This window comes from Periplaneta americana, chromosome 11 (genome assembly GCF_040183065.1).
Source record: "Periplaneta americana isolate PAMFEO1 chromosome 11, P.americana_PAMFEO1_priV1, whole genome shotgun sequence".
NCBI lineage: Eukaryota > Metazoa > Arthropoda > Insecta > Blattodea > Blattidae > Periplaneta > Periplaneta americana.
This window is the reverse complement of record NC_091127.1, coordinates 108,573,993-109,555,367: the sequence shown is the minus strand read 5'-3', so window position 1 is coordinate 109,555,367 and position 981,375 is coordinate 108,573,993. Positions and strand designations below refer to the sequence as shown.

Below are 981,375 nucleotides of genomic sequence, written 5' to 3'. Positions count from 1 at the left end.
ACTAGATCAAAACAATTGATAAATACTGTAGAAATGAAAGCATTAAGGAAAATAGTTGGAAAAACAAGACTGGATAAAATAAAAAAATACGGATATAAGGAACCAATGCCAAATACAAGAAATAGGTGAATGGGTGGAAACACGAAGAGCATAATGGGCAGCACACGTATCAAGGATGCCTGAAGATCGTATGACTCGAATAGTAAGAGACAGCATACCAGTAGGCAAGAGGAGTCCCGGTCGTCCTAAAAGAAGATGGAGCAACTCCCTGCAACTAACAGGTCTTTAGGCCTACATCTAGAAGAAGAAGAGAAGATGAAAAGCCCTCTTTTAATTTCCCTTCACTCAAATTGGCAAACTTTTCTTTTAAATACTGAAAATCAAACCCTTGTTTGCATGCACCTCACTTTGAACTGTCATGAAATTTACTGAACAGAAGGGACCAATATCTGTTTATTTATTGGAAGTACAAAAGAACATACCAACAACTATAAGAAACCGTAAATAGGTCACACATTAAAATGTTAAAAGGTAGACTATATAACAGGAGGAGAAAGGGTAGACCAAAGCTGAGGTGAATGGACGGGGTATCCAAAGATCTTGAAATTATGGGAGTGAGAAGATGGACTAATATGGTGAAGGACAGAGTAAGATGGAAGGCTGTTAAGGAGGCCAAAACCCACCCCGGGTTGTAGCGCTAACTGATGATGATGAAATAGGTCACACACTCATAAAATGCATTAGCATTTGTTGTGGTTTACAACCCCCAACCCGCACCAGATGCTTCCTGGAGGAGCGCTTATCGAAAAGTAAAAACCTTACGTGATATGAAGAAAAGAGATGCATTTTCGGATTGAGCGCACACCAAATCATGAAGGACACATTGTTTTAAGACGAACAAAATTCTTGTTGTTCAGTGTTGTTATTAATAACAATTTTAGATCTTTGATGATTTTTCCCTTCAAAAGCCATTATTTTAGTTTTCTTTGTACAGATATTCAGATTATAGTCGTTTGATATTTGTTGTAAAGTATACTGCCTTTTGTAAATTGTCTTCAGAATTAGCTAAAATGATCTGGTCATCTGCATAAAGTAGTGTATTAAGTGGATAGTCATTGATCATGAAGCGTGTTGTATCCATACGATAATCACCTTGATTTTGGAAACACTGTGTACTCTAGCAGAAATAGCAATTCAAAACAATTCGTTGTTCATGTCCCACCATATATCATGTACTGGAATGGTAGGCCTACTCTAAAGGATTAAAAACAAGACATGAGAGGAGTGGCAACTCCTGGAGTTTTTGATTTGTAGGATGTTTTTTGGTGCATTGGCAGGCCCTTAACTTAACAGCTTATTCATCCTGACTCTAAAAGCATGTTTCATAGATGTTGCTAGTGCCAAGAAGCACAAACCACTTAGTTGATCGGACATTATACAGAGTGCACCACAGGTGGTGCGTCTACATTATACTCCTAATGAATATAACGAATTGTTGGGATGTCTCAGGGGTACTGGAGTACCCAGGGTAAAGCTCTGTGTTAATTGGATAATGTGCTTTCCCAACACAAGTTATAAATTCAGGAATTTATAAGCCTAATGCGCTAACATTTTGAGTTACCATGATAGTTAGCTTGTAGAATGTAAGAATAGATGATGATGATGATGATGATGATGATGATGATGATAGCAGTGGCGAAGCTAAGATGTGAATATTGGGTAGGCTGAAAAAATCTGCTTACCTTGCATTTTTTTAATACAGCAGGTCCAGGCGTTGATTCTTCTTGGTTGCAAAATATCAATTACTCGTTCCTTGAAACTCTGAACAATAGCAAGTTGTTCAACCAGTTTCTTTTCAATGGCGATTGTACTGAGAGAACTTAATCTTTCATTTTTCATTGAATTACGAGGATATTTTTTTACTCTTTTGAGTGTGTTCATACTTCTTTAGGAGGAAGCTGTAGTAACAGGAAATGTCAAGACCAACTTGATAATTCGTGTTACCTCTTTGTAGATGGTTTGAAGATCATTGCTAATTATAAATTTCAAGGAGATCTGCATGGGGTACCAGTACTGTAAGTGCTTTTCTTCGTCATAATACATAAAATATATTCTTTAATTTATTTTTTAATCGTTCTTTGTTGAAAAATAAATGTGTGGATAGACGGTTATTTAATTTCATCACTGGAAAATTTAGTTTATATCCCACAAAGCTATTGCTAGTGTGCTTAAACACGACAGTCGGGTGTTGGACATTGAATTTCTCAAATAGTTCTTTATTCTTTTAAGAGTGCTCATGCTCCGTTAACTGCTTGCTGTAGTTGTAGGGTAAGGTCAAAACCAAACGCATTAAATTTGTTGCTTAGTCATATACAGAATCTAAATCACTGTTGTTGTTGTCTAGTGCCTTGCATTTGGCAATGAAGCCATTAGCAGATTATAGTAGCAGAGTAAGATGGAATTTAAATCACTGTTAACAATATATTTTAAGAGGTTCCGTGGAGATAGATATTTTTTCTCATCAGCATAGATAACCTATTACACAGTTCATTTTCAACATGCTCCTCGTTTAAAAAAAAAAGTTATTGTTTAATAACTGAAGCAGTTTTATCTTAGGGAATTCTTTTTGGCCCTCCGAGAAAAATTTTTCATTCAATAATTCCAACAAATTGAATTTTGGAAAAATCTTGAAATCTTTTTTCCATCTGAGTAATATGTGAATCTAGTACCTCGTAAGTTAGTATTGCCAGACGTGTCTTCTGGCTGTCATTGAATGTTAAATTTTCATTGTATTGTATTGTATTGCATTTATTAACATTCCATGATATTCATACATTGTTTCACAGCTAGAATATGAAACAAGTCAAAAAACTTAATACTATTATAAAGTCTTAATTTATAGTCACAGTCTAGTTGAAATATATAGGCTACAGCAGATGTTTACAATGAAATAGTCCTACACGATTTCCTATATTTGGCACCTATTATTATTCTAATTACTCTTTTTTGTAGTAGGAATATACTCTTACTATCTGTGTAATTTCCCCAGAATATTATTCCAAAACTCATTACCGAGTGGTAGTATGCAAAGTATATTGTTTTTAAGGTATTGATATTTACTATCTTTTGCATAGATCTAATAGCAAAACATGCTGAATTTAGTTTGGGGGTAATTTCTTTAATATGATTTTTCCAATTTAACACATTATCGATTTTTGTCAAGAAATTTGGTTGCTGTTGTTTCTAATAGGGACATATTGTTAATTATTGCGCTTGAAATTTGCGAGGTTGAATTTGGACAGGAATTAAATTGAATTATGTTAGTTTTGTTACAATTTAATATTAATTTATTGACTGAGAACCAGTCACATATTTTGAAGAGATCTAAGATGCATTTAATACATTCATCAACAAATGTTTCCCTTCTTAACTGCTGAATGTTTCGCAACACAAGTCATATTTCATTGTGGCAAGCAGTTATACTGGCTGTTGCTTTTGATTAGAGAACACTAAAGAGAAGATCAACATAAACAAAACACGCTCGGTAACAGGGTCATCCATCCGTCTTTTCAATCCCACTGCACAGTTGAAGGACTTTGGGTCCCACTGAGAATTTGCATCATCAATGATGTTATTAAACACACTATATAATAGGTACTGAGAAATGTGTTGTTATTATTGTTACCGGTACTGCCCTGGAGTGAAAGTTCCAGCGAGTATTGTTTGCATGCAGCAGTTTAAATCCTTTCTCATTTAACAATGCAGTTCTCTTTGACGACTTGCTGAAAAAAGTATGGAATACAGTGAGATCACTATACAGAAAATTACAATTAAGTAATATGAACAAAGAAAAACTAATAAATCTTGTTCAAAATTATCGGATATTGTATGACAAAACACAGAAGTACTACCGTAATAATTATTCTCGTGATAATGCTTGAAGCAAAATAAGTAAATTACCAGTAATGGAAACATTATATAAAAGTTAAAATCCAAAGCAGCACTAAAGAATGAAATTTTGCTTCACCTCTTCATGTATCCAGTATTTCCATTTCTTGTTTTAAATATTAATTTCTTCTCTTTCTGCCTCTTCACATTAACTGTGCTAAAGCCATTATGCGATCCATTTTAATCTGTACATGCTTCGGTTCGGTTCAATTCCATTAGATGTGAGTGCCAGCAGACATTTCGTTTCAATTCGATTCCGCTAAGTGGGAGCCGGCCTTAAGGCTCCATGATTGAAGTTTTCAAAAAGAAAAGCGCAGAATTGATCTCAAATAAAACTATATATTATTTCCTAACAATTAGGGCAATTTGCATGATGATGATGATGATGATGATGATGATGATGATGATGATGATGATGATGATGATGATGATGATAATTTGCTTTTTCAGCTTCTTGGCTGAAGAACACTTACATAATTATACAATTATCTTATTATTATATAAGGTATAACAAATTATGTAGGCTACATCAATATAAACTAAAGGAAACAATAATGGTATACATGGAAAACATTCATCGAAGTTAAACACGTTTGTGACACACATGCGAAGAATAATCTTGTAACAAAGTGGTATGAATATTGGAATGAGAAGAAAAAATGAAAAGCTTCTCTACAATGCAGGACTGCAGTAATTTGTTGGTGAAATAACGACAGCATCGCACAAACTTCATTTCTGAGTCAGAGTTGTAATGGAAGTTGTCATACAGTGTATTTCAATTCTCATTGGATCACTGGGACATCAGTGACGCTCAATTCACAGGAAAATAGCAACTGTCCCAATCATACATGTTTGAATATCCCTGCTGTGTCTCTTAATGCCTTGACAACTACTGGCAATGCATTCCTGGAGTAGAGTTGAAAGTTGAAGATGGAGCAGCAATAACAGTGCAGCAGTTATGGTGAAAACAGTCAGATGGGGATACTTTGTGTTCAAGGGGTTACCACAGTTTAGTATACACAGTCACGAAGCTCAATACGTAGTAAATATGCAGCCATAGGTAGTTGCTAACCACTAGGATCGCTACTATTGCCTCATTACAGACAATACAAAATAGTACCTGCACAGTCTATTGTTCCTAGTACCTTCGTAAACTCAACCTTCATGACTGTATATACTAAACTGTGGGGTTACTTTGTGTCAGTTTCTTTCTCTAAATATAACTGAATACTATCCATGATATAAGATACACTGGAAAGTTTTACTGGTCCGATGTAAAAATAGACATCTGAAGGCTGTCTTCAACCTGTGTAACGTGTGCAGTTAGGTACTGTATCACTTACAGATATTGTAGCCTCAATGGGTGTTTGAAAGTTGTTTATATTGAAGAGAAAATTTGTTAAGCTTCATTTGCAAAATACTAAGGTCATTATAACAGAAATAATTCATCTGTCAGATTTGAGGTAATATATTTAAGTAATTAATTATAAAATGCAATTGTAATCATTATTATTACCTAATACATGGGAATTATTGTATTTAAAAATAATTCAGTTAATATGCAGGTTGTAATAATTTTGTGCCAAATTTTTTGTTTTTTCAGGAAATGGTCAGAAAATGGTTAGAAATTATGCAAGGGTTCCTGGAAAATGCAATTACATGAATTGTTCACCAGAGAACTTAGAAAATTGTCTCAAGAAAGCCTACCTGGACCAGAATGGAAGAAAAGAACAGAGGAAACGTTTCAAAACAGACAGAGCCGGGCTGCTGTATTGAGAGAGGTTATTGAAGAATATCTAAATAATTTGTCAGTAGAAGTTGATGGGGTGCCTCATCAGAGTATCACACCAGAGGATCTGATTGAAGGACTCGAGGAAAGATGTTCACCATCTCTTGATGATAAAGCATCAGCATTGAACAAAAAATCTCCACCGCGACAACTGTCAGGAACAACTACATATGGTGGACTTTCTATTGGACAATATGCTATCATCTGTTATGAAGATGAACTGTTTCCTGCCAAAGTCAATCACATCAATATGAAAGAAGGATGTGTGACTGTGAGTTGCATGTAGAAGAGCAAGAAACATTGGAGGTGGTCCAATGACAGACTTACTGGTTACGACACTGATAATATTATCCAACTTCTCTCTGAGTTTTCGCATGAAAAGGTTGGCATAACTATGAGGACTAAATTAATATTGACATGATATCTTAAATGAATCCATGATCTGTGTAATTATGTTTTCAACACTGATTATGATTGTAATAAAAATTCATATTTGAAGTTGTGTAATAAATAATAACTTATTAAATAGATTATTTCTTAAATTTCGTGTTTCTGTATTCCCTTTAGTTGTATACTGTAAGATAATGTTGCACAGTACTAACTTCTAACAGTCTATCTTTGTTCCACATACAAAAATCATATGTGGCACAAAGTTAGCCTTTTGAGGGGTAACTTTAGGCCACCCATTAATGACTGCATAATTACATTACATGACATGCAATTCAGCCTGAAGATCTTAAACTAGAAGGTTCAAGATAAATGCTGATGGGCAAGTTTCGTCATTAACCACAATTGTATGACAGCAAGGTAAAGTTAGAAAAGCTCATAAAGTGGCACAAAGTATCCCCATCTGACGTACCACTGCTTAGAAAGGATAACCCTGTTATCCACAGCAGAGGAAGGGAAATTAATATTATAAAGTGTTGAGAGGAGAGAAAATTAAATAAATGTTTGCTGGTTACTCTTGATAAGGCATATGAGAAAGTGGCTTAATAATAATAATAATAATAATAATAATAATAATAATAATAATAATAATAATAATAATAATAATAATAATAATAATAATAATAATAATAATAATAATAATAATTTAACCTGCCAGAGTTAAGGCCTTCTCAAACACTCAATCAGGCAAAAGTACTAGTTCTATGAAGGGAATTAAGGTTTGATTACAACCAAATGAATTTCACATTACTCGGGGAAAGAATAGGTATACTTCGCACGAAAACATGACGACCTTCCCTCATCCCCTTCACCAGTTAACTGCTGGCACGCGCAAGGGATAAACCCTTAGCTGAGTTGCCAATTCTTGAAGACATTGTGATTTGCGAACGATTTTCAAACTCTGTTCCGTGAAACTGCGATTTTCAGCGAGACTATATTATCTTTGTAAATATACGTTAATTTATAATTACTAAAACAAAATTGGTATAAAAATGAGCAAACTTATTTTAAAAACACTTTATATTTATATTTTCACTAACATGTTTTGCCTAAATAAACAAAAAAATGCAGACTTCTATAATAAGTGTTAAATTCTCATGTTATTGGAGTTCCAGAATTTTATACTTAATTAAGGATGTTGCGCTGGTAAAATTTCTGAAACTGTGATCATTGAATAGCAATTTAGGCCTATAGTACAAGAGAGTAAAATTAGATTTTATCTGCTTCGCCTTGGGTGATAATTTCCACGAACGTATAAAATCTGTTTACTCTAGTGTGCTATACAATATTTTATTCATTACTGGTATGTAAATTTAATTTTAAATTGTAGGTCTTTTCTTTGTAATGTGTTGTTGGCGAAGAAGTTCATATATATATATTTATTTTAATTAATGCTAATATGTTGGTTGTCATGTTGAGAGTGATTTAAAAACATTTAATTCACTGTTGTAAGTTAGAAAACTTTTAAGCACTGCTGTGAATAACGTCATTATTTAGGTTGCTAAGGACAGTGAAATAAAGACCAGTTTAGATACCAGTCATGGATAAATGTATTCCTTTTACATCATTTTTTCATAACAAGAAAATCATATTAAAGCACAAAAGAATATATTTGTTTCTCTGCCAATTTAGTTGCTGATTCGATGCAAATTTTCTGTAGGCCTAAGGAACATTATAAGATACGAAATATGATTTAATTAATTAAGGGGACATGTACACTTCTTATACCTTAAAATTCTGTTATGTGAAATATAGGCCTAATATAAAATTTAAATTTCTACACCAACTAGTGAAGTTCATTCAGGTAAAAGAACCTGTATTAGTTTTTTTTTAGTTATTTAACGACACTGTATCAATTACTACGTTATTTAGTGTCGATGGGATTGGTGATAGCAAAATGGTATTTGGCGAGATGAGGCCGAGGACTCGCTATAGATTACCTGACATTCGCCTTACTGTTGAGAAAACCTCGGAAAAACCCCAATCAGATAAATCAGCCAAAGCGGAACTGAACCCATGCCCGAGTGCAACTTCGGATCGGCAGTCAACTCAGCCAACTGAGCTACGCCAGTGGCTCTATTAGTTCTGAAGTTATGATTTTTAATGTAAAGTGCGGCATTGGCTATAATAGCTGTTAAGTGGAAAACGGCATGAGCTTTTTTTTTTTCTTCGCAAACTATATTCCTTAAAAATGCTTTTCCTGGTAATTCCGAAAGTGCTGGATAGAATCGAATGAAATTTTTTCTGCATTCTTAAACATAATGTACAAATCAGGTCAGAATATTTTCGCAAGTTTATTTGCTGTTGGCGATATCTCTTTCGCATACTGTTCACATACTGTTCGACGAAGTAAATCATGCATAAAATCGTCTATCTTACCGAATTCTGTTTCAATTTGTTTATTTTCTCTTTAGCTGGTGAACCGTAATTCTTAATTTCTATATATGTATATATAACCAACTCTGCCAGTTGCGTCCGATGTTAAGTGATTAAGATTTATACTTATCAAACTGCCTCAACTTTCGATTACTCTATGGATAGAATTTCTAACATTAGAGACAATTTTAACATTCCGGAATAAATTAGACATATTGAAGCGCACAGTGGTATAAAACAACACGTCGACAAAGACACTGAGAATGGGTGAAACCCAACAGGTAGAGGCAATGACTACCATAAAGTGGGGTGACTTTGAATGCTGAGGTGACTTTGAACAGTAACTTAGCGCCTTTCTAAATTAAATGCTGTACCCAATTGCGAAAAAACTGTTTAATTTGTCAATAAATTAGTTCAGTTTTTTCGCAATTGGGTACAGCATTTAATTTAGAAAGGCGCTAAATTACTGTTCAAAGTCACCCCACTTTACGGTACTAGATTTGGCAATGCTGGGATCTATTGTATGTCTGCCACACAGCTATGAGTTGAGTAGAGGATGGGGATTTATGAGGTATTACCAATTCCAAGAAGAGAGGCCGTCATGTTTCCGAGGCAAGTATATGTAACATTTAGAAAGTAGGCTACAGTTGTAATGGTTATGTTCGGTAATTTGTATACTGAGGGCGACATGATAAGTTTTGTAAGATATTATTTTGTAATAGTTCTGCAAAATAGACTATTTCATTCCAGAATTAGAGCTCAGGGTAAAGTTGAAGGTCGAAGAAATGTTCCTTAGGTCGTCATGAACAGTGGTCATAATTGAGCACATGTTATGCTCTCTTCCTCCAGTGCATATCAGCTGTTGTTTATTATACTCCAGAGCCCCCTGACTTCATAGAATTCGGAAACAGCTGCTTTCCAGACCTAAGTTTATTAGGACTTTTTTGCCTTGTTTTCGTATCCTCTACTGAACCTGCAGTTTGTATCTACAATTTTGTGAATCAACCCATAGAGCGCACTACCCTATTTCCCACATCCCTTTTTATCCTCTGGAGACTTCCATCTGCCACTCCAATATTGTTTACTTCATAATGTTATATTAGCTTTGTTGCTGGTGATTTGCAATTGTTTCCATAAATGAATGAGGAACTATGCTGCCTGTCAGGATGCCTACCTGAAAGCATTTGGAGGAAATTCTTTGACCAGCTATAGATCTCTGATCTACTGGGAATCAGGTGAGTTGACACATTAACCTCAGTTGGACTTTTCTCAGTCTTGTCTCAAATTGTCTCTTTCCCTGGTCATATAATGTTTTACTAGGACACTTTGGTGTGTACGTTGATTTAAGTTTTTGTATTCTATGCTATCTCACAGTCACATACTTTCTGTATACAATAAAATTACAGTCAAACTATTCTTAGGGGTAGGTTTGAATCCTGGTTGGGTTTCTGCTGAGATTTTCCCAAATTGTCATGTAGTCTAGGGAGAATCCTCAATATCATCTCAGTACCACAAATTTCACTGATGTCATATAAACTCTCGTAGTTAATACAGCATTGTTATAAAACATTAAAATCTTATCAGCCTTGTATGCAATATTTACTGTTTGCAGTATCTTATTCAGTGAAATAATCTTCCAAAGACCTTTGTGTTTATACTTTGGTATAATTGTCTCAAACATTCAAAATTATTGCAGCAAAATGTATATTATTTTTCCATTAGATGTAAGGTTAGTGAGTCAAAATTAGCCAATTACTTCACCGTAGACCATGTTACCTGTTAGTCTCTCGGTCTATAGATTTTTGACAATTCTAAACTTCCTTTTCCTTTTAGAATTGATATTAAAAGTTGTTTTTGAATTGTCATTTTTCCACTTAATGTGTTTCAAATAAAAAACATTAGTTGTTAACTTTTGGATCAGAACTAAGCTCAGATATTCTGGAAGAATAAGGATGCAACCAATTTTAGACTCTATCAATAATTCTGGATAAAGTCTAAAATTGGTTGCATCCTTATTCTTCCAGAATATCTGAGCTTAGTTCTGATCCAAAAGTTTAACAACTAATGTTTTTTCCTATATATCATCTCGTTTCTACAGTGTCAAACTTTTCTCATCCGATTTTCTACTAATCCATCTCATTTCCATACACAGACAATAATATTTCTTAAGAACCGAGTGTCTTTCTGTGCTTCAGAAAATTTAAATACCGGTACGGTATTTATGACTAATGCAATGAAGTCTCAAGATAATTTTTTTTCCCACCTGTTTAATATTAATACAGTCGGTAGTAACAAGCTTTCGTCAGGTCAAAATTCAATTCTAGCAGCCATCATCCTCACTTGAAAGTAATGAATTCTGCTTCACGAACTTCTCCAAACCAAAAATTGAGTTCTTCACACTGACGCAAGTGTCAAAATATCATCAACCATACCTGCAAGTGTTAATAACTCAACAACCATCCATATGTCACATACACCAAAGTTAGTACATACCGTATTTACTCGCATAATAGACTTTCTTTTTTCGATTCTTATAACAAACAAAAAAAAACTGGTCGACTTATTAAATTTGTTTTATCTTCAGACCAGAGTATAATTTAGAACTACTGAAGGATGATAGCATTTTATATTTATACAGGAAAAGACTAGATGAAAAATTACTGGAGCTAGAGTTTGCGAATGTGATAGATCAATATCAGTATATTATAAATAATATTCATCTTGCTGCCAAAGAATCGTTAGGCGATAAAAGAAGGGTTGACAAGAAAATTTACTACTGAAATGAGAACATTAAAAGAGATATACAAGACAAAAGAAATAAATACGCCAAGTGGATACAAAAAGTATAGAGGATAAAATGAATTTAAGAAAGCACAAGCTACAGTTCGGAAGAGAGTAACGGGGGGGGGGGGGGGGGGGATAAATATTGGGACAGAACATGTAATAAAATTCAAAGTTATATTGGTGGAACAAGGAGTACAGAAGCATGGAGAACCCTAAAAAGTTTGAGATCAAATACAAACAAATAGAATTAGACTACAAAATATATCCTTATCTGAATGGAAAAAGCATTTTGAAAGATTGTTAACAGAAAATCGTACTCATTTACTACAGATAACAGGCACAACAACTCAGGAAATTGGGAGTGAAATAAATTTAGATTTGGTTACTTTAGAAATACCAATAGAATCGTTAAAAAATGGTAAAGCTTGTGGTAAAGATGGGATAAATGCAGAATTAATTAAATGTGGAACAAAAAATTATTTGAATTAATAAGAAAATTATTTCAAAGATGTTTAAATGGTGAACAGGTGCTGCAAGAATGGAAACAGGGACTTGTATCGGTGATTTATAAAAAGAGAAAAAAGAGACGAATGTAAGAACTATAGAAGAATTATGGTTTAAATACATTCAGTCATCTATATGGAAGATGCTGAAATACTTTCTAGACGAGGAATACCAGAATAGAGAAGAGGAGATACAAGCAGGATTTAGAACGGTAAGATCAATAGCTGATTATGTATTTGTGGTCAAAGAATTAATAGAAAAAACAAAAGCTTTAGGACAACATTCATTTTATATTTGTCGACTTAGAAAAAACATCTGATAGTGTTTCATTGGCCAAATTATGGAATGTATTAGAACATGAAAAAATCAACAAGGTCTTAATAACTGCAATGCAAAATATGTATAATGGCGTGATATCAAAAGTTAAAACAGGAAAAAACCTTTCAGACGATATTATGGTCACAAAAGGTCTATGGCAAGGGTGTAGTGTGTCTCCCATGTTATTCAAAATATATTTGCAAAGGTCTTTGGAAATCTGGTAGAAAAAATGTTCTGGAATGGGTCTCCCTATTGGTGAAGAAAACATATACACATTGCTTTTTGCGGATTACCAAGTAATAATAGCACAAGAATATGATACAGAATATATGTTTAGAAAATTGATTGAAGAGTATGACAAATGGGGATTAAAAATAAATTTTGAAAAGACATTTTATATGGGATGCAGTGAAAATACAAGAGATTTGGTTTTGCAAGATGGAATAGGCATCATCAAAGGGTGCAATGAATTTGAATATTTAGGAGTAAAAATTAATAAAAATGCTACACAGGATGATGATAGAATAAATAAAGGAAGATCAACAGTGATGTTAAATGGAATATTATGAAACAAGATTATTTTTAAAGAAACAAAAATATATATTTGTGTGTCTATAGTCCAAAGTTTGACAACATATGGAGTGGAAACATGGAAGCTAAATAAAAATTTGCGATCAAAATTGCTAGCATTAGAAATGGATTTTTTACGACGTTTGGCTAGACATTCTAAACTTGAAAAAATAAGAAATGATGTGATGAAGCAACAGATGAATAAAGAAAATCCAATTTTAGATTTCGAAAAAATATAGTTAGGATGATATGGAGATGTAAAGCAAATGGATGATGGAAGGCTACCAAGAAAAGTTTTAGGTTGGATTCCAGAGGGAATCCGCAAAACACCTGGTTGCAAGACATAAATAAAGTGTTGGCAGAGAAAGGATTGCAAGAACGGGATTGGGAAGATAGAATTGAAGAAAAAAATAAGAATGTAGGACATTGATCACAGGAAGATGTGATAACACATTGTAAACCTGTTTGTAATAATAATATAACAAAAAAAACGAGGGTGCGTTCTTTATGCGAGGGGGAAAAAAAAACACGTATTAAAGGTGCACCAATTCGAATGCTGAAATAATCAATAGAATATGTAATGATACATGGGCCGTGACTAATTTATATATCAATTACGTCGCACTTGAGACGATCGATAGTTAGCAGCAGTTGTATAAACAGATGATAACTTGTAACAATGAATACAGTGACAATAAGACAAGACACTTTATTGTTATTATTAACACTAGCCTTACCTCATTCACTGTCAGGTTGAGCATCACTGCTATCATTTGTCACTGATTCACATTCTTCTATGTGGGAATATATATTTTTTTTTATTTTAACGCGAAAAATTGCGATGCGTCCATTATGCGGGTAAATATGGTAATACATCAGTAAATACAAAAGGGATATAGTGGAGAATTATATATAAAAACATGTACAAACAATCAAACCACTTTTATTGATGTAGGTGCGCCAACAAGATTAACACCCCTAACTCATGAGCATACAACGGAATACATTCGACTTACAGCAACATTCCTAAACAAACACCACACATGGAATATCACAACATTGTAGTTTTACAATGCTCCAGAATTGATATAAAAATTAAACATCCACTTATTATTGATCATATGACTGGTACCTGACTCCTCCACCGAAAAATTCAACTCCAAAATAATGTAAGTTGAAAAAGCTGTAGATAATACATCGTAACAGTGACACAACATGAACCAGGATTAAACTCATGGGTTCACGACAGAGACCACCGAAAACATCAAAACATTTATATTGCTTATACTGTGGGGTCTACTGACTCTTTAAATGCTACTGTACAGTATTGCTACGATGATATTCAGCAAGGATGACCGAATTCCTTTTATAGTTTGGTCATCCTTGCATCTTGTCTTGGTCTCTGGCTGGCATTGGTCAACAACCTGTTTCATAACAAAATCTGTTTTTTCCCTTTTTTGTAAGCTTGCTTGAGAGAGAGTTCCTCCTTACTGGGGTTGTTTCTTTGCAATTAATTTACAAGTGATAAACTTAAATAGCGAATGATAAATATGTAGGGTCCTTAGCAGAAAATGTGAGTTTGTGAAATTATCTGCTTCTCAATTTAATTTTTATCAAGTATTTCTCTTAAATGAATAACATTAATACATTAATTTAATTTGTACTCTTAGTCACACTGTATAAGAAAGCTATTTTAAATTTGTAGTATCTAGGTATAGATCATATTAGTTTATAACTGAGTTATTTCAACAAATTTTACTGAAATTCTTTTTGCAACAATTTAATGGTACTTCCTAATTTTGATAACATTCCAATGCACAAATACTCAGTACTAAAATGTTATTTATCACCCTTTCATGGATCTTGGGCCATACTAAACGTCTCTTTCTTTTCACAAGTTCTATGGTAATAGTAAACAATCATTTTTAAGTTTTTTCATTTCTGATTTTTTATAAAAAATCGAAAAGGAATGTGGAGGAAATGAGCTTCCTCTACTTCAGTTTCCATTTATTTTATTTTTTAGTAGGTTATTTTATGATGCTTTATCAACATCTTAGGTTATTTAGCATCTGAATGAGATGAAGGTGATAATGCTGGTGAAATGAGTCTGGGGTCCAGCACCAAAAGTTACCCAGCATTTGCTCATATTGGATTGAGGGAAAACCCCGGAAAAAACCTCAACCTGGTAACTTGCCCCAACCAGGAATCGAACCCGGGCCACCTGGTTTCGTGGCCAGACATGCTAACCGTTACTCCACAGGTGTGGACTTCAGTTTCTAAAGATAACATAACCGTCTGATCATAAACACATTATAATGTTTTGTATTATAAGTATCCATTCATGTATTATTTGAACATTAAGTGAAAGCTTCCTGATATCTCTTTTGTGGACTTCCACAGTAAGAAAGAAAGACATCCAGCCCACAGCAAAAGATTAAGTCACTTGACCATGCCATATCAGTTATGTGGGACTTGGAATGCCCGCATATTATTGAATTTGATAAGGTCATTGCAATATGCCTTTACCTAGCTTTTTCAACATCAGTCTTAAGACAACAGTAAAGACATTGAACATTAGAGTTTGATATTGTGAGAATTGAGAGAACCTTGAGTAAACCACATATCAAAACAACTTTTGTACTACTGTACTTTCCTCCAGCTGTCCCGAAATATAGAATAGGAGCAACATCTAAGGTGCATACACAATGGCAATATGAACAAATTCTTCATTCTCTCCAATGCACTTCAATTATTTTTTATACTTAGAATTTCTTCTCTTATCCACTGAAGTGAGAGGTTCCGACTATTTCGGATAATGAAAGTAAAAGTTTCTTTTAAATAGTAACCATATTTTGGAAATAGTTTTTCAGTAGCTTTGTTAAAAATCTTGTATTATCAAGAACAACTCTTATAAGGTACCTAGTGTATGTGAAAGCTCTTGATTTGTAAGAAGAGGAGAAGAGTGAAAGGAAAAATGAAAGTAGATTTGTCTCGAAAATATGAAGAAAAATATAATTACATCTAGAAATATAATTTGGGAGCCAATATTAAAAAATAAATAAATAAATAAAAATGATGCCTACACAATATATTAATTTAATGATTCGAATGCTTTTCAGATTTACATTTGAAAAATAAATCTGTTTTTTTCGCCATTGTCCCACAAAACTTGAGGGCATGATTGAGTAAAATTACCGATTGTATGGCTATTTTATCCAGAAGAATCGCATGTTCTGACATGAGAACCCTACACAAATATAACCTACAAAAACCCTTTCTAACAGTCAGTCATTTCAAACATTTACAGTGTAGGCCTAGACTGATGCAGTCACGTCTACAAGTGGCAGTGAAAAAATGGTCCACAAAAGGAATATTATTTTTATGGACAGGTGAGGATATAATGAAATGAAACTACTACTTCAGGAAACTTTTTCAAGCTTCGAACTATCATGTCAGTTGTGGCTAATAATGTCCTGTGTAAGTTCTAGCCTTCACCACCCTTATCATACTTCGAGACATAAATAAAATGATGAGTTTCGATTATTTTTAACTTGTAACAAGGGGTATAACAAGTTACGTGTTTGACAACAAATTAACATAATCAGTTTTATTCCCCATAAAACTTTCTTTGATGTCTAACACGATTTAATAAAGACTAGTATTCCAATGATTAACCTGAGTAACTGGGAATAATAAATTGTAAGAGTCCGACAGTATTTAACTGATGCTCACATTACAGTACATAGAAAGTTTATTCCAATACAATTCTTAAATTACTTTAATCAAGATTATGGTAGAAGGTAATTCATACATTTGTATTTGCATTAAGTAAATGGAGTAATGGAAAAGCATCCTTTTGAAAAGGCCTATTTTACGATATTTATCTAATAAAATAATTAAAAGTATTTTCCTTTGTAGAATTTCATCTAGTCTGTTCAGACTTAATGTAGTATTTAAACAAGAAGTTGTTTAATTACATGTTTATCTCAGAAGTGGATTATGGAAATTCTCTTATGTTTCACAGTAAAAAAAAAAAAAAAATCCTAGCAATATTTTGAAACTTTATCTAGTGATAATTATTGCAAAGTACACTAAGAAGTAAAACAGCAGCATGTAATTATCTTCTTGCAGGAACACAAACATTGCAAAGCATGAAGTACCTCCAACCATCTGAGCATAATTATCAAATGCAAAATAACTAGCAAATTTGAAACTTCGTAGGTCAAAACAGCAGATAGCTTAATGTTTATTATTGTTTCGAGTATTGTAATTTAATAGAATAGGACTATCTGTACACAAGAAATTCACAAGATAGTAAAATGTATTTAATTACCTTCTGGGGCTCCAATAATGCAGTACGATTTTGTACATAATTTCTGCTGTATACATGTGCTGTTTCATAAGAGTAGTTCTTTGTTAATTCTTTTAAGTTTTTTTTTTTTTAAAGGTGAAAACTGTAACTTCTGCAATTGGAGCATGAACTATGTTACATACAATACTCAGTTCTACAATCTATGAATTCTGATTTTGTGCATTCTAAGTACCTACATTTATGAAGCCCCTGAAAGTAAGAACATGGGAATTTAAACATCGACAGGAGGAAGAAGAAAATGATATTGGTTCTTCGTCATTAACTAGTCAATGGAAAGATTCTCGAACTTCCTACCTTCATTCAAGTAACTCTTCATATATATATATAATATATCAAATATATTAACATTAATTTGATAGTAGTGTAACAATATCAAATAAGTTCAGAAATATATTGAATAAAAAGAGGGATAACAAGTGGAAAGGTACAAAAAAAAATGAAATTCTGAGGATTTTATTCAGTTTCTGATCATGTGGTTTTGGTTTGTACATCACACTCCAGACATTTCTCTCAACAGCGCCATCTTTCCTGCTGCTGCACACCTTTCTAATCCATACCCAGAGTTAACGCACTACTTCAACAACTCTGAGTTGAAAATATTTTATGTACATTTGTGCTTCTAGAATTTCATATACAGCTTACAAAAATAATCTTTTTCCTCAATTCATGGCACCTCCTGAGCAGGTTATTGCACTACGTTGTGAGACCCCCTCCCCCTCCCCTCCACCTTCCTCATTACACTGAAACAGGATATGTGTGGAAGTTACAGCTCTGATAATTCTACCACAAATAGACAATCATGGAAAGTAATGGTATCATGGTCTCGATTAAACAGAATACGAAAATAATTGTATATATATATATATATTGCTGATGAACAAAGCTGCACAAATGAAACAAGCTTAGGCCTAACACAATGGTCGTAGGCTCTTTGTGATATCTCTTATAAGCTGCAGCAGCAATTGTTACTTCCACTAGTATCGTTCACTGACTTCTCTAAGTTCAGTATAAAATTATGTGGGCCTACTCGTGTAATATCTTTGAACAGGTACTAACCCAAGATATGGTTTCATGTTGGTGCAGGCCAATTTCACTATATTTATGCTCTATTTAGTGCCTAATGTAATGGAGGTATTCTTTTGGGCATATTTTTTCTAATTTCCTAAAAAAATTATTTAGGCCCGTTTCATATTGTCAACTCCATAACATCAACAACTTAATTCTCTTCTTTTTAGGAACAGAATTTGTAAACCACAATTACATTCTGAGAACACATCTTCACAAAATTAATATGGCTAGTGTGAAATGTTAAAAAGTAACTAGAAATGAATAATCCAGAAGATATACAGGACGTCCTGCAAGTCCACAGCCAAAAGAATATTGAAAACTATAGAAAATTGTGCCCCATATTAAACAAATAAATAATTCATAATAATATTATTCCCATAAATGAATCATATTCTAATAAAAGTAAAGGCTTTGTCTTTGATAGGAAGACAACAAACACTAGTGGAATCTCCTTTCTGCCACATTCCACTACCAGTACCCCAATCAATTCAATTTAATCAAAGTTATGTGATTTACTAATACAAAATAATCTGTTATTCCACCTTTAGTCTGTCAGTAAGTGCCTCAACTTTAAAAACGACTAAATTCAAATGTGAAATCAATAATTTCAGTACCAGCACACTGTAAAGAATGTGAAAATAAAGCTGTAGATGCATTGGCAGAAAAGTGAAATAAATTCAACAACTACAAATAAAAATGCCTTAAACATTAGTTAAACGTCTGGTAAGTTCATAATTAAAATAGCCAGAAAAAAATTAAAATTGTACAATGAACAAAATTTAATTCAATCATCCCAGATTATCTATTGAAAAATTTATATTGTCAATGAATATGATTGTCTTGCAAAATATTTATACAGAACACATCAAAACCGAGTGTTATATAACGAACTAGAAGAATACCAACACTTGTGGAGCTCTACTACTACTGTAGTGAGAATTTAGTAAAGCAGCAATGGAATGCAAGACAATAAAGAACTTAAATGTCACAGATCAGAGCACTGATACTGCCTTTCATTGTTATTGTACTAGGTATACCGTGAGTTTGTATTTTAACCAGTGGTTCGAAGAACTGCAATGCAACATTCTTCATTATTCAATGTTTTTCATTATGACTATCTTTCAGTTCTATTAGGATAATCATAGTTATATTCACACTAAAATATAATACTGTGTTTCTCATTTAGGCTAAATTAAACTCGAAGGGAGATATTGACATATTAACCCTTGTTAGAGAAGCCACACAGTACTGTGCTACTGTTTTTAGTCCAGCATAAATCCTGGCACTCAAACTGTGATGTCATGTACAAGCCATCCATCCTATCTTCACCCTATTACATAAAATGTGCAACAGTGTAACAATTCGTCATAAATATGAGTATATATTTCAACACAAGAGACAGGGCACTTATTTTGCAACAATTTTTTTTCTCAACGTTGCATATATTTGTGTTCTCACTTGGCCACAGACTTACAGAACACACTGTATTAAGAACTACGAATTTGGAAGTGTACGAGATGGACACAGTAGGCCTCCTGACGTTGTTTGAAGTGCGCAACTCTGTCAATCATGGCTTGTTCGGTGTAATTTGCGAGGAAGCATCATTTTCATAAGTATCTCGACATCATGCACACAGTGACTGATGGGGACAACATATACTGTCAGGAGTGGACAAGCAACAACACACAAGTAGACACAGGGCTTCATTCAGCTTTTTTCGTGCCCCGAGCTCTCCAAGCAACTATCAAGTTCCAAGCAAAGTACAATGAGAACAGATGAACCTGCACAGCCAGCAAGATGAATGCATACCACAGCAGACCGTATGGATAGCCCTGCAAGCAAAAATATTTCAAGTAATACTTACTTACTTACAAATGGCTTTTAAGGAACCCGAAGGTTCAAGGTTCATTTCAAGTAATATCATCATAAAAATATAATACATTTACAAAGAGAGAGAGAAATGTTAACATGCAGTTCCCACTTCAGTAGTGGAAAGGAGAGACAAAAACAATGAAAGAAGTTCATATGAACGTAATATGCATACAGCCGAACAAAGGTCTATGTTACATTAAGGTGGTTCCGAGGGAACTGGGTATGAAACCAGGACACTAAAATATCAGTCCTATAATCCCTTATTCGACTGCACATTCGTAATAAGTATTCAGATTTAATGCTTTAAAAATATAATCGTGGTAATAATAATGATGATTGTCATTTCTATACTATTTACATTTACAAAAAAATAAATAAATAAATATGAAAATTAGTACTGTCTTGTGTTCAAATGTTCAAAGGCATCATTTAGAGGGGCAATTGCCCTTTCTGAGTTTTGCTCGCTCCCCTAACCCCTAGTTTAAAATTAATAAAAAATAATAATAATGGAGCAGTAATATTACTAAAGAAAGAATGTGAAAACTGTAGTTTTAATATTAAAATATTCCACTTTTACAAATGCTTAAGAAATTAAAGATGAGCTTAATGATGTTGAGTAAATGAAACCAAGGCATTACTCTTTGCTACATTAGTTGGTTTTTACCAGTAACAAATAAAAGTACAACCACAGTCTAGTACATACAGTCACGAAGCTAAATACATAGTAAATATGCATCCATAGATAGTTGCTAACCACTTGGATCACTACTATCGCTTCATTACAGACAATGCGAAATAATACCTGCACAGTCCATTGTTCCTTGTACCCTCACAACTCAAGCTTTGTGACTGTATATACTAGACTGTGGTACAACTATTAGGCTATATTTAATTTAAATTAAAATTTCTTCAACAGTAAAATTATGTGCGTTCATTTGTTTGTACCTACATCATATAAACAGCAAATGCAGGTAAATTAAGGTAACATATTAAGGAGAATCAATCAATCTTCTTAATGTATCCAGCTGTTTGCTGACAACATAAAGTCCACTATAGTCTTTTCAGTTCTTGTTTTTCACAAGAAATGAGAGGTATTTTGATCGGTGTTCATTATAGATGTCTGTTGCTAGCAGCCAGAGTTGGAGTGTTGTCAATATATACTGCAGAGCTATGTCTTCTGCAACTGGTACTGATGATTTTAATTTACTTCTTTTGTGGTTTATGGATGGACAGTATAGAAGAATGTGTTCCAGATCTTCTTCATGATTATTACACCACAGCCAAGTAGAAGTATTAGAAAGGTGAAATCGGTGTAGGTACAATTGTATGACAATGTGAGCTATTCTGGCTCTTGTTAAAAATGTTTGAACATGTCTAGGCAAGTTTTTGTACATTTCCAGGTCATTTGGTTTCTTATGAACGGACTGTAAAATTTTTCCTTTGTCAGAAGAGAGCCAGGCAATTGTTGATCCATAGGTTTATATAATGAGACCTTCCCTGAAGCAAAGGCACTGGATAGAGATATCACTTGAAGTCTTGGTTGCAAATATGTTGCCTGTTTTGCAATATTATCGACTTTCTTGTTTCCAGGTATGCCACAATGACTAGGTATCCATTGAAATGTTATTTCCTTTTGGAGTTTTTTTAGTTTACTTAGTTGTTTCTGAATTGGAATAATTCTATGTGCATGTAGGTTTGGTACATATTTGATTGTATTAAATATAGCCCCCTTGGGGTCGGTAAGTATGCAAATAGATTTTTCAGAAATTTGAGTCACACACTGAAGAGCAGCATCAATAACTAGCAATTCAGTGTCAAGATTGGAGGAGGATGAACATGGTATGAAGTAATTATCTTGATATTTTGGAATATCACTAGGCCTGTGTGTGGAAACTTGAAATGTACTGTAAAGTGGGGTAAATTTTGCCATACAGTTACTAAACCATATCAACCCTGTTAGTGTCTTAAAATAATAAAAAGCTTAATAAAATGGAGAAAAAAAATATGAACTTTAAAACGATATTTAGTGCACCTGATATCATGGTTGATTTATTAATTTTTGTGATCAAGTTTAATCCAGTTTACAGTATGGAAAACAGTTCATTTCAGAAGAAATGAGGAAGTATGCCAAGTGATATAACCTATAAAGCCTATCCCTAAAAAATCTTGCCTCTTGCCAAGCAAAAATTGAAATGATGCCCCTGCTTGTGTTTATGTTTACATCACTGCTACTCTCAAGGAAATCGACTTTACAGCTCTGAAGATAGATACAAGTTAATGGTCATGTGCTTTACACTGTACAACTGTAACAGACCTTTATTCCACCGAATGTTTTCGTCCATTACCTAGCCAGAATACGAGTTGTATTGACACCTGTTGAATTTGTAATCTCACCATCAGACACAGACCCTTACTTGGCCACATGTTTGTGCCCCATTTCACCTTATTTCTGAGTGCTATTAGTTGCGTTTATACTCCAGTAATATGGAGCTGCTTAAAGAATAGAAAGTGCTCAAAATGGCCACCTTCGTCTTGAACACAAGCCTGAAGTCTAGACTGTGTTAAGACTGCTGCACTCTTTTAATAATGCCAGGTATTTTTCAAATTTGCTGGCTGCCTTTTTCTATATGTTGAAGTATTTCAATTCTGACAATGCGTGTTGAATGAACTATTGTTTTTATTCCAAGGATTTAAATCTGTGGAATGCAGAGGCCAACAGTAGATCCTGTGTGAGCTATTCACTTGTTAAGAAGTCATTCTTCAACAAATTTCAGGTTTCTTGGTTACAATGTGGCAGTGCACTGTCATGCATAAACCACATGTAATACACATAATCAAGTGGGACATCTTCCAATAGTTCATGCAATTGATTTCTTAAGAAACATACAATACATAAGATTGACCTGTTAATTTTCCATCAAGAAAAACTGGTCTGATCTGATTAAATTGTTGCCCATTATTCCTGTCCATACATTAACACTGCATTATTGTTGGTGTTGTGATTGATGAATAATGTGTTAATTTTGTCTTTCAACCTAATGATGAGTGATAGGAAAATTGACCACGCCATCATTAGTGAACCCTGCTTTGTCGATAAATAATACAGTTGACAGATGTTAAGTGATAGACATCTCTCGTGGAAGATGAGTATAATTGAGTAGCTTAATATCAAAGGCGGACATCTGACCTTTAGATGAAATTTAGATAATGTGGATTCTTATACATTTTTTCATGCTTTTTTCAGTTATGGTGAAACTATATACAAACTCTAACACTACATTTATAAAAATAAATTGTGTTAAAATACTACAAAGAACACTGTGAAACAAAAAAGTGCCTCTAGATCAAAACTATGAAGACGACAGATGTCCGTCTTTGACATTAAACTACTCAATTATAGACTGCGATCTCTGGAGGAGGAAGAGAGTATCTTTTCGTTGAGGAAAGTGTGGGGGGGGGGGGGAACATTCCTATGAAATTAATGATAAAACATATGCAGGAAACAAGTACAAAATTTGACTCTGGGACAAAAATCATAGACCTCAAGTGCTTTTATCCATTGAACATGGTATGGATAAAGCAATTACTGTCGCGAAACTCTACACACTGTTATGTGTAAAAAGTTCTCTCTTGGTTTCTAGTGCCAGCATTTTCTTCACCGTGCTGTAAAATCTGCTCTTCAAAATTAAAACTTCAAATACTAACTGGCCTGCCAACTTCTGACACTCATTTTATAAGTGATCCTCTTTGTGCAATTCAAATCAAGAAATGGATTCGGAACACCTCAAAATCTGTGCTTCACTAGCTGACCATGACAATATCTTTGAAAAATATTGGAGTGCAAGAGGTCAAATTGCTTTATTGTCAAAAGCTTGGCATTAGAAAACAACAACATAAGTGATCCTCTATGTTTATGGAACTTATGGACTATTTTCTTGTATAAAATGTCTGTTAGAGAAATAATCCATGTAAAGGTGTCTTGTTAAATGTTATGTTTTATTTAACGATGCTCGCAACTGCAGAGGTTATATCAGCATTGTCAGCTGTGCCGAAATTTTGTCCTGCAGAAGTTCTTTTACATGCCAGTAAATCTACTGGCATGAGCCTGTCGCATTTAAGCACACTTAAATGCCATCGACCTGGCCCAGGATCGAACCCGCAACCTTGGGCATAGAAGGCCAGCGCTATACCAACTTGCCAACCAGGTCGACTAAAGATGTCTTGTACCTCTGCAGAATAACATTTGGCGAATTCATACATCAAATGCATGTCTGTGATTTCTGGTCTGAATATGCATCCATTATCACGTTCCACATACAGCACAGTATCAGCTGCTCTTGTCAAGAGAATAAACTGGAAAAACTCATGGAACTAGCCAACAGGTTGAGGCATATTGAGTATGGTAGAATAATAATTGTTTGTGTCTTTCCAGGATTGATTTTAAGATGGAGTGTCACAATCGAGTCAATGCCCTAGTTCAGCTTGTCTATAGTGTTGTTTACTTGATCCAAGCAGGAAGAGATGTAACACTGAAGGTCGTCAGCATACAAGGGATAACTATCCCTTGCCTTACAAGTGATGTAATATCAGTGACATATATTGTGAACAACAATGATCAGAGTACTGATCCCTGTGGTATACCTGATGTTATGTTAAGCCAGGAGGAACTTTGGTTCCCAGATAAAACACATTGTTGTTCTTTTCGTAAGCAGGATTCAAACCAATTCACAGCAGTCTCTGACAAATACAGATTTCTCAATTTATGGATGAGCAGATCAAAATTTACAGAGTTGAAAGCTTTGCTAACTCAAGAAGAGTTAGTATTGTCATTTTATTAGAGTCAATTGCTTCATGAATGTGTACAGTCACTTTAAATAAAGCAGTGCCTCAGTGCCTGTGTTGTGTCCAGCTCTGAAACCTGACTGATACTTATCAAATAGTTTATGTTTGTTCATGTAGTTAGTGATATGACTGGCAGAATGCTTATTGGCCTATAGTTGTTCGGGCCGGTGGGAACTTTGATTTTTTTTAAGAGAAAGAACAAAAGCTTGCTTCCATATGTTAGGGAAAGTTGAAGTGATTAAGGAACTATTGAATATGTGTGCAATTGTAAGTACTGGTATTACTATGTCTTGTATTTTTCTGTATAAGTAGTATGCTAATATTGTCCAGACCTTGGGCTTTCGTCTTGATGCAATGGATAGCTTTCATTACGTCAGTAGGAGTGACATCAATGAAATAGAATGTCTCGAGTTGGGGGAGCTGATTCAGGCAAAATTGTCTTGTTTTGTTGTGTCGTCTAAGGTGGGGTCCTTTACAAAGTGTTCATTCAAGCAGTCAAGTGAGATAGGAATGTCTACTTGTTCACTAGTTCTTCCAAGTCCAATAACCTTCAGATTAGGGTCTTTCATGTTTTCGTCGTCTATTAAATTTATAACATATAGGAATTTCAGGTAGCTGGTCACTGTTGATTGTGTCTGTATGTTAGAGTCAACTGCACTGATCTTTTACCATGTGTTCAATTCTTCGTTTTTTTCATATGTCGTCGTTAGCATTAGGCTAAGTAGAATATATTCCTAAATATGTGAAAGTTAACATTTATTCCATTGTTTCAATTTCAAATCTGTGGTTTTTAACATATTACCCATATACGAGTACTTTTTTTAAATTTTAGTAGGTTATTTTACGACGCTTTATCAACAACTTAGGTTATTTAGCATCTGAATGAGATGAAGTTGATAATGCCGGTGAAATGAGTCCAGGGTCCAACACCGAAAGTTACCCAGCATTTGCCCCGGAAAAAACCTCAACCAGGTAACTTGCCCTGACTGGAAATCGAACCGGGCCACCTGGTTTCGCGGCCAGACATGCTAACCATTACTCCACAGGTGTGGACTATACGAATACTGTGTGTGTGTGTGTGTGTGTGCACATGAGCGCATGTTAATTTTACTTAATTGTGTGTTGGTTCTGTAATTTATCTTGCATTTCACAATCAAAATCTGATCTGCATATAAAATTGTTCTAATAATTTTATCTTTAGTCAATTTTATTCCACTCATTACTGATTTCCATTCCATTCTCGATACTACTGTACATATACAGTGTGTTAGAAAATGGAACATTAATCGCTAAGTTATAATTTACAGTTTTACAATAAAATGTTACATACAAAAGTTGTTAGAAATAAATTAAATAATGTTATACCAATGTTTTAGGACAAAATATGTTTGAATATTGAGAATATCACAAAAAAAATATTCCTTTAAATGACACCCACGTTATTTTTTTAGTAGGTTATTTTACGATGCTTTATCAACATCTTAGGTTATTTAGTGTCTGAATGTTAATGTTATGTTTTATTTAAGGACGCTCGCAACTGCAGAGGTTATATCAGCATCGCCGGATGTGCCAGAATTTGTCCCGCAGGAGTTCTTTTACATGCCAGTAAATCTACTGACATGAGCCTTAAGCACACTTAAATGCCATCGACCTGGCCCAGGATCGAACCCGCAACCTTGGGCATAGAAGGCCAGCCCGTCTGAATGAGATGAAGGTCATAATGCTGGTGAAATGAGTCCAGAGCCCAGCACAGAAAGTTACCCAGCATTTGTTCATATTGGGTTGAGGGAAAACCCCAGAAAAAACCTCAACCAGTAACTTGCCCTGACCGGGAATCGAACCCGGGCCACCTAGTTTCGCGCCAGACACGCTAACAGTTAAACCACAGGTGTGGACGAAACCCATGTTAATTATTGCCAAAATCTGGAAGACTCAAAGACACGGAGGAGATAATGCTCCTGATATGATGTTATACATCCAAGATGATCTGTATAAATTTACAAAACAGGCGACACTTGAACACAACTTCAGTCATGCATATCTATATGGAATTGTTCAAATCAAAGACATGGCATCCATACAAAATCAAGCTTTTGCAAGAATTGAGGGAAAACTATTTTGACAGAAGAATTGAGTTCTGTAAAACCTTAATTGAGAATATGATGAAGAATCGGAAGAACAGAGAAAAATTCTCTCTGGTACCAGCATGTAAAGCTGGAAACCTAGGTTCGAGTCCTAGTGCCGGAGAGAATTTTTCTCTGTTCTACCGATTCTTCACCATATGGAAAGGCATAATTATTGCACTGAAACTCCACATGTACTTCGGTAGATCATAGTAATATAAAACATAAGTAATCACTTTGAGATTCAAGACAGCGCCATGTTCCATTGGACCCCGGCCACTTAGTCACTCGTAATGAGTGCACCTCTGTACTTGTGGTTGGACATGTGTTTCCGATGCCTACCCACTTTACTTTCGTGATTCGGGTTCTGCATACTGCGGATAGATGGCAGAACTGTGACCCATTTTCAAATTGCACACCACTTCGGCGGGCCACGTTGTGCATGATGTGTATCTGTGTGAAGAGTTATTTTGTGTACTAGGGTGAGTGTATGTTAAGTGTACGTGTAAATGTAGTGTAGGGAATAAGTGAAGATGATGATGGTGAGAAAGGGAGAAGGGGAAACCCGGTGCTGGCATGTGGCCTACTTCTGTCGAATAGCACCAAGAGGGCCGCCAGGCTTAACGTCCCCATCCGACCGACGAATCACTATGCCTTCTCTTCATATGCACTGCGGAGAGATTTGGGATTTAACCCAGGCATATTTGGTGCACAATTTAGTGATTAGAAGTTGTGCACTGCCATCTCTCCTAGTTCCGAGGTAGAAATTTTACAAGAAAATTTCTGACCCCACCAGGAATCGAACCCGGGCCGGCTAGTCTGAAGGCAGACATGCTACCACAGAGCTAACTCGGCGGACTTGTGGTTGGACATTGTGTCTACTATCACACATATTGTGACATGGTACACAAAGGGGAACACAATAGGTAGAACTTAAAAATGAGAGGGATTCAATCCAGCATCGGAACTTGAATCCAGTGTGGCTTAGTGAATAAAGCACCAGCACATAAAACTGGAAACCCAGGTTTGAATCTCAGTGCCGGAGAGAATTTTTCTCCTTTCTACCAATTTTTCACCATATGGAAACACAGAAACACTGAAACTCCATATGTACTTCGGTACATCATAGTAATACTTAATTAAGGAGTTAAATTTGTGAGGCACATATTTTCAAAGGAGGAAACTTTGTTCAATTGGCGTCAATTGTTATTAATTGTCGATAACAGTATCCTGACAACCTTCATTAGAAAGGAGAAGCACATACACAGCATCCTCAGTGTCAATATATTGGAAGTTACAGCAGAAAGCAGTAAAATTGATCAATTTTTCATAGAAGAAAATTTAAACGCTGATACATTTTGTGTGATTATGTTATCCCATTTTGCAGACAGTAGTTTCCTGATATTCCTCCTGGTTTTAGCAAGATTGTGGTGCTCCTGCACATTTTGTGACATATATAGCGGTTTTTCTGAACTAAATGTCGCTTAGTAAATTACTTGGAAGAGGACTTAGGAATGATAAAGTTTCACTGTTAATTTATTTTAATAATGTTTCCATTCACATCATTAGTTTGTTTAATCTCAGCAGGTACTTGATGTATTTCTAAATTTTGTGTGTAGCTAATATTTTAAGCCTAAAGGAAAACTCAAAATTATAAAGTTACGAGTAGTGTACTGTCAGTGCATCTTCTGCAATGCAGAGTAAACACAGATCTTCATTTTCACAAAATACGACACACAGACGACAAACAAAATGTACTGAGTATGATTTGAACCCCACTTCCAAACTGTTAGCTGCAAGTAGTTTTCATCCCATGTCAGTCATTGACAGTATAAGTACTGGTATAAAGAAAATTCTATAAAACATGTGACAAGTATACAACATGTAATATTGACACACTTGATGTTTCGTTATAGTACCTGCCAAATCATGATATCATCTGTTTCTCCTTCATTTAAATACTCCCATGCATCACCAAAGTAGTAAACTGCAGCATAGAGAAGAGGCCCAAACCCAAATATTATTATACCCAACATGTATCGCTGCATTGTTTTGATTCGGTTCTTCCTCACAGCTGATAATCCAAGGAAGGACAGAAGAAGACTGATGCACCAGATGTATTCCCACCATAGGGGCTGAAAGCAATTCAAAAGAATTTGCAATGCCTTTCAAAATAATCACATGTCATCGTATACCACTACTGCAACATACCTGGACAAATTAGTTTCTAGTATAATGTATCTGATACATAGATCTACAATGATTTATATACCAACAGAAAAAAGAAATTAAACCCTATTCATATATGTACCATACATATCGAAGCGCATGGTTTTATGACGTAAGTTAGAATTTATTGATAAGTACTAGAGCACTAGGCTATTTGCAAAGAATTACAATTTTTTTTTTTTTAAGTGATAGTCTGTTACATTAATACAGCCTAGAGGTTATGTAGACCTACATATTGATGTTAAAGTATACAGAGTTCCTACATAAACCAGTTCCATTCCAACAAAATCTGTTGTCAGGTGGCGAGCGGTCATGTGTACACTTCCCTATGCAGACTGGTCCCACTCCATCTTTTAGTACTTAGATTCCTTGAGACAGGCACTCCGCACTACGGTCATTAAGCTGACAGAACATTGCTACCTGGGACTGGTCTGCATAGGAACTCTGTAGTTTAAAGGTTGCTCTAATACTTTTTAGAAATGCACAATAAAAAATTGTGCACGAATGTAAACAAAAAAAAAAGGCAATTTTAATACCTTTTTCATTGAAAATTACAGTATCAGAATGCTCACCTTCCTTACAGAAATACTGATAAGTTAAACACATTTTTAATGATTCCAGTTAGGTACTACTGGTATATTTCAGCTCATAATTTTCTTCAAAACCATGCAACTTCTATACCTAGGACTAGTTCTTCAAAATGCATTGCTTATATTGAACCAAGAAACAGTATAGTGTGATTAATAAGTAATCATATTCCATAAAAAAAATCTTTCCAGGAAAGATACACCAAAGAAGACACAATTTTCGGTAATTCGGAGAAAATGTTGGTCAATTTGAAGAACATCAGTGACATTATCGAGGAACAGTGACAGGTTAAGTTTGGTTTGTTGAGGTTTCTGGTTTGCCTTGCATATTATACTTTTTTTTTGGTATGCATACCAAAAACCTGAACAAAACAAACCTAACTGTCAGTGATCCTCGATTTTTTATTGACCAACGTTTCCTACGGAATTATTCAATATTCTCTTCTGTTTCATTACACTTTCAGCATAAAAATCGTTTGATAATTATCTGTGTATTCTAATGCACTGTTTAGCCCATCCCCCGCGCCCTATTTTTTTTTTTTTTTTTTTTTTTACAGCACTCGAGAGGTCGAGAACGGAAACCTAAACATTTCCCTAGTAATTCGTCCTGAATCTCTGGCACACCTTTATCACTACATGCATCTCACAGAAGCCAATGAAGCAAAAGAAAATTGTGCTTCATTGGTGTAGCTTTTCTGAAGAATTACCAAAGATATATAACAGATTCTGAACATATATGAAAATTATCAATACATATGACTCATAATTAAGAAGTACCTCGGGGACTTGTAATTCTTCTATTTCTAATATAAATATATCAAGACGGTCAAGAATGTCAGCAGATAACTTTGCCAGCATCGCAAAAAACAAAAGATAGTGGAAAAAAATGCAATACTTCAGTCGAGACTTGTTCAGGGCACTGAAACATAAAAATACATTACACATGTTACAAAATGTTGAGAAAACTGATACAACCTACATAAAATAGCAGTTTCTCGAAGAGTGTAATGTAAAATTAATTTCATTTTGACATCATTTACAAAAACATTTCATTTCAAGTGATGGAATCGTCTACTTAACGAGAATGAGCTGTTCTCTTAGGTACAATTTTAACTCCTTACTGACCACATTTTGATAGCTCAGACTTACCTGATTTGATATTGAGCAGCTACCCTTTGCCGATGAGAGAAATCTGTTCCATCGGTACCAAGAGCAATAGGTCCGCCTTTAGATGCCATTATTTGATTGTGTCTGTGATTATTAAGCTAAAATATGCTAAAAAAATTCGGGAATCTAGGTACTTCATGCACCCATGGTACTGGGACAGGTTACTTGGGTAAAAAATCACCGGGCCCTTTATCTACATATGGTTTGTTCTGCGGGGTCTTCTTTTCTAGACTCTCAACCAATTTTATTGGCCATTATCAAAGAAGCAGTGGTTTGTTTATCTTGTTGGTGCTGCTCCTGCAGGATAACACTTGAACTTTATGGACACAGTTGACTGATTTTTATTGGTATTTAGTCAATTGTGTAAATATGTAAGGTAGTATGAAATGTTTGTTCGTTTATTTATTTCCAAAATATTGTTCTCAAAACATCAGAGGAAAACATTCATAATTACATTAGTCTGACTTCGTGGGTGCTATTGATTTGCTGTGCCTCATCTTTGGGACAATAATCCACTGTCTAGGGCCGCATCATTTCTTGCGAGATTGCCAACTTGCCCACAGTAAGAAGTTTGACATTTGGTCCTACGTTACGAAATTGTAAACACCTGTAGAAAAGCTAGTGTGGCTTCTTTATTGCATTTTACTTATCGGCTAACATGATTAATATTTTGCTCGATTAGCTGCAATAAGAGAACTATTTCTGTGGAAACTGTTTAAATATTACGCATACGACCCAAGGCTACTTAAGGATGAACTCAGCAGTAAATAGAACAAATTCATATGATAATGATTCCATAATTTTGTGAACGTCTACATTTTCTTTTTATTACATGCAAAGAAAATTTTGGTTGGATAAATTATTTTGGGATAATATATGTTTTTACGTTTATATAAAACAATAAAATCGTACAACAGTAGCCACTGTGCCACAGGCCACCTTTTTCAAACGAGTGAAGAAATGACTCGGACGCTTGACGACTGGGAAAGCTGTAGCCTTCCGCGCGGAGATTTTAATTTCGGAAAGTAGTTCCCTGCTTCCTCAGTGTCGAAGTGTACTTTGTTATTACGCTTACACTTACTGATTGGATTACAGTATCACGTGTGATAGTGAGGTGCGTGGATGTGTATATAGGAAAAATGTATTCATTACTATGCGGTGAATGCGATTTTTGTTGTTATTGTTGCGGATGGATATATAAACTTTTTTCTCCTAACCTCCTTTCGCGCTATTGAAGTAGATATGCGAAATAATGGTGTGTGATGGAAGGTGGCTGTTTTATTTTGAACTTTTATCGCAAATTGAAGTAAGTTTTTTGAAACATATGTGGTCAAGCAAGTGATGGAAAGATTATGGTTTACGGTGGACTGGCTCTCGAAGAGTTTCGGGATAACGTAAGGAAGAGCTGGATGTGTTTGCAGCGGCGGGGTGTTGGCAGCGAGGAAGGTTCTGCCTAACATGGCTGCAACGCAAGCTGAGAGCCAACAAAATGAGGTGAATCGTGAACAAGTGCAGCAAGACCAGCCTCCTGATTTAAGTAATACGGTATTACAAAATGGAACAGAAAAGAATGGTGGACGAGGAATAGTTGGATCTGATAGTATAGTTAATACAAAAACCAAGTCGCCCGGTCAAAACAGCCTCGCCGTAGAGATGAGTCAATATCGACAAGAGTCTGGTGCAGGGCCTCCTATTCATAATAGTTCGGGAAATAGTGATCAAAACACGAATAACAGTGGTGTGGATAGCAGTAAACTTAATTCTGATGGTAAATCATTTGTGCAAAATTCAGAACAAAGTGCGGGAAGTGAACAAAATTATGGAAAAGGGTCAGACAGTGGACAAAACATGCAAGGATTTGGTTTAGGATTCACCGCTAGAGGGAACTATCATCCTGACCAGCACGGTGCTGGAAATCCAGTGCAGAATAGTGCAGATAGTAGCAATTTGCATCAAAATCATCCCTTTAGTCAGTTTAGCGCCCAAAACATGAGGCATGGATTTCCAAGTTCTAAACCTATGCCGGGTAGCCCTATGGTACCTCCAAGGCCTCCTAGTACTGGACCAAATATGAATGTACCAAGTGGTGGTTTTTCAGCCCATACTCAACCCCAAAGGTTTTTATCAGGACAAACTATTTCACAACCAACAGGACCCACTCCTACATTAAACCAGTTACTACAATCCTCCAATCCAGCGCATCGGTACCAAAACAGCTATGGGGAGTTTGGTATGCAGAAATCGGGTGAACAAGGATCTGGGAATATGCCATATAACCAGTCTTGGCCCCCACAGAGGCCATTGGGTTCCTACAGCCCTCAGCAGGTTGCACCTGGATACAGAAATCAACCTCCCGTAAGTTGTGATAGATAATTTGTAACTAATTGCCTTTATTAGTTAGGCATACAATTATTGACAGGTTAGTTGTCGTGGTTGAGTCTTCACGTGCTGAATGTTTAGGTCTAATGTGTAAGAAGTACACATTTATCTCAATTAAAAATATGCTCTTTTAAAGAGACAAACTCGTGGAATAAGACATATAGAAGTAAAATGGAAATGGTTAGCGTGAATGGAACATTTTGTGTTTAAGGAAACAGATTCGGGTTTTGTCTATTGTGTTATAGGCTTATAAGCGAAAACCTTTATCATCAGTTTTTATGATACGTTGTTAGGGTCAGTGTATTATTGTATAATTATCTGCCCAGGTATTATTGTTTGTTTACTTCCTCTCTCTCTGTCTCAATACAAGAAAACATTGTGTGTAGCCAATATAATATATTGTTTTTATGATCACTATATACTGAGCAGACCAGACGTAATACAAATAGGTACGAATCCGTGTTGGAAATGATTCATTGCCTCATTGAGTTTTTTTTCTCTATTATAGCTTTGTCTCGAGTTAAAATTTATTACGGTACAATTTTCAACGTAGTATAGGTTAATTTGATACGTACTGCTATGTATTTATTACATTGATATGAAATTAAATGAGTTCATGTTTCGCCTACCTACAAAGGTACGCTACGCATTTTGAGAATCCATTATTATCTTAAGTTTGTTAGTAAACAAGTTGCAGAGTATACACGTTTACCTATCATAATAGTTACATGTTTTCTGTTGTACATTACTTAAGTCATATGGCTGTATGGGTTCATTCTGAAATCTAGGTCTGTAGTTCCCCTCTTGTTATCCACCCATAATATTATGAAGTAAATGGAAATTTCTTAATGTAGGGTCTATGTAGATAGATTAAATACAAACAATTGTGAATTATGTTTTAATAATTCCTTTTTTAGAACATAATTATAACATATTTGTTAGCACATTTGGTTTGATATGTCACGAAATAAATTGTGAAACGTTATACGTAATTTAATCTTAGGGATAACTGTTTTTACAATGTTTATAAGTAGTCCTGTTTTGGACTTGCGTACAGTAGCTTAGTTTCTGAATTGGGAATTACCGGTACTGTGGCAGTCGTAGTGAGAGATTGATTTGCATACATTTACAGTGAACCGATTTGATGAAGTTTGTAAAAAAAAAAAAACAATAGATACTAATTGCACTATGAAATTGGTTGCTAACAAGCAGCAAGAGTAGGGTGTTTTGGTTTTGCCTATATTAATAAAGGCTTCAATAGCAAGTCTTGATATGGGTAAGTTATTTTAAATAAGCACATGTTTCAGAATTATGGAAGTAGATTCATGCTATAGAAACTTTAAATAATGTTACAATATGTACGAATTTTGATTATTAGTTCAGGTGCAGAATCACATGTGACTGTCATGTGAACTTGTTTTTTTTCAGAAAGCAGCCTGCGGACAATATATGCTTAGGCTATGCCTAATAGTAGTTTTTATTCATATGATATATGGCTGTCCATAAAAAAATAATTTTCAAATCCGAGAATAGGCGGGGAATTGTAACAGACATACATAATCAAAGTGAGAATATTTGGTTCTTTGTGTACAAATTGTTCTGGGATAAGAAGGGGATTATATTTGATGCTTAGCAGTTACTATTTTAATAAGTATAAGAAGATGGTAGTGTTTGACGTTGATCTAATGTAAGCCTATATTATTTTTATTAACAAAAGAAGTATGTTAGTGGATCAATACATGGCCTAATTATGTAGGAACTGAAAAAAAGTGAGGGCCTATACTATTCACATTTCATCAACGAATATAGTGTAGAACTTTCTTGAAGAAAAAGATTTCTCCTTCAGAAATGTTCATCTTAGTCCACTATGTGATAAAATGTAATAGGTAGGAGTGTTTATGGTGCACCTCATTGGTGAACTTGCCCAAAAATATTGCACGTAAGTTATTGTTGACTTCACAACAGATAGATCTATTTGAAATCTGTTTGACGATTTCATTGTGTGTGCCGAAACGGACCATCTGGTCTAGAATCGTGAAGAATGATGATATGATGGTAGTGATGATAGTACTAGTATAATATTAAACTGACAAGAGTGGACACTATTTTAATGCATTATATCGCTTTTAGTATATTTTAAGGAAAAGTAAATATGTAGCCTATGTAGACATATTTTGTAATTTAATTTAAAAAATTTAAATTGTATAGACCCTAGTACAGAATCAAGTCATTTTTAGGAAGACTTTGGTCTTAACGTTAGTTGTTTTACTTGTTAAACACCATGTAGGTCTGTGCAACTTGTTCATATTTCAAACTTTTTTTTTATTCTGGAGCGTGGTATTGTTAATTTTGAAAAAAAAAAAAACACTTTTTTGGAGGTTGTTCATTGGAAGTATATACAAAAGCAAAACATCTCCTTATTGGGGCTGATGTTCCCTGTCGAATTTGGGATAGGGTGGGTGAGATAACTTGTATTAACATTGTAGAATGATGTATTTTCTGTAAAATCGACAACTTCGGTTTAATTAAAATTTTTTGTAGTGGACATTAGCATATATTCAAGATTGAGGCGAATAGGCCTATATGACTTTTCACTATTGTAATAATGTGATAGTAGAATGAAGTTACCGCAAGTGATTTGAAAAGAATTGTGCATTTTATTTGTGCTATAATACGTAGTTTTTATGTTTTATTTATTTTTTTTTATTTTTTTTTTATCATGTTACTGTATGATACTTTTACATTACAGAATATGAGATGTGATTTATAATAGGAAAATTTCTGTGGATGCTTGCAGGATATAGCTTATATTTTTTTTAAATAACCCGTTTGCTTACATTGAAAATTATTCTGCCTTTTCTTATTTGACGTGTGTGGCATTTAGAAGAAATATTCAGCTCACCGAAGTTTTTAGATTTTGATTTTAAAGTTACCAATATATCGTACAAATACTTGTATACTTAATCAGTTCTCTGCTTCAGATTTCGAAACATATTGAAATAATAGTCTACAACATATGTCAATGAAGTGTCAATAACCATTTTTAATTGACTTAAATGCGTAATAATTGAGCTTGTTACCGTTTATTTCCAACCTAAAAGTTCATTGGCTTATAGGCCTAAGTAACTTTGTGTCTGTTATCTTCAACATCCAGTAGTATTCTTGGTATTCTTTAATACATACGTTTAGTGACAGCTATTAACATGAAAATGCCTTAACTTACCATATTTATATTACGTTTATAATAGCATTTGTAAATTAGGTAATGTTTTCTGTTCATACAGTCATTGTGTTTTTTTTGTTTTCATGTTGGCATCACTCTGAAATGTATGTTTTCAAGATACTGTACGATGCTGAAAAGAGATGACATTCACAAGATGCAAGATCAGGACTGTGTGCAGGATGCTTCGTATCTCCTAGAAAACCTATAGGAAGGAAGTGTCCTGTGAAAGCTACATGAGATCTGAATTGCATCTTTTGATCGCCATTTCTTTTTCAGACTGGAGAAGTGTAACAGAGATATAATGTTAATAGTTTCTAACATCAAAAGTGAAGGGAGTATTGGCGGAATAGGATATGAATTTGTCAGTAAACGCCTGTACACATACATACATACATACATACATACATACATACATACATACAATAAGTGCAAGGACAGAACAAAATTTCGTGTGGTTGGCAAGTAAATGTTCTGCGAAATTTAATAGAGACGTGAATTGTATATTTTGGGCACCATTAGGGAATTTTATGAAGTATGTATCTATAATTATTTGCAAATTAAATTCTGTTCAAACCCAGAGATATCTATTGCTTGGCTTAGCTCAGTTTAACGCAATTGAAGCAATAACGAGTTACAGCTTAATCTAACATGTGCAAAGTAAAATTTAATGTTCATGAAATGTAATATTGTTTCAGATACAAAGTGCTACACAGCTAAAGTTTGTTGCGCATATTGGTGTTACACTTATGGAAATCACTTTAAAATGCTGAAAGCAGTTGTCTTTTTTTTGTATATTGATCAATAGCAGAAACTATGCGAACTCTATTGACACTGTTATCAAACTTACTTTCTTCTTATTATTGCAGTATTTTATGTTTACACTCAACTACTGGGATATAGGTAGCTTTTAATCTGTCATTTTAATAATTTATTTTTTTGTGTTAGTGTTTTCTCGAAATATCCCTTAGGCACACATGAAATTCTTCTTAATGAGGACAACTACTATTGATTTGAACATTGATTACGTTATAGATTCTACTTTCCAAATTTCATGTTGTTTATTAAAAGACATTTCCTCTTGCTTTAATGATTTAGGCTACTCTTTTAATATATATTTTTTTTCCGAAACCTTTCTCAGTTCTTCATTCTATAAATTTATAGTATTTTTAACGACTTTGTATGATTATCAATTCATAAATTCTTTTAACTTATTTTCTTCTAGTTAGCATTCTCTACTCTTTAATTGCATCATAACCATAAAGTAGTAGATTATGCACATAGAAGTTATCATGAATATTTGTTTCCATTTCTTGGACCAGTTGTCCAATTCTGAAACAAGTTTGTATTTGGAGCTGTTATGTCTATTGTAAAATATTTGCCCATATTTTTTTTTTATGTTAACATTTACATCCATGTAATGTGGACCTCACAATTTTGTATCTGGTGCCACAATTACAGTCATTACAGATAGAGGCCTACATTTTATAGACTCTCTTCTAATTTAGATTCATACCTCTTGTTTACATTGCCTCATTATTGTATCCTCCTCCTTCTCTTACACTCATTTACTATAATCTCTTATTTTTGTCCCCATCTAAATTGAGCAGTATTCCCACGTTTAAAACGTACCTAGGTACTTAATTTAGATTGATCAAAATTGACACTTTTACAACTCCTCCTTTGATTTCCAGTTCACTTATATCGAACACACACTGTTTCTAATAATACTACTTGTTGCTAATCCTTACTACATCACTATCCAATCAGATCGTTATTATGTCTATTTCTTAAATGCAAAATAAAATACTTACTTACTAAAAGTAAAAGCTTCTGTCTGATATTGTAAATGCAATTGTTAATTTTTTGCAATTTCTTTAAGCCCTTGTGTGGTACTCTCTTACATAGCGAGCCATTACTATCACTGATAAGTTTAACCACATGCCAAGTACTCATTTTGTGAAGAAACATGGTATAAAAGTGTCTTCTTCAACTGTGAGAAATTTATAATTTTGGTTTGATTTTCATTCCTAAGATGACTGTGATAGACTTTTTAAACGAGTATTCATATACTTTCTGTTGTTTGTATAGTGTTGAGATAGTATGTTACATATTTCTTTATACATTATTAGTATTAGTTCAGAATTGTTCTTCATTACACATATGTCATTTATTAGTTTAGCACTATTGTTTGGGGTATATCTTGGGGATGAACATTTGCAGTCCATCACTTTCAAACCTTGCTACGATTTTATATGCAACAAACTTGTGTAATATAGCTAATGAACTAACACATTTAAGATAGAAAATAATACCTATGTCTAATAGAGACAGAACAGACCTCTATGTTTTTTATATTATTATTATTATTATTATTATTATTGGTATTATTATAATTATTAATATTGTTAAATTGGACCTAATTATGGTACTCTTGATTGTCGTCACGAAACTTTCTTTCAAATTATACTGCATAGTAGGCCTACGTTTGTACACTCTTGCCCCTTTTACTCCCCTTATTCTCTCATCGAAAATTGTTCAGGTTTTTGTTAAAGTTATATTGTGTTTAAGAATTTGTTGGTTACAAATTCAGTAATTCTAATTATCCTTTTTTTTTATGTAGCCTATAGGATCCTTTTTGTGAATAAATTAAGTCAGTTTTAAACCAGTACCATACCGGAAAACGTATTTTTATAAGTCGTGTTTTAATACGAGTAAAAAGATATTGGGGTGTAGTATGCAGAGTCACGAAATCTAGGTATTGTAAGCCCAGAGAGGTACCTACATAATTTCTCATCATAAGCATTTCACTGAGTATGCTTCCAGAGTGTTAGGTTAAAAAAGGTTAAAATATGATTTATGCCAAGGTCCACTTAGGATGTAGGCCTCTGAGTTAGCTAAGTAAAAAAGAAAACAGGAATAAAATATTTGTGATAATGTTACTGAAACAAATGTTTTCATGTTTAGAGATGTAATTTCAACTAAATATTCTTTCTGTATAGTTTATTTCACTTCTGCTTTAGGATTGAGATATTTTGTGATTGTTGTTGGCCAAGAGTCAGGTGCATGAATGAATGACTGCCACTTTGAAGTTGACGGGGTTGCAAAACGAATGACTGTTTTTCCCGATTTTCGCACATTCTAAAAGTCTCTTATTTGAAACATTTAGGATTGTTCCTAAATTTGAAAGAACAAAAATTCTTTTCTGTACAATGAAGTCCAAGCTGAATTTTCAAAGAAGTAACTTCTAAGGAGCTGAAATTTTTCATATGTATATGAGATTCGGGTATATTATTTCCCTCTGTATTCGGTTTAATTGCTCAGCTGAGGTGTGGTGTAGTGAAATTTTAAAAGTACCAGGAAGGAAACAGACAATAGTGACTTATTCCTAGATGCATAATATTGTTTGTACTGTTCCCATTGCTTTGGGAGATAGACATCTTTATTTAATTATCGTTTTAAGGTGTTGCTTTATTCTTGCTTCTTCACTAATATTGGAAAATGGTTTTAGTACTGCCCCATAAGAATTGAAGTAGTGGAAAGAAAATTGACAAAAGATTTCGGTATATCAAATTGTTGTAAAAGCAAACTTTAGTTAAAATCTATAGACTATATATTCTGAAGTTCAAAATTGAAGGAATGATGGTATAAACAAATAAATTACCAGATTAATCTAGATTCACTACTTTGTAGATCATGTGAGAATTGTAATAGATAAGCCCTTATGAATAGTTATCGTTGATTTAGTGATTATCATGATTTCCATTGAGTCTGATGTTCGCCTGTTTCAACCTGGCCGAAAATTTTCTTTGCATTGCATTCCTAGAACAAAAGTAAAGCCAGCACTTCCGTGTTTCAGGCAAAGTACTGATGCCCATACCACAGTGTAGTATATACAGTCACGAAGCTCAATACATAGGAAATATGCATCCATAGATAGTTGCTAACCACTAGGATCGCTACTATCGCCTCATCACAGACAATGTGAAATAGTACCGGCACAGTCTATTGTTCCTAGTACCCTCAAAACTCAAGTTTCGTGACTGTATATACTAGACTGTGCTCATACCTTCTCTTGTTACATGCTTCGCGCAGATGCCTTTGCAGATCTGTGAGACTTCAATGATCTCTGATGCTCGAAATAGGAAAATACAAATTGGATCGTAGCATTATTAGAAATGTTATACAAAGCCATTGGAATTCGCAGAAGTGGCGGAACTAGTTTAACAGTGTCGAGTGTCTAGGAGAATACAAATTGGGAACTTAATAGATAAAACATACATAAAATCTTACCTGTCACCCTAAAGTAGAGTCTAAAACTGAACTGTTTGTGGACAGGTTTGTCTTGTCATCAAACTCTGAATAGTGTCTGTAGTTTTGAATGGACTTGGGTAAGAAATTAACTTAAGTTGTATTATGTTGTCGCAACTGATTGAATTAGATTTATTTTCTGTGGAATGGAAAGAGCGAAATTCTTGAAAGTGTGGTCTGAGTTGGATTCATCTTGATTTCAATACTGATTTATGGAGGCTTCTTTCCATAATGATTTTCGTAGATATTATGTGGCTTTTTTATATTTTCTTCTTAAGTGAAGTAATACGGTTCCTCCACGATTAGCATACACACGTTTCAAATTAAACTTTCAGTTTATGTAAATTGTGCCTTAAATAAGAGCGATGATGTACTTGAATCCTCATGACCAGGGAAAGGATTTATATGTAAATACATATTTACTTATAAAGCTAATATAATTTATATTTTGCATTATCTTTATGTTTCACAATGTGTAGGGTTGAAAAATCCTACTTTTATTTTCCATATTTTTCCATATTTTAGAGTTTAGTACATATTTTCGTTAATTTCCATATATTTTCCATATTTCATATAAAACAGTCCATATTATATTAGGTTTAACAATAAAACAAAACAAAATTCCATTAACTTTTAAAAATACATTTGAACAATAGAGATTTAAACACATGTTCAGTAATCCCTTTAACATCAGAGTTATTTGAAAATTAGCAGTCCTATCAACAATGGGAAAGTAAGTTACAAAACTGTATTAATTTAATTTAAAATTTTTAACAGACTTCAGTTGTGCAGCTCAACAGTTAAATGCCAGTCAGAGTACACATAGGTTCAGTTTTGTAAATCATACTATAAAGACGGTAAATATGCCAAAAGTACGTCATTCAGTCAATTTAAAATCAAAACTAACAAGTTACATTTCAGAATTTAAAGAAGATGGTTTATCAACTGACAATAAAATATTATTTTGTAATTTGTGTCAGTGTGCAGTATCATCTACACAAAAGTTCCTGGTGCAACAACACATTACAACTAGTAAACATCAGGCCAACAAACAACTAAATTCCAAGCAGAGACAATTGTTTTTAACACAACCAACAACATCGAATGTAAGATCTGAGTTTAACATCGACCTGTGCCGTTCTCTCATCTCTGCTGATATTCCTCTCTACAAACTAAAGAATAAGGTCTTCAGGGAATTCCTTGAAAAATATACTCAACATACAATCCCGGATGAGTCAACACTTAGGAAGACGTATGCTCCATCCATCTACGATGAGACAATACAGAAGATAAGAGATGAAATTAAAGATAGTTCAATTTGGGTTTCCATTGATGAGACTCCCGACAAAGAAGGTAGACTTGTTGGTAATGTAGTTATCGGTTTGTTAAGTGAACAATATTCTGAACGAATTCTTTTACATTGTGATGTTCTAGAAAAGTGCAATAACAAAACTATAGTTAAACTGTTCAACGAAGCTATGGGTATCCTGTGGCCAAAGGGTATTATGTACGATAATGTGTTATTCTTTATTAGCGATGCTGCCCCTTATATGGTCAAAGCTGGACAAGCATTATCTGTTGTATATCCTAAATTGACTCATTTTACTTGTGTGGCGCATGCATTTCATCGTGTGGCAGAAGTGGTCAGAGACAATTTCCCTAAAGTAGATTTGTTGATTTCATCAGTGAAAAAAGTATTTCTCAAAGCTCCCAGTAGAGTTAACGTGTTGAAAGAAATGTACCCTGAAATTCCAGATTTGTTGATTTCATCAGTGAAAAAAGTATTTCTCAAAGCTCCCAGTAGAGTTAACGTGTTGAAAGAAATGTACCCTGAAATTCCATTGCCACCAAAGCCAATTTTAACTAGATGGGGTACATGGCTAGAAGCAGTTGAATATTATGCCGAACATATAGACTCTATTAACAATGTTCTCCTTGCATTGGACTCTGAAGATGCAGTCTCAATTGATACTGCGAAAACAGTTACCTGTGACATAAGTGTGAAGAATGACTTAGCTCACATTCAGCATACATTTTCATGCATCATAAAAACGCTCAAAAGTCTCCAAAATAGGCACCTTTCACTATCTGAAAGTTTTGAAATTATAAATAGTACTGTGGAACAACTGAATCGTGGTAGAGGTAAAGTTGCAGATGCAGTAAGAGCTAAGGTGGACACTGTACTTTCAAAAAACCCTGGATATGAAGAACTACAAAAGGTTGTTGCTGTGATGAGTGGTGAATCAACAGTGAAGATTAACTTGGACTTATCCCCAGCAGACATTGTGAAATTGAATTATGTACCAGTTACTTCTTGTGACGTCGAACGCTCTTTTAGTCAGTATAAATCTATCCTCAGAGACAATAGAAGAAGATTCACTTTTCAGCACTTGAAAGAAATGTTTGTAACCTATTGTTATGGTAACAGACAATAAAAATTGTGTTTTGTTGAAACTACATTGGAAGATAAGGTACGTCCATTATATTTTTTGTTTAGTTTGATTAAAATGTACCAATATTTAACGTACATAGTCATTTTTTTATAATTTTAATTCCATATTTAATTCCATATTTTGGTAAAAATCCATATTTAATTCCATATTTTGGTAAAAATAACTACATATATATTTACATATTTCATATATTTTTAGTCCATATAAATCCGTTCCCTGCTCATGACAGTCTCATGTAAATCGAAGTTTCAATTATTTAGAAAGAGTGTGCTGTATGTGATACCATTGTGAATTTAAGAAAACGAGAATTTTATTAAGGACAAATCTTTATTGACTAGTTAATTAATATTATTATTTACTGCAATGATTTTTGACAGGTAGTGTTGGTTGTGGTTGTGGTAGTGGTAGTGGTGGTGGTAGTAGCAGTAGTAGCAGCAGCAGCTAGAGTTGCCAATTGCCAGAGTGCAGTTTATTACGAAAATTATGGTATTTTTCAGTTTTGTTCTTTGTGCAGTATATAAAAAAGGTACCATATGGCAAATGTTCCTTGTTTTAGCTGCTTCAGTTAATGATAAGAATTATTATAAATGTTTAAATTCAAATTATAAAGAAAAATTAATGATCTTCACGTTACTCAAAACTCTCCATAGTGTAATTTTCATACTAGCATTGATGATTGCCCAATTTTTATATAAAAAAGAACCTCTCTTGTGAGTCAGAATCAGACTCGAGAAAACAGAAAATTGTTATAGATAATGTTTCTTTGCTTATGCCAGCATTTAACAGACGTATTTTAAAAACAGCTCTTTAGAATAAAATTCAATAACAGCCTGTGAAGTTTAGCAGTTAATGAAAAATTTATAAGGTCATCTTGAACGAAGGAGGACTGATTCCTTTTTTGGATACCAGGTGCTCCCGTGTTTAAATAGGCTGTGTAATCTAAATTACAATAATTACACCTACAAAAGAATTTCATGTTGTGTACAAAGCTTGTGCAAGTTACATAAATAAGTTGCATGATTATACCATTGAAATTGTTCTCTCTGAAATGGTATGTTACCCTGAGAAATTGACCTATTTAGCTGAATCACTTTCTCTTGTTGATAACATAATATGTAGGCCTATTCAGAAATCTTTTTAATTAAGGAATTTACTGCCATGGTAAAAATAACGGTACACATTTTCAGGAAAGTTATGAGTATGTCCATTGTCCATTGCTGAAAAATGATTTCTTGTTATTGACTTGATTGACAAAGGAAAGTTGTAAAAATGTTTCGGTACCGGTACCAGTATTGGTAAAATTTATATTGATTATGTTTCCATCCAACGCTTTCACAGAAAGAATATGTTCTGCAATGGAGTTCTACAGTAATTGAGGGATGATAGAAACATAAGTTCAATAAACTTGATAAAAAGACTTGCTGTTGACTTATTTCAATTAGAACTAATCATGCAGATAATTTTATGATAGTAACTTATTGTTTCCAATAATGCTTTGTTAAAGATGGCTCGAAAAAGCATTACTGTAAATATGAAATTGATCACTGATCAGTTTCAATTCGTTGCAAGCTTTGATGTGGCAAATTGACAAATAATATCTTAAAAAGTTTTAGTAATTTAGTAGAGGTTAATGAATTTTATTGTAGTTTTATAAAAAAAATCCTCATCGAACTCCACTATCAGTAATCACCTATTCTAGTCTGCAGTCCATAGTACCTAGTAATAAATATTTTCAGTTTCAGAATCTGGCAACCCTAGCAACAGCAGTAGTAGTAGTACTTTAGTGGCATGTTCAACTGCAGAGATTATTCAGCGTGGTCGCGAAATGGCCGATAAATTTTGTCTGAAGCTCTCTCTCAGGGACAGTGTACTTTTATTGCCGTAAATCTACGACACGGAACCCACAGCTTCACTTTTATCCCAGAGAAAGTCATGCTAAGGATTTTATCACCCTTTTAAATCCATTGTCTTTGATCGGGTTTGAACCCGCGAACCTCGGATCCATTGACTGACATGGGAACTACTAGACTCCTAGGACAACAGGTTATAGTGTTCCTAAAATAACTGACTAGTATTTTCTTAAGATAGTGCATTATCGTAATATGCATTTAGTAGTTTCAGTGAAGCCTTATGGGTGTAATGAAAGATCTTTTTTCTATTAGTAACAGTGTATTCTTACAGGTCTATATTATTATTATTATTATTATTATTATTATTATTATTATTATTATTATTAAGCGCATTATCTAGCGAAGTTTATAAGCTTGGTATTTGGAAAGGAAATTGTACCAGAACAATGGAAGAAGTCCATAATAAAATTGTATCTATCTTTAAGCAGGGGGACAAGACTAACTTTAGTAACTTTCGAGGAATAAGTATCACTTTTGTTGACGTACAAAATGTTGTCCAATATTCTTTTGAGAAGATTAACTCTGTATGTAGATGAAATTGTTGGTGATCATCAGTGTGGTTTTAGGCATAATAGATCGACTATTGTTCAGAATTTTTGTATTCGACAGATATTGGAGAAAAATGGGAGTATAAGGGTACAGTACATCAATTATTCATAGATTTCAAAAAGACATATGACTCGGTTAAAAGAAAAGTTTTATATGATATTCTTATTTAGTTTGGTATTCCCAAGAAACTAGTTCGATTAATTTAAATATGTCTCAGTGAAAAGTACAGCACAGTCCATATAGGTCAGTTTCTGTCGGATGCTTTTTCAACTTACTGCGGGCTAAAGCAAGGAAATGTACTGGCACCTTAACTTTTTAACTTCATTCTAGAATATGCCATTAGGAAAGTTCAGGATAACAGAGAGGGTTTGGAATTGAACAGGTTACGTCAGCTTCTTGTCCATGCGGATAACGTGAATATGTTAGGAGAAAATCCAAAAACGATTAGGGAAAACACGGAAATTTTACTTGAAGCAAGTAAAGAGATAGGTTTGCAAGTAAATCCCGAAAAGACAAGGTATATGATTATGTCTCGTGACCAGAATATTGTAGGAAATGGAAATATAAAAATTGGAAATTTATCCTTTGAAGAGGTGGAAAAATTCAGATATCTTGGAACAACAGTAACAAATATAAATGGCACTTGGGAGGAAATGAAACTCAGAATAAATATGAGAAATGCCTGTTGTTATTCCATTGAGAAGCTTTTGTGATCTAGTCTGCTGTCAAAAAATCTGAAAGTTATAATTTATAAAACAGTTATTTATTACCGGTTGTTCTGTATGATTGTGAAACTTGAAATCTCACTTTGAGTGAGGAACGGAGGTTAAGGGTGTTTGAGAATAGGGTTCTTAGGAAAATATTAAATTTGGGGCTAAGAGGGATGAAGTTAAGGAGAATGGAGAAAGTTACACAACGCAGAAGTGCATGCATTGTAGTCTTCACCTGACATAATTAGGAACATTAAATCCAGAAGTTGAGATGGGCAGGACATGTAGAACATATGGGCGAATCCAGAAATGTATATGGAGTATTAGTTGGGAGTCCAGAGGGAAAAAGACTTTTGGGGAGTCCGAGACATAGATGGGAGGACAATATTAAAATAGATTTGAGGGTGGTGGGATATGATGATAGAGACTGGATTAATCTTGTACAGGATAGGCACCAATGGTGGGCTTATGTGAGAGTGGCACTGAACCTCCGGGTTCCTTAAAAGCCATAAGTAAGTATTATTATTAAATGATATCTGTGAGAATATACTATTGGTTAATGTGTCAAAACACGTTTGATTTTTTATTATACGATGGAAAAAGCATTATGGTGTTGCTAAAACTTTAGATATTGAACTGCGGCACATGCTTTGAGTTTGGAATGGTATCGGCACCGAAAAAAAAAAAAAAAAACAGGATTTTGGCATTGTTGGACGGATTTTTATACACATTTAGAGCCACAAATCATTTTATCCGGGAAATATTCTGGAATATGCTAATGCCCTGTCCATATCAAACGTCTGGATTTAATGGTCCTAATTATGTCAGGTGAAGAATACAATATGTCAGTTCTGCGTTGTGTAACTTTCTCCATTCTCCTGTTTTCATACCTCTTAACCCCAAATATATTCCTAAGAACTTTATTCTCAAACACCCTTAGTCTCTGTATTTACAACTAATAAACTACGTTGTCAAAATTTTAACGATTTACTCAGTTCATTTTAACAATTTTTTTTATTTAATGTCTCATTACGTAAGTAGTGTGAAAAGGAACAGAAGAGAAGTGAGTATTTACAATACATATTTAATTGCAGAACTTGTACTAACAGTATGATAGAGAAGGACAAATAACTCCGGTATTGATTTTATTTTGGCAGCGCAAAAGAAAAAGAAACATAAATATGATGGATAATGTGATAATTCCCTGTTTCAAATAATGATTCATTTAATTGGTATATAATAAAGTGAACTAAGAAAGAGACTAGTGAAGTGTTTGTGTGGCGTGTGGCATTATGTGGAGCAGAAACATGGACATTACACGAAGTGAAGAGAAGCGACTAGAAGCATTTGAAATGTGGATATGGAGAAGATTGAAGTGTGTGAAATGGACAGATAGAATAAGAAATGAAGCTGTGTTGGAAAGAATGAATAATGCTATAACTGATCGGGAATTGGTTGGTTTACTGGCTGAGAAGAAACCACGTACTGAAGGATGCATTGAAAGAAATGGTGAACAGGAGAAGAGTTCGGGGCAGAAGAAGCTATCAGATGATAGACGACATTAAGATATATAGATCATATGCGGAGACAAAGAAGAAAGTAGAAAATAGGAAAGACCTGTCATTTGGAGTAATACTACGTATACTATGTATGAATAATAAAGTGCGATATCTAGATACATGACATTTAATTACGCCCATTTTATATGCTTAATGTTATATATTTATTTCTTTAGTAGAGTTCTGTATTATAAGAAACAGAGTTGCCTACCGAGACAATTCATTGAATGTAATTTCTGTTTTAGTATGCGTTCGACCTTGGAAATAAATCAAAATGACGATTTCACAAACATCGAGCTGTTTTTAAATGACTATGTAGAAACCCTAATTATGTTCCACTCAGTTTAAAAAATGTCTGACGTTAAAAAGAGTGGACAAAGCAGAGTGACATTTGAATGGAGTGAAGGACATTGGTTGAATAATCATTCATAATATCCCTACCTGTGTACCATAAATGGAATGCAGTTTACAAATGGTTCACTGAACTGAAGGTGTTAACGCGATATATAGACTTAAAAATACAGAGTGTCCATAAAGTTAGGTTACGCAGTTTGATTAACCATTGTACTTATTTTCAATCTGTGTTAATATATTATTAGCTTTTACTGTTATTATCTTCAGATATTCCCACTCTGAGTAATTGGATATTACAGTTAAGAAGATATGAATATAGTGCATGGAAAGTTAATTTAATGAGCTACGCAGATTATATGAAAATTGATTATTAAAGTCTTTAGAAAATAATATACATACACATCAAATATCCATTAGTAGTTTACTACCGGTACTACTACTACCGCCAACAACAACAAATTTTACTATTAGAAACAGTAAAGTAAACCAAAGTGATCTCAAACTGAAGTGACCATATTCATAAAAAATCATCAGGAGGCCAGAGTCTTTCCTAGACGGTTCATTATTTATTTAAAGTAACTTCAAAATTTGTGATAACCGAGTAAAAAATCGATTGTGCAAACATGTCATTTGACTAGGAAATTCCTTTATTTTAACTTTACTATGAATCGTGAAATGTCGTAGACTCTCAGTGTCGTAGAAACCTGCTCTATAAAAATGACAATCGTGTCTTAGAAACCTGCTCTATAAAAATGACAATCGTTTTTCCAGTATTAAAAGCTCATATATTATTATTATTATTATTATTATTATTATTATTATTATTATTATTATTATTATGTTCCTACGAGATAGAAACATTATAAAAAAATGTAATATTATTAATAATCAGCGTATATGGAATGTACTTACTTACTTACTGGCTTTTAAGGAACCCGGAGGTTCATTGCTGCCCTCACATAAGCCCGCCATTGGTCCCTATCCTGAGCAAGATTAATCCAGTCTCTACCATCATATCCACCTCCCTCAAATCCATTTTAATATTATCTTCCCACCTACGTCTCGGCCTCCCCAAAGGTCTTTTTCCCTCCGGCCTCCCAACTAACACTATATGCATTTCTGGATTCGCCCATACGTGCTACATGTCCTGCCCATCTCAAACGTCTCGATTTTATGTTCCTAATTATGTCAGGTGAAGAATACAATGCGTGCAGCTCTCCGTTGTGTAACTTTCTCCATTCTCCTGTAACTTCATCCCTCTTAGCCCCAAATATTTTCCTAAGAACCTTATTCTCAAACACCCTTAATCTCTGTTCCTCTCTCAAAGTGAGATTTCAAGTTTCACAACCATACAGAACAACCGGTAATATAACTGTTTTATAAATTCTAACTTTCAGATTTTTTGACAGAATGGAATGGAATGTTGGAATTAAAATTATCATACCACTAATTAATTATTGAGAATGTAAGGTATTCACTTCAAATTGTCTGAACAGTGTGTTTTTAATTATTATTTGAATTCAGAAATTGTAGGCTATATCCAGTAACCCAAAGGACGAAATAGCCTGCCTTTGGTGTAAGTCTGTGTATATAATATTTGATTTTGTACCTCTGCTTCAGCATGTGAACGTGAGGCCAGCAATCGGCTGGTCGGTTTGGGCCCTTCATGGGCTGTGGCGCCACGGATTTTTATTATTATTGTTATAGTGTAGTAATAATAATAATAATAATAATAATAATAATACTGTAATATAAATTTATATAATTGATAATATATTTTTCTGAGTTACAAGGTTACGGTAATTTTTCACCCAATTTAGTTAGGCCTTTGTGTTCAATACTGAACTGACGGAATTCTGTACCATGAAATTCATGAGCTCTCTTTCCTGCGTTGAATATGTGGGCAAAAACTTCAAGAAAGAGTACATATAAAAATTATTGTTTTACAAGATTGTTAGGAAAGCTTTATTGATATTCTTTGTTATTCATTGTTGGTCTGTTAGGTTAATGAGATTACCTTATTGTTAGGCAGCAATACTCTTTTGAGAGGAAAAACTTATGCTTTGAGAAACAAGAAATTTGTAACGTTAGGTATGTGAGTATGTGAAATGATGGAAATGGGAATCGCTTCTGGCCCTGTTTGGAAAGCAACTAAATGAAATAAAATTTATGGGTGTACTTAATCCGTAAAGTTATCAGGTAGGTTGGTTCCATTTGAACTGCAATTTATCGCGCCCCAGTGTTTGTAGAGCAAATTGGTGGTAGTGGGTTTTAATTTTACCTGCATATAAATGTCAGTCTGGACATGATATCAGTAATCATGTGACTGGTACATATGACATTTTGACATTTGTAAAGCCTAAATCTTGATATATGTTTTAGTCAGACTGAAGGTAATCACTTGTACTAATAAAAGAGAGAACTAGAATAATATGAGCATTTCTTTGCATTATTAAGTGATTTGGTGGTTGGAAACCTTTTGCTCATCATAGCTTAAACAAATTATTAAAGCGATCATAAAGAAAATAAGTTGACATGAGAGATCTTCATGACTACTTCTCTTCTCAGCTTGAAACATTTCCTATATACGCAAGTCTGATTATGAATATTTTAAAAAGAAAAGTTTGTATTTCATATACTGTATATAGCTATTACTGTGATGAGTGGAAGTTGTTGAAGCGAATCTTGCAAGAACAAGAGATTAACTACTTTTGTGATATATATTTCAAGTTTCCCGTAAACGTACATTAGGAGTTGTTTCTTCATAATTGGCTGGGGAATTAGGAAAACAAAAGGGTGGGTTCACTGGGGGATGGTACACGATTTTAACTGTAATCAGTGTGATGGAACGAAGTTATACATACGTCATATTAGAGAATCCTTCGCGACACATTATTCATCTCTTTCGAGAAAATGGTTTTGTTAATTGGATGAATTAAGAGGGCGCGGAATGCTAGAAAGTTGGATTTATAAATTTGCTTGATATAGGGAGTTTGTTTCTACAAGCCTTGACTAATGATTTTCTTCAACGATGTAGATAGTGCCTAAGAATAATGGAAGTAGGTTAGCTTTGACATTGTTCTTGGTAGCTCTTTATTTAGCGACCCTTTTAAAATACTGAAATATTTATTACAGGTGAGGTGATTTGATTGTAAAGTTGCCCTAGTGAGATTAGAATGGCAGAAGAAATCAAATGTTCGAGGAAAACTAGCTTCATACTTACTTTGTCCCATGTGGGAGATGATGTTACAAGTAGTTCGATTGTTTTTGGCGCCTTCCATAATGTTCTTTTGTCAGAATTGTGTTTTAGTTCGGATTTCTGTTTGGATGTTCTGGTCCTTAGCGGTTATCTATAGACGTTTAATTTGAGGAAAGTTTGACTTAAATTTGAGCTATGCTCATAATATTCATCTGTACCGTGCACTATAAAATTACTGTATGCTGAATGGAGAGATTTGTTTGAAACAGGTATAAAATTTTATTGAAAAGCAGCTGCTGTTCCAGCTCTTCGATTGCATTACCACAGAGTTCAAGGCACTTTCATAGAAATATAATAAACTAATAATATTTGGTTTTAGTTTCCATAGATTATGAGGTTAGATGTCTTTGTTTATTTTAGGCAAGGTTTTGTTTAATTTTATAATGTAAAACTAACATTGCGTCAATAGTATTAAGCTTTTTTTTAATAGTGTTATTTTTTTTATTTCCATTTATTTATTCATATTCTGTATAACATAGATCAAGCATGGAAATTAAAACTTTCTACCTTTTTACTTGTTAGAAAGTTATATTGAAAATTTAGTTACTACATGTTTTCATGTTTCAGTTAAACATTTTTAATACAGTGCCATAGTGAAGGATTTATAGCAGTTTTCTACTCATTACTTACACACATTGTACTTAACGAACTCTTGAATAAAGACATTTTTACTTCCATTATGCCTGTTTACTTTTTATAGAGATATTTAACAAATCTATTCTATTCAATCTTTATTGAAATAGTCTGTTTTTTTAGCATCATAGATTTGAAATATCTTGTATCAGAAGCATGAAATATCCTCATAGCTTTGCTCTGAATGGTTTGTAGTGGTAGGTGGCACATAATACAAATACACTTACATTTAAATCGCACTTATCGTACAATAGATGGCGAAAGAGCGTGTATCCACTACTGCCACCTGTACTCAACATGCGAAACTTGTACCCAATGCCTGTATTAATATACGAAATAAATGTTATGTACAACTACAGTAAGATGCAAGTGATGTTTTTCGACAAATTCGGCTTTTGATATTACATAGATTGTGCATATAAATATATGGATTTCATAAAAAAGGTGCCTTTTAGGAGATGCAAACTAAAAAAATCTGGATTAATTTCCTAAGCTACTATTATATTATTCATACTTTGAATTACAATATGGGTAATCACATTGTTTCTTTATTATTTATGGAATAAACAAAGTGAAATAGTAGTATAAACAGGGGATACACAGACGTAATGGAGTATACAGATAATTATAATAGAGTGGCATCACAATGAAAAAAATGGAGAAAATTAGTTATTGGATAAACTACAGTATCTTTTCACTTACTGCTATACATAGTGGTTTCTCCTTCCAATGAAACTTTGTCATTTTAATAATTCCTTAACATTTTTCTTTGGGCTGTCTTTGTAATTTTTGTTGTTTCATTTAACCGTTCTATGATATTTTTGGCAATACTTTGCTGTTTTATTTTGTTATTTCTTGTAACTTTTTCCCAAGATTTGTATTTTATTTTTCGAGTTCATGAGATTTCTTCTCTTTCCTCCACTATCCTTTCTTTTGTCCCTTGGTTTATCTTCTACTTATAATTTATATTTAGACTAGGAAGACTATATCTGCTAACTTATCAATCTGTTCTCTTTGTTGTTTCATCTTTGCACGATATTTTATAGTCTTTTCTCTCTGTTAGGTACAGCTTACAGCAGTAACATTTTTGGAAATATTCAACATTTTTTTCCTCCATTACTTATCTTATACAATAATGAAAATTGGTATGTGTAAAACACTGTCCTTCTGGTATATGAAAAAAAATATTTTTACGATTCAAAAATTATTTATATATATTTTTTTTTCCAAAATTTATAACCGTGGTAGTTCACTGTGTAGTGATGAAGCGTTTCCCTCATAACTCATAAACTTGTTATTTTTCATGTTCTCTCTCTTTTATTTTGTTGCTGAAACTCATGTTTACAATATCTTGCTCTTTCAATTACATTCGTTAATAAATAATATATATTTTTTTAATTTTGTGTTATAAGAAAATGCTGATATTTGACTATTTTTGAAATGAATTTATTTTTATCAGACAATCTATGAAAGATAGAGAAGTGATCTTGCAGCATATTGTAGTATGACATGCATAAATATACACACAAAATTTCATCATAGAATGTTGGATAGTTTTTGAGTTATGTGGGAAACGCTTGATCACTGCACAGTGAACTGAATTTTGAAAAAAAAAAAAAAAAAAAAGAGAATATATATATTTTTTTAATTTAAAAATATTTTTTTCATATAGCAGAAGGACAGTGTTTTACACATACTAATTTCCATTATTGTACAAGATACAGTAATGGAGGAAAAAAATGTTGAATATTTCCAAAATTTTACTGCTGTAAGCTGCACCTAATCTCCACTTAAAGCCCTTTCCTCATGGATGTCATTTCAGTAGAGCCTTTTTCACTTTACATTCTTGAACTCGTCGTTTTCATCTTTCTCTTCTTTTTCTATTTATTTCCGCATGTTTGTGTGGGTATTTCTTTTTTTTTTCCCCTATGTTCTCATTTTCTCTTTCACAATCTCATCACACTTCAATTTTTTTCCCATTACGTGGAATAAAACAAATCAGTAGGCCTATAATATTCAGTACCGGTACACTGTAGAGTACTTGCATTGGCGAACACAGAGATACTGTGATAAAATTGTAAACTTATTATAGGCTAAATGATTTTATATCTCAAAAATAAATTTACTAGTACCGATACTGTAAATATAGGCCTATAACCAAAACAGAAGCCAAAATTGTAATTAAAAAGGGGATGAGATTCAGTGGTTTGGTAGAGCATAACTATATAGGCTAAATAATCCTACATTATGAATAAAGTAATGTTACTGATAATAATTAAGGAGAGATATTCCAAGATAACAAATATATTAAACTATTGTAGACCATAATTTAAATTAAAGATATTTGCATCCTCCGTAGCAATGTCAATGTAGCGGAGGATACAAATTGCCAAATTTTGTCGTGTTTGTCATGCCTTTTTCGAGGTTAGATTATGAAAGTTTATTAAATTTCTGTCAAGATATTCTTAAATTGGAGCCAATAAGTTAATATGCGATTTTCAATATTATTTACATTATTTTCTGAGTTAAGAACAGTGGATACACAGAGATTAGGACCGCCTTAACAATACTGAAGAAATTGATCAAATAATGTTGTTTAACCATACTATTTTCCTCCAATAACAAGGATAAGGAAAACAAAATAGCTTCCCTTTCTGTTTCTTCAACTGTTGTGTGAACAGTTTTACCATTTGGTAGGAATTTCTGTATATATAATTTATATTTTTAGAACGGGGGATATAGGGAAAGCTTGTGACATGTTTGAAAACCAAACACTTATATTAACTTTTTTTTATAATTTTATGCCAAAACTACAGTTTACCATTTAATATAAGAAATATTGGATCATATGCGGAGACAAAAAGGAAAGCGGAAAATAGGTAAGATTAGAAAATGCTGAGTTAAGTTCAAGCATTAATTAGCAAGGCTTCTGAGGAAACACATGCAACGTGTAACGGTATTGTATGCTCCTCGTGATTTAAGAAACTAGTTCTATATCTCAACATTAACTAATATTTTCACACTGTAATATACTAGTTGCAGTTACAGTAAAGGTAGGAAAAACGTTCAAGAACCCCTGACCGACGCCACCGGAGCAAGAAATACTCTTCCCTGCTATAATAAACCCAATTTTATCTAAATAAATTCTAAATTATGTTTTATTTAACGACGCTCGCAACTGCTTAGGTTATATTAGCGTCTCCGGTGTGCCGAAATTTTGTCCCGCAGGTGTTCCTTTACATGCCAGTAAATCTGCTGACATGAGCCTGTTGCATTTAAGCACACGTAAATGCCATCGACCTGGGACGGAATCGAACCTGCAACCTCGGGCACAGAAGACCAGCACTATACCGGCAGCGCCACACAGGGTGACCCCAATTTTATCTTCGTCCCCACGAATGACTTAGTGAATAGGTAAAATATTCTAAAATACCTGTGATATAATTTATGCTTTCCGTTGTACTACCTAATCTAGGGCTTTGGCAACCGTTCGAACGCCTGCAAACGTGGGAACACGCGTACCCTCTTTTCTCCCCAGGAAATTTCGTTCCCAACATGAGGTCTCGCATTATCGTCCATCAGGACGAAAGCCTGCCCAGCTGCTTCCGCTAAGGGGCCCAGGTTTCCACGTCAGCGTTTGATTACCGCAGTGACTGAAGCACCGAGGGTGGACGGTTCGTTAATGGCATCAGAGCCGAACGCATCCTCTGGACAATGCTCCTCGTCGTTGGCGTTCCAGTTGACGTACTGTGGCGACCGGAAAAGTGCTTCGTGGATATTCAGAGTCAATGCTGACATCTAGCTGAGGGATAGGTCGGCTATGGTTCTCGAGTAATCTACGAAAGCCTTGAATATGTTCAAAGTGTTTCGCATTGCCTGAACGTAAATGTACAGTACTATTTGGCCACAAGAGGATACTTCTTAATTCTGATTTAATTTTATAATTCATTGTTTCTGCTTAATCTGAAGAACTGCTGCTACCGGTTCTCCTACCGCGCCTTCTCGCCAATCCTGCTCCTGCTGCTGTAACACTATCACTCGCTATTAGCAATGAACATCGACATCTCGTAAAATAACACTGAGACAGCAGATATTCAGATTCTCCTATTATATCTCCCTCACCTACGATTTTATCGTACTACAATATAAGCATAGAAATGTCTCTATAACTAAGGTACAGTTTTGCGGAAAGTATTAATAGATTTAATAAGATATCAATTTTTTTTTTACCATGCCTTAACCTAGATTGAAGTACCGGCCAGTTTGTTCCTCGCACTAATTATGTTCCCATTTTTGCGGACAAATGGTCCAACGTCTTGGTATTTGAAATAATGTCCCAGCAGAATGACTCGTTACCACTGAGGTTTGTGAAAAACAAAAGTTACGGAGTGAAAAATTAGACGCACTAGATATTTGAAGGTCACCAAAGTAACTATTTTGATGATTATTATTATTATACCCCCACTCTTAGGTACATCCTCTTCCGACATGAAAACATGGTAGTGGTATTTCTTCAAGAATTTTATTTTTTATAGAAAATCGTTTACCCCCAGTAACGTAGCTTGAAACCGTACAATTTGGTACAACTTTCGTTGAAGTATCACTTTTCTGCCCCTTTTAGTCTCGCAGGGATAGTATATACAAGGCGGAAGTAACATAACTGTGAAGATTGAAGAGGACAATAGAATATATTTAAAAAAAACTTGTGTCTTGTTAAGTGCGTGGTTAAATATAAAATTAGGCTGAAAATTGCGTAATTTGGCAACAGCGCATCACCGACGAATACACACGAACTCAGGTCTGAATCGAATAAAAGAGTGTTAATATACAGAGGATTTTTCTGAGATTTTGGGATTAATGTGAAGAGGTGGATTCCAAACTGGCCTAAGTCCAAATGACAAGTTATGAAAAAATGACAAAAACTGATGAAATAAATTTGACGCCCTTAGATCTGTTTGAAAAAAACATATGCAGACCCTAAGTCAAAGTTTAGGGGAGTCTATTAAATAAACGTATATATGCTTGAAAAGGATAAATTAAGACGTGAATAAAGCAAGTTAAAAAAAAAAAAGGACTTACCAAATTTTGGAATCCACCTCTTCATATGGTATTATAATTTTTTGTTGTATTCTATCCAATGGTCCCGTGCCGTGGCGTCGTGGTATAAGGTATTCTGCCTAGGACTCGCGTTACGGAATGCGCGCTGGTTCGAGTCCTCATGAGGGAAGAAATTTTCTCATGAAATTTCGGTCAGTGTATGGGACCGGTGCTCACCAAGCATCGTGATGCACTTGGGGAGCTACGATAGGTAGCGAAATCCGGTTGCGAAAGCTAGCTATAACGGTTGGGGGATAATCGTGCTAACCACACGATACCTCCATTCTGGTTGGATGATCGTCCACCTCTGCTTCTGCATGCGAACATGAGGCCAGCAGCCGGCTGGTCGGTTTGGGCCCTTCAAGGGCTGTGACGTCACGGATTATTATTCTATATAATGAATAAGCCATTAAAATATGCAGTTATATTATTACTTTCACCTTATAATGTTATAAATTTATAACACTGCCTGAATATTCTGTTTCATGTAGCCATATTGCTGTTGTTTTAATGCATTTATTGGTAGAAGCCCCCACGTGAGGTAGTTATTGCCAAGAAATAAGAAGAGGGGGCTGAAGAATTGTGACTTGTCGGAAAGGGTTTGTGGTGCGTGCGAACCGGTTTCGGACCCCTCGCAGGAGTTCGGAATGCCAGGAATCGCGAAGCGCAGGAGTGAGATTTAGAGCAAGGTAATCGACATTCAGGAAGCAGCACATTAGTTTTCTAGTCATGCATTTTCTTCTTTGGGATGCAACAGCTCCTTTGTTGTCGTGTGACGTCACGCACCCTCCTCTCTCCTCTTACTCCATCCATATTCAATCACTGTCTTGTTCTTGTTTCTGTGGAATGTGAGCATTTAATTGTATATTGTTCCCGCTGAAAATATACATCCGCAATACTTTCCTTATACTGTAATCAGTTTTGTATTATCCTATTGCTGTTAAAAGCTCAATTTGTCTGCATATTAATCTCCTTTAAGCAGACAACCATGTAGCTAGCTAATCATTAGTACAGAATAAAGAGAATTTTGAAATGCTACATAGTAGAGTGTGGCAAGTTAAGTGACGGAAGACATAAATATTGAAATGGGTTTGTGAAGATGGACAAAAAAAAAACATGTATAGGATGGTGAAATTAATTATACTAACGGCATACGGTACGCTTCATCGAACTAAAAAGCTGATGTCTAACTACGAACAAAGCATAAATGAACGAAGCTAACTACTAGAATTAGTTTTTTTTGTGAATACCGGCAGGAAGAAGAAAGCGACTAAGATCCTGGGAATACTACGGAGAAAAGGGATCCTGAAAGAAACAAGGGAAAGAGATATGCCCGAAGATATTTGAGTTAATAATATTATGTGCAGATTGGTATAGCTTGCCATGGTCTATGGTCGTATTTTATGGAAGTGATGTTATAAATGTTTTGTTGTGCGTTACAAACATACTTGAAGTGAGCTCTTTCTCATCATGAGAGAGTGCAGATACTAATTTTTATATATAGAACGATACGAACATAACAGCGTAATAAAATACTTTCTCTGATACATTAAAAAAAATCTTCCTTCGGGAGTATCCGGATTAACTAATAAGAAATAGGATTCTTACATTTGAGCCATAATTTGCAGCGTGCCGACACGAACTGATCAGTATACCTGCGTTAGACGAGAATTTCATGCATTTTAAAATTCCAAAATATGCATGCATTCTTGCACTGTCAAACTATGAAACATGCACGATCAAGCGAAAAATACATTAAAATATACACTTTCATTTTTGTTCAAAATTTCTTATTTCACTTCACTTTTTTTTTTTTTGCATAGTTTATACATAACTAACAGCATTTCAAAATTGGTTTCTGTGAGGTTCTTATGCTTGTCAGTTAATATTTTTTGTAGGGAGAGAATGACCTTTCTACATTGCAGGAAGTTATGAGTGCAAACTTGAATGAACCTTTTTCTGATATTTAGGTTTTTTTTTTTTCTTTTCCTTCTTCAATCCTGATGCCTGAAGATAAAATAAGGGACATAAAAATCGAAAAACTGAAGTGTCCACTCAAAACCATTAAAACATGCATTTAAACAGAATATAATATATATTATATGCATGATTAAGCTAAAAATTACTTAATAATAATAATTTATTTAATCTGGCAGAGTTAAGGCCAATAGGCCTTTTCTTCCGCAGTTATTACATTAATATCTAGACCATAAAACAATATGAAAGTAAATAATGAAAGTTGGATAAGTAATGTTAGTGTGATAATAATAAACATTGGTAAGAAATAGTGATGATGATGTTAATAATAATAATAATAATAATAATAATAATAATAATAATAATGAGATAATTTAAATATTTATTCTGTGATATAATTATTATAACCATTAAACATTGAGAAACCTGAAACAGCTAAATATGCATTATCCATGTTTTCATTCAAAAAAAAAAAAGGCCAAAACATGCGAATATATACGGAAAAAGTACACAGATTTTAAACTGGAGAATAATGAAATTGATAAGTACTAAGTTTGAGCTATGTCCTATGTTCCTATAGAAACATGCATTTGCATGGAATTCTCGTCTCTACATATGTTGAATGTATTGCTAAATTACAGTAGCGTGCTTTTCGTGGTAACCTAAAGTATCAGAGAGACATCTCGTTGTGCAAAAAATAAAAATCGTAAACGGAATGAAGATTAAATATCGTAGATTCCTGTAGTATTCTTTTGTATGAGAAACCAGGCTCTTGGAAAGTTGTCATGATTAGCAAATCAACAGACTGCTATGATTCAGAATTTTACTTAATATTCCTAATATTTATTAAATTTTTATTTATTATTTTATTTATCTGAAAATTCTTCTTATCTTCATACGATAGGAGGCTTCTCCGACAAGTGAACACATTCAATTCTTCTGGTATGTTATGGCTTATAGCCCCAAAAAGGCACTTGACTACACATCTGTGACTAGAAATTTAAATTATGTAAGTTACGACCATAATTTAATAAATTGAAGTATTTGGTAGGTACATGAAATTGTTTGTTCACATGATATACATGTCCCGAAATGAGCGTGTTACCGTGCAACGGAAGAGTGAATTAAGTTTCCTCTCTCTCTCTCTCTCTCTCTCTCTCTCTCTCTCTCTCTCTCTCTCTCTCTCTCTCTCTCTCTCTCTGTCAGGAGCCGCTGATAAGAGGCAGGCAGGCCATGTGGACGTATTTGGAGTATGTAGGGGTGGGTGTGGGGGGAATGCACTCTCCTTCCTCCTACTCCCTCACACCTCTTCTCGTAACGAGTTCTAAAGCGATTACAAGCTTCAATGAATTACCGCTGGAGACCATTATAGTGAGATCATCATAGGGTTGTCCAGAGTCACAGCATTTCTGTTTCATTCACGTATATTTCCTTCATTGACTTTTTCCTTTATGTTCACACGTATTTGTAAACAAAATATGTGTCATGGAGGTGACACATTCTTCATACATATTATATCACGCATTTCCAAGAACACATATCTTTATCATGTACAACTGATATTGCCGTTTATAGTTTTTCTCAGACTAATAATTGAAAGACATAAATAGGGCTCGGAAGTTGAAGACCTAAAAGTTAGTATTGCAACGTAATATAGTTCAAGCTAAGAAAACATTCCCTCTATCTCAGGTAGAATTCTCGTTATCACTCCGAAATCTATTCACAATTTTTCGACAATAAACGTAAACAAAAGGAAGATTACAGTACCCTCTCCACAGGTAACAAAATCTGTTGCGCGGTTTGCACAAGAAACAATTATTTTCATTTGAAAGACCATGTGTTGAGCAAAGATTCTTTGAATTCCAAAGAAGTTAAACCAGACGCTTACCTTACATATTGGAACACTCAACTAATTAGCTTGAACTATACTACGTTGCAGTACTAACTTTTAGGTCTTCAACTTCCGAGCCGTAAACATAAACAAAAAAAAATCATTTATTGTTACCCATTTAGAATATAATCTTCCTTTTCTGCGTTCAACATAAAAGTTTTTGCTTTAGTTTGCCCATGTTTATTGTTAATTTTTGGAAGTGTTCATTTTAGATAATTCTCATTTTGGCGAAGTAACTGATTACGTAAATACTGTATTGTATATTTTTGGGTATTTGGAAGATTTTTGCAATATAAATTTATTTATGCCATCCTAGCATTATAAATAGGCTGTTACTACATCGAAAATCTTTCATAATTGGCTTATTATGGCATGCGTGCTGATAAAATCAATGACGTATTTGCTATGACGTAATACCGGAACGCTTACTATCTTGGTTATCGTTTCTACGCGCGACGTAACAAGAAATGCAGGACAGAAGGTAACGCATCGTTTATTTACAATCTTTAACAGTTTTGTATCACTTTTGTAATATCACATAAAACAGTTCTGTGGTTGAAAGAAACTATATTAACAAAATAAAGAAACATTTGTAATATAAGCTGCAAGGTCATCCATTACTCTTTACTCAATGACAAGGCCAGGCGCAACTAATCGATACGAATATATGAAAACAATTTGTCAGCTCTGTGGATCCCGAATTGAATTTCTTTCCTACAATTTATAATGCTAAGATGCCACATAAAGTGTTGTATCCAACTCATGGATAATTTTATTATGACACTCGTGAAAATTGTCACACTCACTATTGTTCGTGCGACAAACTTTCACTATGCCATAATCATCAAGATTATCCACTTGTTGCATAAATAACTATTATATATATAATATAAAATTGTACAAAACTATTTTATATTACAATCTTAACTTATCTGAACTCTCAACATGAAATTTAAAAGTATATATAATACTCAGGTCTGATTAGTGAACGATGTTAATATTCAGCGATGTATGCAATGGAGGGGGGGGAGGAACTGGTCACCTTACCCCATTATCTCCTGGCTTAACTGCTTCATAAGTGATGCTTTATTAGTGTCACGAGGTTCCAGACAGTCTTCGCACTGCTGGCAAAACATAGGCTACATATGTGCAATAAAGCAAATTGTACTGCATTTGTAACATTATTAACAAGCATTGTTGCTAAAGGGTTTTGATTAATTTGAAATGGGTTCCCATGAGTGGTATGTATTCGTTTTAAAATATTTGGCAGCGTGGGATGGGGCAGCAGTGTTTCAGATAAAAACGTCCGTCTTCCTCTCTCTCTTTTTCTCTCTTACAGAATGCCATTGAAGTATAAGTGTGAGAGAAAGTTTTATGATGCAGGAAACTGATTCTATCTCAATTTTCATCGGAATGCACGATATAGTACTTTTTAAAATGAATTTTAGGTAATTTTGTCTTTCCGTGTGAAGGGAAGTATATATCGAGCTTTACTTTTCAGATTTCCCATATTGTTTATTTGATGCATATCAGATATCATAACACTTTCTCCCCTTCCTTCGGCTCGGCTACCGGTATTGAAATAATTATTATAAAAATTGCATAATTTCTGCTGTGTAGTCATCACACAGTGTGTTAGGATAGCATAAAGCCATATATTTCGATTAAAGCGCTTTCAGAATAAGAAGACATAAGGCGGAACTAGTTCAAGCCGGTCTTTATCGAATAGCCAATGATTGTGAAGCGGTGCGGTGTTGCCTAGTTAAATCGTCGCGAAGTCTCACCGTGGCTCTTATTTACTTCTTGCACGCACAATATTTTAAGCAGGGATGAATTTTAAGCTGTCATTCAATAGAGCTAAAGTCTGAAGCAGACTATTTATAAGAACGCCGTTCGCATGTCAGGTGGTACGAATGTTATCTTAAGACTAAACAGAGATATTGTCCAGCCTCCGACACATAGTAACATAATATTTTGTTCTGAAGTTCCTGTCTATAAACGGGATAGATTTAGTTTCTTTTCACATTCAGACGTAGACTGTTTTCTGTTGTGTTCTGTGTATTGAAGAATAATACGTAACAATGTTGATTAAAGAGATTGCAAGTGCTTTTGGTGTTTTGCCTACCATACGCAAAATGTAAGTTGTACACTCAGGCGACGAGTATGGTATTATTTTCGCTTTTAATTGTAATATTATACAGACGGTTAAGTCGAAGATATATCGCAAAAAGTATGAGATTTGGTTGATATTGCAAACATCAATTCTCTTATCTCTTTTTCGATAAAGAAAAACTAAGAGTATTAACAACCTAACCCTGATTAACAACCTGCCTCCTTCAGAACACTACAAAACTTTACAAGATAAAACAGTTTAATTGCATTTTACTTTTAAAATAAGTATTGACTTGCTATTATAATTTCAAAATTAATTTTATATTTGAAGACCTTGAGTTATATCCATTACACTCTGGGCACTTTTCTCTAATGCACAGTTTTTACCTTCATTATTTTAATGCGATATTATTGAGTTGCGGTTTTAATATTCACTTTTGCACTACTATTTTTACTCGTAGGCTTACATTTCTACAGATCACAGGGATAGAATATAGAACCCTGGACCTGGTATGCTAGAAGACTAAATTAAATTAAGAGGCTTATTTTAACAAAGAAAAAGAAAATCTTCAAATTTCAGTGTTGTTTTAGTCAACTGTCCGAAGACAGGTGGAGCATCATAAAATACACCAATGAGACATTACTCATGAAGCAACTAAACCAGGAGATAATGGGATAGATTGTTTCCCCTCGATTGCATATATTGCTGACTAGTAACATGAGTACTAAATTACGTATATACAGGTATGCTGTACAGGCATGCTTACGTAGGCTATTATCGCCAGATTGGTAGCCCTGCTCCTACAAAGCATACTGTATTTCTTTCCTCTGGAGAATTAAACAGTAGGCCTAATACATTCAGGATTGGTGTACAATGAAGGCCAGACATTTCAGTAAGATTACTCGCGAACTTACAATTTTCCAAGTGAGAATTTCCACATGTCAAATAGTGCAGTGCAGTATTCAATTTTTTAAAATTAAGGCACTGTTTCTCATTAACAAAGTAAATTTCTACATACGAGTATGTGTAACTTTATTTCGCATGTTAGTGACTCAAAGTTCTACTGATTATTGAAGCGAAGAAATAATAAAAATTGGGGTAAAAGTGACTTTAAGTAACGAATATTTAAACATAACACATAATGATGAAACAGATGGCTTGCGCCGCCCGTTCTAGCGATTGACATTTCCTTTGTTCCACACGTACAGTATCTGCTGCCAGCACTCTATTGGCTAGGAATGAAATGGAATATAATTTCAAGAGGGGAGGGGGCACTACGACCCAACGCTGCAACCTTTCAAGATTTATTGCGCTAATCCTCAAGCTAGGCGCATTCCCAGACCCACGCCGGCTGACTACGCTAAGGTTCGCTGCATATCCAGGTTTCGAGCAGGCGTTTGGGGAATGCTATGGAATGATGATTGATGACGGAGTGGAGAAATATTAACAGAATGATGTGTTGGGTTGATGCAAACGTTCGTATTGTTTTTTCACTGTGACAAATGTTTTTGAGATGAATAGGAGACAGAGAGAAATTAATCCATACAGTAATACCTATGGTAATACTGTCCTACATTACCTATGAGACTCTGCCACCGATATGGTAGTTTTTCGATTCTGCGTCTGAAGAAATCTGCTGGTTTGGAGTTATACGTCAAGCCATATTTGTAAAGCATCTTCGTTAAAAAGGAGTTCCCTTGAATGTTGTTGGATAGAGAACGGAAAAGGTGAAAATCTGAGGGCGCAAGTTCGGGAGAATATGGGGGATGTGGAATCACCTCCTAACCACGCTCCTGGATAGTGCTTTCGTCATGTTAGAGGAGTGAGGGCGTGCAGTATCGTGTTGCAGCAGTAGTTGATGCAGTCTACCCGGTCATTTTTCTTCAGTTGCGGCCGCAAGGCGTCTGAGTTGTTAACAATTAATGTCAGCAGTTATGGTTACATTCCTGGGAGACAATTCCTAGTACGACACCTTATTTATCTCACTTTATTGACTTAGGTCTTCTTCTTTTTCATCTCCAAGAATTGAACCTATTGACCCGTTCCGGCTCTTTATAGAAACTGCGGCCTCCATCTCGTTTTGGGCCTTTCGATACTTCTTCGTCCAGATGAAACGTACTGTACTATATATTTGGGTATTCTGTTACCCGTCATCAGTAGAAGGTGTGAGTGCCAATTTTCTTGATATTTATTTATTGTTGTTAAAACTGATGATATGTTTAGTTATTATCTAATTTCTTGGTTATATATTTTCTGTCTATTCTTCTAAACCTTGCAACTGGTCTTACGTTTCTTGTTCCCTTTCGTCTGATGCGTATAATAAGGAAGGTATGACTAGTACTTTTTTGAAAGTTATTGGTGTTGCAGATTTAACAAAGACAATGTGTTTTCGCTGTATGTATAAATAAATATATGTATAACTCAGGTGTATATTTACGATGTAAACCAAAAAGTCGGTTTGAGGACTGATGACTGGTGAATCTGATGTGTATTCTACATTCTGTGACATAGTTGTCGAGGCATTTCGTTGGTTTGCTTCTAAATCTCGTAACTGCTTACGAGGATATTGTACAAGAGTGGAAAATTACATATTCTGTTTATACTTCTGCTAACAAGTATTTGTTATTTATAAAATATAAAACATTTGTACATTTACGAGGTGTTATCAGCAGGCGCACGTTGCAAATATACACCGATTTTAACATTCGGAAAATGGAACTCACGAGGTTTTAGGAATAAGCCGACGATTTTCCAATTCTTCCAGTACAATCGTTGTTTACTACAAAATTGAAGACTAATTACACATCATCAATTAATTTAATATCATTTACCCCCTTCGAAGACAGGGCCTTAGCCTGTTTTGTCCTCAAAAGTGCGAATCGGTTTTAGTAATGTTAATTCTAAGGACCAGAAAGTATTATGCTGTTGGAATCAAGTTTTCGAAATCATTACATGCAAATGTTTACAACAAATTGTTTGAGGTTATAATCTTTATCAAAATATCTCGTTTTTATTTTAATAATTCTGTGTATTACGTGAAAGAAGATATTAGCTCAATAATAGACTAGTTTTATATTCGTATCTATCAAGCTACAACTCGAGGTCTATTAGTGGTCCGTGATTCATAATTTAAGAAATGCTGATTACAATGTAATGAAATGATTATGAATTAGGTGAGGGCCGCACGTGTTTGCATGCATTTTAATGATCTTCCTATCCTTCCCATTTACTGAGAATCGAAGCGAGTGCAGCTAAAAAGCGCCGACGTGCTAATAAAATAATACCAAATACACTATACCCCTCTCTTTCTATCTTTTCGGAACGCCAGTTTATTTGTAAAGGCACTACATCAATCGAGTGCGCGGGGAGGGGGACCCAGCGATAAAAGAACGAGGATGGATACGTAGCACTGTTGTGGACCCTGATCCTAGGTCATGGCGCTAGGTGATAAAAGACGGAAACGAGCAAGCGCGGAGTACGTCATCAATTGCCTTTTATTTTCAGTTGTATGCATTGTTTTTAAGACTGGCTCCGATGTATAAACATGTGTGTATGTGTTCTTGTAAATAGTGCAATAAGCTCAGCTGTTTTCTTCTACAGAGTTGACAACTATCCCCTCAATTTGTTTTGTTTTTGTTATAGTTCATACTGTTTACTTACTGTAATGGAAGGACTGTTGCGTCTGTTTTCCGTACTTCATTGATTTTATGAATATAGGCTAAAAGTTGTAGCAAAAGTTGTGATTATACATGGTGTTGAGAAATAGAAATACCACCTGAAAGAAGATGCTGCAAAGTTAGTGTTTTCCGAATTTTTAGTGTTTCATTATACGAATTATAGAGAAAAATTGGAGCGAAAAGTAGATTCAGAGATTTTTGACGGAAAACATTTGCAACATATCTGATATTTAGAAAGTGGTTTTTGATATTGTTCCATTTTATAAGTAACGTTCTTGTTCAAAAGGACTATGAATTTACCAGGTACATAAGCTTATGCGCGTAGAATTGAACATTTTTAACAATAACAGTGTTCTATAATAAGCTTCTAAGGAAAAGTTCTTGCAGTTATCTATATATATAGATGAAAACATTTTTATTAAAAATGGAAAGGTCGCTAATTCAAACGTGAAATTAGCCACCGGCGTGGCTCAGTCGCTTAAGGCGCTTGCCTGTCGGTCTGAAGTTGTGCTCGGGCACGGGTTCGATCCCCGCTTGGGCTGATTACCTGGTTGGGTTTTTTCCGAGGTTTTTCCCAACCGTAAGGTGAATGCTAGGCAACCTATGGCGAATCCTCGGTCTCATCTCGCCAAATACCATCTCACTATCACCAATCTCATCGACGCTAAATAACCTAGAAGTTGATACAGCGTCGTTAAATAGCCAACTAAAAAAACCGTGAAATTAATCATTTCATCCTTCTTCATCTCATCCTTCTGCACTTCCTGTTTAATGATTATGTCCTTTGGTTCGTTCCATCCGGGTATATTGAACCATTGTTAAATTGTCATAAGCAGCGGCATTTCGTGGGGTTACCACGCTCATGGTTTGAGACAACATAGAACGATCTAACACAACACAAAGGATACACGCCGAATCCCTATCGTAATTGAAATGAAATATGAAATATCTTCTTTTTTCGTCTGAGAAATTTATTTACGTAATCTAATAATGTGTCTTTTGGTAATCCAAACCAGTTTTTATGTTTTAAATGCTTGGATAATTCTTCCTGAGAATGACACATCTTTAAAACCTCGTTATCGACTGTGCTTATTTTATATCATTAATATTAATCTGGAAGACTGAAGAAGTTTAAAGATCTGAAATGACTTCTTATTAAGGTTATTAGAATCTATTGCTAGGAAATTTATGAAATTCGTTTTCTTTGCAGTAACTATACTTACGTTTTGATAGTGTACTTGTAATATGGATGTTACTGTGCATGCTTTCTTTTAATGCAAGAAGCTTGCATCTTAGGATAAAGTTTCTTTATCGACATAGTGCATACAGATCACATTGAGTTTCTTGCTAAGTTGTTTCTAAGTGTATGGTTAGTGAAGTACTCTCAGGGTACAGAAATAATCTGCTGAATATTCAGACAGAAAATTTTTCTTCTATCATGACTAATTTTTACTTATTTTCGGCGACGTTAACAAAAATGCGAAATAAATTGAAGTCTTCGATAATTTCCCAAACATGTTTTAACAGCACAAGTGACATGTCACACATTTAACGTCCTCATAGATAAATACTATTTCTGAAATATTCTGGGATAATTAAGCTAGCTTACAATTGAAATACACGATAATCAGGATTCCGGTAAAGTAATTTTAAAGTTTCTCTATCACATGAGTAATATAAAGATCATGGAAATATATTACCAGTCACTTTCAAAGTGCTTTGAGATTCTCCATTACCTCTTACATCTGTAACTTAGCAGTTTCAATGAACATCGTTCTAGTTTGTCTCATTAAGACGTTCTGGATTCAATTAAATATAAAACTGATGTACAAATGCTTGCTAACAAACTTATTAACAGTATACTTTAATGTTAATTTTTTTATTGTTAGACAAAATGAAATATATTTTCAATACTAAAATTAACACAAAATAAAAACAGTAGATTATTTTTTCTGAAGCATTTTGAGTATTAATTGCTTATTTCTGTCCTGTATCGAAACACGATAACACTACGTGGCTCTTAAAAAAAATTTGGAACCGCTGCGCTGTCCTAGAGCCTGTCAGTGCTTTCATATAGCTACTGCCCGATCACATCTGTAGTTGCTGAGAGGTTCTCTGCATACTCCTGAACATTTGGAAAAAATCATATTATTTCTAGATCCTTTTTAACTTATTTTTAAGATTTAACTAGCACAAATGCATGCATATTTTAGAGTTTCAGTGCATATACAGAAAATGCAATGTGTACTAATAATTATCCACATTTTCCCGTTTGTTACTTCACATTCATATGTAAGGATATTTCCAATAATTGGATTTAAATATTCGTATAAGCATTTCATCAACATTGTTTTAATGTCTGGTAACCTTTTCTAGTATTTCGATCCATTACAATCTCAGTAGATTCACAGACATAGCACAGTGTGTATAAAGCATGTGTCTGCATTGTAGTATGTCTTTATATTTTTCTTTGTTATTTTGTGCCAGACAACTGGAAAACCTTCTGAATAGCTTGTCGAAATTAGAGGCATTGGCCGCGATTTCCCCTAGGCTACTGCCTGGGTGTGACATAAGGTTGTTGGCAATAATTTCAAGTCGGGAAAGACGCTGACATGTCTTGAGGTGATGCTGAATTCCGACTTACGCCATGGCGCCTCCGAAGTGATTCTGAACGTAGTCTGCGGTCGATTCAAGGCCCAGATTTTGCGCATGCGTAGCTCCGGTAATGGCACCGCCTACGGTCACCTATTCTATTTTTCACTTTCTCCTTTGTGAATAATATGGGGAAAATATTGCCAAGTTACAAAATTCGAGTGTGGTACTTTTCAGTATCTTCAGTACCGGAAATGTACTTCGGGCATGTTTGCCCTGTTGCGGATACACATGAATTGACCTCGACAAAAGTGTCACAAAATGGCGATTTACTTGAAGTACGCTATAACAGTGACAGTTTTTAAGTTAACACTTAGATGTAAATTAGAATTTGAAGGCACTTTTATCCAACAGTTGATGACTTTAAACCATCGTGATATCGAAATAATACCGTCCAGAAAAAATGTAGGTCTACTAGAAGAGGACGTCAAGAAGCAAGCTGTAGAGGCAGGACATATACCTGAATATTTACATAGTTTGGTATGGCACAAAACGTAACTTCTTTGACAGTGACATTAGTTTGTACAAATGATAATATACATGTTAACTTAATTCTGGAATTGAAGAAAGACACAAATGAAGTTATAACCATCTTCGATATGAAAATTATACGGGCACCTTACTGTAAAACTCTCTCGTGATACCTTAAAATAAGACGAGGTAATAAAATAAAACAATGCAAGATATTGCCAAGTATGTGAAATTACAAAGAAGTAAGTGGAATACCTACATAAACATAATGCTGAGCAGTTTAATATGTTCAGAAATATAGTCCTGCAGATTGGATGCAAACAGGAAGACTTCTCTCATCTACGATGGTAGGAAGTACTGAGTCTCATTTGAGATTCCGAAAAAGCCCTAAGGTTTCCTTTTACTTTTCTTAACATCAAATTCTGATTAATTGTGCAGACTTTTTGTCCTCAGAATTATGATAGTTAAATACTAGTATGTTCGAAATTAAGTCTGACAGTTTTTTTCACTGTAATCCTAAAACGCATATCAACCCAAATTTCAGTAAAACAACCGTGAAAGAGCAATTTATATTATGTTTCCTTATTCTCTTTCATTCTATCTCTTAATGCTTTTTCAAGCATATTCATTACCGATTCAACTATTACTACATTTCAGCATGTAATACTGAAAATAGTGGAACAAGCATCAAGCTTTCATTATCTTGGAAATAAAATCTCGAACATGAGAGATGATATAGATTTAAAAATTAAACAGTTCAACATAATTAATAATACAAATAAACGACACTTTCGGAATAATATCTCAGTCCAAACAAAATTAACAATACACAACATTGCGGCAAAGTCATCCCTTAAAATTTAATACGGCAGTTAAACTTGGACACTCAAAAGAAATTGCTAAGCAGCACAGATGAGATTCCTAAGATCCTTACTAGGTGTCACTCGGAGATACAGGATACGAAATACAGATATACAAGAAAAATAGCATGCGAAAAAACTGAAGAAATCAGGAGATATCAACAGGATTGGCTACAATATCTCTCAAAAATGCCAGACACCAGATTACCCAAAATTGCTTTCAATTACAAACCCTATATCAGCTAGATATACGAAGGCCTAGACAACGTTTGATTCAACAAAATCGTCTAGAATTTCATAGGAATAGGCCATAATAAGCCTAAATTAAGAATGTCGATAAGAATAAGACTGAAAAGTATGTCCTCCGTTGTCAAGTGGTTATTATGCTTGTCTTTCAAGCTCTACCGAGAATGATGGATTTTAATGTGCGATAAACATTCTTAATATACTCGTAGGTTTCGTCGGAAGGGTAAAATAAATGGTTTCGTGTTATGAATTTAGACATGTCAGAGAACTAGTGTTACTAAATGAGATTACAGGCAACATTTCCTGGCCATTTATCGTCCATGTCGAAATTCAAGTCTGCTAGACACCTCTATCTGTTAGTCTGTTATGTTGAAATTTTTTGAAATTGACAGGCAATCAACTATTGTGGGGAGGGAACAATTTACAAGACAACCCTTAATTTTCACCAATTAGAAACGGCATATAATCATAACCAGAAACCCGACACCGTGGCTTACATCTAGAATAGTCTCATGTTTTATAATGTATCATTTTCTTCTTGCAGTAATTTCTAATACGAATATCTTAGACTGACGTAGGTCTAGGTGCTCACCTAAGTCCTAGTGAATAGACCACCACAAATTTACTTGAACCCAACTAGGTAGCATTTTTTCTCTTCATACAATATATAAAATACGTTTTCCATATAGTAAACCGCCACGGTGGTCTAGTGGTTAGAGTGCTGGACTTATGTTTCTGTGGATCCAGGTTCGATCCCCGATGTACCTCCGATTTATAACATAATATGTTGGATAAGTCCGTGGTCCAGATAGCACAGGGGTTTTCTCCGGGAGCGCCTTTTCCCCTGTAGCATTCACGAAATATCCATAATCATCTCATCGCGGGTGTAGCGTAGACCAACCTCCTATAGCGCACCCTGGGCAACGACTGTCGGTACATTGGTCTGCACAACTGACTTCATATGGGTGAGTGGCGAACAGTCAAGGGCCCACCATTAGACTATATATATAATTTGAACTCGTAATGGAAATTACGGGAAAACGGCTGAACGGATTTGAATGAGTGACCCCTCATTTTCATGCCTGGCATCCAAAGTTTTTCGGAAAAATAGTAGTTTTCAGTGAAATGTCAATTTTCCTACATAATTTTCCTATTTTCCAAAGTCCATCTGTTGTCAGTTTTGAGAACTAATTTTATTGAATCACGGCCGACTTGATTGAATTTCAGAAGAAAACACACACTACAATAAACAATAGGCTATTACACGAATTATTAAATAAGTATATAATAAATTTTCAATCTTAAGACATATCAACTTGCAAATGTTTATTTGCTATTTAATAAAATATATGAACGTTTTCGCCGTTTGGGGCATCTTCAGATATAACAAAAAACATATAATCTGGACCTATAATAATAAATTATGCAAATAACAAAGAATAAAGAACAATGTATGTATGCAATACATGAGATTCATGAGCTTTATGTAAAATATGACATAATACAGGATAATTATTGATATAATCTTTGGATTTTGAAATGGACGGATATTTTATACATATAGCTCATGTTACAAATAAAATATACAATTATGATTAAAATTTGTCAATAATGTTAAAATTTTAAAATTTATAATGATGATTGATAAAATAGATCATAAGTTGAGAATTGTCGTAGGATATACGATACTTTGCGTAGCTGATGTTCGTGTGTTATGTATGTGTTTCATTGAAAAACGTTCGCTAATGAACTAATGTTGTTTTATGTTGGAGATTGCTGTTACGTGTAATCAGATTTGTTGAGATATTTGAATGAATGCTCGTTGGTTATGGATGTCGTGGAGTATACGATGATTTCGTAATAGATATATCATGTTAGGTATGAATTTCAATCATTCAAGAGATCGTTCGCTTATGAAATGGATGTTGTTTGACGTTGTTGATTACTCTAATTTGATGGCATCCTATTGATTATGGCTATTGCGTGTCATCAGATTTATTGAAGTATCTAAATGAAGATATTATTTGTATGTGCTGGTGTTGGTGGTTTTAAGAGAAATCATCGTATACTCCACGACATCCATAACCAACGAGCATTCATTCAAATATCTCAACAAATCTGATTACACGTAACAGCAATCTCCAACATAAAACAACATTAGTTCATTAGCGAACGTTTTTCAATTAAACACATACATAATACACGAACATCAGCTACGCAAACTATCGTATATCCTACGACAATTCTCAACTAATGATCTATTTTATCAATCATCATTATAAATTTTAAAATGTTAACATTATTGACAAATTTTAATCATAATTGTATATTTTATTTGTAACATGAGCTATATGTATAAAATATCCGTCCATTTCAAAATCCAAAGATTATATCAATAATTATCCTGTATTATGTCATATTTTACATAAAGCTCATGAATCTCATGTATTGCATACATACATTGTTCTTTATTCTTTGTTATTTGCATAATTTATTATTATAGGTCCAGATTATATGTTTTTTGTTATATCTGAAGATGCCCCAAACGGCGAAAACGTTCATATATTTTATTAAATAGCAAATAAACATTTGCAAGTTGATATGTCTTAAGATTGAAAATGTATTATATACTTATTTAATAATTCACCAGGCATATTGAAATATAAAAATGAATTGTAAAATATTACACGAAGGCCATGACCTGCAGGATTGCCGACATATTTAGAACTCAATAGTTATTAAAAACTGATTCTGCAGTGTATAATTTTCTGAGTACAGCTGTGTATTGGATATTCAAATCTACGAAACCTGAGGTGGTTTGATGACATTATTACCATTAGAAATTAAATATTATTATAGTTGATATCATGATGCGTCTATTTTTCATTAATTGTACATAATATTGATGCTATATTGATGACATAAAAGTGAAACGTTTTGAGGTTATGTAAGTAAATGTAGAGAATATCTTAATTTAGATCTTCATTTCTATAATTTGCTGAGTGGCTGCTATATATAACTACAAAACTTAAGTAAGATAATAATATTGTTATTAAAAATCAAATATTGTTATACTTATTAACCCAGTGGGGTTGGGTCTTTTTCATATACTTAATGGCGGTGTAGTGTAGATATTGATATGTGTCATTGTCTTCAGTATTGGCTCGAGAGAGCGCAAAAATTGCAGTTCCTAAGGAAAGATAAAAAGGTATTACTTACTGATAAAATAAGAGGCCTAGAAAATGTTGTAGCCTCCAGATCATTTCAGCAAGATCTCTTAGTAGGATAAAATGATTTTACGCTCTACATTTCAAGTTCCACATGCAGCAGCTATACGAAAATGTTATTGGTCGAAAGCTTAGCAAACCTGACTTTTTTTAACTTTTGCCTACAATCCACAATGACCTGAAATATCTACTGTTATCGTCCTGACATTGATACTTGCGTTTTCGCGTTGAAACTCAAAAACTGAAGTTGGATAGGTTCAAGAAAAAGTATTTGGCCTAAAAAACCATTCAGAGGGAGTATGTTTCATTATTATGGAAGCAAATAACTATCAAAGAGACAAGTATCCTTCATTGAAAATAAATCTGAAAAATTTTTATTTGAACGTCTAACGAACTTAGTTTGCAGCATAAGCCACTAGTATATATATATATATGTTGTAACACTAAACCTAATTTATTAGGGCCGTATTCATAGACATTTTTAGCGCGGGCTTTCGGTGGATTATCAGCGTTTTTCGTATTCATAAACCAGTGTTAGCGATAGGATATGATTTGAATTCTGTACAAGTAACCAGTGGATAGCCGGGGCTAGCTTAGTACGCTCGTAGCGCGTGCTGCGAAATGTCTATGAATACCACCCTTAAAGTCTCATGTCGTTCTCCGCCTATGTATGATTACATTCATTAGGAATGAGAATGGCTGCTCACTAAAAATTAAATTAGACCAAACTGTCACATCCTCTCTGGGTGGAAATGATGTATTCTAATATGAAATAAAAACAGTGAAGTACGCAGTTAACGATTATTTAAGGTAATCTGTTGTACATACCTTGTGAAATGTTTAAGGTAACAACTATGCAACTTCCAGAATATTTCCACACACCACACGAAAACTGATCTTTCACTTTAGAACTTCTGACAACATTATCACTAGACATTGGATTTTTAGGCACTAAAAATTGCAGTTTTAGGCGCCTAAAATAAGCTCAAAATTGGTAAAATTAGGCTCTATTTTAATGAAAATAGGCATTTTAGGCACATCAAGGTATCATACTTATTTCTTTCACTGAAATTTTTAGTTATACACTAAAATACGCACAAAAAAGTATGTTTAAACATTAAAAAAGAATACTATATTATATTTATAAACAGAGCTGCACAAATTTAATATATTGAAACTAATGAAATAATGATATTGATATCAAGATTACTCATTTTAAGTTACTGAAATTCAGTTCCATGCTCAGACTTTATTATAATTATCTGCACAGTACACCACCAGAATTTTTTCTAAATTCTCCACAGTTAACCTTTGCCTTTTGTCACTGAGAATCATTTTGAAAGCGGAAAACTTCTTTCAACCGAAACTGATGTGAGAGGCGCAAATTTTAAATTAGGTACAATAGAAACATCAATACTTACTGGAACATTTACACTTTCCCCCGATATCACTCTTGATACTTTTTCCAACAATGAAAATCCTACATTCTTATTTAATACGTTGTCCCACTTGTTTTTAACTTTTTTCCCAGTTTCGCCCAAAGGGTCATTCCATTATAACAAACGTTACATTCTTACATGGATTTGAACATTTGACATTTTTCTGCAGTCAGCTGTAGACAAGAGCAATGCTTTGGAACATACCTGGTAATAGAGGATAGTGTGAAGATTATATAGTACCAAAAATATAATACTGTGATGATGCATGTTCTTGGGTTTACAATTTGAAAAAATGTAACAAACGTTACATCAAAGGACATGGATTCTCAAGTTGTGAAAGACTGTTGTGATTCTCTGTTCTTACAATATTTTATGTCAGATAAAAAAAATACAGCTTGAATCTAGGAAGATTACAGAACTAAATGACATAAACGTTTTTAATTCTACAGATGTATGTTACTTGAAAATAATAAAAAACTTAGAGTAACAAACGTTACAACAGTGTAACAAACGTTACAGAGTCAGAATTGAACAGTTTGTAAAGAACATCCTAGTGATAATTTTAAAAAAGGTAATTTTTGAGAGTACAATAACATTCTTACTCAACTAGCACAGTAAAATTTGTGTTGAAAATAAATTTTCCCCTAACTTCCTTAGGTTTAGGCAATGTGCTTAAAACTAGGTCTGGGGATATTTCATCTATATCGTCATTTGTTGGGTACACAAAGTAAGTGTTCTTTCCTTCTCTTCTTCTCATGAATTGTACGCTACACATATTACTCACATAATTGAGAAGGATTATATGTCCGACATAATATTGTCCAGTTTGTGGATAATGAACCAATATACGTAATCACCAACTGATAGTTCTGAAAATTTTGAATTCATGGCATGATCAATGGAATGAGTAGATTTTGTAGGACTGCTTGTTTCTTCCTGCGTTTCTTTTATTTTATGTTTCTTAAATGGTTCAACATCTCCAGTATTTGAGAAGAGCCCAACTGTGTTTGGTGCAGCAATTTTCACACATCGGGCTTGTTGGATTCCTACCACTGGCAATGCACTTTTCCATTCTTCTATATATTTTGCAGCAATTGAGTCAATTTTACCAGCAGGGACATAAAAACAATGTATGTTGTAAATGTTAGCTTTTGTGATGTCATAAAATTGCTCAGCATTTTGCACGGTAGCATTTCCTTGTAAAACTCGCTTCCATACACTGCGTTTAAGGGTAGCTCCAACACCATCGTGTGGGCCCTTACCATGGTAAGACTCGTTATAGTTCCACTCAACATTACATCCTAGAATTTTGGATAATGTGCACAAGTATGATATTGCCTTCCGGTTTTTTAAATGTTGTGCAGCACCATCAGTCCACAGATAAACTGAAGTTATAGGAGACTGCTTTAATGTAGACAGGTAGTTTAGTAGGATTTCATTGAAAGCAGCAACTTCAGCAGTGCCATGACTCTGTGTATCACTAATGACTGCTAAACATATTGTTGCGACATCATCAGTAGAAGATTTTAGGAAATAGCAAACTGCAGTATAGATTGTCGTTGATGTTTCAGCTGATGTGTGTGTCCAGTGTGCTGCCATAACTTCATTCTGAAATTTTGCTACATAGTTCTCAGCAAAATCTGTTAGGAGAATCAGCTGCCCTGGTTGTAGTGATGATTTTTGTTTCTGCTGTTCATTCCATTGTCTTCTTTTATTGTATATATGATTGGATAGTTGCGTTAGCTGATTCTTGAAATAAGTGAAGAATTCATTTATAGACATATCTTTTTGAACCAGATGTCCATCTTCCCATTGCTTGGTGTGAACCTCATCACAGTCATCATCAATTTTTGTAATCAGCGTGGATTAAATATCTCCACATTCTTGGCAACTTCTTTTCATACAGTTGTTATTTTCAGTTTGACAAACTGTTTCTTTCAGAAGCTCCTGGATGGTTTTTGGTTTTTCACTTGTTTTCCAGGGCGCTGCTGAAATCATTAACTGCGTATTTCCACAGCAAGGCCAGCAGCACATTATCTGATCCTTATCAGAGACCAACCTGACATGTTTCGGTCGCATTTCACAAAATTTTGATAGACCAATCTTTACATTTGGATTCTGCTCTTGAAAAAGTGTATATACTTCACGCAAATGATATACAAGCAGTCTTTTTTGCATATATTCTTTCTTTCCATCCTCACGTATTATAATAAAATCTTTTTTTCCAGGGAGTTGGCGGGAAACATCGTCACATTCATAAAAATCCTTCACCATTTTCATAGTATCTGCAGTAATAGACAATGTAGAAGATGTGGAATGTTTTGCTGGCTGTACTAATAGATTAAATGATTCGGCAAGCTTTCTTACTACGGCTGTTTGTTTTCGAGGGCTCCTTGGAAGGTTTCTTTGTGCTCTTTTTATAGCCTTTCCAAAAGAATTTGCACTCTTATAAGGAGGACTTCCTGAAGAACCGTCTTTCAAAATACATTAACTTCAAACTCTTGCTTTTTGTCTTCTACGATATTCTTGTACTCGCTTCCTAGTGGCTTCTCTTTCTGTAGATTTTTCCGATTTTGATTTTGGCTTTTTCCTAAGTTTCCTCATAATGTTACTACACTTTTCTAGTCTCTCTTGAGTTTTTTCTGTGTCCATTCTAGCTCTGTACTCACGCATTCTCTCAGTAGCAGGTTTTGGAGCTTTTTTCATACTGAAATGCATATATGGCCCATCAAACATGAAAACGTACTAAAAAATTGTCTTATTTTAAATATAAGCTTACCAAACATAGGCCATTAATCTATAATTTCATGTATTACATCTGATTATCTTATTATTTTTTGTGTAACAAACGTTACCACATTGTTATGCAACGATTGTTACTATTTGATGTAACGTTTGTTACACAGAATTTATATAAAATTATTATTTTAAAAATCAGAATGTCTAGTATTTATGTAGCTTACATGAGGAAGTAAGATAATACAAAGTTTCATTTTAAAATAAAAAACAGTTTTCTAATTATGAAATAAAATTAATATTTTTGTAACAAACGTTACATAACCTAAGTATTTCTTTTAACAGTGGATAATTACTTTAATAGATTATATTTCCACTCATTGTTACTACATACAGGCACTGAAACAATTACTTTCAAAGGTAATATAGCACTAACTTCATGGAATTTAATATTCTGATAGCTATGTCCTAAAATCAAATGACGTAATCTTACCAGAATCCCTCTGTAGCAGCCATGTCGACTTTGCTTGTTGGGAACAAAGAAATTATGCCGGCAAAATTAAAATTATACCATGCTGTATAAAGTCAATGAATTGGAGAATTTTTTAATGCAAAAGAACAGTTTCTTCGATTAAATATAAAATTTTGTCTTTATGTCCCTCATCTCGTGGAATGATCCCAAAGCAGAATGTATGTTCACTTGAACTTCCTTTACTACTGCTATTTGGCTACAAAGAGATTGTTTTTCACGTTCTAATTGTTCAATGCTTGCAGGTATGAAAGAAAAGTTTGATGTTATGTAGGCAATATCGTTTTTCACTCGTGAGTCATTCAGACAATCTTTCACTGCTTTCACACACGCTGCACTATCAGTTTCAGGTAATTTATCAATAACTGTGCCCACTTCTTTAAAATACTTAGAATAATACACCACTGACTGAATCCAGGTTCCCCATCATGTAACAACCGGCTGAGGTGGGAGTGGGATATCTGGAAAGTTCTCTCGAATATTGAAATCCTGGATGGGGCTTTACAAAAACATTTTTTTGTGTGTTAGAAATAAACGAATTGACAAGAGGAAATTCATTCCGGATTGTTTCAGAAACCCTGTGAAGGCCATGTCCTAGACAGGTTACATGCGTGAGGTTAGGATAAAATGTTTTAAGAAGTGGAGCTGCAGCAACCATGTATGAGGCAGCATCAGTACAAAACAACAGAACTTTAGAATCGTCTATATTACCTGAGTAAAAAGACTGTAGGCCTTTATTTACAAAATAAGCAATGGCTTGGCTATTCACTTTCGAAAGTTCCTTAACACATACGAGGTGTGGAATCGAAGGTCCATCAGGACTAAGTTTTCCTACTACCATATTTGCTATATACCTATTCATAGGATCTGAGGTTTCATCCACAGAGACCCATATGTAAGAATCACCTATATCCTCCCGAATGGAAGCTAAAGTTTCATTGTATATTCTGTCTAAGTAATTTTTTCTTAGGGTCGACTTAGATGGGATATTTTGTTTGCAGTATTTTTGTAAAAACTGTCTTAAAACCGGATTTTCAATTGCATTCCAGGGAATGTTAGCAGCAGCAAACGCTCTGGTTAAATCAGCATAGAAATTGCTGCTGAGATTGGATGAAGTAGGCTGTGTTAGTAAAGTTTGTTGCAGTTGATTTTTCTGCTGAGCTTTAGCCTTATGAGCCGCTCCTTGCACATGCTGCTTTAGGTGGCACTTCTTTTCTTGCGAAATCTAAAAATGTAAAGTAAACTGAATCAAAATAAAATCCTAATTGTTTTATTGCCGTATTTCTATCACAAAGTTAGTGGGTTCGAACAATCAAAATTTTAATGACCTGCAATTACTTTAACTATCGGAATTTAAAAGGTTAAAGTGTAGTGGTCTTAAAAAGAATTATACCTCAGGATAGCTCAGTCAATGTATAAATATTATAGGCCTACTCATTAAAATTAATAGAATTTATATATTTCAACTATTGTTACATACCTGTTTGCTACAAATCTTGCAGAATATTATTTTTCCATCATAAGTGAATTCTGAATATTCTGTTAGCCATTGCCGGATCAATGTAGATTTTGCACTTATATTTTTCGGCATTATCGCGTTAAACTTCACAGGAAAACGTCCTACCGCTCAAAACTTCTCAACACAAATAAGGTGAGGGAAAGAGCAACTGTTAACGAGCATTCAAATGAACCGTTGTTATTGAGATTCCAATTGGACAAAAATACAAAGTTCCACTTATTGTTGCATTTCCTGGTAGTGTTAACACTAGGAGGGCCATTCTTTTAAATGTTTTGTAACGGTTTACCCTACTAATTCGCAGTTTTACGACTTTTCATAAATATTTCAAAAACACTCTTTCTCCAAAAATTGTGATTTTATGACACTCTGAAGGGCAGTACAGCTAATCGGTTTCAGACCGAAAACAGTCATTTTTATAGTATAGTATATCTCTGAATCGGTAGCAGCACACGTTGTGATTGTTGCCTGCTTCAAAACTAAGGTTGGTTCTTTGTCGGCATTTATGCCTCCAAACATGTTAAATTCGGTGAAATCTATTGCGAGTGTCGTGAGATTCAAAACATTTTGTTTCCTTTATCAATGGTTTCATGGCCGGTGTGAAGCAAACTTTCCACTTTTTAAATGCCTTAAATTTCGCAGTGAATGCATGTATAAATTATAAAAAGTAAGAGTAAAATGCGAAACTTTACAGTGAGTTAGGCATTTTTAGGCGAATATTAACAAATTAGGCTCTAATAACCGTTTTAGGGCATTTTAGGGCACTATAAAACTCTTTGAATACCTTTCAATTTCCATGAAACACAAATATTAATAATTATTTTTACTTTTCTCCTAAAGAAACAAAATAGGCATTTGCCCTAGAATCCGATGTCTGATTATCACGAAATGGTACCGTCAACCGGAGTGACTTTGTCTCATTTTCAGTACCTTTTTACCTTTAAAACATTTTAATTGTGTGAAAAGTATTTTTGTAAATTTCTAGAATATTATTCTCAAACTGTTTAGTGTCTAATGAATAATTTAAAGCCATTTTTCAAAGTTATTGAAATTTCCCAAGGCCATATATATATATATATATATATATATATTCCCCCCCCCCCTCCCAAAAAAAAATGGAACAATCTCACTTCGACCTGGGGTGACTTTGTCTCGAATCTAAAAAACCATTGAATAAGCCTTTGCAGGAAATAGTGAGAAATTGTCGCCCCTATATTATCACAGAAAAATGAATCTCCATAAATAATGATTATCTCGATGTATAAAAAGTCATTTTCAGTAGGTGAAGGATATAAACTAGCCGAATAATACAATTTCATTAAAATTTCTATTTATTTTCATAGTTTTAAAGTAATTTGAGGAGTACGAAAGCAGACACAAAAAACTGGAGAACACAGTAATAAAGGAAATATTTGCAACAATAACTCAACTCTAGGATTGAAAAATAGTTGTTCCTCTTCACTGATACAGGTCTCGGGGGATCAATTTTCCTCAAAATTCTCTCACATTCGTATTGTTGAGATTACTTTCTTAATATTTTGCGCAAACCTCACCGTTAATGCAAGATGATCACGGAGAAACCTTTTGATCCAGGTAGAGGCTGGGGTATTGTCCTAGAATTTAGGCACACTTACACCTTTGCGTTGCAGATAATATCGCACAATCATTCTAAAATCATTTTCATCCACAGGAAAGCTAAACTCTGATAACTTGATAAGATGGTCAACATCTCCTTCCTATAGTCGAAAATCTTTTGCCCCCCCCCCCCGTGTCTTTTGTGTGTCTGTTTTTCAGATTATTCTTCAAAGTAGTAATAGGAATTCCTGGAATTCCATAATTTATTACCGCTTTTCTTTGCCTTAATCGCTTCATTAAAATATCATCTACATTCTACAGCTTTCTTCAAAGTTTCTTCATTGTAATTTTTGTAGGGCCGACTACCTGCTGAAGACACATACACGTGCGTGACATGATGGATCAGTACGTACCTAGGCCTACCTATATGAAAACAAAAGCAAGTACCAGTATTTGTTAGTATTCATGTATGAATATAAATACAAATCAAAAAATTCCTAAATTTATTTTCAATACAAAACATAAGCAAACTTTGATGAGACAGAGTTAACCCAAATCGCTGTTAGAAACACATTTCCCTAAACTCAACAAAATAATCTAAAATGTTGGTTCAATAATTGTAATTTTCATTGGTGTTACAAGTAGACATATTAAGGAATAAAAATAGTTACCAGCTTACTGAAGTAAATTCAAACACCAGTTGAAATAGAAAGTTTGCTGCACAAGAAATTCACTATAAAAAATGTAAACACAACTTCTTCAGTACAACCAACCACAAAGTTCAATCTGAAATTTCCATATTGAAACTAGATCTGTCATATATCGGAATCAGGCATTAGTAACCCGTTTCATTGAAACAAATGTGAGATCCATTCATAGTGTTCTGCCCAAGGGCAGGTCTTTCACTACAAACCCAGCATTCTTCAATCTTTTCTATTTTCTGCCTTCCTCTTTGTCTCTTCATATGATCCCTATATCTTAAGCCTTAAGACTTACGGTATACATACCGGTACACTGCTACATTACAACTGATAGAAGAGAACTTAAGTAATAATTGCCATTATATTCCACAGAATTGCTTGTCGATTTGAAGATAGAAAAGAGCACGTGGTTACTGTTTACGTTTTCCTATAAGCAAGTCAAGAGCGGCGCGATATTACAATAGAGGTAGCGATCCTAAAAACGAATGTGCCGACACACCGTAATCGACAGAAACTAAGAATAAAGTGTAGGTAGATTTATACAGTGAAAGTATACATAAAGTAATCGTTTGCACAATGTTCATTCATTTATTCATACTGTTCTCCAATCTTCTCTATTTTTCACCTCATCTTAGTCTCCGCATATGATTAATATATCTTAATGTTGTCTATTATCTGATATCTTCTTCTGCCTCGAACTTTTCTACCGTTCACCATTTCTTCCAGTGAATTTTTCAGTAGGCAATTTCTTCTTAGCCAGTGGTCGTGCCAATTTCTTTTTCTCTTCCTGATCAGTTTTAATATTCTTTCTTCGCCCACTCTTTCTAGCACAACTTAATTTCTTATTCTGTCATGTACCGGTACGCTTCTCCTTTTCCATATCTACTTTGTAATGCTTCTAGTCGTTTCTCTTCATTTTCTCGTAATGTCCGTGTTTCTGCCCTATACAATACCACACTCCACACAAAGCACTTCGTTAATCTTTTCCTTAGATCCCATCTCAGAGTTCCGCAGAAGATCTTCCTTCTTATATTAAAAGCTTCCTTTGCCATTGCTATCTATCTTTCATTCTTTTGACTTTCTGGCAGCAGCTCATGTTACTAGCCTACTTAGAGCACAGTGCTACCGATTATTTGAAGCTGTCTACTTGTTCCACTGTCTCATTTCGAATTCGCAAGTTTACTTTCTTTAGTTTTTTTCCGATAATCATGGTGTTCATCTTGTTTGCATTTATCTTCATCCCATACTGCTCACAGCTGTCATTTAGCTCCAATAGCATGTCCCTTAGTATCATTTCCTCTTCTGCTAACAAAGCCATATCATTAGCAAATAGTCTATTGTGCATTTTATTCTTCTTCCTCTTAATGGCACCTCTCCCATGTTCTGAAAACAGTTCTTCACGAAATCTTCCAAGTAGACGTTGAACAGGGTATGTGATAAAGGACTTCCTTGTACTCCTCTTCCTATTGAACTTCTCTTTGACATTTATTATTCTATCCTGACTTTGACTCCTATTACATTCAATTATCAATATTGACTTGCAACAAAGACTGTCGAAAAAACATACTATCCGCGACAGTTTGGTGCCCTCTCGAACATCTCTGAGGCCGGCCCTGGTGATCGGCATGCCTGTGTGCTACTGTATTACCAGAGTCGTGTTGGAAGTGAAGCTTAACCCTTTACCGTATAAAAAGCGAAGAACCGTGCGCCTGCTTTCTGCTAGTTAAATATTGAAGGAACCTCTGCTCGTGAGTTTTTATGGTAGTGCGCGGAGATTGAATATGACGACGGCAGTAACATTTGCTGCAACAGCCGCTCCGGCGCTTCCGTGATGGCGCCGTCTTCATTACTTCGATCCCTTGCGGCCCGCGGATCCCATTGTTTTATAGCTTCTTCCTCGCCCTCGCTCCCACGGGTTGCAGATTCACTGTGCAGTAAAGGAGCATCTGCTCGTTGCAGAGCTACACAGTAGCAACTTGAAGGGCTTTTTTAATCGAGTGACACAATTGGTTGGAACACGATAATACATATTTTGCTATATACGAGGGTTCGGTTATGTCAGCAGTCGTATGGACAAGAGCGTTTCTTTCTGGTCGGCGGTGAAGTGGAATGGACAATAGAGTGATTCTTTTAGGTCGGGTATAAAGTGGAAATTACAAACTACATATTATTGTTGGGCGGCTGTATTTTATCTAATGTTAAGGATTGTTTGTGGAAAAAAGATCTTAATATATTTTTTTTTCGTAGATATATCCCATAAGACTTGTAGTGTAGTTAATTCGGCGAAAGCAGACGGTTTCACATTAAAGGATCGGGGTTGCATCCTGACGAGATTTTATCAGATTTTTAGCGGGCATGATGTCTGCATGGAGATTTTGTTCAAGTGCGAAAGTTTTTCCTTTCCTTAATTGCGTAATTGCTTGTCTACCATCTTGTTACATAACCGATTCGGAATAGTTTCCGCAATTTTAAAGGGTCTGGTGTCCCGTGGAGGAAATACGTCTGAAGTTAAACATGTGATAGATGACATCAAATTGTTTGCTGATATAGACATCGTGGTGTAACGTTTGTAAATGAAAATGATGTAAAATTGTTCAAATATATTTTCTGTCTTACAGTGGCATATATGAAATGAGTGTATTTTCTTTAGAATTTCTCCTCCGCCACTATTTTCAGAATGCTTAACGTTTCTCTGACAAATGCTATGTGTGTAAAATGCCCCGGGTTTGAAGAAGTAAATGCTTTTATATACAAAGACCCTGAATGTTTATCACTTTCTGCAAGGAAACGAACCTAACGTCTAGCAGGTCAAAAATCATTTCTCGAAAACTAATCGCTCAGTTTTCATAAAATTTGGTATGTACCTTCAATTATTGAAGTGGATAAGTTTTTAATAATGAAATTGGAAATGGCAACCAATTTTACTGAAAATAAAATTAGTAATATTGTAAAAAATTAGATTTGAGTGAAAAAAATAAATTAATGTTCATAGTGTGGAACGCGCTTAAAATTGAAAGAATAAGACGAAGAAATATTGCTACATATCATACTCCTTCAAATGACAGATGCATCCCCATCAGAATCTGTATCCTCGCTGCTAGTCTCTCCTTCGGCAGCACCGAGTAATGGAGGGTCGTAGAGAACTGCAGCACTACTATTGAAATCGACCTCGATTTTCTCTTCTTAATTTCCTTAAGCTGGTGATGTAAAGGCCCAAAGAAATAAGTAGCCTGAGTAAAAGATCTGTATTTGTGTCTTTCTTGATGTTTTTCTTGTTTAGACTTCTCTGAAAAGTCTAATACATATAGTATTTGTTTCTCGTTTCCTGGGCTTCCTCAGATAGTTTACCAGTAGATATAATAGTGTCCTGTGATCTTCTGTCCATGAGCCAAGAGTTTGTGAAGAGTTGTGGGCATATAACACTATTTGTGCAAGCATAAATATAATTTCCTTGTCTCCCTTGCATACATGACAAATGCCCTTTTATCAATATTGCAAACATGCAATAAAGGGTTTATAATATATATGTAGAAGACTTATTAGATTTCCATCTATTCCCGTGATATATATGGAAGTGGGAACCTCTCTGAAAAATCTTCTTGCCATATTTGCATCGTTTTTATTGCGACTGCTTTGTTTTATCATGTCAACAAATAGTCCCTTTCCTGCCTGAACCTATCCTATCTTCAATGTTTCGCACTAAATAATACGGTTGATCTAAATTAACTGTTAAAAATTTTGCATTTTCCTTAATTCTTCATATTGATTAGAGGTAAACTATAAATCAGATCCTTATTAGGTGACATTGTTGATCGTTCCTGCAAAGACAATTTTCACTTCTGCTTTTTCTCCATTTTGTTGAAGTGATGCAAGTGAAAGCTCGCCTACAATATAGGCCGCATCTATTTCCCTAGAAGTTCTGAAACTCGTATGAGCAGCAGAAAGCTTTTCCTCTGGCGACCTTTCTTTAAAAAGTGGACAATTTTTCCTCCGTATTGATCTTTCGCTCAGTAATCCGAAAAGTTTATGTGGACGTCCTCGAATGCTTGTATTGGCAGACTCAAATTGGAATTGTTTTGCAGTAGATGGCAAAGCATTATATATTTCATTCTCAGACATTGCATCTTGATTCAAACATAGCACATTCTATTTTAAGAAATTTTTCTCATTTATGCTGTATTTTTTCCACTGTAATCGAATTTTCGAGCCTATAAATTGATTTCATTTGTTTATTGACTGTAAAATGTCAGAGTAATCTTTGAGACCATTACTTCAATTATATATTTGAGAATTTCACGTTTCCCTCGCTCTTGTTCCACACCTGGAAAACAGCTCTCCAGATTACGGAGCGCACGGTGTCTGAAAATTATTAATAGTTATTCTGTATGCGTCTGGTTGCAGGAAAAAACACGTCTTGCTCAGAAAAGTATAATGAATATCTCCACAAAATTTTATCGCGTGATAGAGAGCTACACCTTTTAAAATTCAATTCAAAATAATGTAATAAGGTAGAACTTTGACTCTCTGCACATGTTTATTGAGACACTTATTCTAGGTAATAAGATAAAACTTTTTTTAGCAAAAGAATTAGTTTATTTGTAAATACATACCTTCTTATAATATATCCACACTGTGTATTAGAGAAAAATATTGTATTAACGTCCTCATTTTGCATCATATAAAAACACAAACTGCGCGCCTGCCTTTGCAGATTAAATGATCTTATCGGAGACATGCAACTTTCGCTGTTGTGAGGGTCACCTACCAGATGTAAGCATGTCTACACTTGGATATTATACTTTAGAGCGTTATAAACACGTCTATATAAGAATTTAGCATTAAAGATAGGGATGTGAAAATTGATTTTTGGCCGACTGGTTGCTTGAAATTACATACTGTGCATCGATCTGAACAATATGATAGTGTGGGTACCTAGAATGCAAAACATATTAGCCCTATTGTTCGTCGTCTTACCTTTAATTAGATTGCCATGGTTAACGGATCCACTATTATCTCATACAGAAATACCAAATCAAATTATTCCAATTATGGAAATTCCCCCACCACTACACATCTTTGTTGATTGCAGTAAACCTTTGGTTTCAAACATATGAAAGTTTGTTGCTATAAAAGGAACAAACTAGTTATGGAACATGTTGTACCAGAATTGTATGCGAAATCGTTAAAACTCGGTGGGAAGGGGACCAACTAGTCATAGTATAACAGTATTTGTGTCGCTAGAATTGCTGGCGAGGTCGTTATACCCTCATGTTGGGAAGGGGGCCAACTTCTTGTAGCATCATACTAGAGGCGAGGCTTTATTTCACATGACTTAATCGGAAGCCTTTGTGAGCGTAGCGAGGGAGGGGGACACGGGATATAAATTGAAGCGGGTCCAGAGGACAGTAGATTTGTAGCACGCTTATGACTTCACGGAACAGATTCCTTGTTTAGGTGTTCTAGCCTATATACCATGTTTATCAGCACGACAGAAATTAATTTATGCTCGTTAATGCTTTCTCGTTGAACTATTTTCGTGCTTCATTGTTACTATTGAATGAATACACTACAAGGCAATTATTAATTCTCATTTGAACGTGTGAAAAGGTTTATCATATTATTTCTTATTGCGAATATTCCGAGTGTTATTTCTAAGCGTAGAAAATCTTAGTATTTTTAGTTAATTCATTTGTAGGGATGGAAGTTCGAACACCGAACCTATGAAGTTAACTATGTCACGTGGTATACAAGTCGTGTTGTTTACATCAATTGTACAGAGCACTGCTATGCTTGAATCGAAACATTGCTCGGTATAATTAGGTGACTAAAACAAATAGAGTATAACATACATTTACTCTTTGTAGAAAATGGTGATACGTTTTAAATAAAAATGAATGGTATACTTTAAGTCTTATTAATTTTGTTGCAATATACGGCTGTATATTCGTAAATTGTCAAATGTAAACCTGTTTCGATTGTCACCCAAACAATAAAATGTTCTTTCGACATCACAAGATGTTATTGGTGCGAATTTGAAATAGTTTATATTTATTATAATGTTGTGTATTATCTTGTGCCTGTTCACCACTTAATTCATATTTTTTTTCGAATATGCAGGATTTTTTTTTCAGAACATTTCAATTTTAGTTTAGTTGTTCCAAAGAACTGATCATATAGAATTTAAAGTTATTTCATAACATGAGGGCATTGTGTATGCATGGTTGTTGGAGTCGACAATTTTCTAGACTTATACTTTTAAGTGAAGTGTTTACAACAGTAGTCGGCATTTCGTGATTCGCGAATCAACCCCTTAATACACAAACAGGATGGAGGGGTAAGACATGATCTTCCTCCCCTTGTTCATTCAATGTTAATTCTCTCTCTCCTGCTGTCTCTTTACTGTGTATTGCGGGCTGCATTATATGATGTAATCTTTGCCGACCACTGGTTTAAAATGTGAATTATCAAATTTGTGGAACGGAATATTGGCACACATCAGCATCAGACACAAGTCATAAAAAAAGGGACTGATTCGATATCGAATCACTAAACGATGTCAGATGTTCGATGTGCCTTTTAGTCGCAATGTTTTTGTAAAGTACGACGCTTATTAACTTTTATGTCCAATTTACACACATTGTTTACATCATAATATATTTTCTTCTTTAACTGAAAAATACTCATCTCCGAAATCTTTTACAAGCACAGGCAAAGTTGCAGATCTTATTGGCGCCATTTTAATAAGTACACCTTCATAGTACCTTCACTAGATCACAACTGAACTCCTTACGAATTATATTATATTATATTCTTAATCCTTACGAAATGTTTACTTTTTAAACAGAAAACAGGCACGCTGTTTCGAAACAATCTATTAGAATGCAGGAAACAATACAAAACCCTCACCCATTAAACTTCCTTCACGCGACATCATTCATTTTGCATACGAACCTGAAGATACATCAGTAAAATAAACAACTAACGTCATCCTATAGCCAGTGTTCCTTAAACCTTTAGCCACCTAATGGCAATGTTTTGGTGTCCAGACTTCGTTCCCTACTCATTTGTTATGTGTATAGAACTATTACAATAGCGCGTCCCGTCTGAAGATGAATATTAATTCAATAATTCATAGTGTTCTACCCAAAGGCAGATCTTTCACTGCAAATCCAGCTTTCTCCAATCTTTCCTATTTTCTGCTTTCCTCTTTGTCTCCCCATATGATCCATATATCTTAATGTCGTCTATCATCAGATATCTTCTTCTGCCCCGAACTCTTCTCTCGTTCACCATTCCTTCCATTGCATCCTTCAGTAGGCAGTTTCTTCTCAGCCAGTGACCCAACCAATTCCTTTTCCTCTTTCTGGTCAATTTCAGCATAATTTTTCTTCACCCACTCTTTCCAACACAACTTCATTTCTTATTATGTTTGTCCACTTCACACGTTCCATTCTTCCCCATATCCACATTTCAAATGCTTCTGATTTTGTGTGTGTGTGTGTGTATATATATACACACACATAATACTACAAACTATATATATATATATATATATATATATATATATATATATATATATATATATATATATTGTTATTTAGTTAACTGCCTGAAGACAGGTCTGAACCTCACAAGTGATACTAACAAGGCATCACTCATGATGCAACTATGCCAGGAGGTAATGGGGTAGGATGGCCATTTTCTTTCCCCCTTCATTGCATACATCGCTATGCAGATTTAAAGAACAAATCTAAAATTCTTTCAATCATTTATTATCATAATACACTGCTGTCTTAAATTGAGCATATTGGGAATTCAGTCAGTGGCTTTCCCGAAACACGCTATGAAATGTTTCATATAAAACAATTTTTACCTCCAAACGTAGAAAAGGAAACAGAAACGAGCAAAATTGTATTATATTTTTTTGTTTGAAATATCTCAAAGGTGATATTATTATCGTCATCGTCATTATACAGCATATTGTGATTGTGATAGTATTTTACTAACTACGGTCTCAATTCCAGATGTTATCGATCGTCGAAATTGGACGTAGGCGAGAAATGTTGCCTGGAACCCTCTATCAAGGATAAAATTCTTTCACGTGCCGTAATTTTACTCCATAGGCCTCCCTGCTTCATTTCCCTGACGGAAGAAACCATACTAAGGATTTTGTTGTCCTTTAAATTAATCGTCTGCTGCCGTGTCTATGATATGTAAAATGTTGTTGTTATTATTATTATTATTATTATTATTATTATTATTATTATTATTATTGTTATTTTTATTATAAAGCGGAAAAGAAGAAATTTTAGGGCAGGCATGCATCTCTGCACTCCTTTATGCCGGCTGCCCCCATCAAGAATAGCTATAAGAAGGCTATTGAAAACTGTAAACAAAGAGATTTACTGTACATTCTTTAACTTTTAAGCCGTATTTAATTTTACGGGTGGAGCAGAAATTTTTCTGGGTATATATATTTTTTTAATTAAGTAAACTTTATTGTACATAAATAAATACATTATAGTTGGGAATAACAGGAACAGAGAAAAGAAAACAAAAAAAAAAAAATAAATAAATAAATAAAATAAAATAACTTGACACTTGTTTATGGGTATTTCCCACTGGCAGTCCCAAAATTTTCTGGATATGCCAGAATTGCTGGAAGAACTTACGATATTTGTTTCAAAGAATGTGAAGTTACGTGTGTGCTTTGTTTTGTTTGTTTTTGTTTTTTTTTAACCACACTTATTATGAATGAAATCTTTAAATTGCGTGTCATTAAAATTAAATTTATAAAATAAATGATGTGGTTTTTCTGGCTTCACTTGTGCCGTCTTCATATTAGGATTTTCAACCAATACTAGAGAAGTAACGGAACCCACTGGTCATGTGGCCAACATGGCACGAGAACACCTCATAGTGCAATGTGGCAAAAATACAGAACAAGGAACACTAAAGGAAACCCTACAGAAAGGCGATATATCTTCTCTATCTTACCAGGTATCTATCCCAGTTCGCTAGATTTGTAGCGTAATGATTGTTACGTGATCCATAGATAAATATGTGTTTGTTCCTTTTTAATGCTGATCTGTAGAGTTTATTCGAAAAAAAAAATACGTTTAGTACGGATTAAAATTTGTACGCCTATATAGGCGTATGCATTTGTTGATTTAATCCTGCACCTTGTCAACGGGACGTGTGATTCCGTTTTCAGTTGTATGTTTTAATTTTGTTTGTATACTTTGCAGACCAGGAATAATACTGGCGTCCGTGAATATCTGTACATTACCTGAAGCGGAGGACCCCGATTCGCATTATGTCGTCATTAACGATATTAAAACTTCTGGATTTGTTTTATTTCAGAATTTAATCGCTGCGAATGAAAAATGGAAATTCAGTTACACCCTCCCTTTCCAATCTGCTGGAATTTGAATCGTTTTAATAACAATTCCAGTTTGAGGACAGTGGGTGAGAGACTTTGTGTGCTGAACGGGTTACAGTTCTGAATCGGGTTGGGACTAATAGACTAGGTCATTGTGAATACATTATGTACCATAACAAACTATCCTTTTTGAAATCTAAAAACAAATGCATTATTGGTAATACTTAAAGCAGTTGAGCGTCATAAAAATCCAAGAAAAAAATTGTTAGTTCACTGTTAAAGAATCCAGACAGGATGGATACGCTTTTGAGATAACTGATTTAAGTTATTGTTTTGGGTAGGCGTAAATGACGTAAAGTGCTTACATAGGGTTAAATTATGCAGCTTTAAAAGATTTCAGATATTGGCAATGAAAGTTATCTGCGTCCTTTTGTATTTAGTACCTAAATGAAGGAGAGAAATGGTGGATTGTTTAGTGAGCTATACGAATTGATTGAAAATTTTCTGTTGACGGCAAAGAAAAAGGAAATCACAACTATCTTACTATTCAGATGAACAAAAATAGGGGTGAGAAGGTCGACCTTTTCGTTGAGATCGCCACAGACACCAAAATGTGCTTGACTGGTCAACGAGTAGGAACATCTCACTTTTTTTTATTCTTCTGAAAACATTAGATAGAGCCAATCGTTGCATCTTTGTAATTTCTATTTTAATTACCAGCAATGGAAAAATTCCAATCTACTGTATATCTCTTCTGTGTTATTTTACGTTTAGAATTTCTGTTATACTCTCCAGTGCGTTGTGTTGCATACTTATGGTTCCTGACAGTTACAATCGAACTATATTATGTACTCATTGTGAGGGGGATATAAAAAGCATTCACGGTATACATTCTGAACCTTTCCAATACCAGTTTCACGCGTACTCTCAGAGCTATTATAGTGACCAGATAGAAAGTAGGAGAAAGGAGTAGTCGAACACAAAAGGCGGCAGATCGAAATGTTTGTTGGCAATGATTCGAGGATTTTTATTGTTGTATAATTTTGTAATGTTTTACCCCTGATATATTATATAAAAGATTGGCCATCCCAATGTTAAAAACTGTAACACGTGGAAGAGAACAACCACCAGAATCGCCACCGTCGATTGGTAACGACCGCTAGATGAAGTACAGTTCCTCCATGCAATTCAAATGAGTTATAACGTAACTTCTTTTGCAGTGACTAGATGGAAGCATAGTGAAATTGATAAATATTGTTGCCGCCAAAGCCTATAAGGCTGAGCAATCTGTTCTATGTGATCTGGGGTTTTACTTAATTAATTCCTCATCATAATCGATGATCCATAAATCCTTGCCATATAAGACCTTTCTGAATAAGTGGCCATGAATTAATTAATAAATCATAGGCAAAAGCTTAGCTTAATTACCCTCTTATTCTTCATGATGATAAGTTAATATACTGCAGCATTTCTCTTTGTTATGTACACATACATCGAGATCATAAATTTAAGGCAACTTTTAAAAAATAATAGTTTATAAATGGTAAAAAAAAAAAAACGATTTTGTAGGTTTTCAAACCTTTATAATCCTCCCAAATAATAATAATAATAATAATAATAATAATAATAATAATAATAATATAGTGCCATTAATACCTTCAATTCCTTTTCGTCCCTGTAGCTTTTGAATGAAGACTGTCTTCATAAAATTAAAATTAGGAAAACTACAAGCAGTGTTTCAAACATTTTACTCAGCTGATATATCTCAAACATTGAGCTCTTTAGTAATCCGTTCCTTTCTTACTACAAAGATTTTGCACCAAAACTCGATATTCACAAGTAATGGAACGCAAAGTTGTCTTAAGATAACATGAAACTAACATATTAGATAGACATACCGTCTCCATGGAAGAGAGTTAAATTTCCATTTTTCCGTTAGGAATTGAATCTGCGTTTGATGGATTTATATTTTTCAGTAAATGTACCGGGTGAGTCACACGATTGTACTATTTGTGTTGATACCTATTGCAATGTACGAATGAATTTTGTTTGTGGTTATTCCACATTTTCGAAGGTTTTTTTTATTATTATTTCCATTGCAACGCCACATCCTTACAGATCCATCAAAATTGGCTGATTGTTCTCATGTTTACCCCAAGGAAACAAGGCAGTTTGTTGTAGTGATAGCAGTGGTGCAATGTTCGATGGCTTTCATACATTAAGTCTCATTGGTTCATTATCTTCCTGTAATGATTGATGCACCATCTTGAAGCAATTTCGGCGCCAAAATGTGACTACTTTCGTACTTCAATTGGATTGCACTGAACCGGCCTGTAATTTAAACCCGTAGAGTTGTTTAGGTGTTGTTAACCTCAGATATTTGCGCAGTGAATTCATGTAGCGTTTTAGAGTAGAATAAGCAATTTACCTTACGCAATACGTAGCCGTGGACTTGAATAGTGCACCATGCATACTGATTGCCGTCTTTCTCAAACCACAGGCATCCTCGCCCTGGCCGACACGTACTGCTTACGCTCAAGAGTTTCACTTGTTTTGTAGTGTATCAGTGCGACATGGAATGCAGTTGCGGGAAACCGTTGCTTTGAAGGTCACAGTTATCAGATGCTTAGAGCATCTGTGCACAAGGCGATAAACTACATTGCGTACGTATGTATTGTCTGGTAAGGTGCTGATAAGTGGGCCTTTAGTTGAGAGTGAGCTAACCCCCAAATAAAATGAAAAATGTTAACTTTGCTACAATGTCATAACTGGAGCCCGTATTTACGTGTAATATTTTAAATATATGTTTCATCAAACATTCTGGAACACAGGCAAGAGCGATATTAACTGAAAATTATATATTACTCCACGAAATTACTTAATGGAAACTTATCGTGGTTTCCCGAGATCAAGGGTAACCCCTTACGGCACGCTTTTCTCCAACAGAAATTGAAGACCAATCCGGAATAATGGTGTAACCAACACATCTATAATACACGTTTCAGGAGGAAAAAAATAATTTCAGAGGCATGTTTCGTTAGGCCTGTATTTACTAGCAGAACGTTTGACTAATCAGGGATACAAGTTTATTCAGCTGTTGCATGCAATCATTTATTATAAACGAATGATACAAAATTACTTTCTCGACTTCCTCCTAAGTCACATATTTAATTAAATTGATGTTACATCCTCTTCCCGGGAAGTCTTCAATTACTGTCTGCATATGATATGACTCGATTTTCTAGTCGGTCAAGTTAGTAGTTGAGTGTTTATTGAAATATTTAGAAACTTTTATTAGAAATTGAAAAGAAAATTCGATCTACTGGTGATCTGATTTATATAGAAGAAAGTTTCTCTTTTGTGTCACTGACTGACATATTTTTAAGAGAATGTCGTTTAAATTTTGCACAGAGGCAGAGGTAACAATCAGGATTGATGTGTACCTTCAATTTTTTATTTTATTTTTATTATTTAAATTTAAATATACAGAATATAATTACAATAGAAATAAAATAATACAAGCAGTATAAAAAAGAGGATACAGTAATATTAACAAAATTTGAGGACCGAATGAGCAGCGCTCGTGTTCGGTCGCAGTTCAGATGTATTATTAATAGGCCTATAAGAGAGTATACAAAATAAAATAGGAACCAAAATTAAAATTACAGCTACAGTGAATTTACATACTATAATATATTAATATAAGAGGAATATAGAAAATAAAATAAAATAAAATAGGAACTAAAATTAAAATTACAGCTGCAATGCATATATATATATCATGTAATATTAACATAGAGAAGAATAATATCGTATGTGAATAAAATAGGATAATGTATGAAAAAATATATATTCCAAAATTATAGAATAGAAATATAATATAGACTGATTAATTCATACACATAGGCTATAAATTTATTTAATCAAATTGAAGACATTAACAAGTTTCTAATTTTCTTGTTATATGTTACCCCTTGGTTACATGTTAGAAGTTCTGGGTGTAATTTAGCTAAAGAATTATACAACCGAGGGCCAAAATTAATGCTATGCTTCAGACCAGCAGATGTGAAACATTTAGGTTCTACTAATGTTGAATTATTATTTCTTCTTGTGTTATGATTATGCGCCTGTAATATAAACTTATTACAATTTTTATGATAAAATTTTAACAGAGTATATTTATAAATTTGTTCAATATTAAATTCAGAATAAATTAATTTAGTTGGATAATTTATTCCGAATTTAATGTATTTAATATTGAACAAATTTATAAATATACTCTGTTAAAATTTTATCATAAAATCGTAATAAGTTTATATTAAGCCTCACTTGACATGGTACAGTGTTTTTGTTGGGTACGTTGTAGTACAAATGGCACAGACGTAGTAAAGTGGTTCCTACTCTTTAGGAGGGAACTCTTCTATAATTAAATTAATTATTGTAATAACTAATAACATAGTAATTACAGTATCTACATACATTTTTTTACATAGTACATTCGAGCTGTAGCCATTTCTGTTGCAATTTAATTACTAGGATATAAATTTGAGCCCTACATATTGACTGTAAAATACCATAGTAGCTCTGAAATACAGTAAATAATAATAATAATAATAATAATAATAATAATAATAATAATCTGGAGACCTGATTCGGGATCTGTCAGAGTGAGAGTGATGTGGAGTATTGGTGAAATGATAATGGTGAGGGGAAACGGGAGAACTCCAAGAAAAGCCTCTCGCTTCCGCATTGTCTACTACAGATTCCTTCCAGACCCAGATGAGGATCGAACCCGGGTTGTCACTATGGAAGGCAGAGAAACTAACCACACGGGTCACGGGCTAGAAAATAAATAATGCAAGTGCTTTTCATCTTCCAAAGTTCATAATAAACTTATAGAATTTTATTTATAAATCAACAATAACAACGCGAAATGGATCTGTTCTGACTCCAGTTTATCGAAGTTTGATCTTTTCGTATCATCTTTGGGTGGACCAAGTGTGTTCTCGCTTTTGAGATGTACTTCATTGAAAAAACGGTGGTAGTCTATTGTTTTTATTTTTTATTTATGTTGTTCCTATTCGGTTGTATAGGCTACTTCTAGATTTGGTGATAGCTCATCAACCGAAAATTCTTTGCATAAGTCCTATGACTTTTATGTCATGCTGTCAGGTGTTCTATTTTTTAAATACGTATCTCAGATTTTGTGGTCTAATTCTTAAATCTGCACATGTGTTGGTACATTTTATCTTGCATAATGTGTTAAATTAGGCCTACTATAACTTACGAAACACCTTAGTTATATTTTAGCATATAATACAATCTTTTGGTCTTCACCGTTTTCTCTAACACATTTTCTCATGCTTTTCCGGAATTTCCTCTTTACTCTGTTCCATACTGAACTTAATGAATGCCTCAAATAGGCACAGAAAACTTTTGTAATTTTTGGTCGTTATGTCCCTTTCTCTGACAGACCACAACTAAATGGAACTCGGTTCGATTCGTTCCCCGGAAGATCTTACGCTATTTTTAGTAGGCATACACAAAATGACTGCTTATGTATTACTATATTAAGTTTTAATTTTGAGTTATGTTGGTGAAGTATGTGGGATTGACGTTAAAATTAGTAATAGAATTCCTTGGTATACAATCAGATACGAGTTGTAATGAACTACAGACTAATAGAACTCGTACATATCCAGTATATGATGTAACTTATAGCCTAAACATAATAAAGACAATAAATATTGAGATTTTAAAAAATATGAGAACAAATGCGGCACAATTAGCAGGATATTAGAGGAAACACCAGGAATGCACATTTAAATTTCGTTATATTTTGGCATTTTTCACTTAATTGCATGGCAGCGAGACCCCAATATCATAAGAGGAAAATCGAATACAAACATCAGGTCTTTTCTTTTTACTATCAATGAATGGCTGCGCATTCGACAAGAATTTTGAATACATTGATTAATAGAAAAAATACTAAATACGGAATCAGCTGTAAATCCCATTAAAATAATAAGAGATGAAAAATGTTAAACAGCTTGTAGGTCGTCTCAGAAAACGCTGAACATAAATGTGAGATCGGAACACACTGCTTATTTCACCGAAGGAAAAAATAATTGTATGTGATGGGTACGTAGTATTATTCATTCAGGGTAGAACTCGTAATTATTTGTGAAATTCTGTAAATGTTGGGTGCGAATTAATGTGAGGGCCTGACTTATTTCAAGTGAGGGAACATCACTCATCCTGGGGTCTAGCGTTTTTCGTTCATACAAGATTTAGAAGTGAGCGAGAAAGATGTGGGAGAATAATGCGAGCATTGGGATAGTTAAGTTTTTCTAAGAACGGTGTGTGAAATTTGAGTGTCATTAAATTGCGTAAGATTCATCTATCCATCCATTCATCATTCATTCATAATGTTCTGTACAAAGGGCAGGTCTTTCACTACAAACCCTCCAATCTTTTCTATTTTCTCCCTTCCTCTTTGTCTCCGCTTATGATCTATATATCTATCGTCTGATATCTTCTTCTACGCCGAACTCTTTTCCCGTTCACCTTCTTGGTATCACTCGTGAGATTCATACCTATCTTCGGACAGTTCACAAAACAACATTCCTTCCAGTTCATCCTTCAGTAGGCAGTTTCTTCTCGGCCAGTAACCCAACCAATTCGGATTCTTCCTCTTCCTAATCAGTTTCAGCATCATTCTTTCTTCACCCATTCTTTCCAACACAGCTTCATTTCTTATTCTGTCTGCCCACTTCACACGTTCCATTCTTCTCCATAGCCGCATTTCAAATGCTTCTATTCGCTTAACAGATACAAATTTAATGTAGAATATTTGTTTTAGATGTGGGCGATTACGATTTTACTGGCCTGTACTAGTCTGACATTGTGTAGATTACCATTTCTGAGGTAAAAACACTTTTGAAACATAATTCAGTACCCTCAGTGAGAGGATAATAGGATAGAATGCTTCACAACTACTTGGAATGTATGAGACGATACGCCGATAATGAATCAATAGGATTAGGAATAACTCGAGGAACAGAAGTATTTGAAAATTGTCCAATAGGCGCTTTGTCCACCACAAATCAAACAGCTTGCGCCTCGGATTAAGCACCGTTGTTTGTGTAAAGAAGATGTCAGCTGCACTGGACCTTGTTACGGACAAATCTGATGTTTCAGAATACATCGTTGAAGCTGTCTGTTATGAAATCAAAGCGTATGTTCGCCTACATGGAAATTCTTTAAAAAATCATCCATATGAAGTGCAGCAAGAAAATAAACTGCGATTGCGTTCAGCGAGAACTGCATATTTCTCTCCTCCACTTCCCCTTTCTGTAAATCGCCGCTTGAAATGAAATCTTGAATCTCCATTTACGGTTTTGGCAATAATGAAGTCCTGAAGTTGCGACGCAGAACAGCGGCCTGTAGTGATGCAGATAGCGAGGGCCCCTCTAGTACCCTGTCTTTATCGAAATGGAAATGATGACAATCGACTGCGCAGTGAAGATCAGTTCCCCTATTTTAGTGAAGGGTGTCTCGTATAACATTTAATCAGAACTTGGTCAAAATGTGCGCCAGAGGTGGAGTGGTGGATGATTTGGCGGGCAGATACAGCGCAACCTCTCTCTTAATTCGCCTTTGTTAGCTGATATGTATTCAGAAACATGTACAGGTTATAGAAATATACATTGAAAACTACAATAAATAGAATTTATTATAAGTAGGGTGTAATATGCCGTTCTTTGGGCACTACAGATAGAGTAAGTCTTTTTGAAGATTTCCTCGGTAAATAGTTCTAAGAATGGCAGTGGAGGATGTTTCATGATATTTCTGCGTTAGTAGATGCTACCGACATAAATGGGAAAGCTTAGGGTTGCCAAATGTATTAAGCATGAAGTAATATAGTGCTATAGTAATATTATTTCAGCCATTACTGTAAAAGTCTCTTCTTGATACATTTAAGCATTATAAATGATGTAGAGCCTAAATATGTGTGTGTAATGCCTACCCACTTCACTTAACGTGATTCGGGTTCCATATATAGCCTATGCATATAATATGTAATTGTACAAATATTAATAGCCCTATTGTTGTTCAGTCAACTGTTCGAAGATGATCTGTACCCCACAAGTGATATACCTTATTTTATTTCAAGGAGTGCAGTTCGGTGGCTTATTTGAACACCGAACTGCACTCCTTGAAATAAAATAAGGTATACCAATAAGGCATCACTCATGAGGCAAGTAGGCCAGGAGATAATGGGGTAGGTTTCCAGTTACTTTCCCCTTCCATTGCATACATCGCTGGGTTACCACAGTCTGTGCGTTCTATAGTCATTCCAAAATATTTGTCACACCTTATACAAATACATATTTGCATTGCTAAAACCCGGCGTAATATCAGATTAAAGCATAATAATACAAAATACAGTTACAGGAAATAACTTTCGTAAAAAAAAAAATAAAATAAAAAAAAACTAACACAGATTATGTCTAGTACTTGAGCCATGTCTCTGCCCATCCGTGAATCCATTTATCCATTATTATTTTCTTTTTTCGAAACTTTTCTTTTCCTCGTCCTCCTGCTCTTCTTGTGCACTACATGGAGGGTAGGCCACCCGGTTGTGCCCTCAATCACCTTCCTCGGCCTTTTCCAGTTTCTGCATAATACCAGACTCCCTTGTACAGGTGTAAATCATCGAAATGTATATTCTCGTAATTTGCCGTGTTTGGTGTAGTGTTTAATTCCGATTCTGTTATAAACAGTAAATTATAAAAACACGTGGGCACAAATTTATACCATGCAAATTTTTGATGACAGGCTATGAAAACTATAAACTTTTGTCATTACCTTCTTAAAGACTTGTATATAGGAGGGGAGTAAAACATTTACATTAAATGAAATGGTTAGGCTAAAAACGGCTCATTGAGAGCTTATCTTTCATGAATAGGTACAATTCCCAGGCTTATTTAGAAACTGGTATGTTACTGCATTGCGCACTATTTTACATTATTGTTTAACGTAATGTGCAAAATATGTAATTATGTGCACTACAAATTGTAGTTAGCAGTTTTTAATGCGAAAGTTGAACAGTATTGTCTGTCGAGACTCACATTTCCAAATTTCAGTAGGCCTATTTTAAATTAATAAAGTTGAATAATACAAGAATCACTCGTTTCTGTCAGATTTCAATAAATTAAAACATGTACCGTCATTTTCCATAACTATGGTCCTGGAACATAACTATTGTCCACGTTACAATCGTTCAAAGAACATTGTAGAAGTAACATAAACCGTTCGTAGATAGCTGCAGTAATTTTATTTCAAACTGCAGTACAGCAAAAATATAAATAAACGAGGTACTACGTTATGGAGTACAAAATTTGAATGGACCATAGTTGTGTTCCAGGACCATAGTTAAGGGAAATGTCGGTACCTAATTACAATTACTTCATTGCTGTTTTAAATCACACCTCATTACAATAATATTCTAATAAGACGGTAATATTATATCGAAAAACAATATATGTATATATATATATATATATATATATATATATATATATATCATACATGGCCTACACACACACACACACAAACACGTATACACTGTATAGCAACAGTTTAGTTATCAATGTTATGACTGTTATACAAGCATAACGTAGAGATCCCACTCCACCCCCAAATAATCGCGTCTGTGGCTCAACCGCTAGCGTGGTGATCTTTCATCCAGGCGACCCGGGTTCGATCCTCGGCCAGGTTGTGATGGAATTTATGGTGGACAAAGATGTTATAAAGGGTTTTTCTTGAGGTGCTTCCGTTTCCCCTTATCATTCCACTTACACACTCTACCTTCTCATTTCATCTCTCATGTGCATTAGTTAAAAATAGGTTGAAGTCAGGGCTGAGATAGGGTGGCCCTCCTGTCAGCATCGGATTCACGAATGTCACCCAAGCCATCTGTTGGACTAGGACAGTCATCGCATAGGTGTATAGGTTTGATACTAGGCCAATTTAAGCGTAAGTGCTTGGATCCATCCTGGGTTTGATCCTCAAAAAATCAAGCGAAGCCAACCGAAAGTATAGCTGATGTTACTCTGACAGGACGATAACCGCAAATGACTCGTAAATTGCAGAAAGCCCACAAGTCATATTTTTTCTCAAATTCAGTTGTAATATTCATACATAGGTCTTTGAAGTGATGTAGAAATCCCATATGTCCAGTGCTCATTGTACGTTTGACAACAGCAATAAGTTACAGTAAATTGCAGGAACACCTTAAATCCAGGGCATGTGGAATTTGTTAGAAAGTAAAAAAAAAAAAAACAGTTTGCTTTCCTTTGCGTTAAGTCGCTTCAAAATACCAAACGCTTTTGAAAGTAATAAGTTTTTTGTGTTTTCTGAAAAATTTACTCAAGTGGACATGTGGGGTTTCTGCAATTTACGATTCAAATATGAACAGGTGTATGTGCAGTAGTTACTTACGATGATGAGTTACGATATTATTCTTTTAGCACCATAGCTGCAAGAGAAATGTTCGACAGCAGAGATGCTTTGAACGACACACTGCGTCATTATTTACTGTTCTATGTAGCCTACAATATAGAATTTATTTCTGTTATCTTTTTTTTTTTGGTATAACGCCATTCTATGTGTATTTTGATAGTTTGCTTTGTTATATTTAAAACATTGCTGTGGAATCGGAATCTGCAAAGCAAAACAATGCTTAGTCACTTGGTAAAAGTTTAAAATTCTGTAAGTTTTGTCCGGTACTTTAAGATTTCTGCTGTTGTCTACAATGACCGCTATACTTGTATTTAAATGTAGATTGCAAGTATCGCAGTATAAAAAGTAGCCTGGTAATTTTACTTAGAAAAAGTCATACGGTTTCATTTGGCATTGCAATAGAAATCAAAGTACAATAGGTGTCCTCAGTGATCTAGTCGTTAGACCCGAGGTTCGAGGGTTCAATTCTCGCCGAGGACGATGTATCCAAGAAGGTTTCCTTCAGGAGAGAAATAAAGTTGTGAGTTCCAAGAACCCTGTCCCTGATAGAGGGCTTCAGGCAAAATTTGTTGGTCATTTGTAGGCTACATTGAAATTTGTCCTTGAATAGTCTCTGCAGTTTAAAACGTCATTAAATGAAATACAACTCCTAACTCTTCTTACTAGAAAGGTATTTTGTGTTTTTATAATATTACAATGTCAGATTATTAATATGTAGTGCATTTTTATGTAAGCAGCGATGTTTCTAGTAACCATATGTTACTCTCACGACGTGTTTGTTACATTTGTATTGCGTGTAAATTATCCTTCATTTGCAGATCACGTAAATAAATCATGTTTTTTAATTAATACAAATATTTGTGTATCAGTACCAGTGTATATCTTATTATAAGCCTGTGTAGTATCTGAAATAATTTTGCATCGCCAACATTTGATCCGACAGCATCTCTCTGTGTAGCAGAGTTTTTTAAGCAATTTTTATGCTGCACAAATCGGCACCAATTTTAAGATACTGTTGGCTGTTACGAGTTAATTTCTTACATCAATTTTGCATAATTATGCTGCAGTTATTTATATTACTTGTACTTTTCTGTTTATTGTAACTGTGTGTAACTTATACATTGCAAATTTCCATGAATAGAATGCTATTACTTTCACTTGGTATCTGTTGTTGTCTTTTAAATTTTTTATTACTGCACAAAATTTGTTTTTTTACTGCACATATTGGTTTATGACTGCACAAATTGTGAATGATTACACACTAACACATACTCTGCTGTGTAGGATTCACTGCTTGAAATTCGTGGAAGCGCATTCCTAGTTATCTGCTTGCCGGACCGCGTTGATGGTATTGTTCACCCCTGAATTGATATTGCTGTCGAGTGGGGTATTAGAATTTCATTGTGCCCCCCTTCCCACCTCTACGCAGCTGTACTTTTACTGTATGGAGAAATAAGACTTCCCCTCATTGTTATGAGTCACTGCAGTGCGCAAAAAGAAAATATGGAGCCCTGGGGTTGGTAGCCCTGACAATGGCAAAGAGAAGGTATTCATATTGCATCGGGACGCCTCTGTGTACAGAGGGTGGAGACCGCCGTCCGGCTCGCTGTTCTGGCTGGCTCTCCCCGAATATGACTCACTGCTACTTTTTTTTTTCTGTGATCGATAAAAGGCAGCCGGTTTACTGTGGAGCGCGCATTATTTCTCGAGTAGCTGGCTTGCTCAGAGCTGTTTTCGCCGGACAGACGGACGGTCTCCCTTCTGGACTGAACGTGTTTATTCAGCATCGTATTGATATACTTCGTCTTATATACTCTTAAAAGTAAAGAACGTATTCATGATCATTATCTGTTATCGTTCTGCCTTTTCGACCATGCGACCTTTTACGGCCTCAGTACATCGTTTCTTGGATCGTCATAAACGTGTCGTCTTTTATTATGTAAACATTTTTTAAAATTACAATAAATTCCAAAATAATTGGTTTTCCTATTTTTTCTACGCTATGCATATGCCTTTTATGATCCATAAATGAATAGCTTTCGTGTGTGTTCATATGCTATAGCTCCAGTTATCAAGTTTTATTTGATGACATATAAGATTATGTGTCTCTGTATACAAACAGAAATCTTACTAAACATTGGATCGAACGTGTTCCTGTACGAAAGAGAATTTAAATACAGAATACGTAATTTCCATAATCTTGGTAAACTTTGGTATTTTCGTTTGCTTACCTTTTCAGGACAAATATTCTAGAACAAGTTCCACTTTAAGTATCAACATATGGGCAAGTGAATGCTACAAGAAATGATTGGACATATGGAGGAGCACTGAACAGCCTCTTAGTCGAGTCTTTATGGAAAGGAAAAAAAATTCTCTTAAACGCATTTCACAGCCTAAGTACTCTTAAGTAGTTTCACAAATTCACTTGTTCAAGAATTAAGGCCTCTAAAAAATTCCACACCTGCGTTTTATCCACACCGTGTGTGATTTGTTAAAGTTACTTACTATTGTATAGTGCAGCGTAAATTTTGAAAACTGTAGGTTTTCTCATTCGTTACAGAGACTTTTATGGGACAAAATATTGGTATAATTTCCAGATACTTGATTTGGATACAATTTTTTAGATACTGTATGTGCAATTTTTATGAAGTTTAGCTCATTTTTATGTCTGACTTAATTGTGCCCTAGCGTTATTTTCTTGTAATTTATTCGGATTATAATGGCAAGGTGTTCGACATGCAGCTTCTACAGAATATGAAGATTTGATCCTTTAAGATGTCTTCCTGAGTTAAGAATTATTTGTACATTATTTTACATTATCTGTGAGAAGTGTATTTGATATTTGTTGTTTCCACAGACGGTTCTTTGATTAGACGTGATTTCTTTCCAGCGGTCGTTGTTGTAGGACTTGTCTGATGTATGCAATTCCTGGAGACTAACGTGTAAGCTTTTGGGGATAGTCTCCTTGATTAAATGTAATTTATTTATTCGGCCCGCTTCAGGGCGTGTTAAATATACAGAATACCCTGAACATGGAGCGTAAACTCTTGGGGGATCGTGGACTTGATTAGAAACAATTTCTTTTTCAGCATCATGAACACTGGACCTGAGTGTTCTGGAATGAACATGTATTAAAAATAATCTTCCATACCGCATAGTCACTGCAGAATGCCAGTACCTTTGAATTGGTTTTCTTTAAGCTATTGAGAGACTCTTTGTCGTCTCTTTCATTAGTTTTTTAACCTGATTAATGACATTGTGTATCAACTGCTGGGTTATTTAGCGTCAATGGAATTTGTGATGGTGAGATGAGATCGAGTATTCGCCATGTGATGTCCTGATAATCGCCTTACAATTTGGGAAGACCTAGGAAAAGACTCGACCAGATAATCAGCCCATGCGTGAATCGAATCCGCGCCCGAGCACAGATCCGAATGAGAAGGCAAACGCGCCTATCACATGCAAGCTTCGAGACTTCGGACCCAATAGAGCAGCAGTTCAGTGGGAAATCCGCATAATGGCGTAGTGAGTATAGTGGTAAAGCGTACATTGAGTGGGGGTGCTGTAGAATGACAACAAATACGCAAAGAAAAACGCTCTGTGTTTGAAGGTTCTAACGAATAATTTGGTTTTCATACAAACCTATTTTCAAACTGTCTGAAACTATTACTCGGTTAGAAAAGTCAGAGCAAGAGATGGCGGAAGCCCTGAAATTAATTGAGGAAATGGCACAGAGAATTAATGAGACCAAGTACACCGGTTACTGAACGTGTAAAACAGAAGTGGAAATCAATTTTATGTAAAAATAACGGATATGGAACATTGTGTAACATAAACAACAAATTAGTGGACTTAGTCACTCTAGAATAAAGGACTATCTCTTAGAGACTGCAATGATGTTGGTTTTTTTCGTTTTGCTCCTATCACGTCATGCGACGTAGAGCGCAGCTTTTCACAGTACAAACTTTGTTTGGCAGATAACCGATAAAGATTTACGTTTGAGACACTGAAAATGTATCTTGTAGTACATTGCAATTCGGTACTGTAACTGCACTTCCTAAAGACGACTAATAGGATAAATGAAGAAATTAAAATTGCTGCATGTTTATTTCCACCATTAACACCGTGTATAATTAAACACAAATGCTTATAAAAGACAGGAGATACGCCGGTGGGTAGTTTCGTATTTTTTTGTGTAGACTCGAAGTTGTATAAATATTGAAATGGAAAGGAATCAATGTTGTACCTGCATTTACTGTATCTCGGAAACTGCTTTGTTTGTTTTATTCTTTGTCTTCCTCTTCGTTATCGTTATCATCGTTGTCAGGTTTGTTGGATTGTTTTAATTACGAATTGTTTCTATTGTGAATAAAACATTTTAGAAGTGTAAATTACAACCGCAATTTATAAAATAATGATGCATTTTTAATAAAATTTCACAAAGAAATTTCTTTCTGCCTTTTCAGCGGTGTCCTTAAGTCCTTTTCTCAGTTGGCTTGTAGTTAATAAAATCGTATTCCTGTAAGAAATAACCACTTCTCCATGTAGTAGCTTATTTATATGAATTTGATTGCCAACGTATTTCTCCTGCTGTGAATGTATTTATATGATCTGTTTATATTTGTTTTCAGTTCGATAAATTATTTAAATCGAAAACTTTTTTGTACCCTAACGATGTTCACCATCAGCACTTGCTCTGGTCTTTTCTTCTATCGACACCGTAGTTACCGTTATATTAAAGGGTTGTTTGTAGAAGTATCGGCGCAGGGAAGAGAATGACGCAAGAAAATGCGCCATTGCCATTTACCTCTGATTGAGGTTCAGGCCGATACGAGGGAAGATCGAAAAGTAACGCACAACAATTTTTTTACGGAATATTATTTTGGTTACGACGTTCAAAATTGGCAGATATTTAGTTTGAATCTTGCCTTACAGACAGCAATGGCTCTATCAGGTGTCACCCTGGCGGAACGAGCGGTAACTACTGAGTAAAGATGGCGTGTGTGGTAGCATCGTCTACTTGTGAAGAACAGTGAGGTGTAGTCCGTTTTTTATGGGCAAACGAAAAAGTGCGAGTGAAATCCACAGGGAAATGTTGGAGGTGTAAGGTGCTGATTGTGTGGACCGTAGCAACATTTCCAGGTGGTGTAGGTTCTTTGAACAGGGCCGCCGACGAAGTACGTTCCGGCCGACCAGTGATCGCTGCAGCATCACCAAATGTAAGAGACATTGAGGCGGAAATCATTCACCCTACAGTCCAGACTTCGCACCGTCTAACTTTCACCTTTTCGGACCAATGAAGAAATTCCTAGGAGGTCAACGCTTCGGTTCGGATGAAGAAGTGAAATCAGTCGCGCAGGTGGCTATACGCCTCGTCCAGAAAACGGTCGAAAAATAGGTAAAATGTGTAGCTTAATAAATTGTGCATTATTTCGTTTCGCTTACCTACTGAATACGTTGCCACAAAAAAGTGTTGTGCGTTACTTTTAGATCCTCTTATGTACAGATACGAAATTAAAATTTGGAGCGAGTCTTGATGGGAGTTCTGTGTGTAGGCAACAGTTTCGCACGACTGTCCACAAGTAGCATATATACAGGGGCCCTTGTTTACTGCACATGCACAGTGTGTTGTAAACGGGACTTACACAATATGGGAGCTCCAAATTTTATTTCCGTATCTGTACATATATCTGTTATCAGGCAGTAGACCTATATCTTGCTTGACGATATGTCAGAGGAAGAACAATTCTTTGTATATATGTGAAGTCTGATTAGTATAATATGTAGATAGTCAGTGATGTATGCAATGGAGATGGAAAGGAAATAGCCACTATACTCACCCTATTATCTCTTGGCTTAGTTGCCTTGTAAGTGGTGTCTTGTTATAACTTGTGAGGTTCAGATCTGTCTTCGGACAGTTGACTAAACAACTATATTCATTAGGGTGTATACAAACTTCACCAGTACATTCTTAATTTATACTCTCGGCAACATTGAGTGTGAATGGACCACTATCTCTCTGTTTCTCTCTGAAGGAAGGGATGGACAATAAATTTGACCTGTGTATGAAAAATCCGAAGTTTACTATATTTAGTTAGCAAAGCAAGATTTAATAATCTTTAGTCAACTATCCGAAGACAGGTTGGAACCTCATATACCTTCATAAGTATAGACCGTTTTCTTAGTCCAGCAACATTGGAATGAGTATAAGTGTGCACGAGGCATACATTACGTCACGTGTCCTTCAGAAAACACCCTGCTCACAAACATAACGCGCACTACAAGGTCACTCTAAAACAGGTTCCTTATTCTTAAACAAGTACAGTATGCTTCAGATTAGCAAAGTTTGTGATATTACGCACTAGTAGTTGAAATAAAGTTGCCTAAAACAAGTGTGAAAGTACAGGAGTGAGTAGAGGAATTCGGAAGACAGTATGTCTCTGTAAGTGGCGACATAATTGTGTGTAATTTATATAAAACTGACAATCTGTTCTGTTGGTATTTGCAACAATTGTGAATGCTCACATTTAAATGAATTTATTTTAACATTATTTCCGTTCTCGTTTCCTTTTGACATAATCTGTTCAGTTGGTATTTACAACAATTGTGAATGCTCACATTTAATTGCATTTATTTTAACATTATTTCCGTTCTCGTTTCCTTTCCTGGTTTATTGTGAACCAGCGTTAACGCAGGAGATTTGGAGACAGATTTATGATCCTGTGTTGTGTTTGCTTGTAAAAGATTGTTGGTTTAGTTGGATACAAGACATTGCTCAGTGGAGACCGGTTTTCGTCTTACTTTTCAAGTAAATTCATAAAATTTTTGTAGTGCTGTGCTTAACCATATAATCTTTTGCCAGCAGACTCATTTTTAATTCTGCATAGTGATAAGCCATAAATATCCAACACACACCAGAACAATGGAGGCTATTTTTAGATGCTTTCCTGAGCCTTAGAGCTATATTATTGCACAATGGAAACACTTTGCCTTCAGTTACAATTGACTACACAGTCCATATGAAAGAAACATATCAACATATGAGAGATATTTTAAATTACATAAATTGACAGATTTAAATGGCAAATTTATGGTGGCTTAAAGATGGTTGCGATTCTTCTTGACTTACAGCAAGGGTTTACAAAATATTGCTGTTTCCTATGTGAATGGGACAGCCGGACTAAGACTTTGTACTACAAAAGGAAAGATTGGCCTCTTCGACAAACTTTGGAACCAGGAACGAAGACCATAAAGCAACAGCCATTAATTGAATCTAGAAAAATTTTGCTCCCTCTATTACACATGAAACTGGGACTAAAAATTTCGTAAAAGCATTGTATCGTGATAGACCAGCGTTCAGATATTTACACTCAAAATTTCCAAGGATAAGTGCAATTAGAATTAAAGACGGAATTTTCATAGGACCACAAGGCAGAGAAGTCTTTTCAGATCAACATTTCGATAGACTTCTGATAAGAAATGAACATGCGGCTTGGGAATCTTTCAAAACGGTTGCCTCAAATTTCCTGGGAGCCGTCGCCGTCGTGCGCCAAATAATAGGGAAATAGTGGATAATATATTGTTCGCTTATCAAATGGGATGCAATATGTCATTGAAGATACACTTTCTCCACTCTTATTTGGACTTTTTCCCTGAAAATTGTGGTGCAGTTTCTGACATGGAGAGTGCTTTCACCAGACAATTTCGACATTCGAAAGACGATACCAGGGTAAATGGAGTACACCAGTTAATTATTGCTGGTCGGTGGTGAAGGATGCTCCCGAGGTCCAGTATAGCAGACAAGCTAAAAGGAGACGTCTGTAATAATAATTGAGGTAACCCAGCCGAATATGTTTAGGAAAATACAATTTCTTTTCTATTGATTTCTTTCTCAAATTACAAGAATATTAGACCACATCTGACAATTTTATTGCCATATTCGTATTCAGCATGTAAAAATACATTGAATTCCAGTGTTTTCGTTTCCGTAACATAAAAAAGTTAAATTTTGTTGTCCAGTGTAATAGTATGTTGTGGAACGTCCAACAAGACTTAGAATTTGTGGTTGTATGAATGTAAACAGTAACAGTGTTAGAAGTGATACGTTAGAATTTATGGTTGTATGAATGTAAACAGTAACAGTGTTAGAGGTGATACGGTACAATTTTCTTTAAAGAACTGTTGAAATATTACAGAATCTGTCTTTAAACCCTGATGTTTACCATTAGGGCCTATGCCATGTAACTCACACGATCATTGATTTTAAGTTACTTCTACCCTTATTTTAAGATGCAGGCACTTTGCTGTTTCGCTTTAAGTTTCACCATTGTTTTCTTGATCCAACTTCATTCTAAGCAAATTTTATGTAAATTTTTCGAGATAGTCTACGACTTAATTAATTAGTTAATTTATTGCATGTAGTTTTGTTTGGAAAGTAATGAAAACAGTCATATCCACATCACTTTAATAACAAGAAGTAAACACGCTTTTGCGATTATTGAAATTATGCAGTATGCTAGAGTTGTTATTTGGCGACTTAAATTTATATAAATACGTTCTTCCCTTGCTGTCAGGTAACCTCCGTAGTTCCATGCGTAGTTTCTCGTATATTTAAAATAACAGAAGAAGAGAACTATTACATTTTTCGTTACTGTATTGGTTTACTCTCAGATGTAGCTACTATTTTAATATTATCCGCCTATGGGAGATCTCGAATTTCCACATATTATTAGTAGAGAGCAAAATTTTAGCCTCTAAAAAGTAATATTTTAGGCGCCTAAAATAGGCTCCTAAACTCCTTTATTTAGGCTCCATAAAATAAAAATAGGATTTTTTGTTAAAGAATGTCACTAATATAAGATTCAATATTTATTTAATGCAAGATTCTAGGATTAAAAGAAACTTCCACACATTTCACATTTTACAAAGGTGCACACATGTATACATAAAATGAAGACATTCTGTCTTTAAGTTAGTGTTTTTCATTCACCAATTACATTTCCATAGCTTGCTTCACAGTAGATGATCAGCACCTATTGTGGCTATTGTGTCGCTCACCGCTGTACTTACAAATGGTGAGAAGAAAGGAAGGGGTTATTATCTGTCTTGGAATGTAAGAGAATGCTTATTTGGGTACAATCCAGCGAGTTTGTGTTAAATTGCTGACAGAGGAAGATATAGTAATAATAATTTGTCATGCAGGAGTTCTTTTACATGCCAGTAAATCTACTGACATGAGTCTGTCGCATTTAAGCACACTTAAATGCTATTGACCTGGGCTGGGATCGAACCCGCAACCTCGAACACAGAAGGTCAGCGCTATACCGACTACGCTACCCAGGCAGACTGGAAGTTGAAATTTTAGGATTGAAAGATTGTAAGAATGAGAAGGGGTGTGTTGTTCATTGCTAGGAAGGAGTAGTTATCCGTCTTGGAATGTAAACGGTACAGGATGTTAAGAAAAACAGTGAACAGTTACGAAAAAGATGCTAAAGTTAAAAAAGCACTATAAAACTCCTTTATTTATACCTATATTTCCATGAAAAATGTAAATATTAAATCTCAAACCTGTATGTCTCAAGGAAAAAAATAGTTTTTGCTTAAATTTCGCTCTCTAATTATTATTATTATTATGTAGTCATCAGTCATCACTACTACGTAAAGATTTATAATACGCCAAAGTTAGTACTTATGTACGATAAATCATAAATCCCACTGGAAAGTAGTTACCCTTTAATAAACATAGATATACTAAGGCATTACTTTAAGAAAAGAATCAGTGCAGTATATTCATCATTTGAAACACTTTAAATGTACATGAAACATTCCATATTATGTAATAAATTTAGCGATAAGAGGAACTGAACGAATCTTGAACTCTATACCTCTTCTATCATACTAGGCTTATCTCAGCATTGAATTACCGCAGTTACGTGGAGGAAGTGGGAAGAAGATAGTTGTCGTGTTAATAAAAAAGGTGGCAGAACTCATAATTCGGTGAATTTTATTAACTTTTATATTTTGACTTTGTTATATATTTCGCTTTGCGTCATTAGCTCCCACCAGAGGTATTGTAATCAAAATCGTTGATCATAAAATCGTATTTAAGACAGTATAAATATAATGAAACTTGTTCATAACGTAACCTGTAACTGATAATTGTCCATAAAGGAAGTTTTCATCGTTGAGTTTGCCAGTTTATGTGAATAACCTGTGTTTTGCTGTAATTGCTAATGCGAAAACGAAAAGAAGCAAACTTAAAATGTACATTTTGCTTATTAATAATATCACAAGAAATATATAAAGTGAGATAGTACCTATGTACCGACATATAAAGTGGGATAGTACCTATGTAAACTTTCGGATTCACATACTGTATTTCAGAACACTTTATTCAAGAAACATTAACTTTAAGAAGATAGCTTTTACAAAGGAAGCTACTGTATAAAGAAAACAAGCACGGGGTGTTTCAAGAGCCTTATCACAAAGGTCAGTGACCCGACGTCACAAGGTTGATCAGCATTCGTAACACATATTCCAATTTTGAGAATTCAATTAGTGTATCATCGATTACCATAATTAATCATCACTTATATTCTTTATAAAATGTAATTTGTCTTGTAGCCTAAATTGTTTGTTCATTTCCAATAAATTTCTCAATAATAGCCTACCTAACTAGGGTTTCTATTAAAGAAAAAAATTGAATTAAATATAAATATTCATTTAGAATTGATTAGGAGGCCGATTATTAAACCCTGGTTGGGACGGCTATCAAATATCTTTATACTAGCGAAGTGTCCTGGAGAGTGTATTTAGTGTAGGTAAGTAATTGAAATCATTGTAAAAATAAATTAACGGTTTAGATATTGTGATGAAATATCTTTTTATGATTCATTTCTACACCGAAGTTGCAAGTTTGAAGAAATGAAGTTATTGTAGTCCTAAACAAGAAACTTCAGATAAAAGAATGATTGGCTAAATAGTAATGCCTAATTTATCAGTGTGTACGTGAATTACATATCTGTACTGTTTTTATATAAACATGTAAATAGCCGAAACCTATCCATAACTGAAAAAGAATTGATCAATTTCGTGGAATTAGGGCCTAACTATGTCATGTTTCAACACGAAGGTTGTTGTTATTGACATGTTTCAGAATCAGAAAAAGCCAAACCCGGAAATGTCATTATCTAAAATGTTTAGTGGATTATTTCCTGACACGGTAGCCAGGTCAAGTTACAGATATCGATGCATCATGTGAATGAAGTATAAAAATACAATTTCAAAATACCATTTTAAGTAGGTATTATTTTTGTACTGATTTTTTTTTAATATACTAGGATTTTGTATCGTAAAGTATGATTTGATCTCTCTGGAATGTTCCTTACGGGACTCGTGGAGAACAATGACCATAGAGCTTGGCCACCATCCTCAATAGAGAAGGCATGTGTACGTATACAAGGCTGTAGATAACAACTATCCACCTGCACTAACCTGCCATGTTCACGCAGCTGGCTTCTGCAGTATAAAACGGACGACGCAGTTTTTTTGTCCTGTTTCGGTTTGCTTGAAGAATAAAAAAAAAAATAAAAATAAATATGTGTGCACGGGGAGGATGTGACAGCGCGGAAATTGGCAAGGTTGCTGATGCATGTGTGAGAGTTTTTAGTCGGCATGGACAAAACGTGGTGGGGTGTGTATTGCTTTCTTAGTATCAGCAGTAAACGTTGCAGCACCAGCCAAGCAAGTAGCTGCAGTATTTTATAGCAAGCCCAGCTAAGCCGAACTATTCTTGTCTATCCGGCCCGGTCGGTCGCTTGCTTGACTCGCTCGCTCTGTGCGCTGCGCGGTGGGTTGCGAGGAGAGGAGATATCGTAGCGGCGGTCGGTCGGTCGGCCGGCCTGCCTGCCGGGAGGGAAGGCGGGCGGGTTGGCGGGGCCGGGACGTTCCCATTTCTGGACTGAGGGGAGGCCGTCATACACGGTTGCTTTCTTTCTCGTATCGCGAATAAAGGAAGTTGCTTCGCCACAATGTTTTTTATTGTGTTGTGCCCCGTCGAACCGATTTTTTCCCCTAATACTCAAGTTGTATTTATGTTATGGAAGATAATCTTGCAGTGTCATATTGGTAACGTTGGAAACTGCTGTCGTTTTTATAAGGTGGCCTTTTCCTACTTCGTATGAAATAAACCCCATTTTTATTGTACATGACTACTTCGAAACACTTTCGCTTCATGCTCTTTTTTATATGGAGACGCTATAATGACAACAAACAAGCCGAGCGCTATAGAGATACCACATAAAGGCAGTAGATGGCTCTAGTAGTTCAGTTTCAGAGCCTGCATTTCTACCATACCATCAGTGAAGTAATAGCAGTTCTAGCATTTCTGTCACAGTTACGAGTTTACCATCTCGAGCCTTTTGTTAGTGAATGGTTACAGCATTTTTTGACTCGTGTTGGTAAATTGAAACGGAATTTCGTTGCATATTTTTCATAATTGGATACAATTTATGGGATTTTTTTTATTAATAGGGCAGTCTCTCGCTAACTATGTGACTTGTTTCTAATATGGTTAATTAGCATTAATTAATAACTGTTCTTAATTTCTGTCCCGCATTATGAAGTTTAGTATAGTATATTTAATATTAGTGTATTTATAAGCAATCTTCAACTTTATTTGGATTGTATTTCACGAAAATAATACAAATTGTGTTCATGTATGTACGAACGTTTCTGCTATTGAACTGAACAGATTAAAAAAAAAACTAGTACCATTCGTATTTTGGGATGAATATTACTGTATGCTTAATTCATTTCTCAAAGTAATAATTTTACGAAAACACACAAAAATGTGTGATGAATTCTTAAAGAATTGAAGCAAAAATACGCACAGGCAAATTTTTAAATGTCGAAGATCAGATAGGATTCAGAGTAAGTACCAATAATATGTACGTATCTATTATGAGTTATTTACTGTTGCAATTCTTTTACTTTCTCGTTACGAGTTTTCGACAGGCCTAGCGATTTCCAAAGATGATGCAAACTAATTGGCACAAGTACATATGCTTCAGGACCAGACTTATATTTTATATTATTTCTTAATGAAGAATGTGGTATGAATGGGTCAGTTCGTCAGAAATACAATCGGAAGATAAATACTATAATTATGTACACTACGTAGTTTAATCTTCATACTCTTTTATGTTGGCGCTGTGGACGCACAAGTTAATACAATTGAACTTTCTAAACATTTCTGATTCATTCATTCATTCATTCATTAATAGTGTTCTGCCCAAGAGTAGGTCTTTCACTGCAAACCCAGCATTCTCCAATCTTTTCTATTTTCTGCCATCTTTTTAGCCTCAGCTTATTATCATATATATTAATGCCGTCTATTATTTGATATCTTCTACCCCGAACTCTTCTTCCGTTCATCATTCCTTCCATGGCCTATCTGTCAGCATCGACTTCAGGATGCTGATTCAACAAGGGCTTGGGGCGTACTAGGCTCCTTATTTGCGGATGGAACCTGGCTCTATCGGAGACTGAGGCAGGATGACCCACCTGTCAGCGTCAGATTCACGAATATCATCAAAGCATTTCGACAGTAATCGCATATAGGACACATGATAGACAAAGTGTGTTAAGTCCAGCTCTCTAAAAGCCAAGTTAACATGCTCCATATATGCCGTGATGAGATTATAGTAAAGGTGGAGGACTGCGCATGCATCAGGCGACAGCCCAGGTGCGTGCGTTACCTTGATTAGTCGGACCTCATAAGCAGCATGAGCAGTGCTTATGAAAGTAATATTTTGTGTGAACTACTTCAAGTTGTCGCTATTGGAATTATTATTATTATTATTATTATTATTATTATTATTATTATTACTACTACTACTACTACTACTACTACTACTACTACTACTACTACTACTACTACTTACAAATGGCTTTTAGAGAAGCCGGCGGTTCATTGCCGCCCTCACATAAGCCCGCCGTCGGGTCCTATCCTGAGAAAGATTAATCCAGCCCCTAGCATTATATCCCACCTTCCTCAAATCCATTTTAATATTCACCTTCCATCTACGTCTCGGCCTCCCCAAAGGTCTTTTCCCTCCGGTCTCCCAACTAACACTCTGTATGCATTTCTGGATTCGTCCGTACGTGCTACATGACCTGGCAATCTCAAACGTCTGGATTTAATGTTCCTTATTATATCAGGTGAAGAATATAATGCGTGCGTTATGTACTGTATAAATAACTGTTTTATAAATTTTAACTTTCAGTTTTTTAGAGCGGACTGGATGACAAAGCTTCTCAACCGAATAATAACAGGCATTTCCCATACTTATTCTCCGTTTAATTTCCTCCCGAGTGTGATTTATATTTGTTACTTTTGCTCCAAGATATTTTAATTTTTCCACCTCTTCAAAGGATAAATGTCCAAATTTGATATTTCCATTTCGTACAATATTCTGGCCACGGGACGTAATTATATAGGCTACTTTGTCTTTTCGGAATTTACTTCCAAACCTGCCTCTCTACTTGCTTCAAGTAAACTTCCCGTGTTTTCCCTAATAGTTTGTGGATTTTCTCCTAACATATTCACGTCATCCGCATAGACAAGCAGAGCTGATGCAACCCGTTGAATTCCAAGCCCTCTCTGTTATCCTGGACTTTTCTAATGACCATTAAGAGCTTTTCAAAAGTACCCATATTTGATATTTCTGTACAAATTCAGTGTTGCTAAATCAAGAAAATAGAAAAGTTGAAAGCCAGAATTTCTTCTGGGAGAACAAAAGTAGAAGTAAGTAGTACTGCTTTCAAATGTATATGTAGATTTTATTTTGTTTCTTAATTATAATTATTACTATTATAATACGTATGAGGTTATCAACCGCTGTAGATCGGAACCACCTTCGTCGCCTCCGCGACCACCACCACCAGTTAACAACACAATACCTTCTAAGAATTGATTATTTTGAACGTGATGACCAGACGTTCCCTATTTCTTCTTATAGCTCCTCATATTCAGTTTTTGTCCCCAAAGTTCACTTTTGTTGTATTAACATTTTACTTGTAGATACGGATTTTTAGTCTTTATATCATCAGCTTGAGTGAGATTACGGAGCACTGCTCATGCAGCAAACCGGTGAAGTGCGAGGGGTGAGGGAGGGTGTAATATTATACGAAATGAATATGTACAACTTGTACGTATAGTCCTACTAAAATAACCTTTACCTATCCTCAAGGAAAACATGTAGGCCTACACACAAACATACAACAAAAACGATGATTTTATGAGTACATTATATAAAACAAAAATAATTAAGTACTAAATTACAAGTTAAAACAGACCATGTTGTAAATGTTCTATTAAATCACTAATTGAGAAAATGCTGCTTCAGTAGTAAATTAGATGCCCAAATTACCGAGCGAGTTGGCACAGACTCTAGTGTTTGAGACTCGCATTCGGGAGGTTTCAAACCCGTGGTCGGCCAATGTGACTGGGATTTTTCATGGTTTTCCTCGATCACACGGGCAAGTACGGGATGCAAAATTTGCATGCCATGATTCATCACTGCCTCGATCACCAATATCATAAGCATTAATCAAAATCTAAAATTTGTTACATGAACAAAGGCCATGTACAATACACAATAGAAAGGGGAACTCAAGAATAGTAACAGCGGTCTACTGGTATACCCGCATATCCTTAACACGCGATATGACTACAGATGTATAAATAAGCTTAACAAAATAGAAATGCCAAAATTATACTGAATTCAAAATTAATTATAATTACAATGGATTGATTAAAAGATATATTCGCAAAAATTCAAATGTAAAGTTTCTCCTCTAGTTACTCAAAATTTATACTGCGAAAAATTAAAACGTCACATAACATTATTACGACAAACCGAAAATAAGTAATACACATAACTTTATTAGAGAATCTACATTTTGCTACTAGTTAGCAGTCCCTAATAGCACACATTTTGAAGTACCAATTCTTGTCTAGAACTTTTTACAAATCGAAGGCAAATCTTTAATCTCACTATGTTTTATCAAATTTTTACATGATCAATTTATTCATTTAGTGTTCTGCCCAAGGGCAAGTCTTTCACTGCAAACACAGCTTTCTCCAATCTTTCCTATTATCTGCCTTCCTCTTTGTTTCCTCATATGATACATATATCTTAATGTCGTCTATCATCTGATATCTTCTTCTACCCCGAACTCTTCTCTCGTTCACCATTCCTTCCAGTGCATCCTTCAGTGGGCAGTTTCTTCTCAGCCAGTGACCCAACCAATTCGTTTTTCTCTTCCTGATCAGTTTCAGCATCATCTTTCTTCACCCACTCAGCCCCATCGCTCAGAGATTCTTCCGAATCCGAAACATAATTATGTGAATTATCATGTTTGCTAATCCATTAACGAATGCTTGTTTAAAGAAAATAAAGACAAGACGCAATGGAAATTTGCAAGTCACGCAAATCAGGATAGTTGTAAAATTTAAAGGAAGGTTACAGTGACATGGTCTTCGGCATTTAGATAGGTCAGGTAGTCGATATGATACCGTTTTAACGACGATTACGTAGATAAAAAACACTCCTCGGCGATTCATTAATGCAGAATGGTTTCGTGTGAAACCGGGAAGGGGCGAAGGGAGGAGTGCGCAGTGATTGATCCGCTGTGGAATCGGAGATCCGTGTTACACGAGGCGGCTTCAGCCCAGATACCTACTTTGTTGAAAGTGTGTACTTTGTGGGGATTATTTACTAAATAATGGATCCACACTTATGCACAGAGGAAAGTCTAATTGTTATTTTGGGGGAAGTTGCCTTTCTGTGAAAGGATAGTGATTTTATCAGTCAAGCTGACTTTGACGGACCGGGTAATCGCTTTGTAATAATTTCCTGAACTGATTCAATTTGGGTAAAATTTCGGAACATTGTGATTTATTAACATTAGAAAGTAATCAAAGAAATTAATGTTTTGTGATTGATATTTTCTTAGACATTTTACTCGAGACTTTGGCCTTTTCATTCTTTTAGATGCACAGCCTTAAAAACTGAACAGTGCCAAAATTCCTGTAACTAGGATTTATCATGGCGCTAGGCTCTCATTTAGTACATCATACATCGCATAATAGAAAACTCCTAGATGGGCTTCTTAAGCACGACCATGAAGTCCATGCTGAACACGTTAACTGTTGGGTACACTATATTACGGTCGTCTTTATAATTTACACACACACACACACACACCCACCCACCCACCCACCCACCCACCCACCCACCCTTAACCTCTGTTCCTCTCTCAGAGTGAGAGTCCAAGTTTCCTATTTATGTCAGGTGAAGAATACGATGCGTGCAGTTCTGCGTTGTATAACTTTCTCCATTCTCCTGTAATTTCATCCCTCTTAGCCCCAAATTTAATATTTTCCTAAGGACCTTATTCTCAAACACCCTTAACCTCTGTTCCTCTCTCAAAGTGAGAGTCCAAGTTTCACAACCATACAGAACAACCGGTAATATAACTTTTTTATAAATTCTAACTTTCAGATTTTTTATGTGTTTATAGTATGATTATTAAATGAAATGCACTGCAGTACAGTGTTAAAGAAAATATGAGGGTTGATTCATGTCATGGCAACTATTTTTTTTTCTGTCGAAAATGCTCCAACGTAGAAAATTCAGTGTATACGTTTGAAAGTGTACGACATGTAATTTTTAAAGTTGGCGCCAAATCTGGTATTAATGGAGAAATGTCTGGTAGGGTAAAAGGACTAACATGACATTATCCTCGTTTTATAATCGTTTTATTCGCATACAACCTGTTAACATCATTTGTACAAGCTATTTAACATCATTCAAAGTAGCCACCTAGATTGTCCACGGTTCGTTACCATAGATTGGGAAGACGGAAAATACCATTCCTGCATGAGATTCGCTGATGTGTGCTACCTTACGCCGAACTGCAGTTACGATGTCTTGGGGGTAAAAAAGCATTTCCCACGTAACGTCTTCTTCACTTGAAAAGTCAAAAGAACTAAGATCGGGAGAACAGGGAGAGTGTGGCAAGACCTATCATCCCCAACGCAGTAAACAATGTCTGTGTGTGCTGTGTGAGGTCTAGCATTGTCATGTAAGATTATAGCGTTGCCCAAGAAGTTTTGGACGTTTTTCTCCCACTGCACGGCGAAGATGATACCGCAGAAATGATGCGTAATACTATGCATTTACAGTTCGTCCCTCGCGAACTGGATGACACACTAAAACATCTTTACTGGCATATTTATGCCAAAATGATTATCAGCTTTGTGTTTGTGGATGACGGATATTGTCGTACCACGGAGATACCGTAGCAATCCAGGATGACGCCATTCATTGGACTGTCAGTCCAATTCGAATTAGTTTGCTCGGGCCCATGTTCCATCAATCGCAATGATGCCGTTTCCTTCACTGTGAAATCTTTCCAGATTTATATGTCATGTCTCATATCGTATCTACTTCTGTACCTCAGTTAAGTGAAGTGGCACCCACTTGGCAACAATTTTCCACACATTTAAGTCCTGCCGTAGAATTCGGCGCATTGACGACGCAAGAATACCTGTATGCTGGGCTAATTTCGCCTGTCTTCCATTAGGCATTGCTCGACCACAGCCACGGATATATCTTTGTTAGCAGACACAGAACGTTCAGCTAGGCAGATAGGCAGTTGACTCTCTTTCCTGTTTGAAAGCCTCTACCCACCCGTGATGTGACGTACCCACCTTGTCACGATTGCCCAATGTTTCCCGTAGTTCTGCATTACGTTCTCGTGCATTGCAGCCGTGGATAACGGCTATATTGATGTATGAAAGCTGTTCAACTTTGGTTACATCCATTGCCAAGCCCCAGATTTTTAGGTTTTGAAAAAACTAAAACTGGGTTTCTTAATCCCACATTTTTTCGATTTTTTTTTTTTTAGGATTCTAAATCTTATATTTAGGAATTTATAGGTTTTACGGAAAAATTAAAAATATTATTAGACTTACATTAAAATATCCGCTTTATGCAACGAAATATGAGAAAGGCGACTGGCCCGAAGATATCACGGAGACAGTGTTACTTCCAGTACCAAAGAAAAATAACGCCAAGAAATGCAACGAATTCAGGACTATCAGCCTGATATTACACTCGGCGAAGATTCTTCTGCGAATACTGAATCGACGTTTATATTCTAAGATAGAAGAACAGTTGGAAGAAGAGCAGTTTGGCTTCAGCAAGGGAAAAGATATGAGAGATGCAATTAGACTGCTACGAACAATCTGCGAAAGATACCTAGAGAAGAATGAAGAAGTGTATATAGTATTTGTGGAGCTAGAAAAGGCGTTTGACAGAGTGGATTGGAATAAACTGATGGGGTCCTGAAGATAATTGGCGTGGATTGGAAAGAGAGAAGGCTGTCCAGTAACATTTATCTGAAACAACAAGTCAAAGTCAGGATAGGAGAAGAAATGTCAGAAGGAAGTGAAATAGGGAGAGGAGTACGACAAGGATGCTCCTTATCACCTACCCTGTTCAGCATCTACTTGGAGGATTTAGTGAAGAACTGTTTTCAGAATATGGGAGGAGTGATAGTAGGAGGAAGAAGAATAAAGTGTATAAGATTTGCTGATGGTATGGCGTTGTTAGCAGGAGAGGAGATGATACTACGAGATATGCTACTAGAGCTAAATTACAGCTGTGAGCAGTATGAGATGAAGATAAATGTCAACAAGACGAAGACTATGGTCATAGGAAGAAAAGAAAAGAAGGTAAACTTGCGAATTGTAAATGAGGCAGCAGAGCAAGTGACAGCTTTAAATACTTTGGGTGCACTAGAAGCAGTAACATGAGCTGCTGCCAAAAAGAATAGCAATGGCGAAGGAAGCTTTTAATAGAAAAAGGAGTATCTTCTGCAGACCTATGGAGAAAGAACTAAGGAAGAGATTAGTAAGGAGCTTTGTGTGAAATGTAACGTTGTTTCTTACAAATGGCTTTTAAGGAACCCGCAGGTTTATTGCCGCCCTCATAAGCCCGCCATCGGTCCCTATTCTATGCAAGATTAATCCAGGCTCTATCATCATATCCCACCGCCCTCAAATCCATTTTAATATTATCCTTCCATCTACGTCTCGGCCTCCCCAAAGGTCTTTTTCCCTCCGGTCTTCCAACTAACACACTACCCTGGGTATATGTATTTCAGGATTCGTCCATACGTGCTACATGCTCTGCCCATCTCAAACTTCTGGATTTAATGTTCCTAATTATGTCAGATGAAAAATACAATGCGTGCAGTTCTGCGTTGTGTAACTTTCTCCCTTCTCCTGTAACTTCATCCCTTTTAGCCCCAAATATTTGCCTAAGAACCTTATTCTCAAATACCCTTAATCTCTGTTCCTCTCTCAAAGTGAGAGCATTGTATGGGGCAGAAACTTGGACATTACGACGAAGTGAAGACTAGAAGCATTTGAAATGTGGATATGGAGATTATTAAGCTTTTAACGCCATTGTCGTTGCGCTAGAGATAATAATTAAAAGTAAAAACACTTTAGACAGAGATTGTACAAATTATTCACAATATTATATTGTTACAGATCTCTTTCGTCTACGGAATATAAAAATGACTGTTGCCGGAGTTCTCTACTTGCAGTATTTGAATCAGATTACTAAACCCGAAGCAACGCATTGTCTCCTGCAGTCGACATTTCTTTCCCACATATTGCCTCATAGTGATTCAAAGCTCATTCAGCGCCTTAACTAAAGATATTTCGGAATGTTTGTATGCAATTTAAGTTAAGTTTGCTATACTGTCTCCGAGAACTTTGTACCAATTTATCGCAAGCATACATTTAATACAAACATTTTCCAGTGACTTATTTCCTCGATGTGTCAGCGCTGTACTAATTACTTCATCTTTCATCATTTATCGTAGGAATACGCTGCAGTCAATAACAATAAAGAGTGCTAGCTTGAACAACATACACTACAACTCCTCATCCTTAAAACTTGATACGTTAGCCTAGAAATAAAATTTTATATTTAGATTCATAGTTTTCTGGCCAAGAGCAGGACCTTCACTACAAATCCAGAATTCTCCAGTCTTCCCTCTTTTCTGCCTTCCACATAAATTGCGCATACGATCCATATATTTTAATCTTGTCTTCTTCATCTTACATTTTCTTCTGCCCGAACTTTCTTTCACGTTCACTATTTCTTCCAGTGCATCATCCTTCAGTAGGCAGTTTTTTCTTAGTTAGTGACCCAGCCAATTTCTCTTTCCTTTCCTGATCAGTTTAGCATTTCTTTATTCACTCTTTCTAGCACAGCTTCATTACTTATTTTGTCTGACTATTTCACACCCTTGATTATTCTCCATATCTACATTTCAAACGCGTCCAGTCGTTTCTCTTAGCTTTGTCGTAATGTCCATATTTCTGCCACATACAATGCCACACTCCGCAAAGAGTGCTAGTAGTAGTTCATGTTACTGTTTACAGTACACCCCAAGTATTGACCCCAGCTCAGAGGAAAGAAGTAAAAAAGTGACATCAACATGCTCTCGATGTTTACGTTATGCAGTTGGCCGCGTCCGATAAGTAAATTGGTTTATAACAGCGTTGCCAAACATAGACTGCCTCAGTCCGAGTAGAGAGGTCAGCTTATCTTGCCGCAAGAGATAACTACTAACTTCTCTGCTAAAAAAAAAGCATCCTACTTGCTTTAGCCCAGCGGCTGGGCTAATTCAGAGTCATAATGTGACAACGCTGCATAACTAACAAACATGTACCGTGCGCTTTATTATGTTTTGGGTAAGGCACGAGTCAGAAGAGTGATGTGAGTGAGGTCGTCTAAGCTTGGCGAGAACAATATTTGAAGCTTTCTATTTCTTCTACTATCTCATTTGCATTCGCACGTCTACCTTCTTTATTTTTCTACCGATAACCATGATCTATGTCATGTTTATATTTATTTTCATCCCATACTGCTCACAGCTGTCATTTAGCTCCAGTACCATATTCCTTAGTACAATCTCTTCTGCTACCAACGCCGTAACATAAGCAAATCTTGTGCCCTTTATTTTTCTTACCATCACACCTCCCATGTTTTGAGAACACTTCTTCGCTAGATCCTCCAGGTAGATGTTGAACAGCGTAGGTGATAAAGGACATCTTTGCCATACTCCTCTCCCTAATCTAATTTATTCTACAGTCATGATTTTGACTTGTTCTTTCATAACTTAATAACTCCTCTCTTTTCCTCTTTCCAGTCCACACCAATTTTCTTCAGGATCCCCATACAGTCTGCATGTAAATCAAATTGTAATTACTATAAATCAAACAAATGTCTTTATAGACATAGATGCATACAGTTTTCTATTATATATGTGTAGGGTGTCCCAACAAGAACGCCTGATTTAATAATGTGAATAAATGTAACAAAAACAAATAACAAAGCAGATAGCAGTGCCGCCAGCCCAACAATAACAAGATACTATTGGGACGTTGCGCCATTGTCTTGTTGTTGATTTGACGGCACTGTTGTTTATTCTGTTATCTGTTTTGCTGCATTTAGTCACATTATTAAATCCGGCGTTTTTGTTGGGACACCCTATACAATAAGAAAATAAAAAGAAAAAAACATCTTTGGGTTTAGTAATCGTTGTGTGCAACTTTCTTAGGACTACTTCAGATAACCTTATATTGCTATTGGAACAAAAACAATTTTCATGACATGTTTCATAAGTGTATTTGTTGGATGTGTTGACTTCTTGTTGGTAAGTCTTGAAATGCTTATTTACAGTATCTGCAATTCAAAAGAAGTCACATGAATAATTATAAATTTTACACTCAGAAATGGCCCTACATATAATATGAGTCACCCTAGATAAATGTCTAGTCTCTTTTTTTTTTTTTTTTTTTTTTTTTTTCACAAAACCTTGCATTGCTCTTGGAGTCCATAGCCTGCCCAGACATGCCCAAACTATTTCCTACGCAATTATAACAAGCTATAGAGTCTGTGAGTTATAAAAGTGAGTCAAGGAACAAAATATTGGACTAGAAAAAATATAATTAGAAGAATCAACGTATCTTAATGGTAGGCAGAAATTTTGTGTTACATGAAAGAACTCTTGATTATGTCATTGAGGCCACCCTGTGGAGTAACGGTTAGCATGCCTGACCGTGAAACTAGCGGGTCTGGTTCAAATTCTGGTTGGGACAAGTTACGTGATTAAGGTTTTTCCGGGGCTTTCCGTCAACCGAATAACGTTTGACCCTGGGCTCATTTCGCTGGCATCATCACCTTCATATAATTCAGACACTGTAGAATCATAACAGCGTCGTAAAATAACCAATGAAAATTATGTCATTGGTTCTGCCGGAGGATTAAATGAAATTTCTATTCGAAAGATCTTAACTTATTCTTCAAATAACCATATAGGACAAATTTGTGTTAAGATCATAACCTGCCTTTCAAGATTAACCCTTTATCTCGTGCATTCTTCACTCTCGTGAGGATTTTGAACCAACACTTGCAGAACTTTCTAGTGGTGTGGGTAGTATGGCGCAAGAATGCCGCGTAGAACTAAACAGAAGACAAAAATGTACATCCAGCTTTTGTTGGGGATGGAGAAAAATAAAGAGAAATGGAAGCAGGAGAAAAGATAACGAGTAATTCAATTAATTCTCTCTGCTCTAAAAGCTCTTCACATTTTTAATGGGTATTCTCCGTTCACTCTGCTGATCTTGTAGCTAGCTACAGTACCGATATTGAACATAATTTCTGAGTAAGAAAGGTAAAGGTATCCGCTTTACACGCCATGACGCCGCATAGGGATATGGGGTTAGAACTCTATGCCTTCATGACTTCGGCACTAGAATAAGGTGGTGTGGTTCGGAACCACGCCCCGAATCTCTGATTCTTAATTTCGCAGGAGGCTGAGTAGAATCCGGGACCGTTCTGAAAGTTTGACAACGAGAGAAATACCGTCACTTCCGAGATTGAACCCGGAACCTTCCATATCAATTTGCCCTACAGACTAAGCTACCCGGCCGCCATATTTGTAAAAAGTATACCTATAATATTATTGAAGACCTCCCTCGAATAAGGATGTAACCAACAAATCTATAATACACATGGGCGGTTGAAGGAAAATAATTTCAGGGGCATATTTCGTTAGGTCTATATTTACTGGCAGAACCATTTGACTAATCAAGGATACAAGTTTATTCAGCTAGTGGATGCATTCGTTTATTGTTATAAAGAATGCTTCAAAGTTACTTTTTCCACCGAAGTCACATATTTAATTAATCTGATGTTACAGCCTTTTCGAGGGAGATCTTCAATTATTTCAGCAATTAAGCTGCAACTAGAAGTTTTTGATTTCAATATAATGAATGATGGTGATTAAAATCGAATGAACTGTCATTTCCGAAGAATTGATAAATACTGAATAACTAAGCAAATAAGCCTGATTTCGAGACTTTTTACGTTCTGTTAAAATTTAAGTGAACGGTGAAATGTGACGAAACTGGCATTAGTGTAGCTATATAAATAGGAAAACGGAAGTACTTGGATAAAATCTCTTTCACAATTCCTTTCTCCATAACAAATTTCTGGATCTGAAAGAGGTTGTTGTTTAGTCATCTGTCCGAAAACAAGTTACAGACCCCCCCCCCCCAAGTGACACCAACAAGGCCTTAGTCACGTGACAGCTAGGCCAGAAGGTAATAGGGTAAGCTAGCCAGTTCCTTTCCTCCTCCATTGCATACATCGCTGACTAGATATATGTTACACTAATCAGACTTCAGATGTATACAAACAATAATTGTTCTTCCTCTGACACATATTAAGTGAGGTGTACTGGAAGAGATTAGACATTGGTATCTAATTTAAAGTTGCAAGACAAACCCTGGTATTACGAAGAAGACAGCTCACTGAAATTTTACCTGATAATTAATTGACAGCTTTGTTCCAAATTGTAGCATTTTGAAAATTACTCGAATGAACTGAATCAAATCCTGAAATAATTTAACTTCACATTTGCCTCATAGATGGTACCACTAGCGTGACCGCTGTGCCATGTTTCATGCAATTTATAATTCATTAATTCATTGTGTTATGCCTAAGGAAGGTCTTTCACTACAAACCCAGCATTTGCCAATCTTTCCTATTTTCTCCCTTCATCTTAGTCTCCGCATATGATCCATATATCTGTCCACACCTGTGGAGTAACGGTCAGCGCGTCTGGCTGCGAAACCAGGTAGCCCGGGTTCGAATCCCGGTTGGGGTAAGTTACCTGTTGAGGTCTTTTCCGGGGTTTTCCCTCAACCCAATACGAGCAAATGCTGGGTAACTTTCGGTGCTGGACCCCGGACTCATTTCACCGGCGTTATCACCTTCATATCATTCAGACGCTAAATAACCTAGATGTTGATACAACGTCGTAAAATAACCCAATAAAATAAAATAAAAATAAATCCGTATATCTTAATGTCTGTTATTTGATACAATACATACTCTTCATATTTTTGAAAATTGAATATTAGTTCAATAAATCACCCCTAAATGTTTGAGATTTCCGTTTCAGTTTTAAATATTGTTTCGATCTAAAAATTGTAGGTTTATATCGGGCAATGGGAGAAGTTATACTTTTGTAAAATGCTGCCTAATGGCAGTTCTCGAAAGTGTTTCTTAGATTTCTTTTTTACGGATGGATGAAAGTGAAGTAGAAATCAGTCTTGCATAAAAGTGAGGTTTTCAGTGTTACTATTATGTAATTTTTTTCATCTTTGTCAAGTACTGGTGCCCATTACGTGAGTGTAAATCACTTCCCATGCTTAATTTTTCGAATTAGAACTATCTCTTGATTAATGGCGATGTTAAAAAAAACATCGTGTATTATTGAAGGACAGTATTCGGATTGTGTGTCAACCAAACCCTGAAGATATGGGTATTTATTCCCAGTTTAATGTGCAATCCGTTTCTTCAGTCAACATTTTATGGAACCATTCCGAATTCATTTGATTTTCTGCTGGTGTCTGTAAAATGAAGGTGGCACAATATATATGCATACATACAGTTTCATTTGTCTTCTTACATCAGTTAATCGTACTTTTCCTTATGTAGCTCATTTCCAAAATTCTCGCAGCTTTTTATTTTTCATACTGCATGTTCCCAATTCGGAATCCTTTCCAATTTCTTGACTTCTTGTAGAACCGCGCGATATTTATATAGTATTCTACTGTTTTCAGCCTGCTAGAACGTTTTTTATTGGTCTCTTAAAGCTATGACGTAGAACTCCTCACTAGGCATTGAGAGAGGGCTAAGCTGGGAATTGACTCGCATAAATTAGAATCCCCTTTGTTCTCCTTATGCCCTTTGTTCTCATCATATTCATACATAAAATTATCCTGAAGGATTGTGGTATAGGCAACTGTTATTCTTCGAAAATATAATTTTAGTAATATGCGTATTACTTCTGATTGAGGTTCTGGCCGATATGTACATACATTATCAAACAGTACGTCTCACTTGACGATATGCAGGGTGAGTCAGGAGGAAAGGTACATGGTTTGAGATGTTAACAGTTTCGGAGAAAACTAATGGAAACAATTAAGAACGGGAGAAATGCAGGTGATAGTAAATTAAAACATTGTTGCCTTATGTATTGTTTAATTGTGTACTTTTGTTTACAGAATATGTTCAAAAGTCCGTCAACTTCAATGCACTTTGCAGCTCTTGTAGACAGCTGTTGTGTTGCTGATCTGAGCTGATTCGGACATTCCATTACTTGAGCACAAGCATGTAAAATGCGAGCGAGAAGTTCCTCCCTTGTTTCCACTTTGCGCTTGTAGACTTCGCTCTTAAGCCAACTCCACACACAGTAATTCAATGGAGTAAGCTCGGGTGACCTCGGTGGCCAAGAAATTACTCCACCGCGACCGATCCAACGTCCCAGATACGCTTCATTGATCCTACTACAACCTAATGCCGTTTTGGTTGCGTTCGCATGTGAGTGCTGATGAAGGACTTGAGACTGACGCCCGTGATTTTCAAACAGCAGAGTGGTTATGTTATAGATACTGTTAAGAACAGGGCTTATGTTCATGTAAACTTTTTTTTGTTCAGAATCGCCAATATTATAACCCCTCACACCATGTACCTGACTAACCCTGTATGTCAGAGGAAGAACAAATTGTTTGTATGCATCTGAAGTCCAACTAGTGTAATATGTAGCTATTTGGCAGTGTATGCAATGGAGAGGAAAAGGAACTGCCACCCTACCTCATTATCTTCTGGCCTAGTTGCCTCATAAGTGGTGCCTTGTTGGTATCAGTTGTGAATTCAGACCTGTCTTCGGACAGTTGACTAAACCAATATGCGTATTACAACGAAGGTAATGGTGTTATTTATATTTTGTTTCTCAAAATGCGCAGCACATGACATAGCACTTCGGTTTTAACTCCGTCACTTGAGACATTGATGTTATTGATATCATAGAGAAAAGTTGACGATTGCTTGGTATTTGCTTTTCTTTCCCAAATGTAACTTTTTTTTAACATACTGTATTACTGTTAACCACTGTAATTGGTATCTGAAGCCCTTAAGTATATTAGAAAGTTCTGTTCTTATTTGCCCGGAAAATAGCTTCTCTTGTAAATATTTACCGACAATTGGCTTTCCATGTCATCAGCTGTTCGTGCCTGTTTGTGTCCTGTTGATTACACTACTTTTTAAATGAAATTGTCGATTGTTGTGTCTTCTCTATCATTTGCCTTTGTATGGTTGTATTACATAGTGGATTCTGTTATTACTATGTCATTCTCTCTACCTTTCTGCAGTCCTTTTTCTCTTTGAATTTGCTATTCGCACTGTTGATTGATGTCGAGGCAGTAGAACTAGAATCGTTGGGAAAATATTAGCCGGGTTATGAAATGGTCACAATTCATTAACGGAATGAAAGCACTTCGTCAGAGGTTGTGTTTGTTTAACCGGTGCAAATATCAAATTAAAAATTGGCATAGTCGAAACAGTAACATGGTCTGTGTCTGTTTTCGGTATAGAATGTAACTAAGTGAAATTCCATTAGTTTATTACATACATGGTGTCGCTGTATACACAATGTGCAGAAGTTCGGATTGTGCAGTAAGTCGCTGTAGATTTTGAATTTGTATGTTCTTAAATTAAAAAGTAGCGTTAGGCTTAATAAATATTTGCTGTTTATTAGTAATAATAGAAAACTGTTGACATTGAGATAAAAGAATATATATATACATCTTGATTACACAACTTTTAACACTATATCATTGCGGAAAACATATTATTTGTCTTTCTTGTGTTAAATGTTATATTACCTTGTTAACATGTTTCAGCCTGCTATTGGCCATCATCAAAACTGGTTGTTGCTGTTCTTGGCGCCTTTTGTTTTGTTTCCTTTGGGTGTGTTTGTGTAGAGTAATGTGCATTCAAAGAGTGTGTGTGTTCTGAAATTGAGTTTTGTGTTGAGAATTTCATATGGATGTGTTTTTGTGTTTGTATATTTCGTATTGTTCTAGTGCGTTTAATTTGTGGCTTTTTGATTGGATGTGTAGAATTTCCATGTCTGTGTTGATGTCTCTGTAGGTGTGGTTAGCATTTGTGATGTGTTCTGCATATATGGAAGTGTTTTGTAATTTTGTTATGACTGTGATGTGTTCTTTGTAACGTGTTTGAAATGTCTGTCTGTCTATGTAGAAGTTGTTGCAGGTGTTGCATTTGAGTTTATATACGCCTGTGTGGTTATATTTGTTTGTTTGTGGTGTTTGTGTGTTGAGATGTTTTTGTAGAGTATTACTCGTATTTGTTCTGTATGTGATATTATAATTTAATTTATTGATTGAGGTTGCAATTTTGTGTGTGTTTTTATTTTCGTATGTTAGTGTGATGCATTTTTTGTGTTCTTGTGTTTGTGTTGTATTCTTATGTTTTTTGTGATTATGTTTTGTCTCTTATTATGTTGTCTATTATGTTGGGATTGTATCCGTTCTACACATACAACCAAAAAGCCAGAAACTAAACACACTAGAATAATACGAAATATGCAGACACACAAAAACACATTCAAATGAAATTCTCAACACACAACTCAATTTCAGAACACACACACACTCTTTGACTCCACATTATACTACACAAACACACCCCCCACAGGAAACAAAACAAAAGGCGCCAAGACCAGCAACAACCAGTTCTGATGATGGCCAATAACAGGCTGAAACATGTTAACGAGGTAATATAAAATTTAACACAAAGAATAATTAAAAGTAGGCCTAATGTCAAAACTCAGATTAAATTTTGTTTTAATTTTAATAAAATAAATGATAACGATTTGAAGGAAATAACACTACAGTTATCATTGAGTTGCAATTCTTTAATGAAATATTAATATTGTAGAACTAAAAATAAGAAATATCAGGAATGTACTTAGAGCTTTCCATCGTGTCTTGAAACTTAAAATTTTCGAAGTTTTGGAACTACCTACAGGTTCAATCATCAGGTGTGACCAGAGTGGTCGTCTACTCTATTCGACTCGTTATGTCTGGCAGCTACGTACAAACAACTGAGCAAGGATAATTCTTAACCCCTGCGGTGGCTGGGCGGTCAGGTCTTCAGCCTGTCACGCTGGTTCGAGTCCTGTCAAGCTTGGGATTTTTCATTTTTCGTGGATAATTCTTCGCTGTTGCTTATAATAAGGCAGCTAATTGCTGGAGTCAAATGAGGCACCCGAACAACATGAATATAACATTTTAGTATAAGTGTAGGTAAAAGAGGTAAATATAATTTATTCGGGGTTAATAAAATTAATATAACTGTAAGTAATTTATTTCGGATTGATAAAACTAGCTAACATTCTGATAATGTGTACTTATGTTTTACATAAATATCGGGGCTATCATGCCAGAAAGGCATATCAACAAAACAACAACTTTACGTTAGTGCTATTTAAATATAGAATCATTTTTCCTATCCTTGTCTACATAACAGCGTACATTCTTTGATTCTTCTTCATGCACATTGTAATTCCTATACGTTTGTTTTCAAACATGAATAGGTTTGATTAATATACGAGGGGGAGTCAAATGAAAACTGTAAAAATTTTTTCTTCCATTTAATTTATTGAACAAAAGTGAAACACAAATGTATCATTTTTCAACATAGTCTCCTTAACGTTCTCACAGGTCTTCCAGCGCGTAGGAAGTGCACGGATTCCTCTGACCCAAAAAAAAAAAAAAAAAAAAATCTTGTGGTCGTGTGCGCAACCACCATGCACCGACCGGTGCACCTCTTCATTATAACGAAATATATTTCCTCCCATCACCTCTTTGAGTGGTCCAAACATGTGGTAATCTTTCGGAGCGAGGTCTGGTGAGTATAGCGGATGTGGAAGAGTATCAAAGTATTAGGCCGAGCATTGTTAAGTTGCAAAATGACACCTGTAGTTAAACGTCCACGTCGCTTTGATTTGATTGCAGGCCGAAGATGATTTTTTTTAACAAATCTAAATATGACGCACTGGTGATGGTGTTTCCCCTATGCGTGTAGTGCTCCAAGGTAATGCCTCGTTCGTCCCAAAAGAGAGTCGCATAACTTCCCTGCAAATGGCTGCGTCCGGAACTTCTTGGGTTTTGATGATAGGGAATGGCGCCATTCCTTGCTTGGTCTCTCTTGTTTCGGGTTTGTGGTAGTGTACCCAGGTTTCGTCTCCAGTAACGAACGATTCTCGCAAGGAAATCATCACCTTCTGCTTCAGAGCGCCACAAAAGTTCTTCACAGGTGTCAACACGTCGCTCTTTGAGTTCTGGAGTGAACTGCCGGACACTTTGTGAAACTTTCATATCCAGAAGAAGGCATAATCTTAGAAAAAAATCAGTTCCGTTATTATTTGACACTTCCTCGTATTCGTTCAATAACTTAAATCGCTCAACTGTCGTAAAACTGTTTTAAAAATATATTATTTGATCCAATGGAATGCAATTAAGTTTCTTGTGCATAAGAGAGAATTTGTTTTGTATCAGTGTTTGGCGACATTTTAACTGCAATAGTTAAGTGGGTTCTAGAAGGCTAGTTTGTCACTTCTAGGTGATGTACAGTACAGTAGAAGAGGCAAAACCTGTCCTCTGAGTTTATCATGTGCCGTGGCTATATCACCAATGAGTTTGGAGGAAGAAGATAAGTTTCAGTCTTAGATAAACTTCCGTATCGGTAGATTCATATAATATTAACCATCATGAAACAAACTCTCTGATAGCTTATTCTTTCCCCTCTCGCACAGCTCACATACCAGGTTTCACCTCCTAATCCAGCGGTCGTCAGCGCAGAGCATCCTGGGGCTAGCATCTCTTACCCGGGGAAAACACAGTGCACCATGGTGCACTCGTAGCTGCTAGCGAGTATGCTCTCTATCTCTTCCTGCTGCATGACGGGGCACACGGGACGGCACCGCTTACCCTTTGCACATTTCAGCGAGTCCTGACGACCACTATACCTATAATTATCGCGAGTGGAGTACCATAACTGGTAGGTAACTCGAATTTGTTCGGTTTTGAGTTACCTAATTCAGTAGATTATTTAAGTAGTAAGTTTAGAGATCCATTATGGGTTCTTAAACTGAATATATTTTTAAAAAGATCCACTATACGGCAGAACTACAAGGGAAGACAATAGGTGACTGCACAAAACTACATATACAGACGTGGACAAATTATTAGACTAAAATGATTACATGTGCAAAATCACTGTATTTATCGGCAGAAATAATGAACAAAGATGTATTTTGCACAGAAATAATGAACAGGAAATTGATTCAAGAGGTTACTAATATTTTGTGAACATTCCCATATTCTTCATTAATATTTTGATTTTGTCAGAGATGCTGGAAACCTAAGTTGGACACTTTCTTTGAATATCAGCATCATTTACACAGATATAAGATAGTGCTTCAGTAAGTCCATGTTTTGTTGTAAGCTTCTTTTTGTTCAGTTTCCTCTTTCATATAGACCACAGATATTCAATTTGGTTTATATCCGGTCTTTTTGCTGGCCATGGGAGAGCAGACTGTTTAATATCTTCTGCAGTATATAATTAAAATACGAATAGTACCAATACAGCCAGACAAAATATATGCAACTCTTGAAGAAATATACCAGAAGATGTAAGCAATCATATTTACAACACGAGAAATTCTGTAAATTATATTGATAGTTGATAGGACGAATTGTATTATGTTTGAAAGAAAATCGTTTTATTCTAATAATTTGTCCACGTCTGCAGTATTCCCTAATTATCTCAAAACATAAGATTTTCAGTTACCTGGTTCTAGTACTGGACACACGGTATGAGTTCCGATTCAAGTTATTTCAGCTATTGTATCTATCGGATACCTAATGGTATGGCTAAATACTGTAATATTGCGAGCGATTCTTCACATGTTTTGCCGATGTTTTAAGTGCACATTTGCATGCATATTGGTAAGGTTTTTAGTGCATATAATTCAACACTAGCAATGTATTAGCATTGCTTTTAGTGCAGACCTGACGTTTTATCGATGCTACATTACGTGTGCTTACTCTATATCCATTTGTCATTCCTAAAGTACCTAAGCGTTAGTTAGAATAAACCCCATACAATCTGGTGAAATTCGAAGAGCAAAAGATTTGAGTACAAGTGACTGACCTCCCCCTAGTTAGGTATACTTTTTATTTACTTGTTAGTGACAACTTCCAAGTGGACTACAGCTCGGCCGTCTGTATTTCCGCTTCGTGTAACATGGGGTGTGTTGATGAGGAATTGATGACGTGGTCGACGAGATGGATGGGATAACCACCGTGATAGTTGTGCAGTTTTTCTTCTCATGTCGTGACGCCGTGTTGAACCACCCATTATTTAGCGATTTCTGCAACATTCTCGTTAGTGCATAAATTAGCAACCCTTTCCACCATTTAATGTTCGTTTTCCAGAATTTTTAAGAGAAAAATAACATAGCCCCTCCGGCTGTTTACTCGTCGACGTTTCTGTAAAGTATGGCGAACTGCTTTGCGTAAATATTTCAAATATGTGAGAGGGGAGGAGAAAAAGAAAAGACTTTAGGATATTTTGGTACCATCATCAAAAGTTCATCTTTTTTTCTTGTGAAATTTATTTATAACGAAGCTACCAGGTATATGATGTTTAAACTTGTTTTGCAGATGTTTTTGTACTGGTAATAATAGCAGAGAAAATGAGATAGTGGCATAGGACTTTATTTTTTCCCGGGTGTGTAAACGCTGTATTTTTACCATGTTTGACGTTGGATCTGAGGTTCGTGGGTTGAAAATGGACCAACGGCAGTGAGTTTTGAAACATAAAGAAAACTCGTTTTACTGCTTCTTTCGGGAGGGAAATAGTCAAAATTCCTATTTTTTGCGACAAAAAAAAAAGTCTCTGAATAGACCCCAGGCAAACTTAAATGACCGTTTCCTCGCCCAAGCTTTATTTTTCCTAAATCCAAATTGTTCTGGGACTAAAATGTTATATCTTTCTGTGTTGATATAATCTTTCATACATTACTTCTTCAAAGATTTTGGAGAAGACTGGTAGAAGTGATATGGGACTGTAATTTTCTGGAGACGTTTCTCCCTTTTTGAAGATAGGAATAACCACTGAATATTTTAATTTCTCGGGGAATATACCATTGAACATTGAATAGTTACATAAATAACTTAGTGGCCCAGCTATAATATGTGAACTCGCTTTTAATATTTTGCTTGTTATTTCATCATACCCTGAGGAGTTTTTGACTTCAGATTTTTAATAATTGCAGTTATTTCTTGTTTTTTTTTTTTTTTTTTTTTTTATATATATTTGAATATTTGGGAATTTTGTCGGAAAATATTGTGTTAAAGAATCTAAACTGTTAGTAGGCCTAACATTAATCTTGGGGGATGTTGAGGTTATCAGTTATTGTAAGAAAATATTTGTTAAATATATTTGCAATTTCATTTGGGTCTGACGTTTTTGTATTGTTAGATATAAGGGTACTTATAGTTTGTTACTATTAATCAGCTCTGCTTTAAAACCTGTTCCCAAAGGAACATCCAGTAAATGTGTTACAAGATAAGAGTTGTCAGTGTCCTGTGAGTCGTTCGTTGACGATTCAGAAGAATAGTTGGAATCGCAGACTGGGAAGAATCGTGAATGAATCGTTAGAATCGATTCATAATGAATGAATGAATCGTTGGAATCGACTTCTGAAAAAGAATCGTGTTGCCCAACTCTAGTATGTATCTACATTCTTTTTGTGACTGTAAGTATCACTGTTCTGTAAAAGGATTTTTCGTCATTATTTGGTTTAACATCCTAATTAATGTTCTCAAAATAGTTGTTTCAAGTGAAAAAGAAGAATTTTATTTGTTCTACATGAAATAATTAGGTAATACCTGAAAAGTTGCAGTTTACTCCATTACAAACACTTCTCGACACATCATTGTTTTCACGAATCTCGGACGATGAATGGATGTTTCTCTTAATACCATGAAATAGATAGGTATTACCTCCATTTTATTATTTTTTTTCCAACAGAGACTTCTTCCAACACCACTGTAGATTGATTGATTTTACGAGGGATCCGGGATGGATCCTTGCACTTCGACCGTTTAGGCCCAATGTATGCCCTATATGCTGTGATTGTATAAGTCCGATGGGTGGCCCGAGTGACATTCGTAAATCCGACGCTGACATGAGGGCCATCCTTCCTGGGCTCTGCAGGTAAGGTCCTCTCATCTACTGACAAGCCTGACTCCAGAGCCCGGAGGCGCAAATGCTTAGAATCTAGATCAGCATTGGAAACCCGTACTACATCGAGACATCATCCCAGACTATGTTTACTATTAATAGATAAAATGCGAAGGAAGTAGAGAGCGCTAGTGGAATGATAGGGGGAAACGAGAAAACCCCTCTGCAACGTCTGTTTTGTCCACCACAAATTCCACGAAGACTTGACCGGGGATCGAACCCGGGTCGTCTGGATGAAAGGCCAACGTGCTAGTAGCACTGTAGCTACAGACGCAGCTACCACCGTAGAAAGTCGATATTATAAAGTTGTAAACCGTGTGACAGAGTGGGCAAACGACGAACCGGCCTCTAGCCATTCGATAACGATGAGTTGTTCATTGTAGTATTGGAGAAAATTCATGTGCTGTAACTTGAATGGGCGTTAAGAAACTGTATAAATTTAAATATGTATAGTAGCATATATTGTACTATGTGGGTTACTAGTGTTATAAAAATGTATTTGTATATGTATTTGAATTGAAAAGATTTTAGTAAATGGGAAATACATTGTTTTGATGCTCTTTTTCTGTTCATAGAAAACAGATAATTCAGAGTGGTCAGTTGTGTACGCTAAAGAAAGTTATTTGACAACAAAATTAAATATTATATAGAATTTTCTAAAGATTATTTTTCGAACATATAATCGCATCCATTCCCACATGTCCCGGTCCAGTCTGTGTCTGCTCCGTGCTGTGCTACATCGTGTAACAGTTGCTGTTCCGTGTGTTTACTTCCAAGTTTGTAAAAGCATCGGACTGGCACAAGTTTCGGTATGCAAGCAACTCGTCCTTGGGAACTTTTCATTCAAGTTCATTGCCTCATCTGACAGTAGAAGGTATGGATCTAATTGTTTCAGTAGCGGCTGCTGCTTGCTCCTGTGTGGAACGAATAAGCAACGAGGAACTGCTTTGTTTCTCTACGTTGGATATGTTGACTTCTCCCGCAATATATTACGACCGTTACTTTCATTGTTTTAAAGTTACTCTGGCTTTATAGATTAATGGATACATACAAGGGTTACAGTTGGCTGACAAACTTTTAATGCTTGGCATTTAGGCTACTTTCGTGCTTATACCTATTATAGCGTGTATTGCGTTTATAAAATCTCATTTGACATCTTTTGTGGTCTAATAGTTTCCGTCATCGTGTCGGATTGAGGAAGGGAATTTAATTGAATTTCGGGACGGGACACTACGATCTAGCACTGCGATCTTTCAAAATCTATTGCTCTTACCATTAAGGTAGACGCAATCCCAAACCACTGGCTGTCTACAAGAAGATTTGCTGCGTACACATGTTTCGAGCAGGCAACCTCACTCGTCCCTGGATCAAACTCCTTCCGTGCATCGGCCGCCGGCGTTGGTGAATGCTATGAAATGACAGAATATAGAGATGTTGATGGAATGATGTAGATCCCTAATATGGCGAAACGGGAAAACCCCAACTGCGACCTTGCCCGCTACAAGTGTCACCAGACTTTACCGGGACTCCAACCCGGACCCCTTACGTCACAGGCTGAAGGTCTGACCACTCAGCCACCGCAGGGGACACGTAAGGAAAGTAATGCTAGTCTCTCTCTGGTTGTGATTTGGATTTACAGCATCAGTGTCTTCTACATCTGCTGGGAGAACTCTTGACAAATTTTACCATTAGCTGCCAGCTGATTCTTGCCATAAGTTCCGTATTTTGCCAGAAAATAGCTTCTGTTTCTCTCTCACAGTGAGAGTCCCAAGATGAGCCTTAGATGAACAAAGCAGGAAACAAGAGATAGATTGCTTAAGTCACAATAAGTCTGTACATAGTGACCAGTGTAGTGTGCTTCATTTGGTGCTGAATAGCGAAAGAGCCTCGATATAGTATGGTGGCCTCTGTGAACATTATTACTTACTATTTTTCAAACATTGTAACGCTATATTTCCGCTCTGTATTTCATATGAGAGAGCAGTTGTACATAGTCGGCAATATATTAATGTTTAGGAGAAACTATATTAGTTTGATATCAGACATACCCACATTATTCGACGTCTTACGTTGTAACTTAATTACTAATGGCTTTTAGAGAACCTGGAGGTTCATTGCCGCCCTCACATAAGCCCGCCGTCGGTCCCTGTCCTGAGCAAGATTAATTCAGTCCCTACCATCATATCCCACCTCCGTCAAATCCATATTAGTCTCCCATCTACGGCTCGGCCTCCCCAAAGGTCTTTTTCCCTCCGGCCTCCCAACTAACACTCTATATGCATTTCTGAATTCGCCATACGTGCTACATGCCCTGCTCATCTCAAACGTCTGGATTTAATGTTCCTAATTATGTCAGGTGAAGAATATGTTATGTGTGCAGTTCTGCGTTGTGCAAGTTTTTCCATTCTCCTGTAACTTCATCCCTCATAGCCCCAAATATTTTTTCTAAGCACCTTATCCTCAAACACCCTTAGCTTCTGTTCCTTTCTCGTAGTGAGAGTCCAAGTTTCACAATCATACAGAACAACCGGTAATAAATAACTGTTTTATAAATTCTAACTTTCAGTTTTTTTGAGAGCAGACTGGATGACAAAAGCTTCTCAACCGAATAATAACAAGCATTTCTCATATTTATTCTGCGTTTAATTTGCTCCCGAGTGCCATTTATATTTATTGTTGCTCTAAAGATATTTGAATTTTTCCACCTTTTCAAAGGATAAATTTCCAATTTTTATATTTCCATTTTGTACTGTGTTCTGGTCTTTCCAGGATTTACTTCCAAACCTATCTCTGTACTTGCAAGTAAAATTCCCGTGTCTTCCCTAATCGTTTGTGTAGTTTCTCCTTACATATTTACGTCATCCTCATAAACAAGCAGCTGATCTAACCCGTTAAATTCCAAGCCCTCTCTTATTCTGGACTTTCCTAATGGAACTTCGACATTTGTTTCCAGTATTTAAGGAGGATGTTCGGGTTGCAAGACAGATTGGAAATCCAAACCAGTGTCGAGAGTAAATCGTTGCACCAGTTTATAGACACCTGTCGAGAAAAGCCACAGAAGCCAAGGAGTATACGGCTGGACTAACAAAGTTGGGGGGAGGGGGAAACAAAGAATTTTAAGATTTTCATTGAAATGTTTTCAGCATTATTTATAACTGAAAAAAAAAAAAAGAAAACCTTTAAAATTTGAATTTTCGCTCTCTCTTTCCTAACTATTTTCTTCAGTGGTATCTTCTCCTGAAATTTTGGACATTTTCATAAAAATCGCGAACTGTTTAATCTGTGACGTGACAGCCCTTGAAGGAACAAGGTCGCCGAAAAGTCTCCCTCACTATCAACATCTGCATTCAACAAGCTTACACGGTCCGTACTGTTGCCTTTTACACAGACATCCACAAACTGCCTATAGGTCTACCACCTTCGAATGTTGTTCTTACGTGATACATCCTTCTGAAAACGTAAACGTAATTCACGTTACACTGTTGTGACGAATTTAGAAACCTCAGATTTTAGAACGGCACAAGATTTTTTTCTGCCTACAATTAGTCGCCATTTTCGAATTCCACGTCACATACAACAATGACCACTGCCGGTAGGGCATAAAAAGAAACTTGGACAGGTGACTGATGACTGTATGCAGGCATGCAATTTTATCACCAAAACAAATAGAGCTATACAGCTTTGAAACCCCACCATTCTTTTGTGAACATATTGTATATCTCCAAAAACAGCTGTTCCATGAGGGATACGGTCAAGTCCGGTAACAAAAGGAACAACTTAACTCACAGGCAAACTGAATAAAAAAAACATGTAAAAGGCATGGTTCAGTAGAGGATATTTAATTTATGTCTTCAACAGTGCAATCCCCCCACTTATTTTCGTAAACCAACGATCATTACTTGAGAACAGTGAAATGACGAATAGAAAAGTGTTTGCCAACCATGGAGATTTCAGTTAATCATTAGCACTGGCTGATAGGGCATTCTATATGGATACAAATTAAGACAGTTGTGCAGAACTTGATAATCTGTTGTCGTTATACGTTAAATTGTCTTGTTGCTTGGCTAATGGATTTGCTTGGACTTTTCTGAAATCCCGCGAGAATTTCTTCCACTTTGTCTTAAGAAACCTTCTATGTGCTCTCCCAGATTTTGTCACAGCATCTCGAACAATACATTTTTTGGTTAGTTCACTTTAAAAATAAAAACAACTGAATAATAATAATTACAATTTCCTGTTGTTGGAAACTTATATTTACCATGCATTAATTGATTTTTCATCAAGAACTGCGTCTGTTCTAAGACTTTCTGTATTTTAATAGTCTATGAATTGAATTTAATAGAAGTGTCGGCACAGCTATAGCTCTGGACTCATAATTCTGAGAACAGGGGCTCGATCCCCGAAGTATCTTTGATTTATGACTTATGTTGAGGAATCCCGTAGTCCAGGTTTTCTCCGGGAAGTCTGGTTCTCCCGTGGCATCCCAGCAAATCTTCATCATTATCTCTTCACATTGCGGGTGTAGCGTAGACCAGCCTCCTAAGGTGCAACCTTTGCAGCAAATCTGACGATAAATCGGCCAACGCAGCTGGTTTCATATAGGGCAGGTGAATGATGAACAGTCAAGTATCAACCATTAGAGAAAAAAATTCTTACGCATTGTTTTTTCAATGCTTGATTCAGATATAGAAAGTTTATACCGAACAACCTTTTTATTATGTTCAAAAATCCTGTACTTCTGTTAAAAAAAGACATGCTTCTTTGAAGAATTCATGTGTTTGTTTTTGGCATTCATTATATTTTGAAGGATCCAGGGTAAAAACGATCAAAGTCACACTTTCTTCAAAAAAAGTTACTCAATGTTGAATCTTAAAAACCCATTTACATAGTAACCTAGAAACACTGAAATTTAATATTGATTAAGAAATGCACTTAGGGATGTATGGGATAGTTTAATAGCTACTTTTTATGCAACAAGTGGGATATAAGCATCATTACCGCTGGAATATGTTTTGAAAGAACGAGACGTAAGCCGAGTTACCCTTTTTTTACGTGGTTATTTAACTACGCTGTATCATCTACGAGGTTATTTAGCGTCGATGGGATTGGTGATAGCGAGATGATATTTGGTGAGATGAGGCCGAGGATTCGCCTTAGATTACCTGACATTTGCCTTACGGTTGGGGAAAAACTCGGAAAAAACCCAACCAGGTAATCAGCCCAAGCGGGAATTGAACCCGCATCCGAGCGCAACTCCGGATCGGCAGGCAAGCGCCTTAACCGACTGAGCTACGCCGGTGGCTAAGCCGAGTTAATTACATGAGAGCGGTAATTATGCTCATCCCACTAGTTGCATACAATATTTTATCCCCGTTTATTTGATAATGTGTTTAATGCGTTCATGATACGATCGTTGACTGAGTGCGGTAATCATTTACATATCGCACTCAGTGCGGTAATCGTTTAATTGTTCGCACTCCGTGCGGTAATCATTACATATCGCACTCAGTGCGGTAATGAATGCCATTACCATGGTGATATGACGACGGATAAGTATCAATTATCAAAACAATGCGGATAAATGATATTATGAAACTGTTTGAGTCTTATAGGCGTATACTGTTTTTTTACGAGAATGTCCCATTGAACAAATGTAACTACGTTCTCTGGTACGGAAAAACGATTAATGTTTGTAGTGATTTGACATAAATAGATGCGGAAGAATGTTAAAGTTTTCAGCGTTTTCATCTTGCATCTTAATTTGGTGGTGGAAATGCTTCACCATCATCATCATTCACTGCAGGGCATTGTGGTAAGGCATTGTAGTACTCCTGTGCAGCTTCACAGCAGAATCTTTTTGTACTTGCAGGTTTTGAAATTTGGCTTTGATTAAACACTAACAGTGGTAACAAAATTTAATTCAACACCAATACAGTTTGGTCAATCTAACAACATATTAGGTCTCTTCAAACATGCCAATAAACCATGTTCTTACAAAATTAAAGGACTTTGATCATTCTTCCATTCAATTCAAGGACTTCGATTATTCTTTCATTTGGATTCAAATTTATACTCCTCATGTTCAGGACTCTGATCACTTTTCTTAAAAAAAAAAAAAGACATTCAGAAGATAGTACTTGACCTCCTCAAACAGATGGCACCATTAGCTCTTTTTTTTTTCTTACAAAAATGGATTTCCCTGGACTCTTCCATTTCTTCTTGTTTTACAATTGGAATTTCATGAATCGCATAATTTTTGGTTGCCTATTTGACCAATCATAATTTTGCCATCAGTTGTGAATGACTAGTCGTTTACAACCTTCAATTTTAACTTTGAAGCAGGGTTGCAAGAAGGAAGTGATTGATGGGTGTCTTATTAGTACTAAAGTAAACACGAATGTCAGATGGCCACTGCTCAACTGTTCATATGAGACTAAAATCACTTTGAGACATTTCAGATTTAGAATGAAGATGGTTGACCGAAGTGGACATGCCTATTTGGGTGTAGGAGTGGAATTTTCATAATAATACAAAAGAACCGCATTCCTTATTTGTTTAAAAAGTATTTTGTAAAATCTGTTTCAAGAATGCAGGATACTAAAATGAAATTCAAATTAACGTATTAACCTCAGTTTAGTTATTCGCGGATATTACTGTTTGCCAGCATCTAAATGACGAGGAAGAAAGTATGCACAGTATATGCATGCGAATCAGAGCTCTGTGTTGTGATTTTGAAATTCCTAAATAAGAATTGACATTAACGACAATTGACTATTGACATAGACATTTTGACTACGAATACACAAAACTTTAATTCAGTTTTATATATTATTATTATTATTATTATTATTATTGTTATTATTATTATTATTATTATTATTATTATTATTATTATTATTATTATTATTATTATTATTATTTAGTCAACTGACCGAAGACAGGGTTGAACTCAGAAGTGGCACCAATGAGGCATCACTCAGAGGCAGCTAAGCCAGGGGATAATGGGGTAGGGTAGCCAGTTCCATTCCCTCTCCATTGCATACATCGCTGACTAGATACATATTACGCTAATCAGACTTCAGATGTTGTTTAGTCAACTGTCCGAAGACAGGTATGAACCTCACAAGTGATACTAAGATGGCACCACTTATGAGGCAACTAGGCTAGAAGATAATAGGATAGGGTGACCAGTTCCTTTCCCCCTCCATTGCATACATCGCCGATACATTAATCACTTCAGATGTATATAAACAATTGTTTTTCCCCTAGCTTCTAATACATATCATCAAGTGAGATGTACTGCCTGATAACAGATGTACATATCAGCCAAAAGCTCAATCAGAGATAACTTCAGATGTATACAAACAAATTGTTTTTCCTCTGACACACATCGTCGAGATGTATTATGGAACCAAGCTCGGAATAGGATCAGTGGGTTTCGATACTACAACCCTCGTACGCATTGCGGCTGTCATTCCTCTCGCTCGTTATAGTTGCGCCGCCAATCCAACCTATTCCGAGCTTGGTTGTGTAATACTGCGTAATAATACTATATGTAGACTATAGTACATATGAGGCAGAACTTCAGTCAGGAGTAATTTTATTATTGTTATTGTTATTATTATTATTATTATTATTATTATTATTATTATTATTCTACATCCACAGAAACGTACGTTTACATGAACGCACTGCGTGTAATCGATGGCTAAGAAGTGATAGCTCGTATCTGTAAATTTGCAGGCGAAAAGAAAGTTTTAAAAATTAATGTTTCTCAAAATAGACTAACTTTATTTCTGCCTTGAGAGATCTTCTACTCGAGAACAAAATATTAGTTAACTGTCCAATTTTGTAAACATTAATAATGTAGTTAAACTAAATTATCATTTTTGTTAGATACGATGTTATCACTTCTTAACATGGACATGCTGTTTCGCAAATTCTAACCGTTTTTTTGCAAAGAAAAAATCTTCTTAATACACCCACAAGTTAAAAATTGTTAAATAATGAAATCGCCGAAATTATTAGAATGAACGTCTGCCGTTAAGCTCTTTGATGTGGTCACAATTTTTGTGAGCAGGATAGTAGAGCTTGTAACTGATTGTACAGGGACATCATTTTATTTTTACTTCAATTTTTATTGTACCTGAGTTTTTGAATGTACTTTACTCCCACCCCTTCTACTAAGGAAGTTCCAACTCCACACAGAACCAAGACCGCAGATAGTAAGCAGTACTGAGTTACTGAGTATAGTACGTTCCAGAAATATGTTCGTGTTTTCCAGTGACGAAAGAGCTTTCAATATTGAATCATATTTTCGCACAGGTACTGTCCGTTTGCCTACGTCGCATCCCGATTTCCCCCACCTGCTTCTGCTCGCCCCTCTGTAATAGCTGGGCTGTCTTAGCTCTTTTCTGAAAACATTAATTTCTCTTAGGAATCGGAAGTTTACGTATTATTATACAGCTGTTTAATTTAACTTAAATAAAAGGGCCTCGTTAAGTAATTAACTGTCACGTGATTTCCTCCCTTTCTACAATCCTGCGGCATAACCACTTGGACGGACAGTAGATAGCATGTCTGAGTAATTTTATATTTTCGGGTCGGGCAGAAGTGAAGATTGAATTTACAGTACGTAGAGTAGGTACAGAATTATTTCAACATGAGTTACTAGTACGAAGGACGAAACTGGCAATTGGAATTAGATGCAATAGTCTATAGTGCGATAATATGCACAAAAGAACTGAAGCCTGTATCGAAATGAACGGCCACCATTTTCAAAATTGTGTTTAAATATTCATATTATGATTATTTTTCAATTCAACTTCTTTCTCTATATTGTACGCTAATGTGCTGTAGACAGTATAACATACACTGCATAATGAATACGTTCGCATGGATAACTCACTTCGTGAGTAAAAACACTTATTCTTAATACAGTACGTACTGCACTTTGATTAAAGAAAAACCTAATGAAAATTATCAAACTCAAAATCGCGATATTTCCTAGTTTACGTAAATGGATGAACTACTTTTCTTCCTTCCTATACCTAGTAGAGTGATTTGTGTTTTACGCCAGTATCATCGAACTCCAGTCTTGGAGGGGGGAGCAAGCGGTGTTTCCGGTTCTGTAAAGGTATAGACAGGTTAATATTAAAAATGTTAGTAAAAATAAAATGATGTCCCTGTATGACATATGCAATCCCACTCCATATTGGGTAATCTCTGGGCGATAACGTATTACGAGAATTGCTCCTGTAGAAGTTGTATAAATCCATATGATAGGAGTGAGTGATAGACATTTGTAACAAAAGTCGTTGACCTTACCTTTGTGAATTGAATGGAGATAGTTTGGCACTGTCTGGAGTTTTAAATGTTTTACAGAAATTTTATCACGCCATATGTAATATTATGTTGTGTTTTCATGTCAGATAAGGGAATAGCAAAGAAGTGCAAACATGTGATAATTGATACAGTTGAGAATGTTTGTGTCGGACTGTGGAACTCTATAATAAGGCGTTTGGTGTTGGACTTACAACAGTGTTTGTCGTGCTCTGACTCGTTATCAAATTACGCCTGTAATTTTACTTTTCTCTTACGTGGTGATGCTGCTGTTCAAAATACTTTTTGCGTTTGTATATCTGTATCCTTTGGAGTGACGTCTTTGTTTATACATCAGTGCATAACGAAGGAGGAAAGGAAAAGTCCCCAATCAGAATCAATATATTATGCCACTCATGTCAATTGATGCCCATAGGAGCAAGCGCGCTTTAGAGCTCAGGAGAGCCTGAGCGCTTTACTGCGGAAAGGAAAGAGACAGACGAAAAAGGTAGTAGGCCTATATGTCACTTGGTCGAGCTATATTCAAGGATGATTCAATAGAGAAAGGGAAGAGAACTTATTAAAACTGTATCCACGTTAAATTTTAGATTTGTCTGAGAAGTATAAGTGCATTATAAGAATGTAAGTTTTAATTATAATAGTAATTTTTCACGTTTGATTTTTTTATTCAAAAGAAATGTTTTCTCAACTTGTTTTTTTTTTTTTATAGAAAAGTGAAATTTTCAGATATAGGCCTATTTATTTAGAAGCCTTACAGAGTGTTTTCGTAAATCTAATATACCGTAAATACGTATTGAAATTTTTGAAAATATTCGCATGGAAATTGTTTGTAAGGAAATGAATTAACAAAGCATCTACTGTTACATCATAAGCAAAAGATACGTGCCCATGTGTTGTAAAACGTCAGCTCTATAGCTTCAGCACATTTCGAGAAAATAATTTAATATCCTGATGATAGGAAGTTGCTCACCAATATCACCTTGAAAGCATAATGCGATGAGAGTTTTGTTATGGAATATTAGTTACACTTAAAACATATACAGCACCTAGGTAACTTTGCTTTGTATTGTAATATTGTTTTGATTAGCTTATTGATAATTTTTATAAGGCTAAAGGTACCATCAATTTCAATTCCAACTTATCATGTCATACTCAGTCTGTTTTTTTGGGATATCACTTTCTTTACGAATGATGTGTTTCATTCACTTAGTATGGTATAGTTGTACTACTATGGAATTTGTGTGAATATTCCTTCTTAACTCTTTATTATGTTATTAACATTTAAAACACAACTGCAATATTAAAAAATTGGTGATAGTACTTTTGTTGTACAGGCAATGTAGATGATATCAAACAGAAAGAAACCATATAAAAATTACATCAAATTTCACGTTCCGTTTGATGTTTGTGCACCACTGTTCTCTTAATCCAACAGGCTGCTTATTCATATACACAATCCTTCCTCTTTCCATATTTAGCGCTTGATGCCCGCGCACGACGTCAAGGTCAGAAAAATGCGCTTGCTTTGACATCGCTGCATTATACTGTATTTGTTAAAAACGACACCACTAAAGAAACTGTATATTATAATTAGACTTCGTGGAATTGCCACGAGAATCGCTAGGTTTACTGTGCACGCGGTATAGACTGTATGAGAAGGGGGCGTGCAAAGGATTTAGTATGCCTCTGATGTAAACACTGGGCAGTATACTGTACTGCGGTTACAATAAAACCTGTATCCTGCATTCAAGAAATATAATGAATGATCATTGAAGTAGGAAATGTCTAAACATGTAAATACACAATTATTTTGTAGTGAGATATATTAACGCTTAAATATAATGTAAGATATATCATCCTTGAATATGTGCATTGCAGTGAAGAGTTACGTACATTTTGAGCGACTGCAAAGTAACCTCCTCCGATGGTCATTTAAACAGTTTTTATATTGAGAAAATGTACGTTCAACATCCCACGATGTAATACGTACATATTTGAAGAACGGAAAGTCACTACTTTTTAGTACACCAACTTCAGATATCTTATCGTGACTTGATAGTACATCATTTATAATACGAAGTTGTGAATAGGAGAATTTTTAGCAATAATGTTTCTCAACTTACATTTCACTTTTTCTAAAATTAGTGAATTGTTATTTTGGATAATGGTTTGTGATACTTAATCCACTACATTAAGGGCTTCTGAGAGTTGTAGTTTAGACGATGATTCTAACAGGATGATGCTTTTGGACACGATTTTAAAATTAGAATCAATGAACATAATATCTTCCAATAGCTGTTCAGAAAGCAATGATTTTACAGTTGCAACAGCGGAACTGTCTGTGCTATCCAATGTATCAATTACCTCCATTATTTTTCCGTAATGTTCTGCATAATAATTAACAGCATCCAACCACGTTCCCCAACGGGTCAAGACTGGCTGCGGGGGTTAGGGTATTCCAGGGGCAATTATTTGGAACAGCAACTCTCTCATTGTAGTATGTTGATTGAATTCTTGTCTGCACTGAACAAATGTTAAACTTTGACTATTCCAACCACAGTAATGCAAAAGCAAGTGCTTACATAGGTATACATTAGCTGTAGCTGCTGTATCTATTTGGACCGGTCACAACTCTTTAACATGAGCTGCTTATACTACGAGACCGGGCAGTCGCTTACCTCCTCTATACTACGTACATCGGCAACCTGATTGCATGCTGCGTGTGGCAATTCAACGAAGTCAAATTATAATCTTATTAATACCACTACTCTTTACACTGTTCAGTTTTATATTCTTGCACAGGTTATTACATCGGTTTCTTGAAAATAAAACACGGAACCTCGGAAGGTATAAAAGTACTCGGCTGAGTTATCACTGGAGTTCGGCGTAATAGACACTAAAAACTTTATAGGCAGACAAAAATAAGCGCATAGGCTCTATGAACAGAAATGGCCAGTGAAATAGGCACTAACATTACATTTAATATCTCAGTAATGTTTTAAACGGTTGTAGTGTAATTGTTATCTATGGTCAGAAGCAATCTCAGTAGCCCTGCTACATTAATGGGTGTTGTAAGTGCAGTTCACTGGTAAATACATCTGAGAAGCATGTTCTTCTGTCTCTGAGCTCGTGATTATTGTAATAATCACACACATACATGACACATTGTTGATCTGAAGACACAACTGCAATAAGTGATCTATGTGTCCAGCATAGAAACCACAGTCTAGTATATACAGTCACGAAGCTCAATACGTAGTAAATATGCATCCATAGATAGTTGCTAACCATTAGGATCACTACTATCGCCTCATTACAGACAATGCGAAATAGTACCGGCACAGTCTGTTGTTCCTAGTACCCTCAACAACTCAAGCTTCGTGACTGTATGTACTAGACTGTTGTAGAAACTCTGTACTCAAGTACAGAAAATTTCCAACATCGCATATTGAGGAATCTTCAGTGAATCGTTTTACGTGGCTGGGTTACCAGTTACGAGGGAAACTGTTTAATTGGTGGTGGTAGTGGTGGTGGTGGTGGTGGTGGTGGTGGTGACCGCATATTGAGCGGTTCTCTTTCTGCATCTTTGTTCGTTCAGCGGAAAAGAAACTGTCCTCAAATATAGAAAATTTCCAACACTTTATATTGAGGAATCTTGAGTGAATCCTTTTACGTGGATAGGGTACCAGTTTTTGTCACAATCCCCTACGAGGGAAACGGCTTAATTTGTGGTGGTGGTGACCACATATTAAGCGCTTCTCTTGCAACATCTTTGTTCGTCCTTTTACTAATAATTAAGAGCACCTTTCTTTCAAATGTATGACTTCTTGAGTCCATAATGGTTTTGTGCTTGAAGTAACCAAAATTATAGAAGAAAATCTGTTCCATAACCGTTATATTTACAGAATATCTCTCAAGTCTCACCACATTTCCTCGTTCAATTCGAAAATAGCAGACATACTACTTAACACAGGGCTGGACACCAAGAGCGAATTCTACTCTCTCACGGGGAGCCGTATGACTTCTCTTCAACCCCTTTCTTCCCAGCCGAACACCGCGCAGCGTTGATCCCGTCACGGATGAATATTAAGCGTTCCCGTTTAGAATTTGGATTTGATCCCGGTGCCCAGCCCTTTTAACAGATTCTAAAATCATCTCTTTGAGTTTGCTTGGAATCGATTTCGCATCCTACCAGTCGGCAGACATTCTCGTCTACCTATTTGACAGACCAGTTACAGAAGCCTCATAATAGTATTTGATGGTGAACAGCATGACGGGGAAAGGAAGGAAGTTAATATGATTCGGATGAAATAAAACCTAATTTTAAACAGTTTTTATGTCCACATTGTGGATGTTGTGAAAGCGTGGTCTGAACTTTGGGTGGATGGGATTGGATTCTGTTGTCATTTCCTATCAGCAAAGAGCCGCGAAGCAAGCTTCAGTACTGATTAGGCAGTTGCAATGATGGGTGTGGTATGCACGCAAAAAGCGCCGTCACTCGTCCAATTGATATTGTTGGCGCACGTCATCTGTCAGACAATTTGACAGCATATCCAGTGTCCTTGTTGGCGAACGTGCTTGTTCCTATTGGGGGTCGTTCTGCAAAATTTTATTCTAATACGCTGTAACTGCCTCTGAAAGTCATTTTGCTTTTGGTCTCATCTCACATTAGAGTACGGCACTAGCATAGGCTATACCGCTACAGTATATTAGTGTTTATCATTATAAACATAGAGACCTTCCGTTACACAATGTTTCGAACACAATATATCTTAAGTGTATAATGTAATAGTGTATTGCAATACATGTGTGGTACTTTATTCCAGAATGTAGGGAAATTAAAAAAAAAACGAGACGAAATCGAGTGTTTTTATATTTCCGATATTCTGTTAATTCACTTAACACATACGTATTGCATATATTTTCTTATTTTATTGTAATTTTACAATAATTGAAGTATTAAAGATCAGTTTTTTTCGTATGTAGAAATTACTGCTTTATGAAAAACTTACATGTCGTTGCTAGGGAAATATGTAGCCTCTCTAGTTTTGGTGTAATTAGGTAATGTTTACTCAGAGAGTTAAATTTGGATAGCAGTACCATCGACTTCTGGAGAAATTAATAACACCTTGATGTTAAACAAGAAGGATGGACAATACTACTCCAATAACGTTCAGCTATGCTAAATGCACAAATTGTATCACCACGTTTAACTTTCCTAGATAAAGGTTCCCTTTGTGATCATTTTACTTACCGCACTAGTACAGTAAAAATTCATTACAACACAGTTTTTTCTTTTGTATAGTAATCATGTAACGTGTGGTATTGTTAACTTACGAGGCATGCAAACGACATAGATAAAGATATTCTGTGACAGCAGTGTAAAGAGAAAACACTGCCGTATTGAAAGTAAATTTCTGTGGTAATAAATGTCAATATTAAAGGTTAACAATGACACGTCTTTAAGTGACCTCTCAGTTAATGCCCTAGGGTTCAAATCCGGTGATCTGATTGACCAACCAACTAGTATCTATGACCTATAGTGTACATTTGTTTGAAAGGTTGGAATTATTTTTACAGGTGAAAATGCGAATGGGTACAATTTTGCTTAAACCGAAAGTCGATTCATGGAGCGAAAGCAATAGTATCTATTGAAAGTTTAGCAGTAAAAGTAACTGGTAGTATTGTGATAGATTTTTATTCTCCTATCGTGTTATTGATAGTGATACAGAATTTTATAACGTTTCTGAGCTACGAATAAGTTCTGGCTATAATTGTCAGGGAAGACATGGTAAGAGGGACCGATCTGTTGAGTCTGTTAATCAGAAAATAGTTTACATCACATAGTCTTAACTTTTGCAGTTCGATTGGATTTAGTGGTGGGGTGTGATTTGAAGACGTGTGATTTTGTCGCTGTGTCCGGCTGTGACTATAGTTCGAAAATTACAACTCCGATAAATCTCAATCTCCAACCGATATGTGACTCATGGCGATGGCGATTGAAGTACGTATACGTGACTGCTCCAGACAACTGTAAGTCAAAAGATTCATACTAACTTTAAGGACAACATAACTGGGATATAATTAATTATCGCCCCACTCGAAAGGTTAACGTCGGCAACTCTTTGATACATGAAACTACGTCCAAATAAATTGCCGAATGCATTTCCTATATTGCCATGTGAAGTACCCTGTAATAATGATTCTCATTTAAAACAGAGTAGGTCTACCTTTTTTCTGTTGTAAAATTTCAAACGTAATTTTACCTTTTAATTAATAGGACTAACTTTGTACTACATTTATTAAAACACAAATGTCATTGAGTGAATCAGCTTTCATACTGTTTCTCCTTTTGAACTTAGCTTCTGTCACAACAGAAAAGTCCTCTCTGCCTCAGTATTTGAATGGAGCATTTGCAGTGCGAGTTTAGTCAGTTTCATAATACGTATAAAGGATATTAAAAGAAGTATCCAATATTTTAAGAGGTACTAGTATGCATCAAAACAAGGAAAAAATGTCTAATAAACATGGGTCCTACATGGCAACGCATTCCTCTGCCCTTCGGCGTAAGGAATCATGCATGCACTCTTTGAAATTGACCTGGTTGTTCTTGATAACCAAAAGTCTAGGGGATTTAGATTTGAGGAACGAACAGGCCAAGGTGTGGGGCCTCCCAAATCATTCCAGCGGTCCTGAAATGTCAGCGTCAGGTGTTCACGCTCATTGCGGAAAAAATGTGCTGATTGTGCCATCATGCATGAATCACTCTGTAGTCTTTGCTGACATGACACATACTCCAGTAAAGTAGCCACTACGTTAATAAGAAAGTCCTGATAACAAGTCCCAGTTAATCTGTGTGGTAGCACGTATGGCCCTTAATCTATCGTCAAGAACGCCTGCCCATACGTTGATTGAGAATCGATGCTGATGACGTGTTTCTTCAAGTGCATGGGAATTTTCATCAACCCACACATGCTGATTACGAAAATTCACAGCATCATCTCTGCTGAACCCTGCTCATATCCGCAACCAAACTTTTCCTTTCAGTATTCCTTGAGACGTATCAGTATTCCATGCCGGGATTATGGTTATGTGATAGCCTGCTGTATTGTAGGACAGAGAAATGCATTGCCATAAATGGACATCATATTGAGCACCTCCTATGAACAAGTGTTCAGACTTCAGAAAGTATGGTGTTGTATGACCATGTATATTATACATTTTTTTCCTTGTTTTGATGCATACTATCACGTCCTAAAATATTGGATATTTTTTTTAACACTCTGTATATTATCGAAAACAGGTTTCTCATCAAAATATTTAGTTTTCCCTGTTTCAAATTCAGCCAGTTTTGATATATTTTATTGTCTTGGAAGAAAATAGACTTAGTTACAGGTCAAGTAATTGTGTGGAAGAGTAATCAGTAGCGAAAGCACTTTGGCCTAAAGGGTTCACTAAGGCACACTAAGTCACAACAAAGTACTAGAATAATATGATTGAAAGATGAATCTTAATAACCTTTGGTTCGTACTAGTCTGCACGAATGTTTGGGCACTAAATAAGGCCGAGTCGGGCATCGACCCGTAGTTATCTTCGCACACCACCACTGGCTCTGCTGATACGTATTTATTATTAAATGCAGTGTCATCGGAAACGGCATTTAAATTTGTGCAGTTAAGGTTATAATTAATGTGATAACCACAAGCTCCTATATAACTGTCACACGGAATTATTGATATCCGGTATCCTATTAATTAATTTTGCATATAGGACAGGTCCCCCTCGGGATAATGGAACCGTGGAGGAAGAGTCGTAAATAATTTTGCTATTGATGAAATTGATATGTATGAGGTTAAACTACCGATACGCGGCGATATGGATCAAAATTAGAACAGAAACATTTTTAAGCAAGTTGGTTTGTGCGGCAGATTAGCGTTGCAGAGTTCGGTTTTGTTACCAGAGGATTTGTAGTTTCATACTATCCACTGTTTGTTTGTCTTGTTTATCCCTACGCTAATTTGGTTAGTATATAATTTTTAATTCGAGAAGTAAGTCGTTTCTGTTACAACGAATTTAAAGATCGTAGACAGATATGGCTTGTAATCTGAAGATAAAATATAAGTTAGACGCCGATATGGCTTTAATTCCAGGAACAAAAGTACGAGTAGATATTTATTCGTATCTCCTTCTCATAGGGACCGAATGTGTCTCTTATCTGCGTTTGTGCTGCGAGAGCTATGTAATCCTTCTAATGCTCCAGTTCCAAGAATTAATATTTGACACAGGGATATTTGTTTGTGAAATGAGAATAGACATGGCATTATTTTATCTCGAATATTTATCTACAGTAATCTCTCTAGAGGTTTTGATTTATCTAGAGAAAATCAAAACTCGAGTGGGATTAAATTGACTATTACACGATTAGAAGAAAGTATATGAAAATTAGAAGAAATAAAGTACTCTAATACAATGAAATATTAATAGACTTATTAAAATATTAAACTGTCTTGAAAATGTATTATTGTACCGTCTCATCATTACAAATATTCCTATATATTACAGTAGTGTGTTTGATCAGCTGTTTTCTTGTTATATTCATTGAACTCTATGGACGATTAGTAGCCAAGAATGTTTTGTTGATTCAGTTTCATTTTTATTAAAACAGTTGCATTCCACTTCAATTATCAATATATACAGTATTAAACAATCTAGCTTGAGGTCAGCAGATCGCAGGGGCCTACACAGGACAGAACATTAGCGAAGGACATCCATTCATGACCGAGGAGGAAACTTCGGTCCGCGCTGCCTAGGGACACGCCTTAGACCGCGTAGCCACCTGGCATAAATAACAGAATAAGTTTTAGAAATATTTTTCCTAGGTCCAAAAACTTTTTCTTGCCCAAATCTGAAGTATAGAATTTCCCTTTTTGTCAGTGAAAGAATTTTCTAAACATCTCTATTAGTTTCCGAGTTATGGCAAAAAATATGCAACAGGAGAATACTGGACAACACCGCCTGCTAGATGTTTGTCTCTCGTTCTCCGAAACTTAAAATTTTCAGACCATTTCCCTATTAAAGATAATTGCATGAAATTTTATATCATTATTGTATAGGGCATTATCTACAACGCGAATTAATATCTTTGTCCTATTATTGAGAGAAGAAAAAAAAATATATATGTATGTATATATATATATATTTTTTTTTTTTTTCAGAAAAATAAAAAATAATAATAAAGAATTATATTTACACTGAAAATAATTTAATCATACTGATTCACGTTATTACCACAACCTTCTGGAATTGGTCGGACAAAATATATTTAAAATACTTTTAAAGCCCAAAGATTGCAGCGCGTTCATAATGCCTGCATACGTTTCATTTGCAACATCCGCAAATACGACCACATTACACCTTCTCTTAAAACGCTCCAACGGGTAAGATTACAGGACCGAAGATATATCCATTCACTGATTTTCCTATATCGCACCATCAGTACTTCTTCGTCTAACTATCTCTTGGTGCGTTTTAATTTCTTGTCCCTTTATCACACCCTGGGTACCCGTTCTAAAAATGATCCTTCATTATCTATGCCTTGCCATAAAAGAGCTCACTATTCATCTTCTTTCACAGTATCAGCAATTCGTTTCTGGACCTCCCTACCCAGCTCCCTCAGGAACTGTGGAAGGATATTGCAATTTAAAAGTAAATTTTTTAATACGTGACCAGTATTCATGTTTAATTCTCATTTGTATGTATGTGTATATAAATAATTTTCCTCAGTGTTGTATAGTTATAATTTACATTTGAATTTGTTATTCTTGTAATTTGTAATATCGGTTCACTTACCGCTTGCATATTCATTGAATGTACAGTAACTTCTAGCCTTATATTATTTTGTAATTATTATTTAGTATGTTTGCATTATTTTACTAACTTGTGCTTGTATAACTATATACATTTTTATTAGTGTTCTTTAAATATTAGTCTGTAAAATTGTATAAGCTTCTTTTGTTTCCGGTTAAGTGGAAGAGAAGGTCTGATGGCCTTAACTTCGCCGGAACAAATACATATGTTATTATTATTATTATTATTATTACTATTATGAGGAGGAGGAGGAAGAAGAAGAAGAGGAAAACGGTGATTGGCTCTAAAAAAATTGCCGAAATGTCTAAAATTTAAAATAAGCAAAAAATAATCCAAGTAGTGGGTCTTGTAAATCAAGATGTGAATAATATCGTACATTTTCAACTTAATAATTTAGTAAGGGAGACTTGAGAAAATGTTGTTACGATGTTATAATACTGTATAATATCTTCCTTACTCTTTTATGCATATACGGGGTGCGCCCCATTCCATCCAGTAAACTTAATTCGTAGGTGTGCTGGGACAGACGGCTTAGCTCGAGAAGGATTTGAACCCATGCTCGTGCAGCAGAGATGACCTCCATTAGAGGTCGTCTCTCGTAGCAAAACCCTGTTGCGTGCTTTTTCACACGGGAACAGGTTCCAGCTTTGGAAAGCGTAACGTCTGCACTGTTGTTGGCTTTGTCCTTGCGTTTTGGGTCATGATTACCCTTCCAGTTTCCACCACCAGGTTGACGACGTCTTGCTCAAAATATTGCGTTTTTGGTGGCATTGAAAATGTCAAAAATTGTGTCTGTTTTCACTTCTGTCATAACACAAACTTGTAGAAAGCAGCATGAATTTTAGAATATTTGCCTTACGCTAGATCTCTTATTTCTTCCGTTGCTTAAAAAAAATTTAAAAATTGCTCTGTATCGCATATATTTTATTTTTGGTACCATTTTTTCCAACTGCTTATTACTTTAGGCTTGCATAGTATACTAATTATTCGTGTAGAACTTGTTCGATCAAAATGTCTTATTAAATTTGAGGCGACCAGATCTGCAATTTACTTCAGAAGCACACGATTCTTTCAACTCGTTGTGGTTCATCGCTGTTGACGCAGTTTCATTATAGTACACTGGCAATGGAAAAATAATTTTATTACATCATGTCCATTACAGCATTTGTGAACTGCTTTTGATTTGTTCTTATTTACCTGCAAAAACGAAAAGAAAATTGCTGAATTCATAAGTATTAGGGAATCTCGCAACCGATCAAGTATTTGCTATACTTTCAATATTGGATCTGAAATTCTGTGATTCAGACCCGCGAGGCTTTTTAAAGGTGTTAAAGATCCTTTGCATTTCTTGTGAAGGGAATTAAACTTGTCATATACGTAGACTTGCGAGATTGCATGTATCCTGTTACTGAAGTGAGAGCTCCTGGCAAAATTTACCGACTATTTGTCCCTAAGTCAAACTAGAAATCTGACTTATTTTCTGCTATCATTCTGTTGTGGAATTCACTACACTGCCGTTCTAGCGAAGTTCTTAGTTATCCGCTATTGTAATATAACAACCATGAATAAAAGAAATACATTGCTTACTGGAATTCTGCTTCACTTTCTTTATGATAATTTTTTGTAATACAGTAATTGTCTAAACATGGGAACAATTACATTGGCAAATAGAGATGTTTTACACATGGGGACCATTACATCGACAAATAGGGATTTCCCCCGGATCACCCCCAGAATCCATCACTGGTTGTCGCACCACGGATTCAATTTTTTATAGAGCACAATATACGTTACTTGTATGGGTCACTTTCGAGCATCATTACGTTCCGCATTCCTGCTGTGAGTCAGTCACGTGACATGACGACACGAGTTTTGTTGTGTTGTATTTATTGCATAATTTTATTACTTACTCCTGGCTCTTACCATTTGAGGATTTATTGTTGGTATGCAGATCTCAGTAGTGTGCAAAAATAACTACTGAAAGAAAATAAAATGTCTACTTCCGGCTCAAGTTTGTCGTGTGGTGAAGTTCGATATTCGCCGATGTTCGCTTCGCATAAGGAGCCTGCCGTGTTTGTACAAACTTGTTATAAAAATATTCACTGTCCTCCACTCTCATCCCTTCAAGTTATAACCGCTTAAGGATATTAGCACAGATCTGCCGATTAGTTTTTTTTATATGAAATAAGACGATATTGCCACCGGTGTAGCTCAGTCGCCTAAGGCGCTTGCCTGCCGATCAGGAGTTGCGTTCGGGCGCGGGTTAGATTCCCGCTTGAGCTGATTACCTGGTTGAGTTTTTTTCCCAGGTGTTCCCCAACCATAAGGCAGATATCAGGTAATCTATGGCGTGTCCTCGGCCTCGCTGTCACCAATTGCATCGACGCTAAATAACCTCGTAGTTGATACAGCGTCGTTAATTTCTTGGTTGCCTCTCTCAAGTTCGAACATTGCAAGACACTAGTACCTACTTTAGGAGGAAATCAAGCAAAACTCTGGTGAACTTATTAAATAGGTGTAGAAAGAGATGCACCAAGTACAATATGCTAACGTATAGAAAATATTATAACTGCAGATGAAGACTTGCAGGAAGTTCCATACTTTCTACTTACAGAAATAAGATGGATTTCCGCTTGTGGGTCAGCCAGTAATACATATATACATTAATGTCGTGGATCACGATTCCATGCTTACATGAAAGTGCTCTCGCATACTGTAGTGCATGCTCGCTCTTGAAGTTCATGGTTATGCAAGTTCGATTCCGGAGATAACTGACTCGCTTTGTTACAATTCTTTACTCTCCCTTTCAAAATAATACTTGCAGTCTTGGATTCAGACCTGTGAGTGTAGTATGTATTCATTCACCAACGGATTATCATTTTGAGGCAAGGAAACCACTGTTCTCATTCTTATTATGAGCAGCGACAGAGGACTTTGATATAAAAGATTGTCTGACGTATGCACTTCCTTTCTGTTGATCTGATAGGAGAATACAGTCTGTTATTTGTTGTGTGTCACTTTTTTCTTCCAAAGTATTGAGGTTTTGATTCTTAATTAATCTACAAATTACATAGGCGATACCTGACGGGACTTCGATGATATGGGATCAGCTTTGACGCCGGATATAACATGCAACTTTACTGGTAGATATCCTTGCCTTAGAAGTGCAGGGTTGCCTAGTATAAACCAAGTTGAATTTGTAAAAACTTCCTTACTGGTCCAACAATGACTGAATATAAACGTATTTTAATATTGACCAACGACTCTGTCGGTAAATTGGTTTAAAGTAGAATAGATGTCTTAGACCTATGTAGATCATAGTTAATATGGGTGAATGACGAAAAGTCAAGCACCCACTATTAGTAGTAGTAATAATAATAATAATAATAATAATAATAATAAGAAGAAGAAGAAGAAGAAGAAGAAGAAGAAGAAGAAGGTCTGTTAACAGTAGTTCATTGTTAGAATAATATCGACTGTTAGGGATAATTCGACACTCCCGAAGTATAATAAACCTTCCGATTTGAATATGAATAGTAGAAGGTAGACTATCAATGCTACTCGAATGTGTGTTCATAAGTATCAGTATCTACTTCTATCAAATCGAAACTTTAATGTCGGTAGGGAGAAAATTATGAATAAAATATGAGTTACTTGACATCTACACTTAAAAGTGTATTTTCCAAAAATAATTGTGCATTTGCCTTTTTTAAGTGGCTAATATCGCAACCGTTGTATTAAAGTTGTTTTGAGTGACCAGTGTTGCTAACAGCAGTCCGACCGATTATCGAAGAAGTGCTGATGAAATGATAATGGAGTGGTGAAATGTTGACGGAATGATGCATGTATGTATACTGCAATTGAGTAAGTATACTCCCGGTGGCAGTGGTATAATATAAAATAACTGCAGCTACTCACTGTCAGTAATAAAAAACAGTTAATATAGGTAAAATAAACTATAAACAAAGCTAACTAAAAGTAAACCTAACCAGAAGTAAATATAAATTATAAGTTACCTTAATTAATTAAATATCTTAATTGCATGTCAGATAATTTCATGTCACTCTAAATAATTGCATTGCACCTACATTACTTTTCAGCCTCCTTACGATAGGACAGGCCTAAAATAATATTTATTAATATAATAATAGTAACAAAAATATATCACGAGGTTTTTCAATATAGTATTTAAAATTTATTTACACTCATAGGATGGTCCGTAAAGGCAGTTGCTGACAACTTGCTCCAGTCCAATATTGTACGAGTCAGAAAGAAAAATTTTCCTATGTCCAGCATTTTATTTTAAACGCATGATCGTCTCTCCCATAATAGGTTTTTCCAAAATAACTCAAATTTCTCCCCATGCTTTATGTACAGTATGCCGATGTCTGTATTGAGGAACGGGAGAACCTTGATAAAAATCCATTTGCAACATTGTCCGCTACAGTTTTGTCCGCTCAGTTTCATTGCGGATTTCGACATAAACGTTTTTTCTTTTGTCTTTATGCGCTTTTCGTTCCAACATTTAGAAAAGGAAGAGGGGCAATTTATACACATTTTGCGAGAGCTGTAGTCACCTTCGGTCTTATTAAGTAATATTTAAATAACTTGACATTATGGTATGTAATTCACGCTCTGTGACGTGTCATTGTTCCCAGGTGTTTAGATTTATATATATTTTTCCCCCAGTTATTTTGTAGCCTCAGTAGCACATAGCTGTTCATTTTGATTATGTTCATTCATACAGTTTATTGAAATTTATTGCATACTCGCCATAAATTTCATCTCGAGACACCTGAAAGCAAAACTCGTACAAACTGCTAACATGATCCATTGTATGGGGAAAAAATATTTATATCGTACGGAACTTAGTGTGTGTGTGCGCACCTGGACTTGTCTTGTCGTCTTGTATGTTTAATTTTATACAGAACCGCGAAGAACACGTCCAAATATTACTTACAGTATTGTAATCGCTCTATATTTAATTGGTGCATTGCAAAACAAAGTATCAAACAGTTTGGAATTCCATAATGCTTTGCTACTGATGTTACATGATTCAACAACTATTGTTTTGGGACTTTTCGGCTAAGATGTTGGATATTTTCTTCGTAATAGTAGAAAAATATATAACACTATCTTCTCATTCTCTTTAACCCGATGAATTCTCATTTGTGAAATAAATTGATAAAAGACTATCATTTATTTTAATAAAGATGAACTCATTAGGGCCTACTCATTTTAAATTGGAAGTATATACTTCATTTTGACATCTCTGTTGGACAGTGAAACACAATTGACGTCGGTTATAACAGTGTGCGTTCGTATTGGGAACAGACAACTGAAACATGTGGCAATTTTTAAATTCAGAACGAAGGAAGGGACATTCTTACAACATTCTGCACCATCAATTAAAAAGCTTAGATCTACACTTACATTATCTTGTGTTTCCTCTATGGTGTTGTGTTCCAACTAGTAGGAACGAAAGTGCATTGATTCTACAACAGTTACACAGTTGAAATGAGTCACGATTTCTTTTAACTATGCGTCGGGATGGTGATCTTCGGAGGGGGGGGGGAGATTATATTTTATTGTATAGGCTACTAACCGACTTCTCAAGTATAAACAAAAGGGGAAGGATCAATCAAAATCCATGCCTTTCCGTACCCTGAACTTACGATATTCAAAGTAGTATATAATGTGATTCAAGAGGAATAGCAAATATGTTATATGGTGATAGTGTAGAGTATTATCAGTCAAATGTCCATATAAACATGTGTCCAATTTTCATTGGGTGTGGAGATAGCTGTTTGAATGTTACACATTACAAGCCTTACAAAAAATGACAACGTATTATTGACTACGTAGGCTACAAAAGAATAACATGCGTCGCTCTTCTGCGATAATCTGAGTCCAGAACTGTTCATAATGGGAGTAGAAAAACAGCTGTTTGTAGTTCCCTTGGCTATACCGGGGACAGAACAACTAGAGGCTTCAGTGACGTCACTACAGAAGAACCCACACACAGCAGAATTGTTCGTTGCACTACAAACTGAAAACGTTGACCACTTACTTTCACTGATCCAGCTGCGCTCTCACAATACAAAACTTCCGTTCAGAAAATGTTTTGCAGCTGATTGGTACCGTACCTACTAGTGCGGGAGGAGGGGATGGTCGGACCGCTTAAAAGTAACGGCCTCCAAGCTTCTAGATGTTCTGTCCCCAATATACAAGGATGGGCAAGTTCTTCCAGCATGACGGAGCCCCTGTACATTTTAGCTATCAAGTGACACGTCATTTAACGTCTCACATTCCCTGAACGATGGATCGGCCGCAGTGGTCACGCGCATTGGCCACCTAGGTTCTCATACCTTACTCCTTTGAATTTTTGTCAGTGCGGGTGGATAAAAGACGAAGTGTACAAAAAGTGCATTGAACTGTTGAAATGTATTGATATCATGTAAATAAGCAATAAATATAATCATTAAGTCTTTTGTTTTTCCTTCATGCCACTAGTAATGCATAACATTCAAACAAGTCTTTCTCCACAACCATTGAAAGTTGTAGGCTTGTTTATATCAACGTTTTTACTCAGAAAAGTCCATACTACCACCCCATAAAATTCTGACTACCCCTCTTAGCTAGCAATATAATGTCTCCAGTGATGGAATAATTAGAGATGTAAAAATTGGAAACTATTTGACGCTAATGATTGAAATACTACTTGAAAACCACACTCCATTCAGTCGTGAAAAATTTTGAATTCATGAATTTTAATTACAAGAAAAACACTGGCTTTTCTCAAAAATAAATTGAAAAATAGGATTTACTAGTAGAGTGAACATTAACTTTTTCTCCATTTAATTTTCAAATTTATTTATGCACTTGTCATACTGAAGACGTTCGTACTCTAACCCAATAATTACCCTCGTACTGGGTGATAATTTATTAATAGGTACAGGAATTTGTGATGTAACATTGCACAAATCATAAATCTACCTTTCATTCAACAAATAACCAGATCTTCTGACAAGCTGTGAAATTTTCTTATACACCTCTTCTCAACATAATGTGCAAGAGTGGTTTTATATAAATCACTTACACAAGCCCTGTATGATCTAGACTTAATAACTTCAGATTAATGTCTGTTTGCCTCGCTTGAGGAATATCTCTCCAGAATATATTTCATTATAGATGAGGAAATCTATTATGTGCGATGATGCTTAATGGGTTTGTTCGCGGTTTCTTCAGTCATAAACTGATTAGTTGTTGGAACACATGCATTAATATATTTGGATACAATGGTGTATCATTTCAACTTTCTGTTAAACATTCTGCAAAGCAAATGCAAGATAAATACTGCATACTATATACGCAAGATGATCAGGAGTCATTACCCATTTCAGGAACAATTTAGAATTTGAAAACAGATATTGAAAAAGGCATTGGATAGACTATTGAACACATTGTTTTGGATCAGATACTGTATGAAAAAGTATTTTTAAGCCTGTCAGATGATATTCAGCTATGTATCAACGCGGAAGATAAAGAATTTGAAAAACAAAGGGCATTTACTTTTGGCCTATTCCATATACAAAAGCTATCAAAATCATCATCAAAGAAGAATAATTCTTTAAAACAATAACAAGTATCACGACTTTATGGTCATATAGTCAGTATAATATAAAGCAGAAAAAAATTTCCACTTACCCCAGCGATCTAAACCCAATTCGCCGAAATTGTAGCAAAAAGCGCAGTGGATTACTAACTATTCAATTAACTATGCAATTATAATTACTCTAATTACAGTTAGATAAATGTCATATTAATAAATAAACAAAAATCCGTGGCGCTACAGTCCGTGAAGGGCCCAGACCGACCAGCCGGCTGCTGGCCTCAAGTCCACATGCCGAAGCAGAGGTGGACGATCATTCAACCAGAATGGAGGTATCATGTGGTTAGCACGATCATCCCCCAAGCGTTATAGTTGGCTTTCGCAACCGGATTTAGCTACCTATTGTAGCTCCCCAAGTGCATCACGATGCTGGGAGGACACCGGTCCCATACACTGGCCGAAATTTCATGAGAAAATTTCTTCTCCCATGAGGACTCGAACCAGCACGCATTCCATAACGCGAGTCCTAGGCAGGATACTTAGACCACGACGCCACGTATATTAATGAATCTATCGTATTATTTCCTATGACATTATATGAGGAAACATTCTGAGATATGTCCGTCTGTCAAACTTCACCTCTGTCGGTAAACATCCTCTCTCTAAGTCATAAAATACAGTATTTAAAGTATCGCCACACGTTAAAGAAATGCAAGAAAGTAGAATTTATTGCCAGATGTACGTAAGCATCAAAAAGCATGCGGTAGCGTAGTGGTTAAGGCGTTACGCTACAAAGCCGGAATCAACGGTTGGAGTACAACGGGGTCATGGATATTTCATATTGAAGCTATTCTTTCGGATTCACTATGACCCTGAGGTCAATTCATTATCTTAACAGAATTGAGAATCTTGGATTTTTCTTTGGAGCTAGAGGCGGCAAGCATGTAGGACTATGTTCCTTCTGCTACTAATCTTCCGCTACCCTGTGGACCTATAATGTTTTTTTTTTAATATCCAAATTTATTGAACCCTATTTTACCATAAGGAATATTAGGGTTATAATTAAATACATTTCAGATACAAATAAGTACATAAATGCTACTAACGAATACATATTACCCTAGTGGCCGGTTTCACCAAGCTTCTTTAAATCAGCACAAACGACTTGTCAACAAATGGATCGTTTAATTTTAACGGGATCTTCAAAAGTTGACGGTTTCACCAAGCCTCGTATCTTTAAAAATAACAGGCGTTTACTAACGAGGGGATTTTGTACTTGTATCTTGCATGTTTTGTTTTTCATACGACCATGGCTTCGAAATCGCGAATTTCATTGGTTACATATGAACATGGCTGACTTTGTTTGGCATGAGGAAACAATCATAGGCAAACGGGTAAGGGGCTGCAATTTTAAGAACATCTTCCTAAATACAATATGTTGTCATACCACAATTAAAAACAAAAAGACAGCTGCTTCCAAATGTAAATAATAGGAATGTAGAGCAGTTAAATTGTAACTTCTAAAGGAAATCTGAGAAAATTTAGCGGACTATAAGGCCGACAGCTTCAAACTGATGGCACAATTAATTATATACAAAGCATTCCAAGCAGTTATATTAGGCCTAAATTTAGGACGGGAAATCGCTCTTCCATAAATTGCATACTACTTTTCCACTGTATTTCATGCAGATTTATGTAGTATCCTGTAACAATTTTGCCATGCTTGTGTGGCAGGATTCAGGAGAGGTGTCATTAAATTGGATTTTAAGGGGTATCCATTGTCTCCTAAAAGAAAATCTCTTTGCACCGTTTTCATTTAAAAGGCATCCTCCTTTGGAATGTTGTGCTATCCGTGTAGACCGTAACATTATCTTAAACCGAGAAGAATCTGTTGGAGAGGCGTTAAGTGGGTGATTCCTGTCTGTCGTATTCTAACCTATTACAATTTCAATAAACTAGCGCTGAGGTAGTTCTGCTGGTTTCAGAAGTGAAAATCGTTGAATTTATCAGTGTTTTTTTGTGGTAATGCAGTTGATCGTTATGCAAGGCATAACAAAAACCTAAACTAATCAAACGTAACCTGTCACAGATTCGTATGTGCAAGGTGTATAAGCAAAGTACGAAGGAAACTACCTCAGCGCTAGTTTAGCCACAATTTTTCTATGCGGAGCGTTACATAGGCCTATGCAATTGTTTGAATATTGAATGAAAAACAGATCTTCTATTGCAGAATCTTTTGGCTATATTACTGCCAGAATATACGATTGGGACATGTACACAATCTATGTTGTCTGTGACAACATAAAATTTAGCTATAAGCTGATTAGGCCTATAGAAATAATGACTATTGTAATATTGATGTACGTCTGATATTTTATTCACATATCTAGACATTTCAGCTTTTGATACCCCGTTCATATCATCAATTATTATTTCAAAACTTCCCGCAACGTTATCTTAAAGCGAGAAGAATCTGTTGAAGAGGCGTTAAGTGGGTGATTCCTATCTGTCGTATTCTAACCTATATTCAGTTTCTTCTAGAATCATTCTTACTACTTATTTCCTTAATGTGTAGCTTTCGTGGAATTCTTTATCACTTAAATCTTCAAAATTATTATTCCGAGTGTTATTACAACATAAAAGTTCGTCGTTACGTTTAAGTTCTAAATAAAGAACTTCATCACCGAATAATTACGTCCGCCATGTTGTTGACTTCTTAACGCATCGTCACTGTTTTAACGCGACGAATAGGTCCTAATAAATTAACGATGAATTTAAAGATGCGTTAGCAATAATGATACTTGATGAAACACAAAATCTGACTAACGTGTCATTAAATTACTTAACGAGACGTTATAATGATAACGAAGGTTGGTGAAACCGGCCATAGATCATATATGTAACAGATATGTCGGGGTTATAGGCTTTGAGGTTAACAACTTTTGTCAGGTTTACTACGCTGCCATCTAGTTGTTACATAAGGAGTCACGTCATAATACCCATTTGAATTGCATTAGCTGACTGTGCTGCCATCTCGTGTTCGTTTACGGCGGACGGGTGGCGATCCTGGCGGTTGTTCTTTTCAAAGTGCTGCCGATTTTAACGTAGCGATGAGCTATCTGTTACATATAGGATATTACTTATAACAGACATATCTAAGTAGCCTATGCAGAATATACTGTATTACACACACACATATATATATATATATGACATAAAAGCAGACATATTACATAAACTTACATACATATGGCATAAAATATTATGTATAAACAAGTACATAATTAATAATAATAATAATAATAATGTTACACAGAAATTAAACAGACACAAAAACAAACATATTGCATAAGAACAGACATATTACGAGTACATAGAATGTACACACGGCAGAAAAAAAATCATAGTACATAAAAATTACACGCTTATCACATACAAAATATATTACATAGAAATTACATACATATTTATCACAAAAGTGACATATTACATGGAAGTTTCATACATACGATAGGCTATAAAAAAGACACTAGATACAAATACATAATAGATATTACATTACAGATACATTAATGTATTTGGATTTGAAAGTGAAATATGGGTATTAAGTGCAGATTTTTAAAAGTTCCCTTTTAAAAATCTGCACTTAATGATGACAGTAGAATTGGCTTAATGCAAAGAAGTGAAATAATTTTCAATTTGGAACATGTGAGAAGCTAAGGTATTAATAGAAAGAGAGATAGCCTGGAAAACAAAATTAGAACTGAAAGAAAACTTTACGTAACTATTAAGTGCTAAAACGTTTATTTCATGCCTAGTAGCCATTACCGTAAAAGAGTAAGCCGATATGTTAATAAAATCTCAGGAATAGTATGTCCTTTTCTTGTTGAAATGTGAATGTGCATTCAGTAACTTTTCGATCGAAGTATACATTTGTACTTTTAACATTATATCAGATGCACGAACAATAACCTACTTACCAACATCTTCGAAGAATAGACTCTCTATATGTTCGAGAATGTCAGCTAAAACACGAATTCCATATATGTTTGGGTTATACAGTAGTTAATTATTACGTCTTCGTGGTGTTTCGTGCATCAGTCGGTACGCCCTTAATATGTACAATAGTTCACAGTTTACAGCACTCGTGTAAATTCATTTCCAGGATACAGTACGAACTGTAGACATAACAAACGGGATCTGGTCAACTTTCTCACGTGACCTTGAACCTGACCTCGTATAATCAACCATCTGTGGAGTCCATCAACATCCGCCTACTTCTCTGTTGTGGCTTATGTAATCAGCTGATACTGACGTAATGGAACAACTTGGAGTAAAATGTGTTTTGACTCCCTGGAGTGAAAAGCCATTATACGACAGTCAGTGTCGGACCAAGGAGAAAAATAGTAATAAAAATCGCTTAGTGACTATTACAATTTTATATGGTTCGGCTCCGATGCTTTTATCAACTCTATAATTGGCATTGGAAAATGCATTCAATGAAAATATTTGTTTTTATAATCCCCAGTTCTACATTTTTATCTGTCGATAAAAGCAGCGTGATTGCATTTTTTTTATTTAACTTGCTGCCCATGACGTATTTGTTCCTGTGCTATTATTGCCGACTGGTGTGTACTAACGGTTGGTTTGGCTTGCCTTTTAGAGGGCCGGACCCGAGATGGACCCTTGCACTTGGGCCCATTGCGAGCCCTATAGGCTATATGCGATTATTGTTCAAGTCCGACAGGTGACATCGGAGGCTAGAGGGTGGCTTGCCCCAGTCCTGACAGAGCCAGATCCCATCCTTCAGACGAGTAGCGCCGAGCCTTTCTTTTTATATCAGGATTGCAAACCTATACTTCTCCTAATACTACACCTTATCCTATTTTTAGTTGTTACAGATGATACATGAAACGAATATGGAGTCTGTTGGTAGAATGATAAAGGGAAACGGGAGTATCCCGATAAAAACTTTCTGCAACGTATGCTTTGTCCTGCGCAGATTCCATCACCATCTCGCCGGTTATCGAGCCTTGATCAAAGACCAGCGCGCTAGAGCTTGAGCCACAGACACGGCTTCGTGCTAATGGTACAGAAAGAGCTAATGACGTTTAGTCCTTTATAGAAATTCAGTTACTGGCCTAATGAAATCGAAGCAGTAGTTGTAATGGCTGACATTTGTAACCAATACGATACATTTTGGTTTTCTTTGAATGTTATTTGAATATTCTCTGCAGGGTGTTCAGGTGAACTTCACTGCAGTTCGAGATGATGCCTCGGGGAGTAGGTAACCAACATTTTATATGCCTTTTCTTCGAAAACACTTCCATCTTCGAGTAATGTACACTTTTACGCCAAAATAAACATTTTATAACAGACACTGGCATTGTGTCTACTGTCATCCATACTGTGACATGATACATGAGGTTAGGCTAGCAAAGGAGAACACAGGTAGAACTTAAAAAATGAGAAGGATTTAATCCGGCATCGAAACTTGAATCTGGTGTGGCTTAGCGGATAAAGCTCGATTCACATTATACATCACATCACCGTCACATCACGGACCAGCAGCGTTGCATCAAAACATTGTACAATGCGTTTTGTATGGTAGCGTTCACATATACAGGCAACGTCACAGCCCATCAACGGTACGGACCGTCTGGGATTCTCGAGGAGAATGTTTTGATGTGACGTGGACGGTTTGATAGCGTGAATTGTTTATGCTTCTTCCTCCCTGTTATTTATACTCGCTTTAACATCTTTGGTCATATTGCTAGTATCTTTTGATTGAAATCCGAAGGTCTGTTCTATTGTTGTGAACTAGATGGTGACTGTATATGTATTACTGATTTGTTATGAATATGATTTCGGTGAGGAATGAGGCCGATTCAATCTTTTCAGGTCCAGAATGCAAAGTGAGGTGGGTTTCATTAAGGGATCAGTTTAGAAAGGCATTAAAAAAGAGGAAGACTAAGAGCGGACAGGCAACCAACACGAAAAAAAAAATGGAAATATGAAGATTATATGTTATTTCTGATTCCGTTTATTAAAGAAAGAGAAACTATAGGAAACGTTGAACCTCAAGGCAGTGACGATTCGAACAATCAAGTAGAAGAAGAAAGTTTGAACAATGATACAAATAAAGAGACTGCAGAGATTGCTGCTTCACATCCACAGGACTTAAAGAAAATCAGTACTGCCAGAAGCAAGAACACTGATCCTCTAGTTACAGGGTCAAAAGGCGTCCAAAGAAAAAGATGCAGGAGAAGGAAACAGCATCTCTCGTTATGAAATATTTATTAGAAAACAATGAAAAAGAAAAGCAATTGACGTCTACCTGCAGTGCGGACCCAATAGATGCATTTTTCAACGGCATAGCTGCCACAGTGAAACAATTTTCACCATTAAGACAAAATCTGGCAAAATAAAAAATTTTCAATATAATTTCTAATCTTGAATACGAAGAAATTCAAGAAAGGATGTTCCAGTCCCAAAGCAATGAGCAGCCTTCGATTTCTTCAGCACCACCAGCTCACTATCAGCAACACAATCAGCTGCAAACAGATAGGGTTACTTATCGGACGACCTCAACTACGTCACATGATCTGACAACTATGCAAACACCGTCGCCTACACCATCACACGTGTCAGGAATGTCATCAGTTCAAACCTACTATTAACAATTTTCCCATGTGGAATAATTAACGTTTTCCTGTGAGTGATTTTATGCAAGGAATGACAAATAATAATTTGTTTTAATTGACATAATTGCTTTTCCATTTCATTGTTTAGACTACAATCTAGAAGGACTTACCTTAAACAAACCATCAACTTTTCTTTTGCTGAAATTGCTTCTCTAAATGTTGTGTTTTGTTTTTGTATTTGTATCTATTTTTCGAAACAAAATATAAAACTGATATTTTGACATTCTAAAATACTTATAGAAGCAACTTCCATCATCCTCCAACTGTCGGTATAGTGTATGATATTCACCTATATTCTTCCTCTTTCTGAGCATTTCTTTCATTTATATTCTGTTTCGTTTTCTTGTTTCGGCCTCTTCTTCGTCCAACAAGACAGCAATCATCGCAAGTTTTTGTTTGCTAAATATCGGCATTGTTCGAGAACACAGTTCCTACAGTCTTGATGGCGGCAAACTGACGGTCACTTGCCGTTAAATGTGAATGAGTTTGCATTGGACGGTGATGGTCCGTGACGGTGATGTGACGTATAATGTGAATCGAGCTTAAAGCGCCAGCACGTTCTACCGATTCTTCACCATATGGAAATGCAGAATTACTGCACTGAAACTCCATATGTACTTCGGTACATCATAGTAATATGATAAAGCGTAAGTAATGACTTTGTGATACAAGACGGCGTCATGTTTCGTCGGACCTCGGCCACTTAGTCACTCGTAATGAGTGCACCTCTGTACTTGTGGTTGGACGTTGTGTCTACTGTCGCACATACTGTGACATGGTACACGAGGGTAGCACAACAAATGGGAACACAGTAGGTAGAACTTAAAAATAAGAGGGATTCAATCCAGAATCGGACCTTCAATCCGGTGTGGCTGAGTGGATAAAGAGCCAGCATATAAAAGCTGGAAACCCGGGTTCGAGTTCCGGTGCCGGAGAGGATTTTTCTCCTACCGATTCTTCACCATATAAAACAAATCAATTGAAATAATGTGATCTCTAGCAGGCTGGATATAATAATAATAATAATAATAATAATAATAATAATAATAATAATAATAATAATATTTATTCATTCGTTTAGTGTTCTGCCCAAGGGCAGGTCTTTCACTGCAAGCCCAGCTTTCTCCAGTCTTTCCTATTTTTCTGCCTTCCTCTTTGTTTCCTCATATGATCCATATATCTTAATGTCGTCTATCATCTGATATCTTCTTCTGCCCCCGAACTCTTCTCCCGTTCACCATTCCTTCCATTGCATCCTTCAGCAGGCAGTTTCTTTTCAGCCAGTGACCCACCAATTCCTTTTCTTCTTCTTGATCAGTTTCAGCATTCAGCATCATTCATTTTTCACTCTTTCAAACACAGCTTCATTCTTATTCTGTCTACTTCACACATTCCATTCTTCTTGATATCTGCATTTCAAATGCTTCTATTGGCTTCACTTCGTCGTAATGTCCATGTTTTTGCCCCATACAATGCTACACTCCACATAAAGCACTTCACTAGCCTCTTCCTTAGTTTATTATTATTATTATTATTATTATTATTATTATTATTATTATAAACTTTACATCCACTTCCATGTAATGCACCTCGTCAAACGTGTAATATGGTAAAGTGATTCTACAGCTTTCTCGAAGCTCCCAGACAGGACACGTAGGTCAGTGCGATTAGAGGAGTATTTTCTGCTCCTGAATTGTATACAATGACAAGCACACACCAGTCTTTCGGGTTTAATATGCAGAAATATATTGACTATGTTACTAATGTTAGATTAGTTTCTTTTGTCACTACGTAAAGATGAAGGCTATTGAATTTTGAAAGGAATATAATCTTATATGTCCTTTATTTACGAATTAGGAACATTATTCAATTAAAATAAAATTATGAAGAGAGCTATAAAATACGTTTTTCTGTATGAGCTGAACTTAAACCTATTGCAAGTGGGCTGAAGTAGTGAAAAGATGATTAATATGTATAGCGATACTCCAATAACTGAATTATGTGTTATGTATTCCTTTGTCGTATTCACTGTCATCGTACTCTTCATTATTTCTTTTCAGAATCAGGACTTGTGGTCAATTTCAGTATCGAGGTCTATCAAAGATCCTCTCCTTTCGATGGGTGGAAGGATTTAAATCGGTCATTTCCGGTTCTGTTAGTGTTACACGGTTCTCCCGTTATATTTACTGAATGGTCCGTAATTCGCTCAAGGAGACAGCGCAATGTAATCCGTTGTCCAAAACTTATTGAAAGCACTCTTAACATTAGTGTCAAAGGCTTACTTGTCCGAAAAATTGATATTTAATTTTGAGGTTTGTGACAACCTGTGTAGTGAAGTGCTAAGAAATCTGACTTGAGACTCAGAACATGCTATGTTTAAAATTGTATCAGTCTCTGTCTTGAGGTGATAATACTAACAGTTATCCTTCTCGTGCAACTACAATGAAGCTGGATATGATAATGGACCCCCTAATGATATTGTAGCAGACACATTAAATAGATCTGCTGACAGGACCTGTTAGCTTTGATGTGATAATTTAAATTTTGAAAGATAGGTGTTTTGAAGTGCGCGCACATATTTAGAAATGTGAACTAGAGTATTCTTAGTTTTGTCCTGTTCCATTTGTGGGCACAATTGAAGTTCACTGGGTTACAGTACAAAAAACGGAAGTCGTATTCTTGTTCAACACACTGATCTATTTTGAGTATCATTTTGTTAAGCATTCGAGCAGTCATTTTTATTTGGAAAGTGGTTATAAAAGACTCTGAATATTAAGATGCGCGATAATTATTCCTTCACCTTAAGAGTCACTACCTCAGTATGAGTGAAGTAACATGTATATATGTAATGCCTACCCACTTCACCTGCGTGATTCGGCTTCCGCATATTGCAGGTAGATGGTAGGACTGTGACTCATTTTGAAGTTGCATCCCACGCTGTGTGTAATGTATATCTGTGGTGAGTTATGTCGTGCACTAGGGTAAGTGTATGTGTAAGTGTAGTGTAGGAAATGAGTGAGGATGATGATGAAAATCCCAAAGTAGAAGTTTTACATGAAAATTTCTGACCCCGCCGGGAATCGAACCCGCGTCGACTAGTCTGGAGGCATACACGCTACTGCAGAGCTAACTCGGAGGACTCTCAGTAAAATGAAAATATTTAATTAAACAAAACAGAAAAGTGATTATGACTAGTGCTTTCCTCTTACTAACCTGAGCACAGGGTGAATCAAGATGATGATGATGATGATGATGATGATGATGATGATGATGATGATAATGATAATTCTTTTGTCTCATCTGTTCCTTGAATTTACTACAGTGTTTTCCAGAACAGCACTGACAATCTCGTATTTTTAATATTACCTTTTACAGAGCAAAGGGGGGAGAGTGTACTCGTGCAGTATCGAAGTGTCTCGTCTTTTGTTGCGGTCGGTGAAGGTTTCTCGCCTTGGCCCCGTTTTGTACGAATCGAGAATGAAAGTGGAGTGTGTTCCTCATTCCAGAAATCCGAAACACTCCCTCCTCACATCATCTCACTCTCTCATCGTATTCCCATTGTAGGGGTCAACATCTAGGGCGTGAGGGAGAAAGAGGAATGTGATGGAACATTATTGCACATCTGGTTCACTTGGCACGTTGCCAACCAGGTTAAAGTAATGTATTAGTTCGTCTTGGCTCACGACTTTGCTACTACAATGGCGGTAGTATTGCTGCAAAAAGACTAGAGAAGGCTTGTACAATTACCTGCTGTTTGTCATTTATCAGTTAGTTTCTTTGGTGAACAGCCATTAATTCTGTTAGGTTTGTACAACCCTCCTTTCTGATATTGACCCTTTTACTATCTGAAATATGTGATGAGTGTGTGATATAGTGCAGACTTCATCGTATCACTCTTATTGATTGTGTAGCGTAGAGGTCGTTTACATTTGTTTGTTTTTTTTTTTATTGCCCTGACCTTGTATGCGAACGAAATAAAAGCGTGGCACGCCCACATTTCATAATCAATACATTCCTTTACGCAATTTCCTTTTGTATACTGCGAGTTCTGTCTGTACCATGATATTGCATTAAAGCTGTAGATAATCCACTTGAAACACACGAGGTTTTCTATGTTATTTATATACATATATCCTACTGTTTAATCATCGTAACAGTGCACCGTTATCTGAACGGCTCTCGATGACAGAGAGTCGCGTTCGAATTCCGAGTTTTGCTAAATGGAATACGCATTGACTCCCATTTTCGATTTCATAATTTCACAAATTCTCTGTCACATTACTTACCACTAAAATAGCCTATATATTTTTCTAAGCGTAGCAGATTTATTAATTTTACTGTTAGTAGTATTTCTTTGTCGTTTTCGTCGCCATTATCATCATTATTATTTCTTTCAAGAGTCAGGGATGTGGTTAATTTCTGTAATAAGGTCTATCAAATATCCTCTTCTTTCGAGGGCTGGAAGGAGTTGTATCGTGCAGTTATGGTTCTATTAGTGCTACGCGGATCTCCTAGTATATTTACTGGAGGGTCCTTAATTCGCGCCAGGAGACAGCGCATTGTTATTCCTTGTCAAAAACTGAGTTTAAAACACTTGTTAACATCAGGATCAGAGTCTTGCTTCTCCGAAAAAATTGGCATTTAATTTTGAGCGATGCGACAACGCCGTGTAGTAAAGTCGCTAAGAAATGTGACTTGGCAGTCAGAACACTGCTGTAGAAGGTACATAAGTCTTGGAAAGTCGTGTACACTCGAATAATTGAAAACTGAAGTCCGAGGGATTCAAAACCAGTAGCTTTATTCTTTTCTCCTTTTTAATACTATCTATTGTGTTAGCACATTTCTTTTTAAAACTTATAATAGACTTACTGTAGTATAGTTTGTAAGTACACAGTTTCTCTATCTATATATCTGTAATGTAGTCTGGACGAAAAAATTCAACGTGGGCTTGAAATTGCCTGCAGTCCTTTAGAAATAACTGGGTTCTTCTACGCGGCGCAAATCTGCGATACGAAATTACAGCTTTATTTTTCTCCCGGAGGAAACTATGCTAAGGATTTTAATCGGTCTGTAAAATCACCACACAGCCAGATTCGAACCCGCTAACCTCGGACCTAATGGTGTCGTAGTAACCGATAAACCATCACGGACCACTATTTTGTGTTGATTAGTAAGTTGTCGGGCGTTCAAAAGTGGAGTTTTAACTCCAACCCCTGGGAAGACATCATATATACCCCAGATAGGTCAGCCTTATAGCCTTTGACGTTAATAACTTTTGTCAGGTTTACTACGCTGCCATCTAGTTGTTACATAAGGAGTCACGTCTTAATTCCCATTTGAATTGCATTAGCAACTGTACTGCCATCTCGTGTTCGTTTACGGCGGACGGCTGGCGATCCTGGCGGTTGTTCTCTACAAAGTGCTGCCGATTTTAACATAGCGATGACCTATCTATTACATGTATGATCTAGGGTAATACTGACGTAGGCCTACGTACCTCTTTCCACCCCCTCCGCGCAGCGGTGCCTGAATAGGCTACTCGAGACAGTGGTGACATTTAGATTACTGTTGTTATAGGTATCCTACAAGCAAAACTCAACTCGGACTCCTCGCGGCGCGCATGCTATACCCCTCTTACTCCCCTGCAGTAGGCGTGAGAGAATGCTGGGAACTGGAGCATACGTCATCTGAGCGAGACATTCACGCCCGCTGATTTCTGCGCACTGCGTGTTCCTTGTTGGATGCCTATAGCAATGTCTGTGTCGAAGGCGTGTTCTTCTGGACCGGTGTCCAGAAAAGGGAAATTTATTTCTGAGTGGGAAGAAACTTCATTTTGTCGCGAGCATGAGGGCAGCATACAATGCCTTATTTGTTGTAAAATTATACTGGAATGTATAAAACTGATATAAGGCGACATTACATGCCCGATAACTTTAGCATTATAAACAGGTTGTTACTACATCCAATATCGTGCGTAATCAGCTTATTATGGCACGCTTGCCAATAATAGCAAGGACGTATTCGCTATGTCGTAATATCAGAACGCTTGAGTGGGGATGCATGCAACATGATGCAACTCGTCTGGCTATCTTGCTTACCGCTTCTACGCGCCTTGTAGCAAGAAATGAAGGTAACGTATCATTTATTTCTAATCTTTAACAATTTTGTATCACTTTCGTAATATAAAAATAAAACAGTTATGTGGTTCAGAGAAACTATATTAACAAAATATAGGAACATTTATAACAAAATTTGATATCTAAGGTATAACCACAGTCTAGTATATACAGTCGCGAAGCTCAATACGTAGTAAATATGCAAACATTAGATAGTTGCTCACCACTAGGATCGCTAATATCGCCTCATTACAGGCAATGCAAAATAGAACCGTCACAGTCTATTGTTTCTAGCACCCTCAAAACTCAAGCTTCTTGACTGTATGTAGTAGACTGTGGTATAACTAGAGTTTGTAATACCTGCCAGGTTATCTACTTCTCTTTATTCAGTGCCAATGCCAGGCGCAACTAGTCGATACGAACATTTGAAGATTTTGTCAGCTATGGATGCCGAATTATTTCATAATTTATTTCCTACAATTTATAATGCTAAGATCTGATAAAGTGTTGTATCGAACTCGTGGATAATTTTGTTGCATAAATAACTATTGTTCTGTTTATGGCCATTTCAGTAACTAGATACATAGACTTTCATCAGCAAAACACTATAATCCGCCGCTGCTTCACTTCTTTCTTGAAATCGCCTCCCCCCTAAGCGCGTTACCTGTGTGTGTCGGGATGCATTTCTTTGAATCTCCCCAGCTTATCGTTTTGAGCATGACTGATTTAAGACAGTGCAGAACATACACGTTCGGCGTATACATACATATGATTGCATACCTTACCACGGTAAAGTTGCTTGATTTTGTCTTCGAATATACCTGCCTTTATAGTACTTATATTTGCAGTAATTATTCCCCACTCAGTTGCGACTAATTGTGGTTAACGCATCTGGGATTAGAATTGACGGGACACGTGCGGTTGAGGCGCCTGGTACAAATTTCGAAGAGGCGTTTCTGAAACAGCGGTTAGGAGGAGCATAATGTTTTGCGTCCTTGCGAAACTGTAGTGTAAACTTGGCTTCCGACTGAAGTAATGAAATATGCCGTTTTTACATTTGTTACCGCAGTTCACACTGTTGAGTCATCAGCTCCAAGGATAAGGCAGGGTCACTGCACCCTCTTGACTGCACCTGCTTGTTCCACTGACAGAGCTGTTATTATTTCCACATTTAGTTCAGATTATGTGCCCTTATGGACAGTGCATTTCTTATGGAGAAATAGATTGCGCTGCTGCTAAATCCTCTCATAATATAATTTGACTTACGTAGAAGGAAATACGTCATTAAGTAGCAAATGTTATCAAAATATGATAAATATTAACTTAGTGTTTTTCGTAAAAAGAAATTAGGAAATTTAGCTTTGCCTCCTTTTATCATCCTTTCCCTAAAATAATGAAAAGTATGCCTACTAGTAAATATTGAAACAGTGACAATCACTAAAGATTTGTTGTGTTTAGAGGCTTGTAGTGTCCACAATTCACACATTTGATTTATACATTGAAGTATACTGTAAATGTTGACCAAAGTTTAACAATTTTATCACAAAATGCTATCTCTACACTCTATACCAGATGTCTTTGTAGCAGACCATAACAAGGGTCTCGATGCATCTCATGTTAACGCTGCGCTCCCATTGGTTGGCGAGTCATTACTTAGCTGAGAGCATTGTAGACACTAGCGCGTGCATATCTTGGTTACGACACGGTATTCAGAGACGCGTCCACTACTACAGTTCTATTGCGTCTAGCACAGCGTTGTCAGACAGAGCCTAAACGGAGCGGAGCGCTCCACTATAACTCGTTGCGTGCTCCGGTGCTTCCACAGACATAAGCAAGTTCACGCTCCGACTGCACGTTTCTAGCTCCACAACCGGTTTCGGAGCTTACAACTCTGACACAACTGGTCTAGCATCTGTGCGGTGTATGAGCAGACGACAGCAGTACAACTAGTGACTGATGCAAGAAGGTATGTTCAAAGACATTACTTTAATTTTCACTTTTCGTTATATGAACGTAGTCGGTCACTTAATTCATACACAGACATTTAGTATCGTGTGAACCGCGCTCTCTTGCATTACGTTCCGTTGTTTATATCTACTCCAAAGACATCTTGTATAGAGTGTAATCAATTTTCCTTTTATTTGTCCGGATGGAAAACTTTCAGCGGCAAAGGTGTCTGCTAAATACGGAAGTTATTTTTGCCAGTTCTGTTCCGAAATGCTTTTGTCGATGCTTGCGTGAAATATCTAAATAAATTGTCCGTTAATTAAATATACGGATAGTGTGGTTCAATCTGGAACAATACTAACTTTCGCCAGTGCTCCTGTATGTTTTGTATTATATGGGATACATTTGAAAACACAGGTTTGAAGACCCTATCATCAAAGAATTTAGAGGTGTTAAATTAATGCAGCATCATACATGAGGTGCCATAATTGTCATTTTTCTTCATTCTTGTTGCTTGTTACTGTGATTTACCACGAACTATTTGTGTGCAGATATCCCCCGCTTTCTTTGTATATATGGCTTAGCGTGAACACCTATTATTTACTGATGAAACAAATTGGCCGAACCCGGGATTCGACTTTTGGTTGTTTGGAATGCAGTTTTCAGTCACTTCTGACATAGCTCCTCGTTGCTATTTCTCATGGAATATGTAAGCAGGATACCATTTCGTTAGGAGTATTTGGCATTCTTCTATTGGAAATTTCCCACTATGTTTTATGTTTCAGGCGTACTTTCATACCCCAACATGCCGACCACATCACTTAGATTATTTTTGTCAGAATTGTGTTAATAGCCTCTCGAAAATATGTCCACTTCATTATTAAGTGGTCAGAGGTGTTTAGAAATATTCATGAAATAATTTTAATTATTAATATTTGTTACTCTCGTGCGTAAAATTCTACGCAAAACTGATGTGTGAGGAAAGGAAAACTATAATTTGTGTGTTTATATTATGAACAAAAATTCCAGATAGCAGTTGCTGATTTATTTATTATGGACCAATTTTGTGCACCGACTGAGCAAAGCAAAGTTATTTATTTATTTTTTTAAGTAGGAAAGAAAAGACAGAAGGCGGATCATAACTACAACATGAAGAAAGAAAACTGTGATCCAGTAGAAATGTAGTGGAAAATGATTTTGTTTGTAATGCAATCCGCAAAAATTGTTATTGCACGTTTTATTGAAGAATGTGTTACTTTTAAAAATACATCAGGTCTATACGTCGAATAAAGGTGTTAGTGACAATGGTTTCTCAAATACTTCACATTTTACCTGTTGAGTAAGGCAATGTGATTTCAGTTTGTAAAAATAGGAATATCATTATGTAACAGCGTGACTATGTCAAATAAATTACCAGGTATGTAGGAAAGATAAAGAAAAATTCCTTTTACGGTAGATTTAAATAAAATCCTTCTTCGTTTCTTAAAAATAACACAGTGTAACTGTATTGTAGGCTATTGTACGAGTGCTGACAAGAGTGTATTGCAACAAGCGAGGCATCTTTGTCACTAGAAAAGTTAAAGAAGCAAACATAGGTGCATTATATTCTAAATGATGCCTTTGCCTGCTGATGCGGACTTGCGTTGGTTCGATTCCCGCTTGAGCTAATTACCTGGTTAGGTTTTTTTTCCCGAGATTTTCTCCAACTGTAAGGGGAATGCCAGGTAATTCATGGCGAATCTTCTCTCTGATCTTGCCAAATACCATCTCGCTAATATCAGTTCTGTCGGCTCTAAATAGGTTAGGACACATCAGAAAATTTCTCTGTAATGTCAGCGAACGAAAGAGCAAATTCTTCATCATAAGTCAGAGGACGTAAGAGTAAATTCTTGCTCGTATTACTCGCCCTAATAGTTGATACGGTATCTTTAAAATCAGAATAAAAATATATTTTTGACATTTCCGAAGATTGTTCTGAAATACTCAACTAATCTCTTCTTGCGAAATGTTCGAAATGACTTGACTGATCTTTTCTTATACGTTTTGCTTACGTAACTTAAAACTACAAGAACTCGCGGTAATGTCTAAATCATTCTAAAACAGTTAGAAAAGCAAAATAGTTTGCACTGCACTGTGTATGAATGAGTAATTCCTTCACTGTTTTCATAAAATAAGAAAAAGCATAATAGCTTCCACTACAATGCGCACAAATGAGTAATCCCTTCAGTAGCTCACTACAGACTGAGGTTAACTGCAAGCATGTAACGCTCGAAAAATGCCCTTGAACTTCGGTGCGTACGAGAGGAGTACTTTGGGAAGCAAAGTTACGGAGGAATTTGTATTTTCATTTTTCTTGTGTTTGAAAACAAGCAGTGCTATAAAATGTTATCCTGGTGTGAATATTTAATGAAGACTGTAAATGCGTAATTTCTATGATTGACTAGTGAGATATTAATATTTTATATCCGTTTGTATAGTAAATTATTTAGAACTTCGTGTGTATTGTATTTGTGCTGGATATGTTGCAGTTAGTGTAGTCAAAGTTTCTAAACATTTTAGCTGAAAGGCAGTGAATTCCCGTCCGAGAATCAATTATTCACATTGTAATAGCTTGGTGACGAAGCATGTCTGCTCTCATATTATATGGATGAACTGTCTAAAGAAATGCCACCAGCGAGTTACATGGCTGGTCAGTTCCTCGAGTTTCCAGTCCGTAGTCCGTCACAAATACTATAGCACTTTACGCTCGTTATTGCACCCAGACAGGTGCCTGCCGCATTGGCACTTTATACTTCATCCACTTGTTCAGAAATCTTAGGTTTAAAACCACTGAACTTTTAAAATTTATATTAAAGAATCACACTTCTTGAATAGTTCTATTTTATTGCTACATATTTATTAGTTATAGAACTTTGCGTTGTTGTGTTCATCAAGTTGTTAGTATTACTAAAGTTTATACAGAGTGAAAGGAGAATAATACTTCTATGTTTTGTTGACTTTATAGAGCATGCATGTGTGTTTCCCCCACCCCGCCCTAAAAAAATATTGATTTCTTCTCTCATAGTGCAAGATAAGATTAATCCATTTATATTAAGTTTAATTTTGACTGTTATGTTATTATATACTATAAATTGTTTGGTAAGTGTGCCAAGCCATATTAATAATAATCTAATGTAAACATTTAACTAATTTTCAAAAACTAAAGATCTCAAAAAAAAAAAAAAAAAGCTATATTGTGACCCTCGTTAACGAAAGAAATATGTCTCAACTCCAAATAAAAGAAATGTAATATGAAATACTAATTTTCAGTGTGCACAGATACATAAACTAAGGAAAATCACTTGTGTTGTTAAAAAATCGGGTATTGTGACAGGATAAATCTATATAAGAGCGCTGAAGAATATTGTAAAGAATATGCAAGGGCTACAATAGCAGACATAATACCAAGGCTCTGAGGAACTTGAGTGGAGATAAGTGAGAGAACAGTGAGACGAAAATTGATTTCCCTGGGTTTCAACTGCAGTTAACCTACTCACAAGGCAATACTAACCGAATGAAACCAAAGAGGTTTCATCGCGCAAAGCAGAATGAACACTTCACTGTTGCTGTCTGGAAATCAGTAATTATTTAACTGGGAACTGTGTCTGTCTTAATGAAGTTGTTGCAGCTACTTTGATTATTATTTTTATAGTGGTGTTGATGGATAGTGCACAGTTTGTTAGAAAGAGAATGACCAGTTGTGTGATAGTACGAACATTAACACTCAAATGTGTGAGGCTCCCTGTAGAAAGCTATATCAAAATAAAAACATTAATAACACTATAATTGTGGAAAACAATGAAACATTGAAAGAAATTGCAGCAAAATGCATTGATTGAATCAACACCATGTAGAATTAAAGCAGTTGTGCAAAACTTTTAAAGGATATCTTTGGCCACAACTCCAGAAAAGTCGCTGTGATAGATAATAGCGATTTTGTCACAGTATGATTTTTATGTTCGGATGGGGTAGGTAGAAAATTCACCACACTTCCTCCTATGAAATTAGTATATATACGGTTATATGTTATTTCCACTGTAGGTAATATGTAAATACAACCCAGTATATAAGAAACAAATTCAATTAAAGTATAGACAAACTGCATGTACGGGTTATCATATATAACGTTATACTTTGGTTGTAAACTCTGCCAGCCACACCAATGTATTTGCGGGGGAATTGCTGATATTTACGGTTATCATGCACTCAGCTGTGCGAGGAGCAAGGGTCGCATTCCCAGACATACATCACTCAATGATATCATTAAAAGATCTCTGACTTCTTGTGGCATCCCGTCTCTTTTGGAACCACCAGGTATTAGTCGCGCAGATGGTAAACGACCCGATGGTCTGACCTTAATTCCATGGTCTAGAGGAAAATCTTTAATTTGGGACTCCCCTTGCGTTGACACTCTAGCTCCATCTCACTTGCCGAATACCTCCAGACGCGCAGCATCTGCTGCTGAATTAGCCGTGAAGAAGAAAGTCAATAAATATGCTCATCTTTTAGACAATTATATCTTTGTCCCATTTGCTGTGGAGACCTTCGGTCCTTGGAGTCATGACGCTGAAGTTTTGGTATCTCAAATCGGCCAAATTTTGATCTCCATTACTGATGATCGCCGTTGCACTACTTATTTGCGTCAACGCTTAAGTATTGCTATTCAACGCGGAAATGCAATGAGCGTTTTTGGTACTCTTCCAGAGTCCAGCCCTTTGGACGAACTTTTTCTCCTGTAAAGTTTTTTATTTCTATGTAAATGTTTATATTTAGTGTTTATATATGTATTATAATGTATATTGCAAATACAGGAATATAAGGTAAATACAGTATTTAACGATGCTCGCAACTGCCGAGGTTACATCAGCGTCGCCAGTGTGCCGGAATTTTGTCCCGCAGGAGTTCTTTTACATGCAAGTAAATCTACTAACATGTGTCGCATCGCATTTAAGCACACTTAAATGCCATCGATCTGGGAATAGAGTAAGTATAACCTATAATTTCAATATGGCATCATAATATGTAATGTCAGGGCGTTGGAGAATATTAAAATGAAACATAAAGGGTTATATTAGATCTATATAAATACTTTTCAATTGAAACTGAATACATACTCATTCTTGATCTTTCACCCCAAATTTCATCAGTGTCTTTAACTAGGTATTTTGTGTGAAAAATTCTCAACACAAATGTTTTTCACTTTGAAATAATTGTTCAGCAATATATTTATCCATATATGAATGCAGTAGTCTGCAATTTCAACTAATGTGCTATCACAGTCATATTCAACATAACATGACCTCGTTAAGTCTAGTTGGTCTAATAACAGCGTTTTGGGGTTATAATTATATTTCAATACAAAACAGTACAGTAAGAAACAAAAAAACAATTTAAGGTGTAGACAATTTGCATTTACAGATGATCATACATAACTTTATACTTAATTATAATATATAATTGCGAATATAAAAATGAGAAAAGTACTGTAAACATTAACTTATAATTTCAATATGGCAGGCCACCGGCGTAGCTCAGTCGGCTGAGGCGCTTGCCTGCTGATCCACAGTTGCGCTCGGGCATGGGATTCGATTCCCTCTTGGGGTGATTACCTACCTGGTTGGGGTTTTTACAAGGTTTCCCCAACCGTAAGTTGAATGTCAGGTATAATTATTGCAAATTCTCGGTCTCATCTCGTCCAATACCATTTCGATATCACCCATCCCATCGACGCTAAACAACCTCGTAGTTGATACAGCGTCGGTAAATAACCAAGTAAAAACAAAATTAATATGACAACAAATTATCCATACGATGCACCTGAAAATTACTGAATCGTGTACAAATGAATGATATAAGAATTTCGTAATTAAGCGTGCTTTATTTCAATTAATTACATAATAACAACATTGGTAGGCCTACTGTAACACTAACCAAAACTATACAGTAGGCTATCATTTTATAATTTTTCGTCGGTCTAAATATTTCTTTCTCTTTGTTTTTAGTTCTTATTGTATATAACCTATCGGACATCGTATTATTTATAATCTAGTTATTCCCTCCACATAAAAAGGGTTCTGTAATTTAAATTTAATAAAAATAATACGGTAAACAGAATAATGATGTGATTACTGTTAAATTTCACAAGAGTATCATCAGTAACACTGCACTTAGGCCTATTCACAACTTAATTTACATGCCAGTTAATGTTTACACTTTCACATGTATATTATTACACATATTTGCTGTTTATATCACCAGAAATTCACATAACAGCATAAAAGGACGTCCAATATTGTCCATACCTGTGGAGTAACGGCTAGCGCAGCTGGCCGTGAAACCAGGTGGCTCGGGCTCGATTCCCGGTCTGGGCAAGTTACCTGGTTGAGGTTTTTTCCTGAGTTTTCCCTCAACCCAATGTGAGCAAATGCTGGGTAACTTTCGGTGCTGGATCCCGGATTCATTTCACCGGTATTATCACCGTCATCTCATTCAGACGCTAAATAACCTAAGCTGTCGATAAAGCACCGTAAAATAACTTACTTATATCCAATATTTTATATATATATATATATATATATATATATATATATATATATATATATATAAGCAACGCAGAACTGCACGCATTATATTCTTCACCTGACATAATTTAGAAACATTAAATCCACACGTTTGAAATAGACAGGGCATATAGTACGTATGGGCGAATCCAGAAAGGCGTATAGTGTGTTAGTTGGGAGGCCGGAGAGAAAAAGACCTTTGGGGTGGCCGAGACGTAGACGGGAGGATAATATAAAAATGGATTTCAGGGAGTTGGGATATTGTTGTAGAGACTGGATTAATGTTTCTCAGGATAGGGACAGATGACTAGCTTACGTGAGGGCGGGAATGATCCTCCGGGTTCTTTAAAAGCCATAAGTAATACATATACAAACTTTTGCTGGCATCAACGCGGTCCTCTTGGTGCTATTCAACAGGAGTAGGTTACGTGCCGGCACCGGTTTTCCTCTTCTCCCTTCCTCACCATCATCCTCACCCATTCCCTACATTACACTTACACGAACACTCACACATACATTCATCATCCTAGTATAAGTTACGACATAACTCTTCACAGATGTACATCATGCAAAACGTGGCCCGCCGAAATGATGTGCAACTTGAAAATGGGTCACAATCCTGCCATATGTCCGCTGTATGCGGAACCCGAATCACGCAAGTGAAGTGGGTAGGCATTAGATGCACACATACACATTATTTTCACGCAAAAAATATTTAAACAACCATACCATAAGTCGCAAGGAAATTAATGTCTAAATTGTCTGATATGATAAACACTGTTATAAATTTTACTAAAGCAATTACACTACATTCTAGAGAAATATATGTTACTATTTCTCCTTTCCAACTGATTAATCGGGTTGAAAGGCCAACCTTCGTGATCAGCTGTTAATCGAATCACGTGGTCTACCTGTAGTTAAGTCACGATGGCAGTGCTGCTTTGCGTTCGGAAAACACTCATCGTAACTCAGTCATTACTTCACGTGCAATTATTTATTTACAGTGGGTTATATATTAATCAGGTTTACTGCACATTAATTTGTTCAAATAGAGAAAAAAACAACATTAATAAATAAACACACTGCTTAAAGGCTGAGCTTGTGTACTGCGAAATAATCACTATCAACCTATCGACAGCAGGATGGTAACGTAATAATAATAATAATAATAATAATAATAATAATGATAATGATAATGATAATCCGTGACGCTACAGCCCGACTAGCCGGCTGCTGGCCTCACGCCCACATGCCGAAGCAGAGGTGGACGATCATTCAACCAGAATGAAGATATCTTGTGGCTAGCACGATGCTCCCCCCAGCCGTTATAACTGGCTTTCGCAACCGGATTTCGCTACCTATCGTATCTCCCCAAGTGCATCACGATGCTGGGTGGGCACCGGGCCCATACACTGGCCGAGATTTCATGAGAAAATTTCTTTCCCCGTGAGGACTCGAACCAGCGCGCTTTTCTTAACGCGAGTTCGAGGCATGATGCCTTAGACCACTACGCCACGGCGCGGGACTGGTAACGTCATAGATAGGGATAAAGTTACTTCCTTTATTCCAGACTTCGTCCCAGACTAGCAATTTCTTTGAATTCCAAAAGTAGGCTACGTGTAGAAGTGCTCTCATATGTTATTAGCACTGAGAGACCGTTTTAGTTTTAAAATATCTGGAACCGCAAGTACTGTATAATCTATAACCAAATAGCTCTTGGGAGCGATATCGGCCATAACTTATTTTCTTTCATTCAAAATCTTGTTGTTGATTCTTATTTTTACAGCTTATTCATAGTGTCCTTACACTTGCTGTGAGTTACAGTAAATGGGGAAATAAATCATATGTCATACTGAAAAATACATGGGAAATTATACGCGGAAAATATTTCGTATCGTATCATTAGGTTACTGTAGACAATTTGAATATGATCTGAAATATAATATTATGTAGTTAATATTTCTCCATTCGAGATCCGTTAACAGGGTTCTTCAGTTTAAGCCCGGTTCAGACGGTGCGTGTTTTTTGTGATGGTGGCTGCGCGGATGGGTAGCCTGCGTGCTCGCTTGCCGGAAGTAATGCGCTCTGGTGGATCCTTGGATGGCTAGCTGCTGGATTTCGAGGGTAGGTTCCTTGCTATTTTTCATGATGGTTTGCAGGCTGGAAACCAAATATGATCATATATCACCACTGAAACCATGTCGCCATATTCGTTGTTTTCCAACTAAACCTGGTTGTTTCCTATATTCTTTAGTTTCTAAGAAACAACAATTAAATATCGGACTTTAGCTGTTTTGCCTTATGGCTTAATTACTTTATTACGACATTTACTACTGTTAATATAGGACTTAGTTGTTTTCCACTCACGGTTTAGTTTCTTTTTGACCATGAGTGTTGGCAACAGATGAAACAGCAGATGATTTTCCAATTTCAACTGTGAAAATAGCCAGCAAGTGAGCACGCAGAGCACCCATCAGCGTAGCTACCTTGGAATCCATCACAGAAACTAGCACCGTCTGAACTAGGCTTTAGTTACGGTGAAAGATGTGCTGAGTTTATCGCACTGACTGTTCTCTTTGCCCTGTTAACAGAGTAAGTCCACTGTAGCTACTTTATTTGCTATGGCAGAGATTAGCATATTGAATCGGAATGTTGTGGTATACACGGTATCATTTTTTATACACGTGCTGCAGTGCTACCATTTTGTGTTAGGCGGGACGAAACGAGACGTGATGTGTGATGATCAGTCTGATTTTCTTTCTCTCTTTCTCTTTTTTTCTCTATGAGGCCGAGAGGGAAACATCCCTATGCACCGCAACCTGAGGTCTATTGTGCGTCCCTGGGATGAGTTGTAGCCCCACGCCGAACCGACCTAACCCCCAATACCCTAACGACCAGTCCCGCCATCCCTCTTATGTCCGTGTACCATTCCACCTCAACAGCCTCCCCACACCCCCCCTCAAACGGTTTGAGGTGTACACCACCCCTCCCGTCTGGCAAACGGTCTGAGGTGTAAGCCACCCCTCCCGTCGGGAGGGGAGTGAGTTCCGCTGCTGGGTTACCAACTACCATGCTTTTCCATATCCATGGAGCCCGGCCGAGAGTGTCAAGAGCTTCGGAGGGCCGCCGCAGGCCGATCTGAAAACCCAGGCGACAGCCGAAATGATAAGGAAGGTAAGGAAGGGGGGGAAGAAAGTGGCGAGAATGAGTGAAGTTTCATACGCCTGATAAAGTTACCTGATATTCATTTGTAGGAGTGAGGGAAAAACTCCGAAAAAACCTCACCCAGGCAGTTCGTCCCAAGTGGGGAATCGAACCCCGGGCCGCTGGGTTCGGGGAGCGAACACGTTATCACGAGACCACGGGTGGACTTCTCGATCTTTTATTTATCTATCCACATTTCAACGTGCAATATGACTTCGAACATTAGCCTACTTTTCTTCGTATCATCAGTGAGTAATTTATTGTTAATGCTTAAAGCATTGCGTTAAATTATGCACTATGTCACCTGTCAGTTTTTTCTATGGCATTCATTGGCAGTGGAGACATTATTGATAGTTCAAAATTTGAACAATGGAATTAAACGGTCGCCTACTAGTGCCACTTTTTATTATTTAAAAGCGTTAAACAGTTAGGTTAGGTGTGTATACTTCGCACGAAAACATGACGACCTTCCCTCATCCCCTTCACCAGTTAACTGCAGGCACGCGCAAGGGATAAACCCTTAGCCGAGTTGCCAATTCTTGAAGTCATTGTGATTTGCGAACGTTTTTCAAACTGTGTTCCGTGAAACCGCGATTTTCAGAAAGACTATATTATCTTTGTAAATATACCTTAATTTATAATTACTAAAACAAAATTGGTATAAAAATGAACAAATTTATTTTAAAAACACTTTATATTTATATTTTCACTAACATGTTTTGCCTAAATAAACAAAAAAATGCAGACTACTTTAATAAGTGTTAAATTCTCATGTTATTGAAGTTCCAGAATTTTATACTTAATTAAGAATGTTGCGCTGGTAAAATTTTCTGAAATTGTGATCATTGAATAGTTATAGAATTTATAGTACAAAAGAGTAAAGTTAGATTTTATCAGCTTCGCCTTGGGTGATAATTTCCACGAACGCATAAAATCTGTTTACTCTAGTATGCTATACAATATTTTATTCATTACTGGCATGTAAATTTAATTTTAAATTGTAGGGCTTTTCTTTGTAATGTGTTGTTGGCGAAGAAGTTCATTTACATTCATTTTAATTAATGCTAATATGTTGGTTGTCATGTAGAGAGTGATTTAAAAACATTTAATTCACTGCTGTAAGTTAGAAAACTTTTAAGCACTGTTGTGAATAATGTCATATTTAGGTTGCTAAGGACGGTGTTGCTGTTGGCCATATCTCTTTCGCGTACTGTTCACATACTGTTCGGCGAAGTAAATCACGTATAAAATCGTCTATCTTACCGAATTCTGTTTTAATTTGTTTATTTTCTCTTTAGTTGGTGAACCGTAATTCTTAATTTCTATGCCCATATATCCAACTCCGCCGGTTGCGTCCGATGTTAAGTGATTAAGATGTATACTTATTAAACTGCCTGAACTTTCGATTACTTTATGGATAGAATTTCTAACGTTAGACACAATTTTAACACTTTGTTTTCTTAGCTACGCTCCTCTGCAAATAAGATATTCTGTTTTCTTCGACGGTGTTATTTGTTGTTCTTGTCGTGATCTTCAGGTGTATCAGGAGGCCTGGCTGCGGATCATCTGCTCCAACACTCATTAATCATGGCCGGAATAAATTAGACATATTGAGGCGCACAACGGTATAAAACAACACGTCGACAAAGACACTGAGAACGGGTGAAAGCCATCAGGTAGAGGCAATGACTGTTAGATTTGGCAATGCTGGGATCTATTGTATTTCTGCCACGCGGCTAGGGGTTGAGTAGAGGATGGGGGTTTATGAGGGATTACCAATTCCAAGAAGAGAGGCCGTCATGTTTCCGAGCCAAGTATATGCGTTTTTTAGTGTATATGAAAGAAATTTGTCAAATGGACAAAAAGAACATTTTATCGTTTAATCTATTAATTCCTACCTCCCCCTTAAGTCAATTAAAATTTTATATGGCTGACAGTCCTAATATTGACTCGCTGAGCTGTCAGTTGTTTTGTCCGGGCTTAATTCCGATACCTGTTCACTGAACGTTATTTAAGCACATGAAATATGAAAGCTGTTTCATTATTCAGTTTTCAAATGGGTTTGTTTTCCACTCGATCTGCATAATGCTTGCGGAGTACACCTCACTCAGCTGCACAATGGCTTTCGTTGCGCATTAACAAGAATCCAAGTTTCATGTTTTAGAAACGTCGGAACATAGCCTTTGAATGTTCCTTTCTCAGTGATATGTATATCAGTAGTAATTACGTACAAGTAAGGTACTTCTTACGATTATCTTGATGAGAAGTAGTATAAACATAGAGTAAGAGTTAACTTTTGAAATTATAATGTAGAGGGGAAAATAAATCGAAATATTCTGAGATATTACTGAGAATGCTCTTAGAGTACTTCTACTTGTAACTATGCAAAGAAACTGGTATAAAAAGCTATACAGTATACTAGAAGAGTAACATTGTAACATTGCTGTCTAGTCAAACATACGTTATGGAAGGTCAGTTAATTGGCTTGTTAAATTTCTGGATTCTGAACATGGAAATTTTACTTCGGGACATGGCGCAGAGAGAACAGTTTCCTTGAGGAGAGGGGCAAAGCAAAACCATAGAATTCCCATATGACGGGGTCATGGAAGACATTTGCCTCGTCCCTCTGTTATAGCTTGATCATGGTACAATATATCGAAATATCATTTAATAAAGGTATTTTTGGGGGCATGTTTCTTACAGTGTTACATCCATATCCGCGATGTTTCGGACCGAATTGTATAGGGCTTGAACTGTAGGTCTACTACAAATTATAATAAGGCGTAACTTAAAACAATTTCCCTCTTTTTCTCATACAGAAACACATGCATACAGTATGTAACAGTCTTGTTCGTACAGTAATATTGTTATTAAATAGATAATTTTGTTAATGAAAATATAATTGATTTTAATGAATTAAATTCATTCATTCATTTCATTTAGTGCTCTGTCTAAAGACAGGTCTTTCACTGCAGACCCCTGTTTTCTCCTATCTTTCCTATTTTCTGCTTTCCTCTTCGTTTCCTCATATGATCCATATTATCTTAATGTCGTCTATCATCCTACATCTTCATCTTCCCAGAACTCTTTTCCCGTTCACAATTCCTTCCAGTGCATCCTTCAGTAGGCGGTTTCTTCTCAACCAGTGACCCAACCAATTCCTTTTCCTCTTCCCGATCAGTTTCAGCATCAGTCTTTCTTCATCCATTCTTTCCAACACAGCTTCATTTCTTAATCTGTCTGTCCACTTCACACGTTGAATTCTTCTCTATATCCACATTTAAAATGCTTCTAGTCGTTTCTCTTCACTTGTAATGTCCATGTATCTGCCCCATACAATGCCACACTCCATACAAAGCACTTCACTAGTTCTTTTTCTCCTTAGTTCTTTTTCCAGAGGTCCGCAGAAAATGCTGCTTTTTCTATTAAAAGCTTCCTTTGCCATTGCTATCCTCCTTTTCACTTCCTGGCTGCAGCCCATGTTACGGCTTATAGTACACCCCAAGTATTTGTCCACTTGCACTACTGCCTCATTTATAATTCGCAAATTTATCTTCTGTATTTTTCTTCCTATGACCATGCTCTTCGTCTTATTTGCATTTATCTTCATCCCATACTGCTCACAGCTGTCATTTAGCTTCAGTAGCATATCCTTTAGTATCATGTCCTCTTCTACTAACAACACCATATCATCAGGAAATCTTATGCACTTTATTCTTCTTTCTCCTACTGTCACTCCTCCCATGTTCTGAAAACAGTTCTTTACTAAAGCCTCCAAGTAGATGTTGAACAGGGTAGATAATAAAGGACACCCTTGACGTACACCGCTCCCAATTTCACTTCCTTCGGACATTTATTCTCTTATCCTGACTTTGACTCGTTTCGTATAAAGATTACTGTTTAAAATATGAAAAAACAATATCTTCTTTTCAGGATATAAAATAAGATTCATCAAAATTTTCAAATCAGTATAAATAAACATACAAAATCAAAAAAGTACATATTTTATGTAACTTTTCTGTTCTTACATCTAATCATTTGGTACTTTTCATAGCCTTAATTTCCAACTATTACACAAAATTAATGTCTTGTAACATATCCTTTGGCTTTAATAATCTCCTCACATCTTCTTTTCATTGAAGAGACAAGTTTCTTGCAAACCTCTGGGGTGATATTGTGCCATTCTTCTGCCACTGTTCTTTTGAGCTCCGGAATGGATGTTACCTTACTATATCTACCCTCTTTTTAAAATTGGCCACAAATGTTTGATAGGATTTAAATCCGCTGATAGAGGTGGCGTTTTGAGTTGATGGGGAATGTTTCAAATGAGCCAGGTCTTGACAATTTCGGCGGTGTGTTTAGGGTCGTTATCATGTTGAAATATATAACTACTCTTGATGGAACCACCATATCATGATGGAACCACCTCCATGTTTTACAGTCGAAATAATATTTTCTTTCCTGAAGGCAGAATTTGCCTTCCTCCACACTCTGACCCGAAAAGATCTATCTTCGTCTCGTCGGACCATTTTACACGATCCCAATAGTCTTCCTCTTTAGAAATGTGTTTGTTTGCAAATAGAAGTATTTTTTATTCTATTTGACTCACTACTAAAAGGTTCCTTACGTGGAACTCTGCCATGATACTCGTGTTTCCACAGTACACGACGAATGGTCTGGTTACACATTTGTTTTGCTATAGTGTATAGTACTTGTGAACGCAGTTTTTCAATACTTAACACTTACGTACTCGCGAACTATTTCCCCAAGCAAAAATACGAATTAAAATATAAAATTCATAGTTCCACGTAAACTTTGTAGCTCATATGGGTCATTTCTTGCCAAAATGTTCTTAAGTAATAATTTGCATGTATACTCACCACAAAAGTAACACTGTAATACTTGTGGACTGATTTGTAACATAGTAGTCGCGTGGGGGTTAGAGTGACGAATGAAAATATGAAATATCCTGGTTCTGTGTAAATCTTCTAGCTCATATGCATCATTACTTGCCATAATCTTCTAGAATAAGAGATTTCACGTATAGAATCACAAAAATAACACTATACTACTCGTGGACTAATTTATGACATTAGTAGTCGCGTGGGGATCAACAGAATCTCCAGCCTAATAAATTTAAATTAGCGCAACAAATGACAGTGATAAACTGGAAGTTATCATGTAGTCGTATTGCCGACACCCTTTCGGAAAGGTACTGATAAGCTGGGCAATGTAGGCATCAGCGTAAAAATAATACAAACCCACATATAACACTGAGGGCCAACATGACTCCCACGCGACTACTTAAATGTTAACCTAGGGTAACGTCGAATTTGTTATACAATGTATCTTTCGTCCCTTTCATTTGGTTTTCGCCTCAAATTCTTCCAAGACCTTCAAATTTGTTTACAATATGCTGAACTGTTGAATGTGTATATCCAACAATAATTTCACTTATTTTCCTTAAGGACTTAAAGGGCAAGTTGAACAACCACTTTCTTCAGAGCTTCTGAAAGCCGCTTTCGCTTCGCTATATCGTATAGTACTGTCATGCTTGCAAGGTAAAAATGTAAACAAGGGAAGCCACCACTCAGCAGTAGCAAGCACGAACCTGTTAGCATAATTTGAAACAGTGAGATACGGCAAGATTTGTAGGTGTACGAACAGAAAAGTTGCATATCCAACATAACGAATAATGGAGATTTCTTTTTAAAATAACAAATGAATCGACTTTTGCAAAAAGGACATATGTTACATTTTTGTCAAAGTCGGTTTTTTCATGGAAACTGTAACTTAGTGGATGGCCAATGGAATAATAATATGAGTAAATTATAACATATTATATCAGTCACATTTGTAGCTAACTTCATGTAACAAGAATATCATGTTCCAATTTTAGATTCCTACCTGCTATTATGTTTTAAAAGTGCATTATCATTACCTGGGTAAATCTATTAGTGAATATTATGAATAAACTGCACACAATTATATACGTGGAGAAAAAAAAACAAATTGTTATATTATTTGACAGTTAAAACGGACGTTATCACAAAAATAAGGGATGTACGAACATTATACTGTATATGAATAAAACTACGTAACAGTGCTAACAGAAACTTTTTTATATGAAGTTTACCTTCCTGAAGATATCATATGAAATGTAAACTGTAATTTTATTTTATCTCGTTTTTAAGTTTACACATATCGGGATCACTTTTCTTTTTTCTGCATTGTTGTGCAGTTTGTTATTCATATTTCTCCAAGTGGCGGCCTGAACACCTGAAAACTTCTAACACATGAGTACAGGCTGGTACGAAAGAAATATTACAGTGCTTCCATTCCTCAAATGAGTTATAGAAATTCTTATACATTCAGAAATGTAAAATAAATATTGCAAAGCAGACACATGATCTGATGACATTAATTCATCAATTTAAGCACAGAAACTTAATCATAAACAAAAGCAAAAAAGATCTTTTGAATTCAATATTTTCTAACGTTAATAGAAAAAAAAAAGAGTTGAGACAAGTTTTGGATCCCATGACCTCCCATAACTCCGCCTATGCTATGGGAAGTAGCTTGAAATCACTATAGCCCTTTTCAAGCGACTTAGTTCACCAGAACAACAGGAGCCATTCGCGCTTAAGCAATGCTACTTAGTTGTGATGTTAAGACTCAGTTGCTATTAATTACGGCGAATTAAATAAGTCATATGAACCAAGTCGCATGGAAAGCATTATAGTGTATGGTAGTGATATCTCATGCAGATAAATAATAAATGATTGAAAGATCCTTTAAATGTGCAGAAATCTGATCCGAACAAATGTAATATTTTAAAATTCCTTTCCAGAACAAAAAGTTACATTTCTTCAGATCAAACTTCTGCACATTAAAAGGACAAACCTTAAATTCTTTCAATCATTTATTATCATAATACTCTGCTCTCTTAAATTGATTGAGCATGTTGGGAATTTAAATCAATGACTTTCCCAAAACATGCTATGTTAATGTTTAATGTAAACAAGTTTTATCGCGAAAAGGAAGCAAAACCGATCAAAATTGTATTGAACTGTTTTGTTTTAAATATCTCAAAGAATAAGCCCCTGAGATTAATAACATTACTTACGGGTCGAATATGTCGAATTGGAGGACGATGTACCTGTATGAGCACAAAAGATGAATATAATAGCGCGCGCGTTTGTGTGTGTGTGTGATGCCATATGTGTTATTAATAGTTGGTGAGTCTCCTTAGAATGCTCTCTCTCTCTCTCTCTCTCTCGAATTCGTTTGAATGTGAACCTATGTTTTGGGATAAAATAAACAACAGTTGTCGATGTCAACCACAGTAAAATACGCAATAAGGCTCTCCTATGCGTAATGACTGAGCGTCGTGTTCGTTCGAAGACCTCCCACAGATCGTGCTAATGAAATTGTTTACGTTTGAGGCGTAGAAATGAATTGTATGTGAATTCAATATTATTTTGTCTACAGCTGCAGCTCACACGAACGTATCTACTGTTTTTACTTACGGTTGGCGTGTTGTATACGTCATGGATGACGTAAGTTCGTGTTGGCTAAGTTTACTTGGAAATGGTCATGCAGCTGTGTATATTCTAGTAATCATGCCGACCTTCTGCGCTGGGATAGTCATTGGCCAGTGTAAACTTGGAACTTCACGAATCCAGCCTGGAATTAATATTGTATGCGTGAGCAATAGAGAATATGGAATGTCATAGCTGAGGTCTTTGTTAGACATAATTTTGCCTTAGACATAATTTTGCCTGCATGGGCTCGGGATATGGGAGTATGTTTTCACTAATACCAGGATTTCATGTTTTAAAATGATAAAACTTTTTAAGCGTCATGTGGGGTTTCATTTCTCGATGTTTGGGAATAAATTACAAATTTCATCCTCGACATCATACCGCGAAATTCCTGAAAAAGGCTACTGCTCTGAATACATATTGCTTCGCAAACAAAATAAACTGTTCGACGAGAGTATGCGTTCCTTGCATGTTATGGATGACTGTGAGATTGGAGCTTCAGTAATGAAGGAAAGTCAGAGAAATCAGATTTCAGCAATGATTTAAAACTACAAAACTATATTCCATATTATACCAAAATGAGTTTTATGAGGACGTGCGGTAGCGTCACATGGTGAAACGCTGCATGCTGCAAGAACGCGGGTGGGTTGGATTCCCTATGGATTCATGGATTTTCTCCGTTGATCTACTCCTTCCGCCCGCACTATTGCCTTGGGATTTACTTACCGGCTAACAGTCTGATAGGACTGAGTGCAAGGGTATTTCGTTGGTGGTGAAGGCGCAGGGCATGTAGGACTGTCAACCTCCCGCTACCCGTGAGCCTTCATGGCCTGAAATTGGGATTAATCTACCTGTAAAACTTGTGTAGAGTTTTCTTTCACACATATGCATTTTCTTCTCGATGAGTTGCTATTGTATAATAGGAGTTATATTCTTGTAAACAGTAATTCATTCTAATCTAGATCAGGAAGAAGGTGTATTTTACTTACATTATTATATACTTGTGAAATTTCAAAGAATTAATTAATTTCAGTCCACACAACATTATTATCTGTGCGTTTCGAACTGGCGGTTCATGGTCAAGGAATGGACTGCATTTGCCGCGTGTGCTTACCTCAATCCTTGACCATTCTCTTCAACTAAAGTCAGTTGGAATTACCAATGCTTCAGTTCACAGTTTTTAGTTTGACTCGTGCGTGATTTGTACGTTTGTACGTTACCTTGATCCGCCAGTTCGAAATGCACAGAAAATAGTGTGTTTTGGTAGAAAACAATGAGATCATAGTGTATTGCTTGCTGTAGAAAAATAGGCTTTCCGTGGCTAATCAGTGAAACTACCTCTCTTTCATTATTGGTAAATAGAAAGGTAAAGGCAATCCCATCACAGGCCACGAGGCCCACAAGGTGACTGGAGGTCAAGGCTCCCTGCTGTGCAGTCGCCACTAGATGACATTAGGGATGCTAGTCCCACGTGCATGCCGTCTTCACCACCAAGGAAATATCCCTGGTGCTCATTTCTGTTAGAGACTGAGTAAACTCTGGGGCCGAAGCGCGGCCGAAAGGATTAGATCAATATTGGAAATACTTGACCCTATCGGAACTCGAACCTTCAAACTTCCGGCGGCCAGCAACGTTACTCCTTAAGGTGAACAAAAAGGTTTATAGAAAGGTGATAAAATATTTGTGTACATGTTTCATCATTGCTGTATGGAATGCTTGCTAAATGTTTATTAATTAAATAGGCCAGGGATCACTTCTGCTGATTGTAGTTTAAAAAACGCGCTCTACTTATGATCAGAGTAATAGCACAGTCACGAAGCTCAATACGTAGTAAATATGCATCCATAGATAGTTGCTAACCACTAGGATCGCTACTATCGCTTCATTACAGATAATGATAAATAGTACATGCACAGTCTATTGTTCCTAGTACCCTCATAAACTCAAACTTCGTGACTATATATTAGACTGTGGTAATACATTATATCTGAATCAGCTGGAGATTTGATTGTCACTTTCGTATAAATCATCGTCACCTTTTACTGATAAGGAAAGAATCCCAAAATATCGAGGTTGCGTTCTGGCAGAGCTGTTAGTAACATCAGTAGACTGCGTAAGTTTATGTACTAAAAAGTCAGAAAATATGCATGTATGTACTTCTGAAATATATACTAAAATGAAGGTATCATGCATTAAATATTGGTTTAGCCAAAATATTTCCTCTGTTTTAGCTTTATTGTGGCTAAATATATACTTTATAAAAGTAAATAGTGTAATAATTACAATATTGAAATAACTTAAGGTAATACTAATGGCATTAATAATACCATTTGCATGTATAATATGCGAGAATACAAGAACTAATAAGGTGAATCACAAAACATACGCTTAAAAAACGATATCAGGGAAGACGGACGGCATAGTCCTGTCACTGGAAAATCTCAGAATATAGCCAATCGAAGAACAAAAGTTTTGAGGAACTAACTACACAAGATTACTTCATCGTGGACATTTTTTAACCTTTAAACGAGATGCAACTGTTACGTAGAATATCTGAAACGCATGCAGGCGCATTCTTAAAAGATATTCTACGTTACTGTTGCACCTTGTTTGAAGGCTATAATTGCTCGCGTTGAACATGCTTGAGCTACAGTATGTCATTTTAGTTATAAAAAAAACTCGCTTTTCACGCACTTGGCATTATACAATTTAGTCACCATTTTTCCCGTGTTCCAATTCTTCATCGAACACTTGTTAATTGGTTCACTTCACGCGTTTAATCACATGTGTATCCACTATCCAAATATGTGAATTGTATTTACGCACCTCATGTGTAAAAGTTTCGTTCTTTAGCTGCAAGATACTATATACAGTATGTGGTCTGGAGTTCTACCATTTAATTGTTCACGTCTTATGTTAAAATACTTGGCATGACTTCTTTTGGACGGGAAAGGAATCCTTAGATTTGGGTGTATAGTAAGTTGAATCTTAAATAACTGTTAGGAAACGAAATTATCAATATTCTAAAGAATCTTAATTGTTTCGAAACGGCTTCGAAACGGCAATGGTCACGAAGTATGTTTTATTTTCCTGACAACGATTTTTCTCAAATGGAAGATTGTCGTTTCTTATACCATTTTCTTATACTACATTATTTGCGACTTGAATTATTTGATGAATTCTTTAGTACATGTATAAGCAAAGTTGATATAGATTTTTATCGTTTTTGTCTGTTATGAAAATTCCAGGATAGTGTTTTTAAATACGCGGCTTTCGTTTCCTTACAAACCCTTTTCTAATATAACATACTAAGCAGTTCACTGTTTAACATTTACTCTTATTTATTTATTTATTTATTTATTTATTTATTTATTTATTTATTTATTTATTTATTTATTTATTTATTTATTTATTTATTTATTTAATCTGGTAGAGATAGGCCAGGGGATTACGTGCCTGCATCCGGAGAAGTCAGCAAGTATCACGTCAACGTATACGAGATCTTTCTGGCTCTCTTCCCTTCTCGTTTATTGTGACTGAAATCCTTTTCTTAAATATATTTCTTCGAAAGCGTATCTTGCACCCATTTTTCGATAGCTCGTAGTTGCCAAACATCTTCTTGTGCCGTTCGTTACTCAACTACATTAGGCCTATAGAAATAATAATTTTGTTATTAACGCCATTTCCAACACCTTAATATTTGTAGCTCTTTTACACCGAATATCTATCTATACAGGGTCTGTTTGTTCACAGCTTATATCATATGCCATGTTGTGATATTGAGAAATGAGATCGGGCCGGCCACCTTTCATGTGAACGCGCCTTAGGGCCGTCTTACGAAATTTGATGATTAATTAAGCCGCTGTTTACAAGTTACTTTCGTCCGGAATCTATAATGTAATGTAGGTCATTCATATGTTGGCGACAGAGAGCAGTCGGACCAATACATCAGTGAAGTCTGGCGGTCAGTGGGGGGGAGGAGACTCCGAATACAAATTGGACGAGCACCAAACTGTTTGAGGGTGCCGGCTGATTTATTGCTGAGCTCCCATGAGAGCCTGTAGAAACCGCAATTTGAGTGGAATGACCTTTGGAGCGAATGAGAGGGTGATGGGGGGGGAGGGGAAGTTACTGAACTGCCGTTGAGTAAATGGGAGCACGGGCGTATCGTAATAAACAGCTGATTCGGTTCCGTTCTACGGTAAAGATGCTGTTCTTTATGAATTAATGCTGCCAAGTCATTTCTCAGCCAAGGATCGAAAGTGATTTCTTAAATGCAAAGACCGAAAGAACGAACGTTGGCAGATCGCAGAATGTTGAATGTGAAATTGAGAATTCACGTTCTGATGGCAACCAAGTCTTGACTCAGATGATCTCGTTTCAGCGGTCCTAGATTCGTGTCCTAGCAGGAAAGTGATTATATCCCTGTTACGGAGATGGTCTATGTCCATAGTAGGCCTACTTATTGGAGATGAACAAAACTAACTGCCGCTCTGTGTTAGTTGCATTTGTATTTCGAGTCTCGTCTCTTCATTCTCATGCGCTTCGAGTCTCGCTCATCGTTCTCGAAATAGCATTTGGTCGGCGTGGAAAGATTTCGTAACATTGAATAACATACATCATTGAAGTAAATAACATTATAAATGTTTAAATGAGACAAAAAGACAAAACAGAACAGTATCTTAGTTACGGTATCAAAATGTTCTGGTTCTATTATATATTACCTATGGTTATATAAAAAGAAAAAAAAAAAATTCTCAAATAAATTTGCACTTCTAAGAAACATAAAACATTAATATCTTTTTATTTGAGATTGCACACTTAATCTTAAACATATGAAAAGAAAATTCATAGCCTTTTAATAAGGGCCTAGTAATTAAAAACTGGGGAACGGATTATTATACACTGAAAGGTAGAGATGTTTCAAAGAGACTAGTTGATTGTTTATATAAAACAGTTGCCAAAGGAGATAAAGTTCAATCAGGTATAAACAACTGGCTATTCAAGGCTACTTGACTTCGGGACTTGGGAGTGATCAATCTCGAGTCTCGGAATACTCACAAGCAGTCTTTACGTCAAGGACGCGACGTAATACAACATTGTCGTGCGGGTTTTCGACTTTGCGGGCGCTGTTAGTCTCGCTTTCTCGATCGTTGTTCATCTCTAGTACCTACCTTATAATTACGTACATAGGGCCTGCATGCTTATGATGGACGGGAATGACCGAAGGGCGAAAGACCAAATACTTGCCAGTGGTGAGTGTGGTGGTGATTTCGTATCACGATTATTACATCAGAATTTTCAACACTTGCTAGGAACAACATATCTCACTGCTACACGAGTTGTTCACAAATGAAGAACATAAAACAGTTGAAAATCAGTTTTTCAGCATCGTAACTGCATTAAATATCTTTTCACGATAATAACGAATTCATTACTTTGCTTCATCATTTCTTATTTCTATGTACTTTGTCTAAACGGAAGATATGCGAATTCGAACTGGGCCGATAGACCTCCGAGAACAATAATAGCTATAATGGGTCTATTTGGGAGACATTTGAAGCCGGCTTCACATGTAAAAAAACTAAATTACAGCTTCGAGAATCCGGTTCCTCATTATGAGAGGGTTCCGAGCGAACTGTTCGGCAAGTTCGCACTCTCTAAGTTTGTAGAAACTAATGTTTTTATTGAAACTGTGGATGTCTATTCAGAACGTCTGGTCACACCACAGAGGAAGAAAAATAGGAAATATTTGTGAGGCTAGATGCAATAGTCTGTAGTATACTGGATAACGGACGAATTGTGAAAATAAAGAAAAACGTCTGGTAGTTGAACTAGTTGTTAAAATGAAAGAAAATATATAATTTATGTTCCTGATTTCAGGCAGTTTCTATAACAGCTCTGTTATTGACCCATCTGAAAACACTCAAAAGTAAAGCAATCCGCTGCGCGACAACCCATGAAGGGCCAAAGCCGACTGCTTGTCTTATTTTTAAATGCCTCAGCAGATGTGAACGATCATACAATCTGTACGGGCATAGAGCTTGGTCAGCACGATGATCTCGTCAGCCGTTGTCAAAAAATACTCTATGTAAAATGAAAACAGTACGGAAATCTGGGGTGTAACGGTGTTTTGCCGTCTCAGCTTCGGAAAAATCGCTGTGATAATAGCAATTTTTTCACGTGTGATTTTTGTGTTTGGATGATTCTTGGCGATTGTGAATGTTGTAGTAACGTCGTGGCATTCACAGAACTATTAATTAAAAATGATGGGAAGCAATACGTGCCACATTCCAAGGGTAATGTCATCATTAGGGCACGGATTTTTATGTGCTAAAAACTTAGAAATATTTATTTTTTATGTGCTAAAAATTAAAAAAAATATGTGCTAAGGCTAAAAGAATATTTACTGAAAATGAAAACAAAAGCATCAGAATGTTCATAACTTACTAGGAAAAATTATATAGTGAAACTCACCAATTGCAGTTAAACATCAGATGTAAAATGCTGCCTGGAGTTGCAGTGCACAACAAATGTCATCTCCAGATTGTGCATCACAAATCATTGCGTATTATCCGAGAACAATGCCTTATATTGTGAAAAGGAACGTTTTAAATCACACGATGTTAACCTTGGATATTTGAAGAGGGATATATCACTAACACACACACGATCAAGTTCACTTATGTTTTGGTCTTTCAAAACCTGAGCGACTTTGCAGAGGTTTGGTAGCCACTATTTTTCTCAAACATATCCTTAAATTTTTTTTCTTATAACTTCTATTCAACATACTTATTTAACTGAATAAATCTACAGAAATTTCTAGTTTCTTTATTGAGTGAATCAAGAAACCGAAATTAGCAGATATGAAGACCAAGTCACATTTTAAAGTAGTGTCACATATTAAATTCTGAATAATCTCAATTGCAGAGGCATCATCTTTGTCCAGTTCACTTATTACAAATGAGTCTTGAAATCCTACAGTGAAACATTCGATACTGAATTCTCTTTGAATATAATGTAGTCGTTAATGTATATACATAATAATTGAGGAGTTGACTGGAAGAAGGGCATAATTCGAATTACGACGTTTATCCGTAAAATGGTTATATGCGTTCTTTGGCGGCGTTTCTACCAACTACCAAAATATTATGCCTCTAGTCCCAATAGATTGCAATAGAGAGTTATTATTGAATTGCGTCCGTCTTCTATCTCACTACTGTGGTTCAAGGAGCGGCGAAAGTAACTGCAAGGGTGTTCGCGTTGTCTGACAAATGTTCTGATCTATCCTATCTTTCGCCTAATGGAAGCGAATATAACATTTCTAATGTTGAAAGTATCAGTGAAAATTAATTACAAACGGAAATGGTTTAACAAACTATGAAAGAATAATCTAGCAAGCGACGACGAAATTACGGCAAAGCTTACACAAGTAGGTCAAGAAAAATGGTGAAAGAAATATAGTATTACTATTTATTTTTGTCAGTGGAGAATGAATATAAGGTACTAATAATATAGGCGTATGCAGTGCTATAAAATGTTAGATTCTGGCTAGCAGTCAGTCATTTAGGAACGACCATATTTCTGACAAGTTAGTAGCAAAACATTTAAGCCAGTTGGTGCCAGAAGAAATATGAGATGTCTACAGCGGAACAAGCCTTTTTCCATTGAGGATTTTGGGAAACTGGAATCAAAAACCAACAGGATACATTTCTTATGGGACATTTAGAGAGGAGGACCATTAAGCAACGTCAAACAACTGTAAAACCACAATACCGAGAATGTTCTTGGGTATACAGTATCATGACTGGGAAGAATTTTTATGAAAGTCCTTTATTGTCATTGTTTAAAAATCTAAGAAACGACTGATAACTGTACAAAATATAGTGAAACTAGGTGATATTGTAATGACAGATATGAGAGGCAAACACTCCAATAGGCCTCACAAGATTCTAGATGTTTATGTTAGGTATTAGATCACTTAAAGTGGTATAGTGTTTGTAAGCCTATATTCTAGGTAATTTTAGTTAAAACGGTAACGTGAAATAAGTGGGATTAATTATTTTTAATGTTGTGAAAACAATTTAGTAAACGAACATATTATAGGATATATATATATATATATATATATATATATATATAGTAATTATCTTCACTATTGTAGCATAGATCCATATCTAGCCTTTCCTATAGAAATAAAGAAAAGTTAATAGTACTGCAGTATTTTCAACCCTCTTCTATGGAAGAAGGGCGTAATTAAAAAAAAATTGAATGCTTAGTTCTCGTACAATATATATGAATAGTGTCATATTCCAGCAAGAGATGCAGGGTACAGATAGTTTTTGTTGATTATCTCAAAACTATGTTTTCTGAGTTAGGCCCTTCTTCCAGCTAACCACTTAATTATTTGTAATTTTGAGTAACTATCGTACTTTTCGAGTAGGTATGTATCAAGCCATTTAATTATAAAATTGTCGCCAAATCCTTTTCTTTTAATTGGTTATTCTACGACGCTTTATCAACTGCTATGGTTATGTAGCGTCTGAGTGAGGTGGAGGTAATAATGCTAGCGAAATGAATCCAGAGTCCATCGCCAAAATTTACCCTGCATTTGTTAAAAATCTCAACCACGATATTTGTTCCAACCATGATTTAAACCCGGACCCACTTGTTTCACGGTCAAACATACTTAGACTACCGTTACCCCACAGCTATGGACAAATATTCTTTTTAACAGAAAGAGAGCAGAACTAACATTCCTTAGTCACGGTAGCAACCGGCAAGGATTTCAGTCCACCTGTTGGCGAAGTGGAATCTGTCAATCGTAATAACCTTAACGCATGCTGTGATACATAAATCGCTGTTTTATTAAGAGTTTTCATTGTAGAAGATAATAGCTTATATGTATTATAATGGCAGGCCTAGTACTCTTTAATGATGAAGGAAAAATTCGACACCATCTTGGACTTGCTTTGGATATGAGAAGTTTAGTATCTGACTCCAATGAACGAAACAAATCACTGTGCCAAAGTGTTATATTGAATGAGTATTTTTGTGACTAACAAGTTAACTGTTCAATAATATCGCTGAAACATAGCGTATTTTGTAATAGTCTATATAAGTTTTAAAATCATTTCCGTTTCGATTAATATTTAGGGATTAAAATGTAAGGGTCATCATGCAAAACATCCGTAATTATCACGTTTCCATGAAATTTAGATTTGGTTGATAAATTTTCATTATACGGTTAAATATCACGTTCCAGGAAAATCTGCTTGATGGCAGTCGATTTGTTTCACGAGGACTGACAGACAGGCAGACATTATGTAACGAGGGCCGCTTCACAAGCCCTCAAACGGCCGTTGTGTCGGATGAGTGAACATAATTGTGCATTATGCACTAAAGGCTGGAAGCATATGAATTGGATTCCCGTCCGGTTTCAAGGAACGTTTAGTGATAAAATGTTGCTAAATTAAGGTGAGGTTTTAGAATGTATCTACATTGGTTATGAATATTCGTTTTATGTCTGCTTCCGTTATTCATGTATGCTTTATGCATGTGCTATTGCAGGTATTGAAATTGTACGCTTTGTAGTGGTTTTGCCAGCTCGGCAATTTTGTTAAATTAAATGTCCCCAAATTGACGAGGCTTAATTGATAAATCCCTGATGGAAGCGCTTGTTTTATTCATTGAATTCACTCAGGGTTCTCTCTATGTCCGTGTTTTAGAAAATACAATAGCGAACACTGTGCCCTTTTACAAACCGGTGTTACAGTTGTTTGTCTTTGCTTAGAGAGGAGGAGCGATAATGTAGGCTTGCGTCCCTTTTGTCCAGAGTACCAACGCTTCGTGTTCGTAACCAGTCGTCTATTCTTGTTGTATATATCTATGTGTATATTTCTTGAATTGTGTAACTCTCTGGAAAAATGTATGAAATATAAAGACATTATAATGCTGTGCGTAATCTATTTTTAGTTTTTTTTCTCTCACGAAAATGCTGCCTTATTATTATTATTATTATTATTATTATTATTATTATTATTATTATTATTATTATTATTATTATTATTATTATTATTATTACCTTTGGGGAGGCCGAGACGTAGATGGGAGGATAATATTAAAATGGATTTGAGGTGGGATATGATGATAGAGACGGGATTAATCTTGCACAAGATAGGAACCGATGGCGGGCTTATGTGAGGGCGACAATGAACCTTCGGGTTCCTTAAAAGCCATTTGTAAGTATTTATTATTGTTATCATTATTAATTTTTTACTCGATGTACCTGGCCTTCTATACTAAGTTTTGACTAATCCTGGTTTTTTATCTCTTGGAACTTGTATTTCGAGTAGTGTTTATATAGTAAATGTATGTATGTGTGTGTGTTTCGAAAATTAATGGTAACACTGCTATCATTCACTCTCCTAGCCGTGAATAATGCAAGCTGGTAGTGACGCTACAAAAATATATTGAGATTTTTCTAGAAATAGATACAAATTTTTAGCATATCTGTTAATAATCGACTTCAGACACAATGAATCACCTCATGTACTTCCCAATGTCTGTTTCTTAGCAGATTAGCAATTTGTTGCTGTACGGACTCGATGCTTTCTTATTGTTACGCAGTACTCCTCCTCCTTACAGAATGGCCATGTGTTTTAAGATTCGTTGCAGCCGGGATGGTGATAACGGGTACTGTAGTAGTACTACAGTCTAGTATATAGTCACGAAGCTTTAGGTGATGAGAGTACTAGGAACAATAGACTGTGCCAGTACTATTTTGCAGTGTCTGTGATGAGGCGATAGTAGCGATCCTAGTGGTTAGCAACTCTGTGGATGCATATTCCCTACGTATTGAGCATCGTGACTTTATATATTAGACTGTGGTAGTACTGTAGGTTCTGCGAGAAACAGATCTCACTGCAGTGACGTAGCAAGACATCTTGATGGAATTGATGTACGTATTTTGAGGACACTTTTTTTAGAGTGATCCAGGATTTTGCTTTGGGATATTCTTCATATATACAAACACTTTTGCCTTTATATGGGAACTGGCACCATGATTCGAACGATCGTTTTGTGAGAACGTCCCTGAGATGTTTTCCGGTAGTTTTTGAGGATTGACGTTGTTTGGAGCAATCTTTAGAGATGTTTTCTTCTCCTCTTCTAGATTTCTTATGTGATGTAAGATGTGCACATTCACCATCTACCGATGTAATAATAGTGTTGAATACTGGCTTCTCATTCAGTTCTCAGAATTCCAAGATCTCTTACGTTCTTCGGTGCATTCAGATAGCATTCTGAGTGTCATCTGAAAGGGACATTATTTCCTTGATTACACGTGTAATAATTTTATCAATATAAAAAGAATCGGGAAGTTGAAGTGGAGCGCATTACAAAGGATAAACAAGAGCTAGCTTCTTCAATTATTTTCATGGTTTGGTTTGGTTTTAGCAATATGCATCGGACGAGTTATTAAAGTCACGTGACAATTTAGTTATAATTTTCTTTTTATCTAACTTTATTTCGTGATTAAAGTCAATACTCAGGTATTTGATACTTTCTGATTTGTTCTTCAAACTTGAATAACAGACCCACGTAATGATGTAAGTTCTTTTCGCAATAATTTTCCTTTTTAATTAGAATACATTTACTTTTGTTGTGATTTATTTCAAGGAATATTTTTGCTAGCTTACTCTCTGCCAGATCGATCAGCTCAAGTGCTGATCTCTCGTTCCTTCCGATTAAAACCAAATCATCTGCAAATGCACTTACACAAGGCAAATCAGTGTTAAAAGCATAACCGTACTGTTTCCATATTGATGTCATAATGTCAGATTTTTTAGTACATAATCTAATGCCAAATTGAATATTATAGGTGACAATGGAAAACCTTGCGGAACATCACGCTTTACTTTGATTGGTTTACAAAATAAGTTTTTTCCTGCTTATAGTGTGTTGTCTAATAACAAGGACTCAGTTATGCTGTGTAGGTAAATTTTTTGGAATACTTGAATTCTTAAGAGCCCGTAAAATGTGTTGGTGCTCAATCGAATAAAAAACTTTCGAAGCGCCCAAAAATACAATGCAGCAATTCTTTTTCAATTCAGCCGACATCCATTAACTAGAGAAGCGTTAATATGTGTTCCTGGCAAGTTTACAGATTCGCTTTGTTGAGTATTTAGGATAACGTAAGAGCGAAGTTTTGAATAATAATCTCATTCAATAATTCTTCTAATTACTGAAAAGATTGAAATAGGTCTCTACTTCTTTATGTCATTAACATCTCTTTTGTGTATTAAAGTTGTTCGTGCCGACCTCAATGGTTTATGAACGTAGTTAAAATGGAGGATAGTGTTTACTAATAATGATAGAAAACTCTCAGTTTTTAAATGCTTCAAGACACGAACTAGAGCTGTGTCTGCTTTAATGCTGTTATAAGCTTTACGAATATCTTCTGTACTCATTATGTCTTCTGGAATATTTGATCACCATGGAGAGAAGAGTTGACGTTTGCTGTACCAAATATACAGAGTTTTTCATAAGTAACCAGTCTATCGAAAAATAAACTATTTTGGGGAATTTTTTGAAATGATGTTCATCCTCACGAAATAGAACCCTTCCCGGTGCCGTACATATAGTCGATTTGGAAACAAACACCCCTTTCCTCTGCCATCAGAGGAAACTACTTATCCATGTATAATGTGCATTTGATGCCAACTTAAAATGGCCTGGTGCAGCCTTCTATGCGCCAAGGACTTAAAATGACCTGGAGCATGACCTTCTATACGCCAAGCATTAATGGTGATAGACTGGAATGATAAAATGGCACGCAGCTCACCAGAGTCCATGAAGAGTTGATACGTCGCTTACATTTGTGCATTCAGCAGAATGGAAGACATTTTGAAAATTGTATATTATTTGTCAACAATTGAAACTGCTTTTACATGGATGTGTTTTAATAAAGGTTTAAAACACTAACCATTCTTTCGTTTAATAGCTGTGACGGCGATGGGAGTGGGTGTTTATTTCCAAATCGACTATACGGCTTCGGGAAGGGTTCTTTCTCTTGAGGATGAACATTGAACATCATTTCAAGAAATTATCTAAAACAGTTAATTTTTAGATAGACTCGTTACTTATGAAAGACTCTGTATTTTAAAAATATTATGCTATTATATTTAAATGCATTTTACAAATTTTCTTTTTATTAGAATTATTTAAAAAAATTTCGAGCTACTTTACTACTCTGATAGTAAAAGTAGTATGGAGTTCATATTGATACTTCTGCGTATTCAATCTCTTTGCCATATGGATTTTCTATTAGGATTTACCGATAATGTGTAATATGCTTGCTTATGCCGTTGCTTTGTGAGCTCTGTAGTTTTTAACTGTTGCGATCTAGGCAGGTCATAAATTTATTTTGCAATAAAGTCAAAAACACCTTGAGATAGTGTTTCAAATTCTTCATTGTTGCCTTCGGACTTCAGGCCTATTTTATTAATTATTTCCTTCCCCTCAGACATAGGATTTGCTCACCGATCGTTTGCAGAATTAGTGTATGAATTCTCTGCGAAAATTTAGTATTTTGTATAAATTTATGCAAAATTATTCATATAGATTTCTTATAGTCCACAGTTTATAAATGAAGTAATATCATCCTTCCCATACAGTCCTTAAATCAAAAGCTTCTTTTAGTCCGTTATTTAACGACGCTGTATCAACTACTAGGTGATTTAACGTCGATGGGATTGGTGATAGCGAGATGGTATTTGGCGAGATGAGGCCGAGGATTCGCCATAGATTACCTGACATTCGCCTTACGGTTGGGAGAAACTTCGGAAAACACAACCAGGTAATCAGTCCTAGCGGGAATCGAACCCGCGCCCTAGCGCATCTCCGGATCGGCAGGCAAGCGCCTTAAATCTAAAGTTAATCTTGTTATTTGAGTGTTCGGTAAATAATTTATTGTTTTGCTTTTGTATGATAATTAAAAAAAAAATAAATGCAAACGAAAATATCTTTGACAACATAATATTATAGTACCGATAAGTGAATTGTTGCGAAATTCATAAACTGTGTAATAAGAAAGGATATTCATATATCTTCGGAACGTAATTTGTCTTCATTTCGAAATTTCCGTTTAGTATGCGTTTTGCAGGTGTGTTCTGAGAGAAACAGTTAATGGCGTTCCCCATCTGCTGTTATTAATCTTACGACTCTAGTGTAGAAAATTAGAATACAATTTGAATAGTGGTGTCTTTTCATTTGTGGCTGGAAGCGGTGTGTGTTGCAGTACAGACCACAGTGGCTGCAGCCTTCTTTCTTTGCAGAGTGGACTGTACACGAGTAATAATGCGTAATGGTCAGTACATGTGCGGAGCATTAGTGTTGTGAGTAACAACTGTTCCCGTTCCAGCCTCAGGTTGTTGTTCGTTGTTTTTGTTTGCTCCCTCGAGAGTTTCCCTCGCTAATTGAACTCGCCTCCGGTTCCCGGGATTTATAACCAGGATGTTCCGATCAACAACGATCCCGATCAGTACAGAAATTAGACCCTAAGGCACTTCCATTATCGTTCTAAAAATCAGGCTTGAAATATGTTCAGAGTTTTGATTGATTGCTTATGCAAATTGATTTTACTTTATATGCAAGTTATTTTTTTGTTTCATATCGGACGAGCGCGTTCATCGATCTGTAATTGCCAGCCGTAGTGACGCTCTTCCTCGACAATTATTTTTAAATCAAATTCTTGTATTTAACTGTGCAATATATAAAATACTGTCTAATTCTCAGATTTCATCTGTGCGCGAGAATAACAACGAACTCAGCTTTGCGTTAAAGAATTAACTTTAATATTCCTTTATCTGCAGTGTGTTATGAAAACTTTTGTGACTTATTTAACATCATCTAGTTCACTTACTCGTAGAAATATAATTTCATTAAATTTCGAAATATATATCTTAATCCGAAGTTTGCCGTTTCAGCTTCTGCTGAGGACTGTGTTGTGTTTTGAAGGAGTGATAGAGTTATTCACAACAGAAATAAAACTAACACTAAGAGGTTGTGTCCTAGATTTACGACAGGTAAAATCGTTCTAAATTATCAGCTAAGTCCACACAAAGTTCTCGTATTTTACGGACAGATCTCTCCCCCCCCCCCCTTTTGTCTGTACGTGTCAATGTGTTTGTGCGCATGCTGAGAGGATGCACCAATGCCATCCATGTTTAGACCATGTAGCTGAGTCCATTACACGCACAACCCCCGGGAAATAGAGATGAAACAAGAGGACGATCCTACTTATAGCTTTTTAGCTCTCAGCCACAGAGCCGACACAGAATGACAGAAATGTCCATAGCGATCACTAAATAAGATTTTGCTCCGAACACCATCAGCCACCTTTCGTCATGATCTATTGAATTTCACACATACCAATGAGAAACATAGCAATCGTCTCTCGCTCATAAAAGGAACAACATTGACCACCTCCTCACCGGCAAGAACCACCATCGCGCGTCCCTTCCACCTCAATCAGTGCTTATTATGTTCATACATTATATACGCATTTTTCTCGAAGTAATATTTTTTACTTAATGTGTTTTGCTTGCGAACCGACGATGCATTTATTTTCATAAGTACACTCCTGTACTTAAACGTTCTAGAGGTTAACATAAGCTCGCTATTTACTCGTATGTATGTCATATAAGTTACTATTGGAAATTGAACATTTAACGGACATCTTAACAAGGCCTGGTTTTGGAGCGAAAGGTGAAGCACGCTTCCTCTTCGTCAAAATAAATTGTCATAACAGCATGAAAGAGTGGAACCGGTGCAGCGTTTTTCTCATATTAACTCTCTTCCAAATCAAAACCCCTTATTTTCTTTGCTGCTCTCCGTCAAATGTTGCGCGAATTTGGGTCGTATATCAAATCAGCCCTTTCAGGAGAAAGCGTGCCACCGCTAAACATTAGAATTAATGTATTAGGGCTGAAATCACATTGACACCATTTTCGTGATCCTGCACAAATTTTACTACGCTTTTGCACGATATGTAACCGTCACTCTTTACGAACACGTATTGTCAGTTACCGAGCACAAAACAACTCTTCGCTGGAGAACTGCTTAATACACACTATTGGAAATGGATTTGACGACGGGTCGTACCAAGTAGTTATGAAATGGTTAATATCTCGTACCGTACTTTTGCAAACATTTGTTAAATATTTTTCAGACATCTTGTAAATATTTCAGAAAGGAAAATTGATGTGCAGTAAAATTATCTGTGACATTACAGCAAAATATATATAAAACGCGTTCATACATTTTGTAATTAAATGCATGGTTAAAAATTAGATTGAAAGTCTGCGTGTTTCGGCAACAGCGATTGCCGGCTCATACCAGTACACACACGCATTCGGTCTGAATAGCAACGTTCCGTCCTTTACACTGCAGCAAGGTTGCCAGACTTCCTAATGACACAAAATAATTATACATGTTAATCTCTTTATTTAATTGGCAAGAAAACCGTCCATTTTATTTAAAAACTGCAAATGTATAAATCGTTCCTTATCAGTTTCTCTAATGATAAGAGTATAAATCAAAATCGTACGAGTAAAACAGTGTTAATATTTAGATAAACTTTTTTCTGATAAAAGTATGCATTTACGATTAATACGATATTAGAATTTTTTGTTGTACTCTATCCAAGGAATAGGCTGTTAAAATCTGCACAGTTATATTCCATTGTGTGTATAAAGTTGACTCCGTAGTATAGAAAGTATTATAGTGCCGCCAAAAACAAATTTTGAGATTGTCGCAGGAATACATCAGGTTTTGTTGGAACTCTTGATCTACTAGCTAATTTTTCAGGGAATTCATGCATACGGAATACAGTTAGTTTAATGAAAAACAAATATCTCCTTCTTTGACATAAAACAAATTGGCAGTTAATTTGAAATTAGTTATACATTTTTTTTTTTCGTTTGAATAAAGTGAAGAGATAAATATTAGCATCCTAATATGACCCAGACCCATGTTTTTGAGAGAAAGAAGTTGTAAGTTAACATGCGAAATTATTTCTGCTACGAATTATTTTAAAGCCCAGCGGTGACTAGGTATGTGTGATCCGGAGAAACTATTGTTAAGAGAAATTTCTGCTCGGTTGTCAAGTATTTATGTCATGTGGGTAAACCGTTGAAAAAGTACGGGTTAAAAGAAAGTGAAAGGTTTGTTCGGAGTCTTGTAATAAACTTTAGGCCTATGCTTTTGATATCATTCATTCATAGTGTTCTGACTAAAGGCAGGTTTTTCACTGCAAACCCAGCTTTCTCCAGTCTTTCCGAATTTGTGCCTTCCTCTTACTCTCCGCATATAATTCATATAATATCTTAATGTCATCTTATTATTTTATATCGTCTTCTACTCCCAACTTTTTCCGTTCACCATTCTTTCCAGTGCGTCCTTCAGTAGGCAGTTTCTTCTCAGCCAGTGACCCAGCCAATTCCTATTTCTCTTCCTGATGAGTTTCAGCATTATTATTCTTTACCCACACTTTCCAACACAACTTCGTTCCTTATTCTGTCTGTCCAGTTCCACGCTACATTCTTTTCCATATTCAAATTTCAAATGCTTCTATTCGCTTCTCTTCACTTCGCTGTAATGTCCATATTTCTGCCCCAGACAATGCCACACTCCACACAAAGCACTCCACTAGTCTGCTCTTTAGTTCTTTTTCTATAGACCCGCAGAAGATGCTCCTTTTTCTATTAAAAGCTTCCTTTACCATTGCTATCCTCCTTTTGACTTCCTGACAGCAGCTTATAGTACACCCTAAGTATTTGAAGCTGTCCAATTGTTCTACTGCCTCATTTAGAATTTGCAAGTTGACCATGGTCTTCGTCTTGTTTCTATTTATCCTCATCCCATACTGCTCACAGCTGTCATGTAGCTGCAGTAGCATATCCCTTAGTATCATCTCCTCTTCTGCTAAGAACGCCATATCATCAGCAAATATTACGCAAGAGATAGGTTTGGAAATAAATCCCCAAAAAGACAAAGTATATCATGCCTCGTGACCAGAATATTGTACGAAACGGAAATATAAAAATTGGAAATGTATCCTTTGAAGAGGTGGAGAAATTCAAATATCTTGGAGCAACAGTAACAAATATAAATGATACTCGGGAGGAAATTAAACGCAGAGTAAATATGGGAAATGCCTGTTATTATTCGATTGAGAAACTTTTATCATTCATTCTGCTTTCAAAAAGTTGAAAGTTAAAATTTATAACTAAATTATATTACCTGTTCTTCTGTATGGTTGTGATACTTGTACTCTCACTTTGAGAGAGGAAGAGAGGTTAAGGGTGTTTGAGAATAATGTGCTTAGGAAAATATTTCGGACTAAAAGGAATGAAGTTACAGGAGAGTTACATAACGCAAAACTGCATGCATTTTATTCTTCACCTGACTTAATTAGGTCTTAGGAACATTAAATCCAGACTTTTGAGATGGGCAGGGCATGTAGCACGTATAGGCAAATCCAGAAATGCATTCATTCATAGTGTTCTGCTCAAGGGCAGGTCTTTCACTGCAAACCCAGCATCTCCCCTATTTTCTGTCTTCCTCTTTGTCTCCTCATATGATTCACATATCTTAATTTCGTCTCGTGCTGCTAAGCATTCGGTTGTGTTAACAGTCCAAGTTCAACATGGGAACTACGATTCAAACTTCCTAGCTGTAGAAATGAAAATTTTTCTTGAATACAGTTATGGGTTTAATAATATGTGCCACATACGAGATACACTGAAAGTAGTTATTCACCTGATGATAATAAGAAATACTATATAATATTTCAGAAGCTACAATAGCATCTTGTGACGTAGAATGAATATTTTGGGAGTAAATATGTTTTTATTTTGTTCCAAACATAAAAAGGAGTATTTTTTTGATATAATGAAAATGTTCATTGTTATTTGTTGTAATGAGGCTAGAATCATAATTATATACTCTGTATGTTATTTTGATAGGTATGAATAAATTATTTTAGATTGGGAGTTACGAAGTTTATAATTACAAATTATTATTTTTTAATATAAGCTAATTCATTTATTATTTTCTTTTTCTAAGGCCGTGGCGATTGGAGTACATGTTTGTCGTTCTGGTTCACTGACATTAGTTGCGCTACTACTTTTCATTCTGTAGAAATGGTACCAACTTCCTAGCTCTGGTAATAACAACGAACGAGAGACCATCTCATAGTTAATTTACAATCCCTACTTAGGACTGACAAATAATTTCTCTCAGAGTAATGTATAAAGCCGAAAATGAGTTCATGTTTATTATTATTATTATTATTATTATTATTATTCCATAATTTCGTCTGTTTTATTTATAAAGTAAACAAATCATTGCTGCGACCTGAGGTGCGGTTGATGGTTTCAAAACATGAACACATAATTGCTTTAATTTTCATTTAATTGAAAGTAAATACATATATTTATTGTGGCGCAATATGAACTCTGTTATTGACAGTTTCGTTGCATATGTGTTTTTGTAGATGCTAACATATTTTCATATACTTAGTCTTGAGAGCAAATGAATTTAATTCATGGTTATGGTTGTAAAGGGGTTTAATTCCCTGTAAGAACCATCCGTTTGAGCCTGCGCATGAGCTGAAAACTGTTTTGACTGGATCATTGTTTTCTATTTGATTTTTTATCCTCTCTGTTGAATGACCTTTCAGGTGCGATTTCATTTCAGTAATGGTTTGACTTAGTGCGTGTGCAGGTTCATTGGACCGTGCTTCTGGATTTGCGTAACAAAGACGGTGCATCTAAAGAGCTTTGTCTGCGTCCAACTGCAATGTTTCCCTTTATACTAGGGTTAGATAGTTCGTTACGTTGAAAGAATGTGGTTAACACATGTCTCGCCTGGGGTTTCTAGACGTACGTATTTAGCAGACATGGCCGTATTTTGGAGGAGTTCCCTGACGTCCGTACTTATTTTTGAAAATTTGTTAATTGTCCGTATTTTTATGAAAAAGTCGTCTGATTTCAATAAATAAATCTGAAAACTTAATTATGAACTTGAAATAAACCTTCAGTTTTCCGTCCACACACTGAACTGAGTTCTTTTAATAACTTCGGAATATAATTTGTATAGAACTTTATACCACAGTCTATTATATAGTCACGAAGCTCAATACATAGTAAATATGCATCCAGAGATAGTTGCTAACCACTAGGACCGCTACTACCGCCTCATTACAGATAATGCGAAATTGTACCCCCGGGAAAGGCCCGGTACTCAATTTTATAGGAGGCTGAGTGAATCTCTGGGATCGAACCCCGGACCTTCCAGTCCGTAGCCAGCTGCTCTACCAACTGAGCTACCCGGCCGCCTGGTTTTTCTGTAATTTTTGGAAATAACGTAACACTTCAAAATTTTAACAAGAATTTTATAAAAACGTCAAATGAAGTACACTATTTTTAAAAACATATTTTAACGCCGTAATATAACACTAGAGATTGTAAAATTACTTACATTGCATCCATTCAGATGTCTAAAATGTCGTTCGAAACGTTGCCCCGTTTTGATGCCCTGCGGTGACTTCGAGATGAATCTCTCTTTATGCACCAGCAATAATCCGCCAACATTGGTTCATTCCACTTGCCCTAGTACCTTATTTTCACGGTTTTTATATCCTGATGAAGTCTTTCACCCTGCTCCTCACTCATTGCACAAAGATTTTTATTTAGTGATATAAATAATATTGAAGTTATCATTAATGCTGTGTTATCGTTCTTTAGCGTTATAAATAATATTCTGTTGTTATTCTTTAGCGATATAAGTAATATAAATTTAATGTTAGATTTGAAACAATACGGTTGCGTAGTAAGCTTACTAGTGTTAGTTTTTTCTTCTTATATTAATACATTATACTATCCTGTAACACAAAATGAAAAGGAGTGATGATTATTTGAACCTGAGACATTCACATCTAAATTCCAACGTTTTTCCGACTGAGCTACGGGGGGACAAACGAAGAAACTGATGCGAAAAAATTGACCCAATACCCCTCCAAGAGGCCCTGAAAACTCGTCCAGGATGCCTGGGATGCCGAGGCTGAGAACTGAAAAGACTGGTTGATTCCATGCCCACTCGACTGCAAGATGTGATCGAGATGGGAGGAAGATGGACTAAATATGGAATCGTGGCTTTTTGTTTTGTTTTTTGAACTTGTAATTGTTTAAATTTTCTAAGGCAGGCGCCAGTAAATTTGTTTTGTTTCTGCCATGGAAGATATTTTTGTTGAGGAAAATACGATACAGAAATGATACTAATAGGCCTAATTGTGTGATTCATAAGTTCTCCAAATTGACCAGTATTTTTTTTCTTTCTTTCCTTCCATTTTCAGCCTTAATGTCATAATAAATAATGATAAAGTCATGGCATAATACATTCATGAACTTGATGTTAATTACTAAGACAGTCATAAAAGAGACACTAACAATTATATTTTCTCTTTCTCTTAAAAAAAACATAAAAAGCACCAAGTTGTGTTTAAACGCACGATCTAACGAATATCAGCCCTAAATGCTACCATTACGCTACAACAGCAAGACGGAGAATACTTTAATTATAACTGTGGGTATCAGGCAACGTGGTCCATCAACATATAACATCTTCTGTCTCTCCGAATTGTAGCGGAGATACCCGAAGGGAACTTTGTTTGTAGAGAGCGGCCACTTTTTCTTTTGACAGCTCTACCATAGGGCACAGACATCTGAAGTATTGGACACATTCCGTTCATCAATACGGTTGAAACACCCGAAGAACGTTACCACCATTATAACCTGAAATGTCACAATGCACTTCATTTACTTGTCTCTCAGTACGTATACTTGCTGAAAGAAATCAAACCGACTATCCAAGATATGCTTGTTATAAGTCTTTATGTTACCCTCGTACAGTAGATAGGCTACTTTAGCTGATGACATATTCGTGGATAAATTACGCCTCAGTGAGTTGCGTGTTTCTTAAAGAAGTTTATTGAAACTATAATTTGCCTGAGGCTGACTTCGTGATGACAGAAACCCATATTCCGCCTCACATGCGACTAGTTAAAAATGTATGGTTCTACGACACGAATTAAGTGATCAATCGGACATTCATGGCGTGTATATGTTGAAAGCACAATATTCTGCTACTCCTCTTCGGTACAACCTTGAGGAAAATACGATACAGAAAAGATACTAATAGGCCTAATTGTGTGATTCATAAGTTCTCCAAATTGACCATTACGCAGTTTTATTTAAACGGACTTAAATATATTTTAGCTTTTCACTTTTGTGGCGGTCGGGCTGTATCTTAGAATCTCTTTATGCTCAGGTTACCGGCACTATATTTGCAACACTGTTTTGTCCTATAGAATGTAATGGTCACGCGAGATAGAAAGGTTTATTAGAGTATGCAATCGGAACCCACTTTACTGAGTTGGATTTGTCTGGTTGATCCAAAGAGAAACGTGACCGTATCTCATCAGTTGAGTTCGGAGATAAATGCAGAAGCAAGTATTGAAACACAATTTACGAACTGTGAACACACACACGCGGAATTATACATCATTCATTTAGTTTTTTTAGTAGGTTATTTTACGACGCTGTATCAACATCTGAAGTTATTTAGCATCTGAATGAGATGAAGGTGAAAATGCCAGTGAAATGAGTCGGGGGCTTAGCACTGATAGCAACTGATAGTTACCCAGCATTTGCTCATATTGGGTTGAGGGAAAACCCCAGTAAAAACCTCAACCAGGTAACTTGTACCGATCGAGATTCGAGCCCGGACCACCTGGTTTCGCGGCCAGATGCGCTAACCGTTACTCCACAGGTTCATTCATTTAGTGTTCTGGTCTTTCACTGGAAACCCAGCATTTTCCAATCTTTCCTGTTATATATAAATCTTCTCATTGGTTTATACCTTGAGAATGTTGATTAATAATGTTATTTCTACGCTACAAAGCAATATCTTTTATCTATAACGATACATTACAGAAACAGAAAAGAATGAGGTAGACGTTGTCTTAGGCCTTACTCTCCATTGAAATACATCGGAGACAATCATGTAACCTGGATTAATTTTTTGAATTAACACTAGAAGGTCATATGAACATAGGGTTAAAACAAATTCGCATAAGCAAGAAGTTTAGTAGTGAAATGATCACGATTAATTTCTAGTAGACATTAATATCAAAACAAATTGTCTATTTTTTTTTATAAATATGAATTTTAAGAAAGGTTTGTAATAGTATGAAATAATTGTAGAAATATGAGTAAGAAGCATGCAAATATTTTGTCATAAGTTATAAGTTATTTCATCGCTCTGGGGCAGGGGTTCCCAACCGGTGTGTCGCGCAGCTCCATGGAGTGTGTCGTGAAATGTTTCATCATGGAATCGAAATATGTGTGAATAACTACGTTTTTAATATAATTTTATTTTGAATTCCGCTTAAACCTTGAAAGTCTTAGTTGGACGAAAAGGAGGTTAAAAACGACCAAATTCCCGTGCAGTGAACAGTAAGTTAATCATGTCCCCGTCCGCTATAAAATATTCTACACAGAATTTCACCACCTCTATTTCCAGAAGAAGTGTACTAATTATTATTATTATTATCATTATTATAACTATTAATAAAAACAAATAAGTGTGTCGCGATATCGTGAGCGTTCAGTAAAGTGTGTCGTCAATCGAAAAAGGTTGGGAACCACTGCTCTAGGGCATGCTTTCTTACGAGTTTGTGAGAATTATTCCTAGATTTCTGCTGTCATCAATTGGAAATAAGACTAGGCCAGTAACTTATAATACTGAATCTGAAATGATTTTGAAATTGTGTTTTGTCAGTAAATAATGACTAGAGAATTCGATGAGATTGCTGTTCACTTGCAGAACAAGCTGTTTTCTCAGGACACAGTGGGACTGTAACGACGTGGAAGATGGCAAACCTCTAAACAAATTTCTAAGCTGTTTTCAGAAATGTACTGACTGGCTTGATTAATTCACGTTATTTCAGCTTTTAGTCTGTTATGTCCCCACTTTTGATGTGTGACGATTAGTCCATTGATACTAGAAATAGAATTTTCAAGGGCAATAACTTTATGCGAGGCAAGATTTTGTTTATTACATTTGTTCCGAAGGTTGTCACAATTACAATGCGGTTATATTCGTTTTTTAATGTTCCCTTCCACGCAGTTATGATGTCACATTTTCTCGTAGTCTGGAAAGTTCTCAGTCAGCAGTGAAAACTTGAATTTATCTGTTCTGTTTGGGTATTATTGCTGTGTAGTATTTTTTACTATAGCTATTGAGAGTGTTTCGTTTATACAGTTAGTAATCCAAGGTTGAAGGAATCGATATCGAGGCATGACACGTTGGCACTTTATTTCCATGTCATTATTGATACCTGATTATATTATTCCAGTTCCTTTATATTTTACTGTAGACTTAATCTTTATTTCTTATGTCTTTTTTATTTATTCATTCATGAAAATTGAACTTCTGGGTACTATTGTATATAGTAGGCCTACATATGTTTGAACAGTTGAGGAAATTTTCCACTAAGTTGTCAGTTCTTTTTTTCCCCTAACTTTCTTTTTATCATTTCAAACACTTCCGTTGCCATTCCTGCTAGATCAAAAATGCGCATCCGGATGATCGGAGACGGATGAGCTGTGGTGGTTGTAGTGTAATTTTATTTAACAACGTTTTCAGTTGCAGAGATTATTCATTGCCGGTACCGAAATCAGCGTGGGAAGAAATTCTCGACAAATGCTTATACAGGGTTGACCCCCCCCCCCCCAAAAAAAAAGCTCTGCATCAGGGGCAGAGTTCTTCTACGTTCCGTAAATCTACGACACGGGTCTTCCTACTTTGCCTCCCTCTTAGAGAAAGTCATATGAAGAGTTTTATCGCTCTCAGCTAGTTTGAACTTGTGAATCACGGATCCGACGCTAATATGGTACTCGCTATAATGCGAATAATGCGACTCCATAGGCTTCTTACAGTGATTGAAATTCTCCTTTTCCTTTACAGAATAGAATTATGACACTCATTCGTAAAACAAATTTGGACCGGTCTACAATATTAAAAGAGCATCAGATTGCTGTGCTTTGGAATTGTTCAAGAATTTTTATTTAACCTGTAATCGTAACTGCTGCCTCAATGGTGTATGTGTGTGTGTGCATACGCTAAATTCTGCCGGATTTTTTTTTTGTGTTAATGACTTGTGTGTACCTATAGACACAAATCAACAGCTAGCTATCATAACTTGGCGCTGTGTTGAAGAAACTATCTTTACACACCACAGATCACTCCGAATACGATCCACTAATCGGAAGGTGAAGGGAAGTACAAGGGCAAATGCTGGAATGAAATGGTTCAACGTCCCAAACACAGAACCAGTGTAGAGACGGAAAGGTTATACGATACTTGAAATCGTTGTCATTGCTGATTTCTTAGGGTGAAAATATAGGACTTTTTCATTGTTTATAATTCTCGACCATGCTGTTACCTCTTTAAACGTAATAAGTTTAATATATGAATAATTAAATAAATAAATTGATAATATAAAGATGGGTACAATGTAATATAAAAGGACAATAAGTAGGAGAAAGAGAGTGAAAAATTAAGGTAAAAAAGAGAAAGGAAGAGAAGGGGGAAACGAAAAGGAACGAGGGAAAAGGAAATGGGGGAAAAAATAGGTGAAGTGAGATAAGGTTGAGAAAATTATTGCAAAAGAGAAGTAAAAGAAAAACAAGAGAAAGGGAAAGGAGTGGATACAGTTCGGCATTCGCATGCTCGGAGACGATAGGCTCCAGCACAGCACTGTGACGTGTCGGAGAAGGAAGCTCTCAGGTCATTGAAATAAAAGGCAGGATTGGCCCATAAGGTTGTCGTATAGTCGCTTCCATGTAATACCGTGGACCAGGAGTTGACGTCACAGTTGGCTGTGTTTGTTATGGCGGTGAGTCGTGAAAGGGGTGCTGATGAGGTGTTGGGATGGGGGGCTGGGGGAGGGGTTGGCAGTCAGAGCACGTGGCATACCAGCTCTGACTTGAGGCAAAAGGTATATAGTTTACAAGGCTTCCAGAATTGATACCGTGTACTATATCGTACTAGTAGTATACTACAACAGGGCGAGACAGACAGCCAGACAACACGTGACTGCCCATTCATAAAACCTGGCATTGGGTTGGGGTGAAGAAGGAGGGAGGGGAAATGGAGTGGGGTCACTCATTCGGGTAATGGTGTGTGTCTGCGAACTGCTTCGAGCCCGCTATGCTGTGCTGCTGCTGCTTTGTCTTCATTATAACCAGGATTTGTAATCGATATCTGCGAGGGGTTTGGGGGTATAAAAATTGAAACGGATTTAATCCTCTTCTCTTTGTGGTCATCCTCGGCTGTCTGCTGGACCTTGTAATTAGGTCCTTGTACCAACTGTCCGTGCTGATTGATTTTCAAAGTGTAGTTGTTTTTCTGATAACTGGTACATTCTCTGTTTTTTCGCTTTTTATTTTGGACCCATCTAACCGAACTCCATATTGATAGTAGGTAGGATATGTTATTATATTTAACTTCTTTTGTCACATTACGAACTTTGTGTTAACGGACTTGTTCGAAGTTTTTTACGATGGTGTTAAAATTCATTCGTACAGTACAGTACAATATTGAGTTTTTGTGAGGGCTATTAACCAAAATCGCGAAACAGAGAGGTTATATCTTCCCAAAAGTTTGCGGATTTTTTTTAACAGTGATGTTTTGTAGTAAAATATCGGAAGAGATATCACAACTTTCCTAGAAGAAAATAGTACTTTAGATGATTTATTATATTATATATTAGATAAATGATTAATGCATCTTTAGGTGAGTTCGAAAATTAAAACATTTATTTGTTTTGAATTTCGATTTAGACATCTAAATACCGGTAATTAAGATCGGTGCAAAAGTTCTTAGCGTTTTTTCGCTGTGACAAAAGCTTTTATTTAAGACTAATAGAAGGCCGATATTGATCAGTAATATGTTCTCTACATTATCTACGACTCTCTGATAATGTTGGAATGTTTTTTTACTCCGCGTCTGAAGAAAGAAATCAGCTGACATGAAGTTTAAGAAGCCGTCAAGCCAAGTTTGTGAGGCATCTTCGTTATCAATGGAGTTCCTTTGAAGATTGTTAGATAGAGAACGGAAGACGTGGAAATCTGAGGGCTTGCATTATTATGCTGCAGCAGCACTTACGCAGTTTTCCCGGTCGTTCTCCTTCATTGCAGCCGGAAGGCGTCTGAGTAAATATCAGCAGTTGTGGTTACATTCCTGGGAAGCAATTCGTAGTACACGACGCCTTCTTTGTCTCACCATCCGCATAACATCATCTTCTTCGGATGGACACTAATTTTTGTGCAGGGTGTTGTGTGTTGAAACGACAGAACCATTTTTGCAGCGCCTTTTCCGATGGCATTCTCCTCGTACACGCTATTTCGAGCCGCCTCCGCTGCCTTTGCTCCTCGATTAAACTCGACACTTCCTTTTCTTTAGCGCACAAATAGCACAAACTTTCTTCAGATCCGCAAAATTCAAGGCGTATATACAAGCACAACACTCCAAATTAATAAATGACAAACGATAAACAGTCTTCCTAATTACGCAGTGCTGTGATTACGAACTTATGCATCAGCCTAATATAATGGAGGTGGTACTATGGAATACCTCTTCCATTCAACAGATGAGATTGACTTTATTTTAACTGATGCCTCCAGCACTTAGTTTTATACCAAACGATAAAATCTAATTCTTTTAAGTGGAGATAGAAACTTTTTTATAATAAGCGGACGAAACGACATACAATTAGATCCTATTCATTGGAGATAATAGTGTACTTTACGTTGTATCTAATAGAATCTGCAGTGATTATTACAGGGAAATAGCAGTTGGTAGAAAAGACATCTGCAGCTGCTGTGCAAGAAACATAAGATCTTATGAAAATCTTTAGTAGGCAGTCAGATCACTGAACTTCGGCTTGGCTGTTTCACATATTAACTGACGCAGTCGAGTTTCTAGTAATCGACTTTGTCACATTTTAGAAGAATAACACCTATTTTAATCGCATAATTTGTTAGTGGGTTTATTCTCCCTCTCAAATATTCTGAAGTGTAAACATACTTAATAATCAAAATATGTGTTACTATTGTTAGAAAAGGCTGGTCTTTCTAAATTTTGCTTTGGGAAAACTCTTCTCACCGAACCTCTTATTTCTTAGTCTCAGAGACGGGTAGAATAATGACATTAAATTATTGTCGCATGCCGTAGGCCTAATGTCGTGACCTAAGGGGTCATAGGCTCGCGTTTCGGAATGCGCGTTAGTTCGAGTCCTCATGGGGGAAAATTTTTCTCATGAATTTTCGGGCAGTGCATGGGACCGGTGCCCACCGAGCATCATGATGTATGTATTTATTTACACTGCAAGTGGGCAAGCACCCGGTGGCAGTGATACAAACAATAGAAACAATATACAATACAATAATACAATTATATACACAATACAATAAGAATACACAATACAATTTATACACAGTAATTACAATTAATAATAATACATCAAATAATCTAATTAATAAGTGAAACTTAATTTTACATTACAACCTACATATGTATAGACCCTACATAAGTTTCACATTGGTACGGATAATAATCTTTCACTTTACTCTAATCTCACTCACTGCACTGGCACTATGACACATTTCACTGACACTATACAACACATTTCACTGACACTATAGAGCACATTTCATTGACACTATAAATTATCACTGATCGGAACTATTCACTACACTGTAAAACCATAACTTCACTGATACAATAGTTCATATAAGACATACAATTACACCCTTATTCATTCTTATAAACAAAACTACATTTAAACTAAACTTACAATTCAAACCAAGGGAGTAACTAGTCAGGCTAAATAAATACATGTCACCTTAAAAAATAATTAATGTCACCTTAATTTTAATTTACACTTTATACACAACGTTTTAAGTTATTCTTGAATCTCCTTAAGGTAGGACAGCCCTCAAAGACCGCTGCAGGTAGGTCATTCCAATCATTTATAGTACTATTTAAAAATGAGAATTTACCTACATCCGTTTTCTGTTTCCTACATTTGATTTTAAAATCATAATTGTTCCTACCATAGTACGTTGGCTTCTCTAACCAAGCCGTTATGTCTACCCATGCTTTTTGACCTAGGTGTGCCCTATACAATGATGTTATTCTAGTTTTTCTACGTCTGTTTTCCAATGTTTCCCACTGAAATACTTTTGTCGTATCATTTCTCCTTTACCTTTAACAAATTTAGTTGCCCTATACTGGATTCTTTCTAAGGAATTTATCTGATATATTCTATAGGGATCCCAACATGTAGTTCCGTATTCCATTAATGATCGCACTAATGTTAGATATGCTATTTCCCTCGAATTTGGGAAGCTACACTATGTTTCGAAAATCAGCTGAAAAGGCTCGGGTGGATCATCATGCTGATTGCACTTTTCTCCGTACTGGTTGGATGATAGTTTATGTTTGGGGAGGCATGTGCACGTGAGACCAACAGCCGGCTGGTCAACCTTGACCCTTCATGAGCTGTCGCGCCATGGATTACATTACATTTCTATAAAGCAGGGGTTCTCAACCTTTTGAAGAGTTTGAGCACCAACCACATGTAGTGCTAAATACGTGAGCACCCTGGAATCTAATATGTTTAATAGGTTTACGTATATCACTGTACAAATAAAATAAATAAACATAATGCATTTTTAAAATGTTCACCAGGATAATTAGATTCCTGAACTTGAATGCTACTCAGAATTTCAGTGTGATATCCAAGGAGAAATCGCTTGTAGCTGCACGTAAACAGTCCTATAGATGTGAATTAGTTAATCGTGATCTTGCTTTGTTCTTGAGGTATTTCATAAGTGAGAAAGTCCCCCCCTCCACACACACACACACACACACACAGGTTGTCCCGAACATAGCCAGACATTTGACAGAAACACTCAGCAATATTTGGAGTCTTCTGTGCCTGAGGGCTATGAATTTCTTTTTTAAAACAAATATTTCGGCACTAAGAAGGATTGAAGATCTATCAATTGAAGTTCCGCATGAGCAGCCACATTATTCTCTTGAATAATCTTAATTTTTCTGATTAAGTTCACATTGAATTGAGAAGGCTTATACGCTATGAAATACGAGAAGATATTATCATGGATGAATAGTAACAGTATTTGTACTGGCTTGTACAACAAAGTTTGGATTGAAAAAACATTCAGGAGTGTTTGTGCTCGCGAGCATTTTTTTACTCGCATGACGAGAACACCAAATGTAACTGAAAGACCACCACAGTGCTCGTGAGCACCAGGTTGAGAACGCCTGCTATAAAGCCTTGGTTTTTCTGAACCAACGCATGCGACGTGCGAGCCCCGCCTCGCACAAATCCGGACTACACGAGAGATAGTGAGTGGTTTCTATAACTGCGAGATGCGAGGTCTGCGCACCTCGCAGCCATAGAAACCACTCACTATCTCTCATGTAGTCCGGATATCTGCGAGGCGAGCCTCGCACGTCGCATGCGTCGGTTCAGAAAAACCAAGGCTTATGGAAGTTACACGCTAATAAATTCCACTAGGTTACTACTACTATTACTAGACAATTTTGAAGTTCAATTTTTATATACTTGAACTGTCGACTTTTTTTACGATAGGTGTAACGTCGTTTACATGATCCGTTATGCTTTTAATTTCTCCCACCTACACCAGATGATCACGTAGTGGAACTTCGCAACGTGAAATTAATATTAGCATGCTTACACATAAGACAACATCGAACGTTACAGCGACAACGGATATCGTATATTCAATTACTAGCGATTTTTGGAGTTTTATTTCTTGGAGACGACTTTCAACGTGTCTGGACAGTGAAACCTGGGCTGGGTCCACTCGGAACAATTAGTTCATTCGTTTTATTGTTATACTCGTAGCTATTACACGAAACTGTTTTCAGAATATACAAGTTTCATGTCTCAAGTAAAATTGAATTTAACATGATAACTTCCACTGATGTAATAGTGAATGGCTAATCCACTTTATCGCGTTTTTTTTTTCTACTCTCGTGCCGCCTCGTCTGTTTACAACTGCCAGAAGTTTCGGGACAGTATAATGTCCCTCTTTCCATTCATATTCCACAATTATCTACTTTCGCTACATTATCTCTCTTGATTCTGACAAAGGAACTGTTATTGAGATAATGTCGGACACGTTTCTTAAACTGCACACATCCTACTAACTACCCCTGCTCATAATTTATTTTTATGTGAAAAATGTCATTAAGAAACTTGAGTTGCTATCCTTGTGGACAAACACCCATTCGCGAGACAGCTGAGTGCAGCAAAGTGAGCACCATCTATTACAAGGCCGGGTGTTTCTTAGTTTTTCAACAATCTATTCAAGCAGTTCAAGAGGTAATTTCGTAATCGTATAATTAGTATGAGCCGGTAATTTTTTATATTAGACCTAATATTTATTTGGTCAAGAGATAAGATTACATGCGCAATATAAAGGGATATTTCGACACAAGCTAATAAACAGATTCTTATGTTATTCACATTCTTTTAAATCTTAATAAAACGATCAATTTCTATAAATTCCAATTATTCAGTTCCTTTGGCTCTGGAGAAAGCGCCTATTGCATCCAACTAAACCAAGGCAGCTCAAAGAATGACCTGTGGCCCACATCTGACTCTTCATGGATTTTTATTTGCCCCCCCCCCCATACACACAAACATTTGCTGTCGTCGGGATCGGTCAACAGGATCAAAAAATGTCCATACAACATAAGGTCAAAACTTTATAGTTTTCCCAGAAAAAAATATTTATTTTGTTATTTTATTTGCGTTATACTGCTTATATCGTTAGTAAAATTACGAAAACAATTACATCAGTAGGTATATCTAGCAAAGAGTTAATAATCTATTAAAAAAGGTAAAGGTAAAGGTATCCCCGTAACATGCCATGAAGGCACTTGGGGGGCATGGAGGTAGAGCCCCATGCTTTCCATGACCTCGGCACTAGAATGAGGTGGTGTGGTCGGCACCACGCTCTGACCGCCTTTTACCCCCGGGAAAGACCCGGTACTCAATTTTATAGAAGGCTGAGTGAACCTTGGGGCCGTTCTGAAAGTTTGGCAACGAGAAAAAATCCTGTCACCACCGGGGATCGAACCCCGGACCTTTCAGTCCGTAGCCAGCTGCTCTACCAACTGAGCTACCCGGCCGCCGTTAATAATCTATTAGTTTAAATAAATATTTGTGTGTTCTATTATGTTTTCGTGAAATTAAATAAAAATGCATGCTTAAATTTGTTAATATTCTGGCGTGGAGACGTGGCAACGTTCAACAGGCAGTACTATGCACAGCCTTAAGTACAAGTCAGCTGAGTTCAAGCTCCCTGTCTATAGCTCTACTGCCGAGCAGGTGGCAGTTCAGTACAGGGTATTCGATAAACAACTTACAATGTCATTCACAGTTTAGGAATATCATATATTATTAATTTATGGAGAAAGTCGTCGTAATTCAAAAAGGTTGTACCGTCAACGTTTTCCTCAAAGAAGGTTACCTAATCGACGAACTTTTGTAGCACTTTCTCAACAGATATTAGAAACTAGAAGTCTTTTACCCCGTTTCGACAATCACAAAACCAGAAAATTGTTTAAAAATGGTACTGCTTTACGGAAGCGGGAGAGATTAAAATGTTGCATAGAAAAAAAGTTCGTGTGATTTTGTGCAGAAAACCATTATTGTTTATTCTTTAGACGTACAATGAAAAAGTGGAGCAATATTGTTACATAAAATGTAAATTTACCATAAAGTTCTATTAATGAGATTGAAAGTTTGTATTTGCTGCTCGTTGTATGTAGACAGCAGTATTGTCATGGTCACTCCTGCATTAGAACAGAGCATCTGGTTTGTATCGGTATGTCTCCACCCGCTTGAGCTGTACTGTGTACTTCTAAACCCCCTCCTCCCTGCTTGAACTGTACTGTGTATTTCTAAACTCCGTCCTCCCCATCCAGCAACGTTGCAAAACGTCTATTATTGTAAACTTTAATAATTAGTTAAATATTGCAATTAGAAAAAAATCGTAAGGATATTTTTTGTTTCTTATGACATGAATAAGCATCAGTTAAAATAATGACACTTATACTCTTTACACCCTGTAAATTAAAGTCTCTGCGCGCTGCGAGTTGGTTGCAACATAGCTCATCTAGCGAGACACACCATCGAATTATCGAGTTCGTTGACCTTCTATCTGTATCTGGAGAAGTGTGTAGCGGCGGCGATGTTGTCGGACTGCTGTAACTTCAAACTTAATTTTCTAATTAACCGTGCATTTGATCACAAAACGTAATATAGGTTTTCTATTCATTTCAGAGTACCCTATCGTCCCTTTTAATCTGCAAGGTTATTTCACTTCCACTCTGTATATATATGTATATATATACAGAGTATTCAGTAGATAAGTGAGTTAAATTTGCAGTAACATTTCGAAGGATAAAGAAAAAGAATAGTGGTGTGTGAAATAAGTTTGACGAAAACAGTTGTGAAAGTAAGTAGTGGTGATGTTTTGTAACATACAGCTTTGTTTCTATACTGTGTATTTCATGGAATCTATCCTCGCTCCTGTTTTTGTATGTGCGATAGCGAACTATAAGATGCCGCAACACGGACAGTGGCGCGAAGCCATGTTCAGTTACACAGTATCGTGCGTAGTCTGTCCTTCCCATTCATCACATGTCCCGCTTTTTTTGCTTCCGCAGAATGACGTAGTTCAACTTGAGTGATGCTCTCTGCAGTTTTCGGGCCGAGGCTGTCACAGAGGCACTTGCACTGGAAATAGTGTTGTGTTAATATGACAGCAATAATCATGAACTAGCAGACTGGATCAAGTTGTTCTTTTTTGCTGAGAGCTCTGGCATTTATATTTCATTAGTGAAGCGTGATGACGTTTGTGGTTATCAGTTCTCTGTACCAATTTCATTAGCTTTGCCATGCGGCTTAATGAATTGTGCAGTTTCATTACTTTGGGCACTGTACAAGCCCCTGGTCGTTATTCCAACGTTTCATGAACTTTTGATAATACATTTCCACTACGGAGCGCGTGTATGGCAAATGTGGCAATTGTCTGACTGCCCACTCCCTGCCTCTCTCCCCAACAACCCCTTCACGCTCCCATCCCTCGCCCCATGTGCTTTTGTTTGTCACATGTTTTATTATATCAGAAATAAATGTAAAATGACCATTCAAATTAATACATGCGGCCGAAAGAGAAATTTCATTTGTAATTGGTTAGGTATTGAAATATTAATTGAAGTTTATTTTAGCGCGGGGATGGCTTAGTTTTATATTATTTATGCGCATTGTAAAGCTACAAATTTTGTGTGTATTGGCTCAAGTGCTTAGTTACAGGTATTCATAAACCAACACACGAGTGCTGTGCTCGGCATGATTGCTGCCGCGCGAGCGGTACACTTTTTGTTTATGAAGTGAAACTCAACCGCGGTGCCTAATCGCCCGAATTTGCAGTCGCCTGCAACTCCTATTTTCACCAAGTTTAAACGGGAAAACCGTATTATGGATTTTTTAACGAATATAAAGTCTTCTGAAAATTTAAAAGCGACTTTAAATGTAATCTAAATGCGTACACCAAAAATTCGTTATGACATGATTTGTGCCTCTCGAAACTTGTAAATTATATCGGGTAGACACAACATTTGTTGAAATAATAAAATCAGACACAAAGAACAATAATCGTGAACATCAACTATGTTTGTTCGAACCGTCCCTTTTCATTTTTCGTACGATTTTCAATTAACTAGTAAAAACATTCACGTCATAATATGATCAAAGTGTCGCAAGACCATTTTTACGACAGTAGTGGTCAAATAAATGCAAAACCAGAAACACATACGAACTCGACGGTAGTGAGAGGAAATTTCTCTTTTTTCTTGGAAATATCTTTCGGATCTCCTGGATTTGCATTGTCGTAAGCTATCCCTTGAAGCGAAACTGAGAACACATTTATAATAATTATAAATGAACATAATATACTGTACTAAGCGGATTACTTGTTTATGTATGGCGATAAGACTTTTCCCTTCAAGAGAGAGCAGAGGTGGTTGGTTTTTAAATGGGGACGGCGTAATGTCCGTGCTCTTGTAATGTGTGCGCCAGTTCTGTGTTCCTTCTGTCGCGTCGGCTGTTGCTTCGAAGACGCCAATTCCCTTATCGTGAGGTATGATCAGTACGTGCGTTCACGCCTTGCTGTTCTGAAAGCTCGTCTAGCAATTATTTTCTTCCGTTAGTATAATTTCCATCGCAACTCTGCTGACTGCTGCTTAATAAACACAACAAATTGAATTTTGCGCTTTCTTCGCTACTTCCAAATAAACGCCGCTCTCTCGTTGATTGAATTTAAGACCAGAACAAAACCCCGGCGTCAGCCATCCCGTATCTGCGAAACAGCAGAAAAGACGGATTTCAGTAAGTATCTACGCATCTATGGACGTACTCTTCATCTTACGAATTTTGTCCGGAGGCGTATTCATGTATGGACCAGCCGTAATCCTGTTTCTCTCCACATAGATCGGACTTCGATCCTCTTGCAGACGGTGAACATTGCTTCTGTAAATAGGTTTGTTCCTATGACATAACTGTTGTATGTAGGTCTAGATGTTCACCGAATACTTGGGTTTCTTCTGTAATCCTCAGTTGATTCTGGTTCGTTTATCAACAGTAATCTCACTAGAGGTTTTGATTTATCTAGAGAAAATCAAAACTCGAGTGGGATTTAATTGACTATTACACGTTTAGAAGGAAGTGTATATAAAGATTAGAAGAAATAAAGTACTCTAATACAATAAAATAGATATTAATTGACTTACTAAAATTCTATTTCACTAATGTTCCCTTCACCAAAACGTTTGACCGGAGCCGCCATTTTCAGTCGACTTTATGCGGGAAACAAATGACTGTCGCAAAGCATGTTTTCTAGTACCATAAAGAATTTACAGTTTGGAATGTTGGCAAACAAAGAAACAAATGCTAGGGAAGTGACAAAAATAAAAAATGCTAGGGAAGTGATTTTTATTGGTCAAAAGTAGTATGACGTAGTAAGAGTGTAATGTTGACTGTAACATCCTTCCATGTGTTCTAAATACTTTTTTTAAGTTGTTAATTCTTGGAAAACCCCAAAAGAAGATTAACAATTCGTGTCACTTGAATGGAGACAGTGGATCCAGCAAGCTTATTATGTAACAAAATCAGTTGTTTTTTTCTGTTACAGAAATGAAGGCGAGGAATATTCATTTACGCGTGAATCGTCTTCGATGTTGAGAATAAGGACTCGCGGACTCAATATCTGACGATGAATTTTTTTAGAGGAAGCAAAATCTTTAGCATAGTTTTCTTCGGAAGGGTGGTAAATCTAATTTGCAGGGTATAACTATATAGATATAGCTATTTTTACAGGTCATAGAGAACACCATAAGGAACAAAAATGTATTGGTAGATTCTCCTCTACAGTACAATAACTTTTCGTTCGCTTTATGATTGTTTTTTAGATTGGATAGTGACAGTTTGTATTTATGAAAGAAACTCGTACTTGATACGTCAAGTTCATTCACTTATTTGGTATAAAGAGGTAGAGTGACCGCTTGTATTACGCAGCCTTCTGTAGGACGTAAACTCACTTCAAAAGAAATACATCGTTCCCTAATATTTTAGTTACAAGGAAGATATTGTAATCGTCCTTTAGAAAAAGAAACATAATTTGTTCCAATTTTTAAAGAACATAAATTTCTCTTTTTGTTAGAGATTATTCATCTGACATCTATTTAAACTCACCTCTTAAATGCATCTGATTAAATATTTAAACTTACCTCTTCAATAAAATGCCGTTTTAAGTTAAAAATAAAGAAATGTCACTGTCATATGTCATGTCACAGATTCAATAAATTAATGGAAAGCATACAAAATCGTACACAGTAAGAAGGTACAGAAATTAGTACGATCACAAGCTTCATTTCGTTGTCTATTATGTTTGCATACTCTGCCATCTTACTTCGTATCGTGTCAGCGGCAGATAGGTCTATAATAATACGCTGCTGAGATTCCTTCGATGGCGTCGACTTCACTGGCGTACACTACTTCTGTCATATGACCTCTGTCATAAAAGTCCAGAGATTTCAGATCTGGGCTGCGTGCTGGTCATTTCACAAGACCGTCGACCCTATCCCATTCGCTGGATGTTGGTGCGAAAATCCCGTACTGAGCGAGAGACGTGGGCGGAGTCCTCCTCATGAACATATTGCATCTTTATATGAATGAAACATCTTCCTTTAATTCCGGAAATGCTATTGAAGAAATTGTACATACAAACAACTTGTAGGCGGTAGCGGCCGGTGAACGAAATCTTCGGTAAGACCTCATGTAACTTGTTTAAGTACCTCCCATAGAGAATGTTTATTATTAATATCATTGTTACTGTATTTTTGTTATTATTAATGAAAAATAATGCCACTCACCAAATTAGTTTTTTTTTGTAGGTCATTTTACGAAGCTGTATCAACATCTTAGGTTATTTGGCGTCTGAATGAGCTGAAGGTGATAATGCCGGTGAAGTGAGTACGGGACCCAGAACCGATAGTTACCCAGCATTTGCTCAAATTGGGTTGAGGGAAACCCCCGGAAAAAGCTCAACCAAGTAACTTGCCCCAGCGGGGATTCGAAACCGGGCCACCTGGTTTCGCGGTCAGACGCGCTAGCCGTTACTCCACAGGTGTGGACACCAAATTAATTGTTATTCTGTTTGTTTCGGTGACTGATTGTGATAAAGCACTGCATATTATGCTCAGTTGAAGAAGTATGTGTTGAAGTTCCCCCGGAAATATTTTTCAAGTCGCTGAAGCCCTTTTTCGGCAGTAACAAACAATGCAAACGGAAAAGTTTATTTCTCGCCACTTTACCACATTGTCATTTATGTTATCCATACCAGGATGCATTGAAAGCTCGCATTTTTACATTATGTTTCTGTATCTCTTTATTGAAAATTTCCCTTCTTTCAATATCTCTTCCTGGAAAAGGATATTCTAACAATTAATTAATTATCATCATTATTTCTCGCATCTATTTCGGTTTCCATTTTCTCGAAACATATATAACAACATTGGACCACACTCACTACTGTACTACGAAGTACAATAGTTCAACACCCTCGAATAAGTCATAAACTGAGACATAAGGAGAGAAAACTACGTGGGCTCGTGCCTGCTAAACAGCTAGAAATTTTGTGTTATTTATGGCTTATTTAGAAAGATGAGACACCACTGCTATTCTCACTCCATCCCATCCTGTCTGTGGGTGGAAGAAGTGAAAGCTGACCAGGCTACGAGGCTGGAAGAATTGTGCCTTAGTTAGGCCTACAGCTTTTCAAGTGCTACCTCAAAACCCGCGAAAACATACGAACTACAGAAGCCATGTCCAGCACGTGTTCATCAGGCCTCATGAACAAATTTTACTGCAAGACAGGTCTATATACATCACAAAGTTTTCGAATACTTCTGCAACGCTATATGCTAATACATAATACATTATATAAAACCACAAAATTTGAGTTCAGTCCCTGATCACTAGATAACAGAACAGATTGCTCAGCCTTATAGCTTTGACGGCAGCAACTTTTATCAAGTTTACTATTCTGCCATCTAGCGACAGTTGAAGGAGTCACGTCATAACTCCCATTTGAATTGCATGGAGCAACTGTACTTCCATCGAGCAGTTGTTTTAAATCGACGGTGGCGATCCTGGTGGTTGTTCTCTTCCACATGCTACCGTTTTTAATATTGCGATGGACAATCTGTTATATACGTGATCAGGGGTTCAGTGAAGCCTTGTGACTGAGACCCGGCCACATTTGCCTCAATCAGCTGCCACTGCTTGTAGGCACTTATAGCCCAAGAACATAGTCTCTGACTTTGATATACCATAGATTAATGGAAAACCTATGCTGAAAATAGCTCTCCCAGGTATTGTGTTGATTATCATCACTGCATGGTATGGGAATTGTGGAGACTACACTTTTGAATCTTGTCTAAAATCTGCGTAGTGCGTTGCGAAGATCCTGGATGCTAAATGCTGGTCATTTTACATGCATGGCTATGAAGCACAGACAAAACTGCAGCGTACGGTCAGTCATATGGTTAGAAGTACTGGATAAATGCTGATAGTGGTAAGGATACAGTAACTGTTCACTCAGATTTCTTTTGACTAGTGATAAGTGTATGCGACACAAGACTACGTTTGCTCTTTGTAAAAACGATCACGATCTCTTCTTCTACCATTGGCGCATTGTCTGGTCTTTACCATCCTTTACCCTCAATTCGGCGAATCGAGTAACCCCTATAAGCCTATAGCTAAGATGCAGAAAGGTGGTAAACATCCTTGGATTTCATTGTTTCCGCAAGGAAAGCCTATCTGATATAGACGAACCTCTTCACCTTGACTGTAACCTCCTTCCCCATAAATAAGTAACCAGTTCATTGACAGTAGTATAGCCTCCTAACTATTCCGTTTTGTTGAAACGTTTTGAAACCTCTAGCAGTCATACGTTGAGTCGGTCTACAACTTCTCCCGTCAAAGTACACTTAGCGGCAAAAAGAATGGGCCGGCCGAAAATTTCTAAGTTCCAGAGACGTACATTGCGCATGTTCGTCTCGTCAACGCCGTAATTCACTAGGTAACACATAATTCAACCATTTAAATTTGCTGTATTTTGTTTAAGAGGCGAAAATATGTAATAAAATCGAATGGCGGGTTGATTCTAGATACATCAGGTCCCTTGAAGAGTGAAATAATAATAAAATTGATAAATACAAAATCGACCGGAGCGAATATGAACAGGAAAACTATGTATTATGCCGAACTGATACTAACACTTGCAGTAGTGTAAGTTGTTACGGCATTGGTATATTGAACAAGTTAGTAGTAGTAGCTCAAGGTTCGAATCTCCCCCAGTCTTCTTTTTTTTTATTACAAATTTGCCATCATATGTGTCTCGCAAAGCTATAATTATGTGGCGATATATCTTAGAATATGCCCAAACTCTAATAAATAATAAACCTCCCTCTCTCTTTCAAGCATTACTGCTATCTGTTAATATAACGTTCTGTCTCGTCATTACGCTTGAAGATAGCACAGAAACAATAACTCATTGCCCTGGTTCGTATAAGGTTATTCTGCATATGCTACTCTCCGGCAGGACTTCGATTGGAGAAATGTCATTTTCTCCGACCAGGTAATTGTCTCCAGTAACATTCTGTGTATGCTACTCTCCGACAGGACTTTGATTGGAGAAATGTCATTTTCTCCGACGAGGTAATTGTCTCCAATAGCAATGATAGTACTGCCCTAGTTTATTGTATGAATGACCACCGATACGCTTCGCGTGAGGGTCGCGTGTTTGGGGGTGGATGTCATACGATGGGGCAGGACTTCTGGAACGCATCCACGGTCTGTTTACGGCAGAAGTCTACGAACACATTTTGGCAAATGTAATGATCCCTTCCGCCCGAAAACGATATCCAGAAGGAACACTTTGCTTCCAGCAGGATAATCATCCGATAGACTACACACCGCCAACCGGATTCAAAGATGGTTTACGAGGAGGCGTGATGTCGACCCAGTCGACTATCCTCCAAATTCACCAGATATGAATCCCTTTCAAAATTTGTGGGCTGCAGTCAAAAGGATCCTACGCTCTAATTGGGCAGAACAACCACCCGTTCAGACACCTGAGGAATTGTGGGACAGAGTTCTAGATGCAAGGGAGAAGATGGCCAAGAATTTAGACCTGTTCCATAATCTTGTGGACTCCATGCCGCGCAGAATGAGGGCAGATGTTGACGCAGGTGGTTTGTGGACGAGATGCTAGTCCCCACCACAGCCTTGTTTTGTTAATATATATTAACAAATTGTTTGTTTTTGTTAATTTAATTATTTATTTGTGTTTGATATGCGTCTGTTTTTTAGGATGTGAAACAAGTATTTTTGTTTATACAGACCAGGTCTCACCTATTAATAGCCCACAGGTGATGGGCAATAATATTTTTACAAGGCAGGCATAACGAAGTTTGTTAACAAATGCCATTTCACATTTAAACTAATAAATTAAGTAAAAGTTAAAATTAAAACAAAATAATTGTATCGTACGAGGAGGCGAACTCACGACCTCTGGCACGGATGTCAGACTTCTTACCACTGGGCCACACACTGCTCGTAAAGTTTATTACATTATAGACGGGTGACTTTCAATGAAGAGACACCACAGCAATGCGTTGCACTGGGTTACGTTTACACGAGTGAACCGCGCGATAGAACTTAGCTGATCTTTACTCCAGGTGGTCCAGGTTTCATCCCAGGTCGTGACTGAGTTTGTTGTAGCCTAAGCAGGCCTGATGTACTGCCTGATAATAGATGTATAAGTAGATATTAGTCAGAACCTCAATGAGAAGCCATATCTGATGTAAATAACATATTTACTGTTTTTCTTCATTTTAATGGCATTGAATCTTCTATTTATTTGCAACCAGTTCAGTTTCTTTGATGCAAATCAAGTTTTATTTCTTCGAAAATATAATTATATTCCTACACATACATATCCTTAAATGAATGTGTTCAGGAGTAACTTAAAGGGTAATACATAAAAAAAATATTATATTATTCTTTTTATGTTAGTAGAAAATTGTAGCCTAAGTTATGTTTACCGTTTACCTTTTCTTTTTGTTACTGTGACTGAAGCATTGTTAAGCTTTTTAACATGTTTTATTAATTTGACTATTACACTTTTACTACGTCATACTATTTTGACCAATAAAATGGTACGAAAGGACGTCTTTCAACCAATCATGGCTGCTAATCGCACACTTTTATCACTTCCCTAGCATTTGTTTCTTTGTTTGCCAACATTTCAAACTCCAAATTCTTTACGGTATTATAAAATATCCTTTGCTATCGTCATTTGTTTCCCGCATAGATAGTCGATGGCGGCTCCATTCAAACATTTTGGTGAAGGTAACATTAGTGAAATAGAATTTTAGTAAGTCAATTAATATTTATTTTATTGTATTAGAGTAGCCCACTTTATTTCTTCTAATCTTTATATACTTCTGTTTTTATCACCTCCCTACCATTTGTTTCTTTGTTTGTCAACATTTCAAACTGAAAATTATTTACGGTACTATGTTTTGCGATCGTCATTTGTTTACCGCATAGACAGACAACTGAAAATGGCGGCTCCGTTCAAACGTTTCGGTGAAGCTAACATGAGTGAAATATAATTTTAGTTAAGTCATTAGTTTATTGTATTAGAGTAGTTTATTTCTTCTAATGTTTATATACTTCTAATCGTGTAATAGTAAATTAAATCCTACTCGAGTTTTGATTTTCTCTAGATAAATCAAAACCTCTAGTGAGATTATATAATATATGTTTATAATATAATTTCAGGTTTAAATTTAAATATCTTTCAGAAGAATTTTTATACTTTCGGCCTACATGAGATCTGATATGATAACTCAGTTGTAGGTATTGTTTTTGTTTTATAAGCAGCCGGGTTCGATATTTTGTAACCCTATTCGTAATAGACAAAGAGACTGTGCGGCAGGTATTCTCGGAGTGATTTGTTTCCCATGTCATACCATTCCACTACTGCCCATTGACAGTCGTAACATCTCATTGTTTCTGATAACTGCCTGCACATGAACAGAAATTCTGGGAGAAGAAATAGCCAATTGCTTTGATTGGAACCCTATAATTTCAGAATTAAGTTTATTTTAAATTTTGTAAATCTGGACACGGAACCTCGGCTCTCTACCTTTTTCTTTTCCAGAATAAATTTAGTAACAAAACTTTGAGTGATAATATGAGTTTAAGGGCTTGCAGGTCATAATGTCCATCGTAGAATGTCCGTTACATTAATTTCCAGTCGGTATTAGATGTAGTGACAAAAATGTCCACACTAAAACTATGTGCATTTTTCTTACGCCAAAATGTCCACGCAATGATGTCCATCAATGTCCACCATTTGAACCAATTCGATATTAACATAAAATTATTAGAAAATTAAATTATTTTAATAGCAGTTGCGGCACAAATTTATTAATGAAAATGGTTACTCAATGTGTGCAAATGAGGTGTCACAGAATTTACACGAGTTCATCAAGTTAAGAAAATTGCATCATTTCTGCTCAAGAGGAACCGTAATGTTTAATTTTAGGTGGTATGATATTGCTCTGAGGTAAAGCTTCACATTCCCGAGGTCCTTATATTGCTGATAAGATCGTACTATTTGTAGCACCCTTGGTTTATTTGTTTCGTATTTCTTGTTTATTGGGCGTCTGACATTCACATGGCCAGCCTATATTTGCAGTACCTGATGTTGTGTTTGTGTTCTTGTCTCACGTGGTCGAGAAATCGCCAAATAAGTTACTAACATGGTGGGCATATACTGTCCTCTGGAACCTCTAATGGAACTCTTGAACTACGTGTTGTTCGTCCGATGGTGGCCATGGGAAGTTGATTCATAAACATTCCATTCTTCTGGTAGAAATCTAGGAGCAATAGCTCTTCGTCTCCCTTGCGCACGTCTACACCTTACGTAAATAAACATGTTTCATATAATCCGCGAGCTCGAGAAGATCCTCATGGATGTCTTCATACAGGATGTCAAATATGGCTTGTATGTCTGGAAGAGGAATGAAGGACATGGCTAATAGTTCTGCATTTGCTGTCTGCATGTTATTTTGTCTACTGTTGCAGTAGTTTACTTGGTCACAGTATCATACTGGAATTGCATTACTACGTGGTCATTTTGACAACGTGGACATTTTGGTATGAACTAGTTGCTTTGTGGACGTTTCCGGCGGTGGACCATTTGAGTTGGACAATATAGTGCAGGACAATATGGTGTGGACATTTTTGTGCATTGGACATTCTACGATGGACATTACGACTGCGCACCGTTCAAGGAGGTCGCTGTTTCTTGAAGGTATAAAAACTGCCATCATAGGATTTGCACGTTGATTCAGTTTCACGAACATCAAATGCTGCTGCACTGTCAGATTTATATGCCCGCTCAGTAAAAAACCTCGGCGATAAAATTACCAGTAATTTTTTCCGGACTCCATTGAAGCACTGTTGCAGTCCGGTACTTACGAGCTATAAGGCCGTATTTACTTTCCTTCCATTTCTTAGAATTATGTGAATAGAAGTCGTTTGTGGGAAAGGGTCATTGTGTCTTGTCAGAGCGCATTATCAGATACACTAATTATTCAGTTTGAAGATTTTATTAAGAGAGTGATTAGTATTGCTATGGTGTGTTTGAAAGAGACGTGGACATACGGAAATTGGAAGCAATTAGCTTACTGGATTTTAAATTAAGTCGCTGTAGAAGTGCATTTAAGCTGTGTACGTCTCTTACGATAATACAATTGCAAAATCGTAGAAAGAGGATGTGTGTAAATATCACATCAAAACGAATATCAAAGCCAGTCCATTGCAACTCTAAAAGGAGGCTTCATTGAATCGCCGGGATGAAACTGAATAAAATAGTCCGTGTCTATAATAGTGGCAACATGAAAGAAATGGAGAGCGGACTACATTCGTTCATCCAAACGATTTGCGGCTAATGCATTCCTCCTGAAGCACAATGTCACAGTCATATTGACAAATGAGAGTGTATATATTTAAACCAGCAACTCTTTACAGTGATTGAACGACCGGCTCATATGTTTGTTAAACTCTACTCCACGCATTTCGGACTTTGTACCAAAGTTCTAAGTAATTTCGAATTTGAATTTCCTTATTCACACTGATACACTTTATACTACGTTTGTGTGTGAGTGCGTGCACGTAATAGCTTCCGAATTGGAGTTTATTAACTTCTGATTCTGTTAGCACGTTATTTTGTCGTGATTTAAGAACCGCTTCCATGACAACTTCAGCTGGAGAACAGACTGGGGAAACAGCAGAGAATTATTGGATTCTTCTGGTGTATTAAACAGTTCCAAGTTATCCAAGCCCTCATCCTATTGACTAGTTTGACGTATTGTATAAATAAATACAGTCACATTACATTTTAACAATTGCACAAACTTCCCATAGATGTAGGTAAAAGTAAATGTTCCATTGAGCCATTCGTTATATTTTTATATGAATTTCTTATGTACTGCTAGTCATCTGACCTTTAATTGTTGCATAATCATAGATAGTGTAGTCTATGCTTAAAATCTTTTTGTTGATATTCGCCCCTACAATATTTATCAAGAAGATATTTTTTCACATATTCAATTTTTTTGTCAAAATTTGCTTCCTCTGAGTGCCAGTTATAGCGCAAATATAATTTTGACATGTGGTTGTGGCACTTGGAAGTCCTGGACTGGAAATTCATCAATAACTGCATTTTTGTATTTTTCAGAAAATTTCACTTGTTGGAGGAAAAAAATGATAAAATATATCTGCGGCATTTCGCGATTGCTTTTGTATGGAAAATCTTCTCAGATAAGTGTACTTTGATCTGAAATGAATTTGAGCACTTAGAAAAGCTTAGAAGTATAACGAAATACTAACAATTTGCATATTTGCATGTATTATTATTATTATTATTATTATTATTATTATTATTATTATTATTATTATTAAGTTAATACTAGTATACCGGTATGCATTTTTCTGTGTGTGCTTCGATCCTGGTTGACTGGAAGAGAAGGCCTTAACTCTGTCAGGGAAAATAAAACTATTATTATTATTATTATTATTATTATTATTATTATTATTATTGTTATGCAATATTAAAACTATCAAAATATCTCTGACATTTCTATGCCTTATATTTATCTAAATTTAATATTATTGTAAAAAAGTAATGTCGGGGCCACTAACATACCTTGTTCTGAAGAATCCGTAACAAAACCTTGGCATATTTCAACTCAAAAACAAGTGTTCGTGTAGAGCAGCCTCAAAACGCGTCGAGAGAGAACACGAACTCTCTCAGCAAACGCTAAATTTAGACTGATAGCTCAGCATGGCACGTAGCTCTGGCACAAATATAGCCTATTATTGTATTCAGTTCGTAAACCCTTTAGCTGTATTATGCATGCGTTGTTGAGAAGTAAATTTTACAAAATCGAATTTTGGCTAGCTTTTCACTATACCCCACTGTGGTACGTCCCAATATCAGTACTATGTTGTAAAAATTAATTATTAGGCTACTTGCAAAATCATTTCTACTTTCTCTTCGATTATTCCAAATCCAAACAGTCTGAAGCTAAGCGTGATAAGCGCTACCTTTAGAGATATAGTTGCATGTCACTTTTAAATACCGATTCTCACAATTTCAAAGTGACAGTAAAATTATTACAAAATAACATTGGATAAAGGTTGGTAATATCATTATAACTATACACAATGAAATTTATGAATCAACACTGATGGAAGTTGAAAGAATTCTTTACACATACATTATAGAACAAACACAAAGTCCACCGCTGTGGAATAACGGTTAACACTCCTGACGCGAAACAAATGAGTCCGGGGTTCAAATCCTGATTGAAGCAGATTTTTAGTGTGTTATTTTACGGCGCTGTATCAACATCTCAGATTATTTAGCGTCTGAATCAAATGAAGGTGATAAAGCCGGTGAAGTGAGTCCGGGATCCAGCACCGATAGTTACCCAGCATTTGTTTATATTGGGTTGAGGGAAAACCCCGAAAAAACCTCAACCAGGTAACTTGCCCCGACCGGGATTCGAACTCGGGGTCACCTAGTTTCGCGGCCAGATGCGCTGGGACAAGTTACCTGGTTGAGATTTTTTCCGGGGTTTTCCCTCAAAACATTAAGAGCGAATTCTAGGTAACTTTCGGTGGTGAACCCTAGACTCATTTCGCTGCCATTATCACCTTCATATCATTCAGACGCTAGATAACCGTATCAGTTGATAAGCGTTGTAAAATAAACCAGTAAAATAACACAAGAAAGTTATAGACTTAAATAAACACATTAATTGATTGAATGAGATATCTGGTAATATCGTGATATATAGAGTGTAACTAAAATGTATGTCAAAATTTTAGGGGTATATTCCTCTCACATAGACGATAAAAAAATGTTATATGAACATTGGTCCGGAAACCCTATATTTCCTTGTTACAGCCCTTTTTCTACAACTTTGTCTACATTATATTATGCAGTACTTTATTAAATAATAATAGCATACAACATGTCTTGCAGGAAGTGCTCAAAGTGGCCCTCGTTACCACAGATATGCATTATATTTACGTACATTGATGCGCCAGGTATTGTTTTTGTGTGGTATGGCATCATAGCTATCGTGTAATAACACAGTTGCGCTGAGCCCTGCGTTGATACATTGTTGGACAAACCATTGAAAGGATAGGTAGAGGTGGATCAATTCCTTGGCCTCCGGTTTCTCCAGACCTAAACCCACTAAACTTTTATTATTGGTTCATTTAAAAGAGCTCGTGTATGGAATCCCGGTGCAATATGAAGAGAGTCCTTCATGCCCGTATTTTGGAAGGCTACGAGATAATACGTTATTCTCCAGGGATACATCAGCACATTCGGGATTCAATGCGACGTCAGGCTGGTGTATGTATCCGTGCTAACGTGGCCAATTTGAGCTCTTCTTGTAAGACAGATTTCCAGGTGGTATGTTCTTTTTAATTCAAAATATATGGCATCATACAATTGTAAACAGAGTTGTAGAAAAAGGGCTGTATCAAGGAAATAAAGTGTTTCCGGATCAAAGCTCATATAATATTTTTATCCTCTATATGAGAGTAATATGCCCTTAAAATTTTGACATATATTTTTAGATACACCCTATATAATATGCACAGTAGGAGAAAAAATGTACAAAATTTGATGGACTTCACTAGCGTAAGTTCTTTAATTTTGGTAATATGAACGGATGTCCAAATTCTGGGATCTCAAATAGCTCATCTACGGGTATAATATAAATAACTTTTACAGGACGGCTATGATCTTTCATTGTATTCCAGTGTACACCATATTCTCTTGCTGCCTTATCATTTAACATCTTTCTCGCAGCATTTTGTAGGATCACACCGCAATGAGTTTGTCTTTTGGTAGCTCTTCCATAACCATTGCTAGCAGAAAACGAAACACATCTGTAACAATAAGAAGGAATGCATATTTGCTAAGTCTTCCTTTGCCATATCGTACTTATAAATATTACATGAAATGTTTGTACACTGAAAATCCTGACGTTTTCACTGTTTTCTAAATTTACTAAATGAGAAATATACATCCAAATGCATATTTATATCGGAGTTGCATATCTTAATGAAACTTGGAATTTACATATTTAATGTGTAATTAAGGTGTTTGAAGCATGATTGTTCGTGCATATTTTAAAGTACTTTAACGAAAACTGTTTTATAGTTTTCTGAATAAATTTTCTCGAGAAAACGGGTCGTCAGCCAAAGTAAATAATGATAGTCTGAGGAAGATGAGGGAAATTAGCAAAATGCTTCAAGGATACGATGGTGTTGTGGACGTTAATCCTATCTTGTTACTAGATTATAAGTTTAGTCACCTCACTTCAAGTGATGTAGAAAGAAAGAACTTTTTCTATGCACAGGTTTATTTTTACGAACAGGAGGCACTAGTTAGATCCTGAAAATATGGAAAAAATTGTCGCAAAGTTTCATACAGTCATGAAAGGAAATGAATTGTATGTATGAAATTAGTTTTAATCAAATTAGCAAAAGGCAATAAGGCAATAGCTGAGAAATTAAAGTGATTGTGTTTTATACAAATCTGACTTTCAGGTATAGCTTCCTGTAGAACAATTTTTTCCCTTGAAATTATTGAGTATGTTTTCCTTTATGCCCAATAATTCGAATATTTCCTTCATATGGCTGGTGTTTTGTTTTTCGTGGGATGCTTTACTGTGACAAGTTTTCCGACTCTTCAGCTTTTAGTGCATGCAATTCTCAACACTTAATAATATTACTAGATTATGTTTCTAAGGAGCACTACTGATGTGACGATAAGGTACTAATTTTCATGTCTGCTCACCTGATTTTACTACACTCTTTCTTGTTTCTTAAAGTCCGTCCATTCACTGGTTCCTTTTATCTGTAGCTCACTAGGTGGCCACTACCTAACAATCCGACTTCTTGACGCGCGCTTCTGTCCCGCTAGACTTCCGAACATAATATCACTATTTACTCACCTTTACCCTACGTCAGTTTGTGAAAACAACATTTCACTGTGCATAAAATATATAGGCCTAATGAGAAAGCATTCAGTGATGTAACACTGTTCACCTGTCTTCTTTTGATGTTACATACTGTACATTATTGTACAGCGAGGTTAATATCTTTATGCTTTAGTGTGTACTTATTACAATTAAGTATTCAAATTATTTGGATTATTTATTGAAATATATGAAATTCATTCTCTTTAAAGTTTGTAAAATTGCTAAATGATATCGGTTCTATTATTCTGAAGGAAAGTGTCTGCGAACTCAAATATATGAACATGAGTCGCCTAGAATCAAACTGCACTTTATCCTAAAATCTGATTTATCAAAAAAAAAAAAAAAAAAAAAAAAAAACTAGTACAGTTAGACTCCAGACTGTGATTTTACTACTAAAGTTAAGGCAGATAAATTCCAGTTTAACTCCAAACGAGCAGTTTATCTATCACATTCCCTGCAAAATTCTGCACTGAAAAACTTTAATCCCATATTTTATACTGTAATTTGGAGAAAGTGCAGTTTGATTCTAGACGTCTCACATCTTTTGTTGTGATATACTCACATCACATGGCATTCTCAAAGACGTAATGTGACAGAAGTGTGTTATAATGATATATAGGATAAGTATATTTAAGTATAATCACTTTTACTCTTCTGGTTTAAGTACCGGTATATCGTTTCTAGCTAAAATTCAGCTGAACTGAGTTGATTCCCAGAAGTTTCGTCTTCTTCCGCTGGGACGGGTTATGTAGTCCTTGCTTGCGTTTGTGTCAGGTCTAGGGAAAGGAAGTTCATGCATTTCCATATTTGTTTTCTATCGTTATATGCATATGCTGAAAGATTATCTACATGAATCACAAATTTCTGAATACAATGATATTACTTTTATTGTGCATAAAAGTGCATATTTTTCCTTTACTTATAAAAGAATCATATTTTAACATTTATGCAGGGAAACTGCACATTATGTATATTTATTTGACTTTCCCTCATTTTTAAAAGTGTGTAACCTCGTAAACATGACTAATTTATGTTTATGAATTTTGAACGTAACGATGACGCCCTCGTAGGGAGCCTTCCAAGTTAGCAATTGGTATTCCTTTACTGCAGTCTTTAGCAGATTTCGATAGAACAATATCCAGTTTAATATCAGTTCCAGGAAATGTAGAAGATAAAGTGAACGAGAAAACAGCAAATACAGTATTCTTTCCAAAAACCCTGGCTATTATAAACTTAAAGAAATTCAAGATATTCTCGAAGGAAAAACACCTCGAATACCAACAAAATTTTCTATAGAACAGCTCATAGCTTTTGTACAAGCCCCTCTTACTTCTTGTGACGTAGAACGAAGTTTTCGCGCGACAAAGCTGTGCTGAGAGACAACAGGCGAAAAATGACAACAGAAAACATATCTCACTGCTTAGTTGTGAACTGTAACAGCATAAATAGAGCATTCAGCAATGAGGCAAGCACTTCAAAATCCATAGACTAAGTTACCTATATCTTATTATTCTGTTAAAATAATCTCAGACTGATAATGCATATTTTGTAGCATATTTATCTATTTTACGGCATAAATGCATACATATTCTTCACGTTTTTAGGGCATGAACTTCCTTTCCCTGGTCATGTCTTAGCCTTAAGCCATGCTAAACATGCGTCCGGGAAATCCCACTATATGTGAGAATATCCAGTGAATGCTTCGAAATTCCTACAAGAGGGCGGATCGCGCCAAATGTAACAGTGCTTGGTTGAAGTACAGTAGGTGGCGATGACTATTATTGTCATCATTAGTTAAATGTCTCAGTCATTGCTCAGTTGGCTAATGGTTTCTTACCCAGTTGACTGAGGTCCCATTGTCAGCTAATTTAGAGGTATGGTCAAAGGTCATACATAAATACATTCGTTTAGTAATATGCATGCATGCATACATACATCCATCCATACATACATGCATGCATACATACATCCATCCATACATACATGCATCCATCCATACATACATACATACATACATACATACATACATACATACATACATACATACATACATACATACATACATACCGGCTAGAACATAAAAGAATTGAAGTAGTTTAATTTTTCTTGGGCTGAATGTAAGCAAGGATCCGCACACTGTGTTAAAAATATACTGATGTCTATTTAATGACAAGTAAGGGGTATACGTAGGCTGGTCAGACAGACTTTGACACCATGTGTATTTTCTCGGTTTGGGTACGGGCGGGTTTCTTTGTTATGCCAGTCGGATTGGGATGAGTTTTTTATGTTGCTTGGCACAGCCTCTGCGTCTGTTATTGTTGGGTCCTGACGGTCGGCCAGCGCTGGTATTTTCATTCATATCTGGATGGATGAATCCCGACGTTTGTTTATGGATGGGGAGAGCGGAGTTTTGTTGATTTTCCAGGGAAGAGCAAAGTGGGTGTCTGTATACACAGATATAGGCTCTAAAGATAATTAAGTAAATGCTAGTCTATTTGTCTGATGTGGAGCTGTAAATTATGTGTTGGCAATCTGCCGAGCCGTTTATAAGGTACGTGGTGTGTGAATAGATGCCTAGCACGTGGTATGGTTTGTTGTTTTTATTCTCTTTTTTTTTTTCCTCTTCCCCCCTTCTCCTTTACCCCTTCAAACAGAATTGCATGGAGATGAGTCATTACAGGGTGCTTACAAATACATGTATGTATCAGCTTTGAAAACGTGTTTATCATTTTGAAGTAATGATTTTTTTTTTGTCTGCAACATTTCTGTATACTTTCTTATCCAGTTCGCATAGTGATGTGCTGCTTCCTGTTGTAATAATATTAGTCTGTCCTTATCAACAATTTTCAACTCTTGAGTGTAATATGACTTCAACTTCATGCTGTCAGCCTGGATGGCGCAGTAAGTAGAGTGTTTGCCTTCTGCGCCCGAGATTGTGGGTTCGATCCCGGCCCAGGTCGATGCCTTAAATGCAACAGGATCATGTCATTAGATTTACTGGTATATAAAAGAACTTCTGCGAGACTAAATTCCGGCACACCGGCGACATTGATATAACCTCGGCAGTTGCGAGCGTCGTTAAATATTTTTTTTCAACCTTATGGTCAGTGATTCAGCGCTAGGGCCCTCGTGTTCAATCCCCGATCTGGTCATGATGGAATTATTGGTGGAGAAAGACATTGTAGAGGTTTTTTCGGGGTACTCCCTTTTCCTCTTTCATTCCAACACTATCTTCTCTTCATTTCATCTCTCATCTTTGGACTTACAAAGTGTAATCTTTAGTTTAATATATTCACGATCTTTATTAGGTTTTTAAAATTACATTTCCTATTTCCGTTCGTGTTTTTTTTTTTTAATCTTCAAGGTCCCGTTTCTTTTTATACGTCCTTTTTTCTAGTCGCTTAGTTTTTCTATACGTTTAAACTAAATGTCGTGTGTTACTTCTTTTTTGCATTTTGAAATACGACGTACTTGAACATTCTCTGACTTATTCACTCATCAGAGTGTAATATTTCTTGAGAGTTCTTATCGATAGAGGGATTTGCTATCTCGATTTTGGATTAAGGTTTAATTTGGGTGTAGAAGTTTCAACGATATAATATACAGTATATTTGTTAGTACTTACAAAAACCTGATCTGCTGCTCCTGTTACTTTGTTGGTTAACAGTTTCCAGCTCTATTTGACACTATCAGTGATGCGTATGACGCATTCGTCAAGTCTACTATGAAGTCCAGTCGTTGAATTGTCTTGATCTATCAGTCTCACTGTAATATTTATTTGTAGGTACTCTTTCTGACTGTCTTATAGGCTATAGTATTAGATTTTGCTCCTGATATTAGTTACTATAAGGTAATGATCGAAATCATTGTTTCTTCGTCTAAATTCCCTGATGTCTAAGAAATTAGGCTACGTCTAGCGTAATCTATAGATGATTAATCAGATTGGTGGCTGTTCCTTCTGATGATCTCCAAATTATTTTATATACTGTCTCATGATCAAACATTGTGCTATCCCTTACTATCCCCAGAGCACAGTAAAAATTATAATTCTTTTGCCACTTTAGCATTCGCATAGTCTATCACTATTTTGACGTCATCTTTTGGCATTCATCATATATTTTATCCTTTTTCTCATAGAAAGATTCATTTTCTTCATTCCCCTTCTCTTTCATAGGTTTCTTTGCGAGATTATGCTGTAATTAAAAAGTGTTCCTCCGAATAAAGGATGATTTTTACTTTCTGTCGCTAGTTTTTGCTATCCTCATGAGTTCTAGATCGATACAACGATAAAAGGTAAATAATTATAGCAATTTTCAGGTGCTTTAATTTTTACATTGCGGTGATCTTAGTCCCACGCTAAAACCCCAACCGGAGAACCAAGGACTCTGCTTTAATAGTTAGCTTACCTTGCTCTAGGAGATTCAGGTTTGAGGCTTTAGGCATTGCCCCTCACCTATCCCCTTAAGAATCAAATTTGTTGGTTGCACTCGTAATAAATTTACCAACTAAGGAATTTCTCTAGTTATTCTGATTACATCTATTCGGCATCGGTGTATCACGTAAGATCTCTTTGCTGTCTCCTTTATCCTGACTTAGGACCGGGACCAGTATTTCCTGAAGTACCTACTTCCTGGTGGCGGAGTTTACGCAAAATTGCGGTTGGATGAAAAGTCAGTTTACGTGTAGTGGGCTGTTAGTATTAGGTATCTATTTTGTTTTGTGATTAAATAAATTTATTAGTGATTAATCACCCAATCGTTAAAAATTGTTGAGACTGCCTGTGTGTTATTGTCCTCACCGCTTGGCAGATGAGTTACGCATCCAAAGTTCGTATATTCTAACTGGTGGTAAATGCGAACATGCGGTGGTGGGACAGCATATTTTGTATTCATCGCGTCTCCACCCATGTCTCCTTGTGAAGGTCGGAAGGAACAATGACCTCCTTCTACACATCGCTGAGATGGAGTTGGTTTCTCGATGCGGAAATAGACGTGAGTTGTAATGTTGGGTTTATTACATGATGATTTCATTTTGATAAGACCATCATCGAAGAAATAAACGAATGTAGGATTTTTAAAACTACTATTAGTTAAGTGGTCTCTTGTAAGTGTACAAAGTAAATCTAGGCCTAATATGTAATGTATATACAGTATTTCTCAGTCTCTTCATAAATGTCCACATGGTTACCCTCTTACTACCATTTCATTCTCAAGACTTTTTTTTTTTTTTTTTTTTTTTTTGAGTTATGCAAAAATTCTTTGGGGCTCAGAATTCAGGATACTTAAGCTGAAATTTTCTTCATTTTCCTAGTGCATTGATTACATTATTTTCTTAAAGTTAGTCTTCTCAACACGAATTCTACCCAAGTGATAATTTGCATCTGTCTTGCGTTGTTCTAAACGTATCAGATACTTCCAAAAATTTCGATTGATTAATTGATACTCTCTCCTTCATACAGTACTTCATATTTTGAACAGTCAGGAGTGGGCTATATATGGTGAAAATGTTTTGCTGGTGTGCTTTAAAAAGTACTTATGCTTCACGAGATATTACAGATAGGCTACAATAGGTGCGAAAGATTGTGTTGCTATTTTATTACAGCAGTTAGTTACTAAAATTGTGATTCTTCTTCCCACAAGGCATTTAAATAAAAACGCAGCTTTATTAGCAAATACGAGCGTTGCAAAGGGATAGATGTAATTAAAAGTATGTCTTATCTTTTAGAAGCACGAAACTATAATTACGTAATATTTTTTTAACATTTTTATATTATTATTGGAATTCAAGTATAATTGTTGGTCAAGGCATGATTGTAAAAAGATACATTTGCGTATGTTACAAAATATAGCAACGTGCATTTTGCTATTGTTAGAAAATACATAAGGAAATGAAGATAACATTACATGCATATGACTGCTGAAGTATTTTGAAAGTATTGCAGTAGATATAGCTTATGCACATTGATATTTTATGGAAGTTACACTTTTTCTTCCCTTTTCAACTTTTCTATAAGTGCAAAGATGAGTTTCTAGTGAAGGACTGGTGGAGTATCTTGTCAGCAATGAGCTTACTTTGCAAGTCGTTGTTCCGAGACTCGAAATGCACGAAACACGGTTGCTGGTTTTGGATTGTGGCAGGAAGGGGGGGGGGGAGAGGTAGCAAGTCTCGATATGAAAACTTGCATGGCTACAGTTTATTTCCCATTGAATTGTGAAGTAGTAATCAATCAAATTGTTGAGTTCGAAATTCAGACTTGTATGTCACGCTCTCTTTCTCTCAGTTCGGATATATGTTACACGAACACCACGCCCGACTGCATTGCTCTGGTATTGAACCCTTAACCCTTTGAAACCGCCCATTTCACCAGCCGAGACCACGCCCACGCTCTAGGCTGTGAGCCCAGCTTCCCCATTGGTTATTTCTCGCATTGATTTGGGGCCGTAGGAGGGGCTTGTGGATGAAGCCTCCCGCTTTCCTCCAATATGGATCCGATGGTCGAGATGGAGGTTATGGCCGTTATACATCGTTATTCTCATTTTTTACAGAACATAGACGTAAAACGTAGTACTAGTAGTGGGGTCTCTACGCCTGAAGTTCCGTTTTAACTTTTAACAATCTATTCCAAATGTTATGTAAAAAAAAATCGCTTCAGTGATCGACCTTCCAACGACTATTATCCATAAATTTCTAAAATACAATATCAGAACATTCAGCTATTTTCTTAATGTAGTTCCAGCTGTATTCTTATCGTTAAGCTCTCCCATTATGCTTGATCAATAAACCTTTGTGCAAGAAATAACGGAAGGAGGGGTGGGCTCCGGCCTGTATCGGTTGCTTCATATTCCTGATGCCCCCATAGCAGCAGACACCATAACCCTTGCTCTGAATGTGCCACTTAAATATAGATCCGAGCACAATAACACTGCAATAATCTTTCAACATGCTCATCTCGAGACTCGAAGCGCTCCCACTTGGAAATGTATTCATGTGTTCCGACACATTAGTATTGAACTGAAGCAGTAAAGTGCTGTTGTAGATGTACTTCTGAGTATGCATTTACTCTTTGTGCCACGATGCATTTATCAGATATTTACCTACGACATACAATTTAAAAGTAATTACATGATTTTATTTGCACAACAAGAAGTTAAATCTTTTGAGCAGATCAGAATTTCCCCATCCCTAATGAAACAAACAATGGCTAAAACGACTAAGTTGATGTCTAAAATTTATTGACCTATTTCAACGAGGTCCTGGACAATATTTATCTCAGTGAGCACGCTACATACCAGACTGTAAGAAATTAAATATGAGGATTTTTTAAACGCTTAAAAATATTTAGATTCGACATTGCAGATGATCCGGAGCTGTGTTCGTGCGCGGGCTTAATTTCCGCCCCCACAATCTATTAGGAAAAACACAGGAATCTTACTTGAAGCAGGTAAATAGAGAAGTTTGGAAATAAATCCCGAAAAGACGAAGTATATGATTATGTCTCGTAAATTGTACGAAATGGAGATAATAAAAATTGGAAATTTATCCTTTGAAGATGTGGAAAAATTCAAATATCTTGGAGCAACAGTAACAAATATAAATGAACTCGGGAGGAAATTAAACGCAGAATAAATACGGGAAATGCCTGTTACTATTCGGTTGAGAAGCTTTTGTCATCCAGTCTGCTCTCAAAAAAATCTGAAAGGTAGAATTTATAAAACAATTATATTACCGGTTCTTCTTTATGGTTGTGAAACTTGGATTCTCACTTTGGTAGAGGAACAGAGGTTAAGAGTGTTTAAGAATAGGAAAATATTTGGGGCTAAGAAGGATGAAGTTACAGGAGAATGGAGGAAATTACACAACGCAGAACTGCACGCATTGTATTCTTCACCTGACATAATTAGGAACATTAAATCCAGACGTTTGAGATGGGCAGAGTATGTGGCACGTATGAGCGAATCCAGAAGTGGATATAGTGTGTTAGTTGGGAGGTCGGACGGAAAAAGACCTTTGGGGAGTACGAGACGTAGATGGGAGGATATTATTAAAATGAATTTAAGGGAGGTGGGATATGATAGTAGAGACTGGATTAATCTTGCTTAGGATAGGGACCGATGACGGGCTTATGTGAGGGCGGCAATGAATCTCCGGTTTCCTTAAAAGCCATAATTAAGTAAGGTAAAATTGTAGTCAGAGTAATTATGTTTAGCACTTAACAATTTATTTTGCTTATATTTCCGTCAAATACAAATTTGCGTAGTTAAACATCAGTTTTGATTATAGTTGTAAGTATGAATTTAAAGCATTCAATTAACTTTCTGGCCGTCGGAGTGTAGCAAAAAGAGAAATTGCTTCTAATTCGTATATGTTTATCTTAGTTATTAGTTTTACCAAAGAGTTTTAGATGACGATGCCAAACCTATCATATAACTACAGTTATATGTAAGCCTACGTACCTCGACTTTATCAAAATAGAATTGTATTTTTAAGATGTTACGAGCATCATTAACACTATAGTCAGTAGACTAGTTCTGATAACTGTATAATTTGTTAGATACATACGAATGATGATGATAGGGCTTATTTGTATCAGTAACATAGTTTTGTTGCTACTCTGAATTGTGAGCCATAAGTACGGCAAGGAGGCGAGATATTTGTGAAATGAAAAGTGATGAATGACATGCATTTGAATCCTAGCGAGGACTCCTCGAAGTAGCAGTTTCTTTTTTTTTCTTACGGGGTAGGGACGGGAAGGCTTACACTGCAGCCTGAAGCTTATTGTGCTTATCATTACTATTCTGTGAATGTTTGGGTAGCCGAACGGCCGCGCTCTTGTACAAGTACAGCACGCCGCATCGTGAATTTAACCCGAGTTATTGTATGGATTATGATATGTGTATTCATGATGGCGAAATGGGTCCGAGGTCCAACGCCGAAAGTTACCCAGCAATTCTGTTTCAATTGCTGGAAAATCCCGGAAGAAACCTCAACTAGAATTTGAACCCGATCCTGCTTTTTGAACGGTCAGACGTGTTAACCGTTACTCCACAGCGGTGGATAGCAGTTACTTTAATTGCGTGTACAGCTTTTCCAGGGCCGGATCAGGATTGGATCCATTTACATAGGCTTTGAATGGAATGGAATTTCGGGAGAGGGACCCAGCACTGTGACCTTTCACGATCTATTGCAGGCTTTGAATGGAATGGAATTTCGGGAAGAGGATACTATAACCCAGCACTGTGACCTTTCACGATTTATTACGCGAACCTTCAAGCTAGGCGCATCCCCAAACCCTCACCGGCAGACTACCCAGGTTTTGAGCAGGCAACCCCCTCGTCCCTAGGCCAGCCACCCCTGTGCATCGTCACCCGCCGTTCGGCGTATGCAATGGAATGATGAGGAAATGGAGAAATGTTGACGGAATGATATGGATCCTAATATGGGGAAAGCGGGAGAACCTCGAGAAAACTCAAACTGCGACCTTGTCCGCCACGAATGTTACTGTGGATTTTTCAATGAACCGCTTATTTCGGCCTGTTGTTCGTCCTATACATGCGACGATTGTTCACTTGCGACAGATAATCTGAGTGATTTCCATGAATCCGACGCTGACAAGGGACCTCCTGCCTCAGCCTAGACAGGCTAGACAGGGTCATGTCCTGTCCTTAGACGAGTACAAGATAATCTTAATTTAACAATTAGAAACATTTTTATGCTTAGTAATAGCAAGGTCTGTAGGTCGTATGCAGCCCACAAAAAGGTACAGTGATATTGAAAACTGCTTGGGGTCCAAATGAGTTTGACAGACCTATAGGTATCAGAAATCGAATATAGGATTTAAGGTCTTGGGCCTCCGGTCATGGGATTTATCATGTATTTGTCTAGAGGATGGGACGTGTCTCAGTGAGTGCTGAAGTAGGATGGCCCCGTCAGCGTCGGATTCATGAATACCATTGAGTCCATGTGTCCCAATTGGACAGTCGTCGTGTGTATAGGATGGACATGGGCCAATGCAAGGCTAAGTGCATTGACCCGTCCGTAGTCCGACTCTGCAAAAGCCACCCAAGTCGAAGGTCCTCATCTTTATGTACTAATTCCAACATTCTTGTTGCGTGTAGACGGAAGAGTAGGAGATGTTAACGTGTTTTAAAAGAATAGCGTCATGTTCTGCTTTTGTTGTACGTATATAGCTCTACTTTTACATAAATATATAAAAATATTGCTAATTTAGTGTTAAAATATACTGAAGGATGACATATCAACCAACTTGTCATATTTAGCTCTCATTTCAAAACTTAGTATTGGCTAAAATGCAATTAAGACTGGTTTTATACTTCCCCTCAGTGTCCAAATTGACGTGATTTGTTTTTGTTTAAGTTAAATTTAAATGAAGGAAATAGTTATTTAGACTGGGAAGTAACGACATGAAAGCCCGGTACGTGTAAAAGAGTATGCTTGTCATACAGCCCCATACGGAGGAAGGGCCCGAAGGCTTGCACCTCAGCCTGAGGTATAATGTGCTTACCACTCCTGTTCTGTGAATGATATTTTGTCGCCGAACGGCCGCGCTCGTATACTGTACACGTATACAGTAAACACACACACATCCACGCGCGCGTAGTTACAGTAGGTAGTTTTTAGTAAATATAGGATAACATTTTAGAAATGGATTCCTAATGTGTACATACAGAAGAAAATAGGCTACATCAACTTGGTTTCAGAATTCCTTAATTCATTTATTATTTATTCAAATTTTTAAGACATACCTCTTCATATCGTCTTGAGAGAAAATGTTCTTTTTTTTCTTTTCCAGTGGTAGGATTTTGGCGTAATCACCATTAATCCATTTGCCAAGGGGTAAATATTTAACATGATCACCTCTTGTCACAATAAAACTTCAGCTCATGTCATTGAACACTAAACGATGTGAAATTCCTGACGTAGCACATATGGTCTGAAAAACTGCCACAATTCGGTCGCGGAGAGAGCATCTGCAGTCCACTGCAGACGATGCACACAGGATTTTATATAATACCACAAGAGGAAGTTCAGTGTGTTAAATCGTGTGAGCGTGGAGGCCAAGGAATTGGTACCGGGAAAAATTTTTATCGATATGCTCGCGCGCAAAAAGACTAAAGTGCAGCAGCACCATCATGCATGAAGTGTAGCGGTACGTTATCCAAAATATTTAGGGAATTCCTTTTGAAAGAAACCTTTGTAGTTACGACCTGTAAGGTTAAAGTTCTTACCATAATGTCCTCTGGGAATGAATGAAGCTGTGTGCCACGTGTCGTAGGTTTACCTGATCCTAATAGAAGTCTCCAAGAATTGTCTACGTTGAATTTTGCTGCTACTACTACTACTACTACTACTACTACTACTACTACTACCACCACCACCAGTCCCACCATCATTACCACCACAACCACTACTTAGATAGGCTTATACAGAGACTCTTGACATTGCTACATTATGACGTAGGCCTATACTTCTATAAAAAAAACTCTTGTTAGATACTAAAATGTATCTCAGGTTTAGTTTAGATCTGTATATTGCAAGTTAAGCCGAAAGAATTCGAGTAAAAATATTGGTGAAATGGTTTGCTTTCTTAAGCCCCGTCCGTGAAATTTTTTCTAATATTTACATTTTTATGTCGACTTTAGTAAATTAATCTTCATAATTCCATATTCATATTGCTGGAACATGGCATGAAACTTCTACGCGGGCATAAAATTTTGCGATCCTGTTCGTCGAAATATTTCTGTTGCGCGATAATAAAAAGAAATGTCACGGGATTGCCATAGGCTTATTTTACTTTCGCTTATTGTTTTAGGCTATAGGAGCAAATATGAATTACATTGATCGGGTTTGTCTCTTTGTTCCTTAAAGCGAACATTGTTCAGGTTCGAGCACATTGCCCAAAAACAGGTGTCATCTATATCATCTATAGGATGACAATTTGACGACAATTTTTATAATGGAATGCAATTTTCTTTAAGCCCCTTGAAATCTCTCACCGCGATTTATTCACGTTTGGATAGTAGGCTACTACGTTGAGACTTCGTTCCGTTGCTAAGTCTACATCATTGGAGCTACACTATGTTTTTCTGAATCATGTCAAGAAAATTAGTGTTCAGAACTGACTGAGGGTAGCACTGTTTGAACAGATATTGCAAATCTTGCTCAGCTTTCAGATTTATAAATTACAAATTTCCAGTGCGGGTTCGAAAAGTCTTCCAATTTGGTTCAGTTTGGCTTCCTTGTTTAGATAAGCTCTACATTAGTTTCACTTTTTTGGCATGGAACATTTAGGATGAGTTTTATGTTTCTCTGTGTTTTTCAACTATATATTTTGAACAAATATCTGCAAAGCAGTGCACACAAATTCACATCGAGAAGGTTTGTGAAGTACTAAACTCTGCGGAAGATATCCATAGAAGAGCCTTCCGATATGTTGTGTACACTTTGTGTGTAAGCGTCTATTTTATTTGTAAGTTAATTTGTGTTTAATTTATTTTGTATATTTAATTTACCTGTTTCAACCACTTAGATTACTTTCTTACTTGACTGTCGGGCGAAATGTTCCTTAAGCCGCAGTTACACGAGGCCAGTCAATGAGATAATAGTTGGAAGACAGTTGACTGGCATAAAATTATTGGCTTTGTGTGAACACTTCGGGCCAACAGTCTAGTCAGTTGCCTACGTAATTGCCAAGCCAGTCTATTGCCCACGACGGTAGATTGAAGACAGTCTAATGCGCCTGACCACCACCGGGAGCACGCCATTGGCTCGGCAACTGGCGTCATGTGAACGCGACATGCTATTTGATACGCAGTTTTTGGGGCTAGTCTGCTTGAGTCAGCTGAGAAGTGAGTTTTCTCACTTATTTTTCAGTTATTTTTCGTTGTAATAATGGTCCCAAAGTGGAGTGACGCTGTTATAGGGGAACAACTTAGAAAACTCCGTTGGTCTGCGTATGCGTCAATCTTAGAAAGTGACACAATATACTATTCACCTCCTCCTTCCTAATTGTCAGCCAGTAACGGGAGAAGGCGTTACTTACATAGGCTTTCAATGCAGCAGAATATTTTCGCATCTCTTATACTTAATAATAACTAAAAAAAGCGATAGATTCTAATAAGGAAAAAAGCATGTTGAAGAGTATTGTTTGCAGATTTTTAAGATCTTTGAGTCACCGCGATATAACAAATGTAAGACTTTTTAATTGAGGTTTGTTTCATACCACTACTGTAGTGCGGGAAAGTATGCTTTTGAAGTAGAAAATCGATCAGCAGTAAACTTTTTTCTTGAAGAGATAAGTGGGTAGTTGCAGTGTATGAAATCGTCTAAATAGATTATACTTTATTTTGAAAAAAAAAAAAAAAGAACATGTATTAGAATGAGTCAACAAGATATCATCACTTGTTAAGTTTGTGTCTGACTGCTCGCTGTCCGTGAAGTAGCGCGTACATAAACTTTATTTATTTTCAAAACTCAACCATGCTTTAAAAATAAGAATTTGTGTTGATTAGTTTCATTTACTTAAAAGGACAGACTAAAATATTTTAGACTGTTCTCTCCAGTTGTTTCAATTGGATTTTTGTAACAGAATTGTGTCCCCACTTAGCGTAAAGAAACAATTGTGTCGCCGCCTTTTCGCAGAATATGGAAAAAGACAATTGGAAGAAATGTGTTGAGCACGTTAAAAATAAAGAACAATATTTTTCTAGTGCTGATGTAATAGACAGTGAAACTGACAGAATAATTTCGTTAGGAGAATGTTTAACTGATAGCAGTGATGCATCAGATGAGTTATCAATCAGTAGCGACAATGGTTCAGATTAATGGAGGGAAACTCCGACTCCGCCTCCAGCGCTGCGGTAAGGTTTAGTAACCTCCTACAACGGAGTTTTCCATTGTTAACCTATAATATCAAATTCGTTTAGCTGTATAAGGAGAAGCGATGTTTGTGGGACCAGCACCACGACATAACAAGAACAAATATGCTCGCGAAAAGGTATTGTCTTACATTGTTGGTGAGATGAACATTGAAGGATTCGGTGCTTTTGAGGTCAGAGCGAAAATTAAGTCTCTCCGTGGCACTTTCAACATTGAGTTCGCTAAACAGCAACCCGGGACACAAGAGACGCTGCACACTCAGTCATTTTTTGTCACCTACTGCCATGGCAATACTTTCCTCATGTGAATAGGTCAGCGTTCAACTTGATTGGGCGACAACTATCTCGCAACATTTTGGGGACTATCGCCCAGTAAATATTGCTATCTGTGATTGCGTCTTAGCCTGCTTTAATCTCGAAACAAGAAGAGATTATGTGTTGTACATTTGTATTCGTGTTAATTTATATAGTCTAGAATGGAATCCAGATGTTATTACTGAAATGCGAGTTTTATTTATGCACGATAATTAGGCCTATATGATTAACTTGGATCATGAAGTTCGAAGATTAGTTGAAGAAAAATTTCATGGCGTTTAAGTTCAAAATCGTCCAGTGATACATGACCTTGTGATTAAATTCCGGGAGATAGAAAGTTTTTTAGATAAGAACGAGGAAAAATTGTATGATATTGGACATCGTTTGGAAAACCCCCCACCCCAACAAAAAAGATCGCTTCGCCGTCTTTCCTAGGAAACGGGAATATGTTACAATTCTGTCGAAATAGTACAGAGCAATTGAAGTTAAAAGCTTAGAAATTTACAGTGGTGTAACAATTAGAGCTCTGCCCTATAAATAGGCGTAAATTTTGTGATCGCATTTTAAATGGAGTTCATGGCGGTGAAATTGACGCTAATCTCTTTCGGACGAGTTGATTTTATTCCCGTGGGTATGTAAATAAACATATATGTTTAGAACAAGAAAGCGTATAGTGTCACGATCTCCTTATTTATTTTGAGTAAGTAAATAACGTTTGAATTATTTATAATTAATTGTATTTTACATTGATAACGTAAGGATTGTCGAACGTACTCTCTGTGACCATCGCGTGGGAGCGTTGAGCCCGAGAGTCAAATAGCCGCTTCGTGGTAAGAAGGTAGTGGAAGTAATCTAATGTATCCGCCTTTCATGTTGTAAATTTTCATTTCCGTACCTGTGGTTAGTTTCTGTCTTTTGTATCAGTGCCGTCGTAAAAATTACCATCATTGACACATTTCGTAACATTTATTTTCTGATTCTGCAGGGAGCATTGAAGGAGATAGCCTTCCTTTCCTGCATAATAGTAATATTTGTAAGTTTTTTTTTTTTTTTTCTAAAAAGAAGATCGAGCAAGATCTTTGATTTTTGTGTAAGATATTTAATGAGGACTTCACAAACATACGTAATGTAGTTGCGAATGTATCAGTCATGCAAAATTCAGTGTCTACGATTTAACACACACACAAAGTTGTGCATTAACATTTCATCGGAACAAAGTTTCGCTCTCGAACTTGTTTGGAATGCAGTCCCGGCTTGTACATCACAGAGCTGCGTGTTTTATGAATGGAAAGCCATTCTGTCGCCGAGAGCCTACAGTGTGTGTGATACGGGACTACCCTACATAAATAAATTGTAATGCAGGCCATGAAGATCGTTATGGTGCTTTTAGTGTTATGGAAAACAGGTTTTAGTTTATTTTTCTATACCGCCTCCTCCTTCCCCTCCCGCTCGTCTACTCCTTCCGTGGACTCGTCTTTGCATCCATCAACAAGATACACGTGGTTTCCAATTCGCTGGGTAACCTATATAGTTAGAGCGAAGATTTCCTACCCGCCAAATTCCTGTCTGCTTTATATATATTATGTTGGTCTGTCTTGACTTCGTCGTGAATGGGAGGGGTAAGACCGTATACAAATGGAGGTCAATGCCAGGGCTATGTTTACGAAAGACGAACTGGTCCGAAGTGTCGCGGTTTTTCACGTTATTGTCCTCCCGTTTGATCTCACCCCGCAAGGTGGCACCGATGCATCGGGGACTGCAATATCGCACGCCACGTGAAGGGGGAGGAGGGAATTACTATAACTGGGTCGAGTGGGAAGAGGATTTCAGGGGAAGGAATACGAATTAGATGACGTAATTTTCAAGGTCTTTACCCCCTCCGACTCTTTCTCAGAACCCTCTCCTCTCCTTCATTCCGACCTACACTTATAGGCTATTACAGAGATAAAAATGTGAATGAACCTTTCAACTGTTAAACTTCCGTGACGCAGAAATCTGGAATGACTACACCGAGATAGCTTATTATGGAGCAGTCGTGGGAATTATATATGACCTTATCTGTGTTTAGGTGTGTATTCTGACTCGATTAAGGTGCAGGGATTGGAAGGTTGCATGGCTTGGCGTGTGCGTGCACCATTATTCATTTATAACTGACCCAGAATATGAAAGCACTTCGGTTTGGTTTAATCATCTTCGTACGTACATATGAATGGGACGGTTCGTTACGTGTGTTAACTAATTAATTGCTTATAGGTTCACCGCTTCGCTTCGACTATGGAATTGCCAGTGTACTTCTATCATACTGTGTTTATTCAGTTTTTTTTTTCTTCCGAGTACACACACGAACATTTAGTTGGACATCATACCTTCACCTAACATAACACAGAACATTTCAGTAATAGGTAACTTAAGCATCCACGTCCTTTGCAGTACTCAAACCCATGTTTTTATTATCTAATTTAAACGTGGAGCGTTTATGCTCAGGTGTCAAATGAATAAAATGTTAAATGAAAATTTCAACATCTGACGTCAATTGTTTGGCAACCGCAATGAGTTACGTAACTTGCTCAGAGAAAAACACAGATGAAACGCAGTAATTCCATTGCAAATATTTGTGTGTGTGTATGTATATATATATATATATATATATATATATATATATATATATATATATATAGTTCTTAGATATTTTTAACGTACTCAACACGTTTCTTCCACTTGTCTTTTCCATATTCTCTTACTGCTTGTAGAGACAGAGTATGTAGAGCGACATGATACCGCCAATGTTTGCCTTCAGTACGTGAATGAAACACACAGCAAAGTACAGGAAACTTCCTCGTACCGGTTTGAATGTGTGTGATTACACGATGTAATTACAACACCCGCTTTGGTTACCGTTGGTATAGGGCCTCACAATGGGCCAAGACAAACCAGAAAAACCAGGATTCATTGTTTAATGTCTAATGTGTTTTTAAGAGTTGGACAAAGCTGCACTACTTTTAGATAAGTTTTATGCCAGTATTTGTCTATGCTCCCCTTTACTATTCTTTATTTAGCCTACATCGTTTTACCTCTTCTCTATTTCTTTCAGTTTCGTTTTGTTTCCTTGCCATTCCATTCTTCTTGTCTCCTCTCGATTTAAGTTCATACTCTTCGATGAAAGATGAGTGGAACGGAGAAAAACTCTCTCCGGCACCGGGACTCGAACGCGGGTTTTCAGCTCTACGTGCTGACGCTCTATCCACTAAGCCACACCGGATTCCCATCCCGATGCCGGATTGAATCCTCTCAGTTTAAGTTCCACCCTAAGAGGTTCGAGTCCTGGTGCCGGAGAGAGTTTTTCTCCGTTCCACTCATCCTTCATCATATTATGACGCAGAATTTCTGCACGGAAATAGCATAGCCTTATGTATTTCGGTACATCGTAATAATGTTTCATATATTTTCGTTACAATTTGTTTTCCTTATTTTTCTTATTTCTCTCATAGCCTACTTTTCGTCTTAATTTCTTTGTTGTTTTTTATTTAAATTTACTTCCCTTTTGTTCTCTGTTTCTTTATTTTAATCTCTATTCATTTCTTTTCTTTCGTGTATATTTTTCTTTCAGTTCCATTGTTTCCTTCTTCCAGATCGCTTCTGTATTGGCCATAGCGAAAATATATTTCAACTGGTATTAATTTATTTTGATGCCCTTCATTTAGCCCTCAATTTCAGCACATCTGCAGTGCATTCAAAATACATTTTCTTGCAGGGAGGAGTTCCGCGTGGAAATCAGCCACCGTATTTAGGCGGTCCGGGCACGGGTCCCGGGACTCCCGGACCTGGGAGTAGCTTCCCCCAACAACAGCAACAACCGGGACCCCAACAACAGCAGCAACAGCAACAACAACCTCAGCAACAACAGCAAACTCCCGTGCCACAGTCCGGATCGCAGCAGCAGCAGCAACATCAGTACCCGCCGTATCCGCCGCGCTACCCGACCCCCCCGGGACCCGGTCCCGGACCTGCCGGTCGCCAGCCCTTCGCTCCTCACCAGGTACAACACACTAAGTCAGTTCTACATAATGTATCTGTATGGCTATGCACGTATTATAGTGTACCGCCATGTTTACTTTCACCTCCTATGCATATTATGAAAAGAGTTTTTCCTCTTCCTCGAAATTTCTGACACATTCTAATACAAATTCGACTTTTCCAAAACACCCAGAGAATACTCCAGGGACCGGTATGCTAAATGTTTCAAAACGCTCTCGTCCTGAAGGAGATATTTTTCTCACCTCATGAATAACGCAATGATTTATCGTGTGTGTTACCGCCGAGTACTAAATAATTGCTCTCATAGAGATACTGTAGTTTAATTTTGGATTCCTAAAAATTTGCTTTATTTCTTATTGTTTTGTCAATTTGTACACAATTTCATAGCATAATATAACGATTATGCTTATCAACCCCTTTATACGCATTACTTTCTCATTTTGTTGGACGCAAAGCACTTTTGATATATAGTGCATTCCGCTTAATAGGACCACGTTGGGACCATGCATTTTGGTTGGTCCAATAAAGCTGCGTATTAGGACAAAGCTTAGAGGGACAAATACAGTACACGTCAATATTATGTATCTATAGGGGAACAACTTAGTAAACTCCGTTGGTCTGCGTATGCGTCAATCTTAAAGAATGACAATATATTCACCTCCTCCTTCCTAATTGTCTGCCAATAACGGAAAAGGGCGTTACTTACATAAACTTTCAATGAAGCAGATAATAACTCAAAAAGTAGTAGTCAGATTCTAATAAGGAAAAAAGCATGTTGAAAGTATTGTTTGCAGATTTCTAAGATGCTTTAGTCGCCGCAATATAACAAATGTAAGACTTCTTAGTTGAGGTTTGTTTTATAATATTGTAGTGTGGGAAAATATGTTTTTGAAGTAGAAAATCAATGAACGATAACTTTTTTTTCTTGAAAAGATAAGTGGGTATTGCAGTGTATGAAATCGTCTAAATACGTTATACTTTACGTTGAAAAAAGAAACCCATGTTAATAGAATGAATCTGCAAGATATTATCACTTGTTAAAGGTTTATGTCTGACTGCTAGCGGTCCAACACGTAGCGCGCGCGTACATAAACATTATTTATCTTCAAAACCCAACAGTGCTTTAAAAATAAGCATTTATTGTTTAGATTGGTTTCATTTGCATAAGGGCCAGACTAAAATGTTTAATGAGTTCTCTCTAGTCTTTTCAATTAGATTTTTGTAACAAAAATACCATTTAATGTAAAGGAACGATTCTGTCGCCGACTTTTCGCAGAATGTGGAAAAGGCAAGTGGAACAAGTGTGTTGATCACTTTAAAAATAACAATCAGTGCGACAGTGGCTCAGATTAATGGAGGAAGACTTCACCTCCAGTGCAGCAGTGAAGTAGTAACCTCCTTCAGCGGAGTTATGCCAGTTGTTAACCTACAATTCCGGGTAAGAGGACCATCCGCATTATTGGACCAAACCGCATGGTCCCAACGTGGTCCTATTAAGCAGAATCCACTGTAGTACGGCAAGCCGTTGAAGGGGAACATGCTTCCTCCTTCATATAGTCTGCAGTGGTAGCTTGCCACACGTTTTCTGCAAGTCAAGGTGTATTAGGCCGCTAGCTTGTGTTAGTTGTGTTCAATGTGAAACTTGTAAGAATGTGCGTCATCGTTGTGACATCCTGTCCTTGCAATTCAGTACAGGAAATTCCATTTACAACTGAAATACGTCCATCCGCAACGTGGATAACAAACTAAGAACTTTCAATGTCGTGCAGTATTATAAACGCACATCTTAGACATTGCTTTTCTTTTTCTTTCATTTATTGATGCTTATTGTTCATTTGTCGTAGATATTTAACAAAATTCCGGTGAAATATTGCAGGTAGAATATGAGTTATCTTAACTGTTTATATGTGTGTAACAATATCAGTCGTATTTCCTTGTCGTCTCCAGTTTCTCCCACAAATAATACGCTCACTATAAATTCTATATTACGTGACCCATGGTTCTTTCAGACATCCCCCCCCCCTCGTAGTATTAATTTTTATGTAAAAATGGCTCTTTAAACGAAGCTCTGTCGTATGTGATGGTAACGGTGGTCGTAGGAATAGTAGCAGGAGTAGTAGTATATTCAACGACGCAGTTAACTGCATATCCTGTTCAACATGGATAAGAAGTGGCAGACAAATTTGGCCCAAAATCTCTTCAGGAATAGGGTTCTTTTATGTCTTGTGAATCTTTACTTCCTTTCCTGAGGAAGCCATGCTGAGGATCCATCGTCTGCGGCCGGGCTTGAACTCGCGAATCTCGGATCCAGTGACTATCATGGTAACTACTAAAGATGACAATCTGTCCTATGCATTGAGATAAATTATAAATTTCAATTTGTCGAAAGAAAATTTCGCCACCTTCATGAAATAAATGGGGATTACATTTCACTCAAGACTTAAAATGTTTGTTTCAGAAAGTACTCACTTGTCAGGGTTCAATTTCTCCCTATAAACACATACTAATTACTTAGAAGATTATTAGCTTTTTTCATAATCTAGTGATTACAATTTCCATATTAAGAGAATGGGTGTAGTCTGCAATGTTTCTTTTGGGCGTTTGCGAAACAGTACAATCCACATAGTTAAAAGAGTGAAGAAATTGTATATTTTATCTAACGCTGGCAGAATGGAGTTTTAGTTTCCGATGTATTTTCGCATGGTCTTGGGGTATACTTCCGAAGAAGTGAAAAGTTAAGTTCTATCAAAATTACAAGTTCATCGTTTCTTCTACTATATGCCATTTCCTGCAACTGTCACTACCTCATATCCTAGAAATTAATAGAATATCGAACTGCGTTACCTCTTTTCTTTAACATTTAAGGTCGTTCTTAACGTGGATAAGTTTTCATTGCCCTAGTAGGCCTAGTACTTTCGCTTTCGTCATATAAAATGTTATTAGCACTAGTATGTTACTATTTTCTTCATTGGGTTTAGCATTCTAAGGTTTTTTTTGTGAAACATTTGAGTTACATTAATTTCACTTTATTCCAAAATGTTGTTCTTGTTATTAGAGAAATAAATATTTTACTGGACTTCATTCTCGTGTTAATGTCTCTTGTAGATACTTTTGATATATCCAGTTTTACAGTGTGTCAGACATCTTTCAGTTCCTAATCCGTTGTTGCCATTCCTCTCTGGTCGAGTAGCTAGCCTGACGCAACAGTAAGCCTACCGAACCTGAAGATCAGGAGATATTTAACCAGGTTTCTTATCCCCTAGAGGCCTAGATGATTACCTTCAACATGGCTAAGAGCGTCTTAAACGCTTTATTTAGTATTTCCTCTAAAGGCTGGTTCACAATAAACCTGGAAGAGAAACGACGAGAACGGAAGTAATGTTAAAATAAATGTATTTCCGTTCTCGTTCTCGTCCTCGTCGTTTCCGTTCCCGGTTTATTGTGAACCAGCCTTAACTAGAATTGTTATACCCTTTGACTCGGTCCGTAGAGGCTCGTTAGTTGTAGCAGGTTGTACCACGACAAGTGAGAAAGAAATCTGGGTAGGAGGGGTTATTTGAATGCATTTCACTACAACTTACAACCCATTTTTATATTTTATCCACCGAAAAATAACATATTTCTTATGGAATGTATCAAAGCTCGACGTCGAACCGATCTCACATCACAGTGGTCGTTTATGTCTTTGAAAATATGTCACGTTTTCGAAAAAGCTTCAGTGTAGATATTCTTATTATAACGTGGACTATGAGTGTCATAGGAATAAAACTAATGTTACTTTAAAAGTGACACATACTCCTTATGTTATTGAATTCAGGAAATCCGTGCTTGTTCTATAGTATGCGGGCCCGAAGTCACGTGGCCATACTTCAGTATATTAATTAATCTAAGTGTGAGTGAGATTTGTAATATTTGGGGCTAAGAGGGATGAAGTTACAGGAGAATGGAGAAAGTTACACAACGCAGAACTTCACGCATTGTATTCTTCACCTGACATAATTGGGAACATTAAATCCAGACGTTTGAGATGGGCAGGGCATGTAGCACGTACGGGCGAATCCAGAAATCCATATACAGTGTTAGTTGGAAGGCCGGAGGGAAAAATGCCTTTGGGGAGGCCGAGACGTAGATGGGAGAATAATATTAAAATGGATTTGAGGGAGATGGGATATGATGATAGAGAGTGGATTAATCTTGCACAGGATAGGGACCAATGACGGGCTTATGTGAGGGCTGCAATGAACCTTCGGGTTCCTTAAAAGCCATTTTTGTAAGTAAGTAAGTGAGTGAGATTTGTGCAAGTCGATGTTCCACTGCTTAAGCGGTAGAAAAAGAAATGTAGAAAGGGAGATTAATGGAATTGAAACATGTAGCAGTTTCTTACACAAGTTAAGTAAAAGTATGAAACACTGTTTGTAGTCTTCCTATTTTTATTTGCATGAAGAAGTTCTATATTAAGAAGTTATGGGGGAGGGGGAAGAATATTTTGAATATATTCTCAAATATTGTGTTTTTCATAAGGGAGAAGAGGAAAGTGTGAAGAAATTTCCCATTGAGACTGAATTTCTTAAGCGTTCAGAAGTTTTAGGTGTTTTACGCAAAAAATGTTTCATATTCATCTCTTCATTTATTTTCTTCAAAGAGTTCAAAATTTGGTTAATGAAGTTCAAAATGACAGTTTGGAGAGGATTTTGCAGCTTACCAATGCGACACTTTTACTAAATACATTATAAATATATCTGAAATAGGTGCAAGTAGGCCTAAAAGTGTGTATGCGTGATAATAATAATAATAATAATAATAATAATAATAATAATAATAATAATAATAATAATAAATGATAATATTATTTATTTAAAATAAGATGTATGTGTATACGTATGTATCCAATGCCTACCCACTTCCAATTGCGTGATTCGGGTTCCTCATATTGCGGATAGATGGCAGGACGGACCCATTTTCAAGTTGCACACCACTTTGGCGGTTCACGCTGTAGGCTACATGATGTGTGTCTGTAGAGAGTTATGTCGTATGTCGTGTACTAGGATGAGTGTATGTGTAAGTGTTCGTGTAAGTGTAGTGTATGAGATGAATGAGGATGAAGATGAAGGGAGAAGGGGAAGTCCGGTGCCGGCATGTAGCCTACTCCTGTCAAATAGCACCAAATGGGTCGCTAGACTTAATGTCTCCATCCTGTAGACGAATCACTATCAACAGTGACATATGCCTTCTTTTCATATGCATTGCTGAGAGATTTGGGATTTAACCGAGGCATATTGGTGTAGAATCTAGTGATTAGAAGTTGTGCACCGACATCTCTCTTAGTCCTTAGGTAGAAATTTTACATGAAAATCTCCGACCCCACCGGGAATCCACTCCAGGTCGACTTCTCTGGAGGCAGGCACGCTACCGCATAGCTAATTTGGCGGATAATAAAGAAAGTTAAGTATTATATTTATTACTTTTATACCCTAAGCTTTATTCATACGTACTGTAGACTTGCATAATTAATCTTCACAAGTCATTTGTAAAAACTGTGTAACATGACCACTTCTATATGTTGACTAGGTGTCCGAAACGAAAGGTGGTCAACTTACACAGGTTTTTATGTGCAAGCATGGAATTTAAAGAATATTTTAAACAATTTAACATTGTTCTGATTTTGTCAGTGTTGATATCATTTCGCAGAACGTGTTCAAAATGGTCCCAGTTCACTGTCAAACAATGCATAAGTGTCTTGAAAATTGTTTAATGCTTTCAGCAACACTTCGGTTAGTTTATACAGTAGATGGTAAAAAATATGATTTTGTACGTTTTGAAACCTGAAAAATTCAAAAATAGAAAAATAAATATATGATGTCTTTTAAAGGAAGAGACTCCTTTGCACAGTCTTCATAAATCAAAAAATAGTTTTTTTTAAACATGTTCAAAATATCCATTTTTTTTCCACACTCAGTGACTTTTGTCCATAGAGATTCTTCATGCAATAAGAAATAAGATAGCTACAAGTAGTGTCCTATAGTTTTTATTTACCTATTATTAATTTTTATAGTGAAAGAGAGGGTAGCCTACATCACATGACCCTTGAATTGTTTCTAGTTGTGTTAGGTTTTCAAGAAGTTAACTGAGGCTCTTAAAAAACTATAACTTAACTGGAATAAAAAGATGGAGTTTGAAAAGGGATATGAAATACACTTTCCTTGCTTGTTTTTTATATTGTTTCTTTCTTCTTTATCACTTATGATCTGTGCTCAATTTTCGGGCTAATATTTGATAACCTTTAACATGGAAGCTCCTCATATTTTCAGAATGTGGCGGAAGGCTATCGCTCGGCACAACTTTGAACAAGCATAAGACGTCCAGTCCTTGTATGGAAGAAAATAAATCTTCTCCTTTCCGCTAGATGTCGATCTCGGATCGCCTGAATTAGAAGCATTTGTCTCTTTAAGTTACACATGATCTGTTTTATTGGTAAAAAACGAAGTCTCGTTTACGGCAAATGTGGGTACTGTTTAAGTTTTCATTCGTCAATTACGTTGTTATTGACTTGTTCATGTTCATATTCATTTGATTTTTAAAACGTAATGACGTAATTAAAAGATGTTCAATTTTCAATGTACCTAATTGAGCTAACCATGGAACCGAATGACCAGGAAATGTTGTTGCAAATTACTTCAGCCGGTGTCATAAGTTTTACGTTATTTAAATTTAAACGTAATGTAACACGAACATAAAGTTTACATCGTGGAAATAATGCACATTGCTTCCTGAAGTCCGTTTTTGAAGAATAGCATACTTTGCTTCATAGCTAATGTGGCTAAGTTGGGCTTAATACGTGGGTGGTTCCGAAAGTAACGCCTTCTATTTATTTTCATGGAAACTACAACAGATACAGAGAGCATAACAATACAGTTAAATAGATCAAGATTTCATCTACAAACATTTTTTTGCCACGTAGTCACAACTACTATACGTCATGCGTTTTTGCTAACTAGTATGAACAAGAGTCTCCATGCCACGCGCGTAAAAATCTGAACCAGCAAAGGCAATGGATGATACTCGGGAGTAAATTAAACACAGAATAAATAGGGGAAATGCCTGTTATTATTCGGTTGAGAAGCTTTTATCATCCAGTCTGTTGTCAAAAAATCTGAAAGTTAGAATTTATAAAACAGTTATCCTACCAATTGTTCTTTATGGCTGGAAATTCAGGCTTTCAGCTTAGCCGGCGTCTTCTTGTAGCGTTCAGAATTGACAGTTCCTCCAAGCTCCAGGGCATCCAAAAGAATCACGCCCCGCCTATCCCAAAAGACATTCATTTTCGCCACTGTTGAAACGCACTACCCACGGCCTCACTGTGCTGGCATTCACTGTATGGTCTCCGTACATATTTAGCAAGCGTTGATGGAAGTCAATGGGTGAAATTTGTTCGGAAGTGAGGAATTCAATAACACATCTCTGTTTCTTATGCATCTCTATGTCAGATACCATTTTGGTGGATTGTCCTGTTTGCCACTATTTGTCGCACGACAACCAAACTAACAGGACATTAGCATTGCAAGTTCAACTTTCATTACAACGCCACTAACATCCGACTCTGACATTATTGGTTAACACACATACAAAAAAAAAATAGAGGCATTTATTTCGAAACGACCCTCGTATTTCGTATTTATGTGGCCGTTAACGAGTGACGAAATCATTACACTTTACCGTGATCGTTTTTAATTTTATTGACTGTTGATATTTTATTATAGAAACTATTGCAGTGCTGCGAAAATAGGTTTTCTAATGTTTTGGCATATTTCCTGCCTGTCCGACGTGTGTAGTCTGCTGAAGTACGAGTAATGGAATGACTTTGTGGCTATCCATTATCAATTAATCAACTCTTCCCGGAAGTTTTAACTTTAAATATAAATTATTCTTGCTCCTAAGACATGAGACTATTTTAAAAATTCCTGCCGAAAGTGCGGAAAACCTTTATTGACTTAGAATTGGGTCTAACAACTTACATTCTGACTCTGTTGCACAATAAATAGTGTCAAATGGAACGTCGTAGTGCCTTAAAATGTTAGACTCAAAAAAAGAAATTATAGAATTCTATCCTGAGCATCCATACGAGTTGGTAGAGAAGATTCCTCAAGACTATGGATGACAACAGAAGCGGAAGTTGATATTGTATCAGTTGTTTAATTGACATGGTTTGTTGATATTTTTAACACCTGGGTTAGCGATTAGAATACGTAAAGAACTACACAAATGATAGTTGACTTTGAGATCCCTACTTTCTGCAGAGACATATTTCCCAGTTTAGTATTACAGCCATTTTACTTACTGAGTAATTTATGATAAACTGTCCTTATTAAGAATTTAGTAGATTTCAGCTGTGATATAAGTATTTTTCATATTTCATTCTATAAATATGAAGCTTTTGTGTTATGATTCATTTTTGTTTTCTCCTGGTTTGTTAATGAGCAAATAATTGCAGTAAGCAATACAGCGTTTACAATGCAAATAGTATATTGCTGAAGAAATGTAGGCCTATTTATATGAAACTGAATTGAGCGGAAGAGATGAGTTGTGAGGGCCTGCTCTTCCAGTGGGATGTGGAGTAATTACGGCTTTGTGGAGGAAAATGGCAGCTGGAGTAACACTTTGTTGGCGGCTGCTGTCAGGCGCTAAAGCCGACACCAGTTATCTGGACAGCACACTCGGCCGCGCCCTGGGGAAACGAATCCTTCGAATGACTTGTACCAACAAGACTCAAACTGGTGATATTCGTTTGTAATTAATTAAAACGAATTACAGGGACAAATTTGTGGGGAAATTCCCTAGATATTTACTACGAAATAAGAATGAAAGTTTCACCTTTTATTTCTTCTGTATTCATTTAATACCTGAATTAGTTGAGGACAAGCGCAATTCTTTATTAGGGCTACGTGGACTTCTTAGAAAATATACAGCGGATCCTGTATTACTGATATTGCACAAAGAGGTTAGCTTTCTCCGAAAATTAAAGTTCATTGATGTAACCAGTTCTTTTTTGTATGTAATTTAATTTTTAATGAGGCTCAGAAATTGATCTCGCTCATCGCAACCTGAGCGGCCTGACGTCTTCAGCAGAGATTTCGATACTGTTAATTGCGTCCTGAGAAACTCACTTCGTTCTACAAAATAATTCCAAAGATGGTAAGATGTAACAAATGCCTAGGAGTTTTATCCGTCTTCAAACTCTTTAAGGTTCGTGTCCTAATGGAGGAAGAAATTTTCTCATGAAATTTTTGCTAGTGTATGGAGCCAGTGCCCACCCAGCATCATGATGCACTTGGGAAGTTACGATAGGTAGCGAAATTTGAAAGCCAGCTGTAACGGCTGAGGTTATCATCGTGCTAACCATACGATTCATCCGTTCTGGTAGGATGAGCATCCAACTCTGCTACATGTGGACTTGAGGCCAGCAGCCGACTGGCCGATCTGGGCCTTTAAAGGGCTCTAGCACCACGATTATTATTATTATTATTATTATTATTATTAGTATTATTATTATGGACTGGTTTATGATGCCTTTAGCCTCTTAATCATCCTTATATCTTGTGTCCATTCGGCCTCTCAGTTTTATGGGTGTTGCAGTAAATGTCACTCTTTGTCAATGGTTCTAATTTACCGTGGCCAAACAAGATGTTATGGGCAGGTGAATTTAATTCAATATTTTACACCAGTTTTAAAGTGAGATTCACTGAGTAAGGATGCTGTTAAGTCGATGCCACAAAAGCAGTTGCCTTGGAAGAAGCTTGCGGTATGTTGCAGGTTGTTAGGAGTTAATGTTTGAATTATACAGCGAACGTACCAGACTTATAGAGAGCTTGGTACATACCCCAGAAGACCTGGATCAGGCTGTAGAAGGACAACATCGGCCACGGATGACCGGCTCCTTCGTGTCCAGGTGTTCAGAAATCGGCATACGACTGCTGCAGAAACCCTGTCATCTGGAACAAGCCACTGGAGTCCAAATAAGGATCTGGATAGCTGGAAGGAGACTCGAAGAAGGTGGCCTCTCCTCGAGAAGACTAGTCACAGGTCCCTAGCTTACACGCCACCACAGTGCAGCTCTGGTATATAGGAGGCCTGGAGAGAGGCATTTCCCCGTTACCTCTTTTCCAGAATACCATTCAATGGCGCGTCAGTCATGGTATGGGAGGAATCAGTCTGGAGGCTAGGACGGTGTTGATTTTTGTGGAGAATGGTACCCTACATCTCACAGGTACATTGAAGAAATTTTGCAAGACCAATGTCCTACCATTTAATCTTTTCAATGGGGGTCAGTTTCTTTTCATGCACGATAATACACGCCTCTAAGTTGATCGTGTGTAGCATTAACTTGAAGATGTGAAGATTGAGTTTCTGGTGTGGCCTGCATAATGTCCAGATCTCAACTCCATGGGACATTATAGAGAGAAATGTTGAACTTCTTCCTGAGACCTTAGTGCAACTTTGAATGATGCTACATGAAGAATGAGAGAGAATAACACAGAAAAGCATTGCGACATTGATAAGGAGTATGCCTGAAAGACTGCAGGAAATGAGAGCTAGAGAGTTGTAAAGTCGTTTTTTTTATTACTTTTGTGTAACTATTAAAAGAAGTGAAAATAAAAGTAATTGAGTTATTAAGGTTTAATCTGACAAAATCTGTCAAATGTTAGGCTATTGCGTGATGTATAAAACTATGTGTTTTATACATAAATTACGTGTAAAATATTTGGGGTTCATTTACTTATCCAACCTTGATCACCAGTGCATGAGAGTAATTCCATAATTTTTCACATCACTCTGATTGTTAGTGTGAACACCAGAGAGTTTCTTTTAGCAATCTCTCAAATCGTTTTGTATCCTGGATTAAAAAAAATTGTACATTTATCTAAGTCACCTTTTATTACATCGTGAGTTCCTGCTGAAGTGTCACAGGTAGGCTAATTAAAAGAGAGGTGGGGGGGAGGATGGAATGCAGGAATGACTGGTTTAGAGCCTTGAGATGTGTAATAATGGCTAGTAATTTTGGAAAATTATTCTAAATATAGTCTTTCTCCGCACGTCAGTTTTCGTGAAACGCTTCTGAGAAGTTCCAATGCATGCAGCATCTGTAAGTTCACCTCTCACAGTTTTCAACATATTACAAAATGGGGGCAGCATCATTAAGAAAAATATAAAAATTGTCTTAATTTATCTCCTTTGACTATTATAATGGTAAGACATCGTACGATTTTTTTTTAATTGCTCAATTTTTAAGACTTTTTATTGACGACATACGTCGATTGCACTTTCTGCAGAACAAAAAAAAAAAAAGGTCCTTTCCGTATGGGTAATTTATTCAGTTATTGATGTGTGGATATTTCTCATGTTTCATGTAACTTCGAATTTCACGTCACATCATCGAAACATTGTTCCAAATGTTGACTTGCATATCGTAGACTTGTGTGACACTCTGTTAGTGTATTTTTCACGCTGAGTTTCCATATAGAGGAATATTTGTACTAACAACTAATGTGATGCATACAAATCTAGCTTTCAGGTATGGCTCCCTGTGAAGCTGATATAAATAATTTCAAGGGAAAAATTGTTTCGGGATCGGGTATGGAACCCGGTACCTTTGGCTAAACGTACCAACGCTCTACCAACTGAGCTACCCAGGAACTCTATCAGACACTTCCTGAGTAGCTCAGTTGGTAGAGCGTTTTTGCGTTTAGCCAAAGGTCCCGGGCTCAAAGTAGCAGCGGTATGAAAGGGAATCCTTTCCACCTCTGCCATTAATCAGGCGTCCTGTTGTGGTGTTGAAATTCCTCTTCTACCACTCCCAGCTTTTCGGCCAAAAATTGACGAACGTTGATAATTTTGCACTCATCTCCGAGCTGTCCTTTCTGAAACGTGGAAACATCTACCTACCGCGAATGCCGAAAAACCAAGGTGAATCACAGTCCGTATTACACTTTCTTTCCTTTCTGCACCTCTTTGTGGAGCCATGTCAGTCAAAGTCGGAGACAGAAACGGCGTCGTGGTTTCCTCGAAGAGTCTTAAGACTCATTCAAAATGAAAATTTAACATAACGTAAGCGTTAACTTAAGAATATAAACGTTACGGTAAAATCAAGATCATTCACGATGGGAACATAAACATAACAGCAAACATACTTGGTAACCATGGAAACATAACAACGACGGCATTTCCTCATATTCTGTCGTATACTTCAGCGCTCCACGATTGTGTTCTGTTTGCAAATCACGTAAGCATAAGCATGAAAGTTTGGAGTTTGCAAACTTTCATGTAAACATCTTACGGTAATGTTTATGTCAATGCTTATGTGAATCATTGTGAATGATCCCATTTGGTACCCTGGGCGCAAACTTCTGTGTTTATGTTACGGTTATGTTTAATTTTCATTGTGAATGGGCCTTTAGCCTCTACTTTGGTCTTAAATTAATAATGTCATAGCATTCATTATGATAATATACATTTTCAATGAGAAAATAGTAATATAAATACATGTAGGAGTCTTATTAATTATATTATTTGCAGACACAAATTTCACAGGGTTAAAACAGATAGAGTTCATAATCTCGACCTCAGAACCGTAATTTGTTTTCGAAAGACCTGCATTGATCTGTATCCTCACAATACGTCCTTAATCATTGCTCTGCTTATAATGTAGTTACAAATACTACTGCTGCAGCTGCTACTACAACTGCAAATATTATTGTCATAAACGCAACCTTTATATATTTTTATTAAATATTCAGAATATAATCTAAATGAATGTTAAGTTGTAGTGTTTCTGAAAATGCGTTGCATTACATCACTACTACGTAAATGCCGTAGCTCAGTCGGAAGAACGTCGGAATTTAGATGTCAACGTCTCAGATTCAAATCCTCGTCACTCTTTTTCATTTTATTTTGTTGCAGGATAGTATAATGTAATAATAATATAAGAAGAAAAAACTAACACTCGTATTATACAGCTGTATTGTTCCAAAGCTAACATTAAATTTATATGATTTATATCGCTAAAGAGCGATAACAATATAAATGGTAACTTGAGTATTATTCATACCGTTATAGAACGTTAACGGAATGCAAATTATAACTTGAATATCATTTATATCGCTAACGATCGATAACAAAATAAAATAATTTGAACATGGCTCGAAATTACAACCTTAGAATCTTAAAGTGAGCACTCTGCCACTGCTCTACGAGACGCAGAATATATCGCATGACTCCTGCTTAAACACCGTAGTTCCGAAACTGCTTCAAGTGCGTAACTACAAACGCATACATCGTGTAACATCACCGAGATCCGAAGTGGACTTGAAATATGTTTGCTGTTGACGAATGCGGTCACTTTTTTATAGCTGTACATCGATGACAAAAAAAAAACAACAAAAAACATTGTATATCACTTATCCATGGCATGCTTAATTCGCATTAATTGAGCCCACGTGATGGTATAAAAACACCTGTATCAAAACATTGAAATTGTGTAATATATTATTCAATTAATTTTCGAAGTAAAATATTTAAAATATGTCTTATTGTAATAAGTTAGCCATGTGCAGACTATAGTTATTCTTAATAAAATTGTATTACCGCAATCCTTAATAACAATGTATGTGCTCTTCCATTTATCGTCGCTGTTAATTGTGTCTCCTCTTCTTACCTTTTGCTTTTAGCTCACTCCCCATTATTTTTCTTCCCTCTCACATTTTTCTTCATTAATTATCATGAGTAGACTTCGGATTTTAAGTAAAAACTATTTTAATCCTTAAAAGATAATCCTGTGTAGTAACGGTCAGCGCGTCTGGCCGCGAAACTAGGTGGCCCGGGTTCGATTCCCGGTCGGGACAATTTACCTGGTTGAGGTTTTTTTCCGGGGTTTTCCCTCAACCCAATATGAGCAAATGCTGGGTAACTATCGGTGATGGACCCCGGACTCATTTCATCAGCATTAACACCTTCATCTCATTCAGACTCTAAATAACCTGCAGATGTTGATAAAGCGTCGTAAAATAACCTACTAAAAAAAAGATAAATTCGTAAAAACTTGCAAGTACATGTTTCATATAAACTATGCCAAAAATTGATATTTTAATAGCCCCTAAAAACGTCTATTTTGACGACAAAGACTATTTTCACATATTAAGTATGTTTTATGTCAAAACACCCATTCTTATTTGAAAAAAATTATAATATAAATTCCAAAATGTATTTTTCATTGTGCGTTAATCGTGTCACAGAGCATATCAGGTTACAATATCCAAATGTAAATAGATTTCTGCTGTAAAAACAGTTTTCGTCAAGGCGCCAACAAGGCTTTTGATTTTCCTTGAGAAATTGCCCATTGTCTCTCTGCCACCAGAATGTGTACTTACCTGCTGAGGAACATGGTTGAAAGCTGCAGAATATACAACGATCACATCTCGAGCACTGCAGAATTATCGCGTTGTGTTTATTTTACTTTCCTTTTCACCGTTTACTTTCTACAATACATATTTACATCCTAATATCGAAATGTCAATACGTACAGAAATAAGAGCATAGGCGAAAATTACTTACGTAACGTAAATAAAATATAAGCAACTTCTTAAATTCGAAGCCTTAACTTCGATCCAAAATCTGTATATTTGAAATAGACCTATTGGTTACGTCCTCAACACAACACTTGTTCAAATCGGGGTTTGTTCCTAAGATTGTTCAAGGGAGATTTCGCCGTTTGTAATTGTATGTTTGCATTGCTCCCCTTCGTGTTTACAAAGCGCATGTTGTAATCCCCATTTCCTAAAATAATGTTGGAGCATTAATTCAGCCGGATGCTAATTGAGGGGCATAAGACCTCTCTGCCCCCTCAGCCTCTGTCACCGTCGTTTATATGGGAGTATCGTGTGTTATCTTTGGACGTTCAGGAATCTTAAGCTTTTAGACGGTATGCAGGGACAACTCGAAATTCTCCCTACCCTTATATACATGTTTATTCTTAATGCTATCGGTATGTATTATGTCCTGTAACAAGTCTAGAATTGCAAGTGACTCTAATCAAATCGTTTTAGGAAGTTCATTAATCATTGTAGGGATTTCTCATGTAAAACGCACGAATATTTGACAACTGCACTCTAGATTATCGTCTTTTTTCCTATTACGTCATTTTTCTTTTGCAGTCGAGTAATCGGTGTCTGAAAATTTTGCTCAGATCGTTTACGTTTAGTTTTTCTCGCTAAAGCTGCTTCTTTATAACATATAGCGGGGGTTTAGAATTATAATGCTGCATTATCTCATCATATTTTATTATTTACTTAACCACTTGTATTTCAAAACTCAAAATCCATACTTGTATAGCTGGGGTTTAGAATTGTAATGCTGCATTATCTCATCATATTTTATTATTTACTTAACCACTTGTATTTCAAAACTCAAAATCCATACTTGTATAGCTGGGGTTTAGAATTATAATGCTGCATTATCTCATCATATTTTACTTACATCCACTTGTATTTCTAAACTCAAAATCCATACTTGTATAGCTGGGGTTTAGAATTATAATGCTGTATTATCTCATATTTTATTTGCATTCACTTGCATTTCTAAACTCAAAATCCATACTTGTATAGCTGAGGTTTAGAATTATAATGCTGCATTATCTCTTCATATTTCAAAACTCAAAATCCATACTTGTATAGCTGGCGTTTAGAATTATAATGCTTCATTATCTCAAGATATTTTGTTAAAAAAAATGACTTCCCTCTTTACCCGAAAACTACTGAAATAAGGTTTGAATAATAACATAATTTTCGAATGACTAGATATCACTGTAACAGAACATATAGAGCTGGGAGCACTTGAGTCTTTTAACTCTCTAGATTGTAATGTACTTAAAACTAGAAATACGGTTTAATGAGTTTTGGCTGCTGTGTTGTTGAAGCTTCGTGGGTATGGATTATTATGTTTTTATTTTTATTTATTTATTTGTAATTTTAATGTCTTTCTTTTCGATATTTAGGCCTAATTATATTTGAATATCTATTAATAAGACTGGTCAGTGTAGGACAGACTCTTGGTCCGCTCACACTCGTTGCGCTGCGGCACATAAATGTATTTTAAAGCAGTAGTTTCCAAAGAGCCACGCATGTCCCGCAGCGAACCGATGCGGAACGATGCGCCGCGGCAGGGTAAAGATCTATCACTTTGTGGTGGCAGTCCGTTGTTTGAGAGTAGGCGTTGGATTGTGTGACACATATAGCGTAAATGTAAGCAAAGATAGCCTGTTACAGAGTGTAATAAAAATTCTGTTTATACACAAGTTAATACTCTTTCTCAGTATTGTAGTATGATAAGCCTGGTGGAAGTAAACTTTTCTCGCCACACGATTATACTCAATGGACAGACCTCCTGACCTCTATTCTCCACCGATTCTGAAAAACAACAAACACCTCACAGAAACTAGAACATAAGAGAGCTGCCACATAGTGAAACATTTATATTTATTAGGAAAAATAATTTTCGATGGCACATCAGATTCGAAAATTGTCAGGCGGACCATCGGATTTTTCCGTTTGTTGACATAACAGTCAGCTGTCTTTTTATATAGCCTATATGTGCATCAACTTCTTCATAGGATAGGAATTAAAATGGATTGTGAAATACTAATTAAATATATATTCCTTTATAACAAAAGCCACAAATACTGTTGTTATATTAGCCTACGTGGTAATGTCTGGATAGAAGCGCCGGTAAGTAACACACTTAAGGGTGCTATGCATAAACATTTCGCTAGCCCGCGCTACGAGCATGCTAAACTAGCCCCGGCTATCGACTGATTACTTGTACAGAACTCATATATCAATCATATCATATCATATCATATCATATCATATCATATCATATCATATCATATCATATCATATCATATCATATCATATCATATCATCATATCATATCATATCATATCGCTAACACTAGTTTATGAATACGAAAAACGTTAGTTCGCTAATCATCCACCGGAAGCCCGCGCTAAGAATGTATATGAATATGGCCCTGAGAAACTCTACAGGCGAGAAAATAGTTTAAATCCATTTTTTTAGGTGCGCCGCACCGCTAATGAGAGCATACTAGAGAAAATATTAACACGTCGCACATTGCGAACTGCCGCGACGCGTAGTTGTAAAACGGCCATCAGTCTACTATAGGCCTATGGGACAGTGATATACTTTTTACCGTATTTGCTGGCGTAATTTACGCACTTTTTAGTCTATTTTGGCTGTTTGAAAAATTGGGGTGCGTAAAATATGCGAATTTTTAAAATTGGACTTTGATCTGGGTTTTATTCAAGTACTGTATATAATGTAGTAATTAAGAATTTGTCACCTAAGACTACTGGTAATCTTGAATTATAAATAATAATTAAATGGGCATATGACAGTCATAATAAATGCAAAGTACATAACAGACGTAGCATTCTCAATAAGTAGTTTTTAATTGAATACATTGTACGAGTTTATAGGGCTATAGGTAGTTAATCGATGGATTCTTCATGTTACGGTGACAACTCCACGATACCTATTAAAAGTAAAACTTGTTATAGTCACTGCCCATAGGAGTAATTTACAAGAACAAGCATCAGTGTTGAAGTAACGTTATTTAGGGTTTCTTTGTGAAGCAGGTGGCTGAGTTAGGTACCTGTCAATGAACAATACCGTGGAATGCAAGTATTGACAATGGAATTTAGGGAAGGAAGATTAATACTACACCGAAAAAAAATTGTACGTAAAATGTGTGCGGAAAATACACGGAGCAAAAAAGTTCTTAATAATCCTTTAAAAAATATGATGCGTAAAATACGCGGTGGCGCAAAGTACGCGAGCAAATATGGCATTCAAAGTTAACCTATTATGAATAATATACATACACAGTACCCTATATTCATATAGGCCTATGAGACCTCGCCGTCCTCATTGAATACAATTACTATAAGACTAATAGACATATTCTGAATAAGTAGTTTTATAGTATTGCGAATTTAGTAATTATTGTTAAAACGAATCTTGCATATCGTCGCTGCGCCTCCAAAATCCGCTATATGTGTTTTTTTTAATAGTTTGCCGGAGTAAGAAAAAAACCACTGTCACTTGTATTTCCCTTGATTTTCAAAGCTACCTCCGGTATAATTTCAATCGTTAGAAGACTAATGATGGAATTATACCGAAAATAGCTTTGAAGATGAAGCAAATTAAAAGAGACAGCGCATTTTTCTTTATCCTGCAAAATGTTTTTAAAAACGCATAGCGGATTTTGGAGGCGCAGTGACGATATAATAATGTTGTCTCAAAACGCAATATTTAATTGAAGCTATCCAATTGAAACTTACTTTCTCATGAGTAAGATAAAAATAAATATATTTTATACTTATTTATTTGTTCTCGAAGATAAGCTAGAAACGAATTCTGATTTGATATTTCTTTACGCATTCGTGCGCGACAAATAGCGGTCTATGGTAACATACATTCCAACGATTCAATTTTCTCCGGCTTTGCTACAGTTGCACATTTTTTTTTAAGCGAGAGACAGGATGTGTTTGATGCATTATGCAGTTGTGGACTTAATGGTTCCAGCATAAATAACCCTATAATAGAATGACTTGTATGTCTGGCAATCAATCCTCCGCTATTGAAGGAGGCGTGTCTACGCTTGCAATATAAAGGCCCATTCACAATGAAAATTAAACATAAACATAACGTAAGCATAAAACCTTGTGTCCATGTTATTTAATGAAAGCGTTGACAATGAATTACATAATCATAAACTTAATCTTAATCATAAGACGTTAACATGAAAGTTTGCAAACTCCAAACTTTCATGCTTATGTTTATGCGATTTGGAAACAGTACACAAGCGGAAAGCGTGTTTTCACTTTTTGTTTAACATCTCATGGGCTTTGCCTACAGGCAATATTTTGATCTATTGGCCGTGATGATAGCTAGGCGCGCAACATGGAATCATATGACGAAAAGTTGATTATTTTACATCTCCGTTGCTTTGATTTCAAGTATTGAAAGCCATATACTGATGCCATTGTAGTTATTAGAAACATAAATTGAATAGATACATCGTCAGTCATTGTGTAATTCTCCATTTTTATGTAATAGATTCTGTAGTTTTGTTGATTCGGTATGTTTGTTTCCACACACGTGTTATGTTTACGTTATGTTTAATTTTCATTGTGAATGGGCCTTGGCTACTTAAGTTTGTGGCATATGTTTATGTGCTTATGTTAATGTTTACGTTATGTTTAATTTTCATTGTGAATGGGCCTTAAGAATTGCCAGCGGAGTGAAAAAAATCAGTTGAAACTTGTGAATTAGGTAATGTTTATGATTTTTGCCATTTATATAGTTTTGTGTCCAATTAAGATGCGTGATCGTGTGTTCATTTCTTTCCAATGGCATGAATATTTTTGTATTTGTATTAGTTTATAAATGCTTGCGGAAGAGAAGGGATAAGGATGCAGTATCTTGAACAGCCTATAAGAAATGTATCTAGGCAGAAAAAAAGAATAGAGTAAGGGAGATACGGACTAAGGAGAGAGACGCGAAACAGAAGGTAAGGGAGGTAGTGACTTCGTAATTCGTTACTTCATTAAGCATTTCTTTCTCTTCTTAAGTAAAATATGATCCTTCACATTCCTCAAGTGAGACTCACGAAAATAGGTTGTTTAACCTCCGTATATTCCAATTGTATCGTGATATTTATAGTTCCCCAGAGATAAAAGTCAAGATTATATCTGGTGATCGATAAAGTGCGCAAAAGTAATGCACATACCCTCGAAGAAAGAGTGATTAGTGTAATATGTTACTAGTCTGCAATGAAGGGAGAAAGAAACTGGCCACTGTACCCCATTACTCCTGGCTTAGTTGCCTCATGGTGTCACGTATGAGGTTCAAACCTGTCTTCGGGCAATTGACTAAACAACAACCCTGGAGGAACTGAAAGATAACATCCGGGAAAACTTTACCTCCATAGCTCAACGGAAACTGCTGTTAATGCTAATGCGTCACTGCTTTTGTTTAAGTTGGCTATTTAACGATGCTGTATCAACTACTAGGTTATTTAACGTCGATGAGATTGGTGATAGCGAGATGAGGCCGAGGATTCGCCGTAGATTACCTAGGATTCACCTTACGGTTGGGAAAAACCTCGGAAAAACCCAACCAGCTAATCAGCCCAAGCGGGGATCGAACCAGCGCCCGAGCGCAACTTCAGACCGGCAGGCAAGCGCCTTAACCGACTGACGTCACTTCTTAAACAGGTGCGAGAAGCGCTTTGAACAAAAAGGCAAATAGTTTCAGCATCTGCTTTTCTTGCTTGGAGTAACTTTTTTTATATTCTTACTGCTTATATTTTAATGTTTCAGATTAATATTTTGTAGTATATCGAATTCCCGATAATGCACTGCATATAACGGATAGAACGCGCTCTTCGTAACCGGAACTTGCAGGCGACTTGACCGACAGCCGAGTTACTGCGTTGCGTTTTTCTACAGAGTATTTACCTATTGCTAGAAGTAAGCAGTTCAGTTGCCGTTACTTGTACATTTCCACAAACGATGTGAAGGGAGATTACCGATGAAATAACATAGTTCGTGTTGAAGTTAAGACTAGGATTTATAATACATTATTATTGAATGAGATATGATTAGCTTAGAAGTTTTGTCTTTGAATAATCATTGACCATCGAAAAACAATAAAAATGTGCGCAATAGTATGTATGAGATTACCGTCATGGTCATGTGCTGATGGCTTCATTTTTTAGGACTAGAGAGGTTACTGACGTAGAGATGTGATTATTCCTGCGAGAAACATGGTCTCCTTTTACCGTATAGGTTTCTAGAGGTGCATTCATTTTTTTCAGCCCTAACATTCCATTTCTGAAAGCAGGGCACATGTAGAAGATGCTTCTATCTATTCTTCATCAAGTCATTGGGCTCATTGTACAAACTTCGTACTCACTTAACTTCAAAGAGTAGGGACTAAAGATTCCGATCTCTAGTTGTAAAACACACTACACTTCTCTTCTTATGACCATCTTGTTCACTGTAACACTAACAGTCAATGGCAATGTAGGTTAATCATGGCAAACATGATACGATAAATTCATGAAGGGTTATTCTTTTTCATTGAGCGGCTATTTTGGATGTCTGTCGTATCGGAGGCACGGTTTGGGTCCAGTACCAAGGGGGAATGGTTGCTTCTTTTTTATGGTGCGCTTTTGTGCCATTTATGTACAGTAGCGTATATGTAACTGTTGCTGCGTCGGTGTTATTTCGGGCGTGGCTCCTCTTTGTTTACGTCTTAATCTGGCCGTGTTGTTGCATATTCTATGTGCCTGCTTGCCGCCGAGCAGGACAGTATATTAATTAACAGATGTTTACTAAATGTGGCAGCAGTGGAAGTGCATAACGTCATCAGCGGCCAGTGACAAGACGCGCACTTTTAAATGTATTCGAGCTGCAAGTGATGGGAGGTGGAATTTAATTACACACCTTCTGCTATAATTTAAGACTTTTTTTTTTTTTTTTTTTTTTTGTTGTACAAAATATACCCTCCTTACGTAAATGAATAACATATCCCTTACGTATTTATTTTATGTTACTTTCACAGCCGAACGCTATGACATTATTTTCGTACTTAGTGAATACGAAGTCTTCGTTTTCAAGAGATTTTAAATTTTAAACTATTTAAGGCAGGGGTCGCAAACTCTTATGATGTTTGAGGCAGGACAGTTATCCTATGAATTTTATGCGGATCGAAGGTAAAATTATTCAATACAGTATATTCTGGCAAAATTAATTTTCATTCTGTTTAAGTTTAATTGCGTTATTACATTCCTTTTGATTTTGAACCTGATAACTGACACCTTTTTCTCTTCACAATATTGTCAATATATGGGCGTGCATAGCGTGATGCGGTGTGTACGTCCAGATTTAACCTCTAAACTTTCAGCTGGGAACGATGTATAGCTTCATTCAGCTTTATAATCGAATAGAGATGCTCACACGCATAAAAACTTTCAAACATGGACATAATCTTCGCACAGTGCACTTTGAATTTAGTGCAACTACTTCCTAGGTATTTGTAGAAGACTGATTATCTGCCTCGTTACTAGCTTTCTTTCAAATCTGTATTGCATTGCAGTTCATTAACTTCTAGTTGTAGCTTGTAACAAACATTATCTATATTGATATTAACCCACGCCCATACTTTTTTTTTAATCAGAAAACCTTTGTTGAAACTCTCTTTTCAGGTTTAGAATTTTTGGTATGTAATTTAGACAGTGATTTTAATTTTTTGAAACTAATTTCAGTGTAGGAAAATGAGCTAAATTGTTCTTTGCTAGTTAATTTTCCTGAAGACACAATTTTGTATGAAATAAGCTATTCAAATTATACATTTTCATCACCATTTGTAAGCGTCCTTGAAATGTAGTACAGTATTCAGATTGTTAAAATGAGTTGTAATATCCATTAAGAAAGCTAAGTATTTTATCCATTCTTCGTCAGTAAGATTTGGCAATGAATTTTCCTTAGATGACATAAAGCTGTCGATTTCCGGAAGTAAGTAAAAATCTTTTGAGAGCAGTACCTCGACTGTCACCTAACCTGAGTATAATAGATCTGATTTACATACTTTGAATCCAGTTCACAATTTTAACTAGTACTCTATAACATGTTCTGTATTTAACCTTTTAGCACAAATGACTCTTGATATAAAAACAGTTTGTTTTGGCCACTTATTCCATCCATTAAATTTAATGCATGACCTTCTGGGACACCCGGTATAAGACTCGAGCAACCGAGAACCGGCCGCGGGCCACATTAAATTCCTTACGGGTCTCGTGAACTTCGTTTACATAGGTGGATAGTTTGAAGAACTTTCGTCGTCTGTGAACTGTTATCTCATAATAATTTTAAGTCCAAGAAATGTTGCACCCGTGAATCACAAACCGATGTATAGGCCTTCAAAAAAAGAATGAGATGACTCTTGATGATGCGAAAGTTTAAGTTCTATATCACGCAAAAAGTGTCTCGCCATGTATATTTTCACCCCACTCCTAAATACACGCCAGTGCAAAATGTTATCAGTTGTGTATTTCTTCCGTGCATGATCTTTTAATTTCTTATAAAGGTATGAATGGTACCGCGTCATACAAAAGTCACTTGCCGAAAGGAGAAAACAATATTAATAATTTTGAAATGACAAAGGTAGGACCATGACAACGACAAGGACAACGAATTGGCCACGATAAGGATAATGACATGGACCACGACAAAAACAACAAGGATCGCGATAAGGATCATTAGAAAGATAACAAAGTCCACGAAAAGACAAAAATGGAGACCATAATAAAGACAACGTTCACGATGAAGACTATGACAGGCACAACGACAAGGTGAACACAAAGGACCATGCATGGTAAGAATCACGATGAGGACCACGACAAAACTACAAAGATGACGAAATGGACCCGACAAGCACCGTAATCCTTGTTATGGTCCTTGTGAACCTTATCGTGGTCGTTGTCATCTTTATTGTGACCTTTGTTGTGATCCTTGTCGTTTACCTTGTCGTGGTCCGTATGATGTTGGTAATGATTATGATAATAATAATTATATAATGGTTTTATTTAACCAAGCTGCTTATAGGACCTTCTCTAAGATCAGCCTTATCGTGGTTCTTGTTATCTTTGTAATTGTCCTTTTCGTGGTCCTTGTTGTCTCTGTCATGTATCTTATCTTGGCATTTGTTGTTTGTCATATTAAAATGAAAACGCACCCCATTTACTAGGGTGTTGTAAAATATACTTGTAAATTATAATAATAATAATAATAATAATAATAATAATGATAATAATAATAATAATTATTATTATTATTATAATAATTATTATTATTAAAACACATATCTGTGTCACGTATTTTTAATATAAATATATATATTTTTTCATATTTAATAGATTCATATCGTTTATAATATTATAATTTTGTATTTATTGTCTGTGACCAGGAACCTTTATCGAAAACCTATGTACTTGAGCTCGGGCTCTTAATTTCAAGACTTCCTAAAACTTTTTTTTAAACGTCATTGAGGAAATAAAAATTGAGAGCGGATTACTGTACGTTTACACGTCACACGGACTGTTTGAAGATGTTTTTATAGCATTATTTTAGTCATGAACAATATTAGCAAAACACGTCTATTTATACACTGCTACCTAATATTGTCATTTTGATAGGACTTGAAATTAGCTTTAATGATTACTAGTCATTGCCACGATTTGTTCTTCCCTTAACGACCTCCATGGCAACTTAAGTAAAGATCACACAAACAGCAAGGATTGGCTGGCTGTCTTTTTGAATGCCGGACCCAGGGTGAATCTTAGGCTTGCATTGGGCCTATATGCGTTGCTTCAGTCCGAAAGGTGGGCAAGATGACAGTTGTGAATCCTGTGCTGGCAGGCAGGCAGGCCATCTTGTCTCAGCTCTCAGAGAGCCAGGTCCTATCTCCAGATTAGTATTGATAAACCCCAGGGTTCGGGAGTCCGAAGTTCTTTAATTAATATAGGCCTACCACCATCGGAAACTTGTATAATATCCAAGACTTCACTCAGGCTTATTCTTTTAGCAGTTGCAGATGATGGTTGAAATGAGGGGGAGGTGTTTGTTGGTGGAATAAAAGAGGGGAACGGGAGTACCTCGAGAAACCCCCCCCACCGCTTCGCATTCCATTACGGTCAGAGTGCGGGTCGAACCCAATATCCTGGCCGCCAGGAAACAAGGATTACTATGTGAAGGTCGTGAGGTAATACGACATAGAGCGTACGTCATAAAGAGTCATATGCTGCCAACCTAACATTTTCCTCAAGATATAGCATGAAACAAAATTGTCCTGGAATAAACTGATCTGGCGCGAAAGCCGGGGGACACAGTGTATTTATATTGTTTGCTTAATAAATTTCATGTCTATAATTGTTTCTATGGGTCCTTTTATATATTGAGGTTTGTTTTGTAATCTGTAATTTCTTGGTCTTGTCTTTGAATAGGGAAATAATCATGTTTGTTGCAACAGATATGCTTACGTTTTGTGCGATTTCATATCGGTAGTACCGGATAAGATTGCAGCATGGACTTTTTGTTTTTGAACATTCGCCGATGCATAAAAAATGAACGTAAGTTGAAATTCTTGGGACTTTGTTAGTATGATGAGCATTTCTCAACCTCCTTCCGCAATTTTAGAAAACGATTTAATGTCGACATTCGCGGAGAATGTAGAGGGCTCGAATTTTTTTCCCTGAGAGGATGAGAAAGGGGGATTAAACGAGGGGAGTGATATGCAGCACTGCACTGCTTTAAATAAACATCAAAGCAAATGTCCACATCGTGTCGGCCTGCGATGTAGGGCTGGTAAATGCCTTTTTAAAAATTGAAGTTAGTAGTAGCAGTTCTTCAGCATTACATCCAGATTGTAGTGTTATTGAATAACTTACTTTCATCCTGTCTGATTGTTATAAGGGTAACGTTTCGCGTCGTGTGAAAGTGAAACTTGTTCGGTTGTTGAACCCCGCTGGCAGGTTGAATGCAATCGTGTGGGTATTTAATTTTTCATCATTATTTTTAAAGAAAATTGTGCGCCCGTCGTACTCTCGGCTGGGAGGGTACTGCAATAGCTGAGCGAGCGCTACGACGGTAATGGGGTCGCAGCTTTGGATGCGCGTCATTTGGCTCGGTTGCTATGGAAACGGGTGACGTCATTTGATGACCTCGGCTGCTTGGAGACCGGCTGCCATCGTCATGCAGCAAGAGGGCTGGCGAGCGGGTGGCGGCGCGACACGGCGCAGCGCAACAATCTGCAATAATCCAGTTTTTTTTTTTTGGTACAACGTAAGGGCTTATTGCTCCATGGGGAAGAAATCGCGAAATTACAAGTAAGACCTCGTGAACCCACAACAATAGACGCGAACGTCGCCATATCCTCTTCATTGGTGTGATCATTGGAACGTGCAGTTTTATAAAACAAAATTCTTAGAAGTTGGGGGCTACACCATACAGTATAAAATTATTATAGTACAAAAGCTAGAAAGGTTCATTTTGTTCGGAATGATGCTGAGTCGATGCTAAAATGGTTGAATTATAACAAGAGAAACAGAACTATACCGTATTGACGATATGGATTGAACAGACGTCAGGAAAAAATCCCGCTTGGACTGATTATCTAGTTTTTTCGATGTTTCCGCCAATGACGAATATTAGGCAATTCCATGACGAATTCTCTGCCTCCTCTTGTAAAATACTGCCTCACTATAATAATTTCCATCGACGCTAATTAATCTAGTAGTTGACATATCGTTCTTAAATAACCAACTAAAATGCCTATATTAAAAAGACGCAAGAAAAGCATAGTTCACACCGGCATATCCTATCTCTGTTCAATCTTTAGCAGGGAGTGGAATGCGTTAAGAAAACTTAGTTATCTTGTGAAATGTGCTGGATGGATGTGGAATATTTTCTTCTGGTCTGTCCAGCTCGTGATTAGGTACGTATAGTACAAATCTTTCTCTCCAGTAGTATTTTCCCAAAATGGACATCAGTGGGTCATTTTAGGACTTCCAATTTTAAATGCATACATACATACATACATAGAATTAATAATAATAATAATAATAATAATAATAATAATAATAATAATAATAATAAATCGTATTAAAAAAACTGAGCAATCTTTTTCTGTTATAGCTACAACTACAGCTCTGTCGACAAATCCTACTCCCACGTCCACGTCGTAGTCCCCGGACAATGCATTTAACTTTAAACTGTAGCAGACGAGAGAGGGTGAGGACGAATGTCTATGAGCTTTGAAACTAGAGTAATTCGGCGAGCATGTCCAGAGGTTTTAAGGTGGCAACCCCACCACTGGACTTACTCTGCTCTGAACTCGTAATCCATTCAGAGGACATTTTAATTACTGGCAAATCTCAAAATAAGAAGCCGACAGTTGACGACAAAGCAAGGAATATGGTTTCACGTTTCAGATATACTACGTAGAACATTAGAGGCTTAGGTAAGAGGAAGAATTAGATAAAACTCTGAATGAAAATAATATTAAAATTACATAATGATATATAGTGGAATCAGCAGATTTACCAGAGGACAATCAGGAGTAATGATATTAATACACAAATCAATAGCACACAGGATAGAACATTACACATTTTGGACAGATCGTATAATAGGAATGAGATTCCGAATTAATCGAGTATATTTAAGTGTAATAGAGCTTTGTGCTTCGAATGAAGGAAAACTCAAATTAACAGACAAATTTTATAAAAAAAAATACAAAACATTTTCGATAAAATAAATACAAATTGTTACATTTTATTGACAGAAGATGTGATTGGACGTATAGGCAATAAGAATATTAAAAATGTAGGTACAAACGGAAAAATACATTAGATAGCAACGGACAAAAATTATTTGATTTTTGTATATTCAACAATTTAAAGATAATGAACACCTTGCTTAAACACAAGAATATTCACAAATTCACTCGAGAATCCGGAGATCAAAAATCAATAATAGATTACATGATAAGCAATAAAAATACTTCAGATGTAATTGAAGATGTCAAGAGTCTACAGAGGACGGAACTGAATACAGACCATTATCTTTTATGTGCTAAAATTAACTTTCCTCTTGGATTATTGAACAAGAAAAGAAGCAGCAAAATAAAATCAGATAAAGAAGAATTTTTAAGTTTAGACTTTTAAATCATAAAATCGTAAGGCGGTTGTATAGTCAAAGATTCAACTTTCACGTAAATACAGCAGGAGACCCAAAATGATATTGAAGACGACTGGAAAATCGTAAAACAAATATTAACAATTGCAACACTTGAAAGTTTAAGGACAACAAAAAATCACAGCAGAAACAAAAAATGTTTAAGAATTTGGGATGAAGAAATTAAACATATAATTGCTTAAAAGAACACATCTTGCAAAAATGATTGAGATCAAAGAAACTTGAGGACAAATTAGAATATAAAAGAAAGCATCTAGGCCTATAGTAAAACTAGAAACAAGAAAAAGAAAAAGAGAGTCATGGGAGAAGTGTGTTAACAATATAGAACATGACACTTAAAGACTGAAACCTAAGGTATATAAAATATTAAAGTTTATATCAAAAGATGTCAAAGAAGCTGTAAAATTGGAGATATGGATGAAAACAAATTCTAGTAATATTATAACGAATTACGGAATTCTCCCAACAAAGATTTAAACACAACAGAGTTTTGTGAACATTCAAATGTTATTACAGAAATTGTATAAGCATGGAAGAGTTAAACACAGCCCTTAATCCCCTGAAAAATGATAAAAGCGCCGGTGAAGACGAAATGTGTTCAGAATTATATATAAATACAGTGTGTCCCGTAGAATCACTACCACAAAGAAACCTGAATATCTCCTAAACTAATAGTGACAGAATAATAGGAGTTCACACCTGTGGAGTAAAGGTTAGTGCGTCTGGCCGCGAAACCAGGTGGCCCGGTTTCGATTCCCGGTTGGGGCAAGTTACCTGGTTGAGGTTTTTTCCGGGGGTTTCTCTCAACCTAATAAGTGCAAATGCTGGGTAACTTTCAGTGTTGGACCCCGGACTCATTTCACCGGCATTATCACCTTCATCTCATTCAGACGCTAAATAGCCTAAGCTGTTGATAAAGCGTCGTAAAATAACCCACTAAAATAAAAAAAAATAACCGAAGTTAGATTTTATGTTAGAAAAACTCACCAAGTTTCAGTAGATCTCCACATGTGCGCCTTTGGTGGCACGAACAATATCAAGACGGTACCTATTCTCTCTCTCTCTCTCTCTCCCCCCCCCTCCATGTGTCTAATATACTGTTCTAGTTGGATTGTAAACTGCTCAATATAGTTTGTTACTTAGAAAGGGCCCACAAAACCAAGTTGCAAGTTTATTGCGAATTAGTTGGAAGTATCGCTGCATTCCATAGTGCTGTAAATTATGTCATACAAATACAGATAAATTAATTACAGAACAACGTTGAAAGAGCTTTCTTTCTTGTGAATGTCATTTCGAAAAAAAAAAGAGGGACGGGAGGACGAAATCATTTGGAAAAAAATAGTCAGTGTCTGCTGTTATCGCAGGAAACTTACCTTCAGTGAATTTTAAGTGCAGGTATTTCTTGGAGTGAGCTTTTATATTGAAGTAATTGAGACTGGAGTGGTAGGGGATATTGGTCGATTTTAACCCCTTCAGGCCTGAGATACATTATAGTGTACATTGTTTTTTTTTTCTTTTTTGGAATGTCTTCGATACTTTTAAATATTTTAAAAATTCAATATGATAGAAATGAAGAATATTATTTTTGAAACATTTCTCTACCTGAATTAAAAATAAAATTTAAAATTTTGGGGCCCCAGGGGTCAAAATTGTCCCCAAATATTGATTTTCTGTGAAAGCTTGATTTGGGAATTTTGGATCCCCAGAATGATTATGTGACTAGTTTATATATATATATATATATATATATATATATATATATATATATATATAAATTCAGGTCTGAAGATGTTAAGACGCCACTGATCGACCGTCACTTTGCGGAGTCTCCTTACCAGCCTGAAGCTCGTCTGAAATGAAGAAGGGAAACAGATTCGCTACCCTACTGGACAAAGCCTCCCCGTGCCTGAGTAGACTTTTATTTATAATTGAACTTGCGTTGCATTAATTTCTATTGACTTACATTGATTTCGAACACTAAAAGCAGTTCATACGAACATTGATGTGTATCTTTACTGAGATTTTATTTCATGTCGGTCTAATGGTAAGTTCTTGAACATAAGAAAATTAATTCTATTGCACACAGTAGGGTAAGTTATTTTACGAGTTAGTCCCTTCAATTCCTTCTTATTTTGTCAGGAACAAAACTGCGATGAAAAATTGTGCCGCGAATGGTCTTTCTCTTGTCTGACCACGTATTCAAAGAATGCAGACTAAAATTTATTCCTCATGGGACGAACATGCTAATTCACGTCCGAGGTTTACGCTGTCCAGCAGCTACAGATGACAGGACAGCTGAATACGGACTAGATAATGAGGGTTCTATTCCCAGCAAGGACATGAGATTTTTCTACTTAGGACGACATCCAGAGTGACCTATGATCCCCATTATCAAAGTGGGTGTTGGGGTTATGGCGAGCGCAGTGCATGACTGGTCGTTCGCCTCATTAGTGTCGCCACATCAGTCGCTGTATATGCCTACATGGGACAGTACCAAGTCACTTTATAATTTCCAATATCAAAGAGGACAGCATTAGCCGCGTCTATGGCTTAAGCGGTATCATGCTGGTCTTTCATCCAGGCAGCCCGGATTCGATTCCCGGCCAGGTCGTGATGGAGTTTGTGGTGGACAAAGCAAGACGTTGCCGAGGGGGTTTCTCGGGATACTCCCGTTTCCTTCATTCCACTAACACATTTCACTCCTCCTCATTTCATGTATCCTTTGTAATAGTTAAAAATAGGCTGAGATGAAGTCTTGGCGGTAGTACGGGTTTGTGATGCTTACAAAAAAGAAGTTTGGATCGGGGCTTCGAGCCCTGGACATTATTAGATACTCGTCTGAGGTTAGGATCCTCTGTTATGGCTGAGGCGGGATGTCCAACTTGTCAGCATTGGATCCACGAATGCTATCCAAGCCACTTTTGGACTTGGAACAATCATAGCATCTGTGTAGAGCGCACAATGGGCCAAGAAAAACCTATCCATTCCGTGTCCTGCCCTGGAAAAAGCGAAGGCAAGTGTAGTATTATTTTGGTAACTTTATTTTGCTGTCCCGAAATGCAATCTATGTCAAGCATCGCTGCGTCTACCGAGCGAAATAGACGATAGTGTTGTTTTGAAGTGAAGAGCTTATCTATTAGGTAATTTCATTGTTGTGCGAAGCATAAAGTAATATAATAAAAATAGAGTAATTCTTGTCTCTAATATAAGCGTTCAGCATCTGAAGTGAATCAGGGATTGCAGAAACAGCACGTCATGAAAACTAAATTTTTCAGTAGACAAAAAAAAACGGTATTACTTGTGGTAGACCACATCAATGGTTAGAGTACTGGCTTCTTCAGACAAGCCTAATAGATTTGTTGTTTTATACCAAATTTATTGGAATCTAATGAATTGTTAATGGAATAAATCAATATATTTTAGCTTGACATGTGCTGCTTCTGCAAGGAATCAAAATTATAGTATAATAATTTCAGTTCAACTAAAGTTTATTTGTCAAATTAGGGATATAATATCTGCATAGGTCTACTGTGTACTTAATACATAAGTTCAGCATATAAATGAACTTATTTTTCCACAATAAGCCACTGAAGAATATTATTGTAAAATTCTTGATATTCATGTGTTATGTAACGCATTAGTTTGCATATATCGTCGAGCTTCTCTCTTTGAATTGCACGATTTTGTCTGGATATGCCAATGAAGAATGTAAATATGGTATTCTCCTTTGTACTGACAAGTAAACATTCTCATGGGGGGGGGGGGCAGATAAAATATTAATCTTTTTTTTTTCCATCATTTTAATAATGTCAAAAGAAGTGCTTACACAAATTTTGGCCACTCGAGCACAATTACGAGGGTCGTAAAAAATAAATTTCCCTGGGGCCGTTTACAGAAAGAACAGAATTTCATGGAAAGTTTTATTAGAACATATAGCAATTGTTGAGTTACTTTTCAACGTATTCGCCACCAGAATTAAGACATTTGTTATTCAGTAGGATCAATATTTGCATCCTTGTGTCGTAGATATCTGTCGTCTGGAATCGGAACCAATGTGTCGGCACATGTCTTGACATGAGTTGTTTCTGCGCGCTTCCAGGATTTCACAGGTCTCCAAATGTGAGACGGCTATACTGACATGTGGTTTTTGCATGGAATGATAGCCCTATATCAACAGTCCTTGAAACTCGAATAAACTCATTTCGCCACAAATAGTGACATGTGCTGTTTCTGCAATCCCTGATTCAAGTATAGAATTGATTGTTTACTGAATTTGTTTGAAGTTGTACACATTCTTTCGAATGAAGTAATATAATAACGGCTCGCACATCCCAAGTTTTTCGTTTGATCTTTAACTTATACTAATTTGGCTAACTTCATTGTTCAAAAGGAAAATGCGAAATAGCAATATCGCATTGATGCAAAGTCTTGTAAACATGGAGATATGAAGCCATCAGCGTAGTGAATGCTTTGGAAACACGGGAAGGGGAATAGTACAGACGCAGAAACAAAATTTGGGCCACCTGAATTTATTAAGTTCCAGAAAACGCATTGGGCATGTGCAGTAAACAAGGGAGCCTAAATGTATGCTATTTGTGGACAGTCTTGAGAATCTTGTTGCCTACATAGAGAACTGTTACCAAAATTCGGCCCTTTTTTTAATTCCGTGTCTGTACAGATACGGAATTAAAATTTGGAGCGAGTCTTGATAGGAGTCTACCTGTATGTAGGCAACAATTTCACACGACTGTCCACAAGTAGCGTACATACAGGGAGTCTTGTTTAGTGCACATGCGTACAGTTCATTCCAGATGTCCTGGGAGAGAGAGTCACAGACATTACGTGACCTTCGACTGAATGTCACCACGCCATTGGCTGTCAAGCGGGAGATAAGAGTAGAGCATGATTCACTGTGACTCGCTTGTCTTTCCAGCAGTTGTGTTTCGACGCTGTAATAGATTGAGTAAAATAAATGTTCACTATTATTGTTATTTTAACAACAACGTGTAAAAGTGTCATTGATTTGCGTTAGACATTGAACTGCAATATTGTGAAGTACAGATTAGTTTTATATAGTGTGTTGTGCATAACTGAATATAGAGTGCTGACATGAATGACGGTTCTCAACCAGGATGTTCTGGACATTCGCCAGTCAAGCGGGGGGAAAGGTTTCATACGAGAGAAGAAATACAGATTATAAATGAATCACTGATTGGAAAAGGGAAGAATGTCCATGCACGTATGTTTTGAGAAAACTAAGAAAAACTTATGAACACTTACAATATTGTTCCTACAGCTTTGTGATGCATTACAAACTTGTAGAACTAAGTTCCCTTTACTGTATGGTAAGTCGTTTTGGCGCATTAGATAAATATTTTTCAATCTATCCTCTTTTGAAGTTGATGGACATTCTTCCTTTTTCCAATAAATTATCAATTCTCATGGGTAATTTTCAAAGAAACTCAATTAAACACAGGTTTAATCTGATTTTTATAATGTTGGTTAAATTTCTATTGTTAACAGTGTGAAAATTATTTAATTTCAGTCAAACATCTTAAGAATTTAATAAATTGTCCTGTTGTATTAAAATAATTTTAATTAACAATTTAACTACTAATCTTCTTCATCAGATCGGATAGGATTTCTTGTGGGCCATTGAAGTATGTTGTTATAAAACTCCTGATACTCTGATGGAATATATTTAATTATTTTGTTAACGTCTTGCAGCTTCTTGGGATGTATAGGAACTTTGGAGTCGTATACCATATTTCTAGGAGCAGATGGTGTTTCCATTAATAAGTCTGTATGTCTTGCGATCCAATCCATCTATCCATTCCGAAGAAGCGACATAGCCTGGGGTTTTCTGTTTAAAGGTCAAATGCCGGCAGTTAGCAAGTGAAAATTTTTCCTTCATGTGAATATTTAGGGCAATTTAAGATTTTTAAAGAAGTGTGGCCACCTTTCTTTAACATCAATGATATCTTGATGTCCAATAATCTTGACTTGAAAAGCGTTCTGTGTTTTTCTTCAATTAACTATCATCTCAACATATTGTTTGACAGAGTAGGTCAGGGGTCGTCAGCACAGAGCACTCCGTAGCTGCTAGCGGGTATGCTCTCTATCTCTCCCTGTTGCACGACAGTGTACACGGGACAACACCGCGTACCCTTTGCACATTTCAGCGAGTGCTGACGACCACTGGAGTAGATTCTGTCTTGTTTTTGTATCACTCTTTTCATTAGGCGAAATCCCTATCGCACGGGAGGAACGAGTGATCTCGTACAGGAAAATAGTGCTGAATTACCTAAAACTTGGCAGTCATTGTTCGATACATAAGGCAATGTACAACAGTGTTATTGTCCACACCTGTGGAGTAACGGTTAGGGCGTCTGGCTGCGAAACCAGGTGGCCTGGATTCGATTCCCGGTAGGGGCTAGTTACCTGGTTGAGGTTTTTTCTGGGGTTTTCCCTCAACCAAATATGAGCAAATACTGGGTAACTATCGATGTTGGACCCCGGACTCATTTCACCAACATTATCACCTTCATCACATTCAGAAGCTAAATAGCCTAAGCTGTTGATAAAGTGTCGTAAAATAATCTACTGTCCATCACAAGAATCACTAAGCACATATAGTTCTTTCGCTGAGTAAAGTAGTTCACTTACGTAGTCATTGGGAAATGTACAGACTTCATTGGGGCCTTGATTTATATAATATGTTCAGAGAAATATTTAGCAGTAGAAATATAACACATAAAACATAACAGATCTTACCTTCATGATGGACCAGGCAGTTTTGCTGGCACAATTCTTCCTTTTAAAGTTACGTAAGTTATTCTTTTCCTAAAGATCTAGCTCTCTTGCGTTTTTCTTTTACATAGCCTATTCATTAATATTTCTTACTTCCTTTCTTCTCTATTTTATTTGTTCATTATCAGAATTATTTTCACTCATGTTGTTATGGATGATTTACAGACAACGAACTTACCACCACACTGACAGCAATATTAGCAAATTTAAAATGTTATGTTTTATTTAACGACGCTCGCAACTGCAGAGGTTATATCAGCGTCGCCGGATGTGCCGGAATTTTGTCCCACAGGAGTTCTTTTACATGCCAGTAAATCTACTGATATGAGCTTGTCGCATTTAAGCACACCTAAATGCCATCGACCTTGCCCGGGATCGAACCCGCAACCTTGGGCATAGAAGGCCAGCGCTATACCAACTCTCCAACCAGGTCGACAGGAAATTTAAACGAAACACAGGCTTCCTACATGACATCTGGTGGTGATGCTTACAATAGTGATTGGAAAAAGGAAGAATGTCCGGACAATCTTCCTTATTCCACTAATTGAAAATTTTAGCGGGCTGTTACTTCGTTGTTATTGCTGGTAGGCTCTTCCTTTTTCCACTAATCGATGGGTGGATGGCTCAAGAAAAAAATGTATATCTCAGTTTATTTTCGAAAAAATTGGACTTTCTTCCTTATTCCAATCAGTGATTCAAATGTGTATAAGACTCTTGTGAAAGATAACCCTGAAGTATCTCTTACAGACGTAGTTTCAAAAGTGTGTTCAACTTTGGGAGTAGGGAAGAGCAGTGTGTATAGAATATTAAATGAATATCGATCTACGGGCCAAGTCAAATCTCAAAAAAACCCAAAACTGAAACTATATTAAATACAATCGATGATTTTACAAAGGCTGCGATAAGGAGTACATTATTTTCCATCTATCTGATGGTGCTGCAGTTCAGTTTCGAACCTTGGTCCCTCTATTATATTATTTTACTCTATATTAATATTCCAGACAATGTTCATTAATAATATCGCAAAGTGAGTTTGGCAGCTTGTGAACCGCGCTTTTTGTCTCTGTCTGCCTCTGTTTACTTGCATTCCCAACACATCTGTAATAGAGTTTAGTATGTTATAAGCGAAATTTATACAGTAAGGGAGCTCCAAATTTTATTTACGTGTCTGTACATAGGTCTATTGTGTGTTTTATAGTGAGTGAAACTCCAGAGGAGTAATGTTTCGTGGAGCAAGTTCAGTTTTCTCTGCTGTTTCGTTTCACCATTTCTCCATTATCGACGTGGCATCAGTCTCTGAAGTGCAAAGAGAAGGTCAAATAAGGGTACTATTTTACTCTTGTTTTCTATTGACAATATAGGAAGAGATCGAGTATTTTAAATAATGTCCTTATACTGATACCTTTACTCCGGCGAAAGCACAGTGATTCTCATTTCATAAGTCGTTTACTGGGCCCCAGAAATATTTATAGTAGAATTCAAGTTAAACCTCGGTACAAGGAAGTTACTTAGAATTACAGTATTTTCTATCTGCCTTTACTGCACGAGAAAATACCGCGATATTGGTTATCATGGAAGGTTGGGTGCGCTACAAAGTACATAATATCATGCTGTGAGTTGGAGTAAATAACACTTCTTTGCTGCTTTATACCTGGGAAAGTATAGAAATTGAGTGGGCCTAAGGGTATCGTGTCATGTGTTCTTAACGTAGATATCGAAAAATAATTAGAAACACATATTTACTCCCTTCATCTCTGATAAAACACCTCGGTACTCTTTTCAGAGTAGATTGGATTCCAGACTTAGCCTACTCCACGAGTTTCGGCAGAGAGAGATACTTATTGCTGACATATAATTGTAAATTTCTCTTGTTCTTCGTTTCAGTAGAATACTATTCATTTACGTGAGGTTATTGTACCTTTTCTGTACCTTCGATGTCGATGTTTCTTTTTTCTGTTGCACGAAGTAACGGGTCCAGTTGTTCGACAGTCATGAAATAAAGTAGCATTTTTTAGTGCATAGAGCCATAGAAGTGCTCGGACACATCTCAATGCGCATTGGTGAAGTGCTTCCCGCTCACTGAGCAGACGAGAGCTCCGAGCACGTTACTCACCGAAGAATTGCTCGTTGTGACTAGTGTACCGAGAAAATGGCGCTACGTTAATGAAATGACGCCGCTCGTTACACTGCAGTTCTCGTTATAGGCCATAATAGCGATTATACTAGTAAAACACTGCAGAAAGGCTGATCATAATCCTCCTTGCCCTCCGTTATTTTATAATCGACGGAAAGATCAAAACTGTTGATGAAAAGTAAGCTGCAACATACTGAAATGAGAGAGTACCTACACTAATTGCAAATTAGTAAAACTAACGTTAAAAGAACTAAAATTGTCAGAATCGTGTTTCTGTTATGAGATATTTTAACTTCACGTAACATTTATTTAAAAATGCTTTCTGTATGTTGAATGAAAAGCCTATAAGATGTTCACGATAAGTAAGTGCCCATCGTAGTTGTGCGCACTCTCGTACAAATAAAGTTTAAATTATGAAAGAAGTCATACCATCATTCACGATGGGAATATAAACATAACAGCAAACATACTTGGTAATCATGGAAACATAACAACGACGCCATTTCCTCATATTCTGTCATATACTTCAGCGCTTCACAATTGTGTTCTGTTTGCAAATCACGTAAGCATAAGCATGAAAGTTTGGAGTTTGCAAACTTTCATGTTAACGTCTTACGGCAATGTTTATGTCAATGCTTATGTGAATCATTGTGAATGATCCCATTTGGTAGCTTGGGTGCAAACTTCTGTTTATGTTACGGTTATGTTTAGTTTTCATTGTGAATGGGCCTCAACACTAATCAGAACTTCAGATGTATACAAGTAATTATTCTTCCTCTGACACATACCGTGAAGTGAGATGTACTGCCTGATAATGGATGTACACTGACACTCAAATATATCTGAGGCTGCTAATCGAAAGTGATCGATAATTTGTTGGTGTAAGTATGGCTTCTTTAGTTATAACTTCTATGAATAGATGGCGAGACTCCACAGCGAAGAGTGGATCAGTATACATGTGTGCGGAAGGAGTTCGGCAGTGAAATATTGTAGTAGAGCATTGACACCGACAGCGCGTAACATTGTAGGCGAATAATGGCGAATATTGAAGAAAATAGAAGATCAGAGAAGAAAGAACTTAAATTTTTTTTTGGAATCGAAGAAAAGAAGGAGGAACAGGCATTCGAAACATACGAGACTGTATTGAAAGTGTGCTGGGATTGGTTCAGAATTGATGTGAGTGATGGACAAATAAAATAAACATACAGAATCGGGAAAAATGTAAATATACCTATTTTAGTTAAATTCTCGAGTATAATGGCAAACTAAAAAAAATTGAGCAAACGAAAGTACTTAAAAAACTCATATTAGACTGGAACATGATTTACATAACTTGTAAAGTAAGATGAAGGAGAAGTATGTTGATTTCTTTTATGAAGGCGGCAAGGAAAAATGGTCATTTGGCTAGCTAGATTATACGGAGACAAATTAAAGATAATTGGGGAGATGTTTGGTGTGGAATTCTGTTTGGAAAATTTGAACCATACAGAGATAGGGACAATGAAAGAGGAAATAAGGTACATTATAGAAAAACAAACGATGTGAGAACTATTTGGAAAATTAAAAGGTGGAGAGAAAAGAATATCAAGCGATGGAATGAATCAGTCAGCGAATTACATGAACTAGGAAGAGAGGCCAGCGACCAGAGTAATGCAAAACGTAGCAACAGCAGCAGACGAGGATGTCAACAAGCGATTGAGGAAGAAACAAGAGACTTGCACTAAATTAATTATGACGACATCAGGTAGACAGGGGACAACAGAAGGACGGCATACAGGAGCTGAGAACAGCAAAAAGAGTTCAGTGAATCCAACTGGAAGAACAAATATGGGTCAGCAATTACGAAAGGGACCGAGAGATGAAGAAGAAACTAAGATAAGAAGTCAAGATTCTGCAAAAACTGGAAGGGATGAAGTAACATTAGCGACACCGAATAGAGGTACCTCAGTGAGAAGAAGTAAGGGACAGAAAAGTTATAACTTAAGAGGTTGGTGGTTGAGTGACAAAACATAGGAAAATGATAAAGTGAAAATAGTATGCATGAGTGACAAAACGTAGGAAAGTGAAAATGGTGATGGTGACAGAAAAGACGGTAAGGCAAGGGAATAATAGTGAAAAAGGATAAGATATAAGTAATAACCAGGGAGTGATAATAAGTAAGTAGTGACACAAATATGATAAAGAAAGTGGAAATGGAAATGTGATGAAACTATAGAAACTACTTCGTCTGAAAATATACAGATTAGATGATTAATGGTAATAAGTGGACATTGAACTTTAATGATTCAAGTGAATAAATAAGTTGACGACTGTGGAAGAGTTCAACTTAGGGTGTAAACAATATTGGGAACAAATAATAAGGAATTGAGAGAAGTGATTGTTTAGTTAAATGAGATTATCTAAGAATAAGATAGATAACTGGGAAAGGGAGGGGTAAGTAGAAAAAGAAGGGCGGGAAAAAGTGGTGAGAGACGTGATAGGAAGTGATCAGAGTCTTTTATATGTAATAATCGGATGTTTAAAAAAGCGTAAGCAGATTATGTATCCAAGGGAGTGATGGCACTGTATGCAGAAATGTGAAGGGCTATCACGACCGATGTAAACTGGTGAAATAAATATCATATGTCAAGAATAGATGGCGTAGATAGGATGCCTATCTTGATATAACTTTATCCGAACCTTACTCATGAGGCAACTAGGCCAGAAGATAATGGGGTAGAGTGGCCAGTTCCTTTTCCCTTCCATTCCTTACATAGCTGACTAGATACATATTACACTAATCAGACTTCAGATGTATACAAATAAATTATTCTTCCTCTCACATACCGTGAAGTGAAATGTACTGCCTGATAATAGATGTACACTGACATTCAAAGATATCTGAGCCTACTAATCGAGAGCGATCGATAATTTGTTGGTGTAAGTGTGGCTTCTTTATTTATCACTTCTATGATTAGATGGCGAAAATAATAGTGAGTGTTGCCAATCGTATATAAAACGTATACTCGCATTATAGAATTCAGTTGTTCATATCACTATACTGATTGCAAAACAATGCTGCGTTTAGCTGCAAACCGCTGATCTTGTCAATTATGAGAATATGGTGTACCTTCACATTCCTGTGTTTAGGAAACGCCATAACTCACCATTAAATTATTTGCCATTTCATTACTTTTTTTTTCTCCTCATCTCCTCTGTTCCTATTATTAAAATCATGAATTTCTCTACACAATAGTTCAAATACCACTTTTGTTCTCAACTATTAACTCAGTTTACATAACTCAAACAAAACACACTATATTAATACTATTTTCATTTACTCTTTGCTATATTAACACTATTTCCCTTAACTCTTTACTATATTAACACTATTCCCCTTTACTCTTTACTATATTAACATTATTCCCCCTATTTCTTTGCTATTAACACTTCCCCTTAACTCTTTACTAGATTAACACTATTCCCCTTAACTCGTTATTATATTAAAACTATTTCTCTTCACTCTTTAAACACTATTCCTCTTACTATATTAACACTATGTGTATTTTCCTTAACTCTTTACTGTATTAACACCATTTCCCTTAACTCGTTACTATATTAACACTATTTCTCTTCACTATTTACTATATTAACACTATTTCTCTTCACTCTTTACTATATTAACACTATTTCCCTTAACTCTTTACTATATTAACACTATTCCCCTTTACTCTTTACTATATTAACATTATTCCCCCTATTTCTTTGCTATATTAACACTTCCCCTTAACTCTTTAAGAGATTAACACTATTCCCCTTAACTCGTTACTATATTAAACTATTTCTCTTCACTCTTTAAACACTATTCCTCTTAACTCTTTACTATATTAACACTATGGGTATTTTCCTTAACTCTTTACTGTATTAACACTATTTCCCTTAACTCGTTACTATATTAATACTATTTCTCTTCACTCTTTACTATATTAACACTTCCCCTTTACACTTTACTATATTAACACTATTCTCCTTAACTCTTTACTATATTAACACTATTCCCCTTTACTCTTTACTATATTAACATTATTCCCCCTATTTCTTTGCTATATTAACACTTCCCCTTAACTATTTACTAGATTAACACTATTCCCCTTAACTCGTTACTATATTAAAACTATTTCTCTTCACTCTTGAAACATTATTCCTCTTAACTCTTTACTATATTAACACTATGGGTATTTTCCTTAACTCTTTACTGTATTAACACTATTTCCCTTAACTCGTTACTATATTAACACTATTTCTCTTCACTCTTTACTATATTAACACTTCCCCTTTACACTTTGCTATATTAACACTATTCTCCTTAACTCTTTACTATATTAACACTATTTCTCTTCACTCTATACTATATTAACACTTCCCCTTTACACTTTACTATATTAACACTATTTTCCTTAACTCTTTACTATATTAACACTATTCCCCTTTACACTTTGCTATATTAACACTATTCCCCTTAACTCGTTACTATATTAACATTATTCCCCTTAACTCTTTGTTATATTAACACTTCCCCTTTACACTTTACTATATTAACACTATTCTCCTTAACTCTTTACTATATTAACACTATTCCCCTTTACTGTTTACTATATTAACACAATTCTCCTTCACTCTTTTTATTATATTAACACTATTTTCCTTAACTCTTACTATATTAACACTATTACCCTTTATTCTGTACTATATTAACATTATTCCCCTTAACTCTTTGTTATATTAACACTATTCTTCTTAACTCTTTACAATATTAACACTATTCCCCTTTACTGTTTACTACATTAACATTATTCCCCTTTATTCTTTGCTATATTAACACTTCCCCTTAACTCTTTACTATATTAACATTACTCCCCTTAACTCGTTACTATATTAACACTATTTCTCTTCACTCATTACTATATTAACACTTTCCCTTTACTCTCTACTATATTAACACTATTCCCCTTTATTCTGTGCTATATTAACACTATTCCAGTTTCCGGCGTGGCTCAGTCGGTTAAGGCGCTTTCCTGTCGGTCTGAAGTTGCGCTTGGACGCGGGTTCGATCGCCGCTTGGGCTGATTAGCTGATTGGGTTTTTTCCTAGGTTTTTCTCAACCGTAAGGTGAATGCCATGGAATCTATGGCGATTCCTCGCCCTCATCTCGCTATCACCAATCTCATCGATGCTAAATAACCTAATAGTTGATATAGCGTTGTTAAATAAGCAATTAAAAACACTATTCCCCTTTCCTCTTTACTATATTAACTCTTCCCCTTTACTCTTTACTATGTCACTATTCTCATTTACTAGGTTTCGAAACATTCATCTTATTTCCTATGCCCTCACACCCATCCTTTACTTATCTCATTTGGCTGTATGGTTTTAAGAACACGCTGTTGACATCGTTTATAGTCCGACAGTTACCATTTCTGAGCCCGGAATAAACTTTGGTTGAGTCGCCTTTGTGAAGTTTCAACTAATGAGGTAAAAAACATGTTCGTAATGGGAGGAATTAAAACGTAACATTCCCCACGCAGTATTTTTATTCACTCGGTGGTATCATGAATCCCTAGTCTTTTTCCTCTCTTTGGCATATGTCTTAATGATATTACCGCGCAGTTAATAAGATAGCAACTTTTTCCTACGCCATTATTCTGCTTCTCACGCCTTCGTTACCATGAAATGTACGGTCTCTGGGTTAGTTTTACTTATTAAGCCAATTTTTATGTTATGTGCAGAATATGAGAAAGTCTGCCGACGTACACTTCGCGTACATTAAGCACATTGCACTCATGCATATGTATTGTTGTGCGCCGTTTCAAATTGTATCCTCTGAGGCAAATGTACTTTAAGCGGTGTGTACTGCATCAGAAGAAACGATTTTAATGTAATTATAAAAAATATTTCCTCGAGAGGGGAAAGAGATACTAACAGCGGTTGGTCAGTCAGTTGCTTTTCAATGTCTCCAGATGTGGTCACTGAAGGGTTTGTAGAATTTTCTTAATCTGGCGGAATTGAATTCTGTTTATGAGGGATGGGCACAGAAAAAACTCCATCATTGTGTTTGAAATAAGCAAGCCACTTCCTTAGCCAATTGAGCTGAAACTTTAGTTCCTTGCTTTGCTCTGTTCTTACGAGTATTGGAAAAGGAAATGTTACATCAGGTGCAAACAATTCCCTCAACACGTTGCGTTTTAACTGAGGTGTATTTGGGACTGGTATACTACTTTATTGAATAGATTATTATTTATTATAAGACGCGAACGTGTGTAAATACTTCAAAGATTTATTGTTTAGAGAAACTCTTGAATTCGAAGAAGTGATATTTCTTGCTTAGTCGGGGAGGTTATGTCTGGAACCACTGAACATGTGGGGACTACAGTATATTATTTTTTAACTGGAACTTATTATCAGACATTAACAGAGATCGTTTAGAAAGAGGATCTATTGCTGAACTGCATAATTTTCTCTTCATAATATTATATCTCGGATCATTCACGAGCGAAAATTTCTTTGACAACTAAAACACTACAATACCACATACAGGAAAAAACATCTGTGAAACGCTGAGGTGCGTACGCAAAGACAATTATATACAACTGCAGAGCACATAATCGATGTTGGTTTTGAAAATGTAGACTAATAAAAGTGAAATTTCAGACGTCAAAAAGATTCTCTTGAAACTTATTTTTGCAAAGAGAAAAATAACTCTTAAAAAGTTCATTGTTTTCTTAAAATTTTTTCAGGGATATTTCGGCTATGTCCCTGACGCAGTGGATAAATCGAGAGTTTAAACAATCGAAAGAGAACAGCTGCGACTTGTTTACATTCTCCAGTTATCCATTGCATTGTTGTACCAGAGACACTGTCAAAAGCCGAAGTCTCTTGGTTCTTTATTATTATTATTATTATTATTATTATTATTATTATTATTATTATTATTATTATTATTATTATTATTATTATTGACTTGTATCGTGTCTGCACTTAATTTGTTTACCACATCCCACACATATAAAATTCTGTCAGATCGTTCGGCTCAGTCGAAAGAGAATGCTAAAATTGTAAGTACCTAATGTGGAGTCATGTTACTTTAGTGAGAATTAGAAAATCTCACAGTCTGTAAGGGAGGTAAGAGCTCTAATTGCTTTATGTAGCACTAGAAGCGCCGGCCCTACAGCAAAAGAGAGTGTGTGTAACGGTAATGGACCCGTAGGGCGATTGTCGTGTTTCAGCGGCGTGAGGTCATATTGATCACAAGGCTGTTGAAGCGTTTTAAACATTTATATTTGAAACCGAAGTTTTTAAACTTGTGCGGTGGTCATATATTTTTCACGCCTTGTTCCAAGAGACTAGCGTCGAGGTTGCATCAACATGGCGGCCACGGATCTACGCAGTGAACTCGGCATTTTAACCACATTTACATAAAGGGATAAAGGAGCACTGTCATTCGAAAGCCTGTATCATCGGCTTTCCGAAGACCAAGGTCCATATAACGACGATTCCAAATGAAATTTGTGGTGAAGAAGGCGTTGTTTCGTCAAGTTTTCCGAGGTTTCACTCGTTACCATTTCACCGTTTTATCATCGTCGTCGACGTCATCATCATCACAGTCGTCGTCGAGTGTATATCTATTTTGAATTGAATACTGCGTAATGTCTAAGATAAATAAAATTATGTTTCTGTTTGTTTCACTCATAATGACTAGCTAATATCAAGCAACCACGATTTGTGGTGGAAATCCCTGATCACCAGGCAGCGCATTTCCGTGCCCAAACCTACAGCGGATCGAATAGTTTCTTCTGGTACAGCTATTATGTCACGTAGATGCATAAGCAGGCTAGAATTGCAAGCAGGTACGCATGGTGTCATTAAATAACAATTATGTAATGTATTATAAATATGCCACTGTAACGTCATATGACGTAGAAAGAACATCCCCGGCCCCGGAACAATTTTTCCCTTGAAATTAATCAAATCTGCTTTACAGGGAGCTTTACCTGAAAGATTAAATTTGCATAATATATACGTCACTGTATACGTTAACAGAAAACCACAATTCCAAGTCACACAGAGATTGTGTGGACTCGATGTGGGCCTCTGGCGTATCGTCAGCCCACGCGAGTTGTGTGGATATAAAGGGAAAAGTTGAGACGGTGTCGGGTGGAGTTCCTGGGTAGCTCAGTTGGTAAGAGCGCTGGTACGTTCAACCAGAGGTCCCGGGATCGATACCCGGCCCCGGAACAATTTTTCCCTTGAAATTAATAAAATCTGCTTTACAGGGAGCTTTACTTGAAAGATTAGAATTGTAATAACATCCTTTTAGTTTAAACACATTTTATGTGACGTTCGTAAAGGATTTTCATTTCATGACCTCAGAATATATGTTTTCGTTCACTGCAACGGGATAGGTTTTGATAAATAAATAATTTGTATATATTGTGTAAAATGTAAATATTGCTAATTTGTGTATTGACTTTTGTTATTATTATTATTATTATTATTATTATTATTATTATTATTATTATTATGTGCCTGTAATGCCATTTGACGTAGGAAAATCATTTCCTTAGCTTAAACAAATGTTTACTGGCAGTTATAGTAAAAGATATGAATTTCATAATCTCAGATTAGGCCTATATGTTTTTGTTCATCGTAACAGAGTTCATTTCGTTAAATGAATTAATTGTATATATTATATGTAGAGTATTTACATGTGTATCGTGTTTACTATTATGTTCTATAATACTTTTTTCCCTTAATAGGTTATTTTACAACGCTTTATCAACATCTTAAGTTATTTAGCGTCTGAATGAGATGAAGGTGATAATGCCGGTGAAATGAGTTCGGGGTCCAGCACCTAAAGCTACCCAGCTTTTGCTCATATTGGGTTGAGGGAAAACCCCCGATAAAACCTCAACCAGGTAACTTTCCCCGACCGGGAATCGAACTCGGGCCACCTGGTTTGCGGCCAGACGCGCTAGCCGTTACTCCACAGATGTGGACAGTTCTATAATATATATTGTATATAGCCTACTAGTGCAGTATCATTATCGATCTAATTATATTTTGTCATATGTAGCACTAGGCCTAATATTTTGTACAGAGCTAGTTTCGCAGTGTTAGTGCGTTTATATGGTTAAAAAGTAGTTGGAGAGATCATTTAAATTTAGTAGCAATCCCATTTACAGTTGTCATACTCCATTAGGCTATTATTATTATTATTATTATTATTATTATTATTATTATTATTATGAACCGAACTAGGTTTTACATTTCGTAGCGTCCTGACTTAAGTATTTATGGTCAGAGTGTGAACCCTAAAACTCCAGGATATACTAACCGATAACTTTTGTAACTTGTTTCGGAACGGAAATGCGCTGCCTGCTGATCACATGTAATAGATTGATCAGTTTAACGCACTTTCAAGACAACGACTTTTATCCATGTCACTATGCTGCCATCTAGCGACTCTTAAAGAAGTCACGTTAGAAATCCTATGGAATTGCATGGAGTAATAGCTTGCAACTGTACTTCCATCTAGCGGCCGTTACTAAACAAAATTCATTTTCGACAGTAGCGATCCTGGTGGTTGTTTTCTTTTATATGTTGCAATTTATAACATGACCCCAGGTCTGAAACGTTGTTCTTACCTGAACGGTCATATCGGCTCCCGGGTGTGGAAAGGTATTCTTTCTTGAACAATCGTATCGGATCCCGGATGTGGAGCGATATTCTTCCCTGAACGGCTCTTGTGTTGTGATTTGTGAATCTTACTTCCCTCCTGAAATGTGGGCTAATTTTGGTAATACAGGTGATAGGACTACAAACTGCTGCGAATCGTTTCATGCGAAATTCAACTAGGAATTTAATGCTGCCCATCTTAATACAGTATATATCCTATATTATTTCATGGAAGTATTGAAGGAAATTCAGTAAGTCACATACATAAAGCTTCGAAGCAATAACGACAGAAGAAAATCAAAGAAACGGAACACAGTTGATACAATTATTGAGGCAGCCATAAATGACTTCCAACAAGGGAAGATCACTAGATTGCAGTACATGAAAAAAGTGACCTACAAATTTTCAAGTCAATATTTATAACAGGGACAAAACCTACTTTATGTTAACGTAATGTTTATGACTTAGACGAAACGCTCTTGGGTTAACAAAATTTTTAACCATACCAATATTTTAGTCCTAAGCCTGCTAAACTCGAAGCAGGAGCCGATACGACCAGTCTTCAGTGTTGAAGCGGTAGACGAAACGACCGTCCCTAGATGTTACTGCGGGAGCCAAAATGACCAACCCCAATCAACAGCCAAAAGTCAAAACAGGTTATTGGGAGCCGATACGACCTCACCCATCTCCTGGCTTAGTTGCCTCATGATGATGCCTTATTGGTGTCAATTATGTGTAGGGATTGTATTCTAGCCCAAGGCGATCGGAGATGAGGTTAGTTGTTCATGGATGTATTGACGTTACGTTATATTTGGCGCGTGGTACAGGAACTATCAGGCAACACATCTTGTTTGTGCTGCAGTTGACGTTCTATTTATGATTAAAAGCTAGACCTCATATACTATTTGTATTTACAATGCATTCTTCTTACAGTTTAAAATATAAATTATTTCTTTTGTTTTAATTGATTTATTTTTTTACTGGCAGAATTAAGACCATAAGGCCTTCTCTTCCACTCAACCAGTATAAAAATGCATAGCAAATACAAATAACAGCAATATATAAAAATTGAAATAATAATAATAATAATAATAATAATAATAATAATAAGAAAAAAAATGTAGTCGTGCTTAGATACGTGGCATTCTAAGAGTAAAGCAGTTACAATTTAGTGTTAAGTAAGATAGTTTGTATCGTGAGAAAATTCCTTCCCATGTGGAGAGTCGAACTAACGTAATTCTAGTCAAAAGTATGACGTCGTAAACCACGTAGCTACAGTGCGGGACGGTATATACCGAGCCAGAATTATTAATCTATAACGTATCAGTTCTTTGTCTTACTGTTTATATGTCTTTTAACTTCCATGGGTCCTTTTTCCGGGCAACTAAAAAATCATTTCTCCGTTCATTTTCCTTTATGTTCCTGGAAAATTCGGTTATATTTCAATTCTGTGATTTTGTATAGTTGCTGTAAATTATTACTTTCAAGGAAAAGTAATGGTCTGTATTTGAAAATTCTAACTTCTCAGTAAAATAGATTTTTGACTTGTTTAACATGTACTATGGGGAGAAACAAAAGAAAAATTGTAAATAACATGAAAACATATTTCAAATTTTTTAGAGGTACCCAATTTTCCTTTTTTTGAGACGACAAATAATGTATGCGATTTTTGCACTAAAAATGGTACAAAAGTTAAAGGTTGAACCAAATAATTCATGTTTGCTTGGCTACACATTTCACTATAAAAAGGTGGAATCCTATCATAATGTGAAATCGTAGTATATTGAGAAATAAAAAATAAGTAAAGACGTGTTGGTCATTGAGTTTGACTATGACCAGAATGCACCTGTTCCAAAATTGAACGTGATTCTTAAGATTTATAGTATACTTCTCTGGTTACACATATTCATTGTTCATGTTCACAGTGATAATGAATTATTTTTCTACTCTTTCATAAAGGGAGAATATAAGAAAGATCTAAACCGTGCATGATTGTTTGGTTGGAAATTCCATACTATAGGGAAGCTAAGGAGATTGTTTTGCTGTTAACTTGTAAGCATCAACCATCTGATCTCCATTAGAACTTTTGCAAGATCGAAATAAAATAAAAGACTCTGAATCTATAGTACAACCCTCTTTCCTAAAATCTCCAGCAGCAAAAGGTGTTCATGTCAACATTTAGAAATATGTGAGGCGTGGGGCTTTGCTAGACGATCAAACTTACACAAGACTTCATAAGCCGTTTCGTTATTATGAAAAGTCCTCCAAAATATCTTGATCTCCCTGGTGTTTCTGAGTTCCTATAATTCTAACGAAGTGGAGGTTGTGACTGCTTTCTTTCCCTATTTGGAGAAAGAAAATCAGAAGACATTTGGAAGACAGAGGTTTGAAACTTATGAGAATACGTTTGTAAAGTGATATGCAAGTATGTTCAAGTATAATTTATTTCTTTATAAAGTAACTTTTTCTTCGGTACTCAAAAATATTTAAAAGAACCTGAAATCAACATTTATACGAAAATAGTTATATATGTTAAAATATAGGTATACCTTTGACTCTTCATGTGAAATTATTTGCATCAATAAAATTATAATTGTTCAGAATTAAGATTAGATTTATCCCATCCATTAAAACATTTCTATTCAGAATAATGATTAAATCTATAATTTACCATCCCATCCAAAAAAGTTATCTCGAAGAAGGGCTCATGCTCCAATGTTGTTACCTTAATTTAAAATATATATCAAAATAGAGATCATGTTATTTTAAAATTATCGCCTGCTTTCAATAGTCTGAAATTATTGGCAGATTGAGCCCTTCCAACTACTTCCTCAATTGGGGAAGGATGTTTATGCGATAGTGAAAGCCACTTGGTTGCGCGCGGTCAATTCCTGAACGAGTTTTCAGATGATAACATCCTGCTTTTGCCTATATGACATTGAGTAGATATATGAAATAAACATGATGAACCAAGGATCTTGTATAGTAAAAAAGAAGTATTTTATGAGGAGTGATACGATTTTTCGTCTCGAATTGCCGGCGCGTTGTTGAAGTCATAGTTGTGTGATCGGATATGAATGCTCGTTGTCAGAGAGATGTTATGGTGTTGTCTGGAGGTCACGCTTCGTCGTGCTGACCGTGTTACATAGTATGTCTGATTTAGAAATAAAGCCCAAATATGGCGTTCGAGTAAATCTTACTGGTGTAGGCCTAGTGATATTATCCTCTGCAAAAATTTATTATTATTATTATTATTATTATTATTATTATTATTATTATTTATTCGGGATCCCACCTTTGTGAACTTGTGTTTGCAGAAACTTTACTGTATTATTATTATTATTATTATTTATTCGGGATCCCACCTTTGTGAACTTGTGTTTGCAGAAACTTTACTGTATAGTGTACGAATATTTATCGTACATGTTACGAATCTGTAATAAAACGCAATAATTTTACTGAAAAATTTTTAAATTTTAAGAATGCGTCTTTCGTCTTTAATAAGACAAATTTTATTAACAAGTCATTATCGGATGTCTTGGGGTTATCATGCTGGCCGTCGGATCTGAATTTCGCGTGTTCAAAATCGGACGAGGGCAAAGGATGTTAAAGGGCGCCAAAATTCTTACTATGGCTTTCTCCAGGAGGGAAGTTAAGCTGGGAAGTCCGGGTCATAGATTTATGACACGTAAAAGAATTCTGTACGTGATAGAGCGCCAAACAAAATTTGTCGTTCATTACTGGTCCACTTGAATTTTGATTCTGAATAATATATGCAATTGAGTGCGTTAAGTATATTACTACAGTACTACTACTACTGCTACTGCATTAAGAAATGAACATTCTGTGGTTAGGATTGGCCCTATTCGAATGAGTGTATCCAGGAACTAACTAGCTTTTAGGTTGTACAGTATCATCGTGGCGTTGAGATTATATCTGAAATAGACGCGGTAAACCCAGGATTGTTTTTATTCTAAAAAAGAAGTGCATTTTAAGGATACCTCTTCGGCTTTTCATATACCAATTGGCGCATTGAATAAAAGTATTGTTGGAATTTAGGGATTCATTTTCCATATTCACAATAGAGCTCTCGACAGTTGACGGGAGCCGAGATGGAAAAATTGCGGATGCAGTAAGCGGTGGATTGGCAGCGGGAGGAGGGGGTGGAGGAGAATTAATTTCACAATGAACGTATGTATACATGGTGCGTGTATAAAGCTTATGAATGTCAGGAACATTTGGACCGCGTTATGCTCGGATTTCTTTTCAAATAAACGTCATGAGATGGGAGATAAAATGACCGCATGTTTGACGTTAATTGGCTCACATAAGAGCAATTTAACATAACGTGACGTGGAATCCAGTTGTGTCTATAAATCACCGGTTTTCAGAACGCGCTCTTGGGTCTAATTAAGTTTTCCGTATTTAAGTGCCAGGGTTGTATTTCAAAATATGACGTTTTGAAAAGTCAATTATGAAGCGAAATAGACATGAGCTTGAAATGTATCGGCATTGTTAAGAAGTTGACAGACGAGGGCGCTACTTGTTAATGTTGTTTTACCCGCGTGCAGCGGAAGGTAGGAGAGAGTAGGAAATTGGTTTATTTTGTTGCGAGACTTGTCTGGCTATTTCATTGTGGAGGTGGGAACCTGCAAGGACACTCGCAGCCAATTGAAAACACTCTCTCAGAAACTGTCGAATCACTAGAGTTGACAAAGTGACTGAAGGAGTGGGTTTGATCGCAAAGTAAAAAAAGTGATTTTTTCTGGCTGGTGGTTAGTATCTCGAAATATGGCCAAATAATACCTTCCTTTATCTCCTTCTATTCCATATCTCCTAAAAATGTTCGTAATGACTGCTGTTAGGTATCGTTTTTCCGTTTTTTTTTTAAATATGAGTGAATTACTTCTTAAGTCCATCAAATATATTTCACATTACGAAACCATGATGATATAGAGTGCCCCAACAAGAACGCCGGATTTATAGTCTTGGCGCTGTTATTTCCGGCGTGATTCCTCCTCTTTGCTTATGCCTTAGGAAGTGAAGGCTCTATAAAGTCTAGGTAGATGGTATAGTTCGCCATTTTTGCTCTTTCGTTGCCGAGCTACCAGACGAGGAATCTATTTGCCGCACCGTTAAACATTATCATGTCGTAGCTCCTATGATAATAAATCAAACTTACTGTAATTGAGCAAATAATTGAGCGGCAAATAATGACCTCGTGTGCTTTCTGCGAACGCCAACGAAAGAACAGAAATGGCGGGCGATTATATTAAGTATTTATCGAGCCTCAGGAAGTGCATAACGTCATCAGCAGCGAATCTCAAGACGCACACGTTTAAATGTAGCCGACCTGCAACATGATTGTCTGCCGGAAATAAGAGCGACGGGACTACAATAATGTGAATGAATGCAAGAAAAACACATAAGAAAGCAGATAGCAGTGGCGCTAACCCAACAATAACAAGATATTGTTGGGACATTGTGCCATTGTCTTGTTGGCGGCACTGTTATCTATTCTGTTATCTTTTGCATTCATTCACATTATTAAATCCGGCGTTCTTGTTGGGGCACCCTTTATAATAATTATATGCTCCCCCCCCTTTCCCTCCAGTTTTCTTCTTTTAATTCTGGGCGACTCCAGAAATGCATATAGAGTGTTAGTTGGGTGACCGGAGGGAAAGAGACCTTTGAGGAGGCCGAGACGTAGATGGGAGGATAATATTGAAATGGATTTGAGGGAGGTGGGGTATGATGCTAGAGAGTGGATTAATCTTGCACAGGATAGGGACCGATGGCGGGGTTATGTGAGGGCGGCAATGAACCTGCGGGTTCCTTAAAAGCCATTTGTAAGTAATTCTCAAGAAGATATGCGTAGAGGAAGTTTAAAATAAGCGGCGGTAAGTTCATACAGTAGGCTCGTGCTAATCCGGCCATTGCACAAAGTGGTGCCGGATTACCGAGAGTGCTTAAAAAGTCAAAATAATGTATAAACTGCGCCAAACACTCCACTTGCACTTCTAAATCGAAAGTAGAATGTTCTACACGTGGCCAGAGCTTGTATATGTATACACGTGTGTAAGTAATACAGTATAACACATGGCACCGGTGCAAATTTCCCACAAAACTATTACAGTAAAAGAGATAGGAAGTACACTAGGATCAAGGCCGGATTAGCAAGAGTCTAATGTATTCTAGACGCTTCAGGTTATGCTCTCTGGGCGCCTTCAAAGTCCATCATCTACGCCAGGGTTGGCCAACTTAATACCTCTCGAGGGCCAAATTCAATCTAGAGAACTCCTTCAGGGGCCAGATAATGCCACACGTTTAATTTTATCCTTGCGGAAAGAAAAATAAATATAATTTAATAAACCAAGGTCAGATGCTTTGAAAATTGTCGCTACAAAATAGTAACAGAAAAATATACTACAGTATTCCTTTTTCAACAGGAATGAGCACAAAATTCTTGTGAAATATGGTTTTTATAGTCCTACCTTGAGGTTGTACTCCTTTAAAATTACTAGCCGGAGCTATGTTCGAACGTAGGTTCGATTCCCGCTTGCGCTAATTGGGTTTTTCCGAGGTTTGCCCCAATTGTAAGACGAATGCCGGTAATCTGTGACGAATTCTCATCCTCATCTCGCAGAGTACCATTTCGCTATCACCAATTTCAGCGTCGCTAAATAACTTATTAGTATATATAGTGTCGTTAAATAACCAACAAGAAAAAATCTGCTAGCACTTGAGGAGATACTAAGCTTTGTGGTTTGTGTTCTTTATTCAATATAAGATAATCTTTCACAAAAGCCAAGATGTTAAGAAAGAGTAAACCCTTTCCTGCGAGTCAGTTTTCAGGGAGAGGTCACTTATTTTGGGCGTATCATAAGCCCTTCCTTCTTAACCACTTCGGTCTCTTGTTCAATGTCATCACCCGGCAATTGGCCATAGCTGATCTACGCGATACAACACTAGAATCAAGAATCGAATTCTATTATCAGTGTTGAAATCTGCAGTCACATTGCTCATTATATACTGCTCTGTAATAAATAGATAAATAAAATATAACTTCTTGCACGTGTGATTGGCAATACTATTGTGTTGATACCACGATAATAACCAGTGCGATAATTGGAAAACGGGACTGATGCTAAAAAATTCGATTCCATAATTATATGAACAGTTCGATCATTGTTTTTCAGTGTAACTTCCTTCTACGCACGAAATATTTATGAAGTAACTGAAAAGAATCGGGGAAGGCGTTGATGAGTATAAATAATTAATACGGTGTTACGTCCAATGAGTACTGTAATACGACAGCATACAGACTTTTTTACTGGCCCAAAACTACGTAACAGTGAAGACCTTGGGCATAGTGCAACAGTAACCAACTGTCCTCTTCTATATACTGATTCTATATGATTGTATACACTTCAGATTCTCTGAAACAGCGTTTCCAATATCTAGATAGTGGGTGGCAACATTTTATACACAGTTTTCTCCCTATTTTAGAAAATGGTTAGCATTATGTAGAAAAAAATATCTTTCTTGTCGAATATCCTGGGTCGATGGAGATTGAGTGGTGATTTCCACTCCGAATTTTGTTGCTCTGTTTTGGATTCGCTTCAAAAATGACTTCATATGGGTGAATGACGAGTAGTCAAGTACCTTTCTCGATTACAAAAAAAAAAAAATAATAATAAAATGAAATAAAAACATCGTTTCGTCACCCATAAGAATGTAATTCTGGATGCTGGATTTGTTTTCAGAAGCATCAATGCGTTCCCTGCAATGTTCAGCTGGGCGTTAATAATCTGTTTGATAATCTGTTAATGAATTTGAAACAGCGCATAAATGTTTTTAAGCCTAGATTTGTTATTGATCGATTCGTAGATAGGCTAATATCATTCGAAGCGTTGCATATCTGTTTTGGTGATTATTTTTCGCCTCTTTTGAATCATTCCCGGTCTTTGGATCGCCCTTGCTGGACCAGGATGTTCATTTTCTTCTCTAATGAAATGTTCGCTACTAAATTCTTTATTAGAACACTGATCTCCAAGAGCCTAACTTTATTTCGTTTTGGTATGTTCACTGAACAGCAGACCTGTATTGTGTAAGAAGGGTTGAGCTATACCGGTTTCCCATACATAGGCTACCTACACTGTTGCGAATTGCTTGGAGACTCTGATTGTGCTATTCATAGACATTTCGCTCGGCCGCGCTACGAGCGTGCTAAACTAGCCCCGGCTATCGACTGGTTACTTGTACAGGATTCATATCATATCATATATCATATCATATCATATCATATCATATCATATCGCTAACACTGGTTTATGAATACGAAAAACGTTAATTCGCTGATCATCCACCGGAAGCCCGCGCTAAGAATGTATATGAATACGGCCTCGGTGTCCAAATGCAGGACTATCATCTTTCTCTTCGATGGTATCATTCCGGTGAAATCCATTAAATCAGCAACTTTTATTTTTAATCCAAGATGTTATCTTATTTGCAGGTAAACTGTGTTTTGGAGTACAGTATCTTCGTCATTTCTAAGTTTTTTTCTGATTTAATGTTAATTGAATATACTATAGTTAATCATACAGTTAGGTATTCTATTACACGTAATAATTTAATCATATATATATATATCATTAATCTTTTGGCTCTTTAATTAATTAATCACACATTCGTGCTGATTTATGACTATTTTAGTATTTAATATTGCAAGAGATTTTTCGAAAATATAATGCATAGGTTTAGATGGTTAAGTCACAGCCTAATTTAGTGTTCTAGTTATCGGATATAAGATTGCTGTCCCGCGAAAACAAAATAATTAACACGTAAATAATTAACGGAATTGCTTGTACTGAACTGCTGAAGGGGCTGGCGGGATGATCTCCACGAAAACTTTCCTGTGCTGAGGAGAACTGTTACACAAAGTTTAGTAACCACTAATTCACGTTCAAAACAAAATACATGAGGAATAGTTCCCAAACTGTGTTCCTAGAAACGTCGTGATTCTGTTGTCTGCCGAGATATTCGGTAATTAAGCATGCAGTGTATTTACAATGGATGGACATAGTTCTGTAGCTGTGGGATCAAAACCTTTGAGTACATTAACTGTTTTTTATACTACCTAAATTGATATAGGTACCCCCTTAATATGATCCTACATTCTATTGTCGTATGGCTTCATGTTCAAGATTTATAGGTTCTATATGATTTTAACCCTTTTACTTCTTACAACTTACAAATGGCTTTTAAGGAACCCGGAGGTTCATTGCCGCTCTCCCATAAGGCCGCCATCGGTCCCTGTCCTGTGGAAGATTAATCGAGTCTCTATCATATCCCACCTCCCTCAAATCCATTTTAATATTATCCTTCCATCGACGTCTCGGTCTCCCCAAAGGTCGTTTTCCTCCCGGCCTCCCAACTAACACTCTATATGCATTTCTGGATTCGCCCATACGTGCTACATGCCCTGCCATCTCAAACGTCTGGATTTAATGTTTCTAATAATGTCCGGCGAAGAGTACAATGCATACAATTCTGTGTTGTGTAACTTTCTCCATTCTCCTGTAACTTCATCTCTTTTAGCCACAAATATTTTCCTAAGAACCTTATTCTTAAATACCCTTAATCTTTGTTCCTCTCTCAAAGTGAGAGTCCAAGTTTCACAACCATACAGAACAACCGGTAATATAACTGTTTTATAAATTCTAACTTCCAGATTTTTTGATAGCAGACTAGATGACAAAAGCTTAACAACCGAAAATAACACGCATTTCCTATATTTATTCTGCGTTTAATTTCCTCCCGAGTGTCATTTATATTTGTTACTGTTGCTCCAAGGTATTTGAATTTTTCCACCTCTTCGCTACTTGTGGAATATCATGTGTAAATTTATTTTCATCACTTTTAGTCCTTGCTGAATCATTTACTATTATTATTAACTTATCGAAACTTAAGGACATATTTTTTGGATTTAAAAATTAAATTGCTCTTGTAGTTTCAGTGAATCGGTATATTCAGTTTTATGTCTGAATTAAATTTTGATTTACCACTCGGATGTATAAAAATGTAATTTATAAGAATTCTCAGATGGGTAAGAGAAAATGAAAGTCTTTGGATGCGAAATACTTAAAGGGGTAAGAATATTGAGTCACTTGGGTTGTCATAACATGAGAGGAATCTCTGCATAATCAGAAGAACTGACATATTTCGACAATACAATTACAGTCGAACTTCTATAAATCGTTTTTTCCCAGGGGAATCGTTTATCATTTTCATGTCATATTTTTTCTGTATCTTAAAGTTCTATTACTCGACTTTTTCGATATCTCGATTAATATTTCTCTGCTCAGTAGTAAATATATGTTCTTTAACTCGATTTTAAGGTGCAAATGAAAGTTACATACACATGTGAAAGTAAAATTGGATATATGTGGTGGAAATCTATTACTTTAAGAAGCATTGTACATTAGTGTTTTTGTTCCTTTCTAAGTGTCCTCTATGAATCAACCTACTAGTACTAATCCTACCCCTGTCAATCACTACAGGCAGGTATCTATCTGCACCATAACGGTATAGCAAATGAGCATCACTTCGAGAACATTATGCCATGTCTTTCATATTATTTTTCTCCAACTTTGTTATGGGTTGCTAAAATCAACCTCCAAAAAAGCAAAGAAAGAGTCTTTGTTGAAAGTTAAGCCGTAATTCTTGTCATCAATAATAATTTATGGTATTGGACTTTTTACATATTTTTTATATCTAGAATTTTCAATAACTCGAAGCATTATCAGTTTCCGAAAGCAATTCGAGATATCAAAGTTCGACTGAATTAAGAGAATGCGACATATTTTAATATTGAGATAAACATTTGAATAATAATAGTAATAATATAATAATAATACAGTAATAATAATACTGACAAGAGTAATTATTATTATTATTATTATTATTATTATTATTATTATTATTATTATTACAAGGTAACAGAAAAAACGGGCTACGATGAAGGAGACTACAAGGATATTAAAAGCTAACTGAAAATTTATATATATACAGACGTGGACAAATTATTAGCAAAATGAAAAATTTTTATTATATATTTTTACAAAATATGATTCTTCAATTTAGACTACAGTTGATATTTTTGTGTATTTCGAAATAATTAGCCAAATTGAAGATTTGTATTGCATATTTTTCAAAATTTAACTCTTCAATTTGGACTACATTTGATATTTTTGCATATTTACAAATTATTAGCAAAACTGAAGGTTTTTATTGTATATTTTTACAAAATTCGATTCTTCAATTTGGACTACAGCTGACATTTTGGATATTCCCAAATTATTAGCAAAACTGAAGATTTTTGTTTTATATTTTCACAAAACTTGGCTCTTCAATGCAGTTGACATTTTTGCTAATTTACAAATTATTAGCAAAATTGAAGATTTTTATTATGTATTTTTACAAAACTTGACTCTTCAATTTAAACTACAGTTGACATATTTGCATATTTCTGTCTACTGTAATGATGGAAATATGCAAAATTGTCAACTTTAGTCTAAATTGAAAAGTCAAATTTTTTCAACAGAATTATCATAAAAATCGTCAATTTTCTTAATAATTTGTCAACGTCTGTGTGTATATATATATATATATATATATATATATATATATATATATATATATATATAAGAAACGTAGGTTGAAAATGAAATAACCTTGCAGATTGAAAGAGACGATAGAGTACACGTAAATGAGTAGAAAACCTGTATTACGTTTTGTGATTAAATGCACAGTTAATTAGAAAATTAAGTTTGAAGTTTCAGCAGTCCGGCAACATCGTCGCTAAGACGCTCTGCTCGTATATAGACGTAAGAGGTCAACGAATTCGGCGAGTCTCCATACGTAAATTGCTATGACATTGCCACTCGTTCGCTTCGTGCAGTGGTTTGAATTTAGGGGTTTTTAAATCAAATTTACACGAAGTCCATGCACGCTATTGAAATATACCAGATGGATAAATTTTTGTTTATTAGATTTCCTATCACGATCCTACTCGCAATAGTTACCGAATAAGAGATTGTTAAACATTTGAAAAAAAAAAACAATTTTGGTTTTCTGGGAGGAAAAAAACTGTGAACTCTCCACCAATATGATAGCATATTATAGTTATTTGTCACATACAACATGAGCTATTCGCTCTGGAAATCTGCAAGGCTATTTCACTTCCACCTTGTATACACACACATGTGTGTTTTTTTCCTGCAACGAGAGTCTAATTAAGATTATACACGAGTTCGATACAACTTTTTATGCAACTCTGGCATTATAAATTCGGGAATAAATTATAAAATGACTTGAATATTTCGAGAATGGTTGTCTCATGTGACGACGTTTTGGCTTTTAGGTGTAGTGGTTTGTTTCCGTATCCGAGGAACCTTAATTCGTTTATTAACTGCGATAATGGATGTCAAAGCGATAGATTTCATTCCACAGGACATCATTGAGGAAGCGCAGGCAAAAGATTCCGTAGATCCAATGAATTGTAGGGGAGCTGCAGGTAAGCCTGGTCAGTTGAGAATGCCGGTCACCTCTTTATCTCCAAAACAATAATTCGATTTTGTCTTCCGACTGGTGCTGCACTTTTGGAAGGATGACATTAACTATGTGCAAGACTCTTTTTGTAGTAGTTGAAGCCTAGCTGTTACGAGGAGTGCTTGTATATTTTCATTGATATTCTTGTAAATCAAAAGGAACTTCAGGTTGCTGCTGTAAGTAATTAATCTTGTTTTATTTAATACTTTCACACTAGGAATATACCCCTACATGTTGCTAGTCAATGAGTAGCAGTTTGATATTGGTACCTACATTCATTAATTTATGGTTGCATTTTTACAAACTGTCTGCAATGAAGGCAGTACCGGTCAACTGACCGCCATTACCTTCACTATACTGGCATTACCTTCGTGTGAATATAACATTTCGAAATGCAGCTAATGCATTATGTCAAGTGATATAGTTTCATTCTTAATAGTTCATGCGTTTAATATTACTTATTTATTTGTATTAATTATTTATTCATTAGTTAATTAATTAATTATGTATCTGTGTATCTAGTCGTATATTTATTTATTTTTGCATTTCCTTGAGATGGTTAGCAAATACAGGCGTAAGACAAACAGAGGCAGCTTGACAGCAGAAGATCTTCAGAGAGCCCTAAGAGCTATGTAGGCTGGAAAGTCCATCAGGTCAGTGTCGAAGTCTACTGGAATCCTTCAGCACACTTTAGGAGAGGATAAGTAAACAGAACTATAATGATCCTGAATTAGGAAAAAAAGTGAATTTTTACTCCTGACCAAGAAGCAGAGATGTGCAACCAGTTAAAAGTTCTGGCAAATTCCTTCTATGGTCTTACGCCAAACGATGTAAAGCGTGCAGCTTTTGAGTTTGCTAAGCAAATAAAATAGAACATGAACATACATTCTCCAAAGAAACAAAAATGGCAGGACGTTATTGGCTTGAAGGTTTCCTGAAGCGAAACCTGTCTTTGTCTTTGAGAAAATCAGAGGCAGTAAGTATTAACCGCATTAAAGGTTTCAATAAGGAAGAAATACGAAATTTTACACTAATCTTGAGGATGTTTTTCTAAAATATGGATTCTCGCCATCACATGTCTACAATGTAGACGAAAGAGGGAATGGAACCTGAAACTATTTTGGCACCCAAGGGCCAAAAACGAGTAGGAGCATCTACAAGTGCAGATCATGGCACAAACGCCACTGTGATGTGTGCCATGAGTGCTGCTGGGAACTATATTTGCCCGATGTTTATATTTGGTCGGAAAGGAATGTGTCCGACTCTTGAAAAAGGCGGACCTCCTGATGCACTGTACAGCTGTTCCAAAAATAGATGGTCCAATGAATTTTATTGAAGTGGTTGGGACATTTTGCTCACCACTCCCGTCCTACTCCAGAAAACCCTAACCTTCTGATCCTTGACAACCATTACTAACATTGCACCTTAGCGGCATATGAATTCTGCAAGGTAAAAAGTACTGTTATGGTTTCATTGTCACCCCCATACTTCTCAGAGAACCCAGTCACTTGATGTGACATTCTTTGGAGCTCTCAAGACGGCATTTAATAAGGAGTGTCACATCTATATGAAAATGAACAAGTAAAAGTGTATCAGATCTGATGATCGTGCCAGAGTTGCAAACATAGCAAATGTTTTTTGTGAGAAGCAACAGGAATTTTTGCTTTAATTCCCAATTTGTTTCCAGATTCTGCTTATTATAACCCTGATCTTCACCCAGCCACATCACAGAGTAATCCCTCTAATCAGTCAAATATCTGCTCATCTGATCCTGTTTCTGCTCCACCTGAATGTAATGTTGCAGTCAACCGTTTCTATAGCTGTCAGTGAAACACCAGGAGAAAAGAAAAAACGCAATTACATACAAATCAGTATTTCCGAAATTTTGAAAGCGGTATCAGCTGGACCTATTACATCAAACAGTAGAAGATCAGGAGGAACAAAAAAGCAGCACTCTGAAGTACTCACTTCTACACCTATGAAGAAAACGTTTGAGGCTAAAAAAACAGAAGAAACTGTCGCAGAAAGAAGAAAAGAAGTACGATCCTAAAAGGTCTGCTGCGAAGAGATCTGATGCAAAAAAAAAAACTCCCAAAGAAGTTGTTTGAATCTTCATCAGAGGATAATGATCTCGTCATGTGTGATAACAGTGATGATGAACTGAGAGTGACAGAAAGAAGTTCTCTCTGTGCAATGATTATGATATCAAGCTGCGGAAAGTTGGTACCTACAGAGTGTAGTGGTTGTGATAGTGCCAAGGGGTATGAATGTAATTAGTGTCTTAACATGACTGATTAAATTCCGTTCAGAGACCTAAGAAAAACTTTTAACTATATCTGTAACTGAAAAAATATAAGACTGTGTTTCATGTAACTTCCTTAGGCGGATTTGTAGCTAATAAAATATTGTATGCAGTTATTTTGTTTTTTCAAATATAATTTCTAACTGTTTTGAAGAAAGACAGATATAAACATAAGATTTTTAATGTACATATTCATTATAACATCGTTTTTGTGTAATTCCATTGATTGGTACACACATTGTAACGTAGAAAATATTAAATAAATCATATAATAGGTTGTTCCCTTTAAATTCAATTGTAAATTTCATGACCGTTATTACCTTCATGTGCTGGGAATGCCGGTCAATGCAGTGGTCTTTAATTAAGGAATTTATATAAAAATTAGCAACTGTTTATAAACTGTAAATAGATGCAGTTGAAAGTGGATAGTTCAACAGTTGTAATACCTTCACTAACATTCAAATTGGATTATTAATTGTCTGATACAGTCATATTTTGCTTAGGTGACCACCATTGCCTGCTTCTCCCCTACGAGAGAGAATACGAAACAATTCAGCCTGGCGGGGGAAGGGAATATTTGAAAACCACAAATGAAATTGTTATGATGGCCTGTAAACCAGAAAAAGTAGTACTTCAGATTTTGTTTTTTTTTTTTTGTTTTTTTTTTTTTTTTTTTGTTAACACGGTAGATATTTTAAATGTAGATAGTAAGTCTTGTTCATTTTCTTCGGTCCAAGGTCTTCTTGCCTCCTTGGCTGCGGTGTCTGGTTTTTTAAGATAAAAACTATGCTGAAAATGAAAGAAAATATCAGTGTTTTGTCATTCAGTGAGGTTGTTGACTCTTTTTCTGTGGAATGAAGTGAAGAAATCAAACTTACTCTGCAGTCAGAAATTGACGAATTTCTTTTGAGAGCGCCAGATGTCACGTATTTGCAGCTTTATGCATTTTGGGGGGCATGCAGACGTGAGCTACGCGGTTTGTGCATTGATATCAATGTTGAAGTTATATTCTCGTCGTATATATTCGTGACACAATGACTTACTAGACATATACGTTCACAGCCGTACCGGAAGATAGTCCGGTGAACTGTGTGTCGTTGTACGAGAAGTATATTGTTTTGCTTATAGAGGTTCCAGTGAAAATAAGATAAAGGTAGCCGAAAAGTAACAAATTGGAAAATTAAAAGTACGGCCTAATGCAGTAAAAAGCACAAGTGGTAGTCCACCTGCAAGTGTTACATAATTATTATATTTGTTGTAGGATTGACAAAAGTGATTCTTATCATTGTAACCATTAAGGTTTAATTTGTTGTTTGAATAAAATAGGCCTACTTGTGCACTACGTGATCGTTTCTGTGTTCCTAGGTAACCTTTATAGCACGGGCACTATTAAGAACGTATTTACAGGATGTTGATCTTCATAACAGCCTGTTTTGTAATGAATGCTAGGATTGCATAAACAAATTGTATAGTGAGGCGTTGATTGGCCATATAAGAAGATTGCAAAATTTCAGGAGTGTTTTAAGGGTAAGAAATTACTCAGGAACTCCTTGACGATCTAATCCTATATTGATTAAAAGAAGTGAATTTGAGTAATTTCTGAGACTTCGGTGATCAGCTACTTGATTCTGATAATACTGTACAGCATGAAATTTGTCCTTTTTATAAAAAGAAATATGTGTATTAGATGTATTTTCTGGTCGCATAAACGAATCTGCAGTTAGTTTTTGTCCAGCATGTTATTGAAATGTTTCACTACTTTCACCTTATGGGATGCAACATGTCACTGAAGTACACAGCCACCTGGACTTCTTTTCAAAAAACCTTGGTGCTGTAAGCGATGAACACGGGGAGAAATTTCATCAATAAATATCTACCTTCGAAAAGCGCTTCAGTGGAAAGTGGAATGCAGGTATGCTGGCTGAATATTGCTGGTCACTCATCAGAGAGATTGCAGAAGCTTCTACAAACGTAAGAGATAAAAAAGGGCATTTTCATTTGTGAATTTTGGCTAAACAAAGATTAATATTTAATATTTTCACTTAATTTTTCTCCTAAAATATTAAGTGTCAATATTACAGATAAATTCTGTAGGACAAATTAATACATCTATAATAAACAAAGGTTGCTTTATGTGCTAGTATAACAAATGTGTGTAAATAAGTGAAGTGCTTGTAGCCTACCTTAAAAAGGGTATGTGGTAGAAAATTTTGATTTTCAGAAATGAACTCAGCACCTCTCATTTAGTTAAAATTACATAGTTTCATTTCAAGGACAGAAACAAAGTGTAAATTTGTTGTTCAGTGTATTTATGTACAGTCAGAGTACCAACTTCGGTCGGAGCCAGTTTGTAGGCTCAGACTTGGACTGCTTGCTTGAGCTGTGCCGATCGATAGGAGGAAAACCGTGACCGGCAACATTGTAGTGATGCATCTTAAAATTGCATGTATGTTCTCCAAATCTCTCTGTAGGCTAGTACGTATTCGATCACTGTACTTGTTTTCACATCCTCTTCCTACTTCGTCGTTATCGCCTTGTTTTAAGACGTAAGTAAGTAGAAATGATATGCTGATTCAATGTACATTGTTTAAAGAATCAGTGGCGGTTCCTCGGGGGAGGGAAGGGAGGAACGTCCTCCTCACATTTTCTTCTTTTGAAAGTAAATACCAAATAAAATATGTGCCTTGAAATTCGAGGAAGATTCGATAATTTTTAAGTTCACAGCTATAAGAAAAACTCGGTTGATCTAGTTTTAAACGACGCACACTCATGTGCCGTAGAAAACTGTGAGAAAGATGCGAGATTGTCTGTGTAGAGGAAAGGCACTCCATTCCTCCTCTACTGCAGTTAACACACATAGACAACAGCGCACTAGCGGCCAGAGAAAGAAGCAGAGTTTTAAAGCAAGTAAATGAACGGAAAGGGAGGAGATCCTCCTCTGAATCAGTCATGGGCGGGAAATACTGTAGAAACCGACTGGTCGTGCAACAAGCTCGCTACCGCTGCCACCTAACGATGTTGCATTCAACCGGACTATAGCCTAACACATCTAGGAGGAGACACAACAAAAACAGTTTTAACGCAACGCTATGAAAGACACTATGTAAACTTTTTTTTTTTTAATTATAAATCAAAAATATTATTCATTGCACTTTATATAGGCTACTATTCATTGTTTGAAACTTTCGTGGATATTTGAAAGTTAAAGTCGGGTTTATGTAAAACAAAGAGGAAGTAGTTTTACGTAGTTGGCCCCTGAAATTCACTTCTATTCATTGTTTACCGTACTAGACAGGGCAGCAGCCAAGTTGTCAGTTTTGTACAAATATATTTGAAACTGAAAGTAGGTACTCCAAACTACATCATTTTTAACATAAAAAATTAATCGGCCACCGGCAGCTTTGAACAATAATGATAGTATGACTTTACAAGAACTAACATTCTTCAAAAGTATGTGATACTGAACTTGTAAAATGTACATGTGGCAATACAGACCACGTGGGTGGGTGCAGTGTTGTCGCTTTCCTCAGATTATTTCCCATTCCCATTTTTCCGTAAAACTGTTCCGGTTACGAGTTAGTAGCTAGTCTCTTCCAACACGTGTGATGTTGTAGTGTGCTCGAAAAATGCTACGAGGTTGTGAATTTCCTTGTAATTGCTAATTTGTGCAATTATTCAACAATGAATGGAAGTGAAATCATAATATATTTTGGACAATTTCAAAATCGGGAAACAAAAAAATTTATAATATAATTTAATAAACCCTGATACACAAGGTACAACTTTGAGTATGATTTAAAGAAAATTATTGTTTTATCTACTTTAAGACAGTTGGGTTTAATAATGAGTATTTTGTCTATAGGTTTTTCTGTTTTGGCTTTTTTTCACTTGTTAACACATGCATTGTTTAAAGCATTATTGTTTATGTGTGCTGGTATGGTAATTCATGTTATAAAGGATTCTAGTCTTTTAATTGTGGACTGGAATGAATGGTTGGACGAGGAAACTCAGTTTACAAGAACAGATTATTGCTATACAAAAGGGAAGGCCAACCCCAACACTACCTGGTCTTACATGTATACATGTAGGCTAATCTGTAGCATGTTTCATTCAAGAAGGTGTCATTTAGTGCTGTTAATTTCTTTATGTTTAAAAACTTGAAAAAGCGTTAAAAATTTGAAAAAGCGTATTTGTGTATTATACTAGACTTTTTGTGCATCTGTAGTAGCCGTAATAAGTTTTTAATCCAGAATTGGATGTACTTGGTCAGTTAGTGGATAGTGGATAGGAGGACGTACTTGTTACTCGGGTAACGGGCCGTCAATATCTGAAGAAAATTGAGTTTGTGTCGCCGGACGATAGACGATTAAATCGAATCTGCAGTTTGGCTTTGTTTCGTTCTTCAATTTGCAATTCTAAAAAGTTAATGAGAGAGATTGACCGTGATAGACGGTCCGTGCAAAAATGTGTTGCGATAACATACTGCAGTTTCTGATTGACGGTTGAAGTTTTCCACATGAGTTTCAAGGTGACATATGGGGGACAAGTATGGTAGATTCTTGATTTACACCTTCCGATATGTGTTGCACAACAAATCAGCTGTTCTTCTATTATTTCGAATGTTGTTATCGTTTATAGTTTATTTTTTTTAATCATTATTCAAAAGACTCACTTAAATTATTTAATATGCATCCAGATGTGATGTACTTTTTTTCTGGATTACGCACAAGATATATATTTTCCATAAACAGGAAATTAAAAATTAACTTAATTTATAAATTGTACGGTTTAATAAGTTATGTAATTAATTTTCCATACATTTACATATGTAATTACTTTTCCATACATTTACATTAAATTACCGTATTAAGTTGCCATCATCTTAATATTATATTCATTTACGAATATGGGCTTTTTAAATTGATATGGACATGTTAAAAGTCAGTTGTATTAGCAATTTACTATAAGATGTAACAAAGTTATTTTCTTTTGAAACCTTCAGTACGGTATCTCTCTTCTTCACGCCTGACATATTTTACAACGAGCAGAAATTTCTCTTAACAATGAAGGACTCTTCGTGTCTCACATTCGCTCGTTGTTGAACTGAAAAGAATTTGCAACGAAAAGTATAAATGACTCGAATAATAATAATAATAATAATAATAATAATAATAATAATAATAATAATTTCTCGTAACCAAACTTTTTTTTTTCGTAGAAACTCATCTCATTTCTTTAGTCGTAAATACCTGAATACTAACAAAATACGACCACTAGTTTATGAGAAATCCCTGTATACATGCTGACAGACTTAGTTCTGCAAATATATCGAAATCGAATTTTTGCAGCGTTACAATACTTCCTGTAATGAGAAAATGAAAAGTCTTGCCAAGTAGACATTATTTATACGAGTAAACTGGTATAAGATGAGCGATGAACATCACGATTGAAATTTCCAATACGCATTATATTTCGAGCTTTGTTGATTTCAATTTAGCGTTGAGACGAACGTTTTTGTTTTCGCCCTCGATCTAATCCGTGTATGGGATCACATACTATTAATCAATAACTAATTTAAATTATGATGTTATCTATCGGATTCGAGTTCTATTTACGGCACGGAAGTGGACATTTCTTTCTATTTTTTATAGGTACTGGGTGCGTCTCTGGCTTAGTGCGTGTCCGATATTGCTTTTATCGTTGGGGACGTACCTTTTATGCGAAAATAGCATCTTTTGAGCCAAGTTAGAAGTTTCTTTTGAGACAGTAATTTACTATGGATTAAAATATTTTCCACGGACTGTACATAATGAAAATTAAATGCAATATTTTCCTTTCCATTTTCAGAGACTTAGGACTTTCCGTGATTAAAACCGATCTTTGCGTTACATTGAAAGACATTAAGTTTATATCACTGTTCAAATGTCTGAGTGAGGAAAATGAAAATTGAGGAGATGGATAGAAGAATGGCGTAATTAAAAAAGGTTTGTTTTGAGATAAAGAAGAAAAATATCTGTAAGCCACAAGGAAAACCTACTGTATGTGTAAGCCACATGAGTTGTACTACTACTGAAATAAATTTGTATGTTGCAGATGCATTGTCAACTTAAGTAATATATTTATATTTATCGATTTTCGGATTTTTGTTCTATTAAATAACTTAATTAGTGATACAGCAAATAATAAAATATGTAATTATATTTCTTTGTTTCGAAAATGTAATAAATCACTGACTCCTATGTATGGCTGCCATAGGATGAATAAATGTGTTTTTTCTTCATCATCATCATCCTTCACGAATTAGGCCTCTGTAGACCTGTTTCGGCCCCATCTAGCAGTCTTCTTAAAGGCCTTCCTGGTCGACGATGTCCTCTAGGTTTATACTGCATCATAATTTTTGGGATTCTTGAATTTTCCATTCTTCTTACATGATCTAGCCAATTGAATTTGTATCTGCTGATTTTTTCTTCTACTGACTCTACTTCTAATTGTTCTAAAATTTCTTCATTCCTTTTTCGGTCTAAAAGAGTATATCCTGCTGTCCTCCTGAAAAATTTCATTTCCGTTGCTTTGATTCTGTTCATGTCTTTTTTCTTTAATGTCCAAATCTCGCTTCCGTATAAAAGGGAGGGTAATGCTAGTGTATTACATATTTTTATTCTTGTAGATTTTGTACTAATTTAGCTTTTAATGTATTGTTTATTATTCCTAGAATTTGTGTAAATTTGGTAATTTTCTTGTTCACATCTTTTTAATTTGGTAAGATATTTCACAACCCAGATAATTGAAATTTTGCACTTGTTCGAGGCATTGGTTATTGTGTATTATCTTACTTCTGACTGGGTCTTGTCCTAAAAATGCCATTACTTTTGATTTTTGTACTGAAATTTCCATCCCAAAATCTTTTAATATTTTATTTAATGTATACAATCCTCTTTGTAAATTATCCTCTGAATTGGAAATTATGACTTGATCATCGGCATTCTTCCTACTGAACAATTTTATATTTTGCACATAGAACAAGCGACCCGATATTCCAAATATTCATGGCTTATGAAGAATATTATTTAAATAAAGAATATTCATCTTTATTTAAACATCATATTTGTATATTTATGGTTCAATACCAGAATACTGACAATAGAATCTGTGTCGTACAAAACTTTCTTAGTCTACTATTTCAACCTGCACAACAAATTACATTAAAATAACACATTTTTTTATCGCATGTAGCAACTATTTTATTAATATAAAACATTTTAGCAATTCTGTTTAAACTCGCCAAAACCCTTCTTATGTTCAAGTTCGAAGTGCTGTCTGATATTAGGTGTATGATGTTTATTTAAATTTCAGCTGAACATTTGAGACATTGAGACCTTTATAAAATATTAACAAAATAGTTTTTTCTCCATGTTTGAAACGAAACCTACAATTTATTCGTCATATTCCACCAGTTCACACAACCTGATTAGAACGCTATGGTACAGAGTTCAACCTCCGCTTGCTGTACGTACACGCAGACAGGTATACCTTATTTTATTTCAAGGAGTGCAGTTCGGTGGCTCTTCTATACCGAAGGTATAGAAGATTTGTAGAGGGAGAAAAGGAGAAGTGGGTGCCTGCGCGGTAACAATGTTTTATTGGAGGGAAAAATTTATATATCCCACAAATTCTACGAATTTTGCGGCGATGACACTTACTCCGGTTTAGTTTCTCATCTAGTACTTTGGTTTTCTTTGTCATTGGTTACGCCATTGTGAGTATATCGTCTCATCCTGAATGAATGATGTGTACTTAAGCCATTAATTCATTTAATTTTTACGTCTATAAATCTTTGTTCTTCGGACTGCAGATACTCGGTTGGGTTGGATTTACCTTGGTGGAATAGACGCATATATATATATATATATATATATATATATATATATATATATCCAAAGAAGTTCGTATTATTTTTCATTTCAATTTTTATTTAAAGTATACAAATTATAGAATGAGACTGACGTCCTGCATCAAAGTTTTCGTTTCTAAACTGTCTCTGAAGGCTTTTTAATGGCTCGAATGCTGCAAGTAAGATCATACATTTTTATTCCAGTTTATTTATTGTAATTATTAGATCTTACATCAGCATTATAACTTTGAGATGTAGAACAAATATAAAATTATTCAATAACATATAATACGTAGTAAGCAGATTAATTCAATTTACAAGAGTAAACAATATTCATCAATTGACTACAAAGTATAAGTATGAGGAATTTCGTTACTTCTGTTCTAAACAGGCCATTGATTGAAGGTCCTGTCGAATAGGAATTCAGTCTACTTTCATCTATATAAATATTATTAGTGGCTATATTACTTCTAACTTGTAATGTACAGTAGTGGGAAACTTGCTGTCTGACTACGGTTATGTTATAAGTAAAGACAGTTTTCTTAGTCCAACAACGTTGGAATTAATATAAGTGTGCACGGGACATGCATTACGTCACGTGTCCTTCAGTAGACACCCTGCTCACAAACACTAGTAATGCGCACTACAGGTCATTCTAAAACAGGTTCCTTACCCCTAAACAAGTATATGTGCTTCAGTTGAGCAATGTTAATTATATTATGCACACTATTAGCAGAAATAAAGGTGTGTAAAACAAGTGCGAAAATACAGGAATGAGTGGAAGAATTTGGAAGACAGTATGTCTGTGTAAGTGGCGACATAATTGTGTGTAATTTATGTAAGACTGACATAATCTGTTCTAAAGAATGGTATTTACTGCAGCACTGTATTTAAAAATATATTCATTGTTCTGTATACACTTTAAACACTTACTGTATATAATCACTGATTAACTTTGTAACTTCTTTACTATGTTCATATGAGAAAATTTACGTGACTGACTTGCGAAGTATATTTTTTACGTTGTTTTTCATTTCGATTAAAACAGACAATAGTTGCAGATCATCTAGAAAGGTAGAAGTACTGATGTCTTGTTACAAGTTGTAAGGAAAGTTTCTATTGACATTCGAGGTAAATTAAATAAAATGAATAAAAATATGTACCAGTATGACGTACACCGTTTAATGCCTAATACTTCCATGTGGAACATAAATTAATTTTACGCGGCCTAGGTTGGAGACGTGTAAAACGTTGGTATTGTGTATGCCACGTAGTATTTCGGCTGTAAACTTCACAAATCTTAACTGCTATTATATACAGAAGAATGTCAAAAGTCAGTTCCGTTTTGTCGAAACAAATATTTCAGAATCCCAGAAGACGTCAAAACACGTGCAGGTACATATAGCTTTGATCCACAAGATGTTTAGTCCATCTTCATTCTACCATTGTTAAATCAATCATATTTAAGTACGAATAATACTTCTTTATATGTTACTTCCAACGTCATTTTGTTAAGCCAGAGCTCCCTTCGGAGAAATCTGTCACGGAAAAAGAGCCCTCAGGAAACAACACGCAAATATCAGAGTCACCCTATAAAGACACTGCACTGGTTAGTTTTTTAATTGGTCCGGGGTTCAGCGCCGAAAGTTACCTAGCGTTTGCTGTTAATGGATTGAGGGAAAACCCGGAAAAACCTCAAACAGGTAACTTGTCCCAACCAGAATTTGAATCCGGACCCGCTCGTTTCACGGTCAGGCTTGCTAACCGTTATCCCACAGCGATGGACATTGATTAGTAATATTGTGCAAATGTTAGTCGTTGGATAGAGACAAACCTGTAACACTTCTACTTAATTCTCACATATCTTATCGCAGGAATAATAAAACAGTTGCAGAATTTATCCACTCAGAGATTTCCTTGGCCACTCCATTTTAACGATTTACAAAGGAGAACGTTTATTTTATTTAGCCGGGCAAATATTCTATGATTGCTTGACGCAAACTTAATGTTATATTATTATTATTATTATTATTATTATTATTATTATTATTATTATTATTATTATTGTTATTATTATTATTATTATTAGTAGTAGTAGTAGTAGTAGTAGTAGTATTAGTAGTGGTAATATTTTTATTATTACCTCATCCTCAACCATTATAGTTTGGACTTGTTATTGCTCCGTTCGACTTATCAGATCTCGTCTCAACTTTCACTCCTCTTATAAATCAGTATGGTTCTTGTACAGTAATGTCACTTCTTCACCATACATGCGAGTGACAACACGCTTTGCTTTACAGAAAAATGTTCTTTATACCTCAGAATTAATACTCGATACAGGATCGTCTTAACTTTAATACCTGATCTGTATGCTGCAGTTATATTACTTCCAATTTGACAAATTTTCTTACATTATAAAATGCTTCACTCGGAAAAGACGACCGACTGTGTTGAAGGAATAGATTTGTGCGCCTTTTAATTTAACTGGTGCGCGCTCTCCTGTCTTGTTTTATTGTCATGCTTATACCGGATGACATACGCAAGCCAAGTTATTGTGTCGCGCAATAAACTGGCGTGGAAGAGTGGGGGTCCACAAGGAACCGTCTGTCTTTCTTTGACAAGTGGCAACACTGCGTCAGTGATGTAAAAATGTTGTAGGGGGAGGTATGGGAATATATAGTCCATTGACCTCGACTCGGGAAGGTCGTCCTCTTTTGCTTCCAATCACATACAGTACATGTATATATAGATATACTATACAAAGTCTCGGTGTTGGAGCGCGTTATGGAAGAGCCGTCTAACTCCAGCTGGGATCGGGTCTCTTGAGCGCTTTTTGCATTGTGGGTGTATTTTGCCTGCTCTTGACCGAGTTTCTGTTTGGCAGGCAAGGGCACACACACACACATACACACACACTCCATGCCGTAATTATTCCGCCGGCTGCACGATTTTCACTCTGCGTTGTACCTAATGTACAGGCTGCTAAGTTAATTAAGGTGACTTGACTCCCGGCCCGCATCCGCATACATTATGACGCGTTGACATTTCCAGGGATGATCGTCGTGTCCACGATTATCGGAGCGCAGCCTTTTAAGTTATCGATAGCCCTCACCCCCGCCGTGAATAACTCCTTAGTCAACTGCGTACTTAATGTTTAGACTGTCGAAAGAAAGCTTTAATTTAGAGTTAGGTATAGTATTATTACGTTGTCCTTCATAGACGATTAGGATGACAGTTTAAAATATTTTTGAAGGGAACAATATTCTGTACAAAGTCGCATTTCAACGAAATGAACATTTCTTTGAAGAATTCAGGGTCCAACTAGTTTTGAATTCTCTTTGTCATTATTATAGTTAATCGACACTCGGATGTGTCCCTTGCCTAATGTTTGACTTGAATTGTCATAAGTGACTCTCTACATTATCAGGCAGTCCCCGCTAATTGTGTTAATTAATAATAAAAAAGATGAAACGAGTCAAAAAGTTCTGAACCTAGAAATATTGTAATTAATTCATTATAGTGATTTCAGTCCTACCTGTGAGAAATGCCAAATCAGATAATTAAAAAAAAAAAAAAAAGAATCCAAGTGACTTGGAATCGGCAATTAGAAGGAAATGTAGAAAGGAAAGGTCAAATGAGCAGTAGGTATATAGGGGTAAGCGAAGTTACGCATTAACATAGCATAGCGTAGAAATTTACTGACAGAAACTGCTACTGCTCTTTTTTTAGAAAGCTGGACCCGGAGCGGAGTATGTTACAAGATTAGCATCAAGTGAAATATTTAATATATCAATAAAAATCATATTAGTAATAAATATAATTATATTCACACTGATATTAATTTAATTTCAATAACTGATATAGGCTTAACTTTGGCCCACTGTGCGCCTTACACATGCGTTGGTTGTCGTAGTTCAACACATTGTCTCGTGACATTCGTGAATTGGATGTCAGGTAAGCCCTGACAGTCAGGTCCCATTCTCAAAGGAGTACCTGATAAGGCCTTAAGCCCTGTATCAGCATCGGAAATCCGTTCTAATTCAAGATTTCATCCTAGCCTATATTTAACTATTGCAGATGATGGATAAAATAAGGGGAGAGTGGAGAGTATTAATGGAATGATAGTGTAACTCTATAACTTCTGCATTGTCCACCACAATTTCCATCGAGACCTGACCGGAGATCAAACCCTAGATGCAGGAACAGCACTTGTACCACAGATGTACTACTACTACTACTACTACTACTACTACTACTACTACTACTACTACTACTACTACTACTACTACTACTACTACTGCTACTTCTACTGCTACTGCTACTGCAGTATTATTGAATTGAAAATCTGTCATCATCAAAATTCCAGCAGTCGTGTTCAGATGAATTTATTAGAGTGGATGTCTGCCTTCCATCGAATAAATAAATGTTTTTGTTGATATAATGGCAAGTACTCGGACTTCATATTTGAAGGGAATAATGGGAAATAGTTCGCATACATCTAGTCATGCGCTGTGGCTAATGTGGTAGTGTTTTCAGCATGGAAGAAATGTCTGTCATACAGGGTCGAGTGTTTGTCTTATACAGGGACACCATTTTATTTTTACTTCAATTTTTATTGTACCTGAGTTTTTGAATGTACTTCACTCCCACCCCTTCTACTAAAGAAGTTCCAACTGTCCTCCACACAGAACCAAGGCCGTATATAATAAACAGTACTGAATTAGTAAGTATAGTATGTTCCAGAAATATGTTCGCGTTTTCCAGAGACGAAAGAGCTTTCAATATTGAATCATATTTTCGCACAGATACAATCTTCCGTTTGCCTACGTCGCATCCCGATTTCCCCCACCTGCTTCTGCTTCTTATAATTTTATTCTTCATATTATAGTTGTATTCCCCTGGTAGAGGGGCAGAGAAACCAGGTTAAATAAATAAATAAATACTAAATAATACTGAAGGCTAGTGGCTGGGCTGTCTTCGCTCTTTTCTGAAAACATTAATTTCTGTTTAGAATTGGATGCCTACGTAATATTATAGAACTGTTTAAAATAACTTAAACAAAAGGGCCACGTTAAGTAATTAACTATCACGTGATTTTCCCCCTTTCTACGATCCTACGACATAACCACTTGGACAATAGATAGCATATCTGAGTAATTTTATCTATGCGGATCGTGCAGAAGTGAAGATTGAATTTACAGTACGTAAGGTACTCTTTTATAGAGTAGGTACAGAAATATTTCAACATGAGTTACTAGTACGAAAGACGAAACTGGTAATTGGAATTAGATGCAATAGTCTGTAGTGCAATAATATGCACAAAATAACTGAAGCCTGTATCGAAATGAACGATGACCATTTTCAAAAATGTGTGCGCTAGTGTGCTGTAGACAGTATAATATACACTGCATAATGAATACGTTCGCATGGATAACTCAGTTCGTGAGCAGAAACACTTATTTGTTAATACTGTACTGTATATTGATTAAACAAAAACTTAATGAAAATTATCAAACCCCAAATTGCGATATTTCCTAGTTTACGTAAATGTCCTTCCCTCCTATACCTAGTATAGTGATTTGTTTGTATTTTACGCCAGTATCATCGAACTCCGGTCGTGGACAGGAGTAGCAAATGGTGTTTCCGGTTCTCAACCGTTAATCTAAAGGTATAGCCAGGTTAATATTAGAAATGTTAGTAAAAATAAAATGATGTCCCTGTATTTGTCCTGTGTATTTCCACTGATGGCATTGCGCCCTGTTGTCCACCGGACAAAGAGTTCTTCCAGTTGCGAATATATATATAAATGTATGAAATATTGCTAGAGTTCTGTTACGTGGATCTTTATTTCATAATATGAATATTTTTCTTTCATATCTGCAGTGAGCTTGTGAACCTAAAAGGCTGGGAGTTCACTTAAGTTCGGGAACCCTTACACTATCTTGGTCCATGTCGTGGTATTATCATGGTGCTTGTGATATCTATCCTGGTCGTGCTTAGGTACGTTATTTTCTCCCTAACCGTGTTAATGTAATTAATCAAATAATGAAAATGATCTCCACATGCATTTCCTCTTTAGGGAGAACGAAACCAAGCATAAATTATAGACAGAATGAGTAACCTGAAACGGAACCGATTGGCCATTTTTGTTAATGGAAGGTAAACAAACAAATTGTTATGAGAATGAGAAGAATTTTATGCTTATTATTTTTCTGTCTAATTTACTCCGGAATATATGGGACGAAATATTTAATTATACTGTACATTATTCTATTTGCTACGTGGCCATTAGATATGCCTTGAATGTTCAATTACCGTGGGGTACATTACGGCGCTAATGACTTGATCCCAGTGGGATTCGAACAAGCGATACCAGGATGAGCCTGGCCTCAGCCTGTCCATATTGTCTGCTGCTATAATACGTAGTTCTTAAAGGGAGTTTCAGTAAGCTGTAATTCTGTAATTTTATTGTATGTGTCTCGCCTATTATTTATTTCGTATGAAATTTTGTATTAGCAATATAGCAGTCGTATTTAACAACATTTTGTTAAAGGTATATACACTCGAAGTTCTATGTATATGACATTTGACAGCAAGGTACACTGTGTGTGTGCGTGCGCGTGCGTGCACGCTTTTAGAATTTGTTGTATCTCTTTCATTTTCTAAACCGGTTCGTTAAGAAAGAAAGACGAAGAAAGCATGATAAGTTAATTGCCAAAGGAAAGGGTTTTAAGGCAAATTGCAGTTTGTGATATCTGAACGAGTACAATTAATATTAAGATATTTTAATTGTATTTAGATTATACAAGTTTAGAGCATCATTATTGAAGTGCCGAAGAGAAGGGAAGAATAATATTTATGCTTGGACAGTTAGAATTAATGTTCTTCTTGGAGTGAAATCGTAATCCAAATTCGTAACATTTCAGGCGTGTATCTATTCTATGTAGGCTATGTTTTATTGGAATGTCGTGTCTATATTTGCATTTTCTTTAACCTTTCACAAACCGCAATAAATGTCCTATAAAATATTTTGTGTTTTTCCATAGAACTACTTGCAACAGAATATCTTTATTTTGGTTGGTAATATTTTTGTGGCCTCTAAAAGGAATGGAATATTAAGATCTAGATTTATATTTTAAGAAATTATCAAAGAGGAATTGGAAGACAAAGGAAACGCATTGGAAGGACCAGTTTTGAAACATATTGAGTAGTCGGAACAGACCTTAATGCCTAAGCCGAATAGTTTATGGTGATAACCTAATATTATTCGTACTTCTGTACAAAACATGTCCAACCGCAGCTCAGTCAGCTTGACGTCTCATTTAAGATTAACTGGCACCCCATGCGGACACGTCACCTATGATGCCAGTGCCACTCTTGTTTCTTCATCGCAAAGTGGGCCAGAAAACCAATCTAGAGGAGAAAAATTACTGATTTCAAGTGAAGACGAATCGTTATTTATTATTAACTGTAACAAACAAGTGCTAGATATTTGCGCTTCAAAGATCCACAAAGGACAATTATAAAGTAAAAAGTTTGTGCGGAAAAGTTTTATCGTCAATGTTGACGATAGATAAGATTCAGTGCAGTCTAGGCGCCAGACCTGATCTAAACTCGTAATTTAAATAGTGGTTTGTGAGATTAAGTGAATATTTCATCTTCCAGATGGATACATTAACAAAAGGTGTGTACTTTAATTTTATAATAATTTAAATGTTAAAAATTAAGAATTTAGGCCCGTGCAGACCTCTGCTGTGTGGTAATGTATCGCTTTGCGCTCGTGATCAAGGTCAAGCTCTTCTACTGTGATTGGGAGCTAATATCACATTCTAATATATACAGTCACGAAGCTCAATACGTAGTAAATATACATCCATAGATAGTTGCTAACTACTAAGATCGCTAATATCGCCTCATTACAGACAATGCGAAATAGTACCGGCACAGTCTATTGTTCCTAGCACCCTCACAAGTCAAGCTTCGTGACTAAACTAGACTGTGCTAATATCGTGTTATCCTGGTGTACTTCTTCCTCCCCTGTGACATCGCTCCAACATTGTTTCTTAACCGTTACAGTATTTAGTTTATATTAGTTTTATGTATACCTCTATGTGCATATTTTGCGGTATCATGAATATTTAAATGATTATTGATACATGTGTTGAGCAGCTGAATTGAATATTCCGAGGTAAAAGTTGAGATCTTCTCGCCCGATGCTGCGAATCAAGTTAATTAAGCACATTTGCATTCACCTCCCACTCCCCTCCACCGTGCTAGATAAAGCTATTAAAGCCATTTTGACATTTCGCTCGTTATAATTTTTATATTGCAATAAGAGGCCTGATTTTATTGTGTAAACTATGCAGTGTAGTTACCAGGTAATTGGCTAAATTAGTTAAACCGCAGAATAACTGGCTATATTTTCATATTGTTTAATTAACCTCTGTATTGCATCGGTTAAATACTTTTGACTGGCCTTTCAGTAACGGTGTAATGGTAGTCCGTAGCAAATGTTTGATTATTTTAGTCGTGTAACCACGCCTCGATGTTCTCATATGTACGCAGTGGTTAAATCAGCTGTCAAATTCTGACTGTGAATTGTAAATTTTGACCTTGATAAAGCGTGTCCCTCTCTTACAGACCATTTTAATTAGCAGAATAATTTATAATGAAAGCATGCATCGATACTTGTTACATGCATCAGTGGTATACTTTTTCTACTTACCAGAAGGTAACAGGCCTCCATCAGTTCTATTACCATCGCATAATTCCAAGGATTTTTGTCATTGTCATAATGTACGTAAAGATTATTTTTTTGGTTCTACAGAATCATCTGTTATGGTTACCATTGGTTATTAATAGAAAAAAATTCGCTCCGGCGCCGGGGATCGAACACGGGTACCCAGTTCTACGCACTGTGCCCTCTAACCACTGAGCTACGCCGAGGTTCAAACCACAGCACCGGATCGAATGTTTTTCCTTTAGTGACCTTACTCCATGTTTGACACACACACACACACACACACACATATATATATATATATATATATATATATATATCGACACATAATGTATTAAGTCAACTGTCATCACACAAGGACTGCAAGCATTGTATTCTTCACCTGACATAATTAGGAACATCAAATCCAGACGTTTGAGATGGGCAGGGCATGTAGCACGTATGGGCGAACCCTGAAATGCATATAGTGTGTTAGTTGGGAGACCGGAGGGAAAAAGACCTTTGGGGAGGCCGAGACGTAGATGGGAGGATAATATTAAAATGGATTTGAGGAAGAGGGGATATGATGATAGAGACTGGATTAATCTTGCACAGGATAGGGACCGATGGCGGGCTTACGTGAAGGCGGCAATGAACCTGCGGGTTCCTTAAAAGCCATTTGTAACTACGAGTAAGTAAGTCATCGCACAAGAAGTGTACAGTTTCAAAAAATATAGACAGTTAATACAATAAGAAATCTTTTGTCACAGACACTTGGGTGATTCGGGTTCCGCATATTGCAGATAGGTGGCAGGACTGTGACCCATTTTCAATTTGTACACCACTTCGGCGGACCACGCTGTACATGATGTGTATCTGTGAAGAGTTATTTCGTTTACTAGGGCGACTGTATGTGTAATTGTAGTGTAGAGAATGGGTGAGGATGATAAAGAAGATGAGGAAGGGAGAAGGGGAGACCCGGTGCCGGCACGTAGCCTGCTGTCGAAAAGTACCAAGGGGGACGCCAGGCTTAACGTCCCCATCTGACGAATCGCTATCAGCAGTGACATATGCCTTCTCTTCATATGCATTGCGAAGTGATTTGGGATTTAACCCAGGCATATTGGTGCACAATTTAGTGATTAGAAGTTCTGCACCGCCATCTCTGACTCCACCGGGAATCTGGAGGCAGACGCGCTGCCACAGAACTAACTCGTCGAACCTGTCGATTGATTGTATTTGATACATTTTAATGGGAGAACAGTAACTTGATACCAATAGTTATATTTGCTGTTTCTGTTGTGTAGTTTATTCTACTCGGCGTAGCTCAGGCGGTAGCGTGTTTGCTTCCTGATCCGAGCTGTGCTCGATATCTTATTGGACTATTTTCCGAGGTTTTCCCCAGCTGTAAGGTGAATCCTCACCATTATCTCGCCAAATAACTTTTCGTTGTAATCATTTTCATCGACGCTAAATAACTTAGTAGTTGGGAGAAGTTCTGTTTTCTCGTAATACTTTCAGTATGAAGCGAATCATTTCTCCCTCCCCCTTTGATATCCTCTTGAGTACGTTTTTCTTTAAAAAATAGTATTTTTTGGTAGTTTTTGTGCAGTAATATTTAAGTAAGCTAAGTCCATCGGCACTAGCGACATCTATGAGCCACGCTCATAAATTCGAGGCGGAAAACGGCAAGTTAACGGCCCTGCTATTGCAGAAAAATATGTGTGAGGATATTGAATTCCAAGTGTTTTATTTTAATACCGAAGATTATTAATGTATAGCATAATGCTCTATGTCTAACTCATCGAGCGAGGTGGCTCAGTGGTAACACATTAGACTTGCATTCGATAATTTCTGCGTTTACATACAGAGGCGGAGCAATCTGATCGGGGTTTGTGGTGATTTATTTGATCATAAAATAACAAGGAATGTAGTTATTTGGAAGGTAAATGACGGATTGGTTCCTCTTCCTACTACAAATACAGATTTTCGCATGATCTGATTCCTAGTGATTGTACCGTACATGGTGGACATGTCTGCTGACTGTTAGATGACATGGATATAAGCGAACTGACTGATAGAGTCTGCAATCCAGTGTATCAACAAAAATGTGCCGTTTCAGAAAGTTGACAGTTGCGAAGAGACTTTGAAGTTAAAAGACTAAAAAAATTGGGATAAAAAATACCCTAAGCCCATACATTTCCCACCGTGTTCCTCCCTCCCGCATTCCCACTCTCGAACATACATGAAACCCTAGTTACATACAGTAACCACATTTCCGAGTTTTTATCTGGAACATGCTTTATTTAGATTAGGCGTACCGTACAGCTCGATTCAACGTTGTTGGCCCCTGTCCTTGGTTGTTTGGCTATCGAACGAGCTGTGTGTTGCGTCATAAGAAAGAAATTTAATCACAAATGTGCATAGGAGGGGAAGAGGAAGAATGAAAATAATATCTATACTGGTAATTTTGGGACACCCATCTCTAGAAAATATAAGTCATCATGACATTGTTTAGTCAACAGACGTAGAGCATAGTAACGGGACGTGTAGAAGAATATTGTGTTTTTAAGTCGGAGTGTACCGCGACATGATAAGAAGGAAGTGTTAGGTATTATGATGCTCGCTCTGACCTGTGTGACCCAGCCCGCTAGTAGTGATGAGTAAGAGCGAGTTTTAGTCAATCTACTTATTTCTACAGAGGCCAAAATCCCTGAATCAAGCTGTACATACCCTTGCCTTGGTGGGATTGAAACCACTGTCTTGACTTCACGTAATGTTAAGATGTTCTGTAAGAAGCGATCAACTTACGCTATACTGTATGTAGGTGTACTGAATAATAATAATAATAATAATAATAATAATAATAATAATAATAATAACAATAATAATAATAATAATAAACTCCCCGAATTACACGAAACTACACTCCAAGATTACCGAAAAACGAATTTAGTCGTGCATGTCTACTCCCATTTTCACCTGATGCTAAAGAGGTGACGATTACTCCGGTATTCAGGGATTACAGAACGAGATTTGGACATCCTTTGCTGAGTCTGTTGCACTGCATGCAACCTTGAACTGTCAAAACAGATCACAACAGCAGTTGCATAACCGCATGTTAATCGACATCTGTGTTGCGGTACTTCACAAAGAAGAGATTAGCAGAGTCAACCTTGGAGCGAGGGGGACAGGGCTTCTGTCGGGGCCGGTATCCGTGAAGTCGGGTATTTTGTTGTCTTCACATACATATACGCCACGCGTCTTCTTTTATTACACGAATTAAGCTGTCCGCTTCCACAGTAATATATGAATATTCTGTATACCGCACGTCTTACGGTTTGGTTTAACATGTGCTCTCACGATTCTGCAATGACGTTATCGCTATTTCAGATCTGCTATCTGGAATGGTCAAAAAGGGTGATTTTACGAAAGAAATTATAGAAGAATGATTGACGATAATTTAATGTACTTCAAAATTGCCAAAACGGCGCTGCTGGGAAAGTGATGAATATGATGATTGCATTATTATTATTATTATTATTATTATTATTATTATTATTATTATTATTATTATTATATTTGAAAAAGGCATATGACTCGGTTAAGAGAGAAGTTTTTATATGACATTCTTATTGAATTTGGTATTCCCAAGAAACTAGTTCGATTAATTAAAATGTGTCTCAATGAAACGTACAGCAGAGTCCGTATAGGTCAGTTTCTGTCAGATGCGTTTCCAATTCACTGTGGGCTATAGCAAGGAGATGCACTATCACCTTTACTTATTAACTTTGGTCTAGACTCTAGAGTATGCCATTAGGAAAGTCCAGGATAACATAGAGGATTTGGAATTGAACGGGTTACATCAGCTGCTTGTCTATGCGGATGACGTGAATATGTTAGGAGAAAATCCACAAACAATTAGGGAAAACACGGGAATTTTACTTGAAGCAAGTAAAGAGATAGGTTTGGAAAAAAATCCCGAAAAGACATTATACATTATGTTTCGTGACCAGAATATTGTACGAAATGGAAATATAAAAATTGGAAATTTATCCTTTGAAGAGGTGGAAAAATTCAAATAGCTGGGAGCAACAGTAACAAATATAAATGATACTCGGGAGGAAATTAAACGCAGAATAAATATGGGAAATGCCTGTTATTATTCGGTTGAGAAGCTTTTATCATTCAGTCTGCTGTCAAAAAATCTGAGAGTTAGAATTTTTAAAACAATTATATTACCGGTTGTTCTTTATGGTTATGAAACTTGGACTCTGACTTTGAGAGAGGAACAGATATTAAGGGTGTTTGAGAATAAGGTGCTTAGGAAAGTATTTGGGGCTAAGCGGAATGAAGTTACAGGAGAATGGAGAAAGTTCCACAACACAGAACTGCACGCATTGTATTCTTCACCTAACATCATTAGGAACATTAAATCCAGACGTTTGAGATGGGCAGGGCATGTAGCACGTATGGGCGAATCCAGAAATGCATAGGCCTATAGAATGTTAGTTGGGAGGCCGAGACGTAGATGGGAAGATAATATTAAAATGGAATTGAGGGAGGTGGGATATGATGGTAGAGACTGGATTAGTCTTGCTCAGGATAGGGCCCAATGGCAGGCTTATGTGAGGGCGGCAATGAACCTCCAGGATCCTTAAAAGCCAATAAGTAAGTATTATTATTATTATTATTATTATTATTATTATTATTATTATTATTATTATTATTATTATTATTATTCTTAGCTCATGTGATTGCGTTTACGGCGTACCCAGATTTTATTTCCGTAAGTAAATTCCACATTGGCGTCTCTTTCATAGGGCAGAGTCGCGTCCGTCTCATGTTTTGCATTGTTTTTGAGCGACTATTTCAGTGGTGCCAAAGCTAGCGCATTTTTCTGACCTTGACGTCGTGCGCTGGCACCAAGCGCTAGGTGTGGAAGGAGGAAGGATTATGTATATTAATAAGCAGCCTGTTGGATTAAGAAGACAGTGGTGTACAAACTTCAAACTGAATGTGAAATTTTATGTTGTCATTTTTATATGGCTTCTTTCTGTTTGATATTATCTATATTGTTTGTAAAACAAATGTATTTACACTAATTTCTTAATATTGCAGTTGTGTTTTAAACGTTAATAACATATTAAAGATTTAAGAAGGAATATTCGCGTAAATTCCATAGTAGTTTAACTATACATACTAAGTGAATGAAACACATCATTCATAAAAAAAGTGATATCCCAAGGAAAGAGATTGAGTATTTAATGGTAAATTGGAATTGATACTGATGGTATCTTTATCCTTATAAAAGTAATCAATGAACTAATCAAAACAATATTACAGTACAAAGCAAAGTTATCTAAGTATATGTTTTATCTGTAACTAATATTACATAACAAAACTCTTATTGCATTATGCTTTTAAGGTGATATTGGTGCGCAACTTCCTATCATCAGAATATTAAATTATTTTCTCGAAATCTGCTGAAGCTATAGAGCTGACTTTTTTACAACACATCGGCACATATCTCTTTATGATGTAACAATAGTTGCTTTCTTAATTAATTTCCATACAAACATTTTCCATGCGAATATTTTCAAAATTTGTAATGCACTGTCTTCAGCTATACGTATTTACGATATTAGATATACGAAAACATTGTTTCAGTAGGCTATCTGTAAGGCTACTAAACAAACATATCTGATAATTTTATTTTTCTGTAATAAAAAAGTAGAGAAAACATTTCTTTTAAATAAAAAAGCAAACTTGTGAAATATGAGCATTAAAATTAATACTTATATTCTTATAATACAATTATACTTCTCAAACAAATCTAAAAATTAATATAGATACAGTTTTAGTAAGTTCTCTTCTCTTTATCCATTGAATCAGTGCTGGCCATCCCTGTATATAGCTCGACCAAGTGGCATATACTACCTCTTTCGTCTGTCTCTTTCCTTTCCGCTGTAAAGCGCTCAGGCTATCCTGAGCTCTAAAGCGCGCGCTTGTGCCTATGGGCATCAGTTGACATGGCTGGACTATTTTGTGTCATGCTGACTCTATAACCGAGTGTGAGTGGAGCAATTCTTGGATTGGCTCTAGGTTAGAGAAGTAAGAGTTGCTAGTTTTCCTCCGCCTTATTACTAATAAGTGCAGATAGATGGATTGTCTTATACGTATATAGTCCCAAATGTTACTCTTGTGTCATGCTAGTTACAGAATTTCTATTAAATATCTAACTCATATTCAAACCTCCTTTTTCATGTGTATTTTTAAGATGTGTGACTAAAAGAAATTCCACACCTTACATGTCCTATGAAGAAACGTAGCCTATGTCGATAGAGCTCCGGTTAATTCTACATCTCGCTGTATTATTATTATTATTATTATTATTATTATTATTATTATTATTATTATTATTATTTTACGACACTTTATGAATTGCGATGGTTATCTAAAGTTTGAGTGAAAAAAGATGATAATGCCAGCGAAATAAGCCCAGGCTTCAGCGCCAGCATTTGCTCGTAATGGGTTGAAGCAAACCCCGGACCAAACCTCAACCAAGTAACTTTTCCGGGCCCGTTCGTTTTACGGTCAGAAATGCTAACCTTTACTCCACAACAGTGGATTTTTCGGTGTAATTTCCATTTCACATTTATTCTGCCTATAATGTTATGTTTGACATTTGATTCGAAATCCGCGGATTCAAACACGTTCGAGGATGATGAATTTTTAATGTGTTTTGAAACACTGTCAAACATAATTTCTTTGGGAAGAGAAATGAAACTATAGATTCCGTTTCAGAATATTTAATTCAAGAGATATTACCAACTTCGCCTCTTACGTTTACAAAACAGATGTCTCTAGTAACGTCTACATTGTTACTATATTTTGTGTAGAATGTCAATTTCGACCTCAGGGGTCTCTGATTGTTGCAGCGGTAGTGAGTAAAGAAATGGGATGCAATAAATCTTAAAAGTCTTCAGCTTTTATAACACCATCATAATTCATTTAGATGTAGACTATCATAATATTATATCATATGATCTAAGTGACCTTGAAAATTTTCTTCTCGGTAATGCCTTCCCAAAATCGTCGTCATTACAACTATGAGCTCAGGCTTTTTACTTGTATCGATTACGAAAGAATGAATATTTCCGTCTTGTCTAAGGTGTTCCGGTTTACTTGCCCTTTCTTAGTCCAACGTATATTTAAGAGTATTTCTTCGTACACATTCTAACAGTATTCGTACTATTAAAAGGAAAAAGTTGTTGTGTATGTTCATAACCTTCTGTATTTGCGAATGTGAATTCATTTACAGACCTCACTAATTTCATTTCGAGCTGCAGTACTCAGTTTTTTAAGATCTGTTAATGATCCGGTGTTCCCGAGCACACTTACTTACGGCTTTTAGAGAACCCGTAGGTTCATTGTCACTCTCACATAAGCCCGCCATCGTTCCCTATCCTGAGCAAGATCAGTCCAATCTCTACCATCATATTCAACCTACCTCAAATCCATTTTAATATTATCCTCCCATCTACATCTCGGCCTTGCCAAAGGTCTTTTTACCTCCGGCCTCCCAACTAACACTCTATATGCATTTCTGGATTCGCCCATACGTGCTACATACCCTGCTCATCTCAAACGTTTAATGTTCGTAATTATGTCAGGTGAAGAATACAATGCGTGCAGTTTTGCGCTATATAACTTTCTCCATTCTCCTGTAACTTTATCCCTCTAAGCCCCAAATATTTTCCTAAGCAAATTATTCTCAAACACCCTTAACCACTTCTCCGCTCTGAAAGTGAGAGTCCAAATTTCACAACGATATAGAATAACTAGTAGACTAATATAACTATTTTATAAATTCTGCTTTTCATTACTCGGAGAAAAACTAACAAACAGGCATGCCCCCAAAACCCAACTTTGCAGGAATCTATCATGTTTGTGATTATGTTTCGCCGACGGATGTTTGTAGCAGTTTGGTGTTACCGCTAGAGCTGTTCCATGGCAGAGCGTATATGAATTATTATAAGTAGAGAGCGGAATTTTAGGCCCTAAAACTGGCATTTTAGGCGCCAAAAATAGGCTCTTAAACCCCTTTATTTAGGCTCTATAAAATGAAAATAGGCTTTCTTTGTTAAATAATGTCACTAATATAAGAGTGTTTTTCATTCACCAATCACATTTCTGTAGTTTGCTTCACAGTAGATGATCAGCACCAATTATGGCTATTGTGTCGCTCACTGCTGTACTTACAAATGGTGAGAAAAAAGAAAGGGGTTGTTATCTATCTTGGAGTGTAAGATAATGCTTATTCGGGTACAACCCAGCGAGTTTGTATTAAATTGCCGACAGACAGAGGAAGATATAATAATAATAATAATAATAATAATAATAATAATAATAATAATAATTTGTCCCTCAGGAGTTCTTTTACATGCCAGTAAATCTACTGACATGAGTCTGTCGCATTTAAGGACACTGGCCTGGGCCGGGATCGAACCCGCAACCACGAGCACAGAAGGCCAGCGCTGTACGACTCCGAGGCCGACTGAAAGTTAGAATTTTAGGATTGAAAGATTGTAAGAATGAGAAGGGGTGGCCCGGAGGTACTTCTCTATTATGTTGTTCACTGCTAGGATGGAGTTGTTATCCGTCTTGGAATGTGAATGGTACAAGATGTTAGGAAAAACAGTGAACAGTTGCGAAAAATAAGTTAAAATAGGCACTAAAGTCGAAATAGGCATTTTTAGTCACTATAAAACTCCTTTCCATGAAAAATGTAAATATTAAATCTCAAGTCTGTATGTATCAAGGAAAAAAAATAGGTTTTTGCCTTAATTCCGCTCTCTAATTATAAGTCAGTGACGTGTTTGAATGAACAAACATGCAGCCGAACACATGAGTAAATACTGCAAACAGTTCCAGTGTGTTTAGTATCGCCTGCTGGAAGATCCAAGATTACGACAGTTCCCAACTTTTCTTCAAATCACTGTGAGCGACTTTCTCGCCTTCGCTTTACATCGGAATGTTATCTATACGTCAGACTGCATCTTGGCACTCACACAGGCGTGAGGTGTGTTTATTCCCAGCACAGAGTTCATTACCGCGATGTTAGCCTAATTATAACAACTTGTGTTGTAACAGGTAATGAGTATTATAGAGAGAAGAAAGTGGAATTTGCCACGGTGCATTCAATGCCTATGGGACGTCTTCTACTTTACGTGATAACCATTGTCGTGGGTTCGAATCCGGCATGCAATATTTTATATTTTCCTCACCACTTTGTTGTCCTTAATGTATCAAGGGAAGACCCGCTGTTGTGTCTATCACATATCTCGGCATTTGCTTATTGTAGGAATTCTTAAAGTAGGTTTTACGCCATTTTTAGAAGTTTTTTTTTTCAATGCTGTATCAACGACTAGGTTATTTAGTGTCGATAGGATTGATGATACTGAGATGGTATCTGGCGAGATGAGGCCGAGAATTTCCCATAGATTATCTGACATTTGCCTTACGGTTGGGGAAAACCTCAGACAAAACTCAACCAGGTAATCGCGCCTTAGCCGACCGAGCTACGCTGGTGGCTGCTGTTTTGTTCTTGGACTTTCTATTTACTGTATAAATAATTTTTTATACTCAGGTGGTTTTCAAAGTTGATTTTTGGAAGGTTTCCTTGTTAAGAGTGTGAAACCCCCTTGGATAATAAATGGACAGGCAGGCGGCGGGAGGACGGCCAATGGAATGGACGGATACTACTAGAAAAATAGATTGCGAATGCTGCGGTCAAACAATCTGCTTATCTTTAACGTTATATAAACTGCGTTTAGAACGTCATTGTCAGTCAAAATAAATTCCAGTCGGACGGAGATTACTTTCTATATTAGCCAAGAACAACAGAACACAATTTCATTCATTCATTCATAGTTTTCTGCCGAAGGGCTGGTCTCTCACTGCAAACTCAGCATTCTCCAATCTTCCCTATTTTCCGCCTTCCTCTTAGTCTCCGCATGCGATCCGTATGACTTAATGTTGTCAATTATCTTATATATTCTTATTTTTCTGCCCCGTACTTCTCTACCGTTCACTATTCCTTCCAGTGCATTCTTCAGTAGGTAATTTCTTCTTAGCCAGTGACCCAATCAATTTAGTTATCTGTTCCTGATCAGTTTGAGCACTATTCTTTCCTCATCCAAACGTTCTAGCACAGCTTCATTTCTTGTTTTGTCTGTGCATGTAGCACAGTGGTCATGAAACAGTTCTAAACATTAAAAAAAAGTATCTTGGTCTGCAAACTACTCTTCCACAGTACTTATTGCTGCCTTGCTTGATGAAAATTTATTTCATCTCCGTGTTTTTTTATTATTATTTTATTTTTCAATTTCGGAAATAAATAGTCTGAGGACTTAAATCTGGGGAATATGGGGGATAGTCAATTCTAAACCATTGTTATCTACATTCAGCAACACAATCAGAGACTTGTGAAAGGGTGGATTTTTTTTTTAAATTTTATCGTGTTTGTCCACAATTTTTCTTCGAAGCATAGTTAATAATGCATGTCCAGGGTCGGGTATTTATGGAGATCGCGAAAATCACGACATAATAGATATACAATAGATGTTTACTAATCTTTACGAATTAAATGATTCTGATTAATAATATGCGGATGAAACAATCGCGACAAATCGCGAAATAGAGTTCTAATAGCAAAATATGAACACATTCGGGAATTATTACTATTGGGTCGTTTGATAGCGAATTTTATATTCTAAGTTTTTTTTTCCGGAGTTTTTTTTTTTTTTCACTTGAATTTGTTATATAAGAAAGTAGGATACATTATATGGTATTCCAGGTGTTCTGATTACATTAATGAACTCAAAAGACAGAGAATTAATCATTTTACTACTGGTTGAAAAGAAACTGCCTTCTGAAGGATGCACTGGAAGGAATGGCAAAAGAAGATATCAGATGATATCAGATGATAGACGACATATGGATGATATGAGGAGACACAGAGGAAGGCAGAAAATAGGAAATGCTGGATTTACAGTGAAAGACCTGCTCTTGGGCTGAACACTATGAATGAATGAGAATTTGTACAACAAGAGAGCGTCGGTGTTTGAGTTAATAATCATAAATGATGTTCTTTTGTTTCAAAATTTGTTAGAGCTTGCTACTACTGTTTTTATATTATGTATAGGTTTCTTATGGTCTATGTCCTATACCCAGATGCTAATTACATTAAAAGAAAAAAAAAACAATAAAAATGCTCTCTCTCGGAATTCACTTGTCTTGTTTACTATGTTAGATCCTAACGCTAAGCAACCCTGGAATGATCCAATAATAATTATTGTATTATTATATTTGGTGCGTTTTTGATGCGCAGAATTATTTGAAACGGCCAATTATGACTGGAAACAAATCAACGTATGAGCTAACTGTACTTCAGGTGAAGATGCATATTAACCGTTACTTTTTTTTTTTACTTCGAGAATAATTGCACTGTACAAATACATATACGTTATACACATGTATATAGGCTATATATTCCAATTTTTAGAGAAGATCATAATATGAATTCAACATCACAGCTCATTTAGCAGAGACACTGCTTTACATATAATATGTCTCTACGTGGCTTATCTGTGATTGTTATTTTTAGCATCAAACTTGTTTTTTTAATAGTTGTGAATTTGTTGACACAAAAATTTGAACATTTTGGGGGATACTTGATTTGAAATATGAATTTCCATATAGTAGCAATTTTATTATATGTAATGTGTGTCAGTTGTCTTAAGAAATATTTAGCTCTTATTTCTTTTCCCTTTGAGGCTGTGGTAGACGCGCCAAGAATTTCTGCATGGTACTGTCTGTTCGTCTTCTGTGCACACGAGACCGGCATTTTAATGACCTCTAATTAGACGACAGTAGATGAACTTGTAGTTTCATTACCGGACTTCAGATCGTTCACATAACGGAAGTAAACAATCTCGGGATCCGTTTCTGATTTTCCGAAAAATAATGCAAAAGCTACGTGAAACCGTTGGATTGCATAGGCTAATTGCCTCGACTTTGCTACTGCTTGGAGATGTAAGAACCCACTGCACATCGGCGTGTTTAGGTTTTGTTTCTCAAACTGTGGCAGGTTGTGTGATATATCTTATCAATGTTCCGTTGAGGCGGTGGCGGTGGCGGCGGTGGTGGTGGTGGTGGTTCAAGAGAAAGATTAGAGAAGTAAAATTATTAAAAGAAGTAGAATATGGAATTGAAAGAGAATTGAAATTAAAAGATGGAACACAAAAGTATAGGTGAAAAGAGTGTAAGAAAAGTGAAACGAGAGAGGTCTTGGAAATTGAAAAGATGCGTAAGAAGGAGGGAATGTTTAAGTATGCAGAATAAATATGTGAGGAAGGTCGGAAGTCTAGAAAAGAGAAGAAAGAAAATAATTGTGGAATGGAAAGAAGAATAAGAGAAAGTGGTGAAAAGGTAGACGAAGGAGAGTACCGATGATATTAGGATTAACTTACACTTTCTTGCGTTTGATGCGTTTTTCAGAAATTGAATTCATGTTAGGAGTCATATTCCCTTTGTATTTTGTTTTATTAAACTGTCATTCAAAATACTGGAAAGAAACACCCAATTAATGGAACACTACCTTTTATTGCATTTCGCATAAAATACATTTTTGAAGTGCAAAGAGTGAGAGCCTGTAACTTATATTATTTATGATTGGTTTGAATATATGAATATAATGAAGCAGGACAGAAATTCGCATGAAATAGCAATTCATGCAGTGGGATAGCGTCCAGTATTATTTTGCAGATTTGTGAAAATCGGTACTTTTTAAAATCCATGGATAAGTCCGTCAAATTTATTTGTGAAAATGAGTTAAACGCTTGAAGCCAGGTTATCCGGCTCATTGAGTACCATCTTTTCTAAATATCCACCACACCTTAATTCAATATAAGTAAAACGAGCAGCAAACAAAATAACATCATGAGGACATCACGATCACTTTTCATTGTTAGCTATGGATCTCTCAAGGACAAAGATCACCAGGAAGACCATAGAAGAGATGGTAGGACTCGTAATTTCGATCCAGCAGGCAATGAGCATTTCAGGAAGTAGACGAAGAAGTAAACAATGGCCACACCAGTGCTGATATATAGATGTGAAACTTGGGCATTAAATAGAATAGAAAAGAGAAAATAGAACATGATGAAATGAAATTTCTCAGATACGTAACTGGATATAATAAAATGATTCGAAGTCAATAACTTCACAATTTCGAACTAAAAATATTCAACTAAAATTATCTTATAGACTATCACAAAAGAAAAAAAATTGGAAAAAGAGTTTATTAAGAATGGAGAAAACAAGAAGAGATCAATGAGCCGATAGGTTCATTTCATGTATAATAATGATGATAATAATAATAATAATAATAATAATAATAATAATAATAATAATAATAATGTTGATAAAAACCTATAGTGTATTGAAACCTGTTAATGTCTTTTAATGACATCCTACCTACTTAGAAAATATTCAACAATAGCTATAATGAGTCTACTGAGAAATACCGTCCTCTTTTTTTTTCCTTTCTGCCCAGTACGTACAGTCTTAGAAAAAAAAAGTTTAGTCGCACAGAGACTTAAGTCCCAGAAAGGAGTCGGTGCACATGATCAGAGTACGAGCGACCTGGTTCACAAGAGAAGGACTAGTTGAAGTAATAAAATTAGTTTTGTTTCGTTGTGTGACTGATCATGCGCACTGTCTCTTTTCTGGGACTTATATAAAAGTATTTGTACGATAAAACGTTTTTCTAAGATTGTATATTATAGACTTCCTACTGGCAAGGCATCTGAATAGCCTTATTCAATAATTCTCTTAAGTGACTATCCCTTCCTGATCCTCGGCCGCCATCCTTGCCCACACATTTTGGCATATCTTAAGAAACATTCCTCACTCGCTGTAGTTATCGTTGAGAGATGGTGGGAATCTCCTGACGAATAACAAATTTCAGTTCTTCCAAGGTGTGTGGGTTTGTCTTGTATACGACTTATTTCAATTTATCTGAGATATAAAATTCGCGGTGAATTAAGTCGGGGGACTGAGGGGGCGAGAATTGCCTCAAAATGTCCCGGTTGAACATTTTATTTCTGTCGTCGAAATATTGGCTGTATGAGCTGTGTCAGAGTCCTGTTGAAAAATGACAAAATCACGCTCCTTGTAGGTTAATTCTCTAAAAGATGAACAAAATCGTATTAATGTAAGGATATCAACTGTTACCTAGTAAATTATTCTTTCTTCGCTCATTGTTCACCATAAAGCAATGCTTTCATTGTGGAGGGCACTGTATTGAAAAGACAAAATTATACTGTAGGAGAAAGCGAAAAGTTATAGAATAGAAGAAAAAATGCTATCTTAAACAAATTCGCAATATGAAACCGAGGTATATAGAGTATGAAACAAAGATAACGAGAAATTGCTTAGCAACTGGGTAGGTAGGCGTTGTCACTATGGCTTGAACAATCCAACATAGTAATAATAATGTAATATGTAGCGTCGATGGAATTGGTGATATCGAGATGAGGCTGAGAATTCGCCATGTGATTATTTCACAATCGTCTTACAGTTAGGAAAAAAAATTCCAACCAGCTAATTAGCTCAACGGCTATAGAACCCACGCCCGAGCGAAGCTGCGGATCAATAGGCAAGCTCGCCGCCTACCGCCTGAGCTACGTCATTGTCTTCATATTTATCAGTGAATACATTTAGTGAAACACTTCCGTCCCTTAGCTTGTTTCACGTGTTGCTGTGTGTGTCTGTTAGTCTGTTTTCTTGTTTTGAGGTATTAGTGAAAAGGGCATCGATCCTCAGACGAATGCTGCATAGAATAATGAATGAGACATCGATGCAGGTATTTGCGAAGCTGAGTGCTGCACTTAGTCTTGTGCAAACTCTTGTTGCTGCTTTATTATCGATTTCAGCCTTCTAACAACAACAACGTGTCGCCGTAACGTTCAGTTCTGGTAGGATTTCATAGCTTTTGTTTACAATTTTGTCCGATTGTCCGCGGTACTTGATTTGTTACCATGCTTGCCATTAGATCCGAGATTCCCGGATTGTAACCTGGCCATAGGGATTTTTATGAGCAAAAGAAATTCTTCATAAGCCTCTTTTACGATATGCAAAATAACTTTGCGTGAATGAGAAGCCCCCATTTATTATTTATCGGATATTTCCGAAGTGGTAACTAAGTTTTACTAGTCAGTCGTTGCTTATAATCCATCCTATACAGAGGCGCACGAATCGCAATATTTATGTGTAGTGCATTCACCGATAGCATCAGCATCAGTACCACCCGCGTCGCATGCGCACGAGCATAAAAATTATGTAACAATTTTGTTATATAACTAGTTAGAGATATAAATTCATTGTTTATACATTATAAAATTGTTGACATCTGAAAATTAATAATTAAGATTATAATAATGATATAAATTTAAACATGTCTTCTAGGGTTAGTTATTATTAGCTTTAGGCCTATATCGTCGCTTCAGAACCAATACCGCCTAAGTGACATTTTTATCAAAAAATAATTTTTTTGCATTCTTTGATAGATGGCATCTTTTTGCACCCTTCGATGAAATATTAGCCTAAAGTTCCAAGAAATGACGTCTGCACTGCTGTTGAAGCAATACCGAACATATCTGATCCCTTCAAATCTTACGAAAATTTCATTATGTCAACAGCTTCCTTTTTATTTATACGGCGGCAACAGTGCTGTGTTCTAAACCAAACAACATAGGATGACTGGCCAACCGTACCTAGGCTACAGACGAACGTATGATGGAAAGATTTACCATGACCAGCAGAGGGAAGGAAGGGAAATGGGGCCTGCTTGTAAATCAAAATTGTGTGAGAAATCTAAAATAAGAGCATGTAATAGAATTACTGAAGATCAAAGATTGGAATCATTTCAGAAATTTTGGGGAAAAAATTAATTGAGACCAAAGATAAGTTTATTTAGTAAACATGGTGGAGAAAACTTTAGTTCAATAAGAAGGGTGGACGCAGAACGTTCAAGTCGTGGTGAAACACTTAAATACCATTTTTTAATTGATGGGTAAAAAACTTCAAGTCTGTCAATTGATGTTTCTTCACACCTTGCGTTTCAAAAAATGGACTGTACGATAATAGTGAAAGTGTCCGTGGAATGGTAAAACTCGACCTTCAACCGAAAATAAGAAGAACGATAGTGACAATGAATTTGAAGATTATTTTGACAGTCTGGCAAAACTTCCTTCACACTATTGTAGGAAGTCATCACGTTTATATCTGGAACATCGATGTCTCATCTGTATAAACTGAAGTGTACTGAAGCAGGAAGGGGTATATTAAGTAGATTTTCTTTTGATAAATTGTGTTGAGAAGTGAATGTATTCCTTTATCAACCAAAACAGAAAAATGCGACTTATGTTGCAGTTACGAAGTAGGCAATGTGAATGAAGAAGAAAACATTGCGATTTGAAAGATGCTGCTCGAAATGAAAAAGAAAATGACAGAGGAAGGGTCATTAAAGACAAAACTTCCCATGTATTCACTCAAGATCTTCAAGCTCTCAAAATGGCCCCTTGCTTCAATGAAAATGCTTTGTATTGTAAAACGAAACTCAATATACATAACTTCACCATGTACAATTGGGTTCAAAAAGAATGGGCCGACACTTGGTAGTTTAAATGTAAAGTTTTAAGTCAGGCTCACACGAGTAAACTCATTGCGTTGAAAGGCAATGCTGTGATGTTTGTTCCGGTTGATCCTTTGATAGTGATCGTTTACAATGCAGCAAGTGCTACGAGGTGGTGTAGCGTAGAGGTAAGGTTTTTGATTTCGAAACCAGAGGTTGTAAGTTCGCTTCCCGCCAAGATTGATTTTTTTATTGTATTTCATATGTTTAATGACAAGTGTTAGTGGAATTGATCATGCAAGTTTTGCAAACATATTATAGCCCATCATTCGTGGGCTATTATTAGGCATGACCTGGCCTGTATACAAAATTAATCATTTTTGTGTTTCCTAAAAAAATCAGAAGCATATAAAATATAAATAAACAAAAATTATGCAAAAACATACATAAACAAAAAAGGCTTGCGGTAGGGACTAGTATTTTGTCCACAACACCTGCATCAAGAACTGCCCTCATTCTGCGTGGCGTAGAGTCCACAAGATTATGGACTATGTCTACATCCATGGTCACCTTCTTCCACGCACCTAGTAGCCTACTCTATCCCTCAATTCGTACGGGTTAGAGCGTAGGATCCTTTTCTATTTATCCCACACATTTTCAGTCGGATTCATATCAGGTGAGTTTAAAGCCCATCCGAGCAATCGACATCATTCCTCCTCGTAAACCATCATTGAATGCATTTGGCGGTGTGTACCGGATGGTTGTCCTTGATGGAATACAAGTGTTCCGTTAGGATACCATTCTCGGGCTCTGTTGTCCATGAAAATGCTTTTGTATCGTGAAAACGTTTCTCATTGTCTCACTAGATTACAGCAAAGTATTACACGATGTTAATTGTTCCATAGATAGAGATACCGGTACCGACAAACCTTTTGGTGCGATGAAGAATTTTTCTTGGAGAATGTTTGGAAAGTCGCACATGTTGGAATCCACGATTTTAAAAATAAAGTTAGTCACTTTCGTCTTTATTTTTTACCCAACACTGCAAGGAATAGAACGCAGATTACATTTTTCTTAAAAAGTGGTAGTGACACAGTAAGTGGGTGCGAATAGTATGCAGTGACATGATTGCTTTTGACAAAACAGAAACATGTGCAGAAATAAATATATGATTCCCTTCAACTCATTGCTAGCCAGTATAATTTATATTGAATTGTCTCAATAGATCCACCATTATTGGAGTCCAAAGAATTAACCATCTTTTTAACTGTTTGCAGGCCTAGATGCTAAGCATAATATAAGGCCGCATCGAGCCACGTTCCATATCGGATTAACACTTGTGCGTATGGAAGCGGAATATTTGGCGCTATTGATCTAAATAATTGAACTCTTCGATGGACATTTAACAAAAAAAAAATCTTTATGGAGGCATGCAAGTTAGCGACCTATCACGTGATGTTTGAGTGTTCGTATTTCATCACGGTGATTGACTTATAAATATGCTGTATATGTCTTGAAGTTGAGGATTACAACTTGGAGGAGACGGAGCCAAGATAGAAAAGAATGGACTTAATTGTTTGGCAGGCTGCTATCCACAAAGGACCGTAAATCCAGACAGAGAGAGAGAGAGAGAGGTGTCTTAAAATATCAAAAATATTACGCATTTATAAAAATAACGAATATATACATTTATATGCAACTTAAAACTATGCTTAATAAACTCAAAAATTTATAATTCATTTAGATAACGTGAGTATATAGTTAAACCCTCCAGAGAAAAGTATGCAAATACATAAACTTCCTAGCCCTAATGATGAATATGAGACACATTCGCGAAGAGCCTCAGTTCACCGAGATATGGATTCGTTTAATTTCTTCATAACCCTATCATTACCTTATACCATGTTTCTGAGCCTTTTTGATGATGAGGCCCCCTTTCAATCAAATTACTTTAGGAGGGCCCCCGGCCTAAGGTGTAGCGTGTAATGTAAAACATAGTGATGTGAAATTTGTACGATTTTAAAATGAAATCATTTAATTGTGTTTTTATTTAACACAAACAATTCGTATGTTCAAATTTTCATACGACAATTTTTGTAAAAATCATCATTATTATTATTATTATTATTATTATTATTATTATTATTATTATTATTTGCATTTGCATTGTCTTGTTCGAAGCCCCTCGTTAATTGCTCTTTGACTCTGCGGTTGAGAATGACTGCCTTGTACCATATATTGTAAGTTGGTGTCAGAATATTTTACTATGGTATGGGCGCAGAGGTCTGCATCGGACGTTTTCTCTCGAGCGCCAAGTAATTCATAGCATAATCCGATAGGTAGCGCACATGCATGATGGGTAAAATTGTCACGAGCGATAAATCCTTGAACGGTATAAGCCGAGCGTTAGACATTCGTTCTTGTTACAGTGATGAACTGTGTAGTAACATCATAGATGTTTATCGTTTCAAAACTTTGCAGTGTTTAACTAACCTCTTCATAGTACAACTACAAAACTTGCTTTAAAATGTAATATAAATGTTGTAGGTAAATGTTTCCCCCCGCCCCACACAGGAGTGATTTTGTTTTTGCCACATCTGATAGATGTTATTGGATGTAAATGTAATTATTATAAACGGAGATCTTCATCAAGCTCTTTCATATTGCGGTAATGTGTAGCATGAGTCTTTTTAATTTAATAAGGTTTTGAATGAATATTGCTTAACCTCTCTGCTCTCTTATAGTCTTATATAGGTATATTGTTGTTTTGTAAATTTATTGTCTATGGATATTATTACAATCTTTATCGTTTTTTAAGTAGGTTATTTTACGACGCTTTATCAACAACTTTGGTTATTTAGCGTCTGAATGAGATGAAGGTGATAATGCCGGTGAAATGAGGCTGGGGTCCAACACCGTAAGTTACTCAGCATTTGCTCATATTGGGTTGAGGGAAAACCCCAGAAAAACCTCAACAAGGTAACTTGTCCCAACCGAGAATCGAACCCGGGTCACCTGGTTTCGCGGCTAAAACCCCTGACCGAAACACCATCTATCTCCAGGCCGGACATTTAAACTCTCACTTGACAGACGCTATCCCGTGTACAATGTTGTAACTATTACGATGTAGGATTACCGAAATATACTATTGTCAGGGGGCTATGGATCTGTTGTTCGTGAAAATTGAGTACCAACCCGGCATTTGCATTAGAATTAGGTCTAATCACAAATAATGTCTACTGAAGTGTGGCCTAATACTGTTTTAACAATATCTATTAACTTCATGGTACAATAAGGTCAGTTGAAAAATAGGGGATAAATAGTATTTCAGCTCCTAAATACTATCAATCTATCAGTGTTACCACTCTCTGATCCGACCAAACCATGTCGTAATTGTTATCGCACGTTGCCTAATTGGAGTCAATTCAATAGACTCAGTAAGTGATTATTCTTCCTAAGAACCTTCCGCTATAGGCTCAAATTGCAAACTGAACGATTAGAGAAAATTTAAAAGAGTTGAATTACCTTTTCAGTATATATTGTATATCACGGTTACAGATATAAAGAGGTAATTTTTAGTGTGTGTAAATGTATAATTTTCTCCATTGAAACATTTTTGGAAATCTTTTGCACATTTTTTACCTTTCATGAGACCTTTTTAGACAACAGTGGAAGTTAGACATAGAGGTATTTAATTGGACGTGATTGTAAGTTATACGTAATTGACAAATTTCATTTTACATTAGGCATATTGATATTAAACTAACTTTCTTAGATCTTCTTTCATTAGACCTAAGGAATTAGACAATATCGGAAGTTAGACATTATTGTAAATTAGACATAGTTGTAATGGACTATTGGTACTAGACCTACTTTCTTAGATCTTCAGTCGTTAGATCTAAGGAATTAGACATTATTGTACTAGCCACTAAATGTTTAGACGTACTGATCGCTAACTCTTGAACATTTTTAAAAATAATATCTTAGCAATTCATTTCGATTACAGTTCGTAACTCACGTCCACTTGTGTGTAATACTGTTTTCCCTTGAGAGGAAGGAAGTGAAAATAGAAAATTACTAAAACAGAAACTCATACAGTGTATTAGTGAACAAAATTTTACGAATTTACATAGCCTATGCCGTTTTTGTCACTTTACGTTAAAGATGTGAACTAAATTTGTTGTATTAAGAGTAGTGTTATTTAGATATTATGTTGTATCATTAATTAGCAATTACAATACTTCAGTATGCATAAAGGACATTATGTATCTTTACTTCAAATTTAAAACATACAAATGAAGACTGGACATAAAAAAGTCTAAGTACCAAAGAGACAAACCGTAGGAAACAGCTTTCTTGTGCAGCTAGTAATATAACATCATACATTTTTTAAGTCCAGTCTTCAAATTTTTCAATACTCCGGTGTTGTTGCATAGTCCTTGTTTTGATACTTTTTCGCTGATCAAGAAGAATCCGCTGGAACTCTTGGTTATTATTAAACAACTGTTTAAAGTTCAACCATGAAGGAGTAACGTGCCTACGTTAAAACTGTCACTAAAATTTCGTTTTTTTTTTTTTTTTCTTCCCCCATTAATCTAATCGTTCCGGTCGCACTATAGTCCTGGGGTTTACTCGGCCTCTAACAAATGAGTACCAGGGGCCTTTGCTTAGGAGTAAAGGCGGCGGGCACGTAGGACTGTCATCCCTACTGACATTAATGCCGATTGTATGTACAATAACGCGGACTTTGATTATGCATGCATAAAGAAATATTGAAATATGAGTGCAAGTAAGTATAACACACTCGTAAACTACAATAATAATAATAATAATAATAATTTACAAATGGCTTTTAAGGAACCCGCAAGTTCATTGCCGCCCTTACATAAGCCCGCCATCGGTCCCTAACCTGTGCAAGATTAATCCAGTCTCTATCATCATATCCCACCTCCCTCAAATCCATTTTAATATTATCCTCCCATCTACGTATGCATTTCTGGATTCGCCCTTACGTGCTACATGCCCTACCCATCTCAAACGTCTGGATTTAATGTTCCTAATTATGTCAGGTGAAGAAAACAATGCTTGCAGTTGTGCGTTGTGTAACTTTCTCCATCCTCCTGTAACTTCATCCCTCTTAGCCCCAAATATTTTCCTAAGAACCTTATTCTCAATCACCCTTAGTCTCTGTTTCTCAAAGTGAGAGTCCAAGTTTCACAACCATACAGAACAACCGGTAAAATAACTGTTTTATAAATTCTAATAATAATAATAATAATAATAATAATAATAATAATAATAATAGCCCGAATTTGCATGAAATAAAATGTGCACAATTATATGCAGAAAAAAGCAACTTAAAACTGAACTTTCTTCGGTTTGTGACAGAACTTAGGTTTTTTCCTTGTTGGAGTACGCAAGCAAAGTGTGAGATTTACTTCTGTGAAATCTCTATTTCTATCATTCAAAAATGTTTTGTGCAGGGAGAATAATCTATGTTAGGTCTATTTGTCGTCATGGAGCAGGTGAGAAACGCCGCTTTTCTTCTTCTTTTTCTTCTTCTTCTTCTTTTACGTCTTTGGATAATTCATTTTCATTTTTCTCGTCTCTACCAGACAGACTTTTGGCAATTTCACATAGGTATTCTTTTTAATTTGGAACCTTAGTTTATTAAATACAACTTTGTCAACACCAGGGGTTTCTGAAGAAAGCGCCAGAAAAATTTGGTCTACAAGATGGAGTGAATGTTTCAAAGAATTATTTCTTGTCTCCACCATGTTACAATTTCAGGTAATTCTGGGAAGTGATTATGCATGTAATGGACATCTTCTCAATGCTATCTTTTTAGGAAAACATTTCTACGCTATCGTAACACTGACAGCATCTTGCGCTGGAAGAATGAAACACCATTATCACTTCCCAAAAATTTTTCGTATAGTATAATAAAGCATCTAATCATGAACCTTATCGAATCAGAACTGACTGAGAATGTTTGAGTGAGTTTACAAAGTTTTTGAACGCGACGAAATATGTTTTTACAATAACCATGTAATTTCTGTTAAATTCACATATTCTTTTGTTTTTATTGATGATAAGTGATAATTTAATATAAAGTTTACGCAAATAATATGCAGCTCTGAGGATAAAAACACGCAAATATGCATGAATTATAATTTTCCCCAGAATTATGCGTTTCTGTGTACTTTCAAAAATTTATCGGACATTTTTAGATTTGCTGTAAGGAACATAATTATAAATCAGGGTTCTATTAGTGATTTCCTTATCATCTGTTGCGGTATAAGGTCATCCTTTAATTTTCTTTACTGAAACTTTTATATGTGTTGTGGAAGAATTGTAGAAAATTGTGTACTGTAACGACTACTAGAAAAATATCACAATTACACTGCTAACACTTGGTGCTTACCTAAACTTAGGAGTAGGATGGCGACATTAGAGAACAATGTAGGATACTCTTTTTTCGTTTTTGTCGTTTGTTTTGTGATGACAGAAAAAAAGTTTTCATTCTTGAGTGACACATAAGACAAAGGTAGATATGTCTACATAGATGGGCGGTTGTTTGGATGGATGGATGGATGGATGGATGGATGGATGGATGGATGGATAGCAGTTACGTTGGTTGAGACTGCGACGGTCAGACAGATGGTTAAATAATTATCAATTTTTTATTTATTTAAAAGAATGCATGATTAATCACCAAGACAAAGCCAAAAAGACTTTCTAGATATCTAGGCCTACTCTTGCTAATCTTATATTGCAAGTCCAGTTCTATACTTTTGTTTAGGGCCAGAACTTTCCTTTTAGACTTACAATTAGAAGTTCTACCGAGCAGTGTACTAGAACGAATATCATTGCTTTCTGTGACATCACGAAATAAGTAAATTCTCTGGTAGGTATATCTGTCCTATTAAATTTTCTGTCTTATAGTAGTCACCCTTCATTGAAGTTAAATCGGACTGTCCGTTTCAACGAAGAAATACAAGTTGTATGTTAAACGTTTCAGTTTTGTTCCTATTCCTTTTCCTCTTTGGTCTGTCAAAATTTGGTGAGATAACGTATGTTCATACTCTCTTGGAACATTATGCATTCAGTTACGCTTGTGATTTATTAATTTTGGCCATGGTGTATCTGTGATTGCCTACGGGCTTTTTAACCACTTCGAATTCGTTTCTCGACGTGGTTAACGGAGAAATTTATTTTACCACGGACTTGCGTGTGTCCCCCTTGACTAATGATTGTCCTGTACTTTCTCAGCTATGAACTTGTGTAATGTTGACAGATCCGCAGTGTCTAACTTCGAAAACAGCTTCGGTCAGAGCCCGATGGATGTAGAACCTCTGAAAAATAAATGTATACAGTTTATAAAAATGTAAACTGCTTTTCATAAAAAGGTATTCTGGTCTGACTTCGGCCGAAGCCTAGAAAACGTAAGCTTCGGGACGAAGCTGTGATTATCATTGAGCCATTGAATCAGCTGCTCTCTCGGCATGCATTCATGTTTAAATAATTCTTTTGTCTGTGCACGTGCTTCAAATTTCATTTTATGCTTTTGCGTATATTTGTCCCAATTGTATTTGCACTGTCTGTTGCGTCGGCAGCATTGCAAAATATGGAACTGTCCCGCTGCTGTTATGAGTTCTGACGCTGTTATGAGTTTATTTTACTTGAATTTTCATTACCGCGGGGTGAATAGCTTTTATGTTTATCAACGCCACTTGAATTAATCCATACTGCCATCTATTTACAGTTAAAGGCAATTCCTGTTTTCTTTGTGCGACATTTGTGGCTTCAGATGTCGTATCACTAATGCTCGTACATACATTTACAGTAAAGGGGACTTACCTAATTACTTACAAATGGCTTTTAAGGAACCCGCAGGTTCATTGCCGCCCTCACATAAGCCCGCCATCGGTCTCTATTCTGTGCAAGATTAATCCAGTCTCTATTATCATATCCCACCTCCCTCAGATCCATTTTAATATTATCCTCCCATCTACGTCTCGGCGTCCCCAAAGGTCTTTTCCCCTCCGGCCTCCCAACTAACACTCTATATGCATTTCTGGCTTCGCCTATACGTGCTTCATGCCCTGCCCATCTCAAACGTCTGGATTTAATGTTCCTAATTATGTCAGGTGAAGAATACAATACGTGCAGTTGTGCGTTGTGTAACTTTTCCCATTCTTCTGTAACTTCATCCCTCTTAGCCCCAAATATTTTCCTAAGAACCTTATTCTCAAACACCCTTAACCTATGTTCCTCTCTCGAAATGAGACCATACAGAACAACCGGTAATATAACTGTTTTATAAATTCTAAAGAGTTTAGGGAACACTCCACTAAAAATAACAACTTTTTTCATAATCATTTTTCTTCAAACAAATTTTGAGAGCATGCTTAATTTGTAAAGGACTAACAAAATCCAATTTTCAACTCACTTAATGTTTTTGACTTTTGATTTTTATTTATTTTCACTATTCTTTTAGAAATATTTTCAAACCCAAGCTTTCAGTAGAAGATCTCAATTTTCAAGATTCTTCTTCTTCTTCTTCTTTTTTTGTTACATTCACAAGACAGAGAAACATTTCTGTATATCATTTTATTAAATATCTCATTTATTCAATTTCCAATTTTTTTTTAATTTTGAGAAAATAAATTTGCACTATTTCTTATGAAATAAATGCATAAAAATATGCAGATACCTCATAAATACTTGCAGTAATAATTCCATTCAGATGTAGAGCATCTGGAAAATATTATTATTCCCAGATTTTATAGACATAAAACAGATAATGAGGTTTTTCTGTGCAAAATAGCTTTGCTTACATTTTTATTAAGAAATTACACTCTGTAATTTGAATATTTTTATTTATACTGACAGTGTTTGAGTTTTGCGGGAGTCTATACCAAGTACTTATCTTTGATTTTCGGTGCATATAAGTGCATATTTGCATGCATATTGTAAAGTTTTTAGTGTAATTATCAACGCTAGTCATGACATAAATTTTAATATCCTAATCTACCTGTAGTCTCCAAACAAACTTCCAACGATCCTACATCTTCCGTAGCAAATTACCTCTGATAATCAAGTAAAGAAACACAACTGTCTCAAACGTCCTACATCCAGGTGCAGTCGTTAAGCAAATCGCTGTTGTTTGTTTTAGCTGGGGTCTCCGTATGGGCAGCAGCAACAGCAGCAGCTGACTGGCGGGGTGTACGCAGACCAGCGGAGTTCGTGGGCTCAGAACCAACAGCACTCGCAACAGAACCAGCAACAGCAACAGGGACCCCACTCCCAGCAGAGCTCCCATCCGCAGCCGGGGCCCCACCCCCAACAGGGTCCACACTCGCAACAGGGGTCCCAGCAGTCGAGTCAGCAGCAGCAACATGCGCCCAACCCCCAGCAGTCTCCGAGTCAGCCGCCCCAGCCCCAACAGTCGCCCCTCCACCAGCCCCAGCCGTCGCCGCAGCATCAGCCTCAACCCTCCCCACAGCACCAACCCCAGCCGTCTCCACAGCCCCATCCCCAGCCGTCGCCGCAGCCCCAGCACCCACCCCCGTCCCCGGGGCAACACCCGCCTCCTCAGCAGTCGCCGCAACAGGCGCCGCCCCCCGCGCAACACTCACACCAGCAGCAGCAACAACCTCCGCATCCTCCCCAACCGCATCCGCAGGTGAGTAAAGTCATTGGAAATAAAATTCTATTGAACCTTGCTGATATTTGCACGAGTCATATGTCTTTTATCTTGGTCATGTAGCACTATAAAATAAAAATGAACTTAACTACGATTTCATTGACCCCTTATTGCAGGGATGGGCATCGTGGCTCACTTGAGAAATAATGCCTCACTGACCTTCACAGAGCTTATCGCTCTGAGTGACATCACCTTCACAGACCCCTTTTCTCCCTCACGCAGCTCCTAGGCGTGGGCAGGTTCTATATCAGTTTCATAAGCAATATCAGTGGTGGCATAATAGCATTATCAGAGCAGTGTGTACGCGTTTGAAAACGATTATTTCATAAGAAATGGGAGGAAGAGTTTTTTTTGCTGTTTAGAAGGGGAGAACATACATTGTATCTTATGCTCGAAAATCCTGTTAGGCATTAATAAATTTAATATACAACGACATTACTCCATATGTCATAAAGAACATGCTGAATTATAAGGTAAGACAATTCTTCCATGACTCTGTAGTGTTGTCTCTTTCCGGCAATAAGATACTATCAGCAAATTTACCTTAAGCTGATGTATATCACAAATCACCGAAAGTATCATTTATATGCAGACGTGTATTTTTATCAGTATCATAAATGTTAACTATTAAAGATGTGTCAACTGTACAAAAACAGGTTTGAACCTTACAAGTGATACCAAGAAGGCACCACTTCTGAGGCAACTAGGCCAGGAGATAATGGAGTAGAGTGGTCATTTCCCCCCCCCCCTCCGTTGTATACATCGCCGACTAGCTACATATTGCATTAATCAGACTTCAGATGCGTACAATTGTTCTTACTATGACACACATCGTCAAAGAGATGCACTGTCTGATAATAGATGTACAGCTCGATTCAGCGTTAATGGCCCCTGTCCTTGGTTGTTTGGCTAGTGAGCGAGCTGTGTGTTGCGTCATAAGAAAGAAATGTAATCACAAATGTGCGTAGGAGGGGAAGAGGAAAGAGTAAAAATGAAAATAATAACAATGCTCGAAGTTGAGGGACACTCATGTCAAGAAAATATGTCATCATGACATTGTTTAGTCAACAGACGTAGTAACGGGATGTGTGGAAGAATATTGTTTTAAGACGGAGTGTACCGCGACATGATAAGAAGGAAGTGTTAGGTGTTACGACTGCGAGGCCTGACCTCTGTAACCCAGCCCGTCAGTAGTGATGAGTAACTCGCTCTTAGTCTATCTACTTACTTCTTGCAAGGGCCAAAATCCCTGAATCAAGCTGTGCATATCAGCCAAAATCTCAATCAGAGGATCACAAACAGTATACCTGCTGAATACGCCGTTCGCCAATCACTACCATAGTATGCGTAAACAGTGTACCTACTGAATAATAATAATAATAATAATAATAATAATAATAATAATAATAATAATAATAATAATAATAATGTCGAAGGTTAAAGGTTTTCAGCCGCATATTTTGCAGGGGTATTTTCGTCTAGACATTACTATCTAGTAGGCCTACCGCTTTGATAGCAAATTATAAAGTTCAATGTTTTGACTTGTCATTCATTATTAACTTACCTTCACGTTCTGCATGAAATACCTGTGTTTGCGAGATAGACAGCGGTTACACTATTCCACCCCATGTCGGTTGTGCCGGAATTTTGAATGATGGACTAAACGACCTTTCAAAATACAAACTTTTGTTAAGGCCGGGTTATCGTCAGTTGGGAAACAATAGAACAACAGCTCCGCCAGTAGCGACAGTAACTCAACCCGCCTCGCCGCAGCAGATAGACACATGGAAACAAGGCATGAGATCTGACCCGGCAAGGCTTGCTGCGGCCTGCAAGCTTGTTTTGTTATCTCGCATGTTTTTGGCTTCGGACCCCACGCGGCGCTGACGTCATATCGTTCTTTAGAGATAACTTTCTAACGAGTGTCTGTTTCTGTTTTGTCGTTAGCGAGTTTGTAGAACTGCTCACTGTGTACAGTAGCTACTTTGCGTGCATGACATCCGTTCGATCTAATACGTACAGTACCGTCTACGTACAATCTCTGTTACTTCGATTAAATAACTTTGTATTTCTCATTATACGTACCGATACTAGTACGATTTTACAATAATTTCGAGGTTGTAGCACAGTCTACTATATAGAGTCGCGAAGCTTGAGTTTTGAGGGTGCTAGAAACAATAGACTGTGACGGTACTATTTTGCATTGCCTATAATGAGGTGATATTAGCGATCCTAGTGGTGAGCAAATATCTAATGTTTGCATATTTACTACGTATTGAGCTTCGCGACTGTATATGCTAGACTGTGGTTGTAGACAGTTTTTCAACATTCCTGATGCTGAAGGGGTTTCTGGCTGAACAGATTTCTTTTCCCCTTCATATTCATCTAAGTTCTTCTGAATTTCTTCGCTAATTAGGGATATAACATATAATTCTTAGCTTTAAAGACAGTAATTTATTTGATTACTCGAAGTCGACTGTAACCATTTCATTTATTATATTATTATTATTATTATTATTATTATTATTATTATTATTATTATTATTATTATTTACAATAAACGTATGGCAAGGGATAAATATTAGCATTTATGGAGAAAGATAATATTATTTTTCTTGCAAGGAATCGAAAATAGTTTCTCTGACTTTGTAGTTTAGAGCCAAAGAACATAAAATAAAACTTCTGTTGTACTTCAGTGCATGATGGCGGTTCTTTGAAAGTTACAAGACAGAGTTGTACGTTCTGCGACCGGTTAGGCAATTCTTTATTCGTAAAACAGGGGCACTCCTAATCCTGCACGCTCCATTGAGAGAAACAACAACGACACGTTTGACGTTGAACAATACTATCACCGAAGTTAAAAAAATGGACCTTCCACAATGGCTACAAATCCTATCGAATTTACTTTTTTCCTCCCTTATTTGTCTAGTCCTGTTAGTGCGTTGTGGCGACATGCTATTCGCTTCCGCACATAACTTAACCAATTTTATCTCGTACACTCGATAAACGAATGCCTAGCTAGCCGCATCGTATTAACTAACACATAGGCGGTCAGGCGGGCATGCTCCGGGCTAGGTGAGCGAGTACTGGGCAGGTGATGCTCTTCATGTGAGGCAAGAAGAGTTCAGTGGCGGCCACTCAGTCGCAAATCTCCTGGTGCAGTGATTCTTAACCCGGGGTTTATGGACCCCTTGGGGATTCATGGATGAGCCTCAGGGGGGTCCGTGGAAGTCACATAAAAATTAACATGTATATTCACTATATTATTTTAACTTAAAAAGCAGATCCGTATCTAAAAATGTTTGTCGCTTTTTGTTTTACATTTTTCTAGGGAGAGAGTCCGTAGCGTTCACCAGATTTTCAAAGGGGCTCTTGACTCTCAAAAAGTCAAGAACCAGTGCCCTAGTGGGATTGACAAGAATATTCTATCACTTTATTTCAATATGTGTATTCAAATTAGAGAGCAGTGGCGGCTGATTGACTGAGGCAAGTGAGGCCGGGCCTCAGTCACTTGGCTTAACTGAAATCAAATTTTGTGTTTTTATATAATGTATTAGTTATTTGAATGAAGCATATATCGCTGTAGAAGCATTTGAAAATTTTGATGTATATAGACCTGTTTTGCAGTAAAATTTGTTCCTGAGGCCAGAATCGTTCGTGCCGGGTTTGGCTTAATGCATTTCATGTCCTTTCGCGGGCTTTGAGTTTACGCTTAAAACGTTGTAGTTGAGGCACAATTCGGCTGGCCTGGTCAGGTTTCACTCCTCCCATCCATGGGCCGGCCTCAAGGGTAGAGTGGGGTGGGAATAGCAGTGGTGACTTGTCTTCCTAACTAGGCCATAAATAACAAAATTCCAGCTCTTTGGCAGGCAGAAACCCACTCGAGATTCTCTCCCGTTATGTCTCAGTTTATGACATAAGCGAGGGTGTCTACTATTGTACTTCGTAGTACAGTAGTGAATCTGGGCCAATGTTGTTATGTTCTTCGGGAAAATATAAACAGAAACAAATGAGAGAAATAATGCTGGTGCAGTTAATTCATTGCTAGAGTGTCCTTTTTCGAGAAGAAATAATACTAAAAGAAAAGTTTTAAATAAAGAGAGAGACTACCGAGATACCTACGACATCGATGATAATTTTTTCTGACACATAATCTTAAAACGCGAGTTTCTATTGCATCCTGGTATGGACAACATAAATGGTTATGTGGTAATGTGATGCAAAATAAACTTCTCTTGAAAGAAAGGGGAATTTCAACACATAATATGGGATGCTTCATCACACTGAAACAATCACTGAAACTCAGAGCATAACAGCTTATTTGGTGAGTGAAATTATTATTTTTCATTGATAGTAATAAGAATAGACTAATAATAGTAATAATAATGATAATAATAATAATAATAATACAGTAATAATGATATTAATAATATAATAACAATAATAATTGATATCATAAACAAACATTTCCTATCGGAGGCACTTAAACTAGTAGCATCTGGCCTCACCGAGGATTTTGATCACCGGCCGCTACTGTTAGACAGTTGTATTTATAATATATTGTGAATTTTATTAGTAACAACAATGTAATTTATTCGTCACAACAATAATTCCTTTCTACAATTCACCTTAAACGCTCTTGTCAACAATTGGATCTTCACTCAACACAGTATTCGTTATAGCACTCCACCGACGACAATGACAATTTACTTGGACTATTACGCACAACAATGAACTGTTAATCTTAACTAATATTTACAAAGCACTATTTACAAATCAGAACTACCAGTTCTCAGTTCACAGTTCTTCTATCTCAGTCACTCGAGTTCACGGTATCTCGAACCACAGACCTTCAGAGACAGTTCACTGTACTCGAACTCGGGTCCCTCCAATTGCGGTCCACTGCACTCGAACTCAGGTCCCTCCAACTGCGGTCCACTGCACTCGAACTCAGGCCTTCGGATGCTGACGCAGATGCGGACGCACACTCGAGTCGAACTCCGGCTGGCTTGCTTGCTCTGGCTTTCTCACTGACTGAATAACTGAAAACTGGAAACTCTGCTCTAGTTCGCTGGCGCTTCTTCTTTTATAGCAAAATCATAGTTGCGAGAAATTTCTACAGGTGTGTAGAGAATTATCTCGATATCTCCACTTCGACGGACTTCTGGAATAGTCGAGAAGGTCGTTCCACATTCACTGCGTTAAGTAGCAGCTGCGCGCGCAGCCTCCCCTCGCGTGTAGGCTCCTTTCCCCTTTCCCCGTGAAGCCCGCGCGATATGCTCTCTCGCGGGACGCTGGTCGTGAGTTCGAATCTCACGTCGCTGTCACAATATTTACATCAACACAACAAAATGTTTTGCTTTATCCATTTGTCGTTTCAAATTAGAGAGTTGTTTTACAATATATTTACATTATGTATACATGAAATGGTCCCGCGCCGTGGCATCGTGGTCTAAGGCATCCTGCCTAGGACTCGCGTTACGGAATGCGCGCTGGTTCGAGTCCTCATGGGGGAAGAAATTTTCTCATGACATTTCGGCCAGTGTATGGGACCGGTGCCCACCCAGCATCATGATGCACTTGGGGAGCTATGATAGGTAGCGAAATTCGGTTACGAAAGCCAGCTATAAAGGCTGGGAGGATCATCATGCTAACCATATGATACCTCCATTCTGGTTGGATGATTTTCCACCTCTGCTTCGGCATGTGGGCGTGAGGTCAGCAGTCGGCTGGTCGGTCTAGGCCCTTCACGGGCTGTAGCACCACGGATTATTATTATTATTATTATTATTATTATTATTATTATTATTATTATTATTATTATTATTATTATTATACAACGAAATGTTATCATTATGATTTTCCTTTGTATATTTTCTTGCGTCTTTTTTTTCTGTGTTTTGAAATAAGCAGTGAAATATCTGGAACAATACTGTAAAAAGATAAAGGAATCCCCTTTACATGCCATGAAGGCATTTGGGAGGCATGGAGGTAGAGCCCCATATTTTGTGACCTCGGCACTAGAATGAGGTTATGTGGTCGGTACCACGCTTTGACTGCCTTTTACCCCCGGGACAGACCCGGTGCTCAATTTTTATAGGAGGCTGAGTGAACCTCGGGATCGTTTTGGAAGTTTGACAACGAGAAAGGGACAATAATGTACTTTCCTGAAACAACTTATTTAATACAGTACCTCATTAAATTTTCTATTGCTTCCACACACTCATATCCAACAGTAGGCTATAATTATGTGTTTGATCATGGTTGTAATGTGGCTGAACGTTATATTTTTTCCCCTATAACAGATTGTCCGCATACTAAGCGTTTGGTACCTTCACCAGTTTTAACAAAAAGAGTCACTTTAAATGTAGTGTCGATACTTGTTCTGTTCTCCTTGTAAATAGCTAGCTCTCTTATTGTAGCATAAAATACTTCAATATCCAGTAATTTCATCCCTATATAATTACTCTACGTTAAATTTGTACTTCAGTAACTAATTATTTCTTTGTTCTTTACTTCCACAATAAATTGACCAGTCTTTATTAATCTAGCATGTTTAGTACTTTGATTTTATTGTAATTGCAAATTTAATATTAATTGTAATTTTAATTTTAATTGTATTTTCGATATTGTAGTTGTAATACCCTTATCTCTACCAGGTTGAATAAATACTAAACACTAAATAGTCTACTGTATCAGTAGACCTATCCATGTTACAAGTCGCCAGCGACGTTGCTGCTTGATTACGATAGGTCTGAGTGTGCGACACCGTCTGTTTACATTTACAACAATTTCTTGCGCACGCTCATCTCCTGCACCGGGCGCCCAGTGGACAATATGCCCGCCGCCGTGAGCATGTCTTATTAGTATTATTTTTAACCAGTTTACAGGTTGGGTCTAAATGCCGTCTTCGAAGAACAGGGCGTAAATAAACCACAACAAAACATGCATATATAAGATACGAACCAATACTTTATCTTGCAGTTTTTTTCCAAATGTCTAATGGGGCAAGTATTATTTCCGTGGGAAACGCTTCTGTATGCACGGGTTTAAGCTCAGACTGTAACTCTCACATGCCTTCGTCGAACATCCCGCACTTCCAAATTTCACTTTGTCATTCCAAGCATTGAGTACACAAGTTTGGTAGGATTTAGTTCAATGCCGGACAACGGGAGCACGTTTTGACAGCCGGCGCCTGCTTGAAGTACGGAATGTAAACATCACGTGCTTACCTTACTTCACAACGCGAAACAGATAACACTGTTCTACAAAAAAAAAAAATAAATAAATAAATAAAAAAAAATAATAAAAAAATTAAATTCATTTTTCTGGGTATAACATTCTTGATTAACATGGAAATTTACCTCCTGAATTCAAATCTGTAATTAGTTTCTCTGTGTCACGCATAGTTTTCAAGTTATATGCAATTTCATTTTTAAATAATTTTCGTTTCCACGCTATGTATTTATGTAGGCAAAATATGTAACTATTAATATTTTAGTCACTTACAAAATTATTTGCAAACATTTTATGCACTATAAAACAAAAAATAAATACAAGCCTTAATATAATAATTATATTATATGGAAAAACTTATTTAAGGTTAGAAAATATGAACAAAATATACTTTTCCCTAAGAATTTAAAAATCTTATCTTTTTCTCCTGTGTTCAATTTTGCAGTCTCTAATAATGTTCCAGCAGTAGTCGGGAAGCATCGCAGGCATCCATTTCCCTTCATACCGCTTTTCCATGGATATTATATCTTTATGGAACCTTTCACCATATTCGTCGGAGACATCACTGCAGCTCTCAGGAAAATGATGTAGATGAGAATCTTGGAAATACACTTTTAAAAACGTGTGACATCCTAGTTCTCTATATGCATTTATCATTTGTTGAACCAATTGTTCGAAGTTGTTAGCTCTTTTACTTCCCAGAAAATTTTGCGTTACATTCTTGAAACAAGACCACGCTCTTCTTTCTTTTGGTGCAAGGCATTGTTCAAAATCTGAATCCTTCTGAAGTTCTCTAATTTGGGGACCCACAAACAGGCCTCTTTTATTTCTGCTGCAGAAAAACGAGGAAACCTTTTTGAAAGGTACATAAATCCTCTTCCAGATGTGTCCGTGGTCTTAACAAATTGTTTAATAAGGCCTAGCATGATGTGAAGAGGGGACAGCAGAACATCTTCACTGGCTACCAATTTCTCATTCAGTATATTTTTTCTCCAACTTTCCACTTAAGTTCAGGCCAAATCTCTCTCTTATAATGGAAATTCCTATCGCGACCGACCATTTCAGGGACAGGTACATGTCGCACTCATCACCAGGCTTCGACCTAGGGACACAGAGTAACCAGTATGAGGTTTAGAGTACACGGAGTATAAATGACGTCATGATCCGTGTGGGGTGACTACAACAGCACAGGTGGTTCCGTAATGTGCATTACCGTTGTGTGTATTGCTGCTTGGCTGCGGTACGTGTAACAGGCTTCGGCGTAGGGAGACCTGATTGAAGGTTACAACTCACGTTAATACTTTAATGGTAGACATTTATTGTCTACACTAGGAATGTACTGTATATGCTGCATCTGTAAAGGGTGAAATATATTTTGTGCTCCATCTCCCAGTCCACTCGACCAACACAACACTATTGCCCGTGCGTTCTGAACTTCATGCGTTTCTGTGCCCAGGACCGAAGCCTGCTCATCACATCGTTGTTGTGTTCCTGACATAGGTCTACTTCAATTAATACGCACTACGGATCAAAAGTAACTATGACCCCATTTGAGTTCTAGGTATTGCTTCTAATATCTCCATAACTAATCGTCATACAATGACGGTTCCTATCTCGAATTTCATCGCTACAATATCCTCTATAACATTCCGGTATTCGAAGATGGCATTTAGTATTCATTCTGTATAATTCGCGAAAAAAAAAAAAGAAAAAAAAAAGATTTGCGTTTCTATAAGTTCGGCCCGAATCCGACAAACATAAGTGAATATCAACCCGGCCCGGGAGCTGAGCCCGTGCAGAGCTCTGCTAAGTAGGCCTAAGATGGTAAGATTCTTCCTAGTGGATTAGTGGATATTTTATCACGCACATCAATTTTTAAAGTGTGATTTCCCTAAGTACGTGAACAGAAGGAGAGTATCAGGAATGATTAAAATATAATGTGTAGATTTGTGCTAAATTAATTACATATCTAAATATACATATATGCTAAATACACTAATTTTGGGGTTATTTCGTTACCTTTTAAATGTCATCTCAAGAAAATAAACTTACAATAGTAATATAATTCGCAGCATGTCAAAGGAAGTCAGTGGTTAAGAAACACATAAAACGTGTACTGAGAAAGTTGTCACCTTCATCACACTCATTTTTTACATCGTTGTCCGTGTATTAAAGCTGGTTCACAATAAACCAGGAACGAAAATGGAAATATTGTTAAAATAAATGTATTTAAATGTGAGCATTTACAATTAACTACTGTGAATGCTCACTTTTAAATACATTTATTTTAACATTATTTCCGTTCTCGTTCTCGTTGTCTCTTCCGTTCCCGGTTTATTGTGAACAAGGCTTTAGCCTGTAATTTCCTACTTCACTCTCTCAGAAACTGAAATGTTAATGAAATTGTCGAAATCGCTTGAATGTGGATGCCTAGAAGTAATGATAATGACAAGGCGTTTTGGCCTACACCATTACCACATCTCCCACACAATGGCCCTAAACTGATTTCTCTCTTCATCCAGGTAGCCCGGAGTTTATCCCCGTCAGGTCTTGATAGAATTTATGGTGGACAAGGCAGACCTTGCGGGGACTTTTTCTTGGAGTACTCTCGTTTCACTTTATCATTCCACTAACAATCTCCACCTCCCCATATTTCATCTTCTGTAGTAGTTAAAAATAGGCTGAGGTGAAGTCTTGGGAGTAGTACGTATTTCCGTTGCTTATATAGGAAGGGCTTACCAGGCACCTACTCGTCTGAGTTTGGGATGAGGCAAGATGGCGCATCTGTTAGGATCGGATTCACGAATTCTACCAAAGCCACCTGTCGGACTTGGATAAAATCGTGGATAAAATCGTCGAATCTATAGGGCACACAATAGGCCAGTGGAAGCTTTTAAAGTGCAAGGATCCGTCTCGGGTCTGGCCGTTGAAAAGCCAACCCAAAGTCAAAGTCGCCGATTGCAACTGTTGCTACATCTGTTGAAGTAAACAAGATTCGTGAGAACCGAGTGAGATGGCACAGCCGTGACGCGCAGGTCTGCATTCGGGAGATACCGGGTTCGACTTCCGGTGTGGACCATTCTCGTCGAGATTTTTCTGTGGTTTTGCTGGACTGAAAGTAATTAATTTTCAATTAAGTAGAATGCCGGATTGGACTCTAATTACCGCGAAATAATAGACACAGTACAATAGCAACAAGCATTCCCTACAGTAAACAACCAAGTCACGGTATGAACTAGAAGTTAAAGCGACTATAGTAAATGAAGCCAAAGAAAATATTAGTGGTAATAGGATACTAGAAATCATTGGAGAAATTTAGTATTATAAAATTTGAAGTTGTATGGCTCTGACAGTAGCGAGATGGAAAGGCATACTGTATTTTGTCACATTCTTTGCGCATTTTTAAGGAGGACGCTACTGATTGTGAGCTGAAATGTCTTTTTTAATCAATATTTACCATAATTTTAGTGTTGATTAGGATGGTTAGAAGAAAGGCACCTTCCAAATTTGAAGTGATTTGGATACATCGTTTTAGATTTATTGCAAATAAAAAACCTGAATAATTTTGAAAAAGTCGCAGGTGTCCTAATTTTTTAGTTCTCAATGTGAAACATATTTAATCTAACATATCGACAGGCCAGTTCAAAAGGGAAACAACTCAAAATTCAAAGTTTTGAGGTAAGTACATTTTAAAGTTTCATGTAACTTTACGAATGTGTATCATACAATGATTTTCTACGATAGGACAAATTTACATTAAATATTTCAAGTCGGAGAAGTTATAAGATCACGATGTCATGGCCGTCTAAACTCGGAATCATTAAGAAATAAATATCCATAAAATGGCAGCCTGTTTTATTCATCACCACGATTTCATGGTGGTCTAAAGCGGTCTTAATCAACGAAGCGCTTAGAAAAAGGGGAATGCTATCTCTTGTTGCAATGAGTATTACATGTAACTTCAGAATAATAAGGGCTGAAATGTAGATTGAATGTTAAATTTCTTACTTATTTGTGTTAGGTATAATATTTAAGCGTTGAAAGATCGAGGTAATGCATTAATTACTTGCGGAATGAATTTTGTACATTGAATATTATATTTTCTTTTACAGTGCGTAAAACGAATATCATTGTGTAAGGTAATTACTTTTTTTACGCACTAATATTTTAAAAGCTCACTCTACGCATTGATAACAGTAGGTGAAATGCAACTTTACGCATTATCTTAGAAATATATACGATATGAACTATTGTTTAGTTATTATTTCGCAATTTTTTCAGACTTTGATACGAAATATTTTTGAGAGTAACGTATAGTACAATTTACGTACAACATATGTGTATAATATACATACTATGTAGGTCGGAGAAAAACTGAAGCACTTGGAACATTTTGCATTGTAAGAAGTGATATTTTGAAGAAAAGCCACTGTAACTTCACGAACAACCTAAAGAACAGCGCACATGTATTTTAAATGTCGCTGTAGTTTCTTTAAAAATGGTCGCGCGCGGAAAATCAACATCTCTGTATGACACAAGAATTGGGGTACGATTTTTTAATTTGTTTTTATTATTCCCTTGCAGTTACTAAAACGTGTTTCATTCCATTTATAAATCTAGCATAACCAGGTGAATATTGTATATCCATAGGACAACATAATATGTATATAATATAGGCCTACATATTATACATGTATTTTTTCAAGAAGGTCGGAGGAAAACTGAAGCACTTGGAACATTTTGCTTTTTAAGAAATGTTATTTTGAGAAGAAGCCACTCTTAACTCCAACGAGCAACCTGAAGGACAGCATACATGTGATTTAAATGCCGCTGTAGTTCCTTTAAAAATGGTCGCGCGCAAAGAATGAACATCCCTGTGTGACACAAGGGTTGGGATATGATTTTTAAATCTCAGTTTTTTTTTTTTTTTATTCTTCTCCTGCAGTTACTGAAACTTCTTTCATTCCATTTATAAATCTAGCGTAACCAGGTGAATATTGTCTTCTATAGAAACTCTATGTGCATAATAATAATAATAATAATAATAATAATAATAATAATAATAATAATAATATCACCATCATCATCATCATCCTTCCCCGCTGTTATTTATTTATTTATTTATTCTGGTGTAGTTAAGGCCATCAGGCCTTCTCTTCCACAACACCAGGAATACAAATACTGTTTCGCTGTAGCTGAAGTGTAGCAGCTGTACAGAGAAATCCAGGGGTTTTTGCTTCCAATTTAGATAGGAAGTAGGCATTTTTCTCCTTTACAGAACGACTGTGCTTGTCTTGTTTACTGTATTTGTGTTGCCTTCAGCCGTGGCTATGCTACATGACCAGTGAGACCCAGTTTTTAATAGTCTTTTGTATATATTTTCTTAACTATAAAGCGGATTACTTCCCTTTAGAATTACTCTTTCTAATTATTCTACAATAGTAGTGATTTTGTATTGAAATATTGTTTTGTTCCTTTGCAGCCTCCGTTTCCAACTCGACCGCAGCAGCCATCAACTCCCAATGCCCATGCTCCAGATACAGGGGTAAGTCGTGTTGTTTTGCGTATAGATTTCACTTCAAAGTCAGTACGTCGGTGTGGTTCCCCGAACTGGTATTGAAAACGACTGTGCCTTCAGTATTACATCGAACACGCAGCTCCCCATGCCACGTTTTCTTGAATTAAGGTTTCCCATGCCAGACATCAGTCTCAGAGGCGAGTCTGTCTGATAGTGATTTTAATGCGCTCTAGTACACACAGGCACGACCCATTTAAAATGTAATATCGCGGGTACTGAATTAGGAATCCTCTCGGGAAGCAAGACAATTGACATGACATTGCAGTACACCGCATGTAAGCGATTTTGCAATTGAAGACCTAACATTGTAAATGTGCTAAGTGCCAGTTTTTTTTCAAATTTAATTTTATTCAATCTAAAGGAAGAACATCCGTATGAGAATATCATACTAAATTGTCTTTGTTGTAGTTCACGTACAAGCGACTCATTCGTGTGCCAAAAAACATGCATTTCGCAGTGTGTTTTTCATCAGTATCTCATAAAGTAGTTTTTGGCACTTAGCAAATTTAGAATGTTAGGTCCTCATTTATGCAATATATTTTAAGACTGTGCCTGAGATAACGTATAATGTTAAATAAAAAATAAATTTGGTACTCCAAAATTTCTGGAGTAGCCTTGTCGCACTTACGACGGAAAGGCGAACAAACTTTTACATGTACATTTTGTATACGAAAGACTGTAGTCAAATGAAGAGGTGTTACACATTTTACACGCAATTGTACCGTGGAAGATTATCAAGAACGTAAAGATAAAATGTTGTTAATAAAAGCGATTTTTGATTTATACGCATCATTGATAGAGTATTATGAAGACTTTTAGAGAAAATATTAATGTTGCTTATATTATTTGCGTTTTCGTATAATACTAAATTTTAAAAAAAGTGCACGTCCCTCCGTTACGAAGTGAAACTAGGTGTCCTACGTGACAGTACGTTTGTGGCATATGAGAGAATTGTACAACATTTGACTGATTAATGTCGTCAGCAATATTCTAAAGGCGCTTTTATTGTCCACCTATAATTTCCACAATCGCGCAAATGCCTCTGTCGACTAGGCTATCGGGGTATCCTTCGGTATCTAGAGGTAGGAATTATATCAACATTGCCCAGTGGTACATACAGCACTACGCCACTGTCGTATGCAAGACAATGTAGGCGATTATGGAGTATGGGGCATTGAGGGGATTAAAGCATTCGTGGAGGAGGATGACGCATTCTGCTAGTTCGTGAAATCGACACCGGTCAATTTATCGTTGGGTCTTCTGTATAAAAAAATAAAAAAGTGTATTGTAATGTGCACAAATAAGGTTATGGATGGAATAAATAAATTGTAATCATTTTGCTTGCAAATGCGTTATTTCATTGCCGTTTACTATTCTTGTTTCTTCAAGTTATCTCATGACTCGTTAGTAATGACTGCAATGAGTATGAGCATATTGTACTTATTGTTTTCAGTTCATTCGAGGTTTTTAAAACTCGTGCCATATAACTTCTGGAAAGTTATTTTGTTTAGGTCAGAGTTGTACTTCGACATGCGAACACTGATTGTTATTTTATTTCTGAAGCAAGCCATTCCTTTACTTCCCTCTTGAAATATGTTGCCCTTGACGGATATTGCACTCGCGAACTGTGGGACCAATAAGTGTGGCAATCACTCAACCACATAGGACGACTTTGCTTTCCAAAGATACATATACCTTACACACACACACACACACACACACACACACACACACACACACACACACACACACACATATATATATATCACAATTGTTTCTAATATTAATTCCAGCTTAATAATTGAATAGGATACATATCGATATCAGCAGAATATAATGCAAACTTACGGAGAAAATATGCTTAGTTTACATTAAACCATTATTTCGAACGAATTTTGAGAAAATGATATTGCATACAATATGTTTAGAGCATAATTCTTGCAGATCATCCTTTCAACTAGATGAGATCTATGTACTACGATAGGTTCGTTTATTTTACCATAATTTTGGACGATGTTTCTGGCGTATGGTTTGCTACGCAATAGTTAGAGCTAAATTAGGTAGTTAGCTTTTATCGGCCATATTTGATACCGCTCCATAATGGATTTGTAGCAAGGAAAATTAATAAAATGATCGTGAAACTGCGGTACTCAGGAAAAGCTGAATCTCTTCCTGACCTACAAATCAGCACGTGTGGGCGGGCAAGTAGGGGAGGTTTGGCGGGAGAGGCTGCATTTTTACCTTGTTGAACCCAAGTCAGGTACGCAGGAACTGGTTTTATGGGATTGAGGAGTTGTATTCGCTGCTACAGGCAACTTCGTTTTAACGATGCGCTGTTTTGTGGCGAGAAAACACGGCATTCCGTCCGTTTCCTCGTTCACGATGTCTTTGTGTCCTGCATGCCTCCTCCTCTTCCTGGAAGTATGGTTGGTAATGAGATTGATATTAATTGGTTACATTTCACTATAAACCTCGTATATGTGTGCGTAGATTAGAAGTAACTTCGTTTTTAAAGTGGGATGAACTCCTGTAGCCACTTCGTACATCTCATCGTGCATATGCACTTAAGGGGAGAGGATGGTATTTTTTGGTGAAAAATGAGTACATTTTCAAAAATATATTTTTTTTTTCTTTAAAATGCTCTGTGATATGTGTGGAATGCATAGCATAATATTTTGTGAGTATTTGTGCCCTTAACATGCTGAGACGCCATTTTTGAAGTTCCTGCGTTATGGATTTTTAAATCACTCTACCCCTTTTATTGTTGTTTACGGTAAATTGAATTTTCAAAAAACAATTTTTTTCTTTAAAATACTCTTTGATATGTGTGGAATGCATTGCATAACATTTCGTGGGTATTTGTGCCCTTATCGGATGTTGAGACGCCATTTTTAAACTTCCTGCGCTATGGATTTTAAATCACTCGCCCCCTTTTATCGGTTTACGGTAACTTCACTTTTTTGCTACATTGCCAGACAAAAATGGATATAATTTCTGAACTATTAAAGATACATGCATGAAATTTAGAACACATTCTTGAGACTATTAGGAAACATTTCTCTGTAACAGAATTTTGTTAATTGATTTCATTTTAAAACTACGTCCGTTTGTTTGCAAGAAAGGAATTCAGAAGAGTGTTATTAAATTTTAATTTTTTATTTTACAAACGTAGGGACTAATATCAAAATTCTGTTACAGACAGTTTGTAGAGCATGCTTTTGCAAGAACATTGCAAAAACCGGGACGAATCTACCTTTAAAAATGGTTTAGATATATCGATTTTAGTAAAATCCAGCATTGGGTATATATATTTTTTTTCAAATCTGGTCCCCCAAATATATATATATATATTTTTTTCAAAATATTTATTTTTGGTTAAGTTTCTACAGGTATGAGCTCTCTACATACAAAAAATTAATATTTTACATGAAATAGGAAAAAAGTTTTAAAAAATACCGTCCTCTCCCCTTAATACCTTTTACTTTGAAATAGAGTTTATGTTTGTATATACATGTACTACTTTGTGCAACTTCACTATTAGAGAGGGTCACTACGACCGAGTTCTGCGACCTAATAAATAGCCTACATTGCTCGTACCCTCCACCTAGGCATATTCCCAGCCACACCAGCTGACTACATTAAGGTTCGCTGATTATCCACGTTTCGAGTAGTTAGTTACTCACTCCTCCCTAGCAGTCCTATTGTGTATCGCCAGCCGGCTATAGAATGATAATGGAATGGAGATAGGAAGGATACATAACGTGGGGAAACTGGAGATAATCGAGAAAATCTCCAGTTGCGACCTTGTCTGTCGCCAGTGACATGGAAAAAAATCACAGGCCTGACCGGGATTCGAACTCAGACTGCTTGCGGCCAAATGTTTAGATCACTCAGTCATCTTAGGGACATTGCACTGTAAGTCTATGGTTTCCTCAGGAAGGGAAGAAAAACTTTAGTTCCCGTGTCGTAAATTTACGACACGTAAAAGAACCTTGTCCATGCAGAATTTGTCGGCCGACTTTCGTATAGGCCTACATTAAATTTTGACTCTGAATAACATCCTCGGTTGTAAGCGTTGTTAAATAAAATACTGCAATTTTAATAACATACCTGATTGAGGACATTGTAATTTGATGCATATTAACCGTAATATTGCTTCTATAGGAAGGGAAGTAAAGCTTTGATGATTTATGTTTGCTAGCTCGTAAAATAACCATGTCCCTGAATGAATTGATTCATTGTGCTAATAGCCCCACTGCAGTTAAAGACAGTAGAGACATCTGTTAATATAGCATCGATGCTGAAATTTTCAAAACTTGTACAAGGTCGTTAAAACTTATGGAAAGAAATGGAGTGGTATATTTCCTCTATTGAGTTTGAAATGCTTAATTTAAACATAAGAAATATGATTAGGTTAGCTTAAATTTCCCAATCTAGCATGTTAAGTTGTTAGCAAAGTCACGGAGGTTATATTCATTTTCAAACATGTCATTGTATAGGTGGCGATGTTATAAATAAAGGCAGCTAATTTTGGGCAACTTCTCGAGTTTTACAGGAGGCAAATAGTATACATATCTGCCATCGCATAATTTATGTACAAGACCTTTAACTCCGTTACCTTCTCATTTTCTTATTTTCATAATTTCAGAACTTTTTTAAATACGGAAGTGTGGAGAGAACGCATGTATGTGTAACAGTACTGTGTAAAACGTCTCCAAATCTGTATATTTGAATTTGAAAGGATCTTATGTCAAATTTTCACAAAACTTAAAGGCCCTCCGATAAAAATCAATGGGGGGGGGGTGTAATTAAAATAATACAAGAGCACAAGGTCCCTGAAAAAAAAAACGAGTTTGATATGAGTTGCCATTCTCGAGTATCACGTATGGTAGTGGTGACGTCACGTCCACCAAGCAACCTCATAACTAGCCTTGGAGCAGGGTGTCCAATAAGAAAAATACGTCTCAACAATTAACATCATGCCATATTGTTGCGTTTCCGTTTGTAATAGTCACAGTGAGAGAAAGACCAGGACACGAAAGAGAGAGAGAATGACTCGAAATTGAGAGAAACAACGATCAGGATACGTCAGAGAGAAAGACCAGAACGCGACAGAGAGCGAGACTAAGACCATGACGGAGAGAGGGAGAGAAAGATCAGGACACTAGAGAAAGAGAGAAAAAACAGAATACAGGAGAAAGAGAGAGGTCAGGAGACGAGAGGGAGAGAGAGAAACGAATACCAGGACATTTCAGAGAGAGACAAAAACACGAGGACATGACAAGAGAGAGAGTGGGCACGACACAAGAGTGAGAGAGAGAGGGGGGGACACGACAAAGAGAAGTCAGAACATGATGGAGAGAGAGCGAGATCAAATTACAACAGAGAGAGATAGGGAGAGAGAAACACCAATATACTAGAAAGAGAGAAAGAATGAATAGGACATAAAATTGAGAGAACTAAATACCAGGACACGTCAGAGAGAGAGAAAATATGACATGAAATTGAGAGAAATAAAAGAGAGAGAAACGAGGCCGACAGAGGGAGGGAGAAAGACCAAGACTCGACTGAGAGAAAGACAAAGACAAGGACCCGACAAAGAGGAGAAGACCAAGACGAGAGAGAGAGAGAAAGAGAGAGAGACCTGGATACGACAAAGAGAGTAAGACTAAGACACGAAAAAGAGAGCGAGAGTGAGAGGGGGGGGCACGTAGAGGGTCAGAATTATCGATACAGACTGTGAAAGATGTATAATTAATTGTTTTTTGAGGAAGACTCTTATGCGGCTAATAGGCCTATCCCAAAAGTCATTGTACCTATACCTAGATCAGAATCATCTCAAGAATTGAGCTATCTTCAATATTCCAGATTCGAGGAATTTGAAACCATACTGTAAATAAAATAATAACTAAGCCTGTCATGTTCAATTTAAATTTGTTTCAGACGTTTTCTTACTCCCCCCCCCCCCCCGAGGTCTTTCGCCTTCATAACAAGTGTTATCACTGTTATCAGGAATAGAAATTACAGTGTAATCTAACATAAAAATCTCTACTTTTCTTTTAAAATTATGTAAGTATATTTAAGCAGTTGGAAGAAAAGAAGTGGTGTACGTAATTCATTTTTTAACAATCTGGGTGAATATGATAAAATGCATTTCTTTATTTTTAGTAAAATGGTTAATTTCAGTTGAACAGTTGAAAAGAGTGGATGAAGAAAGAATGATACTGAAACTGATTAGAAAGAGGAAAAGGAATTGGCTGGGTCACTTGTTGAGAATCGGTGGGTAGTACAAAGGAGGTATAAATTCCTACCTTGTACTGTATTTTACAGAACTTTTACAAAATAGTTTAACCCATATTTACCATTTTTTACTTACAAAACTTGTTTTCAGCGGTTCATTTATCTGTATATTTGCTTTTTTTAATACCAGCATTGTCCTCTTCATATTCCGGTGTCTGGAATTCGAACTGATAGGGCTTAATTTTAGACATATCAAAATATACGCGTTTATGCAGGAAAACAATTTTTATTACTTTAGCTACAACTCTCGTTTGCAATACGGAGTCGTACTGCACAGCGAGTTGTGTGGTGGAGATGACGTCAGCGGTACAGTAGCGTTAGCCACGTACAGTAGCTAACAGTGACATATATTTAACTCTACTTTTTTTTTATTGCTTATAGCGACAAAATACTACAATCTGTTACGATAAATTAGACTCTTAAATATTTTGTCTTTCATTTATAGTGCAAAGAAATGTAACGAGTTCAGGACTATCAGCCTGATACCAACTCGGCGAAGATTCTTCTGCGAATACTGAATCGGCGTTTATATTCTAAGATGGAAAAACAGTTGGAAGAAGAGCAGTTTGGCTTCAGCAAGGGAAAAGATACGAGAGATGCAATTGGACTGCTACGAACAATCTGCGAAAGATACCTAGAGAAGAATGAAGAAGTGCATATAGTATTTGTGGAGTCAGAAAAGGCGTTTGACAGAGTGGATTGGAAAGAGAGGAAGCTGTTCAGTAACCTTTATATGAAACAACGAGTCGAAGTCAGGATAGGAGAAGAAATGTCAGAAGGAAGTGAAATAGGGAGAGGAGAACGACAAGGATGTCCTTTATTACCTACTCTGTTCAACATCTACTTGGAGAACTTAGTGAAGAACTGTTTTCAGAACATGGAAGGGATGATAGTAGGAGGAAGAAGAATAAAGTGTATAAGATTTGCTGATGATATGGCGTTGTTAGCAGAAGAGAAAATGATACTAAGGGATATGCTACTAGAGCTAAATGACAGCTGTGAGAGGTATGGAATGAAGATGAATGCCAACAAGACGAAGACCATGGTCATAGGAAAAAAGTGAAGAAGGCAAATTTGCGAATTGTAAATGAGGCAGTAGAGCAAGTGAACAGTTTCAGTTATTTGGGGTGTACTATTAGTAGTAACATGAGCTGCTGCCAAGAAGTCAAAAGGAGGATAGCAATGGGAAAGAAGCATCTTCTGTGTACCTCTGGAAAACGAACTAAGGAAGAGACTAGTGAAGTGCTATGTGTGGAGTGTAGCATTGTATGGGGCAGAAACATGGACATTACGACGAAGTGAAGAGGAGCGACTAGGAGCATTTGAAATGTGGATATGGATGAAGATGGAACGTGTTAAGTGGACAAATAGAATAAGAAACGAAGCGGTGTTGGAAAGAGTGGATGAAGAAAGAATGATACTGAAACTGATTAGAAAGAGGAAAAGGAATTGGCTGGGTCACTTGTTGAGAAGTAACTGCCTACCGAAGGATGCACTGGAAGGAATGGTGAACGGGAGAAGAGTTCGAGGCAGAAGAAGATAGCAGATGATAGACGACATTAAGATATATGGATCGTATAAGGAGACAAAGAGGAAGGAAGAAAATGGGGAAGACTGGAGAAAGCTGGGTTTGCAGTGAAAGACCTGCCCTAGGGCAGAACCCTATGAATGAATGAATGAATTAATTAATTAATTAATTGTAGTGCAAAAGAAATGTATGAATAGGTCGTCGCATGTTCCCATACATATTTTGTTTGGATTAATAATAATTAATAATTATTTAAAACATTTTCCGGGGGCTACATGTCGGTTAGTGGACAGCATTGTTCCATTCCGTAGGTCTCTCGATCAGTAAGGAAAGGAAACATAACTTTGTTGAGGAAACCTTTCTTCGTCGCTATTGAGTGATGTAAATCTCGGAGAAGATTTGAGATAAACTCCTGCAATGGGGAAGTTGAGTTTTCAAATGGTGTGGTCTGTAGGGATGTAATAGTTGATTATTTAGTAGAACTTTGCTTAAAATGAGATTATTTAATTCTTATTGCTGTAAGTACTGTTTAATGACACTCATATTTTTATCACCAAGGGTCAAAATTGTATTTTATTTTGGGTTTGGGGCTTTATAGTCGGGAACGTTTCAGTTGTTACATCGCATTTGTGAAGTTAGGCGTATCCAAATTTGCGAGTAATTGTTACAGGCTCATTGGTTTGTGGGGAATTAGCCATGTCTATTTCGGGATATATTGCATGTAATTTCTCATGTAAAATATACGCAGTAGTTAATAAACGAATATTTTCTAAAGATTTAGAAAGAATTCATTTCAGTAAATAAACTGACTTTCATTTCCTTTTTCGGAATGTTTAACATTAATGAGATAGTATAAACGGAAAGTATAATTAAATGAATTAAATGAGAGTTTTGGTAATTACACCTAATTTCCAACTAAATGTTTATTGCAAAGCGATACGACTACCGATCGGATCCTTCTACACTCTTGTACCCCTTGCGCCTCCCATAGGCCTACGCTTCTTCAACAATGTATCTGTAAATCAGTATTAACTTCCGTAGTTTCCTGTCTTATCTCTAAAGTCTTTTTCATTTTTCACATTTTTTAATTTTATCGAATGTATACGTTAGTTTGGTAATTCTATGTCATTAAGCAGACTATGGTCTTTGGATGTCAGCGTCAGAGGTGCTTATTTCTTTTACTCGTACTCATGTTTCACTACCAAATCCAATCGGTAGTCGTATCGCTTTGCAATTAGTGTTTAGTTGGAAATTACGTACGATTATCGAAACTCTCATCTTTCATTCGATTCACTTAATTATACTTCCCGTTTATACTATCATTCTGCTTGTCTATGCGGGTGACGTGAATGTGTTAGGTGCAAGATGAGGCGCAACCAGTGAATCGCCCAGGCTTCTAAATATTCCAGTGTGTATTGATAAGATCCCTTTCGGATATAATCCATTCATATTTCTGTATCGTGACACTGATCATTTCAGGGAAACTTGTAAACGTCGTCGAAAGCACTGTATATGTACATACATGCGTTATTTGCATGTATGAAACTGCACTGAGGGTTCGATTCTCGTCGAGAGATTAGACGTGTGCTTTTGCCACCTCGTGCAATCAAAAGCTCATTTCGAAGCTGACATTTGTGATGCTCTGCGGTCGCAACGATATATGTAAATCCTCCCAATCCGCCATTGCCGGCACCATGTCAGTGACGATGGGGACAGTTGAGGCGCATTGCCTGACAGTTGGTTGGCTCCGTTGGGCTTTCCGCCCATTTCAACTTCCCCCCGACATAAACTGCGCGGCGCGCACGACGGGGCGGGCTCCCGGGTTCAGAGCTCGTTCTTTGTGTTCGTGCGCGCTGTTGCCTGCTTCTCCCTGGAGGCCCAATTATACCCGCATTCATTCCCGCATCTTCGTACAAACATGTTGCTGGATAAATTCTGTGGGAACACGACCGCTGCCTGCCTGCCTGTTGAGAGAAGAAACTTTTGACCTTCTGGAGTGGGCGTGCGATGTGGCAACTCGGTCCGTGGTTTCAAGCGGTCGAACCAGCCCGGCGCACTGTTGCCAAGTCGTGCCGCACAAAAAACTGTTTTCGGACATACCTCCGTAGATGCGCCGTTTTCCTCGGCGCTGGAAATTAATCACGTGAAAAAGGATTACGGAGGCGTAATTACCCAGTGGACACTTGCGAGCCGCCGTCTTCGATTCCGCGTCTGTCCGTCTGGCAGGCCGTCCGGGAGGTTCGGCTTCGCTGGGGCTGTAATTGCGCTCACATTTCGGATCGTGAGGGGGAGCCGATAATACGACCGCACGCCTTGGCGCTCTCACTCTCTCTCTCTTTCTCGCAGGTGAGGGCTGGCGGACGTGAACAGACGAGTTTCTTTATGCAGGCGGCCTGGGAGTGGTGGTACAAGATCCAGTAAGGACGAGAATCCCGCGCCTCGACCAGGGCCGCTCGACCCTATTGCGCGCCGGGGCCGGCCTCTAACAAATGACGGGATGGACGGGGGGACCTCGCCGCTCGCTCGCTCGCTCGACTGCTGGCTGGCTGGATCGGGTAGGCTGCTGCCGCTTGCTTGCTTTTCCTCGGCGAGTCTACTCTACAGTCCAAGGATAATGGGGAGGTTAGGCAGCTGCATTCCCCCAGCTCCATTTTACCCCATTTCTATGCTGCCATTGTAAAAGCGGGTTCATTAATCAAAACAAAAGAGACTCATTCCGTACCTCAGAAAAAAGAAACATCCCAGGAATAGTGTTGTGCGCGGACTTTTCTTTCTGGATTAGAACTGAAAAATGTGTACGATTATTCACTCAACTTTTCCTTTTGTTTTGTAGAATAAACCGTAATCGTTCTTACAAAGTTTTTTATTCTGTGCGAAAATTTGGCAGCATCGTCTGAGCACCGATCGGCGCAGCAGTTTTAATTGTGGCGGCGCTGTTCTCCGCTCCGGTGGGCTTAGCGTGTTCGACATGAGGGGAACTACAAAAAGCAGTTGGGCAAGTTTCGTGGAGACGCAAGTAAAAATTGAGAGATGGGAAGAAGGCTTTCACTTTTGAAGCCTGATCCTCTCTTTAAGGCCTCCCTCATACTTCTTTCAATTCCCGAGACCACCGAAACAGGCCTCTTTTCACGACCTCGAGCAATCCGTGCTGGAATTCTGTTTCAAAGAAATCTCCAGCGCTCCTCGATTCCTCCTTTGAAGGGGGTGGGAATTGATCACGTTGAATACATGAAACTCTTCGGTGTGTTCAAATTCGTGAAAGAAGAGAGAAACTCACTTTTAAGCTCATCCCATAATGCGCATGTCTCCTCCCTGCCACGAAGCCGGTTTATGCTTCCCGTGATTTTTCAGGGCGAAGAATTCTTTTGTGCGGATGCGTGACAAAAACTTGGAACCACCTACCCAAGCGGACCGGGCGTCCCGATCGATCCGCTCACTCTCCAGTTCATCTGTTTACGTCGTTAATTCATCAGACAGCAATAAAATCCGTCTTGCAGGGTATCTGAGCCCGGGCAAGTAAAAATTAACTTCCTTCTAGAAAATTCGCGTCTTATTGCCTCGTACACGATTGTTCAGCGACCCGCTTGATATGTATACTACGTTATTTTGTAATCACCTGTCCACTTTGAAACAAGTTAGTTTTCACTATCTATTGCACTTATGAAATAAATTACGCTAGAATGGATTAATCGTATCAGCAGTATTCAATTAACACTAGTCGGGGAAATCCGTCTGATTGAGGTTGTGGCTGATATGTACCTGTACAGCTGTAAAAGAAAAAAGTGGCCGCAAATACATTGTATTCTAAGTCCACTTCGGGTCATAGTGATGTTACACGATGCATGCACTTGTACAATCGCACTTGAAGCAGTTTCAGAACTATTGTGTTTAACCAGGAGTCATTCGATATCTGCGTCTCATAGAGGAGCGGTAGAGTGCTGACTTAGTGATTCGAAGGTTGTGAGTTCGAGCCTTTTTCATGTTATCATTTTATTTTGTTATCGTTCGTTAGCGATATAAATAATATTCAAGTTATCATTTATATTCTGTAATGTTCTTTCGCGACATAAATAATATTAAAGTTATTTATATTCTGTTATCGTTCTTTAGCGATATAAATAATATTCTAGTTATTTATATTGTTATCGTTTTTAGTGATATAAATATTATAAATTTAATGTTAGATTTGGAACAAAACAGCTACACAATACTAGTGTTAGTTTTTAGTCTTATATTATTACATTATACTATCCTGTAATACAATAAAATGAAAAGGAGCGACGAGGGTTTGAATGTGAGACGACTATCTTCCGACTCAGCTACGGGGGCACAAGTAAATAAGCATATGCAGAAAAATTGGCCCAATACTCCTCCAAGACGTCCTGATGATTTGTGGAAGCTCGTCCGAGACGCCTGAAACGCCGTGGTAGAACAGTCGTTATTTGAAAACATTTCACGGATTCGAAACGTCATAACTGCCTTCTCATCTTAAAAATGCGAATGTATTACAATAATTGATTCATTTATTCGGTTTTTTTTAGGACTTCTTTTCTTGTCAAATTCAGTTCTTGGATACGGTCTTTCTGTTGGCATAAATTATTAGTAACAGCTTATCATTTATTCTGTTAGCCCTGGAATAAGAGATTTATAATAATGGCAATGTCCAACAGTTTTCTGTCAGTGTTATTAATGACTCAGTTGGGCATAGATTCTCGATGCCTGCTGGTTTTGTTAAAATAAATCAACTTCTGTACATTTTTTTGAGGATATCAAGTTTGAAACATTAAAACTTAATAATAATAATATGCTTAAAATAAAATGAAAATTTTATCTGTATTCATTATTATTAACTGGTGTTTCTTACGCAATTTATAAAAAAGAACTGGGACGTGCTGAGCGTTCGGAAATCTGCAGTTACTATTATGGAATAATAGCGTAACATGAAACGAAAACAGATCGATGTGAAGTGAAATTATTAACTAATATTTATCAGCTTTGCAGAAGTGTGTTTTATTTTGTCACGGATTTGGCTTTTGTATTATTAATAAATTTCCTTTTGTTAGTTCAGTGGTTAGGGTTAGGATTTATATCCAAAAATAAATTTTGAAATAAGCATTAAAAAGTATTTACGATAACTTTCTAAAACATGCATTGGACAAATCTGCAGTTATAATTGAGGACCAAACTTTCAAAACCTGACATGTCCATTTTCAGAAAATGCTTCAAATATTTGTCTGTGTAATAAACGAAGATATTTCTATGGTGAAATTGTATATGAATTTGGTAGCAAAAAAATAAATAACGTTTAATATTTCACCACAGGAAAAACTTTGTTCATTGCAGAGATGTATTTGGCATCTGAAGTGTATATTCTGAAAATGTACACGTCAGGTTTTGAAAGTTTGTTCCTGAATTAATATAATTTATTGTAGTTGAATAGGCATTTAATCAAATTCGTCCTACAGTTTTTTTTTTCGCTTTAATTTTCACATTATATTGTGTTATCGGTACCTGCTTGGCTTAGCTTTTTCAGAACAGGACTTGGACGGATCCATGCACTTAAGCATTAAGCATTTATTGACTCATTCTGCACCCTGTATGCGATTATTGTTCCAAGTCCAACAAGTGACCTCGGTGACATTCGTGAATTCGACGCTGAAGGGCGGGCCATCCTGTCTCAGCCCTGAAAAAGCCCGGTCCCATTCCCAGACGACCCAGCGCTCGGCTCCCCGAGCCTTTAAATCCCATATCTGTATCGGAGACCCGTTCTCTCCCCAAGATCTCACAGCAGATGGTAGATGAATGAGAGGGAGCTGAAGAGTGTTGACGGAATGAAAGAGGGAAACAGGAGTACTCCAAGAAATTCCTCTGCAACGTCTGCTTGTTTACAACACATTCCGCTTGGAGGATTTGGTGAAGAACTGTTTTCAGAACGTGGGAAGAGTAAAAGTAGGAGGCAGAAGAATAAAGTGATAAGATTTGCTGATGATATGGCGTTGTTAGCAGAAGAGGAGATGATACTAAGGGATAGACTACTGGAGCTAAATGACAGCTGTGAGCAGTATGGGATGAAGATAAATGCAAATAAGACAAAGACCATGGTCATAGAAAGAAAAATAAAGAAGGTAAACTTAACGAATTCTAAATGAGGCAGTAGAGCAAGTGAACAGCTTCAAATACTTAGGATGTACTATAAGCAGTAACTTGAGCTGCTGCCAAGAAGTCAAAAGGAGGATAGTAATGGCAAAGGAAGCTTTTAATAGAAAAAGAAGCATCTTCTGCGGACCTCTGGAAAACGAACTAAGGAAGAGACTAGTGAAGTGCTATGTGTGGAGTGTAGCATTGTATGGGGCAGAAACATGGACATTACGACGAAATGAAGAGGAGCGACTAGAAGCATTTGAAATGTGGATATGGATGAGGATGGAACGTGTTAAGTGGACAGACAGAATAAGAAACGAAGCGGTGTTGGAAAGAGTGGATGAAGAAAGAATGATACTGAAACTGATTAGAAAGAGGAAAATAAATTGGCAGGGTCACTGGCTGAGAAGAAACTGCCTACTGAAGGATGCACTGGAAGGAATGGTGAACGGGAAAAGATTTCGAGGCAGAAGAAAGTATCAGATGATAGATGACATTAAGATATGTGGATCATATGCGGAGACTAAGAGGAAGTCAGAAAATAGGAAAGATTGAAGAATCTGGATTTGCAGTGAAAGACTTGCCCATGGGCAGAACATTTAGCCTGTGTATGTATGAAAAGAGTGGAGTTATCAAATTTGCGCGAGCGGTAAAACCGCATTGTACTTAAGCTTAATAAATTTTTTATCTTTAAGAGCAACAAGTACATATTAGGAAAAGTATAGCTACACTTCTTTGTAAAAGTGGGGAAATATACAGAAGAAGTGTAATGGTTAATTAAGGCATACTTATCCAGACACGTAATTTGTAATATGTTTCGGAATATTATATTGCATAGTGTGTTTTGCATATAAATGTGAGCACCATTAATTATTTTAACACTTGATGCTTAAGTAGACTGGCAGCAATGGCCTTTTTCGTTCTGTTAATTGTAGATACCGATCGATAACTGCTTGTCACGCAAAATCTTTTTTGTACAATACTTCCTTTAGCGACAGTTTCACTTCAAAAATTTGCATAACGATTTTCGTTGCATATCGCAATAGTAGAGAATAACGTAATAGTAATATGCGTTACAAGAGCGTATGTTGACGTTTTCATGTTCGAGGAAAAGATTGAAAAAGCGAAACGTAGTTGAGCTTTTTTAATTTCCGAGAACATGAAAACAAACATACCGCTCGTGTATCGTACATTATTTTGTGCGAAGATCGTTTATTACATACCTGAAAGAGGAATTTCTAATTAGTTGCAATGAAATCTCCATCTTGGCTTCTGTTCAATGACGGCAACTTTGAAAAACAAATATATCTATCTTCAACATTGTTCCTTTAAAATGTTTTCTGTGTTTACTATACTGCAGCAGGCCGTGATATACGTCTGTCTTTTTTTCCCCCCCAGTCTATGATGAGTATGGAATCTTGTTGATTTTTTCACGGCTTCCTTAATGTTACTTGCATTACAAATGCAGTAACTTTTGTGGTGGTGTAGAGTTTACTTAATGTTTGCAAATATTTAAAAACAATAATTAACAGTGCAATTTAGGTGAAATTGCAGTGGTAAGTTTCCAATTTATAATTATTACTGTATTGAACGTCTTTAAAAATAATATGTTAAAAGCCTAAAGCAGTAAAATGAATATGACGCTTAAGCGGTAAGAATAGGGAAATTGTTATGTGTGTTACGTTGGGAATACTGAATGTGGTATTTCACACTTACCGCGTATTGGTTTTGTGCGGAAAGCAAGCAAATACGCACGATCTCGCACAAAAATCGTTTACATAAGTCTGACATATAGGTCTCAGTTGTAATTAATTGAAAATATGTGTGTTATGTACAGTATAGTTCATACGTATTTTAAAATTATTGTGTTTTTATGGACATATTTCATTATTTATGTTTACATTCATATCTTGTTCATTGTCATAAATATTGTGATATATTTTATATTTAAGTTATAAATTATGGATATGAAGACAAAGTTAACATTCTCTCTTTTCAGTATGTATCTGTGTCTTCGTTCTGTGAATCTGACTATAGCGCTGTATAATGTATGTTTACATATATTCTGTACATTCTTTAATCCTTTGTTTTGTAGTTAAATTAATGCTCCGGATTTTGATGTTGGCTGAAACCACATGACAATGAACTCGGCCGCAAAATTGATTTGATGATATTTGGGGATTTGAAGACCCCTCCTTCTTCTCCTCCTCATCCGAATCCACGCAGTTAAATTGAAGGGGTTTCGTGATGCGAAATCGTAGCATGACGCTCTACTTCAAACACGCTGCCATGCAGTGTTTCCCGGCTTAATTAATGCGGCTACACATTTCAGAGCCATTTACTACTAACATGTTGATAATGATTGCTTTATCCTGTGGCCGAGAGGGTTAGTTACTATAAACTGACGATTATCCGGGTAATTTAGGCTTACAGAAGCGATCTCTCCAGAATAATTATTCCGGTACTCTGGATTTATCACGGGAACTCTTCGCATTCGCGCATAACAGTATGTATGCAAGTGTCCATATTTCTTCGTCCTCATATGTCTTTATACTCATCCAATAAGAGATGCTTTTAGCGGAACTTTATCACTAACATTTTCGCAAAATGTTTTCAGCGATTGAGAGTTTACCATGCTTGTCATCAAATCTGCTGGTTCAAACTCGGTCGACCATATTAGATTTTTAAGGGTTGATTCAACTTTAAATATTTCCTTTTTTCGGAAGGGAAGAGGATATGGGAGACTTGTATCGTAGTTTTAATGTACGTAATACAAAAGGACCGTAGTTAAAATTTCCGCGACATTTCTGGCCCTTACTATTTTGCTAATCAGCATTCTCATTTATAATTCTGTTATCGAGAGTAGTGAATTTCGTCATATTGATGCCTTCAACTCAAATGAACGTCTCGAAATAACCGGATTAGCTAGAAGAGTTTATAGGAAAAAAAATCTTTGTTATACGCATCTCTAAGTTTAGCAGCTGCAGAACTCACATTTTCACTAAACTATCGAAAAAATACATTGTCTTTAAAATCGTTGAGTTTCACCTCACGAGGGAACTATTAATGTGTTGGTGTTGAAACTTCCCTTCAACCAGAGCACATAGATTTCCACAGTATAGAGAAAAATATATAAATAATTACTTGCAGGGTGTACACGATATACCTACCACAATTATATAGACAGTATTATCTATAACACACGTAATAAGAGCTAGAATTAAGAAATACTACAATGATCTTCATATGGAAGAACTCACCCAACGTTCACAAGACAATGGAAAGATGAAATACACATCATACCCAACAACCCAAACTCCACATCTCCAAAAATAGAGCAGTTGCTACATTCCGCCTCATTACAGGACATGATCTTCTAGGAAAACATTTACACCGCATTGGAATGACAGGTTTTGCAATCTAAGACAACATAATGATAGGAACTACCTCAGAAATGTCCAGCACTCTCCAATGATAATAATAAAGATCTAAAACATTATTCTGGATGAATAGATTGTAGAGAAACCAAAACGCGGAAATTGTGCTGTCGGCCGAGGCTCTGAGGAAACCTTTTCAGTAACGCAGAGAGCACGTTATCGGCGATGCGTAGCGCAGTAGCGGTAATTCGACACACCATAAAGTTTATGGTATAAACTATTAACGTAAAATATTACTAAGCATAAGCAGTTAAGCAGAATATGTGGGCTTATTTTTAGAATTCTCCAAAAAATAAAAGTAGCATGGGATTAGGTCGAAGGATTAACAAAGTCCGCAATACAGTACCCACACGCAAAAATAATACCCGGGAAGACATCGTCTCCATTTCTGAAAGTCAACTGTAGAGTGATATTTCATTTCTGAAACAGATACGACAAACATTTGAAACAAGACAGCTTTACCATCTCCTTTTGAAAGTTTGGTAAGTAGGTTAACTGCTTACATGTAGTGAAGTTTCACACTAATAATTTGTGGTGTGTCGATCTGCCGATATTGCGCTGCGTGTCACCGAAAACACGCCCTTTGAGTACCAGCGGTTCGGCCGTGAGCCAGTTGCCACGTTGCTGTTTCTCCACAATCTACTCATCCAGTAATTTTTACATTTGAATTAGTAATGATACTGGTAAATGTTTTCATATAGCTGTGTAGGTGTTTGTAATCTGAAATTTGTGGAACTTCGTGACGTGGAGTCTGCGCAAAGTTGGACTTCCACGAAATATAATGTATCGATGGTGAATAAATATGCATACCACAGACAGAATTCGAACCACGATCATGGCATTCACAGCCGTTTAGATGAGTATATCGCGGAAATTTTATATTCAGTTTGTCGTCTTTATGTCTGAATTATTATGTAACCAAATGAATTTGATAGCTTCGGTTTGCATTACCATTTAACATTTCATGTTAGACTTCGAAAAGTAAGTTTGTTAATTTGTATATTAATGAACATGGAGCGCCGTAAAGTTGTTCCACCTTGTTATAAAAATATTTCCTGTCCTCCACTCCCAACCCTTCATGTTTTAAGCGCTTAAGGATTTTAGCACAGAGTTTTCATATGAAATAAGACGAAATTTGTAATGTCTTGGTTGCCTCTCTCATGTTCTGTCATTGCAGGAACTAATGTCTAATGTTAATAATCCTCAGTATACCGAGGATAGATTAGACCAATTCTTGAGGACAGTGAAGTTTTTTTTCTCATTTTTGTCTCATTTTGAACTAACAGGTAACAAAGCAAATTTGATCATAATGACTATTCAAGAATAACATTGTGTAGTTAACTCATTCAACTGAAAGAAGACGCCCGGGGCCTGGTAGCCTTTGCGCGTTATAATTTATTTCTTTCTCCTGCTGCCGTGAAGTCATAGTAGAATTCTTGAGAATGAATGAACTTTCCTTTTTGTTATTTTATTTTTATTCCTTCTGTTCTCGTCACAAACCTGAGGTGATCCAACACTGTGTAAAAGAATTGGCTTCCGTTTCCGCCCATTTCATAAATGAAATGGTGCTTCTATTTAGGCATTTCTGATTACTTGGATAGATTTGAACAGGAAATTGTTTTCTTCTTTCGTGTGTGGTATGAGTAATGTGTTAGAGAAATCTTCTCTCCGAGGACGTGAAGGCGAGAAAAGCATTTGGGACACCCAGTAGGCATTATCCCGCATCACGAGTTTATCGCTGTAGTGTGTGCTGGCTGGCGCGACGAGAAAGAAACATGTCAGTGGAGTATTGTTTCAGAATATTAATTTCTGTCGTTCTTGACTGAAAAGGAACTTAATTAATAGGTCTTTGAACTCCACCTTTCACGCATCAAGATACAAGGTCCTTCTAACATCTGTTATTAATGCTATGTACACCTCATTCGACTGTATACTGTGAGAATCATGATGAATAAGTGGTTTCCATTTGGTATTCCCTGCGTTGACCTTCAGCCTGTCACGCGAGCGGTCCGTGTTCGAGTCCCGGTCAGGCCTGGGATTTTCATAAAAAATGCATATTGACACTTTTGGCGGACAATATCCCAGTTGGGGATTTTCTCGGAGTTCCGTTTCTCCACATTACGCATCTACTTTCCGTCATCATTTTATAGCATTCTCCGAACGCGGGCTGACGACGCACGGAGGGAGCTGGCCTAGAGATGAGTGGGGTTGCCTGATCGAAATTTAGTTGCGATGCGAATCTTTGTATAGTCGGGCGGTGTGGGTTTCGGAATGCGCCTGGATTAGCGCAATAGATCTGAAAAGTCGCAGTGCTAGGTCGTAGTGCCTTCAGAAAATTCAATTCATTCCATTTGGAATAGAAGTCTACGCTTTCTGTTGTTTTGGCCTGTCGGTCCTGAATTAGCTTCACTTGTTATTAGCCAATCGTAACAGACTCGCAATCAGTATAGAGATATTATTATTATTATTATTATTATTATTATTATTATTATTATCATCATTATTAATTTCCTTTAATGATGAGATTAGTTACTACATAACAGTTTTATAGGCCTACAGAGCTGAAATGTGGGGACACCACTCAGGAATCAGAGAATTGCTGAAATGTGTTTACTCGGCCCACTAGCAGTTTATTCCCAGATACACCGTCAGTAAAATAACCTGTTCAGTATTACGAACGTCGCGGAAAATAGAAGAAAAATAGCCTATATCTTGGAAACAGGAGGTTTGAGAAACCTACCACCTATGCAACAAAAGTAGGGGGGGGGGGGAAGGACACCAGTGACAGCTCTGGAAATTGAGGCAAAATGTGCCTGTGGCCTAAAGCTAAACCATGTGTTACATGATGATGATGATGATGATGATGATGATGAGGACGACGACGACGACGATGATACCTTTGTAAATAGATTATTGTGGTCTGAACGTTAGTTCCTCTGTTTCCATGCCCATTGTGTTGTGAACTCTTTGTTTTTGTCATATTGAAATTTTCCATGTATGCAGGTAGATGTTTGTGAAAGAATGGCAAAATAGCTTACATGTCGGAAATGACTTGAACTGCCGCCAGAAGATAGTTTTCTGATCGTGTCTATCAGTGTCATTTGGTGTTCACGGCAACGTGGAAAAGCTCTTCGTTCTTAAAATGTTCTACTGGCTTCCTTTCCACTCTTCGTAATTTTGAATTTTACTTATTGTAGACCGCGGACTTTTAGACACTTATCGCAAGTTAACTGCAACTGAAAAGGAAAGGTCTGTTAAATCCTAGATCATATATGTAATATATTCAACATTTTTTTCCTCTATTACTGTATCTTGTACAATAATGAAAATTGCTATGTGTAAAACACTGTCCTTCTGATATATGAAACAAATATTAAAAAAATTATATATATTTTTTCTTTTTTCAAAATTCAAAATGATGGCAGTTTACTGTGCAGTGATCAAACGTTTCGCTCATACTTCATAAACTTGTTAACTTTTCATGTTCTCTTTGTTTTATTTTATTGCTGAAACTCATGTTTACAATATCATGCTCTTTCAGCTATATTTCTTAATAAATAATATTTTTTTTTGCGTTGGAAGAAAATACTTATATTTGACCATTTTTAAAATGTGTGTATTTTTTATCCGACAATCTATCAAAGGTAGAGAAGTGATCTTGCGTTATATTGTAGATATGGCATGCATAAATACACACAAAACATTTCATCACAGAATGTTGGATACTTTTTGAATTATGTGGGAAACGCTTCATCACTACACAGTGAACTGAATTTTTTTTTTTTGGGGGAGGGGGAAGTAAATATAGCAGAAGGACAGTGTTTTACACATACTAATTTTCATTATTGTATAAGATACAGTAATGGAGGGAAAAAAAATGTTGAATATTTCCAAAATTTTACTGCTGTAAGCTGTACCTAACCCCTTAAAATTTAATCATTTAATGATGACTGGATGTCGTGCTTAATTCACATCATAAATGCCCCTCTATGTGTGTGCTTAAGCTCGCCTAGAATGATGAAAGAAACTTGATATTTGGACTCACAATTAGTAATAATTAATAACTACGATAGACGCTTGGCGATCCTCGATAGACAACATTTGTTGTTCAAATTTGTACACCGTAGATCCTATTTAAAATCCTAAGGAATTCAGATGGAATTAGTGTGTTAGTCATATTTTTTCCTACTTCCATGTCTCCATAATCTCCTCATTGTCATCGGCCCATGTTGAAATACCTCGTCTTCAGCCAGCGCTGTAACCTATTGTCAGTGCACCGCTGTGTATTAACGGTTAACACGTCTGATCGTGAAACTAGCGGACTCGAGTTCAAATCCTGATTGAGACAAGTAATTTTGTTGGGCTGGGATGGCCTAGGTTTGGTTTCTTACTGTTTAGTTATTTATTATCAGGATATTACATCTTATAATGTGGGTATAATTACCGCATTATCTAATCGAATTGGGGATGTTTGTTTGTTAATAGCAATTGCTTGGATATTGAATTTCGGTAGATGAAATTATATTTATTATTTGGAGTTATTGAAAGGTACACTTGAAATAGAAATTATTTTTCCGGAGTTTCCCCACATACAATTAAGAGCAAGTGCTGGGTAACTTTCGGCACTGGATCCTGGACGCATTTCGTTGGCATTGCCACCTTCATCTCACTCAGACTCCAGATAGCCATAGCAGTTGATAAAGCTTGGTAAAATAACCAATTAAACATATTGTCCGGCACGTAGTATTAGGGCTTCGTATATGACTAGCTACTTGAGGCAATAACAGATTTTGGAGTCCTTCCCCCACCCAGTTTGCTGAACCCATGCACCAATCTGTATTTCTCGTGATCTGGGTTTGATTTCCGATAGGGAAATAACGTATACACATCGGTTATGTGACTTTTGTATATAAATAAGGTTTGCACATAATATTATCAGAAAATTCCGTCATTTTTAATGTTCATCATATGACAAATAATGTTTACAGGGGATGGGACGAACTAAAGGATCTAGTACTTGGAGATGTACCGTATTTTGATAGTGGTGGTGATTTTATTGTGAGCAGTACGGAGCAATACGAGTATTAGTATTATGAAAGCCTATTAAACAAATCGTCGTTGTTCCTGCATTAACTCCTATGTGACATATTTATCGATTTTCAGATTTTTGCGCTATTAAATAAATTAAATAGTGATACAGCAAATAATAAAATCTCTTAAATGTAATTATATTTCTTTCTTTCTTTCTTTCCCTTAGTTTAACCTCTCCCTTTTAGGTTCATTTACACGACCCATGCCACACGGGCCTTACAGGGCCGCGACCTGTCGGGAGAGGACTTTCAAGAGGTACAATCCCGGCGTTTGCCTGGAAATAACTGAGGAAACCATGAAAAACCTCAGTTAGGATTGCCGGCCCCTGGGATCGAACCCCGGACCTCCTGAATGCAAGGCCAGCCCTCTACCACTCCGCTAGCCCGCTCGGTTAATTATATTTCTTCGAAAATGTAAGAATTCACAGTCTCCTATGTACGGCTGCCATAGGATGAATAAATGTGTTTTTTCTTCCTACTGAAAATTTTTATATTTTGCACGTAGGAGTTATTGCAGGAACAACGACGAAATGGATTACGACAAGTAGCGTCTAATACGGCGGTGTATTGTGATGCTTGTTTAGTTCGTGAGTTGACTTGTGCTGCAGGAGCGTGGAAACTATGGAGTGAGGACACGTTTATATTCGATATTAAAACAAAATATTTACAATTGCATGTTTATTTCGAGAGTCACACTGATCACGGTTAGTACTAAATGTCTCGCATAAAGGCATTTTAATTGAAGTGCCCACATTGTTTTTCATATACGTGGTATTTTTTCCTATAGTTGTCAGCGGTTACAATACTCACCATTAAATATTGTATTTATGTATTCTATTCCGACCAAGTGAAAGAAAAGTAAAGCCTGAAGATCCGTTTTATAGATTTACTGCACTTAAAGGAATTCTGCCCTAAATGAAAAAGGTCCAGGCAATATTGAACTCTGTCGTCGTCCTCTCACATCTGTCGCTGTAGTAATGAATTCCGCCTTAGGTTCACTTTGAAGTTCACTACTTCGATGAATAAAAATGACATGGATTTTATTAGGTTATAAAGACGAAGTTACTATCTTTTTATAGTGTATATAGATGTGAAATTGAAATGACTTCTGTCCTTTCAATGTAATGCGAAATTCTTCAGTCTTTGCACCATACCATAAAGAGGATGGCAAAGCCCTCAATTTCGTAACAGACGGAACGAGTGAATAGTTACAAAACTTGGTTTCATTATCTGCTATACTGAGGATCACGTAAGAGTAGTTCCTAAAAGACTAATTTGGCCGTCTCTTCAGTGTTGCCAACTGACACTAGATATCACCAAACATGTCAAAATCACAATGCCATATATAATAATAATAATGATAATAATAATAATAATAATAATAATAATGTAGATTAACAATAACGATGCCTTGCTTATTTACCACATCTCATCTTTATGTTGGGGATCTGTTTTCTAAATGCTTCAATAATTTGTGAAAGAATAGCTATATTTTCCTTCTGCACCTCTCGCACATTATATTAGTAGTTAGCAGATTACTGTATGATCTAATATTAAAATGTATTTTGTTTTACAACATGAAATTCATTGCTCTGATTAAACAGTTTATGCTTCTCGAGACCTGACCTAAAAATGTATTTTGTTTGATCACGTGAAATGATTAGTACGAATTCAGAAAACGAATGCCACGTTAAAATGAATGCTTAAGAATATTTACTCCATTATTATAATAAAAGTCTAAACACGAAAGAAGTTAATTAAAATATGAAATGATATTTCTGTCGATTACCCAAAGCCTATATCACACGAAATATATTTATTTACACTTAGCCTACCTGAATATAATCTTGAATTGTAACCACAACACAAAGCAACACATACAATAATATTAATACTGATATTAATTAATTATTAGTATGTTCAAATTTCACTAGCTTCCAGTAATCGACCCAGAAATCTAGAACAATTTGAACTTTCAGAATTTAAACTACAGGCAACTTGTGTAACTGCTGCCAACTTAACAGTTATAAAATCACCACCAGTTGTACCGAAATTCGAAACGAAGTTGGCAAAACAAAATACCTGCAAACTAGCAAATCACCATAATCCACTAGCTTATGTAGTAATGAGGGAAAAATGGTTAAGTTTTACCCTTACTGTATTAAATAAGCTGATCCGGACTATACAATCGTGTATACTTGTATGCCCAGAAGTTATACAGGGACATCATTTTATTTTTACTTCAGTTTTTATTGTACCTGAGTTTTTTTAATGTACTTCACTCCCACACCCCTTCTACTAATGACGTTCCACTGTCCTGCACACAGAACCAAGACTGCAGTGAGTTAGTGAGCAAAGTATGTTTCAGAAATATGTTCACGTTTTCCAGTGACGAAAGAGCATTCAATATTGAATCATATTTTCGCACAGGTACTATCGTCCGTTTGCCTACGTCGCATCCCGATTTCCCCCACTTGCTTCTGCTCGCCCCTCTGTAAGGGCTAGTGGCTGGGCTGTCATAGATCTTTTCTGAAAACAATAATTTCTGTTAGGAATTGGACGTCTACTCAATATTATACAACTGTTTAAAATAACTTAAATAAAAGGATCTTGTTGAGTAATTAACTGTCACGTGATTTTCTCCCTTTCTACGATCTTGCGACAAAACCACTTGGACGGACAGTAGATAGCATGTCTCAATAATTTTATCTGTGTGGATCGGGCAGAAGCGAAGATTGAATTTACAGTATGTAAGACACTCTTTTATAGAGTAGGTACAGAATTATTTTGACATGAATTACTAGCACGAAGGACGAAACTGGTAATAATTGGAATTAGATACAATAGTCCATCGTGCGATAATATGCACAAAAGAACTGAAATCTGTATCGAAATGAACGGCTACCATTTTCAAAAATGTGTTTAAATATCCATATTATGATTATTTTTCAATTTCACTTCATTCTCTATATTGTACGGTAATGTGCTGTAGGCAGTATAATATACATAATGACTATGTTCGCATGGATAGCTCAGTTCGTGAGTAAAAACTCTTATTGTTAATACAGTAGGCTACTGTATTATGATTAAATAAAACCTAATGAAAATTATCAAACTGAAAATTGCGATATTTCCTAGTTTACGTAAATGGATGAACTACTTTTCTTCCCTCCTGTACCTAGTAAAGTGATTTGTTTGTATTTTACGCCAGTATCATCGAACTCCAGTCGTGGAAGGGGGTAGAAAACGGCATTTCCGGTTCTCGATCCGTTAATTCAAAGGTATAGCCAGGTTAATATTTAAAATGTTAGTAAAAATAAAATGATGTCCCTGTATAAATATTGCCGGCTGAACTCACTAACTGGGTACTTTTGACCACGGTGTCTTTGGGATTTTGCTGCGTTGCTGTCCAGAGTCTATTCTATTCAATAGAATTACTACAAGTGAGATTATGAAACAGAGAGTCTGAATGTCTTCCTGTTAAGTGAGTTCAAAGGTTGATGCCTGCCAGCTACCCTTATTAGCAATCATTTGTACTTTTGCTCTGATGGGAAGTGTGTGATATCTGTACAGGTTGTAGTAGTCACTGCATTATCGTTACGCACAGTTTATAATTTGAACAGTTATTATACTTGTCAATAATTACCTCACCTGAATGCAAGAGATAGTAAGGGTAGAACTAATAGGGGTAATAATGGATCTCTTTATACCACACGTTTAACGGAATTTGTCCAAACTACCAGGACAGGCAAAAACGGCGTATATTCCAGCTTCTTTTTAAAAATGCTTGAAGTAGGCTGTCTTTTGTTCAATACTCTTATCAACCTTCACTCCTTTCAGTATAATTATGAGGCCAATAATTGTTGATGAAAGACTCGAGGCAATATGCCACACGTAGTTTACACCTAACATTAGTAATATTAACATTAGTAAGGATTAGGTTAGATGCAGTGATTCCCAAATTGTGGACCCACGACTCCCTCGGGGGTTCGTGTAAAGAGCTGATGGGAGTCGCGAAATGATTTTCAAATTAAAATGAAAAACGCCTTACTAGCACACATTTATTTTGTGTTCAGAAAGAAACATCGTTCCACATAAAAATAGAAATAAATGTTTCAGTAGTTGTAACGTAAATAATAATGCGATAAATGTGCTTGTTTTTCAGAGTACCTTCTCAAATCTCGACTTTGTATTCGATACACACAGTTTTATCATTTTAAATTTCAAGAAGATTTCTCGTTTTTGTTTTTATGACAATCGTAGATGATAAATTTATTTTGCATAAATAGGAGATTGCAAATGTTATTAGAGCTTTTTTTTTTTTTTTTAAGCTCGAGGTATTCTTGCAATCCTTTGTTCCAATACTGGTTTACGCTATGCCTTAGTTTGGGCATTTCTTCAATAGATACAGTCTTAGAAAAATGTTTTGTCGCACAGATACTTCAGCAAGTCCCAGAAAGGGGCAGTGCACATGATCAGAGGACGATCGACTTGATTCTCAAAAGAAAAAGGCTCAGTTGAAATAATAAAATTAGTTTTGTTTCCCTGTATGTCAGATCATGCGCACTGTCTCCTTTCTGGGATTTGTAAAGTATCTATGCGACAAAACTTTTTTCTAAGACTGTAGATATTTTAATGCGGGTTTTTTTTTTCAGCCAGTTGGACGCAATTGTCTAATAGCAGATTCAGTATCCATCTGTGAATGTAATTGTTTTCACTTTTTCCGGAAAATACTCAAAGAGAGCGTGGCGTCGTGGTCTTAGGCATCCTGCCTAGGTCTCGCGTTACGGAATGGGCTCTGGTTCGAGTCCTCGTGGGGGAAGAAATTTTCTCATGAAATTTCGGCCAGTTGTATGGGACCGGTGCCCACCCAGTATCTTGATGCACTTTGGGAGCTACGATAGGTAGCGAAATCCGGTTATGAAAGTCAGCTATAACGGTTGGGAGGATCATCGTGCTAACCGCTATTCTGTTTGGATGATCGTCTGCTTCTGCTTCGGCAGGTGAACGTAAGGCCAGCAGCCGGTTGGTGGGTCTGGGCCTTTCATGGGCTGTGGCGCCACGGATTATTATTATTATTATTATTATTATTAGGCTTATTATTATTATTATTATTATTATTATTATTATTATTATTATTATTATTGTTATTGTTGTTACTGTTACTCAAAGACAACAAAAATAATAAAGAACACGGTATTTGTCTTATACGTAGTTATATTTTCTGTGAGCTCTTTATTACACAGGTATGAATTAAATTTTATTCTGTCAAGTGATGTCGACAGAAATTAAGTTTCTTTATAAATCTGTTGATTTTAAACCTGTCCGTTATGTTAACATCTTGGTCTTGCAAAGTACTATTCATAGTGTTTAAGTGTTCGAAAATATTCAGCACGGAATGCCTTTCTATGAAGCCAAAGGGAATTGGAAAATAGGTTTGCGCATTCCAATTTTTCGTATTGCAGGTACCGGTACAAAGTTCTGCTCAACAGGAAAACTCTTATCTCATGGCGGTAATAGTTGGAAGGTACTACAAATGACGTTTACGTAATATTTCGTGTCATTGTTGCACCACACACTTCTATTTTGGTCCTTCTTTGTGTGGTATCTACTGGTTTTGAGAAAACTATCGTTGTTAGGATTTGACAAGAATTTTATTGTTCGAATGGAGTTAAGTAACGGTACGGTAGCAGGTGGGTGCCTTCAGAAAGTTTTGGGAACCCCTGGGTTAGAAGATAGCCTGGTAAGTTTGGGGACCACTGGGTTAGATAGTAGTCTGGTGAAACATTTTCATTCTTTCTATTTGACTTTCAAACTCATGATCTCCTATCTTGCACTTGATTTGTTTCTCCATCTAGAATCCTTTTGATTTATTTCAAAATACCCTGTTGTCAAAATGGACATCACTTTCGGCCCGTAAGAAAGTGACATGAATGACCCCTCTTTACAGCAAGAAATATTAGTAGGCCTACTTTCTTGAACTACTGGTATTATAAAAACTCAACTGACACTGATTCTATACAATACGAGTATATCAGGACTGTTGCTGGGCAGTAACCTGAACACAAGTTTCAGCGTCACATTGTTGACAAGTAACGCCATCTGTTAGCACAACCATAAAGCACTAATAGTTGCTACACAGTGAACAACAACGGACATTATTCCTGGTCTAACAGTGAACAACTGCTGATTAAGTGGTAAAGTTAAACTGTTAGAGAATGTCAGTCATTTTTGGTAGTTTAGGAAGACAAATATAAGACTAATAATAGCCGTACTTAAAATTTATGAATTAGTTTTAAAAACCAAGAAGCTTTTTAAAAATGAATTCCATTAATCCAGTCAACATTTCGGACAGTTGCAGTCTAAGAAACTTCTTTTAAAAAATTAGGCATAGGGCACTGTCCCATACGAACGCTACCCTGTCAGTTCAGTAACTGTCTGCGCAAGGTTTAATATCGCGTTCTAATTTGCATTTACAGATACCGAAGATCGTTTGCTATCAGCGAGGCATGTCCAGAGACGACGATCCGCTGTAGCACCAAGATGTCGCATGAGACGGGATATTGGCATGCTAATGGCGGTATCGTGTTATGATATTAACATGCTAATGGTGATAGCGTGTTCTGATGTGCATAAGAACGCTTAGAAGCGAGGGCGTCGCCATAAACGCTGTAACTAAGCCTCGATGCGATGTAGGGACCTTGTTGAAAATTTTCATTAATCTCTTTTACAACAGTGATGGGATTTTGATCATTTGTGAATTAGAATACAGTTTCCTTTCTTGTCCGTTGGCCATATTTTTAAATTTTATTTCGTATTTTGTGTCTACGCCATTGCACATCATTGGTGAATTGTTTGTCTATAATCTTTTTCGAATTTAAATTACAGACAATCTAGTGTTTGAAATTGTTGGACCATTACTGACTTCATTTTTAATCATATTTATAAAAATCATTTTCATTTGCCTTTCTGCTAGAGTTTTTATTCAAACAGTCAATATTATTTTATCTCGTGTGCTACTACACTTGTTAGTTGGCATTGTAAATAAATATTTTAAAGTTCATTTTGTGATTTTTTTCTTAACTACATGTTTAGAATGTTTTTGTAATTTTGTTATTACGACTCGTGCCTTTTATGTACTCGTAAGTAGAAAACTAGAAAATAATTGATGTGTAAATCTTACGTGCATAAGATATTAGGACGTGCGGACATTTTGAAACAACAAGAATATTGCTTGTCCTTTCGTAGTTCTCTATTACTTCAACAACTGTTCACTTATACACAGGTCTACACGAAAAGCACCTGCTTGTTGTTTCCATTGATTGGCTGATATGTAATAAAATATTATTTTGACGTTGGTTTTCTAAATGTTCCCTAGTATTATTAATAAATTCCCTCCCTTGTGTACCGATATCACAGAACTTTTTTTTTTTGTGATTACTTCAAAACTTTTCATTTGTACAGTAACCAGTATATTTATTGAATTAATAATAAATATTGTAGTGAGTTGGAGTGTTGCATTTTCTTATGTAAAGAATTAAGATAAAAAGAATCAATTTCCATATGCGATTATTGGGCAAAAAAAAAATCACAGTTAAAAAGGGTCAAATAGGTTAATTAATATCTCTTACACACAGAGACACACACATCACACTGCTTGCATCACTAAGCACTTGCGACAAACTGCTGTGCTGTTAATTAAAATATTAAAAGTGTAGTAATAATCAAAAAGGTTGAATATAATATCGGTACTTCGTGGTATACAAGATTTATAATTGCGTAAAGAAAAAATCTAGAAGTCTAAAAGTAAATAAAAAGGTACCGCATTCGGTACTATTCAGAGCTGATGTCTGGATACCAAAGTGGCCGTAATTCAGCCGGTAGGGCGTTTGCCTTCTGATCCGGAGCTGTACTTGAACGAGGGTTCGATTCCTGGTTGGGTCGATTACCGGTTGAGTTTTTTCCCCTCGAGGTTTTCTCCATTTGTAAGACTAATGTCAGGTAATCTCGGGCGAATCCTCAAATTCATCTCACAATATACCATCGCGCTACCACCAATTCCATCGACGCTAAATAACCTAGTAGTTCATACACCGTCGTAAAATAACTAAGAAAAAGCCGAAGTTGTTTATGAGTGCATTAGTACCTAATAGAGAATGCTTCCCAGAAAAAGGTAAAGATCAGCATACAAAAGGTTGGCTGAAATTTCTGAAAAAGTTAGACAATATATTATGGGGAATGCCACCGGCGTAGCTCAGGCAGTAGCGCATTTGCCTGCTGATCCGATGCCGGGCTTGGACGTGGGTTCGATACCCACTTGGGTTGATTACCTGGTTCAGTTTTTTATGTGAATACGTCTATAAAATCAGACCGACAAATGGGGGGGGGGGACTAGAACGAAAACAGCGATCGTTTGCAGAGTGATCCATTCCGACACTACGAGTATAACATCGTGACTAATAAACCCAGATCACATCAGATTGCTCAGCCTTATAGGCTTTGACGGCAACCACTTTTATCAATTTCACTATGCTGCCATCAACCTACTGCATAAGAAGTCACGTTATAAGTCTCATTTGAATTGCATAGAGCAACTATAGGCTACTTCCATCTAGCGGTCGTTCTCAATCGACGGTGGCGATCCTGGTGGTTATTCGCATCCACATTTACCGTTTTTAACATGGGGATGGTCAATCTGTTATATATGTGATCAGGGCTAATAACATGATTTACATAAATGTGATCTCTTTCGGTCGGATATACGACTACGATGTGACCATGACCTTGAGTTGGCGCCGTGCATGCGCGACGCTCGGATGGCGATCATTTTGGACGTGGACGAAAATTTCCGGGAAGTAGGCCTATATCTCGCGACTCCGATGAGTTAGCCCGCTTACTTTGGTGCCAAACAAAAAATCTCGTCCACACTCCGTTTCTGGAATCTGTGGAGTAAGTCGACGCATTTGGGTGGAGCCGATGTCAAGGAAATGGGCGGAGCAGTACGGGAGTGTTGCTGGCTGCATCGTTTCACTGCTGCTAAGGAGTAAGATGCTCGTGACAGATGGTGATAAGATGACATTTTAGATGCTCGTTTTCAAACAACGCTTTCCCCCAGAGCGGTCATTGGATTGGCTCACCACTTGCCCAAAGGACTTGTTTCGTCTTCTATACTCTACAGTTTTCGGAAACTGAATAAGTAGATACTGTATGTTGATTTAAGTCTGACGTCTTCATGTGAAACTCACGGCCGTGTCCCCGACACAGACACAACCCGATTTTTTTCTTTTCGAGATTTTGCTCAACTGTAAGGCAAATCTAAAATAATCACATGGCGAATCCTCGGCTTCATTTCGGCAAATAGGCTAATATCTCGCTATTACCATTTTCACCGAAGCTAAATAACGTAGGACGTTAAATAAATAGCCACAAATGAAATTGTATGTGGAAATACACAACAGCGGCTGGGCGCTGCTGTTTCTCATATTGTATCTGGTAAATTTGTTCACGCACTATTTCCTTCCCAGAAGCACGACAGAGACCATTTGAACTGCTTCAAGAATAATACGATGGAATCTAGTTTTCATGTGTTCAGCAGCCGTGCTAGAAACTGCTTGGAGATATTGAGAATAAATGTTTATCAAAATTAAGTCACGGGTACATAAAGGTAGAAGTCAACGATTTGCTGCGTAGGGTTGTATTTCTGCTAGATGATGTGTCATACTTACCTTACAACTTACTTACAAATGGCTTTTAAGGAACTCGGAGATTCATTGCCGCCCTCACATAAGCCCGCCATCGGTCCCTATCCTGAGCAAGATTAATCCAATCTCTACCATCATATCCCATCTCCCTCAAATCCATTTTTATATTATCCTCCCATATACGTCTCGACCTCCCCAAAGGTCTTTTTCCCTCCGGCCTCCCAACTAACACTCTATGCATTTCTGGATTCGCCCATACGTGCTACATGCCCTGCCCATCTCAAGTCATACTTATCTATGTACAAGAAATCATACAAAAAGCGAAGCAAAGCGGTCTATTACAAGCAAGCTCCAAATAGCCCTTAGTATGTTCCCTAAGATTTTTCTACCTTACGAGACCGTAGACACTGAGTAACAGGAGGAATGTTAGTTCCTTTTGCTAGTCGTCTTTGTCTCCAAGAAAGCAATTTGGTAATTCATTTCTGTTAGAGAGCTAGTGAACACCAGAGCCAGAAGAATTAAATCAGTGGGAAAATCCATGACCCTGTCGGAAGTGAACCCGCTGTCTTCCGGTTTGTAGCACAACGCCTTAATCGCGAACGTTACCGCACGCCTCGCAGAAAATCATTCATACAGACAATTCCATGAGATATGTAATATGATATCCTAACTTAAGGAATCTGATCACCGAAATCTAAAATAAACAGCACCTTTTTCTTCTTTTTTTGTTAAGTTTTCAATAATGAAGATAAGCGAAGGTAACTCTACACATGGACAATTTTTATTTTACTTTCTGCAGGTATCTTGTGAGCGACTGCATGTTCAGATAATTTGAAAGTTTTTTTTTTCTTGTGTGTTTTACATAAAGAACTATTATTGTATGGCATTTTATGAATGAGACAAATAGTATTCAGTAAATGGAAAACGTAATTATAGTTTAGTAAATTCGACTAAATGTTTTCATAGTTCTTTCACAGTTTACTATATACAGTCGCGAAGCTTGAGGTGTTTTTTTGCAAATCTCGTGATAAAGCGCTCCAAGCGGTTAGCAACTAGAAACAATAGACTGTCCATGGTCGACTTTGGACTGTGTCGTATTTCTATCGAGTGCTAGCTCGTTGCGTATTTCACATTGATGCTTGTGAAATATTCGTTATTGGTTGTAATGAAAATGTTAATGACTAAAATATAATAATTGGAATAATAATATGGGACAAGAAGGAGACGTTTGTAGTGTTATAAATTGTAGCAACAGTAAGAGAAAGAGGCCAGAGTTATCCTTTGTCCGATTTCCGAAAGATTCAGAAAGATTCCTGGGTTTCCACAAGAATGCTGTGCAGAAACAAAACTCTTAATTTTGAAGTTCTTTGTGACTGTTAGAATACATTATATCCTTAAATTTCACAATGAAATGTTTCAGTCTAACCGAAAGGACATTAGATACCGGTTAAAGTTCTGTCATTTAGGCTGCTGAATTTATAGAGAAATAAAGGTTAGGTCTACTTTTTTTTTCAGAGGATATATTTTTAATTGTAGCTATTAATTTTGTTATTATTTTTATGTGTTATTTTACTAAAGACGTAGACAAATTAAGTTTGTTTTAATGAAATTTATTGATCACGTTTTATTTTCAATTCTGGTGGGATTATTATTGCTTAGGCCTATTTTTTTCAAAGGATGTGTTTTTAATTATAGCTGTTAATTTTGTTGTTATTTTTATTTGTTGCTTTACTAGAGACGTAGAAAAAGTCTGTTATAATAAAATTTATTGATCATGTTTTATTTCCAATTCTGGTGTGATTATTATTGCTTAACCTCATCCCACTTTGTTAACTACGTAAACCTACACTACAAGTACCGGTACGCGTAAGTTACTCCATTAATTCATATTTCCATTATTATTATTGTAAAGGGAAATGCAAATTAATATTTATTGGTTTCATAGTTAATTATCGCTATAATCTTGAATGAGTGAAGCTATTATAGTAAATTTCAGTTCTTTTGCACAAACAAAAATAATATTAACATATTTCTTGCAGGTATCTTCGAGTTTATGGTGGAATTTAATATACTTCATTAAAATAATAAATTAACTTTATGCGTTTAATATTTCAATAATGGAAGGAAGGTGTTAATTTTTCCAAAAGAACACGACAACGAAAGTGTAACATATTTTGTCGTCTGCTAGGAGAGAGATCTGCGATGATGAAGCGATAGTAGCGATCCTAGTGGTGGGCAACTACCCATATTTGCATTTTTACTACATATTGAGCTTCGCGACTGTATATAGTAGACTGTGGTTCTTTCTTACTTGAGCAAAATCCATCATAAATATCCTTTCTCATTGCTTTTTATTTTAAATTGCTCTTTACATTAAAATATCCATTTAAAGGTACAGTTAAATACAACATCTTCACAAGGATATTGCTGTTCTAGAGAAGACGATATGTAGGCCTATTGTTTTGGGGATGTGCAAAGTAACAGAAGGCGGTGACGCCTGTTATTGTGGCTTTAAAACTGCCATACTTTATCTCGGCTTGAAATGCAGAATTGTTAAATAAATAACATTCTACCTACCGGTATATGCTAGTATTGTATACATCATCATCATCATCATCATCATCATCATCATATGCTATACGGTTTAGGCCATCCGTCCTGTTCCGTCTCTAAAAATACAACACTGGTCTCTCCATCTTGACGTGGGTCGATCTTTACACCTTTTACCATTTTACCACTAGGTTTGCATAGGAATGAGACTTGAATCCATTCTCAAAAGATGTGCAAGCCATTGACTTCTGTTGAGTTTAACAGATCTAAAATACTATGAATTTGTAATTCTGATCCTATATCAGCAATCTTTTTATGATCTTTGAGGCGGTAGCCTGCTAACGGTCTCAGCAGTACCGTTAAGATACTTGTATTTGATATTTATTTATACTAAATTCATTATACAAAGCATAAAAAATCGGAACACCCATATGAGCAAAGCTCGTGTTCGGGTGTAGTTCCATTATGATAGAGAAGTACAAAAAATGAATGAATGCATGCAAGCATGCATGCATGCATACATACATACATACATACATACATACATACATACATACATACATACATACATACATACATACATACATACATACATACAAAACAAAAGAAAACAAATAACATGGAAAACAAACTTTATACATAATATCAATTTAAGTATCATTAATAAGTAGATGTTTAATTTTTTATTGAAATTAAGAACAGAAAATGTTCGGCTGATTCCATTCTTCTCCTTTGGTGTTTAGTTAATAAGGCTTTGTTATATACTGTGTCTTTCCTTACCGTCTTTAATAATGTGCGTTTCATAGCTGTAGAAATCTCAAGAGCTTCATATCCAGGTCCTGTGATATATGCAATTTGGCAACCTAAGTACTTAAAGCTCTTGATCTGTTCTAAAACATTATCAATTACAAATTTTGCTCTTATAGGCTGAGTTCCTGCAAGTACAAGTATTTAAGTTTTGTTTGTAGATATTTTTAAATTTGTGTTTTGTAGCTACTTTGTTCAAATTAAAACTGCATTGTATTTTATAATATCAATTAAATTTCAGTCACAAATTTCAGTTTTGTAACATCTTTGAGAAGTATGGTAATTTTTGGCAATTTTATAAATGTATCTTACTCCTTACTTAGATCATTATAAATGTAACATTTTAAAGTCCTCTTCAGCTTAGTTATGTTATTGTAGTTGACGTGAACTCGAGCCTATGCGCGGGAGAGGTTGAGATGTGACTGAGATGGATTTGCTTGTGAGAAAGACAGTTAATACCGAGGGATTATAGTATTGAGTAGTGCGCTAGTTTTGCACCAGTAATAAAAATAAACTTCCGCCAGTGTACCCAGATGAACTAAACATCTTCATACTGTTTAAGATAAGGATTAACAACAGCAATAAATGTTTGTTACATATTGAAAAGGTCTTATCCCGAGAGTTTATGAATATTAAATAAAATGCCGAGTCAAAGAGCTGTGGGGGTACGTTTTTAAATAACCGCGATCATTCTAGTAGTTCCAAACCAGGTAAACCATTATTATTCCCGTCTTCGGGACATGATAACAAAGAACCACACCAAAGCAGAATTTAAATCTATAACTTAACTCGTCAAATATTATCTGCTTTCTGCAAACGTTTAGAATTTATTTAGGTCAGACATCTGCATAAACATATTGAATCAGTGATCGGTAGTCTCAAATTTATTATCTGCGAGACTTTTTAACATAGTCCATTTGTCTTAAGGAATGAAAAATTGGCTCACTTGAGGGCTCCTATTTTCCCAGTCCTTTCGTGCTCGAGTCATCATATTTTTTGTTCTTAAGTACACTCCTTGATTTGTATAAACTGCTGCTGCTAAAAAGATAAAGGTAGGCCCTTCCATGCACTTGTGGGGCTTGGAGGTAGAGCACCATGCTTTCTTGATCTCAGTACTAGGATGAGATGGTGTGGTCAGCACCACGCTCCGATCATCTTTTACCCCTGGAAAAGACCCGATACTAATTTTATAGAAGGCTGAGTGAACTATAAGGTCGTTTTGGAAGTTTAGCACTATCCGGGATCGAACCCCAGACCCTTCACAGCCACTTGAAACGATTAATTAGCGATACGAATTTGTCCCGATTTTACATAGAACCTCCGACTCAACTTTCTTCATGCTGGTGACGTGTGTAAACTAGAGAAGAGAATGCTTTCACAAGTACTATTTAAGAGTAGTTTCCTGTGGCAGTAGGCATACTGGGAAACCGACTTATCGTTATCTCCACTAAGCACGTGTTGGGGTAGTTTTTTTTTTTTCGGAAGTAATTCTTGAAATAGTCTCATAGTAGTTCCGCTACATTAGCAACATGTCTCGATTCAATTCCCAGAAGGGAATTAGGAATAGTCAGATGGAAATTGTAAGTACTTTTCATTCTTATCATAATTTCATGTTAGGAATTTTAGAGTTCCGTACATAGTTACGTGAAAACTGCTGCAGTGCAGCAGCAACGTTGGCGGCGAATGTCTGGCCTAAAATTATTGCGAAGTTCACGAGAAGTCTGTCCGCGCCAATTGCCCTCTTGGGGTACCCCCATGGCTCGAGATCAAGACCTCTCTCTAATGAAGTTATCAGATTTCCGGCAATAAATACATCGATGATGCAAACCGTTCTGCTATAGACTTACTGACTAACCAGATGCTAAAGATGATATTAGTTACTGTATATTAAAATTATTTTTTTATCTGAATTAAATATCGTCCTCTGCATAATAGTAAGAATATTTTATTTTGTAATGGTTTCAACTACAGAGGGTGTTCAGCGTCGAAACTCAATGTGGACGAGATACGGGGTTCTTTTACATGCGACTCACATCTTTGCTTCTTTACCGAAAGTCATGCTCAAGATTGTAACGCCCATTAAAATTCCATAGGTCTCAACCGGGTTTGAACCGCGAAACGACTAAGGATGACTCTCTTTAAGGAAAGAAAGGATATGGTAAAATTAATTTTCCCATTATTTTCATCGAAAGAGTACAAAATGTGCAAAAAATATTTCTACATACCAAAATGTTAGGTAGGATGCATGGTTTACTTTACATGACTTTCGTCTTTAACATCGAGAAACTTTCACAATGTGAAATGTTTACTCCTTCGTGAGTGAGACATACATTCTTTAATTTATTACTTATTTATAATAAGGTTAGAATGGAAGTTCATTGTCTCTCTGATGATACTGTAAGGAAAATCGGAAATGAAAGATGGTTACAAAGATATTTCACTCACTTGGAATTCATCTGGTACATGCCGAATATTATGTCCATAACTTCATAAGAATAAATTATGTACAGTAAAATTGCCTATTTCCGTGTTACCCCTAATCCCGTGATACTTTTTTAAAAATTGAATGTCAGTCCAAGCTTTGCCGTTCGTCCATAGCGCCAGACATCTTTCTCGAAAGAATGCATCTTTCGCCTACTTTTGAGACATCGGTGAACTTCATAGCAAGATATGCAATCCCGTGACATTCAGTAAAAAAAACTTATCACGGAATTAGGCAACTTTACCCTACACGCTTGTCTTCAGTGGGCTATAGAAAGCTGGTCATTAGGTTCGAGGTTTGCCGTTCAAGATCATTTCGAGAGCATTGCGTTTTTAAGACCGATAAAAGTAATAGTTTCCTTCGTAATGGCGATATATAAGACTGGGAGAATATATTCATGGCTCGTTCCTAAATGAGAGAGTACTGGAGAAAATTGGCCAGGAGGTAAAACTGTTCGTCATTATCCTCACCTAAATTATTCTGTAAACTTGGGCAATGAATTCCAAATAATACAAGTGGCGCCATATCAGAAAATTAAAATTTCAGAATTCCTTACTGGCAAGTTCCAGGTAGGTCTTCATGACTTATGTTGTGAAGATGTTAACTAGGAACCAACTAACCAGAATTCTCGCAACACGATGACGGTATGCGCAAAGAGAAGACGTATGAAACGCGGATGTAATTTGATGAAACTTTATTTCTAACACAAATGTTTGTAAGCCATACGTTTCGGTCATTAGTGTAGGCAGATGTTTATCAACCATATCATTAACCAAAATTCTCTGTGAGGACGCACTGGGCAATGGAAATTATATAGAAAGAGAAAGGAGTTACTTTTAGTATTGGTAGGCCTCCTGAATTTTTTATAAGCCACACGTATGTATATACTGACCTTTTTTCCGTTTGATATGGAAAGAAGATTTTTACCTTTACTGACATAGTAATTAACTACAACACAATCTTATTGGTAGCGTTTGAAACAACTTCACTGTGTAACAATTGTTTTAGTTCAGGATGTGTTGTTTTCATGCTCTCTGTCATCGGACTACTTGAAAATGATTTATGGATGGTGTGATTATTTTTATTAAATTTGTTATTAACATCTCCTGCCAGGAAGTGAAAAGGATAGCTATGGCAAAGGAAGCTTTTAATAAAAAAAGGACCATTTTCTGCGAATTTTTTATGTTATTTTACGACGCTTTATCAACTGCTGTGGTTATCTAGCATCTGAATGATGTGACAGTCATAAAGCCGGCGAAATGAATCCAGGGTCCATCGCCGAAAGTTACCAGCATTTGCTCTTAATGGGTTGAGGGAAGATCCCGGAAAAAAACCTCAACTAAGTAACTTAATCTCAACCAGGATTTGGATCCGGACCATCTTGTTTCGCGGTCAGACGCGCTAACCGTAACTCCACAGGTATGGACCATCTTAGTTTTGTTAGGTTCAATCTCAGGAATGTAGCTTTCTTGATTGTAACCGTAATTTAATTATAGGCAAGCAGAGTAATAACTAATAAGGTAAACGTGACCACGCCATGAGGACTCATGGTGAGGGGCATGGTAGTTGCCCTTCATGACTTCGGTATTATAATCTTGTGATTTATTTATGTACGTCCTGTACTGAATGGTGTATAGTTAGCACCACGCTCCGACAGCATATCTTGTCCCCAATAAAGACCGTGTAGGCCTATTGAATTGGACACAGACTGAGTGGACCCCACAGCCGTGTCAGAAGTTTGTTAACGAGAACAATCCTGCCTTTACTCGTAACTTTCGAGCCAGTTGCTTTACCAGCTTAGCTAAACGGCCGACCGCAATCAGTGTAAATTAATAATAATAGTAATAATAATAAATATAATAATGCGATTATTATAATAATAATAAATATAATAATGTGATTATTATTATTATTATTATTATTATTATTATTATTATTATTATTATTAAATTATCAGAGTTGTAATCATCATTGTACCAGTTCCACACTCATGAGGGTAATGCATTAAAGTTCGCTATTTCGAAGTGGCGATACTACTTTTTCATGAGGTCATCACGACATGGCATGGGACACTGTTTAGGACAGCACAAGTGAGAAAAGAGAGAGAATGAGAAAGAAAGAAACGGTTCAGAAATCTATTTCCATGCCCGCTATTTAATCTGGGTCTGCACAATTTGTAGCTGGAAACGATACTGTACAACTTGAGCTACAACAGAGCAACAATTCATTGCCAAAGTTAAAAATTATACAGAGCTTGAAATACATAACAAAGTTGGTAATTGCAGATTTCATTGGCGCCGAAAGATCTCATGCTATATTGAATATGTTACTTTATTTTTTGCTGCGAATGGACCACGCGCTGAATCACATTTTTCTGCAGTTTCAGAAGTAGTTTCCAGGAACTATTTTTTCGATACCCTTTCTCGTGGGGGCATAGAGATTTTGCGCCACGAAGTTGTCTGCCTGTCGGAGTTGTAGGTCCGACGCAATGCGGGCTGCGGCCCCAGCGAGGCGTCGGTTCAACTTGGCTGTATAAGCTCGTTCGTATCCATCTATTGATCCCGGCACTCATTAAGGTACGAGGATTAGATAAAGAGACCATTGAGGGGGGTACAGTAGTGTGGTCCGGAGGGGTAATTAGTCGCCGAGCGTTAGGGGTGGTTTCCTCTCTCGCAGCCCTGTTTCGATCGGTTTGGAACATGCATGCACCGAACCAATATTGTGAGGGACCCTCCAGCGCTCAAGTGTGTTTCCGAATTAAAGTGGTGCTTCCACGTGACCGATGCGATCCGCGGCCGAATAAGATGTACAGGGTCTTCTGCCTCTATGTCGCGTGTAAAGAGGCTTCAGCCTAATCAAATTCGATATTTTCTTATTGACGAGTCTGGAAACAACTGTCATGAAGTCATAAAAGATAAACATGGGAAAAGATTTTAACTATTCATACGTCATCCTTCTCAACACAGTAGTTTGACGTACACAGCAACTGCGAGAAAGTTTTCTCCTGAATTCCTTGGTTCCGCTCCTATTCTCGCCCATTTAACAATCTGTTGTCACTATACGTTATTTGTTTGATAAGCTCAGGCGCAGAATGAAGTTTTGTTCATTCCTGCTTGTATAGTATTTGATAAGAAATATAAACTAGAATCACAAGAGATAAGTATCACACTCACTTGATTTATATTCACTCATCTTAGTCTTTTCACTTCTTTACTCATACTATGCATACAGAGAGTCTTATGATTAGAGCCCGGATGTTTAGGCTTTATAACAGTTAAAATAGGCAGGCAAAAAAGGCAATAAAGCGTATAACAAGGCACAAAAAATTTTGAAAAAAAAAAAAAAGAGGCATTATAAATTGTAAAAAGGCATAATATATTTTAGCAATAAATTTAAATTGTATCAACATAACTCACATTTTTACTTCGCAGTTGACACATGCTGCCTTATAAAATACTTTTTTCTCGTGATTAACTGTCTTTTCACAAACTTACATAACAAAACTGTTCCATCAGTTCAAAACACATGGGCACCAAATTCACTAACGTAAGCATGAAGTTTACTTTTCAATGATTTACTGAATTTAGGCATTCTAAACCCCATTTCAGTTTGGTTTATAGGCTTTCCCCTCTACTCACACTCTCTGCCGTCAGTAAAGGGGAAGCTGCTACTGTCCATCTTACTAACGTTCGACTAATTGACTTTCAACACAGTGACAAAATTTTATTATTGAAAATGTTTACCGGTAATCTATATTTTGAAAGCCTATACTAAGTGTTAATATTTCATTTTATTGCTGTTTATATCAACTGGCACATTAGAAAGCTACTGAGAGCAGAAGATAAATGTTTTCTTCACCACTAGTTGTTACTCTATAGCATACACAACGGGACAATCTGCACTGTGTCACTCCCCCCTGACATAATACAAAGTAACATTTCTTAATTTAATTATTAGTTGGAAATACTGTAAGAACGACACTAAAATATACACAAACATGTAATTGTCAAACTTATGTCACTGCATTTTATATTCACTTATACTTTACTTAATACTTTATTTAATATTTTATTTTCTTGTGTGTACAACTTGGGGGATGCAGGTATAAGAGGTAACAGCTACCGTTCTGTTACTGACGGACTCTGGGCAAGTAGAAGGGGAAAGAAATGCCTTCGCATCCTCTCAACGTGTATGAAATATCGTTTAGCTAACTGATCTTACACCTTCTGTCACCCGACAATAACTGACTATTCCTCAGATTCCTTTCTTCTACAATAATAAACACGTATAGCACAAAATTGTAACAGTAAGATTTGAAAATATGAAAGAAAACAATTGAAAATGCTACGTAACAACTTATATCAGAAGGGCTTAATATTTAAAATTATAAAGCTGATTTTTGGTATTGTGAAGATATGACATATTTTTGTCGATCATTATTCATATTACACCAATAGTATTAAAGCACGATTATTAGCAGATTAAGCACCGAAATAAATTAGCTACTTTTATTTACTATTGTTAGTAAAGTTAGTCATTGTTTCATATATTTAAATTCCATACACATTGCATTACAATTCGTTAGAAAATTGCAAATAAACAAAAAGTATTGCTTTAAAATGACAAAAAAATATTATTGAATTAGAAAGAAACACCTTAAAAAAGGCAAAATAGACAAAATAAAAATTGGCCGTATCATTTTGATTTACTCAAAATCACACTTATATCTGTGAAAATAGTGATTTACTTTCACCCAGTAAAAAAGGCATTTTGCCAACCTGGCTCTATATGATGCTACAAAATTTGATTTCCAGATTTCTATGTAAATACTTAATTACATGGAGGTAGCTATGCTTTGTTTACGAGCTGCTCATTTTGCTGAAATAAGACATCCGCGTAACTTTCAGAAGTCATATAACAGTTACTCATAACTCTAAAACGATGGGAGTGTTTCAGTTAATTCGAGGAAATATGTATTATTTTATTTGGTTATTTAACGACGTTGTTTGGACGATCCCTTACCTCTGCTCTGGCATGTGGACGTGAACCCCGCAGCCGGCTGGTCTGGGTTTTTTAATGGGCTGTAGCGCCACGGATTATTATTATTATTATTATTATTATTATTATTATTATTATTATTTAACGACGTATTAGCATCTAGCTTCTTAGCGTCGATGAATTGGTGATAGTGAGATGGTATTTGGCGAGTGATACCGATGATTCGCCACGCGTTTACCTAACATTCGCCATACAGTTCAGAAAAACCTCGGAAAAGCCCAACCATGTAATGAGACGAAGTGTGTCACGAACCCATGCCCGAGCGCAGCTCCTGATCAAAATAGAAACACTGTACACTTTAAATTACACCTTTAGTGTGCCACATGTTGAAAAAGGTTGAAGACGCTGGTATAGAAAACTGGGACATAAGTTGGCTGCGCGTCCATTGAAATGAAGATCAGAGAACTTAAGAAAGAAGACTGATGACATCGAAAGATGTGCTGATGAGTAATTATTAAATTGTGGCAACTAAAAGTAATTTTTGTTTCACATTTTCGATAGACACCCTGATATTTCACATCTTGCACTTGATTCATCCATACTACATTTTCTGACGCAAGCTTCATGAAACTCACAGAGCCATTTGGTCTTCTTGTTTGCAATATTCATACAATTACATTCCATGTTGCAATCTTTGTCATCCTGTCCATCAGCACTTCCTCCCTGTTTTGAAAAATAATTGTAAACCATATTTTCAATTAAATTTAATGTGCATACAATATTACGCATACTCACAGTTTCTTTTTGTTAAGTTTATTTATACACACTTTAACATCTGTGATCATATCGCGTGTTTAAGATATGTGGGGTATACCTGAAGGCCGTTGTTACTGTTGTTGAGTTCCTGTTTCTATTGTGTGTTGTAGATGGCTTGTGTTCATGTAACTGATTTTAGATTTTTTATTAATGTTGTTGATATCGGTGATTGAGGCGGCGATGAATCATATGTAAATTTCCAATCCGGCATTTGCCTTTGTGATGAGGGAAACCATGAAAAGACCCAGCCAGATTGGTCGGCCACGGGATTTGAACCCAGGGCCTCCCAAATACGAGTATCAAACGCTACCGACTGATTCATACTCGTAGTGTTATAAGTAATGTCAGCACTCAACAGTGAACTGAAGACTTCGAGCAGTGGACTTAGCAGTGTTAACATAACACCAAGTGGCAAGTACCAATTGCAGAATATATAACTGCGCAGAGCGTGAGCAATGTTGCCAACGCAATAATTTTTTCTCATGACAACTCTTTAAATTGACTAAATTCCATTACTTAGTGTGTAATTAAAATTAATTCATGGGCAACAAACCAAATTCGGGACATCTTCTGAAATACTTTTATCCGGAACGCTGAACATTTTACTCAGATTTCAGGTAATTCGGGGCGGGTGGCAACTGATCACGAGATGTCCGACAACGAGCAACACATGCTTTGTTTGGAATTTTATTTTATTTGTTTGGTATTTTATTTTATACATTCGAATATCCCTGTAACCTTATTTCAATTATTAAACCCCTTGGTAAGGATAACAAAGTAATTTCAGTGAAATTATAGACATAATATTAAAAGACATTTTTAAACAGTAGAAAATCTCTGTACTTTTGTCATCTAGTTTGCTGTTAAAAAATCTGAAAGTTATAATTTATAAAACAGTTATATTACCGGTTGTTCTGTATGGTTGTGAAACTTGGACTCTCACTTTGAGAGGGGAACAGAGATTAAGGGTCTTTGAGAATAAGGTGCTTAGGAAAATATTTGGGGCTAAGAGGAATGAAGTTACAGGAAAATGGAGAAAGTTACACAATGCAAAACTGCACGCATTGTATTCTTCACCTGACAATTAGGAACATTAAATCCAGACATTTGAGATGGGCAGGACATGTAGCACGTATGGGCGAATTCAGAAATACATATAGAGTGTTAGTTGGGAGGCCGGAGAGAAAAAGACCTTTGGGGAGGCCGATACGTAGATGAGAGGATAATATTAAAATGGATTTGAGGGAGGTGGGATATGATGATAGTGAATTAATCTTGCACAGGATAGGAACCGATGGCGGTCTTATGTGAGGGCGGCATTGAAACTCCGGGTTCCCTAAAAGCCATTTGTGAGTAAGAAAATATGTGGAAGCGGATCACAAGTTAATAATAAAATTATAGTACCTATGTAATACAAAAGTATGTTTAGTAGGGCGCATCAATACTCAGCAACTGTGACTATTTTGTGCCCGTGAATTAAAATTGCATTCATAATTTAAAGACGACACGTTTTAATATGAACACAAGTAAAAAATCATTGTCATACCAATAAAATAGGCCTATGGTGGTGGTGGTGGTGGTGGTGGTGGTGGTGGTGGTGGTGGTGGTCGTGGTGGCGGCGGCGGCGGCGGCGGCGGCGGCGGTGGTGGAACAGTAAAACAGATCTAAGATAATTGTTATGTTTTTGTGATATCCCCAAGTTTTGAAAGTAACATTACGTGTTTATTCTGTACGTGTTTAAATGTAAATTTACCCCATTGAATGCGTGGCCTTTGTGAGAGCAGAATGGGGAAGGTTGCATCGCATTCTTGACCTTCCCCGGCATCTGTCGACCGTCGACCTCCGTCATTCCCGGTTCCAGGGACGCGACCAGCGTTAGTCCTCGAGCAAGAAATGAGATGCGACGCAACGTGAATCGATAGTGACGCATTTTAAACTTAATTAAAATTGCAATACGGTGATTATAATTGCAACAGTTTTACTATCACATTTTGTTTTAATGGAGTTGATTGGCTAAATTACTGCTGTATGCATAACGTAAATCAGTTGTAGGAATAATTTGGAAAATTAATATCATTTTAGCCATTGCATTTGTTAAAGACTAATTATTTGACTAATGATGTAATTAATAAATTCACAAAACATTTGTTATTAAACGCATATTAGTAACGGAATTGCAGTGCACAAGAGAAAATGCAATCTGTAGCGCTCGGCACGGTTTGCGGAACAACCATGATGTCATGCACGCACGGTTGAAAAGAACTAAAACATTGATGCAGTGTTTCTATCACACCAAATTTACTCGTTATCTGTGCTTTTGGCCTTATTTTGCTTCAGATTACAGTAATCTGATACGAAATGCGCACAGACGAAACTCTGCTACTTTTTTTTTATACATTTTAGTTATTTTCCTACTGTTAATTTGATTATCTATTATATGAATCCATTCTCTTCAATTGATCAAATGATGAGTCAGTATTAATGTTGATTATTACTTATGCATTGTAAGTAATCTTTCAATTAATTTTGTTTTGACAAAATGGGCATAATCTGTCAATTTTTTCTTAACATCACATATTTAGCACTGTTAACCTAGTTTATTTTCGTTTTACAAATTTTTTCGACTCCTCAAAAAATTTGCAACCGTTCGAAACTATGCTCTTGGAACAGAACTTTTCCTCTTTCCCTAGGTAGATCATCAGAGATCTGCAATCTCACATTACCTACAAAGTCAACATTCGGAAGTAGCCGCTAATTTTGCCTAGACCAGTGTTGCTCAAACTTTTTCCACGCGGAATCCTTGTAATCCACTTTCCTTGTTTGCTGTTATTATTATTATTATTATTATTATTATTATTATTATTATTATTATTATTATTATTAGGTCTATATTTATTGACATAACTGTACAATTGAAACTGTTTTAATAATGCACATATCTACATTTCAATTTTATTGAAATTACAGATTTGTCATCATTAATACGTAGGCTGCTATGAAATTTGATAACTTACTAAATTAGATATTAAAATCATCTTTATGATACATAATCCTGTGCACTGAAAGAAGTGTGTTTGTTTTTTAAACCTGAAGAATCTTTCTGTGTCCCTTTTCATGGCGGAAATTTATATCATTTCTGGTTCTGAATTTGGTCTGTTTCTGTATATTGTGTTTCGTGGACACACAAGTACAAAATCCAGTAATAAAAGTGACAAATGATAAATGTTATTTTCCGGTTTAGATGTGTAATAATAATAGCAACAGTAATAATAAAAATTGGAATAATAAATCATGACAATAATAAATATATTTCCGTGATTTTTGTGGTCCTTTACATTTTATAGTATCCTGTATCTATTTATGCCCCTTCATTTTACGTTTTCCTTTTCAAGCAATTTCCAAAGGATTTGAGATGCCCTGATTTGCTGTTTTTCGTGGAATTGGATTGGCTACCATGCTTTCTACGTAGGCTATTAGTGATGATGCATTTTCCCATTTGCAGGAAATTAAATAGGTACTGTACCATATAAATTAGGTTCCAAAACTATACCATTATCAGTATGTGGAAGAATTCGAGCAACGATAAAAAGAAATATTAAAGGATACAGCTTCATGGCATTAGTGATACCCTTTCAGAATATGACGTAAATCTTGGGCTATACACTATTGAACAGGCCAGTAAATAATGAAATAAAATTATAAATGTAATTATATATTTTTTTATAAATAAAAGTTGTGAATTTGGACGATGGAAGGGCTTCCTGGGGTGAAATGGGAAAATCTTAATTAAATTAGCGAGTAGGCCTAACACAGACACACTCTGTGGCGCTATAGTTCTTGTAGAACCTTGGTCGCCCTTCATAATATGTCCTTCCAGCTGTCCTCTACTTGTCTTCTCCATCTCTTTACTCCCATCCTTTCCGGATCACTCTGCACCCCATCAGTCCTTCTTACAAGCGGTCTTCCTCTACATCTTCTTCCTCCTGGTTTACCATCCAGTGCTTTTCTTGACACTCTCTCATCACGCATTCTGTATACATGTCCCAACCAGTATAACCTCTGCACCTTGATTGGTGTTACTAAGTCAATTTCGTAATAGAGTTCGTAAATTGAGTAGGCCGAAAGATATGTAATATTAGAGGGGAGAAAGATATACACCGGCATACAAAAGAAGGTGTTTGGGACCGGAACACATTGAAAGACGTAACACTGAAATGCGGATCTTTTGCCAGTTTATGTGCAACGGAAGCACTCGATACGACCTTAACTATTGTTTAATTCAAATGCGATCAAGAACGTCACACTAGCGAAGAACCTGTTTTCCGCTCACATTACCATATCAATTTTATAAATGAAGGTACATAATAAACCCTATAATTTTAAAAATAAACATATTCGATGTGTGTTTAATTTAACGAACTTTTGCGCGGTCGTTTTGTCGCATAAGCGATACTGTACGGGCCTGACCAAGAAGGAAACTATCGCTTAATTGTCGGAAAGTAAACCGCTGGTCATGCAGCAAATGTCCACAAATCGCAGTAAAAGAGAAAGAGTTGGTCGTCGGGCTGCCCGCCGCAGGCTTTTGTGTATTAGCTCGACTGTAAATTTAAGGGATCCCTACGTAAGAGCGGCACAAGGAGCATCCCGATACCAATCCTGTGTAATAATCAGTCAATAACTGCTTTTTACAAGAAATTGCACATGTAATAATCCACTAAAGTGTTAAGCACGCGAAGTTGAATATACATACAAATGCAGAATCGTGTACTAAGACTCGCGACATTGTTTTTATGTGCGTCGTAAAAGACACTTACCGTTTTGGTACATTTTACGCTATGCCGAGTTACTGAAAACGTGGCGCGTTGTGACCAGCGATAGTTCACGAGGCAAACGCGATAGTATAATTATAATGGTTGAACAACCTACGTTATAGGCTTATTGTGTTGACAATTTTCTTGATTAAGCACCAGTTGTAGCACTTTTATCAGAAATGACCCTTGTGAAATGTGTAACCATTAACTCGATTGAGTCACTGCAGATCACCCCTGAACTCCCCACTCCACTTTTCCCGGCAGTGTCAGTTATGTTATAGTGCGGTACGAGCGGGCAGGAAGTCAGTGACGGATTGTATCATGCTTTTACGAACTTTCGGCTCTCGCTGGTCGCCTAAAGTCCACCACTGATGCATAGAGCCTTATTCTGCGTTTAGGCCTATTTATAAAGCGATGTAAGGAAAAGCACATGGGCGGGGGTTTCTTGGTCCCTTCCACTTCCCCTCTTATGCCCAAGGCTGATCAAGACTGACAGGCGTGAGGCCTAGGTCTGATGTTTTGAATTCTACATAAAATATTTAACCACATTTTGCAGTTATTCAAGATTTCGAAATTCATACCTCGGTACGCTCGAGAATAGTGTTTGAATGTGAAATTCAATAGCTATACGAATATTAATATTTAATAATGTGAAAAAAGTACACAGCAGTGTAAATTAAGAAAGTATAAATCAAAATAGACAAGTGCAGAGGATCGACATAATAGTCTCACGCGTATTAGTTTACTTCAGTGGTGCCACGAAATCAGCACGGCAACTTATGATTTTGAAAGTACTGAATATGCCTTGTACTCCGTTGTAAAAGATTGCATGTTAAGTGTACGACTACTCAGCATTCAGGGAGGGATGTAGAAATTGTTACAGTGAGTAAGGGATTATAATTGTAGTAGAAATCACAATCATACAAATAAGACAATTTATAAATGCCTGAGATACGTCATGCATAATGGTAATCATCAGCAGTAAATACATCTTAATGTATTATTTATATAACAACGTGTACGAAATACAAAGGATTAAGGCACAAACATTATTTGAAAACTGAAGTGTTTGTGAAATATAATTGTGATTTTATGACTGTTTATTTACAAATTAACAGTTACTTCTCGTTAAATAACAGGCTATAGTATATTCTTACAAGGAAAAATAGTATGTACCGTAATTTAATTGTGTTGTGTCACGAAGCATTGGAAGAAAGAAACAAATAAATACTACATGTGCAAACTGAAAAACAAAAAGGTAATTATTTTCTTAGCTTTTATTTCATTGCTTATCTATTAGGGCCTACATCAGAACAATGGGGATGTAAATTCTAGAAGTCACACTGATTGTAGACAAGGTTTTTCTGCTAATCTTATTAACGTTATAAACGTGAGAGATGAATAGTTTAATATAAAACCATCGTTAAATAAAGAACTGTTGCTTTTCGTTGTTCTGTCCTACTCATTCCCATCTGCTCTCTGCATTGTTTAGTTGCATCAGGGTATTTCATCGATGGAATCTCTTTTCGTTCAGGGTTAGAAGAAATGAGATTACTTGATGGGGAATGTTAACTAGTAGACTTATTTCTCCAGTATTTTAAACTTAACGTGAATGGTAGCTTCATCACAATGCCGTGACGAAGTATTTGATAGTTTTCTGAAATTTAAAAGCTTCGTGAAATAAAGACCCCTCGCAATTTATTTACTAATAGACCTTATCATATTACTAAATCATGTAGATGTGAAATATGGATTTTGAACAAATGGAACAAGAAAGTTGAAAATACCTTTATTTTTAAACAAACTTTCTCAGATGGCCATGCAGATAATATTTCCTGTAAATAGGAAGTAAGTAATTAGGAATAGCATGACAGTAAAGGGCACTACTTTCGATACAATTGAAATTAAACTTTTATTCAGTTGTGTGATCACGTTGGGTTTAAGAGATTGTGCAGAATTTGATACATTTGATAAAATGTTTTTTTACTCTCATAAGAAGACTTCGAGGACAGAGGAAGCCGAGACAGATACAGAAATTGCAGAGAGAAATTACATAAGCGTTATGGAACGTGTTGACTGTCATGAAGTTTGTAGTCATCGCGCAGGCTTTTGTTCAAATCCATGTTGCCTGGTTGAGTTTTTTTTTCTGAAGTTTTTCTTCAGCACACATAAGGCAAATATCGGCCAACTATTATTCGAATTCATTATCACGTCTGTGTTCATCCTCGTATCTTATGTTTACAATGGTTCCATTTTGTAACATACTCGTAGATTGTATTCAACGGGATTCCAATAGGACTTACTTCTATGGGACTGGATGAAGGATCCAGTCCGTAATATCATATTTTAAGTTTATTATGATCTTATAATTGTCTTCATATTCAAAAATTCTAAATATAAAACTGAAATAATGTCATTTATGTGACATAACTATCCAGTACGAGGCTTAGCTTGACATATATTTTGTCATCACATTGGATAATTTTCTGGCTAGATCTGTTTGTATTGAAAACAGTCTGGAATAAAATAGAATGGGTGGAAAAATACTGAAGGACTGTACACAGACTACAGACAACAGACATCAATGTTTCCACCCACCAAAGCAAAGGGACAAACGTGTCAAAGATGAGAAGTAAAATAAAGGGAACCTAATTCGTTAGCGATTGGCTAGTGTTTCCGGTGGCTTTGTTACAGAGCAGAGTGCGGGTTATTATGGATGTCAGGGTGAAGTGTAATGTGAAAGCATCCGTATAATTAACTGGTTGGAAAGGTGTGTCACCGCACGCGAATAACACGTTTCATACTTCCAACAACATATACGTCACATGGCTTTCGCATCGCTGAAATTCAATATTCTTGATAATGGTTTAATGGCTATGAGCGCAAATCTATTCGAATGCGGTACTCGTTACGATTGTTTTTTTTCTTTGTTACTTGTACAACTGTCAACCAACCAAGATAAACGTCATCCTGTCATAAACCTCTAATATCGAGTTTACTGGAAACAGGTTAATACATATTGCAATGATCGTAGTCCCTGTGGGAAAAAGATAGGCCTACATCTCCGTCTGTGCCAGGAATCTTTCCGCAGGATTGGTAGCTAGAAGCGCTACCATTTGGCGTAAAGGAGAAGGTCCCTTGGGCGTTATGTCTTTTCAAAACCTCATTCATCCCGTAGTCGGTAATCTGGTGGGACCTGTAGTTTTGCGTGCTTGAGAAAAGTATGTGCAATAAATATATGACTCCAGGCTTTTGGTAATACTTCTTAGTCTTAAAGGAAATGACGTTAAGGAATTGTATCGCCCCTTAAAAACCAGACATATTCGCCAGTGTTTCAACGCGCTAACTTGGAATCCAACGGTCTTGTTTGTAAACATTAAACTAAGAAGTAAATTCTATGAGAAGAAAATACCTCAAATTGACTGCAAAATCTAAAATCAAGCAAAGTAAAAAACAACAAAGGATGAAAATGCGAAAGTAGGAAAGGAATAATTTCTATGTAAGTGAAGATGAGGCAGTTCCGAACAGACAAGACTTTGAAGTACAATGCATCCTAATGCACCTGCAGCAGCGAATTGCGACATAGTTCTCGAGATTAAAATGTTCGCTAATTCTACAGTAGTATGTATTCCCACACCAAAAGACATTTCTTTCAAGCCTACTTCGGTTCCCAAGAGAGTTACAGACGTTTTCTTGTAATTCACTGTTTAGTTTTGATATTTGAGAAATCTGTTTGCTACATTCCAAAATACATAAAAATTATTTCCTAGACGCTTTTATTTACTCTCAGAGAAATTCTGTCCGTTACACTCATTATCGGAGTTACGAAAGAGGAGGTAACCGACACACGGACTTTTTAATACAAATTATGTTCTCATAAGTATTCAGTAGAAGTTTGAAGCTGCATAATGGAAGAATTGAAACAATAGCCAGTCTAGGCGATGTGTTTTATTTAATAAATAAATTCGGCGACGGTATCAGGTCTGCGATATCAATCCCGTCATTGATCCCGCTTATATGATCGCACAATCCAGACGCCCCGTAAAGCCTACTTCAATTGTCGTTTCTATAAATATGCAAAAATTCAAGAAAAGAAGAGAACGAGAGAGAGAATAAATACTAATATGCTCGGTTTATTCTGATAAAGCCGTAAAAATTACATGCCTAACATAGCTCTTCTCACGCTCGACATCAAAGTGGCCAGATCTTCGTGTTAATTAGTTAATTAGACTTCTCAAACAAGTGACCAAGTGGATATAATTAGCAGAGTAATTGTACCCACAACAATACGTGCATGTGAAAGTCACAAAAACAGATTTGGCTGTCCACAAAGAAACCAGTTTCTCTCTCGCGTTGTTGCTTTGATATTGTTCGCAAGTAAAAATTTAAACCCACGTAAGAACAAATGCATTATCAGAACCATGTACGTCTCTCCTGGGACTAGATCTTTTGGGCCGTTTTTACTTGCTGAGGATTATTAATCCATATGTACATCAGAACTTCCTTTCATGTGTTGGAAATGCAAAGTCTTTTTCTTAGACAAATGTCCCCCCCCCCTTATGCGCGACACACTTTTGGGCGAGGCTTTTGCGATCTCCCATTATTTTGAGGAAAGAATATGAAAGTCCTCATAAAATCGAAAACGGCGATAATCTTACTCCATACCATGTAAAGAAAGACCAAAATAGAAGTACATACGACAATGACCCGGAATATTACGTGAACATCATTCCTAATACTCCGAACTATTACCACCGTGGCGCAGCGGTAGTAATTCAATACAAATCAAATCGAAAATGAGACTTGCGCCATCTGTTACCCAGTAGCCCAATTTGTTTATCTATATTTTCGGGATTTTCCAGCATGTTTGAGAGCGTGAGCTATTCGTAGCTAGATGGCACCGGAGTCTTCTGGAAACAATTCAACTGTAGGAAGCAGCGAAGCGCGATGACATATTTCCAGTCTATGCGCCGTACTGTTGAGCGACAAGTGCAATATCGAATATTAAGCGACTAGTACGTGCTATCCTCATTTTGTTAAAAATGGATAATTTTTAAAAAGGTCGGTGGAACATTTATAACTAGCACTGACACGAATAAAAATAAAAACGTAATGTGCAGTCATGATTATCTCAAATATGAATTTACCGTTATTTCCATTGAACCCCAATGTGTAGTTTTTCGAGAAGTGTTGTCACAAGAAAATATGAAGCCGGCAAAACTACTTCGTCATTAAAATGCCAAACATATAGATAGAGACAAGCCTGTGGAATTCTTTGAAAAAAAAAAAAAAAAAAAAGTAAACTTCCTCCTCAAGAAGCAAGTTACTTTTACTTCGGCAAACAATAATAAGGGCATTGCTACTAGAGATGAACAATGATCGAGAAAGCAAGACTAACAACCCCTGCAAAGCCGAAAACCCGCATGACAATGTTGTTTACGTCGCGTCGTTTACGTAAAGACTTCGTGTTAGTGTTTCGAGACGTCGAGATTGATCACTCCCGAAGTCCCGAACGTCAAGCAACCTTGAATCGCCGCAGTTGTTTATACGTCAACTTTTATCTACTTTGACAATTGTTATATAGGCCTAAGCCTATTTGAAACATCATCTCTACCTTTCAGTGTATAATAATCCGTTCCCCAGTCTTTATTTAATTACTAGGCCCTTATTAAAAGGCTAGGAATTTTCTTTTCATATGTTTGAGATCAAGTGTGCAATCTCAAATAAAAAAATATTAACATTATGTTTCATGTTTCTTAGAAATTCAAATTTATTTGAGAATTCCTTTTTTTTTCTATTTATAGGCTATAACCATAGGTAATATCATATAATAGAACCAGGACATTTTGATAACTAAGATACTGTTCTGTTTTGTCTTTTTGTCTCATTTAAACATTATAATGTTATTTCAGTGATGTATGTTATTCAAAGTTACGATGTTTTTCCACGTCGACCAAATGCTATTTCGACAATGATGAGCGACATTCGAAGCGCACGAGAATGAGACGAGACTCGAAAGACAAATGCAACGAACACAGCGAGCGAGAGCGGCAGTTAGTTTTGTTCATCTCTAATTACTACTGTCTGACCGATTGGTTATTTCACATCTCGATTTCCCCCACCCATTTCTACTGGCCTCTCTGTAAACGTTAGTGATTGGGCGTTAGGCTCTTTCCTGAAAATATTTGCTTTTCGGAATTGAAACTCTTCAAAATAATTGAAAGAAAAGGGTCCTGTAAAGTAACTGTTACGTGACTTCCCTCGTTTCGCCGATCCTGGGACATAAGCACTCGGTCGGACAGTAGCAAGATGTCGAGTTGCATTTCCTATTGCCGATGTCGGTAATCCACATACAGTAATAGACCTAATGCTGGAAATATGATTTTACTAGCAGCTGTTGATATGGTGGAAAAAGAGGCTGACAACCTCTAGCAAATAGCTATCTCCAATAATACGATTCAAAGAAGGATTAAGCGACTTGGCAGAAGATATTCGAATGCAAATTCTTGAAAACGTTACAGAATGCATGTATCATTGCAAGAAGACGAATCCACAGATATTTCCAACTGTCATAATCTTTACGAGATACAATACCGACAATGATATATTTCATTTTGTAAACCACTATAGGCCAATACTAAGGAAAAGTGTTTCTTCGATACTTCTATGCAAAGTGCTAGTAAGTACGATATTGTCTGGATGAAATGCATTGTATATGCACCGATGGCGCCAAGGCAGTGACGGAACATCGAAGTAGTCTCAATGTTATATTACAAGAGAGAATGCCAAATGCTACATTTTTAAGTAGGTTATTTTACGACGCTTTATCAGCAGCTTAGGTTATTTAGCGTCTGAATGAGATGAAGGTGATAATGCCGGTGAAATGAGTCCGGGGTCCAACACCGAAAGTTACCCAGCATTTGCTCGTATTGGGTTGAGGGAAAACCCCGAAAAAAACCTCAACCAGGTAACTTGCCCCGACCGGGAATCGAACCCGGGCCACCTGGTTTCGCGGCTAGACGTGCTAACCGTTACTCCACAGGTGTGGACCAAATGCTACATGGATAACACTTTTTTACCTCGAGAAACACTTGCATCAAAATCATTACCATCTGAAATGGCTTGTTTTTTTTTTTAATCTGTCATTAAAAATTGTAAATTTCATGAAAATAAGAGCGTTGCAAAAATCTATTTTCAGCAGAATTTGTGAAGATATGGATTCATTATGTGAAAAAAAAATCTCCTTTAACGCCCAGAAATAAGATTGTGGTAGAGTTTTTCAAGCAAGAGCAGAACGTTTAATGTACACTACCTGCAAAGCTAGAATTCGGAGCATGTAGACCTATTTTCGAATTCTCTTTGTCTTCTTAGATTGGCCTTGATATTTTCGAACACTTAGGGTGCTATACATAGACATTTCGCTAGTCCGCTCTACGAGCGTGCTAAACTAGCCCCGGCTATCGACTGATTACTTGTACAGTATTCATATCATATCATATCGCTAACACTGGTTTATGAATACGAAAAACGTTAGTTCGTTGATCATTCACCGGAAGCCCGCGCTAAGAATGTCTATGAATATGGCCCTAAAACACTGTGAATGGGCATAATGTAGTTTGCAAGGTCGAGATATTAACGTTAACAATCAGGAATTAAATCAGTGCATTTTTAGAGAAACAAGGATCCACATCATTTGACAAAAATACATTTGATTCTTTCCGGTGTTATTCAAGAACTTGAGGAAGATTTGTTAAAATTTACGTGTGATACGGTAAATTCCGAGTTTGTTTGTGTGGGCATGCAATTAAGTTTTCACTGTTTTAATATTTTTTCTGGAAGAAACAGGAAGCAATTACGACAGTCGTAGATGGATACCAAATCCGTTTTTACGCAATTGCGTTCAACTGGCTGATATTCCAACAAATATATACGCATGGAATGTTGAAACGACCTTTTTTACCAGAACTTAGACCAGTTTGGATCAAAAGAATGCAGTGAGCTTGTAAAAGAAGCTTTTAAAGTTTTCGTAACATTTGCAACGTAGTATTTATACGAAATAAGTATCTCGTCTATAGCTGCTTCTGAACGATCAGATTTTTCTTCGAATTCAGTACATTGCAAGAAAACTTTTCAAAGCTTGTCAAAGATTGATCCATATTGAAAAATATTTATCGAAGACTGTTTGATATTACCGTACTAAAGATTAGACAAGATGTTTGAACATGCGCTTAAAAGTTTGCTGTGTCCCATGTAGATCTATGTATACCAAATATTATAATATAAATAAGTAAGTACTTTGAGGAATAACTAGGCTATACAAAACATAATTTTATTACTTAAGTGTACTATAGTTTTTTTAATTGGATATTTTACTAACTTTATCAACTGCTATGGTTATCAGGCATCTGATGAGTCCAGGGTTCAGCGTCGAAAGTTAATCAGTCTTGTGTTCAGTTGTAGCTAAAATATAAACATGCTTCGAATTCTTTGTGATCAAATACTGTGATTGATTTATTACTGTTTTAATTTTTAGTTCACTTCCTCTTATCAGATATGCTCGATACAAATTAGCAGCAAATTTGTATATCGCACGGAACACGCCATCGCCCATGAACAAAATTACAATCACATAATGGTCAAAATTACCGTTGAAATAAGATAAAAATAATAAGTAAATAAATAAATTACACGTTTGAAATGTCATGTCTGTTGAGTAATGTGCATGCGCGAAATTATATTTCAGCTCGCAGTGGAAACATTCAAATCTCTTCACACGTTAATTACACTCTCGGAATTAGAAAACTTGTAGATCTGTGATGAAACATATAAATCTAGACAGAGGGGAGAAGGAAGACTTTTTATGATTAAAGACACGTGGCATTATGAACTTATAGGCCTACTAGACACTCGCAACCAGCATGACTGCCTATTCTTGTCATAAGATTAGCATGGCGTAATGTCATTTTATATGACAGCACATGACGACATTGCCCGTGAGAAAGAGTAAAGGCTGGTTCACAATAAACCAGGAACGGAAACGAGAACGGAAATACATTTATTTTAACATTTTCCGTTCTCGTTCTCGTCGTTTCCGTTCCCGGTTTATTGTGAATCAGGTCTTTAAGTGTTCATCTCTTTTCCGGAAATTGAGCCAGCATGCATAGAATTTGGAGCTAGGAACACTGGGCTACAACGGAGGATAACAGCAATAATAACTATAATAGTCATTCATTCTGTGTCAATAGCGCTTCTAGCTACAAATTCCGTACGGCTATGTTCTTTCTCGACAGAGAAGTCCAGATTATGTTCATCTCATTAGAAATGAACATATGTTCCTTTCCTTGTATCTCCTGTAGGGCGAGTTGAAACCACATAACTTCTGATACTCCAAACATGAAAATAGAAAATCCTGTACTAAAACCGTTGTGAATGTTAAAGAAAACACGTAATAATTGGAACTTGTGGTAAACTAATGTGGGGGAAGTTACGGAAGTGAATTATTAAGGGGCAGTAACAGTTTTGAAACATGGCTTCCTTTGGAATGGAAGGAAATCCAGCAGTCACGTGTCGTAGATTTATGCCAGCTTTTCCTTTCTTCAGAAAGTTCCCTTCAGCTACAAATTCAGCGCGCTTGTGCTCGTAATCCGCAGGGAAGTTCAGATTGCGTTCCCATTGGAAATGAACGTATATCCCTTTTCAATCTCTCTCGTGGGGTGAGTTGAGACTGCAATAGCTTCCGATACTCTAAACATGAAAATAGAATATCCAGTATTAAAATCGTTGCGAAGGTTAAAGAAAACATATTCATAATCGTTAAAGCTTGCGGTAAAAGAATGTAACTAGATTATGGGAGGGGGGGGGGTTACGGCCAGGGCCGTACGCTAGGGAGGGTTACCGGGTTTGAACCTCTTCTCCATTGAACTTAAAAAACATACATATATTTCAATATATTTGATTGTTTCCATGGATTTTCCTATTGTGTAAAGTGTCTTACCTATCATATACAAAGGCCACCGGCGTAGCTCAGTCGGCTAAGGCGCTTACCTGCCGATTCGGAGTTGAGCTCGGACGCGTGTTGGATTCCCGCTTGGGCTGATTACCTGGTTTTTACTGAGGTTATCCCCAACCGTAAGGCAAATGTGAGGCGAATCCTCGACCTTATCTCGTCAAATACCATCTCGCTATCACCTATCCCATCGACGCTAAATAACCTCGTAGTTGATACAGCGTCGTTAAATAAGCAAGTAAAAAATCATATGCAAATAACTGTTAACTAAATAATATTGTGTAAGTGTAATAATGACACAAGCATTTGTTATTATACAAAATTAAACACAAGTTAAAATTTGTTTAAAAAATTGGATGGCTGTGAAAAAATTACGTTTCAAAAATTTTATAAGAGTTTTCATGAATATGTTCTATTAGATCGTAGTATTATATTAATACATATACAGTATATCGTAATATAATATAAATAGTAATAATAATAGTTGTTTGTTTAGTCAACTGTCCGAAGACGGGTATGAACCTCACGAATGATACCAAGAAGACCACTTATGAGGCAGCTAGGCCAGGAGATAATGAGGTAGGGTGGTCACTTCCTTTCCCCCTCTATTGCATACATCGCCGACTAGCTACATATTAACACTAGTCAGACTTCAGATCATACAAACAGTTGTTCTTCCTCTAACGCATATCGTCAAGTGAGATGTACTGCCTGATAATGGATGTACATATCAGCCAGAACCTTAGAGTGTTAATAATAATAGCAATAAAACAAAATTTTAAATACCGATAATGTAAATTGTAAACAGTTTTAATAATAACCCCCACTCCTTGATAAAATTTTGCGCACGCCACTGGTTACGGCAGTGGATTTTTAAAGTGCAGTGAAAAGTTCTGATTATGGCTTCCTTTGGAATGGAAGTAAATCCCGAAGCCACGTGTCATAGGTTTATGTCAACTCTTCCTTACTTCAGGGCGTTCTCTCCGGGCCATTATTTCGATTGAGATTACAATGTTTCTGAAGAATGCGTCTTAAAAGACCTCAGAGGTTTCTTACGGAAGGAGCAGGAAACAAAGTATTAGGCCCACATATTGAGACAACAGCATGTGATGTAGCCTGAACTAGGTAACGAACAAACTATTACAAATCTTATAGATTCATCCTACCACCTATGTCATCACAATTTACTCACGAATTTACTTCTACTCATTTTATGGTTTAGTATGCGCAAATGTTACATCTTGTACCAGATTATTTCTTATGCCTTTCTTAAGGCTGTTCCTCACATTCATCCATTTTACATAGCCTAGTTTTATATTGCGCGCGGGCTTCCGGCGGATGATCAGCGAACTAACATTTTTCGTATTCATAAACCAGTGTTAGCGATATGAGATGATATGAATCCTATACAAGTAACCAGTCGATAGCCGGGGCTAGTTTAGCACGCTCGTAGCGTGGGCTAGCGAAATGTCTATGAATAGCACCGTAAGAGACTTGCAGTGGAGTTAGCACACTGTACCATATTTAATAGCGGCTTATTCCATTTATGTCAACCACCGATATCCCCTCCCTCTCTCGTTCTAAATTCTGAGCAGGTTACACTGCTTCATAAACACAGTTGAATATATCTTCGTATTTTAAATAAAGATGTTTTGTTCTCCATAAATACACATATGCTTAAAAAAATATATGTACAGTATGTCAGTACATTAGGAGATGGGAGCACTAGTCACAAGAATAATAAATACAATTGTTCCTATTAAGCACAGTTCACAATCTGTGAATATTATTTAATAAATACAAGTTTAGTTGTAACTGAATTTTAGCAAAACAATATCCAGTTAATGTAATCATAGTAAATAAAGTAAATCGATTACACTTTTAATTTTGTAATCGTCTACTTCAAGCCGGTCTTAGTGTAACTTGTAAGTCACAATAGGCCCTATTAGTAGTGAAGCCTCCTTTTGTTTTCATCACAATACTAGTATAATACTTGTAGGTGTAACATAGGTGCAAAAAGCGGAAAATAAAGTTTACATTTCTTGTTGCACATCATCGACTCCCTCATATCACAGTTTATTGACATAACTTTTAGAGTAACACTGTAGATATTAATCAGCTGATGGATTGGAAATTTTCTGTTAGTGAAGTTCGTTAAGATCAGATCAAGTTACATTGTATTTAAAACTTTTAGCAAAAATATTTGTATAATGGCTTGTTCAATTACATAAATTAAATTTTTTGTCCGCCGTCGAGATAATTTCTGTATAACACAAAGCACTTTCTTGTAATTAGCTTCAGTTTGCGCATTTTCGCGTGGATACAGGCAAACTGTCGCGGAAATGGCATTGATTAATATTCAGCGTTACTACACGACCGCTGTTTGTATTCAGTACGGACAGGGCGAGCACATGCTGTTGCTGCTGTTGTGGTTATGAAATATCTGTTCCGCATCGGTTCTGTTTGTAAGGAGTCGACCATTCTGTCACTGTGACCAGACGCGAAATGTGGCCATTGTACCGTTATGCTATCTAGAGTCTTAATAATAATAATAATAATAATAATAATAATAATAATAATAATAATAATTTACTGAAATAAATGTGCCAATAAATTTGTACACGCCACACTTTATGTAAGGGAGTATTTTCTTCTAATTATAACGAAACTAAAGGAAAAGATACCAAAATTCTAGAAAGTATGTAGTAGTTTTCAGTCTTTGTCCAACATTAACTCAGTCATTTAGTATACTACATACTGCTTCACCAAACGGATCACTGCACATAAACTGCATCCTTTACATACTCCCAAAGAAAGTAGTCACGTGTCAAGTCTGGTTGCCTAGGAGCCAAGGCGATAGGCGGCGTTAGCACATCCCAGTCCAATGATGTGATAGATGATCAATTCGGGAATACCTACGTAACAACTTTCATACTAATATTACTGCTAAATTTGTTTGCGTAAGCTGCGGAACGCAAAAGGATTTATGTTGTGAAGTTGCCATTTTTCAACAATCTCTTTCGTGGCAACATTTTTCCGAATTTTTTAATTTGAAATTTTTAGAGTTTGACTATCAAATAACGCGTAACATTTTAATTTCTCATTAATATTTGCTTAATTATTTATTCTATTTATTACATCATTCTGTATCACGTCATGGCGGATTAGATGTAATTACTTAATAATAATAATAATAATAATAATAATAATAATAATAATAATAATAATAATAATAACAATAATCATCATCATCATCATATGAAAGTGTTACCATAATTTTTAAACATGGTGTCTTTCGGAATTAAGCAGTTAGGAAGGAGCCATTGAATTACAACACATAAATAGGAAACACATGTAGTGTGCTTATTAATTTATGTTGCAATTTCATTTAAATATTGAGTTTTTTGTTGTAAATAAGTATTGAAGGCCACGTTTAGTAGCGTATTCTGAGAGCGGAGAAGTGGGACTAGGGGAAGGTAACCTCACGACCTATGCGTGCAGTATGCCGACCTGAGATAACATGCAATATCACCCGTTTAAAACATATCGGTCCATAGTCTGTACAGATCTTTTATTAAATCTTTGCCTCTGTGCAAGTCACAGTTTTCGTTTAGCGGGAAGAGAGATAGCAGAAGGTTGTAATGCTTTTTTTATGATTTTTTTATTTAACGACGCTCGTAACTGCCGAGGTTATATCAGCGTCGCCAGTGTGCCGGAATTATGTCCCGGATGATTTCTTTTACATGCCAGTAAATCTACTGACACGAGCCTGTCACATTTAAGCACATTAAATGCCATCGACCTGGCCCGGGATCGAACCCACAACCTCGGGCATAGAAGACCAGCGCTATACCAACTGAGCCAACCAGGGCGACGCTTTTTAATATTATGCTAAAAAGCATGAGAGTTCTGCGGAAGAGATTATAGGATCGAAGACTCATTCGAGAACGACCGAACATTATTCACTGACATTGCAGGAATATTACAAAATTTAAACGCTTTAGAGAAGAGCAAAGACAAATATTTTATCTATATGAATCTTGGATAGACACCGATTTGACTTTCCAAGAATGGTGGCAGAAAGGAAAAGATGCTAGAAGGAAACAAGCCCAAAAGGATATATGTTCTGAAACTGGATTTCTTGATGGTGGTCTTCTCATTTATAAAGGTGGCTCAACTACTGCTTACTACCACCTCCACCAGCTTCGAGGAATGGTTGAGGGAGCGAGTAACTCGAAAATTGCCACCTGTCCCTGTATTCATTAGTGCTTGACAATGCTCCCTAAGAGCAAGTGCGATCTAGTACAGTGAAAATATTACTTTCCTATGCCGCTCTTCCTACTGCTACTACTACTACTACTGCTGCTACTGCTACTGCTACTGCTACTGCTACTGCTACTACCCTTTTGCATGCAATGTAACAGCTTGGCTGAATACAAATGGAAGAAATAAGCAGGTGGCAGGAATTTCATAGCGGTCGTATTGTCAGCTGAATGCAATAACTAGGTAACTCGAAATTTGCGGCTTTTAGTTATCTCTGTTATACCATAGCAAAAATCGCACAGAATGTAATGCAAGAACTAGGTAATTAATCGAACGATACGAGCGACATCTATTTTCCAATGTAACAAATAGGTAAAAGAAAATCGAAAACAAAATTATAATTATATATTTATTAAATCCATTAACGATTCTTTCATAATGTGGTGGAATTATGAACTTATGAAGAGAAATAGGTTTGGAAGGTGTTAAACATGATTTATTTTCAATAATTTTGTTTGTAGTAAGAGAAATATGCGGACAAATCACTCTCAGCCGACCTGAACGGATCGAAACTAGGGCGATCTTTGAGAACAGTATTTTATATGCCTGCGCGTAGTTATTTATTATTACTAGCGATAAGAAATATATGCAAATGCATATTTGTATTGGAACGGCATATCTTAATGAAACTTTGTCATTACATGTTTCATGTTAAATTAAGATGATTGACGCATAGTTGTTCGTGCATATATGTGTTTTTAGCGATAAAGTGTTTCCTAGTTTTATAGACTTTGGTCAAACGTACCGTAACTCGTTAAAGGACACGTTAGCACTGCTGGACAGTTGCTGTGCAGCATAGGCATCCAATGCGGAACTTTGTATTAGTAATGGTTACAGAGGAGGGTCGGAATTCATTTCCAGATGTAAACAGTTTAATATACTCTGTGAAAGAAGTGTTTTTAAAAGCACTTTCCAGAATAAGCACATACAGAGATATGCTACCAAATATTCCTCTACCTCCAGAGCCTGTCATTACAAGATGGGGACTTCGCTTGAGTCTGCGGTTTTTTACAGTGACCATTTTAGTGAAATAAGAGAGAGATATGACATTTTAATTTTGAAATACATAATTTATTTAGTGCTCTCAAATTTCCTTCTGACGTTAACTCTTATCCATTCAGGTACTAAACTCAATTGTCGATGAGGCTGCATGTGTTGCAGTTGCGAAGAAAGCCATGGTTTCGCCCAATATGGATAAGAAGCTAGCATATACATATAAAAACAAATTGTTACATTCTTTCCAGCAGCATCAAGCAATTGGAAGCGCAGGGCCTACAGCTTAGTGAAGGTTTGAAGGTGCTTGATGCTGCAATCAAATGCTTGGATGCAGCTGGTGGTAAACAAGGTGGGATCATCAAGGAGAAATTGACTATCGTCCTTGCTAAGAATAATGGACTCAAGAAGACAAGGGAAATTAGCAAAGTGCTTCAAGGGTGAGATAGTGATGTGGACGTTGACCCACTATATTGCGGGATTATAAATTTTCTCCCCTCACATCATATGATGTGGAAAGAACTTTTTCTATGTACAAGTTCATATTTAGTGACAGGAGAAACAAGTTGGATCCTGATAATATGGAAAGAGTTATTGTGTCACAAAGTTTTACACAATTATGCCTTATAAAAGAAAATTAATTGTCTGTGTAAAATTGGTTTCAATTAAATGAGCAATAGCCATTAAATTAGTGACTGTGTTTTTCTTTAAGCCCAATAATTTGAATGTTTCCTGTTATATGACTAGTGTTTTGTTTTTCATCGGGTTTTATACTATGGTAAGTTTGCAGCTTTTAAGTTTTTTTGTATATAATTGTGCATATTTAGGAATTTTTGTGCATATATGAGTGCATATTTCGGCACTTTTAGTGCATATTGGCATGCATATTTTAGTTTTTTAGTGCATATATTTCTCAGCACTAATTATTACAATCATTATGGCATCAGCATAGAATTTTTCTGAACTTGGAAATAGTATAATATTCTATATTAGTTTAATTGGAGAATAGAATGGATTGTTGAATTCATAGCAACATGTGACTATATACCGGTGCCACGTTCTCTGGTTATTTCTGTGGCATTGTGTGTGTGAATGTCTGCGTGCGTGCGCCCAAAAGAGAGAGAGAGAGAGAGAGAGAGAGTAATCCTTATAACAAAAATGTGATGCCTCTGATTGCGTAATTTGTTCGATAGGTGGTACAGGTTAAACATAAAAAAATTTAACAAGTATTCATGACACACGAGTATAGTGTTGTATTGACTGTGTCCTCTCGGCCATCGCGACAGAAATCAGTCGCAGCTGTGGTGACGTGCATTTGATCACTGGGGCACATGTGCAACGGGCGCGTGGATGATGTTGCAACTTGTGGTCCGCGCCTCGGATGTAGCGCAGAGGCAAGCGCTTTTTATTTCATTTTTTTTAAGGATATCGGTCGAGGGATTGGAGTGGCAGTGACGTCACACCGGGCGGGGGTGGAGGTTGGTTACCATGGTAACGGCTCGCTCTCGATGATGAGTGCAACGCGCATGTGCTGCTCCCCTGTATGTAATAAATCCCCCCGGCATTTTGGAGGAGCGAAGCTGCTGCTGCTGCTGCTGCTTCCAGCATCAACCAAACATGGTTGACGGTGCGGGGGAATCATTTATTACAGGGTGAGCCGGGATCTGCTCTAGGGAAAATAGCAAGGGGGGCCTTCCCCCTATTTTGGATCGTGCTTCACGGTTCCCCCGGCCAACGAACCGTCCGTCCCTAACCGCCATCACGAGAGCGAGAGAGAGCAGCTTCAGCAGAAAATCAATAGGACGCCAGCCAGTGGGGTGTATGTACTAGTCGTTGCCATGGAGACCGTATCGTATCGTCAAGAAAAACGGTACGGCCGTCAACTCCATTTTATTCTGCTTTTTTATTTTATTTTTGGTGAGAATTAGAGTTGATGGAAGTCTGGAGACAAGGGACATGCGTTCCAGAGCACGACAGCGAATTTACTGCACCCCCTCTTTCCTCCACACCCATACCCGAAGCTAATTTAGAGATTTATATGATCTTGGAGGGAAAGTTGTCATATCGACCGATTCCTCTTGGACCTCGTCTCAGTACCCGACATCCAGACTGCTGTCACGCACATTCTGCTCTGTAAGGGCATCGAACATAGGACGAGAAAGTGAAAGAGGGTGGTGCGAAGGTAATATAGCTTCCCGAAACCGAAAAACTTTAAACACGCAAAGTAAACTGTAAAATCACACCGATACAAAATTCAAGTTGCATCTTCATTATGTAGCTTACAGTATATACAATAGTCATGTTCTTTTAAATTTCACCTCTGCCCACATTTGATTATGAATGTTATACTTTGATGGGAAGTATTTTGCGTGCATATTATTTTGCTTATAAAGATAGAAATATTTGTACTGATATTCCCTATACAGTATATAGATTTTCATTCAAAATTGAGATTTATTAAAGTATAAGACCTCGAGGATTTGATGCGAGGTAAAACAGTCCATGTCGAAAGAATGAATGATACATCACTTCCTATAATTTGAACGTAAACTGGAAGGGAGGAGAGAGCCAGGAACACCCATTAAATGAAATGGCATTTTAACTGCATATTTCTTCTCCACAATGATTGCCGGCAAACAATAGGACATTGATGTAAGTTACGTGCAATAAAAAGAAAAGGTTTATTAAGGAAGGGACATTTTATCTTACGGTAGTGAATATTAGAAGAAAAACTGTATCCATTTTAGTACTTGATACTTCAGTAAATTTGGCTACCTTGTGTTTTTGTTTCTGTAATGGTGTAAGGTAAAATGATGGCTATGATGTCCCTCTTATTATAATTGTGTAATTATATTTCCATAACTATTACAAAGGTTAGTTAATTTTTTGTGCATATTTGCATATCGTCAGCTTACTTGTAAAACCTCATAAGTCCAATTTTTCCCGAATGTTGAAATCTGTGTATATTCTCAGAGTGCGTCTCCTGATATCACCTCGTAAGTCTAAAAATATTTTTATATTTTAGAAATACGGAGTGCGTAACAATGGGTCATAAAGAGGATAAGAAATTATTTTGCTCTCCTGTACAATTTCCCCAAATGCAATGACGAGATTTTAGAAGTAAGGCAACGATATAAATCGCCGTACCCACATTCTTACTCATATGGACTGTATATGTATATATTGCAGTATATAGCGTTATTATTTTAACATCCAGTGCAGTATAAAATGAATATTAGAGTCAATCTTAAGATACATGCATATTTATTTTACAGCACCATAGGCTATATATCTATTGTGCGATACATCTCATTTTCCATTCACACCTTCAAAAAGGCAGGTGACGTGTGTGTAGAAACCTCTTCAGACCTTGCCGTTTTCCGTTACTTTAATGTAGGGCTCGGACGCTATGAATCTCCTGCCCTAAGCCATTTCCAGTGAAGTATTGAGCATTTCGTATTCCTTGTGGTAGCTATAACCACTGGTGTTACTCCTATCCTATTAGGTATTTTGGTGAAGAAGAAAGCATTTCATATTTTAATGAACAAACAGTGCATCAATTCAAATGATTAGTCTACATTTTGAGGAAGAAGTGTGAAAAGTGCTTGGAAATTGATATAATAATGTTCCTTATCGCTATGTAATACTTGATCGCAGTTTCCACATGGTTCTGTGTAAAATTTTCGTTTGTCACCTGAATATGAATGGTAATTCTTCTCTATCACATTAATCTGTCATTTTAGTTTAAATCTTAGTCACAGTTGTAACGAGTACATGTCCGTCATTACGAAGTGGAATTTACGTGTTTTCCAATTTAAATTTTTTGTAACGATCACAATTAAATATCTGTAATTGATTAGTGAAAATAATCGTACAGCTGTGTATTGAAACCACAATTTTCCAAGATCGTGAGGGATGGTTTTGTGTCATTTTGGGCCCATTCCGCGCATCTCGAGTGTTCCTTGCCCCTCACGAAACAGTTTCATGGAAATTATTTTCAGTTCGGAATATTTCTCGTCCTAAACATAACTTTTATGCATTGAACTTAAGTGAAAAACTGTTTTATAATAAAATTATATTCATATGTAATTAAATATATTTAACTATTGTATTTACATAGAGAAAGTTTCAGTTGTAGCTTTCTGCTAACGTCTTCTCACTAAAGGGGTCGGGATTGTTATTTGAGTGTTTGTTGACAAGTAGCACTGTGATATCTCTTGCAGTTGCATTTTAGCATTACTTAGTTTTCGTGCATTAATAAACTTTGACTCGTTGCTGTAGGTCAGGCATTAGTGAGCTGAACTCGTGATGTAATGCTGCTCTGGATATTATAGGTTCGAATCTCTGGTGTTGTGATTACCTGATTTAGTTTTTCGTATGCTTTTCCCAACTCGGACTCATTTCGCCAGAACAACATCTCGCTGTTGTCAATTTCCTCCACGCTAGATGCCTTACAGTTGTACAGCATCATTAAATATATAATTAAAAATCTGAAGGTTAAGGGGATTTTAAAATCATTAGAGGAGTTTCAGTGTTGCGTAGAAGGTAGGCCTATATGTGAGTTTCATCGTATGACCACAGTCTATATACAGTCACAAAGCTCAATACGTAGGCCTAGTAAATATGCATCCATAGATAGTTGCTAATCATTAGGATCGCTAATATAGTTACAGATAATGCGAAATAGTACCGGCACAGTCTATTGTTCTTAGCACTCTCACAACTCAAGCTTCGTGGCTGTATATACTAGACTGTGGTACGACCATGTGTAGATCAAAGAATTGTGACTATAATGAGCTTAGGCAAACCCTGATAGAAGTATGGTAAATCATGTTATGAAATGAAATTATTGTAAGTAGTACAAAACATTTTAAAATTTTGTTGACGTCTCCGCCACAACCTAGCGGTCTGGGTTTTGTACGTGCCGTGTAATATCTATGGCTGTTGATGCCGTTTATTTGTGGACGCGGACAAATAATATCGAAACCATTGTATGATGAACCAACTGACGTAGATCGAACCAGTTCGGCAGAGTGGGCTATAGGGAGGGTTTGCTTCGGTGACTGGACCACATCTGGCAGACAAGTACCAAAAAAAAAAAAAAAAAAAAACATTCTGCCGGCCAGCGATACCTGTTTGACGACGCATTGTCAGGTAGATTATAGCTCTGCTTCCGGTCTGAACGACACAGCCTCCGCCACTAAATGAGGAAATGCCATCGTCAAAGAAGACAAATGTCGAACAATATGTGTCTTGTCTTTGCAGCTTTATATATTGGAGAGGTGCTGTTTGAGTCCATGGCCAGGTATCTGTCACTTCTGAACCACAATCTGCGTGTATTGTTGAAGTAGGATTCTCACGTGGGACAATTTTGTCGTTAAACTTTTCAGCGTTTAAGACCTGGTCTTTTGACTTTTTTATCCTCATTCAACAAACATTAGACATTAAGAAATGCTATAACTCTTTGCTGATGTTTTCAGCATAGTTCAAGGATATCCCTTTAGGCAAACAGGAAAAGGAACACACATCGAGTCTATGTGAGGGAGAGAAAATATGTCTGTCCTACAGGGGACAGAACTCGGGTCGTCTTGATTTCCAGTTATAATAGGTATAAACTGAACTGCAGGACAGTGACCGTAGTTAAGTAAGTTATGCCAGAATTCGTTTTCATTTATTGCGAGGGGTTGTTTAGTTTGTCTGAACGTGAGATTTGCAATGCTGAGTTGAAAATTTGTCTAATGATGTTGTAAGAAAATAATTTGGCCTTTATTGAGTCGTTCGAAAATAAACCTTTTCTTTATGGAAGTGGCGTTCTGTTTCCCTTTCCCGCGAGACGAAGTATAATTTTATTTGGTCGACGGGTACAGTGTTGCTGCATGTTTTCTCGTTATTCTTTTGTTTTCTTTAACATCGTTGCCGTCTGTGGTAGGTATAGGCCTAGTGGTTACCATGGTTGCTATCGAATCCGAGGTTTGCAGGTTCAAACACAAGCATGAGTGTTAGATTTTAAGGACGTTAAAATTCGTAATGTGGCTTCCTACGAAAAGGAAGTAAAGCTGAGAGTCCAGTATCGTAGATTTACTATACGTGAAAGAGCCCTGTCGCAGAAAAAGGGCTCCACGTAAAATTTGCAGGCAATTTCTCGCCCGCTTCAAAATATAGAGATGGATCTTATTGACCCATGTGAGTCAGTTAAGTGTATACTTGGGTTTGTTCCACCCTCAATTCATACCATACCATACCATACTATTTCTTCAGACGCATTGCGCCATTCCTTAATACGCCATGAACCCTGTCACCAGTATAGAGAATAGCAGGCAGTATTGGAGTAATACCGTAGGTTTAAGTTGACAGAAACCGGAGCAAACGCTCATCCTCCGGGATTTGTCCAACGCAAATATTACTTCAGCTAACGTCGAGAATCGAGCCCTTGGAACGATAAGGCCGTGTTCTAACTCAGTATTGCAGTAGAATTTTATTATACAAAATGCATGCCTCGTTATCACTCTTAATAGAATATATTTCCATTTTGTTTGCTTGAAGCTGGCCGTTGAATCCGATGTTCCCGGATTCAAACCGGGCCGAGGGCGCTGTATTTTAAAGTGCAAGAAAATCCTTTGTATGAATTTCTTTGGGAGTGCAGTTAACCTTTGGGTCCCCTGTCCCCTTATAGGGAACTTGAGGCAAAATTTGTTGGCCATTTTTCGCCTATATTCAATTCTGAAGCTCAAAAACCTCCGCAATTTGAAGTCTCGTTATGTGAAACACTGATATTCTACTAATACTATTACTACTACTACAACTACTACTATTACTACTACTATTACTACTACTACTACTACTACTACTACTACTACTACTACTACTACTACTACTACTACTACTGCTGCTGCACACCATTGTATTCTTCATTGTATAATTAGGAACATTAAATCCAGACGTTTGAGATGGGCAGGGCATGTAGCACGTATGGGCGAATCCAGAAATGCATATACTGTCTTCGCGCTACGAGTTGGCGCGGAGAGTAGATAGGTGGGACGGGGGAATTTTACGCTACACTCTGATCTGAAAACTTCGGTCCGCTTACTTGGCTACAAGGGAACGGAGTCAGACATTAAAGATTCCGCATCTTCGGTGCTGTCGCTATGACTATCATTGTCACATTTTTCAAAATTGCTGGAGTATGATCTGTCCATGACAATCGTCTGTTTATGTTCCAGCCGTGTATATTAATTCGAATCTCTCAACAAAGCCATTAGCCCCACCGCCCCCATCCTGATGGACAACAATGAGGGTTCTGGACACATTTATGGTAGTCAAAACTCCCGTAACATTTTTATCGTGCCAGCACTTGGGAAACGTTAAATTGGTAGACCTATCTATCCGCATTTCGTCCAGATACGGTTTTCCACTTTCCTAAGCTTTCTTATTTGCCGTAGATATCTTCACGTATTCTAATTTACAGTGTTTTCCTATTTTTTTTTCCTGCACACTTCTTCCACCTGAAATCCTTTTTCTTCAATATTCGTCTTAATGTTGTCTTTCATTTCAAATCAATTTTCTCTTGTAAAAGGGTAGAAGTTTGTTGCAGCTTGGTACTATTTTTTTTACTTGTTATTTAACGACACTGTAATAGCTACTAGCTTCTTCATTGTCGATTGAATTGATGATGGCGAGATGGTATTTGGCGAAATGAAACCAAGGATTCGCCATAGATTATCTGACATTCGCTTGGGAAAACCTCGGAAAAAACCCAACCAGGTAGTCAGCGCAAGCGGGAAACGAACTCACTCCCGAGCGCAACTGCAGATCGGCAGGCATACGCGCTACCTCCTGAGCTACGCCGGTGGCCCTCTTTCTTTTTCAAATAAAAATTCTCAATTATATCTTTTTTGTCAATCTCCCGTCGAAGTCATCTCCATTTGCGTTTCGCTAGTCTGGACGTTTCCGTTTTTTTTTCTCCCTCAGATGTCGACAACGCACTTTCTTCTGTGCAGTCTTTCATTTCATTCCTTATACGCTGTATTGTTCTTGTGGATAGATTAGAGTACTTTTCTACCTTTGCTGTAGGTTTCGTAAGAGGAATGCAAAGGCACTGTTGTTCTTTTTCTTCATCACAGAATTATTTTGTACTTCTAATAATATTCCTTTCTTCGCTATAGATTGCCAATCCTTGTTTCCTCTTTGTCGACATATTTACAATAAACTGCTATAAACCTAAATAACAGTATACAATAACATAAATTCTATTAACTATATTATTATTAACACGAAAAGCAAAGGATAACTAAAGCAATACAAAGATTTGCGGTATACTGAAAACAATTGTCTTGTTGAAACTAATAAAACACTACAATAAAAACCCCACTATTATTATCACAAAGTCGCAAAGACTCTTAGACACGTGCAGTAGATGTTTGTGAAACAGGAATATTGCAGTGAACAGCGCGCTGCGCATGCGCGACTGTTTCCCCTCCGCCCCGTCTAAGTACTTCAGCCGCCTTCTCCTGGCGTGACAACAGTAGAGTGTTAGATGGGAGACCGGAGGGAAAAAGACCTTTAGGGAGGCCGAGACGTAGATGGGAGGATAATATTAAAATGGATTTCAGGGAGGTGGGATATGATGATAGAGACTGGATTAATCTTGCACAGGATAGGGACCGATGGCGGGCTTATGTGAGGGCGGCAATGAACCTTCGGGTTCCTTAAAAGCCATTTGTAAGTAAGTAAGTACTACTGCACACTTTATTAAAGAAATTATTACTTTGCAATTCTAAAGTTTGACAGCAGAATTTCCACATGTCTTCCTCACGAGATAGCGTCGTAGAATCCGATATAGGTTCTGAAACGTTCGGCAAGAAGTGTTTCTTACGTACAGTATGACAAAAAAGGAAACCGGACCGACCCTTGTAGCTGATTTCAGAGCCTTGTTCATTCCAGAGCACGATATACTGGTAACTAAGACTTTCGTGGTTCGAATCCTGCCTGGGAAGGAAACTTTTTTTTGTTCCTTATTCAAATTTATTCCCAATACTTTCGATTGCTGGTAAAATTCATGTTCTGGGAATAATAAGTTAATTAAGTAGTAAAATATCGCTGCAATCGAAAAGTATTGAATAAGGAACAAAAAAAAAGTTTCCTTCGCAGGCAGGATTCGAACTACGAAAGTCTGTCGTGCTCTGGAGTGAACAAGGCTCTGAAATCAGCTACAAGAGTCGGTCCGGTTTTTTTTTTTTTGCCACTACTGTACATATTAGCACCAGTGGCTGGAAAGCGCTAATGAAACATGCAAAGCTTTGAAGTAAGAATTTGTCATATTGTGTTCGTAATTCCAGAGTCTTCAGCCAAATGGATTTGAATTCGGTCCTATTATGTTTTTATATTGCGAAGAGATTGTGTAATGTTTTCCTCTGAATACTTCGGATTTCTTTGCCAATCCTTTGATGACATTTCAGTATTAAGTAAATAATGACTATTTCACAATCCTTGTAATTATAAATTTACAACGACTCGCTTCATTTTACTGACATGAATGCTATTACTTGTTACGAGACACGGCTTGATCCTGTAATTCGCATCAACTGCGAGGAACACAAAATGGGTCACTATAAAATTTAGGACCGCATGAATTCCTTTTTTCGGCCAAAATGAATGTTCGTCACATATAAATGGCTAGGTCTAGATGAGAAACTTTAGAAGTGTTGGGGTTGTGTGATAGGCCTATATGTACACGATATGTCCAGGTAGGAGAATTCTCCGAAATGCGGTAATAATGAGATTATGGTGGTGGTGACGGTGGTAATTATGCTTGAATTAGGAAATTATTAGTATTTGAACTAGGTTTTATTTGTCGGAAGGAACTTGCGAGTATTGCTGACTTATTTTACTTTATAGGCCTAATAATTGTATTTCATAAATTATCGTATAAATTTAATTTGATGATAAAGGATGAAAGTAAAACCTGTTCCATTTCGTTTTATGTCCACAGAAATTGGTGTGTTTTTGAAATGAAAATAAGCTCGCGTTTTGAACTTGAATGTAGTAGTAGAAAATGTTACTGTCACCGCCGAGAATGAAACCACAGCCATTCATTTAATATTGGACTACGGCTTACGTTTCAAGACAGCGCGTGTATTTGTTAAAACATTATAAATTTAATTTGATGATAAAGGATGAAAGTAAAACCTGTTTCATTTCGTTTTATGTTCACAAACATTTTTGTGCTTTTGAAATGAAAATAAGCTCGCGTTTTGAACTTGAATGTAGTAGTAGAAAATGTTACTGTCACCGCCGAGAATCAAACCACAGTCATTCATTTAATATTGGACTACGGCGCGGCGTACCGTTTCAAGACAGCGCGTGTTGTCCTGGTATTAAACTGCACTCTTCACAGAAGAGAGGCGGAATTTCCTCTTGTTTATTGTCAATAAAGTGAGTGCTCCTGGCAGTTCTAAGCATTTAAAAATGTGTTTTGCGGACGATATTGACTATGACTAGGAACTAGTAAAACACTTTGAAGTGTGTTTTATGCGTCTTCGTAGTCGCTTGCCTTGGCCTTAAGGAAGGGGCGTGGTCCACTCGAATCTAGGGTCAGGTGCACAATTTACGTCGTGGCCGTTGCTAGGATACTGTGAAAATTACTTCGCTAACTATTTTTCCTCGCAAAAACGCAGCTACGGGGCCGTTCCTCGTCCTTTTTCTCGAGTCTCCTCCTCCTGCCCCCGCCTGCACTGCGCTGCTGTGAGGAAACCATGATAAATGAGGCCGGTGTAGGAGAGGGCGCTGCGCTGTGTTCGTCTGAAATGATTAAAGACTGCAATCAAATGATAAATGCCTTGCAAGGCCCCCAATCCGAAATATATCTTCGTCGGCCAAGCGGCATTAAGCCCGAGTAGTGAGATTGGGCAAGGGTATAACGGGATCAATTCTTGGCGGCATATGCATGATTCAGAGGAACGGCCGTAATATGTAGACGGAGATATTAATAATAATAATAATAATAATAATAATAATAATAATAATAATAATAATGCCATGGTGGTCTTGACGGAGTCTCCCTACTGGCTGCTGCTTTGTTTACCTTATCATCATTTCCACTTTTAAGAGATCGAAGTTCTGAAATCCAATTGCCCTCCGTTTCGTTTGTTTTCTTAAGAAAACGAAATGTATTTGAAGCTCGTTTCTAACGGTCAGAAGAGTCTTACAAAATATTTAGCAATTGGTTGCATTAATCGCTCATTCTTTTGCAAATATGACAATAGGTCAACCACGTGAGATATGTTACGCGAAAGGACTTGTCGTATGTGAAAATGTCACTTTTGTTTGCATAGATACCACTTCTTTGTTTGAAATGATTACGGATGCATAAAATAGTATACTGGTAATTGCAGTAACGCTTTGTCTTCTTTCTTTTTCATTTATGGCGAAATTATGAGATTTGCTCAGTTGTAAATTTAACATTGTCCAATACATAATACGTAATAGATTTTATATGTGTTTGTTTCATCATCAATAGTCGATAGTTCGTTATAGATCATTCGTTATCTCGTGAAACCAATTGCATTCGTGCACTGTAGTAATGCCTAGTAACCTTATGGTGGGGGTGGGCGAGTCACCTAGCTTGCAAGTTGAAGCGTAGCGAGGGAGGGAAGCTTCTCAGTCCAATTTTTCCTTCCCCTCACTCGCAGGTAGGTTCCACGAGATACCGAATGGCCTGTAGGCCTACCATACGTTTCAAGAATTCGATGTTCGCAAGTGCATGTCTGATTTTATGTAACCATAAATGAATTAAAGACGGTAAGAATTTTATCCAGAAGTGCAAACATCGGGGTAAGCTGTATCGGATTCATACGTAGTCGCAAGTTTTGTACGTGAATACTTCGCTGACAGAAATTATTGACAATCAACATCTCTTCTTTCTCAACGCGCTACATCTTCGCTGTGCTGGGATTCGTGGGAATAGACATCGTATGCATTGAGAGTAAACATGTCCATTGCTGTGTAACCATCGTGCTCTATCCTTGCTACTAGTTGCTTATATGCCGTTTCCAATTGCGGTGCATATATCTCGACATTTTCAATTTTCTGTCTTCACTTAACTTCAGTCTCGTATTTTTCCAGTTTAATCTGTAGAGTGCTGATGTTACTCAATTGAGATTGTAGTCTGGTTTGTTTCGAATTGGATTGACATCAATGCGAACGTCCTATCGCTTCGTACTCTCAAATTACAGTGTCTCGAATGTTGTATTACTAACCAAATCGTTGCTTTAGAAATTATAGGCGCGACGAAACTGGCCTGAAAATGTGTCGGTCGACTTTATGGGATGGCACCCTAGTACTGGATCGAACTTACAGACATATTCACGTCAAAAATTAGACAGATAAAAAGAATGGATTTTTCACAGAACATAAAAATTTGTGGCGTCGGTTACATTTCGAATAGTTGCGAAGTTGTGTCGCAGATTTTTGATATGTAAAAACTCAGAACAAAAAATTACCGACCGGCTGTTCCTCGCTCAACCAAGACAACTGTTTTAAGAACAGGCGTCTCGATAGAGAATGCAAAAGAAAGTCATAATTCTCATAACTGTGATATCATCTAATTTACTATATTACTGCAAACTTTAGTGTTTTATTCTTATCAAAACTGGTAAAGGAGAATTATCACCATGGATATAGTCACCCTTTCTAACGTTGTGAGGTTTGAATTTCACTGGCATATTACTTGCGAAAATCAACAAGTAATGACGTCTCGGCTTGAGTATCAATCATTTGAGCCGCTTGCGCGTGTCCTGCTCAGGGGCCAAGGATTGCGTTGGACGTCTAGCGTGATCTGCTCGAGCTTTCCATACCCTCCTGGACTAATTTCAAATGAATATGATGAGTGCTGTGACTTTTATAATAGCTCTTGATCCTCTGAATTTCAGTTTTATGGGTGCTGATTTCGATTCTGTTTCAGTATCTCGAAATGTGTTAATATTATATTTTTGAGGTGTCTTAAAGTTACGGTCACATATTTTATAGTCTAGGACTCTAAAAGAAGATTTTCATACATTAGGACCTGCAGCGTCATAATTATCATTATCAATAAAATTACCTTCTTGGTTATGGGGTTAGGTACAGCTTACAGCAGTAAAAGTTTGGAAATATTCAACATTTTTTCTTTCTATTACTGTCTCTTGTATAATAATGAAAATTAGTATGTGTAAAACACTGTCCTTCTTCTATATGAAAAAAGTTTTTTTCGATTAAAAAAAAATATATATATTATTTTTTTAATTCAAAATGGTGGCAGTACACTGTGCAGTGATGAAGCGTTTCCGTCATAACTAAAAAATTATCTAACATTCTGTGATGAATTTTTTTGTGTGTATTTATGCATGTCATATCTACAATATGATACAAAATCATTTCTCTACCTTTGATACATTGTCTGATAAAAATAAATTCATTTTTTTAAAAATGGTCAAATATCAATGTTTTCTTCTAATACAAAAAAACATTTATTAAGGAACGTAGTTGAAAGAACATGATATTGTAAACATAAGTTTCAGCAATAAAATAAAAGAGAGAGAACATGGAAAAGTTAACAAGTTTATAAGTTATGAGGGAAACGCTTATCACTGCACAGTGAATGCCACCATTTTGAATTTAAAAAATATGTATAAATAATTTTTTTAAATCGTAAAAATATAATTTTTTCATATAGCAGAAGGACAGTGTTTTACACATATCAATTTTCATTATTGTACAAGATACAATAATGGAGGAAAAAAATGTTGAATATTTCCAAAAATGTTACTGCTGTAAGCTGTACTTAAACTCTTAAATGAATAACTATAAACGGTACTTTTGAGCCACAGCGAAGTACTTGTGAAATATTCAGTCCTGCATAATGGGAGTTTTGTGTATTATGCTAATGATAACAGAAATGAAGGAAATTATATTTTTGTCTACAATAATCTCACTAAAGGTTTTGATTTGTCTAGAGAAAATCAAAACTCGAGTGGGATTTAATTAACTAACGATTAGAAGAAAGTATATAAAGATTAGAAGAAATAAAATTCTCTAATACAATAAAATACTAATTGACTTGTTAAAATACTAAACTGTCTTGGAAATGTATTATTGTACCATCTAATCATTACAAATATTCCGCTAGATGGCAGTAGTGTGTTATGATCAGCTGTTCTTTTGTTACCATCTTGAACTTTATGGATGATTTTTAGTCAAGAAGGCTTTGTTGATTAAGTTTCAATTTTATTGAAACATTTGCATTACACTTCAATTATCAATATATACAATATTAAACAATCTCTGATACGCACTATCCATAATCTCATACAGTAGAAGCTATAACATAACCTAAATAATATAAACAAGTTAAATGATCAAAAAGTTTTAATTAAATATGATGAAATAAACATGAATCGTTTTAAAAGGTACAGTTATTGAAATTACAATGTTGACAAACAAAGAAACAGATGCTAGGGAGGTGATAAAATTGTAGGATAAGAAGCCAAGTGTAATAGTCAAAATAATTCTATAGCAGTAAAATTCTTCATATTTGGAGAAAGTCCGTAATTATTTTCTCCTATTTAGTTTAATGTCGTTTGTCATTAGGCATCAGATACCCACGAATAATATTGGAGATATGTTATATCTGTTTTGTCGAATGTGAATTATGTATACAATGTACATACTGTAGTACAATCCGATTTAATCACTGACGACAACATTCTGCTATATACAGTATATGTTAATCTGCGAAGTTTTAATCCCGGGCAATGCTGTTGATTGCGAGATGCGTTTCTCCTTGTGTCGATCTGGAATGATTTGAACCGCGTAATGGGAACAACACAAGCGACCTGATTTCAGCCTGAAGAAAGCTTTTACGAAAATGAGAGTGGATTGCGCGTCATGCGAAAGTTCCCTTTCCACGACCGTCTACTGCCTCGCATAAATTATTCACTGTGAGCAGAAATTGTGACATTGAAACATAAAGACAATGCACTTCAGGAAATCTAAAACCGTTATCACTTTTACACTTATCTGAGTGTCTTGGGTTCGAAGTCTTGGCACAGCTGACCTCTTCACGTAGACTTTCATCTCAGATTTCGAGTAGAATTAATGACTTGAAGCAAATTCTCTCCGTGTAATTCAGTTTTGCTGTACTATTATACATACAAGGTCTGTTACAAAGGTAATGAGATTCAATTCATATAAGAAAATGCATACATTTCAACTCATCAGAGACATGGAGAGACACAGGAATTGGCAAATAAAATTCAGGCTGCAAAATGTGAATGTGCACTGAAGGAATGTATGCAATTCGTTAAAGTAAGGAACTAAAATATTCAAAATGATTGGAACAACATTCGCTTAACAAAATTGTGAGCCACCGGCCTGCAGGCGCGTTTGCGTGCTTATCTAGGTAATTTGGACGGTAGGTGCTAATCCGGAGCTGCGAGCGCCTGGATTCGATGCCCGCTTGGGCTGATTATCCAGTTGGATTTTCTCGAGGTTTTCCCAACACTAAGGCGAATATCAGGTAATCTATGGCGAATTCTCGGCCTCATATCTCTATCATCAGTTCCATCGACGCTTAAAAGCCTAGTATAGTGGATACAGCGTCGTTAAATTATCAACTAAAAATAAAAGAAAAATAATAATATTGGGAATGTAAGAAACATATACATACACACATAGACGGAAAAGTGTAATATTGTGAATAACGGTCCTGAATTGTCAGCAAAAAAGGCGGGGAGATTATTGATGCTCAAACCGGATCAGACATTAGTGTAGTGCATGATAAATTATAGTGGTGATTATTATTATTATTATTATTATTATTATTATTATTATTATTAGGCTCCGTATTCCAGCTACCTATAAACTGGAATGAAGTTGCCTGATTCAAAGTAAGTTATATGTGGCGTGACAGCGCAGATACAGGTACGTTCGTGTACAAAATAGTTACACATCCTCTGCCCTCTTCGTCTAGAAAGTGAAAATCGGGACGCAGCCATAGTGAGTAATCTTATCGATCTCTGTCCTTACTAGTCGTATTAGGGCTATTTAAATAACTACACCTTTGTGGCTAATTGAAGGTTCATTGCAGAGCGTGTAATATTGCGGAGATAGTTGAGGCTATTTGAACTAATACTTTTACTGTCAATATAAATTGTGTAAAATAAACGTAAAAGTGACAAAAACTGAAAGACACTGAAATACTAAAAGGCACAGAAAAGTGTGTTGAACGTAATCAAAAGAACCAGTACCATCACAATCTGAAAATTATGAAGATAATAACTCGACGTTTAGCATGGATTTGTGTAGCCTACCATGATGTTCAGTGCCAACATCCCAATTAATAAATTAAATAATATACATTTTAGGGAATTTTCAGAGAAGTACATAGAAAATTAGTGAGTTTTCAGTGATTAGCGACATGCAATATCCTAATGAAACACGAAAAAATATCAGACAATAGGCATTGTACTATATCATGCACCAATAACGTCATGTGCTATTGAAAGAATTTCTTACAATATAAAATCATTTCAAGTTCTGTAACTTACGAATGCACGTTATTATTCACTACAAAGATCACGACCAAAATGAACACCACGACTCAAGCATGTGTTTATTAGTATAGCTTCAATATGTCGGGAGTTGACTGTACTCCACGAACACGCAGCGACGACCTGTTTGTTTATATCCTTATCCGTTGCATTACCTGTGTTCGGCGTACTATATACCCAATGTGTCTTTAACTTTAGTCTTTAGGTAGCTGGAATACGAAGCCTAATTATTATTATTATTATTATTATTATTATTATTATTATTATTATTATTATTACTATTATTATTATTATTATTATTATTATTATTATTATTATTATTATTATTAGTTGAGTTTATTACCTTAGAAAATACTCTTGGGAAGAAGCACTCCGATTAAAACGTTTCTTTCCAGGAAGTAGTGCTGAAAGTCTTGTTCTCTAAGAGCTTTCAATATGTTCATCGCAGCGCTCCGGACATTGTTATTGATCCGAAAATGAGGATGTTATAGGCGATTCTTCATTTTCGGGAAGGAAAAGTTACGTAAACTAAGATCAGATAAATACAATGTTTTCTAGACCCACTATTGTTCTCTAAGTGTCGTAGGCTAATGTTTGATCTGATGAGCCTACCGACTTGCTGACTCATATTGACTTCATCTGTTAACGTTCTACCAAACATCAATCAGAATCCTTACTTGTTCCTCATTTTCATTTCTATGGCAGACCTTCCAGACTTTCGTTGTCCTACCCAAAACGCCTTTTGCTGTTGATAAACTTGTGCTGATAGAAATATTATGTATTCTTGTCTTAACCTTTCTTATTTTTTATGATGCATTTTCATGGAACTTGACACAAAATCACATTATCTACTTCAGAAATGCTCACCATATGAATAGAATTGCACATAAACGGAATGTGTTCCTAAGATGTCGCTTGATGCCCAGTGCTTTCAATTTCATTTCAGGGTAATCGTTTCATTACTTTTTGATGAGCTGGTATTCCACAGCCGCACAATGTGCTCTATAGAATAAAAACATCATCATATTAAAACTAAGCAAGAATCGGCGTTGAATTCTTTTTAACGTTTCCATTAAATTTAATGTTGAAATGCGAACAATATTGCTTATGAATGAAGGCCGGGTTGATTTAGGCGTGAATATAATTTGTTATATTGATGTTCACTAGTTGGTGAATTTATGTAAAATGCTCATTTCAGGGACATGAAATAGCCCCCGCATGTGTCTGTGACTGATTAGGGGAGAGTTGGGTAGTATCGGACATCGGGTAATATCGGACAGTGAGTTTCTTTCATCTACAACCAGATGATAGTACCTGAATGACATGGTTACGTTTCTGTGATGTTGCATACAGTTACGTAACCACGTCATTCAGGTACTACCGTCTGTGATAGATAAAAGAAACGCACTGTCCGATATTACCCGATGTCCGATACTACCCAACTCTCCCCTACCGCTATTGTTATCTTTGTTTATTAGTCTCAATTTTTGCCGTATTAGTTTTGCCAGAGTAATTTTTATAGAAATAAAATATCACAATGTTTATTAGTGGATAATTAAGTTTTCGTTAATGTTTTTCGTTATTAATTTTCTGAAATATTTTTTATGTGAGTGGGCAGTCTGGATAAGAATCTTTACTAAATCAAAGATTAGCGTTTTAGAAAAGATTTAGTTTCAGGAGAATAAAGTATGGAACAATAGCTAGGCCTGCTTGTAGATCCTAACAAAAATTTCCTCTTTCTTATTTACAGTTCTTATAACATTTTGCTGGGCTCGAATCCCGGTTCCATTGGTGAGGAGCTTTCAACTCTCTCAACAACATTTGTGCCTACTTATGCTCGCGAGGTCAGCTTTTGATTAGGGAGGACGTTAGATATCGTTGTTCCTGCAGTAACTCCTATATGTAATTATATTTCTTTCTTTCGAAAATGTAAGAATTCACAATCCCCTATGTACGGCTGCGATAGGATAAATAAATGTTTTTTCCTCCTATTGAAAAATTGTATGTTTTGCACATAGGAGTTATTGCAGAAACAACGACGATATATTAGTCTTCGGTATGTAAATGAAATATGTGTCACTTTTACGCATGACTGTACATACATAAGTTGCGACGTGTTACAGCGTTGTAAGTTTAGAAACAATAAAACAACAGGACGGAATTTTATGGATCACCCCCGAGCTCTTTAAAAGAGGGACTGGTTGTGTGGGGAGAAATAAAAGGACATGCAATTGGAGTAGCAATGGTACACTCCATTCAAGAGAACTTCACTCTTCTGCTTGCGGTATAGGCCTACAGTGTGAATTTGTCGATAACAGAATGTTGAGAGATTTTCTGTAGATGTGTTCCAGTCTTTAATGTTTCGTGTGTTATGTCATGATTAAACCATAGATTTTTAGAATCCAAATATCTTTTAAAGGGTTTTTGGAGTGTACTTCACGTATTTATAAGTTAGAAGTGTCATTTACGATCGTATTTTTATTTTTATAGATAGAAAGGCAAGCTTGCAAATACTATTACTTTTGAAGCATTGTGCTTATATATCAGTTTTTAGACATTTATTTCCAAACTTTCTATAAAAATTAAAACACTGTGATGTTTATTACAATATTGAAACGATCTCGAAACATTTTTATTACAGTATTCATACCAATTGTCCCGCGCCGTAGCATTGTAGTCTAAGTTCTAAGACATTATGTCTATGACTACCGTTACGGAATGGGCGCTAGTTCGAGTCCTCATGAGGAAGGAATTTTCTCATGAAATTTCGGCCAGTGTATGCGACCGGTGCCCACACAGTATCATGATGAATTTGGGACCTACGAAGGTAGCGAAATCCATATATGAAAACCATAATGGCTGGGGAGATTATCGTGTTAACTATACGATACCTCCATTCTGGTTGGATTATCGTTCACTTCTGAGGCGTGTGGACGTGATACCAGTAGCCGGCTCATCATTCTTGACCATTCATGGGGTGTCGCGCAAAGGATCATTGTTGTTTAGTCAACTGTCCGAAGGCAGGTCTGAACCCTACAAGTGATACCAACAAGGCACCACTTATGAGGCAATTAGGCCAGAAGATAATGGGGTAGGGTGGCCAGTTCCTTTCCCTCTCAATTTCATACATCGCCGACTAGCTATATATTACACTAGTCAGACAGATGTATGCAAACAGTTCTTCCTCTGACACATATCGTCAAGCAAGATGTACTGCCTGATAATACTAGATGTACATGTCAGCCAGAACCTGTTGATGATGGTGATTATTATTATTATTATTATTTCTGACAGTTATTGAATATTTCGTAAATTGCGCGTATATCACTTCGCTGTGGCTTAAACATAACATTAAATTCGCACTTTTTGATTGCAAACGCAGTATTTTTAAATCTTTATAGTGTTAAATCATCTTTATTCATTTGATATATCCTTAAGAGCTGAAGTAAACTTAATTATTTGCTAATAAACATAATATTTAATAAGAGCATTATAACATATTTATGATTTTAGATTTTGAATATTGGAGTAGGATGTTTGAGATCCGAAACACCTTGTTAGGTCTTTCTTGTTTCCATCAAATCTTCATATTTTGTTCACTGGAACGTAATAGTATAGTAGACTCTATTACGATACAAAGTTGGGAAGTAGCCTACATTTTACAAAATGTAGGAAAATCTAAAAAACAAGCAGAGCGAGATTTTCAATTGTCGGGATTTTGTAATGCACTTCACAAACGCGTACTGTACAGCATTTTTGCAGGATCATATTTTTAAAATTGCAAATACAGTATGTTTTACATTTAAAATTTAGAGCAATATTATTCCAAAGCCTTCGCAAAACTATACTGTAATGGTAACTAAGTAACAATAAGTGCACTGTAATGGGTCTATTTCAGTATAATTTTTGTTATGAAGAATAGTTTCTCTGGGATCAAGTTTCTTTGTAGGAATTCTAACATTCAAGGCTTAACAACAGTATCTATAAATACAACAACAACAACAACAACAACAACAACAACAAAAACACGATCGTGCAAAAATATACAACGAAATTGAATATAGGCCTACGAGTACCTACGACCTTTTATGTTTTCCCGGTGATCGTATCCAGTTACAGACTGGAACTTAACATTTCCGACATCCTGAAACAACATAAGGTTCCCTCTCGAGGTCAATATAGTGAAGTCCAATAGAGTAAGTAATCTTTTAGGTCTTAATACTGTATATATTATTTCTGTGAAAAATAACCTGTATGTAGTTGCGAAACTGTAGAAATGTTAAGATTCAGCATACAATGGAATGTTATGTTATATTTAACGACTCTCGCAACTGCAGAGGTTATATCAGCGTCGCCGAATGTGCCGGAATTTTGTCCCGCAGGAGTTCTTTTACATGCCAGTAAATCTACTGACATGAGCCTGTCGCATTTAAGCACATTTAAATGCCGTCGACCTGGCCCGGGATCGAACCCGCAACCTTGGGCATAGAAGGCCAGCGCTATACCAACTCACCAACTAGGTCGACAATGGATTACCGAGAAGTTTGTTTCTGAAGGAAATTGGAGAGTTTGAATGTACAGAAATAGAATGGATTCGAATCCAAGACTTGGTTATGATTAATCTTTTGAGGAAGGATGAGATTGTGTAATAACTTTTTAATGCATTGAGTCGCCTGTATTTGGAACTGTTCACTGCTAAAAATGGCTGTGGCGTATTCATGACAAAGTAGGTTGTCTATTTGGACTTTAGGTACTTCGATTAAATAAGATTTGATGCTGCTGATATTGGGCGTTTCCTGTAATTTCATTTGCGAACTATTTTATATGCTTTCGTACCTAGGCACTTCGCGTTCCAGCGGCAATCGTGTGCATAGTGACTAGGGATTGGATTAATAAACTTTATCTTAATTTTGAGAAAAATATGCGATATGCCTGATTGGAGAAACTTAATATATATTTCAGAAGCATTAATAGGAAATTTTATTGAATAAAGAATTGTTGAAAATTTTCTCTTAGGGCCGGTTTGTCCAAGTATTGTTAGAACACTTAACGACTGTTAAACCTTCAACAGTTTGTTAAATACAGTTTTTCCATTTGTTCAACACCAGTTTGGCTTAACAGCTTCTTAACTGTTTGTTAACTTTAAATGTAGGATTTCAGGCCGTTAACTCATTTAACAAACAGTTAAACATGGCGGATAACACCACAGCTGTTCAGACAAAAGTTGTGAAAATAACATGTTATGTTTCTCTTCGAGGAATGTTTAGAGTAAGGGCCGGTTTCACCAAGCTTCAGTAAATCAGTCCAAATGAAACATTAACTAGTACTGAACATTAAAATATTTACACGAGTACGTTTATATGTGCGGTGTCTCCGTAGACTTCAAGCTGAGCTCCTATATGTGCCTCGTCGCGCTAGTTACGTCACTACTCTGATGGCGCAGTCAGTAGCGAGTTGGCTTGGCATCCCAGGGACCCGTGTTCGAATCTCGGAGGTAACCTTTTTTTTATCAACGTAACTAATTTTTATGCATGTTACCTTTCATTTTTTTTTTTAATTTTGCGTAGTGGAACGAATTATTTCGCAACTCTGGCTCCATTAGGAGAATTTAAAAAACTCTTGTGAGATCAATTTTCTTCCCGAAATAAAACAAAGATAAACAAACAAATTAAAGAAAAATAAAAGAAATACACATGTGGATCTAATACATTGTCCACATGCCACCGGCGTCTATCACTGCCTGGTATTTTCGGGGCATTGAGTCCACCAGATCGCGGAAATAGTTCTGGTCCTTAGCAGTGGCGTATACTGGTTAAAGGGTTTGGGCTACCGCTGACCCTATTATTACACAAAATATATCTAACAATTACTTTAATTTTAATTACTATGGTAAAACTAATAATACAAAATTATTACATTATGTTATATTATAAACTTTTTCTTTTGTAATTTCCTTGGGCTACCGCCGGTAGCCCCGGTAGTCCGCAAAATACGCCCCTGAGGACCGAAATCTTCCCAGGTAGCCAGAACTTGATCCCAGAACTGATCTGGATTTTGAGGTGGGATGTCTCGATATTTGTCAATACTCCTCTTTTTCATGCTTTTCCGTGAACCGTCTTTGAACGTATACGGCGGAGTGCGCGGGGTGATTATCCTGCTGGAAAATTAAATTTCCATCGGAAAGAAAACGATTATAAATTCCAAGAATCCAGCTCTTTCGCTTCTGTTTTAAAGCCAGTGCAAACATACCTTATCGCTAGCTATAATATAATTCTAATAAATGAAAGTTAATATACCAATTAAGTTTTGTTATGTTTGAATGCACATTATGTATTAATTTACTAATATTTCTTAGGTATACCGGTATGTAGTTATAATAATCACTTTCATGTCTTAAAATAAAACTCAGTTGTATGTTACCTAGTTGACTAGTTTCAGCTTTGTCTCAGCCGTTTTTATGATATTCTAACCTACAATCAGTTTCTTCTAAAATTTTGAGTACCGGTACCACGATCTTCGTGACGCGGTATCTTTTGTGAATTTTTATGTCATTCAAATTTTCAAAATGATCGGTTTTTAAATGGTTAACATTATCTCCATTTGACTCTTAATTTTCGAGCAGTTCCAGATATAACAATTCTGCGTCGAAACGTTCCGCCATTTTATATTGCAACTAATGAATAATTAAAAATTTAAAGACGGAAATTTCTATCACTAAAATGATAGTTTTACTGGTTTGTTAGGCTAAAGATGCTTGGTGATTTAATGAACCAGTAAATACATTAATGAATCATTAAAACCTTAATGAAGCTTTGTGAAACCGGCCATAAGACTGGTAATATATATAATTTCAAAAATCATCATCATCATCAATAACTTCAAGGTTTAGGCCGATGGCCTGTTCCGCCTCCAGAATTTTATCCATCAAACTGGTCTCTCCAACGTCTCTTTGGTCTTCCCACTCGTCTTCTTCGTGTAGGTCTATAACACCATGTTCTGAAAGGTATCCTGTCGTTGGGCATTCTTGTTATATGGTCGTACCAATTATTTCTATATTTTTCAATTATAGTTATTACACTCTCGATATTCAGTTCTCGACGTATATCTTCGTTTCTCTTATGGTCCTGTAGTCTAAATCCTGCTAGTGGCCTTAAGAGTCTCATCTCGGCGGAATTTCAAAAATATTTTGGAATATTAATATAGGGAAGATAATCTTTATAAGTCAACTGATTATCATACTGACACTTATTTCGATGCTGAGCTATTATCCATTTAATATTAAGGAAATGTGCGATCTCAACGTGGCAGGAAATTGAAGTCAGATTTGAATATCCTATAAACAGAAATAGACCACTTGTTCCAATTCACCAGCTACTATTAACTCTAGATTCTATGTTACTGGCTCTTCAACTATAGCCGATGTCAATAGTGCTTCAAAATACGCAGTGAGTAAATAATAAAATGTTTCAGCAGCAATTGCTTCTTTAGGACTAAATTACATATAATTTATACATGGACCTGAATTAGAGAATTTTATATGATACGGAATTCTCCTCGGGGTTTTGTGTACAGTTGACTACACACACATTAGTGTAATTATTGTCACCTGGTGGTAATAATGCTGAGTTTTTCTAAACAGAAATTCATATTTAGCATTACAAAATATAACCATACTTATAATAATTATTATTATTCAATAGTAGTCAATGCAACTTTCATTTATCAACTCTCTGTACTGTATGAATCATGGCTACTGTAACAGGTTACGATTTTACACATGTTTCATGACATACTCTACAGTACAGAATTTTAATAATAATAATAATAATAATAATAATAATAATAATAATAATAATATCAGCCAATAAGAAGTTGTCTTATATATGCAAAATCATTACCAACTGCTGTTGAGTAGTTAGAATAATATTAAAGACAGTTAAAGTTAAGTGTTGGTTATTTTAAACAAAATTACTTACTTACTTACAAATGGCTTTTAAGGAACCCGAAGGTTCATTGCCGCCCTCACATAAGCCCGCCATTGGTCCCTATCCTGTGCAAGATTAAGCCAGTCTCTATCATCATACCCAACCTCCCTCAAATCCATTTTAATATTATCCTCCCATCTACGTCTCGGCCTCCCTAAAGGTCTTTTTCCCTCCGGTCTCCCAACTAACACTCTATATGCATTTCTGGATTCGCCCATACGTGCTACATGCCCTGCCCATCTCTAACGTCTGGATTTCAAGTTCCTAATTATGTCAGGTGAAGAATACAATGCGTGCAGTTCTGTGTTGTGTAACTTTCTCCATTCTCCTGTAACTTCATCCCGCTTAGCCCCAAATATTTTCCTAAGCACCTTATTCTCAAAAACCCTTAACCTATGTTCCTCTCTCAGAGTGAGAGTCCAAGTTTCACAGCCATATAGAAGAACCGGTAATATAACTGTTTTATAAATTCTAACTTTCAGATTTTTGGACAGCAGACTGGATGATAAGAGCTTCTCAACCGAATAATAACACGCATTTCCCATATTTATTCTGCGTTTAATTTCCTCCCGAGTGTCATTTATATTTGTTACTGTTGCTCCAAGATATTTGAATTTTTCCACCTCTTCGAAAAAATGAAAAAAATCTTAACAAAACGTTAAAAATAAACCAGCTGTTAATTTAACATTTGTTAAGCCAAATTAAACATTACTTGGACAAACCGGCCATTAGAGTTACTATTAAATACTTTATTTTCATAATTTCATCATCGTCATCGGAATTAATTTCTTTCGAGGTGTATTTATTATCTAGGAAACTGGCCATTCATCCTTTATTTAACGTCTTGCTTGTAGTCTTCTCTTACGATTTTATTCAAAGAGTATTTGTGGAGTTGGCCCATCCTTGCATTCTTTTAAGATGCTCCAATGAAATTGTAGACATTGCTGTCTTGTTTCAGATTATGTGAATGCAGTTTTAAGCATTTCTCTCCTTCTCCTTCTTCTTAGTTTCTTCTTCTTCTTCTTCTTCTTCTTCTTCTTCTTCTTCTTCTTAGTCCATAACAATGCATAGTCCTACTTGCCTCTGTTGTTTCAGTTCGTCCAGTTTCGATTTGGTTCTCTGCTGCATAGAGCGATATGAAAGTGATCATCACTTTATAATGTAATGTATCATTATTTTTTGTAAATTTCGAAAATAAAAATATAGGCTCACATCTTCACAAGAATCCAACAAATGATTATATATTGTTTATTAAATAAATATAATAGCTGATATTTTCTCAGTTTGAAAATCTATACATAACTAGTTCGTTCGCTGGAGTTTGTTTGGTCATTTATTTACTTATTTGTTTATTTTCAATTAATCCATGCAATGTTGGCATTACGTTTGGAATTAAGCGATGTATTATAGAATCATATCATTTCAAAAATTGTTCTGTTTGAGAATGGGAGTTGAACGCTTCGGAATTTTGCACTTTTTTTTTAAGTGAGGAAGAGTTGGAAAAGTAAACCGCTCGAAACATTAACATATAGGTACTATGCGATTAAAAGTGGGTTGAACGTAGGTTTACAACCGCTATGTTTGCTGCGATAAAAAAAAATGGGGATGCACATTACGTCAATTTGACGTGTAATTTCTCATTAAGCAACGAGCGGGCTCGGCTCCCGCGTGGTGTCCATAAATGAAAACATGAGCTAAAGAGTCTCATCCCAGTGTACAATGCCCATATCATCAAAGAATGTGCCCGCCTCTTCCCTTTGCCGCTCTGTCCTCTAGTGGCAGCGGTGCAAAGCTGATTTCAGGATGTTGGATTAAAAAAAAGTTGTTTTGTGCAGCGAAGGGTTGGCGTGACTCGTCAGTTGTCTCAGTTCGAGAGGAGATTTCGATCCTACAAGGCTCGTCGGCTCACCTGCTACGCGGGCAGGTTCACCTTGGCAGACGGACGGAGTAAACATCTTTTTTAGCCTTGAAGAAAATTGCTCTACTACAGCCAGACTTGCACGTTTCTCAGAACTGTAGATTGCATCGCTTGGTGTTGTGGGTGTTTGTTGAGCAGCACTGAATCAACTAGCTGTTTTGTATTTATGGACATCTTAAACTGTAAAAGTTTTGAGTCAACGGATTAATACGAAAGTCGTTAGCTAACAAGAGAGAAGTAGGATACCGTCGTCGCTAGGAGTGCCAAAATGAATCATTCCTCTGAAAACTGTTTCCATCATAGTAATTCTTATAATCACTCTAACTCAGATACATTCCCTGGACATTGCAGCTATTGTCTTCGTGTAATATAGTTGCTATGAAGTGCTTCGAAGTACTGTATTATTCACCCGTGTAATTTGTTTTTTCAACTTTTTATAGCTGAAAATCAAATGCACGCAGGTTCGATTCCCGGCAGTGGCATTGAATGTATTTTCTTTACCTTGTCTTAAGCGGTGACCTTGGTCCATGTTTACCTCGTGAACAGACAGTCCTTACAAGAATGATGTCGGTATTGACCAAATGGCTCGAGGAGAAACATGATCGTGATAGAAATTAACGGACCGAATTAAAGTTTGCTTTAAATTTGTTTCGATATCAGCTTCTATGTTGGTAGATTAGGAATTTCTCATGAAGACGTTTAACGACATGTAATTGAGAGCTCCGAAAGATAGTCCTTATCCAAAAGCGCTGCCGTTTGATTCGCTTGATATTATTAAGTTAAATTCTAACTTGGCGATTTAGATTAAATCTGAGCATTCATCTCGAATCATTGCATTGAATTTAACCATTTATTGTTGAAATGCTCGGTGTTGTTTGGACAGCCCTGAAAACATAAACAGTTTCAGAAGCTAACTCAAAATTCAGTTTAGTATTCTCTGTCCTGGATTTTTTAAACGCATAATGAATCACATACATAGACTGTGTTACAGACTGTCTCCTCTTGTAGCGCACAAGCCTTACTCTTAGTACCTTATTTTCAACACAGAGTCCAATTCTTTGCACGTGTTGCTTAACAATACAGTAACCAATTACGACGTCCTTTCCATTACGAAGACCTGTTCAGTCATAATGTCGAGAGGACCACAGGCATACGTAAAATGTCCAGGCTTAACTCGAGCATACTTTGTCTCTACCCTCTTCACTGAGGGTCTTATCGGGCATTTTCCATCGTTACCGATGGATGAGTTATAACCAGACAGCGGATTTTCCGTCCCAATAGTGAACGTGAGGTGTACGTCAATTGCAGAGAATTCATTGAAGTCATTGTTACACTCCCTCCGTACGCCAAAGGACGTGACGTCTTGTCGTTGTGTAAGGACCGAAAATCCGCTATCTCGTTATAACTAGTTATTTATGCACTCTAGGGCTACATTGTGGGGTTATCCTAATCGAGTACTTGAAGGCTTTCTTCGTCCTGCAGTCTTGCTTTTCAGCGCATTTCCACCCCCCCCCCCCCGTATATGGTACCTAAGAGGCTACGTGCACTTTCGGCTTTCCTCATCAACATTTTCTAGAACTCCTTCAGTGGAGCATCATAACCCGGGGTGAGACAAGTAACCAAAAGGCTTGGAGCGCACATACTCAGTTTCTCTGAGCCCCGAACTTCTTTTGCAAAGACGCTTTTCGCGTTACTTTTAAATTTTTCCTCTCATTTCCTCTCTCAGTCTTCTATTTCTGTTTGATAGAAGCTACGAAGGTGCATCTTCTTTCTAACTGTAAAGTATCTTTGGGAAAATGGCTTACCTTCATAGTAGATGTTGAAAATGATCTCCTCCTTCTAGTACACACATACGTACCTGTCGCTCCATTATATTTTTTCTTGAAATCGTAATTTGTTCGTGGTCGATTCTTATAAACTCTATTTTCAAAATAAGCCCATAAGAAATAATCCGGTGACGTTAGGTCAGGTGATCTGGAAGGCCACAAATTTAAAAAAATTATCAGGTTGAGAGAACCACGTAATGTATAGGATGTCGTGTAGCCGCATAATTAAACCAAGGAACCATGAGCAGTGATGAGCTCGTTTTTCACGATACGACTCTCGTAACTCGTGAACAACACTAATACTGAATAACAGCAGTTTCGGTATCTTTGAACCCGTCTTTTGTAACAAACGACTTAATGATTTGTGAGGAGATTGCTGCAGACAGGCACAAGTTACTTTGATGATAGAGTAACTTCTAAAAATCTATGGCCATCCAGATCACCTGACCTAACTTCGAATTATATGTTGTGGGATTATCTTAAAAATAGTTTAAAGAATCGACCACGAAAATTTGACGATTTGAAGAACAATGTAATCACCGGAATCAATGGAATTAACCAAGAAATGTTGCAGCGAACTGCGAGAAGCATGGAGCAACGGAAACGAATGCGTGTACAGGGAGGAGGTCATTTTCAACATCTGTTATGAAGGTAAGCTATTCTCCCAGAGTTACTTTACATTTAAAAAGAAGTTACACCTTCGTACAGTAATCAAACAGAAATAAGATTTAAAAAACCACCCGTTTTGTATGAATCACTCTGTACCTCTCTGTATGGCATTCTTGTATTATTTGAATTCTGCATCATTCTCATTTTCCAATTTTGCTGTTTTTGTAGCATTGGTATTAATTTTCCTGTAATTTATCAGAAGCAGTATTACCACCGCATAATAATACTCGTATGTAAAGAAGTACTAATAAATGTTTTTAAAAATATATCACTGTCACGCCTGCAGTATTCTGTTCAGACTTCCCGTCACTTCTTGTTGTCGGAGAAGTTGCCGTCCGTGCACGGCGAATTTCTTTCTTGACAGCCGCATTTAGCTAGGTGTCAAGGAAGGAAAGTTCCTACTTGCGACAGCTAGGTAGGCTGCTACATTCCGATGCAGATGGCCATCCGGTATTTCCTTGCGCAGGCAACGAACCTTATCGGCACAGTTTCCATTGGCTATGCCCAGAGAGATCATGGGTTCGGTCTTCGAAGAATGACTATAACTAACCGAACTTTATTACAGATGCTTAAAATGAGAACCATTCACAGCCAAAGATATCCCAGTCTATCACGAAAATAGTTCATTGTCTTCCTCACAGTTACAAGACTGTTCTGTTCCATCTCATGCCTACAATGGACTGTTTTCGTAATAGACTGGGATACTGTTTGGCTGTGAATTTTTCTTTCTCATTTTGAACATCTGTGATAAAGTTTGGTTAGTCATAGCGTTTTGTTTAGTTTTATGGCCTACTCAACATGATTTTACATAATTATTTGTCTCGGATTTGAAGTCCACGAAACAAGTCTAATAAATAGTTAAGAGACAAGAAACGGGAGAATGGTAAAATTTCTACGCATTCATACGTAAAATTTAGTGGAGATTCGGAGTATGTAAATTTTAATATAGGGTGCCTGTCACATTCTTTATGTCTGAATAACTGTTTTCGAACACTGGCATAATATTGTATGGTTTATCTCCAACAGTTTTTGTATAAAACGTTTTTTGTAAAATTGAAATTTAAGAAGTTATTGATAATATTCACACTCCAGTGGATTCATTCTCATGTTGGTATCAAAGAAAATGAGACGACTGATCTTCTGGCGAAAAAAGGCACAAAAATAGTTGACGCTTCACAGGAAACAACTCTAGTTTTCTTTTCAGCAAAATCAATAATAATTTCCAGTTTTAGAAAGGAAAGGTCAGACAAACTGAGAGAAATTAGCCAAGGGAAGATGTGTGCGAAATTGGTAAAGGGGAAAAAAACTATTCCGGAAACTTCCCGAAGTGAAGCTGTAGCAGCATTCCGTCTAACTACAGGACACGACTGCTTGGCAGAACACCTCCATCGCTTCAACATTTTGGATTCACCGAACTGTATGCTGTGCAGAAGAAATATCATTATGAACTGCGACCATCTTAGGAAATGTAGTGCATTTCACAAATTCTGGAACGGGACGAATGGACAAATATTTTGGGACGCTAGAAGACTAATGGCTGAGTTCCAATAGTCTGGAGTATTCGATTAATAAGGATATTCATATTTATTGTTCACCCTGTAGTTTATACACGACTTCAAATATTTCTTCAAATATACATAAGACTGATGATTAACATCAGCAACGTAAAGTGGTGAGAAAATTAAACAGAAGATAAAAAAAAGTCTCATTTTTACCCATTTTTTTTCTGTTTCATAATTCCCTTAGACTTTTATTTTATTTATTTATTTATGTATTTATTTATTTATTTACTTATTTATTTATTTATTTATTTATTTATTTATTTATTTATTTATTTATTTATTTATTTATTTATTTATTTATTTATGGCACTGCGAAGAATACTGCATATAATTTTGCATATAGAAAACGTGAAAATAATTGAAATGGTAATAACTTATTTTGGAGGGAGGGATGGAAACATGAACGGAATAATTATTTTGCGCCTTCGAATTATTATTATTATTATTATTATTATTATTATTATTATTATTATTATTAAGTCCAATATTATTGCTGTTGCTTGTTAAAGTTTCAGACAACAAGATTACGATATCATTCAGTTTTCTTTTGTTTTTGTTTTTTTTTTTCTACGTTTGTAATATGTTAAAAACATTTAAATGAATTTTGACTAGTGTTTCAATGTAATTTTCAGCATTCCGAGAAATGCTTGATAATCCCACTTCGGCTGTGCAACTGTTTCACTTGACATCTGTTCAAAATGATTCTTCTACTTGTAGTTGCAGGGCTACAGAATCAGTCAAAAGATACTGGGGACATGAGAATTTTGAAAAAGTGAGTTCACTGCTAATTTTGCTTACAAAGAAGAAATGTGGACGTTAAAGTAATTTTATTTCCTGACGATCAGGTTTTTTTTTTTTTTTTTTTTTTTGCAATAGCGAGATCTCCAGTACAATATAACAAAATAAAATTCTAAAGGAGTACGACTTGAAGATTTCACACACTAAGATAGAGGTATTTTATTGGTGTTGACACTGGAGATCAAACATATTCGTATTCATTGACTTGGAAATACTTGCAAACTTTTAAATATATGTCTTGCATATAATATAACCAATTATGAAATGATTTTAGACAGCTGGAAGAAAATGTAGGCCTATACAGAATTACAACAGAACGATTGTATTAATAAGGAAAGACTTTGGCTGAAATCTGTCAGATGATGTTAAAGTGAGCTTCCATAATGTTTAACCATAACCTATAATTGCTATATGGATGTCAAATGTGGATCATTAGATCCCAAAGCATAAAACATTAGAAACAGCAGAAATTATATTCCTCAGATTAGTTGTGTTGTATTGTATTGTATTGGATTTATTTACATTCCATGGTATTCGTACATCGCTTCACAGCTAGAATATGGAACATGTCAAACGAAAAAAAAAAAAAAATCTTAATAGTACTATAAAGTCTTAATTACGGTCACAGTCTAGTTGAAATATATACAGAAGAGTTTTACAATATAGTCTGCTAATAGAACACAAAGTTTTAGTACCAGTACTTAATACAAGACAGAAATATTAATGAAGTGTTGAATGTTATAAATTCACCTACAGAATAGAAGGCGTGAGAAATTAGAAAGTGTTTCACTGTTGGATGGAATTTCTCGTAAAAACAGTGAAAAAGGGATAAATTAAAGATAGAACAAAACGTAGGGAAAAAATTAAAGATTATAAAGGATATTGGCACTATCATGTAGAAAGAATGTCCTTAGACAGACTATCACGCAAACGTACTTCTGTACTCTTATACCACTCTCGTGCAGAGCATGACCTGGGAGACCAAGAACAAGACGGAAAGATTCAATTAACCTTGGAACGTAATGACCCAGTCTTGACAGAAGAAGAAGAAGAAGAAAAGTGCAGTTTAATTCGTATCTTCTAAACTCGATTCACTTTTTCCAATGAATGTACGGAAATGATTTGCACAGGAAATCTTAACAGACCTGTGAAGAATAAATCAGAGTGAAAGTGTAGTTTTTATGTGACATTTACAGGTATAGGCCTGGGAGTATGAATTAGTTGCCTTTCAGATTTCCATTAACTTCAGTTCAAAGCCGTGTGATATGTAAAATGAGATGGCTTTGACATTGACATTGCAATGATCGTGGCATTGACATTGTACACGGAAACTGTAAGTAGAGAGACCTTAACTTCGACCTTCATGCGACCACAGGCGCAACGATCTATTTACGTGCTTCTGTCATCTTCAGTCTCCGTCTGTGAGCGATACTGAATAGAATAAACATTATTAGTAGTGAGGCAGAGGTTCGTACCATGCTGGCCATTGGATTGCAGTTCGCAAATTCGAACCCTGATGAGGACGATGAATTTAAATGACGATACAATTTTTTAATGCGATTTTCTTTGGAGCGAATCAAGTCAGTTGGCCCCGTGACGTAGATTTACTGAACACAATTCTGTTCTATAATGAGAGCAACTACTGATCATTTTATAAATAAAATTCGTTGTATCTCTTGACATATCCCTACAAGTCACCGGTATCTGGCGCGGAATTAATTAAAGCTTTAAAGGATAACCTCCTTAGCAATTCATTGTAATTTATTATACTGACTTTAGGGGTCACTGACTACATGGTAATTTCGCTCTTTAGACATGCATCTGATAACGCTGTATTTTAAATTCACATATTCTTCCTATTATCTATTAATATTTGGAATATATTAACGTTCTATATATATATATATATATATATATATATATATATATATATATATATGCTTAATTTTGCTACACAGTTTGTATCTCTTAATATTTCATAATATTTAATGTTTTATTCGTAAGTAACTCTTGTATACACGAAACTTCTATCGAACTCATTTTTGTGATATTTGTAACTTGTAAGTTCATTCATATGTACAGTATACTTTTTGCTGGTTGAATGGAAGAGAGGACGGCCTTAACTCTAGCAGCTAAAATGAAATATTATTATTATTATTATTATTATTATTATTATTATTATTATTATTATTATTGTTGTTATTATTATTCGCAGACTAGTTAATGTTAGGCTTCGCATAATGTAGACAAACGATAAAATTTAACAAGTGTTACAAATGCATTGTTGTAAAATACTGTGTATTTCTTTCATACATTTTCCTAGCACAGGAGAGCTCAAATTCCGTTTTCTTCTTGACTTCCTGCTGCTATAGCTGCTCCTACTCCGGTATCTGCTTTAGTTCATTCTTCAACATTGGTTACTGCGGGTGTTTTTTTATTAATTCTGTTATATTTCTCTAAGAAATGAGACTGGTTTAAATGGTCTAAACATATATTCAACTGTGACCAAAGATACGGTGTTTATGTTTTATGATGATTTTCAGTCTAATACGCATTAAAACTTTAACTTCATTTTTCTGTTTCTATTTTTTTTGGCATAAAAACTCTAAAGATTCCACAGATTTAACACTAGAAAGCTGAAATTTTGCCTATTTGCTCAATATACAATGCTGAATTATTGTGTCATTGTAGATTTTTAATATTCTGCAATTTTCAGAAAGCAGTTATTTGCTATTTAATATGTGTATGTATAACCAATCACAAAAATTTGTAAAATTTTAAAATTTCATTACATTTTATTTTTTGCTTTTAAATGAGGCCATATTGGGAAGAGTTGGATTGATGGCCCTTTTTATATATAAGACAGGCAGTATACATATGTATTTCATTAATATTTCAAAAACTAATTGTGTTATAAAGATGAAACTTTAGGGAATGTATTAACATATCAAGATGTACCAAAAATCAAGTCCCTAGCCCAAAATATATTAAACGTTTATATTCACTGTAGTCCTATTAAACGTTTATATTCACTATAGTCCACCTTTAATGCGGCTCTTGGAGGCTGACTGTTGTATTTCTCATGTGCAATTTCTGTTCTTACGAGTTACATTAGTGTTATATTTAATTTCAAAATCATAGTTCTTCTCTTATTCTCTTAATTGGCATTTTCATCTAGAAAACACTGCCTAGTAAGTCCATTTAAAATGTTATATCTGCTATTTCTTTAGCTCGTCTTTACATTCTGTTTTTAGACCATGATTAAATAAGCAACATGCATCTTTAAGAATTGGGAATGGATGTTGGAAAATAATAGTAGACACTCGTAAATAGCAGGATCCTCTCGTCAGCATAATGCAAGGATACTAATGAGGTAAACGTAACACGTGCGCGTCCAGTTCCTGCACGAGAGAGATAAAACTACACTATCCTGCCTGGAATTGAACTCGAATTTGCTGGTTATGCAAATGGGAACTCTACTGCTTGAGCTACAACGGACTGTCCCAGTGAACAAATAAAACGAATTAACGTTTCACTTGAACATTTTTCATGTATTCCGAAGTCTTATTTATTTATGCCCCTTAGTGGCCAGCGGGAAAAACGAATGAATAGGTACCGTGCGTGGTTGGGTTTGCCATAAATTAATGATTACTGTTTGTAATTACAATAAGGTTCACTGATAGAAATAGCATTTTTGATGTAATTGATTGTTTTGATACGCACTGTACCATAAATCAGATAAGGAAGACATCTCTGTGGAATTGGCACTCGTGTCACGTAGCTCTCACAGCTATGTTTGTATACGCGAGCTGTTTCTCAAACGGGTACATAACAAGATGTTTGCAATCAGTTACCATTTTCTTATATCATTATTTAGCAACTCGTCTGTGCAGAACATAGCCTAAGCTTTATATGTCTTATTCTCAGAGTTCTCGAAATAAAGGCCTCTCTGACAAGTCTTTCACACTAGGCATCAGTGGCGGGTTTTCTTGTGTGATGAACCTAAATGTCCAGAGTTAAGTAATATGTTATAATGCGGTAATGTAACATCCATATGAGCTAAAGAAAGCAGTTGCAGAACGACAGCAGGTTACATTGGGCGTAGTCCAGAAATAATTTTGCCTTGAAAATGCTAACTTTTGATGTTAGTTGTAAATAATAAATTGAACTGTGAGCTATCATATATCAAACAGTGAAAGTTTGTGTTGTTGTTTAATCAACTGTCCGGAGACAGGTTTGAAGCTCATGAGGCAACTAAGTCAGGAGACAATGGGAAACGGTAGCCAATTCCTTTCCCCCTCCATTGCATACATCGCTGACTAGTGATATATTGTTACACTAATGAGACTTCGGATGTATACAAACAATAAGAGTTCAGAAACATATTGAGCCAAGCGCCATTTACTAAAACCGTAGAAAACAAAGGTTAAAATGAAGTTATTAACATAATTCAATTAAACATACAGCAAATAATATAAAGTATGCACATTAAAACTAAATGATATGTCAATCTTCATTAAACTATGGTATTCACTTTACTTTAACCCTTGCTTTCTCCATTTTTAATAAATGGCGCTTGGCCCACTATGGCTCTGAACCCTTCAATTATTCTTGTACGAGTATGTACCCTAATTAATTAAAACATGGGCAAATAAATGACTTACAGTATTGACTTTTTGCATCCTAGATTCAGATTGAAACCATTGACTTTTTGACTAACAAATTGAGTATTTTTATATTATATTCATTTTAAACAGTTATTGGCGAAAAGAATGAGCAGGTGATAAGAATCAAGTCTATTCGAGTGTACCGAAGGTAACCGATAAGTATAAGATCACTGCAAACTATGTAGAATATTTCATATCCAGTTGACCTAATTTATGAGTTAACATTACTAACTGTAGTTGATGAAATTATATTCTATCTTGCCCTTTATTCGTGTGTTAATTTCAATCTCAAAGGCTTAAATTTAAGTTTATTTTTGTATCTAAGCTAATCTTCGCTTAGCTGTTCTGTTGAAAGGTAAGACATTTTCGAGCGGAGGCATAGGCTACCGTTACCAGCTTCTCATATTTGTTCAGTACTTTTAGCTTGCAACACCTGGCAGATACTGAAGCTGGAATAAGGGTTCAAATCTCATTATCTGCTTTTTTATTTTTATCTCAAGCGTCAGGAACTTATTGAAATTTAATTCAGAATTACTACAAAATAAAGCGACTGATCGCGACCTAATAAAACTTTTCACACTGAACCTCGCAGATGAAGAAATGTTGTTTTGTATTAAACGTTGGCAGTTACTCAAAATGAACTGAGTGTATTATTCATGGTATAAAATCCTTCATTATAATTTATTCATATCAGCCCTCATTTCGCCGTTTTGTTCAACTATTTTTTTCATACGCATTTTTGAGTACATACATACATACATACATACATACATACATACATACATACATACATACATACATACATACATACATACGTGTTCTGCCCATGGACAGGTCTTTCACTGCAAACCCTGAGTTCTCCAATCTTTCCTTTTTTCTGCCTTCCTCTTAGTCTCCGCATATGATCCACATGTCTTAATGTCGTCTATCATCTGATATCTTCTTCTGCCCCGAACTCTTCTCCCGTCCTTCCAGTTCATCCTTGAGTAGGCAGTTTATTCTCAGCCAGTGACCCAACCATTTCCTTTTCATTCTTTCTTCACCCACTCTTTCCAACAAAACTTCATTTCTTATTCTGTCTGTCCACTTCACACACTCCATTCTTCTCCATCGTCGTAATGTTCACGTTTCTGCCCATACAATGCCACACTCCACACAGAGCACTTCATTAGTCTCTTCGTTCTTTTTCCAGGGGTCCACAGAAGATGTTCCTTTTTCTTTTAAAAGCTTCCTTTGCCATTGCTATCCTCCTCTTGACTTCCTGGGTGCAGCTCATGTTACTACTTACCGTATAGTACATCCCAAGTATTTGAAGCTGTTCACTTGCTCTATTGCCTCATTCAGAATTCGCAAGTTTACCTTCTTCATATTTCTTGCTACAACCATTGTCTTTGTCTTGTTTACATTTACCTTCATTTCATACTGCTCACAGCTGTTATTAAACTCCAGTAGCATATCCCGTAGTATCATCTCCTCTTCTGCTAACAACGCCATAATATCATCAGCAAATCTTATGCACTTTATTCTTCTTCCTCCTACCTTTACCCCACCCATGTTCTGAAGATAGTTTTTTTACCAAATTATCCAAATAGATGTTGAACAGGGTAGATGATAAAGGTCATCCTTGTACTCTCTCCCTATTTCACTTCCTTCAGACATTTCTTCTATCCTGACTTTGACTCGTGTATCATATCAGTACAGGTTACTGAACAGCCTTCTGTCTTTCCAATCCACACTTATTTTCTTCAGGATGTCCATCAGTTGTTCCAGTCCACTCTGTCAAACGCCTAAGTCCACAAATACTATATACACTTCTTTATTCTTCTCTAGGTATCTTTCGCCGATTGTTCGTAATAGTCCAATTGCATCCTTTTCTAAGCCAAACTGCTCGTCTTTCAACTGTTTTTTTTTAGTAGAGACTATATTGCTGCATGAATAAGAGCGGGAAGCCACCGGCGTAGCTCAGTCGGCTAAGACGCTTCCATGTCGAATCAGGAGTTCCACTCGGGCGAGGGTTTAATTCCTGTTTGGGCTGATTACCTGGTTGGGTTTTTTTCGTGGTTTTTCCCAACCATAAGGCAAATGTCAGGTAATCTATGGCGAATCCTCGGCCTCATGTCTTCAAATACCATCTCGCTGTCATTAATCCCATCGATGAATTCGTAGTTGATACAGCGTCGTTAAATAACCAAGTAAAAAAAAATTCGTAGAGCGAGTACCGGTCAGTCAACAATTTGTTGCGAATCCTATAGGTTGAATCCGTGATTGCTATTGTCATTATGATTGTTATGCAGTGCATTTACTTACGATTTGTCATGGCTGTACTGTGTGGTAGGAACGGAGTAGAGTTTCTTAAAATATGAGTTTTGTCAAATGTAAGGAGTAAGTCTGAATGTGTAATGGACCATTGTTTCATTCGTGGGCTACTGATATTTATTTTCATTGTTCGGTTTCTACTATGATTCCTTTGCTCTTAAGTTATAGTCGCAGTATAGACATTAGGAGTGCTATGCATAGACATTTCGCTAGCTCGCGCTACGAGCGTGCTAAACTAGCCCCGGCTATCGACTGATTACTTGTACAGGATTCATATCATATCACATCGCTAACACTGGTTTATGATTACGAAAAACGTTAGTTCACTGATCATCCACCGGAAGCCCGCGCTAAGAATATTTATGAATATGGCCCTAAAAGAACAAATATTGGTGTTTACAAGGTGTTCGTCGACTAGAACGATACTTCAGTGTAAACTTTCATTCCTTTATGTTATTCGGGCAGTTCCGTATATTTGTATTGTTATAGTAGTGCATGTAAGGTAATCCATTATTCCAGCTGCAGATAGGAAGCCATTGAACTTGGTAACAGTCGAAGTACGGTATCAATAAATTGATTTTTGAAATCATCTCTTTCCAGTTTGTGGATCTGCCGGCGTTCAACGCTAGCAAGAAAGTAGTTTTCGTATAGACATTAAAAAAAAAACAAATATTGTTTCCATAAGCATCATAAGTTTCGAAAACTGTATTTTGTTACTTTATTTGCATTTTTAATTGTTTTCTTAGCTTAGCGGGTTTCTTGAGTGAAACACACTGCCTGTTATTCTACGCCCTGACCCCAAGAGGCGCGGCCTTCACTTAAGGACGTTCTTACTGTCAATGGCTTCGGATTAGAAAGAACCGGGGATTCGATCCAGGTTCTTTCGTTCCAAGGCAGAAACAAAATTGTTCCTGCGGTCTTGATGCTTAATGACGTCATCACGAACCCATTTTGCTCTCTCTCTATCGACTGGTGAAGAAGATAAGGGGGTCAGATTTAATTGAAATCTCATTAAGCCCCTAGTTAACGAACAAACTGTGATTTATAGGGAGGTACATTCATGTCCAAATAAAAGGCGCATTTCGCAGGACAATAAAATGAGTCTACGTGTTGCTCGCAGAAAGTTTCAAAGAATTTATATTCGATAAGAAAAGCAAGACTTAGTAAAGAATACGTTACGTAATTCCATGTAATGAATTGTAATGGATGTCAGATTATCGAAGAAATTAAAACTCAACAGGAATGTGCCACGGGCCCCTTTTCCACTGGGCCCCTAATATATAATTTATATATATATATATATATATATATATATATATATATATATATATATATATACACACACACAAAAACACTCACACACTGTATATTTATTTATTTAATTTTTCTTTGTTCGTTTATTTATTTACATTTTAGTTATTTGTTTATTTACTTATCTGTATATATATTCTCTCTCTCTCTCTCTCTATATATATATATATATATATATATATGTATATAATGTATGCATACAAACACACATATACACACTGTATAGGCCTATTTATTTATTTGATTTTTCTTTCGTTTATTTATTTGCTTTTTAGTTATTTGTTTATTTACTGATCTGAATATATATACAGTATATTATATGTATGCATAAATACACACACACACATACGCACTGTATATTTATTTATTTGATTTTTCTTTGTTCGTTTATTTATTTACTTTTTAGTTATTTGTTTATTTTTATTTTATCTGCCTATCTATCTATCTATCTATCTATCTATCTATCTATCTATCTATCTATCTATCTATCTATCTGTCTGTCTGTCTGTCTGTCTGTTTTTCTGCCTGTCTGTCTGTCTGTCTAAAGTTAAAGTTATGGTTTATTTAGCGACGCTCGCAACTTCCGAGCACACTTAAATGCCATCGACCTGGGCCGGAATCGAACCCGCAACCTCGAATCTAGAAGGCCAGCGCTATACCGACTACACTACCCAGGCCGACTCTATCCATCTGTCCATCCATCCATCGGTGGTGATATGAAGTAACAAGTTGGTCAGTTTTAGATTTAGATAACATGGAGCACAAAAATGACAAGCAAGTTTATATTGTCTGCATATAGCGTTATGGGTTCCATGTTTCAGACTGTCAGCCTTATATCGTGCGTTGGTGTGAGTGCATATTTGCTTAGGTTATTAGACATTTTTTAACGAACACTTTGACTTAATTCTTTACCAATTCTCTTATTTTGAATGAAGAATATTTCCCATATACTCCAACAGAGAATATCCGGTAGAACTGGTTTCGAGTCCTAGAAGGTAGAAGTTTAGCTGAGGAAATGATTGAAATGCACAGGCGTCTTTGCGTCTTGTGGTACCATTGACCTACATTATATATTTTCTTCGCTGCGGCGTTCGCTGAGCCGATCTGCACGCTAATTGCCATCGAGTACCAGTGCATTAACTGTGGATACGTTGATTATGCATGTGGTTCTGAGTGGTGCTGGTGTTCTCGCAGGGGACTTGCTATGCGTCATGTAGGCGTATCTGCTCATGCAAGAATATTGTAGACGCGGTTACTATATTACCTTCACCAAATTCGCAACTTTTCTCTATTTGAAGTTCGATAATTAAACCATATATTCTTATTGCCGAAATTTCACTTTGAAATTAGTAAATTTCCAAGTTCACATGAATGAAACTTGATAGTACATAAACATGAAATTAGTACATGTGTTGTCTCTACACGTTCGGAGACAGGAGCGCACAGTTGACAATCTTTACTACCTCATTGCGAACTAGATGGGGAACATAAAACTTGGGCTGCATTTACCTCCTTATTCTGATAACTGGATGGGTCCACAATTGGCCTTAATTGGAATACATGCCGTAATTACTACGTATTACATATATAATCAAATTGATATTCTTTTAGTTCGGCGTACCAACTGATAGATGCCCTTCCAGTCCGAAGCTAGTCATTCCGGAAGATACACTCTGTCACTTTGATATTCATACACTTGAATTTTATAAACAAAGAAATAGCATTTTCATACCAAATTACTGTAATTGAATCTTTTCTTTAACAAAAATTTTGCAGATGGACTTGTTTACATAATACGTAAAAGTAAATAAAATCAACAATTATTTAACATGTAAAATATAAATAAACAAAAAACATTGTAGTTTTTTTTGCGTCACATTCTCATTCATACAGATAACATGAAAAAAAAAGAATAAAATAAATATATCACTGATCTTCATTATTTTGTAGAGTAGCCCTTGACTTTAATAACAGCTTCACATCTTCCCTGCTTGGACCTTACAATGCATTCACACTTTTGAGGCTGATTTTTTTTTTTTCTTTTTCATTCCCTAGCAATCTGCCTTTTCATTTCTTTTTTCGAAGAAAGATCTGTAGCTTCAGATAAGTCCATAAATGTTCTCAGGTTCAAATCAGATTGAGGAGGAGTTCTCAATAGTTTAGTCACGTTCCAAATTAACCAAGTCGTATTTTTTTCGGTCGTATGTTTGGGGTCGTTGTCATGATGGAACATGTATATAGGCGTCATACGAAATTTTGCCGGCACTTTGTTTCACATTCTTCTTAAGAATGACCACGTACACTTCCTTGTCCATTAGACCATCAATGAACTGCATGTTCTCTCCCTCATGCTTTATAGTGGGCAGCGTGGTGGCCACATTATATATTGTTCTCATTTGGTTTTGCACACACTGCTGACGCTATCTGAGTCAATTAGATTAACGTCCTAATAACAAATTAATAACAAAGTTTAACTTCAGCCTCATCAGACCAGACAACATTATTCCAAAATTCCTAGCCCTTATGCAAGTGTTCTTTTGCTAACTTCAATATTGGAGTTCGGTTCTTCCTACTAACAAATGGCGTCTTCCTTATAATTGTACCGTGGTACCATGTCTACGAAATACACGACGGACACTTAATACATTCATTCTTACCGATAGTTACTTCCAGTGATGACCTCAGTTCTGGAGCACTTACTCTAGAGTTCGATTTTACTCACAATGGTCCATTCCTTTTTTTCACTTAACTTCTTTCGTTTCGGTTTTCTTGATATACTCTCCACCGAACCTTTAAATTTAATGATGAAGGATGGCTAGAACAGAGAAAAATTCTCTCCGGCATCGGGACTCGAACCCGGGTTTTCAGCTCTATGTGCTAACGCTTTATCCACTAAACCACACCGGATTCCAGTTCCCATGTCGGATCGAATCCCCTCAGTTTAAGCTCTAGTTTTCCCTTTGGTGGCCTACCCTTATGTACTGTGTCACAATATGTGACAGTGGCACAATGTCCAACGCACTATGTCCCGGTGTCGGAGAGAGTTTTTCTCTGTTGTATCCATCTTTCATCATATGATAACGCTCGGAAATATCATATGTACGTCAGTACATCATAGAGTCTTGAAAGTATAGTATACTATATCATACTTCATACAGGATTATGATATAAGATGTATGTGCAGAGTTCCACAGTATAGTATAATATGTAATAAATATACTTGCATTTGTACGCTAACTGTAACCTGCAGAATTTTTCTCATATCAGTGACTTTATTTTTTAACTTTAAAAATAAAACAACAAATGTCTCAGGACTCAGGACGTTAGGGCAAGATTGACAATTGTCGTCTTGAAGTCGGAACTGACCTCTTTACATTATATTTACTCATTTGAAGAGCACTACATGACGGAGTAAACAAACGAAGCGAACTGTGCCTGGTCATGATCCACGACTGTTTGTGCCATGTGAAGAATGCGAACATGCCTAGTACGTACTCAAGTGTATGAATAGAAAGTGGCTTATATTTAGGGTTAAATGTACTTATTTTGTTAGAAATGAAATGTTTTTGTTTTGAAGTGCATTTTGTTTTGGATATTTATACATTCTATGTCTCTATATTCAAATCACAAAAATACAATTTAATATTTGCAATAACTTATTTAAAAATTATATTTTATATTATATTTGGCCTTGTATGAATAACAAAGTGATAAACTACGGTATACATTGCGATTCATTCTTCGCAGTCCTTAGCCAATAAATTTTATTCTGCTACAGACTGATACTTGGTCTTCCATTGAGTAATCGATCGTTTCACCGAAATGTACAGTATTAGGTCAAGATAGAGTATCCACCGGCCACAGAACGAATATTTATCACTGCATTAACACATTAATTCTTTCACAAAACACACGCTTAACGAACTAACAAACGAACTATTTGTAATTATGAATAATGGAGTCAAAAGACGTTCGCCCTCACGTTCCAATTCTTCCACTAGATGGTTCTCGATACGTACACAAAGGCGGGCAACATATGCTAACGAAATGATACTAAACTTGAGGAATGTTACTACAGAGTTGTTAGTATTATGTGATAGGTTAGGTTAGGTTTACAATGTTAAAATTGAAATATACCGTCTATACTTATCTAGTTTTTATATAATTGATTATAACATAAACGTTTTCGGCACTAATGTGCCATTTTCAAATGTATGAAAATTTGCCTAATTACATATTCAAATACACTGGTCAAAAAAGTTAAGCATAATTAGGCATATAACGGTTTTTATTAATTAAAATAAAATAGATAAATTATAATTGGGTTTCTTGGTTCCACAGAATAAACTTAAAAGTAGAAATACACTATTTGTTAACAATGGACTCAATATGAAATGAAAAAGTTGCATTGTTTGGAAACAACGGAAAAGATAAGGGAAGTTGAAATTCGTACATCATCAAAGAAAAGGAAATGGTGCTTTCAGTGCCCTGTTTAATAACGTGTTGGTCCTCCACGAACTCTGAGGCACTCTTGTATGTGACGGGGCATACTCAGTACCAACGCATCTAAGCTCTCCTGAGGCAAATTGACCCATTCTTCCAAGGCAGCATTCCTGAGTTCTTGAATCGTTAATGGGTGATGTGGACGATTGGAAATGGCTCTCCTGAGAAAGCTCCATGCATGCTCTATGCAGTTCATATCCAGTGAGCATGCTGGCCAATCCATTCTTCGGATCCCATGCTCTACCAGATACCGCTGCACACTATGAGCACGATGAGGCCGAGCATTATCGTCCTGTAGAGTGAACCCTTCTCCTACAGTCTCTGCAAAACCACTTACTATGGGTTGGAGGATGTTGTTCTCATACACGGCAGCAGTCATGTTTTCCTCTATTGAAACCAGTGGTGTGCGGCGGCCAAACATGACACCTACCCAAAACAAGATTGAACCACCAAACTGTTGGTGACGTTCCACGGTCATTGAGGGATGATTTCGTTCCCCTGTTCGTCTCCATACGCGAATAGAGTTGTCAGGGTGTAGGCCCATTCTCACTTCGTCTGAGAATAAATTTCTGGTCCATTGGTCTCGAGTCCAATTCTCATGTGCTCTAGCCCATCATGCACGAGCACACCTGTGATGTGGACGGAGTGCTGGAGTCTTGAGTGGTCTTCGAGCATACAACCCTATGTCATGAGGTCTATTGCGCACAGTTTGGCTACTTACAACAACACCAGTGGCTTCGCGCAGGTCATGGCGCAGAGTTGTAGCTGAGGCTATAGGGTTCCTACGTGCAGATAACCTTACATACCGGTCCTGACCTGGTGTTGTTTTGCGTGGACGGCCCTCGCGAGGTCGATCTGCTATTGACTAGGTTTCCTGAAACTTTCTCCACAGTCTGGAGACAATACTCTGATTCACATGAAGGATGTTAGCAACATCAACTTGTCTCATGTTTTGTTCCATCAAAGTGATGATTTTGATGCGGTCTGCCATTGTAAGGGTGTTCCGAGCCATTGTACTGCACTATGAAGCAAAACGACACTGATTGAACTTCGCTCGAATTACAGACTTTGTTTACTGCACTATGAAGCATTATGAAGCAAAACGACACTGATTGAACTTTGCTCGAATTACAGGCTTTGTTTACTAGCCGTGATTTGGACGTTACCTAGTGATGCAGAATAAAACAAATGAAAGAATTTGAATTAGTAAACATAATACGTGCCACATAAAACCAAAAGAAACATAAATATCAGGTATTATAGGGTAAACTGGAAATATGCTTAACTTTTTTTGACCAGTGTAGATGCACATGAACTGTGTGAATGAAACATATAATGTGTACCCTTGATGATCTCATATCACATATAAAACAATCTATATGTAGATAATTAAATAATTAAAACTACACACTTATTACTAACATTTAAAATCTGTTTTGATTTTCTGCTGCAATTATCCATCATTTGGTGGAACACTGGGGTTATCTTGACGTATTATGTAGTCAAATGCAGTTATTCAATTACTTAAAATGTTATAAACTTACACTGAGATACTAACTGTTAAAATATTAAAAATCCTTTTATGTTAATTCATTGTTATTGCACCAAGGTTCCTTGTTTTTTTGTTCACTTTCACATATTGGAGCACTTTACCATGATCGAATGTGGTGCGTAATATAAGTTACATTGATACCTGGCTATTGTTTTCCTTCGGTTTGCCATGGTTGGATTATTACATATTCATGGTTGTTACCGTCCGATTATCAGTCAAGCCTTTACACTGCGAACATAAAATATTGTTGTTACGTATTTGAATATGCTGATGGTTAAATGCATTGAATTGAGCTAGTGACTTACGTACAATGGCTGGACATGTTGCGTGCTCGACGTTGGCCAGGCTACGAAATTAGGTTAGGTTTGATTAGGTGTGTATTATGTGATAGATTATGTTAGGTTTGATTAAGTGTGTAGTATTATGTCATAGGTTAGGTTAGGTTTGATTAAGTGTGTAAGAATATTACTTTGTTCGCGACACTGAAACCCACTGTCACATTAAGGAAATATGGCCGTATTCTTCGTTCATGCACGACGATTTTCTTATGCAGTATAAGTAAGGTACGTATTTAGGGCGGTTAGGTGGACACACAGCTCTTCCAGTGATCACATCAATTTGTAATAATCAATACTATAAATCCAAGGCATTTTCAAGGAATTTTAGCAAGTTCCTATAGTGGCCGGTACATAAGTAATTTTCACTGTTATGTATTAAATAACTACATAATACTGCAGTATAAAAGTAAGCTAAATTTTTCTTAGGAGAAATATTGAATTGAAAGAATAATTAATACCCCGTGGACAATAAGTTCTTACTACATGCATTTTCGCTTAAATGGTCTATGAATGCCACAATAGACTCCGACTTGCCACATTGCTATATTGCAGCTCGAATGTAATTAGTTTCCAGATGCAGACAATTGTAATCAAATTCTGGCCGGTAAGTTTGGCGGATAATTATATTAAACACAGCATGTCAGTCTCTTGGTGATTGCTGGCACCAAAATGTCTGGCCTACGGCCTACAATAAGAGTTTTGTTGAACCGTTGAATGCAGGATGCGGGTGTCCACGGGGGTCCTCGATAATGTCTTTCCCATACAAATAGGCCTAATGTTTAGGAAGTATAGTCAGCTTCTTGTTTCTTTATACTTGGTTGAAATTTATAACTTTGTAAAGCAGAATACGCATATTTGATGTTTTATCGGCGTGGTGGTGGTGGTGGCGGCGGTGGCGGTGGCGGTGGTGGTGGTGGTGGTGGTGGTGGTGGTGGCGGCGGCGGCGGCGGCGGCGGCGGCGGCGGCGGCGGCGGTGGTGGTGGCTCGTCAAAAACAATGGGAATATTATTTGTCAATATAAAAACGCATGTTAGTAAATTACTCCATAATAATACTTGAATACATGCTCATTATGCGTGATAGCTATTCGTTATGTTGTGTTTCCCGAATGAATTTAAAGCTAATACAGTCGCGTTTAAATAAATAATAATAAAACTAGTAGTATGATTTTCTTTTATTTCGTGAGCATCGCGTTAATGGTTGTATCACATTAAATCAAACATGATTACGTTGTCGTTCCTTTTAATACAATGAGTACTGCTACCGCTATAAAAGGAGAAGAAAGGAAATTCGCTTTTATTAACGTATTGTTTGTTACCTTTGATTTCTGATTCCTTTTCTTTGCAGCAACGTATCAAAATTGTGTGCCATTGAACTGTAAGCTACTCGATTACGTTAGTGTATTTGGATCACTTGTATTTCTAACTCATTTTTAATTTTAATGATTTAGGTTTTATTTTAAGCTTTCCTTTATTTATTTTTATTTGACTACAGTGCTCCATGAAACTATTTTAACGCCTCGTTTTAAAATAACTTGTATTGCTTCACCAGTAACACGTTGTAAAAAGTTACATTGCTAGTTTATTTTAGAGCAATTCCATGAAAATGTCATACTGAGGTGAATTTCTTGAAATTGATGTAGGAGTATTTTTGTTGAATAAATATGTTTCTTTATACTTTAAATCGCCTTATTTCGTAAGATAATGTTTAAAATACTCTTTCTTTTAGTCTATAACTTGCTGCAGATCTTGTCATATTCAAAACGCTTAAAAAACACGTATAGATACTTATGTTTCGTGTCACAATTTGGACACGTAAATTTGTTTTATTTCAAGCCGTCTTTTTTGTATACTATATTTTGGTCTTTCCTTGAAGTAAATATGTAATTAGTTGAAGTATCCTAAGATCCTAAATAACTTAAAATCATTATAATTATTTGTACTGTAAGTTACGGTCAGTCCGTCACAAGAAACATACAAAAACTCTTCCACACAGCACAATAATTGACAGATTAAAATTTCCTTTGGTATTCTGCGTTATTACTACATGACCAATAAAAAAGTATTAGAACATTTTCTTCTAAAGTGATTTCGTTTTCCGCAGCGGCATTGTGAGTGACTGACATGTCGCGCTCTCAGCTGTTATGTTGTTCATTCTCAAGTGTGCTTAGTTACTTGGAAGGCCTTGGTGAAGTTATACGTGAACTGGCGATAAGTGTGCAGTAATTATACCTGAAAAAAGCAAAATGAGATTCAGGCAGCTCATTGGAACAATATGCAGGTCTCAATCTTTACTGCTGTTGCCTGGTTTAAACAGGAAGGTGACAGAGAAGTTCAGAAGAAATCCTCTGCATTAGTGTCAGATTATGTAGCACATGACAAATAGGCTATGCAGTGAATGTTTGTCTACGAAAAGTGTTTTCGGAAATTTTGGCGATTCTTCCGAACATTGAGGTGGTAAAAATATTTTCAGATAAAGCAGCGAGTCATTTTAAACAGAAGTAAACATTGAGCAATGTGACATTGCTTGCTCGCATATTTGGATTTAACATAGAATGGAACTTCTTTCAATCACATCATGGCAAAGGGGCCGTGGATGTGATTGGAGGCCAAGTAAAAAGGATGGCATGGATGCTTGCGAAATCGGAGAAGAAGATACAAAGCGCTACAGAATTTTGTAACATTGTGAGCAATAAAAACATCCAAATTATTGTTAAGGAGGTAGCACAGATTGAGATAGAAGAAGGAAAAAAGTATCTCGAAAAACGATTTGAACATCTTGCACCTATTCCGGCATCTCATGGAGTTCATTACGTGAAAATGTTAGATCCCTATGTTGTAGAATATGTACAACTGTCTTGTGAACAATCAGTGCGAAAGGTCCACAGGTTCCGTGTGTGAAAAGAAACTAAAATTTGTTCAGATAACAAGTGACATATTGACAGTGTTCCTGCAGTACATACTTGTTAGACTAAATAAGTGAGTCAACGAGTGCCGTGGAGTGCTTCTACGTGTTTAATTCCAATGGTTTCAATCTAAAAGTAGAACTCAACATTCTGATCTATTATGAACATAATATATAACAGCCATAGGAATGGGAAATATAAACTGTGATCTGCGTCACCTTATCGTAATCGATAAGGAGGTCAGTGCCAGATGATTAGGAACGCTCTTGAATAACGTAACATACTGTCTTACGCTGGGGAGTTGATGCCATATAGAGTGATAAGCGCTGTCAAGGTTGCTGTGACACTCTTATAGTCCTAAAATTAAACACCAATGCATATGGCTTGTATATACAGTATTTAATCACAGAGAAAGAACTATATATGTTATTAAGTAGGCCTATGTAATACTTGTATGTGCATTTAATTTGTGTCATTTAAGATGCATGGTTAAGCAAACTAATTTTTATATTCTGGAAAACATATTATTCATTTAAATTGATCGTTATGTTAATTTACTACTTATCAAGTTTTATGTTATTTTGTACTATTTACGGTCCTGTAAGTGCAACTTCATTTTATAATTCAGAGATGTCGGTCAGTTACAGAATGAGGTCAGTCTGTTACACATCATTTTTTCGGCCTTAACTCCATTACTAATCGTGGTTTGGAGGTCGTTTTCAACTTAAACTGAAGATTACAATTTCCTTTCCGAACTATATTTTGCAAAATTGTATCAGCAATGACAATTCAGAGAAATCTGTGGAGAACCATGTTCACCCGAAGAGAGAGTTGACATTTATGTCAGTCTGTTACACACACTTTGGACGTAAATAAATAGTATACTTTTCCTGTTAAAGACGTTTATTTTTATATGTATCTTACGTGTACACTTCCCTCTATAAAATCCTGCGATGACACAGTCTAATTTCAACCCATTATACAATTTAGGCAGACATTTTGCTGTCAAAGTGTACTGTAAATGTCAGTCAGTTACACGTGGGGGGGGGGGGGGAAGGAAAAGATAATATAGGAAACGTAACGAATTTCAATTCAACAGTAAAATCTGATATTTCGATTAAACATTTTTCCACTGTTCTGTGTAAACATAACAGGCAGCATCTTCATTAATTAACCCGAGAAAATACAGAAATTGAAACTTTGTACGCCTATTAAATGTTTTTATTTGCCTGTTACCAACCTCATGCACCCATTTTTCTCTCCTCTAGATACCTATTTGTCGAATGTCAGTCGCATATTCGATACGTTGGACTGTTGGAGTAAGGCATAGGTATATATGTAGTTAATGAAAATGAGATGCAAATGATGGAGACGAAGTGAACGGAAATTGTCAGGCACGTAATAATTGCAGATCATTATATGAGATTTGAGATCATATTTGGTAGATCACGGTTATTGATAGATCGTGAAAAAAAAACGAGGAAAGGGTGTCCAATATCCCTTACACTTTACAGACTTAACAGTCGGTCTGCAGTGCTGTAAATGAAACAAAATCTGAGAACAAAGACTCATGGGGTAGTCGCAGAACTTGAGAATTATAGCGTGAATATTTCAGTCACTAAGGTGTACTTTCTATCTCGCCCCTCTCATCCTGCCTGACCTGGGAATTAAGGTTTCAGAATACAACTCATTGTGCTTCTTTGTCACCGTATGCCTACTGTCTAGCCTAAGTCGTTTTGTGATGAAGGATGGATAGAACAGAGAAAAATTATTTCCAGCACTGGGACTCGAGCACGGGTTTTCAGCTGTACGTGCTGACGCTTTATCCATTAAGCCACACCGGATTCCAGTTCCGATGCCGGATCGAATCACCTCAGTTTAAGTTCTACCTCTCAGTTTTCCCTTTAGTGGTCTACCCTCATGTACTGTCACAGATTATTTAATATTTTAGGAGAAAAACTCGCTCCGGCGCCGGGGATCGAACCCAGGTCCTTGGTTCCGGTGCTGTAGATTGAAATCGGCGTAGCTCAGTGGTCAGAGCGTAGAACCAAGGACCCGGATTCGATCCCCGGCGCCGTAGCGAATTTTTCTCCTAAAATATTGTGTCAATATTGCAGATAAATTCTGTAGGACAAATTAATATATCTATAATAGTCACAGATTATGTGACAGTGGCACAATGTCCAACGTACTATGCATAGAGGTGCACTCACTACGGGTGACTAAGTGGCCGGGATCCTACGGGATGAGCACCGTCTTGAATCACTAAGTGATTGTTACGAATACGCAGATTCCTGCAGGAAAATATCATATGTACTTTGGTACATCATAATAATATGAGCCGTTTTATGTTTTTACAGAAATAAAGATAATCTATTCCAGAATAATCAGAGGCTTTTATGGCTGTTTCTGTCAATAACCCAGCGCTTCTCTTGAGGGCCTAGATCGTAATTATCTCTGTGCATCTTGGCTGATAATATGTTCACATTATGTTATTCGGCCACCTTCGGAGAATTCGTTTGCAGATTTTAGAGTAGAGCAATCTGCTTGCCACAAGATATTGTGGACACTCTTTGTTTGACTTGTTTTCAATGTTTTCGTTGCTTTAGAACTTTACTATCCGTCTCCGAGCGGACGGTAGACACCGCGGTCTACCAGAGAAAAGTATTGTGATGCTGCAAACATGTTTTCAGTATCGGAAAAGTTTTTTGGGCAAGAACTGTACAACCATTTGTCCTTAACTGTTGGAAAGGCTTCGTTGATACTTAGTATCTACCGATCAGTTTATCCGGAAATGATGCACATGAAATATAATGATTTTAAATAAATAAAAATATGACGAATGTTTATTTGAAATAAAAACACTGTGGCGATCAGGTTCAGTAATAATTGTCAGTCGATAGAGAGACAGAGGGAGAGGGGGAACTTATAAATACCACTAATTACTTGGTATCAACTGTAAAATGTTTGACTGATAGAAATTGTTATATGTATATAGAATGCAATTTGCTGTGCTATCAATTCAGGTCTTAAGCCGCAGGCTGTACAGTAGGTTAGGAATAGCAGACAAGGGTAAGCCTGGTTATTGTCCCAAGGATTTACCATCCCTTATAAAACCATTCTTATGCGTGCATAAATAACGAGTTATTATTGAAAGGAAGATGGATCAGTGTATCAGTGATATAATATAACATCCATGTCACTTTCAAACTCCAGTTTCCGTAAACAGAAAAATGTTAGAAATAATAATGTTAATGTATAACTTATTTTATTAAAATTTGTGAAAAATTAACCATCTACTATTGTCCGCATTAACATTGTGAATTCAACATTTCTCACAGTTTGATTATATTTTCTACTTATCAACACACAATTGAATACCTGCCCCCCCCCCCCCCCGAGTAAGAGTCTAAGATGAATGTTTTCAGATTGTTAGGCACTTATTCTGGGCGGATTCAGTTACACTTCAGTATTTCTCTTATTAAATAATTGGGAATAAATATAGGCCTACACTCCATATAATTAATGTATGATATTACTATTAAGAATGTGATCGTTTCCGAACAGGTCTCTAAATCATAGCGTAAACATGTATTTGCAGTGAAACACCGCTAATTCGGGCAGCTTTTTTTTTTTTTTTTACACACATAAGACACGTAAATTAATATTCCACACATTGAAGTTGGAAATTAATGCAAATAGTGAAAAAAAGTGGTGAGAAATACAAATTATTCAACAACTATACCTTACCATTTTTTATCAAATTGAAGATATAATCCTGTTTCAGCGAATTCTGTATAATTCGGAATTTCACTAATTCAGACTGGATTTTCTCCCATTGAGTCCGAGTTAATAATGTTCTACTGTATGGTAAACATAGCACTCTATAGATATTGTTTGCAGTCGCAGTATTTGTACTTTCTACTTTTTTAGTTTCTGAGACATTGATTTGAATGGCTGAGAAGAAACTGCATACTGAACAATGCACTGGAGAAGAGTTTGGGGCAGAAGAAACTATCAGATGATAGATGGCATTAAGATATATGGATCATATGCGGAGACAAAGAGGAAGGCAGAAAGTAGGAAAGATTGGAGAATGCTGGGTCTGCAGTAAAAAACCTGTCCTTGGGCAGAAAACTTTGAATGGCTGATATTTAAACTTTTGCGATTTGTCTATGTGAACTTCATTGACGATTTATATTTAGGGTTAGTGTATTTTATTAAAACAAAACTTTAAAATTATGCCCAGAGCCTATTTAATGCACGGCCATTTCATTTTCAACTCTATTATAATAATTGTACTATTTATTATTAGTATCTGGTTTTGTTTAAACCGAACGTATCAAAATATGACTTTCATCTGTCTTGTAATTTGTTTTAGTTAAATATTTGTTATGTATCTCGATATTAAGTTATTTGTTATACCTCTTGATATTCTGAGCACTTTATTGCCTTGATTATATCCAAGATCACACAGAGATGGTTACCTCTGCATGCAAATAGTAAGGAGAATTTGCAGTTATCGTTTTTAATCGTATCTGTTTCAGACGAAAGTATATAGGCTATAAAAATAGTTTGTGTTGAATTGTATAAAATAGTTCTCGGTTCGTTGTATCGCCTGTCAGAGTATAATGACATCGTGACTTATTCATTGACCCCATATCTATACCATATGTTTATGAAGGGCGGCGTTCATACCTGTATTTTAAGGCGTACGTGGTGCAAATGTTGGCACTTACGTACATTAATAATAATATAGTTATCTTCATTATAATTCCTACTACTATTATTATTACGTAACGGGCGATGTGTTCTTTTTTATGGATTGAGAGTATCTTGTATGCGGGGTTGTCAAGTTAAAGCGGTGCTTGTGCCGCAGCGTTGCCAGTTCTGCAGCGCGAGTATTGATCCTCGGCTCTCGCCCTGCCTGGCTCTGGCACTCCCTGCCTGTTCGATTTGGCCGCTGTGTGTGTGGGATTCGAACCTACAAACTGCAGCTATTGTTCTCCCTCCTGAAGAAATGGCAGATTTTGCATTTCTACTGAAGGGAAGTGTCGAGCCTTCATGTAGTGTTGGAATCTGGAACAGGTGCGTCTCCAGGCAGAATAATTATTTATTATTTGACATTAAAATTTAATTTATTCGCCTCATAAATTCGTTACGAGCAGAGTGGGCGCTGTTTTCCATTGAGTACATGTATACGATCTTTGCCATCCCATGAGATTTGCACAAAGTATTTTTATTCAGCTGATTCTTGTATCGCCTCTTCTGCAAATTGTATATCACTTATTGACAATTTCCTACAAAAAACGAAGAGAATACCAGAATTAATTGCACTTTGTGCAGGAATATTGAAAATAGTATGTCCATATAATGAGAAAAAGAGTAATGTAGACAGATCTTAATTTCCAAAGTGTGAAAATAGCATTAAATAATACAATAATATGAATAATAAGACACTATAAACCACTTGTTTTCAGTTTCCAGAAAGAGAGTGAGAATCCATTAAAGTTTACAGTTATCCCTTTTTAGACAGCACAGGACATCATATTGGCATGGAGAAATGTTGTCGTAGGCTACTTGGCGAAATTCGATCGCACTGCGATAGTTTTTGCGTTGCGTTCAAGTTGATCGCCTTGTCACTGCTTACACCGTGACAGATAAAGCATTATTATACGAATGTGAAACATATCATGTAGACATTCTTTTTACCCCATAGCACAAAATATAAATTAAATCAAACGAGTACATTATATTTCAGCCATTTTGCTGTTACACTAGTTAATCTTTTCATTGCCCCCAACTATTTGAACGGAAGTCGCACTGAAAGTCCTGTGTGTGTAATTGTATTAGATTGTCTTTTATTCCATAATAAATGCAATTCAGTTTACAATCCAATACTTATGTTTACAAATCCAAAATAATATTTCCTAGTTTAGCTGCTAAGTATTTTTTGGAGTTAACCGTTTTCATTAGGGGCGAGAAACAGCCATTCTCAAAGAGCTTAGCTTCTCCCGCTACAGTTGCTCTTGTACGTAGATACTAATGCTGATTGCTCTGTTTACAATAAGCTTACGAATTTACCAACCCTGGTCTATATGTATATTAATGAATTTAAGTCGACAAAATTTTTGGACTATGATTTTTTATGATTTTCAATCGTCGACGACGCCAAAATAATGCATCCAGCGACTTCAAAAACTTTTGGAGGTGAAGCACCATCGGCAAGGACTATGTATGATTGCTTTGCGAAATTCAAACATGGACGTACTTAAGAATACGATTTCCGCGAAGGTTGACCTGTTGCAGGAACCAATGACAGAAGTATCGACTCTATGCGTCAAATGATTAAAGAATCTTTTGGTAAGTTTTGGAAAGACTTCCAATTTGTTTCGCCCAAAGTTAATGGTGTCCGGGAATGCTTGTTTATATGAAAAGTCAAGAATTCAGAATGCCTTATGGCTCTTATGCTTTCAGAAGGTCGCTATTTTCATGAGCTGCCTCTTGACATGACAGTGGAATTTGAATGATACATTGTCTTTCAAAGCACACATAATCACAACAAAAAGACTCAATTCAGTCATTACATTTCGCATTTAGTAAATACTTGATATCGGAAACATTTTTTTGACTTGCCATATTCAAGAAGCACCTTTTACCTGGCGGGATTAAATATAGATTACTTTTAGTAGTTTAAACGGTAAATATATGGATTGCGTCGACACCTGAGACCTGTTGGCGGTTCAAAGGTCAGAGTGTGACGAAGGTAAGCCATCAGTATGCAGAGCTCCCGTTGCCGATGAGAATAATCCAGTTGGTTTGGTTTCACATGTTCAGTTTCGAATCCTTTGACCCACGATGCAATGTTAAAGAGAGAGTTTCTAATGCGTTAAATGGGTATGGTTGTTAATCAGCTGACTGTTTCTCACCGAAGGACCAATGTTCGCTCCCTGACACCGTGTTAGATTTGTGGTTTATGCAATAGTCGTGAACCAGATTTTCTCAGCATTAACAAGGTTTTTCTGCCAATTCTCCATCTTTAATGGACCCTATTGTGTATACAAAACAAATGCTTTAATATAAATTCAAATGTGCATAAACAATTACATACTAAAATATGTATTCTCATACTAGGCATAGTAGCATTGGATCTGATATCATGATAATAAATTTGTCATATTATGCATAAAGCTCCGGACATTTTTTTACGGTGAAACTTGCATGTATGTCTTTCGCGGAAAAAATGTGTTATACTGTGCAAAATCTTTCTTCGTCACACGATATTATCAAGCATTCGGTATCCATACAGAAAGGAAGAATAGTAGCAATAAGGACTACATGCTGAACTATTATACAGTGTGTCTACCGGTAACAAAAGTAACTAAAAGCAATTAATTTAAACAATTTGTAACGAAAAGTAATGAAATAAAGAAATTGAATGGACGTGGGTAACGAAATTACGCAGGATTGTTCTGTTTCACCTATTTAATCTCGCCTAAGGTGAAGCTAAAACAGCTGCCATTACAGACACAAATATGTTTTTGAAGAAAATGTTGAGGAATTGAAGTTCATTGAAAAGAAGATCAGAGAGACGTAGCTTAGTCAGCAGACTCACTTGCCTATTGATCCAGAGCAGAACTCGGGCTTGTATTAGATTCCCGCTTGGTTGATTACCTGCTTGGATTTTTACTGAGATTTTTCCCAACCGTAAGGCAAATATCAGATAATCTGTGACTAATCCTCGGCCTTACCTCATCTCATCAAGAAATTATTTAACTCTTGACTTGTTCCACATCTTAAAGCTTCAATGCTGACGTTAGATCTATCGAATACAATAAATAGAGTGAAATAAGAGGGGAAAAGTCTGATACCGTTGTAAGATGACTGAAATATGACTAGTATTTTTTGAAATATGATTAGTATTTTTTCATTGTGCTTATGAGTAAGTATTAAGTTATGATAACTAAAAAGTAACCAATTTTTGTTTCACATTTTTTGGTAGACACCCTGTTGTATTTCTTTCATCATTACATTAACCTAGAATAATTGTATCAAACTGTTGAGTTTCTCTCGTATATAGATTTATGTCTGACGTTGATCATTATATCCGTGGTCACAACACAATGGCAGTGTCATTCTGCCCACCTTTTTCACTGTATGAATGATTGTGAAAGTTCCACAAAGACTTTTCGGGATTTGAATTCAGGCCTCCGGTGGTGAAAGCCGACTCTATGGCCATTCGGCCAGGTTAATATTGGACGTCAACAAACTGTTTCTTAGACTGGGGTGCGTCATGAGAGAGAGAGAGAGAGAGAGAGAGAGCGAGCGAGCATATAAGTGGATAAACATTTTTTACTTTTTCATTGTACGAAGTATAAATGGAAAGTTTTGTGATGCTGCGAAAGAATTGATTTCTGGATTTCCAGGGTATATAAATTTTAAGTAGGGCGTACTCCGTTACGAAAAGATTGGTATGCGCATATAGTGTATCATTCTGTGTAAAGCTGTTTACCCCAAACTATTGAATTTATACACTGTTTCATATCATAATAAAAGTCAGTTTATTCGGAAATTATACTTACGTACCAATAACTTCGCTAAAGTCTTATGATCCTTTATTTGAAATGAAAGCCCAAAATGGCGATTTACACAAAATTTTTTCTAATATGTTTTTATTTTATTTCTTGCATTAAGGTGAAGAAAATAAATGGAATTATGCAGACAGTATGTCACAAGATTTGCATGTAGGTAAGTTACGGAGAATTACGTATAAACATAATGTCTCGCTTTAGTTGCGTATTTTCTAATTTCCAAAGCATCGCAGTCCACGCCATATCACACACAATGAGAAGCGCAAGAGAGCCTATTGTTTAACGATTACCTGTAGTGACTTTAACACATTTTTACGATTGAGTGAACAATTTGGACAAGATGTTATGTATTGTAACGTTCATGTTACTTTTAAATACATATTTTCGTAAACAGAAAAAGTAATATGAGCTATTTGAGCCATTCAGAGCAGAAGTGGTGTAAGTCAAAATTGGGTAATTAGGTTTAAAGTAAAAATTCCCTAAAATACAGCGCAAAATAGCAATTAATATGTCCTTCGTGCTATCCACTGACTAGTAATAGTTTAAATAAGTTGAATATTAATTGCTACTTTGCGCTGTATTTTACAGTTTAACTCTCATTACCCATTTTTGACTTACATCACTTCTGCTTTCAACGGCTCATTTTATGTGAATTTGTGACTTTACTTATAACGTAGAATTTGTAATAAAGTCACATAGTATATTTTTGTGATTATGAAGAATGCTTTTGCGTGCAATCCAGAAAACAAAAGTTATTTTAATCTGTTTATTTATTTTGGTTTCAATTAAACCATTTTATTATTTATGTCCTTTAAATGATAGTGGAAATAAACTATTGACAGTAATATAATTTGTAATGTAATAAAAGTGCTCAGTATGCGAAACGCATTATAAAAAAATATGTATCAATTTCCTGGCACTTTTTTTTTATTACAGTAGCCTACAGTATATGAAAGTGTGACATCTCACTTCTATAGGAATTGGATATTTACCTCTTTTTATGTATTTATATATTATTATTATTATTATTATTATTATTATTCAGAACTGCACGCATTGTATTCTTCACCTGACATAATTAGGAACATTAAATCCAGACGTTTGAGATGGGCAGGGCATGTAGCACGTATGGGCGAATCGAGAAATGCATATAGAGTGTTAGTTGGGAGACCGGAGGGAAAAAGACCTTTAGGGAGGCCGAGACGTAGATGGGAGGATAATATTAAAATGGATTTGAGGGAGGTGGGGTATGATGATAGAGACTGGATTAATCTTGCACAGGATAGGGACCACTGGCGGGCTTATGTGAGGGCGGCAATGAACCTTCGGGTTCCTTAAAAGCCATTTGTAAGTAAGTAAGTATTATTATTATTATTATTATTATTATTATTATTATTATTATTAGGCCTACTATTTCTAAATTCACAACCGATGTAGAAAATATGACGTTTATAATTGTTATTTGCATTGTTAGTACTCCTATAATTTGATATGCAGAAGCTACTCAGAATCGGTACTATAGTCCCGTCGCTCTAATTTCCGGCAGCCAATCGCGTTGCAGGTCGGCTACATTTAAACGTGTGCGTCTTGTGATTCGCTGATTCATTTCTTAAGGCTCGATAAATACTTAATATAATCGCCCGCCATTTTAGCTCTTTCGTTGGCATTCGCAGAAAGCACACGAAGACGTTATTTGCCGCTCAATTATTTGCTGAATTACATTGCGTTTGATTTATTATCATAGGAGCTACGACATGATAATTTTTAACGGTGTGGAAAATAGATCCCTCGTATGGTAGCTCGGGAACGTAAGAACAAAAATGGCGAACGATACTATAGTATATTGTGAAATAATGAAACAGCGGTAGAAGTTGAATGAGAATGACGTTGATAGCCATAAAACAGAAAACCTGCCCTTCATTCTCTTTTGTTTCCAACAAAACTCACACTATATGATATCGTACTTGTGTCTGTGTTTTGGGGGCGCTGCTTGTGTCCTTGTTAAATGAAACCAACGGATTGGAGACTGACTTCATATTTTCAACTGCATTGGAACACATCAGAGTGCATTATTAGTCGTTCCTCCTCTCTACTGCCTTCAGTATTATTGTTATGCTATCTTCTTTTTTTTTATCTACCCTAATTCAAGTTTTAATCTTTACAAAAAAAAACCTGGAAAGTGCTGGACGCATAAAAATAGCGAACCTTATTATTTTTAACTTACTCTGTGCTATCGAACATGATAGTAACAACTAGCAATTTCATTAATTTTGGTACAGTACACAAAACTTACATTTTATGGGGTTTTAACAGTGCCTGTGATTTGATATTGGCCAGGAACGTTGATGTACAAACAGGAAAGAAAAGTTATAGACGTAGAATTTTGAAGACCACTGAATGTCGGTTCAAAATTATATAGGTATTGTAAATGAATTGAACATAGTTTAATATAACAGAATTTGAATGCACACGTGCAGAGAAAGGTAAATAGAAGGTTGTCAGATCGAGACCTTAGAATAAAGGGACCATAGACGCCCGATGAAGAAATGGAGAAGCAGGAATAGATATCAGTGAGATCCTTGATTAATGATGTTTATGGCGGTCGAGATGTTGGTGGTGGAATCGAACACGATACCCATGTTTAATAAATTTCATTGTCACTGAACTTGACTACACAGTTTTGCGCTTGACAACAGATGGCCGTGTTAGAGAGTTGGCCAACTGTACAGGTTCCGTATGCACGTGGTTTCAACGCGTTCCAGTACTTTGAGTTTCATATGCTGCTCGTCTTTTGTTCGCGCATTTGCGTCAACAACAGATGGCGCTTTTTCTGCATTATCAGTGCCGTTCACTGAACTCTCCTCTGTCGCGTTGTATCTGTTTATCAACACGAGTTTTGAGCCGCGGCATGTAAATGTTTGGATTTCCTCGTGACCTTGCCGTGGGTACGTAGAAAGACCTTGGCTTTCGTATAATTCCCAGACTATCAGTTCAGATATTGAATAGCGATCCTTGTATTCACACTCACTAAGAGAATAGGATAGAGTAAATGACCCAGTTCTTGGTATCAGTGACTGGTCACTTGTTGTGGTGACGTCACATTGTGATAGCGTTATCTGCGGTTGAAGCCTTAATGACGCAAGTCATTAAAATTTAGTGTTATATAAAAGAAGCGGAACACTTGTACCTCTGTTCTGCACTTTGAGACGCAAGTTCAAATCCGGATGAGTTTACGGAAGATTTTATTGGAGCACGTCCATTTCCACTTTTAATAGGTGTACTTCATCGTAATTTTGTTGATCTATTCTTCTTAGTCTTTGCTAGTTTTAGTTGTTGTAGTAGTAGTAGTAGTAGTAGTAGTAGTAGTAGTAGTAGGCCCTAGTAGTATTCATTTCCGCCGTTTGTAACTCGAACGCCAGCGCGTGGCTCGGATGCGATACTCTACTAGGTAGTGATGGAGTTATGGACAAAAAGACTTGTAGAGAGGTTTTCTCAGCATCGTCAGTAGTTAAAAATAGGCTGGGGTGAAATCGTGATGGTAGTACAGGTTTCCAGGTATCTTGAAAATTAATAATATTTTAATTAGAGGAATATCAGTCATATGTCTTACTAAAATCACTTGAGACGTGTCTTCCTGATTTGTAACGTGAATGACAGAAGACAAAACTGGAATATTAGGTTTGTGCTATTTGTACGAAAAATCTTTAGCTCAGTATACTGAATATGAACACCTACAATCACCAATTTTATCACCAAATGTTTCGCTGTCGACAATTCCAACGAGAGCAAATAATGTAGCAGTTGATAGAGTATTGTTAAATAACTGAGTTAAAACAGAAACACCTACAATGGCTATAACTTTGATTTGTATCTTACTGTAGATATAAACTTTAATCGAAAGTTTGATATGTTCTGTGGTGGTGGTTGTGGTGGTAGCAGCAGCAGTAGTGTCTAGTTATACTGTATAGTAAAAATTAAATTATATTCTATCGGTTGCGGCAAAATTTCAGTGAACTGAAGGTAGTATTGCTTCACGGTCTGGACTTTATATCTGGGCAGCCATTCTGGCGGTAAATTTTTTTTTGTAAAACTGCAGCGAAATTCCATTTACTGTGGTAGAATTTAGAAACTAACCGCAAGCGAGTTCTGCGGTTTTGTCGGTATGTTTAGTTATTATATTGCAATGAGATCCCTCTTTTAGGAATTTAGGGTATTGATTCCGTTGATTTTGTAATATTCCAATGATGCTTGAAATATTCTGATGTGCATTATTTCAAGGAGCGCTCTCCAGCTTTGGAATTTCTGGAAAATAGTGATTTAGAGCTGTAAATCGGAAGAATTCCTCTTTGAAGCTACAAATGCAAGTAGTTATAAAAATACATTGGGAAACGTATACAAATGTTTCCTAATGAAATGGTGCTACTATTGATATTTGTGAAATGACCTCGTTCATGATCATGGATTGGATGCATATGTCCTTTTCCCTTGTGAAATATTGGTGATTTCCCATTTGATTTCTAATATAGATGTTTTAAAAGCAAAGCTTATGGAATATTAATTGTATAAGAGCGGACGTAGTTCAGTCTTCAATTCGACCCTCTTTTCTAAATCCAGTTCAACGCATAGCTTGTGATGTTACCTCGACTTTCGTAAACTCCTAAGAGTCTCTGTTAACAAGAAATAACGTTCTTACCTTCCATCCGCTACAAAATGGTGTGCGTTTGTGTATTATGTTATCGCGCTTAGGGGCCATATGCTTACAGATCATCCAGAATTTTCGACTTCTGTGTCCCGCGCCATAGCGTCTTGGTCCTCTTCATACCATGCTTCCTTATCGTTCATCCAGTTAAAAAAATACTGGCTCAGTTCATGATGGAGTGAAATCGAGAAGAACAAGAATTAGTGATATTAAGGTTGCAGAGATTCTTATTGAAAGCCGAAACTTAGGTAGAGAAAATCCTTTATCGATCATAAGTGCTAATGTGTGTTAAGAAAACGCTTGTGAATGCCATACAGCACTGCTTGGAAAATTTTACGCAAACTTTTGAAAATGTGTTCTTATGAACTGTAAATGTTGTTTGAATTGAAGGTAGCTGAATATGAAAAGGGATACAACTTTTCATTACGTGTTCAAGTGGAAATTGTACTGGTATGGTTATGTCGAATACTATGGGCAGATGATACCCACTTTACTCTCAAGGATGGAGTAAAGAGGCCTATAATGATCGAATATGGACAACAGACACCACATAATCAACGTGCAGTGGGAGTTTCACTACGTGTGTCCAGTATGTAAGATTTAAATTGCATATCCTAAGCTTCACTTTTGTCGAATATGGAAAACAGACCATCCACGTGCACAGACAAAATCCAGTTCTGAGCACATTTCATAGTCGCTTAGTTTGTTTGGCAGTTATATTAATTTCAACTATATTGGTTACTTAGTAATAACCATACATACAGTACACAAAACATGTCGAGAGACGAGACTAGTTCTTGACATAGTTCTACACATCAGAGTCCAAGCCTATAATGGGTGCTCACAGTCAACTGTATTTAACATAATTTTCATTGGGGAATTTTTTCTGAACCTTAACTGTTACGGATAATGAAACGTGAGATCAGCTTGAGAACGACGAAACAAAAGAGCAGACAAAGCTATAGATTCACAGATATTCCCCAGATAAGCCCGAAAATTTAAAACAGCAAGCTGTTAGCATCTCTTTCCTAAACTATAAAATATTTTTTTTCTCTTTTAGTAGGCTATTTTACGACGCTTTGCCAACATCTTAGGTTATTTAGCATCTGAATGAGATGAAGGTGATAATGCCGGTGAAATGAGTTCGGGGTCCAGCACCGAAAGTTACCCAGCATTTGCTCATATTGGGTTGAGGGAAAACCCCGGGAAAACCTCAACCACGTAACTTGCCCTGACCGGGAATCGAACCCGGGCCACCTGGTTTCGCGGCCAGATGCGCTAATCGTTACTCCAAAGGTGTGGACTAGAAAATATCTTCTGACTCCATTCATGCGTCAGAAAACAAACAACACGTAAGTACTCTGAAACACCAATGAAATTGCGTGGGCCCACCCAGAACAAAAGATAAATTTAAAAATGTCATAGGCCTATAATGGCTGACCTTCCAGACGGTAACTTCTTTGGCATACAAAAACCTGCAATGTGTCATTCACTGCGGTGTCCCTTGGGAATTTGAGTTCTTTTCTAGGATGCTATATTTTTTAGTTCTTCCGGGGTGTGTGGATTATGTCTGTATACCTTGTCGTTTAGAGTTCCCCAGAGACAAAAGTTGTAAGGCGTTGGCTCGGAGGACTGAGGACGCCACACATTCCTACTGATAATTCTGTGCTAGAATATTCCATGAATTTCGTCCATAAAATAGTTGGTTGTTTGTGGTGTCGCAGAATCCTGTTGCAAAAAGTCAAAAGCACGCAACCTCGAAAAGCCAAAGCAATAGTAGAGTGTGGAAACTTTTCATTCATTTGTCTATAGGCCTAACTGTCTTAATTGTCATAAAACTTGTTCAAGATGGGTTCTAAAGAAGCTTACAGATGAGAACAGAGACTCTTCAGTCACTCCATATCGTTATGTGACTGAGGAAAATAAGTTTTTGGGAAGAAATGCAACTTGTGATGACTGATGAAATATGGATACGTCATTTGGAGCCAGGATCCAAGAGATGTCCATCCTCTTCTGTTAACCGGGGGGGGGGGGGACTTTAAAGGAAGAGTTTACTGTAACGGTTTTTTGCATAGTCGTAGTGTGAATAGCGAAACAAAATCAGCGTTTCTGCAAAGACTTTCCGGAATGCAAAGAGTGGGGGTTCTTCAAGATAACTCTCGTCCTCACTTTCCCCATACCGCTTTCGAATATATTGGACAAATGGGCTGGGAGATATACCACATTCCTCTAATAGATCAGATCTCGCACCATCATTCTTCACTAGTTTGATCCCATTGTGAGAGGAATGAAATTCGATGATAATGATCGTATGGAAACTAGAGTTCAAGCCTGGCACCGACATAAAGATTTCTCTTATGCAAGAATTAGTCTGTAGAGCGAAATAGGGAGGAATATGTTGAAAAGTGACGAATGTTAGTTTAGTAAATACATACTGAATTATCTGATTTGCCATTTTTTTAATGATCCAGTATTACTAATGTTTATACGAGCGGCGATGGCTAATACTATACTATAATTTAATATACTAGTGCCCCTTAAAGGGTTTTATTGAAAAATCCATAGTGACGCTTGTGCCGGACGAGTTCGCAGTTGGGGTTTTTCTTGGGGTTCTTCTGTTTCCCCTGATTAGGCATTTACATCATTCCGTCAAGATTTCTCCATCTTGTTTCATTCCATGCCTTTCCCCGAACGCCAGCTGACGTAAGGACAAGAGGGGTTTCTTGCTTGAAACCTGGGCACGCAGAGAATGTTAGCATAGTCAGCCAGCCGGTGTGGGTTTGGGAATGCGCCTCGTTTGAGGATTATCTGTAAGATCGCAGTGCTGGGTCGTGGTTAGGGTGACCAGATTCACATCGATAAAAAAAAGAGGAGACAAAGCTTCAAAAAGGAGAACATTGTTCAAAAAAAAGAGGACAAAATATGTAGCCGACTTTGATTTAGGCTTAGGCCTATATTATACTTTAAATTACGTCAATATACAATACAGATTTAGGCTTATATCATACTTAAAAGTATGTTAATATGTATTTTTTACAAAATAATTATGATAAAATTTAATAATAATGGTTTTACAGTTAGCTACAAATGAAAGTCAAGGAAACTGTAATTATTAAAGAGAACAGAAAATATTTATTTATATTTAGGCTTAGGCCTATATTGTATTTAAAATTATGTCGATATCAATTTTATTAAAGCATACTTATGATAAAACTGATTTTACAGTTAGCTACATATGAAAGTCAAGAGAACTATAATTATTATCAAAAGGAGGAGCAAAGAGAGATATGAACGTTGGCAAAGAATATATTCCGTCGATGCTGCTGTCACCTACTGGCAAATTGCTTGTAAAAAAGGCGTCAAATCAGATAGTTTCAAAATATCAGGCATACAAGTTACGAAAAGGAGGACATTTCTTGATTTTTTTTTAAATCCGCCCGGACCCTGGACGAAAGCCTGAGGAGGAGGACATGTCCGGACAAAAGAGGACATCTGGTCACCCTAGTCGTGGTGCCCTCTCCAGAAATTCCATTCCATTCACCTCCCCCTTAAGGGGGAAAGAGGCACGGTATGGGACTGCCCACACATGTAGACCGCTTGGGTGGGCCTTTCTGCTACTCGGGATGGAATGATGTACATTGTATAAATGTTCTACCTTCCCGCTCTACGCATTTCCCTATCCGCGGTCCCTCAGTCATGGTTCCAGAAGTACTGTGAACCCAGGGGGAGAGGCCACGGTACATAGGTCTACCACCAGCAACTAAAGACCACTTACCACTTGGTTCAAGTTCCTTGGCGGCCGCAGCCGACTTTGTTTCGGTCGCAAGCTAGAAATGGAGGGGGGGGGGGAATGGAGATATGATGAAAGAAGGGGAGTGTATGTAGATGAAGTGGAGTGTGTTGATGGAATAATGGAGGGAAACGGGAGTACCCCGAGAAAAGAACTCTTTGCAACGTCTGGTTTTTTCACTACAGATTTCATCACTATCTAGCCGGGGATCGAACCCGGATGGAAGATCCTTGAGTCACAGATGCTCTCGCCATGGTCATGGCATATTCTCGGTATGGTATTGATATCGATGTAGAACTCCGGAGCCGCGTTGACTCTGGTAGTGGAAGTTTCACTACGTGTGTCCAGTATGTAAGGTTGAAATTGCGTGAAAGACTAATTCCTGACGAAATTAAAATAATGCCTACAGAAATCAGGAGGAATTGCACCTACATCGTGTCGTGATATACTATATTCCATTTAAATTGTAGCGAATACCAGTGCTGACCTTGCCGGGATAGGAGCTGCGCCCTCCGGAATGCGGTGTTTACTATCCCGTTGAATCAGACAGCAATTAGCGCTGTCTGGCATTTGGAATTCTTCCCGTTTGGCAGCACGGATATCTAAACATTGTTTACGCGTGTGTATGTCCTTGTGCGAGGTCGTTGCCTCGCCTCTCTTATAACGAAATGAAGTAATGGCAATAAAACAGTTGATACCTGCCCAAGCCTCAGTATACGTTTTTGGGGCCGGATACTACAATAGAATCATTGAGTACACACTCCCACCTTCCTGATTGGATGAATGGATGAGTCTTGTTTGTACGTGAAGTTTATTATGGCTGGGTTTGTCGTAGTAAAACATGGTCAGGAATGGAGGGGAGGGAGGACCATGAAGAGTTATGGGAGGGGAGTTTGTAGCGACCAGGATGAAGATATTATTCTTGTCTGTGCTCTCACTTCTACTACTCTTTTATTTAAATGAACACGTGCGAATCCGCGACCGTCACGTGTTGCGATGCTCGTTCGTTTCTGTATTCAGATTACGTAACAGAAGCCTTCGTCAGCTGTCTTACCTAAATGTGGGACAATTATGAATACAGTAGCGATTCAGATTGATCATTAATATTGTTCATGAATGTTTCGTTTCTTCGCACGAATGGATGACCTCTTCTTTTTTTTTTGTTCCCCCCCCCCCCTTAATTGGTTATTTTACGACGCCACCGAAATGAGTCCGAGGTCCATCGCCGAAAGTTACCCAGCATTTGCTCTTAATGGGTTAAGGGAAAACCCGGGAAAAACATCAACCAGGATTTGAACCCGGGCCCGCTCTCAGGCATGCTAACCGTTACTCCACAGTGGTGGACATCGCCTCTTTGTCGGTAGTTAATATTTATTCATTTTATAATATACTCAAATATTAATTATGTATTTATTAGTTGTCTACAGAATTGGTGCGACTTAAAATTCCTGTAAAATTTCACAATTTCTTTTTGCAGTCCAATAAAGCTGCTCTTCTAAGAAGTATCATTCTGCGGTGTTTGATCTTGGAATGTCTTGTTTGTGAAAGGTTCAAATTTGCTTTGAGTATTTAGGACAATTTTATTTTATCCTGAGTGTTTGTCCACTTAAATTTTCTTTGAATTCAGCTCTGTCTGAGAACTAACAGATCTTGATGCAGTCAATTTTATATCGTTATTAGCAGAAAAGTAATATCAGTTGACCTCGGGCTGGGTTCAATTCCCGGTTGTGTTGAATATTTGGTTAGGAGGATGGCAGATAATTTATGGCGAATCCTCGGCCTCATCTCGCCAAATACCATCTCACTATCACCAACTCTGTCGACGCTAAATAACCCAGTAGTTGATACAATGTCATTGAATAACGAAGTAAAACTATATATCAATTGACTAATTCTTGTTCGTGGTGGAATTAAATTCGCATTCTTACAAGAGTTGCTACTAGCTACATTATGAACTAATGTCGATTTGTGTAGGCCTACCTAGTCGTAAACTATGTTATCTTTTGCTTGCATGACGTTGGAAGTGTATTCCTCTTCAACGTTGACTAGAAATTTCTTTTAGGCCTACGTTTAGACATTTGTCCTTAAATTTTTGGGCTAACTTATATCGGAGTCACGACAGGTCTATTGACGTGGAGTTCAGGTACATTATTCTTTTCAAATACTTGTGATCTTGCCCATAATATACTTTGGAGTGGATGAGAAATATTCTGTAAATGTTGTCATTCGGGGTAGATTTCTTTACGTGTTGTTAACGTAGTACGACAAGGATATTAGAGCTGTATTTCCTTTCCGAATCAAAGGCAGCAATACTTAGGATGTTCACCATAGCATTGGGACAGTTTCAGTGTGCAAACCCCGGATTTAGTGGCAGACATGGTAATCACTAGACCACAGACTACGCAAGATTGTAGGGAGAACTAAATACATGCGGTATTCATAGATTTAGTAAGGCTAAATGCTGTGATTGCACTAGGGTAGTTAGGCCTACAGAAGTCCCTGGACGGATTTGCTGAAAAAGACTTTCCTCTAACTAAACTACAGTAAAACCAATTTCTTTAAGTTACAGGACTTTAAATAGGCGTATTAAGTTATATTTAAGAAAATGTTGCATTCTCAACCTCCATAATTGCAACAAGACTCCTCCGCATCTCATTGGTTTCTGTGTCTTCTGTTGGAGAATAGCCATCAATAATATTTATGAGTACTCCTGTTAAAGTTTCGTGGTGATTACGATTAATTCACAATTTAGTTGAGATAATTATACAGATAGTAGAACATTCAGCCTTTCTTTTGTGGAAAACTAAAATTAGAACTTCGTTACTGCAAATTAGAATGATGCCAATGAGTGCAGTTTCCTATATAAATCTGCATTAAATGCGTCTAGGATGTGTCATTGAAGCGACTAAATTGCACAGAGTTGACATACAGTAATTTATAACGTACCTAATTAAAAATATAACAGGATATCCTACACAGCAACTTCTGAGCTTTATTTTAATGCCAGCTTCGTAAAAAATTATTGCTACCTACTTAAAAATTTGGATAGGATGAAACAGGATTATGAACCAGCATTGTGTGATTATTTTTAGGTATTGTGACCCTCAGATCATAAAAGCTATCACTAAAGACAGCATGGAACAAACTCAAAACTAAGTACCTATGAGGTAAAGATAGGGTGACCAGATGTCCTCTTTTGTCCGAACGTGTCCACTTTTTTAGACATTTGTCCGGAGTCCGGACGGATTTTTTAAAAATCAAGAAATGTCCTCCTTTTCGTAACTTGTAGTCTATGTATGCCTGATATTTTGAAATTACCTGATTTAAAGTCTTTTACAACTAATTTGCCTGTACATGGCAGCAGCATCGATGGAATATACTCTTTGTCAACGGTCATAACTCTCTTTGCCCCTCTTTGTTATGGTCGTTGCTTACAGGTTGTTAGTAAATTGAGAGATCGACGTGCGAATGTATAATCCCGTCGCTCTTATTTCCGGCAGCCAATCACGTTGCAGGCCGGCTACATTTAAACGTGTGCGTCTTGTCATTCGCTGCTGATGACGTTATGCACTTCCTAAGGCTCGATAAATACTTAATATAATCGCCCGCCATTTTTTATCTTTCGTCGGCGTTCGCAGAGAGCACACGAGGACATTATTTGCCACTCACTTATTTGTTCAATTACATTATCATAGGAGCTACGACATGATAATGTTTAATGGTGAGACAAATAGATTCCTCGTCTGATAGCTAGACAACGAAAGAACAAAAATGGTGAACGATACTACTTACCTAGACTTTATAGAGCCTTCACTTCCTAAGGCGTAAGCAAAGAGGAGGAGTCACGCCGGAAATAACGACACGACTATGTCTAAATAGATATTTTTTGTCCTCTTTAATAATTATAGTTCCCTTGACTTTCATATGTAGCTAACTGTAAAATTATTATTATTATTATTAATATTATTATTATTATTATTATTATTATTATTATTATTAAGTTTTGTCATAATTATTTTGTAATAAAATGGATATTAATATACTTTTAAATATGATATAAGCCTAAATATGCACTGTAAATATTTTGTAATAAAATATATATTGAGGTAAATTAAAGTATAATATAGACCTAAGCCTAAATCTAAGTGCTACTGATTTACCTACTATATTAAAAACGGTTTGCTTTTCGACTTCAGGACTTTACAAAAAAATCTTCGTACGCGATTTGAGCGTAAGAACGTATAGAGCGCGATCTACTAAGGTTGAAATCTAAATATGTTAATTTAGGAAATATAGTGTAAAGATAACCTCTGACTGAAGTTCTGGCTGATATGTACATCTATTATTAGGCTGTACATCTTACTTGACGATATAGGCTATGTCAGAGAAAGAACAATAATTGTTTGTATAGGGTACATTTGAAGTCCGATTAGTGTAACATGTAGCTAATCGGCGATGTATGCAACGGAGGGAGAAAGAAACTGGCCACCTTACCCCATTATCTCTTGATCTAGTTGCCTTATAAGTGATGCCCTTAATTTTTTGTTAAAGATCAAAAGCATGCCGGTAATGAGCAGTAGCTCATATAAGCTGTCTCCAGAAGCCCCTTGAGAAATTCTATCGTTCTTCGTGATATGAGTCCCGGAATAAAATAAAAATCCAAGCTACGGTGGACCCAGAGTCCCGTCTTCTCAAACTATGCATTGTCATAGTGATTATTGCTTATTGATGGTGAACGAATAATTTTAAATGCATGGTAGAAGTCGATGACATTAATCCATATGCTCCGGGATACAGTAGTTGTAATTGACCCGATGTGAATCTGAGCGTAGACTACGTTCTTCGATTCATTATGCTTTGAAAATAAAATAGTAAAGATATCCTTATAGACTAAGTCATGAAGACCCATAGGGTAGCATGAGGTTGACGTAATCGCGACTCTACCTCGGTCTCCTGTTGGCTATGTAGGTTCTACTTTATGTTTAGAAACGTATAGCTCTCGACCTCGTTCGTGCTAGGTTTGTATCCTTCAGTTATTCTGGATAAGCAATGACGTTAGGTTTAAATATTTTATGAAAATTTTATATAATTTAATTTTGTATCTGAAGGATGGGGAGAACCAGAATGTGACAGCTGCCCTCTCTCACCTTATCTCTATGAACGATCTAAAAACAATCCCATGGTGGCTTTTACGAGTGAATTTATCTGGAAATACCGTAGGTACATGGAAGTTAGTTATTTTTATTTAATATTTATTGGTTCTTTAATTGTTTCTTTATTAAATCTCCTTATTTAGAATGTCCCGCGCCGTGGCGTCGTGGTCTAAGGCATCCTGCCTAGGATTCGCGTTACAGAATGCGCGCTGGTTCGAGTCCTCATTTTCTCATGAAATTTCGGCCAGTGTATGGGACCGGTGTCCACCCAGCATCGTGATAGGTAGCGAAATCCGGTTGCGAAAGCCAGCTACAACGGCTGGGGGGATCATCATGCTAGCCAAACGATACCTCCATTCTGGTTGGATGATCGTTCACCTCTGCTTCGGCATGTGGACGTGAAGTCAGCAGCTGACTGGTCGGTCTGGGCCTTCCAGGGGCTGTAGCGCCATGTATTATTATATTTATTTAGACTGAACAGCATACAATGGCAATTTACTTAAAGCCAACAACATTGTTAGTGATTTTTTGTACTACCTTAAAATAAACTGACAAATGAAAACTGTATAGTTTGAATCGAACGAAAATTCGTTCTAAGATAATTTAATTATGTAAGTTACTTCCATAGAATTATTTCTGCATTTTGTTGCTATTTTGAGCACAGAAGACTGGTCTATATTAAATTACTAGCAGTCAGTAGTTCTATTCTAAAATTGTTACGCATGAGTGAATTTGCATAGGAATTAGCTTTAGAACGGTCCGAATGACAGTACTGCTGATTATTTGAAAATAAAGCATTATGCGTAGACTCACCATTGTAAATTGAAAAATAATGTTACAGATGATTACATCTATGTTATGTGATTTATGCAGAATTAATGACGTACATCTACTCAAACCATGTAGTTTATAAATGTTGTCAAATATCTTATTCTTTATTATTAAATACTGTAATGCCATTTTCACGTGAACCAGAAAACTTCAGTTTATTTTCTTTATTGGGAGCATAATAAGTGGTTATTATTTATGTATGGTGTATTCATTTCCAATAATATATTTTAAGAAATTAAGCTACAAACGGTAATGTCATTACTAATTATTACGAGCTGGATTGTTGCGAAACGCATAAAACGTATGAGGCGGAATTATGTGTAGCTTCGTGACACCAATTTTTGCAATATCTGGCCAGTATACGTGTTTTGAAGCCTGATTTTCAGCAATTCTGTTATGTTAGTAAATATTTGTACTTTTTCTTATTTCACAATGGTAATTTAAAAATAAAGCTACTGTTATCATTTGGTTGTTTGAATATCAATAAGAAGTCAACCCAGTTTTCGCCATTCTTGTTGTTACATTCTGTTAATATTCAGTGTGTTAGCGCCATTTAGCTTTCCCTCGAGTCGTTACTACCATTTCAGTGTTCCCACGAATTTGTTAATCTGTGGTATACACAATATTGTCACGTTCTTGTGAAGTATTCGTGGACTTGATTCAACGAATGTAGGGTAAGATGCACAAATTTTATTCCAATAGTCATTGTTGTAAAATAAAAGCAACTTGGTTTTATAAATAAGGGCGTCATAAAGGGTAATATCTTTAAATCAATAGGTACGCTAATGTACATGCACAATCAGATAGGTAGGTACGTATAAAATCGTCGATAGGCGAATAATTTTAAATCGGAGATTGATTGTATTGATTGTTTAAGAGACGATTAGATGATAATGTGATAATAAAGAAATAATGGCTAGGATGTTGCAAATGGTGCCGAAAAACCTCGAGGAACCCTTCCTAGAGGCATCTTTCTCTACCATATGCCTTGTCGAGGACTGAACCCTTGCCATCATCTAATTGCTGTCTCAGAGCCATAGTGAATATTGTAAATTGTTATTCGGTATTTAAAAAAAAAAAAAAAAAAAAAAAAAACTTCAACCTCTAAATTAGTTAGCAAGTTTTGTATGAAAGCATTGTTTGATATTTGTAATTTCAAAGATTTAATACTGTCGATATCAAGCGGAATTAGTGATATAATTCTAAGTTAACCATTTTGAGATTGTTTTCTGTCTAATACTAGTCCCACACAAGACGTCATTCGTCTTTCTGAAACTTAAGAAATTGACCATACCCACGACCGAAGATTTCATGGTGTTTGGCACACTGCGATTGTCTAGTTCCTCTTCTTGCAATCGATGGTAGCACGAACCATAGTATTAACTTTTTGTTACAAGTGCCCCTCCCCCCACTTCATTTGTTACGAGAACCATTTTTCATTTTGCATTCAGTTCATTGCGCAAAATGCTATTCTTCTAATCTACTATTAGAATTGTTTGACGTATCTGAAACACGATGTAAACGTCCTTTCAACTTTTTTTTTTTTTTTTTTTTTTTTTTTTTTTTTAGTTCAAGATGTGTTGTATAAATTTTATCTCGTTTTATCAAGTTTTTTTACGCTGGCTTCAGACCCATGTACACTTCGATTTTCTACAGGAAAATGGAAGACGTCTCTCTATGCTCTGCCATTTAAATAATTTTAAACCTCGTGCCCAAGATACATTATAGGACTACCTTATCGTATCATCAGCACGACGTCGAGTCTAATCACATTAAAAGACAGATGACAGACAAATATTAATGCTCTTAATCGGAATTCGAAGTGATGTTCACGTTACTTGTAATTTACGCAATAAGCTTCGTAGGTAACAGGCAAGTAGGAACTTTTGCTGCACGTTCTTCATTTGTGATATGTATGAGTCCTAAATTTATTTGCACTAGGTTATTCACTATGAATTATTAATAATGTAACACAAAACAGTGACCGAGTCTTGCAGTGTCGCGTCGGCGGGGTCACGCGACCCACTGATGGGGAAGTGTCGGGCTCTGATTTGCAGCAACACCTGTGGATCGGTTGCGACGTATGTATGCCTGCAGGAACAATGTGATGCCATGTGTTCCCCAGGCGGGTGCCAGGGAAAGACTGACTATTTACGCGAGAGAAACCGGAGCCTGGTGGCTCTGAAATCCCTTCCTCCCCCCACCTCCTATCCCCCTTTCCAACTCTTTACCTCCCCTCCTTTTCCACTGTCTGAAACCACGACCAAAGAGAAGTCAACTGAAGCTTTGGATATTATGAAATGTGCGTGATTGTCCAAAGTTTGATATTGTGTAATGAGCCGAAAATTTAACTTTGACGTAATTGTGCGGGTAGCGAATACGCCCTCACCGTGTACCCAAACAGAAAAGAAAAGTGTAAATAAATTAAAATACCGTTTCACATTTTATGGTGGCGTTTAATAAGCCTTTGCATTTTCCATTATCCTGCAGAACCACATGTCAAGTTACTTTTTCCTCAGGACTACTACACTTACACGATAATTTGTTGTCTTTGTACTACAGTTTCTCTTAAGCTGGAGGACTTGGTACATATTCAGTTCTACAGAGCAGTTCAACGATAATGATGCGCATTAAATATGATTTTTATTAAGCGTTGGGCCTTTACTTGAAATCGAAAACACATAATGACGTTTCACTTCAAATCGTAATATAGGCCGATTCAGTAATTTTCGTCATAAGTTTTGCGTCACGTGAAATAAACTGACAAATGAGAAGATGAAGTTGGAATGGAATGGAATGAAATTTTCGGGAGGGGGACACTGTGACTCAGCACTGCGAACTTTTATGATCTACTGCACTTAACTCTCAAGCTAAGAGCATTCCCAAACTCACACCGGCTGACTCCGTGCGTCGCCAGCCGGCGTTCGGGAAATGGTGTGATATGATGACGAAATGAAGAAATGTTGACGGAATAATATAGATGCCTAATATGGGGAAACGGCCTAGTCCAAAATACGAAAAATCCCAGGCCTGACCGGGACTCGAACCCGAAGCGCCTGAGTGACAGGCGAAAGGTCTGACTACTCCGCCACCGCAGGGCTAAAAAGTTAGTATCAACAGGGATGAAGTTAGTATCGACAAAAAATGTTTTCTTAGGAGAAATAAACTATAGTATAAGTACAGAATTATTTTAACTTTTCATTGCGATATTTGAGGCGTTCAGAAGTCAACATGATTAACTCCTTTTCCAGAGATTTTGAGATATTCAAGGTTAAAGTTGTATACACACAATTGATTCTGTGTTGTCAAGAATAATATTGCATTCTGTGGGCTTTTTACTGAACTATGGAGTTAAATCACTTTGACCACTGAAAATATGGTCAATTTAATACATTGCCAACTTAAAAACTCTGAAATAACCAAAAGTGGAGTCAATCATGTTGACTTCTGAATGCCTCATTTGTCTAAATTGTGCTTCCTCAGGACATAGAACTATGCAAGCAGTTGAAAGTCCCATGTTCTTAATGGATCATCGGACGCTAGTTGTTTATAAACTGATTTATTACAGTGGGTGAATTTTTATTGAAGCAATGTCTTAAATATTTATGAACATACACAAGAAAAAATATGCTTAGTCACATCATAAAGCATTTATCTCATTAAAATAAAAATAGAAAATACAATATCTGTATAGACTAGTTATTTTATGTGAGTTACATCTGTGAGTTATTTTGTGTAGGCTACATCTGTGTAAAATTAGTATCTTGTATTTACTTACGTACTCAGTGTATAAATTGAGTCAAATATCTGATTTCAGGGATAACAAAGAATGGTCTTTGTGTAGACCTAATCCAGAAAACGAAAATTCATCATCTTATTTGTGTGCATATGGCACGATTTTATTGATGTACGTTCTTCTATCGGTAATACTGGTACTGTAGTTCAGGAAAATAGAATATAAACAGCAATGTCATTCGCAAGTTGATGAAAGAAGCAATTATTTGCCGAAACACATACGTATCTTAATTATTAGGATGTAAGCCTATGTCATCTTCGTGACATTGTTCGGTAAGGATTCGGAACAGATAGTTTCGCATACATATTTTAATATGAATACGTTTCGCGCGAACATTGTGTTTAATGCAAAGCATGAAGACTACACCTAGCATTTACTTATTTTGTAAGCCAGTGAAGATATTTGTGGCAAATAGGCCTATAGTGTTCATGATTACTTTCCTGTTTTTGATTGAAATACCCATCTCAAATATTATCTTTGGTTGCATAATGTCTCGATAAAGTAAGCGAAGCTACAATACATACATACATACATACATACATACATACATACATACATACATACATACATACATACATACATACATAAGTTACATGCATGCATACATACATACATACATACATACGTTTTTTGGAGATGGTTAATTGGAATGTAAAGTGTCTCAATCTGGAATTGAACATTCATTGCCCTGTGTAAAGGATCAATGAATAGTGCAGATTTGGCGTGGGTGTTGCGCCGTCTCATTCAGATAATATATGCTCGCTACAAAGGGCCTACGTTGTTTTCCCCTTGTAAGAAACCTTGATAAAGCATTGTGGCTGTAAAATTTATGTACTTATTGAATTTGAAGCCGTAAATCTCTCATCTGATTGCAATCATTCGACCACAAGAGGGCATTATAAGTTATATGCTCGTATGAGAAAGATTAGATGTCTTAATTTTAACGTTTAGCCACTATCGAGTGTTGACAGCCACAAGCTATGGGTACTACTTTCTTAAATGTTCATTAAAATTTTACGATATATTTACAAATGTGACAATGTTAGCGAAATGCGCATTAGGATGGATCGAGAAAGTCATTTAATACTGTAAGAATAGGTAATTGCCATTATTATCCTTAAATACTACTGTTGCATATGTACAACTTGAAATTGATGTCAGTATTTTTATATTATAAATAAAATTCTATTGTTATCAAACGTAATCCTTTTCTTCATTAAGTTACTGATCTTGTACTTTTACACGATTTATAAAATTTATAAATGGGGACCGAAGGGGGTGAGAAACGTCCGAAATTTTTAAAAAATAATTCTGACATCGAATGATCAAAAATGATAGTGTGGACTCTAACCCATACCTCACCATGGGACGGTGGATACCAACGAGTTCCATTCCTCCCTTTCTCACCCACTCTCCAACAAATATCTGTAATTAAATGTTCGGCGAGAAAAAGGTTGTAACCATAATTTTTTATATGTTAAGCATGAACTAAAGCTGATTATGAACCCCTTCACATGTTGGCATCCGTGTTTTATCACTGGGGGATTTTGTTACACATCACTTTACCCTAGTGTGTACATTTCAATAAGTAATGATAATAAACTAGTGCTTTCTAAACCATTAATAGTGCCTTACCAAAAATACAAATATTTGCTGGTTGCTGGTTCTGGCCAACCATTCAATTAGAAAACTGGTATTCCATAAATTTTTCACTGTTTCTTTTGTATGGAATATTTTCACTCTGTGTCGAAAGAAGGGACAAATATTGTGTCGTCGAGTTTTGATCGAATATACAGATCTCTTTATTGATCTCCAAATTCAGGCAGAAGCATCACTGCAACAGTAATGGCTGCAACTTTTCTGGATGTGACGCCAGTTCAGTCCATCATGTGATATACAGATACGGAATTAAAACTTGAAGCGAGTCTTGTTGGGAGTCCTCTATGTAGGCAACAATTTCGCACGACTGTCCACAACTAGCATACTGTATATAGGCCTACCGTGCCCCGCTTAGAGGGATCGAGAAATAAATTCTCACCATTTGAAATCAGATAAAAATATTGTTGTGATTTACATCTGGACAAGATGCAGAAACTGTCCAAATTTATACAACAGTGGTTTAAAAACAGCTACATGTTCATGAGCATGCGCACCAATGTTTAACGCGGAAACAAGCCTGGCATCATTCAGTAGAGGATTGTCTTTTTTAGTTGGTTATTTAACGACGCTGTATCGGTCATTTAGTGTCGATGGGATTTGTGATAGCGAGATTGTATTTGATGAGACGAGACAGAGGATTCGCTATAGATTATCTGAGATTCGCTTTACTGTCAGCGAAAGCCTCGGAAAAAACGAAACCAGATCAAAATTAAATAGAATAAAACCTAAAATTTCATAATTTTAAATGTAATTACAAGAGGCAAGAAGTTCGTACCGAAACTGTTAAGTTGTGTGAGCTTGGACTATATATCTACTGAATGAATAGTAGTAATGTATCTCTCAACATCAACAAACTAGCAAAAGAAACATGTAGGCCTACAGTCGGGTGGTAACCAAACTTGTCTTTGTACCTTAGAATAAAAAATAGGCAAATGGCATTGTATAAAATACATGTAACAATTAGAATCTTCGTAATTTTCAGTATATAATTATTTACCCATACATACATGAATAACAAGCAAAATATATAATTATATGTATCTAACCTTGTTTCAATTAATAATAATAATAATAATAATAATAATAATAATAATAATAATAATAAACATTTTTAGTTTATCAAAAGAGATACTCTTCTATGTCAAGAAATAAAAATTATTATTATTATTATTAATCTAATGCGCCAGACTATTGGAACTCAGCCATCAGTCTTCTAGCTCCCAATATATTTGGCCATTCGTCCCGTTCCAGAATTTGTGAAGTGCAGTACATTTCCTAAGATGGTCGCAGTTCATGATGGCATTTCTTCTGCATAGCATACAGTCGGTAAATCCAAAATGTTGAAGCGATGGAGGTGTCCTGTAGTTAGGCGGAATGCTGCTATAGCTTCACTTCGGGAAGTTTCCGGAATGGTGTTATCTTGCGACGTCAGTCATTTTCTATATTTCTGGACTGCAGGTAGTTGTTAGAAGGGAAATTGCAACTTACCAACATTATACACAGGTCGAGAAAGAATACAATATTATGTCTAGTAGGTATTCTATACTATAATTATAATATAATGCCCTCGATATAATTTCCTTTACTATCACCAATGATCTCGCTTTCTAAATGACACGTATAGGCTATATACAGAATGGAAGTGAAATAACCTTGCGTACACTTAAATGAATAGAAAAACCTGTATTACGTTTTGTCATTAAATGCACGATTAATTAGAAATTTAAGTTTGAAGTTTAAGCAGTCCGGCAACATCGTCGCTAACACACTCTACTCGTGATACAGATGTAAGAGGTCAACGAACTCGGTGTGTCTCGGTAGGTGAGCTGCTCTCTGCCTCAAGGTTGCCTCTTGCTCGCATCATGCATTGGCTTGAAATTAGAGGTTTTTAAAATTAAATTTTCACGAAAAACGTCCACACTATTGAAAAACGCCAGAGGGATAAATTATTCTTTATTATATTTCCTATCGATATGGACAAAATCACGATCCTACTCGCAATAGTACTGTATAAGGGATTATTAAACATTGGGGAAAAAACATTTTTTTCTTAAAAAAAACTATTAACTTTCCAGCAATATGATAACGTTTTTTAATACATACAACATGAACTGAAAATCTGCAAGGATTTTTCACTTCCACCTTGTGTGTATATATGCATATATATAATATATAATTTCGGTGTACAGTCTCCCTGAACTAATATTCGTTTTGTAGATTATGTTTCCGCATTATATAATTTTCAGTAAAATCTTTCTGCATTTCTTGATATATGATTGTCAGTAAATCTTGAAGTACTGCATTCAACTTCGTATGATTGGAAGATTTAAATTCTGCCACGTTAAAAATCGCTCACTAAGCTGCACAACTCCACTGCAAACGTTAGCACGTAATGAAACTGCTTCTCCACTGCAAATATTGCTGTAATGCAGTTACGAAAGTCAACCACCCACACTTGCGGATATACTGTGAGTTGCTTATGTGTACATAAATTATATATAGTATGCACAGAAGACAGCTAGTGCGTGATCTATATGCGTGGCTGCACCCATCCTGAAAACTATGCTTTGGTACGAACTTCCTAGCCCTGGTTAAGTCAATTGCACTCTAGTGAAAATTTAGTCTACGCAAATACATTTTCGTGTGCTTCAATACTATGAGATTTTTCAACTTTTTATCTCTGTCCAAAATAAATTCTCAATATATATATATATATATATATATATATATATATATATATATATATATATATATATATATATATATATATATATATATATATTCGATACACCCTAATGTGTATCAGCCAAAATTGTAACATTGAATATTCTTATTTTCATAGTCCCATAGACTTGAGTTCTTAGATTTTCTTGTGCGTGAAAAATAACTCATTCTTTAATATTTTAGGTCTTTTATGCACACATATAAGTATTATCGAAGCCATTCTGCATTAGAGACAATTTCAGCTTGATAGCTGTTGACTTGCATCCTGCGAACGGTGACATTTTAATGTGATTACGTGTTGCAGCGAGCGCTGAGGGTCGATCTGTCATGTGGCATAAATATTATCCAATTGCTGCGCAAGACACTGGCGTTGCCTGCGATTTCTGATTAGGCAACCCGTCATTCAGAGTCGTAGAAAACGATAGACTGTGATTGTATTATAGTTCCTGTGGTGTTGTCTGCTTTTTTTAAATGTGTCGAAGGGATATTCATTATATACAACTATTATTAAATCGCAAATTCTTTTCGTATATTTTCATTTCTCCTTTTAATTATTATAATGTATTTTTTTTTACATTCTACTTCTTTCGGATTGTTCATTTCAGATGTTCGAATTCTTTAAATAACTGCTATTTTGATAGTCCAAGCTTCACATCCGCACAGAAGTTTTAGGATTTTCATTGCCTTATATAATTCTAGTGCATATTTCTAAATCACTGTATATTTTACGGCTTTGCTATTTGCGCAGTGTTTCGTTTTTCTGCACATTCCCGGTCTCTTTATGATTCACCTTGGAACAAGGAATGAACACAAACTCGAAGCTACACTTTCAGTCATCAGAGACATCACATTTGTCCCACAACTGAAATACTTTGAGCTTGCTTGTAGTTGATAATTTTAGGATTTGCAAAGCAACTCTTGTCATAGACATTGTCGTATTCAAAGTAGGAAATTTTATTCGCTGATAGGGTCACACAGGTTGTAGAGGAAATTTCTTCAGCATGCTCACGTAAATTTTCAAATCAGTGGTGATTAGTTTTGATAGACAGTGTCCACAAATAAGAGTTTCGAAATCCTAGAAAATCGTCGCCATGGCATTTTCTTCCGTAACTGCAGTTTTTACTATCTTCCGTCGAGAATTCAGGAGATGTGTCACTTCATCGATTGGGGATGAGTGGAAGATTTGGTAAGCTCAGACACTAAACGTGGAACAGAATTTCAGGATAACGACTTCTTGTAACTCCTTGTGAAAAAGATGGCTGAAAAGCGTAGGTTTCGATTTCTCCCTGCGATCATTCATCACTTGTTGGTTTGTGATTTTTACTAGAGATGGGGATTGGAAAAGAAAAACAAGTTTTGTTTTTGAAGAATGTGATTACATATTGTGTGTGCAGACAGGATAATGTAGACTGAAGGCTACATGCACATTTATGTATTACTTTCGGAGTAACAATTCTATGTACTGTACATACTATTGTATTCTCTTGGAGCTTGAAAGTGGATCCAGTACACAAGATCTGAAATTTCTTTGTATTTTATCTGTAATCTTTTTTAAAGAACTTTACGATCATCTATATTATTCAAAACCAAGGCCTCTATCGTGGATACAGTGTTATTGAGTTTTATGTTTTAATCTATCGAATGACAGTATTATTGATTTAGTCATGTGATTTTCCGTTTTCTATAGACAATTTAAAATAGTCTATGTATGTGACATTTAGAAAGCCATATCATTGGTAAATGATAGTAGAGAAAATTATATCGAGGATATCAAGCCAGAAGGGCATATCAACAAAACTGCAAGTTTGCATTAGAAACATTTAAGTATAGAATGATTTTTCGTATCCTTGACTACATAAAGTGGTACTTTCTTTGATTCTTCTTCATGTCGATTGTAATTCTTAAACGATTGTTTTCAAACATAAAAATTTCAGTAACTTTAATAAATTTAGTACTAATCAGAACAATCATAATTTTAATACAAAACACAGATCAGATCTCCATCTACTCACTGTTAGTGTTATATTTTATAATAAAAATGAGTTCACCGTTAATTTATTGATCTTCAGTGTACTGCCTAATATTGATAACATTTTTAAATACGTATTGCAAACCTCCCACGAATTATATAATAAAAGTCTTCCAAGTAGGTTATATACAGGATGAACCGTTTTGTCCCTCAAGAGTGCAGAAATTTGATCCAAACGAATGTAACATTTTAACATTTCTTTGCAGAACGAAAAGTTTCATTGTTCGGATCAAATTTCTGCATATTTAATGGACAAAACTAAAATTATTTCAATCATTCATCATCATAATACAGTGCTCTCTTAAATTGACTGAGCATATTGGGAATTAAATGAATGGCTTTCCCAAAAACACGCTATGAAATGTTTAATATAAAACAGTTTTTATCTCGAAAAGGAAGCAAAAACGAGCAAAATTGTGTTAAATATTTTTGTTTGAAATGTCTCAAAGAATAACTTTCTGAAATTAATGACATTACTTACAGTTCACTCTGTGTATGCGACTCTCCTTGTGTATAGCAATGGACTCTCTCTGTGAAACGGAAATTCGACTTCGGTTGCATGGAAATGCTTACGTCATATTCGATGAAATGACAGTATGAACAAGTCCATTCCTTTACATAAGTGTAGAGGACGCATATAATATATAATCTACTTGGAAGGGTCCATTACAATTCGTGGGGGTTGCAATAATATATTTTTAAAAAATTACTCGGTTATGCTTTGACATGGACACGAAACAGATGCGTGCATGTACATACATAACTACAGTATAGGTATTTTATAAAAGGGTGGCATTTACTCACTTTCTTTCCTTTTTACTCTGTTTAACCTCCCCTTTTTCCGACATACCATTGCGGATAGGAGAAGGAAATTCTTTAGATCGTACACTAGACATCCCAGAAATGCGGGCCTTCCTGGTCATGGGATCTGCGTGACGTAGGACCACCGCAGAGATATCACAGGACAATCACAAGGCAACGGACAAATAGTCCCGTGGACTTCCATTGCCCATCCGGGAATAGAATCTTGGACCTCTTCTTATCCACAAGGTCACAACGGCGGATTACTCACCAATGTGATAAATAACAGTAACATTTATCGAGTATTGTGTGCTTATTGTTGTCTGTGGCCCAAACATTTCTTTATTTGTTCTCATAATAGTAGAATAGTACATTTATTATTATTATTATTATTATTATTATTATTATTATTATTATTATTATTATTATTATTATTATTATTATTATTGGATGATGGAGTCTTGTTCCTAGAAACACTTTAATGTTTCAACAAATTGTATTTATCTTAATGCCGTTACCCTAAATTCAGTGTACGCATATACGCAATCAAATGGATTTCCTCAAATACCCTGCGAATTTTATTTTACAAATTGTTAATTCTTCTTCTGGCCCTCTTTCCTTTTACTCTTTTTCTAATTAGTTTTGAATCTGCGGGGCAACTAAGATTTTGTTGGCGGATACAGTATCATATGAAATTGTTGTTTGACAAATTATCAGTGCCAATTATCACTCCTTGTTGTATTTTCAGGATACTTTACCATTTGAGATTAATTTTCATTGTAATAAAGTCTGATGAAATATTATACTGTATAAATGATGAAGTGCATTTGTAGAAGGATGTATGTGGATGTGGATATGCCACTCTTTATTCCACTCTGAAATCAACAATAGTCTCTCTTCATCGAATTTAATAATTTATTTATTGCACAGAATGTCTCGTGTTTTTCAACTCACTCTACGTTATAGTTAACCCAATTTTCGAGTATGATGCAATGCAGGAGGTAACCCTTTTTGTCGCAAAATTTAATTCTGATTTATCTCACTCTGCTTCTAACAGGGTCAATCATGTTAGACACACTCGTTCTTTCTTCTTTCTACATTGTTTCATGATTGAATGTAGCGTTCAGAAATGTGGAAATGACGTAGTAAATATAACATAATTTTTACATATTATTTGTGTATGGGTGTACTTGGCGATGCCCTTCTGTAAGAACAGTGATGTGGCAACCCTGTTTGTGACGAACATCTCTTCCTCTAGTTGCTTGTAGCATCAAACGATAACAGATTGATGTTTTCAAACACAGAGAGAGGTTTATGCTTCTTTTCAAAGAATCATTGTACATAGATTCGAACCCAGCTAATGCCATGTGTTGACCTTTGTACAAAGTCATTTGTAACATTCGAGCTGCGTATGTACGTCGTTCATCGTGTAAGACTAATATTAATGGAAGAGGGTGTGGCATTTTTTTTATGGATCTGTCCTGGAATTGCCCTAGTTCATGAAATGTAAGAATATTATTTATTGAGATCAAAATGTCATCGGTGTTGACACTTTTGCAGTTCTAGAGTTGGCAGTATGATTTTGCTTTCGTTGGAAGCTCTGTGGCGTTGCAAGGTCGGCGGTGCGAGCCGAGGCTTCCCGAGCCCCTGATATTTGCGCCTTTCCCTCTCTTGCACGCTCGGCACATATGGGTTCGGGAGGCCGCGGTCGGGCTAGCTGGCTTGCATGGCGCGTTGGACGCTGAGAGGCATGGAGTTTTCGGACACAGGTAACTTGAGTCTGTTCGGCCCCAGTGACTAGTCTTGCCTGGCTGAACGTGCAGGGGCGGACTGGCGGACATGGCGTGCTCCGTCTGAGATCAGCCGCCCGCATCGAGCGACGACGGCGCAGCCGGCAACGGTGTTCGGTCGGTAGAGAGCCAGTTGAGCGATTAGGTTGGCCTGGGTTTCTCGCTCTACACAGAATAAGAGCCTTCGCTCGTCGGGAAGCATTGGGTCGATATACGGTGAAAATGCATCAGTTTCCACGCTGCTGAGGAAGCTTCGGTGTGCTGAAAAAGTGAATCACGGTGGGTTTTTTTAGCTCTTAAGTCGTCACGTTGCTTTTCAGTGTAAAAATGTGTTACCGTTAACCTTTACGCTTGATAAGGAACCGTCTCGAACCCCGAACCTCTTTTGAATCAGTCGGAAATAACAGATTTCGCCTCTGCCACGTGTCTGACTAATTCAAAATTTCCCTCGCAATCAGCTGATTGTGAAATGAGTGGCTGGACTATCAAGACGAACAGTTTTTACATGTGCATCGAGTCGGGGGTAGGGAGAGGGGAGGAGAAGTGATTCCTGTGGCAGGCCCCCAATGGTCGAGGTCACTAGCGACATCACGCGGAATTGGTGGGAACTACGTTGTGTTGTTTCACACGGTTATTTTGAGGTAGCTCCAGGGTTTCATTTTATTATTGTTTATTATCGAGGATCAGCTGAGAACGAGTGGGTGTAGTCCACGTGGTTTAATGTATGTCATGCCAAGTTCAGCGACCGGGGAAGAGGAGTGATTGTTTCTTAGTGACTCGTTTTGGTGCCAGCTGTGCTTCTAATTGCGTCACAGCTGCGGAGATGGCCACATTGTTGCTTGCTTGTACGAGGGTTGCAGTTTGGGGGTGCAGCGTGGAGCTGCTTCTGGATGCGTGTTGCAGTGCCCCGCGAAGCTTTCGACTGCTGTGAAGTGAAAACGTTGCTGTGAATAATATTAATAATTGTTCTTCATTGTGTGGTAGTGAGCCATTGCAATTGTTTTTTGTTGATCCTGGTGTTATAATGGCACGAATTCTAGTTTGTGCCCAGCCTAAGGACAAAGTTCGTTTGTATTTCGTACGTATTTGTGCACAGGCCGTCAAAAAAGTGAGGTTTGTTGTAATGTCGGTGGTGGATGTGTTTGTGCTTTCTGCTCGCAAAATGCAGTGAGGTATGTAATGTGTAACCATTTTCACTAGTGTGTGTTGAAACAACTGAAGACAAATATTTCAAGAACTCATAGGCATTGTTTTAGATATAACATCTTTAGAAACTGCATGAATTTACTTTGTACTGCCACGTCTTTTCGTTACCTTTGTTCGTTTAAACCTAACGGTAGCACCATATTGGCATTCGTTTGCCCCAAAATTGTTCGTACCTATTTGTTATTAATTCCATCCCATACTAATATCTCGTCATTTATATAGTTAATGTGTTACCGTGATAAGAAAGATTAAACTTTGTAAGAATTGTACCTTTCAAAAGATTATGAGTTTTGTCCATGTAAATTTTGTTTTATTTTAATTTTAACACGGAACGAATAGTGTATATTTTTCACAACACGTGTTTTATATAGGTAATGCAAATGGGTTTGCAATTTATTGTAATTTCCATCTCTGGTACGGTATACTTCACCGCAGTGTGCAGCCGTTCCCTAAAAATCCGAGAAACCAGGTGTTTTTTCTCTCTTCTTCTTTAACTACACTTGGCATCATCACGTAAAAACCTTAAAGAACATATCTACTGAAATCCGTTATCACCCGGTTTTTCAATTTCGGAACGCACGATAGTTGTTTTGGAAGGGGTTTAGATGTATTTCGGTTGCTGTTTGCAAATCTGAGGTTAAAACAGTGACAAGTAGAGGTAATTTTACATCACTTGTTGGTGTAATTATGTTTGACATTGGAATTTACTTGTTTTTAAATATTTTATATCACCAGTTACGAATTGTATGAATTTACATTTGGAAATTGATATCCTTTCAGTTCGCAAGATTGAGAATGAGTTCGAAATATGTTTATTATGATGTGCTGTCTACTATTAAGTGTACCTATTATATGACGATATGCGTTATCCTTTCTTAAGTTAATACGCTGTAACTGACGATACGAAGTAAGCTAATTTCCGAACATTGTATACTTTTATTTTAACGTAAGAAATTTAATGTAGATATCATATTGAATTTTGAATTGTGTAAGTATAAACAGATGAACAAATTTGATTACATGTAGGTGTTTATAACCATACATGCTCAAGTCTTACTCTGCATAATTCGTAGAATAGGCGACACAGTCCCCTCTAGTTTCCAAAAATCATGGATATGAATTATTCATTGGGTTGTTGTTTTGTACATTTCTGCGGAGGCAGTGTTATGGAAATTCATTGGTCCAGAGGTAGCACTGTGTCATTCCTACCCTCGCGTTATTTAACTCACCTTTCCGCAACGGTTTTAAATGTTAACTAGCTATAAGTAGTTGCAGATTTTGAAATTAGATACTGTTGAAGAAGAGCAGTATAGTCTTTTAAATTTTTATTTGTCTTCTTGCGATATTCGGGGGTCTGAAAAAATATTAAATTTATTGCGTAGGTACTGTACTTAAACAAAATAGTTACACGAAATAAATGCTGGCTCAATTCTCCTTTGCATTTTCATCCAAATTCGCTGCAACTACGTATTAAGTAGAACTGGTGCAAGTGGTAGGTGAAAACTTTAGAACTCTTCAGAAATGGGAGGAAACTGAATTTTTGTGTTCCATATAGTACAATTATTTTAAGTTTAAGTGCTCTTCCTATGTATAAGTGCGGATTTTGAATTTGGTAATACGTATTCGAGAAGGCCTGCCTCGATAGAATGACTTCCAGAACGTAGAAAGGATGCCTACGTATATTCACTTCGTATCACTCACGTAAAATGAATAGATAACATACTGTACTGTATTTATGCTTCTTATTATGAATGAAAGTTTATGCTTACACGAATCGGTCGTTTTCATAAGGAACCTAAGATATGTAAATATACCAAAATATATTATTTGTGAAAAATGCGGGAGTGCGTGTGCAATAATATACTTCTATAATTTACCGTGAATAGCTTCGTTCGAGACTGATTTTTCTGTGTATAAATGATAGCGAGGTTTATGCAGTAACAAACGTTGGTAATTGATAAATTTGTGGGAACCATTCTTTCACAAACTTAATTTTTCTGAAGTTATTTTATATCACGAGTATTTTTGAATGGTGAATAGAATGAAAAATTTATTTCAAATTGTTGTATGCGAAACTTATACTACATGATTTGTATGAATATTTGTTTTGTATAGTTATTTGAATATGCACTTATAGCCTATAGTCAAAGACTTCCGATAAGGAAAGGTGAAAATTTACATATTTCATTTTTTACGGACTTGTGATTCGAGCGTCGACAATCGGGCTTGACGGTGTTGCAAACCTTCGGATTGTAGTCTAGTCAGCCAGTGAACAATGAGCCCCTCGGTTTGCGAGACGTGTCCCAAGATAATGTTGACAGCTCGGCTTTCTGTGATAATTTGAAAGGACGGGCTGGCTGGTATTGATTGCTTACGTTTTCAAGCGACTTTAAGGAATTTTAGTTGCTTGTGCGTGTATTTTTAATCGGTCTTAGTTAGTTTGATGTTCAAAATGAGAAGGCGCACCCATAAGTTGTGTTGTTTATCGATTAAACCTCCAAAATTTTGTATCCAAAGTATTAAATTTAGTGAGCGTCATAGAAAGAGAGAAATTACCACGTAGAATAGAAAATGGGTACTGCCACGTGGAATAGAAAGTGAGAGGCGAATTTCGAGTGAACGATACGGTTTTAATGGGCCTAGACACAAAAGAATAAAATAATAGAAAATTTGAAAAACTGTTATATGCTATTCTGATCGTAACAATTCCATCACATCTTTACGAAACTTCTTAGCAGTTTTAAGAAAACTTCTTGTACTTCATGCGTTATCAAACCATTAAAATTTTAATTCAGAGCCAAATTACAAGAAATACAAGTCCATTTTTCGCAAAGATACATTCATGTAGTAGATACGTGCAAAGTAAGAAATGGGAGGGGGGATGGCACATCATAAACAGTAAAGATTTTGATACCCAGCAAGGAATGCTCATTACATGAAGTTGTTTTGTGTACACCATTTGTCTTTTCTTATCTTCAGCCACATCTTGGGTTTTTATGAATGTGCTGGATGTTTTATTTAGCGTCGAAAGAGACCCGTTTGTTCAACGGTTGCAGGTCTTTTGGTATTGTTACTCTTGAAGTTTTTTATTTAACTAGACATCAAGTAACTCTGCAGGACACGACTATTTCTCGAATTTGGTTGCAGACTTTTCCTGTTATGATACTTAATCGGAGAGGAATGAAATCGAATTAGCCCCGTTTATGAGAATTTATTCTGGGATTGTATTGTGCTTTATCAAGTTGTGATGATGGCCTTTCTCTTTTTTGAACACGTACGAAAATATTCAAAATTATTTCTTTAACCACACGTCATAATCTTTGTTAAGCCTAGGTTTTTCTGAACCGACGCATGCGACGTGCACAAATCCGGACTACACGAGAAATAGTGGTTTCTATAGTAGCGAAATGCGCAGACCTCGCATCTCGCAGTTATAGAAACCACTGACTATCTCTCGTGTAGTCCGGATTTGTGCGAGGCTTCGCATGCGTCGTTCAGAAAAACCAGGACTTTAGTGTCGTTACCGTCCTCCTCTTAATCATGATCGTCATCATAATCATCATCTAGCCAGGATCTGGTCCTAGCTCATTGCATCCCCAACCGTATAAAGATCATTGGCCACTATGGAGATCCACAAGTAATAGACCAGTTATAGAACTCCCAGGTTATGTGGTCAATAATTTGCTCATCCACTTCGTGCTTGAAGCAGAATTATTGTATTTAAATTATGTGAAATATGTAACAGATAATTTATTCAAAATGAGTAAATTTATTCTAAATAAGAAAAAATATTCTGTTGCCGCAAAAAATATATTTTGCTTATTTATATAAGTACGCATTCTCCATCACTCTAGGCCTAAATGTTAAGTTTGTATGTTACGATGGTCTTGCGGTTACCAGGCTCGAGGGTTCTAACCAGGTCAAGGGCAATGGATTATAAAAAAGAGATAAATCCTAAGCATGGCTTCCTCCTGGAGAGAAATAAGTCTGTGGTTCTCTTGGAGTAGATTTACGACATGTAAAAGAACCCTCTTCCTGGTAGAGTGTTCCAGGCAAAATTCATTGGCTATATATCGCCCACGTTAAAGTTCTGCATTTACTACTAGTATTACTACCACCACCATTTAAATGAAAATTAATTGACATTTTCTGTGAACACATTCCTAAATATAGCAGTTTCTGTAAGTACAGTACATGAAAGTATGTGCAACTTATGGTCCACAGTTTTTCTTATATCATGCTTGTTTATTAACTCTTGTTTCACTCTGTTACATGAAAATCGAATGGTTAAACTAACGTTTGGTAACAGTCTAGGTTCGATGTTGTAGCTTTATTGGGTTTTCTCGTCATATAAAAGATTAGGTTCTGTGAGTTATCCTGTCTTAGTAAAAGCCTAGTTTCTTTTCAAATTAAACATCTACTCTCATAGAATTAAGAAAATAGACGGATTCTCATGAACTGCTGTTATAACGACGAATGTTTACTTTCTTTCAACCTTTAGAGTTTTAATTAAATAAACTACTTAGTGCCTCAGTACGTTAGTCTGTTTTTAATATCTTTCCCTGTCTTCAGATTTCCCGTCGCCAATCTTATCTGTCCCGAATCTTCTCTTTTCCGTGGCATTCTATGCACCTTGTATCCAACTCTTTCGCTGTCTTCCTCATTTCCTAATGGATAATATTTCTTGTGACAGTCTTTTTGTTTCTCCCATTATCAGTTTTTTTTTGTAAGGGTATTGTTAGGAATATTTGTCAAATTAATCTACAGGGTGAGCGAGAAGTCCCTTTACATGTTATTAGCATAGCACAGTTAGACATGTAGATGAACATTGTTATGAATAAAAAAACATGTGTATATATAATTTTATGAATAACGTTGTACAAAAGTTCATTAATCAACAACGTCCGTGCGTTTCCCTCCATGTTTGATGCAAAGGTTGATGCGTCGCCACGTTCTTGTGTTCATCCGCTGCAGCGTAACAGGGGTGATCGTTTGGAATGCTAAGCGAACTCCGTCTTTCAATTGATCGTTGTTCACGTATGACTACCGTGTTTATGAACCTCTTCTTTTATTATGCCCCAGAGTGCATTGTCGGTGTGGTGAGGTCCGGGCTTCGTGGAGGCCATGTCTTCTTTTGTGTTCTGATGTTCGTGAACCCACACAAAAGCCACCAAACGATCCTCAACACTGAAAACACTTGTATCCTCCATGGTTGAACTCTCTCGACTAAGTGGAGTGGAATGTGGATCACATTTTTCCTTCCCCCACTACTGAAGTGAAGTGATATGCGCAGGTCTCGGCTTATGCTGGGAAATGCGTATCTCAATAATATGTAACACAACAATAATAACAATAATATTAATAATGAATAAAGAGTGAATCTGCTCAACAATTGACAATACTTATAACATGTAAAGGGACTTCTCGCCCAGCCTGTATTGTCTCATTCTGTTCTGTTGTCTTTTTTGCGAGTAGTATTGTAGCAGAACATTGCCACAAATCCATTTACATTGCAGATAGTCTCCCCTCTTGGCGAATTAAATCTGGGAGGGATATTACTGTCTACACAAATTTTAGTATTTTGTGGGTTTCTACGCGAGTGTGAGGATTGCACTGAAAGCATTTCTGTTGGCTCAGTCGTACGCACTTAACCTGCACTCACTCCTCGCTAATGCCAGCCTGCTAGGGAACGGGAATTATTGCATAATTAGATATCCGATGGCGTGACGTTGGTTTCTGAAATAAGCTACCGTATCTATCCGTGTATAAGATACGTTTCTTTTGCCCTCAGATTTGGCCTAAATTAGGGTGCATCTTTTACAACAAAAAGCACAAGCTTCCAAGGTCTTTGTTCCCTCCCTCCTTATTGTCGCTTTCAAACCAGGCAGTGCAGCAAAATGCATGTGAGTAAGGACTAAACTTTTATAAAACGCTGTAGATTATATTGATTACTTATTTTTACCACCTTTATTGGTATATAAGTAATAATTATTTCTTTGTAATAATTGTATAAGAGGTACTACCAGTAAGACGTCATAAAAACATTAGAAAGAGAAGTTTGTTGATGGTGATGTCAGTTAATTTGCAGGCCTTTGAAAGGATACTTCTATTATTATTATTATTATTATTATTATTATTATTATTATTATTACTACCTTATTTTTATCCTTTAATTTTGGGTTTTTACCAGCAAAACTACTTGGATTTTTTCGTTTTAGTCATTTAACGACGCTTTATCAACTACTAGGTTATTTTGCTTCGATGGAATTTGGCAAGGTGAGGCTGTGGAATCGCCATAGATTAACTGACATTAATCTTACTGTTGGAGAAAAGCTTTAAAAGAAATCATCCATGTAATCATTCTAAGGGGGTGGGGTCGAATCAACGCCCGAGTGCCAACTCCGGTTCAGCACACAAGCGCGCCTGCCACCTGAATTACGCCGGTGATCTTTAATTCTTGGGTGCGTCTTTGTATAAGGGAGCGCTTTATGCAGCGGTGAATACGATGGTTTGATTCTTGTAGCTGCTATTAAATGAGTGTTTTCGAAGCAGTATTATTGTGGAGACACATGGAAGCAGATTCTGAATTAATGCTTCCCATGGGCGGCAGTAGAACGCGCAGGTGCGAGTGAACGATCTTTAACGGTGTCTTTGGGTGCTTCGTACGTTAATGGATATTGGATAATAACCACTACCAACTAATTGATTTGTGATCACGTCCGCCCGATCGCTGTAGATTACTAGTCCTCTATGCCTGGATTATGGTTGATGAAGACACGTGCCCGGCAGGAAGTGCCGCCTACGGGTGAAATAGTATTATTCGCGTATTAGTCTTTCACGTATCGTCATATGACATGAGCATTTGAATATTATTGCTTTGTAATTTTACTACAGCCTTAATGTGTAATATTGGTGAATAAATATTAACGTGATCGTAATAATGTGACTAATCACCCATCGGAAATAGATTTATTGAGACTCTTGTACACTGCCGTTCAAAGATACCTGACTCCACTAATCGATAGTGTTCGATAATTTGTTCATTTAAGTGTCGCTTTTTTAAGTTACTACTTTTGTGAATAGATGGCGAAGGTAACAAACAATGCCGTCTATGGTACATAAATATACCCGCATTATAAAATTCAAAATTTCATCCCCCTCTAATGATTGTGAAGAGAAAAAAAAGGTTTAGCGGGAAACCGCTGAAAATGTCAATTATGAGAATAATTTATACTTAATCTACATAAACATTCTTCCAAAGACATTTTTAACCGTCCCAGTAAAAGGGTCATCTATTGAGAACTAGCGGAGCTACTTCAAAGTTTGTCAATTTCTTATATATTTGGTTCCGACTTTTCCCGTGATTAGAAAGTTCGCTTACACGATCAGAAAATTGGAGGTCAGATATCTTTGAACGTCAGTATACCAATCCTGTAATGGCTTCAATAGGTAATCTTGCATGATGCTGACAACATGAACGGTGAGAAGTGAGGAAGATGTGTGAATATTCTATGTTTGTTCATATTGTCTGCAGGAGTTCGTTAATAGATTATTATTATTATTATTACTACATTGCAGTCCTGTTTATTATATCCTTAAAATATAATGTATTAGGCCTTAAATGGAATCCTACAAAATTTCGTCAAACAAAATAGGACAGAAATTCAAATCCTATTCCATAATGTAATATCAATACCATCTTCCGTTTATGATAGTTAATGCTGGACACTGCTCCAAAGTCATAACACATTGAGATAATTCGTTCTTGAGTCAGCTTCCCTGTTATCTGTTATCTTGTGTCTCCAGTCGGCAAGGACAAGCTACGGTCATTAGACTACCTTGCCTGTTAAGCAGTATTCAATCAGCTCTGCACTGAGTGAATAAGTTTACAGATGAATGATTTTAGTGTTTCTGTCTTCGTGAGATAATAAGTAATGTGTAGATCTAGAGCCTTTGTGACGAGAACTTCGAAATGCCGCTTACGGAATATTCTCTACAACAACGAGTAGCCGCCGGCGTAGCTCAGTCGGCAGAGGCGCTTGCCTTCTGATCCGGAGCTGTGCTCGGACGTGGGTTCGATTCCTGCTTGGGTTGATTGCTGGTTGGGGTTTTCCGAGGTTTTCCCCAACCGTAAGACGCATGTCAGATAATCTATGGCGAATCTTCGGCCTCATCTCGCTATCACCAATTCCATCGACACTAAATAATCTAGTAGTTGATACAGCGTCGTTAAATAACCAACTTGAAAAAAAAAAGTATTTCTGTAAGATACATTTGTTAAAACTGAGTTATCTTTATTCAGCTTAGAGTTTCTTCCATGTGGATATCTTATTGTTTTAATTTTAGTGTGTTTTCCCTACATAGTGCTCAACATAAACGGAGGTAGTATATTATAATAAAAGAGGCAAGACCTGTCCTGTGACTTTATCATGTGCCGTGGGTATGGAGGGTGAAGATAGGTTTTAGTCTGACAAGCAAACATTCTGATGAGGGCAGATAAAAAGTTAATTTTTTTTTCTTCCATGTTAATGATGTCAAAATAAGTGCTTACAAAATTTTGGCCACTAGACCGCAATTACGAGGCGGGGGCCGTTTACAGAAAAAAACACAATATCATGGAAATATTTATTGAAACAGATAAAGCAATTGTTGCGCTATTTGTCAATATATCCTCCACTGAAATTGAGACAGTTGTCACACCATGGGATCAATTTTTGTATCTTTGTGTCGTAGAAGCTTGGGCTCGGAACCAGCGTTTGTCAGCCGTCAGCACCTCTCTGTCGATCCCATGATGTGACAAATGTCACAATTCCGATGGGGAATATGTTGAAAAATAGATCAACACTTGCTGTGTCCGTTTCAATAATTTTTTCAATGAAACTGTGTTTTCTTTCTGTTAACGACCCCTGGCGAACTTATTTTTACGACCCTCGTAATTGAGGTCGAGTGGCCAAAATGTGTATAAGCACTTCTTTTGACATTATTAACATGAAGGAAGAAAAAAAAAATTCATCTGCCCCCATCAGAATATTTGCTTGTGAGATGTACTTTTGTGTCAGTAGATTCGTATAATACTCGTATTAACCGTCATGAAACAAACTCTCTTTCTGATAGTTTATTATTTGCCCTCTCGCACAGCTCACGCCTCCTCATTTATACATCATTAATTTACCACAGATGTAACAATGAATAAAGGCATGAGAGCTGGAGAAGTACAGTATTTGCGCATACGCCGTGTTCAGTAGATTGTGTTGGCCTTAGCTGTCGATCGACAGATTCTTTTCTTTGGACATCAAATAAAAAAAAGTATCGGGATATATTTAAAACATGTTTTGCTTCAGTTCAAAATATTTGTATAACATTTCTGTTGAACATTTAATTAACAACTTCGCGTCAGAAGAACATGTTTACGATAGTTGAAATTATTTGAAACTTTTTTTCCCCAGAGTATTTTAGTTTATCATACCATTCTCACCCATCTTTTCATCGTTCCGTCTCTGAATAACCTCTAAAAGGAACGTTATGAAAATGAATACAGTAGTTTTGATATATTGTGGACGGTCCACACCTATGGATCAACGGTTAGCGTGTCTGACCGCGAAACCAGGTGGTCCGGGTTCGATTCCGGTCGGTGCAAGTTACCTGGTTGAGGTTTTTTTTCCTGGGTTTCCCCTCAACCCAATATGAGCAAATGCTGGGTAAGTTTCGGTGCTGGACCCTGGACTCATTTCACCGGCATTATCACCTTCATCTCATCAGACGCTAAATAACCTAAGATGTTGATAAAGCGTTGTAAAATAACCTGCTACTATATTGTGGAAGTAACTGCATTCAGGGTTTCAGACTTCGGAAGTGCTTTACTTTACACCCCTGAAGGTTCAACACGTTTCCTGCTAAATCTTCCCCTCGTCCCATCACAACGGCCTCACTTTTGTCGAGTCTACATATCCAGTTCATGTAACAAGATTAGTGTTTTCTACGTGCCTGCATTTCAGGCCCGAACAGAGGGTGCAAGTCTTGCTTACTTCCCCATCCCCAGAGTCGTCGTTTACTTTGTGCAAGATGCATTTGATATTGAAATGGCGAGTACTACAGTTGCGGTGAAGGTATACCTTCTCTGAGACCTTATTACTCACCTGTGCTCTGACTCTTCATATTATTGAACAATTGATGATAAATTAAGCATTGCTCAGTTGTCTTAGCTTCTATATATTAATACAAAAATTAAATTTATCCTTCTTTTGTCATATGTAACTCCCAAGCAAGGGAACCCTTTTTTAAATACTCGACACACGACGAGAGAGACGAAAATGTTATACTTGTGTTGTAAATAGTCTCTTTTTCTGGTTGTCTCTACTAATTATATTGACCACGTGTATTCTGCGAAGAGCGTAATTCCTGGAAACCGTGACGATCACAGTTGTATTCCTTGCTGGTAGCAGTGGTGACAGATATCTGCATTGGAATTGTCTATTCCGTGCTTTATGACCTATTCTAAAGTAATACGGTTTATCTAGGATTTATAATATGCGAGATTTGAAATATAAAGACTTACAGTGCAGTGATGGCTGATTCTCTGGATGACTAGGACGTTTACTAATAATACGTGGTACATATCACAGTCTAGACCTGACAGAAAATTAATTTCGAGACTTGTTAATCATTCTTCGTTCAAGCCTCTCCCCCTCCCTCCTCCTCCTACCCAAAATATCAGAGTAAAAACACTATTATTAACCTAGGATCCATTTTCATTCTTTACTTTCATATATATTAATTTTAAATGTTTTATTTATTTCAGTTTGTTTTCTTTCGTATCTATCCGTTCCGTGATATCCATTTTGTTCTGTGTAGCCGAGAAAAATAGTCCTTAAAATCGTGTGCACACTGCTTCTATTTCTTATTCGTAGCCTATTCGCAATATAGCTAAACCTGGGAACATAAAAATGTGTATACCGCCTTTTAAACGAACATACAGAATTTATATTGCTCATTAAGACATTCACACTGACAGTGGTGCCGCTGAGAACACAGTGTCTGGGTTTCACCTACTGCTTTTACGTTACAAGTTTCCTAAATTTTACCGCGTTATAAAAGCGTAAATGTGTGAAGCAAGGAGGCAGTTCAATAGCAAAACACAAATAATACTGCGCATACGTTATGTGTAAACATTACTTTCCATAATTTCTTAGATCAGAATGTTCTTCCAAGTAGCAGTACCTGCTCACCAACTGTAAATTGAAGTTGAGAATTTTGCCCGCATCAGATTTTCTCAAGTACGTTATTGTTATAGAAATCGCGAAAAATGTTCATAGCTAAGTATGAAGGGGGTTGGTAGAGGTTCTGTATAAAACAAAAATAATAGAAACGACTTTATAATTATGTATCTCTGTGGCGATTCGTGGTATAATCTTTTAGGTAGTCGCGGTCGCTGAAAACTGCCTTAACCGTAAGGAAAGAAATAACGAAATATGAAGGGGTTCATTTTTACAATGAAACTACGAATTTAACAACTATGTACAGGATCAGCTATTAATAGGTTACAAGCCGATTGCTACCACCATTCACAGTACACAACTTAACGATTTCGTTTGTGAAAGTGCTACGCTAGAAGCATACGAGAAACAAGTGAGAATTTCGATCTTCAGCCGGGTGGCAGAGCAGTTGTCACATCTTGCGGGATCAAATTGAAACGAACGTTGTGTCGCTCTTAAATCACTGTTCAAAAAGAATTTGTGCAAACTTGTAACCAGACCAGAAACCGCCACTGATATCTCATTTTAATTCATTTAACTTGTGGCTTGGGGATGTACTGGAAACTGCCACTAGTACAGTGAATTAATAATTAAGGCAGAGGGAAAACTTAGTCATTCGCACGGCGTTTCCTTAATGTAACTGTACGTGCAACTTTAAATATCGAAGAAAATAGAGTCGTTGTGCTGCTTGAGTAGTTTGCATTGGTAATTGAATTTCTATTAAAACTAATAAACACGAATAAAATGCAGTTGAGTAGAAAGGAGACATCAAAAGTTCTGTTCCTGTCTTATCCGTTTTTAAACAAAACCTCTGAGTCGTTTCATTTTATGTGATCTACTGTATTACAAACAATCTTATGCAAAATAGTGCGACGTTAAAGATATGTACAGTATGTTAAGATGACGGCGATTCAGATTTACTCTTAAAAGTTAATAAAAATAAGGGAACTCCATATCTTTAAATCAATTCCACAATGAAAGTCGCATGTTCTTTAAATAACTTCCATTTACAGTTCCATGTAATATGTAGATAAGAGGTATAAAAACAAGGCTTCAAACTTCTGACTCTGTGACATTTTAATTAAATATAATTACAAAGAAATTCTTTCAATTTTGTTTCCTCTCCCAGTTCCTGTAATAAAATGAGATTCTGAATATTTGAAATGAAGGTGGGCCAAAAATCACTATACTCATTACAACAACATTTGAGGACTTGAAAGCAGCCTTTGAAAAAGCTTTTGAAGGAATTGATTTGGATCAGATTTAGGCCTAATATATTTAAAAGTATGTTTAAGTGTCCCAGGTCGTCTTCAGCGATATATCTTTGCAAAAGGAAAACCAATTTGAAAACTAAGGTGTATTATGTTGTCTGAATATGGACTGTGGTACATGATAGCAATTGTCACGTTTAATGATAATAATAATAATAATAGAAATGAAAGATTTTTAAATGATGATACTGTAGCAGATCAGTATACAGTAGTACAATATCAGATAGGCATGATGTTGATGGTGATGTAATTGAAAGTGAATTTGTAAAGTCGCCTAATAGAGGTAATTAAGTATGCATATCAGTTTTGTCATGAATATGTTTGGTTTATTAATAATTCTAAGGTAAAATCTTACCTTCGAGTAGGAAATCGTTCGATAACATCTACCAGTTTTCTTTCAACATACAGCAGAACTTTTATTTTATTAGCGATTCATTGGAAACTATAAAAAAAAAACACATTAACACAAAAGTAGGAACGTTGAAATGTGTGAAAGTTTGGAACTCCGAAATTTAAATATTGATAAAAAAAATATTGCGATGTTATATGCCGCTATCTTTATCAATCTTATGTCCAGAGTTACTAAATGTAATCACAAGATATGAGGATTAATTTATTCGCCAACACTCAGTGATTAGATAATTTTGTTGCATTTCATGATTATTGCTTTATGTTTTGGATGTGGTTGTACCACATGAACGTATAAGTAGTAGTAGTAGTACGGAATACATAAACATTTGAATTTTTTTATAAAAAATAACAATGTAGTAGGTGTTCTCATAGCAACAGTGTGCATATACAAGTAGGGGACAATAAGTATTTTTGTAGGTATAATTTATTTTTCAATAAGATTCCTCTGATAGAACCTCTTTTCTTGAAATTACGTAACTTATTAAGAATTCAATGCCTTTCATAGGATAGGTTGACACCTACTCCAAATAGGAAGGTGACACATACTTTTTGATATGCTTTACGATTTCGGAAAAAAGATCGACTTTCATTTTCAAAATTGTATACAAAATGCATTCTCTGTAATCTAAAATTAGAGCTTGTAACTTTATATATATTTTTGTTGGTTAGTAGATATCTTTTTTTTTTACATACATTATCTATACCTATGCATTTTGTAATATATTCCTAATATTTAACTATTTAAGAAAATGAGCATTCAAATTAACATGATATAAAATACATTAAACAAATTGTAGACCATTCTAATTGATTTTGACAGTTAAATTGCAAATATTAAAAAAGTAATAATAATAATTTAATGCAAAATCAAATAATGAAAGAAAACATTGTCGAGTTAATCGCTATGTTGTGTTTGATTTCAAATAAGGACCTATTATTTTTACTATATTCATGTGCATAGTACTCGGATAAATTATTGACTCGCGAATACAGAATGAACAATAGTTCTGAAGAAACCGCTGCACAGAGAGGGACAGCCAGATAAACACCACTTTTATGTCAGAAATGGCGAAAATATGTAGGTATTTTAGTGAAAATCTAAAGGAGAATGCCTTCGACTGCGCAAGTACTTTTTCGTATCTGTTCAACGAAGTAGTCCGTCGAAATGTAGTCAGCGTTTTTTGCTTCGAAAGAATACGCTGACAAGGATGCCATCTAAATCGTTTTTATAGTCAAAGCTCTGAATTTTATGTTCTGTAATAACTTCCTTTATATTCGAGATAGCTACTGGATTATTGTTTAATATTGTAAGATACACAGCGTGTCCCTAAATGATGATCGGGGTTCCGAAGTTATTTAATTCCTCTTACTTGCGATATATATATATATATATATATATATATATATATATATTATTTCTAAATTATAGACATCAGCTCAAAGAATTTCAGTGACCACAAGGATCCTGAATACAAGAAACATGAACAAACCTTACACGTGTCCTCCTATCAAATTGAGTACCGGGTCTTTCCCGGGGGGGGGGGGGGTAAAAGGCGGTCGGAGCGTAGTGCCGACCACACCCCCTCATTCTAGTGCCAAGGTCAATAAAGCATGGGATTCTACCTCCATGCCCCTGAAGCGTCTTCATGGCATGTGAAGGAACCTGTTCAGTATGACCACTATTTGTCACACGTCGATAGTCAAATTCCTCCCAAACATTGGTCAGCATGTCTGGAATGATAGAATCAACAGCAACAACAATCGTCTTTTCCAACACTGGCAGATCAACAGGTACACATGGTCCTTCACATATCCCCACAAAAAGAAATCACATGTTGAGAGGTCGAGTGACCGTACGAAAGCTGCTGTCATTCTCGACCCTTTCATTGAGCACACGTGGACATCTTGAACTCTTCTCTTTACAGATGCATCCAGTGATTTCAAACTGTTTATACCATCGACGAATGTTGTCGAAGAATCAGAACTGAATTATTGCTGTCGGAAATGTCGCTCTGTACAAACTACAGAACCGCACAGGATAAACTTATGTACGAGAATAGCCATTTTGTAAATGTGACACTGTGAAGCAACCAAGATGGGGAACAAACGCTCCGAGTACATGATATGAAACTTTTACAGTTATTCCTTCATTACATGTAGGAAACACATCCACTTCGTTTGTGAAGCTGAACCCCCGATGATCATTTAGGGACACGGTGCAGTACTCATATAGGTACACTACATATTTGTTTCTGATAGTTTTGACGAGTTATGTTATGAGACACTTGATGTATCTAGAGTTTAGTGCCAATCTTGATGGTATCCTTCATCATAGTTACCTTCAGCATATGTCCTAGTACACACATTTTGACGAAATGAGTATCCTGTCCTCCACGTCGTTGGTAGGCGCACATCATACTGCGAACCACTCTATATAAACTATTTATAGTAGAAGAGCGCAACACTTCCAATTTTATGAACCATGACATGCGGAAGGGGAGTGTCCCTCAGAAAAGCAATCGAATTCCCCAGCTGTCTATCAGCTGTTATGGCAGACTTCCGATTGGCACGATAGACATGCGTTCGTACTGTATCATTGATCGGATTAGTCTTACAGTTGTGTGTCCGTCACAAGGCGGATGATAACAGACGTGGTGTTCTCAGAATTGCAGGGGCAATCTCCCCTCATAAGTTTTTTTTTCCGAGCCCCTACAATTATTCACATACGGGTCACTTGTTATTCCTCGATAGACAGTTCTCACTGCCTGTCTTTCTGCCATCTCACTAGACACGTCGTATTTACGTGTGAAACGTGTCATTTTTTTTATTAAAAAAAATAAAGTACCGTAGTCATTCAGTGGCCACATATTGAAGATAACATCGACACCGCAGCATACGATATATAAATGACAGGCTAGAATTCGAAACTTGACAAGTGAGATACTGATTTTTCCGCCTCAGGATACACTCCACTGGTAAGGAATGTTACTCTCGTAGCTCAGTATTTTCTAAGCTTTGTAGTACAAGGTGAAGGATTGAATTTGTTTGGACGATAGTTCCATCATTAATGTATTGTTGGAGATGGGACATCACTTGGGAATAATTGATGTGATACAAAAATGTTTCATGTTTCGCGACCAACTTTGAAATTTTCAACTCAATTACTTGATTTGCATTCTTGATTTTATAAGACCTGCGAAAAATTGAAGTGAAGTATCACGTGATGTCTTCGTTGTCGACATACTCAGTAGATGACTAAGAGGATCAGTTCAGTATTGCCAACATATAAATTGTGTCCCCGTCAGCGTAACACCTGGAAATTCGTTACGAATAAAAAAAAAACACTCAGTATATCTATATACAAATAAAAAGCAAATTTTAACACAACATACTTATCAACCTTGAATAAAATAATAATTCGTCAACCTCTGGCTTGATTACGAGGAAATCTGAAACAGGGGATTCTTTAACATGATAAGGCATTGGCAGGGCTGTTCAAAGAAAAGTAAATCCCCCCCAAAAATTAAACAACTAAAATGACAGCGGTTAAAAAAAGTCCAAAAACTATGTAAATCGTAATTTCCGCCAGAAAATTCGTCACCCGTCAAAACCATTCTTTTCCCGTCCGGTGCGTTGAAATTCCGTCAGTTTTGACGGAATTTCCGTCCAGTTGACAACACTGGATCAGTTTTATTAGAGACATATATTCCTGTGTCAGATAAGCAAAATGAGGTCGCTGTCTCTCTTTTTCTTTAGGTTATAGTTTCTTGTTACTTTTCATGCTTTAAAAGCATCGGATGTGCCATAATGAAGAGTTGTATTTTTAAACGCTCTAAGGGTTAATAAAACTGAAGTACTGTATGTGATCAAAGGAAAGTCTGTAACAGATAACTGTCTTGTTGTTTAGTTAACTGTCATAAGACAGGTTTGAACCTCACAAGTGATAGCAAGAAGGCATCACTTATGAGGCAGATAGGCCAAGAGATAATGGGGTAGGATGGCTAGTCCCTTTCCCCCCTCTATTGCATACATCGCTATGACATATTACACTAGTCAGACTTCAGATACATGCAAACATTTGTTCTTCCTCTGACACATATCAAGTGAGATGTACTGCCTGATAATACTGTCTGTACTGTCTACTGCCTGTAAATGTAGGCCTACATATCGACCAGAACCTCAATCAGAGGATTGTAGTTTTCTTGTAGGAAGGATTAGAATTTCACGAATTATGTACTAACAACGGTCAGTCAGATTTCAAGAAGCTTAATGGTCATGCATAGAAATAGAAGATGCGTTACTCCAGTCTGGTTATTTTATTTTATTTATTATTTCTTAAGACACATTACGAAATTTCAAACGTACAAGGCACAGCTGTATCGAAATTATGAACAAGAATTTTCCTATTGTATTGCTTATGGCAACATCATAATGTTATATGTTTCTGACATTAATTTCATAAAGCCAGTATTTGTTTTATATAGTGTGCATTCAATATGTACGAATATCATGTTATTTTATTTTACAGTAGAGCGTCTCGTTTAGGCACACTGAAAATGTAAACAAAGTGTAGGTAACGTCTAGGGGGAGGGCAAGCTGTACGATAAACACGAGGGATGCATACGATTTTTGTTACAGCATTTATGGCGGAGCATTAATTGAAATTATATTTTTCAAAAACACACAAAACAAAAGAACACAAATTGCATAACGTCATCATATACACATTTTAACAAACAAGCAATTGTAACGTTGAAATAATTCAATATAACAAATCAAATTTTGCTACTTCTATGATGTTGCTTTCAAGCAGCATTTTTACGGTCATAAATTTCATTCTCTGTATGACTAACATAATATCACCGTCTTCTGTGGCCGAATTAACAAAACTACAGTACTGTAATTATGTTTAGGAAGTAGTGTTGTCACTTCAGACCAATATAGTGTAGTTTCGTTAATAATAATAATAATAATAATAATAATAATAATAATAATGTTTTTTTAGGAAGCTTTCGTCCGATTCTCACCCACATAGAATTTCGAACCAGTTGAAAGAGTCGTTAAATAAAATATGAAGTAGACTAAGTGAAATGCCACCACGGTATCACCGACGCTAGATCACCACACATTTGATACAGTGTCATTGAAACGTGTTAAATCAATCACTATTATCTCTTGCATGATAAAAATCTTGTCACAGCTAATTAATATTGACTGAACAACCGTACTCCGCACTACACAATTGTAGCATACTGAGCGGTCTTTGCCTTCTCATTTAATTAAAGAATCAGGATATTTAACATTTGGATACAGTAAACACCTACCTTAAGCAGGCTAAAGCTCACCCAGAGCTGTAATGCCAGAAGAAGAAGAAACACTTACCTTTGGCAATTTGTAGTATTTGGTCTGACAAACTCTGTAGGTAGATTTGTCTTTACGTCGACATTGATGTGATGAATGATAAATGATCTTTGAATGCACGTCATTTAGGCCCAATTGTATAAAACTCCCTGACTAAAGATCAACTTTGATCGAAGATCGAAAAGTAAACCGAGTTCAGACACTTCTTCTATTGTATAAAACTTTTCTGCGATCAAATTATCTTGGTTCAAATGCAATCTAAGTTCACGTGAAAAGGATTTGGCAACATAGCATAAACAGGTGAAATACGTGATGCGCGGACCATGTTATACAGGTTTGTTCAGTGTTGCCAATCTAGCGATTTTAACTCTTTTTCAACAACAATTTCTTTTAACTGTTATATTGCTTAAATAGGGATTTAGTGACCTTTGTAGCACCCCATAGTGACAAAATTTAATCTTTCTTTGTTGATAATGAGAAATCTAGCGACTTTACAACTACTTTTCGCGACTTTCCGTATTACACTCTGTTGGAGACACTGGGTTTTTTTTTTTGCAATGTAAATAATGGCGGACAATAAGAAGAAGGTTGACTGTTCTCCAAGTTGTTATCATGTTATGGTGTTTGATACTGCTAAACATAATAAAGCTTTATAAAACGACAATTTTCGTTTAGTAATACAGTTAATTGAACATTTATGAATGTACCTATCATATCCATTAATAACACTAGTCTGCGATGAAATTCCTGCCTCCAAAGTTTTAATGTTTTTAGAGCATTTTTAGCATGCTGAAATCAAATTCAAAGCCAAAAAGTTCCTAACACGTAGCATTTTTTTGTTATTTTAATTTTCTTATAATATATTACAACAATTTATAGCGTAATTATTTAAACTGTAATACTTTAATATATGTAGGTTTAGTATGTTAGGATATGAAAACCAAATGTATTCAGCATATTTTTAAGGTGTTTATATTGAAAACTAAGGACACTGGATGTTTCTTAGCAGATAGGGGGTGCAAGCACATAAGGAAGTTAGGGCGAAATAACATGCAGCCTTTTCATTATTTTTATTTGTCAAAGACAGAAATGTCTGCCACTCCTTGGTGAGAGACTAAACTCAACTCGTCTAGTTTCTCTCACATTTCATTAGTCTGCGTTTCATCTGGAAACGAAACGAAATCAGTTTGAAGCTTTATTGTGGAGTAGAATGTTGAAAGTTTTTAGTTCAGTAAGAAAGTATTTACCATGTTGCATCGAGGATGTCCAAATAATCCAGACCACTTTTGATATATAACTTACGTAGGATATACACATTGCCTAAGCAGAGGTGTAATATTACAGATTTTGTGAAAAAGTCATACCATGCCTATTTTGGAATCAAACTTGGAGACATAAGTAAAGCTTGGGCACCACACAAAGTATGTAGAGTATGCACTGAAGAACTTCCGTCATTTGATCAATTGGAGAAGGCCGTTGCTATCTTTTGGAGTACCTATGATTTGGAGAGAGCAGTCGAACCATAGTAATGACTGCTACTTCTGTTCGTGTGATGTGAAGGGGTACGATTCTAAACATAACAATCAAATCGTGTATTCAGTTGTTCGGTCAGCCATTTTACCTGTGCCTAATGTACCTCCCTATGCGACCAGAAAATCTTAAACATCATTCTATTGGTACTGACAACGTGAAATAGGTTTTAAATACTTTTTCTCCGAAGATGATAATCTTGTATATTGCAGTAATGTGAAAGAATTTATGCTAAAACTTGGACTTCCAAACTATGACCTAAGTGAATGGAGACTGTTCATTAATGCTTCCAAGCGAAGTTTAAAGGATTTCCTCCTTAATAATGGAAACATTTTTAGTTCAGTGCCCGTTGCCTATTCAGTGATCCTCAAACAAATCATACACAAATTTGCAACTGATGTTATTGCGACTAGACTATAGGAACACAACTGGCAAGTTTGTGATGATTTCAAAGTTCTTACTATGTTGCTGGGTCAACAATCTGGTTTTACCAAATTTCCATACATTCTTTGCCTGTGGGATAGTAGGGCACGAGTTGATCACTGGACTATGAAAGACTGGCCACCTCGACAAAATTTGGAAGTCGGTTGTAAGAATGTTGTGCACCAAAGCCTTGTGAGTTTTTCTGAAGTTGTGCTGCCATCTCTCCACATCAAGCTTGGCTTAATGAAACAGCTTGTAAAAGCTTTAAATAAGGAAGGAGGCTGTTTTAAGTGCATTTGTGAGAAATTTCCACTACTATCTTAAGCAAATTGAAAGAAGATATATATTTAATGGTCCTGACATAAGAAAACATATCTGGTGCAGCATTTAAGAACAGTATGGCTGAAAAAGAGAAATCAGCATGGATGTTGTTTTGTGAAGTTGTTTTAAAATTTTTTGGCAACAAGGATCCTAATTACCGAAACATTGTGGCTAACATGCTTGAAGCATAGAAGGAATTTGGTTGTAACATGAGTATCAAAATTTTCTGTTTTCTCAGCTAGATTATTTCGTCGAAAATCTAAGATTTTTCAGCTAAGAGTAAGATGAACGATTTCACAAGGATCTGCAAGAGGGACGCAGGAGCATTAGTATGCTCGGTGATTATTGTTGGATGTTAAAGCGTGAAATACCTGAAGAGAAACATAAAAGAAAGAGGAACAGGAGGACTTTCTCAACTAAGAAGCTAGTGGTGTAATTTTTTGTGTGCTAATTTATACATCCAATAGTGAAGTAAACAAGACAAAACAAAGCAAAAACACTCTAGTGACATGTATGAACAACCATACATATAATTTCAGCAAGTTATGTCTTCTAAATATTATTTTTGAATTTGAAATAAAAAAGTGAAATGAAAAAGTTCGTGATAAAATTCACGTAATTATAAAATACATTTAAAGTGATTTTGCAAACAAACCTGACGTGATAGAAGCAAACGGATTGAAAATTCGTATTCAGGACATCGACATTATATAAAATCACATTACTTAGTTTAGGCAACAAACACAAGGTTGAAATTCGCAGGCTAGTGTAATTAATGGTTGTTATAAATATAATATAATTATAGGTTATGTTATTTGATACTGCTGAACATGATAGAGCCTTATAAAATATAAGAATGTTTGTGTATTAAGGCAAGAAATTGAAAGAAATATATATAAATGTACCTAACATATCTATTAATATTAATAATAATGGATATTTTATTTGCACAATCTGTCACTCGTATATTTCAAACAGAAAAGAAATAACTGAACTTGGATCATCTAACTTAATCGGAGAAATTTCTTCAGTCAAAGTTGACTTTAGTTTGAGACAAATTAATCTCAGATTAGACTTTATACAACACAAAATTCCAAGTTCAGCTGAAACAAGGATCAATTTAACCTCTTATCTAAGATTAAATGGTTTATACAATCGGGCCTTAGTCTTCATATCATCTTTCTTGGGCACTTTTCTTCATGCTGTGTGAGATGCAAAAATTAAAAAAAAAAAAGTTAAGATAATGGAATATTTTTCGATTCTGAATCGCTCAATGAAGATGTCCTAGATAGGCATTTTCATTGAGTGGCCTTAAAAATTGACGTATTCCTACTACAGAGTTTATTAGGAACAATGAGCTTCCTTAAGAAATAACTTTGAACAAATAAAACTATATAAAATCCAAGTTTGACACGGAGGAGGAGTTAGCGAAGGTTCCGCGTGTTCTTGATTCATACATTTTCCTCTGCATGTAAGAAAGAGGTGTTCACGTATGACAACAAAATTATTAGTATACGAATGTACAGCTTACCAGGTAGCATTGACCTTCGTTTCGTTCCCCTTCACCATTCTTACCTTTTCTTTGGAATCCTACTTCTTCAAAGTAGTCTCTAGTAAAACGACGGTAAGGGAGTTGAATGTGCTCCCTTACTGATGGGGGTTCTGTTGTAAAATATGAGGCAAAGCAGCTGTTAGCAGGGAGTGGATCCTGAGTAACTCCCTGCCATTTGATAGAGTCCTTTCTTTTCCATTTGATAAGTTAAAATGTGGGAGGAAGTTTCTCCTTTATGCACCTACTGTAGGTGTCCCCTTTTCATGGGACAACGAAATGTACCTACTCGTCTTTTGAATTATTTGAGTCTGGCAGTATTCGTACTCATGAATATAGTTTTTAATGTTTACTATATGTCTATCTTATTGCAAAATATGTACTTAAGTATGTGTTATTGAGTAGTGAAATAAGAATTCATTAACGTAATGTTCAAACTTAATATTGTATTATCACAGTAATTTTACAATATTATTGGCACAGCTATTAATAAGAATTACTTTGCAGCACAACAATCAACATTTTTTTAGTTTATTTACGCTGTTCATTTACGTTATTGTAGTACAGTAATAGACAGTCAACTCCGGTTATAGTGAACCTCTGCGGACCAGCATATTTCGTTCACTATATCCGAGGTTCACTAAAACCGATGTTTCTGTTTTTATACTACTGACGTTGCTATACATACAGTATTAATGCCCGTTTGGGACAGAGCACGTTCAATATCAGTACTAATGTTCGCTATATCTTCCAACTTAAACACTTTACGCTTTGACATCCTGATGTTCACAGTTCGAAACTTGAATCTAACTGGCCATGTAGGTAGTAGACACTGACCGACTTCGCACCTCTTCCAACTAGACTCACTAGAGGTATGCTAATGAGTACTCAGCCTTGGAATTTCTCCGGGTTCACTTTTACAAAAATGCGGGAGGTGAGAACCATTATACTCTAATCTTTCTCGTATTTACCCTTTGGTCATCACTCTACTCCCTTTTACAAAAGAAAACATTTTCTCTTCCTATTCATCTAATAACCTCTTTTAAACAAGTCAAAACTAATCCTTCCTTTTCCCCTAACTACGTACACTATTCTATTTAACATGTTTCAATCTTCCCAGGAAGCTGAACAAATTGTTTGTTTTTCAATGCACTTAAGGAGTAGAAGGTTTGAGATTTTGTTCTGAACATATTCTTGTAAGTTTATAGGAGAAAGGGTTTCCTAAATTATATCCAGAACTGACTGTATTTTATAACCAGAAAATTATCGTTCTACGTTACGGGAATCACTGGGGCATTTATTAGAAAAGAGATTTTTCCTCCAGAATGTCTTCATGAGGATCAGATTCATAACCAAGAATTTGGTACATGTTACGATGTTCTGAATGGCTAGGGTTTCTTAATAACACTGTTTAGAATTTTTTTACTCTTTCACCAGTTTCTCCTTGTACACAACTTGGTATTTTAACTGTGTTTTCCATTTGTCATAGATTCTTTGTAGCATAAACTCCCTTGCTTCCAGATGTTTGAAATCAGTTGAAGTTCTTGATGTAGACAATTGAACAGGCCACTTTTAAATCACTGGAGGAATTCTAAGATTCACGCAGATATAACTCATTCAGGAGTGAATGAACCTATTATAGTAGACTTCGCAGCATAAACATGCTTATTATGAAAGTTGACTTCTGACATCTTGAATATTTGGTTAACCAAAGGTCCTGGGTTCGATACCCGGCCCCGGAACAATTTTTCCCTCGAAATTATTCAAATCAACTTTACAGGGAGTTATACCTGAAAGCTTGATTTGCCTTCTAACATCTTGTTACCATTAGTTCAGTGAAGCAATGATACAATCTATTCCATTGATGCCGTCACGTTTTGAAGTTGTGTTTATATCCAGTACTTCATCCCCTCCCACTGCTATGCTAGTAAGTATGTATACAAGACATAGAGATACCCATTCCTATGAGCAGTGGCGTGCCACTGCATCTCTGAAATGTGCAGCATGAACCAGAGACCTGCAAGAGAGCGAGCGCGGGATATCGTTATCAGTCCAGGAAGGCACTGACTGAATGAATAGCGATCATATACGAATAGTTCCGATAAATCACGAAGTAAGGCAACACACCGAGCGATCGGGTCTGACGACGAGCGCTCGGTGTTCATGAGTGCTCTTCCGGTAGCAGTAAGGCGTAAGGAGTAGGTGAATTGTAGGCTTGCCTAATCAGTACGTTTCATCAAAACGAATGTTGAAGATGATTCAATAGTATCGACGTCGATCTCAAGCAGAGGCTCGGACACCGTCTCTGTTGATGGTAAAAGATTACAAGACACGATGTCAAAAGTATATGCCGAAAATAAAGTTAAATCAGCAGAGTCAGAGTAGTGGAAGAAAAGGGAAAGCAGTTACCTACTAGCTCTGCTTGGACTAAATTCGGAGAAGTAAGCGATAAGAATACCTTAAAGTACATAGGATTGTCCACACCTGTGGAGTAACGGTCAGCGTGAAACCAGGTGGCCCGGGTTCGAATCCCGGTCGGGGCAAGTTACCTGGTTAACGCTTTTTCCGGGGTTTTCCCTCAACCCAATACGAGCAAATGCTGGGTAACTTTCGGTGCTGGACCCCAGACTCATTTCACCGGCATTATCACCTTCATTTTATTCAGACGCTAAATAACCTAAGCTGTTGATAAAGCGTCGTAAAATAACCTACTAAAATAAAAATATTCCCCAAGTTAATGAGTAAAGTTCATATTACGTTTGAGATGAAACAAAATATATAGCTACTAATTTATTATTTGCATTTCATACTTCGATAGACATTTTTAGTTACCACGTATTAAATGTAATTTCTCGGTTTTATATACATTTTATAGTAATATAACCAAACATTTCATTTGCATTTAAAATATTATTACGATTAAATTTGTGTCTCAGTTTGTTTTTGAAGTTAAATGTTAAACTGAGTAGGAATGAAATATATTTATACAGAAAATCATTTCAGGCTGTTTCAATCTAAACAAAGAAAAATGTGTAATTAATTAAATTTCCACTAAAATATATAATTGTTGAAAACAATCCAGTGATTTCTATGATTATTCCATTGTAGGATTAAATCATTCGAATGCATGAATGAATTGTTCAATAACATTGCAGTATGTTGATTAGTCATTCTATACGTAGGCCTATAGCCTGAGAGCAGCGCTCTTTTTTCTTATCACCATGTAGGTCAGGTGTTTAATTTAATGAAGATCAGGGTCAGATACTGGGGCTGTTAGAAGAGTCAGTACGCTACAACCACACAGAACATTCGAAGCTTATCATTCTATTTTTGCGTCATATGATTCTGAACTCGAAGCTCTTATCATTATCTTAAAATGGAACATATTCTGTTATGCGAGTACATATTTTGTGTAACTTCATACGGCTTGTTGTGGTGGTAAGCAAAATCAATGAATAATCAAGTGATATTGTGAATATTTCTATTATTTCGAATGGTTTTGATAATCAAATGAATGCATTCTATTTTTACCAATGCTGTACTACGTAGTACTGTAGCATACTGCTTCGCGTACAGTGGTTGAAGCGAGCGCTCGTTCCGACAGGGGAGCGATCCCCCGGGCGAGCTCGAGCGAGCGCAGGCCAAACCCGAGCTCGAGCGATTACACACGAAGTGCATTCGGTAAAACCGATCTCAGATATCGTTAAGCATCGCTCTCTTGCAGGTCTCTGGCATGAACATACTGAAACCTGGAATACAAAATACAGGCGAGTCAAGTCGCACGTGCACTGTTGGGATGGGGGTAGAGGACGGAGTAAGACTAAAGAACTAGACACCATTTAAGGAATCTAGTATACATCTGGCAAGTGCTGTTCGTAAAGGCGTGTAGCCACGAAGCGAGGCTGCCTCATAATTCTTGTTTCGCTCAGTGGATATCGTGCTGTGCAATAGTGCATGGTGGCTTCGCAAGTTTGCGAGGCTGCCTCACCCGAGAGCCAACTCCAGTCGGCTTTTGGATGCGATCAGAGTTGCCTCGCAGTGATTAACCCGCTCCGTGTGGATTATTCGTTGGTAAAGATGCCATCATGCAACTCAATGTTACTGCTTCAATTTCCGCGCACTAACTGGTGGCTCATGCTGCTTTGCGTTCTTGCCTTGCTACCAAAAGAACAAGACCGCGAGGCAAACAACAAGGGAGCTCCTGCGCGTGGAAGCCTCGCTTCATAGATACGCGGCTTAAGAGAGCACTCTTTGTGGACCTTTCATAAACACTTTTTTTGTGATCAAAATTAATTTTTTTAGGGGGCAATTGGCTCTAATGCCTTCGGCAATACTTAAATTTTTATTGTACTGTATCTTGAGTTTTTGAATGTACTTCACTCCCACCCCGTTTACTAGTAAACTTACAATCGTCCTCCACACAGAACCAAGGCCGCGTATACTGAGTTAGTGAGTATAGTACGTTCCAGAAATATTTTCACGTTTTCCAGTGACGAAAGAGCTTTCAATATTGAATCATATTTTCGCATAGGTAAGCCTACTGTCGTCCGTTTGCCTACGTCGTATCCCGGTCCCCCTCCCCGCTTCTGCTCGCCCCTCTGTAAAGGCTAGTGGCTGGGTGTCTTATCTCTTTTCTGAAAACATTAATTTCTGTTAGAAATTGGACGTCTACATAATTTATTATACAACTGTTTAAAATAACTTAAATAAAAGGGCCTCGTTAAGTAATTAACTGTCACGTGATCCCCCCCCCCTTTTTACGACCCTGCGACGAAACCACTTGGACGGAGAGTAGATAGCATGTCTGAGTAATTTTATCTTTTCGGATCGGGCAGAAGTGAAGATTGAATTTAAAGTACGTAAGGTACTCTTTTATAGAGTAGCCTACAGGTAGGCCTACAGAATTATTTCAACATGAGTTTACTAGTACGAAGGACGAAACTGGTAATTGGAATTAGGTATAATAGTCTATAGTGCGATAATATGCACAAAAGAACTGAAGCCTGTATCGAAATGAACGACCACCATTTTCAAAAATGTGTTTATATATCGATATTATGATTATTTTTCAATTTAACTTCATTCTCTAAATTGTACGCTAATGTGCTGTAGACAGTATAATATACACTGCATAATGAATACGTCCGAATGGATAGCTCAGTTCGTGAGTAAAGGCACTTATTGTTAATACAGTACTGTATTTTGATTAAACAAAAAGTTAATGAAAATTATCAAACTCAAAATCATGATATTTCCTAGTTTACGTAAATAGATGAACTACTTTTCTTCCCTCCTATACCTAATAAAGTTATTTGTTTGTATTTTACGCCAGTATCATCGAACTCCAGTCGTGGAAGGGGGGTAGCAAACGGTGTTTCCGGTTCTCAACCGTTAATCCAAAGGTATAGCCAGGTTAATATTAGAAATGTTAGTAAAAATAAAATGATGTCCCTGTAGATGTTGTAACACTATCATAGTAGGTTCGGTTTTCAGCAATATAGGCCACGTCATCAGACTACAGTACTAGAATCTTTTCTTCTTGAACTGCGCTATCCCAGAATATGTTTAATTCATCATTCATGAATGTCGCAGTAGTGGAATGGTCTAGCACTTTGTACTCTGCCAGTCATGGTTTCGAAGGGTTGTCAGGTTCTGGTTTACTACAGTGAGTTTGCAATAAATCGACCCTTAGCATCAGTAACATCAACTACTCTTACGAACTCTATAGCGATGTCTAAGAACCGATACCTCGTATTTACAAAAAATGGTCGTTGAGTTTAACTACATTGTAATTTAGGTTAACTACATTACTACTATGTTCACAAAATTGATAAGCCCTCGAATAGAACATCTTGCAAAGCAGAAGCATATACAGTATAAAATGTTTGTCTATTTTGAGAGAAATTAATTTTAAAGCGATTTCTTTATTCACTTATAAATTTACAGATACGAGTATCACTTCTTAGCCATCGATATATATGTACTGCACTGTCTTATGTCGTCCATTGTTTTTGTTAGTAGTCCTGCAGTTAATTCTTTCGGAGTGTTGACTGATCAAGGGCTAGTTGCTTGCAACATTTTTCCAGAAAAGATCCAAATTCAGGCATTTGGAGCATGAATTATATGACATTGACAGCAATTATCTCGTTATGTTAATTTTGATAGAATATTTTTCTTGAAGTTGAATCTTACATTGTATTAAAAACACTCACTTTTTCGAAGACCCCAGTTTGTGTTCGAAATACTGCTCACATACTGCTGTTGTTCAATTGAAATTTCATGGAAAACAATTTTTATACGTGAAAATTAATTATTTTGGCGTCATTCAAAGCCCACGTTTGTAACATTGAAGCAGCGACGATGTGACTATTGGCCAGGGGCGGCTTTCGAAGGGGGGCTGCGGAGCTGCAGCACCCCCAGACATTTGTGGCTCTTGTCTCGTTTTATGTTGTGAAATACATTTATTACACAGTCTCATTTAGCGGCTCGAATTTTTTAAAAATTTCGGTCTCATTGACATGCACGCAATCGTCAGTGAAGTCACTTCCTCCCCTGGTGCTGCCAGAGCGAAACGAGAAAGGACGGATTGGTGAAGCCACTTCCTCCCCTGGAGCTGCCAGTCTCGTCTCGGATGATTTGTGCATAGTTTTATCCATGGTGGAAACATAGTAGAGGTGTGGGACAAGCTGTTCGTGTTTTCGTTCAGTCTGCGCATGACGTCACCTTTACTGCAGGCCGCACTCGAATGACACAGTCAACATAACAGATTGTTGATGGTTAGATCTGCGTCCATAGATTTAAATGAATAAATAAAACTCATGGTTTGTGTATTCAGTAAATATTGACAGTATAGGCTATAATAGGGTCTATCTTGAAGTGATAACATTATAAAATAGTGAACAATAAATTAAATTCAAGAGTCAAGAAATAATGTAATATGGTAGTGCAACGTTAATAATTGCCTTCTGTAATATACACGTACTTTTATAATAATTATAATACGTTATGCTACAAATATGCACAAAATTAGGCCCATATATCACACAAATTATATTACACATGAATTCAAGTACAATAGGAACTACCTTGAAATGATAACGTAATAAAATTATGATCTATTACATATTAAACTCAAGTTTCAAGAAACAATGTGATATGGCAGTGTGTCATTAATAATATTGCCTTCTGTAATATACACGTGGTTTTATAATAATTACAATACAATGTGTAATAAATATATACATACTTAGATCTATACAGTCATTTATAACATACATTATTTTGTACATGAATTCAAATACTTTTGAACCTTCACTAACATATGTATATGAATTTCTTGGAATAATTTGTCATTATAGTAAACAAATATTTTTATATATTCAGGCTATTGGAGACATAATATAGTCTACTACATTATTTACCTTATTATTCCACACACGACATAATATAATTTCACCATTATAAATCCCACTCTGTTAAGTAAATACTTATTCTTATGCAATCTTTTTCATTTTCTTTATAATATTTCTCTTTGAAATTCCAGACATTTTTATTATTTTATTAATTTCTTTAATTCTAATAAATGTTCTTGTTCTAACCAATGCCGTAATTACTTCTGGCGGAAGAAGAGAACTGATTTCTGCTTAGTTTTTCATGGCAGAATTAACCAAATTTACAGTCTTTTTTATTATAAATTTCTCATGAGAAACAGAATCTCCGTGCACATCTGAGAATATACTGTCAACAAGCATGGCAACCAATTGCAGATCCTTAGAAGGGAGAATTAAGTTTCCACGGGACACTGTAGTAATCCAGTCTTTTTGATTAGCAGAAGTTGACAATTTTGTGTGAATTCCAAGATTCGGGTATTGCTCCATATGTTTTGATGCAGCATATCCTGCAATATATTTTAATCCTTCCTGGGATATCCGCTATCTTGCACAGATTTCATATATTTTTTCTGGGAGGCCTATATTTTCTTCAGGATCTCGATCGTTGGTAAATTTAACCGGTTTCAGAATGCCTTTAAGAAATTCTGCCGTTGCACATAGTTCTTTCTGCAGATTATCATTGACTTCTGATTGGCTTGTACTAGGACCCACTATTAATGCCTCTTCTTCCGAAAGTAAATCGGAGGTGTTTTTGTTCTCACAAAACTAAGATAATGGATTTCGACCTAGTACGTACCACTTCAGTCTATGTTTAAAATCTAAAGCAGAGGGATGATCGTTTGTTCTACCCATGCTTCTAATTTCCGAAAAAAAGTTTTCTACCAGATCTTGGTTAAGTTTTCTTGTGATGATGTATTCAATTTTGTACTTGTACCTCATTGCCTCATACAACAATGTTAATGATTTATTATTTATTAGAATCCCCTCCTGATAAGGTAATTTCCTGTTTGCTTCTCCTACTTTAACTGTGGTCATGAAGTCATTCATTTCTGAGAGTATAATATTCTGATCTTGAAGGTTTATTCCGTAACTATGCAGCCCACTGTGGGTACCGAATTTAGAAACGGTATTAAATAAATCAAACCAATCATTAGTTAATTTTATTGCCTTTGAAGTTTCTTTCCATTCATTTTATCTCAACAGCTCGTTTTCACCACACCATTTCAAAGCCTTTGCAACTCTGTTGGAAAATAATTGTGCTGCCTAACTAACTTTTTGTCTTTGGGTACCACGGACACTTAAGTGTAACTTAGTTAACTTGTAAGCTAATTTTGTATCAGAGGACGAGGATGCACGTAAAAGTTCATGAATTGGTTCTGATGAAATGTCCAAGCCGTTCAAGTTGAAACCATGATCTAGAAAGTGATTCCTGTGTAATTTCAATAAATGTGGAGCGTCTGAAAAAACAAATATTTCTCGAGTTGAATAATTTTGATTAGAAAAACTGCAATTTAGTTTGGTATAAATTTTCAAATCACGCCACAATTTTCTGTTACTTCCACCTAAATCGCTAACTGTGGCCACAACTTGAAAACCACTGCCTTCTAACTGGCAAATTATGTATGTTAGGATTTCTTTTGTCATTGTCTGATCATATTTATAGTATACGGGCTGCTTCCACCTTGCAAACAAACCACGTGCAAAAACAACCTGCACTGCCTTATGAGGTCCAATTATTTGTTCTTCCCTACTGTCAAAAGAAACCTCCTCATTTAAATACATTTCATCAAATGCTAATACTGTTACACGCTCTAACTCCGACATATTTGTAGCTCTCGCCTTCATTAATTTTAAGACATTATAAAGTACCCCTTCCTCAAGCGATAATTGTTTTACTGCCCATTTTCTCAGAGTTGACAAATCAGGTAACGGGTAATTTAATTTTCTTCTTAAGTATCGGTATGTTTTTGGACTTAGGTTTCGAAGTGTTATTGCAGTATCGTAATCTTCTACAGACCATTTCACCCTACGCTTTTTATTCAAAAGAGCATCAATTTGCCCAATAGTGAAAAATGGTTTCAAAATTTCAGCCACTTTATATTTAACTTCTGTTTGTCTAATGTTTTTCAATGAAATTAAATCCTCATGTAATTTTCTTTTGTCTTCTTCATGTTTCCTGTTGGCAGCTGTCAATTCCTTAATCCTCGTTTCTAGAGAGTAATTCTTCTCTTCTAATTCCTGAATTCTTTGTATTAGTATTTGGCATTCCTCTGTGACAGTAGACTCAGTGGCTCCGCGATTTTCCATTGTTACATTAGTGCTGGATGCTCCTGTTGCGCTGAAGTGAAAGAAAGTTAATAGGTACAGTAGCCTACAGGGGCGTATTTAGGCCTCGGCAGACTAAGAAGCTGCCTAGGACGGCAGATTTGAGGCAGCGACTTTTAAGCTATTACTGTTAAATTTTTATATGTTTTTTTAAATTTTATTCGTAACTCTTTTAAAGAGTACATGAACTTAAACGCACAATGAAAAGGATATGAATAACAATGGCAACAATCAGTTCAAATTATGTATTGTAATTAATGTCTAGTTAGGTTTATTAAAGAAACTGTACTCAACGCAATGAGCTGCGATCGCTGTCTGCAGTAAAGATGACGTCACACGCCTCGGCCGCTATCGCAACAGCATGCGCAGTCCCACACCTTTACTATGTTTCCGCCATGGTTTTATCCCTCCCCCTGCTAGCCCCTCGCCGTGAATCCAGAGTTTCCAGGCGCTGCAAAATTTGCAGCAGTTTGTCAGTAGCGCGCAGTTTTAAATACATTTTCTTCAATGTTGTGAGTATAACAAGTGCAACAATGTTTAATTCTGTACAATATTTACAGTCTATTCAGTTCAGAACCTTAACAATTCAGGAGAAATGTGAAATTAAGTGCCCATCAGTTGAATCTCATAATGGGAAGAGCCGCTAAACAAAATAGCCTACAAAGCCCGCATATTTTTTTGCTAATTTATCCAGTATCCCTGCTTTCTTCTCTCGATCTCCACACAGTCTGTATTAGATTAATGTGTTTCAAAGACAATTCCATCAGCTGGGGCAGCAAGATGGAGTTTTAAAATAAGAACAGTAAATGTTGTTCATGTCATTATTCGTTCGTTGTTCGTTCGCTAAGTGTGTACGCACCTTTACGGAATGCGCGCTGGTTCGAGTCCTCATGGGAGAAGAAATTTTCTCATGAAATATCGGCCAGTGTATGGGACCGGTGCCCGCCCAGCATCGTGGTGCACTTGGGGAGCTACGATAGGTAGCGAAATCCGGTTACGCAAACCAGTTATAACGGCTGGGGGGATCATCGTGCTAACCACACGATACCTCCATTCTGGTTGGATGATCGTCCACCTCTGCTTCGGCAAGTGGCCGTGAAGCCAGCAGCCTGCTGGTCGGTCTTGGCCCTTAGTGGGCTGTAGCGCTACTGATTATTATTATTATTATTATTATTATTATTATTATTATTATTGTTATTATTATTATTATTATTATTATTATTATTATTATTATTATTATTATTATTATTATTATTAAATGTTGTTCATGAGAAGGAGCCATTGCTAGAATGTTTTCAAACCATAATGGAATCTGAAACATCTAACAACATCACAATAAATTAAGCAAGCGCCCTGGTTCGTACTCTTGGAGATCCTGAATTCAATTTCTGGCTGAGTTTTTTTCATTTATTGATGTATCATGTAGATATATTATACAGCCAACCACAACATCGCCAGTTAGATATTTCTAAGGTTCAAATCTGCATATAAAAAAATTAAATTATGATTTATTTCACGACACTCGCAACTGCAAGGGTTATATCAGCGTCGCCGGTGTGCCGGAATTTTGTCCCGCAGGATTCTTTTAAATGCCAGTAAATCTACTGACATGAGCCTGTCTCATTTAAACACATTTAAATACCATCGACCTAGACCGGGATCGAACCCGCAACCGACTATGCTACCGAGGCCGATTCTGCATATCAAGCTTTGTTAATGCCATACAGACAATGCGGAACAGTGCACAGATGAGCAGCGAGATCTGTGAAAATGAAAACCCTAAAAAGCGTCGTAAGATCGATGGGATTCAGACAAGGGTTGCGGCAGCCAAGGAAGTGTGTGACCTCATTATCACACAAGCTAACACCCGATTCCAGTTCATAGATCATCTGATATTATCTTCTCTTCTGTGTCAAGAGAAATTTGAATGCTACAAAAGCTCATTTCCTGAAAATGACCTAAATGTATGTGTGAAGCTTTTTCCAATGTTCGATAAAGACAAACTAAAAACGGAACTCACTGTGTTGTATCAGAGACAAGAATTCAGAAATATCAGTGACGCAGTCAAGCTCTTGCACTTTCTTCTATTTGAGAACTAGCAAGCCTCATTTTCAGAAGCTGTGGAACTACTACGCATGGCTATCACCATACCAATGACAAGTTCCGAACCAGAACGTTGCTTTTAGTGTTTGAAGAGAGTAAAATCCCATCTCACAAATACGATGAGAGAAGAGAGACTGACCGCATTAGCTATGTTTTCCATTGTAAAAACTATGTTAAACGACATAATAAGAAGATGATTCTAAAGTTTGCAACCTACAAGACAAGGCGCATGGAACTAATCTTTAAATAATGTAAGTTGCGTGGTTTATTTTTGTATGCAGCCCCCCTGAATTCAATACCCACGAGCCGCCACTGCTATTGGCTGTAAAGAAAATTTTGATGTAGGGTGGTCACGTACATATTTGTTCACTTCAGCTGCTCATATGAAACTAAAATGACTTTGAGATATTTCAAATTAAGAACGAAAACGGGTTAGTCCAAGTGGACAGGCGTGTTCGGGGGGCGGGAATAGAATTTACACATAAATACAAAAGAGCAATATTCCTTATTTTGTTTGAATATTATTCAGAATGCAGAGCTCATTATAGAGGAACTTTTATTATGGGTGTAATTTGTACAGTACATAGTTTACTCTGTTTTATCTTGTATTTAACGGAATCTTTGGTATAAAATCCACTGGATTGGTTACGTGAACTAGTTTTTAGCCTTTCCACTAGCGGCCACCCAACTTCAGTCACCTATTGTGAGATAAGTCCCAATAACCTAGACTGGAAGAAAGAAATTTGTAGTTTATTCACAGCATTAAGAAAATATTAAAACATGTAATTACGAGCAATATGTAAAGGACGTCAAAATATGTAAAAACATAATTAACTTAATAACCCTAATATAGTGATTCGCCAACATTAATTTTTTCTCAGAATCTAAATATCAAGGAATAAAATATATACTTACATAAAAAATTCCAGTTTTATTTTTGACATTGCAGATTTTAATAAGTTATCCAGTTCTGCCTGCTCTCAGTTTCCAATTCGTAGATCAGATTACCCGATTAGGATTATCACCTTTACGATTCTCATTTATATTTAGCATAAGCAGTCAATCATATTAAACATTTAATTGATAGAAATAATATTGAATTGATATCAGTGTAAAATTAGAGCTCTAAAGAAGCTCTTAAAGGATATAGAGATATATTTAGGTGTAAAAAGTATTTCTGTTCAAATCATTCTTTATTTCACACTCCTCACGTTAACAGTAATAGTGACGTTACGAAAAGCATTTCTGCTGAAATCATGTTTTATGCTTGCGACTCGATTTATATATTCGCATATAATTATTTTTTGTTGGAAGTTTTTAAAAACAAGCTGATTACTTTTCTCATTTGTAGGTGATTATGTCGTTAGTACGTGCGTAGACTTTTTTTTTTTTCATGTCCATATTTCAGATTGCAATCTTTCTGTTTTCTAGGAATTTAGGTGATTTATTTTTCTTTTCGTGTGTTTTCGCGCGCGTTTGTATATAGGCTATGTGTGTGTGTATCAGGATCTTAACTGTTTTAGTTTTGAATCTCGTTAATGTAGGCATATTTATCTCGGAGACTGCACCTCTCGTTATTTAATAAATTCTCGACCGAATGGCATTTCTCTTAGTCTCGCAGCCTAGATCACATAGGTTGAAGTAGTTTTGAGCCACCTGCAGCATTCTCGAAACAGGTCTGTCCAGGTGCGCTGCACGAGCATGGCTGTGTAGCCTGAATGTTAGTCACTATTGTCACAAAAGTTATCTGTTCTAAACCCGAAAGGTCTTTATCATTATAACTTGCACAATAAAAAGACTTAATTAAATCTGGTTTGTTATAGGTTTTGTTCTTAGCTTTCCTCACAGTTCAGTCCTTCAGTGATAGAAATGTGTACCTGAGTTTGTATATGGTTATATATGAAGTGGGAGCAAAAGTAGCTACGTATATCTAAATGTATTTGTGAAGAAATGTCGTAACTCTGGTTAATATTTGGCAAAGGGTTAAGAGATCTCAGGATATTAATGATGTAATAGTAATATACGTTACAAGAGCGGTATGTTGACATTTTCATGGTCGAGGAAAGGATTGAAAAAGCGAAACGTAGTTGAGCTTTTTTAATTTCCGAAAACATGAAAACAAACATATCGCTCGTGTATCGTACATTATTTTGTGCGAAGATCGTTTATTACATACCTGAAAGACGAATTTCTAATTAATTGCAATGAAATCACCATGTTGGTTTCTGTTTAATGACGCCAACTTCGGAACACCAAAATATCTTTCTTCAACATTGTTGCTGTAAAATGTTTTCTGTGTTTACTATACTCCAGCAGGCCGTGATATACGTCTGTCTTTTTTTTTCCCCCAGTCTATAAATGCGAACTTAAAACAAACGGTAAGGTTATGTAATGATTTATTTTTCATTTTAATATTTTAACAATATTATTTATATAACATATTGCAGTAATAACATCGGCATCTGCAATCTCGTTGATTTTTTTCACGGCTTCCTTAATGTTACGTGCATCAGGAATGCAATAAGTTTCGTGGAGTAGTAGACTTTACTTAATTTTTGCAAATATTTAAAAACAATAATTAACATTGCAATTTAGGTGAAATTGCAGTGGTAAGTTTCCAATTTATAATTATTACTATGTTAAACGTCTCTAAAAATAATATGTTAAAAGCCTAAAGCAGTAAAATGAATGTCGCGCTTAAGTGGTAAGAAGAGGGAAATTGTTATGTGTGTTACGTTGGGAATACTGAATGTGGTATTTCAAACTTACCGCCTATTGGTTCTGTACGGAAAACAAGCAAATACGCACGATCTCGCACAAAATAAATTTTAGTCATTTCCAGGAAAAGATAAATTATATAACGATGCTACTGTCTACGAGGTTATCTAGCGTTGGTGTAATTGGTGATAGTGGGGTGGTATTTTGGCGAGGTGAGACCGAGGATTTTCTGTGTGAATACCTGACATTTGCCTTACTGTTGGAGAAACCTCGGGAATAATTCAAGCTCAGACGGGATTCGAACTCATCCTAGCTCAGGTTCGGATCAGGAGTACAGTACGTTAACCCTAGCTGCTCCTCTCGGCAGCGGGTAATGTGGGAAACGCGGGATCAAATAAAAATAATACACTGCGAAAGTGGTAGAACATGGCTGATTTTACTGAGAACCTAGTATATATATTCGGAAATTGTCTTAATTTACACGATATTTTTGACACAAGTATTCGTTTTCGTTTTTGTGGAAAGAAAACTGGGCGCTGCATGTTTTATATATATATATATATATATATATATATATATATATATATATATATATTTCTCGTAGAAATTATAGACTAAATATTGTCATGCCGCCCCCCCCCCCCCCAAATCTAAAAGTTCGCGGAAATAAATTTCCAGCTTGTCAGTTCTGTCCCTTCCTGTAGTTTAGACAGATGTGTTAGGAGATATCCAGCATAATGTAGGGTATACGATCGAGAAACTATTGAAATACTAAGTAAATGCTGCATTAGCATTGGTGACAAAATTGAAACTACGGAAAGTGTATACAAATATAACAAGTTTTAGACGTAAACATGGGGTTCTTTGAATCAATTTTGCCATAATAGAAAAGCTGTAGTTTATTCAAATTGTTACCTCGGAAGCCAGAAGCAAGTATGTCCAAAATCTCCATTTTGAGATATGGTAATGTTCCACGTCTTTTTCTAAATGTGTTCCCCTTTCTAAACAATTTAGGCCTACCAAAGTGATACGAAACGTAATATTAATTATTTAATTTAAATGATAACAGTTGAGTTTTAAATACATGGGCTTTGCTTCTTTTGCCTGCAATCAACAGACAAATTTGTCACTTATTTCGAATATCGTAAAATATATGCAACTATCCATCCCTGCAATTTGGGAGTACCAACATGTAAACAAGCATAAAATCATACATATGAATCAACCATTACCTAAAAATCCATGTTTTGGCGCTTTTGACTTCTGATACAAGAATTGTTACGCTTGGGTATTTTCTTCTTCCTTTTTATTAAAGAAATACTGCCGAATGGAACTGTTCTTCCCAAAATACTGTAGTTTGGTTAAGAGTAATAATTTATCTCTACAAATTAATAGATCACCTATATAATTAAAAAAATGGTCAGTGGTATGTGAATGTACAGAAAAGAAGGTATTGGAAAGGATATGATAGTTGATAATTTTACAAGCTCGTATTATTAGTTTATTCTAATTTCATTGTTGTAAGGGAAAGTAGGTATCGTTTAATGAGGTCCTTTTAATATGGAGTTATCTCTTTCTTTTCATAATCGCAAAGTAGTGAATGTTGTCCAAATTCTTGCTAACTCCATAACAAAAGCCAGTATCCGAATATCCAGGCCATTTCTTTCATAGTTTTATTATGTAAATTCATGAAATATCGTTTTGAAGTTGTAAGTATGTTTCTGCCTTTCCTTTCATTGTTTGCACCGTATTTTCTTTAGTTTATTTAATCTTTTTACTCGTGTTTCGGATCTTATCCCTGATAGATAAGTTGTTTCACTTCTGCCATTCTGACAAGTTAGATTGGAGAAGAAAATCTGATACTCTATTGTTCCCTGTTTTGCTGTAAGACTCTACTGTACATAGTGATGGTAAAGAAGTGTAGCAGAGCCTCTTTCTGCAAAGAGCACTTTTTTATTGTAAGGAAAAGTTTGAATAGAACGCTGTTGGATCTCCTCGTGCAGTGGAAGGCAAGTGTTGACACAGGATGACTTCGAGGGGAGTAGTATGAAGCAAAATTGAGCCGAGACCCTCCACAATACCATGTTAACTCAGGTGGTACAGCCACTCGCTTCTGTGTCATTGGTTTTGTCGCTATCCAATCACTTCTACATCCATCGATCGAGTGAAAGTCTTACTGTTCTCTCTATGATTTTACTTTGTCACCATCTTATGATCATTTCAAATATTGCGAAACACTTTCTTCCACTTTGTGTTGTAGAGTTCTCCATGGATTTTCTGAAAACTGTCCAATGGCTACAAAATGCACTAGAATCCAGCGAAATATTCTGGATGAGATTACATGTTATGTTGTGAATAAGTATCTTGAAGAGGGAGACATCTTGACGTAAGTTTATACTATACTTTCTTCTACAGAATCCGTCTAGCTTTCGGAGATTTTACGAGTAATGCTTTTATTCTAGAACCTCCCGCATAACTCTGAATTTGGAAGTGATCAGGATACTAAAATTCGGGAATGAAATTGTTAAGAACAGACAAGTTATTTACGAAATAGAATAGGATAATATTCTAAACGAATTACATGAAATTCGTATTCGATTAACGGTAAAATAGTTTTATTACAAGAAGAATTGCAATGCGCACGTAGAAATAAAGTGGACTGATAGATTGTCAAAAAAAAATAGCTCTGAATTAGAAGTAAAAAGGGATAAGGAATCCTATACCCTGGATGTAAAAACTGTAACTGGTATCGGACTAATTTTTTTTTTATTCTCGATCATGGACCATGTTATTTTAACATTATTATTATTATTATTATTATTATTATTATTTCTTCACAAATGTAATTAAGTCCTTCCGGAGTTGGTTGCCAACGTATAAGAATCGTATAAAAGTGAGTAATATTTTCTCTAAGACGTTATTCTCAATTGCTATAGGAAATGGAAGTTCTTTCAAATGCTGTTAGATGACGTGGTAAAATTGCACAATGATGGTATCAGCATGAATGTAAACTTATTCCACAGCCACGTCGCTGATAAATCTATCAAATCCTGATCTATTTGTTGAGAAACTACGATCTAACTTTGATCTATGGATGTCACTTTTAATTTGTTTCGAGACGATGAGGAACGCGTGAATGAAGTGAAATTTCTATCTCACAAGTTCCATGGCTGCACCTGGACGCACCGGTTGGGTGAACTCGATATGTCTGACTGAAAGAACTAACACTGCACCTGCAGTATTGAAACCTGCGTTTCCTCACCAACCTGTCCTCAGAGATAAAGTCTCTAGATACTTTCTTGCAGAAGGATATGATTCTGATATTTGTATTACACATAGATTAGGCTACCCTTCGATAAAATATGAATCTAATGCTGTAATAGTGTAGTATATCTATCTCATTTAGTAGTGGTGGTGGTGGTGGTGGTCGTGGTGGCGGCGGCGGCGGCGGCGGTAGTTGTTTTAACCTGGCAGAGTTAAGGCCATACGGCCTTCTCTAACACTCAACCAGGAGTAAAACTGCGTCACAGAAAACACTACAAATTTACAAAGTACACTACAATTTTACACACAAAACTGAATAAGATAATAATAATATAATGTAAACAACAAATAAGTAGAAATCAGACATAATATATAACATTCAGAAAGGAAAAAGCCTAATAAAATGATAACAGCAGGTCAAAATAAATGAGACATACAAAGTATAAAAAATAAGACAATTATTGATGATGGTGATGGTGATGATGATAATAATAATATAATAATAATAATAATGAAGTACAAAGCTTACAATGAATACAATATTTTTAGGTACACACGGCAAGGAAGGTTATGATTATATATATATATATATATACACCATTATCGGGAAATATGAAAACAAAAATATAAAATATTAAAAGATTTAGATGTATAAAATAGGAAAATATTTTTATTTTTACTTTGAAGTTAATTGATTACAAATGGGTTAGAAATTTATTAAGGTGCCGGTATATGTTTGATGTTAAAATGATTAAGAAGGAATGTACTCAGTATTTAAGGATATAAGAAGTTGCAAAAAATGTAGAATTACAATCAAATGGTATGCATAAAAATACATTTTCTTGCACCAGCAGTATGACTTAAAAGCCTTAGAAGGTGCACTACGGCAGGAGAGAGGAAATTAAACATTAAGATAGATTTTTTTGTTGAAACGGTAGCGTCTCTCGATTTCCAAATTCAGCAAATCTTAGTTCGATTCCCGATTGGGAAATTAGGTAATATTATTATTTAGGGAATTCGAATGGGTGTATGTCTCTTGCCTTGTTTTTCTGTTGTATTGATATGAACGATGAACTTGCTCCATCCGGGCTGCATTTCATGGATTTCATCTACTTGTGAATATGTAATGTTGGGAACGATGAAAACAAATAAATATCAGAAATGTGTAAAATTTAGACCTCAAGTCATACAATGGAAACTGCACGAGCAGGTTTCTAGAACTGCGCGCCGGAACATACCTCTTGAAATCTGCTGCCGAAATTGGAGCAGGAAACTCATCGGAAGTGCCGCACTTTAATTAGACTGCGCTTATAAATACGTATGTAAATCACTCGTTTCGCAAGGTGAACTAGATACTGTACATGACCTACAGCAGCAGCATTCACTACCGACCTGAGTTGCGTAAACCTCTAGTGGCCTTGAAACATGGCGTTTCTTTGGAGTTAACTCAGAACTGGAAATACCTTCACTACAAGTAACTTATTTGCTGCACTTTGTTCCATTCATAATATATTTTTCGTCAGGAACTTTTTTAAAGACGATGCCTTCAGTGTTTGTAATTGATATTTTTCCAGTGGATAGAAACGTGGTTTTATGGCAATAGTGTTGTTTTTAATTGCATGTAGAATTTTTAAAATATCGATTTTATGTCTTCAAAGAAATGCCAAATTTTCGCAATAACATAATTGTAGAAAAGGAAGGAGTTGCAACTCCGTGAGAGAAAGATCACTGCACGTGTCTGTCGTACACTCGTAACTTGTTATAATAATTAACAACGATTAATTTGTTATAATAAAGCTAGAGTTGGTTATTGTAAACAAGGTTTTTTTTAACGTGGCACATACTATAACTACAATAAATAGTCGCGCGCTCAGAGCTAACATGAGGCGTGTCTTTGATAGAGATATTTTTAAACAAAGCTGTTTAATGGAGATATTGTTTTTAAACAACTCGCGACTTGGTGTGGCTGGATGCGGAATTGTTACGTTTTGTCGACTAACAAGCAAACATTCTGATGGTAGCAGATAAAAAGTTATTTTTTTTCTTTAGAATGTTAATAATGTCAAAAGAAGTCCTTATACAAATTTTGGCCACTCGACCGCAATTACAAGGATCGTAAAAATAAGTTCTCCAGGGGTCGTTAACAGAAAGAAAACACAATTTCATTGGAAAAAATTTATTGGAACAAACACAGCAATTATTGAGCTATTTTTCAACATATTCTCCACCGAATTTGAGACATTTGTCATATCATGGAATCGTCAGAGAGGTGCAAACGGCTGTCAAACGCTGGTTACGATCCCAGGCGGCTGACTTCTACGATACAAGGATACAAAAATTTATCCCATGGCATGACAAATGTCTCAATTCCAGTTGGGGATATGTTGGAAAATAACGCAACAATTGCCGTATCTCCTTCAATAAATCTTTCCATGCATTTGTGTTTTTTGTGTAAACGGCCCCCAGGGAAAATCACTTTCTGGACGTCCTCGTAATTGCGATCTAGTGGCCAAAATTTGTACAAGCACTGCGTTTGATATTATCAACATGGTGGAAGAAAAAATAACTTTATCTGCCCTCATCAAAATGTTTGCTCGTAAGATAAATCGCAGCTTGTGAGGAATGAGATATTAGCTTATGTGATCATATTTAGGACCTATATGATGTATGAGTAAGAACTGGCAGCACTATAAGGGTCCACGTGGACTTGACGAACAGCTTTCTTATAAAAAAATTTTAACGACGCTCGCAACTGCCGAGATTATATCAGCGTCGCCGGTGTACTGATCTCTGATTAGCCGGCATGTGTTAGTTACTCGTATTGGCTTGATTGCTGTAGGCTACGAGTGTGCCCGCGTCAACATGTATGTTTATAGAAGAAATCTGTATAGAGCTTACGGTAACGATTACAATCCTAATGAAATTTGTGGCGGACAAAGATAATGTGTATTTCCATGGCGTTCTTCCGTTATCCTGCCACACTTTGCCAGTTCTCCATAATAAATAATAATTAACAATACTTCTTACACTGGGTACATCGTCCTCGGATCTAACTACTGTCGAGGGCATTGAATTTTTAGGAGTCATGGCTCCCTTCGGAAAGAAGTAAAAGTGGGATGTCGTATATTTACTGCACGTAAAAGAACTCTGTCCACGAATAAGACAATATCGACCATTCCTCGCTATGGGGACTAAAGACTTTGCAGACTCTGTGAGACTAGCGATTTTGTTCAAATCAGGAAAATAGAAAGGAATTGTACCGAATTAACTGTTTTAAATCAAATCAAATCCGAGGTTAGAGATAATCAGCATTGGGGATGGAGTGTACAGTACTCAGGGCTAGCATAACTGGTTCTAGGTCTAATCTACCAGTGTACACCCAGTGCAAAATAACCTATGATTACGGAACAAGTAGTCGCGGAATTTACTGAAGTCGTCTCCGGCATGTCTTGGTATTCGATTAGGCCTATAACATCAAGTAATTAAGCAGAAAATGGTAATCGCTTTTGAATATAGATGTATGTATGAGTGGCCTCGTGATAGATTACATAGTGACGTTGTTATTGTGTGCTTGTCTTTGACACACTAGCAGTAAGGATTTTAGGTGAAACATAAGCACACGAAATAAAATTATCAGAAATACAAAACATTAGAAAATATATTTTCAGCTTATAAAATAAGATTGTCATTATGGTGATAAGATGCTTATATTGGGAACATAATTTGTTGATGGGATCTGTAAAATTGTAACTTGATGCCGACGAACTAAAGAATATGCCTTTTTCATCTGAGAGTTGTATGATTTTGATGCTGCAGTCCTGGATTTACTCGTGTATGTACGCAGGCGAACCATTTGAACCCACAGGAACTTTACTGACCTTCATTAATATTGCACCTTATGTACACGCCCCTCTCCTTACCCCGTTCTCAACCCTTCATTTCAGGTTTTAGCTTCGAGCTGCACTCCGCACGCGAGCGCCGTATTCACTGGCGCGCTGCAAATGTTCGCTTGTATAATTGAGACAAGTGCTTTTCGTTGTTGTGGCAAACGAACGAAACTAGGACATTCTCAGTTCTCACTCCAAAGGGTCCCCGTTCCTCCCGCTTCGCGCGTGAAGCACTGAGCCCATGACGGGGTTTTTAATGTACTTTGTACTAAAATGACACTCCCTAACTAAGCAAAATGGAGACAAAACAACTACAAAATATCGGTTCAGAAAATTTCGTGATATAGGTTAGGTATGTTTTCTTTCTTCTTTGGAAGCTTTTATGCCTTTAATAGGGTTCATTTTAGGTCTCTATATGTCCGTATACGTGGAGTGGTCTCCTGAAACGATATACGATATAGGAGTCACATTAAAACTGACAAGCATCCATATTATTTTATGAGGGCTTCAAACTCACAGTTGTGACTTTCACTCAACATTAAAGTTGCAGAAAACGGTAGAAATGAAGTTTTGAGTGCTTTCTCCATGTATTTATGTTTCATCTGTCTGTATCTACCTGTTTCGTCAGTCCATTCTTGAGTCACAGCCATTTCTCCTAAACTGTTACACCATACCTGGGCTTTAGTATCTCAATAGAGTCACTGCAGATTACCCCTTAACTCCCCACTTCACCTTCCCCGGCAGAGACAGTTATGTTTCAGACCGATAGGAGTAGATAGGAAGGCAAGCATTTCTGAGTGACGGATTGTACAAAGCAGGCATCATAGCTTTCGGCTCTCGCTGGTCGACTAAAATCCACCACTGATGCACAGTGCCTTACTGTGTGTTTGTTTCTAAAGCGATGTAAGCGAAAAGGACATGAGCGCGGATATGTATTTCCTTTTCTTTTTATGCCCAGGGCCATGTTAGACGATATTTGTACTTGCATATATTTTATGGGTCAAGTTCGACAAAAGTACACATTTTGTGCACACTGACCACATGACCAACAAATATCGTTTCTTGATCGCCTGATTGGTTCATAATTGCCATGACAAAAATTCAGTCACCCGATGATGGTGATGGTGAGTGATGAAAAAGGGGGAGTAAGAGTTTCAGTTTGCACGTTGGATACCTCACTTCAAAATCCGGCGAAGATGAGCGAATTTTCTTCTTTGCAAAATATGTTTAATGTTGCATTCTCAGGATACTCCCGTTCCTCTGCAAATATGTAATCGTTTTTTCCACAGTTCACAATGACTGTTGCACTGAAGAAGGCAAAGGGAATTACATTTCATGTAGCAAGTAACGGTAGGAACCCTTGGAGTTATCGACCCTAAAACATCACTTATAGTACAGAATTGTTGAGTTCTGTGTTGTTTACTTCTCTTTTCGGAGCCTGTCCTGCCTTCTTGATAATGTGCATATATGTGACGGTGTGCTGTAGAAGCAACTAGCCTACATCTGCCCGTTTCTCAGAGGATCACATGATCTGAAAAGGTCTGACGCTCTTTCTTCTTATTGTTATAGGATCTGACGGGCCAGAACAGCAATGACAGCTCCAGTGGGCCGGCGCCGGGCACGCCCAATTCCCAGGGGATGAGGCCAACCCCATCGCCCACAGGATCTACGGGCTCGCGCTCCATGTCCCCGGCAGTTGGTAAGTAGAATATATTTTTCTGGTGGAAAAGAACTTGCGGATTTGAAAGATGCTAGATTCTTTCCCGTCGCCAGACTTCCAAACAGTTTTCATTAATTTGTTTTTGCAGTCTCTCCAGAAGAATTGCTTTCAAACATACCACTTTCGTGAGCTTGTAAATAAATTTAAGGCAGCAAGGGGGAATGATTATTGCTAAAAAGGGCTTAAATTGAGCTGATATATACACTATGTTGAGTGTATGAAAATTAGCCACTTTTCGAAACTGCATTGTGCAGATGAAGTAATGAGCATATATTCCAGGCAGTACCAAAATCAGAAGTCATATAGAGATAGGAGATAAGAGTTGTTACTATGTTGAAGGAGAGTTTTTTGTGTAAGGGAGATTGAATGTGAAAAATATAATACATATAAGGATGTAGTTTTGTAATACTGAGGCCCTACTTATGACTTTTAAGGAACCCAGAGGTTCATTGCCACCCTCACATAAGCCGTCATCGGTCCCTATTCTGTTTCTAGATTAATATACTTTCTATCATCATATCCCACCTCCCTCAAATGCATTTTAATATTATCCTTCCATATACATCTCGGCCTCTCCAAAGGCATTTTCCCTCCGGCCTCCCAACTAACACTCTATATGAATTTCTGGATTCGCCCATACATGCTACATGCCCCGCCCTTCTTAAACGTCTGGATTTAATGTTCCTAATTATGTCAGGTGAAGAATACAATGCGTGCAGTTCTGCATTGTGTAACTTTCTCCATTCTCCTGTAACTTCATCCCTCTTAGCCCCAAATATTTTCTTAACAACCTTATTCTCAAACACTCTTAATCTCTGTTCCTCTCTCAAACTGAGAGTTCGAGTTTCGCAACCATACAAAAGAACCGGTAATATAACTGTTTTATAAATTCTAACTTTAAGATTTTTGACAGCAGACTAGATGACAAAGGCTTCTCAACCGAATAATAACAGGCATTTCCCATATTTATTCTGTGTTTAATTTCCTCCCGAGTGTCATTTATATTTGTTACTGTTGCTCCAAGATACTGTATTTGAATTTTTCCATCTCTTCGAAGGATAAATTTTCAGTTTTTATATTTACATTTCGTACAATATTCTGGTCACGAGATATAATCATATACTTTGTCTTTTCGGGATTTACTTCCAAACCTATCACTTTACTTGTTTCAAGTAAAATTTCTGTGCTTTCCCTAATAGTTTGTAAACTTTCTCCTAACATATTCACATCATCCGCATAGAGAATAAGCTGATGTAACCTGTTCAGTTCAAACCCCTTTCTGTTATCCTGGAATCTTTGAAGTAATCCCGAACGAAGACGGAAGTGTAGCTGAGAAAGTGAGACACTACACCGCCTCGTTGGTTAGTGGTGAGTTTGCCTGACTATGAACCAATAGGTCCTGGATTCGATTTCTGGTAATACTTGGGTAATTTTTCTAAGGGTTCAGGATCTGGAACGGAGCCCATCCAATAACGTGATCGGAAAATTGTAAAGCCATGTTTTCTTGTTGACCTTTTCACTTTCATACATATCCAGCCAATAAACCATTATTATTGAGTATCCGAATATAAGGACTGTAATTACACCCGTAGGTTTTATGCATTTCATAATGCAGTACAACAGTTATTACTCGTACAATGTGAATCTAAAGTATAAACTATTCAGAAAAAGAGGACATGTGTTTGTCTACAAACATATGGTGAAGTGTTGTGAGTTACGCAAGGGAGGGTTACCGGATTTGAATCCCCCTCCCTTTAACTTTTTTCCAAACGACATATTTATATTTGAGTATTTTTTAAATCCATAATCGTTTCCCCTTCTCTTATTTTTCACTGAGAGAGTAACAATCTACATCGACATAAGTGTAGTCCTCCTACCCCTCCTTTAATATAATCCCTGTGGTTGGTGCTGCGGTACGTCCGAATAAATAACAAAGCTATCTTTATTATAGAGAGACCTACCGCCTAATACCGACCTTGTAATAAAATTAAGCTGACACAATATTAGATTGAACTTGTTGTGAAACATATAGAAAAGGTTTCGACAGTTCTACAGTGCAGATGTTAAATATTGTGTATTGTCGATTTTAAACTCATTTTAAGAGCGGTATTCACCCGTTCGTTAGAGTTCTGACTTTATTGTGAAACGTTCTTTTAACATTTTATGCATTTGATAGTTCATATTTTTAATATAATCTCACATTATCGTTCCAGGTTCTTTGATATGTCTAAGCGAACGCAAAGCTTAATTCTACAACTTTTTTTTAGTAAAAAGTCGCGTAGTGATTCTCTCGAGGTTAGTGAAAATTTCACATTGGACGCAGCGTGACGATGTTGTCGCGAACGTTCTTTCCGGAACTAGTTTCAGATCTCTCTGTGAAAATTCAGCTGATAATACAATAATAATAATAATAATAATAATAATAATAATAATAATAATCACGATTTTAAATACCAATAACGTTAATTGTAAACTATTTTTATAATGACTCCCCCCCTTAACAAAATTCTGCGTACGCTACTCTGATATAGGATGATTAATTGACTAATTTTTTTTTTCCGTACTTAAAATTGAAGGGGTGAGGATGGTATAGTCCTAAGACACACGGACAAAATTTCACAGGTATTGAAAGTTTAGGGTCTAATGCTGTAGGTGCGGTATGATAAACTCTACAGCTTATTTACATACATCATTTTTTGAGTAAATGTTATAATATTTTACCAGTAGCTTCCTAATATGTGTAAGAAATAAATTCGCAAATATATATTTTTGTTAAAAGTATAACTTTGGACTACCTCATTTTCACCCCGTCAGTTGACACTGTTAAGAGAGACATCTTCAAAACAAGTCTGTAGAATGTCTTATCGTGGTCATGATCATTACTTTTGGAGTAACAGTTAGCATGTCTGACCGTGAAACGAGCGGGCCCGGCTCCAAATTCTGGGTGGGAGAAGTTACGTGGTTGAAGTTCATCTCCCCCCCTCGCCCCAAGGGTTTTCTCAAAACATTAAGAGTAAATGCTGGGTAAATTTTGGCGCTGGACCCCGGACTCATTTCGCTGGCATTATCCACCTTCATTTACTCAGACGCTAGATAACCATCGCAGTTGATAAAGCGTTGTAAAATAACCAGATCATTATTACATGTTTAAAGGAACGGACCGGACCGGACCGGACCGGACCTTTTGACTGCTCCCGCTCCCTTATATGAGGACTGTAAATCAACATTTGACGTTCACAAGTAGCGGGGCTCCATTTGTTACGTGGTTATCATGGCGTAAGTCCTTAGATTACGGCACACAGAACGTAGAAAATGTCAATTATAATAGAGGGATGAAATTTCCACTTCCCTGTTGGCAGTCGAACCCCCTAGTACACAGGATTTATAGTTTGAAAACTACTTGGAAGACTAATATGCAAAAACTAAACTAAAGTTACCTTTCTTGGCTGAAGTAAAAGGACGCTGACATTAAGTTGGGAATGGAAAGAACTGCCACTCTTTAGGCAACCTGTCGACGCTTATTTAAGATGATGAGCCCACTTGCAGGCGTAGTTAGTACATCACTGTAAGTTGGCATTGCGCAAGCTTCTGGAATTGCAGAAGCATGTTTACCGGGCGCATTATCGGAAGGAGGCAGGTGAATACCCTGTGTCCATCACTTAGTGATTTATCACCGAAGCCAAGTGTAGGTAGCAGATTCTCACGGCATCCAGCTGATCCCAAGGTGAACGTCAAGACGAGGGGAGAAGGCCTTGGCGCGATTATGTAAGCAGGTCACGTTGAGACATGACGTCAGCTCGTCCAGGAAACCGAATTGTTACCGGGAAAGCCGTTTCTTAACGCGTGCAGCCGCAATAAAAACAACTCTTTCGGCGCTATTACATCGCGGATTTTGTTAAATTATCATCATCATCATCATCATCATCATCATCATCATCATCATCGACCGCGCTCTTTGCTCGATTTGTTACATCTATTAATGGACAAGTAGCGGACTCCTTTGTTATGTGGTCGGTGAAACGCAATATGTCTGCATAAGGCTGTGTAAGACAACACAGGTTACACTGGACAAAACAAAAAAAAAGGGAGGGACAATGAATGAATGAATGAATGAGGCAGAAAGGAAACAAATGCGCGTTCTCACAAGTGCTGTTGCGATTCATTTTAACACTTACGTGAGCTCCTAGCTTAAGTGACGGCTGTTTCACTTTGTTCACCCATCCCACTTAAGGGACTTGAGTAAATTTTGCAGGGGAAACCCCCCCCCCCTCAAAGAATATAATCGTAAAGTAGCAAGAACGTTTAATGACTTCGTCATTAAATCCGGAACATTTCTGTTTCCTTCTGTGAGAAACTGCCGTCCACATACGTTGAGAAGATAGAATTTTCTTTTTTTCGTTCAGATCGTAGTATGACCCAGGAACTGATAGGCTTAATTTGTGAGGAGAACAAAATTAACTGGCTATATTTGTAACTGAATCCACTTTCGCCACGAGAGATTATTTATACGAGTATTACACCGATAAATTCGTAAAATGTCCATAAGGTAATAATCATTATTATTATTATTATTATTATTATTATTATTATTATTGTTGTTACTAATCTTCAAGAATGGGTTATTTAACCCGTTGCGTCTTCTCACGAGGAATATGAAGTAATACGAAACATAGTTAGCAGGCCTACTTGAATTCCTGTGAAAAGCTGTAATGAAAATCTTTCGTTTAAACCAGGGCTGGGCACCAAGAGCAAATTCTACTCTCTTACGGGGAACCATTGACTACTCTTCAACCCCTTTCTTCCCCGCCGAACACCGCGCAGCATTGATGCCATGACGGATGAATATTAAGCATCCCCGTTTAGTTTGGAATCGCTCCCGCTGCCCGTCCTGGTTTAAACCGTAACTGGTATCTGACCTAGACATTTGAAAGAAAGAAGTAATCTGCTCCCACTAGCACCGCACGTAGATTAATTTATATTTTATATTTAAAATGTGTCTGTGATTCATAAAGTCATTTTATTTATTAAAAATTTGATGTAGTATTCGATAGCATAAATAAATATAAAGTACAAGTCTAAAATAATGGCTTTCTGTGGAAAATTTTCTCAGCAAAACAAGAATTACTCGAATTATGAGACATTTTAAACCGTAAACAACTTAGTTACCGATCGTGCCTACAAGTTTTTCTCTCATGAAGTATAGATAAAAACAAGTGTCGTTGGACTATAATTAGCATCAGAAATTGTTTGTCAGTGTGTGTGTGTGTGTGTGTGTGTGTGTGTGTGTGTACATGTATATTGTGGAAGTAAATCTAAGGCATTTGCGATAAGACAATAAAATGAATTAACATTGTTCACAAATTGAAGTTCATAAAACAGCTGGAACTTGAATGATATCATGGACGAAATCAGTTCTCTTTATTGTGCGTTGAGACAGTCGAATTTTTGCACCGGTTCCAGTGGTGACGAACATTATATTTTTGGCTCATTGGTAGCAAAGTTAGGTGAAGACTTCTTACAAACTGAGTCAAAATTTCGACTCCCAGTAGAACCTGTGATGTGATTTTTTTTTAAACCTGTGATGTGATTTTTTTTGTGTAAAACTACTATGTGAAACAGTATCTCTGAACACTTGTCTGTCGTTTAATTACTGTTGGCTTATGTCGTACCATTTGGCTTGAAGTGTATAATGTATCTCCCTTTATTAATGAATCCCAACACAAAAACTTGTGCCGGACCGACCAGTGAGCGAAATGGGCAGGCTGGCGCTAATTCGATCTGCAGTGATGTGTGGTTGCGTAATGAAGTGTCTGTCTATACAGTGAGACAGTGAAAGTGCTATTGGCAGACTTGTCTGCTGAAAATGGGGCGCTCGTGAGAGAGGAGGGGGTGGCATCCCTCGCCCATGACCTACATTTATTTTTCCTCTACCCTTTTGCTACCCCGCATTCAACTACGGCAGAGCAACCCTCCTCCACCCTCCCCATGTCTCCATCACCACAAACTTCTTTCTCCAGCTTCTCTCTATTCTTCCTTGAAATTGAGGAAGGAATTTTATTGATTCCTCTTCGAATGGGATTGGGGTAAGTAATGGCATGAGTTGAGGTAGGCAAAATCTCGACAGTAGAAGAGTGTTATAGGACAAGAGTGAGTGGTGGGGCCAGCTGATCCCTAAACAAGTTCATTGATGCGACAAGATTATCTTGAAGCCCGTGTGTGCAGCCCGGCCACAGTCCACACTTCGCAAACTTTCACATCTGAAACGTTTAGTTATATGTACCATCGACTTTTATTATTGTTTTTCCGGCCTTCCAATGGACGGAGTTACGCGATAATAGCCTAGACCAACCGACAATTTGACAAAAATTGAAATATTTGCACAAATCTGTTGTTGGCTGAATTATTTAACTCAAGAATGCGCTATCTGCATTTTGCTGCTATTTATAAGCAAAATTCGTTTATTGTTTAAAATTTATTTATTTAGCTTTGCAATATTAAATCAACTGCTGGTCTGTAATTAAAAATCGGTTAGCCTTTTTTTACTATTATTTGTGCTATTTTTGTAATAATATGAATGTTACAATACTTCTTGCATAACATTTTAAATAAAAATCAGATTTAGCTATTTCAATGGTCTGTATCTCGAAAACAGGTTTTTGGCGGTTGGTCTCTGTAACTCGTTCAATTCATTCCTTTAGTATCACTTTATGTTGTGTTTGTTATAACACTTATACTAGGCTTCGTATTCCAGCTTCCCAAAGACTGAAGTTAAAGACACATTGGGTATATCATGCGCTGAACACATGTAATGCAACGAATAAAGATATAAACAAGCAGGTTGTCGCTGCGTGTTCGTGAAGTACAGTCAACTATTGACATTCTGAAGCTGTACTAGTAAACACATGCGTGAGCTGTGATGTTCATTTTCGTCGTGATTTTTACAATGAATAATAACGTGCATTCATAAGTTACTGAAGTTGAACATATTATGCGGATGTCACTTGAAATGATTTTATATTGCAAGAAATTCTTTCAATAGCACATGACGTTATTTGTGCATGATGTAGTACAAGATATTCCTATTATCTGATTTTTTTTTTTCGTGTTTCATAGTATATTGTATATATAACTCATCACTGAAAATCCACTAATTTTATGTACTTCTCTAGAAATTCCATAAAAGTAGATTATTTAATTTCTTAATTGAGATGTTGGCGCTGAACATCATGATAAGCTACACAAATCCATGCTAAACGTAGAGTTCATATCTTCATAACTTTCAGATTTTTACTTTTGGATTACGTTCGATACACTTTCTGAGCCTTTGGTATTGCAGTGTACTGTTTTTGTCACTTTCACGTTCATTTTACACAATTTATATGTAATGTTGTCTATATTGACAGTAAAAATATTAGTTAAAATATCCTCTACTATACCCTGCTTAAGCGTCTTACCTAAGGCATTTTACCTCTGCAATCAACCTTCAATGAACCACAAAGATGTAGTTATTTCAATAATACGGCTAGTAAGAGCAGTGATCGATAAGACTACTCACTATGACTGAGTCCCGGTTTTGACTTTCTAGAGGAAGAGGGCAGAGGATGCGTAACTATTTTGTATACGAACGTACCTGTACCTGCGCTGTGACGGCACATATACTTCGAATCAGGCAACCTCATTCCAGTTCATAGGTAGCTGCATTACGAACCCTACTTATAACAATTGATGTCAACGAAATTGAATCAATTTGGCAAATTCCGATATTTTAGATTTCTTGTCATCTATAGTGATTTCTTGTCATTACTAAATACTAATGCACAGAAATTGCCTGGATTACATCGGTGTTTCAAAGTCTGTACTACTACCGATTTACTTACCTCCTGTTATTTCCTCGTCGTACTACTACTACTGCTACTGCTATTGCCGTAATTGTGGTATGACTTGCGTCGCGTTAAAGTTGCTATGCAATCTCAGAACTTTGGTTGTAAGGGAACCAACAGCTGAAGTGTAACCTTACAACTGGTTAATCGGAAACTGTGTTGTGAGAACTGATTTGTGCCTATTGCAATTTCATTGAATAACTTGGCTTTTAAACCACAAAAGTGGCATTGAATCTCTCAAAACTATCAAGACGAATAAAGAATTGGGAAATACAGAACATTGTATTCTTTGAAACTGCTCATGTCCTTCGATAAATGTAGAAGAAATGTAAACAAAATTAAGCCTCTGAGTATGATCTGGAGCTAGTTTTCTACATATAATGACAAACTGTACTTGTCGAGAATCAGAAGTATTTCGGGTCATTATTTTCGACGACAGGCAGCAAGCCTGAATTTAGCGCAAAAAAAGGCCGATAGGCGTTTTAATTCTGTCTCTTGAATTGTTTTTTCAGCGGTCAAAGTTTAAATACTGTATGTTGCCTCTTTTCTCGCTAATTAATTATTTATACGTTACACTATAGTGTCTTGGAATACAGTTTGTATAGAGCACGTGTCAGCCACGTGGAATCAATGCGGCAATTTCTTTTCATCCCAGGTATCGATCATCATACCGATCCAGTAATTAATTAATTAGTGTAATTATATAGCTATTCTATTGTCATTAATGTCTTACTTTGTAACAAGTGTAATATCAAGAGATTTACAGCACAGCCCTTTAAAAATGTGTCTACGAACAGAGGACTTCAGACAAAATTTACTGGCCATATCTTGCATACGTTACAATGCAGTAAATTTCGTTACGTTATAATTGTGGTCTGTGATCCCAACAGTGGTATTAGATTTCAATCTTACAGATATTTCCGCTTCAGAAATAAAATTTATCACGACACTAACAGATTCCCTGACGATAATAGTTCGCATCTCAAACTCTCTACAACTAAACGTCTATCTGCTGCAGATATCACTGCATTAATCGAAGAACGGTTCCTTTTGTGACAGATCAGTAGCTGGCTCAATTATGACAGGGAGGGAGATAGTTACAATGAATGCTCCAAATCTAAGTAGGTATATTTGGACTTGAGATTTTATAAGTGGGTTATTTTACGACGCTTTATCAATTGCTATGGTCATCTAGTGTCTGAATGATATAAAAGTGATAATGCCGGCGAAATGAGTCCAGAGTCCAGCGCCGAAAGTTACCCAGAATTTGCTCTTAATGGGTTGAGGGAAAACCAGGTAACTTATCCCAACCAGGATTTGAACTCAGGCCCGCTCGTTGCACGGTCAGGCATGCTAACCGTTACTCCATAGTGGTGGACAGAATACTTCATCCTATCTCAGAATACTACAGTTTCACGGAGCGTTTCCGTCAACAAGCTGCAAGTTTTGTCACTGATACATTCGAGCACGATGTTGAAGTTTGGTACATAATTAGGTATTGGGAGAGTAATTTTATGGAAATGGTTGAAAAGAGAAGTACATTTTTAGCTCTTCGGTTTTTATTTGAGAGACTGTGTAACATTTCTGCGTATATTTGTAAAAATGAGTTTCTCTTTCTGAAAATTTAGTAGAGGTAGTACTTACTATGCATGAGTGTGAGTGTGCGTGACTTTGTTGAATGCTCTGACCGTTATTAATGTAAAGTAGCTTACATAATATTTTATAAGCAAATTTAAACTTCTCACATATTTATAGATGAATGTACATATTAGAAATTAGAGCCGTGTAAGATAGTGGTTGTTATTCGGTCAAGAATAAAATTGCTTATCTTTGGAAAAAATCGGGCCCTCCAACCGGTTCCGAACCCTTGTGCTCTGTCTGACCGAGCATGCAGTTTGTAGGTTTGCCATGCTCAAACAGCGTCTCCTATGACATTTCTCCTGTCCCAAATCCAGGCAAAAGACTTGGCGAATAAATTGATTATGTTTTTAATGACTAATGCATCATAATAACACTCTCGTGACCTGAAGTCACACTTATGAGTGCCGGTCTCGTGACTGTTCCACCAGGAAAGAGAAATAGGATGGGGAAAGATCAAGGAAGCTATGGCTAAATAATATTACATATGAGTGGGTTAGAAGCAAAAGGTTACAAGTGGGATTTCTAAAAACATGAGTTAAGCGCATCCAGGACAAGCTAAAGAATCTAAAATTTTAGTGGCAAAAGGACATACATTTTAACTACATCACACACTAAAATTGAAATAAAAAATGTCACTGAATTTACGAAAGATTAAGTACTATTCCTCACTTCGGTGAGAGATACAAAATGAATATTAATACATGGGAAGAGAAAGGACTTCTTTTTGGCGGCAGGGGAACTTCATTTAAGCTATCCAAAACCATTCTCCTTTTTCTTAAATTTTCTAATAAGGACATTAACAAAATTTGTCTAATGGTATTGAGAGATTCATTATCCATTTTACACAATCACTTGTATAACACTATGTATTTTTTTTAACTTCATTTCATTACTCTTCATTGTACTTTACTTTCATCTCATGTTTCTCTGAAATCAAATTGTACTTTATTTTTAAATTTATAATTGTTCTGTATTCTCTCCGCAAATCATATTGTGTTCTATTTTTAATTTAACCTTTGCTTTGTATTCTGGATCCTAGTATTCAGCCGTAGATGTCTGCCAGATGTCCGAAATTGCGGAATTAGTAGCAAACACATTTTCTCAAAAAATAATTTAAGTGCACTTATACCTCATTGGTTCTGACCCCCCCTCATAATGGCATGCAAGAGAAGAGATTGAAAGACTTGGACTGGAATGATAGGTTTATGTGGTGAATAAAAATTAAAAATATAAAAACTGTAGACACAGGAAGATGTTAAACTTTGTAAACCTTTTATGTATTAATACGACACCAGGATCTACTGGAAATCGAACTCAGTTACTGTACGTTGTAGTAAAATAACTTCAAAAGCAGAATCGTGACATTGTTGAAGCAACGAAGCAAGATGTTTAGTGTATGGTGCCTGAGATGCATGGTAGCGCTGGCACAGTCTGTTAGCCTGTTTGCTGCTTCCTTATGTATCCAGTCACTTAATTTGCAGAACACGTAACGACTGTGGACACTTCTCTAAGAAAAGTACGAGGAACTGGCCGGCGAGAGAAGCTTCACGTGATTGGGTATTTGTCGTTTACTTCGCATTAGTGGTCTGAAGGTGACCTTTCCTCCATCGATGAACTTTTGAATTGTGTTAGCTCAACCGTAGCTTAGTAACTGACTTGTTGCCAGTGGGATTAACATTTTTAGCTGTGTGAAATTTTGTCTGTGGATGAGTATTTCGGTTCCTTTGTTCCCTCAGTTATTTCTATTGGTTTATTTTCCAGACTGCTTAGGCTAAATTATCACACTTCGTACCTATCTGTGTATGTACTTACGCTACTTCAGAACATGAAAGATTTATACATGGAAGAAAGCCCTTATCGCCATGTGAAGACGGTGCTGATCCCCTCGATCACTCTCTTGATAAGACTTACACATTCATTGAGTGTACTTCTCATTGCGGCTTGGTTAGTGCTATATCTCAAAGAGAAGTTGATACATTGAGCCGTTGATAACTTAAGTTGTTTCGCAAAATAAATGCGATATCATTATTTTAAGCTAAAAAGTCGACTTTTTGTAGTACGTGGAAGCACTGCGAGATGTGCTGAAGTAAAACGAACATATTGTTCTTCTAATTATTATTGTTCTGTATTACTAAACAAATTTCACTTATTTCCCGAACATTGTACTCGGATATTTCTATTATTGCTGTTCTCCATAAATACTGAGTAACCTTTGTAGCTGCAGAGAATGTACAGCTGTCAAAAGAAAAAGTGGCCGCTCTCCTGAAACAAAGTTCCCTTCGGGTATCTTCGCTACAATTCGGAGACAGGCGATGTTACATGTTGTTGGACCACGTTGCCTGATATCTACAGTTATAATTGAAGTATTCTGTGTGTTATCAATAGCATAAATCTAGCGTTCAGGCCTCTTATTCATGAGGTCCTGCGTTCGACTACAACCACGTGCTTTTTATGTTCTTTTTTGTTCTGTTTTTGAGAGAGACAAACTATACATAATGGCTCCTTTCTCTTTTACGATTATTTTAGTAATTAACATCAGGTTCATTAATATATTATGCCATGACTTTATCATTATGATATTGTGGCTGCAAATGGAAAGAAAAAACATTTTATTCTCAATAAAAATACCTTTCGTGGCATAAACAAAACAAATTTACTGGCGTCGGCCTTAAAACATTCAAACAATTAAGCGTTCAAAAAACAAAACAAAAAGCCACAATTCAATACTTAGTCTATCTTCCTCTTATCTCGATCATCTTGCAGTCGAGTGGGCATGGAATTGACTAGTCTTTGCAAAAAGCGACTGTTTTTAGACACGATATTCCAGGCATTCTGAACATACATAAGTGTTCTGTCCATGGGCAGGTCTTTCATTGCAAACCCAGCAATCTCCAATCTTTCCTATTTTCTGCCTTCCTCTTAGTCTCCGCATATGATCCACATATCCTAATGTCGTCTATTATTCTTTTCAACCAGAGACCCAACCAATTACTTTTTATCTTTCTAATCAGTTTCAGCATCATTCTTTCTTCACTCACTTTTTCAAATACAATTTTATTTCTTATTCTATCTGTCCACTTCACACGCACCGTTCTTCTCCACATCCACATTTCAAATGCTTCAATTCGTTTCTCTTCATTTCGTCGTAATGTCCATGTTCCTTCCCCATACAATGCCACACTCCACACAAAGCACTTCACTAGTCTCTTCCTTAGTTCTTTTTCCAGAGGTCCGCAGAAGATCCTTCTTCTTCTTCTTCTTCTTCTTCTTCTTCTTCTTCTTCTTCTATTAAAAGCTTCCTTTGTTCATGTTTGCAGTTTTTCTTGGGAAGGATAGGCCTAAATGCGGTAACATCCCGTTGCTTTCCGCACACCACTATCTCTTTCGCATCTTATTAAATTCCAGGGGGCCCAAGCGTGGAGATGAGGAGAGTGGATTTGACTAATTGGGCCCTCCGGACTTCACCGAAAGTCACGGCAAGGGTTAAATATTAATTCTATCAGGATGTTTGACCCTATCAGAGATCGGGAAATCTCAATTAGCCTTTGCCCCCCGCATCCTGGACTAGCTTCTACGAATCATCAGAAAATCTTAGAGTGTGATTGGGCCAATTTTTCCGAAAATGTTTCCACACTTTTGCCCTCGTAGCTCAGCGGACGAACGTCGGAATTTAGATGTCAACGTCTCAGGTTCAATTCCTCGTTACTCCTTTTCATTTTATTGTCGTTCAAGATAGTATAATGTAATAATACAAAAAGAAAAACTAATAGCAGTATTATGCAACTGGATTTTTCCAAACCTAATATTAAATTTATGTTATTTATATCGCTAAAGAACGATTACAATATAAATAACTTGAATATTATTTATGCAGTATCACTAAAGAACGATAACAGAATATAAATGATAAATATCGGTTTGTTTAATTAATGTAAGAGATTATGTAATACACATTTAATTAACTAAATAAAATAACCTATTTTACAAAGAAAGATGGTTATTTGTGTTATAATAATTACTTACATAAAATACAGATTATTTATATTGCGAAAGAACAATAACAATATAAATAACTTGAATATTATTTTATAATGCTAATGAAGGAAAACAATATAAATGATAACTTGAATATTATTTATATCGCTAAGGAACGATAACATTATGTATGTGAGTCAGTTGTGGGATGCTTGATGTCGTCGCAATGTCGTAATTATAGTTTGATTGTGTCTGTGTGACTATTGTGTATTAATTTATGATGTATGGTACGGAAAGATGCATATTTGTGTTATAGAAGTGTTACGTATGTGTGTTGTTAATGTTTTTGTATGTTTCAAATTGATAACTGATATTTATTGTGCAATCGCAATGCCTAATTTACGGATTGTTTATGTTTTGTTTACATCGCGTAAGCTAATTTAATTTTCTTTTCCATTTCTCTTTATGCTTATCTTTTTTGTGTATAAAACTATAGCCCTAACATACATATGTAAAATAGGGCTAACCCCCATTGGAGATACTGTAGCTACAATAGTAATAATTATTATTCATATCGTTATAAAACGATAACAGAATACAAATGATGACTTGAATTTTATTCATATCTCTAAAGAACGATAACAAAATATAAATAACGTGATATCCATCAAGAACGATAACTGGATATAAATGATAATTTGAATATCATTTACATCGCTAAAGAACGATTAAAAAATAAAATGAAAACTTGAAGAAGGCCCGAACCCAGAACCTTTGAATCATTAAACAAGCACTCTACCGCTGGTCTGCGAGGAGCAGATATGGAACACTTTCATAGTTCCGGAACTGCTTGTACAAGCACATGCATCGTGTAACATCGCCGCGACCCGAAGTGGACTTTGAAAATATTCGCTGTTCACGAGTGCGGCCACTTTTTTTTTTTTTTTGACAGCTGTACGTGCCAAGAGTGAATAAATCAACCGCAGCTTTGATTGTGTTGTACAACCTTCAATAAATATTTGTTGCTTTTAAATATAATTAAATCTATTTATAACATATATTATTACAATGTATTAATTAAATCACAAAAAAGTCGCTCTGGTTTATAATTATCTATTCCTCCGTATGGGCTATTCCATGTGAAATCGATGAGTAAAAAACCTCTCATTTTTTTAATACTCAAATTTTTTCCCTATTTATACAAGGTGCTGAGGAGAGTTCATTTTCAAAAATATACTAATCGAAAGTCAAATGATTTTCGTACTATTGAGCGGCAAATTTAGCGTATTTTATAAAAACAAGCCTCTTTCAGCGCTCAGAACTCTGGAATCGTTTGCTGCATAACATTGAACGGAAGCTCATTTTGAAGCTGACATTTGGTAGGTTATGTTAAGAAGTAATCCTTATTTTTATTTTATACAGAGAGACAGTTAATCTGATTTTATTTACTTTTAGGCTTTTTGCCCATTTGTAAAAATGTAAAAAATATTGGGAAAATACCTTGCATTATTAAGAGGGGTTCGGCATTGTTTGCTTAGTGGCTCGGCAATAAGTTTCGAGGGTATTAAATAAATTATTTTCACACGCCTAGACTTGAACGGCACAGTACCGCACGCACTGGCCGAGAGCTGAAGATAAGCGAGTGTTGGACGTCATTTTATTCCTGAGTTTATGAAAACTTGTGATAAATCTAGCCCAGCTATGCGCTACTAGACGAAACATCACGTGTTTGTCTCCTGGCCTTGCTTGCCTCGGCTAGCTTCCGCCTCACAGTCAGCTGGTTAGTTCATGCGCGTAATATTTATTTTCTTTATTTGATGTTTTCAATACTTTATCAACGGTGCACCAGTAAAAAATATATGTTTATTTGTACTTTTAATGCGGAATCTAACTATATATTTTAAAAATATTTTTTCGTGGGCAAAGGCGTCTTGATGAAGAAAAATCTAAATTTCTTCATTTCCATAAAAAGTAAGAAAAACTATTTACATGTCAATATAAACTTTAATTTCTCAGCATCAAAATAAACCGTTGGGTGAAAGGGTTTCGGAGCCACAACAGTTTAAAGTTGCTAATTTTATGAAAAATATGCTGAATTTAAATATTTTTAATTTAAACACTATGAAGTTCTGATGCCTCAAACTTTGCACAAAGCATTGTATCACAGTTGTCAACGGACAGAAAAAGTTTCATTGTATTTAAAAATTGCAAGGTCAATTTTCTCTGTATTTCGGTCGATTTGAGATGGAATAGCCTGTATGCATAAAAATATTCTGTAGGGAGGGGTTTGTCCTACCATTAAATACCGAGAACTTAAATAATATGGTGTATTTGAAACAGCGTGTAACTCTTCAGTATTTTATGATGTGGTACCAGCGGTAGGCCTACTTCATGCCAGCTCTGCCCTCTGTATTTATATAGGTTCTTTCTTAATATTCTAGACCAGACGCACAAGGCTTGCGTTCTCCGTGTCGGCTTACAGCTCGAGAGCGGAATGCAGATATTGGTTGCGCTCTGTATAAGGGTGGACTGGAAGAAGGGAGTGATCTCGTACAAAATGTACAAATGTTCATGAAATGAATTCCCGTTCAGTGTTTACAAAACTATCTTGGACTATTATTAATTAATAGAGTAATATTTATTTTACAGAAATAATAGAAACTCTATAGCTACTTAAATATACAATATCATTTGTTATATTTTTATTTATCAGTACATCAAACGGGGTGTTATGATGTTGGCAGCTGAAAGAAACAGTACTGATCGTAATGAAACGGTTACAGATGTTCGATGGCTGTCTTTATTAAAGTTGATAATAGAAAACAGTTGCTCACAAATATAAATGTCGAGTCAAACATAGCAATCATTTTCACAGCCAGCTTGTGTAGTCGTGGATATTATTGCTGAGATTTAGTCTTGTAAAAATCAACCAGACTAGTAGCATTATTCAAACGGTCTTTAGCCCTTAGGCCACATTGAAGATCAATAAGTTCAAGCTGTAAATCGTATGACACTGTTGCAAGTGGTTTGAAGGAATTTATTATAATAAATTTCTAAATTATAGACATCAGCTCAAAGAATTTTGAGTGACCACAAGGGTCCTGAATACAATAAACATGTACAGTGTAATGTGATGTGATACATTAAAGAAAAAATTAAATTAATTGTTGAAGGCCAATATAAGTGGATTAATTGAAATAAAGATGATGATGTAATATTTGAAGAGAATCCTTGATAATATTTATAAGAATAGACATTACATAATCAAAAGGAATGTGAAGTTCCTTAAGATAATTCCATGTGAATTTTGTGATTGAACTTCTACTGCCAAACAGCAAACCAATGACGGACCATTGTTTAAGAGGGACGTTGTACTTTTGAGAAAGATACGGCAGACAAGGTTCATATATGGACTTCTTCTCAATATCAACTTCGGTGGCCTGATTTAGGTTTCTTTCGAAACGGAGCAAGAACAAGAGCCCGTTTTAAGCGTCCGTTGATAGCAGTAATGTCTGCCCGTCTAAAAGAACTATCTGATGATACACAATGTACTTCCTCATGAATCTCATAACTTTAAACTTCTTTCCAATTAAGACAAGATTTTGGAACCTAGAATTAAATTCATTTTGAATTTCAGTTAATATTTGCACATAATCGTTTAACATGGCTTTATCGCGAGCACTTTCTATCGTTGGAAAGTGAGTCATATTACCTTCCCGAAACTGACTTACGAGAAGTGTAAGTTTACGACTGAAATCCGTAATTTATTAAACATAATCAACAATGAGCTGGCCTTTTCCCTGAGGAGAGTTATTTAAATTGTTGAAGATTAATAAATTCTAACGTACCCTACCTACCTCATGTGATAATGCAACTTTCAACTCCTAAATCTTTTTACTGCGATCTTCAACAACAAAACCATCGTATCTGTATGTGTGGACTAGTAATGACGCATTATATTATGTTTTCCTCTTTCTTTCAAACTTTTCTGGCAGATAAGGCACTGGGTATTGACTCCAGCTGCTGTGAAAAAAAAAAATGCATTTTTTTCATGCAATATTCAAAGAATTTGCCTGATGATCACTTTTCCGTCTTTTAGATTCCTCCATTATGTAGCCGTAGATAGTCAAAGTGAAATAGCTACTGATAATACACACTACACCAGATAGCTGTGTGGACTATCTTCTACCTATAGGTAGGCCTACGTCATTCCGACGTACCTTTCCGGCGAACTGTTAGACGGCTCTCCTGCTCCGAAGGAGCGGCCGCGCTCAATGAGCGCCGTTTGTGCAGGCCTATTCTAGACACTTAAGTTCATATTAATTGCCATACATGCAGGTGTTTAAAACCCTGAAATATCTTGCGATTTTAGGCATGTTTCTGTACAAATTAGTACAGCCACTCTCGCATAAGTAATGTCGGTTTTTTTTTTATTTTTATATAAATATGTTGTTAACATACCGTTTCATTAGCAAGCTCTTTTTATGTCCATTTTATGCAAATTGGTTTATTTGACGTAACCGCAAGCGTAATTTCTGCGTTTTTGCAAACATGTTTAGTAACATACACATAAACATTTGGAATATTAAGTGTCCGAATAATTCTGTTATTCACTGTACGTTTTCTGTTCATTTAAGTGTAGCCTGTCGTTCCTTTCAATCTGCAGGATTATTTCACTTTCACCCTGTATTTTACCGTTTATGATAGAGTTCGATTTCTCCTAATTCCTGGATTTTGAAATCACCGATTTGGTAGTAAACGTTGGTGTTATTCTATTGCTGTATGAAGAAAAAGCGTTTTCACTTGGATACCTCCTGGTTAAATTTTATTTTAGACATTGAAAAGAAATAAAATTAGATTAATATGAGGAACAAAAGTGTACACAGACAACGTGCTACATATGTGGGATTCTAAAACGTTCGTTTCCAAAAAAAAATAAATAAATAAAAAAATAATAATAATAATAATAATAATAATAATAATAATAAATAAAAGTGAAAGTTAGTATATGAACAGAACAGAACCGGATCTCCATGCCCGTTCTTCTTTCTCCAGAATTATTTTGATTAGATCACAACAATTTTACTTAAAAGCCTTCTTAATGAAAATACTGTTCACGTATCGCTGAGGATATTGGGGGGGGGGGGACCTTCTCTGTAGTGGTTAGATACATAAGTCCAGAATTGTTAGGACCAAATAAAGTAAGATTAGGTTTTTGAGAGCTATTTTCAAATTGGTCATTTTATATTTGTTTACAAAGGCTTCTTACAAAAAGGGAAACTATTTCAATACTTACGCCACACTGAACTCCATTACATAACACTTTTTACGCAGCCTGAAAATATATTTTCTTTATGAATGAGAACGTGAATCAAGCACACCATTCAAACCAACTCGTTAAGAGGTTTTGGGTCCATTCTCAAGTTAAAATGTACTTGAAGACTGGATACAATTTTTTACGTGGTTGCTGCAGTTAGTAGTAGTAGCAGTAGCAGCACATTTATTGAACTCTTTTACGCAAAATTTAAAATTCTTGTATTTATAATTAGCTCACCCCCCCCCCCAGAAAAAGCCAAAGCTTGTGCTCGGGAATGTTATTGGAAACGTGAAAGGAAAATGATATACATTACGAACATAATTATTAGTTCTTCTGTTAAATGAATACATAAAGCACATAATTACCAGTTTTTCTATTAAATAAATGAACATAAATAATTCAGACAAGTGAAGTGATGAATTAAAAATAAACGTTAATTATTAAATGTACACTTAAAACAGTAAAACATTAAAATACTAAATCAGAATTTTTTTACGTTCCATTGCCAGAAGTTGGCATGTTTTGTTTCTTAAACATTTTATAAATTTATTCACAAAACGTGAAATGTGGGAAGATATATAAACGTTGAGAATAGCAACATAGAAATGTATAGTTTTGAACTTAAGATTGTGGGATGTACAGATATGCGTAAAATAAATGGACTAACCGTGAACTCAGACCCCGTACTATGCGCCCCGTTGTATCGATCGTCATGTATGACAATGGCGCTCTGTGAACCACAGATCCTCATTCAGGTCGAGTAAAAGTTCCACAGTCGTGATATGGAATTGACAAAAGCCGTCGGTCGCATTTGCTGGCATAGACTTTCAGCTATTTGGAGTCCTCGCTGCGGTTTTCATTTCGGTTTTGTGTATTGTCCGTTGTCAAGACAATGGCGTTTGTGGACAACCGATTGTAGATAGCCAACTGACGTTTGACGCATTCCATTTCTGTGGCGTTTGTATCCTTTTGCATACATGTATATGTATGTATATATATTTTTTATTTTTCGGTTTCCCTCTTTGCCACATTCTTTCGGTACGCACGCAGACTGTCAGCAGTTGTGAATGTGCGCTCGACCGCAAAGTAGAATCCGTGGCACGCCGGGAATTGGGGCGCTCGCTCGGGAGTGGGAAAATGAACCTTCCCAAAGCGGCCTTTATGAACTTCTCTATAGAGTTGTCGCTTACCTTTCTCTTACGAACCGTGTTTTATGATAGAAGTTTAGCTCTAATGTGTGCATAACGTGGTAATTCGGTAATGTATTAGCAGAATAAGCGCAATTATGAAGTGCTTCAGTCCTGCGTGAGGCATAGATGTTATTTTGTGTTTAGTTTTAAGTGTTTATGTCCGTCTTGCTGCTGGTCTCACGTAGCAAGGGTCTCGCCATGCTTCCGACCATACTCGTTTTTAGTTTTGTAACCAACGAAACAGGAAGTGCTATGACCAAGAGGCAAGTTCAGAGTAGATGAGTAGCAGTTGAAACGAGTTCTCGAAAGAGTACAGTTAAATTTACTTTGTTGTTGTTTGTGTGTTTTTGTTGTTTAGTCAACTGTCCGAAGACATGTCTGAACTACACAAGTGATACCAAGAAGGCACCACTTATGAGGCAACTAGGCAGAGATAATGGGGTAGGGTGGACAGTTCCTCTCCCTCTCCATTGCATACATCGCCAACTAGCTACATATTACACTAGTCAGACTTCATAGGCATGCAAACAGTTGTTCTACCTTTGACATATATCGTCAAGTGAGATGTACTTGCTGATAATAGACGTACATATCAGTCAGAACCTCAATCAGAGGAGAAATTTACTTTGTAGACTACTTAAGTTGTAAGTGCAGAACATTCAGCTCGGTTCCCAGTCGGGAACACGCGCATCATACATGCTTGCGATTAATGTGTGTGCGTGTTTCCGGCCAGAAGCCGGGCTGAACGTTGTCTAGCTTTTACGAGTGATCATTTTATTTGTGGTTAAGTTATTACCGCTATTAGAGTCGTTTTATTACCAATACCATGGTTACAACCATAAGACGCTGAATAATCATTGGACCCCGAGAGATTGCGCGGCTAACCGAGAGAATATATTGCTTTCTGATTTTAACCCTTAAATTGGCAAAACTCCATTTCTCACACTAGTTTATTAAACCGTGTCGGACTGTAAAGAAAACAACTATCGCAATGTCCATATTTTATATTATGTCGCATCTCCTTGACGTTACTTCGTTTAACATCATGTGTTTCAATATAATTCAAATTGTTTATTTTTCACTCTAACAACAATTTATCACTAAGCCTCAAGGCTTTTACTCTATTGTATCATGGTACTCTTTGTCGATGGCAACCTGTAGTGGTTACAGGAAGAAATTAAATTAAATTAAAGTATTGTGAAATTTTAATTTACCTACCAATTTTTTTTCTATTGTACTATTAAAGTGATACATATAGCCTATTAATCTGTTGTATCCTATAGGATACTTTGCGAATTTAAGGGTTAAAACTGAACATAGATTTGAAGCCAAGTCGGAAGGGACCCGAAAATTTCCTTGGAGCAAACCCTAATAGGCGTATGTAAATACCTAATTTATAGGATTTATTTGAATTTTATATACAGTAGTGGCAAAAAAAAAAAACAAACCGAACCTTGTAGCTGATTTCAGAGCCTTGTTCACTCCAGAGCGTCTGTGTATATTCCTTGGACCTTTTCGTGGTTCGAATCCTGCCTGGGAAGGAAACTTTTTTTTTTTTTTGTTCCTTATTCAAATTTATTCCCAATACTTTTCGATTGCAGTGATATTTTACTACTAAATTAACTTACTATTCCCAGAACATGAATTTTGCCAGCTTATTTCCTAATGGCTTTCGAAATGGGCTACGTCAGCAGTCGAAACTACAACAATTTCAATAGATTACTCGCTATCTTGTGAATGCGGGCGTGGCATGCGCAGTGGCTAATTTCGGGGACTTTGATTATTCCGTCGGTCTGTTTTTTTTTTTTTTTGCCACTACTGTACATTATTTTGAGGAATGTATTGTGTTAGAAAGACTGAATTCACATATTGAAAGAGATTTTAATAAAATTAAACAGCCAAGAAATTTGAGACTTAGGCGCGAATGTCTCAACATGCCGTAAGTATTTTACTAGTTTTTTTTCTTCATTGCACTCTATGAACTCCTAGTGCTCTAGTCTAGGTGAAAAATTTGTAACGGCATAATATTTTGGTGAGATGAGACCGAGAATTCTCCATGGATTATTTGGCAGTTTCCCTGCGGTTGAGAAAAAACCTTAAATCAGAACGCACGCCGGAGTGCAGCATGTGATAAGGAAACCAGTATCTTATCCCTGAGTTATGCCTTTGGCCCTTAAGTATACCGCTCAAAACTACGCCACAGAAACACAGGGGATTCAAGTGACCCAGAATAGTGTTTTCAACTCTTAACTTGGTGCATTATTGTGTGTTACTTCGTGGTCGATAAAAGGTGGGTATCCCGAAAGCGACTAGAAATTACTAATGGACAAAGGAGGCGTAACAGACGTTCGAGTAGTTTCGCATTTCATTTTCAGTAGCTGCCTACTTCCATCGTATTACTATAGTAAAATTATATTATAATTACAGCGGACGCCGAGAGGCTCAGAGACCGAGTATGTGTGATCTGAAAGTGACCATTATGTTTGTATATATGCGTCGTAGAACTTTTTGAAAGCGACGTACTTCTGAGAATTGCTCATAAATAAGTTATTGTTGTGTTATCTTGTGAAACCTTTTCTCCTTCTGAAGGTGGCATGTGCTTTATGCAATAGAACTGCAGGCGTAGTTAGAAAATTTCACTATCCAGGAACAATACCTGTGCTTACATTTAATTCATATTCAATATTATTTTCTTATGTTAACATTTGTAACTTACAAGAGCAAGCTGAATAATTAATATACTGTACAGGGTGTAAGGGGTATAAGTGCCGACCTTTTAACAGTCGTCGGGGACGGTCTACAGGATCAAAAAATATCCATATAACATAGGATCAAAACTCGATAGTTTTCTCAGAAAAAAAATATTTCTTTCCTTATTTTATTTGTGTTATATTGTTTATATCGTTACTAAAATGACGAAAACGATTACATCAGTAGATACATCTAGCAAGGAGTTAGTATTAGTTTAAATAAATATGTGTGTTCTATTACGTTTTCGTGAAATTAAATAAAAATGCGTGCTTAAATTTGTTAATATTCTGGCGTGAGAGACTTGGCAACGTGTTCAGCAGGCAGTACTCTGCACAGACGTAAGTACGGGTCAGCTGAGTTCAAGCTCCCTGTCCATAGCTTTATTGCCGAGCGGATGGTAGTACAGTACAGGGTATTCGACAATGTCATTCACAGTTTAGGACTATTATATATTATTAATTTATGGAGAAAGTCGTCATCATTCAAGTAAGGCAAGAAGGATGTAGGCCTACCGTCAACGTTTTCCTCAAAGGTTACCTAATCAACGAACTTTTGTAGCAGTTTCTAAACGATTATTAGAAACTAGAAGTCTCTTACCCCGTTTCGAAAATCACACAACCAGAAATTTGTTTAAAAATGATACTGCTTTACGGAAGCGGGAGAGATTAAAATGTTGCATTAGAAAAAAATTCGTGTGATTTTGTGCAGAAAATCATTATTGTTTACTTTTTAGACATACAATTAAAAATGGAGCAATATTGTTACATAAAATGTAAATTTACCATAATGTTCTATTAATGAGATTGGAGGTTTGTATTTGCTGCTTGTTTTATGTAAACAGCAGTATTGTCATAGTCTGCTCCTGTTTTGTACCGGTATGTCTGTACCCGCTTGTACTGTGTACTTCTAAACCCTCTCCTCCCCGCTTGAGCTATACTATATTCTTCCAAACCCCCTTCTCTCCATCCAGCAACGTTGCCAAACGCCTAATATTATAAAGTTTAATAATTAGTTAAATATTGCAATTCGAAAAAAATTGTAAAGACATTTTTTCTACCTTATGGCATGAATAATCATCAGTTAAAATAATGGCACTTATACCCCTTACAGCCTGTATAAATTTTCAGTTTTTCTTCCATGAAAACTATTATACTCTTCAATGTATTGGAAAGATACACTGCATTTACTAATTTCTTTCGTATCATTGTTTTACAGTGACAAACTATTGTTACTGTCATCCTCATAATTTTTGTTTGTATTTCTCCTTGAATTGTCAGAACAAGCATTCGTTGCTGTTTCATTTTAATCGGCGTTTTATATAGCTAGAGCAATACGGCGAGAAGTTGATGGAATGAATGAAATTTCACTGTTTCGCTTAATTCTCGCTTGTCCTTCGTCCGGCATTTATTATGCACTAACTCCGGAGAGCATTGAAGGCTTGTTCTTCATAGTGAGGTCAATAATGCACGTCATATGTCAGTAACCTCTCGGCGGGAGGTTCGCACTCGCTCGTCGGTGGGTGCAAGTGAGTATGAATTAGTTGGCGATGTGTCACACACAGTAACATTCTCCCTCCCATGCTATTCATGTTTCACTAGCACGATCGAAAAACAGTTTAAAAATTCTGGCTAGTTGATATTGTGTCATATTTATGGAAGCTAATTGTCAGAGACGAGTCCGCTATCTACATTACATTTGCCATGGCACTTCAATGGGTATCTCTTTGGTCGAGTATTGCAGGTGTTTAAAAAGTTTATCGCCTTCATTATTACCTAATAGACGTCGAACACACGTGTTTATTTGGCTAATTCAAACTGTTCTGTCCATATTGCTTCGAGTAGGACAGATCCTCTTATTTGTGCGTTTATTTAACCCTTTAATTTACAGGTTTTGCATTATAAGCCGATCTTTTCACTTAGCCACACCCAGCCATAGTTCAACCAGCTTGCGGTTTTTCAAACGAACTCATTTCGTTTCTAAAGACCCAATACGACTGCAGCTGTTTCTGATACTAGAGTCAGAAATGTTATAGTGTTTCTAACATGTTGCAATCTTCTGATGATTTCTGGAGAGTGCTGAAATTTTTTATTGTCAATTGATAGAGAGGGAAGCACATTTGAGCTGTGAAATAGGCCTCCTTGAAACTAACCTAATCCACGTCTCAAATGTAATGGTCATTAATTTTGTTGAGCGAAATTATAGTGTGGAATATTTCCTATTTCTGTCCCGTATTTTCTCCTGCACAATTTTATTGTTTCTTTAGTCGTATACTACAGATGTGATCATAGCAATAACGTCGTTAGTTAGGAAGATAAATGCTAGTACCTTCCTGTATAGCACACCGTCAAATAGCCAGCATATACCTTTTATTCATTTTCCCAGGAGCATCGTCCAGATAACAGTTTTAAAAGGCAAAGATTTGTAAATAAAAGGTTCTTCTTTATATGAAAATTTCCTACGGTCTGCTTTCATAGTAGTATACCGATTATTTAACATAATGTACATAGATATGTGTATCTATTATCAGGCATTACATCTCACTTGACGATATGTGTCAGAGGAAGAACAATAAATTGTTTGTGTGCATCTGTAGTCTGACAAGTGTAATATGTAGCTAGTTGGTGATGTATGCAATGGCCAAAGAAACTGGCCACTCTACCCCATTATCTCCTGACCTAGTCGCCTCATAAGTGGTGCCTTCATGGTATCACTTATGAGGTTCAGACTTGTCTTCGGACAGTTGACTAAGCAACAATGTACAGTACACTCACGGAAAGAAACAAATGACCGGCTTAGAGACGTCGTTATGATGGCTACGCAGTGTAGCTGTGCTGCACCATATAATATCTTTATGATCCTGTTTACTGATTTCCCTCCCATGCCTTGAGAACGAACCTAACCCTGTTCTGACGTTACCTCTGATATAGTTCACGTAACTTCCAAATATACGCGAATTTAACAACGAATAATTTTCCAGGTGCCCGCGATGTTCACCGCACATGCATGTGGAGGGACACTGACAAAGGCATTTTGTCGAAATGTGTGCTATCTCATTGGTATAATGTTTGACTACCCACGAAAGGAAAGTTCTTGTGTTCCAAGTATCGCTCATTGTTTGTTGTTGTTGTTTTTTTTTTTTTTTTTTACACTGCATTGGTGTGCTTCTGAGCGACATTTTTCTTTTATGGTGCATTTGTTGTTAACAGTGAGTATCAACCGTAAGGTGAATGCCAGGCAATCTATGGCGTATCCTTGGCCTCATCTCGCCAAATACCATCTCGCTATCACCAATCTCGACGCTAAATAAGCTAGTAGTTGATACAGCGTCGTTAAATAATAACCAACTTAACAGTGAGTACAGTATTTTGTTTTTGCTCTCGACGAGATATTAACTTTGATAAAAGGACTTGTGCTATTAAAGTTCGTCGCTATAGAACAGTAATGTAACTATAGCCTACTTAAATGATAATATAACCAAGTAACGACGATAAATTACTTTGAAGTTACAATGACAATTTTACTTTAGCTTACACTAAATGTCTTTGACACAACTTTCCTTATCGAATGATTCTGTGGTGTTGTGCTTGCTAAGATACCAATTAGATTATTTCCTCCTTTCGATGCTCAAACCGTGTGAGGATTAACAGTTTTAATGTGTTATATTTTTGTTTTTTGTTCATAAGGTTATAAAAATTATTTAAACAATTCAGTAATTAAATTTATGTAACTATTTTGTACACATTTTATTGTAATGTATGTATTTTACTTGACATTCCATCGTTAACACTTTTATAATATTAACGTTATGCAATAATTACAGATATGAAAAATAAGAAACAGACTATGAGTTTCAGTAAAAAGGAAAATACATTTTAGCTAAATTATGTAAGTTATCGAATGCATGTAGGAGGATCATTTCATATGGACATTGTTAGTGTGGACTTTTTATGATGGACGTGTCTCTGGGAATGGTTTTATTAGGAACCTTGTCATAAAAGAGGCTCCAGATGTTTTAGAATATGAACTGAGTTTAAATAAATACCGTATGAAGTGCTACTTTACGAAAGTTATTCTATAAAAAAATGTTTCAAGTTATTACATTCTAAACACACTCAGATTTTGTCGCTTAGAGTGTGGTAAATAGGAATTGGTTGCCATTAAGAATTTCTTATATGTTAGGATTCGTTTACATTGCTATCAGTGTTTAGTCTACTTATTGGCGTGTTTCAGAGTTGAGTGTGAGCGTGTATGTGTGTGTGCTCACGTAAGATACGCAGTTATTTCTTTCAATTCAGTACACTTGTCTATTGTTTATGTAACCATGGACAGTGCGTCGTTAAGGGTGGAGTTATGAAACCGCCCCGACTTGCGAAGACTCCCCGCCGTCTGAAAATGCAAACCTTGGGTTCGAAAACATGTTGCATAACCTGTGTTTGCGTCCCGTGTTCTAACATCCTGCAGTCTCTGTTCGTACCGAGGTAACACCACGATATGAATCAGGAAAACACTTTCGTGCCGCCACTAAGCAAGCGCTACAAAATACAGACCATAGATTTGGCTTTTCTACGAATATTTTCCTCCGGTTAGCAGGAATTGTTTGTTGAGATTATTTCACTCAGTGTTTGAGACTGACAAAATGACTTTCACGTGCTGCGCCGAGTCTCGTTCATTACCATTCCGGCAAAATGACGTAAAGTGAAAATCTCTAAGGTTCTGATCAGTCCCAGTGAATTGTAGGTGCTCTTAAAATAAATATTAGCTGAAATTTTAATATTCCATTATAAAATGAAGAAAATTGAAAAAAAAAAAAAAAACAAACAAATGCACTTACGTTTGTTGGCTATCATATTTTACTTTACAGATAATATGATGAACTTCAGTATTCTCTTCATGAAATCTCGGAACTGGCGCCAGATTAATAAAAATTGTAATGAGCAACAAAATCATAGAAGATTGTTTCTTTTTACTCAAAATATTATGTAATGTGTAACTTAAGTTATAAACATGAAGCAGAAGTTTAAATGAATATGTAGCATAATAGCAAAAATATTGAAAGGCGAGCCAAGAAAACGAACTCGAATATCTTATTGCAGCGTGAAAGTTGGATAATAATTGATTGAGCAAAAGACAACGAAGCTCGCTCGATAACTGCGCGAAAAATGCTATTTATAATATCTGATCTGAGCTAATGACAGGAGATTTTGATCACCATAAGAAACGATGGATGGAGGAAAGCTGAAAAGCAGTTGTTCCGATACTGGTGATGGTGGTAATTATTAATGAACTTAGCGAATCGTAGAAGATATTAAGGGTTTACTATATGCCCCTTTCCGTTTTTAACCTATTACATTTTTACTACGTCATACTACTTTGACCAATAAAACAGTATGAAAGTACGTGTTTCAACTAATCATGGCTGTTTATCGCTACAATTTTATCACTTCCCTAGCATTTATTTCTTTGCCAACAATTCAAACTGCACATTCTTTACGGTACTATGAAACATGTTTTATGATCGTCATTTGTTTCCCAAATAGAGAGGCCTAGTCAACTGAAAATGGCGGCTCCGTTCAAACGTTTTGGTGAAGTGAAATAGAATTTCAGGAAGTCAATTAATACCTATTTTATTGTATTAGAGTATGGCACTTTATTTCTTCTAAACTTTATACACTTTCTTCTGTTTTTATCACCTCCCTATCATTTGTATCTTTGTTTGCCAAAATTTCAAGTTCTTTACGGTACTATAAAACATGCTTTGCGATCGTTATTTGTTTCTCGCATAGATAGTCAACTGAAAATGGCGGCTCCGTTCAAAAGTTTTGAAGCTAACATTAGTGAAATAGAATTTTAGTAAGTCAATTAATATCTTATTGTATTAGAGCACTTTATTTCTTTTAATCTTTATATACTTTCTTCCAATCGTGTAATAATTAAATCCCACTCGAGTTTTGATTTTCTCTAGATAAATCAAAACCTCTAGTGAGATTACTGTTGATAAAAAAACCTGCCACTAATACAGTTTAAGTCACTGTCTTAAGTCTCCTATGGCTTCATCGTAGGAATAAATTGTCTGAAATGCCGTATGATAATTTAATGTGTATCATTTTAACATGGTATTCTTTTAAACTGTGGTGGCTGTACAAAGACATTGTTGGTTAAAGTGCATTAATGAACTGGAATAATAAAATACCATAACTTTAATATCGGGACTAAGGTATACTTAGAAATTATGTTTATAAGTAACTCAGCGACTAAAACTTACGGCATTATGTATATAAATCGTAGTGCAATATATTATCTCAATAAAAATATTACAATGCTAACCTCTTGCTTGTCAGATGAATTCATACAAAAATTGCTTGCTTTCATTTGCACTGATCTGAAAATGGTTGAGAGAGGTGAAAGCATCATAGTTTGAAATTGTTAGGTTTGGCAGATATGAAAGTATTTAAAAGGAAAGGGCACTTCTTAGAACTCGCCATACTTGCTACTCCCTCCCTCCCTATCTCCTTGCACTGCCGACATTCCTGTTCCGAGGAAACGGCATCTATAGTTGGTGCAGGAATTCGATCACTCCGGGCTTGATCAGGCTTCTTCTTGGAAGGACTCCGGGCTCTTGTATTTCGTATTACTTGGTCCACTTCATCTACTTAGTACTTTCCTCTGTAGACCTTAAATGGGGCTTAAATTCTTTAAGATAGAAAATTGAAGAGAGTTTGCATGTCGACCCTTTAAACATCAATTATATTCAGTCATAGTAGTTTAAATGTTGATATGATTGTAAAGGAGCATGTTAGAATGAAAAGAGCAGTGACAACCGTAGTACCAAACGACGATTTGCATACCTCAAATGTCACATTAAAAAAGTAGAAAAGATTCAGATGCTTTGGAGTTCAATTATCTGACCGACGAATCCGCTTCTGAATTATATTGAAAGTGTTACAGTCGGGTTCGTCATCCATAATGAAGAAAAATATCGTAGAAGTGTTGAACAATTGCCCAAGAATTTTCCATAATGTCTGGAATTGATAAACTCTCTTCCATACGTTCAAATTGAAGGTAGATTTTCGGCCCGTTTATTGTAAAATAAACTGCATAATATATGAAAACTGTGATATCCTAGGCACAGAGGTATAGCACTTAATCCTAGGCACAGAGGTATAGCACTTAACCCGCAACTAGATAATTAACGCTGCGTCACCGCCGTCTGTCTTTACCTGACGCCCCGTTCTGGGAACCACGTCTGTATTGGTCACTTATAACAATGTACTTTTAAACCGCGCATCAATGGGAAGCTGCGTCACAACGTCCTTTTAACGCTAGTTTGCATCGGGCCTTAATCCTTTATAGAAATTACTCTTACATTTCAAAATTCTGGGTTCATTTCTCATTACGTTTTGCCGATATGGTTACTAGCCTTCTTAAATGCTCTGTAAGTTCTTTGTATTTGATGGTGTTTTCCACAGCCCAATTATTTTATTTTGATGATTAGTCGATTCACTTTAGATCATTTATATCGCAAACGACATTAGTTTGAGTTCTTTCCTTCTTCCATTCACTTTTTTTTTTTCGAACGCACCGTAGACCTGAAGACTTACTCGGTGAAATTGGTGATAGCGAAATACAGTGGACTCTCCTAAGTTAGACAGAACAGAATTGAAAGTTCTGACCAATAAGGGTAGTGGGTGTGGCAAGTAAAATGAATACAAATTCTTATTGGTTATCCATCAACGAATACAGTATTGTATTTGCATTTCCTGCCCGCCCCGAGACTTGTGTATGTGCTTCTAGTACCGCAGTGGGTTTCGACAGTTCCGTCTCACAAACAGCACAATTCTCAAATAGAAAAAAAGAGTTCATTAATTAAAAATCAGTGATCAATATGGATGTCCTAATCAATAAAATATTCTGTTTTCTTTTAACAAAAGTATCACTACAAGACACAAGACCAATTTCCATTCAAATGGCAAACCCATCTCTTAGTGCCGTATAGGGGCGTGTCTAATTCTCCTACGTAAGCAATCGAACTATAGGAATGTCGAACTTGATTTCTGTCGAACTTAAGAGCTTCCACTGTAGTATGTCATGAAATGAGTCCGAGGTTTAGCCATGAAATTATCTGACAATCATCTTATGGTTGGGAAAAACCTAGGAATAAATCTAACCATATAATAGGTTCACGCAAGATTCAAGCTCACGTCCGAATGCTGACGTCGCTACCGTATGATCTACGCCGCGGCGCCGGTGTCCATTCATCCGCATTGTCAAACTTCAGCATGTTATGCAGCACACGTGCGGAGCTCAGTTGTCTTGATTACCCACATGACACCTAAAATAGTTATAACATGCTTGCTTTACCTTGTATGATAAGGACGGAAGCTGGGATGCTACTGTAAACTGTCCACAAACATAAATATTCTCTGGTGAATTAAAATACTCCTGACATGATTTCTCCATTTCAAGGAAACTCGAAAACGATTGACAGAACTTGTGGAAGCTTAAATTTTTTCAAGTAGCTGGTCCTTTAATGTGACACGTTTTACTCAAACCCTATCCCAGCGGTGACCAAAGCGGGTGTCGTGATTACATCCTGTAATCACAGACATTCAAACGGGTACGAGGAGTTTTCTGTACATTGCTGTGTATTTCATTCACGTAGGCTACTGAAGGCAAGCAGTGGCGGTATCATATCGCTCTACAAACTGTCTCTACAAGCAGTAAGAGGTAGTTTCGTAAATAATGAGAACTTTTTTTGTTGTTCCGTCAGACAAAATGTAATACGTTTACTTTGCTCAGTGGTTCAATTAGGAGTATATAGAAACATTAATTGCCACGCTGAATAATAATAATAATAATAATAATAATAATAATAATAATAATAATATCATTATCATCATCATCATCATTATTAGTCACTAAGTATGTGTTTCTACAATTCTTCTGTACGTGCATGAATATTGATATTTTTAGATCTTCTCCCTATAAAGATGAAATTATTAGATTTTATCTCAGTTTTAATCTTCTTAATTTTTAGATGAGGTTAACTATTTATTAGTTATTCATTTAATAATAATATTGTAGGAAAACTGATTCAATATTATGTACCAACGAACTGTTAAACGCCAGAAACTGACATGTCTTAAATCATAATGAGGAAGAGAAAGATGAGATAAATAAATGTAAGGAAGTCAGCTACCTAATGGGGTTGGAAATATCTCATGCTCTAAAGCCTTTTAATAGAACAGAATTTCTCAAAAGTGTAATGATTAAAATACCTTAAATAACTTGTCCATAAGGAGTTTTTAATTTTGAAAAATTACGAATTTCTCGACCAAGTATCGAGAGAAGAATTTAGAAAATTCCTGATTATATTGAAGAGGAAGGTTAAAAAAAGAAGCAAGAAAAATAGTATATTATTTACTGGCTCTTGATGACAGTAGTGACCTTACTGATACAGCAAAGCTTGAGATTTTTATCCGCGGGATTGATCAAGATGTTAGTATAGGAACCACCACTGGTTGTAGTTTTCATATCAATTACCTTTCCTCCGTCTTCTTACTTCATGTCTGTCACGCATAATCACTGCAGCTCGAGTTTTGGTCACCGCTGCCCTACCCTGTCAGTTTTTCCGGTCGACTTGGTACCTGCCAGCAATAAAATGAAAGGTATTCTATCACGTAGCTGTAATGACTCATGTACCGCTCCGAGTTAAATTCTTCTGAACTACCTCCCAGAATAGTAACTAAAGTAAGTGTGAAAATGTATGTAAAAAGTTAAGTTAATGTACTAGAGAACAGTTTCAGATAGCCTGTGATACTTAGATAACTGATATTGAAATTCTCTTTTCTTAAAAAAGATGCTTTTACGTGTTCTTTCTAAATGTTACGTAATGGAACATTTCAACTTCTTATTAACGCACAAACGTTAAAAATTGCAAAACTTCTTATAATCTGGAGCTGTCCGAACAATCCAGTCGCAGTCCTTAGAAGTAATGTCATTATGCTCAAGAGATTGATAGTTATTTCAGTAGCGTTACTAATGTGTGTGTGGTTCTGGATCTTAACATGGGAGGACAGATGACTGAGCACCGTATATATAACATATCTGGAAATGGCTGTCATTGTACACGTTAGAGATGTCGACATGTTGACTAGGTGTGCAATATGTGTGGCAAGTTTGTTCCATTTCGATTGCGATCCCCTGCACGCCAGGCGAATTGATTTGCATAACATGACTGTCCCACGCGTCATGCATGTGATGTCCGAAAGGGAGGGACATAATTACCCCCGTGGAGCGATGTGCTGGTCGCTGCAGGTTGACTACAAATTATGTAGCGGTAAGGATTGGGTAGGAAACTACATTATCACGCACAATGTAGCGTATGATGGTCATGCGTGCGGGTTTGTATATTGAGGACTCTATTGAGCTTAAAACGTTGTTACTGTTGGATCACTGCAGTTAATTTGGGATCCCTTGTAAAGATGTGTTTACACTGTCAAGCATTTGGAGTAAATGCGTGCGAAATTTAACACGAAACAACATTTTTATTTATTTTTGTAACACCGAAGTCCTTTGTTGCATTGCTTATTATTTTGTCGTTTACGTCCCAGTTAAATGACTCGGTTACAAGGAACAATTTCCCGTAGATATGTTGAATTCATTCATTCATAGTTTTCTATCCAAGAGTAGGTCCTTCATTGCAAATCCAGTATTTTCCATTCTTCCCTGTTTTCCGCCTTCTTACTTCCCGCATGCGACCCATATAATATCTTAATGCAGCCTTCATCTGAGACCTTTTTCTCCGAACTTTTTTCCCGTTCACCAAAGGGTACAAGCATAGTCCCCAGTTTTAGATATGAAATATACACTGCTCTGATATGAAATATACAGCGTTGCCAACTCCAGTTTGCAGAAATACATTAAACGCTTTAAAAAAACCCTCTAAACATAGCATAAAACCCACTAGATTTTTAGATGTATATTACATATTTAAAAAATAGTAATAATAGGCTATAAATAATTATTAAAGTCTTATCGAAACTAGAAAAGGACAGATTCTACATAATCATTATCATCGTCTTCTTCTTCTTCTTCTTCTTAAATTTCAGCCGTAGTTATGGAAGTTGAAGCACCTGCAGTTTCTGGTTTGTATGTTTCCATTGTTCCGATTTTTTTAACACTGTGTTCAGCCAAGTCAAAATCATGGCAACACTTACCACACCGTCTCAATGCAGTCTTAACTGTTAAAATTCACCGTGATACTTTTGTCCCCATTTTATTTCTAATTTCGGTTTTAATTATATTCATCTTGCTAAATAGCATTTCTACTTCTGCATTTGACCAGGCAAGACAGAGCATAGGATATGCGAACTCGGCTAATTCTTTGAATGGGTTCATATCTGAAGCATCTTTACAGACTACTGAAAAACTTCACACCAAAAACCACTGTTAAAACATGGTGTGGTGGCTCCACGTGTTATGTATGATTCGGGACTTCCCCTTCACTATAGACGAGAGGAATGCTAACACACGACAAAGTCGAGTTTAGTTGTTTAAGGAAAAACAAATTTCTATTGACCTGAGCGCGAAAAAAAATATATATTTCCCACTGCCCACCGTTCAATAATATTTCCCCACCGACACACACACAGAGAAAAAACTAGATTTAGTGGGAAAACCACCGTGTTGGCAACATTGGAAATATACTTCTGATGAGGCGACGCGGAAAATGTGCGAACCACTACTGGAAATCGACTGACATCATCTGGCTGACCTCTCACCCAGCCACTAAGTCACAACTCGTCATTATCAGCTTGTTGAATTTCTCTCTGGTATCTCCAGTGTTGTCACCTATTCTAAGTCAGTGGTCTACATAACGTACTGTAGTTTTCACCATCGTTTATGATGATTTCATCAGACGTGGCAACACAGTAACTGACGAAATCATGAGAATCGCACTTCAGTTCCAAGTAGCTTGGCACTCCCACGTCCCAGCGTGTAGGTGATTAGTACTGCACTAGCGCTCGATGTTCGAGGTCAAAGGCATAGAAGTTTTGGTAGTACAGTAGAAATGACTGTAACAAAAGTCGTCATGTTCCATTGTGGAATGAATAATATACCGGATGATCTAGGGAGGAATAAAAATATTTTAGGGGGCGATAGTATAGACTATTCTGACAGTGAGTAAGGTTCACATAAACATGTGTCCGATTTTAAATGGGTGAGGAGATACAGCTGTTTGAATTTTACTCGTAACAAGGCTTATAAAATATCATGTGAAAGAACAGCAAATGGCTACGTACTATAGGGTACTTACACTTCGCGGCAAAAAGAATAGACCGACTATTAGTCGTTTGAAATGCAGAGTTCTCCGCGCAGTTCACAAGTGTAAATGAACTGCACTTGAAGGCATTGCTGCAATGTTTGTTCGCTGAAAGTCGTCCGTCTACAATGTGGTCAAAGTTATGAGGTGTGCGTGGCGTAGAGTAACGTGTCTGCTTTCCGTACAATAGATTGTGAGATCGTTTCCTAGTAGAGTAAAATTATTTTTAATTTAATTTTAATTGATTTATTTTAAATATTAAATGATTTTGTTAATAAACTTCGTTATGCCTGTCTTGTAAAAATGTTATTGCTCATCATCTGTGAGCTATTAATAGGTCAGACTTGGCTTATGTAAACACAGAATAGTTGTTTGATTTCCTTAAAAACCGGAAGCTCATTAAATATAAATAAAACAAACAAATAAGGCCTGTGATAAGGACTAGTACTAATGGACGAGTCCACAAACCACCTGCGTCAACAACTCCATTCTGCTCGGCATGGAGTCCACAAGATTATGGAAAAAGAAGTCCACATTCGTGGCCACCTCCTCCCACGTATCTAGAGCCTTGTCCCACAATTTGTAAGCGTCCGAACGGGTAGTTCGTCTGCTTAAATAATGCGTAGGATCCCTTGACTCTAGCCCACAAATTTTTCAATCGGATACTTATCGAGTGAATTTCGAGGCCTGTTGACCAGGTCTACATCAGGCTTCCTCGTAAACTATCTCAGAATCTGGTTGGCGTTGTGTACGGCTGGTCATCCTGCTGGAAGAAAAGTGTTTTCTGGATAACGTTCTCGGACGGAAGGAATCATATGCCAAAATGTGTTTGTAGTCTTTTGCCGTAAACGTGGATGTGTTCCAGAGGTCCTGCCTCATTGTATGACATCCATCCCCAACATGCGACCTGAGTACGTGATTTCGTACTTTCGATTGGCGTAGGTCCGGTTACGTTAGCTTATTCCACAGTGAAGCTATGAATGCCTTTACTTAACGTTATTTCTACTATTATTTTCCTTATTTTGGAAAAATATGCAAAAAATTATAAAACGAAAATAAAATTTTTTAAATTTTTCTTTCTGGTGCCAATGTGTTCTCACACTTCTCAAATTGCTTGAAAAAAATCATCACTACAATAAACATGTTGGTTTAGCATGAATAAATTATTCCGTAATTATAAATGTAGCATTTTTTACAGTAACAAAATATTTCATTAAAGTCATAACTCGAAAACTAAATGTCATAATTTTGCTTTCTTTGCGTCGATAGATATCTCACAGTCCAAATAATTGACAAAATATTCATGTGGGAAATAGAAACAAAAATATAGGACCAGAAAATAATTATATGAAATTTGCTCATGGTCTTAAACTTTTGTTAAGTACTGTATTAACGTAATTGCCTATCCTTTAATCACAGGACATAAATAATACGAAAAAATGTAATAGCCAAAGGTAGCCCATTTACATTGAATTTGAGTTATTTATCAGTTAATGAAGGGACTGCTATAAATTACAAAAAAAAATACATAATGCATTGCAAATTATAAAACATGAAACCTAAAAACTAAACTTAAATTACCTTATGGAAAACACAAGCATGAGACTGTCATGTATAGGTGAGGAATTAGGTTGTGTGGAGCTGCTTTGGTGACAAATTCTTTTATCATCATAGTATTGTATTAAGAGCTGCTTTTACTATTTCCATGGAAATATTGCGGTCTCCGAGGACTACACTAATATCGTAACCATATTTCTATTATTTTCGTGCATAATAATATATATTGTTTTTAAGCTACCGATCTATTTGTTGTCCACTTTCTCAGGGTTTTTGTACTGAAAAAAATTGTACCGATCGATTGCCGTTTGGTGTAAGTTAAGGTAATGAGTACGCAAATACACTTGGTTGGCGATGCCACCCCACAAAGAGAAGAAAGAGTAAGGAAAGAAGAAAGAAAAGGCACTTGGTGCAATTCCACCAAACTCTTTATTCCACAAGAGTGCATTCTTGAAAGTGCGGGCTTCTTGGCGTGTGACGGATTTGATGTGGTTGACTGTACATGCAAACCACTGCCTGTCGTGGCTTCTAACGATGTAGCTATTTTTCGATCTAGAGAAAGCACAATCGCATCAGACGGAACCGAATTGCAAATAACCTTTCAAGGACAGGGACAGCTCATGCTGCTCATTGCGTCATCGGGAGTTCCATACGTCGGAATTCCTTTCCCTTCCCCTAGTTTCTACAAACATACTGTATATTATATAGCAGTGTGTAGCGTATCTGATTGTTTTTGTACCAATGCTGATACGGCCTTGGCCCAGACCGATCCATCAAGAGAACCTGGATAATAAATAATATAGATTCCAGCAATGAAGTGATCTTGATTAAGAGGAAAAGAAAGAGTGCACTACTTTGAGTAGGCCTATAGGAGTATCATGGATTGAACTGTGATGCTTACGTATTTGCTCATGTTACAGCACATTTTAAACGTCATTTTTAAGTTCTCGTTTTAATTTGCTTTAGCGCTTGTGGAACTGCACGCATTGTATTTTCTTCACCTGACATAATTAGGAACATTAAATCCAGATGTTTAGGATGGGTAGAGCATGTAGCACGTATAGGCGAATCCAGAAATGCATATAGAGTGTTTGTTGGAAGGCCGGAGGGATAAAGACCTTTGGGAAGGTCGAGACGCAGATGAGAGGATAATATTAAAATGGATTTGAGGGAAGTGGGATATGATGGTAGGGACTGGATTAATCTTGCTCAGGATAGGGACCGATGGCGGGCTTATGTGAGGGCGGCAATGAACCTTCGGGTTCTTAAAAGCCGTAAGTAAGTAAGTTTAAGAACACACACAAACAGAGTTAATTTGTATTTTTGCTTAGATTAGATAATTTAAAATATTCAGAATAATTAGGAAATTTTTGTTAATGCAAGTTGCCTTCGGTTTCGTATATGTAGATCTGATAAGTAAGAGTATAGGCCTACGTTACTCCGATAATTTTCAAATATGCAGTTGTCATAATAAAAATTGCAATAAATATGAAATATTCATTCATCTAAATAAAAAGATTAAAAGTAAAGACATTGCATAGGCCTAATCTTTAAATAAAATCATATTACTACAGCAAATTCATAACAAAACACACAGGTGTACTTTTTGGAGTCTCAGTTTTACATTTGTTATTCATATTTACATAGACAAAGTATCATAATTATATTTATTCATTTTAAAACCATAGCAGATTATTAAATACAGTAAAACCTCCATTATCCGTGGTAATGAAGGGGATAGACTAAACTGTTAATCGAAAAAATCGGATAATCCGTACCATAAGAGATTTTCGTAAATTTAGTGAATAATGCTTACACTTTCGTAATTTTCTGTGTGGTCTTGTATTCAAACATGCAAGGTAGTGGATCAGAAATTCACTGATTCAAGTCTGGTTGTTAACAACATGTTTTTATGGGGCAAGGAAACTGCTTGTAATGGCTGTCAGTGGGAAGATAGGAATAGTAGAGGTCTCGTGTTGTAGATTTACATACTTTATACACTTTATCCTTGATTTTCATTAAATTACACACAGTTGTGACTCCAATCTCGTATTATGAGATGAGTCATAGTTTCTCGTTCCCCAAACCACTCAGTTATTTGCACTTTTTTAGAATAACACGGTTTCTTTTGATACCAGTGGAAGACATTTTATATACAGTTATACAGTACTACAACTCGAACAGTAGACCATACCACAGTCTAGTATATACAGTCACGAAGCTCAATACGTAGTAAATATGCATCAATAGATAATTGCTAACCACTAGGATCGCTAATATCGCCTCATTATAGACAATGCGAAATAGTACCGGCACAGTCTATTGTTCCTAGCACACTCACAACTCAAGCTTCGTGACTGTATATACTAGACTGTGACCATACTATGTAAGATTAATGTCTTGTAATAACCCTCTCTAGAAACAATAACGTGCTAATATAATGTACAGAGAAAAACAGTCGGATAATCCGCCAATCGGATAATAGGTAGACGGATAATCGGGGTTCTACTGTACATTCTTTTTCTTCGCCTAGACGTTACAGTAAAACAAATATTCACAAACATAATTACACCTGATAGGCCTACGTTTGTACGTTAGTAGAATATTCACATATTATGAGATGTTAGAATTGTCTAAGCTAGTGGTTCCCAAAGTGGGGTTCGCGGACCCCCAGGGAGTCCCCGAAACACATTCTAGAGGTCCGCGAATATTCTGGACAGAAGGATTTACAGGTCATAGCGTTGTTTAGCACAGAATGTTGGGCATTTTGAGCATGTAAAAAGAGTATTGTGTGAGAAAGAGTGTTCTCTGTGTCACAATAACTGAGGTACCGTATTTGTAATTTATTTTTCTGTTTTACTTGATAGTGAATGAAGGATGACAGTTGAAAGAAAGAAGTTTTAGTAAAAGTAGTTTTTTTTAGTTCCTATTTAAAGGTACCTTACGCGACTTAGGTTCTCATTTGAATCGCGTTGATTTCTGCAACTGGTTCGTGAACAAGAACGGTACTTCCCAGCGCAGCATTCTGTGGACTGGCGAGCCACTTTCAAAAGTAATGAAGAGATGAACATTCGTAATGTCCATTACTACTGATCTGCGGTTATTCCACACAGACTACGTCAAGTAGATAACCAGCGTGTGTGGAGCCTCAACACATGGTGTGCCCTGTTCGGACACCATGTCATAGAACCACACTTCCCTCGACATGTACCAACTGCTCGGTGATGTTTCCCCCTCCAGGTATATTTTTTCTAAGATTGCTGTATTATACCTCGTCGAGAGTTTGGTAACAAATGCAACATTTTGTGTGAGTGAGGTACAACAAATTAATCCTGAAGTTCCAGTGTCTTACAGGCTGCCACCGGGAATTGTCGCAAGGTCAAATATATTAATATGATATACACTGTACAGTATTATTATTATCTACAAATAGTGCACCGACATTGCACCAAGATGCGTGCAGATACGGAAATAAAATTATGAGCAGTCACTGTAGTGTGAGAGGCAGTTGGAAATTGCCTTCTGTATTTTAAGCGGTCGCTTGTCCTAGTGGAAATCCGAGAAAGATTTTTTTCGTCTGTTGATAAGATACGTGCTGGTCGCGGCTGTTGGTAAATTAAACTGCATTATGACGATCTCTGATCTTAACTAATATAGCGTAGTCGTGTATTCTCTCTCAATATAAAATACCACCGGCCGGCATAGCTGAGACAGTGGCGAGTAAAAAACTCGTGATGCGATGCTGCGCTCGGGCGTGGATTCGAATCTCTTTTGGACTGATTATCTGGTTGAGTTTTTTCTTGGCAGTTTTGCTCATTTTTAAGGTGAATGTCACGTAATCCAATGGTGAATACGCAAGACTCCTGTCGTCGTCTAACATCTCGCAATAAACAAATTCCATATGTTAGATAACCTCGCAGTTGATATGACGTCGTTAAATGATCATTTTAACGCGTTTAAGTTACTCGGTCTATGCTAACTTCTCTAAATTGCATTTCATAGTTCTGTTTGGAATTGGCCGAGTGGTTAGCTTCTCTGCCTTCAGCATGACGATCCCCGTCTGGATCATGAAGGAATATATAGTGGATAAAGCGGGAGTGAAGGGGTTTTCTTGGGATTTTCCGGTTTTGCTCTCACCATTATCATTGCACCATTACTCCACAATCACCTTCGTGCGAGGTTCCAAGCCAGACCTCCAGAACAATAAAAAGTGGCTGAGAGTTGTACACATTGTGTTAACAGAGACTTATAAATTGGTATTTCAATCTAGTGACTGGAAAGAGAGTCTCTGACTTTTTCTACTAATAATACGATCTCTTAAACTGCAATTCCACTTGCTGAGTTGATTTCCTTAGCATAATCTACCGTAAATTCACTGTTTACAATGTTGTCTATAAAATGAGAGCAAGTTCTTAATGGTATTCCGATATTTTCACGGTCTTAAGAATTAGTGATTGACGCACCTATGATTTTTATAAATTAACTACTTTAACTAATTTATTTTAAGTCTCTGAGCTTATGATTTGTTAATCAGCATTTTTTTCGTTTATCTATTTTGTTACACTGGCTGATGTGTGGAAAACTTGTTGGAAGTGCTCTGAATCATTCTTTCTGATGCGAATCATATTTATTGCAGAAAATCGATTTCGAAATGCCTTCGATTGCGAAAAGTGAATTGTCTTTTTGTTTTCCGGACCCATGTCCGACCTTTACTCCTGAACTAGTCTACCAATGTCGTTCGTATTCATTATCTAGTAATCATTTTGAGTCTTAGGTATGCACGTGAAAAATAGCACGAATAGTTTCCATGAACAACTTCAGGATGACAGTATGCCGATTTATTTGAAGTTCGCCCAGATAGTTTATTACGTGAGTAAGTCCTGTATGAAAGAATATACAACTTATACCCCCAAGTATTTGATTCAGTGTTATACTTAATTATTATATAACTTAAGTATGTTTGCATTAATTAAAAAAACTGCTGGATATGGGAACTTTAGGGAATAGTTAACAACCGTTTGGAAAATAGAGAAATGGCGTGGGTACCATATAAGTCGCTTGGTACTGTATATAGCGCAAGGGAATTCAGTTTCATTGAAAACCCCTTACATTTCTCGAAGTGGAAATTACGGAGTTGCTACTTACAGACTTTGTAGAGTCATACTTGTCCTCCGCTTAAATGAAGATATTCAGTACGAAGTATGTGTTAATCGTGGTCTGTCACATTTTCTAGTAGGGACTTAGGCTCTTTAAGGGCTGAAAAAAATGTACCCTCCTAATGCACGCACTAACCGACTTTAGTTTGGATTTTCGTGCTAGCGAGTCGTGTTTTCGTTACGATTTTATCATTAAAGCGGTTTAATAATCCACTTTCCTGTGCTTCCAGGATGCGCGGTGCTGGTTTCCGGTTACAGGAGAGTTGGAGCGGGCGCTCTCCACAGCCCGGAACGTAGCATAACAACTAGAGTGCATTGTAACTTGACCTCACGTTCTGCGCGGTTTTCCTCCACATACATGTATCTTAAAAATACACCACTACCCCTTTCCAAAGTGAGTGTGGTTCGAAGCTTTTAGTACTGATGAGCTAAACGACGAACACCTCGAACTTCACGTACTACATCGAGAAAACTGATACATGTCTTGTTTTTCGACTGCAGATTAAGATTCTATACGAATTAAGTTGTTTACAATTTATAAGTCTGTGTTTTATTGTGAAACCTTTAAGTACCGGTACTGAGATACACCACGTTATTGCTGCTTCCTGTTTTTTTTACTAGACTATAATAATATGTATTCTTACTTCACTTTCATAAAGGGGCATGAAAATCGTCATTGTGTTGTAAAATTTTGACTATATGTCTCAGAATTTTATTCTATTTCAAATAATGTGTGTGTGTGTGTGTGTGTGTGTGTGTATATCCAATGCCCACCCACTTCACTTGCGTGATTCGGGTTCCGCATGCTGCGGATAGATGACAGAATTTTGACCATTTTCTAGTTGTACATCACTTCGGCGGGTCACACTATACATGATGTGTATCTGTGGAGAGCTATGTCGTGTACTAGGGTGAGTGTATGTGTAAGTGTTCGTGTAAGTGGAATGAGTGATTATGAGGAAGGAGAAGGGGAAACCCGGTGCCGGCACGTAGCCTACTCCTGTCGAATAGCACCAAGGGGGCGCCAGGCTTAACGTCCCCATCCGACGGACGAATCACTATCAACAGTGACATATGCCTTCTCTTCATATGCACTGCGGAGAGATTTGGGATTTAACCCAGGCATATTGGTGCACAATCTAATGATTAGAAGTTGTGCACCGCCATCTCTCCTAGTCCCGAGGTAAAATTTCTGACCCCGCCGGGAATCGAACCCGGGCAGGCTATCCGTATATATTTTGCAAGTTAACAAAATATTTGAATATTTGAGTTTGATTTTTAAAATGACATGGCAACTCAGATGTTTCATGTTTCATGTTTATCTATTGAGTAAGATATATTTTTGTGCAAGTTTTCTCTTTTTCTTTTCAATGTGTCGATTCTAGTCGTTGACGCCAATTCCAAAAATTCTCATTTTGTATCTCCCGGAAATATTTTCCTTTGATATTTATTATAGTCGTAAATTAGGCGATGTAGTGTGGCGGCGAAAATGATAATACTCGTATAATATTGAATCTGATACTCATGTAGTATTAGTTTATTTGTAACGAGTAAATACTTTATTGTTTAACTGTCGTGTAAGGTATTGTGAGTACGTAAAAAAGATTGTATTTGTCTCTGCAGATATTTGTATGACTTTTATTGTATAGAATGCACTGCTGGCGAAAATACAAGAAAATAATAGACTGTGACCAAAAAAGTAATTTTTCTATGAGTTATAGTGTCTGAATATAAACCTGAGATCATCAGTTAAGATGGTACGGCACTAAAAAAGTTGGATGAGCGAAGGCTATCAGAGAAGATTTTGTAATGGATAGGTGGTACCTGATGACAGGAAGGGGAGAATAAGACCTGTAAGAATTTGGAAGCACCTAGGCTACTCCAATGGGAAATTAATTTCGAAAGATAATGGAACGACAGACTGGCTTAGATGTTGAGAGTCGAAAAATACCATTAACATTTAGGTACCAGTAATTCATTGTTAAATGAAGTCTCTCATTATGTTCTATTAAAGTGACATTTATAAGTTACCGTGATCGGAAGACTCTGAATATGACATCGTATAGAGACCTACATTTGATTCCAGTTGTGTGGAGTAGCCAGACGTAACGACCCAGCATAGTAGGTGATGATGACCTTCAGGTTTTACTACGAGTATATAGGTATTCTCCTGAAGGTGAAAACTACAATTTATTCTGTTCCGAAACGTTGGATATGTTAAAATTCCAGCGCATGGTGGAATACTCAAAGGTGATAAAAGTGTTTTTAGTGTCTTATAAAACGTACTGAGTGATTGGTTCCAAGATGCCATACACTAACACAATGTGTTAAACATAATTGTGAATAGTCAAACGCACACCGATGAAATCTTCCCAACGGCCGATATCTACTGTCTCAGTTCATTTTGTTGTAATTTCCATTCTGACACATGGTGGATATCTTTGTTGGACAGTGACTTTTCTGCCAGGTGAGAACAATGTGCATTACTTTGATATTGTTGACGGATTTCTATGAAGTTATCTTTCTCCCATCCCCATGTGTAAGACGGTTTTATTTGCCTGATATTTTCATTCCTTATATGACGCATTATAGATTTTCGCAAACCTATTTTCTTACTCTGTTTTTGCGATAGACCTATGTCGAGACATAGGATATAATCATTCTTTTCCGATTTTAATTTTGAGAATTCTTTATATATCCCATACAAGTTTCACGCACTAGCACAACCGTCTTTCTATCGTCCTGGATACGATTGAATGTTTTCTGATGGCACCTTCAGTGATCATAAACTGCCAAACTACTTGACAATTAACAATTTTCTTGTATTTATCTCCGTGTTATCTCTTAATACGCTAGGGTAGATCAGGGTAATTGTAAACACTTTTCACCGATTTGAAATATTATTTCAACATTTTACAACCCTCAATAACGGTAAGCATGACAAAGAAACATTGTGTTATTTTTAGATCTCTCTTTTCCCTGAAAATGGGTTTAAAATAATGTTGACTTTTTTTTCATCTTTTAATTGCTACTTTACATTTACCCCACCTGTTTACATTTACCCTTTTGAGAGGGGGTAATTGTAAACATCAATTTTCGCACGGACTATCAGACACTGAACATTTTTTGTTCTGTTTCAGAAGAAACACTAACTCCTTCCAACTCCAGTTTTGGTCACTGGTACATTTCGTCCCTTTAACCTATGATATATGACGATATAGGAACTCAGTACCTCTCCTGAGCTTCACGATAACTGTAGTTACTGTTTTTCACATCTGTGACAACCCTCTCTAAATCCTCTACAGTGTAGTTGTATGGGGGGGGGGGTCTCTTTGATTACTGAAAACTACGAAATGTAACCATAGTAAAACATGTTTACAATTACCCCCAAGCAATTAAAACTACGGGGCAAAGGTAAACATGTCATAATTTAATGAACCGAGGTTATGAGAGATCTCAAAACTATTGTAATAAATGTTAACTACTATACATTACGTATAAAAACAACATATTCTTAAAAATAGCACTGTACGTTTACTTACAATCCCAAAAATGAAGGTAAAGCAAAATTATTTCTCAACTTTTTTTTTGTAGACTCTTACAAAACATTCGTTCACTACTAAGCAGTTACTCCTATTTGACGCCAAACTGCTTTGTAGGTTAGCCAACATGTTAATTTAAATTTTCCCCCGAATTACAATTTTTATATTGACAGTTTTGTATTTCTAATAGCATTTGTTTACAATTACCCTCATCTACCCTATATCGATTATGTATGTTGAAGGACATGTATTATGTTACAGACTTCTTTACTCCCCATTTGTCATACGTCTTACGCAACTTCGGAACATATTTTAAATATGGTACCCTTAATACACTTCGGATTATCAGACGACACTAACGTCACAGGAATTTAGGTAATGAACACACAGAATTGAATTGTGTAGCTTGTACCTTATCCAGTTGTATGACGATTCTGAACCAATGCTAGATGTTTACAAGGAGTATAATCCTCTGATCATTTAGTCAGCATGACGTAGGGTCATCGATTAAAACAACACAGATCAACTGCAAGCAAGACAAGGGGCTTGGCTAGGCTTAGCTTTACGTGGGCTAGACCCGAGACGGGTCCGTACATTTAGGCCCATTGTGCGCCCTTATATGCGATGATTGTTCAAGTCCAACAGTGACCTTGGTGGCATTCGTGGATCCGATGCTGACAGATGAGCCATCCTGCCTCAGCCCCTAATAGAGCCAGGTCCCGTCCACATAAGAGTAGCTTGATGAGCCCCAAGTACTTCCTGTATCAGCATCGGAAACCGTACTACCCTCAGTACTTCACCCCAGCCTATTTTACTATTGAGGATGATAGGCGAAATGATGGGCAGATGGAGAGTGTTGGAAAGAGAGAAACGGGAGTACTCCAAGAAAAATCCTCTGCAACGTTTGCTTTGTCCTCCACAAATTCTATTACGATCTGGCCGGGAATCGAACTCGACCGCCTAGATAGAAAGCCACGCACAAGCACTGTAGCCACGGCAGACAAGGGGCATACACCCAATTACTAGAAAGGACACAAGACTGAAATTTTACTAAACTATGGCAGTTCTAATATTACTGTATGGAAGTGAAACATGGTAATAATTACTTAATTACCAATCATTATAAAAATAAAATCCGACTGCAGCAATGAGATTTCTGAGATCGATAAAATGTTGTACAAAAGCAGATAAACTTATGAATGTTCACATTAGACAGGCATTAAACATTTTCGGCCCGGAAACAAACTAATCTGATATCCAAATAGTACGAGCAGTCATCGTGTAACAGTGAAGATGAATTACTATAAGCCGGAAGAAATGAAATATCTGTGTAGCTATACCAAGGAAAAGATTGGAATCGTAACACGGGAAGTGAAAGAATAGAAGAGTAAATTAAAGTCACAGATGGTAACGAAAACTTTTATTCTCGTTTAATATGCATTTTCTCGACTCGTTTATTAGATTTGCGTCGTCTTTAATTAATAAGATCAAAAGTGGAGCGTAATTATTTGAGATTTCAGGCATTAACGATTATTTGATTATAATTAAGTGTTAACGTTTTGCAACACTGTGTGGAAATTTGATTTTTGAAACGTTTCGAAATGACTTGTATACATCGAGACAATCATGCCAGAAGGGCGTACCATCAAAACTGCAAGTTTACATAAGAGCCATAAAAAATGCGGAATTATTTTTCCTTTCTTGTCTACATAACAGAGCCACTTTTTAAATTCTTTTTCATTTTTAGTTGGTTATTTAACGACGCTGTATAAACTACGAGGTTAATTAGCGTCGATGAGATTGGTGATAGCGAGATGAGGCCGAGGATTCGCCTTAGATTACCTGGCATTCACCTTACGGTTGGGGAAAACTCGGAAAAAACCCAACCAGGTAATCAGCCCAAGCGGGGATCGAACCCGCGTCCGAGCGCAACTTCAGACCAGGAGGCAAGCGCCTTAACCGACTGAGCCACGTCGGTGGCTTACTTTCTCATCTGCATTGTAGTTCTCAAACGATTTTTTTAAACGTTAAAGGGTTTCATTATAATATTTCAGTAACTCAAAATTTGTGCACATAGGGCCTACGTATACGATATGATGCCCTAGACCCGGACTTTAACAGAAACCTGTTCAAATTCAAAGTGCGTTGGTATTAAAAAAATAATAGCTGCCTTTGGTCTTTACTTACTACAGCAGATGTTGATTGGGTATCAGCATTCGATCTACATTGAGGTTGGTCCCTGCCCTCCTCTTTTTTTGGTATCAGTCTCCATTAGCCGCACAGCAAAAGAGCGGAATGTGAACGTGGTCTAGGGTTTCGCATGTAGGCACGCCGGAAGCGGGAGTGGCCGACCAGCAGGCCGACAGTTATCTGTGCTTCGCGGTTTTCCTCGCTCATTATACTGCGATGCAAGGTTCCACGTAAGGTTTCCTCCGGCACTACCAGAAAATCTACAGAACTTGGCTGGATGCCGGTCAGTGATGCGATAAAACGTTTTATTTAGTTGGGTTGTTGTTAAATTGTTTTTTACACAGCGCCAGTTTTAAGCACACTACAATGATCATGCCATAGCAGTCTATGGAAATATTGTCCACTGGCATCCAATCTCTCGCCAAACTTGACGGCCTGAGCTCGGGTAGAGAATCTACTGTCCGATACGCAGTAATGTGATGACGTAATGGCTGATAAGACGCTTGTGAGGGACAACTACTACTACACTATTAAAAAACGTGACAACGTTGCTTAACTGACAGGCATGCACCGTATTATTTATTATGTTTTGGAATCGTGAAGAATGAGGCCGTCTGGGCTTGATGAGAACTATAGTCACAACTAGACTTGGGTTCGATTTCCATCAGAAAAGTAGCAACGATTTATTTATGGTGTTTGCAATTTGTCTTAAGCGACAGCTTGTCGCCACACTATGATGATTATAATGATCATGGAGTCTCGCTGTTTGTGAATGTCTAGTATTAGTTCAGATTGAAAATAAAGATGGACCTGATTAAATGTCTTAAACCTTGAAAGCAGTGATAATTGGGTAATCGGGATTAGAATATTCAGGGTCAAGCTATCCATTGTGCTGTGTGAGAGCGTGTTCACGAATGAGCACCAAACAACATTGATCACTAGCGCTCGGACGTTGATGACCTAAAAACCGCAGAAAAATGACGTATAAAATGACCTTATATTTCTGAAAATATGACATTAAATTAATAAAAGAGTAATAATAATAATAATAATAATAACAATAATAATATTGATTGTCTCCGAAATCACGCCAATGCAAATTTAAATACATATTAGGAGGAACTGAAATTTCCAGGCAAACTGTACCTCTTATTCAGCATTGCAGTAAAGAGCCATCGCCATTATTAGAGTGAGTTAGGGTCTCGGGTTTGAAGGATAGCCTGTTGCTTTATTTTCGGCATTTTCACGTCTTATGATGATTACGGGCACTGCGTCTGCAGTATTTGATTTGTTGAGGTGAATTGGGGAAAGCATGTACCACGCGTGATCAGGAGTCTATGCTGATGCAACCATTAGGAAAATTCCTGTGTGACACAATTGAATTCCATAAGCAGTTTGCAGTAGGTTCTCGAATATAGACTACGACTAAGACAACGCCGTAAAAAAAGTGTGTTCAGAAGCATAAAATGAGAAAAATGCAACAAGAAGTAGAACATTTCCTAAAAAATGACCAATACCTAGACAATAAATCACCGAAAAATGCAAAAATATGCCAAATAAAAGTAGTACATTGCTTCATGTTGGTGGAACGAATTTATATTGCATCCTGCATTTTCTGTGATGTGTCAGAGAAAAGATGATCTTTCAACAACTTCCGAGCCCTACTGATCACTCTGACGCTGTAAGAGTAAGATAAACTTGCCTGAGTACTTAGTCCATTACCTATGCTTTCATAGTTTTAAGACTAAAATGCTTAGTATGGCTTCCTTTGATAGCGAAATAAAGCTGAGATGTTTGTGTTGTACATGTACAGCACGTAATATGACCCTGTCTCTGGATAAGAAGACTGCAGATGAAACTTGTCTGCTATTTCTCGCTTACGTAAAATTCAGCTGTGCTAAACATCATCCTCTCGTATCATTCTGTCATCGATAATAATAAATTCCGTCATCCAAGTCTCCCCACATCAGAAATATAATTCTCCATTTTGCCAGACTAGAAGATTCTGCTAAGAGGCTAAGGCATCCGTCGACAAATTTGTACTCACGATGACATCACTGAACGCAAGCCGCATTACATAAGATGTAATATCAGTCGAGGAGTGTAGAGCACTCCGTTCGGATCCCAGTGGCGGACTCTCAACACAAGCATCTGACGTAGGCTACACAATATTGATTTATAGGTGGACAGATTATATTTTATTTCACCATTATTTTTACTGTGCTACAACAACCTAGGAAAATACGTCACAAATTGCCACTCTTAATATAACTCGTAAATTTTCGTCTGCTAGTCACGATCTTTGTTTATATATTACAAGTTTTCGTTCAGAAAACAAGTGTTCCGAAATATATTGAATATAGAGCCAGACATAGCAGCTGTGTAGAGTAGCGGCAGGCGACCTATAGGACTACACATATTTTCTACGGAGAGCATTTTAAATAAATCTAAGCTAGTCCGGTGTGCTATACAATGGCAACGTTTTATGTCCTCACTTATTTCCAGCTCTTAACACGTTACTCCACCAAGTAGACTTTTTTAAAGTCATATTTCGAGTCCCGTATGTTAGTACAGATACAAGTTGCTTTATGTTCAGATTCATTCCTTCTATATATTTTCTTCATGCTTGGAATAACTCCTCTCCTATTGTATTTTCTTCAAGTGCAATGACATCGAGCAAATATTTCTTACACAGAGAGATCTTTCGGAACTCCACGAGTGAACATTACCAATTCTACTGTATCAATACTGTGCTTCACCTAAAGTGAGAGATTAGACCTCTGTTTATGCATCTTTGATTTTATTTCTCGTTCAGCTAGTGTTTCAATATCCCTTATTCTTCCTTGTGTTGTTCGTATGGATAATTTCATACTGTTAAAACGTCAGATTATTCAGGACAAATAATGTTAGCAATTTTATTCAGACATGTTTTAATGAACTGCACTTATAGCACTTCAATAATTTTGCGATTTCCAAAGCAATAACATAACTTGCATGGAGGTCCTTTTGACTCATAGCTTGTTTCATCATATTTTAATACCGGAACTATTATTTGAATTTAGTTTTTTTTTTTATGTTTTAATTGCTTCGCCCCGTCCAGCCCTACGAAAAGAAAATTATGTTTATACTTATTTTCTACTGTATACGTTTCCGTTTACAATTACATTGGATATGTTCATGCTTACCTATGATTTCGTGATAATCTTATGACGTGACGTAATGTCGCTAGATGTTTGATTTATAAATGCCTATTAGAATTTTAGAACACAAGAGGCGTCTACATTGTTACCATATGCACAACAAATACTGTTCCTCCCATTCTTCCTTAAACACACGTTTCCAAACAGACGTTGAAGGTTGTGAGAAAGAAGCAATCTAAATCTTATCAGGTAACCCGTCACTGATAGACACCTGTGTACTAGAGTTGTAGGGGAGTTAAGGCTGGTTCACAATAAACCGGGAACGGAAACGAGAACAAGAACGGAAATATTGTTAAAATAAATGTATTTAAATGTGAGCATTCACAATTAACGAGAAGCTTGCCGGAGCCCGAGAACGTGAACGTGAACGTGAAAATTAATTGTGAATATTCACATTTAAATACACTTATTTTAACAATATTTCCGTTCTCGTTCTCGTCATTTTCGTTCCCGGTTTATTGTGGACCAGGCTTCAGACGCAAGGAAGGGGATGAAGCAAAGACAGTTTACTGCGCTGCCCTGTGACGTCACTATTTCTAGAGATCACGATGACATTTTTTCCAATCCCAGGGCTAAGGTCTTAATTGGCCATTTCTGAGGGTATTGCGAACAATTTATCTGAGATGCCGTCTATTGTGGAGATTGGATTAGTCATATTGAATGTTGTGATTTTTAGGTTTATGATTAAAACGATGGCGTAATGAAGAGTTACGAATACAGTTCCCAATATGCTGAGGAAGTGTGTCCACAGGGCATCCACCTCTCGCGCGTCTTAAACACGATAAAGAGGCCCCCTCTCCTCTGCACCACGCCCAGCCTATCTATCAGTCCTATCCATCCATTCATTCATTCACTTCGCTCATTCTTATCCCATAATACAGCAGAACGGTAGGTCAGGGTTCTCTGGAATTACTCTTTGCAAGAGAGAGAAGGGGAGTGTGTGTTGGGTGGGGGTTAGGAGAAGAGGTGGGGGACCTTTGAGGATTTATAGTTTATGTAGTAGACGTAAACGACTTGGCAAATGTGTGACGACGTCTCTAGTACAATTCCGACTAGCGACTCTAGCGGGACTTCATCGCTCGTGTGGAACTCCTTTTAGGCCCCTCCGCTGGGCAATATTTCCAGAGATTATTACAGGATTTCGAGTCGTGTACTAGGTCACTTTAACATGACGTTATCTGCTGAGTGTAGCAGAAAGATGTTAGCAAGTGGACTCCAGTGGTTCGATTACCGAACGCGAATATCGTTCTTTTCGAAGTCTGTCGAGGAAATTACCGAACACCAATACGCAAATGAAATTTTATAGTTATAAAATGATAACGATATCCATATTAATGTGGCAACCGGAATGAGGTCCTAAAATTATCTTGCTGGAATAGACACAGTTGTTGTAAGAGTTGTGAAATGATATTCAAGAACATATTGAGTAAGAAACGAACTCACAGAGAAATTAATATAAAATGGAACTCGGGTAGAGTTCCATAGAAGAAAGAGATCAGTTACCATGATTCTAGGTTTTGTTGTTGAATTCATGGACTTGCCACCTGTTGGCCTACCTTTTAGAAGGTTCTGACAATTTTATTATTTGTCCATCTTCATTTTCGTGTCTGTACATTTTTTAGGTTATTATTCGAAATAATCGCAATTTCTCTCAAGTACAATGTGTATTCCTGAGTTTCTTCTGTTCGCAAATAGTCGATGAGGTACCGAAATGGATATTTTCAGACTGTCGTAAAATGCGTATATCTTTGTGTTCCGTTTCGATCATCTGACTTCCGTTCCTCTGAAGACCACTAGTCCTATGGTATGGAGAGTGCAAATTTCGGAAGCGAAAGTGTTTCTAAGGAAAGGGAGGGGATGTATTTAAGGCAGAAAGGAAGAATGAGTGTGATGGAGATGATGTCTTTCCTGTATTGTGATGTAAATGATGTTATTTTTTATAGTTTTTCTTAAACTGTAATTTATTGCACACACACACAATTTCATGTGCACTCAATAAGAACGTAACTTTAGATTTCTGGATTACACATGAAGGACACTCTTCATAATCCCAAAAGAAAGATATTTGGCTTAAATACTGTAAACAGGGCCTAACTAATTTTTACAAAAAATTACATTGATCAATGACATTGACATGTTGTAATCATTTCTAATATTAGTCTACGAAAATCGGCATTTAAAATAAATATGAGTTCAAAAGCAACTCATAATGAGACTCTCTGGAGACAATGCTTTCTTCATAATACTTTTCGTAAAGAGGCTTACTTAAGCGTAACAATATTAACATTGCTCCACTACGGTCAACTATAATTTTCTTAATACAGGGACAAGAAGTAGTATAAACTTTGATAAATGTTCAGCAAACAATAGGAATAACTTAGGCTATAAAAAGTTATACGAAAACAAAAACACACACACACACAAGATTGCAACCTCATTCAAGAAATTAAATTACAACATCGCATACAGAACAAATACTCTACAAAAGCATCTCAACACACAAACAACACAAACAAATACAATCATACAGGCGTATATAAACTCAAATGCAACACCTGCAACAACTTCTACATAGGACAGACAGGCAGATCATTTCTAAAACGTTACAAACAACACATTACAGCCATAACAAAACTACAAAACACTTTCACATATGCAGAACACATCACAAATGTTAACCACATCTTCAGAGACATAAACATACATGGAAATTCTACATATTCAACCAAAAAGCCAGAAACTAAACAAACTAGAACAATATGAAATATATAGACACACAAAAACACATCCAAATTAAATTCTCAACACACAACTCAATTTCAGAACACACACACTCTTTGACTCCACATTATACTGCACAAACACACCCCCACAGAAAACGCAAAAAAAAAAGGCTTCAAGACCAGCAACAACCAGTTCTGAAGGTGGCCCATAACAGGCTGAAACATATTAACCAGGTTCTGTAAAATTTAACACGAGAAAGACATATAATACATATTCCGCGTTATAAAAAGTGTTATTAAACGATGCTGACTTTCTTGTCTCATTTGTCTCCTTATTATACATAATAGAAAAAAATACAGAAATAGTAATATGCGTTACAAGAGCGGTATGTTGAAGTTTTCATGTTCGAGGAAAAGTTTGAAAAAGCGAAACGTAGTTGAGCTTTTTTAATTTCCGAGAATTGAAAGAAAACATACCGCTCGTGTATCGTACATCATTTTGTGCGAAGATCGTTTATTACATACCTGAAAGAGGAATTTCTAATTAGTTGCAATGAAATCTCCATCTTGGTTTCTGTTCAATGACGGCAAATTTGCAAAACAAAAATATCTATCTTCAACATCATCATCATCATCATCCCCCTTCACGAATTAGGCCTCTGTAGACCTGTTTCGGCCTCATCTAGCAGTCTTCTTAAAGGTCTTCCTGGTCGACGATGTCCTCTAGGTTTATACTGCATCATAATTTTTGGGATTCTTGAATTTTCCATTCTTCTTACATGATCTAGCCAATTGAATTTGTATCTGCTGATTTTTTCTTCTACTGACTCTACTTCTAATTGTTCTAAAATTTCTTCATTCCTTTTTCGGTCTAAAAGAGTATATCCTGCTGTCCTCCTGAAAAATTTCATTTCCGTTGCTTTGATTCTGTTCATGTCTTTTTTCTTTAATGTCCAAATCTCGCTTCCGTATAAAAGGGAGGGTAATGCTAGTGTATTATATATTTTTATTCTTGTAGATTTTGTACTAATTTAGCTTTTAATGTATTGTTTATTATTCCTAGAATTTGTGTAAATTTGGTAATTTTCTTGTTCACATCTTTTTCATTTTGATAAGATATTTCACAACCCAGATAATTGAAATTTTGCACTTGTTCGGGGCATTGGTTATTGTGTATTATCTTACTTCTGACTGGATCTTGTCCTAAAAATGCCATTACTTTTGATTTTTGTGCTTAAATTTCCATCCCAAAATCTTTTAATATTTTATTTAATGTATACAATCCTCTTTGTAAATTATCCTCTGAATTGGAAATTATTATCTTCAACATTGTTGCTTTAAAATGTTTTCTGTGTTTACTACACTCCAGCAAGCCGTGATATACGTGTCTCCCCCCCCCCCCAGTCTATAAATGCCGCCATGATGAGTCTGGAATTTTGTTGATTTTTTCACGGCTTCCTTAATGTTACTTGCATCACGAATGCAGTAACTTTAGTGGAGTTGTAGAGTTTACTTAATTTTTGCAAATATTTAAAAACAATAATTAACAGTGCATTTAGGTGAAATTGCAGTGGTAAGTTTCCAATTTGTAATTATTACTATATTGAACGTCTTTAAAAATATGTTAAAAGCCTAAAGCAGTAAAATCAATATGTCACTTAAGCGGTAAGAAGAGGGAAATTGTTATGTGTGTTAGGTTGGGAATACTGAATGTGGAATTTTAGACTTTCCACGGATTGGTTTTGTGCGGAAACCAAGCAAATACGCACGATCTCGCACAAAAATCATTTGAGCACTGTTGTGTTTTATAAAAGCTAATAAATGTTTTCCTAAAAGTTATATTGAATATGCATCATTCCAAGATAAATTGACTCGTACAATATAAAGAAATCCGACCAATAGTTGAAGGGAAATCGCAGTACATAAATTGCATACCCAAAACCAATCTTTGGGCTTCAACAGTATTATTCTGAAAGTGAAAAGAAACCTCACATCTTTCTGTCTTTGTTGTACAATAAATCGAGTACTATTAAAGCTCCTAAGTGCAACCAATAAGTTAAATACCGGCACAAAAACATGGTTATCGAAAACTTATTCAGACAAACGTTAGAATTAATTAAAACATTATGAAGTGATCGAGAAAGGAATAGGAAATATCATCTCCGTGATACACAGTCTACAAAGTCTGCCCAGATACGAGTACTTTACCAGCGTCAGTATCTCGTTGCAAATTCCGGAAAATAGTAGGTCTCAGTTGCTGTATAAATGCATTCTGAGGAAGTTTGTACAACTTAATTTACATGACGTTATTTTCCATCATTATGTCACTCCTGGAGTTTCTTTCAAAGAAGCAAAAAATGCAGAGGATTCTATCTAATTTTGGAATTACGGTTATAAAATGTTACATAATTATATGCAATTAATATCAAGAAGTATGACTATTTACGTAATGAAAACCATTTTGTAATACAAATAAGAAAAGGGAAAAAGATTCTCATAAAACGAATTTAAATGTAGATGGAATTTTAATAGAAGCTGAAGTTAAAAAATAACAGTGGTAGATCAGAATGCCAAGTTCCTGTTATTTGATTAATAAATATTGGGAAGCACTTACAGACATGGTCAATAAAACATTATTCTATATGTGTGGACAAGTTAGAAGAACTAGTCAGTAACACGATTGCCAGTTCCATAAAATGTAACAACTTCGTAGGTTTCAGAGAACACATACAAGTTATACACCATAATACATTGTAATTCTGTTAGTATGGGAAAGGAAGGTATAGCGTCTATTTTTTTAGGTTATTTATTTAAATGTATATTTTAATTAATACTTCGATGAAACAATGTATTGGAGATATATTATACATTTCCACATGACGATTCATATTTATAATAATTTTTCTCATTTTAAAGCACACATTTAATGTTCTGTTTGCGGTAATGGCTACCAGCTGGAAAATCGTAATCTTAGCAGTATAGTTTCCTGACGTATGCTAGACATTCTATTTTTTCTGTTTCTATGAATGTTGCTAATGTGTTGTGCAGTAGCAAAGTGTTATACTATATAAAGCATGCTTGATATTGAAATTTCACCAAATAACAATTACAATAAATTAAGTCTTCCTCGTGGTCTGATGCTAACCATGCTAGCCGTGGGCGATAGATTTTAAAGGGCGATAAATTTTAAAGGGCGATAAATCCTTAGCATTGCTTCATTCGGAAGGGAAGTAAAGCTGTAGAGTGTAGACTATGACATAATATAAATTAACTCTGTCCCTGATGCAGGGCTTCAGGCAAGATGAAGTCGTTTATTTTCCATCCACATCGAATTTCGACGCTGAATACTGTATACTGTACGTACTTAAGTAGTTGAAAATGTCGTTAAATAAATTATATTACTTACTACCGCTACTTTCATTACACACACGCACGCTGATGTCGGTTACAATTTTATATTGTCATTCATATTTATAGTGCTTATATGAAATGCATATTCCAGTGTTTCTGTTTGTGTAATATATTATCCAGTCGTAGTAATACAAATCGCTTGCATTTTGTCCTTCAGTTTAAGGACGTCAGAAATCGCGGCAGGATTCCACTTTGCTGTCCAGGATCGGGCTTTGGGTTGATCGGCAGGTCTTGAGTAAATGATGTTAATGCGATGTGCACTGGTTTGGAAGTACACAGTGACAACTTTAGGTTACGAATTTTGAGAGGTAGCTGCGAAGGGGAGGGACGGGAGAGGACGCGTATATCGGGGATTTGTTATGAAATTGTTACAGATCTCTGCTGTCATAGATATTAGTTACACAGCGACACAATAGTTGATTGTTATGCGGTTAATCTCGATTAATTTTTCATTGGCTCGCGATCAGAAGCCCGGCCTGCCGGCAGTTGTACAATGGAGCAATGCAACCGCAATCCCACATTGCTAATCCAGCTCATTACTCACCACTTTTTCCTGTGGCATTTTGAAACTAATTTATCATGGGGACATTATTAACTGGGCGCTGTCAGTACATGAGTGGGTTATCACAATGTTCTACAAAAGGCATTCATCATCCATAATGCAGCTTAAAAGTTTCGTTAGACCGCATCTGTTATAATCAGCCACTAAATGCACTCAGAATGGTGCTTTTTGACGGCTGATAACGAGTGGATTTGTGTTCTGGACTTGGAATTCCAGATAAATTGTTTAAATCTCCTTTCTATTGCAGAACTATGTGACCTCATTTCTGCCTTCAGAGTCTAACAGGTTTTCTTGGGCTGAGAAAAACCCAACAGTCTGTAAAAAGTGTTTTCTTCATCACATTTACTTGGGCACATTCCGATTTACGAAGATCTTTTTATTGTGGCGAAATTATAGGAGATTTACAAGTTATGTATGTATGTATGTATGTATGTATGAACTCGAGTAGGAACATACATTTGGGCTTTGTATAAGACTTTGAGTATTATGTCCAGAAGTGTAGAAATTATTTTGATCACAGTATTATGCTCAAAAACTAATATGAGAACAGCTGGAAGAAGTTCGAAGTGACCAGAATTTATAGGGAGTTAAACTTCTAAATCTCAGAACGTTCACCAGCTATATTTTATTTGTTACTATCTGCCAATAGAACGATGTGCAGTAACTACATACGAATGCATGTATAATGGACTATGTGTGGATAGGTCAGGTTAGGCTATGTAATCTTAAATTACGATGTATACAGTGTATTTGAGACGAATAGTATTTATTTCAGTATGTTATACTCGTACGTAAGTATCTATAATTGAGTAATAAAACGTCATATAAACATGTTTCCAATTGGCATTGGAAGCGGAGACTGCTATTTGAATCTGGCACATATAAGGATATTAGAGGTATTAATGAATGGCTAGTAGGCCTAGATTATGATGAAATACAAATCATTGACAGTTCATGGAGGTAATAAAGAACGATAAATGCATTATTGTTTGTAATAATCCACTAACAAAATGAAGATGATTGACAGTTCATAGTAATTGTTCGGAAATCCCACCGTCAACTTAGGCCAATGCACTTTGCAATTCTAGTGGTAATATTAAGTCGTTCAAATGAAACTCGGTCATCGCTAATATAAAGAAATTAAACTTACTGCTTAATATTCGCCACGGTGTTAACAAACTTTACCTATTCAATTCAATTTATTAAGCCATTTAACATACAGTGATAGACTAGGCTTCGTCACAAAAAAAACATACATTTGAAAATACACATATAATTGAAAACAGTTATTAGAATGAATACACAAAACATTTTGAAACTCCAAAATTAATTAAAACACTTCACTCTTATGTAATAATTGTAACTAATCTAAATAACTTTATATATTAAAAAACAATTTCGTATGAATTTATGTTAAGAAACTCATCAACAGAGTAGAAAGGATTAATTAAAAGCCAATTATACAGGGTGTATCAAAAATACGTGTACAAACTTCAGGCATGGGTTCCTTACACCAAACGAAGGAAAAAAGTTCGTATGAACATATGTCCCATAATCCTTTGTTTCCCCGTTAGGAACTGTTCAACACATTGCTACACTAATAATGTGCCAACACACAAAACTCATAGCCAATGCTCGAAATGCCCTCCTCTTGCTTCTAGACATGCATGCACTCGTCGAATCATGGACTGTCGCACCCTTTCAAATACTCCGGGATGATGTCGAATGATTTCGCAAGCTTCCATGACACGTCGATGAAGAGTTTCTTGATCCGGGATGTCTGCTCCATAAACCAATTGTTTAAGGTGCCCTCAAAGATAAAAATCCAAAGGATTGAGGTCGGGAGAACGTGCTGGCCATTGAACTGGTCCTCCTCTGCCTATCCATCTGTCATGGTAGACACCAGTCAGTGTATCTCGAACAAGGCGACTAAAATGTGCTGGAGCCCCATCATGCATGAACCACATGTTTTGTCTTATGTTCAGAGGCACATCTTCGTGCAGTAATTCTGGAAGAGTGTTTTGGATAAAGTCCCTGTAGATAGCACCTGTAAGACGTGCTGGTAGAACGTATGGACCTACCAGACAGTCACCTATAATTCCAGCCCACACATTAATCCTAAATTGTTGCTGATGTCTAGCCTGAAATACAGTACGAGGATTACTATCTGCCAATACGTGTTCATTGTGGAAATTGGTAATTCCATCTCTCCCAAACGTTGCCTCGTCTGTAAACAAAACTGATGAGACAAACAATGGATTGGGTATTTGTGCTAGAAACCATCGGCAAAAATTCTCCCGTGGTGGATAATCGGCAGGCGAAAGGCCCTGCTCACGTTGCATATGATACGGATACAAGAGCTGCTCCATGCTGTACTGTGTGATGTACCAGTTGCCACAGCCAATTGTCTTGTACTGACTGATACCTGGATCGTCTTCGGCACAGTGTAAAATGTCTTCTTCGAGGTTCGGCGTACGAACAATTCTTGGTCTTCCTCGATCACCAGTCTGTGGTGCAACGGTTCCTGTCTCAGCAACGCGACGATACACAGCAACAAAAGTTTGATGATTCGGTTGTCTTCGGTCTGGAAACGCCATCTGATACAGCTGTACAGCCTCGCGTCCATTACCATTCGCGCGACCATACATAAAAATGATGTCAGCCTGCTCACGAAATGAATATCGTCCTGCCATGGTTGAACAAAACACGTTAACTCACTCCACGTTCACAATTGCAACGTTGAAGACAGACTAATGACAAATGACACATGTAAACAAGTCTCCATGGCAACACTTCGCCATCTGCAGTCCATTTCTGATACAACGAGTCACAGCCTTCTATGAATGAGTGCATAAAGAAATGAAGTTTTGAGATTGGACCTCGAAGGCCGTTGAACGCAAACTTTTAGTAATAAATGAATAACGAGGAAACAAAGGATTATGGGACATATGTTCATATGAACTTTTTTCCTTCTTTTGGTGTAAGGAACCCATGCCTGAAGTTTGTACACGTATTTTTGATACACCCTGTATAATCTAGCTTTGAAACTATTGATTGGTAACTTATAATATTGACTGGGAAGCTTATTATATAATTTCATCCCCATGGTAGAAAAATTTGTACTAGTTTCATGTAATCTACAGTATGGAATATTAATTTGTTCACTATTTCTAATTTCATGATCATGTATATTGGCTATTAATGAGTAATTGTCTATCTTTGGTCGAATGTAAAGGACTAGGTCGTATATATATATATATATATATATATATATATATAAATTTATGACAGTTAATATCTGTGATTGTTTGAAAAGAGGTCGACAATGTTCAAGATAGTTTGATTGACATAGAATTCTAATGGCTTTCTTTTGCGAAATCAAAGCACTCCCAATTTTGCTACCATTTCCCCAGAAAATTAAGGCATACCTAATTATCGACTGAAAGAACGAAAAGTAGGCACATCTTAAATAATTTTGAGAAACACAAGTCACTAATTTCTTTAATAAATATATAACTCTTGATAACTTTGTGCATATATCGACAGCTTAGTGTCAAAGGACACTAACTCCAAAAATCGACTTTTTGAGTTATTTATAGTATCATGTTGTACAAAGTAGGCTTTATATAGTGAGAAAGTAATATGTCTCTACAAATAATAGTTTTTTTTTTTTTTTTTTTTTTGGAGATAGTGTTGTGTTAATTTTTGGACAGATGCTAGGTGTCAAACAACACTATCTACACTTAGTTTTCTTTGACAGTAACAACATATAGACTAGAAGAACACTAAGTCGAGACAGTGTTCTTTGTCTCTAAATTATTTAACATTTCTAAGATTTTATTGGTGACACTGCCTCAGAACATACAACCAACAATGTAATACAGTGACCATACTGTTCATTGTTAGAGAATTGATAAGTTTTTAATTAATTGAATAAGCATTCTTAAATCAATCCAGTTTGTAATAAGTTTACAATTTGTAAGAAAAGCAGCACAGGATTGCTCTGATAATTTGATACACTTTTATTATAGCTAAGAAATACTCAGTTCGAATACTAGGGGCAGGTTATGGTGAAGTTGGCTTTAACAACATCTAAAATTTCGCAAGGAATGCGTGATTAAGCTAATAAGAGCATAGCTGTTATTAGTCCATCTCCAACGCCAGGTAACAGGGAAAGCCCGCATGTCCTTAAATAGTGGAAAGAAATTGCTGGTAAAAAAGTTCAGACAAAGATTGTACAGAATGTCTCCATAAATGCAACCTCTCATTTAGTGCTGAAGACAGACATGAAATTCATAAACAATATTGCAATATTGAGAATAACGATTTGAAGTGGTAATTTTTGATGGGCCTTATAGAAGTGAAAGAAATCCAAATATAAAAGGATGAATCTAGAGGCGAAACACCATTTTTCCTGGTGAAAAATAAAGAAAAGGTATGGGTATGCAGGAGTTTTTTCTCGCCATCTTTGATATATCCAACACAATAATAGAACATATTTTGAAAAAAGTGACAATAACATAGTGGATACTGATCGAAGAGAAAGCTTGAGCCCGGAGTGAAGAAATCTGAAAGTACTGGTGAATATATAGTGAACCACACTGCTTAATTTTCAAGAGTACTTTCCAACAAGAGCACAAGAAACGACACTGCAAGAGAATGTCTGTTTTGTGATTTAAATTTACAAAAAAAAATGTATGAATTGTACAAAGAAAAATTCAGGAATGCTAATGTTCGGGCAGAAAAGTTTTCATATTATCGTCACATTTTCAAAAATAATTTTAATATAGCTTTCCATAATCCCACAAAGTATCAATGTTATAAATGTTATAAATATGATCACATGTCTGAACGTAAGAAGATAGAGACGGAGGCAGTTCATCGGTCCGACATTGAAAGAAAGGAAGCAGCTTGTCAAGTAAAAAAGATTACAAAATTAAGGCATCAGTAAACAATCTTTATTTTTTTAAATTTGATTTCGAAGCTGTGCGTTATAGTCCAAATGTTAAAAAGGAATTAGTGTTTTATAAACTTAGATTATTAGCTGTATTTTGATCGTGTATGATTTAGCCATCAGAACAGCTGAAAATTTTATATAGAATGAGGGAATTGCAGAAAGGGGAGCTGCAGAGGTACCATCATGTCTCTTTGCTCAAATGAAAAAACTGCAGAATGGTAAAAGTTTCTGTCTGATTCATGTCCGATACCTGTGGAAGACAAAACCGGAATGTGCTTATATCAACCATGCTCCTCTTCACTGGGAATGTTTTGGACGTACCTCAAATTGAACATTTTTTTTTTTAACGAGGACATTCACAAATGGACACAGTCCATGCGCACATAGAAAAAAAAAACAGCAAAATATACAGAAATATTTGATCCATCAGGGTGATATACTATATAGTTAGAGCTGTGTCAAAAATAGAAGTGGAACAGAGTGATGTAATGATGTAAGAGAAATTCAGAAGTCATTAATAAAGAACAAGAAAGTTGACACTAATGAAAACATTGTAAGATGGCTGGATATAGTGTGGTTCCAGTATCGGAAATGTGACAGTGAACATATATTTTTTAAATACAATTATGCTTAAGAATTCCATAAATTCAAGGTACAGAGGAAGATTACACTTGGATTTAGGCTGGATAATCTTCAGCTTAAACCAAAGCATCATGGGGCACTGAAAATCTACAAGATTATCAAATGAAAAATGTATTGCAACTGTGTAAACAGAACATTATACCAGGAAATTACCATTTCTTTTACACCAGCTTAAAAATGGAGAACAGGAAATCGTAGTAGAAGAATCTCAAAATGAAGAGCAATGAGTGATTATAAAATTAAGAGGAAATTTTAAAGTTTTATATGAGAGGTATGGATATTGATACTATTCAAAACATAAAATACTGAATCAAATAAAATATAATATATTCAGATTATAATTTTATTCAATGTCATTTAGGGCATAAATTCTGAGTTAAGTGTGTATTTTCTTTTCATTATGTGCAGATAGACTTTTAAATCAACTGAATTTGTAGGCTTTGCTATTTTTGAAAATAAATCGATCACTAGTTAAATAACTTTTTCGTCCAAACCCCTCATCAGCTGTGGTAAATTAAAGTAACATTAGCAACTATTTAAAAACACTCTTGTTTTAAAATGCAGTGTAAATATGAAGATAACTTTGCTTTTTTTTATAATTTTATAAGTGCACTGTTAAAATTATTATTTCAGATAATAGTATAAATTGAACTACTAATGCTAATATTATACTTTTATGCTTTATAAATAATATTAACTGGTACTTTTATAAAAATGCTAATATGTTTTGAGTTTAGATAATGTTCCTTTATAAAGAAGAAGAAATATGATAATTGCTGCTCACCACAATAAGTTAAATTTATTAATTTGCATTGTCAAATAGATCTATAATTTTTTATTAAAGTGTTAATGTTAAAAATAAATGCCGAAATTTTGATTTCAATCTACAAAATTGAACGCTTCATGTTAGTAACAAAGAACACTATCTCCAAAATGTGTTAATTTTTAAGACAATATTAAATATTTCTAGAAAATGTGTATTGTATTGTCCTTAGGGTTATATTCTCTACATATGGTTTAAATTTTATCAACATATCTCTTAAATTAAAGCAGTAACATAAGAAAATGTACACAATTAAACTGTTTTTTGCCTCTCCTGTAAACTAGTGATTTTGGAGTTAGTGTTCTTTGACATTAAGCCGTCGATATATTCGATATGTTTTTCCCATGTTAAACTTGAGTCTATAAAAGGTCCTAGAAATTTGGTATAGTTTTGTATGTTGTCCTTTTTTATTATATGATTTAGGGTAAAAGTTATTATTGTGATATCAGATGACGGATGTCGGTATTATAGAATACCTGTGGCCTGGAGGTGAACCAATGTTTAACAGCATTTTGCACCGTTTCGTAGATGGAAATGTGGTTCCCTTCAGGCCTTTCTTCAAATCTTCCAATATGTGGAAATCGCTTACAGATAAGTCTGGGCTGTAAGGAGTGTGTGGTAGTGTTTCATAGCGAAACCTTTGCTTCTTTTTTATTTTTAGTAGGTTATTTTACGACGATTTATCAACATCTAGGTTATTTAGCGTCTGAATGATATGGAGGTGATAATGCCGGTGAAATGAGTCCGGGGTCCAACATTGAAAGTTACCCAGCATTTTCTCATATTGGGTTGAGGGAAAACCCCGGAAAAATCTCAACCAGGTAACTTGCCCCGACCGGGAATCGAACCCGGGCCACCTGGTTTCGCGGCTAGGTGTGGATCCTTTGCTTCTCGTCCCCTATTGATTCGGCAATGTGAGCGGGAACACTGTCATGGAGTAAAATAATATTTCTTGTCAAAAGGCGTGGACGTTTATTCTTGATATTTTGTCTGAGATGATCGAAGGTGTTTTATGACGCTGGCTGTTGATCATTTGTATACGCTTTAGAAATTTCATTAGCATTGGAGCGAAAAAAAAAATTGCACGACTTTCCCTGCATTTTCTGACAACTTGAGGTTTTAGGGCGAGGTATGTTTTAATTTCATGCTGGATCGACGGGAGTATGGCACCTGTCACAACGCAACGCAAGAACTGATCACCTACTTCATAATGCCTGAGGTTCTGTTGGCAGATACATTCGGCTTTGTGCTCACAGTCAGTAGTTCAAAAATGTGGCACCCACTGAGCGCAAACTTTGTTATACATACTGCAGGTGTTTGTTTCTATTAGCTTTTGTTTGCAATTATTTAATCCAAAGCCTCCTCAAGTTGATGTACTGAAGCATTAAAATTTTCCTTTGTTCATTGCACATACATTGTCATCAAAAGAAGTAGTAATTTATAAATGGTAAATATATATATATATATATATATATATATATATATATATATATTATGTACGTACTGAGACCTCAAGAATCCAAAAATGGGACAAAAGTACATGGTAGGCCTACCATTAAAAAAAAAACAGACTCATTGGCACACCCTTCATAAATGAAAAACATAGTATTTGAAAACATGTTCGAAGTATTCCTTCTTTGATACCCTACAACTTTTATAAGCTTACAAATAGTTTCTTCATAAAATTAGAAATGAGAAAGTTACAAGCATAGTTCCATACTTGTTACTCACCCTATATAATTCCGAAGGCGAATTGTCTTTCCTTGGAACTCCGAAGGTGAATTGTTGTTTCCCTTGGTTCTTTCCATTCTTTAATTTGTACAACCTTAGAAAAAAGTTTTGTCGCATAGATACTTTATAAGTCCCAGAAAGGAAGCAGTGCGCATGATCAGACATACAACGAAACAAAACTAATTTTATTACCTCAGCTAGTCGTTCTCTTGTGAACCAAGTCGCTCGTCCTCTGATCATGCCCACTGCCTCATTTTTGGAACTTATAAAGTATCTGTGTGACAAAACATTTTTCTAAGACTGTACAAGGCCATTTCAAGTTCTTTTAGATTTCATAACTTCACAAATGTCAGAATTACAATCTACCTGTTCGAAATTACCATCCTTCCAAAGGTTCTCATAATAATTAGAAAATGTTCACTATCTTATAGACACTATACATTCAGATTCTTAGGTTTAAGTGTTTGGCCTTGATCTAGGCCTATATAGGGTGTATGCAAATTGGTGGCAAATATTTTGAGGACGTATTGCTAACAACAAAACATTGAAAAACTTGCATATAAACATGATCCTGAAAATGTTTAGTTTCAGAGTTACGCTACTATATTGCTAACAAACAAGCTCATAGTACAAGTGATACTAAGAAATTTATTACAAAAATGTACTACAAAAATTTCCAAGATGGGCCCCCTACTGTGTCGATTCAGCCCCTGAGTCTACATTCCATGCTTTGGCGTACTTATTGAAAGCTCCTGGAGTGTTTCATATTTGTTTAAACTCATTTGGGATACACTCTCTCAGAACGTCAAAAAAGATTAGGCCTAGGTATAGAGCCCAGGAATCAATGTCTTTAGTCTCCCTTATTATTTGGCTAACACTACTCTCGGACACAGCAGTAACCTCTGCTACAAGTTTTCCAACATTTGTTACGTTTTTTCTTCCGACGGTATCTTCATAAAGCGCTACATGTTGCTCTCGACTTCTCGCGACTGCGAATGCTATACCCGACTTTTCAGTTTGCTTCTAACAGGCAGCATTTTCACAAACAGGAAATAGCAGTGAATCTAGACAATATACTACACATTAAACAATACAAAACAGAAACACTACGACTATTTAAGTATCTAAATGAAACGTACGTAACAAACACACTAAATTGCAACACACAAGACGTGATGGTGTAGTATGTCCTTAGTGCGACTGTACGCCCACACTAACGCTCCCGAGATGTGACCGCTAACGCAGCCAGGGGAAGACTAGAATGAACACCTCTACGAACAAACAGTGAACTCGCCCAAACCACTGCGTCTCCAGGCCGGAGCTGTCACCATAAAGTAACTGGCCTGTACATCATCCATTAAATGGTGCAATTCGTTCCTGAGAAACCGCTGATATCTGACTTCTGTCAATTGTAAGAAATAGGGACCAATATGATGGCAATCAAAGGAAAACAAATCTCATGGCCTATTTAAAAAAAAGTTAGAACATGAAAGCAAAGTGAGTTGACTGCTCTTCAGAAGTCAATGTAAGGATAAACTCCTTTCAGGACCATGTTTATATGAAATTTTTTAATGTTTTGTTGTTAGGAACACGTCCATCTGTGAGACAAATTCTTCCCAAGACAGTTTGTTTCGTTTTCATAGTTTCTATGTTTATAATGACAATCTCTTATAATTTATTTTATCCTCTATCGTTTTTGTGTTAGCAATTTCTTATTATGGAAATTTTATCTTAATTATGAGTGTGTCTATTTTGGTAGTTCAAGAAAGTAAAGTACAAGCACTGATATTATTCGCTACATGAAAAAGTATGCATCTTCGTGACTAATAATTTTAAATAGAGTCAATAAATCATTCTCGAGTTGGCCCCTATTTTAATGCATAATTATCTATTTACAGAATCGAAATGTCACTGCCGCTCTAAAATAGGAAAACAATTTTCTGCTTACGAAGTCACTTTCCTGTTGGTGATGTTTTGCATACGTATTGTATCGAGAGACCACATTATCATAGGAAACGTCCTCATCATGTCAAGTGACGAATCAAATTTCCCACTTCATCTCCTCATTCCCCTTCTCCTAATTCTCTTCTCATTTCCTTCCTTCATGTGAGGCCTAATTAATACTATGGTCGCTAACATGATACGAAGGGAAACTGAAATAGCCAAAGAAAATCTTCCCGCCATTGCTCACCAAATTCTTCAAGTATCTACTTTCATGTGTCATGGCTTGATTCCAGCGTCAATCGATACTGTACTATCCATTCGATAAAAAATACGTCGCATGCCTATGCTTTCATCTCCAGGCTCAACTATCTGGATTTCCATTACGAGAGAGAAGAATATACTGAGATAATTTCGTAAAGATGTTGGGATAATTCATATCTTGAAACCAAGCCGTAGTAAAAACAAACATCAGATATAAAATATGCAATACAGTGACAATTCCTACATTTTATACCTTGAAGCGAAATTTGCATTGGAAGCATGATGAAAACAATAACTTCAGCCGAAATGAAATTCGAAGAGAGAGAGAGAGAGAGAGAGAGAGAGAGAGAGAGAGAGAGAGAGAGAGAGAGGCTGTTACAGAATGAATCATTAGAATACTAATGAAATAACACAGGAACTCTCATAACAATTTGAAAGAAAACTGATATGTAGGCCTACAATTAATAAGAAACTACGTAGACTTCCAGTTTAGAAGTGTGAAATGTGAAAACTTTAGTTTCTGAATGAAGTCAAGGTCGATCTATCTCGAGACTTCTAAGATTGTTGCATTATGATATGATAGGAACAGACCATGGAGTTACAATCCTGACTGCTTTATAATGACTATTACACTTCTACTACGTCATACTACTTTTGACCAATAAAACGATACGAAAGAACGTCTTTCAACCAATCATGGCTGTCTATCGCACAATTTTATCGTGTCCCTAGCATTTGTTTAATTTTATCGCTTCTCTAGCATTTGTTTAATTTTATCGCTTCCCTAGCATTTGTTTCTTTGTTTGCAAACATTTCAAACTGTACTGCATAAAATTACAAACCACTCCAGTCGATGCACAGCAGTTTCAAATATGACTCTGATTGACATTCAAGAACAAGAATTAATAAAGATCACTGGTCATAGCTATGCGTCTTCTCTGAAAACCTTTACAAATAAATGAAGAACACCATTCGGAAATACTGAATAAGTTGAGGAATACACCATGTACATCAACGAGTTCCACTTCTTTTACGCACACGTCAATATACACATCAACTGAACCACCAACCACAAACATTCAAATTTGAAAATTGTACTTTAAATAATTATTTCTTTTAAAATTATTCACGTTTATTTTATATTTCATCATTCTTAATTAAAACTTTTCTTGTTTATTTCATCATCCCTAATTAAAACTTTTCTAACACTTGTTTATATTATTTAGGTTATGTTATAGCTTCTGCTATATGATTTTATGGATAGTCACGTATCAGAGATTGTTTAATACGAAGATTTTTTTAAAATCATCTGTCAAATGACGTTGATTACTGGGATCAGGATAATTGAAGTGGAATGCAACTGTTTTAATAAAAATGAAACTGAATCAACAAAGCCTTCTTGACTAGTAACCGTCCACAGAGGTCAATGAAGATTCCATAGATGGCAGAACTGATAACAAGAAAACAGTTAATCATAACACAATACTGCCATCTAGCGTAATATGTTGAGATGGTACAATAATACATTTGAAGACAGTTTTATTTTCGTAAGTCAATTAATATTTTATTGTATTGGAGTACTTCGTTACTTCTAACCTTTATATACTTTTTTTCTAATCGTGTAATAGTCAGTTAAATCCCAGTCGAGTTTTGATTTTCTCTAGTTAAATCAAAACCTCTAGTGAGATTACTGTTGATAAAAATTTCGTTTTCTGAATAGCACACGAAAAAGCATCTTTATAATCCAAAAAGTTAGACATTGATTGGTCCAATTTAAAAATTGAAAATTTAAAGCAATCAGTTTGCACAATTTATAAGTAAAGTAATTCATACCTGATACGTTTTTCTTTTTACGAAAATCGGCATTTAAAAGTTGTCTAGGTGTAAATTGAGACCGTTAAGAATATCCCCGCCTTTTCAGTTAGGACTTAAACCTTGCTTCTGTGAAAACACGTACATTATAACGCGATTGATAATCCTTTAAGAAACGAGAACGTTTTAAAAGTGGCGACCGATATTCCTTTAAAGGACCTTTTCATTGCATTTGAAATTATAAACTGCAACGATAAAAAATAATCCTACATAAAATTTAGCGATTAATTTCTCACAAGAAATATTTTTTTTCGCGATAGGAACTAGACAGTTTTCATTTTGTCAACATTCTCCTTAATAGAAGAAACTACAAAGAAAATAGTTTGCTTTGATTTGGTCTAGTTCACCACGTGTATGTGTGTGTTTAGTTTGAGATAAAAATCCGTTAATTTTATATTAAGTTACATTTAATATTATACATAATTTCCAGATAAATTGACTTTCTAATATGAATTGAATTTGTCCAGTAAGGAGAAATCGCTGCACTACGGTCAGCAGCATAACCATAGTAACTTTCTTGTTATTAGAGTACAGTAGTTGTAAACGTGAGGATCTTGAAATCATTTTTTTTTTTCACCATCACAATAGTAATTAAATTAATCTTTATACATTACTTCGTTTAATGGGAAACCCGAACCCCCAGCGGCTTTGGAGTTTTACCCATGCGATTCAGAAAACTGAAAGAGGGTCCGAGATACTATCCATGCTTGAATTTATCGCCACCTTCTCCGTAGACATGGAAAACCCGGTGAGCTAATCGCCGATCCCAGCTTTCTTCGCGGCGGTTCTCGGAACGAGCTCCGACAAATCCAGTATCGCCTCTCGCTTCCTGCACGCACCCAAGACATTTAGTGCCACGTACTCTTAAGCTTTGCATTAGTAGTCTTTGGAATTGCATACTGACATATCGTTAACAGTTGTTAACTCGAACCTTGATAAGTAGAGGCAGGCTTTGTGCTGAGAGACAAATACTGAAATATGGGTGCAGTGATGCTCTAACATTTAAACTGGGATATGCATTATTTATCTACTTAATAATATGCCTTATTGGTGTCACTTATGAAGTTCCGATCTGTCTTTGGACAGTTGACTAAACAAAAAGCAGTATAATTATAATTAGAGAATGGAGTTCACTGTGACCGAAGCGATAGCTCTTATAGCTACAAATCCAGAAGACCAGCTTCGATTACCGGCCAGAAAACTGAGCTCTATCTTCTTTTTCATCCTTTTATGTGCTGTGTTCCTCATGTCTTACGCTTACATTATGCTGAGTGCTGACCACGTGACTAGAAAATACCGCAACGTGTGAATATTTGTAATATTGGTTCATAATTCTCAAATTACTATAGATGTATGTAAATCAGAAGGCCACTCCCCTGTAAATGGGTGTTGATGGTAGAAGAGTGGACATCGTTGTCTCTCTGCTATTGCAGCATGCAATAGGAATGCAGTGAAAATACTCATTCTACGTCAGGAAACGTTAGGCTACTGGTACTCTCACGTTACAGAAATGGAAAAGAGCAGGATTATCTAATTACGTTAATATATATTTCAAAAATGATAACGCTTTTTGTTACATTAGGCCGCGAAGAAAAGTGCCTATTTATTATTAATAAATCTTAAGCGCTATCAATAGGGACAGATGTCACTAATCAAGGTCTACTTCCTGAAGAATGACACATCTTAATATTTTGCGGAATGTGATAAGCAATATGTTTTTCCATATAAATACGAATTGTAATAATTGTAAAAATTACAACGTTTATTTTTTGTCACGAGTCATGAGTATTATTGTTTGTTACCTTCTGTTGTTACATGTCAATAAAGTATCTAAATAGTAATTTGTATGTATGTATTCACACTGCAAATGGGTATATACCCGGTGGCAGTGATAACTAATTACACTCAATAATGACAAATAATAAAGACAACTAATAAAAATACAATTAATAATAAATGAATAATAATAATAATAATAATAATAATAATAATAATAATCATCATCATCATCATCATCATCATCATCCTAAATCATTTTGTGTAAATCACTTCATACATTGTGCATATTAATATGTTTTCTAAATGAGTTTTACACAATCGTAATGTTTTTCAGTAGATGGTATCATGAGGAAAAAAAATTAATACTGAAAGACGTCGAAAATAAAAGTAATTATGTTTGTCGTCTGTCCTGTCTTTTTTCGCTTGATGTACTAGAACACTAGGTATAGGTGAACACGTAACACGACTCCCGTAACGTGGATTCAGCTTGATGTGGGATCTCTGCCTAAGACACATGACACAATATCGACAGCTGAGACAATAATATATCCGTACGCTAAATGGAATTCTAATCTAAGATCGTGCCTTCAAGCGGCCGATATGAATCTACTCGGCTTGGATTCAAAAGATAAAATGTGGTATAATCCAGGACTGAAGAAGAAAAAGAAGAATAATAACTTCCTACTATGAAGATTAAAGAGGGGGAAGAATTTTGAGGCAAGTTTTGACTGCCTTTTTCCGATTGAGTTAGAGTTAGACAGTGCTAAAAAGGAACGGGATGCTTTGTCGAAGCTGCGTGGTGCATTTTTCTAACGTTAGGACAGTTTATCAGATCAGCTGATTTGTGTGTGTTAGTAAAGAGAGTGAGGAATGTTGGGTCGGCGACCTTCATAGAGCTTGGTTGTGGAGGGGAGGCTGTGGGTGTGGGGGCGTTCAGCTGAGCGTGCGACTGACGCCCAGACGGCAGCCTGCTCTGTGATGTTGGAAAAAGGATGCGCTCGCCGTGAGAGAGACAGAGATGCTCAAATAAAGGGGAACCTGTCATTAAACCGCGGGACAAGATCTTGACCTACAAACATTTGGCAGATGATACCACGAGAGCTTGGAGTGGGACCAACGTAATACCGGAAGTGAATGCTTTGCTTTGCTCAAGTTTTAATCCACGTGCCTAATATTACGATGCAGACTCACATTTGAACCCTATACATTTTGCATGCAGCGTTTCTATTGCTACTACTGCTGCTTACGTCACTAAACACGTGGCTGAATCCTCTTGAGCGAGCGTGGCATGTTGCATTTTAAGTGTTGTCAGTATCATTATTACCCAGTGGTGATGAGGTTCAACTACCTTGCGCCATATTTGTTTCTTTCTTCGAAATGATTCGAAAATTTATCGCTATAGCTATTCCTTTTTATTGTGTTCTGGGAAGTGAGGAAGTGTTCTTCGTTGAGAGTTGGCCTGATTCGATGTATTTTAAGCATCTCAATCTGTGTTGTTGTTGCACTCAGCGATCATGATCAGCGTACGTTGGGAATGCGGATCTTACATTCTAAACAAATTCGTAAAGTTTACTTGGGATTGAATACTTTTCTGGACATTATAGTAGACCTATGTTCCATTTTTTCATGCATTGGCTATTGAAATTTTAAAGTTAATTTGTTTTCTAGTCTCGTACTCTTGTTGGAAACTGCGGATTCCTGAATGGTTTTTAAATCCTTTGACATAAGGCAGTGTTTGATAACACATCATTTGAATATCGAGGGCATCATGCCAGAAGAGCGTATCAACAAAACAGCAACTTTACATTAGGACCATTTAAATATAGAATAATTTTTCCTGTCCTTGTCTTTGATTCTTTCTCATGCCCATTTTAATTCTTAAACGTTTGTTTTCAAACATAAATAGGTTCCATTAAAATATTTCAATAACGATGCATTTGTTGGTACGCCCTTCTGGTACGATGCTCTCGATATGTAATGGAGGCATTTAGCCTTAAAGCTCTTATTGAATCTTAATAATAATCTCATAACCGCAGTAAATATGAAGATTGAAAATCATTCTCTCTATCAGTATTTTTAACACATCAATCGGACCTACTGTTTCTGTCAGACTAAGAACCGGTGTTTTATGATATTGTTTTATGAAGGGGTTCAAATTTGTCATGTTATGACGTTTATACGCTGTTAGCTTAACGATACGATATTTTAGATGTAGGGGAGACGCCGTGCTAACCTCACATCACGAGAGTATTATATGTCCATGTAATAAGTGCTGTCATCTCGGAATAGTCTGGACTGAATATGACTTAGTGAAGAGTAATGATGCGTTGAATCACCATAGAAATAAAATGTAGTATAATGGTAATATATGTAGATCAGCGGTGACCAAAACTCGAGCTGCAGTGATTACATGCGACAGATAGTCTATCAAGTAAGAAGACGGAGGAAAGGTACTTGGAATGAAAACTACAACCAGTGGTGGTTCCTGTACTAATATCTTGATCAATCCCGCGGATAAAAATCGTCACTGCTGTCATCAAGAGCCAGTGAATAATATACGATTTTTCTTGCTTCCTTTTTTAACCTTCCTCTTGACTATAATCACGAATTTTCTAAATTCTTCTCTCGATATTTAGTCGAGAAATTCGTAGTTTTTCAAAATTAAAAACTTCTTATGGACAAGTTATTTAAGCTATTTTAATCATTACTCTTTAGAGAAATTCTGTTCTATTAAAAGGTTTTAGAGCACGAGATATTTCAAACCCCATTAGATAGCTGACTTCCCTACATTTATCTCATCTTTCTCTTCCTGGCTATGATTTAAGACATGTCAATCCCTGGCACATAACAGTTCTTTGGCAAATAGTTACCCTCATCGAAAGATTAAAAAGATTAAAATTGAGATAAAACCTAATAATTTTAAAAACATAAAATTTACTCTGTCACACGTTAAAAGTGTTAAAATTGTTAAAAAGGTATTTACCTTCGACAGACGGCCCGTTTCGACGCTATTTGTCGTCGTCTTCAGTGTCTCTTGAACCACTGAGACACTGAAGACGACGACAAATAGCGTCGAAACGGGCCGTCTGTCGAAGGTAAATACCTTTTTAACAATTTTAACACTTTTAACGTGTGACAGAGTAAATGTTATGTTTTTAACAAAGTGTTAACGAGAACTTTAATCAATCAATGTAATAAATTTATCTTTCTAGGGAGAAGATAAAAAATATATCAATATTCATGCACGTACAGAAGACTTACAGAAACACTTAGTGGTCAGTAGTAGTAATAATAATAATAATAATAATAATAATAATAATAATAATACATTATTCAGCGTGGCAATTAATATTTCTATTTACTCGTAATTGAGCCGTTGAGCAAAGTAAACATATATTACATTTTGTCCGCCAGAACAACAAAAAAGTTCTCATTTTTTACGAAACCATCTCTTACTGCTTGTAGAGACAGAGTTTGTAGAGCGACATGATACCGCCACTGCTTGCCTTCAGTACGTGAATGAAACACACAGCAATATACAGGAAACTCCTCGTACTCGTTTGAATGGCTGTGATTATACGATGTAATCACGACACCGCTTTGATCACCGCTGGTGTAGATGGATGAGCACTTATTCCAGATCTTTATAACATCCTCTTATGTAAGAGATTCTCATTTGTACGACCCTTGTGATGTAGGGAATTGTTGGTTAGAAATAGTGACAGTTGCTGGCCTAGTTACAAGTTTTCGCAACCACCATCTTTATTATATTCTTTTAATTGAATCTAGATTTGTTACTTCTCCCAATAGCATTTCACTTAATTCTTTCTGAGCAGTGATTCTTTTAACAGCGACACAACATAACTAATGTCAATCATTCCACTTGCTCTGTCACTCAGCTGACGATCGGAATTCTCACTCGTTTCTCGTAAAGTTTGACGAATGGAGCCGTTAAGCTGTGTATTGCAAATAGTGGTGGCAGTTGGCGTGCAACCTGAAGTCCATGAGGTTTTACTTGGCACAGCATTTTAGAAAGAGAGAGAGATACTTGCTCACCTCATAGCGCTGTTGTCTCAGGCATCGGACCGTATACTAGGGGAATGGAGATATCAGCGGCGGATTCCTCTTCTTGGTACCAAGCATTTTCACTATTTGAATACTCCAAGTTAATTACGAATTGGTGGATGACTTGATAAACCAATCCGTCCCTCTCCCATTAAACTATTTCCTCTTTTTCTACGTATTCACATGCAGCTTTACAATTTTCTGCACCGATATTTGACAATGCTATTTCGAATAATAATAATAATAATAATAATAATAATAATAATATAATAATAATAATCTCATAATATTTAATTTAAAGGCTACATTTCGTTTCTTACTTTTTAAGTTCGGGTTTTTTTTTATTTTAATGAGTTTGTATAAAACTACCTTGGTGGCTCTAAAATCAAATTCAATGTTATTCTCTCTTAAGCGAATTTGAATTTAAAGTTTTTTTTTTTTTTTTTCACGATAATACTGGACCTTTATTTAATTCAGTTTGATGGTAACTATAATACTATTTTGTGGATTGTTTGAAAGAAGTTTATTTATGAACCAATCCTTGAAAACGGCAATGTTCATTTTCTCGCGTTAGTCCTTTGTTGACTTGAAAACAAAGGAGGGCATTCAGAATGAATTCAGACGAATATGGAGAATTATAAACCTGTGTCAATTTCCTAATGGTACTTTCGAGGCAAAATTGTCACCATCGGATTTCTAACACTTCCACATTTTACTTTTTATATGATTAGCGTTGATCCAAGTTCTATCTATATACATAATAATTCATCCACTTGCCCCTAACTCATTTCTTAAGAAGATGTGATCGTTTAGTCACAACATCAGGTCTTTATTTCAGAAAATTCTGTCCTTGGTCGTTTTTAGCTTACTGAAAATTCATTTGCTTCAATATTTGCCTCATTGTTGATATACTATCATTGATTAACTTTTTCTGTATCAAAATCTTGTGCAAGGCCTATCTGTAAAAGTAGAGGAAAATAAAGAATAAGTTGTTCTATTAATGTATCTGCGGTGAAGAAATCGATAGTAATCTTTTTCGGTGTCCTATTAGTCCGTTTCTTTCCTGGGTTTCGCACTTTTGTTCCTAATTCGTTCAATATCTTCTTCTGATTAACCAATCTGTATAAGGAACGACGGGACACACCCGAAGTAGCAGTATTTCTCTCCATGATCTCCGCAACAGTTATTGTAAATGTTCTGTTTTTATTGCCTCACATTAATCCGTAAAATATGGACGTTAAGCACAATCTGCTGTCCACCACTTTGCAATGCTTTTCCCAATACCCGCTTAAAAATTGCAACCACGAAAGTAAGCACTACTAAGTAACGGAACTAAGTACACGATATCTTCTAATTGTTGCATTTCCAATGTGACTGTAATAAAATGCACAGTAATGTATCACAATAAAATTATTACTCGCTGACACTACAGCACATTACTAACCAGTCTGCCGCTGACTGACAACTATCTGAGGATTTGCATAAGCTGTTTAAGGAACAAAGCAGTAAGATGACATACCCAACCCTACCCGAACTGCTGCATCCCCTTCCCCTTTCAGTGAAACAGGTGGAGAGTTCCTTTCTTTTTCTAGAACACAGTACCAACACAAACCTCACGCACTTTAATAACAGCTAATTCTGTACATCGTTATGTTCTATTCATAATTTCATTGTAGAAAGAAACCCTGTTCCTCATATTTCATTACTTATTTTTTTCTGTCAAGGTTAAATGTAGGTTGCTTGGCTTGAAGGCCGTTTCTAGAATGTAAAATTTATAGGTTCATTTATGTAGGGCATATATACACACATACAGGGTGTTTGAAAGTCTTTGACAAACCTTGGGGCTATGTTCCTCACACCAAAACAAGAAAAAATTCATATAAACATATGTCCAAAAATCCTTAGTTTTTTAGTTATTAATGAAAGATCATAATGAAACATCTGTTACATATTGTCAGCTTGGTAGCAAGTGTTGCAACTTTAATCAATTCAGAAACCCATAACAAATGTTCAAAATGTTCTCCTCTTGCGTCCACACACGGACACACTCGTCGGATCATGGACTGTCGCACCATTTCAAATACTCCCACACTGTGTGGAAAGGTTTCGCAGGCTTCCATGACACGTTGATGAAGTGTCTTTGCATTAGGAATGCCTGCTGCATAAACAAATTGTTTTAGATGGCCCCACAGATAAAAAATCCACAGGATTGAGGTCGGGGGAACGTGCAGGCCATGGAATTTGTCCTTCCCTACCTATCCATCTGTCACGGTAGATATCAGCCAGTGCATGTCGAACAATGTTGCTAAAATGTGCTGGAGCCCCATCATGCATACACCACATGTTTCTTCTTATTTACAAGGGCACATCCTGTAGCAAGGCTGGAAGATTGTTCTGAATGAAGTCCCTGTAGACAGCACCCGTAAGACATCTGGGAGAACATACGGACCTACTAGACGGTCACCTACAATTCCAGCCCACACATTAATATTAAACTGATGCTGGTGTCTAGCTTCAATTGTACCATGGGGATTTTCATCTGCCCACAATTGTTTTTGTGGAAATTTCTAATTCTATCTCTTCCAAATGTTGCCTCATCTGTAAATAAGTTAGATTGGCAATTTGTGTAACAAACCCTGGCAAAATTTCTCCCGTGGTGGGTAATCGGCAGGCGAGAGACCCCTGTACTCGTTGAAGGCGATAAGGATACAAGAGCTGGTCGTGAAGTACCCTCCATGCGGTAGTAGGAGATGCATCACATACTCGGGCCACTTGTCGTGTGCTGATCCCCGGATCTTCTGCAAAAACCTGTGAAACGCGTTCTTCCCTGTCAGGCATACGAGTGACTCTTGGTCTTCCTCGATCCACAGTTTGTGGTGCTGCGGATCCTGTCTCACCAAAACGACGATAAACAGCAGCAAATGTTGGATGACTCGGCTGCTTTCGGTCTGGAAACGCCATCTGATACAACCGTGCAGCCTCGCGTCCGTTACCATTCGCGCGACCGTACATAAAAATCATATCAGCTTAAAGAAATGTAATCTTTATTTATAGCTTTGAAGGATTATTAGTTTAAAATTAACTTAAAGCCTTTAAAAGATATATAACGAAAAATAGATTCTCTTGTCATTATTAATACACAAATTCATAATCTTAATAAAATTAAACCAAAAGAAATTAAATCACTACCAAACAAGTAACCTAAATTGCCTGTTCACGAAATGGATATCCTGCCATAGTTAAACACAACACAAGGGAAACGTGAGAAATAGTAGATTAATCACGAATGTACGCAAATGACAAATGACTGTAGTAAACAAGTCTCCTCGCGAAACAATAGGCCTATAAACATATTTGTTCACTGGTACGTAAGAGTAAAGTCCATGTTGTGAATTTAAACGAAATACGGGAAGAAGGTACATTTTACCATTTTCCAGGAAACAAAATGCGATATGTAATTCTGAGAAATTTAAGATCTCAAATGAACATGGAAGAAAGAAATTGTATGAGAAAAGTTCTTTACTTCTTCTGCCGAATATGACCATTGAATTACTAAAATATGTTATCACATAAAAGTGGTCAAATATGCATAAATATGACTTAACAAAATACTTAAATCAAATAGTTTTTTCATAACAAGCATTTATGTATATTTAAGGAACATATTAGTCTTATCAAAAAATATATGCTACATCGTAAAATAAATAAATAAATAATTGTGTGTGTATACAGAGAGAGAGAGAGAGAGAGATCGTCCAGCCTTAATTAAGGATGACCACAAGGATCTGGAAATTAACAGCAAATAAAATATAATGAATTAAATATGAATTTTGGTATAAAAATAAAATGTAATAATTAAGCATCGTTGATTATCAATTATAAAATAAAATCTATTATATATATATAAATAGATTTTATTTTATAGTAATGGAAAAATTAGGTTCACTCATTAATTAGGTTATTTTAACTTATTATTATTATTATTATTATTATTATTATTATTATTAATTATTGTGTATTATAGTATTAATTGCAATTATTGTGTGTAATTAAGTTTCCACTGCCACCAGATGTTTGCCCACTTGCAGGGTGATAGTATATTATGATACAAGGTTGGGAGCGAGTTTTTCAGTATATTTTACGTTGAAAATTTACAGCCATATTATTCCAAAGCCTTCGCAAAACTGCACTGTAATGGTAACTAAGTAACAATAAGTGCACTGAATGAGTATATTTCAGTATAGTTTTATGTTATGAAGAATGGTTTCCCTAGCAACAAGTTTTGTATGGGAGTGATAATGGAAATTTCAAGTTATCTTAACCGATGGCTGTTGTGGTTTAGATATCAATGTCAATCACTCCGTATTATTATTTTTCTCGCGGCATTCAAATCATTCTAACCTATCTGATAAATCCCCCCTTTCTTAACTGCAAATGAGCACAAATGCTGCTTAGGTATAAATTTTTCTGACATTTTGCATATCTGATTCCCTAACCGTTTCTAATGTGTATCATTTTACCTTTTAGGTGTGTTTCCAAATTATATGTAATACGCTTTGTCAAATCTGGCAACCTTTTCATAAGGGAAGCTAAATTTATTATTTATTATTATGTGGGAACTCTAACTTTCAAGACCTAACAACAATAGCTGTAAATACAGCAAAAACACGATCGTGAAAAAATAAATGCATACATACGTAGCAACCACCAATAAACTATACTAGGAATCCCCCCTGGATTATGTAATCAGTAGGGAGGAAAATTTGAAAAGTACTTTCGTAACTGAAAAGAGAACGTAACTTATACGAATTTGTGAAGTTACGTATGTTTAGTCCACTAATTAATGGGAACTACAAGACCTTTGTTTGCAATACAGTTAGTTTGCTGTTTGCACCAATTGTGAGAGCTGTAATCCACGGAATCACAATATAATACTGCTTCAGTGGAAAGTAAATACACATGATAATTATTTTCTAATTTTCATTTATTATATTGGAATGTGATTTGTGTTGCAGGCCAGCAGAACATTCCGATGCCGCCTCGCCCTTCCAGTGGTCAGTCCGATGGAAGTGGCCCAACTCGTATGAGTCACTCACCTATGGCAACTCAGAGTGGATACCAGCAGCCACTAGCGCCACCATCTCATATGCACCCATATAAAATGGGAGCTCACCCTGGTATGGTTCCTCCCGGTGGCCAGCAAATGCCACCTTACACTCCCCAAGGCCAGCAGTACCCACAAGGTATGGGGTGTAAGACAAATAAAATGAACTGCAAAGTTTTTAAACATTTGCGCATAGTGATTCACGAAGCTATACCAGCACATAGGAACTTGTTTCTGAAGTTATTTTGAGTAAAAAGTATATACCAATAAGTTTCTCATTCCAGACGTAATGAAACCATCTTAACTACCATTCCTGTCAAGGTGTCACTCCTAACAACAATTTTTATAAACACCGAATATACAGTATTTGTAAGATTTTCTGCTCATCCTCAGACAACCCTTCACCTAACACAACGAGCATTTCGAAGTTTACTTATTTTTATTAAATGGTGACATATATATATATATATATATATATATATATATATATATATATATATATAAAGTGTAGGCAGTCATAGTTACCAAGTTGCCTACGGTTCAGATCATGCTCGATTTCTGATTCCATTTTTAGCTGCATGGCGATTATTTTTCTCATTTCCGACTTTAAGTGATGGTTCATAAAGGATGCAGAAAGTGGCAATTCAGTAATCTGCCGTAATGTATATTTATATGCACTATTTTCATGGAAGAGAATGACTTCTTTATGTTCGCCAACATTTAGATTAATGTCGGTTATTGATATGAGATATATTTACATTTTTATTGTCCTCCCTAATAATAAATAATCTTTACAAGGAAAATGATGAAGATCATGTCATTGGATATGTCCAAGTCAAGTGCGAAATGTTAAGTGTAATTTTAGCTATGGATGTGTTAAATATTACCATACATAATTTAGTAGTAAAAACAAAGAGTGTATGGTATCCAAGAAACTGAGCCTTCAATCTAAAGAACAGATTATGGGGGTATATTGCATACAAACAATTCTTGGATTACTATCTGGGAAAAAGCAATAGATTTGTGATTCCTCCCTGTGTTGTCTCAAAAATACGGCAAATATTTTCTGAGCCTGACGATAATTATGTAGAGTTTCTCTTATACGCTCTTTCGCAGTGGTCACAGTGACAACAAATTGCTAACTTATTCACAATAATGTCAATACAATAAATTTCAATAATTAAATCAGTAGTCTAAACTTTATATGCAAACATAATTTTGTTGTAGTAATATGAAGAGTATTTTTTTAATGAAGGCTAATTTTTTCTCTAAACCAATACTTATAAAATTCAGTCACGAACTTCTGGATCTACGTCTGACATTAAATTATTTTAAAATGTAAATCAGGCCTACCTCTTATTAGTGTTGTGTTGGAAATCAGGTGAACTTCCTGTGTCTCAGTTCCCCTGCAGATGGCTCGGGGTACTGGAGCGATGTTTCATGGAATAGGGAGATCTATAGACGCCAAAAAAAAAATTAACCCTTAATGGAAGCATTCTTCAGGCAGACTGATTGATTTGCGGTTGTAGATAATTTAATCATTACTTTGCCCTCATATTAAGTTTCCACTGTAAAGGCACCATATTTATTTTCTTGCACCCAGCACCCTGATGGTTTGGAAAATTTCCATATCTTCCATTTTTAGTGTTCTTTAAATATTAGTCTCTAATCATTAACTTGTATTACTGGAAATTGTATCAGCTCCTTTTGTTTCTGGATAAGTGGAAGAGATGGCCTTATGGCCTTAACTTCGTCAGAATAAATAAATAAATATTATTATTATTATTATTAAATCTCATCAATTTTGTTCTTCCTAGTATTAGCATTATGGTTCATAACTGCTAGTGTTCATTGTAGAACGATGGCTTTATATGGGAAATTGATTCTTTTAGGTCTATATCTATATTTCAGGCGCAGACTGTGATAAGACTAGAGTTTCCCGGTATGGACATAATGAATTGCATACTTAAGATCCTTTAAAAATCTAGGACTAGTTATTACTTTTTTCAGTGCTTTATATGAATCAGAATTTTCGTTTAATAATTTCTTTTTTCTTATTTCATTTTGCAGAAAGCTTTTCATGCGCACAATTCATTATTTCGTCTCCATTGCTCCATTTATGGACATTTGTTACATGATATAAAATTGAAGTGAATTTCTTTATTAAAACTTCACTGTTTTCTTGACTCATCTCTGCTTACTACTATAAATGATAGGTGTTTAGCAAGCAATTTCATGAACTAGAATGTAATTCTTTAGTTTGCATTTGAATTTTGATATTGTCCGACAGTCTTTAACATAATCAAAGAGAGAATTCCAGAGCTATGGAATTAGTATATGGAAAGATGACGAATAGAAAGATGTTCTGTGAAGAGGAATAGAGAGAAGGTACACGTTCTGAGTTCGAGATAGTGAGAGGTAAACAAAACGAGATTCTAGATACAAGAGTGTGGATGATTTTAATATTAATAAGGGAATTGAAAATTCTTCTTTCCTTAAGTGGATTCCAAGACAAGAATTCTAGTGACAGTGTTACATGATCGAATTTTCTAATGTTATAAACGAAACAAACACATATATTGTGAACACACTGAAGTCTGTGGACAAGACCAATATTTATATTCGTGAATAGAGAATCGCTATAATCGAAATAGAGCATGACTAACATTTGAATGAGATTCTTTTTGGGGCTAAAAGGTAGGACGTTGGACAAGTGTTTGAGGGAGTTTTCTTACATAATATGTAGATCACTAGACTTTGAAAAGTTACATTTGAATTTAAACATGCCCCTAAATTTTTTACTGTTTTACTATATGTAATTGGGTATTATCTATTTTCGTGTTCAATACAGTGGTTAGATCTATTTTATTTTTTTCTCATTGGTGTCGCATTATTATACCTTGCGATTTTTCTGGATTCGGCCTAAAATCACCGAAAGAAGAGAAATGGTAGCAAGTAAGTTATTGACACAGTTCAGTTGTTTTATTACCTCTCTAATCCTAGACATGTACTCCTGAAAGGAGAAAGTGGGGGTGAATGGATTGCCCACTATTATTCTTCAAAATATAAGCTTCAGAGACTTCGTTTTGTGTGAACTAAACCTGTGATCAGTGTTTTTACTTTCTCATTATGTGAAGTACGAAGAGAAAGTATATTTATGTTGAAAAATCAGTTTCGAGATTTTCACGGGAATATACATTTCCACGTTCCTGATACTGAAGAAATGATCTTGGCCATGCTCTCTTTTTGTCTGTCTGTCGGTGTACAGTTATTTCTTCTGAATTATTTTACAGGTTTTGTTCATATTCAGTACCTACGAGCATATTTGTACAGGAATGATACACTCGCAGAGAGTAAAATTTGTTATTGTTGATAAAATGATAGAATAGGTATCTAATTTCACATATTTTGGAAGTCTAATATCAAGTGAACAAAAAGACATGAACATTAAGTTACAAAAATGCAACAAAATCAATGGAAGAATTGAACAACACTTTGGCAAACAAATGTTAACTGAGGTTAAATTATGCTTACATGATAGACTATCACGTCAAAACCAACTTTATTATATGGCAGTGAAACGTGGGTGCTAAGTAAAAGAGATGCAGAGAAATTAGAAGCAGCACAAATGAGATGATTAAGACCATTATTAGGGCTCACGAGATTGGATCACCAAAAAACTATAGATACTCGCAAAAAATTAAAAGTTGGCAGTGTAAGTGATGATGTAAAATGTTATCAGAAAAAAATGTTTCAACACATACAAAGAATGGACCCACACCACATCCCAAAATTATCTCTGTAATAAAACTATGGGCAAGAGAGACTTGGGAAGACCATGGCAAAAGTTTTTATTCTTTCCAGTCAAATATGTAAGTACATAGGTAGAGAGTCTTTCTTTCCTAAGAGATTAATGGTCACTACTTGTAAATTCTCCCTTGTTAAGCATGCAGTTGATGTTAACAAGAGATCTGTATAAATGATAGGATCATTAATGTCTACAGTTTATAAGTGATTTCAACTTGGATACCTTACTTTTGAGATTATGAAGAATGTCTTCATGTGTAGTGTAAAACCGGAAGTATGTATTATGGTTTCAGTGCACAGTAAATTATTTTATATGTATATGTCATTTAAATGGCAATTCGAGAAAATAAACAGGAAGCATCATATGATATGATATGAAAATAATAAAGGAACTGAAATGTTGCAAAATGCTCAAAATATACTTACACAGTTAGCCAAAAAACCAGTACAGCATTTGAAGGACTATATTCTTAATATACATACGAGTATATGACATTCTGTGTAAATTGCTGTGCCATTGGAAAGAGTAGACTTTATAAATTAACCTTCCTATACTGCTATGGTTTTGACCCCAAGTTCCAGGCCAAAAATTCAAATTAACACTTCCATATTATTATTTATTTAACTTAGAAAGTTTATAATCATTTCAAAATAACAATTTCAATACTACAACACTGTTTTAGATGGCCATGAAGTTCCGAATTCGCATTGACAAGTTAAACTTTTGTTTTTCTTTTCTTCTTCAGTTCTAATATCCAAGATACAATACTCACTGTGTTATTTTCTCCACTAAGTTTCACAAATGCATTTCTAACAACTAATACACATCACTATTTAAGTTTTTTTTTTTTTTTACAACCACCAGCCTAGTTCAGTTGGCTAAGGCGCTTGCCTGCCGATCCAGAGATTTCTCAGGTGCGGGTTCGATTCCCATTTGGTCTGATTACTTGGTTGGGTTTTTTCCAAAGTTTTCTTCAACAGTAAGGTGAATGCCAGGTAATCTGTGGCGAATCCTCGACCTCATCTCTCTATCACCAGTTCCTTCAGCAGTAAATATTCAGTGTCGTTAAATAATCAACTAAATTTTTTACACTAAGCTTCACAAATTCAAGTTCATTAGTTGTAATGTCCACACTACTACTTGTATTTTCTTTCAGTGAGTTTCACAAATTAATTTCTGGCATTTCTCACACTTCACTTTTGTTTTTCTATCAGTTTTCTTCGGATATAATTGACATCAGCCTTTCAGTTTCTGTTCTTTTTCTGCAACTTCTGAATTCTAGGGACCAGGTTTTTCATTGCTTGTATAATCACTTTGTGTAGACCAACTGGAGTCTACATTTTCATTTTTACATGTGGAATTACTAGCTTCTTTCCCTTTTCCAGAAGAAAAATTTTTTTTATTATCTAAAGAATTAGCTTTGCACATAGGAATTTTCGTCAACCAAATTATGAATGTATTTAGAAATCTCATGTCAACTAAGTTCATGAGCACAACATAAGGCCATTTTCTTGTAGTACGACTTATGGAATACTTACCAGTCCATCTTGTTGACCATTTTATTCACTGTATCCACACCACCTTTTGTTTGGTTATAATGAAGAATGATATCAGATTTGCGATATTAATTTTCATCTCCAGTACTCTTGTCATGGTGTTCTGTACTTAGCAAAACACGCTTTTATTTACTTGGAGACGTAGGATATAGAATAGTCAGCTCATCTTTTAAGGCAAATATAGAAGACTCCACTAGAGCGTAACTTTTGGATATCTACATTATTTTGTCTTAAGGTACCACATAAGATTAGATTCCTCTTACGAAGTTCTTGTGCTAGAGGAATAGAGATCAAGAAATTATATGTTGTAACACTAAATTCCACCTTCAAGACAGTTTGAACACAATTATTAGATTAGATTCCTCTTACGAAGTTCTTGTGCTAGATGAATGGACATAAAGAAATTCTCTATTGTAACACTAAATTCCACCTTGAAGACAGTTCGTTTGGTCGAGCACAGATCTTTTGTCTTCGTTTTTTCACTTTAGGCTGTCTTGGGTTCATTAGGTCGAGCACAGTTCTTTTGTCTTGGTCTTTTCACTTAGGCTATTTCTCTCTTTTCCGATATTAGTATGAATTTGTAGATTTATATATGATTTGACTTCTTCAATGAACCAAATTTTTTTACTGAGGAATATATTTGCACCGACTCCTTTTAGCTTTCAAGTAGCCCATTGTGTTAAGAATGCCTAAAATGCATGATACATTTCATCAGTATTTTTCACATGCCATTCTTTTTGTTTCTTCAGATTTTTTACAAGATATTGAACTTTTTATATTAATGAAATCTAAAAATAATTTAACAACTTCCCTCACCAACTGGACAGTTTGAGATGAGATGGCCAAACCAGAAGGTACAATAATTAATAGTTATACTACTAGGTTCAAAAAGTTCCCGGAATTTTACTACCATTTTTCGTATTAATATATAACAAGGGATATTATACATTTGTTTTGTTGGTAACATTCATGATGTCATTTCCTTAAAGTTTGTTGATAATGGCGATTGTTGGTTTTGAGTTGTAGGCAATTGTTTATCATAGTGTTTTGTTTGTTCGTCGCATTTTGTAATTATGTCCACAGAGCAAAGTACAAACATCAAGTTCTGTGTTTTGCTGGGGACATGATCAGTATGGCTGATGAAGATGGTGATTTCTTAAACAAAATGAAACTGGTGCTACTTTTACGACCCAGTCCCTAAACGACAGTCATGTGAGTGGAAATCGAAAACATCTCCTCGGAAGCAAAAATTTCCTAGGGACACTTCCAAAGGCAAAGTTATTTTAAATGTTATGTTTTATTTAACGACGCTCGCAACTGCAGAGGTTATATCAGCATCGCCGGATGTGCCGGAATTTTGTCCCGCAGGAGTTCTTTCACATGCCAGTAAATCTACTGACATGAGCCTGTCGCATTTAAGCACACTTAAAGCAAAGTTATGTTGGAAGTTTTCTTCGACTCTCAGGGTCTCATGCACCATGAGTTCATTCCAGAAGGCCGTACTGTAACGAAAGAATTTACGTAGAAACCCTCCGTCGCCTCTGGGACGCAGTGAGAAGGAAACGTCCAGAAAAGTGGGTAGGAAACAACTGGTTCCTTATGCATGACAATGCACCTGCTCATCGCGCAACTATTGTAAAGAATTTTCTTGCCAGGCACAACATAACTGCTTTGGATCATCCACCATACTCTCCTGATCTCTCACCACCTGATTACTTTCTGTTTCCCCGTCTGAAAAGTCATCTGAAAGGACGGAGATTCAATGCTGAAGAGGTTATCGCAAACGCGACGAGAGCACTAAGACGGGTTTCACAAAATGGCTTCCAGGCCTGCTTCCAGGAACTCTACACGCGTTGGCAAAAGTGTGTTGTTGCGGAAGGCAACTATTTTGAAGGAAATGCTGTAGAATAGTGTTTAAGGTACGTTGTTTCTATGATGCTAGCAAATTCCGGGAACTTTTTGAACCTAGTATGTATTATGCATAGTACGACGAGTTTTCTTTGGTAGGTCAGCTGACTATACAGTAATATTCTTAGCAATGAAGTGTTCAATATCTTGTTGATTATCACTTTTTTTTTTCACTAGATATTTCATTTGACATACTCCTTGAATTTTTACATTCCTTCATATCATGTATTTCCTCTTCTACTTCTTAAGGCTTGTCATTCTCTGATTCCGAAAGAAACTCTCAAGATGCAGGAACTGTTGAGGTAATAACACTACACCAACTGCTATGTGGACCCCAAGTGTTATTTTATATTTTTAAAATTGTATTTAATCAAATGTTTCAGAAAACATTTTATGACCTTAAGTCAGAATAAATTTGTGGTGAATTACAAAAATTTCAAGTGTCTACCTACATTATTTCTCATCAGAAAGCTAAAAATTAAATACTGGGGTGCAGATGGACCCTGCATAGCAATAGGGAGGTTAATAGGACATATTTAATAACGTTGATTTGGAGCTCACTTAAAATCTCAGGGTCTTAAATGTAACACAATAACAAAAAGCAGTTTTAAAGACCATATTATTCTGTTCTATTGCATGTGAAGGAGGCGGAGGAGAATGTTATTAATTATTATTCTGTAACTATTGACGCTGTCATGTCCACACCTGTGGAGTAATGGTCAGCGCATCTGGCTGCGAAACCAGGTGGCCCGGGTTCGAATCCCGGTCGGGGCAAGTTACCTGGTTGAGGTTTTTTCCGGGGTTTTCCCTCAACCCAATACGAGCAAATGCTGGGTAACTTTCGGTGCTGGACCCCTGACTCATTTTCACCGGCATTATCACCTTCATATCATTCAGACGCTAAATAACCTAGATGTTGATACAGCGTCGTAAAATAACCCAATAAAAAAATAAATAAAAATTGACGCTGTCATATGTTTTCCTGGTCACAAATGTGATTATGGCACAAAATGGATCGATTGACTGCTGAAGATAAAATATTCATTAAACATTGATATGAATATGATAACTTGTCTGCCTGTTCCATTGTGAATAAGTTTCGTTGGAAGCATTGGTCTCTAACAAGTGTACAGTGCTTAATAACAAAGATCCATATTACTGGCAATGTCAGAAGGAAAGTTGAAAATGGAACAGCACATTGATATGTATACCAGAAAAAATGAAAAAAAGTATTCATAGCTTAGTTTGTAGTGATAATGATTCCCCAGGAACGAATTTAAATGCATGGCAAATATCGAGGCAAGTAGGATTTAGTCAAGCTCAGATGTATCTGTAATTTGGATTCGGGATTAAATATATTTAAAAAATGTGTTGTAACCAGAATGAACAATGCCACCCGAGGAAAAAGAAGAGAGTAAGCAAGAAGACTTATAACAAAATTTATAAGTAGGAAAGAGATTGGAAAGATCGGAAGTGATATTAACTACTGAAACACCAATCAACACCTAAATTGACAGGGTTTATTCAAATGTTCGAAAAAAATCTCACTTCATTAGCAGTGTAATGGTTCCTGCAGGAGTTTCATATTCAGGAAGAACTAATATGATATTCTTTGGACGAAAATGAAAACTGAACGCCACAAAGTACTGTGAAGATATGCTCGGAAAAATACTTCCAAATTTTGAATATGTTATCCCTAATTATCGCATTATTCAAGATGAAGCACTACTATGCCACAGAGCTGTAGAAACAACCCAGTGTTCAACTACCCAAGCTTCATATCTACAGATTTGTGACCACCATATAGTTCTGATTGAAACCCTATGGACTGCTTCGTGCTGAGCCAGCTGAAGAAGATGATTAACAAACAGGGAAACATTGGCAACAAGAATCATTTAAGACAGCACATAACTGATTGCTGGCTCCAGCTTCCCCAGAGATAAATCGCCTCTTCTATGCCACAAATGGAAAACGTGGTGTAAAAATATGGTGACCATATTGAGACCTATTTGTAATTAGTTTGAATGAATGGTCCATGTACTTAAATTGTAATGTAATAATTATGTTAAATATGTATGAATAAATTTCAGTTAAAAGTGGTTGTATCAGTTCTTATTAAGTAAAAAGAATTTGTGAAAACTGAGTTTTATGTACTGCTTTGCTTAGCACCTAAGAAATTAGTATGTGGAAGGCAATGCAAATATGACAGAAACAGTTTTTAATCAAGAAAGTCTTTTAAGAGTGTGGTTACGAAGGAGAGGATTATGAAGAATAGGAGGATGCTAGGAAACACAACAATCAGAATAGATGACGACTGGAGCTACGAAGTGGAAGTAGAAGAAGAGTTTTAATCCCTTTTCTTAAAGCAGCACAAAAAAATGGACAATTCGCGAAACTCATCAAGGACAAAATTAAGATAAACAATTTGGTTTTTAGTGTAGAGGAGTGCTTAGTAACATTAAAGGAACCAATCGTAGACTCAGAAGAAAAGGAAAGGAACAGAAAAATTTTGAAAGAAAAAAATCAAGAATATTGTATCTAAAGGCGAGGTTAGTGACAAAAGTGTGGTGAGTGTACGCAAGTCAATTGTAAACGTATCAAACTCAGCGAAAATTTCTGGAAAGCAGGCAGTGACGTCAATTGAAGAAGAAACAGGAGTGACGCGAACTGGTATTCAGCAAGCTCAGCAGAACAAGACCTCAATACAAGCGAATGGAAATAGTGGACATCAGATGGGAGCAATACCGAAGCGGTTGAAGGAACTAAGATCTAAATCGAGGCTGACTAGAAGTAGAGTAACGCAAGTAGGAGATAGTTCAGGGAGCAGTGATGAAGAAAGAGGGGAAAACAAGCTGAAAAAACAGTATGACTTAAGGAAATGGTGTGAAGGGGAAACAAATCGTGAGAAAAGAAAACTAAAACCTAAAAAGTAGCAATGTGGAAAAGGGAGTAGTGAAAAGTGCAAATAATTAGAGAAGTAGAATGATGGGGGGGGTTACAGTATTTTTGGTATAATGATGGGTTAGGAGTAAAGTAGAGGAAGAATTGATGAAAGACAAGAAAAGACTAGTGGAAGAATTGCAATAATAAATTAAAAATAAGTAATGTCCCAATTGACTTGTACGAGAGGCGTGTAAAACGGTGAGACAACACTGTATACTAATAATGTGAAGTGCCGCCTCACTGAAAGGTATATTGCTTAAAGATAAATACATACATACATACATACACACATACAATCAAGAAAGTCCACTCTTTCGAATGGTACACGAATTGCACTATGACATAAATAAACATTTACATTAAGCAAATATTTATAATACTCTTGAACATTACATAATAAATACAACCTATGTGCTTAGGCTATTTATTACTGTTTCGAGTCTTTAACAAGCAAATATATGTTTTATGCGTTCATATATCATAATTACATTATTGTTAATAGTTTATTTTCTTTCTTTAACTGTATTATTTGAAAGACAGTACATAAATGAAATCATTTACTATGTACCCAAACAGAAAGGTAACACTTTCATTTTGTGAATTGTATCCAAAGACCAAAATGTATTCTTAATAATCTAAAAAAATAAGACGTTTGACCTTGTTTATAAATTGTACGATTTAAATGAATTGTCTTTAATTTTGCACAAATTCACATAACTTAAATAGTTTTTTTTTCTTATTATAATAATTTATAGTATAAGTTTATCTATTAAAACTGATATGTAGAAGTGATAAACATGTCAAGTGATATTTTTGTTTAAAATGAGATTTTAAGACCTTGCTTCAAACTTACAAGTAGTGGCCATAATTTTTAGGGATAGAGAGGGAGAGACCCTTTCCTACTTGGTTAGTCATCTGAGGAGGCCTTAAAAACTTAATGTAATATATCAAAGAGAAGTAGAAGTAATTATGTATACAGACGTTGACAAATTATTAGACTAAAACGTTTTTCTTGGAAACATAATATAATTCGTCATATCAACTATCAGTATAATTCACAGAGTCTCTATTGTTGTAAATATGATTGTTTACATCTTATGGTATATTTTTCCAATGGTTAAGTTTTTTTGTCTGGTTGTGTTGGTACTACTGATGTTTTAATTATATACTGCAGAAGATATTCAAGAGTCTGTTCTCCTATGGCCTTCAAGAAGACCGGACATGAACGAAATTGAAAATCTGTGATCTATACTGAAGAAGAAAGTGAACAAAAAGACGCTTGCAACAAAACTCATTTAAGCACTGTCTGATATCTGGCTAAATGATGCTGATATTCAAAGAAAGTGTCAAACTTTGGTTTCCAGCATCCCAGACAAAATCAACTTGTTAATAAAGAATAAGGGAATGTTCACAAAATGTTAGTAACCTCCAGACTCCATTTTCTATTCATTATTTCTGTGCAAAATACATTTTTGTTCATTATTTCTACCGATAAATACAGCCTTGTTACACATATAATTAATTTAGTCTAATAATTTGTCCATGTCTGTATAATAATTCATTTCTCGTAGGAAGTCAATTTTCTTCAGTACAAACTGTACAGAGTCATTAGTCATTTTATTCGGCGTAATATAAAAAATCCCGAAGAATATAGTCTCATTTTTTTACTCTATCACATTGTGCATTTTTTATTTCAAATAGAATCCCATTATTTGTTTACTAAAAATGCCTGTAGTTCATGTCTATCATTCGTGAATAAATTGACTCGTAGATGTTGAGTATTTACAAATTTCACGCTATAGTTGGAGGGAATCATTATACAGGGTGGTGCGCAGGAATGGGAGATTTTGAATTAATTAATGCAAAGTTATAATATTGAAGTTTATATAAAACTTTGATACCACTATACTGTTTCTTAGGCAATGTCATTTCAGTAGCCATGAGGGAGAGGATGGAAGAGCATCGTGCATTCACAGTAAAAACAATGATTGTTGTGAAGTTGTACAACGAAAATTTTGGGTGATTGATGCAATGTTGTCACGAATCCTAGCCTTTGGTTCATTTAGGATGTGACGATGACTAGTACACACACGACGACCCTTTTAAAAATCCACCAAAAATCGCACACTGAAAGATCAGGTGATTACATGAGCTAGTCATGCTACTATTCTTCGACATGAGGTGCTCTCCAAAAAGCTCTCGTATTACAGCAATGAATATTCATCTTTCTCACATTTTGCTAAAAACGGTTCAACAAAAGTTAATCATCTGTTGGTATACTTCGCACGAAAACATGACGACCTTCCCTCATCCCCTTTACCAGTTAATTGCAGGCACGCGCAAGGGATAAACCCTTAGCCGAGTTGCCAATTCTTGAAGTCATTGTGATTTGCGAACGTTTTTCAAACTGTGTTCCGTGAAACTGCGATTTTCAGAAAGACTATATTATCTTTGTAAATATACCTTAATTTATAATTACTAAAACAAAATTGGCATAAAAATGAACAAACTTATTTTAAAAACACTTTATATTTATATTTTCACTAACATGTTTTGCCTAAATAAACAAAAAAATGCAGACTTCTATAATAAGTGTTAAATTCTCATGTTATTGAAGTTCCAGAATTTTATACTTAATTAAGAATGTTGCGCCGGTAAAATTTTCTGAAACTGTGATCATTGAATAGTTATAGAATTTATAGTACAAAAGAGTAAAGTTAGATTTTATCAGCTTCGCCTTGGGTGATAATTTCCACGAATGCATAAAATCTGTTTACTCTAGTATGCTATATAATATTTTATCCATTACTGGTATGTAAATTTAATTTTAAATTGTAGGGCTTTTCTTTATACTGTGTTGTTGGCGAAGAAGTTCATATATATTCATTTTACTATTGCTAATATATTGGTTGTCATGTAGAGTGATTTAAAAGCGTTTAATTCACTGCTGTAAGCCAGAAAACTTTTAAGCACTGCTGTGAATAATGTCATTATTTAGGTTGCTAAGGACGGTGTTGCTGTTGGCGATATCTCTTTCGCGTGCTGTTCACATACTGTTCGGCGAAGTAAATCACGTATAAAATCGTCTATCTTACCGAATTCTGTTTTAATTTGTTTATTTTCTCTTTAGTTGGTGAACCGTAATTCTTAATTCCTATGCCCATATATCCAACTCCGCCGGTTGCGTCCAATGTTAAGTGATTAAGATTTATACTTATTAAATTGCCTGAACTTTCGATTACTTTATGGATAGAATTTCTAACGTTAGACACAATTTTAACACTTTGTTTTCTTAGCTATGCTCCTTTGCAAATAAGATATGCTGTTTTCTTCGACGGTGTTTTTTGTTGTTCTTGTCGTGATTGTCCTGGATCTTCAGGTGTATCAGGAGGCCTCGCTGCGGATCATCTGCTCCAACACTCATTAATCATGGCCGGAATAAATTAGACATATTGAAGCGCACAACAGTATAAAACAACACGTCGACAAAGACACTGAGAATGGGTGAAACCCAACAGGTAGAGGCAATGACTGCTATATTTGGCAATGCTGGGATCTATTGTATTTCTGCCACGCGGCTAGGGGTTGAGTAGAGGATGGGGGTTTATGAGGGATTACCAATTCCAAGAACAGAGGCCGTCATGTTTCCGAGCCAAGTATATCACTGGTTTGCAGTTGTTACATGGCCTGAAGTTTGTACTGATGCAATTTTAGATCTGAAGGCAATATTTTGGCCACAGTGCAGCAAGACAAACCTAATGACACAGCAGGCCACAGTACAGAATGTTGTGGACTATGCTGGATGGCGGCATTGACTGCTTGGATTGTCTCTGGCATTCAAACACTTCTTCTTGGTCCTAGACGCTTCTTGTTCACGGTAGCACCTGATTCAAATCTTTCAACCCATGTTTTCACAGTGAGGGCTGACAACCTGTACATGATGCCGAAATTGAAAATGACATTTATTATTTATTTATTGCAAATGCACAATGCTTTCCCATTCTCTGCCTCATGGCAACTGAAATGGCATTGCCTAAGAAACAGTATGATGTTATCACAGTCTTACCAAGTTCAAGTATGACTTTGTGCTAATCAATTCAAAATCTCCTGTTCCTGCATTCCACTCTTTACAAAGAGAGGCAGATGGTTGGCATACCTAGGACCATTCCTTCGGTACCAGGAATGCTAAACGTGTATTTCCGTGAAAATCTTAAACCCAATATTTTGCAGCATCACGGTGCTCTTCTTTATACTTCATTTGCCTATAATGAGGAAATGAGAAGAGTTTTATAAATATTGTTTTGATTTCTTGACTGCTTGTTAAGTGCAATTTGTATTTACAGGGGTTTCGTTATTGACCAGTATAGATAAGATTCTAGAATTGAGTCCTAGTGCTTTTACTTTCTTCTGTTTTTATCGTTTATATTTTACTGGTCAGTAATTTTTATATTTCCATTATTCGTATTAACTTATTTTTTTAACAGGAATTTTCCATAAATAATGGTTTTCCTCCACCAAAACTTTATTTTAGCTGCCCATAAATCTCTGTCTTCCGTATCTTCCTCTGTAAGCCCATGATTATGCATGCTTCTCTTTACTCTGCCAGTCGGTTTTCCTTTTGGTCTTCCATTTCGTCTGTTGCCTTCTAGGTGCCAATTAAAAATTTTCTTTGGTATTCTCTCTTTCAACATTCTCATAACATATCCATACTATTTCGGTCTTCTCTCTTCTATCACGTACAAAACATTATTTTTAATTTCTAAAAAACATTATTTTTAACTCCTAATGTTTTCTGTGTAACTGTGTTCTGAATCTTACTCTGTCTTGATTTTCTTGCTGCTCTTCTTCAAAAGCCCATCTCAGTGACTGATAATTTTCTCGCCTGTTAATTTATGTTATCGATTACTGTGTGTTTGAACACATAGTTACAGTTGATATTTGTTATATGCAACTTTCGAAATGTAGCGCATTCTATGTTTTATCTGCAATAGAAAAAATTCATCTTAAATATTACTTGAATAAGTCACAATTGCTTCATTTCCCCTATTCAAGTGCCATTTCAAGGAGCCTTGGGGATAATGAAATTATTACATGAAGCCTATAATTTTATTGGCTGTATGGAGGAAACATGATTTCTTCTAAATTGAGTACTGGGAGTATTTTTCGTAGTGAAAATTAGTTCTTATTTGTATATTCAACTGTGGGGTCAAGGAGACATGAAACTGTATTTCCTCTCTTTCCATATGCCTTCATAGTGTGATTGTATAGGGTATCTTATTTTGACAATGTCTTCAAAAGATTATTGTTTTATACTGAAATGTCATTTTCCCTGACATATTTCATAGTTTAATAAATACAACAGTAATCAACCTAAACTTCACTTCTCCATTCAGTCTAGAGAGATGATTTAGACACTTGAACTGTGAGATATTTGTCTTTTGGGCGTGAATATTTGAGGCGATCATTGGTAAGCTTAGCAGTGTTGAATTATTGATATCATTCACAATGAGGACTGTTTCTTCCATAATATAGAAATGACAAGAATGCAGATGAATTATGTTTCATGGTGGATAATGATGATGAGGAGGAGGAGGCGTAGGAGTATGTTCTACAAGTGTTTTTATTTGCCTGCAGTGTTCCTATCTAAGTGCTTTTGTTTCACATTGCAATAAAAATAACCTGGGTTTTATTTTGTGCTTTCATTCACTTTCTCTCTCTCTCTCTCTCTCTCACTAAGCAGGGAACTATACACCACGACCACAACAACTTGGTAACATGCAGTATGGAGCCAGCCAAGGTTATGGGCCTGGTCCAGGGGGACAACAAAATCCTCAGGCTAACAACATGGGTCCTGGACAGTACCCAGGTCGGCCAATGCCCAATCACGTGCCTCAGTTTCCGTATCAGGTATGTTCTTTATTTACTAAGCTCTACTCTTCATATAATAGGCATCAGCTGAAGAAATATGGGTGGGGACATAATATCTCTTAATTTTTCCCCCCATTTGCTTTAGAAGCATTTTAATTTTTTATTAAACTGTTACATTCTGATGATATTCTTTTTAATAGTGTGATAAGATATATAACTTTGGAATAATTTGCTACCTTTATAGCGAAGAAATCAACTACTACAATTATCTCCCACTCCATACTGTGCTGGGATGCACTGAAGTACCAGTCGTTTATTTAATTTGACCACTTGTCTTAAAATTTTACGATACTAAGGTATTTTTTTTTTTTTTGCTATTATATAAAATGATATAGCAAGGATACCTGTTTTTGAATTTAATGATCACAAATTTATTAAAATAATACAGTAGATATTGTCAGCTTGATAGAATAGGTAAAAAGTCACCATCAAAATTAGTAATGTAAAAGGAAAAAAAGGGAACACATTTGTATTTCATCACTACCTCCATGATTTAATATAAAATATGTAGCCATCTGACAGGATAATTAAAATTTATTGTTTCTAACAATATTAAAATATCTGGAGGTGTAACAGATGTCTTAATATCTCCTGTTGTTATATAATTATGTAAAATGTTCTTTAATTGAGGAAATTGTAATTTCTGTTATATGTCTCGAACCATATTTAGAGAACTCTCTTGGGTTTTTAAGCACATCTCTGATTTTCTTTCCTTGTAGAGTAATCTTATCAACATTTTTTTTTTTTTTTGCATGACAATTAGTGGTGTAGTGGTGATGTAGAGAAGATTGGATTTTCTAATTTATTAGATTTTTTTTTCCACATTTGTGGCTATTACTTAGTTTTTCTTCATAATATTTAAAAATTAGTTTCATAATACAGGGTTGGGCAGATAAAACTCGCCCTTGTTATGACATTGATAGGTACTAATGATTTGAAACAAACTTCAAATGGAATGAAAATAAAATGCATTTACCTTCATAATAAATGTTGGAAGTGCCCTCCATCTGCATCTAGACACTCCTGTGTACGTTTTAACAGGTTCATGAAGACACATGCCAATTCCTCATGGGTGATACTGCGGATGCAATTCCTGATATTATCCTTGAGATCATCAATGGTATGGGGATTCTGTTCGTACACTTTTCCTTTCAAGTACCCCCATAAATAAAAATCACATGTTGACAAATCTGGTGACCGCGGTGGCCATAAGTTTTTGCTCACAGTCCTTTCTTCAGTGAACATCTGATGAATACGGGCAAGTGACCTCTCAGATGTGTGACATGTTGCCCCATCTTGTTGAAAGAAGCAGTAATTATTCTCCTCATGAATTTGAATTTCAAACACTTCAACACACGTCTGCAAGTTCTCCTACTCACATGAACCTGTTGAGCCAATCTCGTGGTAGACTTTCGAGTACTCCTAGTCATAAATTCATTAATTCGCGTCGCAAGTTGAGGAGTCCAGACAGAAGGAGTTCTGTTCCTTGTTACATTTTTTATGGATCCAGTCGTGCGCCATTTTCGCACCAAATCTTGAATGCTGCTTTTTGCTGGTACTGAGCGAAGCGGATATTTGTCTCTGAATAATTGTTGTGTTTCCTTAATAGAGCTGGTCTGTATGTACGCCTCCACAATGAATATTCGCTCTGGTATTGAATAAGTCATGCTTATTTAAAGAACAACTCTTTACATGTGTTTAGAACGTCTGACTTTTAAACAGCAACTAGAAGAGGTTATAAGCAACAATGGCGCAACAACAATGACACAAAACACGCGGAAGATACAGTATAGCCAACATAATTACATTTTCAAGAAAAAAGAAAGAAAAGAAATCAATACCCTACATAATTTATTTTTCAAATCATATGACATGAGATGGGGCCGGTTTTACCTGCCCAACCCTGTACTAGTGTTACTTTATAAGTCATGACAACTATTTTTTTTTTCTGTCGAAAATGCTCGAACGTAGAAAATTTAATATATTAATTTGAAAGTGTATGTCATGTACTTTTTACATTTGACAGCACATGGGGTATTAAGGTGGTCCAAAAAAAACTGAACTGTCAAAATTCACAAGGCTAATATCATGCATTAATATATAAAACAAGCACATACAAAATTTTACCAAAGAATACAGTGAGACCTCGATTCATCATTTTGTTCTGGACTTCTGAAAAAAAAAAAAAAAAAAGATTGATACGGGAACCTGTCTAAAATGAATATAAGCAGTCAAATTTACTTATAGTACACACATGTATTCATATACTAAAGAATGTGTGGTACATGAATGATTTTTTTTATTAACTCACTTCATTTCTTGTTAAAAAAAGTCACTAATTTTCATTTGCGTACTTGCACCTTTACTTTTTAAGCTAAACAGTAGCTTCTCAATATTAATAATGTTCACTTGGTCTCTGTCGGCGATCTCGTGAGCATATATGAACGCTCTCATGGTCTCGAACGCACTTAATGCTTCTTGAAAACTCGGTACTGGTTTGGGATCAGCTTCATCGTTATCATCACTGTCGACTTGTCCCTCCTCCATGGAACTTCCACTCGCCCCTTCCTCACACATTTCTTCCACAGACAGCACACCACATGTCGCGAGTTCTTGGTCCACAGACACATAAGCGTCGAAATCAACGCCAGCGGTTCCTGTCTCCAGCTGAGTCCAGTCTTCGTCTTCATCATTTCTGTTGACTTCCGACATGTCTGACTCTTCATTTCTGTCCCCATAACCACATTTTACGAAACAGTTCTGAATTGTGAACTGAGTCACTTGCTGCCATGCCGAAGCAATAAAGTGAATGGCCTGTAGTATGTCTATCTTCATTTTTACCTCTTTCCTTTCATCCATCAAACATAAAGCCCTCTGTACTAATTGCTTCCTATACGCCTGCTTGAAGTTCTTTATAACTCCTAAATCAAGTGGCTGTACAACACTGATGCAATTTGGGGGATAAAAAAAACATCACCTTCACATTCTTCAGAGAGGATGTGTCTGGAGAATGCACAGCACAATTATCAATAAAAAGGAGGATTTTCCTGCCTTTTGCACCAAAGAATTTATCAAGAATGTGAAGAATATCTCTGAAAACCCCGATGTCATCCATGCTTTGGAATTAGCATAGTATTTCATAGGTAGTTTCTTCACGTTTTTGAAACACCGTGGTTTTGCAGACTTGCCAATAACGATGGGAACTTGTTTGTCTGAGCCATCGGAATTTGTGCACAGCAGTACAGTCAGTCACTCCTTCGCACTTTTGCCTCTGTGGCAGGATTCTCCTGAAGTGCCAGCGTACGGTCTGGAAGGCAGTTGAAGAAGAGGCCTGTTTCATCTGCATTATAGATGTCCCGAGGCTCGTATTCTTCCAGCAGCTCCTGGAGCCTTTGGAACCAGAGATCCGTGGCGTTGGTGTCCACAGCAGCACTTTTCGCAGCCAGTTTCTTAAAAACCAAGCTGTGGCGTTGTTTGAAACGAGAGATCCAGCCGTTTAATGCAGAAAAGTTCTCAATCCCCATTGTTTCAGCTATATTCAGAGATTTCTCCTTCAGGATGGTCCCATCGATGGGAATGCCTGATGCTCGTGCCTGTTTATACCAGGAAAAGAGGACATTTTCGAGCTCGCTGTAAGTTGACTCCTTGCCTCTCTTCCTCTTTTTGGCTGCTGTACCATACTTATCAGCCTGCTGTCTGATTTCTATTTTCTTTGCCATTATGCAATTTAGAGTTGAAGGCGGCAGGCCAAGACGCTTAGCTATGTCAGTCCTCTTCTCCGTTGGATTTTTCTCCACCTCTTCTATGATACGAAGTCGTTCTTCTAAAGTCCGAACTTTTTTACACGGAAATGCCATATCTGAGAAAATCAGATTAGAAACTGCCAAGTTAAAAATACTAACTGTCGAGAATCGAACACGTGTGATAGACTGCGTACACAACTTGGTGGAAGCGCGGACTGGAATGTTTTACAATAGAAAACGATCGATAGGACACATGGACCCTTCTACATTGTCTTGCCAGGCAAGCTGTGAGGAAGGTCGGTGCGTAAGCAGGCCAATAACCATAAAACTTCACAATTGGAGCTTGCAGCACAACATTCTGAAGACATCAACTGCTACAAACATTTGTAAGCTTGTTGCTATTTCTTAAAACTGATCAATCCGGGCTAAAAAATCTGGCCAATAGATGCGGGAAAACGATAAATCGAGGAATGATAGATGCGGGCTTTATAGTCGTAGTTTAAATAGAATATGTTCAGGGACCAACGAATTTGAATGATGGATCCGGGAAAATGATACATCCAGGAACAATAAAATACATCCAGGAACAATAAAATACATCCAGGAACAACAAATCGAGGTTCCACTGTATTAAAATTTAAAGGTCGCTCCAGGGTTAAGTTTATAATTGTAACATAGTAAAATAATAATAAAAAAAAAAGTCATTCACTTGAATATGCCATTAGAGCAGGTTTTTGAAGAAATAGGGCACTCCTTTCAGTGTTTGGATACACGTTGAAGAAGAAACTGTTTCTGCTCTTCATCCTTTGTCAGTGTCTCAATATACTTTTGGATCAGGTTGACAGTGCGTTCTGCTATGTCATTTATTACTTTCACCTGAGAGGAGCGATCACGAAGTTCTTTGAAAACCAGATCATGTGACTACTCTGTAGCTGGTCTCTGCAAGAAAGAATGAGATTTGACTCTTTCTCCTTCAATCAATATTTCAAATAAATAACTGGTTTTCACTGTCGCAGGATTCTCCAATTTCAAGTCTTCTGATTCATTCGAAATCTATAGTCGTGGATTACCAGGTTTTATGGACGCTGCAAATTTGTCACCATATTTCCCTTTTTCTCTGTGGTCACTTGGTCATCGAAAAAGGCTAGGGCAACCAGATGCTGCCAGAAAAGGGCCATAATATATGTGCTTTTTTAGCTACAGTTTGGTTGGGATAATTCTTAAGGAGAGTAAGAAGCGTGAGTCATTGTCTTCTTCATGCTGCCAGAAAAGGGCCATAATATATGTGCTTTTTTAGCTACAGTTTGGTGGGGATAATTCTTAAGGAGAGTAAGAAGCTTGAGTCATTGTCGTCTTCTTCTTCTTCTTCTTCTTCTTCTTCTTCTTCTTCTTCTTCTTCTTCTTCTTCTTCTTCTTCTCACGTATTAAAACTGTTCTGCAAAAATTCTTTATTAATTTGAGCTGACTGCTTGATTCAGTCAGACATTCTTAAATAATAATAAAATCCGCCTGTCATAACAGGTGACCATATAGGTTCGGAAAACAATTAAAAAGATGTATATATGGAATAGAGAGAAAAATCACTACAATAGGTGGCAATCATAGTACAATATGAAATTTAGAAAGTTTAAAAGATTAAACATTATGTAAATGATTATGTAAAATGTCTATGGATTTCTTTAAGATATTTAAACAAATATTTTTAATATCTTTGGATGTCATATCATATTGTTTTAAAATGTCAGTAGTATATTTATATGCCGATCTGCGGGCACCATAAAGCAAACCCCTCACCTCCCATGTGTAATCAGTTGCATTATATCTCTCACTCAAGTGAGGAACACATGGGCGGTAAATGATTTGTTTTTCTTGATCAACCGCTAATGCTTGAGATACATCCTTTTTCGAATCGTACAGTTGGGTCCAATATTACTACCTTCTTTTGTCTATTAAGAGCAACTATATCCTCTCGTCTGTTACTGCCATCCTCGGATATACAATGTACTTCAAGATTTTTATTTTTCCTTAAATGTGAGGCAATATAAGAGCGAACACTATGATGACGTACATGCTTTCCATTTGGGTTTGGAATACATTGGAACAAAATTTTTTTTTTTTTAAGTTGAATATTAGCAAGTACAATGAATGGAAGGACATTTTCTTTCCATCTCCATTAATCCGTGCAGGAGTAATTTTTTTTTTTTTTCTTGATATACACAGCATCTTCAATGCAATTTCATAATGTATTTTTAACGGATTTTAATCCGCAGCGCCAAGACTGTAACAGACCACTTGGTCTAACACTTGTATGGAAGATGATGATGATGATGATATTCATTAATGATCTCGTCCTTGCTAAATTTCTGTTATAATTTTTTTACTACTCACTGTTTTATACCTTGTTATAGTAAACGGAGTTAATTCCTGTGTTTTTATTAGTTAACATGTACATTTTACTTTAAAGTTGGACACAGAGGGTATAGAAAGATTTTACAGAAATGACTGACAGATATTGGTTTGAATGATGTGTATTCGTTACTGTGTGTGTTGCAATTCTTATTTGAGTAATGGAATGACTGTAATTCTCCTGTTGCTAGGGATGGGGAGGCCCGACGATGAACCAAGGTCCCCCTCCCAACATGATGGGTGGCCCTGGCAAGGGTCCGGGTCCTCAGCCCAGTGTTCCACCCCAGGCTGCCAATCCAACGGCTGGACCTAGGCCACATACGCCTCCACATTACCTCAAGCAACACCTGCAAGTAAGTTGAACTGGCATTCTGAACGCAGTACAACTAATAATACAGGGAGTGAAAAGTGGCACTATACACGTGAAAAATTTGTTAGGACAATTCGACAGTTTCCCCAACAATAGCTAGTGCCACTTGCAACTGTTGAGAGTTTTATGCTATCTGAGTTATCCATCTAAGGTGCACTTAATTAAATATGTGTGTATGTGTGCATGTTACCATTAAAACCCGAAATCCGTCAAAACCAGATTCAACTAATAAAAACTAGTTTAAGCAAATGTAGGTAGATAGAAAGCGAGTTTTCGTAAGATCTAAAATCAATGACAGGTTAGGTTTTTATTGCTGTGATGTACCGAAGTACATATGATGATATTTCTGTGCAGGAATTCTGCATTATCATATGGTGAAGAATGGGTAGAACAGAGAAGAATTCTCTCCGGCACCGGGACTTGATCCCAGGTTTTCAGCTCTATGTGCTGACACTTTATCTATTAAGCTACACTGGATTCTATCTGTGATGCTAGATTGAATCCATCTCAGTTTAAGTTCTACCTCTCTGTTCCCCTTTGGTGCCCTACCCTCAGGTACTGTGTTACAGAATGTATGATGTGGCACAATGTCCAACACTATGTATTTAGTCACTCGTAATGAGTACATCTCTATACATAGTGTTGAACATTGTGCCACTGTCACATATTCTGTGACACAGTACCTGAGGGTAGGCCACCAAAGGAGAACAGAGAGGTAGAACTTAAACTGAGAAGGATTCAATCTGGCATAAGAGATTGAATCCGGTGTGGCTTAGTGGATAAAAGCGTCAGCATGTAGAGCTGAAAACCCAGGTTCGAGTCCCAGTGTCAGAGAGAATTTTTCTCCATTATACCCATTCTTCACCATAGGTTAGGTTTGGTTTGTTTAGGTTTTTGTTAGATAAAAGCCTAAACAAACCAAAAACCTAAACAAGTCATTAACTCTAGAGCTTACGAAAACTCGTTTTCTAGCTATCTATATTTTTAAAACTAGTTTTTACTAGTTGAAACTGGTTTTGATGGATTTCGGGTTTTAACGGTAACATGCACACACTACATTGCTATCCTATAATATATCTTCATTGATTAGCTTGTCGTAGACAGATGATGGCTTCTCATAAAATCAGACTGAGATTCATTCAGTTCTCACCAGTTTCTATGAGATATGTGTTGCACAAATCGTCTTTATGGGAGACTATGGGATGAAGAATATGAGATACAAGATTAATGGTAGTACATCCAATCAGAATGAGGGAGTAATATGTTGTTAGCACTATGATTTTTGCAGCTGTAATAGATGGTTTATGAAACCTATCGTAATTCCCCAAATTCATCACAATGCTGGGTGGGCACCTGTCCAATACACTGGCCGAAATTTCATGAGAAAATTTCTTCCTCATGAGGACTCGAACCAGTGCTCTTTCTGTACTACGAGTCGTAGTCATGATGCCTTAGACCAGAGGTCTCCAAAACGCGTATAGTAATTCGTGATCCCGATGCTGCCTGCCGAACACAGTGTGCTGTAGACAAGGGGGAGAGACTCGTACCTCAACAGCTGGGAGTGGTCAGTGAGGGATTGCAGCAGCAATCTCCCTTATGTTTACAAATAATAACATCCAAAAGATAAGAAATATCATACATTTGTATATTATTTTGACATGTATTATGAACCTTCTACTTTTGATTGGGGAATGTTCAAATGTAATAATTCATTTCACATTACATCTAGAAGACATTCTGTATGCACGATTTTACAAATGCTCATTCTGTAAAGGACTTCATTAATTTTCCAATATTCCAAGTTAGAACATAGCTAGCAAGAAGTTTTTTTTTTGTTTAAGACTGAGGATACGTGTGTGATTTGTGTCTGTATTTTCTTGTTTCAAATTTATCAAAATATTTGTATGTATTTCACCTAAAATGAAACGAAAACTGTAAGTATATCTTGCGAAATTGAGTGTAAACGTATCGTAATACACTGATTAGTATGTATAACCAACAGTTATACAGACGTCCAAAAATAAATTATTTTCACATGTTGAATTTTAACACACTCTTAAGATTTTTCGAACAAATTAAACATTTCATATTCTTCCCACTAACACGAAAATATATTTCTCTTCCCTTTCATTCTTGAATGTACTACATCCATGATTATAAGACATTGTGAAACGGTCGAACACACCGACCAACACAATGATAATGGCAGTCCACCAGTGCTTTTCGTTTGTGCATAAACATTCAGTACAGTACATGTGGGGATGGGTGAGGCGGAGCACGCGCATTATGTACTGGCTTCGGTTCCGTTCAGGGGCTTACATGCGAGTACGCTTTTGGAGACATCTGCCTTAGACCATGATGCTACCGTGCAGGACAAAATGAAGAGATAGGATGTAACAAATTGACAAAATTGTTTTGTTCATCTTCTTAGGGCTAAGAACTGAATACACAGTTTTCGACACTGTCTCATTCATAAACTTGATTATATATGAGGGTTGCATAGAAAGTAATGCATCAATTTTTTTCTCGGCAAATATTTCATTCTATCATCTTCGAAATTATAAATTGTATAAAGTTATGTTTTTTCAGTATAATCCTTGTCCACTAGTATGGCCTTGAACATTGTAATGGCTTCTTGGGTTCCCAAACTCATGAAGCAGAATGTCAGCAAAGTCAAACTCGTCAATAACACCTCGCAATGAGTTTCAACATCTTTCAGTGGCTTCTGAGTTGATGGCTGCTCCTTGAAGCATACATTAATACGAATCACGCCTTTGCAATCCCAAGACAACAGCCATCACTTTCCAGGAGATTGGGATGATGTCATTCCACCGAGTTCCTTTTTTTGCCTCTGGTTCAAAATAATGGACCAGATTTCATCATCTGTAACAATGCTGGACAAGAAGGCTACCCCATTAGTTTCAAAACACACTAGCAGCTCAGCAGAAATATTTGTCTCTGAATTTTGTGCTCATTTGTTAGGCTTTGTAGAATCCATCTTACACTTACTTTCGAATATCTGAGAGTTCGCAAAATTTCAGAGATACTTCTTTTGCTGAATACACTGTGACATGTTTGGTATCAGCTGTGGAGGGACGACTAGAGCTTGGCAAATTATGGTGGTCAGTTATTCCTGGCTTCACTCTTTCTGCTCAGTGACTTATGGTGCTTCTATTCACTGCAGAGGTTCCATAGACTTTAAAGGGACGTTTGTGAATGTTTTCAACAGTTTCTTTTTCAGCAACAGAGAATTTTATCATGGTGTGTTGTTTGTGACGAACTTTACTGTTTTGTTACACTGCTGCAATGAAGTGCAACTCCGTTTTTAAACACAAGAATTTTGAAATTTACCATTTCATATTCTGCACATTGTTGAGTTGAGAAAATAAAAAACTGTGCATTACTTTCTGGGCAATTCTTTTATTAAGGATGGTAAACCTATTGGAATAATGAATTACACTGTAAAAATATTCATCATTATCGCTTGAATCATCAGCCTGATTTTGTAAACTTACAATTTAAGAAGTAAACATCTAGTGGTTCTTGTAGAGTACAATAGACATTGTGATTTGAGACAATTTATCTCCTCAAAATACCAGAGCCAAAGTTACAAAGCATTATTCCTACATCATGTAATTGAATCTCCTTGGCTCCAAAACCACTAATTGGTCACACAATATATAATTTAGATTTTGTACATTTCTGCCCACTCCTGTTACACCAAAATTTGCATTGGATTCCAGCTCTACAGTCACTCTGCCCAGGCATATATATTGAACTCGATTCTATTGATAACCGAAACTGGAATACATTTATGAATGTTTCAGCATAAAATGGGATTTGGAACTTCTGGCATGCCTCCCAGTTCCAGTCCCCTTCAGGTGGGCTATGGAAGTAGTTCGACTCTGGGTCCTGGATCTGGTCCTTCCCCTGGAATGCCTCCAGGCAGTGGGCCAGGTATGGGTCCCCCTGGTAACATGCATCACCATAGTGGAATGGGAACGCCCATGGGTCCTCCTCCCTCTGGACACCATCACCCAGGCATGGGTCCTCCACCTCCAAGTGGCCCAGGCATGAGCATGGGTCCCCCTGGAATGGGTCCTCCCTCATCGGCTGGCACTTCGAGTGGGACCAGTGTACCAATGGTTGTCACAGCACCTACCACCATTCCTCCAACTGTGACTGCCAGCACGCCATCTCCACTACCTAACAGCCACATACACCACGACGGACCTGGTCCCATGCCTCCACCAGCCTCCACCTCCAACTCACACCCCACTCAGCATTCGATGCCGGGCAGTAGCCATGCAACAGATATGGGTGGTTCTGCAGAGCCAACACACGACAATGGCATCACGACCACCTCAACTGGTAAGTTACACCTCTGATATGTACAGCATTATTGTGATATGTGTGTCTGGTTGTATTAAAATAAGGCGTCAAGTTGCAGGCACAACAACAACGAATGTGACGCCAGCAACCCCAGGCACAGTGACCTCTGTTGTGACTACTGGTCCAGATGGAGCTCCACTCGATGAAGGTTCACAGCAGTCAACACTTTCCAATGCATCAGCAGGTATGTATTCGATATTAGAAATCCACCATCTTCGTGGATTTTCGACTATTTCTTCTGTTTAGTAGTCTGAGGGAATTCACATCTGTCATCTGGATTTGTAACATAGGATTATTTTGGAGAGGTCTTCTGCTATGGAAATTTGTGCATACCAGTTTTGTTCTTATTTTTATATTCTCTTTATTAAATTGAATGTCTGCAGTTCTGTTAATATACTGTATCTATGCCTTTTTATTTTTATCTAAAAGTGTCTTTCCCAGCACTGAATATAAGGAGCTGTTAACTCTGGATAGTCTTCAGTATTAGAAAATTGTCTTTTTAATTTCTATTAATACTTTTCCCTTTTCTTTTTCTTTCCTCTCCCCTCTCACCTAATCACTTCACCTAATTTTCATATAAAACATTACAGATTAACACTTCTCTAACTTTAATTGGTTGTGTTGGTTTAAATATTATCTTTTCCTCTTTTTTCTGAAGCATTCAACTCTTATAACTTGTCAGATGAAATTTTCTTGTAAAGTGCTGCAAGATATTGTGGGAGCTGCTACTGTTTAACCCATCCTTGACTGGGTAATAATATATGATGAGTATGCTCAGAGAAAATGTACATGTACTTCGTTTATTCGCTCAAACAGGTATGAGCTAGGCTGGTTTCTCTCTTTGACATTTTGTTATTAACGATTTTTGTGTTTGTAAACATAACTAGCAACAGTCTATATAGAAAGCATCAAAGTTCTCATCTGAGGTAGAACGAGGAATTATAAGTCAGATTTACTTGGTTCACCTGACATGCTGATCTTGATGGCCTAAGAATTGCTCATGCATTATAGCCTTCAATTGCTATTATTCTTCTAACTCTAGTTTCAACATGTTTTTCCACTTTTCTCGATATCTGCTCCTGCATATTAGTTGTGCAAACTCAATGAGGTTGCTGAGATCTGTCTTTAATGGCGCCAGTGATCTACTTTGTATAAGTTGCTGGTATAGTTTACTGAAAGTTTTTTGTGAAGGTATATGGCATGCTGAATATTTTTGAGCATAGAGGACATGGGCTGATTGATTCTTTCCATTGACAAAACCTTAGCAGAAAATCATCATATCTGCCCTGTGGAATAATAGGTTTATGTTAGATTGTTTATGATTAATCTACACAGAATTGAAAAATGTTATGTTCTCTGCCTACAAGAACCTCATACTTGTACTTGTGTACAAACCTCAGAACCTGATAACATACTAATTAGCCTCTTAGTTTATGTATGTCATCCTGCTTTCCATTGTTTTCCTTAGGTGCTAAGGCAAATGTCGGGATGAGCCCTAAAAGAAATGGGTCATAGACTTACATTCCCTTCCCCATCAAGATTCCGGTATTTTTCCAAACATTTAATAATAATAATTTCTCAACTAGTGCCCTCTCGCCGATCTCATCATAATTGAGTCATCAAAGATCTAATGGCTGGTCTTCTACATTGAGACATCACATCTGGACTCGTCATAATTCAATAGACCCTCATCTAAGAGCCAATTGGCTAGTGTCTTAAATTGAGGCAACTCATTCTGCCTTAGGTATTTCCGTGGTTTTCCTGAGGCATTAAGACAAATGTCAGGATGAGTCCTGAAAGAAATGGGCCATGGACCTACATGCCCTTCCCTATAAAGTTCCCGAAATTTTTCAACATAAATTCTTGATATAGATGCCCTGGCTCAGCTGTATTACCCTGTTACATGAGCGAGGTTACTCGACTCCATTTGCATTATGAAAGGACACAGTACCTTTCAATTTGCAGACTTATACCTTCTGGCACAAGTTTTACATTTTTAGTCAGTAGTATTCGTAGATACTGCTTTTCTGTTGAAGAACCCTCGCATTTCTTCTATCTTCTTGAAACTTGTGGAGGAACTCTGTTATTTGGTTTGTGTGATATGCTTTCTATGGAACTGTATGATGGAGATGAATAGATTCAACTTCTGAACCATGATTGTCATCTAATATTGTTGGAAGTGTGTGGCCGAACAACAGGACAAGTGTCAAATTGAGCAAAGCTAGAATTTTCAGTGGATCATCGAGATTGAGGCCTCTTATATCGTGACTCATGACCTGTTTCATCGAAAATCCGCGGGAGGCTCGTTTCCTTTTGTGCATTGGGTGTAGCATGAACTGAAGTGTTGTAAAGTTTCCTCTCCTGCACATTTTGCCCAGTGGCACTTGTTCCATTGTTCGGCCACACGCTTCAGCTCTCTATTTGTAACTTCACTCAGCTCGTCTGATTTCATTCTCCAGCTGTTCAAAAGTGTGTTGATTTTTCACATACTGGTACACGTTCTTTTTAAATTTCTCCATAGATAAAAATCACAAACATTTAAATTTGAGGAACGACCTGGAGTACATACACAACTAATTGCACTATCATCAAATGCTTTTTCTAATGCTTCTAATGATACAATGGTTTTGTCTCCAGTAGAGTTATCCTGCTGGAAGTATGCATACTCTTTTTCATCTTCGATCTCTGTTAAAAAAAAAAGCCGCAGTATGTTTCTTGCATGAAATTGCCAGTTGACTATTATAAAATAAAATGGGGCCAGTTACCCTTCGTGCAGTAATTCCACACCACACACCCACTTTCTTATCGTGAAGAGGAACTTCATGCACTAATTGAGGATTTTCAGTGTCCCATTGCCTTGTACTCTGAGAGTGGAAATAACCACTTAAATGGAATCAAGTTTCAACCATCATTATTAATTGAGATAAATCAACAGTACTGTCATGAACAGATTGCAACATCCACTCACAAAAATTCATGCTGTAATTGATGAACCACTGTCACTCTGAGGATAAAAGTTCAGCATTTTCAGAACTATTAATGCTGATCTTTGTGATATGTCGTATTCTTAGGTTAATTGGTGTGAAGATTTCTTAGGACTTATGTGTATTCTTGCTTGAATATCTGTAAGTTTCTCCAGCGTGATTATTGCATCCAGAAAAGTGGAAATCATTTCCAACATATGCTTTGATTATAGGCAAAATCAACATAATATTTTCTTAGTATCTCGTACAGGTGCATTATTTGGACAGGACTATCGACCTAAATCATCACCATTGACCACTGATTTAATTTTCTTTCCATGCGAGAGAGTGGTCTGATCTCCACAATAAACATGCACACTAGAGCTGAGACAAGATGTTATGGCAACAACCTGCGCTAAGTTTTAAATTTCCGGCCAGCAGGGTAGAGGAGTGGGGGTTGTTTGGGTTACGGTTCTCAATCTCAGAACAGCAGGCATATCCGTTTCATCTCTTTCTAAAAACATTCGTCTTACCTTAGTATCACCACTTTCCTACTCAAGAGTCCGAAAGTACCTAATGGAATTACGCCCACTATTCCATCTTTATATTTTTATTCTTCGTTCGAATCAGACGACTGATCTGTGCTGGAATCAGATGTCCTAAGTTTATGGAAATGTTCTCCAAAATACTGTCCATCACATGCTCACTTTCAATGTAATTGTTCTCTACTTTCTTCACATAATCATACACTGATATCCATTCTTGGAAGAAGCGATTACAGAGTCGGCCTCTGCTTATGCGTAGCATAGAAATTATAGAGGAGTCTTCTTATGACTTCCTCATCAAAACTGTCTACAACTGCAACAATCTTCTTCTTCAGCTGTGATTTTTCCGGCCGGACTGGAGAAAGAATCTGCTGTTCCTGCCTCAATATTTTTCCCTTCTTTCCTGATTCTTGCCAAGGTTCACTTTGAAATACCAGTGGCAGCCAGTACTCTTGCACACATGCTTTTCAATGGAATTGGTATTCCATTTACAGCCTCTTCTGACATGAATTTCCATACATTGTATGCTTTCGTGTCCTTGACTATGAACTACTCCATGATTTCACACCTTAGACAATGCCATAATGAGGGCACTCAGAAGGACAATGTTTTCAGTATAGCAATAGCGGTAGTAGCAGAATGATCTGAACACTCGGAATGTTAGTAACCAACTAACCCAACACCCTTCCAGTTGAGTGTGAGGATGAGCCCAAGCAAACTAACTAAAATGCGTCCCTCGCGCTGGTGCCATAACTTTTCTTCCGGGCTCTACAACTGGTTATAATACCTGTAAGTTGTATATGCCATTGTTTCATTCTGTTCTTCGTTTTATGACCCACTCACCTACTGCTTGAACATTTCATCTTTTTCTGATGATACTGTCACTCGATTGTACCTAAGTTTTTTTACTATTTTTCTGAAAACAGACATTTCTGTTTACCTTGAAGTGAAGAATCCACATTTTCCTTAATGCCTTCTGTTGTAATGTGTCATCTGCACAGAGTTTAGTAATATTCTTTGATGGGTGCAGGCCACCTGGACTTACTATTAGCATAATCACCAGGGGGTTAAAATTGCTGATGGTGTGTTGTCTCTATGCCATGACTTTTCCCTAGAAGTACCAGAGTCATCTCAAAATATAAATTCTAAAACAAGGTGCAGAAGTATTTACTTATTAAATATGTGCAGAGGTATTTTATTTCTTAAATATGATCAAAATATGCATTTTACTGCCAAAATAAAACAGAATTATGCGTTTTGACTACAAATATGACCTAACACGTAAAAATGTTCTAAATACAGTAAGCATTTGCAGTATATGCTAAATAAAAATACATAATGCAGATGTGGTTAGAATATTCCAATATTAATGTTTAATTTCAGAATGAAAATAAAAGCTTGAATAAAAATGTGGCATGTCCGAACTCTGATGATCGTCGTCATCGTCATCATCATCATCATCATCATCATCATCATCATTGTCATCTGTACAAAGACGTTTTCTCTTTCAATTTCTGCTTTTACTGTTGGCAATCTTCTGACTGCTTTCCTATTCAATCTGATTTTGGTCTTTGTATGAGTCTTTTGTGGTTAATTCATATTTAGATTATTTTGGTATCCTTTTCCATTACAGTTGGGTCGATTTGTGAACGAATCATTCATTAGAACGACTAATAATAAACAATCGATTCGTGGTATCAACTAATCGTCATTCAAAAGAATAGTACAGTAACGAATCGGCATGGTATCGTAACCCACGATTCTATTTACTTGTTCGATGTAACCTCACAGCGGACATTTCCGAATTCCCGAGTGAGAGTGAAATCAAAATACTGCATTTGTTAAGTGTGAAAAATAATGAACACGAACCTGAAATTTGCATAGTTAAATAGAGATGTAATGCAAAAAATCTATTGATATTAAGGTTTAGTTGATAAATTATAATTAAAAAAAAACTATCTTGGATAATTTTGTAGACTAATGGAGGTCATGATGAATCGTTCCAGCCAATGAGAAAGAGACAATCCAATGTCTTGCCTCTTATGCCATCTATGCGAGAGATGTAGAAAATTTTTGTTCTACCCATGGTTTGCAAAGGAAAGTGTGCTGTGAGTCGTTCGTTGATGATTCAAAAGAATAGTTGGAATCGGAGACTGGTAAGAATCGTGAACGAATCATTAGAATCGATTCATAATGTATGATTGAATTGTTGGAATTGATTTCTGGAAAAGAATCGTGTTACTCTGTTTTCCATTACTTTAGCCTAATATGATAAAGTTTTCTTTGGGAGTAGAGAAGAAGCTGAATGGGGCTGTGATACAGATTTTACTGTAAGACTTTTCTTCATGATTTTTTTTAATGTAATCCCTTATTGCCCTCAAAAATCTCATTTCAATGCTTTGCATTAAAACTTTTCTATATTGCAGCATCTGGTGAGGATCCTAGTTGCACCCCCAAGTCTCGCAAGGATGGTTCAGTTGTAGGAGGATCATACCACAGTCATCCCCCTACACCGCAGAGTACTGTCCCTTCTCCTGGTGCTGCTAGCCTCAACTCTATGCACGAGGAATATGGAGATGTGAATAGTCCCAGTTGGCCCCGCACACCTGCCAGTCCGGTGAGTCCTGTGTAATGATATGATTAAATATTACAATATCAACTAGAAATACTTATTAGCACAACTGATATGATTTTATATAATTTTCTGTAGGTTATACCACTTTCAGTAGCAAGAAAGCACAAGGACTCACCTACTAACATTAGCAATTACTTATATTAATATATTAATTAGTTAGCATGATTGAGAGACCAGGAGTAAAACTACGTTGTTCAGAATTTCTAGAAAATACTACGTTTTTATTTAATTTAGATAGGGACATTTTGTTTTAGTCAAAATTTTTGTCTTTGCCTTTTGTAATTTTACTGCAAAAGGCATTTTGACAGTTTGAGTTGTTCACAAGATTGTGTAGATAATGTTGGCATTAGGCGTTATGTTGGCAGGTGCTTTAGTTCTATGCCTATGGTATTAAATTAAATGTACCGGGTGGACGAGACAAAACACCACCAAAGCTGCAGAAAACTAGTTGCTGGAGTGCCACTACCTGCTCCCGGGTTTATGGCCCTTTTATTCTCGGACAAGATCCTCCATAAAGTACATATGAATTAGTTCACAAGGTCTAATTGAATGATTAACAGAAATCTAGCAATAATTCTTAATTTTTTTTACCATTCTTGTGGGCAGTAATAATGAGTCCACCAATTTACTCAGATGTGTGCAACAATCGAGAGAATATTCTCGGATTACTAGATCCCGCGCAACAAAATATTGCAGAAAGCAGTTTGCAGTTTTGTGCTGAGTGCTGAGTATGTAAGTTATGTCATGAGGTACAGTAGAGAACAACGCACTTTTATTTGTAATACTTTCGCAAAAAAGTCTTTGTTGAGAATGTGTCGCCTTAAGTTCCGTCGTCAATTTCCTGATTCTCCTGTGCCGGATAAAACAACAATATATCGACTAGTAAAGAAGTTCAAAGAGACAGGATCGGTACAAAATAAGAAGCCTCGTGTGAATAAACGTGTATTGATAGAGGAGAAATTTACAGAGCACTTACAAGAATGAGGTAAGCTTTTATGTTTTTATTGTATCACATATTACTATCACTTTGGCATAAGCTTTTTATGTTTTTATCATATCACATATTACTATCGCGCTTTGACGTTAGGAAGACCACTCCTTTAGCATGGGGGAGCTGCTAGACTTCCAGTTAAGTGGTGGCATTTCGTCTCGTCCACCTGGTAGATTTTTATAAACATTTATTTTGCAATTTAATTACAGTTAAAGCTGGAGAGAGGGAAGAAATTGTTATTATTGTAGAAAACAAATTCTCTCTTCCAGGCCCATAATAGGATTTCCTTTCTATATTGATCGTAATGACATGTAGTTAATTGAAAAGAGTCACTTGAAAGAAAAGCGATTTTTATCAAATCATATAGAAGATAAGATTCTCTAATTGTGTGTCACTGATAGCTTCGTCTTCTGTTTGGAGGATATTAAAGAGGCCAGGGGATGGAGAAGTATTCTGCAAGGACGGATTATGGACAGATGGATTCTTTACCCTCAAAATGATAATTGATAAATATAGCGAATTTAATATAAATACACAATTTTTGTACTGCAGAAATGCTTTCGACACAGTCAACAGAACAAAATTATTTGAAATTCTACAGAATGACAAAGTGGATGAAATGCCACAATGCTCAGTACTCCTATACTGTTTATGAATTCTCTTATCAAAAAATGCAGATTATTACCTCATAACAATATAAAAATTAATCCAGTTTCACGTTAAATGTAATTTTGTATGCTCACAATCAGATTTTATTGGCAAATTGAGAACATGGTTTGCAACTCTCGCTTTCTCACTCTCTATCTATCTATATAGTGTTATTAAAAGAACACAAAATTATAATATGGGAATTTCAGTTGGAAAAATAAATATTTGCGTTTAATTGGGAAGATCTTATCTCTAGTAAAGTATGCCATAATAGTAGAAAAAAATCATCTGTTTACTTATCTTGGCTACTCCTTGTTAAATCTGAATAACAAAATTACTAGGTTTAAAAAAACTTTGGACATCATAAATTTAATAATGAAACTTCAAATGTCCAAAAACACAGTATTGAAGTTATAGAAAATCTTGCTGTGCCGATTCTCTCTTATGGATGCGAAGTCAAACAATTAGAAAGAAGAATGAAACATATCTGATAACAGCAAAGATGAGATTTGTGAGGTACGAGGGCATGCTGAAAAGTTTTATAGTTATTTGAGTGAAACAAAACTGGTAACTTGCTACAACCTTACTGTTCATACCTGTAGTTTTATGCAAACTATGATGCTCACTTACTGCTGACTACGGAAGAATTTGGATTCTCCCCTGAGAATCTTGACGGAAAGTGGGACAGATTTAAAATGTTTCTCCAGAGAGTATTAAGAACAAAATAAATTCAAATGTGTTTGATTAATATGATCCCTATGGAAAGCAAAGTGGAATGTATTCAGAGGATATTCATTCATGTAGTGTTCTGCTCAAGAGCAGGTCTTTCACTGCAAACCCAGCTTTCTCCAGTCTTTCCTATTTTCTGCCTTCCTCTTTGTTTCCTCATATGATCCATATATCTTAATGTCGTCTATCATCTGATATCTTCTTCTACCCTGCACTCTTCTCCTGTTCACCATTCCTTCTAGTGCATCCTTCATTAGGCAGTTTCTTCTCAGCCAGTAACCCAACCAATTCCTTTTCCTCTTTCTGATCAGTTTCAGCATCATTCTTTCTTCACCCACTCTTTCCAACACAGCTTCATTTCTTATTCTGTCTGTCCATTTCACACGTTCCATTCTTCTCCTTATCCACATTTCAAATGCTTCTCTTCGCTTCTCTTCACTTCGTAATGTCCATGTTTCTGCCCCATACAATGCCACACTTCATACAAAGCACTTCACTAACCTCTTCCTTAGTTCTTTTTCCAGAGGTCCGCAGAAGAAGCTCCTTCTTCTATTAAAAACTTCCTTGGCCATTGCTATCCTCCTTTTGATTTCCTGGCAGCAACTCATGTTACTGCTTATAGTACACCCCAAGCATTTGAAGCTGTCCACTTGCTCTACGCCCTCATTTAGAATTCCCAAGTTTATCTTCTATATTTTTCTTCCTAGACCATAGGAATGATATGGTTAACGAAAAATTATCGCATTATCCCATAAGTGTTATCGCAGATCGCATCAGGGTAAAAAAATGTCACATAGCACGATAATTTATCGCATAATTGGCAGCAAGTAGAATACTGTGTGCAATTGCAACTTGTAAACATAAGTTTGGCAAAAACTTTCCCATTATTATTGTTACACGTCTTTGTGATTGGCTGATTTAAATGGTTACCTTGGTAACAAGTAAAGAATGTTATATATCAGGTCGAAAGTTGTTCTGGACAAAGTGTAAGTGATTTGCAGCCTCATCAGTAATTTATTTCTAGAACTTTTTCTCTATATCGATGACTTCGAGTCATTAGAATTATATTTTTGTTGATGACAAGATCAAAGTGCGATAGTATTTTCTACATTCTCCTGTTTTCCTTAATTCTACAAAATACCATTTTACCAGCATTCAGTACTATTTTCATTGTTACTTAATTTAATAATATTTCATTTCATAAAAAATTTTAGTGTAGTGTGTTTGAGCTTAGGTGATACCAGATACAGTCGCCCTCGGTAGCGTAGTTGGTATAGTGCTGGCCTTGTATGCTCGAGGTTGCGGGTTCGAACCTGGCCAAGGTCGATGGCATTTAAGTGTGTTTAAATGCGACAGGTCATGTCAGTAGATTTACTGGCATGTAAAAACTCCTGCGGGTCAAAATTCTGGCACACCGGCAACGCTGATATAACCTCTGCAGTTGCGAGCATCGTTAAATAAACCATAATTTAAATTTTTAGATACCAGATGCATCTGATAATTGTGCAATGCTCGTGACGTCATGACTGCACTGGTGTTAGTAATGTGGTGGTGTTTTGTATTTCACAAGACCATCAAGGTTAGTTAAAATATTGATCAGGAAGTCTGTGGATGTAGTACCACTTCATGACCATGGGAAGAAACCTCACATCTCATTTCATTCTGGATTGACCATTACAGCCACTGTGGTCTGTTGAACAATTCGATTATTGAGGATTTTCGAATTGTTCGATAATTTTGAAATGATATTGCCTGTACTATTAAAACTATACTACTAGGAGGTGTGAGTATGCATAGGAAACATAGACTCACTGACTGGTCATTATGTTACTGCATAATTTTTTCCGGAGAAACTAGCGCATGGGAAGTGGAGATGATTGTATTGTATTTTTGGTTCAAGGGAAAATACTCGTCTTTTATGAAAATATCACCATGACTCACTGAAGTATAGCACCTTAAATATTAAACTTGATGTTAAAAAAAATTTAACAGGCGTTCCTGCTCTATCTGTCATTGTCTGAATATATTTTATTGTTCCATCTGTTTCCTTCAGGAATTGAGAAGAGGCACTGAAATTCCAACCAAACCTCCATATTGCCAAATACTATGTACTAGGTTAAAACGATTTTGAACTAATTTGAATGAAATGCAAGAGATATTTCATATCGTCCTTACTTTCGATCAGTGGCAAAGCTCTTAAGAGGCTTTTGAGGCTTAGCCTACCCAAAAAATTTGAGTTATTTTTCCCAGTAACAGTAGGCATATAAGTTCGGAATAACGATGTATTGTTGCACTCTGATCTTTCCATATATTAAGTTCACTGTTGGCAATCATTCTGGTATGGAGAGAACAGTGTGAGCCACAAGGCATGTGGCAAAAGCCTCTAAAAAGGGCATGGCTACGACCTTGACTCTCAAGCTTGTGGGAAGACAGGTGAGAGGGTATCTATTAACTGCATCTCCATACAAAACGAGGCTAGCCTTCCATCACAATATTACGTTGCACTATATTGGTGTTTTCTGAAAGTGCTGCGTTTTTTAATTTAATTTAATCAAAAGTGCGTGAGGGGGGGGGGGGGTTACATATTAATTTTGCGTAACATGGCTCATATTGAGACAACATTGAGATCATTCTTTGTAGAATTAAAACAGAAACCTTTTTCAAGCTGGACATCTGAAACAAAATGTTCTTATAAAGATGGGAGATCAACACAAAATTAACATATTAAAATAGTGGTTAGAGGAAGACAAAATAGAGATTTTCAGTTGTCATGGTGGAAGAAATATCATTGGCTAACAGGGTGCTCTGAGACAAATAAGTTACATTGTTGTACATATATTCTGTTTGGGGATGGAAATGAGTGGTCATTATCTTCTTGTGGGGTCTGTGTCTCAAAAAAAATTTGATAGAAAATCCGAGAAACATATGCTCTATAAAAAGATACAAGGTAAACAGTTTTTTTTTCAGCCTACCCAGTATTTACGCCTTAGCTTCACCACTGCTTTCATAAGAATAACATTTAAGGTCATATTGCTCACTTCTGAAAAAAGAATAAATAGAGAAGTCCATGTAGAAATATTGATGAATTCTGGCGTACTTGACATCCTAATCTTACTAATTATTGTGTTCTTTTCTTAATATTATAATAAAATTCAGATAAGATTCTTTAATCTTAGAAACTTTTCATGCGTTGTGTTTAGTGTATTTAGTTATCTACTGTAAAATTATTTTATTTTAATAAAATACTTCTACACATCACATATGTTTACATGTAACTGTAGACTTTTAAATCTGACAGAAATTTAACTTGTATAACTTAACTCCAGTGACACCGGAGAAAAAGTTTTAATAACTATTTGAGACATTTTCTATGTTATTAACCCAAAATAATTTATTATAATGTTTTGTACAATGGAGGTTCTGGTAGCATGAAGATCATTCTTGCTTTCATCTAATGATTTCAGTAGACACCTTATTTAAAATGTAATTTCCTGACTACTACAGAAATAAATGCAGCAGTGAAGCAAAATAACACATGACTAAACACTATACTCTTAATTCATCCCACCTATATTCTAAGAAATTACAGTGGGAGAGATGGAGTTCCCACATATTCTTACTCCAACACAAGACAAGTTAACATTAACCAGTTAATGGCCACCAAAAGAATATCACTTTTCATTTCATATGTTGAATGGGTTCTAGAAGTGCTTTGGTTGTAATGGTGAAGATAGAAATTTCTAATTCCTACTCAGGAACGAATAATCATATTTTGAGCCTGTGGTAAGTTTTTAACTGACTCAACTTGGCTTTCTAAAATATAGTTTTGCAGAATAACTTTGAAATAGACGTCATTACAAGACAATTGTTATAGCTTTAGTCATTACGAGACAATTTTTATGGCTTACAATTAAAAATTTGGGTTGGTTAATGACAATGAGATTGGATTAATAAAATGATAGCTTTGGATTAATAAAATGATAGCTTGACAGTGGAATAACTTGTACAGTGAAACCTGTCTTCGCAGCCAATTGGCCAAAAGGCCAATTTTTCCTTGAAACCAATTGGATTTTACATAAGATCAATACAAATTCTCTCTTTATTTAGCGGCCACCTCATGTGCTGGCCAGCGGCCGGGTTCTATTTGGGTTGAATCCTGACTATAACAGTCACTGTCCACCAAAAAATCTTTTCACGGATACTGTCTGACCTACTTTTTCAATGGTTAGAGGACAGGAAGCAATATCACGAGGACAATAGCTAAGTGTACAACAGTACACCTTCCATACCTTGGGGTTACTTGGTTACTGTTTTATGACTCTTTTGTCACTTTCCACTCCGACCCTGCACAACTATAAATTCTTATCGTTTTTAAAGAATTGAAACACGGACATTTTCTATCGAAAATGTCACAGTATGTTTTAGGTCAATAGTTAACCATTCGAATTTTTCTTCTTTTCATTCAATTGATTCAGAGGAACTGTGAAGTTAGTTTAAGAGAGAAATCATATCTAACAATAAATCTAGAGTGGTGTCAAGTTTAGTGGTGAGACGAAAAATGATTGAAGAAAGTGAGAAGGGAATATCTGCGAGAAAAATTGCAGAAATATTCAAATGTGGAAGGATACAAATAAATGGTATAATTAAGAATAAAGATGAAATATTAAAGGAATGGGAGAAAAATATGCGTGGTGGCCAAAAAAGAAAGAGAGAATCTGTGTTTAGTAATGTGAATGATTTCGTTTACGAATGGTTCAAGTGTGCGAGGGCAAAGAAATTGCCAGCAAGTGGGCCTATGATTCAAGAGAAAGCTCTTGCAATTTCCAGAGAACTCAATGTAAGCAATTTTGTTGCTAGGAATGGGTGGTTAGAGTGCTTTAGAAAATGGCATAACATTGCATTTCGTTTTGTGCCTGGTGAAGGAGGTGACATTGCAACCAATGTTATTGAAGAATGTAAAAAATAGACTGCCTTCAATTCTTGCTGAATATGAACTCAGAGACATTTACAATGTTGACGAAACAGGTTTTTTCAGGGCCCTCCCTAACAAAACTTTAAGATTTCAGAAAAAAAGAGTGTAAAAGGGGGAAGTTGGCAAAAGACAGAATAACCCTGCTCTTTTGTTGTAATGCTGCAGGAGAAAAAGAACCACCCTTAATGATAGGGAAATCATTGAAACCGAAATGTTTGAAAAATGTTGACATGGGCTTATTGGGAGTGAAGCGGATTGCCAACAATAAAGCTTGGATGACATCATCATTGTTTGAAAATTAGCTATGCGATTTCAATTCCTAGATTAAACGACAAAATCGCAATGTGATCCGTGAAATTGGTGTTTCTTCCCCCAAATACGACATCACACCTCCAGCCCCTTGGTCAAGATATTATCCAGTCATTTAAACTGAGGTACCGCAAGCGAATTTTCAAAAGGCTAGTTGCAAGAATGGAAGAGGCTGACATTAATATGCACAATTGTTGTACGCGCACAGTACTAAAAAGTCAATGAAATTCAGTATTTTCATGCTGATTCATAAAAAACCGCAACTTTAATCAAGCGGCCACCTGATAAAATGGCCATTTTACAAGGTAATTTCAGATGGCTGCTTTAGACAGGTTTCACTGTATGCTATTGAGTAGTCTTAGATTAATTATTTTTAAATTTTATGATGAAAATAATACACAATGTTTAGGAGTCCCATTGTTATCCTAATATGGAATATTTCAACACTGATCTTTTAGCACAAGAAAAACTCCACATAATAAATGAGTGACTAAATTTAATGTTATATGCATGTTGATTTCTTTGAACAGCATTTTTTTGCAGCTTTTTCTTTAGAGTTTGCAGTTGTACTGTAAAATGATACACCAGATAACTATGTATGTTTTAAATACAAAATAATAATGTGTTTACGTGTGCATAATGTAAGTGGTACACTATGCAATAGAGTCGATAATTTCGTTGACTTTATCTATGTAGTGTTGAACTACAAGTATTGCCACCTGTATATTGTTCAAGAAGTGGTTAGTCTGCACGTGTTATTTTGTAATTAGCGTATGAGGTGTTTAGTTGCAAAATAAAATACATCACTAAAACATATGAAGAGTTTGCGGGAAAAACGATGAATGTCACAGTTTTCTTAAGGTTGATGTCATTATCTAATTCAATGGATTACTGCGAAATTTAATGTTGTTCTTATGAAAAATGGTAAAAAGGAGAATTACCACCACGAATACAGTAATCCTTTCCTTTATTTTCTATAGAAACAGCACTACATCTTGCAGTTATAGACTCAATTAGATCATTATGTAATCCTTAATAGAAATGTGACATTCATCGTTTTTCCTGTAAGCAATACTAGTCTTTCACCATACAAATCCATGTGATGTCTCTGGCTTTGGAGCATAACAGTGCTATAGCAATTGAAGGGTACACGGGAAAAACGATCAAGGTCCACCAAAAATCGAAATTGAGTTAATAATGCTATCTTATAGTGGAAAGGAAGTACTATCATGTGGTCTAGCTAGTAATAAGAAATAATCGTTCTTGACATTCCACTACGTCAATTTCTATTAAATACACACATAACAAAGTATTAAGTGATTAAACTTTAAAATTCGTTTTTCTCGAAACTTTCTAAAAGGGACCTTGATCGTTCTTCCCGTGTACCCATCAATTGTAGAATCATATGAAGATATGAAATATAACATTAACTCGTTTTCGAAAAAAAAGTGATGTACCGGTATCTGATTTTGCAACTACATGCCTCATATGTGAATTGTATTTAAAATAGTAATAAAGTTAATTATGTATTTAATTGGTGTGGATATGTAAAATTTTTACATAATGAATGCAAAATGGTAACTAAAAGTCTAAAAACACTCAACAGTGTTACCACATTTTTCATACCCTCATATCTTAGAACATTATTTTTCCCGTTTCATCACCAAATTTCTGATGCACACACCCTTATTTCTTTCAATTATGTCAACATTGGCAGATGAAATATTGGCGATATACATGAAGTGCCAAAACTAAATCACTGGTGTTGGTCATAATTCACGAAATTATCGACTCTACCATGTATGTGTTGAATTATTTTGAATATAGTTGGGTCTGACATTTAAATGTTGTTCATCATAATAAGTATGTATAATATAGAATTCTTGTTTTCCATTGTTAGGTACACAAAAATTTAGAGAACTTAAAAAATTGCTGTAACTTGAGAAAGTTGCCCAAAAGAGCCACATTCACAAGATTGTATTAGGGGTTGCAGACTGTTCGTACAACACAATCCTTGTTTATTTTCCAGGTGTTTAACAGTCATGTGCACCAAGATCCATACAGATCAAAGGTTTTTATCGTTTATATATTGTCTTGCTGTTTGTGCTTCAGAGCCTTAATGTGCTGCATCTACTAAACCTTTCTAGTTCCTCCGCATTCTGCACAATTCCTCTTGTAAAAATTCAAGTGTTCAGTTTCCAAGACAGAGGTCTTGCAGCAAATTATGATTGCTAGATAAATGTAGATTTTATAAATATGTTATGTTCTTAGCTATTAAGATGGTGAGATATCGAACAAAAATATTAGTGATCTTTTCTGTTCAATTCAAAATTTTGTCCACCGATATTGTTGCTTTTGTTAATTATGTTCTTATGCAGCAAATAGTTATGTCTTATGCACTCCATTGCTTATTTCATGTATCAACAAGTTAGTAGCGAGAGGAGGTTTATGTCAAAAGAATAATATCTTGTATGCAACATGTCAAAGCTGTGCTTTTGCCCCAGCCTAAAACTCGATCAGTAATACATATCTATCGAAGGTTCACATGGAAATCTCTTCTCTTATTTTATATTCAGGAAGGGAGTACTTTCATCATTATGTTTCTGATTTCCATGTCTGTTATTAATATACAATCTAGCAAATATCTTGAGGTTGAATCACAGCTTTGATATAATAATGGAACCTCAAACGGGGCTTGGTGTCATGTGCAGAGTGGAGGAATATAAAAATTCCCTGTCTTGTAGCATGGAATAGATGACTACTAAGTGTGCATGGTGAAACCATTGAATCCACAAAATAATGTTGGTGTTGGAGAGATCCCTGACTAGGAGCGGCATGATGCAGATAACTGCTTCATAGGTTAATGCGAGGTGTAATGCTTCATAAAGGTTCATAATATTTTTTTTCTTCCACCCATGGAAAGATTTTCAAGGACTAACAATTCTGTGGTTAAAGAATTTCATGTCATTTCAGTTTATTTTTTTTATCTTGAGTATGGAATGCAAATAATCTAATTTGAGCTAGGTTTACACGAAGCATGGCAGATCAGTTTTCTCCTTCCCCCCTCCCCATTACAGACATATTGTATATATGTAACTGCCTTGGTAGCACAGTTGGCACAGCACTGGCTTACAATGACTCTGAACTTGGGTTCGAATCCTGGCAACAGTGAAGTTGTATTTGTGGTGGAACAAAGCCAAGGTTCCTGAGGGTTTTTCTCGGGGTTCTCATGTTTTCATCCATTATTCCATCTTCACCCTCCATTTTAGTATCCATTGTTATTTCAATAGTACTAACCTAAAAACTGTGCAGCGTGTTGCAATATTATGACTGATGTACAGATGGCAACAGTCTGAGTGGACATAGTATGCTTGTAGGAAGTGGAAGGGCACTCTAATGTGACTTCGTCGGAAACTTAAGACGTGATGGCACCACACAGCCGAGTCACAGTATCACAAGAGCATGAGTATTCAGACTTAAAAAAAAAAAAAAAAAACATTACAAAGTATAGGAGTGGTAAAGCACAGTGGGCTCACTAGAGGCTGTAGTGTGGTCCTCTCCTTCATACCAAAAGAGGAAAAAATAAATATTTATAATTATTGTTATTGCATGTTTTAGTCCTACAGTTCTGCACTCTCATTGAGTACCCATCCTGGATTTATAAAAGAAACAGGTTTGTTCCAACAAGCGGTTCGTGGATCAGTTCATGTACAGTTCCTGTACCATTTTATGCACATACGCTAGTTGAGCATCTGCTATGGGATTGAAATTGGACTGGACTCTGTTGGAATGCTTTCACAGATCGTTATGTACTAAATCCAGAGATGCTATAACTTTGTTCATCTTTGCTAAGAACGGGATGCTTAATTATTATCGTTTCGCAGCTAATTCTAATTGCAGAAAATAGAATTTCGATCATTTTCTATAAAAAGATGACAAAAAATATGGAAGGCAAGAATTTTGCTAATTCAATGTCGTGTACTGGGGAACTCCCATCTAAAAATAGTTTTTTTTTAATTATTAATTTATGTACGTTATTTATTATACTTTTAATTAAAGTTACATGTTCAAATTGTAATTAACTATTTCAATACCCAAATAATTTTCATTCTCTTTCTTTTTGGCGAAAATTTAAATTAAATCTCTAGTTTTATTATTCATCTGCACTGTCACGTTTCATCTTAACCTCATTGATGTGAACAGTCGATCATGTCTTTCTTCAGTATCCAGGAGACGTTGGTGAGCTTATGTGTATGCGCGTCTCGCGTACTCTTCAGTACATTCCTCAATCCGCTGACTAGCTGACTACTTCTGACTGTTCGAACCCCTGTCAAAAGTTTGTTGGAACGCCCGACTGCAGTACATGTTTCCGGTTCAGGACTGGTTTGGAGTGTGTTGGAATGATTTTTCTGTACTGTGCATGCTCACAATAGTTACGGACAGTTCCTGACTGTTGTTGGAACGAACCTAACATACACAGAAAGAAGCTGTTGTCATTCTTTGAGGGTAGATATTTTTTATTAGTAACCATTGCACTCAAAATTAATTTTGTTATTCCATAGAATTTAAAGTTTCAAAATGTGAATATTTAAGCTTGTATTTGCATATTTTATACTTATTTTAACAGTTATCGAAATCACATTCAACTCAGCATCTTATGAAATCCTGTGTCAAAAATGGAAAGAGATTTTACTAATGGCGGGTACTTGACTGTTTGTCATTTACCCGTATGAAGCCAGTTGTGTAGACGAATTTACCGACGGAATCGTTGCCTATGGTGTGTGATAGGCTGGTCTACGCTATACCTGCGATGAGATATGATGATGATGGAGATTTGTTGGGATGCTGCAGGGGAACTGTAGCTTCCAGAGAAAACCCTTGTATTACCTGGACCACAGGTTTGGTCAACACAGTTATAAATTGGGAAAACGCTTGGGTTCGAACCAGGTCCACAGGATTATATGCCCAGTATTCTAACCACTAAACCATCGTGTTGACTCCTTTATATTAGACTGAACAAAATATTTATATTTAGAAATTGCACAGTAGAACCCTATGTATTCCTATATCCTAATCTATCTGACTTAACTTTATGCCAGGGATTTTGCATTTTTAAATTTAACTAGATATCAGACATTGCAAAACATTTAGTGTGGGCAACCTGTGACTGAAAGCCAGTGTGTACATATAGCTGCTTGTTCATGCTTGCATCCTGCACACAATCACAGCCATGCTTCATGTATTCCTAGCTGGACGAGGTGTAAAGCATGCTACTGTTATATTCAGAGGAGAACTCCATAACATTATTACAATTAGTAAACAACACATTATTGTTGTCTTACTGTGCACAGTTTATATTAAATTTGTATAAAGAAATTGAGTTAATCTGATCTATTATTTAATTCTCTTAACATGAGTAATCTGTTACAGTTTTAGTAACCTGAATTTTTAGTCACAAAATTGAGATGTACACTCACTCCTCCATACCAATTGTAGATTTTATTGCTCTAATTCTTTGTTTCTTTTTATTAACCTTGCTATATTTGTAACTCCTTTTTTCTTTATATATTTGCTAAATATGTATTTTAAATGTTTATAATGTCTTTTCTTCTTTATAACATGCGTAAAAGTACTAACAGTAACAATTCATTATTACCTTCAGATATTTTCATTTTAATTGCGTACATTATTTCCGTAATAATCAGGTTACACCTTTATCAGAAATAACCTTTTCTTTAATAGTAAATGTAACTTTAAATTTCATTTATATATTCAGTGATGACCTATATTTGTATAGAATTGTTCTTTGTACAAATCCACTTTTTTTCTAACTGCTTGGAGTTGATAGCACAAAATAAATCTACTTTAAATGGCTTAATTTATAAGCTTATCTATAATATTAAATTGGTTGAGTTATGATTGAGTTCTCCTTTGTAACATTTAACTCTGTTTCTAGAGCTGATGAACTTTTCAGTAACGTAAGAAATCAGTGATGAGAACTTGCAACCATTGTAGGCTCTCAGCATTGATACCAATACTTGAATTGCATGTTCGTGTTTACTTTTACTGCTGATTTTATGCTTCACTAAAATGTGAGGGTGGTCCATTTAGCAAGTATAAATGAGAAAAATATGTATTATTATTTGAGGTGCATAGTGCACATTAATTAAACTGTTTCAAAACCTAGAGGCATCTTGAAAAATATAAAGTCTCTGGCTTTAATTGTCATGTATTCCTTGAGATTTTGCACAATATTGTGCAGGAAAAGGCTTTTTTTTTTTTACAAGATTGGGGATTCTTTCGAAATTGGGTAGTGTTGTGAGTCATCCCTTTATTCTCAGAGCTAGTTCTTCAATTGCAGCCAAATTCTTGCATTGACAGTGTGATATTGGTATCAGTGGTAAAAGTAAATCTCCTGCAGACAATGTGGTTTCTTTATGTACTTATTACTATTCTCTTGTGTTGGGTGCACACAGAAGCCAGACAGTCTGGGAAAGCTGTACGAGATGGACGAGAGTCACGAGCGCCGCATCTGGTTGGACAAGCTCCTGCAGTTCATGGAGGAACGTGGGACACCCATCTCAGCATGCCCCACAATCTCCAAGAACCCCCTCGATCTCTTTCGACTGTACCTCTATGTCAAGGAGAGAGGGGGATTCATGGAGGTATGCAAGGTGCAGTGTTTAGTTCCATGGTAGTTTACTTAGTCTTAGTGTAGCTGTTCCACACCCAGAATCCACTGTAGCAGTCTCATAATGCACTTAAACTTAAGCTGGGATGGAATATCAGTGAATCCTGGGTAACACTAGCATAATTCAGTAGACTTATGTACATAGCGTAGCAAGTAGGCAGGCATCATAGAAACATTTAAACAAACAGCCACACATGTGTGACATAGAGGAGTTTGTCTGAAGGTGGTCTACTTCCTTTGTTCTAAGTACAAATCGAGGATTTATGCGTTGTTTTAAACTTACATCCAAGGATTACTGAAAGTGTTGAAATCATAGTCTGTATCTATAAATAAGTAGCTTTACATAATAGTTATTTATGCAACAAGTGGATAATCTTGATGATTATGGCATGAGTGAATGTTTTTCACATGAACTATAGGTGAGTGCAACAATTTTCACGAGTGTCATAATAAGATTATCCACGAGTTGGATACAACACTTTATGACATCTTAGCATTATAAATTGTAGGAAAGAAATTATGAAAGAAATTCAATTTGGGATCCATAACTGACAAATCGATTAGTTGCGCCTGGCCTTGGCATAGAGTAAAGAGTAATGGATGACTTTGCAGATTGTTACAAATGTTCCTTTATTTTATTAATATAGTTTCTCTGAACCACGGAACTGTTTTATGTGATATTAAAAAAGTGAAACAAAATTGTTAAAGATTGGAAATAAAATATGATATGTTACTTCTGCCCTGCATTTCATCTCTTGCTTGTTATGTCACGCGTAGAAATGATAACTAAGATAGCAAGCGTTCCGATATTATGTCATAGCAAATATGTTATTGCTTTTATCAGCATGCGTGCCATAATGAGCCAATTACGCACAATTTTCGATGTAGTAATAACCTGTTTATAATGCTAGAATGGCATAAATGTACATTTTTTCATCATCAACTTCATGAATTTAGGATTATTGATTTGTTTCAAACTTAATGAGATTTCATCCTGCCATCTAATCAGAGAACATCCAACATTTGAACGTCCTCTGGGCTTCTAATTAACATTGTTTTGAAGAGTCCCTCCCTTCGCATTCATAGTGTGTGTACATACCAATCTATATTTATATTCTCTTTATGAGATTGACTATATGTGAGAACTTTATTCTTGCTGACTCGATTTTTTCCTTCTCATATTCCTATGTATAGAGTGCGTTTATAGAAACACACATAGAATTTCGTGTAATTATGTACTATTTATTTATGTATTATTTTTTTTTTATTTACATATGAGTATTGCCAAGTCGCTAAAAACGCTCAATTAAAAAAAAATCACGTAACTCAACACTGAATCTCCTCTTGCTGGCTGTTGCCATAGTGATTCACATAGGATGCTCCTCGCTCTTTCTAGTGGAAGGCTAGTTTATATCTGATTTGGGCTTATAATTCATACTTCTCAAACTTTTGGGTAAGATCTCGTATAATCAGGTCAGGATTTATTGAGTTACCAGAGTGAAGATGTCATTTTTGTTACATACTACAGGAACTTTCAGAGGAAACAGTGGTAAATGAATATGGATTCCCTCTTGTTCCACGTTCCAAACCTTTAACTGTCTTAGGGTTTGTCGATGACACCGTCATCATAGGGAAAAACAAACCATCTGCATTGGAATTATCAAGAATGGCTATCCAAAGTTTCAAAGAGATTGGCTTAGAAGTAAATATGTCTAAATGTATGTGCATTAATATTGGTAAAGGTTAACTCCAAGGTGGATACTTCAGTACAGACGAAGGTGACGTAAAAATTATATCCACTGGTGAGACAATCCGATATTTAGGTGTAGATTATGAAAATGAGATTGCATTTAATCCTGTAACAGCTATGCAAACATTACTTCAAAATTTGGAATTACTCGCATCTTTATCCCTTCTCTGAGCCGACCAGAAGTTCTCTATCTTAAATGCTTCGATTTGACCTATACTCATCTATCCTTTTCAGACTATTCCCTTTCTTCAAATTCCCTAAAAATTTCTAGAAGACTCTGACAAAATGATAAAATGCACTTTAAAGGAAATTTTACAACTCCCTGTTGATTTTCCTGACAATATGGTTTACAGCCCCAGAAAATTTAAAGGCTTAGGACTTTTCAGATCTCAATGGGAAGCAGTTCTGCAGCAAATTAATGCTTTGAAAACACTATACAAATCAAATAATCCCTATATTCTAAATACCAGAAGCCCAATAGATGAAAACAAACACTGCTTAACCAGACTAAATTTAACATATGATGACAGTCTCACTAACTCCTGAGACGGATTTCTTGATTCAAGGAAAGTGAGGGCTATGATAAGAGATCTAGAATTTCAGAAATGGAGCGCATTTTTTGAAAAAGAGAAAGGAGTTTCCCTTTTCGCGGAACATCCTGCCACAAACCAGTGGATCAGTCATCATGAAGGACTGAGCTGCAGTGAATGGAGGGATGCTATAAACATGGTCGGTAATGTAGCGGCTGTACGCACTATTCCGGGCAGATTCATGGACAGTAACCGTTGTCGCCACTGCTTCAACGAGATAGAAATTCTCGCCCACGTTCTTGGATCTTGCCCGCATGGTGAGACATTACGCAATGCCAGGCATTACAAAATCAGGTCCACAATCGCTCAAGCTCTTTGCGACAAGGGATATACCACCTATGAAGAAATCCATGGACAATCGGAAACAGGAAGCTGTCAGTGGGTTGATATATTAGCCTTTAACAACACAACAGCTATATAATGGATCCGACTATACGCTTTGAATTGAATACAACTCAACTGGAAGAAGTCAATGAAAAGAATCAAATTTATGGTCCAATTGTTCCTTATTATTTACATATGTATAAGTTACAAACTATTGAAATTATTGGGTTAGTAGTGGGTGCTAGAGGCACAATTACAAAAAAAATTTATTAATTTCTGCAAAGAATTCAATCTTGAATCCTCTTTGGCCAAGAGTGTTTCTTTGATAGCTCTAAAATATTCAATCTATCTTCTGAGAAATCACATATATAAAGTAAATTAATAACACAATAATAATAATTATATTTCTCACGAAAACATTTTCATAAAATTGTATGCATTTACTAATACTTGTATATTTGGTATACTTTGTTGTTCAGGGCAACCCCTATTTTAGGGGAAGTTTGTTTACATACAGCAACTTTTCTGGCATGGTCGCTTCTTATGCTGTCTGCTTGATCATAATAATGCCGAATTGCTTGATGTAAGACAAAAACAGTACTGTATCAAAAGTTTACTTCATTTGCAATCCCAAGCAGGAGAGAAAGAGCAAAAGAAAGTTTTATAGTAGGCCTAACTGTGTTAACTATGAGTAAACAATGTCAATTTTAAAATAGCAAATAGCACTGGAAAGGTACCTAAGAACAGAGTGGCTTGACATCTACACTGAAGGGTCCCTTTTGAAAAATAACTAAAGCAGGTGCAAGAATTTTTAGCAAATATTTTAATCATACTTATCTCTTGGCACAAACTCTAAATCATTTTAACGGATAATTCTACCTTGAAACAATTATTGTACCATTTTAATTTTTTTTTTTTTCAGAGCTATTATTCTGAGTGGTTTTCTATGTCTGCTATACAAGTCATAATTGTCAAAACAAGTTGACGAGTTTGTGAAATACATGAGTCCATCAGACAATCTACAGACTCTTTAGAAGATGAATGCCTTTTACTGGTCTACCTCATATTGCAACATACAAAACAATGAAAAGGCTGATTTCTTGGGCAAAAAAAGGTACAACAGTTTTTCAAATTAACCACAACAGATTATTATTCCATTCATCAAAATGAATTACACAAAAACAGATATCCAGTGAAATTGAAATCATACAGTGGAACAGTATACTGAAGAATAAGAGCCTGTTTCCTGATGGTCCACGAACAGATTATAGCTACTTATCTACATTGACTCAACATATATGACTCTCAAAAATGTGTGCTCTGATTCTGTGATGGGCAGAAGTCATCTGAAGATATAACTTCATAGTACGAGGATGCAAGATGACAAATGAAAGTTTTCCAAAAAGCTGAATATTTGCAACCAACTATAAACCATTAAAATATATCGTTGTGTGAAGCCATTTAGGTAGTGTGCATAGTTCATGTAAAGAGAATGTTTAAATTTTTGGGCTGTAGTTAACAGCTTATTAATAGCATGTGAATTCATGACCAAAAATACCTTAAGAAAATTAAATACTACAGAAGGCATTGGAAGACTACAATGTCTGTGTAGATGGAAGTGTTCGATTAATAATCTTATATTGTAACCCCTCATAGCTGAATTCTTTTTAGATACAATACTTTTACCATACTTGTAATGTTTCTTTAACAAATACCTCTATCTTCTCACTTCTTCATCCATTTGTTGTAGTCTATTTACCATGTCTAATTGAGACTTCAAGAATGGTCAGATTTTATGACTGATTATTCAGTTCATTTGAGAATAAATCAGTTTTATTTCCTCCCGTTTTGTTTACTCATATCAGATGAATTTTGTTACAGTCTGCCAAATTAATGGCAGTTATTGGCAGTTAGTAAATTTCCAGTGCTTCTAGGTAGATAGTTGACTTTTTTGCACTTTGCTAGTTTGGCTGTATTTTATTATTCTAGTTTCGAGGGGAGAACAACTGTGAGGCAGAATTCATATCCACAATGATTAGTATAGTTGATGAAGATTAGGCTTTTCGGTATTCCATTATGTCTTGAAACTTTACATTTCTAACATTTCAGAACTATGTACAGATTCCGTCATAAAGGCAGATAGGTAAAACCAATGTGGTTGGGCTCGTTACATCTGGTTACTCCAGACAACTCACAATTTCTAGAACACAGAATATCGAAAAGCTTAATCCTAATCACATTCACCTTGAAAGCCTAAAAACTCATATAGTAAGTACAGTTGAAAATATGGTCAGTAAACTTCGTCACGAATTCTGTCATTCGAGGTTAGTGTTCTTTTATGACACAGGCCTGCTATTTTTGCTTTCCTTCTGAAGGAAGCCATGCTAGATTATTGCCCTCGACCAAGGTTGAATTTGCGAACTTGTGATCTAATGGTAATAACTTGGTCACCAAGGACAACAATTGTGGACTGTTTAAAATCTATTTTGATCTTATCTGAGAAATTGGATATAGTTGTTATTGTATGCTGTACCTTGATTTTAACCTGTCAAATAAGGAAAGTAGACCACCATTTAGGTGAAGTCAGAGTTATTGTAGTGTACATATTTAACTTTCATTATAGTTACGTACTCCGTATCAATATAGTCTTGGTTTAAAATGATGGCGCACTTAGTTCTTGGCATATCTTGTGGCTTGTACATAGAAGTTAAAATATAATTTGTTTCAGTTCTATTAATTTTGGTGTAGAAATTATATATATACAAAGTTAGCATTGTTACTCCAGCAAGTATGGCTGTAGTGTAGTTCATTGCATGAGTTTTTCTCAGAGAGGGAAGATTGCAAAGATAAGATAAGCTATTTATAAGTGGAATAGAAACAAGGGCTCCTCGAACTTTCTTTATGTTACATTAGCGAAATATTAAAAGTCTGGAACAAGTGGATAATTCCGACAGTACAGCAACACCAACTATGCTCACCACTAGTCACTGAGCCGTACTGAGCCATATGAAACAAAAGAGAATTGAAATGTTGCCAGTAAAATTCGTGACTATCTTCTTTAAGAATTCATTGCACTAGTCAAGTGCAAGATTTACGGAATATAACAGAGAATTTTAAACCACTAAAAGAAAACACATGTTTTCGAAGATATCACGTTATCACAGCAAAATGAAGGAGAAATATGATGTGGACCAGGGAGTATCATTGAAATCGACTAATTTGAGAAACGAAAATATATCAAAGATATAACGAACCTAACAATCATTTGTGTCATTTATGCGCGAAACTCTTGTCACTAATAATTATATCCCCCTCACCAAACCTTAACTAACCTTGTCATTGACAGCGGACCTACTTGTCTCTAATCTATCTCCTCTTCAAGCTCTAACCTTATCATTAACAGTATGTCTAATTGACACTAATATATATCTTCATCAAACCCTACCTAACCTTGTCGCAAACAGTTGCGCCATCACTCAGAAATGTTAAGAATGACAGAGGGAGAGAGAAAAAACAGATTTCTCCTGACAACAATACCACAGGTAAACATTATGCTCATATGTTGATGACAACGTGTACTTAGTTCAAATTGGCTAACATCGTAATGGGATAGTTGAAAGCTGCTGTATCTAATTCTCCACTTTAGTGAAAAGTTTAATTAGTCTCAGCTTGTCATATGATCCATTTTCTATGTTGTGTTACAGGATAACCTGCATTTCAAAAATGAGTTTATTTTATTCTAGCTGTCGCCATGGAAACTATAAAAAAAAAGTTTCCACCATTTTCAATTACACTAGAACAATAGAGGCAGGTAACTGCATTGTTTTATGGATCCATTGCTAATTCTCAGCTTTCTATCACCCAAGTCATTATTTAACCCACTAATTTTGAATTATTCCTCTGTTCTTGCAAAGAACGTCTCCAAGTTTAGTAGGTGATACTCCATGTATTAATGATTTCTAATGTCATTTGTGTAACATTCTTTGAGATTTTCTGTGGACGAGGTGACTAAGGAACAAGTTTGTTTACCGTGCCATTCACTTTTTAATCGTCGTCGTTGTTGTTGTTCTTCTTCTTCTTCCTCCTCCTCCTCCTCATCCTCCTCCTCCTCCTCCTCCTCCTCCTCCTCCTCCTCCAATGGCCTTCCAACTGAAACCATCTAGTTCATTTGGAATCTTGCTGTCCAGTACAATTTGGCTAAGTCGGCTATCTGCTGTTTTGCATCAAGTTTCCTGCAGGTAAGAGATGGTCGGCATTCAGTGTTGTCCCTGGCTGTCAACAGAGAGTACACGCCTCAGAAGTGAAGATCTTTATTTTGCAAAGATGTGCTGCTAGACAATCATGACCTGTCTTCAGTCTAAATGTTGCTACTGCTTCTTTCCGTGGTCTTTGTTTATTTACTGTCCATTCTTCTTGTATTTTAGCCCACTGTTCATCTTTGGTGTCATTCTGGATTGTAGTTTTGTAAATTTGCAGAGCCTTTCTCCTAAGAAGTGACTTTATTTCTTGGGCATCCAGAATTTTGTTGGTTGTACCTTTTTTTGCTAGAGTATCAGCAATTTCTTTTCCCTGGAGTCCTACACGAGCTGGAATCCACTGTATTGCTATATGTTTTAGTTTACAAATTTGTGTTAAAAGTTTCTTTATTTCTTGTATCATTCTTGTTTTTGGTTTTTGCCTGGAAGAGATTGCTTGTATTACTGATTTCGAATCCATTAGAATAACTGCCTTTTCAAATAAATTCTGTCTGTGTAGTAGTTGTGTAAGTGCAAATAGGATTGCTTGGCTCTCTCCTTCAAAAACTGTCTTGTTTTGCCCTATTGCGATATAATGGCTAAAGTGTTCACAGTAGACTCCCACTCCAACTTCTCCGTCAGTTATAAGCGAGCCGTCAGTGTAAACCCTCAGCCATTTGTCTGAGAGGTATTTCCCATTGAGAGTTTCCATTGCCAGTTGTTTAAAATTTCAGGTGAATCCGTCTTTTTGTTAGCTGATTCTAGGAGATCTATATGAATATCATAATGAACATAATCTAGTGGATTTTTTTTGCAAAGGTAACTGCTTAATCTCAGTTGGGATTCCTGAGGTTTCTAAATAGTTGGTTATTATGATTATTAGATCTTTCTGGGTTGTGAGCTCAACTGTTGGCTTTGAATTTACCCAAGGTTCGTCTTTTAGAGATTTTGTCCTAACATATGTGTTGGCTGCTTGTATTTTAATTTATTCTATTGGGATGTTACCTGTGTATAACTGAAGTGCTGTTGCTGGAGTACTTCTGAACCCTCCTGTGATTAATCTCAATGCTCTATTCTATATTGTCTCTAATTTCTTTTGTTTGTTTGAATTTGTTGTTATGATTGCTTCACTTCCGTTTTCAAGCAGTGGTTTTATATATATTTGGTAAGTTTTGTTTAATGTATCTTGAGAGCTACCCCATTTTACTCCTGATAGGCATTTTAGTATCTGTAATCTGTTCCATTATTATCACCTTATTTCACCAGTTATGTTATGTCTCTGCAATTTAGAAGGATCATTAACCAAAGAAGTACCCATCTATGTGAATAAACCGTTGTCTGATTGTGATATATCAACAAAGTTCTTACAACTGGCATATAATCTATTTTAATCAATATATATTCAGAAGAAATCTAGGTTGACTGACAATCTCAGAAATGCCAGTGTAAATGTATGTTCTTTTAGAGCACAAAAATGTTTCTAAGAAATGAAATGAGTAATAATTACGCAAGTCCATTCTCATCTCCTCATACTTCAGACAGTAAATTGTTAGTGCATTTTTAATTGTGTTAGTATTTCAAATAATATAGCGACCTGTACTTTGAGGATATAGTGTTTCTTGTTCATAAGAGTCAACGAAACTTGTTTGAACCTCATCACTAACTATTTAACATCCTAAAAATACAGCGACACTAGAATCTATCACTTAAAATCCATTAAAAACCTTCTTTATCAGCTCGAAATAAAGCAATGTAAAGGATAACAGAATGTTCTTAATTAGATGTTAATATGTCCATTGTCAAAATTGTAATGCTGTGGAATAAGTACTGGTAGACAATGAAAACGTCAAATTTGTTTCTTACACATCTTATTTGCCATGTTCAGATGACATTTTTATGTACAAACACTTCGTACAATTTATGAATTCAGACATGATCTTTAGTAGATACATATTCTTTGCAAGATTAATTGGCTTTATGTATGCTATTTACAAAATTTCTGAATTAATAATAATTAGTACATTTTTTCACACGAGTGTGTGTGTGTGTGTGTGTGTGTGTGTGTGTGTGTGTGTGTGTGTGTGTGTGTGTGCATGTATGCACTAATTGAGCACTCTTTATCTTGATGATAATAATAATAATAATTTATTTAATCTGACAGGATAAGGCCATAAGGCCTTCTCTTCCATCCTACCAGATAGCACATATAAATACAAAAAAGAAATACAAACACTGATGAAAATGATACAACTTAAGTTAAAGCCCTATAGAGGGTCAACAGAGTCAAAAGTACATTATAGTGCTCTCATCGAGCTAATACAACAAAAAGAAAGAAAACAGAGATAGCAATGATGATATTGATAACTGACAATAATAATAATAACAATAATAACAATAATAATAATAATAATAATAATAATAATAAATACATTACATATTAATTTTCAATTTTACAACAGCATAGTTACAATATTTACTCTATGTCATGGGTTAAGGTGAAGTTGCGCAACCTGACATGTGTTCAACAAGCAATTCCACGAACTAGAATGTGATTTTTTAATTTAAATTTGAATTTTGATATTGTCCAACAGTCTCTGACGTGGTCAGGAGAGAATTCCAGAGGCGTGGAATAGATATGCTGAAAGATGATGAGTAGAAGGATGTTCTGTGCAGAGGAATAGAGAGAAGGTACATGTTCCGGGTTCGAGGTAGTGAAAGGTAAACAAAACGAGATGCTAGGTAAGAGGGTGTGGAGGTGTGGATGATTTTAAATAGTAATAAGAGAGAGTTGAAGAATCTTCTTTCTTTAAGTGGACTCCAAGACAACAATTCTAGTGACGGTGTTACATGATCGAATTTTCTAATATTACAAACGAAACGAACGCAGATATTGTGAACACGCTGTAGTCTATGGGCAAGATCAGTATTTAGATTCGTGAATAAAGAATCGCAATAATCGAAGTGGGGCATCACTAAAGTTTGGATCAGGTTCTTTTTAAGGCTGAGAGGTAAAACATTGGTTAAGTGTTTGAGGGAATGAATTATGGAAAAAGTTTTCTTACATATGTAGGTCACTTGACTTTGAAAATTTAAATTTGAATCTAAATATACTCCTAAATTTTTTACTGTCTTACTATATGTAATTGTAGTATTATTTATTTTTGTATTTGATACAGTGGCTAGATCTATTTTGTTTAATGCTCGTTGGTGGCCCATTATTATAGCTTGTGATTTGTCTGGGTTTAGTCTGAGTCCAAATTTTTGCGCCCATTGAGCTACAGATGCTAGATCTTCATTAATTCTGGTCACAGAGTCATTGATTGTACAAGTTCAGGAATGAATGTAAAGTTGTAAGTAGTCAGCGTATAGGTGGTGTTTTGAATATTTTAAGATCTTCGTTACGTCATTTATATAAAGCGTAAACGTAATGGCCCAAGAACCGAGCCCTGAGGGATTCCGGCCTTGACGGTACGCCAATTGGAAGAATGACCACTGGCTGATACACATTGTTGGCGTTCGCGAAGGTAGGAATCGAACCAAGCAACGGCACTGTTAGAAAGATTGTAGTTTTTTAGTTTGCATAAAAGGAGATCCGTGTCAACTGTGTCGAAAGCTTTGCTGAAGTCTAGTAATGTCAGTAGTGTTAATTCTCCTCTGTCGCTGGCTTCTCGAGTGTCTTCAATCACTTTTAAAAGGGCAGTAGTAGTATTATGTCCTGCACGGAAACCAGATTGGTAGTCGTCAAGTAAGCAATGCTCATTGAGGTAGTCAGTCAGTTGCTTATGTACTACGCGCTCCAGTGCTTTTGACAGAGCTGGTAAGATGCTAATTGATCTGTAGTCGTTTGGGGATTCAGGAATTTTATTTTTCGGGATAGGTCTAATGAGGGCTTGTTTCCAAAGTTGAGGATATGTAGAGGTTATGAATGAGGCGTTAAAAATGTGGGTCAAGGTTGGTAGTATTACGTCAATAATTTTCTGGAGCAGTTTTATTCCAATCCGATCTGATCCTTCAGTTTTGGTCGAAATACGCTTTATTGCCTTCTTTACGTCATCATGTGAAAGGTACAGAAAGTGAAACTTTTCCCTCTCTGGTAGGGTAATACTGTTTAGTTCGTCAATTGTATGTTGTTTTGTTGTTTCGTTCACGCCCGTTGTTTGTGTCAAAACAAAGTGGTCATTCAGTTCGTGTTATAAGTTCATGGAAAAACCTCAGTTTTGCATTTCTTATTGCCTGAGTCGTTTTGTTTCGTGACTGTCTATAATGTTGAAGATTTGCGTCAGTTTTATCATGTCTGTACTTACAATGTGCCACGTCTCTAGAAGTCATTAGGGTCTTGATTTCAGTAGTCATCCAGGGGGCAGGAGCTCTCTTAACACATCTCGTCTGAATGGGCGTGTGATTGTCGAATAACGATAATATATAATCATTAAGTCGGTCAATTTTTTCGTCTACTGTCCGTAATGTCCAGATAGTATGCCACGGTACTTTCAGCGCTTCTGCAATTAATGCTGTATCGTCAACACGTTTTAAGTCACGGAATGTTACGGTTTTGTGCGCTGGCTTGGGACATTTGAGAGAATATGTGAGATAGATTATATCGTGACCTGATATGCCTGAAGCTGCACACTGACCGTGATTTAATACACAGTCAGGATTATTTGTAGTTATAACGTCAAGTAGAGTTTCACTATGCTGAGTGTGATGTGTCGGTTTGAGGGGAAGTACAGTCATATTACACGATTGGAAAACTGTCAGTAGTTGTCTAGTACAATAGTCTTCAGTTGCAATTAGATTTGTATTTAGGTCACCCATCATTACAACGTGTTCATAATTAGGAAGAACGTTGACTAAAGCTGCTTCAATAGAAGCGATGTCATTTATGCTGGGCTGTTGATAGATAACACAAACAAGACATTTAGAGAAAGATAAATTGATTTCTACGAATAACATTTCAGCGTGAGCAGTAGGTTCACTAGGAGAAGCATAAATAGTTTTGGGGTTTAGGTCTGACCTAACGTAAGCTGCAACGCCGCCTCCTCGCCTATGTAAGCGGTCATTACGAATTAACGTGTACGCATTCAGATGAACAATAGCATTAGTTAATGACGGTTTTAGCCAGGATTCAGATATTAATATGACATGAGTATTCAAAGGTGTAAATATTGCGTGAATTTCATCGATGTGAGAAACTAAACTTTGAGTATTAACGTGAACAATTTTAAGAGAATGAGGATATTCAGAGAAAGCTGTTTTTATGACATACAGAGCTTCAGGGGTGCAGTTTGGGTCTATGGTAGAGAGGGGGACAGGGCAAGAGGAGTAAAATGGGACAGGGTCATTGCCTTCTTCCTTGTCAGAGTCTGTCGGATTTCTATTGTTATGTGCTAATGTTGCCAACTTAACGACTATTCACTTGTCTCAATGCTGAAGTTTACAAGCGTAAATTCTAAAAGTACGAAATTATAACTATGATTATATGACTAAACTAGATACCGGTAAAGTAGGTATAATAGGACGATATTGCAGTTAATACAAAAATAATACTAAATTAATTATATACTAATGAACAAATGTTATGGGTGCAGAAAAATTGCAGTGAAATATAATAATAACACTAAGTTAATTATGTACTAATAAACAAATTAATATGGAGAATAAACTAGTATCTAAATACAGCATTAGACTTGTGATTTGCACTTACATCTACTGTATGTCCGAAGATCTGCTGATAATCCTCTTTTCATGTTCATTTTTCACAAAAATATTGCTGTCCACAGTCCACACATTGTTCAGTCCATATTTTGATATACACTCGCCCAGTAACTTATGCCGTCTCTGTGTTAAATCTTCTCGAATCGTTTTTCCGGAATTTTTCAATTTTCTTTTATTTTGGAACATCTCTCTTCGCTTTTTATAGCTCACAAACTTCACTATCACTGCCCGTGGCCTCTCACCCTTCTTCCCTACGCGGTGGCTTCTGTTGATGTCCCGTGGCTCCAGTTCGACGCCGATTTGAGCTGCAATGTTGATGGCGATAATGTCTGTATCCTTGTGCTCTGACTCTGGTACTCCGAATATCCTTAAGCACTGGCGTCGCTGATATTGTTCCAGGCTGTCCATTTTTTCTTCAAGTTTCTCCTCCAATTCTATAATTTTCTTCTCTTTCTCGATCAGGGCCGTTTCCAGTCTCTGGATCACCTCCGTATTTCTATCCAGTGCGGCTTTCAGTTCGTCCAGTAGGGAGTCCCTGAGAAGGTTGGCAAGCTGCTGTAACATGGCACGATCTTTCCAAGCATCCAGCATGTTTCTTTTTACACAATCATCTACATCCTCTTCCTGGCTGCGGCTTCTCCTGCCCATTCTTAATACTTCCAATTCCACAATCAATAACTACAACTAATATTTTCCACCTGCAATGTCTTTACACCTTCGGAAATTGTGCAAGTTCACAAGCTGTCATTGTCGTTACTCGTAGCTATCCGCCATCTTGCCAGTTGCAAGGTTTGCAAGAAATAAACTTCACATTGCCTAAATAAATCCCATAGGATTTCGTGACCCTAACATATATTTTCATTTATTGCAAACTGTATGAACCTTTTCACTACATAAATTATTGTTGAAACAAAATTTTGCGAGTTCGAAGAGCCCTCCCAGAACATACAATCTGTTCTTATTAAAAGTGCAATGTAGGGGTCTTGGAGCCTCGTGGCTGGACCTCCTCACCTAGAACACATCTTTGCAATCGGCCCTGTGTGTTGGGGTACAGGTGACAAAGAACAAGACCTGGAAGGACATAGCTGGACTCCTGGGAATTGGCGCGTCATCAAGTGCAGCCTATACACTGAGGAAACACTACACCAAGAACCTGCTGGCTTTTGAGTGCCATTTCGACCGTGGAGGCATCGACCCACAACCAATTATCAACCAGGTGGAAGCTTCCTCTAAAAAGAAGAACACGAAGGCAACATCTGTGCCTTCACCAGGTGAGTAATTGCAAAATGAAATAAAAGTTGTTCAGACTTTAAATACTTGAATGATAATAAGACTATACTGTTTAATGCATTACATTAATACACTGTATGACATACACAACTTACCAGCATTATTGTTGGTTTTAGCACACATGTTTAGTAGTGAGATCCGACCGCTCTCTCGCATGGGAGGAAAACGAATTGGCAGTGATTTAGACCTATGGTCCTGTACAAATAATGCTCCATTAAGAGGAAATAAGAAAACTTATGTTGATCTTGCCTTTCAACAAAGTATATGTGGGGAAATTATGTCCACTTTTCTGTATGCAGGAATCACATCGTAGAAACTTATAGATATTCGCACAAGAATACAGATAAACCTAGGAAATCTTCATGCTGTTTAGCACAAGATTGCGATATGTCACAAAGATCAGCATTAAGGGGACTGAAAATGCTGCACTTGTATCCTTACAGAGTGACAGTGGTTCATCGATTACAGCAAGGGGATCCAGCCACTTGGGTGAATTTTTGTGAGTGGATGTTGCAAATCTGTTGATTTATCTTAATTAATAATGATGGCTGTAGTTTGATTCCATTTAAGCGGTTATATCCACTCTCAGAGTACAAGGCAAAGAGGGACTGAAAATCCTTATTTAGTATATGATGTTCCTCTTCACGATCAGAAAGTGGATGTGTGGTGTGGCATTACTGCACGCAGGGTAATTGGCCCTATTTTCTTTTATGGTGCAGGTAACTCACAATGTTATGTGCGAGACGAGACATTGTGGCTTTATTTATTTATTTATTTATATATATATTTTTTTTTTGCAATATTGACTGCAGATGAAAAAGAGTATGCTTGCTTCCAGCAGAATAACTCAACTGCACATACAACCACTTTATCGTTAGAAGCATCAGAAAAAAATGTTTGATGATCACGTAATTTGTCGTGGACATTCTCCAACTCATTCCCCATATTAAAGGTTTGTGACTTTTATCTTTGGAGGAATTTAAAACAGAAAGTGTATTTGAACAATTCACAATCTTGAAGAGCTGGAGAATGAAATCAGGCGAGTGCTGAGTGAAATTACAAATAGAAAGTTGCAGAAGGTGTTTCAGAATTTTCTATACCGATGTGACTCTTGTATCTAGAAAGGTAAAGATAAAAGGTAAGATCAACATAACATTCTCTTATTATATTTTAACAGTGCATTATTTTTATCAGACTGTAGGTCTAAATCACCACCATTCATCATTGATTTGTTTTCCTCCAGTGCAAAATTGCGGTTGGATCTCTCCATAAACATGCTCATTAAGACCAGTTATCAAACTTGTAAGTTGTATGTGCCACATACTGTAGGTACTGAATTTCATTACAAAATCATCGTCAGCAGCAACAGCACAATCAACACCACCACCAACATCAATAGCAGCACTGTCACCATCGTCATGTGTTAAGACTTGTGACCTGTAATAATCTAAATCCATAATTTCTTGGGTAATTTCGAAGTTTTGTTTTCCTGTGGCATCTATGTTTGTTTCACTCAATGTTATAATATGACCATTCACCCAAATTGATTCACTTTAGAAAATTGGTCTGGAATGTTCTCCCATTGGGATATCACCCAATGGATTTCATTCTTACCCTCACCTAGGGTAAATTCGGCCATTGAAATTACACCTAGTTGATTTAATTCATATCTTCAACTCAACATAGGTACTTTTACAACAATGGTGACATTTGAAAGTTTATAACATAATTTTTAACCTACTGTTCTTGTAATGGATAACCAGGGAGAAATAAGTTCAAGTGAAAGAAATGGATATATTTTGGTTCATGGATTTTCTGGCTTAGTTGCCTCATTAGTGATGCCTTATTGGTGTTACTAATGAGGTTCAAACCTGTCTTTGGACTGTGTGACTGAACAAAAGAGTATATGTACAAACTACATTCAAGTTAATGCTAAATAAATTAAGGGATATTGGGTTTGCAGAAAAAAAAAACAATTGCCGAAAATGGGTGATAACAGCAGCACCGAATGGATCCTTTATGGAAGTTTTAAAGCAGATGAACACAATCATCATCCATCACAAGAAGATGTGAAAGCACTGTGCCGGATGTACCGCACTAAAGCAAGCTGCTGAGAATGAACCTCTTGCAGCTTGAAGCTCAGATTATTCAACATGCAACATGTACAATCAGGAGTCCTTCCATTTTTGCCTCTTAAGGGGTTTGTTAAAAAGAAGTATAAACCAAAGGCACCAAAGGAACTTTCCTGTCAATCCAAAATCTTTTAGAGATCTTCCAGCTACACCATTAAAACTCCGCATAACAAGCAGAGAGCAATTCTTGTTCTATGACAGTGATGATGAAGATGAAGTTGATAGAGCATTAGTTTTTCGTTCCAAATCTCATCTGCGGAAATGAATCTTGCACAAATAATAGCACAGAAGCGTGGCACAACTGTTTTCAGCTCATTATGTCAAAAAAAAATATCCAACTTGTACAAACTAATAAATTATCTAAATAAAGAACAATCTGATGTTAACACAGTGCTATAGGAAGGAGTTAAATGTAGGACAAAGAATAAATGAACCCCGAAAACAGAACTATATGAACTTGAATACAAGACTGCAAAATATGTTATCTAGGTATGATGGGTTTAAAGACGTAAGACATGTTATTGACTACAAAATTGAGTATTGAAGCTCTAACTTTACAAAAAGTAATTACATTGTCATATAAAAATCCGTGACACTACAGCCCATGAAGGGCCAAGTTCGACCATCCGGCTGCTGGCCTCATGTCCACATGGCGAAGCACAGGTGGACGACCATCCAACCAGAATAGAGGTATCGTGTGGTTAGCATGATGATCCCCCCAGTCGTTGTAGCTGGTTTTTGAAACTGGATTTTTGCTACCTATAATAGCTCCCCAAGTGCATCACGATGCTGTGTGAGCACCGGTCCCATACACTGGCCGAAATTTCATGAGAAAATTTCTTCCTCGAACCAGCGTGCATTCTATAATGTGAGTCCTAGTCAGGATGCCTTAAACCACTACGCCACGGCGCAGGACTACATTTCATATACATTATTGAATAAATTGCTTTTATGAATTTTCCCTGATGTAAGTTTCTTTTGGATTTTTTTTTTTTAGACAAGTTCACAAGTATGTGATTCTACAAAGGGTTATACTTAATTTGTTAGCACTGAATCATATTAAAAGTCCTGCGTTGTAGCTCCTTGGTCTAAAGCATCATGCCTGGATTCTTGTTACGTAATGAATTCTGGTTTGAGCCTTCATGGGGAAGTAATATATGGGAACTGTATCCACCCAACCTTATGATGAATATCCGGTTTTGTAAACCAGCTGAGGGGATCATCATGCTGATTATATATTATTCCCATACTGATTGGATGATCATTCACCTCTGCTGAGGCTTGAAGACTTGAAGACAGCAGTTGACTCGTCAGCCTTGGCTCTTGTGCCACAGATTATTATTATTATTATTATTATTATTATTATTATTATTATTATTATTATTATTATTCAATAATAATAAATCTTAACAGCTGTTTTAGAATAATTTTCCTTCTTTTCGATGTTGTGCTTCCAATTAAATATATAATTTTGTATAAATTCTGAAATTGGATGCATTCTTAATAATCCACCTGGAAAGCATACAGTAAATTTCGTTTTTTATCCAGAGTTAAATGGCTATTTCTGTCATATACATCTGTCATCGTCGTCGGACTTTGTTAATCAAGTTTCTAATGGTCCATGTCTCACTTCAGTATACCACAGTAGGTTTTGTAATGTCTTTTTATATTAATAAGAATTTAATGCAAGATTTATCTTCATAAGAACCGACATTATCATTGATTTTTTTTATCCCTTTCTTTCTTTAATATAGGATGTTTTCGAGCCTAAATAATTAAAGGAATAACTTGTTATGGAATTAGATTATCTACACATATTGCATATCTAATAACATCTTGTCTAAGAAATGCAAGAATTATTACAAATGTACTTGTTTATTTTAATTTAGTTTTCGAATTTTTTTATTGTGCTGAAGGAAGATAATGGGTGATTATGCATTTTAAGAGGATGAGCATTTGTAATTTTGTTCAGATTCTTGTGTAGCATCAGTAGTATTTGTTTTCTAACTAATTATTAATGTGTTTAATAATTTCTCTGGACCATTCAAAATTATCCTTTTATAAAGCTTATATAGGAATTTTTGTATCTTCTATTTATTTCTGTTCCATTTGACTTGGATATACCAGTTTGGTTATTTGAGAATAAACTATTCTAATTTAAATGCTGTATACACAAACTGTTGCCGAAATAGCATTTAGCACTTGACAAATGAAGATTAATGGTAATTTTTTATGATGCTCACTTGTTGACGGTGGTGGTGGTGGTGGTGGTGGTGATGGTGATGGTGATGGTGATGGTGGTGGTGGTCATGTTTTTAACCATGGAAATAGTATATACAGTAAGTATGAAGATATTAGTTTTAAAACGCATTGTAATATAATCCACAGGGTCCTCCAATTCCCAAGATTCATTTCCTGCTCCTGGCTCGAGTGGTACATCTATGGATGGTTATGGATATGGTTACCCACCAGGTTCTACACCTGACTACAATCCACAACCAATGCAGCGCCCAGCATCTCAGACAAATGCACCTTCTCCTCACCCAGGTGAGTCCACTATCTGTATATTCGTTGTTTCTTTCTTGGTTCTGGTGCGTGGTGCCGTGGTATCCTGGAAAGGGCACACAGCTGTCTACCTCATTGCTGTATCTTTCAGTTTATTCAACTAACCACTAGGTGCATTGTTTCAGAATATTGTACTTGATATTATAGCAAAACGACTTCATTTTTTTACAATATAATATCCTCTATAACTTCCTCTTAACACACCTGCCTCTGTGCAGGGGTGGGGAAACTAAATATCTTGCCTTCACAACAGTCGAAATATAATTATCTGAAAATGGATATTTATTGAAGAGACTATAATGGAGGAAGCAACATTACTTTGACTGTAGCACGTGGCTCAATTGTGTGATGTCAAGATGGACTGGAATTCACTGGGACTCTGGAACATCAAAAATTGGGGAAAAAAAGATCTATCATTAGCTAAATAAGAAGGCATCCTGACAGGCATTATACATGAATCCTTTTGGTAATGGCATGGTTGTGACTGGGAAACTTGAATGATATTAAATAAAATCTTTTCCCTTTTACAGTCAGTCATTGGCTATCAGTCTCGTAATAGTTTTGATTCCAGTATAATTAATTTTATTTCGTTCACTTGCACCATTATAGATTTAATGTTGTTAGTAGTTAGGATTATTTTTACTTAAGCTTGTGATTTCGACATTGAAATTATCGTAAAATTTATTTTACTAAAATGGAAATGAAGTTGTTCATACAGATTGACTGATACCTTATGTCTCAAAGGTATCATGAAATGAAATGTTCCCCACCCCTGACAAATTACATGTTGCATTTATGTTGACACCCCACCTCAAAGTGGTGGAGGTACACCAGCAGGCGTAGGACAGAGACACAGATGTGTCGGAAAGGGGAGGGGGAGAGAGTTGTCTTGCCATTTCTTTTTGCAATTAATATTTGCATATTTGAGCTCGGGTAGGAGGAGCTTGAAGTTTCTTCTTGTGTGTTACTGATCTGCTGTAGGGACATGAATATTCATTGCAAGAAAAGCTCAATGAATATTAGTACATCGCTATTACTATAGATACATTCTCATTATGCAGAAGAGTACAGGGGGCCAGCAACCACCACCTTTAACTATTCATGGAATCTGGTAGAGCTGCTTAACTGGCATTGCATTATTTTGCATTTCCATCTTAGTCAGCCAATGTGCACCTTATATGGAATAGCCTATCTAACTTCTGACAGTTTTTTTTAACTTATTTTACTGTACAGCTTGCTTTATTATTTGTTGATGACAGGCATACTTAGTGTTGGGTGTTGGATGCTTTATTTATTTTTCCTTGCGTCTTAGTTTCTGCTTTGCTATCGAGTTCTCCAGTGTTTTAGTCTTTGATGCAAGAGAATAGGTGAATATAGGTAGTTGCATTCTGGATAGAAAATTAAAAAAAAAAATAAATAAATAAACGCACATGACATTGTGAATGCGAGTCATTGCTTATTTACCTCACTGCTAGGTGTGGGGGTGCCGAACCAAGGTGCGGGGGATAACATTAGCGTTTCCAACCCTTTTGACGACGTGGCGCCCAGTCAGTCTCAGAGGCCCAATTCATACGGACCACCTTATGGACACTCTGGTGGCCCCCCTCGCCCCCAAGGTACGAGCTTGCCTGTCTGCCTGCTCACACCTTTCGTGCACATTTCTTGTCATTTAATTGCTAGCATGTTCACTTGTCGATAATTTTTTCTAGTTTTTAATACACCTCTCTGCAACTGAGAGCTTCTAGTGCTCTGTTTGTTCTAGCTTGTGTGCAGTACTCTTGATTGGCTGTGTGTTGGTGTGTTGTGGGGGAGAGGTCCTGTAGTGTGTCTTATCTGTGTGGTTCTGTCCGGTAAGCGCTTGCTGGTTTACCTCTTACTGTTTCTTCCCATATATTTGTTTGTTTTGCACTTTTAAACAACAACTGTTTGCTACGTATGTGAGTATTGACTGTTCTTTACAGTTTGGTATGTGTGGTTTATTTATTTATTTTTTTCTGGAAGCATTTCAGTGTCAGACTTCGTGGAATAGGATCACATCTAACATCACTTGTTTTATTAGCTACACTCCAATGCCTTTTCATAACCTGCACTTCTTTTTCACAGGCTTGCCTGTGGAGGTGAAGAAATGCTAACAAAAACTTCTATTTCCACTGTTGAAAATACTGCGAAATCATTGTCAGCCTTTCTTTTTAGGCATTTGAAAGCTGATTATGCATGGGGATTAATAAGACAGTACTTGTTTCTGACATCTTGAGTTTGCTGCACGACAAGAATATGTTTGAAATTACACTTAAAGTACTCTGAATTTAGAATTACAAATCTTGAACGAGGACAATCTACACATATCCTCTTTGTTTTATCATACTTTAAATTTATTCTTCAGCTATTCACATTAAAGTTACTTTAGTTTACTAACATGGGGAGAAAAGAGGTAGGAAAAATATTCCAGAGTGTTGTACAACGGCCATATTTTCTACAACAATAAGGAATAATTGTTTGGCTGTAAATAATGCAACTCTGATAGCAACATTAATTTCTCTTTAAGACATGTTAGAATGAGCTAGACCTTTAAGACATCTGTACTATGCAAAGGAAAAGAATCGTTTATTTATATTGTTTACATGATTAGTAGTTATGTTGAATTCAAAGTTATTAGGAAGTATTACAACTGCTTTGACAGTATAATCACATTTTTCTCTTCTGTTGCTCAGTGACGCAACTGTCAATGTTGAAGTGAATTTAATACTTACACGAACGGTTATTACTAATAAATAATAACAGTAATAAGAATAACAATGTTTATAATAATCACGATCATGTATTACAAGCAAGGAACCACAAAGTGGTGTTACGTGACTTATGTTCTATGTGTGTTAATGCAAACTGCTGATGTGCATGGCTATTTCTGAAGTCAAATTACTTTTTCATGGTGCAGCCCACTCTCCCCTGACAGAAGTAGGTTATGTTTGGCTGCTGGCATGCCCTCACTTGCTCTGGTGCATTTATCAGATATTTACATGTGATGGTAATGTTAACAGGCATGCAACAAGGATACCAGGGCCAAGGCGGCTACTCTCAATATCAGGACCAATATTCACGGGGAACTCCAGGCAATATGGGGCAGGAGTTCAATCAGCAGTACCCCCCTAGCAGCACCTACCCATCAAATAGGCCCATGTACCCACCTTACGGGCCAGAAGGGGAGAGGTAAGTGAGAGAAACAAAATAATATTTTTCTATACTGTGGTAAAAATGAAAGCGAATGAGAAATTATATTGAATTATACTAGACTCTCGCAAATCCGACCTCCTCCTAATGTACTTGCTGTCACTTCCACTGTAATAGTTTTCTGGGAAATTTGCACTGGTACCATGTGCTATACTATATTACTTTTACACATGTATACTTACTTACATAAGTATACATGTGCCAAGCAATCTGTCACATAGAAAATACAGTACATGGATGACTAGAATCTCGACAGTTTACCTTCATGAGCAGTGTACATGGAGAGAATATGCTAATGGCATCAGCAGTTCTCACGATCAGACAATGGATTTTCAGTCCCTACACAGTGACAAGATGTTACATGCCTTGGCATATGGAGGGAGCATAGCAATGAGTTCAATGATCTTCCTGCAATTGATGTACACCTAACATTTAGTATTGGGACGCAAAATCCGCTGTCTGCTGATGATACTGTTTTGGATGGCAGTAGGTGTAAAACAGAGTATAGCAGTTTCAAATTATATGATGCTCAAAAGTGGCTATATTATTGGAAGTGGAAGTTGAAGTCTGTACTTACTTACTTACAAATAGCTTTTAAGGAATCCAGAGGTTCATTGCCTCCCTCACATAAGCCCACCATTGGTCCCTGTCTTGTGCAAGATTAATCCAGTCTCTATCATCATATCCACCTCCTTCAAATCCATTTTAATTTTATCCTCCCATCTATGTCTCGGCCTCCCCAAAGGTCTTTTTCCTTCTGGCCTCCCAACTAACACAAATTGCACTTTCATCTCTTAAATATCATTTTCTCTTAAATTTATTCACAGTGTAAATGTTCTGGGCATATGAACAATTTCCCTGTTTTTGACTCTAATATCTAGGAATGAAGTAGTAAGATGATTTCAATTTGAAAAAGCTGTTTATTATGATTGAGCAAATATAATAAGTTAACCTTTAGATATCTAACAGCAACTTCAGTCGGCAGTATCTGTATTGTTGAAAAAGCCTAAAGTCGACTTTAGTAATCGCACACATGCATTGAAATGGGGTATTACGGAAGGAACTTAAACCCTGTCAACTATGTATGAATATCACAGAGGTATTTAGATTCTGGCGCCAAAGGGTTAAAAGATATAAAGGTTTGCACACCTTAAGAATTTAAAACATTAATTGGAACAAAAAATATTAATAAAGGATCCTCTTTTATCTTCATCTCCTTATTCTCAATAATTATATTTAATAATTAGGTCTGTTTCCATATGTTTTCACCAGAACTTGTAAATGAAAGATACTTTTTCTTCTCTTCCACGAAACTTACAATAGGAAATAAAAGTGTCATAATAAACTACTTCTCAATCTTATCACCCTGACATTTGAGGCATTTGTCAGAGCATATAATAAATTTGTCAGTTCCATATCGATGGTGTTCAGGTAAAGGGGCTTATCCCACAGAAGAAAAATTTTTCAGAAACAGTTATAATTAAATTTTGGCACATTATTATTAGTTATTTTATATGAAATAATGTAAACATAATTGTCAGAAAACATATCTTCACGTTTTGTAATTACATTTTAGCTAATTACACTAACTACAGAAAAAACGTCACATTTAAAAATCGAGGATAAGCTATTTTACTTAAACACCATAGGTATACATAGAAAACAGGGCCCTGTTGTTGGCATCTTCATTGGACTGAAACAATGTCCTAACATTATTCCTAGGATGAAAAGAGATGAAAGTTGTTTGGACTGTAGATGATGATAGAACACTTCCCAGTGAAAATATTGCATGTTTGTTTAATGTATTGTGTGTGGTTGAGTATGATTGTCATGATAAAGTGTCAACTTCACCTTAGAAAGCCACATTTTTTCCTGAAGCCTATCGCAAATTTGTGAGTGTGGCAGTATTAACATTAATCATGTGTCTATTCTCTGTCGAGTCGACTAATAACTAGGGTTGTAATTTGATGGTGATTATTTTACCCTGATTATGGCAGTTAAAATGGTTTGACTTCGGCGAATATTTCATTATAAAAGGAGCAATTCGTGCACATTTCGCACACAAAAAAAAAAAACTTCCAAAAATAATTGAAATACCATTTTTCTTATATTACTATTGAAACAATTCCTTTGAAGCTCACTAATAGAAAATTGCATTATTAATTAAATCATAACTATCTATTTACTCTTTTTCATCAATATGTTGTTGTTGTTTTCTAATGCCAGGCGTTTGACAATAAAGTCATTTGACCTCTTGCACTCCAATATTTTTCAAAGATATTATCATGGTCAGCCACTGAAGCACAGATTTTGAGGTGTTCCGAATCCATTTCTTGGTTTGAGTTGCACAATGGGCAATCATCAATATAAAGACTGAGAATGTTTTCTACACTTGTACATGATAAAGAAGCTCTCTGATTTGATAAAATGTCTTTGTTCACAAAAAATTCTCTTTCACTATCTACATTTGACACTGAAAACCACAGAAGCCGTAGAGACTTTGAAGCAAAATTATTATGATCTTCAAGCATGCCTGTCAGAATACTCTTCACACAGTCACTTTTCCCTTTTTTGAAGTGTACTTGATATACTTTTAAAAAGTTTTGTTGTAGAACATCATCTAGTTCAGGGATGCCTTTAACTTTATATAGCAGACTGTTGTCAACCATGTTACTAAGAAGAGAAGGAAGGTAGAAAAGTTCTGCAGTGGCTCTGAAGAATTTACCTGGAGGGTTGTTTTTCGTGAAATATGTCAACTTTACAACAGTTGTTACTGCCACTTGTATGATCCTACTTTTGAATGTTTGTTGTCTGTCATACCTTAGAATAATAAGGATGTTTGTAGCATCATCACCTAAAACAGATTTTTCCGCAAGTTGCTGTTCAAATTTGGGGTACATTTTATGAACCAATAGATACAACACTCCTTTCAAACTGGGGATGAGATTCACAACAGAAATACAGTGTTCTTTGGCAAATGTAGCTTCACATTGTATAGACTTTACCTTTCCAGAAGTTAGGTCACTAAAATAAAGTGCTGCTGAAACAGTATTATTTTCCAGCTCTTTGAAATAATCATCGTCCTCCAAATACTCTTCTATGTAGAGAACTGACGTCATCCAAGAACTCTGACTAGTAATTAATTACTGGTGAGGGAAACAATTTCACTGATTTTTTGTTGTTTTTGTACTTTTCCATTAAATGCCTAACATAACCATGTTTGCACTTTTGTGTGTTCAGAAATTCATTCTTTGTTTGAAGGACACATTCATTAAGTTCACTGACATGTATTTTAGCAAGTCTAATCTATGGGTCCAGCATTGAACTTGTTTTAGATTTTCTGATACAAAGCCTTTAAGTGTATGGACACAACTTGTCATATATCTAGCACTATCTGTCACTACAGCCATAACTTTGTTGTAGTCCACTGTGAAACGCGTGAAAACTGCCACCAATGCCTGAGAATATTAAACTACAGTTACATTTTCAAGTACTTTCACTCCTGCCACAAGTAGCTTTGAAGGGAACCATTATCCTCAGAAATTCGGAACAGGATAATGAACACTGCCTCACTTTTCGTATTCGTTGTCTCATCACAGTACACAATTAAATTATTCTTCTTCACTGCTTCCTTTACATCATTTTTCTTATTCTTCTCTTGCCTTAGAAACATAAGTCTTACGAAATGTGCTTGCAACTGGAAGATCTCTAGATGGAATGAAGAAAAATAATGTTTGTTTTATAAATATTTGTGTGTGCATTATTATAATATTTTGCGTGGTTGGTGAACTATTATTACACATAAATGATTACAGGTACAATCAAGGTGGGGGAAGCAACCAGCCATCCCCAAACATGCAGCAAGGTAGTGGACAAGACCCTTATCGATATATGGGGCCTAGTCAGCCACCTGGTTACCCAGCACGCACAGGATATGGTGGTCCTCCAGGCCCACCATCAGGGCCACCAAACCAGCAGCAGTCTGGACCACCCACAGGATATCCTGGTCAGCAAGAATATTATCGTCAAGATCAGGTAAATAGTTTATTAATAGGATATCACATAATTTAGTTATGTAAAGTGTGCAAGCAACAGATCGCTGATGTTAGAGAATTTACTTATTTAACTTTTGTGGACTGTAACAGTCCTTCTGGAACTATAAACTGTATGGCTGATGATGATGACGACTTACTTACAAATGGCTTTCAAGGAACCCAGAGATTCATTGCCATCCTTACATAATCCTCCCACCGGTCCCTATCCTGAGCAAGGTTAATCCAGTCCTTAGCATCATATCCCACCTCACTTATATCCATTTTAATATTATCCTCTCATCTACATCTAGGCCTCGCCAAAGGTCTTCTTCCATCAGGTCTTTCAGCTAATGCTGTATGCATTTCTGGATTCACTCATACGTGCTACATATCCTGCCCATCTCCAACTTTTGGATTTAATGTTCTTAATTATGTTGAGTAAAGAATACAATGCGTGCAGTTCTGCATTCTCCTGTAACTTCATCCTTCTTAGCCCCAAATATTTTCCTAAGTACCTTATTTTCTAACACCTTTAATCTCTGTTCCTCTTTCACAGCCGGTAATAAAACTGTTTTATAAATTCTAACTTTCAGCTTTTTTAAAGGAGACTGGATAATAGCAGGCATTTCCCATATTTATTCTACATTTAATTTCCTCTCGAGTGTCATTTATATTTGTTACTGTTGCTCTAAGGTATTTGAATTTTTCACCTTTCCAAAGGATAAATTTTCAATTTTTATATTTCCATTTCGTATTATGCCTATCTTAGAGAACATGTCAACTAATATCAGTATTAAAATTGTCATGATTTGTTGTATTTAATCAGTATGTTCTTACTTTTTCCATTGTAAGAACGGAGGTGTATGCATTTGTGCAAATACGTAACATAAACTTTGTAACTTTATGTACTATTTGCTGGGGTGGTGGTCATCACCGTCATAGTTGTAGTAGCAGTAGTAGTAGTATCAGTATCAGTAATAACCAGTAAGCAAGACATTGTATTGATCAGTGAATGGAATCTACAGCATATCTTATACTTATCTGTATCTTCAATACATCAACTGAAATGCAGTGACGAAAATGTGTAATATACACACACACACACACACATATATCACTAGCAGCAGAAAGAAAGTGAAGTTGGAAAAGGAAACAACTTCCCATATAACATTTGATAAGAAAACATGATCTACTGACTACCTTCTATTTTCTCATTGTTTGTTTAATGGCACTGTCAACTGTGTGATTATCTAGCATCGATGGGATTGGTGGTAGTAAAATAGTGTTTAGCAAGTTGAATTCGAGGATTCGCCATAGAATTACTTAGGATTCATGTTACAGTTGGGAAAACCTATGAAAAAACCCAAATGAGATTTGCAGTCACCCATAACAACTGCAGATCATGAATTACGCTTGTTGCCGCAAGACTATAAAGATGGTTTATACAAAATTCAGAAACCAGTCATAGAGTAAGACATTTTTAATGTAGGACATCACTATTAAAGTTTTGATCTTTCTGTAATATTGTAATTGCTCCTCTTGAATTTGTATTCACAGTATCATATTTTTTTATGTATAGAATGATACTGATATGCTATATTTACTGTGACATGCACATGACATGAGAGTGAGAGCAGATAAGGAGCAGAACGAGACAGGTCAATCAATTCAGTGGTAGATTTACAGGATTAGCACACGTAGTTGTAATTGGTAGACTTGGCAGAACCAAAACTTGATAATACAAAACAGGGATAACTGATAAATTTTTATCTAAAATATCCTCTTAGAGTACACACAGTTCAAGACATTACATCAAACATTACGAAATGAGTTATGAAAAAGAAGTCATACAAATTCAAACAAAGATCCTATTTGGTAATAACACACATCAAGTAAATATTAAAATTTTCAACACAAAATATTTAACTTCTTAATAATATAATGTTTAATTTATTTTCATTAATATAAATGCATTAAAAGAACGTGTACACATTACATAGATATTTACGTTACAAATTAACCATTGCTGTAACAATTAAATTTTGTTGTTGCACATGACTGCTCTATGACATTATAATAAAAAGGTACATAAATATATAATTAATTGTAAGCATACATCATTTGTGTAAGATATTTATTTTATTATTCTACTACTACTACTACTACTACTACTACTACTACTACTACTACTACTACTACTACTACTACTACCAACATTCAAGAAACCCTTGAAGAAATTAAATCTACAGGGTAACTTTTACCACAAAATACAAAAAGAAATTACTGTATAATGAACATATTATGTCGCATAGTATGAAACAGTTTTTGGCATAGAATATGATTATTTAATTTTTATTCATAAACATACATACAAACAAAGCAGCTTACATAAAAATTCCATTATTAACGTCGTATTAAATCCCATGGAGCTGCTATAAACTTCAATGCAAAATTTGCTGTTGCTGCTGCGTCTGCTGCCACCACCACGACTGTTTATTCAACACATCTTTCATCATCTAGCTTGAAACAAGCTTACATTGAATTACATAATTTTATTTAGTTCACAACCCTGAATTAAGACAGGAAATAACATTTCATAATACTTAGACTGAAATAAAAAGAAAGGTATTTTCTTCCATTCTGTAACTTCTCGAAATTTCTAATAAGAACACTATTAAAAAAAATTAAACAAATGTAGTGAAAAAGAAATTATGAAAGTGTTAATGCTGTTAATATTTGAAACAGAATAAATTATTATTGAGGAGAGTTTAGTATAGTGTATGTTCGTGTTTCTTGATTGTATCATAGCTCATTGTCATCAGTACTTTGAGTGCTTGCACACTTTATTTTATTTTTTGCTGCTACAATTACTCCTATTATAAGTTATTATTGTTGTGTTATTTTATTATTATTATTATTATTATTATTATTAATAATATATACACATATAATTTGTCTTTGCGTGTGTGTATAGCATGTGATAGCTAACACTGTAAGACTGCCATTTGCTGTAGCCAATTTCAGTAGTTTTATTGATTTACCTCCAAAGTTGTTTTATTGTAGTCAGACAAGTATGAGTGTTGGGGATCACCTTGTATTGACTGCCCTAAGTAACATGGGTGTGCAAACAGCTAAGTTTTTATATTCTCCCTGCAATAGAAATTTGACATAGACAAATTTAGATTGACTTCGAAACATGGTTGGTTGCTGGTCCCTCCAGATATGGTAGTTTACATCTCCTTGAACTCCGTCAGTCTTGCATTATAAAGAATTTCATTTCTACAGTAAGACAGAGTCCTCTGTAAGGCAGAATTCATTACTACGTGTGACATTATTATAGTTGAGGATGATAACAAACAGAGTTGAAAAATTGCCACTAAATATTTTCTTGGTTCTTTCACCTGCCACAAATCTATGACACAGGCTTCCCAGCTTTCATTTTCTTCGAACAGAAATTATAGTAAAGATTTTTATTAGGTACTCTTAAAATTGCATTAACTCTTGGCAAATTTGAACGTGTAAACATTAGGTATAACAACAAACATGGTACTCTGTCGACCATTGCTGGTGGGCGATTGTGAAACCTGATCAGAATGTATCATATATTATGTACAGTTACAGTGATAATTCGTTACATAAGTTGTTCCTCTCCCCTTCCTCACCTGTCAAACATCCCAGCATAACAAATTTGACTTCTTGCAGTGATATAGAATTGTTATAATTACATTTCTCTGAGATCTGATTAGTGTAATATGTAGTTAGTCGGGGATGTATGCAATTGAGGGGAAAAAGGAACTGGCCATCCTACCTCATTATCTCCTGGCCTAGTTGCCTCATGAGTGGTGCCTTGTTGGTATCACTTGTGAGGTTCAGACCTGTCTTTGGACAGTTGACTAAACAACAACAATTACATTTCATAACACTTCAAAATTGTACATTCATTGATTTCACACTGTTGAACATTTGCCTTAGAAAAAGTGTGTGTGTGTGTGCGTGCGTGCGTGCGTGCGTGCGCGCGCAACTCAAGAATGTCGCACTTTGAGCAACGGGCAAACGTAAATTTCTGCTAAAAATTAGGCAAATTCACGTGGGTGTGCACACACACACTGCGTGCTTGTGTGTAACTTCATTTGTGGAACTCGAGAATGTCGCAGTTTGAGCAACGGGTAAACCTAATTTCGAAAACCTGAAAATGCGGACTAAAAGGACGAATCGTAAAAATACATACTGACAGCTACTTTAAGACCTAAAACGCAGACATGACCACATAAATGAGGACATATGGTAACTGTAATTTCATGACAACAGAAACTTCAGTCATATAAGGCAGACAACAGATTTGTTTTGCAGTATACACAATAATAGCACGTTGTCTTCATAATATGGTATAATATCAACTAAACTTTAATCCATTAAATGATAAATTTCTGGCTCCATCTCAGAAATGGATGGACATTTTTTGTAGACAGATAGGGTTTACCATTCTCCTTAAAATGATATGTCTGAAGATAGGGGTGCAATTTGAAGTTTAAACGTGGGGGTGGGGGAGGTGAAGGTGTGGAACAGAAAATTCAATCCGCAGTGATTTTGAACTTTCCCTCAAAAATTTTAATTGACGTGTTTTTCCTTAAAATCGTGTCCTCTGCACATCTAAAATTATTCAAGGTGGAAAGTTTTGAAATGAACACAGTATAAACGTGATAATAACTATTATCTAGAGTTATGCATCAACCAACCATTTATGATCTTACAGGAATGTGCACTACATTTTGCGTCCTATAATATATAGGGTGGTTGTAAAATGGTGTACAAGAATTTCAGTACATGAAAGTACAAATTGGATAGGAATCTACGCCCTATCTCATCTTGTTAATTTACATTCTATCTAGTATCTGAACTCTCTCCAATTCACTTATTGTTTCTCAATGAAACTGTTATGCAGTAACTCTCAACTTAAGACTCCTGCCTCACCACATGTTGAGAACCCATTGTTGTTCCAATACATGCAGTTCAATAGTGAGGAGGAAGGCGATGTACACTCGCCTTAACAGATGGAGGGTCATAAAAGAAGACATCTCAAAGTACTTTAAAGTAATTTATGGAAACATTACACTGTGCGCTCACATCATGGAGTACACAAGAGAATGTAGAAGTAATTCTAATTCTGCTACTAAAATATATACAAAGAGATACCTGGCTGACGCCATGCCATCCTGCTGCCAATCTTTTTTTGTAGATTGGACCACCGTATGAAAACAACTGAATACGTCCTTCGAATGCCTTGTGTCAGTTGCAGTAAACCACCATTTCGATGCACACTTGAGATTGAAGAAAGGATTTTGCAGATAACAACTGAAGATCTAACTTTCATCATGTGTGCATTTGCCTGCATTGTAAAGGTCTTCCATGATTTTCTTCTTCTCCATTGTGCATGATGACGACCTGTATCCATATTGATACACTAGTGTCCAGGGTTTATTACCATTGACGTATTTGTTAAACAGGACCCGAACCTAGTAGAACATATTCTTTGGATGAAGAAGTAGTTGTTCTCTCAAGCAGAAGCTTTCAATTCCTATAATTTTATTTTTACCTATGGCAACACGACAATCTCCACATTACACATGAGAGAAGATCAAGTGCAATGGAGATTGGATTGTGGATACCAGGTTGGTGGGACCTTATTTAATTCCAGGAAACCTCACCAGACCATTGTATCTGGCTTTCCTGTGCAAGGTGCTACCATTGTTGCTTGACAATTCGAGGGCAAAAGTGGTGTCAACATGACAGGGCACAGCTAGAAGTGGACAGAATTTTCCAGCAGAGATTGAATGGGAGGAGAGGAACCGAATCTTGGCCACTGATAGCTCCAGACCTTTATCGCTTGGATTCATTTTCATGTTTTCATGTGGTTTTTTTAAGGAATTCGTGTACTGACATCTCCCAAACAACATCGAACAAGCTATGTTTAGCTAGACTGCATGGAACCCTGGCTACACTTATTGACAATTGTCTACACTGGGTACAAGAAGAAGTTGGTCAATGAGCTCAAGTATGTATCGAGATGGAGAATTGCCGTTTCGAACAGCTACCTGTTTGATTATACATTATTAATAAACGTTTTCTACAGGCATATCAACTTTCCTCTATTGTCCCATTTGACAGTCAATATCTCCTCGGCTATTGCTTGCCGGATGTAAATTCTCATTTTAAATTTAATCAGTATCGTATCTCTATTTGATTCTGTAATTCTTGTAAACCATTTTACAACCATCCTCTACGTATATAAGAATTTAATAAAAATAAATTAAAATATTTGCACGTTCTTTTTGATTTATAACTTCTTCTCTGAAAATTCACCTAAGTGCACCTTCTACATATTATTTGTTGTTATCTCTTTTTGCATTCAGATGAACTTGATGCTGTTGTTGAGCTGTCTATGCATGCTTGCTAGGGTCGTAATTTTGGAAAACTTTATTCTTCTAACTGTAGTATAATATGTGTAGATACGTTCACATCTATTTAGAAACAACATGTGACATGTTGCTTACAGTAATATTTCACTTTTTTGGGAATATTTCATTATAATGAATATGAATTGTATAGGAAAGAAATTAATGAAAGGAAATGTTTATGGAATAGTGCATATATAAAAATGGCAGAATTGCGAGAATGTTATATGGTTCTTGAAAAGAATTTATTTTGCATCAGTATGTTTATACTTAGGAGATTATAGTATTTTGACATCATAAGTACAGCTGTCAAAAAAAAAAAAAGTGGCCGCACTCGTGAACAGCGAATATTTTCAAAGTCCACTTCGGGTCGCGGCGATGTTACACGATGCATGTGCTTGTACAAGCAGTTCAGGAACTATGAAAGTGTTCCATATCTGCGCCTCGTAGACCAGCGGTAGAGTGCTTGTTTAATGATTCAAAGGTCGTGGGTTCAGGCCTTCTTCAAGTTTTCATTTTATTTTTTAATCGTTCTTTAGCGATGTAAATGCTATTCAAATTATCATTTATATCCAGTTATCGTTCTTTATGGATATCACGTTATTTATATTTTGTTATCGTTCTTTAGAGATATGAATAAAATTCAGGTCATCATTTGTATTCTGTTATCGTATTATAACGATATGAATAATAATTATTATTGTATCTCCAATGGGGATTAGCCCTATTTTACATATGTATGTTAGGGCTATAGTTTTATACACAAAAAAGATAAGCATAAAGAGAAATGGAAAAGAAAATTAAATTAGCTTACGCGATGTAAACAAAACATAAGCAATCCGTAAATTAGGCATTGCGATTGCAAAACAAATATCAGGTATCAATTTGAAACATACAAAAACATTAACAACACACATACGTAACACTTCTATAACACAAATATGCAGCTTTCCGTACCATACATCATAAATTAATACACAATAGTCACACAAACACAATCAAACTATAATTACGACATTGCGACGACATCAAGCATCCCATAACTGACTCACATACATAACAAATCAAGCATCCGTTACAACACATACACTTCAACATAGTAACCACACTTTTAAAAGTTACAAATTTGGCTCCAAGAAGAAGAAATAGGACACTGTTACTAATTACTATTTTTCTAAAATTTCTTAAATACATCTGTAATAAATCTGTGAAATTCCGATATGAATAATATTCACGTTTTTTTATATTGTTATCGTTCTTTAGCGATTTAAATAATATTCAAGTTATCATTTATATTCTGTTTTCCATCATTAGCATTATAAAACAATATTCAAGTTATTTATATTGTTATTGTTCTTTCGCAATATATTAATTAAACAAACCGATATTTATCATTTATATTCTGTTATCGTTCTTTAGTGATACTGTATAAATAATATTCAAGTTATTTATATTGTAATCGTTCTTTAGCGATATAAATAACATAAATTTAATATTAGGGTTGGAAAAATCCAGTTGCATAATACTGGTATTAGTTTTTCTTTTTGTATTATTACATTATACTATCTTGAACCACAATAAAATGAAAAGGAGTAACGAGGAATTGAACCTGAGACGTTGACATCTAAATTCCGACGTTCGTCCGCTGAGCTACGAGAGCAAAAGTGTGGAAACATTTTCGGAAAAATTGGCCCAATCACACTCTAAGATTTTCTGATGATTCGTAGAAGCTAGTCCAGAATGCGGGGGGCAAAGGCTAATTGAGATTTCCCGGTCTCTGACCGGGTCAAACATCCTGATAGAATTAATATTTAACCCTTGCCGTGACTTTCGGTGAAGTCCGGAGGGCCCAATTAGTCAAATCCACTCTCCTCATCTCCACGCTTGGGACCCCTGGAATTTAATAAGATGCGAAAGAGATAGTGGTGTGCGGAAAGCAACAGGATGTTACCGCATTTAGGCCTATCCTTCCCAAGAAAACTGCAAACATGAACAAAGGAAGCTTTTAATAGAAGAAGAAGGATCTTCTGCGGACCTCTGGAAAAAGAACTAAGGAAGAGACTAGTGAAGTGCTTTGTGTGGAGTGTGGCATTGTATGGGGAAAGAACATGGACATTACGACGAAATGAAGAGAAACAAATTGAAGCATTTGAAATGTGGATGTGGAGAAGAACGGTGCGTGTGAAGTGGACAGACAGAATAAGAAATAAAATTGTGTTTGAAAAAGTGAGTGAAGAAAGAATGATGCTGAAACTGATTAGAAAGAGAAAAAGGAATTGGTTGGGTCTCTGGTTGAAAAGAATAATAGACGACATTAGGATATGTGGATCATATGCGGAGACTAAGAGGAAGGCAGAAAATAGGAAAGATTGGAGATTGCTGTGTTTGCAATGAAAGACCTGCCCATGGACAGAACATTTATCTGTGTATGTTCAGAATGCCTGGAATATCGTGTCTAAGAATAGTCGCTATTTGCAAAGACTAGTCAATTCCATGCCCACTCGACTGCAAGATGATCGAGATAAGAGGAAGATAGACTAAATATTGAATTGTGGCTTTTTGTTTTGTTTTTTGAACGCTTAATTGTTTGAATGTTTTAAGGCCGACGCCAGTAAATTTGTTATGTTTATGCCATGAAAGATATTTTATTGAGAATAAAATCTTTTTTCTTTCCATTTGCAGCCACAATATCATAATGATAATGATAAAGTCATGGCATAATATATTAATGAACCTGATGTTAATTACTAAAATAATCATAAAAGAGAAAGGAGCCATTATGTATAGTTTGTCTCTCTCAAAAACAGAACAAAGAAGGACATAAAAAGCACGAGGTTGTAGTCGAACGCAGGACCTCATGAATAAGAGGCCTGAACGCTACCATTATGCTATCAAATAACACACAGTATACTTCAATTATAACTATAGATATCAGGCAATGTGGTCCAACAACATGTAACATCGCCTGTCTCCGAATTGTAGCGAAGATACCCGAAGGGAACTTTGTTTGAGGAGAGTGGCCACTTTTTCTTTTGACAGCTGTACATACAAGATTAAAGATGTAATAACATTTTAGCATGACCTACTTTAGTGTATGGATCAGAAGCCTGGATTTTGACAAAAAAAGATGTTCAACGTATAACTACCAACAAAATGAAATTAATGAGGAAAACGGTATGATACACATTTTGGGATAGAAAACGAAAGACAGTAGAACCTCTATTACCCATGGTAATGATGGGGATGGACTGAGCTGTTAATAAAAAAAAAAATCTGATAATCCGTATCATAAAATATTTCCATAAATAAATGCATAATACTTTGGCCTATAATTTCGTGATTTCCTTCATGGTCTTGTGATTAATGTGCTTTGTATTTGATCAGAAGTTCACTAAAAGTTCGGTTGTCAACTATGGGTTTTTAAAACCAAGGGTTGTTGGTTGATTGCCTATGGAAACAAAAGAATAGTAAAAGTCTCATGTTTGAGATTTGCATATTTTATACACCTTATCTTTTTTTTTTTTAATTCCTTTCTGTTGTACTCGTGTACTATGAAGCAACATTAATCACAGTTTCTCCCCTATCAAACCTCTCAAATATTTGTAATTTTTTCTATAATTAACACAATACGTTTTCTTAATGAGGATAAGGTCTGAGTGGTACACGGTTTTTGAAAGTTCTTGGAGTAATTTCTTTGAAAGCAGGTAGTGACTATTTTACAAGTAACTATTTCTGTTGCTGACAGCGAAGCATTCCTTTTCACTTAAGTGTTACATCATTTTCTTTACATTATAAAAATCTTGACGGTCCAGTTTTGAATTGACACAAACTTGCAATTCTGACAGCATAATTAAAACACTGATTATTTTGGATTTTTACTATTTATTACTTGGACCACACAACAGAAACACAAGACACATTTCCAATCAAAGTGAATACCCAGATTTCTGCTTTCTCATGATGTCACTATCAAGTATAGATTAGTGAATGAGTGATCATGATTGAGCAAATTCTCGTACCATGGAACTCAATGCAAAGAATTGACTTACAATGTTAGTCACATGATGTTACCAAATGTGCAGAATTAGAACTGCTGGAATTTAACTTTTATTAAGGTTTTCAACTTCAAGAGGGAAAAGTGGGATATTGATATCTAAATCACATAGTGGGAGGTAATAACATAAATTCTCTAAATTTCTGGAAATCCCGCAAAAATAAGGAAATCTGGCAACTAAAGAGAATATAATTCGAAATGATTTGGATTATGAATGATACTTCCCCAACACTGATAGCTTGTTTTGTCTTGAATTTTCCATCAAGTATTATATTTTAATTGATCTTTGATATGAGATTAAACTGTAGTAAATAAAATTTGTATAAAATGTTAAGAATTCTAGCTTTTTGTGATACAGCTCATATCATTGATTGGTAGCTTTCATAATTTTCTGGCCTCTTGTAAGAGCTTTTGTTGTAACGTTTACTTTAATCGTAATGTTGGTTTTGTAGATGTCCCAGTCTGTTAGTTTCCCGACTTCGCAGCTTGCTCGCCAGCTTGTGGCTCCCCATTCCCCCATCAAATCTTCATACCAAGTACGTTTCAGATTCCATTCACACTATGTTAACTGAGATTTGGGTTCTAAGTGATGGTGATGGTGGTAGTGATGGTAATGGTCTAACTAACATAAATAGGATTTTAGAAGTGGTGGTAGGTTGTCTTTGGCATGTTTAACCCATGGATCGCGTGATAACTGAATTTTACCCTTAGCTCAGGCTTACAGAGCATCCATAACAATACCATATCTTGTAGATTTTGCCATATGTCGTCCTCAAAAGGGCCACACAAATTTCCTTCCTATTTTGATATTTCTGAAGTAAATTCTAAGTTATGTTGTCACAATGATATGCACTGTTAACTGAACAACTAGAGTCAGTGACTCAGGATCAAATTCTGGCAAGTTAACATAGAATTTGCAAGGAACAAAAAAAGGTATTTGATACATCTTCACGGAGTACAGCACTTCCATTTCTCTCGTCAGTATTTCACAATTTTACTATCAATAAATATAATTCTGGTACAGTATAGATCCACCTCCCATGGTGCACTGTGGGTAATATTTAAGGCTTGCAAGTGATTCCTGGCTTTGGCATGTTGCTCCTAATGGGGGATGCTTGATTAAGATGATTAAAAATGTACCTGTCTTTGTGAAAGAGAGGTGAAGATATTGTTAAAATATAGTCACTAATACAATTACCATATATAACAATTTTTTTAACAAAACTGCACTTTAAAATCACAATTACGAATTGAATTTCAAATTGATGTGTGTATATGATTGAAAGTGCCATTTTAGTTGCAATAACAAAATTCTTCTTTATAAAATAAGTTTAATTGAAGCATTTTTAAGTGAAGTTGTTACACTTCATATGTCTTGTATATTAATAGAGTATTAACTTTCATGGTTATATATTTTATAATCTTTTAACAGAATTGCTCTACCACTGAGCTATTTCAGGGCTCTATCCACAGCACCGGATCAAACTCCTCTCGTTTGGTTTTCCCCTCAGTGGTAGAACTCTCAGTACGTAGAATTGAGGGTTTGTATTTGAGTTCCAGTGCCGAAGCTAATTTTTCTCCATTATTAATAAATAATAACTATAACAAAGAATTCCATACGATAAAAAAATTAATATCGTCAAATAGAATAGAAGAAGGTTATCATCCCAATATTAAAACCAGGAAAAAGTCAGAAGTTATGGAACTGATGATTTTATAATGATTAAACGTATACTTAGAATCCAATGATCTGCTCTTAACATCTCAAGCAGGATTCAGAAAACATTACTTAGTCTTACTAAGTCAGGACATAAAATGATGCATTCAACAAGAAACAACATATCCCAACTGTACAGTATTTGCAGACATCAGACCAGTTTATGACTCTGTTTGGAGATATAATCTAATTAAGATGTGTGAAGTATAATATGCTATATTGGATCTCCGGATTTATTGTACAAAGATTCTGTAGTATATAACATATGGCACAACAACTTCTAAATTCAAACAAATGTACATAGGTCTTCTTATAGGTGCTGTGCTCAGCACAACTTTATTTAATGTTTATATAAATGATCTCCCGAAAATAGCTACTTCAGAGTGACTCCCTTTGGCGACAATCTAATTATGTAATTGTTAACTAAGCATGAGTTAATGGCACTCACTTGCTCTCCAATATTTCTCACACATAATGTTGAATATCACTGAAAATGATTCTGATCCCTTCATTACTAATAGCACCAAGTAAGTGGTGTTTCAGAAATTTAAAGATTGTCAATACAGAAAAAACAAAGTACCAACTATTTTTAGCCAAAAACAAATTGAAATTAATTGAGAAAAAAAAAAACAGACCAAGAAAAGTAGCTCGGAGTGATTTTTAATAATAAAGTAACTCAGAGAAACCACATAGAATATGTTAGTAAGAAAGCAACTAAAATATTTACAATTATTGAAAAGGTTAGCAGGTACAAAGTCGGACAGTTCTTTGACAAATAATGAATACAACTTACAGCAAACATGCGCTAAAATATTCTGATGAAATACTGATAACATCAGCCACATAAAATAAAGAGAAACTTGAACATACTCCCAACTAAGTCCTTCAGTAAATAACTGGACAATCAAAAATACTCTCATAGAAGCATTACATGCTATCATCTCAAAGATTACTATATTATTATTACAGTAGAACCCGAAACTCACTCTCCTCTACAGTATGAAAAAAATAAATAAGACTTCCAAGTTTTATACCTTAAAATCAACAGTTGGATTTATACAAGTAAAAAGAGAGAGAGAGAGAGAGAGAGAGCGAGAGAGAGAGAGAAAAAAGAAGTACCAAAAAAAAAATTAACTGCATTAATCGTACTGAAAATACTTCGTTCAATTATTGTTTGTACCTCAACGAAAACTTGAACAAGAAAAATGTCTGCTTTAATGTAGCAAAAGCTTTTACACTAGAAAGTCTAAATTTGACATCCCAGCACAAGATTGGACGTATACAGTATATTTAAATGTAAATATAAACAGACTTCCCCCCCCCCCCCCATATAAAAGCATGGGAAGAAACGTCAAAAACTTTGGTACAGCAGTTGAAGCTACACATCTCTACAAAATTTATTTCCTTGGGTATATAAATGTAAAAAGATAGTAATATTGTCAGATTCACAGGCAGCAATCGAAGCAATAGGTCATATCCAAAAGTGGGAAAAAAAAATTAAAGAAATATATAATATGGTCTGACATTAATAAATTAGAAAAAAATAACACTGTGGTGGGATAGTAATAAGACTGATATACTATCTCCCTCCTCTCCACCCCTCAAAATAGTAAAAATAAGAATTCAGATCAAACAAAAAGACTACTCAATAATGTTCATTATGAATAAATAAACAAATCATAAAAAGAAAAGTAAATAAAAATTATATCTGTGAAATAGCCCAAGCAAGTATTCATAATGAATAAAGATCATACACAATGCCAACACAGTTTCAGAGCCACCAGTACCTACCACGTAAAGCAGTTGTTGTTACATTCGTCTTGTCACCAGTCACGTTTCTTTGAGTAGCCAGAATTGGTTTGTTGTGATCACCAAGCTGTCCACAATTTTCAGGAGGAGAAAATATGTTTGTGGAACGCCTAAAGTCATGCCCAGTTTTGAAGTTGCATTCAGATATTGTCATCAAATATAGGAAGCAAGAAGAAAAATGACTTCATCGTCAAATCCTCAGAAAGAAGTGGATCATAATTATCTTCAGCGATGTCAAGACCTTTCTTCTAAATCTACTGAGAGTGAGAGAGTTAATGACTTCATTGCCAATTCAGCATTAGTTAACAAAAACAATAATTTAACATACAGTATTAAATTACATAAATTAGGTCAGATGCAACAGTGTTCATGAGTAAGATAGTTATATATTACTTCTATCATATATAACTAACATACATTATATTTCACATTTTTTTTAAGTTTCAATCAGAAAGAAAGTAAACGATTTATAAATACATTTACAATAAAGAGATAGTTTTATTAAGTTACGTACATTTCGCCCCTAATTAAAGATCATAGAATCTATTTTTAAGATCCACACCTGTGGAGTAACGGTTAGCGAAACCAGGTGGCCCGGGTTTGATTCCCGGTTGGGGCAAGTTACCTGGTCGAGGTTTTTTCCGGGGTTTTCCATCAACCCAATATGAGCAAATGCTGGGTAACTTTTGGTGCTAGACCCTGGACTCATGTCACCGGCATCATCACCTTCATCTCATTCAGACTCTAAATAACCTAAGATGTTGATAAAGTGTAAAATAACCTACTAAAATAAAAAAATATGTATATATATATATATTTTTAAAATAAAAAGAATCAGTGCATGTTCCCAATTTCGAAAAATTTTGTATTTGCTGATTAACTAATTTTTCTGCTACTGGAGACATTTATGTTAAGTCATTCTTAATGAAGGCAGAATTTATTTCCAAAAGAATGAATGCAAAATATGAAGGTGCTGCAACATATTTCGTTGAAATTTCATTTAAATGCCATGTATCTTCTTGCAAATATATCTCTCTTAATATGTTTCAGTAATTCAATAAAGATCAGATTGTCATAAAGTTCTAGCAATGTGCCTATATGTGCACACTACAGATGAAGAGAATAATTGAAATGCAACATAGTTCCTTGTGTTCCTCATCTCATCGTTGTTTTCTTCCATGGCTCTAGATACATGCAGTTTTTGTGGCCTTTTTGTTCGAAAAACCTTACCTTGGTTTTGGTATATATGCTTGCATGCATTCCACTGGGCTGTGATTTTTCTTACTTGTGATGGGACATATAATTTTACACGAATTGATTTATTGCTTCAAGGTGTTTTGTTTTGTTTATCTCATGTAAACAAGTACACAAATAGTATTGAATGTTATGCATGATAAAAATTATTTCTGCTGGCTTGTGGGGATGAGCATGCCTATGTAGACTAACGAAATGTTCAACATCAAATTTTTGTTTTATTTATTCATAGCGCAAATCAGTATTGTGGAAGAAAGATGACAATAATGTAAAATTCACTACTATCTTATTGTATAGGTGTTTGTTGTTTTTACATAAATTTAAAGTTGCAGATATTACATTTATTTCAACATTCCATTCGTCATCTTCCCCCCCCCCCCTCTAAGTTGTTTCGACTTTTAATTATATAAATATTACGAAAATAAATCCTTTTTTATTAAACAATGTAAAGTGAATTTTATAATAAATGTTTGATATGAGAACAAAGAGATTATCACCGTATTGAAATATTCATAATTGGACAGAAAGATCATGAGTAATAAATAGTAGAGATCTGAACGCGGCTATTGGTTTGTGGAATAGCAGGTTTATCCAGGCCAGCAGCCTCCAGCTGCTGCAGGACCTGGCTCACAGATGTACCCAGGGAGTCCACCCAGCAAGACCATGCCTCCTCCAGCACAGCATCCAAGGAGGCATCCAGACTTCACCAAGGAACAGCAGCCTTATCCACCATACCAGCAAAGGCCTGCTCTTTACGGTAATTAGCTCATGTTTAAAGTACAGATGCTGATCTGAGTCAGTATAATATGATATTGTGATGATGTTAAAGAAAATCAAATTGCTCAGAGGAAATCATTTCCACAGTGACAAATTTTTATTCTGAAGATCAAATGCCAGTTCTTTATTGAGAAATTGTCAGCAGACATCTACAGCATCGATCTTGGTGAGCTAGTGGTTACTATACTTGCTGATGGACCTAAGATACAAGTTGGGAGACAGGACCTGGCATATTAGAAATGTGTAAGAGGGGAATGGCTGGACAGTTGGAAGGAGAGTGTGGCATGTGAGAGAAGTGGTCATTTCATTTCTCCCAAAAATATTTACTATGTTATTTGTATATTTGTCTCATTGACTGCACTCACAGTTTTGTTCCTTGTCTGATATGTTATTGTTGTAAAATACATTAAAACTGTATAATTAGTTTACAAATGTAGACACTAACTAGTCAGAGGTTTTTACTTGCTGTTATTGATTTTGTTCGATTAAGGTCACGAGTTTTCTCATCAGTGACAGTTTCACTTTGCTGATGTCATCATTATCCGTGTCATCACTGAAATTTGTTGTAAATTGCTCCATCAGGTGCCACTGACTGTTCTGTTGCTAAATATTCCTGTTCAATTTTCTCGCTCTGTTCATATTGAGAAAACCAGTCTTCCTTGGTTCAACAAACAAGTTTCTTCCACTATCTTCATGATTGAATCAATTGCGAAAGTTTTTTTTTTTTTTTTTTTCCTACAATATCATGATAATGAAATATGTTTCTAGTCAGCAAGTATGCAATGGACGAGGGAAAAACTGGCTACCCTACCCCAGTATCTCCTGGTTTAGCTGCCTTATGAATGATGCTTTACTGGTGTCACAAGGTTCCAACCAGTCGTCCATTAAACATACAAACCCCAATAACAATTCAGTAGAGTTTACATTAGGTACAGAGGGTAAACATTATATTGAGTGGCTTGCCTTGATTAAAATACTGTCAGCTTTGTACTTCAATTTATGTATTTTTATTACAGGCTTAGGCTTATACAGAGTGGGCAGATAAAGCCGGCCTGTCTCATCTCATTTGATTTGAAACAAACTTTTTTCAAAGAAATGGAATAAAATGAATAAATGAATGTGTCCTATACTAACCTTCATAATAAAGTTACATGTCGACAAATCTGGTGACTGCAGTGGTCACAAGCCTTTGCTCACAATCTCCTGTTCAATGAACATCTGATGAATAAACATAAGTGACCTCTCAGATGTGTGAGATGTTGCTCCATCTTGTTGAAAGAAGCAGTAATTACGCTCCTCTTTTGTTAGTTGGGTATAAAATTCATCCAAGAAGGTCAAGTATACATCTGTGTTGACTGTGATGTTGAAAATAATGTGTTTTGCAGTCATAGCGCACCCATACACTGATCTTTTGGTCGTGTAGGAGTTCCTTTACACTAGGTTAGGATTTTCTTTCACCCAGTACCTGCTGTTCTGGGAGTTTACATATTCCGATAGGACTCATACTCATGTATGTTGTGGCTTTCATGTAACTGTTTTCTTAACGGGCACCAGTTTTTACAATGTGGCAGTTACATCACCCAACGTAAACCCCCATTATGCAAGAGGGACCGCACCTGTCATTGGTCAACGGGTCCTTCGGACCTAGCCAGGAGGACTAAATAGATGTTATTTAGATCCACCGACCTTTTCCTCATGTGCCGCTGAGGGACGCTGTTGCGCTGTGATAGGCCAGCACATATGTAAATGGCATTTCCTCCATTTTAGATGAAACAGTTATACCGCTGTGACTCGGTCCCCAGATCCTCATCTGTTAAAAGCAGGGTGTACCACGGGCAGGTTGAGGTTGGGAATTGGGTAGGAGAGGCTATAGGAGGCGCATCACTACCCCTTACATCCTTTTAATCAAATGCTAAAGACAAAAAATGGATTACACTACTTTCCAACCCAGATATAATCCCCCAGAGACCAAGGAAAACAGCAGTTGCAGCCTTCAGACTATTGACAAATCATGACTGTCTAGCAAGTCATCTCTACAGAATAGGTATCTCAGCTTCACCCATATGTGTCCTGTGTAATGATCCAGCAGAAATGAATGAAGACCACTTTAAGACCTGTGAAGCATTAAGATCAGAAGAAACTACAGTTCAAAAGTATTGGAAAGCACTACTGCTAATGGCTTCATTGCCAAATGCAAGGCACTAGACAACAACAACAACAACATATTCCGATAGATGAAACCAAGCCTCATCAGTCATGATAAACAGCAACGGGTCCAAACAAGCATCTATAACCATATTCAACAATCAGCGACAGAAATCGGGCTCCTTCAGTTGTTGCACAGTTGTTACTCAGTACAGTTTGAATTTCAAAGCCTTCAACACACGTCCGCAAGTTCTCCTACTCACGTGGATCTGTTGAGCCAATTTCATGGTGGACTTTCGAGGACTCCTAGCCATCATTTCCTGAATTCACACCATAAGTGCAGAAGGCGCTCTGTTTCTTGTTACATTTGCAATGGATCCAGTCTTACGCCATTTTCACACCAAATCTTGAATGCTGCTTTTTGCTGGCATTAGGCAAAAAGGATATTTGTCCCTGAATAATTCCCATATTTCCTTTATAGAGCTGGTACGTATGTATGCCTCTATAATGAAATTTGCTCTGATATTGAATATGTCATGCTTATTCACAAAATAACTCTTTAAATTACAACAACAAACAGAACCGTTTTTATATCATTTGTAAGTTATAGCATTTAACACGCAACAGTGTAAACACGCGGAAAATTGGATAACCAACATAATTTCAAATGAAATGAGATGGGCCGGTTTTATCTGCCCAACTCTGTTTATAGCTTCAATAAAAGATATTTCGTGTTTTGTCATCATTTTGTAATGACAGCTTTTCAGGATAACTATGTAAGAGCAGGTGTGCATTGTGGCACTCAGAATTAAGGAGAACATTTATAACCAGTTTTTGTTTAATCGATTTCTTGAAGTTTGTGTAGTCATGTTGCTGTAATAATCGCCTGTCTTTGTTCCCATTTGAACATCAACAAGTCTTCAGAACATATGCATTTTCACTCTTTGCATACACTATAAGGAATCTTTATCTTTTCGAAATAGGCATTTTATACCACTTTTATTGTCACCAGTCCAGGCTTTATCTCTGAAGTATAAAGAATGCACCATGGTGGACAACAAAAAGGTCGTCCATGTTGAAATTATTAAGCCCTAACATGGGGTTCACGTGAACTACGGAAAATTGTACATCAGATGACGATAGTTTAACTTTTGCCTGAAAATGTGTGCTGTGAACAGGCACTTTTGCTGCTGGATATGCACAATGCTTAATTCTTCGACTTAGAAATATTCTAGCCAGGCAATCTTTTTGTCCACTATTGTACTTATGCTTCATTCATAAAAATAATAGACCTTCCTTCACATCTGTATCTTTTTATACTTCTGAACATATTTCAGCCTCTCTAAATTCCCTTCTCCGTATCAGTAACTTTCAGTTATCGATGCAATGGTACTTCCTTCATCAGAACCCAAACTCTCGTAAGATTCAATAGTGCCCAGGAGCTACAAAATGAATTTTTTTTCTGTAGCACACTAAGCAAAATTTTACCGTTGGTTGCTTCTTTTGTGTTAAATGAAACTCACACTTTACCTAACTATCTAGGCAAACTTATTAAAATCGTGTAAGTTATTAGTTTTTTTTCTGTGACCTCTTGTGAGGTATCGAAAATGTGGCCCCACTACTCATATATTCATTTTCGTATTTTGATGTGCCAATCACCTTTGCAACACGAACTTCGATCCGATTAATATTTATTGATTCCCACACTCTGAAAAACTTTAGACTTCGGTTGTGGTTATTATTTTCCTACTTCAGCTATGAATTGCTTTACTATCTCTTGTTTTATCCTTGGTGACTCTAATTTCCACGAACACGATAAAAGGAGGGAAAACATAGCACAAAAGTGACACATGTAACACAAAACATAGCACAAACAAAAGTCACACATGTAACACAAATATATTGCCAAGGCAGAAATTCAGCTCAGACTAAGCCTACTATTTCCTCTCAGTGCCCACCTGTGTTGTGGCCACTGCATATGCCAAAGTCACACAACAGGCCTCCCTTCTTGTGCTGTAGGCAGATTCAGTTCTATCTAGGGGCCGATGGGTAGTTTCCATCATGTGAGGAAGTAAAGCTATTGGCTTTAGTACTAAATTTATTGCACGTTAAAGATATTTTTGTTCAAAAATAAAATATGAACAAAGACTCAATTCTATAGAATGAATAATATAAAATTACCTCATTTTCACTTGATTGCAGCCATGAACATGCAACTACTTTCTAAATTGGAAGAATTACTTGCCCTCTTAGTAGATACTGAAAAAGTCTTTTCTGTCGACATATCCACATCTGGTACTCCTTGTTTTTCACAGTTCACTGCAGTATGCCCTGATCAGTCTCATTGATTTCAGTGACTGTGTTCGTCTTCAAATTGTCAATTGTTAATGGTCAATTTTGATAAACTCGATCATTAAGTTAACCCATTAAGGGCCAGTATTATAAACGCCATTTAAACTGAAGTTTTTCGTTCTGCTTCGTATTATAAACCTTAACTACCAGTTAATCTTGAGTTAATTTGAGTTTAACTTGATTGGCAGTTTTCTGCAGTTCAAACTGCAGTTCAAGGCTCAACAGTGCAAGATGGCGGTTCCCGCAATATACACTGATATTGCAGATGTTTTCCAAAAACTTATGAATGACTATATGTGAGTGATTAATATTACATGGTGGCCAACAATTTTTCGTAATAGAGTATGCCACTTTGAAATATACATAAATGAACATACTGTAAGTTTTAAAACAGATTGAGGCTTTCGAAGCAGACAGTCCTAATCTTCAGATTTAGGCTTATAGTCCTAACCTTGTTTCGAAAAATTGAACTCTGATACAACATGCAATAGGAAAACGAGAAAGTGCAAAAATATGTGTTTTAGGGTTTGAATTTAAAGATTATTTGAAAAAATAAATGATTTCTTTTTTATTTTTGAAAACATTCTGTTGAATCTTTCATCAGTTATTAGATGCGCTGCACTATTTTTCCTCTGGTAGTAGGCATACTGAAAATGATGGAAGATTTTGGAGGTGTCCGTAAATCTACTATAAACTATTGCGCATTGTACTGTGTGTGACAGACAGTCTCTTGGCAGAATTTACTATGGGGCCTGATTTATAAACACACTAATAATATTACCTAATTTTACTAGATCGTAAAAATAGTTTTATTGTTTGACTGAATTCTGTTCCATAAATATTCTAGACAACACATAAAATACGCACACTAATATTATTACTTCATTACTCAGTTGATTCTGTATGGAGGTACGTCGCGGATGATCATGCAAGGTTTAGTTTACATTGTGTTTGGGAGTATAACGTTGGTAGCCAGCATTAAGAAACTATTTAAGGTTAAGGCTGACAAGTATACTGAAGTACGTGGTATTGGTCCTCTTTAGGTTCTTTTATGATACTCTCTCTGTTATCGAAGAACAAAGATGTTTCTTAATGAAGATTCTCTATGAGTGTCAGCTATTTTAACTCAATAATATAATTAAACAGTTGTGATGTTCTTCTTTTCTTTCCTAGCAGTAATACCAGTCTTATTCCACTATGGTTTAACTTAACTGAGACTGTAATGTGGCATGTTGAGTTAAACTCATGGTTAGGTTTAACTTAGGTTTAACATAATCTTTAGATTAACCATATTTATAAAATCAGGCCTAAGAAGTAATCTGGTGATCTGAATAGGCACAGATCTTAGAAATTAGTCGGTCATCAAATAAACTTCTGATCAGGTTGGAGACTCAGTTGATCTGTGACATGTTGCTCCATATTATTGAAAATAACCCTGAGTCAGTTTAGTATCATCCAGCTGCTCAAAAAATTCATCTAGAATACATTTGTGTTTACCATGTCTGAAAAAAAAAAACACTATTCAACTTTATGAAACTGTACACCAAATTCCAATTTTTTTTGCAGGTATATGGGCATTTTATGAATACCGTGTTATGGGAGGCCCAAATGCGTGTATTTTGGGAATTCACATATCCAAACAGGTGAAACCAGGTCTCTTCTGTGCACCACGTGATATTTAGGATGTCAGGTGGCTGCTCAATTAAAGCCAAGAATCACATTCAGTTCGGTAACTAACTCGTTTCTCTAGCTTTCCAACTCTTTGACATGTGGAGTAGGTATTAGTGTCCTGTAATGTTGGAACATGAGAGAGGCAATCAAGTCATTACAAACTTCGTCTTATTTCACATGAAAAAGTAATCGAAAGATCTGTGCTGAAATCCACAAGCGGTTAAAACATGAAGGGGTTAGGAGTGGAGAACAGCAAATATTTTGTAACAAGGTAGAATAAAGTTTGTGTATTGATCATGATTAAGCACGAATCAATTGTAATACGAGGCTTGTTCTTAAAGTAAGTTCTGTTTTCAATTATAGCCGTCGCATCACTGCAATCGTTACTTTGCGCATGCGTGTTTTCTTCTTTAGTCCTCAGGCAAGCTGTGCATGCAGTTTCAGAGCTTCAGTCCGTGTGTGTGGTTAGTTGTGATCAATTGAAATGTTTAAAGTGATTGAGCACCCCGCCGACTGTGAGATGTTATCTGTTTCTTGAATGTGAGAAACATCAAACCAGCTGACATTCATCGTCAACTTTGTGAGGTGTATGGTGTTGGTGCCATTAGTGATAGAATGGTTAGGAGATGGGTTAGGAAGTTCAACGAGGGCCGCATCTCTGTGCATGACGAGCAGCGTACTGGTCGGCCATCTTTGATCAATGATGATTTGGTGCGTGCTGTCGATGAAAAAATTCATGAGGACAGGAGGTTCACAATTTCTTCACTTTCCTTGAATTTTCCACAAATGTCGCAGAATGTTCTCTACAAAATTGTGACAGATCGATTATGATATCGAAAATTGTGCTCATGATGGGTACCCAAGATGCTCACCGAGGAACACAAAACCAAACGAGCTTCCAGTGCATTGAGCTTTCTCACATGTTACATTGAGCAAGCAATGAGTTTCTTGTCCATATCATGACAGGTGACGAGACTTGGGTGTCTCACATGACACCTGAATCGATGCAGCAGTCCATGGAATGAAGGCACACTGCATCACCAAGGAAAAAGAAATTCAAACAAACCGTGTCAACATGCAAGATCATGTGCACTGTTTTTTGGGACAGAAAAGGAGTCCTACTCATCGAATTCTTGCCTCGGGGTGAAACCATTAATAGAGAAACCTATTGTCAGACCTTGAAGAAGCTCTGTCGCGCAATTCAGAACAAGAGATGTGGAATGCTGACTGACGGAGTTGTGTTGCTTCATGACTACGCTCGGCCACACACAGCTCGTGACACCCAAAATCTCATCTCGAAATTTGCCTGGGAACAAATTGATCATCCCCCCTACAGCCCGGATTTGGCTCAGAGTGACTTTCATCTCTTCCTGCACCTCAAGAAGTTCCTCGGTGGTCAACATTTTGATGGCATCGATGAAGTGAAAACAGCAGTGCAGGAGTGGTTCACATTGCAGGCGGGCAAATTCTACAATGAGGGGATAGAAAGACTTGTGCCACGACTCGATAAATGGCTCAATAATGGTGAAGATTATGTTGAGAAGTAATTGAAGTGTGGGGAATACAATGCAACAAAAATGTTTTGTAAATATCTTCCCATTTACTTACTAAACCCTTTTGGAACTTACTTTAAGAACACGCCTCATATTTTTGTATGCCCGACTTTCAAAATTTATGATTTTACCTGGATATCCTTAGTTTTGATAGCAACTCTCTCTGAAATCTCTCCAACAGTAGATTCTTTTGATGTGATAATATTTCATTACGTCATGATAGGTAGGTAATTGTGATGGGTTTAGGCCCTCTGGAATTGCGAATACAGGGTAGAACAGATTTCTGGTATTAATTAGAGATATTCTGATTTAAATACCCTACAACATAAGAAGACTGAATTTCATTAATTTTATTATATTAATTATATCATACGTAAGAGTTTTGTGATTATTCCCAATTTTCTTATAAATTGAGGTTTTTGTGACACTTCAAGATGAAACAATAGAGGACTAAAAATATGCCGAGTCTTTTAACATGTATTTGTTCCTGGTATCCTATTCAGATTAAATTACTGGAGAATGTTCTGTCACTAAAGGATCTGAACCTCAAAATTTTGTGAAAATTTCAAAATATGATGCTCTTGGGGCTTCTCTAAATATTAATCTAGAGAAAATATATTTTGCATTGTTCTTAATGATATCACCCCACAACTTTTCTCTGGTGTTACATTGTGATTCTATAAACTTCATATTTTCACTCCACCCTAGTGTATACCATGTTTAGTACTGACTCTAGAAGAGGAAGAAGACATACTATGTTACCAACATCATAGAGTGCAAAAGAGAGTAAGGAAGAGATTTTGGGTTCATCCTTATATAGAAAGGAACATATTAGCCAAGAGTAAACGTGATCAAGGATGAGAATGGTGACTTGCTTGCAGACTCTCCATCAATCCTAAACAGATGGAAAAACTATTTTGCGCAACTACTAAATGTACATAGGCCAAATAGAAATGATCGGGACGAAATTGAAATACAAACTGCTGAGCCATTTATACCCGAACCCACGCTTTCAGAAGTCGAAATTGCGATAGAAAATCTGAAAAAAGTACAAGTCTCCAAGTATCGATCAAATTCCAGCAAAATTAATACAAGAGGGTGGAAGTGCATTATATGGCGAAATTTATAAACTTGTACTTGCTATTTGGGAAAAGGAAATTGTACCAGAACAATGGAAGGAGTCCATAATTGTACCTATTTTTAAAAAGGGGGACAAAACCAACTGTGGTAACTTTCGAGGAATATCACTTTTGTTGACGTCGTACAAAATTTTGTCCAATATTCTTTTGAGAAGATTAACTCTGTACGTAGATGAAATTATTGGGAATCATCAGTGCGGTTTTAGGCGTAATAGATCGATTATTGATCAGATTTTTTGTATTCGACAGATAATGGAGAAAAAATGGGAGTATAAGGGTACAGTACATCAGTTATTCATAGATTTCAAAAAGACATATGACTCGGTTAAGAGGGAAGTATTATATGATATTCTTATTGAATTTGGTATTCCCAAGAAACTAGTTCGGTTAATTAAAATGTGTCTCAGTGAAACATACAGCAGAGTCTGTATAGGTCAGTTTCTATCTGATGCTTTTCCAATTCACTGCGGGCTAAAGCAGGGAGATGCACTATCACCTTTACTTTTTAACTTCGCTCTAGAATATGCCATTAGGAAACTTCAGGATAACAGGCAGGGTTTGGAATTGAACGGGTTACATCAGCTTCTTGTCTATGCAGATGACGTGAATACGTTAGGAGAAAATCCACAAACGATTAGGGAAAACACGGAAATTTTACTTGAAGCAAGTAAAGCGATCGGTTTGGAAGTAAATCCCGAAAAGACAAAGTATATGATTATGTCTCGTGACCAGAATATTGTACGAAATGGAAATATAAAAATTGGAGATTTATCCTTCGAAGGGGTGGAAAAATTCAAATATCTTGGAGCAACAGTAACAAATATAAATGACACTCGGGAGGAAATTAAACGCAGAATAAATATGGGAAATGTGTGTTATTATTAGGTTGAGAAGCTCTTATCATCCAGTCTGCTGTCCAAAAATCTGAAAGTTAGAATTTATAAAACAGTTATATTACCGGTTGTTCTGTATGGCTGTGAAACTTGGACTCTCACTTTGAGAGAGGAACAGAGATTAAGGGTGTTTGAGAATAAGTTCTTAGGAAAATATTTGGGGGTAAGAGGGATGAAGTTACAGGAGAATGGAGAAAGTTCCACAATACAGAACTGCACGCATTGTATTCTTCACCTGACATAATTAGGAACTTAAAATCCAGACGTTTGAGATGGGCAGGGCGTGTAGTACGTATGGGCGAATCCAGAAATGCATATAGTGTGTTAGTTGGGAGACCGGAGGGAAAAAGACCTTTAGGGAGGCCGAGGCGTAGATGGGAGGATAATATTAAAATGGATTTGAGGGAGGTGGGATATGATGATAGAGACTGGATTAATCTTGCACAGGATAGGGACCGCTGGCGGGCTTATGTGAGGACGGCAATGAACCTTCGGGTTCCTTAAAGGCCATTTGTAAGTAAGTAAGTATAGAAAGGAACATTAACTGCAGACTGTTTGTAGCAGCTAAGAAACTGTAATAGATGCCAAGTTCATTGCATTCTATAGAATGTTGAAAAAATAGTACAATGAATTAGTGCAGACTTTCAAATTGAAAATTTGGTAATAGCAGTTGTAATCACTTTACAAATCCTATCAATTTCTCGTACTTTTGGTATGCTACGATTCAAGTGACTTATTCACAATGATTGAACCATGTTAGGCTGGAAGAAATAGTCTTGACATTTCCTTACCCTCCACGTTAAAGTACGATGAAAAAAGAGGTTGTTTCTTTATTATTTTGTTGCAGACGAAGCATTCCCATTAACAAGCTAATTAATGAGATCATAGTCAACAAGAACCTCAGATAATGTGAAAAGTATCTTCAACTATAGATTGAGCTGGGGGAGGAAAACTATTGAATGTACATTTGGAATTGCAACTGAAAAGTTTCAAGTTTTTAATGGGCCCATATGATGCTGAACACCAGGAAAAGTCAATAATATTGTAAAGGTTTTCCACAGATGAGAAGGGATTGACAGCATACCGACACAACAGCAACAATGTCCTGAAATGGCTGACAATTCACTGTCGGTAAATTGGTGTACACAACTGGCTTCTTCATTTGGTTGAATGACGAAGAGTCAAATGCCTGCCAGAAAGTTCTGTTAAAGTGAAGAAGGGTATCTGAAAGAAGTATTTACAACATGCATAACTATATTGCAGTTTATTACTTTTCGTAATACCTTAACCAGAGCGGGTAGAAGAGAAAGTGACGTTACTTCCTCTAGTTCAGTGGTTCGTCACCGAGTGGCGCTAGCTCTGTTTTCCATCCCCAGTTTCAGGATCACTATTCAAGCGAATGCAAAAGGTTTTTAAAAATAACCCATTAGATAAGAATGTATTGTAGAGTACTTTGTTACAATATTTTATTTGTTTAAAAATGTAATATTATTACATTAACAAATTGTGAGTTATATAACACAACCCTGAATAATAAATATAATAATTGACCGAAAAATGGAACATTGTGCCGGCTTCAGCCAGAAATACGCCAAGAAAGTACAACTTCGCAAAAGTGAACATTTTTATGGCATTATAAAGTACGCATTGACATGAAATTATAGTTTTTTATACACAAGAAAGAATGTAATATAGTAAAGGAGACACTTTATTTTCACCAATATTTTTTATCTACTATTTAGTCTTTAGTTGCAGTTGTATCTGGTTTATACGTAATTCAGGGGAACAAGAAATATTACGTGCAACTTAGACTCATAAATTAAGCTTCGATAGTATACGGTATCTATGCTAATGTAAGTTTTGATCTTTTGAAATACCTAGGTTATTTTGTGTTTTGTAAAGTTAAAACAATTTAGTAGCATTGTATTAAGTAGTTGTATGCTACTTATTGGAGAATATTAAATTAACGACTTTTCCATGAGATCTATTACTTTCTCATATGCTCGATTAGAAACTTCTTATGATATGGAAACGTAATAAATAAATGTAATAAGATTGTAAACCAGATTAAGTTCTAGTCTAAATGCAAAGTAGAATTATACCGTACTATTGTAACCGAAATAACTTTTACGTTAATTACGACTAAAGTGCTATTATTAAAAATAAAATAATGAATAATTAAACTTGTATATTTGATGAAGTAGAAGCTAGGTGCTTGGATTCAATTAGTTCACAATTAACATTGAATACAACACATTTTTAACTGATACATAGATTGAAAAATGTTCAGATGTAGAAGTCTATAGTGATCATCACAAGATAATCATTTTCTAATTCCAAAATGTCGCTTTAGAAAATCCTGGTTAAATTTTTTCTGTCAGAATATATTTAAATCTGCTATCCCACAAGAATTAATATATTTCGCGAGTGCTCTGAATTGTCACTCTAAATAATTCAAGGGTTCTTTCTTAGGCAAACGTGTTCTTTGTATTGTCAATTATGTGTAATATACTTTCTAAAATCGTGTAATGCTAGGATCCTTTGTAGCCTACAGGGCAGATGAGGGAGTTTGAGTTCAGCGTATCTGCAAGGTCGTTCATTCACCTTTGAATTCTTCTGTAGTTTCACTTTCCTCGAACCCATCACTGTTTATGACTCTAAAAATGTATAGATTTTGAAAAACTCACACTAAACAGCTGAAATGCTGGTCTGGGGTTCATTCACTGAAAGGAATAAAACAATAAATGTAACTAGACATAATTTTGGGCATTTTGGTGTGCAGTAATGGCACATAAATGCACACAAGCGTAAGATTAGCTAAGGTGTTCTTCTGATTTTCAGGTGTCACATCCAATTATTTTTTACTCGGATATTTAACGATGCTGTATCAACTGCTTAGTTATTTAGCGTCAATGGAATTGGTCATAGCCAGATGGTATTTGGTAAGGGTACATTGTTATGAAAAAGGATTGATGTCCTCTTGTTGGATATTTTCTCTTCTTTTCTTTTTTAAAGATATCGAGGCAAGTTTGGGAAAATGTGTTATGGCATACGGTCTTGGTCGCCAGTTCTTGCGTGGAAGTCCTACCTCTTTACCATCAATAATAAATTTATCGGCTCTTACAATCAAAACCGCAGAAAAATGGATATCACAGATATAAGAACGAGCATACAGTTTTCTGTCTTCGTGGAATTGCTCTACACCACTTATGAAAAATAGTCTAGTCTTTGGGTGGATAAAAGAAACGTCTCTTCCTTACAGATTATATAATCGGGTTTACATCAAGAACAAAACAATTAGGCTTATTACTATTCGCTCACATAAACAGCACAATAAAAATCACCTGAACACCACAATAAATATCTTTAATTCCATAGCAGAACGAGTTCTACCTGTTCTGTCCACAGTATTAAGAGGAAAACTGGAGTCTTAGAACGATCACCACGCCAATGTTTCACTCAGTTGCCGTGGCGACACTAGGGGGTTTGAAAGTCGCATTAGACCCTTGCCGAGTTACCACATTTTCTATTCTAAATGCTCCGCCTTAACTGAAAAAATCGCAACTTTAGATGGCTTGCAGTAGGGGTTAATATTTATCAATCTTCACCAGACTTGGTACAGATTATTTCCAAGTACAATGGAACAGATGCATGGGGTGCCAGTGTAAAAATTGGAGAAATAATTTTTTTATGTGTAAACTAAGAACCACCCAAGGGGATCATGGCTTAGAGTCCCTTCTGGAGGACTTGTGGTCTGGATTTTTGCATCCTGAAAAATTCATTAACCCCAGCCGGGTTTGAATCCACAATTCTTGTGCTTTATCCTTAGACTACTAGGGGCGCAGTACTGAAGCATTAAAATTATTAAAGGACAGTATTGTTACTCACAATATTAGAGAATATTCGACTATAAAACCTAGAGTTTCTTTTTAACGCCTTTAATATAAAGTTTTGTGGTAGAAAGGTGTATTGTTGCTCTAGAGTAAATATAGCTAATGTATTATTTTTAGAAGATGGCAGAATTATAATGGAAAATTGATGAATGTGTTTGCAGGATGGTCAAATAGCACTTCGTTTCGTGGACCTTTTCCTTCTCAGAGCCCTGTTCCCACAGGGTCCCAGCCATGGAACCAGCCTCCTCGGCCAACAGGGCCTCCAAACAGTCAACAGGCCAACAACCAATGGGACCAACGCTATCCTTCTGGGGCACAACCCCCATATCAGCCCCCGCAACAGGTAGGTTAACATTTCTGAGAACACAGTCAATTAAATACAAAACAATTAATACGATATTGTATATTCACGCATTGGATAATATAATTGCATAAACAGGCATTGAATAACGTAGGATGTAATTGCAGTGTTATCAGCAGAAGATGCACTGGGGTGCCAAATCAATTTTTCACAGTTTTCATTTAGAGTAGAGTAGTGATATGACCATTCTTTAAAGAATTAAATATGTATGATTTTTGTGTCTTTCTTTAGCCCCAGCAGTGGGTTGCAAACATGCCATCTTCAGGAGTGGGGCAGAGTCCACCTTTGCGACCAGTGGGTCCGCGAGCGCAGTTCAGGCCTGAAGGAAAACCATTTCCAATACCAGCTCCACCAGGGTCAAAGGTAAAGAAAGAATGAGGAACATTTAGCATTTGGCTTAGAAAATGAACCAGAGATAAAAAAAAAAAACAATCTCTTCACACAACAATATAAACAATAGTTTTCCAATGAATTCTTTCATCAGTGCCATACACAGAATTTTGTCAAGGGGGAAGGGTCATTATTAAAATTGTTTACAATTTACAGTACATTATCTGTATTTCAAATTTTGTGTATTATTATGTTACAGTATATTTATTAATATTGCACTATGTTCTAATAGAACATATTCATGAATATCCTTATGATATCTTTGAAAATAATTTTTTTCACAGCCATCCAATTTTTAATAAATTTTAACTTTTGTTTAATTTTGTATAATAAAAAATGCTTGTATCATTATTACACTTATACAATAATCATTTATATATTTAGTCAACAGTTATTTCTATATGTTAAGTAAGATACTTTACTTTACTTAACAGGAAAACACGTGGAAACAATATATGTAATTTTTTTTTTAAGTTCAAGGTAGGAGGTGGTTTCAAACCCGGTAACTCCCTCCACCTCCCTCTTGCATACGCCCCTGCTTCACATTTTGGAATTTTCGATAATGAGACAGCAGATTCCTTAACAAAAAAAAGGACACAATGATCCAACAAATTACTAATTTATGTTTATCGTTTCAGTCCTTAAAACTGATCATTAAGAAAATACAACAAGAAATACATGAAAAATTAATTCATGTGATTGCAAATAAGCAATGGACTATTTTATTAAACAATAACAATTTAATTCATGAATGTCCATGAATGAAAGCTGTCGCACTTTTTCGATTATATACGGGACATGATTGTTTGGCTGCCCATGTATATAAAATAAATATTTTTCCTACTCCTAATTGTTTATTGTATAAGAAGACAATGTAGTACTCTAATGGATATGACACACCTCAAGAACTGTAAAAGTTTAACAGCTACAGATCTGTATTATGATACTGGGAAGCAAGAAGGCAAATGGAATAACTCCAATACTCCAAGCATAAGCAACCAACCAACCAGTTTTAAATATTTCTGACTTTAGAATACACTGTACTGCACTTGTGATGTTTCGATTATCTTTTCTTCGTTATCAGATGCATGATTTGGCTTTATTTTAATGTTTTATTTTATTTTTTTTTTATTTTATTATGTATAAAATAATATGAGATACCTACCAGATTTTATCATATATCATATTGGGAAGTGTAATTTTATGGCAGTTATTTTACCCCGAGTTCGGTAATTAAAATGGTTTAATTTCGGTGAATATTTCTTTAAAAAAAAAAGGGCAATTTCGCGCATATTTCGCACCCTAAAGAAAGTTAAAAAATAATGAAATAACAATTTTTTAAAACTATTATTGAAATTATCCATTTGAAACTAACAGAGAATTGAAGGGACGAGAATGATATAGTCCTAAACCACACAGACAAAATTTTACAGGAGAGCATGTTACAGATTTAGAGTCAAATGCTATTAGGTGCAGTATCATAATTTCTTCGGGTTATATTTACGTTATTTGTTGAGTAATTTTTACAATATTTTACTAGTAACTTTCCCATATGTGTAAGAAAAAAAAAAAAAACATTTTTGTTAAAAGTGTGACTTTGGACTAGCTCATATTTTCACCCCTCTCATTACTGGTGGAATCAAAACAACGCCAATAGATTCTATGAGATTCCTCACTAATATTAACAGCATCAAAATGACAATAGAAAAAAAAGCACTGATTCAATATGAAAAACTTATCAGATTACCAGGTAACAATTGGCATTCATACAGTCCCCTTTGTAGATTGAAAACTCAAAAAAGTTTCATATCCATTGTTCAAGAATTAAAACAGAAAATCAATATCCCGAATTTAAAAGAAAACTTACAAATTAAACCAAACCCTTTAACTCTATTAAATATAGAATATAATCTAAATTTAACAGAAGAAATACTGAAATCAGAAGTAAACACTGAAATGCTGAAACAATTGTCTTTAGAGACAATTAATACTAGGTACCCTCCACAACACTGGCTTCATTTATACACCGACGGATCCTTGATCTCCAGAGAACAAGGTGCCGGTGCATGTGTTACGTGCTGTCTCTTCTCACTTTATAGATCTCTTGGATATGGAACAACAAGTTATGATGGTGAAATCATTGCAATAAATGAATGTCTCAGGAATCTTCCATGCCACATCAATAAATTTAGGAATGCAGTTATATTGTCAGACTCCAAAGTAGCTATTCTATCAATCGTCTCTAAACACACACCTTCATCTCAAACAGCAGAAATAACTAAAATGCTCTCTCAATTATTATCAGTCAATAAAAGAATTGTATTCCAATGGATACCATCCCATTGTGGGATCCTGGGAAACGAGAATACGGATGCTTTAGCAAAGAAGGGCAGCACTGCTACTTACAGACCTGTTACTAAATCTACGTATTACTCTGTGAAGAGATTTATTAAATCTACATACTTGGACTTCAACAAACAAAATTTGATAACTCAATTCCAAGGGAAAAAATGGAACTCTCTGCATCAAAATCCACAGTTAATTCCCGATTTACCACGAAAATCGTCTGTAGCTGCATTTAGATTGGCAACAGGCCATGATTGTTTGGCCAAACACCTGCATAGAATAGGAATATATCAGTCCCCTAACTGTCCATTGTGCAACTCAAACCAAGAAATGGATTCGGAACACCTCAAAATCTGTGCATCAGTGGCTAGTCATGATAATATCTTTGAAAAATATTGGAGTGCAAGAGGTCAAATGACTTTATTGTCAAACGCCTGGCATTAGAAAACAACAACATATTTTCATCCCTTCAATTGTATGCATCATTAAATAAATTCATAATTCAATTTCATTCGACTGTGTGCAAGTGCTGGTGCTGCCTTCTTGATCTCAGGAAGGCGGGAAAGAGAAATAGCCGTTGCATACTTGCTCCCTGGAAATAGTCCCTGAAACTATGTGTACATGGTAGCCAGATGTCACACACATACATGTAATGTTGAATGATCAAATATGTAGAAATGTTGGTGTATATTTTAGAATGAAAATTTTCACGTTTTATTTGGAAGGAGTCATTTTTCATGCGAATTGTGCATAAAACATTTTCTTTTTTTTTAAATATCATGATTATGAAGTAATTTCGTGGATTTCTATCAATTTCGCGAAAATTTGCAGATATATTTCACTTAATTTTGGACTTTCATTAAGGGATTTGCATTTTCCATGCATAAAATTAAGTTTTTAACACATTTCGCATATATCGTTATATAAAAAAATTACACCTCTAGAATTGAAGTAAAATGACGATTTGCTCAAATTTTGCTTCTTACATTCGGTAAAATGAAAAATTAAGTAGTACAAACAAGCATTGTGTTTCAAATCCCACTGCTTTGAAGTTAATAATTATTTATTATTTATAAATAATTGTTCCGCCAATTGTAAATGACAGACAAAAAGTGTAGGACTTAAAAATGTCTATATGAATTGATCTTAAATATTGACATTACTAAGATGAAAGAAGACTTAAATTTTCTCTGGAAAATTAATCATTATTTGCAAAATTGTACCTGCAATTCAGAATTTCTTTAAAACCTTTCAGAACTCAAATATATCTATATGAATTACTTTTCAAAACGATAAAGAGAGACAGTAAGAAACTTGGGATCTAAGAGATTGGAAAGACACAATTTTAGTCTCAAATGTATAATTTTTAATGAAGTACCATATTAACCTGTATTTCATAATCATTTGTAAAGTCTGCCTTGTATGTCAGGGAGTAACATGGAATCTCAGGGAATTAACTTTTTCATATTTCTGTCAATTTATTGATTTTTGTGAAAAGCAAAGTAATATTAGAAATGAATACGGTATATGAAGGTCCCGCACCGTGGCATTCTGGTCTAAGGCATCCTGTCTAGGACTCGCATTACGAAATGCACGCTGGTTCGAGTCCTCGTGGAAGAAAAATTTTCTCATTAAATTTCAGCCAGTGTAAGGGACCAGTACCCAACCAGCATTGTGATGCACTTGGGGAGCTACGATAGATAGCAAAATTCAGTTACGAAAGCCAGTTATAACGGCTGGGGGGATCATCATGCTAACCACTCCATTCTATTTGGATGATAGTCCACCTCTGCTTCGGCATGTGGACATGAGGCCAGCAGCCAGCTGGTCGACCAAGGTCCTTCATGGGCTGTCATGCTTCGGAAAACAAAAAAACAGTATATAAAGTGGTGAATCAGGTGAATTTGTGCAAAATTAAATATATTTTGTAATCTAGAACTGTGCAATGTAGGAGATCAAATATCTTAACTTTTTGGGATTATAAAGAATATCTTTTTGTGTGTAATCCAGAAAACGGAAGTGTACCTTCTTATTTCAGTACACAGTAAATGATACCGTTCATGTATGTTTTTTAAATAGTACATGAGTTATTCAATAATTATTGGTAACAATGTTCGTATGTGGCGCTATCAGCGGTAAATGGTGCAAGCTGATAACAATGAGAAAGAAGAGCATCTGATGTGTGTTATCTGTGAGTTTGGAGACAGTAATCTCATTTATAAGATATTTGTAGTGAATTTAATTTGTAGACTGTTATCTGTAGTGCTCTAAAATGTTCAACAAATACGAACAAAGATGCTCCATTAAAATTCAGATTGCAAGAGGCAAGAATGCTCGACAATGCCATACAGCATTACTGGAAGCTTATGGTAGAGAGACTTTACCATATCGTACTGTGGCTAGATGGGCACATGCATTTTGCAACGGAAGAGAAGATGTTCATCAAAAACGTGGAGCTGGCAGATTGCAATCAGCAAGTGATGATGTGCATGTGAACGCTGGAAGAACACCGTTGGACTTGTATTGAACTAGCAAGGGAAGTTGGAATTGCTCCTGGTACGATTCTTCACATACCTAAGTTAAGGAAGTTAAAGATGAGGAAAATCTGTGTTCGGTGGGTTCCACACAATCTTAACCCTTAAGTACTCGCGTCGGGTCTATATGACCCGAGTGTTTTTTCTTTCCTCTGTTTTCTTTGCTGGAAGGTATATGAAGAGTGTCGGTGGTGTGTAATTTCTTCTATTGTTGAAATTTTTGAAATGGTCTGGCTGTAGTCATTGTTGAGATTATCATTTAGCCCCAACAGCTGCTTATATGTGATTTGACCCGACGCGAGTGTGCGTTCTTCTAAAAGACAGGAAGATTTTGTGAATAACTGAGGAGATTTCTTTATTTATGCGTAAGTATTATTTGATGTAAGCTTTATATTATATTCTTCACATTTTCCGCATTCATTTCAGCTGTATATGCAGCTCTTTTTATTATTATTTTCAAAGAATGTCAAAGAAAGTACTAACAGACGAAGAAATTGCAGAGAAGTCGAAGTCGAGGAAATTACTAGTAACAGACGAAGAAATTGTAAGGGAGTTGAATACGATTCTCAGGTAATGCACTAATGATAATGACAATGGTGAATCTGTGGGGGAACTTTCTGAGCTTGACGATGTCATAGATGAGGACACAGGTTCCTCCAAAAAGCCAGAAATTGTGACGTTTTATAACTGTACCAAGGGTGAAGTTGATTCATGCGACCAATTGTGTAGCAACTATAGTATTGGACGTAGAACAAGAAGGTGACCACTGGCAGTGTTCTTCCATTTCATAAATGTTTCAGCACTCAACTCATATGTTGTTTATTATAAGATGAATACCAGAGAGAAGATACGAAGAAGAATATTTCTGAAGAATCTGGCTAAAGAACTTCTTATGGAAAACGTTGTCAGGAGAATGAGTAATCCTCATGTACTGTATCACGCAGTCTCAGGGCAAGAATAAAAATATTCCTAACGGAGAGAGGCGTTGAAGTGCCACCGAAAGAACAACAAAATGAAGAAACAAGAAGTGGACCAATATCTCAGAAAAGGAAGAGATATCATATCTGCCCTAGCAAAAATGATAATAAGCATTCAACACAGTGTGCTGCTTGTTTGGGACAAATATGCAAAATTCACTGCAAAGTTGTTTGCACAATATGTGGAGAATAAGCCAAGAAATGAAGCTCTGTTTTGTTTTACAATGTCTGATTGAAAAGTTTTAAGACTGAAGCCAGCAGTGCTTATTGGTTTGCGGTGACATCTTAGGAATCGATGTAACAATTCAGAATGAACCCCTTTGAAGGGCATTGACTGCAGTAGCCTTTAGGTACAGTGATCTTTTATTACAAACCCAATCAACATTTTTCAAGAATGTTTCCAAATCTAGGATAATAGTAGGAGTTTGTATATTCCTCCACAAGAGGACTGTAGTAGTCTTTAGGTACCATTATTATGAACCTAACCTTAAAATTTTTCAATCACACCTCGTAAAGAAACAGTATGGTTATAAGATTTTAAAGTCATGTTTTCACTTTTCTTTAGTTGAGATTTACAAATTTCATTGTATTTAGATAGTTTTCACTTTTTTAAAGTTGAGATTCACAAATTTCATTGTATTTAGATAGTTTTCACTTTTTTAAAGTTGAGATTCACAAATTTCATTGTATTTGATTATGTTCAATATAAATAATGTACAGTTCAGAATAAAATATTTCATTTACTTCAGTTTAAACATTTTATTTACCCCATAATTTTGCCATGAATCCACGTCCAGATCTTAGTTTATGCCAATGGGTCAAATTGACCCGACGCGAGTGTTTATGTAACTTTCTACCAGGCGAGTGCTTAAGGGTTAAAGAAGAAAACATATGGCAGCGAGATTGCACTTAGAATCCTATGGACATGAAGACGAGTGTTTCCTTCAACTTATTATATTAGGTGAAACCTGGGTTCGATGCTACCAACCAAAATTGAAGAAACAGTCAAATGAGTGGCGGCATAATGGTTCCCCACGGCCAAAAAAGTATGGGCAAGAACAGGATCCACTTAAAGTCATGTTCATTGTTGCTTATGATTTTGACAGTGTCCTTGTCACTCATTCAGTTCCTGCGGGAAATCATGTGAATGGTGCATATTACAGTTACTTTCTGGAACACCATTTACGATCAGCTGTGCGCTGTAAATGTTCAAATCTCCTGAATTCTCATCCTATTGTGCTACATGTTGGTGCTCACTCTCACATAGCTGCCCCTGTGATTAATTTACTTCACAGATGGAACTGGGAAATTCTGGAGCATCCTCCATACTCCCCAAATATGAGCACATGTGATTTTGACCTTTTCAAGAAAATGAAATTACCACTTAGAGGAGTTTGCTTTAGAACCAGAAAGTCAATTCTAGCAGCAGTAGAGCAGTCTGTTCGAATATTAGTACAACAAGATGCTGTGGATGGCATCCGTCATCTCCCTAAGGTGTGGAGACAGGTTCATGTTGGAGGAGATTACTTCTGAGCACTTGACTATTCTGAAAATGTTTTCTTTATTGTTATTTCAAATGTTGCCACTAATTACTGAATGACCCATGTACGTAATTCAAACAAACTATAAACAGTAATATCATTTGCAACATGATAAAAAATTACATTGTTTAAAACGCGTAAAATTTACATTGAAAAGTTTGTGTTATCTTCGTGATACTCGTTTTTATGTAGTATTATATATTTATGTAGTATAATGTTATTGTCCTAGATGCTAACAGTTGGAAATGCAAGGTTCATTGGTTAATGCTAGTTGAGGGCATAACATTCATAGCATTACTTCCTTTGAAAAATAATTACCAGTAAATATGGGACCTGTCCCTAAATGAGAGAGATCTATTCAGAATTAACCAATTTTTTCTTGCTCACGTCATAATTCAACTCTGCTAATTGTCATTCTTTAAAAGTAATTAATTCAGAGTGTCTCTAGTAATGAAATTACGCATATTGTTTTGCTTCATATATTTAATCTTGGTGCCACTACCTGAGCTGTGGTGCTTGGTAGTGAGTGATTACATAATAATGTGAGTCTAATACAGTAGAAGGCTGAGAGAGAAATTGGCTGCCCATTCATTGAAATGAAGATCAGAGAACTTAAGAAACAAGTCTAATAACAGTTCGTAAGATGATTAAAATGTGATTAAAGCTTTTCATTGTGCTTATAATTTTTGCTTCACATTTTCGGTAGACATCCAGTTAATTTCACTTCACAGATGTGCCTACCTCAGAAGTGGAATTACTGTTAACTATCAAATCTTCATATTGCAAGAAAGTTTTTGTTGACCATATTTGGAGATGTTAACCAACAAGTATTACATACTCATACTTAACAGAGTTTGCACAGCAGCAATCAGACACTGACACACCACTTTCTTCTTTTTCTTCTTCTTCTTCTTCTTCTTCTTAGTGTCCTTATATAATGGAGTAGACTGCTATTGAAGCCCTTAGTCACGAATGGCCCATTGTGCACCCCATAAACTGGAAGTAAACCCCGTATACTGCAGTATATGACCAACTTGCAATTCTGCTGGGTTTTATTTCCTCAAATTCCTCTGGGGACAACATGTGTTTCCCAAGATATCAATGCAACAACACCACAAGAATTTTAATACTTGCTAGAGTCGTGTATGAAAAATTATTCTGAGTGTATTATTGGTTTGCTGATTGTCTTATGAAATATGTCTTCTTTCCAGGGCCAATCTCCAAATGTGGCAGGTAATGCGGCAGCATATCCCCCACAGGCACCTCCAAAACGTGAACTCGTATTCCCACCAGACAGCGTGGAAGCAACAGTGCCTGTATTATACAAGCGCAAACGGATGTCACGAGCGGATGTTGCTCCTGTCGAGGCTTGGAGGCTGATGATGAGCCTGCGGTCAGGCTTGCTGGCAGAGAGTTGCTGGGCACTGGACGTGCTCAACATTCTGCTGTTTGACGACACAACGGTAGCTTACTTTGGTCTGGCACACATGCCTGGCCTGCTTGATGTGCTGCTCGAGCACTTCAGGCGCAGTCTCGCTGACATGTTTGATGCACCCTCCACCACTGACGCTGATCGAAAATGGTACCAGGTCCCAAAACCAGATCGCAGTGACGTGGATCTGGGTTCAGTGAAGGAACCAATAGACTCTAATGATCGTATGACTCTGCTTGAAGCCACCCCTAATTACACTTTGTTATCACGGAAGGGTGACCCTGTGAAGGTGGTTAACAAGGACAGTGATATATTTGTGTTGGATAGTCGAAAGATCTGGGATGTGGATGGTGATGTGGTAGAGGAGAACGTTACTGCAGAGGTGGAGCAGGATCAGTGGCAGGTGGCAATGACGGACAGCAGCTCCACCAAGTACATTGTGACCTGTTTCCAGGGTGAGTTTGGCAATGTACCCTTCGTGAGGCTGCTACAAGACAAGAAAGCGACGGAACCAGAACAAGAGGCTCCAGAGAAAGAGCAGGTCGAGGAGGAAGTCCCTACCGCCAGTCCCCAAGCACCAGAAAAAGAAGAGCCAGCAGTCGTCAAAAGTGTTAAAATAGAGGAGGATCGAGAGACTTCTGACACCAGTAGTGAAAAACCCAATGTGATAAGCAAAGAGGACAGTGTTAACAAAGAGTGTGTGGTAGTTGCAGCAGGTGAGAGGAAAAACTGTGACAAGAAGAAACGGACTAAGACATTAATCGGTGTGCTTTCTCGAATACAAAAGGAACCGATGGAAGTGAATGATGTGCTGACCAGAGAGATCAGAGAGAAGGTGGAGAAAAATGAAGTGGTGAAGAAAGAAGACAGCAATGAAGAGAAGGCTAACAATAATGATGGCGAGACTGGTAAAGTATTAGATGACAAAGATAAAAAGGATAAGATTACATTGGAAACCACACCTGAAGAAACCATGGAAACAAATAGCAACAGTCTGTCATTAGAAAATAGTAGCAACAGTAACAGTAGTAGTGGCAGTGAGACTGGAAAGATCAGGAAGGAGCCCGATGATAATAGTAAAGCACAGTCCCCTGCTGAGGAAAAAGTGACCATCAGGATGGAGAACAAAGATCAGGATGACCAGGATAGCAGGTATGACAACCACCTGGGACTGAGGATTCACGACCCTGCTGGCACTCTGAAAAGGCGCCGTATGTCTGACTACGAGGATGAGTGCTACACCCGTGATGAGGCCAGCTTGTACCTTGTGACTGAAACCCAGGACGCCTTAGCACGGCGCTGCATCTGCCTCTCCAATATCTTGCGTAACCTGACATTTGTTCCAGGCAACGAGGTGGAGTTCGCCAAGAACGCCACATTTCTGGGACTCCTGGGCAAACTTCTGCTACTACATCACGAGCATCCAGCTCGCACGCAGAAACAGCGCAACTACGACCGCGAGGAAGATGCCGACTTCACAGACTCGTGCAGCAGCCTGCAGGGTGAAGCAGAATGGTGGTGGGACTTTCTGCACCACATACGGGAGAACGTGCTCGTCACTGCTGCCAACATTGCGGGGCACATGGATCTGGGCCAGTACCCGGAGGAGATCTCGCGACCTGTGTTGGATGGACTGCTCCATTGGGCAGTGTGCCCTGCAGCACATGGCCAGGATCCATTCCCTACAGTTGGCCCGTCTTCGCCCCTCTCCCCTCAGCGACTGGCATTGGAGGCACTGTGCAAGCTGTGTGTGACTGACAACAATGTGGACCTCGTAATTGCCACACCCCCATACTCACGGTTGGAGCGGTTGTGTGCGGTATTAACCAAGCTGTTGTGCCGGAGTGAGGAGCAGGTGTTGCGCGAGTTCGCTGTGAATCTTCTACACTATCTGGCCGCAGCTGACAGCGGGATGGCCCGCACTGTGGCACTACAAAGTCCTTGCGTCTCCCTGCTGGTGGCCTTCATTGAGCAGGCAGAGGCCAGTGCACTGGGTGTGGCCAACCAGCATGGCATCTCAGCCCTGCGGGAAAATCCTGACTCGATGGGCACCAGCTTAGACATGCTCCGCAGAGCAGCTGGCACCTTGCTGCACTTGGCACGACACCCTGACAACCGCCCCCTCTTCCTGCAGCAGGAGCAACGACTGTTGGCCCTGGTGATGAGTCAGATCCTGGACCAGCAGGTTGCCTCTATTATCTCTCGCGTGCTCTTCCAGTGTTCGAGGCCACACCCAGAGCATGTGCACTTCAGTCCTGTGCACTCCACGATCTCCTCGTAGTGAACAGATCTGTGTTGCAGCAGTGCCCCAAGTTAAGTTAGAAGTGTTTACAATTAATTACCTATGGTTCCACGATATTGGAGCAGATGTGTTAGTTCGCAGCTGAGAACTTGTGAGATACTGTTGATGAGCGTAGTAGTAAGGTTGACAAATCTCAATGAGGATACAAAGAATGAATTACCTGCAATCGCTAAGCAGGTATTGGTATTTTGTAGATAGGGGGGAATGAGAACTCTTCGGTAGCATCTTGAATCGTTATGATTTTTGCAATCTGTATAAAGAATTATCACATGTGAATTTGTGATCTTTCCAAGAGCTGAGTCTCCAGTTTTTCAGTCTTAGTGCAAGTAAGATAACTTACTGCCTTGCCTTGTGAATGATTTCATGCAGAGTTATGTTCTCTTGTGTAATTGTGAGGGTAGATGAGTGTGTGAGTGACCTACAGTACATAGTATTTGCTGCTACCTTAACCATGTACAAACACTACTGGGCTGGATAAGTGAAGTGCAGGGTGTCGAGACAAAACCTACAATGAGACTGAAGGTGCCACTTCCAGCTGATGTGCTGAAACTTTTACGTAGTAGTTAGCTTCGTAGAAGGACAGGAGATTTATTTTTACCTTGTGGGAGATCAGTGTAACAGGTCTGGATATGAGCAAAGATGCAGTCCTGATTCTCTGGACTGCTGGGAGGCTGGGTACAGATCTCGGGGTGGGGTCCGTGCTGAATTGAGCAGCGAGTTGTGGTAGGACAGACAAGCAAATGGTTTTTAATCATGAGGCCTCCGTGAAATATTAAAAATACACAAATATAAAAGGATTAGATTCTCCATAGTATAAGAACACAAATATAGTTATTGAATTGTACCATTTTGTAAAGTGCAGCGAGATGCCACCACGTCAAAAAAGTAAAAGGATAAAAAAAATAAACTTCTGTGTTACTTGTAATACCGATTTGAATGATCACTGTATTTATTATTTTGATTCTTAACTCGACCATGAATTAGTTTTCATGCAAAGAGTGCGGACATGTGTGAACGAGGTGCAGTGCGACAGGTATGATGGGTGGGTGGATTATGGAGTGACAACACTGTTAGTTTCTCTCAAGAAACAAGTGTATAGCCCTTCCTACCTGCTAATTTTCTTCACTGGAGTTGTCAGTCCTATCTGGTGCCACCCTCCCAAGCTAAGTATCCCTTACTCCCTGTTCAAACAACATCCCCCCCTAGGTTGCCCTTGGTCCTCATTTCATATTTGGTATTTACTTGTGCAAATGCTTTATATATGTCTGAATACTGAAAAATCAGAAATAAATGTACATAAGAAGTACTAAATAATATGTGATATTTAATGTTAAGTAATACATTGTAGGGTGTGGTGAATGCTGTTTGCTTCTTGTCTTGAGCAATTCCTACCCTCCTTTCCTAAAATATTTATCCTTTGAAACTTTTACTTCATTAGAGAGAAGATGGACAAACACAAACAAGTGCAGTGGAGCAGGATTTGAAGTTTCATTTCATCACTAATGAAGGAAATCGAAAACCACCCTTATTAGTGATATGCTGTATAAAAATCTTCAAATCCTGTGGACCTGGGTTTGATCCCAGCATACAACCAATTTGAGTTAGGCAAGCCCATGGTCCATGTAACAGGGGTTTCTTCTAGTAGCTGTGATTACCCTATGGCATTCCAACAAATCTCCATGGATGTAATATCGATAGGGTTGTCACCTTTCAAGGGCTGCTGGGCTGGACAAGAACCGAAAAACAAAGATTTTTTTTCTAATTCAGTCTACTTTATATTGTCTGACAAGTGAAAACAGTCAATATAAAATTTACTATTTCCCATTTTAACAAGAAAGTAATTTTAAAATAAAGTGTCAGTATTCATAATTTGAACCTAATGAATGCCCTTTATCACTTAACTCAGTGGTACATATTCAAGCTTGTATGAGCAAGCGTACATCATGGGCAGATTTCTCTGCGTGCGTGTTACTTCCCTTCTCCTACTAGAATGCACTGAAAGAGGGTAGTGAAGCAAATGTTGTCCATGGACAACTCAGCAGGTAGAGCAGGAAATTTGCCTTCAGAGCTAAAAATAATTTAATTTTCACAAATTACATTATTGAAATGGATGTACAACAACTTTTTTAGCTTTTCAGTTCCTTAAATTATGAAATGTATCTGAAGATTCTTAAATTTGCAGTTTAAAATAACAATATTACGATTTTCTTCAGCACATATGAGGCGTTCAGAAGTCAACATGATTAACTCCACTTTTGGTTATTTCAGAGTTTCTAAGTTGGCAATGTATTAAATTGACCATATTTTCAGTGGTCAAAATGATTAACTCCATAGTTCAGTAGAAGGCCCACAGAATGCAATATTATTCTTGACTACAACACAGAATCAAATGTGTGTATTCAACTTTAACCTTGAATATCTCAAAATCTTTGGAAAAGGAGTTAGTCATGTTGACTTCTGAACGCCTCATATGTAGGCCTACAGGTAGGTAAGGATACATATAATTGATCATCAACAAAGCCTGGAATAAGAGCCAAGCTCTTCGTTGATGGTAAGCATACTATACTTAGATTTGCTTCTTCAAATAACATTTTACAAGATGTAAAGGCTAGTGTGAGACGGAAATCGAAGTTATTCTGGCGAAATTACATCTTAAAGAGTTCATTTTCTCATAACAATATTGCTATTACAATGGCAATGATGTTATACTCCAGCAGTTTGAGAAGTTTTATATGTGGACGCATTTATTTTTAAATTATTCATTTGGTATTGCAAATTACAAGTAACTTTGTTTAGTTATTAAAAATTTCATATATAACATCTTCTGTTGTGAAAAAATGTTAAAGAGGTAAAGAAAAGTGTAAAAAATTATTGTAACTCGACTTTATTTAAAGTTCTTTCTGTTCATCCTTGTCTTTTTTATTCACTGCTCCCTGTACAGCAATATATAGTGCAGCTAAATAGCATGTGAAGTTATCCAAGGTGGTCATTCACATACTGTTTCTTATGCATCCCCGACTTAACTCGTTCAAGATCCAGTGAAGAACATGGGAGAGGTGATAGTAGAAGAAAGAAGAATAAAGTGCATAAGATTTGATGATAATGGCATTTCTAGCAAAAGAGGAATATGCTACTGGAGCCAAATGACAGCTGTGAGCAGTATGGGATGAAGCTTTGGGTGGAGTGTGGCATTGAATGGCGCAGAAACATGGACATTACGATGAAGTGAAGAGAAAAACTACTATAAGTATTTGAAATGTGGATATGAAGAAGAATGGAGCATGTGAAATAGACGGACAGAAAAAGAAATGAAGCTGTGCTAGGAAGACTGGGTGAAGAAAGAATAATGCTGAAATTGATCAGGAAGAGAAGAAGAAATTGGCTAAGAACAAACTGCCTACTGAAGGGTGCACTGGAAGGAATGGTGAACAGGAGAAAAGTTCGAGGCTGGTGATGATGTCAGATGATACACAACATCCTATTCTGAAGGAATCTACGCAAGTGAAGTACTTAAGCATTTAAGGTGGAATATACATGGTTCTTCTTTATGTAACAGACTTCGTAAAACAATTTATAAATTTGTAATTCTTCACTTTTACATCTCTACAAATATTATGTGATTAGTTTATTTAGGTTTGGTTCACTCTGTCATCCAGTATGGCAGCGATGGGGAAAGGGGATGGAACAAACGTAATCAGCAACTTACTCACTCCACATTACCACAGCAAGGTCAGGTGTGTTTCGTCGTTTCCGTGTTTGATTGTTTACAAGGCGAGTCCAAAGTGTATCCCAGTAGAAACACGATGTAATAGTTGTGTTGTTATAATCCTGACCTAAACTGATAGAGTGCTGATAAATGTTAATAGAACGAAACAAGCATTTACATTTTAGTAATTAAAATATATTTACATAAAAACTAAAATAATAATTGTGTTACTTCAATCAGTAAACAGATCGAATGAGTAATGAACAAAGTAAATAGAATGCAAATACTTTTCAATAATTAACAAATATATAAATAATGTTACAAAAAACAACAATATGGCTCTACATTTCTACAATCACCAATATTCAGATGTTTATATACATGTGTAAACTTTTTTTTTTGACATTAATTTGTCTACGTCACGAGTGAAGTTTGTTGAACTTAATCGTAACACAGATGTAAGATGCAAATCTGATATTCTTGGTCTTCTCTTTGATTTCACAAGGTTTATTTTAGAAAACATTTGTTCACAGACATAAGTAGATCCATGAAGTGCTAACAATCGACCAGCAAAATTACAAAGGTTGGGAAATTTATTTTCGGGTAGTGTTTTAAAGAATTCGGCACCAACCTTCTGAGAATACCTTAGAGCTGTGTTATTCTGCAAGGCCGTTATTTCTAATTGCGATGATGCATGTGCCTCAATTGCTTGAACAGAGAAAATGTCATTGAACAGTCGCCATCCATACATTTCATATCAGAAATCGATCTTCGAAATTTCTGTACAGAATGCTTAGAATGTCTTTGTATTTTGCAACTATGTCCAGAGAAGCACCAACTTTGTTTAACTTAGGAAAGTGAAAAAAATTATTCATTTCAATTTGTTGTGAAAACAAATGAAGTTTTGGCATGAAAGACTTGACAGAATCTATTAGATCTATTATTGTATAGTTGGGTCCCTGTAATGCAGTGTTTAAATTATCTAAATGCGTTGTTAAATCTGTAAGAAAAGCGAGATTGCTTATCCAATCTTCATTCGTGAGTTCTGGTATTCCCATTCCTTCCAATTTCAAAAATGCATCTATTTTGTCCCTTAAGGCCAGGTGCACACAGAATCAGACTCGGCACGACACGACATTTTGTCTGTTGGTACTTGTCTTCCATTGATTTCCCATGATGTGATGCACACAGAATCAGATGCCGCGCTATGGTCGTGAACAGACACGAGGAGACACAGAGAGACAACATCGAATGACTGCTTGAAGTTCATCGTGAGAAGACAGTCTGATAGCTGCAGTGTACTGCGCATGCATTAGTAGTGGCTATGATTGCATGCTTTCACGATCTACAAATACTATTGTTGTGTAGTGCACATTATTCGTAATGGAGCTCGATGCGGATAAATTAGTTGTTTTAGTATAGAAAATATACGTTCTGTACAATCGTTGAAACAATATCACGATAATAATGTGGTTTCTAAAAATATGTGACAAATTGCAAATGAGATGAAAGCACGACGTGAATAATAATTTATTAATAATAATGATAATAATTTGTAGTAGGCCTACTTCTCTGCTCTATACTATCACTCATTATTGATTTAATGTATTATTTTTCTTTATTGTGAGTCGTGAAGTAGTTCTAAAATGAAGTTTGTGCATTACTTTGGTAGTATTTAATTTTAAGACACTTTCAATCAGATAGATTTTTAGGCGTAGGCGTCTTTGGGAAATAATAACCAAATACTGTACAATACAATTTCCCATATAGACAGTCTTCTTTCATTGACGCCATTTTCCAGCCTAGGCCAGTTTTCCAAACCCATACAGCCAGCAAATCAGTTATCACGAGGCGTTGTAAAGCAAAACGTGCCATGCCGCATCGCGTCTGATTCTATGTGCACCCAGCCTAAGGTGAAGCAACGCCTCAACATTGCTCTACTTAACCATCGCACCTGACAATAGTAGGACACATCTGTGAATTCGGTTCCAATTTTGTGTAAATATGCCAGAAATCGCGATGACAGAGTGACAACCCTTTAATTGCATTAACTGATTTTACTATATCTGCATTATATGATTGAGAGATGCAGCTTTAGCACACAATGCCTCTCGGTGGATTAAACGGTGAATTGCCACTAGTTCATGTGACTCATTAATTGATTTTAGAAATTGTCTCATACCATGAAGCCATTGCGGAGGCACCATCTGTAACAACACAGACCAATTTTCCCTAAGGTAATTCGTATTTTGTAACAGTTTAAAGTACAGCCTCAAAGATGTCTTTTCCCTTTGTGGTGTGGAACAAAATCGAGAAACCCTTCAAATATATTCATGTCAGAATCTACACCCCTTATAAAAATGGCTAATTGAGCTGTATCTTTGATCCTGGTGCTCTCATCAATGGCCAAGGAATACCACTCCAGCTTTTTAATTGATCTTCGACATCATTAGCCATTTCAGTAATCTTGTCTGTCACAATTCTACAAGAGAGACATATTGATTCGAATGAATCTGGCATTTCTGGACAGACATACTTGGAGAAGATGAGCAAACATTCTTTAATAAATTCCCCTTCCGAGAAACACCTAAATTTCTCTGCTATATGTTTTGAGAGAAGATAACTAACACGAAATATGTTTGTTGCTAAACAAACTGAAGCTGGCTCGTCTTTGATTTTAATAAATGTTTTAATTCTTCCAATTTCTTATGCAGGATGGCCCTATTTAAAAAGGACATAAATTAGTGTTTAATCTGTAAAATGACTGCACAAAACCATCATGATACTGTAATGTCAGGATTACTGTTATATCAATGTCACCGTGATATAGATACAAATTCAAATATTTACCTGCCAAATTCTCACTATAATTCTGTTCATGAGGGATTTAAAATGCTGGAATACACTAAACAAGGAGCAGAATACCTCTCTGTTGCACAACAAACACAATGCTTTGTTATTTCGAGGAACACAAAAGTACTTATAATCCCCATTCATCTTCGTAAATGTATATTTTCACTTTGCTGTGGGACATGATTCCACCAGTGATACTCGCAAACTTGTTGTGACTGAGTGGTCGCGATTTGGATGGAAACACATATAGGAATGAGTAGTCTGCTAGCTAGCAGTGGGTGGGGTTCAACTATGATTGAGGGGAGTGGTTCTTTTCTCCATCGCTGCAGTATGGTATAATCTGATGGGGAGGAGCAACAAAATTTACACTGTCTCCGCTCGTATTTCTTCAAAAGCATATAATGAAAATTTGCTTAATCAAGTCAATTGATTATCCAACAAATTTTATTTATTCCGATTTTAATGTTTTCCAAATTGAACAAATTTGTAAATATATTTTATTATCATAAAAATAATCTGAAATATAAAGAACATATTTATCCTAGCTGAATCTAAATGTTAACACAATCACTGGAATAAATCATAGCCAGAGTTACAGGCCGAAGTTATACATTCCTATATTGATAATAAATTCTGACCTAGGTTATTTTGAGTTCAATAAATTTAAGAGAAAAAATTAAGCAAATTATTTAGCATTCATGTCCCCTTTTCCTTTTTCTTTATTCATTTCAACTTATGTTATGTTCTTGACTTGATTCTCTATTTTTATCTTCCTAATTATCTGTTTTGTAATAATTGTATTGGTTTTGTAATTTTATTGAATCTTTGTTATGTTCCTTAGGACAAAATAGTTATTTATAGGAACTGCCCCTAAACACGAACTTGCTCAAATGGGTGTGCACTATGTCAATATGTATTTATTTTGTATTTAATGTAGCATTAATACTAAATCTTATGGATCATATGCGGAGAAAAGGAGAAAAGATTGGAGAATGGTGGATTTCACTTGTCCTTGGGCAGATAACTATATGTCCTATAAAATAGGAAAAAGAGCATTTTCTGCTGACATTTGGAAAAAAGGACTAAGGAAGATGCTGGTAAAGTGCTTTGTGTGAAGTGTGGCATGGTATGGTGCAGAAACATGGACTTAAAGACAAAGTGAAGAAAAACGACTGAAAGTATTTTAAATGTGGATATGGAAAAGAATGGAGCTTGTGACATGGACACATAAAATAAGAAATTAAACTGTGCTAGTAGTGAAGAAAGATCCTGAAGCTGATTAGGAAGAGAAACAGAAATTGGCTGGATCACTGGGTAAGAAGAAACTGCCTATTCAAGGATGCACAGGAATAAATGGTGAATAGGAAGAAAGATAGATAGATATTTATTAGCCTTAGGAAATACAATGATTTCATGGCATTGTCAGAGTGAATACATAATAAATACTGTTCAGGACAAGAAGATACCAGTTGATAGATAACACTAAGATATGTGGATCATATACGGAAATGAAGAGGAAGGCAGAAAAGAGGGAATATTGGGAAATGAATAGTTATACAGGGTTGTTTCCGATCTCTGATAACGAATTTGAATGATATGTGTATAAGGAGTCACACAACAGCTGAACTGTGGTGCGAGGTGATAGACCAGTAGTGAGTGATCTCATAGTCAGAGTGCACGGTGACTCGCAGGAGAAATTCCCAAGAAAATCTAGCGTTTTTGGGAGGAGTACATAACAACCCTTTCTGATGCCAAGTACAGTTAAGTGAAAATGAAAGAAGCCTCCAATAAACGAGGTTTCGTTATTTCCAAGAAAAGCATCTTCTGTGTACTTAATAAGATTGGTAAAGCTCAAATGGAATTAATTTGTATCATCTCGTGGGGTGCAGCGACGTGACGGGGATGGATTTGCTTGCTTTTTCCATTCTGGAATTAATCCCATCCGAACTTTGCCAGTCTTATTAGGTACACACAGGATGCCTTTCTTGGAAATAACGAAACCACATTTTTTTGCAGGCTCCTATGATTTTCACATAACTGTACTTGACATCAGAAAGAGTTGTTATGTACCCCTCCCAAAAAGGTTCGATTTTCTTGGGAATTGCTAATGTAATACACCATGCACTCTGATTATAAAATCACTCACTACTGGTCTGTCACCTCTCGCCACAATTCAGCTGTTGGTGTGATTCCTGACGCACATGACGTCATTCAAATTTGTTATCAGAGATCAGAAACAATCCTGCATATGTGCATGAACTAAGTTACAATAAAGTGAAAAACAAAAGTTTGTGTCATGTATCTTTTATTTTTATTTTATCAATATTATCATACAGGAAGCATTATTGATAATGTAGCTTCTACAGTACAAAGTAGTAGTACATAGTTGTTATTGACTAATACTGAGGTCTTAGCAATAAAGCCATTAATTCTCTTGCTTTCCAGTATAGTGAGTTTAGAGGAAAGGGCTGGACATTGCTAAAGATGATTCTGATTCATTTCTTCCTGAAGACAGCGTAATGGACGAAGTGGTGAAGAAGTGATTTGATAGTCATGCCCTGTGAGTGTCCAACTGTACTTTTCCTTGGATACTCAGGAATTATATTTTGTTGTACATTGAGACACTCTCATCTTTTATTACTTGAAATTTCGTGGAAATAATAAAGTTGACATGGGATTTTGTGAGGTATTACTTCCCTTCTTAGTAAAACGGTTAGCAGCTACATTACCAGATAATCCACAGTATGGTGCTACCCATTGAAAAACTATCCTTTCTTGTGCTTCATCAGATAATGTATAATTTTTCAATAATCAGTAATTTTCTTCTTTTTTTTTTTTTTTTTTTACTTTTAGGTGACAGATTAGTGGTTATAGCAGTAATAGCTGCTTTAGAATCATTGAATGGTACAACAGATTTCGAAGCAATGAATATATGGCTTCAACTTCTCCATCAAAATCCGTTGCTCCATAACCTAAAGAGTTATAAAACGAGAAAAATGGACATGTAGCACCAGCATCTGTTCCATTTCGGTTGAACAGTGGGGATCCATCAGTGAAAATATGAAGCCATTCTTTGTTAGGGAGCCTACTATGAATAGTTTTCAATGCTAGCAATTTATTACATCTTTTGGAATGCCACTTTTCTTGGTATCTTCAGCCAGGTCCAGATAATACTCTATTTCTGTTGCTTATACAGGATTAGTTTATAAATGAGAATGAAATACAGTAAGTATAATAATCCTTCAATAACTGTCTTTTTAACCTAATAAATACAGTAGCGTGCAAATTAATCCGAACAACGTAATTACTTATGCAAAAACACTCAAACAGGATAAAAAAAAAGGATCTAAGACATACCTCAGTAATCTATGTGGCCTCCCTTGTTCCTAATAACAGCTCTGAGACGATTTGGCATGGATTTCACTAATTTCCCACAAATATTCTTCATTTCTTCATCGCGAAACCATACACCAATGAGGGCAGAAATCATCTTCTCCTTTGTAGAACAATCCATTTTTTGCATTCTTCTTTTGCAAATTGACCACAAGTTCTCAATGGGGTTGATGTCGGGTGAGTTGCCTGGCCAGGGGAGTACTTGAATATTCTTCTTGTTGGAACACACCTCTGCCATCCGGAAATGATTTTTGCAGCTGGGATACGATTCTGGTTTCCAATAAGTGAATATATTTGTCAGAATTCATCATTCCCTTGATAGGTATTAATGCTCCAGGCCCTTCATGTGTAAAACAACCCCAAAACGTTACTTTAGGGGGGTATTTGAGTGCTTGTTGGAGATGAGCTGCTGTTACTTTTTCGGATCCTTTCCGTATGTAAGAAACACGGTGGCCGTGGACCTCGAAATGAGACTCATCGGAAAAAAGTACATTCTTCCAGTCATTCACTGTCCAGTGTTGATGTAATTTTGCCCACATTAAAAGTTTTTTGCACGTAACAGGGGTTAGCAGTTGCTGCTTAATAGGCTTACGAGCCCTTCGTCCAGCTTCCAAAAGCCTACGCCGCACTGTTGTGACGTGAATATTCGCCCCAGTGGTAGTCATTAACTCGCGGGTTAAGTCGACAGCAGTTAGTCTAGGATTTAATTTACTTTTCCTGACAATTAAACGATCATCTGCAGATGAAGTCTTCCTTTTCTGGCTATAGTTTCCTTTTTTCTGGGGTGTGATGGATCCAGTCTCCCTGTATCGTTTTATGATCGAATTAACAGTAGCCAAACCGATGTGACATTCTGCAGCAATTTGCCTCTATGTCATAGAAAAATGCTCTGCTAATGTTATAATTTTAGACCGTTTTCGTGGAGTTGTATCCATTTGTGAAGACGACAGAATGTACACAGGATTGCAGTATTAAGTCTTCAACACAACTGAAATGCTTATAAGTATAAAACGACAGGCAAAATGTCACATATTATAAAAAAAATAACGACAGACCTTCAACAATGGAATTACACGTACTACAGATGTCAATTAAAGCGGTATGAGCAGCTGTGAGGCCAACAATGACAGAAAATGTAAAAATATGTCGTCTTCGGATTAATTTGTATGCTACTGTAATACAAGAAATTATATTAGGTCATTACATAATCAAATATGACTAGCGCTTTCGCCAATTAAATGGCATATTCAGGTCTAATTAGCATATGGTACAGTAATGCTTTAAGCATAAAGACGTAGGTAAAAAGCAACATAATAAAATATGACGAATTGCATGATGTGAGATAATTAAAACAATATTATATGAATGACTGTACAATCACGAAATAATGTAATAATAATCACTTGAAAGGCATAGTGGTTATAGTGATTGAACATCATATAGAGTCTAGATGTTAAAATACAGAATCCATGCATTAAATAGAAGGCTGCAAAAACATGTGTGCAGCTTAGAAGTATGAAGATGACATGGTTAAAATGGGTAAAAATGATGCAGCAGTCATCACGACGCAAAAAATGGGCAGCATGTTATGAATCTGTAAGAATCAATAAAAAAAAGTGTTTAAGTAAGAAAAGTAACATATACGGAGCAAAAGGAAGTTATCTAGCGATAGAAAAACTTACAAAATTTGAACCTGTAGGAAGAACCGATGTTTCATGGGCAGTTGCGTGATGTTGACTGGTGCATTGACATATGAAAGAACCACATCATGATGTAAGTGGAGAGGGGTACGTGTTGCAGTAAGAAGAGCTCCTATTGGCCAATTTGAATAAAGAGTTGTTAGAATTAGGTAGTTGTTCATTAAGTAAAGAAATATTATTACCAAGAAATGTAGCTATGTAAAATTCTTCTGCAACTAAATTGATATTCCTGTTGTTGATAGGTTTTAAAATTTGTAAAGCATCTGACATTTTTTGAAGTTCATGGTTATTCTCTATTAAGTGGGATGCGAATTTTGATCTATTACGTCAATCTGCTTTATGTTCTGAATATCTAGTTTTGAAATTTCTTTTAGTTTGGCCAATATATTTCTGTGTGCAGTTCTTACAATGCAGCATGTAGGGGAGAGTCGGGTAGTATCGGACAGTGCGTTTCTTTCATCTACCAGTATATGGTAGTACCTGAATGACATGGTTACGTTTCTCTATGCAACATCACAGAAATGTAACCATGTCAATCAGGTACTATCATCGTGTGGTAGATGAAAGAAACTCACTGTCCGATACTACCCGACTCTCCCCTATACTCCACCACTAGCGTATTTATCAGAGTTACAAATATTATTAGGGATAATAAAATAATAATAATAATAATAATAATCCGTGGCGCTACAGCCCGTGAAGGGCCTAGACCGACCAGCTGGCTGCTGGCCTCACGCCCACATATCGAAGCAGAGGTGGACGATCATCCAACCAGAATGGAAGTATCGTGTGGTTAGCACGATGATCCCCCCAGCCGTTATAGCTGGCATTCGCAACCGGATTTCGCTACCTATCGTAGCTCCCCAAGTGCATCACGATGCTGGGTGGGCACCGGTCCCATACACTGGCCGAAATTTCTTCTCCCATGAGGACCTGAACCAGCGCGAATTCCATAACGCGAGTCCTAGGCAGGAACTTGATCTTAAACAAAAGCAAAAAAAGATATTTTGAATTCACTATTTTCTGACGTTATTAAAAAAATAGAGTTCAGGGAAGTTCTGGGGGCAGTGCCCTCATGCCCCCCCACCATAACTCTGCCTATGCCTGTCCAATGTCACAGGGTTGCCAGATTGCGTGAAAACTAGCAGTTGTGCTACTCCGAAGCCCTGTCTGAGAAATTTTTACTTATGACAATTTGCAAAGTTTTGCGCTACTAGAAATTTTGGTGAACGGAATTTGGTCGGAAGAAAACTCCTTATCATCTTAAACAAACCTATTAGGGATAACATTATTAAGTTTGTTACCAGTTTTGAAGGTGACCTTTACATTTTCTTTCTTCAAAAAGTTAAGTAACTTATAGGACACATTATTATAGAAAGACATTACATTCCAATATTTAGGTTTTTTATTATCTGTTAAAGCAGTAAGTGTGGTATCTGATTTCTTATTTAGGAGGGATTTCCTTTTGGAAAGAAGTTTATCTATCATTTTCTTGTTAAAACCATTTTCTATTGCAAGCCCAACTATATATTTGTATTCTTTCAGATAATTTTTCTTAGAAAGGGGAACTTTCAGTAATCTATCAATTATAAATGTGAAAGTGCTATGTTTATGACACTGAGGGTGACTAGATTGATTATGAATGGTATGAGTAGTATTCGTGGGCTTTCTATAAATATCGTAGTAATTTTCAAATCTAGAAAATTAATGGATCTGTTGGTTTCGCGTTCAAAAGTGAATCTCAAGTTGGGATGCAACATTTCTACCCATTTTAACCATGTCATCTTCATGCTTCTAAGCTGCACACATGTTTTTGCAGCCTTCTATTTAATGCATGGATTCTGTATTTTAACATCTAGACTCTATATGAGGTTCAATCACTATAACCACTACGCCTTTCAAGTGATTATTATTACATTATTTCGTGATTGTACAGTCATTCATATAATATTGTTTTAATTATCTCACATCATGCAATTCGTCATATTTTATTATGTTGCTTTTTACCTACGTCTTTATGCTTAAAGCATTACCATATGCTAATTAGACCTGAATATGCCATTTAATTGGCGAAAGCACTAGTCATATTTGATTGTGTAATGACCTAATGTAATATCTTGTATTATTTATTAGGTTAAAACGACAGTTATTGAAGGATTATTATACTTATTTCATTTATATGCTAACTTGTCGGACCAATATGCCTCTTAAATTATGAATGAGTTTCTTTACTTGTTGGGGGATGTATCTTTTTCTTAATTTCATGTACTTTAGAGAGAAAGCTTTCCTGAGATTTAGTTAACTACGAAATTTCCTAATTCCCAATTGCTCAATGAAAGTCTAATCAATTTTTCGTAATGAATAATAGCATCCTTTTCTAGCTCAAATTCAATAAGAGACTTGTGAACTATTAGTTGCATTGCAAGTATTGGAATAGATTTGACAGCTCCTGTAAGTAATTAAAGACTTCGGTTTTATAATCGTTTTTTTCTTTTTAAGATTTGCTATTATTAAAACTTCACCACAGCATATAATTACTCTTTCATCGTATGATTTCAACTAGTTTCGGTACTTCTGATGAAGCAGAATAGGGTTTTATTGCTAACTTTCCATTAACTAGAACCACACAGTGAACACTTCTTGTTCCAGGAACAGTCTTGAGGCCGGCAAATCTTTGAGGATTTAGATTTTGTAACTACTTCTTCATGTTTTTCAATGGATGTGAATGACACAATGATATCCTATATATTGGATTTTAACCAATCATACAGTCCTTTACGAGTTGAAATTAGAGTTCTTGGCTTTTCAGTGAGTCGCTTCATTGTACCCCTTACACTGTCACTGGGCCCTTTACCGTGTCTAGTTCCAAAGAAATGCCACTCTGCAGGTATTTGAAAATCATGTTCATGAATGAGTAGATTAACGGAGTTTTTTCGTTCTTGTATTCGCTAGCTGCACATTCACAGAAATCATATATTTGAGATATTTCGGTATGTATTTGTTTCAGATGTCCTATCATTTTCCTTCAAAAACATGAACTGTTGCACTATTGTGAACTAAGCATTCCGAAATTACTGAAAACCAAAGGTTCTCTAAATTACCACCAACTGAATTTCTGTAATATACTGTGAATGGGTGTATTGTTGCTTGAGAAGTACTCCAGTGATGACCTTGTGTAGCATGCTGAATAATGAAACTGTAATTTTCTGAAAAATCACCAATGATAATGAACTCACCGGGCTTTATTTCATTTTTCAGCTACTTTCAATAATTTCCTTGGGACTTTGCAATGAAGTTGTGTACAGTATCTTGAATTTTTTAAGCTAACCAATGAAGTTATTAATGAAATTTACACAGTCACTTTTCACTAAAATCATATTGGCCCTGTCAGTTGTCGTCCATTCCTTGTACTAAACTTCTCTGTAACAATGACGTCAATATTTCTGATAGATACATTTATAGTTCCTTACATTCAGGAGCATATGCTTCTTCACTTGTTGAATTACCCGCCTCTGTTTGTAAACCTTCTTTGCTTGTTGATTTGTCGACCTTACTTTCAGTCCCAGCAACTTCACTAATTATTTCAATTTTTGAAATCTGATGGCAAAAGCGTTCTCAAATAGCATCACCTACCACTAAATGCGGGACCTTTTTACACATGCTACTTGTGACTTTTCTTTTACAGACTTGTGACGAATGTTTTTAAAGTCCGAAAGTGTTGCAACACCACAGATGACTCCAACTTTTCGTCTTTAATTTAGGCATATTGAACACTTACAACTTACAATGACAGACCAGATCAAAATCGCCGTCTAAACTGAAGGGAAAAAGTTACACTGACAGAAACAGAACAGAATCACCCTCTAAACTGAAGGGAAAAAGTTGCGCTGAGATTATAACAGGAAAAAAACACTCACGTGGAATCTATTAGCATACTGTTGAGCGGATGTCGCAACATCTGGCATTTGTCATATCGATCGCTAAACACACGTGTGGGTGTCTGGTATGAGCGCGTGACATAATACACTGCACGCGACTTTGATCCTTAATGACAACATTTGCAATTCTGGTTTATTTAATATTTCCCGAAGTATTAGAGTCCCCATCATAAAATTTCTGTAATAGATTAAGAAATTGTTTATCTCACCATAAAAAATAGAGTATGGTAAAAAAAATATTCAATTTGAAAATATTAACATTTCTTTATTTTACTGTAAGTTTTAATACATGCCCGAAGTAAAAATCCATAATAACTCAGAAGTAAGTTTAAATATATAGAGTCATCATTGTATTGGCACAATTTGTACGTTGATACAATGAAGCATGTCATTTTAATAATATTTTTAACAACAGTCTACATATCAACTCCCAGAATATTTCACCCTTCATTACTTTTCAACCACTGGAGATATGAAGTTCATATTAGGCCATTTAACTATTTATTATTATGACATTCATTTACTAGAATATTGAAAAAATCCAGAACTTGATGTTACAAATTTTAAAATGTTGTATGGAATGACCCTGGTTTTATATAGACTTTATAAATAATAGTAAGAGTTTTACATTCCCATTCCATCACAATACACTACACAATGTTGTTGTTCATACTGCTGCTGTTGTTTAACGCCTTGCATCTGACAATAAAGTAATAGCATTTTTGCTGTCCTACACTTCTCACAGTACAGAGTAGTTTCCAACATTGCACTCCTCTGTCTCTAGTTGCACAATTTTCTACTAGTTTTTTTTTTTTTTTTTTTTTTTTTTTTCTTCTTCCTTTTCAGTGATTTGGGGTTATTTGCTTGGGACACATACAAGTGAATTTTAACATTTCATTCGAATCCTTTATGAAGCTTAAGGGGGGGGGGGATGATGATTTGTTCTCAATATATACTTCAGTACAAAAATTTTCTGAGTTAATGTTGACAGTATTGAGAGGATATGAACTTTGACATATCTTCATATATTATTCTGAAAGAGAATATAATAAAAATAAGTAGGTACTATAAAACAACATTACATACAATAACATTTACTCACCATTTCATTACCTTCATTTAACATTCAGGTATGTGTTTAAAAAAATCAGTACTACCAGTAATTGTACTTTTGTCTTGGTTTTAAGGTTTTCAGCAATGAATGTGTTTCTTAGCTGTTGCTTCAAACACAATCAGACATTAAACCATTTCAAATGTAACATTGTCAACGTCTTTTGCTATCACAGTTTTTAAACACTTATATACAGGATTAATTTTACCACTTGCGACACTGCCCTCTATTTCCTTGCGTTTCTTTATGAATGTTGCAAGTGTTGACTGTGTAAACCATACCTTTTAGCTACTTTAGTCTGCTTCATTAACAAGTAGGCCTATATAGGTTTATGCACAAGTTCGTTGTATTTTTGTTCGTCATCACAATACAATAACATAAAAATACAAAAATAATATATTATTATACACATTAAAATTGGTTGTATGTGTTTAATAGATCGGCCCAGAAAGGAGGCAATAATAATTGAAGCGTCGGCTGCAAAAATGTGTACAACGTTGTTCTTATGAGGGTAGCAAACTTTTGAGTGGACAAATTTCACGTACTGTATTGATGGACAGTTGCAAGCCAAGGAGTATAGCAAGGTAACATGACATACAACATTATTACACGGAAACATGCTGAATGAAAATTTTGTAACTTACAACATTGTTCCAGCTGACACTTCAATTGATCTAACATTTTCTTGAGATAATTCATTACAAATTGCAAACCGTCCGGCTGCTTTTTGTCTCTTGCCTTGAGGATGGCTGCACTTACTTCCGATATGCTTATCAGCTCTATTTTGAGCTTGGACTTGTCCCTTTTCTTCAATGAAATTAGTTTCCTATCTTTAGCAGCTTTTCTTTAATATGCTTTACTTTTCTCTGCATCAGTGGCAGCTGATTGACTGAGGCAAGTGAAGCCAGGCTTCAGTCACTTGGCTTAATTGAAATCAAATTTTGTGTTTTTATATAATATATTAGTCATTTGAATTAAGTATATATCGCTGTAAAAGTATTTGAAAACATTGTGATGGATATAGACCTGTTTTGCAGTTAAAGGTAAGGTAAGGTAATAACTGCCTCCCATTGGAGGTAGCCCAGAAGGACTCAGTATACTCTCCTACATGAATTTTGCAATATTAAATGTTTACATAAATTTTGTAGAAAGAAAATTAAAATAAACATATATGAGGTCTGGATCACTTGTGCCGAGTCTGGTTTCTGCATTTCATATGTTTTCGCGGGCTTTGAGGTTGCACTTGAAATGGTGTAGCTGAGGCACAATTCGTCTGGTCGTGGTCTGGTCAGCTTTCACTCCTCCCATCCATGGACCGGTCTATTGGGTGGAATGGGGTGGGTATAGCAGTGGTGACTTGTCTTCCTAAATAGACCATAAATAACATAAAAATTCCCGCTGTTTAGCAGGCAGAGACCCACACTGTTCTCTACCCTTATGTTTTAGTTTATGACTCAAGTGAGGATGTTGTACTATTGTACTTCGTAGTACAGTTGTGAGTGTGGTTCAATGTTGTTATGTTTCGGGAAAATATAAACAGAAATAGATGCGAAAAATAATGATGATTTATTTTTTCTTTTATTTTAATAGGTTATTTTACGACGTTTTATCAACATCTTAGGTTATTTAGTGTCTGAATGAGATGAAGGTGTTAATGCCAGTGAAGTGAGTCCAGGGTCCAGCACTGATAGTTACCCAGCATTTGCTCATAATGGGTTGAGGGAAAACTCCTGAAAAACCTCAACCAGGTAACTTTCCCCTACTGAAAATCGAACCCGGGCCACCTGGTTTCGCGGCCAGACGCGCTAACTGTTACTCCACAGGTGTGGACAATAATGATGATGTAGGCCTAGTTAATCCATTGTTAGAGTGTTCTTTTTCGAAAAGAAATGATATTGAAAGAAAGGAAGTTTTAAATAAAGATATAGCCTACCAAGATGCCTACGCCATCGCTGACAATTTTTCTGACAGATAATCTTAAAACACATGTTTCTATTGCATCGTGATATGGGCAACCTAAATGGTTAAGTAGTAATGTGGTGCAAAACAATCTTAAATAAAAATAAACCTTGTTTGTTGCTATCAAAGGAAAGAAAGAAAGGAGCAGTGTGTCTACTGAGAGCTTCAGCGATCTGAAAAATATTTCCAGGCGAATTTCAACATATATTTCTTCAGCTGAGCATAATATGGGTTGCTTCATCACACTCACACAATCACTGAAACAAACTCACAGCACAACAATTTATTTTGTAAGTGACAGTATTATTTTTAATAATAATAATAATACAGTAATAATTATATTAATAATATAATAACAATAATAATTAATATGGATAAACATTTCCTATAGGAGGCACTTAAACTAGTTGCATCTGGCCTCACTGAGGATTTCGGTCACTGGCCGCTATTGCTCTGCATAGAGATTTAGATATGCCTCGAAGATGTCTGTCTGTGATCTGTACAGGAGTTTGATAATTTCTTTTCTCTGTTCGTAGCACTCAAAATCAAACCAAGTTTTGGCTGTTCTTTACCTTATCCTTGAATTTATTATATTAATTTATTACTAGGCCTATTATTATTATTATTATTATTATTATTATTATTATTATTATTATTATTATTATTATTATTATTATGATCATCATTTGTATAAAATATTCACGATATAAAATGATATATTGTCATTACTTTTCGTTTCTGACTTGAATGTTATGGCACTACTCAGACAAAGTGGCTTCAGCCGCCACTGCCTGGGACTTCACAAAACTCAAGGATTATCTCTTAGTAATGAATAAGTGAATTGCACAATTACATTTAATGACACAGAAAAAAACAGCAATTGAAATCTTTAAGAACAAAAATTTTTGCCCATCAGGCATCTATAGCATACAGCAAATGCAATTTTAAACTAGTCTAGGATATCACAGTTAGAAAGCTTAACATTGCAACAAAAAGAGCATCATATAAATGCGACAGAAAATTTTAACACTGCTTATTACTTAGTTCAAAAAGATCGACTATTCTCTGACCATGAACATTTAATTCAATTGCAAAAGAAAAACGGACTCAATGTTGGAGTAACTCTTCATTCCTGTTACAGTGCGACTGAAATAATCAAACACATTGCATTATAATTTAAAAAGAGACTGATATCAGAACTTACAGGTGCTGCCCATAAAGTTTCAGTATTAATAGATGAATTGGACAAGTAATCTGCTTTAATGGTGTATATTAAAACTTCCATGCATGGTACAGACGAAGTTATATTTCTTGAATTAATTAGTCTTCCAAATCAAAATGCTGAAACAATTACAAGTGAACTTCTTAAATGCCTTTTCTCACATGGTTTCACTGAAAGTTACCGTCAAAGAAATCTGATTTGCTTTGTATGTGATGGTGCAAGTGTTGGTAGATCCTCTGGTGTTGGGAAATTGCTTCAGAATAAATTGCAACAACCCAATATTATTATTTGGTACTGCCATTTGGAGTTAGCTGTTCATGACTCTATATCAGATATGAATGCCATTAATGGCTTTAAAATTACATTGACACAATTTATGCCTTGTTTAGTCAATCACCAAAAAATATGGCAGAGTTGCAAACAGTAACCTCAGGGCTGAGTGTTGAATTAACTAAAATTGGAAGAGTCCTTGATTGTCGTTGGGTTGCTAGCAGTTTTAGATCTGTGTCTGCAGTGTGGAATGCATATTTAGCATTAATTATCTATTTCAGAGAAGCAGCTTCTAATCCTAAACGAACAGTTAATGAAATAATAAAATTTACAGGACTATATAAACGCATGGAATCTGTTGAGTTCCTGAAGGACCAAGCATTAATAGTACATGATGTTTTGGAAGAACTGAAAAACTTGTCTCTACAACTTCAAGAGCGAACTTGCACAGTAAGTCGTGTGGACAAATTAATTAAAAGAACAATTCGGTACATAGAGTCACTGAAGAAAAACTAGGAGAAAAAGAAACAGAAGCCGAGAAAGCATCAAGAAGTATGCATTATCTAGAAATTTCATTGACGAATAATAAAAGAATAGTAAGTATTGATAGGCTTCAGTTCCTTTCGAGTATTATTAATAACCTTCTAAGGCATTGCTGTACCACCGTTGCTTCACATCTAAAACGTAAAGGTGGCAATCATGAGACTGAAAGTTATGAGCAAATATTGACATTTTAAATCCAGATACATGGCCTGAAGATGAAAAAGGAAATATACGAGATGGCGAAGAAAATATAAGAAGAATGTGCACAAGATTCTGCTTTGACAATGTGCGATCCATTTTAAATGGATTTTGGGAATATTTCGATGTAGGAAGGAAGAATATTCCTGTTTCATTAGTCCCTTTGTTGAATGCGGTAACCACTATTCCATACAGCATGGCTGAATGTGAAAGAGGATTTAATGCTATGACCACCACTTTCTACATGGAATGCTCTACCTTACATCAAGTCCTGGTTAGTGCACCACCGCTCAGTTGAAGATCAACAATTGCGACATGTATCAGAGAATAAAGACAGTGAGAGCAGGGAAATTTGGAAGCTATTTTGACAAGGTAAATAATAAATATTAATAATGTTAATGTATTATTTGTCATTTAAATTTTAGACATGGGTGAATTAACATGTAGGCTGTAGCACCTAAATGACCATGTATGCAGGCTGCAGGGGAAAAACTATAGTGAAAAAGTTAAATAATACCATGTAATAATAATAATAATAATAATAATAATAATAATAATAATAATAATAATAATAATAATATATAAATACGAATAAAATGTGATATATCGTGTTGTGGATTTTTTTGTTCAGATATAGCCCTGGCACATTTTTTAGGATTAACCACTGTGTTTCTGCCCCATAGAATGCCACACTCCACACAAAGCATTTCACTAGTCTCTTCCTTAGTTCTTTTCCCAGAGGTCTGCAAAAAATGCTCCTTTTTCTATTAAAAGCTTCCTTTGCCATTGCTATCCTCCTTTTGACTTCCTGGCTGGAGCTCATGTTACTGCTTATAGTACAGCAGTAGCAAAAAAAACCAGACCGACCCTTGCAGCTGATTTCAGAGCCCTTGTTCACTCCAGAGCACGATAGACTGGTAACAAAGACTTTCGTGGTTCGAATCCTGCCTGGGAAGAAAACTTTTTTTTGTTCCTTATTCAAATTTATTTCCAATACTTTTCGATTGCTGGTAAAATTCATGTTCTGGGAATAATAAGTTAATTAAGTACAGTAGAACCCCGATTATCCGTCTCCCTAGTAACCTATTGGCGGATTATCCGACTGTCTTTCTCTCGCGGTTCTTTCTTTTTTTTTTTTTTTTCTTTTTTTTTTGCTATAGAAATATAATTATGAAGTATTGTACATTATTAGCATGTTATTTTTTTCTAGAGAAGGCTATTATAAGACTTTACCTTTACACAGTATGATATAATGTTCGAGTTATACTGTATAACTTCTATATAAAATGTCTTCTTGGAGTATCAAAATAAATCGTGTTATTCTAAGGATAATAAGTGCAAATAACTGAGTGATTTGGGGAATGAGAAACTGTGGCTCATCTTAGAATACAAGATTGGAGTCATAACTGTGTGCAATTTAATAAAAATCAAGGAAAAAGTGTATAAAGTATGTAAATCTACAACACGAGACCTCCACTATCCATATCTTTCCACAGACAGCTATTACAAGGAGTTTCCTTGGCTCTTAAAAACCCATTGTTAACAACCAAACTTAGGCCTAAATTAATGAACTTCTGAGCCACTATCTAGCCTGTTGAATACAAGACCATAGAGAAAATTACGAAAGTGTAAGCATTACTCACTAAATTTACGAAAATATTTTGATACTGATTATCCGATTTTTTCGATCAACCATTCAGCCTACTCCTTCCATTACCATGGTTAATAGGGGTTTTACTGTAGTAAAATATCGCTGCAATCGAAAAATAATGGGAATAAATTTGAATAAGGAACAAAAAAAGTTTCCTTCCCAGGCAGGATTCGAACCACGAAAGTTTTAGTTACCAGTCTATCATGCTCTGGAGTGAACAAGGCTCTGAAATCAGCTACAAGGGTCAGTCCGGCTTTTTTTTGTTTGCCACTACTGTACATTCCAAGTATTTGAAGCTGTTCACTTACTCCACTGCCTCATTTAGTTATTAACAAACATACAGAGATACATACAAAAAAAATTCAAAAATGCAATTTTTTGGTCTCAGAATAGTTGAAGCGTCGGCTGGAACAACGTTGTAAGTTACAAAATTTTCATTCAGTGTGTTTCTGTGTAATAATGTTGTATGTCATGTTACCTTGCTATACTCTTTCGCTTGTAACTGTCCATTAATGCAGTACGTGAAACCTGTCCACTCAAAAGTTTGCTACCCTATAAGAACAACGATGTACGTGTACACAGTTTTGCAGCTCCTGTAAATTTTACCAAATGTAACTTATAACGTTGTTCCAGCCGACGCTTCAGTTAATTAACATACGGACAGACATACAAACAAAAATTTGAAAAATGCGATTTTTGGTCTCAGGATAGTAAGTTAATTATACATGTTAACACCAATTACTTTTGCAAGAACGAAAATTACCAGAAAAATTTTGGTTACCAGTACAGTTTTATTATAGATTATTGTTGTGGCTATTCTGATTTTTGTTTCCTTACGCAAACATGCACAATTAACTGAAACTAATCATTTTCAGTCTTGCAGTACTCTGTGCTCTGGCAACAATTCGGTGTTTTTTTGGTTTTTCTGAACCACACATGTGAGGTGGACAAATCTGGACTACACGAGAGATAAGCTGCATCTACACCAGGGCTGGGCACCAAGAGTGAATTCTACTCTCTCATAGAGAGCCATATGACTACTCTTCAACCCCTTTCTTCCCTGCCAAATATTGCACAGCGTTGATGCCATGACGGATGAATATTAAGCATCCCCGTTTAGAGTTTGGATTTGCTCCTAGCGCCCAGCCCTGATCTACATAGTTCATTTTTCCATGTGCATACGCATGCAATCTGGGAAGAATATTGAAAGAATCAAATTTAAAACGTGCGTTCAATTCAGATGCACGAAGATTTTGTGTCTACATCAACGAGCTAGATACTATAGAGAGGCTGTAGACCTCTGAAAGTTGAAGACAATTGAACATTAGTCCGCCATATTTTGGTTAGTATTATTGTGAATTGAGTTACGTATTAGGACTATGTTAATAAGTAAAAAGTAAAATACACACAAAACTTTACGTTTTATAACAGCTGTAGGCCTGTGTTTTATTAGTTTCACTAAATATAGCCCAGATATTAAATTACAAGCTATACTCAATGCAACCAAAGCAAAGCACCTAAAGACGGATGAATGTATTCGGCAGAAGAAAAATAAATAATTTTTTGACTTCGTCACAAATTTAATTACCTTACAGCTAGTCTAACCTAATACGAAATCATGTAATTCAGTGCTCACCAGGTGATTTCAAGAGAGATGACGTATGTAACTAACAGGAGTAAAATATAGGAAAGGAAGTGGCGAAAATTTAAAAAAATCCAATAATTAAGTTATTGAGAAAAATTCATTTGAAATTCAAATTAACACAGAGAAATTTTGAAAACTGCAATTATTAAAACTACAAATAACCTCTTAGCATGCAACATAATAATTAAAGAATGACACTAATAGAAAGTTACTCATGATCATAACTCATCCCATTTATTGAAACGATAAGATATTATTAACATTGTTATCAGAAACAACAGGAGCCACAGCTAGCTACACTTCTTTTCGCGTGATGGAGACATCGTGTAGTGTAATATAATTTGAAACAAATATTGTCGCGTGATGGAGACATCGTATAGTCTAATAGAATTTGAAACAAATATTGATCTCACACGTGTCTCGCAACTAAGCAGAGGCTTTTGCTGAATAAAACTGTTCTTATATTATTTTGAACAATAATGACAAATTGTGTGTGATGAAAGTGCCAACTTTCCTCTTTGTTAACAAAAAGAGCCCTACGCATTAATAAAAAGAAAATTGGAGTAGGCCCTATAAACACAATAAATACTAAACTCTTGATGGTACAAACTTATTAATACAGATATTTCGCTTATGCTCAGTCCGTCTTATCTTATAATTCTCTGGGGCAATGGTACCTGTATTGAGAGGGTTTAATTAGCCAGCAACGAATATTATGATTTACGGTACATTTCATTTAAATCCGAGGCAATGAGACATTTTTGGAAATTTTAAAGTCTTAATTATTACTTTTTCATTTATAAATCAGCTTTTTACAAAACCTATAGCGAAATGTTTAAATTAAATATTGATGTATCCGAAAAATATAATAATTTGTTTTATTTTACCTGGCAGAGTTAAGGCCTGCTCTTCCACTGGCCCAAGTCTACAATTAATACAAATAAATAATAATAATAATAATAATATTAGATATGTTGTGAAATAGTATTATTGAAAGTGTATCATACAAGAATATGAAATAAAGTATTCATTGGAAACTACGGGACACCTTATTATTCAAAGTCTCTCATTGTTTCCGTTTGCCACATTATAACCAAATTACTACTTGACATAATTTCAAACTTGTAATAAGTTTAAGGTGGTGTTAAAGGACTATTTGTTTTCATAATATTTATTCGGATCAAGTATCTAACTCGTTGCAGTGTACCTTTGATAAGCACTCCTTGCGGAGGCTGGCGGTACTATAGACCGCCATGTTTTGTAGGGAACGATCCATAGTACTGTTGGCCTCCGCAGGGAGCGCTTATCAGAGGTCTTCAGCCTCTCTATAGTATCTAACTCGTTGGTCTACATGGTGTGCCGGTTTGAATATCATCTTCACTGCGTATATAATATATTAATTAATATTAAATATCATTTTCTCTGTTTTGCCAAGAATATAGACCATTTAGCAGTGAAGAGTTTCCAGGGTGCACCAACGAGGAGGTAGGTCTGCATTGCACCCCACATTTGATAATAAGCTAACCTGGAAGCTACAAACCCAAAAAATTGCATCTTGAGCTTCTAAGCGTCTTAATATGTTAAGACGACTACTAGGAAGTAAGTGCGGCTATACATGGCATACTTTGACGTCCACTTACAAATCATATATTGAACCATATATTACTTACTGCTGTGAATCACTTGTAACAGCCTCAGACAATACACTTAACAAGCTTGAGTTGTTTAAAACTCAAGCGCTTTGAATATTAACAGGAGTTAAAACAACATCTAAAGATGCAATGCTGATTCTGACAGGGATAAACCCATGAGAAAACAGATAGAAGAAAGAGCACTTCTTCTTCATGAAAAACTTCTTAAGAGTTCAGATGAATTTTGGAGCAGTTATAAAACAAATGAAAGATGTCTAAAAGCCCAAGTAGGCTTTATTCAATCAGTAAACAAGCTGAAATCAAATCTCCATCTAAAAATAACCAGCCAACTGTTACTAAATCTGCAAAACCCTCTCGAAATTACCACTGTTAGATCCTCCATAGTTCTTGAGGACGTTTTCACTAGAAGTCAGATTGACAAGGAAAGTTTAAGATTCATGGCTCTTGAGACTATCCACACCAGATACCCAGGATCAAATTGGCTACACATCTACACTGATGGATTCAAAATAGCTGGACACTTGAATGCTGGAGCTGGAATCTATAGTAGCCTGTTTTCATTTTATTCCCTGTAAGCCAGAATACATCAGCTTTTGAAGGAGAAGTCCAAGCAATTAGAGTGGCATTACAACTCACAGTCCACTTAGGTAAATTCAGTAATGCCGTTATCCTCTCTGACTCTAGAATGGCTATCCAATCAATTAGTCAGACTTTCCAGCCTGGCTCAATAGAAATAAAAGACTGACAAGATATGCTAAAAGAACTTGCAGCAAACAATAAAACAGTTGCTCTATAGTGGATACCTGGTCACTGCTCAATCTACGGAAATGATCAAGCAGACTCCTTGGCTAAGAAGAGAGCTCAGCTCCCACTAACCTACTCAAAATCAATGTCATTCCAGTCTGTGAAAATAGCTGTAAAAGAGCAATTCAAGAACAGCATCTGCAAGACCTATCATGAACATCTGAGAAGCACTGGAGAGAGTCAATTCTGAAAATACCAATTCAGCCAACAAAAAGTGTAGTCGCACTCTTTAGTCTAGCGATTTACTGGCGAAACACCTCTTTCGTTTTGGAATAATGATGATACCATCCTGCAAATTGTGTACTCTAATACAGAGATGGACTGACCACCTTTCAGTATGTCCTGGCCTACAGCCACTCACAGAAGTGAAACGCTATTGGGAAGCCAGAAAGAAGATGCTTTTTCTCAAAAATTGTTTCTTAATGTTTGTTCACTTGCTGTTTTCTTTGAAGATTAATGAATCAATTTATCAGCCATTAGATAAATAAATAAATATTAAAGATCAATCCTCCATTCATTGCTTGAATGTGTAAAGTTGAAAGAAAAGTTGAACCGTGTAGATGCATCTATAAAAACTCAGAAAAACCAAGACTTCAGAAAGAGGACTACCTGTGGACATCAATGACTTCACACAGCAGCACGAACAAAACTACTGGAAGGCTCAATGGCTATCACGAGTTGTTGAATGCGCTACGCTATAAAGATTTTGCAATTTATTTCTTGAACTAGTAGTGATAACCGGTCCATTGACATGTTTGTTCATAAGCCATTAACATAATATATATATTTTTTTACATTATGCTTATTACATATAACACAGCAAGACATACCACCATGACACAAAAATGCAAAATGTCATTCGTCTGTCAATTCACTGATGGAAAATGATGAACACTGAGCGTGTTCCGAAACTCAGTGCTGAGCAATCTGAGGGCATCACGGTGTTCCGAATTTCAATGATGACGTCACTGATGCTCCACCAGTGTCGCACTGGTTCCATCAGCTTGCAGAGGTGGTGGCAGTATCCATCAGCCACCATCAGTGAATCTGATTGGTTCTTGTATATGACGGAAATTAGCAGATGAATGACATCATGCACTGTTGTGTCATGGTAATGTGTTCTGCTGTATTGTTTGTTAAAAATGTTATGTTTTATTTAACGACGCTCGCACCTGCCGAGGTTATATCAGCGTTACTGGTGTGCCGGAATTTTGTCCCACAGGAATTCTTTTACATGCCAGTAATTCTACTGACATGAGCCTGTCGCTCGCATTTAAGCACACTTAAATGCCATCGACCTGGCACGAGATCGAACCCGCAACGTCGGACATAGAAGATGTATTGTTTGTAATGTGCACAACGTAAAAAAAATATGTTAATGGCTTATGAACGAACATTTCAGCGAACCAGTTATTAGTACTGATTCAAGAAATAAATAATTTATACTCTCTTTCCTTTGAGCAAGATGACAGTATGAAAATTTAGCAAAATCGTGCTAGCATAACACATACAACAACTTTTACAGCCGCCATGATAGCCATCCAACCTTCCAGCAGTTTTGTTCCTATTTTGCTGCAGCGTAACGTCATTGATGTCCACCGGTTCAGTGAGATTTGGAATACGCTGACTGCCACCACTTCTGCACACTAATGGAAGTTCTGCTACAGTGCTGGAGCATCAATGACGTCATCGCTGAAATTCGGAACACCATGATGACATCTGATTGCTCAGTAGCTCAGTGCTGAGATTTGGAATACGCTGTGCTCAACGAGCTAGAACGTCTAGTGTTGAGAGAGTATTTTCCCTAATATCTGCTCAATGGACAAAAGAACGAAATCTCATACTAACGGAGACATTCAGAGGTATCATTATAGTGAAATATAATTTCAAGGTCATGACCTGTGAATAGTTCCATAGTTATTTGTTACAAGATAGAAGTCTGTCTCTTCAGGCTCTTGTGCATAAGGTGGGCTCCACCGATAAGTAGGGTACAGATGTAATATTGCTCTAGCAACTAGTGAGCAAACTAAGGTGAGCCATTGTTTTTATCTTTAATTTTGTTCATACCAATTTTTAAAAAGCCCTCCTTTTTTCAGCTATATCCTCTTATTTTAAATTCCATGTCCTCCTATAGAATTTCTTCTCATGGTAACCTTACCAATACGGGGAATGCAGAAAGAGAGATACAGGAGCGAAAAATGAAGAGAGAAGAAATCGATCCAGCTTTCTATGGAACAGCAGCTATGGTGGAGAGAAGCTGGGAGAAGGCTAATTTCGACCTGAGACATGCACTGACGCACCTGGCAGTCCATGGCTTCCACGGTAAACTGTGCGTTGAAAAGAAATCGCACCACCCGAAAGAAGATTGTGTGTGTGAACTATGTGGACGAAAGTGTGACACCTACCACTTCGAAGTGTAAAGAGAGTGAGCTCTCTGAAAGACTATGCCACTGAACAGAAATAAGCTATAATTTTAAAATTGCCCGTTCGGGTGCGATTTTCAATGTTATTATTAATTTCCGCCCTATATAAGAACCAATCAGATTCACTGATGGTGGCTGATGGAGACTGCCATCACCCTTACAAGCCGATGGAACCTGTGCGACACCGGTGGAGCATCAGTGACGTCATCGTTGAAATTCGGAACACCGTGATGCTTGAGATTGCTCAGCGTTGAGATTCGGAATACGCTTTTTGACATCATCGCTGAAATTGGGAACACCGTTAGAAAGAGATCTCTTTCTAACTCGTTGCCGTGTTGCCATCTGATTGCTCAGAGCTGAGATTCGGCATCTGATCGCTTTACGAGTTTGCTGCACAATCCATAATGGCGGAATGGGTGTTTTGGTCTTTAGCAACGTTTATTATTGTTAAAATCGTCTAATAATATTAATAATCTCATGTCATTATCATAGCAGTCGAAAATACTTAACATGTTCGGTTTTTTAAGGTTAAATTTATTACTCCAGTAATAGCAGCCAATATTAATTGTCCACCATTTTACAGTCAGCTGGCCGAATTGCGTTTTTTCGATCCTCTTCTTGCTGCAGCAATAAATGAAGCGCTTTAAAAAAATCGCACCAGCGTATTCCGAATCTCACCGGTCCGTTGGCATCAATGACGTCACGTTGCAACGAAAACAACTGTTGGAAGAATCGAGCTGTCATGGCGACCGTGTAAGTGGTTATCTGTGCGAAATTTTCGTACTGCCATCTCGTTCAAAGAAAAGAGATCATAAACAACTTATTTCTTGAACCGGTAGTAATAACTGGTCCGTTGACATGTTCGCTCATAAGCCATTAACATATTGTTTTTACGTTGTGCCAGAGCCTTCTTTAGTTACAAGCCGGGGCATGGGTAGGTTTGGCAACGCAGAGTGGAGGCGAGAGATTTTAGAGTGATATTGTGTTTGCTCATTGCTTTCGTTATACGTAACGCGTATTTTTTCAATATTACTTCATGCACAAAGGTAAGATCAAGATTCAGAGTAGTGATGTAAATTATTACGGGTTCGAAAATAGTGTTTTATTGCAATCAATTAGCTATACTTCAGAATACGGCGTAAGTAGGCTACTTACATACAAAGGCTGCCACTTAAAATAATTAAAAAAAAACATGTTTTTATTGATAGTACGAAGGTAAATAAATAAATAAAAAAGATATTCCTTGCACCGAAAATAATAAAATCAATAATGCAATAAAGACGTAAGTTCCTACGCAGTATTCTTAAGTTCCATTCAGTTAACAAATTTGTGGCTAGCAAATTGACAATGTTTTGCGACTTAATGGTGTTTCATCTGTGAAAGGTTTAGGATATATTTTAATATTATCTTCTGCGATTATCTATCGTGTTTTTCTACAAATATTTCATATGCCTAGAAAGTGCTGTGTGCCTATGTGTCGTAGCAACTACACTTATAATTTAAAAAATAAAAATAAAAACATACTTGTTTTTTTATTGATGGTACAAGGGAAAATAAATAAATACTTAAAGAAATGTTACTTGTACCAAAAATAAATAAAATAATGACGTACTTTCGCAATACCCTATTCCAATCAATTAACCATTATGTGGCTAGTAAATTGACAATGTTTTGCCGCTTAATGTTGTTTTACCTCTGACATGAAAGGTGTAGGATATCATATGCATTTTAATTTCATGTGATTATGTCGTGCTTTTCTATAAATATTTCAGATGTCCAGAAAGCCAGTTTTAGTTCGAACCTGGCTAGTCACCATAACAATACTGTTATCCTAAATTATTTGTTATAAACTTTTTAAAATATAATTTTAAATAAATATAACTACAGAAAACAAGCTAAGAATGTGAATTATGCAAATAGGCCTAAAATAAAATGTAAACAGAAGAAACTATTGACATTCCTATTATAATAAAAGTATGAGGATGTAAATACAGTTAAGCCAAGTAAAACAATCTATGAAAAAATGAAAACACATCCCTTCAACATAATACGTAACAAAACGCAACATTATGTATTAAGTACATGTATGTATCAATTAGCGTAAACTCAGTGGACTTTAAATCCTGTAAATACCAAGTGGGTGAATATAGAGTATCCAACGCTTACTGAACAAATATTTCACTTTTATCACTGCCAATGTTGCGCTATAATCGTATATGCAAGGTAGGCTATAACACAAACCTAAACTAACCAAACCTAACCTGTCAAAGAAGCAACAAGTTATACTAAATATGTGTAAAATTGGCCTATGTCTCTATAGTGGGCGGGACATAAGTAACATTGACCAAACCAACAAAGTGATTATATGCATGTACAAATTATGGATAGTTCTGACGTATAGCAGGCATTCCGAATCTTCAACAAAACTGCAACATTTATGGGATCACAAAACAGCTGTTTACAATGACTTTGAAAACCAACGGCGTAACTTTATTGATATAGCAGGCGAGACCCAACAGTTTGACTAGAATTCTGATACACACAAATCACAAATAAGAATATAAAAATGTGGTTATACAATATTTAATAGAATAGTCAATTACTTTGTCATCCATAACCGTAAAAATTCCCAAAGACTGCAACCATTTTATTTTCATTTATTGTCTTGTTTTTTTTTTTTATCACCAACACGCATTTAGTTTATAATACATCAACAATTAACGTTTGGTACGACCGCAAACATAATTCCATCGACACACACTTATATTGTAACATTAATTTACATTGGAAATCGGCATTAGCACAAACACGTGTACTGTACGGTCAGCCTCCGGGTGACAGATAATTACAGTGTTGCCGACGTATGGCCCCGGCTTGTAACTAAAGAAGGCTCTGGTTGTGCTCATTACAAACAATGCAGCAGAACTAAAGCAGAACACACCGCCATGACACAACAGTGCACGATGTCATTCGTCTGCTAATTCCCGCCCTATACAAGAACCAATCAGATTCACTGATGGCGGCTGATGGAGACTGCCATCACCTCTGCAAGTTGATGGCACCGGTGCGACACCGGTGGAGCATCAATGACGTCATCGGTGGAATTCTGAACACCGTGATGCCATCGGATTGCTCACCGGTGAGATTCGGAATACGCTGATTTAAAAAAAAGTACCTATTTGTGTTTTGTTTACGAAGAAGCTGCAGGAGTGCAGCATTATTAGAGGAAGTTGCAGAATGTGATTTAATTTACGATTTTGTTGCTCTGCTTTAATATTAAGGTAATGAATTCATGAAAATAGCTATTGTCTCAGATTATATTTTTGTATTAAATGTGTTTTTCGCATAAAGATTATGTTTAACAACATGTCAAATAACAAGTTGGCCGAACAACGTGTAGTATACGTGCAGGTAAGATTTGAACCTAAATTACGTTACACAGTTATATGTTAACGTTGAAGTAATTCTGTACAATTGCGTTGCGTTGCAACGAAGGTGCGAACGTATACTCGTATGTAGTTGGCTTCTAGGCGAGTTATATGTACCGCAAACAAAAGCAAAATTGAGTGCCGGCACCAATTTCACACCGAAATAAGGGTGGAAAGTTCCTGTGAAAGTGGTGGCCGGTGGAAAGATGGGATCGCATGCCTTGCATGTAATCTCTTTGGTGGGTACATACAGAGTAAGCAAGTTTTCACAAGATCGAGTATCGGTGACAGGTTAGGTTTGGTTAGTTGAGGCTTTTGGTATACCTTGCATGTACGCATTTTGGTCGATAGGTAGGTATGGTTGTTCTGTATGGTTGTGAAATTTGGATTCTCACTTTAAGAGAGGGGCAGAGCTCCTGAGTATTTGAGAATAAGGTTCTTAGGAAAATATTTGGGGCTAAGAGGGATGAAGTTACAGGAGAATGAAGAAAGTTATACAACGCAGAACTGCACGCTTTGTATTCTTCACCTGACATAGGCTAATTAGGAACATTAAATCCAGATGTTTGAGATGGGCAGGGCATGTGGCACGTATGGGCGAATCCAGAAATGCTTATAGAGTGTTAGTTGGGAAGCCGGAGGGAAAAAGACTCTTGGGGAGGCCGAGACGTAGATTGGAGGACAATATTAAAATGGATTTGAGGAAGATGGATCATGATGATAGAGACTGGATTAATCTTGCACAGGATAGGGACCGATGGTGGGGTTATGTGAGGGCGGCAATGCACCTCCGGATTCCTTAAAGCCATAAATGTAAATAAACTGTATATGTTATCGTTATCTTAATTACAAAACCTCGTAACTCGCTCGGATGTCGATTTTCACACTTTGCGCGTTTTTGAAAGTATATCCACAGATCCATCTACTGACAAAGCAATGAAGCTTAATTTAAAATACTAGCGCTAATATTGACTACGAACCACTTCATTTCTTTCTCTGTGAATACACTTCTTTCAAAATGCACAAAAAGTGAAAATCGACATCCGAGCGAGTTGCGAGGTTTTGGAGTTAAGTGACAGTATTGTCGGACCATCGGATCGTTGCCCCTTCAGCACTGTCGTCGTTCTTGGAAAAGTTAACGCCTGTACTCACCCCATTCCACCCGTTTCTCTCCCACTACGTCAAACAGCAGGCCACTAACCTTGCCGAATAGGGATGTTGCCAAATTTCTGTCAAACAGTGTCATGTCTCTTGAATATTGCTTATAATACTGTAAGGTTAATTATTACTTATTCATAATTTAATTTAAGTAGTCTAATGACACTGATTGACTTACGCAAAATGCTATTACTTGCTTAATAATATTTCTTTCACCACTCCGTGCTGCAGTATTCATGTTGCGTTGACAACACTGGACTGCAAGTGCAAATAAACTGTCCCGCAAGAAGGCTCAAAATTGTGAGTAGTGGGGGAGAGAAATAGGAATACAGGGGGAGAAATGAATTGCCGAGGCTGAAAAGGAATTAAGGTTCAGTTCGCATATCTTATGGGGGCACAGATCCGATGGTCGGACTATATATAGAATAAATAAAACTTTAAAATTAATGTGAAATTAAGTTAATTAAATTCATTAGTTTGCTTTATATCAAGTAAATGAGGAATTTATTCAGCACTAATTAAGGAATTTTAAAATAACTATTTCATTAAAACTAGGAGGGTCTGGGCCCCTCCCCCAGCTCCAGGCTAGAACTGCCTCTATTTACAAAGGTGGTTTGTGACAATTTTTATAATAATTTTATTATTACAATAACTTATCAGAATACATAAAAATTTGTAACTGTAGGCCTACATATAGGCCTATAACAAAATAAGGAAAAGAAGCGATATAAATACAGTAATTATAAAACATAGATCATAGAAATAGACCTATCTGAAAATAATAAGATTATTATAAAAGAAACAGAATTCAGATAAAACATTTAGAAAACTATACATTTTATTTAATATTTGTCTAATGGCTAGTACATGATATTTACAATCATTGACTGAGGGAGAATAAAGTGATGAACAAAACTACGAATTAAATAATCAGAAACATTCAGGCTCTGGCTTCGCAGTAGTGGTCGATTTCCTTGGAGGATTTCAGAGCAGGGCATTTTGCAAGATGCCTGTCCATGTCTTCCTATCGATGGCACAAAATGCAGGCTGATGATGGCAGGATGCCAGGACATTGGAGGTGTTTACCCAGGATGTCATGTTTAGTGTTAACTGCTTGCAACTGCTAGTCTTCTGGGTTCAGGAAGTATATCCTTTAGTAATTTTCTACGTTGTTGCGAAATGTTTATGTCCAATTCTTGTTGGTGATTATTTTTTTTGTAGTTGCTTGATGTATTGTTTTACTGAGCTTAATGACTATGGTTTCTGTGGGTTTATTTGGAGAGTGGCACCTTTCTTAGCTAATGTGTCATCCTGTTCATTCCCATGTAATAGATTACAATGTCCTGGGATCCATTGTAACACAATTGTTTTGTCATGTTCTTTTAAAGTTGCAAGTATTTTTTTGGCAATTATTGATTTGTTGCAGCAGCGGATTTTCAGGGGAGGCAAGGAAGGCCGTGCTTCCCTTAATATTTTACCAGAACGCAATATGGCAGTAATAATTTCAGCTGAATTAAGATCACAGACAAGTTACAGCAAATGACGAACATTTTCCCTTTTATATTAATTTTACTATTCACTGTGACTAAGATGTAAGTTACGTAAAGTCGACCACATCCAGTTGGTGATGCCCGCTCGCTATACTGTAGATAGTACAAATAATTCGTACTGAAAAATAACAGCTAGTGCTGTAACCTGTATAGTCGACATCTAGTAGCCTGCAGTGTCTATGCGAGAGTGGGAGAGAGGAGTCGGCTACACCACTCTACTCCCCGGTAACCATGACAACAACAGTTCAACCAATAAGATATCTGGTTAGCGTAGTGTTTAAACTTGACTAGAACGCGCGAGGGGAGCTGATTTGGAGACGTCCTTCCCACCGCTAACAAGTGTACTGCTGTACTGCTTATAGTCACGGCTGGTTTCGGCTGTATTGGGAAGCTCTCTCTCTTTCTCTCTTCTTGGTTTTAGAAAATTGAGTCACGTGTTGTTAGTTTTCTCTCCCTGCATAAAAGTTTTCATTTACATTGTTAGATTTTGTCTTATTTGCGGGTGTTCTTGTTATTTTATTCTTTTGTGTTACGAGATGTATTTACATGGGTTACATCAGCTTCTTGTCTATGCGGATGACGTGAATATGCTAGGAGAAAATCCACAAACGATTAGGGAAAACGTGGAAATTCTAGTTGAAGCAAGTAAAGCGATAGGGTTGGAAGTAAATCCCGAAAAGACTAAATATATGATTATGCCTCGTGACCAGAATATTGTACGAAATGGAACTATAAAAATTGGAGATTTATCTTTTGAAGAGGTGGAAAAATTCAAATATCTTGGAGCAACAGTAACAAATATAAATGACACTCGGGAGGAAATTAAACGCAGAATAAATATGGGAAATGCGTGTTATTATTTGGTTGAGAAGCTTTTGTCATCTAGTCTTCTGTCAAAAAATCTGAAAGTTGGAATTTATAAAACAGTTATATTACCGGTTGTTCTTTATGGTTGTGAAACTTGGACTCTCACTTTGAGAGAGGAACATAGGTTAAGGTTGTTTGAGAATAAGGTGCTTAGGAAAATATTTGGGGCTAAGAGGGATGAAGTTACAGGAGAATGGAGAAAGTTACACAACACAGAACTGCACGCATTGTATTCTTCACCTGACATAATTAGGAACATAAAATCCAGACGTTTGAGATGGGCAGGACATGTAGCACGTATGGGCGAATCCAGAAATGCATATAGAGTGTTAGTTGGGAGGCCAGAGGGAAAAAGACCTTTAGGGAGGCCGAGACGTAGGTGGGAAGATAATATTAAAATGGATTTGAAGGAAATGGGATATGATGGTAGAGAATGGATTAATCTTGCTCAGGATAGGGACCAATGGCGGGCTTATGTGAGGGTGGCAATGAACCTCCGGGTTCCTTAAAAGCTAGTAAGTAAGTAAGTATTTTAAATATATCGAGAGTTTAGAAACAAATGCAGATTTGTCTCTAGCTTCCTCTAGTAGCAGTTATTCAGTATGTTGTGACCTATTTAATCGGTTTGCGAAGAAAGAGGAACATCCAGTTAATTTGCTGTAAAATTAGACTATGTAATAGTAATGAGCAAGACCCAGATTTTTAGGTTTGAATCAATTTTGTTGCTATCTCGTTACTCTCGAAATATTGCTTTTCTTGTTCGTTTTATGTAGCAAAGAGTAACATTATTAAATTTAATATGACCTAAAAAGACCTAATTCGTAGGTTAGGACTTAAAGTGTCCTAAAGAGAGGCAATCTTTACCAAGCCGTTGTAATAGTATTAACAGTATGTTGTTTATTTTTATTTTTTTCCCCGTAAAATCATATCAATTCCTAAACATAAGATGGAAAACCTAATTTTAATTTCTTAAAATCTATCAATTATGTGCTTGGTAATGAGGTACGTCACAGGCCTTATATTTTTATATTCTCATCATTCACGTCTTGGCCTCCTCAACTTTCAAACCCACCGTCCGCTACTGATTTGTTGTGAGTAAATTAGGGATGGTCAGTGTTATTTATGGACAAGATGGCTGCTTTTGAGTTCAAGAGGATGACGACGTTTGTGAATTTATCCATAGGGAGTAAAAGTTGATTTAAGGCAACATGTATAGCTTCAATTTCTCTATCATAGGCAGATAGATTGTAATCAACTGGGAGGTAAGCAAAAAAGATTACTAAAAATATCAGCTCCTACATTTCCTTTAGGGTCTGTTTTTGAGCCATCGGTATAAATTCTTATCCAATAGTCTTCGGGATATATGATGTTGATGGTTTCATGGGCCATTTGTTTTAAATTTTCTTCATTGTGTTGATTTTTGATAATTTGTTCTAGGAGGTCTATTTCTGATTGGTTTATATCTACAGTATCTGAAGTGGGTTTTGTGGGAACATTTAGAGGTTGGAGGAAATTGGGTATATCGAGTTTTTCTTTTAGTTTCTCTGCATATTGGATGAATCCGTGTTGCGTTTTTAGATACCTTTCTGTGTTAAGGTATGTGGACCAATAATCGTCATTACTTGTGATCAGTTTTTCGTAAAGAATAATGGTTCTTTCTTCTATTGTTGTTACAAGAGGTTTTATATCTGTGAGGTAAAGCATATAGGCCTAGTTAATGGGAGTAGATTTCACTCCTCCTGTGATAAGTCTGAGTGCCTGGTTTTGTACTTTGACAATTGGGTTTAGTGTATTTTTTGGTGCAATGACTAGAGGTTTGCAGTAGTATAGAAGACTAGACTCGATGTACATCTTGTAGGTTGTTAGTAGTGTTTGTCTTTGGATCCCCATGTATACTTCTGGCTAGCCGTGTCAAAGTAGTCAGATGTTTTATAAACTGTTCTTTCAGATGTTGTGGTTTCCAGGTTAATTTATTATCAAAGGTGACTTCAAGGTAAGTAGATATATCTGCTGGGTAAGGTGATTGTTTTTGTATATTAGTTCTGGGTGAAAAGTTTGGTTAGCTAAGAAAAAAGTTTGAAATTTTGTCTTATTAATCAACATTAATAAGACATGTTTCATGTTATTTTGAGAGCACCAATTTTCGAGTTAACCCATATCTGCCTAGTGTTGCGTTTTCGCAACAGTCTGCATAAGCTATTTTTCTACAAAAATGCAAAGGAATGAATTACAAAATGAACTTTTATTTCATTGCTGTGTATACTAGAAGAACCAAAGGAGCCTGCAGCACAATAATTAACTTCCATTTCAATTTCATCTGGCGGTGGAAAAATTATGAAAATATTGAACAAAAAAAAGTCTTGGGCATCAATGGTAAGACCTACGTTCAGGTCTTTTTCAGTTTTAATTTTAGCTTTCAATTTCATAGTTTCCATCCAGAAGACTGAAATCATCTGCATACATGAGACATTTCACTCCTGTAATTTTGTTGAATTCCAAACTCAGATCGTTGACATAGATGTTGAATAATGTGCAGCTAGTTGCGGCACCTTGTGGAACACCAGTTTAAAGTAGTTTGGGATTTGATAGGTGGTTGTTGTAGTTGACTTTGCAGGATCTTTCATGGATAAAGGCTTCTATCCAGTTGAGCATTTTGGAGTTTACACCAGCTCCGAGAAGTTTTTGGAGTAGTTGTTCCTTCCGTACAGAATCAAAAGCAGTACTGAAGTCAACAAAAATTGCTGTTAAGATATGTTTTCTGTTTAGTACATCCTTTATATGTTGGCTTAATTTTGTGACCTGTTGATTAGTAGAGCTGTTTGTTCTGAAGCCTACTTGTTCATTTGTCAATATGTGAGATGTTTCGTTTATTAACCATTTTTTCCATAGTTTTACTCAAGTTGCTAATTAGTAAAATAGGTCAATAATTTTGTATATGTGAGGGATCTTTATCCTTTTTTAGGATAAATATAATCATAGCTTTTTTCCAATGTGCTGGTATGATACCTGTTTGCCAGATTTTGTTCATCCATAAAAGTATTGTTTCCCAGGCTGTACGTCCGAGGTGTATGATGAATTCATTGTGGATTCTGTTTTCTCCAGGAGATTTTTTTTTTTTTTTTTTTTTTTTATTTAATATAAACCTGTGAGTGAAACTCATTACCAAGAAACGAAGATAATATTATACTTAAAATGAAAATAACTAAAGTAGGCCTATTCTATTAGTAAGAATTTTTTAATTAGTAAGAAATCAAAATGAAACTTTTGTATGTATGTTAACTTGATAAGAAAATAGGAGAATAAAATGAATTAAAGTGAAGTAGTTTACCAATATCACAAATTCACAAGATACTTATTTAAAATATACAGTATGTAAAAATAACATATTAATAATAATTTAAATTATCTATTCTAAATACTGGTATCTTCTATTTCTAATTTGGATTTATATGTTATACTTTTTAAATATAGATATTGGCATTTCAAAATAGTGTCATTATAAATTTTTAGTCCATAGTTAAGGCTGTATTTTTTGTCAGCAATTGTGACTCTTTTGGCATTTCAAATAAAATTATGTGTTTCTACTTGTAGAGTTTTTAAAGCAAATGAATAATGTATATTTGAAAATGTGTTCCAATTGAACTTGGTTTTTGCCATTGCAGTGACCAGGGTTGGGGGGGAAACAACTTTATTAAAAAAAATAATAAACTACGTTTTTTTGTTTCAAACTGTTTTTATGCTGTTTTAAACAGTGCCATGAAATAGTGCGTTTTTAAAATGTGTTGTCTTCGTCATTAACTAATGCTGAGTTCTTGGCAATAAAGCCATTAACTCGCTTGCTCTCTTACATTTCTCACACACAGTGTGGTTTAGAGCAAAGGGCTGGACATATGATTCTGATCCATTTCTTTCTGAAGACTGCACAGTGGACAAAGTGGTGAAGAAAAAATTCCAATTTTATTTAAGTGTTTTGACAAATAGTCATACCCTGTGAGTAATCAAAAGGCTGCAACTGCACTTTTCCCTGGTTTCTCAGGAATTATGTTTTGTACATTGAGACTCTCCCATCTTCTATTATTTGAAATTTCGTATAAGTGGTTGATATTTTGAGTCTGTGGAAAATGATAAAGTTGACTTTTTTAATAGGCCTATTAAACGTGTTTTATACATAGGGTTGTCAGATGAGTATTGCAAAAATTAGCGAAATTCCAGATTTTTTTAAAGAGAAAATCGGGAAACCGACATTTTAGACATTTTAAATTTATCATGCTGTTTATTAAATTAAATAAGGTTATTTATTCATAAAATTAATATCCTATTAACTAAAAAAAAATACATTTTATGAAACTCAATGATGAATTTCATAAAAAAAAAGTATTTTCAAATTTACCTCACTTTGATTGTTTATATTTCTCTGAAGATCTAACATCTATTAACAGTGAGAAATAATTTTTTATAACATTATAAAAAAGCTTGACAGTCCAGTTTTGAATTGGTACAAAGTTGTAATTCTGATTTAATTAAAACAGTGAGGCATTTGTTCCTGCTGTTTACCATTTGTGGTTCATTGTGAGCTTAAGAGGGATTATTTCACGTGGGCATAAGCTAATTGTACTCTTTAAATAAACACTTTTTTTTAATGGAAGTTCATCATCAGAATTTCGCTTCCCTAAATATTTAGACAGCATATTTGAAATGCTGATTACTTTGGATTTACCTTTTATTACTTAGACCACACAACAGAAACACAAAGACACATTTCCAATCAAACTGAATATCCAGATTTCTGCTTACTTATGATGTCACTGTTGATTATCGATTAGTGAGTACCGTAAGTGATCATGGTCGAATGATTAGGCCTACTTGTACTGTGCAGAGAAGGCTGCCAAACTTGCATGTCTTTTCCTGTACTCAACAATCGAAAGATTTCATGAAGTAGAAGTGGTGGTTTAATGACTCAATGGTACAATAGAAAAAATTGGTACCTTGTGGTGTACTTTCAAAATTTTATTTTATAGCTCAGTTTTTCATTTTGAAATTTGAAACTAAGTTTGTAGAAGAAAAAACTAGAATATTTTATAATTTAAGCCTCTTAAAATTCTTTTTCAATGGGTTTCTTATAAATATAACAAAGCCTGCTTCAGATGATAGGCCTACATGCAGATATCAGCATTCAGATTGTTTGCACTGTATATCCTACAAAAAAATTCCTTATTAATAATAATGTTTGTTTGGAAAAAAGTTAAATTTTGGCTTCATAAAGTCAGGAGCACCACTGTCAATTCATAATTGTACATTTTGTAAACCTGAATAGAAGGAAAAAATGATTTTATATTGTAAACAAGTAGAATAAAATAAAAACAACCAGAAAACGAGAGAAGTAACTTGTATGGAGGGTGGGGGGGAAAGGACATGTTTTGATGATATAGTTTTAAACATTGTTTATTATTAACGGAGAAATAAATAATAAACATAACAGAGAATTCTGTTGGCTTAAAAATTAGTATCATCTTATAGTTTTAAACGCTGTGTTTAAAACATTTTAATCAATGGCTATTGTTTTAAACAATTTTGAACACTTTGCTTAAAACGTTTTGTTTTAAACATGCTAACCCTGGCAATGATTTCAAGTTGTTCAACTGTTTCAGCTTCAGTGCTAGTATGTAAGAAACATCAAACCAGACCAGAAAAAAGTAAACAAACCCAAGCCTGTTCCCCATTTCCGCTCAACACTCCACTATCAGTTAACCTGTATCTCCCCGTTCGGTGTCTCAGCTTCGAAGTGTAGTCATCAGTAATAGAAAATAAGCATTTTCATTAAAACATGTGATAATCCAGAAGAAGCAAACTGGCTTAAGTGCCTCACAGTTTTCTCGACAAAGTTGATTCAGAACTCAGTTTATTGAATCATTGATCTCACTGCACACCAAATACAGGACTGACGTCTGATTTGTCTTTGCGTTATTTCATGACGAAACTGAAAGATTATATATTTTGCATATCTGGAAAAATAAATTGGAGAGTTTTTCATAAGATCGAGATCAGTTATAAGGTAGATTTGGTTTGTTCAAGCTTTTTGTGTGCCTTTTTTTGGTAGGTAGGTGTGCAAATAGATTTGCTCTGGATCGAAGATATGAATGCCTTTCCGTATAGTGCAACATAATGGTGGTATCACTAGGTTACTTGATGATTTCATGTGACCATGCCTGAAAAAATCATTGGTCGGGTATATACGAGAAACAAAGCTATTTGGGGTGGATCTTTCATAGTGATCACATTTTGTCTTTAGAGTGATGTGTTACAATTTTGAGGGTGCTTTCAATGATTTCAGTAGGGTTATTTTCTCCTGTGTGTGGTCCGTAGTGGGATTAAAGTTCCACCATTATGGATCTTGTGAAGTGAAGATATTTTTATTACACTACTTTTTACCTTCACCACAGCTTTAGTGGTGGTATGGTTGATGGAGGGAAATGCGTTTCTGTATTTATCTGTCTTTTTAGTTGTGCATGATGTATTATACACACAACTAAATGTTCTAGGGATATTTCTTATTAATTTAATATTTTCAGCTTTTTGGTTTCAATCAAGGAACATTTGTTAGTTATTGCAACAATATGACTTTACTGTTACCAAGGAAACCAGTGTATAAGCTTAAACAAGTTTGCCTTTGTTAGGTTTTTAGAATGAAAAATTGTTGTGATTGTGATTATTAGTGTTACATTGAGTTTGTCTAAAGATCGAACCTAATTTTTGACTCAACGGTCATCAGTATAAACATTGGAAAACGCGAAAAATAAAAAATCAATGTAGACACTTGGACAGAGATACCATGCAAAGAGCCATAGAAATGTTAGGTGCCCATCAGCATCAGATTGATGTTGCTTAGGTGACCATATTACTGACAATCAAAGCTGGAACCAAATGGGTAACTACCGAAAGCACCCTCTCTCGGTAATTTTGCTGATCAGGTACAGACCCAGGAAAAAAATTTGAGCTTGCACATTATATTATAGCTGGAACTGGAAAATTCAGGTGGCCCAAATTTTGTTTCTGGGTCTGTACAAATGTTATATTCTACACATAGCCATAGGTGCTGCTTGCTTCCAACTAGTGGCGGGTATTTGACTTTTCATTATTCACCCATGTGAAGCCAGTTGTATGTAGACCAATTTATCGACAGAGTCGTTGCTCAGGGTGCACTAAGGGAGGCTGATCTACGCTACACCCACGATGAGATGATGATGAAGATTTTTGGGATGCCACAGGAGAACCATAGCTCCCAGAGGAAATCTCTGTGATACCTGGACCATGGGCTTGTCCAACACAAGTTATAAATTGGGGATAGCCAGGTTCACAGGATAATAAGTCCAGTGCTCTAGCCACTAGACCACTGTGGTGGCAGTACTCTTATGATTGTGAAACTGATTCAACAATGTCATAGTATTAAATGCAAGAATGGCATATCTAAAGTGCAAGGAATATTAATAGTGACTCATTTTTGTAATTGGGTTTACCTAATGAAATGTGAGAAATATTGATGTGAGATTTCATTACGTCCATTTATGAATATGCAGTTTGAATGTTTCTTGATAATTATCAACCTATGCTCTATATAGTGCAGTCCAATAATGTTCTAGTAATTGTGCACCATATTATTGATGCTAATGACAGAATGAATTAAAGAAAAGAAATATAATTAGAAGAATTACCAATATAGTTGGATCGGTGTCGGTTAGAGTTCCCGAGTAGCTCAGTGGTAGAGCGTTGGTACGTTAAACCAAAGGTCCCGGGTTCGATACCCGGCTCCGGAACAATTTTTCCCTCGAAATTATTCAAATCAACTTTACAGGGAGTTATACCTGAAATCTTGATTTGCATAATACACGTCACTGTTCGTTAACAGAAAGCCACAATTTAAGTCACACGGAGTTAGTGTGCACTCGAAGTTGGTTGCTTGACGGTTGTCAGCCCACTTTGAGTTCTGTGGATATAGAGGGAAAAATTGGATCGGTGTCGGTTAGAGTTCCCGAGTAGCTCAGTGGTAGAGCGTTGGTACGTTAAACCAAAGGTCTCGGGTTCGATACCCGGCTCTGGAACAATTTTTCCCTCGAAATTATTCAAATCAACTTTACAGGGAGTTATACCTGAAATCTTGATTTGCATAATACACGTCACTGTTCATTAACAGAAAGCCACAATTTAAGTCACACGGAGTTAGTGTGCACTCGAAGTTGGTTGCTTGACGGTTGTCAGCCCACTTTGAGGTCTGTGGATATAGAGGGAAAAATTGGATCGGTGTCAGTTAGAGTTCCCGAGTAGCTCAGTGGTAGAGCGTGGGTACGTTAAACCAAAGGTCCCGGGTTCGATACCCGGCTCCGGAACAATTTTTCCCTCGAAATTATTCAAATCAACTTTACAGGGAGTTATACCTGAAATCTTGATTTGCATAATACACGTCACTGTTCGTTAACAGAAAGCCACAATTTAAGTCACACGGAGTTAGTGTGCACTCGAAGTTGGTTGCTTGACGGTTGTCAGCCCACTTTGAGGTCTGTGGATATAGAGGGAAAAATTGGATCGGTGTCGGTTAGAGTTCCCGAGTAGCTCAGTGGTAGAGCATTGGTACGTTAAACCAAAGGTCCCGGGTTCGATACCCGGCTCCGGAACAATTTTTCCCTCGAATTATTCAATATAATTCTAGTCCCCATATTAATTCCTCGTCTCCTGACACATTTTTGTTTTCTCCCAGTATTTCTTTTATTTCTGTTCGAAATTATTAATATCGAATTTATAGGTATCCACAAAAATGAACGAAGCACAAATCAAATTCAAATTCAAATCCCCTTACATACTACCGCTCCTTAAGTAGACAGTGGAGCCTGGATGCTGCCTGCCATGATTCTCTGTAGCTCCAGGCACAACCGTGCAATGTCATCTACATAGTATATAGAACCTACAAAATGAGACATTATTTGTTACTCTCCAACATGCACTAAAAAATAAGGTGAAACTTAATATTCTTCCACACCAAAAAAAAAAAGAAAAAACCTACTTAAATAATTAAAAATAACCTGAAAATTGTAACAAACCACATTAGGGACACAGTGTCATCAATGAGAAGTTTATATGCTTAATAGGTGCACAACACTTCATATTGAATAATTAGCAAAACAACATCTTAAACACGACTTGCAGCTTGTGGGCCATCATCTCAAACCCCAACCTCCACCCTTCTGAGCGCGACTCCTTATTTACTTGGTCATATATGGCCTAATGTTATAAATAAAAACAATTAACAATAGGCAAGTCAGCTACAACCACCTCATACAATGGCGTGTTTAAATAAATAATAATTAAAATGGAATAATTTTGTCCATGGAGCATCCGTTTTTGGTATAAAGAAAAACCTTTAACATGTTTCTTAATTGCTATTGTATCAAAATAATTGAAATACTGTATTTACAATAGGACTACTTTCTTTCCTTTTTAATGTTATGACTTCAACTGATATGCTGCCTGCCTTCGGGTTAGTTTTGCTTTTAATAGATAGCGCTTAGTGCAGGTTTGTTTAGATTTCTAGACTGTTACAGGACTGTGTTATTGACGTAACATAAATATTCAACAGAGGGTAATGATAGATGAGATTTACTGACTGATGCAAAACTTTGATGTTTGAGTGGAATTATTTTTCTTGGTTCAGAATACAAAGTAGTTGCAGTCTTTGCCATTCTGTTTACCTATTCATTGCCAGGTATACCAACATGACTGATGAACGTTACCTTCCTTCCTATCTCCGTGGTTCTGTCTCACGGTTTCGAGCGTGACTTTCAGTTTGTGCAGTCTGACAGGGGCGCCCAGCAACGAAGCAATAGTGGACCCTTCATACTGCCCCTATATGCAAGTTTAGGTGTCGAACCTGGACCACAGGTCAAGTACACTCACATAGAGCCCCAATAGCGGCCCAGAGCAATTTAGACTCCCTGGTGACTGCCTCTGCTCGCCGGGACGGATATATCGCTCTGATGTGTTACTGCTGACTAATGGATGTCGAAATGTAACCAACTACAAGTCTCTGAAGTTGTGCGGTCTCGGATTATTCGGCTTTGGTGGGAGAGGTCGGAGTTAGCCGGGTAGTCTGGCGATTATGTTCAGTGTATAGTGGAGGACCACAGTCGGTTATTCCCATGTTAGAGGCATAAAGTTGCGGCTCGCCTCTGGTGTAGGACTTGTCTTTAGGTGTGTAATGCCCAGTTTGAAGGGTAACTTGTGTGAGGTGGGTTGCTTGGAATTGGGCTGTGTAGGGGTCCCCATGGCTGGCACAGACTGCGAAGAATTTTTTTAGGTGTCTTTTTCTTATGCCCCCCCTCCCCATGACAGGCTGACGCCGACGGTTCCGTAGGGGGGGGGGGCAGTTCAAAATGTCCTCGCTCTCCTCTCCCCCTCCTTCAGAAAAACAGCATAAAAACAGAAGATAGCAATAGACACCACTAGTGGTAATATGACGAACATTGTAATGGACTTGGACCCTTAGAAAGTAATAATTAAGGTGCCGCCTCCAAAGTTTGTTAGTATCACATTGAATGGAACAGAAAAAACTATGACAAACATCAGTCCATTTTATGTGAGACGCGCACTCGACAGACTCGTTGGGAAGTTCAAAAATGCAACTCTACTACGCAATGGTAGTCGAGTTGCATTTTTGATCTCATTGAGACTATACCTCCAAAACAGTGAGACGCTGTTGAAAGCGAAGTTGTTGGGGTCTTACCCTATTAAAGTCGAATGGCACTCCTCGCTAAACACCACGCGAGGAGTGGTGCATACGGACACTCTAGACGATATGTTTGATGAAGAGATCCAACTAGAACTGGCGAAGCAGTCCGTGCCCAAGACTTAATGTTTATTGCGTAAGCGGGACGGATAGACTCTTCCCCTGAGCACAGTCTTTTTGACCTTTGAAAAGCCTGTCCTACCAGAATACATCCTTGTTGGGTGTGAGCGAGTCCCTGTTCGTGCGTATGTGCCGAATCCACTGCAGTGCTTTAGGTGCCAACGGTTCGGACATACACAAAAACTTTTGATGGCTAGCTCTGCCATCTTCTTCAGGGAATGAAGAAGATGGCAGAGCTAGCTAGCCATCAAAAGCTTGGAAGCAAATCTCCAACTCACCTGGCTGAGAACCCGAGAAGAGTTATTCTACGTCAAACACCGGGAAAGCCTCAAGTCATACATACGCAAAAACGTTGCACTAACATCATATGTGCAAAGTGTGTCGGAGCTGACCATGGGGATTCCCCATGTGCCGGCGCTGAGCGCTGTGTGAATTGTTCTGGGGACCATGCCACTAATTATAAAAATTTCCCGAAGTAGATGGTAGAGAAAGATATTCAAGAGCTCTGAGTCCGAGAAAATATTACGGTTTTCGAAGCATGTAAGCGTATTTTTATTCAACAGAAAAAGGTTACGGAAAGTCCTATGCATCAGTATTGCAAAAAGCAACAGAGGGAATTGATGCTTCCACACAAACAAATATACCTGGGAAGGGAATTGAGATCACTACTCAGACGTATGTGGATGCTGCCACTCAGCTGAGTCAGACGACATGTGTGGGCTTGATATCAGGCCTTACGTTCCAAAAAAAGATCACTACTGTGGCGACAGAGAAAGATTCAAGGTCTGGTAGATCACTATGACGTCGCACTCCTTGTTTGGGTGGCGGGTCGAGATTCACGATCAGGTTTTCGACGATCTGCAAGTAAGTCCCCACAGTCGAGGGCTAAGCAGTCACAGACAAAGGCACCAACTCATCGAAAAGATAAGACCCCTGTGAAGCCACCATCATGATATAACTCCTTGTGATGACTGATACTGTGAACGGTGTATGCAGCAGATATACAGAACTACAACACTTGATCTATCATGAGAACCCTGCTATTTTATGTTTTCAGGAGACACATCTCCGACCTGAATATCTCGGGATACAGTGTTCACCGGTACGATCATCTTGCCGGTATTCAGGCCAATGGAGATTGTGCCATCCTACTCTGCCAGAGTATCTTTTCCTATGTCATCAATATTAACACCCCTCATTATTGCATAGCTGCTAGAGTAACTTTACCTACCATTCAGTTTTCAATAGTCTGTGTGTATATACTCCCAGATACTCTTTTCACTGTGAATGAAGTTGAATATATTCTGTCGCAGGTACCTGCTCCATATGTTAGTGGGGGATTTCAATGCATCCCACTACTTTTGGGGCTCAAATTCCGATGATGACAGAGGAAATAAAATAGCAGATGTATGTAGGCCTACCTGTCTAAATCTCATTACTACAAATTCAGGGGAAGCAACACACCTATCCTTCGCTTACTGTACTTATTCCATGATAGATATCGCCATATCTCCATTTGTTTTGTCCATGCATTTCACAACCTACATGGTAATTACCACTACCCCATACGAATGCATATGTTCGCTTTACGTCCTGCGGAATCTCGCTTTCCAAATTGGGTTATTAGAAAGGCGGACTGGGTCGGATTTTCGGAGTCCATTTCATTCGATGATAACGGACATGAAAGTGTAGACTCTGTAGTAGAACACTTCTCAAATGTGGTTATAAAGTCAGCGAAATGATCTATCTCCCTGTCGTCCTGCAGGCCAAAATGCTTCTCTGTCCCTTGGAGGACAGATGCCTGCAGAGATGCAATCTGAGACTGCAAACGTGCCTTATGCCAATTTGAGCGCCATTCAACCCAAGAAAATTTTGTCCAATTAAACGTGTTCAAGCCAAAGCTCGTCGCACTGTGTGCGATGCCAAGAAGACGTTCTGGGGAAACTACGTCACTTCACTGAAGGACTTTATCCTTATCCTGAACTGCGTCTTAATGGATGGAGTTGCAATATACAGACACTGCGACGAGATTTTTGGGCCTTATCTTTGATTATAAATTAACATAGGAGGCGCATATATGTGATTTGAGAAGGCGTTGTGAAAAGCCCTTAAATATTTTACACCTTTTGTTAGGGGTTCACTGGGGTGCGGACTGCATAGTGCTTTTACGCCTTTATCGTGCTCTTATCCAATCAAAGATGGATTATGGCTGTTTTATTTATGGCTCAGCAAATAAATCGAAGTTACGTCTTTTAGATACTGTCCATCATCATAGGATATGACTCACTACAGGTGCCTTCTGAACGAATCAGATAGCCTGTATTGTGAAGTGGGAGAACCATCTCTGTCTTGTGCTCATACGCTGTTAAGCTCTGCTCACAGCCTGAGTACAATTCTTACAATTCATTTCACCATTTGTCTCTTTACTGCTGATACAGTGAAAATCCATGGAGACTTCGTCCAGCAGGTGTCCGGTTTCGTGAACTGCTCTCAGAGCTAGATATCCATCTGCAGTTTGCACACTGGAATATACGACCACTCCACCATGGATTATGCGACGTCCCATGTTTGATGTAAGTCTGAGTCGGGGTTTTAAGAGTTTTACATCAGCTTTTATTTATAGACTTCGTTTTTAGTGAAATTTTGTCACAATTTCCAAATTATTCATTAGTTTTTACCGACGGATTCCGGATAAATTATTATGTTGGTTGTTCCTTCGTTACAAATGGAGAGATATTTAAATATAAACTGAGCCAATATACTAGTGTTTTTACTGCTGAACTTTATGCTTTTTACAGAGTTTTATTGTATTTAATTAGACAACCCTGGGGCAGATTCCTTATCTGCTCCGACTCTTTAAGCACCATTTAGTCCTTGTAGTCTTTTAATTCTGATGATCCACTTGTGTTAAAAACCCAGGAGCTCTTCCACACTGTCCTTAGCTCTGATTATGAGATTGGAGTAGTGTGGATTCCTGGTCATGCAGGAATTCCAGGTAATGAGTCCGCGGATGCTGCAGCCGGGGCTGGTACAATGAATGGCTTTCTGGTGTATTGGCGCGAGAGGTGGCAGGACATTAGAAATTACTTGAAATATAAAATATGGTGGCAATGGGAAGGAGAATGGTCTGCACAAGAGGGAAACAAATTACATAGTATAAAGAATATTGTTCGAGTTTGGGATTCATCCACAAGAGCATCTCGTCACGAAGTTTTACTCGTTCAATTGAGAATTGGCTACTGTCGTCTGACACATGGCCATCTCCTACATGGCAAGCTTCAGCCAGAGTGTGAGAGATGCCATCTACCAATTAAGGTCGAACATATTTTATTGCATTGCAGGAAATATGACTGTGACCAGCGACAATATGCAATTCGGCCAAATCTATGTGACGCTCTTGGAAATGATTTTAATTGTACAAATGTAGTTCTGAGATTTTTATCGAATACAGGTCTTGACAGGGTGATTTAGTTTTTTATTGACCCGTTTTATTTACCCTCCAGACCCTTTACATCCAGAGGTTACATTTGTTGTGTTATGTTTTTAACATACTTGACAGTTCGGATCTTTTACATCCAAATATTTTATGAAATTTTAATGTTTTGAAATCTGCTTTAGAATTTATTCCTGATGGCCTTAGTTTTCTATTTTATTGGTTCTTTTCGAATACTACCTAGGGCCTGAGAACTGCTTACTTTTATGATTGTTTACAAATCATCTTGTGTATACTGCATTTGTGTACCTCATTTTTACCGTGACAACGTTTTTTAGTTCTTCTTAGCATTCTGGTTATTGTATTTGTTTGTGTTTTTGTTTTGTGAAGAATTTTAAATAAGGGTGAAAATAGCCGTAGTAGCTGATGGGCCCTTTTTAAATCCCACTAACTAACTTCTATAGTACTATTTAGTGTGCGTGGTTAATGAAACTCGTGGAAAGTTACACAATTTTTTTTACTCTATGCATTAAGTGACCATAATAATTGTAAATAAAATTTGATTTCGTTGGTAATTTTCGCCGTGAAAGTGCTGACTTTCAAGTTTGATACTCACAGATTCATACTTCTTAAGAATTGTTTCCTTGTCGGGAACTAATAAAGAAATGAAGAAAAGTTCTTTTCTTAAAGTACAGTTATGTTTTGTTTCAGGTTGACTGTTAACAAATTCATATTCTACAGCTTATGAAGTTAGTGTCACAATGTCACACACAGGAAGACCGCCTGCTTCTGGAGGACAGGGCTATCCAGATCCACAATTTCCACCACCGCCACCACCACCACATACGAGAATGCCATTTCATCCTCCAGAGCCACACATAAACAGACTGCCTGTACCTGCAAATTATCCTCCACGATTCCAGTGCCCTCAAAGTATTGTACCAAATTGTGGACCACCAGTCACACCTCCTTCACTTATGTGCCCAACATCGATGTCTTTCCCCCCACCCTCACTTCGACCTCAAGACCCAAGAGGGCCACCACAGTTTAGACCCCAAGAACCTAGAGTACCACCACCATTTCAACCACAGGATCCGAGATGTCCACCACCATTTCAACAACAAGAACCTGTAGGACCACCACCAATAAGACCCCAAGAACCAAGAAGTTCACATCCATTCCAAACTCAAGAACCGAGAGGTCCACCACCATTTCAGACTCAAGACCATCGAGGACTAACATCATATCGACCCCCGGAACCAAGAGGTCCACCACCACGTTTTCAGCCACAGGAACTTAGAGGGCCACTACCATTTCAGGAACCCAGAGGATTGCCATCGTTTCAAACACAAGAACCTAAAGGACCACCACGTTTTCAATCTCCAGAACCTAGAGGTCCTTCACAACAATCAATACCATTATACTGTGAAACATCAGCCCATTATAACCAGCTTTATAATGTACCACCTCCACATTCAAGTCCACGTCCGGAAACACCCACTCAAGTCTATATTCCTCCTTTCCCACCTCCATCAGCTGGAGCATCAGCCTCCTTTGTAGAGCCTCCTTCAGTTACCAGTGAGCATTGCACCACTTTCCAGGCCCCCATTGTGATACCAGGCAGTGACACTTGGCTGCAAGGTCTTCCTCAAAGTCTGCCACTTGCTCACCAGGAGAGAAAGATGGATGTTGTCGGAACTGGAAGTGAGCCTGTGGATGCATATAATAGACGAACCCAAGGACAGTTGGATGTCAGTGACGAAAATAGTTTCTCCAAGTACAAAGACATAGATATGAGAAGAAATGATGACAGAATTATTTCACGCAGCACCCAAGATCAGAAGAGAAACCGTGACTTTGATGACCACAATCGAGGATGGAGGAGAAGATCTCGAAGTCCCATAAAAAGGAGAAGATCACGAAGTCCTGGAGATAGGAGTTGTGGTTACAAAAGACAGAGATCAAGAGATGGTTCTAGGAGTTCAGATCAGCACAGATCACTAAAGAGAGAGAAAGGAAATAGTTCTCGGTCTCGTGATCATAAACAATCCAGAATGTGGAGCTCAAATGATGGAAAAACACAGAGTTCAGAGAGGAGCAGACGCAGTGGCGATAACAAGCATTCTGAATTGCAAGACACCACGAAAATTGATGCTGACTCTCCTCCTAGGGATTCTAAGAGTCCTGGTACAGAAGCATTGAACACCCGCACTAGTGTGAGGCAAGGATCACGAAGCCCTGACTCTAGACATGCAGGCAGCTCACGAAAAAGGAGTTGGTCTCGCAGCCCTATTGGACTGAGGAAGAGGAGTCACTCTCGTAGTCCTGGTAGCTCACAGAGAAGGAGTCGATCTCACAGTCCTGGTAACTCATGGAGAAGAAGCCAGTCTCGTAGTCCTGGTAGCTTACGGAGAAGAAGTCACTCTCATAGCCGTGATAGTTCCCGGAGAAGAAGTCGATCTCACAGTCATGGTAGCTCATGGAGGAAGAGTCGATCTTGTAGTCCTGGTAGCTCACGTAGAAGAAGTCGTTCTTGCAGTCCTGGTACCTCAAAAAGAAGAAGTCGATCTCGCAGTCCTGGTAGCTTACGTAGGAGAAGTCGATCTTGCAGTCGTGGTAACTCAAAAAGAAGAAGTCGATCTCGCAGTCCTGGTAACTCAAGGAGGAGTAGTCTGTCTCGCAGTCCTGTATCCTATGGCGCAAGGTCATCACTGCATTCTTCATCCAGAAGTTCCTATGCAGTGAGCTCTTACAAGGAGAAACATATTGCCACTGAACGGGAGTTGCTTCTGGAGAAATGGAGGTCAGTATTATAATTTTAATTTTATGTGCATTAGAAAATGTAGGGAACTTATAATAATCCTTTTTATAGTTCATCCCATTTAATAGATATTAGTGCTGTTGATCGATCAAAATATTTAATCGATTAACTATTTGAATTTACAATTAATATTTGAGGAGAAAAATTCGCTCCGGCGCCGGGGATCGAACCTGGGTCCTTGGTTCTATGTACCAAGTGCTCTGACCGCTGAGCTACGCCGAATTCAATCCACAGCACCGGACCGAACCTTCCTCCTTGAATGTTTCGCTTTTGGCCTGACTCCAAGTTAGGCATATATGTTGACGTATATGTCCAATGTCAACTGCCATTATATTAGGAGCACACTCAGTTGAGTGACTTGTTTGGCCGGGATTCCGCAGTTAAGTGCACAGTAGTCTGTACAGAAATATGCACTGCTAGCTAACTTGGAGTCAGGCCAAAAGGGAAGGTTCGGTCCGGTGCTGTGGATTGAATTCGGCGTAGCTCAGTGGTCAGAGCACTTGGTACGTAGAACCAAGGACCCGGGTTCGATCCCCGGCGCTGGAGCGAATTTTTCTCCTCAAATATTAATTGTCAATATTACAGATATTATTGTGTAGGACAAATTAATAAAAAAAAAATCTTTAATATTTGAATTTAATCGATTAATCGATAGATTAATCGAGTTTTGATCGAGATGAAAAAATGTTTTAATATGCTGTAATACACAATTATTGTTAAATTTAACTTGTGTTCGGTGATAGCCCTAAGTATTAAGTATTAAATTAATGTTGTATATCTGTATATGAGCCGTTCAGAGCAAAAATGGCGTAAGTCAAATTGGGTAATGAGGTTTAAAGAAAAAATTCTGTAAAATACAGCACAAAGTAGCAATTAATATGTCCTTCTTGCTATCCACTGACTACTAATAGTTTAAATAAATTGAATATTAATTGCTTCTTTGCACTGTATTTTACAAATGTTTACTTTAACCCTCATTACCCATTTTTGACTTACACCACTTCTGCTCTGAATGGCTCATATATTGTATCATTATATTACAAAACAACTATTTTAATTACTTACTAACATATTTATTATGAGGCTTATAACTTATTGTGTCAATTTCTCCGGGAATTTTTGAGACAAACATAAATAACAAAAAGTATGAAGACTCGCCTAGTTAATACTGCTTCATCCATGATTTTAAACATGTGAGTGCATTCACATGCTCCGAATTAAGTGCCGCCCTACGTTTAGTAACAATGTTTCCTGCATCACTAAACACGAAAAAACTTTTTTTTCTGTGAAGCACTTCTCCATGATCGTTCAATTTAAATCCAAACGTTTCACCGAGTTTACCTCTCAAATTCTCATGACATAATGGAGTTTACACTTTTCACAAACCACAGAAAACTGATTTTTTTTTCTTTATCAAACTAAACATACAACCTTCATATACAAACTCAGTACAGAAACTGCAACTGCAAAACTACAGCGGTCAAAATAGAAAACTGGCCCTATTGTAATTGAATTACCAGATTTTAAAAAGAGAAGAAGGTAGTTACACTCTCACTTGCACACAGTGTAGACATGGCTATTTTAAAAGGGATGAGGGGGGACGAACCCCAGAAAAGTATGTATTTCATATGCTAGGAAGATGAGGTGACAACAAGGTGGAAGTTTTCTTGGAAAACCATAAAACTTAATAAGGGTTTCGCATTATGTTTCAACTTTCAATAGAGGTAGACTAGGTCACTGTTCTCATATTTCCATCTCTTTCTGAAGAGTTTGTGCAAAGATTTTCCCTACTCTATCTCGTTTACAGTTAGAAAATAACAGTACTCTTGTGCTTTTAAGTAAGCAATTTCCGAGAGAGAAATATTGTCGGAATTTTTAGTATGGGTTTGTATTAACAAAATAATAATATCAACTACAACCGACTAATTTTAATTGATTCGATTATTCAATTAAATATTTTTTGTCGATTAATCTTACAACAGAAATTGATCGATTAATCAATTACATTAATGGATTAAATACCACAACACTAATAGATATTGGATGATACAGAGGGTCCAACTGTAGGGATTTTCCATAATTATTACGGATTTTCTCTCACTATTATACCATTACAGCCACAGGTAAAATTGTTATGGAAAAACAAAATTGTGTCAACTCTATGAAGTGCTATTTTAATTGCACTGATAAGTCAAGCGAAGTAGATTAAAGTTGTGGGAGGGACAGCAATGGTTAGTGGAAACATTTTCACAACTATTTCCAAATGACAATAAATTGAAATTGTGTAATGGCAGATAACATATTATTAGCAGAAGTCCTGATTGTTTCTTCTTATTCATCTTCGAGGAAATCAATTACTACTGGTAACATGTCTTGGAAAATCAACACAGAATCATGCTTCTTTACTCAGCTGGTGTTACATACATTTGGTTTGGGCCATTTCATTTTGGTTGCAGGAAAATGTTTTTGAATATTTGGTTCCAGCATTGTACTTCGTTGTGTAAATCTGGATGAATTTACACACATGATTTGTTGTTCTGATAATATTTGTTTCTTTTTTTAACTTTGCAGGCCTTTGATATAGCTATATTTAACCAATGACTAGCACAGTAATTATATATTGCTAATGGTTGCAATGCGATATTTTGCTGCTATATTAACCCCTCCATCATAGGTTTGCCCTCATAAATATAGAACTGAAAAACTGATATTATTCAGCATGGTTAGTATAGTATTTGTAAGTCCTTTTCTATTAGATCATATACATTTGCAAATCCTACAAAATCTTCCTTTACTGTATTTACTTTGTATACCTAAATTCCTAATGCATATTGTTAGTTATTGCTCGCTGGTACTTCCATTAGTTGTCTCATCCGCTAGGATAATTTGCATTCACACTTTCACTGTTGAACTGTTTCTGAATAGTACTATAAAAAATGAATGCAGGGTTGCATGGTTGCTTAATTTAGACTTCTTAATTGAATTTGTTTTCGACATATTTCCATATTTTCACAAACCTGATAAACACTTCACATGCACCAAGGACTCAAATTCGTTACTGAATCTTTTTGCTGCATGTCTCACCTCATCTTGCCGAAAAATTGTATAACTCTTGTCTTGTTTCACATCTGAAAGCTTCAATGCTAATGTAAGATCTATGGAATACAATAAATGAAATTAAGTGAAAAAATGTAATATCAACATAATAAAATAACAGACTTACAACCTCGGCTTGATGGACAACAATCAATTGACAGCAATGCAAGACAGGTCAGTTGGCCTTTGATAACGTGGGTTTGCTAGAGAAAGTTTGCTAAGAATATTTACAATAGGAGAAATGCTTTCATAATAGTAGTAAAATGTTATATATATGCCCTACCATTATAATTCCATTGAAAAGCCTCTTTCCCGAAATAGCTACATTTTTAAAGAGCTAGAAGCATACAAATTTAACAAACATCTACCATCTTTGTGATAAACATGATGTGAAAATGAAATAATAATAAAAATTATTCAACAAATTGGAAGTGAATGCAGCAGTAGTTGAAAGTGTATGCTTTATGAAAGCAAAGGAAAAAAAACCACAAAATATGATAAATTTAACTTAATTTAAGGGGGGGATCTGGGTTCTGTGGAACAGCCCCCTATAATCTGCTCTTTGTGCCTTAAAAGCAAGAGTAGAAACTGTCAACTGAGAAGTGAGTAGTTTCCTGCGTCATAATATGTATTACTTGTTCAATGACAGTCCTACTCTTTGAGCATTGTTCACCGAGTTATCTGATTGTAAAACCTGTCCTTTGAAGTTCTGTGTAGTATGTTGGTTGAAGAATTCAAAATGTTTTGAAAGAGGTTTACAAAAATTTTTGATCCATGTACTCAAGTTTCTTAAAGAAGGACAATTTCTTTCAACAACTGTTGCAAATCATTAAGCATGCAGCAGAGGATTCATTTGCAAAATGTAAATTTGCTTTTTGTAAAACATTTGCTGTTGGTGCTAGCCCTTTTTTGCAGTGTTTCCAGACACCTAATAAATGATATCATACCTCTTTGGATCAGTAGACAAACTGCTTAAAAACCCCATGAATTGTTGCATAAAGCCTTGGCTCATGACGTGTATAAGATCAAATTTAATGTTAGTTGATGTAAAAAAAATAAAAAAACCTGATTCTAAGCAAAGAAGTAGACATAGGCTTTAGAACCTGGCATTTGTTTGGACAAATGAGAAACACTATAAATGAGCGACAGATAGTATATTTTCTTCATGAATATCACAGTGTATTAACTGCTATGAATCAGAAACTCCAAGCAAGAAGTCTTTTGAAATACAAGACCATGAGAGATCTTTCTTCTTTGGATTCTTACATCATGCAGCATTCACCTTCACTAGAGCAGAAAAAATTTTGCTTCCTTTTGGAAGAACTTCATAGCACCAACATCATAAATGATACTCTTGCAGAATGTGGCAAGAAAGGGTATCTTGGTTTTTGCCAGCTCAAGAAAACAAAGCCGCAGTCTAGTATATACAGTTACGAAGCTTGAGTTGTGAGGGTGCTAGGAACAATAGACTGTGCCGGTACTATTTTGCATTGTTTGTAATGAGGCGATATTAGCGATCCTAGTGGTTAGCAACTATCTATGGATGCATATTTACTATGTATTGAGCTTCGTTACTGTATATACTAGACTGTGACAGAGCTTCAAAATTTCTCCTGCACATGTGAAACAGGTCTTAATTCAGTCTACAGTAACTTCCATATCAGAAATGCCAACTTCAGTCACCTATGAAAGATAAAGGTTTCCCTTGTGCTACTGTTGAAGGAGATTTTGATTGAAAAGTTGCTTGAAAAAAACTGTAATTGCACAACGTCACATTCATGATCAAATTCAATAAGCAGTAGAGATTGGAATGATAAATGATAACAAGAAGATGTTAGATTATGTGAGAGGAACTCGGAAATTTTATCAAGACCACTTAGAGGTGAAGAAAAAAGAGAAAAGTGAAGCTGTGAGGAAACAGGTAGAGAAGAGAAAGTTGAATCTGGAAGTTAAACAGTCAGAAAAAGCAACAAAAGAAATTAATGACAGAAAGTGAAGAGGAGTAAGAATTAATTGATATACAGCTAATGTAACTGAAAAAAGTAAAGGATATACATTCCTAGACGATTGTCGAATCCTGGTGGTTTAATCACTTGTGACTCATTTTTATAGTATTGTTAATACCGTTAATGCTTATTATTCTGTGTTTTGTGTGTATATGTATATTCATTTTACATTAACTTGTATTTTAGATAGTAATAGATAGTAGAGTCTGTAATATATACAGCATTATTATTAAAGACCGGATGTTAGGCACTAAAAAAAATTCAAAATAGCCTAGGTAGGCAAAAGGCACTAAAATCTTGAAAATATGGATTAAAATAGCCACTACTTTTTAAAATTGAGTGTAGAGTCTTTCAAAATAAGTAGTGACATTTATGCCAATGTGTGGTCTGGGTTCGATTCCCAGTCAAGGCAAGTTACCTGGTTGAGGTTTTTACCGGGTTTTCCCTCAACCCAATATGAATAAATGCTGGGTAACTTTCGGTGCTGGACCCTGAACTCATTTCACCGGCATTATCACCTTCATCTCATTCAGACACTAAATAACCTAAGCTGTTGATAAAAGCATCGTAAAATAACCTACTAAAATTTAAAAAAAAAATTTATGCCAATGTAGGCCTCCCATTAACACAGTATGTTTGGAATGTGAACAATTGAACATATATTACAAAAAACTTGCTACCAAATGAAATAAATCTTGAAATAATGCTGTGAAACATAGCACTTTTCGCACAATTTTATTCACTGACATTTCACACACTTTGCAAAACAAGATTGATTCAACAGTCGAAAATGCTTCATTACCGAATTCTTTACTAAATTATTCAATTTTGTTTTTTATCCTGCCGATTCTTTTGGCATAGTGAAACAACTGTCCAGTAAATATCAACAAGAAACCACGGAACACTGCTGCATCACTGAACACAAAAATACTGTACCAGTCTTCAGTGGACGAGGAAAGTGAACTGAGAGAAAGTATGTCAACAATGTCCCTCTGTCCCTTCTACACTATCCACAGCCCAATATTCAAACATGTTTGTAATTGAATGAAACATAGTGATGACAGTTTAAGGAAGGGATGGAAGTATTTTTTGGCACTGCTTACTTTAACTGGAAGTAGGCAACTCACCATACACAATAGAAGCCATGATGAGTTAGGGAAAAAACACACCCTTCGAGAAACAAGTTTTGGGTCACCGGAAACATAAGGGAACATGAAATGTAATTTTTACAATACGGATTGAAAGAGTAACAGATTCAGAAAATATTGGCCACTGTATATTTTAACGTTTTTTCTTAATGCAGAATTAATTAAAAAAATCAGGTAAATGGGCACTTATAGACATTATATACGAAAATAGGAAAAAAATATATTTGCTCTATGCAACCCTAATAACCTGGGATGAACTAATATTAAGTCATTTTGATGATAGGCATTTTGCATTTTTTGTTTTAGGATTTATTTTCCTTGCGCTTATTCAGTTAAAAAAAAAAAGAAAAGAAAACTAGGTGAGGTAAGGTCAGCTACAGGGGAGGAAGAGCCCGAAATTGGAGTAATAATACTGTACAGTTTTAATAATATTTCGTGTTCATTTCAAAATAATGCCAGTAATATTTTTGCTGAGACAGTGGTCAGGAAAGTTGACGAAAATTGTCGTGAAATATCAGGAAAATTCTTAAATACTGTAGGAACAAGTAGTCATATTTTTTAAACCTTCACTATACATCTTAACATGTCCCATCTTTTTTCATCATCACTTTCTTTCTCTCTCTAACCAGTGAGCATATGACAACATTGAAAATACCTTCTCTAATTTCCCCACAAGATCAATATTGTCTTCCTGGTAAAATTTTGAGCGTAGGTCAGTTGGATTAAAGAACTGACATATTGGTGACCTAAGATTTTTTTTAGTTGGTTATTTAATGATGCTGTATCAACTACTAGGTTATTTAGTGTGTCAATGGGATTGGTGATAGCAAGATGGTATATGGCGAGATGAGGGCGAGGATTCGCCTTACTGTTCAGGAAATCCTCGGAAAAAATCCAACCAGGTAATCATCCCAAGCAGGAATCAGTCCTGCGGTCAAGCACAACTCCAGATTGGGAGGCAAGCTCCTCAGCCAACTGAGCTATGCCGGTGGCTCCTAAGATATTCATGACCAAACAATTTGCTATTTCGTTAATGAGGAATGTTTTTCTTTTAAATATTTCCTTCTTCAATTCGTTATTCTTTGTTTTCCCACACCATATGACCATGAACGCTGTGATGCGCAAAACATCCGTCTGCTGGCATATCCGTTCGAAAGCAAGCACCACAGTACTGGCAATGTTCACCATAGACTTTTCTTCCATACAGTCTACAGTAAATAAAGTGTATTTTCTCTTGACCAAAGGAATAGGAAGTGAGGACTGTGACAAGGCTAGAATGGGTTAAATGAGGGGATTGTTAAGTGACAGAAAGCGAGACTTCCTTTCATCAACAATACTAGAACTTTTCAAATGCTAGCAACACTATTTATGACTTCTGCTGAAGACCGCTGTATTATAATTAGTCTCACACCAATTAGAACACTTTTAATGGATGTTCTTCCTAGTTCACTTATATTTTTTCCATAAAGAAACTTGGTATTTAGGGTGGACAGGTGGGTCACACACGTACCTAGAGGAAGGATTTCTCTCCAGATAATCCATATAACCTCCTACATGCATTCTATGCTGTGATATTGGCTTCCTTAATTACGGTGTAAAAAAACGAAATGTATCCCTTTAATTTTTATGAAGAAAACTGAACACTTGGTTATGATTTTTCATAAACTGCAACATATCACCATGTCCTGTGGCCATTGTGTGAGTTCTGAAGACTAGCCTTAAATAATTGCTAGCATTATGCACAACATTCACACATTTTTTATCTTTTGGCATGTTTGCTGAAAGACTTTTTGTGTAATCCTAGCGTTATAAACAGGTTGTTGTGTTGATCAAAATCGAACATACTGGGCTCTTTATAGCATGTATTACACAAAAATATTACTGATACGTATTAGACAGTTGTTACTGTCATTTTTGTAATCATTGAGGTCGATTTAGTAAGAATTGCCTAAATTTGTTCATGGAACAGACAAAAAAAATAATAACATTTTCACTATCATTGTTATATTTTTATATTTAGCTTGTTGTATTTATCTTCTTTAAGCCATTTAGCTTGTTGTATTTATCTTCTTTAAGCCTTAGTTCTGATTCTGGGTGATGCATATATTAAAAGATAATTGCATGCTAGTAAATACTTATACAGTATTTATTACTTATCTTGAATAAGTTCTGTTCATATATTCCCTTAGCCTATTAAATTATACATACTAATTAGTGTTGTCACATGATGATGATGATGATGATGATGATGATGATGATGAGGACGACGACGACGAGGATGATGATGAGGAAGGAGGACGACAACGAAGACGACGACAATGACGCTATCTTTATTTTTTATACATTTTCCCATTTTATTACAGGATGAATTATTGTGCTACCACTGCAGAAATGCAAAAGAAGTTGGAAGAGCTGGCAAAGATGAAACCAGAGGAGATTGTTGAACATGAGAAGAAAGTTTGGACAAGAACAGCACCTGCAGACCTTTACTACATACGTGATGAAAAGTAAGTATTTCATTGTTACAGAGTTGAACTTGCTAAATTCTTTAATCACAATGTTCTCATATGACATTGTGTTAAAACATGCATATGCTGTTTTAATTACTTTAAGTATGGTATGTTCAAGCTTCCATGTTTATTTTGAATTGTAAGACTAATAAAATAACAGCGATAGGAAGTGATTTTGGAAATAAAGTGAAGAAATAAAAATAAAATTAATGAGACAACTTTTCTCTTCTCTTCTCTTCATCTGTCTCTTAAATGACTTTCTTACTAAACTATTCAATAAATCTTAATATTGCTTAGTCTATTCAATATTATGTACATTTTTTACAGCAATCCTAAAGTCATGAAAGCAACTCTGAAACTGATTGCTCTATGTGACACCTTTTCTGAAGAACTAGTGCAGAGAGCAGAGAAAGTGCGTTCCGCTAGGCCTTCATATGAGCCACCACCCCGCAAACACAGGATGAGACTTGCCAAGCACAAATGTGAGTTCCTTTAAAACTTACGAAGGGAACCGTCCCAGATCGTGGAGCTTGAATGTAATGAAAATGCATATTTAAGCTAATTTTCGTTCTACGTAAAGATTAATTTTTGGTCCTACAGAATATATCTGTTATGGTAACAATGATTATTAGAGAAGAGGGATTCGATCCGGTGCTGTGGATTGAACTTCAGTGTAGCTCAGTGGTTAGAGCACTTGGTAAGTAGAACCAAGGATCTGGGTTCGATCCCCGGTTCTGGAGCGAGTTTTTCTCCTCAAGTAATCATAATTTTCGTTCGTTAAGAAATGTGGTGATAGTCATTCATTTTGCTTTTTCCTCGTTTACGAAATATATTGACTTGAAAATTGTTGTTACTTATACCACTTCTTGCGCGCACTCAGATCCTCATAGCTCCGCAATAGCTCTCACATTAATGCTCTAGTCAATTTTTTTTCTCTTATCTCACATTAATACAGTAGTAGTGCAATCCATGGCATCTTTTACCCATTCGTATATCATCCAAATCCATTGGTATGCAGCTGAAAGTGTAGGAATAAGACTGTACATACTATGCTTTCAAGAACCGAAAGGGGAATTTCGATCTAAAGTAAAACAGTGTGTACACAAAGATAAGCCATTTAATGTTGTGGTGGATGCAAGTAGTTCCAGTAAACTGACAAACAGATTTCAGAGGCTCAGTTCCTGTCCTCATCTATTTTGTAATCAAAAGAACATTCATAAGCTCTTTTAACTTACTTACTTTACAAATGCTTTTAAGGAACCTGCAAGTTCATTGCCACTCTCACATAAGCCCGCCATCGGTCCCTAACCTGTCCAAGATTAATCCAGTCTCTATCATCACATCCTACCTCCCTCAAATCCATTTTAATATTATCCCCCCATCTACGTCTCGGCCTCCCCAAAGGTCTTTTTCCCTCCAGTCTCCCAACTAACACTTTATATGCATTTCTGGATTCGCCCATACGTGCTACATGCCCTGCCCATCTCAAACATCTGGATTTATAACACTAGTGTAGTAAAATGCATCTGTGTGCTTTCAAAGTTAATTAACCACAAACGTAACAAAAACTGTTGGTGATTTACACAGTATTTCGAGATATCTTTCACTTTTTAAGATACTTTTACCATACTTAAAATTAGGACAAAGAAAACATTGGTTATGAAACTTGTTTCAATATTGTAGGTTCCAACTCAATTGAGAATTAATACTAACTCTCGCTCTCTTATGAGGAGTAAAATTAATTTTTATGAATTCTGACTTCACAGGCAACAGTGACCTAAAGTTATTGGTCAATTGTTAAAGCAATAAAGTGAAATATTTGAAATATTTTATTTCCATTAGCATGTTAGGACTGTATATAGCAATAAAAATAAATCAATTTTTCTAAAATTACAAAAAAAATGGTGAGATGTAGAAAAATTCTGACTTCATTTTTGGAATTAGCAGATGGCATTACATAAGAAACAGCAGAAATTGTACATTTAACAAAATCATTGTTGACCAGTGTAATTAATTATGATTAGAGACGAGAATTTCGTGCACTATAAAATCCCAAAATATGCATGCATTTATGCACTGTAAAACTATGAAACATGCACGATCAAGTGAAAAATACATTAAAACATGCACTTTCATTTTTGTTCCAAATTTCGTATTCACTTGAATTTTCTTTTTTGCACATTTAACAACTAAAGTTTGTGCTCTTGTCAATCAATATGTTTTTGTAGGCAGAGAATGACCTCTCTACATCGCAAGAAGTTATGGGTGCAAACTTGAATGAACCTTTTTCTGTTAGTTTCTTTTTTTCTTTTTCAATATAATGTATATTAAATGCAGGAATATGCTAAAAATTGCTTAAATATGCATTATGTATGTTTTTAACCCCAAAAGGACCAAAACATGCAAACATGCACAGAAAAAGTTACACATATTTGGAACTGGAAAGTAGTGAAATGGGTAAGTACTAAGTTTGAGCTATGTCCTTGTTCCTATAAAAACATGCATTTGCATGAAATTCTCGTCTCTGATTATGACAGACCACTCTTTATGGCAGGAAAATTTTAGAAGTTATAAGGGGACATTTTGATGCAAGGTGCACTATTAGACGAACTGCTAGTGTTGGAAATACAAGTTGGGCTCAGTTTCCAGTGAGCCTAAATTGAATTTGTGATAGAGATCTTTTAAATAAATCACTATTTTGTGTGTTTTTCTTTTCAAATTATCGTGTTTCATGTGCAATATTACCAGATGAAATGACATAGATACTGAATATGAACGTAATCCATCTAGTAGTTTAGGAGAAATTGGTGTATGGAGGTAGACAGACAGACGACATGCTGAAAAATATTTTTTCGATATTTAATCTTGGTGGAGGTTGTATAGGAGTCATCTCACGTCAAATTGAACAAAATCAGGTGATAATTGACATTAGGGTCTCCGATTTCTCAAACTCTATCACTGTATTCTAATGGATAAAATATAAGGCATGCATAGTTTCGTTTGTCAGAGAAAAATATATTTCAGTCATTATTAATTATCAAATTTATCAAAATTTCTCGCATCTCTTCACTTAAAACTAAGCTTATCTCCGGTTATACCAGTATTCATAGTAGAGAATTGCTGTATATGTCAATTTAAAGGTAAAATGTTGCCCTTTTTCTTTTATAGAATTTACTTTATGCAGTTAAAAATAAAATTTTAGGCAATTTTATGCATTTTATTTTTATAAAATTATATATGAACCTAAAGTCAATGCTCTAAAATGATTTAAAAAATACAGTTTAATTCCCTCTGTCTAGTGTCTAACACTACAAAATTATAGGATGGTGTTCCAAATAGTTCTATCAGAATTAAATTACTTACCAGGTCAGGTGTGCCGCGTTGATGTGTGAGCAAGACCTGGGATACATCACTGGGTCAGGCTACGGCCTTGAAGTGACGATCACTTAACAATGAGCAGTTAAGACTTGTAATTAAATTATATTATTTCACATGAACAGAAACCGTAGTAGCAGACGAGTTTGTATCACTACTTAACTTTCATGGGATTTGGGTTCAGGAAGATTTTGAGAACTATTCCCTGGTACACACAACTAACTAGTTACATGCTCAGGGTTAGGAAGTTTTGAAATGGGTTTTCTCTTCCTCCTCTTGTTTGCTTTAAGTTCGACAGAGAACACAGTGTTTGAGTTTTCCTCATCAATTGTTGCACTAAACTGGTGACACAATTCTGCTGACATTTTACATCATCTCAGTCAGCCAATTGCCTAAACTTTATTGTGGATCCGAATTAATTGTCTAAAAAGGAATAGTGGCCCAACTATTCTTCACACATTAACTGCACACCATACACCCACTTTTTGATCATAGAGTGCGATTTCATGAGAAAAATATGAATTTTCTATACCAGTAGTAATACCAAAAGTCTTCTGGATGTTAAAGCTAGTCAGGTGAAACAGAGCTGTGTCATAACTGTCATAAGTATTGTATCAGTGAGAAAATCATATGTCTACTACTGGATCACATGGTTTTCACTGACCCTTATCAGGGATGAAACTCAGGAAATTTCAAATCCCTTACCACAGAATGTTACAGTATGATATGCCAAGTGCTAAATGACAGGTTTTTTTTTTCTTGGGCCCAGATTCATTCTCACATTCATATCGTCAAGTGTTTGTTTTGTTAAAGCATGCTTTGGATAACATTTCATTTTATCAAGAATGGAACCTGTTTCTTTTGATAGATATGCAACCTCTGGAAAATTATGCCGAAACTTGCATAAACACAACTCATGTGACTTCTTCAGTAGATTCATTTGAATGAGGAAGATATATTGTTGTACTGTGTCTCTAACCATGGTTAAAAATACGTATTTCTCAATACATTTCAGACAACTGACTAACTGTAATTGACTTTGTAAAGTGCCAGTAGAGTTGTGTTGTCAGCTAGTGCAACAACTGATAAAGGGAAAAACCTATGTGTCCTTTGCCTGGCTTAAAACAAACAAGAGTCTGAAGCCCTGTTCAGACGGTGCTTGTTTTCTTGCGTGTTTCCTTGCTGGCTAGCAAGCTGGGTGCCGTGGTGGATACAATGCTGGCTTCCGTGTTGGCTACGGTGATGTTTGTTGTTCTCACGGAGCTGGCTCTTTTCACAGTTCGAATTCGAAAATCATCTGCTGTTTCATCTGTTGTCAACACTCATGGTCAAAAAGAAACTAAACCGTGAGTGGAAAACAACTAGAGTCCTACATTAACAATAGTAATTGTCGTAATAAGGTAATTAAGCCATAAGTGCAACACAGTCCGATATTTAATTGCTGTTTCTTAGAAACTATAGAATATAGAAAAAACAAGTTTAGTTGGAAAACAACGAACATGGCGAGATGATTTCAGTGGTGATACTATATCATCGTCTTTGGTTCCAGCCTGCAAACCATCACGAAAAATAGCAAGGAACCTTCCCTTGAAATCCAGCAAGCTAGCCATCAAAAGAGCCACCAGAGCTCATTACTTCCAGCAAGTGAGCACGCATGCTAGCCATCAGCGCAGCCACCTTGGAATCCATCACAGAAACACGCACTGTCTGAACCGGGGTTTAGAAAACCCAATGCCCTGCCTCTTAGCTAGTTAAAAATGCTGATAACTTAATTTGACTTGCTCCATATCTGTACGGCAGAAGATAGAGAAAACGAATAAAGGTGATTGTTCCTTCTCCCCAAAATTTGGTGTTTTGATTTAAATAAAGTGCTTTGTACAAAGAATTATAATTGAGGCACTCAGAAGCAAAGTGATACAAGTGACATTTAGTAAGTTTTGAGATAAGTTAGTTTGAAGTTGAAATGGAAATTAAAAAATCTGTTACAGGACTATGTTGCTGTAAATTTACAGTTGTGTATGTTGGTACCTATATTTTTTAACTTCTAAATAGAAATTATCTATTCTAAAACAGTTTAGGTAAAATAGGGTCCTAAAGTCACTTGTATTATTTTGCCACGAAAAAATTTTTGTGGAAAAGTAATATAAGTGCAAGGGTTTTCAGTATTTTTATATTATTTAAAACAAGAACAAGGACATTGCTTACAACATTGAAACATTTCTGTCTTAACAGCACTTGAGCTTTCTTATTATCATATTATAACAAAAAATGTGTCTGTATAACCGAAAGAATCAATCAATTAATCAATCTTCTTAATGTATCCATTTGTTTGCAGACAACATAAAGTCAACTATAGTCCACTGTAGTATTTTCAGTTCTTCTTTTTCATAGTAAATTAGGGGTATTTTTATCGGTATTCATTATAGACGCCTGTTGCTAGTAGCCAGAGTTGGGGAATAGTCAATATATACTGCAGAGAGTGTCTTCTGCAACTGGTACTGATGATTTTAATTTACTTCTTTTGTGGTTTATGGATGGACAGTATAGAAGAATGTGTTCCAGATCTTCATCATGATAATTACACCACATACAAGTAGGATTATCAGAAAGGTGAAATCAATGTAGGTACAATTATGTGACAATATGATCTGTTCTGGCTCTTGCTAACAATGTTTGAACATGTCTGGGCAAGTTTTTGTAAATTTCCAGGTCATTCGGTTTCTTTTTAATGGACTGTAAAATTTTTCCTTTTTCAGAAGAGAGCCAATTGTTGATCCATAAGTTTATAAAATGAAACTTTACTGAAGTAAAGGCATTGGATAGAGATATCACTTGAAGAGGTCTTGGTTGCAAATATGTTGCCTGTTTCGCATCATTATCGACTTTGTTTCCAGGTACACCACAATGACTAGGTATCCATTGAAATTTTATTTTCTTTTGGACTTTTTTAGTTCACTTAGTTGTTTCTGAATTGGAATAATTCTTTGTGCATATAGGTGTGGTACATATTTGATTATATTAAATATAGCCCCCTTGGAGTCAGTAAGTATTCAAATAGATCTTTCGGAAATTTGACTAACACACTAAAGAGCAGCATCAATAGCTAGCAATTCAGAGTCAAGACTGGAGGAGACTGAACATGGTATGAAGTAATTTTCTTGATATTTTGGAATATAATACCCTGCTCCTGATGTTCCATCATCAGGGTTTAGAGATTCATTTGTATAAATTTGAAGGTAATCCTTATATGTGCTGGAGAGTAGTTTCATGGCATCCAACTTGAGAATGTATAGAGGATCATTTTTGAAATGATTTCGTTGAATCTGTAGGCTATGTTCTGGAATTATCCATTTTCATGGAGGAATTTCATTTACAACTGGAGTTTTAGCAATGAATGTGTCTGTGATATAGACTGATATTTCTTCTTTGTATATTTTGTAGAAATTACATAGGATATTATCTGACAGTTTGAAGAACATCTGAGATCTGGATGAGGCTTGCAATTTTAAATGTATTTTTAGATCCTTTTGTAATACATAGTGTCTGATTGGTTGAATATTATATTCAATTTCTAGGGCAACAGTTGATGTGGTTTTTGGTACTGTACTCCGAAAGAAGAGGGCTAAGAAAATTTCAAATTTTAAATGAAATTCAGCCTTACTCGCTGTTCACTACGTCACTAACCTCATCTAATGAAGTCACATCTCTCTCTGCTGAAACATCTATGTTTCTGTCATGAAGTGCATCTGTAGTGTTCCTACCGCGAATATTCCTTCAACATCCTCTTCCATGCACTTTTCCACGTCCTACAGTTCTTAGGCCCATCCTAATGTTTCAGGTCATCAAGGAAAGAGTGGGATGAATTTCATTACCTATTGCAAGTTGCTCCACTTAGCAAAAGTTATCCTTATTGGATCACTGTATAGTTGGTCCAGCTCAATGTGTGCAGGCCTTCCACGAAGATGTTTCGAATATGTAATCTATTACCTCTCTCCATTATGGCAAATGAATTAGTCATACACAGAAGAAACGCAACAACAATATGTAAACAATGCACTTGTATTAATTTGCCTCTCAGTCAAAACTCTGTATGCATTGTAATACGAGTGTAAGGCCAACATGGATTAGCACTGACTGGAACTGCACTTTATATTACTTTTTCTCTGAACAGAAGTGACGTTAAAGATTTGGAATATATACTTATCTCACTTTTTAAAAAAATGTCACTTATATTACTTTGCTTCTGAGTGCCTCAATTATATTAGGGTAATTAATTAACAGTATTACTGTAGTCATAAAAATACAGAAATTTAAAAGATTCTTGTACAAGTACAGCACGCTGCACCGTGAACTTAACCAGGGCTATTGTAAGGATGATGATATGTGAATTAATGATGGCGAAATGAGTCCGAGGTCCAACACCTAAAGTTACCCTGCAATTCTGCTTCACTTGGTTGAGGGAAAACCCCGGAAAAAACCCCAACCAGGTAACTTGTCCCAACCAGGATTTGAAACCGTGCCCACTCGTTCCGTAGCCAGACGTGCTGACCATTACTCAACAGTGGTGGACTTATATTATCATATGTCATTTCTTCTTTTTACTCTTACAACCAAATTGTGCAAGTCCATAAAAGCAATACTATAACCAGTTTTTGAACTTCAAATAGTTAATAAAATTATTCTGTTCAGAATTTGAAATTTACTGTCGTAACTCAGTGATTAGGCCATTTGATCTGTTCTGACTCCATGATTTGAGAATTGATTCTTCTAGCATTTTATGAATTTGTTATATTTGTAACCCTTCAATGTGAAAAATATAAAATACTGCAAATTCGCTGTTAGTAATACCTGTCGCTATACAATGTGACACTTAGACTACATTTATTTGTATTGTACAGCTGAAATTTGCAGTTCAAGTGACAGTTCTAGTGAGGAAAGCTCAACTGATGAAGAAGACTGCACCATGGAGGAACTGGAGAGGAAGAGACTGCACCCTTATCGCCTTCATCCAGAGATGTGGTACAATGATAGTGGAGAGGTATGCTCGTAATATCTGTCAACCTTAGAAATTAAAATTATTTTTCCTCCTCCCTCCACTCTCTCCTGTCTGGTTTATTGAATAGTTTGTTTATATATATGTGTGCATGTATCTTTTAATGTTCAGTGAGTGAGGAGGAAACTGTCTGGCCATTTCTTTGGAAAGAATGAGTTTATTTATGTCAGTTTGGTGATGGGACTGTCATCTTATCTTTCAAATTTCTCAGGACTGTCATTTTAACTTTCAAATTTGTTTTCACATGCGTATTTGGTATTCCCAAGAAACTAGTTTGATTAATTAAAATGTGTCTCAGTGAAACGTACAGCAGAGTCCATATAGGTCAATTTCTGTCAGATGCGTTTCCAATTCACTGTGGTCTATAGCAACAACTTTACTTTTTAACTTTGCTCTAGAGTATGCCATTAGGAAAGTGCCAGATAACAGGGAGGGTTTGGAATTGAACGGGTTACATCAGCTGCTTGTCTGTGGATGATGTGAATACGTTAGGAGAAAATCCACAAATGATTAGGGAAAACACGGGAATTTTACTTGAAGCAAGTAAGGAGATTGGTTTGGAAGTAAATCCCGAAAAGACTAAGTATATGATTATGTCTCGTGATGAGAATATTGTACGAAATGGAAATATAAAAATTGGAAATTTATCCTTTGAAGAGGTGAACAAATTCAAATACCTGGGAGCAACAGTAACAAATATAAATGATACTCGGGAGGTTTTTAAACACAGAATAAATATGGGAAATGCCTGTTATTATTCGGTTGAGAAGCTTTTATCATCCAGTCTGCTGTCAAAAAATCTGGAAGTTAGAATTTATAAAACAGTTATATTACCGGTTGTTCTTTATGGTTGTGAAACTTGGACTCTTACTTTGAGAGAAGAACATAGGTTAAGGGTGTTTGAGAATAAGGTGCTTAGGAAAATATTTGGAGCTAAGAGGGATGAAGTTATAGAAGAATGGAGAAAGTTACACAACACAGAACTGCACGCATTGTATTCTTCACCTGACATAATTAGGAACATTAAATCCAGACGTTTGAGATGGGCAGGGCATGTAGCACATATGGGCGAGTCCAGAAGTGCATATAGAGTGTTAGTTGGGAGGCTGGAGGGAAAAAGACCTTTAGGGAGGCCGAGACATAGATGGGAATATAATATTAAAATGGATTTGAGGAAGGTGGGATATGATGATAGAGACAGGATTGATCTTGCTCAGGATAGGGACCTATGGTGGGCTTTTGTGAGGATGGTAATGAACCACTGGGTTCTTTAAAAGCCAGTAAGTAAGTAATGGTAATATTTCACATGTAATATTCGAACTTCTATTCATTCCTAATCATAATTTCCTTTTTATCTTCCATTCCAGTCCTGTTCATTGGTATATTGATCATCTTGTGGTTGGTTATAATATTGATATGAGTACAATTTTTTAAGTTTCCACCTATAGTAAGGAATGATTACACGAGAACTTTTATAACATACTATGACATTAATGTTGTTGTTGTTTAATGCCAAGTGTTTGGCAATGAAACGGTTAGCTTTCTATTACAACTTGTAACACATTATAATGTAACATTTTAATTACACACCAGGTGATTTTAATAAATTTATTATTTGTTATTTAAATCTCAGAAAAAAAACTAGCTTCAATCAACGATACAGTAGATATTACCATACAAAACATGCTTCAGATTCCTGTCTTTGTTGCCAGTTTTCGAATATCAGGGCATTTATGGAGTGACCATCAGGGCCTGATTTAGGCAGGAGCCTATGGTGCTCAGAGCCTCATGATTCTGGGAGCCTCAAAATCCAGGAACAAGCTTTTTTATATGAATTATGCAAGTAGAATAGGCAACAAATCTGCCGACTGAAAATCAGAATTGAGAAAACAATAATTTACTTAATGAATTATTATGTTAGGAAACACATCAAAAATCACTTCATTGTTTTAAGTTTAGAGTCATAAGTTGATTTCAGAGTTTAATGTGTTCAACTTGTAAAAGCTGGCATGCACATTGTAACAGTAGACCCATTGAAATAATGAATAATGAATTCAGCAGTCAAAGACAACAGCATTGTCAGTTCTCATTATATTGAGTGTTAAACCACGTGTCTAGTGCTTGTGTTCCTTGCAGCTTATCTAATGTTTGTTTGTATAGGACCATTATCGGTGTAAAGTGGTAGTGTTAAAGTGTTTTTATAGGAATGTCCATAATTAAAAATGGAATTCCCAAGGAAATTTGAATTAGGAGCCAATAAAAGAAAACAGAAAGCTATTGAAATTCAACAGAAAAAATAATACTGATCATTGAGTGAGTATGTTCATTCCTATGTTACTAGCAGTAACTCCTTTACCCACAGAGACCTCCAGTTTCAAAAAGTTGAAAATGTTTTAACACAGACTAATGAAGATTTTGGTATAGAGACAACAATTCGCCACAGGTACTAAATTGGGAGAACCAAGGTAATTTTTTTTTTTTTTTTGTATAAGCCTAAGCCAGAATTCAGAAAAACATTAACATTGCTTTCAAACTCCTGAATTACTGCACTAGAGGAAACAAGGGATAGTACTGGTACTACAACCATTGCAATCAGTCTGTCTGTGGCCACACATAATCACTGATACCTTATGGGATCACTTTGTTTTTAATCCTTCTCCTCGAAGTAGAGAATTAATAAAAACCTCTGTGCAATAAATACATGGTTAAAGGAGAAAGTGACAGAATTTAAAAGAAATGAGATAAGCCTAGTTATATTATATGAAAAGGCGGGGCCTCATAAAGAAAATTAAGCTCCAGGCCTCTGAAATTGTAAATCAGGCCCTACTGACCATGTTTCAACCCACCAGAACTGTGAAATTCTTCGTAGAATTCCCCACGCTATAATTGTTTGGCTTCGGTCATTTTTCTCATTGCTCGCATAGTAAGTTAAAGTGATGTTTTCATTGCTCAAGTTAATGTGAATAGTCTTCCTCATTGATCTAACTGTTCTTTTATTTCTCATTAAATCCGAGATTTGTAGGTTTTTACTAATTCATCATAATCATCATCATCTAGCTGTCATTTGTTGACCTGTTCTGATCTCACTGTCCAGAAGTCTTTTCCCAGGTCTTCCTTGACTTCTACCTTCCTCTTGGAACGTAGTTCTTCAACATTTTGAGGAGTCTGTTTCTTGCCATTCTGTGTACATGTTTAAACCATTCTGTTTTATAATTTTCAATTTTTTCTAATACTGAAACTATTTTTAATTCTTCCGCAATCTCTGTATTAGTTTTGTAGTCCATCCAAATGTAACCTGCTGTTTTTTGCACGTATTTCATTTCTGCTGCTCTTTTCTGGATACATCTGTTGCTCTGATGGTCCAATTTTCACTGCCATACAAAAGGATGGGGGAGTGCTAGTGTGTTGTACAATTTCAACCAAGGTAACTAATTGAGGGCAGTAAAATCATTAGAATGGCTTTCTTTGGAAGAGAAATAAATCTGGAACATTTATGTCGTTAATTAATGCCACTAACATACCCCTGTCTCTGACTTTGAGGGCTTCATTCATTGGTCATATCTCGTTTTGATACAAAATTCAACCATTCAACTAGCCATTATTCACACATATCATTCTGTCATTTGTAGTCAAAGATTTCCTTGAAATACACAAAACCGGAAATCACACCCAAATTTTTATTGCACGCCTCTTGGTTGAAGCAACATGTGTGAATACATTAGTAACAGTGTACAACAGGTTTTTTCACGTTGTTATAAGTAATACCATTTACATTTTGGGTACTGATAAATTGAGTACTGAGGAATAGTATTGTTTGAAAATTCCGTTAGTAGAATATGCTCTTAGTTGTCATATCAACAAGAATATGTTTTAAAGAACTAGGTAATTGACGCAAATAGTCATAGATGCTGATATGTCCTATTAAACATGAATATCAACAATAAGAAAGTATTATTCAGCAGTTATTTTGTAGTTAGACACTGTGGTCTAAAAGTATGGATAGACAATTTTCCAAGATTAGCAGTGCAATATGATGATAAATTTATTATTTTTCTTTCTACATCACTGAGTGTATTGTGTAGAGAAGAAAATATATTAAACGTCAGTAAAGTGTTGAAACATTTTCTGTCATTTGATTACTTACGATTTTAAAATATGAATATTAATTATGCTGTTTGTTACAGAATAAGTGCTGATAATTGGTGTAAGACTACTTTAACTTTGAGTTGGGTCATCCCAAAATATTTTTCCTAGACCATTAATGAAAGTAAGAAATTTAGTGATTGTTGTTTCGTTTGTTTTTGCCAACAGATGAATGATGGCCCGTTATGTCGCTGTAGTGCTAAAGCAAGACGATATGGTATTCGTCATGGAATTTATGCAGGAGAGAGCCATCTTGTGAAGTGTGATTTAAATACCAACAATGCTGATAAGTTATACCACTACCGCATCACCATATCACCTCCAACAAACTTCTTGGTAAGTAGCTTGACTTTAATATTGAATGCTGATTGCTGTGGCTGTATATCAATTTCCACCAATGCATACATATTGAATATGATGATAGAAAGTGGATTAATCTTGCACAGGGTAGGAACCAATGGCGGGCTTATGTGAGTGCGGCAATGAACCTGCAGGTTCCTTGAAAGCCATTTGTAAGTAAGTAAGTAGAAAGAAAAGCTGGGATTGTCCTTGTATAGGCATGAGATATCAAAAGTTCTATGGAGGAGACAGTGGTATTTGTAACAAAATTTAAAATGTACATAATTATTCTTGAAATGGGTCGAAGATCAAGCTGAGATGCTGATTATTGAATGGTGCTTGAATACTTCATGCACTGACAGAGCTTGTAGAATTGTTGACCAGTTGTTTGCTGTAACTGGGCTAGCAGGTAATGTGCTGTTTGCTCGTGTTCTTCTGGATAGTTGCAGAGCAGTGACAGTGCTTTCCTCATTTTATGTAGATATGACTCAAATCAGCTATGGTTAGTGAGGATAAATTAATAACAGGAATGAATTCCAAATACTGATATACAGAGTGAGTCAAATCTAAGGAACCAGCACTCTGACCTTACCTTATGAGTACATTCTTTCTCTGATGATTTTTTTTATATTACAAACCAAGATAAGTTACATTTAGTATTAATCAAAACGGAACAGTTAGTCATTTCAACACAAATTTGGTGCACAGTAAAATACTAATTTTTACTTCATTTGTATTGTATTTTAGGTGGAGGGGAAAATTCTCTTATTTTACGAAAACACTCCTATTTTATTCAATGATTTAGAGGACTACCGTGGATCATTACAGCTAGCTGTCAAAACATTAATAATTTTAATACAAGAGACAAATCAGATCTCCATCTACCCTTTGTTAGTCTCAGCTGTTTAAAAAAAAAAGAACTTCACTATTCATGTGTTACAGTCTTCAACACACTTCCTAATTTTCTTAAAGCTTTAAGGACCAAGAGAAAAGGTTCAGAACAGAATTAACAACATTTCTCTATACTCATACTTTATACTGAACTGATGAATTGCTTATGCTTGTAAATTGAATTAATCTCTTGTAGTGTATTGTATATTTTTGTACGACTTTCGACTTGTTTCTTATCTCAAAGCTACAATGCTAATGTAACATAAATGAAATATAATCTATACTAATAATAAATCTGTAACCAAAATTTTTTTGGTAATTTTCGATTTTCCAAAAATAATTGGTGTTAACATGTATAATTAACCATCCTGAAACCGAAAATTAAATTTTTGTTTGTATGTCTGTCTGCCTGGATGTTTGTTACCTTTTCACGTGGTAATGGCTGAACCGATTTATATGAAAATTGAAATATAAATTAAGTTCGTTGCAACTTAGATTTTAGGCTATATGGCATTCAAAATACTTTATTTAAAAGGGAGGTTGTAAGGGGGCTTGAATTAAATAAATCAAAATATCTCCCTTATTATTAATTTTTGTGAAAAATGTTGCATAACAAAAGTTTCTTTAAAAATAATTTCCGATATGTTTCATTCCAAGCAAAATTTTGATGGGACCAAATTGCACCAAAAACGGATGTTCTCTTAACCAAATGATCATATTTTAATTATTTGCATGTAATAACAGTTAAGAAATATGTTAAAGGAATTATCATTGCACTAAATGAATGGTCTCTGGACCAAAATGATCGCATTTTAATTATTTAAATACAATTTAAATTAAGTGACATATTAAACGATTTATCCTTCTATCAATCACGAATGTTCCCTGGACCAGATGTCCTATTTTAATTATGTAATTATTTTATATTTATTTCTAACAAGTGCAGCGGAGCGCACGGGTACAGCTAGTAAATTAAATAAAAAAAAAAGTTCTGGGAACATGCGCCTTCATGTCTCTCTGATATCAATGCTGATGCCCTTTCATGTTGGTCCAGTGGTTGTCATGTTTGCTCAGAACTTCTCTTGACAGTTACATTCAGTTGTGTCATTTTGATCATTGTATTGAATCACTCTGTATTATGTAAGAAACGAGAGTCTAAATCTGTTATTTTACTTATGTTACAGACCAAGACACCAACAATTATCAAGCATGATGAGCATGAATTCATATTTGAAGGATTCTCCATGTTTTCACACTTCCCATTAGATAAATTGCCAACATGCAAAGTCATTCGCTTCAACATAGAATATACTATTCTTTACATTGATGAGAAACTGCCAGAGAATTTCACCATCAGAGAATTAGACCTTTTCCGTAAGTATGTCATAGCTTAGTCTTTTTCTCATGTTTTCTTTTGTATACTCCTTTTCTCTTTACTACTTTTCCCTCCTCCGTGCCCTTCATCAATGTGTCTTCTTTTTTTGTACTCTTAGAAAATAAGCATATTTACAAAATGAGATTTATAATGTAAACTCAAAGTGTAGTTTGTATGGTTTAGTCATATTTAAAATCAAATTACCTGCAGGATGGAGATGTAGAACACATCGAAACAAGAGTAAAGCAAACATACATTTATAAAGTTAACCTGGCAGTAATCTTAAAACGTAAATTTAGAGGGTAGAAATTAAAAGATATAATATTTATAGCAACCTCTGATTGAGGTTCTGGCTGACATATTTTATCAGGCAGTACATGTCACTTGATGATACATGTTAGAGGAAGAACAATTATTTGTATACATCTGAAGTTTGTTTAGTGAAATATGTTACTAGTCAGCGATGTATGCAGTGGAGGGGAAAAGAACAGGCCACCCTATCCCATTATTTCCTGGATTAGTTGCCTCATGAGTGATGCCTTATTGATGTCACTTATGAGGTTCAAACCTGTCTTCAGACAGTTGACTAAACAACAATATTTAGAGCAACTATGAAGCAACAAGCAATAACATCTTTCCTGAAAATAAATCAATACCAGATATAACATGGATAAGATAGCACCACCAAAACAAAGGTTAAAAAACAAACAGATGTATTACAATGCAATACAGAATATCTTAAATTAAAAATATTAACAGAAGAAGAGAATGTTGTTCCAACACAACACCCATTAGACTGCTATGCCTACAACATAAATATGCCTTGATTTAGTAGAAAGAGTAAAGAAAGAAGAACACACACAAGAAGAGTTGAAATATCTAACAATATGCGCAATAAGTTGTTTTTTTTTCTTTGTCACTTTTAATTATTGTTTTCTTTCAGATGATTATCTGTTCAGTGAAGTGCTGGAGCTAGTTGACTTAGACTTCAAAGCTCATGGGGATTCCACAGGCTGCTCACAGTTCCATTTTATGCCTCGATTTGTACGGGACCTTGCAGGTAACCAGATTTGAGGCATTAGTCAATACTCAATACTGTTTCTATCAGGAAGTGTAAAACTGCTGCATGTTTCTGATAATTACATTGGTTTCAAGAAGCAGAAAGTAGGCTTTGAAAGAATGAGTTAAAAATCTCTCAGCTGTTCTTGAATCCTTGATAATGGATGTTGAGTATGAGACAGCCTGTTGTTTTATCGTTCATTCCACATATTCTCGTTTATTACTTTCATCAATGACAGCCCATTACCTTCCACAACCTGTTTCACCAGCTTATAGATAATTATTCAGTATGGACACTTCGCATCGGTATCTTTGATATAACAGGACTGATTTCAGCGACCTTCAAACTAGTTTCAGCATGAGATTCTGCTTTCTCCCAGGAGTTGGCACTGACATCACACCAGCTAGCAATCGACACAGCGGAAATATAACACATACAATTAATACATCTAAGTACATTATGTACTCAAAATAAATTGGACCGATGAAGTAATAAATCCAGTAAAGACTTTAGAGTTCCTGTATAATGAGAGTTGAGACATTGACCACAACAACAATTAACATATGTAATGATTTGATAGCGCTGAAAATGGAAAAACAAAACTCCTATGAGAAGTAAAACCATACACCTACATTATATTGTATACAAATATTAAACACATTTGATGCATAATTTTATAATATATTATATTATTTTATAATATAAATAAAATATAAAAAATTATTATTACAACTAGTTTGTCACTGAGAAATAAGGAAAAGCTGTTAACTGAATTTATTTGAAGCAAAGCATTACTGTATTATGCAATAAGGTAGGCGATGTTTGGATCCTGTGTCTCAACTCTATACTCAATTATTATCTTAACGTGTGCTCGATTACACTAACCTGTAGTGCTTGAAAGTGGAACTAAACTCCAGTGCACAGAGAAACAAAACACAGAAAAATTCGCTCAGTATCCATTCTTTGTAATCCCTATTAGCTGGTTTCACCTGATATTTCCATCTTGTCCTAGGTTGGAACCAAGAGATCTCCATTCACTAACTTTTAATGTCACCGTCTGCCTTGGTAATCTTTCATTACCCATCCTCATGACATAACCAAACCAATTAATTGTCGCTATTCATTTACGGTCTTACTAATAAAAACTCTATATACAGACGTTTAACTGTTTTATACTTATACAATGAGTTGCTCGTTTATAAGTCGTGTGTAAATTCCTTACTAATAATCACTACATACGTCGTGTATAACAGTACAACTGTTACACAGCTACGTCATAGTTTCGTCATTACTTCGTTACGAAAGGTAATAGAATATCTGAGGTTCTCTACTGCATCCGGTAGAGTGCTCTAGTGTGGCGTGTTAATTATCGATAGTACAACTGGCTCTAATCGATTACCACACTACATTTTGGTCAAAGAGTACAAGCTACAACAATATTATTCTAATAATTCTATGATCTTTGGTTTGTTCTTCTGTGGTTACAAGGTAAACATCATCATAAAATGACAGTCGATACGAACAGCTGTTAGAGGGGCGGCCATTTTTTCCCTATATACAACGCTTAAACAAAGGGTTTCGTGTATATAACTACTGCAAAGCAATTCCCATTGTATAGTTACAGCCTGTTTATGCGTCCATAGCTTATTCACGGTTTATTAGTAACGTTTTCTGTCTCAACTCTGCATAAGTCTCGTATAAAAACTATACACGGTTTATTAGTAAGACAATTATCCTACAATTTTTCAGTTTCCAAAATGTTTCATATTTCTTCATTCTTTGTCCTATCTCTTCTTGTTTTCTGTACCTACCATGCTGTGAAGAAATCTAATCTATGTTGCGTGAATTCTGCTTCGATCTTTCTTTGTGTCTATATTTCTGACGCATATGTCAAAACTGGGTGGGGGGAGGAGGTTACATACACCTTCAAGGGTAAAAAGAAATAATTTTTCATTTTTTTATATTAATTAATATAACTCTTAGCTTTATAGCTGTAAAATAAATTTTAAAATATCTATAAAGTAGACCAAATTATGCATTAAAATGTCCTCTCATGCAAGCACAATACCAACCAGCAGTCTGTATCGCTCATTTTGTCAAACATACAGTACATCTTGAAGAGTAAAGAAAAAAAAAAATTTTCGTTTTTCTTATGGTAATTTAATATGAACTTTTAGCTTTATATCTGTTATGCATTGAAATGTTCTGCCATGCAGACACAATACATGTTAGCAGTATGTAAATTGTCTCAAAACTTCATTTTTCAGAACTGTTTAATGTATTAAATTAATAAATTTGAAATTTGGAAAAAGAATATATATCTTCCACAGTTTTTTTAGCTCAGTCCTTAATCAAACTTCAACAAGGAAAGAAAAAAAGAAAAATGAAAAATTTCTGTGAAATTTAAATATACTGTATGAAGAGAAAACTTATATTTCCTCTTGCAGTGCAGACATTCTAATTATTGAGCTAGGACTTGTTGACATGAATGTTACCTTTCATGCAAAAACAGGATTATTAAACATCTTGGGAGTAATTTTTTGAAAAGCGGGGTGCAGTGGTAGACTCACCTCCTCGCGGTGCACCCTGGGCAACGAAATCCTTTTTCGGCAAAGTAGTCTACCAACATGTAGTCATACAAGCAAGAAGTCCACAACCTGGAAACTCTAATAATAGCACAATGGAATGCTGGAGCCTTATCGCAACATAAGATAGTTGAGTTACCATATTTCATCACGTAATTGTTGCCATCACATGATGGTCGCACCCTTATTTATAGACAAACTGATCAGGAATTAAAAATTTCACCACATAATCATCACATGCATATTTATATTTATCATAGTCAAGAAATATTTTAAAATAACGTGCCGCCACTGCAACACAAAATATCTTTACGCTTAAGGTCGAATGTGCAAGACAGTAGTGGCAGCTGACGAAAATGAACGAAATGGAGATACGAGATGTTAGCACCAAGCCAATAGCCAGAAATGGTTTCATTTCAGTTCAATAATTGTTGGGTGTGAGTGTTCAAATACTTTGTCTTAAGTCTAGACCAATTGTCTTTCCATGGACTGGTCCAGTAGTCAGATAATATCGACTTCAGTGTATCAGATGTACCATTACATGTGATTCAACAGTACCGTGAATGTTTTTAGTCAATAAAATAGTGTTTTAATTCAATAGTATCACAGTAATTTTTATTTTTTAAGGTATTATTCACGTCACAGTTCCAGCGTCGCACACTAATACCAGTTTTCCTCCTTCCCCTCTCCTTCATCTTCTGCTATGAATCACGCAACTTGGCCCTGCTTGCTTCCACACTCCCCTGTTACATGAACGGTGATCACTGAAAGTTGACGTGACCAGTCGTTACCATTTTAAATTTATTCTTCACATAATAGTCGCACTGTATATTTATTTTCACGCTAGAAAAAATTAATAAAAAAATGCGACGTTTATGCAATGAAATATGGTAATTATAATTCTCGATAACAGGAACATAGATGTTTTCAACAAGTCCCCATACCACCAGATGCACAGAAGATATGATTTGCCTCAAATTGAAGCAATTGCTCATCCGCCAACTTTAGACCAAAAATGTGTCAGTAGCAGACGAAAAGTAATGTTAGAACGAAATTGTAAAACACACTAGGATTTATTACTAGATATAATCATAAAAGAACCAAATGTGAGTTAGGAGTAACAAGCTTAAAAAGCAAATATAAATAGTGAATTGTAATCTGCATTCATATGGTATAACAGCATACAGTTAAAGATGTTGTGCGGAAATAGTCAGTTAATAATCTTTGTTGTCTTTGCGAATTATTCATATTTACATAACAATTTATAAAATCCGTAATATGAGACCATATTCAAAGGATGTACTGAAACCTAGTAAGAACATTAACATTTTGCACATTGTTAATATAAAAATGGAACATCAGCCATATTCAACCAAATTTGTGCAAGAATGTCAAAATATAACTATATCTATATATGCTATATATCAATAAATTTAAATCTTTTTATTCAATCTTACGGCTTAACACTAATATAATATAAAACATTAAATTAATTTGTTTTATAGTATATTAGTGTAAAGTCATAAGATTGAATAAAAAGATTTAAATTTATTGATATATAGCAGTAATAAGGGGCTTAGCTGACCATTCTAAAATGAATTGTAAATTATATCTATATATGCAATTATACAAATTTATTCAACACTCACCTATTGGTTTGTGAATAAAATTGATTTAGAGAGCTGCTGTCTATCTTGTGCAGAAGAATGCTGTGTGATATCTGATTTTCATATATAAATTTATTATCAAATGCACTATTCTTAAAATGTGGTTTGCAGGATATTCATGAAACGGTCATGTAATTGGAGGAAAAAGATTCAAGAATTGAGCTGATCCAGAATTAATATTGTTTCACCTCACTTGCTTTTGGAGACAGAACATTGTTTTCTTTTAGCAATAATCTAACTAAGTTTTCACACAAGTGACATACTATTAATACAGCCTCAGAAGAAATATAAAGGCTTCCATTATTTGTCTTTAACAAATATGCCATTCCTGTGCCATAATTTCATTATTCACAAGTGTTACAATTTATCTTTTTGAATTGGATATAATTTTGTTACATACAAAAATACTAACTTATGTGAATGTTAGTCACGTTATTTGTAAAATAGAAGCATGGATCAGTGTTATTATAAATAATGATGTCTTTTTCCATAGTGCTGATACTGTAGTGGTGTTCCATGATTTGTTAAAAAGTTTTAGAGCAGTTTTTCTTGCATTGGCCTTCGTGTTTTTAATAAACTCTGCATGAATATGGTCGTCATCAGGAGTTTTTTTTTAATTAATTTATGGCTATATGAAGCTCCTGTTTTGTGAAGATTTTATTTCTTGTATTTAAATTTGATTCTGGCATTTAACAAAATATTTTAAGATTATCTCTGTGATATGGGCAGTAAAATTAGAAACTGAAGGATCTACGTAGTTTTCAGTAACTTATTTATTACCTCTAGACTTCCAGAAACAAGATTCTGTAATTCCTACCCTCAAAAAAAAAAGATAAATCTCCATCTGATATAGAAAGTTATAGACCAATCTCTCTCACCAGTATATTAAGCAAAAAATGGAAAGAATGATACACAACTGACTACCAAGGTATATTGAATCTCAAAACACCATGTCACCTCAACATGCAGGGTTTCGTCAATATCACTCCATGAATCAGCAGGTCTCAAAATTAAGCCAGAGCATTGAAGGCAATCTAGACCAGTGATGGCCACTGGCGGCCCACAGGCTGCGACCAGATTTATTCTGGCCCCGGGAAGTCTGAGGTTTATTTTTGAAAATTATAACTTTTACTACTATGCAGACATAGTATTCAGTTTTTATCAGGAAGCTTCCCAAATAACTTACATTGTTTTTCAGTAGACTATAGCCTACACGTTGTCACTGTATTTGATATTCTCTTTTAAAGCTTCAACTTATCTTGAAATAACATTGGAAGATATGTTGAAGTTGCAGAAAGAACAAAATAAGTCTCCTTCAAGTCTGCTGTAAGGATAATGAATTGAAGAAATTAAAACAAAAGACCGAAATGGTTGAGAAGGAGGGAGCTATAACATCATTAAAATAATAGTGACCGCTCCCTGAAAGCTGAATTACAAGGGGTGATGTTTTTATTGTTTCTTAACATCTTGGCTTTTGTGAAAGATTTTTTTATATTGAATGTAGACCATAACCCACAGCGCTTAGATGTCTCCAAGTGTTATTAATTAGTAGAGTCCTGTGTTTGGCTACCTAGAGCCTTCAAGCAACCCGCAACAGTGCAGATATGTATGGGGTGTAAATTGGTGGTATGTGACCCTACCAGACAGTTCAAGTCTGCTGTTCAGTGAACATGCGAAAACAAAACAAAGCTGGGTGCTTGGAGATCAGTGTCTAATAGGAGAATTTGGTAGTGAGCACGTAATTAGGAAAGAAGAACATGTATTTTATCAGAAAGGAGAATTAATTTTTCATTAAAAATGTTTAGTCATTGATTGTAATTTGTAGACTCGTAAAGCATGTACTTATAATTGGTTTTATTTTAAGTTTGTGCTGACTTTTTTTTTTAATACAATGTATCTTGATGTGTTTTACTTACTGTAGACAAATTCCGGGTGCCATTTAGTCATGGCGACTAAACATCTTTATGTTGTGCCTGGCTTATGGAGTTCAAAATTTCTTTTACATCATTAAACTAATATATGATATTAATGACCAGCCTCATGGTCTAGTGGTCTAGTGGTCAGAGCTTCTGGCTATAGTTCATGAGGTCCCAGGTTCGATTCCCGGTTAGAGTACAGGAATTTTTCCTTAAAAGGGGATTATTCCTGTGTTCGTCCAAGGTCTGGAATTTAAGTTAAGTTTAGATTTAAGACCTTTCCTGGCACCACATAATCATAATCATCCTATCATATCATTCGGGGTAACGTAACTCTGCCTTCCAGGCGCCCCAACAACTAAGCCACTGCCAGGAGAGAAGACCAGAAATATCGAAAAAACAACCTAGTGGCATTGGTTAAAAATTAACAAAAGACGATCGTAAGAAGAAATTGGAGTGTGCTTTTTAGATTAATATTGTTATATTTCTTGAGCATCTCAAGATATTGTTACTACATAGCTTCAGTGAAGAGCACAGAGCATCTCCAAGAGCTTGTGTTTGCATTGCATAGATATTTAATATTGTTTAGTATATTTCAGTAAATGTATCTTCATTTTAGCTCGAATGGTTTTCTCATTGGATAAATGTGCGAAGTGTGGTGGCTTCCGAAAATAAAGGGGCTGACTTCTGAAAAATTTTGTTTTTTCTATCCCCAGCAACAGTTATATTTTATTGCATATAATGTGCCTTTACATAAATACTTTGTTATTGTTTTTATTAAATCATAGTGATATTTTGTACATGAGTACTATTCCTGTTGTTCATCGACTTATTGTACACACAGATACATGAATAAACAAAATATGTAAACACACTAGCCAACTCCAATCTAGCCAACATAAATTCTCATAAACACACTACCTATATCCTATAGTCATATAGAGTCAAATATTCATTCAATCATGCAAACAGATCAAATCCACTTTGAATATGAACAGATTGCCAACATTCATTCATTCATTCATTCATTCATTTATAGTGTTTTGCCCAAGGGCTGGTCTTTCACTGCAAACCCAGCTTTCTCTAATCTTTTCTATTTTCCTCCTATTAGTTTCCTCAGATGATCCATATATCTTAATGTTATCTATCATCTGATATCTTCTTCTGCCCCAAACTCTTCTCCCATTCACCATTCCTTCCACTGCATCCTTCAGCAGGCAGTTTCTTTTCAGCCAGTGACCCAACCAATTCCTTCTTCTCTTCCTGATCATTTTCAGCATCAGTCTTTCTACACTCACTCTTTCCTCTTTCGTTTCTGCCCCAAACAGTGCCACACTACACACAAAGCATTTCAGTAGTCTCCTCCTTAGTTCTTTTTTCAGAGGTCCACAGAGGATGCTTCTTTTTCTGTTAAAAGCTTCCTTTGCCATTGGTATCCTCCTTTTACTTCCTGGCAGCAGCTCATGTTATTACTTATAGTACACCCCAAGTATTTGAAGCTGTCCACTTGCTGTACTGCCTCATTTCGAATTCGCAAATTTACATTCTTTACTTTTCTTCCTATGATCATGGTCTTCGTCTTGTTTTCATTTATTTTCATCCCATACTGCTCACAGCTGCCATTTACACAATACTAACCAATTCTAGGAAAGAAAGAAAGGTAATGGAAGCAGTAATTTCCTGGCCAGTTAACAAAGAAGCTATCAGTGTGAGTGTAAGGATGAATGGGATTCATGCATCAGGTTGCAATGTACCAGCTTGGTATTGGTTACAAGCTATGGAGTCTCAGCTTGCTGTTATCTGGTTCAGATAGTAGTACATTCAGCAAATTCTGCTACTCACTCATGCACTATTCAGAGTCCATTTCTTTCCACCATTGATACATTTTCGTCACTCGCTGTAATCACTATCATCATCGTCATTGTAATCTTATCATAATCACCACCACTATCATAATCATCATCCCCTTCACCTTCTTCGCCATAAAAGTTTATAAGGATTACTTAAAGCATTAACCTTGCCACTGTATGTATTAACAGGCTTGTTTGTAATTTTCAGATAATGGAAAAGAAATCCTGTCCATGAATGAAGTACTGATTTATCTTGTAGCAAATAGTAAAGCCCTTATTGAGGAGCCACAGTTAAGTGACCTACTGAACATGCCTCAGTTCAAGTGGCAGAACTTTGCAGATGAAGTGAAAGGTTTGTATTTTCATTACTTCTCATCCTTTACTGTATCTTCTGATATCACAGGTCTGTAGTGACTTTGCTGTTTTAAATTTTCAAGTTTTATATATAGTAGTAAATTGTTTAGATGGGAGGATATTAAAATGGATTTGAGGGAGGTGTGATATGCTAGGGACTGGATTAATCTTGCTTAAAATAGGAACTGATGGTGGGCTTATGTGAGGGTGGCAATGAATCTTCGGGTTCCTTAAAAGCCATTTGTAGGTAAGTAAGTAAATTGCTTGCATTGATTCCAAAAATGTGAACCCAATATAACTGTTGCACATATCATTTCTTTGGAATTCTATGTCCTCAATTTATATTTATTAGTCTACCTTTTAAATGAATGTGGACCATTATTCCTTTTATTGCTGCCATTCAGTGAAATAAATATACTTCGATTATTTTCAGACATCTCATTCTGTTATAAAATTTTGTGTTGTGAATTCAATCATTAAAATGGTTAAATAGTTGTTGTTTAAAGTAAGAACTTTGCTTATAAATACTGTATTTCGCTACCTTTATCATATGTAATACAGTTAAAATAGCCGTTTTAGGGGACGAAAAACCTGAAATCAAATAACCTGGTCCTCCAATTTGGGAGTTAGTCACTAGGCCATCTCCCTAGCACTGTAAAAATATAATTTTTGAAAAATTTGAACAATTGTATTACGGAATAGAAGAGAAAATTGCTGATAAGGCCAAAACTCGTAATATAGAGTTGTAAGTGCCTAGCGGAAAAGAAAAAGAAGAAGAAGAAGAACACAGGTGAGAATAATGGAAAGGATACATCACTTGAATGATCCTAATATTTTTTGTTATATTTGTGACAGTTTTGTTGTAATAAATTAAAGACAGTACATACTTCATTTGTGGTAAGAAGCTTATATATAACACATACTTTGGAATTACGTTAGAGGATGAAACCAAGCCATGGGCTCCTCATACTGTTCGTATCGTTTTTTTGGACTTGAGAAATTGGATAAAAAGTAAGAAAAAAGTGCAGTTTTTTGGAATACTGGTAGTTTGGCTCGAACCCAGAGATCACACCAGTGACTCTTACTTTTATGCATGCAATGTGAAGGGCTTTAATGCAAAGAACAAGAAAAAAATTATATATTCAAACTTGCCTTCTGTTATGAGACCAGTGCCTCATGGCCCTGATATTATTCCTGTCCTAAGCCACTGATAGATAGACAGTAGTGAATTTAATTCAGATACAGCCAACAACAGTGACTCACCATTGCTTGGGTCTCACAATGAGTTCATTCCTGAAACTTCTAATATACCAAAACTCTTAACAAAACAAGATAAATGATTTGGTAAGGGATTTAACCTTTAAGAGCCAAGTGTCCATTATAGCGGACAGTTAGTAGTATAGTCGTGGCATGATATAATATGTTATAAATTGTGTATTAAGTATAAAATAGGTCGATATTCCTTAATTTTATGTAACATAAGGACATTACACTTAATGATATTGATGAATTACTCTGAAAATGACACTGGTATTCAAAATATTTGAAAGTGACATGATATTCAAAATGTTTGCCTCAGACACTGCATAATAATGGTAGCACCTTACACTCGTAATTCATGACTTCTCTGTTTTAATTGAAGATATGTTTGCAGGGATGGTTGTAACATATCCAGGCATGAAGCCATGCTCAGTTCGGGTAGATCAGCTAGATCGAGACCAACAGAAGAGAGATGAATTAACATACCCAGAGATTGTGCATTTTGGCATCCGCCCACCTCAGCTCAGCTATGCAGGCAATCCTGAGTATGTCACTAAATTCGAAGATCACAATGGTTTATTACTTAATAATATTGTGTAAATGGATAACATTACTGAAAAATTTGATTTGGTCAACTTAGAGAAGAGGCAATACATAGGAAACTTGTTGCTAGGACATTTTTTTTATAGAGTTGGTGTAGTTTTAGCATATTTAAACCTCGTAATTGTTATTCACTTCAGAGGGGTGCCAAGCTTTCTTGCATATTTTGCACCAGGTAGTTCTGTTACATAATGAACCAAATCACGGCATAATCTTCAAATTAAGAGATGACCTGCTAATTTGCTAATACTTGACTTTTCGAAAATTCATAGTGATTAACTGGGAACAGATTTTTAAATAAATAAATATTCTTTCTTTCTGCTTGTAAATAAATGACTGCAAATATGAGGCGCATCCCTAAAGTAACTTTCCTACTTGTCCCACAGCTAGCAAACCATATGTTGCGTGAAGCCACTGCATGTACGTGATAGAGTAATGTCCTGGCATGGCACATGCGCTAGCGGAACTTCCCAAGTGCTCTCAGTAGCTTCGTTGCACTGGTTGAAGATGGATGCTCTTATTCCAGCTCCCGCCACGTGTGAAGTGCGATCAGTGATAAAGTTTTTGAATGCACAGGGCATAGCGCCGATTGAAATTGAGGGGCGTTTTCACAAAACTCGTTATGTACAAAATCCTGTTTTTTTCAGGAGAGCTGTTTTTTAAAATACACCTATATCGTGATGAAAATTTAATCCGTAAAAAATATAATATATTGCAATTTTAGAGTGGAATTGGTAAACACATTTCAAACAAAATTGTGAATTTGTATTTTCCTAGAATATATTAATAAATTCATTGAATTTTTACAAAACTCGTTATCTGCTTCCCTTAATATGAGGTTTATATCAATTTATCCAATATGTTTGTTCTATTATGTGTCATAATGTTATTTATTGTAACACAAACGCATTGTCATTACACAATGAAGCTGAAAATTTTAGAAAGTATTACATTTCAAATTAATATTTGCACTTTAGCCATGAAGAAGCATACATGTTTTTCTACAGTTCTCTGCATCAGTGTTTCTCAGAATAATATTATGTTATTTACAGTATACACACATTCTATTATGAGATAATCATGTCCAAATTTTTGGTGAAACAATCACGAGAAATAATACTTATTTTCACAGGATAACACAAACACTGACGTATGAAATATATAGCTAGTATGGAGCTTCTTCCTAATATTCTGCATCGATGTTGTCTTTGTCATTCTGTGTGCACCATTTGAACATATCCTGGTATAACACTTTTGCTTCTCCCAATTTATGTCAAAATATCTCATTAGCTTCTTTATATAGGGTGTTTCATAATTCCTACTACAAACATCTAGGGGTTGTAGAGGGGACTAAGTAGATAAAATTTTGACTGGGAATCCTTGTTCGGGAATGTATCGTTTCGATCCAAAATAAGTTTGAAGATCGAATCGATTTCACATCTCCCTCTTCACTAGAGACAATGAGCTCTTGCCAGTGTGCACTACAAGAGTGGTTCCACGGACCGCCTAACAGGTCCCAGGAACATGACATTCCTGCAAGAGGTGCTGGTAGAGTTATGTGAAGATTTTCCACTGCCACTACATCAGCAAATATGGTTCCAACATGATGGTGCACCCACACACTTTTCACTTGCCGTCAGTGAACATCTCCACCAAACATTCGGGGGAAGGTGGATAGGTCGACGTGATTCAATTCCTTAGCCATCACGGTCGCTAGATTTAACTCCTCTCGACTTTTTCCTTTGGGGCCACATGAAGAATCTTGTTTATGAGACACCTGTAGAGTCGGAGGAAGATCTTCATTGTTTCTAGTGAAGTGGGAGATGTGAAATCGATTCGATCTTCATACTTATTTTATATCGAAACTATACATTTCCGGACATGGGTTCCTAATCAAAACTTTATCTACTTAGTCCCCTCTATAACCCCTAGATTTTGTAATAGGAATTATGAAACACCCTGTATATCAGGACTTTCGGGAAATGTCTAGTTTTGCTGACAGTCAAAACAGATATTAATAACGTCTTCTTTAGTCACTTTTAATGTTATAAAAAACTTTTTGGCATTCATTTTGTGAAGCCTATAATACTGTTCTCATTTTTTTATCCAACAGAGGAAGCTTTAATTTTGAGTAAGAACTGTGCACATGTAGAACAGATGTCTGTGACCTCTCAAGATAACCAAATCCTAGATTGAAATACTTGTATTTCGACAAAGAACATCTTAAACCACCAAACCGAATGCACTTGTATCGTTTTCACGTAATCTTCAAGTTCAGTTCACGTGACAAAAAAGAACAGCAGGTATCTCGTCGGGAATAGTGTGCCTCTCTTTGTATTCAAAAATTTCTTTTAATCTGATTTGTCTGCTCTTCATCCTTTTCATTCTTTCGCCGATCACCACGATTTTCTTTTGGAATTTGTCCTGTGATTACATATTTTCTAGCCAGAAGTTGTAATCTGTCCTTTGAAACACTCATGATACATCTTCATCTGTTACATGGTAGGAAATAGTCACCGATCTGTTTCTCTCCTTCTCCCCTTCAGTGGTAGTTCGCCTTGCAGAGTTTGCAACTGTCATGTACTTGATTAGAAACATATCCTGTTTCAACTTTGTATCATTGTTATAAAAATTTTGTCTAAAGTGTATCATGTCATTTTAAGATAAATGAGACGTGGGGCAATGCTTATTTACCATTTTGCTCTCTACGTCAAGATCGTGAACACAAGTGATATTAAGTAAATCACCAGAATCAACATACCTTTAATATTTAGGTAGAATTTCTTGTTGACTTCAACGCCTCTTGCGCCTCTTGGAATCTCTTGCACTGGGTGACACAAATTCACTAATTTTTCTTGAATATTATTTAACGTTGTTCTGCTGAGTAACAGTCTGCAGAATGTTGAGATTTAAATCATCCTGAAGCAATACAAACTGTTCTAACAGTGAAAGAAAACGGTATACAAAGTATTATTTAGTCAGCGTGGCCACCAAGTGAAAAATAAGTAATATAACATTTATTTAATACCAACTCTTGTAGATAACAAGTTTTGTAAAAATTCGACAACTGTAGATACCGAGTTTTGAAAAATCTCTTTTAGTTCAACATCAATTTACTGATATATTTACCAACTTTAGCTTAATTCTGATAGTACCATTGGATTCTCGTGACCCAAAAACATAAGGATACGTTAAAATCTCAAAATCGAAAAAAATGTAGATAATGAGTTTTGTGAAAACGCCCCTCAGTTTATCGTCAGCTGTGCTAGGTCTATGGGCCTAACATCATGAGCAAGTAGATGGTGCGTTGCTTCACAAGGTCGTCTGTGATGATGGTTGGCCTCCCACTGTACTCATCATGCACATTTTGGTGTCCTGCTGAAAATTGTCTTCACCAGCAACACACCATCTGCTTGCTCATGACGTTAGGCCCATAGATTGGCACAGCTGATGATGAATTTCAATTGGCGCTATGCCCTGTGCATTCAAAAACTTTATCACTGATCGCACTTCACACGCAGCGGGAGCTGGAATAGGAGCGTCCATCTTCAACCAATGCAACGAAGCTACTGAGAGCACTTGGGAGGTTCTGCTAGTGCATGCGCCATGCCAGGACATTACTCTATTGCGTACACGCAGTCGCTTCGCGCAACATATGGTTTGCTAGCTGTGGGATGAGTGGGAAGGTTACTTTATGGACGCGCCTCGTAATTCATAGTGATCAACAGAGAACGGATTTTTAAGTAAATAAATATTATTTCTGCTTGTAAAAAAATAACTGCAACTAAGATTAAAATTCGGAGAAATAAGCCATAAGTTTATATAGTGTATGAAATTTTATTTCTCATAAAAACATATTTTTACAACTTTTTATATAAATGCATATTTGAAATAATTTCGCTATACATACATGAATGTTAGTTCTTCTTTTAAATAGGCTAAATTTTTTAAAATTTTAAAATTGAATTTTAAAAATTCCTTTCAGGTAGGCTATATAAAGTAAACACAATGTGAATGTATTTCGTAATGTGTGATTGTGTGAGCCCTCTGCCTATTGCACCACAGTCATGAGCATGATTTTGACTGCACATAGATACTTTAGTGTATAGACACTGTGAATCCCCTGTTGCATCATTTGCTATGCATGTGGAGCTCTTTTAGTCACTTGTTTTGCCTTGATTGTGTGAGACAGTATCTACGGAAAGTCATTGGTGTGCCAAAAGTATAGTCGAGTATTAATCTTCGTTTGCATGAATATGTTATTGAGTTCAAAGAAATATTTAAAAGTGTTGGGAGAGTTCTTTACTGTTAAAATGTAAATGTGGGAAATGTGTATCAGCAGATCACTGATCTCAAGTCACACAACAAGGAAGTTCAAGAGACTAGCAAAATTGAGAATCTGCGTGTTGGTGACATTCTTTTGCTAAAATATACAAGTTGCAAGACTGTCTTCTTGTGACACAGAGAGGTTCTTCTCCAGGTATCATGCACTGTTCTGTGATAACCAACATCGATTTGTGATGAAAAACTTGGACAAAATATACGTCATCCACTGCAGCAATGAAGTATTTTCACTAATTGATACCTCATCGTAATTAGTAATAGTTTTTATGTTACATATGAAATTAGTTTCATTACATAATATCGAATCAAAATATTTTTAAAGAATTATAAAGCTGAATGCCAACATATCATTCCCATTTGTCAACAAGCTTCTTCCTGAACATTCTGCATTGCTAGGTCCTTGTTCTCTTCTCCATAGCTTGCAGTGTTTCTTTATTCCATGATTGTTGTGATCTACAGTACCCCTCTTGTGTTCCTCATTACTACCCAGTGGCAAATAGTATTTGACCATTTTTGTTTTATTCATGCTAGAGCCCTACTTCTACACTGTTTACAACATCCTGTCCAACACATACTTTTCTATTTATATATTCGATTCAGACTAATGATCCTAGAACAGGCCTACACAAATGGCGCTCGTTGAGCATGGCCGCTCCTTTGGAGCGGGAGAGTCGTCTAACAGCTCGCCGGAAAGGTACGTCGGAATGACGTAAGCCTGCTATAGGTAGAGGATAGTCCACGCAGCTATCTGGTGTAGTGTGTATTATCAGTAGCTATTTCACTTTGCCTATCTACGGTTACATAATGGAGGAATCTAAAAGACGGAAAAGTGATCATCAGGAAAATTCTTTCAATATTGCATGGGAAAATGTTTATTTTTTCACAGCAGCTGGAGTCAATATCCAGTGCCTTATCTGCCACAAAAGTTTGAAAGAAAGAGGAAAACATAATATAATTCATCATTACTAGTCCACACATAGAGGTACAATGGTTTTGTTGGTGAAGATCGCAGTAAAATGGTTCAGGAGTTGAAAGTTGCATTATTACATGAGATTGGGTATGTTAGAATTTATTAATCTTTAACAATTTAAATATCTCTCTTCACGGAAAAGGCCAACTCATTGTTGATATGTTGAATAAATTACGGGATTTCAGTCTAAACTTACACTTTTCGTAAGTCAGTTTCGAGAATGTAATATGGCTCACTTTCCAATGATAGAAACTGCTCGTGATGAAGCCATGTTAAATGATTATGTGCAAATATTAATTGAAATTCAAAATGAATTTAATTCTAGGTTCCAAGATCTTATCTTAATTGGAAAGAATTTCAAAGTTATCATAATAAATTCCTTCAACACCAGTTGAAACAGTGTCATACGATTTACAGCTTGAACTTATTGTTCTTCAATGTCTCCTAAGGCCTAAAGACGTTTGAATAATACTACTAGTCTGGTTGAGTTTTACAAGACTAAATCTCAGCAATAATATCCACGACTACACAGGCTGGCTGTGAAAATGATTGCTATGTTTGGCTTAACATTTATATTTGTGAGCAACTGTTTTCTATTATCAACTTTAATAAAGGCAGACATCGAACATCTGTAACTGATGTTTCATTACGATCAGTACTGTTCCTTTCAGCTGCCAACAGCATAAAACCCTGTTTTGATGTACTGATAAATAAAAATATAACAAAATGATGTTGTATATTTAAGTAGCTATAGAATTTCTATTATTTCTGTAAAATAAATATTTCTTTATTAATTAATAATAGTCAAAGAAAGTTTTGTAAACACGGAATGGGAATTCATTTCATGAACACTCGTACTATTACTTCCTTTTGTGTACATTTTGTACGGGATCACCCGTTCTTCCAGTCCACCCTTATACAAAACGCAGCTAATATCTGCATTCCGCTCATGAGCTGTGAGCCGGCTCGGAGAGTGCAAACCTTGTGCAGACCTGCTCTAAAAGCTTGGATAGTCTGCTGAAAATAATTTATTTATTCTGCCCATAATTGTTTTTCATCCCTCTTCTTAGGAGTATAGAGCTAACAGCTGTATCTCTAGCTTTCTAGTAGGGAGAATCTTAAATGAGTGAATAAATAAGTAAATACATCGAACACATTGTATGTGGCAATGTATGGAGAGTGAAGGGTAAAATTCGTACCATTATTATTAAGCTCTTGAACATTCATGTTGTGGAGTAACGGTTAGCATGTCTGGCCGTGAAGTGAACAGGCCTGGGTTCATGTCCTGTTTGTCCTGATTGAGATTTTCCCTCAATCAATTAAAGCAGAATTGCTGGGTGACTTTCGGCATTGGGCCTTGGACTCATTTCGTCATCATAATTACACTTCCCCTCTTTGATCATCATCTTCATTTCTTTCCTAGGTTTCGGGCTTGCTCTGATGTAGAGTCAGCTGCAGGTCACCGGTGAATTTGGACCCCATGGATATGTGGTCATTCTTTGTTGGTGGTAGTGCTATGCACCTTGGGCTCTCCACTGGGCTCATGGTAACTCGTGGGACCAGGGTTGAGGTACTGTGGTGAGGCCTACATGGAAAGGTAAAGGGATCATGTAGGCTGTAGAGGAGTTCGGAAGTGGCATGCAGGGGGATTTGTAGCACAGGGGGCTTTAGAACATGCGCACCATTCCATTCCAGGTAGTACAATGGGCCCACCTGAGCGACCTGCATGCAAGGACAGTCCCAGTCTGTGTCTTCTCCTGAAGGGGGACTAATAGAATATAGAAGCTCTTGAACATGTGAGGGGGGGAGGACTGCCTATGTATAATTTATGAAGATGTAGACCAAGGATGTCCATTGACTCTGAACTTTGGAAAAATAAAACTCCAAAATTTCCTGTGAAGTCTCTGATGTGGTACACTGACGGATCAGAGACAGACTCAGGAACTGGATCAGGAGTTTAGCATCAGACCAATGATTAGCTTAAGCTTCGCCTTGGGGTAAATATGCCACTGTTTTTCAAACAGAGATATACATCATTATCCATTGCGTTCTTGAAAATATAAGAAGAGCTTGTATAAGAAAGCAGATTCTTATATTCTCAGATAGCTAGGCTGCCCTTGTGGTTTTAAATAGCCATATTGTTACTTCAGGACTGGTTCTTAATTGCCTCAATATAATTTCGTCCCTGGCAGAACAGAATGAGGTTAAACTCATCTGGATACCAGGGCATTGTGGTATTGAGGGAAACGAAAAAGCTGACGAACTTGCAAGACAAAGAATGGGTTCAAAATATATTAGACCAGAGGTGGCTCTCGGAATACCTAGGTGCTCTGTCAGAGAAGCAATTAAAGAATGGTCCAAGGTTCAACACTATAAAATCTGTATTGAGACACCAGGTATTAACCATGGGAAACAATTTATTGTTAGACTATGCAACAAAAGGACTGAAATATTACTTCAATGTAACAGATTTCAGCTGAGAGCAGTCATAGCTTTTCTCACAGGTCATGCACCTGTGAAAAAGCATCTTAATTTAATGGGCATACTTCAAGGTAACTGCCACCAGCGTAGCTCTGTTGGCTAAGGCTTTTGCCTGCCGATCCGGAGTTGCATTCGGGCGTGGGTTCGATTCCCGCTTGAGCTGATTACCTGGTTGGGTTTTCTTCAACTGTAAGGCAAATGTCAGGTAATCTATGGCGAATCCTCGGCCTCATCTCGCCAAATACCATCTTGCTATCACCAATCCCATTGACGCTAAATCACCTCGTAGTTGATACAGCGTCGTTAAATAACCAAGTAAAATAAAAATTCAAGGTAACCTAGACTGTAGATTCTGCGGGAAGGAGACTGAAACAGCCCAGCACATTATTTGCTCCTGCGACACATTGGCTTGCAGAAGACACCTTATCTTTGGGAAAATTCTCTAGAACCGAGTTCTATATCTGGACTGTATACTTTAATCAAGGTAACAGGGCTGATGAATCGGTATTAAATTATAAAACATAGGTAGCACAATAAGCCTAAGGCTGTGGTGTGTCCGGAGCAATGACGGGCCTAAATGTTGGGGGGGGGGGTGGAGATGTCCACTTTTTTGGGTTTGATGGCTATTTTTCATTTCAGAAATTACTGGCAGTCTACTAATACACTGATGACACAAATATACCATAAAATTGAATTCTTAAAAAAAGAACATAATTGTTATCGTTTATTTTTTATTTTTTCAAAAATACTTGGCATTTGTCACTGCAGTCCTTCAAAATAGACATGTCTAGTTCACTTGTTTTTTTTTTTTTTTTTAAGGAAACATTTCACTTGTTTCTAGGCACTTAACACTGCAGTCCATAAAAAAGACGTGATTATTTATTATTTTATTTTTTCAAAAAACATTTCACCTGTTGCCAGACATTGACACTGACAGTTTATCATGTTGGAAGTCATACAACGTTATTGCTACTCTCAAGCAAAACAGGTGATCATAATTATTTGGTTTCCTCTTCTGAGTTTCTATTGCATTCATTGCACAGAACACTGGCTCATAAGTATGTAGATCTGGAAAATGCCATCAACTAAAATATTAGCTTCCGAACATTTGAATAGGATTCTTCAGGCAATTTCCAGAAGTCAGGTATATTGCTATTAGTAGCTCTTGCTTCTAGCTAATTGTTGCAGCACAAATTCACTATTTCTTCTTCTACTTTCTTGGGATCTCTTTCCACTAATACTGATATTTTAGAGCTGAGTTCATCCACACACCATCTTGGAGAACTCGTTACATATCATTTCAAATTCCTTGTGCAAATCATTTGCTTGCTTTGCAAAGTATTCAACGCTATACTCCGCATCAGACCAGCAAGTTACTGCAGGCTTTATGGGACAACAAACCCTCACACCATAGCCACAGTCAAACAATCAGTAACAGTAATTGTCCAGGGGTGTGGGGGAGGGGCAAGTACGGCAGAGCGTACTGGCTCCTTGTGTATACTATCCATTCTAAAAATATGTTTTCTTTTACATCATGCATACAATTTAACCCTGGACTGCTCACCCTATTTTGGACTCATTACTGCTCACCTGGGGTATGTTGTTACCCCACAACTTTTCTCTCCTCCTTTCCTCGACTACAAGTAATTAAAACTTTTGTCGTTGAATAGCCCAAACTAATATTAGATTATTAGACTAAACTACAGAAGAAAATGAAGTCATCTGGGATGACGCATCACTCCGGGTGCATTGCAGGGTTAACTAATAGAATTAAATAATAAAATTAGTGTAACTCATCACAAATCTTATTGTTAGCACCAGTTTGTAATAAAATTTTGTGGCAAATGCCGTATGCTTAGCAGCTTCAGTTACATTGAATAAAAAAGCAGTACGGAAGTACAAATACACGTTTAACATCATATTTCTTTCGTCGGAACTCAATATTCTTCTCCGGGTTCGCAATTTTTTAAGCATTCTGGCGACTTGTCCATTGTTTCAGTAAGACAAGAAAGCAGACTAATTGAAGGCACTGCACTGACTTATTCTTGCACAGTGATTTGAAGATGAACTAAACTAAACTAAAAACTATTTGTATATAAAAACACGCAATATTTACACAAACTACAACAGCGGAAGCCACCAGCGTGGCTCAGTCAGTTAAGGCGCTTGCCTGCCGGTCTGAAGTTGCGCTCAGGTGCGGGTTCGATTCCCCCCTTGGGCTGATTACCTGTTTGGGTTTTCTCCGAGGTTTTCTCCAACCATAAGGTGAATGCCAGGTAATCTATGGCGAATCCTCGGCCTCATCTCGCCAAATACCATCTCGCTATCACCAATCTCATCGACGCTAAATAACCTAGTAGTTGATACAGCGTCGTTAAATAACCAACTACAAAAAATCGACAGTGGATAGATTGGCAATCGACACTTTCAAACAGGATAGTAATACGTTTGCACGAGCCCAGCGACAAGCGGTAACTGTCAATCAAGACGGGGTGGTGGTTTAAAGCTTACAATTCTGTACCTGCTGAGTTGCAATATACAAAGGTCCTTTAAATATTTTTTCCAAGAGCTATTGTTAAATGAGCAACATAGTTCCCTATTTCAAATGCACAGTAACTTGCTGGTCTGACACGGAGTGTAGGAGATGTTTTACCCCTGCACTCTTCTTTCATACAACTAAAGACTTAAGTTCTTTAAATTACCCTTCCTCAACTGAGTTGCAAGTATAGTAATTCTTTCTTTGAAATTCTTGATCACACTCATAACTAATATATGGGATTTGTACTTTCCTTGCAAGCTAAGATTTACTTCGTTCAGTTTTTCAGTGATGTGACAAAGAAATGTGGCTTCAGTAACCATTGCTGGTCTTCTGACTCATCATAATGTTCTTCTCTGGATCTGAAAAACTATCCAATTTCTGATAGAAGGTTCCTGAATCTTCTTAAAAATTCAGCACGACTATTCAAAATTTATGAACACAGCACTTGCTGATGAATAATACAATGTGAATGATGCATTTTCGTCATCCTTGCAGAGAGTAACATAACCAACTTCATTTGCAACTATAGATGGTGCGCCATCTGTTATAATCGACACAGACTTCTTTCTTAGAAAATATGTCTTAGTAATATGACCTTTAAAGTATTGTAAATGTCTTGATCTCTCGTTTGGCCCTTTATAAGTATAATTGTTAACTGCTATTTTTTCAACGTCATGTTAAGAAAAAACATTGTAACAAAAATACATAGCTGCTCTATGTTAATTCTGACAAAGATTCATGCTGAAAGTTTTAAATTTCAGAGTACTTTGTGAGATAATCTCCGTTCATAACTCAATTTTCTTTACAAAAAACACGAACTGGATTCGAGAAAATAGATATCCTATATAAGTTGAGCAGTCAATCATTTCGTCATTTGTAGTATTCTGGCCAAGGGCAGATCTTTCACTATAAACCCAGCATTCTTCAGTCTTTCCAATTTCCTTCCCCCTATTAGTCTCCACATATGATTCACATATCTTAATGTTGTCTGTCATCTGATATCTTCTTCTGCCTCAAACTTTTCTTCTGTTCACCATTCCTTCAGTAGGCAATTTCTTCTCAGCCAGTGACCCAACTAATTCCTTTTTCTCTTCCTGATCAGTTTCAGCATCATTCTTTCTTCATCCACTCTTCCCAACACAGCTTCATTTCTTATTCTGTCTGTCCATTTCACTGCTTCATTCTTCTCCACATCCATATTTCAAATGCTTCTATTCGCTTCTCTTCACTTCGTTGTAATGTCCATGTTTCTGTCCCATACAATGCCACACTCCACACAAAGCATTTCACTAGTCTCTTACTTAGTTCTTTTTTCCAGAGGTCCACAGAAGATGCTCCTTTTTCTATTAAAAGCTCCCTTTGTCATTGCTATTCTCATTTTGACTTCCTGGCAGCAGCTCATGTTACTGCTTATAGTAATCCCAAGTATTTGAAGCTGGCCTCTTGTTCCACTACCTCATTTTGAATTCGCCAGTTTACCATCTTTAACTTTCTTCTGATAACAATGGTCTTTGTCTTGTTTGCATTTTATCTTCATCTCAAACTGCTCACAGCTCTCATTTAGCTTCAGTAGTTTGTCCCTTAGTATCGTCTCTTCTTCTGCTAACAATGCCATATTATCAACAAATCTTATGTGCTTTATTCTTCTTCCTCCTACTATCATCCCTTCCATGTTCTGAAATCATGTCCAGTAATTAAATGGGACCTGGCCACTGCTTCTTGTGTAGGTGACTCTGGCAGTGAAATTTCAATAACTGATGATCATGACCATTTATCTCTAATGTGAGTTTCTATTTTTCTATTTATTATCATTTTTGTTGAATGAAAGAATATATTTTTCTGTAGTCTTTGCAAAATATGGGAGCCTTTCTTTGCTAAAATATCTGAGAATTCATTGCCAAATACACCACAATGAGCTCAGATCCACCGCAAAGCTGATGAACTTACGTAATGCTTTAAGCATCTTTAGACTATTTCGAATTTCAATATTTGAAATGCACACTAATTGTGTGAGTGCTATATCTAAAGCTAGTATTTCTCCATCGAAATGAGTTGTTTGTCGCCACTGAAATATAGGAATTGAACAGTTTGCAGTGGATTCCAGCACCTGCAGCATCCTCCTGTCTGAGCAGTGAACTGTATGTGAAAACATACAAATGGCCCATTGTGCACCACATGAGCTGGAAATCAGCTCAGAAGAATGCAGTGGAACACAGCCTTGTGATACTACTGGGTTTAATTTCCTGAAAAACATCCATGTCATTTGTTTACTGTATTTATAGAGAGAGATCAGATGAGGTGTGGCCAGGAACGACTGAGTTTTCACTGTGTACTGCTGACACACTCGTGGCAGGGAATAGTAGGCTGGCAGAGATGATGATGCAAGCATACACATGTTCGTTCTGGCTCGTGTCAAGGTTAGTGAATAGTCTCCAAGTGAATGGCGTGTGATATGATACATACAACAGTGTATTATATGGTGTTTTATTGTGCATTTAGAGTGAAAGTGTGAATAAGTGTAAACTGTATAATGGCTATTCAAATTTTTCAACTGAACAACGTATATATATTTATGATTCATATGTGTTTACCCAGTCTGCCAGCCAAGTACTATTCCCGGATGTAAAAAATTCCATCACGTACAACAACCCATAATCTTTACAATAAATTTCAGGCAATGGGAAGTTTTCAGTTTAAGAAACAAAACAGATAGCATAGGGTTCTCACAGAAGAAACATTAGATGACATTGGTCATCGATTGGAACAGTCTCCTAGAAAATCACTTAGGTATCTTTCACAAGTACAAGTTTCTTATGGTTCTACAAAAAGCTGTCAAATTATTAAAGTTACAACTATATAAAATAACTAAGACACAACCTGGTGATTCTGCATGTAGGCGCGCATTTTGTGAGTGGATGCTGTATAATATTCATAACAGACTAATAGACCCACATTTAATATTTTTCTCAGACGAAGCATGGTTCTACCATGGCTATGTGTGTTCACCTGTTTCCACCATCATTCCACCATCACTCTCCAATTCATATTCATCATAATCATTTCAATAGTGTCTACCAAAATAGTGCAGTTGGATATAGTGTTGTGATGCATGCAGATGGCATCAGTCTGATACGGTGTAATACACTGTTTTGGGGATTAAAAAAGCATTATAGTGGGACTTCACCACCTACATGGCTCAATCGATGAATGGTACCATATAACTGAGTCACGATATCTACAAGAAAGTGGTTATTTGGTCTCAACCATTCCCACATAAAAGTAAGTGGTAAGACACAATAAGCCTTGGATTGCAATGACCCATGTACAGGCAGATCAGAGGTAAGTGTGATTTTCTTCTTCTTATGGCACTACAACTTTATTAAAGTTTTGGTCTTCTCAACGATCTCTTTCCATTTCTCTATATCTTGGAGAATTTTGGGCCAATTCTGAATCTTTAATAATTTTATATCTTCCAGTATGTCATCCCTCCACCTATTTTTTGGTATTCCTGTTGCTCTTGTCGTTAGAGGTAGAGCTTATTCACCAGTCTATCATTTTGCATTTGGTTTACATGTCCAAATCATCCTAGTCTTTGAGCTTTAATAAAAAAGTGTGATCTGACATAGATCTATGCAGAAAGTAAGAGATGTAGTAAGGAAAAAGATTTTTTTTAATTGGTTATTTTACGATGATTTATCAACTGCTAGAGTTATGTAGCATCTGAATGAGATGTAGGTGATAATGTCAGTGAAATGAATCCAGGGTCTAGTGCTGAAAATTACCCAGCATTTGCTCTTAACAGGTTGAGGGAAAATCCTGGAAAAATTTCAACCTTACTCATGGTGAGGCATGTTAACCATAACTCCACAGCGATGGACAAGAAGAAATTTCTCCACACACTGTGTGCTTCATTGCCCTGAACAGATGAAACTAGATGGAATATCATGGAAACTGTTCCTGATGGTTTAATTCTCTTCACATTATTAGGAACGAAGGAGTAATTCCTCTGGTATTTCAACTGGTTTCATCCAGTTCAGCAGGTTGTGTGAAAAAGTTTCTTATTCCTTACCACATCTCTTACACAGTAGGAGGGACTGACTGAAGTTAGCCTGTATGCCCCATTGAGGAATTTATCCTATATCGTAGCTGGTGCTTCACTCCAAATCTTCAGAATTTTCTATGAAGATCTTCTTTCGGTGTTCGTAATCCATGACTTTGCAGGAAGGCAAATAGAAAACTGTGATTTAGTGATAAAATGAACAGAATAAGGAATTCATTGAAGTGATGCTTATTTGTTATAATTGTATTAACTGTAGTGGCATATTTATAGTGCATATTACGTGTCTGTTTTGGCATTTGTTTTTGCATAACATTTTGGCTTGCTTTTTGTAAAGTTCTTGTTGTAATTTTCTAAACTGCACCATAATCATGTGTTTTCATAATTTAGAATCATAGATGTTAATCATATGAAATTTTAGAGGAAGGAGAGGATATTTCTGATCAGCAAAGTTTATTTTATAATAATGATGATGACAGGTATCAGAAGGCCTGGCGGGAGTATGTGAAGTTCAGACATTTACTTGCTAACATGCCCAAACCATCATTTGAAGACAAACGTAAACTAGAAGCAAAAGAGAACAAGCTCCAGGAGATGAGAACACAGAGCAAGATGAAGCGTGATGTCACTGTAGCTGTTTCTGCAAAAGGTTTTCACCGCACTGGCATCATGTGTGACATCATACAGGTTGGTACGATTGCATTATAGGAGAAATTATATGCCTTCTCCTCCTCCTCCCCCTCGTCTGCTGCTGCTACCACTGGCACCACATATAATAATAATAATAATAATAATAATAATAATAATAATAATAATAATAATAATAATAATAATAATGACACTTATTATCTCCGTTTTCTTTGTTAAAATGCACGTTCCTGTTCCGTGTGTTTGCTTTTGAGACATGATGAAAAATTCTGATTTCTATTAAATTTTTATCTGTGATTTTACAGCAGCGTGCAAATCAATTCGAACATGTGACACTTTTCAGTTCTCCCCCCCCCCCCCCCCCCCCCTACCAACTCTACATTCCTGCTTAATTGAGTTCTGTAGTATGTTGTTGTTTTCTAATGTCAGGCATTTGACAATAAAGTCATTTCACCTCTTGCACTCCAATATTTTTCAAAGAGTTAGTTCTGTAATATAGCAGGCATTCATTGATGAAGGACTGGGATTTACATTTTTTGCAATGTGTTAATTATTTCCTCTCATTTTCGTCATGTTGTGTTATTACTGCATTGCCTTGTTCATTATGACTTCTTCAGAAATGGATATAACTCCATGAAAAGCCCTAAAATTGTAACATTAGCAAAGCATACTTCCATGACAAAGGCAAATTGCTGCATAGTGCGGTGTTGGCTTAGTTACAGTTAATTTTATCCTGAAACAATACTGTGAAATTGGATCCATCACACCCCAGAAAAAAAAAAGGAAAATGTGGCCGGTAAAGGAAAGTTTCACTGCAAGATGACTGTTTAATTGTTAGGAAAAGTAAAATAAATCTTAAACCATCTGCTGTTGACTTAACCCACGAATACAACTGGGATAGACATTCACGGTACAACAGTGTGTTGTGTACTTTTTGAAGCTAGGCAAAAGGTTCTTAAGCCATTAAAACGCAACTGCTAATACCTGACGCTTAATTTGGGCAAAATTACATAGAAACTGGACAGTGAATGACTGGAAGAAGGTATTTTATGATGAATCTTATTTCGAGGTTAATGGCCACCACATTACTTACAGTACATGTGTAAACAATTCGAGAAGGTTTCATCAGCTCATCTCCAACAAGTAGGCTAACGAAACAATCCCAAAAGTAATGTTCTGGGGTTGTTTTACCACGAAGGGCATGGATCATTCCTATTAAAGGAATGATTAATAGTGGCAAGTATATTCGCAGAAATCATTTCCAGATGGCAGTGGTGTGCCTTAACAAAACCTGGCAACATGTCATACGCTGATTATCATACTGTGCATCTCGAAAGACTACTAAATTCTTCAAGCACAATAATATCCAAGCAACTCACTTGATATCAATCGAATTGAGAACTTGTTGTCAATTTGCAAAGGGAATATGGTAAAACTAGATTGTTCTACAAAGGAAAAAAAATATTTGTTCCCTCTATCAAGTTTAATTTTGTGCCGAAGAAATTAAGATTTGTGGAAATTTAGTGGAATCCATACCAGATCGTGTCAATGATGCAATTACAAACAAGGGAGGCCACATACATTATTGAGGTGTGTTGAACATCCATTTTATCCTGTACTTCTTTAATATGCTCAGTATGGTTTGTTCAGATTAATTTGCACACTACTGTATGTTCCAGATATTGGAATTTGTCGATTTTCTCAAATTCTTGATTACCTATCTTAAATGGATCTTTACTGTTGTCTCTTTTAGATGCTTTCATGTAAGTTATTGGTTTTCTCTGGATTTATGAGTAAGCCAATATTTTTTCGTTAAACTTTTGACCTCTTGCTTTGTTTTACTTATTAGTACTATGGCATCAACATAGGCTGTCCCCAATTGTACTCCATGTATGTTACAACTGACTTTTCAGAGTTTTTTCCAAGACGAAATTAAAAAGAAGTAGTGATAATCTATCACCTTGTTATATACTTAATTACTTATGGCTTTTAAGAACCTGGACTTCATTGCCGCCCTCACATAAGCCCGCCATCGGTCCCTATCCTGAGCAAGATTAATCCAGTCTCTACAATCATATCCCACCTCCCTCAAATCCATTTTAATATTATCCTCCCATCTATGTCTTAGCCTCCCCAAACATAAATTTCCCTCTGACCTCCCAACTAACATTCTGTATGCATTTCTGGATTTGCCCATATGTTCTACATGCGCTGCCCATCTCAAACATCTGAATTTGATGTTCCTAATTATGCCAGGTGAAGAATGCAATGCGTGCACTTCTACGCTGTATAACTTCTCCATTCTCCTGTAACTTCATTCATCTTAGTCTCAAATATTTTTCTAAGCACCTTATTCTCAAACACCCTTAACCTCTGTTTCTCTCTCAAAGTGAGAGTCAAAGTTTCACAACCATACAGAACAACCGGCAGTATAACTGTTTTATAAATTCTAACTTTCAGTTGTTTGACAGCAGACTGGATGACAAAAACTTCTCAACCGAATAATAACAGGCTTTTCCCATATTTATTCTGCATTTAATTTCCTCCCAAGCGTCATTTATATTTGTTACTGTTGCTACAGGATATTTGAATTTTTCCACCTCTTCAAAGGATAAATTTCCAATTTTTATATTTCCAACTCGTCACGAGACATAATCATATACTTTGTGTTTCCTGTCGTATACCAGTGTTAACATTAAAATTCTCTGATAATATTGTCCTGAAATTTTGACTTTGCATTATGAATCTTCTATGCACAAGTTTATTAATCTGATTAGTTTTTCTGGCATTCCATTTTCCTTTAAAGCATTCCATATTTGAATTCTAAACACACTGTCACAAGCTTTTGAAAAATCTACAAATAATAACTGTACATCTTTATTATATTCCCAATGTTTTGATAATGTTTGTTTGAGGGCAAAGATTTGGTCAACTGTTGATCTTTCTTTCATGGAACCAACTTGGTGATTTGTAGTATATTCTGCAGCATAAGGTTTTAATTTATTTAAGAGCACATTAGAAAATACCTTGTACATGTTATTTAATAGATCTGTGCCTCTGTAATTCACGCATTTTAATTTCTTTAGGTACTTTAGAGCTTGTTTCCAATCTTCTGGTGTGATTTGCTTTCGCCACATGTTTAAAAGTAATTTGTAAATTTGTTCAGTGATTACATTCCTTTCATATTTCAAAAGCTCTGGGAATATTCCATCTTCGCTAGGAGTTTTATGAGTTTTTGACGATTCTATTGTGTCTGCCAAGTTAGCTCCGTGGTAGCGCGTCTGCCTCCAGACTAGCTGGTCCAGGTTCGATTTCCGACAGTCAGAAATTTTCATGTAAAATTTCTACTTTGGGACTAGGAGAGATGGCAGTGCACAACTTCTAATCACTAAATTGTGCTTCATTATGTCTGGGTTAAATCCCAAATCTCTCTGCAGTGCATATGAAGAGAAGGCATATGTCACTGTTGATAGTGATTCGTCCGTTGGATGAGGACAGTAAGCCTGGCTGCCCCCTTGGTGCTATTCGAAAGGAGTAGGCTATGTGCCTGCATCAGGTTTTCTCTTCTCCCTCCCTCACTTTATCATTTTCACCCATTTCCTACACTATACTTACACGAACACTACACATATACTCAACCTAGTACATGATATAACTCTTCACAGATACACACATCATGTATAACGTGGCCCGCTGAAGTGATGTGCAAGTTGAAAAGGAGTCACATTCCTGCCATCTTTCCACAGTATGCAGAACCTGAATCAAACAAGTGAAGTGGATAGGCATTACACACACACACACACACATGATTCTATTGCTTGTTCTATATCTAACTGGTCTGGCTCTGGAATAAGAGGTTGAACATTATAGTTTTTCTTATCTTCCACTTCTGTTTCTACTGAGTGATTATTCATTTAGAAGATTGTGAAAATAAATTTTCCATTCTGTTAACAGTGCTTGTTGAGCAAGAATTAGGTTGTCATTTTCATCTTTCAATTCCATGAGCTAAGAGTAATATTTTTGTTTAACGTACTGTATTGATTTATAAAGGCTTCTTGTATTGGTCTCTCTTCTGTTTCATGTGATCATGGTACAAATATAAAAATTGCAAAATTTAAAAGAGCATATTCTTTGTTCTAGTTCCTTGCTATGCAGTGAGATCTTTTTCTTGGCCTAACAAAAAAAAAATATATATATATATATATATATATATATATATATATATATATATTGTGCTATGCAACTTCCAGATAAAATACTCAAATGCAAGTAAGTGAATGTTTGATTGAGACTTTCCTGATGTTCAACATGAGGTTCAGACACGCAATAAAGTTGCACCACTGTTGGAAAATGGTATCATATAATAATGAAGTGCCATTGATTTTGTGAAATGTTTGCAGCATGCTATGCTGATCCCAGTTCTGGTGTGCCATCTGCGCTTCCACCGGTCTTGTGATGTCCTGGAGAGAGTTATTGATTACAAATTCAAGAACCGCTTCCTTCTACAGTTGGCTCTCACCCACCCGTCATATAGGTGAGAGGAGTTCTTATAAATTTGAGGGATGTGTAAACATGGTTACAATTGATACTCTACGAGAAATGGTATAATAAAAACGAATTGTAACATATTCATTAAATAAATGCTGCTATATAAATGACACATATTTTCTATGAAGTAACTATTAAAACTGGTATGTATCTTTGTGCCAAGTAAATTGTACACAGTTACTGTCTGACACAAATTCGCAGGCTTTCCATGATTTTAGAATTATTTAAGTTGCAAGAAAAAAAGTTGAGTTTCTCTGGCTGAATAATAATAATAATAATAATAATAATAATAATAATAATAATAATAATAATAATAATAATAATAATAAATCAATCCAATCAATCAATCTTCTTAATGTATCTAGCTGTTTGCTGACAACATAAAGTCCACTATAGTCCACTGTAGTCTATTCAGTTGATAATAATAATAATAATAATAATAATAATAATAATAATACATTTCTTTTGGATGAGTAATAGTTATTATCTAAACCTATGGATTGGACTTTAATGAATACTGTTCATTAGTTTAACTTTTCTTCAAGTGTTTCTCCATTTTAAGTATTATTATTATTATTATTATTATTATTATTATTATTATTATTATTATTATTATTATTATTTATTTTATGCTCATTTCTGAGAATAATGTTTAAACGTTTATGTAAACATACGACCATCTCCTGGAGTTCTCTGAGTTTTCAAAATGTGCACATGGAAATTCTTGCATAGAAACTTGATAACATTGTTTTCCTACTTACAAAAAATTTTGTTTTTATAAACAAGTGTTGCTGTAATGGAGATGTACGAGACAAGTAGTCTATTTAGACTATTCTATTGTCAGCCAAATAAGATGAGAAATGATAGAGTTTATTTTGAAATTATATTGTTCATGCTTTCGTAATGGATTTATTCTCGAACCATTCAAATGCACTAACAATTATTTTGGTATTTTTCCAAATTGTAGAATTAATTAGATCAAATTCACGACACAAATCAGCTTTCTTCCATATTCTGTTTCTCATATCATTTTCACTTTTCCTGCCATACCAAACACATTTTTTGTAGCCACGTTGTCTCTTTACAAGTCTGGTGTATTGCTGTATCCGTACTTTGCAGTTATGTCAGTGATCTATCAGTGTGAAATATAAAAAGAGATGGGAGTAGGCAATTTATCTGGATGTGCAGATACTACTCCTCAATGACGTGTGTGTTGAAATCTGGTTCTTGAAAAATTACAATGAAAATTAAGAATGACAATGGTGTTATGTACAGTTTCCCTGGAAAAGGATGAGACAATTGAATATTCCTAAGTCTCAGATGTAAGACACTGCGCATGATCGGAGACCAGAGCACTGATACACAAGATAACGAATATTGAGTTACTTAAATTCAGGCTATTTGGTTTGTTACTAGCATCGTTCCGAAATTCACTTCAAAAACTGCAAAAAATATGATATTACGTAAATAAAAGATAAATATATACATAAATCGTGTAGTTAAGTCGACAATGGACCTTCATGACTAGATCGACACACCGCACAGAAAGGAACGCTTTCATGTCGTTTCAATAGCTCAGACGGTAAGACTTCTGCATGTTGTGTAGAAGAGTGCGAGTTCGATCCATAGTCTACACAACGATTTTTTTTTTGTCTAAATAACGTTGAAATAGCTTAGTAACGTTGAAATAGAGTTTTACAAAGTCCTGAGATTAAGTGTTAATGATCACAAACAATACAAAATTACAAGTTATAGTATTATAAATGTTAATCTAATGAATGCATTTATACACACGTATACAATGTAAATGCATATATATTAAAAACTAACAATTAAAATGAAATTAAAAACTATATGTAATAATGGACAAACTTTTACAAAGGTTTAGAGTCCTTAGGCTAAGTCATTTGCTAAGTAATTATTACAATATTTTATTAACAGCTTTCCCATATGTGTAAGAAATGCACTCGCACAAAACAATTTTTGTTAAAAGTATGGCTTTGGATTATTTCATTCTCACCCCTTCAGTGAATTTTAACTATTTTATCAACGTGTTTGCAATAGTGTTTAATTTAATGTGCATTCAATTTTATTCATGTTATGATTGAATGAAAAAGCACTGTTGCAGTTATTGACTAATTACATATATTAATACTAATTATTAAATGCATCTGTTAAGTAACCAATTGCAGTATCTTTTGCAAAATCTTGAATGTTTAAGTTGTCAATAATATTTCTGTACTATATACTATAATACGTTAAAAGAATTTGCAATAGATTTGGGATCCTCTACTTTATAATCATTGGTTTTAATGAAAAAATATTTTCTTTCTTAGGATATATACAAGTTTAAATTTAATAATATTCCGAATAGGTTTAATTGTATTATCTGAATTTTGTACTTTTCTATTCAAATATATTCTATTTCCCTTTTTCATAATTTTTGATAAATTACACTGTACATCTTGCAGTATTTAAGAACATGAGGATCATTACATTGCAACACATTACATATAGATTCTTCTTTTTAATACATGAGATTTTGAAGTCCCTGCGTTATCTACATGTTTTTACTTTTGAATTTTTTCACAACATTGAGTGGAGAACATCCACTGAAGTGATTATGAAATTAAGTGAAAAATTCAATACATTTACTCTTAATATCAGTAGTAGCAGTATCATATATGTTTTTCCAAGATTCATTTTGTAGACATAAATGTGAATAATCACTAGATACAGGATTTACGATCCTTTCTTAGTTTTTAAATTAATATTTTGAAATTGTTCAGTAACATTGGAATCGCTTAGGATTTGTTTATCATGTTCAGACAAACCATTGATTATAGGTTCTGTCGAATAGGAATTCAGTCTAATTCTGTGTACAAAACATTTATGAATGGCTGTGCTACTTCAGCTTGTATGCTGTGGGAAAATGACTCTGCGACTAAGGTTTCCAGTTTCAAGGAGTGAATTTAATTTGCTTTTACGGAAAAGTTCCGAGAGATAATCTATGTCACTACAGATCACAAATTCCATATGAGATTTATAAAGTCTTTTGTTTACAAATTCAATGTTGGCTATAAATATTAATAAATAATTTAAGAAATATGAATGATTGCAGTTAGAAGTCTGATTTACATTATTAAAAGCAAGAATTTACATTCCTCCGCAAGATTCGAACTTTCGATGATGGTTTTGTCGTCCAACGCACAACCACGGACCTATTCAATGCTTATGTTAATAACCTACAATTTAGCTGTAGCAATGTGGTGTCATAACTTGGGGTTTGTTTACTTAATGTAATTAGATATTTGATTAGTTTCGCAACAATTGGACTTCCTGTTATATCCTGTTATTTAGATATTTAATTTAGGGTTGATTTATTAACTCTTACTATGCAAGATGCCTGTTATTTCAATAATTCTATATCACATTAAATAGTCATTGTCTACACTAAAGTATTATCGTCAGCCCTCATTTCTCATCGTAATGGCGAACCGACGTGACATGAGACAGCGAGTTATAGCTCTAGTTGAGGCTGGATATGGGGCTAGATATGCTGGCCGTTTGGTCGGTGTTCCTGGAAGTACAGCCGCAAGGTGGGTTCATCGTTACCAAAATTTAGGGGAAGTCGAAAATCGCCCTATTCCTGGGCGTTCACGGATATCTTCATTGGAAGAGGATGCTCTCTTATTCGAGACAGTTCGACAGGACCCCTTTCTGACTGCTAACGAAATAAGAGCAGCATCTAACTTTCCCGGCTCTTCACAGACTGTGATCAGCAGGTTGAGGAACCGCGGTATTAGGAGCCGGAGGGCTGCACAAATGGAAATATTGGGGGAAGCACAAGCTGTCGACCATCTTGCCTTCGCTACCAATCGAGTGGATTTCGATTGGAGAAATGTAATTTTCTCCGACGAAACAACCATCTCGAGTGATTACGAAGGTCCTGTCTGTGTCTATCGTGAGGATGGTCTTCGACATGATCAGCGCTGTGTGCACCGACGTGAAAGATCGGGGTGCTTTAGGATATCGTGTTAGGGGTGGATGTCTTACGATGGACCTGGCGTTATAGAACGCATCGATGGCCGGTTTAATGTGGGAACTTACGAGCACATTCTGGAAAATATATTCCTTCTCTCCGCCCGAGAACGTTTTCCCGAAGGAACATTGCTGTTCCAGCAAGATAACCATCCCGTGCACTATGCTGCAAGCATTCAAAGATGGTTTCAAAGGAGACCCGAGATCGAAATTATTAATTGGCCTCCGAAGTCACCTGATTTGAATGTCATCGAAAATTTATGGGCGGAATTGAAAAAGAGAGGGATAGCCACCTATGCCCACCGACGCCCTCGAAATCGAGACGAATTGTGGGATCAAGTTGTTGACACCTGGGAAGATCTCGCCAGGGATCAGAACTTATTCCACAATCTCGTGACATCCATGCCGGATCGACTTTGAGCTGTAATAGAAGCTGATGGCATGTGGACAAGATTTTAAGTTAACAGGTCTCTTTTGTTTCTTATGATTTTTGTTTGAGAAGAATACTTTTAACTTCCAAGTAAGATTTATTTATTTTTTGACGAGGTTCAGCCCACTTGTAAGACCCAGAAATTGGGCATAAATTATTCCATATTTTTCGACAAATTAGACAGTCGAGGAACTCTGAACAAATTAATTACACCTCAATAAAAAAAAAGTTTTACCCGGGATCGAACACGAGACGTTTCGGTCATACATTGGAACCGACACGCTACTATATGAGCTAACGAGACAAGACAGTGACAACAGCAGTCCAGAATGTAGATCCCTTAGCAGGCATTTGCCATTCAGTACAGTGAAGCAATGATATTTTGTGACTAGAGCTATGTTGTGAAATCCTGGCCTTAAATGGCAGTCTTCTTCGTGATCCTTATTCTGGTCCTTGTCCTTGTTGTGGTCCTTGTAACAATTCTTATACTATTTGTCATGTTATGTATCGTTACGTCGATATCGAGTGAACTGCGCTGTAGAACTTCAACTTCCGACGACCAAGAATCGTCTCATTCTTTTTCAGGGTAACTGTACAAGTTAGATGCACTTATGCATGTTGTATTAAGCGATACAGAAAACACATGGCTTGTGAAGAATTAATTAGTACTTGTGGCAGCTTATATGTATTTAATACCTAGTGCCAAAACCAGAGATAAGGAATAAGCAGTAATAATAATAGTAGATGAAGTCTATTCGCTGATTCTTCTTATTTGAAAACAAATTCATCACTTTTTTGAATAAGTTGTTTATTTTGCAAACGAGTTTTCACACATGACAGCATTCTCAGTGCAGTTAATTTTTCCTTTTTCATTGTGTTCCTAAGAAAAGTTTTTATCCTTTTCAACACGTGCAAGTGGAAAATACTACATTGGCATTATTATTGACATTTTCAAAAGTTTTGGTATTTCTGGGAAAATATCATGCAATTCAGTGTTCAAAATTAAGTTTGAAAATGGTACTGCATCAGAAACTGTTCTTAAAATTAAATTGTTTAACTTAAAATAATTTGGTAGCATCAGTAAATTGAAGCCTGATATTTATGTTTGAGGTAATTGTGTTACAAATTTCTACTGCATGCTTTTTTTTTTTTTCAATCGTACCAATGATTTCACCAATTTGATCCTTAATTTGTGTATATTCCTCAAAATTATATATATTTTATCCAACTTGGAGAGGACTTCCCTTCTGGAGTTAGTTGAAAATTATTTCTATATGAGGCATAATTTTATGAAAGAAGGTTAATCAAAACACTAAGTTTTACTTATTTAGCAAGAATTTGTATGCATTGGCTTAGCATATGATAGAATCTAAGGTTATGTCTTCTTGAGCTTTGATTGTTTCCATCACTGCAATTAATTCTTTTCTGTATTCAAAAAACATATTTACCACACGAGATTGAAAATCTCGCCTGGTACTTGATGTCCTAGGTAACCTTCTCTGAACGATTTCATTTAAAATTTGCGTGTTTTTGGATGCATTAAAAAAATAAGAGAACAAAGTCCAGACAGATTATAGAAAAAATGCAGGCTAGTTGGCTAATGAATGTTAAAGATTTGGTTAATTTGTTATATAAGCAACCTTCTTTGTTAATTGAAACTATGCTAGTAATTTACCTTAGTTAATTACTAGTTTCGGCTTGATTTTGGCCATCTTCAGATTCCTAGGAATTTACCAAATCTTAGTAATAGAAGTATGTAATAAGATGTATAATAAATGCTGCTTTCGACATTACTAGGCTTACTCGATGCATGTAGCAGTGTGGGTAATGAAGCATTTTTATATCTCTTTTGTTAATATATGTGCACCATTCAAACCACACTCATTATGGATGCACTATCACAACTCTGAGCCATCAGTTTATTTGGATTATTACCAATTAATGGCTCAAATTCTGCTAAAATACACTTTGAAATAGTCAGAGCATCATGACCTTCGGGATTTAAGAATTTTCAGAATCTTTCTACAAGCTTTCCATCAACAGTGTAACTTAATATTAGAACGAATCGAAACTGATGGGAAACATCATTTGTATTGTCAGCATGATAGGAACATAGTCTACACTGTTTAGTTCTTTTTGGACTTTTTATGATACATTTTCAACATGCGGTCAAGCTAGTAATTTTGGATTGTTTTAGAAGTTGGCTAGGGTGAGTGTTCTTTTAAGTCTATCCAACACGGAACTGAAGTGAACTAATTCACAAAACATTCCCTTATTTTCTGAGTCCTTAGATTAATTGTGCCCTCTTAGTGCTAAATCTAATGCCCCACAAAATCTTATACAATTTATTATTAAATATAAGACATCTGTTTTTATCAATTTGCTCGTTGTTTTTTGCAGTCATGAATCTGTGGTGTGAATTTAATTCATTTTCAGTATTCGTTTTAACTAGAATAGACAAATTGAAGAGGTTGTTCATATTGGTCTTTGTTTTTTTATGTGTTTTTATTTTATCCCATAAGTGTAATAAGTCTGTAACACCTACTTTTGACCAGCTATGTTCGTCTATGAACAGAACACACAGAAAGCAGAAGAATGCATTCTTCACATTGCGTCTACAAAACCATTTGTTTTTTTAAATAAATATCTAGGTTGAATTTTGCGAGATCTCTTAACTTAGCGCTTTTCTGCTCTTGATGAATACAGTGTAGGTGTGCTTAATTCTTTAACACGAAATATGTTTTCATATATGTTAATGTTAAAAATGGAGATTTTATTGAAGGATCAACTGAATTCATTTTTTCGCATTATGTAACACAATAAAACAACTTCATAGGTTCACAGGCTCACACCTACAGTTAGTAGAAATATACTGAAGTGAAAGCATTCTCAAGCCAAGTATTTCAAGAAACCAGAAGGGATTATATTTTCTTATTGTTGCAGCCTTCAGTCTAAGAAACTTTTTCCAACAAAGTTAGTGGACAGACAGAGTGTGAAGTAGTAAGGAAGTAAGGGATTGAGATGCTAAATAGGGTTGTATATAATGCAAATCTGGCTTTCAGGTGTAGTTCCCTGTGAAGCAGACTTGAATGATTTCAAGGGAAAAATTTTTCCGGGGCCGGGTATCAATCTCGACACTGTCTCAATTTTTCCCTCAAATGCACTCAAAGTTGGGTTTCTGGGATCTTGCCAGCCCACCTCAAGTGATCTATGGATATAAAGGGAAAAATTGAGACGGTGTCGGGTGTAGTTCCTGGGTAGCTCAGTCGGTAGAGTGTTGGTGCTCTAAGCCAAATGTCCTGGGATCGATACCAGCCCCGGAACAATTTTTCCCTTGAAATTATTCAAGTTTGCTTCACAGGGAGCTTCATCTGAAAGCCAGATTTGCATAATATATACGTCACTGTAAGTAATAGTAATAATAATAATAAGAATAATTCTTTATTTATAGTGGCAGAGTTAAGGCCATAGGGCTTTCTCTTACACTGTACCAGTACATTAACAATAAATCACAATTCAAGTCACACAGAGTTTGTGTGCACTCAAAGTTGGGTTTCTGGCATCTTGTCAGCCCTCTTGAGGTGTGTAGATATAAAGTGAAAAATTGAGATGGTGTCGGGTGTAGTTCCTGGATAGCTCAGTCGGTAGAGAATTGATGCTTTAAGCCAAAGGTCCCGGGATCGAAACTCAGCCCTGGAACAATTTTTCCCTTGAAATTATTCAGGGTTGTATATAGTTACCTAAGCATTTCAAAAAGCCAGCTGCAAACTGTTCCGGCACATTTTAGATGCTAGAAAGGACGGGAGAACATGAACATTACGTGCACATCGTGTTATATTTCTTACGAGATGTAATGCCTGGCACAGGTGTAGGCTGCAAACACTGGTTACAGTGTTGTTGGTGTCAACGATAATATTGGTGGCAGAGTTTACATACTTAAGCATAGCGTGTTTCTATCTGGTTTTGCGCGAAAAATATGAATTCTCTTTTTCTTTCTTGTGTTCTGGCAGTGCCATGACATGACGGCACTGTCTCTAAACCGATCCCTAATTAGTATTACAGAATATTTAATGCTATAGATGAGGTATCATATAAACCAATGTCTTTATGTAGAAAATGTTATGATTATTTCATTTTGAAAAGATACAAAATGTTCTTTGTTATCTCCAGAGAAAGAGAACATAATTATTGGCGAAATTCAATAGTAGTGACACTGTACCTTGGCATTACTTCTTCTTCTTGCATGGCACTACAGTCCGTGGTGGGCCTTCACCTGCTCTATGGTTCACCTCCACTCATCTCTATTTGCTGACAGCTCCTTCCATCTCCGTAATCCAAATCTTTCCAAATCTCGCTGACACAATCCCACCATCTATTCTTATGCCTATCCTTTGGTCTGTATCATTTCGGATGTGTAGAAAAAATTTTTTTCACTCTTTTAGTCACCACCGCTGCCGCCGCCGCCACCACCACCACCACCACCACCACCACCCCCCCCCACCACCCCCACCACCACACCTCGTAGTTGATACAGTATCGTTTAATAACCAAGTAAAAAAAAAAACAGGTCGTCTTAGGCCTGTTCTGTCTACTGCCCATGAAGGTGGTCTTGTGGTATTCTTAGTCTTCAGTTTTCAACTTATTACTATGGTAAATATCCAGGTTTTTCTACGAATGCTAGTAATTGAGGCATTCTCTGGAAAAAGAATGTAACTACAAAATCTTGAATTTGAGATATAGAACATCAACATTTTATATCTGGTATAACATTGTACAGAACGACATTCAAATATTTGTTAAATATTTTATCAGGAGAGAGATGTGTTATTAAGAATTAAATATATACTGGAAACTGAAAAATGTTGCAACCTAACATACGTGAAGTTTTATTCCGGAGAATGCCTCAATTTTAACATCAATTATTGTATAAGTGTCATGGGAAGGCGTGACTTTAATAATATATAAACTGTCAGAACAGACCACCAACCCGATTTAGTGTCCTTCGTCGTATTATTATTATTATTCCTCTTTTTCTAGCCCGTGTTGTCTTTTGAAGGTCTAGTTTTTGACAAAAGTCTCCATTTTTCCCTATACTAACTTGCTTCTACTTCATGTTAGCTTTACACAAATAGGTAAGTACGTGAGAAGTCAGGGACACTTTTGTTACAGATTTCCTTAAATTCAAAATGATGTCCATCAATTGTTTTCAGACAGGCAAAATGTTTTTCTGATAATTTATGGGAAAACTTGATGAAATTTTTTGAGTAGAGAAGGGCAATGAAGTAAAGTTGACCAATAACTCAAAACTTTCTCTTCATTTTCCAATTTATTATAGCACTTACCCACAGTATATTCTCTTATATGAAACTTTCTTTTTGTCGGACACTTCGCCAATTCGTATTCTTTTACAGTGGTGAAGAGACAGTTCACTACTATTCAGTGTAAAATTATTAACTCGAGATCAGTGGTTATTATTATTATTCCTGAGCTGATCGAAGAGCTTTTGAAGGTCTTCAATTCACTTCAGGCATTGTATACTACTTCTTCTTCTTCGTTGGTAAGGAAGTAGACTTCTACTAAAGCATGAATGGCTCATTGTCAGGCAGTGTGCTGTATAGTGTAATATGTAGCTAGTCGGTGATGTATGCAATGGAGGGGGAAAGGAACTGGTCACCCAACCTCATTATCTCCTGGCCTATTGCCTCATAAGTTATGCCTTCTTGGTATCACTTGTGAGGTTCAGACCTGTCTTCGGACAGTTGACTAAACAACAACAAGAGGTTTTTTTTTTCCCCTTAAATTTCAAAAATAGAATCTCATGAAGAATAATAAACTGAACTAGAATAGTAGGAAGATGAAGTCGAAGTTCGAAAGAAAATTAAGAATACTTCGTGCACCATTATACATTTTACTATCCCGGTTATCTTCATTTTCAACTATCATTTCAAAGAGATTTAAAATATTGTCATTTTATTCAAACAAGTTGCAATGAGTTACTGTTGTAGTTTCATCTTATGGATGCAACTGATGGAAATATTTTCACTTCTTGATCAAGATTATAAGTACGTTTAAGTGACTTCGAGAAAAATGAAACTAGCCCCAGCAGTATAAATATACACATAGTACTTTGTTATGTTATCTACAGAAATTTTGAAAACAAGTTTTTTTTTATGGTACATAGCTATGGACAGAAAAGGTGTTTTTAAATTTAGCTTCAATCTGAGCCTGTGAGCCTCCCAGCTCCTCAGCAGACATAATCGCAGCATTGTCATATTATGTTTGTGCTATTGTTTCCCCCCCCCTCACACACACACACACTGATATCCCTTTAAAGTTTCAGAAACATGCTCAGCTAATGTCAATACTGTGCGGTTCTCACTGCAGTCACTAGAATCGAGAAAACTTTCTTGAATATCTCCAGTTTTGCTAACAGTATATAATGCTGTCGAGACGTGGCATTTTTTTTTGTAATATCAGTGGTTTCGTACATTATAAGTTCTATAAATGGGGCATCATTGATCACTGCTTTAATTTCCGTTTTCAGCACTTGTGAAATTGAATCACTAGATAATGCAGAAAATACAGTTGAATGTTCAAGGTGAGTATCTAGTTTATCATAAAATTCCTGAAAACATTTACTACTAGCCCTACGTAGTTGCCTTGATGTGAAGATTCGGTGACTTCATAATGCCCACAGAAAGGTAACTCATGTTCAGCTTAGTAGCAAGTGACATCAGATAACTTACAATATGTCTATTAATTTTAATGACTTCGTTGTGCTTTTCTACATTTATTGTGTTATTCGCTCAATGGAAACTCATTTTGGGTTTTTCGAATTACTTTAGGGTTACTTGTGAAGCAACACGACTCGGTGACAATTCATATCCTTTTTTGTAACTTATGTAGTTCTTCAAATCAGAAACTTCATACTTGAATGAAAATGCTAAGTTCTGATAAAAAAGAAGACACGGTCAGTAGTATAATTTTTATGTTTCTTTATAGCTACACAAGCAACTAGTGACTTTTTCTTTTCTTAAATGCCATATTTGATTTTGGAATTAAATTTGAAATAAAAGGTGTATGTCAGCCTTTCGAAAGAGGTAACATTAGCTGTTTAATAAACCTTCTATTACATATTCACATTCACTGATACAAATACTATCTATGCATAATATATACTTTCCTGGAGCAGATTAACATTGTAACACACTCATAACAAATTACTGTATTACAGTAGGGACTCGATGAGCCGAACATTCGATGCAGTAGTCTGAATGGGTTCGAGAGGGGGGTCCTCCTGCCCCCTCACTTACTGTATAGTTGTCCAAACATGCAAACAACTTAACGAACTGTTGGTCATCTATTTCGTCACATTTGGTACGAAAGTCGTGGAAAAATCTTTCTCCAGAGTTGGTGTCAGATAACGACGTCTCCAGTGTCCAGGATAACGAGATTGGTCTCCGACCACTTTTACTCAAGTTGACACAAGACAACAAGATCATCACTGGAGATGAGGCTCAAGAATGTGGGTCTGGAGGCTATGATGATGTGATACAGCACCAAGAAATTTTAACTTATGAGGAAATCGCGCAAATTGTCAACAACAAGGAGGCCAAGGAGGAAGAAGACAATAATGACATGAACTTCACTACGAAAGTGTCTGTTCGGAAGCAGTGAAAGCTCTGAACATAGCTCTTCAATGGGCTGAAGCAGCAAAGACAGTGGTGAAATTATGTTACTGCAATGTATGCGAGATTGTGCATTCGATCAAAAACTGAATAGCAGTGTTAAACAAATTATGTAGTAAGGAAGTACAGTATGTATTAAGGAAGATTTTGGCATGTATTGCCATGCATATACTGTACCTATTGTACATAAAATAAAAGTGTTTTTTTCATCATAAAAGTTTTTTTTTTCGTTAAAAAAAAAGACCCTGATAATCCGAACAGTTTGCTAATATGAACAACCCCTTTTCTCAATCTGTTCGAATTATCCAGTCCCTACTGTATATACTCTCACACATGCATCTTACAACATAAACTAAATTACGTGCAGCTAATGCCAACAATTGCGACTGTATCTGCAGATGAAATCAATGACTGTTGTCGCGAGCTTGTATGCAGAAGTGACAAAAACATTTCAGCAAAGTATCTTGGTGCTACACAGAATTACAACAGCCACTGTCCGTACTGAATTCATACTGCTATTATTATTTGTTATCCAAAGTGATAAACTAGCCAGCTTGAAGACAGAGTTGACAATAATGAAAGGAACATGTAAAAAATTAAATTAACAAAATATTTTGCTCTTAGCTCGTCTTTGTAAATTGTAAGTGCCGCTTACACAGCATGTATATATGCTTCACTCCTGTGTCATATCATTTTTCCGAAGTAAGTCTATTTTCTGAACAGCTGGAGAAAGATACTGGCATTGATATTCACGTGTGTCATTTTTGCGCTATGCAGCATTGTTCAACGTGAACCACATGATCTCAATGGTAGAGCAGAGCACAAATGCACCAAAAGTAATGTGAATGTGGCTGATGCCTAACTTACAAGTGAAAAGAGATGAAAGTAATAACCAAGTGTCGAATTTGAAGAAAGATAACTGCTACAACACACACTGTACATTTATAATACTGCATCCAGTCCCCCAGCGTGTATATGCATTAATTCCATTAGTGTTGAATTTAACTCTGACACTAATGGAAAGGTTATCACGTCACTACTTAATCTTTGTTGCTGGTTATTACCAAGCAGTGTTCTCAGAATCAATGGTACGAAGGTTTCCTCTCCCTCTGCAAACAATTTAATGTCTAGAACCTATCAAGTATAGCTGATTGACTTCAAACCCTGTCCCAGATGATCTTTGTGAATTTACAAATTACAGAGTGGGTCAACTACATTGGCCCAAGCATTTTTTTTTTTTTTTTGATCATGTAGTTTGCTGGGAAGAAAACATGTTTGACCCAACCATTACATGAGGAGCATTGAATCAAATGCTCTTAGTCCACAGGAAAATACATTTCAGAAGAGAACAGTATTTAATTAATCGTGCTTTTGATACACATTTTAAGGTTCATGTAGACGAGGAGGGAGCACTTTTTAAAGCAAACCGACAGCACAGATTGATATACCACCATAAAAGGGGGGAAATTCATAAGAAAGTGAAAAGGACTTTGCACATTTTGATTCAATACTCATTATTTGTGTATGGGGTTAACTTAACATGCTATTACCTGCTCTCTATAGTGTTGTTGTGGATACCAGTTATCTCATCAACGAAAGTAAGGAAATGATTTAGTGTCTGATGAACATATTCCCATTATTATCGTCCTCTGTGTCTTGACATCACAGATGACTAATGATTGGTGCTTGGAAATATCTAATCCATAATAATTGGAACAAAGGTTTCGACAGATTAATCAGGGCCAGTTACAAGAAATATCACCTTCTCACTAAGTCCCCACAAAAACCCATCGTCCTTTGACATGGTGAACACGTTGTTAGTTCCATTTACCAAACTTACTTTCGTCGATTTCAGTGATTGAGAAGTTTACTTAACATAATCCAAGAACTTCCCATAACAAAATTGCCATCAATCAGCCATAGCATTTGAATTAAATCTGCATTGTGGAAAACAATATGAGAGCAGAGAAACCCAGATTCCCAGAGGATCGTAAAACCTTTCTCATGATCTTCAAAGAGATTGAAAAAGTTCTTTGAGAGAACACAGTGAACACCAACAAAGGATCTTCCATAAGAACCATTGGAAAGACTTTAGTCTTCAAACACAAATGCTGGTAATCCCTAACAACACCCACAGTGAATGGGAAATAATCGAAATTTGGGGAATATTCATTGTCTTTCACATATCCACATTACTATATGTTTGCCAAATGACAAACATTCGTTACTTGGAATTTGGCAAGAAGCACACATGTTGTACTGACTTAGGCAAAACAGTAATCACGCAAAATAAGAGAATGATCTAATAGAGAAGTAGCAAATTTATCATCTCAGTACCTCATGAAGCAATTTAATTTCTCTGGATGTTATGTAAAATTGATGATGAATAGACTGATTGTCAGTTAAACTTTCCATATAGAAAGATACACAGTATACATTTTCAAATTAATGCTGAAATTTCTAAGTTTCACAATATTTAACATGTTTCGAACATTATTAAGTGAGATCTGCAGCATTTTTAGTTGCTATTATTTATGTTGTCACTGCTCCCACTGAGTCCGATAAAATAAAAGTAATAAAATAAGGTACCAGTAGTTCATTAGCTTTCATTTAAAGCTACAACGAAAGTCATATGTACTATGAATAATTAAAAAAAAAAAAAACACTTCTTCTTCTTCATCTATTATTTCATTTCAAGGATTAGGTTGTATCCCATTTCAAACCAGTTTTTTTTATATAAAAAAAAAGAATTATTCACTTCATCTTTTCTTTCATTTGTCCAATATTCTCTCTTCAACTGTTTTTATAATAAAATACATGCTGTGATAAGAGATCAGATGCCATTCTTGTAATATGACTGTACCATTTATTTTGACAATCTATAACTGTTATCTTCTACTGTTGTTTCAATATTTAACTCTTTTCTTATTTCTTCACTTCTGATGCTATCCCTCAGTAAGGGCGTAATTAGCCATAGTAGTTGACTTGCCCTTTTTAAACCTCACTAACTAACTCCTATCCCTCAAAGCTAAATCTAGAAGTGATCTCATAAATCTCATCTCGTTTCAGTTCTGTTTTTGTCATTCTCTTGCAATACCCAAGTTTCACTTCTGTATAGTAAAATTGGTTTTGATGTAATATTGTGGAATCTTAATTTTACCAGTATTTCTTTTCTCATTGTATTGTATTGTAATACACCAACTTACAGCTTTAGATTTAATGATATTGTTTTTTTACATCTTGATTGATTTTGCATCTTGATATATCACATGCTAAGTACTTAAAAAGTATAATCTGTTCTATAATATTATTTATAACTCTTTTACCTGTCTATTATATTTACCTCCTGTTGCCATAACCTTGGTTTTATTAGTAGGTACAGTCAACTCCTGATATAGTGAACCTCTGTAGACTTGCATATTTCGTTCACTATATCCGAGGTTCACTACATCCGAAGTGTCTCTCCCCTACCTTAAATGACAGAAATGAATTAAATTGTGAACAAGAAAATAAAATATTTCATTTTTGTGGAATGGCTTACACTGTATACTATATAGGCTACTGTTACTCACAGTTGATTTACTTAAACTATGCTGTCGACCCACGTCCACTTGCGAAAGACCACGTTCAATGTCACTTATAATATTCGCCTTATCTTCCAAAGAAAACACTTTACGCTTCGACAGTACATTCACTGTTGGAACACTAGAAAAAGACTGTCAGGTAGAAATGACAAACACTTATGGTGTGACTGCGTACTCAGTCTTGGAATTTCCCGGATCACTTTAATGGAAACTGGGAAAAGGTTGGTGGAGTTTGAAAGCCATCGAAATCTTGCCTTCATTTATGCTCTGGACATAATGTTCATCCCCTTTTAATAAAAGAAGGTAATTTCATTTTCCGTTGTTTCGATGCTATCCTTCATAATGGAGATGTTTCTGAGAACAAAAGGCAACCCTTTGACAGTGGAGGATTAGAAATAACAGTAGAGTAGAGTGTCTGAGAATAGAATGTCAACCCTTCCATGGTGGAGTAAGGCAAGATCGTCAGGCATTGCCTGGATTTACAGTACAGCTCATTGTCTAGGAATCACTAATCCTACCTTTGGCCTTTGACTAAAGGAGCAAGAAACTTACAATATTGTTCTCAACACATTCTTTCAATTTTATACAAGAAGGTCTGACTTCAAATAAGAATTTGTCAGGATACAAGGTTCACTATAACCGAAGCGAGGGTTCACTATAAACAGAAATATTAAAGTACTTTTTAATGTATGTGAGTCGGGACCAATGATTTAGGTTCACTATAGCTGAATGTTCACTATAACCGAGTTCACTATATCCAGAGTTGACTATATTTTCATATTACAGGATTGTAGAATTTGATTAAGTTCTGTAACAATTTCTTGTAGATAACTTTCAGATTCTGCCAACATTTGATCATCTGCAAATAGAATAATGTAGTATATTAATAGGTTTATTTTTTTCAAGCTTTTGGGTTTTGCTTTTTTCCATTCTTCCAAGATTTTGTGTGTGTATATATTCTACACAGGCTGTGTTATCCAAATGGATCTCTTTGGTGACAGTCTATGTATACCTATACAGATAGTTCATTTTACGAGGAATGCTGAGCCTAACAGCAATGCTGCACACATTACAATAGTGTCACTGGCTGAGTGCTCTGTGGCATTGCTGCCATTAGATTTCAAATACGAAATATTGCGTACTTACCAATTGCTTCAGATACTGCTGAAAATTACCTTCTCCTGCAGTGAGACACACCCTACATCTCTTAAACAAATTACGTGACACATCCTGCAGTTCAGCTTGAGTAATTTTTGTCACTTCCTGTCACATTGCGTCCTTCAGTTGTTCCAAAATATGAGGATTATTTTTATATACTTTATGCTTTAAGTTTCCCCAAAGATAAAAATCAGTAACTGAGATCAGGTGATCTAGGGGGCCACAAACCTCTGCTTATTATTTGGTCTTCGAAAACTTCCTTCATGGTGTCCATTAAATGTTCGGCAGTATGTGGGGTAGCATTATCCTGTTGAAAATAACTATTTTGTTTTTCTTCGTCTGTAAGTTGACTGAAAAATGGAGGCAGTATTGTATTCACATACACGTTTGTATTCACAGTTGTGTTATAAAATATTGGCCTATTATTCGTCATGCATAACCACACAAAAAAACCCATACTTTATCACTGTGCAACAGGACTTTTTGTACAATATGGGGATTTTCATCACTCCAATATCGCATATATCGAGAATTAACATGACTATTGAGATAAACCATGCCTAATCAGTCATAAACATTAGTTGTAGATCAAGGTATTCATTGTAAACATTTTCAAGTAACCAATTGCCTAACCGTATTCCAGGAGCAAAATCTGTTTGCTTGATTTCTTGCATAAACCTTATTTTATATGATCGGAATTTAATTAGCTTGGTTGCTTTGTGAGTTGACCCGCAGGATATGTTTGTTTCTTGAGCTAGGTGATGAAAAGGTTTCTTTGGACTTAATTCTAATCCCACTTTAATATTTTTAAGTTATTCTACAGTTAAAACATGTCATTTACTTTAGGCTTGCCACAAACTGAGCCTGTTGTACGCCACTTTTTCATTAACTTCGAAATGCAAGACTGTGTAGAAATTGTTGAATTGGGAAATTTGCGTACAAATCTATATATGCATTAGCTATAATTGTTTTTCTTTACGTAACACTCCAGTAGATAAATTCGTTCTTCAATAATATCCTCTCACAAAATACGTATACACCACAGGAACTTCAACTTCACCTGAATTAAGATATGTTGGAACCTGGGACTTCATACAAGACATGTCACAGCCAAGTTCACTTGCACAGTGCACAATTTTGCTGTCGCTTGGCCTGTAGTACAAGCATTCCTCGTAAAATGAACCATCTCTATATATGTATATATTTTGACTTGCTATTTTCCAGATGTTTCATTTGCAAGTGACTTCATTGTAATAAAATAAATCTTAATTGAATGTAGTTGAATAAAAACATTTTAGGTAACATTGAATTCTCATGCTAACCGATAATGTTATTCGAGATAAATATTCAGATATGTTTGTAGTAGAGACACAGTGTAAATACTTTCAATTAACATCATTTACTAAAATTCGGGAGTTGTAATTAAACACTTACCCACTATAGTAGTAATAATAATAATAATAATAATAATAATAATAATAATAATAATAATAATAATAATCATCATCATCATCATCATCATCATCACTGGTGCCAGCTTTTGGAAAGCATTGATGTGCTCAAACACTTAAGGTATAAGTCAAAATAAATAAATCTCATAAATGATAAATTATTGGGGGAGCCTATATAAGTGAAATAGACAGACAAAATAAGAAATGAAGCTGTGCTAGAAAGAGTGGGTGAAGAAAGAATAATGCTGATACTGATCAGGAAGAGAAAAATAAATTAGCTGGGTCACTGGCTAAGAAGAAACTGCCTACTGAAGGATTCACTGGAAGAATTGGTGAATGGAAGAAAAGTTCAGAGCAGAAGAAATCAGATGATGAACAACATTAAGATATATGGATCATATGCTGAGACTAAGAGAATGGCGGAAAATAGGAAAGATTGGAGAATGCTGGGTTTGCAGTGAAAGATCTTCACTGAATGAATTAATGAATAATAATAATAATAATAATAATAATAATAATAATAATAATAATAATAAATCATTATTAAATCATTCTTTAATTTATACTCCTCCATATCATTGGCTTACTTTTAAAACCTCGTAACTGTTTTTGAGGAAATTGTAAAGAAGAGCAAAATAACTTCTTATTCCTTTTTTAGGTCCCAGCTAACAATTTGTTATGCATTCGTTACTTATAAAATGTAAAAACATTTGTAGGTGTTTATCAGTAGACCAGTGGCGTATGGTGATAAATAATCCTGGTGGTGCACAAATATTTATTATGATTATCATATTATTATTATTACACCCTATTATTATTATCATTATTATCATTATTATTATCATTATCATTATCATTATCATTATTTGTACTAACTACTCCATAACTATTAACATATGTTATATAGGTATAGATTTACATAATTTTGTTAGTCAAGAAATTGCAGTTAATTAGTTTCCTATGTAGGTCCTTTAATAGCAAAGTAAAATGTTGAACTTCTATTGCAACACACCGTAAATAATATTGTTTTAGCTATATTGTGTTTTATAACAATGTTCACACGTTCACAAACATTCGATACGTCTGTCGTCTCATCAGCCTTAACTGCTAAAAAGTCAACAGCATTCTTTATTTCTTTGAAATCTCATCATGGCATACATCAAAATGGCTTGAAGGACTTCGTTCTGTATAGTGTTTGATGTGTTCTTAAACACTTTTGCTCTTGAGAGTGCGTCTAATTCAGAACTTTTAAATTGATGAGGCCAAGAAAAATACTAGCGTTTAAAGATGAGTCTCCGTCATCGTGACCTCTTAAAGCCAACTCAAAAGCTCCACAAAACCGCACGCACATATCTGTTCTTGGTAACTTTATCATTGTGAAGTTCAACAATCCAATATTAAATCCAGTTGTGTCTGTATGTTTGTTTGAACCAATACTGCTACTTTAACATTATTGTTGATGTGTGCAGCTGAAGAATCGTGTTTTTTAATTCTTTCATTCATGTGATTCAAATCAATCATATCTGCAGAACGATAATCAAAATTACTACGCACAGTCCTAAATTCAAACAGAAAAATAAATAAAATTCATAAAACGTACTTGTTTTTGTCAATAAATTATCGCCGTCGAACAATTGGCAAGCAAAACAAAATACAGCGTCTTTTATATTGTAGCCGCATATTGCTTTTTCTAAGTCCGAATGTTCAATTTTCTTTTCTCTTCTCTATTACTATGCTTCGCCACTTGTAATTTTAATTCATGTGTAGGTGTACCCATCTTTATTTTGATCTTTTCGTGTAAAGGTCTTACAGAAAATTACATATTTAAAAGATTTTGCACACTATTCATTGTAACATTTGTGATGTAACGATCTAACGACTACTGCAGACAGCTTGAGAACACATCTGAAAGTGCTCCTAAACCCTCTTATGCACATTGTATTGCCTCCCTACCATGCTCCAAAGCCTGCCAGTGAAACAGCACTACTGCGCATGCTCCAATGGAACAGTGTGCCGCAAGTGTCGAGCGGTAAACATAATTCCCAGGCGTGAACAAGACCAGTACACTTGCAGTGTTATTTTTACACAGTATTATAATAAAGAATTATGTCGCTCACATAGTCTATTGCAGCTCATTGATATAACTTTAAAAACGTGTTATTTGAAGAGGTGGTGCACTGCTCCTGTGCTCCTTAAGAGAAATCGCCACTGCAGTAGACTCATTTTAAAAATATATATAGATTTCAGTATTGGGGAAAAATCGGATTTAACGAGGTTTCAGAAGTAAGCTGACGATATTATATAATCACGAATATCATCAGCCTGTCAACCTTTTAAGTAGTCCAGAAATGGAGGAAATAAGTCATAATGTCCAGTTGAAAACCAAAATTATTCTTGAGAATATAATTAACATGATGGTTTTATTATTATTATTATTATTATTATTATTATTATTATTATTATTATTATTATTAGTATTAGTATTATTATTATTATTATTATTATTATTATTATTATTATTATTATTATTATTATTATTCCTGCTGTTGCTTACATTTATCGTCATAATTTAGAATGTAAAAAAGAAAGTTATTGGTGGAGAAAATGTAGGGAATTGAACATGTGGCCGCATTGCTTAGCATATAGAATCAACAACAAACACGAAAGTTGTTGTCTTTTGTATTCCTCTCGAGTGATAATTCGTTTGGTAAATTTTTCTTTCACTTCAAAGATTTTTTTTTTCTAAACCATTCATTTGGTTTTCGCAAATGATTTTTTCACGAATTTCTTCTAATTGAGTCGGTTAAAATTTTATAGGTGTGAACGAGACTCATTCTGTAGACACATTTTATTATCGCGATTTGTCACGGTTTTTTGCGTTAAATACAATTTTTTTTATGAATATCACTGGATCGTACATTCATCAGTCACGAAATTCCATTATTTTATTTCCGACAATGAAACATTCAAAATAAATACGAAAATGGATTTGTCTTTCATGTTTTATCATGTGGAAGCATGGTTGAAAAAATGAAAATGTGTGTGTCCCATATGTACACACTAACACAATAAGAAGAAATGTGTAAAAATGATTTCCATATTTAAATTCAAACTTCTTTTTCACTATTTATATGTTTAGATACAAACCTTTTTCATAATTTACATATTTAAATAACGATCTTTTTCACGAACTACAATAGTTTTATTTATTGACTTGTTTATTTTATTCACTGTTTTATGGTGTCCCTAATTTTAACTTGTTATTAAACATAAGTGTAAGTGTACGTAATTCTAATCTGAAGTACATATTTTTAGTATCTGTGTTAACAATGAATTGCCAATAATGAAATAGGTTGTGGAATCTGTCCACATTGTTTCTGTTTATAATCAGATAGTAATTACACTGGCAAGAGTATATTTTATTTGTGTATATCAGAGAAACTGTCCATAATTATTTTCTAAAACTTCTTCGTATAATTACATTGATGCTAAACTACCACAGCATTTGAAAGAAGTCACTTGCATTGTTAATTTGACCATTACTACATTTGATCGTGATATAGAAAGATAAATTATGATGGCACTTTGTCAAGAACTTTTATACTTCAAAAACTGAAGTGAACATTTCTAAGAGCTATTTACTGAAGAACCTATAATTTGTGTGTATGATAATTTAGGCATATTAATAGTATACTAAAATTTGTCGAAATCGGTATTTTAAGGTAATTGTAATTATATTCTTAAAACTTTTCAGAATTGTATGTGTGTTTGCTGCTTTAGATGCTACATTATTTTATTAAACATTTTAGTCGTAATATCCTTCAAATTAATTACTGTTTAGTCCTGGTTCTTCCTCCTCCTCACCATCACTGCTTCTGCTGCTGTGACTGTCTCTGCTCTTGCTCTCACTGCTGAAGAATTTTATTTTTATAAAGAATAATTTTTAAGAGAGAAATTAGCAATATACTAAAGAACTTCATTACAAGTTTCCTTAGTAGAATAATTAATTTTATGTTGCAGAGAAAATTTCGGAACAAATCCTGACCATGCTCGAAATTCTCTGACAAACTGTGGGATTCGTCAGCCAGAATATGGAGACAGAAGAATTCACTACATGAACACCAGGAAGAGAGGTAACGGAGTCTGCTTTTACTTTAATTAACAGTTACTTTTTTTCTAGAGCTGCAATTGGCAAAGCTCTTACGTGTATTACATTATTTGAAATTTGGGTTCTTGAAGGTCACATAGAAAGGGAAGTTTGTCATGAAAATGTGCTTTGTCTCACATTTTACACATTTTGCAACTATGAATTCTTTTATCATGTTACGAATTCTCATTTATACATTATTTTGCACCAGATAAGAAGATAATGGTATATTATGAAACAAGTTTATAATGTTATACATTATGGCATGAGTCAAGTTTTAGGGAGTGAGTGAAGCAAATAACCATTTGATTAAATCAAAGGAACGTGAAATTAATTTTGACGTAGTTTAAAGACGCAGTTAAATTAGGAAGCATGGGTCAATTACTAATGCCTCTTTCATAGTACTACCACAGTCTAGTATATACAGTCACGAAGCTTGAGTTTATGAGGGTACTAGGAACAATAGACTGTGCAGGTACTATTTCGCATTGTCTGTAATGAGGCGATAGTAGTGATCGTAGTGGTTAGCAACTATCTGTGGATGCATATTTACTACGTATTGAGCTTCGTGACTGTATATACTAGACTGTGGTACTACACTACTACCTAGGAGCATTATAGAATCATACATATGAATGTCTACAACACATCACCATTAAATATCTGGAAAAGCTCACACCACTTGCTTGATAATTATAAAAGTATTTCGTTTTAATACCAATTTATCAGTGATGTCAACCAACATCCCTCTGTCTACTCCATTTGATTTTACTAACACTTCTTCTGTCACTTGTACTTTATGTGATAAATCTTTTACTCATCGAGGCATCAATACCCACATTTCGAGATGTCACACATCAGAAGATTCTTCGCTGAATATTACCCCAGCAGCAGCAGAAAATCCTTACGATATTTCTACACATATTAGTGCTACTAATCAACCTGATGATAATGATTCATCATTACGACAAAATAAAATTGGATGTATTTATTGCAAAAAGTTGTATGATAAAAGGGGTATTCATAAGCACATGAAAGTGGCTCATGGTATACGGTCAACTGCACTTAACATCTGTCCTCATTGTAATAAATTTTTCAAAGGTGTTAAGCAGCATATTGCTAAAGCTCATCCGGAAGAATTTCGTACTAATCTATGTTCTAGTTATAATTCTAATCATCAGAATGTTTCCCTTGATATACCGGAGATACCACTCCCTAATCTCGAGAGTGAGAATGTTTCAGACAAAAATGATGTTCATGAGTTTCAACAAAATTTGGATGAGTGGATTCAAATTTTTCAGAGTAATATGGACGAGGAAAACTTTCAAAAATATACGGAAGATTTCAAAGATTTTCTTGGTACTGCTCATCATTTTCTCCCAGGCCCCAAACACCCCGCCACGCGGTATTATCTAGCACGCAGACGTGGTGACTTCAAAAATAATAATAGACACTATACTGAAACCACAAATCCGCAAAGGAAATCCAAACGAGAAAAGCAAGTCAGACTAGAAAAATACAATTATCAGGTGACACAATTCCTATATTATAACCAGACATCGGATTCTAGGGCAAATGCCTATTTTGTTTCTTTAGGAGAAAAGTAAAAATAATTATTAATATTTGTGTTTCATGGAAATTGAAAGGTATTCAAAGAGTTTTATAATGCCCTAAAATGCCCTAAAACGGTTATTAGAGCCTAATTTGTTAATATTCGCCTAAAAATGCCTAACTCACTGTAAAGTTTCGCATTTTACTCTTACTTTTTATAATTTATACATGCATTCACTGCGAAATTTAAGGCATTTAAAAAGTGGAAAGTTTGCTTCACACCGGCCATGAAACCATTGATAAAGGAAACAATGTTTTGAATCTCACGACACTCGCAATAGATTTCACCGAATTTAACATGTTTGGAGGCATAAATGCCGACAAAGAACCAACCTTAGTTTTGAAGCAGGCAACAATCACAACATGTGCTGCTACCGATTCAGAGATATACTATACTATAAAAATGACTGTTTTCGGTCTGAAACCGATTAGCTGTACTGCCCTTCAGAGTGTCATAAAATCACAATTTTTGGAGAAAGAGTGTTTTTGAAATATTTATGAAAAGTCGTAAAACTGCGAATTAGTAGGGTAAACCGTTTAAATTATTTATTTAAAAGAATGGCCCTCCTAGTGTTAACACTACCAGGAAATGCAACAATAAGTGGAACTTTGTATTTTTGTCCAATTGAATCTCAATAACAACGGTTCATTTGAATGCTCGTTAACAGTTGCTCTTTCCCTCACCTTATTTGTGTTGAGAAGTTTTGAGCGGTAGGACGTTTTCCTGTGAAGTGTAACGCGATAATGCCGAAAAATATAAGTGCAAAATCTACATTGATCCGGCAATGGCTAACAGAATATTCAGAATTCACTTATGATGGAAAAATAATATTCTGCAAGATTTGTAGCAAACAGGTATGTAACAATAGTTTAAATATATAAATTCTATTAATTTTAATGAGTAGGCCTATAATATTTATACATTGACTGAGCTATCCTGAGGTATAATTCTTTTTAAGACCACTACACTTTAACCTTTTAAATTCCGATAGTTAAAGTATTTGCAGGTCATTAAAATTTTGATGTTCGAACCCACTAACTTTGTGATAGACATACGGCAATACAACAATTAGGATTTTATTTTAATTCAGTTTACTTTACATTTTTAGATTTCGCAAGAAAAGAAGTACCACCTAAAGCAGCATGTGCAAGGAGCGGCTCATAAGGCTAAAGCTCAGCAGAAAAATCAACTGCAACAAACTTTACTAACACAGCCTACTTCATCCAATCTCAGCAGCAATTTCTATGCTGATTTAACCAGAGCGTTTGTTGCTGCTAACATTCCCTGGAATGCAATTGAAAATCCGGTTTTAAGACAGTTTTTACAAAAATACTGCAAACAAAATATCCCATCTGAGTCGACCCTAAGAAAAAATTACTTAGAATATACAATGAAACTTTAGCTTCCATTCGGGAGGATATAGGTGATTCTTACATATGGGTCTCTGTGGATGAAACCTCAGATTCTATGAATAGGTATATAGCAAATATGGTAGTAGGAAAACTTAGTCCTGATGGACCTTCGATTCCACACCTCGTATGTGTTAAGGAACTTTCGAAAGTGAATAGCCAAGCCATTGCTTATTTTGTAAATAAAGGCCTACAGTCTTTATACTCAGGTAATATAGACGATTCTAAAGTTCTGTTGTTTTGTACTGATGCTGCCTCATACATGGTTGCTGCAGCTCCACTTCTTAAAACATTTTATCCTAACCTCACGCATGTAACCTGTCTAGGACATGGCCTTCACAGGGTTTCTGAAACAATCCGGAATGAATTTCCTCTTGTCAATTCGTTTATTTCTAACACACAAAAAAATGTTTTTGTAAAGCCCCATCCAGGATTTCAATATTCAGAGAGAACTTTCCAGATATCCCACTCCCACCTCAGCCGGTTGTTACACAATGGGGAACCTGGATTCAGTCAGTGGTGTATTATTCTAAGTATTTTAAAGAAGTGGTCACAGTTATTGATAAATTACCTGAAACTGATAGTGCAGCGTGTGTGAAAGCAGTGAAAGATTGTCTGAATGACTCACGAGTGAAAAACGATATTGCCTACATAACATCAAACTTTTCTTTCATACCTGCAAGCATTGAACAATTAGAACGTGAAAAACAATCTCTTTGTAGCCAAATAGCAATAGTAAAGGAAGCTCAAGTGAACATACATTCTGCTTTGGGCGAAACTGGGAAAAAAAGTTTAAAATAAGTGGGACAACGTATTAAATAAGAATGTAGGGTTTTCATTGTTGGAAAAAGTATCAAGAGTGATATCGGGGGAAAGTGTAAATGTTCCAGTAAGTATTGATGTTTCTATTGTACCTAATTTAAAATTTGCGCCTCTCACATCAGTTTCGGTTGAAAGAAGTTTTTCTGCTTTCAAAATGATTCTCAGTGACAAAAGGCAAAGGTTAACTGTGGAGAATTTAGAAAAAATTCTGGTGGTGTACTGTGCAGATAATTATAATAAAGTCTGAGCATGGAACTGAATTTCAATAACTTAAAATGAGTAATCTTGATATCAATAATCATTATTTCATTAGTTTCAATATATTAAATTTGTGCAGCTCTGTTTATAAATATAATATAGTATTCTTTTTTAATGTTTAAACATACTTTTTTGTGCGTATTTTAGTGTATAACTAAAAATTTCAGTGAAAGAAATAAGTATGATACCTTGATGTGCCTAAAATGCCTATTTTCATTAAAATAGAGCCTAATTTTACAAATTTTGAGCTTATTTTAGGCGCCTAAAACTGCAATTTTTAGTGCCTAAAAATCCGATGTCTAATTATAACCAAAGAAAAAAGCAGTTCGTCGAATATTTGAACCAAAGAAATGTCCTTTAAGTATTCCGGTAAATGAGATTGAAACTACGTTTAATAATAAATTTAATAATGTAAACCACCATCACTTGGATAATTATCCGAACCATATTACTGAAGTTGACAAAGATGATATTAACAACAAATTTCTAGATACTGTTAGTAAGGAAGAAATTCTTAAAGCTATGCAAGGTATTTCGATTGACACTTCTGCAGGACCAGATAAAATATTGATGCGAACTATTAAATGTGAAAAAGTTGCAGTAATTTTAGCATTAATAGGAACTAAAATGTTATCACACAATTGGGTACCTGATTTTTTTCGGAAAGCTAGAACTGTTCTTATATATAAAGGTGGAAAAAAAAAGGACCCAAATAATTATCGACCTATAACCATTTGTTCAGTAATTCGAAGAGTTTTGGAGAGGTGTCTTTGTTCAAGAATGCAACAATACGTAGAATTTAATGAAAACCAACGAGGATTTGTATCTACTGCTGGTGCACAGATTAATGCCTCTATATTAAATTCAGTTCTTCGTAAGGCCAAAATCGAAAAAGAAGATGTCACCATCTTGTTTCTTGATGTGCATAAAGCTTATGATACTGTTGGACATCGGCATTTGGAATCTGTCATTCACAATTCTGCCCTTCCCCAAAAATTACAGGATTTAATTATAAATTTACAGTATGGAAATGAAACCCAGATAGAGGTTGGAATCCATAAAACAAAACCCATACCGTTTAAACAAGGGGTTATGCAAGGCGCTCCTCTTTCCCCAATGCTTTTTAATCTCAGCATAGACCACATTTTTGATGAATTATCCGAGCCTAGTGTGGCTGAAGAATTTGGATATGACCTTGTATCGGATCTAAATAATGTAGTAACATTAGGATTTGCGGATGATATTGCACTTGTTGCTAAAAGTACAATTGCTGCATCTGAAATATTTACCATGACAAAACGGTCATTACAGCAGATCGGATTAAGTCTAAATGAATCTAAAACTCAAACCATCGTTATCGAGAAAGGAAAATTAAGTAGTACGACATTGAATCTTGGAGGATCAATTGTTAATAGTATTGATGGAGATGAACGAATCAAATACCTTGGGATTAATTTTTCTGATGAAATTAAGTTTGACATTGCCAAAGTAATCAATAATTTAAATAATAAGATCCAAGCTTTAACATATACTTATCTTCTGAAACCAGAACAAAAACTCAATGTTTTAAATATGTATATTTGGCCTATACTTGTTTATCCTCTTCAAAATGCTCCCCTTCACCAGCTTTCTGACCGGTTTCTCGAAGATGTGGATAAGTTAATTAAAAGTTCGGTGAAGGAAATTTTATGTTTGCCAGGAGACACGCCCGACGCGATGTTGTACACCGAACGTAAATATAAGGGTCTCAGCCTTTTCAAAGCTCAATGGGAAGCATATTTACAGCATCTCAATATTTGCAACACATTATTGAGAACCTCGAATCCTCTTGTCGTTTCTACAAGGAACATAGCAGCAGAAAAGAAAGTATGTTCCAGGAAGTTAAAAATTCCACCTGAAGATCTGGATATAAGTAACATCAATGTCCATAAACTACGACAAAATCTTAGGAAACAAGAGTACGACAAATGGTGTGCGCTTCCACATAAAGGAAAAGGTGTTATTTTATTTCAAGAATATACTCCCGGAAATAAATGGATTTTTTCTAAGGAGGGTCTATCTTCCTCTGAATGGCGGGACGCAATTAAGATGAATGCTAACGTAGCACCAGTGAGAAGTCTTCATGGGAGATCCTTGGACGGTTTCCGTTGCAGATACTGCAACGAGATTGAAACCATAGCACACGTCCTAGGATCCTGTCAGCATGGAGAACTCCTGAGAAATTCACGCCATCATAACATCCGAAAACTAATAGCACAAGCCCTTAGAAACAAATCCTTCGAGGTCCATGAAGAGGTGCACTGCGTTGCGTCTGAAGGCGGCGGAATTAGAAGAGCGGACATCGTGGCTCTAGACAAGACTAATAGTAAAGGCTTTATACTGGACCCAACTGTTAGATTTGAGATGAGCCAGACCCAACCATCCGAGGTCAACAAAGAAAAACAACAAATTTATGAGCCTACTATTCCGTATTTTCGAGAAAAATATCAGATGGAGGCACCTGGGAAGTACATGGTTTAATGATCGGAGCGAGGGGCACCATCCCACGATCAACTGTAAACACTATCAAAACATTTGGAATCCATGACATCATTCCAAAAATAATTACTTCAACCATTAAAGGGTCTGTGGCAATTCTGAAAAATCATTTATACGGAATATCATAATACCCCCCCCCCCTTTTCTATTCGTTAGTGTGTGATTGTTACAAATATATGTACAAATTTATTATTTCTTAAACTTAAGCTCCTAGTCCACATTTAAATTTGGCTCATCTATCTTACTGTAATCATTACTATTCTTATATGTGTGTTATTCTGTGTTTTTGGCAACCCAGGATGCCTGGGCAGACTATTTCTTGAAATAAATTATATATACTTACATAAGTTTTGTAGCTTCTAATAACATATATGTATAGCCGTTACTCAGAAAATTATAGAAATGAAGATCTAATTTAAGATATTCTCTACATCAAAGTTTCACTTTCATTTCATCAATAATAGCATTAATATGTATCATTAGCAACAAATACTCTCACCATGGCATTAGGTATAATATTGCATTTTAATGGTAACAACGTCATCAAACCTTACGTTTTATAGTTTTTAATAACAAGTATACAGCTGAAGGGTTTGCGGGAAAAACGATGAATGTCACAATTCTGTTAAGGTTGATGTCATTATCTAATTCAGTGGATCACTACGAAATTTAGTGTTGTTCTTATGGAAACTGGTAAAAAGGAGAATTACCACCACGAATACAGTAATCCTTTCCTTTATTTTATATAGAAACAGTAATACATCTTGCGGTTATAGACTCAATTAGATCATTATCCTTAACAGAAATGTGACATTCATTGTTTTTCCCGCAAACTCTTCAGCTGTTCTCAGAAAATTACACAGCAGTGAATCAGAGCTGTAAATTCATGATTATAACCTTCTTAATAAGTTTTGAAGTTTTTAGTAACCAATATAGAGGCGTGCTTAGAAAATTATACAAATGAAGATCAACCTATTGACATTATGATGTCAGAGAATCTGAGCTGTAAATACGTATGTTGCCAGTCCTGCAGGTCACGGCCTACATGACAGCATTTTAGCATGAGTTTTGTTTTATACTGAAAATCCATTAGTTCTCAAAACTGGCGACAGATGGATTTTGGAAAATACGAAAATTATGTACGAAAATTGACATTTCTCTGAAAACTACTACAGGGTTGGGCAGATAAAACCGGCCTGTGTTATGACATTGATAGGTACTAATGATTTGAAACAAACTTCAAATGGAATGAAAATAAAATGCATTTACCTTCATAATAAATGTTGGAAGTGCCCTCCATCTGCATCTAGACACTTCTGTGCACTTCTGAGGAGTCCGGACAGAAGGAGTTCTGTTCCTTGTTACATTTTTTATGGCTCCAGTCGTGCGCCATTTTCGCACCAAATCTTGAATGCTGCTTTTCGCTGGTACTGAGCGAAGCGGATATTTGTCTCTGAATAATTGTTGTGTTTCCTTAATAGAGCTGGTCTGTACGTACGCCTCCACAATGAATATTTGCTCTGGTATTGAATAAGTCATGCTTATTTAAAGAACAACTCTTTACATGTGTTTAGAACGTCTGACTTTTAAACAGCAACCAGAAGAGGTTATAAGCAACAATGGCGCAACAACAATGACACAAAACACGTGGAAGATAAAGAAATCAATACCCTACATAATTTATTTTCCAAATCATATGACATGAGATGGGGCTAGTTTTATCTGCCCAACCCTGTATTTTTCCGCATATCCTTGGATGCAAACTTCAAAATGAGGTGTCATTCATTAAAATCTGTTGAGCCATTTTCCCGTAATTTCCATTACTGTCCAAATTATATATATAGATTTATAAGACATAAACTGCTCTAGGTAAACACCACGATTACATATATTATACCAATAAGAGATGCATGGAATACTTAATGAGAATAGAAAAAAATTAGATGATAACGAATTCACTTGAGGTAGAATATACAGTTATATACTAATAGGAGAATACATGTGTGTTACAAGACATAAAGGGTCGATTTCTAAAACAAGGTCTAGACCGCGACCATGGCTTAAAACCATGTTTAAATTTATAAAACGAAAATCTGTGCTTCAGTGGCTGACCATGATAATATCTTTGAAAAATATTGGAGTGCAAGAGGTCAAATGACTTTATTGTCAAACGCCTGGCATTAGAAAACAACAACAACAACAGATTTATAAAACGAGGTCTTGTCCATTTTTTTTAGCCATGACTCGAAACCATGGTCTCAAGCACAGACTACAGCAGAGACATTGTTTGAAACCCATTGTTTATTTTTTATAAAAAAATTCTACCTCAGGACTAGGAGAGATGACAGTGCACAACTTCTAACACTAGATTGTGCACCAATCCCAAATCTCTCTGCAGTTCATATGGAGAGAAGGCATCACTGTTGATAGGGTTTCATCCATCGGATGGGGACGTTAAGCCTGGTGGACCCCTAGGTGCTATTTGACAGGAGTAGGCTATGTGTCGGCACTGGGTTTCCCCTTTTCCCTTCCTCATCTTCATCATCATTCATTACATACTCTACGCTTACACGAACACCTATTCATACACTACTCACCCTAGTACAAGGCATAACTCACCACAGATATATATATATATATATATATATAATTTAAAATGTGGCCCGCCAAAGTGGTATGCAATTAGCCCTGCCATCTATCCGCAATATGCGAAATCCGAATCTGTAAAGTGAAGTGGGTAGGCATTGGATACATACATACATACATACATACAAACAAGTTGCCTTGAGTGGCGCAGTCAGTAGAGTGCTGACTTTCTGTACCCAAAATTGTGGGTTCAATCCCTGCCCAGGTCGATGGCATTTAAGTGTCAGTAGATTTACTGGCATGTAATAATCAGACATCGGATTTTTAGGCACTAAAAATTGCAGTTTTAGGCGCCTAAAATAAGCTCAAAATTTGTAAAATTAGGCTCTATTTTAATGAAAATAGGCATGTTAGGCACATCAAGGTATCATACTTATTTCTTTCACTGAAATTTTTAGTTATACACTAAAATACGCACAAAAAAGTATGTTTAAACATTAAAAAAGAATACTATATTATATTTATAAACAGAGCTGCACAAATTTAATATATTGAAACTAATGAAATAATGATTATTGATATCAAGATTACTCATTTTAAGTTATTGAAATTCAGTTCCATGCTCAGACTTTATTATAATTATCTGCACAGTACACCACCAGAATTTTTTCTAAATTCTCCACAGTTAACCTTTGCCTTTTGTCACTGAGAATCATTTTGAAAGCAGAAAAACTTCTTTCAACCGAAACTGATGTGAGAGGCGCAAATTTTAAATTAGGTACAATAGAAACATCAATACTTACTGGAACATTTACACTTTCCCCCGATATCACTCTTGATACTTTTTCCAACAATGAAAATCCTACATTCTTATTTAATACCTTGTCCCACTTATTTTTAACTTTTTTCCCAGTTTCGCCCAAAGCAGAATGTATGTTCACTTGAGCTTCCTTTACTATTGCTATTTGGCTACAAAGAGATTGTTTTTCACGTTCTAATTGTTCAATGCTTGCAGGTATGAAAGAAAAGTTTGATGTTATGTAGGCAATATCGTTTTTCACTCGTGAGTCATTCAGACAATCTTTCACTGCTTTCACACACGCTGCACTATCAGTTTCAGGTAATTTATCAATAACTGTGACCACTTCTTTAAAATACTTAGAATAATACACCACTGACTGAATCCAGGTTCCCCATCGTGTAACAACCGGCTGAGGTGGGAGTGGGATATCTGGAAAGTTCTCTCTTAATATTGAAATCCTGGATGGGGCTTTACAAAAACATTTTTTTGTGTTAGAAATAAACGAATTGACAAGAGGAAATTCATTCCGGATTGTTTCAGAAACCCTGTGAAGGCCATGTGCTAGACAGGTTACATGCTTGAGGTTAGGATAAAATGTTTTAAGAAGTGGAGCTGCAGCAACCATGTATGAGGCAGCATCAGTACAAAACAACAGAACTTTAGAATCGTCTATATTACCTGAGTATAAAGACTGTAGGCCTTTATTTACAAAATAAGCAATGGCTTGGCTATTCACTTTCGAAAGTTCCTTAACACATACGAGGTGTGGAATCGAAGGTCCATCAGGACTAAGTTTTCCTACTACCATATTTGCTATATACCTATTTATATACCTATTCATAGGATCTGAGGTTTCATCCACAGAGACCCATATGTAAGAATCACCTATATCCTCCCGAATGGAAGCTAAAGTTTCATTGTATATTCTGTCGAAGTAATTTTTTCTTAGGGTCGACTCAGATGGGATATTTTGTTTGCAATATTTTTGTAAAAACTGTCTTAAAACCGGATTTTCAATTGCATTCCAGGGAATGTTAGCAGCAACAAACGCTCTGGTTAAATCAGCATAGAAATTGCTGCTGAGATTGGATGAAGTAGGCTGTATTAGTAAAGTTTGTTGCAGTTGATTTTTCTGCTGAGCTTTAGCCTTATGAGCCGCTCCTTGCACATGCTGCTTTAGGTGGCACTTCTTTTCTTGCGAAATCTAAAAATGTAAAGTAAACTGAATTAAAATAAAATCCTAATTGTTGTATTGCCGTATTTCAATCACAAAGTTAGTGGGTTCGAACAATCAAAATTTTAATGACCTGCAAATACTTTAACTATCGGAATTTAAAAGGTTAAAGTGTAGTGGTCTTAAAAAGAATTATACCTCAGGATAGCTCAGTCAATGTATAAATATTATAGGCCTACTCATTAAAATTAATAGAATTTATATATTTAAACTATTGTTACATACCTGTTTGCTACAAATCTTGCAGAATATTATTTTTCCATCATAAGTGAATTCTGAATATTCTGTTAGCCATTGCTGGATCAATGTAGATTTTGCACTTATATTTTTCGGCATTATCGCATTAAACTTCACAGGAAAACGTCCTACCGCTCAAAACTTCTCAACACAAATAAGGTGAGGGAAAGAGCAACTGTTAACGAGCATTCAAATGAACCGTTGTTATTGAGATTCAATTGGACAAAAATACAAAGTTCCACTTATTGTTGCATTTCCTGGTAGTGTTAACACTAGGAGGGCCATTCTTTTAAATAAATAATTTAAACGGTTTACCCTACTAATTCGCAGTTTTACGACTTTTCATAAATATTTCAAAAACACTCTTTCTCCAAAAATTGTGATTTTATGACACTCTGAAGGGCAGTACAGCTAATCGGTTTCAGACCGAAAACAGTCATTTTTATAGTATAGTATATCTCTGAATCGGTAGCAGCACATGTTGTGATTGTTGCCTGCTTCAAAACTAAGGTTGGTTCTTTGTCGGCATTTATGCCTCCAAACATGTTAAATTCGGTGAAATCTATTGCGAGTGTCGTGAGATTCAAAACATTTTGTTTCCTTTATCAATGGTTTCATGGCCGGTGTGAAGCAAACTTTCCACTTTTTAAATGCCTTAAATTTCGCAGTGAATGCATGTATAAATTATAAAAAGTAAGAGTAAAATGCGGAACTTTACAGTGAGTTAGGCATTTTTAGGCGAATATTAACAAATTAGGCTCTAATAACCGTTTTAGGGCATTTTAGGGCACTATAAAACTCTTTGAATACCTTTCAATTTCCATGAAACACAAATATTAATAATTATTTTTACTTTTCTCCTAAAGAAACAAAATAGGCATTTGCCCTAGAATCCGATGTCTGGTAATAATGTAACACCTACGGAACAAAATTTCGGTACACTTGCAAAACTGATATAACCTCAGCACTTGTGAACATCGTTAAATAAAACATAATTCAAAATTTACATACATACATACAGATGCCTCAAACTAGCAAGCTGTTTCGTTCGCGCAGGCGCATAGAGCACTTCTCCCCTACCACTGTCCGCCTACTGATGTGCACTGTGGACTAGAACGGTACAGCTCAGTTCTAATAACAGTTGAGAAGGCTGCATAGGGAGGGTACATCTTGAATACATTGCCAAGAGGTCAACTTTTCAGATAATATAACTATACCTGGGTATCGGAGCCTAGGTGGGCCCCCTCCGTTAGCTCTACTACTACCCCTCTCCAGGCAGCTTCCTAGTTTGAGGCCTCTGTACACACACACACACACACACACCCACGCACGCACGCTCTCTCTCTCTCTCTCTCTCGTGAAATCATTGCAATAAGGGAAAGTCTCAGGAATCATCTATGCCACATTAATAAATTTAGGAATGCAGTTATATTGTCAGACTCCAAAGCAGCTATTCTATCAATAGTCTCTAAACACACACCTCCATCTCAAACAGGAGAAATAACTAAAATGCTCTCTCAATTAATATCACTCAATAAAAGAATTGTATTCCAATGGATACCATCCCATTGTGGAATCCTGGGAAACGAGAATGCAGATGCTTTAGCAAAGAAGGGCAGCACTGCTACTTAGAGACCTGTTACTAAATCTATGTATTACTCTGTGAAAAGATTTATTAAATTAAATATTTAGACTTCAACAAACAAAATTTGATAACACAATCCCAAGGGAAAAAATGGAACTCTCTGCATCAAAATCCACAGTTAATTCCCGATTTACCACGAAAATCATCTGTAGCTGCATTTAGATTGGCAACAGGCCATGATTGTTTGGCCAGAAACCTGCATAGAATTGAAATGTATCAGTCCCCTAACTGCCCATTGTGCAACTCAAACCAAGAAATGGATTCGAAACACCTCAAAATCTGTACTTCATTGGCTGGCCATGATAATATCTTTGAAAAATATTGGAGTGCAAGAGGTCAAATGACTTTATTGTCAAATGCCTGGCATTAGAAAACAACATACATACATACATACATACATACATTTTTACAATGGTTAAATGTGGTCAGATGACTCTATTGTCAAATGCCTGACATTAGAAAACAACAACTTCTTACAATACTTTGTTGCGTTTCATTTTTACCTGAATATCTTTATTTCGACCTTTAATATATGTTCGAGTGGGTTATTTCCAAAAGTTCACATCATCTCAGTTTCATCCAGTTTTTCTTATAGATGTGGTTATAATTATATTATTTTTAGGCATAAACACACTGATCAACATCATGTCTCGATTTGGCAAGAAGACCGAGACTGAGTCTAACATCACACACAATGAACGCCTGGAATTTCTTGGAGATGCTGTGGTGGAGTTTCTTACCTCCATACACTTATTCCACATGTTTCCTGACCTCGAGGAAGGAGGACTTGCCACCTACCGTGCAGCCATTGTTCAGAATCAACACCTTGCTGTGCTTGCAAAGGTAACATGTCTTATAAAGGTGAGGAAAGGGATGCTATTCTGAATTGAGGCATTCTCTGGAACAAGAGCTTAAACTACAAAGTTTTGAATTTGAGACATAGAGCGTCAAACATTTTAGATCTGTTATAACAGCAATGCTCAAAATGGCATTCAAATGTTTCTAGAGGACACCCTGTTTGTTATAGGGAAATAATATTTTGTCAGGAGGGAGATATGTTGTTAAAGATTCAATGTATGCTGGAAACAATGTGATTTATTGGAAACTAGCTCAGCAGTTTTCTTGAATTTCCTACAATGTATAAAGAAAAAGAATAATGATGCTATGAGATTTTTATGAAATTACACTTTTTCAGTCTCCCTAGTAACCGAAAAAGTGGTTTTTGCAATGCAGTCTTTTTAGTCTGTCTTGACATTTTCTTTTTCTAGTCCTTCCTACTTATATCTATCGTGAAGTACATTTAGAAATGATGAACATGGGATATATTAATTTTTACTAAAAGGGAATAATGGACCTTATTTAAGAAAACACAAAATTACATTTTGTCAAAAATCCTTGTCCTGTAATCGTGCGCGAATTTTACGTCACACTTCTTTATTTCTTCTAGGTATGTGCATTAATTTATTTACTGATTACATGATATCCACAGAAAGATCTATGGGGGCTGAAGAAAATTTTCACATTGTTTTTACTTTTAGAAACCAAAGGGCACTGTTAGGATTAGAGATATATAGACACAGTGGCACGTTTTTGTTCCAGGCTCTTTGATTGATTCAGGTAACCCCTGCTTCCAGGATGGTCTCAAAATTCAGGAATACCTGTGTTTGTAAAAATACTGGACGATCATAAAATGATTTGTTTTTTGACAAGTTTTGACAGCAGAGAAAATGCCACAATGTTATGCATGTAGATGCTTTATGATTCAAGATAATAAAGTGAAGTTTGACTTGTAATACTAAATTATGCCCCTTGGACTCCAACTGTCAGTTCCATTAATATTTGTTTGGGAAACTTTTCAAAATAAGCTAGTATGTCTTAAGCTATTTCTTATGAAAACTATAATAAAAAAGAAGGTTTACCATCTGATGCTTTGGTAAGTGCTGTGTTAATGTTATAAATTATATAAGTAATACATTATATTAAATACATATTTTATTCATTTGTATAACATGGGTTATGTGTTACTGTTATTGATACAATATAAATTAAAATGGCATTGTACATTACAGTGCAAAATACTCCACAGTATTTTCTTCTACATTTTCCCCTGTTGTCATGCTGGTATGACTGGTAATACGAATTATCAGAACATCCTTATTACATAGTCGTAAGTATGAAGATTTTTGTCATATTTAATCGATTGTAAGAAAACACCAAATATAAAGTAACTTCCAAGTTTTAATAATGTTGGGGAAAAATATGTGAAATGGCAATTTTTATATAATCTTTCTTTATTAATGTACAAATGAAAATAAAACATAACATCCACATCTGTTTTAGCACTTCTGTCACTAGATTCAGGTAAGTAAACTCATTATCTGACAACGCCAGTTCATTATCACTCAATGACTCTTTGTCACTGTCCTTGTATAGATCTTCCATTCCATCAAGTACATTCGATGTAAGTTTATGTCCATCTGTTGTGCATATATCACAGACATATATTCTGTTCGCACTATGCTATCAGAATTAATTTCAAATACTGTTTTCGTCAATTGACATGACTGAGTAATTCCTGACCAATGAGAAGCCCAAGAGCTATCAAATTTGTTTTGACGTGTATACTGAGATCTTCTCAACATCTTTGTGTGAGAAACACATGTTGTATGTTGCAGATCCTGAATCTTGAGGAGTATATGCTATATGCTCATGGCTCAGACTTATGTCATGACTTGGAATTGCGGCATGCCATGGCCAACTGCTTTGAGGCACTCATGGGAGCGTTGTTCTTGGATGGAGGCATTGAGGTACACTTGAGTTTCAATTCAACAAAATATAATGAACTGAAATTAAGTATATATTCATACTGCACTGTATTTAAAGAAACTGACATTTTAATGAAGTAAATTAAGTTAAATGAGTTGTGAAATCTCTCGAGGAAGAACTTTGATTATCAGAGAATATCCGTGATAAGAAATTGTGAAATTCATAATTTGAAGAAATCTCCAATAGAGTAAAAGAATTTTAAACTTATAAATTCGTATTAATGTTGGCGAGCATGTAAAGACTCAGGAATTCTAAAAATATATGTGAAGCTTTTGTCAGTTTTGCAAGCTTATGCTGCTTTCAAGAAGTGAAGACAGTCATCAGCTGATACAAGATATCATTTGTTACATGTCGGGGACCTTAACAATATAAAGTCGTCGTCGTCGTCATCATCATCATCATCATCATCATCATCATCATCAGCATCATCATAGCCACCGGCATGACTCAGTCGGTTATGGCACCTGCCTGCTGGTCTGAAGTTGTATTCGGGCGTGGGTTCGATCCCCGCTTGGGCTGATTACCTGGTTGGATTTTTTCCGAGGTTTTCTCCAACCGTAATGTGAATCCAAGGTAATCTATGGCGAATCCTGACCTCATCTCGCCAAATATCATCTCACTATCACCAATCTCATCGACGCTAAATAACCTAGTAGTTGATACAGTGTCGTTAAATAACGAACTTAAAAAAAAGTCATCATCATCATCATCATCAGCAGCAGCAGCAGCAGCATCAACATAACCATTATTAATTCATCCTGTGATTTGGGAACTACGAAAAAAACATTCTTTAGTTCTCATTTCCAGTTCTGAAGATGGTTCGTTTTCTTATGTATGTTAATAATAATAGTATTTATCGTGATAGTAACACATGATTATTATGCATAAGTTTGTTGATTAGTTTCCATTATTGCAAAGGAGGAGAAGGTATGCCAAATGTAGAACATTACAGAAAAATGTGAAACATGACAACTAAGCCTCATATCTTCTAACATGTACAAATTAATTTTCTGCATTTCTTTTTTCATTACGGATTATGTTTGTACACTTGATAAAAAAATGAATGACCCCCATTTGTACAAAGCAAAATCTTTTTAAGGCTTGTTTGCTTGTAGACTATAGGAGATAAGGCACTAAAAAGCAAAAGAGAAATTAAGTAAATTACATAAAGGTAAGTAAGTACATGTTTCCTTGCAATTTTGGAAAAATTACTCAATTCCATATTAATAAATATTTCTTATTTTCTGCTCAATCGCGAGTAATTGCTCACAATCAAAGTAGTTGCTTCAACGAGAGTAATTTCTCGATTCTTCGAATGAATAAAAGCACTAGTAATTTAATCAGAGAGGAGTAGCTACTAAATAATTTTGAAATTACGTTGGTAGGTTGCTCTATTAACAAGTAAATGTGACAGTTGAAGTTATGGTAGTATATACATGTTGGAAGTGATTTAACTGTGCTGATTTTAACAACTTATTCCTTGGATAGAGCAGAACAAAAAATTGTAATGACTGTTTCAGAAAAAAATAATTTTCCTCTAAATGACAACACTATTTTACTCCATAAGTACTATCCTTATGATTGTGATCTTTACTCTTATCAGAGAAACTGATAAGGAATGCTTTGCAGTTTTTTCAATAAAATGGACTGTTTTCTTGCAAATTAAATAAAAAATTTAACATGTATTGTTATTTCCTACTGTTAGGAAATCTAGCAACCCTGCCGCAGTGATTATGGGATGGAATGCTGTTATTCAGGCCTGAGTTTGTGTGTGTATTAATAGGCGAGCAGGCTGTTGCTAAACTATAAGACTTTCTGCCTAATATTCTAATTAACTATGCACTTATAAATCCATAATTGTTTTTTTAAATTTATTTTAATGTATTCTGTCACCCCCTTCCTTCTACACACTTATATCACTTCCACTCTGTTTAGGTGTGTCAGTGCAAAGGCAGATTTATAAAATTACAATAAATTAATCTAGACATGATTACGAAGCTCTGTATAGGTTTGAAAAATATTACATGGAGTGGATGGCCAACATTATTTAGGAGAAACCAATGAAACTCGCGGTAGAGTACTTAACAACACACAGAGGATGAGAATCATTTTTAGATATCTGGGAGATCAAGGATTTTGGACTGAAGTGGGAAAAGATCTGGGAGAGTAAATCAATTCATTGTATCAAGAACATTTTCTCAAGTGCTGTCATTGAAAATAAGATCACTAAATCAAATTTCCCACTGCAGCAAACTCTCTTCACGACGATTGATTTCTCTGAATTGGTCATTTTATTTCTATGAATTTTTAGAGGAACAAAAAAAGACTATTACATCTTTGTTATACATTTTTTGTTCGTAGTTAGTGCCTACATGATATCTGCCATTGGATATAATATGACAATGGTGCCGGCCTTTTACAACTATACTCACTGAAAAGAGTAGGTAATTTTCATTTCAAGAGAGTCGTTTTTATTCATCTGAAACAGAGTAGGTTGTCATTTAAATGAAGTCTCTCTTATTTACTCAGGAAAAGTTTCTCGTGAGTATTCTTCTTTTTATACATGCATCTCACTCAATTAGTTAGTTTAATGATGAAATTACTCCAGATATCACAATTTTAGAATATATGGTATTGTTATATCTACATTAATTTCTGTTGCTTAAGTGCATAATATGACTTAATACATATTTCTTCCAGCTTTAAAAGGTCTGTTCTTATTTCCTAAACCCTCACTATATGTACACTTGCATTTTGGCCTCCAGCAAGGTAAACTTGCTGTGATTTTTGGCTCAATGTTAAAATGCAGTGAGTTAATTATTATAAATCTGCAATTTACGACATGAACATTACATGTGCTGAGTGTGATGGAGAAATGTGACCAGAATATGACAATCGAAATAATAGTTTCCCTCTCTTAAAATGGAGGACAATCTGGATTGTTATATATCTTTCCCCTCTTCTATTGAATACTAGACAAGAGCATAAGAGACCTAAAATGTAGGACATATCCGGGGGAGGAGACAGTAGCTTGTCACATTATGAATCATGGTGATAATTTTATTCGTTATGAAATGACGTCAGCAGTGTGAGTTTACTATTGGATTTTATTAAAAAAAATATTGTTTTTAAGGTTTGACTTTGTGAAACAGGTTGCAGACAAAGTATTTGCAGAGACTTTGTTTAAGCAAGATCCAGACTTGCTCGATGTTTGGGTAAACTATCCTCCACACCCTCTGCAAGAGCAGGAACCTCTTGGAGATCGAAAGTGGATTCCCTCATTTGAACTGCTACAGGTGAGAGAAGTATAATATGTTGAATAAACCAGTGTTCCATCATTAACAATAAAAAATTATTGAGAATTCTGTTGTATGAAGTACAGAACAATGGCAGATTAGTTTAGTATTAGGAGAACTACTTCACAAGATTTTTATTTAAAATTGTGAGAGCTAAAAGGAACAAAAAATATATTTTTATGATAGAAGTAACACATTTGTTTGAGATTTCAGTATTCAGTCACTTGGCAGTGAAGCCATTTTACATCTTGCAGCACAGTAATATTGAATTATATTACAATAAATAAAAAAAAAAAAATTAAATGCTTATAATTTTAAATAAATAAATAATGTTTAATAAATGTGTAACATTTAAATAACAAAAGCAATTGGCATAACTCAGACTGTAAGGAATTGTATGTTTCTGTAATCTGAGACTGTGCTTGAGCACATGAACTTGTTAATATATTCCGAAATTTTTTATATTTATATGATAAACCTGGTGTAGGACCTATACCAGGATAATGACAGTTGTCACTTCTAATAAGTGTAACATATATACTATGTGTTATATTGTGTACAATGTGTGAACAATGTTTGTCAATATCTGCTATTTTATGATCTCTGTGTTAATACGATGAATCCTTGTATCTGCCATGATAAATAATTAATAAAAACCTGACAACTACAACTGCGCAGGTCTCTGATTTGTTTACAAACAAGAGCAAGAGTGCCACAGGATATGCAGCCTGTCCTTTTTACCTGTCAAGAGTCGAAACTCTCTTCTTTGTGAGTCCTGTATTAATCAAATGAGAGTTAAGGGTTCTAGGGCTTGTAAATGGCCCCACTGCCATCATAAGTTTCTGTCTTTTCAGAAGTTCATTATCATTAGTTTTGCTAATCAGTGGATATCATCGCTATCTTGGACTTGGCGGCAGCTGTTTTGCAACTTTCTCACTTGGATAGGTGCTTTCTTTCAAGTGATAACTGCTTTCCTAATGACAGAGGGAACACCAGAATTCTGGCCTTTAAAGCTTCATTACCTCATTCTTGCCCAGGCTTTTTACAATTCATTTCCAGTACCCACACTATTGAATTGCGTGCAATTCCAAACCAGAAATGATACAGTAGCTGTCTATGTAAGAGTTGTTATAGTGATGGAACAGACATGAATCTTCCTCTTTGTTATATTTTTGGCAGTGGGAGGTTCTACACTTCTTAGAGTAACCATCATCTTGTCCACCGCTGTGGAGTAATGATGAGCGTGTCTGACCGTGAAATGAGTGGGCCCGGGTTCAAATCCTGATTGGAGCAAATTACCTGGTTGGTTTTTTTCCGGGGTTTTTCCTCAACCAATTGAATCATAATTGCTGGGTAACTTCTGGCATTGGACCTCGGACTCATTTCGTCATCATTAATTCACATATCATCATCCATACCACAGCCTGGGTTCAGTTCACAGTGCAGTGTGCTGTACTTGTACAAGAGTGTAGCTGTTCGGCTACCCACTTGTTCACAGAATAGCAGTGGTAAGCACAATAAGCCTCAGGCTGTAGTGCAAGCCTTCAGGTCCCTTCTCCATACAAGAAAAAAAAAACATCATCTTGGCTCGGAATACTGTGGCGAATTTTCCTATAGAAATACTATGTAGTCCATAAATACTCATTCCAAAATAATCATAATCTGACCTATTTGTAAATCTAGAGAATTCATGTTAGAAACACCTATAAAGAAGAATAAATTTTTTTCCTCTTATATGTAAATAAGTGGAGATGTTTCCAATTAATATAATAAGGTTGGTTTTATTATGTAAGTACAGACTAATCACCAGATCTTTAGTCTCACGCCATCTTCAATATGTGTCAGAGCTCTTTTTATAACATCCCTGAGAATATTACAGGAAGACCCTTTCACGTCATTAATATAACCATAGGCGAAAAAGCCTTCCTCTTCTAATATGTCTAATTCAGTCATCAGCAGAATTGTACTCACGATGACATCAGGCAATGCAACCAGCAATACACATGACGTCGCATGGTTGTGGGTAGGGTGGAAGGCCCGCTCAGACATCAGTGGCGTCCAGCCATCACAAGCTTCATATTTACTGTACCGTAACTTTCAAGATGCCACAGAATTCTAACTTTATGTCATAAGTAGCCAATCTCAAGATAGTGAATAAACTTTCATCTTTCAGCCGCGATCTTTGTTTTGATTTTGCAAGTTTCAATTTTGAAAAAAAAAAATGTTCGCAACTGTAAGTGGAACCAAACATAGCCGCTATATGGGCAGGAAATAACCTAAGGGAAGCATATTTTTCCATAGAATTAAAAAAATTTAAACCACACATGTCTTTGCACCACGTTTGTAAATATGTATCACTCTGTAAATCAGCTACTTCTTGCTACATTTCTGGCTTATCCTCCTTTATGTCTATGGTCAAAGGATTCGTAAAAAGTAAGAAATCATTTGCAATATTTTTTAAATCACCGAATCTCCATTGTTGAAATTCTGTTTTTAGATTTAGATGAGCATAATTATTTAAATTTTATTCAGAAATATCAGAAAGAGATTGTAAACATGGGAAATGATGGAACTCTTTTTTCCCCTCATACTTTATTTCCAGATATCTATCATTGTAATAAATGATCGCACCAAATCATACATATCCACTACATTTTGCTATAGCCCTTCGTACTGCAATTTGGATTTAAAATGTTCATAAATACCTGTGATCTTCTGATGCTCTTTATGACATAGGCTACATTATAATGACGTTTAATATTGTGTCGATAAATGCCTTTTAAAACTTTCGAGCACAATAAACCTATACTATTGTTCTCATAAGCACAAGAAGAATAAGTCTCCTCCCATTCTTCTCTAAATACACACTTCCCACCTTTGGACAGAGCCATGCTTAACTAGCTATATGTTACGCCAGTGGTAGCTGCTTGTACAATGTACCTGCAAAGGGTTGATTGGGAGGAGGGATGTGTATTTCTTGCTTGCCCCTGCAACGTCACTTAGTAACAAGCATTGCGATGACATCTCTGCCGATGGCTGGTCTAATTCATCATTTGCTGTTAAGTTCCATACAGAAGACGAAAGGACTTCTCCTCATGAACAGCCTCTTTTGACTTGCCCGTAAGAGACAGGTCTCCACATCAAGATCCTGCACACCAGGGTGTTCACTCAGTCCATGAGGAACCCAATGCTCAATCAATAGCTCTTTAATTACTTCATTGGACCTAGTATAAAATGCCCTTCCAATATCCAAAAATGCTCTTGAAGCATAGAAATTTAGGTAAAATCTGATGTAATTTTGAGGATGAACTTAACATTCTTTCTTCAACATATTCTAGTATTAGCAGAGCTACCATAGTGGTATTCAGATTATCCACATCAGTACTACGTTTTAAACTGTACTGTAGTTTAAAACGTAGTATTTTTACATGAATGAATAATATGCTGGATGTTAATGCAGTAAAATCCTTCATAATCTGCACCCAATTAACCAACAATACCAAAACAACGACACTTTTGTCTGGTAAAAAAAAAGTTTAAATCTGCTGTGTTGCCACACAGTGATGTCACATTAGGAAGTTCGCACGAATTTTCATGTTTCAGTGAATATTCGAACCTGCAATTAGTGAATTATGTGTGTTGTGTGATGTGTTTTAATGAAGAAAATCCACATAGTTTTTATGTTTAATTATGAGCAGGTGGTTGAGAAGTAAGCTTCACATGGCTGCAGTTTCGACAGTTGGCATTATAAAATACGAACAAGTAATTTTCTTTTTAATATTTATTCAATTATCCAGCAAAATCTCGTATCTGGAACTAGCCTGATCCGTTTGGTGCTGGTTAAGAGGGATTCTACTGTATTTATTTTTACTATATTCAATAAGGATGATAAATTAATTTCTAAACCTATTCATGCTATCCCTAATTATAAATTTAATAAAAATGGAATTAATATTTCTCTTGTTACAAAGAAAGTCATATTTATATTGAAATGCAACATAAGCAGTTATTTCCCTTCAATCCCAACAAGTTTATTTGTTTGATTAATTTTGCTTCGTGCAATGCTTTTATTTCTAGAATCTTACGAAGTTTGAAGAGTCAATAGGCGTTGAATTCAAACACATTCGTCTCCTCGCAAGAGCCTTCACTGACAGGAGCATAGGCTATACAAATCTCACACTGTATGTATCACATTTGGCTATTTCTAAGTTTGTTTTTAAGGATTTATTTTCAAAACCTCGTACTTAAATTATTTTTCAGAATCAATAATTTTTGTTACGCAGGTACCATTGTGACTGAAATGATGCACTTAGTACTCACTGATTCAATTTAATACACCCTCTAATATTCGTCATTCTCCCGTATTTGAAGGGTTCAGAATCATAGTGGGCCAAGTGCCATTTATTAAAACTGTAGAAAACAAGGGTTAAAATGAAGTTATTACCATAATTCAATGGAAACATATAGCAAGTAATATAAAGTATACACATTAAAACTAAATGATATGTCAATCTTCATTAAACTATGGTATTCACTTAACTTTAACCCTTGCTTTCTCTGTCTTTAATAAATGGCGCTTGGCCCACTATGGTTCTGAACCCTTCATTTGTTCTCATACTTATCAGTTTTGAAGTTTATATTGAGAATTTTAAACAACACATTTCTTCTTCCCTCCTTTTTCCTTTATTTGCTACTTTTTAGTCTTCCTCTTCCCCTCATTCTTTATTCTCTTTGTCTTTTTGATTTTATCTTCACTATCTTTCTTTCTTATTATTTCTCTCCTATCCCTCCTTACATTCTCTTTGTCTTTGCTTCTTCTTCATCACTTTCTTTCCTTCTTTCCCCTCTGTTTCTCCCTCTTCGTCTTTCTTCACCAACACAAACACTGCCACAATTGACACTGTCACCACATCACCAACACCATCACATTCTCTCTCTCCTCGTCTTTCTCATGCCTTGCTTTGCAACATTTCCAAATATTCCCATTTATTACTTTTCTCTCTATATAATTCATCCTAGACTTCCAAGGTGATAGTGTTCCATGGAAACAATGATACAGGGCAATGGTTTCCTGTTACTTTTTGCTCAAGTGTTGTGGACAATACTTCCTATTCTGGGAATTCTTAAAAGTAATAGATTGTTTTCTTGCTCTTATTTATTTATTTATTTATTTATTTATTTATTTATTCATTTATTTATTTATTTATTTATTTATTTATTTATTTATTTATTTATTTATTTATTTATTCATTTATTTATTAATTTATTTATTTAATTATTTATTTATTAAATATAAATTCGAACAATATACCAGTATTTATTTTCCTAATTTTCTGGCCTATTCAGTTATGGAGAGATTTTTATTTTATTGGAGATTACACAAAATCTGACCTCATTTGGATAAAATATTTACACAATGGATTTGTTTATATATGTATGAAAAAATATTATTGTTTCATGTAATACTTAATCAAAACGTCACTGTAGCCCCATTCGCAATAGTCAAATTTAAACATAATGTTGAAATGAAAACTAGGAATCATTTCATTTAATGTAAACAACTGTTCTCTATAAGGTCATGTAAATGCAACTGTAATGACATAAAATTAGGAACTCTGAGCTCTATGCTTTTGAGTTGTCTGCATCAGAGGAAATAATTGAGCCAATCATAAGATAGGAATGACATAGTATTGGAAGACCGAAAATCTTATTGAAGCACAGGATAAACTTACATAACGTTGTCTGGCATGTTCTTGATTCTCAAAGATAGGGGGAACTGAACAACATTACACGACTACTTACACTGTCATAATATTGTATCCAAACTCCATGATAATGAGTATGAAAAAAGCCTTTGCAATAATACACTTTAGGCAATTCAATCAATTGACAGTACAATTCGAGAAACAGTAGAAATATTAATTTTTTTATGTTTGTTGTTCTGAATGCTCAAATTTTATTTCATATATTTACATTTAAGCTTGCGTTATGAATATGGCCTCATTTGTGTATGCTACAAAACATAGGAATTTACTTTAGTCATTGTTAATTTTTATGTTGAGGATTTCCTTTTTAAAAATACATATCTAGGGGAGAGTTGGATAAAACAGGATGGTATGATAAAACAGGATACCCGACTTATTTTGTTGGAAAGTGATGAAACTTACCGAATGATGCGAGGACTTTGTTCTTAGACTAGAAGGCGACATTATGCAGTGCTCACATGCAGAACGAACACGTTAATTTTTGTTGTGTAGAGAAAAGTTTAAAATCAGCTGCTTAACTAAATTGTTTCGACTGATTTTAATTGGCACATTCTGGGATTAAATTTGCAGAGTTGAAGAGGTAAGTCTCTTATATAAATAAAACATTATTAGTCTTTAATTCTTCGTAAAGAAAACCGCTGTAGCTTTTACCGTTTTGTTGTGACGCCATGTTTTTCTTTACAACTCCTTGTCGGACAAAACAGGATACCCTATGGTTTGGCAAAACGGGATAGTATCCCGTTTTATCCAACATGCATTGCATATGTGGGATTTCACTTTAAATTCTGAATTGAATATGTTCTCGCTATAACAACCAACAGTGACAGTAGTTAGGAAGAAGAGGATGAAGACAACGATGAGGCGTGCATTTATTGTAATCACCTCTTCTCTAATTCAAAATCTGAAGAGGGATGATGAAATAAGTGTACTCAATGCCAGTAGTGTAGAATAGGAAGACTGCGAATAATTCTACTGTAACTTTTGTAAATGAAAAATTCTGCAATAGGACTATGAATCAATGTCAACAAACAGGATAGACCTTATGTATAATAATGTGATATTCTTCATTTAAGCCCACATACATATTTTAGTACTACTAATACATCAAAAAAAGTTTTGCATCACCTGTAGAAGTGGTATTTACGCTCCACTTCAAGAAAAATCCATAAAAACATTTGAAAGCTATCCTTTTAACTGTTGGAAAAACGTAAACAATGTTGAGAAACAGTAGAAGTCTACCCTATAAACCGACTGAAGAAGTAAACAGATGTAAACAGAAGTGCAAGAAATCTCATCTCTCAGCAAATAACTCAGGGTAAAACAGTTTTATTTCATTCTAAAGAGGTTGAACAATTGCAAGGCGGTCAATTACGAACTTCAACTGTGTGAGGATTGTTTCTCCATGTCAGGAAGGACTGTCTTCAAGGCATGTAGCGAGCCGCTTAGGATTGAACCAGAATGATGTGGTATGAACCTGGAATCGCTTCCGAAACACAGGTAATGTCGATGACATGCCTCGTAGTGGTCGTCCACGTGCAACAACAGAATGTGATGACCGATATCTGCGAATTATTGCCACGAGAAATGCTGAGAATACTGCTGGCATGATTAACAATGACTTTCAAACTGCGACAGGGAGATGCATATCCAATCAGACTGTATGAAACCGATTACATGATAGCAGACTGCACTCCAGACGTCCATGGCAAGGCCCAACTCTTACACCTAGGCACCATGGACAACCTTACACCTAGGCAAGAAATCATCACCAATGGACTGTACAAAATTGGTACAAAGTTCTATTCACGGACGAATGCCGAATATGCCTTGCGCCAGATAATCGTCGACAATGTGTGTGGAGAGAATCAGGTAATGCTGCACGACTCAGGCACCCCTACAATCAAATGCAGCAAGGTAGTGGGTCAGTGATGTTTTGGAGTGGCATTATGTGGGGTCGCGGACACAATTGGTGTCAATCCAAGAAATGCTGAGGGCTCCACAGTAGACTATAGGGACAACATTCTTCAAGCCATAGTAGCACCGTTTAATCAGCACTTCGGAAAAGGATTCATGTTTATGGACGATAATTCCAGAATCCATTGTGCGGCTGTTATCAATGACTTCCATAATCGTGAAGGAATTGCCAGGTTTGAATGGCCCGTATGTTCTCCAGACATGAATCCAATTGAGCATGTCTGGGATCAACTAAAGAGAGCCATTCTTGCGCGCCCTGACCCCTCACATAAGCAGAATTGCTGTTGTAGAATGGGACACAATGGATCAACAGTTGATAAATGTGGGGTAGGCAGTATGCCACGAAGAGTCCAAGCATTATCAATGCAAGAGGAAGCACTACACTCTATTGAAGTTGCTAGGATAGGGATTTGGTACTCCAGCCAATACTGAATTTCCATTTGGCCATCCACATCATTGCTATAATTTTGTCAACAACTGTTATTTTTTTATCAACAACTGTTAAAAATAAATACATTTTCATTCCTTAGCTTTCCTTCTTTTTATCTTTTATTGAAGGTCTGGTTGACAGATGATGCAAAACATTTTTGGTGTGTTTATTATGCATTTATACATTTTTTCAGGTCTTTAACAATATTTGCTTTTATTTTAAATAGTATCCTGTTTTACCCAACTAGTCGGCCAAAACGGGATACTTGCACACTTTCCAAGATAATTGTTTTCCCACTTTAGCTATATCATTAGAAGTGAAAATCAAAATGTATTATGAAAGTACATAGAATAGTGGATTCATAAGTAAAAATTGAATTGTTTCCTATTACTTCAACAGGAAATATACAAGATTCCGTGCTAAGTATTCCGTTTTGACCAACTCTCCCCTACTTATGCATTAGAGTAATTTTGGTCACTTACATATTTGATATTTTCTATGAAAGTATTGCAAGTTTGACATAATTTTATGTGAATGTAAGTAACCTATTCCAATGACAATATCTGCACTTGCATATGTAGTGCAAGATAAAAGTAGTCTGAACTATACACCTTCTGATATTAATTGCACGTTCATTTTTAATATTTCAGAGGATCTAACCAACGTCTTGAATTCCTTGGGGACACTGTACTCCAGTTGATAGCATCAGAGTACCTTTACAAGTTTTTTCCCGAGCATCATGAAGGTCATTTGTCTGTAAGTATCTTTGAAAATTTGTTATTTGTATGACATTCGTAGCAAGTGTTGTTTGATACTCTGAATTTTGGATTTGTTCCGTTTTCAGTCTTGTATTTCAGTAGTACTTCGTCAGTTGGGTTCTTAATTGTTCATTTTCCTTTTTGGCACTTTTGAATTTCTCACAGATCTCTTTAAGCCCAGATTGTAATGAAAGTTATGTCTTGTCCTGCAGCTGCTCCGTAGCTCTCTGGTGAACAACAGGACTCAAGCTGTTGTGTGTGATGATCTAGGAATGATCAGTTATGCTCTGTATTCAAACCCTAAGGTTGAACTGAAGACGAAAGACCGTGCAGATTTGTTGGAGGCTTTTCTTGGTGCTCTGTATGTTGATAAGGTAATTTTATGATTATTTTACACTGAGTCAGTTTGAAGTTTACTCCTGAATTAAGTTTTGTGAGTTAAAATGTGATTAAAGTCAATACATGGCAGGAAGAGAAGTAAAACTGGGAGTCTCATGCAGTGTCTATTTACAGCATACTAGAATGTGTATAAATTACGATGAACAAGGTGTCTAGTTTGAAGTTTAACATCTCAGTGTTGTGCTTACCAGTCCATCCTACGTTTATTTAACTCAACATAACTACTGCGGCATATTTTTGGTAACAGACTAATAAGTAATCATTTGTGGGCTCCACAAAGCCCAGATCTAACACCCTGTGACTTTTATTTATGGGGAACACTAAAAGATAGGGTTTATAGGAAAAGTCCTCATCTATAGATGAACTAAAAGACTATATACGAGAAGAAATCGAGGCTATCAATGATGTAGAACTTTAGAGTATTGTTCATTCATTTGTCAGAAGATGTCAGTTGTGTGTGGTGGCAAATGGGGACCATTTTCAGCAACGGCTGTGAGCATGGTAAGTCAAAATTATTTAACATTTATTGTTAGTATTGTTATGTATTGTAGAAGTGCCGGAGAAATGGTTACACAATTGCCGGAAACCACGCTAGCAGAGGGCATGAGTCATCCACCATTTTCTCGGCTCACATCATAATAATGTCTCTGTATAATGAGGCACTTTTCCACTCTTAAGCCATTTTAGAATATTCACCAGTCGAGAGATAATGCTAATTCCTAAAAATGGTAAAATTACTATCATCAACAATGATTTAATGCTAATATTTTAAATTTAAAAAATGCATTTTGCAGTTGTTTTTTGGGTAGGAACACTGACATTGACAATGTGTGGTTATAGAAAGCATTTTATTTATCCATTTTCTTTTAATTTGTTCATTTATTATCATAACTCATCCAGTCTGCTGTCAAAAAATCTGAAAGTTAGAATTTATAAAACAGTTATATTACCGGTTGTTCTTTATAGTTGTGAAACTTGGACTCTCACTTTGAGAGAGGAACCTAGGTTAAGGGTGTTTTAGAATAAGGTGCTTAGGAAAATATTTGGGGCTAAGAGGGATGAAGTTACAGGAGAATGGAGAAAGTTACACAACACAGAACTGCACGCATTGTATTCTTCACCTGACATAATTAGGAATATTAAATCCAGACGTTTGAGATGGGCAGGGCATGTAGCACGTATGGGCGAATCCAGAAATGCATATAGAGTGTTAGTTGGGAGGCCGGAGGGAAAAAGACCTTTAGGGAGGCCGAAACGTAGATGGGAAGATAATATTAAAATGGATTTGAGGGAGGTGGGATATAATGATAGAGAATGGATTAATCTTGCTCAGGATAGGGACCAATGGCGAGCTTATGTGAGGGCGGAAATGAACCTCCGGGTTCCTTAAAAGCCAGTAAGTAAGTAAGTATTATCATAACTTAAATCAAGGATCTCTGACATGTTGCTGAATATCTCTACAGGTCCAAATATAAGATTATAAGTTATCGAGAGAGGGAGAAAGAAAAAGAGAGAATGGTACTTCAGTCATTGGTTGAGCATTCATAATTAATAAATTGTTTCTAGGGACTGGATTATTGCCAGGTATTCTGTCATGTGTGTTTCTTCCCACGCCTGCAAGACTTCATCATGAACCAGGACTGGAATGATCCCAAATCAAAACTGCAGCAGTGCTGCTTGACTCTGCGTACCATGGAAGGAGGAGAACCTGACATTCCAGTGTACAAGTATGTAGCTTTTGATGGGTATGAAGAACTTTGGTTTTGAAACTTTAGCGAAAACTTGTGGCTTTGTCAAATGTTATACTATTCTTTTCTGTGTATTGCATTTTGCAAATCTCTTCTTTAAGCTTTCTGTGTGTGTCTTCAAAGCTGGAAGAGGTCCAGTCCTGGAAAATAGCCCAACTGATAGGTTTTCCTGTTTTCCTTTCCCTATCTTCTCTGTTGATGGAACTGACATCTAACTCCTAAACATTGTAAAACATGGTGTAAATACCTGAAAACCTCGAATAACAACTACAGTAATCCATTGAAAACGATCTTATTTTTAGCATGGACATTAAAAATAAGTTCTTTGAAATGAAAATTTTGTTAGGAGAAATCGCCAAATACATGCATGTAATTGAAAGTTTTAAAATTCATTTGAAGATACTTTGATGAGTTTGACTCAAGCTTCTTGATAATATCTTTGAAAAATATTGGAGTGCAAGAGGTCAAATGACTTTATTGTCAAACGCCTGGCATTAGAAGACAACAACAACAACAACTCAAGCATCTTCTTCTGGCAGTGACACACTAAAGCTGTAGATCACTTTACCATCTTAAATGTTATTCATTATGCTTGTTTCACTAGGCTCTTAATTGTTAAGGAAGAATCGGTGGAATTGTGACAAAAAATGGAAGCTAAGCCGCAGAACTTGTTTCAAACATCAACTTTGTCCACCATAAATTAAAATTGGACTCACTGAGATTTGAACATGGGTCTCTGCTGTGCAAAGCTGATACATAGCACTTAGTAGCTAATTTCAGTACTGGTATGTTTTGTTGCGTACATTGCTTATTGTTACGTCATGGTAAAAAATTTATAGAATCTCTGAAAATATTTGCTCTATTATTATGTCATTTGATTTATTCGTATACTGACAACAAATGTCTCTGCTAATGCAATATATCACATTCATTATAAATTTATTTACGTGTAGTCTTTCTTCTGTCACTTTGTAATGCATATCAGTAGTAGTTTTTGTCTTCATTATTGCTAGAATGTAGTTAGCAATCATTTGAAATTTTCTTTTAGTAAAGAAATGGAAAATGTCTGGAAATATATTCCATCATCATAAGTGCTACAGTTTGATATGAGCCTTGGCTTCCCTCAGAGTTCTCCTTCATGACTGTCTATCCTTGGCGACCATTTACTAACTTCTAACTCACAGACTCACAGCTTCTTTATATCTTTCTTCACACCATGCATTGAACGAAGTCTGGGCTGCCCAATCTTTCTTCTACTTTCAGGCTTGAATTTCACGATTTTTCTGGGCATTGCACTATCGCCCATCCTTTGCATATATGCTGCTCATCATAACCTTGCAACTTTAATTGGTGTGATAATATTACTACCTACGCACTTTTTCTTAAGCTCTTGTTGAGAGGGGTTGCGGAGAGTGGAGAGGTTCGTGTCTTCCTGACTTGCTGCAGTACTGCCAGCATGAGAAAATGAAGCAAATATACTGTACTTGAAATTTACGCAAAAGGTGATACCTAACACATTTGATAAACTCTTATTAATTTCACATTGCTTCATAAGTTTAAACATTTATGTATTAATATACAGGGTAAATCATAAGTATGTTTGGAAAACACATGAGCGTGCTCCTGGATAAAAAAATAAGAACAATTCCTTATATGAAAATTTGATGGAAAATGCTTATTTATTGGAAAAAATGGTAATAGTGACTTTTGTTTTCATAAGTATCTGATCATATTATTGTGCTGTTTTTGTTTCGATTTTGTACCAGTGTTTGTTTACAAACACAGTGACAAGACAGTAGTACATTATTTTTGTTTTGATTGATATGGTGGTCCAGTGCCTTGACCACCCAGATCACCCGACCTCACCCCATTAGATTTTTGGGATCACTTGAAGGCTGTCATCTATGCAACACCAATGAATGATGCAAAGGAGCTATTGCAACGTGTTGAAAATGCATGCCAATTGATCCGTGGTGTTTGAGCGAAGTCGCCAGTCGTATGTATGTCGTGCTCAGGCATGTGTAAACAATGGAGGGGAACACATTGAGCACCTTTTGTAAACGTTAAATGACAAGTTTCCAAACATGTACTTGTGACACAGCAAAAAAAGAACAAAAACAAAGTATGACCATTTCTCCAATAAATAAACATTTTCCGTCAAATTTTCATGTAAGGAATTATTCTTATTTTTGAACCAGAAGCACGCTTACACATTTTCCAAACATACTTATGATTCACCCTGTTTAACCATATAAGTAATATTGATTTTAGTATTTAATTACATTACACAACTTAGTCACTGTTGTCTTCAGATGAATCATCTTAATAGCTCGTATCTGCAGAGGTAGTACTAATGAGGACTTGATCAACTGCAATTTCCATTATTCCATCGCACCTCCAATATTCTTCTCCCTGCTCTTGTACTTTCCTGTAATAACCTTCCCAATATTCAGCAGTGATGGAATGGAATGCATCAATGGTATGTTGATGTAAATTTGCAGCTGACATGTCCCCTGAAATATTGTGTTCCCACAATATTCTTTTAATTTTCGCCCACACCAGCTCTATCCCGTTTAAATCACAGTTATATGGTGGCAGACGGATTACTGTGTGCCCTTTTGCTGTAACCATTGTATCTACAGCACCCTTCCTCTCTAACCACTGGACCATTGTCACTTTTGTGTCATATTTTGACGGTGTTTTCTTGACCTGTCTAGAAAGATATGGCATATTACCCATGACTAACAGATGCCAAAGGAAGAATAGAAAGCACATGTTCTTGAAACAATTTTTCGAAATTCATAGAATTCATTTGTCCATGGTAATCACCTTGTGTAGATCTGGCCTGAAATATTAACTGTGCTTCCTCAATAAATCCTCAGTAAATCCTCTCCTGGATCTGACACTTGCAATAATTAGTCTTTTTGAGGAAGTTCCCCATGCAGTTAACGCCCAACACAGCTTTTTCTTTCTGCCAGTATTTCCCATACGTTAAATTATTATCTATCCATAATTCGTCTAATTAACAGATTTCCTTGCCTTCTTCTCTAATGTGTTTCATCCGAATAAGGAAATGTGACTGCCAGTCAAGAATGTCGGCTTGCTCTAATGGTAAGACGCGTTTGTTTTGTACCCTCTTTCAGAGTTTAAAAACTTTTTGAAGAGAAGGTGGACTCCACTTCGAATTAATTTTTGCTTACAGAACTGGTATGAGTTTTTTAATGTGGGCACAACTTTTTGGATGGTATGGAATTTTTCATTGGTATCCCTTATAACCCGTTTATCGAAGTCATCTATTTCTATCTTTCCTCACTTTCTCGTCCTAATTAAAAGAGGAGAAAATACTTTATGAACATAATAATAATAATAATAATAATAATAATAATAATAATAATAATAACAATAATAAGTAATTATATTATGTTTACAATAATTTATAGTTGTGCTTAATGCTAGTCATTTCGCTGAGAATCAAACTTATGACTATATTTAGTAAATAATCTGATAAGTATTGTGTTTACTTCTGATTGGTCAAAAAGTGACAGGGAATTTATGAAACCCTGGAAATTACCTCTTTTTGCTGGACATTTTTGGAGTCTCATCAGAATGAGACATAGTGAACTGCTCTATTTTCTTAATTGTGGATATACTTTTTGCCATATAAACAGCAACTCGTTTTAATGATTGGTTGAGAGGAAAGAGCAACATTTTGTTGTCTTTCTCAATGTCGCAGTACTCTGCTACTTTTGCAATTATTTTTCTACTTTCGCTATGAAAAGTAGCACGACTTTTCCGAGGTGGGTTCTGTGATGGGCCTGGAATTCCTTCCTTCTTCATTAATTTTGAATTATAAACCAAAATGAAATAACAGTAAAATTTATAATAACACAACGAAGATGATCTGAATGTTACCAGTACAGTCTCATGACAATGAACGGAAGCAGCCGTCAAACTCATTTGTTTCTGCATAAAGGTTGCCAGTACCAGCTACGAAGTTCACCGAAATCTGCCAATCCAGCACATGGGAGCTGAAGGCTTAAGAAAAAGTGCGCAGGTAGTAGGTGATTTATAAAATTGATACAGTTTGTAATTATAGTTTATCCTTCATTGTCTACGCTTGTGTGTTGGTCCATATGTGTTCCTTAATATCTTTCTTTTGAATGTTTTCAGGTGTAATTTTTCTGTTTTTGTTATGGTTTATGTATCATTACCATATGTCAAACTAGTTTTATTAAGGTTTTACACAACATGGTTTTTTTTTCACATGTAAGTAGATGTGATTCAAAATGTTTTTGAGCCCCTAAAAACATTTATTGTCATTTTGTGTCATTCTACATTTCATTTTTTCTCATTGAATAATGTGCTCAGGTAGACAAACCTTTCTACTTTTTTTTTTTTTTTTTTCGGATTTAAAATTGCCAATTTTTATACATGGAATATGTGTTGTATTCTTTTTTGTTACAATTAATAACTAAATTTTTTGTTTCTTTTTTTCATTTACCCTTGATCATATTATGCCAGCTTCATTTTTTAAAGTTGTGAAGGTATTCTTTATGTCGCCTTCCACTCTTGCAATTATGTCTATATCATATGCATAAGTTAAAATCTGTATTGGTTTATAAAATATTGTACTCTTGATTTGGATGCTTGCATCTCTGATAACTTTCTCCAGTGAAATATCAAATAATAGACATGCTAATGAGTAAATAGGGACCATCTGGAGAAGTGCATTGGACTCATAAGTGACATCATTGCTGGCCTTTATTGGGAAGGTAGGGAAAAAATGCAGATCAAATATCCCTATGCCATTTGACAACAGAAACAACAGTAATACTATGGTGATGAGTCAAAATATATTCCTACCAATTTCAGATTAGATGTTCTTACCCACAGTGTATAGCATTTGAAGAAATTTCACAGTAACTTTTGAGATATGTACATTATCAGCAAACATTAAGATTTTCCGTTTTTCACAATTCATTTTGACGTTTACATCATTCAGTTACTTGGAAAAAATTTATGGCATTATCTGCGTCTTGTTACAATGCCATGTTACAGAAAGTTTATCCACTTAGTATTGTTTGCTTGAAAACTCTGGAATGTGCAGCATTTTTTATGACGAGTGGCTTTAATTTTTCAGCTTTAGAATTACAGCAGAAAAATATAGTAATCCATTCTTTTGGAATTATATCCACCCTTACAGATTTCTCCCTTTTCAGCTAATGATTGCATTGGTAACTGACAGTAAAACACTTCACTTTCATAATCGTAGAAACTGTTCTCTTTTGCACGTCCCATTAAAAGACTTCAAAGTTTTAGTTCCTAATCTTCTAGTTTCTAATCTTCTGCAGCTTGAAGATCAACAAAGATCCACAAATAATATTGAATGTTATATTATTTTGCTTGCGGAAGTGATCCGGCCACCTGTGCTAACACTGAAATATGGATTTTCTGACAGATGATAATTTCTTTTGTTATCTTTGCAAAATTACACCACAAATTGGGATTTCTTTTTGCACGAGAACAATGAAAATATTCTAATCCTTTGTCACTGAGATCATCATGAGCATTTCTCATCGTCTCTTTCTATCTGAGTTACAATTCTTCTTCCATGTAGCTCTGTTATTGTTGATGTTTGACATGGTGGATTTTGATTGAGATTCCATATTCATCAGCTGCTTTCTGCAAGTTTTTACCTTCTCTAGATGATCCAAGATATTTTTTTCTCTTCTTTAGTCAATTTCATTAACTTTCGTTCCCTCATCACAAAAACTCACACTTTCAGTTCAAATATAAGCATATTGATTGGTACTCACAAGTAAAACAAAATCTGTGAAACTTTTAATAAATGCGAAACTGTATCTTTGTCTCATGATGGTACAGAACGAAAAGGTAATTGAAATTCAAATGTACAGTTAGAGAAGACATTATGTACAAAAATATATCAAGTTTGAAACAAAGTACTGTCCAAATTCCAATCAAAGGGGAGTCCTACATCAAAGGTAAAGAATTATACGAGATATGAGGTATTGTGGACATGTAATATTATAGGATTTTTGCCTGTTGCAATTAACTCTGTCCAGCATAAAGAGGTGTCCATAATATATGAGAGTCCAACTAAAGGGATTTTACTGTAAAATAAACTGTCTCACCAACCAAAAGAATCTTAAAATTTTGCCTGCCTTAAATGTATGGCTACAACAAGAAGCTGGCTTTTTAAAAACGGACTTGATAAGTTTCTGATCTTGCACTTACGAATCATTCCTATATATATTTTGCAATTTCTTTGTTTCCGGTCAGTTTGCGCATTTGAAGTGAAACTTTATATATTTCTTCGAGAGTTTGGCATTTTCACATGCTTTAGTTACTTTTTTCACTTCTTCATTCAACATTAAAATCACGTAGGCATATTTCTTCGCCTTTTAACTCGAAAGGAAGCAATAAATGCACATCTATACCAGTGTTTGTACAATACAGTACATCCATTTTTTGCTTAAAGAAACATTTCTCTTTGTATCCAATATTGTGTCAAAATTCAATCTTCCTGTTTTCTTTCTCTGCATATTACAACTTTCGCGAACAGAAGTTGCATATAAAATTATATAAAAATATTGGAACCAAGAAATCTTTTCACATTGGAGAAGTTTCATTTTGTATAAGTTCTTTTTTTTAACCATTTTTACGGTATCGACAGTTTACAGTCTTAAACTGAATGTAGCCCATAGAAGTGAGTTTCTTTTTTAGAAAAGATTTGGTACATCAATTTAGTTATCATAGTGCTGAGGAAACAACTGTATAATTCTGGGTTAAGTATGAATGTGAAATGTATGCAATCTTAAAATATATTGTGAATACGACAGAACTTTGTGAAGCTTTTAATTATTCAGATTGTGATATGAGTTCAGCATACATATGAGGTTTATGAAGACAGAAGGAAATTCTACATTGGCAAGACCACACAAACGTACACCAACATTTACTGCAAAAGTTCATAAGGGATTTTTCTGGAATATATAATGGAAAGGTATGGAAAGCTGTACTGTGTGCCTCTGCATTTTAATGTGTTATAGATGGAAAAAAGGAGAAGAAAACGTGATTGAATTTTAAAAAGTGTCTGTTGTGAAAATTAATATTGAGAATATTGGGTCATGATAAGAAACAATATACTGTATTCCTCTTCATAATAAAGACATACATGAAGCTGCAGTATCTTACTATACTGTGGCTTGGACATCAATCTTTACTTTCATTAAATTATAGTGTATAAATTGTGTTACAAACCGTATGATATGGAGGAGCTCTGAAACAAAACCTGTTACGTCCTCAAATAATAACATTTTCAGGAAAGATTATTAGTAATTTATAGTATAAGAGTAAAATTAGATTTTATGTGCGAGTAGAAAGTTTTGTGCCTGAGGCAAAGCTGAGGATGATAATTTCCATGAGCACATAAAATCTGTCGTGTGCTATGTAATGTTTTATCCATTACTGGTATCTAAATTTCATTACTGGTAATAAATTTAATTTTAAATTGTATGCCTTTTCTTTGTAATACAGTCAACTCTGGATATAGTGAACTCGGTTATAGTGAACATTCGACTATAGTGAACCTAAATCGTTGGTCCCGACCCGTATACATTAAGAAGTACATTAATATTTCTGTTTATAGTGAACTCTCGCTTCGGTTATAGTGAACCTTGTATCCTGACAAATTCTTATTTGAAGTCAGACCTTCTTATATAAAATTGAAAGAATGTATTGAGAACAACTTTCTAAGTTTCTTACTCCTTTAGTCAAGGACAAAGATAGGATTAGTGATTCCTAGACAGTGAGCTGTACTGTAAATCCAGGCAACGCATGACAACCTTGCCACACTCCACCGTCCACCGTCGAAGGGTTAACATTCTGTTCTCAGGCACTCTACTCTACTGTTATTTCTAATCCTCCACTGTCAAAACGTTGCCTTTTGTGCACAGAAACATTTCCATTATGACATATAGCGTCGAAGCAACGACAACAGAAAATGAGATTGCCTTCTTTTTATTAAAAGGAGATGGACATTATGTCCAGAGCATAAATGAAGGTAAGATTTCGATGGCTGTCAAACTCAATCAACCCCCCTCCCAGTTTCCATTAAGACCCGGAAATTCCAAGGCTGAGTACGCAGTCACACCATAACAGCATTTGTCATTTGTACCAGATTGTCAGTTTCTAGTATTCCAACAGTGAATGTACTGTATAAAAATGTCGAAGCATAAAGTGCTTTCTTTGGAAGATGAGGCAAATATTATAAGTGACATTGAACGTGGTCTTCCGCAAGCAGACATGGGTCGACAGCATAGTTTAAGTAAATCAATTGAGTAACAGTATACAGTGTAATCCATTCCACAGAAATGAAATATTTTATTTTCTTGTTCACAATTTCATTCTTTTCTGTCATTTAAGGTTAGGGGAGAGACACTTCGGATATAGTGAATCTCGGATATAATGAACAAAATATGCAAGTCCACAGAGGTTCACTATATCCAGAGTTGACTATATGTTGTTTGTGAAGAAGCTATAAATGAATGAATGTATGGATTTTATGATTACTAATGTGTTGGTTGTCATGGAAAAAGTTTTTAATTCACATGAGTGAATTAAAAATTTTTAATTCATTGCTGTGAATAAAGCCATTGTATAGGTTGCTAAGGGCCATTTTCTCCAAATAGTTTAAACTTGGGTTAATTTTATACAGGTTTAAACTTGAGTTTAAATTAAAAATCATTTTTCCCACGTTAGATTAAACTTTGTATCAAGTTTAAACGTGGTTCAAACTGATATTCGTATTAAACTTCGTTAACATTATATTAATATATCTGTGATTTTTCTAGTAAAAAGTTTACTTTCGACTGCCAATATTATACTTCAGTATACAATAAAATTAGAAAATAGTAATGGCATTAGAAAATGGAAGAACTTATTGAAATTTTTTTTAAATAGAATATAATAAATATGATATACAAGTGAGGTTATGAAGGCCTAAAATTATTCCTGCGAGATGTGATGAGAGTTTTTTTAAATGGGTGTAGAATTCATAAACAAACAGCAAATATTGTCTTAATTAAAACACCACCTAGGAAAATAATGTTATTTCACCGGAAGTTAGTTTCTTGTCACTTTAAGATATTATGCTTCAGGCAGTTTTCTTATTAAGTTAGTGACCAAAGCGGTATTGATGTGTCTACCACAAACAAAATAGTTAGAAAAGTTTCTACAGCTAAAGGACATTGTTTTGTCACAACATTATATTAACATAAGGAATTTGATACAGCTGTTCTAGTTGGAGATAGTATAATATATGCTCTACAAAATTATCTTATTTCACCTGATAGTACCTCATGTGAGTGTAGCATTATGTGTAACATATTATAATACAACCTCCATAATATAGAACACTACCAATGACATGAATACTATAATTGTGCTCTATAAAATATTAGTACCAATACACAAATATTTTAATATGTTATAGTGTGATCACAATGTGTAAAAATCCCACTTCATTTTATTTACAGTTACGTTGAAATATATTTGCGCTTACATAATAATTTTTTTTATATTAATATCGGATATCAATCACAGAAAGTAACTAATTGTATGAGATATGCAGTATGTTTATTTTCTGAGGTGTAAGATAATAGTTGGAGAGAATATATATTTTATAATTACCAAGTTTCTGAGTACATCAGATAGACCTAATTTGGTGGGTTACTAAACTCGTTAAAAGGTGGAAGTTGTTTTCTTGAAATTCATGAAAAAGATAACTTTCAGAGGGAAAGGAATAATTTTAAAGGAAATTAATTTTTTTATTGAAACTGATCAACATATTTCATAAGATAATGCAGATATCACAAGACATGGGTTATTATACAATCTAGCCAATGGAAGAAAAATGGAATCGAGAATGCTTTCCATGAAATTCAAGGAAGTAGTGGATTGAATGATGCTACACAACACTTCACATGGTTATAAATAGTTTATATAAACCTATTTGTGAAACTAGTACACCATTGCATTTCTTCTTTCTTCACTTCGATTATCTAGGCGAGATGGCGGTGCACAACTTCTAATCACTAAATTGTGCATCAATATGCCTGGGTTAAATCCCAAATTTCTCCACAGTGCATGTGAAGAGAAGGTTTATGTCACTGTTGATAGTGATTCGTCTGTTGGATGAGGACATTAAGCCTGGTGACCCCCTTGGTGCTATTCGACAGGAGTAGGCTACATGCCGGCACTGTGTTTCACCTGCTCCCTTCATGATAATCCTCACCTAGGCATATTCCCTACACTACATTTTCACGAACACTTACACATACACTCACCCTAGTACACAACATAACTCTTCACAAATACATATCATGCATAATGTGGCCTGCTGCAGTGGTGTGCAACTTTAAAATGGATCATAGTCTTGTCATCTATCTGCAGTATGCAGAACCCAGTTCACACAAATGAAGTAGGTAGACATTAGACACACACACACACACACACGCACGCACGCACACACACTCACACTCTCTCTCTATCACACACTCTCTCACTCTCCCTCCCTCCCTCTCATTATAGTATTAAATCTTTATAAACAGCTGGCATATTGAAACTAAATGACGCGCCATTGGTTTACTTAGCTCTGATTGGCCAGTTTCGATCGAGCTTATTGTTGAGCTGTTCCTTCAATGTAGCCAACACAAGTGGAACTTTCAGCTTATAGAGCCAACCTTAGTTTAAATTAAATGAGTGTCAGAAATGTATGGAGAAAATGGAAGCACGTTTAAACTAAATACTAAAGTTGAACGAGCTTAATTTATACCAAGTTTAATTTAATTTGGAGAAAATGGCCCTAAGGACTATGAAATAAACACCAGTTTAGATACCAGTCATGGATAAAATCGTTCACCATTTTAATTTCATTATTACATTTCGAAAATAAAGAAGTAGGCCTACTCTTGTGGCAAGGGCTCTTTCAGGATACCAAAATGACTAGCACAGAAAATCCGTTGTTTCTAAAATGCGATTTATTGAAATTTTAAAAACAATTACCCAGTAGGACTTACCTGATTCTATGCCACATGGATGAAGAAAATGGGTTTTGAAGCAGATACTGACGAAATACAACTAATTTTCTTTAGTAAACCCAAGTTTATTACCTGAACATTTTTTAGTAAATATTATTATAGTGATTGTTGTAAGAATATTTAAATAATATTTTTGACTAATTAATAGCCCATAATTAATAAGTGTCATGTTTCGTTGAATTTGACATGCAGATAAAAAAAACATAAGTACCAGTATGTGATTCCAAAATCTTCTTTCTTTTATCTTATGTTCTTGTTCATTTCATATGTCTTCTCCCTCATAATCAACAATGCTCAATTGAAGTTCTGGTAGATTCTCCACACATCTCTAAACTTCACTTTCAGCAAACAGTCAACATCCATCTTGTTCACAGATTTCACATTACCTTGACAAGATGACATGTTCCAAAGACTCAGTTATTAATTGCATATTATAATCTCCCTTTAATGATAATCTTGAATTTTTAAGATCTTTGTCACGTCGATAAGATATTTCCACTTACATATGTTTTATGTCCTTACAGAATGTCAAAACTTAAGGAAAGTACTTTGAAGTCAATCTGTCTCCAGAATAGAAACTTTCACATTATGGTAGAGAATGCAGTAGTCTTCAGACACCAATATTTCAGAGTGCTTCCACAATTCTCTTCTTGCCAAACATCTTATCTGTTGGGAGATATAAATGAATTTCGGAAAATCACATGTACCTTTTTCATTGACTGGGTGAGTTTTTCAAAACCATCTACAACATGTACATTTAAATTTCAATTTTGGCCCGCATAACCTTCTGAAAATAGCCTTATAATGGAGATAGTTTCTTCAAATTCTGTCTGTCCTTCCCTCCTCCCACTCCCCCTCACCTCCCCCCCCCCCAAGTGTAAGTGCTGAAGCCACTTCTTTTGCTCATCACTCTGACTGATTTTCACTCCAGCAGTATAAGTGACATCCACTATATAATACAAAATACATAGAAACTAATTTGTGCAGCATAAAAGACCTCCCTTATTTGTAATTTAGGGAATGGCTGAGCTTGTAAATCAAAACAAATTGTGAGAGAAGAATAAGATTGTACTTCGTGAAGCATTTTTCCACATTAACTACACATCAAATTCAAAATTGAAGTTATTGCAAAAGCATTTACAAAAAAATTCCGTTTTGCTTCAAAAAAATTCTAAGACACTGTAATTATAAAGTTCGTGTACTCTGAGATTTGATAGAAAATACAGCAATAACTTTTGCTTCCTTTTAGGTTTGATATGAATTTAAATACAGATCGGGGTTGCAAGGAGTAGTGAAATGCTTTCCATAACTTCTCATACTCAATTTCCATCCTCACCTTCCAGCGGTGCAACCTGTTTTTAACAAATGAGGCCCTGGGATTGAGTCACAGCGGTATAACTGGTCCATAAAAAATAGAGTAAATTCCATTTCAGCATGCTGACCTGCCATGGCATCATATCTTCTTTCACTAAGGGTTTTCTGATGAGTATGTTGGATGCTATAATGTTTAGTTGGCACTGACCAGCATCAAAGAAAGTATGAAATAACTTTGAACAAACTGAAATCTTCTCGATATTGGTACAAATTACCTACAACAACAACAAATAATAATAATAATGATAATAATAATAATAATAATAATAATAATAATAATAATAATAATAATAATCATCATCATCATCATCGATGACGATGATGATCATAGTCGCAACATAAGCTTACAGAGTGCAGAACGTACCTAGTTTATCTTAAACATGAGAACTTACAGTCAAAAACATTCTTATCTTATATTTTGCAGCAAAACTGTTCACTCTTATGGAATCAGTTTTTCGTGAATATCACCTTTTAGGAAATAATGCAGACATCAACGAAGTGAGGAGCCTGTCCTGTTGCACTTTATTGTGATGTGCATAAATCATTTTCCTGGATTTCACAACACTAAATGTGGGAATGGAACTTCATTTGAAGTGCCTTCTTTGTGATTAAGCCAAAACCAATGAGATCAGGATTTGTTCAAGTTTTATAACTTTTGTCTTGGAACAGAAAGTACATGTTAATAGAGAATTAATTATATGGTCTATACTTGGCTTCATATTCTTGATTTCTCTTTGCCGCCTCATTTATTTTCCTTTTTCTGGAGCCTGAAGATCGCTGTCATACAGACACACTTTTCTTCATTGCAACTAGAGAAACATTGTGACTTTTTCTAAGAACACGTTCAAATCTACTGAAATGATTAATACTGTAGGTTTTATGGACCAAACAGGACGCCATTACAGTAGCATTAATTATGACTGCAGCTGCAACAGTGAATTTGTGTGTGACTACAGAATAAACACAGTTACTTGGACTTATGGGGTTTGTTCCAAGTTTAAGCGATGAACTGAATGGAATATGAAGTGGACACTCGATTTTGACTGCATTTTTTACAGAGAAATAATTAAGTTAGAAGAGAATGGAGTTTATAGCCAGATGTAGAGCCCTTCCGAAAGTATTAATCTGTTTTAAACTCGTTACAATCAGAGGTGGACCTTGCAAATTTTGTTTCGGAACTTCCCAATTATTACTAGGACAACTGATAAGTGAGAATGTATTTCCTTTTGTCACAGCTGTTTATAATGAGAGCAATGTTTTTCAACTCACAAGGAAGGCTCACTAACTGATAATGAATTTTTACGATTGTTCCCTCATACGTTCCATTTGAAATAAGAAACCTCCCTATACATTCTATGTCTGGAATGGACCTAATTTTTTAGATATTGGCTGGTATGCATAAAGTTGAAGTAAATGCTATTGCTAAGGTTTTCATAATACATACTGTGATCTTTATGTATAAAAACCCATACCTGTACTAAAGTCTTTCCTGTGTAGCAGAAAGTTGATTTGGAAGCCCTGTTTAGTTTAGGCTAGAATTCGTAGTATAAATTACTATTTATATGCATAAGTATAAACTAAGAAAAATCGTAGTCTGCTGTGTTTGAGACTTTGTTAGCGCAGGATAAGCATTTTTAGGGTTTAATATGACATAGTTTATACAAATTCGCGCTAGAAAATCCTACAATGAAAGACTATAATCATCAGAACGTGATTATAAGAAGTTATATAGGTTTTATAAATAAAAAAAAATTTATATGAAAAATTTTTGTAATGGACTACTCAAATGTTGATTTTGAGATAACTGGAATTCTATCTGTCAGTTGATTTTTGTTATTGTTATTTAAAATAATACATTTTTAGCAAAATGATTCTATGATGTATTTGTAATACATTTAATTTACATGAAAAAACTCCGTGTTTATACAATATTTTAGGTTAAATGTAAATTTAATGACTAACATTTCTGGCCTGTCTGATTTATGTCTGATTTTTACTTTACTTGTTATTTATTTTCTTCATAATTTGCTTTTCGTCCATTTTTTTCTTGCTGTGAACTTCCACCTTAACTTTCATAGCCTGGATGGTTTTTTCTTTATCATTTGTTTCGGCGGAGTTTGTGACTTGTTTAACAATTCTAGGTATTTTTCTAGTAAATTAACAAACAGGAGTTGTTCTCATGCTCTCTCTTCTACACTTCCCACTGCGTCGTAATTGTCCTTTTTCTTGTTATACTAACCAGATTTTGAGGACAACAATCAATTTTCCCACAAAGAAATTAACATAAATGCATGGAAAGTGAAAACTAACAAATCTTAGCAGATAAACCCAAATTACTGTCGATAATCAATATAATCGAATAGTCTTTATAGTTTATACTACCACCGCTTAGTACATACTTTGTAGTAATAGTATCAGGTTTATGCATACAAAACAAAGTATATACGGTACTTCTGTTTCAAGTATCTTCTACAGTCGAAGCAAAAGGTAATGCTACAGTTTTACGCATACCACCCATGATTTTTTTTTTTTAATTCTTCAATCCAGAGCTATAACAGCTAATGCAAACAGTGCTGTGTGCTAGATATATCAGGCAGTAAATTTTATCTAGCTACATACTGTCAAAATCTTCTTAAATAATTTAAGTTATGAAAATGACATATGAGATGATACTACATAATATTCATGAAATTGATTGTAGAATAGTCTATGTCGGTACCCAGTTTTATGCCAGCCATATTTAAACATATTTACATACCTAGGAGATGAAAACCGATTGTATTAAAGACTGCAATTTTATCACGTTATCCCTCTGATGCAATATAGTATTCCTGCTAAAAGTAACAAAACACTATCAGAGAACTTCTGAATGAAATTTTTCCAAGGTCATAGACTTCAAGAGGCTGAACAGTCGGAGCTGTGTGCTTTGGAAATGTTAACACTTCCACTGTTTTACCTTCTGGAGTTACTCTTTATATAACCTATCTATCTCGGTAACTGGCCATGAATCTATAAAAAGAATGTTATGGTAACTGACAGATGGAAAGTATACTTCTTGAAACTTGAAGAGGTGAGTTTTCATAAACTTCCATGATTTTGAGAGCAATCCATATACATTTGGGGCAATAAATATTTTCTTCTTCATAATGGCAGTGGAGATATGAGAACTTATGTGACTGTCAAGCGATTATTTTGAAAAATCTTATCTCGAAGTCTAAGCCTTCTCCGGATTTAGAAATTTATAGGGAGATTTCTTATTTCAAATGGGAACAATTGTTGTGAAAATTCATTATCACTTGGTGAGTCTTCCTTGTCAGTCATGATAATTTCTGAGATGTTTGATAATTGAAAATCATATTTTGTCATTGATCACAAAAGTTATATGGAAAGCAATGCCAACTCATATCAGATAATGTTGCTTGAGATAGTTTATATATGGCAGTTCTGTAAAAATTAATGTTCTAATGTTTGTTTCATTTGTAGTTTGCTCCCAGTTTATACAGTTATGACGAACTATTGTTGAAAAATAATTTGTTAGTTTCTGTGGGTATATTTTGATAATTAAAAATCTATTGCCTTTGTCCACAGAAATTATATTATTAGACTATTGTTGTCAATTCTTGTGATAATTAGGAGAACATTTGAGGGGTTCGGGAGTAAAACATGGTAAGTGACGTTTTAGTGTTTTGACGTTATTAGGTAGGTAAACATTTATACCTGCAACAGTTTGTATAGTTACCAGGAAAGTAAAATCTTTATAATTCTGTCATCTGTTGAAATGTTGGATAACTAACTACTGCATTAGATGCAGAATGTAAGATACCATATTATACGCTACATACCTCATTTTTGACCAAAATGTCAGTTAACATGTTTTATGCCCAAGCCCCTCGTTAGTAGTTGGTGTCCACATGAAACCTTTACAACTTCAGATGTAAAAACAAATTATTGAGACAAGATATCTGGATGAGGTTTTCTGCATGTTAATCAGAAACTATAAAAGTTTTTGTGACAAAATCAATAGTTACACGTAACACATCAAGCCAATACTAGATTTCCTGTCATGTTTGCTAGAGAATCTGGATGTAATAGCCGCAATGGCTTCCTCAATTCTTCGCTTCAGTTCGTCAGTGTTGGGAATCTGTGACCTGTACACCAGATCCTTAATATAACATGCTGTGCAGCGTGGTCGATCATCTGGCTGAAGAGCTTGCACTAGCTGACCTTTGTACACGTACAACCTCAGATTCTTGTGAAGGACTTTGTGGACAGTCGAACATGGTAAGTTTAATTCTCTGGTGGCATTGAACTTACAAGGGCTTCAGGCAAATGCATCTTGCACATGTTCAATGTCTTCCACACTTGTACTTCGCCACCCACTTTGCCGCAGCATCTCCCAGTCTCTCTAAATTTTCGGTGGCACTCCTGGATTGTTGGCTGTGATGGCGGTTCTCTTCCATATTGGGACTGGATGTGACGTTGCATCTATGTATCTGATCTTGTCTCGATAAACCAGGATACACATTGTGCCATCTCCTGAAGTGTCCACATCTCCTTCACTGTCAGATTTCAGATTTCACCAAAATTCACACCTGCAACCAAAAATCTCGTTTCAACAATCCAACAAAATTCTCATAAAAACTTTGACAGTTTCTGATAAACATGGAGAAAACCGCATCCTGATATTGTTTCTCAATAATTTGTTATTTATATCAGAAATTGTAGACATAACACCATGTAATTTGTCTATGATGCAGAAACCAATTTCTGGTCAGTCACGCCTACCTTCAGATCACATGACAGGTGTCTTCCCTTTTCTACTCTCTCCCCGATACTACTTCCAGCTGCTCAGACGCACTCAGCTCACTTGTGCTGGCGCAGTCTGCTGATTTGCTAGCCTTGTGCAGGAGTTGTATTGGCACATTAGCTACCTCATCGCAATCCCGTTCTTGTCTTCGCAAGTGCATGAAAATAAATGAGATGTGCTGTACTCTCGCAAACTGATCAGGCTGTAAGTTCCACCCTCTCGCCTGCCCTCTCACCACCATCTGCGCACCTCGCAACATCGCTAAAGGTTTCATGTGGATACCCTGTACTATAATCACATTGACATTTGATTACTGAGAATCTAAATGGTATATGATATTACATTTGAAACATTTGTGATAAATTTCTATCCAATCCTAGAAACTTTGTATAAGGATCAAAGCTTTAATTGGAAATAAATTTTTGGGATTAGTCGCCTTGTTTAAGTGTATTCCATATCATCTCATACTGGACTCCATTGACTGGTTCCTAAATGTGTCCTTTGCTGTGCTTCTCCCTCTGAATATCCATGATTAAACATAAAGAACTGCTTCAGAAACTGCAAGTGATGGCCCGACACAGTTCATTGTGCATGAAGACATTTTCTTTTCTTGGTCTTTAAACTGCTCTGCTGATTTAGTAGAATGTGTTTTGAGTCTAAAGAAAGCAGCAATACAGTGTAATGTGGTGTGTTGTCATGTCGAGAATCCAAGCCCCCCGCATACTGGTAAGGCTTCATGTCACAAACACATTCATAACTGATATTTCTGACAAAGTAAATATTGTTCAATGCCTTGAAAACAGTGCAAATATTAAGGTTATTGCTGGAGAGTTTAATGTAATATTTATTTATTTACTTAATAATTTATTACTTATTTACTTGTTTGCTTATATATATATATATAAAGTATTCATTCATTTAATTATTCGTTCATTCATTCATTTATTTGTTTATTTTGTTATGTATTTATTTCTTGTTTGTTTGTGTGTCTGTCTGTCTGTCTCTGTATTTATTTATTTGTTTGATTGTTTATAATACTATGGAGGATCGGAAAGTAACGCACAACAATTTCTTTATGGTATACTATTTTGGTTAGGATGTTCAAAGTTGGCAGATAGTTAGTTTGAATCTTGTGCTACAGACAGCAATGGCTCGATTAGGTGTCACCCTGCCGGAATGAGCGGTAACTACTGATGGAATGTGTGCTAGCATCTTTTGCTTGTGAAGAGCAGCGAGGAGTAATTTATTTTTTCTGAGCAAAACAAAAAAGTCTGAGTGAAATCCACAGGGAAATGTTGGAGGTGTGTGTCTGGACCATAGCAACGTCTCCAGGTGGTGCAGATTCTTCGAAGAGGATGAAGAAATGAAATCAGTATTGTGCAGGTGGTTATACACCCAGAACACGGAGTTTTATGAACGAGATATACTGAATCTGGTTGTCACGATGGGGGAAATGTGTCGAAAGACTTGGTTCATGTGTTGAAAAATAGGTAAAACCTTTAGTTTTTTTCTGCATTATTTCGTTTTGCTTAGCTATTAAATACATTGCCACAAAAAGTTGTTGGGCATTACTTTTCAATCCTCCCTCATATGATACATAACATTTTGTATCAGATTCACTTTTTATAATGAATTAACAACTCTTAAGTACTCATTCCCATATAATCGATTTTTCACTCTCCAGAATATTTCTTAACTTTCATGCTCTACCTAATCATAATGCTTGCAGATTGCAGCATACTTGCTCCGTGTGTTATATCTAAGAAGGTAAACATTGACTTTCTACTATATCGACGGAGCAGTGTACTTCGTGTATTTTGCATATAATGAAGTGAACACAGGCTTGTTTATATTACCTGCATGTACACTTCAAGGTCATTTTTGGGTGTTATGTTTGTGTCTATAATTTGTAATCTCCAAAAGGTTTGGTATATGTTTTCATTTATCTGTTACTATAGACCAAAGATATGTAGTACAATCTTAAATCTTAAAAAATGTTAATAATTTTAGCTAATTATAGCTTTAAATAGTCTAGTAGACTGCAGGCTACTCACTATTAATTTCCTTAACTTCACTCTTTCAAATCAAATGATACTTATGAATAATTTGTTACTGGACTGAGAAATTAACTACTGAATATTGTCCAAAAATTAATAATTGCAGAACACAATTCATATTTGCATTTGGAAGGTTAATTTCTCTTTTTGTATACTGAGAGATAAATTGGTAAACAATGCGATCATCATACATAATAACCTACTTTTTTTATGAATTCAGAGATAGTCAGATTTTACATAATTCTCTGTAGTCCTTACTTCTTAATCTTCTGTAGAATCGTTGCTGTTTTGTAAAGTACTTTAGAAGAGATTCATAGTTTTTCCACACTTCTTTTTACACTTTTTAGACTAGATACTTCTCATTGAATTGTAGACTTAAATATTTGCTCCTGTTTTAGTCTATATATTGTTTTACTAAACTTCCTGCACATTGATAAAGTTGCAATTGCATTTTATCCATAACATTTATCAAAAAAAAAAGATGCAAATTCTTGGTTTCATTTTGTTGGCACTTCGTATTTGGTTGGAAAACAAGTAACATTGGAATCCACAACATTGTACAAGTAGTAGTAGTTCTGTGCATTTTCCTGTAGCAAAATCTAAGTCCTACGAAATTTCATTTACACAAATACTTATGGGGTGTTAAGTCTACATAAATACCATATTATGCAAAGTTATAAATTTTAAAGAACCAAACAGAATATTTATAATTTTATATCTCATAAAAATACAATTTTTAATCATACGTACCCGGTATGCAATAAAAAAAAATTACGAACCACAATGTTTTTTGATCAGATTCAGTGTATATGAAAGTTTTTGACGGATGTGGAAAAATCTGTACTTCATGGAAATTGTTATTCCTTGTTCTTAACTTGTTTAGAATGGTTCTTTTCCACAACTATAATATTATTTTAATATATTGTAAGTAGTACACCAAGCTTATCATATAGTATCAGTTTCCAGGGTGCGAATTAACGAGAGGGATGGGGGAAGTTCCCCCCTCCCCCCCTGTTGGAATGTTATCCCCCTTTCATAAATTCATATTAATATCCCTGCCAGGGATAACTTCTATCCCCCTCACAAAATATAATTCTTTTAATACGAGTATGTGTACTTTATAAAGTAAGCAAAGAAAATAATATTGATGTATTATCATCACCGGTAAGCTGACAACAATCAATAACTTAGGAATTACACATCTTATTTTAAGCCTGCTCATGGATATGATCAAGATGCAAGACAAGCAACTCAGTGCTCCCAAGCATTGAGCCGTATTGAATGAGGATAATAATAATAATTTTATGTATGGTATTCTCTATCTAGGATTATATTCCCCACAAAAATCTTAATTCGCACCCTGTCATTGTCATAATTTAAGCCTTATTACCAGTGGTGTAGTCCTAAAAAAGTGAACAAAAAAAAAATCACGACATATGACATTTTATTCGTATTTTATATTATTATCTGTTACAGGACTAGGTACATAAATTATTAGGTATACCAGTAAAACACAGTTTTTACAAATACGTGACACTTACCATATGGCCTCTAGATATGCAGGATAGCTGTAAATATATTGAATAAACAGTTTCAGACAGCTGATAAGGGCTGATCCTCCAGCTTGGGAGTTGGGTGAAGAGTTAACAACCCATCACTGTAAAAAAGAGCTTGTTACGAAACCCCAACATAAGCTTCGGAATGAGACCTTTGGGGAGGCTGAGACATAGATGGGAGAATAATACTAAAATGGATTTTGAGGGAGGTGAGATATGATGCTAGGGACTGGATTAATCTTGCTCACGACAGGAATCAAAGGCGGGTTTATGTGAGGGTGGCAATGAATCTATGCGTTATTTAAAAGCCATTTGTAAGTACAAGTAAGTATGGCACTTATCGTATTGACGAGATTGTAATTGATTCATAGTTTTCTCCTCAAGGGCAGGTCTTCCACTGCAAACTCAGCATTCCACAATGTTTCCTATTTTCTGTCATTCTTTTAGTCTCTGTATACAATCTAAATATCTTAATGTCGTGTACCTTCCAATTTCGTCATCTGCTCCAAACTTTTCTCCTGTTCACCATTCTTTCCAGTGCATCCTTCATTAGGCTGTTTCCTCTCAGCCAGTGACCCAATCAATTCCTTTTCCTCTTCCTAATTGGTTTTAGCATTATTCTTCCTTCACTCGCTTTTTCTGGCACAGCTTCATTTCTTCTGTCTGTCCATTTCACATGCTCCATTCTTCTCCATAGCTACATTTCAAATGTTTCCAGTTGTTTGTCTTCATCTCGTTGTCATGTCCATGTTTCTGGCCCATGTAATGTCACTGTCCACATACAGCACTTCGCTAGTATCTTCCTTAGTTCTTTTTTTTGAAAAGTCTGCAGAATTTTTTTTTTTTCTTTTAAAAGCTTTCTTTTGACTTCCTGGCAGAAATTCATGTACATATATACAGGGTGAACTGTAAGTAATGTTATTAATTTCAGAGGGTTATTCTTTGAGATATTTCAAACAAAAAAGTTTAATATAATTTTGCTCGTTTTTGCTTCCTTTTCGAGAAAAAAATGTTTTATATGAAATATTTCAGAGCATGTTTTGGGAAAAATTTAATTCCCAATATAATAATAATAATAATAATAATAATAATAATAATAATAAAGGAGCACTCTATCGAGCATTAAAAATTCCCAATATGCTTAGTCAGTTTGAGAGAGCAGTCTATTATGATAATTAATCAGTGACAGGGAACGGCCTCTCTCGGAGAGCTTAGCTTCTCCCGCTACCTCAACTACTGTTGTATGTAGGTACTCATGCTGACTGCTCTGTTTACAGTACGAGTTCCCCATTCCTGTAATAAATGATAGAAAGAATTTTAGTAAGGACAAAACTTAAATTCTTTCAATAATTTATTGTCATAATACACTACCCTCTTAAATTGACTGAGGATCTTGGGAATTAAATCAATAGTTTTCCCAAAACACACTATGAAATGTCTCATATAAAACAATTTTTATCTCGAAAAGAAAGCAAAAACGAGAAAAATTGTATTAAATCTTTTGGTTTGAAATATCTGAAAGAATAACCCCCTGAAATTAATGACATTACTTACAGTTCACTCTGTATTTATAAAGTTTCATAAAATCTAAGAGAAATTTTAAAATGATGTTTTATTTAATGATGCTCGTAACTGCCGAGGTTATATCAGCGTCGGCAATGTGCTGGAATTTTGTTCCACAGGAGTTGTTTTACATGCCAGTAAATCTACTAACATGAGCCTGTCACATTTAAGCACACTTAAGTGCCTTCGACCTGGTCCGGGATCAAAGCCATAATCTCAGTCACAGAAGGCCAGCACTTTACGACTGCCACTGAGGCCGACTAATCTCAGAGAATAATGCAATATAGGAAGCATTATACATTACATAAATACAGATAAAAAATAATGAAATAAAATATTGAAGTGTGCCATAACTTTCCAGTATCACTTATTATTTACTGTTAGTGGCAAACTGTCTGGATTTGTGAAACTGTAATCTCATGGAGATAGCAGATGAGACAATCATGAATCCTAACTGCTATATAGACAAGTCAATATATCAATCAGCTTTCCTCCATGAACTACCGAGCTTGTCTCGTATTTGATCTCCAGTTTCTTTTTAAATGTGTCTTTTATTCATTGTTGACTAAAAAGTAAGTAGATCTGTAGGATGTTCGCGTAGGCTTCTGCAGCTGGTGTACATGGTCTGTGGATAAACTTCGGGGCTTATACCTCGTTGTCTTGGTGTTGGTGGCTGGCATTTTGACCATTGTGTTGTGGTCATCCTCAGAGCAGTTGGATAAGGAAATAGTATGTGAGCTTGTATATATATATATATATATATAGGAGTCTCAATGGGGGAGGACTTTCAATGATAGGTAGGTTCTCCTTCTGGCATCTGATTGGTTCTTTGTTGCCCAATCTGATTGAGGTCTGTATGGAGGGGAGTATTCATACTAAAGACTGGCCGTAATAAGGTCCGAAAGAAAACGGGAGTCTGTGTGGGGTGACCTTGATTCCGTATCCGTTGTCCGGATGAGAGCGTACATGTGGAGACACTGGTTCCTCATTCCTAAGTATTATATTGGAATAGACTTCCCCATGAATTGTTGAGTTGTAACCCATCGTCCTGTTGATGTTGTTGGGATGTAGTTGATGTGAAGAACTTCTTTGACCAGTTTTTTTGTATATGTTGTCTTCTTTATCTACTATATTGATATTGTCGAAACCAATGGCATGGCCTGAACCTGCTGAGTGTAAGGCTATTGCCGATATTTTTCATATGGGCTGTATTTGCAGAGTCGGATGTGTTTCTTCTTTATCTGTCCAATCTGGTTGAGGTCTGCATGGAGGGGGTGGAGTGTTCATATAAAGACTGGCCCTGATAAGGTCTGAAAGAAGACGGGAGTCCGTATTTCCTTATCCAACTGCTCTGAGGATGACTACAACATAGCAGTCGAAACGTCAGCCACCAACACCAAGACAATGCCGTATAAGCCCCGAAGTTTCTACATAGATCTGCAGGATACTCTTTTTAGGGACAGTTATTGAATTACAGCATCTCACTTGCCCATGGTTCACTACTTCTATGTCATGCTGCAGTATGGATGAATTCACTGAAAGACACATGTGCACTCATTGTTGGTTGCTTGCTTGACTGTTGTCAGCTCACTTTGAGGTCTGTGGATATAAAGGAAAAAATTGAATCGGTATAAGGTAGAGTTCTTGGGTAGCTCAGTTAGTAAGAGCATTGGTACATTTAACCAAAGGTTCCGGTTTCAATACCTGGCCCGGAACAATTTTTCCCTTGAAATTATTCTAATCAGCTTCACAGGGAGCTTTACCTGAAAGCTAGATTTGCATAATACATGTCACTGTTCATTAACATAAAGCCACAATTTAAGTCACACAGAGTGTGCACTCATTGTTGGTTGCTTGACTGTTGTCAGCCCACTTTGAGGTCTGTGGATATAAAGGGAAAAATTGGGTCGGTGTCGGGTAGAGTCCTGGGTAGCTCAGTTGGTAAGAACATTGGTATGTTTAACCAAAGATCCCGGGTTCGATACCCAGCGCCGGAACAATTTTTCCCTTGAAATTATTCTAATCAGCTTCACATGGAGCTTTACCTGAAAGCTAGATTTGCATGAAAGACACAATCTTTAGAAGCTGAATGATGAACTTTGACTTTGAAGCTTCCGTATATTAATGGAACAGGCAGGTGTGAGCAATATCATAGATTGTTTTATATTGCTGGAGTCTCAATATGTTTAGGATTTTGTGACGGTAACTGAGGTGATGTAATGAAGTCGCATAGTCTTTTCATCATTGAAATTAAATTCTAAGATTGAAGAAGAGGTCATAGGAAATAATACGAGATTAGAACCTGTGCTCAGCAATGTTCCTGTTATAAGTTCAGTTGCAGTTGTTGTCAGTACAGTTCTGAAGTAAGGAAATTTCTCTTATATTCGAAAGGTTCTGATGAATGAAAAACTAAATAAATTTTAAACTCAGTTTCGTCACATTAATTATAATTTATTTTGACATAACAATTTTGCTTTATATGAAACAATTATATTGGAAGAACAGAATGGCTTCCACGGAGGAAGATCCTATATTATTATAGACTGCATTTTTATAGTGAAATAATAGAGAAACAAGTAGAATTTAATATCCCCACATTCTTGGTTTTTATGGATTTGAATAAAGCTTTTTACGACGTTAATAGAAGAGTTCTGTAACATTAAAAAGAGGAACACCTAAACATTTAGTGATAGTAATCCAAAGTTTATTTTTAAATACAGTACACAGATTAAATTAAAGACGAAAGTGCTGACAGTAAAGAATTCTCTGCACCATGGTTCCCAAGTGTGGGTTCGTGTAAAGACCTGACGGGAGTCGCGGGATGATTTACAAAATAAAACAAGAAACGTCTTATATAATACTGTAATACAGAGTGAACCAGTCAGGGCTAGACTCCTAACCACATTCACGAGGGTTGTTTCAAATGTAATCACGCTACCACATGCGGAGAATTCATTCCGCGCTTTTACGGTTAGTATTGCGTAATGATGTACTTACAAAATTCACAGTTCATGTTCTAGTATATATATAGTCACGAAGCTTGAGTTGTGAGGGTGCTAGGAACAATAGACTATGCCAGTACTATTTCACATTGTCTGTAATGAGGCAATAATAGTGATCCTAGTGGTGACAATTATATCTATGGATGCATATTTACTACGTATTGAGCTTCGTGACTGTATATACTACAGCAGACTGTGATAGTACTATGAACTGTGTGCTCTCCCCTGGACTCGTGGGACTGGGTTGAGGTGATGCATAAGTGGAAAGGTAAAATAGTTCTGTAGACTGTAGGGAGTTCAGGGGCAACCCATGGGGGAATCTGTAGTGGGGGGGGGGGGGACCTTAGAACATGCACACCATTCCATTCTGGGTAGTACAATGGGCCCACCCAAGTGGTCTATGTGCAAGGGTTGTCCCCAGCCTATGCCTTTCCCCTCAAGAAGGACTAATAGATGGAACAGGGAGACCAAAGAAATGCTGAAAAGAGTAGCTTTGAGTACTTTGTGAAGTCTGAATAGGCCAATAGGCCTAAACAGTGTAGTAGATGATGATTTTTACAGTATATGCTCAAACTGAGGACTCAAGTTTGAATGCAAGCATTGTCTAGCATCTTTAAATGTCGAAGACAACTATGATTCAGTTTCTTTGCAGTGTCGACAGATGCTTCATAGAAGTTACCTTTTATTTATACAAAAGTGCTTGCCTAGCTACTCACCATTATAATGAAGTTATCATAGGAACCGACTTGTAAAATTTTTTGGGGGTGCTCACTCAGAAAAGGAAAACTACATTTAAGTTCAATATAATTTATGTTGAAACTGTTGAAAGTCCTTGTTCTTTACGATAAACAACATTGTTAATAGGTAAACATAAACACTTTGTTTATAGTCTGTTTGATCAATAATTATTTCATTATTAACAACACTACCATGAGGATTAATAAAATCTTAACATGTCGTACCACAGAAGGGTGGTCCTTTTGCGAATTACATTTTCATAACAAATGTCTGCCTGCGAATTTTATTTCTAGTGATGAACTCATTTGCTGTTTCATCTAAATCTAAATGCAGAGCTTTTTCTCTGTGAGAATGATAGCTACATCATACATTCGCTGTTGACCCATGGTAGACCTAGTGCAGGATTTAAGTCTATGGAGAAAGGAAAGTGATCACTCAGCAGTAGAGGTAGACACTAGTCTCATGAACTTAACAAGTTCTGGTAGCATGTCACGAAGAAAAGTTTCATTTCAAATGAGATCAAAACAGTCTGAAAATCTGTCATGTGGTGCACTTTTGGTCTTGCAATATCTAATAACATGTCCCTGTGTAAAAGTAGCCTCTCCTTGTCCAAGTCATCTCCATGATTTGAGAGAATTTCTTCCAATTCCTTATCACGGTCATTCAAACCACCAATTAGAAAATTTTCAATCTTAACAAGCAAACCTGCAGGAAAAGTGTCTGTGCGATCATCCAAACAGTTCACAATACTGTCAACAGTTTTTTAAAACTCTTTACGAGACAAATCTTCAGTAGATGATAGTTGTGGGAACTGGAAAATAATATTGGTGGTGCCGAACACCCCAATAATTATTTTGGGGGTGCTCAAAATGCAAAGCACCCCCAAAGTCGGCACCTATGATAGGTATTATGGCTTGTAACTTGTAATGTAATTACTTCTCTGTTAAGAAGTTTGTATTCATTCATTCATAGTTTTCTGCCTATGGGCAGTATTTCACTGCAAACCTAGCATTCTCCAATCTTTCCTATTTTCTGCCTTCCTCTTACTCTCTGCATACAATCTACGTATCTTAATATTATTTATAATCTTCTGCTTCAAACTTTTCTCTCGTTCACCATTCCTTCCAATGCAATGTTTGTATAGTGTTGATGAAACACACAGTGTAAATTTAATGAAATGATTGCCGACAACAGAAAGCTGCCTCAGATGCATTTGTGGAGATCACTTTTAAGATCCATATGTTTAGATCGTCAAAGAGACACTGACGTGCCAGAATAGAAGGTAGGTACCTACAGTACAATTTGTTTCAGCATGTTGATAGGATGAAAGATGATTGACTAACCAAAATTGCCTGCACTGTAAACCTAATGGACAACAAAAAGAGATGAAGGGAACAGAAATACTCGAATTATATGGAACAGGACTAAATGAAGGGTTCAGAACCATAGTGGGCCAAGCACCATTTACTAAAACCGTAGAAAACAAGGGTTAAAATGAAGTTATTACCATAATTCAATGGAAACATATAGCAAGTAATATAAAGTATACACGTTAAAACTAAATGATATGTCAATCTTAATTAAACTATGGTATTCACTTAACTTTAACCTTTGCTTTCTCTGTTTTTAATAAGTGGCGCTTGGCCTCCTATGGCTCTCAACGCTTCAAATAGTCCTGAAACCTCTTCTGTTGATTGTAATCTCAGCTTGTGGCTTCACAGTCACATAATAGTAAATGAGTTGAGGAAAAAGAATTCTTCTCTTGTGTGTGTATATATATATATATATATATATATATATATATATATATGATATCCTCTTATATCATTGTATTCAGTTAGCAAGCAGTACATTATATTATATATTTTTGCTTAATTTGAGCAGTAGTTTTCCAATACTTTGTGTTCTCATCATCCAGTCTTTAACAATTAACAGTCTTCTTGACAGGTTTATATGAGAAAAACGAATGGAATCAAATTCTCTAAAATAATTTTTATTATTCTTTTGCACGAGTTATTTTTCATTTTCTTTTCTATTTCAGAAGTGTAAACGTCTTTTATAATGAATTGTTTAAAGAATGTTATTGTAAAGTGTTATATCAAGGTAGTTTTCATCAGTATGATTTCATTTTATATTAATCTCTGTGTATTTTTTCAAAAGTTATTAAAGACTCAAACATACACATGCATAGCCATGATTGTTTCATAAATCTGACTAATTTCATTATACAAAGTAATTAGTGTAAAATGTATTAGTTTAGGAATATGTATGGTAAGACTTTCCTGTGTTAAATTTCAACGTACCTCGTTTACATGTTTCGACCTATTTATGGGTCATCTTCAGAACTGGTCGTTGTTGGTCTTGCGTCATTTGTTCTTTTTCCTGTGAGGGTGTGTTCCTGTGGTATAGTGTAGAGTCAAAGAGTGTGTGTGTTTTGAAGTTGAGTTGTGTGTTGAGAATTTCGTTGAGGTGTGTTTTTGTGTGTCTGTATATTTCATATTGTTCTAGTGTGTTTAGTTTCTGGCTTTTTGGTTGGATGTGTAGTGTTTCCATGTCTGTGTTGATGTCTCTGTGGGTGTGGTTAGCATTTGTGATGTGTTCTGCATATATGGAGGTGTTTTGTAATTTTGTTATGGCTGTGATGTGTTCTTTGTAACGTGTTTGAAACGATCTGCCTGTCTGTCCTATGTAGAAATTGTTGCAGGTGTTACATTTGAGTTTGTATATGCCTGTGTGGTTGTATTTGTTTGTGTTGTTTGTGTGTTGAGATGTTTTTGTAGAGTGTTATTTGTTCTGTATGCGATGTTGTAATTTAATTTCTTGAATGAGGTTGCAATTTTGTGTGTGTTTTTGTTTTCGTATGTTAGTGTGATGTATTTTTTATGTTCTTGTGTTTGTGTTGTATTCTTATGTTTTTTGTGATTATGTTTTGTCTTACGTATTATGTTGTCTATTATGTTAGGGTTGTATCCGTTTTCTTGTGCTATGTATTTGATTGTGTTTAGCTCTTCGTTGTAATCTTGTTGGTTCATTGGTATGTTGAGTAGTCTGTGTACCATTGTTCGGCATGCAGCTTGTTTGTGTTGTGTGGGGTGGTTGGACTACTCAACATACCAATGAACCAACAAGATTACAACGAAGAGCTAAACACAATCAAATACATAGCACAAGAAAACAGATACAACCCTAACATAATAGACAACATAATACGTAAGACAAAACATAATCACAAATAAACATAAGAATACATCACACTAACATACGAAAACAAAAACACACACAAAATTGCAACCTCATTCAAGAAATTAAATTACAACATCGCATACAGAACAAATAACACTCTACAAAAACATCTCAACACACAAACAACACAAACAAATACAACCACACAGGCATATACAAACTCAAATGTAACACCTGCAACAATTTCTACGTAGGACAGACAGGCAGATCGTTTCAAACACGTTACAAAGAACACATCACAGCCATAACAAAATTACAAAACACCTCCACATATGCAGAACACATCACAAATGCTAACCACACCCACAGAGACATCAACACAGACATGGAAACACTACACATCCAACCAAAAAGCCAGAAACTAAACACACTAGAACAATATGAAATATACATACACACAAAGCACACCCCAACGAAATTCTCAACACACAACTCAACTTCAAAACACACACACTCTTTGACTCTACACTATACCACAGAACACACCCTCACAGGAAACAGAACAAGTGGCGCCAAGACCAACAATGACCAGTTCTGAAGATGACCCATAAATAGGTTGAAACATGTAAACGAGGTACGTTGAAATTTAACACAGGAAAGTCTTACCATACATATTCCGAAGTGATACAGTGTTAAAAGTTGTGTAATCAAGATGTGTAATTGTTTACTTCATTTAAGTTTTGATATTTGTATACTTGATATCAGAGACAAAGTAATTGTTTCAGGGTGATTGAGTGCAAGGGACCAACTAACACAAGAGTGTACACAGTGGCTGTATACTTTCGTGGAGACCGTCTTGCTAAAGCTTCTGGTCATAGCATACAGCAAGCAGAAATGAATGCTGCAAAGGAGGCGCTGGAAATGTCACAAGGTAAAAACATGCGTGTAATCATTTATTTTATTCCCTGAATGAAAGCATGCAATATAAGGTAATAAATGATTGTGGTGCCTAATTGGTATGGAGCTTCTGGGCTAAGATGCCATGGTCTACTGGTGTAGATATTCCAAGACGTTTCGTCTACTATTGTGGCAGACATCTTCAGTGGTGAGGTATCCTAGGTCTAAATCTTCTGCTAGGGGTACCTGTGGCAACTGATACCCTAACTGTTTGCCTGTCCTTATTTATAGAGCCGGGGATTGACCTTGGTGTTCCATTGTCACAGCGGTCTGCATCCGTTGGATCTCGGTGGCCTTGGACTGGTCGTGTTTACTGTGTTATGTTTTCGTTGTAATGTCATTTTCTAAATTAAAATTAGTAAAAACATATTCAAGATTGATAATGCAACAAGACTGATTGTAGTCTTTGGTGATTTTCTCTATTGAGAATGACTTGCCTTCTAGTTTTGACTATTCAGATATAATTTAAGATTTCACTTTAGTGAAAAGTAGAAAAATAAAATGAGTTATGATTTCGTGTGCAAACATTTTAGTTCATTCAAAAATATTAACCTAATAGATTACTATGATTTAGTGTCACTGTGTAAGAAGATTTTTTGTAAGACTAAAAGACATGGTCAGAATTCAGCTTCATAATATTGGTGAGTAGTTTAATATACTACTACTTATGTTGTTGTTGTTGTTATTGATTATGGGGCCTTCAATATAGGTTTGACTAAGGCCTCGCCAATCCTAGTGCCGCCAATGCTACATGTAAGTGTCATCCTCAATGGGCAAGTGATTATAGTCTTACCTTTATTTGAAGATTCACAGCTAATTGATTTCTTAAGGTCATAAAAATTCTTAACATCTTTTTTTTTATGTAAGAATAACAAAGTTACAAATTTACAGTATGAAAAAAAAATTCAATTTGGAACAAAAACGGATTTTTTTTTTTATTTAGAATATTTCTTACTATAGAGATTCTTCTCCCGTCAGAACAAAATGACACTACAGCCATGCTTTACTCTTTCCTTCCATTTATTAACTCCCATCAATCTTTATCTTGAGCATCATTTTCTGTGACCTCAATATTCTGTTTTCAGAAAGTCTGCAGTCGTCCTCTTTTTCTTCTTCCCTCCAACTTCCATTCATACACCATCTTAGGAATACATCTTATCTCGGCATTCCTTATCTTTTCTAGCGTTGATTTCCTAGCCTATCTTCTCCAGATGTCCATTTCAACCGCAGTCAGGTTATCAAAATAATTTTAGGAAAAATTTACGGAAATTTTTTGCTCCAGTCACCTGTGCTCCGTTGTCATTACTATCATTTTATCAACAGATGTATCTGCTTCACAAGTGCCCCTGTTTAGAGTATGCACGTCTGTTATCCAATAACTTGGAAGTAATTCAGAATATAAACAGTTGTTACTGTTTCCATTATATTCATTGTGTATTGAGACGTGATGAGTGGCTCTAGAAATGTAAACCATTTAACATTGTCTTAAAATATTAGTATTTAAACTCTGTCTCGTAATATGTTTCAGGCCTTTTTCCACAGTTGGATCATCAGAAACGGGTAATTGCCAAGAGCTTGTGGCGTCAACGTTGGCCTTCACATACTGTGTCACGTACAAGATCTGCTCTCTCTTCAGACAGAGACAGGCGACCTTCTTCCAAAGAACGATCAAAATCATCATCTTCACGACAAGAAAGGAAGTCATCTCGTGAGAGGAAAGGTCACAAAAACAAACAAGCTATTTTAGATAGTAAGCCAGGCTTAAGCTCATTTGTAATGAAACATATCGCGGAAGTGTCTGGAAGCAGGGGATAAGGAATAGGGTATTAGTGTTAAAAATTATTAATTAAAATACGCGAATGTCTCCGAAGATTTGTTTATGAATTTTATTCACAAGATTTATTTTATTTGTGTAATTTTTATTATCTCATCATTTGTTGTATAAATCAATAGTCACTCAATCAATCAATCTTCTTAATTTATCCAGCTGTTTGCTGACAACATAAAGTCCATTATAGTCCACTGTAGTCTTTCCAGTACTTGTTTTTCATAAGAAATGAGGAGTATTTTGATCGGTGTTCATTATAGATGTCTGTTGCTAGTAGCCAGAGTTGGGGTGTAGTCAATATATACTGCAGAGCTATGTCTTCTGCAACTGGTACTGATGATTTGATGTATTAAAATTATTTATTAAAGTGTTCAGGTCTGGATAAATTATTCTGTACAGATTGTATGAAATATTTGCAAGATTCTTAAGGGTGAGAAGAAAGACAAAAAATAACTTTTCATCGTACACCAAAATGTAATTACCAGTACTCATATTTTAGAAAAGTAAGCTACATAAAAACGGGCGGGAGAAGGAGGAAAAATGAAAATAAGAATTATATTGGTTTATCTTAAGGAGCAAAAATATAACGGTATAGTGTGTGGTTTGGAAGGGCACAGGCTTCATCCTGTGTAAGGGCAAAGATTTAATCTGTTTCCACAACCTTCAGAAGTTATCAGAAGCAAATTTTTCTCCTTATGTAATTGTGTTATTTCGCTTCAGGTTTTATATTTTTTGTTCCTCTTCTTCTGTGGCCTAATTTATTTTCAGATGGGATTTTTTGTATTTGTTGACTTATTTTAATATTTTTCATGATAATACATATTTATTTAATTCTTTCCATATGCCTGGGCCATTTTTCTTGCAAATTTGTTGGCATATTTGTACCTAATTTAAAATCTTACTGTTGAGCAACACTTTTATCTGCCTGCAGCTGCATTCCCAGCTGCTGTCTTACGACCTGCAAGGTACTCTCAGAAATAACCTTCTGGACAGACACTCATCATCATTACTAATAGCTATTATGAGTACATTGAAAATACTTCAAATGAAATGCATAACTTTATTTAAGAACATTTTACACGAAGTATTATTACATTATTTAAAGTTTCCTGGGCCAAAACATATCACTTTCTCTCTTATATATTCATATTTTATTTATTTGTAAGTATATTTTGATATCCTTTTTATTTCTATTCCTGTAAAAATTATTTTGAACTACATAACATGTGTTCAGAGATGGCAGTCAGTGTTTGTAAATAACATGCCATTGAATTTCGCTGCAGATCATTTTAAAGAAGGAAATACATATTGCTGTAATAACTTCTTTTCAGACCATTAGAATCTCTTGAACATAAAAAGTTATTACAAAAAAAAATTACAAGTAGTCATTTTTGTCTTCTCTCTCAGTCATATTGAATAAATTTAATATTGTATAATAAAATGCACCATCACTCTTTGAAAGAGATCACTCTACTCTGATGGACCATATGAAATTCAAAATCTGGGTGATGTCCTTCCTTAGAGATGAATATTGATTCAAGAGAACACTTTTTGTTTTTGTACTAATTTTAATTTCTTTCCAGAATATGCAATGCACTTGGTGGTATTAAACCTATTTACCCTTAAATATCTTCATTTTCGATTAGGTTGCGGGACAACAGGGTTGGCAAAAAATCAGGTTTTTTTGGTTTAAATATTTTCTGTTTTTAACATTTGTCACAAATAATGAACAATGAAACAGCATTTGTTTTGCAACATCACACTGACTGATCTAGAAAGAAAGAGAAAAAAAACTAAATAAACTATGTAGGATACTTTTTTTCTTCGTGACAGATCACAGATGATGTATCTATATAACCCCCTGCTCAGGCTCTATTGTTCCTTTTCCTCGTCCACCAATAAACTGACAACAATTTAGTTAAACATCAAAATCATCCAAATTTGCTTCCTTATTGAACACTAAACAGGAAAACCAACTTTGAGGCTTTTTCTATTCCCAATCTGTTTCCAAGTTTAGAGTGAATTAGTCCCAATGATTAAAAACTGCGCTCAACATTGGCTGAAGAGAGCTTAGCTGTGAATAGCTGTTGTATTGCAGGGAACACTTTGTCATGAAATTTATCCAATTCATTTTTATGACTTTGCACCAGTCCCTTCCTCACCTCAGGTTCGAAGAAAGTTTTATGGAATAATGATGATCATTTATCTTGGAATTTTATGACTAATGCTACAAAGAAATTCCTGGTTAACATTCTCCAGCAAAATTCAAGGCAGTGTTTTTTTCTTCTGAGATGAGGTCCATTTCTGCTGTTTTTTCCTTGGAATCTAACATGTATTCTAGAAGATGTGCTGGAGTTAAGGCCATGTTATATCTTTTTTTCAGTTTTTTTTTTTTCCTAGAAGAGTGGTTATTAAAATTTTACATCAATTCTTTCAACACAGAAACTGACTCTGAGATGATGCAGTTGTTTCTTTGTACTTTGTCCAATGCTGATGAAATGGGTTTCAACAATTGAGATGAAATCTTCAATGTTTCATTTCAGACTTAGATTGGATACTTGTTACACAACCTTATCAATCACTTGACGACTGTCTTCGCATATTTTCAGTATGTGAGCCCAAATGCTAATATAATATTCAAGACAGTCCACCATACTATTACATCTAACTTCACCAGGGAGGACTAGTTTAGATGATCCACACTGATGCAAACAAGAATTGGCAAAATGATTATTGTTTAAATACTTTACAACAACAAGCATATGTTTTGTAACATCTAGCATTTGAAAATCATGATCTAGAAGATTTAGCATGTGGGCAGAACAACCATAAGTTATAAGATCCTAATGATCATTGTGTTCTAAAATTTGCCGCATTTTTATTATATTACCTGCATTATCTGTGACAATTGTTTCTGTTTCACATTTTTTAAATGCTACTGGCTGTCACATCCTCTGATTGAGGTTCTGGCTGATATGTACATACATTTATTATGAGGCAGTACATCTCACTTGACGATATGTGTCAGAGGAAGAACAATTGTTTTTGTGCATCTGTAGTCTGACTTGACTAGATGGCATTTCGGAAGGCGGTCAGCTACTATATGTGCCGTAGCATTTCTGGTATGTGACGTCACAAGCTTGTACAGTAGAACAAATCAGAATCAGTCTATAACAAGTACTTCCTGAGTTCATTTGTTCACGTGTGAGTGTTTCAATGCATTGAATAAGTAAAATTAACATTTACTGTGTGTGTGTAAGATAAATAAATGGAAAAGAGACTGCAAAAAGACAAGTATTGCACAGGCAGGTGCGGAAAATAGAGTTTAAGGTATATAATTATTTTAAAAACGTTAACGAGTAGAACGCTGCTGGCCATCTTGATGCTGGCTGCAACATTGCAAACACGCAAGAAATGACTGCAGAAGCATGTGGTGTGGGATTGAGAACCCTGCAAAGAATATTGTTAGTGAAGGGAAGAGGGTTTGTTTGGTGTCATGCTTACAGTAATCAATGGCTAAGGTCATTATTGTCTTTTGATAATTTAAATTCTCTCCTGCGCTATTTGTATTGCACATGAATGTGAAGTACGATGTGGCAATGTTGTACGTTGCCTTGCTCTCTCTATCTGTCTCTCTCAATGCAAACGCTAGCAGACTACTGTCTTCCAAATTGCCATTGACTCTAGTGTAATATGTAGCTAGTTGGTGATGTATGCAATGGAGGGGGAAAGGAACTGGCCACTCTACCCTATTATCTCCTGACCTAGTCATCTCGTTAGTGGTGCCATCTTGGTATCACTTGTGAGGTTCAGACCTGTCTTCAGACAGTTGACTAAACAAAACTGGCAGTCACATGTGCTGAATAATTAGCAATATGAGGATTTTCAGAGGTATCAATTGTGTCGATTTAATAAATGTCACCTTTTGAAATTGTTGGCAACTCTCCCTGTAACTACTCATACTCGTAAAAGGTCATTTTCATCATTAAGAAATCATACCGTAGGAACAGCACAGGAGAGGAGCGTCTTAATAAACTGGCTGTCATGTACACGACAAAATTTTTGTGAATGAAAATGATGTGCTCAAAGGAACTAGCTAAGAAACGCAGAAAATTGAAATACACTGTAATAGTAATATACGTTATAAGAGTGGTATGTTGATGTTTTCATGTTCGAGGAAAAGATTGAAAAAGCGAAACATACCGCTCGTGTATCGTACATTATTTTGTGCGAAGATCGTTTATTACATACCTGAAAGAGGAATTTCTAATTAATTGCAATGAATCTCCATTTTGGTTTCTGATCAATGACGGCAACTTTTAAAAACTAAAATATCTATCTTCAACATTGTTGCTATAAAATGTTTTCTGTGTTTACTATATTCCAGCAGGCCGTGATATATGTCTGTCTTTTTTTCCCCCAGTCTATAAATGCGAACTTAAAACAAACGGTAAGGTTATGTAATGATTTATTTTTCATTTTAATATTTTAACAATATTATTTATATAACATATTGCAGTAATAACATCGGCATCTGGAATCTTGTTGATTTTTTCACGGCTTCCTTAATGTTACTTGCATTAGAAATGCAGTAACTTTTGTGGTGTTGTAAAGTTTACTTAATGTTTGCAAATATTTAAAAACAATAACTAACAGTGCAATTTAGGTGAAATTGCAGTGATAAGTTTCCAATTTATAATTATTACTATGTTAAACGTCTCTAAAAGTAATATGTTAAAAGCCTAAAGCAGTAAAATGAATATGGCGCTTAAGCGGTAAGAAGAGGGAAATTGTTACGTGTGTTACGTTGGGAATACTGAATGTGGTATTTCACACTTACTGCGTATTGGTTTTGTGCGGAAAGCAAGCAAATACGCACGATCTCGCACAAAAGTATAGTAACAAAAAGGCTGTCGATCATTTTGTCGCACTTCATTTTTTTTTTATTTCAACACACGAATATTTTTCATTCTGTCGCATGGCAACACTGTAATGAAAATTTAAATCTATGCTCACCTATTCTTGATAGCCTATGCTACTGTGAACAGAATATCTCGTTAGAAGTGTATTGTTCATACTGATTCTCAATGAAAATTTCTTAGGTGTTTGTCCATTCCACTTTTGTTTTACTTTCCTTTCCACTTTTATTTCTGGCATTTTCAGCACTTCACATGTAGTCTTATGTTTTTTTTAATATATCTATGACCATGAAGATAAGTGGATATGTCTTACAAAATTCATGTTGCAGTCCATTGTGATAATATTCTGCTGGATTTACTTCGTAAAGTTCGAAATTGTGGTGCTTCAGCCCATAATTCAGGGAAGAAAGTTGATGATTCAATGTAATTTTCTAGAATATATTGAGAAATTCAAAACATTCACTAGCAGGAGAGACCTCTGATATTAGTTCTGCAAAAACATCTGATACCTCTGATGCTGGTTAATAGGAAAGACCAAAAAATAGAAGTTTTTAACCACTTTCGAATTTCAGATGTTTTGTTTCGGAGCTTCTGGTTTTGATATACTGTTTCCTTTAATTTTCCTAAGCCAACACTGTCTTAAGTAAAATTTACATTCTGTAATCTTAGCACTGGGAAAATTAATTTTGGCAGCACTGTGTGATGCTATTTCATAATCTAACGAAAGCTCTGAAATGATTAATTGCTTTCCAATATTTGGAGACATAATTTCTTCAGGAAGCACCACTTGTTATATGTTTGGGTATTAGCATTTGGCGAAAAGCAAGTAACCACAGGAATATTGAAAGTATTAACACACAACTGTATGGTGCACATTTGATAGAAATGGCTGGGAGTATAATCAAACATACTGTCAGCCGAAACAATGATACATTCATTATTTATGAGAAACGTTCGATTTGTTTGATAAGTTATTAAGACAATTCTACTGTTGCCGTTCACATATGAAAACTGTTCTCCAATGTGTGTAACTATAGTTTTGGCAGAAGCATCTTATAAGGCTTCATCAATGAAAGAAGGAACAGAAGAAAACATTTTACAAAGCTACCTGCCTACCTGAATGGATCAATATTAGAAAAAAAATCTCAAAATTATTATTTTCTTTAATTTCGGTCCTAAGCAACTTTAAGGGTTTTGCCTTTCTTTTCAGTGCTGTACGAATTTTTTTTGTTTTAATTAGATATGATAAGATGTTTTCATGGTCATGGTAACCTGCTTTATCGACGTTTGAAAGTCTTTATTTCTCATGTTCTATGTCACTGTAAACTTCCATGTCTTGTTCTCTGTTACTTTTGATTATTTCGAAATCCATGTTTATAAAATCTTAACACGTTAAAATACACACTTACATAAACTCTAAAAGGACATTTGTTTATAAAATATTAACACATTAAAATACACACTTATTTAAATCTCTAAAAGAGCATTTGTTTAAAATAAATTCGCTAAAACCTTTGGGCCTATAGAAACCACGTTAATTCCTTGACCACTATACAAATAAGCAAATACTCTACTATATATTACCACTAAGACTAAGCAAAGGCACTCTTTGTCTGCCTTACGAGATAGGCTACAGTAGAGTACACCGTACAGCTTTGCCAAACCAAGCATGTTGAATTGTGAACATGCCTACATTAAAAGAAAAAGTGCAATGAAATGAAATCTATGTCCTTAGAATAAAATGCGATAAAATGAAGTGCAGCGAGAAAAATTTACATTTCATGTTTATGCATTAGTACAATAAATGATACCTGGTGTGAAAGATAAACACAGAAAGTATTTTTTCACGGTACTATCATGTCGTGATGACACATTGGGCATGTGCATAACTGCATTGTTGCCAAGAAGACATAATATATGCTGCATTTGTGGCCTTGTGAACTCAGCAGCACATGAGTTTCTATTTGCTTTAGTTGAGGATCTGTTTAGCCCAATGAGAAGTTCTGTTTCATTCAAACTGTAATAAATAAAGTTTTGTTACCGTATGTATTACAGTGAGTTTTTGACAAATTTTTCAACCCTCTGCCCCAGAACCAAATTCTGGTTGCGCCACTGACTGAACACATGACAAGGTTAATGATGATGATGATGAACTGGAAAGGAAGGTATATAAAGTGCATAGAGATTGCTCTGATCTTAATTATAAAACACTGTACTCATTCAGGAAGGAAAATTTAGAGTGGTTGACCTAGCATTTTCATAGCCAGGCATCACACACATGCACTGTTTATAAGAGGACGTAGATTATGAAATTACATCATGGTTAATGACACCTTTTCAAAATCTTATCATTCCTGTGAAGAGAGCATGCATTGCTTACATTAAAAAACAATGAATTGTGATAGAAAGATGCTCTGGGCAGCAAAGCAACTTTTTTCCATTCTGTAAAGCAAGCTTAGATTAGCAACAATAGAAGTCCCATCTGTCAGTATGTGTTGTTTCATTCTTCACAATGTATTCAAACTTCTTCATGGAAGAGTTTCAAAGTTTCAGAAATTGCTAATATTGTATAAGATAGAGTGAAGTTTGAGAAATGTTTTATGTACATGATTTTCCAAAATGATTGCTCCAGTTTCTATATGGTTTAATTGAAAACGTGTGTATGCTGTAGGAACGAGTTAAGTCTCTTACAGCTAGTCTCTCAAGTTTGTTGAAAGTAGCACATGCGTATGCACTGATTACTGTTGGAAAATGCCATTGTTGAAATGACAGAAATCTTTTGCGTGCGTATTTCGCAGTCTGTTGTTCTGTTGTAATTGTGGTGTGTAATTTTCGGCGCGAATTTCAACGACATCCACTGCTGGGAAGCTCATTAATTATTGGCACAAGAAATTCGTAAGGCAGAGGTGCACCTGTAAGCCACAAGTACTGGACTACTTTCAATGAAACAGTTGAAGGTATTCAGCAAGCCTACAGGAATAGCCTGAAAAAAATCAGTTCATATAGCAATTTAGGTAACTGTAAGTTATGCAAACAACTGCATGTCTGTAAAGAAAGAGGTTCATAATGAAGCAATACAAACTGCATTTACTGCAAAAGGTTGATGCACACATTTGTTACCAGTTCTGCAAGGAAGAGATGGTGAGAATGGAGGGTGATAAACAATTCTCGGATTACCTAATCTTCAGTTTTGAGTGGTAAGATGAACCACATCTGGATATGGGGAATATAACGATTTGCTGTCATCGAGCATGAGAGGGTTTCTTCTAAAATCAACTTGTTCTGAGTAGGTTCTTTCTTTTTTAGTGAAGTGATTTTTCACAATTATTTCGACAGGCTTCAACAATGGCTAATGCCACAATTAAGAGAGATGAAATACGAAAGAATTTGAATAGACTTTAAAGTACTGAGAAGTTCAATAAATGAATAAAATGAAGAAAACATAGGAAATCTGTATAAATTATATATGGATTTTTAGGCTTTCACAGTAATTGTGATCAAAATTAGATTTTTGGGTATTCCGCTGTGTTCTGGAACTTAACATTTCCAACGTTTCGGAACTACTTACAGGTTCCATCATCAGGGCAGATAGGTAAGATCAGAGTAGGCAACAACCGTCTTTGATCTTACCTATCTGCTTTGATGATGGGACTTGTATTTCCAAAATGTTAGAAATTCAAGTTCCAGGGCACAGTGGAATACCCGAAAACCTAATTATTTATAAATTGAGTTCCAGGCAATAAGTGGGGCAAGATAAGGAAATGTCCTGTCACCAGTGACATTTCCAATATTCTGTATTCTTCTATTTTTTCAGTAATAGCATAAATATTTCATTCATATCTGATATCTTCGTTTCTTACATAGTTCTCTAAATTGCAGCCCCTGACATATCTTGGAAATCTCATTTCAGATGACTGAATTTTGTTCAAATCCTTTTGTGTAATCTCAATTCATATATTAAACTTATAACCTTATCATAACTGGGTGAAATAGGATTCCTTTTGTTTAGATATTCATTAATAATAAGGTACAGAATGAAACTTGGAGACATTATCTGTCTACTGATGCTTATTATGGTACATTTTTGTAACAAAAATAGTAACACACATAAATCTTTGTAAAATTGGAACAATAATTTTGGAAAACTGTAGGTAAGAGAGAAAGGAGGCAACAAAGAAGAGGAAGAATAGCAAAAATAATAAATACATGGTTTCCGACTTCAGCATAAGAATAAGAATTATTATTATTATTGTCAGTGCTTTTCTTCTGGAGAAAAAGATTGTGACACTCTGTGTAGAATATATTGTAGCAGACAGGGAGCTGATTGCTGTCCTGTGCATGGGAATTTTGTCGTTTTTAACCTCCTTTTCGTACAACTTTAAGACTGTCAATGCCTGACTGGAGTTTGAAGAAAAATGGTTAAAAACATAATCATTAACACATTTCTCGATTCCATAATGAAAAATACAACAAAAAGGTGCCAGAACAGGTTCGTTTCGCCAGAAAAAAAAAGCCCTAATTATTGTTATTGTATTGTTATTGTCATACTCTGTGAAATAATTGATATAACATTCAGACTAAAAACGTGAAGTCTCACTAAATTGTTCAGCACAGTGTTTATACTGATTAGTTTACAAATAATCATTGTAACTATTCTACAACAACATTGTGTAACCACTCTCTTCGGTGCCACCTTGAATTAAAATTCCAGTTCAAATGAAACTTAACAGTAATATGATAGGTTTTTCTTTTTTTTAACAGAGGAGAAGGGATCTGAAAGTGGACACTAAGTTCTAAAAACATAGGCTTATTGTGTTTATCACTCCTTTTATGTGTGAATGGTAGAGTCCAAATGGCTACTTTCTTGTTGATATCGTGATTCACCTATGTGGTGCCATTAATTTGTCAATGTAACCATATAGGCTCAAGGTCAGGTGAATCTCTCTAGAACACCCTTTCACCTCCCAAAAGCATACTACGTCTCAGACTGATGTCATCTGTAAGCTAGTCAGTACTACACCATTTTGGGTAGATGATATTGAAATGATTATGATGAATATTGAGATAGAGAGAAATGGGAGAATCTCGATTAAAGAAACCTTCAGGAACCTTAACTTTGTCCACCATAATTACGTTTCCACCATCTCTGGGATTTGAATCTAGGTCCATAGTCCTTATATACATGTATATATATAATTGATGGTAGACCTATATAATCATTGTGTGTTAGATATATTAAAGGCTTATAAGTAAATACCGTAATAGTAACAGTATGTTCTTAACAGATCTCATTTAATAAATAGGTCACTGTTCTGCCAGCTGAGGTACCACGGTTTCTAACCATAATAGTAATAGTATGTTCTTACAGATCTCATTTATAAATAGGTCACTGTTCTGCCAGCTGAGGTACCAAGATTTCTAAGTCTCGTGTGTATATTTATCACAGAGTTCTCTATATCTGTGATATTTATTAAGTGGATTGTTGTCATTTGTACCACATTTCATTCCAGGTTAGATATGCCATGTCTACAAATAAATGCAAATGTTAATGTTAAGTATTTTTAATTAACATGAATAGCATACCTCAAACAAATAAATAAGCAATAATTAAATTCATTAAATAATCAATACTGTATGTAAAACAACGGGTCAACAATAAAAATAAAACCAAAACTAAAACTGGTTTTTAAAAAGTTAAAAACCAAAAATCTATAGAAACTATAATTCACGAAAATATTTATAATACAGAAAATGAAATAATGAATTCTCTAATAAAATTATATAATCATCTATCGAACTTAATTATATTAGCATCTTATTTATTTTTGCTCATACCTTTACCAGATAAAAGTAATATACAGTATGTATCCAATAAAATATTTAAGTTTGAGCATTTTAAGAACAACAGAAATGATTTTTTTTTTCAGGTGATCTTGGTCGTAACAAGTATAATTCGTTTTTAAGTAGAGACTGTATTGACGAAGTATATAAATTATATTTTATAACTTCATGTTTCGTTGCATATAGGTAACAGCAGAGAAATAAATATGGAAAACAGTTTAAATGTATTTAAGAAAACTGGCAATCATTATTTATTTTGTTTTACTTTCAGAACCAAGCAAAGACAGTGGTGTTCAAGTATGAATTGAAACTCTCATACTTATGAATGTGGTGCGAGGTTTCTGGGTATTTGTGTTGTCTTCATATCCAGGATGCGGTACAAATACCCAAAAACCTTGCTCCACCACAGTGGTGTTAATGCACAGGAAAATACTTAGCCTGTAATACTAATAGTGTGTTAATTATTTTACTATTTACAATAAAAATTGACGTCCCTACTGTACAAAAGTCACGATTAGTGATCCAACCAGTGTGTGTATGTCTGTGATATTTCTTTCAAGTTAGTAAGAATTGCCAATAAGCTGCCTTTGAAGAAATATAATGCAATTATTATTTATTTAGTTGTAAGTTTAAGTTATATGTTCTGATTTTGTTTTAAGTTGATGATCTGTAAAGTTAATTTGAAATAGAGACTGTACTGTATCAATTTTTATGTTCTGTGTTAATTTTTATTTAAATGTTTTAACATCCAGTTACGATTTAAAAAAATCATTGAGTGCTGTTTATTCTTTGTTCTCGGAATCTCTGGAGTGACAGTGATGTTAAATGTTATGTTTTATTTAATGACGCTCGCAACTGCAGAGGTTATATCAGCGTCGCCGGATGTGCTGGAATTTTGTTCCACAGGAGTTCATTTACATGCCAGTAAATCTACTGACATGAGCCTGTCGCATTTAAGCACATTTAAATGCCATCAACCTGGTCCGGGATCGAACCCGCAACCTTGGGCATAGAAGGCCAGTGCTATACCAGCTCGCCAACCAGGTCGATGTGACAGTGATAAAACAGACCTTTAGCGCAGGTGGCATCAGAGATGGCTGGTCCAATAGGAAGTGAGAGTGGGTTAATAATCGCCTGGGAGGGAGAACACAACACATACATAAAACTATGCATTCTGTGAGTGATCTTCAAACAGAAAGAGCAATTAAGCAGCAGAGAACAAATATGTCACACCACAAGTCAGGCTCAGTATTGCAATTGGGAGAGCACTGGATTGTGCTAAATGTACAATATGAGAATCTGTTTGCACGTGGTGAACATTATAAGTTTTGAAATCACGGTACCAAAATATACTTTATAAATACATTATTCAATTCACTGGTTTTCAACTTATGGTATGCTTTAAAATGAGATACGAAACACATTTATCTCATGGGCTCATTGAAAATATTCATAATGATGATTTTCAGTTTTCAGCTACAATATTCCTTGAAGATCAGTCAAACAATTTTCTTTAAATTCGTCTTATTTCACACTTTTTTGTATACTTCGATTTTGGTTACTCATTTCCTTCGTCAAAAATGACGGAATTCGTGTTTCATGCTCTTATATTGATTTAGCAATGTACTGTAATTACAGTTTAGAGAAATGTCATGTTCTCAGAATTTAAAATAATAATAATAATAATAATAATAATAATAATAATAATAATAATAATAAGTGGGCACAGCTTGAACAAACTGAAAAATCTCTGAGGAAAGAGGATAAGGGTCGATCTGGACTAGAATTGGGAAACAAGAAACGAGAGAAAGATGTCATTACTGTTTCTAAAAGATGCAAGAGCAAAAGAACAGTAGTTCGCGATCTTAGTGAAGAACAAACTTAAGATAAATGGGAAAATGTTTGATTTGAAATATTGCCGAAAGAACTTCGCATCACATGAATGTTGGATTAGAGAATTTCCGAGTCAGAAGAATATTGCGTCCAATAACAGAGAAAGTCTCAGGAAACCAGACGGAAAAATTGGCGGGAAGAAGATTAGTGAAAGTAAGACAAGACATAGGCCTTGAAGGAATTCAGGAGTCAGGAAACTAACAATTGGTGGCAGCCAAGGACATAATATATTAAATCAAATCAACGACCCTGTAGGAATGTAGGATGCAACAAAAGACGAACAGCTGGTGACGACCAAGGACAGAAATATAGGATCTAGAAGAATAAGGAATCAGAATGAAATGTGCAGCATAAGTATGTTTGCAGGGGTATGGAAGGAAGAGGTAGATAAACTAAAAAGTGTATTAAGATGAAATAATGGGGCAAATGAAGTACACACATGCAGATTAGGGAACAGCGGCTACACACAGTAGTAAATAAGAAGTAGGGAGAAATGAGAGAGACGAAGTGGTGATAGCATCTACAAATGGAAGCATATTGACACTGAAGGGAAGGAAGAATCAGAATAAATATAATATTATAAAATGGCGCTTAGAAGGACGGAAGTGATGTGTTTTTTAGGTTGGTGCAGTGCAAAAAATGACGATAAAAAGATATAATTAGTGAGATGCGGGTTTTCTAAAGAAGTAATGTCAGAATGATCTGGTGTGAAATTAACAGATTAATAGTGTGAAATAAGCATGTTAGAGGGATAAATACAGCATATACAAAAAAAAAGGTGAAATTGATATCAATGCTAAAGCAAAAGAAATGCCTAGTTAAAATACGTAAGTGAATAGTAATGATACCAGTGACTAGATCAGGGCAGAAATGTCGGTATATGAAATTTTGGGGGAAGTGTACTAAAATATAATAGACAAATGTGAAAGTGAACTTGTGATGATATGGAGGAAAAAACGGTTAAAGTAACCAGTACAGTAATATTAGTAAAAGAATAAACATTAGTGAAGACTTAAGAAAATATAATAATGCAAGTGATAAGAAATAAACTATAATAGTTGAGATGTTTTTAATTGGTTATTTTATGATGCTTTATCAACTACTATGGTTATCTAGCATCTGAATGAGGTGAAAGTGATAATGCCAGCGAAATGAGTCCAGAGTCCAGCGCCGAAAGTTACCCGGCATTTGCTCTTAATGAGTTGAGGGAAGACCACGAAAGAAACCTCAACCAGGATTTGAACCCAGACTCGCTCATTTCACAGTCACCATTACTCCACAGTGGTGGACTTAGATGATGTTATGAAGGCAAATGACAAGGGGTATATTGGGTATTAAGTATAATCAATAAATTAAGTATTAATTAAGATGTAAATAGAATGCTGTTGATAGAAATAAGTACCGTATAATGACAATGACAATGATGATGTTATGAAGGCAAATGACAAGGGGTATATTGGGTATTAAGTATAATCAATAAATTAAGTATTAATTAAGATGTAAATAGAATGCTGTTGATAGAAATAAGTACCGTATAATGACAATGATGATCATGAAGTTACCAAATACAAGAATACCGTAGGCCACCATGTCTTATAATAGGATTTAAGACAATAAATATATGATAAGCAGGCACAGGAATAATGTTTTATGCTGAAAATAAGAAACTGTGTCCTATCATTTTTAGGTTACAATGAGAGAAGTATGTGTGTGTGTGTGTGTGTGTGTGTGTGTGTGTGTGTGTATATATATATATATATATATATGTAATAATAATAATAATAATAATAATAATTTATTTAATCTGGCAGAGCTAAGGCCAGTAGGCCTTCTATTCCGCCCAGCCAGACTCTAATTCTAATTAAATGCATTTGCTTACATAGTTATTACATTAATATCTAGATCATAAAATAACATGAAAGTAAATAATGAAAATTGGATAACTAATGTTAGTGTGACAATAATAAACATTGGTAAGAAATAGTTATAATAATAATAATAATAATAATAATAATAATAATAATAATAATAATAATAATAATAATAATAATAGTAATAATAATAATAGTAATAATAATAATAATAATAATAATAATTGTAATAATAATAATAGTAGTAGTAATAATAATAATATTAATGAGATAATTTAGATATTTATCTGTGATATATATAACAATTAAACATTGAGAAACCTGAAACAGCTATTATTGTTAACAAGAATTGTTAGAAAAATATCTCGTTAGCCTATTCTTAAATTGGTTTGATGTCTGACAGTCCCTGACATTACTCGGGAGGGAATTCCAAAGTCGAGGAACAGCCACAGTGAAAGAAGATGAATATGAGGATGTTCGGTGGGAGGGAATGGATAATATTGAAGAGTGTTGTGATCGTGTGTCTAGGTTATGATGGGTGGATAAATTTTGAAAACGAGACGCAAGATAGACAGGAGTGGAGAAATGCAATATGTGAAAGAGAAGGGAAAGACAGTGGATTTTCCTACGATCTTCTAGACAGAGCCAGGACAACATTTCGAGGGATGGTGTTACGTGATCAGCCCGGCGAATATTGCAGACGAAACGGACGCACGTATTATGAACACGTTGTAGTCTCTGCGCCGAAGTAACACTTAGGTCAGTAAACTGAATATTACAGTAATCAAAGTGGGGCATCACGAGTGTTTGCACTAACATTTTTTTAATGGACGTACGTACATATGTATATGTAGTACAAATGTGTGTTATGTTCGAATATACTATGCTGGACTGTCAGACGATCTTAACTCACCTGTTTTTGTCTTATAGCTTTGAGAAAATAAAGGTAATATGTGTGTCAAGCTCAGGCTCACTTGAGAGATA

General features: G+C 36.1%; 3 protein-coding genes and 1 long non-coding RNA gene across 19 annotated transcripts; 2 read left to right on the top strand and 2 right to left on the bottom strand.

Annotated features, from left to right (window-relative positions):
- Nucleotides 1–13,663: 13,663 nt before the first annotated feature.
- Nucleotides 13,664–31,250, bottom strand: jagn (jagunal). Its single transcript, XM_069839852.1, has 4 exons — nucleotides 30,979–31,250; nucleotides 30,607–30,748; nucleotides 28,933–29,148; nucleotides 13,664–20,008 (listed from the first exon to the last, which is right to left on the bottom strand). The coding sequence occupies exons 1-4, from the start codon at nucleotides 31,065–31,067 to the stop codon at nucleotides 19,880–19,882; spliced, it is 576 nt and encodes a 191-aa protein (XP_069695953.1). The 5' UTR covers nucleotides 31,068–31,250; the 3' UTR covers nucleotides 13,664–19,879.
- Nucleotides 31,251–31,573: 323 nt separating this feature from the next.
- Nucleotides 31,574–774,127, top strand: osa (trithorax group protein osa). Of its 12 annotated transcripts, none has more exons than XM_069839840.1 (23): nucleotides 31,574–33,351; nucleotides 264,145–264,429; nucleotides 368,371–368,880; nucleotides 381,620–381,682; nucleotides 577,076–577,205; nucleotides 657,733–657,960; nucleotides 673,774–673,943; nucleotides 680,305–680,466; nucleotides 684,311–684,854; nucleotides 684,934–685,059; nucleotides 690,810–691,000; nucleotides 700,697–700,738; nucleotides 705,144–705,332; nucleotides 719,027–719,243; nucleotides 723,783–723,941; nucleotides 725,435–725,575; nucleotides 726,998–727,166; nucleotides 731,003–731,222; nucleotides 742,180–742,263; nucleotides 747,090–747,264; nucleotides 761,092–761,273; nucleotides 761,523–761,654; nucleotides 770,291–774,127. In XM_069839840.1, the coding sequence occupies exons 1-23, from the start codon at nucleotides 32,455–32,457 to the stop codon at nucleotides 772,790–772,792; spliced, it is 7,518 nt and encodes a 2,505-aa protein (XP_069695941.1). In that variant the 5' UTR covers nucleotides 31,574–32,454; the 3' UTR covers nucleotides 772,793–774,127. The 12 variants fall into 12 exon arrangements, with proteins under 12 accessions (XP_069695941.1, XP_069695939.1, XP_069695937.1 ...); XM_069839838.1 differs by having other exon boundaries at nucleotides 684,928–685,059; XM_069839836.1 differs by having other exon boundaries at nucleotides 684,928–685,059; nucleotides 705,144–705,341; nucleotides 747,093–747,264.
- An 8,060-nt stretch (nucleotides 774,128–782,187) lies between these two features.
- LOC138709227 (uncharacterized) lies at nucleotides 782,188–802,497 on the bottom strand. Its single transcript, XR_011334885.1, has 2 exons — nucleotides 802,392–802,497; nucleotides 782,188–790,879 (listed from the first exon to the last, which is right to left on the bottom strand). It is a non-coding gene; the product is annotated as an uncharacterized lncRNA (long non-coding RNA).
- A 2,072-nt stretch (nucleotides 802,498–804,569) lies between these two features.
- drosha (ribonuclease 3 drosha) lies at nucleotides 804,570–980,261 on the top strand. 5 transcript variants are annotated; one of them, XM_069839847.1, is made up of 24 exons: nucleotides 804,570–805,162; nucleotides 823,920–826,011; nucleotides 834,643–834,786; nucleotides 835,117–835,271; nucleotides 843,063–843,202; nucleotides 847,529–847,696; nucleotides 849,775–849,964; nucleotides 850,909–851,025; nucleotides 859,252–859,395; nucleotides 861,052–861,202; nucleotides 873,874–874,008; nucleotides 876,128–876,335; nucleotides 880,697–880,830; nucleotides 891,860–891,913; nucleotides 903,217–903,329; nucleotides 917,109–917,329; nucleotides 919,162–919,293; nucleotides 922,465–922,608; nucleotides 926,686–926,789; nucleotides 931,428–931,533; nucleotides 931,748–931,909; nucleotides 933,501–933,661; nucleotides 963,868–964,013; nucleotides 965,568–980,261. In XM_069839847.1, the coding sequence occupies exons 2-24, from the start codon at nucleotides 823,970–823,972 to the stop codon at nucleotides 965,852–965,854; spliced, it is 5,358 nt and encodes a 1,785-aa protein (XP_069695948.1). In that variant the 5' UTR covers nucleotides 804,570–805,162; nucleotides 823,920–823,969; the 3' UTR covers nucleotides 965,855–980,261. The 5 variants fall into 5 exon arrangements, with proteins under 5 accessions (XP_069695948.1, XP_069695950.1, XP_069695949.1 ...); XM_069839849.1 differs by lacking the exon at nucleotides 873,874–874,008; XM_069839848.1 differs by lacking the exon at nucleotides 891,860–891,913.
- The last annotated feature ends 1,114 nt before the right edge of the window (nucleotides 980,262–981,375 follow it).

What these genes read in the sequence shown, in the direction of transcription:
- jagn (XM_069839852.1), bottom strand. Translation starts at nt 31,067, where the DNA reads ATGGCATCTAAAGGCGGACCTATTGCTCTTGGTACCGATGGAACAGAT. An exon ending in GCTGCTCAATATCAAATCAG is followed by an intron (nt 30,749 to 30,978) that starts GTAAGTCTGAGC and finishes TTTATGTTTCAG; the next exon opens with TGCCCTGAACAAGTCTCGAC. An exon ending in ATGATATCATGATTTGGCAG is followed by an intron (nt 20,009 to 28,932) that starts GTACTATAACGA and finishes TTTTGCTTGCAG; the next exon opens with GGCTATCCATACGGTCTGCT.
- drosha (XM_069839847.1), top strand. Translation starts at nt 823,970, where the DNA reads ATGTCACACACAGGAAGACCGCCTGCTTCTGGAGGACAGGGCTATCCA. An exon ending in TCGTTCTGGCTCGTGTCAAG is followed by an intron (nt 874,009 to 876,127) that starts GTTAGTGAATAG and finishes TGATGATGACAG; the next exon opens with GTATCAGAAGGCCTGGCGGG. An exon ending in GGCGCTGGAAATGTCACAAG is followed by an intron (nt 964,014 to 965,567) that starts GTAAAAACATGC and finishes AATATGTTTCAG; the next exon opens with GCCTTTTTCCACAGTTGGAT.
- osa (XM_069839834.1), top strand. Translation starts at nt 32,455, where the DNA reads ATGGCTGCAACGCAAGCTGAGAGCCAACAAAATGAGGTGAATCGTGAA. An exon ending in GATTCATGGAGGTATGCAAG is followed by an intron (nt 705,342 to 719,026) that starts GTGCAGTGTTTA and finishes GTTGGGGTACAG; the next exon opens with GTGACAAAGAACAAGACCTG. An exon ending in TGGCCCCCCTCGCCCCCAAG is followed by an intron (nt 725,576 to 726,997) that starts GTACGAGCTTGC and finishes TAATGTTAACAG; the next exon opens with GCATGCAACAAGGATACCAG.